Source organism: Ooceraea biroi, chromosome 8 (genome assembly GCF_003672135.1).
Source record: "Ooceraea biroi isolate clonal line C1 chromosome 8, Obir_v5.4, whole genome shotgun sequence".
NCBI classification, from domain to species: Eukaryota; Metazoa; Arthropoda; class Insecta; order Hymenoptera; family Formicidae; genus Ooceraea; species Ooceraea biroi.
The window spans coordinates 3,779,352-4,789,062 of record NC_039513.1 but is presented as its reverse complement, the minus strand read 5'-3'; the positions used below and the strand labels follow the sequence as shown (position 1 = coordinate 4,789,062).

The 1,009,711-nt window shown below is 37.8% G+C and overlaps 25 protein-coding genes, 1 long non-coding RNA gene and 1 other non-coding gene across 50 annotated transcripts; 10 read left to right on the top strand and 17 right to left on the bottom strand.

The window, feature by feature from the left end:
- The first annotated feature begins 85,407 nt into the window (after positions 1-85,407).
- Positions 85,408-361,648, top strand: LOC105279644 (fasciclin-3). The gene is made up of 4 exons (XM_026972059.1): positions 85,408-86,441; positions 343,984-344,304; positions 345,119-345,253; positions 355,742-361,648. Exons 1-4 carry the CDS (start codon positions 86,351-86,353, stop codon positions 355,966-355,968), a joined length of 774 nt encoding a protein of 257 aa, XP_026827860.1. The 5' UTR covers positions 85,408-86,350; the 3' UTR covers positions 355,969-361,648.
- Positions 361,649-364,768: 3,120 nt separating this feature from the next.
- On the top strand, positions 364,769-369,383 carry LOC105285837. Its single transcript, XM_026971823.1, has 3 exons — positions 364,769-365,072; positions 367,317-367,491; positions 367,763-369,383. The coding sequence occupies exons 1-3, from the start codon at positions 364,978-364,980 to the stop codon at positions 367,952-367,954; spliced, it is 462 nt and encodes a 153-aa protein (XP_026827624.1). The 5' UTR covers positions 364,769-364,977; the 3' UTR covers positions 367,955-369,383.
- Positions 369,384-369,386: 3 nt separating this feature from the next.
- On the bottom strand, positions 369,387-373,715 carry LOC105285841. Its single transcript, XM_020033798.2, has 2 exons — positions 372,249-373,715; positions 369,387-371,877 (listed from the first exon to the last, which is right to left on the bottom strand). Exons 1-2 carry the CDS (start codon positions 373,707-373,709, stop codon positions 370,117-370,119), a joined length of 3,222 nt encoding a protein of 1,073 aa, XP_019889357.1. The 5' UTR covers positions 373,710-373,715; the 3' UTR covers positions 369,387-370,116.
- A 9,581-nt stretch (positions 373,716-383,296) lies between these two features.
- Positions 383,297-415,911, top strand: LOC105285836 (scavenger receptor class B member 1). 2 transcript variants are annotated; one of them, XM_011350348.3, is made up of 9 exons: positions 383,297-383,969; positions 385,252-385,398; positions 405,899-406,154; positions 406,994-407,135; positions 411,998-412,198; positions 412,474-412,698; positions 413,183-413,345; positions 413,538-413,782; positions 414,228-415,911. In XM_011350348.3, exons 1-9 carry the CDS (start codon positions 383,942-383,944, stop codon positions 414,534-414,536), a joined length of 1,716 nt encoding a protein of 571 aa, XP_011348650.1. In that variant the 5' UTR covers positions 383,297-383,941; the 3' UTR covers positions 414,537-415,911. The 2 variants fall into 2 exon arrangements, with proteins under 2 accessions (XP_011348650.1, XP_011348649.1); XM_011350347.2 differs by lacking the exons at positions 383,297-383,969; positions 385,252-385,398 and adding an exon at positions 394,066-394,312 and having other exon boundaries at positions 414,228-415,908.
- An 863-nt stretch (positions 415,912-416,774) lies between these two features.
- Positions 416,775-423,007, bottom strand: LOC105285834 (ATP-dependent DNA helicase Q5). The gene is made up of 14 exons (XM_011350344.3): positions 422,920-423,007; positions 422,628-422,752; positions 422,343-422,507; positions 421,920-422,096; positions 421,672-421,851; positions 421,471-421,576; positions 421,280-421,391; positions 420,954-421,181; positions 420,528-420,740; positions 420,295-420,415; positions 420,123-420,212; positions 419,861-420,043; positions 418,385-419,657; positions 416,775-418,272 (listed from the first exon to the last, which is right to left on the bottom strand). The coding sequence occupies exons 1-14, from the start codon at positions 423,005-423,007 to the stop codon at positions 418,223-418,225; spliced, it is 3,111 nt and encodes a 1,036-aa protein (XP_011348646.1). The 3' UTR covers positions 416,775-418,222.
- A 576-nt stretch (positions 423,008-423,583) lies between these two features.
- LOC105285835 (39S ribosomal protein L47, mitochondrial) lies at positions 423,584-425,654 on the top strand. Its single transcript, XM_026971566.1, has 5 exons — positions 423,584-423,747; positions 424,201-424,368; positions 424,461-424,675; positions 424,862-425,021; positions 425,118-425,654. The coding sequence occupies exons 1-5, from the start codon at positions 423,626-423,628 to the stop codon at positions 425,257-425,259; spliced, it is 807 nt and encodes a 268-aa protein (XP_026827367.1). The 5' UTR covers positions 423,584-423,625; the 3' UTR covers positions 425,260-425,654.
- A 143-nt stretch (positions 425,655-425,797) lies between these two features.
- Positions 425,798-435,169, bottom strand: LOC105285833 (pleckstrin homology domain-containing family M member 2). The gene is made up of 9 exons (XM_011350343.3): positions 434,852-435,169; positions 431,943-432,138; positions 431,448-431,635; positions 430,751-430,945; positions 428,958-430,655; positions 428,654-428,878; positions 427,957-428,538; positions 427,739-427,858; positions 425,798-427,651 (listed from the first exon to the last, which is right to left on the bottom strand). Exons 1-9 carry the CDS (start codon positions 435,167-435,169, stop codon positions 427,535-427,537), a joined length of 3,639 nt encoding a protein of 1,212 aa, XP_011348645.2. The 3' UTR covers positions 425,798-427,534.
- Positions 435,170-436,800: 1,631 nt separating this feature from the next.
- LOC113562476 lies at positions 436,801-439,082 on the bottom strand. Its single transcript, XM_026972058.1, has 5 exons — positions 438,373-439,082; positions 438,139-438,250; positions 437,681-437,835; positions 437,406-437,607; positions 436,801-437,219 (listed from the first exon to the last, which is right to left on the bottom strand). Exons 1-5 carry the CDS (start codon positions 438,540-438,542, stop codon positions 437,133-437,135), a joined length of 726 nt encoding a protein of 241 aa, XP_026827859.1. The 5' UTR covers positions 438,543-439,082; the 3' UTR covers positions 436,801-437,132.
- Positions 439,083-443,482: 4,400 nt separating this feature from the next.
- On the bottom strand, positions 443,483-509,110 carry LOC105285831 (cardioacceleratory peptide receptor). Of its 6 annotated transcripts, XM_011350340.2 has the most exons (9): positions 507,817-509,110; positions 507,505-507,518; positions 498,178-499,036; positions 459,191-459,326; positions 453,747-453,944; positions 449,997-450,091; positions 449,466-449,721; positions 444,794-444,974; positions 443,483-444,347 (listed from the first exon to the last, which is right to left on the bottom strand). In XM_011350340.2, exons 3-9 carry the CDS (start codon positions 498,361-498,363, stop codon positions 444,149-444,151), a joined length of 1,251 nt encoding a protein of 416 aa, XP_011348642.1. In that variant the 5' UTR covers positions 498,364-499,036; positions 507,505-507,518; positions 507,817-509,110; the 3' UTR covers positions 443,483-444,148. The 6 variants fall into 6 exon arrangements, with proteins under 6 accessions (XP_011348642.1, XP_011348639.1, XP_011348644.1 ...); XM_011350337.2 differs by having other exon boundaries at positions 507,505-509,110; XM_011350342.3 differs by having other exon boundaries at positions 443,483-444,337; positions 507,505-509,110.
- A 58-nt stretch (positions 509,111-509,168) lies between these two features.
- Positions 509,169-512,867, bottom strand: LOC105285830. Its single transcript, XM_011350336.3, has 4 exons — positions 512,499-512,867; positions 512,115-512,293; positions 511,705-511,865; positions 509,169-511,207 (listed from the first exon to the last, which is right to left on the bottom strand). The coding sequence occupies exons 1-4, from the start codon at positions 512,800-512,802 to the stop codon at positions 511,006-511,008; spliced, it is 846 nt and encodes a 281-aa protein (XP_011348638.1). The 5' UTR covers positions 512,803-512,867; the 3' UTR covers positions 509,169-511,005.
- Positions 511,142-511,707, top strand: LOC109611392. Its single transcript, XR_002193769.1, has 2 exons — positions 511,142-511,233; positions 511,429-511,707. It is a non-coding gene; the product is annotated as an uncharacterized LOC109611392 (long non-coding RNA).
- A 2,476-nt stretch (positions 512,868-515,343) lies between the features above and the next one.
- On the bottom strand, positions 515,344-518,097 carry LOC105285829 (guanine nucleotide-binding protein-like 3 homolog). Its single transcript, XM_011350335.3, has 8 exons — positions 517,976-518,097; positions 517,603-517,707; positions 517,152-517,516; positions 516,702-517,089; positions 516,273-516,621; positions 515,955-516,177; positions 515,694-515,865; positions 515,344-515,601 (listed from the first exon to the last, which is right to left on the bottom strand). Exons 1-8 carry the CDS (start codon positions 517,989-517,991, stop codon positions 515,510-515,512), a joined length of 1,710 nt encoding a protein of 569 aa, XP_011348637.2. The 5' UTR covers positions 517,992-518,097; the 3' UTR covers positions 515,344-515,509.
- Positions 518,098-518,228: 131 nt separating this feature from the next.
- LOC105285828 lies at positions 518,229-551,715 on the top strand. 2 transcript variants are annotated; one of them, XM_011350333.3, is made up of 6 exons: positions 518,229-520,095; positions 522,952-525,082; positions 541,139-541,260; positions 546,415-546,961; positions 547,288-547,827; positions 547,996-551,715. In XM_011350333.3, exons 2-6 carry the CDS (start codon positions 523,829-523,831, stop codon positions 548,512-548,514), a joined length of 2,982 nt encoding a protein of 993 aa, XP_011348635.1. In that variant the 5' UTR covers positions 518,229-520,095; positions 522,952-523,828; the 3' UTR covers positions 548,515-551,715. The 2 variants fall into 2 exon arrangements, with proteins under 2 accessions (XP_011348635.1, XP_011348634.1); XM_011350332.3 differs by having other exon boundaries at positions 518,229-520,435.
- On the bottom strand, positions 551,206-575,693 carry LOC105285827. Of its 2 annotated transcripts, none has more exons than XM_011350330.2 (8): positions 573,299-575,693; positions 558,896-559,130; positions 558,586-558,785; positions 557,927-558,130; positions 556,096-556,323; positions 555,479-555,804; positions 555,007-555,141; positions 551,206-554,610 (listed from the first exon to the last, which is right to left on the bottom strand). In XM_011350330.2, exons 1-8 carry the CDS (start codon positions 573,351-573,353, stop codon positions 552,640-552,642), a joined length of 3,354 nt encoding a protein of 1,117 aa, XP_011348632.1. In that variant the 5' UTR covers positions 573,354-575,693; the 3' UTR covers positions 551,206-552,639. The 2 variants fall into 2 exon arrangements, with proteins under 2 accessions (XP_011348632.1, XP_011348633.1); XM_011350331.2 differs by having other exon boundaries at positions 558,896-559,127.
- A 1,349-nt stretch (positions 575,694-577,042) lies between these two features.
- Positions 577,043-577,781, bottom strand: LOC113562457 (39S ribosomal protein L55, mitochondrial). The gene has a single exon (XM_026972031.1). It carries the CDS (start codon positions 577,778-577,780, stop codon positions 577,454-577,456), a length of 327 nt encoding a protein of 108 aa, XP_026827832.1. The 5' UTR covers position 577,781; the 3' UTR covers positions 577,043-577,453.
- On the bottom strand, positions 577,639-598,863 carry LOC105285838 (cystinosin homolog). 7 transcript variants are annotated; one of them, XM_026972025.1, is made up of 13 exons: positions 598,642-598,861; positions 597,820-598,157; positions 597,416-597,516; positions 588,960-589,433; positions 584,375-584,426; positions 584,197-584,287; positions 583,470-583,667; positions 582,356-582,596; positions 581,897-582,016; positions 581,507-581,795; positions 581,279-581,381; positions 578,185-578,293; positions 577,639-577,781 (listed from the first exon to the last, which is right to left on the bottom strand). In XM_026972025.1, exons 5-13 carry the CDS (start codon positions 584,412-584,414, stop codon positions 577,755-577,757), a joined length of 1,218 nt encoding a protein of 405 aa, XP_026827826.1. In that variant the 5' UTR covers positions 584,415-584,426; positions 588,960-589,433; positions 597,416-597,516; positions 597,820-598,157; positions 598,642-598,861; the 3' UTR covers positions 577,639-577,754. The 7 variants fall into 7 exon arrangements, with proteins under 7 accessions (XP_026827826.1, XP_026827825.1, XP_026827824.1 ...); XM_026972024.1 differs by lacking the exon at positions 588,960-589,433 and having other exon boundaries at positions 598,574-598,860; XM_026972023.1 differs by lacking the exon at positions 588,960-589,433 and having other exon boundaries at positions 598,642-598,860.
- A 12,648-nt stretch (positions 598,864-611,511) lies between these two features.
- On the bottom strand, positions 611,512-865,395 carry LOC105285825. 4 transcript variants are annotated; one of them, XM_011350327.3, is made up of 13 exons: positions 864,380-865,395; positions 805,729-805,807; positions 773,938-774,082; positions 736,196-736,356; positions 682,517-682,655; positions 681,006-681,070; positions 677,772-678,023; positions 671,547-671,870; positions 665,487-665,784; positions 664,914-665,059; positions 625,584-626,582; positions 624,090-624,338; positions 611,512-622,974 (listed from the first exon to the last, which is right to left on the bottom strand). In XM_011350327.3, exons 4-13 carry the CDS (start codon positions 736,281-736,283, stop codon positions 622,886-622,888), a joined length of 2,649 nt encoding a protein of 882 aa, XP_011348629.2. In that variant the 5' UTR covers positions 736,284-736,356; positions 773,938-774,082; positions 805,729-805,807; positions 864,380-865,395; the 3' UTR covers positions 611,512-622,885. The 4 variants fall into 4 exon arrangements, with proteins under 4 accessions (XP_011348629.2, XP_011348631.2, XP_011348630.2 ...); XM_011350329.2 differs by having other exon boundaries at positions 805,745-805,807; XM_011350328.3 differs by lacking the exon at positions 773,938-774,082.
- Positions 731,550-731,612, bottom strand: LOC113562496. Its single transcript, XR_003406929.1, has one exon. It is a non-coding gene; the product is annotated as a small nucleolar RNA SNORD31 (small nucleolar RNA).
- Positions 865,396-893,070: 27,675 nt separating the features above from the next.
- On the bottom strand, positions 893,071-902,197 carry LOC105285824 (DNA fragmentation factor subunit beta). The gene is made up of 6 exons (XM_011350326.3): positions 901,610-902,197; positions 900,314-900,415; positions 897,549-897,678; positions 896,449-896,660; positions 895,672-896,288; positions 893,071-895,369 (listed from the first exon to the last, which is right to left on the bottom strand). The coding sequence occupies exons 1-6, from the start codon at positions 901,664-901,666 to the stop codon at positions 895,210-895,212; spliced, it is 1,278 nt and encodes a 425-aa protein (XP_011348628.1). The 5' UTR covers positions 901,667-902,197; the 3' UTR covers positions 893,071-895,209.
- Positions 902,198-908,894: 6,697 nt separating this feature from the next.
- Positions 908,895-921,485, top strand: LOC105285823 (elongation of very long chain fatty acids protein AAEL008004). Of its 2 annotated transcripts, XM_011350325.3 has the most exons (6): positions 908,895-909,375; positions 917,089-917,604; positions 917,689-917,765; positions 918,689-918,751; positions 918,907-919,178; positions 919,620-921,485. In XM_011350325.3, exons 4-6 carry the CDS (start codon positions 918,703-918,705, stop codon positions 920,181-920,183), a joined length of 885 nt encoding a protein of 294 aa, XP_011348627.1. In that variant the 5' UTR covers positions 908,895-909,375; positions 917,089-917,604; positions 917,689-917,765; positions 918,689-918,702; the 3' UTR covers positions 920,184-921,485. The 2 variants fall into 2 exon arrangements, with proteins under 2 accessions (XP_011348627.1, XP_011348626.1); XM_011350324.3 differs by lacking the exons at positions 917,089-917,604; positions 917,689-917,765.
- A 5,737-nt stretch (positions 921,486-927,222) lies between these two features.
- On the top strand, positions 927,223-931,216 carry LOC105285821 (elongation of very long chain fatty acids protein AAEL008004). Of its 3 annotated transcripts, none has more exons than XM_011350322.2 (7): positions 927,223-927,262; positions 927,343-927,464; positions 927,685-927,785; positions 929,128-929,318; positions 929,735-929,815; positions 930,275-930,458; positions 930,851-931,216. In XM_011350322.2, exons 3-7 carry the CDS (start codon positions 927,725-927,727, stop codon positions 931,192-931,194), a joined length of 861 nt encoding a protein of 286 aa, XP_011348624.1. In that variant the 5' UTR covers positions 927,223-927,262; positions 927,343-927,464; positions 927,685-927,724; the 3' UTR covers positions 931,195-931,216. The 3 variants fall into 3 exon arrangements, with proteins under 3 accessions (XP_011348624.1, XP_011348623.1, XP_011348622.1); XM_011350321.2 differs by having other exon boundaries at positions 927,343-927,599; XM_011350320.2 differs by having other exon boundaries at positions 927,343-927,785.
- A 7,655-nt stretch (positions 931,217-938,871) lies between these two features.
- Positions 938,872-942,886, top strand: LOC105285820 (elongation of very long chain fatty acids protein AAEL008004). Its single transcript, XM_011350319.3, has 7 exons — positions 938,872-939,486; positions 939,621-939,715; positions 940,509-940,699; positions 940,983-941,072; positions 941,161-941,217; positions 941,750-941,992; positions 942,258-942,886. Exons 2-7 carry the CDS (start codon positions 939,655-939,657, stop codon positions 942,414-942,416), a joined length of 801 nt encoding a protein of 266 aa, XP_011348621.2. The 5' UTR covers positions 938,872-939,486; positions 939,621-939,654; the 3' UTR covers positions 942,417-942,886.
- Positions 942,887-945,373: 2,487 nt separating this feature from the next.
- On the bottom strand, positions 945,374-946,069 carry LOC113562475. The gene has a single exon (XM_026972057.1). The coding sequence runs from the start codon at positions 946,067-946,069 to the stop codon at positions 945,374-945,376; it is 696 nt and encodes a 231-aa protein (XP_026827858.1).
- A 1,557-nt stretch (positions 946,070-947,626) lies between these two features.
- On the bottom strand, positions 947,627-1,000,145 carry LOC105285819 (elongation of very long chain fatty acids protein AAEL008004). Its single transcript, XM_026972005.1, has 6 exons — positions 1,000,015-1,000,145; positions 951,507-951,611; positions 950,549-950,820; positions 950,067-950,250; positions 949,808-949,929; positions 947,627-949,677 (listed from the first exon to the last, which is right to left on the bottom strand). Exons 2-6 carry the CDS (start codon positions 951,598-951,600, stop codon positions 949,420-949,422), a joined length of 930 nt encoding a protein of 309 aa, XP_026827806.1. The 5' UTR covers positions 951,601-951,611; positions 1,000,015-1,000,145; the 3' UTR covers positions 947,627-949,419.
- On the top strand, positions 976,088-1,000,706 carry LOC105285818 (elongation of very long chain fatty acids protein AAEL008004). Of its 4 annotated transcripts, none has more exons than XM_011350315.3 (5): positions 976,088-978,733; positions 978,850-990,673; positions 993,464-993,601; positions 995,621-995,863; positions 1,000,071-1,000,259. In XM_011350315.3, exons 2-5 carry the CDS (start codon positions 990,335-990,337, stop codon positions 1,000,257-1,000,259), a joined length of 909 nt encoding a protein of 302 aa, XP_011348617.1. In that variant the 5' UTR covers positions 976,088-978,733; positions 978,850-990,334. The 4 variants fall into 4 exon arrangements, with proteins under 4 accessions (XP_011348617.1, XP_011348616.1, XP_011348618.1 ...); XM_011350314.3 differs by having other exon boundaries at positions 976,088-979,131; positions 990,330-990,673; XM_011350316.3 differs by having other exon boundaries at positions 976,088-979,131; positions 979,337-990,673.
- Positions 1,000,707-1,004,210: 3,504 nt separating this feature from the next.
- LOC105285817 (NADH dehydrogenase [ubiquinone] 1 beta subcomplex subunit 7) lies at positions 1,004,211-1,005,627 on the bottom strand. Its single transcript, XM_011350311.3, has 3 exons — positions 1,005,277-1,005,627; positions 1,004,506-1,004,674; positions 1,004,211-1,004,418 (listed from the first exon to the last, which is right to left on the bottom strand). Exons 1-3 carry the CDS (start codon positions 1,005,389-1,005,391, stop codon positions 1,004,334-1,004,336), a joined length of 369 nt encoding a protein of 122 aa, XP_011348613.1. The 5' UTR covers positions 1,005,392-1,005,627; the 3' UTR covers positions 1,004,211-1,004,333.
- A 116-nt stretch (positions 1,005,628-1,005,743) lies between these two features.
- LOC105285816 (probable U2 small nuclear ribonucleoprotein A') lies at positions 1,005,744-1,007,572 on the bottom strand. Its single transcript, XM_011350310.3, has 4 exons — positions 1,007,351-1,007,572; positions 1,007,224-1,007,264; positions 1,006,228-1,006,804; positions 1,005,744-1,006,097 (listed from the first exon to the last, which is right to left on the bottom strand). The coding sequence occupies exons 1-4, from the start codon at positions 1,007,430-1,007,432 to the stop codon at positions 1,006,057-1,006,059; spliced, it is 741 nt and encodes a 246-aa protein (XP_011348612.1). The 5' UTR covers positions 1,007,433-1,007,572; the 3' UTR covers positions 1,005,744-1,006,056.
- Between the last annotated feature and the right edge of the window lie 2,139 nt (positions 1,007,573-1,009,711).

Below are 1,009,711 nucleotides of genomic sequence, written 5' to 3'. Positions count from 1 at the left end.
CATGTATAAATTTATCATAGTGAGCGAGATAACTGTTATACTTTGGATACTAAAATACAATAAAAGTATTATAGTTAATATTTTAATTTTATAATACTATTAGAAAGAGAAAGCAAAAAGATTTGATATTTGAAATATTTTAAAATTTTATTATTTCTATGCTTTGGAAAAGATCAAACTTAATTACATAAAAACGAACAATTATTAAAAAATATAATATCTATACGAAAACAGTTTAGTGTCTGCATCTAATAGTTGTTGTCAAGGTAAACTGGGAGACTTTTGACCGACGTGATAAACTCGCGATTAACTATACGGCATATTGGCCGCTTTATCGTCTTAATTACCGCTGAATGAAGTGCATGTGATGAGCGACGAGGGGGTATCCAAACTCTATTACGCGCACATAAATCCTCAAGCGTTTGACGCGTAACTACGGCATACTTGCGCGTCCATCTATCTTGGAGCGGGATGCCTCGCACTTGTACTCTTCTGGAACCGCCTGCGCCATCGAGATTCCCCTTGATGAGCGTAATGTGTCCTCCTGGGAAATCGATGTCGCAGTCTCCGGTATGACTAATTACGCCGGTCCATTTATTATATTTCGGTAAACGTGATGTGATAACGGACGTGTAAAACGGAGATGTCTTTGTCATTTTTTAATGCACCGATGTAATATTTTGAGTGACGCGATTTATGAGATTAAACTATACGTTCTAACATGACTGACTGTATTTATGAAGGGAACAACACGAATTTTTCTAAGAAAATGTCGTTAACATGAGCTACAATATTTGATTAATTAACAGGAGTATCGCGAATAATTATGTGCGTGTATCACAAATCGATCAAGGTTTATTAATGGCGCTGAAAGGAAGCAATTATTTTGTAGGATGTTTTTATACAAAACATTTGACTGTTTCTGAAGTCGTACCATTACCGTGCGAATAGCAACCATGGAGATCCTGCCAGATACCTGGAAACCCATGGTGGTTCAGGTGTTTCCATGCTGATTCAATAACGCGCTGGCACACTACTTAAACGCGCATCCTTCCATTATCTACGTGCACCAGAAAGCTTTTACTGCAGTTACAGAGAGAGTCTCGCGCGATAAATGAATTACGAATGATTAGTACGAATACTGAACGAATTCGATTGCGTTAAAATTATTAAGAAGATACTGTGCAATTATTGCAATAGGAAGAATTGTAAAAGCCATTATAATAATTAATATTTATTTATTACCCTAATTGTTATATAATAATTTCATCCCAACAATAATTATTTTATTATTATTCCAGGTTAAATGTAGTTAATATTATAAATTATAAATTAATAAATAATATTAATATCGCAATATAGAAATACATACGCAAAAATAGCTCTATGGTTCAGATTGTCACGAATATAATTACATTTTTGCTATATATAGGCAGTTGTATACCTACACTAACGGCTTTTTAATGACTCAAATGCGTGTAGCGAAGCAACAATAATATACTTAGGCTCTCTCATTTGTAACTTGATTTATGCGCGTTTTATGTATGACAGGTTACAATTCAAGATAGTAAAGAAATAAACCAGAAATAAGAAATGCGAACATAAGAAACATGATAATAATATCCGCAATAAAACAAGTATCACACGATTTGTATTAATGTTACAAAATTTTGCAATTTTGCTCGTTATTTTTAATAATATTATTATAATATTTTTTGATGTAGGATATATTATGAAATATCTTCTTAGATAAACTTGTATTGAATAAGATAAGATTCTGCAGATTCACGGAATAGTAATGTTCGTGAGATAAATGACACGTCGTCTCGGAACTCATACCTTCAAAAAAAAGATTAAATTGCCAGTGGCTGTGCCAGCAGGTCGCTCTCACGCCGTTCAATAATTACGGCGCTGTATTTACGAAACGCATCATCCGCCAGCTGCAGTCGGAACTACTGAAGTGGAACCGATCAGCAATCGACATGAAGCATTTCCTGGTTAACGATATTTATTTCATCGTGGCGTAATTGCGATCGAGTTTGCATCTTACGACACTTAGCGCGCAAATCTGCGGTCTACGCGTGAATTTACGCTACGTGTGTGTGACACGCACAATGTGTCAGCATAATAATTTGTGGGATTAGTCCTTGCAGTATATTTCAAACTGCGGTTTCCGCGAGCCTTTGAAACAAGCACGAGAGTAAGCGTCGGGATTACATGTAATTAAATAACGCGAGCTGAAGCGTAGCAGTAGATCGTTACAAGCACCAAACGCACATTTCCTATTCATATTTCATCCCGAAGAATGAAGAATGAATAATGTGGACGTAGCGGTTGTTTTAAATTCGCAATAACGGAGTGGCAGGATTAAAGGCGATTACCCTGGACGAACAAAGGCTAGACGTTGCGAAGTAACACTTAATTATCCGCTGAAAAGTCTTTGCCACTTTTGATTCACGTCGGCGAATTACGAAGCTGACTCGCGTTCGCGCCAGAAAGTTCGAGAATAAAACCAGCATGGCACCGCTGATTTTTCTCCGTTTCCGCGACACCGACGAGAGAGAATTAGGATCTATCTCGGCGTTACATACGACCTCGATTTACTCGATTCCAACTATCGGAACGTACATCGTTCCCGCGACTTCCCGCGACGTTAACGAAGATTTTACAAACTGACGCCGCCATTAATTCTGCAAGCGCGAAAATTTAGAGAGACGTTGGCCCCCCTCGCCCCTATGTCGCTCGGGACGCAACTTGGGGCGGTCTTTGAAACTTTGGTTCTATCTCGGAGGAAGACAAATGACAAGAGCCGAAAGCAGGGCCTGGCTGCTGCTCGCGCTTGGCCTTTCATAGGACGCTAACGCATAACTCTCGTACTTGGAGGAGTGTGCGGGACTACCCTGAGATAGCTCGTAAGAGTAATTTCTTCCTCGCATCGGTAACGACAAGACTAACAACGATCGCGATCGTCTTCCCCACGACCAACTTCGAAATTCCGGCCGAGGTAAAGGCGCACTCTGCACACGCCGATGTCGTAACGTCGTTACGTCGATTTCGTAATTACGAGGCAGTGAATGCGGCACTTATTTTTGCATGAAAACTTTACTGGTACTCACGAGACGTTCCTAAAAGTCTTTCAAATTTTATGTCACTACAATAACGGGCTGTGACCCGGTTTCGAAGCGCACATTGCAAATTCATAGTTTACGTCCGTAATTGTTCTTATAATAATTGTTCTTGCGTGTCTCGGTACTATTTTGACACTTTTTTTTACTGATCATTGTAAATATTGCAGGGACTAAGTTTATCCCGGATCGTTAGTTACTGTTGCGTTTACGTGCGGCGAAGTTTTGAGCTTCTCCGCGCATCAACATCCAAGCGGTACATCCTGTAAACTGCCGTTACTGCGCGGTGAATCCTAAGTGCCGCCTAAAATGAATTTTACCCCGGTAAATGGACCGCTTTGGAGTTTTAATTGAACACGCCGCCGGTTTATCGTCATCCTCCAGGTCGTATCGGCGGCAATTTATTGTATTACTCGTATTACCCGGCACCGAGCGCGGGCGGGCAGATCTACGAGTGCGATAGCGCGGCTGTATTGGCGGAGTGATTCAATAGCACTCGTCATCCGGAGGCGGCATCGTTATCCTCACAATGGCTATCTGAACCGCGTACGCGCGCGCGCCCGGCCCGCGATAATGGCATTTTGTAAAATGAACGGATTGTGGCCGTCGCTGTTGGAGGTCGAGCACATCCCTCTAGTCCAGCGAACCACCCTCTGGTCGGGTCGTCGCCGAGAACTCGGCTGAGAAAAATGCTCGGCCGGAGGAAGAATACCCGAGATACATCCGATAGCTACACGGCAAAGAGAGAAAGCTTTCTCTTTCTCTCTCTTTAGCTCTTCTTTCATCCTCGCGCCACGCAGTTCCACTTTATTCCCTCGGTATGCATTATCGACGTAATAAACTTCCAGCGGATATTTATGCGAGATTGCCACGTTATCCTACGTGAGGGATGCTCATTCGCGCGGGAAAATTGCACCCCGGGACGACGGCTAATGTATTAACATGCGAGAGGCACGAAGGAAATGACCGGCACGGCGGTCTAGCAGTAGCAGCGACTTACTTTATGGAATAATAACGGCGCATTCAAGTGATGATGATATTAGTCGCGACCGGAGATTTACGGGCCGGTGCAATTGGACGACGTAATGTAATGCTTCGCGCAACGAGGGAATTAATGAAGAAAAAATAGTATGACTCCTCTGCTTTGTTCTCTCTCCGTGTGCTCGCATCTTCTGTTCTTGTTGTTTTTTTCCACCGATTCGTAAAAGTCACGGCATTGTTGTTATACCTCATTATTTCCGCGTAGATAACTCCGATACGCATAACACGCACTCGTCTTTACATTCTCGCTCGTCCGCTTTTATCAACGCACAATGTTTTACGATTCACACCGCACTTTGCCGAGATGCCCACGATGCTTCTGCCGAGTTAATTTATATTTCCGCGGTTGAATTTTATTTATATCGTCGGAACGTGAAGTTTTTTCGTCCTGCTATTTTTATTGTAAAAGTAAATGCATAATTTAATTTAATTGCAGTCCATTAAGAACGCGCGAACGAGAAACATTGTGGAATTTACGTTCCGCACTAACACACGGCAAATATATTTTTGTTACTTCGGTCTGCATGAAGGTACGGGATTGTCCGGCGATATATGCATCGCTGGACATCAACTGAATGTTGAGCTTTCGGTGAGGGAAACGTGACAAAGCGGCCTGAAAATGCATATCTTTCACGAGTAATGCATTTCTAAAATATGTACAGTTCCATCCTCATCGAGACGAGTGAGAAAATCCTGATAAATGTTGGTACCCGTGCTCATTCGTTCTTGCATCGACATGATAAATGATAACGCAGATGCAGCAGGCGGCCAGCATGGTATACGTGACGTAAATGTGTGCACGTGCGCACACGTGTGCGATGATTCGTACAATGCGTCGCGAAACAATAGTGTTAATTACACGGATCTCGTCTAATTCTAATTAGGCCGATACTCATGCCGTTAATATTAATTACCCCGTTCTAATTGCGCATATTCCGTTAAATTAGTGATGCAGCCCTACGAACGACGGCACGCGTCTCTGTCGGTAGATTCATTTGTAATCGCACATTGCAATATTTATACACCGAATTCTCGCGGCGGGTTATACTCTCGCAGCGAGGAAATTACGATCGAGGACGTCGCAGATGCATGCACAGCCTAGGCTTAATTTGTTCAAGGTACCATACTGGCCGCATTACGAATGGAGACAGACGCGAAATGGAAATGCACTGCGACGCGGATCTGCTGGACCAGAGCTTACTGCCTGGAGCAAGTTACATTATGCAAAATCATAATAGCACGCTTAAACTAACTTACGCACATGGTCATGCATTAATATACTTGTAATGAATCGCGATTAATTATAAAAGTCGCTTCTGCAAGCAATTATTTTGGTAATTATTTTATCGAAAAATTGAAAATTGCCATGATGATGCCGTAATTTATTTTAATCCTTTTAATCGATAGTAATCAACTGTACGCAGTTAATCCACTACGAGAGAAAACAGTTTAAAGCTGACTACGTAAATTAAATCAGCTATTTATATCTGCCCTCACAGACAAAAAACAAGAACTGTATTTAATTGGATAATTGGTAAATTAATTTGAGAAAAAACTTCTTTATATATATATATATATATATATATATATATATATATATATTCATTAAATACTTTCTGCGAAAATATGAACAGGTTGGTCCAGCCAATTTGTTTTTATCTTACTTTCCCACAAAACCATTTATTTCGAAGGCTTTACATGTAAATTCAGTTTTGAAGTATCATGAATTTAAATCAGATATCGATGTAAATATAAGTTTTTGTGAGATTTGCAAAAGTGGATTTTCGCGTGATTTTAAGATTTCCAGAAATTTCTTGAATCGTTTATCAGTTAAGAATTATAATGATTAAGGATATATAATATTATTTTATAGTTATAATTGAGTAGCTGCGTTTCATTCACAATTCTCAAATTAAGAACACCAATTAAAAGCAATAATAATGTAGTGAGAGACGGGATAAGACGCAATCTGGAAAATAGAGTATCTCTACATATTGGTGAGGCAATTGAATTCGGCAGTCCGTGAATTGGAAAGTTCGAATGATTGCGCGGCAATGCCGGATTTAAAATGAATAGCTCAATCTCCACTATGGTTTTGCGAAAAATATCGCGCTGCGCATTCTGAAAACCTACTTCACAGATTGCACCCTGTAAACACATACACAGTGCCCTCAATATTTGTCAATATTTTCTGGCAAAAATATCGCATGGCTGAGTGACAAGAATAAAAGTCTAGATACAAGAAAATCTCATTTTTTATCCAAGCTCAAATAGATTTTAATTAATTGTAACAAAATTTGAAGCGATCGATTACTTTTCGTAGCCAAAGCATCCCTATTTTTTCAAGCGTAATCCTCCCAATTCAAACGCCAGTTAGTCGGTTGTACGAGCTGTGTAACTAAAAAAAACGAGGTTAAGAGCTTCATTTCCGTCATTTATCTATTTACAATCACGGTTGGAACGTCGAACTGCCATTGAAGGCCGAATCAGCAGCGCTGCGATTGCAACCGATGCATCCACTTGACCGACGTCCGGACGCTCGACGTCGACAATCATCGATAGCTCGAGAGGTCCGTGTGCGCCGGTACATTTATGTGTATATGCATATGTATATATTATATATAATCCACATATGTAATACACATATATTATATACATGTGTGCATATCTGAGCATCCACGTCGATGAATGTTGTGGGGCTTATATCAGCGTTGGCGCTTCCCTTGTGTGGTTTGATTCCAATTTCGCAAAGATATCGATCGCTGCGTAAGAGAACCCTTAAGGAATTCCAATTTGCGCGACTATATCGTATAGCAATTTCCCGATGCTAGTCACGTGTCCGGAAATTCTAAATGTTGCGGGACACGGTCCAGCTTGGAATTTCGCGTACATTGCAGTTGAATTGTTTCGTCACGTTTTCGGAGGTCTCGTTTGACTGATCTTCACTTTGTGTTGTACGTAATCTACATGAATAAGATCAAAAATTTTGATACACGTTAGTCCTTTCAATATTGTTTCATGTGATTAGAAAATATTTTTAAGAAGATCGTCGCGGGAGTTGTGTCCCGTCAGCCCGTGGCTAATGAAAATGACGCGTCGCATTGTTACCCCAAAGCGAAAATGGCATTGCACGCAATCGACTTGTCCTGTACTTCGGATTTATTGATTTCTTCTCGAGACGCTGTGTGCGTTATTCAATTGGACGTTCCCGATTGAAAAGGCATCACGACAACTTAGTGTGTACATGACAGCTGCATCGACGTAATCTTCGCGATGGAGCTACGCGACTTGACGAATTGGAAAAGACCCCGCATTTATTCCTGTTCGGGCAAGTTATTCACAAACTGCCGGAATACGTCAAGTATTGTGTAACAATATTAGCAAATTGCTTGACATTTGCAAATTGAATCGATAAAATCAATAGCAAAAAATAAAAGAAAAATGAATACATCTCGGTGAAGCGTGTGCATTGAAATTTAATGGGCAACTGATACATTCAATTTCCACATTTTAATCTGAAATAAAGTAACATATTGAATACATATTTTTCACGTGTATATTATTAACGTAATAAAATAATTTTACATATAGATGCATATTTTTTATATTAATATGTATAAAATAGCGCTTTTGCGCACATATTAATGCAGATAAAATAATTATATATAAGTATGTTCAAGTGTTATTTTCTACCAAAAAAATATTTATGAAGTACAAATTATTCTTTTACTAATTGTAAGACACATTACGATTTTATCTGGTGAATAGATTTTGAAATCTATATCACGATTTTGTTCTTTTAAGCGTTTTGTTGAAAAATTCATAGAGTATTTGAAAAAGTTGGATACTTTTAGACATCCGTATTATTTCTATTTGGAACTTTCGTTTCAGAGTTAGAGATCAACAGTGCAACTTTAAAATTTAATACAACCACGTATCAAGCTCGATTGTTGTGAAGCTCACGGGTTGAAATCGCGAGAAATTAAGTGAGTCTCGAAATACACAGTAGTTACAGTCGTGGTCGACGAAATTGATAACACGCGGAAGCGCGCTATGATAAATAGCTTCGCTGGTCCGATAGCGGCGAAGGAAGCAAAGTCGCGGAAAGGGGAAGCGAGCGAGACGGCGCTATTAATCAACGGCGCCGTTTTGTTGTTCTTCCATAGAAGAAGATACCCCGTTGCAACGCTACACCCTCGCAAACCCCCGTCGTTGTAAAAGCACCCCGTCGGGAACGCCTGAGCTGCCTTCGAGCCGCCGGGAAGAATTAAAGGCGCTTGCCTCGAGAATTGGAGGAATCTTTAATTAGTCCTGACAGGCACGTTTCATTCCTTCTGCTACGTGACAGACCGCGTGAATCACGAAAACACAACGCTTGCGCGCTTCCGGACCGCATCCTCCTTCCGCGAGGGCGAGCGACCATGCGCGCGTACCCGCGCGTTTGCCATCCCGAAACGAGGGCAAATGAAATTTACAAGGTACACAGAGAGTGCGCTTAACCCCTCCTCGTTATCGCGTACATTGGTTAGTCAAACATTGATCGAAGGGGGTGCGTTTTAATTTCGTAATATCGAGACGCTATATGTTCAATGAGAAATTTACTCTACGTCCCCATCGAGTAACAATGCTTGGAAGAATTAACTCGAAAACGACGCACTCGAGGATGTAATGAACTCTGGTAATCATATCTGCATTTGAAAAACTGTATGACGGGAATATGTAAGTGCTCTTCAACCGAAAAGAACATTTGTCAGTACTATCGAAATATTTCTATGATGACAAAATATGACAAATAAAATTATTGACATTGTTAATGGGCTCAAATATAAATTGTCAAATATAAACTGCATGTTTACAGTCATACGATGACATCCTTTTTTTTTAGAATTGAATTTTGCCGTTTTCAGGAAGAAAGTACGAGATGATTTAAAAGTTTAAACGTCAGATACACATAGTAGAAACATTTTTATGCGATACTTGCATGTGCACGCATGCATAAATACGTGCGTACGCGCAACGAGAGGAAGATCCTTTGTACATTACGAATGCGGGCGAGGCGCGTAATCTGAGCACAAGTTACAAGATCGTAACGATCATCCGCAGATCAAAGAGACGTGCTTTCACGACGTAGCTCGCGAGCCCGCCAAACGAGAGCTTGAGCTACCGTGGATCTGTAAAGGTTCGTGAGGCGAATACGTGACACGCGAAGTTCGTCGGTGGGCGATGCGTAGGCGTTCTCCATTACGGCCGCACGCCGTTTTGTATCCGCACGGCGGACGCACACTTTGCCGCGCAAATGCAGGAGGAGGATGAATTTTCTGGCGCGTTTAAACCTCAAAGGACCTCCGCCCGTGGATTCCGGCCAAAATGTTTTAATTACTCACGGCACAAAAGCGTAGGAAACGTAAAAAGCGCCGGTTGAAAAATGAAAAGCGACGCAACTATGAGCGTCCTGGCGCCGCCGCCACCTTCGTGCGCGTAAAACATAGAATTAAATTACAAGAAAAACAAAAAGGAACACGCGTTGCGAGACAATGACATTACTACGTTGCCTTTATCTCGTTTGAGCGCATGCAGGATTTGCTCTTTTTTTCCTCCACCGTTTACTCTAATCCGCGTACGCGACGGAGAATTGAAGGGTTGACAGATAGACAGACTAATGCAAATGTAACAGATTGTTTCTTGTTAGAGAAGAAGCAAAAACTGTGTACTTTTGGTTTATTTGGTTTATTTTAAAGCACGATTTTAGAGATTAATTCAATTAAAAATATTTTTTTAATTTTTCTTCAAAATACAATTTAAGTAAGTTTTTATCTATGTCAATCTATTGTCGCTTCTAAAAGTCTAAATGTTGCTCTCTATTGCATAAAACTTTTTATTTAAAGAATGCTATATTAATAGTAACATAGTAGAATCATAGAAAAATACTTAGTATTATATATATTTAATTACTTAATTATTCCTTGAATATTTTTCACAATAGCTTAATAAATCTAACATAACGCTTCTCACAGTTTTGCAGATAATAGCGATCGGCATAATATGATGCGCTTGCAAACTGCTTCCGATCTCTATTACATTTAATCATGATTTTGAATTTCTCGGTTAACGTGTCTATTAACGTATGTTTAATTACGGCTGTTTAGCTTCTGTCATCATACGTCCACTGACTGTGATAATTAATAAATTGACGCAACTGTTCGTATAAAAGGGTTGCAGAATGGTAGGGGAACAACGCGTTTTCACTTCAGGGCATTTAAACCACACAGGGGAAGGGAAGATAGATGGAGTTTCCGCTTGTGGGGGATGCATTAAATAAACTAAGCGGACTATGTACGCGGTCTTGAGCGAATACCTTCCGGCGAATAGAACGCTAATTAGCGGTAACGAGCAATATAAGTTGTCGAATTATGCATTGGCAGTATTAACACAAATTCAAGCATGTTTACTCAAAATTCTAATAATACCGCGCATATTGTGGCGAACTTCTATAACCGATTTCAAAACGGATTTCAATATTAACGAGATAAGCTACATAATGGGAGATGTTTGGGAAAATGTCTGAATTATCTGATGCCGATCATATGATTTAACATGTACGCCACTGATTTCATGTTAGTAGCGATGTAGCTGCAACAAGGTAATGCTGTAACACATAACATGATATTCCGCAAATGAATCATTCCGTTTCGAACATGTCCAAGTTAGAAAAAAAAGACACAGAGATCTGACAGCGTACAGTATTATGCAAGATGTCCCGGTTAATATAAATCCATAAATCAATCCCTTCTCGAAAGATATATGTATTATTGTTGGCCAGTGAAGATCTGAAATTTGTCTTCAAATGGACGTTGCGGACATAAATCCGCAGACTGATATTTACCTAAGAAAGTACAACCGAGAAGAAAGTGTTGCTTGAAAAATATATCTCATGAATAAAGATCCCTGGGAAAGTAAATTAAAATAGGCGTCAAAAGGAAGAAGCAAGAAGAAGAGAAGGAAAAAGAGGAGAAGGACTTTGTTACCGCTGCACGAATTCGTGGGACGTCGAGGGCTGGACTTCAAGTATCGTCGGATCCGCAGCGCGCTTTACATCTCTTTGAAAAAATAAAAAAATGCAATCGCGAGGCAAACCACGAGGGTTTCATCGCGAGAAAGGCGGCGGCAGAATAGCTAATTTTCCGCGTAGTAGTCGTAACGCGTTTGGAAGCGGTTTCCAACAGCATGTAGATATGTTATACCTGCGGGTGTACGCCACCATCATTCGGCGTGTCTCTCGTCTTTACACGCGCGAACTTTTCTCCGGAGGCGTCTAATTCCGCGTTCCTTATTTCCCGGGCTATAAACACGCGGAAGAAATCTTCCGGCTCGTAAACGTTGCATTCGGGTAAGGTCTCCGACAAATTGGATGAGGTGCACGTAATCTTACGTAAACGGACGTGCGACCAGCTTCGACATGAGCTACCGAGAAGTAGTACACAAGTCCCTCGATGAATTTCAGGATATAAAATAACTCTTTGAAATTTTAAAACGCTTGAAATTCGATGAGACTTTTTAAACGTCGATACGATTGATTTCTTCGTGACATAGCTGTATCATATAATATTAAAGTGACGCGATATTAAATATTTGTTTGATACGAAATAAAGATTTAACTTGCTATGTTCAATACAGTTATTCTCACATTTTTAATGTTATACTTACTTACTTAATGTTACTGTTTATTTGTTTAATTGTCTATTCGAATGATGTAGTATGTTTTACAATGCTTTTTTAAAAATAATAAATCCACAAAGTCTTGAATTAATTTTAATGTTGTTATATAATTTACGCCAGTAACATAAGCAGCTTTTGCAAAATTGCAGAAAAGCATGATTCGCGAAATATAAACTCTTGAACTTTCTGTATCAGAAGGCTGACATTTGGCTTTGTGATTCTGACCAAGTTCTCGCTGCGAAGGATCAATACGATTCGTCCTGAATCAACGTCAAATTTTCTTTCCGTTTTGGCTCGGTAACCAGCGCAGTACCATCGTAAACCAAAAGAAACTGTCGAGCTAGTTCCGTTTACGAGAGATCTTAACATCTCTCTGTAACATTCCGCACGATGTCTTTTTAGAACGTTCCAAATCAGTTGATTTCATAACGACTCATTTTTTAAAAAGGCATATTGTTAATCGTATTACATTCGTCTAGAAAAATGATCTTTATTCGATAGATTTTTCAACTAGTAACATGTACTTTCATAAAATCGTATAAAAGTTAACTTTATGGAAATGGAAAAATTCTACAAAAATGCATTGTACAAAACATAAAATGCATTTCAACGCCATAATAGAGAATCAACCTATCAATGGCTCAGAACGGATCTATTGTATCGAATCGCGTGATCTTTTTGTAATTAAATGTTCACACGTTCCGTCTGTTATCGATGACGTTACCGGGATTGTTTAGCTAGCGTTTAATTAACTCCCAGGCATCGGAGTTATTTGTAAGATCGACCCCGGTTCGCACCCTTATCTCTCACGGCTCTTACTCAACGTCCGTCATCCCTTCGTCTCAAGACTGGGTGTACGATATGGCAGAAGATAAAATGAGAACGTGCCTTCTTGCGATCGCTGTTTTCTCAAACAGAACGTACGTACATGTCTAGATGTTTCCGGTTGAGGGATAAGAACGTCAGAAGTTTCTGATATATAACGTGGAGAAATCTGTTAACTTCTTTTTTTTAGTTTTTACACGCTATTTCATTTTCCGCGTGTATACTGAATTAAGCTGGCTACTGTGGAGGGCTAAATTGAATCACGTGTGGTATTCCTTTCGTTGTCACGTCGCTAAAAAATGCTATGGTTTTCAATATATAATTCACATTTCGTTCTCCAGCTTTTCGAATACACTTTATGAATTATTCTATATTTGAATCATAAATATACTTTATGCTCCACGACTATCTTTTTACACGAAAAACATATTAAAAATTAAAGATATATCTGTAAAACCACGGAATTAAAAATTAGAAGTATCTCTGTAAATAAAATAAATAAAGGTATAATGAAATTACGGTACTAATTAAGCTCCTAAAATAGATTCAGCTATTACCTATTTGTTTTGTTTTTCAGAAAATTTGTAATATAGAAAATGTTTGGGTTTATCCTATTTTCATGCAATTTCTCGAGAAATTTAAGAACCTAACCCTCTTTGAAGAGGAACAGCTCAGTTTGCGGTACGAAATAAAAATCGTGCGAAGTATGTTTGTAAATATTATTTACCTCTTTTAATTAGCATGGAAAGCGCACCAAAGAGGAGGGTGCTCGCCAACAAGCATCCCCTGAGGTCTTTCGCTCGTGTTTGTATGGAGTGAATCTTTTTTCTGGCTGTATGAAGTGGTACAATACCTCGGTACGTCTGATGTATACCCTGTAGCTAGGTACGTAATTAAGCCGATCACTAGATCTATTATGCAAACGCAAATCGGCAGCAGAAAGTTATAATTGAATATGAATAATTAAAACGCATCCTCAGGTTCGATGGTACTTTGTACTTTTCACAACATAAAAAGTTTCGCCGGATATTTATGATTGTTTTATACGTCTGGGAAAATTTATCTTAAAACAATCACGTTTTCATCATAATACGCGTAGAAATTAATAATTGTTCGCATGAATAAATAATATTTTAATGCGAAAACAAACAATATTTTAATAACGCTTTGCAATCTACATTTTAGGTATGCAAACACGTCGAGTATAAAGCGTCCTTTAAATAATTGATGCGATTTCGCATGAATTACAAACCGCAATTGCGCCAACTTCATATTGGATGCGAAAAGCTAGGGAAATAAAGCAATGAAAGCAATATATTATTCTCATTAATTTATATTTTCACTTTTGACAATTAATAATTTATTAATTAATATGTTATAATTTACTCCTGTAAAAGCTTCTGTGTGTTACAGAAAAAACGGAAAGCTAAGCAATAAGATTTTTAAAACGACAATACTATTTTTTCATGATAATTTACATGCGCTTAGCTACTGTGACAAGAAACGAGCATGCCGCGACTGAAATGTCTCGGACATGAATGTTGTTTTAATGTTCCATTACGCGAAGAGATTCGACGAAAAAGCGGTCTTCTTAGAGAGTAAGACCGTTGGGAAAATTGGATGAAGAACAATCTTGTCGACCGTAGGGGAAGTTCAGAACCGACAAGAAACTCGAAAAATCCGCTGCTTGGTCTTCGTTGTTTGATTACGTTCAAAGCAAGAAGATACGCTTGGTTCTTTCGAGAATGACAAGCGTCTAAAACAGGAGAAAGAGAAAGCCAAAAATAGCAAGAATAAATCCGAAATGATTTACCTGCTGATCGACCAATGTGTTCCAATGCCGAAAGAAATAACATGAAAGCTCAGTAGTTAATTCATATTAAACCTTGTTTCAAACGATAACAACGTAAATAATATTTCCTGACGCTTTATATTATTTATTTGCGACACCGTAAAAAGATTTCAGATAGAACTTTAAATAAATAAATCTTCTAAATTCTTTATGAACATACAGACAAAAGTTAGGGCTGAAAAAACCTTCATGATATCCCATGTCAGTTTTGTACAATGCAAGCATTAAGTCAATATGTATCACGATTCTCAACGGTAGTAAAGAAATGGATCAGACCGATCGACGGACGTGTTTCAATTTCATACGAGTGCGCCCGTCATTTTTCCGTATGTAGAAAGTATCTGACTGTAATGAAAAATTTACTGTCCGTCGAGAAAGCCGAAATACGGCGATCCCGGATAATGTAAATTACACTAAAGTATGTTGAGATATGATATACAGAATATGTCACAGAGTACGTCATAGTATACATCAGAGTATACGTTAGTGCACTTTCATATAAGGATAAAGTAAGTTACATATTGCAGATCCCAAGACTGCATCCGCATTATATATATAACTGATCATAAATAGAAAATATAACTATATATTAACAAATCAAACTTTATGTTGCAGTAATCTTCGTTGAAGATCTTCTCGAAGCATACATTCAGCATAAGACAAGCAGGCTCTCTTCGAATGGTCGGTATGGCTAAGAGCCACAAACACACACATACATACACAACTATTCGCGACTTTTTATAGTCATCGTACAGTCAATCACACAGTCGATCGAGACGCTAAAAGCTTCATTAAAAGTTTGCGATAGGGCGTGCGCGGAATTTATGTATTACTTTTATACGAACGTGGGTACATCACGCAAATGCAAACTCGGTTATGGATCTCCCTAGTGGCTCGGCAAGGATGCAGAACTGGAGAAACGGCTAGAAAAACACGAGCGGATGAGCACGGAAGGGGGACCTTAGCGGTGAGAATGGGGAATTGGACGTGATCCAATGCGAAGGTAATCGGCAGTCTCGGATTTCGTGCGAACAGTAAAAACTCCTCGAGCTGGAACCCGACCAATAGATTCGGTATTGCACCGTAACTCCGTCTTTCGGCCAAATAACAAGTAGCCTGTAAAATTGAAGCATTCAATTTTACATGCCGCGGCATGTCGAAGCCGTCGGCTCCGATAGCGGAGGGTTCGCGAAAAAAACTGGCACAGCGAGCTGCTGCCTCGAGCCTGCTTAGAAATTTAGTAACTTTCGCAAAGTACAGCATAGCGAGCGCGTATATATTCAAGAGTGAAGCTGTGCAACTATGTTTGTACCTGTTCCTATTACTACTTCGCAACGACCAAAGAATGTTCCGCGTACTTTCATACGCTTGAAAATTGTGCACTGCCGCATGCTATGTCAACTATTTTATAAAATATATGTTCATATAAGTTAAAATTTATTTCTTTTTACGCTGTTTTAGAATTTTGATTTAAGCTTAATTATACAGGCGTTTAATGCATGCACAAATAGTGAGATTCTAAAACACTTTGTAGATGTACATTAAATAATGTGAAATGCAACTCTCTATATTTATTATATCCTAATTATTTGAAAATTTTTGAATTACTTCCTTGCTTGTTACATGCAATTTCTTTGTACATAAAAGCCTGCCCGATCGTGTTTAAAAGTATTGGATTCTTCTTACAGACAGTTTCCAATCTTTCACAAGAACATAACTTGATGAAAAGACTTCCTCGACGAGGGAGGAGATTAATTTTCATGGAATCGGGATTAATTTTCAATATTTTCATTCAGAACACAATGAGAAAACAAATTCCCGAGATGCCATCGCGGGACTCTCGAGGAGAAGAGTGGAATGGTCTGATTTTGCGGTCGGGGATAAGATAACGGAGGTGAAGATGATTTTACTTAAGGAGCTTCCGGCCCACCTTACTACTCTTAGCTGTGCGCTGGATGCGGTTGGAGTTTCAAGTAAACATCCGGCTAGGCCACTTCCTCCGGGAGCGAAACTACGGCACATCTGATTTTCTAACTGATCATGCTCTAATAATTTTCATCCTCTGTGAGCTTCGAGTATCTCTTTTATTTTTGCGCGAATTATAATCTCAATCAGTTTAAATGGTAACGAAAAATGATAATAATAAATGATAATAATTGCTATAATTAATAAAACATTTCCGATTATTTTTCATCAGATCAATTTCTCAGATCAAAATTTGTCGTATATACAATTCATAAAATAAAGCAGTGTTAAGAACATAGACGAATATGTTGTTAAAATTTAAAGACTGATATTGATAATGTAACATAAAAATATTGTAACTTAAACATTAGAAGAGGTCCATTATTATAAATTTCTTCTAAAAAGTCAAGTATTATAATTTTTATTCGCAATACAAATGTGTAACAGAAATTGTAAAAACATTTAAAAAATTCACGTTTAAAAATCCCTCTCTCTCTCTCTCTCTCATAATATTCAGATAATGTTTAGATCTCTCAAATACAATATTTTCCTTGCTTGGAGCGTTTTTTAGATGAATTAAAAATTGGGTATAGTTATTATGACACACGTGCGGCGAATTTATGTTACATTATATTACATTAATATTTTAACGTAATTATATACATGTATATTGGATTGATTTAATATTCAATGGAGCATCGTACGAGATTCGCGAGGCGCACGTAAACGCGTGTGTTTCGCGCAGTACTCTCTTTCTTTCCTGCGTCGCCTTCTCTCTCATGGCAATTTTAATGCACACATTCATCACGCGGGACCAACAACATGGCACCGTGGAGGTAGCGTGAGCGCGAGCAGCAATGGAATAAATTCGGCGAACTCTGATGCGGCATAAACGGCATTCGCCCGATGACCGGACGCCCACCATTTAAACGGGAGCATTATTCACCCGCAGCGCGACCCCTCCTTCTTCGTCCCCGCCCAGGGTTAAAGTCCTGTGCACCATTTTTGTCGCCTCCAACAAATTTGCGCGAATTTACATCGGTAGATACTCGGCGCTCTCGGACGTCTATTACTCTTTCCGGGACGAATACGGACTGGATTGTCACTGTGATAGACAAAATATCATGCAAGAATCCAAATCTATTATTCGAAAAAATTTGTACAGCAAGAAAAATATAGATTACCGAAACATGATTTCGATATCTGCGGACAACTTTTCAAATACGCTGCTTGTCGCGAATAAATTTATTATTAAATTTATGGAATGTGTTTTGATTTTTTATTTGTTTAATTATTTGAAAACAGTCAAAAAATGATATTACCATGTCAATAGTACTGCCACTTTATAATATTACGATTAAAAACTGTTTGCGTGTATCGGGAAACACGCTCGATTTAGTACACATTACTTACTATGCAAAAGTATCGGGAATAAAAGGATAAATGCATTGCAATGGTTGCTCGTTCGATCGTATAGCGTCTCGTTCCAATATAACGACGGTGACTTTTATGACTTTCGCGAACGCAATAACTTTTTGGCCGGTTAAATTAAAACCAACGTCTACGAACCAGTATAATTTCCGCTACGTGAAAACTCTAGATTGTTATAACGGTTATTGATATTTGAACGAATAAATTATTAATAATAATGTCACGAAATATGCTTGCTGTCTCCGCGCGGTCTTAAGGTTTTTTACAGAAAACGCGATTAAATTAATACGTACCAAATCGTTTTGAAATTTGGATTCAGGAAAGCATTTGATCAGAGATCATATAATTAAAATATCAAATTCATACTTGCGTGTATTTTATTTATAAAATAAAAAATAGTATATGTAAATTATACATGTATTTTATATACGGAAGAGAGAGTGTACTAAAAAAATATATAATTACAAATTTATATTGTACATATCTATGAATAGTACTCGTGAATACGGTAATACGGGTAAAGTTCACAATTTAATATTTATAAATTCAGTTCACAGTTTGAGTTCTTTCAGAGTTTCTGCTTTTTCCACTCTTAAAAAAGCCGTGTTAAATCAAATCGAAATCATTGTTGCCTCTTTTTCGCGACGCTGATTGGTTATCTCGACTCGCGTTGTGCGTTATGTTCAGTTTAGATTACCATCGCGCGGCTGTCTTCGCGTGGAGGATAACAATTTGGTAGAGTGTGATAATTGTGCATATAATAAATAATAGATATAAGATATTATTAATCAAATTCCTTTATTCTTGACCAAAACTGGCTTGTTAAATAGCACAGAACTCCTTGGAAAAAGAAAAAATTTTAATGGCTAGAACTTTTTCATTTCTAAATCTAAAAGATTTTCAATCGTTGAGACCTCTTCGCAATATGCCAAATAACAGTATAAATAGCACAGAACTCCTTGGAAAAAGAAAAAAATTTTAATGGTTAGAACTTTTTCATTTATTCTGGCGATCTAAAGGATTATTTAAGATATTATTATTCGAAAACATTATTAATATTGAAAAATAAAATAGCGCGCGCCTGTGTTCTACTAGTCTATGTTAAAAATACCATTCATTACAGAAATATCAATAAATTAATTCTAATTTGATATTTCAGGATCGTTGGAATAAATACATCTGCCATCTAGCTTTCAATTATAATGTCGCTAAAGTTATCATTCCATCGTAATTAAGCGTAGGAATAACGACGCGTTTCTGAAACCACTATTTTCCAAAACGACAAATTTTCGTTAACGAATATCGATGAAACGAGATTTACGGTCCCGATGTGCGTCCCGATGCGCGATTCGATCCAACGTCAATCGCGCATCACTGTAACACTGAATTCCATGTAATGAAATGTCGCTGCAATTCGATTTCAAACGGCCGATGCAGTTGTAACAGTGCGTTTGGTGCAACGAGACGCCCGCTGCGTTTCTAATGAACCGCGTTTCATACGGTAATCGCGCGCACTGATTCGATCGAACGACCTCGGCAATACGATAAACGCCGTTTGGCGTTTTGTTTCGGGCGTCATTCACAATTTTTCGTTACATCGCGACATACTGGCGTGCACACGAACGTTGCAACGCGTTAACGGACCGATGCGCGCTCTTCCGCCGCGCGTTCGCCAGGCAACGCGTTAACCATTAGCGCGGCCACCCTGAAACGTTAATCGAATTCCGACGGGTATAGCGTTCTCGGCAACGCGGCCTGACGAAGCTGGCGCACGTAATACGTTGATCAAGTTAATCGACGCTTCATTCGGCCGAAACCGCATCGTTCGGATTTTGATACCGGTCGACTATACGAAAATGGCTATCACGGTACTTTCACCAGCGCACACACTATCGTGCAATTTTTCCCTCTTCCGGCCTTTCGTTCCTAAATGTTATCGACAGCATCGGATGTAATCAAATTTACGTAGCATATGAATTTATATTTATATATTCTTACGTTGACAAGAACATTTTCATGAATCTTTTCATGAAGAATAAGAATTTATTGCTTCTTAAATTAGAGAACTGAAGATGCTTGGATATTACATTATAGTTTTGAGATTAAGATAAGAGGATTAAGAAATTTCAGCCGTTTATGCGATTAAATAGAATGCATATTGATCTTTGTTGTGTATCGGTTATATACATGTACGTATGTATAGTAATCACATTGCGTGTGCGATTTCATCGGATGAACCAATGGACGGGGCTGCGCGGCAGAGCATATAACGCTATTATGGGAAATCGAAACGTGTTTATGGAATGCGGTTATCCATAAATGCTAAATAATGTGCAGCGTCCATGTGACTGCGGAAGGCGCGTTTCAGGGATTAATAATAGCCTTCCCATGCACGTATCGCGATGAATGCAACTGAAATATTTATTTCTTTAAGTACACATTCAATGTACGACAAACTTATGTATAAATGAATAACAATTTAAGTTAAAGAAAATCTCTCTATCTGCATTTTTTCCTGAATATAAATGTAAACTTACAAAATAAAGCTGTAAAAAGTGAAATAAAATTATCAAGGCAACCCTCGACGCAGTCGTGCAACGAATCAGTTTCAAGAATTCTTCGATAAGCGGACGCGATCAGTGTTGGAAGCACAGATGCGAAACCTGCAATCACTGTCTGAAATAATACATCCCGTAACAGTTCCATCCGCAGCCCCTATTAATGGAGGGATAAAACCGCATGTTCCTCCCTCGAATTAAGCCGAACAGTGGGGAGAGCGGAATCCTCTGCTTCGTTTCCCGAGAGGAGGAGGATATGTACGCCGTTTCCCGATACAGAGCCTGGCATTATCGTCACAATGAGATTCCGTTGCGGTGCCGGAAGTTCGCGGGAGGAGAGTTTCGCGACACGCAACGGCCGCGGAAACAAAGCACGGTGTGCGATCTTGGTTATTTCATATCTAAACCTAAATGCCGACCGCACGCGGAGGAGACGTCTCAATGCGGACGGTATTATGGCCGTCTCTGCCTGCCTGCCTACCGTGCGGCGCTATCACCGGGCCAGAAACCAGTAATAATTCATTGTCCATTGCTCTGCACGGTGGCGGTGAGTCGGGTGTACTGATGATTTCCTTCCGGCGTTGTGGGCCTTGCTTCTGCCCGGCACCGCTCTGTCGACTCCCGTCGACGTAGGAGCGGACGGCTCTTGATGGATATTGTAGGGTGCCTGCCATTGCGATGATGCATCATCGCAGCGGATGATTTAGCGGAGGCTAACGCGTCGAGGCCCCGCTATTTGGCACCCCCGCGCGCGCCCTAATCACCGCGCGGCTCTACCGAGATTTCAAGGAATCTGTAATTTCGCATCGACTGAAGGTATATACTCTCTCGTATAGCTAGAAGTGCTCCCGTCGTTGCATCGTAGGAGGCTCCACGGAATGCGAAGATAATTAAAGACCTCACAGAATAATAAGGAGCCCTGCACGTGTGTGTGTGTGTGTGTGTGTGTGTGTGACGGCCGTTTCTTAACTTCCCAGAGAAGTGAGGAGAGGATTTCTCTCTTAGCATTTCTTGCGGTTCTCTAATGAGCGCTCTTATCTTGGCGACTACGTTTTCTTTTCTTGTGTAAAAACCTATTCCTTTTATTTCCAAATACAATAAATTTGTATGCGCAGATGCATATTATGGATAGATCACGTATTTCAACCTGCTGTAATGCATAGCCGTTAAAAATTGATGAATAATATACAACATGTACATAATGAAAAAGAGAGAGAAAGAGTTCAGCGGATTATATCCTAATAGGTCAGGTACTCTAACATCACGTCAACGTCTAGACGTTTGTCTAGGTAACTGTAAATGTCAATGGCGAATGCAGTCACGATAAATTCTCGCTGATCGACTGGCTTCCTCCTCGACGGATAATCCATCAAAACTCGCTGGACGATTCACGTCGAGCAATTCGATCGACCGTTCCCGGCATGAGAAGTTTTCCGCGCGCTTTCGTCACCGTCGTCATCGTCGTCGTCTCCCGTCTTCTTCGGCAATGGCATCGTCCTCTTCAGAATCTCTGAAGTGTCTGGTGATGGAACGCCGTTTTAAAACCTTGAATCACTCGAACGAGCAAGCTAAAAGGATTTCGATAGAGGCATCGGGGGACGAAAAAATAAAAACGACAGGGAGAAGAGATGTGCTGAAGAGAAGAAGATGGCCGAAGAAGCGCGGAACAGGAGTGCGATTTCTATCGTATTCAACCGCGAGTCTGAAAATGCAAATGATTACGGCAGCTCGCATGAGATCCTTTTCCCTTTACAGAAGTCTCTCCGGCAGTTTCATGAAAATATACAAGAAATTTCCGTTGACGTAAATTGTATGATTAAAATTAATTCTCGCTCTTATCGTTGAAAAATACAAGGGCAGATGATTCGCTAGTAGCAAATTTATAACTACTATTTATGGAAATAATAAATAATTAATACAATAAAAAGTAATCTAACAAGAGAGGCATTGATACAAAACGTAAATTACAGTTATTTCTAATAAATTAATAAATTGCATCTGAATCTTAAGAAGTATTATATATAAAAATATACAGAAATAACAGATATGCGAATATTTTTATTTTTCTCACAAATTTCAGAAGATAGAATCCCGATTTTTAGTATTCGCGCGTATGTTACTTTTCGAGAGCATTTGGATATAGATCAGAAATGACATATTACATCAGACAGAAACAGACGTCAGTTTGGAACTCGATTTTCTGATACATGCATGTCGTAACATCAGTCGTCGAGTTGTCACGTCTACGGCAACCAACAGGCATAAAAAGCGAGGCGCGCGGACGAAAAATTTGATAGCGCATCTGGTAGTGCGGGGCGGAGAGGGAGCACGGCAAAATTCGTTTGCCATTCACTCGCACAGATGTTACATCGTTAACCTTCCGCCTATCCGATCAACTTTCGACGCCGGTCGGTGCGGCGCGCCCGACAGGGATATGCGCGCAATAATCTCTGCCAGAGCGGTATAACGGTGGCGCCTGTTGAGCATTCATCATACCTGTCGATTTCTACAGCGCATCTATCTAGACACCTTCGCTTCCCGCTCTAAATTATCGCGTCTGCTACCGCGTACCGCGCGGAATGTACAGGGGTGCACGTACGCGCACGACGACGGAGAGGGTGCGGGGGCGCCGAGGATGCAACCGGGACGCGTTCACGGGTGCAACCATCGGTGAAAATATACTGTGCGCTTTCTGCCGTACGTAGTGTATCGGCACGTGGAGAAGAACGACCGGCGAAGATTCCAGCTTTTGTTTCTATTTGTCCTGCGGACTATTTCATTGGCCGCCCATCGCACGTTTGTCTCTTCGCGAAAACGTGCGTACGTCTTTAGGGTCGGTTTCACCCTTAAACCGTGCGCTATTGGACCGCGTATTTATAGTGTATCTCTCGGTTGTCGGGATGATAAAGGAAGATGTATACTCGAGCATTAACGAACAAAGAGAAATAGCGCAAGTTTCGAAAAGGGAGAACGTTGATTGATGCTATACGCTATTATGACGTGATATATAATATAATCTCTAATTTTTAGGTGCAAATATGTAACTTTCCGAGATATTTATTTATATTTCATAATTTATATTACATGATGAAGCTGATTTTGATTGCTATGAATTTTAAGTTTACTTAAGTTTACTTCGAATATTTCGATATTTTCGAACAATAGCGTAATACCTATATTATTTACCTCTTTAATGTTACATAAAGCAAAATAACTTAGACAATTTGGTTTTAATACTTTGTTTAATATTAAAAAATGGAACTGATTGGAATGTTTTGTTTTCTGAAACCTGAAAAGTAGCGCGAGTAACGTTTTCGTGACTATCGTCCGTTCTTTCTACTTCGCTCTATTTTCGGATTAAATCATCTCATGACAGGCCCATAATCTCGCTCTCTGCAGGGTGTAACGCTAATTCTTTAATAGCTGTTTATTAGGATAACACTTGCTTGAAAGTTTTATCGCCTTTTTATCGTTAGTCGCCTTTTCTATCAAAAATTTTAATCTTTATATAATATCATTAAAGATTTTCATGTTTCTTTAATTTTAGTAAAATACAGAAGAGGCGAACATGTTCATTTTTGTGTTTTGTTAATAGACAAATATGTTAGTTCTCTAGTAAGAAAATGTTTTATAAAAGTGTGTAATATAATCCAAAATCTCTTGAGATTGCATCGTAGAAAACACGGTCCGTTTTATCGCCTTTCATTTATCCAGTTTTTATTCTGAATGTAATAAAAGAATAATTGAATTTGTATTCTATAGCAACAGGTTCTGTCTTTACGTACCACCAGTATTTTTATATTCCCACATGTTCTATTTGAGTCGGTGACTCAACTTTTTAAGCCATTTTCTAAAATTTCGGCTGCAATAAGTATGGTCGACTAGTTTAATTCTTTGTTTAAATTTTCCTACTGTCATGGTACGAATTAATTATATCACCATTGGATACTTTCGCGCATTTTAATATTTAATTTCATAATACATTAAAAAATTAATTTCATACTAGCTATTTGCGCTATTTATATTTTGATTTCTTTTTTTATTCGCGGTTTTGTTAAATAAGAACTTAATTAGCTAATAAACACATAGGATTATAACGAGAAATAAAAAAGCTTGCTTTGCACAAAGCGGGAGAGAAAGAGAAAGAGAGAGAAAAAGGGAGAAAGTTATAACCACATAAATTCATTAGATATCACCGTTTTCCAGCGTCGCGGTATGACGTATAATATCTATGTTTTATTACTCAATTAAACTCTTTACGGGCGTATCTCGGTGCTTGCGTGGCAGCGGCATGGAGCGACACGCATGAATCGCGTGTCGTACGACTCCGATAAAGTAGAAAACACGGAAACTGCTCCCTGAGCTATTTGTCAATGTTTCATTTAAACCACGAATATGATCGATCCACCATCGCCGCCGTCGACTTGCAGTCGGCAGAATCACATTTTCCACCGCACCGTATGATAGGGTCTACCACACGGTAGATGTTATACGATTATTCCACGCACGACTAATTAGCGTGTTACGTGCGATTGGCGAGCGAAGTCATTATTTTACCTGGTAATAACACCTTGCGAATACTGAGTGTAAGCTCGCGGCTCCGATTACCGTCCAGGGTTTTTCTTGCGATTTGTCGCTCAAAAGCTCGCATGAGAGAAAACTCCGTGGCGTGTGCTCCTTGTGGTGTACACAGTAAGCCTTAATCTACCATCGAGAACTATTATTGTCGACGTATACGAGGAATCGGCTTACTTATCGAGCCAACAGCTCGAAAAGAAAGCGCGCGACGTGAACTAATTACCGCTTCCTGATTAACATGCATCGCGTCTCTGAGGACGATATTTCGACATGCACGGTTTCACGATGCAAATAGTCACAGGCATTCGATCTATTACGTACAATAAATAAATCATGTATTTAGAACGTACGAACTTCTTTATTTTCCATAAGAACTCTTTTAGAACATAATTTTATCAATTTCAAAGTACTAAGAAGACTTTTTCTCAATAAAAAAAGAAGAGGAAAAGTTTATTTGGTAATTTATGTTTTTTACACTGCATTCCGTAACAATTTGTTTTAACTGCTTTATAGGACTGACATATGCAAGTTATTTATCGATATCACATTAATCGTGCCTGTCGACGAAGCAAAGTGTATGCCGTTGCAAAAGCCGCACTGTTCGCGTTTGTAAGACACGTTGAAAGTTCGTCATACCGCGGGAAGTTGCGTGTGCACTTCTCCCAAGTTGGATTGACTTTGAGTTGATCTGAAACGTTATTTCCAAGATGGGAAAGTGCCGAATAAATTCCACTTCGCAGGGAAATTCAGTCAGTCTCTACAAGTGCATAAGGAGATGGATTAGATTCGAATGCATCAAATTTTAATAGTCTATTATTCTATTATAATTCTATTATTCTAATAACTTATTATTATCATGAATATTATTAAAACTGTACCGTTCAAAATTGGATAGCTTTATCATGTACCTTTGCAAATTATCGTTCTTACGATATCCTAACGATTATTCTCTCAAAAACGACTTTCATGTATTTCGTGCGACGTAACATGTTCCGGTACGATGTAACGTGATGCTATGCGCATTCCATTTATGAAATTGAGTATTATACCATTCCAGGATATAATACGGTGAGGTCTTTACGAATTTCACGAGCAACATTGCCCGCGACAGGCAATTGCAATCAATCATAATCGTGCTGGTTAATTAAGCGATTGTTTATACAAGTATTTGAAATAATAGCCAAGCTTGTTGTCGATCGAGAATGACTAAAACTTCGCTATTTATCGTAAAATATAAAATTATGTTACAAGAATAATAGATGTCGGGAAAATATCCACGTTTTATGATAAAAGAGGATCTTAATATCCTTATATCGAGAATTGCAACGCTTTCTTGATGCACGGTTATTGTTTTCGGAGCGGCCGATCGTTAACCTGCCTCGTTTTTATACCTTACATAGCTTCAAAACTGAATAGCATTTTAACGATAGATATTACAGAGAAAATCAGAACGAAATTACGGTTGATTCAATTCGGAACATTACTGTCCAAAACAGCTTTACTTCAATAAAATTTAATATTTAATTGTCCAGGTCATTAAATATTTAATATTATCATTAAGCTTCAAAGATTGAAACAAATATATATTAATAATATATTTTTTGTTGAAAAAAAGATTGAAAGAAATATTAACATTGAAAATAATATTTAAAATAAATAATCCGTAATATTAGGTTGTTCATTAAGTTCTGCGGTTTTTTTGCCCTAAATTAAAACATAAATCTATTGTACTTACACATTTATTCAATCTAGAATGTATTGTCCATCTTGATCGACCACCTTCTGCCAACGTTCTGGAAGGGACATAATGCCGCGTTTATAGAAGTCGCGCGACTTCTGCGCGAAAAAGTCCTCCAAGTACGTTTGAATATCGTCCACTGAATTAAAGCGCTGCTCGTCGAGATTGTTTTGGAGTGACCGGAACAGATGGTAATCCGACGGCGCAGGGTCTGGGGAGTACGGTGGGTGCTGCATGACTTCCTAGCCAAAGCACTTCAACTTCTTCTTGGTCACCAAAGCAGTGTGTGGTTTGCGTTGTCGTGGTGGAAGACAACGCCCTTCCTGTTCGCCAATTCCGGCCGCTTCTCCGCCACTGCCTGCTTCAATTTTTCTAACTGAGCGCAATACTTCTCGGCGTCGATGGTCCGACCGCGCGGAAGCAGCTCAAAGTACAGGACGCCTCGCCAATCCCACCACACACTCAGCATCACTTTCTTCGGATGCAAATCCGCTTTGGCAACCGATTGTGACGACTTACCCGGACCGCACCATGACCGCTTGCGTCGAATGTTGTTGTATACCACCCATTTTTCATCTCCCGTGACCACCCGTTTGAGAAAGGCCTCCAGCGAGTTCCATTTCAGCAGGGATTCACAGATCATGACGCGGTCCAAAATGTTCTTTTCGGTGAGCTCGTGAGGGACCCAAACATCTGCTTTTTTCGACATCCCAAGCCGTTTTAATCGCTGCGCAACCGTTATATGGGCGATGTCGAAGCGCTCCGCGATCTCCCGCGTCGTCAGGTGTCGGTCTGCTTTGATTGCGGCCACGATTTGGTCGTCGTCAGTGGTGGATGGACGACCGGAGCGAGCAGCATCGGAGACGTTCACATCTCCGGAACGAAAGCGCGCAAACCAACGCTGACAAGTGTCAGCGCTTATGGCCGAGTCCCCGTACACGCCACATATCTCACGTTGTGCGTTCGTCGCTTTTACTCCTTTGCGGAAGATAAATAGCAAAATGTGCCGAAAATGCACCTTTTGATCCTCCAATTTCAATGAATAGCGCGTACACACAACACGTCAAAACACAACAAAGACTCTGGCGAAATGTCAAGCGTTGTCTAACCTGTCACGGAGTATGCGGCAATCCGCGGTTCAGGCGATGCATGCTATCTTTTTCAATGAACAAACGCTATCTATCGAGAAAACCGCAGAACTTAATGACCAACCTAATACATTATGATATCGCTACAACGTGCTATCATATAAAATAGTTATTATGAAAATGTTTGTTGAAATATTTAACGTCATTTTGAGGGTCGGTGATTTCGCGGTGTCATGTACATTTTCGTTAGAGAATATTATGATTAGTTCATTAGATTGCTTGCATAAAAAGTGACGAATTGCTATTGCATGAATGCAACAATGACAGTGTTCGATAATATAGTGCATTTTGCATTTGAACTTGATTCCATATGTGTGTGCGAAATGTTTCGTGTATATATATATTATATATATACAGGGTGTTTCCTAAGTAAGTAGACAAACTTAAGGAGGATATTCCTTGGCTTATTTTAAGAAGAAAAGGTCATATAAACATATGTCCTAAACTGCTTTGTTTTCCAAAAAAAAGTATCTGTCATTGTAAATACGTCTTGCTTGACGAGCGTTTCCATTAGCAAGACCGTATACGAAATGCATATCTGCCATTTCGGCGTTGTGTAATTTACCATAATTAATAAAATTACTAAACTTAATAGGAACTAATAAAGTTTGCGTCAAAGATAACGTGATAGCAGTGATGCCGGATAGCGTGCTTTTGCAGTACGAGTCAACAGCGGTGGGGACAGAATGGGGATGGTCTCGCGGCGGCCGCGCGGCGCAGTCTGAAACGAGTGTTCACTTGCGGCGCCGCGAGACCATCCCCACTCCATTCCCACCGCTGTTGACTCGTACTGTAAAAGCACGCTATCCGAAAAGTGAACGAAAACAGTGATGTATTTTTTTTGGAAAACAAAGCAGTTTAGGACATATGTTTATATGACCTTTTCTTCTTAAAATAAGCCAAGTAATATCCTTCTTAAGTTTGTCTACTTACTTAGGAAACACCCTGTATATATGAATATTATTAAAACTGTATCGTTCAAAATTGGATAGCTTTATCATGTACCTTTGCAATATATATATATATATATATATATATATATATATATATATATATATACACACGAAACATTTCGCACACACATATGGAATCAAGTTCAAATGCAAAATGCACTATATTATCGAACACTGTCATTGTTGTATTCATGCAATGGCAGTTCGTCACTTTTTATGCAAGCAATCTAATGAACTAATCATAATATTCTCTAACGAAAATGTACATGACACCGCGAAATCACCGACCCTCAAAATAACGTTAAATATTTCAACAAACATTTTCATAATAACTATTTTATATGATAGCACGTTGTAGCGATATCATAATGTATGTGTGTGTGTGTGTGTGTGTGTGTGTGTGTGTGTGTGAACAATAAAAATATGTAAAATGCTCGAATGGCGGATTACAATGCGGGAAGTCGCGCAGTATTATGCGTGATTATATGGAATCCACCACTATATAACGTTGGTCTTTTCGTCCAATTATTCAGCGATTTACTGACAATAACAATGGCGAGATACCCGACCGTTTGCGGCGAATTTAATAGCCTAATTTACAGCGGCTTAGTGGAACAAGTTGATCGGGAACGCGCGATGGATTGCTATTAGTGTAGATTGGCATGATGTACGACTTCATTGACATTCCGCGTCGGATCCTGTACGCGCATTCCTTCACAATGAAATAAATCAGTAACGATTGATATATTTTGATATCGGACTCGTCGTACAATCACAAAATCATTCATTTTTAGGAGCGCTACTGCAGACGAACTTGCAATATCGGCCATTAATATTGAAATATATTCGAAAGCGCTTACGAATTATATACGTCACGTCGCGCACACTAGTAATCGCCGGAAGCGCAACGTTATTAATATTCAAATTCTATGAATTCATGAGGATACGATATACAGCATGCACGCTGTAGCGTTATAAATGTGCGGATGTGAATCAATCTCAATCAATAAAAGTATCGAAATATCTAAAAATGTTTCCTACCAAATTGTCATCTTAAGATAATATAATGTTAAAATATTCCTAAATGCAAAGTAATTTTGTATATGTATTTCAATCAAAGAAATAACTTTTCTTTATAATTTCTCAGTTAAACAATGTATGAAATTAAAACGTCATTCTTGTGGCAAGATAGCTGCTGGAATAGGTATTTGACAAATTACGTAACGTATTTTAATGACGACAAAATTTGAATTCTCTATATCAAATTCGAGGATTTCACTGTCGACTGCGGTAGTCGAACAAATTGCTAGTACGCGCCAAGTGATCGCCGGAAACACGCCATTATTAAAATCTGGGGATCCGCGGTGGTCTCGGGGACGATATTGAAATTCAGCGCTTTGGAACGTGATGTCGCGTTACTCCATGAGGGGAGCACGGATGAGACAAGGCAAGACTAACGTTGTAAAATTCACGGCATCGCACTGTGTATATCTACGTGCACGACTAGGAACGGAAAGGATAAGACGACGGGTCGAAAGAGCCCGTTGGGTGGAGAAAAGGCCGAAGCGAGGGTGGAAGATGGCAAAAGAGGGTCGAGTGAGGGAAACGTGAGACCGCGCCGGCAATAACAGGGTACACGTCATATTAAATCCGGTTGCAGCGCTTTCTTATTGCGGTGGTTGATATGCGGTTTTATGCATCGGGGTGCCTGACACCGAAGTGTATTACTGGGAAGAGGAGAGAGTGCGCGGAATAATCCCGACACCCATACAAGTCTATGGGGAGACTTGCACCGCCAACGTACCACTACCACCGCGACCGTCACCATAGCCGACTGAATATAACGCCGGATCCCTACGGTCAAACCCAACACCGACATCTTCACACAGCAATTTTCTTGCAGCGCGGGCGGTTCCACCAGCTTAGCTACAGCGAAACGCGTAACGAGAGCGGAAAGTCTAAAAGGGTTGCCCGATGCATGCAAGAGTGATCGATGGCGTCGATAAAACAACGTCCTTCCACACAGAATTATCCATTCAAAGCGTTCGATATTGCTCCATCAAAATTATCTTTCTGCGAGACTCAATAAGGTAAATGTAATTTCTCGCTGTGAATATGATAATTGAATATCTCCTGGTCACAATCAATACGAATGTATACAAAATGAGAAGTAAGATGAAACAAAGAAAAATTATGAATTATGAAATTTGACAAAAAAGAGAAAATATCACATGTTCTTTAAATATTGAAGAACTGAACTATGCAAAATATTAAATACCAATGCAGCAATTATTAAGCAAGATCTTTCATATATCCTATCATTTCTATAGGATAACACACTTCTACTTACAAATCATTTATGCAAATAAATTTTAAAAAACTTATGAATTCGAAGAGTATCATATCCTTTTTCACTTTTTGAACATTTCTTTTCTTTTCAATTATGAAAAAACATTTTATTTGCTTCTGAGACATTCCTGAGAATTTACATTACATTTGTAGATAATCTCTAGTACTATCGCATATTATAAACATATTGAATATGGATATATATTAGATATATTATAATATATTGAATTATTGTTACATAATTCAATACTTTTTATCAAACCTGTCAACTTTCGTTCATACTATTTTTCATCAAAATCGCGCAAAAGATATATTAAATATTGTAGAATACTAAGCAGAAAAAACTAAGCAAGAAAAAAATCGACTATCGAAACTATTAAGAACTCGATCTGTTCGCGATGATCGCTCAAGTCGACCAATATTGAAGGATTTAACGTGGCAGACGCGTAAATTCTCGCCGCACATCCCTGCAGGTGTATAAATACGACTAAAGTCGATTAATCCGGGAAGATTATAGTGTTTGACATCGAATAACGGGAAGATAGATCGGCTGGCTGCTCGTTACCCCCAAAGTCCCAGGCGATTCATTAGTCCTGGCGTAACGTGTACCTATATCAGCGCGAGGATGCATGCTCGTAGCCAATAGTGATCCTTCTATGATAATATCTACTATATATGCAATCATCGAGAGTGGTACGGTTATATCATCTCCGATTGCATAATAATTCCAACTCGAACTAACCGATCAAAGAGGAATTTGAATTTCATAAGGAATTGATCATGTAATTGTTACTGCAGGACATTTATAAGGAGGCAATAGCTACATTTTTCACATTCTGACAATTGCTTTTTCGATTCAGGATGCTAACATGCATCCTATTATAAATGATTTCCTGACCTGTTATTTTTTATGATTACACAAAAGTTGTACAGGAGAAAAAGAGAGAAAGAGAGAGTAGAGCTACAAAGTGAGTATAATTTAAAAATATTTCCAAACGATGCTTCACCAGATTAAAATTAAAATAATTAAAACTCGTGGACACGAAACAATATATTTTTATTATGCAGAACTGCATGACGCTGATATGAATTATTTTACTAATTGATCATACGGGATATTGTATTTATATCTTTATTAATTTATAAAATAAAACAATATTTTAATTACCACAATTCGTTACGTTATATTATATTAAATTCTTTGTTAAAAAGTTTTCGACATCAGCAAAATTTATGGCAGTTTGGTTAATTTAAAATTGAACTCGCGTATGTATTCGAGCTAAAAGATTCTAATTTATAAAAGTTTGTCGTAACGCAATAGGCACACATTGAAGGAAAGAAATAATCTCTTTATTGTTCTCAATGTGTGCACTTAATCACGTGCCAACAAATGGCGAGGGCGTTGTACGATAGCGAGCACTATGTATGTCGTATCGCGGATTATAATTCTTGATAACATTATAATACGTAACTGTGATACCATTTCACGGAATAGAATGTTATTATGCTTTAATGATTGATTGTTATCTATCTATATGACGCATGCTTGTAGCAATATAGATACGTGGATATATTAGTTAATATATGACGATTCAATCATTGTTTATTTAATAACGAATTAATCAACACATATTTCGGAATTACAATCATATTCGTTAATGATATCGTCGGACATCGCTGAAGAAGATTTAGCAGATACAAAGATGTGACTGTGGTTGACACGTTTCTGCATACATGATGCGAAAATAATTGGAAAATAAATATGCGATACAATTCAACGTGCGAAATAGGAATTAATTTCCTTCTCGGCCGAAACAATCATTAATCACTATGATTTGGTATACGCGAAACTTGACTTATTCTGCAAGATTACGAATAGCGCGTTTTCGAAATGAAACTAATTTTTATGAACGATTTTCAACGTGCAAATAGAGATATTCGAGTTGGACAGTAAAATAATTTATCTCAGCACCACGCATAATAAAAATACTAAAATCCGTTGCCTCACGTCCATGTAGTTTCGACTATTTTAATTTCAATCACGTTCAATGTTTAAAAATATGTTCCAACAAAATTGATCCATTTAACAAATTGCAAAGAGTAATATTATGATATAAAAAGAATTTATAATAATTCTATTGTGATTTATGTTATTTAGTTAAAAGAGCTCTATATGAAACTATATTAATCGCTCATCTTTTAATATTCCAATGTGTTCTACTGTATATTTTATTTTATATAATTAATTAACACTTACATATGTCTTGTTGCGTTGATTAGTACCTTCAGCTATCTAAAATAATAAATAAAATTTCAATATTAGAAATATTATATAAGGTCTTATTAATTTTATGAAAATCTTTTTTGTCTTTCAATTTCACATAAATTGAATTACATGTTACATTTACAAAACAGATATATTTTATTTAATAACATGTAATATTCTAACTGTTAGCGAATCACAAACAGCAATCTCCGACTCTTGATAAATTCTAGAGACTGTGGTTTATTGTTATCGAGTGTATAAATGTGCAACGGGCGGCATTACAAGATTCTCCAATTAGGAACTTCCGTGCTCTGTGTTGCATGCTTATTAGCCCTTAAGCTGCCCGGAAAGTGCACGCATTGCTCTACCTCACACGAATCTTCCTCTAGGCACACATAAAGAGGCATACCATTACGTATACACCTACATTAAAAGCTTCCGAATTGCGTGCTGTATTTATTATCTTAATAATCCTATAAAGATATATATTAATTATCTGTTGTTAATTTCCTATAAGGCCAAATACAAAAACTTAAAAACATATATAAACTTAAATTACAAGAGAATACAGACAGTCTATATCAGTCTATATCTGAGATATAGATCGATTAAAAAATATATTTAAAATTCTTTTGCATTTTTTTACATGTAATATACAGCTGCACTAGTATTAGTACATTTTCTTTCTTGATGTAGGTGCTTATAAATATAACTCTATGTGGAACATTGTGCACAGTCATAAAGTGGAACAATTATAATTTACACGCGCGTTCAAAAGGAGGTGGTAGTAAACTTGAATTCTTCTCGCGCTAGGCACGCGCAGGGATGTCACGAAAAGAGATTTTTATCACTGGCCGAACTACCGCGGCGTTATTACGATCTCGTTTTTCCAGTTTCTTGGAGCACACTTTTCTCGACCTATCTCTCCGCCGCGCTTCTGTCGCTCGAGTGCCTCGTCCTCGCAAAGCGGCTCGCTCTAACGCGAGATCAAAAGCAAATAGCTTTTCCGTCTCCCTTGTACATCGATGGAGGCTATCGCTTCCCAGTGAGTTCATCGCATTCGAATTTCCATGTCGACAATCGGCCGCGGGTTCGACGATCCACGCGCCTGGTCGCTTGATAAAGTCGAGTTTCTCGGCGACGTTGCGAAGTGGTCTCATGCATCAAACCCTAGCTTCTCCTCGCACACACGTCCGCAGAAAGGTGAGAGATGGTAGGTACGAAAGAAGTCGAGCCAAGGGATCGGAAGGCCGTCGATAGGAAAAGAGGTCGCCGTGAACACAAGTATTTTGATACGAAGATGTATCGCTGGTACCGAAAGTTGGATTGATGGCGCACGATCTATCGTGAGGTAATAAAATTTAGCTTGACACGATGGAAAGAAAGAGAGAGACAATACAATATCAAAGTTTTGTTTGCAAGAAGGTATTTTCTATTAATTATGTGCACAGTAAAAGTGTAAATGTGTTTCAGGTTTAGATTGAAACTGAAATCAACCAAGAAGAAAGGTAGAGTAGGCATCATCAAAAATGATTACTGAACGTTCTATATTTCCTAACATTTACATGGTGATTGACTTAATAAATATATTGTCACGCATTGTGTGATTTGTTTCAGTCATTATTGGAAACAATGCATTAATCGATATCGATATTTTTGCGCATAATCTCTTTTAGCAACAGAATTGCTTTGAAATTCTCTACGGATATAATAATTTACATGATGAATCGTGTAGCGCACGCACGTCATTCCTTGGAAGACTACGCAGTCTTCTATATATTATCCATGTTATACACACGAAACTTCGGGTCGACACGGCGGGCGCAATGAAGTTACAAGTACGAAGTTTGTCTTGCGACGTCGTCTTGCGCATATCCGACAGGAACAGAGAAACAAGGATTCGCATGTGATGCGCATGTGTACGTACACAGCAGCATGAACAAGAAATCAAGAAACCACGTAGCTGTCTCATTAAGACATTCATAGCAAAGATATAGATATGTAATATCATTCTTGTGTTTAGATATGTTTTGAACTGATAATGTCTAAGAAATGGTTAGCATCAACATTGAAACTCAAGTTTCTTTTAATCCTGCAGATGCATATAATCTCTTAAAATAATATTTATTACACGATGTAAAATTAATGAAAAATATCTCAAATCAACAAACACAGAAACTAGTTGATTTATTTTATGCTGTTCGTTCGAAACATTGATTCATCCTCCCTAAAATGATCGATATCGTGTGCCAGGCTGTTGGTCCGGACAGCAGTGACATACCGAAGATTGATATATGTGCTTCAAGAAGGAGAATAGCGTTGTTGCTACTAAAGATTATCCATATTAGGTACATAATTCGCATTGTTCTACCTATTTGCAAATACCACTCATTATCATTGTTATTTGATATCCTTGTGCAATATTCGAATTAAATTCTCATAAAGTCTCGTTTTTATTTTAGATTTTTACAGTGTTACATTACTGTGTTTGCAACGTCTCATTATCGGATCATGTGTCCTAAGATTAATTGCACGAAACCGCAGTTTGGAATTGAGAATCGCTGCGTGTCGTAACGCGACTCGGAAGGAACAAAGTCAGTGCTGGCACGGTTCTGCTCCAGTCGGCGGCGCGCTCGGCTGCCTGACAGTTGTAATTAATACAAGCTTTGACCATCAACCCTACGCTGCGGCTCACCACCCCTAAGACCTGCCGTTTCTCCGGAACTTCTCGCCGCGCTATAAATTCGCGTTCGCCTGGCATGCCTAGGTTACGAATTAGGGCGCCAAGGTCGTTCCCTTGCGTAACAAACCTCGATGAATTTAATTTACGGTTCAATTAGCTAATTGTCTGTCGAAATTCGAAGATTCGCGAACACTCGTCTTTAACAAGTATTAAATTGTGGATATCACGAGATAATTGGATTAAAATAGATTGTATTTTATTGGAAACGTTTGCGTTGTAAAATTCATTTAATAGATAGGTAGAATTAAAGAATGTTTTAATCATGCTACTTGGCTATAAATATTAAAATAAATTCCTTAGAGATATTCCTAGCTTTAATGATTAATTATTTTTAATTATTTAAAGTTTTCGTTAATTAAGCTTTGTCGTTATAAATTTTATCATCATGCAATTCTAAGTATTTTATAAAAACTTTTATGTAAGCATTTCTTCTTTTAAAAGGAAGGGAAAATACGATAACCAAGAGAATCTTCCGGGAAGATATTGATTCAGCAGTTTGTAGAAAAATATGGCTTCTGCATGTACATGATGGCTGACATTTGGATCCACGTCACTTCCATGCGAGCTCGATCCTTCATTCACGTGATTCATATTCGTGAATAGACATGTATTATATGTCAATATTTGTAATACAACTGCGATAACATGTTGCGTTACGATAACATACTACATTAATTCTCACTTGGCCTGTATCACTCTGTTACTTGATTAGTTTCACGTATTTTGCGATTAAAAAGATTCTCTATTATTCTCTTACTTAATATACTTGGAATAAACATAAAAAGAGAATGCGAAGGCGCTAAACGGCGTCTTGTGCAATCGATGAATCTCCTTGCGCTTATCGAAAATCGAAGGAACAAAGATTCAGCGCGATCTAATAGGCGGAGACTTTTTCCAAACAGATACGACATTCGCGGGCGATTTCCGGAGTCGTAGATCAGGCGAATCCATTCAGTGGCTATCTGCTCTAGATAGCCGGTCTATTCGTCTTGTTTTTGTGCGCGCAATGGCGATGGTCAGCCAACCGTCACTATTACAATCGCGGGCGGACTGTGGCTCAGCATTGTTATCGAAGTAGCCTGTGTCACCTGCAGGTCATTGAAATTAATTGAGCCATAAGCACAGTATTCACGGTCCGTTCTACCGGATGTTGCGAATTTGAAATCGCGGTACTCTCCCCGGACGAGAAAGGTATTGTCGGCCTACGAATGCGCGTTGTTTCTAATTTCGGCTTCGAGCATAAGATTTATCGTTTAAACACACCCGCGGTAGTTTGTCTTTTAAACGATTCGCAACTGCGTTGTATTCCATTGCGAGATCGTAAATTACGAATGAAGACACATATGCGTAATTTGTAACAATTAATATGAGGCCTACGAACAGTTAGGGATATACGGACTGACCTGCCAGCGCCAGGTCAGCTAGCATGGTTTCTGTTAATAACAGATTTTTTGATGAATATAAAATTTTTTTAAAAAAAGTACAATAAAAATTGCATTATAGCGTGCAATATAGAATGAGAAAAATTAAAGGAGTGTTTAAGTCTTAATGAAATTAATGAATCATAAAACTACGTTCGATGACAAACTTTTATAAGAAATTTATCTTGAGATTTCATTGTTAAGATGTTTGATATTAAAAAGCCAAACTGTTAGATGTAAAACTTTAGCTAAGGAAAAAATTTATTCTGCAGACGCTAAGGAATCTGCTAATTGTCAAAAAGCATGTAATTTTTGTTGCATTCTGCATTATTCTCTACATTGTAGCGCATTGTTATTTTTCATTCTCTTTGCTCCTCTCATCAAAGTCTTATAAAGAAAGTCAGACGTAACCGCGTTGCGTTAATAAAATCCGTATTTTCCCCCAGAACTGGCAGTAGAAACGACTGCGGAAACATGATTGTCTGGACTTTCTTCATATTTCGCGCATTAGCGTAGTCATAAATCAAACCGCGCGCAATTCTTAGATTAGTTTCAACCGCGGCGGAACGCCATTCGTCTCTCCGTAAGATATTTACACAGGTTTTTCTACGTTTCGCGAGGCCGTGCCCTAAGGAGCCGATGACAAATCTGTGAACGGAAAAATATGAAGCGGTGCTTCCCTTCGTGGCCGTTACGCTATATTTCCATTCTGACTATCGACCTCGTTCTCTCGCAAGAAAGAAACGCCGAGATAACATTTACGATGATTCTTCGCCCTCCTCGGTAGCCCTGACCGGAGAAAAAAAAGCAGAGCCGGATCGTTTTTACGAGCGACAGTATGTCCTAAATCCCTTGGACTTTATATAACGCTTCGCAAATTCGGACTAACTATATGCCGGTCGTAAAGCAAACGTTGCGTCCTCGAGTCAATGGCATAATCCAGCGCGATCCAAGCGGGTACCGGCTGAGTTGCGCGAAAAACTTTTCCGATGAAATCATCCCCTGGATATGGTCGGTCACTCGCTCCTCGTCACCCTCTCGCAGTCGGGAAGAGTCGTATGGGACACACGACGCATGTAAAGTCCCGATGACAATCTCTGTTGGTACCTACTCATCCGTCAGATACCACGCTTCTCATAAGTTCATCCGAAAAAGAAAAGCGCGCTCGAGGAAGAATTCCTGCTTACGCAAAATGTTTCAAGATTACAGAGAAGTCACTTAACGGTAGATTATGATTAAATTGATTTTCCTTAGTGATAATATAATAGAAAATATCTTTAGATATCAGAAAAAGCTTCTTCTAAAATAAAACTTTTATTTTGTAAATTGTGTTATATTTTATAAATTGTTATGATAAATTCATTACAATTTTCTTGGAGCTTTTATCCATCAAAATGATTCTGATGAACGAAAATTCCTGTTACGTGCTATTATATTTTATGTCATCTTCTTTTATCGAACAAGCGATACCATCTCATATTTATTAATGTGAAATGATTGTGATTACCAAGAAAATGAGAAAAAATACATTAGTTTCTAATTACGGTTCCACTTTCAATAAGAAACGCGGAGCTGGCGTTCCTTTCCGCGATAGAAAAATAATTTCATCCGTAGAGGGTTAATAAATTTACTTTGCTAACTCATCAGCAAATCCGCCAGTGTAATTGGCGATAACGATGCAGCTTGTTTGCGACCGAGCTGGCAGCGCTTTTCCTACGCGGCCGTTCGCCAAGCCGTAAGCGCGCAAGGCGAATACTTTTTTCTTCTCCCGCGCGCATTCCTAGGCCCCGGCCTCTTTCTTTAACGAGTTTTTATGAAATTGAGGCTGGCTGAATCTAACGAAGTTCCGCCCGACGAAAAGCGGCAACGGGGAAAAACAACTGAGGCAAGTTTTATTAAAAAATAACGGGCGTCGCTTTGTTTTTCTCGTCTCGCTCGATTTCCTTTTCTGCGATCGCTCTTAGCCCTTAGCCCCCACGACGCCCCCGTTATATCGAGAGTAATAAAAACTTCCGCTACTCGATGATAAACGGGACGTATCGGTACTGCCGAACGAGATGCTGTCGCCACTGACTCGAGAGAGCAGACGTCGTCGTGTGTCTACGCGTTGTAAACTACCGTAAAAGTTGGCTGCTAAGACGCTCCACTACGATATCCACGCCGATATCTGTCCGCCTGATTTCTCATAGCTGGACATTAATTTCCTCGTAAACTGGAATACGGCAAACAATAAAAGAAGTTGGCGGAGTATACGATAAAGACATATGCATATTCATTTATCATCAAGAATTTATTACTCCGGCAAATTCTATTCCAGTTATGAAATTAGATGTTTGTTAAGTAAATTAATAATTTTTGTGAACAAAGATAAGAAGGTTGGTTAAGCTTAAGTAAGAAGTACCGTAAGTGTATGTACATGCAATGTATATACGTTTGTGGTGAAACCCGCCATACAGTGCTTCGCTCACAATGATCACGATACTGTCGTAGATTGCTACTGCAGAATGCAGTGCTCTATTAATCGTTGCATTCGAAGCGATAATACCGGAATGGAACGGCCTTAATTCATTGAGTATTCGACAGCGAGAGCCGTCTTGAAGTTGGCTGTGAGACCAGTGAGCCCATGTTTATCCCGGATACATGGTTAATCACGGGTTAACCGTGCGACCGCAACCCCTATGTCTAATGGCACCCGAGCGACGAGCCGTGCATTGTTACTACGTTACACATTGGAGTGTTTGATTAATCATTGGTTCAGCTCATGTAATCTAGTTGTTAAGGCTACGCCTGCGGTCACTTGGCCGAACTTGCACAATTCACATATGCGTGCGAAATGACCCGAAAGTGTCAAAAAAGAGATGTATAATAAAGCACTAGAATATATTATAAAATATAAGAAATAAGAGAAAAGCACAATTTCTTCATTTCCTTTACATATTACAGAATATATTTAATCTTAAAAAAAATGAATATTTAATAGTAAACTAATGAATTTTAATGTGTTGAACAAATATATGTACAAATCTGTAATTATACAGTGTAAAATTAGCAATCGTAATTAGCGAGCATAAAGTGCGTAAACAGATATTTGGTTTTTATCTCTGCATTGTGTATTGAAAAGAATTTTGCAAATTATTTTATCGGATTTATCTCTTGTTCCCTTTGTACATTATTTTTATGTATTTTATAGCATTTCGATCTTTTATCAAGGAAGCATATTGCAATACAACCGAAAGACGGCGCGAAACATTCCGGAATTTAATAAGATTGCGACGTCGCTTCCACGCGCAGCCACTTCATGGCGGTTCATAGCCGAGTCGAGAGTTCACGAAAATTCCGACAATATCCATTCTTTTCTAGCTTCTATTCTTCTACAAAACTGTAAATTCGTCTAACCAATTTATCATGCGTTACAAAAATGTCTTGCAAAAAGGGAATTCACAGCTTTTGTTTTGTAATTGTTATTGTGTTATTTTTCCTTTGGATCGTAAATATTGTATATGAATGATTTAGTTTATCGTCCGATTTTGTCTGACATATATATTTAAAAAACAATTTTCTGTATATAGTATTAAGTATAATCGTCTAAATACAATTTAACTTCGCGTGTACATATTTTATTCATTGTAGAAATTTGCATAGAAGAAAAGTAATTTTCTACTACTGGATTATACAGGATACACTATATTCAAATGCCAAATGCAAATTAAAATATCTAAGAAATAATTGTTTTTCATATTCTTTAAATTCTAAGAAATATGTAAATATAAATTAATTCTTCAGACAATTTTATCTGATAACGATCTATAGCCGCGATTTTGTGTATATATCTTTTGTTCAGAGTGGCACATCTTTTTCGCTGTCATGACTGTTATCCACGAGTTTCGAGCTGCCCTTATCCCGAGAGACGAAACTTTTGGTATCTGCCCCTTTAACTAGTCGCATCGTTAGTAAGTGTTGCCGAGCTGACAGTCTAACGGTTGTCCTATCGTCAAGCTGCTGTCGCGGCTATTTTTAAACGTCTGCTTCTAGACTGACGCTGCGTTACATCATGATATCTCAAGTGTCACGTTATGAATGATCAATCCAGTGAACTATAACATGAAACATTGAGCGTGTGTATGTGTGAGAAAAAGATAGAAGCATATTCAAAAGTATATATTCAAAAACTTGAAAAAGTTCCAATTACACGTTTATGAAATGAAATGATGCATTGCTGTACATATAAATGTATAAAATATAAATTATATATATGTTCCTATATATTTTGATCATAAAATATTTTACATAGATTTTTATAGAATGTGCAGCTTTCATTATTGCCAGAAGGAAAATTGCCAATTAAAATCTCCGACAATTTTCAGTGAAATATTCCGACATAACCGTATGACTTCATTAAATCAAATTGTCCAATTAGGACACTCGTGTTTATAAAACGCGAAATAGCGTGCTTGCATTTCGATTTGCGCATAGCATAGAGATATGTCATGCAATCACGTTTTGCAACGCGATCTTCAAAGTAATAATACAATTATTGAAACGTGTTGGGGGATCAAATAGTTTTGGAAGAGAATGTTACACGGTCAATTACACGATGTTCCGTACTATTAAACTTTACTTTTGAACTTCAGTGGTTATTTCAGCGGAACTTTAGTTAAAATCCCAGTGCAAGATGATAAGTCCAACTCTTTTCAAATTTTCCGAACTGATAATACTTCCTAATTCTTGCGGGCTTGCTCGCGGCAGATCTTCGTGCAAGACTGGACTGGTAAGTTTCCAAATTGGGGCAGAAGTCTGTCATTAGATACAAATACGCGCAGTTTACAACTGATAGTATCTAGACGTATCTAGTCCTTGACGTTTAATTTAGCGTATACGAGCAAATAGTCCAAGCGGCAACGTAAAGGGACTTTTTTCCTATCTCCTCCAATATGGAGCAATGGACCATGGCGCCGGAGAGTCTTCCACTATGAAACTTTTAAAGAAGGACATTCGCATGGGATCGATCCTTTCGCCGATGCGTAAACAGTTCCCATATGCTAAAACTCTACAGTCTACGTTATCCAAGGACCAAATAAGGCAATAATTGTTGAAGAAAGTTATTTTTCTCATCAATGTAAACTTAATAATCCCTCATTTTTAATAAATTGAGTTTTGAATATATGAAACTTTAGCATTTCGTTTATAGTTTAATGCAAAAGAATTATATTCTTTTAAAAAAATGATTAACATTCGACTCTATAAGATAAAACAATTTCAATGATACATATTGATCCAGAATCGTTTTTAGTTGTTCGTGCTTTTACTTTGTAATGGTACCATCAACAAATTACATAGAGATAAACAATTACATGAAATATGCAACTTCGTCAATTTTTGAGATATTTGAAATTTGCTAGCGTTTCCATTTTCTATTACATCCCGCGCAGTGCGCTGTTCTCTGTACTCATTTCCAAATGTATATTCAAAGCAGCTTTTGAAGTCGCTGTAATTTCGACGGGTTCAATTTTCAATGCTAACAGAAATTATATCGTTTTCAAACGATATAATTGCTCCAAAGCGTAAAAGAGATCGTACATACAATAATGCTTCGATATAACGTGCATATACAATTAAGTAATAAAGAGATAATTATATATGCGGTTAACGAGCTGTAGTCGTTACATGCAGTAAATATTTATTTATCATATGTGTATATAATAAATTTGAATATGATAAAAGTAAATGATCGATAATTAAAAGATATTTCGAGTAAACATCATCATCGTAAGCAATATCGCAAAATACGAAAAGATGATGGAGGAAAACAATTTCGTAATTAAATATTCGTTTATTTGTATCTGTGGCCCCGGAGTCTTTATTCTTTAAACGTCCTCTTAGCTCGAAGAAGAAAATAGCTGACGGTTAATTTTCACGGACTTGCCGCGCAACGTGGTCTTAAGGAAAATTAAAAGTTTTTACAAAAGTCCGCTCGCGCGCGACGTTATTGTTTCATCGAGGCCGCGACTCAAAGCAACATAATGAATTATTCTATAGCTCGCGGAATTGCTTCCGTCGCGTTTCCTCCGTTTTCTGAATGTCTCGTCGCTGATCGGCTGAAATAAAGGCGGATAATTGCGTAGAACGGAATTTCATTGAAACGACGAAACTGCGAAGCGGTCGTTACGTTGGGCACACGCTGGTTAAACGCCTCTCTTTTTATTGCCTACATCATCTCCGTGGTTGAAACGTAACGCGCGACCGCCACCGCGCGCCATAGACACACGACACATACTTAGTAATGCCCGTGTAACCTGCCGCATTAGTTCTTGCACGTCGTGAGCGGAATTAATTAAAGCGTTTTTGCGGGAGCGCCGCTTCAACGAGTGAGTGCGATCAACATCGCGTCGCTGCCCTAATTGATGTTGTTTTGCATCACGCGACGACGCTGCGTTTCGAAGACGGTCCCCCGTCACACGAGTAGTCGAGGATCAAACGAACGTATCTTGCACTCGTTACCTTTTGCATCGAGAATTGAGCGAAACACAATTGGGATGGAAAAAGATTGGTAATGTGCCAATTTATCCAAGTAATCAACTATAATAATTTACATGTACAAACGTACACAGTCGGCTCTACGGTCCTTAGCCACGGCACAAAGTTACTCGAACGATTATGCCAATAATATGATACGGCTTTTCTCTATCTTTTCTTATCGCAGGTCCGAACTAGGTTAATGAATTATCAGAACTCGTAAAAATTGTGAAACATGAATGCGTTTACGGCTGCACGGGTGCATACTATTTCTAAACGGCTAACAGCGTAATTAATGTGCACAAACTACGAAACGTTTTGCAAAGTCTTTATATTCACTAAAACAGCGTTTATCATTTCCGCTCGTGCTCGTTCTGCTCGTTCCGTCGCGGTGTTGGGCAGGCCGAGAATTTGCTCGCGGCGCAATGCCGGCGAGTGGCGCGGAAGCTGAGAGCGTTTAGTGGCAGATAAAATGTATACACATCGTGGAAACGACTTGCCTGCGCTTTCGCGGTGCATGCGGCGCGACGTTGGTTACAGCCTGGCAGGTACCATATTTCTGGATTTATGCTGACGTCCTGGGAAATGAATCGCGTAATAAAGGAGGACATGACGTATTCTTTGGTGGAGTGGAAAAACTAGGACGCGGAGATGGTACTTGCCAATCGTATTGTTGTCTCAGGAAATTCAATTATCTTCTTTTATATTTTAGGTAATATGATCTTTTGCCACGTGACATGATTTTTGTACAAAAATAACTTGTTAAGAAAATTTTAAAATTGAGAATGTCAAGTTTTTGAGATCTCTGATAAGAATATTATTTGCTCCTTTATTCTCAGCACATTTTATCGGCTGTATCATGAATTTTTTAATGTTACGCTATACTTTCTATGTTCTTATTGTCCTCTGTAAATAGAAAAAACTAGTAATGCAAAAAGATATTCCGTTATATTCAATCAAGGACCAATCAAGAGAATCATCTTAATCAGACATCGTATTAGACAGGTGAATTCCAAGATTTTTAAAATATCATTGTTTCAAAGTTTTTATTCTAGTCTCTTCTGAGATTTAATCAGGATGCATCACGCGGTCATGAAAAATAGTAATTTTCGCTTAATTTGCAATATCCACTCGTTCTCCGAGTACATTTTCTCCCTTTATTATTCTGCGCAGGTATGGCAAGTATTTCTTCTTTCAGGCGTGAAAGCTTAATAGCGTCGTCAGTTTGGCTCTTTGTCTGTACCACTGGAGCGCGCGGTTCAAACGCCGTGCAACAAACGTCTCAAGAATTCTCTTTCGACGCTTATCATGGCAAGACGTGCGATTCATCTGTGTATTCGGCGGGCATTCTCCAACACAGAACCAACTACCGGCTACCTGCATTTGCTCCGTATCCCGTGGATCCTAATACATTATAGAAACAGAAACACGGAAATTCTCTTTCATAACATCAGATATCTGAATCGCTGGACAACGAATCTCGCATTTATCGCACGTTTCCATTCTCGCGACTATTTACTTACAGCAAGAACGTTAAGCTGGTACGCGGATTAAGACTAAAGAGATTTTTTGTCATTAGAAATAAAGTTTTATCTAGTAAAAGCGATCATCGTTGCAGAACGTATTAGACAATATATCAGATAAATGAAAAGTAATTCCTGTCTGAAAGATAAACATTAATATCTATTATTTAAAACGATTGACAATGCTTCAGCTACGGTATGGTAATAAGACTCCTTACTTTTTCACAAAATTTTACCCAATTGAAAGAAGGTACGAAATCGAACAGCTGTTGTTTTCTTATTAGAACGATTTTGACATCTGACTTTCCTGTTGCGAAACACTTGGCAAATAAACAAAAACTTACTTTTACTTGAAGTTGGGTTTAACTTGAGATGGGATCAGATATCATTCGCATACTGGGAATTTACTTATCAAAGTTACTAAGATCGTTACAAATTTGTAACAATTTTAAACAAGAGCAGTTCAAGCGAAGATACAAAGTCCTATATCTACTAAGATTAAGTAAACAAGATTGAAATCGATAAACTACGTTGATGCTCGTTTCTAGAAAAAGCAAATAGATACATGTGTGCGTTGTGAGCATATATCTACATATGTACGAAGAAAAAGTTTGAGGAAATCCGCAGGGAGCAGCGACTCGTAACTATTTTTTGCTTAGTAAATGTCTAAAAGAAGAAGAGTACAAGATGTAGGATGAAGATTGAAGAATTCACGATGGACCTACGTATACAGGGTGTCCCGGGTTTTAACCGACAAACTGCGGGAGCATATTCTACTAGTGGAAATAAGAAAAAATTCTTATATCGAGTTTGCTTAGAAATGCTTTATTACAGAGTTATAAACCAATATTGAAAAGAAATATCAGATAAGTAACAACGGAACATAGTGTAGAATTTGGAAGGTCGAAGATGTTTATGTTATGCGTATTCACATGTATTCATGTTCACTATGTTGAAACGATTCAGTATGATTGTTACTTTCACAACAGTAGCCGTTAGATTTCAATCGTCGTGTCAACTAGCAATTACTATCAAAATGCCAAAAGTGTTTTCAAATGAGGAATACACTGATATTCATTTCGTGTACGGATTCTGTGACGGAAATGCATGAGCTGCCGTACGAGAGTATCAACGTAGATTTCCTAACAGGAGAGTACCAGATAGATTTAAAGCAACGAATTACTAATTCAGTTACTGAGATGCAACAAAATTTTCAGGAATGTCGTACTGTAACAAATTCTGTACTACGTCGATGTCTAGCTTGTATCGATGTGCAAGGACAACATTTTGAAATGCGTCACTAAATCATTGCGTAGATAATTTTTATTTTTGTGAAAAAATCCGTTGTTACTTATCTCATATTTCTTTTCAATATTGGTTTATAACTTTGTAATAAAGCATTTCTAAGCAAACTCGATATAAGAATTTTTTCTTATTTCCACTAGTAAAATATGCTCCCGCAGTTTGTCGGTTAAAACCCGGGACACCCTGTATATTTTATATACCAAAAGTCACATATTCTATTATTATTCTATTCTAACGGAACACTCGTAAAATCAATATTTTTAAATTGTTAAAAATTAATGAAGACTATTAGGATACTCATCATTCTTTTAATTTTCAGCAGTAAATACGTTAACGATTTGCTGAAATTAAATTCTGCCAAAAGTAAATTATTACGCTTCCGATTTATTTCATTCCACGATAAGGAAGAAAGGAAGCCTGGTAAATCTGATACCCATCAACAAATTTGCGTTCATGCGATTCATGAGGTAAACGCGAAATAATTGATTACATAAAGATATGCACGGGAAGAAAGATGGATGGCGAGGAATTTGCGGCATAACGCAAACGCGTGGGGTGCCGGAAATTCTTAATCCAGCATTGCGACCTTCCCTTCCGCGCGAGTCAAACCAAGCTCCCCCTCGCTCTAGATGTTATTTTGCTCCTCCTTCCATCAGTATCGCCTTCTCTGGAGATTCTTGAAAGGATGATGGCTGGAGCTTGCAGGATTATTAATGGTACCCAACGACGTACCGTTAATTGACTCAGATTTTATTACACGCGCCTCGACTCCAGTTCGCGAGCGGAAAGATTCGCCGCGCACGAACAAGCTGAGAAAGGCTGAGGATAGATAGCTCCTGTCCTATCAGAGCTTCTTCCGTGGCTTCGAAGAGCTATTTTTGAAAGCCAGTCACCCGTATCGGTAGCCATTAACCGCGGATAATGGGGAAAAAAAATCATAACGCGAAACCATCTATCCGGCGATGGAAACTGTGAATGGGACATTTGCTGCTGTTAGCTGCAGTATAATTAATCGTTGAAAAGTGAGTCAGTGATCGTCTAGACTCTAAAGTATGTATATGACTTAATGTACATGAAGGTATAAAAAACATTAAGAGCAAGGAAGTAAGGCAAATAAATATATTATACTATTTTGCAGTAGTATGTATGACCGGGAAAAAATTTAAATTAAGATGTTCATTTATTATAAATTTATGACACTCAACATTAAATTTTCAATATACAGCTCCTATCATCTCAATTAAATTAAACGCTAATTGGAAAAATTTCATTATTTATTTGCAACAGTAAAATTAAATTTGTTACTACATAGCAATTTATGTTACATTTATATGACGATCACACAAATTTACAATAACATATTTACAATACATTGAAGCTAATATGTGTGTTAATGTGTTAACTTAACAAAGATTTACCTGTTGCATTTGCGCGTAGTTTATTTAATCGGATGTCAAGGCATTATTTAACAGCGAATTGTACGCTTACCTTCAATAAGCTAATGCTATTTAATTTTCACTTAATTAATGGAATAATCATTGACGTGTATAATTTTACAGAAATTATCCAATATTGGCGATTAAAGGCAATTAAACATTCAGAAATGTGACGGTTCATTGTTCAATCCCGTAACAACACAAATACTTTAATAAAGAAGGATTATACAAATACTTTACTGTTTCGTAATCGATATCAAGTTGCAATAATAACGATAGAGAAGGAGCAAATAAAATAGATAGAGAAATATGATTTTATAATTATCTTTTTTAAGTTTCATATAACATGAAGCAAACAAGAGAATGTAGTTAATTTCTAATATACATTTAAATGAGATATCCTCAATATAATACGATATAATGATTATTTACGCATTTTCTTAAGAAAATACAAATTGTTAAATAATCTCGAGTAAATCAGTTGTAGGAAAACGATGAAATTTCTCAACGTGTTTTGTATATTACATTAATGATTATGTAATAGCCGTAATTTATAGGAGAATTAACTCTTTAATCATTTAGAAATCGTTAGTTTCAGAAATTATCTAAAGTTACGAGAGCAGATGTGACGGATCGTTGAGTACGTCTGAAACATCGTGAGGATCGAAGAGCCATTCACCTTGTGTTCATAATTACGATAGTTTACTGTAATTATGAACGATCAATAATAATCCATTAGATAATTATAGCTCAGTATTATCGACAATATTTTAGGTATAGCTTGCTCCGCTCATTAATGTAATACATTATTGTAATCTCATCATTAAACTTGCAATATTCACTTCTATTCAATGATAATAAATTTTTGCAACGACTAGACGATTTATTAAAAATTATCTTTATGTTCTTATTTTTAGAAATAGCAGTAAAGTAATAATTTCCTCAATTTTATCGTTCTCAAAAGATTTGTCTAATTATGTGTGGCATATGTCGCCCGTCTAAATTTATGGCGTAATCTGCGCGTTAATTAGAAGTGGCACTGCAGCAAGGTGAAGCAACATGATCTCTATTTCATGTGTAGAATATATTTTATTCCTTCAAAATGCACTTAATCATAAACAAGCCGAAAAAAGCAGAAAGAAGGGAGAAAAACACGTAAAAGAATTACCATCAAAACGCGAAAGAACGCGGAATTACCATCAAAATGCTCGCTGTCACTGCGAGATTAAAAAACCTCGACTAATATTCGTCAGTGGAATTACAACGGTGGTTCGACCACGGGTGTCGGAGAGAGGAAGCTCGGATACTTTTCACCGGATACTTTTCAGACGAGCAAGGCAAAAACAAAGATGGAAGCAGAAAGAACAACAACTACTACTACTACCAACGGCTGCAGCGACAACAGGGCGGTATCGTATTGAAAACTTTTACGCAAAGGTACGTCTCATTTTCAAATTACTTCCAGCGTCCGTTGGCGTGCGCACGCGATGGCAATGGGTAGGAGAGTAGCGGAGGGAGGGCACATTTTAATCAAGCGCTTATTGAGTTGAAAACTCGAATATTATTGCGAGAGCCGCAGACCGAAGTTTCGTGGCACTACGGTCGCGGCACCGCCTACAGATGCTACCTTACAAGTGTGCGCTTAAGTGAAATCGGCGCGATATGAAGGAGAGTTACACTAAATCGATATAAAATATTTGAGCTATTATTTAGCAGAAATTTCAATTAATTAATTTTTATTTACCACGCTAAAATTACGATTTTATTATCTTTGTTTGCCGATGACATCTATTATTCTTGCTTCTAAATGGATCTCATGAAATGTAATTCCACCAAATGTAATATATTTGCTTTTCTCTTTTTGCTTCAGTAAAAATAAATAAAGATAAATAAGCGAAAACTCTGACAGAGATGTAAAATTCAAAAATATTATTTCTACTTTGGATATTCAAAGGACCACGAGATATAGGTTCTATTTCAAGCTTAATCAATTGGAACTTATCCCCCATGTCAAGATTCACGAGGTATCCGGAATTAGACGAATACGACTGTCGTTTGAATTGTATTAAAGCACGAGGATTGACTGCAGCCAGCGGAACAGTTTTCATTCCGTCCGTCCGCTGTGACTGCTGTACCCCCCTTTTTTTACAAAACTCGAGAATAGGGAAATGGGCAAATCCTGCACTAGCGCGCGTGCACGGAGATATCTCGTCCATTCGTCGAGGTCTGGCGCGATGTGGCGCGCGATGTTGATTTTTTACTCACGACTTTTATCTGCTTGAAAAATCGTCGCCCCTTTTGTACAGGTGCGCTTCCCGGATCTGCACACTACACGGTTGGTCCATCCCTCGTCCGTCGCATCTTTCTTTCTCTGGCCAACTGTAGAGTCAGCACCCCTTTCCCCTTGCCAGTCACCCCCCCGGTTGCTCTCATTTTCTTGCGCACCGGCGAATGCAAACTGCCCTGCGATCGATGCAAGTTTCATAAATTAGCCGACCGCCACGTCGATGTACACGTACGTACACGTCGTACCGTGCACGTCGTACAGTATACGAGCGCAATTACGCCCGCTGCACGCGTACCACGTCGTTTTTCACGAATGCTTACAACAAACTCTAATGGCACGACGCGACGTTTCCTGGGAAATACGAGCGCGACGAAAATCATTCTCATCGTTCGCGCATCTCGGTACGACGTCCCTTACGCACTGCACACTCGTAAATTACATCAGCAAACGAATCATTGAGAAATTATTCATGCATTTACTCGTACAGGTATTACGAATTGCGGAGGAATATCTACAAAAAAAATTGTATTTCGCATATGAATCAATGGAAACGCCGGGCTCTTCCAAAGTTCAAAATGTAAGCGCGTTCCGTAATTCGAAAGTGCGAATGGCGAAAACGCTGGGGGAGCGTAATCTGGTCCACTTTATCATGAAAGCCATGAAAGCGGGTACGATCTGTCTCTCTCATGATCTTTTTATCTGCTCTCGAGGACGATATTCATCGAGAATTTTCCATAGCGTGTATTGCACTGTATCTCCCTCGCATCGCGATTATAAAGGACTATGATAGTTCTATCTCTGCGAAAACAAGATAGATTAAACAATAAATGTCTCTCTCTCGAAGGCATTAATGTACGATATATAGTACACTTAATAAATCTGATATTATGCTCAATTTTAATTCTGCTGTGTCTATTTACTAATGCGATACCGTACTCACATCTCGTTGCAAAGTTGCATAAAAATTATGTGCGTACGTGTATGTCTGTATATATTTATGTTAAAAAATCTTTTAAATGTTTTAAATGTGTGTATTCAAGCTTTAGAAATAATAAAAATTCGATAAAAGTATTTTATATATATATATATATATATATGAAAAATGCATAATCTATCATTCTAGCTTTTTTCTTTTTATCTATGTTTAAGAATGCAAAATCGAAAATGCTGTACTCTATCTGAAATTTTGAATGTAGATCTCTTCAAAATTTAATCAAAAAAGCTGAATTCCGTAAAATATTATTTGAAACAAACGATGCAATGGGAGCGAAAACGTTTGTTTAGTGTGCGTACGTCCCTGTGGATAATACACACGTATATACGACTTCTCATGTATCCGGCGTGGTACACCGTCAGCGGAATTTTAAATTCCCTTAAAACTCGGCAGTGTCGATATCGGCAATACTGAAATTTCGTCAAGTCTCGAACAGATACATCAATACCGGTCGCGCATACAGTTGCATGCGAGTACACAGACAAGTGCGCATACGGCACGCATACTCTCCCGAAGGCGAGTACCTAGTACGGATGTATGTACGATGAGCACGATCGGTACTGTAACGTGTTTCTCTCAGACAGAAACGATCGGCAATCGATTCCATGGAATTTCGCGCACGTCTCGCGACATATACCGCAACCAAGGTGGATAAACGTGGATAACGTCGATATCCGAATTCCAGTTAAGCCTGTTCCACTGCAGCTTCGCTGCAGTGCGACGGGTTAGAATGAGAATGAAATTTGTCAGTGATACAAACGTGTAGATGTCGCAGGACTTATCCCGGGGCTTACTAAAACTTCGTTCTTTTCTGCTTGTACCGAAGAAACACGTCTGGGAATAATCCGCCGTGTGGCAAAAGCTCTTATGCTAACAAGTATCATCAAATCTGCCGTTACGCAAAAAAATCTCCCGAGACCTCGTGTACGTATGGTTTTAACTTCCCCCTTGCAGAAAGATTAAGTTTGAGTCTTTTATGTTTACACTTATCCTTTTACGTTTATCGTGTTCTATAAAATTTATACCGGTAGTGATAAGTTTTCTCATAAAATCTTAGACTAAATTTAATTCAATTCTTCCCTGTCTTTTTGTTTTTCTTTTCTTTAAAGTCAAGAGATTGCTGATGCAACGCCCTACATCTCTCTTGCGACGCCCATAAATATAAATCACTATGGTACGGTTGATTTATCATATGGTTGAGATGAGATTGTGTAGTAAAGTTAGCTATTATATATACACCATAGCAAAAGAATTTTAAATTATTTAAAAGCGTCTGAGAACAGAATCGATATAATAAATGTTCTCTATCGAAAGTAAACATGTTGGAAATTACTTGGTTAATTAAAATTAAAATTAAAATACTGACACTTTTTACCGCGATACAAAATTAGTTTTATTAAATCGCGCACACATGTATCTTTTTTTCTGAGTACACTAAACAATTTAATTTTGCAAATTGCTGAATAATTAATGAAATTGTGACGTTTAAAATCTTCAGCGGGATTTTGTTAGTTAACATTTTGGTTATTGTTATAATTGTTAAAACTGTTATATTGGGTATGACTGTCAAATCAAGCACAGGCGTAATAAAGGACTGAACGCGAATAGTTGGAAATAGTCGTTATTATTGATGGGGGAAAGAAGGTCGCCTACCTTCGTTTCTCATTTCCGGTTCGAGGGGCAGAACACAAATCACGTCGTAATTGCTAAATGTAGCGTGATGCGACGCCGAACTATGAACGAGAAAGGGACAGTGTATATGTAAAATTGATAAGTCTCTGGCATCTATTCCTACGTAACCAATTCATGATGATACGCAAATTTATATGAGTATGTATATGTTTGATATCTTTTTAATTAAAATATGAGTATAGAATGCATGTGTTAGGATGGAAATAAAATTAAACAATTGAGAATAATCTGAATATTTTGACCGTTCTTATGAATTTACTTATATTTATAATATATCATATACGGTACAAAACTTATTAGCGACTAACGATTCCGTAACGACCTTTTAACACCAGTTCGATTGTCTTGCTTTTTAAATTACATATATATACGCACATATATATTTAGTTATATTTGTTTCAAGTCTTGAGAGGACTCACAAAAGTTACGTTAATACAAAACTTTTACGAGAAAATATGTTATATACATAAAATACGTGCGCGCGCGTGTGTACACACACACAAAATACATTAAACTGCACTCACGACGTGCTCAATTTCCTGTGATTCACCATCACTACTGAAAATAATAATGAAACAATATTGCTCTCATATTATTTTCATTCGTTAATGAGAACCATTTCCATTTCTATACGAAATAAATAAATGCCGTGAAATATGTATTTTGAGAAATATCAATTGCATTAATGCCGACTTGCGCTGTTATTTGCGGGAGTTAATTAATTGGCCGTACTGATAATCTCTAATTAACCCCGTGCAAATTAATTCATCGGAATTTCATGACAACGCAACGCTCGAAAATCCTACAGGCGTCGCGCGACATTTGGTATAATGTTGTGCACGTAGAGAAGCGTGTAAGTACACGGACACGGATACATACGCGTATTTGTACTCTTATCTTACCCGGAGTAAATTCAATGTTTGTACGTCGTGTCAACGCCCGTACATGGAGGGCGGTATCACAGCAGATTTGAAGATGCAAATGCAGCGCCGCTGGGTACTTCCGCGTGCGTGCGCGTGTATCCGCGACGCTGTCGACGATGTCGACGACAAATTTGTATATCTGACACGATTCATAGATACTCGTATAGATATGAGTGACGATTCTATATTGCAATTTTAGTTTTCTCTGTTTACAATAGATGTAGTAGATTGGCGTAGATGATCAAATTATCTTTCATGTCTTATTTGATCTTTTAGCATTCTCTGATCAATCTTAAATAAACTTTTTCTTGATAAGATATCGAGCTTCTAATATAATATAATAGTTTTAGTTGGTAGATTGTTATTTATATAAATTTTATAGCTATATGTATAAACTATCCTCGATGCTTTATACAATTCAAATCATGTGTTATGTAATAAATATAAATTTATTGTTAATTAATTTTTTTAACACAGTTTCAGACAACCAACAAAATTTGAATTGTTGTTATATTAGAAGCTATAAAATTTCGCATAACCGACATCTTTCAAATAAACTAGAATTATTCAGTGAGGATATTCGGCCACACTCATATTAAATTTAATATACAGTTTAGAGATTTAGGTCAAAAATCAAATTCAAGTAAAAAATAGAATACTCAAACATATTGGATATTAATATGTAACTAATAATGTAATAGTTCACATATAAGATAATACGACTTCGTTCAGCTTCGTGTATTCTTGACACTTTTTTCATAAAGCTCAATTTGTCATTATCCGATAATGTCGTTGTCCGTTATCAAGAACATTATTTTTTTATTGAATCTGCGAATTTGATCTGATAATAGCGCTCGAGAAGTGAGAGTTACTGCAGAGACGAAACGGCATCTCCCCTTTAAAAGTACGATGTGCGATATTCAAAAGCTTGACGCGACGCTAAAGCATACGCAAAGTGAAGGACGGCGTATATACTCGTCGCAAAAAGGAGTAACAAGTTGAATATGTCATTCTCACGTCTGGGTGTACATCCAGCGGCTATTTTTTCCATTAGACGCTTTATGCGTCGCCTAGATGCTAATTACGTCACTTATGTACTTATACGTGAAGTACCTTATGAAGAACATTAAGAACATAAAGCTTCGGAAGTTTGTCGGACATCATGCTGATTTATGTTACATGCCATTTTGTCAAGCAAGTTTAACTTGATATGAAAGTAAAGTGTTCGCCACACTCTTTATCGGTCATCGCGATTTATATTTCCAGTGAACTGACGACGTGTTACGACTCGCTGCATTTTACCACAATGCGGTTATTAACAGCTTGATATCGCGTTTTTATTCGTGCAAAAATACAAAAATGCGACGACAGAAAAATTAACGAAATCATGATGTCCGATTGAAATTTTTTCCGCGCCGCGGCAGCTAACGAAATGCCATTTTGAATGAAATACTCTGCAGAGGAAAGCAGCCTCTTGAAAAACGCAATTATGCTTTTGCTCGGATGCATCCTCATTACTTAGCTAACATTAAATAGCGTTTTTTATTACAAACATATACGAGAGAGCATGTACAAAGATAACGTATACAAAGAGCATTATATAAAAGTCCATTCCAAAATGAAGGTGAAAACAGTCTGAAAGGTGAAAACAGTATGAAAAGTAAGATGATAACAGAATACAACATTGAGCCCCTAGTACATGTATATTCATTGGTATATAAGCAAAAGCCTGCCCAGAAAATAAAGCAGATCGTAAATTTATTATTATAAGTGAATTTTTTTTAGTTTTACAACCAATCCCATTACAACACATTAATATGTATATTTATCTTAAACTTTTCTATAAATGTTAGAAATATGATAAATGAGAAATAATTATTTTATCATATAAAATGTCTTAATTTAATTTTACAAAAAACTCTAATTAACATAATGCAATATCGTTAATATATATCGAATATATGCCACGTTTCAAAGCTTATAAAATATGATATAAGATTACATTATTCAAAATAAATTTTCAAATAATAAAAATGAATTTTTATAAGCATAAAGCGATATGAAACCCTAAGAATGTCTGAATTAGTCACTAAACTATATATTTCTATATTATATAATTATATAAACTATATAATTTGCTTTAGAAAAGAATTAAAAAAGTACGATAACATTACTTTAAATGTTGTCTTGTTAGCATTTATCTTAATCTTCATAATTTTTCTAAGAGTAAAGGATTAGATAAAAAGAAAGATAAGAAAAGTAAAGATAGAGTGTATTCCAACATGACGCTATCGTGGCGATGCGTTTGAGGAAACGACGATGAATGTAGCAGCTTGACCGCACACGGGGGCAGTTAAGTTTCAGTGAAATAATGTTATATCGTCGGCAATGGAATCTAATCCATGTGTAAAGATCGTATGTTTTCATTTAAACCCGTCCGTGTCCATTACTGCAGCCTGCGCTATTAAATCGTAAGTTTCATTCTGTCAAACTGACGTTTACGTCGCCCACATGGCAGCGGAATCATACATGAAGCTATTTTGTGAACGAAATGCCGATGATCGATATCGTAACAATGAAAAAGCTAACGTGATCGATTGAGCGCAGACACAAGTGGCTTGAAATAAATAGGAGGTAATACCTGTGGCTGTCAATGCGTCATCGAAATATATGTGAAAAATGAAGTAGATTATTATTAAAATAAAAGCCTGTTTCCTCTCTAAAATCTACTGCCTTCGAGCTTTCCGAAAAATTGACATTGGAATTCGTCGCGCCATATGTACTGTGCGCGTACTCTCTCTGGCTACGATGCGAGGTAAGTGGGTCTCAGTACTGGTTGCGACGTAAAATGCAAAAATATGTCATCCGTTTTCATATTATCAGCACTTTCCACGTCGACTTTCAGATCGAGTGCGTATCCACGGAAATATGTTTCTCCGCGAAAAATATCGGGTCATCCTATGGCCACGGTTTTGGGCGGATAACATATTTCTGCCGATCGAATTATTTGTAACTGTACCTGCCAGACATACACATACATTTTCTCTCTCTCTCTTGCTCTCTTCTCGCTCTCTATATATCTTTCTCCAATTGATTTCGCACGTAACATTTATTCGTTACTTCTGACATAAGTTGTGTTTTAGATTATGCTAGAAATACTAGATCCTGAAATATATTTAGTGGATCTTCAAAAAATAAAAAGCGATTATGGGATATCCAACGAAAAACTCATTATTCCAATAATTAAAAAAATACAAAATCGAATCAAACATAAAAATATTAAGAATAATATTTAAATTAGCTATAGTATTTCGCAGAAGATACATATCAAAGGATCTGTTTTGTTCGTCACGTATTATATCAGTTTATGTATGAAAGTTATTATATGAAAATACGAGTGGAATAAAACACAAAATAGAAAAAAATATTCGTTCTCGATTTTATGATTCTCGACAGTCTGATCTTATTAATGCAGAACATAATAAGTTCAATTTGTGATTGTCTAAGGTATGATTGCATGTCGATTGCAATTTTGCTGCAATATAAGACAATGTAGACAAAATAGTTCTATTGTGAGACTCTCAATGAAGCAAAGTCTCGTTGAAAAGAAATTGAACTTTAGGATAAATAAATAAGTCAGAATCGGATTTGACGTGAAAATACATGCATTGTATGAACTTTTTCTGGAAACGGAGTCGCTTGGGGCATCGTAAAAGTAACCACGACATTAGCATGCCAGAAATTCAAAACTTTTGGTCACGCTCGGTGGCGCATAATAACATTATGTCGGAATCACGTCGAGCATCGAATATTCATAAGACGTATTCACGTGACGGACATCGCACAAATCGAGACGAATATATTTCGACTTGCGAAAAATTTTCATCTTCCATCTACTCAGGAAAAAGAACACACATGTGTGTATGTAAAAAGTTTGTAAGTTCGAAAATGCATGAAATTTCCGCACCATATTTATTTTCCTAGAGATTTCGTTACGCGGTTCTCTATAAATTTAATTTAAGAATACTTTTGCTCTTGCGAGAAAAGTATTTACACGTAAAGTGCATATTGTATTAAAGAAATTAATAAATTACTAAGAGATACAAAAAATCAATGATACATAGCATTTTACATTGCTTATATTACAAATTTTACTGCTCTTTCTAAATATGTTTTACAATTAGATGTGATACAAATGTTTTAGATAATCGATTATATTCAGATAGATGAACCAAATAGATGAACCATAATGGTATTTGATTTCGCCTCACGTGGCGTGGCATATTATGCTCAGCATCCCAAGTCCTCTATAGATTTCGGGTTTACCGTATTACGTAAACTAACATTTCTCTGTGTACGTAACAATTTCCATGATTTCCTTGCAGATTAGGCGTCTGATCAAACCCCCAACCGCATCAAATATACATTCCCACCGGTATTTGATTGAAACTTACCAATGTGACCGGCAACGAGCGCTCTTCGATAATTATCACATAATTACGCGCACCACGGTGCTCAACGGCGTGGTCGGAATTATGTGCGATAACACGTGACACGTAATCGTCTCTCATAGTTTCCAGCAGGCATTAAGCATGTCGGTCAATTTTCAAAAATTTTAATTAAACCGCTCGGGGCAACACGGGCAGCTTCATATTTAGGTTAATGGAGAGAGATCGATTCGGCAGCACGTAATAAACTTGTGTCACCATGGTGAGAATATTCGAGACAAGGGCTGAAAAAGAGAGCGCAAAGCCGCACAGGGGGTTGGGGAGAGAGTGTTCATTTTGCAGAATATAAAAGTTTTACGAGGCGCGCGGGAACTGATGAGTCTGGTACGTAATGCTGCTTGATCCATCAATACCTTTCGGGTGTTCCGCGGGAATCACGCTAGAAAATTTATCATTGCCTATAAATCAGTCACGGCGTGGGAATTTTCAGAATGACGGAAAACGCGCAAGAAACGTGTCCCAATTAAGAAGCGCGCGTGAGAACGCCAACGACTCAGAAAACTGCTGCTGCTGACCGATTTCAAATAATAAGTAATCGATAAATATGTATCAATACTGAACACAATTTTTCATAAAAATAAATTTAATATGTCTCATATTGGCCTATTGTTTATCATATAATACAGAATGAATTTTTATCAAATTTTTCTTGATATTAGTCTTTCCTGAGATATAAATTACGTGCAACATATATAAAATTGCAATTATTTTTTGCAGAGAGTAATATAAACATTATTTAAAATTTCAACGAGCTAGAGATATTTACATTTTAATTAACTTTCAAGTAACAGATTTAACAACTCCTCATACAATTTATTTTTGTGTAAATAAATGATTAATGATATCCTCTCGAGCAGTAATTTAAATTATCGTATATATGAAGCACCTGCGTGGGAATATAAAAACTTCATACATTTTTATATTCCTGTATCCTATTATTTTTTTTACTAGCCTTTAATACTATTTTTATCGCAAATGAGCAAGATGTTCTCCATAAAGTAATTTATAAATCTTAAATTATTTAACTCTTAAAAAAGTCGTGTTAAATAAAATCGAAATCATTGTTGCCTCTTTTCCGCGACGCTGATTGGTTATCTCGATTCGTGTTGTGCGTTATGTTCAGTTTAGATTATCATCGCGCGGCTGTCTTCGCGTGGAGGTTAACAATTTGGTAGAGTGTGATAATTATGCATATAATAAATAATAGATGAATATTATTATTCGAAAACATTATTAATATTGAAAAATAAAATAGCGCGCACCTGTGTTGTACTGGTAACAATATAAATATCCCAGAACTCCTCAGAAAAAGAAAAAAATTTTAATGGCTAGAACTTTTTAATTTATTGATTTAACGAATTTTAAATCATCGAGAACTCTAGGCAATATGCCAAATAACAATATAAATAACACAGTACTCCTCGGAAAAAGAAAAAAATTTTAATGGCTAGAACTTTTTCATTTAGTGATTTAACGAATTTTAAATCATCAAGAACTCTAGGCAATATGCCAAATAACAATATAAATAACACAGTACTCCTCGGAAAAAGAAAAACATTTTATAGGCTAGAACTTTTTCATTTCTAAATCTAAAGGGTTTTCAATCGTCGAGAACTCTAGGCAATATGCCAAATAACAATATAAATAGCACAGAACTCCTCGGAAAAAGAAAACAATTTTAATGGCTAGAACTTTTTCATTTCTAAGGCCCAATTTCTTCACCTCTCGATAACTTTATCCAAAAGATATCTCGTAGAATCAGTTTTCTTCACCTTTTTAACCTGACAGAATATGGTAATTTATAATAACATTCTAGACACTTTGTGTCAAAAGTGAGTAGTATAAAGAATAGCTATCCGTTAAATACGTAATCAGAGGTTTCAATGAAGAAAAGAAATTTTTAGTTATCTGGAAGATAGCTATTGAGAAATATGAAGAAACCGGGCATATATCTAAAGGATTTTCAATCGTCGAAAACTCTTCGCAATATGTCAAATCCACTCTTAAAAAAGCCATGTTAAATGTCTTCGCGTGGAGGTTAACAATTTAGTAGAGTGTGATAATTGTGTATATAATAAATAATAGATGAATATTATTATTCGAAAACATTATTAATATTGAAAAATAAAATAGCGTGCGCCTGTGTTATACTAGTAATACTTAAAATACATAACTTCTAAAAAAATAGAGTGTGCGTCATTAAAAAATAATAAATAAGAAATAATTATTATTAATAATTGTCATTGACAAAAAGAAGACTCTTTTCCAATGAAGGAACAGCATAACTAGTTCAGAGCAAGTGCAAAAAGCATCATTGCAAACCATCATCAAGAAACACGATCTTACATTTAATAGTTTAATTTTATCTTTTCAAGTTACATTATTAAGTATCTTAAAAATCCGTATTTTTAGGATAAATAAAGTTAGACTATATTATATGTGATATCGTACATTTTATATAAGATATATTTGATATCATACTTGATACTCAAGGAATCTATTTTCCCATATTTGTTAGTCGAAACTAGCTTGTTCAGAAGCTCTGCGGACAGATTTGAGGTTTCAAAAATTTTATTTTCCCATGTCAGGAGTCTTCTTTCATTTCTTTAATGTTTATTAATTAATGCGATATAAATTTTGGAATGCGCTACTCCTCGTCAACAGGTATATCTCCGGAAAGAATTTTGTTGATCTCTACTAAGAAATTTTTTCCCATCCATTTCAAAGAATCTTCTGGTTCATGTCCTACTGACGATGGTGACGGTGGCTACAACCACGACGGTGACGGCGGCGACGTCGACGACCTCGGACACCTTTTCTACCGCAGGAACTCGTTAAAAATACGTTTGCAAATGGGATTCCGCCTGGCGACGAGCCCTTTTTTTGTTGCATACTCCACCTCTCTCGCCACCCTCTTTAAAGTTTCATGCCTCGTGGGAATGGATCGCAGCTGCGCAACTACAGTTAAGCAACGCAGATCGCACTAAAGCAAAGCTAGAAGCCGCAATCTTCGTTCAAAAGGATCTTCCGTCCGTTACGGATCTTCCGGCTATAAAAGCTTCGACGAACATTGCTCCTACATTATATTAATAGCGTTCTCGTTGGCATTTATATGCGTCTCAATAGACTGCTGAATGCATTGGCAGTTCCATGTATTTTATTATATATCATCCAAAGCATGTTAAAATTATTCTTAAGAAAGATGAAAGTAATGCAGCGCTTATATAAATATTATAAACATTATTACATCTTTCATATAGTTATACTTTAAATGTAATAAAATAATAAATCCATATTTTGATATATTACACTATTAAGTAAGCTACTGTTTAAATCATTTGTATTCATTAATTTTATTAATTTATTTTATTATTAACGCATATGCAACAAATGCAAAAACAAATTATTCTAAATAAATTATTCTGCTCGAAACAACAAAACATAATGATTCCATTTATTATGGGTATGTTATGATATAACGAAAAATATTTATATATAATATAATATAGTTACTACGTTGCTATATAGATTAGTTGCTGTATAGCTTTCGATAAATTTATAGATAAAAAATAATCTGCTTTTGTTTATATCAATTTTGTATTATTTGGATATAGATACAGACAAAGCTTTTCGAAGATTTTATTTATAAACGTAATGCAATAAACGAATTCTGCGTCATGAGAAAAGAAAGAATTGAACAAATTGAATTTATATAGATGATGCTTTTATTTTTCAACCAAGCGCTGAATCATAACACAAACACGTAACTAGGAAACTAATCGAAAGTTCCGTTTTTGAAATCGCATTTTTAGCGTACGCGTAGTAAACGATCGCGAGATTGCCTATCGATCGTTCGAAAGCATCGATTTTGATAGACGGGCAATCGGTTGCGTTTGGAATTGTTTTAAAAGCTACGCGCGCCGTTTGAATTCAAGCACATCTATTATTTCGACGTGGCCTTTTGCCATGCGTAAACACGGTAAGTGTTCATTGTCGTTGCTCCGCTTTTTCTCCGCGCGTGTTTGCCGTCACAAAACGACGAAAACTACTTTACCATTATTTATCGGAATCCGTTATTCCCACGCGAACGGTAATTAAAAAGTTCGTGTTTGGACTCCGAGCAGTCGATCGCTTCGCTACCGTCGCCGTCAATGCCGACATAGACGCCCAAACGGAGTTCCGTCGAAGTTGTTGTAAAATTCGAGTGGAAAGGCATCAATTAAAAAATTACGATCACGCTGTAAGTCGCGTTACTCTTTCCTCTCCATACTACTGTAGCAAGTCTTTATTCTCCTGATTAATGTTTTCGCCGTTAATGAAAAGCAAACTTTTATTAGGTTTCTTTTGTTATATCTCGTTTATTACGTAGAACATATTTATAATGGGTAAATAGCGCACGCGGCTTATATCAGGCTCTACGTCGTGGAAATCTTGCATCTACGAATACCTAAATGCGTGTTATGTCGGTTAGTGTCTCGTTTCGCTTTATGAATGCACGCGTGCGACGGTGACATTAATATTTTGCCCGGTGATTTGTAATCCTATCCTATGCGACACTATTTTATACTGGAATTGTTCAGGATATAACTTGAATTGGACGGGTGAAAAATGGATCGATCGATCATATCGTTGAACGGACACGTTTCAATTGCTCGTGACAAATGTTTATAAAACGATCAGGCTAAAGATAGGAAACGTGATATATCTGCAAATAAATATTTGCTCATCGGAGCTGGAATAGTTAACCTGTTACGCAATGTATCACTTAACCGTCTCGTCATTCACTATAATTAAGAGATAAATGATGGAAATAAACGATAATACTTGTATTTTAAAACATGAAAGAGCATTCCTTATGCGTAAGAAAGATAATTTAACGCTATATCAGAAAAATAAAAAATAATAAAAAATATTATTTTATTATAAAATTATGAATAAATGACGCAATATATAACATATGAATATTATTTTTTATTCATTATTATCTATTTATTCACTATTATATATATATATATCGCTTTAATATTATACTTTAGTCGTTATTAAATTATAATTTGATATTGATATCCACATTGGATAATGTATTCGGTTAAAAGCAATGAAGAATAAATGTTCTGCCTTATGTTCCAACGGGTGTTTTATTTTCGGTTACAGCTATGCGTTGCTATTCTCACAATTAATTATGCTATCTACTCAGACGGGCTACATAAATTCCTGGTTAACGTCCACTTCAACGTTGGTACGCGTCAGAATTTGACGTGCACACAGTATAGCCACGTGGTGCTACGAGTATTTCAATTTGCAGTTGTGTTCTGCGTCCAGTGTTTGAAATCCTGCTCCTGCGCGGCAGAATCGCGCGAATACATTTACATTACTTACTCCGAAATCCTGATATTTAGCTACACCACCTATTCGGTACATATAACTCTGATGAACTCTCATTCTCGCTATGGTGCCGTTTACACGGTGTGCGGGATGTACGTTTCGCTTAAATAGTAGGAAACGCGTTATCCAGCACAGTGCTTAAATATAGATCAGACGTACAATGAATAAGAACATATTTGTACTGTCACGTAAGTCACTCTTGGACGAGCGATTCACTTAAGTAAAACTTTGCGGCTTTTCATAAAGTACTTAAGAATATTTTGATCTCGTATTCGCGATCATGATAAATTATATATTATCATATAACTTCTTATCTTTTTAGAAATCTACACTGAGAAAAATATCATGACCTATCTAATCGGATAATCCAATTACATAATAACAAACGGATATATCCGATTAACTTGTATAAAAACAAAGAACATGAAATAAGTACACTTTATTTTAAATGTTTAGTGAAAAAGATATCTCGTTCATTGCTTTTCCACGATTTAAAAAGGAAAACTGTGTAATAAAATTATTATGTTATTATCGTCTAAATAAACACAACAGATGAAAACATATTTTCTATAGGATAATATTCTTATGGAAATCCATATTGAAAATCTGTTATCAAATTGATAGGTTTTCCGAGTACTTAATGCAATAGTATGGTCGCTAATAAGATCGGAATTTTGCTTGACACCGCGAGAGTTGTCGCTTAAAATATGGAAAAGATACGGACTCCATGCGGACGGTTAAAGCTGCGTCTGGAAGAAAGTAATAATCGTTATGCAAAGCTGTAGTCTGTGCGAGATAACTGACAAGAGCTACTTAGAGAGGAGCTCTCTAACCTACAGCAGAGTGCCGCGCGGCGATTTCCTTCGGTGTATCTTACATTTCATAATTTGAGAAAAAAGAGGACGAACGATAACAGTGAGGCACGATAAGCCTGTGCATAGAATTAAGAAACAGGGTACGCAGAAGGCGCTATCAAGAGAGATAGTTACTTCATTCCTCCCAAGCACCAATAAAGTCGTATTATCAGATACGAAATTTATAAAACTTCCGACAACTATTATTTTGAAATTCCTTTTTTTGATATTATATTACAGAGTTAAATATATAAATAGCTAAAATTCTTTTTATGATATAATGAATATTACAATATATAAAATAACATGTGATATAGTATGAACAAATTTATAAAAGAAAATTAATAACTAGATAGAGAATAAGTCATATACATTATTAGTTATTTAAAATAAATATCTTGCATTTAAAAAAATTAAAGTTATTTTAAAAATATTTTAAATTAAAGTTTTTATTTAGTACTGAAATAATGTATTTAACATTTATATATTTTTTACTGCAAAAATTAGAATATTAAATTCTCGTCGCAAAATATAAAATTATGACTCTTTCGGAATAAATTTTTAATATACGTACATGGCGGATGCAAGAAATTATTTCTGAAATTCATTTATAACATATATTACTTTGTGAATTTGAAATTAATGTATATTTTATTATACTTATTATATTACTATTGCTTGTATTGACCAATATTTTATCCCGCGTTTTTCGTGCCTTTCGTGCGAATATTCTTTTTATATACATACATGTACCAACTATCGTAGATAATCGCAGTGTCTTTGCCAGACATTCATCAATCATTATCCTATCAACTAGGTGAGCCGTCGTTTCATCGGAGACAAATGGACGAACAGGTTAAAAAGCAAGATTGGGAGCGATCTTCGCTACGTATGCATCAGGATCTTTTCGAGTCGACTTTCGAAATGGATTGTCATGAAAAGATGATATCATAACATAAAATATATCTGATACATAGAAATAATCGAGTCTTTAATAACTTTATTATTATATCTTTAAATATTTCGTTAAAACTAATATATGTATACGTGAAAAATTGTAAAATCGTTAGCGATTTTGTTGCTTACAAAGGTTTAGAAAATATTTCTCAAACCGTTTAGTGTGCAGTCTTTAAAAAGGCCAATAACTATAACACGTACGATACAGTTACAACTATATAGCCTTAGCCTGAGAATAACACGCATCAAAAGGTTCCGCGGCAATGCGACGCGCAAAATGGAAAGGACGTCGATGTCGGTGGAAGGAGTGCAGCAATAAGGGTTGGTTCGGGGGTTGAATAGAAGAGGCGGGCACATAAAAGCCTACCTGGCACTCCACTAATGTTCTCGTTACGTTTTAGCCCAGTGCTTCCGCTTCGGATTTAATGCATCCACCAGCACCATCGTCACGGACCGGAATTGAGCCGGACATTGCACGGCGCGGCTGAGTAAACGCGATTGTTACTACTAGCTCGTACGATGTATTATATTTCGCGCAGGAATCCGTGAGATTTCATTAAGAGACTAACATGATTTTTCGTTTGTTGGCTCGATGCATGAAGATTCGACATTAATTAGTTCAATTTTCCTTCTTCAAGTAATTTCCAGTTTAGTTTTGTTTTTCTCTAGAGATTTCTAGCCTTAGGTTTTTTCTCTCATTTTATTAGAATAAATATTTTCTTTAGTTTCTTGAGAATATCAGATAAATGTAAGATAAAAAAGGATGCGTTTATTAAATTTAGACACTGATGTAGATACTATTTGTATAATCGCTGTGTAAAATAAAATAAAATAAGATTTGCAATCAATGTGTAAAATAAAATAAGACTTTATTTCAGTACGACGCTCGCGGCACGATCATTCACGTAATGATCGTAGATATGTAATTGGAGTAAAATTTCTCTAGATCGTGCTTTTCGATAGAGAGGAAATCAGTTCTTAATAATCCAGATAGGATATGTTGGCTTCAAGCATTGAACACATGAACTAACGCAGTGGATGGCGCGGAGGCGGTCAGCAAGATTTATGTATGAGACACCGGCGTGGTTTGGAGAGATAAATTAGTCGTTCCGGCAATAAAAAAACCGACTTGCGGATAATCGGGATTATACGGATATATCAAATCGATGGTACTTTTTGCTGCCTCTTGCTTGATTATCCACCTTCAACGACGTTATCCATTTTCGTCGTCGTATACAGGGTGAGGCACCTAAAACAGGCCACCTGAATATCTCGGCTGTTATTGATGATAGAAAAAAATGTGTCAGACCAAACTTGCATGGTTTCGAGGGACACATAATTTGTTCTAAATAGTTTTTTATTAGGTGGACGCGTAGAGGTCATATGAAGGTCAACTTCGTTTTTTTAAATGGTATGATATGTTTTTTTACGTACCATCTAGTAGAGCGTTTGAAGATGCGCACATTGATCTACGGGTCAAAATCATTCAAGGTCACTGAAGGCTAAAATTTCTAAGTGCTAGAACTTTTTCATTTCTGAGTTTACGGTATTTCCAATAGCAGAGAACTCTAGGCAATATAAAAAATAATGATATCATAAACTCAGAACTTCGCGGAAAAAGAAAAAAATTTCTAAGGGCTAGAACTTTTTCATTTCTGAGTTTACAGTATTTTTAATAGCAGAGAACTCTAGGCAATATAAAGTAAATTATTTTCCCTTGCAGTTGGCCTTCAGTGATCTTGAATGATTTTCACTCGTAGATCAATGTGCGCATCTTCAAACGCTCTACTAGATGGTACGTAAAAAAACATATACCATTTAAAAAAATGAAGTTGACCTTCATATGACCTCTACGCGTCCACCTAATAAAAAACTATTTAGAACAAATTATGTGTCCCTCGAAACTATGCAAGTTTGGTCTGACACATTTTTTTCTATCACCAATAACAGCCGAGATATTCAGGTGGCCTGCTTTAGGTGCCTCACCCTGTATACTCATTCTTGAATTTATTATATGTCTTTCTTGCAAAGGTTTCATAAGTGCTTTAATACGATTTTGTACATTTTGCAAGTTGCTAACATAGTGTAGAAAATCATTTCTTATACTTGTACATAAATAGCTGCAAAGAAATTTTACTTCGTCATTATAAACGATCAATAAATGAGAATGTAAGAATGGGAAAATAAAATAATCTATCCATAAACGTTAGAATACACAAGATAAAAAGATTATGATTTTCTATTCAAGGCGCTGTGAAAGATTATTTCTCCAATGATTTTTATGGTAAGAATAAAAGTTAACAAGAAAATTTTGATAGAATATCTCGTTCTTTCTAGTAAAAAAATACTTCCGTTTATCGTCGACATAAAAAAATTTTCAAAGAGTCCGAGCATGTAACGTATGTGTAACAAGATGCAGAATCACGAGATGATCACAAGAAGATATTTTAAGCAAGTATCCGTAACATTTTTCCGTGTACAGAGTACAATATTGTAGGTAACTTTGGTATAAAAGCACATTGAATTTTAAACGCGTCTACAGCGTCTCATAATCTTGCCTATGCTGCAAGCTCGGACATTTTCGCGTGTTTTAATATAAACAGGGCACTGGCACGGGCTTAAGTTCCATCTCGCATGCGCTACGTCGCCTCAACTTTTCAGCATGTAAAATGTAAATGAACGGAGGTGGGGGATGTTTCGAACGTTAACTGCATGAGAAATCGCCGCGGTGGTCTCGCCGACGTGTGAAACGTGGGAACAATGCTAGCGAGCACGGTGATGACCAGGGATGCGTGGAAAAAACGGCCCGCTACGTCAAAAGTTTCATTTCGCGAAATGAAAATAATATTAAATCAGGCTGTTCTCTCTCCCCCCCTTCACTGTCCAGCATGCTGCGTTTTCGTTGCCGAATTACTGTCCCGACTGTTCCCGACATTATTTTATGCTTTCACTTTGCTCGCTTTCTCGTAGTTTTACTGTAGCTTCTTGAATTTGAGCAAAATCTTTGAACAAAATTACAAAATTACAAAAATAAATTTTCAGAAGATGACAGAAGATTTCTTCGCATTTGCTGCATTTTCGCTGAATTTTATAAATATTAAACATTTAATCCATTTACAAGACTTGTTCAAATTGAGATCAATGGTCTCAAGAGATCAAATATGAAAAACAATATTATTGAAAAAAATTCACTATATCGAGATTATTTCGAGATTCGAATAAAACAATTCCTATGCTGTTTTGGTCGTAGCATGTCATATGTGGTAATATGCATGATTGACATTAATCCTACGAGTGAAATAATGGAAATTTTATACAGCGTGCGACGGATTTATAAACGCGAGCGATTTATACGGCGAACTTAATTTAAATTAACAACGAAAATCTCCGCGCTGCGGTCGCGGAGTATCTCGCTGTGGTCTTCTAGCCGCGAGATGAATGCCTCCAAGGTACATAGTGGACGGAACAACAGACAAAGAGACATCTTGCGTTTTACGTTCGTAAGCCGCTGCTGTTAATAACGTCACGCTCGTTTGCATCTTTTTCCGCCTAGTTTTCCACCATCCTGTCCCTATATTGCCATTCCATCACTACTTTCTTTTTCTGCTAATCTGTGTAATCTATCCACGTTGTAGCCATTTAATTAACCTTGGTGTAACTCTACACTGTCTAACTATTACCATAGCAATCATCTTCATTAAAATTCAACAAATAAATACAAACGAAAATAGGTATCTTTGATATTATTGTAGGTGCCAAAACGTGACACTTGTTATTTCGCGTTTCGAGAACAACAAAAATGATCAGTTGCGAACAAATTAAAAAGTTTAATTTGCCGTACAAAAATTAATTTGTTACCGGCACTGATTGTTTCGCGAATGAAAGTTAGGGCACACCTGACGCGTAACGAATCGATAGTACTTGATTTTTTAATTCGATATAGACGCGCGGCGTCAATAAATCTTTCACAGTTAACGTGTGATGCATTCCGAGTCAGAACAATCCGCATATGAACAAATTGCAATTCGCAATTCGACGAATTATCTATATCTACTGTTATTAGCAATGCTATGAAAAGTTGCCGATTTGTTAATGTCTAAGCGTGAATCGCTGCACAAATGATAAAACTAAACTAGAGAAATTCAATCAATATCTACTTTTTTGCTAAGTAATAATGCCTCCGTGTTTCTGACATCGATAGAACATCTTGTTCGATTCAAAGCCATTTAATATATGATTTATTATACTTTTCTCCGCGAATAAAATTGTATTAAAAGAGATGTCCCGCAATGACAAAGTTGCAGTTAGTAATCATGTCAGATTGATATATCGAGATTAAAATATCAAATTTCTACCGCAAAGTATTTTCAGTTACTCGATTATCTGTTGCGTCATGGATTCATGGACGCCGCCTCCGGAATGAATAAAATACATGTGTAGATTTGAATATAAAATGAATATAATAAAGCAAAATCAATTATGTGTTATTTATGCATATAGAATGTTCGCGATTTCCTATGTAATGTACGTACAGCTTAATGAAATCCGTATTAAAAACCGGATAAAATACATGTAATTAAGAACACACAAATACGTAAAATACGCTTTTCGACATCTCGTTTATCTCCGCATTTTATTCAATGCATTAATATGGTATTATTCTGTCTATAAAGGAAGAACCTACTCTCTACGTAGGGAATTTACGTGAAATTTCTGTCCCATCGCGGTTGGTTGAATTATGATTTCGTATAATTAGGCCGCAAGGAAAAAACTGCTGCTACCTTCTGCTAGGTCTCCTCGCCGAGAACCTATTTTTTCTTTTTTTGTGGTACTCGACTCTCCGACGGATTTTTGCGTTTATTAACACTTTATTCTGAAAGTTCAAAGAGAACTGCAGCGCGCAGATCGGATAATTTTGCGGTTGCGTTTGCGCATCGTCTCGTCAATAGCGGTTTTGATTCGTTTTTGAAGGGATGGCACTTTATCGGTTCGCAATTATATTTTAACGAATGCGCGAGATAACGAGGTGCAATGCATGCAGTTAGTATACGCGCGTATCCGTTTGCCAATTATGAGTGACTATTAAAACAACTTTCTCTCATTCGTGGATTAAACCGACTTTGTTATATATGCTATTAAATGTATAATAACCAGCGTAGCATTGTGCATTGCATTGTCAACATGATAAAATCATCATCATACCAACTTTATTGAGCTTGCAAGCTTCTCTGCTTTCTGTTAAATTTAGTCCATTTTCACGTATAGATAATCCACGAATTTTTTCATTGAGAACTGTATTGCTATTATAACTGTTTTTCTTAAGATCTTTCTATCATTGTCTATAATACAATTAATCACATCGCGCTGCGAGTGAGATTAATACATTAATAGTCTATATAATGCCTTGGGAAAAGCCTTGTTTAATACATACTAACAACTTGTAAGACTAAAATCGTAATAGTAATGCTGTTTATCGTATCATAGTTCTATAAATAAAGTATTGTATAGCGGGAGTCAAGTGCTTGTCAAAACCAACTATTGAAAATCGAAGCCAGACGCATTGTGGACGAGACTCAATTGCGTCTTCGTATATCCAATTATCGGCTTCCTTGTAAGATCGTATTATATACTATATGAATTATACATTGTATTCTAGACCGATTCAAACTTTATTTTTGTGTATCTGGGAAAAAGTTTAAATATTCCTAACTACTATAAATCGGTCTTTTGAAATAAGATATTGGTATTTTAACTAATTACTTGAACTACTAGCAGTATTAGAATGGTTAAGTTTTAGATTAGTTCGTCTAATAGCGTTTTAAAATAAAATGAAATGCTATTATTTAGATGATCAAACAACCGTTTTAGTATACCTATGTATCCAGTTATCTTACGAATAAGTAAAACAACCAAAGAAAATTATAAAATAAATATATAAAAGAATGTGCTACTGCGAAAAAGTGGCATGAAAAAACGTGTTAAAATAAAAAATTACAAGATGGATTATCGATATTGGCACAATTTAAGAATTATTTTATTTATTTGTTTCATTGGTAGAATTGTTATTTAAATATTACTTTCGTGAGAGATCATCAGACTATTTGGCGGATAACAGCTCAAGTTCAAGTTTGAAGCAAAAAAAAACATTATTTACGAAATGTTTAAAATGATACTTGCGCGACCCACCAAAGTTTTCGAGAACAATTATTTGTCGACACAACGGTTGAAAAATAAATCGCTGCAACCGTTGCAATCCAGATAACCAGAGCGGAAACATAGGGAAAGCACACATTTAAAGTGGATAATCTGATTATTAGCTCTTCGCTAATCTTTTCCGCGAAATTAGACCAACTCTCTTCTGTTACGGAACGAAGTTCTCTGGTCGTTTTCTGTGTACAGCAAAGTAGATTCCCTACCGCCCCATGAAATTGAATCCTTGCGCAACTTCGGTTTTCAACGAGAAATAGCTGCTATAACCTTTTGCTACTCACTGTATTGTAATTCCGTCGATACAAGACTTGGGGATTCTGTAACGTTTCATTGCGCACATTACTTCACATTTGATAACGTAATCGAAATTCTATCATGTGGAAACTGGCGCACAAATGGATTAACGCAAAATGTAAGCAAAAAAATAATTAAATGTATTTTCTGCGTAGATATTTTTGATAAAAATAATTACGTTGCATCACGTGCCCTTGCGTGAACCAAATTTTATAGTGACCATTAATTTGCGCGGGTGTAGAGTTTTATATCACACATATCAGATATATATATATATATATATATATATATATATATATATTCAATAATAGATATAGAATTATTATATAACAACTAGAACATTCTCTAGTTGTAGAATTTTCATCCCTCAGAATTTAATTTGGTAAAATGTATACAATAATTCTTTTATTTTTATATATTTCTGAATTTATACAAAGTAAAATCCTTCTTTTTTGATAATTAAAAATACTTCTTTTTGATAATTTTTCCTTTTCTATTTCAAAGAGAGTGAAGTTGAATTCATAAGAAAATGATCAAATTTGCTATTCTGCAAATTCTTTTCTAGGAAAGACTAATGTGCTTCTAACAAAAATAAATGAGATAAAATAATTAAATAAATTAAAAAGTACAACGAATATTGAAATCGCTGTGTATCTAATAAATCGTATTTGGTCTAAATAAATTTAAATAATTTGTAAACATTGTATTTTTCAAATACATTCAGACATATCTCATATACATCCAAAACAAAATTAATTCATTACATAAAAATGCGCATTGCAAATTTGTGAAAAATTATTTCTGGTTTGGACATTATAAAACATATTTCTAATAGTAAATTTTATGTAAAAAGATGCTATACGTATGTACTTGTATGTGTTTTTGGAATGAGTTGAAACAGAGACTTGACGAGATAAAATACATCTTTGTCCACAGGAATAGACAACGTGGAGGGATAAGTACGGATTTGTGACGGCAAATTCAAAAACCTTCATAGCATGAAGTATATTTCAGGAATGAGCTCATGGAGCCGAATAGCCGTAATAGCCCCATTCATCGGACATTCGAAAGAGGATTTTACGGGCTCCCTGTATCAAAGTACAGCATGCAAATGCGATTATAGCACAACGATATACGAACGGATCGATCGTCGCACTTCTATACTCTCGGATATCCTTTCAAATTGAGAGCAATTAATTTGCTGCAGATCTAACTCTGCATTCTTGCATTCTCTTTCGATAATTTTGCAATTACATTGTGCAAATCGTTATTGACCAAGATTGACGTAAGATTTTCTATACTTGAATTCCAACCGAGTTTTAGTCTTTTTGAATATAAAGAATTGTATGCGCGTTCATAGACGAGTCGGAAATAAAACACCGGATATAATAAACTTATTTAATAATACCTTATGCACTATTTAATGCACTAACGTCCTTATATAAATGACACAATTTCCTCTTAATGAATTTAAAAAATTTGTAGAAGAACGTAATTGAAATTGATAATTTATCTTATTAACAGTAAGTTAATAATGTTTGAAAGAGATTGATATCATAAGCTGCTTATTTGCATTGATTATGTCTTCATCCGAGTATTTGCAATTTTGCATAAAGTTTAATGCTGACATCTGCAATTTTCATTGCGACAAACGCTTCTCGCACTTTAACGCGTAAACGTGCACGCCGGTTCAATGAATCGGTAATATTTTCGCGGGGCCATTATGCGCAATTATTCCACAATTGCGCCCAATTTCTATCATTGCGCGAATGGGTATAATATAACGGTAGAGTAACGGTGCATCGATCATTAATATTTCGCGCTTGTCATCGAAATTCAATTTCCGCACGATGGCCGACGACCACCAGGAACTCTAATTCAGTGTCTGTGGTCGCGTCAATCAACTATGGCATCGGCCAACTAGCTGGAAATAATTAACGCCTCGCGCGTATTGCTGCTCGTAAACATTTCTATTCTCGATATTATCGCCTCGATCGCGACGACTGCAATTCCTTTCTTGTTAACGAATCTCCTTCTCTTTTTCGTGTTCTTATTCAATCACAGCTTTTCAATAAATCTGCGAGCGCTAATATTTCTCGGTAGTACATGGTATCCGAGATATTTCTGTAATTTTGGGTGGTTGTCAACAACTATGTAAACATGAATAATTGAGATGTGCCAAAATCGTTTCAATAATGCTTAAGAAGCATTATTAAATTAGAAAATATTTTATTTTGTAAGCAAAGAAGGTAAAAAAGACAAACAGTTAATGAATTTTTTAATAAATTACATGCACCAATCAGCGAATCTCCGAATGGCCGCGTATCTTGTTTCTTCAAAACAAATAATACTCAAATCACACGCAATTAACACGTAGTTATCCGGTGATAATCGGATGTACGTGAGGTTCTTAATCATTTAGTATTATGCGACATTGGGGAAATCGAACGGTATAAACGGATTTAATTGTTGAAATAAGTAGCAATTTGAAATTGGCTTAACGCTGGTTTTTTCCCAGGTGCATTAAACCCTATAAACGAATTTAATTCAATGATTATATAATGCAATTATCCATTAATTAATTACTAAATTCCCCCATCTCTCCATATATGACGATGAAAACAAGATGCAGAGATATTCTGACAACGTTGAACATTATAACGCTTGTTTCTTTGACTTTTTAAAAAAGCGAGGATGAAACGGTTTGCGCTCTATCATACGAAACACTTTAAAAATTTCTTTGCGATACGCGATACGATTCTGAATATAAAATCCAACATAAGAAACAATTTCTCTGTTCCTGCATCGCGCAGCGTATCGTATTTACGAACAAAAATCTATGCTCTCGATATTCGTATTTGTCGGAATGTATTAAAACATGGAACTTCCCTCTTGTTCATCCGATATTCATTGAAATGCTTGCAGCATAAAATGTTTGCAGCGAGAAGAAAATAAATATTATGACACTAGCACGTTATATTGTGAATTATGTTGCTTGTTTTTACATCGCAGATATTCAATTTCCTCACGAATGTCGGGACGTTCAATCCGGAAGAAACTGCGACTGTGACTTCGATGTACGTACCATCAAGATGGGTATGCGGAATAATACCTACATCCGCGTGCGATCTTACAAACTTGCAGATCTACGATTTTTATGTACGCTAGCAAAATATTTATAGTTATATTAAATGCTACATATCCCTCCATTCGTTATTACATTCGACATCTTCAATCACAAATTGTATTCGCTTAACTTGTTTTCTAATTTATGCTCTATTAATACAATAAAAAATTTAGAGAAATATTCACAGTAAATATAATGTAATAATATATTATTAATAAATGTTTTCCTTATGCTTTGTTTCCCGAATAATGTAGACTCGAAATTCATGGGAACTCATGATTATCTCATCTTGTCGTAGAAGAAAATCATTATAAACGTTTGCTCGCGATATCTGTATCAAAAATAACAAAACAATTTAGACAATAAATTAATACCAATGAAACGTCTCATGTTTTTACAAATACATCAAAATGCGTGAAGATACAATCGACAATCTGCTTCTGTTCTGCTTCCTTATCGACATATGCTGTCAGCGTTATCTTCAATATTAACTTAAGGAACTGTTATATACTGTACATATATAACTCATATGTACGTCGGAGTAATATTCGTGCGAATATTAAATGTGTATACATATGTTCTAGCGGCTATGTTACAATGCTGCCGCGCTCGTCTATTCTTTTCTTTCCAAGTCTATCTTGAAATATTTTTTAATCGTAATTATTCGTAATCAATCGTGGCAAACTGAAATAAAAGAAAACAGCTAAGAAAACCTACTGGGAAATCATTTCTGTAGAAAACAATTTATTTCACTGTGTAAATGAAATGTGAATGTCATAAATATTGGTTTTTAAATACTAACTTGATTAATTAGAAACTGATAGTTAGTGGATAATTATGTGTAAATTATCACAAGAATTTTATAGACATAAATTAAAATTCTTTAAGTATATAAAGATGTCATATAAAATTGCATAATAAACTTTGCTGTAAAAAATTCTAAATGTACACGGCGAAGTAGTTGATTCATTTTTTAATGCACTCGTTGCTAGCCTACGAAATAATGTTCTTAGCGATAGCTAAGAACTAAGCTGTAATAGCATAATAATGCAGCAAAAGAGCAGTAGAGAAAGGAGAAGCGGAATAATAATGTCTGGGCAAACATTCTCAACAAGTGTCAGCTTTAAGAAAAATACGTTTGCGAAGCTGCACGCCAATATTTGATTCCGCTTAATTTAATTAAATCACGATAGGAAAAGACATTGTATAAATTTACGTTTATGGACAACCTGATCTTTATCGATCTGCGCTTATCATTGTTTTAAATATCACCGAAACAGCGAGATGAAAGTGTAACAAAGAATTTAAAGTTTACGCGCTCTCGTGCAATAATATTTTTTCTTTATTTCTATTTAATATCTGCCTTGCAATATGCTTCGGTGGTGACATTATATTATTGCGGATTTCCAGTCCCCCTTGTGAATCAAGAGAATTATCGCGCAATTTTATCTCGAGAACTCGTTTGCATACTTTTGCCGAATGGCGAAATCTGTTTAACAGGCTTTAGAAAGAGACAGCGTATCCTCATCTCGAATGAAATTATAAATAGACAATCAGGTCCAACCCTAAATTCGACATAGCAAGATAAATAAGTTGATGGGATGATACTAATTGCGATACTAAGAGCACCTACTGCGTTAAACAGATAACAAGGAGTCCATTAGCTTAACGAGACCGAATAGCCAAATCCATTTTTGTACAAAGTTTCGTCGTGTACAATAATGAATGCTAATACAGTTATGTGACGCACATGCTCCTGTCAATTATGGGACTTTAAATTGTTTCGAGGCATTCTAAGGACTTAGGATGTAGCTATAGTCATGCTGATATAACGAGATCTATGTGCTTAGCTTCTTGCAAAACTTGCGGAAAATTGTTGAATAATTGAAATCGAAATATTATTTGAGAAAATTTAAAATTTAAGCTAGTTGAAGAAAGAGAACGAACTGAGTTATTGTTATATGTTATAAATTGTTGTGTTAACAGAATAAACTACAGTGAATTATATCAGTAGTGAAAGAAAATAAAGTAACGAAAATACGTTGAATCGTATGTGTTGCACGAGTGGAAACACATTGAAAATAATATGGATCACCTGCTTTCCTCACAGCTTTACTCATCTTGATTGTATTTAACAGGTTTTTGTATAAAAGAATAAAAAATGGGGTATATCTGTAACTCAGAATTGTTCTAAAATTGTAATTCAAAATTTTTTCATAAATCTAAAAATATAAAAATTACCGATACTCTTTAATACTAAAATAAAATTGATATTAAATTTTCTTTAAAAATGTTATACACGATGTATCTGTTTCGTAAACTGTGACGTGATGAATGTGATGAAAACAGCGATATGAGTACCACGAAAAAATTTCGATCAAAATAATGGGTAAATATTACTGTGACATGAATCTACATTGATTGAAGGCGTGCGCGCAGTTCATTTGATTACGGTAATAACACGTACGACATCGTGAATACGATGCTTGAATCGCGTAAATTTAAGGTTTCAAGGCTTCTCACAAACAAGTCGTAATTTAAAGGTTTTTGCTATATTTTATCAATATAACATTTATATACTACGTCACACGTTTTACATTGCATAATATGCACATAGAGTAATTTTGAAATTTATGAGAACCTTTTTTAATAATAATTAAGGAGAAATTAATAACTTTTATTAATAAAATTTACGAACGTATAAATTAATAAACTTAATTAACTATTATAAATCTCAGAGAGATATTTTAATATAATTTTGAATTCGACAGCTTATCATAATATACAAAAATGCAGAAAATCAGAATATAGAAGAAAAATCATAGTTTTGCTACTAAATAAGCAATTTTAAATTTGTCATCGAACACTTGTCATTGAATAAGCAATTTTCAACAAAATTATTTTGCCTTTTTAAAGAGTTGGAAGACTGCACCGTAATTACTGGTAACTAACAAATCGATAAAGTGATGTAACTTTCTGACGTACACGCCGTATTGTTGAGTAGTAGTATAGTATAAACTGGCGATGAAGCGTGTTAATACAAACGTGTAACTCGGCTTGCCGCCAGTTAGAAGATCAACATTTGCTAGCGTCAGCTACCATCGCTGCACCTCGTTACACCAAATTGTGTTTTCCGTATTTGAAATGTTACTCTCGTATCTTCAAAGAGGAAAGCCTTACTATTATCGTAGTAATAATATTATTTACACGAAAGAAGTTAATTGCATCGCATACGTCGCGCCTAAGAAATAAATTCCTAAATTTTATCTATTTAAAAAATACTTTATGATGATAGAATATATAAATTCGTTTGATATAAAACTTGCCTATTTTAAATAAAATTGCGCGAAGTAAATATATATAATGATATAATATTTTTTTATGTCCATGCATATTTGTTATATTATGTATTTTATGTTTCAAAGCTAGCTCGGTAAGTTGTAAGTAAAAATATAATACCATTATAAAGATGAAAAAAAAAACAATAGAAATATCAATATAAGTAAAAGACAAGCAGTGACGGAATTTTTTGATATACTACGAATATTATATTTTCGTATGTAATGTGATGCGTAATTTAAGCGTGTGCTTAAATAGTCATTAAGTAAGGAATCATTATTTTTCAGTCTCAAGTAAACCTTGTTACCACGTTTTTAATATTTGAGACATTGTTTTTAATATCAATAATTTTGTCAATTGCAAATGATGATGTAACAATTTATCATAAAACAATGCATGGTAAAAAGAGAATACTCCTTTCGTATTTCCATAGTAGCTATGTTTTAACTACTTTACGAGAACGCTTGAACACGTTTGCCCGAGTTGTTGTTTTATCTATGTCATATCTGAAAATAGCTGTATTGTCGAGGCTTATAATACAATCAATGTTCGCAAATGCTATGTTTTACATTTTAAAATGCGATGAACATGGTTATTATGAACCTACAAAAAGATACTTCATTGCCGATTTTAGATATATAACTGTATCTTTCCATAAGTAATTTAAAAAATGATAAAAGAACACGGCCAATCTTTGAAAAAATAGTTGAATTAAAAATATTAGCAAATGTCTTTTTATATATCACAACGCAAATTTGCAATGACAAATAACAAATATAATTTAAGAAAGAATCACGAAAATACATCAGACATACGAAGATATTTTTAAGAGAATATGTTACTATTTTAGAGATATTATCTAAATTTAGAATATTTGATTATTTGTACTCAAATGTCACATATGTCTTGAATTATTTTAATTCATTTTGATCCATTTAATATATATTTCATGCAAACGTACGTATTACAGATAAACGCTCGACAAAAATAATGGTTCAAAGGAATGATTCTAACTTAGGCGGACTTACGGAACAGTCATTGGTCACCAACGACAAATTTGGCTGTTTCGACCGTTAACGCGATTACACGTACGCGTGCGCGTCCATAACTATCGTCAACTCGATTAGTCGGATTCATAGGCAACGTACCTCCACCACGGAGAAACGACGGGGCGCTACCGAGACCGTTTGATCACGTACCAAGACTTTACCTCTGGAAGATCCCGGACCACGAGTAACTGCTTTAGCAATGGCGGTTCGCAATGATTCCGCGTCACGGTATAAACGACAAAACATTTTATTTGATGTTGCTGCGTCAACTTATCATGATATAATGACTAAACGTTAGAATTTTTGGAAAGATGCTTTTAAAGACGAAAATAATAAAGAGAAACAATTAATTTTCCTTGATATAAAAGTTTATAAAAAAAATTATGGACGTAAAAATGTGTAAAAATGTGATTAAAATGTGTGTACTTGACTAGAGAATATATATTTTTATATTTTTAGTGTTAAAATTTCTTGGATATTCCTATATTTTAGTTCTATATATAATGTTATATAGTATATTCTTAATGTGATATGAATAAAGAGAAGATATATTATAATACAGACACACACACACACACACACACACACATTACTCTATTATTTCTTAGTGTTAGGATTTCAATTTTTTGTAATTTATTTTATAAACAAGAAATGTTTTTTTAGAAATATTTATTTTATTTTTTGTTATTGGTTGTTATATAGTATTTATATATTTTTGATAATTAAAAAAAAACAGGTTTTATATATTCTACTTTTTCCCCTGTTATTCTAGTCGCACTCAAAAAATATGATCACTGCAATACGATTCGGAAAAATTTCGCTATACTGTTTCGCCATCGTTCATTAAAACATTCTCGTCAGAGCGTCCAGCAATATCGATCAAATGTCAGATCGCAGAAAGAGCATAAAATCACCCATCTCGCAAGTTGCAAAGTCGCTTCAGAGACATCACATTTCGCGTTTGACCGCGTTTAGAGTGTATAGAGTACATTTACGATATTTACAAGATATTTACGAAACATTTAAATGCCTCCATTTTTTCAGATTAAATGAAAATATTTATAGAGAGCATAGTTGCATAAAACTAATTAGTCGCGCGGTTTTAATTTTTAATGACAATATAAATATTAGATAAGAATATTAGGATAAATGAGGAGATATTCTTACGTTAACTATTTTTTTACATGTGTCACGAAATACAATAATATCATGCGATCATCGTATCCATTGTCAAGGAATGCTAAAATATGTATTATTATCATACACTTGATTAATATAAATGAGAAATATTGTACATTCATGGAAATTAATTTATGTAGCGTTACGAATCAAATCACTCTTTCAAGTATATGCATGATGCACCACAATACATTTTTCAGTTTAATATTAAATGGTTTCCTTTTCGTATCTCGGAATTAATAAACCAACATGTTCATTGGATTGCCATAAGCGAACAGCTCGAGCTGTATTCGGCAATGCAATCTCGCGGGATGTGTGCCGCCAACGCACGTGCGTTGTGAATGTATTTTCATGCAAATGACACGCAGTGGCACAACACGGCGACGAGGACGCTCCGCGAGAACCGAATCCGAGATCGTGATCAACATTTCTCTTACCTGTTACACGTGGAGAGTAAACCTTCCCCGGGGTTCCTCCGTTGTATCGGTTGCAGCAGCCAACGTGAAACGCCGCGCCGCCCGTATCGGTCACGTGCGTCGTACCTGCACGATATCGCAACGGTAAACATCGATACCTGCCCATTGTCGTACCGCATGACACAATCGCGGAATCGCTCGTGCCTACGAGAACACGCGGGTCTGCTGTCGCGCGTTCTCGTTGCGCGATACCTGTATCTTGACGTATCTTTGTCCTCTTTTCTCCGCTTTATGCGACGCGATAACGGCCACACGCGTGCATTTAGCGGTGACCAACTTGAGAGTTTGCTCGCGCTCATGTAACTCCCGGGTCGCGACTAACTTTCGATTGCTCTTATCGCGTACTTAAAATTTTGTATTTCTTCTAAAATAGAGAGAGAAGATTGTTATACTTCTTTATTCTTGATCAAATGCATGCTTGTAATGTTTGATTATACAGTCTGTAATCTTCACTTTGTCTAAATTATGGATTTTTTTATGAAACATTATTTTTAATTAATGTCATTAATACTGCCGCCTTTTGTTGTATTTACAAAATTTTCAGAAGATACATTTGGCAGAGATGTAATTAAGATATATCAAAAGCAAGATATATTTTCTTTGTTACGAAATATTTAATCCAATAATATCTCTTTCTCATTAATAGTTTTATATTATAAAATAATATAAAACCACCATTCTTATTTAAATTCTCTTTCTCACAATTTTATTCTTGCTTTACATATTTACATTTAATTCTTCTCACTATTCTGGAAATGGAAGAAGAAATACTACAAAAGATTAAATATTATCAAGTATTGAGCATAAGATAACAATTCTGTATTTTATGATACTATTATAAATTGATAGAGCTCAAAATATATCTTTTATCCATATAAGATAAAAAATAAACTATATGAAAAAGTGGTTTATTCAACTATTTATGTCTAGTATTCCAGGAGTTTAATAGTTGATCATGTGCGATACTTTAATCGGTTGAATCGCACGATTTTATATTACAACGGTACCTCCAGAATGCAATAATCGCGTCAGGCTATATCATACATCATCGCGATTATCTTAGAACCTTGCGATACGTCATACCGAGCGATATATATCGCATGTCACACTTGGATGCTTACGCGAAAGATACATAACGTACTAGATTCTGGTGTCCGCAAGATGCTGCAGATAAGCGTAGGTAACGTCACGCATGTGTGTGCGTGCGTGTGTGTAAGTGTGTACGTGTCCGCTAAAGATTAGATCGGCTGCTAAGTAAGTCCGCTTGACGGGCTAGTCGGACGAGATTGTCATCCGAGCGATTTGCAAATGCAATTTCAAGCTGCCGCTTTAATTTTAATTCGTCGCGACAAGACGCGCGAGAAGCTCCGTGCCTAACTTAACATACTTGTGCAACTTTAGTGTCAATTCTGTGAATTTTTGGGCGCAGCGATATCGCGACAAATGCAATGTCATATACAGGGTGTCCCGGGTTTTAACCGACAAACTGCGGGAGCATATTCTACTAGTGGAAATAAGAAAAAATTCTTATATCGAGTTTGCTTAGAAATGCTTTATTACAAAGTTATAAACCAATATTCAAAAGAAATATCAGATAAGTAACAACGGATTTTTTCACAAAAATAAAAATTATCTACGCAATGATTTAGTGACGCATTTCAAAATGTTGTCCTTGCACATCGATACAAGCTAGACATCGACGTAGTACAGAATTTGTTACGGTACGACATTCCTGAAAATTTTGTTGCATCTCAGTAACTGAATTAGTAATTCGTTGCTTTAAATCTATCTGGTACTCTTCTGTTAGAAAATCTACGTTGATACTCTCGTACGGCAGCTCGTGCATTTCCGTCACAGAATCCGTACACGAAATGAATATCAGTGTATTCCTCATTTGAAAACACTTTTGGCATTCTGATAGTAATTGCTAGTTGACACGACGATTGAAATCTAACGGCTACTGTTGTGAAAGTAACAATCATACTGAATCGTTTCAACATAGTGAACATGAATACATGTAAATACACGTAACATAAACATCTTCGACCTTCCAAATTCTACACTATGTTTCGTTGTTACTTATCTGATATTTCTTTTCAATATTGGTTTATAACTCTGTAATAAAGCATTTCTAAGCAAACTCGATATAAGAATTTTTTCTTATTTCCACTAGTAGAATATGCTCCCGCAGTTTGTCGGTTAAAACCCGGGACACCCTGTATATCATATATGGAGCAAGTCATATATAGTCACGCGAAAATACGGTAAATTTACTCACCGATCGGTGGTGCAGCATCCTCCTCCTGGTTCTCCTGGTTCGACCGCGTCTCATTCTTCCAGACACTCACTCGCGCGGATACGAATCGATCGAAAGAACGTCACGGTACATTAATTACGGTCCTGCGCTCTAATTAACGCGATACAACGATCCATCACTTCGCGCGGCACTCCCGGCATTCATACAGCACGTGCACTGCACTTTGCGAAAGTGTAACCGGTTCTATTGTAAACGACACTGCAACGAAATCGCGCAAACACGAGGAAATCGTGTCGCTTCGCACGGCACTCGCGACTTCGGTTAGGCACACGACGCCATTTCACATTCGAGTATACTCGCGAAGTATACAGCGGCAACTTCATACCGGTGCAGTTTTATGAGAACGAATTGTTCGCGAAATTTCACGACTATCGTTGGCGAATCTCTCGTGATTTTGCCGTTATTTTGAGTAACCCAACGTTTTGTTTGTTGTTTCTTTATTTGATTCGGCACTTCCAACGTAACTAAACTCGCGGGATTTCATTCCGAGGTAAAAATAGCGCCGAGATTTTTAAGGCAAGATCGAACGCGATGCGAAGCGACACGAACTGATTTGCTTACTGAAAGACCACGTTAGTCAAAACAGAAAACAAACGCTCTGTTTGTGTACTGATCAGGCGTGCAAACAGCGTATTATGTATTAAATTCTGATATCTATATATAAAATATGTATATACATATAATAAAATCCGATTGTCATTAATTATCTTAGCGTATATACATTGATCATTACTTATTTATATAGTATGCCAAACTTTTTTCAAAATTACATTTAAATTGAGATTATATTCAAACTATTAGATAGAGGCATATTAGACATATTTATGAGATAATAATAATTTTAATCAATCTATTTTAATGCAATATTTTAACAGTTAGTATTCTTAGCAATAAATTTTATATTTAGATTGCCTTTTTATTCGCCGATGTATAATGAAAACGCAATATACAGATCGCGTTACATATTAACTAATGTACGTTTGTTACTAATGTATTTGCAATTGTTTAATTGCTTAATAAGTTAACTCTATTATCATGATCACGGTAATAAGTACATTAAAACTCGGAATAATAATCTGTTTTGTTTTCTTATCCTATAAAGAACAATGCAATACATAATAAAATTTGCTATTTAATTTTATTTTGATATTTGATTGATCACCGCGATAGACATCTCTGTTTTACAATACTTCCCTCCCGATTCACGTAGTGAGTCATTTGAACCTGAGTTCGCGGTGCTTCGCGACTCGCGTAGTCGCGTATCGGGTTGAGATAGTACCGTGATCGCTCTGCGTATTTTTCGTATTCGATTGTTACCGAAAAGCAAATTTCGCGGATAAACGACAATCAAAAGTGCCAAATCTAACGACGACTATCGCCGCGGAGTGTTAATTGACGCGTGATTACTTCTTAATGTTTCATTAATGGACGGATATGTGCAGTCGCTTCGTTCGTTAAGTCGCGACAGCCATTAGCCTCGTTGAAGTCGTCGATGTATCAAGCGATACGTCGTGTTTATTTAATCACGTCGCGAGTATTACTCGGGTATCAGAAATGTCGATCGAATTTGGGATACTAATGGCATAATCAGTAATGATCAGTCGTGTGTTGACTCTTGGCGTCGTCGGGTGGACGACGGTTGACGTACCGGCAAAGTGAATTTGTCGCCATGACAGATTCGAATATACGGAAACGCGTGATTTTCGAAGAGACATTGAAGTCGGCGGAGGCGATAGCACGCGCTCATGGAGGAGGCACGGAGTCGCGTGCACGGCTGCATTGACGGATTCAAGGATGATTCTCGTCGCGCGCGCTTCGAATGCAACCGTAGACGCGGAGTGTCGGAGCTGTGCGTGTGTGTCGTACGAGTGTGCGCCGCGTAGGTAAGGTTATGAACGAAAGTAGGTACGTACGGTGTATCGCGCGCGTTGTGAGAGAAGGGAGATCGCGGCGCGTTCGGGCGATCTCGGCTGGTCGCCGATCTCTCACGAAGCGCTCCGAAAGTAAAGCGCGCGGCAGACGGTCTTCGCGCGCCGAGCTCTCCGGTCGCTCTCGGTTACGACTCTCTTGGTGTGCGAGTCCACGGTACGCGACAACTTCGAAATTCGGATCGACGTTTTAATTAACGAATTGACGTGCGTTCTCGCGATACCGATTTGCAACGCGCTCACAACAGCCGCGCATCCGAGTTTTGTGTACACTCGCGGTCGCGATACGCCCGCGTGTTCACGACTGGAAAATTTAGTTGCCGACACACAGTGGTTCTTTTTGTGATGTGCACGGAAGCTACCAACGGCCGCAAGATGACGATGACCATCACCTGGGCCTGTGTCCTCGCCGTGCTGTGCTCGATGACTGTTAAAGGTGCGCGCAATATACAATTACATAATCGCGCGCATGGTGAAATCCCGTTATAACGAATAGTTGGATTGCGTCATCGATCGATGATTGCTATCGGTAATGCGTCTGATGTATCTGATACACGACGACACCGCAACACGGTAAATTCCATTCGATGGGATTCGTTGTAATTTAAGATTTCATCATGCATATCCGCTATACATTTTTCGATGCGCGTTCGAACGCGCTTCGAATGGCGCGTCAATGAAACGTATCAAAACAATTATTGTTTATATATCGCGCCATAAATCGTCGCGTGAAAATAGTGATCCAACATAGGATTCAGGAACCAATAAACCATGGATCTCTGATTGATCTTTGATGGATTTTTTGTGACTTTTGCCTCGCGAAAAGCAAACGCATTTAGGCAAACGAGTGATTCACCCGTAACTTTTCCCTTCTCGTCGCGAGCCACGTTTCGTATTGCGTTTCGCACCGCGAAAGAGAGTCGCGGGAAAGGGAAACTCGTGGGAAAACTCCGCGTGCTTTGAGATTGCTCCGAGGAAAAAAAAGGCGAGGAAGGCTGGTGTGTGCAACGCTGGTACCTCTGTGCCGTGTACGTTCTGTGCGGGACGCGTAACGGACGCGTCGATGCATGTATAACGAAATGAATGTAAACGCTGGCGGGAAATACGAGTGTTCTCTATATCGTTGCTAGCTAGATCGTCCACCTTGTGGCGAACGCGTCACACGCAATGGCAGGAGCAGGGCTGACATTTGATCATTTTTTTAAAATGCGTTTGATTTCGCGGCGCGGACCATGATCCGACGCAAACACGACATCGACAAAATATCCCGCGGATAATTAATGCGGAAACGATGAGGAATGTAACATGCACGGAAATTGACGGTCCTTTTATTAGTGTGATATCAATATTACACGTACGAAATTTGCCGGACAATTCGCGTAACGCGATGCAGATATAACGCACGAAAATTGGCCAAACACGATATGATTATAATGGGTAGGAAATTTCGCGCGATTTAAATATAATGCACAAGACTCAGACAGATGATTTATTGCGCGATACATGTGTAATATGTACAGAGTTTAAGCGGAAATACGATTTCAAACACAGTCTGGAAGGAGATTAATAGCGCGAAAATGCGGATATCATAAATGCAAAGTAAACACAGAAATTTGGAGGTATATTACGATACTTCCGTGAAGTTTAAGGGACGGTATATAACGGTACGCGTGATACATTATAATTTAAAATTGTAAGATGATTAATATTTTATTAATAGTGTTGTAATGCATGATATAGCGCATGTGAAAAAATATATAACCTCGATATGTGTTATGCACGTATTGAAACAGGATAGTTTCTTGTGGCAACATAATAGATTAGAATTAATCGATGCAACTAGATAAGGAAATGTAGTAGGGACCGCAATGTAGTGTATGTGTACACTTAAATATTCTATAACACAGATGTGTGTATTCCATAATGCATATGTGTTCGAAATAACACGATGATGATACATGTAAATGTACATATTTAAAATATATATATTTTCATATTATTAGAATATTTATCATAACAAAATAAGCATAAATGTTTCATACTTACTTATTTTAGTTTTACTTGTATTGCTAGCACATTATTAACTTGGTTTTAAAATTATATTAACAGAATTGTACCAATAAGTTACTTCATTTTGGTGTGTAAATATAACTTGTTGCTGTTTGCTGTAAATCGATTTTCCGTAGAAACTTTATTATGAAACTTACTTTGAAGGGCTTCAGCTTTCCAGTTTTCCATTCATACATTAAGTGACTTCAATAATTAATAGATTTTATCACGATGTTAAATATATATTCATTCCGTAGAGCATATTTTGTGGATAAACATGTAAATTATCAAATTTTGAATTTGAACTAATAATTGTTGCACAGTTGGTATTGTACAACATTTGTTTTCGAAAACTTTGAGACAATTAATTATTCACTCTCTGATGTGGCAACAACATAATCCTATATTGAATAAAATAGTTTAAATGAATAGCATAAAAACTATTAAAATAAAGGAATTTATTCAGAATGTGCATTTGAATAAACATTTTGTAAACTTTAATTTTGCATTTATTTACTATATTACAAAATTCAATATTATAATAAACTAATAATTAATAAATTTAAAAAATTTGTGGAAGCAACACAATGATAGTGTAGTACAATGGAATAAAACATATTTATTGATTTATTGATTGTATCCGTAAGATTTTCAATACTGGCACGGAGTTACATATTTTTGTTTGATTAAAAATTTATAAAATTTATATCATTTATAAAATTTGTATTTGTATGCAATTTGGTGATTTTATACTTTATGATTTATTGTTTAACGATTCATGTTTTGAGGAATTATCGTATATTAAATCATCAGGAGTTAAATAAATACAATAATAAATTGTTTATTTACATCGGATATTGAAAATAATGTATTGAATTTGAAATAATTATGATTGTTTGCTTTGTGAAAATATAATTGATTATTATATAATTGATTATTAATAACAAATTATATTCTCTGAGTAGCCGAATTATTATTATATATCATTCATGTATTTCAATTTATTCAAAAAGAGAAATTTTAATGTTTCAATTAGTTATCGATTTTTATTAACAAGAAAATTAAATATTTCGCAAAATTCTATGTTATTTTTTGCATCTGAAGTGCGATATTATAGTTTATAGTTTTAAACATAGCCTTAAACACTTAGTCAAATACTTTTATGTTAAATTATTTCCCATTAATTGATGTGAATATTGGCAAATGGAGTTGATAGCCGATCGTCCGCAGGGGACTGTTGAAGAATTAATGCCGCAATATAATTGAAGAAAAATTTCTCGTTATTCACGAATAACTTGTCGCAAGTCATTAAGATTTTAAAACAGAACATTGATTATTTTCCAATTATCATTACGGTCTTATTTAAGGCGACCACGTCGAAATGCATCACATTATTTCTCGCAATACAGGATTAATTCTTAATGAGATAATTATTCTTTCTTTCGTTGGCTTCTTTTGTCTATTGGATTATATAATTTCTCGTGTTATATTTAACGAATTTAACGTGACAAATGCATGATTGTCATAAAATGCTGTATCAAAAAAAAAGTATAAGCAAATCTGATACGATATAAGTAAATTTAACTGGAGCAACAACTGATACTAACATAGTTATCTTATTTACTGCTGCAAGGCATGCATGCAAACAAATTGACGTATATAGAAACACAGATTTGATATGAAATATGAGATTTATTGCCATACATTTAATGTTTAGCTTAAATCTATTATTGTTTAAACAATAATCTGTACAAAATACATCTATTATTGTTTAAACAACAATCTGTACAAGAGTACATATAAATATGAGCAATTCATCGTTTCTCATTAATGTTTTAACATTACAAGGAGAAGCTTTCCGTTTATATCAATATTGTATCACAGCAATAAATTAATCTGCGCACGTCATTTTATTCCACTGATCTAGCGATACAAATATTATCGAAAAAGAGCACAACACGATACTTTATAAAAAATTGGTTAATAGAATTTTTGAACAGATAAAGTCGTTGAAAACTTAAATTCTAAATATTATCGCCAACTGTCCATCCTCGGATAAATGTGTCGCGATGATCGATACTCGCAACATGTATTTCAGAACAAGTGATGTGGTGCAAAAATGCGACGTACGACGACATCAACATCGCGTGCATGCCATCATGCCAAAATGATCTGAAACGTGCCTCGGAAACGGGGAAAGTTTAAGGTCATGTTTGCACAAAACTTGCCTTTCCCTTAATACCACTCCGATTGAACTCGCGCTCACCTTGAGCCGTGAGGAAAGGTCGATGTAAAACTGACGCAATTGCGAATGCTGGGCGTGGGACGTCACTGTACTTGTAGCGGGATGCAAGGTGCATTCCAAGCGAATTCTTCGGTGCACATTGCATTTCTGAGATATCGTAACGAGGGGACCTTCTTATCTTGCATGCGGTCAAATTCGTCACACCGAGGCCGACGTAATTTTATAAGCGCACTTGTTGCAAGTGACGTCATGTTCTCAATGACGAATTATTATGATTCCACTTACGGTGATTATGCATGTCGTAACCTAATTCTGAAGACGGAATGAGTCAGCCGATCGATGAACGCCAGTCGTTGGCACGCTTTGGCTTTGAGTGCGAGTATACATGCATTCACGAAGGACTTTGCTGACAGCACGCAGAATGACCCAATAAGGATGAAAACTCAATTAATTTGTCATCACATTAATTAATAATATGATACTCCATAGAGAAAATTCTACTGCGTAAGAAATTCTGACTGTCAAAATTTCAGCTGACACGTAATGATACCATTATAGTTTACGATACAAATTTTAAGTATTTTACTATTTTAGTAAGTAATAATATTTAATGATATAAAATATATCATCTGGTGTAACAGTTTCTAGAATCTATCTTTAAAATAATTGTGAAAGTTCTAAAACATTATGAAAAATAAGAAGCTGTAAAATTCTTCATGGATAAATTTTATTGTTAGTAAAGTGTAGAAAAGAAATCTTTTTAGATTACAAATTTTATAATTATTACAAAAAAGTGAAAGCCGATTGTTTTTGCATTATTTTCAGTGATACTGAACTAATCAATGTAGTTAATATACTATTAGATCCAGATAATTAAATTGTGATTTTATTTATGTTCGAAATGTAATAAATGGAAAACGAGAATTCAATTTTTCATTAAATTATTGAGATGAGATATTATCAGCATTCTCTTATTAGTTATGTGTCTTTAAAAGCAAGGACAATGAAACGAATATAATTAGGATGTTGAATGGGAATATCCAATAATGTGAATATATTTTCTTTATTTCTTTAGTTTAATATTTATAAATTTGTTATTTACTGTTATTCCTAAACGTTGTTGTTTTATTGATATCTGCTGAGGAGAAGTTTCATCTTTAGCTTTGTAGATCAATACAAAGTATTAATGGTTGCAAAGAGCTTGCAAAACATAGTTTTGAAACTCAGCACCCTTCGGAAATTATTATATCGAGACGTGTCTTGTATATTTTTGTGAGGTACTATCGACCACCGCAAAAACCGTAAAAATATAATGAAAAGGAAGGGAAATTTTTGAAAACCAGTAAAAAATACTCTTTCGGTCGGGGGAAAATGTTTATCTACAAACAGCGTAATAGTGGAAAGGGACTGGGAAGAAGAGCGAATGAGATATTGGAGGAAGAGAGAACGAGAGGAAGAGGAAAAGAGGCAGGAGGGAAAGCGCAGGATTGATACAGGGATGATACTGTTCGGAGCGAGGAGGAAGTCGATGACTGAGGGTTTAAATTCGATACCTGATACGCGCGCGGTTGTTGGCAAAACTGTACCTCTGGGTGGATAAACACGAAAGAACCGATGGTTGCTTGGATCTGCCGAGTGAGTGTATCTGAAAATTTTCTGTCTCCGCTCGTATGTACGATTGTGGCTGAATGCGGTCGAGTTCCGAGTTTGCTTTGTAAATCGAACCGCCACGAAGTTGCGAGGTAGTAGTCGTTTTCAGATTTTGCAGAAAATGCATTTCTACTCTTTGAGGATTTTCCGCCGGATAAAATACGTGCGCGGCTCTTTCGCAAACTCTGAAACGCGAGATATGTGCTGTTAAGTAATCTTATCAGATATTATCCGGATTCGGAGGGGAGAAGTCGAGTAAGTTATCGCACTACTCGTACGTAGCGTGCACTTATCAAAACAAAACCAGCTTATATTATATATTAGCAATCGTACATTTAGCATCTATACAGGATTACTTCATGTGCAGTACATCAGCTGAATAAACTAGAAATGTTACTTTAACGTAACTTTAATGTGCACTAATTGTTCATGTTTCGATCGATGTCCTTGTTAGAAGAATAAATTCCTATTATCTCAATAATATTGCTATCACTTTTCCGTATAATCACGAATCGCATAATGTACGTCCGGTATGCGAACTATAACATGTACATTGACAATTTTGACATTTAATGATTAAATGCACGACAGAAAATAATATATCAAGAAAAGAATCAAAAATAAAAAGAAAGAACGACAAAAAATAATATATCAAGAAAAGAATCAAAAAATAAAAAAAATAGAAAATAATATAAATTGTGCACAATAAGCATAATATAATTTAGTTACTTAAATTTCATATATTTGTTCAAGTGTCACGGGTAAAGAATGTATCATAAGAAAAGCTCGAACCCGCTGATGTCACTGTACCCTCGCTTATCTTACAATGCATGCATGGTAAAACTTAAGTGTAGAAGAATGTAGGCTACGAAACAGGGCGACACTCTAATTAGTCGAAATTTCCCAATGTAATCCGAGTACTCTGTACACAATTTAAGTATATGCTGCATAGAAAGCAAGAGAGACAAAGCTACATATATATATATTATTTAAATAAGTATGTACATTTTTTAATATTTCAATAGCACGTTATATAGAGGATATGAAATATATCCCTCTTATAATCGAGATTATTCTAAGCGCGTACATTTACAGATTTCTAGCATTCTGTGCGGATAAAACGATTCCTAGAAAGCAATATAATAGCGGTCAATGAGTAATACATGCTTTGACGCATAGTTGTGATGCATCAATGACGCATCCGGAAGTTTGATAATTATTACATTACGATCTATAATTTATCTAGTATTTCTATAAAATACCATGTTGCATTTTCGAGAGCAAAGTTTAGTTTCTCTCATAAAGAGTAATTTAGTTAAGCAAAGGTTAAAAGACAATTCTACAGATGGACGCGTTAATAACTCGCTCGCATTTGGTATGTAAACAAAGCCATAAAAGAGAACTCAGAGTGCACTCTGAGTGCAAGCATATAAAGAAGCAATCATTTGTATATGTTTTCATAACAGCTTTTTGAGCGTTTTTACATTTTTATAGCCAATTTTTTGATATCAAATTGTACTGGATGTTTACCGAGATCCTCGACAAGTTAAATTTTTAAAAAGTATTCTAATCTTTAATTTTTATAATTAATATAGTATCATACTATCTCTTCTTTGAAACTTTGAAATAGTTATTTTCATTTTTTATATGCCTGAGTATCTTCCGCATTGATATTTATATCAGCGATTCTTGATCATCTATGTTCTCGATCATGTTTTATCTTCTCGAGTCTCATTCACAGAGTACGTTAAATAATGAATGACTGCAGTCGCATCAGGCATAAACCTAAGTAGGTCAGACGTGTCGATTCGGAAGGTGAAAAGCCTTGTCACAAGGAAACTTACGTAGCAGGTGCGTTCTAAGCGTATACGTGCACGGGCGTAGACTCGCACTATACATGCTTACGTATACACATTCATGGGACTAACAGGTTCGTCTCGTGGAACAGGTTCGGTGATTATTTTTGGCGGTACCGGCGCCACTTATACTCCTCCAAATTACTCCTCACGAATCGCGCTGTCTCTTTCTCGGTTCGTAACTTCCTTTGTTTGCTCACGCGCGGCGACTCGCTTCGATATTTCCGAACGATCGACGGGTGTGAACAGTTTAAATCGAAACGGTTGTGGCGTAACTCGAATTATATCACGTCGGCACATGGCCGTTATCGAGATTTCTCTTGGGGTGGTCTATCGCAACTTGCCAAACTCTTGGTTATTTCGGGGCAAACTGAAACTGCAACTGTGACGGAACCTCTTATTCCGATAGATATCACGGCCGTAGAAGTTACGTCGTTACGCGAAGGATTCCCTCGAGACTTCACGTATTTTGTGCTTGATCACTGCTTTTACAAAAATTTGTCGATGTTTATTTGAATTAGTGAAATTTGATACGTTTTTTCTCACGCAATTTAATCTAGTCCTTTTTTGTTCTTTTGGAAATCTTAAAATTTTAAGTATATTGCACCTGCACTTTTGTTCCTAATACATGTATGGGCATTATCAGAAAGAAAATTTATTACTGATCTGCGTGAAAATCTCGTATAAATAAGACGACAGCGATTTTCAATCGTATTAATATTAAGGGGGAAATAAAAGGCGGATGAACCGGCCTGCACCAGCGAGACTGTAAAAGCGTTTATGGTCTCTGCTAATGTTCAACGCATACACATACATCACAAGCGTATAATGACATAGATATACGTAACACACATCTCTATAGTTAGAGACATTCATGCGCGCACAATTGGCGTAATATCTGTGTGTACATCTGCATGCACAGCGGATTACGTGTGCATCGATATCGCGTATTTATACCGTGACATCCGTGCAATAGCGTTTTCTCACATCGGTTCGAGCACTTGGAGAGTCACTGCAAAAACATGCACTATCGCTCGCCGCGCTATGTTCGACCACGCATAATTAATGGAATTCAGATTCACGGCGATACAGACGACGCGTGCATTTTTATCCTATTGGAGTCGAGTACTCTGCTTGTCAGTGTCCCGTGTTAGAAAAAGCGATCGGGCGTGAAATGTGACCGTAATCATCTTAGGTATTTCACTTATCCGCATTATCGTTTCCCATGGGGGTTCAAAACCGATATAAATTCCATGGATTACAAAATAAGGAGGTTTTAATATAGAAGGAATCGAGTGGCTTTATGTCAAAGAGAAAATGGACTTCTAAAGTATTTTCTACGTGAAACGGAAACGTTATCATGATATATTATGGCAGCAAGAAAATGAATTGTTTCTTCCTCTCTAGAAAGTGTCCGAACTTATACATGATTTATATAAAAGATATTTTAGGGTTATTGTCATTTTTCATAAAATAGTGATGATAATCATATTAATATAAAAGTTATGGAAGAAAGAAATAAACCGAGTCGAAAAGCGAAGCAAAACGAATTCCGACCGACCGACCGAAATGAAATGTTCGACGAGAAACTCGAGCAGCATTGCTCGCACAGCCACTGGAAATAAGTCCACAACTCATTGTCAGTTATGCGATGCGCGAGTCTTCGCTAATCAACGGACACTTGCGTAGAGCTTAATTGTACGTGGTCGAGCAGATGAAAGGATATTGACCCGGCCTAAAGAGCACATGGTCACGGAAAGGGACCTCGTAAAGAGTAACACACGCGAGCCGGCCAAACGTTCTCCCGCGCGACTTTCCCTCTACCATGATTACGCAACGGCATTCGTTGCACGCGTCAGCGCGTTGCTAGCGTATTTTTCCGCCGTGACGACGAACACTTTACGTTCTCCTTACTCGTTCTTTTTTCAGACAATTGTGACAATAGATAATTGCAATCATGTGGAACTTGAAACATTAACGTACTTTTCATATTTGATGTTTCATAATTGTATATTACATTTTATTATTTGATGTTAAGGAAAAGAAACAATTTATTATAAAAATTTTATATCTCACTAAATCCTGATACATTATCTATTAGATTATATAAATCGTAAAATGTCACAATAATCTAAACGATGTTTAATTATTTGTTTTCTTTTCATTTGAAACAAGAGAATTTTAGATGTGCAGGGAATATTAATTTCATATCTCTCGCTTTCTCTCGCCTTATGTGCATTCATAGAAACTACTGTTATCTGCCAGTTTCTCAGGTGTGAGTTAATTAAGTCGCATCTGGTACGATTGCCGCTGGTTGCTGCGGTTCGTTGGACGTATGCGGATAATAATCGGGTGTCTCGTTAGAGCACATGCTTTGCAAACAGAATTTGAGTCAATTATAGTCTTGCCGAGGTTTTTGCAATTAGGCGTCGACGGGATGTTTTCGACGCTATGGATATCATTTGGTAGCGGGCAAACTGCCAAGATCGAAAAATTGTAAAATTTACCATCTTCATTTTACGAGGGTGCCAGGTTTTGTTTTTCTTTTACGTTTTTTAAGACTACTACAATTGTAATATGAGTGTAATCATAAATCTGCAAATATAAACAATAATAATTTTACCGCATTCGTTTGTAGCATGTTTTTATCTTTACAAACAGTAATTACAATAATTAACATAAAATAAATGAGAATTTTTATCTACAAATCCAGTAACATTTAAAAAAAGGAAATATGATTTTAATGTTCAATATTAATTGCTAAAATATTAATTGTACTTTTTTCTTTTTATTTAAATATATAATTTTTGCATTGCTTAAAATAATATACTTATTTTCGTGACGTGCACAATTAAAAAACGTAGTTGCGCGTTGTTACAAGTTTAGCGCAATAATTTGTTTCCAGGTAAAAACGTTGCATGTAACGTATGTCGTTTTCACGGGTTTCTATTTTAATCTTTTCGTGTCGACGTATGTGATATTTTTTATACCGGATATAATAGATATAATAGATAGATAGGAGAAACAATGTCTTTGATTTTTCATAAAGTTTTTGGTGTTAATACTACACTTCAAATTATGTCACTGTATAGCTACAAATCAAGGAAATCATAAAATGAACAAACTACAAATGTGCGTGATATACGGAGTCTGCTCTGAATTCGGAGATATCCGTTTCATTTGGTCGATATCGAAAATATATCGCGAGATAAACATCGCCGTTATATCATCTGAATTGCAAATGCAATTTGGAAAGGTACCTCCTTTTTACGTCGTATAGGTGTTCACCGATCGAACGCGTGAACATTTCGAGCACCTCGCCAACTTACTACGCTACGCTCTTCGTATTTTAATATCGAGAATCTACTAGATTTTAAGATATCGCAGCTGTATTCTCCGATGATTTATTTTTTTGATTGCAGTACATTTTAACATAACATATTGTTTGTAAATCCTATGCGGTAAATAGTTTAGTATTATTTAATATTAATGTGTGTCTGTATATGTGAAATTTTATATATATTTATACACATAGTTTCATAATGTTAAATATATGATATATGTGTATATATTCAAAGAAATAATGCACACTAGTTTTCCAAGATTAAAAATAACTAATATCAAGTGATTTTTGTTAAATGATCTGTCTCGTAAATCTCTACTATTTTTAATCTAAATTATCCGCGCCACACACACACACACACACACACACACACGTACATCTTTTATTAAATCTGAGCTGTGAGGTAATTTTAAAATATTGTGAAACAGTTTAAGTTTTATTAGTTTGCTACTTGATACATTATTATTTTTAAATGTAGTTTTGATGAGACTTTGATAGTTTTATATACCTATTTTATACACATGTATCGAGCGAGTGCGTTTATAACGGTGGTGTCCATATGTTGCGTGTCATCATAAAGTACATAACTGTTATGGGTAGTAATAGGCTTGCTCCGAGATACGTATGCGTGTGTGTGTGTGTGTACGCTGGCCGGAGAGAAAACGAGCCTCGCCCATCTTCCCCTAATACTAGAAAATACGATTCCAGGCCGTACGGCCACTGTAAATCTCTATGATGAATCTATGCGCTTTTAGCATTTATCGTCGGAGAATTTACCTCTCCGGGAATGCGGCCAGAGCGCATTGCACCCGTAAGCGCCGTCGAGCTTCGTTAAGCGAGCAATGTGGGTTAACGGGCCGCGCTGCACTTGGACTAATAATAAGTTAATTGAAATTTAATCTCTGATAGCGGCCGCGTATAAAAGGTTCGATACTTTATGTCGATGTGCTAAAATGTCGCGTTTACCTAAAAATGGAGAGAGAGAGAGAGAGAGAGAGAGAAACTGACAATAATTTATTTTGTTTTGTATCCAGTCTCATAGCAATAAAAGCGTTGTAAAATAATCCCAAAATGACGTAACGGATTAAAGTAATATGCTGAATTAAAATATGAGCCTGCGTACGAAGATATGCATATGCAATCGATACCATGTATACAATCAAATCCGCGCACGGAAAATAAATTCAACGAATATCTTTCTTAATGAAAGTGGTAGTTTCTCTTTATTATTTAGCACTTTGTAAATCATTAATGCATAAATGGATTTGTCATAGATTAGAATTATTAGAATTACTGTGCTGTTACTAGAGTGTTAATCTATCTATCTACTAAATGGATGCAAACATGTTAAGGTAAATTTCCGTCGTGTGAATTAAGCTCTTCGATTCTAACTTCTGACCTCGCCAAAGATATTAAAGAAGATATTTCCGCGGAAATATGTCGCTGATAAATTCCAGCGCGTAATCGAACGAACTCACGAATCGTTAATTAGTGAAGATCCCTAACGACCGTTAATTGCATTGAATCGTGCGCTTTGTAGTCGCGTGATTCTCTGGCGTACTTCTCTTCGATATTCTGTGACGGGACGGACGTCCGATGAACATGAACCGAGCCCCTCGTAACATGGTTACTTGGTTACATACGTCGTCTCGTGGTATAGTACGTCACGATGACGACGAGCGTGTGCGAGCATACTGGGTGGCACCAAAACTATTACTCTTTCTTTCGAGTACGCGCCTTATCGTAAATTCAACTACGAAATTCTGCGGTTTGACTTGAAAATTTTGATCCAAGATTTGTTTTCGGATAACATCCAGATACTTGGTGCTAATTCTTAAAATTATCGTGCGATCTATGTACGCTATGCATTTTGAATTTAAATTTCACATGCTGTGTAGCGCAATTATTGGAGAATGAGAATTAATTAGCTCGACATTTATTACCTCGAACCTTTCAATCTTCAACTTTAATTGCTCAAATTTTGAACATTTATTCAAATATTGAATTAAAACTAAAATATATCTGAAGGAATAAGATGTTACTTATTCTGACACTTGAAATTTAATGTATCAACGCACACAATATAGTGCTTGAGTTTTCAATTTCGCTTATGCTTTACCCCTTGGTCGTGTAACGATCATTTTTCATTATTTAGATCATATCTATAGGCGGGAGGAAGCACTGATAATTCTGGGACACCCCGCGTATGTGCACGTGCGCGTTATATAGGCGCGGGGAAGGTACAACGACGTGCTGCGGACGTACGGATCATCGTTGGCGTTGTATGCCTCACCGCCGATGCCGATCCCCTTGGGGGGATTGGAATCGACTGGCTTTCTCGTATATCAATATCATTTTTCGGACAGAAAATCGATCGTACTGGCGGCACAGCAGTGAACCCTCGCTAGTAAATCGCGAAATACGCTCCGCATAATACGAATTCGCATATACGCCGCATGTTCGCCAGCAAATTGCTTTTACATGTATACCGACGCTAAAAATGATTTGCCTCGCGATATCCGTTTCCGTTGATATTTCGCGAAAAGAGTCAATTCGCTATGATTTCAGATAATATAATGTACATACACGCCGTATTTCATTTCGATGAACAGCATTTGTACGTAAATTGAATGTCGAATGACAGCCAATTTGTACCGTGGGCAACCCAACGATATTAATTTATCGTGTGAATATCAGTTTTTGCATTAAAATCCGAAAGAGTGTACACACATTCGAATTGTTTAAAAGCACGTAAACTGTTCGTTCGATACGCGTTATGGCCATCTCAATCAGTTGCTATAAAAATCGGTTAGGCCAACAGTGTAAAACTTACCAATGAAAAATGAAAGATGCTCGGATACAATATATTATAATAGATATGTTTAATAAAATATTAATATTTTTTTGGAAAACTAAAGTAACTGTTTTAATACCAGAATTTTCACACTATTCTGTATATATATTTTCTGACAGTAAATAGTTAAACTAATAATTCTGTCTTAAAAAACGTATTTTGTAAAAGTAATATTCATAAAGTAATATTCACAAAGAACCTTTTATTATCGTTTTATGTCATTATGTGCATTATTTCTATTTTTATTTTTTAATGCATCATAGTACAGAAATTATATGTTTTTAAATACCCGCCTTAGAAAGAAATAATTTAAAATTTTTCTCTTTTATTCGAGCGGAAAGGAATTTGTTTGTAGGTACACATACACACGTCAATATTGCCGGTTGTTTCACGTTCCGAAATGCCGTTAAGTTACGATGATCAAACCCCCTCGGAGTACACACAAGCGTGTGCAAACGCGAGGCGAATGTGGTGCAATTAAAGTTCGCGGAGTAGCTAGCCGAAGCTCGTTCGTTGTCGAATCGAAGCTTTTTCGTTTGGCGATTCAAGCGTCGATTTGCTCGCGCCAGTTCCATTCGATAAATTAACGGCGGCTGGCAGCGCCGTTACGTCGTTAAACTACGCTCCGCTACTTCGGATAAGTTCTGGCCGAGAAGAAAAATGCAAGCCGAGGGTGAGAGAAAGAGATACAGAGGAAGAGAAAGAAAGAGAGAGAGAGAGAGAGTGCAGCGCACGAAGAGAACGAACGAGAGAGAAAAACACAATGCATTGTCGTTACAGCGTCCGTTGCAGCGCGCAAGGTGCATCTTGTCGTGCGCGCCACGCGGTGAAGAAAGTCGTGACTTGGCTGTTTCTGATACTTCCTCGTTTGTCGTCGTCGAGACGAGAGTGGGACGTAGCCGGATTAAAATCCACCGTCTATCTTTTCATCGGATATAATTGCCCCTTATTCTCGGGATTGATTGATCGAACGTTCCTTTATCCGACGACTTACGAAAGGATACGAAATGGAACGTTGCTCTCCGCTCGCATCCAAACTGAGAACATTTACATCGTTATTTCAATGATGCTTAATCCGTCGGAATTCAGCATTTCAAGGCTGCTGCTTGGTCATAGGTTCAGCTAAGTTAGTCGAATCCAGGCAAAGACGAATCCGTTATACGAAAAGGGACTGAGACAGGTAACAACGGCGTAGGAGTCGATTCACTCCACCGCACAGTGGGCCAGAAAGCATGCAAAAGCGGACAAAATTCAAGATTTCTTTAGACTTTTCTGAAATTCGAGGTACTTGAGGTTTTGAGGTTGCTGATAACGAATCTGACATGGAAAATTCAATATTCAAATTAGTGGATCCAATATGGCGGTCAATATCTATTAATTTTGATCGGATTTGTATGGAACTTGATATTTAATGGTTTTCAAGGTTGCTGATAACGAATCTGACATCAAAAATTCCTACTCCCTACTCGGAGCGTACAAGCGTCGCGAAAGACAGTGCCGGCACGGTAGAGCGGCCTATCAGCAGATGGGGCACCGTTGCGTAGGACAAAATATTTTCTATTTGTTACATTTAGAACAATGAGAAATAAACTAGTGAGATAAATTGTCGAACTTAAAACTTTGGTGTCTATCCGTCAAACTAGCTTTATATCGTGAAAAAATGCATTCTATATATTAATATATATATTAACATTAATAAATATATTACTATTAATAAATATTCGCTATCACGTGAATTAATACACCTTATTGTACGTATCTAGTCGCGTAATCGTAGCAAATCTGGGCGATTTAAAACTCATGTACACATAGCAAATTACAGTATTCGCAAAATATCGCCGAATAAGTTTAAAGTAGACATTATAATGAAGATCCTGACACCTTCAATTTTTTATTAGAAAGTGGAGTCTCGGGGAGCAGGAAAACAATAACCTGTACAAAAGCGAAATGAATAAAATTGATTTCACAAGAAGTCATGATACTCAAATCAGGTTAACGTCCACAGATCTTTACTAGCTTTTTCAAATTCAAATACCCGTAATACTGATATTACATAAAAGAAAAACCTTTAAAAGTGATAAGCTAAATTTTTCATATGAGAAAAAGAAATTATAAATACGTTAGGAAACAAATAACATTTTTCTTGTTCATGATGCCCCTATATGAACAAATATTGAATAACCTGTAAAAACATTTCGCTATGGCCACTTCAACTACTCTATTTTAAGATATCGTGATAATTGAGTAAAAATTTGAGTGTTGGTTTTTTGCCACTTTTGTGAGTTTTCTGGCCCGCTGTGCACCGTGTGTTCTTCGTCTTCTAGGCATTGTATTCACATTCGAGCATCTTATTTGGAATACTTTACGTGAAATATCATATTTTATGCAGCAATACAACCGGAAGAGAAGATATAGATGTAACGAAAAATATTTTGGATACAGATGTCTTTATTAACACTCTTTTTATCAGATTTAGAAAAGTATTACATAATTTATATCGGAAAGGATATAAACGTTCCATAAATGTATCCTGCGTTGCATCAAGAATATCAGGATAGATTTTATTTGAGTTCTAGAATATTGATCTCTACTGTCTCTTTTGTAGAATGTTTCTAGATTGGATTGAAATATTTCACATAACATGTAAGATTGAAGCATTTCATGTACAATATGAGTCACGAAATGTAAGCAACATGAAGAGAATTCTTCAGAAATACATTCCGAAATATGCACTGCATATAACTCTCTCGACAGACGAGTCGACAACTAGTGGTAGTTACCAGATGCACGTTCCAGGAGTGAAACTTCGAACACTACGCGCATTCCATCACGAAGTAGTTTCCCATTACTACTTATCTGAGAGAGGCGGATGATGATAAAGTCGAATTACCAATCAAGAGAACGGAATGCAGATTCAAAGTGCGATAATGGCATTAATCACAGAGCCAGACTAAAGATCCCATACATCTAGATTGCTCTTTCCTGCTTTAGCACGCTATATTTAAGCGCAAGATTTACATTTACACGTGAAATAATTCAAAAATTAGTTATTCGAGAGTGAATCTGATTTCAGCGACTTTCTCGGTGGAATGTCATTAAAAATTCGTGCCCTGTCACTCTCGAGAATTCAAGATATTCTTCGAGTATCCTCCGCGCATGGATGCAATTTCCACATCTTGCATAAAAAGGAGCTCTCGGCCGAAGCTTCGTTCGCTCGTCTTGGGACACGAGCCAGCGGGATCGCTGCGGAATCCAGGCAAAGACGAATCCGTTGTACGAAAACGGACAGAGGCAGGTAACAACGGCGTAGGCGTCGATTCACTCCACCATGTGTCCTTCGTCTTCTAGGTATCCTTTCTTCCTCGGACGTTAATAAAGTCTTCTGTCTCCACCTCCGTCGAAGAATTTCCATCCTCCGGGCTATTCTTCTTCGATTCACCAGGGCTTCTCTTCAACCGATGCGTTCTTTCTTTATCGCTCTCCCTATCTCCCTCTCTTAGGTGCCCGCTTATTCACTCACGTATCTGCTTCTCTCTCTCTCTCTCTCTCTCTCTCTCTTGGCCATCCATTGCGATCGTAGATCTACACGGTGGCGTAGACGGCGTGCTCTGATCGTAATTACCCCGTCACTAGTGCACTCCCGGAGCTTCTTTCTCTCCGTTGCCGACCTGACACTTTCACACCGAGCTTCGCGTCGTGCAACGCGGACGACTGCACGTGGCTGGCTGCACGTTAATACCGGAGCGTTTCTAAAAGGGATTCGCGGTCAATGGATATTTATTATCAATTTAGCTATCGGTGATCTCTCAATGTACGCGGGTCGCGGAGATCTTGCGTTCTTTTTCCGTAGCGTAGATCTCGTGAACCAAACTAAGAAGAATAGCGACCATTCCGCTGCCGCGGTGTCAAAGGCTTTCGAGTTGCGCGCAATTGAAAGTTAGAGGGTTTATCGCTGGTTCTATAGAATCTCAATGGCGCGAATAAATAAGGAAAATTTGTTCTTCGGTTAATTTCATGGGTAGATTTTATTTAGCAGGGCCGAAAGCAATATGGCTACAACGATTTATCTTGCCATGCGGAATCGCAATATCAGGTAACGTAAACTGGGTTACTCTGGCGCAGTCTGATGTAATCTAGGTTACTTCACCTAGCTGTGGTTTATTCAGTCTCAAGCTCAGTATCCAATAAATAGCGTTCTCAAATAGAGACCAATCGTCTTGCTCACTCAACTTGCTTGACAGTGCAACTGCCGTGCGATATCATTGAACTATAACATTTCGAACGTATTGAGATCGTACTGTCAAATAGACTGTATCGAGAAACGATTTTCGATGTAACGTCAAAATTGTCATGGTCGCTTGGGGCAAACATTCCAGACCGGCGTGTAGGTGCCGCAGATCCGACCGCCAATTGTTTCATACGCGGTTCTTCCTTTTCGGACGTTCTTTCCTGCATATACCTTTCGCACTAATAATCAGGGAGAAAGCATTCTTCCCCCTCGACTCTTTAGAACCACCTTCAGAATGGCGTCTCCAGAGCATTGCTATTTGCCCTGGGCTGACCCTAACGAGAAACGGACCCTCACGAGAACCCAAGAAAACGGAAAGAAAGAACAAAGCGCGAGAGTAGGACGGTGGGGGGGTTCTTTTACTCCCGGTCGTTATACTTCCTAGAACGTCCGTGCCAAGGCACCAACAAGGAAAGCCGGTCGAAGGGTTCAAGGCTGCTCGTAGGGTTCAACGATCTGCGTTGAGGGAGGTGTTCTGTTCGGGAGCGAGAGCCTGAAAGAGTATTGGCTATTTACGAGGATCTGTTATGGTCGCTTATGAAGTAACGTATCATTATCTACGTTTTGCCTCGTCACTTTATCGTATTGTAGGTACGCATGAATGCTACGTCATCGAAATAAAAAAACCCGTCGTATCTGCTGTCCCAAATGTCAATGACTTCTAATTCGAAATCTCTTGAAATATCAATGAAAGCCTACTTAATATTCACCAATCTCGAATTCAGAGTGAAACAAATGGCTTTTGAATTAACATCTTAAAACTTGATACGTAATAATGACGTAATGAAAAATCGAGAATATTTTGTAGTACATTTTTATAACGTTAATTGCGTTAATATTTTATAACACTTAATGGCTTAAATTGCAAAGTTAAAGCCAGTTTGTATGATCTGTTTACATACAAACAAAAAGGGAAATTGTTTGAATTGATATTCGATTTTTATTTGCAAATCAAGCAGATAAAGATACATCGTTCTGTGATGTTTACTTTATTCGTTGCGTTACATGGAAACGCAATATCACTTTCCACGTAACGATTCCATTACGAATACGTGCAACAGACGCGCGTTAATCGTATATTACCAATAAAAATTTTATTCTGCGACGTTTGAAAGATTTATCACGACCAACATCCCTGTCGCGTGCAATTTGCCTCTCAACGGATGCGTGAGTGCGTAGTGTAAAAAGTCTGCTCGTTACGCGCCGGATGTAGCGCGACAGTTGGCGTCGGCGGTGGCGAGTGTGAATTCCGAGAGTGCCGATTCGCAATACGACAGAATTCCAAAGGACGGACGTACCTCTCGTCTCGAGATATCGCAACGTGGTGTTCACAGTCCAAGCTCCTTCGATTCGTTTACGCGTCGCATCGTTCGGTTGGTGCGTTTACGTGAATCGGTCCCAAGTTGAAGGAGGACCGCGCGAGAAACAGAGAACGACGGAAGGAAAGAAGCGGAGAAGGGTAAAGCGGTCGGCCAAGCAAGACCGGTCGAACAGGTTTCTCGGGTCGAGTAGGCGAAAGCCTCTACTCCGTTAGCCTCTTTCTTTGCGCACGGCTTTGCGCTGCCTGTACTCTCGAGAGTACCCGGGACACCTCCATCGCTTTGTAGCAGCAAACGCGCTCTGGGAATTCACTAAGGTGCAACGCGGAACGGCGCTATCGTGCATATACGACAATAGGCTTTTTTTGCTGTCTTTAAATCTTCGCTGTAAGACGATTAGCGAGCATGCAGAAGGTCCCTTAAATGGCGCTCAGAACGATTTAACGCTCAAGAGGTTCCTTACACATCGCGCGGAACGATTTAACGCTCTTTTGAGAGTAGCGCGATAATTTGCGATTTAGCAGACCATGCTGATAATTTAGTAAGTGTAATATTCTTAATTCCTGGCTGCTTTTCTGGCCGTTAATTAGCTAATAATGTTTTTTGCTTTTTTAAGAAATTCGTGAATTGATTTCGATGATGAAGATTATGTTAGTTTCCAAAGATGTCATCCTGTTATAAAAATATGTCTATAAGAGTTGATGATGTAACACAAAAAGGATATCTTAGATCACAACAAAAATATGGTGACCTTTTCTAACTTAATATTTTCTCATCTAATAGCTATATTGGAAATTGAAAATTTGCATAATATATAATTTCATCCGTTGCTACTTTCATGACGAAATAAACTTGAATGTTCATTGAGTTGTGCAAAGTTGTACCATGATTTTATTGATTTATATTTTATATTTTGGTTGCATCACAATCTTTCTTATGTAGAAATTGAAAAATTACAAAAATACTGAAATCAATTTTTATTAAGGAAAAATTGATTGTAAGTTAAAAGAGTAGTTGTAGGTTAAAAGAGTAACAAGAAAATAGTTCTTAAGAAATAGAAAATTCATGGATATTATAGAAAACATTCTCAAGAAATTTGTATGGATTTATATTTATGATAATATCTTTGGCGCATTTTTCTTATATTCAAAAAACAATTTCGATGGTGATGACGATGATTTCGAGTACAATGCACACCTCATGGTTTCTGTTCCGGATTATTGCGAGACGGGCCTCCATCTTTTTCGGGAGATGTGCCAAAGTCGGTGTATATAAATGTCTTTCGTGACGACGTTGCCGACAGAAAAGAGGGAAATTCTTCTTTTTGACGAGCATTGGCGAGATGTTGGCTGAGAAGTCCGAGCATCTCCGTGCACCCGTCCAGTATCGCACTCGTGTCCGCCAATCAGACACACACCGATGAACGTTCCTTGCCTGGCGGCAGAGAAGCGAGCTCAGAACACGCTACTAGACTCCTGGTGAACCCGGCATCGTTCTTACAAGGTGCTTTGAGTACGACGTGCACGAGAGCCAAGATGCTTTTTTTCCTCTCTTTAATGTGAAGTTCGTGGATACTTATGGCTTACCGGCCCGTGAGAGAGCTTGGCCAAAAGCGATAGAGATATTGATTTTCGGCCTCGGATGCTGCGAAGCAAGAAGCGGTCGTTACGCACACTTGTAAGAACTAACAATTAAATACAGTGTTATACCGACGCCGTAGTTTTGGCGTTGTAGGAAGAGAAAGGGAGAGAGAGAGAGAGAAAAAAGAAAAGGATATAGACTTATACTTGAACAAACGTTTCCTCACCGGAATCGCGCGGAACGGAAAGTCTCGTCCGCAATTTTGTCGCTGCATTCCTGCGAGGGCGTGCAAATATTTGCCCCAGCAGAGGAATACGAGTATTAATTACGGTTTATAATCACAGCCGCGGTGGGAAACTTCTTTCCGCAAAAACGCGAAGCAGATTTCTGGCGCGAATTAGGAGACCGCATTTCCGCAGCTACATGAAAACGCAACGACTTTTGCTAAAAACGTGTTTCAGGCGCGGTAAAGACGAAAACGCTAATGCGGCGTGCAGTGCAGTGAGTGGTAATATAAGACTGTAAGTTTAGGTGAAAATTGCTGTTACGGCAACGCTAGACCTTGGCGTATTCGTGATACGTTGCAGGAGAACTCTGTAATGGAAAGGAAGTACGCCAGCAAAGAGCGGTACTTATTTGATCATTTTGTGTACTTTTTATCGCAAAATCGATAGAAACAAGAATGCTGTCAGAAGGTACGAGATACTCTTTCCGTAAGGGTGGCATCGCAGCGCGGTACGATATCCGATCGAATGGTAGACGATATTGAGAAACGTTAAATTTACTCGCGACTCGCTCAAACTCTTTCCGTCTATAAGCTTTAAGCTTCACTATAGTGTCGGTCCTCCGTAACGAGTACCTCGATGAGCTCTCTCGTCTCACCTTACTTGTGGCAGAATCGTCTCTTCGTCCTTCGATCCTTCCATGCTCTTTCTTCGCTGACCAACTTCTTCCTTGATAAAGGTTTTATTCGAGCGTATGGTTGTTCGCGATAAAGCTCGACTGTTAAAGGAATTTGGTATCGAAGGTGTCGAAGTGCTCATTCTGCATGCACGGGATACATTGAATCGGAAGAGCATGTAATAACAGTAATTTATCACGGCGCTGTTTCATCGACGCAGAGTGGCATATTAAAATTCCTTTCGAGTAAAGCACTTTCGTTTATGCAAGTCGGTATAATTTTGCCATGGTGAGTGCGCGGTTCTCATAACGTAGAAATCTGCTTTGATAAATATCTGCGCTTTTCCGCCGCGCGTTTCTATGCCACGTTGCTATTCATTGTTCGGTTTGCGAACCAAATGTAGCGTACCGTGGAGACGCGCGTCCCAAGTCGAGATGTACAATATTGCTAAAATGTCTACTGAAATAAAAAAGATGTTTCACAAACTGCCGATTTTGTTGCAATTTACTTGATATTTTCCTCGATTTTGGAAAAGTATTTTGTACAAGAAATTGATGTACGTTATAATATCTAACTTTTCCACAATGCAATTCTTTTTATCTTGTTCTTCATTGGCGTTATTTGAGTGCAAAAACCTACGTAACATTAAGAAACAGTTAAAGTAATGTTCTCTAAATGAATGTTCTATAGTAAAATGTGTAGAGCGGTTGTTAAGATTTTGGTTGGAATTTAGACAAAAGCTCGATTTAATTACAGTTTAGCATGCCGCCTATGAACGAATAAAGTTGTTAGTTGAGGAGGGAGAGTGACTCGTAATAATTATCATCGCTCCAATAATCCTTATTTCTGCCATACTACAAAGTTTCGAGTGCATACTGTTGTTATCGCACATACACATTAATGTTGCAAAGTTATATAGCCGTTTCGGCTACGTTAAATTACAACGGATGCGATTGTATTCTTAGTAATTACTTGGATGCTGCAGGCGTATTTTCTTGATTATCGCGAACGTTAATGCAACGATCAGAATAATAATGCCTGGATGTAGTAAGATATGGATATTAGGTTTCATCGTGGGAAGGCACCATCCTGTTCGCTATGGACGACTGTTCGTCGAGAAATATTTTGCGGCTCCTCGCGCTCGGAGGAGTTGCAATGTTTGTATTACGCGCGTTTGCAACCCCGAAAAGATTACTTGAAGCGTAATGTCTCTCCGTATTATCTGCTCCGTCCGCGAAGCGAGCCAACGGCGCAGTCGCATCTTAAGCGAACTTAAATCACGGCGATGCGAGGCACCCACTCGCGAACTTTAAATTACTTTTACGCATCCATTTTTCCGTTGCCGAGCGGGAAATGTCTGACTATAGCGCGCGACCCCCGCGGTAGTCGAGAAATATGGAAATATTGCTCGTAGCAAGATAGTGTCGAAGCGATAACGCTCCTCGCGCTCGGTGCCAACTGAAATTTCCTTCTCCGCGGGTCACGTACGCTGTTATGACGAGATATGAATCATTCGAGGGGCGAGATAAGACATTTAACTTTCGAAAAATTATAAAGATATTTCTGATATCCTTAAAATTACGAGATATGGAAAAAACATTTCATTAACTTAAAAACTTTTATCTGATACAACTCCATTAAAATGAATTACCTTAAAATACACCCTTCTCTCTCTTTTTCTCTGTTTGACAGAGAAAAAGGGAAGCGATTTGTTCGTGTGTCCTTTCTCGTAGTGAACACAGCAGTTGCTATTACCTTCTTATCAGTTCTAGATAATCAGATGCCCGAATATTTTAATATCACTTTAATAACTCGAGAAAGTGGTAACAACTGCTTTTGCAGCGACAGAATGATAGAGTTATTGTCACGATTTAAATCATGTTTCTAAAGACTCGATGCGTATTTTTACAAAATCGTGACAATTTTTAACGTGTCTGTCATACGTTCATAAATTATCGTGGCACAATTTTGCGTTATTTGGGATGTATGCACTCCTTCGTGGCGCATGTTTTAACACGACAGACAGACAACGTTTGTGGTCGCAACGGTGCCCACGAATTTGACAGCAATCATCATTCGTATTCCCCGCACGTTCTCACGATTTCTGGCTGACAAATTCTGCAGCCGGTCCCGGGATCGCTCGTTTCCGAGTTGACGTTAGTAGTCGGTAGACAGACGGCGGAAACCCGTTCACGAGCGACCGATCACTTCGGCGTGTCCACCGTCGCCGTGACGGTTGCGCCTGATCTTTCACGCGGCCTCTTTGCATGCAGATGAATTATGCATCGCATCGATGTCTCGTCAAGGTCGGACATTGTAGGAATCGCGGGAAACTCGATAAGCTGGATCAGCGTGAAAGGAATATTTCAATGACAAGACGCATAAGTTCGCTTTCCTCACCTATCTTATACTATGTTCTAAAAGCGTGTAATAACGTTCGTTCGCAAATTATGAATTCTACCACGTATCAATTTAACTGTTTGACAATGTTGTTTAAGCAAATTGCTATGACTGTATTCAATTAGCAATTAAACCAGTCATATTTTATTAAAAATATAAAATATTTATATATAAATGTTTACTTAAATAATTATATTTTAATTATTTAACGATTGCACATTTTTGCAGAAATATTTGCCGTTTTGCTTTTTTTGATTTCTTTATATAAGCATCATATGTTTTTATCTCAAAAATATTTTTGTGCGTTTTTCGCGATACTGATATTTTATATTTATCATGTTCGCTGTAATATGAAGCAATATATAAAATCAATGATGCATCCAGCGTGTAAATGAAAATAGAACGAAAAATCAGGGAATGGAAGTTTGTGATGAGTTCTGTTGCGCTACTGGAATTTCACAGCTTTAAATATTTGCAGATTAATGACGATTGTATATGGTTATTGTAAAAAGAGCAATTTCTGTTTTTCCCAGGAAAGTTGTGCTATGGAACGCGATTCTTGATATTAGTTATTGCATAAATCATTATTTACTTAGATATCTTTGTATTATTAGAAATATGTTTAAATACACATGTTATTATGTTAAAAAGTTTAATATACATATATGTATTTAACATAAAGACTATAATATAAAATATTGCATAATATAAAAATTAAATATGAAGTGTATATAAATATAAAATGTGTTACGTGGTACTAGAAATTTTAATTAAATTTTAAATTAAACTAAACTAAGAACTTTTAAACTAAACTTTATTCTCATATTTTTTGAGCAATTAGTGCAATTAGTTGATTTTATTCCCACTGTACAATATATGCGAAGAATGGAGCATTTTTTTATACGCAATTATATTATAACAAGATATATTGTACAATTACACAAAATGAAGTGATTTTGATTGCCGAAGCCAGACAGTTTCTGTTAGATTGAGATGCGGGAGATGGCAGACTGATTGGCTGTTCGACATGTGTCGGAATATGCGTTCTCCTTGAAATCCAATATCTATCCAGCCAGTTACACGTATGTGGGTTAACTTGGCACACCTAAGGCGCTGCGATACACCGTGGAAGAAGTTTCATTCGATCGCATTTTACTACGAATAGCGGAAGCCGAGGGAGGTGGGAAGATCCGTTATGGTTTCTCTACCTGCCAGCGCAGCGGCGAAAGAGTAGACGGGCGTCATGCTCCACTGTTCCCGCGAAGTTCTCACGACCGACAGACCGTATTCTGTCCATTATCGATTACTTTTCACCGGCATTGAGGTTACACAGTGAGACAAAGCCTAATAACCGGATCAGCTATGTCAAAGAAATTTTCCGTAACCATTATGCTTTGCTGTGCGATTATTTCGTTACGCTCAAGAGCTCAGGCGTGCTGGTTTATCGTAAAATTCAATGCGCATTCGATGTGCATCTCAGAATGCATTGCTTAACTGCCGATTTTATTATTAAAAAGTCGAAAATATTAGAGTCATTGGGATTTTGCAATAAATTCCTGCATCAAAGATAAGTAAGAATATAAAAATATAGTAAAAATGAACATGTGGATGTACTTGGAGAGAGAAAGATTCCTCTCTCTCTCTCTCTTCTTTCTTATATTTTGATAAATAACTTATAATAATGAAGATATATCTCGGAAATTATAAAGATGCAAGTTATATATTTACATTATTTATTATTATAATTTTGTTTCAAAGATAATTCCGAAGATAATTTTTTTATCAATGGTTCTTTAATGTTTTTAATCTCTGCAGCCTTACTGCCAAGTCAAACAACTTTCTTGTTTGACTGTACTCTAGCTGCACCGTTGATAATACTGTACACATCGTAGTCGTTATAGCGGTAGCGGCGAGAAAGTGCTTCCTTTCGTTAAGTTGTTGTTTTCCCCGCTTGGAGAATAATCCGATGCTCTATATGCCTCATAACGAGTAAAATGATAGAAGGTAGTGAGTCTCAGTCTCGAGAAAAGATTAAAGGTTAAGGGTCTAAAATTGTAACATTATTACTACATTATCACTAACTCTCCGTTCTTATCAGTGATATATTTTTATTGCCCTTTTCTGATAGACAATTCTTTCATATCAAAGTACTTGCACAGTGATATATGACTGATAATGATAAGATACGAGAAACAAGTTTATAATTATTAAATTTTATATCATTTCATAGATATAAAAAGAAGAGAGAGATGGAAATGATTTAGATAGTGGAATCTGTTGTTTGTTCCGTCTTAAAACATTCTGATCTGTTATTATGCATCTCGACATGGTTTTTCGTTAAGGACAGAAGTCTGTTCGTTCGACCTTAGCAGAAGCAGTATCTGCTTACGCAGCGAAATTTGATCGGATATGAATTAGGTCCATCGTTTAAACGACGCTATACTGAAACGTCGCGCTGTGAGATTACTATGCCGTTATAGCAATGTTTCGAAAGTTACGATAACAAGTTTCCAAATTGAACCTAACTTGTTCGTGCATATTGCTCGATATTATATACTGTCTTGTCGACAATAATTTTGTCTTCATATATACTGAATTGCAACATATTGCTTTTAGTAATACTTAAGATTTAATAGTTAGATATAATGTTTTATTTTTATATAATATTTAAATATGATTAAACAGTATTGGAAAAGTCTTTAGCAAAAATTGAAATAATTGTATAAATACAAAGTATGAAAGTATCATGTATAACAAATATCTGAAATGTGCAGTTTCAAGAAATTTTAGTTCTGTGAAATATTCAAAAAATGTCTTTTTTGATATTTCTTATTATTATAAGAAAGTATCATATTATATAATTTTTTTAAATATTATAAATATTATATAATTTTTTAATTTAAAAATAATTAAGTTCTCTCTATTGTCTTATGCGTTTGGTCATAATTGTTGACAACTCGTTAAAAACAGCTGCTTTGACATGCACAAGGAAGAATTTATCTCATCTTTGACAAAAAGTAGACTGGTTTACCTTTGTCGATGTTCTTGCTTGTGATTCATAGTACAAACATTCGCATCAGTCATGCGATTGCGCACATCGTGAGTGATAATCACTACGATTAAAATCTATATTCGTCCCTCTTATGCCTACATAATCCATCAATGAAAGTTTGTTTACTAATGTTATTCTATGTTATTATATTATTCTTGATATTTATATCGTTATTCATATCAATTATCAATAAATAAAAGATCTAACAGCTGATATTGAAATATCGTCATTTCCTACAAGAAGTAGGTATATAATAGCGACGACGCGATGTTTCGTTATAACATCAGTAATTTCTTGTCCGAATTAAAGTAATTAAGATTTATATGCGGACTCTAGATATCCGTTAACGACGGACATGTAATTTCCTTTTATTCTTGGCAAATTATAGAGATCATGAATGAACAAATCATTCGCGTCCTACTTCATCCAATCGATTTTCTCTACATTAGAAATTATGCTGCAGCTGCAATAAATATTGTCTGAGGAATCACGATTACATGCAGCTATGTAGAGCACGAAAGTAAATTCTGTTACACCGAGAGTCTGTAGTACCAAGCATAAATAGGCTTTTTCTACTTTCGCCGATATTTCCGTCGATATTTTATGTCGTTTTTATACTTATGAATTGCACTACTTTCCATCTAACTTGCGAGGTTTTCCCCATGTTGGCAAACGAGGTCGCGGCAAGGGTTACCGCTGATTAACTATACATTATAATCGGGGATTCGCGTCGTATAATCTTCCAGCCATTTCCTGTCACTCGACTCGGGATTAACGACACCGGGTAATTCGACGCTGAATAAAAGCGGAATTTTTTTTGGCGGTACATTTTCTCTGCCGAGGGAAATGAATTTTTAAAACACTTTCGACGTTCATCCGCAGGCAAGGGTGGACATATGTCTCCAAACCTTCAACGAGTTGCGCGATGAATTTTTTTGCTATATATATACGCGCGTCATTTCGTTCACGCACCTCGATTCGCAGACGAGCGACCATGTAATAAAAAAAGTAATAAAAACAGTTTTAAGCAAAGCTGTATCGAGCGAGTGTCAACCTCGCGTATTTTATGTACCGTTATTTTGAATCATCGCCATTGTTTCAGAGATTTTTGTTCGAGAGAACTCCGCGCGCTGTTGTCCGGCGAAAGAATTAGTGCATTACGAAAAAAAATACGCACTATTTATCATGGATATTATTTAAAATCTGGGGTGGAGTTTGCGTACACAATTGCAGTACATGTATATATTTTCTCAATTAAATATCCGGTGGGCAGGCACATATAGCTTCTGTTTTACGCATATATCACAAAATAGTTATGTATTATATTGTCGGATTTCCTACGTTATTATTTAGTATGCAACAGCAATTTTAATTTTATATTTATTGCGCTTGAAATTTTATGCTATCGGACATAATATTTACGAAACTTATTTCCAGAAATTATATATGCATTTATAAATTTTTTAAAATGTTATTCTCTGATTTCGAATTGATATTTCATGAATAATGTAGCTTAAATTTTTAATATTACACATATATTCGGCATGTTTTCCGAAATTCACGATTTCTTTTTCTGCCAACGGTTTTCACCCATCAATGATTTGTTCCTCCTCATAGTGGATCAATATAGACATGTCATAACGTTGCGATCTGATGCCATCGACTGGCTTAAGGTGTCTAGGATCAGGCTCCGCTGGGAGGATCGGAAAACCCGATCAGGCTCATCGAGAACATGAGAATGGCAGCTCGCGGGCTGTTGCGCGCGCAATGTCGATCTACTGAAATTACAGGATTTCCAGAGGGAACAATACGGGTTTCTTGTTTCGCGGGCGTCGCTCAGGAGTGCCAGAAAGAATAAGTACCGTTTCAGAAAACCGGCGGCGCACTGGGTCCCGGACAAAAGAGCATGCAACAGGTCAGCGAGCCGTTGCACGACTATGCGCGCGAGAGAAGGAAAGAAGAGAGAGAGAGAGGAGGGAGAGCAAAAGAGAGGGAAAGAAAGTGCGTATGTATGTACGAGAGAAGAGGAAAAGAGAGAACAGCTGAGTGTGTATGTGTGCGACATGTGCAACCTGTCGGCGATCTAAGAAATAAACGTATTGCTTTCGTCTTTTACGTCGACACCCGTTTTTATCGCGTATCGAAGACCCATAGATCGACTTGCGAGACCCGACTCTCGTTATCTGTCGTTTGCGTTCTCAGAGGCGAGAATGTCTCCTTGTAGACGTCAATTTTTCAATCCCGAGGAAGAAGAGAATGTCTTATATTTCTCTATATTTATATATCATAACACAGTTGACACAGTTACACAGTTTATGAAAATATTTTTTATGAAAACCGTAATTTGTGTTATAGAATGTGAGGATTTATAGTTGAAAAAAGTTAGTTGAAAAGAATTATTCGAGAGATCACTGAAAGATATCCAATGTCTGCAATAAAATTATAAATATAAATAAATAAATTAATTAATTATGAATAAATTAACAAAAGATTGCTAAATTGAAATTGTTAATTATAATGTTTTATGATAAAGATATAGAGAATATGATTATTATGTTATGTTATTTTATTATTTGCAATCTAATTTTCGTAATTCAGCAATGATGCAATCATTTTATCTCCAGCGAGATCTACAATATGGTTTGTACTGTGTACATAAACCTGGGAAAGACTATCATGGGAGAGAGAAAGATCGTACTATAATCATTGAAATACCTATTGGCAACGCCTGTATTCTTGTGTACGCACACTTATACATTAATTACTTATTATTTTCGTGGAAAACTACGGGAAACGACGCGACGTCCGTCTTTAAAAATAAGAATCCCGTAAAGCGTTACGTCATCGTAAATCAGCATGCCGTTTCTTTGTAACTGCATAAAACTGAAGGAAGTTATTTATTTGAAAAGAATGGAAAAGAGCGCAGAACAATTCACAGAGAAAATGTTTCTTTTGTTTTTTTTATTACAGAAGCACAATATTTTACGAGTACACATTTTTATTTTGCGATCGTCATAGTGCATTACAATAGAAGTCAAGAACATCACAGAACCATTACAGAAAAAGAGAAAAAGAATCATATATATTGCGCAATTAATTTTGTTTAATACAGTCGTGACTCTTATGATAAAAATATAGTAATTAGCAACAGCGATTTTTGTCGAATGTACATATTAACAGAAACTAAAATGAAAATAATGTGAAAAGATCTATATCGCCATACATATTAGGTAACAGTTTACTCAGCATAATTAAATTGTCGTAATCTGTGTTGATTATTTTCTAAAGTTACTCAAGAAATGTGACCACAATGTTCCTTTATATTCTTAATATCCATTTGAGGGTGAGAAATAGGCCAAACAACGGAAAAGTTTACTCTTGCATTAAAAACGCATGCAATCGGAAGATGCAGAGCCCGTTGATCAAACGGAACCAGTAGCAGATGATATTAATGTCTACTGACCTTGCAGTGGATCATCTTTCCGCTGGCACTGTTACACCTGCCAACCGGGATGCGGCAACCGTGACGGTACCAAGGTTACATCGTGGTTCAACGCACTTTTCCCCAATGGATCCTTCTTCGTTGTGAAGTATGCATCTTGTCATGAAATGCGCGCGGCTGCGCCCGAACGTAATTCTCGTAAATTCACTGACTAGGAATCTAGACTATGCAACGCCGCTTCGAGGCGCAATCTTACAAAGGAAACTGTGGCATCGCATTGAATCAAACATTTAGTAACATGCCCCCATAAAGCAAAGTTAGCATCAGCATTGTTGTCGGCATTAGCATCTGATGACGTAAGCAGTAATAATCCTGTACAAAGTGGACAAGTGCATACTGATTTCAACAGAATGCTAGATAGCCGTGCGAGTATACGGGAAATGTTGTGTATTAGAAAGGATGTTACACTGTGGTTATCTGTGATCAGTCACGCGTCGGAAAACCGGCGAATGGTGTGTTAACCGCGCACTAGTAATTAGGTACGTGGCTTTGACCTGTTGTTGCAGTTAAAACAATCTGTCAAATTCTAATGAATAATCTTACGATTGATGCTTTTATTCTGAAGGATGATTCTGAACTTTAAAAACGATTCTACACGGAATAATGGATTTCACGAAAGAGAGTGGTCTGAAAATATTATATAATGTTGTAACTAAAGAAAGAAAAATGTTCATTGTTTTATATCTATTAATAAGAATGCTTGATGTCCTGTGTTCAGTAATAAACGATTATAATGCAATTTTTATTACACAGTGAAAAATATTTCTCTGAAGGGTTATATAACTATTTGACACACGATTCTTTATCTACATTATTACTTATAAATGCTGTTATTTTGAAGTATTCAATTCCTTCTATGATTATCTAAATGTGCTTGTCAGAACTGTTCGTAGTAAAGAGACAAAAAGCCTTTATATCACAAAGACAAGTATCAAGTTGATGCCACACGCTAATGCGTTGAAAGCGACATAACGTCGGCTGTCCACTTAACAAGTCTCGTCTGTCGACGCAAATTCATGCTTGCAAATGGACAATGTCATTTAGACGGAAGAGACAGACAGACCCAGAAATCGCGTGTGAATTGGTAGAACCGTTAGGTACCGTTCGTGCGTGAACGCGACGACAAGTTTGCCGGCTCGCAATTCATCGTTAACTTACATCACGATTTACGTCGACTGAGGCGTAAGCTGCTCCTCGAGAACGTTATCGGGGCAAAAGGAACGTAAAAGCTCGACCTGGCTCCATCGCCCCGATGACCGTCCTAAATTCTCTTTACGCGACGGAAGTAACGGCGAAACGTCAGGTAGTTTGGCGTGCACGATGCCGAGGCAGTGCTGACAAAGAGGGCACGAGCAAAAGCGTCAAAAGATAGCGTGTGCTATCAGTTTATGCCGAGATGATTTCGCTGGGATGATTGCTATCTTGGATCCGTACAAGTGCCGGTGTTGCCAACGGGGTTTTACCACTTTGAGGAGAGAAACTCTTCGATAAGGGAAATTGGGAAGAAAACAGTTTTAAGGAAACTTCTTTAGAGTGATTTGTTAACATTGTCTTATTATGGTTACCACATGCAAGAAAATTAATTCTGGACAATCAATATAGTAAATACAGCATAGAAAAAATCAGTTAATATCTTTATCAGTTAGTATCTTTAGTTTTGCATAATATCAGAATTTGTGTTAGAAAAACTATAGATGAGAATGGACAACATGTTTATTCAATACAACTGAACTTGTCAAATTGAACTTATAATGATATTGAGTGTATTTTTGTATGATTGATGTATCGTCGTATATAACACGACGAATAACAACATACCATGGAATGTATTTATATTTAAATATGTATAATTAGAAGAATTTTGGAAACGATTAAATCATTCTTATTCGTAGGCTTTATTTTCTATTCGAGCGATAATTTTTAAATTTCATACTTTTCTTTGCAACTTTGCCAGACTTCGAGAATGAATAGAAAATCAATCGTTCAGATTGGCCATACTATCTTGTGCAGTTATCAACCCGTCGGCTACATTGGCGCAGAAAAGATACGGCGGATAATGTTGGGAGCACTGCGCTCGTAATGCCGATTTTAACTACGCTTCTATGATTTTTATTGCCGCCACAGTGCTGCGGCTCGTGTAAATCGCTTCGTGGTTAGAAAGCAAGGAAAAACTAGACAAAGGATGCATTGTGCCTGAACGAACCCGCGATCTACGATTCTGTGATGCTCGATTTCATCTCGAAGAATGTAAATCTCTGAATGCAGGACATTTCTGAAATTAAAATTGTTTGACTACATATAGAAGTCTTCAATCAAAATTACATTAACAACAAGTTTTTTAATAAACTTGTTTCTTTACGTGTAATGTCTGTAGTAGGAATTAACTTATCGTAAAAGAAATTGATATGAAAATTCACTGAAATTACATGTTCGCGCGTATGTATGCCAGATTTGATTTATAAGGAACACTGTGTTTCGAGCGGCATTCCGGCAGGTCTTGTACTTAAACATATCGTATTTAATAATCGCGTAATTATGAACTGTATGAGAAATCGTGTTGAAATGATGTCAAGGAGATCTATGATAGGCCGTCTCGTTGTACTTGCGTATACAGGCGTGCTCGAGTGCTTATGCATTCGCGTGCACTTTAAGCGCCGTCGCAACATTAGGAAAATTCATCGTAGTTAGTGTATCGTAGTTTTCAAATAATCAACTATTAAAGTGCGCGCGTGTGTAGCCACAAGCCGGTAATTCGATTTCTGTGGTGCAACACCGCCAGATTTACATACGGTAAAGATAAAATTGTGTTGAAAAATCGACTGTGGAGGAGATTGCATCGACGCCCGCGCCGTTGCGATAGAGAAACGCGCAACAATAACGTTCCAAATACGACACATCGAACGTGCGCGATGTGTATCATCTCTCTTTTTCTCTGCACGTATCTTTCTCTCTCATCTCGTTGATGTGCGTGAGGCATTAATATTTATAACGTCGAGTAACTTTGGCATTCCGTCTGTCACCGACGAAACCTGTCGCGCGTGACCCTTGCGAACAGACTGCATTTCGTTTCGTTTGTCAGATCCTGTTTTGCATATTTAATCATCCATCATGCGTGCTTTCGCGGCACTGAATTTTTTTCCGATTACCAACCTTTTTCCCGATCTTCTGCTCCTCGGGTTCGTTGAGAGATACACCGATAACGGGAATAATTTAGTGGCGAAAGCAATATTTCGCAATGCGGCAATTCGGTCGACGCGGCGAGTGAACGGCCGCCGACGTTCAACTTGGCGATCCCCAGCATCCAGGGAATCTCGAGCACAGTATCTAGTCAGTCCAAGCAGCGCGGTTTTCGTCTCGTAAGATAACTGTTTTCACTGGAACTAACTGTTCCGGATAAATTACGACTCGTTACTGGAAAGTGGTTACGCGCGAAGGACCGGCAATTAAGGCAACTGTACGCTAATCCACCGCTTCGTCCGTGCATGCGCTCGCTTTGCACTATTTGCTACCACGAATTTCCGTTGTATCTGGTAACGGTTCATATACGCGTTAACCTGGTCAGGTGAATACTTTTGCATAGCAGCAGATCCTGATAATGGTACTCATATCGCATTTTACAACAGCGTGGCCAAGAAAATCGTTACATTTGTTGAAAATAAATTAAAGAGTTAATACTTTTTATGTATTAATTAAATGTACATGTAATTATTTAGAAAAATTATTATGATTTATCTGCATTTGAAGGCTATTACTATTGTGAATTATATTTTACTAATTATATTACTTATTTATTATCAATGATGTATTGATAATAAATCTAGGTAAATGTTAGAAAAAAACAAAGTTTCTTTTTATATTTTACATTTATAGATTAATCCAATTATTAATTAAGATAAAGCATTTTTGTTATTTTTATTTCTTCTTCGCTTTACCATGAAAATATGTATTTTTAGATTGCATAGCTGTAGAGCACATGGTATGTTAAAATATCCTGTATATTAAAATGTGGAATTTCCGTCGCCTATTAACAACTGTCAACGGCGAGTATAACAAAAGTATGAATGTACTTTCGTTGAAAATAAAACAGCAGAATTTATGCGCGGATATGCGTGCGTGCGAATGTTGCTCATTTTAGCCGTGACTGCTTGCCGGAAGCAGTGATTCACTCTCGGAACGAGAAAACGCAATAAAGATGCGATTGTCTGCACTCAGCGATGTTACACGTACTTCTTTTATATTAGGATAGCTTTGAAGTACTATAGATAATTTTTATATTGGGATAGCTTTGAAGTACTATAGATAATTATTTCCTCCAAAAATATATTGATAAAAAGAAATAGAAAATACTAATTATTACTTTACGCTAAAAAAGAATATGCGAAATAGAAATTGAGAGGCAGAAGACGTTAATTTTTAAACACCAATATTTTTTGATTTGATATCTAATGTATTGTATTTGAATGGCTCTTTAGAAATTAATTATGCGTTTATATATTTAAAAATTATATGTTATGTAATATACGTACATACGTATATGAGGATACAGAAGATCGTTTGGGTGCAAAATGACAGCCTTCTAAATCTGTAAACGATTTACCTATTATTGTCAAAATATGACAATATGATATGCCTTCGTATTTATCGAGAATTTGCAACTTGCTAACGCTATAATGATTTCAAACAGATAGGATATCCAAAATTATATTCATTACGTTTGTATCGCATTACGAGTAATCGGTGTGACATTATGTATAACGAATCAGATTCGAGGAAAATAATTATGGTCGATTCATAAATAATTTAATTATTTTTGGTGATGAAATATATTATTTAATAATTAACTTTTATAACTTGTTTGCGCTAATCAAAGAATTTGTGGAAAAGTTGATAATATGTTATCAGCATCTTAAGAAATAGTAATAGTAATAATAGTAGAAAAATCAATAGTAAATTGCGTTTTGAAGCGAAATATTTGTGGTTATTCCGTAAAGGACATCGGGTTTCGCACGTTCCATTAATCTACTTAGCTACTCTCTAGCTACTCTAGCTTTGGTTCCATGATTTATCAATAATTATTAGCACATTGCATGCACATTGCTTATATCCGGATTTGCTATGTAACATTTGATGCCAATCTACAGTTTCAGTAACAGCCTTTAAATAGCAAAGCTTCTAAGCATAGATGATGAAAGCTCTTGATAGGCTTATAAGCAATGACAACTAATCCAAATAACATAGATACAGTCTAACAAAGACACTAATTAATTCGCATTTCTAATTAAATGAAACTATCTAACTGGGCACAAATACGAGAATAGATGATCTCTCTCTTATTTCTGTTCACATGATCATATGAATTGAACAGCTGTGAAGCATATTTGAGAAAAGAAATACCAAATTAAATACCGAATATTTTAATTGTTCAATAAATTGATTTTTAATAAATACCTTCAAAGAATTTAAAAGATTAGCATTAATACAAGTTTAAATTACTAATTGAGTTATATAGATATATAAAGAATTTAACAATATTGTAAGAATTTAGATACAGCTACACACACACACACATTCTGAAAATCTATTTTACAATTAACATAACAGTTAGCTCGTAATGCTAAAATACCGTTGAAAGAAGTATTCACGTTGTCGTTGTATTTACCTTCTTTCGTTACTGCATAGTTCTTTAACTCTTCTTACATTTTACGAGAGAGCTAACGGTGTTGAGTCTTCTTTCATTGAATTTGCGCTATTACCACGAAGTCGCGTCAACTAGCGATCCCTGACACAATGCACATTCCGTCTGTTCTGTTCTCGGTAAGGGTAATCGTTTAATTCTCTGTCATCAGCTTGAATCGTCTTTCATTAGCTGAGACGCGCGATTAGGTACGCGAAGACGACGAAAAAGGGAGCCTGTCCTCTTGCCGCGATTCTCGTGGTTTTTACTCCCTCGCTGGTCTCTTTCGAGATCCGACACACGTTTGAGATCCTCTCGTGCGGCTCTCGGCAAAGTTTCGAGCCGTGTGCCGCTTTCTTCGAGTACGTTTGTCGATGTTATCCACGCGGAAAGGCCTCTGGAAGAGGAGGAGTTTCTGGTGCAGCGGCGCTTTGCAAGACGCATACACACAGCGACTCTCCCGATGGAGAGACGCAGTGAATATTAATACTCGTCCGTAGCCTCTCGGTTGGCAGATCTTATCGGCTCGTCTCGTCTTTCCACCGCTTCCGCTTCTCCCATCGCCACCGCCTATTAGAGCCGGCTGCTCATTTGCGCGTCCCGAGAGGCTTCTTTCGTTTTGCCGTCGTTGGCCCCATTCGGCTCAACCGCTAAGGAAGTGCACCCACTTGGCTCGATTTGCTTACCCTGCTCTTCGCCGCTTACCGCATCTTCCTGCGCAGATCTCTGTGGTTCTTCAGCACGTGTGTGAAGTTAGCCCCGCACTTTTTGAATTTCATCTTTTTCTTGATTGTGCTGAATTGTGCTACGTTTGTGCCATATTGTGCCGCAAACCGCAGTTCAATATCTCAAACCGTTTTCGAAAAAAAATTAACGAAAAATTTGGTAGCCCCGCACTTTTCGAATTTTGAATTTTCATTAATTGTGCTGCATTGTGCCGCAAACCACAGTTCAATATCTCAAACTGTTTTCGAAAAAAAAATAAAATTAAAAATTTGGTAGCCCCGCACTTTTTCGCGATTAAGCTCAAATTTTTTTTCCAAATTGGCGTTGACTTGTGCCGTGTTGTGCCGTTGGAAAAATTTGAATATTTCATTCCGTTTCGATAAAAAAAATTCATAAAGATAGATTTAAAAAACATAAAATCACATTGCAAGGCAAATATATAATTTCTGCGAGTTGTGCTGAGTTGTACTACTCATTCTCTACGAGAGACATGCATAAAAGTCAGAAATTAATTTGAGAGTCGATAATTATTAATGAAAAAGGGGTGGGGGTGAATCAAAACTTTGACATTTTCGAATTTTTTCCACTTTTGCCGGATTGTGCTAGAGTAGCACAACAACTTTTTCAAGTGACAAAATTTCCTCAGACCGCTAGATATCGCAGTACAGAGAAAGTTAGGACTGAAGTGTAACGGTTTTTTAAGAATAGAAAATTTCAAACTCTTATAACTTACGAACGGCGAACGATAATCGAATTCTGCGAGTTGTGCTGGATTGTGCTACACAAAATTTACGAAACACATGCATAAGAAGCGTGGATTATCGTGAAGATTAGTCAAAGTTATCCAAAAAATGGTGAGGGCGAAATAAAAATTTGACATTTTCGAATTTTTTTCGGTTGTACCAGATTGCGATCGACGAGCCCAACAACTTTTTCTAATGACACAATTTCGTCAGATTACTGGATTTTGCAAAACAGTCGCTGATAGGAACTTAGGGTTTAAGAATAGAAAAATGCAAAACTCCATACCGTCCAAACCATGGTACATAATCGAATTTAGTAAATTGTGCTGAATTATGCTAGTCAAGAAAAATGAACGACTATCGAAAGTAGTAGGTAAAATGGAAAGAGATTGATAAAAAAAGTCAGCAAAATTCGAAAAGTGCGGGGCTACCAAATTTTTCGTTAATTTTTTTTCGAAAACGGTTTGAGATATTGAACTGCGGTTTGCGGCACAATATGGCACAAACGTAGCACAATTCAGCACAATCAAGAAAAAGATGAAATTCAAAAAGTGCGGGGCTAATTTCACACACGTTTCTTCAGCGGCTCATCGTGTGACGTAACATGGCGAAACGAGCAATTATCTGATCTCCAGAGAACGGAGATGATATACATGTATATAAATTCGGATGTTCTCCATTTCCTAGGGATTAGGTAACGCGATCTTTATATAGTTTGTGCATAAATGTATTTGCGAAAATAATATTGCGGCAATTTGTAAGATTACAGTTATAAAATAGAAACATAATAACACTTCTCAGAAAATAGTTGGGCAAGTATAATGTGATAGATATCATAAAAATGCTAGTATTCATGTACATACATGCGATATTTTCTCTGGATATGCATGTTGGCGTCAATATTCCTGAAAGGCGGCTGGGAAAAAAGAATGATTGAAAATAGGCGCACACTGACGGGGTGAAATCTTCATCGAAAGATCGTTGGGGGCGTCGTCTGTCGACAGGCGGTGGCGGTCTCTTTTCACGAAACGGATAGGCATTCTCGTCGTCGAATCGGAGTGCAATTAATCATCCTCGCGAAAACCCAAACGGTGTTGGTCGAAGTTTTTCGATATCCTGAAAGCTTCTTCCTCCGAGTTGAATTTCCGGCAAAAAGTTTTTGCACAGGGGAGAGGGGAGTGCCCGCCCTTCTTTTGCTCTCAGCGAGCTTCCACGGCGGCCTTTCACGGCGGCGAGTCGTTCGCGGATTTCTTCTGCCTAAGTTATCGGGTGAAAAGTCGCTCTTAATAGAGATGGTAATTATAAGAGTATTTTGATAAAATATTTATGCCGATATCGCGCAAACACGATAACGGAAAGCAGGTACTTTGGATCAGCTTCGCTTAGCTATTTATTTAATGAGTAACTTACTAAGATATTGTCTGCGAAGTCAATTTAAACTATCAAAACCGTGATATATTCCATCATATTATAAAATATGTCTCCGTAAACAAATTTTTCATCATGAATAAACCTACTTTGTCTGTTTTGCAACGTTTTACAAAAATAACGTTAAAAGTTTATAATGGTTCTAAAAATGTGTCTGTATAGAATTCTTAATAATAAAACTAAACTAAACTGATGCAGTCTCCTTTTTTATATCATTTTGAAAAGCTTCGCATTGCAATTTATCTTTGTTATTTATTTATTTTTATTGAGAGTTTGCATCAGATGTGTAAAACTAATACTTATTGTGTAGATATAAAGCAGATTGGATCACTAAAATTATTCGTGAAAAGAACAAGCGAACGTTATTAAAGCGGTACGTGGTACAACTCGTTAGGCAAACGACCCTCTAACGCCAAATAAATTAGAGCCGTTCCGTTCGCGTTGCAACGGGCCGTTAAAACGGCCCACTTCGTCCTTCGTAAATCCAGCAATAAAAGCGTCACGACACAATAAGACTGGTGGCAAATTATAAATATCTCGACGACTTCTAACAATACTGCGACATGTCGTCGGTATCCCGCACAGTTCTCAAGCGTTATAATACATAGGCGCTCGATAAAACGACATCGTATGCGGTCTCACGCAATGCATTCGCTGACTCTTCCGTGTGCGTTGAAAATTCGATTGTCCATGTTTTACCCACGTAATAACCGATTTCTCTCTTTCTGATTTCAGGTAAGCTTAAGGCAGAGATGCGACGAGTCGCACGTTATTCGCAGAAACGGACCGATGGACTGTGCCTGGCTGCAGCTGCACGAGATCTCGACGAGGCGATCCTCCGTTTGTGATATACGCGGAAAAAATTCACCGAATAAATTCACAGCGGGTGAAGGCACAGGCCGTGCAGAGTCTGAACTCTTAAAATGGTTTCCGGCCGTTTAAAGTTTAAACACTTCGTAAGTCCTTTCCACTCCTCTGTCCCCGGCTTCATAATTCATGGGACGCCTTCAAAACTCGCAAGGTACCTTGCGCCCCGTGGTGCTTTTTGTCCCGGAATGTTCTGTTTCTTTCACTTTCCTCGCTACCTGATGCAGCAAGCTGACAGCTCGCCTTCGTGAGCGCCGCTTCCTAAATCCCTTCAGACGTTTACTGAAATTCTCCGAATAGCTTTGCATCTCCCTGCAGCGTTCTGAATGTTTGTTGCACTTGATCCCTCGCCGACGGATAAATCATTATATCTTGTTTTACATCGCGATTTTGTCCTGCTTGACAAAACAAGACAAGATGTAGCAAATCTTCTGCGACGTTCTAGAAATTCTTTGTATTCAGTTATTGAAGATAATATTCGCGTGTTTGCTGTGTCTAAATAAGTTATATTGATAACTAGAGAACTTAACGTATAAAAGAAATTAAATAAACTTATATTTATTATAATTTTTTATTATAATAACATTTTTTATGGTTACATACATGTAATTTAAAACTAAATATTTTTACAGTAGAAGTAGACGATTGAGAGATCTAATCATTATCGATATTAGAGGAATAAATAACGGTGCGGCCGAGTTCATGTCCTGATTACCAATCGGTTAAGATATTTAGAACTCATTAGAAAATTTTCACGTGAAATAGGAGTCACAACGTACGGTTTACTACCTGAACAAGAAGTATTTCTCGTTCCTCGCCATTCATCCAAGAAGACACGATGACTTTTCTTGCGGCGGTTCTCGCTGCACCAGCCACTCGTAAACGCGGAGACTAACTGAAACGAAATAGCTGAAGTCATTCTGGTGCCTGGTACCAGCCGATCGCGATAAATTACCAATTCCTTTTTGCGGAGAATTCGAGTACCTTGGCTCATTCAGGACGGCGCTGGATGGCGATAAATTACTCATTTTTTGCATCTCCGCGAGAGCTGCTCTCGAAACAATGAGTCGCGTTGTACTGCGGTAAACGCGCCAGATATTCGTTGCACAACGAAAACAGAAATCTCCCTATTCTGATAAAAAGTTTTCTCCATTTACTCTGCTTATATGTATCTTATATCATATGCTTATATCATATTAGTTTAACGAGTTATGAATTTATGTTTATCCTTTGGATACTGTATACTGTAATATAATTAAACTTTCTTGCGTTAATTACGCAAAAGTGTAAATGAAGAAAGCGGGAGATAGGGCAGCCATATACATTATTTCATGCACATGTTGTACATCTGTGCTTTTTACGTGCAAGAAGTGACACATATATGCGCTGTTTATACGGACAGAAGCAGCTTCATTAACTCCGCTGCAACGCAAAATCAATTTACATCGGGATTATGTAGTTTTTAAATTAAATAAAACCGATGAAATCATATATGCATCTCATCGATATAATAGTTTTACCATCAATAAAATCAGTGTTTGTATATCTATAATAATTCCGATTATCAATTTACATACACGGTGTAAATAGATAGCGTCTTATTAAAGTTTTTAAGTATTTTGTATCTAATTGAGATTTTGGAAAATTATAATTTTTCCCCACCAATTTCAGTATCTATTTTTATATGTATTGCGAGATTTTATATATACATACTTTTCATAATGCTCTCAATAATCTCATAATTTCGTTTTATATTTATTCAGACTGAATTAAACTTGTTCTACACTGTTTCCAATTAATAAAAAATTGTTTCTTTACAAAATTTATTGCAATATTAACAGCTAGAAACTTTTCTATATAAAAATTATTACAATACATTTTCTAGAAATATTTCTGTCAATTACTAATGAATTAGCTAGATTTTAACAATTTCACATTTATTTATGAAGACATCCAAATTTCTCGCGCTTGCTGAAATGAGATAACGTAACACCGCTCAATCTAAAAGACATTTTACAGGAGAACATTTTGTACCGAGTTCGTAGAACTTTTAATCCGGCAAAACTCGGATCCGAATCGAATTCGTCGCGCGATTTTGGCGGAGGAAGGAAAAGCAAGGGACACTTCACTCGGTTGGTGGAAATCATTAATCACCGGTCGTCGTTCGAAAGTTCGTGCAACTGCGCGAGCAGGTGCATCGACTGCCGCAGGTGCGCCATGCGCGCGCGCGACGCATCGGATTTCTTCCCGTCCGGGACAGTAGCGAGTGCATTAATCGTACCGGCCGTCACTCGACTCTCATAATCTACTAGGAACCGACGTGTCGCCGGTAGGAAGCTTCCCTGACGAGGAAACAACTTTAAAGCTCGATATTAATAGCGGATTACGGGCAGGTACTCAATTTCCGGACCCGGGTATCCGCGCCGTTCCCGAAAACTTTCGTCAACGTGAACGGAATATTAATGAACGGCAATGTCATCAGTGTGTCGTCAGTACTTGCTAACTGACCGATCCTCTCTTTTTAGTGCAACGTAATTCTATTATCCATTGCTCTAGTTTCTTCAGGGAATACATTGAATATATATATGACAAATACGTTTGAAATGTCAGCGGCAACTTTGAGATACTATGTCATTGAGTCGAAAATATGTGAGCTCTCTCAGGCGCTTTATTACACTCTATTATAAATAATAAAATCATATCAAATGGATTGCCACGAATTTCTGCATTTTATTTATTTTGTTTTGTATTTTGCTTTACTCGTTGGTGCTTGGTACGTTGATTCAATTATATTTTTGTATTACCATTAAATATAAATTATTATATGTAACATATTTATTTAGTCACAATGCATAATATGATACAATACAGAATTTACACAAAATATATGGATTGTCAGAAAAAAAAACAAGAACAGTCATATCACATTATATTATAATGCTATAATAACACATACCATATATTGCATTTTTGGTTAAAATGTAATATTTAATAACTTTTACGTCACATTATGTGTTTGCATGTATTGTTTTGAATATTTATATATAAATCTGAGAAAAATATTTCATTTTTTTGTTACTCCCGTATATTTTGAGGATTTACGTTGATACTTGGAAATTCGATGAAATATACAATTTTTAAAGAAAAAAATTAAATAATAACGTTAATAATGATAATGATAACATTCTGTTGCTTGATAGAAAGGACCTACACATTTAAAAATGTAAAAGAGATTGTCCATTATTCTCGATATGTTCAGAAAATTGTTGTCACGCGTATGGATACCATCCCATCGACCGCTCAATCGTTCAAATCGATTGTTTCACGCCAGAGTGTACACCCGATCAAACGAGTCCGATTGACAGCGGACAGAAATTGTTTGACGAACGATCGATTACATCCGAATTAGCTTTCAACGCATTTAACGCATCTACGCGTGCTGACTGCTATTAATACGCTTGATCGGCGTATGCATTTATGTTTTAGTGAATCTTCAAATCGGGATTATTATCCATGATGCGTTTCTACGTGCATAGTTTGACTAATTTTATTTGGATCTTATCGAAATCCTTTCTCAAGCCATTTTGCAGTACGCGAGAGCGTAACAGTAGACACCGTTTACCTTCATTAGAATTTCAAAATCGTTGGACTCTATCCAGCTGAATAAGCAAGATTGAACTGTACAGCAAGTTAGCGATAGCGATGCACTAATCCAATGGCTAAATCTCAATTTTCGTCGATCGGCATCCCGTCAAGGATTAAATGGCGATCGACAATCGTCTCATGATCATATACGATAGCACAAGACTCACTGATTATCATATGTGTGTTAGATTCAGATAATTTTTATGTAATCTTCGTGCGAACATGCTCTTCTTACAATCACGATAATCGCATGCAAGCATCCAGAACGAGCGCGATTATCGATGCATTTTCATATGCGAGGTCGAAATCTCCACTTCCGTCGTTAATCATGTCACGGTCGTATGTGTCGATATATTATACAAACGTGTTATGTAAAACAGAATGATTGAATTATTATTATATCGTATTCTTTGTTTTCTCAAACGTGATGCTGGTTGTATCACGTTTTGTTATTTTGCGATACCACAACGTTGTTCTTTGATTCGACTTCGCAATAAGATGACTCAGGCGTTGATTGTCTATATCGTTTAGATTTTACGTTACGATGTCGTTACGACGCTGTAATGGTGTCGGCTGTGTTCCTGCGTGAATGTGGGTCGGCGCGATCGCGGGATAATGAAGCACCATATTATGCCGCCAGACTGAACTTCCAACTTGTCGTATCGTAACCTTGTTTCTAATAAGCGGCGAGTATTTATCGAATTAGCGTCACAGGTAACTTTGATAACTGCCTCAATGCAAAGCGCATCATTGCTAGGACAATGAGTCCCTTGAACTTCCGTCAGAGAGCTTGCTCAGCGTAGATAATCCTCCTGTTTGCTTGATCAAGAACTTTGGGATATTGCTTATACATAAGACAGACGCCAATAAGGTTGCGAGCTAAAAGATAATTACAAATGTCTATATCATTAAATGACGTGTAGTAATTTTACATTTGCTATAGTTAAAGTTTTAAAACTCTTTATAATCATGTATGTCTATAATTTCTTTTGCCATGAAGACCATGAAATACGTAGCATGCGTGATGGACTCGATGTAAATCCGTCACTGATCGCGTTACTAAGATATACTTTATTGTACCGCTCTTGAATTATATACCATCGGTCCGTGGGCACAACCTTGATTCCCGGTCTCGCATTGTTCGTAGTTGAGTCACGTAATAATATAACGGATCGTCCGGTCTTGAAAAATGCAGTGCGCATTTGGCGGTGCCTTTTACGAAAGAATTTGCGGATATAGCGAGTGCATCAACGTATCAAATATACAAAAGGTGCTCCTGAACTACGCCCTATAACGAGACGGCAGTATCTTTTATAAAATTCTACGGCAAGCATTTGTAACCACGCGGTTCCGGCGTCTCGAGATTTCCACGTCGGAACGCCCGAGCTCTTCAGCAAATGTCAAGAGGAAAATTGCTCAAGCAACCTTTTACTTTAGTGTGCACTGTTAAAGCGTAATAATCTGCAAAAAGCGAACTAACACGATGTTGCATTATTGATATGCACGTGTATACTAGCGTATACACTTATTTTTTGTCTGCGTTTTTAATAGTCTGACGGCTGTTCCTCGTGTTAATTGACTTAATAACAAAATGGATATTTGTTAAATATCCATTTGAATCAAGTATTCACTTGCAGTTACTTAAGAGGAAAGAGCATTTATCACTATATTCGCGATAATAATTTTTATGTTTCATCAGAAAAAAGATCTAATATTATATTATAAATATTGGAATTCAATGATAGGGTAAGTTATGAAATTATCTGCTAGGACTTATACATGGCGCCTAATATTTTCCGGATACAACAAAAATTGCAAAAAGGATCAAAAAAAGATTACGCTAGATACAATCGAATTGATGCCAATATTATTTGTAATATTACATAATATTTTACGTAATTTTTATTAATATTATATACGTGAAAATGTCAGAGAAATTCGTGTGGTCTCATTACATTTTAATCCCGTTAGGCTATAAAGAGTTACGAATAGCGAGTTTAAATTACGCGGAAGGGCAGTTAGTATGTACTACGGTTACTACGTATGTAGTAGGGTCATCGATCACCATGTCCAGGGCGCTACGTTCTTTATTCGCAGAATAAATGAGATTCATTATGACTCCACGTGTGTGCGTCAGTCCATAAAAAAGGGCACTGACATTTTATTTATTAATACCGTGGTCAGTACGTCGCGAACAGAGAATACGTGATTTTTATCCGGCCTTCATTTTCGATGCTTCCAAGTCATCGTTTGTCCCATAATGAACCTCCTATCATTCTTCGAGATCTACAGTAGCCTGAAAAGTTCTAGATTGAATCATTTTTCAACGCTGCGTTTTTATCTATGCAGCTTTATGAAAACTTCATATTGGATAAGAATTGACGCGATAAATTATTATGGGAAAGATCAATTATTTGCTTTTTGTTAGTTCATTTTGATGAAATTTTACATAAGATACAAAGATTATTGTGCATTGAAGAACATACGCACACGCACACGCGCATACGCACGCGTGTATAAACAATTTAAATTGAATCAAAAGCCTCAGTACGAGAAGTTTTTTATTTTCCAGATACGAAGACAGATTTTAGTGCAATATTGAAGCTTCTGTGATAACCTATATTAAATCAAGAAGAAATATGTAGTGGAATTTGCGTTTTTTGCGTTTTAACTAGTACATAGTGGTTAGGAATGGCACGGCAGCACGCTTGCACATTCTTACTTTACATTATCGGCACGTCGGTCGTTAAATATGCCCGGGGATAAAATTTAATCAATTACGTGAAAGCAAAGTGAGAAGAAACATTAAAACACAGATGGTAATTCCACCTACACAGCGCCCCTTTAATTTAACGAACATTCCTCGAGACAATTAGGAACTTTCGTTCTAAAACTTAGTTTTGACGCATGATGAATTAATCGGATTTTACTCATTACCACGTTCTTAGGAGTAATCATCGTGTCTACCATTTCTTAAAGTTTTTAATTATCCTTATGAACCGTTAATGGTGTCGCGCACAAGTGTGTACGCATTTTACAGCATGCTTGCAAAACGAGCCATTTTGCGAGAACGCTAACTAGTTCAAAATTAGATTTCTATTGCTCGCGGTGTTCTTTTAAGAAAACGTATAAAAAATTAACGCGCAGCGTAGATACCTCTCGCATGTACTGCTTCTCATGCACGATACGTTATTTTCGCTCTTTAAAGCGAAAACGTGTGTCCTCGATATTCGCATTAATATTACCTAGACGTATAACTCGCCATCTCATCTAACGGTGCAATGAGCAAAAAAAGAAGCGTTCGCGTGCGCTACCCATACAAAAACGATTAATTAAATTTTCAGTTCTTAGCGAATCGAATCCAGGCTACCGTCCATCCGACTTTCCAATATTAAATGCCGGATACATTTGACTGCATTGTGATTATCGCATATAAAATTGTTTTACTATTTTCTTTACAAACTCACGTAAATGTTGTTCATTATGGAAGCACATTTTCTCTTCGCATTTATTTCCCTCAATTATTGCTTCAAAAAGCACATTTCACTCTTGCATTTCACGAATGCTCGGAGCACGGACTACCGCTAAATCGTGACGGATATCTCGGTCTTTGGGATTAAACGACTTTTCCATTATCCGCGCGCTTATTCTTCCGTTGGAAAATACATTGAAATCTTGAAGGACCGATTGTGTGTGTACGTGTGTGTATGGAGAACCGGGTCATCGTTTCAAAACCCAGCAAATTTCCGTTTTCTCGTTGAACATGTCCGATACGTCATAATGTACTATTTTTAAAGTACTATTTTTTCGGATTCTTCCGCGAATAGTTCAAAATTGTCATTGAAAATCGTGTGTTGACCCCTCCGTAAGTGAGAGAGTTGGAACGGTAGAGAGAAAAAAGAGAAGAGGCGGGCGAAAATTCGTTCTATGAGAGAGATGCCGAAAGGAATAAAAATTTTTGCGCGGTGAAGAAACGAAATTGAAATGCGGCGCGGACGCGAACGGCTCGACAGACACGCTCGCTCGGCAGGAACCCCACGGAATCTCGAAACGGCTGAAATATCGACACATCCGATGCAGACCGCGGATATATTTACCCGATGCTCGGGTTACTGGTGCGCGAGCCTTTTTTTACGATCGCGCAGTCCCCTGAATTTTTTATGGTTCTGGCATTTACATATCGGAATATCCCGCGAGCATTAGGCCGGATTGGGCTGAAATAACTCTCGCGCGTCTAAATTCCAAGTCCCGCAAGCTATTACGATTGCCAATATGTCACCCGTATCTCCGTAATTGCTTCTTTTTAAACAGACGCATTTTATCCCCGTCGCCAGATTAACTATTTTGCTTCCTCAGAATCACTATCGCGAAGCTCGTATTATTAATAGAAAACTTAAACTTTAAATTTGTGTAATACTTGAGAGATGCAAAAATCGTCTTTAAGTTTTAGCTGAATAAATATATAGTGTGTTATGCATAATATATGTTAGTAACTATTTTTACTAATTTTTTATTTAATTTAATTTATTAATTGTAATTTCTTTCTTTTTTCTTACTAACTCGTCTCATTTGAATCATTATCTACTAAACCTTTCTCACGTAAAATGATGGCAAAAACTTGCATTTCAAAGGTGCACGATTATGTGCCGTTTTTTCGCAACAGAGGATAACAGATTTCCATGTTTAGCGAAGAAGAAAGATGGCCGTAGACTCAGGGCGCATCTTCTTTTGTACTTTGACCGGAGACGAACTTCTCCCGAAGGTGAAAGCGCGCAAGGGCGGCTATTTTCCGCGAAAATTGTACTTTCTAACCTTGTACATGCATATTTCATTCGAAACGGCGTAAGCCGCAGACCAAGGGAGACATTTCTTCGCTTCTTCTCAGCTCCGGCTAAGTTGCTTAAACTTACTTGAACTTTGTCCGCGATTTAACCCTTCACAAGACTATCCGGCTCTTTTGCGCCGGCCCTTCTGTTTCTCTTAGCAGTTTCACTATGATAGTTTAGTTTTCGAACTTGTCCGTAGCGGATATTTCGTGCTGCTATCGCATTATATTTATGGATGACGGATTTTTCGAACAATGTTTGGAAGAAAATTTTCAAATGTTGAATATAAATCGTATGTGTTTTATTTTATTATTTTATGCATTCGCATAAAACTCATGGTGTTCATTCTAACATTTATGGTAACTGTTTCTCGAAACAGAAATCTTCGAGAGATCTTTAAGTTATCACTTGTTTTAGAGTGCACATCATGTAGAAACTCACATTTACTTTCGAACTAGTGGAATAATGCACTTCTGTTCTTGTTACTCCACGTAGCGTCCGCGCTTTAATCATTTTTGTCTCTTTTAAAATCCATTTATTTATTAGCTCACTTATGCGGAGCTTTAACTTTTGGTCTCATGCATATATTCTATGTGAGCTCGCTGATGTACCGTTGGATGTCGCGCACATGATTCATACCTTTGCACCGAGTTCCCGGTCGTAAGTATGGCTGCTTTTACGGGGCTCCGTGGGGATCCACCCTCGTTGGACGACGGAGAATTTGCGAGAAATTGCCGGAATTCATTACCTCCGTGATTGCGCTCCCCTGCGACGTATTACCGATATATTACCGATTTCTTGTAGGTCCACGACGTAACAAAAGTAACAAGAGCAGCCAATCAAAATTCGTACGTGCCAGCGAGAATCGCGGTTGATACTCGCTCTCCTTCCCACGTTCATATTTTTTTTCCACAAATGAACTTTCCAGTCACGAATCTCTTTTTTTATGACGGCACGTTTAGAAAGCTGCGTTATTGCACGCGGTGGATTTGAAAAAAAGCTTTAACTCGGCTGTGCGTGCTTGCAGTCCATCAAAGTATTGTACATAGAACGTACTGAAACATGTTCTTTTTTTCAACGAATATTCCGCTTGCTTTTATACTTCGTCATATTACGATAATTAAAGTCGAACGTACTAGTTGCGAATTGAAAAAGTAGGTTTATCGTATCGCAGATCAAGTTAAAGACTTGAGGAAGGAAATATGAAAGAAAGTTTTTGTCATAGAGTTAACAGGACATATCTGTAAAATAAAGAATTGTCGAACAAAGTGCTTGCTCAAATGATTCAGGTGATCTCTCAATATGTTTTTACCCTGGTCGGTAAATTATTATAACAAATATCTAATTGGCAAATAATTGCATATACCAATATATCCAAAATAGAAATAACAATTTAATCAATAATATAAGATATAATGATAAATTTTATGTATTCCTTTTTATAGGTTACTGATTATCAATTGTGCCATTATAAAGTTGCTTTTAAAAGATATTCTAGGATTAATTTATAAAACGGCTTAGGATTTGCGACTTTGCACATTAATTAATTATATCGTTTTGTTTTAATTTTTATCACGCAATGCAATTAATTGCCTCGTTTCCATTGATATCTATCTTTCTGCTAATTTTAAGAGTGACGTTACCAAGTAAGCGATTAGCAAGCTCGTCGTGATTTATAGACAAGAACATTCCATTATGCTTCGCTTGCGACTGGCAATTCAGCAGTTGATTTCAGCGGCTATTTGCCGACCACACATGACTAGCATAACGTTTGCGAAGTTCAGTGAAAGAATAAATCAGAGTAAGAGTAAGCGAAAATTTTTGCTTTGGTGTCAATTAATACAAACGGTTTTGTATATGTGCAAAATGTGCAAATGATTGAGAACGTGATATTAGTAACAGCTTAATTAGATATCAGTTTTCTTCGCGTGTTGTTATAGGTTTCTGTAATCAGGTATCTTTAGTAATTAAACATGAAATTAAGGAGTTTTAAAATAAAATGTACATAATATTGTATTGCAAAAACTCATTTCACATATGTGGATTTATTTTTGCTTATTGAAATTGATTTAGTGTTGTATATCATATAACTTCCATAATCATATTTAGGTTGGTAATTCATTTACAAGTGAAAGATCTACCGCAATACGCTTCTGCATATTGATGCGTACTTTTTGAAATGCGTATCGTTGGCTCGGCATCTGGCTGTCGTTTTCATGGTAGTGTTACACGTTTATGTAAGGAATATCAATTGACGAATCTTACGTAAGGCTTGATGGAATTCCTAAAGTTCAAAGTCTTTTTCACCTGGAAATTTGTTACAGTCCCAAGAACGGCACAAAAATTGATTTACAGAAAAAAAAGAACAATGATGTTTTCACTGACGGCGGAAGGAAAAATGTGTATCTTAAAAGACTTTCTTTCGCCTTTGAGATACGTTGAAAAGAGTAATCGCATCGATCGAGAGGAAGTGCGAGCGCAGTTACACAAATTTCAGCACGCAAAGGTTGATCGACCTGCGGTTCCACCTTACGTGACGCGTTTCGCCGCGAGCGCGACCTCAAAAGAAAAGAAAAAGAGAGACAGAGAGACAAAGAGAATAAGAGAAAGAGAGAGAGGGAGGGAGAAGAAAAAATATGCGCGTAACGTTTTCTTTTCGCGCGACGACAAAAGCTCCGTTTCCTTTCCTGTCTCCAACGAATCGCCCGCAGGCATCCAACGAACCGCGACAAGGGAAGCTACCTCTCTTCTCAACGCAATGTGAAGACTGTCATGAAACTTTTCTTAAAAGCAGAGAGAATAAAATCGCTAACGATACACTAACGATATATTAATGATTAAACAATTTGTCATTACAAACACAGGTTGGATAATGTGAGTGTAATTATTAAATTGCAATCGTGTATAATTTATAAATTTTTATATTATATAATAATAAGGCTTTACAAATGAAGAGCTTTACATCATAAATGTATATCAAATATGTTGCTACAAACGTGATCGTGACAATACAAATTAACATGTAAAGGTAATAGATCAACATAAATATGACTTGCATAAATGTGGAAAGATACGGGACCTAAATCGAAATAATCTCGTCGAACGTAATTACGTCGACATAATTGCGCTCCATAACGACGGGACGTGCATGCATAATTGAATTCTGATTTTCATTCGCTGTGCATTTTGTAACAAACGAATATCTCCCACTGGTAATCTATTTTCGAAAATGCCCTGCAATTAGAGCCGGTGCCAAGTGGTGAAAAGTAAATCACGTCGCAGGACAAAGTTCAAAGTTTCACGTACGCGACAGAATGCGCGATTCGGAACCGCACCTTACTGATAGAGATAGAGAGAGAGAGAGCTCTCTCTTTGTTTTTGCACACTCCTGGAGTACATCGTTAAGGCAGCGGTGGGCAGAAGCGAACGGAAAAACGCTTTAATTTACCTGCTGCCGGCGGCGGGGTAACGACGAAAAAACGTCGGCGGGGTTTAATCAACGTAAATACCATCGGCCGTGAGAGCGGGAAATAGTTTGCTTCACGCTGGAAAAAATGCCAACGGCCGCCTTTCGTGGGTTGCGCTCACGGAAAATCGAAGGAACGTCGCCACCCTCTTCACCCGCTTTGCAATTTTTATCGTTTCGGACTTTAGATTAGCTCGCTATCTCAATTTTGCAGCTATTACGTCGCGGTCTTTTTAATTAATATTAGCGGGATAGTGACCATTATAATAGCATCGTTTTTTCGCGTGACACCTCTGGAAGATACTTGGCTCGAGATTCAATCACTCGTGCACCAGGAAATAAATAAAAACGGGTAATTAAAAAATGTGTTTAATCAACAGGCTTTTAATCCTATACTGTTTTCCCTTCGCGCAGCGAGAATTACGTGAAAACGTATTCCTCTTGGCTGTTATTTCGCGTTTCGGTGACTCAAGTGTAGCTTTTTACGTTTTCTCGGACGTATCTCGCGTTAAGTTACGAATATGGTCGTTTATGACACTGGTACACACGCATACCGTACCATTAATATTGTGGTACTTCCACGTGGGCGGACGTTATGGCACGATTACCTTCTACGACGAGGCATCGTCGAGAATTAAATATTCAAACTGTGATTCAAAATATTTTTGAACTGGGCGTGCCAGACAGTAACGAGTTGGTTTATATATGTGGAAGTAACGATATGTTGTATTGATTCTTGGCTCCACCATCTTATACGATCGGGCAACAATTTTTGAACCATTTAATATTACATTTCTGTCTTTTTAAAACGCTGAATATCATTGTGATTCCCTTTTAAAAATATAATCGGTACTATATTTAAAGTGCATATAATACTATTACTCCGTTATGAAAAGGTATTTTTATATAATAAAGTTTTTTTTAAAACTATTTTTTAATCTTAGCATGCAGTTTTATCTTGCACCTAATTATTTGAGATAAAATAAGAGTTTGAGAATAGAAGTGTTAAATTAAAGATTATTCAGAGTTTCTGTTAAGTTAGCTGAGAATACTCGCTACAATTGTAATAGAAAGCATAATAAATAGTAATATATAGTACTATATAGTAATAAATAAATCATATAATAAAATTGCAATTAAAGTATTTATGAAACAAAGGCTATGCTTATTTCTCTAATATATTAGTATTATTGTTATAATAATAATAATATTAATATGCAGGTATCGATATAAATTTTAATGATGTGCATATAATTACATTACAAGCGCGGAACGTATAACTTTATCGTTACAAACATTTTCGAAGGTACCGCGTGTCGGTGCAAGTCAACGTGATGATTACTACACCATGCTCGACTTCCGGAAGCGGGGGAGAACAAGCAATGACCTTAGCAATCGACGTAGTCGAGCTCGCTTCCTCGATGTCCATCACTAGACTGATAAGCTTTGGGATCGTAAAAGATTCCTCGAAGAGATAAGAAATTTTTATAAATATCGTCGAGAGAGATATCGGTACATAATATAGTACGTAGAAGTGATCAAATGAAGGAACTAATAAGATCACATCTGAAATTAATCGCTTGAAATTGAGCACTTAAATCCAGATATAGAAACTATCAGTTAAGCAAGAGCGTATTAACGAGAAAGGTGAATGGCCGTGCGGAGGCATATCAAGATACGAATAACGTGTATATGTACTCTTACAGTTAAATTATAGTTATTCCAAATCGCGTAGCATAGAACCGGAAAAAAATATCTTCTAGTTTATACCACTAATTACAGTAACGCTCTGAGGATGATGCAACAAGAAAGTTAGAAATAGGGTATATACAGTTGGTCTTGATGAGAGAAAGCTGCCGACCAGTAGTCGCACAAACACTGGAAGAATTTAATGACTAAATAAATAATTCGCAAGGCGATGTACCGGGAGTAGTTGCTGTACGAAATTTTAAAGAGAATAACTATCGCTAAGTATTACTTGGAAAAGAATGCAACGATCAATATAGCGGTTAAATTTAGCCGCTTTAATATTTATAAATAATATTCTATGATACTATCTATATAATCTATATAAATATTCCTCCAAAATTGATATCCATGTTTCAAGAAACGGTAGCTATTGTTAAATAAGCAGTTTTAAATTCTCAGGCTCTTGCATTGTTTTCAGAATAATCAAAAGTATCCCAAGTAGCGAAAGAAAAAAACAGAAAACCGACAAATATCAATGTGGTTTTATTGAAGCGTTATATTACGTTCGAAGTAATTCTTCTCACGAACGCTGGGTAACAAATAAAAAAAAAGAACAAGTAGCTAATGGGAAATTCTGGACGCTATTGGTTTTTGCGGCGTCGCGCAGTCACACAATGCCGCTGTGCGATTAGCCGGTCTTATCTCGCACTCGTGAGTGCTTCAACCGACGCGAAAATGCGGTCGGCTCGTTCCTACGACGGTGTTCTCCGGGGACTTATTTTCCGTTTGTGAAGGCCTTGAGAGGAGCGCGGAAAATGTGAGAGAGCGAGGATGAGAAAAGGGCAGAAACGACGAAGAAGCAGCAGAAACTATACCGGGTGGAACGGCATGCCCGCGGAAAGTAAGACGGATAGAGTGACGTTTCACAACAGAAAGGGTCGGGAGGTACTGAGAGAGGAAAGGGACCGGCGAGGCGGACGAGAGGCAGAAAGCGGGAGAAAACGATGTGCATTAACGATATGATGGACGACGGACGCGCGGTCTCTGTCTACGATACCTCCATCCGACATGCAATGCACACGCGTGAGAGAGGAAGGGTGTGAGAGAGAGAGAGAGAGAGAGAAAAAAGAGAGAAGGAATATGTGTGCACATGTATGTACATATACAGAGGGGAACGCACGTATCCATTTGACGCCCACGCGACAAGCTGCTTTCAAGAACGATCTCACTTCGAAATAGGACGGCATAAAGTAGATAAAATATACGTGAAAAGTTTGAACAATCGTTGCTCGACGCTAGTCGAAGTAGAAAAATTAATCTTCCTCAATTTCTTCGAAGTGCGAAAAGTCGAGAATTTAGCATAAAATTGTTATACAATTACGTTGCTAGAACAAAACGATCTTGGTTAAATAAGTATTATGGATTTTGTTTTATCTGCTTTGAATAAATATTAAGTCGTTAATTCATCTCACATAAAATAATAAAATATTCAGCGTTTTACGAAGTTGAGTTAAAATTAATCAGTCTATAATAAATATATCAATATATTGATATAATGTGGGCAACGTTAACGTCCAATTTCACACGTTATTATTCGCATTTAATTAATAACGAGACATCAAGAATTGGTCTAATGGAGAGGAATTATTATGTATAATTTTATACTTAGTTCATGATGTTCGCAAAAAGTTCCGTGCAATTACTTATATTCCTTATGTTTGCCAATTTTATTGAGCAGTTGGAAATAATAATTTATATGAAATGAAGCTCTCGCTTCTGTTTCTCCCTCATTGTCGTGAGCCCGTATATTCTGCACACAGGCCGGGGCGGTGAAGGAGAAACTGCTCCTCCCCCGCATCCCGATAAGCGACCACAAACAAGCGGCTTTATTACGCAACCGTAACAGGTTGCTGGTTATTGTAAGGCAAAACGGGGATCAGGCGGTATATGAGGAGGGGACACACGGAGAGTATCGCACCACTCAGCGTTATTGCGGAATTACCGTATATGCACGCACATCGGAACGCAAGCAGTGCCTGCACTCGATTCCCGAGTGCACGACCTGGCATGACTTCGGTACCACCGATACGGTTTCGATATCGGGGATGATTACTATCGCTGATACTGAACTGCGTCTCACTGTAATATCAGTACGGTTCATATCGGCGAAGAATACCCCGTTGTTCTCCCGCATTTTACCAATGCAAAGGAAAACGCGCATTATCCTCGTCGTGTTTGCAGATTGCTGTATAGTTGGCGCCGAGAAAATCGATAACGTACAATATAGCTAGATACTCCGTCAAAAAGATGTATTACTCTCTCTTGCGCTGAGAGGCATAATTCAGTACCTTATTGTCAATAACTAATCGTGTATATATATTATGTAAAAAACACATGCATATGCTTGATGTTATTTTCATGGGGATCTAAAATAAATTGTTCCCTGAATTTGTTATAATGTATAAAATAATTAAATTTTATAGTATAATTACTATATAGTATAATAATTAAATTTTATATCTAGTAACATATTTTATTATTAGTAATATCTTTTTTTATACATTTTCTACAACAGAAAACGTAATTTTATTTGCATATAACATATACAAAAGCTCTGTATGTTTTAAAATAATTATATATTATATATATTTTTTTATTTTAAAATAATATACAGAATAAATAAAAATCTCGTAATCGTATTTATATAAATTCCGTGCGTGATTCGTTAAAATATCAGAGCGATTATGAAACACAACTCGAAATAGCATAACATAGCGTGACGGCCATATCAAACATACCGGTATCTCGAATAATTCATCGTCTTTTATTCACCGATTATTTTCTCAGACTCAATTCCTTATGAAGGACACGATAGCAACGTAATAGCGGACAAAGCTGCGGTTTTATTATCCGCGACAATAATACACCGAGTGTGGCGGTAACTTTCACAATTATGGGTCATAACAGGTAGACACATGGTCCCATTTAAGGATGTGCTACTCTGCTGAACGGCATAGCATTTTAGAAACTCCTCTTAACGGACTTCCGGTAGTAGTCTCAACGGTAACATTGCACTTGTTGTCTAAGGATTTTCTGGAAGGCAAAATGAGAAAAACAAAGACTAGCATCGTTAGGAATTATGGAAAATAGTAAATATAATACAATGCAAACGGCGCATTGACGATCAATGAAAATAAAATTTAATAATATCGTATCTTAGAAGAACATTATAATTTCATAGAATTCTTCAGCCGCTTTTAATAAATTAAGAACAGTCGTGAATAAAATATATGCGCTTAGCTATCAGAGAATAAAATTTTCTACCGACCGCACTTTGATGAAGCTAACTGAACGCTATCTTTGTTTCTCAAAACTTGATTTTTTTCATTTGATAAACTTCCGGAGTTGCGATATTACCAAACAATTTTAAATAAACACGGAAATATCTATAATAATAGATATTATTCTTATCTCATATATAAAAATTTGCATAAAAAACATTGACGTTAAAAAAATAAACAAATTATTTACGTTTCTTAAGCAAAGATAGACAATTATCGATGGCGATTTTCAATAATACGAGCCGGAAGTACGGAATTCTCTTCACTGAACACACTCGCACGTATTCTCGCCGTCGGGATACATACATACATACATACATACGTACATATATACATGCACGCGTTGCGCGGTTTAATCAAGTTTCATTCACAAAGTGTTTGCGATAAAATCGGACGTTCCCCGGGCAACGACGCCATGGCTAACGTCTGTTATCGACTACGCGGGCAAACTTATTAGACAACGATTAACCGTTATTCGCACGCAACACGCTGACCCTGTTTCCCCCAGTGACGAATCTACACGTGCGCACATGATCAGCCGCAAACCAGCGGCGGCATCCCTTGTCGCGAACGTCGCTTTCCGCCCCCTCCGGGAACGTTATTCTACCCTCTTCGCCAGGGCACATATGCTGAACACATACGCACGCGTGCGTGACCGCCGTTGCGTGTACCTTGGACTATCCAGTGGGATTACGAACGCGAAATGCGTACGAAGCAGCCTGACATATATTTGACGTATGCGTGAGACAATGTATAGTATGCATGTATTACAAATAAATTTATGAAACTACTGTACAGTATATTACAATTAAATTTATGAAGCACCGTACAATATGACTATCGTACACTCTCAACATGTCTATAAAATAAATGAACTGAATGAGAGTTGTATAAAGTAAGACTTGTGTTTGTAATACATTTTGATATCTCAGAATTACATTTTTTAAACTTAGAAATTGATATGTATGTGTGTGGAAGTCCAACCAAAACTTTAATCATAATTGGATTAACAATAACTCATACATGAGTTTTTCGATATTATTCAAAAGAAAATCGAGATATCTTATCTTATGAAATATTATCAAGATGACAATTTACTGGGAGTTGCGCAATTTTATCTTGGTAAAGTTGCAAGAAATATTAGGTTTTTAGTTATATAAATATTTAAATTATACAATTGATTCTCTCAAGAAACGCTCGCAAACGTATCGTTATTTTCAGTTAGTAATCTAACACGCTTCGCTCAAGGGCGACATTTCCCAATGCATTTCCGAGCACTACATGTCTTGAACGCCCGACACGTAGTCGCATTAGTGACGTACGTATGCAGCGTGACTCGCTGCAAGGCAAAACGTGCGTAACGCAGTGTTCTCGCTGTGCGCAGAGCATGAACTCTCCCTTGTGACGCATGTCGGATCACCATCTGTCTGCTTCCGGTGATCTCCATTCCGGATGTCTCTACTGTGCATGTATATAATTGATCGATGTGTGACTCTTATATCCTCGCATTGGGAACGATTTGTAGATTGGCGAATCACTTTGCCCGTCGTAACTTTCGCCAGCTTCTCGCACACGCGTTTCGCTGTGGACATGCGTGTATTAATGTTGGATTCGCCATGATTTATGTACAGTCACGGGAAAGTTGGCGCGACCTCAAGTTCGTCACGCTAATTAATGACCCCGTTAATGGCTAACTAATCGATCGAGGTTGCATCAAGGCGGACCGATCACCGCGCAATGCGACAGATTGCCCATAATCAGGACGATCCTGACGCGGCACGTATCTGACAGCATTACATCCATTAACCGTATACACGCGATAATTGTTCATCCCTTGACGTATTCATGGCATGTAATCGTGAAAAAATATTTACAGGTATGAAAATCAGTTTTTCGATAGCCACATATATTTCCGAAATTTCGTTTTCTTCAAGTTACTGTGAATAAGTAAAATCACGCACTTATCAAAATAATTATACGCCATGTAAATTTAGAAAACGATAAATCAGCAGTCTTGCGTTCTCGATTCGCGGTTTCCGTGCGTATTTTGTCTAGTAGTCCTCTCTTCCAAAAGCGGAAGGGATGGGAAAGGTGCATAATTCGGCGAAGGCGTCCCAAGATAGGTATCTGAAGAGGGATGGTCCGCATATTCTCTGCTCGAGGGCTAGAAGGAGAGGAGTACTTTAGATACGCAGAGAGGTAAAGCGAGAATGGTTGGCGGTTGATTTGCTCGGTTTGGTCCAGACAATGCCGAGACCGATGGCTTTGTCTCGAGGTAGCGCCGTTCAAATGCTCTGCCTCCTTTAGCGACTCCTTGCAAACACACGTACACCTGCGTGACTTCATACGTGCCTCGTATGCACACGTAGGTCGAACTTGCGCACAGAATCTTACCGTAAATCGTGTCGTAACGCGTCCGTTACCATCTTCCTTTGTTTACAAATTTGTCCAGTGAGCAGAATCGATGTTGGTTTCTCGCGTATGGATTTTCTCCGTTATGAATATTCCGTAAATATCAACGCATCTTTAATATTAGGTTGTTCATTAAGTTCTGCGGTTTTCTCGATAGATAGCGTTTGTCCATTGAAAAAGATAGCATGCATCGCCTGAACCGCGGATTGCCGCATACTCCGTGACAGGTTAGACAACGCTTGACATTTCGCCAGAGTCTTTGTTGTGTTTTGACGTGTTGTGTGCACGCGCTATTCATTGAAAATGGAGGATCAAAAGGTGCATTTTCGGCACATTTTGCTATTTTTCTTCCGCAAAGGAGTAAAAGCGACGGACGCAAAACGTGAGATATGTGGCGTGTACGGGGACTCGGCCATAAGCGCTGACACTTGTCAGCGTTGGTTTGCGCGCTTTCGTTCCGGAGATGTGAACGTCTCCGATGCTGCTCGCTCCGGTCGTCCATCCACCACTGACGACGACCAAATCGTGGCCGCAATCAAAGCAGACCGACACCTGACGACGCGGGAGATCGCGGAGCGCTTCGACATCGCCCATACAACGGTTGCGCAGCGATTAAAACGACTTGGGATGTCGAAAAAAGCAGATGTTTGGGTCCCTCACGAGCTCACCGAAAAGAACATTTTGGACCGCGTCATGATCTGTGAATCCCTGCTGAAATGGAACTCGCTGGAGGCCTTTCTCAAACGGGTGGTCACGGGAGATGAAAAATGGGTGGTATATAACAACATTCGACGCAAGCGGTCATGGTGCGGTCCGGGTGAGTCGTCACAATCGGTTGCCAAAGCGGATTTGCATCCGAAGAAAGTGATGCTGAGCGTGTGGTGGGATTAGCGAGGCGTCCTGTACTTCGAGCTGCTTCCGCGCGGTCAGACCATCGACGCCGAGAAGTATTGCGCTCAGTTAGAAAAATTGAAGCAGGCAGTGGCGGAGAAGCGGCCGGAATTGGCGAACAGGAAGGGCGTTGTCTTCCACCACGACAACGTCAAACCACACACTGCTTTGGTGACCAAGAAGAAGTTGAAGTGCTTTGGCTGGGAAGTCATGCAGCACCCACCGTACTCCCCAGACCTTGCGTCGTCGGATTACCATCTGTTCCGGTCACTCCAAAACAATCTCGACGGGCAGCGCTTTAATTCAGTGGACGATATTCAAACGTACTTGGAGGACTTTTTCGCGCAGAAGTCGCGCGACTTCTACAAACGCGGCATTATGTCTCTTCCAGAACGTTGGCAGAAGGTGGTCGATCAAGATGAACAATACATTCTAGATTGAATAAATGTGTAAGTACAATAGATTTATGTTTTAATTTAGAGCAAAAAAACCGCAGAACTTAATGAACAACCTAATAGATCCATTGGTAAAAATAAAAATAAAAGAATATTTTACTATATTTATTATCGTGTTTTAATAAAATAATTATTTCGAGAAAGAATTATTTACAATGAAGAAGAAAATATTGGATTGTAACATATATTTGTTATTAAAAATACTAAAAAAATGGGACGAGTATATGTGACAACTCAATAGAATAAAGCTTGAACAGATGTATAATATCCTGCAAAGGAAAATAAAAAGCAAAAGGAAACATGAAACGGAAGCAAGCTATAGAAAAGGAAACGTTGTATTATTATTCGGATCTATTTCTTCGGCTAACATTATTTAAAACAAAGGAAAATGGATGATATAGTTGTAGATGTGATGGATAAAACGTACTTTATGGTAAGAAGATTTGCAACCTATTTACAAAGCCTCTCTTGGCAGCGTATCGCGTTGCAGTGTATAATCTGCAGCCTTGGTCCACATTGCAGCTTCTTTTCGTACCTGCAGCTTGTCTGTCGCATTGTCGTTGCATCGCGCGCTTACATACACGACCGAATGGTGCACCGAAACAGGATGCACTCGCTGGAACACGTTCTTGACGATCCTTTTCCACTTTGTCCTACCACAAGCTTCCAAGCACAAATGCGAATTTCATAAAATGAAGTGCAGCGTAATATATATGCCATATATATATCTTTTTCTCCAAGACGTTCCTGTGTCGGAATTAATCTCATTACTTCCTACATAGCGAAAAGATAAGACAAGTGCTATAAAAAAGATGAAGAAATATATATTAGATTAAATAAATATAATAGAGATGAAAAAATGTAAAGTCCAAATTAATAATCAAACTATCATCCCCAGCGCACATGTAAGTGATATAGGTATACAAGCGATCACGATGGAATGGAAATCGAAATGTTTATATATTTTAATTGATAAATTAGCGCGATGCTCTAAAGCGAGCGGCCAAAGTTTTCCCGATGGGCTCTTAGGTCACCATTGAAGGGTGTCGCCTGAGGTCGAAGGTCGCTTCCCCAGACTGCCGTTAGACGCTGTCGTCCCCCTATATTACCTCGTTTCACGGTCGATCGTGCTCATTGAATTCGCGCGCCCCAATTTCGCGCCTCCGATATCTCGCGCCTTTGTCGTCGCGAGTGCGAGGATGCATCGGTGACATATGTTACGCTCCCTCTCGTTCTCTCGCCCTTCTCGCCTCGTTTACGTCTTCTCGTCCCAACGGATCCCGCGCAATTTGTGCAGTAAGTATACGGTGGGCGATTCGCGCATCTGGCGCGTCTTCGACGATTCGCGACGCTCTCTAGGCGGAAGGGTGACGCAAAATCGAACGGAAGTCAATGGCGCATTAACGTAAGTCGATTACGACTACCGCGCGAACAGGGACGCTCATCTCCCTGAATGTTTAAAGAAATGATTATTACCTTTTCGCTACCGTGGATACTAGGCTACGAGTTGCGACTACGTGGAGAAGAAAAATGTTTAGGCAGAGACCTCGGCCATTAAGTGGAAAAATATTAGCTCGTTCGATGAATTTAATGCCGAACTTTTTACCGCGAACTCGCAAAGTTACGCTGCGAAAAGCACCGGTTAATATTAACGCAGTTCTATCCTTTACTATGGAAAATGTGGTGGATTGCAATTAGAATATCGTATTACGGTGACTTTAAAAGGTACAGCCTTGTTTTTAGTTGATCTTTTGCCGCCATCCTTTTACGCGTTTTCTTTTTAGCAACTTCATGAAAAATTGATCACACACACATATGCACAACGGCACCGACATGAATATCGTAGCGCCGGGAGGAGCGCGATATTATTCATCAGACGAGGTTTACTTAATGCGATATACACAAATAAACGTATGCTGCAACGTTCCCCCGCGATAAGCTTCCGGAGCGGCGCGCAAAAAGGAGGAAAAAATCTCGGTCGAAAACAACACGCGAGCCGCAGTTGCGCGGGTCAAGCCTGTAAAGCTGAAAAGCGAGATAAACGGGAAAACAGGGCGGCCAGCACACGACCGTTTTTCCGATTCAAGAGTCGTGTATTCACGTCGCGACGCGTTGCAGATACGCCGGTGATTTTGCCTTACGGGTAACGGTACCTGCTAATTTGTCGCGGTGCGATGGCGTATACGTACGTCGACAGTGCCGTTTCGCGAAATTCCTTTCGTCGTCGTCGCGTGTGCATGTGTGTGTCCGTGTGCACGGATGGTGTGCAGAGCGTCGCGACGGCCATTCGTCACCGCGTTGCCTTATAACTCTCTCGCGGCTATCGCGCGGCATACCGGCTGCGCTCGCCACACGCATTCGGAACAACAGTTGGCTAGCTTTGGCAGTAATGCTACTAGTATTACTGCTGCTACTATTACTTCTAGACGGGTGACGGGCACACCCTAAATCACGGCGACGAGCGACTGCACACGGTGCACGTCCTCTTGGCCGTCGCGAAAGATTCCGGACGGACGCGGTGAACGAGCGCGAGCCCTTTAACCCCTGCCATCCATACCGAGCTTAAAACTGTTTAACGACGATGCCGTTCCGTAAATTGCAATCCCTCCGACCTGGTCGGCACCGCTCGTTGCCGCTGCGGGCTTGGCTCGAAGGTTGGCGAGGAGTCTCGGTTGCGAGATGAGATTTTTTTCTCGGAGCTCGCTCAGGGAGTATATGACGCGATCCTAACGATAGGAGATCTAGGGACCAGCTGGCAATCGAGAGAAGAGCGGAGAAGGCGAGCGAGAAACGTAATTTTTATAGAAATGTAAGGTGTAACGCGAGCGCGGTAGATTTTATCGCGGTAATATCCCGTGAAATTGTGTACGTTCGTTTAACATGTTAGTGTGACATGCCGAGTTTTTAAAGCCTTACTGTAACGCTGCTCTAGCTTATTTTTTCTGTAAATTTGAATTTTCTGTAAATTGAAATCTCCAGTTTCAAAAAATAAAGTTTTGATGAATTGCATTTTGAACCGTTGCATTCTAATTTTTTCGGTTAGTTACACACATACACGCAGTAAAAGACATTCAAAATTTAAAAAGCCAGAATGTACTTTAGAATAAATAGTTTTCGGAATAAAATATAAAAAATACAATTACTTCACGTTTTATGAATGTATGTATGTATGTATTTATATATCAAATTACAGTACAAATAAATCTTTATATAACAAAAAACGAATCTAGACGTCCAATCTTTTAAATGGATTGATTCCAGTGAGTCACTTTAATCTCTTAACAGCTCGTCTTTGCGCATGTTCGCACCATGAAATCGCAGCGAATAAATTGGTGGATTTGGGAAGTTCGCGAGCGTGACTGAAATCGAAGTGGAAGCGGTTTACGATCGGCTACCATTATATCGAATCTCAATATTCGAGTTTCATCTAACTTCGCCGATGTAATATCGATTTGTCTTCAGATTCGTTCGTCACTTTCCACTTTCTTTAAGACTTTATTATCAGCGTAGCTATATTTGCTTATATTTCGACGCTCTTTTCAGTTTAATAAATTTTGAAAATTCTAAACAGCAGAAAAATATAAAATGTGGAAACTCATGTTTAGCAAAAATATCCTAAAGTGAAAAAAATGTGCAAATGTATTTTCTAATAAAATAAATTATGAACAAAGCAGATAAATGTTGTTTTAAAACTAGAAAATAATGTGAATTCTTAGTATACTCTCTCTCTCTCTGTTCATATAAAGACTATAAATTATAATAACTTTATATCGTAAATTTGTATCACATATGTAAAATTGTTGTATTTCATTTTAATTACACTTCAATTTAGATTTTCTCTTAATGAGGAAGATAGAAGCGATTTACTTACTCTACAGAGTAAGTAAAGTTGTTGACCTATTAACAGACAAGAGTTAGTTTTTAATTAACTCATGTTTATTTTATTCTTCCAAATATTCTTGGTGAAAATTCACAAGATGTAACTCGAACAAACTTCAGAACTTCTGACGGAAAATTTTACGTTAGTTAAATCGCAGATTATAATTGGAACGTTATAATTTACCCCAGTTCTCATTCTTGAAATAGAGGAAATGTAATTTTGAATTTCACAGAAATCTCGTGAAATAAGTCTTGGTGCAACATTTTTCGCATCACTTCAAACGCTGATTATTACACAGTTCAAGCGCCATAATTGGTCCGTTAAATTTGCGTTATTGAAGTAGAACAAAGACAATCAGCTAGACCGTTTTTACAAGAATACCCAGCGAAATTGTCGGTTCTTAAGAGAGATGCTGACGTACCCGCGTGTATGTACCGGAAAATCGTAAAACGGAATATTCGTAGAAATAAAACCCCGTGAATGTGCGGTAGAACGTAAAGCTTAATTACCGTTAGCGCACTGGAGAAATCCTGGTCCTAGATTAACATTTAATTCTTTCGCGAAAGTGCATCCTCCTCGGACCTGAAAACGGGTAACAGGTATAGTACCCGCTGTGTCGTAAATTTGGATAACACCAACTAACGTGGCAGTTTGTGTATTTAGCAGGTCATTCTTTTTACTGCGCGATGCAACATAAGTTTGTTTTTTTTAACTTGACATAATGATGAATAAAAGTCATACCCTGCAATTGACATTACTAAGTTTATTGTAGATTGCGTTCTATATTATATTTATTCACATTTCAATTTGGTGTAAATGTTGGTCACATTTATAAATATTCTGTACACAGTTTTAGAATGTGAGATAAAGTATCGACAAAGTATCACATCAAATATTCCAAAAAGAAAAAGAAAAGAATCAAGAATAAAAAAAATGATTAAAAATTTATATCTCAAGAGTTTAACTTGATTTATCATCTTTCTTATTTGCACTTAATCTATTCTAAATTTCGTTTTAAAAGACTATCGGGCGTAAGAAATGTTGGCATACATTGTAATTAATTATATCGCGATAGCCTATATTTTGGTCAAGTGTCGAGTAATTGCAATCGCTCACGAAATTTTCGAATAAAGATATTCTTAATTACTTTATACATTTGCGCTAATCAGGCTTTGAATACTTGAACCGTCGGCAAGAAAGAGCTAAAGGCACGCCAAGGCTACGTTCCGTGGTCGTAGTCATTAGGCCTTCAACTAACGCGCCTAATTGTGGCGCGTGACCCCTGACCCGCACATTTTCGTCCCACACGGTCCATTACGTATTCTTCGCTCTGCTCCGCGCACGGAAATCGCCAGAAGTAACAGTTTGAATGAGGATCGTTCAGTTGACGAGACTTGACTCACTCCGAGTATTAATATAAATTTCAATGGCGCTCTTCTCTGCTTGCATGTGGATTCGCGCACTGCGTAGGTGTACGCTGTCCCTTGCCATTGCGTGCCATCAACGAGCGACGAGTATTACTTATTAATTCACGTGGTGCCCGCGGCCAGTTCTCCCAGTTTTGTCTATAACGGGAACCGCATGGCTTTCGTGGTCGTCGCATGTGAAAACGTGCGATGTGATTTGAATTTGGTCAGGATCGTAAACGACATCAGCGAGTAAATTCATCTTCGAGATTCAAAATTTCAGAAAGTATATGCCAAAAAGTACAAACTCTTTATACAATATATTTCAAAACATGCTGCAAATTACAACGAAACTCAAATTCTGAAGCTTTTGTTAAATTTTTCTTGTATATGCCAATATGAATTTCGATCGAAGCCGCAAAATTTTAACAAAGCGACCAAAAATGAAATTGAAACATGAGATGTGAAAAAAACGTTTTCTAAAATATATTGTCTTACTAAACTATCGAATAAAAACAATTACTCTAAAAAACACCGAGAGAAAAAATTCAGTTTTGTTTCCGTTACAGAAATGCTCTCCAAAACTGCCTACATTCAAACCATACAAAAAACGATGAAAAATATAGAATTTTAGAGCGAAACCACTTCACCGAATTTATACAATACACCACCTTCGCTCTAAAACAATCTAAAGTGCTCGAAGTTAATTTAAACTGATCTGATTCTATCAAAAATACGATGCATCTCTATTTTGAGCTGTAAAAACAAAACCAATAAAATGCGCGTATTGAAACTTAACCATGACATTTTATCGTGTCGCGATTTTTTCTTTGACATGAATTAAAAAGCGTCTTTTACTGGTAAACTTAAAACTTGGTACGTTCCGCTTGTATGCGATCAATGACGTGATTTTACGCGACCCAATCATTCACGAGTTAACTCACCACGTATACGTGGCAGTGTTTTTGCATCACCAAGAACGCGGCTGAATCCACGAGTATCGCCGTCGCTCCTTTTAGCTCTCTCATCGAGGCCGTAATAAGCAAAAATAATCTCCGTGAGCGGCATTTCATCGGAGTCCTCGTTATATACAGTTGGATATAAAAGCACGGAGACACACGCGGTCGAGCTCCGTCGAGCTTTTTCAATCTGTCGGTAGGAAAGCAGCTCGCAGCGCGCGATAAGAATCGCAATTCTGTTCCTCGTCGATATAACGTTGAGAGCTGATTAAATTGCCCCTCTTCGTAGGGATGTAACCAAGTAATATCCAGCTACGGATAAAGGGTTTTTGCATATCACGTATATGTTAATATTTGGACTGATGAAAAGCCGGCGAGTCTATCGCAATTTTATCATAAATAAGCTCACTGTTGAATTTGCGGCGAATAATGAATACTCTGGATTAATTAATTCTTTATCAGTTTTTTCCATATATTTATTATATACTGCGTATTTCTTTTAACGATACAAACGTTACACAAGTATGTGCACATGCCCTAAATTAAGTACAAAAAATATCATATATAAACGTTATAAACATTATTTGTAAGATTTATGTTATACATTTTATTCTTTTTTTTATAATATTGATCAAAGGATACATTAAGTATTATATTTATTCTAATAACTCACCGTAATTTTCATTTTACAAAATTAGATACTTTCACATAATTAACTCGTAAGAGCTCGTGAAGTTGGTGCGATGCAGAGTGCTTCACTGTCTACTTGCTTTGGACAAGTATATAATTTCCCATAACTCAACGTATTAATTTTTGTTATTAAATTTAGCTGTTTATAGTGTTCAAATTACTGATATGTTTTTTATGAAGAGAGAGAAATAAGTATTACAATTATAACCTTCTCTATATAATGTTTGTGAATGATAACGTAGCAGAATCTCCTAGCATAGTTCTATAGTGTGTCAGCAACAACATTGTTTCTTGTCCAACTGTTGCATTTTGCATAGCGTGGAATGTGAGCTTCGCTTCGTGATTCAGTTACGATGTGCGAACGCGCCGATGCTCTGGTATGTACACGCAGAAGCTTATCGCGCCGTCAGTGTAACAAAAAATAACCTGCAATTCCTTTAGACGATTTCATCACGCAGGGGTGTATGGTTTTCTGACAAAAATTTGATTCCTATCGAAAATTGAAAAAGCCCTACGCAACCTTTATAGAGATGAAAACTACGGACCAAACAACACACAGCTGCAGATGAAAATCTGATTTCACTCATGTTGCTCGGACGAATGGCGCTTTTCGAATCGTCGCATCATATATCACGTATATTTCGATGTATATATCTATAAAACTATAAACTCATCACGTTTTACGATTTCCGTCGTCACTTATGCTTTCAATTAATTCGTTTTATTAAACTTTATCTCAATATATTTTGCTACTGTTCAGTATTACAGTGCGAATCTTTTCGTTCTCTATCGATTCTTTAAAATTCAATAATATTTAATTTTGCATTAATCTTTGTGAAATCTGAAATATTATATATTTTATATCTTATAATTTTTGAAAACTTGTTGCATAATTAATCTTAACCTATAACCGATAAATTAATCTGTAATTAGGATATCGGTTTTGATAAATTATGTTAAGTATTGATAAATTATATTAAAGATTTTTATATGTTCAAATAAAGCACATAACCCCAATGTATCAAATTATATATAAACTGTCAACTCAGAATAGCACAAGTAGCGGAAATCGCGAATTATCGTCTTTTATTTCGTGAACTAACGTATGTGTTCTCGAAATTCAATTAATCGCGATCCCGCAGTGAGGGATATTGGCCAAGTGTCGAAAATTAAATCGTCAATAAAGCCAAAGCAGTGGAACGTGTCGGACTACATCTGAAATTAACCATTATGTCAGCTGCGTCGAAGCGTAAAGCGAATCTCTGTCGTGTGTAATACGTGTACATGTACGTATACATGTACAAAGTATTCATATATAGACAGATAGATCTTTTATCTCTTAACCGCGACCAGATAAAACGTCCCAGCGGGCGGATAACTTCCATTCCGTTAAATCCATTTACGCCGGAACGTCCGGTATTCGTATGAATATTTCGAAAAACGATCCGAAATCGGATCGCAGATGCCCTAGTCGCGCATATAGCGAGCTCTTTGTCGTATCGCCGACTAATACTGGAATACATGCTCGCATCGAGGTTTGCATGGTCGACATAATCCGCAGGTGCCATCACAAAGTCGCGAAATACCGGGTACACGAAGAAACCTCCACGGCGGCGACGGCGTGCTCTAGAACGGCAGTCGTACCATTATTCATTGAAGATCACGGGGCGCTATTACAGGTTCGCACCGCGACCAGGAATATCCGTTACCGCGATATAGAACGAGCGCCTTTCGATACAACGCTTGAAGATTTGCATGAGATCAGGAAATCGGGGGATTTACTCGGTCGCAATGTAAATCGTGGAATTCTCGATATTAACCGCTGAAAAATCAAAACTTAGATAATACGCACTTTAATATCGCGCACAGTTGAATCCCGCGATTTTCGTTAATGTAATTTTGATACAAATGTAGTTTTTCGAAGTTTTCGGGAGTCTATGACGTTATGCGTTGTAGACATATTCATAAATTTTAATAATAAAAGATTTCTGAGTTTGCACGTCAGAATAAAATGCTATCAATATATCATAAAAAAATTAATCTGACAAACTGACAAAAATTCCTGAGAGACACCCTATTTTATATATTGTTCAGGAGATTATATATATTATATATTCACACCTAAAAAAGTTATGAGTACTGAGCTATCGTTCTTGGGCGAAGGGGGAAAATTTATTCTTCACACGTACGCCTTTAGCCCAACACTAGCCATGCGACTTTATATCCAAACAGAAATGGTGGAACAAACAGGAATGGAGCGAAAGTAAGACGGTAATGCATTCATGAATGGCCCGAATTCTACAAGAAACGGCATTACTCTGACGGTAGCTGCGGCCCGGAGAAAAGGTGTCGCGTCGGTATTCGTGCCGGTGTTGGTTGCTGAGGGTGGCGATGGTGATGGTGTGACGGTGGTAGTAGTAGTGCTAGTGATGGTGGTAGGTGCTGCAGTGGTGGCTTTTCCACGGCCGTTACCCGGCACAATTCCCGGAAATATTTCCAGCTCCGTGTGTAAAATCAGCGAATTCCACGTCGCGCTTTTCCGATACGTAACTCACGTTCCTCCGCCTCCGCCTCCGCCACCGGCGCCTCCACCGCCGTTCTCATCGCACTTGTTTCGCGGCAGTATAGTCGGCTCGCGTCGCGTTCTCTACCCCTTTATCGGCCCTTAGCGCGCACATGGACTTACACAGATGCAGGCACATAGGGTGTAACCAGACGACACTGGCTTGCGGACGGAAAATTTAGCTATTAGAAAAAAGGTTCCAGTAAATGTGCGTTTGGGAATGTTTCTATAAAGTATAAAGCAATATAGCCCATACGTAGAACTCTTGAGGTGTATTTGTATTTAAGAAAAGAAGAAAAATTATGACTTTTGCATTTTTTCCAGATTTTTTCCTTCAGGAATTTTCTAGGAGAAACATACAATGTATTTTGAACTCGTATTTCCTTTTTTCCTTAAGAAATCGCCTTTTCTTTGCGGTTATATGATGATTTTCGGGACACTCTATATGCACATGTACGTACTGAATTCTTTCGGGAGGAATTCGTGCTTTGTTCTCCCTTCGGCGCCTTCTGTTCCATAGTACCGCCAACTCTCCAGCAGGGTATCTAGCGATGTCGGTGTCGTCGCGTTGCGAGTGCGAGAAATATTAGACAGATGCCACGGGAGAGTGAAGAGTCGGTCGTCCACTTTTGTGCGAGACGTTGCCTCGTTCTTTCATTTCGAGGCGAGCAGTCGCGAACAGTCGACTTTGATCGTCGACGCGGGGAATGAGAAATCGGTTGCAAAGAAAATTCCAGAAATCAAAAGATATTCAACTGGTTCGCCGAATAAAAAAGTATCATAAATTCATGAGTGAAATTGCTATCAAGAATTAAAAAATTAAAACTGAAAATGCATATTTTTGAAAAACAAATTTTTATCTCACGATAAGATAAAAAACAGTAAAAGAAACAAACAAATACTTTTAAAAAATATTTTTTCAACAATAGCGTGTTTTAATAAGTGACCGAAATTTTTATATGATTTTTTCTCTAAGATTAAATAAGTTAATTAGTCTCAGTTTAATATTATTTTTTACATACACTTGAATGCACCTAAACGGGAAAAGTCATGATATAGTATTACAATATTTTGCATCTACGGTTATATGACGATTGAGCGGAATTAGAAATAAAAGAGATAAAAATTATAATTAAATTAGTTATTGATGTCATGCGACTATTTAGTTCACTTTGGTTCCATTATCGATTCTTACAGTTGATTGCAAAATGCTGAATCATTAGCACCAACATTGCTTAGTTTTAAGTGAGTTGATCGTATTTCTTTCTTAATTCTAGTTTTAGAAAGATCAATTGAATTAAATTTGAACAATGTTTATTGAAACCTCTTGTCAGTTAGTGGATAATGTTAAAATTTGCTATCATCTTCGTTACGAAATCGATACTTACGATGTACGTCCTGAAGCAGAAATATTGCGACTTCGATTTTAATAAAGGTTCTCGCTCCGTGTATCGATCCGTGGTAAATTGATGCGATTTATCACGGCCCCGACCTAGTTCCATGGCACTTCTCTGCGAACGCATATATAACTAAAATCTGTCGATATTTGTGCCGTTGGCATTTGCTATGTTTAACCGACTGTTGTCTCTACTGCGTTACGATTTTTAATAGCGCAGTTACAATATTTCTCGTTTCCCATGTAATTTTATATTATATTAATTTTATTATTATTTGTACTCATACTATTTATTTTATGTTTTGCACTGCCTTCTTTGTCTCCATTTTTAATGTATTTTATTTATTTCAGAAATATATCAGAAATATATCAGAATTATAAGATAGGTTACGTAAGACGTCAAGGATAAAAACAAATGAATTACCGATTCTTTGAAGTGTTACAAGTGCTAGTAGTGGGCGACCAATTTATAGAACTGGAGTGACATTAATACAGCCATAAATATCAGAAACTGTTGCGTGTCTGCTTGAATTACAGTCGTCCATCTCTATAACGGCTAGGATACGTTATTGCTGTCGGAAGATTTCTCAATGATCTATTAAATCGTCGCACGTTTAAATGTAACTTGAACGGATGATATACGAAGTCGCTGGAACTGCATTTATTCGTTCAATCATGTCATGACATAAATTATATATTTATCATGTTATTATATATATTGTTAGACAAATGTGTCTTTTATATACATTTTACTTTATATCAAACACTTCCTCAATCTTTCATACTAAATTTTTTTCCAGCTTTTCTAGATTTTCTGTCACTGAATCGATTTCATGAAAATATTCTCATTCGTCTTTCTTTTTGTTCGATGAATCTTTGATCTTCATCACTACAAACGCGCAGCCTGCTCGTGCGCGTGAGGGTCAATCTTCATTCCGCTCGTTCCTTCTCAATCCATCCAGGCGAACAATCGGCCTCAAGGGCAATCAGGAAGACGAGACACCCTCATTTGCCAATCCTAGCTGTGTTGCGCGCCTTCATCGTTCGTGTATTCGAGGGTGCCGCACAGTTCGCGCTCCGCTCTTTTCGGCATTTCAGTTTCTCTGCTCAACCACTCGAGGCGGAAAAATACACAGGGGTTGAGGAAAGTGAGCAAGAGAGAGAAAAAGTGAAACAAATAGGACCTACCCTCGATTTAGGATCAGGGTTTGACAACACGTCGCGGGATGTCGCGACACACTTGTCCCCTAGTTTTTCACCCTCTGCACAATATTACAGTTTTATGGCCCGTTCTTTACTGGAGGGTAATGATTGTTTTAAATGTGTATTTCTACAGAACACCATGTAAGCGTGAAATTAAACTTAAATAAATGGGGACGGATATTGTACGTTACTTTCTAGAATCTACAATATATCACAGATTGTTAGAAATTGATACTCATTAATATATTAATATAATGAATTTGATCATTAACACAATAATCGAATTCAACTACATTTATTTTCTACGAGATACGAGGTTTTACTTTTGTATTACATCAGAAGAGAAAATCATTTTGCGCGTTTATAATTAAATTAGAATTTTATTTTAAGTTAGTACGTAATATGTTAATAAGTTAAATAATATAATAAATGTGTGCCATTCTCGAAAAGGATAGAGAAGAATTATATCAAAGTCATACAAGATCATTCCAGACAAAATGACTTAAAAATAAAAATTAAATTATTATTTAATACCTCTGAAAGACTCCGAGACAGAACTTTTAAATATATAACATTTTACTGCATAAGAATTGGATTGAACGCAAATGAGTAATCTACTTTTAGAATCTTCATAACTTCTCAGGAAACTTTTTTGCTATCTTCATCTCCTTTTTAGATATTGATTGTACGTTTGTCTTTTCTTTTTAATACATAATCTTATTATATATAATAATATTAACTTGAATTTTTTATTAATCTATTCGCTAATTTCGTATTCAGATGATCCGTACGCGGCGATAACAAAGTTGTAAACTTGTGACTACTTATACGAATCGAGTGGAGAATGGAATGTAAACCAGAAGAGTTCTTTGATGATAACGGGAGATTATGTTTTTGCGAGCGTGGTTACTCAGTAATGCAAGTTTTACACTCGTCAACACACAGTCATGCTTGCTCTCTATACGTGCGTACGCGTTCTTCTTTGTAATTTACTTAGGAATTCTTTCTATCATCCTCGTGTGTGTGTGTGTGTGTCAGACTCTTTCTGTTGTTTTCCGTCCTACATTCCCACTTTCTCCCTTTGTTGCCCGGAACGGGAAACGTACAATGGATGCAAAGGAACGAAAAGGAATGTGAGTTCACCACCGTCCTAGGATCACGTCGTGTCGTAAACGCCGCGACAAACCCTCCGCGAATCCGCGGTGTTTCTTCACCCTACCGTAGTTACATGGAATTACTGACGTTGGTCGTGCGGTGAATTTTACAATTTTCTCGCTTTTATATGGCAAAGGTACGTGGTTTGCACACTATAAAGACAGTTTCTCTTCAATCTCGAGAGATGTTTTATTTGTCCATATTAATTAAGGAAAAGTACTCCGGTAATTTATACAAGTAATTTTATAAATTTGTAAATTGATATTTTCTGTCAGAAATTTTAGATATTAATTGATTGTTCTTTAAGAAAAGATTCCAGGTTTCCTCCTTTATTACTATTTGCTATGAAATGTCGATAAATAACTTTTTCTCGTTTTTGTAAGATCTAATGATAGCTTTTGAAACGCGCTCCGCCAATTTATTTTCACTTCGACCTGCTTCGCATGATAACCCGTACGTTATGAAGGCACGGAATGAAACGCGTTGAGGCAAGAAGGTAAGCGAATCGCAAGAAAGAAGGAAGAAAAGAGAAAGAGAGAGAGAGAGAGAGAGAGAGAGAGAGAGAGAGAGAAAGACAGCGGCGAGCATGCCACGTTCGCGCCGTTGATTCTTGGGCGATATGTTCCGCCCAGGTTCCGCTTTCAATTTCGCGCAAAAGTTGAAATGATATCGCCCAGTCTTGGAGAGAAAGGAGTTTACGACGCGTGGAGATTGAAAGAAGAAATTCGTGGGGGGGGGAGGAGGATCGCCGGCCGGTGAGCGTCAGAATTTAAATCCTTTTAAGCAACTTCCTCATTTCGCCGGCGTTTATAATTCATGGGAGGCGGCGCCGGGGGCAAGCACGGAAAACTGTGCCGTGGAAAATACCTCAACTCCGGTAAACCGACGGGGCGCGAGCGCGCACACGAATTTCCATGGAAAAAGGATAGCCCGTAACGATTTACTCGCTTTTGTACTCGCGGCACCGGTGAGATGTATTCATGAATTATGTCTGCTGCTATTCCGCGTTCTATGGCACGAGTATGCAGATGCGACGAGCCGGGCGCGAGACCGCGTGTGACAATGTGTCGCAAATAATTATTCGTTAATTAACGTGAGCGCGCGTATGAAGACGCGGTAGACCGCCGTCTGTCGTTCTGCGGCTCTCTCTTGCGCGCTCGCCGTTCCTGCAAACGTTGCGTGGAATTAAACGCCAAAGTCCGCGTGCTATAATGTAATTCATTGGGAAACAACGGGGAATGCGGGAGGGGCAGATCTCGCCACGCTATGCTCTATCAGATTTTCATTAAGTGAATTAATATATTCCCATTATTAATTGGGTTAATTACTTCGATTTCTTGCCATCCACTTTTGCGACAACAATGACACAATATGCCTTGGCACGTTAACGTGCGGACACGAACCGTGTAATGCAGCCGGCGAGGCCTGAATTTTCATCTTCCGACACGTTTCCCTAAATTAACTCTTTGCTCCCTGATAATATTCCGGATCCTCCGTTATTTCTACATGCGCTTGCTCCTTCCTTGATGCATCAACCGGCACGTCGTTGAATGCAAATTGAATAACACCAACGTACACCTCATGCTGTTAACAAGTTTCCCCGAGCAAATATGGTAAAACGTGTGTGTATTTGCCAATGCCTGTGAAGACGAGAGGCACTTACGTAGGACTCGAAAGATCGAATATGTGGAATTAACTGCGTGTAAAATATTGTATTAGGTTACTCCATTTTTGTTTTCGCCGTTACTCCGCATAAACCTTGAATTATTGATCGATCAATAATTCGCAATTATTCGCGATTTATTGCGCAAACTGGAAACTGTAACGATTGATTGATTGATTTAATCTCTGGACTTGATTTTAATAATGTATAGAGATTGTTGTTATTCTGTTACATATATATAGAGAAATTTTGCATCTTCATATTTGTTTCTCTAATTATTGCTGATTAATAATTTCTTATGACTGTTTACAGGCGATTTTATTTTGAATTTGTATACTCCACGTTTTTCAATAATTGTGCAGAAAACAGTTTTCTAAAAATATTGTTTTGTTTTGTTTGCGTCGTAAATTAAGAATATTTAGAAAGATAGAAAAGAATTATTTAAAATTGTTTTATATATTGACGTAATCAATAATTCACTTTGCAACAAATAAAATTATTGTCCTTAAGATCAATTAATCAATGAGTGCTGTTTATCGCGTTGAGTACCAATCGAGTTAGCCAAAAACAATTTCGATTGTAAACATAATTCAAGAATCGAGATCCGCTTCAATCTCACGCAATTCATCGCAGTAGAGCGGAAGCGATGACTACACAACGACAACGCGCGTGAACCGATGTGATAACGTTGATAACGCACGCCTTGTAAGGTAGAGGGTGTGTATGCGTACGGGAGATAAGAGAAAAGGGTATGCGTGTGCCGCTTGCATTAATCAGGGGTGGTTTTTCGACGTTGACGTTATGTCGCCTATTTGAATCTCAGGGGGATCTATTGTCTAACTGGGGGAACTTGGGACGTGGAAGCGTCATTTGACAGAAAAAGCGCCTGACTGTCGACAATCGACGTTGATCGGCAATAAAGCAGAAAATTGTCTGAATAATGGTAGTCAATCGAAGAAAAATTTACTGCTAAAATATTATCTCTTGAAAAATCGATGCCAATAAAATGCTGTTTTACACAGATATATTTGATACATGTACCATAAAACACACACAATTTATATCGCAAATTTTAAAAGATAAAGCTGAAAATGAATATGATTTTTTGTGATTTAAATGTTACGCTTTGTAATTTTATACGTTTGCATACAAAACCTTTCTAACGATATTTTCTGATCGATATATTTGATATTCGCACGTACTGCTAATGAAATTATGCGTATAATGTACGCATTAATTGATACATCGAGACTATTATTCCGACTATTATTATGCTAATCTCTAATAAGAAGGAAACTTTTTGTAGCAACAAGATAATCAATACGCAGGATAATTAAGGAACCATTATAGTCTCTAGAGAAATTCTAATTAAAAAGATAATTAGACTTCAGCTCTGTAACTTGTGCTAAGTGTAATTGCATACCTTTTCCCGTGCGGGATGAGCACTTCACTTATGTCTGTAAATTATACGCATCTATTTTATCTCAGAATCAAGAGATCAAAGGATACTGTGTACATTACTCGTGCAATGATATACGTATAAAGTGGCAGAAACGGTAAAGTACCCTTTATATTGTACGTTTATCAGCGTAATTTTCATATTTTTTATATGAAAATATTTATGTAAATATTCTTTATGCGCACACAATAGCAATATAATGTCATAATAGAAAATGCTCTTCCTTTTCAATTTTTCAAGTGTCGTATAGTATTACCCAAAATTTGATGAACATAAAAAATACATATATATGATTCAAGTATCGTTAAATATTTATGCAAATATTATATCTTGAAACATTTTTAACTCCAAAATACGAAAAACATTTACAAAATGTCAATTATATACTAATCAAGATCAAATAACATCTTATACGAGTTGTATTTCGAAACCTTTGAGAAGTTGTTCTTAAGAATTACGTTCGATAATGAAACGTTAAAATATCAAGTGAACCGCAAAGTTCTTATTACCGGAACAATGTAAATATCGATGATATCATACTCGAGTTCGCTACGAAAAACCTCCTTTTACCTTAAAAATGCTTGTGAAATTGTCACTTTCTTTGATCCGATCGAATAGTCTGCTGTTCAGACACTGATGAATCAAACATTGATCATAATTGCAACCGGCACATGAATCATTACTGCAATAACGAGTCGCGAGGGGAATCAACCATTTCCACCAATTTGCTCTCACATCGTACAGCTGCTCGATCCGGTCGTAACCGCAAAACTTCGCCCATATTCGTTAAGGAGATACGCGCGCGAGAAAGCATATTTACATAACACGTGGAGCATGGTCCCATCCACACGTGAGAGAGGGCGGCTATGCCCTCCGGGTGTTCGGTCCTGACCCAACAGCATCCACCATCTCCCATGGACCACCCTTCCATTTCGATCTCACGCTCGTTCTTCAGGAGTTTACGAACGGAATCCCTCGCGGCATCGTCACGTCGTTGCTCGGCGCGCGCAAAACCCTCCGTATCGGAAGACGCATTCGGCCCGCGAACGAATTGCACATCCACCTCGCTGGATCCACATCAAAAGCGACTAATTTGATCCCTCGATGGCCGCTCGTGCGAATGTAATGAAAGAGGGCTGACGAATGATGCACGGTTCTTAGCACGAGGAGACGAAAGATGGTTTCCGTTTGTCTGACGCAATATGTGGATTACGTAGACATATAGAAGGGAAGTGAATTTAATCTACGGGCTACAGGGGTGAGTTATAACAAGAACAAGGGTGAGACTATAACAAGACATGACAAACAATTCTCGCGTGATGTGACGCGATCCACGTTCCACTTGCTTGAGAAACTGATCGCTTCAAGAAGAATTGTTACTTTCGATTAATTAGTATCTTTTTTGCTCTAGAGCGCTCTGTTTTCTCATATAACTTCATGAAGTATCAATGAATATGCTAATTCATTTATGTAATTGAATGCACTTTTCTTTAAATAAAATCTAGATGAATATAATAATTGATTGTACGCACTGCTTATTAATCATATTAATCATATTAATTTTGGACGAATCTTATATTTTTTTAATTATTATATTCGTCCTGGTTATTGATTTATTTGGATAAATTTTACTTTACTTACTCAACGTAGATATTTGCATTCATATTTACTTTCATATTTTTGTATTATTTCTCTCTGTATGAAGATACATTTTTCTAAAAATAAAACCCACTATTCAAGCGAAATCAGAACATAGGTATGTGCCTTTGGAAGTTCACTCGTGGTTGCCATTTAAACTTCATCGCGAGTTCTTGATTTGTCGTGTACATGACGCGCAAAAGTTTCGTTGCTTTATGAATCATCCGCGAATGTTCAGTTTGCCGACGCACTCGGGGATGGACGAGTGTGTCTGTCCCTGCAAAGTTGAAAGTATGTATCTGCCGAGGAAAGTCGCACGCGCGCGCAAGCTCGCAGCACGGCGGAAGCAATTTGATTTCTTCGTGATCACTCGAGCGAGTGCAATAAAGGAGAAGTCACAACGATGCGCGAGGATTCGACCGGTTGCGAAGCGGTACTCCGTCCATGCCCCTGCCTCTTCACCCTCTCGGGAACTTTGTGCTCATTGATGCGCGTCACCGGAACAACATAAAACATGATGGTTCTGTAGCCATATACGATCATTGGGATGATGAATTGGAGGGTCCTTTTTTAGACTCGTACGATTCTCTTGGCCCTTCACGTGCCTCGCAACTGTCAGGGCGGCTTGATCTATCGCCATAAACGGTTATAGATCCCTTCGATACTCGATATCCGTGGATAAGCTTTTACGACTCGTTTCGCGTCTAGCTGTCGTCCGAGCTTCCGGTAAACACTAGACGGACTCATCCCGAGAAAGACAACGATAAGACGGATATCCGGCTGCATCGGACAGCGCGATTCGAAAGGAATCGCGCTCGAGAGTCTCGTAAATACGCAAATTGGATCTGTTCGCCATATTACAAAGCGTTTCTCAGACCGCGCGATAAGAAGCAGTGAGCTGCAGCGACCGTCCAGAAGCGAGGCGAGGAAAGAGTGGTTGCATTGAAGAACGCAAAGAGGGTACAAGATGCAAGAGACAGTGTGAAAAGCAGGAAGAAAAGGAAACTGGGGAGGGAAGAGGGGATATGAGGCTGAGGAGAGAAGAAAGGAGAAAGGGAGCGGATCCGCCGGTTCCAGCCACTTAGCTGCCCTGCTTCCTCTTGCAGCGGGGCGGAGCCCGAGGAGCACGCGGTTATTGTCTCCGCGAGAAGTTATGAAAATTACGTGCTCCGATGCTCGCCTCCGCTTGTTCCCGTTGCGCACAAAGGCCGGAGCGAGCCGTTTTCCCCGGGATACGAGCATTCCGCGAATGAATAGCCGATTAAAATCAACGATCCGCCCGTGCTTGCCGCCGGGTTGCTCTTTCGCCTCTGTCTCTAATTGCTCGCACCGGCCGATTAGCGATAAATCGATGGGAATTCGTTCTGTGTCCGCCCTGCCGGGAATTACACTCCTGGCGCGCGCGAGCGCGTGCTCGCGATAATGTTTTCGCAGCGTTCAGCGCCGACATTACGATTACAACCGATCTGCGGATACATGCAAATTGCAACACGCCCACATTTGCGAAAATTATATTTCATATTATCATCAATGACGTTATCTATCCGCTTCGTGAAGCACCGGCGATATCGGGCGGTCTTACGGTGATGCGAATGTGCAAGACCGTCGACCGTGACGATTCCTCTCCTCTTTCGCTTCTGGCACTGCAACTTTCAACAACGTCGACGGGAAATACTACATTCTAGTGACCTTAATACGCAAACTACATTCCTAGTAGCGTTTACTGCAACCTGTAGTTATTAATCGTATCGAGGTCGCGTCTGTTCTTCGCCCATGGTGGCGAATTTTCTTGTTATCTTTCACCGTGAAATTAACATCTCCGACCCCGCCACTCGGTGAATGAGTTTAATGCCGTTCAATGTGCCACGAAGGGAATTCCGCAAGCCCGCTTGTTTCGATGCATCGATGATGCATTCAGGCGTGGAGCCGAAAGAGCCGGGCGTTTGTCGAACGGGGCGTCACTTAAAATCGGTGGAATTTTCCCTTAGGGCGATAAAACCGTTATTTCCGATTTCTATCCGTTCGGTTGCAAGATCGTACTATATACACGTATCGTGGAGCTACGTATAACGGCAATAATGCGAAATTAATCATGTACCAGGTTTGAGATGCGAGCCGCAAAATTACACGTTATTACATTCCTTTTTGCGCGTACCCGCCTCAGTAAATATCGTATTAGATCTTGGTAGAATTTTATTCATAAGTTACCGGCAAGAGAGTTTAATTAAATTTTCGGTACAAAGGATACAATCAGCCGTGCAAACACATAGGGCGATCCGTAAATACGCGGATAAATTTCTGCGGTTTGTTCCGGCAAGCCTAACGGGTCGAATTTACCTCGTATATGATACATTACGAGTATTTTACGCCAGAATTATGAAGTGTGTAGGGCTTAGTAGTCGTCTATACAATTCATTCGTTGACAAATGAGTCAACGAACGCGTACGTAAACCGCATTGTAAATAGAATTAATTAATTAAATTCCATTTTGCCTAATTTTATTTGAAATAACCGGGTAGAACTTTAATTCATTAGAGGGACGGGAATGTAAAATATGGGAATACGAGTGCTGCTTGACACTTTTAAGATAAAATAAAAACGTTAACGTGCGTAACGTAAATGTTAATTAGTTGCAAGAGCGTTAATTGAATCAAGTAAATAGCATTTCAATAATACCAGATAATTCAACGCCGCGCATATAAATTGGTAACGTTAAAATAATACCAATATTAACCATCTCACGTCATCATTTCTCTATAGTCTCATGCACATATTATTGTATTAATTACGGAAAAAAAAATTTTTGCTACCGTAGCTAATCATGATTTGCTAAAACTGTGTTTGCTGCCGTAGCTATAAATGTCTAAACTACAGCAAAATGTTTGCTCTTGCAGCTAATGAATTAGGAACTATACTTATCTAATAAAATAGGTATCACAGCTAAGATTTAGTCCATATATTATGACTAAATTTAGTTACCATACGCAGTTTTTAGTTATGGCAGCTACTTTATTTTCCGTGATCGCAGCGTGTTTAATCCGTTCATTCAATCGTCCGTGACACGCTGTAAAAAATATCGTGGAGTGTGATCAGTCGTCCACCACTTTATGCGCGAAATTCGAAATACGTAACTCTGTCAATCTATATTTCGTTATTACTTTATAGATAGCGCGGATGAGAGTGACGAGAACTTTGCAATTCGATCGACGAGCGCTCGGCGCGCTGTAACGTGACGTACAATATGCTCTCGGCGCCAAAAGCCTCCTGCATAGGATCTCCATACGAGGTTTGTCGCGTAAAAGAATAGCAAATGAGGCTGTGAGGGAGAGAAAGAACACACGAGGAAAAAAGCGACCTGACCTGAACGCGTTGATAATCAGCACGAGTGCCAGCCAGCGTGCGATGAGAACCCGAAGAAAGCTCGACGCGACCGCTAATGGAAAATGTAATCGGGCTCTCTGTTTCCCTTCTTTCTCCTTTCTCTTGGCTTTGGCGGTGCAAATTTTCCAACGTGACACGGAAATGCGTGAAATGGCTGGCGCACATACACGCACGAGAGCGATGGTTGCGCACGTAGATATATACGCCGGTGACACACCGGTCTCTTTCAGCGCTACATCGCGTACATCGAACGTATAGTTAGGTCTGCAAGCACGCGCGCGCACGTGTAACTAAGCAAAAGCGTTACGCGTCCGGAATTGGATCAGGTGATACCAGCATGGAGCGCAATTACCTATCGGCTGGAACGACCGGCATCGGACGACCGATATCATTGAAAACGCGTTAATGAAACTGACTGAAAGGAAGCGAGGAGAACGACAGGAAGGGTAGAGGGAGAGCCAGCGGTGGAGAGAGAATGAAAAGCGAAAGAGTTGCAGCGTGCGTGAATGTCGCGCGTACTTTGTTTCCTGGCGCATTTAGCAGGAAAATGCGGAATCCTTTGATTTTTATCCGATGACGTGCGCGCGCGATCGGCATGCCGGCCTCCGTAATTATGTACCCCCGCACGAGGATAGATTGGTGAGAAGATGAGGCTGGTGCGTACATGGTCCGTCGACGAAAAGTCCAGGGGAATATTACACGTCACGGCGCTAAACGGGCCCTATCCGGAGCTACGTAGGGCGTCTCGTAAAGGATCCGACGATAACGCGCGACATAGCGCGATAACGTAGTCGTTCCCGTGGCGACGTTCCGCTTAAGCAGACCGCCGGATCCGCGCGAGGATTACGCGTATAGGAAACGCTGAGCGCCGATTAGAGCCGGGATAAACTAATAGTCTCTTACGAATTAATGCATTCACGATGCACCGCTATTAGAAGACAGCGTCGGGGCTGGCGAACCATATCGGCTACACCTGAACCGTCTGATACTGTATCCGCCAGATTCCCGCTTGCTCGTGCGAACATACGCCTGGATTATTGGAATTGCTCGGAATCGCAACGGGCTACGGCGGAAGAAAATGATATCTCGTGCTCTACGATCGGTTTTCATTATTACACCAGCAATTGGAATCATCGTGGTTAAGTCGCTCCGTACCGCGCCACGCGGCTTATGTCGTTGTAAATGAACCCGAGATACGTGGTGCATTGAATTTCCTAATTATTCTATTCTGAATTTGCGATTCAACGGTAATGATGAAGGAACGTTCTCGTGTATGTTATATAATTCGAATAATTACATCACAAATTATTATACTTCCATTTGTATTACGTGTCTCGTACAGGGATCTCTATAATTATTCCACTCTCCAAAAAGATAAAGATAGATACGGTATTAACTTGTTTTCATGTGGTAAAGATTTTTTTTTCATCTTGTTTGACTTGTTATGTAGACGTAACATGGCTTTCTGTTTGCTTTATGCCATATTTTCGTATCTCCGGTAAATAAATATGTCCACGAATTATTAAACACGTACGAAGAATACAAGATCGCTAGCGATCAGCGTTTATCTTGAAAAACTGAATTTGATCAATGTCTCTGTTTTTTCTATCATCCTGTTTTTATCATGTTTTTTCTCTGTGTGATATTTTAACATCCATTTTGTTGCAGCTGTTAGCTGCTTACAGTCTTTCTACGTGATGCAGATAAAATACGTCATGTTGCAACAAGGATCATTATTCTTTCCTTGTGCTTCGCTGCGCGATCATGTTAATCATTTGCAGATTAATTCGACGACCGGAAATTCAGCTCTGAGCCAACAAATATTCGTGCATTCACTTTATTTCGAAACTCTTAGAAAGCAGGTCTCGTATCTCATCCTGGAAGTTATAAATATTCAAACTTTGAACGCCGGGTTAATCAACGGCGACACCGACCGCCACGCCGTCAGTTTAAGGAGATTCCGCCCGCAGTAAATTTACAAGAACGTTGCAGAGGTACTAGTAGAAGGCTTTGAACAACGCTCACCTTTCCTTGTCATCTTTTATCCCCCATCCAGCCTGATCTATCGACAGTGTGACGTGCCCGAAATTTATTTTCCAAAACCTCTTCGTCAGAAGGCTGTATAACTCCCAAGAGCCCATCGCAGCCGATGAAGCCAAAACTGATATGGTGCGCGAGCGTCGTATTTACGTAGGATATGAATCCCGTGCTCATAAACCAGAAACGACGACGAACTTTTGACTTGGCTTTGTTTATGCGTTTCTAGATAAGGATTGCTTTAGCAGTCGATCGTTTTCGAGCAGATTAACAAAGGGATGAGCTTCGCTGTTTGCCTCAGCTGCACGAGAGAGCACCTGTGTACCTCGAGCACGCTGTGCTTCGAACTACGCATAAAGGGCAGCTTGTTAATATGGATTTATGATCATCGCAGGAAACGTTAAGACGAGACTTGCCGGAGGTTCTTGGTTAAACGTTACGGGACCGTTTCCGCGCAAGCTCATCTTGGAGCGACATTGAGAGCCGGTAGCAACGGCGAGAACGTAGTAAATACGAAGGAGAGTCTCGAAAATTGTTCCTGGACGCCTCGTCGTCTCGTCCCCGGGAGCTTCATTGCCCGATGGAGTGACGGGTCGAACTATTTATGCTAGGTAGCGTCTAAAATCCGAGACACGGCGCGATATTAACGCGAGAGGCATTCTCCCTGTCACGCCCGATGTAATTTGATTCACCGACTATTACCGGCTGCGCGCAATTATATCGCCGACAGGAGACAGCCTGCGCAAATTAACTTTGCCCGACAATCTCCCGTTCTTTCTCGACACTGTCCGCGTAATGTAGGTGGAGGAAGAATAGTCAGCAAAGTTGATTTATGTATATTAATATTAATGCAATCGATGGACAATGATAAGCGGATAGGTAATACGGATATATTGACGTTATTTACACGTTGCTTGCGAGTAAACAAATTTATATTTCATTTCCTGAAGTTATAGTTACATAGCAGCCATAATGTAAATAGGAAAGGAAAACAGTTATCACCAATTTTCATCGTAATTAATCCGTTGCATCTAATCAATATTGATGCAACGGATGTATTCTGATATTGATGGAATGATAGCAAACGGTTATTATTACATTCTTATTTGTGATTGGAAACTAAGCAATGTTCATAAATCTTGGCTGATTAACGAAGAAGGGACATTCCGTTTAATTCGTCTTTTACTTTCTTCCCCTAATGGCCAACGCAGGCGTGTACCACCACAAACACACGTTTCGTATTTGCGACGCCACTTTTATACATACGAATATGTGTTCGTTCGCTCGTGCGATCGTAACGGAGCGTCACGCTCGGCCGGCGCTCACCATTATCTCGCGATAGAATACGCTCACGGTGGCCTAATAAAATCCCATGAGTCAGGCTATTTGTCGGCGGGAGGGTATTTAAGTGATACATAATGTCGTAAAGAGCCCGTCCCCCAAAGACATCCCCGTCTGCCCTTCATGAACCGACCACAATCGCTCGTGCGAGGGTTCGCACCGGTATAGAGACGTTATGCGGTATACAAGGTGATGATATATTAGGTAACTCGGATTAGTCGATCGAGCTTCTTTAGCAGGAGCACATTTTGTCAATGTGTTAACGTTAATTAACTAAAAATTTGGAAGTACCATTATTTATGTACTACACAAATTCAGAATCTGTCTTTATTATAATAAACTTTAGTATATTGTTAGTAGTACTCATTATTTCTTGAACAGATTTAATAATCAATTGTAACGAAAGATATAGAAAAATCAAAACTATAAAACTAAGGCAAAGAGGAAGAAGAGAGAATTATTCCAGATAAGAATATTTAGTCAGATAAGTGAAATAAAACGATTAATTTGGGCGACCCTAGCTGGACAACAGAATTGACAAGAAATCATATTATTCCTTCTTAATTATGAAATAAGATTTCATCATATTTGAGCGACGTATATAATTGTTAAAAATCCGTGAAAAAATGAAAAATGAAGTCTCAAGATCTTTTTAGACATTGATAAAATTTGACTTGTAACACAGAGCACGTAGTATGTTTCCGTGACCGCACGAAATTTTTAGCGGCACGTGCTTTGGCTGCCGCGAATTGAAATTTGTTACATGCAGCGAGTGGCTGATTGTATAACTTCCATTCTTCCGAAATGCAACATGCCGCTCTCTTATTCACATGCGTCACGTTGCGAGAGCGTATTTTAATAACTGTGCCTGACGTTTACTAAGCTGTCCATCTTAGGCGTTCATGCGCGATTGCACAGCTATTTCAGCACACCCTGTATACGGCCGCGCGACCTGGCTCTTTCCATTACCGTGCCGAGGGACGTCCCGACGTCGTATTTCAACACGACGGGGTTTCTATTTGACTTTCACCCGTAGTACCGGTGCTCTCCCTAAATCGCTTCTGACGTCCGTATGCCACGGGGCGTGGACGCGTTTTCCGCTACTGATATTTTTCATTGCGCGCCGATGATGAGAAACATGATCGTCATCAAGTCTCGAGTAATCGCACTTTTACGTTGCCATTGAGCAACAAGTCAGGCTAAAGATTCATTTCCGATCTATAAACTGCACAAAATTTGGATTTATTCAATGCTGAGGAAGTAATGCATAAATTATTGCTTTGAACGTATCTTGCAATTTTATTGTATAATACTTTCCTTTGTGCACAATATAACAATCTTATTTTTCTGTTACAGGTAAGCAAAGAGAGAGATATTTTTTTAATGGATTGAAGACTGCCAAGATCTCATTAATCATTTGTACGGAGACGAATGATCATTTTAGAAAAGAATGCGTGAGTATATTGTGTCAATGTACAAGTACAATAAAACACATTCGTATTTAGTTCTGATCTTTTTTAATATATATAATATATGTACATATAAAATAATATATATATATATCTTTTTTTTCTTCTTTTTCTTGTATATTCCAGGCCAAATTACTATTAATCTTATTTTCTTATCTTCTGTCTATTTTCGATTTTATTGATATTTTATTCTTCCTCGTAATTATATATTTTCATGTATTGATTTATTATCACTACTAATGACATTATGTTAATGGCAAACAACAGAACAAAGAGAGTATTTAGCAAAAGAGAGCGCGTTTATTTTTACTCGTTTACGTAATTTGTCGGTGCGCGTGTTTGGCAATTACGCGTAATAATTTACGCTAAAGGAATGCCGTACATAATCGATAGCAATGGGCTGGCGTGCCAACTGGAAATCACACGATCCTATTACGTCTGCTTTTTGGTCTTTCCAACCATCGTTTTACGAAACGATGCGCGCATAATTATTTATCTACTGGAACTCGATGGTATGAATGGTATGGTGCAGTTGTACATCCTGTTTACATTTGTTTCGCATAGGTTGTAGCGGCATTTTTCGCTCGACGAGGTTGGTTTTTTCGAATTTAGATGCAAACACGTCGGACAGTCCTCTATTTGCACACCTGACGCGAATGCATCCCGAAATGCGACGAATATATCTCGTCGCTGATACCATTAGCACGTTTTTACGGTTGTCATAATCCGTAACGTGCCGATCAGAAAACTTATTTTGGAAGGAAGATAGTTCTGTTTCAACGGTCAAAAATTGCTATCTCGTGTTTCATTGCAGGATGTTGCGTGATGCTTGCATGGCAGTATTTATTTCTGAATTGCAATAAAATGATTAAATCGGAAACAGGATAAAATAAAATCGTTTGCAATATTGTGTAAGAAGCGTTCAATACCAGGTGCATTTTTAAGAAAACCTTTCAATTTGCCAGACAAGAGGAAATTCATTTCTTTCCTTTTATCGAACATCTCTTATCGCCGTTATGTTCTCCATCGAGGCTTTCATCCAACGTGATCGAAGTCATTCTCCCGACAAAGAGAAGCGATCCGGATGCGGTCGAAAGTTCAAAATAACAGATCGCCCAGGGGGACAGGAGATATTATTTAGAAAGGGTTGACGGTGGTACTCGGGTTCTTGCTTGCAGTATTATTATTGAAGTCAGAGCTCGGTTATGCCGAGAGTCGATCTATTAGAACAGGCAGGGCGTCTAAGTATCGTGATTATTATGGCTTCTACCCTAATTACCATCCCAAATATGAATGCAAATTGCCCTCCAGCGTCCCGGGGTAGATACGTGCGTATGTATGTATATTATATGTCACAGTTGCTGCTCGACGTCTCTTTGGGGTTGCTTATTAGCTCGGTTAGGGGATGAGTCTGACAGAGGGTGGCCTCGTACGGCCGCGGGGGGTTGCGTAGACGATCCTCACGGGGTGTCAGCTTCGGTGACCCCTCGAAAAAATGTCACAAATAAAGCCTGTCAGGCTGAAGCCGGGATTTGATCGCAGATATTCCACACTCTTTTGTTACCGACCGAATCGCGCCCTTCCCATCGCGAAGCTGTTCGTTGCGCGACAACAGGGTCGGCCTGGCGGAATCCCATTCGCTGATGAAGACATGCCGCACCCCTGTGGCGAAAATTTTTCCAAGATAATTTTCTGTGACGAGATTATAAAAGAATACATTTACGTATATATTACCGTAGCACGTAGGCCACGTAGTAAATGCAAAAAAAGTTTGTTACATTTACAGAAAAACTTTTTGCATAACATTTAATCGCTAAAAATATTTTAGAAAATATTAATACATTAAAAAGAGAGAAAATTAATATTCGAAAATATATCCGATCTGTCGCGCGATAATTACATTAATAAAATTGATAGAAGATAGTAGATATATGATAAGAGTTTATGCTTATTTGTCTCAGTCAATTAAATTCTATGTTAGTCCTCTTTTATGATACTCGATCTATATCGATATCATCGAGGTAATAGAACGGCTGGAAGCGTCATCATTCGATTATCTACGATCTAAACGGAATAAGATATTATGCAGGAGGTTGCATCCTCACGATAATTCAGAGTTCACCGAATTATCCACCCCCGTAAGCCGCGAATTCTGGATATCAGAGATCCCCGTTGTCCCATGGGTACCAATTCTACCCTCTGACGTTGTTTCAACGAAAACGAAACGCGGCGAACGACGTCGCGACATATAATACAGGATGCGGTATCAGCCCACACCGTTAGCATAAAAATCCGAGCCATCCGGTATGATGCTCGGAAGCGCGCTGAAAACTTCCCATGCCATGGTGATTTATCATTTGCCAAAGCCGTTGTTACTACAGCGAGAAAAGGGCATCGGCGGGGCCGGCGGAAAAGCGCGACACAGGGAGGAAAGGTCGGCGAAGCCACCCTACGAACCATAAATAGCCCCTTCGAATCGTAGATTCTCGATAAGTAGCACCGCCGGAAGGCGCTTCGTTATTTAGGGGAGCCGCGGAAAATGTCCCTCGGTACAGACGATCTTTTTATTATCCCTGGTGACGCACGCCGGGGGCCAGATAACGATTGGATAATAATCTAGAGACGAGCAGTGTCGAGTTTTACACAATCGACTTTATTTGTTAATGGAGGATTAAAATGGTCAAATACTCTGCGCAATTGTTTGTTTGCAAAATTACATCATATCATATAAATTCGCGGGCAGATTTCTATATAGTACGACGTGTTGGATTTATTGTCTTGCATTTTATGTGGATTGAAAATAAATCAGTCCTGAAAAATAGAAAGCAAGATTATTTTCATATTAATGATCAATCAATATTGTGCAAATAATTCGTGTGCATACTGAATGCATCCTACAACATTTATAAAGGGATATAGGTATGCGAATAATGGTATTTTAAATAATGCTCATTTTTATACTCGCGTGCTTTGATTTCTCTATATATTATACACATACACACACACTTTGATCTTTCATATTACGTTAGGAATAAAATAGGAAAACAATTTGAATATGAATTATATGAATCATGATTATATTTTGCCAACACTTTTGGAAGTTTTTGTGATGTGTCTGAATTTAACCGCGTTATATCGATCGCGCGCGGTACGCGTTTATCATGTTGTTATTCTTTCTTGAATCCATTCCAGCGAATTATTCACGATATGGATAACGAACCGGATGAATTCGAACGCATTTGTAAACAAATTTCGGGGGGAACGAACTAAAAGTGGAACGGCGAGGAACAAACGTGTCGAATAACCAAATGCCGAAACCTTTTAACTCGATGAAACGAATGGCAGCGAGATGCACGGATGACGATTCGGTGTATCGCGACAGCGGCCCCAATTACGGATGTAGAGTAAACCGTCGCTGGCTAGGTGAATCACAAAGTAACGAAAATGGTGGTGCGCGTATTTTGTCGCAGCTATTCTGTCGACACAATAATTTCCGGTCTTCTTCCATTTCGACATCGAGCACGCGCGTTGTTGACGCCAGTCCGGCGTAACTGATGACGATCGAAACATTTTCATGCAAACATTTGCGATGCAATCTATGAGAGGTTTGCTACAGAGAGTTAACTACAAGATTATTTATATTTTTTTTATATCAAGTCGTTAGTTAATTATTAATATTAAAATCGCCATTCACTCTTTCATGAAATGGTTAATATTTTTTTCTGAAATAATATTAATTACTTTATATTTGATTTCTATCAATCCTGGCAATTCAATCAACCCAATCAATTCTATATTATTTTGAACTCTCACATTCTCAAATCTATTAAATTCTTAAAATCTTTTGATTAAATGGCTATTATTCTGTTATATTTTATGCGCCTAATTGAATTATAAACAAATTGGAATTAAACTGGAAAGGATTTTACCAGATTAGCATTAGAGATGACTACTATTTTAGGAGTAAATATGCAATGAAGATTAGTTTCTGGAATAATTTCAATTTCAATTTTAATTTAATAAAATATTAATATAACTCAATTGTTACAAGACCTCGAAGACCGCGTAAAAAGAGAGAAACTTAAAATATTCAAGATAAAAAAATTCTTATGAATAAAAGATCTTGATTTAAAGATTTGATATATAAATAACAGAAATATTAATACGTGATATATCTTTTTACCAATTATCTTTGTACCAATATAATACTGTTACTGTTACTGATTTAGCTCAGACTCAGCATTCTCTCTCCAGTAATTAAGAATTTATATATACTGAAAATATCAGAAATCTCGAGACAAGTATTGATAAGTTGTGCATCTCCGTGACGATATATGACGAACTAAGTATAGTGCAAGTCGCAGCTATTTGTATATCTCGTATTCTGTACAGAGCGATACGACGTAACTTCATGATTAGTTGAATGAGGTTAACCAGACTATAATTAAATCAATGATGGCCATAAATCTACAGGAGTCGCATTTGCGCGCGCGTGTGCCATGCCAGTGACTATATGGGCGTAGTTGGTGAATTTCAAAATTATTAATCACGTATTACTAGATTTGCGGCGCGCGAACGCATGCAACGCATACTGCGAAGTAATCGTGATGAATATTTATGTTACGCTGCGAAACGATTTCTGTGTTTTGCTTAATGAACGTGATTTCATGAATTTTATGACGCGCTCGTTAATTAAACCCGCCACACGTTTGTCGAGTGACAATTTAATGTCTTTAATCGTTAACGATATACAAGATTGTATTTCTGCTGTTCGATCGTTCCGCGTTACGCTCTGAATTGAATTATTGTAAAATATGGTGATTAGGCGAAAACGTCTTCCTCGTTTCACTATTCTGTGATATTGGCTTTCCAACTTTTACTCGTTACTTCCGAGAGAGAGAATATGATATTATCGTGAAATTTTATAAATTATAGAATGAGTTCCAATTAGAGGATTCAACACTTATATGCATTAAATAGAAAATAATATCCAAACTATTACCTACAATATTTGAGTTGCAGAATTAAATCGTCAGCAGTAAAATATACTTTAATAATGCAAAAGATAACACTCCTCAATGCTAAAAATCCATTTTGCAAGAATTCTGTTAAACGATTTCACACAATTCCGACATTCTAACTTAAAATAGAAATTTAATTAGCATTATTTGTAAGCTTGTGTTTGCACGGTACAAGTAAAACTTTATTTAACGTGTTCTTGAACTCAACAGCTCCACGAAGCCATTGTACAGAGAGAATGATCTCTTTATGCGCGCGTTTGACTAATGTAAATTCGCTACGACACAGTATTTTCTATAGTGTTCCATCTTGTGTAGTTATCGCAACTGCATCGCGTCGGAACTGGAAGCGCATCCCCCGTCACGCCTGTTCAAACGACACAGACACGCCGAAGAGAAAGAGAAGAGAATCCCCGAGTCTCCCCTTCATCTCTACCTACATCAATCTTATCTTCGGCACGGTGTTACGTACAATGCTGGTGTAGTTTAACGCAAAACGCTCGTTCCCTGCGGATTGCGAGCACCGTGACGAATCGCCCCTTGGCGCGGGGCGCGATTTTTAGCGACGCACGCGACGCGTGTCCGATTCGCCGAATGAATAAATAAACTTGTCTACAAGAGACACGGCTGGCGTACAAAAAGCCCATAGGAGAGGAGAATTAATGCCGTTATATCGGCGAGATGCACAACGAGCAGAAGCACCCCTGAAAGGGGGACGGTCCGCACGAGCGTGGAGGATACCCGGAGAACGAAAAAGGGACGACGAAGCGTTGGACATGAACGCGTAACCGGATTTGATTCGCGAAAGATCAAAGAACTCCCGCGTTCGAGCACCAAATGGCAGGATGCTGGCATCGCGCGCGGAACCGATATAGCCAATCAGGATACGGACAGATAAGCGTCCCGACATTTTGTTGGACACGCGTCCACGCACATACGTATCGCGTTCGTCAGATATGTCGGATAAGCGGAATGCATATTGCACGGTGATCTGGAGTGTCGGATGCGAATGCGCGATACATCCAGCACCTGGACACGGCCGCGGTGCCGCCTTCTCTTCCTTTTCGTTTATTCAATTTTGTGCCATCGTGGAGAGAGCGAAATGGAACATTGCTTTATGGTCCCTGTGATTCCATCCATGCGAGATATCCACCAAATACGCGTTCGCTATTTGTTCTGCTTTTAGTACAGGAATATTTGCGGAATTTACCAGTCATTTCCCGTTTTTTGTGTTTTACTAAATCTTGAAATATAATGCAGCTGCCTCGTAAAGAACTTGTTTTAATAACAGCTTATAAGGGAGACGGAAAATACATTAGAGCGATTATGTGCCTTGTGCCGCAACGACGCATTTGCTGTTACAGCGACCACTCGATGCGTCTTTTCGACGACGACCTCGGGGGAGCGTAGAAACTGCTTTCGGGGGTAGCTTTCGAAAGCGGCGGCCAAGAGGTCGACGATCGCGATAAGGGGCGCGGAGGCACAAAGGGCAAGCCGCACATGAGGCACAAAGATCCCCAGGATAAGCGTCCCATGGCGCCGTTATTGCATCTCCGACGAACCTCTCTGTCTCTCTCTTTCTCGTTCTGCCTCTTCGTTTCTCTTCATCCCTTCGTCCCAGTTCTCCTCCCTTCGCCAACGGGATCTCCGCGGGCGGACATATGCAAGGGGACTTGTCTATTGAATTTTCATGACGTACACGCGGCATCTAAGTGACTCAATCTCAGCGAGCATACAGGAAGTCGTTGTCGCTGCATCGTCGCTATATTACCTCGTGCGCGCGCGCGTGCACGCAAGCAGAGAAAGTAACGTGCGAGCGAACGTAACGTAGATTCGCGTAGCGTTACGATACGGTAACAAAGTGACACAGTCGCCGGGGCTCACAAGTGCGTCACTGTACCGTGTATGCGTGTGCACCTCGTGCAATATCCTGCGACAAAAGCACGATTTTGCGAGCGGATAACTCCGCGGAAATTTGTTTTACAAAGCGACTTGTCGTTGATCGAAGCGACACGCCTTTTCGGGAAAAAGCCGCGATTCGAAACTTGTGACGCTTCTTAAATCACAAGGGAATTGTCTAGGTTGTATCTGAATTCGCGAATGGGGAAAATGTTACGCTGCGTTCGCGTTCTTTACTGCGCGTATCCTCGGATGAGAGCAGTATCTGTTTGAGCGATTACATTTGTATTCTTTGATACTTGGATATAACATTGACTATATTGTGTAATACACACACATTATGTGATAGTTTAAACTATTTTTTAAATTTCTTTTCCATTTAACGTGTAGATCACATGCACTATGCACATGCAATCCAGAGTCTTGACGAAAATGGATCACGCATTATGTTTCTCAGAGAGAAAATTCACGAGAATTGTGCTGTTCGTCACTGACTGCGTGATATGTATCAATCATAACTGCAGAACGTGTTGCTGGTAAAATTACATAACGAAAAATAAAATAATGAAAACAATAATATTAATAAAATATTAAGAACAAATAGAAATAGAGGGAAACTTCAATGTTACGCTTCTAAGAACGAATGCAATGAAAAATAAAAGTTCGAGAAAGTATTGTGTCATGCGATCACCTCGCGAATAAACTTTTACTTTACGAATTGCGTGGTTTTAGCGTCGCGTATCGAACGTGCATACGTAAAAGCCACCTTGAGAGACTGTGTTTTTTAACGAAGCGAAAATAACGCGATTACTTTCGTCGTTGTGAGTCGTTAAACTCGAGACGCCTCGGTCATCATCGATCCACGTAGCTTATGTCGTCGCAGTCGTCGCCATCGTCGCGACGCCGTCGTCGCCGACGTCGCCACGACATCAAAGTCGGTTTTCAATGGCTTCGATCAAAGCACGAGAAAAAAGTTCGCGAGACGTCCGTCGGACGACAAATCACTAATTTCTTATCCGCTATCGTTAACCAATCTCACGGATCTTCCGTTTTTATAATATTTCACAATGACGGCTATCGTACGGGATCTTTTTATTTAAAGGACGGAATTTCGATATATTCAGGATTATATTAGCAATATGCTTATAAAAAAATATTGACATTTTATAAAAGACGAGAGTAATTTAAATGCATCTCTTAATCATAAACTAATTAATTTTATTGTTAAGAGTAAGTTGTAGCCATTTTGTCCAAATGTGATTTGTATCTTTTAAGTTTTATCACTTCTTGCTTTCATATACGCGCATACATTCTTATTCTATATATATTAAAATTGGTTACAATTTTATATTATTAGAAGCACAGTTTTATTCTAGAACGCTTTTATTTTTGAAAGCGATTTCTATGTACCTATCACGTTCTCGATATCACGGATAGCGGGCTATTCATATGGACATACGTGACTATGAACATGTGCGTGTTGCGATGCAATAGCGTACAGGAGACGCGCTTCGCAGTTTCGAAAGCGCAAACTGCAATTTCGCTCGCGAACAAAATCATCCAGACACGAATACATCGCCGCGCCAACGAAAAAAAAAGGATACTAAAAGCGAAAATATTACAAGATACGGGCAAAGATGTTTCGCAAAGGACCTATATTCTGCCTCGCCTGCCGCACACTTACGAGATGAGAGATAGGGGATTGGTTTCGGCTTAACTGCGTTTTCCGCCTTAATCCATTAGTGCTCACGAAACGATGCTCTTGCTTGAGCGCGATCACGCGAGCCGCAACGGGCAGAGCGGCTCGTCGGCATGAAATTGTCGTGTCGTGGAAGGATCGAAGTTTTTCACGAAAAATCTCGCATTTCACCTCACTTTTTGAAGAAAAGAATTTGCGGAGTGCGCACGCTAAAGAATCACAGTTTTCGAGTTTTCCAAGATATAAGATATAAGAGTTTTTCAAGATATTTATTACTGCACTTTTCAAGAACGAGCAATATTTATATGATTATCTTTCGTGATACTGTGATGCAATTTTGTCTCATATAATTAGTTATACATATCATATATTATATTTAATTAAATTTTAGTATTAGTAATTAAAATCTTTAATCATATTTTTATATAATTCAAAAAAGGAAACTTACTTTCCTTTTTATAAAAAAAACTTGCCAAATTTTTCAAAGCGTAAATCGGTGATTTCATTTTGTTATTACACTCCGAAATCTTTCCTCTTAATATAACGTTTTAGTAATTATCAAAATTTAAATATACTTTGCCTGATCAAATTTACACTGCATCGTACATCATGCAATATGTAATATTAATCATCACCAAATATTACATATAAATTTATGCTACGATTAGGATTTTTGATGTCACGTACTAATAGCTACTTACTTACTGTAATAAATGACGTTACATCTCAATATCAGAAGAGATCGATTACGCTGAAAACGTAAAAGCTACAGTAATGGGACACCTTGCGATTTCGTGATGTAGTGCATATCGGATGATCGCCGGGCAAGTAAAAGCCGCGAACAGGTTTCCATCAGCGTCGAGCGCGATTATCCACACTTTCGTGTTGCGAGGTGATAACTCGCCACGGAGCCGTCACAATAAATCTTTCGCTTACGATGAAAACGGGCACAATCGCCCGCAATTAGCTAACGCCGTTCCGCGATGTTACATCTGTGCTCTCATATCGATAAAAATGTTGAAATATGAATCACCTATGTTTATCTGACTGCGCCTCAAGCTATAAATTTTCAACTCCCTTGAAAAGGGAAGCGCGTAACGATAACTATCTTTCTTCTTTTTCTCGCACAATTTAAAAAAAAAAAACAAGTACAAAGCCGATCGATCTCGCTGCGTCTGGATATTGCAATAATATTGTGGTAAACTATGCAGCGAGAATTAAAAAATAAGAAACATTAGGAGAAAAATATGTAAAGAGCAGAAGAGGAAGCGGAACGGAGCGAGAGGGTAGTACTTTAATTAGTCGCATACACAGTCCGATAATCATCGATAACGATATGTCACCGATGCGTCACACGGATGTTTATGAATACTGCCCTAATGAAGCGCTATCAGAGGGATGATGGGAGGTTGGAAGGGACAGCGGAAGGGTTTGTGTCAACGCGGTGAGAGAGGGTGGTAGAGGATGGATGCGACATAGGCCCTCAACGCCGAATAACTTCCTGGGTGATTAACTGCTGAATCGCCAGGAACGTGAGCGAGGTTTCGAGTTAATTGCAACTCTCGTAGTTTCTCTCTCTGTTGCTCCTCTGTCCTGTTCGGTCGTTCGCTTGCTTTCGATTTGCTCTTTCTCTTTACTTCTGCTCCCTCTTTTTATGGTCATGTTTAATTATTCAATTTTAATTAATAAATTGATCAAAGCTGAACTGATTTAATTACAGAAATTTAACAATGTTTTAATTTTTGTTCTAATTCTATTCGATCTAATTTAAACATTAATTACATTATCATGTTAGCAAAATATTGATCTAATGTTGTTGACTTCGGTGACGCTTCTACAGTGAACAGAATTAAATCAATATTTTACTAACTCAGTGCAAACAATTTCCTCCAATCATTTCATTTTTCGAATCTTTGTTCGTACGGTGAAATTCTCTTTTCTTATTTTATATTGGTTTTTATTCATTTTTTCTTTTATTTTTGTCTTGTCCTCCTTTGGTACTATTTTCCTCTTCATTTTTGCCACGTGTAATTATGTCTTATGTGCAATGTTCTCAACAGAACTTAGCCCCGAGGAATGTGCAGTAAATTTTACTTTATTTTAACTGTACTTTATCCTATTTCTCTCGTGCTCCGTCTTCTTCGTATCGCGCGTGTAATTACGCAGACATGTTTGTTGCGTGCCATCGTTGTGGAGATCGGCGAAAGAAAAAAAAGGTACTTGTAATTGGCGAAACGGTAGCCACTGCCGTGGAGAAATATGGGCAACGGCTTTGCGAATATTCACTAAAGGTTCTTAGTATAATTAAAGGGATTCTGGGAAACATTATGTAAGCGTGTACTTTTGAGCCAGCAAATTAGCGTTTCTCGTGTTCGTGATGCTAAGAATATATCGTTCGTGTATGCTCCTTATAATTGCCGTCGTAAAATGAAGATATTAACGCATCGTTCGTACACTTAATAACACTTTATGCATTTTCTACATGGTCTGAATTAAGTTTTAATATTCGTTTAATTATTATTATATTAGCATTATTTGCATTACTTGTAAGGGAATAGTCTATATGATTTGCATAACATTTAGTTGCAATAATGGAGATAATTTCTGTACGTATCAACGTCAACCAATGAAATGAAATCTTCTCTCTAACTTCAGCATATGATAACGTTCGCATGTAGATAATATACAATAGCACTATAAAAAATATATAAAATTAATTTATTAATATTTAAAATTAATATTAATAAAAATATTTAAAATTAAATTAATTTATATCCATATCTTGTCCCCAAAAGAAATAAACCTAGGAAGTTAAAATTATATAATATTTTCACGGAACATTAATAGGAAGTACTAATTCGGCCTAATTGTTAATATTCTTGTTCTTCTGGTTGCAGGTAAGAAGAGCAGACTGCAAATTTTACAATGTAAAAATCGCGGTATGATCGCGGAAGCGTACCACTGTCCTCACGGGGCCACGTAAGTGAATTCCAAAGGTTCGTATCGCGAGAGATGCGGAAAGCTCAGCAGCCGGTCCGAACAATCGTAAATCGTATCACAATAAAATGGCCGTGCTCTGGGATACCCTTTTGAGCACACTTCTGGCCAACGGCATCCCCGAACTATTGTGTTGCGCCAGCGAAATGAGCTCCCGTCGAGATTTACGGTCACATCCTTTATGCCCCGCAAAACTGCACCGAAGATAGCGATGCGAGCTGCACGCCGTTGCCTTGCGCCGCTTTCGTGACGAATGGCAATATCGCCATGGCCGAATCCTATGATCCGCGATTAAAGTTTCCGCACTGGCTCGTGGGCGTCTGCCGTGCTAGCGACAAATTTCATTTACTTGGCGAATCGTTCTTATCTCCTTAAGTTGTAATATTTCAGGAAACTTTACCCGTGCATTGTGTGTGTACGTGCGTACGTCGTATGTACGTATACCGGTACAGCAATACGTATTTTAGAGATCACATTTCGTTGAATATATTTACTTTGATTTTAGAAAAGCGATAATAGTAATCAATTACACATTTGCATTAAGATCATATTAAAATAGTATATTAAAAAAAAAAACGAAAAAATGCATTGAGATTAATTCCTAAAAGATTAATTTAATATTATGCGATATATCTGGAATAAAACACGAATGTAGCATTTTCATTAAAATTTAGATTACGTTTTTTGAAAATGCAATCGCGATATTATCAACGTTCGTTGATGTCAATTTGTTAATCCTATAATACAGTAGTGCATTATCTCTCTCTCTCATATGTATGATGCCTCTCGCAAATTATTATAATTATCGTAAATGATCAGTGGATATAAATTTTAAAGTAACTCAATCAATTATTTGTATTTTTATGCTTCTCGATATAGTAATAATTTATTGATACTTGATAATAATTACTTCAGTCATATATACATAATGATGTGCAGCATAAAAGGACAGTATTGCATAAATTGTAAGTATATCGAATGGATATAAATGCAATTATATCAAATATACATATAAGAAAAATGTTATATATCTTTATCCAATTCTTTCGTTAACAGATACAATTACGAGATAATTAGCACGAATTCTTGTTTCTTTTTTCTGTTTAATTTTCCATGACATGAAATTTTGACTTATGCTGTTTTTTGATGAACCAATTAAAACGCGACATACGGAATCTCGGAGCTCGCAGCCGCGAAAAACACGGACAAATCCCATGGGAATCCCGGCACGTCTGTAAGACTAATCGTGCGATTCGATCGCTCGTTGATGTTCTCGTTAGCCGGCGGTTTTTTGCGGACACTCGGCTATTTGCGCGAATTAACTGAGTCCGCGATTGTCCGACGAAGATACGGCGACAACGAAGCGCGCTAATTTCTCAGCGCTCTTTGCTCCGCCCGACTTGTTTCGTGTTTTCCGCCATTGTGTCAGGCAATTTCCTTGTTTTCTTCGTTGTTTTTCGCTCGTTTCGCGACTGACACGATGCTATTGCACTCACCGATTTCTCGCGCGCACGCAGATTATATGCGCGGATATGCGCGCGCGTCCGGCAGGAAATAATTGATGATACGCGCTCGGCCAGCGTGTCTTGCAACGCATCGCACGTCGTGGGACGGAAAAGCACCGACGGCGATTTATTATCGTCGGTTGTCGATAATCGACGCCAGCTGCATCGCGGTGAAACGCGATTCGCTGCCGTGCATCGGCGCGTCGGAATCTCGATTTTTTACGGCCTATTAGGTCGTCGAGCGCTCTATCCAGCGATATTCGGCGCGTTATTAAATAATAATTCATGTCCGTCCACGCCCGCCTCTCGGATCAGCAATCGGAATCGCCGTCACGAGAGTTTACGAGGCGCGAGGTCGAAAAGATCAGATTTTCTCAGAAACGCATTCGCAGGAAAGATTTTTCATTTCTTTATGAATGCTACGAAAATATATCAAAATATAAAGCTAATTTATAGTCGCTACAGGAAAATTGAAATTGCGCTGTTCGAGTTATTGTTGTATAAATATCGCAATTCAACTTATGAGCAGTTGTGAAATAATAAAAGAATTGTATACTGGATTCTCTCTTTAATATGATATACACTAGAAGCATCAAGTTTAAAAGATGATTTTCATTGTACAATATCGGTGGAAACTGTTAACAAGGTACAATTTTATCACATTATCATCCGCGCGTTTGTCTGAAAACCGATAAAAGATTACAGTGGTACACGAAGAATGTGCATTGATATTCATTGCGTCGTCTATTATGTAGTGATAATTTAGGTGAAAATATTGGATAGCATTGTCATTATCACAATCACCATGAAAAAGTGAATTCTTCTATACATGTGAAATCCCCATTCCCGTGCTCGAAAATTAATTAATCTGCATATCGCGCACCCGCGACCATTGTCACACGAACACGAAAACTCTTTGACTTCCGATGGTTTAATAAAATTTCCGTCAAGGGCAATCGACCGTAACGACGATCGGTCGTGTCGGCAGGATGTACCTTCGAAGATGAAAGTTTTAGCTCAAATCATCGATAGAGAGGACCAAGCAAGCGTCCAATGCCACTCGAAGATGTCCTCCTTTAATAGGGAGTCCTCTCGAAATATCGTAAAATCTTTATCGTGAACTTTGTTCCTCCTTCGCCCCGGTCGGTCCTCTTTCGATATTTCTTTCTTTTCGCGATCGCGCGTTCGGCTATACGACGAAGGCGACCCGTCGATATGATGATGCTGGAAAAATGAATTCAGCCGCGCGCGAGTCTATCAAGATCAGGTCCATATTTAATCATACATCACTCGGTCTAATGCAACTTCTGCCAAACTTTTAATATTCCGGATATTGGAATCCAGATAAGTTTAATTAAAGATTAGGTCGGAAACCTCCGTCAGCCACTGATTGGTTAATTCATGAAGCGATTGCTTTTTTTATCACACGTTTTTATCACGGTATGGAAAGACCCTGCCAACTTATAGAAAAGTTGTTTTATCTCGGTTTAATTATTCCCACTTGTTAATGTCGTAATAGCTGTCGAATGAATTTTGCCAAATAAATTTTTCCGAAGAATTGTGCATTTTTAAATACTTTCACGAGCATTTTAATTACGCAGAATCGATTCTTTCTCACGACTCTTTCATCGCAGGAAAGATTTGTCGAGAAATTTCAGTTCAGTTATAGCTTTATAAACAATTTAAGATTATAATTATCTCGCGAGATTTATTCTATAGAGATATGTATTGTATATCTTTCTATACGATATAGTACATATGCACTCACACATTATTTGAAAGAGGATACGTTTTAATTATACAATGACATCCTTTACAAGCAATTATTGCGTAACTATAAAATTATGCAATGCTGTTCTCGATAATTGCCATTATTTTTATCTACGTCATTGTTTTAAATTTAAATTGACAAGAGGATCATCCATGTCTGAACAACTGAATTGCAATAAGAATTTCCTGTTGATGGTATTGGCAGAAAGACGAAAGGAAAGAAAGGAAAGAACGTCGAAAGAGGGAATTAAATCTAGTTCGACTGAATCTATTACGACTGCTACCTGACTGAACGCAATTTTTGCCCCTGAAAACCTTTCGTCAGACGGCGCACCATGACTTTCGCCAATGGATTACCGCGGAATTCCTTTGTGCAATCGCGGTCGTCGTCTTGCAGCTCTTTCGTCCCTTTTTATCAGCGCTCCCTTCGACAGTCACTCGTTACATCCTTTCTTCCTCGAGCTCTTTCCTCGGAAGCAGACCCTATTTCCTTGACGCCCAGCGTCGCGTATAATTTTCCACGCGTCGGCGAAGAATCGATACTCTTGCTGGGAGTATCCCCGCCTCTATATACCTTTTAATCCGGAGATTAGCATAGACCCGCATAAATGACGAAGTTATCGACTGTGGGGCTTATGTAAACAAATGAGGAATGAAAATGAGTATCGACAAGCTCGCGCTGTAAAAGATTATTAAACTCGTCCGGATTATCAAAGCCGCGGCAATTTGTTAGTTAATTTTACAACGACGCGGCCGTTAAATAACGTTGCGCCCGACATATATATTCGTGCGAATTCGATTAAACGCACGATAACAACCGCGTAATCATACCGTAATTACCGCGTATGTCGAAATTGTGTCTCGCCAAGTGCTGCCGAGTCGTTGTCGGCACAACAATTTGTGTTTGTTTCTCACGCTGTTCTGTTGATATTACATCTACTCGTACCTGTCTCGTCGCGTCAGTGAATTTTTGTGACCCCAGCTAGAATTATGTCCAACGGCAATTTGGCGTTCTGGCGGATTGAAACAGAGAGATGGACGTGTGCTATCTACGAGGACAGTGCTCAGTGCACTGTTCCATTGCCCCGTCTCGGTCTGCGAGAATCAATGAAAAATCCGCTCTTGAATGGCGACAATCGGACGACACTCGATCAGCCGGCTTCATCGTCGCGAGAACGGAGGATTTTTATTCCTCCGTGTGGCGGTCGGTTGGGACGACGTTTCTCTCTGTCGATGGGAGGAAGGAAGAGAGAACGACGAATTCGCGCGCCTTTCAGTCAGTTTATGAAATCCGTGAGATTCAATTTGGCGGGGAATTCGCTTTAAACGGCCCAGGCACTCGCTTGACACCCGACCCGAGCCGCGTCCACGCGCTCTACTGTGGAATGTGAAATGAGCCGGCGCACGATGGGAAATTAATTTGGATCCACGTACGCGTGAGGTTCCGGCTTTGACACGCGCGTCCGCCACGCCGGTTACGCACCCTTTCTATTACGCTTAATTCACTGGAAATCTTGTGTAAAAATAACGAAGGATTATCCGAGATAGCGCGAGATTTATCAAGTTACCTATAATTTGCAAATTAATTTCGCTATGATGACAACTATTTCGTGATATAGAGTATTGTATACCAATTAATTAATATATACTAATTAATTAAGCAATTAAAGGTGTCTGTAAATTTACACATATTAATATTAAATTAAACATCTATTATTTTAGATACAGAAAGAGTAAAAGGAAATATTATAATATGATTTTATATTAAATATATAATAAATTGGATAATAAATATGATTATAGAGAATCGCAGAGATAATAGCAGGATAAAATATAAATTACGTAATAATACATTAGTATGTGAGAATTATATATGCAGTATATCTATATTTAATTTTATAAGCTTTGGATTTAAAAATTGTTAATAGTTTTGAATGAAAGTATTTTAAAGAAAACTATCATAGATGCACATGCAATGCATGCAAAAAGAAACAAAAGTGGAATTGCAATAAATATGAATCTTCTTAATTCTTGTTGAACCTTACATAATTAAATAAATAATATTACGCGATATTATATTATATACGTATACTGACACTATGTGAAATTCCACGATAAGTTACAATTTCGAGATATGCGATTTTGCACGCGTGCAAATAAACGAAAATTGATTGAACATATAAAGAGACTGCTCGTGATTGTTATCGACCGCAATATTTTATAAATAACATTTGATCAGATTTACCAACAAAAAAAGTATCTCTAAGCGCGTGTTTCACGACATTGATTTATTGCTCGCGAATTTGTTTGAATCACGTTTCCTGCAAACAGTAAGCTCGGCCTTTCGATTAAACGCATTCCATTTTTTAAATAAATAACACACCACAAATATTTGGCGCGTATATAGACTGTTATTTCACGGTAGAAAAAATAGCTAATCGCGTTATTTTTTTAAAAGCTCCGAATCGTATTTCGATATTTGCTTCACTTCGAAATAATTTAAGTTCGAAATATACGATATACGACGTTATGAACGATCTGGTAGACGGGGTTGAGCCATTTGCGAGTATAGAACTTGCGGAACACAGAACCGCGTTGTAATCGCGAAATTGCATGTACAAGAAATATCCAGAAGCACCTAGCGGCGAATGGCGTATAGGGATTCGTCAATTTTCGCACTCTGTACGCGATATAGCCTCAAATCATGGAAAGGGATTCGTGTAATTACTCTGCAAAGGTCTCGGTACCTACGGGTGTTACGCCTGGCGCGAAACTCAACCATATATTACATCTCTTAACGATACCTTGACATACAATATTCCTCTAAGACTCATATAAAAAATTTCTACGGTTAATGATAATTATCTCAATAATTAATACTAATAAATTGCTTATAATAATAATACTAATAAAAATGCTTTTTTTAAGAAACTGCGCTACGGTATCTTTAATATTAAAAGAAACGGATGCATATTAATTACAAAAATATTGAATCTAAAAGATGATGGAACTGTAGAAAGAAACTTGTGTGATTACATTTTGGATAAGAGAAAATTTGTTGCTAAGTTGCTCCATAACTCGTTAAATAGTATAGTGCAGCGGCAGAATATTCTGTATATATACGGGCGTAGTAATGGTGAAGTCATCTCCCTGCACGGAGGATGGTCATTCTAGAGCGGCATAAAGAAGACACTACTTTCTGGATACTGCTCCGTTGGCGCTTCTGCCTAGAATTTTATCCGTAAATAATACTTTCGTACCTCCCACAAGTTTGTAAGTTATTTCACCAACGCACAGGGCGTCTGCACACTTTTCATCATGCCAGTATTATCTTTATAATCTTCAACTTTTTGGAACAACAAGGATTATCTAGAACTGATTCAGTCAAACGGGTAGCGATACAACAATGTGTGAAAATAAAATAAATATTTTTAAGTGAATGGAACGAAAGAAAATATGGAATTGAAAGGAAAAGTGAGATGAGAAAACTGATGGTAGTGGATTTGGTGAGAATATTAATTTATTTTATTACAATATCATGCCTAATGGCTAATATAAAGCCGGTCGTGTTGCTCTTTGAAGCCATCCGAGTGGGACAACTTACGAGTCACACATTCTGTATTCTCCCGTGCGCTGTCGTAATCCCGCGGAAAACCCTCGACGGGTAAATGACTGCGTAGCATCCATTCGGGGGAACGTCGTAAAAATGTAAACCGACGTTATTTATGCGGCACACGTGGCACGCGCTGTGTGCAACCAGCAACGACGGCGCCGTCGTTGACCCCGTTTTAACGGGAGGCTACTTCCGCTTGCGATGTGGCCGGTGCATTGTCTCGGTGTAGCGTTTTTTAAATTTTGCGGCCGAAACGGCGACGAGGAAGATCGGCGACCCTTTCGCCGCCCTTGTTTCTCTCATCTTGACGCAGAACGCAAGAGCGTTACAGCGAAATTACGATATGTGATCCGAGGGATCCTAACATGTAACGATATAGCGTCAGTTTCACAAAGAGTAAAGAATGAGTAGAAGTTTTTACTGAAAATATGTATGTAAGTATATAACTAAACAAAAAAAGAATCAATGTATAAACAATTCTTCTCATTCTTTCCATGCACTGTAAAAGTATATGAGAGATCTTATGGGCCTAACATATGCCGGATAGTTTTCTGCATTTATTGTTTTCGTAAAATGAACAGGTAGAATAGGTGAGAATAGGTTGGAAATAATCCTACTAATACGCGACCGATATCGTTATTCTCGCGGATTTGTTGACGCCAAGTTATTTGTTGAATAACGATGTATCGCCTCAGAATAATGCGCAAATAATGGCGACGCATATGACGTATTTTCTATCGCGTCAATGTTCCGTCGTAAAATCAGCATATTCTGCGCGCATTTTCTCTCCTCTCTCTCTCTCTCTCTCTCTGTGCATACGCTATATCGCGAATACGTAGAATTTCATTACCCGACGCAATTCGGCATTACGTGCCTGCTCGGGGTGGCGGGTGAGTTTATGAGTAGTACAGTACATCGGGGAAAGACGTTCGGTTTCGAGCGGTTCGCCGTCGCTCCCCGTCTTTGCGCCGCGTCGTAAAGGTGGAACGATCGCGCGGGCTTACGATTTGTATCGAGTAACGGCAATGACGGAAGTTTATCCGGCGCCCGAACTTCCGCCCGCTCAACGACAAATTCGAGGACGACCCAGGAGCTTTTGACGGAATTGAACGTCGAGGAGGATCCCCGCTTACTCGGCCAATTGCGCACCGACTGACGCGATAAAGAGAAACGGGGCCCTAAATGAACGTGATCGTTTTTCGATTCGACGCGACGTTTGCTGCGACGTTTGTTAAAAAATGCATCCGAAGGAAAGGTCACATTTCCCGACGAGAATCCAGAATCATGTAGCCATTTCTCCGATGTGAAATTTTTTAGACGAATCACAGGTAACTTGTAACTTGTAATCTTTCATATACTTTGGTACATAAAAGATTTCTGTTAAGAGATTATTATCTAACATTGATACTTTTAATAGTTTTAAAAATTAAAATCCATAGGAAACATTTTACCACGATCTTGTCTTCTTTGTTTCAAGTGGATTATATGTAGCAGAGATTTAATTGTTAATTTGATGTTTAGTTATTAATAAAATTGAATAAAATAATTGAAAAGCATTTTTGATGTATTAGAAATAAAAAATTACTTTATATTTAGTAACTCAGCTGTGTACTCAATAATTATGAAATTTTCGAAATTTATCAACAAGTTTACTCGTCGAGCTAAATGCATGCTTACGGAAAAGTTCGATGTCGAGGGAAAGGTCAGTCGGATAAGTGGCCTCCTCTAAATCTGGTATACGAAATCCCGCAAGCACTCGCAGAGAGGCAAACATCGGCGAGTCGTACGAGTCCCCGCTCGTCTTTACTCTGCTATCGGCTTTTTGGCGGGTCCCTTCCGATTCGGTCCATTTTGTTGACACTCGCCGGAACTCTAAACAGCTTCCGGCGGAAGTTTTCCGCAGAACCCCCGCCAGGCGAGCATGAGTCCCGGAGCACCCTTTGGCGAATGTTTAAGCCGTCGCGCGGAAAAAGCGCGAAAGAATCGCGCGTCAGCGCGCACCCCTCCTGTAATGGCCAGGATTTCGTTAATCTTGCTCGGCCATGCATTCGGAATTACCCTCCGGCTTGGTGTATGTACGTTCGCGATAAATCTATCAGCCTGGACAAATCTTCCGCTCTCGTAATTCCGCAGGACGCGAATACGCACAACGGGACGTCCCTGCGAGCCAGAAGGAGGGTGCTAATGCAAATTACAATGCGCATCTTGACACTTGACAAAATATATAGATAAACTTTATGGAGTGATAAATCCAACGCGCGACGAATCTATCTTCCTAGAAATAAATTGATCATAGCGTTACGCGGTTACGGAATAGCGTTGCGGTGTATTAATTATATATTTAATTTATAATTAAATTATACTATATATAATTAAATTATATTATATGTATTAATTATTTAATTATGGCGACAAAGATAGAATTCGTACAAGAAAAGATGTAATAGAACAAGCTTGATAATGAGAATAAGTGTACTCGACATGAGATATCCTAGCATCGCATGATTCGGTTGCTCGTGAATTTTGCTTCAAAAGTGTTTGTATTAAAGATGTGCAAACTATGTGTATACATGAAATTTCATTAAACAAGTCGTTGGTATATCTGCGCTTACCCTCCTCATTGCGTTTACGTGTCTACGCGCGTGATAAATCTGTCAAGTCGCACGAAAGTTCAGGTCGTAACTTAGGAGAGCAACTTTGTGGTCCACAAAGGTGGAATCGCGCGGAGTCGGGATAGCGTGGTCGAAAGTTCAGGCTCTCATGCAAATTTCATCTTCTTCGACTAATAAAATACGCCTTCTCTCGTCTCGTAAAGGCTAAAGCGCCCTAAATAGATTCCGTGTACACAACTGCACCGCACACTCGATAGTTTTGCGAAATTAATTTTCTGACGTACATTAACGTTGGCGCTATTCGTTTAAAGGTACATTTAACGGGATGTAAACGCATTATCGTATCGAGCATATTATCCTTGCGATTTTATGACTTACGCAGTCAGCATAAATGTAAGTTTTACTGCTTCTCTGAGGCAGCCAGCGTAATAAAGCAAAGATAAAGAACGGTCCGGAGTTCGATTAACTTCTCGCAATCGTAAATTCGCGCGATAAATTATTCTGACTTAACAATTCTGGGAAACCCACCCCGTAAATCTAGTCGGACCAAATCGCGGGGGCTCGCGAGACCGGAAGCTGAACTTTCTCATGCTAATATTCTTCCATTTCTGTCCAATAAAATTCGCAAGTATACGATGCCACGTCTCCACCGTAACTTTTCTACGAACGCGTTATGCAAGTGCGTTACACAAGAGCGTACCTTTAAAACGCTTACGCAAGAATGCACGCATCGATGATTAAATGTGGATTTTCCGCGAGATTTGAAAAATATTGTAACGTTTCAATGAGAAATTTTTTTCTGAATTCATTACAGTAAAAAGAACTGCATTTTCGTGATAATTTTATTTAATCAGTCGTAACATTTCTTACAAAGAATATATGCTTGATAAAACGTCGGAGAAAAAGTAGGTACATGATACGTACGTTTCATTAGCTCTTAATATTTCGAAAGAAAGATGAGACTGATCACGATAGAAACGCATTCTTCGAAATTGATGCATCGCGCTATTACCTCGGCGAACGCAGTTGTCTGTATCTAAGACGTATCTATAAAATAAGGGAGAAAAACTCTGGAAAAACCCGGAAGGGAGATGAATCCTCGAGCGTAACTCTCTGCTCTCCTCTTCCGGCTAATAAAATTCCGGAGGCGTTGGTCGATCGTTGCGCGGGTGTCGTGGCGCCCACGAAGTGCTCTAGCCCTTGCAGCACTTCGGTTAAGCGCAGAGGGTGTGTTTTCCAGCTGTGTAAACAGATTTTATGCGGAGTGTAACCGCGAGACGCGCGAGGGAAATTGTGTCCCTCATTGTCTATTCCAAAAGCCACTTCTGTCTGATGATACTCGCTGCTTTTATCCGCTTTCAGAGCCATTTGTAGTTTCCCTCAATACAAAGGAGCTTCGATTTGTTCGATTTCAATAAAATATTGTTGTGATTAAAGATTAGTTCTTTTATCAAAATGTACGGAGATGTACATATTCTTATTTTAACATGTAAAAACACGTGTTTTATACGCGAGCTGATGTAATTAATAACATAACGAATATAATATAAATATGAAATATAGAAAAAAATTATAACGCGTTTTCAGGATAGTCCGCAGCTTACACACTTTGATCAAAAATATATTTGATATGTCTGTATACGCGACTTATAATGATAAATATAAAATAAATGTTACAAAAATGGAGTTATGAATTTGATGATTTTGTCATTTTAGGATTAAACTACAGATTTCTAGCGATATTAGCAGTCAAACAATATAATCGCGCGTTCAAATATTTGAACGAGCGAATTTGTTGGATCCCATCTATCACCCTTATCGTTTATGTAAATGGTCGATTAATTTTCTCGATTGAACGAATAACAACGGAGAATGCCTCGATGCATATTAAATCCAGAAATGTTATTATACCAATCCATCAGATAATGATCCTCTAATAGAATTGATAATTCAATCCGTTCTCGATCGAACGGACTATTACTATGAGAACTGTTATTACAACTATTATTTAGGAAATAGTCGAGACTTAACCAATCCAACGAATCGCTTGATTAGCGATTTTTAATATACGAGAAAAATATCCTGCTCGATTATTACTAATAAGCGCACGAACGACATCACAATATTGAAAATCAGGTAGTTATACGCACGAATGTGTGTACTCGTCAATGTAAAACTTTAAAACGCTAAAAGTTACGTTTCCGCGGATGTTGTTTTATGTTTCTGTACATTTTCGCGCGATTCGTTAATTTGCAAATGCGTGGGCGAGTTCAAAGGGAACCGGACATGGGGGTACCAGGCGTTACTATTTCCCCGCGATATTGTGTCCTATTGGCGAATTTCCAGCGCGATTTTCGCAATCAGTCGGGGGATGGAAATACAGTGGCTGCGTGAGTAATTACGGGTGGTTGGGGGTGAAGGGGTCGCGAGGTGCGTCACGGCCGGTTCACGGAGTGCGTGCCACGCAACGCTTACCGCGGTAATCATACATGCGTAACGCGAGACCGCGGGGCTCGTATATCGCCCAGTTATTACTGCCATGCGTACGATTGCATTGTTGCACGTGCTGTTGCGGATGCGACTGTGTCGCCGTTGCATCGCGTATGTAACGGAGGGCGTATCGTATAGCGGGGGATACGTACCATGAATATGGAGGTCCGACCCTTCTTCCCTTTGTCCCCGCGCAGAAAGGAGAATAGGAAGCGTGCCGTGGATCAGATGTCGTAATTTTAACCCTTACTGAATTATACGCGAAGACACAGACGCGAATCTCGCGCGATCGATTCGCACCGAGCACGAGCTCGGCGCCGCTCGAGTGAGCACGGTGTATCGGTCTTATTGCGAGCACATATTGCATATTCGTGATACACTTTATTGCATGACTTTTATTGACTTTTATTGCCCTGCGGAACGGGCGGCTGCTCTCGATCCCATGCGCGTGCTCGTGATTTTGTGCACGCGAATGTCGCGGACTCGCGACATGGTTATCGCACGAGTTATCGGGTTTACAATGCGAAATACGAGAGCGGAAAAGTGGTGCACGCGAAGAAAATCCGCCTGCGATGCACTAATTAATGAGGGAAGAAAAAGTAAAACTAGGTCACTTGTGGATATTTGTTTTACGGCCGATGTGTCTCTCGCAATCTACCGCAATGTATGTAAAAGTCATTCATTCGTGTTGATGAATCCGTTTAACGCCGTCGTGGTGTCAATTTTTATCCCAATATTCCCTCGTAGTTTATTTTGGCGCGTTACGATTAAAAGGTAGAGCTTTGTTTAACGGTTATTGTACTGCAATTGATGGAGCCGCGTTAAGTCATCATTTAATCATCGAACAAATACGCGCGCATTTTCATTATAATGGAGACGAAAATGTGCGGAAGGCCATTAATCAAGTGTTGAATTATACCATATCGAGCACGTGCGCGAGATATAAATAGATGTGCCTTAAGGTATTACGGAGAGATAAACCTTTTCATCGTTACGTGGAATCCCTACGTATATACGTATATGCGACGTCACGGATTTAGAGCATTCGTGCAAAGGTGACTCGGATAAAACGATAAAAATCCGCATGTGCACAGTTAGCGCATATCGTAAAACCGTGTTTCGCATACTCTAATTTTGCTTTATCCGCGTTTACGAGCGCTTTTATGATTAAAAACTCCAGATCTCCGCCAGCGTGTGTGTTCACTTAAAACGATGAAATATAGTATTCCGGTACGTTACGTCAAAACGAAACGAGAAGAACGGAACGACGTGTACGTGCGTTAACGCTTGGCAAAATTTATCAAAACATCTCGCGAAGATTTATCTTTTCATATAATTCAGGATGTGAGCTTTACCATATAACAGGAATCTGTTATTTCTCCAGATTACGGTGACGCTCATAAATTCAGAAATGAAGGGAATCAGTGTAGATATTAGATGGCAACTGAACTTCTCGCGAGGACGAAATCAACTTTATTTCAAGATTTCAATTTTCCGTTCCTTCATATCTACTCTAAGATACATGCAATTTTCTTGATAGCAATACCTCGTCATCTCGCTACTCTTTATTCTGAAGACCGTTTATGTAACGCTCGTTTTGCTCTTCTCCTTCTTCTTCTTGTGCAAGCGACAAGATGTGAATAATACTCGTGCGAGGGAATTTGCTTCGAAATTCTCCTGTCGCTAGACTATTATTGGAAAGCAAGAAAACATGCAGCACGTCAAGCAGCCATTGTGGACGATGACTCTCGAGCAGCTTGTTCAGAAAGTAGCGTGAACTACGCGTGTTATTTCAATAAAGACGTATAAGATTCGGCCGTGTACTCGCTTAGATGATTTCGCATGCAGCCACGTCCCGAAGATCGCGGTACGGTGAATTCCAAAACAGCCGATGCACCAAAAATAAACGCGAGCAGGTTTTTACTCAAAACAGGGAACGTTCGCAACCAAATCTAGCGTATGGCTTTCCGTCGCTCGCATATCGATATTGATATACGGCGATAGGCATATCCACGAAATCGATATTCTTCTGCTAGCAATATTTTCTCGTATACGTTATATTACTTTGCATTCCCTATAAGATTGACACGTTCAGATATGAAACACGATTGAAAATTCTTCAGCTACACTATTAAGCGTGAAGTAAGTCGTTCTTCACAGATGTTTTAATAATTGTTTTAATAATTTCGTTCTGAGGCTTTCGATTTTTATGACAGGACACAAAGATTGTAAAGATGAGTATGCGTTATTCAATTTTTACTATAAATTCTTTTACAAAATAGCGTTACCAAATCTATTTGAGTGATATAACTCAATGTAATTGACGAATTATGTACGATATTATTATATATGATATTATAATATTATTTCTTCTCTGTATTTTGAACATCGCTTGATAATTTTAATGTTGGAATTCCGGAAATGTTAAACTTTTTTTTATCATCGTCGTAGTGCGACTGGAAATTCACCGGCGAAATTCAAGTAGACTTCACATTTGGCGATTTACGGCAGTTCTCGGGCACATCCTTTCTCTCTGCCTAACTCCGTTCCGCGCCATCCCTGCTCCTTTTCCTCCTTTCTTTATCGGATAAAAGGCATTAGAGAGCCGCTTAGGTGCAACCCATAAAAGATAATATATTTTGCGCGATTCGGGCATGCCCGGGTCAATTCTCTCGAGAGAAAATCTGAGAGAGAAGTCAGGTTGATGCAGATCGCTTTGGAAATTTATATCGATTCGACAAATTATAGCGAGCTTGGCCTTTTCGAATGTAAAGAGGAATGACCTCGATAATATAATCAAACACAAATAGACACATGTGCAGGAAATAGAATTATTTGGTACAATGAAAATAGAATTTGAATTTGACACAATGAATTTATTTTGCCAGATAGATCGATATTAAATATTTTCAGAGTCTGTTTTTTCAATGGATGCAACAAAAATGACCGTGAATATTTATTTGGAGAAGTCTTTCTCGAATTACGAATAATTAAATAGTTTAATGAGATAAAAAGGTTGCTATGCAAAATGTCGTATTAAATAATATTTTATTACGTGTCTATCAATCGACTACGAGTCTCGGCGGTTCTGCTAGGTCATCGCGTACTTCCGACTTCTCTGAAGTTGAGCCTGCGGAAAAAGCAAGAACGCCTCATTCATGTTCGAAGGATAGGCGATTATCGTGCGCCTCCTTTTCTGATTAAATTGCGATAAACGTAGTACCGAATAAGTGGATAGCTCCTCCGTGAGCGCGGTATCTCGCACAGCCGCGCAACCATCGCCAAACTTGCTGCGAAAGTGCACCATCGCGCTTGAGATCTATTTGTTCCCGATGAACCGACGATCCTCGAGATAGCGGGCGGAAGCTAGTGAATCCTCTTACTATACCCGTGGCCCGAGGTGCCCCCGTTGAAATTCAAATCGCCCGGCACCGACAGCGTGCTGCGCTCGCCAATCCGTTTTCGCGATTCATTTAGAATGCCCGTGCGAAAGGAATCAAGTGCGAGAAAACTCGAGCGAAAATTCCAAGTATAATAAAGGAAATCAGGAGTGTCTATCTCAAAATTGATTGAGCTTCTCGATATTTTTTCGAAGAGATCTCGAAATCTCGTTAAGTAAATACAAATGTAATTTTAATAAATTTGTTATAAATTTAATACAGATTGTTTTACAGTAAGCGTTCGTATAATTAATTGCCAGTCGATGAAAAACACTGAAATTAGAATATAAATTTTTGATATCTTAATTACCTATATTAATCATGTACTATACTACGTATGTTTAAAACAACTTAACATACATTGTTTCTACATAAATTGAAGCTATATTCTTAAATAGAGAACATAAAAATCCTTGAGTTGCTTAAAAAAACGTAAGATACAATTGCAGCATGTCTAAAGCACTTGCTCTTATTCTCCACTGTTATCGTATTTCTATCAAAGCAAAATATATGTCGACGTTGCCGACGCTTTTCAAATTCACACTGGCGTTTTAGTCTGGATCTCGCATTATCGGTAAAGTCGGCTTTAAATCACGGCTAATGCTCGAGATAACGAGGGAATAAGATAAACTCCCCCTACGTGATTTCCTGATAAACGCGTTCGATTACTAGCGACTGCCTAGGTAAGCGGCATGAGAATTCCGTCTGTGCGAGGGGCGAAAACGAGGCGCCGCTCAAAGACCGGCGAGAAGAACGGTGGCGCGCATTCGCGCGAGGGGTACAAACTTTGGCGCCGGAGATTCAAAGACAGCGAGCTCCGAAAGAGGGATAAATCTAGGAATGGGAGGAGCCGAACCGGTCTGAATCCTAATTACGACGACCCAGAGGCGCGTTAGACGTGACCCAGGACTAAACTCCGCTCTAAGGACTGAGCTAAGAGCCGAGCGATGGCTGTAGGTAGTTCGGTGGTTGGGGTGAAGAGAGGGCGGTGCGTTAAATGTTGCTGCTAGCAAAGAGCCGTCGGATCCGAGCCAGAGAGGATTCGGAGTATGCGTCCATTTTGTCCTCGAAAGCGTCCCTCGGGTAGCGTTCCGCTTTGTGGTAAAATTAACGCCTCGGTCTGACGGTCTTACTCTCACAGCCGGCCGACTTCTAATGCGATCCGGAGACCTTCCAGCTTGCTCATTCCGTGCGCGCGTCGCGCGGAAAAGCGCGCGACACAGGTCGCTGCTGCCGCCGCGACGCCCGCGCCGCCGGTCGCCATGAACTTTTCTGCTGGTGATGCTGCATCTTGGCTGACTCGGCGCTACCGTGTTCGCGCCCGCCTCACTCTCGCGGTTAATGAGTTCAATTACGCCCGCGGAATTAACGGGCACCCGCACGGTCGCTGTACATTATCACGCTTGTACGTTACGTTGCCTCTCGCCGTCACTCCATTACGTGGGTCAAGTATATTCGAATTCCCGCAAACTTGAGATGCAGCCCGCGCACCGCTAAAACCCTCCGTACCGGAAGATCTCCCGGCGGAGACCTTGAAAGTTTAGGCGCGAGCGGATTCCGCCGGAAGGCTTCCGTCTGAAATTAGCACCTTCGCTTAATGCCACGGTAGATAGCCGCTGGATCGGGTTCCGGACGTATTGCCAGAGGCTCGCACGCGACCTTTGCACCCGGGTGAGGCACGAAGTGAATTACCGGGTCGCGTCCATCCACCTCGTCCATCCGCTAAGGATCTCTCCGAACATGATATGAAATTAAGGGTGATTTCCAGTAAAGGACTGGCACAGGCATGCTCGCCAGTGAATGCACGCCTTTGCTTAACCATTACGTCGTCTGGCCGAGTTATGTGCCTCAAATGCATCGTTCGCGAAGCGCTCCTCGAGGATCTCTGATCTCACGTCGTTGAATCATGTCCGGTATCTAATTATAGTTGCCGAAGAACAGTAGTTACTTGTCTTCTCTCGAATGTTCTTTGGTCTTATGAACAGTTGCGTTGCATGTAGCGGCGTGATAAACCTGTTTGTGAATTGTTCGAAAACCGAGGTAAGAGAGAACGTCAAGGTGTTTTCAGCACAAACGCTTAAAGAAACTTTCAGTGAATTAGATTTAATGAATGCAGACAGCTGACGAAACGTTTGTTTCCAATCAGTTCTAAATAAACTTTGATGTAATAAAATTATACCTTATTATCAAATATTCTTATCAGTGCAAGAATTTTTGTGTATTTTACATACATCGTCGCTTTCTTTCATTTATCATAAAACATTTCTTTTACAATTACTTTTTGTATATAATATTACATTTCTTCATCTAATCTTTTGAAAAAACAAATAAAATGTGCTCTTCTTTCACTGCAATCTGCATTCTTCTAATTATATTTGAACATTACATGCAAAAAGCAGGATAATTACGGATCGGACTGTTGGAGGGTGGGCCACAAATCTTGACGCAGGCGTGTGCATCTTTATCATTATGACATCATAATTAACAGAGCCGAGTGCTCGAAAGTATCGCACGCAATTTGTTCTCATTAACGAGAGGGCTTTTCGTTACCTAGGCGCGCTGCGCGGCTCGAGAGGTTTGCGCTTTGCAAATACCGGCTCGCGCCCGTTTAACCGCGTAAAATAATAGAGTCGCTAATACCGCGGTCCTCGAAGCTTACGGGGACGACCCGGAGTACGAATGGCGGTGCCGCGCGCACGATAATTTAAAGTGGGCGCTTTTGTGGGCCCTCTGCTTCCTCCTGCTCCTCGTGACGTATATACCTCGGCTCGTACGTGCTTTCAAAAATGGTAATACCCGTCGCGCTGCTCGAAGACCCCCGCCGTCGGTGCTTTGCGGTGAATTTCACTTGCCAGTAATAGGATCACGCGAAGATAAACTCCGGGATTAGGAGATTATCGAGTAACCTGCGTGCGTGCGGGCAGCCTTAATGGTATGCTAATTTGGTGCTAATTCTGAAGGGAAACACCTAATAACTCAACTGTGCGCTAACCACGAAGATCCTCCCGTTCCGCCGTGGTCCCGATATAATTCCGCTAACTCGCAGTTGTCTCTTAGCGCGAGTACGAACGGTAACATATGTTATCCCTCCCACGAAGTCTCCCAAGGCGAGCTCATCGTTCGCGGTCGTTTGCCGAAAACGTTTCCGGTAGTTACATCGGGCGGGCGAAGTTTTCGAGCTACTAATTGAATTACAATTCGCGCGTATTACGTTGCTCCGTCATCGTTCTCCAGCTCCTTCTCCAGCTCCTCCTCCTTCTCATCGTCGTCGTCGTCTTCGTCGTCGCACGAACTTGCGATTATAATCACATTGCAAAATTGAGGTGCAGTGCATGGATATTGCACGAATCCCATGCAGTGTCGTAACTTTGCTTAGTGCCCTTCGGATGATGTAACGCTTTAACCAAAACAGATGACAGGTAAAGTTACGATACAGTGTGACGTCTTCATAAGAGACGCCGCGTTACGATAATTCACGCCTTCGTTAAACACCATCATCTAATTTTGCGTTTTGTATTAATGTACCATTCAAATTATATTTTTATTAATTATTGTCATGAACAAATATTATTGAATTATTATCGAGAAAATTACGTTTGTATCTGTTATCTGTAAATCTGTAAATAATTAAGATTTTATCTATTATTACTTTGAATTGAAAATTGTACAAAACTATACAATGGTTTATCGTTGATCGAAGCGTGAGATGCGCGAATTACAAGTAGCCGATACAAAGTAGCGTGGCAAAATACTCCCGCTTAAGTGTCACGTATCATTTACGGCGATAAGAAAGGAAGGCGGCATGTTCAGAATCGCGGACATCCGTTTAATCTGCAATCTGCGGATCGGCCTTACCGGCAATAGTTTCACACTTTGGGGGTTTTAGTATGCAAATGCTAGGCGAAGAAACACGCGCGGTATATCGGAGGCTGGCCATTCGCCAGCTACTATCCCTCCCAGCCCCCAGTTATCGCGATCTGTGCCGGCGACGTGTTACCGAAAGCGTTGCATATTGCAACGCGGGTCAAACCACCGAGAGACGAAGCGAGGAAAACGCTGTCATATTTTTCCGCGAGTGCGACTTCAAATTTATACAAAGCTTCGAAAACTGCGCGAAAATATTATTTCGTTACGTATTATTACGACAGGAAATCCAGTAATTCCAGAATGACTTTAATTAATCACAGTATTAATTAAGAAATTATTATTCTTTATAGTAAGATGCAGTTATGAATAATTTTAGTAAAAGATAAGTTATAACGAGCACACATATCCTAATAAGATTCTTTAAAATAATTACTCTCTTTTTTCATACAATTGTATTATCATTGAAAGCTGTTATATGTAATTATTGATAAAATCGTTCAAGTTTTGACGCATACATTTATCGAGGTTTCCCTAAGCATTAACGAACAATGGAAGCATTCCGGAAGATATTTACCTTTTAGATAAGGCGAAAATTGAATGATGCATCAAGAGAAAATCTCATCGAGAATTAGGCGGAACATCGCGGAGATTGCATCGACCGCGCTGTGTGTTCGCGTAAAGGATGTTAAACGCATCAAGCGCGAAATATCTAACAGTTTATGCTTTCAGCTTAAAGCTGTGTAATTATTATAGTTTCGCAATACGTTACGAAAGGGGAAGGCGACGATAAGAATCGAGGTTGCTACGTGCCGGCAACACGCCGCGCGATAATACGTTCAGCACGCGTTGAAATTCAAGAACCGCCTGTGGCTTCCCGAGTAGAATATGCGCGGCTGCATGCGAGGGGTTAAATACCGGCGTTGAAATGCGTTTCAACCTTAGAAGAGCGACGATCTTTTAAGAAAAAACCTTACAATTGTGTGCACATCATGCGATAAAGCGCGGCACACAGACGCATTGTAACGTTGACTTGCTCTTCGAGTATAAACGTATCTCTCTCGACTGCGCACGGTGATATTGCCTACAGAACGTATACGCGCTTTTCATGCATTTGAGTCTAACTTTGTACGGTATTTACTCTGTTGCAGGTGAGTCGAAAATATCCCTGCACAAAGGAAGGAACGTCGAGAAAATGCATGTAATTATCTCAATCTGAAAATGACAAAGAACGACGACGGCGGAAGCGAGTAAGAGTATTTGCATGGTAAAATATTATAATGCACGGATTATTATTTCGAGTACGGATAAACATAAAATTTTGCGCTTTTCAATTTTAATGAGGCGTATTTATTCAAAAAGGCTCATCAAGGTTTGCTTTTAATTATGATTTACATCAATTGGTAGACATAAATAATTTATACGAAATTTCGAATTTTTGTATTTGGTATTTTCACGTATCCCAAGTGTCGCCACTGCCGCGAAGTGCTTTAACGCCAACCGACTGTCAGCGACCGCAGGATCGATATGGGGAAGGTCGCAGAACCCACGTAATTTTCTCAAGCCGACGCGCTATCGTGAATTATCTACTTTAGCTATAGTTTTGTGCACTCGGTCCTACACATGTTTCGTGCGGCTGATAATTTCGAAAGAAAAACTGTAGTCGCGAGCGATGAGTCACGATTGTCGCACGAGAAATGGACTAGATATAGAAAATCGACTAAAATTAGCTGCGGTGTACGCGCAATATATTCTCTTCTGATTTATAATCATATCAGATTTATCGATTCTTCGTCTGCGAATGATAAATAGATGAAGAGAAAGAAAGGACGATTCAATTCAATCAATCAAGGGTGTGTCAATTATCAGGCAATCTTAATCAAGACTTGTCTGGCTGCGAGCACTTTATACACTGGACAGCGCCTCGCCGACATAATGGAACTAAATTATTCATTTTTGCGGTAATGGAAGAGATAATTGCCGACGACACGAGAGGAGAGTTCACTAGCAACGAAGGGGAGGACTAGATCGCGGAAGCGAAGTAAGAAGATTGCCGAGGGGGATTATAAAAAGAGATACGGTCGTAAAGTTTAGGCCGCAAAAGAGATAACTTTCGCAGCGTAGCGCGATAGCGGCGCCTTATTTTTTAATTATCATGCGCGTTCTCATTTAAGGGCTATTCGCGAATAGCCCCATCGCGAGCTTTTGCGTTCCATTAAAGGATAATGCCGAATGGTCAGGCGTGTGCGGTTACGTGCCTACAGTAATTTCTTAATAGCAACATTTAATCGAAATTCGCGAGAATATTATCGTGAGAATATTATGAAAAAAGATCGGAGGTTACTTTTTTTATTCTTTACAGATGCAACCGAGGCTTTCGGTGCACGTTCAGTGTATACGCTCAGCTTGAACTCTTTCCGACTGCGCTTCGTAGCGTTAAACACGATTTGGTGGCGGCGAATAACATCGTTAATGCGCTTGCAATTTAACTTAATTTATCGCGATGTGTTTTACATAACAGATAGAAAAAAGCAGGAAAAGCAGGATTTAACATGTATAGCATTATGAAAACGCACATTGGATTATTTTTCTTGAAATCTGGCTCTCGGGCCAGAGGTAATCTTCACCGTCCGGCTCCAGCTCGGTCCTGACCGCAGAATCCAATCTGTTATTCCGTGGCACAAATTTGATTTGCGGAAGATAAAAATATCGCTATTAGGTCAGGTGCAATCTGCTGAATCCTGGCGGGATGAAACCCGCGCGACAATTTCAGCGCAATTATTTCGACCGAAAAGAACATTCATTTTGTCTTTGTTATCGCACGTTCGATGAATCATGATTGCTGACAAAAAATAGTGCGAGTCGGTTCTCGCATTTTCGCTTTCTCGCCATGTACTTCCTCGCGTACACGTTCGACGAGTTCGACCGATAAATTGTATCTATTGCGCAAACTGCCTGTTCGAATTAACTCGCTAAACTGGAATATCTTCGCGCGAATCGTTGCGAGAACAAATCTGGGAGAATCAAGTCTCGAGAAGACCAAGCCGACGTTAATTCCGCACAGTGCCGCATTAACGTCAAACTTTAGCGACGCGCGGACGTCTTGCACAAACTTATAATAATAATTATCATTATTATGACGTCGTTCAACAGCACCTCCGCGAAGCGCAAAGTCTGCCTCGCAGTCCCCGAAGATTTGACGTTCGCGAAACAGTCGAGCCGGTTAAAACTGGCGAATAACGATGACGGTCGCTTCGTAACGAGTTGTCTTAAAGTTTCTCGACAAGAGGGCAAATCGTTCGCGCGCACCGTTTGAATGAATCAGTCAGGTAAGACGAACCGAAAGAGAGATTCTCTTCTTATTCAATGCAACCGTAGGCGCGTTTGTTTCAAAATAAAATAAATTTGCGCTAGTATTTGGATTTAGTATTTAATGTATTGCAAAAGAAATTGAATCAAAATGATCTAACTTTTTTACATTAAATATCAATGTCTCTCTCCGTCCATCTTTCTATTACAACACAGGAGATTTGATGAAAATCGAACGCACAAACAAAAACCAAGGTTGATACAATTATATTTACTTCTCAACGACATATAAATCATCGCAACAGTGCAACGTTTTGTTTTTCTTGTATTATTGATCGTCTCTATGTTATTCCAGTAGCATCAGATAAATGGATCTCTTGTGATGAATATCATAAGGAAAGAAAGGGAGCAGCAAGAAAATACAAATTGGAAGGGCACCATATATATATATATATATATATATATATATATATATATGAAAAATTCAGGAATTGGGACAATCAGAGTCTATGGACGTCGAAACGAAGTAAAGCGCGCTGTGCTTTTGAATGCGAGAACAACGAGAACTCGAATGCGACTCCGAAATAACGCCGACGTACGGGAAACTTTCTTGCTGCGCTCGACATAAAATTGGATTGTATTTCAAGTATGTCAACGCTCTCTGAGAAGTCCTGCGATCCGCAGTAATGGAATACTGCTCCATCTATAATCAAGTTCGTTGCCTTCGTGTCGCTGTCTTTGTGAAGCTTTTCTTGTTCTGCGACAATCAACGGATTGCGTATATTGATCGTCTCGTAATCCCCTAGTTCATCACGTATTTCTGTAAACAAGTTTAACAATTTTAACTGCAGCAAGTTTTAACTTTTCCTAGAGTGCCTTCTCATTATTTTTAGTTAGTGTACTAAATGAATTGCTATTATTATTACTATTTATATTAGTTGAGTATAGATGATATGAATGCATTACTAAACGACTCACTGGTCTTCTCATCTAATTTATTTGTTTTTTTTTTTATTTTAGTCAGATCTGCTCGCGGTCCGTTACATGAAGATTGTAAACCACAAAAGGTTAAATCAAAATATTATATCATAGATCATGTCTAAAACTGATAGTTATCTATCAGTCGCGTTTATAATGTTGCGACAGTCCGGGCGCGCTTGAATGAATTATGAGTATATGCAATTTCGAGGACCAACATGTACGCGTCAAATCCAGGGAATCCAAGGGAATCCGTATGCGCCGAGAAGCCGCAATATTCCGAACGTTCATCAGCTCCAACCGGCCAGAAACGATGCTCGGTAACGTGCCTTGTTAACGGCCCCTCCGAAACTGCCGTATCTTAGGGCATCAGCCGTTCTCTCTCCGTCTCTACCGTTCTGTTCTCCCCGCATCAGGCGCTCGTAGACATGTATATACCATTGCCGTGGAGTTCGTCGTTATAACGGCCCTGCCACGAAACTACCTGTCTCGCAGTGTAAACGAGTTTCGCTAATTTTGGGAGGAACTGAGAAGTTCCTCGACCAAAGATACTCATAGACAGTGCGCGATCCAGTTTCCGAGAGCTCCTGTTTCGCCGCATTTTCGGAAACCTCGGCATAGTAAATCATCCCGAAATGACCGTTGACATTTGCATGACTGCATATGTTTGCATGACATTTGCGTATTTGTAGGTGAAAAAATAGTGTTTATTGTAGCAGATACGAAAAAATATAGACTGCAAAAAGATCACGCTTTATTATAGTACTAATGCGTTGAACTGCAGTAAAACAAATTTTCAAACAGGAAGATTTTCAATTTGAATTTAACATTTAACATTTATACGTAATCTAACAAAATATCTATGGTTAACAGATTTTAATTCCGATACGTTCAGACTTGAAATGATTTTATTGATTATATGATGCTTTGATGATACGTAGCTTTAGTCAGTGTATTTTATGATGTTATGACGATTTAATCTTGATTAACTTTAACTGAAAATTGGTATCATGAATATTTTCATGAAATATCGGAAATATGGCCATTAATTTCAGATATAATTATTAATCAGCTCAAAAATCTCTCTTTATTACTCTGTAAAATAGATGTTGCTGGCGTTATCCCATTTCACGTCTCTTCAAAAATAACATATTACCAAGATTTTGCGGTTAGACGTATTAAGCGTATTATTTGGCGTTATTATATTCGGCTTTTGTATTTCGCTGTTAATATTTCTAATAGTCGTGATATATAGGCGCATTATAGCGAACAATCAATCGCACATATACGCGCGCATCGATTGACGCTAATTATGCGTGTAAACGAAGATAACGAGACGTGCAAGCGAAGCCCAATATCCATACGCATTTAGCGGACGTATAACGAAAGGGCATTATTAAATTCGAGCTACTGTTCGAAAACGAAGCAATAGCAATGCAGTTGCAATTAAAATATTATATGACACCCATAAATTTTCCATTTAATCGGCGCATGAAACAACACTGCTATGTAATACCATGATTTACTTACTATGTGACGTTTTTGATAATATCGAGCATCGAGCGATCGTAATTTGACACACACAATTTCCATAATTTCCGAGATTTTTGACGGATTTGTGACACTAGCTAGCATGATACATTTTTAGTTAGCAAAAATTATTCCAAATACATTTAATTTATGATGGTTATATTTATTGAAATCTTTAAATTATCAAAACGTCAGCATTATTGTTTTAAAATGTTAATGAATATGATTGGATTCTGACATGACGTGATCTTTGAAAAATCTAAGGATTCTCGAGATAGATTCGCGTGCGTACCATATATGTTCATATTAAAATCTCTTTTATATCAGGCTTTATTCTGTCTGTCAAATTTAGTCGATATTCGCGTAGCTACTGTTCTCTGCGATATTGTAACAATGAGAAACTTAATTTTTCTTCATATAAATATAGATGGTATGGAACGCGACGTTGACGTTAACGCCCCGATGCGATCGACAGCTGCCCGCGGGATGAATTATGCGATCGGGATTCATGGAATCTATGGGGTTAGGTGGCCTCATGGCTGTAACGCCGCTATACGCCCGTGTAATTTCGCAGCCGATTTACGACCGCGCGCAAACCGCGAAGCGTGCTAGGCACGAGTCGATCGCCTGTCGTAAAGCACGGAAAAGCGTCGCCGCACGATTTTACCGCGCCCCGATCATCGATCTCGCATCCGGCGAATTGTTTCCCCGACAATCTGACCGCAGCATCGACCACCCTTAATGCACTTGATGCACTTGATCTTCTTTACCTAAAATCTGGCCTTACAACCCCTATAGCTACGATTATGGAGTCAATAAAAAGGCCATTCAAATCCAAATTTTACATTTCTCCTTCTTTCACATCCAAACTTCAGATTTATGTAATATTCACAATTCATATTTAGTAATCAATAAGACAAATTAAAAAGTTATAAGAAAGTTTTATATATTTATAAATCATTTATAGATAGATTGTTATAGAGTATACAATGCACTTTTATCGCGTTTTACTAAAAGATGAAAGTTGTTCAATATTATTTTTGGTGAATTAATATCTGATTTTCTATTGAATTTTCCAGAGACATAATAGTGTCCATTATATTATCAATTTGCATGATAAAATCGCCGAGAAGAATAGGTTACTTTTACGATTTATATATTTATGTAAAAGTTGATGCAATATGTTAAAGATTTCCGCGGATTTTTCCGGTTCAACTGCATTTTCCTATGCAGCCGTATAATCGCGCAGTATACCGGCACACGATCCCGAGCATCGTGCGAAAAATGCGGCTATGAAACGCGATGGTTTTATGGCGCTATTGTAATCGACGGTGTCTCTCGTGGGAACAGATTCGTAAATGTTCGTGTGAAGAACACTTTATTCCCAATATCGGAGATCGCCTATCAAATGTTCGCACATCAAACGTTGGAGAAATTAATCGATCGGTCACATTCGCGCGCGTGACGAGAACATCACGACAGAAATTTTATTCGATGTTACAGCTTTTCCGCACGCGCGCGCGCGCACCTGTAATACTTTTTGATGGCATCTTCTACCGGTTTTGCCGCTTTTTGATCTCGCTTTTTATCGTGCTCCTCGAAAGCCGGATTTAAAAAGTCCACTGCTCACTAATCCCTCGGAATGACTCGTTCCTTTTCCTCGTTGAATTTTCCTGGACTGCGAACGCAATCGCAGGGAACGAAACAAAAGTAATGGAATTGTGAAGGACCAATCACGATGCAAGCAGCATAAATGCCGCTGCGGTTGCTTTGCGTAAACGCGGTCGATCAAATAGAAGAATTCGTTTCATATTGCCTCTTCATGCTTGGGCGAAACTTTACGATACATAACTAATTATGCCGCAGTAGTTTTCCTTTCATGGCTCAGCAAACGGGAATTTTACTTTTCACGAATAAATGTGAGCCAGTCATTGGTTACGACTCTATACTAAATTTAACGATATTAAATGCGCGCTCACGTTTACGATGTAATGTGGCGCAATCTGGCACATTTGCTGCATTACGACAGTGAATTACACGCTGCTTTTGATGCTTTTATATAGACATATTTTGCTAGGTTTGCATTAGGATTTCCGTCAATAATTTCGCAACGTGAATTTAATTAACATGCTTGCAATGTTTCGCAACGTGGAAACTTTCAATATCGAGTTCTTTTGAAGTCATGGTATTTTGATGAGGTTTTGTTTCGCTCATCTCTTTGTGTAACTTTATTCCCAAATAGTCTTTAATTTTTAACGTTGCAGAGGTCTGTAATCAGCTTCGTCGAATTTTCACAAAGATAACGTTGATTTTACACTTGTACAGAATACGATTCTGAAGTTTAATGCGTACCTTACAGAAAACTCACGACTTTTTTATAACTAACATAAGATAGAATGATCTGCATTTATCTATACTTTATCTATACTTTACGTTGACGAAGTTGTATTCCATTCTTTTTATCGTTGGAGCGTGATCTATCTGCGTATTATACTCTTTAGAGCGTCTCTAAACGTCTCAATGTGCAGGTAAAGGCACGTTGTGCATCTATCTTAAATTACTTTCTTGATGGCTGCCCGATGCCAGGTAATTGTTTTTTTTGCTGAAACTCTGCATAATACGTATTCGATAATGCGTACGCACGTGCCGCACGTGCACGTAGCGCAAACTGTATAATTTTACAATGCCGTAACCAGCTTCAGTGTAAAGGCGCTCCTCCGTAGGAAGAGGCAGGCGCTTAATGATTGTCGTAAAACTATACGGCCCTCTATGGGTTTGAAGAAAATCTCTTCACTTTTATCCACTGCGAGAAACGCATCCCCGTCGCAGAGCCGTTCCAACGACAATTCGAATGCGTAATATCGCACCGTTAAATTACAAAGAAGATCGTGCCGAGCGTCGCTATTAATGTTGCGTTTTCTCTGGATAAGATTTTCTGTAACACAACCGAGGTACAGATGTCTTTCAATCTTTCTTATACGTGAGAATTAATAGGAGAGATAAGAATAAATGGAATTACGGTAGAAATATTCAGAGCAAAAGAAGTCTTTTCTATTTGTAAGAGATGTAAGAACTGTGTTGAAAGACTCCTATATTTTCCTGCCAATTATTTTTACTGCACTTTACAGAGAATAGATGGAATGATAATTTGTACGAAACTTCATTTTTCTAATAACTATTCAAAATATCGATTTTAAATAGCAGAAAGATGAAAATTTAATAGTTTCCACATGGGAGAGAGTTTGTAAACATGTCGTTCTAAAATAACGATTGAGCTGATATTTTTAAAATTTTTTATTCTTTTCACACTTGTTTTATTTATTCTAACGCATCGATCTGTAATCATATCTCCATCGAACTTTCACAAAGAGAATGTTGATTTTACACTTATCTGAGAATACGAGAATCTAATTATTTATTATTTAATTATACTATATATTGTTATTTGATTATTTGAATACGAAATTGAAAACACTCTATTGAATACCTGCATGTACGTGAATAATGCGCGGAGCCTTATTCAATCACAGTCGTTCCGCTTTTCGACTGTGACAAAATACAGAGAGAGTCAAAAGCGCCAGTGCTCTATGAATACCGTGTGAATAACGTTTTCGATTCGGTATAATCCGTTTCGTTACATAGTAATTGAGAGTGCAGAAAACATGAAAGTAGGGCGGAACTAATCTATTGGAATCCAAGCCAGAGGGTATGACGCAGGTGAAATTGAATTTCTCACTTAACCCTCGTCAAAAGGCGCATAAGTGTGATGCGAGTTTCTCGCGGGTATTTAGTACATCAGGGAGCGTTATTAAAATCGCAACGTAGCGGATTTGGGGGAGACGGTCTTTATCGTCGGATGATCGTATTTTTCGCAGCGGCATCACGAAATTCATTTTCTCGGAATAATTGCTGGCAAAAGAAGTTTCCTGGGGCCTTTCTCCCCAGCTCTCGCGTCGTCATGCGGATAATCCGAGCGCAAGCGAAAGAAAAGCCAGTAAAAAGGCGAGCGGTTCGAGAGCGAGAAAGGGAAGAAGAGGCCGCGCGATCCACTTTTGTGGAGGCTCTAGTTAGTTCGGCTGTAATTAATCGGTAGAGCGAAAATTGAAAATGATAGACGCGAGGGAGAGAAGCGATTCAGTCGGATATTTTTAGCAGTGCGGCTGCGACGCGAACGTGTATAAGGTGCGAAATACAATCAATTGGCTCGGTCTCTCCAGTGCTCAATCCCTGCTTCCGATTGTCATACCGAGATATCGAACAATACTTAACCATCGCGCGGTTATCGGTTCGGAATGATTAGATTTTCTCCGATTTCTCCCATGGTATTCGCGTATAAATTTCTGTAAATCTGAAATGGTTATGACAGTTATTATCGAATTATATATATAACAACATCAGTTACCCAGCAATCATTCGCTTTCTAGAACACTAAAACCGATTGTTGTAGAACGTCGTAAATGCGACTTTCGTATTTTATTTCGTTATTGAGCAATGATGCGATTCACGTACTTTTACTTCGCAATATCGTGATCAAAGATGGCTTCTGTGCCTATATACAAGTGATGTTACTTTAAAAAATATTGCAAACTACATATTGTTTCTTTTCATAACGTCGTAATTAATTAAAAAGAAAGACATATCTGCATGTGAGATCAAAGCTGTTCGCTAAGATAAATCCTGCATTAGGGATCTCCCCGAAAGCGCGGTTCCCTGTCATCGATAGAGGATTACGGTTACAGCAGCGCGCACATGGAGATTTATATTCATGAATGTTGCTCTTAACGAGAACGCATACACGCATACATGTACGCCAGTTTCCTAAATATTATTTTCTCGCAGAATCTCGGGCGTGTACCTAATCCTTCGGCGTTGAGGGGTGCATAGGTGCATACATTCGCGTAATGGGTTTACGTTCGGAAGAAGGGGGTCGTCTCGTTGGATTTCGCAGTGCGTCCTCGTAAGTGGATTAACGAGCGACGATCTTAATCCCATTATACGTTATGCTTAGTCAGGCTCTAGCGATCTAGTTAAGTTCCGATGGCCCAATTTATTTGACACGAACCGCGCCTCAAAACGCAGACGAGCTGCAACTAACCGTGACTGTAAATTGGCTGCCATTTACAGGACGATAATGGATTTTAATCATCGTTCCGCTATTTCGCCAGGTTTTCGCACAATAAGAAATACGCGCCTGCCGATTCATCTATCTCTCTTTCTCTTTTTCTTTCTCTTGCGTGTGCCGTCCATTAAAACGCCGGAAACGGTATTTCGTTTTTTCCATTAAGTCACGCTTCCGTGTGCCAGTGATACTCGTTTAAATCCCGTTTGCTCGAAATGAAAGTTGGCGCTGACTTTTTTCGCACGTGTTCACTCCGCTCTTACCGAAACGCATTGATCGCGTGAATGTTTGATGAAAAATTCAATCTCTGCTAATGGGACAATCTGCCAAATCGGATCACTGGCGGGAGAGATGTCGAAAGTAGTCATTTAGCCCTCGCGTAAATAATTGTTATAGTTTCACGCGTATGTAACTCCATGAGAAATAAAATAACCAAATGTATAAGTGTAAACATTTTAAATGTTTTAAGAGATTTTAAAATCTTGTGATGCGATTAATCTGATACTATTGATATCCTCCCAAACTTTCATGTTGTTTAAAACAAAATCCGGAGAATCACTGCAATATGTATACCTACATATATAAATCTATGATTGCACTTTTTTCTAATAAAAAAACCATTTTTCATAATAGAAGAGTTTTTACGTTCATATCGCGATATCATATAGAATATTTTGAAAAGTAAATTCTGCATATCATCGCGTGTATCGAATTTCACGGTCGCGGCCGGTTTTAAATCTTTCTCACATACGGGGCTTCGAGTAGAGAGGAAGACGAACGGTGGGAAATAGGAAAGCTAGGTGGCTTACGATGGCTCGGCCCGGGGAAACTCATTTCCTCGGCGCGGAATCGGCCAGTAGCCCGTACCAAAAAGCGATCAGCGATGGATTTTCCGAGCGCTTTGCCAGCGATAACCGGTTCCATTCTATCCGTTCACACGGAGGGAAGATGCGCGCTAGTACCTCGCGTTTTGCCGCGAACGCGAATATAAGGCGGACATAAGCGCAACATTGCATAAACTCGAGCCGTTTCTTTGAATCGTTACGGTCTTCGTTCCATCTCGTTTCATTCATAGCGCGATTCTATTCAGTGGCTTGATGCATCCTCGATATTTCACGGATCAAGCGTGAATAATTCTGTTGTCTCGCGTTCGTAGACACTTTATGCTCATTTCCGGCAAGTTTTCAACAAAAAGGACTTATCTAGTTTAAATTTTCGGCATTAAAAAGTACATGTATGTATATAAATAGAGTTACATATAAAGCTACGCTCATAATAGAGTGAAGGCTCACTCGCGACATAAATTGGGCGCACATTGCTTTCTCCTGTCGTTTCGAAGCAAGCCGCTCTACTTTGTAAAGCCATAATGGCTTCGAAGTGCACGAAGGATTTACGGGTTTGAGGAGACTACGCTTTCCACTTAAGAATAATGCGTTCGCCAGCTTTCGTCCCGTAATAGAATCTTGAAGTCATCTACGAAGGGCAAGAGATTGAGTCGCGGATAGTATCGGCACCTCGTCACTGCACGGAAGGGAAGTTAACGATTTTGAATTCTCATCCCGACATAATCTCTGGTTTGATGCGTGTTGCTGGATCACGTCACCCTTTCGCACGTGTACTTCTTGAAGATAAATCTCGAATTTGTAGCATCCGGAAGAATTACATGCCGCATGGGATTTATATATCTGCGAAAGCTATGGGACAGGTCAAGACACGCCGATACTGAGAAACAATTAAACGCTAACCACGTTATACAGAAAAGCTGGAATGCAATCTTGGTTTATCGGACCACGGCATCGGCTAGATCACCGAATCATGCCTCGAAACAACCGACAGAGCCCGGTTGAGAGGAAAGAGGCGGGCCACGTCTTTATTTTCCTCCGGGTAGCAGCCAAATTCCATTACGGTCCCGCCGCGCGCGTTTCCTCCGCGTTTCCTCGTTATCTTCCCCTCGTTCGTCACGGCTTGATGTTGCTTCTTGTTTAAAAATAACGTTGACGTATCTACCGGTTTCCCTCCGGCAATCGGTGATCCCCATCGGGATTTAATCCGCATCCGAGGTAGACGGGGAATCGAAAGGATACTTGAAACTCGATTTTCGGTCCGTACCGAGAGAGGAGATAGAATAAAGACCCTGCACGAAGAGGCGCTCTTTAACGACCACCCTTTCGCGAGATATCGGAGCATAAAGAGTATTGCGCCGTTTGAAAGACACGACCTCGAAATTTCCCCGAATGAGTGATACGATGGCTTTCGTTTGCTCGGAGGAACTGTGAGCTGCAATAATTTATTTGAGTCAATATTTGAATCGATCCTCTCGGAAAGCTATGCATATCCCATTGAATATTCATGAGATTCGCGATGCAGCGGGCACTTTGTGTGACCATATAATAAATTTGTAGAATGATATACATGCACATAATTGATAGAATATTTAATTTTCCTCCCAACGTTAATTAATATATTTCATATTATTTGTTATAGTATCAATTATGCATTGAACGAGACATTTTACTTGCAGTTATAGAAATAACATTACGCTAGTGTCACGACGAGTTTATTTTTCCTATATCCTATAATTACTCAAAGTAAGTAGAAATAATAGATTCATTTTTGTTTAAAAAATTGTACGTATGTTAAAACAAACAAAATGACAGATAATACTTGCAAATATTTTATAATACAAAATGGAAGTTAAAACTGGGTAAAATAATTGTCCGCATTTCTGTTGCATCAGTTAAGCTATATATCTATAATCTTAAAGATAAAATTTTCACACCATCACTGACGTTCTTGTTATCATCGTCCTCGCTCGCACAGGGGCTGCGTGTCGTACCTTGGGAAAATACGACGACTTTGCTCCCTGTGTAACAGCGCCCGCACTTGCTTTTATCCCTATCAGCCACTGGGCGAAGGAGAAATCCGCGTATAACTTTCTTGGTGTTATCGACTCCACGAAATCGAAGAGTATATCGCGAGAGATAGTCGCAATGGCATTACGATACCAAGTCGTAAGAAAATATCTCCCCCCCTTTAGACCCTATAAGTAATTGAGATAAGCGCAATTTGTTTGTAATGGGATGATAAGAAGAGATCTCTAAGCAGTCGAGTTGGTGTAAGCAACTAACATCAATATTTTAATCAACTTCAACAATAACTGACTTTCTTGTACGTATAAAATTTTTATTTCTATTTTTATATGGCAATCTCAAAATTCCACAATGTGAAAAAAATTGTCTTGAGTATCTTGAAATTTTCTTATTTATGTTACAAATTTCGATTGAAGTTTGAAGGCTGAAACTTATAATTGCCAAAACTTATAATTGGCAAAACTTATAATCGGCAATTCCTGAAGCTACCTTTAAACCGCCTCATTTTCACGTAATTATTCGACATTCATCAATATGTTTCTTAAAGAGGTTTGTTTAGGCTTTATATAGACCTATTACCAACGTTTTGCTTGCGATAGAATCTCTTTCGTCTTCCATTGAGATCTATTCTATTCTTGTAGTTAACGTCATAAAAGAGGACTGTAAGCACAGTAGAGTAGATAGTGCCTCTCACCTATCGCACCCTATTTCTCATTTCCCGTTGTCGCTGTTCCAGAAATGCAATCCTCGTGTTACCGCTTCTTCTACCCTCCCTCGCCAATCTCTTCTAACTTCTCCACCATCGAATTTCATACTCACCTAGTAAGTCTTCTTCATTATGATTTCACTATTGCCGCCGCCATTTCGTCGTCGTTTGCTGATTTCGATCGCGAAATTGGAACATTGTTGTGCACTTTCTTTCATTTTTAATCCAATACACGAATCATCTTAATACAAAACTTAGAATCTCGTATAAGAAATATATCATATTATATAGTTACATTAAATATTATTTATTAATTATCATATCACGAATCAAATATTATATACCATTCTATCATATATTTATTATATACAATTCTACAAGTGATTATTTAGCTGAGGAGCGAAAAATTCGTTGTGTTGCTTATAAGCGTTTACACGTTTAATTGCAACAAGTAGATTAATTCCTATCGGGTCGTACGTGCCGGTCCCTCAGTCGACAGTTCTCTCTATCGATCATTGGAGCGTCGATGACCATTGTGCCGATAGGGCAGCCTTATTTACGGGCTCCTGTCAGCGCGGATCTTGCCGGAATCCTCCACGTCCTCGGCCATTCCATCCTCTCTCGTCCGTCCTCTCTGTGCGCCTGCCTCGTCATCCTTCCTCTCAGCGACATCAGACATATTCCGTCGACGGACGGCAGGTAATGACGTGCATTGCCTCTGCCTGCTAGCTGCAATCATAGAACAGAGACAGATAGGTGAGCGGATAGGAGGAGTACCTCGTTATCGTGACAATGTAGGCGTGTTCCGTTGTTACATTTACCTGCATATCTGTCAGAGAATTCGGATTGTGCTCGATCATTATTTTCGCAGATATTTCTAGCATTTGAATATTTATTTTCTATGGACAAAAAGTATGGGATATGTTTTAATAATCGGATTGAGTTCGTTTACACACATATGTTATATCCCGAATAATCGAATGTTTAATTATAATGTAACAATATCAGTTTTATCTTTCTGTTTGGCTACGCAATCTTTTATTCTCATATTGTGTTTTATAAAGTATTCACGGAATGTAAATATCACTGAACATGCGAGCTCCACTAATGTAATTACTGGTATAATTAACAAATGACAATTGTCTTATTGCAATAAAAAGAATAAACGCAACGTAATGTCTTCTTTCCTCGTAATTTCCATAATGATATTTGCCTTTATGTCGATTTACAAATTCCGGAGCACAATATTTTAACAGTGATATGCTACTGAGTTACTAACGTAAAGTGTGTAAAGTACATATTAATACGAATGCATTTACGTAGCAGGTGCCCTAAAGTACAACATAGAATAACACGAAATCCAACAATTACCCTAAAATATAGCATAATAACAAGTTATACAAGACACGTGCATATACAGTTGCTCTTGCACAGCGTCTCATCCTTCGACGATCTCCTTTCACTTCAGTTTCTATACCCCTTTGAAGCATCTGCCGTATTCCTACCATCGAGAACGGGCAATGACACGAATCAGTCGTTCTGTCAGACACGGGTGTGCGCGGGGTGGAGGGTAGATTTAAGTTCGAAATCCACTTGATACATGCGACGAGATAGCGCGCAGCACAGTTTCATGCATATCGAATCCCTTGTTTTACATCCATTTTAATGGGCCGTAAGTAGGCACGTTGTTTCCACGCCGCGCAACACGCTCCGACGTGACACGTGTCCAAAGAATTCCGCATTTGTAAGCATAGCCGTGTGACGCGTGACAATGAACGGTACTACGGTGATGTTTCATGTACTTCATCTACTACGCTCCCATTGCGGGTTGATGTTGGATGTACATTTACGAATTGATATTAATATTTGTATATCTATATGAATGACACAATTAATGTATTTATTCTATTGAAAAGAGTCCATTACGCAGGATAAATTATTTCAGACAAATTTTATTACCGCGGCGAAGGAAAATGAGATTGCTAGTATATTTTGGATTTAATACGATTAGTAAATTAAAGTGGATAAAATTCTATTGAAATAGAATCCACTCGGAATTATAAATACGATACCTTAAATAACGCTTTGCTCATTATCCTTAAAAAGTAATTGTCGATCTATTCGCGCGCTCCAATAGTTTTACTAACAAGATAATTCTTAAATAAAAAAATATTCCTTCAGAGTACAAGTATTTTGGGATAGAAATTTCTGTATATAAGCCATTAAGTGTACCGCAACGGTCCATCGATCCTTCGCGAACACTGCTTGCATCCCCCATAAGCTCCTGCTCGCACTTGGAGATACTGTTAAATGTACCCCAGTCTTCGTTGGCAGGTAATGACGTGCATTGACGGTGCCACTGGTCGCGCACGACGAAGACGGACATACGGAAGATGGGACACGGATAAGGGATGGGGATAAGGGCGACCCTCGTTACCGGAACAACAGACATAACCGTGATCCATCGTTGCACAGAGCTATGCTTCGTATCCCCGGTCGATAAGTCAATGCGCCAACAATGCTCGTCGACAGAGAGCCAGCCATCCAGCTGCAGAACGACCGTCTCGTCTCCTTGTCCATTCTTCCTCATCCTCTCCTCATCCTCCTTGCCTCATCTTCTCCATCATCCTCCACCTTGCCTGCCCTTTCAACCGGTCTGATTCCGAAAGCCACCCCACGATTCCTCGCTCACGAGCCCTTGCTTGCTTGGCAAGTCTCCTCTCCCCCCGAGATTTGCAGCTGACTGCACCGTCCACGCACGTTCATGCACCTGCATCGGCCCATATATACCGTAGAATGCCTTCGTGGCTCTTGCCTCCGCCTATGGAGGCAGACGGACGTGAGGCGAGTCGAATCCCCCGGGGTGAGCAAACCCGGACAATAGCGCGCATTGAATGAACGTAGACCAAAACGTCGTGGGTCAAGAGATCGGCCGTTTGAGCATCTCTTTACAGCGGCGGTTTTCTTTCCCTGGGCCGATTATTTTGCTGCGCTTCCTCGTGGTTTAATCGTTCATGTCGAGAGCAAGGATCAGACAAGCGAACGCGCATCAGACCGAAGGAACATTAATAATACGGACAGAGAAAAAGGAATTGGCGAGGCACGACTGGTGCTAGACTGTCTATTTGATCAGCCCTTGATTCTTCAGTAATGTCTCCCTTCGTAAATGTTTTCTATCTTCACGTTGCTACGAACAGTGTCGGGATAAATCGGTCGGAATAATTGTAAGAAATCACCAAGCGGGAAAAGTAATGGCATCGATATACCTTCATGCACTTCACTGCTGCGAGACGTTGGGGTATAAGATATATTTTAGGATTTCTGAGAGAATGGGAGAAACAAATTTGTGATATCTGTGTATAGCGAATGTGACTTACGATAGATTTACAATTTTGTATAAATATTAATTGTATAATAATTAATCAATAATGAATGATTATATGCGTAAGATATAATGTCGTTAATATATTAAACATATTTTAATGCTATTAATAATTTATTATAGCAAGTATTATATATAAATATTTCAATGCTATTAGTAATTTATTATAAGAAAAATACATTATTATCAAGCTGTTAAACAATACTTTTTATTGCTGATGGATTGTATTATTTGCCATAAATAATCTACATATGCATACATCTAATTTGGATGATTGCATTCTTCATTATAGTGATATGTAAATCGAGCGATATTTCCTCAAAACCGAGGCGGTTTGCATTTATCAAATATGCTGTCGACCAAACGATTAGCAGGTATTACTGAAATAGCGGAATTGCTGTGCTCATTATATAATAATCTTCTCAAGTATTATAATACCCGTTAATTCCTACTTGACCTCGTACATCAAAATTCCCCAGCGGTTTCCCTAAATTCCCCTTTGCCTTACATAAGCGAGAAATAGAATATATGACGAATATAGCAGGAAAATTCGTACTTTCCATTCTTCAATATTTGAAGTAAAATTGAAAAATTGATTAAACATTCAGATTTCACTAGGTAATTATTCATCTGGTAATTATTATTCAGCTGTTTGTTATTTCAGTATTTTGTTAAAAATTCCAGATTCTAATATATAGATTCGTATAATATTAATTATTACACAAGATATATTTTTTATTTTCGCATTCATTTTTCATAAAATTTTAAAATATATTCAAAAAAACTAAACCTTGAATAAATAGCATTAGAAATTTTTCTTAAGAACAACATTACGCAAACCCAATTTTTGCGTTTAACCTACCGCTTGCAAAATCGCTCAGTGAGGTGTAAGTGCATCGTTTTGCGAACTCGTAAATGGTCGTTTCGAAGCGGCGCGAAACGCGAGAAAATTACACGGCGATCGCTGCAAATGGACATTTTTAGCGTAGGATACTGTCGGTACCGTTCGAATCGGGACTCGGGAAACGAAGGAGTAAACATCTTCCACTCGCAGCACCGTTTTTCCACCTTCTTCAGTAAAGTGCTCCTTCCATTCGCGACTTGTTCGTTCTCACTTCGAGTCGGATAGACAGTCGGCGGATAGTTCGTCCGGGTTTTAAAGTTTGCCTGCATGGCCACGCCGCCGCAGTCAAATTTTGTTTGCTTGGACAAGTGCATGGCATTCGCGTCGGTGCACCCGCACAATAGCAAATTCTCGAATAGAGGCTAACATGTTTATTTTCGATTCACGCTTGCCTGTTTTCTTAAATGGATTTGATGCAACTCGAGAAGTCCGCGAACTTTGTCGTAAGCCGAGAGTATTTGATCGCACTTTTATTCGGTATTAAGTAATGCAATAATGCGATGGCAATAAAACGATTTTGCATGCAATTTGCATGTATTGTACTATGCAAAAATCGCTCCGAAGCTATCATGTATATATGTACTATAGAAATTTAAACCAATTTTATATATATCTCCGTAGAGACTATGTACATGTACATTTTAATCTCTTCCCGTCTACAACTTGCAGCAACCCCATCTCACAATTCAATCTTTCTGTTATTATTCTGCTCGTTCTCCGTATCGTCTGGCACGCGAGACGCATAGAATATGCGGCGCAGGATTAAATTTTTAACAAAAAGATTGATCTTTTGGTAACTGCGGTAGACAGAAACTGGGAGAGACCATTCAGCGATTTGAGCAGCAAGGCACTCGTGTAGATCTCGAACTATTCGTGCTCAAGACAGTTCAAATTTACAACTAGGCAGCACCTAACTGTAATTATAGAGTAACGACGATAGAAGACTCGCACAATGGGCGTCATCGCTATTACACGCGCAATTGCGGAACCAGAAGGTTACAGAGAGGACCGTTGTCGTATCTCGCAGATCAACTGGTGCAGCAGAGGAATCATCGCAAATCGTTCTATCCGCTTCCTAGGGTGCGTCGTAAAACTGTTGACTCACAAGCGCGATACACGATGGAATCCAATCGAGATGTCCCGCAAAAATTCGTTTCTAAATTTATAGTGCATGGATGCGGAAAGGTCAACAACGATATATACATGCCGCTGCAGACTCCATGAAACGAATATATCGCTTATGTGGATATACGGGGTACTACATTGAAACCTTTGCAATGTTCGTGCCAAACCGTTCAGTTTTACAAGCTAAACAATTTATTTGGCAGCATTGTTGATATCTAACGGCAGGGCGTAAAGTTTTTTTCTAACAATTCTATCATTATTATATATTATAATTTCAATCCAAACGAAATCGGGCAACAATTTCTTTAAAACGTTTCGCTGTAAAACACTACCACTTTTGCTCGCTTAATACATCGTTCTCTTCCGTGCGATACACGTATATCTGGTACACCCGTTATAAGAACGTAAAGTTTCTCTGGAAATTCTATGTGGGCGTAGGTCGATTCCCTCGTGGTATACGACCTAGCAGAACGGAGGTACTGCATTACGATATTCAATATCCGACGTCGTAATGGCGGTCAAAGTTCCGTTTCGTAGACCGTGCTACCGAAAATTTGCATGTATATCACGATTTAGGGGCTGAAAGACGTCGCGCTGAGTAGTTACCGTATCGAAATAAATGAATGGAGAGAGGGAGAGGGATAGAGAAAGAAACGCCTATAATCTTATAATGAATATAAGTATTCTTACTTTAATTGTTATTCTATTCTTTATAATGAAGTATCGAGTGCGTTACAAATTTTCGCGATCCTGCGTAGAAGTGCTCTCGAGTTTTGTCCACTCGATGTAGCAGCGTATGGAAATCATGCGTGTGCTTCGCGATCTTCTTTATCGCGGGACGAACTCGATTTCGTTTCCCGGCAACTTGCCTTTCGCGATTCTAAGCGCAAAAACTACGGGAACTAGCCAACCGTGCCGAAATAGCGATTCGTTGCCATGGTGCCGGCCAAGATGCTCTTGTGGATTCCATTCTTTACATGTCATTCGGGCGCAAGGCGAAAGGATCAAGCGGCCGGAAATGAGACGGTTCCTCGGCCGAGCGCGAAAAAGACTTCTGATCTAAGTTGGACGGAACGGGGTACGTGAAGAGCGCCTTGATGTCGTCGAGATGGGTTTCTTTTCTGGCGAAGCAGGACGATTCTGATGCACAAAGGACCTGGCTCGTATTATAATCAACGTAGAAATCTCCGCGATTATCCAGGATAATTTACCATCATTGCATCATGTTCTTTGAACAATTAAAAATTAGATTCTGCTCGAAAACAATTGTCCTCGAACGATAAAGCTACGTCGTCTCGAAGAACGGGAATTACTTTTTTCTGTGCGTGCGATGAACGTGGGATACCATGCATGCGTGTAATGAATAAATACTTATGCGAGGGGGAACGCAGTGCACAAGTTGCGAGCAATACAAAGGATCTCGTTCATGGCGATGGCGCGCCTCGATAATTCGCGAAAGTTTTTCCAGGGAATAAGACAGCAGTTTTCTGGCGCTACAAATGGAACAGTAATAGAACGGCAATTTCGTCGGAACGAGTTGCGAGTACCTTCGCGTGAGGGTGCCCCGTAAGCGCGGGCCTAGGAAAACGCTCACTCGTTGAAACTTTCGGTGAGTTTCGCCTTCTCCTCTTCCCCGTAGAAATTGAACTTGGAGTGTACCGTGGAACATCCTAGAATCATTTTCGACCATCTTCGCCGAACAAATCTCGCTGCGTGGAGATAACGCGCGTACTTTATTTTGGAATATTCAAGAGTCCCGCGAAAGGAAGTTGTAAAGTTATTTCTCCCTCACCGGCATGAGATTTTCTTACTTCATCCTCGAGGCTGCGAGACTGTTCAGTCACCTCACACATTCTCTCTTTTGCGCGTTAAGGAAAAAGGGAAAAAAATAAGTGTCGTCATAATCAAAAGACTTCTCTTACGATTTCTCGAAAGAAGATACATCGATATTGGAAGTGCAGTGAAAATTGTACTCTACGACATGAAATATGCATGATATGTTATGATATGTTCAGCATTAATGAGCTTATTCGTTAAATCTTTGAAAACAGCATGTGCTCTGTAAGTATGGTAATATGCTGACAAATATCTTATAAAAAGATTACATTATTAGCGTTAGTAATAATTAAATAGTATGTCATTAATGGAAATTACTGTTTAATCCCTCACAATCTCACAGACTTAAGCTTTAGTTACCAGTTCATCTCCCACATAAATCGAGTCGCACATCAATCAAATCAATCACAGCTACCGCCTCTGAACTATCTATCCAACGATGATCCAAGCGGGAAATGAAAATCTTCGATAAAGTATACACAAGCATTATACGCGAGAACAATCCTTTATCGGTTCTCCGTTTCTCTTGAATTTACGGTTGAGTCTCTGTCTGTCTGTCTCGCCGCGCGCTCGGTTTTCGTGATGGCGAATTTCTTCCCGAATTGATGGCAAGGAAATCGCTCGGCATGCCTACATCTCACGCGAAATTATTTGCCGTTATCGGTGTGGCGTACAGGGGAGAAAGAGCTCCTGGCTGTCGTCTTTAGTCCTCCCTTTCGAACCCCCTTAGAAACCCCATCGAACTCGCCGAACGCTCGAACGGAAACAAAGCATTTCTCCTGACGCGCGCGAAACGCACAATCGGTAGGATGAGTTTCAGACTCCACATTTATCAACACTCAAAGTGTAGCGTGTCTCGCATTCTGGTTCGCGGTGGCGAACAGGCGTGGGAGGCATAAATTCATTTTTCTTCGAGCGCTCCGAAGTGCGTGGGCTTTATGTTAAACGATGCATTCGTCGATACGCGAGAGATAGCAGGCTGTAACACGAAGCGGACGAAATCTACCCTGAAATCGTTCCCTCGTGAGCGATGCCTATGGTCCCTCCCGTCTCGTTTTTCTGTTTCTCTCTGCTCACGAGCCGTTCTACACTTTCCTTTCCATTTCCCATCCAATTTAAATAGAAAGTTGTCGCGACGCGAACATTCTTCCCGCCGCTTCTAAAGTTTCCACGATAGAAACCGTACACCGACGCGATGGCGCACCGCCGGTTAAAAGCAAGTATCTCCTATCACTGCGTGTTCTAATAAACGAGAATCCAGTCGCGATCGATAATCGAGCGTACCGCTCCATCGCGGGCGCGCCGTTGTATAATAAAATTAAAGTTTAGTGGCAGTCCACAAAATTGACATATATAAGGAACCCGTCTACGCCGGATTATTTTCTAAATAACTTGCTAAAGCTGGTGCTTACAGCTTTTTTTCCCGAATTCTCTATTAACGATAAAATGCTGGATTATACGTGATAAACGTGATAATAAATGTACTAAACAAGGTTTTTCCTTTTTTAAATAACTATTTCTTCCTAATTTCTGATATCGTCGATGGAGAAGCAAAATCGAAATTGAATGAATGATATTAATTCTAACAATTGTCCGAGCCTGTTCTCGTTATGGGACACTAATGGAGATAGCTAGATATGTCAGCGCTGATAGTTGAGGCAAACTACTTCCTTCAATTATCGGTTTCTACGTGTTTGTTGGACCGTGGAATCAGATCGGCGCTCACCGAGGATGCAATAATCACTTATATCACTTGAATGAAGGATGCAGTCGAAGATGTAATGGCACACTGATAATAAAGTTGATGATAAAATTGACTATAATTGCATGGTAAAAAAATTATAGTCGGAATACTCATTTTTATAGTAAATTCTATTATAATACTAGTAATATTAACCATTATACTATTACATTATACTATTAGCACTATTCTATATGCTTGGCGCCTCAGGATACTATAAATTATAATAAAATTATAGTAACTTCAACTATAATTTTTTATCAGTGCAGATAACTTTGTCTATTGTGTGCGCATCAGAAATATCCACATGCGTATTTAAAAATATCCATTTGTCTTTAAAATATATTTATATATCATGCTTTTTCAGTATTTTAAAAATATTTTCAATTTAAAATATGTTTTACATTTATCGGAATTTTATATGGTAGTAAACGAAGTAGAACAGCAGCAGAAAAGTGGAATTTATAAGCTTCTTGTTTGTCTTCACCATATTTCCTGATTTTACAACAAAAACCAAGCAGAGATGTAGCGATAAATTCTCTATTTTTTGGCTTAAAATACAACTTAACGTCAAATCAGCCAGGCGAACTGTTGAGCACGAAGAGCATTTTATACGTTCACAGACCGCGATTCCGTTATATCCGATGAAAAATTACTCTGCCGTCACATACATCCGGAGGTATTTTATTTTCGTTCATAACAATTGGAATTTCGTATCGTGAGAATATCGGGGAATGGAAGCTGGCATTAAGCATAATGCTGGAATTTAATGTCGCTTTTGTAAATCTCTGTGCAGATATATCTCAAGAGAAATAGTACAAAACTATTAGTACATCTAAAAATTTAATTTCTTTGAAACTACATAAAAATATATTAGCTTCAACATTCTTTATATATGTTGTCATATTTATATTTCAATGTTAAAATATTTAATTCTCTGATACTATATTAAAATTTTTCAGTATAATATTATCCAACATTTTTATTTGACTTCTCAGCATCGAAATACGATATTATTTTCTGCTATTGCTGTTAAAACGAAGGAAGAGAAAAAGTTAAGTGCAATGACTTTAGAATTAATTTTCATGCATATCAATTTCGTTTTTAAATTTTATGTTTAGTTTAGAAAACATTAGACTACAAGTGCTTTCCCCAATAATATTATATTATTTACGCTTAATAATCAAACCGCTCAATAATCGCAACACAAGCGATAGAAATATTTATTTTTAATCAATTATAATTCCTAATCATTTCTATAGATTGCGATGCAATTTTTTCACGTCGGCAGTCCTATTCACCCACATGCATCTTGAATGGACGATAAATTTCGTCATTATCTTTTTCTCTTTATTTTTTTCATGTGCCGTATAATATCCATCTTGCAGTCAGTTTACGTTTTTTGTGTATCGCTTTTATCGGGTATCTGGTCCGTGTTTACATAGGATGAAGAATGCCGTTTTGCTATTTGCGACATGCTTCCCACTTTTCTCAAAGGGGGATGAAGAAGGTAACCGGAGTACCGAATCCGTGGCAGGTTAGGATGCAAGAACGTCGGGGTTACGTATGAAAATCTGAAGATATTAAATATTTGAGATTTAATACTTCCCTAGCAGCGGGGCGCATACGCAAGCGTGGCGACGGGGCAGATGGAGCGGCGGGGTTGAGGGTGAGGAGGAAACCGTTCCTCGCTTTTCCGGATCCGCGAAAATACGGTCGTCCGTTTCTCGGCCGATCCGAACAACTCCTGACTCGCTTTCACATGGCGCGATTCCCAAGATGAATACCGGTTAATACTGTATTTATGAAAATATTCAACCAGGGAGAGAGATGGAAAGAATGATTTACTAAACATACAGTATTACTATAAAAGAATTGTTTTCGGTAAAATATTGCGACGCGTGTTTGCAACTCGCTCTGGACGGATTGTCCTTTGCATCTGTATTTGCTCGGTGCAATATTCTCCGGATAAGATATGAAATATTCCACTATGTCGGTGGATCATTCGCTAAAAGCGTTCGCTGAAAATATTCGCTGTTATTACAGAAGAAATATTACTACTCTATAAATATATCGTTTGTATTTTATTCAATTAATCGTTTTTGTAAAACGTTTTATCATATGAATCGAGTCTGCAAATACGCGAAACCAATGTAAATACTTAACTAAAAATATAGCTTAAACGTAACACATTTTTAGATATTACTTGGAAAGTTTCCTACTATGGGATCATTATCTTAAAGTGGAACAGTACGCATAACAGATTCTGTATGCTACTGCCTATCTCCCATTCAATAAAATCGATTCCCTCAATTCCCAGTTTGGGATCTCGACTGTATCATTCTAGTTGTATTACGTATCTTGTATGTATATATAGACATGTGGAATAAGAATAAATAAAGATTATTGATTACTGATGAAGATTTGTATTTGCTCGTCAAAATCGAAAATCATATTGGCCGCTCTGTTGTGCCACCATAATACAGATACGAAACGTTAAATAATATTTGTGTTAGCTTATATACTTTTACCGAGATATCATAGAATATTAGAGAGCTGTACTTGGCGAGCGCAGCAAGCAATAGAAATATCGATCCATGAATAATCGGATAAAAAAATACTTACAGGTAATAATTCAAGAGAAGAATTTTGATTCTGAAGAAAAACGAAAGCTAATAATCAGAGACTGATTTTACACCGAACACGGAATAGCTCAAGTTCCAAGCTTCTCTGAAAGCTTCGCGAGATGACATTGTGTAAAGTTACGTTACATTAAAGATTAAGAAGACGGAGAAACTGCCAAAGTCAATAATCTTACAGATAGGAGTGCCTATATGTAAGAGGCATAATACGGCTCCATTATGTTTGCTGTATAAACGAGCAATATCGCCGCCATTTCCGGCGCACCTGCGTACCACTTTGCCGGGAACAACCGATGCGACGTGACAAGCCTCGCGAACTTACGCCGTAAGATCCGAAGTTACCAAAGAAAAAAAGCTAACGTGCGGTGGTCAACTTGATGAACGTCCGAGATGCATTTGCCGAGTTTTCGCGACGGAAGCGATTGATATCAGGCAATATCAGGCTCGCTTTCCTGACGGCAACGAGCACAGCAGACGGCGAGTTCTCCAGCTTCAGCACGAATTACGATGTCACGATTTCTCGTTCGTCGGTGAACGTCATCACTGTACGCGCTGGGTGAATTATTCACCGGCATGTCATCTGACAAAAGCACCCCGGGGTGCCGCCCGGAATGCGATTTAAGGCTCGTGCCCGTGGAGCACGCGCCCGGAATAATATTCTCTCCTCATTCGCGTGACCGACCAACGGGATCCTCACGAGATCCTGAAGGACGGGTGACTGTACTTGAGGGAAGCGCGGTCCATTTCCAGAGAAGAATAATTGCTTGTGGTGGCACGACACGCCGCTGTCAAACTTGTAATACACCGATGATCACTGACATATCGTTTCTGTTAAGCAAGTTTTAATCGTTTGTGTTCACTACATAATCATTACGATCGATTTGTGATTTATAATCGATTAAAAACTGGAAACTTCTTTAGATTCTAACAAATAATCAGCAGAGAGCACTCATATTTATGAATTGCAACATTAGTCATGTTAAAATATAGGATAAATATACGTGGAAAATACGGTAACGTTCTTCTTCTCATAAATATGAATCGCAGATTTTATTGCGACGGATATTTGTTACGATTGCGCGATAAATGTAGACGAGAAGGACAAAGGGGTAATTGGAGCAGATGAGCAATTTATGAACGCGTTGCCGTATGGAATGAAACTCGCGCCGTGCAAACGCAACGGGTAATGTTTTCTCATAAAAACGGCAAGGACGCCGACGCTCCGGATATTGCGTAATGACGGGTATTATCTGCATCCGCGCGACTGAATGGCGGCCTGCGGCTACCGGGAAAACTCATAAATCCACCGTGCGAGGCCTAATCGAGCGAAATACATTCAAACTGCGGCGTCCTGGCGCTCGTTAACCTTTGCTGCGACGGCGATGCATCTAAGGTTCATGTCCCCACCCGAACCCCGCATGGAACCGCAGTGTCCCGCGTCAAGCGGGACAAGCTGGACTTTATTACGTGTCACCAGCACGCCGGCATGGTAAAGGATACTGCAAGGGTTTGCCGGAGCCCCATTGTGTACAGGATAAACAGTCCAATAACGCGCGCCCCTCAAGGCGCGCCGGACATTATTGTATGGAAAAGCAACATTTATGAAGTTTTAATCTCCCTCTCTCGTGCATTCCAAAGATTAGCTACCAGGAAGCGTAACAATCAGAGTATCGTCCAAAAAAGTGAATCTCCGTGTGAAATTGCAAAGATAAAGACACTGTTACGTGTTGTCGAAATGTTATGCGTGCTTGAAAGTGTATCTAAAATGCACTGGTGAATCTTTATGGACAACATAAATATATATAAATAATTGGCACACATTTGTAATTATAATATATGTATTTCAAATATAATATATCAACTTTCTACATCATCATATTTTTCAAAACTCGTCCTATTATTGAAGAAAATTCGGAACAAGAGAAAGGATAGAATCGAATAATATTTGTCAAGAGCCGGACCACGTTTCAAAGAAATCCGAGTACTCTTGATTCCGCGGCGAGACAGATCATAGAGCTCGGGACTAACCTGAAAGTTTCGGCACAGCATCCCGTAAACATCCAACATTGTTCTCGCGAAATAGCGTGCGCGAAGTTGCGCCGGAAACGCGTCCGCAGATGAACTGCATCGTCGGCAACATCCCGGAAATTTCTCGGGCGTGCCGCGCGTTCAACGGCCGATCTCATCTCGTCACGTCTACCCGCAACAGCCGCGCGACGTTTGCATACTCTCTCGCGAGCTTTCTTAGCTCGCAAGCTCTCGAGAGACCCTGCTCTTCTCGCGGCGAACTCGCTTTTCGATCTCGTCAGCGGATTTCACCGCTCCTGCGCGTGTGCGCCTACCCTCGGAATTCGCTCCCTCTTCCAACGCGTCATATTTCATCGCCTATCAACCCCCTGGTCGGACCCGATCTTGTCGGCTCGAAATCACGGGATCCCATCGTGCGCTTTCTGCCGCGGCGCGATATAAAACGTGCCGCCTTTGCACCGTCTCCCTCCGCACTTTTTGAGAATAGAGGTACGAAGCCGCGAAATCCAGTTGTCACTTGCCGTTCGATTCGCGTTTGATTCATAGCCTGGTCTAGTGACTTCGCGAAGTCGGACTTGTTACATTTCGACGAGCGTCACGTTTTAACCGCATCTAGCTGTCTCCACAACATCCATCCAAATATCTCTGCTGATTAAATATACGTTGCGTATTATTTCGGTCGCTTTATGTAACTTGCAATAATTTCTGAAAAGATAAAGATATACCTGCAAGATAATCGCAACTTTATCGCAATCGCACGTGTCCAAGTGGCGTGGCACGTGCCACGGACGCACATGTACATATACTGCAATTACACAATACCAGCGAGTTACGCAAGGCACGCGACCGCTTCTAATTCCGTTTATTGCTTCTCTGTCGCCTCCATCCCATTCGCCATATTCCTCATTTTTTTTACTTTCTCGAGGATGTTCCGGACACGAGCACGAGCACAACCGGAGAGACGACACTCGCCGAGAAACGGCAAAATCGAAGAGCACACGAAGACGAGACGAAAGCCGAGAGATCACGAAGGGTCTAGACTCGCAATATCGCGACGCCGTTTATCTCGAAGCTGGAAGAGCGGAAAATGTAGGATCTTCGGTTTCTCTGAGGATGTTTTCTAGCGAGAATCTCACCGTTTCCTTCATAGAAATGCAACGGTGACATGTTTTCGTAACGACGACGTATCTAATTCTGCACTTTATATTCCGACTGACGTAACTTTACTTTCGTAGTTTCAGTTTCGCACGAAATGTCTTGCCCATTCGTCTATGTTTTATATTCTACTGAGGAAAACACGTAACGCGTAACTCCATTGCCTTCCTCTCTCTTGTGCAGGGGAAAACTTGATTTTAACTTCAAAAGAGCTATTTTGATATTTGTACTAGCGCGCTATTATTCGCGATAAACGACTCAGTCGACTTGATTATGTCACATATCCTATGATTTCAAGTACATTTCATGCATGTCGATAATATCATCAAAGACATATAGTCGCATGAAGGACAAGCGTTTAATTTAGAAAATTACCCAGGTATGCATGAATGGATATTCTATAATAGAAAAGCAGTATTAGAACGTGCAATTAGAATGTTGACGGTTGCTCATTGTGACATTATGTATATCCGCTTCCAATTCTGCTTTGGACCTTTTTTTGTATTTTCCTGTTTCCCTTCAATCTTAATATATCAAGCGCCTTACATTAACTTGCCCACGAAGATAAAATATTAAATAATTATTGCAATCAGTGAATGCAATTATTGATTATAGAATTTCCTAATTGATAATTGTAAATGTATGAATAGCACACGAAAATCTTGAATTAATCATAACATTGAACGAAATATAACAGAATTTTGCACTGCTCATCGCAACAGCATCAAACTGAAACTCTAATACATCGAATGAATAATTTACTTCATCTTATTAAGACTTGAAAGGATAGTAGACAGGACTTGCCTTGTCTTATTGAAGCTTAAAAGGGTTTAATCTTCTTGGTGTACATAGAGCGACTGAGGATTTAAATTATCATGACTGTTACAATTGTTCCTTGTTATAAATGATCTTAATTTGTTCTAGCTTTATAATTAATTTTAAACAAATTTAATTATTTCTCATGGCAAGATTATGAACAGTGTAACTTTGAGAAAGTAATTTAAGTTATAGTAATACGTAATATCTATCGCTGTTATTAAATTTTGTAATATTTTGCATTTATTTTAACGGGACTTTCGTAACGTCGAAATTGATTAAGAGCACGGATGTGATACTTTCAAATATCCTCGATATTTTATTTGCTCGAATGTAGTCAAATTTGATTTCAAAACCTCGACAAATCCTGAAAATCTCAAGAAATTTCAAATTACTCAAAAGTTTTCAATCGCGCGAAACTACAAGATTGAAATGTGTCAATTTTGCGACTTATTCAAGTATTAATCGAAAGTTACTACGAATACTGAACCGAGCTACGGGAAAATTCTTATTTCATTTATTTCGATTTACGAGTTCCACGTAACTTTAGTTCACGCAATATTAGTCAGGCGAGTGCATCAATACTTGGAATTCTCACGCGGTCGTCGGCTTTTATAGCTAATCGAGAGAAAGACACTGAGCTAAGTGTTGCGGACTGCAGTGGAAGTTGTTCTGCTTAAATACAAACTCTCGAGAGCCAATAATTGGAGTCGACTCCGTCACGGCGCGCGCGGATATTACAGTTGGCGGTCGAAGTGGCGACGGTTGGAAACCGCGTCGGTGGACTTGGAGGATAGGAAAGAGCTCACTGAACCAACAAATTATCTTTTCCGCGATGCCGCCGCGAGAAGCGCTTTTTTTGCGGGCCGACGGGTCCTTTTCACATCACTGAGCTCCTTATTCCTTTCCGCTTTCGTTACTTCTTCCCGCTCGATACCCTCCGGCGCGTCGGCTATAGATTGTCCGCACATGGGCATATTGCTCTATAATAGCGTAACAGACAACCTCTTATGCCTCACAAGTCAATTCGTATCATGCGATGAAGTATATTGTAAGCACCATATGCGAATGTTGTCAAAATAGTTGTTAATTTAGTTGATAATTACTGGTAAAATGTAATGGTATTAATTAAAGCTATTTAGTATCTAAATTCTTAGGAAATAATGACTATAATAATTCAGCACAAAAATGCTAAAGACACGCTTTTTAATAAAGTGCAAATTTATTCCTGTCTATTAATGTATCCGATAAAATAAGATTACTGCATTAACATTTTAATAACCGTTATTATGTATTCGATTTGCACGTAAGATTAACTCTGTGGGGATTACTATCAAAATTGAAAGTGGCTCAATCATTCCGGCGCCGATCATAAAAATATAGAATATTCGTCCTCTCATCGCCATGTCACGGAATGGTGTTCGTTATTCTCGTTCCGAGGTATCGACGGTAAAAACGGAAAACCGATAATTCAGTAAAACGCCGGGCGCGAACCTTTCCTCGGGCATTTCTCTAACGTGCGATTTCTCTCCTTTCTTTGTTCCAGGTGAGTGTCGCTGGTGCACCGTTCAATTGCGTATATGATTCGCCGGTACGAACCAACGGTTCGGGAAAAGAACACGTACACGGCGACATGTAATTTCGTCGGTCGTGTCTTTTGCATGAACTATCCGAGGTCGATCACCGTGGTCGACTTCGCATAGTTTCTAACAGCTGCGCAGTTGTCGTAAGTTCCGACGACGGAAAACTTTCCGTCATGGATTCAGCTGATCATCACAATTGGGTATGTACTTGTAACTTACCACGCGTATGATACGCAAGATGTATTGTTTCCCTTATAAGCACGGAAAGCACATCGCTTGGAAAGATATTTATGCACGTTATTGTTGGATACATTAACACGCGACGTATTAATTCAGGAATTCTTGAATGGATATTTGATGTTAAAAAAATTTGCAAACATATGAGCACGCGTAATGCACGCGCAGTTGATTGTAATGTTAACCAGAATAATTGAGTATTCTGCCTGTTTTTAGTTTAAAAGTATAACACGCTGCGAAACTTTGAAAATAGAATGTTATAATGATAAAATACGAAAGTGCGCTTGTTTATGCGCAGGAAATTTGTAGCTTTTGAGTGTTAATCTAGTGAATACCAAATCCGCTGTGCCATATACCATTGTGTCGATTCGAATTTTATGCTCTAACAGAGATCAAAGAACTAATATGCAAGTATGAAGCGAGGAATATGTAATTCCGAAAGCCAACGCTTCATTTTCATTTAACAAACATATCTGCTTTGGCGGATTTCGCTTTTGAAATTAATACAATGATAACAACGACTATCCACGTCAGCTATTTGACATGCAATGATGATGATCCTTCGACAAAAGCATACCGCAGAATATCGATCGACCTCACGGAGTCAGTTAGGATTAATTTGACAAAGGCTGCGCGAGCTTGCTTAGCTGCTACTTAACTTTGTGTTTGCAGTTCTGGAAGTTCTCTTAATGTATTACGCGTGACTCGCTTCAGTTGCGCGTAATTAAATTCAAGATGCTGTTATCTAAAACTGACGCGAAGCATGTCGTTAACATGTATGAATTTAAATGATGATTAAAATAGCTCTGCTCGGATTCATGCATTCTAGTAGAATTTGTGAAATAAGAATTACGAATTAATAACATTAATAAATTACTTCTGCTTTAAATATGTAATATAAATAGTTGTAGTGGAAGATTAACATTTAATCGGTACGAAGAATTTGTATTATATTCTATTAACATAAACGATTGCATAACTATTTGAGATATAATGTATGTGGTGAAGAATATTATGAATAATGATATAGGTACACTTGAATAACATTAATAAACTTTAATTTAAAATGCAACAAAAATGCATTAAGAATACTATCTTCTTAAAATAAATTTAATTCTCTGCAACGCAAGTTTAAACTCCGTAATTGAGATTTTAAAACAACTCACACTTTGATGCGGAAGTGGCGAAGACTCCAAGAAAGCTGTCGGAGCAGCTTACGTTTTTACATGAATTATTACGCAGCGATAAAATAGATAAGCTGTGTAGCTGCCAGCGAGCAGATATCGGTCCCCCCAACGACGCGTTCTAGCAATTCATCTTCATCGCTTGGCGATCGTGGCATAAGCTACTCCACGATAGCAATGACTATCAGTCATTGATTTCTGTTTCGTGGAAATATATTGTAATTTATACATTATACACAAACATATTATAAAAAATCTTATTGTACTTTATTAAAGTAATATTAATTATTGATTTAAGATTTATTATACAATTTTATATAATTATACAAAATTACACAATCCGGATTTACAATTATTACGATTAAAATTGTGACATCGTGATAAATGTGCTATACAGGGTGAGGCACCTAAAACAGGCCACCTGAATATCTCGGCTGTTATCGGTGATAGAAAAAAATGTGTCAGACCAAACTTGCATGGTTTCGAGGGACACATAATTTGTTCTAAATAATTTTTTATTAGGTGGACGCGTAAAGGTCATATGAAGGTCAACTTCGTTTTTTTAAACGGTATGATATGTTTTTTTACGTACCATCTAGTAGAGCGTTTGAAGATGCGCACATTGATCTACGGATCAAAATCATTCAAGGTCACTGAAGGCTAAAATTTCTAAGTGCTAGAACTTTTTCATTTCTGAGTTTACAGTATTTTTAATAGCAGAAAACTCTAGGCAATATAAAGTAAATTATTTTCCCTCGCAATTGGCCTTCAGTGACCTTGAATGATTTTGACCCGTAGATCAATGTGCGCATCTTCAAACGTTCTACTAGATGGTACGTAAAAAAACATCATACCATTTAAAAAAACGAAGTTAACCTTCATATGACCTCTACGCGTCCACCTAATAAAAAACTATTTAGAACAAATTATGTGTCCCTCGAAACCATGCAAGTTTGGTCTGACACATTTTTTTCTATCACTAATAACAGCCGAGATATTCAGGTAGCCTATTTTAGGTGCCTCACCCTGTATATACTTTGTAATAATAGTTTCTTATGAAATGACAGAATTTGTTATTAAATACTAATACTTCCGCTCGTAATATTCATATAATATTTAAAGTATTATATATCGTACATCCGGATAATATAACATTTATATTTACGGAAACCATACTATTCATCAGCGGATTAAAAAAATTGATAATCCGTGTATTTATTAACGCTTTTATCATAGAAAAGTAAATTTGATCGTATGCACGGATAAAGCGGAAGCATTTCCGTTTTCTGTTTATAATGTCAATTGGAAACTCTGAATCGGATTCGGTCGATTGAAAAAAGATAGAATAGAACAATTGATTGCTACAAATACTGCAGCAGTATTTCCAATGTAAAGTCTAACGTCCAATAGACGTTACGTTTCTGTATTAATAATTCCTTTTGTCAATACTGCTTCTCAAATATGAGAATAATAGTTGTGCAAGAAAAACAATCATCGTTTCATTATTCCATTAAAACCAATTTTATTAAAGTTACTTTAACCAAGCTAAAAATAAGCTTTTTTTCAAGAAACACACTGAGAGAATATATATATATATATGTATATATATATATATATATATATACTGTACCTTGTAATCCAATCTTCGTACTTAATTTCACGGTGGCGCGAAGATATCTTTTCCGGTCTGTGGGGGTGCCGAAGGAAATGGAGCGTGGGCAGAGTTTGCTTTGTCCCGTTGTGGATTCACCCTTTGTTTTGTCTTTTTTTAGAATACTAGTTGGTGATGCGGCAAGTATAATAAGTAGAATTTTAATATCGTGCGTTGTTCTTCAAATAATATAATACGCGTCTGGAAGATATGAAATTTTCTGCACTAATAGTTCTCGCTAATTCCAAAAATTGAAAAATAGTAGTTTATATAATATCAATGAATAGAATAGAAGGAGATTGTTAATTAAAATGATTGAACTTACAGAATAAATGCAATAATTTTAAATGGAAAGTTTATTTTTCACGTTTTTTATTACGCTTATTGAAAACATTTATAGTGACGATTTTTATGAAAATTTTCGAGGGACGACTATTTTATTCTTTTATGTGATAAAGCAAATATCAGAGTTCAGGTTTAATTGACTCAGCGATGGTACTTCTGCATAAAATAACATCCTGCGGCTGAAACAGTCTGGTTTTTGTGAAATTAACTATAACATCTTGATTAGAGCTATTCTATAAGCCAGCTAGAATGGCGATAGCAGTCAGGGAAAGTTGCAGATAATTGGCGTTAACTTCGAATTAGCCGTAAGATTAGCCGCGGACGTACCGTCACGGCGTCTCATTCGACCGCTTCTCCTCGACTAATCCTGAGAAATCGTAACGATTAAACGTAATTAGAAACCGATAAATGGCTCGCTCGTGCGAGCAACCGGTGTCGTACAGCGCGAGAAAATTGCTTTAATTTCGCGATACGATGGGAGCGTCATTTTAAAAGAATTAGCGTGTTTCATTAAGATAGGAAATAAATATGGTTCTTTACTGCAATAAAATCGCAAACAATATTATGGGATTATTTGTAGCATGATTAAAATTTATATAAACTCGATGAAAGCATAGAAGTCTAATTTAATTTAAAAGTAGCATTAGTAAATAAAATATATATTGTACAACAGAATGCATGCTAAAAATTCGAGAAATTTAAAATTAAGTAAAATTTATACGAATTTTTATGATAAACTTATTTTTAATCTTCCATATTTAATGCATTCGATTACAATTTTTGTTAAAATAGAATTCGTTTGAACGGGAAATTAATTTTTTACATCTGTAATATTTCACATTGATTTTTATTGATGAAGTTTAATTTATTTAAACCCATTTTTTATTTCACATAATTTTACATTTAATATTTCTATCAACTTTTTGTTAATTAAATTCCAAACTCATTAGAATATCTATAACCATGATGTAAAGGGTGTGGTTAATGACAGCACGCAACGTATTATACGATGATATTATAATATTATATTACCTATGCGCGCTGCATTATATTACTTTATATTATAATTTTAATGAATTCCCTGTTAATTTTGAAAGCGGAAGTTATTAATAATAGACAAGCGATAAATGTGTGCGACGTATTTTTGTACAATTAATATCAAGATGATGTATAAAAGCTATATACTTTGGTTCATTCGTTATAATGTAATTAAGTTGTGTGAAAGTAATTAGAAAACATAAAAGTAATTAGAAGCTACTCTCTCTCTTATCGGCCACGTCCAATATCCACCAGCAGGGCGACGGTGTTAAACCGGAGACGCGTGTAAGATCCAAAATCCTCGGAGCAAATAAACGGCGACGGTGGAACTTTGCTACTTCCGGGTTAGCCCTGTTCCTAAAATTGCCCCCGTCAACCGATAAACTTTGTGCGAACGAGGAAAGTCGAGTCTTGGCTAAGAAATAAAGGAATGCCGATGGGAGAACTCGGGAAAATAGGGGGGAGTGAGCAAACTTCCGTCTTCTTATCGTAGCTTTTCGATTTTCATATCTTGAAACTATCACGAGGTGCGATAGTATCACCCCAATGAAGCTGAATGAAGATATTTCACATTTATTCCAGAAGCTCGAAATATGATCGGAATATTCGTCTTGATACGATTTTCATTATTTGTAAAATATTATTTTAGAGAGATGCTGATGTTGCAAGGTAAAATCAAACAGATTTTTTCAAAGTTTAAGTTTGCTCGAGATAAAACTGCTATAAAAATAACATTATAATAAGTATCTAACTTGCGTACCACTAAAAGAAAAAAAGTTAAGCCGTGGACTCTCCTCTTTGCTGAAATTTCCCTTTTAATTAGATTCGTGACTCTCTCCCTGTACGCGTTTGGGGATGCAAAAGCAACCGGATCCCAATGTCCTGTCGTTGCCCGATTGAACGTATAATCAGGACACATAAGGTACTTACAATTTGTAAAGGTTGGAAAGTAGGAATGGATGGGGGTAAGAGGATTTTATGGAGTGCGCGAAATTCAGAGCGGGAAAGATTTATCGTGGACGCACAGCGATCTTGCGCCAGACATAGACGTATGCCGGCAACTCCACCGCCACTGCTATCCCGTCGGTTTAAATCTCCGTGTACCTATCTTGCTCTCCGTCGTATTCGAGCTAATCCGCGGATCGTACGTCATTCCGGAGGATGCACGATGCGAATCCACGTCGTCGCAAAGTGCTTTTCGGCTTGTCGATACGACGAGGAGCTCAACTCGAGTACCGTCACGGGCAACTCGAAGACAATAATCGAACGGATAATATGGAAGAAGGTGCGAAACATTCGCGGAAATATTTGCATCGTAACTATAGGAATCCTTTAATGTACGCTATAATTTCAGGCATAAAGCGCGTTAAAAATACGTAGACTGAGCTACTAGCTTGTCTATTTAATTTTATTACGGTGTACAGGCTGCGCCGTCATGTAAATTAGTTTCTGGAGTTACATCGGGAGAAATGTCATGGATTTTAACCGTGCTGCCAACTCCAGTACTGGATATCGGGAAACGCTCTAGTGGCAGGGAAGAGGTAGAAATAGCTAACACCGACGCCTCGATATTGCTCGAAGCTTTCCTTATTACGATTCGTAATCCCGCGACCTCATTCGCTTCCTCTTCGGATTCGATATTCGATCGTTGCGTGAAAACGGAGTAACAAGTATTTAATAACCGTATATATCCTGTTTTTCCGATATTCTTTCTTGCTACTTTTTTCCCCATTTTCTTAGTTCGGCATTATTTGAGAATAGGTGTGGATGATATATTGATGCAAGAGTTTAATATCGACAACAATTCCTTCGTACACAAATATTTTAAAATATTAAAATAGTGTACCTATTTACTTTTCACATTTATTGTACATAATTAATTATATCATGAAACTATATTATTATATAAAGAAATCGTTAATTTAATTATTCATCGTAGACACAAAAAATAATGCATTATATTTCTATTAGACGATTTTGCTTCTAATATTACTTTCTAATACATATTTTAATACCTTCGATATTAAAATTTTATGCAATAAAGCTTATATAATATGAATATTACAAATAAAACTATCTCTATTATTATATTTCTTCACAATTTACAGTTAGTTTCAATTACTTTCAGCCGCTTTTAATTCTATAAAATAATCGTATTATTTTTATATGTATTAACTCATTGGAGATATTAATACTGCTGTTATTTAACATATTTAATAAAATATTATGTCATTTTTATCCGCATTTTCATTCGCACATATTAAAGTATTTTTGCCGATACGATATTGTGGTTACCATTAATATTTATTACTACTCCAGCGTAAACTTTTCAGCGTCCAATAACCTGGATATTTGCGACGCTTGGCTGCGCTCGATAGACACTTAAACACGATATAGAAGCTAACTCGGGAACGAAAGAAAACATAGAAATGGAATAAGTTTGGTTATTAAATACTTGTTATGTCCGCTTCGGGAATAATCCATGGCTGGATAACTGAGCAAAAGCGGTGTTACCAATTGTAATAAAGGAAACCGCAATATCGCGTCGCCTTCGTTTTAAAGATTTCCATCTTTTCTTCTCTTCGCGCTCTACATTCTCTGATGCAGAATTCACTGATTGGAAAGTGTCGTATTGATCTGCCGAATCGCATCAGAAAATAACTAAAGGCGAATTTGTACGATTTAATTCAAATAAACTATAATATTATTATAATTTTATTATAATTTATATTATTTTAAATATTATAATATTATTATAATTATAAATTAAAATAGAATATATCAATGCATTTTCTTTACATTTCATTGGCGACAAAATTTTAAATATTTATATAAAACTTTTTGTTATCCTTTTTTGTTATCTTTTTGTTTATTCATAAAATTTATTAAAATCATAAATAATTTGAAAGCCGAGCTATTGGGTTGTTCGGAAAGTTATTTCGTTTTTTCAAGGAAAAATGAAAGGCGGTTTTTCCATATTTAAAATAAATTTTATTCAGTGATGTATTGGCCATTTTGTTCCCACTACCTTTCGCCATCTTTCTGGCAACTTTAAGATTCCACGCTCATAGAAGTCCTTCTCCTTATTGACAAAAAATTGAAGCAAGTGATTTTTGACGCCTTCATTTGAATCGAAGTTTACATTGTTCAAAGAATTTTGTAGAGACCGGAACAAATGGTAATCGGATGGTGCCAGATCGGGAGAGTATGGTGGGTGTGGTAGCACATCCCATCCAAGCTGTAAAAGCTTCTGGCGAGTGACCAAACTTGTGTGTGGTCTGGCATTGTCGTGATGGAATACGACACCTTTCCTATTCGCCAATTCTGGTCGCTTCTGCTTGATGGCAGCATCCAATTCATCCAGCTGACGACAATACACTTTCGAATCAATCGTCTGGTTGCTTGGTAGTAGCTCGAAAAATACGATTCCTTTCCAATCCCACCATACAGAAAGCATGATCTTCTTTTGATGAATATCTGCCTTGGATGTCGATTGAGCAGGTTCATCTTGCCTGGACCATGATCGTTTTCGCTTAACACTGTTGTAAACAATCCATTTTTCATCTCAAGTTATGATTCGCTTCAAAAATGGTTCATTTTCTTAACGTTTCAACAATGAATCGCAGATGGTAATGCGTCGAATCAAGTCAATTTCCTTTAAATTGTGTGGAACCCGAATATCGAGCTTTGAAACGAATCCAAGGCGTTTCAAATGATCGTAAACGGTCGAATTCGATAAATTTAACTTTTCAGCAATTTCGCGTGTTGTTATGCGACGGTTTGCATCCACCAGAGCCTTTATTTTCTCGTCATCAGCTTTAATTGGCCGACTTGAACGTGGTGCATCTTTCAAATCGAAATTTCCAGTACGAAATTTCGAAAACCAATTCTGACAATGACGTTCACTCAATACATCTTCTCCGTACACGGCACACAATTTTTTTCTCGCTTGCACTGCATTTTTACCCTTTCGGTAGTAAAAAAGCAAAATATTACGAAAATGCTCACTTTGATTTTCCATGTTTGATGTGATGCCAAAAAACAATTACTTGACAGATCGCAACACAATAAGATACTAAATGACGTCTGAAATGTCAGTTGTCAAAATATTAAACGAATTTGTCGCTTAGAGTAAGGTTAAGTATTGAGGAATGCGACTAACGACATCTCTTTGTGAAAAACGAAATTACTTTCCGAACAACCCAATATTTTCGAAGAGCATTTATTTACATATAGTTAAAGAAATTGCAAAGGAAAAAGAAACCAGTGAAAGCTGAAACATTCCGTATACACCCACATTTATATCGTACACATGAAACGTGATCTAACATCTTCACAAGCCACTTAGCATAAATTACCCGCATATGCTATTTCGCTAGCTTCATCTCGAATGATTATACCCAAAGTGATGTGCAAATACAACTTGTAAGAATACGTTTCTTCTGTTCGTCTTTCAATGCAAGTGTTATCTTCGCGAAAACAGTATTTACTTTACAAATCACTTTTCTTTCACTTGGAGCGTAGTTCATCACGCGAGCTGCTCATCAAGAGAGTGAACCGCGTAAATTGGCCTTAACCCCCGGTACGGAATCGATCCTCGATACCCCGCGAGTCTGGTAAGATACTTTTTATTAGTTCCTCGAGGAGGCAATTAAATGACCGTAATTCTGGCATCGAGCACTTTCCCCCCCTTCTTCCGCCACCCCGTCCCGTCGCGTTTCATCCTCTTTCGATCCGCCACCGACGAGCGGATCCTTGATCCTTCTTAGTGATAATAGCGAGATTGTTCTCGATAGACGCTCGCGCGACGCGCAAAGCCACCCTGACAAGGAATTCGAGGGCTGCTTTTCTTCTTCTTTCGCGCTTGACATTCCACGGCTCCATTCTCGCGTCCGCACGCGGAAAGGTTCGCGGTCGTATCCGACGTGTTTGATTCTCCCTGTGGGGATGTTCGGTAAGGGGATGTGGGTCACGACGGCATCCCCGTGGACGGTACAATGGGAACAACAACGGCATTGTCTAGGCAAGCGGTGATAAACGGCGCCGTGATAAAACCGGGCAAGCACCAAGCTGATGGGCTCCAGGGGGGTAGATTGGGGAACGTGGGGGAAGGGTAGAAACTTGAGGGATGGTTCGGCCGTTGTTTCGACAGAGCCGCCTACTGGCTGCATTTTCCACTTTATCAAGCCCGTGCCTGATCTGCCCCCTCCCGCGCACGCGTGCGTATTCTCGTAAATAACTTTTATTCCCATTTTGATTTACGGGTGCGCGTTATCGATATCGCGGCAGAAGCTCCGATGACTTTTGTTTGCCTTGACGAGAGCGCGATATTTTACAAGCCGGTCGAATATTGGCAGGTGCTACGGCGCGGCTCGACAAAATGCTTAACGATCGCGCGACGCGCACTCCACACGAAACAGCGATTTTATGACATATCCCGTTAATATTCTTTTTATACATCTAAATTGATCGAATATTGTGAAAAATAGTCAAATCCACACGCGTACTTTTGATACATCAAGCTATTTGCGGATCTTGTCATTTTTGTACAGGTGAAAACAGCCTCTTAATATCACATTATATTTTAATGAGGCTTTAATATCGGCATCAATTATATTCCTTTTAATTATTTGCTTTGATTTTAATCTGCATTAATAGTCTCATTATTCATCGTCGGGAGATAACAATTCCGCGTATAATCCTCGCCGTGTAAATCGGCCATCTAGAAGAAGCGTGTCGATGCGCTTCGGAACGGTTCCTCATCCGGCATCATCCGCCCAGCCGTTCACCGAGTGCAAAGAGTTAACGTCGACGTTAACGTCGAGCGGACAGTATCCATGATGGCTGGAACAGGTCAACCGGAGAACAGTTGAGTTGAGCACGGCGCTGAGAAGGTGCAACCCGGCCACGACGGAACACGAACGGGCGGAGCGGTTACACGAGGAAATTAGACCGCAAAGTTCAACAAGGTTTATGACGCTGACGCGATCGTTTTGTTTGCACGGGCACGAACGGGAGGACAACGGGGCGTATACCCCGGAGTAGTCGTTCGTCAAACGAATCCTCGATTAAGCCGCCACAACGCCGTGTCGTGCGCCTCGATCGACCCTACTCTCCCTCGTCGGGAGGATATTAATTAACCCGCTTCCGTAGACCGACCGTAGGTCGTCGCTTGAAAGATGCATCATTCCACGCGCCTTTGATCTTCACGCTTGATCGAATTAATTATCGCTGTTTCCGGAGAACTCGGCGCGGTGCTAGTAGTTGCTTCCAAGCTACATTACCAATGTAATGCTCGCGCGCGAGGTGTATTTGAATAAGGCTGCGCTAGCCTAATGAGGTAGCGAATAAAAGCATACAGCATACAAAAATAATTAGAAGACCAGTGAGCCAAGTTAAAGAGGATTTTTGTGGATAGTTTCTTTTTTAAGATAGAAAGAGAGAAAGTTTTAATTTCTAAAAAGAATTTTATTTAATTAAACAACATTGTAGACACAACAGAGATCTCGAATAAAGTTTTATGTATTAATACCACCTCAGAATAATGCAGTTTACCTTTTATGGTAGCAAAACTGTTAAGCGTGAAATCTTCATTTTGAGAATCATTATACGAATGAAACATGGGGCTTACTCGCCAGTAGAAAAACGTGCCGTTAATTGCTTTTCCATTTACGGGAAGCGACAACATCATACATCACGACGTGTTCCTCGTCGTGCAATGATAAATTACTAACGCTTGTCATTTATGAGTCTAATTTACTCTCTGGTGGAAGAAGGTGCGGTCGCACACAGCGACATGACGCATAATACACGCGTGTGTACAAGATGGGCGTTCACGTTTCACGGGGTGGAACCGATGGTATAAGGTAAGCCGCTCTCGCGATCACGCCATAGGTGTGTCGCTATTCGAATGAGGAAGTAAAATGCTACGCCGAGGGTCACGAGCTAAGTGTGCCGACATACTTTTCCCTCGATGCAGCAGACGCGCCATTATTTCGTTTAAATGGGAAACACGACGATGCCCCGTTTACGATGATCCATTAAGTCCATTACCGTCGAAATCGTTGCACCTTTAATTGTAGTCGTGAAATATAAAATAGCATTAACAAACAATGGCATTAACAACTTGTAATGCTGAATTGAAATCCTGAACGATCTTATTCCGTTAAATTCCTTACATAAAGTTTTTAACATTTTATACGCTTGATGATTCTATTATCGCAAAATTACTGTGAATATGTTATTCATCATCATGTCAGATTACTAACCAGATTTTCAGAAATTTACTTTCTGTTAGTTTGAGTGTGCAGTTACAAATTCAGAATATCCCTCAAATAGATTAGTGTAAAGTTTAGTTTTGGCTATTTGTAATAGAATGCACACATTCGTTTCACGAGGATAACGCGCGCGGATCACATCGACATTGCCAGATATAATTTAATTTCCGATCAGGCGTATCGATGACAGTCGGCAGGTGCGAATGTACTTGTACACCCGGTCGTGACCTATCTTGATCACGCTAGGTTGGCCTCGTTTTGCTCGCAGGAAACACATACGTAGCTCGTGGTCCGCAGGTAATTCGCTGCCGGTGCTGCGGTGTGTTGCACCACATGCCATCCGTAACGGATGCGTGTACGCATCGGCATGTAACGGCTGTGTAACGATGACGTAAAAGCGGCTGTTGTGTCAAAATGGCGTCACGAACCGCATGCCGCTTCGAGCACCCCCGCGAGTGGCGATACGTTCCTCGACTCGTTTATCACATTCCAGCTGCGATCCATGCGCGTTCCGAATTCACAGCTCGCGTGGGAAATCAGTTAATTAGTCTTTTAATTAACGCGTCCGCGTATAGCGCCCGTGCCCGTTTTGTCGCAGTGTTTTATTGTTGATTATTGTGCACTCTTTCCTAAACTTTCGCTTAATTAATTCCTACATTCTATTATACCAAGACGAATAACAGGATAACGAAAAATTATTTCACTCCAGGAGAAATGTAAAGTGAGGTGTCTGAGGGAAATTCAAAACAATAAGTCACACAAGAATATATACAAAAATTTAAAATATAAATTAAAATACATAACAAGAGAAACTAGCATATATTATAGAAGTAGAAGGGGCTTATTAAAGAACTTAAAACAGAATATGCATAGAAATAATACTGCATTAATTAATATAAGTCTCTTTTTTTCTTTATTGTATGTTAGAAATAACAATAATAAAATGCACTGTATGTTGTATAATTCAGATGAATTTTTTCTCTAACTTTTCAGAAATATGACAAAATTAAGGACATATTTTTCAGATATATTTAAATTTTAATATAATTAAATAAAATATTGTACATTTCCTTCATAATGGACTCATCCGTACAGTTAAAATTTATAATTTTGATTTTAATTAATCCAACTGCATTATCCTAGGAATAATTGGAAGGAAAATTTAAAAACGAAGGGACGACCAAGCACGATTCATCGCGTTTCAAAACATTGCCGTCTGCACCCGGCAGTCCCCTTTGTCTCGTTCTCTGCTGCTGCCATTCTCCACGTCGCTTCCGGTGTGTCTGCTAACACTTTAAATTAACCCAGATCCGACCTCTACTCCAGTCCAGCGTTAACGTCACACTATCTCGACGTTCAAGTAAACGACATTAATTCGGTTAGACGTCGTGCAGTCTTCACTAGAAAAAAAAAACACAAAAGGATTTGATCATCATCTCGTATAGTTTATAATGTAACAATTAACTGATGATTTTTCTTACCTCCGTAATTTAATTGCAATGTTGCACTTGAGACTGTTATGTGATCGCTCCTTAAAAGTGCTTATGTCATTCGAGAAAAAACTGATCTCCCCTGTCTTGCACTTTCATTCTTCTTTCGCTCTTTCTCCGTACAAAGAGAAACAGTTTGCACAGCAGAATGAGCCATTCACTTAAGCAATAATTTTCCATTAGGTAACAGTTTCCACTCTGAATTGCTTGGTGTATATTGCTGTGTGTGGTACTCTGTCATGGAACTTCCCGACCAGCTGGAAGTACATTCGCCGTGATAATTACATAAAGAAATGATCGAAAGACAGGAAAATGCATTTAATTTCGATTATTTTTAATTCGTATAGTTTTTGCCTCCATTTCATATTGTGACCTATGAGCAATATTGCGATTTAGTTGCAATTTAACAGGCAGCTTCGCTTAAAATGACAAAGAATGGAACATTGTATTTTATTTATGCAGAAAAATATCAATCAAATCAATGAGTAGAAAAAAATGACTTTTTATTTTTCGAATTTGCTTCAAAATTATTTAACTTTAGTGTTACATTAATTGTTTACATTGAAATGTGTTACTTTGTTGATGCAAGAACATGATTGCTTTTTTTATTGATTATACCGTTGCATACTTAAGTCGATAATTACAAAGAAATTTCCTTGGGTTGTAATAGTAGAGACTTGTCGCAAGAAGTTGCAAAGTGCGGATAGTAACTCAGAGAACGAACCAAAGAAGCTGGTGTAAGTGCAAGTTGGAAGGAGATGAGAATGAAGAGTCTACAAATTTAATGGCGCCAGAATAGTGCCTGGAACAAAGATTGTAATTTACGGAAGTGGCGCTTATACGTGGCTACGTACCGATCTTCAGGGTAGTTTAGTAGATAGATCAGGTATTATTATTAGAGAGAGGGAGAGACAATATCGTCAATTAGCTAGATAATTTATACATTGTTGATATTAAGTAGATCAACTGTAAAAGAATTCAAAAAACAAAAAATTAATATAATAGTATATTACATGTTGTGTTTTTGACATAATTTATTTATAATGATATCAATAGCTAATGTTAAAACTTTTTTCTTCGCATATAAATACAACAAATATAGTTTATTTTTTTATCACATATTTATGAATATCCTCGTTCATGTATCAGTCGATCTATATGACAAATTTATCTTTGAGTCTGATTGCGAGAACGCATTATGAGTCCATTATGCATCGGGGACGTCATCTATACCCAAGAGAAGTGCGTTAAATATTCAGCGAAGCTAATGGCAAAATTTAAATCGCCCAGAGCTTTTTGCGGAAGGAGCGAATGAGAAATAAGAGATTCGCGCGAATTTCGCGCGACAGCATACATGGAACGTAATGGCATAATTATTTTTCACGTGCGCAGAGGAAATTGTTCGTGAAAAATTTCATGAGGAATGACGACAAGCGATAAATTTCGTAACATGATGGATCGCAACAATTTGCGCTGAGAGTGTCGTGCCATGCAATTTTTAGTTGCTTGATAAAACCATTGTACCAATCGTACAATGAATCCAATAAAATAATTATTAAATAAAATAATGTAACATAAGAGATTCTATTAATGGCAATTTATTTAGGAAAGATTCGTTATTTGTGGAATATTTTTTCGATGTAATTTAATATTCGACTGCATGAGCAGAATTACAGAGTTACAAGATAATGAAATACACACTTAAAAGAAAATCGATAAATGTTTATAACACGTTTACATATAACACGTTTGCAATAAATAAATAAAAATAGAAGCTCTTTTCATCAATATCGACGATATTGAGTTCATTCCCATCACCATCACGTCTCCTTAAAATTCTAAGCGCGTATTCTTACGGATAATCTGTGAGAGGCGAAAGGAAGAAGAACCGGACAAGAAGACGGAGATGGAGAAATACTCATGATGTATCGCTAGGCGCGATTCTGAAATCGCTCCATTCGAAGCCTCGCGATCGGTGGCTAATCCGCATTCCGTAGACGTTCTCGCTGCCATTGCACGATTTTTTGTTGGACGGTCCATCCCCTGACACGAGAACGACGATTCGTGATCCGCACCCAGGGATCTTAACTTGCCAAACTGATCTCCGGGCTCGATCATGGGGTTGGTGCCCCCCGAACCCGGTGCCGTTCGAACGACTCTCACGGGACAGATCGTTGCCACTTCATGCGCGAGCCAGGAAGAGACGTTCGTATTTACATACGAGGCTATCTTATTCGGCTAGCTGCCTCTATTCTCATTGCGCGGAACGATCGTGCCAATTGAACCACCCTTTGCTACCCTCTTTCCCATATTCCGATAGTAAACGTCCTCGGAGGAACATTCGCATTGCTCCGTTGATTGCTTCGCGTCGTGCTAATCCTCCGCGATGGGTCTACTTGCTTTTCATTTTGATCTGAAAATCGTAACAGTTGATAATAATAATAGTAAGACATTTTCTTTTGCATTTATTATCTGTAATACGTAATTAAAAAATTATGCTCTTGTAGAACATCCTTTTTTATTCAGTATTTATACTCTATTCAGTACTAATATTCAAAATTTTATTCAGTAGGAATGGTCTTTTTATAAACGCGAAAGCAGATATATGATAATTTTCTACGAACGTTTTATCATGATGAGAATTTCTTTGAGAATGGCTATTTTTGATCATGAAGAAAAGCGCTTCAAAATTTACAGTAAAACTTTGATGCAAGCGGATCAAACTCGACTTTTCATTGGCTCGAAGGGTCGTAGCATTACCTTTCAGTACAACACGTGTCTCGTGAATTAATAAGGATATAACGTGCTGTACGAGTGGGCTAGGGTTGCATCAAAGAAAGCGTTTACCCCTGGAGACTTCAGTCTCTCGTTCAAACCCCGCTTTATTGAAGCGTTACAATTATAGCTTTGTCAGTGAACCGAACATGAATTGTCTATCAATTTTTGAGAAAAGCGTAAAGTATTATTCACTTATTGCACTTTCACTCGTTGATATAAATCAAACTTTAATATTATTATGATTATTAGTTATACATATACGGGAAGAAATTCAGCAAAACTTTCTTCGTTATCAAATTTGTTCTTGAGATTATAAGAGACATTCTAAAACATGCTATTTAAGTGTCGAGGTTAGTTTAAACTTGCAGGTTTGCTTGCAGTTTTAACACGGGATGGACGAGCGAAAATGCTTTAAAACACTAAGAATTATGCGCGAGTGAGCAAGTGGACAGAACTTTGAACTTTTGTATCGGAAAAGTTCCTTTCTTTTGCTTTTTTCCCTGGCTTTTTTCTCTGCTCGTCGCGTCATCCCGCTCGAGGACGTAACAATTTATATTCATGAGGATTATTTCTAAAAGGGACGAGCGCGATCTACCTTCCGCGATTTCTGCCTCCCTTTTATATGCTGATTTGATCGTGATTTGATCGTGGATGGTTATGAAGCCTTAAGGAAAAAAAAGTAGAATTTAATGGGGCGTCAACGAAGATTCGGACGATGTCCTGCATTTATGAAAAATTTTCCAACCCAGCTCATCAAACTAATTCTCCTCTATCTCCCAGGTGAAATCTTTCAATTAAATATCAAAAAGATCCATTCTTTTTCTAATTTCGCCATCTTAATTACAGTTAAATTGTGACAATTATAAAAAATGTCATCAGAAATGTTTAAATCATATATTCCGCGAATGTGAAAGATGTAAGTATCTATAATTTATATCGTAAATCGCAGATAGAATTAATTATTTGATATTATCGGTAACATAATACTTATGTTAGTAAAATAAAATAATAGAAAAAATAACAGATAATGGTGATTGAAATAACTTATAAAATTTATCTGTACTTTTCTTTCCGATATCATCATTTTTGCGATTGTGTTGCGAAAGACAATCTTAAATGTTTTCTGTTTATTTTCCTTTTTAGTGATGTACTCTGCTTATTGACGGCTATTTATCAGGAATCCATGATAGAAATAAATATGATTGTAAGAAACAAGAAAGTTGTATGACGCTAATAGGAGAGCTAAAATTTCTTGAGACAGAGAAAGCGGTAGAAGAAAAAACAACGTGAATGAAAAGCTTCGTTATTGGGAAATTCGATTCCGTAAACTGCTAATTTTTAAGAGCTTATTTATTCCTGAGCAGATATAATGTACAAGATTAAATATTAATTTTGTAATTAATTTCCGTTGATTGATTGAAATATTAATTGCTGAGCAGCAAATCAAGAACTCTCGAACTTTTTTTCAAAATTGCATAGTGTATTTTACACATTTTCGGCAGTAATCTATTCTGTACTCGATATCGTTATTGCGACTTTCGTTATTGCGGACAACGATGTCACTGGTATGCTATTAAAATACTTTTAAATGCGGATCGCTAAGTGTGAAATCTATGTTCGAAGATATTAATATCATGCGGAAAGCTCGTTTAATGGTGAAATACCGGAAGGAAGTAGTAAGGGCGCTCGCGAAGATATAATCTCTGTAAAAGAGCGGAAATTAGGAAGGAAATGAGGTAGAGCTAGTAAAACTAAGGAATCGTTTGAACTTTTCCACTTCTCCTACATCATATTTCCTCAAAGAGTGTAATATTGGATACGGAAAGCGTGTGCCGTTTATAAATAATCGAAAGAAATTACTCGAGCCTCATATCTATCTCAACAAGGACGCGATTATTGCAAATGGACTTTACTCTGCGCGTAAAAACTCAGCATAGTTTCGAGCAAATCTGTTTTCAATACTTTTGACTGTGCCGTATTCGTTTCTTAATATCCTCTCGGCGCGACTCGGTGTGCATTAAAATGAAAATTGGGAATCGTAACGGAGGATACGCGACCGCGTAGAAAATGAGAGCAGCGTGACAGTACGTGAAGTGAATAAAGCTGGATTGAAAATTCGATGGTTTCGCAACACGTGAAGTTTCCGCCTCGAGCGCGGTCGAATACGGCTGGAAAATCTCTCGAGGATGCCAGGTAATTTTTCAACTTCCCGTGTCGACCCGTTAATGTGAATTTATGAGATTATTTCATTGTCGAGAAAGAGAGGCTGCATCATCGCGCGATGTACCACGTCGAAATGCGGCTTGCGTATGAGTGTGCGGATGTTGCATCATGGGATCGTCCGATATTATGGAATTTTGTACCTCAATTATTGAATGTAACATTCTACGTGTCAAGGCGGGCGATAGTGAGAGAATTAAAAAATTGTATGATGCATATATAATCTCCAGTTTGCGCAATTTTCTGTGAGATCATTATCTCTGTAAAATATTTGTTGAATTTTGATATCTTGTTTTTACTTTAGATTATTGTTTGCTTTAATATTTGTCGATACATTCTTGTATGGTACAGCGGCTGTACGACCGTACCATATCTCGCTTCGAGATTGCTCGATATTGCGAAATTTTATGACTCAATCTGTTACATTATTGACGTTGTCAATACGCACGACGATTTGAGTTACAACGGCGCTTTTATCGCATATCACTAAATTGCTGGAAAGCATCGCCGCTCGAAGGGAAAGCACAGTCTTGTGTGAACTCTATGGCCCGTATTCATACCATTTAGTGCTCTCAGTATTCTCAGCTGCTGCGAGCACACAATGAGAGTTTGTTATTATATAAATGATCCTTGGATGGCCATATTTAGCGCTGAGTATGTGGAATTTACTAGCGAGATGACTATTGGAGCCCGAAAATAATCAGATTAATCATATTACTATATGTGTATCATATATATAATACACGCACTTGAGCCAATTTGAAAGTGATATCAAACATGCACAACATTAAATTCACGTAAGATATAGCTACATGTCAATTATATCGTTTGGTGGATGAATTTAATATTTTCACAGCGCTGTTTATTTTCATGCCAATTTAGATTTTAATTGAGTGTCAATTTTGAATTTTCTTTGGAAAATCGACTGTTTGGAACGATTTGATAAGTATCATGACTATTACCAGCAGAGAGTTGAAATTAGATGAAATGCTGGATCACCGTGTCTGCTAATGTAAACCGTCGTAACTCGCGAGTTTGAGCAAACTCTGGTGTGGTAGCGATTCTCGCTTTCGCCAGTTGCTATATCGATCACGAACCCGGACGAGGTCGTTGCAGATTATCCATCCCGAGCATGCTTCGTGGGGATGAAAAGGAATGGTATGCGGGGTGAAAGCACGCAAAATAACACAACCTGGCAGAATAATAAATGAAGAACGGAAGAAAGTGGAAAATACTCGAAGAACCATCCAAACCCGTTGGAGACGGCTGGAAGACACGCCGGAGGAATAAAAGAAAGCAAGGTTTTACGCAAAATGCCAGAATGCACGGAGCAATGTGAGCACAAAGTGTGGCATATGGAATGATGTAAAGCATGTATGAAATATGATGTGAAAACTTCAAAAATGCGGCATGCCATTGCGCGTATATTGCAATCAATTTGCATCGAATGAGCTTTAAAGTCCTAATGAACGAATAAACTGAAGTATCCAAAGCAAATATCAAAAATGCTTCCTTTATTGATATCGTCGAGAAAAATAGTAAATTTTTACTATTATGATATAAGTTATCTTATTTTATATTTTATCTGCCAATAAAACTATATAAATTGAACTTAAACTTAGTTTAAATATATTCGTTTAGCGTGTATGATATGGTTTTCGATATTTGGCAAAATTACGACAACGAGTTAATAAATTGCTTTATTTCTGTTTCAGGTGAGCTCGTGTTTTATCAGCCATTTACAAAGTAGGTGGTCGAATATTTTGTTTTATTACATACATCTTCTTCGATAACACAGAAGGTAACATAGAATAACATATCGTTCTCAAAATAGTTGCTCTTCTGAGAGCACAAGATGCATGCAGATTCATCGTTAACATACACACACAATGACTTAAAGAATGTAAGAATATAATGATTCCTCATAGCTCATATTAACTGACGATGGAAAATGGTTATAATAAACTTTTAAGTGACTTTTATTTCGAAAGAAACGTTTATATTTCGTCTACGTAACATTGTCCAGATCTGTTGATGGTATTCGTAGCACCCTCAGATATTACTTCACCTCCGATTGAATAGTTGTTCGTTAACCATTCACCTCACGATGGTTTCTTCCGTTCAGTCGGCGAGACATAAAGCTCATCGTTCGGCGAAATCAAAAAGCAGCATAGCGAGGGAGGCGCGCTACTCATCGTCGTAAAAGTCCACTCTATGGCTGGGCATGGATTTTACAGCCCCGCATAATTGGCTGTAACCGTGGCTATTAAGGATGCTCGATGAGATCGTTAATCTACAATCATTTGCAGCTCTTGTCGTCTACTTAATACCTACTTAACGCTTTACGAGTATTTCCGGAGTATCTTGACGTGTCTCTAACGCGCGGTGTCCGCGCGCGGTGACGTCTCGCCGATCGTAAAACTCGTTCGGAAAACTACGAAGGCCCGCGTGGTCGTATCGACAAGTGTGTTCTACATTTTAGTGCGATTACGGAACTAATTACGGCACGGTCTGATTGATACTATAATACGCGGTTGATATTAAATGATTAACGCGCGCGTTAGCGGCGTTACCCACATTTTACGCTGCTCGATAAAACGAAAATTACGTGAAAACTGTCGATGCGTGCTACTGATTACGTTCATGTATAAATATGGATTTAATTGCCTAAATTTATACGATAATTTGTCGGGAGTTCCGAGTTCAATGAAATAAACAATGTCACAATGTTATTGTGACAAGTAAAAAAGTAACAGCGTAAAGTCAAAAAGAAGCTTGATCTATGCAACGTTCTGGCACTTTAAAGCCATATGTCACGTTTGTGAAGACTCGCAGCTGACAACGTCGGGTGGACATTCTTGTTCATAAATAAAAGCACCATGTGTCGTTGTGTCTGAGGTGGTCACGGAACTCGGTATATGTCAAGCGTCAAAGGGATAACCGGCGAGTCCGAAACTCTGACCAAGAGAGAAAGAGAGAGCGAGAGAGAGAGAGAGGAGGGAGGAGAGAAACACGCTTTTAATAGTAATATGCAACTATGTGGCGACTTGAGCCCTGCACGTCGCGCGCCAAAGTTTCCAGCTTTGACTTGCCCTCATCCGCGTTGCTGCTTATTTCGCTGGCTGTCATCCGAGATCCGCCTGCAGATTTAATTTAATCCGGTAACCGTATCAACCTGCACGTCTAAGAGGAGAATAGGATGGGCCGTCAGGAATCTCTAAATTACGTTGTTTGACGGAACTAAAACTATATAAACTATGCTCTGACGTTGATATCAACTCACTCAGCTATCGTGCGGTCGATACTATAGCGATGGAAATTTCATCATGCTTTCGAATATGACGCAACATAAATTTTTCGAAACTTTCGTATAAAATCGTTTTTCGTACAAGAGAAGAAATAAATAAAATAATCATTAAAGTTAAAATATTTTACGAAACACATGTTTCTGTAACTAGCTGTTGATACCTTTGCAAGTGAAAAATCGATTTAAAAAATAGCTGCATTTCAAGCTCCAATTTGCAGGACCAACGCGAGCCGCATGCATGTGTGCATTAGTGGAAATATTTCTCTCGTGCAATGCATACCAAGTGAACATATTTTCGTGCAAGCTTAAAACGTAACGATCCGGGCGACGCGGCGAAAAATGATAATTTTGTAGCGCGCGTCAGAAAATATCCGGCCTGTGAAAACGTGTTGCTCTGAGGAGCCAGACCTGATATCCAGACAAGAAATATGCGTTGCTCAATTTAAATCACAACGATGCACGAGGGAAAACTTGCAGCCGCCAAAACAACGTGGGACGGAGGCTGGGCAGGGAAACACTCCGCGAAACACAACCGGTTGCATGCATTAGCATTGTCGGAGCAAGCTGCCACTTTGGCGGCGAAAGGGCTCGCCTCGCATTTGCATGAATAAGCAATGTCCGCGAAGCTGTTTGTCTAGTCCTAGCGAACGTAAAATTTCCAGCAACGTAGCGCACGAAACGTGCACATCGATTAATTACGCTGGGATTGATACTCGTAATAAAGAGAAACTGACTCATAAAATATTTTCCGAATAAATAATAATATATTACAAATTATTACATATATATTTCCTTTCTTTTGTATAATTTATTTGGGAGAAAATATCAAACTATCTTTTGACAATATTCTGTTCAATTTCATTGAAATGATCTTTCTGCTATTTGAGTTTTCATGAACTTTGATCAGGTCATATTTCAAAAGGTTAATTTTCAGGGAAATTGAGTGAATATTTACCACGCTATTCCCATAGCAGCAGAGACAAGTGTGCTTTTAATGTAATTAAACGGCACCGAGGTATCTCTCTCAGGAAGATAATATAAATTAGCATTTTGTGACCCTGGGAGAATCACTTATTTGTTTGACAAAATATTCAGCTGCATAACTGGGGCGTAACAGGAACGTACAGTCTCGTATATACATTTAATTGAGATGCATATTATGCGATTATACGTTGTGCAACCGAGTATGTACATGAATACAATTGCGAAATTCAGTACCTACAAAAGTTGCGATTATTATTCTCTTCTGAAAATAATAAAACTGCTCATTATAAGTTGCGATGTTATGTACCTTTATATTTTTAATAGCGAAATAATAGCGGACGGCTATTCAGTATGTTATTCAGACAAGAGCAGAAAGCTCAGTTATCTACCGACTACATAGTCCTTTCAAATGTGCCCCTCTTTGTCAAAAATGCGCCGCAAATGCATTCCAGCCGTAATTTCATTTCTACCAGCGTTCCTGGAAAGCTTTCTCGCATAACGAAAACCGGATTTAAGCATCTTGCAAAGGGTACCTAGCATCCATTCAAAGCATCATCACAATTTCCCGTATTTTTCGCGCGTGAATGCATATCATATCTCATTAAATTTTAATGACCAAATATCGCTATATAAAAATATTCACCCATAACTTCTTTGTTTACGTAATCTTTTGCCATATTTTATACGATGAGGATAACTATATTAATATGTAGCGACATCGGATACTACATACAAAATGTATGAATTAGATATGAATTACTTCAAATATCGCGTGAGTTAACCGAATTAAAAATTCGCAAATAGATAATTAACCAATAATGCGAAACTCGAATATAATGCCTTCAAGTCAATTACGAAAAATTTGCATTATCGTAAGATTTAAAAATTATTATAACACTTTTAATATCGTATGCATAATCTTATTCAATTTTAAGCTATTTTTTATAGTAATAAAATTACTTGGGCATGCTAGATAGAGAAGTCTTATCAAGAGCGCTTTTAAAAATTTCTTTTGGATTTTTTTGAGTTCCGTTATTCGCGGCACATTTATGCTAGCATACGAGAATACGTAAGGCTTAGCGGGGGATCGACCACGCTATCCTTCTAAAGGTTAATCGCTTGCTATAGAAGTTTATCGATTATAAAAGGACTAAAGGTTGCCAAACTATCTTCACAAAAGAATCGATTGAAGCGGTCACTTAGCGCGCATGTTTCAAGAAACGAAGCTGTAAAGCTCCATTTGCATGCGATGTTAAATTTTACGACATTTGTGATTACAACAATGTGACGCTATTAGGTTTTGATGCTACGGTGGCACGCTATTCTCATAACGACATATAGAACTGTCTTGTTCATTAATGCAAGTTTACGTTTAATTACGTAAATATCTTTATTGCATATCGCAATTACATATATAGTTGAAAGACGAAATAAAATTCTTTTTAAGAATTCATAAATTGATAATACGCAGCGAACAACATTCAACGCATTAGACGCACTAATAAACGTCCAAAAAATATAAAAAACATTAAACAATCACTAAAAATGTTTCACAATGGTTGTGAATTTCGCGGGTTGAAAATCACTCGACAATGACAACAAGATTCTTCTTTGATCGGCGTTATTCTTCCACAGCTAGTATCGTTGTCAGTGGATCCCATTGCAGTCACCGCCGTTGATATTCTGCGGGCCACATCGGAAAATAATGATCGTGACGGTTCCTTCCGGCCGTCGCGCGTTTGGCACCGGCGGCGGGTGCTGTATGAACATCCGGATAATGGATGTTTACGCACGACGTCACGCGTGATCCTCGCTCCCTCCGCGATTGTTTCATCCGGTACGTGAGAGCCTACCACGGGGGTGGTTCCGTACGCACAGTGGCGCATTTACGACGGGAGGACCCCGCCGCGCTCTAGTTGTGGAAGCACACACGCCGTTGACGCGGCCTCGCTTCGTCTCGCCTCGACTGGCCTAGCTCGGTAATTATGCCGGCTCAATAATCACCATTGTGCTACTACGTTGCGGCGAACATTTTGACGTATGTCGGATCCGGCGCCGACTACCTGCTTGTAGCCCGCAGGTTTGAAACTGCGAGCACAGGGAGTTCGCGCTGCCACTCGTCCCGCGTGGAAACGAGATCCTTCTAGCGAATTTCCTGTTGCACGGTGACGCGGACGCTCTTTCTCGAGGACTCGAGGCATTTTTTTCGCGGCGTCAGCTTTCTTGCAGCACCATGAGGACCTACGAAAGGAAAAGAAAAATGTTGGAATTACGCAACGTAATGTACCAACTTGCGGAACTTGGCTTTCTCCTGGCGAAAGTGACTTCAATGGTTCCCGTAGCCACTTAACTCGAGAACAATGTTACACGCCGAAACTCGTTCAATGCGTTTGCAAGTCAGTAACACGAAAAGTATCGAGCTCCCCGTAACGGCATTGCGACTTATCGGACTGCTCCGCAAATCGAGTCGTTAGAATGCAGGACGAGTAGACTCTTTAAATGTTCCCTTTGTCTGTCGAACGAATTGGATTTATCGATGAAACACTTGCAGAGTACAGGAGCTCAGTTGCGTAGTGCAACAAATGCACTACCATTTTCTACGAGCCGTGCCAGCAACACGTAGCAACCTACGAGATGTTTGTTTCCTCTCTTCGGCTATTGCAAAAGCATATAGTAGGATTTACGTAAGGTGTTACAGAGGAAGGATTGTATATTTAATGCAGCAAGCTCGAGAAAAGTAGAATCTCGTTGGCAAAATTTTTTTGAAAATTTTCTGCGTTAATTCGATAAAGCGTTTGGGAAAATTAATTAAAAAGGCATTACTCTTTTTGCACGTAGAACAATAGAATATGTGTACTGTTTAATAAGTACTGTTTTGCTTAAATACATTTTTCATCTCTCATCCTTTTAAAATGTGAATTATAAAATGTTCTATGTGCTTTTCACATTAAACTCATTTATGGGACCGTTATACCTGATTCATTTCTGGATATGGATTTATAATTGCTATATTACGTGAATTCATATAAAGCGTAATTGCGCGTTTGCGTGATGAAGAGGAATAAGCTGAGCGAAACCAACGCACAACTCGCTGACATTTTGTTTCATTGAAAGCCAAATGTACCTTCGACACACGGCGTTAATACGCACCCTCGCACGATGTCTTTTCGGGCATGCACGGAAAACCGAAAATTTCCAAACTGTCGACGCTCAACCTTATTCGAGATGTCTTGCCCGGGCCATTTCATTACCGCACTCGAAGCGGCAGTCGTGTAATATGAATATGCAATTTTATGACCACTCCAGGGAAACCCACGTACATATACGAACGAGTTATGTATTTCATCCCGGGAGAACCTCTCCGAGCTTATTCGGTAGGAAAGTTGCGAGCGCGCATACGGAGACGAACGAGCAACGAGCGCGAACGCATCGGTTGGTCGGTCGGTTTCTGTGTTGTGTACACTGTGTCCAGTCAGTTCTATGCCAGATGGAAAATTCCGAAATTCATTTCCCTGAGAGTTCGCGGGCGAGCGAGTCCCATTTGTTCGTCCGTTCCTTCGTTCGTTTGTTCGTTTCGCCATCGAGCGCGAAGCCGACTACATCTAGGTAACAAATACCGTATATTCGACATGGTACCTGAGAGCGTAATGGTCCCTTGTGCAAAATCACGGCAAGAGAGAGAGGGGGGGAGGGAGGGAGGGAGGGAAGAGAGGAGAGCGAGAAGACCTGCACTCGCGTTAAATTATCCGCGAAATGCGCGCGAAATTGTAAACGGCTTCGACCCTCGTTCGGTCAATTTCACTACGAATTCCCATCGACCGACACGGGTTTTCCACGCCGCCGTCACTCACCGGACGACGAAAGCCGGCCTTCCGGGAGCGTCCGGCGTCATGACGATGCTCGGCGGTGCGCGTCGTTTAAGGATCGTTATCTTTAATGACGCTTGATCCTCGAAACTACGGCGATCGTCGACAGTTGTGAGTGCATTACCCATGGCGCGCGTCAAGTCCACCGTGACGACGACAGTAACAAAGGTAAAAGGGTGATCCTTTTGCAGTGGGCGTAATCTTCGATTTCTCACGAGCCGGTGCGTGACGAATTGTGACGATATAATAGTCAAGCTAATCGCGTTTGCGACTTCCTGTCTACCGCTCCCCATGAAAGGAACGAAAATTGTTACAGTTTGCACCCCTCTTTGTCGGCAGCTCTTTCTTGAATTTTGTGTTATAGATTGTTATAATGTAGAGCGATATGTAAACGCTTTTAATATTCTGTATTCTTTTATATAAAACTTCTTTTGAGTTTATTTTCTTGTATATTTTTATTTATCGGTCAATTGCATCTCTTCATTATATTATTTTTAAATAAGATGAAATGTACATATATGTTAAAGTATTTTTTCTTAATGAATTTATAGCAATTTTAAACGATTATCATGGCATTATGATGTTCTTTTATGTTATTATTTGATTGATTGATTGACAATATGTCGCACATTTGTTACGTAAGAACTGTAATTACATTTCTCTTTTAATGTGATTGCTCATTTCATGGAACCACAATGATGGAAAAAAATGCATCGTTTAATCGGTGCATAATAATTTTAAACTGAGCTTCTGATGCAATCGGTTATGTAATTAACTTACGAACCATTGTATATATAGCAAAAGCATAACAGATACTGTCCCTTTGAGTTGGCAAGCGAGCAAACTAGCGAGCGACTCGATCGCCATTAAATTCAGAGCAATAATTGAGTTTGCCGCTCGTATACTTCTCCGTAGGAAATCTATAGGTTGCACGCGGCAAGAAGTGCGTCGCAATAACGTAGGTAGATATAATTAAAATGTTAATGGCCACGTGCACACACACGGAACCCGCGGAGAGAGCGTGGGGAATGCATTATCGGTCTGTAAAAAGAGGGTGGAATCGATAGCAAGCGTAAAGATCGTCTAGACGGTCGTATATAACGGTCCGTGATGAATCGCATTTGAGTCAAAAACCCGAAATCGATACTCGAACCTGCGCCGGTCTGGTTTTGCCAGACCTCGACAAAGTAACGATTCCGGAAAAGATGCGAAAACGACGATAACGCGATACCCGGCAGGAAATCACTGGACGAAGCGGACGAAGATGAAGGGATAGAGGTGGAGGACGACACTCGCACAAACGGTCTCGCGAGCGATCTTGACGCTACCACTCTTTCCCGCCGAAACGTAATTTAAAAGTTGGCAGGCCTCTGGCTGTATAGCGGCGATACCCTCCGCTGCTATTAATGAAACTTCCTCCGCGACTCACACTTTCAATTTTCCACCGCGTGACCGTTCTTCACCCCGTCTCGCGCAAGCCCTTAGATTCCTTCCAACGGCAATACGCCACTTACTCTTCCTGCTATTCCACTTCGTGTCTAGTGCTTCCAGAAAATATTCATTCTCCTCTTTTTGCTTGGTCTTTCTTGCAACGTCAATATAGCTTTCTTGACGAACGAGCCTCAGACTCTATATTCTTTTATCGTTGCTATACGCGTTATCAACGCGCCGTTCCGCCGACACTTCGTCCACCTTCCATCCCTTTGTTGTCCTCACATAGCCCTCGACGTTGTTGGTTCGATGTCCGAGATAGCATCAGCATTAAGCGGGTCGATTAACTGCGTTGCCCGAAGCTCGCACGCCCTTCGTCTTGCCTCGCGAATCGATGGCAACGCCAGTTTTAGTGTTAAAGCGGACCGCCCGCGAGCCGAGCGTCGGAATTCCCAAATTATTTCACGGCAGGAGGGATACTGTTAAATATATGTCACGGAAATCTCTCGACTTACGAATGCCTCCTCAATGATTACAGCTGTAAAAAAACCGCATTTTAGTATTCAGATTAGGGATTTACCTTTTTTTAAACTTGTCTGTCTAAGAAAATCCTTACAAGTCGAGGGAGGTTTGTACGCTTATTGTAATTCGAGTATTCTCTTGTCAACTTTGTATATTCTCAATTTCCGTAAGATAATCAAATCAGGAGTAATAAAGTTTTTGTTTCAAAAGTTTGGACGGCTGCAGATGATCGCTTTGTACTTTCCGCACTGGTCGACTTCGATGTATTCCGAATTCAAATTTGTATTTGCAACTCTCGATCAGAGCATGATTTCCGGCGAGATCTCAGAAATATCACGAACGCGAGACGGATTCGCCGTGGGGTAAGCGCGAAAATCGAGCGCGACAACCGGAACACCCGCTTTTTGCGCCCGAGTCGTGTTCTATCGCGTCGTATTCCGCGCCGAGACGGCTCGACATCGGCATATGTACGTACGTATAACGGCGACGGGGTGCAAATAAGCGCAAAATGACTGGCGGCACCTGGCCATATTGGCGTAAAGTTGGAAAACGTCTGCCAATATGCGGAGCCTCGACACCTATCCTCGTCACATCTCGGAATTCATGGCTGCCGCTGTTCGTCGTGCTCCTCTCCACCTTGCCCGTGCGAGAAACTTCGCCACGAGAAGGAGATGGGTGGTCCCGGCGACGGATACGGAAAGGGAGGAAATGCGGGAAAACTTCAGCCGGGACGCCAGGCCCGATATAGCTTTTTTGCGGTGTCCTGGGAATACAGGGAGTTGCGTGAAAAACGACGTATTCGCATGAACTAGATAGGGGGAACGAGCGTGTCGAATTCGAGATAGGTAGTAAAAAGCGGTGAAAAGCGGGCTAACTTTTAGGGAAGTATGTCGAGCCGGCAATGCATATACATAGGTACATACATGCATTGCGTAGCAAACGCGCGATACACGCAAATATATACGCGATAACGTTATCCGATGAATTCAAATAATAAAATGGAGAGTTCGCGTTCTATTGAAGTAACTGCTTTAAAAAGCGTCATTAAAACGATTGGCTTTTATAAATAGAATTAAAACGCGCGATTGTTTTTGCTTTCATCTATCGATATAGATATTTTCCGCGAAACGTATGTATTAGGTAGTATTACGAAAGGTATTATATCATATGAATAGAATGGGCCACAAAGCACTTTGATCGTTGTTTATGAAAGCAAACGTTGCGGAAAATACGCTTACAAATATCGCGAATCTATTCATTCTTGATGTTAAAATTTGTTATAAAAACAGTATTATATTATAGTAATCTGATTCAGAATAATTGCAAATTTATGTGCAAATTGCGTTGAGATAATGATACATTATAGAAATGGCTCTCACATTGCTGTTTCTGAATATTATATACATATAACGTGCGCGATATGACAGCAGAGATATAAATTGCAACGAGCAACGCAAGTGCAACCGAGTCGAGATATCAAGATGTCAATCATGCAGAGTGAGATCAGAATATACTAAAATATTAAATATTTGCAGGAATGAAATGTGAAGCGATTAATCAATAATTAAAAATTGCATGAAGGTAAATACAGAACACGAGAATAAGTTTACATATACATTTTTATCAATTTCAATTTAAAAGTTGACGATATGGTAGAATTTATCAGGTGTCTTATTTCGTACGTGTACTCGCGTATGTGTGTATGTGTGTGTGTGTGTGTGTGTGTGAGGGAATGCATTTTATCAATCTCTCTTAAAACTTTAATTAAAAACTTTTAAATAACGAATGCATCATATATCAACGCGCTGTATCTTCTATACTTCAATTCATATTTAAAGTAATTGCGTGATATACGACTTGACCGAAAAAAATCCTAGCAAAAAGAGTTCTACTAGGGAAATAGCAAATTCCTGAGAAATTTCTTAGGCACCAACGGTCTCATCGCTATGCAGATTTAAAATCGCGCCGCCGCTGAAACGGATGAAATTTTTCCCTTCCTTCAAATCGCTCGAAAGGAGTTCAACGATAGTTCGCGATTTTCGAATAAATCCACTAGCTGACGAAGGAACTCTTGCAGAAATACCCATTTCGGTGGACTGCACCGGAAGCAATTCGTCCAAATCTGCATTGAATTGCCCTTCGTCTATAGTATTGTTCAAGACATGGCGAGAGACTCGGTGCAGTGGACAAACGAAAGAATTGATATTCTTTCATTGTGCGCGAGTCTTGAATAATACTCCCATTGAATTTCATTCATCTGGATGCGCGCACGTAAAACGTAGAGAACGGATAGAAAGTAAATAATAATTGGATCATAGAAAAGAAGTTAGAGTGCGCGCACAGAGGTGAAGCAACGCCATTACGCCGCGAAATATTACCTACCATCGTTCTTTTATGACAGAGACTGCAGACGGATACGAGAAAATCATTGTGCTTGATGCGAAACAGGGAATCATTACGCCATTACAATGATAGATTTAGTATCTAAAATAAGGCAATTTTAATCGAAACATCTCAAGTCGACTGTATTTATTGACTAATATTTTTTACCACGATTTGATAATCTTTATTTAATTCATTTATCAATTTAAAATTGCTCTTTTTCAGGTAAAAAATTAAGATACTATAGATATCTCCTGTTACAAAAATTTCAGAATGTTTTTTTTTATATAGAATTGCTAAATAAATAGGAAGTATTCCAGCTCATTCATTCTCTCATATTTTATTCAATTTTTCGGTATTCCAAGTTTACAAAAAGATTTTTGTAATAAAATATTTGTAATAAAATATTCGTAAATAATAATAATTTATTATAATTATTCGCACATTCGTATTGATGCGAATGATATGTTATAATAAAGATATAGAAAATAGTGATTAGAGCAGAAGATTTCGACAAAAATTGAATGAAAAGATTGAAGTATTATCGAAGGGTTACGGGTAAGTGTCCCAAACGATCGACAATGTTCAATCTATCCGAACAAACTTTCGATCGTTCCTTTAAGTATTATTACTTGCGCCGGCTGATTAAAATCGCAATATTTCTCCTCGAGAACGTTACAAACGCCTCGTTAAGGAACACGTCGCTGCCGAAAGTTTCGCGGCCGTTTAAAATGGTGGCCCTTTTGACACCGCGCGTTCAACCACGAAATAAGGCACTAAACAAGGACGTGGCGGAACTATTGCCGTAACGAATAGTCGACCATTGGCCATGGTAGCGCGGCTAACGAGGCCAATAATTATCCGTCCGGTGTCGCACGTAAGACGGCCGTCCATTGTGCACGGCCGCCTCCACTGTTTTCAATACGATTGTCCTCCGGGGGCCGCCTTATTGTTGAAAGTTTCCATTGTCATTATTATTTCGTCGCATTATGCGCGGAGATTTATGAGCTCGTGTAATTTCGTTCGGCCCGCCTTGATCCTTGGATTACTGGGAACGTGAATCTCCCTCCTCCTTTCGCTCTCTTGGCCTCTTTGATGTACGACGCAATTTCGCGTTGGCAAAGACGAGATTATTTCGATTCAAAAATCAAAATAACATGTTTCCTCATGAAAATGAAGAAAATGTTTTCTATAAGTATGTATCCGCAATTTACGTGATTCACTGACAAGACTTTAAGACTTCTGAAATTTGTATAGAGAAAATCAACGCGTAATCGAATATAATAAGAAAAAGGAATTAAAGGAAGAAATTTATTATAGAATCTGTCATTAATATACATTAATATTAATAATTAGGGAATTATTACATAATAATTAAAATTTTTGGCCTGAATATCGAATGAGATATAATCGATTAATATAATGCATTTTGAAAAAAGTGAAAAAGACTCGGAATTGACCCGACTGACATCTTTCGTCAGAATTATGGAAGTCGTAATTATCTGTCTCACCCATAAGTGTCTCGTGAGTCTCATTCTCGCGCCACTTTCTGGTGCTCGCGTTTCCCAATTTTTCCCGTTCTTTCGCAACTGGCGCCCTTTCTGGCGGTGAGGCCAAGAGAGAGAGAGAGAGAGACGCAAGGTGGAAATAGTTCAAGTGGATCTCGGTGCTACATCCCCCTCAGTGCGAATCTCTCTCTCCTCCGGATCCACGACCTCGCTGCCCGCAACCCCGATGACGACGCAGCACCACCACCGCCACTCGTTCGTCTCTGCTTTTCGAGAGCCGAAAACGCCCGGCGCTCGCTCGACTCTCGAAACGGCGGCAAGAGTGGAAACCCGAGAGGGCTTTTCACCGCACTGAAAAACTAAAGGTATGCTGCGTTAATAACGAAGCGGAAAGGATCGGTATAAGTGCCGAGCCGTTCTCCGCGCTTGCCCGCCATAATAAAAAAATAGTACTTTCGACTGGTAGATACACAAAACGAGTTTCGCTTCCGTTGGATCTATCGTTAACCGCAGACCTATCTTCTTCTTGACGAAAGTGCAGATGCTTCCTAGCTTAACAAGAAAGTCGAGGCATTCTCTTTCTTTCTTCTTAATCTTAAAAATTAAGAATATCTGTAATTAACGCTTAAATTAGAATTTTGTTGTAGTTGCATAAACGACTAATATCGAAATTGCAAAAAGAATGTTTTATTATATACTCATAAAAAAACGTCGATTGAAATATCTTCTTCTGATTACGCGGTTGCGTAAAATTTTACGGATAGATTCCACGGGGATGGGAGAGGTTGCCTTTTCTGCAGGAACCGACGAATTATCTTGGCATCCGCGATTTTCTTCCGCCACCTCGACCTCGTTCGAGGTGCCTTTCAAAGTACCTAGCAGCCAGCCACCAACGACGAGCCCAACGAATTCATCGTGTCGTCGTCCTCGCGCGAGCGCGAATTTGCAATTCTCGTGGGCGATACGACGGAGAAATCGCCGGAGGGTTGCTTCAATTTCGTGAAGTTGGCTGGCTCCTCGCGTAAGATTTGCATCGCAACTCTCGGGACTGCCGCCGCCCTCCTGGTCTTCGTTCTAATTCCCGAATGCCATTCAGCCGTCCGATTCCCAGCGTGCCGTCGAAGTCTTCAAAGGACACGCTCGTTCGTTGATTTCCGCGCGTTGCATGTCGATGTCTACGTGATATCTGCAATCATTAATTATCGGCTGTCATAATTATCGACCGTAAATGGTACGAATATATTCTCCACAAAACTCAATTTATTTCTTTGGTTCTTCATTAATTTTATTATAATTCGACGTAGCTAGGGAAAGAAGACATTGATGATTAACAGTTAATTTGCAAAGTTATATTTTGTTACTGTGTTTTGCTCTTACGAATGTTAAATGTTACAAATGTAATATTTATGCAATATTTGCAGAATCTTGATGGATCGCGCGTCGGCTTTTTCACTATTTATTGCGTGAATTATATGTACCAATTACACATTTTGTAAAATTTAAAGCAGAGAAACATTAAAGCATATTACTAATTCTTCATGTAAATTCGTCGATTATAGGTTAATAATATTAATGTAAAAGCGGAAAGAGTAGTGTATCAGCAAAAATCAAATTTCAATGAAGCTATCAATCGTTGTATAATTGCATAATTGTTTAATTTGTATTGGAATCTTAATTGTGATAAGTTGCTAATTATTTCGAGCTATTAGAAAATTTATTCATTTGACGCGGTCCCAGAGCTGTTGTTAAACCATTACAGTTATTAAGCCAGGTGATCTGAATCGAAAAGAAAATGCGAACATTTACGCGATAATCTTCTAATATTTCCTCTAATAATTATGTTATGAGCATCAGTGAGCGATAATTTCTTCATACAGATAAGAAACAAATTCGCGTGTTAAATTAATTACTAGGCCATCAATAACTTTGGTATGATCCGCGCAGCTCCCCCCTCTTGACTATGCATCTAAAATTCCATTCATAAACCTATATTTCTGCCTTGAAAAGACTAAGGGCTAAATATGCGCGTACATGTTAGATTCAAAGGAGTCATCGGCGAAATTGCCACGACGTTATCGTGATGTTTCCCTCCGATATTTCACTGGCGGCAAGCGGCGTCAACGTTAACCCTTGTATTGTGTTCCTCAAGGACCGAAAGATTTATAAGGTCAAGTGGCGCGACACGATACCGCCACTAACATTTACGAGCGTCATTAATATTTCGTCATCCTCTCTGTTTCAGGTAAGCTTCCTCTCCCCTTCGCGCCGGAGAAAGATGGTCCTCGGGATTACGTAGGATCGACTCTGCCAGCTGCCAGCGTCCTTGGGACGCTTCTTCTCCCATCATCCTTCTTTCAAAAAATTCACGCGAATTGATAAATAATTAATTCGTCGTCATGCTATGATCGTCTGTCTTGTAATTAATTATTGGATACTTGAATGCGCCATTGGTAAGTAGCTGATTAAGAATATATAAGATCTCTCTGGAGATTTTAATTCAAACTCTTATCGAATCATGTTGAACTTCTGACATTCCTCATTAAATATCACGCGATGATTATTAATTAAGAATGGATTAAATTGCATCAATGCTGGATTGTGATCGATGCGATTTAGTTTAGTCGTATACAAATTTTTATTAATGATACAAGATTATCCCCGTTTGTCAGAAAATATACTTGCAAAGTTATATTTGTTTTTGCATAATTGCAAATTGGGCGGCTTAGTCGTAGTTTAATCGGCAGATTATCCGAGAGAGAGAACGCGCGGCTGGATTGGCAGTGAGATTGTGGGCGAAAATGTGATATAATTAATAGCGCAGAGACAAAGACGGGCGAATGTGAAATTGAGGGTGGTTGCGAGCGTAAACACCACGAGAATACGGGGTGGAAGAGCGAGAGACGTCGAGGTAGCGAAGAGTTGGGCTTGTATAAGAGGATGGAAGAGAAATGGTAGGTACGGCGACAAAAACGGCGATTAGGGGAGGTGCTGACAGTGCTCGGGGCGAGTAATGCTGACCACACCACCGCAGTGTACACCTGCAACCCAACCCTTCCTCCGAATTCGCACTCGATTTCGACTGTCCCCGCTCGACCCCGCGACCCGGCCAGCGGTGATATCCGTGCCGCCGTGGATAAAATAATGATCTTCGACAGGCTCCAGTTAAATAAAGCAATCGTGGCTCCTTTTTGTCTCGGATCCCTTCGCCGCAACGCGTTCCGACCTCGCAATCTCACTGGCGAAATTACAGAACTTCAACGTTGAACCGCCGGGAAATAGTCAATCAGCTGTAGCTACGCGAGGAAGGTCAATTACCAATTTAAAGTGGAACGGAGCTCATTTCTTGGCCTCGGCTGCCTGTGTATAAAATAATAGTTAACTTATTAGAATTCTCTTATTAGGGTTCTAGAAAAAAACATGTCGCTTAACAGAATACCATCATTATAATTTTCGATGTAATATTAATGCAAATTCTTCAATTCTTCTATTAATTCTTCTATAATAATCCCAATAATATATGTTTAATTATTGCTGTAATTGATCCGCGCTTTGAAACGCCTGTAACGTCGTGCCCCAAATTACCATTTATTAACCGTCTTCCATTTATAGCAAAAACATGTCTGCGGAGATCTTCATTCAGGGTCGCTAATTCAATCACATGTTTTAACGTAACAAGAGGGAGATTAGATTCGAAAGCGTATCATTTACGAGCGCGGCGAGATATTAATTGCATCAGTGCGAAAGTTCGAACGCCGACGCTCACTGGTTATTATTAAGTTTTCCCGCCCGACCGCTATTGCGAGGACCTAATGAAATAAAAAGCGGGAATAAAATAACTCGAGAGATAGCAAAGTATTACAGGAAATAGGTGGCGAATGTGATAAAAGAACTTTCCGAACAAACAAATAACTTCAAAGACGATTTCAATATATTAATTATCATGCCTTTTTAAATCGATTTAACGTATCTCAATAAACAAACGACGAAATCGCTAGCCTCGCCAAGTGCCTTCCTTCCGCTCCAGGTTTAACGGAACGAGAAGCAAGAATAACATGATTTTTGGTCTTTCGCCAACGGACCCCATGCACGCAAAACAGACGATCGTTACACCGTGGGATCTCGGGGGGGTCGCAAGACCGTTTTATTAACTACCACTGCCTCAGGGCGCTATCCCCCGAGATGGCTCCGTTTATCCTTGAGATTTACATGTTGATCTAACTAATTAGACCATCCGCATACGGTAGTTAAGAGTCGGAGGTCGTTGGATATAGTTGGCTTCAATAGACAAAGATTTTCTTTGTGCGCGCGCACCACTTTTTATTTATTTTACCATCTTCTTTTAAAACCAACTTTAACGATAATTAAACACAATGTTAATGCACAAAATAGTGTGCATATTATAAATATATTCGTTTGAAAACATTTGAAACTGTGTACGTCCAGTTGCTGTTGTATTATTAAATATATTAGAGAAATTCTACATTACTTTGGATGAGTAATTTATTAATTTATTTAATGAATCATTACATGTGCAATCTATTATAATAATTACTCGTTTTTACTTTTACATGATTACTTTAATCTACATTAATAAAATTTAAAGCAATTTACTAAATGCATATCAATAATATAATTTAATTAAAATAATTATATTAAAATCTCCTTTATCGACTACACTGGCCTTTATTCAACGATACTTGTTTGTCTGACGTCACCAGTTACTGACGTGATCTGCAAGTCTATCCCTTTGTTCATATAGGTTTCAAAGTTTTTTCAACCAAGAAAGACTTGATTATAGAATTTTATACACTTGATAAGGGTTGGAATTACGACCGAAACGTTGTGTATACTTTAAATAGCATCGTTGAATAAAGGCCAGTGTAGTCGATAAAGGAGATTTTAATATTGTTTTTCCTGGTGACAAGAGGTACTATTTATAAAATAATTATAATTTAAGTAACATATAATTTTAAATTATGTGATAGAGAGTAGCTTTATATGTATATCATAACGAGCTGTTAAGTTTTTTTTTACATTAAGTATACATATCTCGATTATTCGCATTTCTCTCTTTCTGTTTTTTCCTATTCTGGATTGTTGATTGAAACGCAAAGAAATGATTTATTGATCTGTCTCGTTTTCTATTTTCCGACTGTTTTACTAGTCTATCGTTTACACATATTTTTGCACGGGTCGAGAGAAAACAAGCAGAAGCTCTGTCAACGTCTGAATGCTGCGAAGACGTAAATGCGCTTAATTGCTAGGCACACGTAGAAGAGGGTACGAGAAAGGCGATGGTTATTGTTTCAGAAAACGATCAAACAATAGGATAGAGCTTATAGAGCTAGACGAGGCGGAATCGTAAGAACGATAGCAAATATTGTACATGCAGGAATGATATTAATTTACGTATGTTTGCTGTTCTTATTATTGCATGATTATGCGCCTGATTAGCTTTTATTTCACATCTTGCTATTAAATCATTATTTCGTAATTCTACTGGATTGTAACGGGACGAACATGTGTTACAACTCAATATCTGAGCACATGATAAAGGTGATAATCACATAATATTTTTACAGAATGCGAACAGAAGAAATTGTTTTGGAAAAATTAATTTTTTATTATTTCCATAATTCCTGATTATTAAATTTTTAATTGTTTTTGCGTAATACTTGCATAATAATTTACTAAATCATAATAATTTTTTCTCAACAAACTTTTTTTATTTAAATACTGATACTGATTGCAAAATATTGGAATTTCTTAATAAAACGCCTCTGCAATATTGTAAGTATTTTTATCGCAAGATTTTCATATTGCATTCATCCAAACGGAAGGTGTAATATCACAGAAATAGTGATGAGAGTCAGCTGCACTGAATTATAGGTTTCGCTCGCGGATAAGCGCGATGGTCAGCGCATGCACTGCATCGCGCTTAATAATCTCAATTAAAATCTATAATTACTTTCCAATTTGATTCGCCACAGGCTTGTGCTCATCGAGTTTACCATTCCATCGAGCAGATCGCTAGCGGCCTCAACTATAGCGGATTTCTCCTGGATTCACCGATTTATGAAGCGATAACTCGAGGCTATCCTGATCCAGATGAAGTTCCTCCGTATTAAACGAGGCAGCTTCTCCTCACTTTCGAGAAGACGATTTAATTTCTCTCCATTATGGGAACGCTCTCTTCCCTTCTGAATCCGGGAGGAACCTACCGGAAGAAAGAAGACTCCCCCGTTCTTGCCCTGGTGACCTTTGGTATAATAAATTGCCCTCGTTACGGAGACTATCGCTCAAAGGCACGGCTCCAGCTGGCGGAAAAAGATCGAGAAAGAAGAAGACAATGGAGAAAGAGAAAGAGAGGAAAGGAGAGGAAAGTAAAGTAAAATAATAGAAAGAAAAGAAGAAAATGGAAGATTCGAAGCTTCGCGATCGTCGGCGAGAAAAAGTGACGCGTCGCTTCTACCGAATTGAAGCGAGCTAGCCGAAACAAGGCTCGTAAATTCTGCCGTTAAGCGAGCACACTCCATGGCAAATTGCTTAATTATATATCCTGATTATGGAGTAGAAGCCAGCTGCAAGGCGGACAAACGGCGGCGCCGTTTGGCCGACATGAACACTCGCCTGCATACGCTAATTTCGCACTTAGTAGCTATCGGATCTCTCACCGCCGTCGTTTTAGTTGAAATTGCTTGTCGTAGTAACTCTCCAGGCAATCTCCAGGCTCGATCGTCGATATCAACCCCAAGCGATCTGCGCCAATCTGATTTTTCGACGACGCGTTCCAACGACGTGCTCTCTTCGCATTCGTCGACTTCGAGACGCCGGTTCGATCCGCGGACAGACGGGCGCAATTAAAACACGCGAAGTAATTGAATCGCACAGTCGAAAGTTCGCTTAATGACTGCTATCAGCACGTAACGGTTGTTTTAACGAGTATCGCTAGAAATATGGTTTCAGTTCCGACCGCACCGCCACTCGAGTGCCCCTAATTATCTTCCCTTTCGCTTTCCATGAACTTTTTTCGCTTCCGCCGTCTCCCGCGTCAGTCGCGTCTTTGACTTTATCCATCTCGTTTCGCTTCCTGCGCGCGTACGAGACGCGCGTTTCACACATGTAGTCGTCTACCTTCATGCTCGCCTTCGCGTTCAAATAATTACGCAGGGGGTTGGCTGGAACAAGTGACGAATCCCGGGGACACCGGTAATTGGCGCAAACTTAATTATCTCGAAGCGCCGCCGGTAGCGCGAGACGTTTATTTTTCCGTCTCGAGAAGAGATGTTTTACGCGGTGTAAAGTAGAAATGCACGATGATGCCGTCGTCGATCGCGTAGTCGTTGCTTCTGGCGTCGTCAACGAGAGTTAATCGCTTTATTAGACCGCATCTCTCGGCAATCTCAATGCCGATGCAAAACACAAGGGGTGCAAGGCGCACGAAACATCGTGTCGAGCGATCGGAGACAATCGAGACTTTACATCCCGTACAGACTACGGCAATTACGCTATCGAGCTAGACGGCGCAACGCGTGACGCCTAATTATCGTGCGACGTACGTAATTATCGCATAATCGCGCTGTGGTGCGTCGTACATAATACGAATCGATCGCGGCTCTCGCGTACACGGCTACGTAAAGCGTGTTCGCGTGCTCGATAACGGGATTATTTTAAAACGCCACACGCCCCGCTGCGGAATATTTAATTTGTCCCTTACTTTATGGCGCTTGTAATTACGTGCATTAAACGCGTACATTTCCCGATTCGCGTTCTGCTTCGGTATCGTTGAGCTTATTACGCGGATTAACATTTTCCACCGGTGCTTCGAAGATCTAATAATATTCCGCGGGATTATAAATAATGGATTTGTTGGTTAAACAGATTAAAGCTATCGAAGAGAAATTTCTAGTTAATATTGGAAGAACTAATCAGCTTGGCATTATTTACATCCGAACAACATGTACATGGACGTTGATTTATCTTTCTTCTGATTTACTTCAGTTTATCTTTTAAGGCTGTGTTTTGCGAAATTTATGACACTTGTGCATTAATTTCTAAAGATCTGTTTGGCATGAATCGTCACGTGAAAGAACGCGAACCAACGAGAAAATATTAATGATAGGCATCGTACGCAATTCTTTTTAAACGGCACTCTCGTCTCTCGTATCGTTTGCGAACAAAATAGATCAAATAAGAGACGATGGAAACTTGGAATTCCGGTGTACACAGTCGGTATAAAACTCAAATTCCTCGGTCAACTTTGGTCGACAGATGACAACGAGTCCGGAAACTCTCGCTGATTCAAAACTTTCCGCTGTATCCACCGATTCGGAAATTCTTGGTCGCACGACAGTCTGGTCTGGTAACATCTCAAAGCTACTGTACAATCTACGTAAACGACATCAAGGATCAGTTGCGAGCCCTTGTTTTTGGAGCATTATATTGTTTATCGTACGCGTCGATTATCGCAAACATTAATTATGGCATTAATATATGCAATTAATTAATTGCGACATAAATACTAATAGTCTTCACCTTGAGGTGCATTCATGCTTAAATTTCGTTTCAAAACCTCTTGATTCTGCGAGCCATATCGATCATTGTTATCCTGAAAGCTCTCGCAGTCAGTGACATCGGATTTCGATATAGTGCTGATATGCGGCTCATATCGTGAGTCAATAACGCATACGTAACAGAAACGATCTTCCCTGTCTCTTCAATTATAGCCGACCGTTAATATACCGCAACTCGTAAGTTAAACATCAGCTGTCCATTTGCAACCGTTGTACAGCTGCGCAAACCTTGATATTCATTATTACCTGAGCAAGAGGAAGATCATCGAAGAACGATCCATGTAGAACATCGACACGGCCTGCTCGCTCGGAAGTAGGACGAGCGTCATTGTCAGATCTCTGTGGCGGTCCGATCGGAGGTTTACGACTTGGCCAGGATTCGTGCCTGATGATAATGGATGCTCGCTATAATCCGAGATAATCTGTGGCATGCTTAATGACCGTTTGGCTATCGCGAATCATAGGAATCGCTACTATGTAGCTGCAACGATGCCGTAATTTATTTACGCTCGCGCCGGGATCGATCAGAAACTTCGTTCACTTCAGACTACGCTCGCTCGAATCCTGTTTGGTTGCTTGGAGCCTGGATGTACCGTCGATGTTTTCAAATAGTTAACACGTTGTCCTATTATCGTGCCGTTGAGTTATCTCGCCAGATTCCGTTATACAGCGCTATTGTTAACGATTTCCCATTGAAGTTTGCTAGAGTTTAGCTGGAAACTTTTAGAAATTAAGTATTGAGAGAATACATGCTGATTTACTACGCGAAAGTGTTTATCAGAGTTAATTATTGATACAATTGTAGCAGAAGAGTTATCTATTTATATGAAACTATATATGCATGTCTTTCTCATATAAACTATTTCGTTTCTGCATTATTTTTCATTCAAATAATTTAGAACGTTTTTAAATATTCATTGGAGATATATATTATTACAAAAAAATTAATCTTTATGTTTATACCGTTTTCTGAAAAAATTGTTCTTTTTAAGCATCCCTATTGAAATTGATAAAATATCCAATGGAGCAGAAAAGATTTATGCAGACACTCTTTGAAAGCACTGACACTTTGCTGTGTGACCAAGTTCGGGAAATAGAAACGGCAGTTATTTGGATCGAGGAACACGAAAATGCGAGATAAAGAGATTAAAACGTTCATCGAAGCAGCAGCAGTAGCAGTAGCAGTGACGAGGTGGAGAAGGAGAAAGAGCATGAGATATGGAGCCCGGGAGAGGGCTCCCGTCCACCCGCATAATCAAGTTATCTTGGCGACGCATCGCACATTAATCACAACTATCAATGACAGCCCCGTCCCCTTCGGTTGGTCTCTTTGCTCCTCCGCGAGAAGCGCGTCTCTCCCTATCCCGCTTCTTTCCTCGGATAGCCGACAGTTCGGTCAGGACACATCCGCTACGTTCCGCCAATCCACCGTCATCGGAATTAATGATTGTGCGAGAGGAGTCTCATTGCTGTCTCCAGTCGTCCGCCGAGCAAAAAGTACGTTTGCTCGCGGCTGAAGGGATTTCGAAATGGAACGGAAACGAGTAATCATGACGCCTTGAAATTGCAAACGTGACAGGTTGCTAAACCGGGAAGTGATTATTTGCTGATTAATCAAATAATGTCGTAAAGCGAACCAAGTTACGGCGAACAGAGCATTGTGTCCAAAAATATCAAATTATAGTTGTGCCTTGTGCCAGTCCGCGATCGCCACTGTTACGTGATGAAATCGGTGAAAAATGAATGCCTAGATAAAGTAAAAAGTGAAAAAAGTAGTTACATTTTACTTAGGGGATGAATTTTTTATTTTCTTTGTAGAAAAAAATCTTATTTCCTATTTTATATATTTTACATAATTTGATATACCATATGTTAGTGTTAAATAAGTTTATTTTATTCTTTATTCAGCACCACCATGCTGAAAAAGACCAGTTTAGTTCTCGCGCAATATAAGTCAGCATCAATCGTTCCAAGTTTATCAATCGACTTAACTCATTAATGAACGAATAAGCGGGGCATTCAGGGAGTACGTAAACGAGAGAGCGTTGATTGCACGTTGATTGAGTCCGCCGCGTGTGAAACGTGAATGCGTTGGTCACCGCATTGAGCTAGCAACTTTGCAACGCGCGATGATTCAATTTTTTTTCACGTCAATTCGTTTCGGATACGAGCAAGCAACGCGTGCACACTGCGGCTCTTTGGTGTTTTGTACAGATAACATTTTTGTTTTTTTAATAAAAAGAAAAAAAGAGCGGCGTTGGTCGAGCGAACAATTAGCACTCTTGTGTTTTCCCATGTTTGAGCTTCGCCTCTTTTGCTTCTCTTTTTTCCTTTTCCTCTTTTTTGCGGTGCGCCCTCGTCGAGCAGGTAAAGGTGTACGCGGTGAACTACTCAACGAAGGCTCGCGAGCCGCACCTGCTGATTCCCTGACGAGATGCACCATCAATCATATCAACGCTTTATCCTTTTGTTCAGCAGCTTAGCTCGAGTATCTCGCGATGGAACAAATTCCGAGGAGTTGAAGCATTTTGTAACACGAATACCGGTGTAACTTCGTGCAATGTTTTATGCTGGCGAGCGTAATGCTTTATATTTCTAATTTCAGTGAAATAATTTGTTCGTATAAACTCTTCGTGGCGAGAGAGCGTGACCTGTTTGTTTGTTGGTGTCTCTATAAATAAGTCGTTAAATAAAGTACTGTACAAAAGCATGGATTAACATTATTAAAACAGGTAAAATTGTTGTTGTATATAACACAATTTTATCAACAAAAAGACTTATAACGTGTTCATTTCACTTTTATTCTTTTTTCTGGTTCAGAATCAATGTAAATTTCAAGATAGTTCAAGATTTGCTTCCATGCCTGTCTGAAATGTTTAAATGGTCGTAACTTTCTCGAAAATGTTACATGCCGACATTTACAAAGCTGTAAAATTTAAGCGTAATTAGAATCCAGAGAGGAATTCGTTAAGTCCACGAAGTGTATCTGGAAATCTCTCCACAGGCTCTTTCATATTCCCACCACAGGTTTCAATAACCCCGGGCAAAATTCCTCGCTTATGGTCGCACCCATTTATTCTCTTTTTTTATAATATGATAATTATGAATTCGTATGACTTTGTATATCTTTCTTTATACTGTGAAATGCATTTCATCGTTTATTATATTTATAATGATCACATTAACGTCCTTTACAAGTGTTAACAGTAAGAAAATTTTCATAAACTTCTCAACGCAACCAAGAAGTAACGAAAATTATACCAGTAATGCTAAAAAGATATTTCACGTCTAGTTATAAAATTGTAGTTATGAGCCAAGTTGTAATGACTTATAAAATTCGAGACTTTAATAAAAAAAAGTAGAAATATATATTTTGTGAAATTGTAAAATAATTTTTATATGTAAATAATTTCTGCTAACAAAGCAAAATAACTCATTATTATAATATTATTTATTATTATTATTATTTAGTCGGAAATTACATCACAAAACTGTTCGCGGTTATTGATAAAAATCGAAAGATTTTCGTTACTTTTCCATTAACGTCCGTCGTAACCGATAATCGATTTTGTACTTTTGTGACATCATGAAATGGGAAAAGTATCGCAAATTCTTCTTCATTGATCTCCCTCTCTCTCTCTCTCTCTCTCTCTCTTTTCTTTCTGGTATACCCAACGAAACATCTAAAGATCACGATGTGCTTTCGTTCTTTGAAACTTCGAATTTTCTGCCACCAAAATGGAATTCGGTAGCAGCCGGTAGCTAGTCCAATCCGCCGGATAATCCTTTAGGATGACGCGCAATGTCCTAGAACCGCGATCCTTCGACTTCCGGAATGGTATCGCTACTTTTAACCGAGCTTACCGGAAGCTCAGCTTCGTCGGTTGTTTTATGGCGGTGCTTTTAAACTGTCTTTATCCCCATATTCAGAACGGAATATCGAATGCGACATTGAAAGTATTTCTGCGTGCGACATTGTAATGGAAATTAAACAGTATAATATATATATATATATCATATTTCTTTAAATAACAAAAAATAAATCTTGCTAATATTCATCAAATATTTACAAATGATGTGAAATAATTGATCCAATTGTCGAAATAGTAGCGAGATAAGTAGTTTGCTATTTCGATTTCGCTAAAAAAGAATTAATTTCAAAGTACTCGTAATTGAGAAGGCAAGATTTCCAATCGCTGTAGAAAATATCGAGGGACAGAAATATTTTATACGATAACGTCAACCCCTTTCGAGGAGAGAATCCTTCGGGTTCAGGGTGATATTTATATGTGTTCAGCGGTTTTTAAGCAACAGAAGGAAATTTATCGAAGGGCCGTTCCGACCCTTTGCGATTTTCCAGCAACATCTTCGCAACCTCGATGCTGCCTCCAGAGCGAGAATCGATTTTTACGCTAGCATGGTGAAGAAGGTGTCCGCGGACCTTCTCGCGCGCCCCGGGCAATTTCCTCGGAGGAATTCATTGGCCGTTCTTACGGAAGTCCACCTGGGACCGTGCATTTATGCAGGCCTGACTCTTAAATGTAGCCATAAACTAGACCCGCTTGCTACGAAAAGCTGAAAGAATCTGTCCGTGCGTATGTCTCTCGTTCTTGGCAAGAGAGCGAAGATAAAAAGACAAAGTCTCTTCTCAGCTGCTGTACCCCCTTATGGCATTGTCGACAAATTATTTTCCTCTTTCCAGACTAGCACCCAAACGTTAAAACACGTAAATCTGTCACAATTATTTTAACCCGATTGCATAACGCTTGAATATATATTGCGTTTATTTCATAACAAGAGATATCGCGTACACACATACTTCGTCAATTTTGACATTTTTAAAATGTTAAACGCGCTAGTTATTCAGCGATATTTTTCTTTTGTTCTACAATACGATGTGTCTATCTGTAAAAAATAATATATACTTTTTTTTAAATACCGCGAGAATTTGCATTCAATGATGATTTTTATTCCGGGCGACGGTTGTAGGGGAAGCAATAAATACAAAAGAGCGCAGGGAGATATTCGGTTGTGAATATTAATTTTTATAGCCACCAATATAATTTTGTGTCGTGGCAAATTCGCGATTGGATCGTCGTGATTGGACGCAGAGATACCGTACGCTCGCGCATGTATTTCGGTACAAATTGGCGGCCCGCATCCCGACTGAGTTGCGTATTGTGTTCCGATAATGCTGCCCGCGCGTCATATTTGATTCCGTTTTGCGGTCAGTCCGGTGGTCGACAGGCGCTGGACCGTAAGGTAGGGGTAGATGAATAAATTTATCGCGTATCGGTACATACGCGCGTGTACATGAGTCCGCCACGTGCGTACATTTTTCATTCCGCACCATTTGCGTTCAATCCGAAACCCATGGCAATTGTAAATTTTTCTCTGCAATCCCGCCGAGGGAAAATGCAGTTCGAAAAATGCAATTCGGCAATCTTGACCGGAGCATCGCTATGTGTGCACTTTGTCTCGTCTATTGCATGTCGGCTGCGATTACGATGTCAGTCACATTTGCGTGGACTCGATCTTTCAGATTATTCGAAATACGTTTCCGTTGCGGTGTCGATTAATAACAACTCTGATACACGTACCAGCGACGTGTCGGCGAACATGATCAACCGGGAAAACTTTTCTCAGCACATCCGGTACGCACGTAGGGAGCAAAAAGTTCCGCGCGATCCTTTGACCGAACTGATTTCTTTACTACGGTTGGAAGCAGAATTCCGACGGTGGCTGAACTTCCTGTCTGAAAGAGAGGAGTGTCGTGACGGAAAATAAGTGGCCCGTTCGAAGGAGGGAATTCTGATGAACCTGGAATACCCTTTGATGTATACGTAGCATATCTATGAGCGATACTACCGAGCAGTATTTCGATACTGTTCAATGAATCCCGCCCGGACTCGCCGGATCAAAGAACCAAGAGAACCGGCTAGCTTGCTTAGGTCAAAGGAGAAAGAGGTCAGGAGTCGCACATACTTGGTTGCTTTATCGAATATAATCGGCCAAGTTCGAGAAGCCTCTTTGGAATAGTGAAAAGCAAGAGTATCATCAAATTCGACTTTGCTCAAAACTTTGAGAAGAACCTTTAAAAGCGATTTCATCTTGTCATGATATAATATAAAGAGCATTCGAAGAGGATGAAATTAAACATTTTGAGGTACAAACTACTGAAATCAACTGAAAATCATAAAATTGAAAAAATATTAGGACAAACATTTGTAAAAAGAATATGTAGAGAAAAATGTTTAGAATTAAGAAATTTTCAAACATTGAATTAAATATTTCTCACTAATTATCTCAACTTTCTCGGGAAGCACTCGTGCCTCCGTGAATTTGCGGCAGAGCGCTTTGCGTGCAAAATTTAGAAGATATCCCGAAATCTGCAAGGAACGTCTCGTCAGATACTTGGCCGCATGCAGGCGTGTCTTGTGCGTGTCACATTATATGTAGCTTTGTATTATACGGACGTCGTATAAATACACACGGCCAAGTTTGCGAGTTTACGTACACGAACGGAAGAAATACACGTACACGCACGTAGGATGGGCGAACACGTACGGTACGTATATACGGCCGATGTCTGGCGCAACTTGCCAGCGACGTCTGGGAAGCAGGAGCCTCGGGAAATAATGGAGGAAAGTGATTTCCGGAAAGTTAAAAGCCACGGATCAAGGATACCTTTCGCCCGTTCCCCTCGCTCTCCTCTACTTTTCCGATCTCCCGTGTTGCGCGCTGAGTAAAGGAAAAATGGATAGTAGAAGCGCGCGCGCACGGGGAAATCGCATTTCGCGTAGCGTGATCCTTCTCGAAACCCTTTTTACGATGAAACGAAGAATGGCGTCAATATACTTTATGCTAAGATCTACTTTATTCTCTTTGCCGCGTGTAACATTTCTCTGGTGAGATGACTTCGGGCCCAATAACGCACCGCGTTTCTAAAACTTTCATCCTGGAGTGCCGCGTATCATACGTTGGTTTTTGCTATACTTCTCGCCATCTGTGAAGAAAATATTTTCTCAAATCCTCCAATAACGAGATTGCATCTGTCACTCCTCTAATGCAACATTCTTCTAATAACTTGCATCGCGTAGCTATCGATTGCATGTGAACACCAAGTGTTTTTTATGTAATTCGCATAGAATGCATGAAATTTCAACGATAAAAGTTCGATTCTGAATTATGGTGGGCATACCCATATTCATTTATAAAACTGTGTAACTGGAAGCGAAATTGTTTTCCCGCAGCTTATCGCAGCTTAATTGTTCCATCGTTAAATCTATCTTTTTTTTTTATCAGTCAAAGGATAATCTCGTCAACTGGATTCGCAACGGTTTACGATTCAACGCGGCGTGTGCGCGAATTATCGCGAATGTGCCGACTAGTTGTGATTGGCAGCGCATTCGTTATAACAAAAAAATGGCATTGCAAACTCGTTGGTAAAAACGTTAATGAACGTTGCAAGAGCATCGACGGCCTGTGGTTGCTATCACGTAGCTGCGACTGTAGCACCATGCGAAATTGCGGATATTTCTGCATGCACTCGTTGGTGAACGTTGGAAATATAAAGCTGAAACACATATATTGTAAAAGCAAAATAAATTTATGAAAATGCAAACGACAACGCTGCATACATAAATTCCAGTACGCGCAGCGAAATTATCTAATCGAATATTTATCAAAGGGAGATTGTGAGCACTGTAGATTAATTAATTACTTGGGTAAATTTTTAATATCTCATTATAATACGGTCCCGATATTATTTTAAAATTGCATTGTCTTTCACACGTTTATATATTAAATATAAAAATGGGATAAATTATATATAAAATTATTTTAAATACATAGAAATTGTATACAACTTTCAGAGAAATATTAATTTAATATATTATCCAGATGGCATGTCTCTAGATATTTTAAAAATGATGGTATTAATACAGTATATATTTTAGTGAAACAATTTTTATATAATTGTTTAAAATTGCGAGGAAACAACTTCTTGAGTATTTCATCAGTATTTAAGAGAAAAAATCAATGGGCAAGAAATTTGTGAAAACTAAATTTGTTGAAACTAAAACATTTTTGTAGATTAAATATCAAACGATAGTATAATATAAAGTTCTTTCTTTTTCCTATTAAATTTGATTTTTATTAATCTTAATTTTAAGGCATTTTATTGTAAAATACGACAATAAATATTTTAAATAATTCTTGATATTGTATTAATTAATATAATATTAGTGATAACATGGTATTTTGAGAAATTTTACACGCGCGAAGGAAAATTGTTTTGAACTAATTTCACGCACGGGTGCTGTAAAGTGTCGTACGAGAGCAATTTTCCGTGGCGTATTTCATTAGGACTCGAGGTAACGTCGTCGTGTTAACGGTACAACGACGAGAAAAGAGTGCATAGTTTTTTAAACAATCTCAGCGTATTGGTCGCTTGCCTTTGCAGCATTATGAAATTTTAATGGAGGCGTCGGTTGTAGACAGAACATTCAGCGTCTCCTCGATTCTGTATTAGCCAGTCAATTTTCAAATTACCATTGTACCTTGCAAGTTCCGGGCAGCACCCGTAGCATTGTGCGCCATTATGCGACCGTTAATACACTTTATTGCAAATTTATGCGCCGAGTTCTTTGATGTTAGAGGCTCTTTCCTGCACCTTTCCTCGCCGGTCTCTCGCTTCCCTCCGTTACTACTATAAAATTGACGGTGCGATATCGCGTAATTGTTTTACGGCACTGAACATTGAATTTCAAAAATCATATCTGATACATGACGAAATTTACATGTTCCGAGACGTATGAAATATTAATAACGAAATATTAATAACGAAAACGAGCTATCTTCACAAATAAGAGAACGGTTATTCGATTGAATAGAGATTAAGGTTGAGTTTGCTAGTAATGATAATGTATCTTATTGAAGCATTCATATAATGCATCCTAATAAATGCAAGTGATTGACAGATATTAATATGATGCTAGTTCTCACATTTTAAGTGAAAATATATAATAATATATCTCAAGTAAAATATAACATATAATTTACAATGAAATATTATGTATGCGCTAAATCAGGATTTTTTGAAAGACTATATGATACTTTTTCAATTGTAATCGATTTAACTGTTTTTATCCCTTTACTCTGTATATTCGTACACTCATTTCACATGCTTTTGCATGCTATTGCTCCTCTCTGAACTCCCTGTTCCAGATTTTTCTTTCTCTATACCGGTGATTTATTTGTTTTTATTTACTACTTTTACCTCTGTCTGGATGTTACACTTATTATATTTCATGCTGTTTTGCATGTCTCATTATCTCTCTCTTTCTGTTCCAGATTTTTCTTTTTTTATATTGGCCATTTGTAAATATAGTTTGCATGACTAAAAAGTTTCATCAATTTATATCGACTTTTTTGATAGCTAAAGTGAAGTTTTAGTGTAAAATACAACATAATACAATAATATACATATACTATAGTATATTTAAATATATACTACTCATTGATGAATGTATGTTGTAGTAGTTGTAACTTCAATGTTGTAAACTGTCGTGATTACGGATCGATATCCGAACTTTCTGATGAGATGCGATAGAAAACGCGAGAGAGGTACTCACATTTATTTCGAATAGAAATATTATAATAATAACAACGCGATCAATAGTTTTTTGCAGCAACTGATATAAAATTTTTATCTCTACACATTAAAATCAATTTCAATATGGAATTGATTAAGAATAGCCAGACTGCAATATGTTTCTAGCGACATATTGAATATAGAGAATAATATTACAGAAGATTTCTTTTCCATCAAAATTTATATATATTTCCTGTTATACAGGACAATACCCTCTGAGATGTACGCTTGTATAAAACGAAAAAGAGAATTTAAGTTAGCTTTTTCAATTGTCAATTTTTTATATCAAGCAGTTCTATAAAGCATTTTATATAAGTAAAACAAGCTATAAAAATAAGTGGATTAATTCCGACATGTCTTCATGTTACTTATTCATTCACCATACCTTTCTGATTTTTACTGTGTCACTTCTACAAACTACCTTTTCTACTATATTCATGACCCATCTTCTTCTGCGACCCGGGATAATTCAAACTGCACGTTTCTGTCATGGAGATATTTTTTTATGAGAACGATAAAATATGGCGCAACCGCGTTGCATTATTTATAGTAGTGATAGTACACCGCGCATATTTTTCGAATAATCACAATCTTTTTTCAGAAAACGTAATGCTAACTTAACAACATCCCCGCAAAATGTGTTTTTCCAATTCGTCGCTTTTCAGCATGGCACGTTATCATTTCGCGAGACGACACGGCGCCTCTTCTCGCGGAATCATTCATGCACTCGTAAATAATCCGCGCTCATATTAGCGTGACGTTCTAAAGTCGATACACCTGATCGTCTGGGAAAAGTGGCAAACGCGACGTAGTATTTTGTCGGTATTACAAATACATGAGCAAGTACGGCAAATTGCACGTCGGAAGGGACAGACATATAAAAAGGAACGGAGGAAGATTAAGGGCGCGAGAAAGGGAGAACGCGCAAGGCGAAAACAGAGAAAAGAGCGGACCGTTATATATTTCCTTTTTTTTCTTTCTGGTTTTCTTTTTTTACAGTAAAGTGACAGTAAAAAAGCGGATAAATCGCCGGCTCACTCACGTGTCGTCTCGGCGCGGGCACGTATGTACAAACGTCGAAAAAAAAGCGGGCCAACACAGCGTGCCATTAATTATTCACGTCCTGTTTAAATAGCGCACAAGTCCGAAACCGCACGTATGAGTGCGCAATACCGAGCTCGTTGAAATTCGTGACGGGATTACTGCGATTATGCGCTCAACGCCGCTCATATCAAAGCTGACAGGATCAAAGCGGACAGAATAAAAGGAAAAACAAAACGCACAGTTTCGTCCCGCAGATAAGCATTACGATGTATTTTCGAGTGATCGAGTGAACAAATCGATTAACCTGTGGCTGGTGGTAAACGATCGATCGTACATACCAACCCGATACGCAAATGCCTATGCCTCAATTAAGGAAAAACGCGGTAATCAACGTCGGAAATTACCAGAAAGAAAAAAAAAGAATACGTTTTTCTATAAAGCTTTTCTTTCATTCCGTTTCCTGTAGACTGTCGTGCTCGACGCGGGCAAACGAGATTACTCGCGTTCGCGAAAATGTCGAATTATCGTGGGTTATGATCCCCATCCAGCGGGCTCGCGTGATCCGAAACTTTTAATACTCGTGCCGAAGCGTTAAACTCGAAAGCAAAGCAAACTTCAGCGGCCGCTTCCACGTAATTGTAGCACTCATCGGTGGTTTGATGGCTGGTGAAATAGAATGATGAGAACGGCCTCGACGAGCTGGGCCATCACCTTCTCCATCGTCGCTGATCAAAGAGGTGATCGAAGAATACGCCGGCTGGCTTTATTATCGAACTCGGAGAAAAACGCGGGCCCCTGGAGTAAACGCGAGAGATTCACACGGCCGATTCGCAACGGAAAACTTTGTTGAAATAGCTGAACGATGGAAGAGAATTTTTAATGAATAGGAACTCCACGCGAATCCTGAACCGATATCCGTAGCTGTAACACGACAGTGTATTTCGACGTAACAAAGTTTCAGCGCAACGAATTTAATGCGAAAGATTGACTTGATGTAATGAAATTTCTGCACAAATTTGATTTCAAGTTTGTTGCAACACGCTCTCTCGAAATGCAATGTCGATTGTTCGAAAGTGTCGTGTTAAATTGTTACCTCAAACACTGTTCTAACTACTTCAACATTTGTCGAAAATCCACCAAGTGCCAAACCGAGTCTCGCAGATGACTGCTTGCGGACTAGAATACACGATCAAGACGAGATAGTGAAACAGAATCAATCAGATGTATTGTCTCGTTTAATATCTGACAAAGCTTGGGGAAACTATTGGAAAAGCAATTAAAACTTGCGTAAGATTGAGTAGCTAAATTTCAGTTTAGTCAAAACGAGGGAGTTTTAAATTACTCTAAAAATAATGCTATCTGTATCCTATTTTAATTTTTGGGTCTTTATCTGTTTTCCTACGTCATTCGAGCGTAAAATGAAATTTCATTTTGCAACGACCGATTAGTACATTCCAAGTGTTTGTTTATAACTTTCATGCGTTATAAACATCGGTACGCACACGTACGGGAAAATGTCCCAGAAAAAGCGCATGCACAAGAAGCACCTGTATAACTTTTGTCGGGTGAATTTTCGGTTCGGATCGCGCGCTCTTCTTTCGACAGACATAAATTTTCTTGCATTTTCTCGTCGATCCATTCGCGAGCGCGAACTTGCGATAAGCATGAGAGAGAAAAAGATTTATAATCGACGACGGAAAGCTCCGGATGTGCGCGTCGCGCATGGCGAATGATAACGCGCGCGTGAAGACTGGACGACGCCGGAACAGGGGCGAGTTCTACTGCGCTTTTAAAATGCAAATAGAGGTATAAATATTTTATTGCGTTCCCCTGCGCGGGCCTCGCGAATGCCTTGCTCGAGCCCTCTCCGCCTGTCTCACGCGAACGCGGCCCCGTTTTTTCCCGGCCTGTGTTCGGCGAGCCATGAGCGTCGAAATGCGAATTGAATTGTACCGCTTCTCTTTTTGTTTTTACACTGAGAGCTGACAAAAAAGCTCTTTTACGTTCCTATAACCGCCACTTCTCGCCACTCGTACGCGCGCTTGGTGAAAATGCGTTCGGGAGATCGCGTACGCCAGCCTGCACTGTGTCGTTTCGACATTCGAGCCTTCATTAATGTGATCTGAATTATACGGCGAAATAACATTTCGCATAGTGTATGTACCGATAATATTACATTTATTACGGAAATCCGGGAATACTTTATTTTAATTTATTTATTAATTTCATGTTCACCTAACATTGCAGTCTTGTATTAGTGTTGAATTAAATTTTGTTTTGATAAATAAAACACGCTGAGTTCAATCGTGCATCGATTTTATTCCGGCCATTTAGCACCGTGCGATTAGTAATTTTTTGTGTAGCCTCCAGATCGTCGACAAATGCACGTGTTATTCGAAACGTGTGCGCGTGGCATTATTAATTAACTGTTTGCTTCGATACCCAATAGCCTTCACTACACACGCGCGTACTAATTAGCTTCGTGTATCCTGCGCAAAATTTAATCAGTCATCGCAGCCAGCTTGATGCCTAAAGCTCAGTACTCATGAATCTTCATGTGAATTATGTGATACATTTGCGTAAATGTATGATGATCCAGAAATTCCCGTGACGAAAACGTACGGCACCTCAACGAAAGCGAAATCTGTCGTCTCTCGGAAAAGAGAGTCCATGCTCCAAGAGAGGAAACGTGCGTGTCGTCATCGAATTATTGTATTGTTATGTAGGATATATAATAATAAGCACATTTGACATTTGTTACATAATACTGAAGTCATTACATCTTTAATAAAAATATCGAGCTATCTGCAAATAAAAAAGATTTCCTGTACGATAAAAATTAAAAGAGATTTCCGATATATAGATATTTAATTAAATTTTATTCTTTAATTAATTTAAACTAGATTTTAGTTTTAACAGAATCTTGATTTTAATGACTCTTGTCAACATGTAACAAGACACACAATATTGAATAATCTCAGAAATTGTGGCGTGCGATTAACATCACCAGAAGAAAGAGTTATTCTATCCTGAAGTTTTACGCAACTTAAAGCATTATTTAAAGCAAGAAGCAGACTTGCTTCATCCTACTTCAATTTCTTAACATACTGGTACATCGTTTGCCTTTCATCAGGCACATCTCAACATGCCCGTATACTGCCGGTACATATTAGGCGCCTAGGGCCACGGCCAACACTTCCGGCGTTGGCCGTAAATTAGAGACGAAGTTCGCCGGTAACGGCGGGCTACCTGGCCAAATTAAAGTGTCCCCCTCATCCTCCTCCCCCGAACGCAAATTAGACGAGACGACGGCATGTCGGAACAGCCGTCAGAGCGCGTGCATCGCGTAGAAAAAAGTGTCGTATCTGCTGTTTTGCTGAAGGAAATTGATTGAGAGGCGACTGTCGATTGATTAACAAAATTCTGACAAACGCTTGCAAAACTCTCTAATTTTTATCGAAAATTCCTCGGACTCGCAAGGATCAGATCAGCTCGTGAAGTCACTCGTTATCTCCACGAAAAATATTGCGGGGTTGCGGTTCTCCAGAATTTCTCGTGACGCGAGGTACAGAAGGATGCTACCGGAACGTCATGCCCGACGTGTTCGCGTCAGGAGAATATTTAAGTCCCCCTTTCCAAATACACTGACCGTACATTCGCGGTTGATTTTTTGTTTAGTCGTCTACCCAATCTCGACGGAGGTAGCAAGGGCCAGTACAGGGGCGAGTCTACCAAGTTTTTACGTTGTGCTGGCGGGCTGCCAGACTGGATGGCAAAACTGCGAGATGCGCTTCGGAATTGACTTTATCCCTCTTCGTCCTCGGCACAGCACATCTCTGTGTCTCTTCCGTTGTCTCTCTGCGTTGTTCCCTTCCCCCTTACTCCCGTCGGTTTTTCTCTTTTGCTTTGTAAACCGTTGACCCCGCAAACTTGCGCCGCTTGCCATTCCGATGCTCGCATTCGAAAGGACTTCGCGAAAGAAATATGATCAACGGTTTCTATCTAGCTTTTCGATCGGTGCACCATCTGGCTCGTTGCCGCGTTTCTCAAGTAGCACGCTGCGATTTTTATAATCGCGAAGCGATATCTGAAGAGGAGAAAAAAATTTTCACGTTTTAAACGACGCGACGAGCAATGTTTTTGCGAAAGATTAATAAATGATCGTCAACTAGATACAAATGCATCTTTAATGATGATGATACAATTTTTTATCAGTAAAAATTACCATGTTGTTGCATTTAGCTGATAACTTCGATCATTCTAATTTTATATAATAAATGATTCTATATATCCAGATAATTCTTTAAATATATATTTCCTTTATCGAAATTCTGTTTTTACTATTTATTTTACTACTTATAGACTGCTTTTATTGTTACCGCGTCAATCGCGGTTGTTATCCATCGGTTGCTTTCCAAAGTCCAGAACTTGTCTATTGAAACCGGGAGGTTTCGCCTTCACCTATGCCGACCCCACAGATTCCGTGAGATTCGTATCAGGTTCCGGCTGCCAGCTCCGATTGGAATCACAACTATTGGCCCGTCCTACGGTTGGAAAGTAGCGGTGGAGCTTAGAACGCGGAGGATTTCGAAGTTCTCGCGATCCGGGACGGCGCGGTTGCAGGTCGCCGACCGTCGAGTCTAATAAATTCGTGTCTTTAGACGGCCATTGATAGAGTCACTTCTTCTTCCCACGGGGGAAAAGAAGGGAAGCCGGAATTTCTAGCGCTCCTCGTCTCCGGTGTCGCGCGCGGAACCGGCCAGGACGCAGGAAGTAGCCAAGTTAATCCGAAGTTCCATCATTGAAACTCGCCTCCGCGAAGCCTTCGGCGCTCCTCTTTCCACTTTTTCTTACCATCTCACCCGTCCTCTTCGTCCTGTTCCGTACTTGTGTTCGACTCCGCTCCGCTCTTAGCTCCCTTTGTGCATCGCGCTTCTTTATTGGTATCTGTATTTATACGACAACACCAAACGCTGAAAGGAAAGTGGAAGTTGAAAATTGGTTATTTACGGTGCTACGGTAAACGACAATGCTCGTAGTGGATAAATAACGAGTAACTTCACGAAGATTTCGACAGCGGATCGTTGTCGAACGTTTATTCATTCTATTCATTGAAATGTACTTTATCTTTCACGCGTCTCAGCATCAAAGTATACAAAAGTGCATCTACGAGATAAATAAAATTCTTCTTTTTTCTGACTTTGATGTCGCATCGGAAGAATAAATTGTAGCGTTCTTTAGAATTAATGTTTCAATACATGTTTTGCGATATCACTTATCGAATTGTTTGCTTGGAGAAATATTTCACATCAAAACTTTTATTGCAACGCGCACGCGTTATTACATTTCAACATATTCTTTATTTTAAAAATTGATCATGATCTTTACTTTGGATATTAAAAATAATTTCTACTTTACTATATAAAGACATTCTTTGCTGCATGAGTAAGAAAGTAGATAATAGATAGTTTAGGATGAAAGCTAAAATCAAGGGCTCACATTGTTGAAACGAATTAAGCCTAATGTGTCAATAGAATGTTCCACGAGGAACTCTCTTTCTTCCCTTGTCATCTTTTCGCCGAGTGCGTCTCTCTCAGCCTTTTCAATCGTTACTTCCTCCTCTTCCCCTCAAGTTCCGGATAAACTGCGTTTTTGTTCGCATATTATAGACGGATAGCACTGCACTAGTGCGACCAACATACACTTGGGAAATTAGGATGGTTCACGATTATTGATTTTTTTCTTTGGGTATCTCGTGTGGCTCTATTGGGAGTTGATCACACCAAAGAGGAAAAGATCTCAAGTGGAAATTGGCAATTCCCAGAGACGAACGTGTTTACTCCCCTGAAAGTCGTTAACGAGCGCTCATCGATTTAAACGTAAATTGTAGAGAGTGTTCTTCATTAAAGTATTTGCCAAAAATTAAAAATATTCTTTTTTTATTTCACTGTTTTGTCGGTAAATTTATTTTTACTTTTAATATGAATCTTAATAGCGATTTTTCATCCTCTCGAGGTCACAAAATTATTTGCGGTGATACATGAGGAAGAAATATCATCTCATAAATCAATCTGCGTTTCGTATTGTTTAAATTGAGTTTTCGTGTAACATGTTTCACAAGTTACGCTCTTCAACTTTCGAATATCTGAAAAAAATATGTAGGATTATCATAAATCAAGCATGTTGGCCTAAAAATTCATAAATTAATATGGGACAAAAACTAAAAATTATACATATTTTTTTAAATTTCTGCTTCAAACAAATGTCACAAACGATTTGTGAAATTAGGCCGGTCATAACTCGCTTGCGTACATAAAGATATTCACCTGTGCAAAATTCTACGGACACACGCGTCTATGTTGTTTTACGAGACATCAGATACCTCTGTATCCAGTGGAACACGACGATTCTCACGGCTTTACGAGCTATTCTACGTGACAGAACACCAAGATGTCAGTTTGTTATCTTTTTTTTCCGACGAAGTCTCTGCGCGAAACGTTTCACGCTTCGCCATAAACTCGAGAGTTCGAAGCACCATTGACTTTTGTAGACCAGCGCTTCTGTCAGCTTGTAAAGCGCAAGATCGAGAATAGAATTCTGTAGAACAGACGCAGAAAAAGAGTCTCATCGACCTTTTATCGTCCCGGTTATTCTCTTTGCGCGATTTCATCGCACTCGCGGATGAATGATTTATTCTCGACGCTCCTGACGTTGCTTTCTTCTTTACCGATTTCCCCAGATATTTTGTATCAACCAGTCGACTGTTTTTATTCTCTCATTCATCAGCAATATCATAAAATTCAGTTTTTATCAAATTAATCAGTCTTTCCTTTTTATCAATGTTTCCTTTTATTAGAACATAAATTTTAGTTACAAGTTCTATTCCAATCTTTCGATCAAACAAATTTTCAGAATATTTGTCTCGCGGCTAACACATTTTTCTGTCTAAATTTATTTTTTCCGAGGAAAGTACAGATATATATGCAGTAAGTACCAGACTTCATCAGACTGCAGTGCAGTCATCACACAACGGTGTAACAACGGTGTAACATTCTTGTTTGCTGGAAATAGACGCGTGGTGCTATTGCGCGCGCGTTATACATGACAGTGCGGTTGCTTTCAATATATGGCGCTTAGTAGCTGGCAAAGTTGTAGGATTTTGCGAAGCGGGCCATTATATTCCGTGCAGCGTGGCATCGTAATTCAATAGTCGCCCTGCACGCTAGAACTTGATTATCGTCCATTATCACAAACGATATTATTCGCATAATTTACGGCGAAGCGCTTAGAATCGAATCTCGCATAACTGCATGAGCGATTTCTATGGAGACATCACGGCCTTTCCCGGCGATAAATCCTTACCGGTGAGATCCCGTCCTCAATACCAAATACGTAATATAGATACAGTATATAGCAGGAATCATGTAGCTCGAAATTCACTTCAATGCGAATAACGCCAACAATGTTACATGCATCGATATGACAATCTCGTGGGAAAAATAGCGGAATTTATATGCAAATTAATGAAATGTCCTAATTTAAAAGTTTTAACAATAGTTATTGACACAGATTAAGACAGAATTAAAAAGTAAGTATATTAAAATATAAAAATAGAAAAGTAAGAAGAGTACAGAGTTTATTCAAGTTCCTTCACCACATTCAAAAATTCTCAAATCTTAAAATTGATATGAATTTTGCCTTGACGTAATTATGTATTTTTCTTTCAGTATTTATAAATTACACATAAACTTGAAATAAATAAAAAAAATCAGATTAACAAGATGCGAATATGCACAGTTATAATACTTGTTCATCAATCAATGCAACTTTCTAATAATTCTAATCTTTTTACTTATTTTCTCTTTAATTGTCGACGAGTAACGACATACAAAAATACTTCCTGTTTGGAGTATTAAATCAATGCTTGTTTAATAGAGAAATTATCCCACAACACAGCCATAAAATAAATATATCTCTGTCGGATTATACTCGAAAGTGTCCATCGTAAAATGTCTTTAATAATAGCGTGTGTCGGAAAGGGTTTTAAAGAGCTTTATTAAGTCGTTCGTGGTCCTCTCATCGAACCGTCCTTCAAGCGGCTGTAGTCTAGCAGACGCAGTCTAGCTCCGTGCACGTTATCAGTGTGCTTTCATGTGTGCCGATTTAACGATTCTGGGGTAGGCGAGGATAGTCGACAGCCGAGGATAGGCCAGAACGTGCTGGGGTAGTCCCGGATTGGCTAGGATAGACCGGGATAAGCAAAGCTCGCTCGTAACCGAACACCTTACGACGGCAGTGACTCGGCCTCGGTTACCTCCTTATCCCCGCACCCCTCAAAATGTATTTCGTCCCGTAAAGAAAAGGGGAGTAAAGGCGGAAAAGAGGAGTATCTCTCTCTCTCTCTCCCTCTCTCTTTCTCTCTCTCTCTTTCCTCCTTTCCTTGGCTAGCACTTCGAACCTCACTCCTCCTACCCCGCCGCACGATAAGATCGCTTTGGTGACGGTAATAAAGGGAAGTAGAGTTCAACGGGAGTAAATCGAGTTACCTTCGCCGGTGTCTTCGTGTCCTTTTTCCCCGGCAGATCTTTACTCCACTTCGTCGACTTGCTCGCTCGTACTCTTTTATGCCGAGATGGAAGGAGGGTAGGAACAGGCTCCGGGAAGGAAGTTGAGATAGGTCAACCAGGAAAGAACAGAAGCCTCCCCCAGTCAAAGACCGCTCCTCTTCCGCGTGTTCTATCTATGTACGTCGCGAGACAACTAGGAAAACGATCGTCAAGGATGAAACGCGAGCGAGGCATCGGTGACGAAGTTACGATGCAGGGTCTTTTGATTCCTTTAGGATGATAACGATCGATCGTGGACAAACACGCGACAAAGAAGCGGAGGCACAGGGAAGATACGGATCTCTCTATCGATGGTACAAGTAAGGACGTATCCGCGGATGTCGCGTCAAGTCGAAAGTAATCAGCTATCTTTCAGCTTCTTGAATCTCTTGAATCACATTTATCAGGATTTATCAGGATCTCCGATGAAACACGTCTCTTGATTACATAACAAACGTGAATCTGTAAAATCTAAATCTGTTCAGTCGAAGTCCATCTCGTTTTCGAAATTTAGTGAACTTTCGCGGGAAAATGAATTACAGACTTATCGGATATTGGAATTTCATGAATTACACATTAAGAAAAATTTCCATCAGATAAACCGATTAAATAGTGTATCCGATTGTTACTCTTGTTTTCCGATTAAATGATGGATATGTCCGATTACCTTCATCAGATAGGTCCGATCATTTTCTTTGTTTTTTATACAATTTAATCGGATATATCCGTTTGTTACTATTTAATTGGATTAGATAGGCCATGATATTTTTCTCAGTGCAGGTAAGACACTCTTTTCCTCGAAGACAACAAAGATTCCAGTTCCTTAATCCTGAGTGGCGCTGTTTCGTGAGTCTTAAACTTAAATCTGATCCGAGTAATTTTGTTGATAGCAGATCATTAAATCGCGTCATATTACCTGTCATCCGCTTTCGCTTCCACTTGAAATCTCTTAAATTTATGTAACGAATCGACAAGAAAATTGCGTTTGCTGCCATCTAGCCAGCTCGCTTCGTGATCGAGACGATGGCGCGATAAGTGAGTGATTTTAGTGTAACAGCGACGCGAGGAGATCTAACCGGTACCTTAACGGCTAGTTTAAGAGAACGCTCTCGATGGCGATCCAAGGCGAGCATTGAAGGGTCGGCGGTTACGTTACCGTTCATAAAATTTTAGAGCGATTTGTTCCTTCCTCAGATCAGGGACTGGTCGTCATGAAGTTTTACGTCGCGGTTCGCGAGCTCAATCGCTTACTCGCATTTCGCGGCACTTCGTGCGAATCTCGATAACTCGAAGAATTCTTTCAGTTAGCACTTTCGCTATTCTCGTCGCGATTGCGAGAAGAATAATCGTCGGTTGGCTCGATCGTGCCGGTTAAGTCACGCGTGATCGCTGATCGCGGTGACAGAAATCGCGCAGGTGTAATATGGATGAAAAAAACACGGTATTGGAAAGTCTGTGGATGTTAGATTTCGATTCGCGTGGATACGAATATAGTTGATTTCTGGAAGGCAAATTTTCTCGTAAGAATCTGTTGAATGGACATTTTCCATTCTGCTTCTCCAGCTTTTAATACAGAAATCGTGACTTGTTTTTAATCACTTGCACGTAAAATATCGATATTCTAGTATTATTGTTCACGTTGAAAAGACTCATGAATTTTCTGAAAGGAGATTTCAGCTTCGATCGAGATTTCTAGCGAAGAGGAATCTTTCGCCTTTCACACAGTTCGTCTAGAAGTTCGTGCATAAAGTTTGTCAATGTTATCGGACATCGGCAGGTCTACATAAAGACGTGCTATGCGTAGCGCGATCGACCGATATCCATGCCATCCGGTGAATCGGCTAGTTAAAATTCAGTCCGTCGACGTACGGCTAGCATCGCCAGCCGCGCCAGTTTGGAAACTAGTTTCTCAGGGGAGAAGCTAGGGGCCGAAGTGCGATCAGATAGTTCGAGACCTATTACTATTTCCGGCCTGTTTCCATGATTTCGACCGAGACCTACTTTATGCGCAGATGCCAACAAGCAAAGTTATACTGCGTATTTCCGATAAATTCTTGATCAGCGGTGGAGAAAATGAGAAAGCACGAGACCAAAACGAAACAGATGAGACGAAGAAGAGAAGCTTTGCAGACCATTTAATTAACCATTTAATTAGTGTGAACGCATGATTTCACAGGCCCAGATTCGTTTAACGAACCCCGTCCTCGATTCTCATTAATTAATCTTTCACCTTTAATCTTTAATTTCCTTTTGTGAAGTCCACGTGAAGACAGTTTTATTAATCTTGTCTTAGAAGATAAGATTGAAACAAGGCAACATTGTTAGTATCAAATTTGCATGAGAAATCGACAATAAAAATTAAAGGAACTTCGACTCTGCATTATTAAATCTGTTAATTTTATCCTATTTTGTTTTCGAATAAAAAATAAAATTAGTTATAACAGTTATTTAATACGATTTAACGTACAATGTGTGTGCAGAGCTCACTCTCTAGACTAGATCTCAAAGACATATGTGCAGCACCATTTGTTAATGGGATGTAAATCCCACCGTTGATTACATCTTACTAGTGGATTTACCTTATTACGTTACAATTATAACATAATCGGAGAAATGAGTTTTGTTAGTTATTCGCGCTTCGGCACACGCTACACGTCGACATGTGTTCCACGCACGCCACATCCTTGTGTTTGCATACTCGTGCCACTGCACGTTTACCTAACGACACGTTGAACTCAAAGGGCAAACGTTACCCGGATGCAAACGGCGCTCATTAGTACCTACGAGGATACATTAGGAGACAGCTTAGCTCAGATGCGCGCGGACGCGCCTCCGGCCGTCCATTAGCGGCCTCGCGTCTTGCGAATTACGTGAACGCTTATTAAGCCGCAAAATTCCAGATGACCGGTGAGACAGAAAGTCTAACGTGAAACGCAATTTATTTCATTATCGCTCGTTAGAGTTACCGCATGTCTGCATCAGCATAAGCTTCGCCGAGAATCGTCGTCGTCGTCCTACGACGCCGAGTTCGCGTTTGTTCGCAAACTTCTCGACAGCCCGAATATAAACGTAATTCCAGCATCATAGATCGTTACATGCAGTTAACTACGTGGTAGAATAAAGATTCGTTTCCTGTGATCGCTTAATATACATGAAAGGAATCGGTGAGACACTTGTCGGTCTCTTCTCTTCTGTAATTGAAGATAAAGCGATAATACAAGTGTAATAATGATAAAGCAAAAGATAAATGCTTTCAGCAGAGCAAGCGAACAGCTTTTTTGCTAAAAGCTTTCGATGCGCTTGATTTTCTAAACAAAGGAAGTACTGGTGTGCTTTATGTTATTTTAAGTCCTGAGAGCGAAACTTATCGGTATTGTGTACTTTGTGCGCAGCTGAATGGTTAATATAATTCATCATTGTCAGCGCGTCTTTATTTCTCGTTTAGAATTCTTCGAGAAATCCCAAGACTCGCGAACTGCAGCCTTAATAATTGCTCGTCTTTCATAGTAATTAAGGAAGATATTACGTGAAATTTAATTACGGTACATCGTCTAATAAAAAATCGTTGAACGCAGAAACCGCATGCAAACAAGGCGCGACTCTGCAAAGAGAGAGAGAGAAAGGGAGAGAGAGCAGCGGATGATTATTAATTATTTCTGTACGTCTTCCTTGTAACGACGGCTGCAAGGTTACTTTGATAAAATATGCCATTAGTTATAACAATCCAATCGAGTTTCATGCTTTGTGTCACGACGAGCACGGTTTTAATTATGTCTTTCACTCCACATTTCGTTAACATTCTTCATACGAAATTCTTCTTGGCTTCTCGTGGTTCATTTGACGATTGTTGTATATCGAACTTGTAGTATCATTTAACCGCAGACTTTACACTAATTTTAATGCTTAATAATATTATTATACTCTTTTTGCAAAACACAAATTAATAATCTTGATTTACTCTCGCAGTTTTCTTTTATATATTTATATTTTTGATATCTCCGCGACGTCCCAAAGCTACATTTTATCAGACAAATTGCTGCGTAAGTCCATGCCTTGCATAAATACGTCTTTATGCGACATGATAGCAGACGGAAGTTTAATTGCACACAACTTTGCATAAACAGCCGCGCAGTTTTTCCACCTGATATTTACGCGACTATCGCGCACAGTAACTACTGTCACTTTCCTTTGAAAGATATCTCGCGCACGAAAGAAGAACAGCTCGAGAAATGGATCTGTTTGACATCTCGGTAGATGCATTTGATCAAGAAGGTTCTTCAAGCCACCGTACCGCGTTTAAAGATACATTTTCTCTATCCTCCACGTGCGCGTTCGCGCGGCTGGCCGTGCGGAAGCGAACTCAAATCGCAGCTCAAAAAGTTCGTTGCAGGCTAACTTCACTACCGGAGCAAAATGAGAAATGCGTTTTCTCCCATTTAAATGTTTTCGCAGACAACCCGCGGCGCATAAGCCGCGCACGGGAAACGCCGAGCAAATTGTTTTTATTACTAAGCGGGAAAGCATTTGGTAAGCAAACTAATCTCTTAATTCCTTACACCCGGAAAGCGCGCTCCGCCCTAGATCGCACCAAATTTCGCGAAATTTTTTCGGTAGCATTAAAGTTAAAAAAATGTATGCCGCGTGAACAACAGAGAATAATAAAAGGGAGTAAATATTTTCGAGTTCTTTAATGGATTCTGTTTCAAAAATATAAATAAAAACTCGCCTTCTATCGCGCGTAAAAAAGTTACATTCGCGGACGAAATCTAATCATTATCAAGCCAGTGCATATGGATGACATGTTTCTCACCTCTTCCAGATTTGTCAAGAGCAGTCAGCCTTGGCAAGAAGTTACGGAAATAAGTCGCAAATTCCTAGAGAGTCGTTTCTCGAGGAGACCTCCTCGGAGGATTATCGCGACTTACAATCTCGATTATCCACGATTTGTTCTATAGATATACATTGTTACCCGCAGGAAGAGCGGTTTGCTATTTTAAGCGGTAATGATTCTAAAAATAATACTGAGAGTACAATAATGGAACGAAGAAAGTTCATTTTCTCCAGCTGATACATATTCGCTTCTCAGATTCATCTCGCAGATACATCTCGCTTAACATGCACATTTCATGCACCGAAATGTCAGTCAAGAAAAAGAGTGACGGCGACCGTATGAATAGTATCCGCAGAACACGTGTACGTCTCGAAAATAGACACTGTATATACGTTTCCGGCTTGATTTAAAATTAAACGTGCAGATTTCTCGGTACTCCTCTGCGCGAGACTTCCCTCGCGAATTTCGCACACGCGAGTCCCGCTCTCTGTTCTGACACGTCTGGTACTTACAGTCATACGCACTCGCGCTGCTTAGGCGCGTTTAGATACGCGCCCCCATCCGGATCGTAATTAATTCGAGGTGTTGAGTCAAGACGATGAATTTCCCTCCTAAGCTTCCTTTTTCCCTCGACGACAGGTGCGATGCAAACGTGACGCCGGCTTTCTCCAGCCGCCGCCGAGTCGACGAGCTCTCGAGAGTGCGCGCTTACGTCTTGCAAGTTCGCGCGCACGAGAACACCCGGATTCTGCTTCTTGTCTGCTCGAAAGTATGCCCTCGCTCTCCCGGTACACAAGAGATCGCAAATTGGTAAGCGCGCAATCTCTACGCGAAATCCGGCCGAGTGTCGCGAAATAATTTCAGCGTTGCATTACTCTCGCTCTTCCTCTCCCTCTCTCTCTTTTTCTTTTTATTTAATACCACTCGCATTGTCGCGCAGTCTCTTTCTCATTACCAGCGTTAAAATATAATCCCATTTATACAGCAGATTGCCGCTACATTGTTTAATTAAATTTCGAAATTGCTGAGCTTATAAAGATAAAGCCAAATTATTGAAAACCATGTGTCAAAGTTCATATGAATATTTCCATGGATTCCAATTAAATGCGAATAAAGCATTGTTTTTCTTACTTTTGCATTTATTATTATATTTTAGTGCAAATACAGCCGTAAAATTGGTAATCAATAATTATAACAAACGTTATAATAAATGTACCTAAATAAAATTAATAAATCTTATATTAATATTTAGCTATTTAAATAAAAAATATGCATTTTTATCATTATATAGTATATGGAAGATAAAAGTATCTAGAAAGAAATAATGACAGATTTAAAATTCGGAATCAAGGAAGGTGTTTGTTTGAAATAAAATAATAAAAATTTTTTATATTAATTCTCGATTCTCTCGAATTCGCTAATTTCAGAGTAAATATTTCCTTCTTATCAAATATGTGTGCATATAAATACTCACCTGTTTGGACCAACGATTGGGCTACAGGAAAAGGGAAGATTAACGTAACACCATAGCGACAGGCACGTCATTCTTTCTCGATAATCGTCTAGAATGAATTGGCAATATCGTTGGCTAGCATGCGCCAGCTTTCATCGATCGCGCACAATAAATATCAGCGTAGGATATTACTCGTTCGCACGTTTCACGACATTAATTTACGACGTGGTGCTATTAGCTCATTAGTGAATTCCGCACATGTCATGTAACAAACAAAAAAAGCGACTTGAAAATTACTGTTACAATCAAGCGAGCTCTTTGCAACATAATGCAGTGGACAGATTGTTCCTTACGTAACAATTTCGAATACTTGCTCTTAATAAATAAAAAGTATTTTGTACATACAATAATCAATTAGTTATTATTACAATTGTATGTACCGACTTAGACTTTTAACATATCTGAAATTCATAACTTACCAGTTTTTTATTTGATAGACCTCAAAAGAGCTTTTTCCATTATCGGAACGGTGGAACAAGAGCACAATATTCATTTTGTTCGAGATATAACTCCGCTTATTGTGAAATTATCATATAACAATTTAAATTTAAATAAAATCTTTTTAATAAATATTGTATTGATTTGTATTCTTCCTGTTATTCACATTTTTGTCTTTCGAAATATGATCTATGTTAAATAAGCAATTCATTTTATTCGGCATGCGAAATCTTTCGATGTTAGAACTGTTTCTATAAGATAAGAAGGATGGAAGCTGAGACACGGATCATTAAAAGAACGATGTATTAATGATACTTCGGCTTCTCCACTCGCCACGCTGAGGAAAGCGAGGAGACGTTTCCGGCTGCGGGGAGAAAAAAGTAGGAACAGGAGAAGAAGCGGAAACACAGCGAGGCTGCGGATGGAATTTACTGCTCGCGTCGGAAGTATTCTAAGGGGGTCGCTTCCACGCTGTTGGATAGCAGAAAGTGGAAGCCAGTGCCTAGGCGGGTTTATTTCAATGTCTACTTCGGGCTCTTATTGTGGCACGACTTCTTACGGCGTGACCTTACTGCCTATTTTCTGAAAATTGCCCTCCGCCGATAATATACATATACATCCAACTTGGAGGATGTTTCTTTTCCACAAGCGTGTACTGTACCCAACAATTAACCGTGCATTACTCTTTACAAGATGTATTGTACACTATGCTATTTATTATTAATCACTCTCAATGCTTTATTAATTGTAGATAAATATCTGCAAGGACAAATGAGCTTTCTGATAATTCGTTGATACATTAAACTGACGGATCTTGGCGAATAAGTAAGCGAGATGTAATCTCTTATTTCTGTATTTCACAGCTATAAATATTTTAACACTCATTGAAAGCAACAGAAATTGAGTTAGGTACTAATCATTGCAAGAATAAATGCTGAAGAAATGGGCAAATTTGCTCTGAAATTTATTCTGGAGAGTTTCAAAGGAACGGGTAAAAATACTCAAACTACAGACTAAATCGTGATATCTGAACGACCCTTGTACAGCACAGTTGTATTTATTCTCCAACGATTGATGAAAGCCTTCTTATTTTAGTGGAGAAAGCAAATTGGAGGGAACTTGTAACGTCAGCGAATGTTCGTCAGACGATCGAACTCAATTAAGCGGTATTAAGGTAGAAAAGAAAAAGAGAGACCGAAGAAATGGTGACAAGTTTGAGGGGAAGTGGTGAATGCACCAATCGATGACTTCAAAAAAAGCATGAAAGGAGATTTCCAACGAGACCTGGTATCAGGATGGACGTTTCTCGGTATTCTGAGAATTTTGTCGGGACACTTTCATCAAGACCAAGAAATACCAGACTCACGGCGTCCTTAGTCTCTCCGCAATATTACTGTACATTTCGTTTCCTTATGCTACCGCGAGAAAGATTCTGAAGCAAAGAAGAATAATTATTTATATGGCATAATTGCCTATTCTCTAGCAATCTTTTTACTAATTAAACATATATTAATTCTATCGGGTAAATAATTTTGTAACTTCTGCAACTGGATACTGAAAAATCAGAATAAATAAAAAACTAGATAAATTATGTAGAATTTGTTAATGCAAACAATTTGTTGATATGTTAGTAGTTTTTCTTTCACAACGAAAGAATGTCAGAGATACTTGCAGTTATCTGACAATTTATTGTAATAATACGATTACAATTGCACAGCAATAGTCGTTAAAATCGGGACAATGCAGAGCTGCAAAGGGACGAGCTAGAGAAATTCTCTGCGTGAATAAAACGACTCGCTAAAGACCATTACGAGCTTAACGAGACATTTTCATGGAACAAAAGAATTTTTTATTTAGTCTCTTACTCATATCGAGACTATTGTCACGAGACAATCGTGTTCTTCTTTTCTTGTGAATTTTTATAGGACGCGGCATCGAACGTCGTTATGTCAGGAATTACCTTCCCGCTTTTCTTCGTCAATTCCTTCGTATTATCCCTTAACGATTGTCCTATAGCATTGCTGACAACAAAGATCTTTGCATTAATTTTATTAATAAAAATTAGACTGCAACGCGTGTTCGATTTAATTAATTATCTCTTTGCTAAATGTGCAACAACCGAATAACATCACGACAAAGAAGCAACAATAAAATTGGATTTCCGCTTCTTTTAGGAATGGTTAAGAGCAAATATCTATACATTCTTTGAATAAGTAGGTGCCGCAAATGTCTCTATAGTGTGTCCAGGATGTGAGACGAGGGAAGGTGTTTTTCTGCAGCTCGTGATCACAAAAGAATTGCATTCCTGTGTCTAGCCGGAGCTAGACCAGAGTTAGAGACTAATAAGAGGAAAAAGGGCGAGACAAATCCTAGTTAATGCATCCTTGAGATATTATCCTTGCAGAGGACACTGACGTGACGTTCCGCCTGGCTGTACAGAACCGTTTCCCCCCAAGCTCGCCAATTTCGAAGTAAATATTTCTTTACTCCAATTATTTCTTCTCTCGTCGCGTCTCTGCGCGTCGCCTTTCCGGTCTCCTCGCGGTGGAAGACGCGCCGTAAAATACTACCAACGCGTCCCGCCTTCAGCTTTGTATTCATTACGGAATCTCGTCAAGTCTTAACCGAAACAAATTGCCAAGCCTGGCTACTTCATGGTCGCCATTTGCGCGCCTGCGTTTCGTCCGTGCATTCGCCCGCAGATGCTCACAGGGTAGCAATAAATATAATCGAGGAAGAAAGCCACGCTATCTTCTTAAAGGTCTGAGAATTGACAACAGGAATTTTGTCGCCATCGCGGGAATTGCTGCTTCTCATCCGTTTGCGCTCTTGAGTGAGATAATCTGTGAAATAAATAATGAAATTCAAGTTACGAATATTTACAGATTTATTATCTCAATCGGGCATTTCTGTGTCCTTTTTTAAAATGATTTAAAATGATGGATTAAAAAATTCAGTTATAAATTGCATTTCAATTAATATTGAAATTGAGAAGCGCACACGCGCGTGCATATTTTAGATCATTAATTTAATCGCCAATTATGAGACGGTAATTCGAGCAACATAATTCGAGAATATTTATTCTGGGTGGACGTAGAACGTTCGCTTTATCTCGCAGCGGGATTCATCTCTTAATTTTCAAGCTAATCTCATGCAAACGGTCATAGTGGTTCATACGTGCACCTGGTTTTGCAAATAGAACGCGCGTACGGAGCAAGTCTGCGAAAGATGAATCCAAGTAGCAGCGTGTAGCATCCGTGAGATCGGGAGCATTTCGAGTCCTGCAACAACAACCGCGACCACACCTTCTCATACATATTCGCGACTAGCTATACGAGGCGACTTTATGACTGCACGTATGCGTACACGCGTAAACCTCGGGCCTGTGTCTCGACTCGTACACACTATAATTTCGCAGGAATGGCGCTTGGCGCCTGGTTAAAAGTATCCTTATTGCTGGCGTTAAGCGGTTTGTATAAACCGTCGTGCGACATATTTCGTAAGCACGGAATTGTGACAATGTGAACACGGAAAAATGAAAATATCTCTTTCTCTCTGTCTCAAATTCTCATTATCCTCAAGTGGAATTGCTAATCAAAAATAGTAACGGTAACTGTAACACTGTAAGGGTCACTATCTTTATCTCAGATAATTTTAGGACAACTGGGAATATATATTCGAGAGTACGAGTTTCTTTAGCATTAAATTTTGTCGTGACACGCGTGTAAAATTTTCATGTAAAATTTTAACTCGCAGTTTTACTCTCGATATAATGGAAAAGATACAACGTGAGAGCAAGGAGCGTCCGTGGATTTCACTCCGGGGAAAACTGGCGGAGGCGATTGCACCATCCTCGTATTGACTTTGCCGTGGAGTTTGCTCCGAGGAGGCGCGACAAATTACTGCGAAGAATCGCGGACGTGTGTGCCGGCCATTACCTTGGGCCAATTTATGACCGGTCCAAGAAGGATACGAACGGCTGCGCGTTCTCGTCCATGGACGACACGAAAGCGCGGACGGCGAATGAGGGGAAAAGGCCGGAAAATCTACACAATACGTTCGTAACAAACTGCGTCTTGCCTCGCTCGCGAAGTCCCAGGCTGTGCTGCGTGGCTAGCATGAAAACGCTCCGGCGAGCCCGGCTCGTGTGTTTCTTTTCTCCTTTTCTCTCTTTCTTGAGCCTACTTCTCATTCGAGTCGTGGATAGAACCAGGGGTGAGAAGAAGGAGGTAACGCATCCATATTTCCACCCCAACGGACCCCAGGTGAAGCAAGTAACGGAGCAAGAGAAATGAAGGAGTGCATGAAAGAAGAAACGGTCCATTGCAGCGCTCGCAGCTTTTTCTCGCGAATTTAGGGAGCATTTCTGAAATTACCGAGTCTAAATATGGCGCGGTTAGCTGATGAGATGGAGGTTCAACGAACGGAGTGTACAGTTGAGAGCTCACGTTCAGCAATTTTGAGATATTCACACAGAGTTATGTATTTTAGTTATTAATATGTCTTGTACGATATGTCCTTCATTACAAATACATTGATGTTAAAATTAGTACATTTATATTAAATCACTTCTAACTAGAAATATGAAACATATCGCTACAACGTAAAATATAAGACGTATTGACGTGACTTTATAATGCGATAGAATGTGATTTAATTTAATTCATATCCATTATTAATCAGATTAATGTTTATACGTAGTATAATATAAAAATTTTAATTAAATTATTTATTATATATTTCTTGAGAAAGTCTTGTTCTTATACGTGTATGTCGCATTACATATCTTTTGTAAAGAAAATTAATTTTCAGATCTGATGGTATTACAATGAAATTAATAATCTGGATAATGATCGTTGTAACACCACTATCAATTTTTGATTTGCCTTCGTTGCAACGAGATTAATTCACCGATGAGGTGAAATTAGAGTTTATAAGCCGTGTGCGGCGTAGCTAATGACTAAAATCGTTTGGCGTGTAAAAAGAAGAAAGAAGAGAAAAAAAAGGGGGTTTTATTGCTCTCGGAGGATTTAACCCCGACGCTATTTCGACGTAACTCCATTATCCGAACGAGTTTCCCCCGAATCGTTAATTCGCTCTGCCGTCGACCAAAATTTCGCTCCAACTCTACCGTGTACTTGAAAACGTACGCACTCGCGACAGCTTGAATTGCCTTCGTCGTCGAGTGCGTCGAGTTGAATAAATACATAAATAGCAATAATTTTGTAGTTCATATCAAATATTATCAATACTATTACTCTAATTTTCTTAACTATGTTTTTACTATTTTTCTATTTATTATATTTCTTAAAAATTAATAAAATTCTTCGCGAATAATAGGACTGAAATTAGTGATAGAGCTTTTTTTTATTATCTTAATCGATATTATTAATTTCTGTATTGGAAACATTAATGATGTTTTGCCGACTCGTTGCTACGCTGCAGCAGTACCGTGCGAAGCGGAAGAACCAACCACGTGTACACCACCAAAATGTACAGCCCATATCGGTATCCGCGGTTTTCGCGCAATTTACGTTGCGAGAACTGACGGATTTACGTCGATGGAGCGTGTGTCGTCCGACCGCCCGCAGTTTCCCCAATTTCGTTCCGCGATGCATCACGACCCACATAGCCTTTCAAGGATCCACACGACACTACAGTTGCTAGTAAATGTTTATCTCATTCTATACGAACATCTGTTCTTGTAACAGTGTCGACGTTATATCGCTTCAACGTTTCCCTCTACGACAATTAGATTTGCATGAAAATCCGCAGCTTTATATTACCAGACGAAAATACTGTTAATTCTAGAATAGTATCTGGAAATCCGAAATATTCTAGATTTTATAAAATATACGCTACTGATGACACTGTACATTACGAAAATGTACGAAATTAGAGTTATTAAGAATTTTAAATTTTCTGATGTTTTATTAAATACTTCCTGCAAAATATCAACACCACGAAAAATTAATTACTATTAAAATAACGTAGTAGCAGCCTTCTCGTTTTAAAAATTTCCCTCACGCAAATGCTCCGACGTTTTTTAAAAGATATGCGTTAATTTTACAGCGGACGGAGTAGCGTGCTGAAAAAAGCTCATTTATTTCGGCACGAACCGCATGAGAAAATTCTCCACGATTTCTCGCTTTTGATGTTGCGTAACGCAATCTAGCTGCGTTTAACGGATGGGAAGCCTTACGTATAAACGTATGTCGAATATTCAGGACGCAATATTGTAACTCGCGATTAACATTCTCTCTCTTTCCCTGAATTTCTCTCTCTCTCTCTCTCTCTCTCTCTAGGAACGTTAATTAAACGCATCGGCGAGCGACGGCGATCGTGTTTCTCGTAATCTCGCAAAATGATTGCGGCATACGAGCACACGGCGTCATCCGCAATCAGCTGTAATTCAGATCGATTCGTTCTTTCATTGCACCACGTGCCGATTGCTTGATCGGCGCGTCGACATTCGATGGATATATGCTGGCAACCGGCACGCAACGCTCAATAGACTCGAGCGACTCTTCCAATTTTGAAACGAATTTCGAAGCGCGCTCGACGATAGCTGAACTACCGATTTTTCAAGAGATCCATCTGACGCGTCGCATCGAAACCGTCGAAAATACGCGCGAAACTCTCGTTTCCGATAAATCTGCGACACTTCGTCAATCCTTTGGAAACATGCCACGGATTCGGTGCCTTTGAGATCCCAGATTTTTTATGCTGTCCCAGATTTAATGATAACATCAAAAACATGTTCTTGCTGTGTTATGTCTTTAATTGATCGAAAAATTCAAGCCAGAAGTGAGGTGCACAACTTGCAGAATTTACTTTAGCTATAAATTCATGACTTGAATTGCTCGATAGAGTACTTTGATGCAGAAATTTGATAGTTTCATATTTTAATAATTTCGGAGATGTAGAAAATTTGGAGAATGTGTTGAATGTGTGTCATTTATTTGTAGCATGTTCTCTTGTCACGTTTAAATAAAATATATGTCATTCTATTGTTAATAAACTCATTTGGTTTAATAATGTAGTATGACTCTACAATCTAATATATGTATAATATCATGGCATTAAGGAGATAAATCTGTTGTAACAATAATCATAATTAATCATCTTAATTTTCTCAGGTGTTGTTTACTTTCATTCGTTGCCAAATATTTATTTTGACTTGCAGGTACCGATAGAGATGCACGTAGTGATATTGTTTTACAAAATTCAGAACGATGAGAGTATAATGCAAGTCGCTTTATTTGTGTAATAATAATATTGTTTGTTCTCGCCAAATGAATTTTCCATGGATGTGCGCGCGCCCGTATAAATCACTTGTCCGGCCGCATAGAACGCCAAAATGCGCATCCCATATCGATAACCGCGGTTCACTGGCACTTATGCAGCGACAGCTGATGAGTCTGCCTGCAACGCGCTGCATTCGTCGTGGCTACCGGATATCGATCTTCTATTCAGCTAGTTAAGCCGCCTTTGTGAAGTATCGGAAATTAAAGACGTAACGCGTTTAATGACCAAGCGTCCCGCATCACGTCGCCTCGAAAACTCGATAGTTAATAATGATACGTTACTTTGGCAATCACGAGCGTGATTAACACTGATAATATCAATCATTAAATAATAATATAACATTAAACGCATGTAACACATTTCCAATATTTAATTATACAATAAATATATATCTAATTAAAGTTTGCAATTTTTTTAAGTAATCTGCAACTTAATGTGCAGCTTATCCTTGTACAGAACGAATTTTAATAATGCATCTTTTCAAATGTTGATAAGATCTGTAATCTATAATATACTAAATCTTTGATTGGAATCTAATCCGACAAAAATAGCAGCGCATATAAGATACGCCATGCATAAATTCGGATTCCTATTCCATTTTTACCGTTCTTTCAAATAATAGCCATCGGTTACAGACCGGATAGAGAAATCCAATTTGCGAATCATAGTCGGCCGTAATAGACATCCGTGCACTCGGTGCCCTCATAAAATGGATGGTCCTTCTATTGAAATTGCCGTTTGCGTGCCAAACGCGCATTTTTACGCGGGATGGAGCTCTTCAACGCACTGACAGACTGCAATATTGCGCGAGTGTAAAGAGATCGTTTGTTTGCTTTCCGGAGGGACGCGCGAGCAGTTATCGTTGTCGCCAGGAAACTGCCACTTTCGGACTCACGGGAACGGTGTTTCGCAAAAATTTCGGAAGTTCCGCGCGCCATAGACCACTCTACCATCATTGTTCGCGATTATTTCAGTTTGCATCGCGGGCACCACGAATGACGGAGTCGACACGAAAATTGGTGCATTTTTTCATCATTGTCTCCACCTTCTCGCTTTTTCGCCCTCCTGGTTTTTCCAGTCGTTCTTACTCTCTCCCTCTCTCTGGTCTCACCTCATTGTAAACGGATCACATTTTCCCATGACGTGAAGATTTTTTTCCGAAAACAAAGACCAGAATCATGCTCCATATCTGCTTTTTCACGCTTGAGAAAATAAAAGTGTCGCGATACGGCGAGAATCAAAGATTTAATCCCAGAAACCGTTTCGAGTTTCCTCACGTCAGTATCTTATTATACCAACATTATAATGTATTGATGTTAAACTGATTTGCAACCAACGGCTTCTGTGAAAAATTCACACGAGCGAATGCGTGTAATAATTTGTGAGCGACGTACAACTTTGAGAAATATATAAAATTATAACGCGAATTGAGATTGAGGAGAATCAGCAATGTGACTTTTATAAGCTTATTGCTTTTATCTTCATCCGATCGATGTCTGAAATCGCATTATTTTCGCGCGGGACGCGCAGCATCCATTTCCCGACGATTTCCGGCAACATTTATTCGCCGCACGTATATTAGTGCCACGTATCTCGATAAACCGTAACCACGTATCATTTGTCCGATTGCGTATCGTGAATTGACTAGTGCCTAGTTTCGAACGTGCCGATCTGTATTGTGATTTCCTGCAATTAATCCACGTATCTACAATCTTGCGTCTCAATTACTGTTCCTTTCATCAGTAAAGATATCTCTTAACATGCAAATAATATCACGATGCAAATGTTAAATAAAAATATCAAAAATATGAATTTAGTGATGATATAATTTTGATCGCGTATTTGTTATCCTAAGTATCGTATATTACATTCGTGAGGAATGTCTATTTTTGTGTGAAATTTTCGAATAATATGGCATACCACAGAGAGAAAGAGAGAGAGAACTCTGGAGAGAATCGTGAATGAATCGCGCAAATGACGCGATAGACGAGCGCGCGGTTTATACAGAGGGTGGCATGGGTTCAACTACGTGAGCCTGGGAGTTTATGGGAGAAAAAGCTCTCTGACCTAGCTCCCCTCAACCATTCAAGAGTAAAGGGTGGCCCGAATAAACCCAGGAAGCACCTGAGGTATCCTTCTTAGCGTTGATAGGCTATCACGACGCGGTTCTCCTGTTGATGGACGAGCACTATAGATTATTCAGTCGACACAATAATATGACAATAAACTGACTGCGAGATGACTTACAAAGATGATTAAAATGACAGCACAATGGGTATTTTATCAACTTTTTGTCACAGTTTATTTATTATAATAAAATAAAGACATTGTTAAATTTCATGAATTAAACTTAAGTTTTTTCCTTAATTTATATTACGTTGACAAAAAAGTTTTTAATTACGTTTATTTATCTAATATAATTTTAGTATATATTTCGTTGATTTTACTATAAAACGCATATGGAAATATTAAGAGTTTTGTAACAATCATTTAATTTAATTAGCTATGTAATTTCTTTTACTGCCTTGTTAATCGAGATTGAAGCGTATAGCAAATTTAAAAATGATTTATCGGTCAAAATAGAAACGTTTTGAATCTGTTGTCGGCGACGATCGTTTTAGGACGTGCAAAGAAAGGCGGACTATATATAGGCGAAGTATTTTTATATCGATTCGAAACGAGTCACGAACATTTTATATTTTTCGCATTTTGAAGCTTACCCGCAAAAAGAAAAGCAAAGGCGAGCGTCTTCGGACATAAATTCGTCGCACGCTACGGCGAAAGAACGGACGTCTTTCGAGACCCGAGGAACCCGAAGAAAGGAGGGGAAAGGGAACGAAGGGAACGGCATTTTCGGTAAAAGCGGTGGTTCGGAATAAACGCGACTGATGATATCGCCATAGCGAGGCGAATACGACAGTAATGTCCAAGTTTGAGCGGGCTCCACCAGCGACGTAAAAATCAGATTACACGTGGAATCCAGTTGGCGAACTCGCGAGTTGGCGACGTTCGTTGGCGGACAATATCTCTCCCGCTTTCTCGTTTCGCGAACGTTTTCCCCGGCAAATATCATAAAATGCTCGCCCCCGCATGACGATGTGTTTTTCAACGCGGCTTTTACTCTGCTGCTACGAGGGAGGAAGGGAAGAACGAAGGGGACGATGCCAGATAGCGAGGTAACGTCATGGGTAATTGACGCCGAGCGCACAGGAAGATCCAGGACCGATAGCGAAATTGCCGAAAAACATCCCTTAAGGACGCGGACAGGAGCAGGGAACTCGCGAACATCATTTATTATCGGCCATTGACACTGTACTCGAAAACCAAGAGCGATCGCATAGCGCACGTGCGATAGAAAGACTTTTCGTGCTAGAAATTTCAGCGAATTAATGCTTGCTTAAACTTTCTTCGGGGTATTACAAGAATTATCTTGAGAATTAACGTTGCATAAAGTTAACTTCACGGTTGTGGATAAAACATGAATTTCATTGTTTATGCAATGCATCACAGATAGATTTTATTTAAACACCACTTTAGAGCTCAACTATTATAAGCTCGTTCTATTATTTGACGTTGATCAATGTGTTAAAAGTTAACGTTGAAAATTAATTGGAATAAGAAATAATAGCTAGCAATTATTCACACAATTCCGTCGTAGCTTAAATGGATAATGATATCCAACTTCGTTTATTCACGATGAAAAATTCAAACGTGGGAAAGAAAGACGAGATGCACCGGTGATAAGAATTTGAGCGCGCGAGAAATGCTGTCGCGGCTCGTACGTTATCGTAAGAGACGTCAACGAAAGTTTGTCTTATCGGAAGACTTGCGGTCGTTCGTCGAGAAAGGAACCGACGCGTTAAGCGCGAAAATTTCCCGTGCTGGTAATGACGCCGAAAGTTATGTCTTGCCTCTTCCATGGAAAAAAGAAAGGAGAACGATAGCGATGATAGTGATGACATAAAAATGTGAAGGTGGAGAAGCAAAAGTAGAAAAGAGGATAACGTATGTGTCTGTATATGTGTGTGGATGTGTATTGGTTACGTATCAACATTATTTCTGACGTGTTGAATAAATAGGACAGGATTGATGGTAAATACTAATACAAAATATATAAATAACAATTAATTTTGATTCGATTAATTGTGATTAATGAAAATAATTATTTTCTTTGTATAATAGAAATTACGCGTGTTCGTTAACAGGATAAGGCATAGCTTGGTACGTCGATATAAGATTTTAATGAGTTGTAGCCAAAAGTTAAAATTAAGGATCGCATTAAAACTTTTATAACGGCGTCTGCTTCATTTAATTCCTTTGACGATAATATAAAGTTCTTTTTTTTCTCTATAGGGAAAAGGCTTTTAAAAGTTTAATGGGATAAGTAGCAAAAATATCGTGATGGGAGAGATTTACGATCTGCGAAGGGTTAAAAGTTATCAGATTTATAATAGATCTAATATTAGCATTTTTATGTGACAGGAAAAGATAAGGCAGAATACTAAGCAACAAAGTATTACAATTATACTTTGCTGCGTAATGACGTGAAACGTATCACGGATTGTGAGAAAAATCCTTGCAAAAATCCTTGAAAAAATCCATTTAACCTTAGTGAAAAGTTAAACTCGTCATTAATTTTGATCATAACTTTTTACTTTTGTACATTAAACATCTTGGTAACTAAATCCCACAAATTAGATTTATGCTAAGGTAAAGTTCACTGAAAATTAGCCAAACAAGCAAGTTTTGTCACCTACAGAACTTCGCGTACAAAGTTTAATTCACTAAAACCCCTCTAACTTTGGTCGTTCGCAGAATTTAGTTATTCGTGCTTTGATTTTCAAACAACAGTCATTTTTTCCTGCCTGGATTTTTTAACGTCATAATCTAGATAAAATACGGAGCGATTGCAATGCACAGAATGATTATATAACATATGGAGAATGCTTCTCGGGGAAAACACCGTTAAAGAGACTGCATCGGAAACGTTTGTTGACGTATCATTTTCCCGGTTCATCGTAAAACGTAACATAAAGCTAGGCGTATTAAACGAGGCGGCGCCGAGAAAGTATTACGGAAATATTAAGGTCGCGCAAACAGAGAACGAGAGAACGGGCAAATAGACGGAGCCAAGGACTGGGGAAATGGAGAGCGGTGTTTGAAGGATGGCGACGAGGGTTGAAGAATGCATCGCGCCAAGAGCCAGTACAATGAACACCGGAACGAAGACCAGCAGCGAGGAAAGAAAATCGGATTACGGCCCATCTTCGCGTGGTGCCAACACACTCGACATCACCGAACGTCAAGACATTCATTGAATCATTATAAATCTTGGAATACTTCATATGAAAGACTTTGAACATTGATTATGTAAGATTAAAAAATATTTATAGTGGAAGGACATCTGTGCATGACGTTTCTCTTGAATTTTATTTCACCCCACATATACCTGGAAATGAAATTTTATATAAACGCGCTTACAATTAGTAGATATTTAACACCTCCTTCTCTCTTCTTTTTCAATTTTATACCTCTAACCACTTAACGTTTAATGTCCAAGGTTCCGTAAGTTCTCGGTTGACACTTTAAAAATAGAAAAAAAGTTCGGAAATTTGAACTATCTCTTGAGAGAAACGACAGTGATTCGACGACTAGTCACGACGTAAGAGGCTGTATCAATCTAAACTCCGGATCCGGTAACTCCCATAATAACGGCCGAACGCTTACGTTGGGTATCAGCTCTGAAGATCCGAGTTTCCTTTATAACCCACTTCGTTTAACGTGCAACTTCACGAGAGAGACAGAGGCAGAGAGACGTACGGAGATGTACGGAGTGAGTGAGTAACAGGGAAAGCGGGGACTGAAGCGAGGAAAACTGAGTGAGCGAGTCGAGAGTTGCCAAGTCGGATAATGGCGAAGTTATGGCAGTAGCAGCGACAGAGTCGGAGACTCTGGTACATTGCGAACGACGATGCTAACGATCCTTTAAGCCGCAGACGATCGCTATTCGAGTTGCCCGTGCGCGCGTATCATCCGCGCGAATTTCATTACTGGACCACGATGGGAAAAAGATTGCCGACGGAATCGAGTAGTTTTTTCGGAATTCTGCCGTACAGCAAGAGCTGCCTTGATAGCTGAATGAAGTTCGCAATAGCAATTATACAGAAATTGTAAACATCGTTGCGAAACGCAAGCTGATAAGGGAAGAAATTTTGCGAATGGTGTGCAATGAGAAGGGAAATGCGCGATGTGATAAATGACGACAACGTGCTTTTTAAGGATTTCGAAATCGATCGTGCTCTTTAGAAAATTATTTAATACCAGTAATGACTTGGAACTTGAAGACGCTAAGTCTTCAAGGTACTTATTTATAAAAACCCATTTTTAATAGGTTTTTACTTTTAATCTCTCTCTCTCTCTCACACACACACACACACACACACTTCCTAATTAGCTTCAAGTCCTTTGTATTCGGCTTGAAGAAATTCCAGTCAAATGAGATGACAAAGAAATATTTAATATTGAGGCTTATAATTTTTTATAAATCACGTGCTTTATAAAATCGTGAATATTATGAATTTTATTATGAAAGATTGCAATTTGAAATTGGTTGGAGAACTCATGATATATTAATTTACCCACATTAATATCACAAGATGAAACTATGACTTTTAGAAAACAAATAGCTCTAAACATTGTATGCATATTTATTATTGCGTTTATTATTTTATTATACAATAACATCGAAATATATTCTCTTTAATAACATACATAATTACGAAAGCGTGGTACGTTAGTACACATATGATCGCTTTTTCATCATATTCCGAAAATATCTTCGATAGATTATTGCAAAACTTCAAATAACAAAAAAACAAAACAAAAGTCCTACGTGCTAGAAATCCTCGAGCAAAGCAGTATCGTATGCCCGAATATTCTCTCTGTTAAACATTGTATACAGCGCTATTCCTATTTATGTTTCATATTTTTTACTAATTTACGCCAGAACAAAGCGAAATCCCGACTTCTGTAGCATAAATACTTCAGTAAAAATGCGATATTGCAACAGAAAATACGTAATAATGAAATCTATCATTCTCTTTGTCCTTTTTCTCTCGTCCTCTCTTTTTCTCTCTGACAGGTTTTTAAAGAAAACTTTTCTAGCTGTAGACTGCATTGATTAATATACAGATCCGTTTTTTAATGCAAAATGCCAAGTGGAAGCACAGAATTACATTTTTATTATTCATATTATTTTTTCACAGATTTCCATTTTGAAAATTAAATATATTTAAATAATCCCTGCTGGATGAAAAATTAAAAAAGCTCCATTGTCTACTTACATTGTTATATTGTAACTGAGTCTCTAATGAGATTATTAGTAAATTTTGCTTTTCTCCTTTTTTCTCTTGCTACTGCATTTTACTTTAACAACGAATTTCATTTCCGATAATATCGTGACTCATCTTGGGAACTTCTCTCAAAAATGAAGTTTACGGCATGCGACTTGAGCGAGTACGAGAGCTAGTTATTCTTCAGGTGGAAATTGATTTAAGGCGTCTCGGGTTCCTTCGTGATTCGCGCATTTTAAATGTGCGAGCAAGTATCGATCGACTGCGAGTAGGCCATAGAAAACCAGCGACTTCACCGCTTCAATTTATCATAACTGAAGATAGGTCAACGGGTTTTCGTGCTGGCATGTTGGAAACGCATAGGGATGGAGACAGCAGCCCGAAAGTGTTGGTTTATCGGATTATCTGACTGTCGCAAGCCCGAATCGCTGATCAGAGATAACTCACGTTCGCGCGGCGGGAAATTGACAACTGTGACATCTGCGAGAAATAACGGATCCATCTGACGATAAAACATCTATATTTTTTGCTTTTTACATGAAATTAATTTACACGATTTATCCTAAGCTATAATAATGAAGGCTCTGTAGTATTTATCTTTCTCACGATATGACATTCCATCATCAACCAATTCTTGACGACGCTACTTTTAGACAATCTTCAGTATTCTCGAGCTCTATGTGGTTCTACAGTACCTAAATTATGTCTTTAGGAATTGTCTCTCTTTTCCCCATTTGTACGTGCGCTTTCAAGCTATTCCGCACATCGTTGAAATCGTTGGAAAGAAACTTTTTCTGGGTAACTCCAAAGATGCAAATTTTTCGAGTGCATTCGAGCAGAGATTACGCATTCGTAATAAAAGCAACGCGGGCAGGTAAGATAATTCAGATGAAACCCCGCTAAGCTCGGATAACGTTCGATGCGATGAAAATTGCTGACGAACGCGACGTACAAATATCAAAGTCGATATCAACCGCCCAAACGGGCGGCTCCCCGATGGCCGTAGAGTGTGTAGTTTACACTGACCGCCATGAAAATTTCCCTCGGGATCCAGCGTGCAAAGTACGCGCATCGCCGTTGCTGCATGCGCAACCCCCTCCTCATATATAACTATGTGCGTGTGTGTGTATTTATACATATATATATGTACACACATACATATATATGGCACGGTTGCTCTCGCCCTTCCAATTTATGCCGCCGAATATAACATTCGCCCCGCGTGCAATCTGCCGGGATTTCAAAACTCGACGAAACGATCGAAATATACGCGCATGAGCCGCTAATCATCGATATGTGGACTACTTACGCGAGCAGAAATGATGAACGCGTATTCGATACCGCAGAAAAAAGTCGGTTCGTTAACCATCAGCGAAAAAATTCCGGTTATCCATGAAAATCGGGCGTCATACGAATAGGCAATCCCATGTCCTCCCTTATCTATCGCCGAGATGCGTTAATTAATATTAGCACGATGATTTCGGGGCTTATGAATCGATGAACCATGCAGGAGCGACACACGATAGCTAATGCTAATCAGCTAATAATTTAATTATATGTGCAATGTAAATACATAGGAAACGAAAATATTATTAGTCATGATTAATTAACGTTAACTGGTAAGCAGTAGTAATCAATTGCAATGCGATTAATAATGTTATAATTAGACATACGATATTCATACGACACGATTATAATGCAATTGAAATGCAGAAAACACCTTTCGCGTTGTTATTTCACGTCAGATTTAGATCGATCACAAACGCGAAAGACGTGTCATCGTTGATTTCGCGAATGACGCGCTGAATTTTTCATCGGTTTTGCGGTTCGCGGATCGCACGGAAGATAACTCCGGGCACTAATCGCGTAATTGTGCCAGGCAAAATTCCATTATTTTGAATTAAATATGCGCACTTTGGTGTATGCACAGCTTAAAGCACCGATCGACGAATATACGGTGCGGTTTGGGTGTCCGATGGAGGCCCGAAACGGCCCACATTTTACGGTTAAAGCGGACGACCGGACTCCGCGGGGTTATCAACGTGTTAAACTATGTAATTCCACGCGAGGCATAAACTTAATGCCTCGCAACCACTACCTTTTCACGAGGGCGAGAGAGCGCTCGGCCGCGGGCCGTGTATGACAAACTATGCTGTACACGATTTGCATGTAAATGTCGCGTCAGTACAAATTTTTTAACCACCCCGTCCCATTTACCGTCGCCGCTGAAATACGAGCTGCGCGACGTTCAGACGACGTAATGAGCTTTCGGAGTCGTGCTCACTCGCGACGTCAATATTAATCCTTTCTCTCTGGCTCGCAGAACGATTCACCTGAAATTAAAGTTGGCGTGTTAATTGTACATTTGTCGGGCGATTAGCGTTCCCGCGGTTCTGCATGAAACCGAAACGAAAGAAAACGACACTTTTTCGCGTTCAGATATGAAACGCCCGGCAGAAACGTTCTTTACAAGACTGATGAAAAACTCGCTTCCAAGATGAAGGTATCTCAAGGGTCTTTTGACCGTCAGATGGAGAGATCCTGAGTATTTACGGGAATTGACATCTTCTTACGTCGCACGACGATAACTTCAAAGTTTTTCTTCATGTTCTGCAGAACCGCACGGCTGTTATCGACGCGCTAAACCGGCGTAATCCACCGCGAGCTTAATGCCTGCCACCCTCGTACCCTCGTCGCTTCGCGCTTCACCCGTGGGTACCAATAATCTGGTTTATGGGTGCATGAGAGAAGACATGCTGGTACATTTATGTCTTATGGTTGCACCACAATTGCGAGGTACTGCTCAGATAATCGCGCGTGTTTCTGCGAGGCTCCTCGGAGAGGATCCCGAAACTCTCGGGGAGTTATCGCGAGCAGGGAAAACGTGTTGATACGACAGCATGCTCGAATGTAGAATTTTCCATATACGTACGCGAGTGTCGACAACGAGCGCTTCTGCTTGCGTGACTGTACGAATCTCACGAGTCTTTGCACCTTCGTCATCCGTCACTGCGACAACTGTTATTACTGCTATGGCTCAAGTTTGCGCGACTCGAATCTTTCTGATGTTCCCAGAGAGAACATCCAGGGAGAAATTCTACAAACAGGACTTGGTCACTTTCTCTCGTGTACCGGTCAGCGGACGTGATCGCGAAACCTGTTTCGAATAATTGGTTTAGTTGATCTAGCCAGCTGTACACGCCAGTATATGGTAAAAGTTGAAGCTAATCAACGTGTCGTGGATTTGTGACTAATTTTAAATGCAAATCGCCAACCCGCAACTCGACTAGCTCGAGCTATCAACCCTCGCACACGTGGCTTCGTGTTCACGCAACGAATCTCCGAATGATTCTGACGATGTGTACACGTGTATGCAATCCCTCAAAAGTTTATAACACGACCAGCACGTACTGTACGTGACGTCTCGGATTGGGGTCCTGCGCGCGATTCTACATGAAGAGCGCTGGAGCGCAAAGTGGGCTATATTTCTGCAGGGTCCAAAAATGTAATACAAATTTGCGTTATTCTCGAATACTTGGTGTATGCATATTCATCAGTCGCCACCGGCTACGTATCAACTATTATTATTCTTCGTGGATTTGAAGTGAATCGATTTCCACAACGAGAGCGACACGCTACACGTACGTTTCGTCAAATTTCTGGGACACCCCGCAAATGTACCAGGATCGCACAATGTCAGGCGTCCCGTACGCGGATGAAATATGAATAAATGAGTAGATCACGTAGTAACCCGGAAAAAAAGTAGCAAGCAGTGGCAGATATGTCGAAGCTTGTTAAATCGTGGCTTCGATTCCGCGCTCGTCATGGTATGTTCGCAAAACAGCTCCGTATGTACGCGCGATTGATCGAAGCTTGACGTTATCTTATTTTATTTTCGCAAATGTTCTGGTGAATTATCCCAAGAGAAGGAGAGAAAGAGAGAGTTGGATCACACGGTTTTATTCCCGCGGGCAATTTCTTTCGTTGGAAAACATTGTCGGGGCATGGCTTTCACGAAATCCGATCATCGCGGAAAAACGCGCGCACGACGTGCAAACGACGGCAGAATCGAATTGCAACGCCGGATTGGCGCGTCGTAACGTGCGGAATATTTAATCGGCATCGAGGACGAAACCTCGTCATCGTCGTTATTCCATCGTCGGCGCCGAGTACGTGCAATCGTCGGCGCCGTTTGCGCCATTTTGCGATAACGTCGTTGCGACGGTTTACCGGGATGACATATAGGAATATCTCGTTGCGTCGCGACGCAAAAATGTTACGTTACTCTTCTGCTTGTGTAAATAAAAAATGGACGAGATTCAATATGTCAATCTGGTACGAAAGCTTAACGGCTGAGCGATTTGATAAGATGACATGTATCAATCGATGGTTATCGAAAATCGAAGCGCTTATGAAAATATTAGAAACTGTCAGAAAAATTTTTTTGCTTTAACGAGCATACGGATGCTCGTGAGTCTCAAGCAATCTGTAAAGAAGAGAGAATTAAATTCATTTTATAAGAATGCAATCAAAATACTTTTGTTATTATTCGCGTGGAGCAAAAGCATAAAAATTGAATTTTATATTTGAAACAAATTTTGTTAAATTAAAATTCAGATGTAAAAAAAAACGAATGAACATGTACACGGAATTTCGATGAATTGTGCAAAGTGCGTCTGCAAATTTACAAATGTATGAGCGTTTGTACGTGTACTGTATTCTTGAAACTCCATCATTACTGCATATTGTATAACCGGACGATTTACACTACGTTTGCGCTGGCGAAATCGTGTCGATGCAAAAATTGCGTGATATGTGATGTGCGTGCGAGGAACTAGGGTATTTCTGTACTGGGTATTTGATGCGAGAGGCGGCCCTTCCGACAGTTTATTCGCGAGGGAAATCCTACTTCGGCTCGACTTCTCTACGAATCGAACACTTGTTAGGAAGATGAAGGGTTTCGCTCTTGGCTCCCTGACGAAGAATCCCATTTACCATGCTTCATCCCTGTGTTGCGGATAATTGTATTCAGCAGGGATCGATTTTAAGTGATATGTCCACTTTACTTCGTACCGTGAGACGGAAACTTCTCGATTTAATTCGATATTCCTTTTGGTTCCATTTGTACTTTCGTGAACTCATCTAAATGCCGGAAAGCGAGAAAAGCAAGGCAACAGATTAGCAATTGGAGCAATTTTTCCCTTTTTCTCTTTGGACAATAAAAGGATAAGTCCCACTGAAGAATTGTATTGCTTATTGCATTTATTTGCCGATAAAACTTGGTCGATTAATCAGGAACATACGATTTAAAACTGAAGTCGTATTCTGTTGTAGTAACGATGTAACGCGAAATATTACGGAGCACATGCTAATGGCTTATTAATTAAACACGTATATGTAATGATATATACATGCTATGCACGATACTATACAGAATGTGCACGATAAAGCAGTATATTATAGTAAAGTCATGCTTACTAAATTCACGCAAATATAAAACTGTGATGTAGTAAATTTCTGACAAAAAGTACAATTTCAACGCAGAATGACATTTTGTTATCGCAATGACGTGTATGTATGTATCCTAAAAAAGGAATTAATAAATTTGCACGCAGCGCGTATGTTGATGCACCGGTCATTAGTTAAACACGACGTACGCAACGTATGTTTGCGATTCGGCAATTAAATTCGTAACAAGACAAATAATGAGAGGCATCGGAAGAGCCCCGACGGGGGCCCCGTCCGCTCTACTGTGATTTATAACTCGAATTATTAACTCCCGGCGCGTAAGCTCCTTGGGTGCGCGCATAATCCATCCGCGCGCACGGCAGGACATAGTCGGCACTTTACAAGGCGCAATATCTTCCCCTGATTTTAGTAGTTCCCGAGGCCAGGACCGCCCCGAGCCGCGGAATAACAATCCGAGAATAGATAGACGGCGGATATATGGATTATACGAGAGAATTATACGACTTCTCTCTCCGTAACGTCGCCGGCTTAATGCGGAAACAGCGAGCGGAGCGAAGTTACGCGGCGGGAAATCCGGAGAATCGTGGACCGATATTTACTCTTTCTTGTCTGTCTTTCGTACAAGTAAATCTCGTTTCGTTCCCGCTAACACGACACGCATTACGCACCGTCAGGCATTCCGCGTGAAACGCGGTACGGATTAGCGTATAATTTATCGAGAAAACTTGCTAATGAATGAAGTACTGAATGAAAACAAAACGAAATATTATTCAGCTCGCGGGAGCGAGCGGAAGAGTCGCATGTGACTTTTAGCTAAACCATGATTGCGCAATGGTGATAACCAGCTAATCTAAACAGATAGAATTAATTAAACTTTGATATTTATAATAAATAAGATATTCACGTAATATATGTACAAAATATGGCAATGAAATTCTTGTAAATAGATGTGAAGAGAGATAGCTATATTTTAATTTAAGCAAAAAATGATTTTTTTTAAATAACTGTATGAACTACATTTAAATTAGCAACCATATAATTAAGCCTGACAAGTTGTTAATTCCGAATTAGGCAATTTCTCAAATTTTGTACAACGCAATGTTGCACTCGTATCTCGGTGTATCATGGTGTTGTGATGTTCAAAGTGTAATTTACCTCATGTATATCTTGCACGCACATTTCCTCGTTAGTCATAAACAAGCCTCGTGCAAGTGGATGTCCCATATTTGGAAATTACTTTACGATGTATTCCGGAGTTAATTACTCGGCCTCGTCCCAAATCGAATTTCGAATTTGCTGAAATATTGACATCCTAATTAAGACGAGGGAAGTCCAAGTTTTGAAAAAAGTAACTCGATATAAATCGATCGTTTCAAATTATTTGGAATTTGTTGCGTTTCCGTTTTTATGTTTTTAGTACCTCATTATTCCTTCAGAAATTTTATTCGTGTGTGGATTTATTCAAACATTATTTCATATTACATATTATTCAAACATTACAAATCTGTAACATGGAAAATATTGCAAGTTCAATTTAATTTCTGTGATTGTAAGTAAGCTATCGATCAGGCAGTTCGATTAATCATGTCTAATGCCCAACTGTTCAAATATTGATTGATTCTGGCGAATCAAAGGTCAATTCCTAAAACCTTGTTGATCAATCCCAATGTATCTGATGACTAAAACTAAAGTTGGATCCGCTCCTTCAATGAGCACACCCACCTTGACGTGGCTGAGGCACTTCGCCACAAAGTACACGCCAATCCATCAGCTTTACGTCAAAGCGTACGCACAGCACCTTTGATGAATTACGGTCTATGGATCGAGTGACGTCTAAAGACCGCTCGGGTCATCAAACACCTGAGGCAATAGTCCATAATAGTCTAACATCACGATGCGCAAACACAATAAGGACTTGCTCGCAATGAGGGTACGCGTGTTGGATTATCTGCGCGTTTGACGTATTCCAGCAGCGAGATGCGATTACTCACGCAGAGCGCAATAATTCTCGCACTATCCTCCATGACTGCTGATACCAATCGCATCTTCTTTGAGCGATCTGTAAATCACCCGCGAGAATCTTCCAGGTAGAAAGAAAAATCGCGCTCTATCTTTAGATCCTACCGGTAAATCCAGGATGTGAAGGTTTCATCCGAGTCACTTGAGCGGATCAGAAAACGAATCAATTTAAAGAAGGCAATAATCTTTCCCAAAAATAAAACATGTGAAATATTGTGTAACTTCAGTGACTCGTAGAGCTCCACCGATCCTTAGCCTGAAAATCTCGAAAAGGATTAAAAGAAGCAGCTTACTGTTAAAAATGGAATTAGGAGTATCGGCGAAGGAAACTTGGCGTTAGCGACTATTCACGTCGAGGATATCGATTGCGTCGATACGAGATCTTTTGCGGACTGGACGTTCCATCCCTTCTTGTCGTCTCCTTTTTAACGATCAATCGCAAGGATCGTCGCGGAGTGGTGGATAGGTGATCGGGCGGCGCTTTGTGTTGGCAAGTGACCCCATTACTGCGCGACTCCCTGATAAATTACGGGACACGAGGCCGCGACGTCCAAAGATCCAATTCTGAACACGTGGCGCGTGTAATGGCATCGTCCGAAGGACCGTGACGGCTCGCGGATGCCGATATATCTGCCGCATGTCGATACATAGATCGCCGCGGGACAATCCGGAGGTCGCGTTCCGTCATCGACTATACGACCCAGACCGATAGTCGATACCCCTGCGTTGACTATCTAGCAATACACGAAGCGTAATATCAGCCGCGAACGAGTTAACGTTACATTATAGATTAGGAATGTTAATTTTAACGGTGTGTGCATCAAACGGTATTCCAATCTTAGTATTTCAACCTTAATTTACATTGTCGATAACTATTCATGTCTATTCTTCATTTTTGCTAACGTTAGATGTTACTTATGGATATCCGTATCCGATTAAAGAGAGATTATTATCCAGTGAATAATTCAAATATAGACGTATAAAAAGTATGTCTATTGCTGATCACCATATTTAACTGTGTGTATCTTTTCTGTTGCAGGTGAGCTAAGAACAGCCTAAAGTCTAAAAGAAAGAAAACAGAGGGAAAGCGGATGAGTTGATCGCCTTGAGATAATCCTTCAGGACTAATTACACACTTCTGTTATCTCCCATCTTAATAAATCCGTATATGATCGATTCTCAAGTATGTAAGTATGCGGATTTTAAAAGAAAAGATAAAACAGCAGACAACTAGTGGATAGTTAGCGACGTGTTATCGTTGCTATAATTTCAAATTAAATGCTGAAAACAGAGAGAGGTGAACGGAATCTCCTTTGGAACGGAAACTGTGAGTGCACAACGTGAGCACGTCATTTTCGCGTTTCCTGTCAGAGGCGTTAGCACAAATCGGTATGCCAGTCCTGTCCTCAGCCTGCAAGGAACGCATTCGTCGTGCATATGAACCTAAGCAGATCCCAGCATTATCCTTCTTTGCACCTTACCGAGCACCTTCTCACACACGCTATGTGCATCCCTCAGACGTTTACTCCGTAATGTTTCTCGCGTCGCGGAAACGTGTCCGTTCGACGGGATTACGTCTCGCGATAACGCGATCGTCGCTTTCCTCGACAACGAACTTGCTCGCGATGATCCTTCCCCAATGATCATCCTGGGCAAATGGCTCAGAAACAGGCAGGTAATTATTTTATGTTTCAATTAATTCGCCCGTTTGAGCATGCAGCGTGCAATGCTTTCGTTTTGCCATTCCATCGCGATGTTATCATAGCCGCGCATCAGGCGCGAACTTATTCTGATGTATCGCGCCGTATCACGCGGGAATTTAGATTCTCGTCACGGACACGAACGAGTTTAGCATCGACGCAGCTGCGTACGACATCACATTGGCAGCCTGCTGAAGCGGTCGTGTCTCGTTTAGTTCGTTATCGCGACGAGCGATCGGTGTTGCAGCTGCGAAGAGAACACACGGTTGTTCCCGCATCTATTCACACACGGGGCGAGAACGAGGGAGGGAGGGAGGGAATACCTAGTCTGCTGGTTGGTGCTACACATGGAGGGCTGCTTCGAAATGCCATTACGTCTGTCTTCGTGGCGACTTTGAATTCGAAATGTTGTCTCGTGAATTAATAGACACTTTACTGCATACGTAACGAGCACACGTGGCGAACACGAGCAAAGTCAGAATCGATCATCAGGCTAATCGCAATGGATAAGCTCGATATGCTCCGAAATGACTTCATCTTATAAATTTGAAACGCTCACATCAGTTTGAATGCGCTCTGTCACGGATATCGGCAATTATTAAAGAGCTTGAATAAATAACCGGACGTCTCGAAGTTGGCGAGGAATTATCATCCCACCGTTCTAAGAATACACTGATTTTGCATCGTGCTTTTAAGCTTAACGCGCGATTCGACGAACCAGTCTTTCCGCGAGAATTCAGAGATCTCTGCCGCTTTTCCCACGGGGAGTCCGGACTCGCTCTGCAACAGGTTCCAGGTTTATCTCGCGGCCGAACGAGCTTTCGTAGTTCGTAATTGTTTCGGCGCACGGATGTGAACAGCTCGAGCTTTGAGAGGCGACGGCGTCAGCTTCGGTGGCGACATTGATGGCGTCGCGACGCCGCTCGAAGCCGCGCGACGTCAGCAAAAACCGCTCGGCGCGATTAATACCCGCGCCCGTCCAAATTCCCGGCGACGGGCGGGTTCACGCCACTGAAAGCCCAGTCTTTGGCCGATTATCGACGTACCTTCTGCGAGGTTGACCCTTTTTTCGGCGTAGCATCTCACAACGACTCCCCCGCGGGTTCACCTTTTTCCGCCAGCGAGCCGAATCCAGAAAACATTGACACCGCTCGAGCGTGGGCCTTTTCAAGATTAAAAGGCTTTTCGGCTTTTGTTCGCGATCGAGCGTGCACGACAAGGTACCTATCGCGATCATCGAACTATATGGGATGCCATGGAACCACATCGTTTCATTAATGGATTTATACAATAATCGTCAGAAAACGCCAAAAATGTCGCAATCGAAAAATTAATGGATTTTATCCCGTTTATGAATCGTTACATAATCGCACATGTATTGGATTTATTTCTGCCGATATCAGTATCATTAGCTGTATAAATAGTGAGATGAGTGATGATCGTCATATTATCGTATTATTCGAAATGTGATTCCTGAAATTATTTTATAACCAATCTAACTATAATTAACGTTCTCCATCTCTTTGTGGATTGTATTTCCAGCTTTGAAATATGTTTAGTCGAGGCTTGATTATACTGTTTGCGCTTTTAATTGAATTTTCAATCAAGTGCTAATAATGACACTTAACGATATGTTAGAGAAATTTAATATTTAAAGGATTAGCAGTAAAATTAATCATATAATTATACACGGGTCACAATTGTGCTGGAAAAGCATGCGGAGATAATATTACACATTAATTCTTCTAAAATTGGTACTCCCTTTACAATAAAACACTTGCAAAATTTAAGATTATTAAAATGATTGTATTGCTCAAGTGACTCGTGTAAAATCACAAACGAAATTTGTGGTTCGATTTATTTGAGCGTGCGATTAATTCGACCGCTCGTTTAAAATCTGGATACGATTTATTGAAAGTACGCGAATTATTTGAATCTTCCAAACAAATTATATCTGAATCACATCTGAATATTCGACTGTATCCGGAATTGGGGGAATCTCGCTTTATAGCCCCAAGCAACACGACTCGAGAGAACTCGCGCATTCGATAGCAAGGTACACAGTATAATTTATCGTCATGATCGCGCGACTTGTGGCGGACGGACGAACTGTGGAGGGCAGAGGAACAGGGGGGCAAGTAGGAAAGTGACACGATGAAAAATTGAGGGATGCCCGAATGAGAAATTGGCAGGTGATTTTCTACGTTCGGCGCGATAATTCATTTGACTTCCCAGTAGGATTCCGAGCAGGAACGGTCGTCGCGATATCCTCGTCTGCGAGAGCACCGCGAGCGACGCTTTATTATGGTAATTTCATTCGGGGTGCCCGACGTTGATATCCTCAATCCGCGTTCGATTCGCATCGAAATAAGCTCCAATTCGACCTCGGGCGAGAAAGAGAGACAGAAAGAGAGAGAAAGGAAGAGAGATAGAAGTAGGAACACGTGGCTGCAAGAGGGCGAGGACACACGTCGACATTACGGAACGTTAGATTTTCCCGGATTCGCGCAACACGATGACAACGACGACGACGATGGTGAACGTGCATATCGATGTTCTCGGGAAATGCAACTGACTACGAGATTCCGTTGAGCTCGGTTGGAAAAATTCCGACGTGTCGTAATGATTTATGTTAGGGTGCTGTATATGTAAGGGACAGATTAAATTGCCGAACGTTACGTTCCTACCGGAGACACTCGCTTAAAACAATGCTTAAAGCTCATCTTAGTTTTATACGAAGTTACTTATTTATATTCCTCATATGGTCTCAATATTTTTAAGATACCGTATATGTAAGAGATGCCTCTTCCTTAAAATGTCTTTCTAAATTTGATGATAGTCTAAATTAAAATATGATACATAATATTTAATGGAAAATATTAAGAAGTTAACGATGTCATGTTGTGACCAAATTATCCGTCTTGATCACATTTAAATCTGTAAATTGATAATCGTACTCTAAAATATTTTAGTCGAAAATAACAAATCGTTATTATGATTAATAAAACCTGTGAATCTTAATTGCATACTATTATTATTATTATTAATTCTAATTATATAAAAATAAAATCAATTTTCTAATTATAAAGATATTAATTTATATATTCAAATTGATACACAATTACAACGTCTATATCTATACTAGTCTATACTAATATATAAAGAGATAAAATTTGTTCCATTGTTCGGGGTAATCTCAGAAACTACTAAACCGATTTGAAAAAATCTTTCACTGGTGGATAGCTTAGATCTTCCTGAGTAACATAGGCTATGTGCAATCGTCTTGCAGCTTCTAAAAATGTGCGCGTCATAACAAAATACGTTCTTTATTCCATACCGAGCGCGCGAAGCGCGCGAGGAACAAGCGCCAGCTAGTTTAAAATAAATCTGAAATGACAAGATAAACAGAGAACAATCCTTTTAATATAAAACGGTCTGTTATTCCACGGTCTGTTATTGAGCAAATAAATAATTTATATATTGTATATATATCCTGCGTGAAAATAAAAACTTGTCGAATAATAGTGGAATTAAATTACTCCAAATCGAATAATGATTCCAGACAGTGAAAAACATCTGGATATAGTTCAGTACCGATGTAAGATATCAGAAAGCATTTCTCTCCTTTTACAACCACCAGATGCTAATGACGTTCCGCGGAACAAACAAGAGGCAAGAGCAAGTGCAGGAGGGTCGTTAGTAAAAGTGCGATAACGTCAGCCACAGTAACGGAGAAACACGTCCAGGAAAATTCCATCGCGAACCGAATATTTTCTGGCCTTATTTGTGCCGTTTAATGGCGAGTGAAGCAGAGATAATGCCCGAAAACGAGTTAACTCGCCCGCATCATGCGGAAGTTCTCCGCGATCTGAAAGCATTTTCAGGGTAGCGTTTATCATGGTGCGTCATATTATCGTATCGTCATTAGACGCGAGAAATCTTTGTTCCTGCGATTTCATTTCTCGTCAAGTTTAGACGGAGGAAAAGAGGGAGAGAGAGCGCGAGAGACAGAGAGAGAGAATGATAAAGAGGAAGAGCGGACAGCTTTAATTCCCCGGTGTACAATTTAGCGCGCTTCTTGAGGATTCCGGTAGCAAATAATTGGTCGACTGCGGAACGCGAAATGCATGTACGCACAGTATTTGCTTACTTAAACGCGTCTTAACTGCTGAAAAATTGAAACGAACGATGACTCTGTCGTGTTTTATTGAGATTGCGCTGGAGACAAGCATCGCCCCGTTGGCGTTCCTCTCGCTTCTTGTCCCGTGGGATGAGATTCTCGCTTAATGTAACACATGTTTAACTTTGCAAGCTTCTCTCTTATACGTGGAATTAAAGTATCTTTTAAACATACTCGTATCTTTATTTGCTGGAATAAAATATCGGAAAAATTATAAATTTTCCATCTCTGCAACAATGAGTTTTGGTCATGTAAATTATCATTGTGTGTTTCCGTTTTATCTTTACTTTTATCAATAGCGAAGATAGAAAATACATTTGTTGTGGAAATTTGTATCTGATACTATAAAGTATCTAGTGTCTCAAATGTTTTATTTAACTCGAATATAAAATAAACCGAAAAAAAAATTTGAAAATATATTGAGAAACGAATAAAATCTATTCGGGTTCTCTTTTAAAATTACGTTTTTAATATTGTTAATCGGAATTATACTATTAATCGGAATTTTCATACATTTTCCGATCACAATCCTTGATTTTTGATGAAAAAATTATCTTGAATTCCAATTAGATCCCGGAATATATTCTATGTAAGGTCATTTTATCGCATCACAGTATTTCTCTCTTGATCCATTCGGGTCGTAAATAGTAATTCAGTTGAGTTAATTAAAAATTATAACAGAGTCGTAACGGCTTATTCTCGCGGCACGATGGGCTTTATCGTGATTCAAACGTCGAAATTGCCGCTTTGCACGCAATTAATCGAGTTTCTCCCGAAGCCCCACACGATGAACGCGTTAATTACTCGAAACATACGGCCGCGATTCGATAAAACTGTTACCAAGTCGGATTCCGTTTCAATTGCGGCGTTACGTGCCACCAGGATCGAAATGCATCCGCTTTAAACGTACATGCGCTACGCTGACCGCGAACTTTTCATCATCCCCTCAACTTTGCGCGGCCGATACGCTGCGACAGTAATTCAGTCCGCCTTTCCCAGCGCAAACATGTCCATTATTCATTTCTGGACAAAACGTTTACAGGCATATTAAATAATACGGTGATTAATTCTACCTTTTCCCAATGCGCGTTCTCCATTGTCTCACGTGTATTTATCATTCCCGTTACAACCTATTTGCATGTATAAGCACGCAGTCACATACGCGCACATCAATACCACGTTGTACATATTTCTATATACGTACTTCCAACCTTCGAGACGCCAGAGCGGTACAAGTTTTAATTATGCCGGGTAGTCTGTTCAGCGTGATCCTCTCATTGCCGTTTCAGAGTGCATCTGGCGGTGCGATGATAACATTCACCCCGTGGTACTCTTCGTGCCATGGGGTGTCTTGTTCAAAGAGCGCAGCCGAGACGAGGATGCAAAACGGAAAGAGCGATGGCGAACACGAAAGAGAGAACGAGAGAGTAGGGTACAAAAAATGGCAGGCCCATGGAGGAATGCGAGTGGCGAACGAACGAAAGACAGGGTGGCGGGATGAGCAACAGGGAAAAGAAAAGGCCGCCTTCATTAGGAAGGACCAGACTACGAGAGCCCTGTTCAAATGAGATCCGCAGTCATGGCAGTAATGGCGCGTACGTCGTGATTTTTGAGGTCCCGTCTTTTTCGCAGCGATGACATCGCGGCGGCATTGACGGTGCTCGTCCGTTTTTGTTCGTCCATTCTTTTGTCCTTCGCGTCGTTCCCATGTCCAACCGATATCGATAATTCTTGTGAATTCGCGAGCGAACGAGGGAGGAGAGGACGATCAGACTGACCGCGAGGTAATTCCTATCAATCCCTCCAATGTATGTGACGGATCGATAAATGGGACAGAGAAAGAGGAGTTTACCGCTGGTTTAGATACGAGCCTCGTAATGGCAAGCATGAGAAGAGATGTTTCCTCGAATAAAGTATTAAAGGATCGATAATTAGGAATTTTAAGGGCTAATAAAAAATATCTGAGATTAATTCGTAAATTTATTCGCTTCCGACAAGACTTCAATTTTGTAGGAAAGTAATGAATATAAATACATATCTATGTCTTAATATGAAACTTGTTATATTTTTGTTATATTGTTAGCATGATGTGGCGTGATACATGGGATTAAGTACAACCGAGTGTGCAAACACAACGATATGAAACGAAATGTATAAAGAAAAAACACACACAATTTTAAAACTGCAGTTTTATTTAAATTTCACTTATGAACTCTCCTTCTGCGTTTTAAAATACGTTTAACCGTCACTCACAGTAGTGTTTATTTCTGCAGACTTCGAAAACCGCACTCATAAAATTTACGTTGCGCGCTCACGGGACTTTTGAAATTAACCGACGTGAACGAAATCCTTCGCAAAAGCTAGGATGCGATCAACCATATATTAATACCCTTTGATCACCACCCAGTCGAAAATAAAACTCTTCTTATTTTATCAAATTCACGAAAAAATTGTCGTAGAAAAATACTAAATGAAATTGGTCCGCGAAATTTTTTAATTTTATTCTTATCAATGATATATCCTATGAGAAATAGCATGTTAAAAAACCAAGATAGTTTTATTATCATTGTCATTATAATTCCGGAGATGCATTAAAAATAAGAAAAAAAGAATACCACTAGAATGACAAGAAGGATGTGGTCTTTCCTTTAATTTAATGAATGTTATTCGACACACGAGCATTCGGAACGCAGAATATTTTCGAGGATTCTCGACGATTCGTTTTACGCGTACACGTTTCACGGAGTGGAATCGCTAATTAGCGTTACATTCCCACGTGAAAGGTCGACTTACTAACAATTCGCATGTTCCTGTCATCGCAAAGTATGAAACGTACGTGTACATATATTTTAATAGAAAAATTAGAATGAATTCTTTCTTACAGAAACGCAAAAAAATGTTAGAATTAATGTCTAATTGGAAAAAATCGCGAAATTTCATTCCACAAATAATGCATCCCTCCGAATCGAACATTCTCTTTTAATTCGCCTATTTTCAATTCATGCCAGGTTCTCGAACGGCTTGAAATTCAAATCGTGCCCAACTATATTCTCATTGGCAATGTAAAACTCTTTCGCTAATCCGATCGCCAATTTTGCCCGTTTAAATCGCTAAAGAATACTGATTTACTCCCATTAGTTCGCAAAATGTATTCACGCGTTTAAATTTTTTTTTGTTTTCTGTTTTTGTATTTGTGCGAATATTTCTAATATTGCTTATACTTTTATAACACACATTGAAGAATAGGGATGTATATAATCTTATTATAAGTGAAAGAGAGAAAAGAAGATAGATAATAATGCATTCCGACTTTCAATCTTCTTACTTGCTTGAAAATAAATACGCTTTCTTTTATATTTAGTACTTATCTTACCAAGGCGGTACAATACCGACACTGAATTTTATTTTGGAAGCGCATTTTCGAGATTGCGAGAACAACATTCGTTGCTAATAATGAAAGAAAGACAAAAGGCGCAAAACAGGCTGGAAACATCGATAATCCGTTGTAATACCATCGGATTATCCGTCTGAATGTGGAACGGCATTGTTTCTTGCCTAGTTAACAAGTCAGTTCTCACCAGTCTTACCTCGAGTTTGATAAAACTTTAACGTGGAGTATATATTTCTTTACGAGTACATTAAAAATGCAAGCAGCGCGAAAGATTGCATGAAGATCTTCGCGATTTCATCGTAGCCACTCGCAAAGTGGCTTCATCGAGTATTAATTGTCGGTTCTGTGCAAACTCGTGAAATGATAAGGATGTATCTACTACGCTACAAGATTGTCTCTTTACAAAAAGGGAGAGAGAAAGAGAGAGAGAGAGAAAGAGCCCAGAGTAATTAAAGTTTTATTTAATTAAAAAATTTATCCATTTAGATAAGATTTCCGTAAAGAAGAGTAAGCGGCTTTACGCGAATCCGGCTTTCCCTTAAAGCCGAGACATTTAGCTGAAGTCCGCCGCTAAGTTGCCCGACTTGGAATATCGGTTGACTATGATAGTGTTAGAATAAGCGACTACGCCGCATTAAGTCCCATGCATCTCAGAGAAGCTGCATCCAACTAAATCCACGTCTTGCTAATACTGTTGTAAATGTCCAAAGCGCTTTGATTGCATCCGAAGAGGTCACCGCGATTTCACTCGCGTTGTCTGCGAAAGTAGGACGATTTGTTACTATTTTCGCTGAGTATTTCAGAGATTAAGTTTTACGCTAATGGAAATATTATTTTAATTGAAACCACAATTCTCTGCACGCGCATCTCTGCGCGCGTTCTTTTTTCTCAATCAATAGTTTAATCCGCTCAGCTCAACCTACCGTAAACTGAATTTTTGAAGGACGATTTAATTTTATGTTACGATTCAATTTGTTTAGCTTGAATCAATTTTCGGGATATTTCAGTTTATTGATACAGTCCGATTTTTTATTTTTATTTTTAGCTCTATTTTCTCCTTTTTGCTTCAAAAAATCCGATTTATTTATCTTAGTTGAAGTTGCGGACGATTTATTGTGGAAAATCCGATTTATTTACTTTAGTGCGAAATTTCGAATACAATGTACCGTCCAAATAAAACTTGATTATTTATTTCAGTGTTTAATGTATTTACAATCTTGAATGTAGTATTTCCGTATAAAATCAATCTTATTTTACATTGCAGTTGTTCGACGAGCGAAAATTGTTTTAAACATCGCGTAAATAGGATGAAACTTTTAATCCCGTTTATGCGATTACGATACCGATTATCGAGTTTGCACCGCGAAAATCAGCAGGAATTAAATGAGGAGGATATGATGAATATTCTCCTTCATGCGTGATCGAATGGAAGTAAAACAACAATGCTTCACGTTGGAGCGGATAAGCACGGATAATTCTATGCGAAATGCTGAGTCATAATCATCATTTTCGAGCGCATACACTTTCGTCTAGCACATTGCGTGGGCTTAACGATAACCCGCGGTTTCGTGTTTACACCTTCACCCCGTCATTAAGGGCTCTAACGTTATAACGTAATCCCCTACTCATGACAAGATTATATCCGCTGAGATAAATATCCATTTGTATTTCACTCAATTTCTTTGTGCTGCTTTATATTATATATAGATTGCCTTTTTCTTTTTATTATATAAATCAGTTGCAACAAATTCGCTCGGTTAAGTTAGGTTAGGGGTTTTCACTCGAAGCATGAGAGACAACAGTGGTGCATTTAATCGTGCACTCAAATTATACGCGATACATTTCCGTGACGTTGAATGTTCACATATTGTAGAATCGTTCCGCTGAAATTGACGAATAATTGACAGAAGGCCTATATGGAAAATGTTGTATCTAAAGCTATCTCTAAATCATTATTATTATCAATGGAACGTGTCGTTGCGATAGCATAGGCGTTGCGGTAATGTTTCTTAAAGAGAAACATGGTCAGTGCATTCGTTTCAAACTTCTGTAACAATAGAGACCATATTGCCGACTCGCGTATAGCGATCAATATGCTTGAGGATATGAAATGCACAATATCGAGACAGGTTTTAAACATCCATTATTTCGTATCGCAGCGAAAATATTACTAGAAATCTTACGGAAAGTTATGTAAAATCATAGAAAAATTGTTCATTTCTGAAACTGAAAGAAAAAGCATAAAATGTAATTACACATTTGTACTTATAAAAAATTATTATTATATTAATATTTCTCCATTTTCTAATATATTTATTTATTCACTTATTTGATAGTACAAAAATGGTTATTTTATTTGGTCTAGCAAAGAATCTCTTAATTTCCCATATAATATTAAGAAGTATTAAATTCTGGCCGATACGCTGTATATATTTTCCCAAACTACCTGCTTGTTCTCGTTGCTCGTCGAACGTTCTTCGTTACCGCGTTAACTAGAAATTCCCGAAGTCCTGCAGCGGACATCGAGCGACAGTTATTTAATACAAAATCCAGTTTGCTTAAGTGGATTCCAACGTCATCATCGACCGAGTAAAACCGATTTACGCGTCGTCGGGAGGAAGAGAAGAAGGAGGTGCCGCGGAGATGCCCGACCAGTATCGGTGCGGCGAACGCATCCTTCCGGTACCTCCTCGCTTCGAAAATTCCTCTGGCCAGGATGAACGAAGGATAGACCGGTAGGGAAAAACAGACAGGAGAAGAAAAAAGCGGCAACGCGCGATGAGTTGATTTATTGCCGTGTAAACCGCTCTTAATCTTGGCGAGGATTTATGGTCGCCGGTGCCGAAATTGGCGTCCGGCTGAGACTCGCGCGAGAAGCGTTTTCTCTCAAAACGTGGAAGCCCGAGGTGCACCGTGAAAACTACCGTCGTGGATGCATGCGGCGTCCTTTGACCATAATCAACTCTTTCTCACTTTGAGACGCATACTCCGTAATCTACTTTGAAAGCGTGATTCTCATTTAGCGTAAGCGTGAGGAAAACGGAATCGATTCAACACGGCACGATGGAAGTTCCAATTATCAGCCCCACTTCCACTACCTATCGTGCCTTCTAGCGTATGGATGGATTAGATTCATTGTTTTTGAGAATGTCTGTTTAATCAATTAAAAGCATAGTTTCTCTTTTCAATAACTTCAGTTTTCGCTCATTTCGCAATTCCCGAAATCTGCCAAAGATCGACGCAGAAAATCATATAGAAATATATGATTCTTTTCAATACAAGATGTCTTTTATTTTTTAATATAATTTTTAACGGAGAATTTTTTAGCCGTCCGCTACGAGAAATATGTGACATCGATTTTGAACAACAAAGGTACAAAATAATTTGAAGCAGTTTCGCGCGAATGTGCGGTTGTTATTCCCTACTTTTTAATTTCTGCGGCCACAATCTTTGTTCGTAACAAGATGCAAGCTATGTTTTACGTCAGAAATATACATATATAATGTCCCTGCAAATTACAACCTAGATATTTTTGTTCACCGCAGCGAAATTACACGCAACCGCGACGCGGACTTTCGAAGCACGCCCGGTCGACACGGAGATTTTTCATTCCTTCATTGTGTATTTCGGTATCTTATCCAGCTTTCCGATCGTCACGCATACAGACGATAAATCAAATTGAAAGTGCGCGACGTTGCGAACGAGCGTGTTTGTTCACGCGAATTTTCTTCTGACCGGATGCTTCACGTCGCGATACAACGTGCTAATCATCCTATCTTGTGTATTACAACTTTTATTCGATCAATAAGCCGGCCAAACGGATTAACCGTATAATTGCAAATATTTACCGATTCCCGCGGGGCAAAATTGTATCCGCTGTGTAATTGCACACTCGTGAATACGTCGTCATATTGATCTCCGCAACTAATCGTGATGCACGTTGCAGCTCATTAATGACTAATTAGCGAGTGTACAGTGTGGTGTAGCAGAACACGTAGAGTATAATTAACTCCGTTCTCGAAATATATGTAAAATCGGTGTCGGTTTTCAGTTTCGTAACGAGACAGAAATGAAGCATGCTACCAACGGTATGTTCTGCCAAGCAGCACAATGAATCTGGAAACACTAAATTGAGAATTTCGCACTCGTGCGTTTTCCGTGCACGGCATGCATACATCGTGTACGAATTGGACTCAAGTGTTGATCGAGCGTGTTGTTGAATTACGGAATCAGATGAACGCATCCAATAACGCGAAAATAAATTTGCAGACAATACAACAGTTTTATTTGACCGTCGCGGCCGCATCGCGGATATCTAGATAAATCGATCGAACGGCGGCTTTCACAAATTGCTATCGACAAACGACGTGAAAGCGTAAATTTGTTACATGTACGTGTCATCGCACGCTCCGCTTCTTGTAGGAGTAAATCACTTAACAATTACATCTGTGATCTTGAACGCAAGGGAACGTTTGGAACGTTTTGTTTTTTGCACAAGTTATTATGCGATCCCGGCTCGTGTTGCAAATGCAATTTCATCAGTTAACCGAGGTATCATGCGGTTGATGTTCGTTAATGATCCGGAATGTTGCCAGCTTTACTGCATTATCTTCACTGCAACTGTTGCAGAAATTCACTGTACATTGCGATCTCTACAGTAACCCGCGACATTAAAGGTAAACCCTTAACCCGAATTGCAACCCTTCGTACTTCGATCTGAATGCGACGAAAATCGAGTTTCGGTACACATTCTCTCTCTCTCTCTCTCTTTCTTTTTCTATATCTCTTTTTCCGTTTCTCTCCCTTTCTCTCTTTGGTCCTTTCCTTTCTAGTTATATGAGAATTTCCCAGCATAAGCGGTACTTCGGTGGTTGTACGTATTTCGTAATGTACGCTTTGCGAAAATTAGCAATGTTAGGGAATAGCGAGCTCCAATACGAGAAGTGCTGGCCGGGATTATTTCCTCCCGCTGCACATCGTGAAACTACATACACATACACTTATACACTCACAAGCTAACTTCAGTGATCCATCAACCACCGCGGCTACCAGCGTCACATCTAAAAGCGTGTGTTGCCCAGCAGAATGCTATTAAAGATCACTGAGCCCTGCTTCCTGGACAGCAAGCACTTGGGAAACACTTTCACGACAACCTTCCGGGAGATCGTGCACGATTTCAAGAAATAGATTGAAAACACTGATATAGTTCCGGGAGAGAGAATATGGAGAATACTGATGTAATTCCGAAATATCAGTGAATTCCAAGCTGTAATCAGGAATTGAAGCAAGAGGGGTGCATGGCTATGAAATTAACGGAAATTCGCAAAGGTTGAAGGGTACATTGAACCTTGAATCTAGTCGAATCGAATGCGAGCATTAACAGCGAACGAAGCAGACGACCGATGGGCACAAAAGGGATGGTCTGTGAAAATTCGTTCGTGGCGTATATGCATCTTAACATGCGCGTCCTCTTTCCCTCTTCTGATGGCTGTCTTCTTTCCTTCCTTCTTGCTTCGCTTCCTGTTATCCTATCCCGATTGCGTCTCCTCCGCTTTTTCCTACCGCAAACGGAAAAAGGCTCGGCGGGGCGGGAGAGGGAAAGGGAGACGCAAGCGAGTCGAGAAAATTGGAAATCGCTGCGAAATTGCATCGGCACGTTGCATGCCGGGTAACCGAGATTATCTTCGCCGTGTTATCACCGTGCTGCAAAGGGTAGGAGAGAGTGGAGGCGGTCGGTAGACGGGGGAGTCAATAATAGCGAGCGGACGTAAAATACCGAGGTGCGAAATGCGCCAACGGATGTACGCGCCGTTACTTGTTGTATTGCGCGGTTCCGCAGCGACGGCGTGGGTGAGAAATGTATATCCAAGAGAAGGAAAAAAGAGAACTGTGCTTACGAAGGAAGAACCGGTGGGTTCCCATCAAAGAGACCTTAAATTCACCGTAGGCAAGTAAAGAAGTAAAGAAGAGCGACAGAAGGGTAACGGATTACACACAGCCGTAATTATGATAATTACATTAACATAAAAAGAAGTAAGTTACACGGATTATAATGCAATTAGAATATTGAAGCAAAACAGGGGAGGAAAAAGGATGAGACGAGACGCACATCGAGCGCGTCAGTTTCGTAATTGCAGTGATTCGTGATGTGGCCAAACGCGTCCACAAATCATCGCATCTGTTGCTGCGGCTTTCGGGATGCGTGTCCCACGACGCAGGCATACGGAACAGGCGGTAGCGATCGGTCAGATTCTCCGGTACGGTACGTGCAGGCAAATTAGATCGCGACGTCGGTTGTGTAACAAATTGATGAGCGGAAAATCAAATAGGATTTATGGTCTTACGATTTAGTGTGTGTGTGTGTGTGTGTATGTGCGCGCGCGCGCCAGTGTGCGTGTGTGTGTGTAGGCATGACGCGCCGGATCGGCGACCGCGTGTTATTTCAGAAAATGTATAGGGATTTTCTGTGCCAAAGCAGACAGCTAACAAATTTGCGCAAACGAGAGATGACTGCAGATAAAGACAAATATTTTGTCACGTAATTATCTGATGCATGAAATTTAAATTTTTACTGTACAACAAATTAGTGTTAAAACATGTATTATTTAAAAAAGCCAAAACATGAGATAATATAAAATTAAATAAAATTAGTAAAATAAAGTAAAACGTTGCTGAGTTATATAATGCGTATATATATGGAGACAAAATCTAAGTTATCACACAATGGAAGTGCGGAGAAGTATACCGCGAATAACATAGAAATGAAAGAACAGCGCACACCAGAGCTAAAAAATAGTAGAAACATTGAAAATACCAGAGAACACTGCTTTTTCGGAAATGCTTTCAGCGCATTTAAAAGTCCATATCGTGCCACACATAAAACCGCGTGACGATTCTAACGAACCCATTGAATTTCACACCGCGAATCGAAACATCGGCGCGCGTACATAGAAAACGCATCCGAGTGCGCACCTAATGGAAAAATATGCTGTTGTCTGCACGTAAAAAAAAAGCGGAAAACCAGCAATTGTGTCGCGCATCGATAATAAACATGCGAAAGATTGCCAGGCATCGGTTCAGCATCTGACAAGTGTCAGGAAAACGTGGAACTCGCGTTTCAGGAGAAGCTCCCAAAGTCCACAATGGATGACTTTCAAGATAAATTTTCCCTGGAAAATAAATTAAATGCATATGTACAAATTTACATAATCTGTTCTATGGACATGCGTGTATAAAATAACACATATATCTTTACTTAATTAACTTAATTAATAAAACTTTACTTAATCATAAAAGATGCGAATTAATTCTATAGAATGACAGTCATACCTTGTTATAGATTACAAATTTACTTTAAATTTAAATTTTGATTTATTTACTACAAGTTTAACAAGTTAATTTATTCGAGATTAAAGTGACAGAAATATATCGAAATATCGATAAATTTGGACTTGCCTGCTTCCACATCTTCGAGTTATCCGATAGCCGACCAGTCGATCGGTCGACGGGATGAAGTATGATGGTCGTTGCCCACGCCACGCCCAGTTTATCATATTTCTTGAAGTGCATTATCATAATAGCGTCGTGCATGAGATCGGTTGCCGGCGTCGTTCCGCCGATGACACGCCATGTCCCAAATTCGCGCGGAGATCGATGCGACCACAGGCGCGTCGCGTCGCGACGCCTTCTCGGCAGGATTTAAGAGCAAACGTCTATATTTAACTCTTACCCGCGTCGATAGCGGCGTCTTTAGGAGCGAAAAAACGCGAACCTCTTCTTGTGGAGGCGGGTCGAGTTTTTCTGTGCGAGTTGTCACGAAATACGCTTAGGCATACAGTATCATCTTAATAATGCGCGCCATTAGATCCAGATAATAGTGATGATCGTCGCATTTCAATAAGAATTATCACATGTGTGTGTGTGTGTGTGTGTGTGTGTGTGTGTGTGTGTGTGTACACGAAGAAATATAGAAGCGTTTAGAAATATATCTTTCTCTCTTTTTGCCTTTATTATATTTTATTATATTTTAAAATTCATTATATATTGAGCTGATCAAGATAATGATAAATTTATATATAATTTTTTATGTATATAGTTCATGTTAATACTTTTATATAGTTACAAAGTACAGAGCGACCTACTTTTGTAAAATGTAATTTATCTGAAATGGTTATCTTGCATACTATGTAAAATAAGCGAATATTATGAATATTAAAGCCACGCTACAGCTTTGACTACTGACATATTATGTCATGTTATGAAACCTCAACGACACGTATGCGCATACTAATAGCATCAACATCAAGCGTTCGCTATATAATGGGAACATGTTAAATGTGAGGTTTCTTTACGGCTTTCATTGCATTAGAACTTCTGCCAGAAGCTCTTGTAAACACATCTAAACTTTACTAAAGACCGCTTAACGAAAACTTTCATGACAGGCTGAATCTATGACACGACAAGATATATTTAAAGCAGAATAATATATAATCTATTAACAGTAATCGCCAATAAAATAGAGAAAATAGAAAAAAACGAAAGAAACAAAAATAAATATATAAAATTTCTAGCTACTGTATCAATTGTTACGTGTTCTAATCTTAAATATTTATAACCATAATTTATGTATGAAAGAAAGTGTACGTAAACTTTTATTTTAATAGCTACTCTTTTTTATGTTTTTTAATTATTACATTATTTATTATTGTGCTACAATAAATCATGTTATGTATACGCGTGTTTTCTGCATTTACGCGTGATAATTATTCTTTTTATGCAAAAGTACAACTTAAAAATGAATTAATAACTTTAATCAGAGATAAAAAAAACCACGCACGCGTAGCGTTATTTTTCTCTCCGTGGTCTTATGATACATCCATTAAGAAGCAAAAAGAAACAGTAACACAACGAAGGCGACGGTGCAACATAAGGATTAAATATACCGGCATGGACAAGGATTAAATGTCGGGTGGGTTTACAGTGACGAAAGAGTGGATAGGGAAACGAAAAAGTCGGCAACCACTCCCTCCGATGCAGAACGCGACGGGATAAGAAAGATACACGAGGGTGACAAAGGTACTGCAGGTGGGGATTTAATCAACTTTGCTTTTTGTCTCGTAAATCTTCGCGGAGACGCGAAAGCGTCTTCGCTCGCGTGAAATCACCTTCTCGATTTTTCGTCGGACGTACACAGACGCGGCAATGCGTATCTTTAAAACCCGCTGCTAATACGTTTCTTTTCTTTCCTCTTCTTTGTTTCTTTACACCACGACATTGTGATCTTCCCGTAATCACGCTCATTGCACTTCCATATGGTGAAATCATTTCTAGTCAAATATTTGAGTAGGGATATGGAATGAGCATATGTTGCATAATGATGTTGAACATGAATATTAATCCCTATTAAAACATATTGAAGGATATTGCAGGGAGATTCAAGGCAAAGAGAAACGTATAATCGTGATTTGATGTCGCTTTTCTTTATATTAATATTTATATTAATACATGTGACTTATTGATCAATCATAATATAATCTTCCACAACAATAATCAATTATATCATTATTAATACTATTGTTAAATTGCACGTTCATGTCTGTTTTCAGCAACGGAGCTGGATATAAAAATCACCCCGCAGAGGGAGACGGCTGTACGGGTCGGCGAGACTTTAGAGATCATGTGCAAGGCTTCACGGCCGCTTCGCGTTTGTCGCGTAGAGATACCCGGCGAGAGGTACGCCATGGTGTTAGCTGAGGGACAACCGCCGGAAGACGGCATCGAGTATTCTGGCGCTGGTATCAAGACAGGCGACTGCGGTGTCCGTATCGCTAAAGTGAAGGAATATAATGATGGTCTCTTCAAGTGCACCCTGACACCCGAAAACTCGCGACAAGAACAAAGTGCATCCCTAAAGATCATCGTTGCGAGTAAGTTATTCTCTCCTGTTTTACATCAAAGCGATTCTCCAGCTTGATAAAATTGTCAAAAATTGTAGAATTTATTATACTCGAAGTTGCAGAAAAGTATTCATAAAATTATTATTTTATTGAAAACTTCTTTTTTTATGACAAATATGAATATACAGTAAGAAGTTACTTATGTGTAAAGAAGCACTTACATATTTTTGTTTTCTCTATAATAACGATAATTATCGTTTCGCATTAACAATTCTTGAGATTTTTGCCGCTTAAATCACTTTGATAATCTGGCAATTTCGTGGTACGTAAATAGTTTATTACTTTAATACGAGTATGGAATCGAGTTTATCGAGTTTATAATAAATTCGTATTATCTAAAAGCAAGCACAGTTAATCAGTAATTATAGTTAAACGTTAAGGCATAAAGTAATAAAAATAGGATGAGCTACTTTTTAGAAGGGGTTACGATAAAAAGTGAAACATCAATTAGAACAAGAAGCAAAAAGCTGACGCTGTTTCGCTTGCTATGGCTGTATTCGAAAAGTAATTAATCTTCCTTAAGGAAATTGCTTACGGGGACTAAAATAAGCGTTCGGGACGAAATTACCGTTTAAGATGAACCCGATAAAGATAAATGGCGAGAATTGTGAATACCTTAAGAGAATCATTACCTTAACGCGAAACCGTGGAGAAGAATATCGATTCTCGGTCGCAAGTTGGGTAACAAAGGCAAAGATAAAATGACACGTGTAAAATAAAGCACGTTACAAGAACATGACAATATGCAGTATTGCCAAGCAAAGAAATTATTCTGTTTTGTCAGGGCCACCCGATAATCCTGATCTTCGCATCAGTTCCGGAACTATTAAGAGGAACATATACAGAAAAGGCGAAAAGATAGAAGTCAGTTGCAGCGCTCCATCTGGACGACCAGCGGCGAATGTCTCTCTCTTTCTCGGTTAGTATTTATTATTCAATACATCAGAAAAGCGTGCTTTCTCTTCCAACTTTAATAGGATACATGTTCTAATAATAAATACTTACTGAAATTAAGATATAAAAATTAATTTCTAAAAGTTTTATTTTTTTATTAAAACAGGATGATCTAAGATTAATTTCAAACATTAAACAAAGAAAAAATACAAGGGAATTATATAAAGAAATAAAACTTTTAGAAATTAATTTTTATATCTTAATTTCAGTAAGTATTTATTATTAGACATGTATCCTATTAAAGTTGGAAGAGAAAGCACGCTTTTCTGATGTATTGAATAATAAATACTAACGAGAAAGAGAGAGACATTCGCCGCTGGTCGTCCAGATGGAGCGCTGCAACTGACTTCTATCTTTTCGCCTTTTCTGTATATGTTCCTCTTAATAGTTCCGGAACTGATGCGAAGATCAGGATTATCGGGTGGCCCTGACAAAACAGAATAATTTCTTTGCTTGGCAATACTGCATATTGTCATGTTCTTGTAACGTGCTTTATTTTACACGTGTCATTTTATCTTTGCCTTTGTTACCCAACTTGCGACCGAGAATCGATATTCTTCTCCACGGTTTCGCGTTAAGGTAATGATTCTCTTAAGGTATTCACAATTCTCGCCATTTATCTTTATCGGGTTCATCTTAAACGGTAATTTCGTCCCGAACGCTTATTTTAGTCCCCGTAAGCAATTTCCTTAAGGAAGATTAATTACTTTTCGAATACAGCCATAGCAAGCGAAACAGCGTCAGCTTTTTGCTTCTTGTTCTAATTGATGTTTCACTTTTTATCGTAACCCCTTCTAAAAAGTAGCTCATCCTATTTTTATTACTTTATGCCTTAACGTTTAACTATAATTACTGATTAACTGTGCTTGCTTTTAGATAATACGAATTTATTATAAACTCGATAAACTCGATTCCATACTCGTATTAAAGTAATAAACTATTTACGTACCACGAAATTGCCAGATTATCAAAGTGATTTAAGCGGCAAAAATCTCAAGAATTGTTAATGCGAAACGATAATTATCGTTATTATAGAGAAAACAAAAATATGTAAGTGCTTCTTTACACATAAGTAACTTCTTACTGTATATTCATATTTGTCATAAAAAAAGAAGTTTTCAATAAAATAATAATTTTATGAATACTTTTCTGCAACTTCGAGTATAATAAATTCTACAATTTTTGACAATTTTATCAAGCTGGAGAATCGCTTTGATGTAAAACAGGAGAGAATAACTTACTCGCAACGATGATCTTTAGGGATGCACTTTGTTCTTGTCGCGAGTTTTCGGGTGTCAGGGTGCACTTGAAGAGACCATCATTATATTCCTTCACTTTAGCGATACGGACACCGCAGTCGCCTGTCTTGATACCAGCGCCAGAATACTCGATGCCGTCTTCCGGCGGTTGTCCCTCAGCTAACACCATGGCGTACCTCTCGCCGGGTATCTCTACGCGACAAACGCGAAGCGGCCGTGAAGCCTTGCACATGATCTCTAAAGTCTCGCCGACCCGTACAGCCGTCTCCCTCTGCGGGGTGATTTTTATATCCAGCTCCGTTGCTGAAAACAGACATGAACGTGCAATTTAACAATAGTATTAATAATGATATAATTGATTATTGTTGTGGAAGATTATATTATGATTGATCAATAAGTCACATGTATTAATATAAATATTAATATAAAGAAAAGCGACATCAAATCACGATTATACGTTTCTCTTTGCCTTGAATCTCCCTGCAATATCCTTCAATATGTTTTAATAGGGATTAATATTCATGTTCAACATCATTATGCAACATATGCTCATTCCCATATTTAGCATCCATAATATTCATCCCTACTCAAATATTTGACTAGAAATGATTTCACCATATGGAAGTGCAATGAGCGTGATTACGGGAAGATCACAATGTCGTGGTGTAAAGAAACAAAGAAGAGGAAAGAAAAGAAACGTATTAGCAGCGGGTTTTAAAGATACGCATTGCCGCGTCTGTGTACGTCCGACGAAAAATCGAGAAGGTGATTTCACGCGAGCGAAGACGCTTTCGCGTCTCCGCGAAGATTTACGAGACAAAAAGCAAAGTTGATTAAATCCCCACCTGCAGTACCTTTGTCACCCTCGTGTATCTTTCTTATCCCGTCGCGTTCTGCATCGGAGGGAGTGGTTGCCGACTTTTTCGTTTCCCTATCCACTCTTTCGTCACTGTAAACCCACCCGACATTTAATCCTTGTCCATGCCGGTATATTTAATCCTTATGTTGCACCGTCGCCTTCGTTGTGTTACTGTTTCTTTTTGCTTCTTAATGGATGTATCATAAGACCACGGAGAGAAAAATAACGCTACGCGTGCGTGGTTTTTTTTATCTCTGATTAAAGTTATTAATTCATTTTTAAGTTGTACTTTTGCATAAAAAGAATAATTATCACGCGTAAATGCAGAAAACACGCGTATACATAACATGATTTATTGTAGCACAATAATAAATAATGTAATAATTAAAAAACATAAAAAAGAGTAGCTATTAAAATAAAAGTTTACGTACACTTTCTTTCATACATAAATTATGGTTATAAATATTTAAGATTAGAACACGTAACAATTGATACAGTAGCTAGAAATTTTATATATTTATTTTTGTTTCTTTCGTTTTTTTCTATTTTCTCTATTTTATTGGCGATTACTGTTAATAGATTATATATTATTCTGCTTTAAATATATCTTGTCGTGTCATAGATTCAGCCTGTCATGAAAGTTTTCGTTAAGCGGTCTTTAGTAAAGTTTAGATGTGTTTACAAGAGCTTCTGGCAGAAGTTCTAATGCAATGAAAGCCGTAAAGAAACCTCACATTTAACATGTTCCCATTATATAGCGAACGCTTGATGTTGATGCTATTAGTATGCGCATACGTGTCGTTGAGGTTTCATAACATGACATAATATGTCAGTAGTCAAAGCTGTAGCGTGGCTTTAATATTCATAATATTCGCTTATTTTACATAGTATGCAAGATAACCATTTCAGATAAATTACATTTTACAAAAGTAGGTCGCTCTGTACTTTGTAACTATATAAAAGTATTAACATGAACTATATACATAAAAAATTATATATAAATTTATCATTATCTTGATCAGCTCAATATATAATGAATTTTAAAATATAATAAAATATAATAAAGGCAAAAAGAGAGAAAGATATATTTCTAAACGCTTCTATATTTCTTCGTGTACACACACACACACACACACACACACACACACACACACACACATGTGATAATTCTTATTGAAATGCGACGATCATCACTATTATCTGGATCTAATGGCGCGCATTATTAAGATGATACTGTATGCCTAAGCGTATTTCGTGACAACTCGCACAGAAAAACTCGACCCGCCTCCACAAGAAGAGGTTCGCGTTTTTTCGCTCCTAAAGACGCCGCTATCGACGCGGGTAAGAGTTAAATATAGACGTTTGCTCTTAAATCCTGCCGAGAAGGCGTCGCGACGCGACGCGCCTGTGGTCGCATCGATCTCCGCGCGAATTTGGGACATGGCGTGTCATCGGCGGAACGACGCCGGCAACCGATCTCATGCACGACGCTATTATGATAATGCACTTCAAGAAATATGATAAACTGGGCGTGGCGTGGGCAACGACCATCATACTTCATCCCGTCGACCGATCGACTGGTCGGCTATCGGATAACTCGAAGATGTGGAAGCAGGCAAGTCCAAATTTATCGATATTTCGATATATTTCTGTCACTTTAATCTCGAATAAATTAACTTGTTAAACTTGTAGTAAATAAATCAAAATTTAAATTTAAAGTAAATTTGTAATCTATAACAAGGTATGACTGTCATTCTATAGAATTAATTCGCATCTTTTATGATTAAGTAAAGTTTTATTAATTAAGTTAATTAAGTAAAGATATATGTGTTATTTTATACACGCATGTCCATAGAACAGATTATGTAAATTTGTACATATGCATTTAATTTATTTTCCAGGGAAAATTTATCTTGAAAGTCATCCATTGTGGACTTTGGGAGCTTCTCCTGAAACGCGAGTTCCACGTTTTCCTGACACTTGTCAGATGCTGAACCGATGCCTGGCAATCTTTCGCATGTTTATTATCGATGCGCGACACAATGCTGGTTTTCCGCTTTTTTTTTACGTGCAGACAACAGCATATTTTTCCATTAGGTGCGCACTCGGATGCGTTTTCTATGTACGCGCGCCGATGTTTCGATTCGCGGTGTGAAATTCAATGGGTTCGTTAGAATCGTCACGCGGTTTTATGTGTGGCACGATATGGACTTTTAAATGCGCTGAAAGCATTTCCGAAAAAGCAGTGTTCTCTGGTATTTTCAATGTTTCTACTATTTTTTAGCTCTGGTGTGCGCTGTTCTTTCATTTCTATGTTATTCGCGGTATACTTCTCCGCACTTCCATTGTGTGATAACTTAGATTTTGTCTCCATATATATACGCATTATATAACTCAGCAACGTTTTACTTTATTTTACTAATTTTATTTAATTTTATATTATCTCATGTTTTGGCTTTTTTAAATAATACATGTTTTAACACTAATTTGTTGTACAGTAAAAATTTAAATTTCATGCATCAGATAATTACGTGACAAAATATTTGTCTTTATCTGCAGTCATCTCTCGTTTGCGCAAATTTGTTAGCTGTCTGCTTTGGCACAGAAAATCCTATACATTTTCTGAAATAACACGCGGTCGCCGATCCGGCGCGTCATGCCTACACACACACACGCACACTGGCGCGCGCGCGCACATACACACACACACACACACACTAAATCGTAAGACCATAAATCCTATTTGATTTTCCGCTCATCAATTTGTTACACAACCGACGTCGCGATCTAATTTGCCTGCACGTACCGTACCGGAGAATCTGACCGATCGCTACCGCCTGTTCCGTATGCCTGCGTCGTGGGACACGCATCCGAAAGCCGCAGCAACAGATGCGATGATTTGTGGACGCGTTTGGCCACATCACGAATCACTGCAATTACGAAACTGACGCGCTCGATGTGCGTCTCGTCTCATCCTTTTTCCTCCCCTGTTTTGCTTCAATATTCTAATTGCATTATAATCCGTGTAACTTACTTCTTTTATGTTAATGTAATTATCATAATTACGGCTGTGTGTAATCCGTTACCCTTCTGTCGCTCTTCTTTACTTCTTTACTTGCCTACGGTGAATTTAAGGTCTCTTTGATGGGAACCCACCGGTTCTTCCTTCGTAAGCACAGTTCTCTTTTTTCCTTCTCTTGGATATACATTTCTCACCCACGCCGTCGCTGCGGAACCGCGCAATACAACAAGTAACGGCGCGTACATCCGTTGGCGCATTTCGCACCTCGGTATTTTACGTCCGCTCGCTATTATTGACTCCCCCGTCTACCGACCGCCTCCACTCTCTCCTACCCTTTGCAGCACGGTGATAACACGGCGAAGATAATCTCGGTTACCCGGCATGCAACGTGCCGATGCAATTTCGCAGCGATTTCCAATTTTCTCGACTCGCTTGCGTCTCCCTTTCCCTCTCCCGCCCCGCCGAGCCTTTTTCCGTTTGCGGTAGGAAAAAGCGGAGGAGACGCAATCGGGATAGGATAACAGGAAGCGAAGCAAGAAGGAAGGAAAGAAGACAGCCATCGAAAGAGGGAAAGAGGACGCGCATGTTAAGATGCATATACGCCACGAACGAATTTTCACAGACCATCCCTTTTGTGCCCATCGGTCGTCTGCTTCGTTCGCTGTTAATGCTCGCATTCGATTCGACTAGATTCAAGGTTCAATGTACCCTTCAACCTTTGCGAATTTCCGTTAATTTCATAGCCATGCACCCCTCTTGCTTCAATTCCTGATTACAGCTTGGAATTCACTGATATTTCGGAATTACATCAGTATTCTCCATATTCTCTCTCCCGGAACTATATCAGTGTTTTCAATCTATTTCTTGAAATCGTGCACGATCTCCCGGAAGGTTGTCGTGAAAGTGTTTCCCAAGTGCTTGCTGTCCAGGAAGCAGGCTCAGTGATCTTTAATAGCATTCTGCTGGGCAACACACGCTTTTAGATGTGACGCTGGTAGCCGCGGTGGTTGATGGATCACTGAAGTTAGCTTGTGAGTGTATAAGTGTATGTGTATGTAGTTTCACGATGTGCAGCGGGAGGAAATAATCCCGGCCAGCACTTCTCGTATTGGAGCTCGCTATTCCCTAACATTGCTAATTTTCGCAAAGCGTACATTACGAAATACGTACAACCACCGAAGTACCGCTTATGCTGGGAAATTCTCATATAACTAGAAAGGAAAGGACCAAAGAGAGAAAGGGAGAGAAACGGAAAAAGAGATATAGAAAAGAAAGAGAGAGAGAGAGAGAGAATGTGTACCGAAACTCGATTTTCGTCGCATTCAGATCGAAGTACGAAGGGTTGCAATTCGGGTTAAGGGTTTACCTTTAATGTCGCGGGTTACTGTAGAGATCGCAATGTACAGTGAATTCTGCAACAGTTGCAGTGAAGATAATGCAGTAAAGCTGGCAACATTCCGGATCATTAACGAACATCAACCGCATGATACCTCGGTTAACTGATGAAATTGCTTTGCAACACGACGGGATCGCATAATAACTTGTGCAAAAAACAAAACGTTCCAAACGTTCCCTTGCGTTCAAGATCACAGATGTAATTGTTAAGTGATTTACTCCTACAAGAAGCGGAAGCGTGCGATGACACTACATGTAACAAATTTAGTCTATCGTCCATTTATCTCGTGAAAATGCATTTTCGCGGCTTCGCGCGTAATCCCGTCGCAAATGTGTGTTAAGCGATACGGAGAAGAAAGGTTTCAACGTTCCGAGAGGGTGGGACGGGAGGGAACATTTGAAGAAGATGCATCGAAAACGAATAAAACGATATTGCTCATCGACATAAAATTCAAAGTGCGATAAATAACTTGCGTGTCACTCGTTATTCTTCTTGTTGTTGGATTGTTAGTTGTCGCTGTTGCTGTCTTTATTACTTCTGTTAATATTGCGTTACGACCGCGCGGGAGAGCCAATGTCTGCAATATCACGATTAGTTAAAATGTGAAGCATTGTTGCGCAGCAGAGGCGAATACACGCGTCTGCCGGATTTAATTAGTGCATTTCGAAACGACTGTACTTAGCGCATAGTTTACTTTAGTATACATATATATAAGTACATAAATAAATAAATATGTATATATAAATATAAATATATTTCTTTTATCTGAACGTATGCAAATGTCTTATGTGTTGTGCCGCTACACCGATAGGACAGCATGCGAGTCGGGCCAAGTAAAGAATACGGAGTTACATCAACGATTACCTAGCGATTCCGTACTCTAGGCATGACACTGTCCAGGGGTAAGTCACCTCAGGCAGAGCGAAACAGTCCCCCTTTTCTCACCCTCTCTTTCTGAAACAATGCTCGTTCTCGTTCATCATCGACCTCGTCCGCTCATCACTTTTTCTCCGCGACCAATTTGTATCAGTCTCACGACATTCTCTTCCTCTCTTTCGCATCATCATTATCAGCCTTATCAGCCGTCAAGTCTGCTCATTCGAGTGGTAGAACCACCCCCTGGAATTTAATACACTTTTCATCTGCTCACGACCCCTGCTCCCGCGTGTTTGTCGCAGCCCCTCCCGACGTGTTCTCGGATTTTCACGTCGCACTATTATTTTTATTTGGCACGTGTCGATACGTAACAATTTATGGCTTGCGTTTTATATCACTGATAAACAACTCGCTTCTTCGATTAATCGATTGCGCTTCTACCGCGTTCTCGCTTTCATTGGCCGAGCTTCGAGGCTTTGGCGCGCACGGTTCTTGCTCGTTTCTTCTCATTCACGTTTTTAAAAGCTATCTGTGACATGGAATTGCAAATCACCGTCTGCCCATATTCAAAGAGATAAAACGTAAAACAACGTAGATATATTCAATTATTCAATTATCCAGGAAAAGAAATCTTTACGGGACCATAAAGAGAATATTTTTACAATGGAGCGATTTTAGTCATTTAGGGGTTTAATACTTTAAAAAATTTAGAATAAAGATAAATATTTCAGATATTTTACATTACGTTCTCACGGCATTTCACGTTACGATCTAATTTACGGCCTATGAGTGAAATAATAATATTCTATCATATATAGTAATATCGAGGATTCCGGGAGAGAAACCGCAGAATTCAGCAGTGAAACTTTTATGATTAACGCTGTTTTAAGCAATTAAAACCTGGTCTGATCAATAAAATTGTTCTCCAAATAATTCACATCTACCTAATCTCATTCTATATGAGTATACATAAGTATTTTAACGAGACCTCAACTGGCGAGTGAATTCGTCTGATTCATAAATCGTCATTCATTCTTTGTTTCACAAAGCACGTTGATGAATGAAGCAAGTAGAAATAGACGAAACGCATAGATACGGTCCAAGTTAGGAATAACAGCCATCCAGCAATTATATAATTTTATTTAATTAAATATTAAATTAAATTAAATTAAATTTTTATTTATACTAATTTGTCTATTTAATGCAATTCAACGCAATTCTTTTGAAAAAAACAAAAATACTTATAAACGATTTTACTTCTTATAGATTCTTTAAATAATATTTAAATGATGTTAATCCTCGCGCGATGTGGCTAAACAGTGTTCAACTACAAAATCGATATCAACGAAATCCATGACTATTACTCTCTTGAATCGTATCAATCGCTTGAATCGTATTAGAATTACGTCACACACACACACACACACACACACACACACACACACACCAAGGAACTTCACTGCATGTCAGTAGTACCTGCTCCGTAGTTAATTAATAATTTAAGCGCACTATGACGTGTTCGCGATCATCATCCGCGCCTCTCGCTCAAGAGTCTTACGGTCTGTTTGCACTACGTGATTTTCTCAACGCGTTGTTTACGATATCTCGTTCTAGTATCAGCTGAAAATGGTTCTTTGCTTACAATGCAGGACGTGTCGCGCCATGAGGTAGGCAATAATGATCGATACGTATCTATATTTATTGTTGCTGCGCCGCAATACCAGCTTTATGGACCGCAAAATCTGATAGAAAACGTAAAAAAGTGGCATATATAGAGGCTGTGACTTTTGTCGATCATACGGATTACGCGATCGGTACGGCGCCACTCAAAGATCGAGTAACGCGAACTACGAACAATGCTGTAAACCCTCGAGAACAGTTAGACGTTTATTTTTAACATTCCTCCCGTTTTCTTTCTCGCAACAAGCAACGATAAGCAATCGGCAAAGGCAAGTGTGACGAAACCGATTACCACCACGTGCTTCCTCGTCGTCGTCATCGTCGTTCGCAGCGTCTTTCGATTACATGCGATTTTCCCTCCTCCCGAATCTAATCGTGCAAGCATGTTCGTCACCTGAGAACTCCTCGCTGTTTATCCACCCCGAGCGCAACTCGAGTGTGTGTCTTCCTTGCTAGTTGCTAATTAGCGCTGCAGAGCTCGGTGTCCCTAGCACTCTTGCTGCAGTTGCTCGGATTTACCTTTGCTTGGATCGAGATTTACGTTAGTGCGATTGATTCGTTTGCCTGTGAATGTTATCAGCCGTTTTTGCATTCCTGCAGTTGAACGGTCGTTCACTCGATCGGCTTGCCGCGTGAAGCACGCGCGCGATGTGACCTGTGAATGTCTCGTACGCTTCATGTGACGGGAATGTTAGAGTAGCATTAGATAATTATTAGATGTGTAACGATACCTTTTACTTTACGAGCACGTGACACTTACGCTGCACACTTCCGATACGCTTCGAAAGTGCTCGTTATTGACATGTTATAACGCGATGACAGGCCACGGTGCAATAACTGTGTCTCATACAATTGTGCACGACGGGGCGTTACATTAAGCGTGTAATGGATATGTTGCTCTTCTACGTGTAAGTGCACTCCATGAAAGATCACGGATGGCACGTGATAGTCTTGAAGAAAGAGAAATATTATATATTTTTGAGTTTTTCATTAGTAAGACATTGCAGATTGACGTATCAATTTTTTCGTTTTTTACAATTTGACAAGTAGCTAAGTATCGTCAATGAAGACGTTTTATTCGTAGTAGCAAAGTAAAGGAAAGAGAAAAGAAAAAACGTAGTATTTTTAGTAATTTGAGATACGCAAGAAGTCGTCTCGTAAAACCGGAAGACACCTGACAGACAGTATCGATTCGTAGACAAGATAAACGGCGTTCAGTAGTCGAGACGGGTGTATCGAAGGGAAAATTCGCGTTCGCAAAGCAAACCGTTCACACAAAGTGAAACAAAGAGAAACAGGAGAGAAAGGAGAGACCACACACGCACATTTGCCTTGACCGATCGTGGCGTTGCTTGTTGCAGCGAGGCGTCGCGGCGACGAGGAGACTGCGGATGGCGTCGGCGCCGGAAGCGAGGCGCACATCACGCCTGGCGACGAGGACGAAGAGGATCACGAGGAGCGTATCATCGACGAGAAAGTACCGCAGGGAGGCCAAGAGAATCCGATACACGCGAGCACCGAATACGTGAACGGCCGTACGGATGTCAAAGACATCAAGAAGGACGAGAAGACGGACACGCCCGTTTAAAAGACGCAGGGACACACGACTCTTCTCGCTCTTCTCTCCTCTTTTCTTTCTTCCCTTGTCGGAAAACCGAGCTGTCGCGCGTTTTCCACGCCACGCCGGACTTTAGCGGTAACGCAGTCTCACCATTCGGATTTCCCGTTTCTCGCGAGTAAAACGCGCGGGCGTTCCCTCGTACAGAACGTTCGCTCGGATCGGAAAGTCACAATCGTGAAGGCACACCGTCTGCTTCTCACCTACGTTCTTCGGCGCGAATAAGATCGGATTGTTTTAACCCTGTCGTTCTCCACTAGCAGTCAGATACCACGTATTAAAGAGTACGTAAACTAGAGAGTTGTATGTAAATTTCCGTAAAGCGACTGTGTCATGTATTTGACTTGTTTGAATGTGATTCTCTGAAATGCCTAGTGTAATTGTGTATAACACGGTGGATTAGAAGGAATTAAAAAATTTATATAAGAAGATTATATTATATGAAATTATGAAAGAAATGTAAGATCTCTCTACTCTATTGTATTGCTGTATCGATAATTACTGCGAGCTGCATATAAGTATAAAAAGTAATTCTAAACGTACAAGAATATACATTTGGGAATGAGAGGGTTAAAAAGACAGTAATGCCTGTCTTCATGGTAAGTTCATATTTCATTACATCTATCGTAACTAAAACTTGAAAAGTTTTTTATTTAATGTTTTTTCTTACAAAATGACAATGAAGGCGATAGACTTGAAAAACGCCATCTTTTTGTCTTTGACTTATTTTGTCTTTGATTTATTTTAAGTAAACGATTTTAATAGTTAATGGTAAATTTTCACTCATTAATAATCGTCTTTTTTCTTTTGATATGAATGGACTCTTTATATGAATTACGGAATTGTCGCGCGTGTTTTACTAAAAATTTGACTCGTATTTGACAAATGTACTATATAGAAGAGTTATGAAACTTCAATATCACAAACCAGCGATCGCAAAATTGCGTACGAGTAAGCCGAATTAAGCTTTGGTACGAATACTATCTTTTAATTGCGTGTCATTCTCATCTTTTTTATAACAACAACCAAAAACTCTTGACCGTAATAGAACCGTACGTGTTCGCGTCGAAGAAAATCGATTCTTGAGTCAACGACTTTTTCAGCATACCGAATCTCCCCTTCGTCTTCGTTGGTGAAAAAACTGTCCCACGGATCTGATTTTTAATTTTCTCGTACGTGTGTAAATAGAATCTTAAGCGTTAATGCAAGTTTATGTCAGATTTACATAATACTCGAAGAAATTAATCGATTATTCCAATACATGTTTGCATAATCCTAGACTTATTATCGATACCTTTCAAGATCGTGACAAGTGAATTGACATGTGATCTTGATCTAATTGTATGAATTGCATAAGGTTTCAAAATACTTAATATTTGAAAATATCCTCTTCTTTTTTTTAAGAAAAATTAAGATCTGACGTAGGGGTGCAAATCTCAATTTTTTGACGGATCTACGAAATATATATATATATATATATATATAAGAGATAAAGTCGAAGTGCGGTATGGCGATTGGGAGATTTTCGTCGAGACTTCCTCGCCACTGGGGAAAAGACATGTGTCGTTTTTGTGCTGAACATTTAGCGATAATTATAAAATAGACATTATGACAAATTTCACGGAGGGTGTACATCGTCCTCGGATCACGATAGGTATCCTTACATTAAACCGAATAAATCAAATTGCGCAGCCGAACGATTTTTTATAAACATTATACACAAATGCACACACAGAACACAGACCCATGCACGTACACATAAGGCAATATTTCATTGTTAAAATGTTAAAACGTTACGCGTGTCCATACGTACGAGCTTGCACGTAACACTCGACACGGATTTTAGCTTTATCTATAGCAGAAGTTGTACGGGATGTCCTACTTCTAGTATCAATAATTAAGAAAAAAGTAAGTTTCTTTTTTTCAATTTTTTATATTAATTATTTGTAAAATTAAATAAAAATTCTGATACAGTAAAATTAATAAATAACAAAATTCAGCAATTCTACACCAGAATTTCTCTCTTTTGTTCTTTTTAAAAAAATCGATTAATCGGATAAAGATTAGTCTTATATAAGTTCATAATTTTCGACGAACTGCTTAATTTGTGTTAAAGTAACGTGTATGCACATTATTTTCGCTAAGATAAATAAATACATTCCGTTAAATATTTTCTGTTAACACACTAAAACTATTTTTAAATATAAATACAAAGTTTTAGCGTGTTTATCACAGTGATTATACCTTTTTTATATTTTCTGCGAAATTTGCTGCAGTAATGCGATCTTGGCGTTGATTTCCGAGAACAGACGGATTTTGATAAAAAATTTTACCTGGACACGCTTCTATCGCACTCGTTTTAATGCTACAAAATTTTTATCCTGTAACGCAGCGAATTTTAACATATATTCGTATAGTACTTGTGCAGAAATACATGACAAGAGCATAAAACTGAACAATTGTCATGCACAGAGAAAGAACAGATTCTTGCAAAATTTCATGATCGATAGCGTTGCGTCTTTATATCATTAAGGGCCACTACTATCCTATGCCTTTTGTACTGTAACAGCTTTACGAATACTGTAACATTCCTGACGTGTGTTTTACTTAAACGCATTTTATCGAAAAGAGAGAGATCTTTTCATATAAGTTACATATAAATATATACATGGTACAACATAAGATCGCATCGCGCGACCAAACCGGAATGTTACGTAAGTTCCTAAACAGGATTGCAATCTTACATATTACTTAGCTAATGCTAAAGAATTTAAGGAATATGTATTTCTGAGTTGAGTCAATCATTTCAAGATATGAATATTCGAGGTCTTACACGGAATTGATAGCTTTTGCCATGATTCAATTGCATTTCTGGCTTTCCTAATTTATGCAATTTACGAAACATTCTGTAACATAGTTAGTAGCGAACTAAATGTTTAATGATGTCTCGATTATCTATTAAGCACATGATCTTATAAAATACGAATTCCACTTGGAGAATCTCATTTATAAAAGGACACATGTGTAATGATTATTGCGTTTTATAAAAAAAGCGACGTTTTATATAACAACGTTTTAGTATAAAAAATTCGTTCTCGATCTGACCGTAAATCGCGCGATTGATGGGCCCAATCGAGCCGATCAGATTTATATGATGTTCTTATGATATACATACAATACCGATAGTCTCCGTTTATCGTAATTTTTCACTGTACATGTTTTTTATGATATATACATGTGTACCGTTATTTGTAAAAGCGCGCTTGTGATTATACAACTGATTATACAATTTTTATACAAAAAGAACGATTTTAGTTTCAGTACATTAAAAGCTCATTTTTTTCATGATGCATGCAACGCCTGTTTTACAAAATCGACACGCTACGAGTTCAAATCTACGAAGATAACAGGAGTTTTTAAATGTAGAATTTTGATAATCAAGCGTTCAAAACTTGTCACATTGTTAAAAATATTTGCAGAAAAATATCTCATGACGCGTATTAATGTTGTCGCATTAAATGTATCGCCACGTACATTAAATACCTTTTCTGCACTGCGACATATATTCAACAGGATTATTGTGAGATTTGCATCAAGCTTTAAAGCGTATTTCTCAACAGTTTTCGTATTAATATTGTTTTTATAAAAATTTGACTTTCAATAGGGTATAACCACGTATGCAGAGTTTGCAATAATTCCCAAAGCATCCTAATAAAATAATTTTTCAATATGTAACTTGTTACAAACTCGTTACAAACAATAACCTTCAACGTTTAAATTAAATCCATTTTAAGACGATTTTTATCGATCTTGATATAAATTTTATTTCCAAAACTTTAATCAATATTTAATATTAAAAAATAGTAATAGATTCTTTTTTTAAATGTTAAAGAATGATAAAGTTTCTGTTGCGATATTTCTTCCCTGTTCAGAGAATACGCTCTCGCGTAGCTCGATGCAGACTTCTTCGTGATGCTAGATATCATTTTAGCAGTGCATCAACAGGAGTGCGTCAGAGATTCGTTCCAAGTGAGCTTCATAGATTCTTATTGTTATCTTCGACAATAAGTGTCATTTGTACTTTTGTACTGGTGAAGTTTCCTTAGCTGGTTATCGAACGTGACTGTACCATCTAAAAATAAAACACTCGCACGTGCGCATACATTTACACAGCCACACACACACATGCACGCACGCATCTACACATACACATGCGGTAGACACGAATATGAATTTAGGTCTTGTCGGCATCGCGTTAAAAATCGTATAGATAATAAATAAGAACCAAAGGACGGATTCTCTCGCGTACCATTCGTCGATGATACATTTCCGAGTTCTGCACATACATCTCCTTCGCTGTTTTTCCGAATGCATTCGTGTTTTCACTTACAAGAAAGAGGGCCGTGCTAAGACCAACGAGATCATCGAGGTTCTCCTCGAAAACGCAAAACGGCAATTAAGCCGTTAAGGGATACGATAGCGCGAGTTTTGTCGCGTTATTCCGCACGATCTAAACGAATCGCGCTGAATGGAGAACGTCGATAGGAACTCACTCGTCGGTCTCATTGGACGGCTGAATTTCTGCTGCGTGTTGTACATACTAAATATAAATATATATAAATACAGATATATATAAATATAAATATAAATATATATTATATATAAAATATGGCGGTACGAGATCGCGAGAATGAAATGGTACCGAGTATATATTCCGCGTCGGCGGCACTTGGCCTGCAACTTGCGAATTGCCGATCGCTGTCGCTCGTCCGCGCTTGCATTCCAATTGCCGAGGCGATCTGTCGTTATCTGTCGCGAACTGTAATTCAGGGTGAAAGATATTGTCGGGAGCAGAGAGTGTAAGATTTACTTAAAGGAAGTTGTGACGAGGGTGACTCCGGGATGCACGAAAGGGCGACACGCGTACGGGGAGGGTAAGGTGCGTTACGGAAGCAGAGACGCGATTAGCGGTACCAAGTATCAGTGTTCCGGGGGATGAAACGACCAATGTTGTTCCTTACGTGTCACGTCCTACATCTAGGCGTACGCCTTCTTTATGACTGCATAATAAAACGAAGGGAAACGTCGTGCGTTCGGTTATAGGGCATTTATCCCATAGCTCTCTCGCGTCTCCTCCCTGCAAGATCGTATAGGAAACTCATCCCTTTTATTTCGCTCATCCTTCTATTTCCCGATTCTCGTAAACATGCTGAAAGTTTCTTCGGCCATTTCCATCCTTCTGCTTTCCAGCGATGTTGGAAGCAGAGAAACGGAATGTCGTAAGGATAAGAAGACAGAGAAATGACATTGGTCGTTCTACTTTCGATCTGCCGATGCCTGCGAGTCGTCACCAATGAGGAAACCCCGTTCGCGAGGTCGGCGAGGTTGTCCGCGTTGTCGCACAGAGGCTGTCTCGCGTCACTTTTCAACCTGAGTATCGAAATCTGTTAGTATATATAATATATAGTATAAATATATATATATATGTGTATAATTTATGCATTATATATGTACGATCACGGTAATATATATTATGTATACTAATGTCAGTATATTAGTATATATAATAGAGCCTAAAAACGGAGAAAGGGGAAACCGCGCGTTTATCTAAAGAAAGAAACGAACAAAAAGAACAGGAAAAAGGAAAGAAGTACATACGTGCAGCGTTTCGCAAGGTAATCGCCTCAAGCGTCGCGACGATCTTGTTGTAACGAGTGCGAATACGAGCAGCACTCTCTCTAGGGCGATCCGAATTTTTTATATACATGATAAGTAATATAACGGTCATAGTGCTCGGTTTTTAAATGTTTTACAATACTCCGTAAAGACGAAATACCGTCCGTTTCCGGAAGGAAGGACGGGAGGACTGACTAAAAGAACGAATAATTCCTTCGAATCTCCTGTCTCAAGAACTAGGTCTGTGTTTGAGATCCTCACTCGAGAACTGCTTTCGGAAAGTGAAACGCGCGGATAAACGACCATCGAGACTCGCTCTCGAGCTCGTGTCTGCCGCAGGCTTTTGCTAATCGAAAGTCGCTCTCGGCGTGCAAAAATGTCTCGAGTGTACAGTAACAGCGCATGAATGTATATAACCAGAGAGAATAAGTTGAATTTAAAATTAACTCTTACACTCGAACAATTTGCTTTTGTAATTTGAAAATTACAATGCACTGTGGATTTACGGATTCGGCAAGTCTGGTTGCTCACTGCCACTATCTAAATTTTACTTATTTATTGATTATTGATTAAATATTTTTCAGATAGATGAAATAAAGATCCTCTTTCTTGCAAGTCCATTAGAGTCTATAATAGATATTAGAATTTTCTTAATTGATTCCCTGTTGATCGAATGCAATTTATCAAATCAGGAAACGCCTGTTTCTCTTTGCCCAATTTAAACTGTCTCTGCGAATTGTTTTATTTTACGTATCAGAAATTTTATTCAGCCGCTGTTACTGTATACAAAATCAACGCGGTAAGTGTTTCTGACAAAACACACAACGACTAAACTGACTCGAACAGATTTAGGGATACGTAGCAAGAACAATGTCGAAACTCACTGCCAAAATGCGAACCGATACATAGGGTTTTCTGTCACGTTTACAAAATGCCATATGACAGTAACACTATACATTAATCTGTAAGTTATGGACTAACATGTTTCTACTCGCTATGAACAATTGTACGAGCCATAAGATCTGTGCTTTCTTGAATTATGAATATTTACAAAGTGCACGCGACAAGTATCGTCGTAGACCGCGATTCGTTTCGATCCGTTATTAGGCGGTCGTTCGTTAAATGATTTCGTTTCGTTCGAGATACACGAACGAGAAAGATCACACACGAATACACTTTTGCGTACAAAAGCTCCCTATATACACCTTTTTAATACAACTTTATTGATATTAATGCATCTATTGTGTATCTGATTTTTACCGATTAATTAGTTGTAATGTAATTATACTTGTAACGTTTACGACTTAAATATATCTCGATGATCACATGCTATGAAGATATATAATATATATATATACATACAGGCATATATGTGTACCGGACGTGTAAAAATACAGATGCACGTTCGATCGCGTTTTCGTTGCTCCGCGACAACTAGAGATCGAGTATGAACATTTGTAAAACTCCCGTAATATTACGAAAAAGATGACATAACGTTATTAAGGAGCATGATCGTTGGCCATACAATGGGGTATATATATTATTATATATATATTTATATATATTATATTATATAGATATATTTATATGTTAATGTGTAAGCCTATATTAGAGTAAGATGATAAAAGCGATGACGGCGCCGATTCGCCGGATCGCGAAATATATTATAAATACCTGCAATTAGTGTTCTCTCTCTCTCTTTCTCTCTCTTTGAAGCATTTTTTAGAAGCTACCGACACCGCGCAAGACTGCGGTGATTGTAAGAAATTACGTTTTACACGACATCGTTATCCCGTCATTTCCCATTAAGGGCCCAATCGAAACGGCGCCGTTGGCGATCAATTTTGGGAGAGACTCCGGAGATCACTGACTTTCTAATTAACGAGGTGGGAAAAGCCGTTTAAAGATTGCGTCGCAGTGACGCAGCGTCACACGATCGCGATCGATTTAAAACGAACGAGGCAGCCGCGCTAAGACCGTGCACGCGGACGATTACATTTTGTATCTCTACTTGTAGATACAATGCGATAGGCGAGATTAAAATCTAAGAATTCAAATGAAATTAATATATAGAGAGCTGTATGTATAATTAATTATAAGTTCACATTCGTCGCTATGATATTATTATACTTAGGTATCGTATGATTTTTGAAATAAAACATTTGTTTTAAATATAAACAGGTGAATGTGTGTTGAGATATTAGTCGTCCTACCATCAAACTAGATTCACAGTTTCACACTAGATAGATCTTGTGTCACAGATGTAAACAAAATTTTCTCATCTGTGCAGTGCAGACAAAAGATACAAACTCTTGAACATGAAAGCATGATATAATGATTATAATGTTAATGCTGCCGTCTTATGTAACAGTCTGTATTTTTTACTCCGAAAGTGTGACGAAGCATGTTTTCTTAGTATTTGCAGTACTATCAAATTGGGTAATGACGTTTTAACTTGACTAGATAAAGGCTTGTAACCCACATTTACAATGAGAAACGAGAGAACTATATATGTACGTGCTATAAATCGACATCGTGGGTTAAGGGTTAATGATACAACACATGTTACTGACATGTTGTCTGCCAGTTTGTAAGATATGAGAATTGAGCATCTTGTCTTTAACGTGACATCACTTCAAAATATTGAAGCGAAACATTGTAGTGTGAATTATCTGTACACATACATAAATCTTTTCCTTTATTAAATCATCTTTATTAAATTTCTTTGATCATCAAGTTTTGCCTGCAGAAAATTACGTTGAAAAATTATAAATATTGTATTTTCCGTTATATTGTTATATAAGCTATCTCGTTGCTTTAAATACAATATAATTTTTAAGAAATTGAAATTAATGAATTATCTTTATATATTATAATTTTATGAAATTTTTACGAAAATACTTCTTTTAACTAAAATTGTCTAGATATATAACTAATAAAATAAAATATAAAATAATAAAAATATTTACGCACGTATTGCAGCAAATTTTAATCTATTTTTTAATAAACTGCAGGATACTGCCGAATTAAAGCAAAACTTGTGCTTATTACTTTCAGGTCGTTCATCTACAAGGAATCTCGGGGAGTCGTGAGTATATCGAAATTACGATACATTAATGTCCAATCTACGTCCAATCGCACTTGCTATCTATACTCTTGCACTGGCGTCATGGCTAATACATTATTTTCCGTAATGCTTATGTTGAATTCAGTAAACGCGGCTAGTGATTGAGATAGTACCTAGATCCTTTCGTCGCTTTTCCGTAACTCGACGATCAATGTTCCGTAGAACCTTTGCCAAGCATGCACATTTTCAGAGACCTCGCGGATCCTGCAACGAGCGTTAGTCTTCTTCACCTCGACAAATCGAAAACTGCGGCCGATGTCGTTAAAAAAAGGCAAGCAGCAGCTTTTTATTTTATTCGTTTGCAATGCCGAATGTGATCGCCGACGCGCTCGCTTTTCTTACTCGTTAGACAAAAATTGGATTAAATCGCGCGAGAGACTAGCAGCCAACAAAGTATTGTTCGTCCCTCGTTTTCTGCGCAATTTCATCAAACTGGGAATTTTCGTCTGTCTTACGATATCTTCAACAAAAATAAATTATATACAAAGATAAATCAGGAAATTTATAATTTTTATTAATTCACTGCTGAAAAAGAGCATAAAACAGAGTAAATATTAGTTTATGACGTTTAATAATAATAATGAATAATGCGGAAATAAAGCAAGTATGATTTTTTTAGTTTTTGATGTCATGATTTGAAATGATCGTAAAATGATAAACAAGAATGAAGAATACAAAAAAAACGTTTGCTAGGAATATATTGACTCGCAGATCATTTATAATATCAAACGCGTCGTGTAAGACAGTCATACTTCGTGCTAAATCTGAGTGACCTAGTTCTCACATAGCACAGTTTTTTTTTACAAGATCTTCGAATAAGATAAATGAGAGTAGAGTAGATATTAATGCTATACGCTCATGCTACGTTCACGCAATCATTACACAGATTACATATCAGGCAGATAAAACGACAGACAAATCACATATCTACTTGATATGTGCAAGCAACAAACTTGCATGTTTTTATTTTGTGACTTACTTTTGGCTTTACTGTTCCTGTTTTATCGAGTATAAAAGCTAGAAGAGAAATGTATAATAAAATGTATTCTACAAAATACAATACTGTTTAACATTGTTCGTACATCTTATAGAGTTATAAAAACGTATTCCTATGATTTCGACCATCTCTGCATGATTTTGCGATATCAAAATCCGCAACGAAAATAGCCATAAAGGCAATCAATTATTAAACGAAGTCGTAATTACTGAAGTATCCAACACTGCATTTTTCTCGACGACGAAAGTTCTCAGTTAGAGTCTTCGAGTAAGAATATACGCCGCTTAATGCACGTGGCATATAGAACGCAATCGCAGCTTATGACAACGATCACAGTGCAAATCGCCTCTCATTTTATTCGATAATCGTGTTTTCCTCAAGCGATCGGCACAATCGCTCATACACTTACACGCGACATCCTGGTCTAATAATTTCAACTAACGTAAAAAATCAACGTCTATTCAATTTGTGCTTCGTTTAATTGTTATATGTGCTTTATCTGATACTTATCATAATTTATGTAACAATCCATATTAACTGCAGCGCTTATTTTTTTTAACGAGCAAGAGTTCTGACTACATTCAAGTGATTAATGATACTTGTTGTTTTCGTAATATAACGTTCAAGCTTATTGGGTAATTAGGATGGCAATTATATCATTCACAAACAGATAATTTAAATAAATATAAGTCATCTCTTGCCACAGAATTTCATGGAAAATTTACTGCAGTTTTTTTGTACACCATTTTCGATGTTGTAATCAGAAATATTCAACGTAAACCTCGATTAGATCTCGATCATTTTAAATAGCTAGTATTATAATAACATCGCTTGTCACGATACCGCGTTTATTATATCGCAATCTCATTATCACAATCTTGATCTTTTTAACGATCAAGTTATCGCTTTAATTACAAACTCACATTTATATGCCACGCGCATGTAACGTCATGACTCAAGAGAGAGGTAAATTGTACTATATTAACAGAAGATATATTAGAAACGCATATAAAAGAAAAATACAAAAAATAGGTATAAGAGTACAAGGTAATACTCTTTTATATTTTTTATATTACATGTGACATATATATTTACGGTAACTATAACGGTAACACATATGCAGCAATAATTATGCAAAAAGTCATAGACTAAAATCTGAATTATTATGATTATATTTGATCAAAATGAAGTGGTTCCATTAATCTCAATTGATTTAAAAATTTTGAAAATTCTTTGGACAATACGTTCAATCTTTCGAACATCTTTGTACTTATTAATTGTAATAATTTGTCAATTTAAAGAATCAGGTATCATACGCGTATTATAGACGTACGCAGAAATTAATCATCATTTGAGGGTCATTAAATTATCAGTTTCTTTAACATTAAAGACTCGAGAGAGAAGATACTTACAAGTGCCGCATCCTAAATTTGGACGATTTGCACTTTTTGCGGAATTATTACGCGCGATCGCGTTAACGTATTGTATCGGAAGAAACAATTTAATTCTCTTAATTAGAAGCGACACGGAAAGCGCTGGTAGATATTCCCGGTCGGAGGTGGATGGTGCATCGTCTCGTGGACAACGGAGACCAAGGATCAATTTGTCTCGACTCTTCGGACGGAACAAAGACAAAGTAGCAGGCACTGATACAGACACCATGAAGACCGTCGTTACCGTTGACGACGAGAAGGTAATTTAGCAATGTTTCTCCGATATTCCGTACATAAGTTTAGATTAATCGAAAGAGAAAAATGCATAACTAAAAAGAATATTTGAATAGGATAAAAAGAGATTGAGTTCATGGCGTGTACTTTCTTTTTCCATTTCCTATTTTGAAAATATAAATTTAAATGCGACGTTTTTAGATAATCTTTTTATTATTATTGTCATAATAAATATAATACTAATTAGGATTGAGATCCTTTAGCATTTTGGCATCTCTGAAAAGAACATGATAACAGGTTCAGACCGTTGAGCCAGCCACACAGGAAGGCAGAACGAATCCTCCAGCGGGCGAGGGTGGAATAGTATACGCGGAGTTGGACCTCACGCAACAACAGCAAGCTGCACCTCGCAGACTTAACGAGGATAAAACGGAATATGCTGAGATTTTGTACACGAAACCAGAATCCGAGGAACCGACCGACAAATAATTGCATTTCTGCAAATGAATTATTATATACAATCATGTGTTCTCCATTTCAAGCTACAAGTTCTGGAAATAATTTCTTCCGTAAAAATTGATTTTTTCATTAACAATATAGAAGACAAAAGACAATCACGCAATTCAAATGGGTGTGAGTTTTGAAAACGATAAATATTTTTTTCAATATGTTATCCCTATTTCGCCACCGATCCTGTGTCGTATCACGATTGCTCGCGTGTTCTTGTAGTAAATAGATCGTGTTTTCTCAAATAATTGATACCTTGTGACCATGTGTCCGCATGTGATAATTTACAGTAGATAATTTTACGTTACAAGTGCGGATCGGTACGTTAATTTGGCCTCGATATATACGTTGTGTCTACATAATTGATGATCATCGAATTCGAGGGCAAGGAGAAAACACTTTCACCTTAAGAATAACCGAAAAACATAATATGTACTGTGACGCGCGATTGCCTTGAGTGAATCTGTATCGTCTTTTAAAAATGTGTATGCATACGACACTATTTTTCACGTAATTTTTGCATTTGATACTTTCTTCGTGAGAATTCTACGGCAGCTCTAAAATTTTAACAGTCTCATCAGTCTCATTTCGATAACTGAATTGTTTATCCTTAAATGATTCACATGAAGAGATTTTCTTGCGAGTAGTTATGCCATACTAAATTTTCTTGCACTTTCTTGACTATATCTCTATGTATCTTTCTTCGCTTTCTTTTCCGAATCTTTTTACCTATGGCGTACATCATTATTGTGCAGCATTGTGCTAAGTATTATGTGTCAAACGTACTTAAATATTGTTAAATGTTGTTATTACTTTTATTTAAGTAATACATAAATATAAGCATAAGCTTAATAATATTGTCCACATGCTTGAAAGTTATTTGAGCAAATTAATTATTTTATGTATTTGTAAAATACTGATCATGAGTATTAAATTTTAGTTATAGAGATGGAAACTTAGGGATAAAATTTAAGAACATCGAACGCTAATGACAGAAATTAGAAATGACTTTTAAGCGAGGCCATTGTTTTTGTAAGACGTTTCATATGCTTAAAAATTATACATATTTAGGCAGTGTCGTGTTTTTCATTCCACCGAAATATGAAACAAACATTTATTATTGTATAACGTAAGATTTGTGTATTAATTATGCGTAATCCTTATTGATATGGTACTATTTCATGCAAGATTATAGATATCATGTGTTATTATATCAGAGTAATCAGAGTAATCCCTTAGCAATGGTACAAATTTATATATAAGTCAATTATTAATTTTAAGTTTGATTGGTTCGGTTATATTCTAGGTAAAACCTATGATTATATCGATTCAAGCATTTTTGCCGTCCGATATTAATAAATTTAATACTTTTTTGTACGCCTTTATTTTAACAAATAAATGAATATAAAAAGATATGACTAAATTATAATATTTATTCACATGATCTACAAATTCCTTCAATTCCCAATTTATTAAAATCCATAAACTCTTCAAAAATCTGATATATATTATATTCTTGAAGTTTTATTGTAAATATACCAGAAAGATAATACATGCTATGACATAATGCAAACAAAAAATGCTTTTGAAATTATACTTTTTTTTCTGATTCTGTAATTTAATCATATAAATCTCTAGTTCTCTCAATAATTATTTAATAATCTCTGTCTATTTTACGTGTACATAAGCGTATTGCATATCACGTTCTATAATTATTATAAATTATCACACATCAGACATTTTATGTGCAATTTAGTATGCCAATGAGGCGGTAATAATGTTATAATTGATGAAAAATGTTCCAGGTGTGTTCTCTGACATGTTTTTTTACGTTGTATTATTACAGTTTTTACATGAAACTTTTCTTGGAATAAATGCGTTTGTTGTTTTTCAACAGACTCTGTCGGAAGTTTCGGTTTATACCTACGTATATCGGTCTCGCAGTATTGCACTTTGACTACATAAAATTTCCATCATTCAACGTTTTATTTCTCATCCTGCAATAATTATGTCGATACGCTTCATCTCGCAAAAAATGATTGACGGTATAGCTACTCGGTATAGCTACTCGTTTATAATCACGACTTCTAGGAAAATATTTCTTCGTTTCTTCATTGATGTTTCATTTGGTTAGTCATCCTAATTCAAAATTCGCTGTCCGTAAATTCCGTAGCATCAGTTGTCGTAGCTTCGCTTAATTCAGCATTTTCGGTTGCTTCGTCAGCCTTCTGAATGACGATTACGGGTGGACGATGTGGATGACTCTTGTATGGATCCTGCGACATTTCCGCAGCACGCTTGTCGAACTCCGTGCGACTCTGCTCCCTGATGAAGCTACGCTCGCTGGCACATTCAAGGAATTCTATACCGGGCGCAGGAATGTTACTGGCAAAATCCATCGGTTTGGGGTAATAATCGCACGCTGTTAAATCCGTGATGGAAACTTGCGAGTGACGCGGTTCGAACAGATCAGTCGCGGAGTCAACGAACTCCGTTGAATCATCTTTTAGCCAAACAAGATCTAAGGGTGGCCGAGGTCTCTTCGGGGGTCGCGCTTGGCCAAGATTTAGACGCCACTTAGCGCTCACGAGTGTGTTATTCACATTCTCGGGATTCAATGCGGGCTCTGTATGACGTGACGACAGTTGGCATTCTTCCAGCTGGCTGCCAGTTCCGGTTACAGCTCTTGCAAGACGCTGCAGATACTGCGGATAGGAACTCTCGTCGGGCACCGCAGTCGCTCCGGGAATACGCATGCCAGGATCGTCGATCCTTCCCGGATCTCTTCGCAAGGATCTCGATAAAATCTTTGCAGTTGCGGGGCAAGGCTCAGGTTCCTCGCGAGAGTCTTCTCGATCGAACGTGAAGAGCACCGGCGTGACACGAACGCCAAGTCTCTGATTGGTGTTAATCATCTTCGTGATTGCGTACACGAGAGCGTACACGTTTCTGCAGCACAGAGTGTAAATCGCACCGCGATCCTTCACGAACAACGGCGGACCGATCCAACATGGATCGGCGACGTAGTACGCATTTTTGGCGGCTGATACAGCCAAAGTGATATTATTGCATTCCACAATGATGTTGCGAGCCTCCTCAAAAGCCAGTTTCAAAGCGGCAGTTAACGTCAATCGATTTCGATCATCATAAAGAACGCCACACACGCTTGTGCCGAAATCCACAGTCCAAACATGCGGGAACAACCTGAGAGAGCTTCGTAGGCCAAATCTGTTTGTCGGCTGCGAGCACTCGCGTGCCAGGCTCCTCAGACTTTCTGTATAGTATGTATCTCCGCAGATCACAGCCGAGTCCAGAATAGCCGGGCTCCATCTTGAAGGATGACAGAGATTCTGTATAGCCAACACGGCCACACATATGGCCGTGCGATTCTTACCGGCGCGATCGCCAAATCGGCAATCGTATGCGCCTATCGTGCCCCATATGGAGTAAATCAAACCTGTCACCTCGACCACGTAATTATGCCAAAAACGATCGATCTGTGATGAGGCGGACCTATCGCTGACCTTTCTTTTCTTACGCGCTCTCACGATCGAATGCGTAAAGTTCCAGTGATAGTCCAAGTAGACCCACATGGGATCCTCCTGGAACTTCTCGGATGCTGGTGTGTCGATAGAGTCCACGTGAATCCGATGAAGAAAAAATCCAGTCGTGCCTTCGTGCTGATTAAGACACATGTGTTTCACCATTTGACAGACAGAGGAGAAGATGCACAGGCAAGCGTTGCCGTCGCTTAAAGTCTTCCTGCCTCTTGCATCGCACTGATAGGGATCCAAGTAGTAATAGCAATTGGTCGATCTTGAATACCAGAAGCCGTAACAGCAGTTAGTGAAATGCAATATACCGCTCGTGTACATCTTGAAATGACATTTCAGACACTTCTTTACCTAAATCAATGAATATACAATGGAAACTTTAGAATTATTTATTACAAGCTAGATATCTTGTTTAAGTTTTGTTAACGAAGACTGCGAGAATGTTTGACATAATATAAATGACTTAATTATTAGATAGATTATAAATTGTAAATAAATATGTAAAAATAGCCAGAAAAGAATGTTATGTTAATATTCTTTTATTATTATCTTATTCAATTCTTGCAATACAAAAAAGGAAAAGATGTAGAGAAAAATAAAAAGTTAGATTGTAAAGCAAAATTGTAGCAAACGAGACCTGAATATCAAAACATAATATAATAGAAAGAATTAAAAATAAAGAAAAATTATTTCCTTTCTTCTCCTTTATCTTTGGCACTCACTTTCATGAGAAAGTCGTTTCTACCAGTTCGGGGATTCGTCGTCAGCGTGACCAAGGACGAGGCACAGTCCCGGAGATCAAAGAATCTGTTCATCAATGGAACGTTTCGCAGGATATGCTCCACGTGAAATTTTGGTTCAGAGAATTCCCTATATAAGCTTTCCGCCACTTCGAGGATCTTATCGATAATAGCTGGAAGAGGCGACTGAACGATGTCCCTTTTTACCACAACGGCTAACAGCGCGACGAAGTAACATCGTTTCGCTCGCGGTTCCAGCAGACTATCTCGATCGCGTAAAGCTACCGTTCCATGAATAAAGATCGGTTTCGGAGTTGATTCGATTGGTTTGAAGATCGCTTCAATATCGCGTGTTTCCGATTCTTTCCGGTGGATCTTCGCTAGGGATGTCGTCGGCGCCATCGGTTCGTGAAGGCCTTCGATGTCGCTCCAATCCGGTGCCAATTTACGAGCGTAGGATATGGTAATCGCTCTCACGACGAATCCTGTCTTCTGCGGCGCGTCGATCTCCTTGACGATCAGCTTAAGGAATTCGCTCATATTTCTGGACGTGATCATTCTTAAATTTTTCGTCCCCGTAACCGTCCACCAAGCGAAATAATTGTTGCCCTTCTTCGTGACACCCACGTGTGCGTAATGACAGACGATGATCGCGCCCGTATAGATCTTCGTCTCGAATATCTTGCACAGAGTCATCGCCAAGTTCCATCCCTCCGTGGCATACAGGGTCCCAAAGTGCAGCGGCGCGAATACCGCACGGAATGCGTAATTTGCGATCTCGAATTCCGGTAGCAGTGCGTCGGTCATGTCGCCCACAGAAGTGTCCTCGCTCGCTAACACGCTGTCGAGGGCGTAATCGACGCTGGCCTCGAACAAGCCGCGGAAAGTGCGCTCTGACCAAGATGCGGGATCGTGGATCAACGACCATGCCATGACGCAGAGATCGATGGGGATCGCGACCGACGTGTAATTGCGGAATGTCCTGTCGAGTGTCTCCATCCTCTCCACCGTTGTTTTTCCACGATCATGGTCTGGTTTCAAGGACTCCTTGAACGGTGCCAACGTGGGCGTCGTAATGTAGTTCTCCAAAACGGCTATCTCGAGCATCGAAGCTGAGTAATGGCGCATCGGTGTAAAACCGCGAGATGTAACGTCGCGATGCGGATCTAATTCCGGATCCGAGGTAACCCATTCGACTGATTCGATCAGGGACGACTCTGATTTAGCTGACGGCAGAGTCATCACGTCTTGCATCTCTTTGCTATGCACCGACTCTTCCGCTATCTTCGTGGGACGTTTAACAGCTTTTCTTTGTCTCCGTTTGCGTCTTTTTATTTCCACATGAGTGATGGACATGATATAGAGACGGAAGGGTTTCCTTGTAGTTTCGCCGGCGTTTTCCTTGATCCTGTCGAGCATAGGTTTTAATTCGCGGAATCTCATAAGGCAGCAATAACCTTCCTCATTAGTATTCCCCTTCTCGTCGCAAGGATAAGGATCAAAAAGGTAATATTTGTCATCCGTCGTCCAAAAAGCGTAGGCACAGTTCGTTAGCACCAGTATACCGGTTTGGTTTCTCTCCAAAAATTTCTTGATGACCGTGTCAAGCTGGTCGGAGGGAACAGTCTCAGGATCGGCACGAACAATCTCTTTTAGAACGATATTGTAATTCGTGTCGAGAATATCTACGTTATAAAACGTCCTGTACTCCTTGTATCGCAATTTGCCGATTCGTTGATTGATTTTATTGGAAAGAAGAATCAATTGATTCAGCGTGTTACTGTGAAAGCGATCCGCGTCTCGTGCAATCTTGGCCAAAATGCATAATATAGCCGAGAAATAACAAGGCTTGAAGTGAGAAGACTCGACTCGTGAGCGATCCGTTAGGCTCCAGTTGCCTCGTATTATCTCTGTATTATCATCCACAACCTTGCATCGTAAAATAAAGCGATTGTTTATGAGACGATTCAGTTATTTAAGAGAGCGAGATACAGCTCGCTTCTTAAGTCTTTAATTATATTAAGTTATATAACATCTCTACTCATATAGTAGGAGAAAAATAAGAGATGTAAACTACTTAAGCGGAAACCCTTATCAACATATAACACATATATTTATAGCGCTAGCACAAACATAATTTCTATTTGTGATATTATGCATGAAAATTACTTTAAAGCCGACATCTTCCGGAGATAAAGGATATATTTTTTTATCAGAATCCTTTACGCTAATTATCATCTTTTTCTCGTTTATCTTTCCACCATCATCTTTCTCTTCCGGTAACTAAAAATGAAGTTTTAATTACAGCAACTTGAGAAAAGTATTCTATGAGTTAAAGAATAGTTTAGCAATTCTTTTGCAACAAAACAAAATAATTTAAATATTCGATATGTATCCGCTTACACTTATCAAATTTAAAATTTTATCTTAAATGCAATTTTATATGTATTATATATGTATATATTCAAGATAGGACATGCATTTTTATGCTTTCCTGATTTGGAATCTTGTAATCTAAGAAGATTGAGGAAATATTGTATCTCTATGTTGGATTAATATATATTTTAAATAATCTACAATTACTCTGAATAAACAAATTTTTTAATAAACAAAAGTTTATTAACCTGCAAATCAAGATGAAATTTTGGAAATATTAACTTGAATAAAAGCTTTTCTGCATCACAAAGATTCTTTTTAAAGGCAAGGACTTTCTTCTCGTTCTTTGATACACTTTTTCGCTTTCGCTCGTCGAGACACGTCAGGTGCTTCGTCACTACAACAGGAGTTTTAATTATCGGTCCAACTGGTATCAGTTCTGTTCTGTGAAGACAAGGCAACACCGGTAATTCCGCTAACGTCGCGTATTTCTCCTCTGACTTTCCTCGTTCAAGACATTTTTCGTCAAGCACTTTATCAGTCTCTTCATCTTGAATGTAGCTTTCGTCGATGGCTCTAAGAGGTATTATACGAATCGGCGGCAATCTCGAGTACAAGTATTTCCTAAGAGACAGCTTGATCATCTTGGAGGGTTTCGCATCTTGAGGCAGCGACACGATTGCAGCTAATGCCGGAAGATCGATGACGAGACCATCCCTCTTTTTAACTTCCAGCCTAGAATCAATCGAGAATCTCGATACGAGAGAAGGAATCGACTTGCTTGCCTGTTTTGCTTTCAGTAAAATCAAGAGCGTTCTCTTCGGTGGCATCACATATGGTGGTGGATGGTCATACTTCATCTTCTCCATCACGACTTCCTCATGCAAGCCATTCAGTTCTGTTTCAGTTGGCTCTTCAATTGTCACCGTGGAGGTCAAGAGAGCCAAATTCAGACGATGAGGCGCATCAGGCTGCATGCGTTCCTCTACTTCCAACAATGGGTCCACAAGAGGTTTCTCAAGTTCCTTAAATTTCTTTTCCTTTGCTTCCTCCTCCTCTTCCTCCTCTTCCTCCTCCTCTTCTTCTTCTTCTTCTTCTTCTTCCTCTTCCTCTTCTTCTATTTCTTCTGCAGGCTCCTCAATTTTTTCCACGACGATATCAGGTTTCTTCTCTTCGAGCTTCAACAGATCATCATCGGTTATCGGCAGAAACTTCGTCCGGAATATTTTGATGGTCTGCTCATCCGGGATCACGATCTCCACGGGTGACGCATATTTCCCCGGCTGTATCGCGTCCAGTGTCACGAAATGAAGCGCGAAACTCGAATCGTTGTACTCCAGAACACCGTGAAGCAAATCCACCAACTCATTAAGACCATCTGTCACAGCAAAAGAAGCTGGATGATCTCGAAGGCGCCATCCCTCCGAATCACTGCCGTATGGATTGAACAAAAAGAATTTGCCATCTTCTCTCCAAATGGCATACGTTAATCTTTTATTTTCCAACAGTAATTCAGGGTATCGTTCGAAATAGCGTTCGAGAGCCTCCGCGAGATTAGCCAAGGGATCCGCCTCACCGTTGATAACGTTCGGTTTCGTCCTGAAGAGCGCGTCATACTCAGCCAGTTTCAATCTAGGCGGTAAGTGAGAGACATCCAAATGACTAGGTGCAACTGCTAATTTCCGAGCGACAACCTCTTCCTCCTCCTCTTCTTCTTCTTCTTCTTCGATCTCTTCTTCTTCCTCTTCCTCCTCCTCCTCTTCTTCTTCGCCTAATTCCTCTTCCATTGCTTTCGCCTCTTTTATCTCCGGTCGACCTTGCTCGATCCACGTTATAACCTGCTCGTAAGCCTTATTGCTGACATCGACGATCTGATCCACGTCGATATTTCGCCAGCGAGTCGGATCTTTTAATCTTCTGTACGCCAACGTGGTCAAAGCGGCTATCAATCCTTGTCTGCCGCGTGATCGCGCACGGTACTCCTCACTCAGGCAATTCTTGGTACCACGAAGAAGCAGACGATGAGCGTTTATCATTCTGTATCCCGTGATAAAGTTAACCGGAGCTTTCTGCTGCGCTTTTTCGTCCGTCTCCATTTGCTCGTCGTCTATATCTTTATCCATGAGTGTCTCTTCCATCTCACCTTCATTCTCTTCTTTTTTTATATCTTCGTATTCTTCTTCTTCCTCTTCATCTGCTCTTTTTTCTCTCTTAACTTGCTCTCGCGCGAATAAAAAAGTCACTGGCTCGTCATCCGTCATCATGTACTCTTCCGCGTTCTGCATTATGTCTGGAAATTGCGTGGAAACGTCCGCGAATCTACGCGATTCTGGTCGTGCACGCGGCGTCGTGTCGATCGGCTTCGCTATCGTCGTATCTATCGGCATCGGTGGCGACGGGGCTCGTGGTCTACGGTTCGTACCCTTTTCCCGATAAATCACTTTTTCAAACGGTCCGCCACGCAATGTCATTCCAGTCTTTACATACAGTACCTTAAGCCCGTGTATCAGGAAAGGATCTCTGTCCTTAGTACCGGTATTCTCTAGCACCGTTTCTACGACTTCCTTTACGGTACGATTCATGGTTACACAGGCAGCGTATCTGGCAGAATCAATAGTCGTTTGTTCCGTATCGTTATAACGAATCCTAAAACCCTCGTCGTCGCAAGCAAACGGATCTAGAAAGTAGTATACATTGCCGTGTTTCCAGACCGCATAGAAAATTTTCTTCACCTCAAGTATGCCAATTTCCTGCGTCTCGAAAAACTCGCACAAGCCAGTATCCATATCGAGCTTGCCTCGCTTCTGCGCATGACCTGGTATCACGTTCGCGTCCACCTTTACCTTGGCGGAGTATACTCCAAGTATAATATCGCTCATCAGGTCTTCCAAGCGCAGCTCGAATGCGTCATCCAACTTTTTGCCGAGCACGCGTACCAAGTCAATCAGGTAGATGTTGGAATGATTGAAGATCAAGTCGAGCAATGCAGTCGTCCATTTGTTGGCACCGATTAGCCGGGAGTACACTAACGCAGCAATAGCTATAACTAGATGTCCTTTATTTCGCAGTGTTTTCGGTAGAGCAGGATGATTCAGGTGATATGATCCTTGCACGACGGCCCGATGCTTCCGACGAATTCTGTAACCGCTCGGTCGCCTTTGCGGTCTACCGGGCGTCCTCGCAGCCTCTTCCGGATCATCCGGAGAAACCGCCTCCACGCAGACCACAGCTATTGCGTGAATCACGAAAGGTTCGTTTTGTACGCCGCTTTTTTCGAGGATAATGAACAGCACTTCCGTCAAATCCCTCACGAGGAATAACTTGGCCGTTCCGCTCACTTGGTCGGCTGCAGACACACCGTTTTCCTGTCGCGCTTGACCGTCGAAGATGTTGTAGTATTTTGCATCACGCCATATGGCTATGTTGAGCACGGGTGACGTCAGGATCCCGGCGTCGTATCGCTCGAAGAATAGCTCCAACGCCTTCGCCAGATGAAGCTCTGTCGGATCATGCGACCGGAACTTCCCGGCGTACGCTGGATCATCAATCTTGATTGTCACATTGAACTTCTTCTGGACGAGGAAGTTCTTTTTCAAGTCGAGAATAGTCATTGTTCGACGATCGCCGGTATTCATGTCTTTATATGACTCGCAATAAAAAGTATCACCATCCTCGATGATTTGATCGATGACTGCCTCGTTCCAACCGCGAGACTTGTGAACCGTGGTCGTGGCAAAAGCTGCAATCGCTATAGCGCTTCCCTGTTATTAGAGCTGCAGAATGAGAAGCTGCAAAGCAACATCTAATCAGGTGTACTAAAGTTCGAATACGCACACATGTGTTATTAGCGTAATGTTACGTTAGCGTAGCGATCTTTGATAACTGTGCTTTATAGAATTCCAATGTAAAATAGAAAAATAAAGCAGATAAATTTGGATGGCATCGCAAAATTGTACAATGTAATCTAAATAAAATAATATATCAACAAACAAAATATTGGTTGTGTGTAAATTACATATATAATTACGTTATTCATTTAACTACTAAATTAATTAAAATTAAAGGAAAAACATTTTTCAAAGAATACATAAATGCATCTAAGAGAGCCGCGCAATTAAAACAATTTGAAAAACGTTGTGTTAATATTTAAAAAAATTACTAATGAAGATGTATTTCTTTATTTAATATTCTTACATAAAATTTCTATCATCGATTTACATCAATTGTGATTACCTGATAACCTCTGGATAACGGTGAAAACCTTGGCATATTTAAGTGAGTTAAGCCGGAACGAACGCCGTACTTCACACAAGTAGGTAGTTCCGGCTTGATTTCAGTAAGGGAATACGTATCATTTGGTAAATCAAGCATAACGTTAAGATTCCGATATTCTTCCTCCAGGTCTTCGTCAAACTCATCGCTGCTCGGCACATTGTCTTCAGCCATTTCGACATCCTTCGTGATTTCTCCGACAACATTGATAATCTCGGCTGAAACGATTTCATCGCATTCAGCAAGCTGCCTAATTTTTTGCTTGAATAATTGCGTTTCTTCTCCGTCCAAGTCCAAGACATCTGTCTCTTTTTTTCGTCTCGCATCCATTTCTCGTTTATAATCATAAACTTCTGAAAAAATGCAAGATGTGTTATCTGTGACGAATGATATATGTAGCGTTATTAAAAACGCTTTTGAAAACTTATGTTAAAAAATAACCTATGCCGTCAGCAGCACAAGTAACATTAAATTTGACAATAAATATAAGAAAATGAATGCTTCTTTGTGTTTACATTGCTAATAAATTTTGATGAGTCAAGTTTAATGAATATTTTATGATACTAAAATGCAAATTAAGACGGAGTGTACAATTGCATATTTTATACACGAGAAATTATTGTTTACCAGATTGTCATGACAAAATTATCGAATGATTCGATGTTAAAATATGACTATTGCGATCAGATGATGATGCGTATATTATGTACATTGCATCACAGTAATTTAAAATTAAAAAAAAATAATACGTGATATTGGACATTCAGCATGCACATGATTGCATATCTCATCCATTAGCATGATAAAAATGACATGATAGAAATAAAGTGCTATTTCCTCTTAAATCAATGCAAAACGCACGTAATTTATTCAGAAAATAATTTTCTGAAGATCTGCTAAATCTCATACGAAAAATCTCGATATAACTGGAAAATGGCATAAGTTAAAATTGAATATTCAAAACAGTAACAGTAATAAATAGGTAAGTAATTTATCAAGAGTTTTAGTATTAGTAATTGTTACAAATTTATTTATTAATATACAAATATTATCTATTTATATATTATTAATATATAGTATATACATAGTATAGTAATATATAATATATAATATTAATTTATCCAGATTCTTGCATAGGTAATTCAATTTTACTGTTCCATAAATTACAACTTCTCAATAATTACAGTTTCTCGATAATTACAATCTCTTTGATCATTAATTAATTACCAATGTTTAATTCATATTTCTTCATCATTATGTCTTATCTACAAAAATAATCATGTTGTTATCGATTATAAAAAATGGTATCTTAAAACTGATTAAAATAGTTATTAATTTTGTTCAATAATTCAACGTCAGATTATTCCATTTTCTGTGTGCATATGCATGCGTATGTATGTGCGTCCTTATAATATGTTTGTAATATTCAGAAATATGTATGTAACTCCTAATTTAAATAAAACTCCTAATTTAAATAATTAAAAATATTACAGAAAAAAATTATAAAAGCAGAAAACAAAGAAAACTTCACATAAAAGCAAGTGCATTAAAGTTTGAAAAGTTTTCGAGATAATATGGAATATAGCGACGACGAAGAAAGCTATCGAATGAATGGTCCTTTAAAAAGTAGTGTTTTTGATTGCAAAAAGCAAAAAAGCCAAGCGAGTCAACCTTTAACAATACAACCATTGAGAAAAATTTTCTTGGTCGATACGCTGTTAAAAAGGATTCAACCTTCATTATCTGAAAGAAAATGGATTATTGATCAACGTCAACATCAAGTCGTAGAAAAGCCAAAAGTTCACGGCATCAGAGGTAACTATTTTAATATCTTTCTGTATCTTATTAATAAATCTTATTCAAAGCTTCATGTTTTTTTACAAAATTAACATTGTAGAAAAATCTTATAAACATATAATGTGCTTTCTAACAATACCCTATAGAACTAATTAATCTAAAATTAATGGACCTATAAATTAATAACAATCCAAATACATAATTATATGCTAAGTGCTGAAAAATTAATTATGTGATTACATGGTATCTGTTACGTAACAGAGATTAGCCACTAAAATTTATTATACTACATTGCGCACTTGCATTATTATTAATAATGCTACTTTCTTATTTAAATTTGTCTGAGTCGAGGACTCAAAACAAATCACGTGAATTAAAAGAATAAAAACTTATTGTTAATGATAATGATTAATCAAAAGGGAGGAAAGAAAGAAGAAGAGATATTTCGGAGAACGGAATAAAAAAATCGACGAAAGCAAATTTTGATACGAACGACGAGAATAAACAGAGATGGAAGGAATGGGGAGAAATGGCAGAAAAAGAAAAAGGACTCATAGAAAAGAGGAAACGTAAGCAGAATAAAATTTGGTATAAAAATTCCAAGAAAGTAATAAAAAGAAAAAACAAGGTATATGATTCAGAAGAAGATAACAATCATCACAGCGTACATTCCTCCGACAGCGAAGTGTGCTTAGCAGGCAAGTGTTGTTAAACAAATGCTAAATCTTTATTTAGCTAAAATATTAACGCACTAATTTTTTATAGTACTAATTTATTATAGTACTAATTTATTATTAATATATTATAGCTTATACAGATATACATATTTCATACCTAGTTTCAAAATTCATATGATAAATATTGTTTCAAAATATCTTTTTACAATAAATTAATTCACAGCAATTTTTCCAGGATTAACGCTGAGTGAGTAAAAAGAAAGATGATCAAGAAATATGATAAATCATTCAGTTTATTAACTATAAAAGCAAACTAAATAGATTTTGAATATAAAGAAGTTGATTTAAATTTTACTTAAAAAGAAGCAAATGTGAATTTGTGAAGTACTATTCGAACATATATTTACAATATATAATAAATAAAATGTATGTGTATATCTTTTTATAATTTAAGTTTTTACATACTTTAAACACTAAATTTATATATCTCGTATTATTATAAGATAAAACTTTGTCCAGATTTAAAAAAATGTTACTAGCTGTATGAAACAGAGAGAAAACGTTGTATTTATTATTTTATAAAATAATAATGTCGATGATATATCTCATAGGTTAACGAATAATTATTATACAGAGATATTATTTCAGATATTATTTTAACCCTTAGCTGGCACACTACAGCCAAATCACATAGATGGCACACTGGGGTCCTGTAGGACCCCAGCAGTACATTCATTTGTAACTACTGTAAATAAATATATAATTACTTTCAAACAGTAGGAGATACTTCTAAAGTATTCTTATAGAAGATCCTATAGTAAATTTAAAAAAAAATTGAAGGTTAAGTATACAAAAAATGGATTTTGTCGAAAAAACGTGAAAAATGTCAGTTTTCATTTAAAAATTTGTTATTTTTTCAATTTTTCATATTAAGAGCTAAAATTTTAATGACATACTCTGGAGTCATAACACTATTATAAAAAAATAGTTTGATTTTTTCGGTTTAAAAAAAGGTATTTATTCTGAAGGTTGCATTGGTGATATTTGAATAAAAGTGGTTATGTTTTTTTTTTCAATTTAAGCTGTTTATTTAAGAAGTATTTTAAGTTTACGTACGTTCAAATATTGAAATTTACAGTCGAACTAGGCTGGGGTCTCTCAGAACCCCATGTGCCAGCTAAGGGTTAAACATAAAATTCAAAAATATTATTAATTAGTAAAAGTGCTAAATGGATAAAACATATCCATGTAAAAAGTGATTAATTCATGAGATGTTGTATAAAAAGATATTATACGTTCTCTAATTGTACCATTCATTTGTAACAATTGACAGTTTGACATTGAATGGCGAAGTCTACCATATCATTGAGATTTTTTTCTGACTCTCTTCCATTAAGTCTTAACAATGTCTCATTAGATAATAAAAAATGCATGTCCACATGATGTTGCTTGCTTATAATACGTCATGTACGATGGATCTTCGAAATATTTTTATATTTGATGTAGAACTGTAATATGAACAAGAAATATCGATAAGTGATCTCTTCCACTTTTGTTGGACGAAACTGAAGACCAGAAGATCAGAAGTTAATGTAATACTATCAAAAGTAATCGCAATACATCTTCATAATTTCAGAGCCTCACGAGACAAGAGCCTCAAGGTACAAGAGCCTCAAAGTACAAGATCCTCAAAGGTCACGTAAAGTCAATCAATTTAACTTACTTATATACTGCCCGTAGCAGAATCGAAGATTATGCAACTTGAAACAAGATGTCTATCTCATCAGAAATAATGTCATTGATAAATAATAATTTTACACAGTAAATCGTCATAATTTATTAAATATCAATATTTATACCCATTTCTTACATAATCAGTAACATGTATTATAACGTATTAATACCTTATAAAAATTGATGATTTGCAAATTTCTTTATAAAACTATTATACTGCAATTTAAATTTCTGTGCATTTTAAAGATATTTTCCGCTTTTTGCTGACACAACAAACTAAAACGGTAGAACGATGTAGATTTCTAGATTTAGTGTACTCCATTTTCGCGTTTCGACACAAAGGAAGGTCAAAGTCATTATATTGTTACACACGCTGTAACAGCAAGGTAGACAATCCGTCCAAGAACCGTTGCAAGAATCGTCGACCAGCTCACAGTTAGAAGGAATGAAGATCATAATGGAACGCTCCGCATCCACATTTTTAACCCTCTTCCTAGCGGGTATCGAGGATCACCGAGGGACAGCCTCCGGAGCAGCTCCTCCCACGGATCCGCAATAGATAATAGGTCACTCCTATCATCTTTGAGTTGATCTTGCGTTCTTATCTAGCAGTTGCGGTGCTCGAGTGCTGTTATCGCCGGAAGATTTTATGAGAAGGAGGACCAGCTGCAGCAACCGCACTCAGTGAACGCAAAGACGTTGATGGAGACGTCTATGACGAGGATCGCACAGTTTCCGTTACCTTGTCGTTGCAACATTGTACTGATTTGCGAGCGCGTCGCGATCATATCAGTGTAGTGCACCTGCACGGCCCTCAGAATGGTTAATTACATTAGGATAGCGATCCGTAAGTAGTGCGACTTACATAGAATCGATTGCAATAACAGCAATTTGCATGATTACCGTTTTTCTCAATTTACGTGATCTGTTAGCGCAATATACGTGTAACGTGCGGAAATGAAGAACTATCAGACTTTACTTTCCAGATACATATTGATCAGTTTTTTATCTTTTCTCAGAAATAAGATTTAGATGGCAATAGAGACAAAATTATACATTGCGCAGTTTTTGACGGACAAAATTATAATAAGCGCTCCAGTAATAGTAGACTGTAAATTGGTAATAATAGATCTCGTACATTACAAAATTAATCTCGTAATCTTGATAAATATAATTCAGTCGACAAGTTTTTAGACTGTAAAGCTATAATAATAATAAAGAAATAAACTATTGTAGGTTGCATATTTCGTCGTGCGTTTTATGTAGAATTTACATAAATAATGTAACTATTTTATACCTATCTTCAAGATACGATTTATTTTAGAACGCTTGGATGTGGTTGACTACTTCACATTAGAATTGGACCGTAACTGATTGAAGTCCGTTCGAAACAAGGTTTCTCGTTTTTCATCCCGTCAAAGCCGTTACTTCCTTATGCTCTGTCAGTTTTATTCGCGTTAGAACTTGTCGTTATTTTTCGTGAGGCAGAAGCATCCGCAATTAAATGGTCATTACTCAGTATGAGCATTTTTAATTACATGTTGTAGAAAATAACAGATATAGAGTATAAAATCACACAGTATAATAATTGCTCATAGATTTTATTGTATATTTATGAAAGGTTCTCTTATCGCGATTTATATCAAGGAAAACGGGAAGCACTATTATGTGTAATTTTCTGATCTTATCTTTCGCTGAATTTATATTTTGTTATATATGTTAAAAAAATTGTCTATACGATATACATATAATTCCAAACTTTGAAAAATGGATACGGCAAACTCAATTAATCTAATTAAAGTTTAATTAATATTGTGAATACTGTAAAACAACTACGGATAAATTATGTTTAAATTTCCATGATTGAAGAGTTAAATATAAGATATAAATACCAGATGTTATAAGTATTTCATATGATAAGTACTTGAAGTATATATATGTGTGTGTGTGTGTGTGTGTGTGTGTGTGTGTGTGTGTGTGTGTGTACATATCTGAACATAGATATAAAAACTAAATTTTTCTGCAAATATCTGTTGTGAATATCTTTGTTGTTCGATCATCTAAAACAGATCGTCTAAACCAGTTCCAGAAGATGCAAGGTAAAAAGTCCGAAATTTGCATTCTTCTAGGTGTAGTGGCGATGGAGATGGCGGACACCAGAACAGTAATCAAACAGTGGTGCCAGGAAGAAATCTGGCATGCGAGAAAAGGATTCCAGGAGATTACTACAAACTCGACGAGTCTGCTATCGACTTTTCTATCAACATGGTCAAAATGTAATTTTACTACAAGATCAATAATTGTAACGTAGCACACATATTGCTTCAGACTGCACTGGTCTTCTAATTCGTACATTTTATTTAACGGATCGAAGTATTATTGATTCGTCGCGAATGTTCCGTGAGTCTAGGTATGTAATATGCTCCAAGCATCTGTCTTCTGAAGTCAAACTGCGTAACGTTCAGAGCTGGTTTCTCGTCATTTATGAGTAGTTGATTTATAACAGTAGTTAATATTTTGCGAAACCGGTTGTGTGCTCACATCATGATCCAGTTTCTCAAATCGTATTTTCCGGTTTTATATTTCTATAATATATTCATATTTATTTCATACACATAGCGACCACAGATGTCATTCTAAAATAACGAACTTGTTTGTTTAATAATTTATAATCGTTCAGTGTAGAAACATATTTATTAATTTAACTTTTTCGGCATTTCCGCCGACATTAATCGAACCAGGCTTCTCCTTCTCTTCTCATGAATGATGAAAACAGCTTGTTCTTATGACAGTGTTTTTTTAATTGTCAATATGTCCAACATCTTATCTCCTTCTCTACAAGAATTCAATGATATATTCAATGATATTATAATACCATCAGGAAACTGCCGGCAAATGTGCGATAATTATCGTGCTATCGCACTGCTGATCGGATTAAATGAAAATAAGTTGTTCATAGCTTGAAGCGCACGTCACGCGTAATTACAGTGCATTTATTACAGGAAATGATATGTTTGTCATCAACTAAAGAAGAAAATTATGAACTGAAAAAGTAGAAAAAGTGGGTCAAATTATATATAGATTAGTAAACAAATGAAGAACTCTGTAAGTCATAAACATCATTCAATATTTTTCTCCGCAGTAAGTTCCGGACCATTTCTGATACATTCTTGAATACAATTTTTAAGGGTTTCTTTAAATAAGCTTTTAAAGATAAATTATTCTTTTTTTACCTAAAATTTAATTTCTGTAAATAATATATTATTAGATCAATTGAAAATTTAATAAGTAATGTTGTTGACATTTAACTTTTTTATGTGCAAACAATATATTTACCAGAAATTACACTTTTTGACTTATGAATAATTGCGAGAATAATTACGAACAATTTCAGAAATAAATCGAATGTACATATACAAGAACCTATAATTGTGGAATAGATTTGATATTCCATTCCACTTATACTCGTTATACTGATTACATATGTATAAATAATTATGTGGATAATTTGGTTAACATAAAAACATAAAAATAACTATTAGATACCGAAACGCAACAGAAAGACGATTATTATATAGTACTTTTTGCTAAACTTGACAGTTATACAAAACAAAACAAGACTTTTGTTATACAAAACAAAACAAGACAAAATTGCATCACCATCGGTAAAAAATATACATGGTAATGTCAATAATAATACCATTATATATGATGTACAGCACACACTATAAGGATAAAACGCAAATAAAGATTTTTTTATGATAACGAAAAAACGCAACCTGCGTGGAAAGGACCTGTTCTTAAAAATGAAATGTGTTTTCTGTGCCATGGAATTCTCAATATTGAGAAATTTCAATTTCTTTTAAATCTAACAATTGAATGATTTGATATGTGATTATATACAGGGTGAGGCACCTAAAACAGGCCACCTGAATATCTCGGCTGTTATTGGTGATAGAAAAAAATGTCTCAGACTAAACTTGCATGGTTTCGAGGGACACATAATTTGTTCTAAATAGTTTTCTATTAGGTGGACGCGTAGAGGTCATATGAAGGTCAACTTGGTTTTTTTAAATGGTATGATATGTTGTTTTACTTACCATCTAGTAGAGCGTTTGAAGATGCGCATTGATCTACGGGTCAAAATCATTCAAGGTCACTGAAGGCTAAAATTTCTAAGTGCTAGAACTTTTTCATTTCTGAGTTTACAGTATTTTCAATAGCAGAGAGATCTCTAGGCAATATAAAAAATATAGATATCAACAACTCAGAACTTCTCGGAAAAGAAAAAAATGTCTAAGGGCTAGAACTTTTTCATTTCTGAATTTACGGTATTTTCAATAGCAGAGAACTCTTAGGCAATATAAAAAATAATGATAACAACAACTCAGAACTTCTCAAAAAAGAAAAAATTTCTAAGGGCTAGAACTTTTTAATTTCTGAATTTACGGTATTTTCAATAGCAGGGAACTCTCTAGGCAATATAAGAAATAATGATATGAACAACTCAGAACTTCTCGGAAAAGAAAAAATTTCGAAGGACTAGAACTTTTTCATTTCTGAATTTATGGTATTTTCAATAGCAGAGAACTCTAGGCAATATAAAAAATAATGATAACAACAACTCAGAACTTCGCGGAAAAAGAAAAAATTTCTAAGAGCTAGAACTTTTCATTTCTGAGTTTACAGTATTTTTAATAGCAGAGAACTCTAGGTAATATAAAGTAAATTATTTTCCCTTGCAGTTGGCCTTCATTGACCTTGAATGATTTTGACCCGTAGATCAATGTGCGCATCTTCAAACGCTCTACTAGATGGTACGTAAAAAAACATATCATACCATTTAAAAAAACCAAGTTGACCTTCATATGACCTCTACGCATCCACCTAATAAAAAACTATTTAGGACAAATTATGTGTCCCTCGAAACCATGCAAGTTTGGTCTAACACATTTTTTTCTATCACCATTAACAGCCGAGATATTCAGGTGGCCTGTTTTAGGTGCCTCACCCTGTATGTCTCTGATTGACATCAATAATGAATAAGAAATGACTGAGGAAGTCAATTATGCAAACATTTTCAAACATGTTAAATACGTTTTGTATTACTTGGAGAACATACTAAGTTCTATGCCATGATAGAGTGCCGTGAGCAATATTCGATATTTATCTGCATTGACACTCAAACGATCGAAACTAATCATAATTGATAAATTGCTCTTGCCTATTCCGTTTCCTCGGGATATTGAAATCGAATACGCGAATAAAATAGTATAGTGACACAATCGCTTACAATCGTTATATCTAATGTGATGGCTAGAATGACTGAATATTTATCCATTATCTACACATAGATTAAGTATTATTGGATTTGCGATTCATTCTAAACGTCTTTTTCTAGAGATAATTGATTTTAAATAACAGAGAATCAAGCAATGTGTCAATCTATTCTTCTTTTTTTTAAATAAAGCTAGAGCGAACTTGAAAAATAGAGTAGAGATAAAAAAATTTAAGGATTTAGTTAAAAAAGTATTTTGAATACGCTCCACTTCCATAAATATAGTTTCAATTATGATGCATATTTTTATCTAGATATTGTATATTTTTAACTTCTATTAAAAAGATTTTTAGTTGCTTCGAAAAAAATGCAATGTGCTGCGACCCTGAATCTGCGAATCTGAAAACAACAAAAAACTTCTACCCGAATAACTTTGAGATCAATATCCACAACGATCGAGAACTGGTTGCAAACCGACAAGTCTTGCTGGTGGAATCCACCAATGTTAATTCTTTTTCTTTTTAAGTATTGACGTCATACCCTTACCCGCTCCTTTTCCCTCCGTTTGTTCTTTCTTGCTCGCGATTTTACGCGTTTTTCGACCCGAAAACTTTTCGTGAATATGTAAAAATTTAGTTGTAGATATCAGCCAGTGTTAAGAAATGAAAGGAACGAACATAAAACTGATTACAGTTTTCTTTTATTAGAACTGCCAAAAATATACTGCAAAAAAGCAGAAAAATATAATATAGAAAAACAAATAGCATTGTGATGTAGAAATACGGATTTCTTTATAATAAAACATACACACACAAATAAGTTGAAATTATAAGACGTTTAAAGTTAAACTGCAAATTTAAATTTTGAATAATATGAAAATTAATTCTGATACGTAGAAATTTTTACGATCCAAAGAACATGTTCTGAATCAAAGGTCAAAGCGCGAGAATCAAAGTTCGTATTTCTTTCACTGTTGCATCAAGTAGAAGTTTAATGCCAATGCGATGCTGCGTGTTTACAAAAATATTCGTATGTGAGTTCCAACATAATCATGCATTTTAATACCCCAATATTTTATTTAAATGATGAAGCTTTGAGAGAATAAAAATTACAGGAGCCGGCAGACCAGCCGGAGTTGCTATAAATAAAAGAATCATCTAATCCTTTCTTTTCACAGAAAATCTTGTTTGGAGTACTAAATCTCACGGAATTATTATTTTCGTTTCTTGCGTGATAAATCGCAGATATACGATATAAAATAATGGAAGAATGTTTACGCGTTTCGATAATTCTGCCTGTCACAAAACATCATTAGTAACAATACATCTTTTGATTGCAACATAAAGATAAGTTAGCATTGTTAATGAATAATTCAAACTAAAAAAGAGCGAACAACACAACACAATCAAAAAAGAGCAAAAAACATAATTAAATTTGTGTAAACTATTGTCTGCAATCGCGTCAGACTCACGTCATACTGTGCCTTATAATTATTTATACGCGCGAGTGTTTTTTTGATCACCATCACAATCTGCCTCGCATCGGAATCGAAGATGAAATGCAGAAATTCCAATGCGATACCACGTACGAAATGTTACAGGCTGTAGATATGTGCGTTGTAGAAGCGATGCTAATTAAGAGACAAAATTGGCAAACCTCAACAGAATATTTTAATAGATATGAATTGTACACTTTGTGTTGACTACATTTAAATCTTTTGTTATCTTTTTGACCAAAATATTGTATTGTCACTTTACTAAAACATTAACAAACGAACGTTAAGTTATTAATTGTACATTAAAATCTTTTGCATGATATTTGATACGTTTTTGTAATTGCTATTGCATATTACAATCATTGCATCTCATATATTGTTTATCTATTATTTGCAAATTTCTATTATTTAATATAATTCTATAATTTCTATTATTTGCAAAAAATTGATGCTCAGAATCTTAAAACATTATTTGCGGAGAAAATAATTTTCGTACGACAAAGATGAACTATGGAATGCGGATGTGGTTTTGCTGAATGTCCACTACCATAGCTGCAATTACCTAAAGACCTTTAGAGTAACTCTTGTACTATTGTGTTAAATCATTTTTTGCGTTTTATTTAAGTAGACATGAATCTTTTCAAAAACATCGAGACAAGAGAATGGAAATTATCGAGATAACTTGAAAAGCCAAATCAGCAACGCGAGATTATGTTGTTAATCGATATCGGCGATGCCATAGAAATCAAATGAGCGAATAATCGTAAATCCACTATCATGGTAATGCCAAGTCCGACCGGTGCGCTATGGCCGCATTAAAGCTTCGTTGATTACGAACATTTCGATACGGGGTTAACGGGACGTCGAAAGTCGAAATTACACGTATGTACGCTCCATGGTGCTCATCGTATCATCGTAACTTGCGACAGAGTGTGTTAAATAATTATCCTCTAAAGGGGAGGATACCGATTGGTATTACAGGAACAATCTTTAGAGGGAATATAAGATTTAATTAAAAACTCAACATTAAACACTGTCGCGATATTAAGAGAAAGTACGTGCAGAGAAATTCAAATAATCAATTAAATTAATAAAAAGCATCAGGTTTCCCTTATTCCTGCCCAAATAAGTATTAATTTAATATAATTCTGTATTTTTTTCTTTTAATTACTCCTTTTTTTTAATCACATAACAGGAATTTTATATCGAGATGTAACTGTCACTTTCTCTTACATTTTCTTTTGTATTAAACATGCTTCATTAAAAGTAAGAATCATTTCGCGACGAACACTACGTGTTTACGTGTTCTCTAAAAAATATAATATTATCTGCCGAGATTCGATACATCAATTTCATGTGATTCGCTTATCTATCAAATGTCATTAGTGATTTATCGCCATTAGTCAGCTTATAATTTATATCCATATGCACGACTGTCAAACGTAAGTAGGCAATAATTTACACAAATTGTGAAAAAAATACTTCCGTTCAAAATGTCGGAAAGCTAGCAGCCAGAAGAACCGGAAATATCTCGTATAACAATTTATTTGAATCTCGTAGCCCTGAGCACAAGGCTGTTGTCTGAGGAAAGTAATCAAGACAGCCCGCCGCAAATCTGCGCATTTATTTGATAGTAGATATTTACGTTCACAGCAAAACACGTGGACACGTTTCAGGTATATTAGAATTGCTAAAAAATTTAGGATAAATTATTTTGTTTTGTCCAATTTAATTTAAAGAATTCTATATTTATTTATTATAATTTATCTAAACTTTATTGATTCTCAGAAAAGAAAGATTAAATAATAATCCTACAAATAGTTTTTTGAAGTTTAAGCAACGTTTGAAGAATTAATCAAATTCTGATGACAATGAGTAATTACGAGGTGAATAGAAGTAATTTGGATTACTAGGAATTTCTACTAAGTATATATAATAGAGCAAGTAGGTAATTACTGTTCGTGCGTAAGTAGAGAATTATAAATGCAATATGGGCGGTGAATAGGTTTTTGATCTACATCCGGGATTCTCTGGCATGCGAATCAATGGGTGTTACCAACGTTGCCATTACCTGTGACGACTGACTACTGGATCATGAAAAAATCGTGGCTTTCCGTAGTCATAGCACGTGTTTAATGACGTCGGTTCGCTCGAACTTACGGGACCAAGATTGGCAAGGACGTAGACATACGCACTGAGAAAAATTTTCATCGGATAAACCGATTACATAGTAACAAACGGATATATCCGATTAAAGTGCATAAAAGACAAAGGAAAATGATCGGACATATCCGATGAAGGTAATCGGAAAACAAAATTAACAATCGGAAAACTATTTAATCGGTTTATCCGATGAAAAATTTGTCTCAGTGCGTGAATCCTGCGTGTTGCGTTTGCATTTACCTTACGCTGGCAGTATGGAACAGGCCAACGTTAGTATGAATGCTTTTTGCCGTCAATTCAAGCGCAATCGATTTAATCGATCGTGTCTTGATTATTACGTATCTTCTCTTTTTTCTTCGAGTGACTTTGCCGGGATTGTTTTTCTCGCATAGAAACCCGGCATATGCGGAAACGTAGGTTTAATACGTACTTTCGTGATATCCGCTCACGCGGCGAATGATTGAAATTACATAATGAATGCTATCGGAAAATTACGATTGCGCTTCTTGCACGATTACATCGTGAACCCCTAGAATTTTCTTGCCCTTAGTTGCCGCAAAATCTGTTTAACTGACAAAAAAACATTAGTAATAAGCGATGCGATCACAGTAAATTGGTGCATCTGATGCAAAAGCATGATAGAATAATATTTAGCTATTTGTAGACATCCTGTTTGTACATTTTAAACAACAAACATCTTGCAATAAAAAAACTACAACGTATAAACACATAATTATATAATTAAATATTACGTTATCAAAAAATTATTCGTGAACATTATACACGTTATAAATGGAATTACAAGATGAATCAAATTTTAAATTAATCACTAACCCTGACATTTTAAAATTCTTTAGTGCGTCATTGTTTGTTCACCAGAAAACAGTATTGTAGTTTCTCGAAAGTGCGAATTCTCAAGATTTCCCCCGATCTCACATGCGCCCATATAATCGCAGTAACTTTATACCTTGTCCTCTGCTTTCTGATTTACGGCGTTCAGCGCGGCATTTTCTCTCGTAAAATCATCTCATAAAAATGTCTCAGATTAAACATGTGCAACATGCACAGTCCCGACATCACGAGGAATAAGGATTCTGGCGATCGTGTATCACAAGATATAATCGTGCTGCAAAAGATTAATAGGGACCAGTATCCCGCTCTGAAACAAGCGTTTCTCAACCGCTGAATCAACCGAGAACGACCTTGAGACCGTCTTCGAAACCGAGGAAGCCGGAGATCCCCGAGATTGCTCACGGTGGACAAGTTTCACGATTTCCTCGGAACTCACGGTGGGACGGCAACTTCATGGCAACTTCCATTGGCCGGCGTTCCACGTGCTCGCCAACCGCCACCGCTGCGACAACCGGCGACGAGTCACTCCATCATGGTGGGAGCGATGTATTTTTCAAATCGATACCGATCCGTGTTCTCTCGCCACTCTTGCACCGAACCGTGCACGCACCGCATCCGGGGAACGCAGTAACACACCGCGGATGGAAGGTGGACAAAAATCCTGAAAGATCACTCGAGTACTGCTCTCAGAGAAGTTTCCGATTCTTCTCGAACAAGCTTGATTACTTAAACGAAACGCACGCTTTCCGAGGGAATCCGAGAACATTCGAAGTTGATCGGAGAGGCCAATTTGCAAGGATCGAAGGAACATCCGAGAACGATCGGAGGAATATCCGTACGATCGGTTGGTCACTCGAAAGCGCGGAGAAAGTGAAGGGCTGAAGTTCGGATGGAGAGCCCGCTGATCGGCGGTGTCGAAATCGCGTACGATCGGTGGTGCTCGCACGTTGGAAATTATATAACATTATAACGTGCAACGTGCGTGTCGACTCGAACTGTAATCGGTTATTGTGCTACGCGTCGGAGTGAAGACCTATCATCGTCGGCCGCAATTTGAAATTACTACTGAATCGTCGGCGATAAACGCCAACGCGCACCGCTGCGGTGAAAAGGATCTAAACGATTTAATCTAAACGCTTCTTCGAGTACTCTCGAGAGAGACTAAATTGTGATAAAAAAATGAAAGACCTAATGATAATCTGGAACAGTCTGTCGGGCCGTCAGAATTACTCACCGACGAACAACAATCCTAATCATCCCGATCGGCCGGACGAGCAGGATATCGAAGTGAAGACATCGCGAATGCCAAGCAATATTCAGAGGAAATCCTCAGTGGTGGTGAATAGATTCTTTAACGCCGCTTTACCAGTGCACACGAACGGCAGACGGAAATGGCCAAAGAGTAAGTAAGAGGAAGTTTCACCGAGGGAAGCTTTCAGGGTCGGTACGATTGAACTATGCGGCTTTGTTGCTTGATCGAAGACAAATCAAGGCAACATGTGTTCATCAAGGCTACGCGAGCTACATAAATGTAAATAGAAATGCAATTCCTTGTGCAAAACGAAAGAATGATCCAAATAAACGTGATTGAATTTAACGCGCGTTTTTGCAAACTCTTGCGAATCCCATAAACGTAAGATTCGTTTCTCGACCGCGAATGCTGCTGTGTGAAAACCGGTTTTTCTGAAGGAATTTCTAACGTTCATTCAACAAGATCCATTTTTTTCTTATGAGAACCGTATGAAAATACGATCACTCCAAATCTGCCAAAAAGTAAATAAGAAAGTTTTAAAAATTAATGTAAAACGTGTGTTATTCCTCTAGACAATATCTTAGACATAGTCTCTTCAACTTTAAAGAATAAATCGATTTGGAAAGAATCGTTATGCATTTACAACCGCTCAATCTTTAAATCGAGTCGACTGCTTCGCGAAAGATTAAGATTCATAAATTGTGTACAAGATAAATGCAATGTAAATACATAAAATCTTTTAACATGAAATCAAAATAGCAAACCAGTATCAAAGTATATATTTATTATAATTTACATCACATTAGGATAATTAAAATAATTTCTTATGCTAGATATCTCTCTCTCTCTCTCTCTCTCTCTTTCTCTCACTGAGGATATTAAAACATGCAAATACATGGCATGTTTCGGTCTCCATCAGATCATCTTTAACGGCTCAAGAAACTTGCACGCATTAAAGACAATGCGTACAAGTTTCCCGAACCACTGAAGGCAATTCAAGTGTTTAATAAGACGTTCTCTATTACGATCATGTATGGATGTCGCTAATTGCAATTCGAAAACTACATTCATGATGATAATAAAACTTCTATTTAGAATTAAACACGCGGTAAAAGTAATGACTTAAAAAAAAGTAGACTTAATAAATCATACTTTACAAGTCGTTATTTAAGAATTTTACAATCTTGACTCTCTGGAATTTAAATTCTAATTAAAATAATACAAAATATATAGTTATAACAAATATATAGTTATAAAAAGATTGTTCGTTTCGGATATTCGTATAAAAAAGTTTATTTATTCATTATTTTAATAGTGATCCTCGAATGCGGCAGATCCTCGAAAGAGAACACAAACGTGCTTTTGATGCAAATGTTCTTGCATGTATATTATCACGAAAGGATTACACGTGACTTACTCTCACAGAAAAAACCATAGTCCGTCTCATAAAAAAACCTAAGCTTGACTATCTCACGAATTCCGATGTGCATAATTAATAGCATGTGCGAACATTCTGGTCCTGAAATAAATCTATAAGGCCGACAAAAGCCAATAAAAATGAATGCCAAGCCGAAAGTTGTAACCGTGGTTCAATTCAATTAACTCGCTCCGCTTAGTCGAGCGCAAAATATTGACTTTCCCCGGATTACAAAATTGAAATCTCAATTGAAATCTCATGAAATAAATGTTCGCACGGCTGTACGTACAATCACAAGTATACGTCATTATCGATTTAATGCATAGTATATAATTTCTATATGCCGTAGGTAATCTTATTTCGAAAAAACCGTATTTCTGTGTGTATCCCAAAATACGTCAATCCAGTTTGCGCAATCTGCAATAATCTTGGTGTAGTAAACTCGAATTTTTGTTTATCGATGGAAATAGAAGTTAGTTATTGCAACAAAAAGAGAGCACTCTCTAAAATTAATTATATAGAAAAAGTAAAACTTATATTTAACAATAGCTGACGTGTCAACACAAAATTACGAAAAATGTGATGGAAAAAAAGCAGCTTATAATAAAAAGCAACTTCAAATCATAACTAACAACAGATTACAAACATGCTTGATATAATGTACTTATACAAGATCTAGGTGCATGCTCAATATTTATCTTGGCTTCATTCGCGCATTCGTAACGCATATCTTTGAGCGATTTATTAGATCACCTTGCTGACGTTCGATTTCTTTGATATGATGTTAGATATGACAAGAAGTAGTAACAACATACATTTTACACACATTCATATATATGTAATGTATAATGTATAAACAACATATATTCACATTTTTCGCAGCTACTGCGTCAAGAAATCATGCTTACTTCAATAATTATCACGTTGTTGTTGCGATTTCTGAGAAAATCATTAAAAGTAATCTTATCGTACCTAACTTGTTAATTTATTTAAACATTTAACATTCAAATTTTTTAGAATTTATTATACATACTTACATTAGTTTTGAATTGAATGTTGAGATTTAAATAAATTAACAAGCTGGATACAACCAATTATTTTTATACCACAAGTATTTTTTTGAAATATCTTACAATTCTGTAGAAGAAACGATTTGTAGTATGTGAACATTAATTAATTAACGATAATAAAAATCTTTTTATCACGAGTCGTTTTGCATATTCTGTACTTTGATATCGAAATTAACAACGCTAAAACGCGTATTGATAACAATACGTGACGGTACTTGACTCGTGGAAAAACAGTCACTACCACGTAATCCCGTTATCCGCGAGATATCGATGCAATCTGAAACTGCCGCAAGCGTGAATTCGGCACGTTCTTAGCTATAGTTTACGTAATGTTATCATTTTCTGAAATTTTAATCGACCGATATATTTAATTATCGAGACACTGAGAAGAAGTAATGCATTGTTTATGAATACTGATTTAATAAGTCAATAAACAAACCAAGCCACGTCTCGCGCTTGAATACTCGTTTGGAACACACACGTAGTCCAAGACCTTCGATCAAATCTTACATTTCTGTGACTGAGAAGCAGAAAAATATATATATATATATATCTTCGGATTTATATTTTTAGAAACAATTGCGTTAAAAAATCGCATCCATAGATAAATAAATCCAAATTAAAAAATTAATATTTCTCTGATTAGATAACACAACAATATAAATGTTTTAAAAGCAAGATTCAATTATTTATCTTTACTTCTTAATCCATAGAATGTATTTGAAAAAATTGATAGAGAAGATGTGCTGCGATGAAGACTCCTCGTTTCATTCAAGAATATTTATCACTTAATTTATTATTGAGGCATTTAAAGCCGCCAAGGTCTATGATAGGAGGATGCAGAGAATACCTGGAGTTCAAAAGGGCGGCCGTAATTAATATTACACATTATCGCAACAGTTCATAGCTTATCCATAGAACTTTTGTGTTCCACATCTGGTTTAGTTTTATAGGCTACAGTTCATGGCATAAAATCATAGTTGATAACTAATGGAGAAGGGAAAGAGATTCGAAAGAAACTTTGTATCTCCTGATGAAATTTCTCTCAGAGGTCCTGGCCACAACAACTATAAATTATAAATTTCCACATTATAAGTTTAGTTCTTTTCATAAATCTATATATTTAATGTGAATACTGACGTAAAGATTGATTCCACGAGTTGCATCACAATTCCGTTCTTATGTAGAATTCCAGTTTTGCCGGCGATCAGTTTTAGCATTTGCCAAACTGTCTCAATTAAATCGTTACATATCTTAGCAATAATTTCTCATAGAGCTAGTAAAATTTCATTAGACGAATTCTTATAATTTCTCACCAATTTTTCCGAGTCTAAATTCCATTTGAGTTATTTACCATCATGTTCGTACATCGAGATATCAATATCTACGCCAAATAGAAAACGTACTATCCTTACATACGTAATAATTAAAGAAAAACTTGCGGATTTGTTAACATAATAAGCTTGTAATTGTTATATTTAATAAATATATATTATACATTTTATATTCTAATTATATAATCTGTATAATTTATATAATTATTGATACATTAGCAAATTTGTAGTGCAGCTGTACAAATTTCATTAATCAAGTGATGATAGATACTTTTTTAAAATAAATTGATTGACGGGATTTTTGAAAGATGTGCAATAATGTTAATTAAAAATAATATTTCGTTAATTTATTATAATCGATCAAGCATCATTGTCACGATATAATTCCAACGATAGAATACTGGCAAGTAGATTTATTTAAATTTGTTTAAAGCGCTTAGCCAATAAGCAAATTAATTGCAGTTAGCTTGAAACTTACCTCATGCATGTACATACGAAAGGGAAACCAGTTTATATTAAGGAACACGTGAATGATTTACATGCATTCGGGCGTGAAAGTAAAAGCCGGTCAAAAGCGTGTCGCTTACACGTGACACTTTTAAATGTATTCTGGTTTAAGTGAAGAAATAGGCTGTCGACCAACTTAAATAATGTTTACATTACGTATAAATATGTCGAATGAAAACGCCTTAAACGACATTTAAATTAATAATCGCTGGACAAGTTGAGCAAACAGCTAACGAAGAATATCGCGATTCCAAATAATTTATAAACACATAAGTATTAAGTGTATAATACAATATCATCACTGGCAATCTGAATCATTGCAAAAGTACTATAAAATGCTTCGCGCGAGTACGGATTTATTTTGCATCCGCAATGCGCGTCGTCCGAATGAGACATGAATCTTAAGCGAGCAACCAAATTGAATAAACTATTTGATAGTACATCAGCAATCATATGAGATTTTTGACAAATGAAGGTTACGAAGCGATACTTGCCGCAAAAATCGTGTACGAAAAGCAAAAATATGAATATCTGAATCAAGGAAATAATGATTTAAAAATGTTCTTTGAAATCTCTAGATATTTTTCTCTCTTTCTCTTTCTTTACACGTTCTTTTATGTGTTAAAATACACATAAAATTGTTTGTGTTGTCGAAACTGGAATTAAGTTATATCTCAGGAAGCATTTCCGTTTAATAAAATAATTTGAAGTTTCGACGATTAACCGATATACAATAAATAATCAATAAATTTCGATAAACTCTTTATTGTTATTTATTTATCAGTCCACACAAGCACGAACAAATTACAATTGCAACTCTTTGCGAGAGATTAGTGTCAATACCAATAGTGAACAAAAGAGCGTCATCCGTTAAACATTCGAGACGCGGAATATGATTCGCGCATAAATTAGACTCGCGCCGAAATAAAATGGCCCATACATAGCACGCATATCCTCTTCGCATTCGAATGGTGCATGCATTGCTCGTAACAGGTAGCCATTGATCATTACCGACTACGCGCGAGGAATTTACTACATTGTCTTACTGAAAAAGTTTCAGCCTATTCTCTGTTTTGACAGAATGCGACAAGTCATGAATGAACCGGACAGTTAGCTGTCAAGTTGCTGATGGTATACCTTCTGGTATGATGCTTTCTCATCCTGCACAATGCACTATCATTCCATACCATTGACCTAAAATCGTTCACGTTCGTTCGATAGCTCCTGCTTATCTTCTTAATTATCATTTTTATAAACTCACACGACATACAAAGCGCCTGAGCGAAGTGCATGACGTTTCATCTGTCAGATGATGTATCGTTACAGAAACAGAAACAGAAATTCTTCAATCAGTATGTGAAATCGATGTCTTTTTTTCAAAACAATGTCGCTGAATACCATTTCTCTTATAATGATTTTCAATTTCCGATGTTGAATATGTAATACTAAGCGTTACATTAAGATTCTTTTTAAAATCAGTTTGGAATTAAAATATATCTGTAGCTATTTGTTTATTAGTATTTCTCTAGCATCTATCGTGAAATTACCTTGTACACAGGTAGAGAAATGTACAAAAAAGATTTCGATGACACATACTATCCGTGGAACATAGTAATCGAAGCAATCGCGCTGCGAAGTTTCTTATTCGATCTCAACGTCGTATAACACATCCACTTTTATTTGTTATAATTATTGTGCAGATGACAGAAAAGCTGACAAATGCAAATTCAATGACATAAATGCGCATTAAATGCATACTAGAACATTCCCTATACGGATGATGACATTGGAAACTTATGTCCAAGAAAAAAACGATTAAATCAAAGAACCGGTTTGCTACAAAATAAAGAGATAAACGATCGACAGAAGTTATCAGTTATTTTTTATCTGTCACATTGTAAGTGAATTTTATTAATTAAGAATTTTGAAGAACTAATTTTAATAACTCATTTCACATACATACATGCTAGACCGTTTTATAAGCACTTTATAAACAGTTTGTCTTAAATTTATGCTTTAAACGCACGATTATTGCCGTGTGACACAAACGCCTCTTTTTTTCTGGAATCTAAAATCGCGTTTTGATAAAATGGTTAATTAAAAAAACAGCCATCATTGCCTAAAATATTGAAGAGTAATTAAGCAGATCAATTAATTTATTCATATATTGCATTGAAAATTTGAACTAGCTGGAAAATTGAACTCGTCAAATAATTCTAATTCAATCTCTTTAAATAAAAATTACTTTAAACAGAAATAAAGGATACAACCTTTCTCTTAAAAGTGTAATGAAATGGTGTTTCGGAACGAGCGCCGAGAGAAACCGTCTACAATTACATGTGATTACAAGCAGAACGCGCGGATTCATTATCCACCACCTGAGAATGGGCGTCGAAATTGGTCTTTCAGAAACGATATATAGGGCCTGTATACTTGAAAAAATGATCAGCGGGTGCCAGTTATGCAAACGGTGTTCTCGCGCGGTAATACTACCATTCGGGGATTTATTGGCGTTACATAAACACCTGCTGCTGCGAGATAGAGAATGCCCAGAAAAATGCGGCAATCTTACGGAACGCGACCGATGACGGGAATTGTCGGCCGATGAAAGAGCGCGAAATAAGTGGAACACGATTAAAGCAGTTCGCGCGACGTTAAACGACACCTTGCCGCAAACCGCGTTGATGGAATCAACCGCAAGTATAATAGACTCCGGCGACAAGTAACTCGCGAGACCCTCGAATTGATTCCTATTGCAAACGGTAGAACATGGGGCAACAGCAGCGGGTCGAGGTGCACGGGAGAAAACCGCGTCGCTTTCTTAGATCATGTTTAGCCATGCGAGCATTGCATGAAACCCACGAGGAGCAACCTGCTGGCGAACTTCGTTGCGCGAAATCGAAATACCGCTGCGCGGGGACTGAGATTACTTCACTGAGCTGTTAACTTACTCTCACTTTTAATTGCTGTCATCGGATAAATTAATTTATTAAATGCTCGTTGATTAGTAGGTGAAGATTATATTGATATTCATTTACTTTTGGCTTACTGTTTCTTCTTGCCACTTTATTGAATTTTTTATTTCTGTTTTATATTGAATTTCTAGACTGCGATATTGAATCAATTAAATCAATGGGATCAATTAAATTGGATCAATTAAAAAAATCAATTAAAGAATTGATAAAGTTTCGTTGTACTTGGATTAACTTCTTCATACTTCATACTTGATACAAGTGTTCGAGCTTCTTCATACTTCATGCTTGATACAAGTGTTCGACATAGACGGATGCAATCTGCGCGTCCGCGATAAGTGAAAAATAATGTAACACGCACAAGACGCGCGCAACTCTATAATGCGCTTTCTATTTGGTCACACATTTGCAGTCGCGTCTTGACTACCACCGGAAAATTATTACGACATAGCCATATGTTACCGGCGATCTTGCAATAGGTGAGAGCAAAATGCTTTTTCTATGACCTGGGCAACTATGACAGCACTGCATATGTATATAAACAGACATTTATAACTTAAATGTAATCCACTAAACTTTACCTTTCGCTTTTCAATCACCTTACTCAAGATCTGTATTTAACCTTACGTTATAACGACTGCTCATTAATTTTTTTTAATCTACATTAAAGAACTAACTAAGAAACTGAATAAAAAGTAACTTCAAATTAACAGGAATAATCGTTATTTAATGATATTAAACAATATTTACATAAATGAACATCGCGAATAATCGCTTATGAACCGCCTGTAAACCGCATATTAATTTCTTATACAAAAAGGTCGAAAAATTTATGCAATTATGCGATTAAATACCCCTTGTAGTGCTAGATATTCCTAGGGTGGAGAGCTCCACAAAAAATACAAAAAAGTAATCTTGCTTGTGTGTGCAGTCATATCTATTTAACTATATTTAATAAATGTAACACTATTGCAGCAACACGTACGAGACAATGGCATGTGCATTGGATGCTGCAAGATAATCTTTGACCTTTCGCGATATCGAGCGGAGCTTCCTGCGCGAACGCGTGGTTTCGAGAATGGATCTCTTTTATTTCGCTTCCGTCACATTGACGTGATTTATGATGAAAAGATTGCTCAGTGATTACGATAGCGCGGAGAATGGAAAAAGAACGAGTTCTCTTCTCGGCGTCACGGTGTGCATTCGTCATTGAGAATCCACTCGAAAGGAAAAAATGTCACTCGTGCCGCGATTAGGCACAGATATCCCGAGGGTGTGCTATGATTATTTATAATAATTGTGCGTCTGTTGCAATGACAATTGCTGATATGCCACTTATCTTCATCTTTTATCTTCGGGCACAATCTTCGTGTCATTATTACGACATAAATTATTGCTAATGCATCAATAAAGCATGTAGATATTACGCGTGACATCCTTTGATGTGTATACGTGTAATTGATTGATCATAAGGTCTTTAACACGGAAATTCGTGATTACTCATTTGGATTATTCATTCTTTAGCAACTTATCCGAGGGATGCATAGCCAGGAAAATAGTACAACTGGAAGCTCTATAAAAGTGAAAAGTATAATGTTATATTGAATTGGTGTTTGTGTAATAAAAATTATTTTTATTCCAATATTTTTAATGATAATAGATAGATTGATAGTTGAGAGAGAAACAAGTTCTTTCCTTTTAAATAAACTTTCGACAATAAATTCGGATTTAAAATCCAAAGATATTACGCCTTAACAAGATCTTAATTTAATTATACAATATAATATGACATTGAGAAATGGAAAGTTGTGATTTATAATATACTTTCTTTTATTAAGAAAATACTGATTCAAGTCTTTCAAAAAGACTTTTTGCTACGGTAGATATAAGACATTCCCTACGTAATGTTACAATATACATTGCAGTATAATGTTATATACAGAGTGAGGCACCTAAAACAGGCCACCTGAATATCTCGGCTGTTATTGGTGATAGAAAAAAATGTGTCAGACCAAACTTGCATGGTTTCGAGGGACACATAATTTGTTCTAAATAGTTTTTTATTAGGTGGACGCGTAGAGGTCATATAAAGGTCAATTTCGTTTTTTTAAATGGTATGATATGTTTTTTTACGTACCATCTAGTAGAGCGTTTGAAGATGCACACATTGATCTACGGGTCAAAATCATTTAAGGTCACTGAAGGCTAAAATTTCTAAGTGCTAGAACTTTTTAATTTCTGAGTTTATGGAATTTTCAATAGCAGAGAACTCTAGGCAATATAAAAAATAATGATATCATCAATTCAGAACTCCTCTGAGAAGAAAAAAATTTTAAACTTGAGAACTTTTTCATTTCTGAGTTTACGGTATTTTCAATAGCAGAGAACTCTAGGCAATATAAAAAATAATGATAACAACAACTCAGAACTTCGCGGAAAAAGAAAAAATTTCTAAGGGCTAGAACTTTTTCATTTCTGAGTTTACAGTATTTTTAATAGCAGAGAACTCTAGGCAATATAAAGTAAATTATTTTCCCTTGCAGTTGGCCTTCAGTGACTTAATAAAAAACTATTTAGAACAAATTATGTGTCCCTCGAAACCATGCAAGTTTGGTCTGACACATTTTTTTCTATCACCAATAACAACCGAGATATTCAGGTGGCCTGTTTTAGGTGCCTCACCCTGTATAATGCGTTATAATACAAATAATATTGCGACATTCTAAAGAAATACAGAGAAATAGCTAAAGAAATAATATACACGAAAACATATAAGAAAAAATTAATTTCCACATGATTTTTATAAAGCAGGAAGTCACGCAACCAACACATACAAATATACAAGTTGTACGTGTTAAACTTGACGACAGTTACGACGTGACTACTAAAACCAAATTATTCAAACAGGACAAGAGAACTGCAAAAGTAATAATACTTTTTCTCTGATGATAACAAGAGAGAGATGAGAGAGTGAACCTTCCCTAATCCCTCTTAGATCCAAGGCTCTTCCTCGTGTGCGTATGTTGCTTTCCTGAACTGATATAAAATACACATAATAACTCGTAAATATTCGTAGCGTAGCGGCTGCGTAATAAATTTGAATACTTGAATACTTGATTTGCGTAGCACGCCTGCCTTGACGCACACAATGCACAATCGACCACATGCAAGATATACTCATAAACGCTAGATCGTACGTCAGCCTTTGCTTAATCAAAATCTGTATCTAACATAAGATCTGCAAAAATCTGCTTCCATAACGCTGATAAATGGTCTACACGCTGGAATAGTGTTAATGCCTCTGTATTTATATCGTATATATGTTAATTTAATATATATGTTAATTTAATTGTTTCGCAACTGAATTAATTCTATGTTGAGTACAAGAATAGCGAAGAAACGATTTTCGGTCTAAAGATAACTGAGAATGGTGAAGAATGATTTTCGATCTAAACGGCTTGACTCATCAGGCGAAGGCTTACAGTCGAGCACCATTTCTCATCCTCACGGCAAAAAGTTACGGAATGGACCACACAATACACGCACGATCGAGAGATTGTCGTTGTGCTCGCCTGGCTGACTCTCATTCACGTAATTCCAATTGCAATAATGCCTGCTGTAAAAGCTGCAATGCACGGCGTCCGATCGTTCAAAAAAGAGCAGGGAATTTCTTAGCAAACGTAAAATTGCTGAAACCTCGGGAAATCTGTGACAGTTGCTTCAACGTTCGTATAGCCTTTATTCATCCTTGTTGATCAAAGCCGCTGAGACTAACATCGAGGTCGAGACAATAAATTCGTAAATGCATTACGAATGCAAGACAGAATAGCACAAGCAACTATGCTACATTTCCTGAACAATGAAATCTTGAAGAGAATTTCTATTAAAAACAGGATTTCTGTCGAAATAAAAGTTTTATTTACTTATTATAGATTACATATTAAAATTGTTTACCCCTTTTGTAAGAAATTTCACTTATTTGTATAATTGTCATTTTTTAAATATATTGTGCAATTATCGTAATATGTAAAAGAAAAAGGAATAAGTTTTTAAAAATACTATAACGTAAATATGTACTGATTTACTGAAAAATTTGATATACTGCAATAGTATATGTTACTAATGAAAAATAATTTAATCTTATTATCGATCTTACTGGTACAGTAGTACAAATATCATTCTATTGAAATTAGGTAAGAAAAATTCTCTTTGTATAAGTCTATGAATATGGCGAACAATTTTACATGGAAGATTTTGCAAAAGAACGAAGATGGAATACGTGGAAAGCTAGACATAGCCAACGGTATCACAGTAGCAGCGCGTTGTTATTAGAAGGCTGATCAAGAAACCAAGCGACTTTTTGTGCTCGTCTTGCTATAATTTCAGCGAATCCTTCAATCATGTGAGGTTAACGTCCTTTCCCTTTTTGCCTGCAGATATCTTCGTATTGATGTTCTTAGGCTTGCTTAGTCTCCTGTGCGGTTACGTCATACTGGTATGCCAACCCTACGAATACATTTTAAAGTTCAAGACAACATTCACGGAAGGTGGTGAAATCTTCCAACTATGGGAAAAACCTGAAGTCAATCTCTATCTCAAAGTCTACTTATTTAACATAACAAATCACGAGGAATTTCTAGACGGTCGGGAGAGTAAGCTGCGATTCCAACAAGTTGGACCTTACGTATACAGGTAAGTATAATACATAAATAATTTGCTCGAACTTGCCTTTTCAAAAACAGGCACAAGTCTTATAAATATCTCATTTAAGTGACTTATAACTTATAACTTAAATAATGGATTTTTTAAATACATTCTTTTACGCATTGCTGGTATTTCATAAGACTTTGCTGAGAAACGCACATGAAAGAAATGAATCAATCCATCAATCGTTGAGAATATTGGAAAATCCCAGTGAAGCGGAATTACATGTTCTGATTCAATAAAAAGAAGAACGATTGCAGAAAGCGGAGGTCGCTCGACTGTTGTTATTCAAGAGCGCGAGAGAAGCGGAAACTGTCTCGAGATAAATAATAATTAAATTATTAGCTGATGCGAGATCTAATTTACGCACTATCTCACATGCACTTGACCTTATATGTGATATACAAATTTCTTTCATTATTTGTGGCTTAATTACATCTTGCTTTTCTACATTTGCAATCCAAATCAAGCAATTTTGCATTATTTTGCAATATGTTAATTGCACTCTCGTGATTGTGCGCTGAAAGTCGTTTCTGAAATATTTCGAACTTGTCATCGTTCTTCAGTCGGCAACCTTCCAAGTCGATGTAAACAAATATACTTTTATTACAAATTAATTCAAAGCGCCTTGAGAACGGCAACAAAAACAGAAGAATACTGACAAAAAAGAAATTGGTTCCAAGAAAAATCGTAAATTTTGTTTTGGAATACTTAAGTAAAAATGTTTTAGAAACAAACGAAAAGAGAACCAAAAAAGAAATAGGGAGAAAAAGAGAGAAAAAGATAATTGTATCTATATCACACTAATATTGCACGTCTTATTTCAGAGAGTTCTTTTCACATAACAACATAGTTTTCAACAATAATGGTACCTTATCATCAATACCTTCGCATCCGCTCCAGTACATGCCAGAGATGAGCAACGGCACGGAAGAGGATCTTCTAATATTGCCGAACATCGCGTTGTTCGTAAGTACAGAATCTTGCATATCGTAAATGGCATCTATATAATAAGATCTCCCTGAAAAATTATCTTATCGACCGAATAAATGACTTTATAAACGAAATATTACGTATCGCGCACGTTCGTTCCAATAAACGAACGAATAAGATCGTGCAGAAACGTGATGAAACTAAAACGATGTGTTGAAAGCAACATAAATAATTTAAGAAGCAGGAATTTCTGCATTTAATCCTCGCGGATTCTAAAAGATTCGATATAAACGAGCTTTGTAATTCGTATTCCATTAGAGTCTAAATAGGCGATTTGAAAAAATCCTAGATCACAATGCTAAATGATTGTAGATATAAGAAAAAAAGACTATGACGTATTTGCGGTTTTCAATATCGTGCAAATCATGATCAATACATATTAATCATAGAATAATTATGTAGATGCAATTAAATTACTACGTTATTGCATAGTATGAAAAAAATCGAATGAAATTTTCCACGCGTGCATCATGCGATTCGCAGAAGTCTTTGCGAAAAGAAGAAACATCCAATTATCGAGAACGATATATTTAAATGAAGAACACGTCGAACTTGTTATCGTAACACGTTCGATGTTATTGATGAAGCGGTGATTACCAAAATTTTATCGTTCATGATCCAACGTCACGCATGTGACGCACAAATCGTAACGCGTTGATGAGGATAATGCAAACAGAGATAGAAACCTTGACTAGCCATGATACAAATCTCATCGATTATAACGCCTGTAATAATACAAACTCGAACGCTTTTAATGTATAAATCTTTGCGATCACTCTTTATCACATATTTGTAGCAGCACAATTCTATAATATAATTAAAAATTCTGTTAAAACACAAAATTAACACTTAATATTATAGAAATTTGTAACGTAATTAGTATTATACCTTGGAATGTTTAAGATATCGCGTTTTCTGAGATATTTTCAAATTTTCGAGGTAATATTGATGTATAAAGTGTTTTTAAGTGATGAGTATATAGATAACATCTGTGTTCTATGCAGAAATAATAACGTTTTATATATTTGTACATATGACAATATTTATATAAAAATTCACACATTTCGTGCCATTTATAATTCTGACATTATCGACCTCTTGATAGCAAAATAAATATTTGAAAATATTAAATTTGTTTTCCAATATGTTATCGCACGCCACGTAACCACGCATACAACGCACAATATTATGAAAACAAAAACTTGAAAAAATTAGAAAATATAACTCATATCAAGAAATGATATGTCCAATTAAGAAATGCCTTAATTGCGATGTATGACAAGTGCAAAATTATTTGTTAATTTATCATGTCGATTATAACAAAATTACCATTTTAAAAAAGGTAAAAACAATACTTGGCGCGAGACACTACTGTATATATATATATATATATATATATATATATATATATATATATATTTAAAATAAGCCAAGGAATATCCTCTTTAAGTTTGTCTACTTACTTAGGAAACACCCTGTATATATATATATATATATATATAAAATAAGCCAAGGAATATCCTCTTTAAGTTTGTCTACTTACTTAGGAAACACCCTGTATATACATACACGCTTGCATGAATATATCACATAATATAATGTATTTGCATATAACGTAACAGTAATATAACATAATCCAGATTGCGAATAGTATGCAAGCGATCGGTTTTCACGCTCCGATTAACAAATCTTGCATGACGACGTATCGTCGATTAAATATTTTGTATGACGCATCCTTTAATACAGGTGATACAGGTTTCTCTCAAATGTGATACCGTTAGTCGAAGGAAAAGCCCGATATATTCAGAATATCTATTCGCGATTGCGAGAAATTACCATTCGCGCTGCACGAATGCACTCTTAAGAAATGCGCATTCTTTTTGTTGAGATCAAGAAGTTGCGAAAAATTAGAAAGAGAGACACGGTGATAAGGGGCACAGATTAATGTTCCTTTATATCATTATGAGAAACATTCAACGACTATCTATCATCAACAATATTTGCGCAAAACTGACAAGGCCATTTTTAATTTTGACATTGATCTTTCTCGCTTTTTTACTCTTTGCAGCTTCGTATACGATGTTAATTTTTTAATTTTTTCTATAAATGCTCTCTGAGTTCTTCGAAGTCAATTGCGCGTTGAATCCGAAGAACGTATGCGTCATATGAAGCAGGATATCTTTTTGTAGGTGGAACTGTCGCATACCATACGTGCACGATGGCAAGAATGCAGCCATTGTCCTTATTGCGGGTATTATCGAGATCGAACGCAATAAAATAGCGCATTCCGCACTGGGGCGAATTAATAGCACGGCAAACATGATGGCATATATAAACGTAACAAGTTTATTGTTATCGATCGATCCTGCAAAACGTAATCCTGGAAAACATAAATGTATTCCTCAGAATCTTCTCGTTTAGCGTGAATCGTGTAAAAAAATAAACTCGCTCTGTAGCTATAATTAGAAATTAATTGAAATTAGCTGCGTAACTGGTTTTACCACTGCTCGGTCGGATTAAGATTATAAACAAATGCAAAAGGCATTGATTTTGAGAAATGGAGCATTATCGTACGATTAAATCTATAAAGAATAACTGATGAGTTTTTTTTAGAACTGGTGAGAACTACAAGATTGTTTTCTACCGCATTGGTCAGCATGTTTATATCATATTTATAGTATCTTTGAATCGCATAATCATAATAAACGAAATGTTAATCTTTTATCTAAAAATTCAGATAGCAGATACTAAATAACCATATCTAGTATAAATTGTTAGTTGCAACTTAAATTAAACTGCGTATATGCGTATATTCTCATTAATTAAGTGAATATATTAATCTGTAAATATATTTGAAATCACGAAAAATTCAAGAATTTATAATCGTGGCTTGCGTTAATATATCACAATACTATCCGTGCCTCTCTTGCTAAATATATTGTCGAATGAAGCATAATATAATCAGATCCAGCATAAAATATTAGAAATAAGACATTTGCATTACCTTCTAATTAAGAGATTAAAATTAATTATCGAAATCCAGTTTTATACCCGAAGATATTAATGCGAAACGATTGTGTGTACTGTAATGCTTTGTCTATGCTTGAGCGTTACATAAATCCACCTGTTACACTGGCGCACGCGGTGATTACATTGAAATATTACGGCTAAAGAGCATTCTATAATAGATAGAATCTCAACAGTGAATTTAATTTGCTGTTCATTCAACGCACGAGAGGTGCAGCGAAGTCAGCGAACCATGTATCGCAAAGAATCTGCTTAAGCAATACATTCCATACAAATCGTAAAGCCGTCAGTTAGAAATAATGAATATCCTCTCTTATCTATCTTTTATTTATACAGGAAAGACAGTTGCGTGAGAGACAGAGAGACACCTCATTTGTATTCAGTTTCTCTATTGCATGCGACAGCTACTGTCAATAATCGAGTTACTTTGTCACTTCATTAAGACGCAAAAAATATCGAAATCTGAACAAATAAATTAATCAGAAAAGGAATAATCTCTCAACTGCTTCTAGTAAAATGTATATTTCTCAATGAATAAATAACTCTCACAGTATAATGAGAAGATATTTTGTTCTGAAAATACACTCATGAATTAATTCGTTTATATTCATTAAAAATGATTTAAAGCTCAATAGAAAAGCACGTAAAAGCATAAAAAACGGGGCCAATCCTTTCATGTTATAATAGAATGGGACCGTACCATTTCACCGTGCACTATTACATATGTATACTAGCGTTATCAGTAAGTCGATGACCCTGGCAATCATGCAAAGAAAGAATACTCATAGATTGCAACGCATTCATCCTTTCGTTTATTGAAGGCTACTGATATGTCACGTCCCGTGCAGAAAATTGTTAGGGCCTAATATGAAAGTAAAGGCCCCTATAAGGAATAAATAGGGATGTCCTAAAAAGGGATGCCCTATCATTGCCACATCGTGGCCCGATTAGATATTATATTTTTTATTACTTCCTTATAAGGTCCCGAAAAAATATTTGTTACATACCATTCTAGGGCCATATTAATATTGAGGAAAATTAATCGGGTCCTACTTAGGACCCTATAAATTTTTTTACACGGGGTATGACTTAATAACTTTGATAAAGAGCGTATTAAAATGACATCGACGAAAGACAGCATGTTATTGATCCGACAAGCACAATCTATTGTGTAATTTACAATCCAATAAATTTTGTCTTATTTTCAAAAATAATTTTCTCTCGTACCATTCCATGATATCTGATCGATCGAAATTGTTCTTAAGATTAAGAGAGTCGATACTTAATTGTGATTATTGAGAACCGGTTTCTATAGGGTTTCTTAGTTTCTCTTTAACGAGCTAATCATCTATGAGTTATCCAATAGTTTCCTAAGTAAATCTTTATTTCCGCAGTTCCAGTTTAATATTACGATTTTGATTATATTTTCTAAACTATTGACTCGTATCTATTATTACATAATCCAAAACTTTTCTAATTCGTGTGATAATTTATTCTTCCGTACTATCAAAATGTAAATGTAAACTAACTATAATTATTTTTTAATCATTATGCGAAGATTGCTTTTCAATTTATTAACAAAATGGTGAGAATAAGTGCGAAGTAACAAATAGATTTAATAACTTTTGTGCATTAATTTATAGCACATAAATGATTAATATACAAAGCACGCATTGTACAATATATTATATAATGTTAATGATAGATTATCATAAATAAAGTTATCTGTTTTAATAAAGGAGGTAATAATTTAATTATCACTTTATCTTACATAGGACTGAAAGATTACATATTTTTTTCTATGCTTGCAGAGCATCACAAACGTGATGAGAGACGCCTCGTACATATCCAGATGGGGTTTAAATATGCTGATCCGTCAAACAGACACTCGTCCTCTAGTTCAAATGACTGCACATGAGTTCATGTTTGGCTACGAATCAACTCTCGTAACACTTGGCAACCATTTGATGCCCAGTTGGATTAAATTCGATAAATTGGGATTAATCGACAGGGTAAGAATATATAAGTTCTAATAATACGTAATGGTCCAGTAAATAAAAATTCTTTTCAAAACCTTTTTGGAAGTAACTTTTAACAATTCTCATTTAATTTTCTCTTCAATTAATTATCTCTTGCTGTATTTATATGTCTTTTTTGTCTATACTTATTGATAAAGAATTAAAAATTTTCTTTTAGCTTTTTACGAAAAAAAGAAGAAAGATCTCTTTTTTTAATATTATTTTAATAATATACATAATAATATAATATTCTTGATAATGTTTGACAGATGTATGATTTTGACGGTGACTTCGAGACCATTTACACGGGAAAGACTGACATCCGATTGACAGGCTTGATCGAAAAATACAATGGGGATGTGAATTTACCACAATGGAGCGGTAAATGCGCGAATGTGCAAGGTGCGAGCGATGGTGTTAAGTTTCCAAGCTATATCCAACCGAATGACACGCTCCTGTTCTTTCGCAAGAGTCTCTGCCGAAGCGAACGAATGGTAATTATGATTGTTGCAATCATTGCGATCAAATGATTAACGCGTATGAAATAACGTGTACCAAATAATGCACTGTTATTAACTTTCTTCTTTTATCATGATTGTTCAAAAATTATATGTTACGTATCTTTCGAGCAATTTAATGTCGATCAAAATTCTCTCAACAAAAATTTAACTAAACATTATCTTTGTTCACTTCTTAATATAGAATTTTAAATTTTTCTTAAATTTATTTATAATTTCACAAATAACAATTTTACAAATAAAAATTCTATGAATAAGAATAAATTCTTCTTTATCCATGATATAAATTCCTTATATCTCTGTAATTTTTTCTACCAATAATTTTCAAATATAAAAACAATCAAATATACATGATTATATATATTCAGAAAGTTTTTCCATAATGATATATCAAATTTTGTCTCTTTCCTTTCAAAATTTTTCTAATAACATTTCTTAATAATAAGCGTTCTTTCTATAGATACATGTTGGAGAAAAGTTTATAAACGGTTTACACACATATCAATTCACGTTTATGGAGAACGAATTTGATAACGGGGCAGTGAATCCAGAAAATAAATGCTTCTGTCGTAAGGGACGGTGTCTGAAATCTGGATTACTTGATGTAACTGATTGTTATTATGGTAAGACATTGGTATATTTATAGTAATTTTTTCAATAGATTATTTGTATATATATGTATATATTTATATATAATCGCACGCACACGCGCGCGCAAATTATGTCAATGGAATTAAAATAACCACTTGTTAATAATATATGTAATAAACTATGTTATAAATAAAGTATAAGTACTATAAACTATGGTTTCCTAGGATTTCCAATCGCCTTGTCATATCCACACTTCTACCAGAGCGACCCGTCACTGTTGGAAGTCCTTGAAGGGCTGGAACCTAAAAAGGAGCTACATGAATCCTACTTCTTCATCCAGCCAAAAAGTGGATTACCCGTGGACTTGGCATTCCGATTCCAAATCAACATGGCTCTGCAAGATATCGGACACATGGAGCGGATGGAGAAATTCATTAATTTCACGTTTCCGATGTTGTGGTTCGAAATCGTAAGTATAGCACATATATCACATACAACCAACATTAATACAATATTAAATGCATTAAAGTTTCTGTATCTTTAGCTAAACGCTGATCCAGATCATCTTGAATGAATATTAATGATATAAATATAATGTTATATTATATATTGTATTGTATTATATATAATATATGTTTATATGTATAATTAATATTTATGAGAAATTTATATGAGTATACTAAGGCAAACTTTCTTAAGGATTAACTTCTCTTCCATAATTTGTTCTCAAAAAAGCGATTTCTCATTAAAATTACTTTCCCTATTGAGATTACGTACATCCAATTATGCAAGTATTTTGCAAAGTATTCCTCAATCTTGCTCGATTGCGTTGCCAAACGCTGTAACGCAATTCACGCAAGCATACACAAACGCGATAATCAAAAATATCAGTAATGAAATCTCTCTATTCACAGGGAATGTACGAGTTACCGTACAGCCTAAATATGCGTTTCTGGTTTTACTTGAGCGTTCTGCCGGTCGCCGAGGAAGTGACGACATATCTGCTGTTCCTGTTCGGCGCAGTGCTGCTTATCTGGAGCGTCGTAAAGATACTATCTTATCAAGTAAAGGAATCGCCGACAGATTGGCTAGAAACGGAAATGGAAAGAAGACGGCACAGGGCCAAGAACGACAAGCTGACCGGTTGGAAAGAAAAGGAGATGGACACGTATAACTCATTCTTGACGCCGGATGATGCGAATCTCACAATGACAGTGCAGTAATTCAGTGATCAAGCCATAGCCACGCAGACAGTTAGGACGTTGTTTCTCGCCGATAAATAATAAATAGCTCGTTTGGTCATTTATTAGTAAAATGCGTGTGATCGCTCGAGTATCAAAAAATTCCTTCAGATTTCAGCAGGGGGTTTAACATGCGTCGAAGCCATATTAGGGGTCTGTCATCTCGTAAGATCTCGTAAGAGCAGATAATAGGCGGAAAATCCCGTTATGTGAAAGACAACGAGATAAAATCTCAAAAATGATTAATGCAACTCGTTGTCTGCACTGGACGTGTATTTCCGCGTGCGTAAGTCCCGAACAAATGTGTTCCGCTTATGTAAATAAAATATTATACGTAACATGACAAAAAAAGCATATTCACGTATCAGGGTATCTAAAGCTGCAAGAGAGAATGATTTAATCTAATTTTAGTTAATTAATTTAATCTCATTTTAATCAGATTGACATTCGCGAGTTTATAAACATTTGCAAAATATTTTTCGATCTACGTCCAGCCATATGAATAATATTCACACATAATCCGCGACGTCGGAACTGTTTCTGTAATAAATGTTAGACAGTGCAATTTTTTCGTAATTATTCTCGATTACAATTTGATTCGATTAGAATTTTTGAGAACAGTTCGCTCGATTTCTATAACATAATTTATATGTTAATGCAATTTGTTATGTATTAGAATAGATTTTAATAGTAATGTTTATCTTTGTACTTCATAGTATTACAGTGAACCACTTTCTTGTTCATGATTGCTGTTAGTTACGAAGATACGTTTCTTGTATGCCAAACGATACAAATAACGCAATCTACATTAGTATTATTACACATGTATGCTGCGTATTTGATTCATACAATGTACATACATCGAAGAGCAGCTAAATTTTCATGGGTTTAATTTTCACTCATTTGTCATTTGAAACGAATACTCTCGAATAAATTTTTCCGATTAAAACTTGAGAGTCTCATAAAATAGGAAATCGAAACTTTTTAATAATTGTTCTTTTGTAATTGAACTCTATAATAATTCAGCGTGGCAGTCAATGCGTTAAAAATATAATAGTATCACATCTTGAAGTCTAATGCCAACGAGAAAATCAGATGATTTATTTTTTTGTGACGATACGTTTAGCTTTGTTTAATAATTCGATATCAAGACTGACATATCGTACATGATATAGATTAGCGTAGTTGTTAAGAAAACAATCTAATTCCGAAGCAGTGATTAGGTAATAGATCACAGCTTGCAATAAAATATGTGCGCAGAAAGCAATAGCGATTGATAAAATCAAATAGCACGATCAACTACACATAACAAACATTCATGATTCTTATCAAATAAAATAAAATTATGACGTCACTTTTAGCACTTCGCAATTACTGTGCGACTGCATATCATATCGCTAAATTATTTAATTTATTCATATCTCTTATCATAATCAAAATTACAAATTTCTTATTATATTTCGCGAATAAAATTACTTCCATAACAAAATTAAGCAATTATTAACTATAATGCAAAAAAACAAAATAACTGCAAAAAATGAAATAAAAATTGAATTAATTTTAAAATTGTAATTCTCTACATAAATTTCTTTTAAAGAAATTTTTATACTTTATTGAGATTTACGATATAATTACATATGTTCATTAAGTATGAAAATTCAATAAAGTTATTACTGAGTAAATTATCATATGCTAAAAGACATCATATGTTTTATTATCTTGTTTTATTTTCTTACGTCTCGTATTCAAACAGTATTCAGATCTGTTAAATATGATAGAAATTACATGGGAACATTGTGTTACTATGTATAAAGAAATACATTCATAGCTTTAACACCAATTTCAACACAAGTTCAGATCTTAATTAATGATTAATTAATAAAAGCACGTTAAATTGTTAATCTCTCCATCTCTAATGTATTTTTAGAAATAGAGTTGATTTAATAATTGATTAAAAGTACGCAAGCATTATAGCATATTAACAAAATAATAGAAAGTTTTAGAATTTAAGACATTTCGCGTATTTAAAACATTATGATATGATAGAACTTAAATTGTTTGTGAAAAGAACATATCAGATCGGCAATAATTTTCCAAGCATATACTGTGCGCTTGAACACGTATAATGAATGCAAATTAATCTAACTAATATTATAATGGAATCATTTTGTTATTCAGTTTTCTATTCTTTATTTGTTACTTTGTTATTTATTTCGGAAAAGGATCTTATTTTGCTCATTAGATGTTTATCGAAAAAGATTGTGATTTATTGATAAAATATAAAATTGCATAAAAATATATTTCAAACAACGGTATTAAATGTATCGTTTTATGTAATAACACATTTATGTAATAACATAAAATATTCACAGTCCACATTGTAATATGTTACACTTGGACTGTAAATATTTTATAATGCATTATTGTAAATATGTAAATAAGTACTTAGAATGAATTATATCAAATGTGCAATATACATTAGAATGTTAGATCCATTGTCTGAAAACTAGTGTAATGTTTTAATAATTTTAATTAAACAACGAAAACAAGTTTCAGGGAATACAAATGTAGAAATATGAGTAGATATATAAGGGCGTTTTTATACAATCTTATATACAAATAGTATTTTTTATACAAATAGTATTTTTTATACATGTATAAAAAAGCACAATCCTTTTATACATATGTCACTTTTGTATGAACCACATAAGTTATTATATGTTTTAGGGGAATAACGAATGGTAATTTTAAACGAGGTGTGTATATCATAAATGGCTATAGACATAAATCATAGCTCAATGAGAAATATTTTTCTCCGGAATATCTTGCCTTGTTTTTATACAATTTATTGAAAACGCAGATTTAATATTAATCGAATATATGTGCTAGTAATTATATGTTTAATCCTTTGTACTCAAAGTATTTAATATCTATACTCATAGGTACATAGATTATGTTTGGTTATACTTATAGTGTCTTTTTCGGGTACATCAACATTATATTGTAAAAATTCTGAAAGAATCAACAAACCAAAATATGCTATTATAATACGCTAAATATAATATGCTAAAAAAATATCATGTTTACTTTCAAATTATTCATTTATTACATATACGTAATATGCCGAAAAATCCAAGTTGCTGGAAGGTTTATCCGAAAAAGATCCAAATACAAAGGATTAATATATGATACTTAGATATAAAAGTAGATTTTTATTATATATTATTCGCCCGAATATAACGTAAATCACAAGAAAAATATTTTTTTATCTTTATAAAACATGATAGTGTGTCCAATATGTGCTATGTTTAAAACACAGCATAAATCAAAGTAATAAAAAATTTATAACACATATACATTAATGTTACGTAAAGTTTATCCCTCTCTTTTCTCTAGCAATATTATATGTGTATTATATGTCACAATTATAATGGAATAGGGACAGTTTTTGAAAAGCATAACTACAAAAGTTTAATTAAAACAATCATTGTACACACAATTGCAATTATTACAGACACGTATAAAAATACACACATTTAATAATTTAAGGGTATAAATGCATTAGAAAGAAATTCATACAAAAGTAAATTTATTGATTAATAATGTTGTTTCTTCCCGCCACTTATCCATTTTCAATAGAAACACGTTTTAGACATAAAATCGATCCTTCAAGCTTGACTCATGATTCTTACAACAAAGTTATGTATACCTTCCTTGTCTGAAAATATGTTATTTATATTTCTACAAAATTTTCGAAATCTATACTGGCTGTCAGCCAGAATATTTCATATAACAATAATAAAAAATGTGAAATTCTAAAATTATCTTACCGAATATTTTTTTCTTCAGCATATTGTAATGCATTTCTCTGCAAGTTTTTGAGAATGTCGCTCTATCTGGGATACGTTCTGATGGATAATATTTCATTAGATACGATTTTAAAATTTCTGCCGTTTTAAATTGTGTAGCTCTATCCGCAGGAACTTTTATTTTCTTATTACTCTTGTTTTTTTCGTGATGTTTGGAATGAGACAAACAAACAGATTCCCTTTTCTTCTCTGATACTAAATTATCCTCTGTTTTGGAAGACTTTTTTATTCTATCCTTTTCTACCAATTGCTCTTCATTTTTATTATTAAAAAGATTTTTATCAATATTCTTTTCGGATGTAGAATTGTGAGTTTTATCATTGACTTCTCTGTGTACAGCTCTTTTTTTCCCGTCAGATTTTGTATCATTCTCGAAATATTCACTAGATCCGCAGCTTCTTTTATTTTTATTCTTATCCTGAATTCGGTCTACATCTTTAATAAAATTAACAACTTTGGATTCCGTTTCAAGAGAAATTTTCATATCACCCTTTTCCGCACATTCCGCAAATTCGCTACACCTGTCATTCTTACTTTCATTATTAGTCTTATCTTCACTTTTAAAGTCAACAGTATCATCGACTTTCGACTTTGTCTCGGAAATATCTGAATTATAGTTTGTCATCTTCGAAAGTGATCGTGCTGATGCTGATGCTAATATTTGTTCATAAATCGTTTTACTGGCCTTCTTTACGCTCTTATCTGCTTTACTTCTGCGAGCTCTCGATGTCGACGAATTTGTATTATGTTTTGTATTATGTTTCGAAGATCTTGCACTAGAACTGGGCAAACGTGTGTCATCATAAATTTTTCGCGCGCAAACAAAACCATCTGACATTTGCATCTGTGATGCGTCGTCCTTACTTTTTTGTACACTGTTGCAATTAATAGCAATAGATGTTTCGTATTTAGTTTCACCTATCTCGATATCGTTAACACATAATTTCTTAAATTGCGCCCTTTCATTTCTGTCCGACTTAGACGCTTGTAACTTTTCTTCATTTCTAATCTCTAATGCGGTTTTGAAAACGGAAGGAAAAATCGTTTTACCATGTTCATTGGGTAAATCAGCGTTTCCGTTAAATTCTGTTTTTATTATATCTAATCCTTGTTCATTACTGGATATATCGATAATGGAGTCGTTAGACTCCACATTATGTGACTCGATTTTATTATAGTCACGTATTGCTTCATACACGCTGTTATTATTAGTACATTTTCGTATTGATGAAATCTATATGAATAAAGCAGATGTAAAATGAACACATCTAACAACAATAAATATATGGTTAATCTCCATAAAATAATTCCATGTGCAAAAAGGTTTATTCTAAAATAATTCTCACAAAACACAAAGCATTTCGGTTTTTTTTAAGACAAGAGAGAAGAAATATAATTATAGAAAAGACATGTACATCTATCAAAAATATTACATACCAGTTTAGAGACATCAAATTTGTATTTATTTGGTACTTTAGTGTTGGAAAATATTTTGTATTCTAGATTAATGGCCATATTAGGCATATCCTTCTCTTCAAACTGTTTATTATCTTCTAAATAGCAATGCTGATAATTTTCAAATAATGCTGCTTTCAATTCATTGTAAAAATGTTCGCGTACCTAAACATAATGAATAATCATAGACAAATATTGAAAATATTAACGATTGTAAGCAAAAGGATATTATATTATGCCTTACTTGCACGGTTAAACCTTTTACTTTCCTATCTGTGCTATCAGCTGCGCGAACATGCGCTACTTTCGCATGTTTGACGTTTTGCCGCCTTATCTACACAAGTAAGGTAGAGAAAAATAAACGATGGAAATGAAAAAATAATGTAAAAAAAAGAATTTATTTGCAATAAACTTACTTCATCTTCCTTAGACGTAGCACGTCGAAGTGCAAATTGTTCCATAATAAGTTCTCTCCTTTCTCGTTTTTCAGCCATTATAATTTTCTCTCTTGACTCTCCTGATTCATCCAATTCAACCCTAGATAATTATATTTTGAATATTTGTATATCAGTACTATTTGTGCAACATATAATAAAAAAGTATGATTTAGTAAATTAATTATAATAAATTACAATAATGTTCGACATACATTCCATCGTCGTCGCTATCATCATAATTCATAGGCATTGAACCGCCCAAGTTACTTCGCGATTTTCGAGATCGGCTTGGAGCTCTCGTCTGACACATTTCAAATTGAGCAATCCTCGCGCTTACTTGGTCTTTATTTTCACATACGTCGCATCTATTTTTGCATGGTGGCGGAGAATCACCAAAATATTTGGAGAACACTGCGTGCCGACATCTAAGAATACATAATACTCTATGTATTTGTACATGATACGTAAAAGTGATTGGCAATTCTTTAAATGTTAGTTTTAAGCACTACCGTTTTGTTTCAATTTAATATCTTACTTTAAGGCATAAAAGTAATAAGAAAAATTTTCAAATAAAAATACGCATTCTTAATTCTATCTTTAATTATTAGACTTTAATATAAATACGAATGAGAACGTACTTTGCTTCTAAACAATACGCAACGCTCTTCTCAAAATTCTGCCATTTAATTTTCACAAGCTCCGAATTCTTCTGCGTGATTTCCTCCTTGATAAGAAACGAAATGGGTCTGTATTCTTCGTTACTAAAATAAACCCTGCAAAATGCTGGCTTGTCATCTCTTCCAGCTCTTCCCGATTCTTGATAATACGCTGCGATATTTTGAGGTACCGTCCAGTGGACAACAAATCTAAATAATGTTCGTGTAGTAGATACATTCCTTTCTACGTATATAGATATCGCTTCCCGATGCTACGACAGGATTATCGTAATTATACAGCAATTTACCTAACAGATCCCTTGTCAACGCCCATGCCAAAACTGCAAGTTGCCGCTATGACCGGTACTTCACCCGTTGTCCACTTGTTCTGCACCTCATTACGCTCCTGAGGTTTCAAACCTATTCAAGCATTAATAATAAAGTATCTACCATTTTTTTTCATATCTGTATTAACATGCCAGAAAACAGTCACACATACTTCCGTGATAAGCGAGCGTGGTAATACCGGCAAGAGTTAATTTATGCGCAACGATTTCAGTCGCTTCCTTCTTTCTACAATAAATGATACCACAATTTCTTTTGTGCTAAAATGTTAGAATCGTCATAAATCCGCATCATCGTTCGGTATAATTCACAGAGCACTCAGCATAGTAATGTATTAAAATAAAATTCAACTGACCATGGGAGCAGAATCATCTGCTGGACCGAGAGACTCCAAAATAAAATTTTTCAAGTGTACAAACGGTTTGTCCAATGTCTCCAGAAACCACACGTCGTAATACAAATTGGAACGAAATACAGGCTGTGAGAATACCAACGCGTCTTTCATGTGGAGGCTTTGAAGAATATCATCCTTCACCTATGATTTCCGATATATGATAACGATATAAGAGCTTAGAGATTATACGTTTTTCGTTGCTTAAATACCTGTTTTGCAGCAGTTGCGGTTAATGCTATCACAGGTATTTTGGGACACAACTTTTTGAATACTCCCAATTGCCTATAAGTTGGCCTAAAATCATGACCCCATTCGCTTAAGCAATGTGCTTCGTCAATAACAAAGTAAGAAAGTGTCTTCTTCTTTCTCAATTGGATTACAGTTTCCTGTAGATTAAATGTATATTGACAATGAAATTTAAATCATTCAAACTGATATCTTAACATCATCTTTCAAAATCACTTTTAAAATCATTCAAAAAATTATAGTTTAATTATGACTCGTGCAAAGATATAAAATAAAAGAAATATTATTTTTTCATGTCCTTCTCAATATATTGAGAAAATTATATATTGAAATATAAATAGAATATTAGCGAATATGTGTATAATGTAGAAATTCCAAGAAAATACCTGAAAATGTTGTTGCGCTCCCATTTCGGGTGTGACATATAACAATTTTATATTAGGCGCATCTGATGTAAGATCTTTCATAATTGCGTTCCTCTCTTTGCTTGAAGTAGTAGAGTTCAAAGAACAAGCACTTATCTTTTTGCTCACTAGAAAATCTATCTGATTCTAATAGAATTAAATAAATGCAAGCATTATAATTAACGTCTATCTCCTTTTCTGGATTCAGATTTCTATGTACGGAAGAATTTCTATGTACACAAATATAAATGACACGCAAGAAAATACCTTCATCAGAGCTAGAAGTGGTGAAAAGACAATCGCTACTTTTTCCTCTTTCATTACCGCTGACAATTGAAAACAAAGAGACTTTCCAGAGCCAGTCGGCATACACACGAATACATCTTGCTTTCCTAAAAGTTATCGAACATTCTATACGTACGTCTTTCCTTACCAATACTGACCAAAAAAAAGGTTATATGATCCCTGAAGGATCGCACATGTAATAAAGCACGACTGATTGAACCTTATGACTACACATATATTTAATCTGAAAATAATGAATTTTCCGAAAAAAAACCTTTGTGAATGGCAGTAGTGGCCCGTTTTTGGATATCACTCTTGAAATCATCATAGCCAAACTTCGACCGCAACACGTTTTGCAACATTTTTGCTTATCGTTGTAGCAATCTGCCTTTTTCAAGATAACGGCGAGTGAACCAATGTATCTCACACATACATGTCATACACAATTAGCCTTGCAATTAATGCATCTGATAAATCACTACGTTCACCGAGAATACTCGCCACATGATATGCATATGTGCTACTCAGATTAGGATAGGTTAAGTTTAAACCATTTTGCTCCTGGCGCTCCTGGCTACGATTTCGCATTGTATGCACGAAATTTTCATTAAAATTATTCGTATATGCCAGACCTCTAAACTCGCTTTTAAAAACTTCCTCATATTCTGTTTCCAGCGAAAAGTGTTCCTATTTTAATACGTACAAATTGCAAAACTTTTATATTACGCATATTATTGTTAGGTTAGGCCACGAGTCGATAACAGAACTGTAATTTTCTAACTTTTTTTACTTTTTAACACAAAGTCGAACACTTTTCGCTGCATTGCTACGTGTACTTTAATCGTGAACGGATTTTTTATTCTGTAGAATAAAAAATAATAGTTTGAATAAAATCACCGATTTTGTCGGTAAAACAGACAACTTCCTGAACGAGATGAATTGAGAAACGAGAGAGCAGCAGACAGTAGTCGCAAAATAAAATGGCAGTGATCATAAAGACCATGCAGGTTTTTAGGAGCGTGAACAACATAACGAATCTACTAAAAACTCTATCTTTGTCACAGAGTGCCATTATTTCTCCTAAACATGTATTTCTTCGCAGGTTCGTGCTACATCAGTCTTAGGCTGTATCATTTATGTTTTATCTCATCTTGTCCAAATCGGTCAATGCGCATGTTTCCATTATTTATGATAAATTTTCGATTCTGTGTCTAGACAAATTTAAAAGTATTTATCTTGCAACACATAAGTATTCAATACTTAAAGTATTAATCGTCTGTTAAGTATCTCTCTTTTTCATCTGACATGTGAGGTTAGTTTTTACACCATCAGTGTACATGATTCTAAAAGTGATAGTTGTTCAATTCTACTATTTTATCTTAATGTACAATAAATTTTGACATGTGATAAGAATAAAAACTAAGCAGATGATTATATTTACTAATCATAGATAATCATTTTAAGCATTGTAGCACTAGATGCTCTTTAACAAGCATAGGAAAGCAGATCGAGACCTCGATTGACCCTCTTTAATCTACTTCTTTTATAAATTCAGCACGCCAGCTCTGCATTGCGCATTTCTACACATTACGTCGGAACGCTACGATTTAATGGAGTTCTTTGATGACCCGAAGCATTGGGCGAAAAATGAAGTACGGGTTGGTCGTTCTTGGCGGAGGGTTGAATTAAGATTGAAGAGTAACACAGACCTCCATAAATTATGGTGAAGCTCAAATTATTGGTACATAGGTTTAATTGGGTATCTAATGTAATAATAAAAAAATGATTAATAAATATATATATATATATATATAGGTACGTGTTATTGAAAGAACGCAATATGCTTATGACTATGGAAGAAGCATGTAAACAAGCAAACGAGATCTTTCCCAATCCTGAACGTTTGGATAAAGTTGAAATTAGCATGAAGAATTTGGAGAGAGTTGTTCGTGAAAGAAATACAGCATATCATATGCTTGAAACTGGTGAGACGGGAGAGCGCCCTGGAAAATTAGTTTATAATCGCATTGGTAAGATTCATGGAATCTAGCTAAAATTATTTTTTATACGTAATATTTCAGATTACATATTTATATGTATGTAATGTATGAATAACATATAATATCTAACATAAGAGATAGAACATCTTTTTTTGCAGAACGATTCCAGCAATGTAAATAGGAAATAAGCTATTATTTTTCTTTATCTTATTTCAGGTATGAAATACTTCTATCGAATGACTGAACACCCGATTCCGATCTTTATGAACAAGTCGTGGAGAAAGAAGAATTTATTCGGTTTTAAGGAGCGTTCAGTTCGAAAGTTCTTAGGGTTCTACAGGGAGAAACTTTGGAATGAAAAACGCAAAGCGAGAAAGTTCGTAACAACTGTTCTTATATCGTCTGTTAAACATGCATATTAGTCTATTTATTCTCGTTAAGAGGAAGAGCTATATTTGTTTGTTTGTTTCAGTCGTGAAAAGAGACGCGTAGCAGTAATATTAAGAAGATTCCCAAATGTGGATCTCGAAGCTCTGAAAGAACAATTTCCTAATGTCGATATAAAAGCAGCAAAAGCTTCTAAAGTAGCAAGAGGCCATTATGCACCTGAATAGATACAACATATAGAGTAGCAAATCATCGAATATCCTTATGTTTATGAATATAAAATACTTATCAATATTATCAATTGCTATTATTAGCGGATGATTAAATTTTTCTTGTGTCTTTATTCAAATATTTGCGTCTGAAATTATAATTATGTATAATGCTTGAATATGCAATGTTGTAGCTTGTATCATAGATCATGTCTAATTATAAAAGACAATTGGCTGATATTGCTATAAGTATTGCACGCAATTCTAGACCCCAGAAAATTATTGTAAAGACGATAATTATTAAAAAATTATGAAAACCTCTGACCGTTCTACATACATTGTCTCTAAAATGTTTAAGATTATTGGAATTTTTGAGACGGTATAGTATAAAGCAAAATAAAATGTTAAGAAAATATTCGCCGTTATTACTTTCAAATTTTATAAAATAAAGATCTCAGATTACAGCGCTTTATTTTCTATTTCTTTTTCAACGCGACACATTTTGCGAGTAATATGAAGAAGCGGGTAAAATAAAGATTGTTCACTTGATCAGATTCTCTTCGTATATCTTTATTACTTTTCTATTTATCGGTAATTTGCAGATTGTGTATGATAATACAGAATCTTTGTGTGAAAAATATACGGATGTAATATTTAGAACAGCTGGCTGTAACTTGTAAAAAATTTAACTCCGTGTACTTTTCACACAGCAGAAACTAATATACAAAATCGATTTTAATGCCGTGAGGTATTTGCTTTTATTTAATTTATATAAATTTCACATAGGGGATCCGATGAACTTAACAACAGTGACGTTTATTACCTAACAGCATCTCACAATTACTTACTGCTACATAAAATATAATACATATTTGCTCACATGAATATGTGGATAAAGCATCTGTTCATGTTTTGGTAACATAAAAGTGTAACAAATATATTCCTTATAAAGATATTAATGTAATATCACAAATGAAATTCATTTTTATATAATTTTTTTTATGTTATATAATAAGCATATTTAAAATTCATAATCATGCTTTGAAAGTTTCATCAAGCATAAATTATGATAATTTTGGTATAATCTTTCTCAGACCGTACTATTTCATAAAGCGCGCGCGTCGAATATTAAAAGATTTTAATATGATACAATAATGCAACAATAGTTGTGTGATTCAAGCTATCTGAACTAATCTAAACTTATACACATATTAAACTGAATTAATACATAAAATACATAAAATATATTATACAATTGTTATATAACTTTCACTTCGTATTTCACATCTGTACATTAAAAAAAAATTATTATGCATAGAGGTAACATTTTTTTAGCTTTAAGACATGCATGTAAAGTGATATGATAGAAAGTCATCGTACTAAAAGTAAAGTTGATTTACAATAATCGAGTAGGAATGTTAAATTATGCATTAACTTCAGAAATTATTTACGAGTCCTTTTCTATTAGCCTTTGAAGCTGCTGTAAGTGTTTCCTGAATTTTATATTATTATTATCTCCGACGATAAATGACTATTTTAATATGAATAGTGCGCGTATTCAAATGCATACTGGTTCATTTTCTCAATATATATGGGGTATATATATATATGTATATATATATAGACATTTATATAATAATAATAATAATGTCTCACAGTTATTGTTATATTACATTCTCTGCATCATTATAAATGAATAGCAGCTTATTACGGTGACTTATATATATGTTACAGGAAAGATAATGCACCATCTTGCAACTTTCCTTTAAATAATCATTTATACGTTTGAGGCGATTTATGTCTTATGTAAGATGTTTAATGATTAGCCCCTCATCAACAGCGTAACTTGGCAAAAATGTAGGGCATATTTTTGTACCTCGAAATTAGAAAATTATTATGCCGTATATGTCAGGGGTATTTTATATATGTGTGTGTGTGTGTGTGTGTGTGTATTTGTATGTATGTATATATATATATTTTTTAGATAAGAATCTCTCTCTCTCTCTCTCCGTATCTATCTATAAGCCACAAAATAACATTGACTGTTCTAATCCCAAATGACAGATACATGACATTCAATTTCGAACAAAAGCAAAAAAAATTTGGATTATGTTGCGTAAGCGGTTACATCTTTGACATAAGACACATTAGCGTTCCATTCTTTCAAATCCGAGTACCTGGATATTCGCGTGCGTGTGGTCACGAGAGTTCTCTACTTCTTTCCAATATGGCAATGTGATAAAATAATTTTCCAAATAACTTGTTGTATATTGTCTATTAATATATCTTCCATCTATTCTAAAGCCGGTGGCAACAAGTACCGCCAAGCGTGTTCCAAGTCCCTGCTGGCATCCGAACAGCGTCGCTGCAACTTGTCCTCCGGTGGTAGGGTTGCTATAGGAAACTCGCTCTGTAAAAATTAAAGAAAAAGTGTCTTAGTGTCACACGTAACGTTTCAACGTGCCATTCCTGTGAGCTAGTGAGCTACACGTCGTACCAGGTTTATGTCCGCCCACAACGTCTCCAGAACCTCTTTGAAAGCACAGAGCTCGGTATAATTCGTAAAGTATATGACCCAATCGCCGCTGCTCTCGTGCACCTCTCGACACGCGAATTCCTGCGGACATAGTTTTGCAAACGTCATTTTCTCCAGCGGCATTTACTCAGCGATCAGAGTCGAGTCCGGAATTTGTGCCTAAGTGACTGTACACTCACCAGTATACACCAGGATTGTTGCACCAATGGCACCCTGAACGCCGCTAGGTCCTTGATAGACGCGCATGAGAGCGTTTGGCCTCTCTGCATGCCGGGATGGACCTCTTTCATCGCCACTAAGTGCTTCGTAGTCGTGATGAGGCTGCAAGGCAGCGGTTCCTTCTTTTCCGTACAATCGAACAGACCTGATGCACTTTGAACAAAACTCTGCAACCACTCAGAAGCGACGTATTCATCTGGGGCAGCAAATTGGTACGACTTGTTGGGCTTCAACAATATCTCGAAGGTGTGCGGCCGATGGGAATTGGGAATTCTTCTGCATCCTTGGCACAAACCTCCTTTCAATGGTATAGCGCGCTTAGGAAGTCGTTGATTCGAATCCGTGAACATATAGACCACTCCGCCTTTCAGGACAAAGTAACCGGCCTCCCACGGATTCGTGGGCGCATTCGGGTGCAAGTGTTGGTAGGTATGCGGCCGGAACATCAGGTCACCCTCCTTCGTCGGGCCACATGGCGTACTGGGTGGTGACATGTGCTCGTCTTCCATATAGATAAGGCTGTAGTGTTCGATTTTCTCATCCTATAAATAATTAATACAGTTAAATATATAACAATTATAAGATACGGAATATTTAGGACGATGGATAGAAAGTCAATGATACAAAATACAAAATTATAGAAAAAGATTTCCGTACGGGATGTACAGCTGTGTCAGAAAGGATTGAATTCCTGAGAATGTGCATATCCTCGTAATTCAATTCCTTAACAGCGGGAAGCCTCGGTTTCGATGGCGATCGTCTCATAGCCATCTCTAAGTGACCGACTAATTCTGAGGTAGTTTGCGAGCTGCCGGTAGAAAATAGATACTGCATTTCACAGTCGGCGTTGGAGATTAAAATCGTTTGTGCATTCGGCCCAATCTGACAAAAAATATACTTTGTTTAGCAGAATACATTTTGTATTTTGGGAAGTACGAAGAATTATTGAAACTTTACTTACCATAATGACATCTAATTCATTGTAAGGAATGACGAATTGGTTACTGTAAGAGTGATCCAGCTTTGAGCCGGTTAAATATAGCGTCTTGTCCGTCAGTAGCGCGATCATGGGCTTGCTCTCGCCGTTGGTCATGTACGAACTCCGCACTTTGTATACTTTATACAGTTCCTCCGTTTTATCGCGGTAGATATGCCTTTTGAAAAGCTCGCGCAACTTCAAGCTTATCTTCTCGCCACTAAATTCCTGCTTCTCGGCGGCGACGTTCTCTTGAATCTCCTTGTCGAGATTGTCGTTGAAGTCCTTGAAGGAATCATAGCTCGTCTTGACACCCTTGATGTACAACGTGTTTACCTTCGGCGGCTTCTTGTTCTTCTTTATCTCGAACTTCCTCTCGGTGATGGACTTTAGAAATCTGCTCAGCAACGACGTTTTCGACGGCGCCTGACGCAGAGGAGGCGCTAGGAGCTTGCTACTGCTCTCGCCCGTCAATATCGCCGTGACGTTGCGCTTCTTCAACGGCGAGGCCAAGTGCCTCTGGCTATTCTTGCGTTCCTCCACGTCGGACGTTGCCACGCTGTCCGCGTCCGACCAGTCGCTCGGAGTGGCCTGTTTTCTCGGATTCACCATCTCCAGCTTGGACGGTGGATCTTCAACGATGTTGCCGCACGCCTTCTCGACGATGTAAGCCTCCTGCGCCTCGTTCTCCTCCAATTCTATTTCCATCTTAGGCCTCAGGCTCTTGCCAGGATCTTCCTGACCCTCCGGCGCGCCACGTTCCGACAATGATAAGCCGCAACTGCAGCGGCAGTTGCGCTGACACGGCACATCAATGCACAATTTCGACATCTGCTTGTCGGCCCCATCAAACGTGCTCGATGACGACGAGGACGAATAATAGTCCGAGTGCACATTCCTGCTGTTGTCTGTACTTTTCTGCACGTACGGCGAGTCGCCGTGCGCGCACCAGCTGTACCTGCCTTTCTGAGCGTCCCTTTTCAAAACCGAACTGGGCAGTAAGAAGCTCATGGAGAAATCAGCGTAGCTCTCGTCGTCCTCCAACTTCATCGTTTTCAGTATGTCCTCGTGGAAACTGACCCTCTTTTTGCTCTCACCTCGCTTCTTCTTCCGCTGCCTACGTTGTACTATACCCTCCGAGCTGGAGGAAGACAGGATGCTGGCATCAGTCATGGTGTTCATAGTGTTCAGGATGCCGTAAGGCGCATCCATGTTATCGCAGTCGGAAATAGTCATGCTCAGTTCCAGCAAGTTCGTGTCGTTATTGATTACATAAGAATTACGAGGGTCGATGTTCTTTTTAAAGCTGTAAGCTGGAGCGTCGCTGCCGTAATAGGTGCTCCTCTTCTCGAAATCTTTCACGCCGTTATCAATCTTGTTCATTTTCTCCAATTTGCTCTCGTCGAGACTCTTGCTGTAAAAGTCATAATCCTTGAGGGTCTCTAAACTGGAACAATTCATTTCGTTGTCATCCAGTTTTCGCGTCACGTTCTGATTAACGATGTCGTTCTTCGTCATCATGACCGTTTGGAATTTAGTAATCGCCGGTGACTGCGTCGGCGTCTTGCCGTCCTCGCTCGAATCGCTGGATCCAAAATTTTTATTGTCTTCCATACGGTTGTTAATAATTGTCTTATACCTATTGTTCCGATACTTCGGGATCTCATCCATCGTAAAGTCCTCCTGCAAAAATTTATACGCTTATTGATACATTACTACTTGGCAGACGTGATTGAATTTGTTGCACGATTTTCATTTCGACTCGAAAGAGAGCTTGCCTCCTTATAACTGCTACCATCGGTCTCGTTTGCAAGATCCATGTCGCTGTCGAAGGCAATGCCACTGTCCCCCGGAGAAGCTAGGCTCGACGAAACACTAGAAGACCTTAGGTGCAACGATAACGCTGTGCCTGATGGATTCACGCTCATAGGCCTTTGCGGCATATAGTCGCAGATATCCAGATATGTCACATCCTATATGACAATTTTCGTGTAATAGTATTAGTCCCGCTGTGGTAATTAACGCAGCAGAGGTTATCAACTACCTAATGTCCAGCAACTTTAGATAATTTTGCATAAATATCTTTTTTTCTAAGAGCATATGGACAGAAATTTTCCACCAGTAAATAAATCGTGCGATACACAGCTCGCAAAAATAAAGTACTCGTGGTCGTAAATAAAATGATAACCCGTTGCCCCCTTTGCAACTTTACGTAAAAAAAAGAAACTTATCTACATATGTGGCTCTCTTGCTAGCTAGTTGATTGGTGTTATTCATTAGCACGATAAGTATAACCAGGGAGTGATATTAATATGGAAAGTAAAAGTTGCATGACGTGCTTAAACGCTGGCAATTCAGCAGCAGGAAGGAAAAGAGAAAAAGGTTTGATATTGCACTCCATAATAACGCTATCGCTTATTATGCACTTTCACAGGTTATTTATAAGCTGTTATTAATCGCACTGTCTTAACGTACCAATTGCAATGTGAAGGACACATTTTCCAGACCGGCAAGAAGATTGACCAGTTGGTTGGTCTTATCGACATCTCTCACAAGTGCGTGTGGAAAGTACTGCTTCTTCAATGTCTTGGTGTCTCGCACCAAACAAGCCAGATAGCTCTCGAAACTGCCTTCGCTTAGAGTGTGATAGAGCCACGCTCGACCTATACAATATTGATTCAATGTCAACGCAAGAAAAAGAGATATAGGGAACACGTTTATACTGAAATGCAATTAAATAATTCGTGAATATTTGCTCTCAATTTATCTAAATGCTCGAAATTACGAAAACTTTCACAGCTATTAGGATAAAATGTAATTAATTCTAGAGCAAAACACAACTTGTTACTTCAAACTTCATTCTATAGCTTCGTAAGAAGAGAAAATTATCCGTTTAAGTGTATCTCTATTAGAGAATTTAATATCAAAGTCAAGCACATGGTAACACTGTAATGCGACAGCTAAACATACCTTTCCCGATAGAAGTCAATACGCTCTGCAATGCGTGAATGACCACAACAGTGTCCTGATGACTAAGTTCTCTGGCAGTGCCCCAGTATCCGTGTCTCTCGACACGTAGCCCATGACGCAGTGCTCGATCCAGCCAATAAACCAACCAGGAATCACCATCCAAGACCACGGTACCATAGAGACTTTGGGCATAAACCTGTTCAGTGGGGTACACATTAGTATCATCGTAAATCTCAATATACAATTGTAATAATAACTGATTGAAAAATGATTATTAAGATTACAATTACTGTTTGTAATAAAGCATAATAAAAATGGCTAATTTCATCAGACTCTAAAGAACAAATATTAATGAATTTTTTTCTTAAATTCACTATTTCATTGTACATGTGTGTAAGGATGAGCAACAAGTAATTTGATCTCAAGTTAATGATTCATTGTCGGCATGTCGAGAGAAGCAGCTATAGTGATCGCTCATTTGAATAAAAATGGAACAAATACTTCACGAGTGTGAGTAAACGGGGACGAAAATGTCAGAGCATTCGTTCATGCTTCTGCTTGAAGCATTCAATATAAATGTTTAGCTTAAGGTACGTTCTCTGCTATAAGATATAAGAGGTTATATAAAATGCGGAATATCACAACAAAAGGTAGGCACTGGCTATATGGAAAGTGATTATTGGATTACTGGTACTTGGTATTGACAGCAACGGCAGTTATCAGCAAACCTCCTCACACAAAGCAACCTCTTTGCAGCAAAAGCAAAGAATTATTTATACATAATAGAACGTATTTCTGTCTCACGTTCTTTGTACTTCTGCCACTCCTGAAATGATACTTTTGCTTTCTATATTTAGCTAAGAACATATACAATGACTATGTCATTTTTACTGGAACAATTCAAGAATGCTCAAAGCTATAATGCAAATCTTGGTCATCTATCATTTTTAGTATTGTGTCATTTTTGACACTAAGTATCAAACCTGTCACGTCAAGAATAACATAAGTAATAATAATAGGCACGTGATACACATAAATAAATGTCACAGTAAAAGATACAAGAGACGAGAGGAAGCAGAAAAAAATACAAGAGTCGAGGGGAAGGAGAAGAAATCTAAATAAAGGGACAGACCTCCTATCAGCTGTTCTGCGCAACGCACGTCTATACGATTGTCAACGAAACGTCAATGCAGTGTGGGGCACAGCCAGGCTGATTTCAACGAGAGCGATTCACCGTTTCTCGACAACGCCAACGTGTCGCGTCACGAGTTATTGCACACCGGACGTAAACGCGAGACGAGTGAGAAATTTGTCGCGCAGCGATAAATTCGAGCGCATTTTAAAGGGATAACGGAGCGACAGCGAGGGTCGCAGGGCGCTGCAATCGAGCGCGCGCCTCTCTATCTGCGAGAGTTCGATTGCGAACCGCGTTGCGTCGCGATTAACCTGGGAGCAGGTTGCGACGTCACGTAAGATTCGTATATAGATAGATACGTATATAGACGGATGTATATGCATATACATAAATATATCGTACATAGGCTTTCGTTTTCTCCCTTCGAATGCGGTACAAGCAATTATGGAATGAATAAATCTGTTCTTATTTGTGAATGTGCATCTAGATCATCTAGATCATTTGTATCTTAGAAAATTTATTCGCGTCTTTAAACGTCTTTTTGAATTGATTACTAAATTGATTTTTAAGGAGACTTTGTACTATAGTGATATGACATGATAACGACAGAGATATACGAGTTTATTAATTATTTATGACTACTTCTCGCATTGTATTTTTTATAATCATATTTTTAATCATTAATCATTAGCGTGTATATGCACACATGTTATGTAGTTTTGAATACAATTTTTATAAAGTTACAAAAGTGATATTCCGTATCCCGAAGCAATCTGAATAAAAAATGCCGTTAATATTACAGAAATAAATAGAAATATTAACGTGACGAAAAACGCGCGCTCTCGCAGCATATTCGCGCGCCTTATTATTTCGGCCCGCAATTGTCGCGAAATTAAATAATTCGCGGAGAAGTCTGTACCGTATAACATACATTTCATTTGTATAGTCAGGTGCACTAAAAGGCGTCACTCATTTACGATACACACACACACAATGACAAATCAAACATGGTACCAATAGCACACGCAATAGTAATATATATACAACGGCGAACCGAAATCAATTATCATTATATCGTGACATATATTGGAGTCCTCGATTTTAAGAATAGTTAACTCAAAATTATTATTAGATGGCTCAGTTTGATATCTTTCGTGTGCACAAAAATATAAGATCCCTGCAGGGTATAAAAACGAAACTATCGAGACCATTTTTAAATCCGTCTCTGCTAACATTTTCCACTATCTAACTATCTCTGTCAGCAAAAATATTGTACACACGTTTTTTTAACCGAGTGCACGATATTTCGAACAGGATGCGCATGGTCCGAATACGCCCGAGAGATTGCGAGAGATTGATGCAACTTCACGCGACACGGTCGTTCATGTCGTGCTATCGAAAATGCATGTATCGGAAATACATTCGACTTGGACTGCCGTCTCGGGTGCAGGACACCTGTCTCCGGTCTGGACGTCGCGAAGACTGTCACTTTTGCCGCCGCACGACCTTGTGGCCTCGAATCGAATCTACGCACGACGTGCAGCGATAGACTGCTCGTGTTGCATGAACCTTTTACACTTTTGCACACTCGGACGTCAGACAGAGAGAAAAAAAGGAGGAACAAACTTGTAGAATAGAATATAGAACGAACCACGAAAGGTTCCTGCAACACGAGCAAATCGACAAATTAGCTACTATAAATTGCGACAGCACGAACGATATATCGACGCGTGCGGAAGTGGCTTTGACAGGCCGAACGATCGGCGTCGCTCACCAGTTTGACAGCTTTCGTCAGCTCCTGGAGGATCCTGCCCTTGGAGAGGACCCTGTCGGTGCAGAACTCCATGTCCTCGCGGCCGGGTGGCATCTCGTCGTCACGCGCGCTTACATGACTCGCGTCGCGCCAACGGAGAAGCGGCTCGGTGCTGCGGCGAACGAGGGTGCCGAGGAGGGTGTCGCGGAACAGACCGGACCAGGTAGCAGCAGCACCGACGACGCGACGGCGGCTGCTCGGCGTAGTCGCGCCGTCGTCGGCGCTCTCGCCGCCGGCTGCACTCATTGATTTTAACGGTGCGCAAGTCACCCGCGCCATTCGAGCGGCAACTGCTCGAATCGAATGTCGCGCGCGGCGCGAAGCTGCAGGGGACTCTCGTTATCTCGTTTCTCCTCCCCTCGCGGATGCCCGTGTGTTTAAACATAAACTTTTTCAGACGGCGAAAAAAAGCAGGATTTATGCTTCGCTTACCAGTCAATAAGGTTTGGCTTGTTTGGCTTTGAGTCTGCTGGCTCGATTGACGATTAACGATATCTCTCGCGAGATGATAATTATATATGGATGTGGGAGTGCGCGGTGTGTGAATGTAGTTTTGTAATTTAAAGTAGAAAGTCTAACGAACACATGTGTGTGCTTGAGATACTGTTATATTCTTTTTGTGAAAGAAACGGGCTTGATTAATATGTTAAGTTAAGTTTGTTTAAGATTACATATCGAATAATTTGTGTTTTTTTGTCAATCAACAGTGATATGATAATGTAATTTATCAAAAGGTGACGTTCAAAATGTTACATATGAGCTTCAATTCTTCAAAAGCTTCAAAACGCGCCAAATACAATTCCATGTAGGTAACCAATCCTGTCGAAATGCTGTCTAGTTCAATCGTCGCCTCATAGATGGCGCCACAATTCGCTATAGCTGGTCAAGTCTTTTTCAATCTTTTAAATTTCCATAACTTTTTATGACTACTGCAAAAATCGCTATTGTGTTGAAAATATCCTTAAACTACGCTGGAAGGATTGAATTGTCAATGTCGAAATAACGAAAATTTGCGTTTGAAAGAATATATTTATTCCTGATTAGCACATTATAATGATGTTACGAAGATATAAAAGTTTTTTTTAAAATTACATACGTGTGGATACATAGAATAAAATAGACAAAAATGTCCTTTGCGATATCGAAGCTGCAGTGTCAGATTTAATTTCAACGATTTTTCAAGGAACCCGCCTGATCCCTCGCATTCTTGCTTTATTCGCGAGGACTGCTCGAATTCGAGTGCGAATATTTATCTGAAGTGCACTTGGATTTCGTTTTCGATTTAGGGCTCTGTACACGTCGTATAATCTCCTCGATGGATCTTTGATCCTTCTCGCTAATGCTGCAACTCATGTTGTCGCCCACGTATGCCTCGAGCTCCCTGAAATTGTGATAGGTTTTCTGAAATTTCATATCATCATTATTATGCAAATTGCATACGGATAACATAAACTTTTTTGCAACGATATTGAGTTGTTGAAATGACTAGAGTTGTCGAAATTTGTAGAATTCAAGGAAAATCAAATTCTTCTTGATTATGCAAGAGATATTATGTTTAACGATTATTTTGTCGGAACAGTCATTAGTGATAGAGAAATCATTCATATTTTTAACCGAAATGCATAATAATAATAATAATAGCATTCTCTATGTATATTTTACTCTCAAATTTCGCTATAGGGAATTTTTTAATGTGAGGAATGTAGAATCACGTGACACATCGACATGACTCCGCGGCAACTTCACGACAGTGCCGCGATAATTCGGAACGGGATGATCGCAAATGTGCCGCGATCGAATCGTTAAAAATAGTGTATTAGCGCACGCAGTTCGCGTTATTCGATTATCCAACAAGTGTCACAAGTGCGTCCGGCATTCGAGGATGAAGAGCGAGTAAAAGATTGCAGTCACCGGAGAGTTAATCGAAGTAAGTGATCTCTAGTCATTGTTGTAAAGATTCTCAGCGCCCGCCATGTTCGCGAGAACGCCGCATCTTTTGCCACAAAAGGTATGCAATTGTGCATTATTGATTAATCGTAGTTGATAATGTGAATTTATCGAGAATACGCTTTGACCGCTTTGCGATTACGGTAATTTCTGATGCCACAAATTGCAAGCATCGAACGTGCGAGCGTGCGGATCGTTAAAGGATTCTGATGAAAATCGGTGCTTCCTTTTGCAATTTAAAATGGCGTGGCTAGTTATTATTGTCAGCGAAAGGAGAAGGATAATTAAACAAAACTCACTTTTGATATCCATGTAATTTGCTAACTAATTTGCTCAAATACAGGACTTCCTTTTGCGTCGCTCTCAACTCAGATTCCTTCTCCTGAAAATATAAAATTGTTTGATGCAAAATAATCGATCGCTACAAAATTTTAATTCGATTTTTCTCAAGACAAATACGAGATGAGTTTCGCTACTCGGCTTGCACCATTGGGTCGGTCCGCCACAATTTGACGTCGTTCTAGAGAAATTACTTTTCGATGTGTACCGAGCTCGATTTCCGTATTACCGTAAGAGCTTCCGTAACCGCGCAAAGTTCATCCTGACGAGCTTCGCAAAGGTGACGTGCGGTAATCGTCTCTGCGGTCAGCCGTGCTAAATGCTGCTGGCAATTCCTCTCGCGTTCCATCGCTTTATCCCACGCTTCCTCTCGAGCGATTATAGCATCCCTCAACGTTCGCATGTCTCTCTCGAGCACCTCGAGTTCCGATCTAATCGCATTGCGCAAATAATGAAAAAAGAAACGTAGATGATGATGATAAAAACTATATGTATGTATATTACTTTGTAATAGTGACCGTAAGTTCCCCTTGGCAACCTTCTAATTCTTCTTCGCAATTTTTGCAAGCCTCCCAAATTTGTAATTCCCGATCGACCTTGGAAACGATATCCGTCGAAGTGCACTTCTCTTCCAGGCAGACGTTATCGTTTTCCTGAAATTTATGCAGAACATTTCAGGATCATATATATCGTACTTGAAAACATATCAACTTCACTGAAATGCAAATGAAGGTTTCATATCTTATCCTGCTTTTCAGATAATAATTTCAGAGTCTCTGAAATCTTGTAAGAATATTTGTGTACGTCTATAAATCACAGATGTTGCAGAAATGCTTTGTATTCTTTATGATTTCCTCCAAGATAGTCTCCGTATGTTCATATACAACTTGTTATATCTTCTAGCTTTCAATTATATTCTCCAAATATTTTCTCAATGTTCGATAGATTATGATTGTTCTCACCGTTTGCTTAACTAATGCGTCCGCCAACTTGACTCTCTCATTCCTAAACTCATCTTGTAACAACGATGATTCCTCTCGCAACTTCTCGATTTTAATTGCATCCTCTTCGAGCCTGCGTACGATTGCCTTCAGGCAATTTGTTCAAAACAAACATTTATCAAACCGCGAACTTAGTTGCTGCAATTGCACGATATTTATCTAACGAGCGCGTAATGAATCTTCCACGTGCCCTACCGCCTTGCCAAGCTCTTATTTTCCGCGATGAGATCCTGATTTCTGAGGTGCAGTGCCGCGTTGCTGTCTTCAAGCAATTTCACATGAATTTGCATTTTCTCGACAGAGATTGCCAACACCGATCCGTGCTTCTTAGCTTCGTGTGTGTGCGCGTTCACGATTTTCCCCATTTGTACGCTCGTGTCTGGTAGCGGCGGATCGCCCCTACCTATAACGCGAAATCGGAATGCAAGTTAATATTCGTCGTTTCTGCGACTGACATGCTTCGAATCGCATTGTTTGAATGTGCGATTGAAACCAGACTGAGAGATGGTATCTTGAATGCACCGATATGCAGAAATATCATAATTACGTCAAAAATCAAGCAAGTTAGCTCCATTGCAAAAACTTGGAATTTCGGTTAATTTTATGGATATTATTTAAGAATAGCAATAATATTTATATAATAATAAAATAATAAAACTAATTAACATGATCAACTTTTAGTCCTAAAATGATTCTTGCAAATACGCATAGCTTACTTGATTCGTACACACTATGTAAACCTTTTGCATAACATTTTTTACCATTTGTGTATGCTTCATTGTCACTTTTATTCAAATCATATGATTTCCAACTTGAGTAACTTTCGGAGTAGCTTTCTGAAAAATATATGATTTATATACGATTTACTAAATAATATGTATAAAACAGATTAATTATTTATTAAAAAAGATATTGTTATTAAATTTTTTCAATTTAAGGAGAACGTAAAGCATCCATATAATTAATGCATATCGAAATTTTTTCAACATCTTGAAAAATAGTGAGTGTAAATTTTGCTTGTATACTTGAAGTATAAACATTATTCCTGATGTAATTAGATTTTCTCTAAAATGTAAAAGTTTACGCACTATTATCACAGATATTGGGACTAGGATTTTTAAAGATAGATGCATGGTTTGTCGTCGTATAACAGCTATGAGGATATTTGAAGTCCAATCGATCTCGTCGAGACTCCGTTGTTCGATAATGAGTGCATGACATGATTCTGGTCGATAGACAGGCGAATGTGAATAAATCTGAAAACCCAATTTTTCAAAGCCAGGTTTTCGTTGCATTATTTATAATCCCGAAGAAAAATTTCTCTCTTATCTATTTTTTTTTATTTTTATTAATTTTACAAAAAACTTAAAACTTTTTCTTTCCTTTCGCAAGAATGCTTCATTCGCAAACGATTTTCAAAATGGCAAAACGGTGAAAAAGTTGAATTTACGTTGTAATAATTTCGATTAGTAATATTTCTACGTTCTTGACTCTTTACTTAGCTCATTTAATTTGTCCCAATCGAAAGTAAAATAAATTACGTACTTTTATCCTCCTACCGTTGACCAAAATGCTGACACTTCTTCTTGTCCCTCTTCAACGCGGGCAGTAAATAACGACTACTGTGGATCGCTGGTCGTGGAATCGGCAGGTCCCTCACTGATCTAAATGACCAAAAAGCCTTTCCCTCGAATCTTCACATATCCTCGCCAGAAGGGTTGCAGCAAAATGGATACATTATGTAAGCCACGTACGCTGCGTAGTAAACCGTGAAATTTCGTTGAATCTCCAACGTGACCATTGGTTACCGAGCTATTTTGTTAACGTGTATTGCGCCAGCATTCATGACTATTAATAATGTGCAAATTGATGCAAATTTGATATTATAGATTCTACATTATAGAACTAGATATTGAAATGATTATTTTAATATAAATAAATATATTTACTTAGATATGTATATAATAGTTAGTTACAATAATAATATGTAATTAATGGAAACTATAAAATGTTCATAGAAATTCAGAAAACTTATTTAATTCAATTGAATTAAATTCGAATTTCTGTGATGTGCATCATAGCAAAATTTAATATTTATCGTCATTTTAAATAAAAAAAGTATATTAAATTATTTTCTTAAAGAGAGAATTATATTAATAGACAAATTTTATAATTAAAAAATTAAAATTATGTGTAAGAAAAAAAGGAGATTTACAGGAGCATATTTTAGGAATAATGAAAGATTGATACTAAAGATTGCATTAAATAATTTATAGCTTTATTAGTTCTTATCTACAAAGAGTACTTATATTATCGATGTGTATACGAATAATATTACATTACGTGTAATTATAATAATTTATGTCATCTTTTTTTACATACTGTGTGATTAATAATAAGAGAAATACCAATATGTACCAGCTTACACATGTTTGAAAATTATCGTTGTACTTATCATACGTATAATTTGGCAAATTTTGATCCTCTTCTTCGTACTCTCAATCTTTCATTCTCTCTCATTCTCTCATTCTCTCTCTCTCTCTCTTTCTCTTTTCGTTGTATATCTTTGATATACAATAAGCAATCCAAAATTTATTAACGAAAATAAGATAGGCATTAAACTAGATACTAGATACAGATACTAAAATTAATAATAAATAAGATATAGAAAAATTAAGTAGATAATGCTGCATGTACTAGATTAGAATAAAAATCCATGTTTATCATACATATATTAAAATGTTTTATATTACAAATCAGTCTTAGCAAAAATATATATATAACGAAATAAGAAGTTTTCAATTTCCAATTTATCTGAAACGGACAACAGAATATTCTTCCTTTTGATGTCGTAACTAGTTCGTAACGAAATTATTGGACAAGCATAATGGATGGTATATAAAATTACACTCATCGCGTACTCGATTCAGACTCTAGAAACAAGATATCGTTACTCGGTCCCTGGAATTTAATTGAAAACGAGGTGCCCACAGAATTCCACATCCCGCAGCTCGTGAAGTACGCATTCCTCAGTTTCGCGCAAAAGTTTATTGAAATTTTTGAAATTCACCCTGAACAGATATTAAGACACTGATGATCGAACAAGCATATTATACTCGTACACGCGCACATTGTTCACGATGAATCGCATGGCAGAGAACACACACACTGTATTTATTTATCTTAACTTTGTAAAGACATCTACGTTCTCGTATGCAGATGCTTGTGTACTCTTATTCAATATACTTATTTATCCTATTTATCTATGTAACATTTACACGCGTACTACAAATGAGATCTAAAGATGTGATTGATCGAAAAAGTGCGTCGTTGATTTGTCGTGTAAATCACAACGCGGAGCAATAATAGGATATCGCAACAGTTTTGACAGTCACAGTACTCGCACAAATGCGGATGAAATATATTACACGTTAATATAATATGTTACATATACGTATGTGTGTGTTACGGGTATATGTACACGTGATAGTTTCATATTATATACTTAAATGTGTATGTACACGTATACTTTGAGCGTATCATTTTCCACATTGGCTGTTCGATGGCTGCAGTTAGATACCTTTTGCCCTAGTTAATCTTTCAAACATACGAAGAACATTTTACGCAAACTATATATTGCAAACCAATATCCCATATACTATATATAACTACACATATATGTGAAAAGATATATATTACAGTTAAAATACAACATTTAATATTGCGCGTATAACGGAGAATTGTTTAAAAATTATAATGTGCTTTCGATTCCATAAAATACCTTGTTTTTTTTTATTTATGTATGCGGGACGTCTCAGGATGAGAACTCGCTACCTTGATTTTAATAACAGATTTCGGCTATTTTAAAACGGGTCACATATATTGAATCGGGAAAAAGTAGTAAAAATAGTTATTACATACTGGAAAATATAATAAAAATATGTTGGAGATAGCATACGTGGATAAAAGGTATCTTCAACAATCGATCGAGCCTAAAATATTCACTAATAAATTGCGCAAGTCACAGAAAACATATATTATTATCGCATTTCAAATTTTTCTTTTAATACTGATACTATTAATATACACACGCAATTATTTTAGATTGAGTACAGCCTTGGGATTATTTTTCTTGACTTCTGCAGTTTTCTTAAATCTAAGTTTTCTGTTCCTGATTAAAGAGAGCAGATTTGAATAATCAAAATTATCATTTTTAATATTACTTTATATTATCTTGATCAAGAAAATAGATTCTATGTTGACATTATAGAGAAGTTACAGCTAGATCCGGGTAATCTAATATGGGTAATCACAAATACAATTATTACAGTAATGCAATAAATCCACGATAAAAAAATGCTTCAAACGAACAACTCTCTCTCTCTCTCTCTCTCTCTCTCTCTTGTAGGTTTTTAGATAAAATCTATTTAATTAAACATCAAGAATGTTACTCTACATGTAACTATTAACTTGATTTACTTACGTTTATTTATTTACTTTATCTTAGAAATGCATATCTATCACTAAAAAGTAGTGATTTTTTATATATTTATTACTTACAGATTTACGTATGTCTGACAAGAAAGTAGCATAGACAAAATATATTAACATCGTACAAATGACCGTTTAAAATTTTATGTTATTAATAAAATAACGACAAACAGATTATTGTTTCAGAATGTTTAATATGCTATAAATTATTGATGATATTTATAATATTGTGTGAAAGGAAAAGCTTTTGAATGATTAATGGAATACAGAAACCATTCCACAACAGAGAACAAATTTATGATATTGATATTAAAGAAAATTAATGTGCCCTTAGTGAATTAATTTATGTAGTAAGAAAGACCTAGCATTTTATCAGTTCTTTATTATTCTTTATCTGGACGGTGTGGTGAAGAAATTATATAAGAAATTCATTATAGATAATGTTACCAAAGTATTTGCATTGTTTCTGCTTATCTCCCTTTACATTATTTTTATTTTCTATTAAGTTGGATCTTTACATAATAAAATAGAATCGTTTTCTTTTCATTTTCATACAAGATATCGCAGAATAACGTCATTCTTTAAGGAACTCTCTTTAAGTAATATGTATTTAATATTATTTATTAGAAAAATTTTATTAAATTAAATTTGGCAATTTTTTCACATCATTGATTTTCAGATTTGCATATTAGTTTTTTATTTATATTTTTTAACTCTTTATTTTTTCAACTACTTCTAAATTAAAAATTATTAATATATATAATTCAACTATATGTAAATTTGTTTAAAATAAATAAAATTTCTTCTTTAGTTATTCTTTGGTATATTTAAAAGTTTACAACAACGTGACGCTAGTCCTGAGATATCTTTCGTCGTAAAATGAAAATTGCAGTAATCAAATTGCAATATATTGTGCCATTGTAGCTTTATATTATTTTCTGTTAAATATGATCAACAGAGACTAATAACTTTTAATTAAAAATTTAATTAATTTTGTAGTATGATTACAACACGGATGGTTTGAAACATTTTAGTTTTGTCATAAAAATAACTACGACGTAAAGGTACATATTATGTAAAATTTTGTAGCACGGAATCGTCTATTTATAGGGATCACTATACACTCTATAAGTGACTATAAATTCTAAAAAAAATAAGAATTCCTCTGGGTAAAAGTACAAAATTATAGATTTTTTAATAGAAGAGACACCAATTGAAAATTCTATCATGATTATTCAATTGATTTTACCCTAATTTATAATTGCCATGTTCTTAAGTTTGATAGTCACGCGTTGTTGGAAATACATCGATTTCTATAATTAACGAATCGATCATTGTAAAAATGATGAGATTTGTATTTTGCAACGATCGATTCAATTGTTAGCACAAGCAAGTAAACTATCAAAGTTGCGTTACCGGCTTTAAATTCCGACGTACAAAGAAATTGAATGTGGTAGCTCGTTTTCGAAGATCGTAAGCTCTAGACCAGAGACACCATGACACCATGACCACGTTTCCGCGATGTTGAGTGCAACATCGTAAAATGTCCACTTCTGCGGGAGGACTGGGCTGTCAGAGACGTCGTCACGGTTCTCGTGCTACTATTCGTCGTTCCAATACCGAAGCAGTGCGGATTCGTCGGGCACCATCCCGCAATCCAGGAGATCGCCTGCATGTTCCTACCGAGCAATAATTGTTGTTTAACGGAGAAATCCGATAACGATAAATTATTGAGCTCTCGATTTTGTCCTGACAGAATGTATTATTTTCGCGGTTAATTATACGTTTATTTAAAATTTTAGTCCAAGTATTATAGCAATTCATTATTAAATTATCAAGAAGTCATTAAGAATTTTACATCCAAGTTTTAGGTTTTTATGTTTAATAGTATAAAAGTAATACACACGATGTGCACGATATTGCAGTATTATTACTCATTGTTCTATTTTTCATACATGTTTCATATATTTAAGTTACTGTCTGACTAATGTTTAATGTGGTTTTAATCAAATTAAGTTTTGCTTCTTTTTTTATTAAAAATGGCTCAAAAATCCGAATAGAGTAAGTTGATATGACATTAGACAAAATCATAGTGTTACAATTAACGTCTATTTAGTGTACTCACCGTATGGTTTTGCAAAATGGAGTACTAAAGAGACAATAGATGATCGGATTAGCGGCCGAGTTGAGCGGCGTTAAACTTTGTATGAAGGTAGCAACTGCGATATTTGTCTGGGTTTTTGGCACATGCCCATAAACCTGAAGGAGGTCGAAGACTATATATGGACTCCAACAAAGAATAAATACTGAAACATAAAATTGGTTTACGTCGTACATATTGTAAATTATATTTTATGTATAACATGTGATAATCACACAAAATGTGACGAAGTTACAGTTAAATTCAATAATTAAATTATTAACTCTAAATTAGTAAATACAAATAAAGTGTGTAATCAGACTAAATTATATGATAAATTAATTTGGTGGAATGCAATGATAAATAAATAATAAAATGAATGTTATGTCATTTTTAACATTATTTATTCATTTTATTTTCAAGCTTAATCAATATTTATCTATGGATAAAACATAATTGTAATTAACATCACTGATTCTAATTGATTATTTTTGCTTTAATTAAAAGAACACCAAAAAGTTTTTTGAAAATGGAAGCTTCGGATTTATACCAATTCCAGTCTAGATAACTTACATAGCGAAATGCTTTATACTCTTTTAGTTTCTTTTCAGCTGCGATTTATGTGGTGACTTCCGCTTTAAGGATAGCATGTAGTCGCTAATTCTTTTTTCACTTTTTAGGAAAAGCTTATGAAACAAAGAAATCTCGAAAAGATCGAAGAAAAATGAAAACGATGACAACGAAATGCTTTTATAACATAGATCTATACCGTGAAATACATAAAAGTAGTATAGACAAATGTGTCATATATGATATATGTGTATCAATATATTCAGATGAATGATATATAAATGGTAGTTGAGTGAAAAGAACCAACTTCCAAATCAGTCAAGAGTTTATCTTTGTTTTTATACTAAAATAAAGCAAAGCATATACTAATCATTAATCTAAGTTTTAAAAAAATGTGGAATGTGTAGAAAATTGCATTTTTACATATTTCCAATGTATACACATAATATACACAATTATATATATATATATATATATATATATATATATGTGTGTATAATTTTATTTTAATTTTATTAATTTTACAGTTTAAATTTTAGTTAGTTTAAAATATATAAGGAATAGCATTTTAGAATAAATCGGATTTTGTTCTTTCTTATATAAACATATTCTCTCTCTCACAATCAATTTATATTTTTCAAATGTCTTTCTATACTTCAAATATACGTGAAAATTCATCTCGAATCTGTTTTGTCTCGTGGTCGTACAATTTTCTCATCTTGAACTCGTCTTGCTGTTTTCGCGCAGATTTATGAGGCTTATTGGCGAACGGAAGAAGCCAGGCCGTTTTCGCTATGTCTGTCAAGAACATTTTATATACTGTCGCGTCACTAGCAATAGTGGCTTGTACGGTTCCTATTATTTCTTATGTTCTTTTGAAACAACGCAATATTGAGTTCAGTGTGTTTCGTGAAAACGAAGATAGACATGACTGAGAATGGGTATTGCTGTTGATGCACGTCCATGGATTGAACACAAGAATAGGAAAAATAGTTTGAAGGTGAATATTCATGTAGTTTGATTTTATATCTGTTTCTTCAGTGTTATCTTACTTGCAGTCTTGAAATTTTGTATTTGTGAAAACTTCAGTTTTTATTTTATGTTTTAGAAATATAAATCGATGAAATCTTTAAATTGCTTAATCGTTTCAAGCTAATTTATTATTTTGCTATGATGCTTTTTCATTAGAGATGATATAATTTGCTTCCTTTAGATTAATTTTTTATTTTGTATGAATCGTTCGCATATGTTGTGATCAATTAATTCGCAAAAAATCGTTTTTGATTGTTTAAGCCTGGAAAACTATAATGAGATAATCTTGCTATCTTTGAGGGATTTTAAATTCATCAGAGAATTTCTCCTAGAAATTAAACTCAGAAGTTGTAAGGAAGTTGTTAAATTGTTCAGAGTGGGATACAGCCTTTCTTCATTTTTCAATAAATCCACAACTTCCCAAAAAAGAAGTTAAAAACTAACAATTTTATGGCAGCAGCAAGCCCGTAATGGAACAGCTACGAGCAAGGAGAAAGTATTACTCGCCAAATGCGAAAATAGGACGGAACATCTGACACAGGATAATATAACTTTTTCAAATAAAAAACCTTTCTTCAAGCTGTTTTCGCGGCAAATTCATTTTTCTTTTAAAAACATGTCCGCACGCTGTTGTGTTTTCCAATTAGCAGTGACACTGCTAATAATACATTATCCGTAATAATAAATTATCAAATTAATGCAATATAAAGATACCGCTGCTATATTTTCATATTGTCATTTTCATTTACGCAATTAATGGGAAATTTTCGAAGTAGGGAATTTATATTATATTTTATTAAATCGAAAAGTATGAGCGCTATTTCTAGTTCAATGACTGATGATTTCACAAGCAAAAAATTCGGTTAAACGTAAATCAGCGGCACGTCAGTGCTCACTCTCGATGAGTATGCAATGTTCTAATGGCTCGTCAGTACATATAAACGTTCCGAAAGGACGTAATAAATGATTGCATTGTGCGTCTTCTTTGTAATGAACGTATCTATTGTTGTATTTTGGGAACGAATATACTATCAGCCTACGGATATAGTGCATTAGGGAGTTTATTGCTCTAACATACCGATATTCTATCACCGTTTCGAAATGAACAATCTATTGATAAAAAAAGCTTGCCTCAATACACAAATCTTTATTTTTAAGAAAAGTCGTAGATGATAAAGTTAATAAATATAATAAATATAATTTTATATAATAAATATAAAAATATACATATACGTATATAAACTGCAAAAACATATAGGTAATCTTTTCATATAAAACGTCAATTTTTAAGTTACAATTTTTCATTTAATAAATATTATCAATAGAGGAAGAGAAATAGTACTTGCATATTACTAATTTTACTAATTTATTTTACTACTACATTGCTGCGGTTAAATTAAATGCGGTTAAATGCGGTTACAAAGATTTCTCATACAAAATGACGTACGGAAATATATAGGCTCTTTACTTCGAGGCATGGAAAGTAAAACGCATTACCAACGAGCGCAACCGCAATACGCACGATACATTATGCGCATGGTGATATCGAATTGCGAAACAAAATTACGTTGTCATTGTGGCTGCGGCATTCATTACGCGTGAAATTTATGTCGTGTACGTAACTTCCTTGTTTACGTGCTTTCCCGCTTTTAGAGACTTTACGAATATCTCGATTTCGGAAAATAGGAGAATTTGAAGGAAAAGGAGAATTCTTCTCCATCGAATTGTCGGAACGTTCGTCGTCGTCAGCCAAAAAAGAAGAGATTCCGCCGCCACCAATTTTAGGAAGCAAATCTGATTAACTTTGGTGATTTCTCCTGCACTAAGACTATTTTCTCTTTTTGCCTAGGGAAGAAGATGAAGGGACAACCACGTTACTCATATATAAAATGCTTATAAATGTCCTACGATGCGATTGTCAAAATGTCAGGATTTCTCGAGGAATAATAAAAATAAAAAAAGCTTTTAGAGGAATAATGAGTCATTACTATAATGGAGCAATTATTTTAATTAGGAAAAAGATTTTTATATGATATTTTATACATCAGTCCTTTCCTCAATTTTTATTATATTATCACGATAATCAAACTAATCAAATTTAGAATGATCTCATTGTTTCTGTAATAATTAAATACATCTCGTATTTTTTGTCCATAATACAGTAATTATTTTCAGTTTAGTATGTGATGTTCGGATATAGTTTACACATTCCCTTCTGTTTTTACACGTTCCGTATGAGGATATCGAGTAGCGAGCGTACCAGCTTATCTCCTCGTAGCGCGTCTTTACGTCGCACAAATAAAACGGTTTACCGATCCCATATCAAAGACAAGGAGGAGCTAGATAGAAGGTTATTACTTTTTATTGCCGCGAAGTAGACGTACTGTCTTCGAGAACGCCGTGTCGTTTCCGTTATTGTCGCCCACGATGAGGAAAAAGAAACCCACACCTCAAGACGCATATACATATATCGTAGTTTGCTGTGATCTCTAAAAAGTTTTCTTTATAACCATACAAACCAGTGGAGGAATAAAGTAAGACTGAGCTGACGACCATGCACCAGACGCAAAATTTGACGAAGCAGAAAAGAAGCTTACATAAATATTTAGAAAAGGTTTTATTAAGAATTTGAAATTCCTTTAAAACAGCGAGTCTTGCTTGTGCACGTACAACACATAAACTCAAAATAGAATTCAAAATTATTTTTCATACTACAATTTTTATCTGCAGTTTGCAATATAATTGGTTTAACGGAGCAAATACTGCAAAGTACTGATCAAATACTACTAGAATAATAAGAAAATAAATCATGTTTCTACAAATCTATATCTACAAATAAACATGCTAAACAAATAAGATATTCTTAAACTTTATGTAGCAAAAGTGCTTATTTAATTTTTGAAAGTTTGACAATTGATTGTTTTAATTAAGAGTTTAAATTTATCGTATATTTTATTGAATGTAGTATACTGTACGCTTTTCAATCTTCTCTTCTAATTTTTCTCTGAAATATATCGAGTAAATTATTTTAAAAATTTAGCGATTTATGACTTACCAAATACTATGACAAATGTCATTTTAACGGTTTTGATTTTCGCTCTGGGAATAAGACCCCTCGAGGACGCCCTTCGAGTATCTCTGGTAGGTCCTTGACGTAGTGCTGCTCCTTGTGACCATATTGTAACTACAATGACCGTGTAACAGCCCCCTATTATCAGAGTGGGTGCTATAAAGAGACTGAAGCTCACCAGGCTCATGTAAATCTTCCAGTGAATCGGAGAGCCTAGATCGATCCAACACTGAGTTGTACCCTATAAAACGATAGTCTGTGCTTAGAATAACTTATGAACGCCGCACATAAAATTTGCGGGATTTTTGTCGAAAGCTTTTCTCAAAAGTAGAAAAATGATTGCATGTGACATTGTTACTTTATCTAACAATATATTTATTATATCTTTTCTACATAGTTTTGAAAATGTTCAAGCGCATATTCCTTGAACAATGTAAAATCGTTTTTGCTTAGACAAAAACAACACAATTATTATTTTTAAATTTGTATGTTCTTATGAAAAATAAATGTGTATACCTGTATTCGTTTCTCTTCATATAGAAATATCATTGGTACACTAAATAACGCTGATAGACTCCAAGCTGTAATTATCAAAGCTCGAGCTCTCCACCCTGCAATTAAAATTAAATGATCTATCAATTAACGAAATATATTTCAGTTCTATGATTAATAAATATCAATTATCGTAATGATAGATATGATAGATATGATTTCTGTATAATGAATATTAGAATTATGAAATTTGTTTTTATCTCATTTTTCGCATAAACACTTTTTTCTGCGATAAATACGATATTAGATATAACACTCGCATGCTTAACTTTGCATAGAACGTACAAAAGTTCGATGATTTTCATGGATGTTAACTTTTATGGCGGATGTCAGTTCAGAAAAATGAAAAGAAAACACAATAGGATGATTTTATAATATATTTATAGATTCGTGCACTGAGAAAAATATCATGGCCTATCTAATCGGATAATCCAATTACATAGTAACAAACGGATATAAAAGACAAAGAAAATGATCGGATATATCCGATGAAGGTAATCGAATATATTCATTATTTAATTGGTTTAATCATTTAAACAAAATTAACAATCGGAAACACCATTTAATCGGTTTATCCGATGGAAATTTTTTTCAGTATGAAATTAGTTTGAGAAATCGAGATTAAAGCAAAATAACATAATGTAATAATACAATATAATATAAATAAAATAAAATATGACATTAATATAATATGACGTGATAGGATTATAACATATCGAATTATGTATTTGTCTTCGTGAAATAATATAAAAAGAGATGATATATGTATCGCAAGTTTACATTTCGACACGTTATCCTTATCTTCATGAGTGTCATTTATTCTGACAGTTTTCAATAATATGTAATTATTGGCACCAGTAATTTTCGTGGGTCAATACCGACATAGAAGGATGTTGCGCAACGTGACTGTCGGCACGAATTCATTAATCTCGCCACTATAATTATAGCGTACAATTGATAAAAAATTATCTTTGCTGGTATCCGGAAGAATTGGTGATTATCGCGGATAAGAATCGATGATGTAATCAGTTATACTTCGAGCGATCCGGTTTAATACTTTGATAGCCTCGTGATTTAATCATGTCTTCTCATGTCTTCCCACGTAGTACGCTCGACGTTTTAATTTCCACTCAGTAACGTCAAGCTTGACAAGCAGAAACCTGCCAATGGTGGAATTATAGTCCTACTCGTTTTAAGATTTAATCAGAACCATAATTAAATTAAACCTAACACAAAGTAAAATGAAATATTAAGAGGCGTTCGATGTAATTTTTTCGTCACACGTTGCGTTTCGTTCATAAAATCTTTTACATCTGTTAAATGTATTAATACTATCTTTGGTAATTATGTACTTTAACGGACCCAGCCCCGATGACCTTGACCTTGACATATGTTGTCAAGTTCACCCTCCTGAGTGACCTTGAAGAAGTTTTAGCCGTTGCTCGTTGTTTGTTAAAAAGTTATAAACAAAGAAAGTTTAATGATGTCGCACGAATTTTTAGCTGTCCACGTGAAGCAAGAACATGATACTGACATATATTACAAAGGTTACCTTCCCGAATAACCCGCACTAGGTTTTAGTCGTCGATCGTTGTTTATGAAAAAGTTATTAACAAAAGAAATTTCGAAAATATAGTAGTTATTTTGAAAGAATATTGAATATTGAAAGATATAAACGACGAATATGTATATGAACGAAGAAAGGAAAGTCATTTAAAGCAGTGAATTGTTAATATATAGAATAGTTTCTTTTAATATAAGTACAAAGTATTCTTCACTTTAACCAAAAGCACAAACAGTTAAATACAAAGTATTCTCTGCTTTAACTTAACCTAACCTAACCTAAGCTAAAATTCCATCAAATATACTCTTTCGTAAACGTATATGGTATCGTAAAATTATGCTTTATTCATTAAACATTTTTGTTAATAACTTTTTAACAAACAACGAGCGAAGGGTGAAACCTAGTGCGGGTTATTCAGGAAGGTGACCTTTGTAATATATGTCAAACTCAAGTCCTTGCTTCGCGTGGACAGCTGAAAATTCGTGCAAAATTATTAAACTTCTTTTGTTAATAACTTTTTAATAAACAACGAGCGACGGCTAAAACCTCTTCAAGGTCACTCAGGAGGGTGACCTTGACAACATATGTCAAGGTCAAGGTCATCGGGGCTGGGTCCGTTAAAGTACATAATTACCCTATCTTTTACTAATCTTTTATTAGTCCCTTTTATTAGTTTATTAGTTATGTATTTTTTAAATAACGTTTAATCGTGTGTATATTATTTTCATGAGACTCAATTATAATCTTTTCCTGAATAAACAGGATTAGGTTTAATCTGCAACAGTTTATGCTATCGGACTAATAGCAGAAATAATGTCTCTCGTATTAATTCGCTTGTGATGGAGTATCAGGCTACCGTCGGTGGTTCGAAATCAGATAACTACTAATTTCTGTAATTCCAACCATCGACAAGCCACCGGAACATCGATAGAAGGAAGATAAATTTTATTTTGCTGCGGAGTACGCATCGCAACGATCCGTGAGATACCTCCTTGTGATAGATGGTACGACCATCTCCAGCAGAAAGATAAAAGAACCGGCGACATTATCCTTTATCCATCTTTTATCTTGTCACGTCGCGAAAAAAAAAGCGAAGGAAAAAACCCACTGGCAAAGCACGCAATGCCGCTTTCGACAAAAATCACGGCAGTCATCCGCGTCACAGGTCACTGAGATAATTTAACTGCCGATCTTGATGATTGTAATCGATATTACAGACTCGATATTTCTGTAGGATGTTTCCGGACGACATTAATCTCTGCTTTTTGTCACATTTAGAAACTCTGTTAGATGTTCGGCAAATAAAAATAGACGTCAAAGCAATTCTCCGTAAATACGAACAAAATGGAAAACTTCAAAGGAAGGAAAGTAGCCTTTGATTTAATACTCTTCGTGTCACTTAGGTGACAAACGTGCGTAGTTGGATGCACTTCACCGGTACGCTGCACTCAGCGTATTAAGTGACAGATAGAAACCGGTGACTAGCCTTTGACCTGCCGCAATCGACAACACCTCGATCCGCGTATTAATGTCTCCAATGTAATTCTAGTATAGTAGTTATAATAAGATTAACGCAGAAATAATAACTAATTTCATTACATCTTTATTAATTAATGAAAAAAGTAACTTTGATTTTTTATGATTTATGATATTTTATGATTTTTTATGATACTTTTTATGATAAAGAATATAATTTTAGATTTCTTATTTTTTGTTCATATACTTGAACTATTATCTACATTAATTTTTCCAGTAAAAATTTCAAAAGAGTATCATTTTTCTTTTCTTTTTTCCTTTCTCCGCTGATATTTAATTCAGTTCACGGGAATATTTACGATAGGGTTTTCTTTATAAAGAAATTTGTTCAAAGGTGAAATTCGCATGAATACCATTATTTCAATTTCTTTTTGCATTAGCTGCCACAAGTTTTTCCAGTGGTTCTCTGGTTCTTCTTTTACAGTAAAAGGACTCCACGTGGTAAGGCGATATTTGTCCTTTCACTTTAAGGTCAAATGTCATTCGTGCCTCGAGTCACACTATATGTACTTCACAGAGTTCCAACTGAACTAATGAGTTTAGGATGGCGGTGTCGTTTTCTGACGGAATTTGACATTAACCGACCGAGATCATACGTCCATTAATGTACTCACAGCTGCCAGAGAAGTTCATCGGACGGGTAATTGCGTCGTATCTGTCGATTGACAGAGCCACGAGTACGTAGGTCGAGCTATAGGTCACCATGGCCTGCATGAACCTTATCAGCTTGCAAGCTACGTTGCCCGCGTGCCAGGTGACCGTCGTTCTCCAAATTATGTCCGTTAATACGGATATTAGACCGACTAGGAGATCTGCAACAAGATACACGACAAGAGATTGTGATATACCATGTGCTAATGAGGTACACTAATTATCAACTATGCATTCCGAGAAGAAACCATGATACACCAGTTGGTATTCAGGAATACCTGGAGTGAGATCTCGTTTCGTGGTTTATTTCCAAAATTATCCAGACTGATCACATAATATGCAAAAAATTCATTCATGACGCAAACTTCTATATTGCAACAAGGACATAAACCATTATTATTGTATAATTCGGATTTTGGTAATACTGAACGTGAATGTATTTTGCGCAATCGTATACAAGAGCGACTGTTAATTAACTCATGAAGAAGCTCGTAAAAATGAAATCTGTTTCAAGTGCAGAACGAGTTTTCGAATATGCAGTAATCGGTATATAGCTCGTTATGACACATTTTTTTTAAAACACATTGCTGTGTACATACACGGTACACTTAAAACTCTTCGGTGCGGGATAAAATGAGTGCTGTATGTTAACGCATCGGCAATTTCAATGTTGCTACGTTGTCATGTTCGTAAATGTCGCAATAATTAAAAGCTATTTCCGTGCAATATTACTTTTTTCATGCAGCCGTATTATATCACATACATCCCATAACAGTTTATATTACAGAAGGATTGGGTTCTCTTAACGTACAACAGATTTCTTCATAGTAACTTTAGAGGACATTATTGACGCATTTCAGATCCAGATTGCTATCGATCTGATCGTAAAAATCGTCGAAAAAGAGAAAGTGCAACCTCAATCTTGCTGGTTCTCAAGATAAACCAACTTCTTTTACCAAATTCTTCATATGAGATAAAAATTCGTTTTCATATTTCTCGCCATTCGATAACAACCCCGCGATAATAGCATTTAAAAATACGCGCAAATCATCACATGCAAAGTAATAGAAGTTTGCATGGATTAATTAAACTAGAAGCAATTTCTTATGCCATTACATTACATCGTGCGACATAATAATTTTGCAAGATATAGTGCATATTAAATCACTATTGTAATTCTTATAAAAAAGTTTAATCCTTTTCATTTATGATTTTAGATATTTTAAATTGTGTTAAAACTTCATTGATAATTTTAATTTTATTTCAAATTTTTAATTCCTGTATCTCATCATATAGGATGTCTGTAATATTATATAATTTATAACAATTTTGTAAATATAAATCTCCGATATATTTGTGACAGATCAACGACACGATGCAGTCGAACATTTTTTATTTTGAGTACTCACATTATGAGAAAAGTGTTCCAATCGGAACACTTTTCTGGGACACGTGTAATCCTCACTTACAAAAATCTTTCGTAAGAAAGATCAAATTCGAGCTGATGGCTACATTTTAAAACACTCTTATATTTCTGGATGTTTCCAACTAATATTGAAAATCTTTAATATCCTGAAATCTTCTTATTCCATTACGTCACGTTTATAACTTTAAAGTTTTTATGTGTTGTGACTATTATATTCAATGTCTAAATAATTGATTAACAACGAAAGAAGTTTTTTGTTTAGAATAAACACGTATTAACGGAAACACATGTGAACAGAATATTTATTGAATTTATTTCGTGAAAATGTACTAATAATTAATATCCAATGATGCCTAATATAGATATTTTCTCAATATTCTGTTATGCAAAGGAAATATCAGAAAAATTGTGCACATTTTTACTAAGGAAAAACCTTTATAGCGCTAACAAGCATAATTGAATTATTGATATTTTTCTCAAATTTTATTTAAAACTGTCGTTACTATCTTTGCTTTTATACCATTAAATTGTGTTTTTATTTAAATTTTATTTAAATTGCTTTTATATTTTTCTGTCTGTCGAGATTTTTGTTACAATATATCTATTGTGCTTGTTTGTACACAATTGTTTTATGAAAAAGATAAAAATAAGGACGATAAAAGTGGAATTGCAATTCTACTGTCCATTAGCAAAGCTTAATTGTTTCGATAATTCAGTTTATAAATGCGATAAATAATCAAACCTAGGAAACCATTAATGGTACAGCTTCTATAATATATTAGCAATTTAATGACAATGCTTTTACGATTGAAACAAGTAAAAAAGAAGCTAGAAAAGAAGGATAGTGATAAAAATAATATATATTATTCTACATTAATTATGATATAAATTCTATACGTATATATGAAAGTACAAAATGTAATATCATTTGTTATGATAATACAGGAATTATGCTTTCTATGAGAAGAGATTGTCTAAGATACAACAAAATATAACAATAAACAAAATTTCATATTGTTAAAATAGAAAATATTTTGGGAAGCTGGAGGATATTTTGAAGAGCAAATCGTTTATGTTGCAATCTTGCATCTTGCATTTGACAAACAAGAGTACTAATGTGTAATGTCGTTATTTGAAGAATTCCCTCATAAATGACAATATTGTGAAACATGTCTGCGGCGAGAATCGCTATTGGAAATATTTCAATAGACATGTGAAATCTTGGCTTGATTGCAAAGAATCATGTTTTTTCAACTGAATCCTCACATTTCTACTATATATCTGCCGCTATCAGCACGATTATGACGATTCTCGCCATTATTTGTCGCGCAAACAAAGCGTCTCGTTAAGTAATTGAATAGTCAATAACTATTATTATATACTATCTATGACTCTGATTTTCATTCAATTTAGAGATGCATGTCATTATAGTGCTTTAAAACTGCATTTTATTTTGAAAAATACTTTTTGAAAGAAAAACAAATTTTATTATAAAAAAAGTTAATATATATTATACAGGTTGAGGCACCTAAAACAGGCCACCTGAATATCTCGGCTGTTATTGGTGATAGAAAAACATGTGTCAGACCAAACTTGCATGGTTTCGAGGGACACATAATTTGTTCTAAATAGTTTTTTATTAGGTGGACGCGTAGAGGTCATATGAAGGTCAACTTCGTTTTTTAAAATGTTATGATATGTTTTTTTACGTACCATCTAGTAGAGCGTTTGAAGATGCGCACATTGATCTACGGGTCAAAATCATTCAAGGTCACTGAAGGCTAAAATTTCTAAGTGCTAGAACTTTTTCATTTCTGAGTTTACGGTATTTTCAATAGCAGAGAACTCTAGGCAATATAAAAAATAATGATATCATCAACTCAGAACTTCTCGGAAAAGAAAAAATTTCTAACGACTAGAACTTTGTCATTTCTGAATTTACGGTATTTTCAATAGCAGAGAACTCTAGGCAATATAAAAAATATAGATATGAACAACTCAGAACTTCTCGGAAAAGAAAAAATTTCTAAGGGCTAGAACTTTTTCATTTCTGAATTTACGGTATTTTCAATAGCAGAGAACTCTAGGCAATATAAAAAATATAGATATGAACAACTCAGAACTTCGCGGAAAAAGAAAAAATTTCTAAGGGCTAGAACTTTTTCATTTCTGAGTTTACAGTATTTTTAATAGCAGAGAACTCTAGGCAATATAAAGTAAATTATTTTCCCTTGCAGTTGGCCTTCAGTGACCTTGAATGATTTTGACCCGTAGATCAATGTGCGCATCTTCAAACGCTCTACTAGATGGTACGTAAAAAAACATATCATACCATTAAAAAAAACGAAGTTGACCTTCATATGACCTCTACGCGTCCACCTAATAAAAAACTATTTAGAACAAATTATGTGTCCCTCGAAACCATGCAAGTTTGATCTGACACATTTTTTCTATCACCAATAACAGCCGAGATATTCAGGTGGCCTGTTTTAGGTGCCTCACCCTGTATATTTTACATTAATGTAATCACTCAACATACACTTTTGAAATTTCCATTTTAATTATAGAATTATAGAATGCATTTTTCTCCATTTCATTTTTTGCAATACATCTTACGCTATGCATTAAAAATGTTCTTGCTCTTTCATCTCAGTTCTTAGTCTTTCATCTCACAAACATTAATCTCGCCATAAGTACATTCACTTTTAGTGTCGCAAGTTATTATATGAGTGATGAAAAAGACTAGGCAAGATTAATATCACCCTGCCAGACAAGCTGTTGATAATATAAAAGTACTAGAGATATTTTTATCATAAATTCAAATTATTTTTATCTTACGTATTATTATACATATAATAATATTATATCATTTATATAAGTATCATATAATATAGATATGTACAATTTACATAAATGTGATAAGATTATTGCCCTTGAAATTTTAAAGCGAAATATTATGTACTATATAGATTGAATACTATATATAGATTATATTCCAAACGCAAATAGTACCATTGAAATCAGAAACAGAAATAATAGAATGATATATTTATATTTTATCGTACGTTTTATGACGCAGAGATATAAATGTGGATATAAATATGGACGTAGTCGATAATATAATATTGTTTGTTAACATGGACAGTAAAGTTTATTATTGGACATCAAGTTCATTTATATCTGCCGTTATAATCTCGCGATACAAGAATTTTATAGAGATATGAACGAACCCTTGTCGAGTTGTTTTTGTTGATGACAAACCTATATACACATATACAATCATTTCAGCGAAAATTATAACAGCTGCATAAAGAAAGAAATGTAATATAATATTTAATCAACCGTGATCGTCGTAATCATGTTATAAAAAAAAGAAAGGACAATTTTTATTAGTATCTTTTTGCTTTTAAAAGCGCAAACACACGTACATGCACATGCACGTATGGCCGATACACACAGATGCAATTGCGGCATTGAAATACGAGAAATTCGTACACCACACACACGCGATCGTTTATCCGCGTCTCTTCGATATCTTGTGCATAAAGGTACGTCAGCGAAAAGAGGAAGAGAGGAATGTTTATCTTTAAAACGTTTTACACGAAAGAGGATGTGCCATTGCTTCCGCGGAACTCGGATTACAGACATTGAGAGCATACGTTTTAAGAGAAAATGCGTATATAGTTGTTTGTCCATACGACCCTTGTTTACGCAAATATTGATATATGGAGATAACAAAGTTATAACCATAAACTTGCTGTTGTGTCACTTTAAACCGGATAACTTAACTAATAACGTAGAAAATTTACGAATTTTTATGAAAATTAGAATTTAAAAAAATGTTACGAATTTCAAGTTCAGATTTATGTTAGATGCAACGAAATACTTTGTCAATCAATTGAACAAGAGCTTAATCCCTTGTTATAAAAAGCATTAAGGGTTCTGAATCACAAGATTGAATTAAAAGCGAAGACAACTCACCCGCAAACGCCAGTTGCTTGATGAAGAAATCCATTCGGGATTTTCTGCGTTTACCTAGCAGAAGTCCGGCGAGAACGGCGGTATTACCGGCGACTATTACCGCAAATAGTAGCCACAGGACAGTAAATTGTTCCGTCTGTAAAAAGAAAACCGGTTGTTTCAATTTACGATGACAATTTGAGGTAGCCATTCGGATAATAATATACTCATAAATTTCAATCAAATCTGAAATTAACTGAAATATCATTCAAATATATAAATGAAGACTGTAAATGCAGCGATGATATGTATAAATGTATACATGCATGTATCGCTATATGTACATTATATATCTGCAATTTGTGGTATCCACAATCGTAATCGCAATTGTAACCGCACGATGAATCGTATAATGATAGGTTTACATGACACGAACATTCGCGCGTGTATGCATTATTGCATTATTTCTCATGATCACATAGTATCAACATAACGCAACATTAGACGGCTGATTTTAGGTAGCTGAATTTACTGATCAGATGCGTAACATAAGCGGACAGTTGGGTTAGTTTGATAGTCAATGCATGGGTAATGGTCTTGGTCTCGATACACGCGCTTCTATATAACGAGAGCGATGCGTAGGCGTTAATTCCGGCATTGTTTGCATGATGCACTCCTCCGCTATACGCACGGTATAACGGACAGCTCGATTTGACTGATCCTGCCACGCACGCATTTCGATTTTGTCGAATACACGATCGAATACATGATCCGAGTGTATCCCCTTTTGCAGCCTTTGACGTGATTAAACGCCTATGCACTGTCTCGTTCTGGAAACGACAGCAATCAATTCAGTTCAGCGAGTCTACAAATCTCGTGTATCCCAACTTAGTGTTCTCTTGCGTGACGTGTGGATTTCTCTATGTAACTGTACGCGGTTTAAAAAGAAAAAGAAAAAGAGAAGGGTCATGGACCGTTTCGTGGGCAAAATCCGCATGTGGAAAGAATCCAAGCTTTCCCCACGTGTGCCAGTCTACCACGCAATGCGGATTATACCTTCCGGCTTGAGTGGGCTTACTGGCAGTCTGGTATTTCTTCCTAAATGGCTGAATTACTTTCGTGTCCACCCATCGGGCGAGAAAATATCGCCGAATCGACGAAAACCGTGGATCACGGAACCACATATCCCATTCACTTTCCCTCCTTCTCTCCTATCCCTTCCGCTCTTTTTTTTCTCCGCACTCAGCACTAAATTTATGTTTCTGTCCGACGAACTACGAATTCCGAAAGAGAGTTATACGACCGGCTAATTTAGGTCATCCTGTCATTTCGTCGGGATTCGCGTATCGAATATACTAGTGGGGAGTTTGCGCGGTTTATTTGCGCACTTATTGCATTTAACCGTGATCCTTAATCCTCTAGCGGATATAAATCTAAATCTAAATCCGTACGCATAACATGCACATGTTTCAAAATGACAATAATCTATTAATAGTTAAGAAGAATATAATATTGTTTATAAATATATAATACTTTGAAAAGAAATATGTATGTAGTATATTTCAAATATTTCAAATATTTCAAAATATTTGATATATTATGCGATAGATTGATAAAAGGATAAAATATGTACGTAATATTTATAATATCGAGCAATTCATAGAGAAGCAAATGGTCTTAAATTCCTTGAATTCTTGTAATTCTTCACTTAAAGATTTATAGATGGATATTGAACGAATCTTTTTATGGAACTGGAATTAATAGCAATTTTATTGGACGATAAGGAAAAAATATGATCGAACAAAGCGTTACATAAAATTCCGCAATAAAACTGATGTAACAGAAAAAAGATTCCCTTGTATAAAACGGATAAAAAATAGGTTTTACAGTGAGGGAAATTGTTTAAATTTTGTATTCAATTTATTTCCGAGAATAATAATTTATTTCTGCGAATAATAATTTTGGTCATAATTAGTTAGTTCGTGTTTATTTTATCATGTCTCATGTATTGTTGTTTAGTTACAAGACGTGAATTGAATATCATTCCTGATCATTCCTGATATAAATGAAAGATTTAAATGCCAAGGGGGATATAATTGGTACTGCAACTTCGCGATATCAATAGGCAGAAGGAACGATGGCACGATGTCTAGAATATTTTGTACATGCATAACAGAACACAGATCCGATGCGATTCTTTGCATCCGGCTTTCCTGTTCCGAATGCAGAATGCAATTCATTAGTCATATCGCTCGCAAACTTGATGTCGATCGTACGATAAAGTTGATTTCGAGCTAATCAAGCGCGGAATTCGTATTCAAACTTTCCGAATGTAGTTGCGATCCGTGAGTTACATTTCTATTTACTGTAGATCGTGTTATCAGACTGAAAGTATAAAAAGATGTACAAGAAGATATTTTCCAGCAAAGTCGAAGAAGTTTTATTACTTAAAAAAGTTAAATTACTGAAGATTATATTACTATTACTAAAAAATTGTAGGATATCTTTTTTACAAAATTGCAATTCGATCTATGAAGAAGCGCATTTTGTATGTTATAGATAAGAATATCTACAGTCAATATACATAAAAGATATGATATTATTTTTATAATCTTTCTATTTCGTAAACATTATTCCAAGCGAAATGGAATTAATTCTGTCACTTCTCTGCTACCAATATTCACGTCTGATTTCAGATTCAGAATAGTGTTAATCGACCCTTTCCATCATTTTCGCTCACTCGAGGTCTCGCTTAAACGGAAGACACGTCAGAAGACGCCTCGAATCGAGTTCTTGTCACGCCAACCGCAAGATATTTCCTGATGTACAAATCAAACGGAATAATAGCTACGGCGACACCGTCTAAGTGGATTCGCACGATTCATCATCGACGGGCGACGGGGACAAATGGCGATAACGGCACGACAGGCTCTCATCCGTGCGGCTTCCACCGTCACTCTCCGGCGTGGTAAGTACTTCATAAAGCACTTAGCCATATTAAAGCGTAATTTCGCTGATCGTAAAAAATTGCCTTGATTTACGGTCTCGTTTCGCCGCGTATACAGTCCAACGGGGTGCGCGCATTTTCGCATAGCGAAGGAGAGCCGACGGCGAGCGCAGCGATGTTAACCCATTTAATCCACCATAAATAGACCGAGTTACTCGCCGTAAAAATCTGCTGTTCGTAATTGAACATTGGCGTAACTCGTCGACGACAACCGGGTGGACAGTCCGGTTAAGCGGATTTGTGCCAGCTTTGCAAAGGAAGGAACATACAATGTCGATAAGTGTAATCTGTGCACTAAATCGATACCGGATTAATATATAGCTCCAGATAATGAATAGCTTATTCTTCTCGAATTGCTTTTTTCATCGTCCACTGTCAATCCCACTGCCAATCTTCAAAGCGAATGAAATTCATTAATGTGCAAATCGGACAGTCGTATACGATATATACGTTCGATTTTATGCCGGATGCTGTATATGCAATGTAGTTTTGGACCATCGTTGCCTGATTTTTTTTTAACATGGAAATGAGAAGTGAAGAAAAATATTATTACAATCGACAGATTTATTGCTGGTGTAATGTGCGTTTTAATGCAGATAATGAAATGCGAGTCCCGCGTTTGCACTTGAACAAAAATCCGTTAATCTATGCGTCGACCGATTAAAATTCATGTCGGAAAAAGATCGCAGTTGCGTAAAGCGTCGAGCGAGCGCGTTTTGCCGCTTCGGATTTTATGGACGGCATTGAGTGACTACGATAACGAGCGAAAATTGTTTTTAAAGGGGATTCACAATGTATACAGAGACAGGTTTTTACGAGCCATCCAGACGAGCCATCCAGCGTCGTTCCCTTTGCGCACCCCGATGTACATGCGGCACGTGCGGCTCTCGCGCTTTCTCCCTTGTTCTCTCTCGTTTTCCCTCATTTTTTCTCGCAACGGTTATTCATTCGTAATTCAGCGCACGTAATTCTTGAATAGTGCTATAATTGCTGCCATTGATCAGATCGAACAGGGCACTTACCCAGAAAAAATTTTTGTTTATGTTCATCGTATCTCAGAAAAAATAAAACAGTTACAGAAAATTCAGTTGCAAATTAAGTTTCAAGCTTACTTAAATTCTTAAGTATATCAGTCAAAGATCCGTTTAAATATAAATTGATGCATTTAGCTAAAGTGAAAAAAGGCGGCAAAATGCACTCGCTCGACGCTTTATGCAACTGTGCTGTGATCTTTTTCTTCTATGCTATGTAGTTAGTTACATAGCAAAGTAATCTTTGGAAGCTAAAACTCTCTAACTCTCTCTTTGAAATGATTAAAATTGCATCAGGGAATATCGGGAATCTATATGGTTCCTATCTATTCGATTTCGCTCGAGTTATGCATCACTACTCAGAAATGCATGAGCGAATGTTGCATCCATTTCCTAACGTATGAAACCTCGTTTCGGTAAGCGGGTGCAATTTCAGATTTTTGCCGCAGGCATGGAAATAACTAGTCATAGTATCGCTGTTACGACAAGCGCAAGAGAAATGTCGGTAACGAGCTGTAGTCGCGTCGTATAATCGTAACGAGTCGCAGTATATCGAGCAACGGTGCCGGTATAATATTACGTGGTATACCATCTCCAAGAAATATCTGCGATCACCGCAGGCGGTTACGTGAAAGAGTAACGAGTCGCTCGTAATTCGTAATTCATAATGTTCGAGCGAGGAGCATGAGCTTCATGACATCGTCTCTCTCTATATATCTTTTGTAATACTCAAGATCCGAGTAATAATTGAAAGTATATTCTTGAATGTATACCAACTAGTTTCTCACATAAGATTATCGATGCTCAGATAAGGAATGTCAGCTTTATGGATTCTGATACAAAAGGTGCTAAAGTTACGTGATACACTAGATACACAATTATTAATTTGAATAATTACGAATCTGGAACGAACTGATTACGACTAAAGTGACGAATTACGAAGCAACTGAGAGTAAAGTCAATTGGTCAATACAGGAATAATATTTTGAATCCGCTTTTCTAATATCAAAGCGTGAATTAATTAATTAAATCGCTGTTTTTTCAGTTGGTGCATTAATTCAGAAAATTACCTACTTCTGATCGAATATTTGAAAAACAGTTGTCATCGTCATTGCACTGACTCTCTTTCATAAATACTACAAGATTGTAATATATTGCATATTTAAATTATATTTGATATTTTAGATAATTGAAATAACAATATTTAGAACGTGAGAGAATTGAAACAATCTACTTTTTTAATAGCATGTTCGTACAAAATTTGGTAGTGTTTCCGAAAATCAAATAGGTTTACATCGCGCGCAGGTGTTCGTGCTGTGAATCACTGTCGCAACGGTTCTGTTTACAATTTACGCTAGTATTATTTTTTTTTAACAGGAAATATTCATAAATATAGTATATACGTTGCTGCGTGTCGTTAGGTGAATTAATAGGATACAAGAACTGATTATTCGTAAAGTTCATGCTCTTTTTTCATATCATGTAAATATATCACGTAATATTAAATGCATAAACATGTTTTAATCGTAAAATTGTATCCGAAAAAACCATTATATAAGATATTTCTTGCGTTAAGAAATTTTTATTCTTGAAAAAATAGAATACAAATGAAATAAATCGAAAACAAATTAAAGTGCTTAGAAATTGTGATTACATTAATATAATCAACAACTTAGTATGATAATATAAAACGTTATTTACCAATATATTGTACATGGAAGGGTTTACTTTTCATTTATGCCTCTCTGCATAAAACAATAATGCATAAAATAAAGATCTCGACAAAATAATAAGATTCACGGTGGTGCTTAAAATGTTAGAGTGCTTTGAAATTGCACTTATAAATGTAAACGTTTTAACTTGCAAAATGGCAGTTAGAGAGCGAAGTGGTACATATAAACTTCTCTTCCCTTCCGCGACAAGAACGTTCCTTCCGCTGTTTCCAACATGCTTTACTTGGTTTCGTTCTCCGTTTCTCGCATCGCGATTGTTCCAGTATAAATTCCTGCAAAGTTCGCTATAACTGGGAAACTTTTATTCAGGAAACGCTTACAAAACTTGGAAAGTGCTAAATAAAACTCAGGTCTGTTTATGGGTTGACTGTTCTGATACATGAAGTCGAATATGATCGCGGGATCCTTGCTTTAATTCACACATAACTTCTATGCAAATAACATATACGACATACTCATATGTATGTACTGTGCAAATACAAATTCTCCGGAAGATAACTGGATTTCGATATTTTAATAGAAACCGTGAATAAGAATTATGCCTCACTTTATTTTAATTGATTATTTATAATATTTATAATAAACTTGAGAATTGTATATACATTATCTGTAGTTAGATTTATTTCAAATTATACATTGGATACTATCAGTTAATGTTATAGAATTGCGATACTAACAAAAATAACACATCGCAAGCAAACTCAATAAACATTCTTGTTATAATGCTTCTTTTGATAATCTTTTATTATGTGTTTTATTATTAAATGTTAAAATAATATTTATCTCTAAAAGTGGCAAAGCAGATGCATTTGTACCTTTTATTACTGCAACATTAAGAAACCTTTTTTACTTTTCCTGTTTATTTTAACGTCATCTGATTTATTCTTGTACTTTATTGTTGATGTTTACTAGCTTCTTTACGAGAAAATCATTAGCGAAATAGCGTAGCATTCAAGTGTATTAGCTTTGAGTAGAACAAATCCGACGCAAGCGGATATTTTATTTTATCTTCGTTTTTCTCTGTATTTCCTCTTCGCGAAAGTACAAGATCGTTATGCACGAGCGGTACTCTCTTTACATTAGTAAGTCTTTTTAAGCTTAATGTTTTTCGTTAAAGAGAAAATTTCTAGTAATTATATTTTTGACTAAAAAATTTTATGAACTGCTAGATAAATATATTTATTTAATCAAATACTCGATCAATATAATATCGAATATTAGAAAATAAACATGAAATGAATATAAAAAATAAATAACATTATTAAAACAAATAAATTAAAAAAAATTTTGTTATATACTTTTTCATCTAGCTTTGACGTACTCATTTTCTATATGTAAGTTTCAAATTTACGATCCAATTTTGCAGAATATAATTCCACGAAAACAAGGCTTTTACTATACATTAAAATTATCATTGTAAATGTAATGCATCATAATGCAATTACATAAATATATCACGAAATATTAAAACACGGAAATATCCTAATTAAATTTATTTGAAACAAGTACAGTAACATTGTTGCAAATACATATTATAAATTGCATTTACCGCAACATTTTGATTAGATTATTACGCTGAAATTATTATCTATCTCTGCAAAATATCTCGATTCCGAATTGAATTCAACATATCGAAGCAAATAAATTCCCAATATAGGAAACTTTATAACCTTTTCGCAACATGTACATGTTTCCTATCTGAATCTCTTCCCTCGTTTACGATATGATAAAACGGCAGCATCCCATGTCGAATTTAGGATTTAGGACTCCATAAGAATCATCATCCCGCGTACATTTCGCGAAATTCGGAATAAGGTATAGGGAACGAAAAAAATATCGGCAGATTACGATTTTTTCAATTTATGTTACCAAATCTTTAACTTTACAATACTTAATAGTTCTCTAAATTCTCCGATTCGGAAAAACTAGTTTAAAAGAAAAGAAAATATTCTCTCTTTAATGCATACTGCGATTGTTGCTGACTGCATGCTAAGAGAATATAAATCTGTTGAAAGAGAGATATTTGAAGAATATCTAGATGCATACGTTACATGAGAAAGTAGCATATATATAAGGTTGAGGTATGCTTAATATTTGTACACATTTATCTTTCCCTGTTGCTGTTCTAACCCTCCTATCATTCAGCACAGCCAAACAAAAAAGAAAAATCAAGAAAAATAGGACTCGATATTGCTGTTATTATTTATTACTGGCATTATACATATTATATGTGCGTTTTATAATTTTTATTAAATCTTAGCGAATTTTCTCGAGCTAACCGCATTTTGCATCAAATGAGTGAAGAAAATTTCCTTTTTGAAAACTAATAATTGCTCTTTGTTCAAGTATGTTTTATCTGAACTTAGAGAATTATCACAAACAATCGTGGGATGGTTTATAGAAAACTTCTCAAGCTGAAAATTTAGGAGACACTTGTAGATGTGCCGGTATGTTTCCGTCAGAAAAGGAGAATGTGACGTAATCGTGAAATATGCTTGCCTTTTGAGCACTGATATTACTCTCATTCGTATTCTTCACGGACGAGGTCTTCGCGGTATTCTCGAGCTTACGAGATGCCACACACACACACCACACTATACCCCCTCCCCACACACACAGACAGAGAGAGAGAGATCTGAGTCTGCGGGTCTAATTCAATTCGCGAACTAGAAACCGAGAGAGATTGGAACTGAAAGCCACTATCAGATTGTTTTGCATTCTGAAATTTTTGCACTTTAACACGCTATTCACTTGAAAATACTGTTTCTTGCATAAGATCTACTGTTTATTCTCTCTACTTTTTCATAAGAAACAATAATTTAAACACTTTAAAAATTTTTCTGACTCCTACGAAGTATTTTTTTTATTAAATCGAAGGATAACTTATCGATCGATAAAAGCAAAGCGCTATCTACAATTGCTATAGTTGCAAAAGTTTCAACGGGAATAAGTAATAATTTCAAACTTATCTTGCAACATGGATATTCATAAACTTTTGTCTTTTGTATAAAGAGAAAAGATATGACAGACAAATTGAGATATTTTTAAATTATATCGATATTTCTTGATTAAAATACGTTTATTTTTCATTTTTTAATTCAGATTTTTCCTATATTTCTGACTGCCATGAAATATTAAACTACATTTATACGTTATTGTGTTCGAGCAATTTCAGAGAAAATTAAATACAGATTGAAATCATGTCAGTGACATACCAAATTTAAGTACAAAATGAGCTTGAAAATGAAAAATTAATTTCCTCTTTCATATTTCAAATATTTAAAGTGACATAGTGATATTAATTTTTCATATTAATGTAGCCATTTCTAGAAGTTCAATTTACATTACGCTGTTTCTTTACAACGTTATGACCAAGTTTAAAGTTTTCTAATTATAAATGTTTCTTTCAATCTCGCTGTATCTTGCAAACTAAAAATCGCTGAAATAAAATAAAGAGATGAAAAGATAAATTAAAGGAGACAAATTTCGAGAAAATAAAGGAACTATCTTATCGTAACGTCATAGAGTAAGACGTTAATTTGTCATTCTCAGACACATTGTGTCTGCAAAGCTCGTGAGGGTTAATTATCGTTTGTGTCACACAACGTGATTCTGCAAGATCAGTTTATCTCGTGAGGAACAGATGTGAAAGAGGCGAGATGAAGAATCGGAGAACAAGGTTCGTGACGAAGGGTCGACGACGGACTTTTCATCTCAATCTCGACGGCAACGATGTAACGACACCCTCGTTTCATCAGGTTCTTGACGATGACGAGCATGCTGCTCGAAACGGGCCATTTCCTCGTTCTAAGGTCGACGACACGCAGTCTGGAAATGACAGTGTAATAACCAGCTCGCGCCTTTGCTCATGTAAATTTTTTCGCCCTTCCGTGCCATGCCCACTTCGTGCCGGTGTCTTTATTCCGCGGTTGCATCGTGCTTGCGTTTATTTACCGACTCATACATTTCAAGTATACCGCGTTTTACGTCAGCACATTTTATTCTTTTCAGTGGCATAATTTCGGTCATACTGACGTTATTTCACCAGTAGCTTGCTGACTTTGTGCGTTTTATTTTGCCTTGATTACATTACCAACATGGCCAAAAATATGTTACAACATTCCGCGAAAGTGATATTACGTTCGCCCATTCAGGACTTTTTTAATTAATCTCTCCGTAAATAGTGTCGCTGCACAGTTTTACAAAGCAATTTTTGAATTCGTTTAGCCGTCGGCCGATTACAAACTCGCAATTTGAACAGTAGTTCCGTCCAATGGCTGAATCCTACGCAGACAGATAACTTTCGGCAATTTCACAATCTGAAGGGGACAGAGTTTCTACCATTTATCAATCAAGCCAAAAGGATAAATCGCCTTTTTCCTGCTTGCACGTTTTTGTCGATCTGGTGAATCGCATATTTGCAAAAACATCACGGAATATATTGAGTTGATGCAGGAATCCGCCCGGAATAATGATATCCGTCCGCATGTTTCGCCGAGATCTCATTTCTTGAGATTTGCCCGCGTGTTCCATCACTTGGTCAAAGAACAATCCTTTGTCGAAAAACAACAAACGATGAGGGCTAATATAAATTAAATAATACTCTCCGCTGTTCGTATATCCTGTTATTGTTCTATTAATATTCTCCTATCAATGTTGCATTAAGATATATGTATATTTCAATTGATAGCCGATAAACGTTACTTATTGAATTTAGTCCATTTTAAATGGATAAGCACCAAAATAATCTATTTTGGTGATAATTTGAGTAATATAAGTTGATAAAAATATATCGTTTTTATTTGTCAATGTAAGTTTAATTTGCCTAATTTAATTTCCAAATAATTATCCATCATAAACCTCTTGTTCAATTATTAGTTATTTGAAGATTTACTTTTTGATTCAAAAAAACTGATTTTATTGACAAGCAAAGAATCCAATCAGTCGGCCAATCAAGTCGGCTTTTAAAGAACAGTGATCATTGATACAAATTAAATGCATGTAATGTCTAATGTCAGAATTTGTTCAAGCCCATGTAGCGCTTTTATTGCAAAATTGTATAACGCAATACAATACTACATTCGAGTGCACTTCTACATTTCGCATATTATTATTATTTCGCGTTGTTACGATACTTCATACTGATAAAAAAGTTTTTCATGAATACATAATGCATAGCTCGTGTCTCGTGAGAGGCGCGATGTGTAACTGTAGCCGACGGTTTTGTAACAGAGCGGAACGAATCTTTTTTTCTTTAGAATGTACAGTAACGTTTATGCGAAAATCCTAATAAATGCATCTGCCTTTTAGAAGAGATATTCGCTCGATATGTAGTAAAAGATTGATCTGTTTCAATTACATAATTGCTCCAAAAATTAATAAATTATTTCGAAGCTATCCAAATTGCTTCATGTTTCGTGTATATGCTGCGCGCATTTATTTTATTTATTTATTATTATAAATTTATAATGTATCGGTTTTAGAACTTAAAATTAATTACATACTTAACAACATATAAAACATTATATTAATTTACGTTCATTTAAATTTAATTAAAATTTTGTTAGAAGAAATAGTGACTCAACAAATATAAATATCTGATATATTTTAGTAACAGAGCCTACTAGTGTGCATGCATTGCATTCTAATGTACATTAATTTAGCGGGCTTATATACTATCGCTTTTTTCGTTGAAAATTCATTCTGGAGCGAGTATACTTTTTATACTAACAGATCGTGTACTTGCGATTACCCTTCATGAGTAAATTTCACTCGGGTCAAATGCTTGTTTTTCTGGTTAGAGTCCGTAATGCGATTTTAATATTCTTAATAATGATACCATCAATTTACTACGACTACATTAGTTACCTTAGGATGAGAAAGTGGATAACACGTGCGCGTGCAACAATTCGCAATTTTATGTTGCATTTTCACGTCATAATGTATGCACGATACTTTTTGCATGTACCGTCTCGCACGCTACCGAATGAAAAATAAAGTACAGTATGAACGCAAAAGGGCATGTTGAGAAAGTTTGTCACGTAATTAGACGAGTCACGTAGCTTTATTGAAAATGTGCTATATTTTCGTTATAAATAATTGGGACATTCAACAAAAAAGATGAAAAATTTTTGACACATTTCTTTAAAATTTTTGCAAAAAATATCTTATACCTGTAACACTATCACTATTGATCTAATGCTAGTAATTAATTAATTATATACCAAAAAATGCTTAAATAGAACTTTTAATTGCTTTAGTAATCTAAGTTTTACAGATATGATTTTTAATGACTATACAGGGTGAGGCACCTAAAACAAGCCACCTGAATGTCTCGACTGTTATTGGTGATAGAAAAACATGTGTCAGACCAAACTTGCATGGTTTCGAGGGACACATAATTTGTTCTAAATAGTTTTTTATTAGGTGGACGCGTAGAGGTCATATGAAGATCAACTTCGTTTTTTAAAATGTTATGATATGTTTTTTTACGTACCATCTAATAGAGCTTTTAAAGATGCGCACATTGATCTACGGGTCAAACTCATTCAAGGTCACTGAAGGCTAAAGTTTCTAAGTGCTAGAACTTTTTCATTTCTGAGTTTACGGTATTTTCAATAGCAGAGAACTCTAGGCAATATAAAGTAAATTATTTTCCCTTGCAGTTAGCCTTCAGTAACTTTGAATGATTTTGACTCGTAGATCAATGTGCGCATCTTCAAACACTCTACTAGAGGGTATGTAAAAACACATATCATACCGTTTAAAAAAACGAAGTTGACCTTCATATGACCTCTACACGTCCACCTAATAAAAAATTATTTAGAACAAATTATGTGTCCCTCGAAACCATACAAGTTTGGTCTGACACATTTTTTTCTATCATCAATAACAGCCGAGATATTCAGGTGGCTTGTTTTAGGTGCCTCACCCTGTATATCGAGATTATTTTTCAAAAGAATTTAGAAACGAAATTATTTATAACCTTATTACATTCAAACGTTGCTTGCGAAAACAGAAGTCTGGCTATGATTGCATTTTCAAAACGATTAAACGAAGATACCGGTATATATTACTGGATCACCCTTAATTTGTTCAACTTGAAACTCTCACGAGAAATCTCGACTTTAATGAGCAAACGGTCTGTTTACGTCGTCCTGTAAGAACAATTCCTGCGGCAATGCGTAATGGCATTTCAGTTCAAGATTATATAGGGTGGCTTGTCAAATGCAGTGTTTAATTCATTCTTTAAAATTGTCTGTGCATTAAGCAATCCCGATTGCAATTGAGATTGTTTGAAAGTATATAATTTCTTTGTCTCTTTCGAGCTGTTACTTTATTTTATTCAATATACAACAAAATGAAGTGGATCCGAATAAACAAGTATAATGGCATATATATACATATATATATATATATATATATATAAGTTACAACTATTTTATTAATTTCTCACTAACATTCACTATTATAACAGTTATAACAGTTGTATGTAAAACTATATAATATCAATTTCATTATATGCATCTTTTTATATATATTATCATTTTAATATATAACTCTAGTTGTACGCAAATAAAATATATTTAAGAAAACTCAAGTTTTCTTAGAGCACTTTGTATATTGTCCCGTCGATATTTCGTTTCCGACTTGTCCGTGCGCGATTTTTTTAATTCGATAGAAAAGGAAAGTAGTCGCATCGAGAGCACCGTATATATGCGATCAGAATTGTAGGGCGTGCAGTGAACACATCGCATTGCGAGAAGGGACGGAAATCGAGCGAAGCATTCGACAATTACATTGTGCCACACCATTAATTTCTCGAATAAATGGATCTTCGAGAATACGAACACAAGATAATACCAACGACATCCGCATCTCATGAGATTTCAGTTGCGATCTCTGTAAACTTTATTTGTCGTATATAATGTGTATCAGCAACACAGAGGCAAATTAAATGCTACTACGAATGATACTCGACTTCTGCAATATTTGTTTACAAAATTTTCTTATGACATTAAAGCTCATAAAATAAAATTTTGAGCTAATTGTTAAAGATAAAGTATGTTTTGAAGCGAGATCTATAATTGAAAGTTATAAAATAAGAATTTGTCTTAAAGATAAATCGCATAATTTCTTTCTAAAGATGCACACAGACAGAAAGCATAGCTTTTATTTTTTAAATAATAATAAGTGATATTCTATTACAATATATATGTTTGTTTAATTTTTACCCTATGACCAATGCCTTGATACTTAAAGTGTGTTTCGGCCCAAGAGAGAGTCCCTATTTGCGGCAGAAGTTAGAAGAAACCTGTGAGGAATCTCATTTAAGTACTCTGGCGAGCGAGACGGTCATAAAAGTTTAAGGGTCCTTTTCGCACTGTGTGTGTGTGTGCGCGCGCGCGCGCGGGTGAATTGCTTCTCCCTTGGCCTCGTAATAACGAAGCGGCGAGACAGTTCGACATCTCGACCACTTGTCGGCTATCTCGTGGCACCATGTACGAATTTCGGCATTATGTCGGTTTAGCGGTTATGTCTCTCACTGTCATACATACACACTTTTAGGAAATGTCGTTCGCTTTTTCTGCGAACATTTAACTGACACTTTGGAAAAACTGTTAATCACTTTTTATCGCGCCACGTGTGCTGGTTATATAAAAATGTATGGAAATAGTATGCGAGTTGCATACGTTGGGAAGAAGCTTTGCACACAGACATAAATTGATAATTACATCTACCCTTTCATTGACTCTGACGCAATTTTACGTTTCTGTTCTTGTTTACGCCGTAATCGCCTCTGATATCAAGACATAAATATTCGCGGCAATCAGGATATCAGACAAAATAAAAATATGCGATATTTCGGTTCCGCCGCGAACGGCAGCCACTTCGCTACATAAAACCGACCGGATTATGTCATTATTGCGGCAATTATCACGTTGCTGGTGAAATAACGTTGCGTTATCGGTCGTCGCCGGAACGTCTCTGCGAAAATAAGAATAGTCGTGAAATCGTAACGCGAAGAATATTATGCTTTAAGTGACGCCGATCTCTCTTTCTCTCAAATTCAAAATGTTGCTTAGTACTTCATGCAATGTATTTCTTCCTTTTATTATCCTTTCCTTTCTACCTTTACAAATGCTAATATTTTCATAATACGTATTCTCGTGCTGATTGCACGTACGCAGATCATACGCAGTTATGCGGGGGCACGCACGTGCGCTGAATTCGCGTAGCCGCGTGCAACGAAGATGTTCTCCAGCCTCCAAATACAGGAGCAGTTACGGTATATCGGTACTTTATACATTGTGACATTGCGCAAAGTCGGAGCATTCGAGAAAGGCAGCGGCGGCGGCGGCGGCGGCGGCGCTTTATGAAAATCGAAACGTGCCGCGAATTGTTAGCAAAGTCATAATTTCGTACAATTTCGTGTGCAGCTTCGTGCATGTTCATCGTCTTGACATGCCATCTTCTAAAAGCGGACTTTTCTTTTATACATCGCAGGCTTAAGTTGCATGGTAATTGAATGACTTTTATGTGAAAGAAACTTGTTCCGCTTTTAACTGTCACGATTCCTTTGATGATTCTGTCGTAAAGTGTAGGTGTCGCGATCCGACCGGTAGTAATACCATCGTAAAACTGAATGAATTCTAGCGCTTTGTAGCAGGCGATACTTTATGGACAACATAAGAACAAGATAGAGATAATTTTAGAATTTTAGAGTTAGTTTCTTAAGAGACCATCTTAAGTGTTGAACGAATGACATTTAGCAGTTTGTAAAGTTTTTAAATATCTCTTCAATGAGTATGAGAGTTTTTAATCACCAGATATATCCTAGTTAGCTTTTAATATTTCTCACATAGTCTTCACAATAGTTTTTTCATTTTGTCTTAAACATGAATATATTTCTCATGATACAAAAAGAATGGAGAGAAAATGCACGTTCAAATATTATATTTTCGAATATAATCTAAATTTTCACGAATTGAACGAATCACAATCAATTTAATCGATCAGAAATATTTGACAGAAGGTACACGTGAGAAAGAAATTGATGATTATTTATTATCTAACTAATTATCCACGATACTTAATCAGAGATAAAGAAGTGGATGATATGGATGGAAAACTTGGGGATGTCGTGCCAAGTTTCGTGGTCGCTAGCAAACGCTCGAGTCGTAACGAATCACAACCTTCAGTAGAGCAGATTGCGATGCGCTTGGTAGAACGATACACATTGTCTGGCACGGGCGTTCCTGATCCCCTGCAGTCTTTTCGCGTAAGCGAAGGAACAATAAAATACTATGTGGTAATAAAATAGGGCGCAGTAAAGCGAAAGCCCTATAAAGACAAAGCGAAATTAAATGGTCGTCTTAAAGATGGTAACCTAATATATGTAGAGAAAATGACAGAGACAGAGGCGTAAACGAGTATTTTTGTAGCTAGCTGAATCTTAAAGGTATGTTGTTTTCACGAAAAAGCAAGAAAAGGAAATTATTAATGTAATTCTATTTTTATAATAAATTTCTGAATTTTATAAGTATCTTATGAAATTTATATATTGGTTAAAGAATATTAGGTTTTAATAATTAAAAGACGTCTAGATTATATGCCTTTTATAAAAAATAATACAATAATGTGAAAACACATTATAAACAAAAACGATATTACATTAGTAAGCACTATGCTGTAGTGCTAGAATTTTATTTCTATCTTTTCTATTCTTTCATTCTTATCTCCGATTTTTTAAAGAAATTGTGCAGAAGCATGATCTTCCGTATGTGATGACGATAATTAAATTTGTTCCGAAAAAAATATCGGTTTTTGGAACATTTCTGAATTGTATCAAGTTTACGCCGCTGAATTTCTATTTGCCACAGAGCGCTCTCATTGTTCCTAGGATTACGGATAAGATTTTATGTTTCACCAGTTTCGTGAAAGCTCGCAGGAGTTTTCTGTTTTACGAAGTCTGACAAACTTTTTTATCCGCAGTTTGGTGTTTCGTGTCAAGCATCTCGACAGCAGTCGTAAATCATATAAGCGATGTAGGACTGATACTATGTAGTGTTCCACTTTAGCAATTAATATCTAATAATTTGATAGTCAGTTTAAGAAGTTTCTTTAATCGATTCCCTTTCATTTATAATTGAATAACGTGGTTTACCACTTTTTGGAACTATTAGAAGTATTCCAAATTGAATATCTCTCGATAATTAAGTCTGAAATTAGATATCCGTTACAGTTTCAGATGAAATCAATTGAAACTTAGTTAGTTAATTTCAATTTTTTATTTACTTTTTGACTTAGCTTTCGTTGTTCATTAACTATGTAATCAGCTTTTCAATCAAATTTTCCCTGAGAGAAAATTGATTTAAAACTTGTCGGAGCATATTGAAGGATCGCTAACAGATAGAATATTACGACCTTGCTCGTTTTACGCTACATATAATACCTACGCGTAGGTAGGTAGGTTCTTGATCCAATAATTTGCATCTGTATTACGCGCATATATAATACAAAATTCAGTATTGTAATTAGACTATTTAGTAATTATGCTATTATAGAGGAATGCGAACAAGCCTTAATCCAAGGCCAGACGTAAATCAATTCAGAAATAATTATTAATTATAACTTTTTAACAGTTTATAGATAATTATTAATGATCGCCAGAGAAATTAATAGTAGTGAAAAACGTTTAAAATCTCAAAACTTAATATCAAATGAATATCAATCAAATATCAATTTTACCGTACTACTACTACTATCATAACTGCTTAACACTCTTTCTGAAGAAACGACAGAATGAAAGCTTATTTATGAATTACATCTTTATAATTCATTAACATTATATTCTCGTTTTTCGATCTTTTTTACTTAAATCTTTAACAAATGATCAATCCCTCTTAAAATTTGCGTGAAACTAATCCCAGAAAGTGCTGACATTTCAATACCTCTCTGTTCCTTTCTCTTGGAAGGGAAAGAGAGGAAATGACAGCTCTAAAAGAGGAAGGACGGATAAACGCCGATGGATATTCCTGACGGGAGAATATCACGATATAGGGGCGGGTAACATGTAAATTACGTTATCGTCGTGTCAACGATAACACCGAGTTCGCTCACACGAACTACTTGGATAGCGTATACACGCTTATTAAAGGCCGGTAATAAAGTTGGCACGATGACCGCCAATTAAGGGCGGGACGTCTGCTGCCGGCGTTGCCGGAGTACAGAAAATCACGCGTTATCGCTGATCTTGCATAGCGATAAATCCCAAAGTGATTTTCCACGTTTCGGAATTATACCCTTCCCATGCGTGGTGCGAAAGCCGAGACGACGTGATGGCGACCGAGGGGAAACTGGGATCAGGGAAAAACGGGGACGGTCGGATATTCCGTTACATCGTAATAGCTTACCGAGCTGTGGGATAGAAACGCTTTTAAGCTCACAACGAGCTATAAGGATTCAGGTTTTGATACATAAAGCTGACTTTGGATGATATTATTTCATTGGAAATGATTTCCAGTATCATAACATGTATATAAAGTACAAAAATTTATTACCACATTTATAACTTTTGAGAAAACTTATTTTCAAAAATATGTGAAGCACTATCTCTACAAATAGAGAGAAATCGTACTTTAAGATTTTCAAAGAGAGAACTGGAAAGAAAAATATGAAAGGTTTCTGTAATAAGAAATGCGCGAGTATATTCAACGCGAGAAAGAGACCTGTTAAACAAGTTCTTAGTCCTTAGCGCAAAGTGATGTAATTAGTTTGATTTGATTAGAAACGTAATACATAATAATGAAATGATGCGATTGTAAAGAAAAGAATATCCATTGTTTCCCATTTCGCGAAATAACTTATCGCGTAATCACGTTGAAATCTCGTGAGAATTATGACTTTGTGAACACATCTCAAAGTTGCAATAAAGTGCAACACGTGCAGCAAGGACGCCTTCCTATTTTGTGAAGAAGTTTTGTGATTTGGTTTCGCGTGTAAGAGCTTCTTACGAATGTAGTGGGAAATAGTTTACTACGTGTAACTTTGTACAGCCACGATTCCGCGGAACACCAGGGAACACGGACTCAGTTACCAATTCCGTGTGATGGAATATATTGCATTACAGGTATCTCATCGTACGAAGAGAAAAGTTTTCGCAGTTAATGTCGCGAATCTGATCGCGTCTAATGACGCAATAGCATGTTCCCTCACAAATTGTTTTAGAAGAAGCGAGATATTTCATGTCTGCACATGATGCTGCCGATGTATACTTCGACATTTGGTGCGCGTGACACGTCGCACGTATCCCTGATTTCCACTTTTTGAGGTAGACTTCGGGGTAGAATCGATTTATTCCGCATATGGACACAGCACATCTATAAAAATAAAGTCTACCTTAAAATTGGTGTGTCGGTTTTAGAATGTGTTTAGCAATGCAGCAGTCGCATGCAGCGTACTACATATGCCGGATTAGGCAAGATTATAAAAACATGATACTACCCAAGAGTATAATATTCCAAAAACGTAATTACTTGCACGGTGTTTAACAAATAAAAGAATTCATAGTATTATACACATTGTCTCTACCACATATATATGTATATATGTTAGTATAAATTTTAAGAAACATATTCAGAATTACAAAAAGTTATTAAATATTTTTCATGTGCAAAATATATACACAGGATAATTATTTGAAATCAAATTTTTGTCGCAAATATTAATTATCTCTATTATCGAATATACATGTACGATCAATAAAGACTACAATATTTTCTCCATCGAGATATATTGGTTTCATGATATGCGTATTTTTCATTGTGAAAATTTATGCTCCATTTATGAAGTGATGTGAATCATATTTCTGATCTCGTTGTTGTATAACATTAATGCTTTATTACACGAGCACATTTGATCGACGTGATTGATTCGAAATCGATATTGAACACCTCGTATAATTACCTGACGACGACGAATGACGGTGTATAAAAAGAAACTATTCCCCTGGCTAAAATAAGACGTCGTGTTAAAATGATGTCACCCGGTTACGGGGTCGCTTTGCCTGACGAAAGAAATATCAAGAGGGGAACTTCTCGAGCCGACCGATTTCTGATCTCCCGTTCCGTCGAACCGTATATTTTTTCTACCATCAAACGAGCGGATAGGGTGGGCACCAAGGAACGGGAACAAGAAGCGACCGTGACGCAATATCAAGGCAAGCCGGAGAGTTTTGCGGCAAAAACCGCGTATGAAATATGATTCCCCCTTCGTGCCCTCCGCCGTCCCTGTCCTGCACCAGACAATCTTTTTTGTATTTATGGATACCGCGCCCGTGAATGCCGCGTATATCGCGTATCATCGATGGCTGATTGGATGGAAGGACAGGGAATCCACTTGCAGGACATCGCGAGATAAGAACTGTAAGATTGAACCACGCAGTCAATACGACACATTCTTGCGTACTAAAATTGGAATAAATCCATCGTAGCTTGTAACATTTATTCTTGGATACGATTGCGTATTTAAAATAACATATAGTCAATTACACTATTACAAGATTATGGTTTGTTAAATCGTTGTTTCTTAAATCGTTCAGGAATGAAGCACTGATGATGATACAAACTCAACAGGAAGAAAGTGTGATTATATTGCTTTGTAATTCAATTCGCACAGACTCTTTTGCTAGAAATTGCGAAATTAATTTCTTAGATTTTATTCAACGGGGAGCAAATTTCGTTAGCGCCGATTGAACATCGTCTCAGCGTAATGCGTGTGTCCGAGTGTCGCAAAGAATCGGAGCGACGTACGAAAAAAAGCACCTGGCACGGTGCAAATCGATACTCGTACGGTTCCACGGGGAGCAATAAATCGCGGCTGCGGGATTCCTCGCGGTCTATCGCCAGTATACGATAGATACGGCGCGCTACTGACCGCTGCTTTCCGAGAAAAAGTCAGAAGAATTTTATTAGACGGTGAGCGGAAACGAAAGAACGAGTCCACGCGCCATAATTTTTCATTCTTGCTTTTTGCCGTACTCTTTCGCGATTTCTACAGTGCAAATGATTAATGTATGCGTTATCGCCGCTGTTATCATTGTTGCTGACAATTGTTGTCAGCAGTATAGGAATGCAGCTTAATTGTGAAATAATGTTAATAATTAGAGATTAAAAAATAGATTTAGTTTAAAAATTTGGTTAATTAATGTTAATAAGTTAGTAATATTATAAACACAATTGCTTTAAGGAAAGGATGTTTTCTGTGTGTGTGATATATATAAATTTATATTTTAAGAATTAGTTAAAAGTTCATGAAAGTGTGTTTTAATTACGACAACGTCTTTAATTCACACGAAAGAAGTAACTCCACAGACTTTTCCGTAATAGAAAGAATGGTACTAATTAACTGTTTAACAAACATTGTTTTAAAGTTTCTTTTTGTCACCTCAAAATCTACTGAATCAAGTTCTACTGAAAAAGTCTACGGAAAATTCCTGCTTGTTTGATATTTGGTTACACGGAGTTAACCAAATATTAATATTAAGGGAAAACACTGGTTGCTTACATTACATAGTAGCTTTGGTGATATGTAAACTCTGTAACATCTTTAGAATCAACTTGCAAAAAGATTTTACTTATGATAAGAGAGTAAAGCAGTTTTCGAGATAAATTTAATGACAGGATAAAATAATAAAAAAGTGTTCTATCTCGCTTTATGTAATAATGACGTTTTTAATGTGCAATATTTCATTAGATTTATTTCTAAACCCTATATAATCAAACTTAAAATTCTTTTTCCAACAAAGATACGATTCATTACTGTTCCACACTCTACATTCCACATTTTTACTCTTAAGTATACATCACGCGTGCAGATCGACTATTACATTCTTTTCTTCTTTTTGTAATTATATTAAAGTTACTTTTTGATTCAAGAATCATTTGCTGATATTCATGCCGTTTCAAAATTCTATTCTTCATCTATTGTTTACGCAGATGTATTGCTTCTCATTTCGCTCATAAATAATGCTTGTCTTGCAAAGGCGTGTACATATCTCGCGCGTGAAATTTTCGATCTACAGCGGAAACTGGTTGCGTTAACATAAATATGCCTGCAGCCCGAGTGGGGGCTTTATTAAATCGTTATCACGACGGCGCGCCTGGAGAAACGCTTCTTCGTAGAATACATCCCTTGGGACTGCCACTGGAAATCGTTTCCTTCCGGAGACATCGCCACTCTACCATTCTACGAAGCGCGCGAAATCGGTTCACGACGGAAAATTGGATTTTCGTTCTCTGTTTTGTTCGATCGCATACTTTACTTCACCTCTTGAAATCTTCTCTGACCTCGCTCCTGACCGCGAATCTTGGAATTTTGCATTTAATGTTTTCTCTAGTTAAATTTCGTCTATTTATATCGTATATAAGATTATATCACACTCCCTATTAGCTCTTTCCATTCACTTTGTAATTTAATTTTCAGAAATTTTTATTCAATTTTATTTATTTATGTGTTACGTGTACATTCTAACGTCATATAATAGCAATATTCTTTTCCTTTATCTTGCTTTATGTGTATATATGTTCTCATATCTCATAATTTGTACTCAAACATATTATTATATTTTAAGGAAATATAGATACAGATTAATTTATTGAATTTTATTAAATTGCGATAGATGCACAGATTTAAACAAATAATTATTCATTGGTTGATTAAAACGATTACATAACGGTTTTCTATTGTTATAATATAATAATTTTATTATATATAAATAGATATAGAAATTGCACAGAGCTGAACATGAATGATCTCATGAGACAAACCCGCTTTCTTTCCGCAACATGTACGAGCGCAATTGTATTCTTAAAAATCGTATTTCCGTGGATTTTAAGTTACTCCAGAACTATCGCGGTTACGAGTTTTAGCTTCCGTGATTTATCTTTCCCACATTCATATGCGCATCGGAACAATGATTTATTTTTCTGCTGTTTAAAACATCAATATATTACGAAGGAATCTTTATTCGGAATATATAATATCAGTATGTAAAGCGTACTTTGGTTATTTTTTTAAAAAAGATACGATGCTGTATATACAGTAACATTGAAATAATAACCTTCCGGCAGAAAATTTTGCATAAAATTGTAAAGCCGTAAAATATTCGAACGCATATTTAAGCACAATTCTTGTTTCAATCAATATTTACCAAACATCTGTTGTACCGAGGAGCATTTATTAACAATAAATTGAACATTTATGCAATTTACGTGACTGACGACGCGCGTTAAACAGGCTGAGACATTTGCTCCGGCATAACTTCTTGAAGCATAATTCTTAGCTTGTACCACCAGATTATCTGCCTCTTTATTTCACGTTGTGTCTTGCTGGCAGATTTATAGTGGATTTTCTCTTGACGGCGAGAGAGAGAGAGACGAAAAATATGACGGCGCTTTCGGTTAAAGGATATGCTTGCGGAAAGCATCGTATATCATAGATTACAAAATCGCCACGCATTTAAGTATCGGTGCTTAAACTTAAGCGCTCGTGAAATCGCTTGATTCTTTGAACGAAAAATGCTCTTATAGCTTTCTGCTTCTCCCCGTTATGCGTAAATATTTGCGTAAATAACTCTTATGCAAGCGCCCGTTGCATACATAATATGCGAGAGCGTTAGTACAACATAAACTTATGCATACATAAACTTAAACCCACGGCAATTTTATGTACATATTTAAAAAAATTCTCGTCTCTTGATCTAATTTTATATTCATATGCAATTATCTGGAAAAATAAAAACGATGCATCGTGCAATCAGAATCACGATCATTTTGTCGCAATAACATGTGTACTCTCTGAAGCTCTGATACGATTTATGATAACACTGTGTATGATATTCATTTTACCGGCTATAAGTACATCACAACGTGGCGGATGTCACGGAGAAATAGAGCCGCATAAACGTGTCGTACATTCACGTTATTGCTACGACCACTTACAGAAAATTGTTTTATTCGATTCGATACGTATACAGGGTGTCCGGTAACTCACGACTCAACGCTCGTGAGTGGATAAAGAGGACTGAACTGAGTAGAAAAGTCCTATACCATTTTGCAATTTTCACAATAGTTAACGACTTATTAATTATTAAAAATCGCTGTATTAGTCCGGCCTACCGCCGAATGCAAGTGCGCGACGAGATGCGACCGCCTAGCGATCAAAGTTGCTAGGCGCGAGAAGTTGTTTATTACAAATGGCATGCCTAGCCATTGCCACTGCGATCGCTAGGCACTCGATCGCTAGACGGTCGCATCTCGCCGCGCGCTTGCATTCGGCGGTAGGCCGGACTAATAGCACGATTTTTAATAATTAATAACTTGTTAACTATTATGAAAATTGCAAAATGGTATAGGACTTTTCCACTCAGTTCAGTCCGCTTTATCCACTCACGAGCGTTGAGTCGTGAGTTACCGGACACCCTGTATATCGACTCTTCATACGTTAAGCAATTTTTTACATGATATAAGATTGATGTTCACTTTCGTTTTAAAGGACGATCAAATGCTTGAGAAGAGTCGAACGGTACAAATAATCTCTATTGTCGAAAAATTTGTCAATTTTATTATTAAGAGTTAATATACGATGTAATTGCTGGATTTTGAATTTTCATTATGTAATAACATTGATTTTGTTTCTGATATGTTTGTCATGACAAAAGTGTCAAAAACTTTAGTACTAAATTTGAGATATGAATGGACGCTATAAGATTTATCTTAATTTTTGAGGTATGTTTGTGACATTTTTATGTTAAATTGATGCAGGAATGCGCATTAAATAAGCCATTCTTTATTGATAATTTTTTTCTTTTGTTATCTATGTTTATAAGTTTCTAAATATTTCGTTACAATAGCGTATACAAAGTACATAATGTATTTGTCATGATGTAGGAGGAGGAAGTCTGTTACAATCCTACGTGTTACGGCCTTCTTGAACTTATTGCTGTCAAGTTGGACTTGAGCCCTCCTTCCTTTTGAGAGAATATAATTCGTTCTGGACCGTAGTTCTCCAAAGCGCGATTACTCCCAGCAGCGAAATAACGCTGCTATTGTGTGTACACGCGTAATAAATTAATGATAACACAAAAAATATACATGTTACAGCATGAGATAGCCTGCTACTAGCGGTTTGTACGTTATCAATTTTAATGAGATTACAGATAATCTCCCTGAATAGAAAATGTATGAAAGCTAAATCTATCTTTGATAAAATGATAAAAACTTTTAACTAATTATGAAATTACAAGAAACAATGATTGCCTTAATTCTGTTATTGTAAAACGTTATATATCATTTTACCCTAATATGACAGTTATTCCAATTAATCCATGATTCCAAAAGGCTTACAAAAGAACAAAATGTCACGAAGATACTACCATCTTTATCAATAGATATCTAAAATTGAAAAAAGATTGGGAGATTAAGAAGAATTACTTGGGGCGAAGATATCTTCGTTTTTGCTGGAGACCGAAATCCATTCCGTACAGTGGACCATCAATCTTGTGCAGAAAGGGGTTGACCCTTTGCAAACGATTGACCTCTCTAAGAGATCTGGACAATGTCGTTCCTCAACTCGAATGATCTCCCCGAGCGACCCTGAACATCTATAGCTTTATTTGATCCGATTTTAACGTGAAACTCCGCACAGAATTATCCCACACGATGTTATCTGTTCACGTTTACACATCGAATCCAAGTGCTTCACTGATAATGTGTACCATAAAATAAAGATTGTTCACATTGTTGAAATTAATGGGAGTTTCTGTTGGACCAGCGAGACGGGTGCTGCGAATAAAACGATCAAGATACGTTCTAAGTACGTGAATTGTTCAGGAATTATTTGTTGAAATCGTACATGTAATGCATGCAGTTTAACTTGCTGACAAAATCATATAGAATATAATTATACAGTATGTAGACAGTTAATTACCACCAAATACACCTACGTGTATTGAGCTATTTATTAAGTATAATCTATAATTGTTTTACTTCAAAGCACGCGTGACTGCACTGTGCGAACGCAGAAATTATTTCACAACATTTTAATAATTTTTAAACTTAGTTGAATGAATTTAGTGATAAAATCAGACGATTATATAAATATATAAATGCAGTTATATAGATTACTCGAGAGAGTTGCTCACGTTGTACGTCAATACTTAAAGATGTTGAATTGGAGACGCGATATTTCCGGGAATAATACTAGAGATAGCTGACAATTCATTATTATTACGCACGGCATGTCATTACGATCACATTCGCCTACATATCTTCGATCCTGGATTCCTCGTCGAACTCGTTATAACAATACAATCAATCCGACAAGATATTTTTATCGAACCCCGGAGGTTTGTCGATAATATTCGCGCAATCCGGTGCTTTAAAGTCTTAAAGAGGAATCACCGTCGTAAATCCATTTCGCTAAATAGAGCATCGGGCGACCGATAGATATGCCGTTTATGAAGAAACTGGCGCGCCTCTGACGACGAGAACGCTATAAGCGAAATAGTGATCAAGCCATATTCGGCTGAATCGCTAAATTGTAGTGTCTGTACGAGGTATTCCACAATCATTGTCATTAAGTTGACACGAGATAAAAGAACATTTGTTTGGATCCAGCTAAAGAATAGCTTCAAGGTTTATTTTTTTCTGCCTTATTAGTCGAGATAATTTATTCCAAATCGACCCTAAATTATGAGCGTCTATTTTTATTGAAGATCGGAATGGTTCTATAATCAAAAGAATAATCAATTATATACCGCCTTGTAAAGCATATTGTCATAATCACAGGCGACTGCGTCATATCGACGCATGGAACGCAATAACGCAAGTTCGTGGCTATACTTTTCGAAGTATTGAAGTACTGACAGGTCTGTCAGAAGTGAGACTTTGATCGAGATTGCATCCTAACAAGTGACTCGTACCGCGAGCTTTGACATTTTGATTACGCCCGTAGTAGTTCCCGAACACGCATAATCGGCATTTGCCGCAGCAAAGGTCGATATCACATGACAAGAATACAAACCCGTTATAGAAAGCGGGAATGTCCTATTTCCAACAGCGGAGGATAAATATGAGAATGTGAGACAAAATATTTCTACAAATACAAACGTGAGAAGCAGCCGACAGACGCAGATATTTTAATTTGAATGTAAGTTATAAAGTATTTTATTTTGTATGTTTTCGAATATTCGTGTGTACCATAGTATTGCAGTGTACGTCTAATTCATTTCACGAATGAATCTTTCAGCAGATGCATCGACAAATTCTGTAACATTAAAAATTTTATGCTTGTGATATATTCAAAGCCAATTGTACAAGTAAAAATTATTCAGCTGGATATTGTTGAATATATGTCACAAGGCTTCAAGGAAAAATATTTGAGAATAAATCTTGCCTTACTGACCAAACTTGCAAAATATTTAGCAATTTTATTGCCAGATATACAGTGATACATAAAAAATTGTTAACTTTAAAATAATATAAATATACACTTTATTTTGTGAATTTAAGACAATATCCGTTAACAATTATTTAAAAATAATTGTAAAATAAGAGTATTAAAACTCTATATTACTTAACAAGTTTTAAAGGTAAAGGTTGCAATTTATGTTCGGGTCGCTGTTCTTGTCCTAGATCATGGCTCCCGTAGGAAATATTTTCTCGTCAAGCACTCCGAACTCGTTCCAATGAGCTCGCATTCGCCAAGCGTTTCTCCCCAAAGGCTCCAAGCTGTTTAAATTGGAGAAAAAGTAGTAAATCATCATCATGAACTTTTCGGTATCACAGGTTCGTTACCGTGGTCATGTACCGTTTAAACTGTAATCTTCCTAAATTCTAGGGAAACGCTTATCAGCACAAATGCATAAAGGAGCGACCGTAAACGACAATAACATTGATCGTACGTCCAGCGACTCGAACGTTATGGTTATTGCAGACGTGATATGGACGCGATCGTGTCACACGGTAACGCGGTAATGACCAAATCATGTGTTCGATGGTGCATATAACCCGGTGTTCGATATTCGATAGACCCGCTATTCGATACGATAATCCGGAAGCATTGTGCCATGTATTTAATGATGTCGTAAATTTCAAGGGAAAATATGGCCCTATGAAATTCTTCCCTTTAACTCCTCTTAAAATCCTGTTAAATTCTTCGCCAGGTCTAGAACTTCAATCAACGTTGTATCAGCTGAATCATTAATCTTCAATTTCCTCACGCACATTCTTTTCCAAATATCTTATCATGCATTATCCAGCTACACTTTCCCGTGAAATCAAGGTTTTTTCTAAGTGCAGAACGTAAAATTCGGTAAACTTATAGAATCTAACATTTCGCTGAGCAAGTAAAGTTAAAGTTGTGACATAGTAGAAGAGCGGAACATAGAACTTTTCTGTAAGAGATACTTCATGGAGAGCGCCAACAGTTTCCAAGACATAAGTGAAAATAAACGCCATTCTAGAAAGTAAACTTCTAAGAAACCAAACGAATAATGAAATCTCATTCATTTCATTACAAGCAGACGACGCTTTTGCTTCGAAAGATTTGTAATTTAATGATTAGAACAAAGAACTTAATGTAAAATTACTTCGAATTGAAAATTGAAAGTGACCGAAGGGAAGCGCTCTCTTTCAGCTTGCAGGGGCAAGCAACATTTTCCAGTGCTAGAAGCGCTTATTTAAAGTTCTCGATTGCGAAAGCGAGCATCTCCATTTGCGACTTTCGGCTTTTCTCTTGTTCGCGCACGAGATCGATTCGCCAGCTCGATTGATTTACGTGGTAGTTTGAGTCGTGGTAGTTTGCGAAAATTATCGGCGGCCAATTTCCATTTAGATGCGTAACAACGTGCGCTGGCTCCAGCAATGTTCGGTAATCGGTGATTAAACGGCTAAAGAGCCATGAATTATGACAGCCCAATAGAATTAGATTATTTCGAGCAACATTTGCGCAGCGCTTGGAGTCATAAATGACTATGTAATCGATTGGAAATTATTACGTAAATATCTCACTTGACAAATATGCGAATCATTACGCACGATGCCAGGTAGGCGATGATAGCATCATTTTATCAGTTTCGATATAATTCATAAGCGTTCTAATTATCATTAAATATTATTTTCTTTGTGTGCATTTCGATTGATGAAATTGCAGACAGTACAGTATATTAAGTGCAAGTTGCGCGGTATAATATAATAGGTAGTCAACGCGGAAATGTAATTAAAATTTTCAGATCAGATAATTAGCAAAGCAAATGAAAACATCATCAGAATATGATAATTAAATTAGTAATTACATGTCGATTAATTAAATTGGAAAGAAAAGCTTATAATTTATTATAATAAAGTAATTGGCATATATCTGTGGTACAAAAGTCTCTCAAATAAAACATATATCTTCTTAAGGCACACATACACATATTACCAGAAAATATAATTTCCTTCTCTAGAGTCAGTTGTAACTGAAATTTCTGATTGATTATAAATAATACTTATTGGATAACAAAAGTTCAATTGCGTAATATCATAAGACATAACTTTAAAATATTCAATAATTAATTTATGATTTTTCAACGGTTGTATAAGAAATATAATGTCTCACAAATAATATTTATTTATATTTTAAATACCGTTAGAGAAAAATAGTATATTTATAACAACGAGCAATAAAATTCCTCGAAAAAGTTCTCAAGCTTTAATGACTTAAGGCATCAAGTAAACTGAGATGAATATATCTCGTTACGGTTATTTATCACGAAAATTTAGACACTGATTAATGGCCGGCCGCCTTCTCTACAGGAAGCGTAACACTCTTCGTTCGGCGTAATGTAAACGTTATCGTACGACTGCATAATTAATTTTCCCGTGATTATCCCGATCGTCATCTCAGCTAGCCCCTGCGACAATGTAAAGAGACAATTGGGAGAGTACACAGGAGAATTGGATCGTTGTAACGATCAGTGGCAATTTTGAATTCTTAAATAGAAAAGTTGCAACTTAGGTAATAATTTAGTGGCAGATAATAGCGGATAATACCTTTGAAACGAGGAAACTTAGATACCACATTACCAAGTTCAAATTAATAATAGATATGACATGCAACAAGTGGTTTTTTTGTGTGAATTTATAGTTACAGAAAAATATGTATCTCATAACGCATATTTTTATTTCCAACCTTAAGAGAGGATTAGATGATGTATCACCATTCCAGCGGATAACAGGACTTGACAGGATTTACGATAAAATTTAATATTAAGAATAACTTACATTATCGTATTATCACGTATTATCATTATATTACGTGATGAGAAAAACTCAGAATCAGCTATTTTATTTTATTTGCTCTAATTTGTTTAAATCTGAACTATGAAGCTTATAAATCACTATCTGTATTACGTATAATCAGTATCAATATGAAAGTGTATGAACAAACGCATTAATTTGACCAATACACAAATTGATATGATATGAAGCTAATCTTGGAATCCATATTAATCGTTTCATTAATTGCTATTACGGTAATATCGCCAGTAATTATATCTATATTAAAACAATTAAAATAATTGTTACTCTTTATATCTTTTACTTTTTTTTCCTCTTAATGTTTCTTATATTATATTAATTAAACTATTTTGAAATAATATCTAAAAGTTATAATTGACAATCTACAGATTATTGCTAATAAAATATTCATAATTTATTCATAATTTTATTATATTTTTAATAATTTCAGAAATATGAAGAGACATCATTGTAATTAAATAATTTTTTGATCTTGAATATCTCTGTATATAAACGTGCTACCGTTAAACTTTAAAAGTCACATATGCGATAAAGTGTTATGTAGCAGACACTGCAGACCGTTAAAAAATTAGAATTTACAAGATTAATTAGTTAAGCAGCGCCTCTATACGTAATATATTTTTTATTACGTATTTTATTAATACGCTAATAAATCTTGCAGTCAGTAAGAAAATATTCCATACGTCATTAATGTTACGCGTGGCTTACATTACGGATGAAAATAACTTAAAAACAGTTGCTCCTGCTTTTATTTTATTTGCTCTAAATTATTTATGTCTAAATTATAAGTTTACAAATCATTATCAATATTACATATAACAATATCAATATATTTAAAATTATATGAACAAATGCATTAAATGGCCAATGACTTGTTACGCAACATATTATAAAAAAGTAAACATTATTTTATTATAAAAAATGCAAATCTTCAAACGAAAATATGTATTAAATGCATTAAATCTATTTTTCTGTGTTGTCTAAAGAAATAAATGTCTTTAATGCAAAAATATTCTTTATCTCGGTATTATCTCGGTCAAATACACATATTAAATACTACGAGAGCTTATTTAATTAAAACTTTATTCATATGTCTTGTATGTCTTCCTATTTAATTACTATAATGTTTCTCTTTCTTTATAAGCAATACAAAGCTTGTCTCTATATTATTAAATGGTTGATGTGCAAATTTGACTGTCACTTTGTTCAGGGACAACAATAAACCTTGGCAAGCAGATGAAATCCCGTACTAATGGCAAATTATTTCGACGAGACCTTCAAGGATCAGAAACAAGTGACTCGAATCGCCTCGTGACGTTAATTAAAAGGCACAGCGCTTGAGTTCTAATTAATCGGGCCATCCATTCGGCAAACGGGCTGTCGAATAGAGGAATTAGAATTAGAGATGCAAGGACATGTCATCAGAACAGAGGAAGGAAGGACAATCGTCTATGTATTATATATCCGCTTAAATCACTCGACAATTCGTGGAAATTACTGACAAAGTAAAAGCAGCATACATGAACAATACTTATTTAACCGTTATGTGAGTGACGGGGTACCCGGGTAACTTGTCTGTTCTCTACTCGCATTAGAACTCTTAAACTGGCGATTATTTTAGCGTTATCTTTGGACAGATTGACTCAATGGGGAACGTAATTTGCAGGATATCAATTTTCTTACAAAATGTCCGAAGGTATCCGAGTACCTTCATCACACCAATTAAGATTTTTTTCGTCACTCACATAAGGGTTAATTTCTGTAGATACTTTGTTGGAATTTGATCATGAACAGGTGCATGTTGGTATCATCAACGCACGAACATAATTGTGTAATTTAATATAATTTAACAAAAAAACTTACCCTAATTAACAAAATGTTGGATCGGTAATACGTTGATTCGGATTTTGTATTCTTTTTAATAATAGATAATATGTAAATAAATAAATCTTATATTTGTTTCACTGCAGACGTAGCGCCTAGAGGTAGACAAATTTCACTTCGCACTGTAAATTACAGGGATTTTAATCGGATTAACAGAAATTTTTTATACGACTGTTCCCACGCGGTGTTCATCGTGATAGTTGGATTGTTCGCAAGACGAACGGCCAGCCGGCCCGAAAGAATCGTTGCATAAATCAAACCTTCAGCATTGAGTTTATCGAATAGTCGAAATACTTACTGAGAGAAAAAGCGCAGATGATCTGCAGGGCGCGAAGAAATGCGCTACCCCATACGTCGGCCGTGAAATACGGCCGTAGAAATAACTTTCTTCGCGAGGTGGACGCGCGGTACGTGCCAAGTCGTACATCTACCGTAAAATTTATCAAGAGGACGAGCCGACGTTCTAATGAGAACATGATTTTTACGAGGCTCTTTTTCACGACGCGCCGACCCGCGCGCAACTTGTTACGCCGCAATTACGACGTGCACAACCGCGGAATGTAATGCGGAATGGTACACGAGGGTAGTTTTTTCCTCTCTCCGCGTGTGCATCGATTAAGAAGAAATTTCACTTACGCGCTCGAGCACGCCGGATACACGCGTCATCGAGCAAACTGTTTTTTCGTGCGCCCGAACGAAAAGCAACCTCGATTTTAAACGTTCGCTTAAAAGAGAAATCTCGATTTTAAGAACGCGATTGGAAAGCGAAAAAGGGGATTCTGATTTTATCCCAAACGCCAAAAAATAACGTCAAAATAAAAAAATGTTACGTATAATTTGTCACTTACTAGTGCAGTCAATTTTTAAAGAATTTAGATTATTCTTAATGAAAACTGAAACTTAAGTATTGCTTGAACAATCAGATATATGCAAGCCTTTTTCGTGTGTATGCCAAAGAGAAACGTACGAACATTAATCTTAATTAAACAATAGTGCAAATCACGGACATTATTAAATCCTTTGTTTTATCTGACTTTTCACGAAAGTCGTACAATCAATCGGTGTCGGATAAATAAGTCCGACCAAACGGGGCGGCGTCGCGACGCCGGTTAATTGCGTTCACCGCCGAGTTGCCTCTTACATCCACGGTGATTATCGCGATGAAGTTTCGACAAAACTTTCTCACGAGAACTCCCTTGCCTTCTCGCATTGTGCCTGTTCGCCGCTTTTATATCGTTCGAGAGTATTTTTCTGCGAAGTAATTCAACGGGGGGCTAACTCATCGTATCGCTTTCTCCGGCTTGGCGAAGCTATCAGGTCGACCGGGACCCGCCTTTCGCAACGCATCGCGGTGCTGCGATTAAGCTGTATTTTGCGTTATTACAGTACTTCTGTACGCGGCCTTCTCACATTTTCATGTACCACCGCGGCGAATCGGCAATCCGCAGAGTGTGTATGACGGCTCATAATGTTCAATCAGACTCACGGAGAATAGCAGCTTTTACGAGCGTGAATTACGCGCGAGGAAACTTTTTCGTCGCGCTATATCCTCGGACTACCGCAAAATCGCCGCGTTTCTTAACGCTCACTTGATGTGGTGTATCATCTCATAACTTTCGTGACCTTATCCCGTCCATGATGTTGTCGACTAGAAAGGAAAGGAAGTTACCGTAACTCGCAGTTCGCTGATCTTTAGGAAAAATTACGTGTAATAAAACCGTCTCAGTGTCACAGTGCGTTAGCTTTGGTCATCCAATCCTCACCGAGGTCGAAGACGAAGATGTTTCGACTGATTCTCTAGTTTCAGTTCCAGTTTATTAAGTTATCATTTCGCATCTATACTTTTCGGCGCATTTGCACGCGTTTGCGCACACGAGAGGGCTCGTAGGGCGGAATCGATGATATAGATACAATGACGACGATGATATAAGTTGCTTTGGCGGCAGGAGCATTTCCACGTGTTAACGATACGCAAAGCAATGTTACGTAAGCCTTTGAAACTGTACGAATTGTTCAGCGTTCACGATTTCAGCGAGGAACACGAGATGCGTATTCCGTAACGCGGTACAGATGCGCCGAATAAGCTTTAACCGACGCGCAGCTGCGTGTGTACAATGTAGCTTATACCGGCAGTAAAGCAGTTAAATTTGTACACGTTCACGGGAGAAACCAGATAGGCGTAAATTGGGCGACCACCGAGATGACGTTGCGAGAGTGTGTTACCGCAAACAACTACGAGCCTTTCGTTCAATTTTCAAATCAATCTCCTCGCGGTGGAAATCTCCACAATCGAGATCCATCTGCTCGCACTTACAAAGAGAAATATCTGTACAATTAATCATGATATGCAATTGAAAGAAAATTGGTTTCATATGAAACGTGCCTTCAAAGTATAATTTGTCTGTTGTTAAACGATAAACGTAAAGTATCCATTAAAAAATTAAATGAGCTTAAAATTAGAGAAAAAATTAATTTTTGCGCTTCATTAGCGCTCGACTCGGAGAGATGAAATTGGATTTACTCATTTGAGGTAATTCCCGCCGTCACTTTGCACTCGAAGAACTGTTAATGCTCGAAACGGAAAGTTTCATTCAGGAGAACTCGACTTCGATTCGTCAATGAAACCACGAATAAAACCGAGAAGAAAAGATAAGAATGAGGTGGCACTAATGATAGAAATAGAAACGCCAGTTGAGACCGGACAAAAGAGAGCACGTAAAATACATCGAGCTGAGATCGGACAAAATAGCGCGTAAGATATATCGACCCGTGTCGAATGTCCCTCTAATAAAGGCAGTTTTTTCATAGATGCGATTACGGTTGAACTCCAACGCGATCGTCGTCGTTAATTATTTCGCGCAGGAGATGTCATAAACAGCTTTGCGCGAGAAAAATTAAAAAAAAGAAGGACGAGAAGAGAATCGATGTTTTCACCGTTTCGGCCTTTCCGTGGCAGCTTAATTTTATCGGACGCCAGTTTCCAGCGTCGCGTCAATGACCCCCTCGCTCCCGTCTCTTTTTCTCTTCTGTCAAGCTCCTTTTCTCTCGCAGCATCAGCTCGAGGCGCATTCCTAGTAAAAATAAGCGAGTTCCTCCGGCATGGTTTCTGCAATCGCGAGAGAAGGGAACCTTACGTCGTCGTCGTTGTCGTCGTCGCCGCCACCGTCGCCTTGGTTTTAATGCACGCAATGCAACCGTCTAGACTTTGGGGTGCGCGCGATATACGCGACTGCAAACGAAAAGAGGAGTCTCTCGAATGAGGAACACCATGCTCACATTTTTTTTGTATCTTGAAAGAGAAAGAGAGAAAGAGGAGAAGGGAGACCTCTTCAGATATAATTTCTCATTATTAAGAAAGAATGTTACGCGTCTTTAATATAATAGGATGTTATGTCTAATTCCTTGTGATTATTTTGCTTTTATTTTCGGCTGCTGCCAACGGAGATGACGTGTATTCCTATTTGTATCATTAGTACCGCTTCTTCTTGTCTCTGCCTCTGCTATTTGTTTCTGCCTTGTTCCCGGATACATTAACGACTCAAAGTTCTTCCGGATAAAAGTTTTATCTAATGCATCTTTCCGATAAATTTCTCCTTATCTATTGGGTTGGCCAAAAAGTAATTGCGTTTTTTTTATATAAATAAAAGGCGAATTTTTCATGGGAAACAAAAACTTTATTAAACAATATATTGTCCATTTTGTTTGATTATCTTTTGCCATTTTTCAGGCAACTTCATGATTCCGCGCTCAAAAAAGTTCTTATCTTTTTCAGCAAAAAACAATTACAAGAACGATTTGATATCCTCATCAGCAGTCAAGGTTTTACCATTCAAGGCGTTTTGCAAAGAACAAAACAAATGGTAATCTGATGGTGCCAGGTCTGGCGAATATGGTGGATGTGGTAACACATCCCATCCAAGCTGCAACAATTTTTGACGAGTGACCAAACTTGTATGTGGTCTAACGTTACCATGGTGAAACACAACACCTTTGCGATTCACCAATTCTGGACGTTTCTGTTTGATGGCATCATTTAATTTATCCAGTTGACGACAGTATACGTCTGAATTAATGGTTTGATTCCTTGCAAGCAGCTCAAAATACACAATACCTTTAAAGTCCCACCAGACTGACAGCATAATCTTTCTTTGGTGAATATCTGCTTTTGAAGTACTTTGAGCAGGTTCATCACGCTTGCTCCACGATCTTTTTCGTTTGACGTTGTAGACGATCCATTTTTCGTTGCCTGTTATCATACGTTTCAAAAATGGATCATTTTCCTCACGTTTCAAAAGAGAATCGCAGATGTCAATACGCTTAGTGAGATGAATTTCTTTCAGCTCATGTGGTACCCAAATATCGAGCTTACTAATGTATCCAAGTCGTTTTAAATGGTTTTCAACACTCGATTTCGATATGTTAAGATTCTCAGCAATCTCTCAGGTCGTTAAACGCCGATTGGAATCGATCAGTGCCTTTATTTTGTCATCATCAATTTCGATTGGCCTTCCTGAGCGTGGTGCATCTTTCACATTAAAATCTCCAGATCGAAATTTAGTAAACCAATTTTGACACTGCCGCAGTTTTAAAGCATCTTCGCCATATACATCAGATAACTTTTTATGAGCTTGCACAGCGTTTTTCCCTTTTCGGAAGTAATAAAACAAAATATGACGAAAATGTTCTTTTTGATTTTCCATTTTGAAATCGACGGCAAACAAACAATTGTTAACGAAATCGTGTACTTTCTTTTTCTAAAACAAGCTTGAACTGTGAGTTGTTAACCTACATAATGAATTTGCGGTTTAGAATGAAGTTAGTTACATTTGAAGACATGTATGTCCATCTATTGGAAAAAAAACGCAATTACTTTTTGGCCAACCCAATACAATAAAGATATTATCATTATAACTGTTCTCCGTTCATTATTGTGGAAATACAGTATTCTCAAGACAGGGCAAGTGCCTCTCTCCTAAATTCACCGATGATCGCGCCGAGTTGAATGTGCTTGATTAACATTCGAGATTGCGTTTTCTTTGTCTGCTATTCTCGGCGGTAAATTTCGGCGATCTCTGAAGCTATCCCCGACGCGTATAGAATAAGTTCTCGAATTGCGACTGAAAGGCGAACAGCAGCTATCGACCGGTCTTGCACCACGAGAGTGCGAGTTCTATGACTTTCCCCGACATCTGAATTTATCGCATCGACGTGGAGAACACGATTTACGTGGATGATGATGGTGGATGTCGTGCGTTAATAAGTTACCGTAGATCGGGGTTACTTTGATTTGCTGCGCGATTGCTCTTGATGAGATTTACTATCGCTATATTTTACACTCTCTCCATCTTGTAAGCGAGGGCTCCACTGCTCGGAGCATTCTTTTTTTTCGTGAATTAATAGGCGTGAATGAGATTACTGACACAATTTGAGTTGAAGAGTTTATCTCCGAATTATCTCAAGAATATAATTAAAAAAGAATATAGAGATTATAAATTTTCAAAATTTTCAACTTCATAATTTTAAGCTTCGTAACACAGAATGTCCTATTAGTTTTTAATATAAATTTATACGAAAATATCTCATTTCTCCGTTTTCCTTTTTCTCATGATTGGACAATTCAAACAGTAGCGACTATCATAGCCGAACGTTATTGTTTGTGTGTGCGTGCTTTTGTCCAATGATAAAATCACTCTCTGATATTCTCGATGTCGATCGGCCATACGCGCGAATGGAACATACGATCGTGGATAATGTTCTCTGCAAGAGTAAACACTAAAAGAAAGAATAAATGATCACTCCCGCCACCGATAATGTAATGTGTGCTATGGGAAATCACGCAAAAATAAGAACCGATTCCAGGGATTATCGGAATTTTCCATTACGCTTTCGTAAAAAATGTTGTAAACGGGATTACGCTTCTTCTCATACTTTTTCTCCCTCTCTCTTTTTTCCTTCTCATGCAAGTTCTGATACACGTAAAAACAGCATACATACGCCAAGTTCTGTATGACGTAGAATTCGTTACGCAGTGTATGAGAAATGGGAAAGAGAAAAATTGTTCGTGAATTTCCTGAATGGGATACGATAATGGGACGCATGCAACGGCATTTAAAATTCACTTTACATAGCTAGTCTGCCGATATCCGTTTTAGAATATTTTGCATTCGAGATTTAAAACCTCCCCGATTTAAAGTAATAATATTTCCGTGCGGAGTAATATTGCATCGCTTGAGTTATAGACAGGAACAGTTTTGTTTGAAACAAAAACATTGTTTGATTACAAGTACAAGTGATGTTTTCTTTTACCTATTCTCGACTCGAATTCTTCGATAGTATTTTATTATATTGCCCAACGTTTATTGATTAAACAATCGAGTCTATGAAAATACATAAAAACATTGACATCACAATAACAAAGCATATTCATGCTTTAGTTCAGACATGAGTTCTTAGTCAAAGCTGCTGACTCTTCCGCGTAAAGCATATTGAAAGCTCGAATGTTACGCGAAAATATTTCGTATCTCAATGCGCAATTTACCTGAAAATTTAAACTTGACATGATGTTAACAATAGAAACTACACGAAACTGCTTCTTTCCAGGCAGTGAAAAAGAAATGTTAAATCGCAATGGCAGATATGTAAAATATTATTTAAACGATTGAAACCGAAGGTACATATACGAATGCTTGAATGAAATATTTTTAGATGTAAGTACAAATACTTCAATATTCGCAACAATAAATATTTGTTGATGTTCCGCGCGCTCACATGCATGTGCGTATAACAGACTTCTCTGGCGGCGATTTGCCAATTTTTAAAAATGCAGGCGTTGCACGCAGAAATTAAATGTCACCCGCGATACGCGTATACGTGTTTTCGATTTTCAGAAATATGCTTTCGCGTTATACAGTGGTGAACGATGGTTCACCATCGGTTGGATAGCCAGGGGTAGAAGGCAGTGATGAAGAAGCCGGAAGGTGCCTGTACTCACCTCGTAGAAGTAAAACGAGTCAATCGCCTCCGTGATATTGACATCCGGCAGCAACGTGACGTTGATGTAATCCGGCAAGGGATAGAGCTCGTCGGTGATATTCCCCAATCCCATACCTTCCAGGTCGAAGTCGGCCGCGGTCTGGTTTCGGTCGGCTGTCCACACTTGGTCCGCGTCCCCGGACATCTTCGCACCAATCGACAGGATCTGCCGCTCAGGTTTTCGCTCCGCGAGCTTCCCATGAAAGTGTCATGACTCCGACGCTGACGACCTCGGCTAAATCTCGATCGGCTTCATGTCTCCACCGCGGCGGTGTCAATCCCTTTACGGAGGAGACGCTTCCACGATAACTCGCAGCTCGGTTTCCACTTCCCGTCCGGTTGCTCCCGAGACGACGCAATTAAAAGAGCGCAACGAGATCCGCGATATGGATTCCGTGTTCTGCGCGACTCGCTCGATGCACTAGGAATAATCAAGCGGCTCAGTCCGAACGTGCTTGAAACGGAAAGAAATACGCGCGAGTGCCCGCACGAGTTCCATTATTGTGTGTGCATTGCACGTACAGAGAAGTACGATATTTTCGAGGAGTCCGGGGCATGTAGCATCACTTATTCACAAATGTATTCACTGGTGTTCTCGAGTTTTCAAGTTCTCAAGTGAGTTCTCAAATTATCGAACTCCGAGTTTGTGTTTTCAAAGTTTATGCACATTGAATATTTCATGCGTATTGGATACATTAATTTTCAAAAGATCGTGTCGCTATTATGTTAAATATTTAACAATACTGGTCGATGTATTCACTTCGATTATGTTTAGCATGGTCCTTGCAGCGCTGAACCTGATTGTGAATGAGTCCAAGCTATATTTAATGCAGAGATTTCATTTAATATAAAAAGCATATTGTTTTTTAAGTTAAAAATTTATTTATTTCAGTATAAAAGTATTTAAACCGAAAACGATATTTCTAAAAACATAAACAATTGATTTTATTTATCCTCATTTAAATAATAATTATTATGAATTTCTAATTCTGAAACTGATACAACACAAAATTTAATATTATTATATCACTATCGATATGACACTATACAGAGTGAGGCACCTAAAACAGGCCACCTGAATATCTCGGCTGTTATTGGTGATAGAAAAATATGTGTCAGACCAAACTTGCATGGTTTCGAGGGACACATAATTTGTTCTAAATAGTTTTTTATTAGGTGGACGCGTAGAGGTCATATGAAGGTCAACTTCGTTTTTTTAAATGTTATGATATGTTTTTTTACGTATCATCTAGTAGAGCGTTTGAAGATGCGCACATTGATCTACGGGTCAAAATCATTCAAGGTCACTGAAGGCTAAAATTTCTAAGTGCTAGAACTTTTTCATTTCTGAGTTTACGGTATTTTCAATAGCAGAGAACTCTAGGCAATATAAAAAATAATGATATCATCAACTCAGAACTTCTCGGAAAAGAAAAAATTTCTAAGGGCTAGAACTTTTTCATTTCTGAATTTACGGTATTTTCAATAGCAGAGAACTCTAGGCAATATAAAAAATAATGATAACAACTCAGAACTTCGCGGAAAAAGAAAAAATTTCTAAGGGCTAGAACTTTTTCATTTCTGAGTTTACAGTATTTTTAGTAGCAGAGAATTCTAGGCAATATAAAGTAAATTATTTTCCCTTGCAGTTGGCCTTTAGTGACCTTGAATGATTTTGACCCGTAGATCAATGTGCGCATCTTCAAACGCTCTACTAGATGGTACGTAAAAAAACATATCATAACATTTAAAAAAACGAAGTTGACCTTCATATGACCTCTACGCGTCCACCTAATAAAAAACTATTTAGAACAAATTATGTGTCCCTCGAAACCATGCAAGTTTGGTCTGACACATGTTTTTCTATCACCAATAACAGCCGAGATATTCAGGTGGCCTGTTTTAGGTGCCTCACCCTGTATATAATAATAAAATAATATTTAAAATATATGATATACAACTTTCTTTTGTAAAAACGAAAATTAAATTAAAAACATTGTAATAATTACAATGAATTAGTTAAGTAATTAGTATCTGATATATACATCAAAAGATACAATCTACAATAATGTATCAAAATTGACACGATTTTGAAACGATTGCGCATCACATTGAAACTTATTCCACTTAAGGCTTAATTAATGGGCGTCATGAGGGCAACCGTATATTTAACAAGAAAACTAGAATTTCTAATTATGCAGACCGTATCGTCCATCTCGCAACCAAGTCAAACTAACAGCCAAGAAAAATAGAAAAAACAGGTCGCGAAGAATTTATGCTCGTATTATCTCGCACTTCGCCAAATGTTTGGCTCTTGAATGGTCCCTGTGAAAATCTGCCAAACAAAAGAATTATTGCTTCGATTTTCATTTTTCAGATGTCATAGTCAGATGCTAATTAATACTGGAAATGCCAAAATTGCTCATTTGCACGGGAAACGCTGCGACCAATTTCATTCATTCGCGAGTAAGGCTTGTTTGATTCAGCTTTCTGTGAATTTTGACAGCTCTGTACATTGGATGATATATCTCGGTGATGAATTATCGTGCGCATATGACTAGCAATACCGGTGAACAAATAGCTATTTTACTAGCATTAAGCAGCATTAAATAATTTTACTGGCATTAAGCAGATTATGTTGTATCGCGTGAAGTATCACTTTGTGGCAGATGCGACACAAATTTTTAGAATAGTCTTGTCTTCTGTCATCGTTAAGTTGATTAAACTAATCACGGTATGGTTGCTTCCGTGATGGTACGAAAAGTTCTACTTTAATATTTAACATGATAACTTTAACTCTTGTTTACATGTTCTTTAAACGTTGGAATGAATTTTATCGTTCTATATAAATTATATTGCTTTTGTAATAATTTTTCTTTTTCACAAATAATTCTACATATGTGTAAGTTTTGTTATAATGTACGATGTTTTTTGAAATCTTTTGGAGAAATGTTACAAACTATTTTAGTTCAGCACTATATCAGTAATCACCAAATTGCCATATGCATACATATGGAGGTGTATGCAATGTGTATTGCTTTAAATTGCGAACGCTAAACTGTGTGTATTTTTAACATCTCCATCACAAAGCTGAAAAGCCATAAATGTCAGTTAGTAATGCATTGTAAACAATCGTCGTTAGTAGTATAACCATGAATATCCATTGAACTTCTCTAAGTTTACACGTTAAAAAATGATATTTTATTTCAAACTAAGCAACGTCTGAAAAATGAGTGTATCATAATCATTTGGGATGTAGGCAATAATCTACGTCGTTGGAGTCGATCTGTTCTTGAATGGTGCTATTTGATTTAGCGTTTCAGTCGGCTGGCGTAACGTTCATTTCTACTATGGGACCACTATCAAGGGAAGCGCGTGTAGTTAGTTTATAATTAATTACGAGTCTTCTTCGAACGTCTCTATTTTATGTTCTCGAAGCGGATCTCGAAGGAACATTTATTCTGCATGATGGCCCGTTTGTTTTTTTATCTGCTCGTACTAAATCTTGGCATGCACTTTGATATATTTCATACATTTCCGAGACACATTAATACGCGTATTTACATCGTTCAGCGTCGTAATGAAAAAAAGGAAAAATTATTACAAATTGAAAACGCCGATCCTTCTTAACGATAATAATTTTAGAAGTATTTAGGTCACGAAAAAATTGAGAATAAAGCCTTGTAAAACAAGCTCGTTTAAATATCTGTTCGCGTGTATAGAAAACTTTCATGTTTCAATTATAATGTTAGAAAAATTTCAAGGTTTAGTATTCGGTTTTGCAATCTGTGTCCATCACATGGATTAACAAAATAATTACAATGTAAGAAACATTTACATAACTATATTTCATATTTTCCAAAAAGCAAATTCTTTTATCTTCGATCTTTCAAGACACTCTTTTGATGCTTGTGGAAATGAGTCGATCGGTTTTTATTCTTCGATTTTGACACTCTAATCATATTTCCTTTTGACAAGGACCAGATTCGGGCGCCGTTAAGTGAACTATTGTTCCTAAGTCCTAGGACTAATTGCACCATGAATATGCCCCGCGAATATTCATCACGCCTTCACCGTGCGCGTCCGCATACAATAGCCATCACGCCAGAAGCAGCCTGCGAGAAGTTCTGAGACGGGATATCGAAAGCCGTTCGCGCTTTCTGACGAGAATGAAGCGAGAGCTCGTCCGTCATGCGCTTCCCTATCATAATTAATCTTCTCGATGAGACTGAAAATAACTTCCCGACCTCAGCTTGCATCGAACTGCCCGTCCTTTCGGCCTCGTTGCCACTCTGGAACGTGAGGATTGCGCGTATATGCGCTATGAAAATAGAAGTTATTATCATTTCACTGGCGCGGATGTTCGTTGCTAATACTTTTATGTTTCTCGATAATTTGCGAGGACGCGTGGTGCGATCGGAAGCACTTGGTGGATATATCGGGAGAGCGAAACCGCGGGATCGCGCGGACTCTCAAGAGAATCGGGATGGAAAATGCAAAATTGAAATTGGAGATCCTAGCGCAGGAACAGACTTATTTACTGCGACGAAAATTGTCGCGGAAATTACTGACATACATGAACATGATTACGAAATTACTGCTAAATACTAAATGCGGCTAAACGCGCTTGAATATCGTATAAACGTCCATTGTGCTCTTGTGATGCATACGCATAATGCCCGCGCGATAACAATGAACTTCAACTTTGTATTCGTGGATAAGGGTATAATGCGGTCAGGAATGCTTGATGTACCTATCTTCGTAATGTTTTATTCCAAAGTAACGATAACAAAAGACAAGAAATATAACACATGGAAAAATTAATATGTATTACTTTTATCACCATTAAGGCCTCTTCACACATATCCATGACGTGTCAGTTCCGTATTCGCTCAGTTTTATACATACATGTTTTTATACTAGTATTTATACATGTTCGGCGTAGTAACATATTCGAATCGACACGGCACTGATACGGTACTGACACGTCACGGATATGTGTGAAGAGACCTTTAACGAATCAATTGTTGCAAGTCATTTCTGACAAATGCAATAATATGGGTATGATATATAATTATAGTTAAAAAATGATTATTTTTTGAATTGCAATAAAAAAATGAATCAAATGGATCTGAAAGAAAAAGTAGAGTTGAAAGAGAGTTTGTATTCCTGAAATATCTTGTAATAGATTTATTATATATCTCTATAGCTGAACTTAAGTTGTTAGATTGATATCTCAATAAATCTCTATCTCCTTCGTAAATTTTGATTGGCTATCTTGACAAGATCAATATGCTGCAGCGAAATTGACATTATATCGCGGATAAACATAAGGATCAATTTCAACTGTGTGCATGCAACATCGTTACCTAAACTTATTGAAAACTATACCCGTTTCAATCCTACACGTGCCGTTACTGCGCGTCCAGCGAGCGATTAGTTTTAATCATCCGATGTTCAACAAGTATTGAACTAACAACATTTAATCAAACATAGATTCGTCTACTTGCATTGTATTTGATATTAAAGGCAGATGCGCGTGTAACATGTGTATACGCCTAACACGTCGATCTGGCACCGACTGTCTGGCTAATTCTGCGTTTCTACAATTTTGATACCATTGGAACTATGTCGCCAAATTCTATATACACATGTATAACACTATATTTTACACATTTAATTTCTCCAACTCATTTTATAATGGACATTTTGCAAGAGTCAATATGTAACACGGTAATGTAAATTATTATAATATATAAAGTGCATTATTGGATTGACCGGAAAGTCCGCGCGGACGTTTTTAGTAAAATTCAAATGCAAACTTTGAATTTTACTTTCCAGTCAATAATTTATATTTCTGTTAAAAATTTGATTTTTAACTTATGATATTAAATGCAATTAAAAAGAAGACCGTACGAACCACAAGGTGTAATTTTAAATTTATTACCAACGTACGTGTTATACATAACTTAACATTTTGCATAAATGGTGTTTTTCATAAATGTTTGCCTTTCATATCAACTGCAATGTCAACAGGAAAAATAGCGCCTCGCAAAACACAATAATGAATAATAACGAATTCTATATTAACATATTCCAATAACATAGAATTATAAGAACAGCAAGGTTTAGTACGCTCGTACATACGTATATATACTCCAAAGACCTGTAGATTCGCGGATCAATTCATTTGCAACAGGATTATCCGTTCCATATTGGGGGATTAGGAAATCCTCCAGAATTCTTTCCGCCGCAATATTCCGCTACGCCCACGCGTGATTTCATTTTGAGAGGAAGGAAAGAGGAACGTAGAAAGTACTTCTGTGCACACGCAATGACTTATTTTTCAAGAAAATTGCGATATCTCGCGACGACATCTTGTTGGATAAAGAACTGCAACGTTAGTGCATGCACTGTAAACGGCTAGACATGTGACACTGATAGCGAATATTCAGGAGTAGTCGTAAAATATCTATCTATCTCTTTTTTCCTGTCTTCATAGAGTACGTGCGCAATATTTTTTATAAGATTTTCGTAGAAACTGCTGTTTTAGAGTACGTGCGCAATATTTTTTATAAGATTTCCATTGGAACTGCTGTTTCCAAGTAGACGTACTTACTGACGCACTTGTTCCGCCTATTTATTTCAATTTACTCATAAAATGTATCTTATATGACGTTAAGAGCTTTCTTGATAAAAGTAAAATATAGTTTTGTATTACAAAATTTTGTGAAAATTTGTTTTAAAAAATGCAATTTATCTTTATGCATCTCAGAATAAAAATGAGATATTGGGAAAATTATACCTACTCTGAGAAAACAAACAAAATTTGTAAATGATATAAACAATATAAACATGCTACTTATGTCAAATATAATATATGATACTTCACAAATAATACACTGAATAAAATATATTTAAAAAATTATGATATCTGCATAAAACTTACGTTTTTAAAGAAAAGATACAAAAAATATGTGCTGCTTGATTTAATGGAAAATGTATAATATAACATTGTTTCAATCAGAAAAGTTTTGATATGAAAACATCGTTTCGATTATAGATAAGATAATTACATAATTGCATATTGTTGGCACACTCGTATTAAGAACAGTTTCTACACAAAAGTAATATCACAAAATGCCGCCAACTGAATACAAAATTTGTTACAAAACATATGACACGAAATAAGTTATGATGGTTCAAAAATTCATAACTATAATATTAGATTGTTGCACAATTTCTGTCATATATTTGGCTTTCTGGCTTCCGTGCGACGCTTCCGTGCGCAAACTTCCGTGCGAAGCTCCCGTGCGGAAGCTTCTATACGAGATGTTTCCATGCGGAAACATCCGTGCGAAGTAATCTACACTACGTTTACGCGAGCGTTATTTTTGTAATTACTTTCGTAATTTAGTAATTTACTCGAATTATTGTAAATTTTACGATAATTTGAATAGAAGACTGGTAGTTTTAGAACGTATACTTCCTCAAATTATCGTAAAACTTACGATAATGCGAGTAAATTACTACAGATATAACTTGCGTAAACGTAGTGTACAAAAGCTTCTGTACGAGGCTCTTGTGCCCAAACTTCCGTGTGAGGCTTCCATGCGAAGTTATCGTGCGAAAGCTTTCATGCGAGGCTTCCGTACGAAGACTTCCATGTGATGCTTGCGTGCGGAATCTCCCGTACGAAGCTTCCGTGCAAAGCCTCCGTGCGGAAGAAAGCCAAACATAAGACAAAAATTATGCAACAATCTACAATTATGAATTTCTCAATACAGATAACTTATTTCGTGTTACATGTTTTGTAGGAAAATTATCTATAATACTGTTTTGATATCACAATTTTTATTATTGATACAATGTTATGATATACTTTTTTCATTAAATCAGCAGCGCGTGTACTTGATGTTTTTTGTACTTTTTCTTTGAAAAGATAAGTTTTGTACGGATCCTATTTTCTAAGTACAATAATTACAACAACGGCTTTGATCATATTATGCTTTTAGTTACATGATCTATTAATGCATTTGAGATTTTGGCCGAGCTCTTTTGAGATATAGGATATCGAAAGGATCGCACAAATCCTGTCATGACTGGCTTCTTGTACTTGCCGCGAGTAAAGAGTGTTACAAGGTGTTACGACCTGCTGAGTCTAAAAAGATAATATCAATGATAGCTGCTCGCTCTTTGATCTCCCGTGTACGGTGCAATCGCGTAACTTATTATGATACATGCGATCTACTCGCTCAAAGAAAACGCGACGATGGAGACCAATCGCGTAACGCCGTCGTTAGTCAGAGCGATTTATTATATATGTGAAATATAACATATGAAATTATTACACAGGCCTTAAAACAAGACGTGGCTGTATTTTTATAATCTGTTTTTTATATTCTTATTTAATACACCTTAACTTTTGACGTCACATGGTGTGTTACTTTGCAAAGAAGTATTCAAAGAAAACAGTTAAATTTTTATTAAATGGCAGATGCGATGCAGTTTAAAACGGCTGGAAGAGAAAGAGACGAAGAAGTGGCGATGTGGAGATAATACATAATCATGAGTTAAAAGTTAATACCGTTCTTCTTTATTACATTCTAACTTTTTTATTATATCACGAATAAGCGCGAATAATATCTAAGAGATAAAAATATTTCTCCTGCGTATATTGTGAAAATAAGAAAAAGTATTTATTAAGTCTTTTTGTATTCTACAGTTATTGAGAATAGAATTGTACGTGAATTTATTGCATCGAAACAAGAATGAGGACAAAAGAGAAATATCGATATGTAACTCTTTTGTTCTAAAAAAATAAATGCCGGCGAAGAAAACTTGGACACTGCGCAGATTTTAAAATCAAATTGCTCACCACGGATTATTCCTCTTTTGTCTCCAATCTAAATTTACGATCAGCTCCAAAGTGCTTCAAAATTTATCATCGACACTTCGATAATAAATTCAAATTGAAAACAAAGAGAAACAATTCAATTTTGTAACATAATTTCTGCGCAAATTCGACAAAGCATTCGGATTGCATTTGCAAATTAATTTCCAAGAATTAAATAATTTACATTTTTTAATTTATAGATAAAAATAATTCCAGAGATATTATATTAGATATCAATCAACTATTTGTTATATAAAATGGATAGTTGGATAAATTGGAAATTGGATACAATTTTTAAAAAACTTTATAGAATTACTGTCTAATTCTTTAACAACCTTAATTAATTTATTATGACATATTATACCATCAATAAATAGTTCAAATAATTACCGAGAAATTATCATCTTCATGGTCCATTATATATCACCAGTGGATCGATGAATATTAAATATGATCAGAAAATAATAAAATAATCCGATTAGATTTTTTATCTTTTTGCGAGTGCTTTATATGCGTTTTAAGTAAAATATATAGTAATTACATATTCAGATTAACTCGACAATAATACTCTTTTTATATTTATAATACATATAACATCCTTTTAAAGATTAATGCGCTCATCTTGCTCATTCAACTCGGCAGAGCATGTTATATGAATGAAACGCTTAGCGTTTGTTACTGGAAGAGAAAAGGAACCCTTACGTGAAATAACAATGAAGAATGATCTCACGGGCATTAACAATGTTTCTCGATATCACATTCCGCAACAGGTTACGCTGCTACAGTGCTCCCTCGACCCTCGAAATGTAGTCTATTTTAAAGCGAGGGTGTCCACCAGATCGGCACGCTTTACGTTCGTTGAGTAACAAGGAAAATTCACCGCGTATTCCGAATTTAGAGAGATACGTAAATCTGCTCTGAAAAGATCATTTTCCCCTTGAACACTACCGCGGTATGATGGTTGGATTGTAACACTGTCCATCAAGATCTGTCAATTGCAGACCTCGCGACACCGTACACAAAACGAACTCGATCGGCGAGCCCGATCAAGTCGCTCTCTTGACAAGTGACATGGATCAGCAGGTGATCCACTCGTCGTCGATTAGATCGGCGGATCCGAAAAGATCGACAATCTTTTGCCTTTCGGAAAATCAACAGTTCTCTGTAATGTTTCAACGAATCCTGTCGACGATTATTCGGTTCGTTTCATGTTTTATTTCGTGTATGTTCGTCTCTTTACTTCTCCCTTCAAGTCTCATTTACGCCGCGTAAATCGAACGTAACCGGATAGACAAATGGACAGGAAGAGTAGAAAGTGGAATGATTCGACGGAAAGGATGCGAGCAAAAACACACCCACTCGTACGACGCGCGGAACGCGACTGAAGGCGCGTCGAGCCGGTCCGAGAAGGAATCACCGGCGCGACGCGGACCGATCGCGCTCGCACGCGCCCACGTTCGCGCGCACATCCGCAAATTCACCCCACAATAAGGGCAGTATATGCATCCCTATATAATACATTGAGAGATGTAACATATTCTTATATCATTATATAAAATACATTTGATGAATCAATATCTGAACGTTTTTCACTGGAAATATTAATAAAGAATTGAATAATTTTATGGCAGACAAAGTAGGGGAAGATATTCGTTCAAGGCTATTGCTTCGAGAATATGAAAATTGTCCGTGAATTGGCTTACTATAAATCTTAATATTTCGATAGCCAATGAGTTTTGACAAATTGATCAATACGATTTCAAATTGTTCTGACGATAATAAAAATATATAGTTTATTCAATCTGCAATAACGATTGTAAGAACATATAGCGATTGCCTACGTAATATGTAGGTACATATATTGTAAAATAATTTCTTCTTTTAACACATATTTCAAGTAAAATCATAGCATAATTTGATTAAATTTATATTTAATTTATAATGTCATGATATGCAATATAAAATTATAATTGCACATTTTTTTATCTATCTTTAGTTTTCATATTCAAATATAATTATTTAAAATATTATTTACACAATTCATAAAATTAGCATTTTTTATTCAAAATGATACAATTGATATAGTTGATTGTTAAATGGCAATAGTAAAACAAAAAACATAAAAAACAGGTAAATGTGTATAGGAAAAAAAGAAAAAGATATTTAGAAAATCAGAAATTCTGTATCTTGATGTATAAACCTGAAGCTCATCTTATCTAAAATCTTAAAATGAAACATGCATTTGTCGCATTTGTAATCTGATGAAAGTATTTAGCGAAGATTATTAAATACACTTGTATCAGCATATTTACCAATCCTGAATAAATATATACTTGTTGCTCCAACAAGTGGTTGGATTTTATTGAGCTTGTCGTTATTTCCTCAATTCCGATCGGTTTGCTTTAATTGCGGTCAATTTCGATCCGTTGTAATCAATTTCAATCGTATTCGGTATCGTGAAATCTCATGTCATCTCATTGAGCGTTAATTAACTTTGCGGATTACCAACGATAATTCTTGCGACCTATTTGAGTTCAGTATTCCCGGAACAAATGCTTAAATATACATAAAGCATTGCTTTTGCAATTTGGATCAGCATAATACGAATCCAATACATTTCATAATTTGCTACTACATTTACAGTTGCTAATTATTGTCCAGCGCAACGAGCGAAACTAATACTTGATCCTATATCCAATTTCAAAAAATAAAATAGAAGATAATGGAAAATCATAATTGACCTTTCGTGATTGCACTTATTTAACAGTTTCGAAATTGATTGGCCGATTTAATATCAAGTCGCAATACAAAGCAAACTGATTTTTTCCTCGATCTCATGCGACTATAGCATTACTAAATTTTGCACAAAGTTCTCGATATAACTTCAATGGAATATCGATTGGGGTCCATATTCCACTTTATAACTGTTTCATTGTTTGATGAACCTCACATGCTTTTAGTTCAGCGAATCTATGCGTCAGTCGCAATTCGTTAAGCAATCAAGTGCAATGTGATAAAATGTCACTTGACCATTGCTTTTATTACAATAGTGCAGTTATTCATTATTTTCGTGTGCGTACCTTTTGCTTTGTAATCTATTGTATAATAAAACAGATAGCACTTAAACACATTTGGAAAAAAGAAATCATTGGAAAATATTCAAAAAGTTATAATTTAGAAACTAAAATCATAGCTATCTTTTACTTTATATATCCCAGTTATTTTCTAAACAAGTTATTATATAAATGCACAATTATTTTTACATGTGATTAACATGATGCAGAGAATGTTCACTGACAATGATTCAATTGTGATTTTCCTTGCAATAAATTTAATGCAATTAATGATCCGATATTGATTACTTCCAAGGGGACCATATGCCATACAGGTTTCCAGATTAGATCTCCTTTCCTTTCAAAATTCAGTACGTCGTCCGCAGGCAGCGACCATAAAATTTTAACCATGCGACACTGACATGGTATTATCACAAATTTCGAAGCATGTTCCGACGCCGTGGCAGCGTAACAACCATGTATAGCCCGCATTTTACGCACGGAGGTATGTCATTGAAATTTTGTAACAACCACATATTCCGAATGCTTCGCACGCTGTTCTTTATTAGAACGAAAGTATGCACTCTCGCATTTCAATGCGAGATAATAATCAATAAAGTCAATAAAAAACTGATCCTGATACGCTCGATATTATACTCATAAAATTTCGAAAAGGATTGCTCGTGTTATTATTTGGTGTATATTATCATTCAGCATATAGTATAATAGGACATATAAACGTTTAACAGTTTACAGTAAAAAATATAAGAATTGCTCCAGATTGGATGATTACACGATACGTGTGATTCTTATGCATTGCTGCATGCATGAAGACGCATTAAGGAAGTTTCCTTCCCATAATCTTGAATGTTTTTGATTCAATTCCAGGGAAATATTCTTTTCCATTTTTGTCCACTAGATCGACAAACTTTCTCTCCGTCAGCTCCTCAAATCCCGCCTTCGCCGCATTGTTTTGCGAAAATATTGATGTGAACACTGTGACCGTTGCTGGGATTTTGTACTCGCGGCCAACATGTTCCCTAAATTGAGAATTAAATCACGCAAAGTAAATTATAAACATTAAAACTTAATTAGCATGAAAATATATTAATTAACACATAATTAACATAATTAACATAATTAAATATTATATTAATTATGGATTTAATTACGTGAATGGATGTCAATTATGGATAGCAAATTAAAGTACAATTTTTTTAAATTACAAGCTTAAAAAAAGCTAATTCGTTTTTTTCTGTAGGAATTTTGAATATACAGGATGTTCCATACTCATCACCGATAATTAAAATATTCTTGAGATCATCGCAAACTTTAAATGATGTTATATGTAATCTAATCTTTAAACACTTTTCATTTAAAAACTATTATATAGCATCGACGTTTTAGATTTCCGCGGTTCCAAATGATCTCGAGATGCTCGAATATGCTGTTAACAAGTTACATATTCGGGGCACTGTATATATCAAGACTCGACTTATCTCTTATATAACTTTATCAATAAAAGAGATATATATACCTGATTTTTAAAATATGTGTTCCTAATCCATATCCTCGATATTTAGGTGCTACGCTGAGTCCAATAGCAGCTAAATATTTGTCTGTTTTATAGTGATCATATGCTAGTTTGGTTGCATCGGACATGATGTCGAATGTATTTTTGCAATTCTGTGAGGTAAACTGTAATTATGAATAACGACTTAATTATACAATCATACGATGCAATGATGTAACATCTAGTATTGTTCATACAACCTAAAAATCTCTAAGACATTAAATAGACATTAAGAGAAAAAATTGATAGTGTCTGATTCTTTTATTGTTATTGCATAATTATTATATATTATAATAGAATTCCTGCGAGGTGAAGAAATGTGATAACCCAAAGTATCATAATTAAAATGTTTTTGGAAACAATTAAGAACTTACTGGGAAATCTGCGAGAATATCATGATCTTTGAAACTAATTCCCAGAGCATTCATACCAGCGATTATAGGTTTCCCGCCATCGGGATTATCAGTGAAGGCTGCTACAGCTATGCCTTCCGCAAATATCATACGCCATACCGTGCTCATATCTTTTACAAATGCAGGATCGTTTTTAGAATCTGTACAAAAAAGATTAATAAAATAACAAAATTCTGAGCTTGCGTGGAGAGATAGATCTTCAATACCATCGAATAATAATTTAAATATAATAGAACGCCATTTGAAAAAATAACTTTTTACGAAATTGTAGACGAATTTTATTCGAGACGTTGACAATGAAGCTAACCGTTTTTGGGACATCTGAGATAAAAAGATGAAACTTACTGTGACACTTGCAAGTCGGTTCCTCAGCCAGGAAGTAGGTGCACATATGTTGAAGCGCATCCTCATGCCTATCCTCGGGAATTTCTTGAATCGTGAATTTCAATGATTTCCCATCTTTAGTTTTCTTTTCGATTTGTTCCCAAACTTTGGGTGGTTGGCCTAGTGGCTTGATACGTGGAATTTTCTCCATCTTTTTCTTGATGCTTTCCATGCTTGCCTCTGTCTCGTTGCTCGTCTTCTGCGTGTATGAACGTGTCGTTTGGCACATAGACCAAACGCCACGGATGCGAAATGTTCTCAACATAAGTTACGCAACGATGTCAATATGTAATTCACTTGACTATACTCGATCGAATGCGCTGGCTATACTATCGGTTTGAGCATTATCATCGTTTAACTATCCACGAATGAAGGATGTAGTCGTCACTACGCTGTCATAATACTAAATACATGTTCACGTTTCCTACTTATCTCGTTCATACATAAGCTTTTTTCATCATGCAATTCTCTGATTACAGCGTTTTATCTGGAGAAAACAGTGTGTGGACATGATACTACACCGCAACTAACTAGTAACTACCATTTTAGGAAAATATTATTTAAAGAAAGACGTGAAAAGAAAAGGAAAATAACGTATAATATGATGTTTTAAATGTTAAATATTAAAAAGATACAATAATAATAACAGAGAGAGAAATATAAATAAAGTAATAACAAAAAATAAAATTGTAATTTTATGCGCCTATTTGACTCTTAATAAAATTTAATCTTGTTATAATCACTGTGTACTTTTAAGATTGCAATTATTATAATTATATCTTTATTTTATAAGTTATCCAACAAATTTAATGTATATTTTGAAGATAGCATTTTAAATATAAACCGAATGATTTGCGTTACGTAAATCGTCGAATAGTATAAACCCTGTCTCATATATATATATATATTATTATTATTATATAAATAATAATCTCTAATAATAAATATCTACTAATGAATAAATTTCGCATTGCTATAACAGTTAACTCATATTAATTTGTACTGCAAGTAATTAATGTAGCTGAAAGAGTTTATCTATTCTTTATCAGCATGCAATGTGTCAGAATACTATATGCAGTTGTTATTATACTTTTATGAAGTAACATTATCAAGTATTTATCATGTGTAATATATTTAACACATGTACGCAAATATATAATAAAATGTCTCTTTTATTCCTTAATTCTTATTAAAATATATCGCTTTTGCGAAAGTATATATTTTAGTCTAAAATATACAGCAATTATATAATTAACTATAAATCAGTTTTGAAGACAAAAAAGAAATATATGGGGAGTTTGTGTGCGGTTTGATGGACTCTGTCTTTTTGCGATTCGATTACTTTCGCAGGTATATAGGTATAACGAATGAAAAATAAATAATAATAAATAATACTCTTTTTAATGCAGAAATTTGGAGAATAATTACAGAAGAAATACCCATTTTCCTTTGCTACTTTATTAGAGTATGCAACTAGTATCCACGCCTATGTGAACATCATCGTTTATCGCATCGTATTTATAATTCAGCTTGTCATGTCCGTTTATTCTTTTGCACTTTGTAATATCTGAGCATATGTACGTTTCTATATCTAGTTAGAGCCATGTCTAACTAGATATGATCAAGCAGCAAGATGCTCGCGTTTCTCCCTTATTTGCTTTCTATTTGTTCGTTCATGTGACGTAATAAGCTAGATTAGCTCTGAATTAATAACTAGGAGTTTCGTATCTCACGTGTATATTTGTGAACGTTATCATTTTACTTTACCTATATTATGTTATCCGTATCATTGTACAATCAATATATTGTGCAAAACTAACATGTTACGTAAACGATATGTTCCGCAAAAAGACCTTTTCTATTTGCAATCGAACAAACAGTTCTGAATTTTCTCTTCTTTTATTTTTTGCATTTCTCTTTCGTTCTTTGCTTTAAATATGCAGTAATTATAATAATAATTAAAATTAAAAGGAATTCTTTAAAACAAATGTTTCGTTAAAAGGAATCTTTCTGGGATATAAGTTAATAAGTAATATTTGTTACATTGAAGTCATCTTATTTCAATACGTAAAACATGTATGTAAGAAACTATTATATGGATAACATAATGATTTAATGCATTAGATTTTTTTATTATTTGTATCTAATTAGCTAGTCACTTTTCGCTGATTCATTCTAGCACTTGCGTCAAATGTGTATATGTAGATGTATGTTATTAATGTTTTATGATTCTTGAATTGAAGATAAAGTGTGTGAAGAATACTCATTCTCAAGCCCTATTGTGCAAACATTGCCAGTTAATCTCACAATTCATGTTAATATTATTAAGAACAAGATTAAAATATGTTTTAGTAGTAATTTTAATTACTGGCTATGTTTGTAATTATCAATAATTATTGTTAGAAACTGAATACTGATCATTAATGTTTGCATTTGGGCACAGCGTTCAGTCTACTCTTTTCTTGAATATCTATAATTGGTACAAGTGACGTAATGTAAACAGATGCAAACGAACTTGATAAGAATTTTTGAATATGATAAAGTAAAGATAAATACTCGCACACATGTACACATAGATACAGTTATCCGAGAGCTTGGGTTACGATGTCAGAGCAGAACGATAAAACATTTAACAGGCAATTTATTTCTCTAGAAAGTTATTACTAAGAATCTGATAATTCTTTGCATGGGCTTTTTCGCTTATCGTCGTAATAAGAAAAATATCGATTTATTGTATCACATGCTTTTAAATCAAGAATATTTTCGAGAATATAACGATGTATTACATAAGAAAATAGCTAATGCATTTTGTGTTGAAACAAATAAATCTTTATTATTTGTAACTTACGTTACTTTTACACACACATACGTACATAATACATGTACGCACATCATCAAATTGAGTAATATATATATACCGCGTATATACATCCGTGCTTAAATTTATAATATAGATGATGAATGTTAATATCTTATGCAGGTGTAAAATCCGTCTTGAAATCGTAATCGTCGGTACCAAAGTTGATGTTTTCAAGCTCTCCTGCCAGCTTGATAGCAGCTTTTTCTGGAAATTAACAATACGATATTTGAAAACTTTTAATTATAATATCATTGTATTTATCGAATATATTTTATTAAAGTGTTTCTTTTTTATACCTCTTCTCGCTCGTTGCTTCTTTTCCTTCTTTAATTGAAGTTTCATGAGTTTACCCAGATTTTGGTTGCCTTCAATCTCGAAAAGTGGATCGACCTTTTTCTTCCTCTCGGCAGGCACTTCCTTCTTCGTCTCTTGTAATTTTTTCTTTAATTTCTTCTGCACTTTGTACTCCTGCGTATTGATGGATATCGATCAGCCCATTATACGAAATAAACGAACCGCGTTTCCAAAGGATTTCATACATATATTTGCATCCTTACCGCTTCTTTTTGCATTTCAATCTCCATAGCTGTGACAGGCCCCGTACTATCGATCAGTAGAGGATTTGCGACGGTTGGATTACTCGCGGATTCCGTCACGAAATTGTCGAGCATCATTCTTTCTTCCGCGGCGAAACTTTCGAGATCGAATTCCTTAGCCATTTCATTAACGATTTCGGAAGAGATGTGACACGCAGGTTGTTCAGGTGGTACCGTATAATATCTAAAATAACAAGAAATATATTTTTACATTTCTTGTTTTTTTTACATTACATTAAAAAACAACATTCATCAATTGTAAAATACCAATTTACACACCTGATCTTTCCGGAGTTCCAATCTTCAAGAATACTACGCGCAGCGGCAAGCGTGTCGGGCACTCCACCCTTCCTAAATTTTCCCATTCTCGTTGCTTTCATTGCGAAAAATTCATCCGGTGTCGAAAACTCTTGCATATCGTATAAATCCATTATCTGTTGTCGTGAGATCCTCTTTAAAACTGTAGTCGCCGGCGTGAAGGGATCTTTGAGCGATTCAATTCTCACTGCGTTTTTCAGGGTTACAGACGTCTCATCGGACTCGTTCGAACTGGCAAACACTATACCGGGAGAATCTAACAATTTTATTTTCGAGTCTAACTGAACAGGTTGCATCGTTTTCGTTACTCCTGAAAACAAGCAAGCCGTGAATTAAAGAGACTCGCGCGGGGGAGGGAATAATTAATAACTTGTATCACAAGTGCGCTACCTGGTACGTTTCCCACGTTGCACGCCTTACTGCGTTTTAAAGAATTAATAACGCTAGATTTTCCTACGTTTGGAAGGCCCACGACTCCCACTGTAATACTCGTCTTTATCTTACTGCTATTCCTACAATAATTTCCCAGCAACGACAAGACCAATTCGGCACCGAAGCAAGTGTTGCTTTGTATCATGGACTCTGTTCTTTTTCCTAGCTTCCGTCTACCTAATCGCCTTGCTTGGCTCTGCGTAGACGATTTAAATGCGACAGCTGGTAAACTGGCCCTCAGATATTTTAACCATTGGTCTAAATTTTCTCGGGGCACTAGATCCGCTTTGTTCAACACTAGTACCAATCTCTTATCTCCCTTTGCAGATCTGACTGCTTCCTCTACCTGTATCAAAATAATAATTACTAAGAAACTAATTACATGCACGTAAAGCTTTTAAAACTGACCTCTTTACACCGCGTTCCCAATGGATCACGAGCATCAACAATCTCGAGAATGACGTCAGCTGCATCAAGGACCTTTTTGAATTCTTTAAAATATGTCTTCAATGAATTTTCTTCTTTAGTAGCAGTATTTTTAGTTTGAGCAGAGTCCACTTCCATTGGCTTATAAGTTGACTGCTTATTTGTAGCTTCATTAACCAATCCTTCGAGACCACCTTTGGCCAGTTCCTCACGTTTTCTTTCTCGTGCGGCCTCTTTCTGCTTACGTTTTTCCTCCTCCTTGTGTTTCCTCATTGCCTCTATTTCGTTCAATATATCTTCTTTGAACGGACATTCGTTTGGTACTTGTATCATCTTGGGTTTCTTTTCTGAATGCAAATAAAGCTTTTTAGCGATCGATTAAAAATACAACAGCATATATATATATATTTGAATATCTAAAATATTAACTCACTTTTGGATTGCTCCTTTGCCTGCTTTTTCATTTTCCGATTATGCGCGCGGACTTTTTTCTCAATTTTATATCTTTTTCGTGCTGGCATCCGTTTGCTTTGTTTTTCTATACACAATAGAAAATTACGTTTAAATAGATAACAAATATTTTCACATCAAGTCATATAAATAGCATTAATATAAAAGTTTTACAAATAAAAAAAGTTTAATTATAGCATTTACATGGTATTTAACAGCTTAACATTAAATATTCGTCCGAGCAAATAATTTCAGTGGAATAAATCTAACCAACACGGTTTTATTCTTCTACAAAATCCATAAGATCTTCAAGATTTAATATATTTTAATAGTTTTCAATAATTTAATAAACTTACTGTGAAACTTCGCCATCTTCACTAGTTGCACAAATAATTACTTCACAATTATAATTTTTCTAGAATGACAATATATTCAAACATACACGTGCCACGATGAACACGGTTAAACAGATAGGTTAAGAAGCAGCATGGACAAAGGAATTCCAGATAGCAACATGGATGGTTCTCATGGATGTGTTCCTAGATCCATAAGAAGCAGAGTAATAAACTAAGATACTACTAAAGTAACTAGATCCTTTGAAAGTTAATGTTTTTTCCTTACAAAATATGAAGTATCAAAACCTTATTTATTATACAACTATCATAAACAATTTATTTGTAATAAGAAATCCTATTTGAGTTTCTATTTCTTTTTTAGCATGTGGCTTAGGGGAATTAATTTTTCCCCAAGGTTCTTTCTAGGCGACTGCAGCTGCAACAGCGGCATCGACCGAGCGACGATTAGCGTCTCGGACGGTGAAAGGGGCTTGCTTGTATGCATATGAAGATTCTCACACTTTCATCTCGTCTTATAAAGAGACTACTTGTTCCCTGGAGTACAGACAAGGCCGTCCCGTAGCGACCGGGACGAAATAGAAATTCTCCATAAATTACTCCGTGCGCGCCGTGAAACGACTCTCATTTGCGACTCAAAGTCACGAGAGAGTGATACAATTTCTCTCTAATCCTATTCCCACGTCGTATCCTTCCGTAACATTGCCGTTGTCACGCATGAAATGCGAGAATGATTTGGCAGAGTCATCGGTTTGTTGCATGAAAAGCAGGCGAATCGAAAGACGCTGACCTAAATTAACTCGATGAGATGAAATCTTCAATCAATGAGGACAGAGATTGGTTTTACTATTTAAGAATCTTTTTTCTCCTTTTATTTCTTGTTATTGTATTCTACATAAAAGATAGAATATTAATAGTTTTTCTTCATTTGTATTAAAATTATAAATTAGTAAAACCTATGTTTCAATAATTTAAGTAAATTTGAATACAGGGTTGACAATTTGAAATATTTAGATACAGTTATACTTATTTGAATATCTGTAATTTAAATATTGCTTTACTTCAAAATTAATTAGCATTACTTCAAAATCCATTTTGCAAATTTTCTGTCTTCCTCCCGTAACATGTCAACGCATGTACGAAAAGTATTACACGACTCGCGCAAAAACACTTTCACATCTCTCTAGTGAGCACGTTTGAAACTGGCGCGCCCCCACCGCCCATCGATCGATCGATCGTCGCGAAACGGCGTGGAGTGAAGGCAGCCGCGAGTGGGAGAACGGCCGCAAGTCCGCAACTTGGGCTATCGCCGAGCGGTGGCGTTGGCGCGTTCGCCGCGGCGACTCACTCTCGTAATGGCTGCCGTCTGGTGTTGTCAGTGAGTGTGCGGGTGCTCGTTGCGGGAAGTTGCGTTTACGTCGGGGAAGTCGCGCGTCAAGCGTTGCGATCGCCGAGCAAGTTTGTGCGCGCAAAAGCGAATCGCGCATGAGGCGAGCGGTGTGACGGCCAGTGTGCGGAGTTGCGTGCACGCAGGTGTGTCGTGTCGCAAAACCGACTCGCGCCGGCGGCGATTTAAACGCAGCAGCGACTGGGAAATTCGTACGGTGGAGTGCTACCCCTGTCTGTCCGTCTGTCCGTTCATCCGAAGCGTCAAGCATCGCGACCGGTGTCGACGACCCGTCCCGGATCGTCGCCGCGAGAAAACGCTCCGATGCACGACTCGCGCGCGTCGCACTGACGCAACGGCGTCAGCGAGCCTGCCTCGCGTCGCTTCGCGAGGGATGACGAGCGACGTCATATGACAACACGCGTGAGCGAAGACACGAGCAGCGTCGACGTCCGTCGACTCGTCCACGCGTCCGGTCGACGCGATCGGTCCGCGAAAACGCGAAGCGGTGCCCGGTGAGGGCCGCGGGCCCGAATTCCTCCTCACGTGGTTCAAGGTCGGCCAGAAGCATCCGGGCGTCACGAGCGGCGACGAGGCGACGCTGTCCACGCGGCGCTGCCGCGCGAGCGAGCAGGCGAGCCGTCAACGGCAGCCGGGATATCGGAAGCCGCTCCGAGCGCGACGACGCCGTGCGTGACGACGACGACGACGACGTCCAGCCGAAACCCGATGCGCCGTAAGTACCATTGGTCCGTCGAGTCTCGAACTTTCTTCGAGATCTGCGACGTTACTCCTCTTTCTTTCGACAATTAGATCGGAACAGGAATGTGATAGTATTTCGAGTTGCAGAAAAGAGAGAGAAGCATATGAAGCTCTATTAAAGAAAATGGACGGTAAATCCATTAGTTAATTAATGCCAGTGTTGCCAGCGTCGTTGACGTTTTGTGCGATACTTGACGCATCTACCTGACTGATCTGTGCAAACCAAGTGAAGTGTAGTTGGACAGTTTATCGTGGCAGGATATTGTTTCATCTATCCTGAAGCTTCACATTAGTTCCAATCGCTTGTCACACAGGTATTATTAGTGCCCGGATATTTCCGTTGAAGAAAAATCTTAAATCGTAAATAACGGTTCATATTTGTTGTGCACGTCGTGCGGGTTTCATAATACACGTATTTTGTGAGAGAACATATCTACACGAGAGAACGATTTTCGACAGATAGCGCAACGAAATTGTAAACAGACCATGAAGACGTCGCTGACGCTAACATTCCATTAGCGCAAATTGCGCGAATCGCATTTCTTATATAAAGCATAAAAATAACACGCAAATACTGGTCATACATTTATTTACACTAATTGTATAATTATGCAATTATGCAATGTCACGAGACAAAGTTAAAAGATGCGAAGCAAAGAAGCCACACAAAACTGCTCAACGATAATTAGCGATACTATACTTAGCTATTTGATTGTGTCTCGTCTGCGACGTCTGCGTGTAGTTGTCCATCATCCAAGAACTCGTCATTTTGTGGTATAACGTTAATTAAAACTGACGGTCTGCTGAAGCCACTAGACATTTTCGTTGCTCACTACTGTTTACCGAGTTGCGTAAGCACTGCTCTCGTAGCGATATTACTTGCAAATTACTGTATGTCTTTCAACTTGCGTCCTAAAAAAAAACGGCTGCAGGCTGTACGATTCATTCACCGAGCATTTGCAAAGTCGATACGAGCGTCGCATCACGTGGATGAGGTGCTTTATGTGTATACGTGAACTGTATACATGCCGTAATCGCATATCTGACAATGCGGTAAAACGCGTCACGCAAATGTGGCGCATTCGAGCTTATCGAGCACTCGACAAGTAAGCGCTTTGCGCGGAATTGACTTTGGTTGTCAGATAAAGGTGCTACAAAACTTTCTAATTCATCGTTTTTCATAGACGACAAATAACAGTGTAATAGTATGATAATATTATGTAGATGCATGCACAGTGCGTTTGTGGTATCCGTGGCAGTATTCGATTAAATTTCGCTGGAAGAAAAATTTATCTTAGTTATTGGCGACAAACATACATTGTCATATTTGTCAAAAGTTCTATCAAGAGGGAGAATTCTATAAGTCTTAAAAATTTATTTTATTTATTTAGATATAAATAATCTTTGAGAAAATGTACATAATTGTATATAATTTGTCTTAATGGTGTGATTCTTTGGATTTATTTGGAATTATTTTCATGTGGAATATATTTCGATGTAGAATCGTCTGGATCCTTCATCCTTCTAGTGCGTATATACGCAAAAACAGACCCAACCGCAACACCACTGATGCATATGAGCGCAAAAAAGAAAAGAAAGTTCCTACTGCTATGAACTAAACGTGGCAGTTAATGCATTGCTACAAGATCAACTCTGGTAAACTCTAGTAAACTTGCTGCGAGATTTTACTCTATAGTCGATCTATTATCTTTAATTTTGATTTATATTCTTAGAGAATCAATAAATCTTCAAGAAACGTGCAGTGATAAATTAAATTTATAAATTTAATTTAATAGCTGTTTCATACGCACATACACATACGCATTTCCAAAGTACCATCGATACAAGAGCATTCATTTCTTTTAATGCGCAAAAAGTTGACATATTCCGCTTGTTATCGCTGCGAACTGCTGCGACGTGTTTTTATAATAAACGACACATCCGCACATTTATGATTTGCTTTTCCCGTTACTTGCGATTTCTCCGTTAAATTTGTGATGCTCCGGTGAAAAGACGGAGAAAACCTCGCTACTGACGGCTCTGCGACCAATCAGCACGATGCTCGTTGCGTGCGAAAATGATTATCGAACTGCACAAATCGATTCCGGAAAATCGATTCCAATTATTTGTGATTTACAGCTTTTATAGATTCTGTCGTTCCACGTTGTTAGTGTCAAAACGATCGGAACCCGTTAACATTTCAGAGGTCAGACACGGTACATTTCGTGCCACAGTAAAACATGTTTTTCCTATTAATCAAATTTAATAGAAAATCTCTGCTTGACAAATAGATTTGTTATATCTGTGAGTAATGTAATCTAGGATTCAATATGCAATATAATAAAATAAATCTTTAGTGATTTAATATTCAATTCTGTTAAAGCTAGAAAATCTAAGCAGCATTTATATCAAATATGCAAAATTAGATTAACATACACATGAGAGTTATAATAAACAAATTATCTCCATATAAAAGTATAAACTGAGAAGTAATGCCATATGGCAGTCAAAAAACCCGCCCTACTTTATGTTCTCATTCATGATGCACCGGAAACAGATTAGAAGGGTCCAAATGGTTAAGCTATCATTACATATGATGAATGATCGTGCGTGGCAACGAAACTGTTATTTAAATTATATCAATTTCTCCTCAATTTTTGTTTTTAATGTCTATTGCACATATAATAGACGTTCAAAATATACCTCTGCAAAGATATCTTCGAAATATTTTCCGTTCAAGAACATCTGATAAATGTCCTTCTTGTTACGTCAATGTCTGTCGGAATTTTTGGCAGTCGCCAATTATACGCTCGGCGTAATTTTATTTCAGGAAGATCCGCGAATCAACCCACGAGGAGACATCCGCCGGCAACGAGGAGAGAATCGTGCCAAGTTTCGGTACCACGTTCTTCCTACATTGAGCTTCGAAGCTGTAACGTTATTCCGGACCGCGTTGCGCGACTCCAAGGATAAAGCCTGCTCGTGACCAATCGACTGTGATTCCTATGCGCGACGCCACTGCCAAAAGGGATACAAAGTTGCATTGATAGCAGACTTGCTTCTTCGTTCTTCCTTCGCCTTCCAATCGCTGTTCGTTGAGGACGAGTGTCTTCCACGTTGTATCAGGAGCATACAATACATTGCTGCGATTCGCCGTCACTTTGCTTCGAGATCTCGACGTCTTCCGTGAGCTTTAACGTTCTTGGTGAACCGGAAGGACCGACAAAGGACTTCCTTTTCGAATTTTGCTTCGTCAGACCAGTACTATCTCCAAAGGCAACCCGAATTACAAGGGAACAGAGGAGGATCAATTTTGTTCTTCCGCCAGAACGTCGCTCTCCGACCACATTTATCGATCAGATTTTGCGGATGCGATTCGTTGACTATATGTTACACCAATCCGGACTGCGTTCAAAGACGTGTTGCCGCATCGACGAGCATTGCAGTTGTATCGCCGCTCGATATCGTTCGAAGTATCGCGGTGTCGTCTCCGTGCTTATTTGCGGACCGGCCAGCCGCCTCCAGTATCCCTACGTTCGTATTCGCTTCTCTCCACTCACCGCGGAGTATAGCAAAACGACGCCGTGACGACGACCGTCCAGAGGCGTATCGTCGAGCCGGCCGCGTGTAATGCGGCACACACACAGCAGCCGCCGCTGCTGTTACGCATCAGTCTGCGCGACCACCTCGTCGCGATAACGGCGAAGATGTTCGGAAAGGTGCCGCCGTCGAATACGCCGGGTCCGCCGACCAACAACGGTGACGCGGCCAAGTCATGCGTCCGGCCGACGACGGCGAGCACAACGGCGTCGTGTCTGCCCTGCTTCTCGGTGGAAGAAACACCGACGGTAGACGCCGACGACAAGGCAAGACCCTGGCGACCGACGAAGAACAACGCTGATGATACCACGTCGGTGGTCTTCGAAGCGCCATGCAATTCTTTGCAGCCACTCGCCGTTTTAACGGACGTTCCATCCGTTGCAATAGAGCTTCCTAAACTCTGCAGGATCGATGCACCGATGACTTGCACCACCACTTGTTCCAAGATCCCGAGCAAATGTTCGCCCAAAGAAACATCACATGTGAATACCAGGCAGAAGTGCCAGTCGGGTCAGAATAGTCCGAACGTCTTGAAGATCGGCGTCGGTAGATCGCGGAGGCCGCAATCCGCTTCGGTTGCGGGAGGCGTCGAGACGTACACTGGAACAGTTAAAGACTCGGCGAGAGGATCCGCAAAAAGGATTGTCGCCGCCAGCCGCGAGCATCAGGCAGCAATGGGCAGAATGACGTGCAACGAGCAACAGTCCAAGTGCTCTCAGGGAAACGCCGCTTCGAATACGGCCGCCACCAAGTTGTCTTCCGCGAAGTCTTCCGAGACAATCCACCAGCCGCCACCGTCGGATAGGAACAGGTCCAGCGACGAGGATCTTTTAGTGGACGCATGCACGGGTCATTCCATGACATCGAGTAGCGCGTCTAACGTGCCAACTGCGAGCGACGTTTACGCGCATCAGAAGCAGATACCGAGGCTAGTTAACGTAAAGGACGGCGCCAGTAACTCCACCGCAGCCTGCGACGATTCCTGCGTCAGTGACTTTGTCACCTCGACCCCGTCCAAGGACTGGACGGCGAGGATCAGCAATGACACGTTGCAGCAAAGTTGCTCGTCCTGTCTACCACAGGATCTGCCCACGGAGTTGCAACTGTCTTCCTCTCCAAGGAGTTACAAGGAGCTTAAAGAGAAGTGTCGTGATCCTCCTTGGAGACCCACAGAGATGATGGAAGGCGGCACGGTGCACGGGTTGACGGTATGCTCGGGCGAGGCGTTCCAGGATTCGAGCTCGAAGAGGCGCACTGGGGCATCATGTCAAGCGCTCAGGCATGCAGTCGCATCATTGAACCGTTTGGACGACTTTTACATGGAGAATATCGGCGCTGGATTCTTCTCAGAGGTCTATAAGGTAAGAAAATCTACTTGATTAAAACAAGATTACGATGAAAGAGTATATTATAGTTTTTCGAGAAGATCCAAAGAAATATTATGGCGATAGAGTAGCTCGGTGCGATTAGATCTTGAGCGAGAGTTAGAAAAACATTAAATTCTAAATAAAATATCCATGCAGTTTAATCAAGATGTAAAGTTTAATACGACGGAAGTGGGACGCTATTTTACAACCATATTTTGTGATTTCATTTATACACTTATAGTATTTAGTGTGGAGTAATATTTTCATACTTCAAAGAATGGTATTGCGCACGAGGTTCGCATATTTCCCTCGTATCTAATAAGCATGTTATTAGGAAATTAATTAAAGTAATACGTGCTACTTTTATTTCGTCAAACGACATAGCAGGAATCAGGACAACCGATGTTACTAGCTTATCGACGATGCTATCAGACTTCGAGTCGATCTCGTTAGAAGCTCGTTAGAAAGTTTTCTCGGATGGCATGTGTTTCCTTATAATTCTTCGTTGTCCGTAAACAATCACAAATTCGAAACGCTGTCTGTATCTCGCTATGCGGAATGCGCTTTCTTATCTTCGCCGATTAATATCTCGCCGAAGATTAGATACGCTTGCCCGCTAGCATGAACGTGTAGTCTCATGAAATTAATTCTATTGGTATAATCACATGGTTACTTGTTAGTAAGAAGCAATCGGCGGTTTTTCGTCACAGTTTCTCAAGAACATTCACTGTATTAATCCTTCGCTCCATACACGCATTGAGATCCGCCTCTTCCTCGATCCTTAGGCCATTAAATTCTGTCAGGCATTGGCGAGAAGACGAAAATCGCAATCAGCTGATTGTGAATCATAACGAACAACGTTCTGTTGCTAATGTAATAAAAAGGATTAATTTCTTATCATACGTATAGAAACGAAAAAATAAATTGTTACAGGAAATATTTAATAAAGTTAGAGCTCAATAACAAAAATCTATCATTTATTAACTTATTTATAGTTATCTTTAGATAAAACGTAAAATATTACGAAAAGTGTTTTTAATCGGCAAATCAATAATATATTGTTCTAAACTAATATGATAAAAACAGCAAAGTGATAAACAAATTTTATTTTAATGACTGGAAAAATTTTGGAAAATATGTTATTCGAACAAGGTAACACTTTGCTAGAAGGCAATTTTCTATCAAGTTTCATGATTGCATACCATACGTAAATGACATGTTTGCGAATGCAGAAGACGTTAGGACGCGAGAATAGTGTCACGGCAGCTTGCGTAAAAAATCATTGTGTTCATTCGCAGCGAACAGGATCATGTAATTATCGAAGGGATTATCTTTCATTAATTTTATCTTTCCTTTAGAATTCATGAAAAATATAGTTAAATGTAGTATAAGATAATCGATTGATATTTTATCTTTCTTCCTGTGAAAATATTTTCTGCAGAAATGATGTTCGCGCAAATCAGCCGACATAACAGGAAATGTTATCACGAAGATAAATCTGATTATAAATCAGATACAAGAAGGTACCTTAGAGGCTATCCTGATAATCTATCTAAGAATCTGTTTATTATAGAAGAGTTCCACAAGGACTTTCACCAAGTCCATAAAAATTACCTACTTTAACAGGAGATGCTGTCGTAAAAGCTCTTAGCGAATCTTACTACCGCCACAAAGATAAATAGGTAGAGAAACTTCTCCATATTATCGAAATATATTAAATATAATACACGCTTATATAGAGAATATCATGTAGCAATTAAAAGAATGCTCTCAAACTGCTTTCAATCAACAGGAATTGCGCGTATTCTTGCAAGCAGGCATACGAACAGAGCAAGGCGAAACAAACGCAAGCGCATCACATGTAACAAGGGAATTACAGCAATTAGAATGTGTAATAAGCGGAAATGTCGCATGGATGCGGTATGAACGTAAACAAATTATACCTTCCTACCCTACGGGCTATCAATGTAACGGTGAATCAACGTTTGCAGTGATCTTGTTGATGCGAGATAGAGTCGTGCAGCAATTTCGCCGCAAGAATCGATCGGGGCTCTCGTGGTCGGGCGCGCGATTTTGCCACGTTTTCCGTCCCGAGGAGAGATTTATGCACACGTTCATCGCGATCCGTCTGTCGCGCGCGAGAACGTGCGGCCCAAGAGCGGCCAGAAAGCTGCCCCAGTTCCGCGATGTTCATTCACTTGGTGCGGCCTGCAATTTCGCGCATTTCGCCAGTCCGTGTGGTTGCTGGCAGATGCGACCAGACGACGGCTGCGTTGCTCTGCTGCCTTCTGCCATCAGCACCAGAAGTCTACCGAGCCATCCGGGACCTTGAGAAGTATGCCGTGGCTTCTCCGGCGCGGATAGACGTGTTATAAATAGGTCAACGGGAAATTGAGCACGCTCCGTAGTGACTGCAGCGATTCCTCCGGCGCAGCGGTGCGCAAACTTCGGCCTGTGCTGCAGCCAGCCAGCCCTTCGGACACGTTCCTCGTTACAAACCGCTTTTATTACGGGTTATTTTCACTGCAGAATAATCTCCCGTATACTCTCCTCGGTAAAAGTCGTAAAGCACAAAGTTAAGCTTGCATGCTTTTATAATTAAACAATCCTGTCTCTTTACTCAACGGTACTTTAGCTTTCAGCCTCGCGGAATAATTTCAGCACGTTCTTCGTTTTTCTTTTATCTCTTTCTTCCTTGTTGGTCACGAAAGATAATATTTTTCTGTTTCTTGAGATGTTTTGAATAGCGCACCTCTGCTCAAGCGCATTAGTGAGAGCCTCGTTTAAAAATAAACCCGTGCCTTTCGATGGTATCATGGAATCGATCCTACCATTTGTGCCGTAGGTCAAATTCTGCTTGCAATTTTACCGGACATGACAGTGTTTGATGCGAACGTTATATCTTAAAAATTACTGCGCTTTATGCTAGATATACATTAATTATTCAATTAAATTATAAGACATGAAATCGAAAGTCTAAATCTCCTTCAATAAATTGTAACAACGAGAAAGTCTACCTAACTAAATCGAATAATTTAGTCGATGTGTGTCGAAATGTGAAAGAAGCTACATATTTTATAAACTTCTCACGTTTTCTCACTGCAATTTTATCCCTGAGATATCTGACTTAATAACAGGAAATCTGATAAACGGGGATTCTGATTGAAGAAATATAGATATTGTGGGAATTTGAAAAGAACAGATTATGGAAATAAAATCGGATTTCTAAAAAGTTCCGAAGCTTAATCGCTGCTGACATAGGGTCACCGGATGCTCAGAGGTCGTACATTCTTGGCACGATAGGGCAATCGTCGTGCCAAGAGTTTCAAGCAAATGCTTCCACTAATTTTCTAACCGAGCATACTAGCATTCGCATACTTTGATCACCAACTATGAAGGAACTTGTTACAATGTCCGTGTCCAAACGAGTTTGGTCGATTTGTCCGAGACAGAGAACTGCCATCAAAATCAAAATTGGACTTTAGTAAAATTCGACGAAAACTAAAAGAGTCTGTACGAATTCTGAAGAGAGAATGGTATTTTTTTATTATAAAATACATTCTTAGAGATATCGACAGAAGCAGAATTCGCGAAAGGTATCGCCGAGTGAAGCTACTTATAATACAAGAATTCAAAGATTTGAACTGCGATTGATTTAAGTATACGTTGTCAATCTCGATAATGTTTAATACCGTTACTTTCTCGAAACTACAGTTATAGTGCGATATTAGATATGCGAAATAGACCGCATGTATCTTTATGTCTTAATCTTCATGGAAACGTTAATCAAGTTGCCGTTTCGCGTAAAATTTCGTGGCGAGATCTCGAGCGTTTCGAGTTCCAAGAATTATGAAACTTAATACAATTTGGAGTAACGTCAAAAGTCATGTAACGATGGCTGATCGTTATTGTTGTCCTCGCAAACAGATTGTTGTAAATAAGTGAAAGTTGCAAAATAGAAGACGGTTTAAAATACGTTAATGTTAAAGCATGATACGTAACATGATATGTAACAAAACGAAAGACATATTATTTATTTTTATTCTCATATTTCTCTCTCTCGTTCTCTCTCTATAACTATGAAACTCAAGTAATAAAAGGAGGACAAGGGATGAGTAATCATTGATACATTAATTGATGCGCGCGCGTTTTAATGATTATGAAGGTTGATAAGAGTAACGATAAGAAACGTTGCATTTTATGACTCATAGAATCCATTTTTATCATAGGACAAAATAAAAAACTAATAATAACGATCAATAATTAATAATTTTAGATTCATTTTCATAAATATGTTTCTTGGGAAGAGAATTATAATTACTTTACTTATTATTTTGCGGTAACTCCAAGTTATAAAGAATTGATGCAAATCTCTGTAATTTAAAAACGGCACAGAGTTGTGAGAAGATAAAAATCACGGCGAGTGGCGGACAGAATAGCAGGGAAAAGATCAAGCGAAAGATGCAGCAGATTTATTTTTAAGCTGCGACGAGTTACCATATGCATAGTCGTATCTTACCACGAATGAAAATGTACATCACCACGAATGAAAATACGCGCGTATCGTGACGAATCAGAAATCCAAGCTCGGATTTTTCCAGCTGTATCGAGCCAAGTTTACGTGGTGCATATTAAAGTAACTTAGATCTTACATCAACCATTCTCGTTCAGAGCAAGTTGTAGGTTGTACGTTACATCATTCTGAACGCTGCCAAATGTAATTTTGGCTTTAAGAATGTTCTATATACATGGCAAGACATCATGCCATTTCTCTCTCTCTCTCTCTCTCTCTCTCTCTCTCTTCCGTTTGTAAAGCATCTTAAAGCATCTTAGCATTTGAATTCTGAATATGGGTTCTTAACTGAATGTGTAATCTCAAAATAACTTGTATTTCATATTAACGATACATTTTCTTTTTAGATTGACTATACTTGATGTGTCAATGCTCTTTAGCGCAAGAATTACTTACACTCGATTCCTTGTACTTCATGAATGACTATCTTTATTTTTATATCGCTGTATTACTTTCTCAAAGGTTCTGTTAAAAGAAAAATCGATAGTAATTGACGGAAGGGCGAGGCACTCGACGTGTAAAGTGGCGTATAAAGGGTGATATCGCGCTTAAACGAGGGAAGAGCCGATCGGCCGTACTGCTACACGAAGCGGATCGGCTCGCAATGTACGAAGTCGCATTGCAAATCGCAACCGATCGAAGCTTCGCGTCGAGGAATCGCGTGGAAGGACGTGGTCGGTTCCAAGACCGGAACGAACGGCTCCGTTCTCGGCTTCTTATCTCGTCCCATTAAGCGCGGTACCCGGTATGAATACTGCATAAGGTGCATCCAAAGAGCGCATTCCATCGGCGACGCTTATCGAGGGCCCTGGGACCGTCTCGAGCAACACTGCGCGCATTACGCAACCGGCGCGGCGTCCGCGTTGCGAAACTGTCGTTGTTGCGAGGAAACGAGGATGCTACCTCGCCCTGAATCCAAGAGTCTTAAACGAAACGAGTCGTCTTACGATGTTCTCAGCGGGGTCGAGGAGGAACTTCCTCCCGTTTGTTCTCCGCCTGCCATTCCATCCGCCTACACGCGCGTTCTCATCCTCCCTGCTGGCTTAAGTCCTTTGATGCGGGTCGCCCGCAGGCTCGATAGCAGAACTTCCCTCGCTCCGGCCTCTCGTCGGAATCACTGTTCGTTACGTGTTCAATTACGGCTCCCATTCTGCTCGACTATTCAATGGAAGAAAAAGGTAGTAATCATCATTTTTGCGAAATTGGGACTTGCTTATCTCTGTGAATAACAATCGCACCGTTCTGTGTATGTCAAATTATGACTCTGCGCTGTCGGGACTCGATTTTTGGGTCCTTTCACTGTAGAATTTCATTCTTATTCCACTAGTATCTAATTTATTTTTGTAATTTATTATTAGTTAATCTGCATATAATTGCATCAAATCCTGCTATTCTACAAATTATTAGTTTTCAACGGTGTTTTCTCAAAAAAAAGTTTCTAACAAATTTTTTGTTTTCTCTTTTAGCATTTTATATGTAGGTATTTTTATTAAATATTTGTACGTGAAACCATTTGATTGAGAAGCCTAATATTATAAATGCTACCATTCATTCTCTAGGGAAAAAATCAATTTTAATCATCCTTTAAATTCGGAGAATCAATTATTACAGAAATGTGCTAGGCACTTCGGCTCTGCACATCTTACGACTGTTCCGCGCGATTTCCCAATCATGCGGCGGCATTAATCCTCGATTGGGCGAAAGTCGACACGTGATGCAGGGGGAAGATCGAAGGAATCCACGCTCGAATTCTCTTTAATCGTTCACCACCGCCGTGGAATGCAATTATTATCTGCGTCGGTAATTCCGAGAACTTTTACGAGCGGTATGCACGAACGGCAGCGGGTGCTCACTTGCTCGCTCGTACGACGAGTCGCAGCTCGTGGTGAAAACGCAGTAAATTATCGATAATGACATGCATAATGGCTACGGCGCAAGATCATTGGCGATGCTCGGAAGCCGGTGGACATGGAAGAGCCTGGCCGAGGTACGAGATACCTACCGGTCGCACGTGATGATCTCAGCATCACGACGAGTGTTGCGATAATTCCATGTGCAAGACTCTCCCGCGAGTAATAGGCGAAAGTCAGCAGTATCTGCTCGTTTCATATGAAGCGTGCAAAAATAGAGACTTGCGGACTCTTGTTTACCGCGCATAATATTTCAAATGAATTTATAAACGGTCGATGAATTTAGAATCTCTTGTCGTAATTTGATTGTTCTCTCAGCGCGGAAAATCTGGATATTCAACGTTGCGTTTATATTTGCAATTTTAAATATATCGCATGTTTCGTATGAACTAAAAAGAAAAACAAATGAAGCAGAATTTATTGCAAAATGCAAGTACGATTAATGAATTTGTTTTATTTGGGAAAATGATTTTTGTTGTCGTCTAGCTGGTTTCGAAAGAGATAAGATTGTGTGCTTAGAAAATATGATTATTAAAACTAAAGTATTACGCACGTACGAGATTACGTATAAAATAAAATAGTACAGTCGTGTTGAAATTACAGCAATTGTGATTTTATTGCAAATTGTCGAAGCAACGGTTTTCTGATAGCCTCTTTCGTGGCATTTGTCGGATCGTTTTCAGCCGTTAGCATTGAAACATTCACTTATACATAATCACCGCTATAAAAATCACATATAGTTTACGTTCTCCTAATTTCTCACCTTATAATCAATTTAATACAGCTCAGGAAAATTTTAAGAGAAACAAGATTGATCGATTATATAATTATTTTTATCGAAACATGTTAGCTTTATATAATCGCGTTAAGTTCACAAATTGTATAATATTTAGTAGATTTTATAAATTTCTAATTCGATTTCTTCTAATTAAACAAACTTCATATAGAAAATTTTTATGATTAAAATATTGCATGGCAAAGAGCACTCTTCACTGGCTATATCAATTGCATGTAGTGTATCAAGTTTCGGTCTTGCAGTAACTTTCAACGAAATTAATCGGCAAGTGTTAATTGAAAATTACATTTTAATGTAAGAACAGGCGGTATATATTTCATTAGACCATGTGGAGCGGAAAGTATACAAACATTGCCCGTGCCCCACGGAAATGATGATATTAATTGCGAAGTCAACCTGCGCTTTTACTAATTATGATTTATGATAGATAGGCATTCCGGATATCTTAATTATGATGATATCTCGTCGACCATAACTAAAGTACCGGATTAATAAGTACCAATTAAAATATAAGCTGAAAGAAAACAAGCCTAATATTTTTTAATGATTTTTTATTTTCTTATGTAGAACAAATCTGTAAAAGACAAATCTATATCTTTTACATTATATTATATTTGAGTTTTCTGATGAGCATAAAAGGAATAACGTTACGTAATAATATTTTTTTTATCTGGGTGCAACTTGCATGATACATAGTAACGAACGGATTAAGCATGATCTCTCAATTTCACCAGTGCAATTTAAAAAATGATGGTATGAGTATGGTAGAAAACATGAGAAATTTTATAAAAATATTATAATTTTATAAATGTAAAATATTTTAACTTTTATTATAATTGTAATCTGAACATAAAATTAATGCAAAATATTCTATAATCATATTTTATATAAAAATATGGAAATATAAAAATGCAGAATAAAAACTATATTTTTAATACAATAATTATTAGTTATATAAGTTGGTGTAAAAGTTACATTATCATATCATACCTGATTTTTTTAAATGTTTATAATATGCACAAAAAACAAAACAGATTTTGCGAATGTTTTATCTATATTCCTCATTCCTCATTTATTTTACATATTTATTGTTAAATTTCGCTCAAATTTCGGAATTTGACAATACTTTCCTATATGTTGTGAACAATACATATTATACATACAATACATATTATAAAGACTTTATGTGCATACTAACATAGAAAGTTTCACACAAAATAAGGAAAAAATAGAAGCGTAATTGCATTCCTCAAGTTTTAATGCATTATTTTTCCGTCTTACGGAAACTCATTTTCATCATAGCATCATATGATGCGCAATTAATTAGAGGATACAGTATGAAATATTTAAATGATCCGTATTGCGTATCATAATCTTGGTAAATAATTCAGGGATGATTAACGAAGTTTTTCTTCAGCGTACGGCACATGTCAAGAGCGGAGAGAGAAATTCGATCGGGACCACTTCGCTCTCGCATACTCATTTGTCGGAAACGACGACCTTGCCTGTGACTCAAGAGTTCGCAGGCGGCACTGGCATTTCCTTCCCCCTCATGCGAACGAGAATATGCTGGAAGTAGACGAGAAAGCCGGTCACGGCGTGCTGGCCATGGAGTACGAACACTCTCTAATGAGGTTCGCTCGGTCGTTCGCTCGTTTGCCTTCCCCGCGATTCGTTTCGTTACCATTCCCACCTGCGCGACACGTGCGTGTCGACTCGTAGACTTCCGCAGACAAAACTGTAAGTTCTATCAATCAGACAGTCGCCTGTCCGTCTGCAAAAGCGATTCTGCACTCACAAAGAAGCGAAATTTATTACTTCCTTTCGATTCACGTAGGTTGCATGGAATCACAAGAATAAGAGTATAGAATCATAAGGATGATCACGGCTCTTGACCTTTACGGAATTTAGTGTGGCTTTCAGTAACACGGAAAAAGTTGTGGCTATAGGAGAAACCGTTAGAAGCAATCGCAGAACTTAATTCGCTGGTACGGACAAAGTATTATATTTGTCGACTTTTCCTGCAAGGTACTGATAGCTTTTCAGTTATTTTCGCTTAATTAAATCCATCAATGATCATTAATCATTAATAAGTGAGGGATCTACTAGTCGGAAATCAGTATTAATTCATAGATCAGCCATCCCTACATAGAAACGTATTACTTATTTATTCCTCAGTCTCGCGGGTAATCGCAGTGAGAGCAGATCGTCGCGACGAGAAACTGTGGCGATTCCGAGATCCGTGTCACTCAATTAATCTGATCAGTCGATAGCGACTGGAGACAGGGAAAGAGCGCATCCTCGTGAAATCGTTATTTATTATTTAGCATTCGATATGCAAATGGTAAGTACGCGCGGCAAGTTTCTCCGCGGGTACCGCATGCGCGTGCACGCGTGACAAGTTCTCGCGGGCACCAACGCTCGGCCAGCACTGCGATTCCATAATCTTGCCTTTCTAGCTGTCGAGATTGCAAATCGGTACGCGATAGCTCGCAATTATCGCGGCAATATTAATTATCTCATCGTTAGTCACACGTGCGTCTCCATGTCTTCCGTGAGCCCTCCAGCATCCCCGTATCTTTTCCTCTTTTTCTCCTTTCTATCGCATCCGTTCCCTATCTCTGATATGCAAACTTGTAATTTCAGAAGCAATCGAAAGCCACACTTTAAGATGTAGCCATCTCGATTTGCAAACATACCCGCGTTTCCACTTCGCATCGCGAACGTAGAATCGTTTGCGAGTTTTGGATAAGTGTTTGGGCGTGCATTTGAAAGGAGTTCGTCCGGTATTACACGCTATCGAAAATCGGACAAGCGATCGTCCGATTATCTGCAGCACCGTACGAAAAGCATTTTTTACGCTAACATTCGCACTATAATAAGGCATGCGTATCGCATATCCGTGTAGCTTGCATTGCGTGCGGCTTATCTACGTATCTCTACTCATTGTTATCGCGCGTATCAGACGGAAATCAGGGTGCAAGATAATTTCCGTTTCGCGGAGCTGACTTCGAGACATTTGTCGGACTTTTTCCCTGGAAAAAAAGCTACGTTTTAACGTATGCGCTATCTTTTTTATGCCCGATCTTTAGAAATAAGGAGAAAGTCCGCGAGAGACACGCGCTGTGAGATAGAAATCGATCGATATATCGTGCGTTCGTTCGTTCGTTCGTTCGCCTGAGAAATTCTCATTCATTGCACCTTGTCGTGACCTTGACTATCACTTCCCTGGACATTTATTCGTTGCAGTGGGACGGAGATCGTGAATGATCACGTGTTTCTCGTTTGCGGGATTAAGAATCTGTACGCGGATCGAGTTGAGCGTGCAGTTGACCTTCGCCGCAGCCAACAAGATCCACTTCGATAGATATTTTTCCCGCTTTTGCGTAACGCGCGCAAACTGACTACATCAAGTTGTAATTATTCGCGATTTTTTACATATTTATAATTGCAAAAAGTTAATTTACAACAAAGGTTGTCACATGTTAAATGTTGGACTTTATAAATGTGAATTTTGCAAAAATTTCTTAATATTATAAATATTCTACAGATAAGTTTTTTATGCGTCAATGTTTGTTTGATGTCTGTAAATATCGAAATCACTACAAATTTACAGAAACATAGATTCTCTCGTGTGAAACATTCTGTACTTTTAATAAAATAATTATCAGCTTATAATTTCCTTGCATCTTGATCTGTGACTAAGATAGATTGCCGGGGTTAATATATGATAAAAATGTCATCATACCGTTATGTCTCCTGCTAATCCGCGGAAAGCATTTGCATGTGAGTGCAGTTAACCTTTAGCAGGCATGTAGGTTTCCACTTGAAAAAGTTTAAGTCTAGAAAGTCCCTCGCACGTCCGGTTTCACGGTGTTTTTAATCAGTTTTCGTCCAGTTACGAAATCATAAATGTGTTTTTGTAGATTTCTTGAATTTGAATATGTTGCTGTTGCGCGCTCTCGAGCCATGTATAATTAATTTTGCTAAAAAATATTATGTAAACTTGTGCGTAACGTTATATAAATATTATGCGATAAATCGTTTAATGAAAATTATTTTACGTTTCGTAATGTCGTAATAACGTGCATAATGTCCTATACTAAAATTATACTTTCTTTTACATTTATTTATACATGTTTGAAACCGAAAATATTCTTGCAAGAAATCTTTTTCCGTTTTTGTCCCTTTTGACTCTTACTTTTCATTTATTGGGCGCATTTATTAATTAGACGCTTGATCGCGATGGTTGATGATGATTGCGAATACATGAGGCAAGCCTTTATAGAGAGCTTTCGAGCTCACAAAGTCCAGTGCACTTGCTAATTGGTTCAGTGCTCTTAATTGCGTCGTAGCTTCCCGGAACGTTACTTGATAGATAAAGTACTCGCTCTTCTGTCCTCTCTATAAAATGAGCCCTTTGCTGGTTTGAATATCGATAACACTATGCAGCAAAATTTGACTTTTCAGGAAAGATAGTTAAAGCTAATTGATTATATAATTTTCATAACTTCCTGATAGAAGAAATAATACTTGTAATCAATATGTCTATACTTTGTCTCTTTAATACATCAATATCGAGTATCGTTAGAATTATCCTGTAATTTGGAGGCAGAACACGCGAAGTATCTACAAATGTGATCTTTTTTTCTATTTCTATATAGAAATGAGAACAAAAGGACGTTTATTGCTTCGTTGCCCAAATTGACGCGTCTCAGTCATTAATGCTTAACGTTTCGAGTAACGAGATGGACATTCTGTTCTTTTTTATTCAATCTTTTTATTTGTACGGATCACCCTTATACGGTAGTCTTTGCGTGTGGGTGAAAAGGCGCGAAACGTGTTTCGCATTATGCATACGATGCTGAAGGAGGCATTAATCACTGGCTGTTACAATATAATTGCAGCGCGTGCTTTCTCTCCGTAAACACAATGGCGCGTACTATGTAGAGAACACGCAAGGCCGATGCTTTCCAGACAATGGGAATTATTCAAATGAATTAGCACAGGTGACCGTACCGTCCGATTCTTTCGTCAGTCGACTATATTTACAGCCCACCAGTCCCGCCTGCATCACATTCAAGCACATCTCTTCTTTCTCTTTTATGATATATTTGTTCTTTTTGAGAGCTAGTACCACGCTTTCTCCTTCCTACTTTGCGTTTCCTGTAGAAAATTTCAAAATTTCCCGATGGTCTTTCAAGCTACTGTCGAGTCTGAATTAGGCACATTTGCATTTGCGGTCGAGCGAATGCTTGCGAAAGTTGTTTCGTTCTGAACAAGAAAATCTGCAAATATTAAATGCCGCGGAGATTATTTTAATCTTTCTGGATTTTTGAGATATAAAAAAGCATATATTTTCTGTACAACGGAAGAGTCTATCAAGGAATTAATCATTAAAATATCTAAAAAGCATGTTGAATGTTTCTAATTTCTGAAAATAAATAATTATAATTTGAAAATGAAGTGCGAAGGAATGCTTTATCAATACGTAATTCGTAAGCATATTTTCATGTATTATAATATATTATTTAAACTATAAATTTTTCAAAGTTTTTTTTAATTATCATGATTTATAGTTTCTGGTAATAAAGTGCAGAGTTTATATTTAAACTTGTAAATTTGTAAACAACATGAAATGAAATAATCGAGCGTTATAAGTACGCTGGAGCCTTCATTTTCATGCTTCTACCGAATATGAAAATTAAGGTGTAGCGGCTATTTGCAAACGCAAAAGCGCGCCGTGCCTCATTACAGATGATTCGTTTACTGCATGTGCGCTCAGGTGGGATCAATTACGTCCTCGTAATTTCGTTGCAATTTACCCGAACGTTAAACGAAAGTCTACGACTTGATGACTAACGACAATTTATTCCACGATAAAATAGCGAACCTTTAGCCTCGCGGGGAAAATCGGTGAAGTGTTTCGATTGCGACCGACTTACTTTAAATGCTTTTATTTATCGAAACTGCAGCATCACGATCACTGATACAGTATTTAACGTGACATTTTCGCACTGTAATGTATATATTAGCTCCGGTATTTTGATCCTACAATACATGAAATTATTAATTTTACAATTAATTATATAACGTGTTTATAATTGAGATAATATGATATATACAATTTGGGGAAATAACTTTGTAAACGTTTTTAAAAATTGAATTATTTTATCCATTATTCTTTTGATATTCCAAGTAAAATTATCCGTACATTGAAAATGATACCATTCTTCATCAAATTTTTTACAAATTACCTCAAGTTGGTCAACGAAACTGAACGTATAAATTTCTAAAGGAAAGATGCTTCACTAAGTTTGGGTTATCCTACGAACATTTTGCGCAAAGTACACAAACTCGTAAAGAACGATCGTGGTTTCACGACGTGAAAGGTTTTCGGGAAGCACGTGAAAACGAGCGTAAAGCAACGTGGACACATTTGATTTTTCGGCCGAGCAGTTTTAAACGAAAATAAGATCCATCAGCGCTTTCTGTTTTCGTTTTCTCTCCTTTATCGAGAAAAAAAAAGAAAAAGGCAGTTTGCAGCCGTTCTGTTTACGGCGGACTCAGAAGCCGGCTTTCGTACTCGTCAGCATTTGGCCACGACCCAACTGAGCCAGCCATTGCCAAGGAATCCCTGGCCAGATTCTCCTTGGATATTATTCTCGACTTTTTAACCCGCGAAATTTCCATCCCTCGCGCTCCGATGCCGACGTTGCGTGGTGCTCTCTCTCTTTCTCTCTATCTTTCCTTGCTCGTGTTTTCCGCGACGCGTTTCCATTTTCATCGCCTTACGTCTCATCTTGGCCGACTTCTTTTTGAAAGCCGAGATGAAATCCGAGTAGAACGGGAAAATGCGCGAGCGGAGGAATGTAAAGGAGCGCATTGCGCCTTTCGACGCCGGATTCGGTCATGTGGGTTGATGTAATCCAGTGGTCCTTAACCTTCCCGGTGCCTTGCGTCTCTCGGATTCCCGGGAAGTGTTCTCCACTCTCTGAAGAATACGTTGAATTCTTCGTCTTATCGCCGAGGGAAATCTCGGAGTTCTTACCTTTGCGCATTACGCAAAAATTTTCTGACGCCTGTCGCGGCTGTGCAAAAGCCGCTGACAACACTCTGATTAACTCTGATTAAAATGATTAACTCTCTCGCTGTCTGTATACGACGCATTTTACCGTCGTAGAAAATTTTAGTGACAGCTGAGAGATCCTGTTCGACGAAGCTAATATTGATATTTTCTCGATAGACCTTTCACGAATTCGTTCAATTAATTCCCTAACAGATCAGCTTTTTCGTTCCTCGACTCAACATGATGCACTTAATTAGTGTTTGTTTTAAACTCGAGCTGGCCTACTTGCAGTATTCGTGACATGTAGGAAACGCACGTCAACGTGATGAAAGTCGGTGCGATATGTACACGTCGGCGAGAAGAGGGCGATCTGAAATCGAGTTCTGATCGTTTCCGTGGAACCGCTCTCCTCGGGGAGTCTGTAATAATCAACTAGGCGAAGCCTATACACGATGATCGCACTCATTAAGCAACCGCGCGTCGTCTTTCAAGGCTAATAAAGAAGTTACGAGTCGGTACGTATATTTCCGACGTTGAACGATGTCGGTGCGAACTCCGGCGCCTTTGCGAGCGTATTCTACGCCAGCCAGATGCCGTGGTTTCATTAATAAGTTTCTCTTTCGCGAGGATATCGCTTTAGCGTTCTAACTTGCCACGTGAAAACGGGACGACGCGAGCTGTCCATTTTGTGACCGGACAGCAACGAGAAACGCATCTGGCGTTTCGAGTCTTCGAGCAGTTGTGTATACGTTTTGCTAGGATTATACAGGATGTCCCAAAATCATCAACTGATATCTCAAAATATAGGAGTTAAATTTTTGCACTAATTAAGAAGAAATTGGCTTTCCTCCCTTATATTTGTATTAATGATAAAGAATCTTGACAACAATGTCGATTTATGTCGAATTAGTTTTGAAGTAGCAATGTTAATTTAGAGCTTAATTGTTAAGGTATTTAAAATATCATATTGTTGAGATATTTCTAAAAAATTTTATACTGAGAGACTAATCACATGAATTTTTCAATAAACAATCAAAGTTAACCAAAATGATCAAATGTAATTATCAGCTGAATATTAAACGAATTTGAAGCATCCTGTATTTGTATCGATTTCATGACAAATTATGTATAAGTGTTTCGCATAATCAGGGTAGGATTAACTCGATGCATTAAGGTCGTTCTTACATGAAGAAAGCAATGATAAATTATGTATGTGTCCATCTATTTAACCATGCTTTTATGAAGTTCCATAATTACCATGTAAATATATGAATATATCATAGTCTTCATATAATGCCTAAATGAGAATTATTCATAAATATACATATGAACATACATATGAAGCTAAACTGAATTTTGTGCTATTTTTATTTTTCTTTTATATTTTTATTTGAGTCAAACAGTCCATTTTAAACTCTAAATGAAATTTTATTTCATTCTACGAACTTCTCTTACATCCCGCATGTATTTACATAACAAAAGCATTGTTTCAAATCCTAATGAAAACTTTGCGCAATATCTGAAAAATAATAGCACAATGTTAATCGAAAGGCAGTGCTTTCGCGTTTGTGATCTCGCAAATAGATTCGTGCCGCAAGAAATCGGCATCAATCGGTTATGTATGAAGCAACATCATATGAACGTCAATAACCACTCATAATACTTATCAATATCAAAAACTGTATTTGCTTCATTTTTTCAGGTTACTCACAAAGTGACGAATCAGGTGATGGTGCTCAAAATGAATCAGCTGCCGGCGAACAGGCCGAACATGCTTAAGGAAGTTCAGCTCATGAACAAGCTCAGCCATCCGAACATACTGAGGTGAGTCCGCGCGAATCGAATCCGGTTCACTTTTGCCGGTGAAACTCATCCTGTCAGTCGATCGAGGAAAATCGCTCAGCTGTATATGCCGAATTCGAAATGCCGATGACGATGATGAAATTTCTATCTGATCCGCTATTTCACTCGATTAATCCTTGCATTGCGGATGGATACGTTAAGCCTCTCTCGTATGAATTATTTCAGCGCAACCAAAATTTGTAGATGAGAGGTGGTACATAGATTGCATCCGCACATTTCTATCCAGATATGTGATATCTCTCGTATAATCCTCGCAAAGATACGTGATATATCTCTCGTATAATGCTAATAACAACTTTATTTTCTAATTCAATAACGCGAGCAGAAATTGCGAATAGAGTAAATCCGAACACAGTTAATTAAATTACTATTTTCCTCTGTTTATCTTCAAATGCTTCTATATAATCTTAAGTTCTTATATAAACGTTCTTTATATATGTTATTAAGGGTTCTATAATTTATTGTGCCAGTTTGGAGGAAAACTCTCGCGTCTCAGATTTATTTTATCTTGTCAGGAATTAATCTCAAGTACTTTTCGGCATATTGCCAGAAATCTAGCACAAGGTTTCTGCATTAAGCGATTTCATCGTGTTAACTAAACACGTGACAATCCTGTCAGAGCCTAAACACATTACTTGTTCCCGATATAGGTGTATAATAAAAGAGTCCGTTGCGTGTAATCGATAGTACCTCTAGTTAGAGCGTGTTATCGTACGTTTAGTTTATCGCCTGACGATTATATCGTTGAAATTCCTCTTGCTCGGCAGATCGCTGAAATGAGTAAAAGATTAGAAAAAACGGTATTACGCTTTAACTACACTCGTTACGAATTACGACATAATACATCGCCTAGCGGTAACAGCGGTTAACTCGACGCGTTGCAGCCGTTGCAAAAATTCCTGCTAGCCGCATACCAGAGAGTATCTAAACTGCAGGATGCATAATGCGCGCGGTGCAACATCTTCCGCCACGTAATTCATAGATATGGAATAAGATGTGTAGATAAATACTGGATTGAGTACGGCACAATAGTTATTATACCTGTTATTTCAGTTTTATGTTTAAACGAGTTATCATCTTTCGCTATGTTTGATATCGTTGTACAATAATGTTGATGAATGTTACATTAAGCCTTAAGTAAAGTTCGTTAAAGTAAAATCTGTTTTAAATTGCACAGTTAAAATATTATTCTATTGTCAATTAACAACTTTGAAATTTTATCATTGAAAGGATATTCTTTTCAATGATACACGCTTTGAAAATTGTTATCCAACTATATCTATTAACAGAAATTGGCTTGGCAGTTTTCATACGTCCTCATAATTTGAAGTGTTTACTTTCCACCAGATCTGAAACTCAAAGCTGCGTCTTCGCGAATAGTAATCGCGCAAAATCTGTTGCAAAGTAAAAATAAATTCGTATAGTAGATGGAAAATTTGAGATCTAGAGATGAGATTCTCATGTTTTCTTCTGAAGTTGTCTGTTTCCCGCACAATGCTTCTGGATTATGACATAACTCGCCGCGTGTTAGCGACGAGACGCTGCGCGTCGCGGCGCGCCGCGACGACAACGCATTCCGACGATATAAACGGCTTGGCCCAGATTTTCGGATACGGTGTTTACCCGTGGCGGACCTAGCGGATCTTATTTCTGGCATTTCCCTCGGCGAAGGCCTCCGCGAAAACTGCGGGTCCTCTCAGGATTCTCCGCTTCGCGACTGGCTGACTCAGCCGCAGAAATAGTTATCATTTTTACTCGCGGCATTTGCCGTATCATTACACACGCATCGGCCGCTGTGTCGTAACTAGGGTTGCTCTATATGAGACAATATTGTATCTAAGCTGATGCGTCAACGGGAAGTGTCGACGCTGTGTCCAAAAGGAAGTATCGATATTTTTAGATGGACGTTACTCATATGACATTAATATATATATGTCCGATTTGCGTTCTAACGCAAATCGAACATATTTATATTCTATTATTATCTATTCTATTATTGGATATACATTCTGTATCTATTCTTTATTCCAATTATACTTCTGCGTCTCAGTTGTGCAAAACTGTTAAGAACTTTGATACATAATTTAACTTGTCAAATTTGTTTGAAGCTAAAATTGTGTTTCGACATTTGCTAAGAGTAGCTAGTTTTATATATAAATTAATAAGACACATATTAATATTATAGTATCATCAGCAATTATTATTGCATAACGATTTAATAATATATTATAATAGTCCTCTGATGCTAGAATCTAGCGGAAAGCATTGCATAATGTAGCATCACGATCAATATCAATATCAAATATTCAGCGCTTGTTGAATATACTGTAGTGTCATTCACACAGCATCCTAAAGTTTGAACGAGCTAGAGAGTCATCCTTCCTCTCATGAGAAGAGAACTGCTGAATGAAAACAACCGGACACTATCCAAAAATATCCGGCGTCTTCGAATTCCACATAATTCTCGCGTCTGAAGACGCTTTCAATCGATTCGCGATGCTCGTTACGCTTGACTATTCACGTAATATTTGGCTCGCGAAGAATAAATTCATCTAATCATATGAAAGAGAAGACATCGCTGACATCTTCTATTCGCGAGTGGGTAATGACGCAACTTGGCCAGCTCTATCTGTCAAGCACTATCTGCTTCTATGCATTTAACGTCAGGTCTTCAATTTATTTACATACATTTGCGACTTCTATATGCATGTGCATTATAATCCGAATCAAAATATAATACTTTGTACAAAATCAGAATATGTATCGATATACAATCAAATATTACCTCGCTAAATCGGTAAAAACTAACGCAACACGTAAGACAAATGCGGAAAGCGAAATGGAATTTATTTATGAAGAAGTCGCGATATTTCATTATCTCACGAATGAATCGCTTCTATTTTATTCATGAGCTTCATATGTATGTACACACTCTTATTTTATTCATACTGTTGATGCATGTTCTCGTTTGCATTACCATTTTGGCTTTCACTCTTACAAATGTTTCATCCTTTGGAGATACCCCTTGTCGTGGTTCTCGTTACGCGTTATGCTAAACGCCTATTCACAAAGAAATCCCCAACGTGACGTATAATTAATGCCTCTACCGCGTATCAATCGCGCGAACGACAAGCCCCGGGAAGCGCGAAGAGAGCGACAATTTCTCCTCTTATCTGATCGGCAAAAATGAATCTGGAGCATCATGTGTGTACATCGCCTGTATTTTACCCGGGAAAAATTCTCCGCCGGAAATTTCTCTTTCGCTCGCGTTGTTCGTCGTGTTTTTTTTTTCTGCCGCTCGTGGGAGAAACGCCGTGTCGACAGCGAGAAACGCCTCGAAATCGGGACGACACGGCGTAACGCACGAACTTCTCTCTTTCTCAAGTCATCATTTATGCAGGATCTTCCTCTTATCCTGCGATAACGCGAAGTGCACTCGCCGATTAAGCCGTGCCTGTACAAGAGAAAAGCAGGCGAAGTAATTTTCACGATGCGATCACGTTATTTTACCGTAATGTATGATTCTTTTTTCGTACATATCCTGATTTTTGGATCTGTGTATACAACTGTGCGCAAAATAACAACTGAAAAATCATAACGATCTATGATATTAGTTTTTGTTACATTGTGCTTTGATAGTATAGAAAGTTAATTGTGATTTATAATGATATCAAATAAAAAATAATTATCTTTGTTTTATTATAACAGCTCTTGCACTTATATTCCTACATTTTCTAGTTATATTCTACTTATACATTAATGAACAAATGTAGGCAGTGAGATTAACGAAAATATCTTTACAGATTGTCATTGAGAGTTGCAATTCAAGGAAACTATCAATTCTTATCGTCACATAATGTCTCAGTATTTAATAATATTAATTGCTTTACACAAAGATATTTTCTGATAAACAAGAGCGTGATGTTCCCGCGAAACAAGCTTATAATTTTTCAAGGCTCAGTCTCGTATAATGTGACGACTGTGAAGGTAATGTCGATAATGTTGCAACGATTAAATTACGATGCACGTGCCAAAGATGTCTGGACTTTTGAATCATCTTTAACATATAGGACATTTACATTCGCTATCATTATGCAATGAATAATGCATTATGAATAATATTGAATAATAATATATCCATAAATATATTTCTCTCTATTTTACTCTATTTAACTTGTATATATCTGACTTTCTCTCCATCTTTCTTTTGAATCCACTTATCGTCGGTATAATATTATTTTTTTTAGTAATCTCAGAATAATTTCTATTAATTTCAGATTATAATTAAATGTACATATACATATATTTTTTATTTATTTAAATATTGTTTTTGCATATGCACAGCACATTGCTTTGATTTATTAACTATTCTTTTGAGTCAACATGAACAGAAGAAAATATGTGACATTAAAATAACATTATTACAACACGTAACATTAGTACAAACGTTCTCAACTCTGCCCTATACTTCCTTTGTTCACCTTCGCGATATCTAATCTCACCTGGAAATCGCTGAATTGATAAAGGCGATAAGTTCTGAATTCTGCTCGAGTTTGCGTGAACGTAGCGCGACAAATGTTACTCTATCTTGTACTAACCATTTTGAGTCTGTTATTGCATTGTTATATCTAAACCTTTAACAGTCTGAATTTACATAATTTTGCGATGAGTTTGCATGTGCATAATTTATTTCTTTCTCTGTTTCACTTTTTCACATATTGTTAGCATTATATTTACTTGAACGTAAATATAGATTTCGTCTATTATACTGAACGAAAAATCGATGTTTTTTTTCTGCCAGAGAAAATACAGAGAGAAACATATAATATATTAAAATTTTTCTTATCTTCTTTTTTATTTTCACAACTATCTAGATAGAATATTACAGATTCTTATTGAAATTTTAAACAAAACAAACATTTATTAAAATGTTATTATGTACTTGTCCTATAACACTCATTGATATGCGATATAATTTATGACGTAGAAATGTAAGCTCCACCTTTGGAAACATTGTACCTTTCTGCGCACTTTTTTAAATAAATATTGTCGTTAGACTAAACGGAAACTAACTCCAGTCTGCTCACTCGAATATAAATCTTCTATTTTTCTCAGGTTCATGGGAGTGTGCGTACACGAGGGTCAACTGCATGCGTTAACGGAGTACATTAACGGTGGCAGCTTGGAGCAGCTGATCATGTCGCGGCACACGCCGCTACCGCATCTCGTCCGGATGAACCTTGCCAAGGATGTGGCCCGCGGCATGGCCTACCTACACAGCCGTGGTCTCTTCCATCGCGATCTCACCTCGAAAAACGTGCTGATCAAGAGAGACGAGTGCAGCAACGAGATGACCGCAGTGGTGGGCGATTTCGGATTGGCCGCCAAGATACCCGATCCCAGCTCGGGCTATCGGCTCAGCACTGTCGGCAGTCCATACTGGATGTCGCCCGAGTGCCTGAAGGGCCAGTGGTACGATCACAGGTCCGACGTTTTCTCATTCGGCATCGTCGTGTGTGAGCTGATCGGCCGGGTGCCAGCGGATCCGGACGTTCTGCCACGCTCAGATAACTTTGGCCTCGATTACCTGGCCGTGGCGGAGATCTGCGCGGCCGCCGATCCGCCGCCCGCCTTCCTCCAGCTTGCCTTCAACTGCTGTACAGTAAGTATGATGATGATAATGACGACGATGATGATAATAATAATGATGATGATGATCGTCTCTAACTGTAAAGACATGCAACGCGGATCCGGTGCGAATAGTTGGAGGAGATTAATGTAACCGCTTGAAATGAGAGTATCACGATACGCGCTAAACGTAGCACGCGCTATACCACAGACGTCTGTTGAACTTTGTTATTTTCCGATTTAATCGAATTTCACGATTCATTAATCCTGAAATTACTTGCTATCATTTCACGGATTGCTCGCCTCTAATGGACTCGTGAATGGTAAACGGTGCTGTGAAGAACGAACGTTTGTTTGCAGTATGAACCTAAGTCTAGGCCAACTTTTCCGGAAATCACGGCCAGCCTGGAAACGATGATAGCGGCCTGCGAGGAGGAGCTGAAGAGCAACATTGGTAAACGACAATCGGCCGTCGATCCGACACTGATGTCCAGTATGGACGAGATCGCGCGTGAGGGGCGAACGACGAAGCGGCGCACCGCGAAACTTAGAAGCCAATCGGCAGATGCAAGAGGCTGCGACAATGCGACACCCTCGGACAAAGCGCGGTGTCACTCCGCCAGGCGAGTAGCCGAGCTCGCCAGTCGAAGGGACCCACATTACAGACCGATGACGGCAAATCCGTTCCACGCGCTGGGTGGCGTCAAGAAGATCCTTGGCGACTTGTTTTCCAGCTGCCTGGAACTGCCCTCGTTAGAAGACGTGCGGCCTAGCATCACCGATAGCGCATGCGGCAAATTCAAGCCAGCACAGAATGACAGCATCGCCAAGATTCTCGACAGGAAGAAGCCGAGCTCCGAACCGAGCAGCCCCACCGCCAGGAAAAAATGGGAGAGAAAGGTTGGTGGTGTGTGATCGCGAGCAACCTACACCGCGTTTTCTTGAATTAAAAATGTATTGCTTCGCGAAATATCGAGCTTCGGTCACTGCGAACGTTCAGACATGCTGACTTACTGTACGCGCGTACTTAATATAACATAGACACACACAAGATGCATGTGTTTTCAGGTTGCTACCAAGGTAGGCGCCGCGAGCTTGTTCGCCCATCCGCTTTTTCGGGACGGGTGGGAGCCGCGAAGACGCGGCAGCTGCGAGTCTGGCTTTTGGAGTTGCGTGGGCGAGGACCTGAGTCCGGAGCCGCCGAATCGTCGACACACGTCAACCCTTAGCAGTTCGGAGGCGAGCAGTATGTTTCGATTGGACGATCATCGGACCAGCTCGATCTACACCGATTCCTCCGAAGACATTGCCAGCCTAGGTGGTGGCGACTCCTGCTGGGAGGATCGACTGAACGGCATCGGCTCATCGAGTAAAACCATTTCAAAGATTGTCGAATACTTCGAGAGGAAGCAAGCAATGGCAGGCAGACTCGGTGATCATGGCGATATCGCTGGTCCCAGCCGCTTGACCTTGCTACGAGCCAGTCTGGAAGGACCCGTGCCCATCAGCAGCATCTCCGCGGCGCAACGGCTCGTCGTCTGCGAAGGTGCGGTGCGCAGTAAACTAGCGTTGTTCGACAAGAAGTGATATTACTGATCTTGCGTGCGAGTCATTCGACGGTTTCTCATCGGTGTTCGAGTGACCCGCGCGAGAAGAGCGCAGTAACGCGATATCGGTATCGGGGAAAAGACCTTCCCTAGCAGCGCGGGCTCGCCGTCGCATGTACGCAGCGGCTGCGAGAATCCTGTAGCGCAATAATTAGATAAGCAGCGTATTCTTATGTATATTCGAGAATGGAGAACAAACGTGGCAAGCAGAGAGTTATATTAGAGGTATTAGCAATCGATCTTATTCCGCGTAAAAGGATTAAAGTAGACGGGGAAGGGGCGTTACGTAGTATTGGCGTGTCAGAGATCGATCATGTAATAACTTGTAAGCAGGACAGTCGATACACGCATGCGGCATGCTGACGGACACTTCTCTAAAAATCTAGTAACCTGACTGTGATGTTTTTTGATAATCTACATACATACATTATATTGTCGAGCTGTACGACTGAAAATTGGCGAAGCCATCAGCGCGGGATCCTTTTTATATGCAACACGAGTCGCGTTTCACTGTGGGTTTGAGTTACAACGACGTACGCGCCGTACGGAGACGAGGAGGGGGAGTGAGAGAACGAAGCAATAGCGAATTTTGTTTTGTAAAAAAAAAGAAAACTGCGTTCTGAGATCGGTGTAGCGCTGTTCGCTCGCGATCGACACACGTTTTTGCAGTGCCTCGCAGTTCCTACTAGCCATCTCCGTCCTTACATATGAAACGTGGATATTTACCAATCACCGCAAGGGTAGCTATTCAGATACAATTGACGATACAAGTACGAATAAGGGCGAGTGACTTCTCTTTGTTTAAGCTGAGCAGGCGGCACCGCCAAGCCAAAGTATCTTATCTCGCCATTCTTTGTTCCGTGGTTGATGATACGGTTTACGTTGTCAAGTTGCTCTTGTGTTGTGTTTTCTCGTGATGCATTAGTTAACAATCTTTATACGTTCAGTTTTTAACCTTTTTTCCTGTATTTAAAGATACTGGCTTATTACCGCGATCATGGATTTATTCTTGCAGCGTACATTGAAACAAATGAATTTTACCAGGCATCACTATTTATACTTGACAATAGAATTTTAATAGAATTTTATAATAATTGAAATTAAAGTGAATTGAAAAATTGAAATCTTTTCTTTTAACTTGTAAATACACAAGCACTTATTATTAATCAATTGTCATTTCTCAGATATTTTTATATATCCAGTTGTTCTATCAAATGACATGCAGAAACGGTGATTTGTTCAATGTGCGATGTAAGGTGAATCTGTAATAATTTTAATAAATAAAATCAATATGTAATTTTACCCTATGCAATTGTCAACATCATTATCTAGTGCTGCAGTGAGAAGTCAGAAAATCACCACCTTAGTTCTTTATATCTACGGAGGCCTACAGAGCCGCGCTTGCAGAGTTCTTATTTCATTTTCGACTTAACTGATCGGCATCTACACGGCGAGGTTCATCAACGTTGCTACGTGTTCTCGCAACGACTTGCAATTTTGCGTGTCATGATGTTAAAATAGCTCGGGACGCGCGGTACGATACGCCGGGGACAATGATATAATATATATATATATATACATATACATATATGTATATACACACACATATATATATTATGTATATATATATATATATACACATATATATTTTTTTGTTGGCAAAGATGCACCCGTGTCCTGGATATTCTTGTTGACGTGTGCGAAGCCGAGTTTATCCACTTTGGAAAGAGAACATATGAAACTGATCTAGTCAGTGTATTAATGTGGCGGCCTTATCTTTTGTACGTTGTAGCGCTAAAACTCGTAGTGTTTAAGGTGATAGCGAGCGTGAAATCGCGGGATGAAACCGGGCCTTCTGGTAACGCGCAGAGTGGGTTTTTTTTCGAACATCAGTATATTTATACAATGGAAAACGCAAGAGTGAGAGCGTGCGAGATGCCGCGAGCAAATCGAGGCTCGCTGCGCGCCTCTGCGTGTACGTGTGTGTGTGCGTGTGTGCGTGTGTTGCGTTTGCGGAAAGAAAGTGTATACGTTCAAGGCGATATGTATGTAGATAGCTGTACGACTCCCGCATATATAACGCGAATCGCTTCGTCGCTCGGACGAATCGAACCAAATCTACCATCGTAGAGTGATAGAAATAATCGATATGACGATATATCTTTTTACTTGTCGAAGTTCGCTCACGGGTTTACTCCATAAGACTGTGCGTTCGTTATGTAATACGTCGTAAAGTAGGAAAGTAACTCGGAATCGCGTCAACGACATTCGCAGTCTCTTCCTCCTCGCGTATACAATAGGATGCACGCCGTGTTACATGTGGAATCCATTCTTCCTTCCTTTTTATCTTGCTCTTAATTTTTTTTCGCTCGTCGAATCGAGGTCTTCTGTTCTTCCTCCGCGACGCGTCAATCGGTACCTGAATAGTCGAAGCGAGGGAAGGACTGCGAACGAGTTAGTTCTTAAGCGTACGGACATATCAGGAGTACGGGCATATCCTGAGATTCAACCCGGTCGTAATGGGCAATAAACGCGTGATCACAAATGAATGAGAATGGGAGTGCGTGCGCGAGTGAGTGAGCAGAAAGAGAGGGGGAGGGGGCGGGGGAGTGAGAAAGCGGAATCGACGGACCGAGAGGCGCATTTAAGAAAAAAAGAGATATGGGTTATTTATTTTAAGTAAAAACAGTTATATTAAAGATTATATATCTATATATATATGTATATATATATAGATCTACGCGAAAATTGTTTCTTCCATATTTCTCAACTGTTGTCTAGAGTCCACAATCGCTACCGTTGTAGCGCGCGTAGTCCCCGTTCTTCTAGCTGTATATATTATATTACACTACGAGGGGGTACACGTGATATCCGAGCACTCTCGTGACTCTTTCCGCGCGTTGGTCGTCTTGAGATATGTACAACACAGAAAAGTTAAATAATAGCAAGAGCGCTGTGAATGTTCGATTTTCGTGACCGCTGGTCACTACTCATAAATTGGACATAAATAAGCGCAGGAGGAAAGAAAAACAATGGCGATGATAATAATAGTTGTAACAATAGCGAAAGACGAAGCTATATATATATATGTGTGTTGTATATATATATATATGTATATATAGCTATGTAAAAAAATTCCTATATATACAAAGATAATAAAGTTAAGGGCTCCCAATTTTTATCAAAAATGAGTTATTAAAGCCTTTTTCTAAAGCCAAGTTGATAAAGCGTCGTAATGGCCGCAGAAGAAACAGTTACAATTTTTCGCAATTTTTATAGCATTGTACGTAATGGTATAAAAAAAGACATTAAACAATATAATTCGGTATCGATAACACGGCAAGTATTATAAAACCTGAAAGCGTATGTTTCACTTTGCTCCATGTCACGTGTGAAATCTCATCTCACTTCTTACGTTCTACATTTAATACGTTTCATCGCTGTGCTAAAAAACGCAGAGCGCTTTATTTTGTTATAATAGACAGAAGGAGCACAAATTGATTTTACATCTTTAATCACGGTATTTTTCATCGCAGATAAGAAATTGCACTAACGTCACAGTGATCGTTTCATATTTCGGGATAAATGTGATTATAATTAAGTTATCACTTGTCTGTCTAAATTTAAAATACACTCAGCAAAAATTCTTAGTAGTCTTCGACTGTGAAGAGAATAAGTTCTCTCGATTAAGCAGTAATATATCCTATTTAAACATAGCCGCGCGCGTGCACGCGTTTGCGATCTCGCTCACTGGGAATTGATGCAGGGCATCTGACTATTTTAAAAAATTCCGGAGGTCACGCAAATATTCTTATTCGATTAAAATAATGCTAAGTCTCAATTGATACTTGGTTTTTTGATCGAAAACAAGCACTATATCAGTAATCCTATAAATGTTTGGTTCTTATGTTGCCGTCTCAATATAAAATAGTGAGACGACTCCATAAAAAGGAATTTAACGCGTCGTGATTAATGTACACTTAAAAAATTCGATAAAGATAAAACGTTGAAAAAATAATAGATAACAAACGCCGCAACGCAATTAATTTTAACATAACATTGAATAAGTTTCCGAGTCTTAAAAATCTCTACAATGTCCACGATGTTAACGATCCCTCTCCATGGCCGAGTAAGGCTTGCCCATATCCTCTTCTGGGACCAGCGGTATGTATCTTGTCCTCGGATCGTTTCTTCGTTCATACGCGTACGGGAACATCATCGCTGATCTGAATATTGTCCTGGCGCTCTTCACCGTCGCTTCCTTGTATCTTGGAATTTTCTGGATGTGTGTGGCAATCGTCGTAGACTTCGGAACATCATTGGACTCGGTCGATGAGGCCGGACTACTAGTTGTCTCCTTCGGATCAACCAGAGGTATGAATTTCCTCTCATACGTGCTCGCAGTAGCTGTTTCTTCTTTGGCCACTTCCTCCTTTTTCCTCTCAACGAATACCCTGTCTTCGGTGGATCTTCGCGGCTCGTCAATGTTCTCGTCCTGCAGCGAAATCACTATCGCTCCTGTCTCCTCAATCCAGGTTCGCATAGTCGTGGGGGCAACGTTGCTCTTAAATAACGTAATCGGTACCCAGTCAGATGCAGTATCTGCTTTTGTGTTTACTGTTTGCGAGGAGATTTGATCGCGGCCGATCGACCGGCCCAGCGATCGCGAAACATTTAAGTCTTTTCGTACTGAAGCGTCCCTTGAAGACATCACCTGTTCACCGATCGGTCGCCAATCGCCACCTTCACGTCGAGTCTCCTTGGCTGTCGTCGTCGTTTTCGTGTCGAGACCTGAAGTGAAATTGGAGTTCGCCGTTTTCTCCGGGTAGACGATTTCAACTTTCGCCGGCGATGTCTCAGTTCTCAACTCCAGGCTTCGGCTCTTGGATTGGTTGTTCTCCGTTCGCCTGCTCGACGCGGATTCCTCGCGGCGGATTCCCCTTTCGTCTTCGCTCTCGGACGGCCTGGACTGCTGGCCGACATCCGGTTGCGCGATTTGCTCGCCGTTCCATTGCCGGCCTGTTGTCTTGCTGGTCTCGGCGGAAGAATCGGTGCTCTTCGGCCGCACTATGTCGCCCAAGAGAGGAAAGTACTTGGGTTCATCATGTCGCATACCTGTAACGAAACTCGGCGTATACTGCGAGATCAAAGGCAGCAGCGTCTGCCGGGCATATCGCTCAGCTTGCGCCAGGATGCTGGCCAGTCTCTCGGGCAGGAACTGCACGGTGAATGCCCGGGTAGAGGTCGACGAGGTCTCTTGTATCTCGTCGCGCTGCCTCTCGTTCGGCACCACTTCGTTCCGAGTATTCTGTCTGGTGTCACGCGGACGCAGGATCGGTTCCGTGATCTCAGGTAGCTTCAACGATCGACCCGTCTCCTTTTTATTCGCACGCAACACTGGTTCCCGAATTTCCGACGGAAATTCCACGGTAGCGGCGGTAGTACCTGCAGCTACGTCGGCGGTAGTGGTGGTGAGGGTAGTCTCAACGACGCGCTCCACTGCAGTTGGGGTGTGATAGATCAGATTGGTAGCTCCGGAGAAGCTTCGCCCATGTTCCGACTCGGCGTTCTCCAGTGAGTTCGAGTCACCATCGCTCGATATGTCCAGGACTGTCCATGGATTCGCGACATTGCGTCGTTTCTCTGGTTCGTCGTAAGTCGTCGCCGTCTCGCCTTCAACGATGCGTAAGTTCTGCTCCTTCGTGAAGGGACCAAGACCTCTCTTCTGTGCGGTTCTGTCTGCCGGGATGATTTCTACGGTGTATCCCGAATCTTTCGTCTCGTAATTTTGCTCCTTCGTGAACGGCCCTATGCCACCCTGCTGTTGCTTCTCGTCGACGACTATCATGCGTTCGATTGTCGGCATCGAGGAGGACGTAGTGGAGTTCTCGGTATCCAATGGAATGTTGCATTCACCGGGATAAAGTGGTAAGTAGACCGACCGACCAGATTCCAGAATCAAGCCTTTCTTGCATACTGACAGAGACTTGCCGAAACTGTCGATGATGGCTACCTTGTCGATGGTCCAGGATACTAATCCGGACGATATCCAACCGCTATACGCCGTGTATTTAATCTATTGGGATAGCACAACATTGTTGAAATAATTAGATAATCTACCATGTAAAACTTTTATGTATTACTATAATAAATATAGAATTAATTGCTTTTTTTTAATTTCCAGTTTTGTATTATAAAATACGGAAAACATTAAATAAGAATAATATGTAACATATTATTTGAGAAAATATTTGAAATCTTAATTCAATAATTAATTTTAATATAATATTAAGGTAGCATTATTTATTCTCGTAATTATTATTTATTCTCGTAATATCTTTCCAAAGGCTGTAGCTAGAAAATTGTATTCCCATAATTACGTTCAATTACTCAATAACATAAATTGCAATACTTTCTACTTCTACTGATTTAACGCTTAAAGAAGACATTAATAGGCCACAAACGCATTTACCTCAATTGCTTCGAGACCGATAACCGCTGGATGTGGCACAACGATTTTTTGAAGAATAGATCCTACGAGAAGTTCTTCATCTTTACGTGTCATTGCGAACGTATCGTTATAAGAACCTTTTCCCACGAGTGTAACCTGCAAGAATTTTTTCTTATTTAAAAATTTATAAAAGCTATAAAACATAAAGTCTGCTCGTTTTAACGATCTTGGGTAAGTAATACGTTTGTTAATAAAAACAAAATGAGAATAAAAATAAATTCCATTTTTTAAAATCACTTTGAACATGTAGAAAATTATAAATATATATTGGATTGATCAGAAAATCCGTGCGAATGTTTTTAGCACAATTTAAACGCAAAACTTTGGATTAAAAATTAACATTAAAATTTTACTAATATTTAATATTTTGAAGACACAAAAAATTCTATTCCGATCCATCGCTAATCGGAAGGAGCTCATCTTGAATGCTTACTTCAAGCTTGCCATAGCTCCTGGCAGACCTTTCGCTTCGACTGTTGTACACCTTGATCTGGTATTGATGAGCACAGAAAGGTTCCTCGTCTCTCGTTACCAAGTAGAGCTGGCCCCTGGCGGGCGACTCATTGCTGTAATAGCCCATATCGCCGCATGGTCTATCCATACTATTTATGCCGCAGGGGAAACAGTCGCCTTTTAGTAGACCTTCATACCCATCATCGCAAGGAAACGCTGGGAACCGGCACTTCGGGCTAACGGAATCGGTAAAGAACTTGTATGCCCGTCGATGATTGCACAATGATCTACCCTCGACCGCACTCGCTATAATTAATGAGACACAATAAAAGATAGATTCGTCATCATAAATTTCAATCTTTCCTTGAGCAGAAGAATCTTCTAAAATATTCTAAATCATGAAATGATTAAAATATTTTTTATTTTTCAAATATAAAGAATTATGGTACATATTATATTTTTTAATAATATAAAGATTCTTTTTTCACTTCTTTTCTAAAAACTACAAGAGATTCCACATTTTATTTTTCAGTCAAGTCTCGCTTACGCACCTGTGAGACATTGTTTTAAAAAAGCGTAATAGCGAAAGATACTTACACCAGATGATGTCAGAAACTGCTCCAAGGAAAATGTTCGAGCATCCGCTTTGCATTTTTCCACCGTTCGGGTAATAATCGACATCGCCCATGGGCTGCCATGATCCTAGTCCACCTAAGATAAGCTGCTCGCCGTTGCTGTGGATAACATCTACGAAATTCGCATCCGTCGCGTCCAAACGCACCCTCGGATCCTGCGATTCGAAAAGCGGCCCTGCAGGGTCTAATCCTGTTTGCATAAAACGAAAATGTACGGCAATTATTGCAGTGTACCAGTATATTGAACCTCACCTACCAACTATCTTCTAGATTCCTTTTTTAAGATAATTATCATAGGAATAGCTAATTATCATTGGAAGAAAGAAAGAAGTACATAGAATATGGAAAACTGAGTTTTACTAAAGAAAGTAAGAAAGTAAAACTTTCAAACCTACGATTGAAAAACAAAATACAAAACCATTTTAAATTAAAAGTTCTTTATGCATTAAGTCTCAGAAGAACGAATTATGTGAAAGTTTAGTTTAACGTAACCAGTTATGATTTTTTTAAAATTATTAGAATGTTAAACATGTGTTAAAACTTGTAAAATTTAAAAAAGATTCGTTTTTGCTGGCAAAAAACTGATGAAATTTTATTTGAATCTGCGATACCAGAATATTATAGCATTTATAATTTACTAATTATTAAGTAACGTGGTAAATATATACGTTATACAAAAATATCAACCGGTTAGTCTCACAAGTTTACAAGCTATTACATATAGATACTAAGATATACTTTTACTTAACGTAACCAGCTACTATTATACGCATGCCCGCGATAGTGAACGTATAGAATCGCGGTTGAAACTGCGAAAATAATGGTTTCGCAACTTCACATGAAGCAGGTAATATTAAAAAAGCACAAAACGGAACGTCGGTGGAAAAATGTAGTTTGCTCTCATAATCCCAAGTTTCAGGTTTAAGAAATAATCGTTTTTTCTTGTTAAAGAGCCGTAACAAAACTAGCACCAAGAGAAATCGCGTAACAGGACATACAATTAATAAAAAACACAATTCGCCATTGAACCCAGTTAATACTATTGCAGAAATGCTCACAATAGTTAGCACATGGACTCAGGATGAGAATTACGAAAATAATTCTTTCTCAATTCTATACACGAAATAGTTTAGAGAAAGAAGTTAGAAACGTGGCAGCGGAGGATATTATTTGCTCTGATAATTCCAGATTTGAGAAACGCTTGTTTCGTATTGTCGGTAGTCGGAATAGCAAGAAAGATAAAGAAGTTCGATTACGCGAGTTCACGTAAGTAAAAACTTACGATATCTTACAATAAAAAAAATACGTCTCGCCGTAAAAGTTAGTCGTCTCATTTGATTAAAAGGCATCGGCGCGTGGCGAAGTAAGAGGCGGAATGCAGAGGTGGAATTTAAATGTATCGAACATTCGCTGCGAGAATGTTCGATATATTTAAGAGAGAAAGAGAGACCTTGTTACAGTTACTCTCGGATAGCCGATTATATGACCGAGCTGATGCTCATGATCGGCCGGACTTATGATCGTCGAGAAGTATTCTCCGCACGAGTAATCCGCGCGGGAATCACAAGTCGGTGCAATATAAATACGGATGAGTACGATGAACCTGAGTGATACCGTAACAGGGAATAATTGTCGCGAATGCCATGTAGCATGGACCGCGTTGCGGTACGCGCTGCGTCACGGTAAATAAAATCTTGCAAAAATATTATCTCATAAAATGGTATCTTTACACAGTACAGTAATTTTATTACTCCAACAAGTTGTAAAATAAATTTACATGGAATTTGACTTACCGGTTATTCTGGATACGTTGCCGAGCTCTGCACCGGCGAATCCAGCTACGTGAGCGCCCAGGCTGAAGCCTATCATGTGTACCTTATCCAGCGGTACGTTCAAGCTGCGAATTAATTTTGCTAATTGCCGACCGACTAATCGCGTATTTGCCGCTGCTCTTACGTAATTCGGTACTGCGCTGCCAGGGCCCCAATCCACGCACACTGCAATAGTATATATAATTTATTATTAGTTGACATTTTACGAAGAAAACTATATATGTACGTACATACAATTATTGGAAGTGAAAAATAAATATTAATCAAACTATCAAATTACAATACATCTTTTATTGCGAACAAAACAGCGCAACAATTATGTATATTTAATAGCAAAACGATTAGATATTATATTATTATTTAAAAACAAATTTAATAATAAATGAGCGCTTTATATTAAATACGATATTAACAAAACAGATATACGTATAGTACTTTTCGCTTTAGAATTATAATGGAATATAAATGTGAACATAATCTTTACCGTAAAAACTTGTCGTTACTAAAAAATTCTCTGATATACGATGAATTAAAATAGAAATGTATGCCAGGGTTAAACTCGTATCGTTCAGAATACGCGAGTTATTTAATTAGATATGAACATCTCGTTACATAAGTACCTATATTGCAGTCGTGGATGCTCATTAATGCAGATTTCATATCATACACCCACAGGTGATTGCAGTTGCTACCAAACCCATGGACAATCACTTTCGTAGGCAGATCGGGATCTATGGCACGGTGTGCATTATCGTTTATGTCATCGGCGGGTACCTCCATGGGGATCGATCTTGCCTTTCTACTCCCGTATACGAAGAATCTGTTAAAACAACGACTATTAATCAGATAATAAACTTTTTCTACAATTATTTAGACGATCTGCATTTCCTACAAATACTACATAGATATTGTCTTCTATTCTTTTCCGACCTAGTTCCGACGTCCTTCGGTGGTGACGGAAGCATTTCCAGATAACTGAAGGGCCCGGTATCCTCGAAGCACCCGACGTCCTCATAGCAAACCTTGGACACTTCTCTTCTCTTTCTGTGATGGAGCTTCTTTTGAAGCGTCCACTGCCTCATCGATTCGACGACAGCGCGAAAGATCTCCGCGTCGTTCTTCTCGTCTGAACTTTCTAAGGACATCTGTCCCGCAACGGGATCTGCTGAAAATATTAATCGATATGAGTCCTCAGGCTTAGCTCGAGTTCTTCGTGATTTTCTAACGTTATTAGCAGAGCTGCGCGAGTGCAAATGTTTAATCTTGTGACAATTCCTGTGATTCTTATAAACGCGTGTGAGTTAGACGTTTCGGTACGATCATGGAAATACTTTGTAACGGCTTTCCCGGTCCACAGCTCACGACCGCTATCGTTATTAGCATAACGCCTGAATAACAATTTCCTGGAACGTTCTGACAATATTTTACACTTGATAAATCATGAGTACTTCCGTTTATAGCCTTCATTAACTTTTTATTATTGGTGTTAACAATTTCATCAATATGTTATTACAATTTGAAGTGCAATCTCTCATGCAATCATATTCAATATCAAATATCTAATACTGTTAAAGAGTATTGACAAATTTTATGTGCATTCCCTCGATAAATCCAAAACATTTCCTTAATAAACATTTAAAGAAATTAATAGTTGTTAAATAATAAAATAAGCTTTAGTAAGTGAAAAATTATTATTCTAAATAATAATTATACGTATCAAATATAATATATTAATATTCTATCAAGAGATTATTATAAAGCTTCTTTGAATATTCCAGTGATATGTTAAAAATTTGCAGCTACAACGTGCAAAATTTTATCTATATGCTCACGACATAATTTATTTAAAAAAAGATCGAAGTAGAACCAGAATTAACAAAAAACGCAAATTGCACTTATGTCATTCAAAGTATTATAAATGCATCTAATTCGAGTCACGGTAATTTAAATATTCTTTCTTTTATAACTTGCCGCTGGAAATGCTAATGAGAAACGCTCTTAATCGCTGAATAATAGCACCTGACGACAAGTGGACATCTGTAATTAAGATCTTTTGAGAGCTGACGTTATGTCAGCGCAATTGTGAAAATGCGTTGAGTGCGTTAATACGCAACGGTGATATAATTCGTTAGATAAAGACGTATCTGCAATGCACTCAACTTATTATATACCGTTACGAAATGACAAGACGATTTTATTAAAATTGCAAGATTACGTTACAAAAAATTATATAAAAAAGATCTAATTGTTTTCATATCAAATTTAAGATCTTTAGCAGATCCTAGAATTAATACAAATACTAAGAGGCTGAAAATGAGTAAAATATATTTAATTAAAACCATGTGCCATAATTACTTTAACTTTTATAATGTTTCCTCAAAAATAACATCTTTTAGAAATTTAACATTACTAAAAAAAACTCGGATTTACATTATTTAAAACGCCAAAGAATAATAAAATATATTAAAAATTTATATTTATTTATGTTGCAATATTTTCAGAAATCCTTATGTCACAGATTTGTATATTTTAGTATTTGCTAGTACAAATGATGATATTCTGTAATTATCTCACGAAGAACTTGATTACAGTTTTTATAAAATGTTTTATATAGTATTGTATTATATGCATTCTCTGCATGGAGAAAATGCGTACAAGAATTACACCACCTGTCTTACTTAACTTTGTAATCTCCGTCCTTCTTTCCTCAATAGAGTCAACTGTAATCATTTAGGATGACTTTGAGGATTCTTAACGCGTGTCTAACGTTACGCAAATATCCATTCAACCGTCCCGTAATTTTATATTTAACAACCTACGATATAAATTATATTTGCAATATTTGAAATAGTCATGTTTCATGTTACATATAAAACTCGAGATATAAAACTTCAATGTTTAGCTATCTGATTTATCTCATTCATTTATTAAATAACTAATTATTTGATAGCGTACAAGTAGCTTATGGTCTCTTTTCCTCTTTTCTTCGAAATTGCTTCTTTTTCGCGGTTTTAATATAAAATAAATAGGAAGAGAGAATATAAATACATGCGTATTTTGTGTGCTGCGTGCGTGTATACTGTGTAGAGATTGTGCTGCAAATCGGTTGGAAAACGGTGACACTCAAATCATTTTCGCGGTCTTGAGCTATGCATTTGCAATGACTGCGTACACATTTCATGTCACGTCACACATATACAAGGTGTCCCACTTCCGTCGCATTATTTTTTAATGATTCTGTGACCAACTTGGAGTTGATTTTTCCTCAACAAAAGTGTCGAGCATGCATAATTTTCCACTAGTAATTGAAAATAACGGGTTCCTAGCAAACAAAGCAGTATTCTTTAATAGAACGAGTTTAAACGGATGTTACTGTAACAAAATTTCAGCGCAAGGCTTAGTTACAAAGATGTACGGTATTCAGCGCTTTGACCGTTTCGTGTCTCTGTTCTTCACCATTTCCAATGCTGGACAGGTTTGCCTTTCTTCAGGTGGGCCAAGAAGTCAGTCTCGCGATCAGGTCGGCCAGTATGTCCTGAACTTACGACCCAGATCTGACCGATGGCTTGGTCTTGAGGTGGAAGGAAAACATAGCGGCGGAAGGTGTTGCGAAGCCCGTTGTCCCGAATCTATGTTGAACGTGGTTTGCGTTGAATGGAAACCGGACGGCTGCCAGACAGAGGCGGCTAATGAAGCCATGGGAATGAGTTGGCAGGCTGATTTACGTCTATTCCCATGACTCATGAAAATAAGACGAGACCGTCAAGACTACTCGTTTCACAAAAGTCAAACAGGTACGAAAGAGAGCCGAGAATCCTTGCCCGCCGTCATTCACGTCATCAGACTAGTCTACCCGATCGCATGGGAGAAATTAGCAAAAGGAAAATCGAAGATGCTTGCGGGAGATTTCTTGTCGGAAAAGTATCGGGCATTACAGTGATGGTCACTTAGGCGAGTACGCTACTTAACTTCTTGCTCGACAGACCTGTTCAACAAAACATAAAAATGGATCGTAACAAGCAAGGAAGAAATAAAGAGAGAAAGAGAGAGCAATGGAAAAGGGAAATCACCAATGTCGGAGGCAGAGAGAGGAATAAGAGGTGTCTGCAACAACATTCCATTAATTTACGTATGCGAGATTTCATTCTATTATTTTCTTTGGCGAAACATCTGTATTGGCAAAAAGTAATTTATTTAAAAAATTCTTTTTGAAGAGCTGACACGTGCGCTGGCAAGTGAAACGATTCATTGAAATAAGTCGACGAAAAGTGATCCAGAAGTTTAAACAAGAATTTCCGCAGTAAAATTGTTGTAAAAATTTCTACGCATGTTTTGAGGAGAAAAAGAAAAGATACAATTTTATTATTAATTATACAACAACAGTACATATTATTTGTATACTTTTATTTAAAAACAGTTTTACTTCTAATTTTTATTTGAAGCATTTCATATTTTACTTTTATAAAATTTCTTATTAAGAAATTTATTTAAATCTTGTAATTTTTTAAACAACGCCTATTACAATCGCGCATCGCATACTCTTGCGCTTTTAAATATTTCAACATTCATCACGTAATTATCCGTATCATTTCATTACTTTATCGTCTCTTATATATTGCATAAATTGCGCCACTATACACTAGTTACGTTCTATCTAGTTCACTTTCGTAATCAAGCAGCAACATTTTAATTAATTGTTAACTATTTCATTAATGGAAAAAACCAAACATGTAGTCTTGATCATATATGCAAAGAAAAGTAAGCTCGCTCGAAACATGCAATTAGAGTCTTAATCGCAACAAAGTTCAATGGATCGGTGATTTAATAAAGTGTCGTTAAGTTTAACTGATACGTAATTGCACACGATGTCTTTTAACATGAAATATTTCTAGAAAATATGCACTCTATAACGCGTACCTTTTATTCTTTTATTATGTATAATGTGTTATTTTTAATGGCGTAAGTATAATGTATGTGAGAATTAAACTGATGTCAATCGTTTCTAATTTGAACATAATTGTACATCTCTCGTGCAAAAAAATCGAATATTTTTATTGGACAATGCGTTGCTACTTGATCTCATTTCACTCATTAAACTGTAATATAATCCGAACAAAACTTAACTCCTTAATCTTCAGTATTGATATAATACATTACATTGTTAACAGCGCGTCAGAGTTTTGGTTCTCGCGTGTTGCATGACATCTTATCAGAGATACAGAGACAAGACGCCCCAGATTCACTGCCTTTCTGCTTTAATAATGGGACTGACACAAGATTAATTAATTATACAAGAAATTACATATGCGCGAATATTATTAAGACATTCCTCCGGGTCGCAAGTTACAGTTATCACGTCCCAGGAGTCTCACGAACTTCGTTTCGGCTAACGTCATCGTTTCGGAATTTAACGGAAGCCGGAATTGGAAAGCATCTGGAGAGCGTTTCCTCGTAACAGGCCGATGCCAACTAATTCATGACTCGATGATCGTGCAAACGTTCCTAATTGGGAGAAGCGGATTAGGTGAACGACGGCGATTACGGCACAGGAGGAGCAGGGTTAACGGTACGTCACGCGATGAGGCACGGTCGCGACTCTCTACAACGGGACCCGTCAAGTGTTTCTTTTGTGTGCTTTTACCGCCGGGTGTGACGGCACTGAGAAAATTTTCCCATTGCCCTCGTGGACGCGCTTGCACGTCCAGGATTCCTAGCCACCGGTCACAGCAGGTCTTCAACACGGTTTCCTCGCGTGAACGAACTGCGTCGGAAACGGTATAACGCGTACGAGCGTCATTAGGAGTACATAGCACGCGATCCATTGATCGTTTCGTCACCACCGATCGTCGTCCTTGGAAAGCGAAACGCGACGTGCGACTCACCTGTCGACTGATTGCATTTTTAGGTCGCCGAATTTCGTGATTGCCTCATCGAGACGCTCTCTCGGAAAACAAAGAGATTCGAGTCTTCGTGCAATATATTTTGCAATGCCGATGAATTTCTTGGAGTTTGAACAGTTCGCTGTGGTACATGTATAATAATAAAAATAAAATTAGCTTCGTTATTTATTTTTCCCCTGTAAAGTTCAGGTCGCGTCTCTGATCGCTAGTATACGAGAACTACGAGCGCATCGGTGTCTCGATCGTGAAAAGATCAACCAAGGAACGCGGCGCTAAGAAATGCGACGGCGGTACGAACTGGGGCAGCCCCTGTGCAGGCGCAATTACATTGCAGAATCGAGAGAGAGGACGTTCGGACGGGGGATTGTCATCAGCCGAATAATAGGAATGACGTGGCCCGAATGCGCTGCCAGTGTTCACGGCGGGAATAATTACGCCGGCGGGTTTTGCGCGCTCGATCCAGGCCACGATCGTAATCTGGCGTCGCGTGATCTCGTTCTCAGCGCAGCGGGCGTGCGATCCACCGAACCAAGTCCTGTCATCGAGGGATCATTCGCGAGCGTTTCCGCGACTTGCGCGCGCGTTAGGGAAGAACGCGCGTCTCCGCTCGGCAGCCGCGTGTCCCACGGCGAGGCACGAGGAGGTCGACAGGAGAAGGGTCGGGACTGGTAGCGATCTCAAAATCGGCTGGTGACACAGTTTCCAGCTGCCGGAGGTGATTGAACCCAGACGTAAACGAGCCGACACCTTTGCGCTGCAAACGATACCGCACGCAGCTGGCGAGCGCGATCACTGAACGGTGATCGCTAATCGACGATCACCGATCACCGATCGCGAGGACATTCGTCGGAAACGGATCGTTTCGCGCGGTCTCACGGCCGGACACTCCCGGACGGGTGGACAGCTTTTACTTGCAAATTCATCGAACAGTTTTGCGACGAACATGGTCTACAAACGGAGCCCACTTTTTAATGTATACACCTTACATACCGGCACGGACTTCTCGTTCTTCCAGTAATTTGCATTTGCGATTTCTCCTCAACGATAGTCCACATTGCGACTTTTAATTACTCGCGAGTTGTTTAACACATTTTATTTTTGACATCGGGACTTACCAGCGAGTTGGTTACTCTAATATTAATGAGGGACTAACTACGCGACAAAGAGGAACATCAATGCTTAAATTTCCATTTACAACCTTCAAGTTATCTAATCAATTCTCACGCAAGTGAAGTAGAACGATAAATAAAAAATTATGGACCATATTGTCGTAATGCTTTGTTTCATAACTGAATTTAGAATTTAGAACCGTTATAAAGTTTTGATATGATGCGCGTAATAAGTGTAATGCATCTTGTATATGTACATGCAAATGCCCCGATTACGGACATGTTGATTAGCCCGCTTTTTAACTTGTACATAGTAAATGCAGGCCACATACATCTACCTGCTGTGGAATAGAAACTGGATCTTTTAAAATAGACATATGATATCTAGATGATATCGATGTTTTTGGATTTTATATTTGCACCTACGCAACAAAACAATGATTGCAAGAGTAACTTGTTGATAAACTTGTATCTTAAGATTATGCTTTTGCAATATTGATCTCAAATGTACTTAAAATGTAAAAAACAATTTTACTTAAATGATCATCAATTATATGATTGGCAAATTGTTGATTCCTCATTATTTCTTTTTTAAACGACGTCAGGAAAATTATTCAAAATCATATGATAATTAAAACGAGAAATTAGATTATGGGAAAGGAGAAATGAGAAATCGGAACGTTTCATCTGATCGTGGGATTGAACTCTAGTAAATCGTTTCATAACTGCCACAGACTGCATGCAGACGGATGATTTGATATTTCAAGAGGAATCGCGCGGAAAGTGTAGGCGGACCGTGATAACCATCGATGAAAGTCGCCGATCTTTCACAGCTGCGCCTTTTGCGTTTCACCGAGCAGGCGAGGGTATAATAAATTTCTTTTCAAGGTTTTCGTTGTGCCATCGTAATCGTCAATCGCAACGCAACGGGTGCACGAAGATCTGAGAAAATGGTACGAAACTAGAACGCACGGAAATCGATGTTTAGCAGTTAAATAACAACGTCGTTTACGCTCGCAAAACTTCACGCACGATCGCTTTCTATGCGCTCCGATAAGCGTCAATTTATCGCAGTATACTCAACGACAAATAGCAGGAACTTTCCGAAAAATATTTTTACATATTTGTATAAAATTTTAACAAATGTGAATGCACTTTTTTCTTCTTATATATTTTTAATTAATTCTAAGAAATTTTACATTAATATTAAAACGTATCACGTAAACGGAAACATTTTCCCTCTATATATACATATATAATTTCAAACCACTATAAAAATGTTTATATGCGTTTAATGCACTTTTACATTTGGATTTAAACTAAAAAATTTTTAAAATGACTTTAATATGTATGATATATGGGATGTGATCTATGTATATATAATAACAGTTGACAGTAGAGAGAGAAGTTGGTTCGTCATTCATCATTCAGACAGTGCTCAAGAGAAATTATTTATGTGCGCTGTGTATTTGTGTAAAACTGGAGGAAACTAAAATCCGACATACATTATTAAGGTTCGTTAACGACTAATTTCGTATGTGAAAAATGCGGTTTTGAGAAGAAGAGAACGGAAGACGACCATCAAGTCGACAACATGTATGATCGCTTATTATCGTGTCGCATTCCTGTGATTCCTGTGATTAATACAAATTTGCGTATTTTAACTATCTTTTCTAGCTGTTCGCAGTCTCCTTTTTCATAAAAATGTACGCGAAATCGCGATCAGATATTCTGACTGTCATGGAACGCGATATCCGAAAGCCATCAGTACTGACGCGATCAGACATCTTACTAGTTAATTAATCAGAAATTGTGGAGAACGTTAATTTACCAGTATTTTCTTTCGCTGGGTGAATTAAACTTCTCGGAATTATTAAAATCACTAATTATTTATTTCGCTAATCTTGTTAAAATTGTTTTTCTTTTTCTTATTGAAATTGTTTAACTTGTTGCTTAGTAATTTTTTAATGATAATATTTCTGACCAAGTAAAATTTTACTGCTTTACTAGTTATTAGATTGTTTCGCCTTTTTTCCGTTAACTTTAAACGCAGCATGATATTCGCGTATTATTAATGCTCGGTTGCCGCTTCTTGTTTTGCTCTAATTTTTCTAAGAAATCTTGTTTGACCGTTTATTACAGCACGGAATTGAACAAAGAGCGATAAAAATATTAATTATTAAATCTGAACAATCAAAATAGTAATTAATAACCTGCGAATGCAAATATATATTTTGATAAGAATAAGGGAAGTAAAGCTAAAATATATTTATCAAAATATATTTATCGTATGTCATATATAATAGAAAATTGCATTTTCAACATTAAATAATTATGAGTCATAATTATTTAGCAATTTGTTCAGAAAGATCTTGGCTCAGTCGCCGTTGATAGATCCTTGACGAGAGTGGAAAAAGGAAACGAACACCGTTTACCGGAGAAAGTATCCAACATCGATTCTAGAATTTCTCGACCTCTTCCTACGCATACGAGTGCACACACGAATGTACGAAACGCACGCACGAGTGCTGCGTACCATTTAGAAAAAATGCCGGAAATGTACGTCGCGTCGCTGCTCTTGGAGACTTTATTAAATCAGGAATTGGAAACTCCAGCATTTGTATAGGCAGTAAACGTCTCATGCATGCTACAGACCAACAGTTTATAGCGCGCTGTTATATAAATAATTAGAGGCGATAAAATGCGTCAAACAGACATATATCTATATTAAACACGAGATTGAAATTTTATATCTTAGACCTCTCGACACGAAATAAACGCAACGTGCAAATGGTTGCTCGTTTGGAGAATAAAGGAAAGCCTCGATAAATCGAGCATTTTATTCAATGAATTAGAGGAAAGGTATGCCACTATCGTACGACCAAGTAATTCAAATAGAAAGTGTGGATGCGTGATGAAAGCTCTCATCTCGCCTGGTCCGTGGTAAACGCATTCGGCTAGTTTTATAGTGTCTGGATTCTTTGTTCCTTTTTTTCAGAATGACATTGAACTTAATACGTGAAAAACCGGAATTTCGCAACGCGATGTACGGAAGAGCTGAATTTCGCAACATTATTTGTTGAGAGATCTGCGAGGAGCTCGTGAGACTTTGTCGAAAAGTCGCTGTTCTGCATCGTAATTTGGGTAATTTTTTTTACGTGTCGTAAGAGTCCAATGTTATTCTGAGCAGGAACAAAAGAATTGCTGGGTACCGTTTTGCGACCGGCTGCCGTTGTCGGCAAACCGTTTTGTCAATGCGCCACACCGCTGGAAATAATTGGTTGCTTTTTCTTTCGTTGTTTCCTGGAGATTTTCAGTGTCGCCGCGGGGCCGCGACGCGGCGATCTGAAAACGTCAGCGAGCTTCTCGTAACCCGGAATCGGGATACTCTGGCGTAATTACGAAACGGCGATATGACCGGCATAATACGAGCGCGGCGACGCAGGAAGCCGGTTGGTTTTTGCCCGACAGTAAAATTGCCATTACGCAGGTGGTTCGATAATCAGACGCTCCGAGATTTCCGTTTGTTTAGACGTAACACGCTTTCCTTGGACCGTTCTGCGATTATTGCTCGCTGCATGAAAATCGACGTCGTATCACGCCAACCAGCAGATCGCCCTTGCATCCGATGATTTTTTACTCAAGTTTCCGCTCGATGCATCAAGTCAAATTAATTCATCGACGGTGCAATACCGCTGTATACGAACTCGCAATCACACGAGCACATCCGTCCGATAAGTCATCTTTCCGCATTCGTTCGGAACTTCACGGCGCGTGAAGATCGATCAGAAGAGCGAATACAAGCAGAATATCCAATCAGAATAGCAAATCAAAAGATCCAATCTTCCTTTGATGCTCCGTTACAAAACACGAAAGTGCAGTTGCTAAATACGGAACCCTACTGTCGCGCTTTTCTGCTAAACGAATTGAGCATTTAAAGATAAAGTGGATTTAAATTGTCTCCGAATGCTTCACGCTTACATAACGGCTTGCGCAAGCTACCGTTGCACAAAATTTTTCCGATGCAAACACATACGCATCGTGCCACTTCGAAATACATTATACACTCTGCGCCAACAAGTTTGCGCAACAATCTTTATTGTGTATGGGCCGCTTCGCTCCTCCTTTCACTCTTAAACCATGGGGGCAAACCAAAGGGTTAATGACCATTGGTGATGACTCCTGAAGACAGCTTGCACTTCAAGACACCCAAATGTCTGAGTGGCCGCCGTTGCGAAAGCAACAGCTGGTTCACCAGCGGCCGGTTTTCGTCTTTTTCTACTTCGGCCATGCCATAAAATATCGTGAGAGGAATAAAGTGGAACGGCGACCCAATTGATGGAGATCGGCTAAAATATCATCGACATTTTGAGGAGAAAGTGAATAAAGGAAGTGTATGCAATGCAACCATTAATCTTGATCTTTCACGGGAAATGAATATCTTTAACGTAATATTTTGTCACTTTTGAAGCGTAGAGGTTTCGGCCTGCGCGTCATTCGATTTTTGATATAAAGCTACGTATAAAGGAATTCTACCAATCAACAGTGTGGAAGATAGCCAAGAGCGTTCACTGCAGTCACTCGAAAGCCGTTTCGATTTACTGATCCATCGTGAACGCGTTGACCGTTGTGACCTAGATAGAAAGAGCTGATGCTTTTGAAGACCTTTCTCTTTCGATCCCATTGGATGCAAAATAGTTGCTTGTGGCGAGTGAGTCAGGTTCGAACTTCCTTGAACGCTATTTCACATCTTGTCGACTATACTTGCTTGCGTGTAGCACCGTATTATGTACAATACATTATTAGATTTTGTCGAAGAAAGAAGAAAATTAACATATGTTTTCTTACGAGATATAAATACAAGGGTATTTAAAATATTCTAGTTAAATATCATTATTAACACGTTATATAATAAATAAATATATATATATTAAATATGTAATATATTAAATATATCAACAAATCGAATGTTTAATTACCTCAATATAAAGTGATCGAGGTAATTATTATATTAGTCTACAGTATGATTATTTATTTAAAAATAGAATTTATCAACCTCTTACTTATAGTACTCCAAATGTACTTTAGTATATGTTGATAATTAAATAAGTGAAAATATCTTTTGCTCAAAATATGGTTTTAGCCTAATATAAACTGATATGCTATAATTGGACATCATTTATCGCATAGAATGAAATGAATTCGATCTAATTGAAAATGAACGATGTTCCCAGACGATGCTCCGAGAGATACGATCTCCCGAGCGTGCCGTTCTATTTTCCTCTCTCACAGGAAGAAATTAATTGCCCAGAGAAAGGCGAATTCTGAACCACGTGCCTTATAAGAAAAAAGGTCAAATCCGCTATGACTCGCGAGTCATCAGTTGTCACATATGATGTATTGATGATTCATGAAGGAATTCAATTTCTAAATAGTGTTTAATTGTACAAATCTGATTATGATCATTACATAAAAAGATGACGTCGATACTTATATTTTTCAAGGAATATATGTAAATAAATATGTATATATGTTTAGATAAACGTATAAAAGTGTAAAAAGATATACATATGCACACATAAAACATAAACTATTGATCGCTATCGAAACCTATTATTATATTTATTTATTTTATATAATCGAAAATTATACAAATTTATTACAGATTAATTCATCTGGACCTCTTATATCCTCATTTTATAAAGGTCAATCTACCACTACTTTTTTGATAGCTGTCAGATTGTCAGATATCACTCAATTTCATCGGGGGAAATGGAAAACAAAATTTAGTATCAGGTAGTGATCTCTGGAAATTTAATTTTACTTGAATGTTTAATCACATGAGAATAATACGAAGAAGATAATTAATAGCGGAGAAAGTGTTGCCAATTTATTTGTACGTTTCACAGTAGTTTCAACTTCTTTTAGTATAATTGAGACGTCATATTGCGAGGAACTATAACGAGCTCCGGCTTTCCTTGCATTGCTGAGAGCACGGCGCCGTTAAAGACATGCTCTTCCTGCTTTTTGTGCGATCTTCCGATTAAAATTATTCTGTCGGGATAACCGAGGAAAGTAATCGGCCGCAGTTTCACGGGCACGGCCATAACAAACAAACGCTTTCACAAGGACCGCATTATACTACATATTGAATTTCTATCGTCTCCCTTTCAGTCAGCGAGACAAACTCATGCAAGTAGCACAATTAAAAACTAGAGTACTTGTGCCAACACATAACATTAAATATTATATAGAATTTATAATAAATTATTTCTAGTACACATTGATAAAAGAATAAAAATTAGAGAAATCTTTATGCTGAATATTAAAAAGAAAATCAGAAATTTGGAAATCACAAAACAAAAGAGCAAATATTTGTAAATTTTCTAACTTTTGTAAATATTCTTCAAGAAAATATTTTCATCGTTATATTTAACCATAGACATATATGTCTATGTATTTAACATAAAATATTATATTATCATATGTTATCTATGGCATAATTAATTCAATGCATTTTTTATGTAATGCTTGCTAATTTATTATCGAGAGATATGATTTTGCTAATAATATAATCCGCGATTAATAATGATTGTGCAAGTATAATAAGATAGGCTTTTTTAAAGTCAATTTCGGAATATAGTAGAAAACAGTCCATCGGTGAAGTCGGAAATTTAGTTGCGCATCACGCGGATGTCGCATCATTGCGAAGCCTTCCGAGATCATTGCATATCTCTGACGTCTCCCATACGTGCATGTATATAATAATATTAGTACGTGAACGTCGCTTTCACTGCTGTCAGAATAATCTTTCTGAACGCTTCTTGCGGCAATGCGCCCGTGAAATTTGCACCCATGTTATCACCCTTGAGATCTCTTGTCTGTCAATTTTATTTTCGTTGGCCCCAAAGAGCACGAGTAATTCTGTACGGTAAATGCATGACAAAACAATAAAGATTCTGCCTAAGGATAAATGTTGTAACATTTTATCTTCATGTCTTTAGATTTATTTTTTGTACAAAATATGCAATATTTAAAAAACTTGCAATATTTAAAAAACTTTTTCTGTGATTTGCAGAAATAAATAAACAAATTATCGTCACGTGTTATCAAACACTTTGAAAAAATTCGGGAAACTTGTTTTTCGTAACAGAAGATAACAGAAATGCCCCTCAATTTGCGAAGTAATTCAGATGATAATATACATACTTGCACGCTAACGTTCGCCAACGCAATTCAATGCGGCCTCGAATTTATGTTACGTTAAAAACGTTTGGAATCGTCAGTTCACTATAAAATATATTCTCATGTTAATAAATTTGAAACTGGCTATTGAGACGTAAATCGTTACGCAAATATTGTACTTTCGGACGCCTCATTTTTTCGGCCTTGAGTGCTCAGTGAAAACGGACATCAGACACCTTGAAAGTGCGCTTAAAATTTAAGACATTGCCGCTGACGTCTGATTTTGCGCGAATAAGTAATTGTTCTCGATTTATTAACGGTAAAGCACATAATGTGTGGCACGTATATCATCAGAAAAAACAATAGTAAGAATCGATCAAAGTAGTGCAACCTTACATGTCAATCTGAAGACAATCAATTACATTACATAAGCTATTTTAGCTCAGCATAAGCTTACATAAGCTACTTTTTAAATTAATATTTCTTCACATTAATATTATTTCAATTTTGCCGTAATGCGTAATAATCGTCGAATGTTTAAGGTAATTTATTTTAATTATTTAGAGTAATATGGGATGACACAAATAGTTATTAATTTTTCGAAATAATAGCAAGTAATAAAACTGCTCTATTTATTAGTAAACACTAGTGTAATTAACATACTAGTGTAATTAATAAAATCTACTCATTGACTTTTTTTATGCAATAAGACAGTTTTGATGAGATGCAGAACAGTCAACAATCAACGGACGTTGACTCGCTTAACTCTCTTGTCTCGCTTTATTGGAATTGAATTTGTAATGAGAAACGTCAGAGTATGTGGTAACATTTCTGTGACACACATGTTAAGGATTTAGCATCCGTATTTCGATTTCTGAGAAGCAAATGTAGGTCGCAAACACGTGTGTCGACTCAGAAGACGACGCAGCATATGAATCTTAAAAAATCTTTAAAAGGCATTTATGTAGATTAGGCATCTTAATTCCTTGTTTCTCTCATCTGCATAAGTATCTTTTAGAAATTTCTTTCTCGCATATATTATCTCTATTTACGTTGATATGTTATAATAGAGTATAAAACAATAATCACGTGACTGAAAATATACATGTGATACACAAGTAATTTGAGATATTTCTTACCGAAAAAACTGATCCATCGTAATATCCAAAAAGCCAGAAGAAGTTTGCCAATCATCTCACGTCTCTGGACAATCCCGAAAAGCCCTTCAAAAGTCCACCATTATTGTTGGGCAGTTAGAAATCCATCGTGCCACGGTGGATCGCATCAGGAAGACACGGAGACTTTAACGAACTTGCATCCTGCCGTATTATTGAACCCGAAGACCGACAAGAAATAGAGGAAGTGCCTCTATCTACGTAAGAAGGATAATCGCTGTTCCCCTTGTTGAATCCCAGCTATTTTCTCGTTTTCTAGTACTTCTAATACATCTAATCCGTTGTTTGTGCGCGTGACATTAAGGAGTTGCTTGATAAAAATGCTTCCACGGGTTAACTTGATAATCGTACAACTAATGTGCAATCTAATAGAACCAACTTGTAAGCACAAACAGTTCGCTCATCCTGAGTGTTTTCGTTTATCCTGCGGTGAGAAGAGATTAAAATGGAGACGGGGAAACGGTGTACGTCCGTCAACTCGATCAGCCGGTTGCTTTCTCCGGCAAGAGAGAACTGTGGACTCCAAATTCGCTTCTTACGCAAATTCGTGCTTATTACTGACGTCCCGACATTTGCGATTCGCGAATGACCGTGAGCAAAGTAGTCAGGTTTCATGTGCTCTCTCCGCTTGTCAAATCAATCCCGAAGCCGAGCGACGAAAGTCGCGGTGACTCGATACCCATTGACCGGACAGCTCTTTTCCTCTTTTTTACTGGATCACCAAGTTGATAACATGAAATCTTGTTTTGCCGAAACGCGTGTAACTCGCAATGCAATTTTTCCACGGTGCTCGATGGTACTCGATGCGCGTCATGCAGCACGCCGGAACAGAAACGAGGAGAGAGAGCGGAGTCGCCGTGCGATGTTCGCGCGCGCAAGGCCCGCAACAGCACGAGAGTTGCTGCTGCCTCGTGGCCTACTATAACAGAACTGACTCCCACCGTGGTCTTACACCGTCTCTTTACCTGCCATGAACAGCGAACGGTGTTTAAGCGTCGTGTGCGACTGCATCGGCTGCTTGCTTGATCCCACCACTTTGTGAGTTCTCAGACGTTTCGCCAAGGCGAGAACGTCACCGGAAAACCGCATTCGGGGATTATTAAAAAGGACCATTTATTGGGGTTTTAAAAATGTTGCGGTGAAAGTTAATGATGTGAAAACGAAAGAAATTAGAGATTGGATATTTAAACAAAGGCTCTAATAACTTCTTTTTCTTAAATTTAATTTATTTAGTGCTTGAAACATTATCAAAATTCAAGACGCAATGCATAACGCTTGGTAGAAATTGACATATGAGACTTGATATATATTACACTTGACATGTTACACTTTTGCTTGAGTTTGCGACGGTTTGAAGATGTGACATAATAAGATTAGCAAAATATGAATAAATATAAACATTTAAAATAGATTAGTTACATTGAATAAAACGTGAACAATCCTAAGAAACATATTTTTTATTTATTTTGAATCCTTTAGTACTTGTTATTTCATTTTGATAAATTTTGTGATTAACGGTTTATATATACTAGTCTGCAACGCAAGACTGAGCTGCCGGCATTTAACATCTTTGACAAGGATGCATGATCAATCAGATGGAGAGTCCAGAATAAGAAATGAACTAAACAGGGACGATAAATAAATAACGAGGATATTCACTAAAAAACATGTACATGCAACTACTTGTGCTATCTTCTCTAGTCGACAGTTAATTTATCTTAAGAATATTGTTAATGACAGTCACACATTGCTTTCCTTCAAAATATTATTGAAAAAATGCTAGATTATATAATTGTCATCAGTCGTATGATAATGGCCTGCTCGACTTTCCGTGGTGTTAGCAGTTAATCGATCTCGTTGTCTGCATGAACGTAATAATAACGTAATGAGATGCCCGAATCTTTGTCAATGCCATCGTATGCCAAACGCGTTCTAACAACTTATATGCGGCTCATGGATCTCACGGTTGCCCAACAGAATTTTCTCGCATCTGTCGCAACGATGATTTCACCGTGACCGAAAGTGCTCGCAATAATTATATTCAATCGCCGACACATTATATCACGCTTCCCTAGTTCGTCGAAACAATTCGGTATGCTAGTAACGAGTAAATTTTCCAGCGCAAATGAACCGTTATACGCAACGTGAAATCTAGTAAAAGCAAATTGTGTAGATAGCTAGAAATCTCAATAATATCAATAATTATGTCATTAAATGCTTACTTTTTCCAGACCTTTCTGTATCGAAAATTTTCCACTGATATTCTAGACAATCGTCAATATAAAAGTTTTTAAAGGTTTGTTATAAAGTTATATATAGAATAAAAATACAAGTATATTTTTTATACCATTTAGATTTCTCAATTCTTTTATCTTTTCATTTTATTAAAAATATAAGTAAGCGCAAGTAAGCGTATGTATATATGTATATTTTAAACTTTATAGAAATGACACCGTTTAGTATCCAAAAAAATAATTTTACGCTTGCCGTTTATACTAGATAGATTACTCGATTTTCTTTTTATCGATTCTTTCCAACTATATTGTTATTTAAATGAATGCTCGAGTAAATGTTATTCATAATATACGAGTTCGGATTTCATGTAGCTGATATAATCTAGAATGCGAAAAAATTATGACAGGTGTATAATATGCCCGTCGTTATCCATCCTTCTCAAATTGAACGAGTTCAAATGACTTGTCAGCGATCATAACGCAATATTCGCAGTATTCGATTACTTTCGCTTATAAGCACCTCTGTCACGAGGACTAGAACTTTCAGTCATAGCACGTCGTCGAAAGTTCATTCGCCGTTTCGTCCGGTAATTATTTACGGTTAGCGCGAGGACGACGAAAAGTGCGTGCCAGAGACGTGCGGAGGCGCGAATCGGAGAAAGTCGTCACGGAAGAAATCGCTCTAAAACAAACGACATGTCTGTCGTCGGTCGCGTCGTGTCTCCCCTGTCACGCGACATACCGCAGAAATGATAGCGCACGTGCGCTACTTGTGCAAAAATACGTTCTTTTCTAATAACCAGTAATCTCGATAGCGTGTGTCGCGGGTGTCGGCCGAGTCCTCTAAAATGACATGCGTGAAACGAATGATACGAAAGACGTACAATTATCCGACATTAATCATACGGATAATCCGAATAAGACAACTGCGAATAAGCAGAACACGAATTCGCATCGGTCGAATTGGAGCGGTTGATCTCTGGTGACCTAAACTCGTGCTTCTAATTCTTCAAACGCAGACGTTGAGATTATTCCGCTTTATCTGACAATAGTCAGCGTCAATGAAAGCGTCTGTTGCAATTCGTCCACATCCGACACGCGTTACGCGAGAATTTCACTCCGTCCATCAGTGCCTCTCCCTTATCTCCCCACCCCCTTATCCGGATGTGAAAACGAGTTTGTCCGAACGATTATTGCCCATTGAGAAAGGAATATTATTCGAAAGCGGTTCGAACCTGTAATCGATTTGATTTCCGTCGCGCGTAGTCTACTTTCTTTTTCAGACAGGTTCAAGGCCGCTCACGGGAAAACTCGGACGACTGTTTTATCATTTTTCTTTATGTTACGGGCTACGCACTTTAGAACTCATAACTCCACGTCATAACTTCGTGTATTGTATTTACGTAAGATATAATGTAACAAATACGATGTCGACCTCATTGATCTTTACGATTAGTGAGACAGAAAGAATTAATTATTCTGTATAATTACAATTTTTATTGTTGTGTCATCAAGTCGTTGCGATATTGTAAAGATTACAAATACTATTCCGTGTTTGCGGAATAACGGTTTAATATATAGAAACTTCTTATTGCACTATATATACACGCATAAAATGCACAGTATTGTCCGATAATTACAGTATGATTAGATTTGTTTACTACAATTATGACGATTGCTAACATATGCGTCATAAAAATGTATAATGATATTTATATCCGTTTTATAGTGGAGATACATAATGAAGATGTATAAACAAATATAATTGCAATAAAATTACATCAAACAAAAAACAGACTCAAAAGTGTCTTTCGTGCGAGTACTTGGGAAATAATTATTCATAAATAACATAGTATACATAGATCTCAGAAACGCTAAGTTATCATCACTTCTTAAAGTTGAGATACCTATTCTCATCGAAGCTGTCTTCAATTTCCTCAGTTATGACTACCTTCGATTTTGGTTTACGCATCTCCAGCCTTTTCTTTTGGTCTTCTGGAGAAAGTTCAGCAATATTTTGCGGCAGAAGTATTATCTTCCGTGGTTCGTGATACTCGATGTCTATGCTACTTCCATCTGATAACACGAGCGTTGTAGGATACGTCCGTTCGTACATCGCTCTGTGTTTCTTCGTAATTGCCCCTGTCCAGCAGTTGAGATTTCTGCACAGGCCTGTCGCGCGCCTGCTAATTCGCGTGAGCGAAGCGATCATTCTGAAATACGTAAATATTCCATGTACATTCATATTACAATATTATGTTTCAGACACAAATATTTGTAACGTGCAAAGATTAATAACAGAGTATCACTCTTTATTACAAATTATAATTTTAGAACAAAATTTGATATCTAGGAATCGCTAATGCAATATTTTTATTCCCATTGTATTCTAGTAATCAAAATAATCCGAAATCTCTTTCAGATACTTCAATCACCCAAGATCACGTTTGTTTTCATAGGTTATGTTCTGCAGTATGCATGTGCGAATAAGTAAAACATCGAACACGTTACGTAACACATCATTAATTATAATCACACGGAATTACTTCGCCAAAAGTTCACGTTTGCAGAACTATTTTTTAATAAATATCACCAAAAAAAATGAAGAAACTCTACCTGTCGGAGCGATCGACTCGACGAGACGAGCGACTTGATGCAGCGACTTGAAGCTCTGCGCAATCGAGCGATGGAGATGGTCACGTGACGCTCCGGCGCGACGAATCGGCTGCCGGTATCGAATTGCGATTATCGAAGAGTCGAGATTTTCAAACTCGCAGCGACAAGTTAAGACGCCCAGCAGTTCAATCTTTCGGGCGGTGCGAACACACGGACGAACGTTGCGTGCTTTTGCGTGCGATTCGATTAAGTTAATTCACGTCAGTGCGTTTCCACAAGGAGAGAAGGTGCTTCAAGGTCAACATGGTGTTTCGACGTCAACGGCGGGACAACGGCGGGCGTCGCGGACGGTGAGTCAGATTTCGATTTGCAATCGATCGGGAAAGCGTCAATGGCCGCTGCGCTTCTCCGCGTGTGCGTGCCCGTGTTATTTTACGAAATACGCATGTAATGTGCGACCGAGCGTGTCGGTCGACGAGGAAAGAGGAGTGTTTTGACTTGCGACGAGTATTGTCTTTAAGCGTTCCGACAGAATGGTGACAAGCAACACGTATTTAGACGTTGCACGCGCCTTCGGGCTCCTCCTGACAACGGCCAGGTAACTCGATATACTCCCCACGATTCCTGCAAGGAAAGCAATTGCGATATATTCGTCAAGCATACACAGAGCTCTTGGAGATTCGATAATCTGCCTGCGATGCGCTCCGGAGAGAAGATCTCGCCGTTTAAAGGGTGCATTAGATTGTAGTGTTAGTGAATTAGTCGAGTTAGCGAACTTGATTAACCCGGGAATAAAACATGGCCGACTTTCTCGAGGTATTCATCGAAAAGGAAAGTTTTGATGAATATTAATGGCGGAGGGGGAGAGAATCTGCTGTCTTATATATTTTATTTCGATAAAATATGAAAACATGAAATTAATTAAATATATTATTACTAACGTAAATAGTTATTTCAGTTCAATACGTGAAAATTGCATAAAGTAAATGCAACGAAGAAAGATTGACGCGTAGAGCTCCAAACCTTTTTTTTGAAATTTGAGAACAGTCTAAAACGTTTCTCAATCTTTTCTTATTTCTATAGGATATAGAAAATATTCAACATTATAAATTAAACATTGACGATTTCATAGCAATAGTAAATTTCTATCAATTTTTTTAATTCGTTTACTTATCGCAGAAAATAATCGATACATGAAAGATACAATTTACAATAAATTATCAATAAAAGTTTTAAGCACCATGTGTATCTTATCTATCTTTTGGTAATAAAAGAAAAGGATGGATGTTTATTCTCGGGTTAATGGCAGTAAACCACACACACTCATTCAAACGACACACAGGACGGCATAATTTTGTCTATTTGTACCTATGGGATACCCATGAAATTTATTTGAACACATATTGATCCAAATTGATATCCCCGAAAATCGCGGCAGGATCTTTCACCATCGTGCAACTTGAAAGACGCGCAACGATTAATCCTAATGCACAAATGTCGATATACGTAATAAAACGCAGGACATGCTTCATGCATCTGACCAAGTGATATTTATACTTCTTTTCTTTTATGAAATATACATTTTCAATATATATTTGTTGGTGATTTGGTAGTACAATTTAACAATTTCAAATATCATCTACGTATTTGAGAATCGAAATATATATTATTTTATTTTTGTGATAACCAAGTGAAAGATATTGATGTATGAGAGATGTACTATATTAATATATAGTACAATATAACATCATAATAATACAATTTCAGTTATGATTATTTGAAATGTGCGGATCTATTATATATAATGAAAAAATGATGAAACCTAGATAGCTGAAACCTCATATCACGAATACTAGGTGCATGAAACATGCACATTATTTTTATTATAATGACATATAGTCTCTTGTCTTGTCAGCAAAATAGAACCACAATAGAAAATCTTTTCATGCGGTTTATCTTTATATCGTCATATAGTATTTTGCATCACGTAATATTGTCTACATAAAAAAATATGTCTAAATTAATCATATATATATAAATTACAATTGAATAAATATCAATTAAAATTCAATTAAAAAGATACGAAAACACCAATTTGCATAATTTGCATAACTATGAACTTGGTTCGGTTTCGATAAATAAATTGTTTATATAAATTTCTCTATCTAATATGAAATATACATATAGAATATGTATAAATAATTGTTTTATCTATAATACCCATATATAATTCTTTAAAATATATTTCGCGGAATGTTTTCATAATAAATATCGATACTACAAAAAGGACCATATAAAAATATGTATATTTCTCGATTTCTTGATGCAGGCTTATTTATGTGAACTGCACGCATTTTAGAGATTTTGTATTCCACCTAAATAATTCTTTGCACGTGACAATGACAAATGATAAAATACTCGTGCGGATCTGCATGAGATAATATAAAAATACATGTCAGACAGACGGGGATTATGGATTTTGGGGAAAAGTAATGGAACGCTCGACGAAGTCGCTATATTCTGCCGTTCAGGTCAATCACCTTCTCATCGCTATATCTGTAAAATCAAAGTCTTGCTCTACCTCACATCTACAATTGGATAACTCACTAATAGGTACGATAGAATAAGGAATATATATCATTCTTGATACATACATACATACGAGGAAGAAAATTCAGTAAAGGATTTGCCATTCTCGTATAAAAATTGTTTAATTTATGCATTCTGTGTAATGTATCGAGACAATCACCTACATAATAACTAAATTGACATGAAGTATCGAATTAACTACTGTTGTAATAGTTAGTAAAATCATGCAGTTAACGCTTTCTTTCATGCGACGTGCAGCTAAGAGTGCAATATAAAAAAAAAGGGTTAATGAAGACACCTATATTTTCTGCATGCATGGAATATTAATGGTATATTTATTAAGTTTGTACAAAAGCTATGAGAGATATTCCACAACATGCTGTCGCTATTTCATTAGCAATATAGGTTCGGAATCCCTAAAAAATTATTCGATAAAAGGGCACGTGAGAAGAAACACAACGAAATACAAAGCACAGGCAATATTAAAGCTTGCATGTATACATACCTGTAAAGAACGTAGTGCTGTATTATGAAAAATATATCGAATGCCACGGAAAAGAATCCAAGACCGAATTTAGTCGGGTCCCCGAAAATACTTTCCCAATCGTCTGAGATAGAGATTACAATTACGTTAATTATGCAATTCGTTATCGGTGACGATTACGTAAGAATTGATTTATACATATCGACATATACGAGATAAATATAAATTCAGTTTTATATCTGTGTTTACCGTAGTTATAAGCGTTGAGTATCATCTGTAACATCGACAGAATGCCACCGGTAAAGTCTAGGAATATATTTCCTATACTCCAGCCGACAGTGGACTTTCTTCTATAATTGTAAAACGCTTGTGGCACATATTTGATAAGCGTTATGCTGAGTTTCACGTAGCTACAATAGTAGAGAAAGTCTAGCCACTTAATTGTGTGGACACACGCTAATATTAGAGACACTAATATAAAGGTCGCAAATACTCCGTGAATAATACGTGCGGTCGTCGATACTCTTTGATTGCCAATCTGGAGAGAGGACAAATAAATACAATTAAGCTCTAATATCTTTCTAGATCAGAATATATCCGTTTTTATTAGCTGCATAATTGAAAACATCGTCTCGTTACCTCATAAATGAAACACTGCCCGATAGTCACTATAGTAGCAAGTACTGCATGCAGCGAGAAAAAAATATCATTAACTTGTACAGGAATCAAACCTTTGGGATATCTATCAAAATACTGATTCTGAAAATATTTTATTAAATTAACTGATTATGTGGTGAATAAAATTAAAATTAAATTAATTTAAAATTAAATTAAAATTTCTAGCAAAAACATATGTACATATTTGTTCCAGCTCCTTAAATTGTGCAATGTGATAGAATTAGAGTTAAATTCTTATTTACTACATTGCCTTTTCATCAAAGATTTCTCGTTCATGTAAAAAAATATTTTTTAATATTATATACACAATGTACATATACATATACACAAAGCTTTTATCTCAGAATAAAGAGTTCATTTTCTCTCTATATCAATTATATAATTTATATAAATATATAAAGTATAGTAATATCTTCTTACCTGAATCTCAGGTATCCAGTAGAGACCACAGTTGAACAATGCATACATTAGAAAACCAACAAGATTCAGTGACAAGTAATCGAAATTAAGACCCACGACACTTTTACGTTTATAATTAACATAGATTTGTGGATAGAAACTTATACTCCATGCTAAAAAATATATCCATCCAACTACAGCACTGGCGTGATAAAGTATATCAGACTTTTCTATAGTCACTCTAACAAATGCTTGAGAGAAACTAAAAAGAAAAAAAAAGCAAACAGAGTTATTTTCACGCAAATATAATACTATTAAAATAGTCATATATATATATATATATATATATATATATAACCGAAGCATTTCGAATTTAATGTAGTATTTTAGAAAACAGAAAAAAAGTTTTAAACATTTACTCACTTTAAATTGATATTATTTAATTGATCTCGCGGTATAATGATAATTTTATACATAGACATTTTTCAACGGGTTTTATACGAATATTGCAAATACCAAATTAGATTTTTATAATATTTTTTTATAACACTTCAGTCAATTTTAGAAATATCTATTATTATTAAGCATACAGCTATTAAACCCTATATTTGACCACTGACACATTTTATAAATGTCATTCAACATCACAAAGAATATTTAAAAAATGGTAAGAACACTTAATAAGCATAGGTACGTTCAGACAAGACTCTACTATTTAACTAGGAAGTACTCTGTTCCAAATCTGGACACAGACTGGTGAAACTTCGAGTTTCAGCCTGCTTGACAAGTGTAGGTCAAGAGGCTATCTGTGCAGCCTTAGCTAACACAGTGCAATGGAACGTGTAATATAATATATAACGTAATATTAATCGAAATCTTTTCGGGATTAGTCATTGGGAAGATAAAGGTGATATCAGTGCCATAGGTCTCTGCTCGATGTTGTTTACTGTTGTGCAAATGATGTGATTATGAGTATTTACAATCAAACGTAAACATATTTGTCATCAGCTGTACTGTATATCAAACTATGGTAGCTGATTGGGGTGTGGAGAGATTTAATAATACACGAAAATACATATAGCAATTGTTAAAGTTTTGAAATTAAATTTCTTCGCATATACTCGTGTATACTCACTCTGTAATATCGCTAGGCGTCACATTGGTATTAACAACTGAGTGGCCTGCGCTGAGACCTTTTACATGAATAACCCATTCTGTTTGATTTCTGTTATCGGCAGTAATATTAAAACCAGACGGATTAGTACATATCAAATCCGAATGCTGTATATCAAATGTGACTATTACAGTTTTGCTAGTGGGAGGTAAAGGTTTCCTGCAAAACGAGATACATGGTATACTACTCTGGTAACAAACAAGCAACTGTTACCTTTTAACATAAAATGTATTACAACATAAATGAATCTGAGGCGTGTAAGAAGTCAATCAACTGTTAAGCACAATTACATGATAAAGTGTAAAGTCCACTAACAGCGTCAGTTTTAATCAGCTTACTGTGTTATCTACATGTTTGAAGCATATGATAAAATTGATTCCATCACCACAACATGCCATGATTAAGTGATGCAAGTACGGAAATGTGGGTGAAGGTAATAAAATATGTGCATATCGGTTTTATGATATTTTTTGCTGGCATGCTACAAATCCTCATCCTCCTGCTCAATTTATTTTGAACCATTATAGACACGAGTTACTACTAACATGTTGCCAGTGTTGCAAACACACATATGCCCCTAAAAGCGACACAATTACCCATGTTGTCATCGCATTAATAGCCAATAAAAGTCTAAGTGCTGGGTGATATACATAGTAGTGTGACACAACAATCATTACAAGCTACTCACGTCAAAGATAAGTTGAACGACTCGTACTGATTGAGCTGTACTTTTAGATCCTTCGTTGACACATCAAACTTTCCCTGAACGCATGTTAAAACTGCAAATATGAGAAGGAGCATTATAATGCACAGTAAAACAAGAGACACTAGTTAACACATACGCGTCTGCGTCTCTTTTGTCTCACCTGGTAATATGAGGAACCACGCATACCGCAACAAGGCCATGTTGCAGGCTGACTGAAACAATATTGTGCACAGTGCTTAGACTGACATTATCGCTCGCTAACGGAGAATGAGCTAACGTTATTGTAGTCATTATTTCAATATCGTCATTATCACCGCAATCTTTCGTGTGTCACGTGCGAGTTGCGGGCGATAACGCGCGCTAGTTGTGCGCGAGTTGCGCCGCCTGCTATTAATTAAAATTCGAATGCCACGTAGAACGCAGGCCAGCGCGGAACGCACGGGAGAGCGGCGTGCTTAACCTTAAAACGCGTGAGGTTATCACAGCAGCCTGTAATGATACGACGACACTTTGTGTGCTGTTGTTGCATCCTGCTGACTGTCAATCAGCCACGATGATGTCCGATGATGTCATCAGCGATCAGATCGCATCACGGCGTTTGTTTCGTGACACTTTTGTGGTGTCGTGGACCGAACTGCTCCGATTACCAACGTCAGTTCTCAAACGACGGTGACGACGACGACGGCGTCCGTTACACCGTAAGGAATGCTCCGTGACATTAATAAAAAAAGAAAACTACACGATATCACACGGATTTAGCCTCACGAAAGCACAACAACCTCGATACGTTTTGTGGGAGGTTAAAATGATAAGGAACGATAACACGTAAACACGAACACGTGACTCTAGTAGGCTAGAATATTTTCTGGCGGGAAGAAATTGAAAGAGTAGAATAATTGCTTAGAGAGATTCAGTTGTATTGATATAGACAGGAATCGTCAGAATTTTTATAAAATATATATAATTTTTCCCCCGTTTAATGCATAAATTTATGTAGATGGAATAATAACAGTGATGTAACATGTATATGAGATACAAACTCACGCCAGTAAGATAATGCAATATCAAGTGCCTTTTGCAATAAGTCTTCTAATCTCCTGTAAAAACGACTGGGAATTTATAAAGTTGAAAATATGTCGAATGTAATCTCCCTTTTTGCTGCAAAACAAGGTTATATAAAATTCTACTCGATATCGCATACAATCCAAAAATTGTGAATCACAATATTTTTCTTACATTTTCGTTAAGATTAGCGAAAAGATATCTATAACTATAAATTATTTTGATCTATCTCACGCACAGTAAACTTTTCAACGAAAACGTGTTTTTCTACTTTATTCAATTTTTTTCTCGTCTCGCTTTAATCTCCTTTTGTTGCTTCTGCAATAATGTTATCATTCTAGACTTCCAAATAATCCATGCTACCCTAAAATGCATGACAGCTTCTACTCGCATTGAAAATAGTGGAAAACTTTGTTGGAGAAGAAATTTTCACGACATTACAAAGTTCATATTGAATCATTACTTTCTTAAAAGCGAGAGAAGCATTTCCATGTGCAAGACTCTCGCGATGGGAGTTTTCAACCATGAAAAATTTCCTTGTTCTATTCGACATTTATTCATCGATAGTGATATATTATATCGTAAACCAATATGACTTATCTTAAATTGCAACGATGAAAGCACTAAATGCAGTGCTTGCGGAGTACAAACAAATTTCCCTAGAGAATAATTTCATCTGATATAATTGTACTTTCGTGATTTCTATATCGTGTACAATCCATAGTAATAACGTAGATGGAAAAAGAAAATTTAACTAATTACAGCTCGCAATAGCTACACAGAAAAAAAGTAAGTGTCACATCAAAACTTATATACTTGTATATACGCAACAATTTATAATCTTCGTAAAAGAATTTAATAATCTTGAATTTCAACTAAAATGAAATAATGAAATTATATCACGTTAAACGAAGAAAACAATTTTTGAATAAAGCAATTTTGTATAGTTCAATCAAGAAAAATATATTTTTATTATTTAAGAATAATTTTCTTGAATAGAAAGGAAACAATGTTAAATAGAAAATAACATATTTTCAAACTGTTTTCGCGTTGTGCGTTATGTTCAGTTTAGATTACCATTGCGCGGCTGTCTTCGCGTGGAGGTTAACAATTTAGTAGAGTGTGATAATTGTGCATATAATAAATAATAGATATAAGATATAATCCCGTCAACGTGAAAATACGTCTCTTACCTCCACGACCACGATCTTATTCCGTTAGTATTTGACGCATTTTCTAGTCGAGAAACTAATTATATTGTATTCTTCAGGTGACAACTATAATATTGAAATAAGATTATAATATAGTTGAAATTCAAGATTATTAAATTCTTTTACGAAGATTATAAATATTGTTGCATATATACAAGTATATAAGTTTTGATGTGACACTTACTTTTTTTCTGTGTAGAGTTAATTAATTAGAAGCCCAAGAGAATCGTTCTCCACGGCAGATTTGACCATTTAGATCATTTCAGCCAGCAATTATCGTTTTCGTAAACGATCAGTAAGCGAAAATTTAGTTAAAACTTAATTGACTGTGGTTAATGTAAATTCACGCGATTTTGTTTGCTAGTTCTATCCAGTTTCCTCACATATTTGACTCGTTGTTTTCCTTTTCTGTGTTTTCGCGCTTAGTGCTTAGTCGACGATAAACTTAATACGCTTTAGTGGGTCAAGTCTTGGTGAAGTTCCACCGAGATTGCGGAAAGGCCGACACGTATGCCAAAGAATAGAAGAAAGATAGGGAGGCTACGATAACGATTCCGCAAGCGAAAGAAAGAGACAAAGAGAGAGGAAGAGAGAGAGAGAGAATGAAATGTCGAACGGAGTGACGAAGACGAACGAGAGACATTTACTTTTGCGTGCCGAAGGAAATTCGCGTGATAAAAGTGATAAAAAGAGAGAATTTTATGTAGAAAAAAGAACATCATGACTTAACTCAGATAATGAATGAGCTTGACTGTAGGAAAATTAATAAATTGAGTAATTAATCGGGATGCACATTATAGTCGACAGTGTATTTGTAATTTAATGGAGAAAAATTTACTTTTATCATCAGTGCTCGCAGATATGGTACGTTTCCAATATCGAAACACTATTGTTTTATTTGCTATGTGCATACATTGATTTGCGATGTAGAATATACTTCTGACTGCAAATCACGATGCCGCGCAAGAGTTTGAAAAATACCTTTCTAGGATGTAACGACGCTTGCAAGAGAGAATAGAACCTTTATTTTTGATACCCAACACGTAGTGCGAATGTATTCTGGTCCAGATACGGACGCGTAATACGCAAAAAATACAAAAAACCGTAATTTCACGTAACAGTAAAAGATCCTAATTAGAGTCGGATTAAAAGAACAGTATTTCACAAAAATAAGGCAGAAATACGGGTGATAAAAATATCCGCCCATTTATTCCTCGTTTAGTTAAATTTGTTCTATCGTATATGTCGTTACTAAATTTAATTAAGTGCGAGAATAGCAAACGATCGCGTTAACGATACTACGCGATACCGGAAGCGAGCTTTTACTTTGTTGAGGTGACAATGTTACCCCGTACGCTATCGCGCATTATTCCTTAATTTGCGCTACGATACCGCGAACGATTTGCGCGTGGGTAAGAATTAAATTCCAGATGACCGAGCATAATAACGATTATCATAAATTAAAGATTAAACTCCGACCGAGCCCTCTTGTTGGATCGGTCGACGTAATGTCCGTTTCATGCTAATTTCTTATCACGGTCAATTACTTAATCGTGCGCGTTCCTATGTGGGTTGAACGTTCGCCACTGATTAGGAAGTATAATCGGACATGACGACTCATTAATATTATTTCAGACATCAGACATAACACTATAATGATGCAAATGCTGACGCGGTCATATCCGTTTCCGGATTTTCATCTTACGAGTTTCAAGTATGCATTGTTTTATGTAGACTAATAATCATGAAAGAAACGTATATTAAATACAATTATATATATATATATATAATTAAATATTACAATATTATATTTTATTATACTTAAAAAATAGCTGCTAAGGTATATACACTCATATTGGACTATAATTCATTATACATCTTTTCAAGATTTTTACTTACCTACTTTACTTGTATCTGTATTTACAATACTCGCGACAAGGGAATTACTATCAGCACTACTTACAATCGTAATTTATTGAAATTAAGAAGATTTACTCAAAGAATACGTAACATATGTTACAACGGAGAAAGCGGCAATAAGTGACAGTTTGTAGTATCAAAGAAGGACTTAATCACTTATATCTCGAGTACTACATTGGTTCTCCAAACTGAATGAAACTTGCAGGTTTAATGTAGGATAAAAATTTCGACTCGGGATTTCGCCTAGGAGGCTTTATGCAATCAAACTAAGAACCGCGCTTTATAAGATCAGCATCAGGCAGTGGAAAATATACACTTGTTATGTGCAACCGTAAGTTTATCCACGGGGCGCGTAATTCTTTTTTTTTAATATTTGCCGCCGGGACGTCATCGAGGTGGAGAACGTTTCGCGTTTCTCGCATATTCGAGAATATTTTAAGGAGACCCACTCGCTCTCTCGTGTTCACCGTGATAAATTAAGGTAAAATGTCGACATTACAACCACGCGTCGCTCACTATATCATTATACGTGGTGTGCGTAGCAGCCCTTACCCCGCGCGTGCAAGTCGGGACAACTCGTGGCAACCCGTCTGAATCTCTCCGGGATTTATTGGGCCGCTTGCGCGCACGGCTCGACGCGCGGCATCGGCATTATTATTCCATCGGCGGAATTATTGGCACAATTAACTGGCCGGCTAAACGGTTTTAAATACTCTGCGCGGCTCGTCGCCGCCGCTCAGCCGACCGGCTTTTGTCGCTCGCTCGGGGTCCTCTCGACCGATCGATGGAGCGCGAAATATACGGTCGCCGTCTGCTCTCCGCCGCCACGCTCGTCGTTGACCGCCGTCGAGAAATTTTTTATGGCTCTATTCCCGATTTTTATCGAGACTTTCCGTTTTCCTGTTCTTTTTTCTACTTTTATGAAGCTTGCGTTGCACGCGCGACCGACCGGCCGTTCACCGCCGACTTACACTTACTGAGCCTCTGCGTTCTCGGACTTCAAGATGCGCCATGAATCGTCGGAGACTAAACACATATAATAACACATATATAACGTTGCTCGTTGAGAAATTCTGAGGTGATTTTTATATAACGATAATGTCGGCGTTATCACTTATCGCAACTTTTCCAATTTGTTAGATGCCGATCGAAATAATTAAATTATCTAGTGTTAGATATCTCAATTGTTAAAATGTGAATTAGGTAGCAAGTTATTATTAATCATTGCTGAGGAAAACTGTGATGTCGGTCCAACGTGTGAACGATGGTTATTTCATCTTTTATCTTGTAATATGAAATTAGTTGGTGCAAAATATTTATATAATAATTGCCTACAGTCTGTGGAAAAAACATTTTTAATACGAGGATTTAATATAATCAAGTTTTTGTTAATTTTAACACACTATATAATTTTGTACTGTGTCGCTGTGTCTATTTCAGGCAATTTATTTAACAATTTAAATATTCACACAATGAAGCAATAGTTATCCAATTTTCTACATCGTGTCCATAATTATTTTATTCCCGCAATAACATGCAGCGGGAGAGCGATGTTCGACTGCCGTAATGCAATTTTCCTTCGTTTAGTAGCCGCATTCTCTCAATCACGATTTTCGTTTGAAAAGAGAGAATTCAGTTTCGCGTCGTATCCGTGTTCATAACGTATTTGCGTTCCCGCAATACGGAGAACGGCAATATTCATCGTAACGCAATTTTTCTCCGTTCAGTGGCCGCAGTCGCGGAATTACAGTCGCGAAAAAGAGGGAATTCAGCTTTCATTAATTTCCGTTTGATCCCATAATTTATTACGTACAATCGAAAACAAACCGGCGTGCAACAGTCACACGCGCAGCCGCGCATTATGAATTATTAGGAGTCGATTCTCGTGCACATGCAACGGGTTATAACACATCCTGTCATTTCCTACGAAAATAACTATACAATTGCCACAGGATTCTGCGGAGCAGTCGCGAAAATAGCTTGTAATAGCTACGTCGAAATTCGAGCACTGATGCTTTTATCGTATGAATATTGATGGGCATTTGTCCATCGCGCGAAGCGTGAATTTCACGGCTGGCGGCGAGACACGCCGTGAGCATCACTACGAAATTATTTTCGTAGTGATACGACAGTGGCTCGCTTTTCGAAAATATCGTCAAAACCTTTATAATGTTTCTGATATATCTTTACATTTCTTATCACGGGGAATGGCTCTCGACAAGCGTTTACGTTCCCGATTGATAATAAATTTTATCTTGAGATTACTATGAGAGCAAACAATATTATTTAAGCGAATGATTATTAATATGTATACATGTTTCTCACGTCAATGCTGCAATTAAATATTTTTATAATTTTACGTATTGCAAGCTAGATCTCTCACATCTTTTCCTTTTCTCTTTTCTCCTGTATACATATATTTATTTTATTATATTTTCGTATAGCGTGATTTATTTTGTTATTACCCCATGTTTTTCTTGCACGTTTTAATCGGTTATCGACATAAATTTACGAGTTCCTTGCTGGTCTACCCTGTATTATGGATCCGGTTTCCAATATTAATATCATCGTTCGGCGCGTTTGATCGTTGTCGCAATATCGGATTTCGTGAAGCACTCGAGAAAACAGTTCTTAAATAACAAACAATTACACCAAGTTCCTAACGTTCATATCCAAACATCAAATATAAAGACAATTATTAATATTTTGTAACATGTATTTAGATATAAAAATACACTGATGCTTTAAAAAAGTAAAAAAGCTTTAAAAAATGATGTATAAAGTCATATTAGATTACTGATTTATATTTCATACAGCAAGAAAAATGGATACATTAGGTTATTATTATTAAAACATGAACTACCGAAAATATAATGATTTTTATAACATATTTCATTACAATTTTTTCATTTCCTTTTTAAATATATGTTATATATCGTTCTAGAAGGTATTTTAATATCTGATACAATTCCAAGTTTCTATAAAAAAATAAATCATTACTTAAATACCTTGTGAACGACAAATATACATGATTTTTGGGAATAATAATAATGCAGACTGTTAATCGTATTGCTTTGTAACTCTCATATCATACGTACATATATTATCTGTTTTTGGGAAAAACTGGATTATAGAAATATAAATGATACTGCTTTTCTCGCTCTTGCATGTTGTTTCTCTTTCAGTTTATTTTTACTTAGTGGTGTCAGTTTATTTATACAATATTTTGTTTTAATTTTATAAAATATATATTCGTTGTTATTATTTTACGATTTCGTCTATTTCCAATTCGATTTCTTTTCTATTACGAATTTATGATATCGTAAAATCAGCCTGTGAAACTTTATAAAATTTTGAAAAATGACAGGAAATAAAAAGAGAGAGATGGGAAGTGATGTTATGGTTATTGGTTATAAAAATGAAATCTAACATATAATATAAAATGAGGAAGAATGTGTGGATATAAAACCTATTAAATTAAAATTTTAATTAATTAAAAATTATGATGTTACTTAATTAATAAAATTAATTAATTGAAATTAATAAAAGTTCGAGTATACTACCATTAGTACAACCGTATAGATTTAATTAATTTATAATTAAATGTGAAATACATTTATATTTTTTATTCTTCTTTCAAATAAACAAAAATATTTTCACTCTTCCAAATTTTACTTATTATTGATTAACAAAACTACATGTTAATATGATCGAGTTGCATATTTAACTTTATTTTGGAAACTTTATCTTGAATTTGTCATTAGTCATTACTGAAGTGATGGTAGCGAGATCACATTGTTTCGTGACACTTAATCGACAAGATAAGAATGCATTATCATTTATTTCATAAATACTCTGAGGTTTTCAAAATGTAATATCAGCGGTCTCATACTTGTTTCCATGATTATTATAAGCTCTTTATTGATATATATGTAAATACTTAATAGATGATATGCATATAACTGTACTGTGAAACGTATGAGAAATGGCAAAGCAATATTCTTGCAATATGCACAATGTGCTTATAAAGCAAATCATATGATGTTGCATTCTTCGATTTGATTTTCCTTATGATTAGTGCACATTTTTAGTCCAAAAAAGCTTTCAATCGTTTATAAGAAAAATTACTCTTAAGCGAAACTATTTTACAACACTTTTACTTAGAACAATTGATTTGAAATGTTCAAAAAATACGTATCTCAATGTTCGGTGAATTGATTTTAGGATTATCTTGTGCGTACAACATTTGTGTGTTACGTTGCGAGCAAGTTATCTCTTTAGCTGGCGAAATGGCAAGTGTAAAGTAGAAATTCCTGGCGTACAAATTATGACAGTTAATAACCAAAGCGCACATACATAACGCGTAAGTAGATAATCGAATTAATTGCGGCGCGCGTGTTCAAATAAATATATCCTCGTGCTCGCGCAATGGAACCGCGCTGTAAAATTCAATGTAATGCGAAATATAATATAGGTGCGTATGGCGTGTGCGCGATGAGATATAGGCAATATGCAATTTCCGCTCACGACTGGTAACGTGTCATCGCGTAAATAAATAAAAATGGTGTCGTCGTATGTTGTTGGCGGAACGAAATCCGGTCGAATTTATAAACCAGCGGGACGAGAGTGAATATTTAATTACGCCATTTGTTTATCCCATTCCGTCGAATCACTAATTCGTGCAGTCGAGTGTCCGATATCCTCGTACAATAAGCGGCTGTGCATTAAGCTGTATTTATATTTCTCATTATAACGGTCAAATTATCGTCGTTCTGTGCTTATAACTTCGTAACGTTTTGCTGTAATTTTATTTAACAATCGCGATAATGGGGATGACATAAAATCCGTACTAAGTTGGTGCAACCGACATAAATTACAGAAAGTTAGATTTTACAATAAAAGATGTTTTATAACAAAACTTTAGCTTGAATATCAACGAGCGTTATTTTTTGACTAGAGATTCTTTAACGAATATATATATACTGAATGCATTTTTTCAGGATTTTTTTACATTTATTTTACTTATTATATATTACTAAATCCTATTTTTATATTATTACGTTTTAAGTAAAATTCTTTTAAATTAGGATTTTCAGTTGTAATTAATCCCAGTTAATTCTCTAGAGCTAGACTAAAGCGAAATTCAGAAAATAATTTGACAAATTGTTGTTTGTCTAATGTCATTTGTGTACTTGCTCTCACCGCGATCTGTTCGCTTTGTCTCTTATTTATTTCGTACGCCTTTGTGTCTTTCTCAGGCAGTAAGTCCGTTAATGTCCTTATTTGGTTTCATTATTTTGTATATTGTGTATTTGGTTTTTCATTATCTTATATATTGTGTAATTTGTATCTTTAGATTAAGACATATATAACACGTGAAAAGGACCAGGTCGTGGTCGAAACGTTGTGTCACTTTTGAACTAATAAACTGCCAGCGTGTTGATGAATATTGGTTGCGTAATTTGACAAAGTTTTTAATTTTTAAAAGCGCGTTTAAACTAAGCTAATAAAAATGATTAATATTTCGTTAAAGCAAACTCTTTAATCTAACATTTATAAATAAAATACAAAATTTTTAGGATAGTATATTTCTGTATATAATGTGTATTTATGTATTATCGATTTATCACCTCAAGTTCAGATTGATATTTTAAGATCAAGATTTTTAATTAAGAAATGTTTTTTGACAGTCTGGTCATACTTAATCCGTGGTTAAATTTTGATGTTAGTCTGGAACATGTTAAATGCATTATCATATCAACTATCTTACGGAATTAATGATATTAATGTGTCTGGCTGTCGATTAAGGTGAGAAATCCTGTTTGTAGCATAATTGTTTCATTTATGACACATATCGTTCCGTGAATCAGGTGCATTGATATTAGGCATTGTCTGGTATGATCGATCGATGTCACGTTGCGCTCGTGAAATAATTAATGCTATCCAATAAATATTATATTGTATAATGCATACGTTCCTTGTCGCCGAGAATAAAAAAAAACTTTGCAATATTAATAAAAATTAAATTTTAAATATTAAATATTATTTGCTCTTTATCAGCAATAAATTACTATCAACTATACACGTTTTACTCCTCCACCATTTTATTTTTCATATTTAGATTTTTCAATTAATTTAGAATCATTTTCTTCTTCCTTTTTCTGCAAAGAATTTTATGAAAATAATAATCATATTTCGTTTCTCGAATCCGCGGGAAGGCTCGTGCGATCGATACTTCGAGCTCGGGGTGTGTTCCCAAGAAAATTCTTCGACCGTAATATCAGCAGCTCATGCAATAGCATGGTGCTATGTTACGCTAATCAAAACCGAATGCCACGAACATTAATTACATTTTTATCACCAACGTTGTCCATTTACCTTGAGTGATCAAGAGAGCCGAAGCCATTGTCGATTCGGCCGAGCATAGCACAGTTTCATTGATCGCCTCTCGCATTGCTCCTATGATAGGATACAAACAAAGTACCTTCCATCGAATCGCATCGAATTGCATCACACATTGGATATACATTGTGAAATTTCCATTCGTTGCGAATGGCGGAGTTTCGTTTATGATATGCTGTAGGCGATTTTGCGGAATTTTCAACAAAAACAACTTGCATCGTTAATACTGTATTTGCGCGATGCACCATATGCGTGCTTTTTGTCGCTATTTCGCGGCATCGGTAAAAGCGCCGTATCCAGTACTAGAAGAAGTTAAAAAGCTCGCGTGTTGACTGCCCCTCGTGCCCGATTCGACGCGCATTCATGAATAATTCGTAATTTATTGAGTTTTAATATCAATATCGACGCACTTGTGGATTAATCAATCGGCATGACTGGCCCATATTCACATACACGCGGGTCTATTAATATTGGTTGGTATGCCAGCATTCGCAAGAATGATCATGATGTGCATTTCGCTGATTCTTCTCGTTCTTTGCAAGCGTGACATAAACAATTTGTACAATCGATTCGTGCAAACGAAAAGACGTGATTCTTGTGAATCACAGATGAATTTTACGAATGGAAGCGCGGCGTATAGCATTGATGCAAACAATTGTACGCTTCTTTGTAGTGTCTACGAACTGCTACGTTGGCCTTTTTCCGCCGATACAGAATTATTTATTTTCAGTGACTTGTCACGCACATGTTTGATAGTTATCGCGGAATAGTATAAATGATTTTATTGAAATTTTAGTATTTTATTCCGTTTTTCACAAAAGATTCGAGAATATCGTAACCATTGAAACGTAATATCAACAAATGCCGAAACGGATAAAATTGTTAACATTAATTCTGCTACAATTCAAAAGAAGAAAACTTCATAGCATTGCTGAAACTTATACTGTTTTTAGTACAAGCACTAACCGAGTACTGAATATTAAATTTGTATTGCCTGTTTTTATAACAACATAAAACATAAAACGTTTCATACACGTCACCAAATATTGAAAATACATATTGTAATAATTCTGCCTTGGAATGTTATCTGTGATAACGGTTTACGGCGACCGATAGACATGGTTAAGCACGTGACAATGTTCACATGCACTGACAAAGATTAATGATAATAGTTGATTCCTTCCTACATTGTGTAAAATATCGCTGTGCAATGCGTGACGTGATAACGATAGCGAGTTTTATTTGATCGAAGAGATCTTTGACTGAATGAAGAGTATTTCTCTATTCGACAACTTTTCGACTACTTTTCGTATATGTAAAATCGTGCATGTTATTATTTCTCTCATAAAGATATACGCGTGTATAAAATATTATACTGCAACTTCATGTTACAATTTAACCCACAAACATCAATATAGTATATGTAGCAATGTAGCATCGAATCCGAGATTTGAAGTATTATATTCATCATAATATTACAAATAATCCCTTATATATTTAAAAATTTTCATTCAAGTATTTCATTACGTTTTAATTTTATAACATGAACATATTTTACAGCATATTTATTTCGGCGACTTTTTAAAAAAAGCATTTGTTCCGAGATGAAATAGAAATTACAAATTAATTTTATATACACTTCCTTCCTCTCCGTATTCAAACAATTTACAGTGAATCCTTTGATCTATATCAAGTCAGAAGATCATTATTCAAGCAAGATCGACTTCAGCTAATTTCTTAATTAACATTGCGATAGTCACGTCGCGATTTCTTTCATCTTGTTCAATTTCTTACGTTCATTCGAAGATCAAGTTGCAAATATTCTTTATAGTAAGGAAAGATCACGCGCGGAGGAATCGCTGAACGTGCGAGAAACTTACAAAAGTCGGTGGCCTGAGTTTTGTTTGCACATGTCGTGTTCGTGTCAATGACTTACGGTTTGTTCGCAACCGCATTCGACGTCCTCGTTTTTCCCGGTTTCAAATAACGCACGCATATCGACGGCCGATTGCGCGGCACCCGGTGACGGGGACGGTTCCCCTTCCCTCCTTCAGCGGATCGATTTTGATTTCACGGCCAGTTTCACGGAAATTAAATCATTGTACGATCGACGAAAATGACGGATCGCTTTGTCGTAAATTCATGCGGTGCAAAATCCTCGCCACGAATCTCCGTCATGTAGGGATCATTTAACGATACTTTAGTGTGATAGATACATCCTTCTTCAGCGTTTCCTCAATAAGTGTATACGTGGGATAAAAATTTCATTATCGGCAACACGTACGCATGAAATATCCCGTACGAATTACAGTGGATAGCAAATTAAAAAAACAGTGGATGACAAATTAAGATTTATGTCAGCTGTGTTGGATTAAGAAAAATATTTCAGAATTGACGCGTCAGCGATAGTTGCAAGTCGGATGTGAATAATAATGCAACAATTCATTACTTTGTCTGGCTTATCTTCATTGCTATCTGTGACACGTCGTTTATTATTATCGTCGCGTTATTTCAGTCGGTTTAACCGATAACGACTATTCCGTCGCGTTCTACCGATTTTTACCCTTGATTTACCGATAAAAGTTTGCGACGCGACGCTCACTCACCTGTCAAATTTTGCTCAACTGCGACAGTTTAAAATCTACCGTTGACGATACAGAGATGTCCAATCTCTGCGCGTTGCAACCAACTTCACGATATCGTCTCTCTGTAACGAGAAGCTTTCCATTAGAAACCGTTGAAATATGCATTGCTTGTAGGTAACCAATAATTGAGAAAGTCTGCGTCACAATTTCCATTTATTGACAAGTAAAGCTTTTTCTTTGCGTAATTGTGAGTGACAATGATTTACTCTTGTTTGCTTCATAGTACGTGAAATATTATTGAAAATACCATGTAAACGGTTTGGAAAGTAAAAATTTAATTAAGAATAAACTAGAATATAATCACATTGATTAATATCAACAAATTGATCAAATTACAACGTTTAAAATAAAGTGAAGAGACATACCACTGTATTGCTAACGATCGCATTTGGAATCTCATTTGGAAAACTGTGATCTGAAGGATTTCTCGATTCTGTGTCACATCTAGAAGCACGTGGTTTTCATCCCGGTGAGCAAACACTTCCGACCACAGACTCGGCACCATACAGAGAATCCAGTTTGTTCACGAATGCGATTGCCAAGTGATGATCTCGACTTTAATCTCAAACCAGAGCTTTGTCAGTTGACTTTCGATATCTCCGTGATTTTCAAAGTTCAAGTTCAACAGTCAGGAACTTGATCTTGCTTTCATGAAAGCTTCATGAAACCTCGTTACAGACCGAATCGTATTAAGAGCTTAAACCTAAGAAAACATGACTCTTTAGAAAATAGCGCATTAATTTCCAGTTTCTGAATTATGAATAATTATGTTCATAATTATAATTGTGTATATTGCTTCATTGAAACGTTTTCGTTCCATTTCGCATGCAAACATTATTTTTTCCGGTGCATATATAAAAGGCCAAAGTAGTTAAAGGTCAGTCAAACAAATTTGTCACAGTTTGTTGAAAACTAGATGAAGTCAACAAAATCGGAAAAGAGTACGATACGTTTAAGTGTCGCGTTGCGTATGATTCTACAAATTTTCGAATGCCGGTGACGTAATCAATACGAAACGATTTTACAAGTCATAAAATTTAAAAGTACCGAATAACAAATCACTTATCCATGATAACTATACTCCCATTATTTATATACTAATAGCACGATAAAACGTACGTGAACTCGTGACGTGTAATAAGTAGCGCGTGTCTCTACCTTGACTCACAACTCGACACATGACTTACAACTCGTAATTCGCCATAATCGATCATTATGATCGACCTTTCTGCCGTTTCGCGTAAAAACTTGAGCACACCATTGCATCAGAAACACCAATTACGGTGAAAAATATCCACACGTCCGTGATAATTTTCCTCCAGAATGTCCTCCACGTGAAACACAAGGAAGGTGCAACGTTCACCACGTCGAACCGGTCGAGTGCACGATACGACTCGCGAAGGCTGGCATGCGCTCGCTCGTATATATGAATCCTGTAAGAGAGTCTACCCCTTCCCTCTCTTACGAAAATCTTTTTCCCCCATGCATAGTGTGCCCCTCCAGCATTCTGATTTCCAATCGCTCCTGTTCGCGCTTATTTCCTGCGTGAGCGATTATTTGATCTCGCTTGATTGACACTTTGCGATTCCGACGACGATGCAAATCTTTTCCAACGCCCTCGTTCGAATTTTCCCTTCGACGAAACGTCCGTTATGTTTCTTGGACGAATGTTACGTTAAAATGCGCAACACGTGTCCTCGCGCGTAGCACTTTATGCTAACGGTCCGATTTTCTCGTCTGAGACAAGTGGGCGGGATACACATGAGTTTTAATCAAATTTCATGCAAGCTGTATTAAGCAGTCTTCAATCGTTTTTGCGTTGTTGTGTCTCCTATTGCGAAGCGAGTACTTTAATTTCTTTCATCTGATAAAAGAACATTCACTGTATTTTTATCTATATGTTTGTTTTCATGGTTAGCGTAAAAAATGTAACAGAAATTTTTATTATCGATCATATGATAAGTGCCGAGAGAAGTGCGTAGAAATCAAACTTCTTCAAAGTGAGTTTATTTAATATTAACATCAATAGCGCTCAGATATTATATTGATAAAGGCAGCTTAAATCGCATTTGTTGATCTATTCACCTGAATTCAGCCACGTGACTGCAGAGCTGTTGGATTAGATAAAACTCTGATATCTTTGATCTGCTTTTGTGACTAGATAATACTTAGATAAGCATAATTGGAAGAATGACAAACCGATGTTTCTGACAAGCAATATTGCATATTTTCTGCTCAGAACAATTAAAAATGGCGTTTTCATTGTTTCTTGCAAAGGCGACATAAATGAAGTGAAAACTGGTGTTTGATTTATCATTGCCTTGTAAATAATAATTTGTTAATTAAGAGATAAAACAGCTAGAGTTATTAATACACATTGAACTATTCGCATGCATGTCATGTGTAATGACAACATGATAAAGCAACAAGCCGCGAGATTAATCGATGTTTATTGCATTCAATTGAGTCAATTACACGTTCATCAAGTTGTGGCCAATGGAAGTCATTAAAAATTGATCGTTATACTCGTCCAATGCGTCAATGACAAGTAAATGACTGCTTATTGTTCATAGTATTCATGAAAAAAGTAATTATTAAAATAATTTCTCTTATTTCTCTTTCTCTCTTTCGAGAGCACATTCTGTTTTTCATTTAACAATTATAAGGAAACATCAATTTTTCATAAAACAAAGATTCCTTCAAACCTTTTTACAAACTGTGAAAAATGAAGAATGCAGATTTTTCTTATTAATTATTCCTTGCTGTATGTCAACCGAAAGGAATGAGGATCCAGCGGTTTGCAATATTAATAAGATAACATGCTGTGAAACGTGTGTCGCGTATGGAAGACGGTCAGATATCGACCTGAATTTTCGATGAAATAGCACTTGGACATGTTACTCATTGACCGTACGAAGATATATAGCGTACGAAGATGTCTATCAATGAGCGCTCACCGCGACCGTGGGAACTGGTCGACCGACACCTTGACATTGACTTGGCAAGGGGACTAATTTTGATCAAACGAGAACGGTGGGATCAAGTGTATATCGTATCGTGCAATAAGTCACACGTGCGCAATGTATCGGACAATGACGGTCAATATTCGTGGAGCACGTGGTACCGTGATGACGTGGTACGGAATGACGAGGCGAATGCGTGAAATGACGTAACTCATGGCACATTGCACGAGTTCTTGCCCCGCGAGCTTAGCTCCTCCGCATCGTCCAGATTACAAGCGATTGACACGAATTCCAGGAGTACGATGAATGACCGGCGACGCGATGCGGCCTTGTTTCCGATAGTTTCGCCTTCGCGGCACGATTTCAAGGAAAAAGCGATCAGAGAATAAGAATCACATGATAAGAATTTTGCGCCATAGATCGTGCAAATCGTGTTAATAGCGGCATAATTTTACTGCCAAGAAATATGAATCAACTGAATTTCTGCTGAAAACTTGACACTAACTGAAGTCACGTACTATAATTCTTAAAAGGGTGATATTTTTCAGATATAATATTGGGAAATAATCTTTTTTTATATAAATCTGGTAATTTTGTGTTCTTAGATGGGATCTGAGTAAAATAGATAATAACAGTTGGCAAATAATTCACACATATAGTGTTAAAAAATAAATATACGTCACTTTGCATTTTACGGTTCCAATTATTACGGTATTCTGGTCGTGAATATATTATAGCCGCGAGTCAGAATGCTATTTTGCATTTATGCAGATTAAAACCCCTTTAATCATTATGCTGAACACATGGAAACACGCGTCTCTTATGGATGTTAATGTCTTGTAAAGCATAAAATATTTTAGTATTTCTGTACAGAAATACTTGTACACAAAACTATATAATTCTTATAACACGAATAAAAGCTCCTCATGTACAGTCAGTTGTACATTTAACGAGGAACGTATTAACTGCATTGGAAACCTAAATTGTTCTGCTTATTATTAAACAACGTTAAATAAATTAATTTAATATAATAGATTTGACTCAAATCGCAATATTAAATTTATAATTTTTATATGTGCTTTGATACATTAATGATAATTCTTCTTTATTAACGACCAAAACTGGTGGAACAAATATTGATGACACTACGTTTCGACCTCAAATTAGGATCCTTATCAAGTGTCTAATAGTCACTTTCTAAAAAGCAGGAACATAAACTTATCAATAAACGCAAAACAACAAAAACAAAAAGACTGCAACGCTCTGACAAACGTACAAAAGTTAAAAGATAGACATACTTCTAACAAGGAACCATCAAATATACAGGGTGAGGCAATAACTATTACCACCTTAAATATCTTCTAATTTATAAGGTCCAGAGGAAAATTTATGTAATCAAAATTATACGGTACGAAGAGGGCTAACATATGGCGATAATAATTTTTGTCCTGGTGGAGGCGCTTCGAAGATATCAAGGTCACCTTCATTTTTTTAATAGGTTCGGTATGTTTTTTTTCCATAATTTTATAGAGGAGCTTAAAACAAGTACGGAACTCATGACACAAAATTATTGAACAAGATTAAATGTAAATGAAAACGATAAAAAATACATTTTTATATTAAATGAAATTTACGTTTAAAAGATGTACGAAATAACGCTTTATTAGTATGTTTTGTCGGAATGTTTTGATTTTGACATTCCTCATAAATGAGGATCAACTTGTTCTTCAAACGGATACATCGATGAAAATAAATAGTGACGTAAACTTATTTCAATGAAAACAAAGACCCTTTGAAGGCCATCTTAATAAGTTCACAGAATAAGATAAACATAAAAAGTAGTATCGATAGATAAGTCAATCGTGCAAGATGTATTCATTTGAAGAACAAGTCAACATGATGGAGAATGATCTCATTTATGGAGAATGTCAAAAAAATTCAGTGAGAGCGCAAAATTTATACGCTGAACGATATCCTAATCGCACTCAGCCTTCGCGTCGAACATTTAAAATCCTATTTATTTTCATCGATGTATCCGTTTGAAGAACAAGTTGATCCTCATTTATGAGGAATGTCAAAATCAAAACATTCCGACAAAACATACTAATAAAGCGCCATTTCGTACATCTTTTAAACGTAAATTTCATTTAATATAAAAATGTTAATATATATAGCCGGAGCAACCAAGGCACGAACAAAAGCACACATCCCGAAGTCATCGAAACTGTGTCTTGAACAGCTCGAATACATATGACCGACTCACACGTTCCGAGATAAATGTGTTTTTCTCAAAATATTATTGTATATATTCGGTAAGTTGTCAGTGTCCCTTTGTAGGTTCAAGGTATTAGTATGTTGTTTTATGAAGACCATCTCAGCAATTTCTCATTTCTTAAAATGATCTTTGATATATTATTCTTTGAAATCAAATTCTGCGTTTTTAATTATCATAAATGATATTTATAATATTTTAACTTTTCGAATTCAAGATCTAAAATGATGCCGATCAAATTATGTTATATAGCCTGAAATCTCTTGTATTAAATTATATTAAAAACTATATGATTTCGGCATTTACATGTGTATAATTATGTCATAAATAATATGTAAAATGATAATCACATACCAATCGAATAGATAATAGATCTAATTTTCAAACAATATTGGAAAATCGTCGATTGTGTGTTAAGCGTTTTCGGCCGGGGATTTGTCAATGTTTGTTATAAATAATGCTTTGGTAGTCCGTTTTACGTCGAGTTAACGCATAGCTTCATTAACGGATTATATCGTACCATAATTACCTACTGCAAATTTGATTCGATAACGCATTCTCTCTCCCCATCTCTTTCCCTCTCGTTCTTTCGGTCGGCGGAGTTTCACCAACACGCCGTCAGGAAAGCAAATCACGTCGAAAAATGAATTGTGGCCAGTCCATTTGTTTCGTGATCACATTATTCGTACGTTCGAACGGACAATCCGCCGTCAGCTCATTAAAAAAGCTATACCCGCGTTATTAGTATGCATCCTTTTTTTCTCGTTCGTTTTCGTTCACACTCCCGCTATTGAACCGTCTAGACTTTACATCATCCATAAACGCGTCTGATGTATGTAGTTGAAGAATTAACTCGCGTATACGTAGTTTTCAATATGCAGCGAGTTCGTTCATTGTACATTCCGCTTAATTTTTTATACAATGCGAAACGAACAATAACTCGCCAATTTAATTGGCATATATCGATTTTGGGTTATTACGCTCGCGGTACATTACAAGAGCGTTATTGTTAAACTGATGCATTAAGAATGAATGTTCGCCGAAAAGCGCATACGTATACTTTCGATATGCATCGAGATAATAACGGCAGCGCTAAAGGATTTTTTTTATTTCACTTTAATCACTCTAACGAATACATTTGTCCGCTTTTTTTTGTTGAGCACCGAGTTTAATTGTCTGCGACATATTGGTTTGCGCAACGAGGTGTTTAGCGAACTGGCCTACTTCCTTTTGTACTGTTGATAGACTTCTATTTTTACACAACGCGCGCTCTTCGCCTTTGTCTTTATGTCTACGCAAATTGCGTTATTCCGCACTTGCGCTTATGCAACTGCCGAGACGTTATGTAATGTAAAATTCGTATGTTGGATAAACATGAAATAGCGAAAATAAAGCTAGCAGGATGGAATTTATGAACACCTCACGAACATAATTAATATTTTGTTAAAATTGCGCTTCGTATTAAAAATTTTCTACGCGCGTTCGATAGTAGACCGTAATAGTTACATGATAAAGTATCCGTAAGGTATAATGCATACAATGTTGAGGCTCAAATTCAGGAATAATGAGCTCGTTTATGTGATTCATGTTTAATCTGCGGTTTCATCACCAGTTACGTCGCTTAGAACGCCAGCTGCCCGATAAAAATTCCAATTCCCTGAAAGTCGATACCATATACTTCCAAGATTGAGATAAATTATGATATCATGGATAGCTACGAGGTTGTAACGTTGCAGCTGCTCCGCCGATACCAAAGAAAAATTGTGCTTCCTGATAGTTTCCTAAGTGATTAAATGACAGCAAGCATCCCTAAATTGCACAAGGACAAACACAGGCAAAAGTTAAAGCAAGGATTAATGCTCGGTGCCATTATTTCGATATTCATGCTCATAATTCATATAATTACATCAATTCAAGCGCGAGCTTTTTTATTTTATTATTTTTAGTATTTTTTTCTAAGATATAAAAACAGAAATAGGTTTTCAAATTTAGAAAGACATGAGATATAATTCAATTTTGTAAAAATCTAAGATGTAGTAAAGAAACTTTATCTAATATATTCTAATATCAAAATAATAGGTCGTTTATTTTTTTAATATACCAAAAAGAATTATCCTTTCATGAAGTCAGACTTCTGTAAACTTAAAGTCAATCTTGAATCTATTATGTGTATGAGCAAACAGCAGGTGCTCACGAAATGCAGTAAAAGTCCTCATTTACCATTTTCGGTGAAATTTTTAAATCTCGGTGCACGAATGTCGGAATTCGTCACGATAACAGCATTTCTCCGTAAATTGTATTATTATATGGCATGCCATAGCAAGAGGAAGAGAGGACTTGGTTCCTTGTAGCCCATAAGTGGTCAGATTACAGTGCATGGGAAGAAAAAGAAGATGGTGATAGGAAAAAGAGGAGAGCTCAACGTTGCACCGTTCGTTACCGGAAACTTGGAATCGAGTCTTGAAACGGGTTCGGCTCGCCTCGTCTGCCAACATGGAGCGCTTCTCATTTAACGCGTATAATTTGCCCGCTTCTCGAGAGAAAAGACATCCTCCACGCGATTATAATTATTAAGAAGCACCTGCTTTTGCAACAGAGTGTCTCTCGACATCGATTTATGAAGATGACTAGAATGAAAATTAACTTCGCTACTCGCATTCGCTCTTAATTAATTGTTTGTTGTCCAGTTTCAAAACGAAATATGTTTTTCTTTTATTGCAGAGGAAGGATTGTAATAAACCTTATTTAGGACATTGCAGGAATGCCAGAATTTAAGAATGACTTTTTTACGCTAAGTTGAAGGAAGACAAAAAAATATCGATATATGCTGTCTACGTAGATCATTTTCTTCGCTTTGATCTAAAAAACTCATTTCTGAAAATTTTGCCTGGATGTTTCAACGAAATCCTGTGTGTATCACACTAGATGACCAAATGATGCCCGGAGGACGTTGATCCAGCCACGAAGAAATCTCGAGATCCCCTATAATTAATCTCTTAAATTAACATCGAGTGTTTCAGAAGCTCGGAAGTAATAACAAATCGATTACGGTGAATTTCCGAACGTCGGTACGTCGGCAATTTTCAATAATTGCTTTGATCGAATAAACTTTTTCCTCTTCGTTCCCTCCTCCCTCCGTTGCCGTCTCCTGCTTCCATGCGCGTCCGGCCACTCTCTCTCTCTTTGGCTTACTTCCATAATCGTTCTTGAAGATCCTTTAAACAAGCTTCGTAGTGAGCTTATGGCGCAAAGTGTTGAAACTAGATTTCGTCGGCGATACTTCGTTAGGAAAAGACTTCAGGAACGATACCGCCCGCAACAATATACACTTTTGGCCACGTAAAGTCCGCGTTAAATCAACGTCGGGTGCACAGTTAAGCGCAACTTTGGCCGTTTATAATCATTTTACAGTTTCTTTAGAAATTTATGGCAACTCCTCACAAGTGCGAGCTATACAACGATACAGCTCGCACATTAGCGTTATTGCATTATTAAGGAAGCACCTGGACAGTCACCATTTACGATATTATGTCGTAAAGTGCAGTCGCATGAATAAAATAAATCGCTTCTCGTCGAATTATGTGCTTCGAAAAATGCAAGCAAATATTAATTTATATTCCTTACTATTATTTGATCGTTTGTTCATTTATAAATAGGACCGAGAGAGAAGAGCGTACTAGTTAATTGATCGATCGTATCATACAACCGCGAAAAAGGAAAAAGAAAATTTATCCAACGTCTTCGTCATGGATATTATTGAAGACGTTAATTATGCATTACTTCCCGAAGAACAGTAATTGAATATTGATAAGGAAGTAAAGGGAACGCGGTTGTTATAAATAAAATCGAACGATGGCACTATATTTACAAACATTGATTTTGATTTGTCTGATCTGAGATCTGAGATTTAAAATTTAATTTATAATTCTTGGAAATTTTAAAGCTCGCTTTTGACATTATTCTCGAACACACTTTTGGCATAAATTCATAAGATTCTTGAATTTATATCCTTTTCAGTCTTCAATTCGATTTGGTATTCGAAAGAAGGAACAATCATCCTCAGAGCATCGATAAATCTCATTTCTATTTGTCACGTTTACAAGTCGCATGATTCCTGTGGTGTATTTGCTATGCATAAATCCATATGTTTTAGAATGTTTAAGGGTTAATTAAGATCAGATTTTATACATACACACACACACATAATACCAAATCGTCAAAAAACCGAGTCGGTTAGGCGTCATTAATACACGAGTTAAGAAGATTGGAATTCTATTCACATCGATCTCAAGATACCTTCAAGATCCATTAGCAATTTGACAAATGTGATTATCAGCTAGAAGAAATATAATATTATCCCATCACAAAAAAGTCACTTGCTATTAATAATATTTCGACATTACCCGCGAAAACTTATTCACAATAATAATCATTCCATTAATACGTGCATTGCGTGGAGAATGCCCTCATAAGTGTCGCACGATCGTCGTCATTGTTAATTTGCATATTTGTAATTAATGTCTTCGCGAATGAATGTTGTGACTGTATCTTGTCGCGTAAATTAACCGTATTTTCGCGAATGAGTATCATGTCGAGAGTAACATATTTTACCGCGTGAATTAATTATATTTTCGCGAACAAGTATCGTACCGAGATATAGATTTCATTGAATTGATTATTCTTCTTTTTAATATTATACAATTCTGAAATATTACAATAATTAGCAACGAATACAGATTATATTCTATCATAGTAATCTGAAAAATGCAGATTTGCCTTATTTTTATTTTAATTGCAATTTTTCAAATTCACATATATGAATGTCTAAATATATATGTTTCTTCAAAACTTTGAGTTTCATAAACATTAAAGTTTGTAAAAATGTTCTCTAACTTGTAGTCTGTATAAAAGATATTAAAAGACATCTATAAGATAAATCTCTAATAGTAATCATTAGAGAAAAATTCGCTCAGCGACAAGATGGTAAGCGTTGATGAATGAATTACGACTATGATTGGATTGCGAGTACTTAATAATCAGCAATTACTAGGTAAAAAACTGCAAGTTAAAAGAATAAACTGAGGTTACTAAACGAATGAGTTGCAAGAATAATTGACATAAACGAGTAAACTTTCATTTAGATGTCCCATTTTTTCGTTACCAATAAGAGCCTTTAATTTCTCGGTTTGTATATAGCACGAATACTGTCTGAGAAAATTAAGAAAGAGAAGATGAGCAAAATTATGTTATCGTTCGAACTTTTCTGCAGAATTATCTGAGAAAATCGCTTTATACAGATATAGACATAATAATATCTCTCGTGAAAGATATCCTGTCAGAAACGTAATATTAGGTGCTTGCAAAAGTTCGTATAATAAAAGCTATTTTTATAATATTTATGAATAACAATGAGGTGACATAAAATATCTTGAAATATTGACCGTTACTATCAATAACTTTTTATTTTTTGGGTTATATTTTATTTTTTCGGGCAATAGTTTGATCCCGCGCCGATAAAATGACTCATTTTTTGAGACAATGCATTTATTTTATGGTCTTACGAACTTTTGCAAGCACTTATGATTATACTATGCATTATGTATTACGCGCTTGTATGGACGGTATATTGAATAGCGATAAGGGCAAGGGAGATTTATGATGGCTGTAATGAGTAATTAAAAAGTATCTGGTTACGTAGCGATGTTTGCATCGACCGTCATCTCATTCGACAGAATCACCACCGAGACGGCTGTCTGTCACGCGATCTCAATTGCTCTATGCAGGATGCTAGCAGTACACGTTAGGTAATAGGATATATTCAAAACACACACACACACACACATATGACGGTGAGATACACATGGGTGGATACCCGCGCGGGGACATCAGGTTATTTTCCAATCTAGGCGACGTAGACCGACGTGATATCGCGCTATCGATCTTCTTCGTAGCAGAACCAATTGTCGACTGGCTGCGAGAATCAGATTGTACTCTGCCTTTTTCAATAAACAATGAGGCAATACCTTTCACGACAAATCTTTTTCTTATCATTCCATATTCGGTTCCACAATCGTTGATAATATAGAAAAATTGGACGATAATGGTCTAGATCCAAGCATGACATAGCGATAAAAGGAAAGTGGAGTAATCGCTTTAAGTTTTGACTGCAATATCTAGGCAAACTCCATTAGGAGTCATTTCGTTCTCGTAACAGAACTGAATGATTATAAAAGTGTGGTACTTACATTGCTCAGTCTATGTAGTGCGATTTAATGATGATTACAAAATTCTAAAAAATTTTTTATAAGAGAGTACAAAAAAAGATTTTTTATCATTCTGGTTCATTTAATAAATTAATCTACTATAGTCGGTTAAAAACACAATCAAATAGTCGACTAATCATAAATATTTTTGTAGAAGATTCTGCAAAAGGAAACAAGGCATTTCTTTATGGCTTATTTTATAAATGTCACAAGGGGATTATATATATCCTTTGGTACAATTAATTGAAAATAAAAGATAATTTCTAATTTATACAAACAGATGATATCTAAAAATTATATTAATAAGTTAATTTATTTATTATCTGCAATGTATATAATAACGAATTTTGCTTTCGAGAAATATTTGCATGTCAGTTAATGGAAAACTGGATAAATACTCATTAATGAGTATGAAATAATGCTATATATTTTATAACTGAATATTACCGTGCGCTATAAAAATTATTCGTACCGAAATCTAATTATTGTTTCGTAGAGCGCCATAATTAAATGTTGCAAAATGAAAAGCGTTCGTCGTTATTGCGGTTAAATTTCCAGAAACTGCATTGTCTTTCGCATGTGCATTGTGCTTCATTTATTTATTATCGTTGTTGATCAATACGGAGATGCTCGTAAAATGTGTTAGTGAAAATTTAATAATAAAACAGATACGGGATTTTAATTAATGACGGCCATGATAACGATACCATTCCTGCTTATAATCATTAAATGTGGCACAATAAAAGCACTCAGAAGAGAGAGAGAAGCTGCATATTTCGAAAATAATACGTACCAAGTATATGCAATAATTATTATTTAAAAATAATTTTCTCATTTCTCACATGAAAAATGCGACTATCCTTGTCAAAAACCTAAAGTGTATATCTGAAGTTCATTAAAAAGTAATTATATTACCGTCCGTTATTGTTTCTAACATTTTTAATTAATTTTATCACGTCTTTTTTTCGGTAATTCGACGACTCTGTCTAAAAAAATTCACGATTCACGATTAATGCGTTAAAATCTGAGCGTTAACACAAAATGACAGTTTCACGCACGTGACCATCGTGATCAGATGGTGATGACGAGATATCTTGTGTAAGATGCAACAATAGATTACATATGAAATTATATACATTGGCGTATACGCCGGTAATCGATCTCGCAATGCGGTTAAAGCGGGAGTTCGCGGCACGGCAGTTCGTGTCGCGTCGCGGAAAGGGTGGAAAGATAATGCCGCGCGGGGCGATAAAATGCTGATACGAACGCGGGCAGTTTCGTTTCTTTTGTGTAACGCGCTGAACAAGCGATCTACGACTTTCTCGTAGTTTTTGTTACCATTTACTCCGGACAGAATTATGTGTGCGAAGATCGTTACGTGTTCACAGACGAAGTTATGTGACGCCAATGATATCGTCATCGCGGACCATGCCGATCTGGTTATCGAATGTCCTGTATGTCCGTTATTATCTTTATCGTGTTCGTCCAACTGAGTTATAAAATACTAAGTAATATTTTAAAAAATGGTGTTTTTCATGAAAAATATTTATACACGAATCCACTGAACAGAAATATGATAAAGAAATAAATAATGTTTTATCGTTATTAAACTGCAAAACCTTTCACAAACGAGAACAGATTTACACTTAATCTTAAGTAAGTAATTTTTATTAGAAAGCATATAGATTTCTTCAGATAAACGTACATAAAAGATCATAGGATATCATTTTTTACCTTTGTTTCAAAAGAAATAAATCTCTCAATACTAATATACATATTTAATAATTCATACGTTTAATGCATCTTGCAAAGATATACGATTAAAATTTCTCACAGTTAAAAAGCCTTCTCTTATGATAATACATCACCTGATGTGTCATTGATGATCACCATCTCTTCTTCAACGTCTTGCGAGATGTATAGCGACGCTTCGCTGATATCGAGATGCATACTGCCAGATGCAACACGCTTCCTTGATTTTCATTAAATTACAAAACGGTCTCGAGACCAAAGAAAAAGCACTTATCCCACGACATCCATCAAAACCAGCCTCCTCCAGCCTCCTCCTCCTTCTTCGGTCCGTGCGAATGGCAGTAAATAACGGCGGAAGCCCGCACGCCGAATCTCGATCTTGCCACGTGCCAGCCAGCTCCAGTAGAAAGAATTTATGTGTCCGTGCGTCGCTGTTAGCCGTGCGAGACAGTCGACCGCGCGATCGTAAAGAAAGAGAAGCTCTAAATCAAAAAGGAGCATCGCTCTTCGCCAATTGGCCGCTCGCAACGCAACAACGATTGGCGATAAATCCAGCGGAGCGAGAAAAAGAATCGATCGCGAAACACGCTTTTTTTTACTGGCAAAGTTAAGGAAACGTCAATTTTGATCTTGCTAGATCGACGACGATCATCCCTAGCTCTGTCCATGAATATGAGACTTTGTCATGCAATAATTGATCCACTATCATAGTATCAGAATTATCATTAATAATAAATTGAGATGAAAAACTTGTTCTTATGATGTTTGGGGTGAAATTTTCATGGGCGCGAATAAAATCTCCAAAGATTTCGAGCTTCGAGATTTTATTTTAATCTCCCCAGTGGTAGCAAGACACTGTAACAGTATTTATAATAATTAACACACTCGCGCGTCGCCGTCGCGACAACAAAGACTTGCGGTATAATATTCAATCATAATTCAGTCTGAAAATTCGATTATTGCTATTTTATTCAACAACATATCTTTTCATTTCTTTTTACTTCTTCGTTTCGCATTTGCTCCGTTATGTATTTCTCTCTCTCTCTCTCACACACACACACACACACACACACACACACACACACACACTATTCGTATTTCTCTCTCTTTCTCTCTCACTCTCTCTCTCTCGCTCTCTCTCTTTCTGTGAACGCTGCAATGAAATTCTGAGAGGGGGTTTTTGTTTCAGAAGAGACGGCAACGATTGTTTAAATAGATTATCGTAAGAGTATCTCGTTTGTGTACGTATATGTATGGCTGTGTATATGTACGTGTGAGTGTATCATGTGTATCTATATATATATATATATATAATGTATATTTAAGTTTCTTCCCTCGTGTGTTGCATATATACATACATATATAGTTTGTTACAAGGCACAGGTAGCTTACACACTTATCTTTCTTTTCCGCACGGTTTACACACTATCGTAATAACATACACGCATTCACATACACAGTATTGCTTTTGCCATTCATTCGACAAACTACTAAATCGTATTTTTCGTCCATCTCATTGCCAACCATCATTCATCGCACTCGGCATTGTTTTTCACGACGTGTTGCGTATGTCCAGGATAATTGGATCATGACAGCTCGCGGTTGCAAACGACTGTTACAACTGCGCAAACAACGCAATCTGGCGATTTAGTTAACATCAAAGTCGCAAGCAGACGCGCGCTTGAAAAATATTACAAAAAATAATACCACGAGTGTTAAAGCGAAAACGCGTTAAAAAGTAACCGAGAATAAGAGAATCGTAAATAGAGATAAAATTAAAGAAAAAGATGGCAAACAGCATACAAATTATTTCCTGGAAAATAGGAATAACGATTCCTGAAAAGACGATGATACACTCCTTTTCTTGCTTCACAAATCACTTCGTCATTAACGGAAGTCCGTAAATGATTGTCCGTTGTGTAATCACGAAATTGCAATAGTGTGCTAGTCGATTTAAAGCGTTCGAGGCATGATTCGCGACACATAATGTGAGATCTTAATGGACTCCAGTGAGCCGAGCGTTCGACACGCGACGTCATCAATTCGTATTATCGGAACGATGTCGAGCAAGCGATTAAAGTCGGAGAGAAACGGCAGCCGAGGTGGCGGAAAATTGTAAGACCGTAAATGGTAGCAACGTGCTCGTTTCGCGCTCAGCATCAGAAAAGACCGATTCGCTATTCGTATTCGATAGAAAAATAGACGTGCGATATCTATTATCGGTATAATTTCATTATATGTAGATAAAAGGGAAAAGTTTATATTAAGTTTCACAAAGTTGAAATTTCCCGCTGTAGTACGAATGATATTCGTTGAATTATTGTGTTTTTATTCATCATACGAAACTGGAAATATTATTAAAAGTTGTATCGATTGTATAATAGATTTGTACCCGTGCATTTAAATTCTTGATCTAATGAAACTCGAGACGATTTCGTATCATTTATTATAATCGATAAAAATCCTTAAGTTGGTTTTTACGTGTGTTTTGCTTGTCACCTAATAGCTGTTTAACTCGTTATTGACATTTCCATAAACGTAAACAGACGTTTCGATTGCTCATCTGACCTGGATCTGGTTCCGGTTCAGTAAATTGCTAAAAGGATTGCTCGAGTTGCACGACGATCGATTTCATCACCGTTTTATTTCGACAACTGGAGTAAGCAAATGAGATTTAGACTATGAGAGAATATGCAAATTCGATGCGATCATGTATCCACTTTCCTCCCATCGCGCTAATGGTGAAACTTCTTAATGAATTCGCAACGGATTATTTAACGGGAAAATTAGGCAACCTGATTTTTCGTTTGTCTCATATCATTATAAATGGACTAGGTACGACTGATCCAAGAAGAGACATAAAACAATGAAATATTAAAATTATTAATTGTGTAACATTAACATTCTAAGAGAAAAAAGCTCTAGACATTATTTAAAGCTACTTGATATTTTATAAATTTTGTTTCCGATTTAATAATGTTACGAAGAGATACACAATCGTAGAAAAATATAAGTAAAGTAACTGTTGATGGTTGTAACAAACAATCGAAACTATGAAAAGATTTATAGAGATAAATATTTTTTTTTCTAACTTTATTGCATGAAGATTTTAAATATATCTCTTTTTTATGAAATTTGATAAAAATAACATTATATGCGTATACTTTTCTATAATATTCTTCATCATATTAATTTAATAAAATGAAATCATCTATTTTCGGCGGAAATTTTCCATGAATTAAAACAAGGCATTTTCGAAATTGCGCATTAGCATCAGTGAATTCTTTGATACCATTTCAGCTATTCGCGGCGAATAATTATTATAAATTCCATCTCGAATTCAGCGTACAATAATAAAATACCGAGCGATGTGATGGTTAGCTTCCGTCATTTTCTTTTACGTATTGCCCCGCGGTTCTTGCATGTGTGTGTCGGATGTGCGTCTCCTCAAACACACCCGACATAATACGCACACACAGAGTATTACATCTATATACACATGTCGAAGTCCGCACGCAAATCGGTAACAACCTGTTCCGGTTGCACCATTCTGCACGATTCTTGATATCTGGAAACTGATAAATTGCTTTTAAATTAGTTCGATCAGTAATGTGCGTATTATTCTTATAGTTTCTCACGAATCACCGCAGAGCTTACCTCTGTAGATTGTTATATCAAGTGTGGAACAAGTGATTGTTCAGTAAGAATGTTTGTACTAAATATTTCGTGCTGGCGCCGCTTAACTCGCGAGTAAGAAGGAAAATCCAAGATATCCGTGATATTAAATCTAAGATATCCGAATATCCAAAACGTGAATCTAATTTTGAGCCGTTTTGTCGAGTTCAAGGTAAAAGAGATTTTTACGCCGGTGTAAACGTCGGTGTAAAATGCTCACTTTCGCTGATGGAAAATTCGAAACAGTACGGGAATCACTTTCGAGTCACTTTTGAAATCGAATGAAGAAACATGCGAGAACCGATCATTCCGAGAGAGCATCATCCAATTTCGTTCGACACATAGAATAACGTTATTACACTTCTCGCGTGCGTATTCGCGGCTTGCAGGGGCACCATCGCGAAGGGTGTAGCAGAAGTTATTCCTGTCGTTGTTCGAATAAGAATGCTGCGGGGGATGAAACGGCGAGGGGGCAGGAGGACGAATCTAGCCGCGTAACTCGTCGGGGGAACGACGGGCTGATCCGATGGAACTTGGATTGCTCGTCGAGGGATGATTGTCCCTTGATTGAAAACGTCCTCGAGTCGACGGAGGGTGCGACTAGTATTCGGGGAGCAGTAAGGTGTGTCCCGTTTGCCGAGTTGCTTCATGGCGCACAGCTATTCCGCATGTTCCGAGAACGCATTTTTTACGTTGACCCTCCATGGGTTATATTCCTTTGGAGGGTCGACTTCGCATCTGGCAAATGAGGCGGTAATGGAAACTGATCCATTTCTGTCCTATATTCCTGACTTTCGCATATGTGAGGAAGGGCCACGATCGTTCATAGCGATACGAAGTTTTAAGTGAATGCAGCAAAGAACGATTTTACGAACATAATGCGTATTGCTTTCAGTTGTTTTTAGCAATATTAGATCATAGGTTATACGAAAATGACTACAACTGAATATCTCTTTAATATTTCACCATGCTGTGTGATGCTACATGCGTTGATGTTGGTTATAAGGTTGGAAAACAGTAAATTTCGATAATAGAAAACAAATAGTTATTATTGAAATTATCTCTTGTTTGCACGCTCAAAACGTGATGAGATTAATGTTAACGACGTTAACGTAGATGAGATTTATCAGCAGTAAGCAGATTCGCAAATCAAGTTCGGAGTTTTATCGGAGTTTTATCGGAGTTTTAAAACCAACTCTACAGTCTAAAAATGATTTAAGAAAATCGCACATGTATGCACATGCGTTGCATAATAACTGAATAACTGATAAAAATATACTTTTCTCTCGTTTTCTTCTGACGTGTGTTAAATTCACGTGAATTAATTCTATTCTTGTACAACAGCGCGAGTTAATAAAAAGATTATCTTACGTGGCACGCGGCAAATGCGAGGGCAAGAATTTAGCGCGAGATTAGAAATGGCCGACACTCGCGCTCGCGGAGGGTTAAATTCGCGGCACAATGATACTCGAGAACTTTCCAGCGTTCGAGCCGTGAAAAACGCGAGCTATCAGCGAGTCGCATTTTTCTTTCCTCCCTTGTACTCTCGTAATCGAGACGCATCGCGGTTCTCATCCGCACACGCGGGAGTCGTTACCTCCTACAGATTGGGGGAAGTTTCGTCGTTTCCCCATATGGCACCGGAGGCACTCTAATCTCCGGACGACGACGGTTTTCAAGTCGTGAACGAGACGTGTGTGCGTGAATTCCCATCATGAACAGAACCGATACATCAGGCTCGATTGACAATTTTTCAGACCTTAAAGCCAATATCTCATTATAATGCAATTTTTTATTGTATCTTTAAATAAGATAGAAGATTGAAACTTGATTATGTCTGTAACAAGGATACAATCAAGCAAGAAACTAAAGCATGTTAAAGAAGGACGCGACCTATTTCATTCTATATTTTTTATACAATTAATAAATATATATTTTTGCATAATTGGCAACATTTATATAATTATTAATATTTATGGAACTGATATTAATAATATTGCATAATTTAGCTGAATTATACGTGAGTTTAACAAATGTTGAAACTTCAAATTTGAAATTAAAAATAAGTATACAAGAGAAATATAATGGCGGATTTTCCAAAGGTAATTTAACTACTTTGTCAAAAGTTAAAAAAAATCAATTTCGATGGTTTTGACCACGTCTGCAATTAAATGAAGCCATTAGTTTAGCGTATACATTCGCCTTTCTGGCGGTCTTGACGGTGAATTTTAATAATGAAGGACTTATAACGAGACATGAGTTGTCCCAATGGACCGAATATTTCCAATACTCTTGCAGGTCTTTTCGCGGGTCGGATACATGTACGATTTCGACGAGGATACGCGAAATGATTCCGCTCAGGGAAATAAGCACGGATTGTTTTTGAACGGGAACGGACGGGCAGGATTTTATCGGAGTATCGATCCCAGGGGCGCGGGAAGTCGACGGATCTATTTCCGGAAGCTATGAAATAAAGCGTCGTGCGTTTCGTGATATCGAAGTTGGAGTTATAACCGTAAATATATTTATGACGATATAAATTGCAAGCTCTCGCGATCACGTTCGTTGCTTCTCCCTTATTTTTTGGAGGATGGAAACGCGGTCTCGCTGCTCTCTCTCTCTCTCTCTCTCTCTCTCTTTCTTTATATATATATTTTCGAATAAAAAAACTGCTATTAGGTTACAACAATAAAAATGGCCAGAATAATATCTGTTATTAAGGACGAAAACCAGTGAAACTTGATGAAGCCCAAAATATGTTTAATTGTACATTTATCTACCGTATGTTCCATAATGGAAGTAAAAGCAAATAATATTTGACACGCTGCGTCATAGTTACATTGCTAAAGATGTCCTGACAGAAATAAAAAGGCCAACTGAATCAGAAGATTATTCGGTTCACGTTATTTTGCAATGAAGTCATGAATTAATAATTCTTCATAAACGTGTTCTCCCTCGAAACGGATTATTTCACGTCAATCTAGAATTTGATCAAAAGCATAAACAGTACCTTTAAAAAACATGAGCAAACAATCTAAAAATTCTGATTATAGTATAAAAAAAGGAATTATGATAAATTTATAAAATATATATGGAAAGAATAATATATATAATTTTTGGAATAATATTATAGTGCTATTATTAACAAACGTTTCTAATTCTTGGACTGTTGCTCTCGAAATAATATGATTCAATTTATTAAAGCAAAATTAATCAACTTACTCGAGCCGTTTGTTTGTCACGGGGCCAACTTTCCTCAAACACTGGGCATACAGGAATAGAGAGAATTCTCGGAGGAATACCGTTAAATCAGTTAGATAGTTAAATCAGAGATTTAAGAATGAGAACGTAATTCATAACGTGATCGGTGCTGGGAGTAATAAACTACACGCGAGTGCTCGTACCGACACGGAAGTAATCCGATAATCCCATTAGACGAGCTTCCATAAAATCGTTAATCGCCGCCACGCCGTCAGCCAGGACGGCCCAACGCGGTGTTCTAATCCGGGTTTCGGTATTCACAACGATTTCGAAGCCACATCTGCACTGCGGTGAAATCAACCGCGTACGTGGTGCATTCGCGAAATGCGCGTCTTATCGTCGTCAGAGATTGTTTGTGCACCGGCGCGAGTGCTTCGATTAAATTGAGCTAAGACCGACGCTGTTACAAACAACTGTTGCATGTAAAAATTCAGAATATATTCTTTGAGTTACATACGTTGATCTTAGCCAGCAAACCCAAACGTCATGATTCTTTAATGACTAAAACTTTAACAACGCCAATAAATGAAACAAAAATTTTTGTTTAATTTCGTTAATTAACTAAATGGACTTTTTAACAAGCTTTCAATGTCTAGCTTAATTACTGCAATATCAGAAACTAAATAGTGCGAACAATTATTTTTATAAATAATTTTCACGTTTTTCTTCGAAGGACTCGCTGTCAGATTGTAGATTGACTTGTCATGTGATATAGAGTCTATATTTGGTCGTGCTCAATATTTTGCATGAATATAATTTCCTACAATTCAGACGAAAAAAAAAAATTATCAAGCGCAGGTGAACACGTGGTGCAAATTTCCTCTCACGGAGGGGGTTGGTCGATAACAATTTTCTGTCGACGATTGTCTAATCTATCGAAAATAGCACGGGCTAGGAGAATGTTTCTGTTTCTCATTAGTGACTCCATTAGCGGAATGCTCGCGCACGATATTAGGACGCAATGTAAATTGGCAGGATTAAATGCATCGGACGATTGCATCAATCTCATTAAGCGGCGCGCATAATGTTTGGCAAGAGAGGGAGAGGGAGAGAGAGCGCGAACTGTGCGAGCGGAGGCGGTCGGTTAGTAACGATGTTTGGGGATGCTCTGATAATTATCGAATCCCTCGACGTTGTTTGCGCCAGGCAAATCGAAAATAATAGAATATTCGAACGTTCGTCGGAGCGCCAGTTGGACGATCTCGCGTTCTTCCGCTTTCGAAACATGATCATTTCTCTCTGCACTCGTGTCAGACATTATGTTAATAAAGCTTTCTCATGCAAGATTTGAATTATTTACAACCGATGATCGAAATATCTCAGTTACATTTATCATCAGCGTACATTTCTCTCTCCATCAGAGTGTCCGCAGTTTAAAATTAAAACCGCAATTGTTTGGAAATAATAAAATACAATTTCATAAATAAATTGACAATAGAACGATGCTCGTTTTAGGAATTTTAGCAGTACAACAATATTTCAGAAAGCTTTCAACGAAAAAGAATAAAATCACGAAACAAAATGCGCATGCAGTAATGTTTGAATTATCATTTTTATTTTTTGATATCGAGACTCTCGATATCAAAAAATAAAAATACGACAATAAATTCGAGAGTCCTTCCTGTTTCTCCTTGCGGGAGCGTTGGTTAATCTAATTATTGCATGCATTTTAGAGCTCTTGCTGTGTAACTATTTATGAAGGCAAACAGAAATATATGTGAAATTGGAATATATATGACTGAAATACCTACATTTATCTAATAATGTAGGCATAATATTATTTAAATAATTACATCGCATCTGATGCGTGACCATCCTTGTCGTCTGCGAATGCTTCAGGATATATTAATATTCTTTCTTCCATTAATCGCGATATGTCGAATAACAAACAGTTGATAATCTGTTTGATATTTTTGATAGATAATCTTATTCAGTGTCCCAATTCGTAAGATTTCACAAGGATTCTTTGAATTCTTCAAAGTTCTTACTACGTTTTTCGTTATTTCGTTTTTGGAACATGCGGAACATGCGAAGTTTTTGTATCAAACTATTAGACACAACTAATCCATTATTTGAGGATTTTGAAAAATCAGGATCTTCAAGAAAATTGAATTTGGATTATGTTTTCGTATTTTTAAGAGATTAAATTATTATTGCTCCCGTTTCTTCTGGTCTCTTCAGCCATAGTCGCACGCTCGATCGAAGTGAGATCTCTAGTTATCACGATGACCGGAGAGGCGATCGGGGGACTTTGATCGGGATTGTACGTACGTGATTTGTGACCGCGGGGCATCTCTGATCAGGTCTGATTGCTGTTCACAATGAGCTTATTACCTCTAAGAAGCTAAAGAAATCTTAACGGCTAGATCCGATCTTAATAATGTAATATACGCTATATGTATATATGTATACGCTGCGTTCGTAGGTACAATACGGCTCCTAATATGCTAACCGCTAAGTGTGTCCTAAGTATCCTAAATCCTATCTGTCGCGGTGAAAAATGAGAAACGCGCCGCTCGCAACGTGGCTTGCGTCATTCGCACGATCTCTGTGTGCGCATCGATATCTTCACAGTGTATCGAGAAGTACCCGTTAACGAAAGTCGATCGATCCTTCTCTTCTGAGAACCCTGAAAACGGAGTCACCGTTGCCCAATGAGGTACGTTATCCGAGAGGATCCTTGAGCAGGCGTGAAATATAACGTGTGATGATTAATGTCTTGACGATCGATTGCGAGACAGAGACAAACGATATAAAGCGATTAACACGGATCGCCGAAAGTGTTCCTGTGAACATGTATTACAGTGCCGCGAGCAATTTTCAGTAGAGTTCAGAAGAGATCTGCCAAGGAAAGAGACAGAAATGATCAGACATGGATAAACGAATGACGAATGATTGTTTGACACTTCCTCCGTGTCCGCCGTTTCACTTCTCCTCAAGAATCGATCTCTCGCCGACGTCGTTGGTTGGGTCAAATCAGATCCGACGGAAATGGTAACGATATAGAAACTACATACAACGCGATTGAAAAAGTGCTAAAATAGCGATTGGCTTTTTCCTATGGTTTCGCTCTTTCTTATGCTCCCCCTCTCTCGTGTCTCTCTTTCATTCTCGCTCTCATCATCTCCTTTTCTCACTTGTTCACACATGCATGCTTTATTCTTCACTCATGCGCTCTTTCTCTTTTTCTCACGCTCTCACCTAACTTCCCCTTTGTTTGTTCTTCCTTCTACGTCTCTCGTCACTCGATTACGGCTTAATTATTACAAAGATGGTTGTACAATAATATAATATAGACTCTGTATTAGTTACAATAATATCGTAGCATCCTCTACACGTCGTGTCTGGCTCTCCTACGTCGTCATTGATCGCGAAAATCGGAACTGATTAATCATGTTCCTTCTTCGTGTTAACGTGTTCACACTCGATTCCTCCCTTAAGCGCAACCTCCTCTTCGTTATCACCGTTTTCTCGTGAGCGTGCCGCTGTCGCATATATGCCTGTGTCTGCGTGTACATGTGTGTCTCTGTATACGTGTGTATCGTGTATCTTTATTGCTTATTGCTTACGTTAACGTTCGCGTCGAGCAGGTCGCCGAAGAGGTGCCGTCCGCGCGCACCCAGTCGCGATTAAGCCAATCGATTGCTCTTAGAAGGGACAACAACTTCATGCCGCTATCGCGTACTCGAACGTTAAAGGCAGTTTACCCCTCGACTTTACGGCGATGTGGCACGGTGACGCGATCTTTATCCCCGACGAATAAAACTTGGAAACAGACGACCGTGTTTAACGTTGCGTCGTGTTCACCCGGATGATAGTAAAAAGTGAGAATACGGATGAAAGGATTACTCGTTCGTTTCTTTCATGCGATGTGGAACGCGCGGCGTGCGATTTCCCGGCGGCCTCTCGATGCATGAACAAAGAAAAACGCGGTGAGTCGTGAATCCCGAGGAAGAATCGGCGCACTGGTGACATCCAGAACGTAGCCTCCATCTCATTTAACAACCTCTCGTCTTTCCTCAAGCTTTGACTGGTCTTTGACTGGTCCAGTGAAATAATACGATATATTTGTTCTCCGCTGGAGGATTCTACGTCGAATTAAGGGTCACTATCCTCGTGCTCGTTTGTCGTACACTTGATTCCTGCGGGGGACGAACGACTCACCGATGGTCATTTCCCTTCATCCCTTCGTGGCGTCACTTCGTCAGGTTCGAAGCAAGTTCCGTTTCGATCCTCCTCGTCATAAAACGACAACGCTCGTCGCGTGTAATTATATGCAATTATCGATATAATTATTACGTGTCGTCGATTACTCGGTATTTATTGAGGGGGTATATGCCCGAGAATGAGCAAAGAAAATGAGCGTTCGCCCGGCGAAGAAAATATTTACCGAGTAAATGCTCTTCTGCCTTTTTGCACTTATTGAGGATACATAGTCCCTTCATGTAATTCTCGTTTCTTCTCTCCGTCTTAAAACGCGACGATCGTGCGTCTCGCCAACCGAAACGAAAGGACTGGCACGATTGAACTTACAAAAGTGCTCGCGCGCCCCGTGGTTTCGGATTAAGATTCGCGTCGATCGTCGCAATCACCGACATCGTGTGATATGGTCTAACCATAAAAATCGTTTAATAACTTCGTTAGCTTCGCCCGACTTGAATTTTAGCTAGTACCTATGTGCTATGTCCCGTAAAAAAAACTACTGGCCGGGGAAAACTCACGCTCGATTTTCCCTCGATCGCTTCAATCGCGGACCACGTCGTCGGGGTCCGTTCAACGCGCTTTTCCTACTTTAGACGACCCTTAAATCGTGCACGTCGAAGTCGTGCGTAAAATTCAACAATCACTGATCTCTTCGGATCTTTCGTCGATTCTTCAGATAATCTTTTGTATCCTTTTCTCCTTGTCGTTTCTGATCCGTTTCGTTCTCGTCGGCGACGCGGTTGCCTCTTCACTCGGAACGACGACCGAACGACGAACACGAATTTTTCCCGACAGCTCGAAGAAACTAACAGGAGCCACGAACACGAGCGCCTAAGTCGGGTAGATGGCTTCTCTCTTCTTGCATCTCTTTGCGTCGCTCGCGGTATAAAATCGCACTCTCTTCATCATTACGACTTTTTCGTGCGTCGACGATCGATTTCACTGTCGCGAATATCTCCTACATAATGATCACTGAGTGTCCGATACCGCTTTGTTGAGTCCGAACCCTTAAGCTGAATACTTGTCGCGCTTTCGATTAGAATCACCTGAATATCGCGGCAACCACCGTCAGCAGGACGATCAGGTACGTCGACCGGCTGATCTGCCCGCCGTTCGCTTCCATGCATTGACCTGCAACGACAAAAGTGACGAATATTTATCATTTGAATCTTCTTGGAAAAAATATTATAGCTTTGGTTTCAGCAAACAATATTCTTTTATATTGGAGCAACTAGCAATTATCGTATCTACACGAAAATATTCTTTTTAAAAGCTACACATACTAAATATAAAATAAAATTTAATTATATTGCGTAGGACCAATTCCGAAAATCAGTCTGATTTTTTGAAAGGAAATTTCATTGCGAAGAAAGTTAAATCTTATTTCATATAAAAATTTCAGCACAAATTTAACAATTCAAGATCGTAGATAGAACAATTAGTATCGTATGATAACGTTCAGCTAGATTTAAACCAATAAGCGCAATTAACACCGGGATAATATATCTTTCAGTTACTTCGCGTCTGTAAGATAGCCTTAGGTCTAGCGACGCATAATTCAACGTTTATCAACGCGCTGTCGCAGTCTATTTGTCACAGAGAGCTACGCGGACGTCGCACCAGATTATGCGTGGCTGTCATGCACCCTCCGCGACGAGATTTCAAGCGGAGCAATGGATGACAATCGCTGATTCCGCGATTTCGATTGGATGGCGCAGCCTTCCTGTCACGGGAAAATTATTGGAGTGTATGCTGAACGTTTTGCGAGAGGACGGAGAATTTCGTAGCGATTCTCTGCGATTGGACATAGTCGCAAAGGGTTCGGAAAGTTTGGTCCTCGCGGTATAAAGAAGATAATCTTGTTATCTTTATAGAAACACTTGGTCTTCTCTCTCTACATGTTTATCGTTTGATGCACATCAAGAAATCTTGTTTTATATATTTACAATTCTTGGTGTATTTTCTTGACAATGTCCCTTTGTCAATATACATTTTAAAATAAACAGTACAGAATTACATCTGTGCCAATATAATCTCTTTATATCAATAAGAGTTGAAAAGTGCTCAATATCGAGGAAACCAGAATTTCTCGACACATGCTTCTGTTTCTAACGTAGCATATTCGAATGGCGCGCATTACGCGCGCATGTCGTACTTGATCTCAGCATTCTCGGCTTAATGCTAATCCGAGGTAAAATCCGGCGCAGCGACGGAAGACGAGAGGGTTGACGAAGGTTGCCACTTACCGGTGCTGGTAGCGTTGAAGGCCAACATCGGCGCGGGTGGCGGGATGCCCCTCTGACACGCCACGGGGCTGGCAGTCAAACTGACAACTCCGCCACTCTCTTTGTACATGAAGCACAGTCTACGGGTGTTTCTGTAGGGCTGTGCCCTGTTGTTCTCACTGTTCGACCACGCTGTTCTGCGCGCCAACGGGGTTGCGATCACGAACTGCGTGCCCTCGGCGTCGAACCATCTACCGTGGCAGGAGTAGGCTGGAAGGCAAGAGAGAACACGGGGCTGCCAAAAGGTCTTCTTCGCGAAACACTCTCGGGGGAGGGTCGGTCGGAGAAAGTTTTGGGATAATAACGGCTCGTACGGGGGTGGCGTCTCGACGTTCGTTACCCTTCGAGTGCCATTATTTCCCCTGAAATAAACCTCGACGGTGTCGAGGGTCGGCAGGGTATTTGTAGAGCCGCGGAGCACCGATGATCTACATGAGGGGAGAAAGAGAGGAACAAATGCCTCGCGGTTCTTTTGAATATTCTGGCGTTTTGACAATAATGCGGAGTCGTGGCGAGGGGACATTACCTCGACAGCCGTAATGAAGTTACGACATTACTGGCATTGACAAACGCGGGGCACAAGTTCGAGCTGTTGGATAAGACGCGCTCGCACGCGCAGACGAGTGGGTAGTCGCTAATATCACCACTTTAACTCTGAAAGGCTCGAATTCGTCATACTGTCTCTGGGTAATATTTTCATAAGCGCGATATAAATGTCGGCGGAGACTTTATCGCTAACATTGACTTAATTAATATTAGCTACGCAAATCTCTGGAAGAGGTTTTACGATTACTTGATGGACGTTTCTTAGCTCATTGTATATTCAGGATGAAGATTAACATCTTCCAGACTGATATTAATCTTTTCTTCTAAAATCTCTCAGAAAAGCTAGTGGAAATATACTTTATTTACTTTTTCCATTGCATTTACTAAATACTTCATTTAGCTATGCGAATTCCTTTTCAGCTGTCTCTAGTCTTTTAAACTTCGATAATCAGCATTAAGGAAAGAGTAGTTTTGCGAAAATTTATTAGGAAATATCTACTTTTAAATAAAGTACGTTTCACAGGTTTATCGAGTCACCTATTACTTATGAATCCCTTTAAACCTGTGCTTTTGAGATTATTCTAGATAAACGCAACAAAATTTAGCAAAACATTCTAAATAAAATTAAAGTCACAAACCATTTTGAAAATTAGGCAACGAAGATGCAAAGATATAAATATATAAATTTTTTCTTCCCGAAAAGTTTTGTCAAAGCAACTTTATTTCTTTGTAATTTATGATTTGCGTGAAAAAGGCACTCTTTGACCGCGTCGAATTCCACGCTCGAGATGCCGTGAAAAAATAATTCTCCCTCATGATTCACGGTATGGCGCTCGCGTTCAAGGGGGCCAAAACACGGCACAAGACTCTCGACACCACGGTAAAGAGGAAGAAAAGACAGATAATTACCGGTGATAGCGTCGTCGTCGAGGCAGTCACTTTGAAACTCCATCCTGTCCGCTGTGGAGCAGCCCACGGTTAAGGTCGTCACCTCTGAGCTGCACCTAGACTCATCTTCGTTCCTCTTCTCCCGTCTTTCCGGGGCGTCCTCGTCCTTTTCGCGCTCCTCGAGCTCCCTCTTCATCCTCAGGAGGTCCTTATAGGTCATACCCTTGCCAGTCAAACTCTCTGACGTCGATCTCTTCTGTGGCAGGCTCTCGGATTCAAGATAATCCCCAAAATAATCATCCTGCACTTGCAGCGTGCTGGTGGTCCAGCTGTCGTCCGGATCAACGGCCCAAAACCGTCCGATCGCGTCATCTATCTGAAAGTCTTCTATCTTTGGATGTCTTCTCGACCTGTTCGCCTTCTGCCACTGGTTCAGTTCGTTTCCGATCTTTTCGGTTTCGTTTCCGATCTTTGCGCTTTCGTTTCTGATCATCTCGATGTCCCTCGACTGTCTCATGTCTTGTGAACTACGTTCCTCTGGATGTTTGACGGCGCGCGATCTTCTCACCTTCAATTTGCTCTCCGCGGTATGTTGTTCCGAATCCGAGGCGTCCGGTTTCCTCACCTTCAATCGTGAGATGCGTTCTCGGTCATGAAGAACCCGGACATCTCCCAGCTCGGAGGAACTCCACGCTTCCGAGGGCTTCTCCAGACTGTAATCCCCCTTGTGGGCCCGGTTGCAGCCGCGATTCGAACGCGCTCGTCGGCCCATCCTCTCGTGGACCAGGTATTCGTTGTTAGCCCGGCGCTTCTCGACCTCGTAATCCAGCTTGCGGCTTCGCCGGTCCTCGTTCCTCTCCTGGGCGTGGCGCACTTTCTCGCCGTCGCGTCGGGTAGGCAACGATTCCTGTGGATGCTGGCTCCTGCGACTCTCGCGCGTGTTCCGTTGATTCCGTTGATTCACGCCCGTCACCGTGAACTTGCCCAGGTATGGACAGGTGCGTAGTTCCGGAGAACTCGCTGCGACAGAAAATGAATGCGAACGTTTAAGAATGCATCGTCGTATTTCCGCTTGAAAAACGTGCGACACTAGCCGAGAAATGTTAAGAATTTAGGAAGCATATTAGAGAGATGTGTTTTAATGTTAAGATTTCTAGAAATTAGGAAATGACTTTGTTACTATATGTATCAGTTAATTATCGATCATTGATTAACTGATACGTATACGATTATCATTTTCTAAGTATAAATATCTTAACTTTAATTGCGCATTCAGTGTAAAAGAGACAGTGGTTATAATAATTTCTTCGGTTAAATTTTCAGAATAAATATTTGCGTATATGCACATGTGTGTATGTGTATGTATTTACAACGAAATAATCTCAGATAAAATAATATTTATAGCAGATGGAGAATTTTCTGATGACGGAAGAATAAATTTACGTTATTATTAGAGATAAATATCACACACCGGCTACATTTGAAACATTAATACAACGCTCCCGTATGATATGTGTTCTAGAATTGTTTTATATTTACAATAAGGTAGGTTTTGAAATAATGTGTGATATGCATGCGAAATAAAATCAGCAGCACGATAATTTATTATTATTTATTACATATGTAAAACAATACTTTTTGTCACCATACTCCGGCATGGACCGACAGAATTTATATGAATGCAATAAAATTGCACACGTTACGCAATAATATTATTGTTATTATTAGCGTATAAATATATATATAGTAATAAACGCAGAGATGGCATCTCGGATAAAAAGAGTCACTATAAATTAATGATCCTATCTGCGAAAGTAAAGCACCGATATGCTCGTAATTTCTACGGCCTAAGAAGAAACTTCGAAGTTGAGTCTTAAACGGAATTTTAAATGCCGTAACTTTAGAAGTTGGGACAAGAAGCTCGACGAAGGTTATCGATCCCTGCTAATGATACTTTCTTGTTAGCGAGAGGAAGTACGGTATATTTTAACCCGAAGAAAAAAGTTCTGAAAAAAGCCACGGATGTCCGAGTCCATTCAACGAGTTCACATAATCATATTACACATCTTATGCATTTTAAGATAGTTAAAAATGTTATATAATGACTCGAAATTTGTCCAACTCACGTTAATCATTTTTCCGTCGTGGTTAATTTAAAGTAATTGTACAAGTCGTTTCAGAAATAACCGAATAAAACGATGACTATTATTTCACCGTTAGTTCATTCTATGAAATTTTTACAAAAGATTCTACGTTTCAAGACTCTCCAATTACTAATATTGTGAATGTCGGAATGATTATTGCCTGAATAATCCTAAATTTTTTATGCCCTTACTTATCAACGACATAGTTTTTTCTCCTCTTCCTCGTAAATTTCTTCCCTTACATATAATATACACGAGTCACATAATAAATACCGACAATCACGCGCAAACAAGAGAAATGCATTGTGGTCTTAATGGAAGCTCATTAGATCGTAGGAAAGGGGACGAATAAGGCCACGGAAGGCCTCTGGAATATCCAAGAAAGCAACGGAATGACTATAACGAGAAAGCGTAAATCGACCATAGGCAGACACAATGCGAACTCTAACGAGACAAATCTGACGACGCATCTCCGACTCAAGGCCGCCATCCTTTCCTTGTCTGGCAACTCGCATTATTGTCTTATCTCGATATCGAGCCTCCAAACTTTGCTTAATGATTCAGTTTTATTTATTTTTATGTTACACAGTATAATACATATCTCGAATTAATCCAGAGCACATAACATATAATACTTCCAGAAAAAAAGAATATATCGATTATCCTGTAGGAAAAATACAGCGAAAGGTTTAACTGCTACTTAACGTTGAAAGGGTTGGAAAGTTCGTGCGAAAGGAGCCGGAAAAATTTACATTTACTTGCTCTTAATTAGAAAGTAAGATTCCGTTACAAAAGTAACCGGATCTCACTTTCTAATTAAGTCTCTCAGAAAGATCCGCTTTAAAAACGATACTACTCTGTTTCATTTGCTCGCGACTTAATTATGAGAATACGGTAGTGGTTAAAGAGTCTCCCGCAAGAATACATGAGTGGAGAACTCGGATTAATTATTTTTATCAAGGTCAACTTATCTTCTTATCTCTGTCAAAGATAATCTCTTGTGCTGTTACTTTATTTAATAAATTTTATAAGTCGTTATCTCGATACCGCAAAATTCTCGTTATTTTTATGGTTAATTAGACACGATTTCGCGACAACGCAAAAGCGACGTTCGGTCTCGGCGCAGTAGACTTGATTTTTCCGACTCGTTAAGCGATTCTCGGCACGGACCTGCCTAAAAGGGATGGTACGCTAAGGGTGGGTTCTGAGAGAGGAGGAGATTGGGAGTCAGACCCTTTGGTCCATCTCGATTCCTTTGTGCTTGATCAGAAGACCGAATCACGGGCTATGCTGATCGTTATTGTTACCATGAAACGAAATTTTCGTGTGTTAAAATATCGTGAATTCCTTCATAATAAAGCAAAAATGTCATGCATAGATTTTTCTTAATTTTAACTGATCAATTGTATTAATAATAATTAATAATTATTATTATCATAATAATGTGTAGATATTTTTCTGATACAATACATTTTAAGAAAACAGATAAAATAAATCATTATATAGTTATATTATTAAAAATATTGAGTAAAATATATTCAGTAAAGGATAAAAACCTCAAGAAATATTCATGTATGCATTAAATTAATAAAAAGTAGTCGTTGCCATTAATAACGAAAGATTTGTGCGTTTTTTGTACATTCTTATCTGATAATATTTAAAAAATTTAATTAGATATTTTTTATAGTTGTTTGTTAAAGTTTTATGCCAAATAAATAATGTCAAATAAATGTGTAAGTAAATTTTTAAGTAGATATTAAGATAAAAATAATGGTAGTTATTTTTTGCAGTATTTTATGTCTGAAAATTGTTTATCGCGTGCAATATACTTATATCCTGCGGCGCAAGTACTTATTGGTAACGAGTCGCGCTCCCGATAATCGATAACAACCGCAAGCGCTAAATTACCCAGCGCAGCTTTCCAACTTCCGCTAACTTGAAGTGAACTAACCGATCCCTTTTCAGAAAGAAGAAAATCACGGAATTAATCGCGACAATTACCTGTGCTGTCCCGATAGCGGGGGATCAGGTTCACGACCCCGCGTCTTTAATAAGCATTGCTAAATTTACGCGATATCACAACTCAAGACATGCAAAACAAGCAGCGATAAAATTGGAATGCTTCCAAGCATATTGCAGACTTGCAGAGTACAAATTATCCTTTCACAAATATTTTATATACAGTTACGCTTTTATGTAAAACTATTAATTATTTAAAAGCATTAAATAAATTTCTGATCAAAATTAAAAATTTAATTAATCACGCTTGAATGCTTAAAATTATGCCGCATTGACTATTATTTTCATAAAAAATTTATCTAACAAAATATTTTATGAATTCTATAATATTGTGTGTAATCACGAGAATCGAATGTCGATTCAAAAATAAGCTGAATTTATTCAATGCCAATGGAGTGTTTAATTAAAAATTAATCCGCGGAGTGTTTAAGATTAGATTTTGGTATTAAAACAGCTTTTATTTCTTTCTTTCCCGTTTTGCTACGCGAAGGAAGTAGGGGGGAATTAATCGCGTGTCCACGATATTAGCTTTCTAGCCCGCTGTCTTATTAGAACGCCATTTTTGACCTAAAAGCCCCGATAGGCAATCCGGTACCGGTTAGTCATCGTGGCATTACCCTGTCACACTGAGCGAGTCCACGTCGTTCCCCGGTGGAGCGTGCTTCTTGACACGGCAGTTCCAAGTTTTTAATTAATCGGTCGAGTGCTGCCTCCCTCGATTTTACTCTCTGCCTCTCTCTGCCCGCGCCGCTCCTGCGTAGACCCTTTTCAGGAAACGAAACTGCCGCCCCTAACGATCGATCTCGAGGACGAGGGAAACGGATCGGAAATTTCGCCCCGTTATCGCGTGCTTAGTTTGCCCCGTCGCTCGTTGATGCTCGTCGACGCGTTCGTGAGAGTTTCATTCGTTTTGCATCATCATGTAGCAGCAATCGGGAACGCCGTAAGTGAGTGGGATGTTTCGCGATTGCTAGCTGCACTGGTGTAAATGCGCTTGACACGTTAATCCTTAATTGGCGATTGGTTATCGCTTGATAATAATGAAAAACTCGCAGGAAATCACTTTCCCGTTTTTCAGCCGTTTCTTCAGGTTGCGTCGTATTTTTTTTTAACTGCGATTGTAATTCCGCTTCACGTGGACGAAGCAACGAAAGCTTCGCTCCTTACGGAAGAGCGGATATCCGCTGAAGAGATAAGCAAAGCGTCACGTCTCGTTACTCGCGGTACGCTCGAGGAGGGCTAAGTCGCGCGTGCTTTGCTTATCGTTGCCATAAGTTAAATCGAACGTATCGAAACTGAGCGGAAGTTTGTAAATAGGAGAACGAGTGTGCTTGTCTTCCGTTTCTCTTCGCGGAGCGCAAGATAGATACTCCGATAAGTCACGTACTTTTAGCTGACGATTTACATCCGCGAGTTTTGCGATACTTTTATCTGAGCGGGGTGTTAAAAAGAAGGGCGATAAAAGGGGACCGCCAATTATTCTTCGAACGAGGAGCGAGATCGCCACTGGTATGGAGCTCTCTTTGTTTCGCACGCCCGGAAATGACGCCTCGATTCTCGCCAGGCCGATAAATTTCCAGCGGAAATAACTTTTGGCAGGGTAGATGGGGGTGAGGGAGTACACGGCAAAGAAGGACAGTAGGCGGAAGGGTAAGCGAGACCCTCCTCCTCGAAACAACCGCGCGCGTTCGTCTTCGTTTGGGAAAAAAAGCTGATTGGAAGATTCGAGGGATTCGTTTGCGTCCTTCGATAAATTACGGTCGTATTTGTAAAATAAATCATCCGATTGTCCCCGTGGCGGATACAAAGAATTTCTTTCGCGACGAAATATCGCTGTGCCGAGATACGATAAGCTGATTATGATTATTTCTCGCGGAAATTATATTAGACTTGATACTAAAAATACAGAGGTCAATATGCTGCATGTAACGAAATAAAGATCATTTTTCCGGTGAAATTCTAGTTCTTCTTATGGTTCTTCTTTTGATAAAAAATTTCATTAATTATTAGTTATGTGGAATAAAACTGTGAAATATTAAAATAAATTTAAAAATGGAAGATGTATTTTAGGATTTTATATTCAATTAGAAATCAGTAATTGAACTTCAATGTCATAAGATCTGTATCGCGCGCGCATTTTTTATCTCGAGTGTCGTATGGTTACAATATAGAGTTTTATTTCACTGCATTGGAGAGTCGATTCTGCATTAAACTCATTCGTGAATGCAACTGCATCCAATTCTTGTTGATTTAAGTAAAAACGTTCCTTTACAATTGATTGAGTAGTCACAGATATATGTATTCTTTTTATAATATTAACTATAAATTCTTATACAATCAATAGTCACGCCGTTTTATGTACAAGAAGAAATAGTAAGTTTTTGCTTTAAGATCCTCGAAATCTACGTTATTTGCAGGTAATCAGATATTGCTTTATATGATTCTAAATTTCACTACGACAGAATGTTAATTATATGAGTATCAAATTAAGCCATTAAATACAAGAATTGGTAACGGATGCTCTAACAATAGGGTATCCAGTACTCGTAATATTGATTAAATTAATTAATCAGTCATATATCCTTTATTCATATCACATGCTCAATTTAGCCTGCTGTTTCGTGTCCGTATCCAGAAACCAATAAATTCTAATTTTAATATAAGCCCATCGAGAAAATTCATATTGCTGGATCCGTTATTCCCTTAGACCTCTCACAATCTTGTAACTTTAATGCCGTACAAAGTTAATTCCATTAATATCAAATGATGTAAAATTATGCCATTCTGCGTGACACTCAACAACTTATTAGCGCACGATATTCATTGAATCAGCTTAATCAATTAATCATTCGTATCTGGATGTATTGTTGTGATTTACTATGCATGTTTAATTTATCATAGATTCAATCGTTATGCGGTTTCCCAAAAACTTAATAAGCTTTAATTTTAAAAAATGCATCGCTTGCGCTACTAATTATCATTCTAAGCGCAGTGTTATTCTCCGTTATATTGCTGCAACAAGAAATTGATTTTACTGGTGTTATATTGAGTGTTACGCATGAAAATCGCGATTGTAACAGCCGTAGCGTCGAATTTAATTAATTAATCATATTCAACACTCTCGATTTAGCTCGTACACTTAAATTACTGTATACCAATTCGCCCGTTTATTATCGCCTGCACTTCCACCAGGCAGTGGAGTGAGGGAGAAAGAGACCGAGAGGGAGAAAGAGATGAAAGAGACAGAAGTAGAGAGATTTCATCGAGGCTCTCGAAATACAGTAAAAATCTCTTCGTGCAGTTATGCAGAAAAATGGTCCATCAAGTCCACGCAACGTACCAACACGCGACGCTATTCTCCAAATAAACGCCGAGTAGTAGTTCGGAAATATTCTCCACCGCCGTCAGCAGCGTTTTATTCGGGGGGAAACGCACGCATCTCCGCGAGTAAACACGGATGACAACCGGTGTAATTAAACCTGAGTGCACAGCAGGACGTCGATCGTTACTGGCTTGATTATTATTGGCCGGGCAACATTTCGACCTGATTCCGTCGAATGTTGCCGCCGACATAATTTTGTATCACGAATATTAAACCGTTAGGTATAACCGTGCGGCCGCCTCTCGCCCTCGTGAAATATCCCGCAAAATTCATCGAACTAATCGAGATGCCCATGTCATCATACATACCATTTAGAAACTCAAATAAATAGGAGATTGCGGTGTACGCGGAGGTAAACGAGCGCTACGATTAATAATCAAACTTGCTGTTGATAATAATCGATACACATTCGAATACACTGTCGGGAAATATACGCGTGCATTTATTTACTTCTGAAATGTCAAGAATCAGTAAAATGTAAGCTTGGAACGTACATCATTATAAGTACATTTTAAGCTGGGGAAAAGAGCTTGATAATTTTATTGTACTTGATAATTTTTTGATATTAAATTGCTATAAGAAGAAAAAAATATTGTGAAAATTAATTAAAACTCGTTCCCAAAGCCGATCTACTTCAGACTTCGTAGTTGTGAGACTGAATTAGGCACTAACGTCATTGGATTTAAAAACCGACATTAATAAATGCTGCAACGAGTTAATAAAGAAGCGAACCATTTTCCATTAATCCTGCTTTTATTAAACTTCCCCGAGTGCGCGAATTTCTCATTGAACTCGCGAATCCTTTTGGAAGATAAAATTATTTCCATAATGTGATGCATATTTCGAACGCGGCGCAATAATAATAAGCCGACTTGCCCGATTCGTGTTTTTCATAATATGATTTCATTAATTGCGTTTAGTAAGTGTCCTTTCATTAATTAATACAGTCCAAATGTAATATTATGATTTAAAATTCTCCCTTTTCGATCAGATTCTGCCGTACGCCATAACAGTGGTCAATTTCTCATTTATTATTCCAGCTGCAATGTATCGGTGTGACTTAATTAATTTGCGACCGAACAATCATTCGTTTTACGTAGCACAAAGTAGACATCAATTAGTAGGCATAATGCAATCAACAAGATACTCGACGAAATCGATGTTTTCTTCTCGTTACCCCGTGTTGCGTCTGGTTTTTCCTTTTTTCCTTCACTTTTCCAGAGGATAAACGCGCGTGGCTTCTTTCGTTTAATCCGGACGTACTTGTACTACGATTTAAAATGATCAAAGTACCGCCGTAAGAAACAACGTTGCCTCGTAATAAAAGTTTCATGAAGCCGAACGAACCGAGGAAAATCTGAAGTGCCGGCCGGAAGAAAAACAAGGAAGCGGCGAGGGAACAGAACGGACGTAATAGAGAAATAAAGAGAACCGCGTCCAGCGTGGATCGGGTGCCGTATTATAAAACACCGGGGATGGTATACCGGCGATACGCGGCGGAATTATGAAATAGCCGCAAAGAAAGGATCCAGAGGGATAGAAAAGTCCGTTCCGAGTCGCGAACAAGTCACGCGGCGACTTTATCCGAAATTTTAACAAGTAACTGCCACCACCGCCGTCGCCCGTTCTCCCGTCTTGCTTTTCAGTTAATTATCGCTATTCCGAGGCAGTTTCTGAATTAGCTTCCGATTATTCCGGCTGCTCCTCACTAATTGTAAGCGCAACTTCGCCAGCGGACCGAGAAGAATCGTTCCCGAGCGGAACAGTCGCGCTAGATCATGAACTTACTGAAACTTTCAGCGAAGAAGGAGAGTGTATCGGAGAACTCGGAGAGCACGGCAAGTTGCGGTTATAGTTTCGAGCGGAACGGGGTTCATTAAAACTGGACAAAAGGAAGGGGGAAGAAAATAAACACGGGATATCCGCGCGATCCATTAATCTGTGACAAGTTCAGGATTCGAAATGTTCGGCGCGCGGCGTTGGTCTAGAGAGAATGGTTGAACTAACACTTTGCTACATACACATTATACAGGATTTGTACGGAGACTTTATATGTGTTACGCACAGAATGTCGTCCAAATTGAACGAGTTGTTCATCTATGAATTCTGTGATCTCACGAAGTGCTGAATCTACATGCTTTTATCAAATAAACTTCAAATTACCAATATCTCATAATAAAATTTACAAAAAATAATTAAAATGCTGTTTATTTTTATCGCGAAATAAAATGTTTAGCAAAAACATATAATTAGAGAATAATTTTTTTTAAATGCACAAAAATTTTTACGAGCTAGAGATTTATTCTTTTATTTATTTTTTGGACGTGACTTCTTCTTCTAAACGATGTAGTATTTCTGGCCAAGAATCGTTACGTGAAAATTATCAATGAACACGCGATGCAACGATGATACGCCAAAAAAGGGATCCATGCAGAGGGAAGATTTCACGACTCGCAACGTTAACTCGGAGCCGAGTAAAGTTCATCGAGGAGAGGCAGCTCGGGGGTGGGTTTGAGTGCAAGGACGTTGATGCTGAGGGGGTTGTAGCGGAGTCAGGTGACCCGTGTCAAGTTCAAAGACGCGAATCCTAACCCCGCCGCCACGTTTATTCCGCGTTCGTGAAAGGCCGCCATCAGAGAGGCAGTCGTGGAACAAGGTCTCCCTGATCGAACCACCGTGAAAACGCTTCGACGCAGAAATTATTTCTTCGCGACTTTAATCCCGGTTTCCGGCTGTTAGACGCGACGGTCTTGCGTGAGTGCGCCGGGCGTCTTTATCCGCTTCTCGAGATCGCTCAGGACTGTCGATGGGAATGAAAGAAGAATTTTCACAGTCCGTTCATTCGGAGCATGCAGCGTTCCTCTTCGCTCCTGCTGTGCGATCTTTCCGGTGTCGTGCTTTCCAATCGGACGACGAGAACGAAACAAAATGTCCCGGTATACATGCTTATCCGTACGTGCTTGACAACTGTCGATGTTGGTGCATGTTTTTTCCATAATCACATTTTCCATTATCCATCTCTGTGCCGGATACTTTTTTTATAGCTGGCGCCTCCGAACTCACTGGAAACGCACCGACTTCTGCATTAACGAATCTGCATTAAGGATTATCGGCACGACGCAATAATCGCGTTAGCCCGTCCGCATTTATACACGGCGGCGTGCTCGTTGCACCGCGCTGCGCGCGTGCGTATATTTTCGCAGATTTGATTTTCTACTTCTATAACGGGGGCAATACCCCGCGGGAACGGCGGAATGGCGGGAGTTTAATGAGATTAAGCGTGAAAAACGAGCGTCCATTGTATAATGCATATCGCGGCGGTATTCGCCGCCCGGCGCCCGCGGTCTCTCTTCGTTCCCTCAATTCGCAATTTAATATCTCACGAAAGTGAGAGACGACTGTCACCCTTTCCTCCACCTCCGCCTTCCACCTTCAGTCTTTTTTCGCTGCTTCTTCCTTTTCTTTTTTTGCGCAAAAAGCAAACCAACGCTCCCGACGGGGACGTCTACCAGCGCCCGAGCTTCTTTCCTCGCGACTCAATGTCGACAATGGCGCGACCGAGAACTTCCCATTCTGATGAACTCACGTACCCGTCGTCTTGCTTCGAATGCCCGCGATCAATGAATACGTAGCGCGTTTTACGTAAAATTGCTATCCTAAGGCTATCATTAGCGGTCGGCGCATTACCGAGTTTTGTCACATCGTGACAATGATAACAAAACTAATCTGGATATCGACTGAATGCTACCAATTGGAATAAAAGCTTGAATATCATTGCCATCTCGGCATTTTTGTTGAGGAGAAATTAATATCGAGCTGGTTAAAAGATAGCTTTATCTAACATATCTTGAATTCATTTAGATTATGTCAATTGGAATATCCTATTTTTATAATTTGATTAGTTTGATAACGGTGTACGTTATTATTAGATAAAAAAGAAGATGCAACATACATCTGATTCAAATAAATTAATAAGAAATGAATAATACCTAATCAGATATATATATATAAAGAATTATGAATAATTTCGAAACAAAGTTATATTGCTAATAGGAATTTGTGTCAAAACGAAGTCCGCGCATTCTTTTCAGGATAACGAGTCCGTTCGTTTCGCATAACTTTGCTACGGTTACGGCGTCAGCGGGTCGCTCAAACTTCGTACAGAGAAACAATGATGGCCCCGAAACAACTGCGATACGAGCTTGCCTGCCTTCTAAAAAAAAGGAAAAAGAAATAAAAAAAAGAGTAAAACAAAAAAGAAAAACGGATGTCGCCGTGTCGACGAAAGTCAGAACGACAAATAATTCGTCGGAACGATCAAGCGCGGCGCGCGATAGAAATTCAATTCCCCAAGGGTGGCAACGCGTAAAAATGGCGCGTCCAACGAGATGGAATTTTTGGCACGCGTTTTTTTTCATACTTCATTGTGCACGGCGTTCTTTCTCTTTTTTTCGCTCCGTTTTTCTTTGTCCGACTTCCTGGCGCGTTTCTCTCCAGCCCGGTTAGATCGGTTCGTTATGCGGCTACAGAGTTTTCCGTTTCCATTGAGTTTTCAGTCCGGGGACCGGTGTCCTTCCAATACCAGCGTGAAAAAAAGCGTCGCAGGCAAATTAATTCGCGTGTTTGCGTCCTAGAGGATCGGCTCTAAAGGCCTTCCGGCCTTTGTTTCAATAATTCTATCAATTTTTCCCTTTTCGGCAATCTCCCGCCTCCGACTCCGTCCGCGCCGGCATTTTCATATTTGACTCAATTATTTTGCGCCGACCGACGTATACCGCGGTTCGCTATTAAATTTCGATTGAGATTTGCTTAATAGTTTTATTGTACGCCTCCACATAATTCCAATTTTGTCTCTCTCATTTACTTTTTACAATTCCGTACGCTCGGCGTGAGTACGGCAAAAATTACCAATTTTTGTTCCGCAATTTCGCGACTGAAAACGAAAATGCATGTTTGCTGATAAATTTATTTTTAATTGATATTTTCGCAAAAAGAAAGAGCTGCAATGTAAAAGCAGAAGATGGCCTTTTATATGATACGATGAATATGTTTTTCAAGAAACTATCTATAAACATTTTTTCGTTAATTTGTTCAATGTTTGAGAAATCTTCTTGCAATAGATTGCGATAAAAATAATGTGCATATACGACAGATAAAATTTATGCTACAAACATCACATTGTTTGTATCTCGTAAGAATATTTTTGTAAGAGAATTTCTCTCTAATTTGACATAATATGAAATGATACAATCGCTGATAAAAATAATATTCTTTTTAGATTAATAATTTTCATAAATACGGTTTCTAAGAAACGATTATTTTCAATTGATAAAATAGCGTGAGAGTCATGAACGCTGTAGGCCTTTCCAACAATCACGCAAGTCAAGATGTTATGAGCGTGCAAGGATCGTAACTAGAGAGGCATCAAAAGCGAGACGTGGTCTATTCACCGCGAACAGGGATGCGAACCTCCCCCTGAAAAGTTTTAATGGATGCTTTACTGTTCGTCGAAAGTACTTTAATTTTATCGGCAATACCAATTATGCATTTCGAGCATATGAATTACGCGTGCTCGGAGCGTGGGCATGTAATATATATTACTTGAACTTTCTGCTACAATAACGAGGCTTCACGCATCGCTTTTCGAATCATGTTGCCGTTGTACAAAATATCCCGCGCAGGGATCGTATTATTAGGGAAGTTTTCCATGGCGTAAATACCAAGCGCGTTTCCTGGTCCTGGAGATGCCATCATTTTCGGCATCAACAATTCAGTAATTAAGACTATCGATCTTAAGCGTTTTTATTCCAAACTACAAACAGGATCGAAGGTTTCTCTTGTTCATCCTAATTGCGACTATTACTAATTGCGATTAACGCGACTTATATTTCATTATCTGCCATTCCTATAATCCTCTTATCTTTTAGAGAAATTTCGTCAGTTTTTCCATCTTAAAAATCTTTTTTACTCCGACAATTCGTAAACTGTAGCTTTATGCTATATGCTTAATAGGAAATTCGATTCAAATTTGTTAAGACAAGTGTTTGGCGGGATCGACATTACGTATGCATCTTACGTATGCATTCTACGTTACATATTCTACATGTAATCGATGACTTTTATCTTATCGTACAAAGCGATCATAGCGATCTGTTTCGGCGATCGTGCCGAAGATTCGTAAAACATCATTAATACATTGCGGTCCCATCCGGCGCTCGTTTAACTATGACGATGCAGGCGAGGATGCTCGTGATGGCATAAACGCCATTTCGGGGAGGGAGAGGAAGAGGCACGAGCAGAGGACGTTTTTAGCTGAGTTAGTATATTCGGTCGCTTATGTAATCAATATACGAGGGTGAGAACGAAGAAGAGGTGCAGGAGAGGAATAAGAAGAGGGGCTGGGAAAGGAAGAGCGCGGAAGCGCGAGTACGACGATAGGAGGGTGCGAAAGAAATAGGAGGGAAGTTTATTCCGGCAGAAATACGAGGGAATGAGGAAAAGTCGAGATGGAAAAGATGGAAGAACCGTGTGCTTTGTGCTGTTTAAGGGGATGGAAAGTATTGAGTATTTTAGAGGATAATCGATATCACGACGCAGGAGAAATACGCGTGTTTCTCGTATAGAGACGCCGAGCTAGTCATTAATTGCTGAGCAGCTATTGGAAATAGGTTCCTAATGCGATAACATCGGCGTTCGATGCTGTTATTGTCGTCACGAAATATTAGCAATTCTAATAGATCATTCCGCAGTCGGGACCGTTATGGGAACGAACGATCAATATAATGGAAGCTAAAATTGCGCTTTCGAAACTTATTTTTGGTACCGCCGCGTCGAGCAAAATCGCATTAATCCCTATTTGCGCAAGAAAACAGCGCATCTAAATTTTCACGTCTCGCCGGATCGCGTTTAGCGAACACCGTATAACACCAAGATACATTATTTAAACTCTCGCACTCTCGATCGAACGAACTTGGCGCGATGCACATTCTCTCGTGCGCGCGCAAACTTTCGGAAGCCGTAAACATCGTCATCACTATTAGAAGCGGTCGCTAAAAATTACATACTTTTCTTCGGGTCAGCCGTACCTGAGTTCTCCTGAATTATCGGTTCTTTGAATCGCTCCATAAGTTCAAACTTTCGAACGATCGGCATGAAAATCTTGCTGTAAGGACTATACAGTCAGAAATTTTCCTTCGGTTCGTACTTTTGAACGAACCGAACATCACGCTCTCGTAGAATCGATGGACGGGGATGAGGATCTCTTCTAAGTCCTTTCGAGCTCGAGGTTGGACGAGATCCAGTGAGATGAGTGAAAAAGGGTGGGAGAGCCTCGTCGGCTTGGATGGACCTTCCACTGATGTCGTCGACAATCCTCGCGTTCGTTCAGCCGGGGACAAAGCTTGCAGTTGCACATCTTGCAGTTTCGGTTCTTGCGGCCCGTTTCGCTCACATACTGAGAATGCGGCGTTCGGTTTCGCCGTCTCACCCTTGGTTGTTTTCTTCCCATCCTTCTCTCTGTTCTCCTCCTTTCTATCTCTACCCCTTTTCCTCGGTTTTCCCTTCTTTCTATTCTCCTTTTTCCTCCGTTACTTCTTTTCTCTCTTCTTTTCTCCTTGTATCTTGTCCCCTTTCTCCTTGGCTTTTCGCCTCTGGTACTTTTTTGTCTACCAGACCATGGATCCCTCATCCTTGTCCAACTCATGTCTCTGGTCTGCGTCTATTTTTTTGCGTATCGCTTCCCGTTCCTCGTTAGAGCTTCTGACACTTTAATACCTCGCGTCGTTTTGTTCGACTTCTTTCACCGTGACTGCTGTTTTGCCCGCTCGCGCGATGTATAACTACCGCTGCACTTGTCGTTTCGCGGTAATGTATCGTAATGCACCTTTTTAATTCGTCCGAAATGGTTGGACAACGTCGCCCTGGATTATTTTTACATATTTTTAGAATGCGAACACGCATACGCATTTATGCATTTATACTAAATTACATCGTCGGTATACCGGTTGTATAAATAACCAACATAAAATAAAACATGTAGTATTAATCTCAGAAACATTATACGATTTTATAAATATTTTAAATATTTTCTATTGAAGAAAGAAAAGTGTATATTTTAAGCGATAAAGTCTTGAATGCCGCACGATTTCTTTCATTTTCTCATGGACTTCTTTCGATACTTCGAAAGACCTCGTGGCGTTCAAACCCTCACCGATTTCAAGCATTTACGGTCTTGAAAGAGGAAGCGCGGAATGAAAGAGGATCTCACTTCGAGTTAATGGAGAATCCTTCGAACTGTACAAAACGGTATACTGATGTGCGTGACGGGCTCTATAGAAAGTGCTTAAGTATTTGCTAATTGAAAGAGCTTTTGTCATATCTCTCGAGCTTGACTGACGATTCAAACAACCAAAAGTCAACGAAATAATCTCCGGCGCGTGTATGTGTGCACAAAGTGGATTACATAATCTTTAAATATACGTTTGAGAAATAGTGTGTAAACGATTGTAATGTCTCGTGCTTGGGCGTGCACTGAAATCTCGAAGGGTTGCTTGCATTCCGCAGACGGGTTCATGCCATCAGGTCGCAGGTGGTCATGTACCTGGTGCGTGTCATCGACGCGCACACCGCTCGGTCGACCATGTCCATGGGTTGTCTGAGAATTGGCAATTTGCTTGCAAATTTCGTGCAACGAGCCGCCGTCGCCCGTCTGTTCCTCCGTCATGCTAGGGAGATTCTTCGGATTTTACGGAACGGAAGCAAAGTAGCAGCTTCTGGACGATGTTGTTAAGGTGGTGCGAGTGAATCCTCCTCGCGCAAGGAACGCGTTCGCAGCGCATTCCAGGACGATTCCTAACACTCGATCTTTGCGATATTCTGCGAGTCTTACTGTTTTCTTACGAATATTGGTGTTTTCTTACGGTAATGTTTCCGCAATTCTTACATGCATTTACGTATTTATGTGCTTTGCGATTGTACATGTGTTAATTCATATCGTATCCGACAAGCGGACCGGAAATGCGTCCAGGAACGGATTGTGTTTCCTCCTTCAAAGTGCACAACTTGCTTGAGCTTTCCTTCGATGGACGTAACAAACTTAGGTTTTTCATTCCCGCTCTCGGAGCATGCCATCGAAATCTGCCTTGCAAATTACGCGGCGTCGTTAGCCGCTCGCGGACATATCCTTATTTTCCCTGAGAAAACCCTTGTTACGACCCGGACGCTTACCGAGAATCCTTCGCAACAAAATTATGTTTCTCATTTCTACTTCCTACATTTGATTCGAGTTTCACTTGCAAATATCGCGATGCCACTTCTCCCTTAGCGACGCTATTTTTCTCTCTAACTCCGGCAAGTTTCCGCCGTTGTGCCGGATAACAAGGATTTTCCGCGTCGAAATTACATCTCGCCGTTGTGTCTCGAATGCTACAAGCTATTCCACGACAGTCATTTAAATCCCTCTTATACGAAAGTCCTTTCCGCTCATCGCACATAACACATTATTTCACTAAATGTGGAAAAAAGATTAATCAACGCGTTATTCATTTCCAGATTTAAAATTGGCATTGAAAGTTTCGATGCGGAATTACGCGCATCGTGAGTTTGTCTCGTACCTTATTATCTCACTAAACAGTAAAAAATCGGTTGGCTGAAATTTTCAAGCAGCCATCGCTTGTTGCGAATACAGCGTATGGGAGGGACTTAAGTAAACGGTAACGGACCGCTGGTAACAGGATTACCCACCTACGTTTCTCGAGCACGGCGCGGCGCCCGAGGCGCGAGTGTATACGGTTTCGATTATCTCGCTACGTGCTCTTATCACGAGGCAATTTGCCGGAATTTCCTAAAGACACGAGACACACACCGAGAATTGAATTGATACATGCCATCCTCGGTCGCGTCTCGTTATTCCATCGCGCGTGCGAGACGTTTTTCTACTGTCAGCACTGTTTTCCCTCGTGTCGCGACACGTTCCTGTCGTCACATTTCTCGTTACGTAATTGTACATGCACGTATTCTCGTGTACACACGCGGTACACGTATGCACGTTCCACTCATCCCTCTCGCGAAATTGGCTGAAACGCGAGGTACATATCACTTTAATTTCAGCTGCCGGACAAGACACGAGACAATTGTTTTTCTTTAATTTAGCCGGCGAAGGCAGCCACCGAACGGGATTGCTTATGTCGACTATGTCGGTCACGTCTCTTACGCCTGACCAAGAAGTCAGACACGAGGAAGCGTACCTCTCCGTCCTGTCTGCTGCCGCCGTCGACCTTCCTCCACGGCCTAGGGGTCGTCCGTCCTTCGTCCGCCAGTTCCCTCGAATTAACTCGCCTCAGCCTTCGTCGCGCTCGAGAGGCCAGCAGAGGGAGGAAGAGGGAGAGAATCAAGGGTCGTAATCCGAGGAGACGATTATCAATCGAGGGACGACGGTCGAGGGAGTTTGTCGTCTTTTGCCGGGCGCGAGCATCGTAATTGATTGGAAATCCATGATACATCTCCGTCGCGATAAGGTAAATGCCGCTACCCGACGAGCCAGGCTTCGATCGCTATAATAGTTCCGGCGTGAGCTTGTTTTCGCAATTATACAGACCGGTGTCTTTTACTTTTTCTTTCGCCTCCTTCTCTCTTGCGGAGGCTTCAAGGCACGAGAATTCCTACAGTATCATACTTTGTTCAAGTATCATGATTATATTGCAATCATGACATATTTTTAGTAATCCTGGCTATGATATACAGGGTGAGGCACCTAAAACAGGCCACCTGAATATCTCGGCTGTTATTGGTGATAGAAAAAAATGTAGCAGACCAAACTTGCATGATTTCGAGGGACACATAATTTGTTCTAAATAGTTTTTTATTAGGTGGACGCGTAGAGGTCATATGAAGGTCAACTTCGTTTTTGTAAATGGTATGATATGTGTTTTTACGTACCATCTAGTAGAGCGTTTGAAGATGCGCACATTGATCTACGGGTCAAGATCATTCACGGTCACTGAAGGTTAAAATTTCTAAGTGCTAGAACTTTTTCATTTCTGAGTTTACGGTATTTTCAATAGCAGAGAACTCTAGGCAATATAAAAAATATAGATATCAACAACTCAGAACTTCTCGGAAAAGAAAAAATTTCTAAGGGCTGGAACTTTTTCATTTCTGAATTTACGGTATTTTCAATAGCAGAGAACTCTAGGCAATATAAAAAATAATGATAACAACTCAGAACTTCGCGGAAAAAGAAAAAATTTCTAAGGGCTAGAACTTTTTCATTTCTGAGTTTACAGTATTTTTAATAGCAGAAAACTCTAGGCAATATAAAGTAAATTATTTCCCCTCACAGTTGGCCTTCAGTGACCTTGAATGATTTTGACCCGTAGATCAATGTGCGCATCTTCAAACGCTCCACTAGATGGTACGTAAAAAAACATATCATACCATTTAAAAAAACGAAGTTGACCTTCATATGACCTCTACGCGTCCATCTAATAAAAAACTATTTAGAACAAATTATGTGTCCCTCGAAACCATGCAAGTTTGGTCTGACACATTTTTTTCTATCACCAATAACAGCCGAGATATTCAGGTGGCCTGTTTTAGGTGCCTCACCTTGTATATAAAAAAATTATATACACAAAGTAATGTACATTCCAAAGAATTTTGGAAGATGTAGGCCCTATTATAAAGCATCCGAATACTTCTATTTTTAATTGATGTATATGTTCGGATCGATTCGATTTTGAATCGCAAGATCGAGTGTCTCAAATCATAGAGTAATGTCCGTAAAATAACTAGATGACCTGAACAAGGTGTCGCGTTCATACTCCTCCCTTGGAGACTTCGTCTTGGTCCGTCGTATCATTTCCGGTTACCAATTGCCAAAGGCGCCCGCTCGTCCGTTTCTACTTGGATATCTCGGTAGTAGTAACAGTACGAGTTAAGTTTGACCAGTCGTTTCGTACGCATACTCGAGTTACAACATGATTCAAAAAGAAAGGCGATTTTATTTTAGAGGCTTCATGAGAAAGAGGAGAATCAAACGTAAACACTCGAATAATTAACTTGCTGGAATTGCGTCACAAATCAGATTTCGATTCATGAAAAATTCTAACGAAACATTTCACGCTCGTGCGATATATTAGGAGTGTGATTTAGTTTTGAGGGTTTTGCAACAGATGGCTGTAGTGTCAGTTTGTTCCAATAGCTGTTTCCGATAACTGTTGTTTCTTACAGTCTTGACATTATCCATGACATTTAGTAGCATTATAGCAATAGATGCAATAACAGTCGTGTTTATATCATCGTAAAAATCCGAAAGAGCATTTTCGACATGCGTTGCTTTTGTTTTTTAATCAAAAGAAAACTGCGGCTGACGGTTATAGAATTCTTGTGGAAACTTATGGTGATTCTGCTCCATCAATTAAGATGTGTGAATACTGGTTTAGACGCTTTAAAAGTCGTGATACTGATGTGAAGGACAAAGAACGCTCGGGACAATCAAGAAAGCTTGAAAATGCAGATTTGCAAGCATTATTGGACGAAAATCCAACACAATCCACTTCAGAACTTGCCAGAGCATTAAATGTTGATCGTACAACAGTTATCAAACATTTACATGAAATGGGAAAAATTCAGAAAGAAGGGAAATGGGTTCGACATCAATTATCGGAAAGTGCCATTTGAACATTTGCATTTCGTTGATCGCCAGGCAAAAAAGGAAGAGTCTTTTGTCTCGGATTGTTACTGGGGATGAAAAGTGGATCTATTTTGATAATCCGAAACGCAGAAAATCATGGGTGGATCCAGGTGAACCATCAACATCCACTCCGAGACGCAATATTGACGGTTCAAAAGTAATTCTCTGTATTTGGTGGGATAATGTACTATGAGCTGTTAAATCCGCATGAGACTGTCACGGCTGATCGTTATCGACACCAATTGTACAAGTTGAAGCAAGCATTGGACCAAAAACGACCAGCAATTGCGAGTAAACGACGGAAAGTGATTCTTCTTCGTGACAACGCTCGACCTCACGTTGCGTTATCAGTGAAACAAACACTATTAGAGCTTGAATGGGAAGTCTTCTCCGGACATTGCTCCATGCAATTATTATTTGTTCCGGTCGATGCAACACGCTTTAGAGGATACACACTTTCATAATTTGGAAGAAGTGCGAAAATTCGTCGACGAATGGATGAACTGAAAAGAAGAGTGATTTTATCGTGGTGGAATCCATCTCTTGCCAGAAAGATGGGAAAAAGTTATAGAAAAGGAAGGAAAATATTTTGATTAAGGTATTCATTCATTATCATATTTAAATACATGCGTTTTTGAGCAAAAAAAACCCTCAAACCTAAATCACACCCCTATGTAAAAGATAGGATCTATATGTGATATCTATGTGATATATATATGAGAGATCATCAGCTTATGCATATTATTCTCCTCTATTTTATAAATTATTTTATAAAGTTAAAATTGAGACTCTTTGTAGCAGAGGAATTTAATTAAACTGCTCGTGACATTTGTTTAATATTCAATTTCGAACATTTTTTGATGGATAATACATAAAAATGAAGCTTTTAATATATAAAAATAAAGCTCTTCTCTTTTAAAATTAAGCAAAAACGAAATTATGCTATTTATTAGCATTACCTACAAATAGAAAAGGATTCCAATAATCTTGTCATTCAATAAATAACGAAACTAGAAAGTAAGTGAAATAGTTATGCGGTTTTACAAGATTGGATTTTCAATTCAGCGATAGCTTATTATTTACCACCATACTGAATACAGTTGGGACGTAAAACGGATACGCTGGATTAAATTAACGTGGACAAGTTAATGAAGCCATCCGGATCATAATGCGAAACCAGACAATGCGGCGTAATAAACATGATTCGAATGTAATTGTTTTAAAATTGGTAAATTAGGATCGCAATTGCGTACAAATTTGTCGCAATTTTCTCACTTAGAATTGATGAAGTGATTAAAGATCAAAACTTAATCGATTGAAAACTCCGGTAGATATTAATGAACGAGAATAAATTGACATCCTACAATTTTATTGAAATGATAAACGGTAAGTTGTACAACAACGGACCGTGTTAGCACAGTTTTATGTTGTAATACAAACGGTTTCGCTTTATACCATTTTCTGGGTTTTTGGTTATTTACATTAATCTTTACGGCGTCCTAGACTAATTTACAACAGTAGAATTTGCGGTAATATTTACGATGGAAATTTGTAACGAAATTTATAACGGTCATTAGATTAAAGGCTAAACATCGAGAAATGCGCTTTGAAAGCTCGCATGCAGTTTAGCAGAGCAGCAAACATGTATGTTAATTAACTATTGCACTCTATTATGGTATTTTGTATTTTATAATCCGGTTAATGGTGCACACACGCTTCTATCTTGCCACGGCAAGAGCAAAGGATGAAAATAAAGCGAGCGGAAGATAACTCAATGAATAAATTAAGGCTGCGAGGCTGAAATAGCATTTAAAAACGGCGCGCAGTTCATACAGGATCGTTTCTTTCTAGAACGGAAGTTCCCGTATTAAAAAAAATGAGCTCCTTGCACGTGACGTTTATATCTCCGTGCATGCTCGTGCGTATACCCGGGAATTAAATCGGTACGAGCAGTTCGATAAGTGCTTTAAACGTTCCATGGCCACATCACAAGGTGGAGATTAAAGCGTGTAACGAAATAAAGCCATTATCTGAAACACGACCCAGAAACGTTATTATAGTCTTCCCGTGGATACGTTGACAGATACAGCGTGCAGACATGCGGGGTTATCGATAGCGAGAGCCGAGAAGGCAGTGGTTTGCAAAATGATTTAGCGAAGTCTCTAAATTTGCGACGTGTTTGCGCGCGATGAAAGTTATAATTAAATTCGCAATGGTTGAGGCCGCGAGTGTTGTCGCGGCGAGTCATGACGAGAAGGACAATTTCCGCAATGACGATTTTGCATTAAAATGATCACGTCGCTGGTACCGCATTATTTAATTATTTAACCGCCAATTTGCTAATGCAATCACGCGCCGGATGCGCGCGAGCGCCAGCGCGAAAATTCCGACGAGCATAATTTTAGATATTACGCGATTATGATTCGCCATAATAACTGAATGCGTACGCGAATGGGCATGCGAGTTATTGCGGAATTGTTCCTAATTATCGACTATTAGTATTTATAATTAACGAACCCGTAGCGGCTATCGAATTCCGCGTGCCTCCTGTTATTACTTGCCGAGAACTTTGCGCGTCGATCATTAATAATCCGGTTGGCGATTATTGAGGATATTCAATATTATTTTAGAAGTCTAAACTTGCACTTGATTGACAAGTGATGAGGAAAATTGTATAAATTGTTGTAACAGTATCAACGTCAAGCAATTTTAAATCTGAAATGCAAAGAACTTCCAGCAAAATATTAAGTGAGAGAAGATCTTTTTTTATGTTTATTTTTTTATGTTTATTTATGATTCTAAAATGATCTTTTTTTTAGTAATAAATAAGTTCATTCTTTCGTCCATCTTTCACGTTTCACATAGTTGGTGCAGTTTTTCAATAATTTATAAAATGCTACATCCACGTATGTATTTCTTTCTCTTATTTCTTTTCGATATAATACGCCGGTAAAGTTTGTGCGCAATAAATTGATGAGTTAAAGGTATATTTATCTGGTATATTTCATGGATGCAGCTTCGCTAAACTTCACTGCTCTCGGATCATATTATTAAACATAGCGTAGGTGTAGCTTTCCTCGGGCAAGGACGACCACGTGGATGAACCCGTCCAATCTTTTGTACCGAGAAACTCGGAGGTCATGCTCGACCTTGGCGAAGCGAGCACTTCCACGTGGGTCAGAGTTTTACAAAGATCGAAGGTCAACTCGTCCTTGCTAACCATATTCTTCGTCGTCCTTGTCGTCGACGCCGACGAACTTCTCGAATGAAATGCCTCGCTGGATGAAAAGAGTCGCCGTCTACTATCTACGAATGAAAGGGTTGGCGCAAAAGTTGAGGCTGTGGGAGGCGGCAGGGTGGAGGGTGGATAGATGGATAGAATACGGTAAAAGAAGAGAGGAGGACAGAGGGAGAGTGAGGGGTTGCGAGAACGGGAACGACCGCTGCTACAAACGGAACGTAAGTGACAAGTTGAGGGATTGCTGCGCCTACGTGGGCGCATTGTGTGCAATCGCCGTTCGCGAGAACGTGCCCCCGTCATTCCTCGAAGATTTCCAACGCTCGTGAATACGCGGAAATATTGCCGATCGCATTATTCCTAACGTTATCTCGCGCCACGTTCGCGCTATTGAAAACGTCACGCGGGACTCGGGCCTCAGATTGAAGAACGAGTTCGTGAAAAGAAAAGGGAGAAAAAGAGGAAGCGACGTTCCGACTTCCATCAACATGCGCACCCTTTCGGAAACGAACGATGCGACTGCAGTAATTGAACAGCGTAACGCTAACAATCGAGAGATTCGTTTCTTTCTGCACCAAGTACGGAAGACGCGTTCAAGCGCAGCGCGCGACAGAAAGATCCATTACGTAATTCGAGCGATTTACAACGCGCACTGAAATCCAGAAACAAAGTTTGCTACTACCATTCTACGTATTCGTAGAATCGGCACATTGGCGAATTTCCAAATCCCGCAGTTCTACTGGTTGACTAGCAACACTCGATGCTTCTTGCGGAATCCACGTTTGTTTGATTACTTTCCAAGCTTATTCCTTTTTTTAAATTGCGATGCACAACTTTCTCGAGAATTCTAATCAAGTCGACAGTGAAAAGCATGGTTTTTTTTAGCGTTCTTGAGGTATCGACATAAATATTTCAGTTACAACAGTGAAACAACGGAAGTATCTCATCGTTTCAGAAAATCCGGCATCAGAAAATTTGTTTATTGTCGGTATTTTCTATTAGAAATATTGCGCCCTGTAATGAGGAAAATGTCAATTTGACTAATATGGATAGTTCCATGTGTCATCAATACATGTCTATACAAATGATTTTCAACATGTTTGCTGTGAGATAAATGAATCAATGCTCAAACAAATTTCTTGCGATTTATAAAAGCTTGCGCGAATGGAATACTATTTATTTATTATATTTTGCTACAGAGCAATATTGCATCAAAACTTGCGGAATCTGACTCGCTCTCAGATTCTGTATCAGATTCAACTATTATTTATGCAATATTATACGTATTATAATATATGTATAACATGTATTACATGTATCATATTGTATACAATCATATATGTTCAACACCGCTATGACGTTGCCATTAGAATTTGGAGCCACATGCATTTTCCCGAATACGGGAATCAGTCCGCGCCAATTAGCAGGATATGTTCGCTGATTGGCGTGTATCTTACCACCATCACGTAAGCGTGGTCGTTACTACAATGTGTACAAGTGGGATCGCAGAAATGCACCCTTGATTGGAAACGATCCAGAATCGCAAATTACGAAGCAAATCGGACGCGTTCGTAATGCAAGCATACACGGCATCGAGAGGAAGGCACGCCAAAATTCGACGTAACACGCGCTCGAATGTCGCTGTGATATTATCGAGCCGGTTTCCGGTTGCGCGTTGTAGGCACGCGCGGACTAGTCAGATCTCGATGCGGCTGGATGAGGTGGCAGAGAACGTGGGATAGAGGGAGGCTCGAAATTGTACGTCTGCCAACGAGAACCGACCATTAGTGGTCTTCCGCTTAGCGCGAAGATGCTGACGGAAAGTCTGGAGCTAACAATGAATGAGGATCTAGGATGGCGCACGAACTATTCGATCTAATTAGTACTTTGGATTACTGCCTAATTGCGATCGAAGTCTGAGAGCTGCTATCGCGTTTGAAACAATAATCAAGCTATTGTGTTAACAGAAGTGTTTGGAAGTGACCATTTTTACGCACGGTATATTTTTGCAAAGTTTATTTCCGCTCGCTCGTAACGAAAGAATTATATGACATTTTTTATATGATTTTAGTTTAAATTTCATTTTATAAATATCGGACAGGCGTCAAATGGACGTTTTTGATTGGAATCACCAATTTACATTTCTGCGCTAAAATGTTTTCTTCATGTGTTGAGAGTCCATGTGACATTTAATATGACATTTTTGACAAAGAGATAAGAAACTTATAAGCTCCAGTATATTAGTATCAATCTTTAATTACGATTAATTAATTATGATCTTAGAATTTGCTCTGTTCAGTTTCTCCTGTCTTTCTTATTATATCTTGTCAGTCTTTATCTCTGATATTACTTTAAGGAAGATTAAAGATTGCAGAAATAATTAAAACTTATTCTTCAGAGAGCGGAGAGCAAATTTGGCAGACTTAAGGGATAAATTAGTATATTACTGACATCTTTATCCATTAGTTAAAAAGTAATTTTAGAAAGAATTTTATTTATGATTATTCTCTTTTTCTTCTTTTTTTTATTTATGACTATTCTTTTTCTCACAGAAATATACATGGAATATTAACAAAATATTAGCAATTCTACCTACTTTTATCGACTATTAGACTCAGCTTTTATAACAGCTCTCTATTGGAAGATTTTCTCTCCAAAAATATTAGTTACTTATCCCTTCTAGAAAAATTTAATAAAACAGTCTTGTGACGAATTCTGCAGCCTTTAGCCGCCCCCGTTGCTCTCATGGAATAGGCGGAGAAACTTCTTTCATTTAAGCATGTCGTTTTGCGCCATTCGAGTTGGCGTTTTCCGCCTGTGGTGTTTTGAGGACAATCGATCGCCGGATGTAATTACGCGGCAGCGTGCGGTTCAGCGTGCGGCCATGACCACGCGACACCCTCGCTGGTTCGGCCGCACCGCGTTCCAGAAGAACGTAAGCGAAGTTCCGGAAGTGCCCGGTGGTGCTCGCGGCCGAGGCCGCGGCGGTTCGCGACGGAAAAGAGGAGAAACGGGACGATGGCAGTCGGAGACAAAAAGAGTCCCTCGAAATTCCGCGCCATATGCTCGATGGCACTTCCAGGCTATCCGGATGGAGCGCACTCGAGGAGCATCCCCCATCCCTCCCTCGTCGGTCGCCTCTTACCCCCTTCTTCTCCGCGGCATTGCACAGCCGCGGAGAAATTCAAATTTACGCACCGACTGCCCCGGGTGTGTTTTTCGAACTTATGAAAAATGAGTCTGGCTGAGCTCAGTCCCATCCTTCCCTCTCTCTCTCTCTTTTTTTCTCCATCGTTCTCTTCTTTCTTCTCGCACTCCACCGTCCCGGCCACCTCTTCACCCTCTGAGAGAGCTCGAGTTTTCTAAACCTGCCTTACACTATCCCTGCACCACGCGGTGGCTGCGGCGGCGGAGTTTATTGCCGGTCGTGCCGAAGAGTTAGGACGCCTGCGGACCGTCGACCGAGAGATACTAAACTTAAACTCTTTTATGTATGTCGTATTTAATTCCGTCGACCCTACGGTGGTCACGCAATCGATTGTAACTGAAATGCCGACGTGGACGACGTTAGTTGTCTATTAAACTGGCCACTAAGGGCTCTACGCTCTTTTGATCTTGTTACATTGGCACTTTTGTTGATCCAACAACAAAAGGCAAAAAACGAAAGTGCGACAACGAAAAGTTAAGTAATATTATTATGATGGATTTAATAGAGTAATTATACACGTATGTATTTGCACGTGTGACTATCTGTGTATGTATGTGTGCATATGTGCTATTCGTAAGTTATCGCAGATTTACAGAGAGTTGAATCTCTTTGTTTTATCTTTTTCGTAATAGATGTAACTTTACATAAGACTTTTCCTTATCTAATTGCTGTTAGCTAAATACAAATCAAGTTTACATAAGAATTTACGACGCAACTTTTTTTAAAACAGTTCACGCAATTCGTAATCAGATATATTTATCGCACGAAAAATTTTTTATTCTTTTATATTTTTACTTTTCCGCGTTCTTAATAACCATTTTAAATAAGGATATTAAAAGATTGAAATAACTAAATATTCTCGATTGATTAATGAGACGTACTTAGGTTTATTACGATAAAAGATCGGAGATGACAAAATGTAAGGAAACATATTTCTTTGGCTTCTAGAGAAACGCTTTAAGAGCACAACAGGAGACTTTCAAAAGGAGAAATCGATAGAACTTCTTTTTTATTTTCCCAGCTGCTGCTCTTTTCTTCATCTTAAAAGTTCCGCGATTGGCGAGCGGAAGCAAACAGCATTGTTGGTCGGCTGGCGAGCTTCCGGATTTAATATAAATGTACGTGAAGTTACTAACTCAAAAGGAGAATAACTTGAACACAAAAGATAGGATTTAAAGAAGTTTACTGAAGGTGAATATCGTTCCGGCATAAAAAAAAGAGATCGTTTATTTTATAACGAATTAAAAATTAATTACAACGTACGATTATTCCAACTCGAATGTCAAATGGATTGCGATTATTAAGTCAATGATTTTTCTTGGCTAATCTAATTATTTCAATTTTGATGAAATCAATCTTTCCATCCTTTTTGTAATTGTCAATGTGTCATTAATGCTTCATTTAAAAATGCATAAAAGTAACGAAATAGATTATACAACAAGTAACAAATTAACATTAGATTCTTGCATTAGCTTTGTAGCTTTCCTAAAAATTAAAATAAAGTTTCAAATAAATGAAAAAATACTCGGCACTCCCACTTTTTTCTCAATATTGAGCCAGAATAAGTCAGGTCAGATTTTCAAAAATGTGAAAGACGAGGCAACAATGAATATACCAGAAAATGTTTAGTATCTCTGAGTTTTCTGGTACCAGGTCAAGTTGGGTCGTGTTAGATCGCGCTACCGCGACACGGACTGCAGTACCGTATGTTTCATAGTAAGAACGTGAAATATAGGTCATATGCATCGTGCCACCGTGTCTCTCGAGGTTATGCGTCATAATTCATCGTGGCGGGGTCGTATGAGCGTGCAAAAAACACACGCGAAAACGTGAGTCGAGAAGCCCGCCCTCGATCGGCGAGCTTCCCGTCAAAAGTTAGAACTCATGCGGCAGTGAAAATTAGATTATTCAAGACTGAAAAAATTAATTCATTTATTTATCGAAAAATACTTAAGATCCTTTAAGCGTCATGGGAATGATGGTGCTATTTCAGGTAAATCATTTTAACATTACTTCAATTATTCAAGCCCTTAAAAAGTGCGTAATGTGTTTCTTGCAATTATAAAATGTAATACTAAAATCGAAACGTATTATGTAACGTTTAAATATTAATAATTTTGAAGAATTAAGGGTAATTATGTACTTTAACGGACCCAGCCCCGATGACCTTGACCTTGACATATGTTGTCAATGTCACCCTCCTGAGTGACCTTGAAGAAGTTTTAGCCGTCGCTCGTCGTTTGTTAAAAAGTTATAAACAAAGAAAGTTTAATGATTTCGCACGAATTTTTAGCTGTCCACGTGAAGCAAGAACATGATACTGACATATATTACAAAGGTTACCTTCGCGAATAACCCGCTAGGTTTTAGTTGTCGATCGTTGTTTATGAAAAAGTTATTAACAAAAGAAATTTCGAAAATATAGTAGTTATTTTGAAAGAATATTGAATATTGAAAGATATAAACGACGAATATGTATATGAACGAAGAAAGGAAAGTCATTTAAAGCAATGAATTGTTAATATATAGAATAGTTTTTTTTAATATAAGTACAAAGTATTCTTCACTTTAACCAAAAGCACAAACAGTTAAATATAAAGTATTCTCTGCTTTAACTTAACCTAATCTAACCTAACCCAAACCTATTTCTGATTTAAAGCTAAAATTCCATCAAATATACTCTTTCGTAAACGTATATGGTATCGTAAAATTATGCTTTATTCATTAAACATTTTTGTTAATAACTTTTTAACAAACAACGAGCGAAGGGTGAAACCTAGTGCGGGTTATTCGGAAAGGTGACTTTTGTAATATATGTCAAACTCAAGTACTTGCTTCGCGTGGACAGCTGAAAATTCATGCAAAATTATTAAACTTCTTTTGTTAATAACTTTTTAATAAACAACGAGCGACGGCTAAAACCTCTTCAAGGTCACTCAGGAGGGTGACCTTGACAACATATGTCAAGGTCGAGGTCATCGGGGCTGGGTCCGTTAAAGTACATAATTACCGAATTAAGAAACAAAGCTCTCGCTTTAAACCTCTGCGTTGAGATTTATGTCCTTTTATATATTCACAGTAGTATAAACTACTATCACCTAGTCAACGTTGATTGCTCTCAAAACCGTTCGGATTTTTCTATCTAAGCTCGACGCGGAGCGATTAAAGTAGCGCGATATCTGCCGATTCTGCCTGCTTCTCGTCTCTTCAGCTGCAGTCTCTGCGAAATTAGTCGCCGCATTGCAAACGCAAACGCTTCGCGTTACATTATCCACCGCTTGCATTCAGACGCTCGCGCATTCGACGGCGTTCCTCGAGCTTAATGCGCAAGCGGTGGCTGCTCTTGTTTGCTCGGATGTACGAATGCGGCGGGGACGCGGAACAAGCGTGCTCGCTTGCGCTCGCTCGCGTTTCGCCGGGCGGCGCCAAGGAATCCAATAAAAGAGAACTCGGCGAATTACAAGCCCTCTTACAGCCCGCTGCTACCCTCGTCCTCATCCCCCATCCTCTTTGTCCTCGGACGAAATTCCAACGACTCCGGCTATTACCGCCAGAGATTATCCGCTCTCTTTCCTCGCGCTTTTCGTCTCCCGCGAGCGAGGGAAGACGGTGGTGGATCGCGCGGGAGTGCGCTTGCGAGGTCGCGGAGCGCACGAAGAACGGAGATAACTCGCACTGGCCCGGACGTTTACGATCGTTTCGAGCCTTAACGAGGTTAATCGCGGATCCCCGGAAACGAGCCTTGAGGTCGGCTGCCGGAGAATATACGCTTTAAAACGCCATCGCGCGAGTCACGCTCGCGTTTCCGGCGCTCTCGCTTTGACTTTTGCCACTGCCACTCGGCGTGTTTAGCGAGGTAGACACGAGCATCCGACGTTTGTTAACGTTAGAATGGCCGGAGAGGTCGCCCCAGCCACCAGCAAATTGCAAACGAGTGATCCAGCTTCGTTACCTGACAAGGCCGAGAAGCTTTTCTCATTCTTCATCTTTCATGCTTCTTGGTTTTCGAAAGCGATAATTATGATGTCGTGGCGCGCAGTTTTATACTTTACGTATATTTTAATAAGTTTCTTTATGATAATTTTAAAATATTACACATATGTTTTAAAATTTTTAAAAATTTTTTAAAATTTTTTACTTTCATTTCTGTATTATGATTCATATTATAATACATAAATTTTATTAGAATTTATATTATTTGCAAAGAAAAAAAGGAAAGATAAAAAATCCAAGTCAGATACTTGGTTCTTTTCTTCACTGAAAAGTTTTGCTTTAGAGTTAGCATGTGATGCGATTTATGTAGGATGGTTTCTGTAATTTATTATTTGCATAATTCTCAATTGATTTGAGGGATCTACTCACATGTTTGATTAGAAAATGATTAGAAGATGATCATTACTAAAAGAAATAGCTCTGCTATTTGACAATGTTAAGAGAAGTCTGCTACTGTATACAAACCGCTCATAAAAATTCAGACTTTTCTTTTAATATAGCCCGGTTTAAGCCGCTGCTCATTCACATTCTGTGTAATTATGCTCACGTAAATCTCGAATAATATCGGCCACATTTAACTCGCTATTTTATGGCCGACTGCAAAAGAACGTAACGCGATAATAAATTTTTATAGTCGTAACTCGGAATTAAACTCTTGTTACTTAATGATACACGTGTAGTATCGTGCAGCACCAAATAACAGTACCTGCGCGAAATGTTACACGAAGAAATACGGGAGTACGTTAAATGGTATAAATGAGCCGGAAATGAATCACGGTGCGAATTCAGTAACACGTCTTTTGCTTTGCCGTTGCATTTTAAATTAAAACAAGAAAGTGCTGGTTGGAAAAAAACGGATCAGAAAAACGCGTCCTTTATTTGACGTTTCCGCAAGCTCGTTCTTGAAATTCGTTTCGAAATTCTACGCCCGCGGCGTTCCGCAAAGACTGCGAGCTTCTTCCGCAAATTTACGATTCTCGTTATTAAACGAAGGTCGGTCGTCGCCCGACGTCGGCGAACGGCTCTTTAAAGCGGCAGCTTTGGACATTAGTGCTGCATTTTTCCTTTTCCCGCGTCGCTTCGTGCCGTTTTCTCGACCACTTCGAAAAAGAAGTAAAGAGAGCGCGAGAAAGAGAGAGAAAGCCAGATAGAGACAGAATTTGCGCGAAAATCGCTGATTCGCGAGCACGCGTCCGTGTAGCGTCCGCCCTTTTGTAGTCGCCCAATTTTTGTAGCGCTCTGGGGATAATCAGCAGTCCGATCCTATCAAGTTCCACGTCGTCCCTTAATCAATTTGATCCAGACAACGAGCACGTTCCTCTACGTGGCTCGTACGTCAGTCGTATACAGGGCGTTACAACGGAAAGGCCACCGTTGACGCAAGTTTTCTGGGAAACAGACGACTTGTAATGATATAAATGTGTCGCATAATAATGCCGAGTGATTTTTTGATTGCTATAATTCTATGTATATTAATTTTCGTGGCATGCACCTTCTTGTCATCTACTAGATATCTTATTTTTTCCTTTCGTATTTATATAGTTTTTCACCGCAATTTACAATTGTCGTATGATTTTCGAGGATATGAATAAATTATTACAATTTACGTCACAAACACTGACACTGATCTTATTTTATATTGTCCAAATTGCTTTACACAGATCATAATATACAACCTGTAGCTGTAAGAATAATCCCTATTAGAGATATCCAATCTCTCATCATTCTTTAAACATTTGTAAAAATAGTTCTCAAAGATGTTCTTAAAACGTTCCACATCAGAGAGAAGATATTGGCTACTTCTGCATATTCTATATGTTATCTCTCCATGAAGGTGAAAATTAAACTGCACCGGAGAGAGGGATAACTCCGTCTACAAGAATTCAAATTACTTCATCAAATGCCACGATGAGATGATGGCCGCAGTTACTGGGGCTACCTGTACGCGAAGCGATCGTGTAATCCGGCACTTGCGCGATGGGGCGCATGTATGTACGTATGCATGCAAGTATGCACGTACGAGAGCGTGCATGTCGGCCCCGAGCGAGTGATCGCACATGTTTACGCTCGCGCGCTTGCACCCCACACGTACACGCGTGAGGGTGTAGGCGCAGAGCCGAGTCGTGCATACAGCCTCGCGATGTACGACACGTTCTAATGTGACTGTGTGTACACATACTTCTCCCCTGCATGTGGCACGTGCACAAGGGATGCGCGTGAGCAGGCGGTTTATGAGCATGTATAAGTACGCACGCGAGCGTGCGGGTGGCGGTGTGCCACCCCGCGCGACGCGTATATCCGTGATTTAAAAATATAATATATTCAACGGCTGACCGCCGCTGTGCGCCGTTTAACTACCCGACCATACTGGCCTTCCCCGTAAAGCCCTCCACTTCTTCCCTCTACTGTTCTCTTACTGTCCCTCCTCTTCTCTCTCATGTCGTTTCACCCTATCTCGTATTTCTCGCCGTTGCCAACTACCCCGTTCCTCCCGCGCGTCCTTGTATTTTCTGGATATTACTGCTCTTTTTTCGACCACTGTATCTTCCTGTCCCTGCTCCCCTTTTAAATCGCGTCAAAGGTGGTTTCTAACCGCGACACTTTCGGCTAGGAATTATATAAGCCATATACATATGGATAATAACTGTAAATACGCTTAATCTGTCACTTTCTCCGTGCCTTGATGACCAAACAACGGCATCTATCCTCTTGCGTGCAACGGAAAAATTTACTTCTCATCGTAAGCAAGCGTTGAAAAATCCAATGTTACTCGTGATGCTATGTGATGTTGTATCATGAATAACAACAAGAGGAAAATGAATAGAGCGCATTGGTTTTTATAAAATATGAAATTAAATGCTTTCATGAATTCTCTGTGCACTTGAAATTTATTTATACAGATAATAAAAAGTACCTCCAAAATTAGCACCAGCTTCTTTTGGGATCTGTGGAAAATTGAACAAATTTTTCGATTGTCGAATACGTAATTAATCTATAAAAATTAAGAAAATTTTATTACCTTTCTCCGCATAAATAAGTAACGCAAGCTTTTGAAGTTTCCATCGCCTCGGGCGGACACGCGAAATCTCGATTGCGCGTTTCGTGAGGTTGTTCGTCGAAAGCAACATAACAACCCTAAATTGGATCCCGATTGTGTGATATTGTCGAAAGTTTGCAGATTGTACCTTGTGCTTGCGTAACTTTTATTAGCAGCGAACGGGGAATTTTTTTACAACGCCAGAAATACAACCGATGGTTATCTTCGTCTCTCGTACACGTGCCTCAACCCAGCACCGATCGAAAAGCATGAATTGTGAAATATTTATTGATACATTTGCTTACTGTCTCTACTTTTCAAATATTTTTCTTTACCGCATCTTGCGAGAAAGGACTTGAGTAGAAATAATATTAAGACATAAAAACATTTGATCGATTTCTGTGCAAGTAAAGAATCCAAGCAGTTCAAGAAGAATTAATTAATTTTTGCTATTAATTTCGTATTTAGGTTCATTGCATTATGAGCCAGGTTATTTATTTACCGACGAAGAGCTCGTTGGTAACCTGGCTGGGCAATGTTGCGGCGGAAGAAGAGCGAGCCGGAGAAACGCCTGACGTGCTGGTGGCTTAATTGCTCAGGGATTCCAGCTCATTATGAACGGTGTCTCAGGTACGTTTACATAGTTACAACGGTCTCGCTAACCCAGTTCGCGATTTAGTTCTTCGGTTGTCTAGCACGCGCGAAATTAAGATTACCTCATCGTCGGCATCTTAAGACAATCGTGGTTTTTTTTCCCGATTTGTTCGATCCTTTCATCGACGAGGGTTAACGACTATACTGAATTCTCGTTACTAAGTACTTAACTAGTCAATACAATTAACGCTGAAAATCCATCTTTCGGCGATAATTTATTTGGAAAAAATGTCAAAACATATTTATGCTAGTAGTTGTACGAAATTGTTACGCTCCATAACGTGATGCTTTTTCGCGTGCAGAACAACACAGGACATTCTTCTGACATTAAGATAAATTTAGCAGCCACTTCATAATTCTAATGTTCGATTATCGAAATATTATTGCCAATTAACTCTGTTTTCATACAACTGAGGTTGCTAATGTCTAACATAATTATATTCGTTTATAACGTTCTATCTTCCAATCCTCCAAGTGATATTCTATTTCGCTTGACCTGAATGTTGCCTATTTCAGGTCCGCACGGTTCACTCGCCGCTTAACACTTTGTATTGCCCACATTTATTCGAGACTCGCGATCAATCCGTAGCTCTCAGTCGCTACCTCCCGTAAGTTCGTACTGTCTCGTGAAAATTTCTCGGCGTGCACTACCGGCAAGTCTATCTTCGGGGTGTAATTCGCGAACGTCAACAGAATACCAATGTCGCCGCCGCCGTTCTCTATCGTGCTCGTCGTTCTCCATTCTCTCCGTGAGTGGTCATAAAAGTTTAGAGGGGAACCTGTTCGAGGTAAGAGAGATGGGAGGGAGGAGGAAGATAGAATGAGAATCTTGCGAGGTAAGAAAAAAGATGGATGGCTCGTAGATGGTCTACTTTATTGCGGCATCGGACATTATATAGCTTATGAAGGCGAGATGGTAGAAAGGGAGCTTTTCGGTTAAATTCGGGAGAGAGAGAGAGAGAGACAGACAGACAGACAGAGAGAGAGAGAGAGAGAGAATGGAAGATGGAGAGCTTTTGCTTGTGAATGAATGATCAATCGTTCCGCATATTGACTGGTGTGCTGAGAGGGCCGGAATGAATTTTTCGACACTGGCCGTTCGGTGTTTATTCATTGTGTGAATGATAAAACAGAGTAAATTCTGAAAGCGTATATAGAATTAATTGGACATGGTTATGCAACAGAAAACCAGCCGTTATTGTTGAAACTTTGGGTAGTGTACTGCAAAATTCATTTCAGTTTGCTCAGACATGAGGAGGAATTATATTGTTCTGAAAATATGAGATAAAAGTAATTTAACGATCAGTTTTGTAAAAATTACTTTTTTTTATTCTGTAAATTTAACTCAATTTTATGAACGTAATAATATCTGCATCAATTCGATAAAATTGCAATACGTTTAATTTGGTAAGTATTTCCTTTAGAATCTCGATCTGATATCTTGATGTTCAGTTTCTTGCATTAGTTTATTGTTCATATGTATTACCGTGACATTACTCCGCATCGCACATTGTTTATGCGATCGAGATTGCAATCTTTAATACGAAACTCCAGAGGCTGCTTCTTTTTACATTTGAATTGTAAATTTTGCGCGCCGGTGCGTGGAATGATAAATACTATCCTCCGTTCGTAGTTGGTTCCCCTGAGATCCGTACGTGACTCAGTCAGGAGAATAGCTTCTTGCTTCTCGCGAAGCGGCGGATTGAGCTTTTCGATGCTTTTTCCGCGCCATGAGAAGGATAACCACGAAAGATAACTGCGAACGAGCAGTGAATTAAATTGGAGTCAATATTTCCCTTGAATTATGAAAGAACCACGAAAAAGAGATCATGGATGAGATCGTACATGGACAAGCCAAATGGCGAGTCGTTTCATCATTTCATCTTTAATTTGGCAACCAACTCGCTGCAAAGGAGTATGGAAAATTGTAAAAATTTTGTGGTACAAAACCAATCGTTATGAAACTTGACACAAACTTAGTATGAGGTAAAATATGAAGAAATCTAACTAAACTCGACCGGCTAAATGAGTGGATCCTGGTCAAAAAGCAGAAAATGTGTCCAATGAATCGTGTGGCGGCAGTGCCATTTACCACTTATATAATCTAATTTTAGTCGACAAAGCTGCAGTATTTGTGAGGAGCCATTCACGAATAATGTTATTCTATTGCCAAAATTAGATTATATAAATGGTAAATGGCACTGCCGTCACACGATTCATTGGACACATTTTCTGCTTTTTGACCAGGATCCACTCATTTAGCCGGTCGATTTTAGTTAGATTTCTTCATATTTTACCTCATACTAAGTTTGTATCAAGTTTCATAACGATTGGTTTTGTACCAAAAAATTTTTACAATTTTCCATACTCCTTTATATGATTGATTTATATGATCATTGATGAATGATATTATCGATAAATCGCAATTATCGACATTATCGATAAATCAATCTTGGACGGATATATTTTCGTGTAGAAACTCAAGTAATTCTGACATAACCGAACATGATGTTTATAACGAGAGATAGTTCTCCTTACAATTGTAATTGAATCAATTGTAACGAGAAGAATTTTTTAATGACAATGCGCGCAATTAAGAAATTTAATCTTGTTTCAATCTTGTGCATTGTTTCCAAATCCCGAAGATGAGAATTCTGTTACTTTGTATTACTTTGTATTATTAATTTCAACGAACTTATTTAGTTTTATATATACATATATAATTTTATATAATCCCACGTGTGTGACCGCGTATTGCAGCTCGTTAATTAACGCTAATGATTCTGAAATCCAGTAACTAAAGCCTGATGCGCATTATCAACTTCGCAGCGCTAATTTATATTATATTCGCGTCATTTATCGCACTCGAAATTGCAAGTAATCTTTCCGCCCTTTCGATTATCGCGACCCGTCAAGATTCTTATCAACGAAATGCCGCTATCTTATAACAGATATTAACATTGTTACCGCGATGAGACGAGAAAATGGAGCAACGTATTTCGTTATCGACGTCAATTCATTTCCGCGCGTCGCCGAATCTTCAACCTCATTGATCGGCGAATGAGAATCGTAGTTTTCTGTTCCGCGCGAATTGGCGGATCGAGCTCTCTGATACGGAATCCCGGAGCGAAGGATAAAGGAGAGGAAGGAGAAGGAGGATCCAAGAAGACAGCGAGATGAGAGAAGAGAAGGAGGGGACATACGACCAGTGGATCAAACCGAATCCAATAACTCCCGTGGGATTACAAGTCTGGCCCACGGGAACCGATCGCATCCCGAAGAGATGGCGGAGTGTGTGAGAGGTGAAGAGTACCGTGAAGAGCAGCAGAGGAGAAGAAGGAAGTTTAGAAACGTGGGTCATTCGTGGTGGAAAGGAGATGGAATGTTGGCAGCTTTCGTCTTCGTGAAACAACGGAGACGACGATATTTTGTCGAGCTCGACCACGAATTTATAGAGCGGTGCGGGCTGCATTTGTATCAGCCGCTATAACGATTGAAACGAAATGACAATGCGCAGAGAGAGTACTCGGCGGAGCAGAGGAAAAGAATCTACGAGCTCGATCCACGCGCCAACTGGACACGTAGCCAATATTAATCCGTCCAACGATCGCAATAATCGCAATATATCGAGCACGGATTGCCGCCCCGGGCGCGAACGATCGGGCGGGCGGTCGCACGGCGAACAAACGGCGAACGGCCGAGCAGCCACCCCCGTCAAATGATAAGAAAATACGCTGCTCAATCACCGAGCCTGTCAGGTTCAACGGGATTTCCGTGACGCGCCTCGGCAAGCCGCCGGCAAATTGAATCTCCCGGCGCGCTCGTCACGGGTGAAACCCCCGTTTGCGGTAGCGAGTCGCGTGAACCAAGTCCGCGTACCAAGTCCATACGTTCGTGAACGCGAGGGCGAACGCGAGGGTGAACGCGGGGGCGAACGAGAACGACTTGGCCAGTCTCCGGGCACGATAGCTACGAGCGGTGTAACTTATAAGTCGTTCGCGGGATTTTGACAAATCGCCCGAGCCCGACTAGTTCCCGATTTTCTCTTTTCCTCCTTTTTTTCCTCCTCCTTCTCGGTTCTCCACCCTGGTATACCGTCGCTTCGCTTCTTCTTTCCCGGCCGATCCACAGTCGGCTGCCAGTGCCGGCGCACTAAATCCTCGTGCCACGCCGCGCGAAAACTTTTTCCCACGAAGTTGGAGTTTCCCGGGTTTATCGGCGGCGCGGGTAGTTTTTACTTGGCAACTCTTCTCTTTTTTTTTCTCTTCCCGAGCCTTTTTCCTCTCTCCAACCCGATCACTCCGGCGTTCCTTTTCCCGCCAGTGCTCCCCTTCGTCCCGTCTTTTTTCGTGAATCGGATAAAACCTTACCTGGGCCACACGCAAATCAAACGGCTGCGTCGGTGGTTTGATCCACCGAGAGTCTTTGCGATCGATACGATCGTAAAAGGGAACACCCTTATAAAATGATAAAGTTTATCGAGTTATATTAATCTGACAGAACTTAGCAATCGCTTCATTAATATCCCGTCTCGAAGTGATAAGGTAGACCCTTCGCATTTCACAGCGCTAAATACCTCTATCTGATCTTTAGTCAGCGATATTGCAATCTATACACAAAATGAATAAAATATGATCGTGTTTAATTTTTCGATGGAGATTCGAAGCATATATTTCTTGTTAATCGTAAATAGCGACATAATTTCTTCAATAAAAACGGAATTCTTTTTATAATAGATTATTATTCCTATCAATTTTATTCTTTACTATTCTTTAAATTATTTTTTTAATAAGCCTAGAGATTCCATAAGGTTTTATCCTGCGAATGTTTTGATATAAAATCGTAAAGCTTTTGTGATAGTTTTAGATTACGTTCAAACGTGTAAAGATGCATCGCCGTTCGATAACACGAACAACGTAAATTTTCTTGATGAGATGCATCACAAAGATGAAAGAGTAGTGAAAGCGGAAGAAAGTTGTACTCACTGACTAAGGTAAGGAAGGGCATGCTATGCTGCAGAAAATGCGGTGGACTGCACGCTTCTTCCGGCCTCGATACTGTACTTCCTGTTTGCAGCTCGATCACGTGGCCGTCACGTCGGTAGAACGTCATACACATAAAACCGCTCCGGCTGGAAAAAAAGACGCGAAAACCCATAAAAGCGGTGTATTGACGGAGCGACATGTTTCGTCGCTCACAACTTATTAATCGTATCCGAACAAGTGAGCAATACGCCTGCATTATGAAGTACAATAGCACTCCGATTTTATACACGTAAATCGATTCTCGCATATCTTTTTCTACACAACGTGCTTTTTTACGACGTTAATAATTCAGTTCCTCGCGACGCGTCTTCCATTCAGCGTACATTTCCAAGATTAAAGAATAACAATTTGAAAGTAGAGAAGAAATATTTGCCTCTCCGTCTTTTTGACTCAATTTTACGAGAGATAAGTTATGTTCTTTTAAAGCATAGTATTACTTCGTTACTATATCGATCGTAGAAATTTCATATAATTATTTCAAAGAAACGTACAAAAATAGAAGAACGATCTTACCAGCCGATAGTGAAGTGCGCTACGAGCATTGTCATCGTCATAGTTTGTGCGCCATTCGATTGCTTTATGCTGTTACAAAGGATCTTCACGTCCTGGTCCTCTGGGCCGGGCACGTATTGCAGGTCCATGAAGCTGCTCTCGAACCTCGACGAAGTTGCGTTCGATCTGGTGACGTGCAGGGACGCGTTTCGCGGATGAAACGTATAGGATCTGCCGAGGTCCAGAGTGTGCCAGGTCAATCCACCGCTCGAGTGCCCAGTCAGCCAATTTGGGAACCGACATTCGCCCGGGGAGGAGACTGAAACCAGAGACGCCAATTTCCGCTTGCTTAGCGACATGTTTTTGCATGATTAAAAGCACGGAAATAGTCATCGTGTCGAAAATATTTTAATGTTATATTCTTTCCAGACTAATAGAATTGAATGAATCAAAGATTTTTTTCTATTTAATAAGCAGGACTCCTTCTTGACGAACACTAGAAGCACATACAGAGAGAAATGAATACTATGTTTAAATATAATATCCATACTCTCTTTGTCGAAATGAAATCATTTTCATTAAAGCGAGAAAATTTAGTTACATTCGAGCACGTGCAATTTTTTTGTACGAAACGCGATTACAGTTTCTCGTTAAGTAACTCGCGGCCGAGTTCACGTTTCCTCGTTATAACCAGAGAAATTTTAGCTGCTACTAGGTCGAAGCCGACTCCACTCGGAACCTCTCTCCGCGTGGCTATCGTAAAGCAAACGATTCTCCAGGCGACCATTACGCGTCCCATCGCCAAGCGCTACAAACTCATCGCCCGTAAAGGCCGCGCGGCGCCGACGACGTCGACGGTGACTGCGTCGTGCCGGCCGACCGCTGCGACACTGTCAAAAATTCCACAGACTCTACCGACCGCGGACCGTAAAGTCCTCCGTGTCGCGGAATGACGGTCGATAAACCGTACACGTCAATGTCCAATAGCAAAACAAAATCGTCCCGCGTATCTCGCGGTCCACCGAGTATGCCCATCCAGCCACTCTCTTCCCTTCCGTTTCGCTTTTAGCTCCCTCATCCCTCTCAGTAGTAGCAATGCATCCACCACCGAGCACCACCCCGAGTTGTACGTTTGCTGGCGTCCCACTTCCGGTCGCGGGGTGTAAAATCGGAGCGTCAGGAGAGGTCACTCCGGTCCGCGTCGAGTGCTCCGCGAAAGGGTACGGTCGAGGGCGGAAGGTCGACCGAGCGGGTTAACGGAGCGCGCGGCGCCCGGGCCGGTTTTACGGCGCATAAAGGCATTGTTGCACGCCGCGCGGCAAAGAATGGAAATAATTCAACAACCCTGCTCCCGATAAGTTTCGTTGGCGATGCCCACGACCGAAATACAAATTCCGCGATCGTAAAAATCGAATAGAGTCCTCTCGCTCGTGCTCCAAGATGGAAAGAGTTCTACCCATCGACGTATAGCTATATGTTGATGGTTCTACTACTCTATATGTTGATGGTTTTACTACTCTTTCCGTCACGCGAACTCGCGTTGTAGCATCGATAATGATATCGATGAAGTTATCGTTGATACACATCTTTCGTTCCTCGTTCTTCTATTATATTCTTATCGGCATTTTATTGATTAATTTTTTTAATACCATATAAACTACATCTACGTAATGTAATATATGCGATGTGAGATGCATAAAAAAAATGGAACAAAAGACACGGTGTCACGTAACATAGCGTCATATATCAGTGACCCATATCACGTTCTCCAACATTGAAATGCAACATTTAAGTCCCCATTGAATGATTTATACATCGAATACATACAAGTTAAACATTGTCCTAGTTTCGTCATTTTTCCATTAATTACAAAAAATGATAAAACGTGATTCATGTGTCGTGCATCCAGTCAACAACAAATATAGCAAGAAACGTACTTTTATGCAACGATAACATGTCCTACATTTCGATTATAATTTCGACGATTTTAAAATCTTGTTTTTTGCCACGTTATTTATTTTTTTAACGTTTATTTGTCTTTTAATAACATAGCTAAAATGACAAGAGGATGCAATTTCGAGATATTCATATCCCAGCACACCTATTGGCATGCTGGGTATCGAATATGTTTAATTCTCAATTGTAATCATTTAAAGGGCAATTGGTGACGTTAAAATTGTTAGTGTTTAATGATATTGTTCAGAAATTAAGTTTCTAAAACTGGCATTGAAATGTACTGGCGTGGCGAGCGGCTTTACGCATACCGGTGAACGAATTTAACTGGTACGAATCGGACTACGTGAAATTTTGAGCGAATTACAAGTAATTGTAATGCAGATAAAGCGACGGTAATTCGGTGGAATATGCGTGATGTCATGATTATGAATTTATATAGGAATTAATAATTGGTTAGATGTATGCGTACGCACGCGCGGGGAATTATGTCGATTTCGACATGCGCGCATATTACATTTACGCCGTTACCGGCAATCGCATTTGACAAACGTTCGACAGTTGCATTGTCCGCAATAATATTCTTTTGCGGCTGTAACCGAATTGGGTTAAAGCAATTCGGTCGCGTTGATAATTCGAGATAGAACCGAACGAGATATAAATTCCAGAATCGTAAAACCGAATGGATAACGCGTGTGCGCGTCTTTCGGCCTCTTGATCTCCCCGGAATCTCCTATTCTTTCAACGTTTGCATCGCAATTCTGCGTTTATATTTCCCGCTTGCTCCTGTCTCTCTTTGCCATTAAAATTTCAATATTATCTTCCTGTGAATAACACGAGTCAATATTTTCGCTTCTCTCTAGCTTGCTACGAAACTTCGATTATCCTTTACGCGCAAGCTTTAAAAAATCGACACAACTTTACCGTCTCTCCCCACTCCCTCTAACGATATAACGTAATAACGTTGTTCTTGAAATTTTACCACCGTGTAATTGGCGCAATTTGTCCTTCCGCTCGTCTAACTACTTGACTCCGTCTCTCTTTCTCTCTTCAATCGTACGAGTATCTTGATGCAGTCTCACAGTTTTCTTCAGATATTTACTCTGGCGAAGTAGATGCCGAGCTAATTGAACAAACTTCGGATCTCGACCGAGGCTGCAGACGCGGTTAATAGGGGCTCGCGCGAGTGTCAGAAGATGAGGGCAAGATACCTAGGCGAGATACCGGGTGAAGTAGGACAAAAGGAGTTGGAGCTGAGGCTGCAGGGTGTATAAAGCGAGAAAGGTTCAATGTTAATCCATTTTTCCGCATCCCTTCGCTCGGCTGCCCTTCCGCCTTTACCTCGCGCTTTTCCTAGACGCGGATCGTAATATTAACGACGACGAAGCTTACAAGCATCCCCCCAAGGCTTGTCCCTGCCTCCGTTTTTAAACTACCCTCTCCGTTCTCTTTTACTTTCCCATCCTTTCCTGTTTCCTTTTTCTTCGCTTTTCCTTCTTCTTTTCTTCTCGACGAGTTTTATGCGCGTGTCGGTGACTCCCACTCGACTTAAAACGATTTGCTGAAGAAAGTGGCAATTGAAGAGGCGCGCGATGAGCGCTGCAAAGCGGCGAAAGGGCCGAGAGGGAGACAGTGGATGCGTCCGGGACGGCGCAGGGGGTGGATCGTGAAAATCCACCGGAGTGAAATCTGTTAACGAAGTTTGTCGTGAGACTGTGCGGAGGGAGATACGGGTTCGCAAACTCGAGATACAGTAGGACGAACGAGAGACGAAGACGATCGAGCGAGCGGACAAGCCGATGGTTGAAAGAAGAAAACATGAAAAAGTCGTGTAAATGTTCGCGGAGACGATGCCTGCACGTGTCGATTAGCGCGTGTCCACGACAGGCATAGTTTTGCTTGACAAGGGAATATACCGGAAGGAGTGGCAATTTTGCGATTTATCATCAGAGCCGGGGCTTTATCGTCGCTCACGGCACGGGCATCCTATTATCATGTCATGTGAGCTTTATCGTACAAACAACAGCATTAGTAGTGTTACCATCGATCGCGTTCTTCATCAATTTGTTCTCATGCTTTACACTGTGCTTGCAATTAAAATGTATTTATCAACACGAACTACAATAGATTTGTATTAATGATTAATTTTTTCCTAACATCGGACAGTTTTGAAAACAAATGACGTGCACATTATATCTCGGCTACATATAAAACTCACGCTATGCCATGAGATCATTTGCGTAATATAACAAAACATGAGATATGTTATATTGTGTATTAACAAGTATCAAGCCTCAGCTCGAATCGTGGTAACAGTGCATCGCAGTCGAGTTACAACATGACTATTACATACAAAGTGCGATAGGTGAGAGATTGGCAGTAACAATGGAGGACTGATTATTTTTCAGAGTCCTGGCGGCGCCCACCGGGACAGGAAATGGCTACCGTGCCGCTTGGCCGCATGTAACCGGGATATAACGCACTCGATTTTGGCGATCACGCCTCAGATATGAGCGGCGGCAATAATGTCCGTACCCTGTTTATCACCCGAGTGCTTTTGTGTCCCCGTTCGATAATTTTGGCGGATATCGCGATAGCATCACGGTCGCGATTCATTACGCTACGGACGTAACCGAGCGCTGACCCTCCGCAACGGTAACGGCGAAATTAAGAAAACATGGAATATTTACGACCGTGAGATATCTGTGTGCATTTCGGATCAAAAGACTTCGGTACGTCCGGAGTTACGGCGGGCATTACGAGACGTTGTTTAATCCAGCCGTTATTTATCCTCCGGCGCGGCGGAAATTCTGCGTTCTGGAAAATGCAAAACGGAAAAACGTAACGGTCAAATGGCGGTGGCGGTGAGGAAAAAGGGGTGGCGAGATGGAAAGCTCGATCGACATGGCTTCGCAGCAGCGCTCGGTTTAAATCCCGGTTTCATTGCCCGAGAATTTCATATCTTTCCTTTCGCGATGATATTTATCAAACGTAATGCGCGAGCGTGAAGCTCCGTAATTATATATGAATCCATTAACGGAGCGAAATGGGATTGCGAGCCCCGAGATGAAAAGCGAATAAGACGGCAGCGCGCGCGCGTTGGGCAACGGGTGCAGATAGGGACATCCCAGCAAACGTCGCAAACACGCTCTTCTTATTCATGGAACGAAAAACCCGTACGTTGATTAGCAATTTTTCAAGGTATACATTTACACTGGCGCGTTGCACGACGAGATCCGCCTCGCGTTCTGCAAGTTATAATTTAATATTGTTGAGTGCCACTGGCGTTCCGTTTAAGACGTTAGGCGGAGAACGTGCGACCGCCGTTATGCAAACAGCATCAGGGATGCGACGCGTCGGCGATCAGTGCGATCAATCTCGCACGCGAATCATAAAAAATTTCAAAAATCCGGCCAGCTAGAAAATAACGATAAATTGAAACGTCCTGTGTCCCGATGGGAATCCTCGTCAAGCACGTATTTACACTGTAATAATTAAAATCTACGAGAACAGTTCAAATGGAAAAATTTTAACGATGATGAATCGTACGACTAGATGGAAGGTACGATTCACTGATACGATTTATTACCGCGCAGTATTGTATCTCATGAGTCATGACAATTAAAAATTTTGTTTTTTTAACTGCTATAACTTTCGCGAAATATCTATCTTACGAATCTCGCGAGACTTATAGCTATAATTAGAGACCGAATAATCTCTTTATACACAACGTTAATCTTTTATTGATCTGCTCTTTTATTGATAGCCGATTTTATTTGTCCAAAAACAGATTAAAAGTTATTTTTGATAGTGCTTAAATATTTTCTACTACCGTTGTCTTTTAACGTTGATATTTGCCTAATATTTTGTATTTTTAATAAGGTATCAAGTGTCAGAAAAAGTAAAAATAGTCGAAGAATAAGAAATTTATTATTTAAATTAATTTAAGCTACTTAATGAGTCTGAACGTTCGCGAATTATAAATATATAAATAACGTCGTGTTAATGTCTAACTTAGACTTGAAAAGGAAACGAATTCGGGAAAAGGATTCAAGATATATGAGAATCAGAATAACGAGCAGAAGTGAAATTGAGAGATAAAAATACATCTGAGAGATGAAAACTCACCTTTCCTCAGCGTCATCGTTCGGGAGCCCTCCATAGGACTGAACAGACCGTTGCACGTGGCGTCTCCGCTTTGGGCCACCCGGTACACCTCAGCAGAACCTCCCTCGGGCACCGGTCCAGCCGGTAGGGCGACCTCGTGCTCTATGGCTCCTATCCCCATAGCAGCCCTGTTCAGGTTACCCTGCACCGTCTGGCCGCCAGCCTTCTCGTAAACGAAGCATCGGTATCGATCTTCGTTGCTGGACGCGTGGCCGTGATGCAACCGGCCGACCAGGTAACGGCTGCTGCCCTCCTTCCAAGTGGCCAAGCATTCGAGCTCCTCGACTGAAACACGCGAAAGAGACACATGTGCACTTTGAAATTCTCAAGTTGACGATGAGATAGGTCTCTTGAGGGAGACTCGCGAGTTCCGCACAAGTTGCGATCGCGTTAGCAATGTACGCGGCAGGGTGAAATCGCTTAAGCGGCAAGATCGACTTCCGATTCGAATCTTCTTCGATGATCGATCAGTGAGGACATATAAATCTCGTCGATAGTATAAAATCTAAATGCGAAAGGTGCACGACTTTTACGCGATCTTATATCTTTGAGGAATCTTATTTGTTTGAGGAATCTTCTTGATGACGATTCCAAGACGATTTCGAGCTGATTCGTCCTCGTCTTTGCGAGTACTCGAGCGGTCAATACTCTTAAAATAGCTGCCGGGCGGATTTAGTGATGTTTCCTAATCCGCCGTGAGAGCGGAACGCGGCATCGGCGGAGTCTTTGCATGCGAAACTAGCAAATTGTCAACGGCACTCAGCGCCGTTAAGAGCGTTTAAATCTATACACCGTGTGCTCTTACAGTACGCGCAAGAGAGCGAGTCTAGCGTGTAAAGCATTTGAAACTTCGAAAGCGCATTTGGCGTTTCGAAGCATGTTACAAGATAATGGTGAAGCACGGTTGCGGCCTGACACCGGCGCTCCCATGTTTAAACTGTCTGGAGCAACAAAATTAAATGAATTTGAGTTTGACGCTCGGAGCGCTAAACGTGCTTTCGAAGTTTCAGGCGTTTTACACGCTAGACTCGCTTTCAGCGCGCGGTCGAAGCTTCAGCTTGATATACATACATCTCAAAGTTTTATTCTGCGAGGGCGACTCCGTGTGAGTAAAACTATCCCCTAGACAAAGAATCGAAAGGGAAACTCTTAATGATGTGCGCTTAGCAGTTTTATTACCCGAGAGCGAATCTCGGCAGAACAGTCTTCAAAATGTATATTTAGCTCCAGATGCGTCGCGGGAACTTTATAGCGTCTGTTTAGCGATTTATAGGACTGCAGTAGCATCATCACATTGATACATTCGCGTCGCAAATACTTTCATGGCTTCTATTTGCTTTCTTCGAGAGGGTGAATCGCGTCTATCGATAGTGAGATACAAGTCAAGGCGGTTACGCTAATATTTGCGAATAAGGAAGAAAAGTGACTTTTGACCACTGGCTCTTATTTCTGTACTTTCGCGTCACGGAATGATATCAGCCGCTCTAGTTTGCTGGTATTGATGTAATGCATCGCGGCTGAAGCTTAATGTTCGATAGAACGACGAATCGTTGAAGCAACTCTTTCGGCGTGACCATTATCTGCCATTCAATACTGAAAGCTAGAAATGCCGTTTCGTAAAGAGGATTTCGATAGCACTTCTGAAAACGCCATTGTGTGCGCTTGTATGTGTATACGTGAAGAAACGAGCCAATGCAAACGTACGAGAAAAAGCGACGAGCGACACGAGAGAGGTGAGAAACGTCCGGATGGTGGCAAATGTCCTCCAACGATCGGAGAAGGGCGACCACCATGATTTTCGCGTGAAAAACGTTACTGCGATTACTGACCGTTGCCCGCCGGCCGTACTTCGATATCCATTTTCACGTCGCCGCTGAATTTTTATTCACCGCGTGCAATTTTAATAAAAACGTACCTAACGATAATTGACAGAATAAAATGGATGAAAGAGACATTCGATTCTCGATGAAAGAGACATCGTATTCTCTAAAGGATTGAGTCATCATAGATAAATCACAATTTATTAATCTAACGGCTGCAATGATGAATTTATCATGTTACAGAAAATGCTTTTTCTATAATATTTGATCGTTGATTCTTTTTGGACAACCAGAAATATTCTTTTTTGATTTAATGCAGGTTTAATGCAATTAAGTCTACGAAGCATTATGTATAATAGATATTGTTGCATATAACTTATTTTATCTTTTTATCTTTTTATTTAATTTATGTATTTATTCAATTGTTTTCTTTCCATATTATTTAAAATTTATTAAAAATATAATCCACTAGAAAAACCGAACAGCCAGGATTTCAAGCTTTTAGAATGCATTTACAATTGAAAGATCAAGACAGAAAAATATGAAAAGAATTAAAAACTTGTAAACATTTCAATTTGCGCTGGTTGAATTCTATTTATGCTTACAGTTCATTGCAAGTTCCAATATTTTTGCTTTATGATATGTTGTTCACTGCATAAAAGATTAATTTAAAAAATGAAAAAAATATTTTTTAAAAATTGAATAAAATTATATCTTTTTATTTATTATTTGTGTTCTTGATATTTATACAAAATCTGTAATATAAATCAAATCCAAAGGATATCCCAAGAGATTAGAGTAATAAAAAAAAGAAAGAATCATAGTTTTACTCTCCGGATACAAAAGACAAATTAAATAAAAAAATTCAATTCTTTTAGAAATTTATTCATTCATTTTCAGCTTACATTCAACTTATATTCTTTTTACGGAATTACAAAAGTGCCTTTAAACAGTTCCACTATGCGATAAATGAAAAAATTATTTATATCAATTTAAATGTTTGGTGTCAGAAAATTTTTATATCATGTTTCTATATCACATGTTGAAAACCATTTTGGTATATAAATTTCCATTATATGGGAACGCTGACTGGAAATTCGTCAAAGAATCTGTGTTTGAAAGACATCTGTGATAGATCCAGATCGCGTGTATATGTGTGTGTATGTGTATGTGCGTGTCTGTGTGTCGGACGGAAAATGCCAGCGGATGCTCGCGTAGCCGTAGCGTTATTCGTCGCAAAAATGTTTCGAGCGCGGGCAGCCACAGCGCGCCGTCGACGACGACGCAACGCTCGTAAAGACGCTTCCCAGAGCGCTCCTTAAAGCGCCTCCATTGGGAGTACCGAGCCATTCAACGACGGACGGAACGGAAGAAGACGAATGAACGTCGGAGAGAAGAAGCGTGAAGAAAGCGACCTGACGGCACGAAGCGGAGCGGAGTAGCGCGGTGCGGCACGAGCGGGTGAGCGAGCGATCGACTGCGGTGAGCGAGTAAGCGAGCTCGGAGAGATTTCCGTGTGAAAAACGATACCGGGATTCTCCCCGGGCTGTCGCCCCGTTAGAGATCCTCGGCTTCCTTGGCAAGGCGACCTGCGACGAGATCGACAATTATCGGTTTGGAACCGAGACTCCTCAAGCTCTGCTCTAGGCGCGTCTCGAAAGACCGCAAAGAGCGAGAGATCTTAGATATCATCCAAGTCGCCGTAGTTCCCTTAGCCACTTCGGCCTCGTTCTCTCTTTCTGTCATTCTGCTTCTCTCTTTCTCTTTCCTTCTCCTTTGGTCTACCCTCTAGTCGCTCTCTGGGATCTAGAGCTCGAAAAGAGGCAGCCGACGGTATTCCGAGGGCGCGTATCTAAATCACATCTCGCGCGCGAAGGTCCGTCTTTCTTTTTCCTGGGTGACTCTTTCGCGCGGCCCGCTCTTTCGCCGCTGCCGTCGCACTGGACTCGGTTTTTTGATCCCCGAGTAATTTGAGAGGTGCCGTTTGAAGAAAAAGGTCCTATTCCTGGACTTTACTCCAGGCGCTTCCCTCTGGCGCGTCCGTTTACCTTCGCGTCGCTCGTCTACGTCAAAAGCATCCAGCGAAGACACCGATTTTTCGCTTTCTTGAACGCGAACGCAATTCATGCGTTCACGAGGGGGCAAAGAAAATGTCAGCAGAAGGATTGGGACTATCGACTAATCAATTCCGAGAAAATCTGTATTATTTGTTATCAATTATTTACCAAAAAGCTCGAAAATATCAGTGATTAACTCTCAAATTTCGAATTTTTCGAAACAAGGCAATGCTATTGATGACAACGTTCTGACACAGCCTTGCATGCTTTGAATAACTATCACGTACTAGTTTGCGTTAGCACACATGTGTACGTTTTTTTTTTAAATCAAATTGTGTCAATAGAGAGCAGAGCTGCGTATTTGGATGTTGGTTAAACTGTTACATATCACGAAATTCAAAAGCATCAATTGAGCAGTAAAACCTGTTCTCTATGCAGAACGCTGAAATTGCTATATAGAATTACGAGAATTTTCAAATACGAATAAAAATTTATCTATTCTAATCTATGTCTATATCTATGCGACACATCGTGCTCTACCTCTATGGTAGATCAGTTTCTCAACAGGTTGTCGTGAAGTAGGGAAAAAACGGAAGGCATTGATGACGTCCCTTTTCGTGTAAATGGTAGATTCGAGATGAAAGGACCGTAATACCCGTCGATTTAATTCCGAAAAATCTGCCGCCTGACCGATCCGCGAATGCTTTTTTCCCCGCAAAGTGCTCGTTAAAGGTACGATTCGTCGGTTAGATTTCGCTCACGAAATCGTTTTCATTTTGGTGGGTGTTTGAAAACGCGGTACCAAAGCGCATCGAAAGTAAATCCGATCAAACGCGACGAGGAAAATAGAAGAAAATGCAGGTATAAAGCCGCACGCCAGTCGGTTCTTTCATTCACATCGTTCGTTGTATTTACATGACGTACATAGAATCTTTTAATCCGGCGTGTTATCACGAATATGCAGCTATTGCAAAGTTACAATAAAATCGACGGTTGCAAAACACTGCAGCGTTAAATTCATTTCCAAACATTTAATTGCGGTATAAGAGGTGATACAAATTTAATCAGAGATTTCTTTGATTAGAAGAATAGAAATCTATTCTATGCAAGGAGCAAAACACACACATACACGCGATATTTTCCTATAATAAATCCAAATATTTAATATTATATAATTATGTAATAAAAAAATGCTGTAAAACTATATCCACGCTCATGATATAATCAGAATAATGTGTGCATCGATATTTTCCTGCAACCTGATAAACAAATAAATACCTATGGAACACGTATCAATGCAAATGTAAATCACCGTATAAAGCTTCGTATGTAATTTTACCGATACATGTTGTTTTCAATTTGTCAGAGAGCAATGTTTAAATATGCGAATGATGCGAGCATGAAAGTATTTCGCCAGTTTTCAAATGTAAATTGTCAAATACTGAAAGGATAGTTATAAAATGAATATTCAATGAAATGAATATTATTCCCTATCATCTTGTGGTTTTAATAGAAGTTCAGAATCGATGTTGAGGTTGATGAATATTTAGACGTTGTCCACACATTTTGCAATGTAACTCTGTATAATTGACAACGTTCACATATATATGGCAGTTTCGAGACGGATTATCGGTGGCATCGATTACACCGCAATATTAAATTGAACACACGTTGGCCAAAAGTAGACGCATAAACCCCGGTATTGACTACAAATTTAATCTCGCTGTGTGTGCCGCGCTATTAAATGCGAAATCCATCGGGTAACGAGTGTTTAATTGAAGCGCGCAAGATACACGAACTGATGACGGCCTGCCTATCGAAGTCGTCGAGGTGACTGCTCGCATGAAATACCAATCACATTAATAAGGTACGCTACTCAAATTAAGCTGTGGCAATTAGCCAGCGAAGATATACATTAGTCAGATGATGTATGTTAGTCTAAAATTTGATCAATGAATCACTTGCACACTTTGCTTTATACGTGTATATAAAGAACAAAAAATATGGACATAATGCAAATACTACGAGATTTATTTATGACAGTACGGAAATTTTTAATCTTTAACAACATTCTGCATGCAAAAGAAGAGCTATTAGTACCGAAATAACTTTTTTTAAAAACAAAATGTGCGCCAATTTTAGCATAAAAGAGAATAAGAAATATTAAGAACACCATTTTGTTGGTAATAAAATGCTTCTCAAATATTAAGATTTAGGAATTATGGATACCTATTTGCAAAGTTGATTGTTTCCGGTGTTTTCTCGGTGTGCAATCACTATTTTATAAAACTTTCTATAAAGTATCTTACCTGCGCTCTCCGAAGCGGGTACATCGGGACAGGCCTGGTACTTGAAGAGGAGTCTGCTATCATCTGTACAGGTGTCGACGTTGCTTGGTGGATTTGAGCACGTACCGTGACCACGGTTATACGAAAAGGTCATAGGTCCGCGAAAGGGGCATGCTACGGGGGGTGCTTCCTCGCGGAACATAGAGTATAGCAACGCATCCCCCGTGATATACGAGCAGAGAGACGCCAGGGAATTCCTATTGTGGCAGTAAGCTGTAAGAGAAAATTAATTGAAATTAATTCGCACCTTCCAATCGTTACAATATATTAAAACGTTGATGTAAATAACAAAATGAATACGTTAAAAAAATAATAAAAAGAATTGAAAACTAATTTACATGTTATATTTCTATAAATGAGGAGATGTTCAAGATATTTAATAAAATCATTTTAAACACGTTAAATATACCGCCACAAGATAACGATATAAGTTATTTTCCATTTCAAGAGACAAGCCAGTTCACGAAAATAATATGGAATCCAGTTACTTTGGTAGCATTTTCTTTATAGTTCTACAAAGGGAAGCATTAAATAGCTGATTTTATCTTATGCCAAAGCAATGCATTAAATTTAAATTGACATAATCGAAATTTCTTTATTATTACTGGTTTGAATCGTACAATCAGCAAATCCACATGAGATTTATATTAAAAAAAATATCACTATGCGAGCAATTTTCTCAAATGCAATTTTGCCGTTATCGGATTCTGTATTACATATCGATGATAACGTATCAACCGTATAGCGCAAAGTGAATAAAATTCTCTACAAGCCGTCTTACTATTACCCGGTTCACTTCTCTCGGAAAAGTCCCGCGTAGTATCTTCCGCTGCGGCGTGTATCATTTTTCGAACGAACCGACGATAATCGCAGTTACATCTCTTTTTACGAGACTCTCTCCGGAGGGAATCACGACGTTAATAAAAATTTTGCCGGGTAACGAAAAGTTCTTATATATCGTCGGCAACCTGCGCAAGGAGCGAAACTAAAGTCGCGCCGGTCCTCGTCGGCGACGGAAGAGAGAGGAAGACGAGGGTCGAGTTGGACGATGACGAATCTTCCTGAGTAGCAAGTTCATACCCGCGGTAGAAGTTTAACCGAGGGATATTTCCCTCGATTTCTTTCTCTGCGTCGCGGAGAAGTGACAGAGACCGCCGCGAAGGACCTCGCTTCGCGAAGAGACTTAACTTTTCTGCACGCAGGTGTTACCCGCAGCGAGCGAAAAATCGAGCAAAAGACTTTTGTCTTTGGTCTAACTCTTTATTGGTCCGTGCTTTTCGAGCGCTTAAAGCTTCTTCTCTAATTGTAATATTTCCAACGCTCTCACGTTGACACATGGACGTTGTTCGAATTTTTAAGCAACAGGACGGAGGAAGCTATGAATATGTCAATTTTATTTCTAACTATATACTTTAAAAATATTATTTTAAAATATTAAATGTGATATTGAATTAATTTATTAAGTTCATAAAAATAAAACTGGAAAAAGAGGCTTCTCGTGTATCGTATAATATCCATATTAAAATATATACATTGTATTTTATAGAAAGAAATATATTTATTATGTGTTATATCACGTTACATTAAGTTATATAATACAAAAAGCTAAAGTGAAATATTGATTTGTTCTTTTGTGCGAAATGTGCTTACATTCCTATACGATATTAGGTACTTAAATACTGCTATAAATTGTAGTTGGATTTATTCAGTTGTACATCTGATTTATTCAAGGGCCGGGAAAAATCTCATTGCCATCAGTACGTACAATAGACACGCGGTCTTTCAGCTGTTCAGCGCCGTAGAAGCAAAATTCACGTCTCCTTAATAAAGTAGATGTCGCCTTTGGAAATATTGCATTCGCACACTTCGACATTTCACTTGTCCGTATTTTGACGTTCGCAACCGGGTTGCCTGGATTCGCGTCGGGCAGAGGACAAGAGCGCGCGCGTTCGTCTCGCTTCCCATTTTTCCCGGCGACAAACTGTGCTCAACGAAAGCAGCCTGCGAGCGACGGTGCCCGCGGCGTGACACTATGCAGATTAAAGCCCGATAAAACGAAGAGAGAAGAGAAGAAAAACGGAGGACTTTGACAAATCGTCGAAAAATGCCGACGCGAGACGTAGGAGGCGGATCCAGCGCGGACGCTGTCGCGCTTTTTCCGTTCGTACATGTTGACCTACGCTTTTTTCTCTCTCCTCCGCTGAACTACGAGTCGGACGTAGCCCCTGTTCCCTATCGCATCCGGCGGACGAAACTTGGAGCTGCTTCTTGGTGCTCAGTCGCGTTCGATATTCGATAAAACGAAAAAGAAAAAAAAATGGATTCGGTATTTTATTCAAAAGTTATACTAAAGATACTCAACTAGTTTGCGATTTCCTCACTAATTCTATGATAGTTTTTCCCCTTCATCGGCACGTAATACGGATCATGGAACGTTTGCGTGTTATACATGTGTGACACATACTCATTTTGACGTTTAATCAGACATACCAATAATAATTCAAATTTGCGGAAATTTGGAGAAAGATGAAATTATTATATATCATTGCGTTATTCTTGCTGCTAGAGAATACCGCTAAACAATTATTCGACCATTATTATTCGACACCTAGAAATCTGCATTGGGATTTGCGTGAGCATTGGGATTTACTAATCGGAAACAAACACATAGTACACTTAATCCGCGAATATGTAGAGTATGAGTACGAAATACGGCAGCATTTTGTTAGGAATTATTATCGTGTTTCGACGAGTTTGCTCTTCACTCGGATGAACGCATTAACGAGGTAGATAGGAAACGAATATCCGTAGAATGTCGGAGGGTGTTCCTGATCTCCTTTACATGGTAAACGAGATTGGTAGTCGCGGGGCGGAATTAGCGAAACCGTTTTCGTTACTGCTTCGCTAACGTCGCTCTCGTCGCGCTCGTCGTTCACGCGCACGGCAGGGAAAATCGTTAAGTTCTCGTTCAAGAATAATTTCAGGCGCTGCGATTCACTTGGCATTCTCTCCTTCCCTCTCTTTCTTCGTCATCGCGTCGAGCTTTTAATTAACGATCGGCATCCTAATGAACGAACGGTACCCCTTCGAGGACCGCTGGCAAATCGTTATCGACCAGCCGAGATAACGACGGACGACTCGTATTTTTCCGTACTTATTTTTCTATTTTTCCTTTTTTTTCTTTCTTGTACTCACTCTCTTTGTACTGGAGAACGTTGGAGTGCTTCTCGTGAATGACGACGCAGCGGTAGCATGACTTCCTGAAACAAAAAGACGAGCAGCTCTGTCTTAATTCATGTTCTTCCTGCTGTTCCCGTTAGCTCATTGTTGTTTTCATTCTCACGTTCACAAGTTAAACGAATAAAATGGAACGACTTGGATAATACATTGTTAATGATTAAAACCGAGAAACTCGAGAGCTTGAGATTCAGATTGCTCCGACAATTCGACGATATCTACCGAAAATAAAATGACAGAAAATAATTGTTATTAAGGATAAACGAAATCTGGTTACACATAATTGTAAATCGTAGGTACATGCTGATTTAAAGTTAAAGTTATAGGAAATCTTGATGATTTATTTTTTCAATAAAGTTGGACAATTTACACAAAGCTATTTTATTTCAACTCTATTTAATATAGAAAAAAAACGAGAACGAGCAGCCTTTTTGCTATTTTATCTCATGACTTGTTTCTCTGCCAACTTTTTGTCTTGCCTGACGATGTATCAATCGGACTGCACAACCGAGCTCGATAGAAATCTTCACAAAAACTCCTAGGATCAGCTTATGATCAGCTCGTGACACAAGCATTACACGACGAAATAAAAGCCAGACTTCTATCGAGGCTTCATTAGACTCATTACGTTCCTGAAGCCGCGTATTCTTCGCGTTTACAAGAGCAAAGAGTATATCCGGACGGTAATCTCATCGTGAAAAATTGCATCGTTGTTCGTGTTACAGACCGCGTGCCGCGATTTTATCTCTTCGCAGATAAGTAATATAGATATTGTTTCTTTTCATTGTAATTGAAATATTCAGGCTGTTTAATTCCTATCTTTTCATCACTTGCCAAATTTTTCGGAGCAAAAGAAGAAAAATATTTAGATGCCTAATCATGCAAATAAAATTTTTTTAAACGATATAATATCCTATTTTACGGAATATAAAACGCTGGTTGTAGAGATGAAAAGAAGATTTGGATTGTTCAGTTGACCGATTTCTTTATATTAGCTTTAGTGACTAAGGTTTCGTTCGATTGGATACATGTACTGTACATGATATCTGAAACCTACATATAGAATATATAGAAAATTGCAGAGCGAAAATACAGTCTCGTTACAATCGTTTGCGGTGCACAAAGAGATTAAAATAAGTATGATACCCCAATAGATACAATACGGAGAGAGGCAGCTTCTTTACTTCGTTACGATACTTGAAGAAACCAATATCCGATCAGGAAGGAATTGTGATCCGCTATTGCTTGATTATTTATTGCAATATTTAATTCGAAAAAGAATGCTTTTAAATTTTATAATATTTATATATTTAACTTGTTATTTGCGCAAGTAATTCGAGACAGCAGAAGGTATTTCACTTGTGACAATTTATATTTATGAAAAATTGCAGTATTATATTCACAAAAATGTTTTATTTTACGTATCATCGCGTAGTAAAGTAGAAGAAGACACGCGATATATCACTTACTGATCTACTAGGAGAAACTTATCGCCTTCGTTGTGGAGACAACTGCCTTTGGTGGATAACTCGTTCTTAGATATCACTATTGATTGCCTCACGCCACTTTGGAACCACGTGCCTTCCCACTTCGCTGGAAACGAGCATTCTGAAACAGCAAAGAATAGATCAAGGTTAAAAAGCGTTTCGCGTTTCGCCTAATGTGCCGTATAATGTGCGCGCATCACGTACGTTTTTACAAGATTAAACATCTGTCCAGTCAATTTACGTCAAATCCACATTGAAAATTTCAATTTGCGGAGAAAAATCTTTAACGAAAAATCTCCGAGTAATCGTCTTCGAACAATGATAATTGATTATGATATTCGCAGAGAAGGACATCACAAGACAATGTCCATTTCCGGAATGTTCTCCCTTAAACAATATCCATATTTTCGGGACGGGGCTCATCGTATCATCTACACGTCTACACGCCACAAGAAAAAACGGACGGACGTAATGTACCCAATGAAGTAATTCGGGACAAATCGAACGCAGAACCGAAGACAAGGGGAAAAGTGTGAGACCAGGAAAGAGAGAGAGAGAGAGAAGGAAGAGAAATACGATATAGAGATGTTTGAGGGGGTGAGAGAGAGAGATAGAGGGAAGTTGGAGGGAACACAATGTTGGTGGCGAGATGGGAATTCCCGGGACGGGATAATCCCGAGGGCGAGGCGAATTTCCGGAAACTACTGCTAGTATGGAAGGGATACATCCAGCCGAGTTATCGACGATAATCGAAATCCGGAGGAGTCCCTCGTGCCTCGTTCGTTTCCCTGTGCGTGGGTCCACCTACTGAAAACGAGCGGAGAAACGGGGGACGGCGGCGGTGACGGTGGCGTGTATTTTTGAACTCGACAGGGCAGAATAGAAATCCATTTTCGAGAAACGAGCGGACGCGCGATGCAAAACGATGTTTGATCCAAACATGAGGTGAAAATTATGAAACAGGAATGATCGATGCGTCTCTGCTTTTCTTCCCACAGTTACATATTGCAACGAAACGTATTGTTTTCCAATTGTGAAATTTGCTTATGAGTTCATAAATTATACCTTATTAATTATGTGTAAACTTAAGTGGCAAATTAAATCTACGTACTACTATTTATTTTGCATATTTTATTGATGCTTTTCGATGAGATGGAGAACGTTGATCTTCAGGATAATTGTCGCAAAAATTTCACGCTTCGCGTAAGTATCAAATCATCGTTACTCTCGCAATTACTGTTTCTTGAGATATCGTCTCTTGTCTTCATTTCATCTTCAAATTTGAATATTGTCCTTCTATATATGTCTCATGTAATTTACGTCCGAGATTAATTTAACTTTATTATAGCGCCAGTGATTCGCCGGTGGAGGTATTCTTCGTTAATATCCTATCAGATGTAACTGCCCGAACTCCCTTTACGTACAGCATTAGCCAGACTATTAAAACTAACAGTCTCATAATTTTGATTTATCTTATGCAATAATTAGCGACATAAATTCCGCCCGTAACTCTTACTTGTAATTATTAGTAATTTCACGAAATTACACGCGCTGTGCAGTTTTTAAACTGTACATTTCACCATTTTCTAATAAAAATAGAGAGAATTTAAACACCGCGGTAAAACGTGTCGATTAATCGTGATGTGTCTGATTCATTCAATTAGGGCATCAGCAAGACGCAATTAAGAAACGGATACACGCGGAACTTTACGCATGGTGCGAAAGTGCTTTAACGCGGGGAAATATTTTTGCAAGGATTTGCGGCGGTAACAAAGGGAATTTCAGCGAGAGCCCGCAATGGGGCAGAACTGTTATCGTTTCCCGAAGTTGACTCACAGTGTTGATTCGTCTAATTGGAGGGAGTTTTTTTAGCTCTTTAGAGGGAGATGGTTAAATGTTGGTTAAATGGTTTACCGACCGCGGAGTAAACAGCAACCCCTTCTAAAATGAAGCTCGAACGCAAATTTTGCCTTGGTATTTGCAATAATAAAACGCATTCCTCGCGTTGAATATCGAGATATATACCTGCCTCCTTTTAAGATATTCTTTCTCTCGCTTTCGCAGTCGGAGTGATTGCCGACGTTGAGTCCGTGAGATTTTATCATGATTTGCGCAAACGTAACACTTTTTTCTTCTCTTTGTCACGCGCAAAGGCATCGAAAACCGTATCTCTCGGCAGATGAGTTTAAAAAGGATTTTACGTAAAAAAAAATATACGGAGAGACTGTCACCGCAAATAGATAAAAGTTTCTCGCAGTTTTATTAATGTTACTGCATAAAAGCAAAGACAATCTTGTTATTTCATCTAGTGATCTTCCACTTTTTAAATGTGGTGGTATTGTGTGCACACATTGAGCTTACATTTTGCAAATTACGCATCCGTTACTCTTTATTTTTAAATGTATATTTACAAAGCATGAAAATCGAACGTACTTCTCGAATAAACAACGGAAATATATTTCGTCGGGAGGATATTGGAATATACGTAGAGATCCACTTAAATCCGAGCGTTCTAAGTGCAAGCGAGTGAACGTACATATACCAGCAGGATCAGCGGAAACCGTCGTTTGCTGTTAGTTTGCATCATTCATAGCAAGCGGGGTAATTGGGAGGGTTTAAAGGCGCGATTGAATACGTGTGTTGAAAAAATCATTGAGCACTCAAGGACGATAGGTGCAGATGCGCTCGGCGCAAATGGGGATCGATACGACGCGTTGGGTTCGAACCACGGCCCTGAAATTCGTCAGGCACCCTCTCTCGCGGTCGTTCCCTCTCGTCGTTTTACCGCCGGCGGCCACTTCGGGCATTTATTTATTTCCACGCGGTTCGTATGCCGCGCGTTACCTCGTCTCCCGACTTTCGGGTACTCCGGGGTGGAACGACGGTGAAAGAGACGGAGGAGAGAACTCCAGAAGGTCGAAAACGAAGCACGGGGCCCCGCGGGGCCCGCGCCCTCACGTGGGGTGAGACTCGCGAGTCGCCCTGGGATCGTAAAATCCGCGGGCGAGACTCAAAACCCGTAATCACAGTTCGCACCAGTCGCGAACCATGATGGAGCACCTTCCAGAGAGGAGGTGGAGAACGGCGGCTAGGAGGGAAAGCTACGCGTCTGGAAAAAACGGGGATAGCTCGAGCTTGCGTCTGGAGCCTCGAGCATTACGTGAATTTTACTCTCTCTCTCTTCCTCTATCTCTCTCATCCTGTTTCTTTCTTCTTTGATTTATACCTTGGTCTTTTTATCGTTTTGAAAGCATCTTATTTGTCACTGATGTAATAATAATTGATTATTTATTGAAATCCACACCGAATCCTGATATGACTTGGCATTACGAAGATCGATTACCTCCAATGTATTATTCTGATAACTTTGATCCTGTTGGTTTCTGGGCCAAATATTATAAAACTTTAAAGAGCGATTAAAAGCGATTATATCGCGTTAGCAAAGCCTCTTCCAATCGCGGGAGGATAAATCGAAATAGCGGCATGCAGCGATCAATCTAGGGTGACGGAAGATTTTCCCTGCCGGAGAATAACGGTGGTATGGAGAAAGCGAAATACGGAAAGGGCGAGAGCGGGAGCTTTTCGACCACCGCGAAATGGAATGTCCTGAAATTTTATATTTATGCTTCAGGCCCGGTTATGTTGCTGGTTTCGGTAGGAATCGACCGAGTGGACAAAATCGATATGGGCGTCAATACGCGTATCGATCTAACCCGGACCGGTAAATTGAAATCCATAACCACGGTACTACGTACCTCTACCAGCTCCATAACCGTGACGTATAGTATCTCGTCTTCGAGCGTAAGGGAATGTATCCGGACCGATGTAATTCCCGCGTTGTATCAAATGTCCCGCGCTTTCATTCTTTTTTAATTTTCAATGATCGCGAAATCGCGTAAAAATCAGTTGCGACATATTATTTTTATTTCGTAGGTATCACACATTGTACACGTGGATTTCATCCTATATGATATATAAGTTACACGCGCATATAATCTGATAACAATAAACCGAAATCTAACACTAAAATTTCATTCATCACACGTAATGGAAAAACTCTCGATCACGTTTAAAACAGATAGTCGCCGAATCTTTTTACACTTGGAATATCGCGTGCACTTTTGTATTTTTGGATTGGCTCGGTTACATTACAGTTGTAAAATATCGTAGCATATAACATTTCGTCGATAGTAAAAAAGAAAAAGGGAGGCAAGCATGAGATAGAGTGCGTGACGGAAGCAAACTTATGAGAAAAATGGCGATGAAGCTTTCACGCCCGTAGCAATAAATAACGTCGTATCGTTACTTTATGGTTATTAGTGATTCTCGGATAGCGGCAGTGTTTTTATTTATGGTCTGACATTGATAAGAATATGGTCCATCTGCGACGAAAATGCAGAATCAGATTTCTTTCTCTCGCTTTAAAGTAGGTATTCATAAAGAATATCTCACATTTATCTTCGAATTATTCGAGTGTATTTCCATAGAATACAATTTCGAAATGAAATCCACAAGCGAATAAATAAATTAATGAACAATATCATAAATTGTAGTAAATATGTTAAAAATATATAATATTTCCAATATTATAGTTTTTAAAGACGGTTACGCTTACTTTCTATTATACGAGAAATATCGTATTATCCTGGCATCAAAGTAGCGAATGCCACCGATAAAGAGTTAAATGATCTTATCATGCAAATGGATAGAATTTCCTTTCAGAAATGGCACAGAATCCTTGTTATTCAAAATCCTTTCGTAGCGTAATATTACGCATAACTTCCGCTAGGGGAGAGAAGTATGCCATTGTAATCTTTTCGTAGATGATCACGCAAGCTTACTCGAGTCCCTCCAGATTCGGACGACGTTACTTACCGCGTAAGTTACGATCGTTGTAGCGGCGAGAAGTTGAGAAACGTTCTTATGTGCTCGACACGCAATTAAGTGGGCTTTATTCTCACGGACAGGACATTACTTTCCATGCCCCTCTCTACCCCCGGGGGTCTTGATTCCCACCCCCGTCTTCAGTTGCCGCGCGCACCCTGCTTTTGTTCACGTACAACGATCCCTCGCGCAACGACGCGGTAATTCACCCCTCAAAACGGCGCACCGTCGTCGACAAAACGATATGCGTGCGCGGCATAATTTCGTTAACAAATAACTGTGTTACGAGTCACCGTGTACGACATTACTCTTGTGAGCGACGAGCAAGAACAACTGCCATGCATTATTATCATGACAGTGACAAAGTCGGATGTGTAAGAATTAGCAAAATTAGGAATTTAATATAAAACAAATGGACATTTGCCATGGAAAAAGCTTTCTCCTGGATTATCAGGGTAGTTACTATTAATGGTCAAATATTATATTTTGCGTTTTCGTATACTAGATATACGAGTATATCTAGATACAAGATCGCGTAATAATTAATCAAAGTTTTGTCGTATAGGAAGACAGGAATTTACCGAAAAATCTGTCACTGGAATTTCCTCGGACGTGTTGCAACCTAAGTGAACAAAGACGTTGTGTAACTTGCATGTATTTCATAGAAATATATCGCGCGCGGACAGGGTCGAGTGCTTCTCAATAACGATCGACAGTGCTCTGCGAACAATCGCGCAGGATTTAAATCCATCGTCGCGCGAAAAATCATTTGAGTCGTTACATCGGGCACAAAAAATGACGAACGAGCATTCTTTTCGCTTTGAACATCGCGATTGCTACCCGACAACATCGGCGACGACCTATTTCTGACAGCGACGTCGACATTATTTTTCGTTAAACGAATGGCCCTCAGTAGCGAGCGTGGATTTGAGAAACGCAAAATTATGTGAGCTCTATTCTCACGGACGAGTCATTACTTTTCCGTGACCTCCTTATCCGTTCTCTCCCTCCAACCCCTCGTTTCGTGGCCGCGCACGGATAACGATCCCTCATGGAGCCTGTAATTTTCACCCCGAAATAGCCCGTGTCGCCCAATTGGACAACGATAATAAGAACAATAGTGACAAGAATAATTGCCACAGTAATGAAGAAAATCACGACGCCGGAAGTGATCTCGCGTATTGTAAAAGATTGCTCTTGTCTCTGTCAACGGCGTGGAAGATGATAATACTCTTAATTAGTCTGTGAACTTCTTTCTCGCTCAGACGTACGAAAATTAAGCCTGTACAAAAATGTTTTGAAAGAAACAAAGAAAGGAATTTAATTGAAAAAAGTAAACTAGGTCCTTATAAATTCTTTATAATGTCATTTTTATTGTATAATAACGATGTAATGTTTTAATCGTTCTATTCCATTCAAGATACGGTTGAGATGTCAAATATAGTTTTATAATTTAAATTAAAATTTGAAATAATTCTGGTTAATGCTTACACATAATGTAAATGTTAATTTCATTTTTACCTCGTTCATTGCTTCTTTCAAACGAATTTGCATATTGATAGAAAGAACACAGAGAATATACGTCAAAAGCTTTTGAAATGTATAATTTCAAAACGTGTGTTGTATTACAAATATGCGCTTCAGACATTACATTTTCTGTACTTATCATCCTTTTTGTAGCACGGGATAACGAAGCCTGCGAGATCGCAATATATTTCTCGAAAAGATGTACGTCGGCATGTCAGAGATTAATGGTAAGCAAGATATTTTCCGAGGAAAAAGATATTGCAACTACGGTAAAGTCATATAGAAATTCCAAACAGTTCTTTTAAATTAAATCCTAACTATAAATATAAAACGCGCAAATAAATCGATATATAACAATGTAATAAAATAACAATCGCTCATGAACATATAGTAAAAAAATATCTCAGTGGCAATAATTCTATTTGCTACTATTGAAAGAGAAAATTATATTTCTTTAGTTATCTATACCTATAGTTACATAGCTATATTTATTTAATATGTAGTTATATTTAATTATATCTCATCATATTTTCACATTTCTATACATACACTGCATGATATAAAATTATCACACATTTTAAAACATGTATACAAAAACCTCCAAAATATTAAAAATATGCGCTGAAGAAAGCAACGAGTATTCTATTTATCTTTTCTAATCATAATTTGTAAGCTAATTAAAAGCTGATTAAAGACACATTCGGAAATCGATAAATAGCTACTGCGACATGAAAACATCCGTATATCAAGCAAATTTAAGGAGCTGCATTTTCATGGATGCGAAATTACCTCGCGTAGTCTCTTTACTTGCTTCTCATGTCTTCCCCCTTTCGGAACAGAAGTAACGAGCCCCGCGAGGCTGTAAGTCACCCTCCAAAATGGCCCGCGACAACGTACGCTAGCGTCGCGCGTCCTTTATTCCGCTAAAGCGACTGCCATGCGACCGGAGCCTAAATTTCTTGATCAAGACGAAAACACGCAATCTAATATGATTATATGCATCTATTTCTCGTACGATTCTCTGCAATTACTACCGTGCTAACATAAGTGCTTTAGTCACGCATCATTTTAATTTGTTTGTTTAAACCGTACACAGCGTTTAATTGGAAGCGAATCAATTTTCGCTGAAGAATTTTTATTGATAAAACCAATATTTATGGATATACATAGTTCGATTTATATGAATTGTTCTGGCATTCTGAATGAGAAAGATCAAATTTATCATTCTTTATTAATTTTGAAAATTTGAAACTGTTTACAGAAATGTAAGAATTGTATCAATTATTAGACAATATGGCATGATGTAAATTATAATTTGCAAAAAAACAGAAAAAGTTAAGTTTAAATACTACTTAAAAGAAATTTTTATAAATCTTTTTGTTTAAATTAGTTGGGGATAAGGAAATTTGAATACGAGCATTTTAAATGAGCATAATCACACCACAATATTTTTAACAATATGCATTTTGTGTTTGTGCCATACATATATGTATATGCAAGTGCGTTCGCACCAGAAGTTATTTTGGTCGTGCATGACTTCGGTGGAGTCCGCATCTGACACGAATTCGCGTCCGAAATATCGAAAATTCTGCGGGGAAAACCGATGGGAAGACGATGCAGGTAACGCCGCGTAATCGAACGTAACGTAATCTCGTTATTGTTCTCGTTGTTCGTGCAGCGGAAAAATCTGCAGTTCCCCGGAAACGTGGACGCTCGTAAAAAAAAATTGCTCGACCCGAAATATACATGTAAATCTGAGCGAACGAATTTTAATGGATGGCCAGGTATTAATCGCGTTTGACCTGCCGAGTAATTAGCACGCACTCGATGCCCGGAGAAATTTAACATTGCCTACCCCCGACACTTTAACTGAATAACTGTCGAAGTGTCCCAACAATTTGCCTGGGCATCGATTTTCGCCCGATCCCACGACCTGAATAGTGCGGCAATTCGTTTTTTGTCGAGCGCGTTGCAATCATAGCGCGACAATCCGCAAACGACAAGTATCGAGCTTACGCGAAAAGTAATTCAGAGCGTCCAGCCGATTCCGAAAAGCAATACCAATCCCACGGGATCAAGCAAACATTCAGAAAACGGAGTATCATGAAAAACGCAAAAGGATATGTCGACGAATCTATCAATACTATCTACAAATAAGAAAATTACTTTAGAACAGTACAAATATGGTACAAAAACATGATTATGCAAATGTTGTAGAAAATATATTATAGAAAATTATAATATATAGGAGAAAGAAAATATTGGAAAGTAACAGTGACGTGATTGTTTGATAAAGTGGTCTTTTAAATGTTTTAAACAACGCATTAATGAAATCATTATCGTCGAGCACCCTCGATGCATGTTTGATAATTAAGTTTCATAAACGTTATCTGAATTTCTCCCTAGTTTAGTTTTGCAACATATAATAGTTACGTAGGTAACAGTTCCGTCGAACACACATACACATACTGATATTCATAGCAATATACGCTGCTTCTTCCTTTAAATTTCTGCTTTCTTTAAATAAATACTGAAAAATGTATAAAAAAGTGAGAAATATCTTTTTTCCGACAAGGATGCATTAGTTCTGCGAAGCAGACTTTATACAAATTCTATTTGTAAATAAATATTGACAATCATCCTTTTAACTTTGTAACGTAGTCATACAGTGACATTGTGACAACATTCGAAATTCTCGCTCGAAACATTCCTGCAAATAACTATTAACTGCCCCGATCGACCGAACTCATCGGTACTTTTATTTCCGGCCTGTGAACGCGACGCCGGGAAAAAGAAAGTCAGACGCGACGTAACAACTACAAAACTCCCTGTCAACTTGATAACATATTACAGTTAGAGGGTTGCGGCTCTCTAGCGAACCCTTTTAACATCTAATCCTCATGAGTTTCGAGATTTGAGTTATAGCTTTCTCTTAATATATATTAATTCAAAATAGTAATAAGAAATTGATTCACGATATCGCCGAAAATAATAAAAAAATTTGTATATACCGATTTATTCTAGTGATGTTGCATAAAATGCGCGTTAGAAAAATCCAGGCAAAAAAATATAAAATATTGGGAAATTGCATAACATAAAACTACAGTTTATGTAACATGGCAATATTGCGATACTGACATTGTACTTTTATTTATATTATACAGAATATACAGAATAGATATGATAGACATGATGCGTTACGAGATAGACAGGATGGATGGGTTAACAGTTTTACACATTCAGTTCACATGCTGACCGATTTTCTTCTGTCATTAAGAGAAACCAGCGAGCGGCCAATTACGGTATGTGTATCCGATAGAGATACATCCTAATCGGCCTGTTACGATCGATCCAACCGCCAAGCAAACGTATCGCGGATTGCCCAGTGCTTGGCGAATTAATTACAAGGTTCCGAAGAGAAAGCCAAACTTGGTAGTGCACGTTCTGCGAATCGAGGATCTAACATCATCGATTTTTTGATCTCAATTGGCTGCTTTTTCCTAGCACTATTTAAAACAATCTATTCTTTTAGCGTAGGTTAACGTTGATTTAAGTGCAATAAGAAATGGCTTATAATGTAATTAATAATTTACTAAAAACATATCAATAATGCTAGAGAAATGAAAACTGTGGAGATTAATTAAATATCAACTTTCTTCGCAAAAAAGAAAAAAATTAGGAAGTATCTATAAATATTTTCTTTAATCTAAATATTATGTAAGCCGGTTTGCACTAGAAAGATATTTAGATACTGTACAAGTTTATTTATTGCATTCTGCAAAAGAAATTCCAATCTAGTCTAAACTTTCACTAGACAAGTATTGACAATATTACTATTCTAATTAACCATCTACGCTGTCGCATAAACGCGTTTGATTATCCTTGCAGTGAAGAAGAAGGGGGACAAGAATGGCAGCGCGGATCCTTGACACTTTGACAGTCCCCTGAAATGAGAGCGGGGTGCTGTGGCTGGAAAACCGCGACCGTCCTCACTCCTCATTGACAGCTGTCAAGCGTCACAGTTGGGAAATTTTATGAGGGTAAAAGTTGATACTGCCATGCTTGCAATTTTCTCTATCTTATAAACGCGCTTTCTTTTACTATGCGTTCTGTTTGTCGTGCATTTAATTGGCAATAATTCATTTACCCGCTAACACATAATTGCTACACCAAGAACTTAAATCTCTCTTCCATATGTTAAACGCGCGTGTGCGTTTTCCTATCTATATATTATAAAATACAAAACCGTTCTATATCATGGACGAATCTTACAATTAAAGGCGTCTGGATATTTCTCGCATAAAAGGATTGAGAAATTTTGGTAGTTACAGTTCAAACCAAATGTTTTAATGGAAACTTATCTACTCGTACGTGATTAAAAAAATAACAATTTTCTAAACGTATTTAATATTGAACGCTTTCTTTAATTCCGTCTGTTATAAAATTTTCAAATTAAAGATAAAATGATTAATTGAATTAATGACACAACTGATTTTCGTACTAATTCAAAATGATTACGAGATCTTAAATTCTGAGAGATGCAATTAATGCGCGCATTGCGCGACTGCTCTCAGATTTGGGAAATAGGCATATCATGATAATCAACTTCAAAACGCTTGATATTTATTATTGCGAAACGCTTAATGGGCTGAACCGAAATGTTACCGCGCCGATATCAACACTATTAACTCCACTGCAAAAGCCAAACGGGCAGGGTTACTTTTGCGCTCGCAGCTACCAATCTAGAAACGTCAGTCACTTTTTTGTCTGTCGATGCGGCGCGTGTCAATGGGTTGAGCGAGACATTTGCCGATAATCGGGGTTACAGAATATTGACGAGCTTTCATTGTTTTCAGAATGTGCCTTAACTATATTGCCAAAGCGTATTTCATGAAATTGTCGCGCGCGAATAACTCGGAGAGTTACAAGGTATATCTCACTCTACACAGGAAACAATTGTCTAAGTTAATAGTGGTTGAAGTTTGTGTCGCATACATTTGAAAAAATAATTATAAATTATAATTGAAAATGCCAATGTAATCAAAATTTTAACAACATTTATTTCTGTTTCGTGTCAATACGCGCGCCATTCTTTAGTCACAATTACGCGAACATAAATGATACGCGTGCGATTTTGCGTTTCTATAGGAAAAATTTAATAATTTATTGAATGATGTAATACATCTCTTGTTTTATTGCATGCATTATTTTTTATTTGACGGCCGCGATTACGCGCAGGCAGAAATGCGAACACGATTCTGCGATATCAACGTCAGCGCGAGAGTTTAACGAACAATTTCTCGGCCATCGAAAAATTTTGGTAAACACTTCAGTCGAACGTACAGCTTATTATATCAATCCGTCCGACGTGATATGCCCGACACGGTCGACGCAGCACGGAAAAGGAAATTCGATAATCGCCGCTTTAATTTTCAACGCACGCGCGCGCGCGCGATTCCGACAGGACGATTCGTTGAAGGAGGAGAGAAAAAAAGGACCAAAAAAATGAAGTTCTCTCCCACATCGAGAATACGCCAGAGGCAGAGAGAGGACAACGCGCGCTCGTTCTCGATGACGACGTCACGGATTGAAATGGCGCGTAAAATGGCCACTGCTCCCAAGGGCGAAATATTCGAAGTCTCCAATTTTATCTCTCTTCTGTCTCTCCTCTTCCCTCGATATCCCTTTTCGTTCCCGTTAAAAACGTTGTTCGCCCGCCACGTTCCATGCGGGAAAAATAATGGGGGAAATAATAAAAAATCGAATTATATCGACAGCTTTTCCGCGCGATGCCTGCAATAATTAATTGGAATAATTTTGCACGGGGTGTATACGCGTGTGTATAATTTACTAACATAATTCAATTTTCATTTTATTTATATTAATAAAAATATCTAACGTAGCACGTGTATGCTATAATCAATTTTTAATGCAATTTTTTGAAGATACATGCAGGATGCAATCTTAAAAAGAAATACAACGCGCAGGAAGCATATTTCACGTTCTTCGCTGTTCTGATAAAGAAAGATTAAATGATGTATTAGTAGAAGTGCACAAGATTACAATCTTTTTAGCTTTTTTCACAGACATTAAAATCACGTTGCAAAATGTCTTGTACAATTTTTCGAGAGAAAAATTGTTACGCTCAGTATTAAATTCCTTCGCGATCAATTTTTATTTATTGTCAGCATTATTTGCATACATTATTACGTGCACTTACATTTGCATGTACACTTTTACATGCTGTACACAAAGGATGCATAGGAATATGCAGCTTTTATTTCATTGGCAGCGTATCTCGTCGTAGCACGGCGACTATCGCCGGCAAAATGCCACGCATGGAATTCCGGTAAGTAAATATCTCTACGAGCGTAAAACTTGGCGAATTTCTTCGCCGGCCGAAAAAGCCACCCCTCCGTTTTCACACTCGTGCCCGAAGCACGAAGTATAATGCGCGGAACTTCGAACGACTTCTTTCTCGACGCTCCTTCCTTCGCGGACTCGTCGCGAAAACGCAATTTTCTCGTTCCGCGTCCCCATGGCGCTTCCACTTTCCCACTTGCACAACCGCGCTCTACGTGAATCGCGCGATGTCTTTGCCCGCGTCTGGGATTTTCGCGGATTTTACGCTGATTCCTCCGTCGATCCCGCGTGCGCGCGTGCGTATGTGCACGTCACAGATAAAACTGAAAAAAATGTCTACGTATGTTGAAGAGTAACAGAACTTAGTTGCCGCGAAGTTTGATCAGTAATTCTATGCGACACGGTTCACGAATTTAATTCTTACTTTACATTTTATTTAGTTTCTTTGTGAAACGAAGAGATTATTTAAATGAATATGTTACGCAAATTACATTCTAACAACTAGCTTGTCGATACGTATAAATAGCATAGTAGCACTGAACCAAGTATCAAATCATAAGTATCAAATCATTGTACTGTATCCCGCACGATCAAAATATTTGGTATAAATTTGATACAAATCTCTAATAGATCTAATAAATCAATTACACCACAGTGTTGGCTTTGTACAAGGCTACATTGCAGTTTTTATGTTGAAAGCAGCGTTGAATTTTAACTTCTATTAAACGTAATATTACAGTATATGCTCTAACGCATATTCCTATGTATATTCCTATGTATCTTTCTCGGTATATATTTATTTTGGGTATTCTATGTCACGTACGCGCATAGTTAATTATGTATCTATTACAATATTAAAGCTAACACGCGAAACATCGTTTGCCTGTAACGATTAAATTAAATATTTCAAATGTTAATCCACCCTTTCTCCTGCGGCAATTCAGCTTTAGACTTCCGTCCCAAATCTGTGACAATGGAGTTGGCGAAAGCAATGATCAGAAAGATCCGAGCAAAGTGCAGTTTCAGCCGGTCGTTAAACCGTTTTCCAGGGCCGATAATGCAAGAAGAATTTTCATTATACCGTGCTCGCAATCGACGTAGCAATCAGGCTGCTTCATCCTTGGTATAAACTCGTTTCGAGGGTCAACAGAATATCCTCTCTCCCTAGGCGAGTCCATGAACGTCCGCAATTGCATACCAGTTTTTTTTACATCCTTCTTGGAGCAGTTTCAGGTTCTAGTTTCTTTCGACGTTTCACGGAGTATCACAAACGACACGACCGCGTAATGTAAATCGAAATAACATCGGCGACCGCAATTCGAAACGACGGTGCACTTTTAAAGGCGAGATCAGGAGAGATCTGGCAACAAATCACGCGACGGAATTTCGTAGAAACAATAAAATTTCTGGTAGAATAATCTTTGTATTTTATATTTCCCCAGAAATGTTTCTCGAGGTGAATACCGTGCGCTACGAGCAGACTATTAATTTTAACAACTGTATTTTAAGGGAGACACACAGGAAGAATTCGTATAAGACCTCGTCTGTGGCGCAAAGTACGAGAGGAGAGAGGAATGGAAGATTTTTGCGAAATCTTCGGAAATGTAGCCACGGAAGCGCCTAATATTGTATTCATGAAGTGACGAGCGTTCGAGCCCGTTCTGAATAAATAAATAAATAAATAAACCGAGTGCTCGAGCGCGCAAACTGCACGATTGGCGGCTGTGCGTTTGTATACGGATACGATATAATCCGCGTCTACATGGATATTGTGTGGATACCGTTATATAGATATACATACATCTACTAGCGTACAAACGCAGCATAAGCGCGCGCGCACACACACACAAATGTGTACATACGCGCGCGCGTGAAACGCGTTACAGAATGCAGAGACAGAGAAATGGTCGCCGGGGTTGGTGAGAGTCGACCAGCGGTGGAGGTTGACAACTTCGAGAGCTCTTTCAATTTATCTCATCCCCCGGAGCGTCTCTTTCCTCCCCCTTGTCCCGCGACCACGCGTCTCTATTCTTTGCCCCGTGCACCTTTATTCTTGTATTCGCCCGCTTTCGTTCGCGCTGCGGTTTCGCGCTGCAATATTTTATTAGAGTCCTGTCACATTCGCGCTTCGTGTAAAGGCGGAGAACATTGTGCTCTGGCGGTAAGAAATAAGTATATTTAAACCGGATCGAGATCGAACGAACGTGCCGCACCGCTGCTTTAATAGCCGATAGGGTGATTTACATCGTTATTTTCATGAAAGATGGCTTCTCTGCATGGGGTAGGAACAAATGAATCTGGATCACGCTGGTCATGTGGTCATACTAAAGATAATTATATACTTTAATAAATAATAAAGTAAAAGAAAACTATTTCACATAATATTCCAAAATCATGCATGTAAATGTGAAGTATCTTCCTGCGTTTGAGAAAGTAATTACTTCATTGCTCCGAGCATTATGATAATAATCACAGCTGTTATCTTAATCGCGTAATAGCCCTAAAAATCACCACGATATAACGTTATAATAACGTTTCAAACGTTTTAAACGTAGCGGAAATATAGACCGCGGGATGATGCTGGACCGTGACTATTAAGTACGGCAATAATGCCTCGGAAATAATAACGGTCGCGTTGTTACGTGATCGTAAAACGTCCAATTTAACATTCCGCGTGCGTTAGCCGCGGATAACAGGTAACGCTTTGCCAGTTAATTAATAATTACACGGCTTGTGGTTAATAATAATCGCGCACGGGCCTGGCTCTCCCCCGACAAAGAGGAAATATTAATTCGCCCTCGTTTTCGCGAGTGTCCCGGCCGCGACAGCGCACCCGGCTGGACGCTTTCGGGACGGAGTGCCATCGGAGTGCCGCGCGACAGAAGCGCCCGTTTCTCTCGCAGTTTTCGAGAGCGCTCTCTCCGTAAAATTCATCGCGCGATCGTCGTTCATCGGGACAGCCCGCCATTCGGGATTCTCGGGACTGCGGATTACCGTTGTTCAAACGAGCGCGAAGGGTCCTCCGGGATGGCCGGCCCGCCTGATCTCTCGTTCTCGAAGCATCTTCCGTCCCTACCCGCCCTCCGCCCGTCATCGCTCCTCTCCCTCGCCGGCTCTTATCCACGTAATAAAATGCCGCGCGAGAGCCCTTCCGCGATTATATTGGCCCTTCCAGAGAGTTGTTCGAGTTCTCAGAGATCCCGGGACGGAAATGCGCGCAGATACTTGGTTGAAGTGTTGCACTGTTGATGACGGTGTATTAGCGTGTCACGAAATTAGCGTAAGAACTCGGCATCTGGAGCGACATCCTGTCGTATGTGTGGCTTGATGTTAATTTAATTAAACCGCTACCTCGCTTTAACGCGGCATGCGCGGAACAACGCATCGTCACGCTGCAGCGACGTGAATTCGAAAAATGAATTTAATTAAAACATGATGCTTGGTGCGTCGTTACGCGCACGGTACGCCGCGACAACACACTCTTTCAATTATACATTTTAATAATGTAAATTATTCTATCAATTGCACTGTGCGTTAACATTCAACCATTAAAGTGTGTTTTATTCAGCTTTATTCATCGTTCATTCGAACACTTGTATCGTCGCGAACGTAGTAGAGAGTTACTGTTACTAGTCTCGGTTACAAATATTGCATTGCGGACACAATTACGGCATCGAAGGATCTGGTAAAAATCGCCTCGAAGATGAGCAGTTCTCTCAAATTCTTTAATGATTTTTTATCGAAAGCGCAGATTTATCCGCCAGATTGATCGAAACGGGAACGAAAAGTACACACGCATGCCGTTTGTTATTATCTATCTCTCAACAATTACCAATAAAAAAATATGATAATTAATGATCAACTATACGTGAATATAAATAATCTTTTATATGTATATTCTTTTCTTATACCGATAATTTATACATTCGTGAAGGTATCACATATGTAAAACTTAGTAATGATTTGAGAACTTTTATACATCTACGCAGCCTCAGTATATTATACAATTATTATATATTACAATAAATTATAATGATTGAACAGATTACTAAGTGATGTTTGCAGAAGACCATGAATAGTTTCTTTGATCTTATAATGTAATTCGAAACTAGCTAGTGCGCTTATAAATAATGCTTTCAGTGGTACCTGCAAACCTGCCGATCGCTATACGACTGCTATAAAGCTGGGCGTTCAATAGCACGTTACTCGTACCAATTTTCGCGCGAGTTCAACTGTTAATGGCTACTTGCAGGTGTACACGCGTCCATGAAACAGTTCGTAATCGGCAAAAATTGCCGTGAATTCTGATACATCTGGTCGAAGCACGCTACGAGTTGCACTTGCTGCTGCAATAACTTTCGCAGAGCATCGCTTTCCGTATACTTGGCTCGGCTATATACAACATTATACTATCGAATCAAGACAAAAAGCATACAATACTGAAATTGGACGGTGCGAGAAAAGCAAGATTTTTAAATATTATTTACGGACTTTTAAATATAGCTAGATATACGTGCAAAATAGCGATTTTTAAATAACTTTTGCTTTGAGTAGTATTATCATCTGATTGTCGTTCGCAATATTGAGAATTGAAGACACAGAGTCTTCATCATGAAAGTCCCGCGATGAAACGTCGGCGCTATCATTCGTAAATCTTCGTACAAGTAATAATGTCATGCGAGGTAATATACGAGTCTGTGCAGCAACTGCCATTTTCCTTCCTCCACGTTTGAGTAATAAAATACCACGTTGGCCCTTCCCTTAGTTATATCGCCCTTTACCGAGTCGTCTAGGATCTCGAATTCCTTAAAGGGCTTCGAAGATGTTCCACAGAAGCGGTGTGCGTACTAGTTTCAAAGTACTAGCGGTGTAAGCTCTTGGGAAATTGCCTATTCAATTACAAGGTGCGCTGATACTTGCAAATTCAATTACGTAAACGTGTATTACATATCTTGTATTTTATAATATCTGAATGTACACCACAAGTTCTTTCTCTTTTTTACATATTCCCTTTTTTTACATAGATATTCCCAAAGTGGACTTTTCGTTAAAGGAAATGATTGATTTTCTTTATGCAATTTTAATTCGCAGCTTTCCAATTGCTTTCTGAAATGTGTCACTACGTTCTGAGTTAAAATACCATCAAAAAGTCCATTTGAGACAAACCGTAGAACAAGATTTCGTTATTTATCCGTCCACTTTATTTCCAATCTTTTCTAATTCAGGAACCAGCGATGTTCCGATACTTTTATCGAGGAACAATCGAATCCAACTTGGTCAAAGAATCCCTACATGAAAAGAATGGCCATTGTGTGTGTTCCGGGATGCTGTAACTACATTTACACATAGTTCTCCGTGTATGCATACAAACTGTCTGCGAACTTTAGTCACCGTCGTTCTTGTACGCGCGTATCGGCTATAGAAATCGCAACGAACTCTGTTTATTCGCCCGCGTTCCATGTAAATTACTCGGACGGCATTCTTTAACGTCGTTTTCTGCGAAAGTTAGGATACGACCGCGAACGCGTGTCTCGTACGTGCGTTGACATTTTCGAAAGGAGTTACGCAGATCGATGGATGCGGCTTCTCGTAGTGAGTTCATGCAGGTTGCAGGAATGCAATCACACCCTAAAAAAACCCCTTACGCTCCGTTTCATAATTAAAGAGTCTGCGTTAAATGAGAGTAACGATGTCCTCACGTGAATATCGGTGTCGACGAAACAATTTTGCGAAGATGAAGTTCTCGATGATGGCGCGTTGAAGGTCAATAGCAAGCGGGATTTGCGTCACAGTGACAAGTTTGACAAATTGCGGTCTCTCTGCGGCTACGAATTGCCGCATCAGAAAACTACACGTAATCGATCGGATGTAACTTTACGTATAAAACCACAAAATATATTGATGCACGCTTTTTGCGAGTTCGCTTTATTCGATGAATATTTTTTTCTTGAAGTTTTTGACGAATAAAAATAACCGGCAATGCATTCGGGTCTAAAGGTATAGATATTACAATATAATACATAAAATATTATTGCGTCTCTTCGGGGCAAATATTTGCATTGCGTACTCGTATTAGTAACTTGTCTCATTTTTCATGTGTACGGATCACGAAAGGCGAGACCGAGCGACTAATACCTTATGCGAACGAGACGGCGTAGTTCAAAAGTTTCGCGACTGCGTCGAATAGTAAGTACGATATTACTTATGCCCCCATTTTACAACAGAGTGAAACACTCTGTTCAGAAACTACACACTGAATACAAATATCACGTTGCTTCTATACAGTAACACTCCATACTTTTCTCATATTTTATACTTCCTTATATTTTCTCTTCTGTAGGTACCATCTATGGTACAATAGATAGAAATGTTAATACGTGTTGTGTAACATCAACATATGGTGTATTGTGCAATAATATGCCGTAATATACCTAAATAAGAGAATTATCGATTCTTTCGCAATTAGCTTATATAAAAAAAGAAACTACCCATGGCAAAATTGACCGCATTATCAATAAATTATATAATATTTTATAAAAATAAATTTTCAAGTACAAGTTTTTTAGTCACGACAATAGAGACAATTCTAAACATATAAGAAGATTTTAAATTAATATAAACTCTTTGATAATTTTTCTCTTATATTATATGGTTATATAATTTATAATGTGTGCAATTTTATAAACTTATATAATTTATATTAAAAAGGAGATTTGTACTGTAATTTTGTTAAGATGTCAACTTATAGTAATCGATTTTCTAGAACACAATCCTTTTTCTCCAAATTCAATAAAGGGAACTTGAAATAGGGTTCATGGAGGTCGGATATACGAAGAAATCCAAAAACTCCCAGACGCGTGGATGGAAGAGCTTTCTTTAAGTTCTGCCGCTTCCTCACACACCTTCGTCCCCTAGTCCAACCTGTCTTTTCCTCCCTTTACCCATCCCGTCCGCGCGTAATTAGTCGCGACGCGCGTTCCAATTACGGGACGCGACATCGACCCTAATGAGGCACTTGCGAGTAAGCTGGCAAGGGCTTTGACTAATTAAGTCCTAGGGCACGTCTCCCCTCCGCCGCTACGAGTCAGGTTTTTCCTGGTCCCTCCTGGACCTCCTTGTGCACACGTGTACACAAACTTTCGCTCTCGTAATTTGGACAATCCACCGGTACGATATGTCAATTAGGGCGAGACAGCGCGGGCATTGTTTCGTAAAATAATGGACGGTACCGCCGCTGCCGGTTAATAAGGCGCGACATCGACTCTTCCGGACGCGAGTTTTGTCCGAAGGGACTAATTTATCCTCACGCGTCACTCACGATCCATTAGAGCTGTCGGAGGATGCGAGGAATGGATATCACACCACACGATCGTCTGCCAATATCTGAAAAAAACGCCGATCGAATAGAGCAGCTATTGCAAAATCTCGACGAAAGCTCTCTGCTTTTCGCGCGCTCTACATACCTACGAAATTCCTATTCTATTCCACGAACTCTATCGTATCTCTCATCGTTCACCATCGTAGAATTCGCCAGATAAAAAGCATATCCCTTCGCGGCTAAAAAGCTTCCCATTTTCGAAAGGACGAGCTCACATGAGAATGCGCGAGCAGCGAGCCGAGATGTACTCTATCTGAAAGATATCGTTTTATATGCGTTTATAACGCCGTGAAGCAGCAAAGCATCGACGGCTTTGCGCATATGAGTGAGGTAGTATGTATGTTAATGTATATTGCATTTCGTATGTATGATGAAATACCGGAAGCTTAGTCTGCTGAAATTTAACGAACGACTTTGCGCGTCGAATTTCTTTTAATCAATCACTGTCAAGTTAGAAAATATTATAATGGAAATTATTATATTATAATGGAATTTAGATAAATACGTTAATCTAATTTTTCCTTTTTTTACTGTAAACTTTAAGAATCTATATATATAAAATCCCTATTCTGTCGTTGAATTGATCGAGTACTTCCCGACATGCTAGAAACACCAAATTTCGCATGGTGATAGGGGTTCACCCCTAGGTAATGGGAAAATTCTTGAAATCTTTAATTTCGGTCCAGGGACTACCTGGCGTAGACAGGCTATTTTACTAGTTTAATATAAAATATCCTAATTTTTCGAGATTTATCTATTTAAAATTTGACAATCAATAATTCTCTGTTGTTTTTTTTAGTTTAAGAGAAAGCATTTCAATTCTAAATAAAAGACTTGATCACGTGCACTATGTACACCCATCAACTCTGTATTATCAAACAAACAACAATTTCAACTTTTTAACATTACTTTGCATTTTATTCTACAGTAATCAACGAGTGGCGTTTCAACTTTTTAATTGGTCTCTTATGGAAACTGTTAATGCTACTTTTCCTTCGCTTGATTCACTAAAGTCCTCGAAACAGGAAAGCATTTTCCTCGTTCCGTGCAATTCGCATGCGCGTTATTGCGTTCACAATTATGATCCAAAAATTCTCTCATTGCATTGCATTTCCTAACTTCCCGCGACGCGATTCACCGTGCGCACCACCGATATTCACGTCCGGCGAAATTTTTGCTTCGAAAGTTATCGGATTGCTGGAACGCAGATACTGAAGTAACCCACTTCGTGACGTGAGATGTGTTCTCCGTCATAAATTCCATCATAAATCCTTTTCGGTTAAAAAGTTACATGTACGTCCAACGGAACATTAAAAGTTACCGCGGTTTTGGAAGCTTTTGAACATACTTCAGGATAAACGATAAATTCTATAATTCTCATCTTTATCTTCTTTAAGCCATTTAGTTGGAATTGAATAGGTGGCTTTATGCACCTAGTAATTCCCATATTTCAATTTGTGATTACAGAGATAACGTGGACAAAGAATTTTTATCTCTCGTTATTATTTCATTTCTTAAGAAAATTATGATGATGTCTAGGGACATGATAGATCACATAGGAGAAAATCGATTTAAATGGAATGTTCAATATAATATTCCTTATATTTTTTACCTAAGTAAAATATATATATATATATAATCCTCTCTCTTTGTCATCTCCATATAAAATTTTGGCAATCTCTGTTCACAATATAGCATAATTTTATATAATCTATAATATCAAGATTAGTTTATAATATATTTAGATATTATATAATGTATAATATATGCGCTTATAACATCTCCAGATTAACTTGGTTATTAACTTTCACTAATTTTCTACTGAAAGCTTTCTGTTTTAATTGCTAGTAATAATTAAGACGCCAATATCAAGAGGTACCGATGTCAAAACCGAACAAGATATCGACATTTTATTAAATTCAATCATTTTTAATTACGGCGCGGAATTTCCTAACTTTCAGTTATCCCGCGGCTATAACGTCTCGCCGGTTTCTTTTCCATTTTTTTTCACTCTGTGCGAACATGCCAACTCGCAACTCCTGACGAATGAGCCGCGAGTTTGGTCCATTTGGAAAATGAAGCCCCGCCAAACTGCCGAGCGTCTGCGTTAGGAGATGGGAAAGCCCTCCGGGGAAGCGGACGCGGAAATGTTAATTCACCTGTATTGCATGCGTCGCCGTGTGATCAATGTGCAAATATTTGGGAAATCACGCGCACCACACTAAACCCTTTAGCGCGATTATTTAGGCTCTCATTCGTCATGCGGTCACGGGATCAATTTTTATGAAATATCATCACCATGTGCATAAGAGCGATTTATCGATGATGCCGTAGCTTTAATTTCGCGAACGCGACGGAATGATCGGAGCTAATGATGGAAGAGTGATGAAGGCGGAGCACGAAGCGATATTCGATATTGTGTAATAATTTGGCGATTCAGTCGGTGCAGAGATTGTGGTTCCGTAACTGTGCGAAATCAGGACACTGTTATATGTATACCGATTCACAAATGATTGACACGATATCCACGGATAAGTTAGATTAATCTAATTGATAACTCGACGTGATTCTGCGCATGTACCAAGCGTGTACCAAGCGGTACATTGAATCTGCATATCGTACATCTCGTTAAATGCTTCAAATAATATTCAAACTAATTCGAATACGGAATTACTGAAAGCATTTGAACATCCGAATATCCGAGGTAATCTGCATTTTGTGGTTACTTTACAATCCCGATCCCGTATTATGATATTGACGTAAAAATAGAAGCTTACGTTACTCGTATCAAGATTGTGACGGTCAGTGGAAGAAATCACGTAGGTAATAAAAAGAAATGCAAACGTTTCTGTGGAGGATAAGAAAGAACGTGAGAGAAAATGTGGATAGTAGTTTCCTTCAAATTGCAAAAGCGAGAGCCATTCTCTTCTTTCCTACTTTTTTCTTTCTCTCTCTTTTCTCCTCTCATTATTTTCCTACAATTACAACTTTACTTGAAACTTATAGATTTACTATTTTCATTATTTTAACCTCATTAGTTCATTTATCACATACTCTATATTGCATTGCAAATGTTATTCTTAAAAGATTTATAAAAAGAAAACGCTGCTTGATCTCTCTTTCTCCTTTCTTCCTTTTCTCTGTTTCAAAGTGTATGTGTATGCGTGCCTTTTATTGGACGAGAGAAACTCGTAAACTGCCGGAACTGAGTACTAGCCAGGAAACATGACCTCTGCCTGCCACCACCTCTTCAACTGTGGAAATTGCAACCGTTTTCAGAGTTATTCCTGCATTTCGAGAGGAAATACACGGTTTTTTGGAATCATTTATTTAGAATCGTTCGCATAAAAAAGCATCAATCATTGAAAGCAAAAGGTAATTGTAGAATAGATATAATATAATCACTGCTTAATTAATGCGTACTTAATAGTGTAATTAATTAAAGCGTGATTAATTACTACGAAATCATCAATTAATCGAATTATTATTCCTAAATGAAGTGTTCATTTATTTTCAAATATTATTTTATGAAATCTGAGCTTTTTTGAATAAACAACATTTTGTCATTTATAGAATTTGATCGGCGCAATATACTGAAACAGATATTTTAAGTTCAGTTGAAAACCAATATGTAAAGCCTTTTTTTCAGATTTTTAAAAACGTACCGTTATACAAACACTTAATCCTAAACCTGATTTTTTTTATTTGTAGACCAGTTTCATTTTGTTTTCTGCCGATCAATGCAGTTCTTCCACATAAAATACACATAGTCTCAGCAAAAGATTTCTAGACCTCCGCACGGTCGGGTTACATTAACGAAAACGAATCGCTCTTCCTCTTCAATGTGCATACTGCTCCTTGCCTGCCTGTACAGTAGCAAGTCGCACTCGGAAACGCAGAAATGCCAAAACACGAATTTGCTCTCAACGTTCGCGAATAACTCTAAAAGCCGCTGAAGCTCCGCGTGGACGGCGATCGATGCTAAGGTAACCGCGGCTTTCGGACGACCGAACTAATTCTCGACTATCGATTAATCACACCTCTGATGCTCGCGTACGGCGTTCGAATTATTGCCTTCGCAAAAATATCGACTTTTGCCATTCTAGGTTTGCTCGTGTACAAAGATTGCAAAAAAGCGGGCATTCCGAAAATACTTTGCGCAATAAAAAAAAAAGAAGAGAGAAAGAGAGAGAGAGAACGCAGCACTGACGATCATACTTCGAAAGGGACCATCGATGGTAATCTAACTTTCGTGAACCATGCAGTTACCGTTTCGGCATTTCCAAGTGCGACCTGCGTCCCTTCATATCGGAAAGTGTGGGAACACGGATTTGCTTTCGACCGGCGCGAATACTCGCTGCTCGGAGCGACACACCGATGACAAAGGAAAAGTTTCCCGATGGGGAAACAAGCTCCTCCCACGCTGTCGTTCATTGTTTGTGGTCAAGCGCGGTCATTATTATTCGCGGTGTTCTGATCAGCGCTTGAAAACACTATAATTTTGGGCGGGCTCAATTATCGACGCTGCGAATATGTGGAAAAATATATGACGCCGCGTTTTCATTATTACGGACCAACACAGACATCGCTTTCGTTTATCTGCGAGCACGAAATATAAAATTGGAATTGTGCCGATATCAATCTCGTATTTTCGTGTCAGTTCAATTTGAAAGATCTCAGGAGTGTCCTTCCATTTCCATGTCGACCTGTCGACTACGTTATTCAGTAGTAATTGTTTGCAATATAGAAAAGTCAATTCGTATGTGCATCAATTAAATGAATTATTGTTATTAGACATTTTGTGAAAATTGGAATATCAAGCCACTGCAGTGCACTGAATATAATTCGCACAATCCATTACTCTGTTTATAAATTTATATGATGTTATTATAGTTCTCTTATTTTTGTGATGAAACTGTTGAATAGTTTATTAAATTACATTAAATTTTACTGTATTTGCTTGTATAATCATACAATATTCATGGATATTTTCATGCATGTTGAAAATATAACAAAATTTTTTAATTAGCTGCTAATCATTAATGAATGTGATAAAAGATTATTTAAGAAAGGTTTCCTTCCTTACTGTTATATACATATATGTATTACATATAATATTTAATATAAAATTGATTATAAAAATTCACACTTTATATGATATTCCATATATCACAGTATAAGTATATTATTAAATATACTATTAATTATATTTGCGTATATTTTCGTATTTCCCTTACATTATATTATTCGCAGATTGCTTCTCTCTTTGCCGATTATTTATATTTTCTTGAATACTCATATGCGTTATCGGCTCTTACTCTGCATTCGTTTGATAAGCGGATAAATAACATTTATATAGAAATATGCTCGCGCAACGAGTTTAACAGCGCCACGCTGATTATAATATGGACGCGCGTTTATTCGCTTCGACAAACGATTAATTATTAGCGAACTGTTTATTGACATCGACAAAGGTATTTCCAGCACAACGATTCTGTCCATCGAACTGCAAACGAGATGTTTTTTGCTCTACTCATTTTTTTCTGTTGATAAGCCTTTCGTAATACTTGCGAACGTTTCGCCGATGGATCGACGTGTAATACTGAGGTGCTATTAATTAATTAATCAAACCTTGACTGGCATGCTGATGTGTGCCGATCATTTAAAAAATTAAAAGTTCAACATCATACTTGCATCGTGTTCATTCAACCGCACGATAATTCTGGTCAAGAGAGCCGTAACAGTTCGAGTCTGTATAATTCGAATTATTTCACTGAACGTGTAACAAGCGTATATTATAATAAACTTACAATGTAATTTTCTATGCATCGCGTATGACGGTAAGGACAAGGGCGAAATTTTGTTTGTAGAAGAAGCACACAGAGTATCAGTACTTTAACTCTTCTTTTACGAGAAAGACAATGAAGTTACTTTAGAATTCTCTTATCATATTTTAATTTCGCCTCTTATAAACTTACAAAATAATTTTCTATTTTACATATTTGAAAATATTATTTCAGAAACTTAAAGATTCAATTTATGTTCATCTAGAAGAAATCTTTATGCATGCATAAGTTTTTGAAAAATAAATAAATATTATTAAAAGTATAGAATTTTTATTTTAATTTTGCTACAATTACAGATTACTCCTAAAGTGTACTCAAAATTAATATATTGGAAAATATTTAATGTTTCTTAATTTAATCAAATATATGATTAATATAGCTTAGATCTCCTTCTCTGTGTTAGACCGCTCACACTTTAATATCATGATAACATTCTATGAAGAAGTTTTTATAGATAGATAAAAAGTATAATATACGTTTATGAAAGGTGTGTAAAACAATCTGAATAAGAAACACAAATGAGAAGAAAATGACGGTGATGTAATCTGGCAAAGCCTTTACTAACTACAAAACTTCCTTGAACCGTGTTGTAAGCAGTTACGTGGATGGACGCTAATCGATATCGCGTGAAACGCCACTTCTCCAATCAGTCTACAACACAGGGAACGCGCAGAAAAACGAACGGTTATACACAGGGCGCGATAGCGCAATAACAAAAGCATGTACCACGAAGTGCATCGTGTTTGCAAATGATTAGTCTGCGCACGACATCGGGGGCTACGTCGCATTGCAATTTAATGCAGGCTGTTGAGCTTGTAACTCGTCGTTCAATTACGCGCCGCGATGCCTAAAAAATAGTATCCACCGTAGTATCGATTATGCGTACAAGTGCGCAATTCGCGCGATGTTCCGCGCGATGATGACGATCTGTGTAGCCCGTCGCAAATTACCTTTCTATGTTCGGGCTTGTGTCGCGGGTGTTGCGACGAATTAGATTACATCGCTGATACCGTTATTAAATTTTCCCCTGTTCGAGCATAACATCGCGAAACATATCATGAAAAATATCGTACGGAAACGACATTTCTGGAAAGGAATGAGCATAAGTCATGACGAATTTCTTCATGAATATCGCACGACCTCCGGGTGAGGAATGCCCTGTCTTCTTTCGTTTGGATACGAAGATCTGTGTGATCGTGTCAGTTACACGAGGGTGCGTGATACGTTAACATATTGAGTTACTTGTCGAAACTGAGCGATGCATCCACCTGGCCACGTTTGACCTATTTTCATCGTCGTACGATTCGCAGCGGAACTAGTATCGATCGTGGCTCTCTTCAGCGACGGGTCCGATTCGATGCAGCGCGTGTAGCGGATAACAATATCAGAGATCGGAAACCGGTGAAACAATGATGTGTGCAAACTCACGTAGCATCATCGGACGCGCTTAGTAAACGTAAAGAGCAGCTCGCTGTGTTAACGACCACCCTGGACAAATAATTTACAACGAAAGAAAAGCGAATCCTGCAATAAACGAGAAACGAATTAATTTTGCTGATTTGTTTGCTACATTGTTTTGCAACATTACATGTTGCAAGTTCTGATTCGTCTCTCTTTGAGAATCTACAGATTTTAATTCGCTTTTGTGTATACGCATATTTTGTGTTTTCGGCTAACTGGGACATCTTGGAATTTGAAAAAGTACGCATCGATGGCTCGCAGAATTATTGCGGTTTAAAAAATAGGTCAGAGTAGATCTAAACAAAATACTCGAATAAGAGACTTGAGGCAAAAAATGGTAGCGAGCCCATGAAATCCACGTAATGTTCAGTTCAAATGCGGAGAATCCTAGGCAAAGTGAACCATATAAATTATAGACTTGATTCACTTTGGAGGTGCTGAACTCTTTAAATGTTTCAAGATGATCCTTTCCATGGATCTAAAATATCTCTCTCTGTCTCCTTCTCTCATTTTACGAGATAGTTTCTATAGAATCGCATCAGACTGTGCCAACAGTGATTCACTTGTGGCAGTGGGATATCCGAACGATAACCGATTCGTTTGAACGATTCGCCTAGCAAAACCGAAGAGTGTACATTCGTCTTAACTCTGCATTCCGTGCGATCCTTCGCCAGCTCGGGTAACGTAATGCCGCTCGAGCGACAAATTCGCGCGGACGTTCCTCTTTAAAGCTCGATCGCCTCTCTATACCGGGCTGTGTGTGTCCAGACACTCGGGACTATGCTAGTTGAATTGACGCGAACGATCGCGAGCATCACTGGAGGAACGAATACCCATCGCCAGCCTTCACGGTCCTCATGGGCGACTTGTAATTAATCGCCGCCTATAGATCAAACATCGCCGTCTACTCGGCTCGAAATTGACGCGTCGGAAAAATAGCCGCTAACCATCAACGTTAAATACACGCACGTTCGGCCTGTTACTGACGCCCGGTGCATCGTGTAACGAGTAATCGACAAATGCACACACGCATCGTGTTCCGTTAACCCCTTTACGTCATTGTCACTCCAATGCAGCTCTACCGATTAAGTACTTCGTATTGTTAATATCGTGTTACTCGTAATTCGCTTGCCAATATTTCTCGTTAATTTTGCCACTTTATACGTTGCAGGAAAAGATAGTCTGGAAACATTATTGTTTGTCGACTGTATTTTCTTCTGCACTTAAATTTGTGAAATTCGGATGTTTAAAAGCAAATAAAAAACTGCTATTAATATATATTTAGATTGTTCGAGAACATGTGTGTGATAAAAGTCTAGCGTCAAGCTTGCATCAGACACGCAATGCAAATTAAATCAATAAAAGAGAAAGAGAGCTACCGTTCTATAATGTCATCGCATATTTAGCAGTAGTTATGGCAATAGTATTACTAGTTTTATCTATTTAACGTTAGAATTACTTCCGATATGACATCGAGCAACGATGGGGCCGATTTACATCATCCGGATCCAATTATTACGCGCGTCAGGATGCGCTTTTCGAATGGCAAACATTCGTGCCAATTGCAACAATATTTTAACAGTGTATCCCGATGGGCGCGCTCGTTATCGTTCGCGTGTCGGCGTTTACAATTTAATAAACTCCGGTTTTATTTATACGACAATATGCCTGGTGAATTTGCCGGCGTGAACGGCAGGCAAATTCATGTTCAAATGGATGCTAGGACTTTTAACTCTTCTATAAGCCCGATACAGAACAGCTTCAAAGCATCGAGATCTCTTATGGCGACGTTACGATTCATTAAAAATAATTGCGAGTTACGATAAGACAGAAAGATGAGAGATAAGGCAAAGGAGTAATGTCAAGTACGATGCGGGATAATGACAAGTATAATACATACGAAAAGTATTTGCCTTGAGATTTTATAATTATTTCGCATAATATTTTGACTTAGTAATGAGAATCATTAAGATAATGTATTACTTCAACGATCAACTGTACTAATCGTTCGAGATTATTTCCATGCTTTCAAGATTATTACTTATTACGAGTCACAAGAAAATACTTCTCTCTGTTAAAGTCTCTTCAAACTCCGACTTTACAGCTTTACAAACGCAAAAAGGATAAATTTGATGCGATCGGTAGAGGAATAGACTAGAATATAAAGAAGGAAGATGCGAAGAGCGTTAAAAATACTATTTTATAAGAATGTCCGGGCCAACGTGACAAAAATCTCTCTCAGTAGGATATATACATAAATCTTGATCTTCCAGCGAAGTAATATAACGTAATCATTTTTCATGTTGCTTGGTCGACAGTGCGGACCATAAAATACCTTCTCGATTAAATCTCACGATGCTCGCTTGCCGCGCGCGCCGGAAATACTGCTCTACCCGCGCGGTGATAAAGTCATTAATGACTATGTATCTTGCTTTCCCTAATGAATAATGCCAACATGTAAATGGGATTGCGCGAAACGTCCGACACAGTTTAGTACCTAATTGCGAACAGCACGGTAGCGCACGCGCGCAAATCGTCTTTTAGAATTTATGTAAGCTCAAGTTCTTACGGATAACATTTTATTCTGGATAGAGTGCATATATAGATATAATACTCGCTGTAATGTACTTTTATAGGAAATTTCTACGAGAAATTTTTAATTGACTTTTCCTCGGCGCTTCGCCCGTTAAAATAGCCTAGGGTGGATTCTTCGCTTAAACAAATTTCTTAACTGCCACGATGTTTGATGTAGAAGATTGAAAAGCCCGAGGAGGCCAAAGGAACTTCTATTACACAGAATCGCGATGCACCTAGATAGAATTTAAAAGCGGAAGAAACGGCAGATTGAACGGAGAAACGAGAAGACGAAATTAAATCGGACGTAGATCATTTATTCGAGCCGAAGCCGGATGTTCCATTGCTCTGTCAGTCGTTCTATCTACATGAACCAACATATATTACGTGCTGTATACGCTAGAATGTAAAACGCGGAAAACAGCGTGCAAAAGTTCTATCAATTTAAATGCGATTGTATCATAATTTTCCGATCTATTCGATCAATTCGCGTTAATTTTCTGCTTGTGCGATGCAAGAAGAAATGATGTATCCTGCGCGACTGTCTTTGATATTCATTGTGCAGATTATGCCCGGCTCGCCAAGCGTTTTGTACGTCGCGGGATACAGCGTTAGCTTTGGCCGGCATACGTAGAGTAGCACGAGCATTGCGCATACACAACGGCGTAGTGGTAGCCGATTATTATCACGATTATCATAATTACGATAATTATGTAGCTTCTCTGCGTCCATAATAAAGCGGCGCCCGTTAGGGACGCGGGGACACGCATAAAGGTAATCCCGCTTCCTCCAGCTTCTCGTTCTCGTTAATGCGCCGGGAGATAGAGGTAACTTATTGCACCAAAGTGCACCGCGTCTTGCTTAGCGTTTACTTTATAATGCAGCAATGCTCGATGCGCTTGACGTCTGTAATGTGAAATATTGTTAAACGTATTACTATGTCATTTTTGGCTTCCTTTTGTGACAGTTTTGACAATCACGAATTGGAAAAAATTATATTTTTATTGTGCTTTCAGAGAAAATTATATTTTCATACCAAGCTCTTTCGCGAAAATGTCACAAAATTTACTTTTATATTTTTAACAACCGACAACTTGTGATATATGATATATGTCTGTTATAATTTATTATTAACTGTGTGAGCATTAATTATAATATTATTTATTTTTATCGTTCTCTCTCTCTTTCTTTCTCTCTCTCGCAATATTTTTTATGAAAGTGCCGTCGATATTCTTTCACATTTAAATGCCATACCTATCGATAGTGCCGTTTTACCTTGTTTGTTTTACGAGAGTCCACTCGAGTGCTATGTGCATGGAATAAATAACTGAGCAAACGAAAAAAGGAGAATAACAAAGGAATTTGATGTCGTAAACAAATCTAGTTTGGTGATCAACAAATTTATTAATACGCTTTCTGCAAGATTACGTACCATGCACAGCAATTTATATATAGCCGGCGTATGTGCGGCCATCTCGGCTCACGTAAATACACATCCGCATTTCTCGCGCAGCAAGCTTGGCTTGGCTAACGAGCATCCAGATAAAACACCGAAAACGTCGTCAGGATTAATTAAACAATTAAAGCGCGTAATTATGCCGAGCCGTCGGCCCGCCTACGTGACTGTTCGTACGTAAGAACGAGACGGCAGATTGCCGGCCGAATAAAGCGTTCCATTAAAATAGCGAGGAGCTGCACACCAATTGCGAGACGAAAGGAGTCCGCGTCGCGGATCGGAAACGGATGTGCGAAACATAAACTGCAATCGGATTTTATAGGCACGAAGGGACGGCTTACTGAACGGCACGGTCGAATGCAAGCACGTTTAATTGCTTTAATTGCAATAAAAACCGAGGAACTCCTGCACAGCGTCTGATACCGTAAAATCAAGTGACTCGACGTATACTAATTTCGCACAGCTTGCTCCAAAATTGGCGGAAGCTAAGCAAGTACAAGCGCAACGGTACTTCTTTCGTATACAAAATGCATCAATTTCGCAAACGTCGTCTCACGTGCTGAAAACTTGTCTGCGTTCGTTGTCAACCCTCGTAAAAATCGATAGTTCGCGTCTTCGTCGTTTTTGCGTTATCAAGACAACGACTGCGTACATGTTCACTCCCTTTTTTTTATACCGCTGTGCCCTTTTCACTCAATTTTACTGACACATCCCGCGAGGCCGCGTGTGTCTTCTTCCCGGTTAAATGTTCGATGGAATTGATGTATCGACAACGGACAGTGGCGGGACGGGGGCGGAAAGCGCGCAGAGCGGTGTGCGTATGGGTGTGTACGCATCGCCGAAATCACCCTGCAACATTTCTCTCACGGGACGCCGCATCGCTCGCACTCCCCCGAGACGTTAAGAATTCTCCTCGTCGCTGTCAGTGTGCGTGCGTGTGCGCGTTGCATGTATATGTGTGTACAATCACTCCAATCACGAGCCATACATCAGTTTGCACTGGTGACGAGGATGAGAAAAAGCCGGCTGGAACGGGGAGGGCGGCAAAGGAAGGATCCCCGATTGTGAAAGTCCCGCGGGGACGAAAGGCGAGTACCCGCCCGGTCTTGCTTCGCGCTAAGTGATAGATCGCGAGGACTACTATGTAGTCAGTGCCCCTTGTCGTCCCACCCTCTTGTCGGCAAGAACGATGGTAGGAAAGTTGTGACGGCTGGGTGGACAGAATATATTTATTCCCGCTGAGTGGCGTGTGAATGCCGCTGCCCATGATGCTTCCATTTCTTCCGCAGTGCAAAACAGTCGTGATTAATCGCGCGTTCCTGATGAGTATTCCGCTACATCTCATTTCCGGGGGATGCGTTCGCATTGTGTTTCAATCTTGTCTGCAATTGCGGCTTTACGGTCGAGCTTTATGAAAGCGCCTTACGAAATTGTTGCGGAATTAAAATCGTCTTAGGGTTCCATCGACGTTGAACGTATGCTGCTTATATTTACCTACGTGTGTCACGCGAGAATCGTCGGTACTACGATATCGAGAGCGAGCAGTATGCTTCTTGGTTTCAGCTTTAATGTCTGTAATTACCAAGAAGCCTTGCGATGACTAGAATACTCCGTGATGCAATCAAACGAGATTAATCTTTAATCTATCAACCGCTATGTGGAGTTATTTTACTACAATTTATAGTCTTTTCTTTGCAGTTCTAGCTTTTTCCAACAAGCTGAAGTGATGAAGAGTCGAAGGATTAATTCGTAACTTTCCACTTAAAGCCATCACAGTTCTTTCGGGAAACTTGAATTCTCTTTTAAATGATGTAAAACACCTTGTCAAACTAATAAGAGCACCGGATATGACCGTTTAATAAACTCAGGTGAGCACATTTCGCTGCGAGCGCATTACGTATTCCTACCGGGACGGCATCGTGACCCTAGTTCGATCTCGATTAACATCAACGATGACGAGCGCGCGCGCGCACGATGCATTTTACAGGCAAAGTGCGTTAACGCGTGCTAAGTAATGGATGATCCCCTGCCGCGCGGACCCCTCGAGCCCTGCTGGACCGTCGGTTTATTTTCACTCTGGAGTTTTCCTGAATAATTCACCGTACGGCAGGGGCGTATTGCCACCTAATTGCACTGAAATATTGAGTAGCAGGTCGAGTGCCCGTTCGGGGTGGAGCTTAACGAAATTTAACGTGAGTTTAAGACCCGTACAAGAGGCTGGCCCGAGAACGGAATGCGAGCGGAACAGCTGAACGACGATAAAACCACTTTGAGAAACTAAAAGCGAGAGCGATGACGATTTGACCTCGTTAGAGTGGTCTTATGAGTATAAATCTTACAAATGAGTGAATATTTGAGTGAGGAGATAACGAGTACTTTCTCTGACATAAAGTTGTCCCGCCTTATCGTATTTAAAAACAATTTTTATAACAAATCATCTTCTAGTGCAATATGTGACAATAAACTTGCTAAATAAATAAATCATATTCTCATTACAAATTTCAATTTCCGAAAATCGCGAAAGAACTTTGAGTTACGCTGAAAAGAAATTCTCTTCTGGAATCATTACAACTCTGGTCAACTCCGATGGTTGTGTATTTCTTGCCCACGCGGTATCACACCGTTATCAAACGGTCGCAAGGTATCGGAGTACTTAAAAGAATTACATGCAATACGCATTCGGAGATTGTTCCAGATAGCTAAAGTACCAAGAAAATTAAATTCATTCGCTGTCCGCGGCGACGCGGCGGTTACAAAAACTAATCACTGGTCCGCCTTTTACGATGGTCAGCGTAGTTGGTCAACGAGCGCGATCCATTCCACTTGACCCTCCGAGCAGTTTTCCTCGATTTTCCAGCTCCGTGCATAAGCGCCGTCTTCTCGGACTTTCTAACGAGACTTGACCGTGCCGAGGATGCGCGCGGTTTAGATTCGCGTCCGTTCGCTGCGGTCGAGGAAGAAATAAAAAGCGGAAGGGGAGAAGATATACATGCTACGATCTTTACGGTATATGCGGCGCACTTCCGCAAGATACAACCCTCGCGCAATGATACAAATAAGAGACGCGTCCAGCCGATTGCTCGTGATATCGTTACGGATGAGAGTGCGCCTACGCAAAAATATTCACGCGAAGTTAGCGATACGGATTATCTGACACTAATGTTATCTAAGACAGTTTGTATGTATGGGTTTTCACGTAGAATCATAATAACAAAAATATCAAAAAATGCATTATTCGTATAATCACTGCGTGCACCATTAAACGCAGTTTCTGTATTGAATTTTTCATCAATTGTTCCTTAACAAAATTCCTTTATTTTTAATCCTTTATTTTGCTATTACTCTCAATCGGCCGGCGCCTTGACGTTCACACTGCGGGAAAATCGATATACACATGCGATTCGGTACCAATTGAGCGCTTAAATCAGTACCGCTATATAACAGTTGTGTTATATTCGATGGGTGGAATTTATAAATCGCGAGTATCGCGATTCGCAAACTGCGCCGGCGAAACCAGCGCGAAGGTATTATTCAAATGCATCGAATGAACGCTCATTCGCTTGGACCGTACGGGACGCTGTTAGTGCAATCAAAAACTTTGATTACAAGCGATTAATTAAAAACTTTTGCTGGATAAAGACGTGAATGTGTGCGTCGCGCACAGACGCACGATTTGTTACTACGCCGACATATTTTACGCTTATCGACATATTGCACGATTTACGATGCGTATTATCGTACGAGTGTATTCGCCGATTCGTCCATTCGCGACGAAAGAAATTGTCTTTCGAATATGATGAATTCAATTAGATAGCTTTTCTCAATCAATTAAATAATTAACTAATAATTATATCAGTTTATTAAGCTAAATAATAAATTAAGATTTGGAAGTATTTCGATTTTCATAATTTTCATATATGCTCAAGATAGAGATTGCAGTTTAAAATTGCGATATGATGAAGAAAAAATATTACTCTTTTATAGTTTTCTCTTCATAGTAGAACAAATATGTTATTGTCTTGCAATTTGATAGATGCAGTTATATATTTATATTTGCGACTTCGACAAATCTATGTCAAAATGGCAAACAATAACTTGCATTAGTTTTTCTCGTTTGTATGTAACTGCTTAAACATGACAGTTGTGATAGTAACAGAAATATCCTTTTATTACATTTGTTTTAACGTGACAGGATAATGGCACGAACGTAAAGCGGCCGTTCTCCGTCATAAAATACCGAGATACGTACGAAACCACGGGGATATTTTTAACTTGCTACAACATGTCTCCTTTATCGTATTTATCTTGGCCAAGTCTTAGGATGACACAGTTGTATCACCAACTGTAATCCACTTTCCACCATAAATATGCACTCATCTCTCTTGTTTATTACATTCAATAATTCAGAAAATCGACAGAAAAATATAAAAACATATAGGAGCATCTCAGAAGCGATTAGTTTTTATCACAACAAGAAACAGAATGCGAAAAAAATAATTTCATGTATTGCACCTTAAAATTCTACCTACGTCGGTCTAATTTTTATTTTTATTTTCACAATTTCAACACTACGAAATTATTATCGTCAAATTGATTCCGCGGCCTCATGAAGTACTCGTGCGAGATGCGTACAAAATAAAAAAAAAGAGAACTCTGAATCTATCTCGATGCGGTTTCCCGTTGTGACGCGTTCAGATAAAAAAGCGTGCAACATTTAAATTAGTTCGAGATTCCCCAGTGATACTCTCGCGGTCTGTTACATATTTACTTTACAAATTACAACTACTGTGTGCGACCGCGAACCGCGCGGGTGCGACCATCGACCGTCGCGTGGTGCGACGAAACGTACGTATATAAAATGCGGACAGAGGGGGAGGAAAGAGAGAGAAAGAGGGAAAAGTCCCGTATTATTTCTAAATTCCTCCGATGCCGCGGCACTTCGCAATTTCCCGACGAAATTACGCCACGTAACGTTCCTGCAAATAAACCCATCTCTGACTAACCGTCGTCCGTGGGGCCACCCCTGCCCACCACCCCGTGCACGCACGCAGGATAACGAACGGGTGTTGTACGTAAGTGCACTCGAGCGCAGATGCCCTTCTCTCTTCCCGCGCGTGCGGCAGGAAATATTTTTCATTAATCTGATTATTTATCGCCCGTCGAGCCCCTGGGAGCGTTTCGTTCCCTCCCCCTTCCCCCAGTCCTCGCGCCATCCCTTTACACGTTGTAATCCGCGCCGGGCGGCTCGTTCCACCGTGGTTAGGCGGTAAACGGAGGAACGCTGCGAAAGGAAACGACGAGGGGAGGCAGTGGTTGTGGCGGAAGGATAAAAGAGAGACGGAGCGGTGAACACGAGACTGCAGGAGAGGGTGAGACGTCGTAGGGAGGCGTAGGATGAAAAGGATGGCGAACGCTCGTATTAAAGCGAACCACGCGCGCGACGGTGGCAGCGGCTGCTGCTGCTGCTGCTGTTGCTGCCGCGCTCGTAATAAATTTCGACGAAAGGAGATGCGAACGGTGAAATACAGTCGCGGAATGCGTAAATCACGGAACGATAATGCCGGATGTCAACCCCGCGCCGCGGTGCGTTTACGAGCCGAGCACTTAAGCTGCGCAGCGCGACATCGCATAAAGCGCGGCCGCCACGGCCAGCGAAGGGTTGAAATTCGCACGTACTGTGCGTGTGCGGTGCGGGGGGTACGGGTGAAATTTCGCTACGCTTTGTTACGCTCGGTTCAATTTGTCGCGGCTCAGCGGAAGAACATAGGCCGCCATTCTCGTTCGCAAAATCGTAGAAATCATGGAAATCATGAATGGACGACGTATATTCGAGCAGATATATTTTTCCAATATAATCTAGATGAAGAATAGTGGTTTTAAATAAAACTGCATAAAAAAAAACTATATACATATAACTATAATATATTATATTATATATTATTATTTCATTTATAGATATAATTATATGATTATTTCGTTTACAAGAACCGATTAGCAAAATTACAAGCAATTATTTGGAGGTTTAATGACATAAAGGCTACAATCATTGTACGTAACAGTATCGCTACATGATACAAATGATCCATTATTTTGCTGACACAAATCACGATAGAGTCGATAAAGCTATCAGAATCATCGTAGCGTATAGTATCACGGAAAAATAAAGACATCCCTTTTTTGGCTCTCGCGTCAATACGAGCGCGATATCCGGACGTCGAAAAGTCTGCACGAGGAAAAGTCAGTCAGGAATGTCGAGAAGATAAGGGCGTTGGAAGGGAACAAGGCTCGGAGAGAATTCGAAAAAATGCGATCGGCGACAATCATCCTTTTTTCAATCTCCGCTTTCCCCGTTCCATTTCCTGACCGTTTGTTGGCGCCAGGAATCGCACCGATTTCCGAGATGGGTGCACGCTTGTCTCCACTAGAGTTTTTTAATTTCATCACCAACTCTGCCCTTTTTTCCTTCTTGCACATCTGCTCTTTTCATTTTCATTATGGCGCATTCTAATTATTTTTTGCTGGCCACATTCGTGTGTGCATAAGTGTGCAATTACAAATTGAATAGATTACGAATAGAAAAAGGAATTGATAGAGTTTAATTGTTGGAAAATCACAATAAGATTTCTCAGCATTAAGTACAATTAAGCAAAAGTGCATCGAATTTGAGAGTAATGAAGCATGGTCATTTTCGAACTCGATAGATATAATAAAGATATATAACAATGATATAATAACGCAAATTTTCGATAACAACGGAATTAATATCTTTCTTCTGTCTTTATTTAATTACGACAAAGAATGATGATTTAAAATAGGAAAAATAGATAAAACTAGAAGAGAAATGAAACTTGGACAAAAGATTTCTCCCGGATTACACTCGTAATCTCCACGCTACCAGCGCGGGGTTACAAATATAATCCACGCGACTACGAGATTAACGGGAGCTAGCTCAAGACTGCACACGACCCTTCCAAGCTTATTCGTTTGCCATTGTTCTTTACGGAGACAGACTCGCGAGTAAAGGACGTCAGGTCGACGTCTCCACTTGTAACACATGGTCTATTAAGACTAATAATAGTCAGCCGTAGACACACGAAACAGACAGAGAGAAAACGTACTAGTTGTCGCGCATCTTTGTTTTACGGTTAGTACCACTTATGCTCGTTCCAAAAAAAGGACTTAAATGAAAAGAGCGGATCTGGCGCTTAAGGCATCTCCGTTATATTATCACTCTCAGATGATATATCATCCTGATTGAACGTACATATTATAGGAGATAAATTAAATTATACTTTACAATGAATACGAGTTACGTGTCAGTGAAAAAGCCATAAAAGATGTGCGTGTGCGTGTTACTTCCTCTTGATGATATTATAGTATACCCATATAGATGCAACATAGATTCGATAAACGCATGAAAATAATTACACAAGCATGAAATATTTTGTATTGCAAATTTTGTCGTATATCGATATAATATAATACATATCGGAGGAACATATAAGAATAACTATAATTAATGAGCGTTTAACGCGGATGAGACTTACGGGACATCGTGTGTTTATATGTAGAAATGCTATACATGTAAAAGTGCCAATAATATAATAATAACGCGCGGCGCGCAATGACGCTTCTCGGTGCAACGTGCACCGCGTAATTAAAACGCGCGTATCGAGCTAGAACGCAGACGATCGGTCGGTCGCGATTAATGTATCGCGTATCCGAACAATAACGAGTAATTAAATCGTTATGGATGCATAGCGCAACGCGCGAGACAATTGTCGTCGTATCGATAAAAACGCGCGTCCAAATCGTCGTATGTAGACGCGTAAAAAACTAACAAGACTGGCTTGAATATGAGCCACGAATACATGTAAAAAGAAGCAAGAAACCCCGTGGAGACTCGTGGAATCTAAAATGCACCTTGACAGTCGACGATGCGACATCGTATTGTTGCTGACAGCTGGGAATACCGAAGAATATAGCCGCGACGAACATGATCCACGAATACACTTATGCATACGAACATCAATCCATATATTATTCGTATGTGCTGAACCAGTGTGGCAATTAAAATGTAGACGCAATTATAAAGAAAAATAATTTAATACAGATTTAAATATAGAATTGAAATATAAAATAGTTTTCAAATATAAAAGAAACTAAGGACCGATTTTTGAAAGAGATAAATCAAGAAAGATTGCATTATATTTTAGGAGGTATTAATTAGTAGCAAAATGTGTTCATTCAAAATGTACATTTTTTCTGAATGAAAAATAGATTTTAGTAAACGGGAGTTATTAGCAAGTTTACGTTTGACATCAGAAACAAATTCATATTCAAGCCTATATATTGATTCGTTACAAATTTATGCTTTATTTGACAATGTCAAACAATACTTAATAAAGTCTCGCGCGAGCGGAATTTAATATTTTTCTATTTTGGTATCTCCGTGTATGCGCGCGTGTCTGGCAGAGGAGGTGTGGCAGTGTGGGTAGATGGATGCGAATGTACTCTATCCTCGCCTCCGACGTCCGTAATGTCAGGTTAATCCGAGTGCATACGATATAACGCACGTGCCCGATAGTGAAACATCGGGCGCGTGCTCTCCGAGCGACGAGGAGCGGAACAAGACAGGAGAGGAGAACGAAGGAGGCATTCAGAAAAGGAGCAGACGAACGCACGTCTGGGAATCTAAAACGAGCTACGGCGTGTCGGGCGATGCGACGTCGTTATTGTTACCGAATGGTGCCGAAATTACCGGGTGTCCACCGGGGAAGAGCGCGACATCGCGGAGACAACCGTCAAACCGGGAGTTAACGCTGAAAAAACGAAGAGACGCCGACACGTCGGCGTTTCGTAAATTTAGCGCCAGCATATAGGACGCTCGCGGCTGAGAAAACAGATCTAGTCGCGAGTCTCTGCACGTCTGCTCCGACTGTTCCAGGCACTACCTCGAAATTCGAAACGGTGGAAGCCAAACAGAAAGTGCTCGACTTCTCTTCCTGATTCCGAATGTCGTGACTATTCAGCTGCTCCAGTATATTTGATTATTACACATGAAAATCGGGGCCAGCGAAACTTTATCAGATGTGCGAGGAAACAAAACCGAGAGGCGAAACGAGAACTCGCGAATTTTACGTAAGATACAACGGGCGATATTTGTAGAGCGCTTGCAAACGCTCTCGTTGTTTCGCTCGTCTCTTTAAGATGACTAAATAATATCTCTGAGCTGTCGCGATATTCACTCGCTTTTACGCTGTTGCCCGTACTCTCACAATTGAGTTTATTGTTTCTATATAGACGATGAACGACAGCCGATCTTTCGCCGTAAGGATCTCGCAGGGAAGAAGGCAGGGGTTAAAAAAGGTCCCTTCGTTTCGTCGCGCTTAGTTTGCCCTTTCACTACCGTGCGGTTACCCTTCTCGTTGTTTTTTCGTTCATCCGCATCCCCCGTTGTCGTTTATTGGCCAAGAAATTACTTTCTCTCCCTTGCCGTCGACCTTCGTGGAAGCTACTTGCGGACGGAACAGCCAACTAACCAATCGTCGATCGATGGATCCAGATAATCATTTTAATGCCTTATCCCAGTTAATAGACCGATAACGTTGTAACGGAACGATAATTACAAAATAAAAAGATGTATTTCCATTATTGTATCCGAAGAAATTTTCAAGAAAATACACCGTCATCAGACATTCTGATATCTACGTTATAATGTTAACAATTCGATATCACAATATGTTACAATGAAATATATTAGAAAAAAAATTAATGCACTTTCCAAGTATAATACAATTTGGTATAAAATGTACTATAATATAACATATCTAATATATAATAATCATTTTCGCATGATTTTATCGAAACAAAAATGTTTGAATTATGAAAGAAGACAGTCAAATTCGACAATTTAAATTCTAAAAGTTTAGCAACTAATTTCATCACAAATTATACTGTAAGATAATATTCAGCTTCTCTGGAGGATTAATTTATTAACAATAAACGACAGAACAATCGGGTTTCTGATGCGTTGCGATTCGGTTGTTTCACTAGTGAAATGAGCTTTCCCTCTATGATTACCGATATTATATAACATCAATTATGTCATCCGCGGCCCGCATTTTGCGCAATATGTCACTCCCAGGCATATTAATGAGACCGTGTTTATTCAATTACTCGTCAGGAACACAAGTCCTAATCGAGTCAGCGTTCCATAATTCTGTTAAACGAGAAGGTGACGAGCCTTATCGATGAGACTTTTATTTCAAGACAACACACGTTAACTTAATTTCTTCATCCAATAAGTACAAAAAAATTATGTAATATTATTATATATTTCAATATTATATATTATTTTCTAACACTTCAGTTGAAATAAAAAACATCAAGTATTTTCAATACATGTATAGGAACAGAACTCTCTAACCGTGTCTTTTACCTTTTTTTTTCCATTTATTATGAAATTGCTAATTTACAAATGTTAATTTGCATAATTTTTGCCTGTTTGTCGAGCAAATTTCATAAACATATATCTCGTAACGCCTCTACAACGTAGTGTACATATAAATTACGACACACGGCACCATTTATTCAACGTGAATCTTACCTGAGAAACTCGGAGTAATCTCGGTACTAGCACGTGTTGCCGTATCGAGTACTCAATCCTCAACATGCAGCAGAATTCACACGAATTCACAGAATTATTTAATAATCTTGCATCTTCGATACGAGAAACACTCTGAATTAAATGCTAATTCAAAGTATTTCTCTATCCTAACATTATTTTCTTTCAGAATGTTTCAGCTGCAATCTTTTGTATCATCTTTTATATGATTAGATAATTCAACGTAATTTCAATAATAGAACATGCAATATTATGTACAATCATAAATATTATATAATATACATGAATAATAAATTCACAAAATAAGTGATGCGTAAAGAATCTTTATACTCCTTATGATTCATCTAGAAAAGTCTCATAAACATATCAAAATGATTGCCAGTGTGCAACATAAAAGCCAGAACAAGGATTCGCGTGGAAGCGTGATCTTAAATAGTTTCGCGTGTCATTTCGCGGGTGATGGTGCGACCAGGAGACAAAAGCTGATCAGAATTATTCGATTAAACATGAAGACTGGCTTGATCGTATCGATGAACGATCGCCCGGAGTAATACCCCGCCGTGGGACATGGACGTTGGATCGGCCTAATAAACCGGAAACCTAATGTGGTTCAACCTAATAAACCGGAATTACCGGTATTAGGTGTCGGATCGACCGGTGTATCGCGCGCTCGGCTTCTCGGCAATAATGCGAATTTGAATTGATCCGGGCAGCATGTTGCAGGACTCGGCGTTGCGTTGCGCTCCACCCCGGAAGATCGATGCGTATTCATTGCGCTACGAAACGCCCTCCCACGTTGTCACCACCCCGGGCGAACACAGAGATTGCTTAAAACAATTAGGCAAACGCCTCGCCAAATCGCAAACATCGAACGTGCCTCGGAAATTTACTTTAATATCCAATCATGGTCTTTACGTTCACGTAAACACAATAGTCCAGCGTTCTAAGATCTAACCATTCTAATCTATTACTATTAAAAACTATATAACATGATTTTTAACGCTGCAAATTTATAGGAATCATAAAATGTGTTTTATAAAAATATTTGGTCGAGAGAGAGAGAGAGAGAGAGAGAGAGAGAGAGAGAGAGAGAGAGAGAGAAAACGATCTTCACTTCATTGTATTTCTCACGAGAAACGTTTGAAATCATCGTCTGCAATTTAAATCCATGCTTACAGAATAAGAAAATAATTATCTCACCTCTTCGTTTTGCAACAGATAAAGTCCGGGCGAAAATAATCGGTATTCGATCTGAATATCAACGAAACTTGCACCCTTATAATTCTCGATCGGTTTCACTGGCCAAAACGTATCTCGGTAAAAACGGATTAGGGAGTAACGGCGGAAATTTTCGCGATCGAAACGGCGATTTTCCTCGCACCGTGCGACGAGCGCCGCGGGCGCAAAATACCGGCGCGGCGCGTGCGACCCGATGGCGAAATAATCGAGAACGGCCTGTCGCATCGCCGGACAAAAGAGATATTTCACCGTCCGACAAATTCCCTCGTTAAATGGGCGGATGTGCAAAAAAAATAACACCGCGGAGTCGCGACGGCGGGAGGGGTACAAGGAGCGGGAAAATAAAAAGCGCGGGCCAACCCGGCGCGTGAAAACGTGCGCGCATGGTTCGGCAAATTAAAAACTCGTCCCGGCGTTACGAACCGGACGATAAATACAACAATAATTAGCGGAGTCTCCGCGAGACGAGTCCGCTGCCATTAATGGAGGGTAATTATCGGGGATTTTTGAATTCGAGATTTTGCCGAGCTGCACCTCTCGCATCCGTATCACGCTGCCCATATCCTCGCGCAATTAACGTTCCCCAGTAGAACGTCCAACATTCGTGCGGTTTTTCCTTGTTTATTTACCATCACTCGAATATTACGCTTGATACATATAGAAAATATTTAATCAATGATATGGATGTTATTTTATAATTCCTTTTCAGAGATATTTCTTCATATACAGGGTGTCCCGGGTTTTAACCGACAAACTGCGGGAGCATATTCTACTAATGGAAATAAGAAAAAATTTTTATATCGAGTTTGCTTAGAAATGCTTTATTACAAAGTTATAAACCAATATTGAAAAGAAATATGAGATAAGTAACAACGGAACATAGTGTAGAATTTGGAAGGTCGAAGATGTTTATGTTACGTGTATTCACATGTATTCATGTTCACTATGTTGAAACGATTCAGTATGATTGTTACTTTCACAACAGTAGCTGTTAGATTTCAATCGTCGTGTGAACTAGCAATTACTATCAGAATGCCAAAAGTGTTTTCAAATGAGGAATACACTGATATTCATTTCGTGTACGGATTCTGTGACGGAAATGCACGAGCTGCCGTACGAGAGTATCAACGTAGATTTCCTAACAGGAGAGTACCAGATAGATTTAAAGCAACGAATTACTAATTCAGTTACTGAGATGCAACAAAATTTTCAGTAATGTCGTACTGTAACAAATTCTGTACTACGTCGATGTCTAGCTTGTATCGATGTGCAAGGACAACATTTTGAAATGCGTCACTAAATCATTGCGTACATAATTTTTATTTTTGTGAAAAAATCCGTTGTTACTTGTCTCATATTTCTTTTCAATATTGGTTTATAACTTTGTAATAAAGCATTTCTAAGCAAACTCGATATAAGAATTTTTTCTTATTTCCACTAGTAGAATATGCTCCCGCAGTTTGTCGGTTAAAACCCGGGACACCCTGTATATGTGGCTTTATATTAGTACACTTATTTATATAAATTGTAAGTACTTGTGTTTATGAATGAAGTAGGCCGAAAATATCATTGTTCATAGCATGTAAAAATGTTTTTAGATTGTTGGTCGTAACTCTATTTGCGTGAGTGCATCAATTAATACCAATATCGATTTATATTGGCCTCGAGCAACTATTTGAAAATCTCACGCAGTGCTACGCTAAGTGACGAATGGTCGAACTAGCTCTCGAAGGAATGGAAGAACTCGTAAGCCGGACAGATGGCTCGATTTGTCTTGTATTTTTAGATCGAACAACTCTTCGTCGTGATATCTTTTTTTGCGAATAAAGAAAGAGAAGCAAATGGTCGTCGGCAGAGTTCCAAAGAATAAAAGCAATAAGTTGAAAATTCTGAGAGATCATTCATTTAATTCTACTACTTTACTGATTACAGCTCATTAAATTTTCCTTCTTGAAAATAGAAAGCAGAATTGTAGAGAAAGAAATTAGACACTGTCTCTACGAAACATATATGTGTTTAACTAAAGATTCTCAATTTAAAATTGTTCAGCAAATCTTAAATTTCTCTTTCGTAAAATTCTACCTTTTTATCACTTTCAACTCGTAATTTCCTCGATATATTCTCAATTTCTTACCAAAGTTTAATCTTTTGCCTTACTATCAAAAGTTAATATCAAAAGTTTTATTTGATAATGAGCATTTAGAACTTATACCTTATGCATTTGTGCATAATATACACTCTTCAATTTAAATTCTATACTTTTAAAATAAGTGACTTAATTATAAAAAACAAATTTTGCAGTATTACTGACTTATTACATATATTCTAGAAGAGGTACGATGCACTTTGGATAAAAAATTTGAGAGGCGATAAGCCAGTTAATTTCAAGTTGCCGTTTATTTCAGCAAACACGTCGAAATACATATATTCTAGAAAAAAGTCATTTAAAAATTTTTATATCTTATCAAATATCTCTACACTTTATTACTTTTTTTACTTTGAGAGACATTTTGCCGTATCTTAAAATCGTTGCTGATATTTGTTCTTCACGAATCTCGAGAGCACGTTGAACGTAGCTTCCGAAACAAAGCGTACTCAAGACTGTGCAAACGGAAAAATTATTAACGCCGGCGCATATAGTGAGAAAAAAGAAGAAACATGCAATAAAAGCGCCAGAGTCGCGTAATACAAAGCAATAATCTAGAAATTTTGTGCTGTGTGGTGTAAAACAAGTGGACGATATTTATCGCGATACGCAATCTCGTTGAGCCCAGCATACAGCTCCGGCGTTTTTATCATCGTATGAAAAACATAATAATTTCACGTTTCACCGAATGGTACAATAACGCGTTTTACGGCTGTTCGTTTCAGTTCGGTATGGCGAGCGTAATAATCGGATGTAATAGCCTTACATCTCTGTCCAAGCTATGTTTTCCTTGAAATAAAAATCGTACTACCAATCAAAGCCGATCATAAATCGATAAAAAGTACGAGCGTTAAGGACAGGGACATCGAATTATTTTACATATAATTTTTAGAAAACGTAATAATATTAAACATTAAAAGTGGATGATTACCATTAAATAATTATTGAATTTATCATTGAAAAATGTTTTGCAGATATCCACATCTTGTTTTATATTCACATAATCTCACAAATATAATTCCAACATTATTATTATTAAACGTTATTATTATTATTATTAAAAATAAAAATAATTAAGAAATAGATGTTTTGAAGTGCGCGGAAAATTAAAAGGACTTCCTTTATTACAGAAAGCTATATACATACACGATAACGTATTTAATATCAAAATTTCTAATATTTTTTACTCAGTCCGAGAGTTCTCAGCCTCTCATGGCGCTGCGACTCGTACGCTAGCGTGGTCTTTTACTGTTACATTTTCAATGACACGTTTCATTCTGGAAGTAAACCAAGTTTTCAATGCTTAGATACGGGAAGCAGATCACAACGATGCCTAGTTGAAACCGTGCTCTTGAGAGAAGAAAGAACGAGGAAAGTCAAGGATCGCCATTCCCGCATTCTTGCGAATGAGAACGCTCGCCGAAAGTGAGCCAGCCACCTCGAAAGATGTTTCGCGCGGCTACATGGCTACGTTTCTGCATAAACGTCTACGTGTGTACGTATGCGTATGCCTGTACGTGTATGTGTGCAGATGCATACGAGCGTATCCACGATCGCAAGCGCGCATTCGCGTGTATACGATGGTAGTTTGTCACAGTCAAGCGCTCGCTAAATATGCGAAACCATTTGTCTCCGATCTTCTATTCTGGCAAGAGCGTCATTCCGCGAGCTCGCCGCAAACAGAATTAAATGTTTCTGCTTCGTGCTCTCGTGTTGCTATGTGTTCCATTCTTTATCTTACACTCGCTCAGTTATCGGGGGCGGAAAGAAGCGCAAAAATTTTGGTGCTCGACTTGGATCAGACCGTTACAGCAGCGACACGGTGGATGAAAGTGAATGATGACGCGGGTCCGTCCCCGTGCTAAATTTTACCTTGAAATATGTATGTCGTAAACCCCCTCGTTCGTCACTTTTGTCAATTTCGTTACACCCCGTCTTTGCACGGTAACTTTCGTGTAACACGGATATCTCCAACGTCGCTTTATATGTTAGACCAACATTTGAGACAAGTTGTAGCATGTTTGAATTATTGTGAAACTGACCTGTGCATATGGACCGATCAGCTTGAAAATTATTTACCAGATTTCTCATCTGTTACATTGTTTCCTTTTAATAATATTATTTTAAATACTATAAAAATATTATAGAGCATGAGCATTAATTCTATAATAGGCATATTCTATTGGGTTGGCCAAAAAGTAATTGCGTTTTTTTTATATAAATAAAAGGCGAATTTTTCATGGGAAACAAAAACTTTATTAAACAATATATTGTCCATTTTGTTTGATTATCTTTTGCCATTTTTCAGGCAACTTCAAGATTCCGCGCTCAAAAAAGTTCTTATCTTTTTCAGCAAAAAACAATTCCAACAACGATTTCATATCCTCATCAGCAGTCAAGGTTTTACCATTCAAGGCGTTTTGCAAAGAACGAAACAAATAGTAATCTGATGGTGCCAGGTCTGGCGAATATGGTGGATGTGGTAACACATCCCATCCAAGCTGCAACAATTTTTCACGAGTGACCAAACTTGTACGTGGTCTAGCGTTATCATGGTGAAACACAACACCTTTGCGATTCACCAATTCTCGACGTTTCTGTTTGATGGCATCATTTAATTTATCCAGTTGACGACAGTATACGTCTGAATTAATGGTTTGATTCCTTGCAAGCAGCTCAAAATACACAATACCTTTAAAGTCCCACCAGACTGACAGCATAATCTTTCTTTGGTGAATATCTGCTTTTCAAGTGCTTTGAGCAGGTTCATCACGCTTGCTCCACCATCTTTTTCGTTTGACGTTGTTGTAGACGATCCATTTTTCGTCGCCTGTTATCATACGTTTCAAAAATCGATCATTTTCCTCACGTTTCAAAAGAGAATCGCAGATGTCAATACGCTTAGTGAGATGAATTTCTTTCAGCTCATGTGGTACCCAAATATCGAGCTTACTAATGTATCCAAGTCGTTTTAAATGGTTTTCAACACTCGATTTCGATATGTTAAGATTCTCAGCAATCTCTCGGGTCGTTAAACGCCGATTGGAATCGATCAGTGCCTTTATTTTGTCATCATCAATTTCGATTGGCCTTCCTGAGCGTGGTGCATCTTTCACATTAAAATCTGCAGATCGAAATTTAGTAAACCAATTTTGACACTGCCGCTGTTTTAAAGCATCTTCGCCATACACATTACATCACTTTTTATGAGCTTGCACAGCGTTTTTCCCTTTTCGGAAGTAATAAAACAAAATATGACGAAAATGTTCTTTTTGATTTTCCATTTTGAAATCGACGGCAAACAAACAATTGTTAACGAAATCGTGTACTTTCTTTTTCTAAAACAAGCTTGAACTGTGAGTTGTTAATCTACATAATGAATTTGCGGTTTAGAATGAAGTTAGTTACATTTCAAGATATGTATGTCCATCTATTGGGAAAAAACGCAATTACTTTTTGGCCAACCCAATATAATAGACAAAATTAATAGAAAAAATATCAAAATAGAAGCGATTTTATCAGAATACACTATCAGTCACAGTTCTCAGACTGGGGCGTGTAAGTCATCATTTTTATTATATTGTAAGAGTCGAGAAAAATGTCGAACCTCAGTTTAGCTGAGACCGGGAATTGAACTCGGGTCTTTCACTTGCTAGGCAAGCCTTCTTGCCTCTAGCTAGAGGACTGCCTACGTATTTGTCCTCTTCAATTCCATTCCCATTTTCTCTGTATAGTATTAATCTGCTGTTATTTTTATTACATTTAATTTTTTAAATTTTCAATTATTTTTAGTTTACTTCCAATATAAAAAACTTTAGAAATTAAAAAAATTAAATATATTATAAAAATTTTGATACAACAGTACGAAAGTGACTATAAGTTTGCATCTCTATTCATTGTAAATAAATGATGCTCGTGGTGAAAACGTGCTTCTCGTTTCGCTCGACAGCCTTTTTGAACGATCTTCGGATATTCCCACTCTATTCTTAACTCGAACATTTATGATATCGATAATCGCGTACTGCAACGGCATCTTCTGCAATTTTTGATAGGATAAGTTTCCGTCGTGGATAAATAAAGAAGTGCTTGTCAAGAAGATGGGCGTTTATCTCGTGAGGAGATCGGAGAGATCGCATAGGCGTCGCGAGGCAAAGAGCGTCCGTGAGAATAAAAAATGTAGCAGTTGAAGAGCAAGAAGCGACAACGGTGTGGCGGGCGCGGAAAAATACATTTCTCTTGTCTTTTCTATTCTGAAATTTCGCAACATCCATTTCTTATCGTCTCCGCGGTTACGTGAACTATTCGCGCCCTGGGACTTCACCCGCCGACGAATTTTATCCGACAAGCACTTTGGCGAATGGCAAGAGAGAGGGAAAGTCTGGTACACGGTAAACTGGTAGACTGAGGGAAAGAGAGAGATGAATGGTCTTCGCAAGAAGAAGACGAAGCAGAAGAAGAAGTTGCGGGGGGCGAACAGTAAAGTTCGAAATGTGACGCGAAACGTGCGACAAGCCGCATTCGTCCAACTCGGACCCATCCTCTTGGTTCCCCTTTCTTTTCCTTCGTCCTTTGTTGCACTCTCGAGGTGCAAGAGCCGCAGTGGCAAGCGCGATCTCGTTAATGGGATATGTGCTGTGCACCGTTCGTCGCGTCGTGCAACGTCCTGCCTCCTGGTTTCCAGCAAGATCAAAGCGAGTCACGGGCTTGCTTGTCGCGAACAAACGGAGCCTTTCGGCGCTTGGCATTCGCTTAATTGTATACTTGTACTACTCCATATGCGGAGGGGTCCGCGCAAAGCGTTTTATCGTGAAATTGTGTTTTCGCCACGGCCAAAATTGTCACTCTGTCGCCGCCAGTAATGCGCTCGATTTCTGCCGTGCTCTAATCATTAACCACGTCGCCATTATAATCTACTCTGTGCTCCGCTCCTTTTATCTCCAAGTTTCGTGCTAATAATTTTATTTCATAAAAATCCATAATTCCTTCTTCGTATTCTTCGAGCAAATACAATAATCTACTATTAATACCTTTTTAATACCCTGATTTTGTTAAAGCAAATTTTTTTATGATTCCCATTTAATTTCATCAATATAAAGTGGAATTTTTATGATGCACGAAGAAGGAAAGAAAGAGAGGAAGAAATAAACGAGCCGGAAGGTGTGCACGCGTTCGTTTAAATTCACTAATATTAAGATAAGGCCGCGCGGCATCACAGGCGACAGGGAAAAAGGCGACAAATAGGTTGAAGGGGAGAACGTAATAAAAGGACGGCAGGCTCCGCGAAGGCACGAGCGAGATAACTAGGACAACGTGTTTATACGCTGTAAATTCGTCGCTCGAGATTGTCTACCTCGTCGTCGTCGTCGCCGTCGTCGTTGCTGTCGCTTCGCTAAGTTGAACGGAAACACGCTCAAACACACGTCCGCACTGTACGAGTACAAGTATTTACGAGCACCCGACCGCGTCGACGAAGCCGCTTCATCCTGTCGCACATCGTCAGTCGGGGATCACGCGAAGGCCCCGTTAAAATTCGATCAGATAATCTTGTTTGCGGCACGATTAGGGAGACCGGGTTCTTCCTCGACCGTGGACTTTTCTTTCCCTTCGCGGACGGCCACAGATTCGCCACCGGATGTCAGCGTCGACACGAGGGCGCATAAATTTCCAGCTAATCAACGTCTGCCCGAGAATCGCTCGACTGAGAGGGTGGGTCTTACCCTCGACTCGCGAGAATGGCCGCGCGCACGTTAAGGGCTCTGACCCAAATACGGTACCGGGTTGGATTTAAGTCGGATCTCTCCGGGAAATTGCGCGTTTGCATTCGCAAATGTGACAGAGAGCGCATATATACGCGGTTCGTTGATCATTGCGAGGCATGTCGACGCGAAATAACCGAGACGGTGACAAAGACTATGCCAAACACACTTGTTAAGTATACCGGCGTTATTAGTTTTCGAGGCGTACAGTGTTCCTAAAATCTATTCATCTGTTTGCACGCGATCTCTTTCCTTTCCTTCAATATTGTCCAACTCATTTCACTTTGGGAGACGTACGTAATCCGTTTTCTGTAAAATTCACGAAGGTATACGAAGTAACGGGATTAATTTTTATATATAAGAAATTTTTCTTCTGCTTTTTGAATCACATGGAACAATGTTACATTTAATATCTCGAGAAATATAACGGATAAATACATATATAAATACTATAATATTTATAATCAAACACTTGTGGATTCTCATATTTCCATGCAAAAGTTGAAAAACCGAAACTAGCGGTGGGCGAATTTATTCACTTTTATGGTCAAACATGTTTTCTATTTGCAAATAGAAAAAAAAATGTGTTTCTCAATACAAAATACATTTTGTACTATAAAAGTGATAATCATGAGAGAGATGTATTTTTGTGTGTATTCTAGATGGTAATTTTGCCGGTATGAACAATGTATTCTCTTATTGCAATTTATATTTTAATATTTAAATCTTGATAGCGACTTTGATGCGGTATCAACAATCTTAAATTTGTAATCCGAATCCAGATAAGATTTATTTCGCTGACGAGCTGCGAAAAATGTAATAATTCAATCGAGATTTTCCTCATATTGGGTATTTATTCTATTAATATTCACGCTGACTGTGCTACTCATCGCGTAATTGAAACTGTCCGATAATTATCCATTTCCCTCTTTCTGTTTTAACGTTACAATACATTTTATTCCTGCTTTTAATGATTATACTTTGAATGCGGAAACTGCATTTTGTAATTAAAGAGCGGAAAACATCACATTGTTAGTACGCGCGCTATACAATGGGACACTGCAAACGCGTTAGAATTAACTGTGACTAAATAACGAATGACTGTGCTCTGAGATTATTTATCACTCGCGCATCCGCTTCTTGGAAAAGGTTGGAAACCACTGATCCAACGTCGCATCGATCGAACGCATTCTCCAGAGTGCGACGAAGGATTTACCGTCATTGGCGAGTCGCGAGGATCGTGGGACAATTTGTCCAGCGCTCGCTCGTACATTCTAGTGCGCCGAGTTTCTCTCGAATGCAGCGGACCTTCGCGCATAATAGTTTTCCAGGAACGTATATACCGGAAGTTCACCGTCCGTGCGACTGCTCCGAGTTCCTCTTTCTCCTTCTGTCTCTCTCGGTTTCCCCGCCTCTACGTTCCTCCGACAACTATTTGCTTTCCAGGTGACCTTAATCTAGGAAATGGTCACTAAGAGGCGTCCTCTCAGATGCAACCGGAGAGGAAATACAGCTAGAGCGAGAAACGGAGAAAGGGAGAGAGAGAGAGGGAGAAAGAAGCAGAAGAGGAATGGATGATACCAGTGGGGGATGCTGGAAGGTGCGGAAATATTTTGCTTATACCATTGTCCCAAGTGGTGCACCTACATATATGTGCGCATATTCTTTTGTCGATATCTGTGAAAGACCGAGTAACCGCGAACATGATACTCGAAATAAGTCGACATATTTACGGGAGTTCTAAGTGGCCAAAGGATCGGAAGTGTAGTGTGTTTCCTCCTCATCCCCGTACTGAAATGCACGTCAATATTTGTTGTAGTTCGTCGATCGTCGATCTTATGTCGTGTACTGCGATTTCACTGGAGGAACTCGCGTGTTTTACAAGAACATAAAGAAGTCGATTTGCGCGGGCGCATCATGTGTCTGAGAAGATTCTTTCCTTCTAAATATTATAGAAGTCTCGTATTTTCTTTAAATATCTTGATTCAGACCGAATTTAATTGAGCTCTACTTCCTTATTAATGTATTTCTGCACCGAGGATGCACCGCGAATTTTCCTCCGATTGTTGCATGCGAAATAAACGAACGAATAACGCGCGATAACGTATTTTCACGCTTGTCGGCGAATGTGCAAATAGTATGAAATTGACAGGCAGAAGCTCCGTGGGGACGGAAATATGCGCTATCTCAAAACTTGAGGACACAACGGAGCGTCGTTGCGACGTGTTTCGCAGCGGGAGTAAGAGTAAAACCACGAGTATTCTCGTGGAAATTTGTTATAGCCACGAAAAGGCGGAATTCGTAACGACTACCGTCGTTGTCGTCGTCGTCGTCGTCGCCGTCGGTGTCATCGTCATTGTCTCCCCGCCGGCACAAAATGTCGTTCAAGGCGAAGGTTTCTTACCTCCTTGCCGGGAGCTGAAGGCGCCGGTGCTTCCTGCGATGATTAGAAGCAGCAGCGGGCTTAATAAGACTCTCAAGGAAAGCGGCATCTTTCCTATACTCCTCTACCGGCGCTTGCGCGACACGGGCTCCTTTTAGCCGACTTCCCTCATCACAGCCTCCCTGTAAGAATAAAAGATAAGGAATAAGACGCGGCGGCTCGGTTTCGCGTCAGTCTCCTGGAATGAATCTCGCAAAGAGGGAAGGGGGTACTTTCGTCTGGCGAATGACAGCCATTGAGACAGCGAATGTACGCCTGCCGCGTGATTCGAGGACATTTCTGGTACTTCTCACGTTACGACAGACGTATCTTAGAATCGGACAACTAGTATCGTTAGCGGTATCTTAGCGGTAAAATGGTATCCTATAACTGAGAACGTGTAACTCTTATCCGCGCAGTGATAATGAGTGCACAGCTATCACTTCGAAGCAACGAAACGTGTAGATGTCAGCGACTGATACGTTAACTGTTGACAGGTGTTACAACAAATACCTCTCCAAAGTGTGAGAATTTGTAATTAATATAATGAGAATTTAGAAAAAAATAAAGAATTAATAAATAGAATTAATATAGAAATTAGAAAGATATTATAAACTTTTCCATTACATTCTATCAATATAATATTTGATCGTTTCTATTTTTCGTTTCTGAAAATCGAGCACTCGCACGCACTTCAATCGATAAACAATCTTATAACACAAAGGAAGCAATATTCATGCACAATGAGAATCCACGGTGCGCGTCGCATTTACGGAGCATTCTCTCGTATGAAATGGCCAGCGGTCCGTGCTTGACGTTGAACGGTACGACGGGAACCAGCGAGCTTATCTTTCACGCTGTATTCCCGCGGCTTACTTATTTTCGTCCATTCTTACGTGGTCGCGCAAGCATAGCGGGAGAATACGAGAACGAGGTAGATTCAGAGTGAGACGGGATGAGACGAGACGTCGAGGACGAGGACGCGGACGGCCCCCGGGGCGCGTTGGGTTTCCATTATGCTAAACCGCAAATGGAGTCCTGCGATCGAGTGTCTCTCCGCGGCCGCCCCCGGAGGCGCACAACGGCGCCGGTATAACGCTCCTAGGGTGTAATGTTACGTAGAAATTAAATTCGCCCGTATTCTCTCGTGGTGCACGCGCGCCGCTGCCCGCCGTCTTCTTGCTCGCGGACCCTGACGCGCCATCCCGTATCCTCGTCACCCCGAGCTCGTCATCGTCACCCCCGTAGCGTCGCATCGCGACGAGAGCATCAGCCGGCGTGACACCCGAGCTTTTTACGCGAGAACGCATTTGCGACGATGACTTCCGCGCGGTTTTCCATTCCGCGGAACGACTCTCGCGCAGCGCGACGCTGGGTCGCACCGGATATTAATGGATCCTGGTGCTCGACTCTCATGCGGAACGCAAGATTCAACGTGTTCCTCGACATATTCGTGTGCACGTGAACTCCTTGAAGAATTCGGCGGAAACTGTTTTTAGTAAAAATTTATGTAGTAGTTCAGGTTCGTTTGTTTAAAAAATATTTTTTGATGACTTTAGCTGCGGAAGTATTGATATAATTAAAAGTTGATGTAAAAATTTAATCGCGTATAATATGAATCACATTAGTATATTTCCGTACATTTCTCCAGAGATTTTTCCTACGTAGGCAACCTTGTAAGGGAAGGAAAATGCGGCGTATGCACAACCGACTAGTATTGATGTTCGAGGCTTTTCCACGACGCAGCTTTTCCTCTCAAGGACTCGATTACAAGCGAACAATTTTATTTGGGTACCTTGAGCTTTCTCGTATCAAGCTTTCTTTTTTGTCGTGGCTACCGACGGTTACGGCAACTTGTTATATCGTGAGGTGCTTTCACAAGACGATGCTTTCACCGCGAAATTTCAAGATCTCTTTAATTCTCCTTGCAACTTGTAAGTGTTTGATCAAGTCTGGGTAGATGTTAGATTTGCAACTTTAACGCAAAATGATATCAAAATATACATTTCATGTTTCGTCTCGCTTTGCGATATCGTGTAGCAGTAACATAAATATCCAAATACTAGTACATCAAGCGAGAATATTATACTGACAATTAACTAAAACGTTATGTACGTATCGACATTAATTACGTATCAATGAAAAAGATATCTATTTCACATATTACATCTCTTTATATAAAATAATTAAAAATACAATCCGCAATTCTGGTTTATCAAGATAAAGCAGAGACAATCCGGATAATACCCGAAATTAGGTAGAAATGATTTTACGTGTAACTAACTCTGACATCTCCGACGCACGACACAAAGTATTTTTCCTACTGATTAATGCAGCGAATAATTAAGACGATAATAAAGTTAAATTAAAATTTGAGATTACATCTGCCGCGACTACAAGCGAGAACTGAAGATAACTTGGAAATGGAAAGCTAATTTCATTTCAGAGAGCTGATTTCGCTGTCGCAATATTTGCGCGGAAAAATTTTTATGGCTTTCGAAGCACGGCGGGTTCAAACCGCAACTCGCGGCAAGTCATTACCATTGCATTTCTACTTTCCGCTCGGCATTACGCATCGTAAATGAACGTGAAAATTAAGACACGTCTTCCATCATGACATTCACGGATAAGATTAGGGAGCTCTCACACCGTCTCATGCGGAATTTATCTGCGCTATCTTTGATAATAATGAAAACGCAAGTAAAGTAAAATGCAATGCAATGAAATGCAAACAGAAGTGTATGTAGAGAGAGAAACTCTTTTTCTTTGCATGTTATAATTGTACACACACCAAGTGCAAATGAAATCGATGATTTTGGTTCCATTTGATTCTATAAAAACAAAATGAGATTAAAATAAACATGAAGATAAAATCGTGTTACATTATAATAAGAAAGTCGCGTCTCCATCATGCTTCGTAAAAGTACGCGCATCAGAAAATCGCTAAACCTCCATCTATCGCATCGGATTTTCTAACGGTTCCGATATACCCGAGATTCTAAACGCTCAACATCTTTTTCTTCTCGTTTTACGTGACAATACTGGTGGATTCTGGGATCCCCAGTCGGCTCCCAAACAACATCGGAGATTTACAATGTTGGTTCAACGTTTACCTGCAGCGTCGTATGTTTAGAAGACAAAGAATAACAGGTTGAGAGAAGGAAGAAAGGGAGGCGAGAAAGACGGAAAGCGAGAGATAAGACCGTCCAACAACATTGTTTCTTCCCTTGGAACATCCTTGTCGCTTTAAAGCCAACTTCAAGCGCAAGGAAACTTCCGCTTTGATGGTTTCCTTATTGATCACGCAAATTGTATTCCTTGAGCGAACCAGTGGGACTGCAATATTGGCACGACACGATTTCGATGATATTGTCAAGAACGATGCGAGAAATTGGAGACTGAGAGCTCGGTGAATTCGCGAAGCCGCAAACTGTCTAAACGAGCTCATTGACAAGAGAGGCACACCTCGCCGGATGTCTGCACAACGTTTCCACAGCTTGAGCTTTTTTACAGAATTAACTGGAGTACATGGAATGCGCGGCGATATTAAAATACATCTTTTAAACCGTAGTTGTATAAAACGTACAAAGCAAGGATTCGCGCATTACGTAGCTCGGAGATTTACGGCTCAACAAAATGGTGAGATTTTCTTTCTCAGAAACTGTCCAATATAAAATCCAACGCAGAAGCTTATTCGCTCGAAGAGCCTCGATTTGTTTACTACGAACTTTCTATAACGTCGCGGTATGAAATAACGTGCCGGCATCTTAAAAAATCGAAGAAAATACTTCACGCGCAATCGACACGCCGCCACGCGCAGCGGCTTGCGAGATGCAAATGGACCACTTTCACGTGTCATCGCTTATAAATCTCTCTTTCCCGCCCGGACCCGGAACGGCGAGGTAAGCGATGGAAACGACATTCGAACGTGTTCAGAAAACGATGGAAAGGGAGAACGAAAAATAGCGATTCGCAAAAAGGGAAGGAAAAAAGAAACAAAGAGAACAGGAGGACGCACAGGAGGTCCACACCGGCCAACAATGTGTCTTATCCCGGCGAAAAATTTCCGCGGGTTCGCAGCTACGGACATACATGGAAGGACTTCTTCTTTTGTCCCGTTCGGCAAAAGCACTGCGCGCCTCAAGATCGGCCATTTGCCAGACGAGATTGGAGATTTGCACCGTCGGTTCGCCGGTTATTATCGCCGAAGCGTATAGATGAAGGGGAAAAAGGATCAGGTTGGACGAAGGGGATGGGATAAAAACGGACGATGGCGGAGGAGTCGAAGTAAGACGGAATGGAAGTTTGGACGAGATGAGGAGAGAAATAGAAGGGAGAGAAAGAGAAAGGAGAGAAGAGAAAGGGAACAAAGTCGCACTGGTTTACCGTGGTAGATCTTGGACGATTCTTTTCCTCATTGGGAAAGGAAAGAGCCGAGAAAGCGGGATGGAAAGAAAGGACTGTAGTGTTGTGACGCGGGAGACAAACTTGGCCAGAACTTTGATGGACGATCGGGAGGACGATGAAGCTGGACCGCTATACTTCCATGAAGAAGTGAAAGAAGATACGATCGCGTAGCTTCGCGCGAAGTCCTTTCAAATTGAGTGAGTTGTGTGAACTTATATTTGGAGTGTATGCTCGGTCGATCCTGCTTAGCTCCCGCTCGACCCGATAACATTCTCCAAGTAGTGCGTCATGCAAATTGTGCCTCCCTCGTGTAGAGGATAAATGTAGGAAATCGAGAATCGATTTGTACGGTGCGTTTAAATTGAATTTTCTCTTTTGCGCATGAATATATCAATATTTTGATTACTCGTGAAGTAATCATTAAAATATTCTATAACTTAAATATTTATAAAAACACCTTTTGGATTCCCCTCAAAACTCTGCGACATAGAATGCAAAAGCGTGAAGAAAGAGAAAAATTGTTTCTACCGAAACTTCTACCGAAAGACGGTACAGTAATATCGTAATTACTTAATTTTACAAGACCTTACATTTAACTTCAAATCATGCAGAGAATCAAGTCGGAAGTCGTAACAAGAGTTACAGTAGTGTAGTGGATGGCGTTTAATCTTGGTATTCCAAAGATTAAAGGAACGCGTGTTTCGTGATGCAAGCCCTCGCGGATTAAACGAGTTGAAATTGTCGCGAGTCTCGATCGCGATTTCTCGCCTTCCAATCGTAGACACGCACATTCCCGTTCTTTGCGATTACGCCCTTCCTGGTTCTCTTTGCACGCGTATTCCACGCAAATGAACGTATAATTTACCGCATGCGCTGCTCCCTTACCCCCTCGCGGATTCCTTGATATCGACTGCGTTGCGATGACGATTCCACCGCGTCTCATCAGTCACCCCCTTTTATCACTGCGTAACCCTCGTACTCGTCGACGACGCGAAGTATGCGACTCCCCGTACTACGTGGAGCCAATTACATCATAAGAAACGTTAACTTAGTTTGTCAAGCAGTTAACGCGAGGGGCTAGCTTTACCTCCCTCGATGCCACGTGTACATACCCTGGCGATAACGGTGCCGCGGGACGAAGAGATATCAAGTTATAGTTGGTAGCAACCCTCCGTTCTGTTCTCTCTATCCACCAGAAGCATATGCGTATAAAGGGACAACTCCAATAAAGAGAGAGAGAGAGGGGGGTGGGGGAGGAGAGTGGCCAGAAATTCCAGGATCGACTGTGCAAATTGCGACAGTCCGAACGATACCAACTCTCGCGTCCCTCATATCGTCTAATTCGTCCGTAGTAGGAATTTCGGTGTTGAAGATCTTAAGCAGCAAAATCAACGTAATAATTTCAGTTTGCTCAGGACGCTCCGAAAATGCCGAGCGATCGACAGATCGAGATGAACGTCAGGATTAAGAAAAATATTGAAAAAATACTGAATACTGATATTGAGAGAGTGACGTCAGTTTGCGGAATTTTATCGGTACTAAGAACGAATAAATCTGCAATGATTAGCATTAATCATCGTTGAAAGTTATGATCGTTCCCATAAATAGATCCCGCTGGTATCCATCAATCGACGTCCCCTTTGGGGCGCCCGTTTGTTCCACCTCATCGATACTTAACGGCCGTTTACAATACGTTAAGGGCGAGCGGATCATACTTATTCGTGTAATCGCCTCTAAAGCCTCACCCCAAACATCCCCTTCGTCCCGTCAGCTTGGAAACTGCGGCAGCCGAGACACTGCGGACGGGGAATTAACAGGCGTATATCTCTCGCGTATCGGGTCGTGTCCGTCGTCGTGGAGAGCCTGTAAAGTTTCCAGAATCCCGGCGAACGAGGTACGAAACCAATTCCGCGCGGCAACCAATTATGTCGTAAGAAACAGCGTTCTCAGACGAGTTACGACGGCGTCTCGTGATGTGCATCGAGCGTCCGCTTCCCAGTTCGGTTGCAAACTTATTCTAGTTGCAGGGTAGTTTGTTGGTCACAGTGGTCGCAAAGATCGTCCTATCGAGTCCAGGAATATACACAAAGGGCCGATAAAGCGCGCGTTTGATGAATATTCCTTCACGTTTTTGTAATTATTGCTTTTCTAGCGTACCATCTCTTCTTTGATTTAGGATATAAAGAAACATCGTCCCATATAAGAGTTCTCCATGCATGATTTGCTGAGCAAAGTTGTCAACAGACAAATGAAAGTTTTTTCGAGCTAAATAAATTACGTTTCACGCGAGCTATCGAATTTTTTCAACTTAACCGAATAACGAATGCCGTAGTAAAAATAAAAGCGATTGCGCACCGTTGCTACTCCTCGGCCGAGCGGATATGCAGGCACGATATTCGATCGCGAACTTCTGGAGCAAGTGGCTACCCGGAAACGCACCTAGTTAAGCGGAAGCGCGTAAAAATCCGCTCTTCTCTCGTACACGCTCCCTCGACGCCGAGCGAGAATAGAATAGCGGTCGGCGGCGGCCGGGGGTGGTTTCGATGCGGGGAGCTAAGTCGAAGTCTTTGAGGGTGGCCACGAGGGTGGTGTTGGCGGCGGCGGTGGTGAGGCGAGTCGAACGAAGTCGTGCTAAGCAACTTAGATTAGTTGAATCGACTGGTCTCGCCTGGCGAACCGCCAGGCCAAATTGTCAAGAGAATTGCTCTCCAGGTCTTGCCGCTGCATCGTGGCGGCTGAGGGGAGCGGCGCCGTTTCCTCTTCTACTTTTCACCGATGTGTTCTTTCATGCGCGGCGAAACAAAAGGGGCCGTTGACGTAGACGGAAATCTAATTCGCGGGAATGGACGTCGTTGATTGTATTCTTGCTTTACTCGCCGTAGAACGGAGATCCCGGTAGCTTACGAAATTCCCCTCGATTCTGCGCGCGCGCGTCCCCCGCCTCGTACGTACGTGCCCGATGTCGCGGAATTGGTCTGATATATTCCCTGCGCAAGAAATCATTTCATTCTATCAATACGTGTGTCAACATCGGAATCAGAAGGCAGTCGGCACGCAAAGAAATAAACTGCACGTGTCTGTTACAACGTATTTCCGAGATATGATCGAGATAGAATCCACGAAAATGCAAGAAACTAAAATTACAGTGATCTATGTGCGCTCCACGTAGAATGGTTTAGCAATATTTGGTAGCATTAACATGTGATTATTATATAATATCTACGTAACAAAGCGATTATCAAACTCAATCTGTTTATATTATGCATTATTATCATTTTACTATTTTTTAAAATTTGTGCATTATGCAACATTGAATGGGCTACTACGATATATTACGTTAAGATATGTATCCACATCACATCTCATGGTAGACATTTCTTTCGATAATAAACTGCTATCTTAAATGAAGAAAATGAAGAACTAAACACGTACTTTGACATAATTGTTTTATTTTGACATTCGGTCCATCTCTTTTATGAACTTCGCTTATATTACGCAACATCCTGTATCGCCTATCAAACAGAAATGTCACGGAACGTATCGTCCAATAAAACAAAATTAAGCGATCTCTCGTTGGAGTGCATCGAAAGCACGAAGATCTAAGTGTCCGGCGAGTCGAGTCGGTTGGTCGTTGATGGGTACGGCTAGCGATAAAAATGATGGTTGGCCGTCTTGAGGCAGGCCTGGCCGATGGTTCCGCGCTCAGCTCACTGCTCGTCCAAGGTAGTTTTATCTAGATCCTGTATTTCCGTACCGATCGTACTTGGGTATATATGGGCATGGCACGCCAATGCGTTTTATTGGATTCCGCGTAAGGGTGGCGCCGTTTTTCCGAGTTACCGGGCGGCGAGGAACCTCGCGTCCTCATCCATCATCCGTCTGCGTGGAGCGTCGAGTCATTTAACAAACGTCCCTCTGAGATCCCATATTGCACCACTCGCTCGTTCGGACGTTGCCGCCGCGTTAGCGAGATTCGGACCGCGATCAGGTCGTTTAACTACAAAACGCACAGTTGCGAGATACAGAGCAAACATCACAATCTGACGTATACCTGAAATATATTTTCTCCTGTTTCACGTATTGTGATATCAAGAGAAGCTTGTGAGGATTATATTCGCTGATATTCTGAGAACGTGCAACCAGAGATCCGTTGAACGAAATGTACATGCACTTTTATTCACAATTTGCATCTATTCGATTATTAAAATTTTATCTGGACCAAGTGTTTTTATTTCTATTTCTATTTCCAGCATGTAAAATCGAATTATCGAAAATGAAAGATTCTTATGACCGTTGCGCCTTGGATAATAAATACTTCGGGAGATAAAATTTCACTACTGTGCTATATACATATTGAACGCCAAGTTTAGAATATTGCTACTACTTCTCCGCTTCTTAACTATATTGCGTATGCAGATGTTGCACATATAATTTTAGCTTTGCGTTTCATAAAGGGGGAAGGTTATTCTACCGTGCAATTTCTCGAACTTCGTAAAACTTCATAAAACTAACGAAACTGCGACTCGTGTCGTCATATAGCAACGTCACACTCGTTCAACTGTAAGATAAACGAACTGGCTAGTGCGGCCACTAGTCAAGCGCCTTCGTGATCCCGCACGTTTGCAGTAATAATAAAAAAAGGCGGCAGTCAAATTTGTCAGGGAGCGACGCGCGGGCAGAGAGGTTCATATTGATCAAATGCTGTGCTAGTTTCCACGCGCGCGATCGATAGCGAAAGCTACTCGCTGACTTCCAGTCCGATGCACGGTCTCCGTTTCTCTCTCCGTTAAGGATATCTTGGAGTCCTTTGTTTTATCGATGAAATGTTAATTTTTTTTCAAACGCCTTTTATTGGTGGCATAGAAATAGGAAATATTATGAAATTATATATTTAATTGCTGCTTTTATAAATACAATAAATATTCAAAAGCCGGCGTATATCGTAAAACGGAAGATGGAAGAAAATGTTAGAAGCCTATAAAAGTAGTATCGATATGAGTTTATAAAAGTTGGTATCGACTTTTGCGAGAAACTTCGCACAGCGTCATTGCAAATCGTATACACGAATAAGCAATTGTAAAATTATAATTTTAAATGAAAATTTTATGTAATGACAATATAAGTATTTATACACACATACCAGTGTTGTGCATCTTTGAAGTTACAAGCACTAACATCAGTGATATTAAATTCAAGATCGCGCAACATTTTGTTGTCATTGATGAAATTGATTGACACATCAGCGCAAGTATAATACAATAATATTCTTTATAACGAATTATTAATTGAATTTTATAATAAATTGCATCTTTTTAGTATTATTTAGAAAATATAACACGTAGGTGCGTCTTCGTCTTTAACGCATTAACTTAACTTAGTTCTGTGGAAGTTTGAGCAGAAAACTTTGCGATATAACTCCGATGATGAATATTTCGATAACTTTCGTATTTAATCACGCTTATGTAATCATATTCATATAATTCAATACAATAAAGTGTGAATACTCAAATAACTATAAACATAACTAAATAAAATTAACTTTATATTGAAACTTGTAAAGAAATATGATTACATCGCACAAATGTAAAAAATATTCCGAACTTATATCGTAAATATATTCGGACAGATATTTTTTGAAAAATATACGATTTAAAATTTAAATCTAAATCAAAGCAGCAATGAGACTAATATAATTTTCTCTTTTTTTATGTTACAGTGATACTAAACTGAACTGAACGAGTGGAATACATGCGTCATAAATACCGTGACCGATTCAATCGCATGCTTTACGCGTTTCGAAATTTTAGAAAATAGTTTGCGCGAGCCAATAATTCATACATTATTACATACTTTACATACACTGAGAAAAAAATGTAATTGATCCAACGAAATGTCTTGTCACGGGGTGCCAACAAAATATATACTTATTTCAACAAGTTATATATTGAATCAAATATATAATTGTTGGATTATAATTCTCATGTGTGTAATCCAAGAACTACATATTTGTTTCAATATATAACTTGTCGAAATAAGTATATATTTTGTTGGCACCCCGTGATAAGACATTTCGTTGGATCAATTACATTTTTTTCTCAGTGTACATACCGCGCCTTTGTCGTGCGCGGTTATTCAAAGATCGTCAAAACAAGACTGTAATTTAAATTCGCGGAGCACTCGCTAAATGTTGATCCACCAAGTTTTCGCAAATAATTGCCGTAAACGTATCGCGCAAAAGTCATCGCATCGGAAGTGCTATATCTGGTTACGGGAAATAATTGTATCGAAAGTGCCATTTTTTCGCGAGTGCTTTAAAGGACTATTTATAGGAGGAGGATGCTCAGGATAGGCATCAGGCGACGCAGGAGAAAGTTATGTCCAGAAATCTTCTGATCTCTTTACAATATGATCATCATTTAGTCAAAAATTTAATCAAAATCATTTAGTCAAAAGAAACGCGAGCAATTAACGCGATACACTTTAGTGTGTTGTTGTTTCATCATATTATTGAAACACAATATAATTATATAATTTTTAATAATTTTTTAACTCCATCTAAATGATGACATTTTCGCATCGAGGCTTGGCAGTCACTCTAGCATCCCCTTAACAAATCACGAGCCGCTTTTGTCCATATCGCTCCACGGTATATCGTCGTCGTCGTCGTCGTCGTCGTCGTCGTTGTCGTCATCCTGCTGCTCGTCGCCTACAATGTTGATATTGTCTCTGCGAACTCTAAAGCCGGCAGACGGAGGTGCCGTTGGATCGTTGGCTTTGTCGTGAAACTCGCGTCCTTACGTTAATTGGGAAGCGGGAGTTTCGGCACCGACCGACTATAGACTCGCGAAAACCCTCCGCGTGCGAGGAACTTCTTCTCTCCCTCGTGGAGGCGACTGGTATTATAATTCCAGCGGGTGGCCTAATACGGATTTGCAATTACACGATTTTGCACGGACCAGGACATCACGCGCGCCGCTCGGGCCACCCTTCCCACCGTGAAATTAGAATGTTGCCGTGCGAAAGCGCCAAGATTAATTGCGGCAACGTCTTAACGGTCGTTACCGTCTCATCGAGGAGGTAAAAAAGTCGCTCTCCACGACTGACTTATCACGAACCACATCTAACGTTATTAATGACCCCACGATCGATCGATGTCGCCGATAATTAAGAAGGTTTAATCTGGACATTTTGGAGAAAGTAGCGTTCGATGTATTCCGGATATTGAAGGCTGACCGGAAAGAAGGATTTTATCGCCAGTCGCATTTTTTCTTCGCGCAAGAGCTCCAGAAACGAGCTGTCAGGCTTCTCGTGTTGAAATAAAGAAATCGCTAGCGTTACACGTTATGTCAAAACTCTTCGATAAATAAATATAGAGAAAAAATGTGAAAAAATATCTTAATCATAGTAGGAAAATTGCAATACGCGCTTTTAATCACTCTAAAATTATACGTCAAGATTATAATTTTATTTTTATTTAAAAAAGTCTCTCGTTACTTATCTTGCACATTGTTTGTAAAATGTATAATGTATTTCATAATGAAAGTTTAAATGAAAAAACGAAAAGTTTGGCGTAATCGTTGCACGGTAGCGAATGTCGCCCATGCATTATTTATACTTGCATACGTATGATAAGGAATTCATGCAAGGGTGGTTTCGCTATCGTACTTTCCCTCGTCGTATCCTTGTCACGCTCTCGCGACACGCGTATTATTCGGAGGCTGCACGTATCGGATGTCCCGAGTTCTTATCGATTCCCGTGGCACGATCCGGTCGGCGCGATAGCCAAAGATCGATCGTCCAACAGCTGAGCGCGATTTGGCTCGGGTTCATTTGTGAGTCCCATCAATTCTTGCCGCCTCCGCCGGCATATCGGCAACTCCGGCCACCAATTATCTCGCAGTCTGACTTCCATCATTTAACGACCCACGATTTCTTGTCGTCGTCGCCGCACGGTCATCAACAACCGCGACTTCGGTGGGTTTCGGACACCGGTCCGGAAACTGATACCAGTTGTCCGAGACGGATGAACGCTTGGCGTGGAGGGTGGTTTTATCGGCCGGCGACGGAATCCTTATCTGTCCGGAGGGTTAATCTAGGCGGATCCCTTTCGCGCAGTGTTATCTCCTTTAGGTCCACATCTTATATAGCTTCCAACCACTTCTAACCGGGCGACGTTATGCTCGCTACGACGACGATGACGTCGGCACTATCATTGATTTCGTTGCCACAAAGATCGCTGATAACTTTTCGATTTCTCAGTAAACCTCGATGCTGCCGCATTTTCGTCCGTTTTTCCCTTTCCGTTTCTCAAACTGTCAAAACGTTTTTGTCTTCTTTTCCTTTCTCGTTCATCTGTCGATCATTTCTTTCTTTCCTTTTTTTTATTTTATATCTCTTTTCTAAATTTGTTTCCTTATGTTTCTTTGCTTCTTCTATTACATATTTTTTCAAGAAATTTAGATAAATAAAAATAGATAATCAATTTTAATAACTTTAAAGATACTCAATGCATCTTAATGACTAATTTTTAAATCCATTAACCTGGCGGTGATTTAAGAAACAACAATGGGCACGATCAATGCTAATGCAGAGAACAGTTCTTGGATATTCGAATTCTTTTATAACTTTGCACTATTTTGCAGTTTCTTTCTACTCTTTATTCTACATCTACGCCGATCGACGTTTCCACCGCGGCGATAACCATGAAAATTCTGTAGAATCGTTCGCGGAATTCAATTTTTAGAAGTTGCCGTAACGGAATTATATAAACTCCAACTTCTCAGTTAGATAAATTTTTTTCACTTATAAACGCCACAAACCGATAGACGATCGATGTAAAGTAAAACGGCTATGTAACACAATTTATAATTCGTCTTACGCTAACAGTCTTTAAGTAGTAGAGCCAATAATATAAGCGACACCAATCAGATAATGCAGGACGGCCACGTTGGAGTGCCGCTCGAAGAATCTCGATGAAACTTGCTTCAAGATTCTTCCAAAATTGCAGCTCCGAATCCCACACCCTGTCCCACTCGCAATCTCCGACCTGCTCAGTCCTGTCGGCGACAGAATTAAGCTGCCGATGCCGGGAAAAAATATGGGATACCGTCGCGAATATCCTCCGCAGAAGCCCTCTGTAAATTGGAACATCGAGCTCCTTCGCCGGCGCAATCTACAAAGCCCGATTTGTTGTCGTAGGCGTAAGCTGATTTCGGCGTCTGCCTCGGCGAGCACGAGATTCCACTACCCTCGTCCTCGCCGTTCTTGCTCGTATCTGGGATTGCGGATTGGAATACGCTCCGGGGGCTGATACGACGTCCGATTCGAATTACGATCCGCGACTGTTCGGATGCTACGAGGTGAGCGTGCACTCTCGGACTCGCCCCCTCGTAAAATCATATCTCCCGATCGATTCGCGGCGTGCATCCGCCGCATCGCGTATTCGATGGATCGGTAGCACGAGGGCAACGCTCGCGAAGGAAAAAAGCCGAGGATCGATAGCGAGAGCTATTAATATCAGGAAACTATCGTCCAGAAACATTTATCGCGCTACACATATTTATAGGTCTAATAAAGAAAAGTATACTGTCTACATTAAGTTAAAAAAATATAGCTCTCGAGTCATTTCGCTGAAGCAAATATGAAATTTTGAAAATCTTAATTGCCACAACTAATGTACGCGCATATGTATAATAGATTTTATACAATTTTTTTTAATTTAAAGAATAGAATGATCGCGTATCAGACTATTATGTTGCATCGAAAAGATGGAACTGCACCCGTTCTGTTAAAGCAGACTGTTTCATCTTGTTTATACGGAGCTTCAGAAAGTTGAATTACATCGGGCGTATTTAATGACACATCCAGACTTTAATTATAACTTCCTGATATAGCCAACAGTGCGCCGACTAAGATCAGGAAACAATGTTGTCGTGAAACTGCTGAAAAACAGCGTGTGCGGCTACCAAAAGTTATTAATGGCGAGATAACAGCGCAACCGACATACGCTTGTTCGCTATCAGATTTACGGCTTAATGTATGGCGAAGGATAAAAACTTCGTGGAGAATGTGGTAGCTGTACAAGACGCGTGAATGTGCATCAAACTGCGAGAATTATGTAACTACCTATGTAGAAATAGCGCAAAACATTCCAGGAACTTTCGAAGTTCCCTACAACATTCGTGTTACTGGCCCGGCACTTCGTGTCAGTAGATGTAACGAGTTCCGTAGTTTCTCTCCATCCAATTTTCCGTCTCTTTTCGTCTCAGCGTCTACCGACTGTCGCCATTGACTCGAGGGAGGATCAAGAGAAATAGCGCAACTGACTTAATTAGACGTCAAAATGAAAGTACGAGACATCAATCGCAGTATAAAGCAGTCGATAAATGGAGATAAAGATATTATCCTCTTAGGTGCACTTCATCTCCAACATTTTATTAATGCCTTAATGCGTTATTAATATATTAAGCACGAAATATTTATTAGCATTTCTTTAAAATATCTACTAATCGAAAAAGAAATATCTAGAAAAAATAATTAAGTAATAATTAATTTGGCTTCTAAAGAAAGTAGAATTTTTCTTAACTGTTAGACATTTGACATATTCCTCGGCAGGTTGCAAAAATCTTGCTAGCATCTGAGCTGATATGCGATCAGCAGCAATTAACCAAGTATCTAAGCGTGCGGATTATAGAAGTTGCATTTATGCGATGCGCAAAAGAATTGTTCGTGGAGACGCTGCCGGAACTAGGTCAGCATTTGGCGGTGAAATGTAATGAGCTTTATACTTCTCCTCCGTCCAATTTTCCATCTCTTTCGGTCTTTCCCCGCGGGGCTTTTCGCCGCCTCGAGGTTCGAAAGAGAATCAGCGCGCTGACTTAATTAGGCGTCGAAGTGGAATTAGGAGTCAACAATGGGGTTCACCGCCTCTCTCCGCCGTCAGTTCACATTGTGCCTCTCCCGCTTTTCCGGCTTTTTCCGGGACAAACTTCTCTCCTCGCTCTTGCCGATTACACATCCCACCGCAGGGACCGGTTACATGTACACACACGTGCACGCGTACTCTCTCTTTCTCTCCGCAGGTTCATCCTGTCCCGCAAACCAGACCACGCTCCGTGGATCCTTTTCGCCTCGTCTTTAGTACTGTGCTCTTGCTCGCGGTTGAAATTGCGGTTACCAACCGCGCTCGAGGTATCCAGGAAATCACGAAGAGAGCTTTACCTTTCGCTCGGAAAACGAAGGAAAGGGGAGAAGGATCGAAGGGAGAACCTATAAGCCGATTTCCAGCTAGCGCTCGATACTGGTCGCGTCGCGGCACATCGTGGTGAAACAAAGCGAACGCCGGATGGATACGGGATCTCGCTGTATCTCGCTTTCGGTTCGTTTCATGATTTATTTACTGATCACAGATACAGGCTACAATAAATTGTGTGTAATTCTTTGAGTTATCGTGATTTGTCGGCTCAACAAATGGTTCATTTAAATGTCACGTAAGTGCCTTTTTATCTCGTTTAATTGAAACGAGAACTCTCTTGAGATAGGAAATTATTAAAATACCAGATTTTATGATTTGGCGACGGATCTACGGATGCTATCAACGGTAAGATCAAATCTTCGATGAATTCTTTTCGTCTCGGGTCCATCGATCGCCGCGTGGTGCTGTTTTATAAAACGAAACCCTCAGGACTTTGACCTAAGCCTTCCGCATACGATGCGGCGCGGACACTGGGCCCGGAGATGGAGAGAACGGAGACAGTGGTTAGTGGGGGAAGGAGGGTAAAGGAGGACGAGTTGTATCGAAGTAAGCCGATTTTATGGGGTTTTCTCGCGGGGAATACCCACTTCGTTCTCGGACCGCACCGAACGACCTGCTGACTCCGTAGAAAAGTGACTACTCTCCGTCCAATGGTAGTCGAGAATGTGCGAGCTTATACGCCGTGGACCTCAAAAATTTTCTTCTTCCGCCGCGCTCATACATACGGAGTATTTATGTAAGGCCGGCTCTCGCCTTTATTGCAATCGAATTCGCACCACCCACCGCGACGGCAATTTGGTTAAATAAGGAAGACATTGCGGTAACTGAGAGTTCGCAGGTCTTCAGAAAAAAAAGTATTGATCGCGTATCTCTTAGTCTTTATGCAATTTTATTTAAATTGCAATTTTATTTAAATTGCTCTTAAATTAAATTTACTCTTCTGTTCAGTTAGCTAATTTGTTATGTTACCGTTTAACAGGCAATTCAAAACTCACTTATTTCGAGCGCAGTTGTGATTATCTTATTTGTTACATATTGCACATAACAAATGATAATAACTTACTAGTTATTATCATTTGTTATGTGCAATATGTATCCCAATAAAACTGTGAATTACATGAAAATTATGTTACATCATTACTACGTAATCATAAGGGATGAAATATCGACTAAGTGAAGAGAGAATTTATTTAGCTCGGTAATCATAACTTGATGTTACTTCTGCATAAACTAATTTTAAGTTTCTATGGTGGGTAGTACCTGTTAAAGGAAGATCTGAGCTAAGATTTTACAAAATTATGCGTGATATAGTAAGGTCAAATTTATTCTATTTATTATAAATTGATAGAGCACTGTTTTCTTTCGATACATTATAATTAAAATATCTCTCTGTGTGTGATGCACATTTCGTTTGCTTAAAAATAACTAAACTAAAATATCAAGCTTTCTCTCTCACTCTGTTCGTTTTTTAACGTTAGAATTCTCAAATGTGCCGTAATCGTTTAATTTCAAACTATCAAAGCTGTATATGTACGGACGCAAAGGGTTTATGGCAATTGTTGACCATTTCCGTAAATCGGCATTACAAAGAATTAATAATATTTGAAAATAATCTCTCGCTGGACACGGTTTTAAAACTAAGTCGTCACTAAACCCGTGGAATAGCTTTCAATTCAAAGACATGCTGATCGCATAGCACTCTAGGAATTTTATTCATCAAATCGCTCGACTGAATGGATTCATTATAAAAAATCGGATTTCGAATCGAATTCATTGGAAGCGGCGAGGTCATACAGATATCGCGGGTGCCTATATACCGAGAACGTAAAGATTCACTGAATTTCATGGTTTGAGTAATTTCACGCGATCGCGATCTCAATTAAAGCAATATTCCAGCTCGAAAAATCGCGTTTTTGTCCAATAGATGCGACGACGAAAGCACAGTAATCCAAATTGCCGAACGGAGAGTCATGAAAATTTCGTACGCTAGTTGCGCGCAGCTGTTGCGGAAATTCGTCATGTAGCATTAACTCCTCTAGGTATAGACATATAGTTCCTCTAAAACTTTTGATAAATTTAAAGCCCGGTGATCCGGTTAACGGCAAATTATCTGTATTGATCGATACAACTAATTTATTTATACGTTTAATATATATGTATATTATATATATTATATATACAAGTACATTTTCGTTCAGAAATGTGAACGGGAGAATTCGGTGTTGCAACAAACAGAAACAAGAAATATCGCATCGCGGTGCACTGCACGGATGTAGCAGTGTCAAATCGGGCGATCCAAGTCGGTGAGCAAATTGTCGTCGAAATTCGTGTTAGTCGAACGTGGTAATCCGACCTATAACTTCGTTCGGCTGCAAGAAGGTAAACTTCGTAGCAGGGGACACAAACACACCTATATGTACAATCGCAAGCTCGCAAGGGTGGATTACACGGGTGGTACTGCTCGGTATAAATGGCGACGACGAAGACGACGACGAAGACGACGACGACAACGAAAAATCGAACTTGTGACCGCACCGTGGCTCAGGGTTCGGGTCGACGCACACGCATTCCAAGAAGGGGATGGAAATCTGATCAATGTGAATCTCGACACGAGACGCAACTGCGTGGAGAGGATGAAACTACATACAAACAGCGACTGCAACCTGGCTCGAACGTTGCTCGTTTTGCTTACTTCACGGTCTGAAGAATAGGCGCGGTCTGTATACCTGAAAGTCTAAACTTCTCAGCTGCGGATGATATGCAGAATACGCGTCCAATTAGGATAAAGTTTTGCAAAAGTGGCAAGTGCAATTTCGAGTAATTGATAAGGATTAAATGAAAGTTATCGCAAATTTCGAGGAAGTAATACTATGATGAGAAGAATATTGTTATTCTAGCAAATATGTTTTTATTATCTTTCCAGCGTTACAATGTAGCACCCGAAAGATAAACTCGTGTTTCAAATAGGATCCCGACCAGGCAAAAAGAAGAAAATTTAATTTAAATTTCATTAAATCCGATTCGCTAAAAGCATAACAGAAATATTTTTTCAAGATTCAGAGAGGAAGTTTACATATAAAACTCGACAATTAATGATAAGTAATAAAATATTAATTTATAACATTTAGATTAAAAACTAAGCTGATGTAATTTTATGAGTAATAGATTTTGCGAGCACAAAATATTTCCATAATTTTTCAAAAATTGTGGAAACCGTTCAGAAATTTGTAAGAGGGTTTTGTTCTGTTAAAACAATGCTGGCCGAGAATAGGGCACGGGAGTAAAAAAAGAAAAATCATAGAATCACTGAGCGAGCATTGCGTTAGCGGCGTTTCGCCTCACGATCAGGAAAGTTTGATACTGCGAGCGTAAAGGAACAACCAAAAACTTCGATAATGGAAGTAATTGAATTTCAGTCGGGACGGCTGTGGGAGGTAACGGCACGTACCTAACGAAATTTAATGACGATCGAATTTAATTGGATGAGGAAATTTCACGGATGGATGGTTGGGCAGTCACGTAAAAAAGTCTACGTACGTGAATCACGAAAAGGATACCCGAGGTTCGGCCGAGTCGGCGATGAGACGGGTGAACAGGAGGAGAGCCGAAAGCCACGAGACTTTGAGAACCCTGTGACGAAGTACTCGTCGAGTCCAGAGAAATGGATCCGGTGATTACCCCGGATCCACGAGACGAAGTCGTAAATCGAGCCGAGCGCCGCTGAGCGCGATACACGTTTCGGAATAAGATCGAATTCCATCGACTTGCAAAACGCAAACGCACGATCGAAACAATCTACTTGAATTAGAGAGAGTGATTATACCACCGCATAGTGTAAAATAGATTACTAAATGGATAAAATCCATTTAGACGTGCACACACAACAGTATACGTTGCACATATATTCTTAAAAATTCATAGTCACGCCGACTATCAGAGTCGGAGCACATTTGGAGTGCAGATTAAACAGTTTTTCAGTAATTATGAAAATCAGCCTCTGCTTTGAGCTGCAAGCACGGTCAACTACTTCCTGTCTCACCTCGAAGCGGTTGTTCCTGCGTTAAATTCTGGCACAGAATCATCCTGCCGCGACCACGCCGGTGCTGGTGCATAATTGCAGCGAATTAAATTCGTCTCTCGTGGTTCCTGCGGAAATCACGTCCCTCCCACTGTCACGTCATTATTTTCTGCAACCACGGCGACTTACACGGAGTTTACGTACCTGTCCCACCGTGTTCGTTAACGAAGTTCCGGCGGGGCTCATCCGCTTTTTGTTAACGACTTCGCGAGGATAGAGTCGTTTTCGAGCGAGAACTTTTTACCGACTGTCCATTATCTTGAACAAACGCCGAGAAGCCGAACTTTCGGCCGAACGTGACGCGAATGATCCCTCTTGTCGTGACCACGCAACGTATGCTCGTGCGCATTTTGTCGTGTGTGACAAACGAATCACGTAACTGGCGGAATATTAAGCTTTTCGTTCCACTAAATGTAAAGATCTAAAGAGATAAGAGAGATGTTATCAGTAAATATGTTGAATAATAAATTATTTTTTATAAGAAATATTAAAAATTATGGCAATTAATTGTTCATATTAGTCTTCCATTTGTGCATTAGTTTTATAGTCAACTGGAAATATTGAAAATTCACAGGTGTTATCTCCGTTCTTTGCCACATTTCCATAATTAATACCTTAGTAAGAATTTCTATAAAATGAATAATTACAAATATTTCCGAAACTCGGAGTATTCCATTCATCTATTAGCCTATTCTTATTCTACTTTATGAGAGCAACTAGGAGTAGTTGTCGCAACAGTTGAATCATCTACAAACCGTGTAGCTGAATCATGTCGCTGCGAACCGATATGATGCTCGTTGAAATAAAAGTAATCCGTTCTCCGGGCCTATGTTTCGAAAACGTGGAAAACATTTCCGACGAACGAGTTTTCATACGATCGGATCTCTGGCGTTTCATCGGTGCGATAGCCGGTGCGAAGCCCCGGACGCTCGTTTTTCGAAACCTGCGTGCCGCGCGTTGAAAAATGAATTAGTTTGTTCTTTGTGTAGCGTGTAACTTTCAATGCAGGAACAACGGCAAAGATAGACGCGTAACGAAATTCAGTTTTGCAGGAAAATTTTTGGAAACCGGTGGCAGCGGCGACGCAATACAGTTTCGATCGGGAGTGAAAGAGCATAATGACGCTGAAAACTAATAAGAATCACAACGTCAGCGATAATGCGGCCGGTCAGCCAGTCTGTGCCGAGCAAACATATCCGCAACTTTTTTCTAGTCCTCCTCTTTTTATTTTTGCGAACCCGTAACCGTGCGGGCCACGGTGGCTCTGGGAATGGGCGGATGCCTAACAAGGGATAACTTCGTTAAGGACCCGCGGACCTAGCTTGTGTGTTTTACAAGTTACAAATTAAGCTGATTAGTAGCAAGTCGAAGCTCGAACTGCCATGAACGAGCATACCGCCCGCCGGCCAAATCTCCGCTCGTCGAATGCAGCAACGTAAACGTTGAATCGTGCCCCCGCCTGTTGACATTTTGCATGTTCGAACAGCGCGAGTTGATCTCACTCGCGAGAAGCTGCGACAGATGAATTATTATTCACGCATCGTTGACGCACATCCGGGAATGCTTTGAATAATTTTCGATAGACATTCCGAAAGATTGCACGAGTCCCCCTCGTGTCGCTCCACTGTCAACATTTTATTAAACTCATAGAGCGCAGAGTAAAAGTAATGTTTCGCATAACGTATAAACGTTTCTAATGGCGCGCGAGATTATCTTAATTTTTTGAGAGCTGAAAAGCGACAGCACTAACGAACGCGACTCCTGCATAATGGGGAGAAAAAGTTTGTTTAAAACATGGAAGGCATTCATCGTGTGATACCAGCTCCACCGTTCTTGTGCGCTTCACGCGACAAGATAGCGTGGCTGAAAAATGGTGACAGAGAAAGGGACAAGCAGCGTCATCGATCTCACACGAGAAGCGATTGTTTCTTTTTCTCGCACGTCTTTAGTACATAATTACGTCGCGCAGACTTTGTGTTTCACAGCAGACTAAAGATCTATCTGCGAACAAATTCACGTTAGCATTATACTATCGAACAAGAAAAATGTTCTTTGCAATATCACGAATTTTATAGACGTTATGGTAACGCGATGGTGATTTTTATCAAACTTGCGATGAATTTACGATGAAATTTGAATACAAGTCGACGTTGAACGACTACGTAATCTGGAGATGATAACTGTCGCCCGCACACAGTTTGATCTCATTTTCCAGCCACATTTTTCTTTCCTCGTCGAACGTTTCCTCCTCCACTTGACGAGTAATTGCATTCCAACGGCCCATGTGCTCCCAAATGATCCAATCCAGCCGAGTTACGAGGCAGTGTATCGTGTCTGATTCATGAAACTCGTTAATTTGAAAAGCCCGAGAACTTAGAAGCCCTTGACAGACGTAGCTTGACGTATGCGACTGCGAGGTTTCCGCAAGAAGAATCTTACCGAGAGGCATTCATAAATAGCGTCGTAACATTCTAGCATTTTACGTATATTTTACGCACCGCGGAGTCTTACCGTAAGCTGTTTAGTAAGAACGATAAATATTGTGCGACGACGTAAAATGTAATTTTCGCATCGCTAAAGTAACTTCGCTATTATCCTATTACTAACTTCACTGTTATGTTATTAAGTATGAAACTCTATGGCTCATGCATAATTTATGTGCATGCTTCATTGACTTTTTAATTTCCCCTAAAATCAGATTGAAACTTCGTAGTTTGTTTTATGCGCTCACTAATGTACAATACCCATTGTCAGCAAATATCAGTTCTCTTTGAAGCAATGCTCGGTTCAGTTCTCTATACAACACACGTACTTCTCGTGCTGTGTTGAGTGCATTAAAAGAGCACGATGATTTTGTTATTCACATCTGAGTTTATTTTCGAGCTTTTAACGTACCGTGGCATCTTCTAAGATCGTGCTTTTTAATGATGTCGTTGATCTTGCCCAGAGAGATGGTCACGTGTCGGGAAACGCGGTGCAGCGACGCTCCCGCTCCGAGTATCGTGTCTGATTCATGAGGGTCATTAATTTAAGGGACACGAGACTTGTCGAGTTAAAAGAAAGAGGTACGACATGAGGATGTGCACACTCGAGCGCTTAATAAGCTCGTTGGTTCCCGCAGGAATTACCGCGGGCTAAAAAAAAACGAAAGAGGAAAGCTCGTGACCATCGACGCGCGTGTATGTATGTCGCGATTGTAGGCCCGAGGAATGATCGTCGTTCCACGACAAGAAAATGCAGGGGAGAGAATAGAGGAGACGGAAAGAGAGTAAGAACGAATGAGAGAGAAAGAGAGAGAGAGGGGAGCCGAGAAGACGTAAAGTCGCTCTAGTAGACAGGAAATTACACGTCCTACCGAGCCATAAGTTTTCGGTAAGGGCTGTGGCCTGGGGTCCCTATCCAGCCACCCACGTTCCCGTTGCTTGTCGCTGTACCACGTTTAGTCTCGCCGGTAACCTTTCGTCGCGACGAGCGCTCGTTATTAATTACGCGTCCTCGATGCACGATTAATTGCTGGAATTACTGGAATTAATGCGCGCGTCCGTTGGCAGACACGTGGAATATTTGTTTTGCGGAACAAACGCACGAGCGAGCGCTTGAGAGAGGGAGGGTTGAGGGAGAAAGCAGTGAACATTACTCGAATGGTTATTAATTTTGACAACGACAAAATTTCATTACACGTAGACGCGAGCCAGCAGAAAGATGAACTTTTTTGACAAGAATGAATCATTTGATCACAAATCGAAGTAAGAACGATGAAAGAATGCGTTCTCTAATATATTCGAAATTGTTATAGGACGAATGGGAAAACTTGCAAGAGATTAGAACATGCATTAATTTTTAATTATTACTTCTGGCGAGACGATAATTCAAGAATGAGATTAATATGCAAAATTAAAACGGTGCCAACTTTATGAGGAAAGTGGGTTTATTTCATCGTTATTTATCGCTGACTTTTACTCTCGTCTCACTTAACGCTGCAAAATTTAAATTGCTTTTTAAATTAAGTGTTTTGGAATTGACTGATATGAAGGGATATTGATTTTTGATGACATACGATATTACGAGTTAAACAAAAACAGAAAGGCGCTTAAAAATCCTAAAAAGCATGATCGAATGCAACGAATGCTAATCATAAAGTATACATTACTTTCTTAATTAAGCGGACGTCGGAAAGAATTAATCGATAATGTCCAAGTTTTCTGTATAATAATGCAGTCAGCCGTTTCAGAAGAAGCGACTAACTGTACTCGGTGACATCGAGACGTCGAGGGAAGTTGCTTGGAGACTCGGAAATGTTTCCCGTTGACACTCGTCGAGATTAATTATTCCGGAAACAAAGACTCACACCCTTCTCGCGTCATTACATGCCGCCAAGTTGCAGACAGGCTGCAGGTGGCAGCGTGCAATAACCTCAGCGTTTGATAACTATTCCCAGTGTCGCGGGTCTACCGCAAATACGTAAACTTGGGCACTTTGCCGATTGAGTCCACAATACTACCAACAGCTTTGCGCGAAAAACTATTTTTCTTTCATTCAATTTAATTACTAATGAATGCATTTGCAAAACAGGCACAATTCTTCTTAAAAATACACGCATATTTACATAAGTAGAATAGTTTGCAATAATCGTATAATATAACGTCATCTCGATATAATCTCAAATAACTACATCTTTGGAGATATTTATAATATTATTTTTATCAGATAAATATTTTCTTCTCGCAACTATATACATAATTATATTCACGTCATTTGTTCACAAAATATTAACTCATCGATATCCATTATTTTTAATGTATTTTATAACATTTTGTTGTTTTAAGACTCCGAATCAATATATTTTGTCATAAGATGTCTACCACCACAAGCGCTGTGCCAAAAAGTGGCGCTCATATTGCTATCAAAGTCTAGTGGACTTTAATAGCTTAATATCCGTAAAATGTGACCGAACTTTAGTACTTTTTATACCACCTAAACCACGATGTTGACGAATAAACTTTTGTCGTTGATTTTATTTTAACATGTGCATCGCGCTCAAATTTAACAGACGATCGTAATAACTTGTACTTATAGAATTCATCTGCAATTTATAATTTTTCTTGAGACGTGTAAAAATTCTTCGCGTAAAATGCTCTTGCACGAAATATTTTACGCTTTGGCGTACATATTATCGTTTGCACCTTCTCCATCGCGTCGATCAACGCCAAGCATAACGTTGGGGAGTAATGGCGAAAGTTCACAATTAAACTAGTCTAAGATCGGCTTAAACCCGAATCGCAGGAATACGAGTCAAAGACCGCTTAATTAAACTGTCGAAGTTGAGCGTGCTAATTGCAACCGACTCGCGAAAGCCGCTGGGAACGATGGAGGGAGAGGGATGTGCAAAGGGATCTGGAGTTAATAATCGAAATGGACGAGCGATGATTGACCGATACTACACAAATTCGCCGATTGACATTGAAATCACGTAATCGATATCTAATAGATATCACATTTCAAAAATTTTATTTTTGAATTGCATAATTATCAATGTAATGTTAATCTCAACAATACGCTATTGTTATGATAGAGAACGTCGCTTCGGCGTTAACCCAAATTTCAGATCATTGATTTTCTATAATAACGTAACGTCAGAAGCAGAAATTGGGTTGATCACATGGTCCTACAATTCGAATTAATTCATGTGCGTCAATTTGATTAATTAATATAATCCAAGAGAAAAAACGCGTGTTTTTCGCCTTTTATAGATTATATATTCTCACAGTACCAAAGAACCGTTATATCTGATCGCGATCATTGTCATATCGAATTCTTAATAATCTCGCTAATTGCGAGAAACGACGCTTTTATTTCGCTGAAACTTATCACTTATTTTCAGATCATTCCGAAATAATTGCTCGAATGTCATCTCCTAGCGAATGGTTGAAAAATTAGAAAATTGGAAGAACGGAATCTCGCGACAAATCGGATGCGATTAACAGAAGCGATGCAATATTATGACGCGGATGCGTCGTTCGTTTGCGGCAATACGCGGCAGAGCATAAAGTGCGTGCGAAGATCGCTCGCATTTGTCAGCCGTCGCCTGTATAATGGACCGTCATTATCATCGGTTGGCCATCGGAAAGCGATAAATCATCCAGGCACGAGCTCAACCGCGTCTCGATAATTTTTATGAGCGTCGAATGCCCGCGCGAGGGTATAACGAGACGTGAGTACAGCCGATCGAAGCTGAAATGTCAATAGCAGAGATAGACCGTCTCACCTTGCTCGCGTGCAAGCCGCAGAAACATAATTGAATATCGGGATCCGTCGTTCTCTTTCGAGCCTTCGGTTATTAGCGCTAATGATTTTACAGCCCCGCGGCTGATTTAGTGCCATTTCGCGTCTGCCTCCCTTACCCTTCTCTGATCCCTTCCATTGTCGCGCTTTTCTCACTCGCCTGTTTTCTCTGGCTATCGTTTTGCCTCTCTCCTCTTTACCCGTTTTTCTTTCTGTCTGTCCACCTGTCATCTCCAAAGCCCTCATCCATGAATCATACCGTGCCGTTATTATATTATAAATTTTGCAACTGTAAATAAAGGTGTATAAATAATGTTACGGGAAATATGTTATATTAATTCTTCCTTCTAGTCCTCTGACTTCCATTTCGCACCCCCGACCGAGCTCTGTCTGATGCTCGAACAAGATATCTCATATGTTTCCTTTTTTTAGCAACGGTCTTTTTGCTCTCTGTAATATTAGCTCATGAAATATTTCAGTTTTGCAAGAGAAATAGTATTTTTTAAATTCATGTGGCTACTTTGTTTTTATTTATTATTACTTTTTAAATCGCCAGATAATACATCTGCTATTTAAAAAATTTCAATTATAAATTGCGAAACGGGTTATCAAATAATAATCATATAATATATAATCTAATAATCATGAAAGGATAAAGTATACTCCGGTAACAAAATGGATCTGAAGAGTAATCTAACCAGTTTTCCTGAGAAATAGAAAGCTTTTGCAATTCGAACGAAAGTCCTAAATTGTTTAATGATGTTTGTAATGATAAATTTATTAATGATGTTTGAAATTGCTAATCGCGTCACATTTCTGCTTAAATTGGCACGTTAACTCGCGTATATATCTCGGGCTGAATGCCTAGCACGAATTTTAAAGCGTACTGTATGTACGTACATGCGTTGCAATTAGGGTGCAATTATGAATAACTTAATAGTTGAACCACAATGTGCCCCCGGGGTGCTGCGTGGCGGCCGTGGCACCGCAAATTTTGGAATTTTATTCCGCTGGTGGAATTTCATTCGTCAAGCAAGGCCGTACAGCGAATCGCAATTATTCCCAGCCTTATGTCGGACGTTCGTTCGCACGATACGCATACCAACGCACCGCCAACCACCGACAGAATTCCATTTTTGCAAATTATTCTGCCACTTTCTCCCATCCACCATTGTTTCAGATGGGCTGCATTGTGTCCCGGAGCATAATGAATTATTTCGCTCGGCATCCTTCCCACTCGCACGTACCTCTCTTTCTTCCCGGTTTTTCGCCGCGTCTCGGCAGGTGTACACGTAGATTTATACAGTGCACGGCACGACCAATTAATATTTCAATCCGAACTTTCGCGTGCAAGTCGCGCCGCCGAGGCGAGAACGACGATGCAAGCAGAAACGAGTTTGCGCACACGAACGCGGATATATGGTGGATAAAAGAAACACGCGGCGGATTTTTATTCTCGCAAGATGCGCATTCGGTCTTCTTTTGTGAGAGAATTGTCACAAATGGATGAAAATTTATCGCAGCGCTTTCGGCAAATCTCATTTTTCCATTTCGTTTCGTTAAGCAGTTCACAAAATTTTGAGATAATTAGAATGCAAATGAGATTTTCCACCGCTCGAATAGAATTCCATTTGTTATCACTGTCCTACATACTTTTGAATATTGGAATTTAAAAAAGCTCTATATGCAGATTATATTATCTATGTGAGAATACTTGGAGACTATTAAGAATTTTAAAAACATTAAAGAGATAAATTTTTACAAAAATGAATCGTTTTTACTATAACTATCACATAAATTTTATATTTTTTTCAATTATATTACGCTATTTCAGTATTACTCTGAAAAATATTAATTGCTGGTGTAATCTAATCGGTTTAATTTTTTGATATACTGTTACAACTATGAAGTAATTATGCTTTACTATTAATTGCCAAAAAATGCTTCAACTGTCAACTTCTTTTATCGTTCCACGAAAAGAGTATTTAGCGACCATTATGATAAATTTATTGGGAATAATTTTTTTGCAAAGTCGTTTTGCGTTCACTCATTTCTGCATTCGCTAGACATTTCTCGTTAATTAATGCACTTTGCAGTCGCCAGACTTTCACAAAGAAAAGGATCAGGGGCGATGGTCACTTTTACATCTTCACGAGCAGTTAACATTGTAAGATAATTTCCTGTTTCCTTTTTAATAACGAGCGTCTTCAACGACTTGCCGCTTAATCACGTTGGAAAATATCCTTGAAGTATTCTTATAAATTTATTACGAGCCCGTCTTTTTCTTTTCTCGTCGCTTCTATGAGATTTCCTGTCGATTAAAATTTTTCAGGAGAGAAAATATGATTCGCTTCGAGAGCGAACGAGAATATCACCACCTGTAAGAGTATCGATAAAGTATTGTGTTGCCTAAACCTGACTTGGCCGTATGGTTACTTTACGCGAATCGCTAATAGTACATTGCTTGTTTCGGCGAGACTAGCCGTCGACTGACACAACGGTGTTGTGGGCGAAGTATCGCGATAAATGCTCGTAAAATCATTTATTGGCGATAACATGGTGTGTACAGGCGCCAATAAATGGTGGGTCTGCCCGCGTTCACGTTTTTACGACTCACATACAATTCCTTGCTCCCTACTGATCGTCTTAGCCGAGGGAGGAATGAAAGAAACATTTCCGCAATATTCCCTGGTAATTGTTAAAACAATCATCTCCTGAACAAAGAGTTAATCGCATCTACGAAGAAGTCGTAATAAAGTTACGATTATTCATACAGAAGAAGACGGTCGGAAACGTTCAGCAGTACAGAATAATATACGTCAAGATGTCGTTTTACGCTTAACATTATTTCTTCATCACATTATATACAAAACTTAAAATATTCATGATTTATATATTTATACAATAATCTGCAGGATGATTGGCGACTTTGACACTCGAGTGCTTCTAAGCACATATTCCTTATTTAACCTTCACGCAGAATCTCTTCCGGGAGGGCATTAGGAAGGATTGCTGTTACAACGTTTTGATTTTAAGCCAAAATTGTACACGGAGTTTGAAACTGCATTTACTCGCACGTTCGTGGCTCGCAGCCTGCAGCTGTCGCGAAGTGCAGTTTGTGCCGCGCAATATCCCGGGCTGCCAGACGGTCTATTCGTCGCGGCACATCGCGCGCGACATCCATTGACTAAAATCCGTCCCGGAGTGCAATTGTCACTCCATTACGGTGCTAGTTGTCGTTGTCGTTGTCGTTGTCGACGGAAAAAGAAAGCGTTCGTTGGAGTGCTTTCGAATCCACGTTCTCCACGTGGACGTTGCCGTCGTCCCCGTCATCGTTATCGTCATCGTCGTCATCGACGCCGGGAAAGCGAGTGCTTGTTCCTACTTGAGCATTCGTCTCGAGTGCATCCACCGTGGAATCGCTGCCGAGACTCGCAAATGCGCGTAACGCACGTACGCGAGTTTACGACGGCGAGTGAAATAACGAGCGTGAAAGAAATCCGCGAAAGAATCACAGGCGAACACGTCTAAGGGTTAATAATCGTGCCCGCCCCGTTCCGCATGATCTATGAATTGTCGAGTGATTTTCATGCGTTCGCCAGGGAAATGCAGCTCTCGAGAGGGAAATGGAATCCATCCTCTCTCGTTTAACAGTTAACTCGCGATAAATGTGCATATGCAAATCAACAATCACTCGTAGATATGATCAATTAGCTTTATTAATTATCTAAAAATATCAATAGGGAGGTAGAAATATTTATAAAATAAATAACGTCCGATATCGATATTTCATATTGATATTTCATATTGGCGCTAAACGTGCCACGATTTAATCATGAGCTTAATTTGACTAGTGCCAAAACTGTATTTGTGTGCGAAAGCATTTAGAGCTTTGAACACAGGGTATGAATAATCGCATTTAGTTGTTATTAGGATAATAATTTATAACTTATGATATGTTCTACCTGTCTTAGTTTATTTGAAAATATAAAAATTTGTTATTATTAATTAATTATAAAGTTCAAATGAAACCTCTATTAAACTCATAAATTAATAAAAATTCTTTTTATCGTTTGTAAATTCAAAAAATTATGCAAGATTGATAAATGTGTCTTAAGATAGTCGTCATTTTTTCATAATTCCATTGTGAAATTTGTAATTCAAAAGAAGCATCTCACATCTGGGACGCTCGATAATTTTTCTCTCATCATTACGGATCCTATGACTGGTTATGCCACTTTACGTGAATGTAACAGCCGGGAAAGAAGTTTCGACGTCCATCGCGAGTGCGATAATTGCCACGCCTGAAAACCCAGTAATGAAAGCCCGCAAACAATCTCCCCCGGAGAACGTTAAAATTCATTATCATCCCGGTGGTTATCGCCGCGCGTTAAGTGCGTCCGCATCATTATCTGGCACGCCGCGTCTCGTTCCGAAGAGGAGGCTCCGACACGAGTTTGGAGATCGAGAACATTAAGAAGAAGAGAGCGATGGTAAAAGGGGCGCTAGGGAGATAGGGTGCGAGAAGGACTGTGGGAAGGTACGAAGTCGCGATGAACGTGCGGGCGGACGGGGGAAGGCAAATAGAGTCGTCTGACGAGGCTGCATCGAGGTCGCGGAATTATTAATTTTAATTACACAACTCGGGGCGGCCCGGCTGCGTTCACCGTGTCGAGTAGACCTGCCTTACGTAATAAACTTACAGCAACACCATCGCTAGCAACCACTACCGGCACCAACATCGCCGCTACCATCACCACCACCAGCAGCAACAGCACCACCACCACAACCAGTATCACTACTACCACCCACCGCCGCCGTTCCCGCCACCCCCGACAACCATTCGCCACTCTCCGTCACTACCACCATCGAGAACCTCCGCCGCCGCCGCCGCCACCGTCGCCACCACCGCCATCATCCATCCGCAGCATTACGTGGGTATTGATTAAACGCAACACGTCGTCCCTTCCCCGCTTCGACCGTCCCTTTCAACCGTGGGAGGTGGTTTCGGCCCGGGGTTGGCCAGCAATTAATATTATTTATCGACGTCTTAATCGGCCAGCCGCATCTAACCACCACCTCGAAACCCCCTGGATCTTGTGCTGTGCCCGGCCAGGTCGAAAGGCCAGCCGGCTTCTGAGAAAGCGGACGCTAAAGCCCAAAGCATTCGAACGATTTCGCTTACGGGTTTTCGGTCGAGGATTATGCTCCTCGAATCGCTTCCGTTTTTCTACGTTGTGTTTTTCGGTTAGAGCGATCGTTCTGTTATCCTTGCTTTTCGCAGAAAAGCTGTTTATAGATAACTAGTTACACAGTGAAAGGCAGAAACAGGGAGAAATTGTATTAGTTGAAATGTAATAGCTGAAAGTACGAAATGCGATAATGAAGATGAGGATGAAGGCGATTAGGCCTTGTTGAAGACAAGTTGACAGAAAGAAGAAGTCACTTTGAATGCAGAATAAAATATGGAAACGTATAATGAAAGCGTATTCTTTTGACGAATATACCGTTAGCATTCCTTCGTGACAAGAATCTTTTCTTGCTATTTTCAGTTCCTGAATTAGATATTTTCCCTTACAGGGGAAATTATATCGTTTTAGCTTGTAAAACTTTAAGAAAATGAATCTTATAATAAATTTATAATAACTTTAAGTTATAATTATCAAGGTATATGTATATATTTTTTTCTTCGAGATATGCTGAACTTTCATAAATTGCTTTTTAGCGAAATGAAATTCAAAAATCGACTCCAAATTAGAAGAATACAATTTCAGTATTCATTATTATTATTTCATATGTTTCGTGATGCATCCTGTAATTTAATATTCTATTAACTTCTGTGTAATTCTATCAACTTCATTCCTTTAAGGTTATCGTTTAGCACCTGTAATTATTTTTCTTTCTGAAAACTTGTCTGTCGATGAGTTTGGACATTTTAGAAATTCTTACAAAGGAAATTTTATCTTATGAACAAGTAGTAACAACGAAGCGTCCATCAACGAGAAGAGAAGAGCATCATCGATAAAAGTCGAGTTAATTAAATATAAAACTCACTGCGGCCCGCGAAAATGAAACTAAAAGATAATAGTAAAAAGAAGTGGAAATAGATCGATAAGATAGGGAGTAAGGGGAGTAAGTAAGAAGACTTATGACTGTAACGACAGAAGAAAAGAAGACATTTTTTACGGCCCTTTGCTGGTTCGCATAAACGATCTTCGCTAGCTCTCGTTGCTTTCCTTCATCTCTCTCTCCCTCTCCCTCTCTTTAACATCGTTTTTTTACTTTCTCCATTTTTTCCGTTAGGACGTTATTTATGGAACTTCGCTGGAATACGATTCTTCAGCGTCATGGAAGTTGGATGCTGAATTGGCTGACGGTATTTTACCAGTAACGACCAAAAAGACTAAACTGCAAGGAAAAAAAAGAATTGACAACGAGAAGGAAAGGTATTGCGACTCTCGCGTATTTATCGTTCATGCTTGCATGTCTATTCTTTCATCTTTCCGCTTTAATTCCATCCACCTAGGATTCGTCTCTTCATCGTCAGGCACATCATCGCGGATTATTCTTCCTCGATGTGGACTACCGTGTTCACTTGTTTCCGATTCGTACTTTAGAGAGTCAAAACTAAGTGTACAAAAACAAGAATACAAGAAGATACGCACGGTCTGTCGTAGAGAGGAAAGCAAAATGCGGAGGATCAAATTGTCCGTCTGTTTAACGCGGTGCGCTGTCAACTTATTACGCGCGCTCTCTTGCGGACGGCGTGCTTTTATTTCTCTTCCTTTGCAGAATTAAATTACGGCGCGCATCTGATTACGAAAACTTCGAAGTCGCGGTAAGAGGAGAAGAGCGAGGGGAAAAACCAGCGAGGGTAGGTCCGGTTAGCAACCAGAGATGGAGAGAATGAGGACGGCCACGACAGACGATAGCCAGATGGAAATTTTTTCAGAACGCACCCCCGGTCTCTCGGTGCTAAGCGTGCCAGGGTCGCGTGACTTCGTCCATCCACTCCTGACCGTGCTCTTTACTCAACGTTTGTCATCTTTTCTTCCATTACAATGAGCCATTTGCGAAGCGTGTTGCCGTCGCCTCTGCGATGCAGCTATGCGCGGCGTTTATCATGGCGAACGGACACTCGCTCGCCTGGTCGGTATTTCGTGGTGAAGTATTAAAACAAGAGGAGCTACGACGATAAAAACAGGGGTTGGCGGCACGAGTATTAAGGGAGTAAACGCGGCGCGTCATTTTTTATTCGTTTAGCGCGCGAATATTTTCGGACGAATAATAAAGACGAGAGACCGTGCGGAACGCAACGAGTCGAGTTTCTCTCTAATCCTGCGTTAACGAAAGGAGGACGTTCAGAAAGGTCCATCATTCTATCCGCGTTCGCCCGAGAACAAAGCAGCAGAACTAATGGCGAGGAATCCTACGGAAACTCATTCTTCTTCACACGCGGTTTCTAATACCGCTCTCTCTATCCGGCCCAGTCTATTAATCAGTATGGCTGTCTTTCGCGACTCTTCTAAGGAAACGTGAAAAGGGAAAACTATCTGAAAAATTAAGTTGCGCGATATGAGAATCTGACACTTGCAATTTCCATTTTTTTATTTAATCAAATATAAGTTTCGCGCGTCTTAAGAATATCATCCCACACGTATAACGCGACTATGAAATTTGTCATTAGATCACTATTAATGTATGTATGTATGTGTATACAAATGTTACATAATAAAAGTAAAGAGAATTTTAATAAAACTCCCTGCGCCATAAGTGTTGGTCGGGATTGAATACGTTAACGTTCGGCGTTTAGGGATTCGTAGTCACCGAAAGCTCGCGGCTGTCGAGTTGCGAATCGCCGTTCCCACAATTCTCCCGCCGAAAGGTAATAGCGCCGCCCGCCGAAACGTGCAATTAACGTAACCAGCTGATCGATATTACTCGTCGACTCGTTAAGCTCAACGTCAGGCGACGGCGGCGGAAGTGGCAGTGGCGGCGTTCAACACACGCCGATTGAATCCTGGCGTGCCTTACGAACTCTGTGCCCGTTCTCCCGTTTCTGTTCTCGTTCCCTGCGATCCCTTTCCGACCCCCTCTCGATAACAAATGACCCTGCCGCCCCTGAAGGACAACGGCAGAGCTGCCTGCGCCGCCGTGCGCCCGGTAGTTCGGCCGTAATTCCGCGCCCGGTCGACAGGCCCGTAAGTCACGGGCTCAAACGAAGCGTCGAGGTATTAATTAGAGTTTCCGACCGGGTACCGCGACCACTTATCACCGAACCCGACTTAATCCGCTGCCCTCCTGCTCCCGCGGGGACGCGCGCGATCCGGAACCGCAGCGACGCCAGGGGTGGAACGGGGCGTGGGTTTTAACCCGGCGCGATTTAAAGCCTTCGATGAACGTCCACCTGACGGCCATACGCCGCGAGTTTGCGGCGAGAGCTAATGAATCGACGCAAGTTTCCCGGCTTTCCCGGAGTTACTCCTGCTACCCGCGTGACTCCTTTTTCCCAAAGATTGAAGAGAAGTTGAGATTTCCGCGCCGGACCCCCGCGACGTCCGATATTAATTTTAAGTTTCTGCTAACTGCCCCCGCTAATTTGGACGACGTTATTCTTACGTTCGATAGATGTACGTATACATGCAGCGGAACGGAATCTCTCAGGGAGTAACGTGACGGTTTGCGCGTTGCAATTACATTTGATCTTCGTTACTTAAGACTGCACTAGGGAAGATTCTTGTATTAAGAGGTCATTTCTTTAATTTTCATAGAATAATACTTTAACTTTTATTTTTGTCCTTTTTACACGTTAAGTTTCACACTTTTAGATCGTTTCGAAAAGATTTGGGAAAATATTTCAATTTTCTGACAGTACGGTAAACGGAATATGACGCAACAATTTCAGAAAAATTAAAACGTACGACAATCACTCTTAAAGAGTTCATAAAGAGAAAATAACTCTATATCACAATCGCAATCTTCTACATTAGGATTGTCGCATGAGCCTTCAGCGAAATAACATGAGCCGAGGCTAATCATTTACTTGATATTTTTGCAAATTTATTCGTCTCTCGCAACGTAATAAAGATGAGAACACGATTTCCGCAAATTACTGTGATCACGGTTGATTAATGGAGGAGACAACGAAATCAGCAAATATCACGATTCGTGCGGAAAATCAAAATGCATACGTATACAGAAGTCGATAAATAACGCGGAAGTTGGTTAAATTACTAGGCGAATACCACGTAGGCGATCGTTCGGCTCGTACGTACGTCTCGTTAACGTTTGGACATAACTTTGACATCAACTCTGTAGTCGAAGCACGCACAGAAACACGGCACGATTTTAAATGCGGAGCTAGCAGAGCGATAACATCTATATAGCCTGGACTTTATGCTCCGGGAAACGCACAGCTATCATATAATAAATAAAAATATCCTACCACCAATTGCTACATTTCGAAAAGAAACGAGAGCGAATGCTGTTGCGTGTTTCCCGTTACGCACGTGTCTGTGCACAGTGCACACTCATATACTATAATTTTGCTAGCAATAAGTTCTTGCTATTGTCACATAGTGTGTGAAGCGTAATAGCCTCTAATAGCTCACTCAATCAGGTGAATGAAGTTCTAATGTTGCAAACTTCGATACGGAGAATGCCTAAACTCTCAAACATTCTAAGTAATTGGACGCAGTCGCGTGATGTGTAACTAACTGATATGTTTTGAAGCTTTTGTTTCCGTATTGAGAATTTACGCTTCTTTGATCAAACGATGAAAAACGTGCAACATGTCATTCTGAAAAATGGTTTTAACGTGGATTGCAATTTAGCGGTTACTTTTGGTACAGTGTACTGAACTAGAATTTTATTTACAATGTATCTCTAGAAAGGCTCTCCGGGCACAAAGCTTTTGTAGTTATTTTTACATTGTGCAACTTTGTCCAACTATAAATTGAAATACAGCGGATCTGCGCAGCGATTCTGAATCACTGATGGAAAATTCGTTTGACGTGTAAATAGGAATCTGAAAACTCTTCGTTTAAAAAGGGCGAGTTCTTTTTCCTCTCCTGCCTCCGCAAACATTTCTCGAACATTGTCCGAATCGACTCCACGTCGATTCAGACAATCCAGAAATTAATCTTTACCACAATAATGTTAGTACACTCCGCATGCTTTCACAGTATTATGCGTTTTGTCTTCTCCACATGTGGTACTAACGACCAAATCGAATGTGATCATTAAAGACTTTCTCAAAGCGAGCACCTGGCGCATGATCCGATTACCCTCCTCTCAGCCCAAGTCTCACATTTCGGAGTTCGAATTGCAGGGTGTTCACCGTGGGATTGACCACGCTTGCCCTTACCTAGAATTAGTCTGACCATCGTAACCTGCTATTAACTCGACTGCGAATTGATTCTCCGGTTTACGGCCATTTGGAGGATTCGAACGGAGAGCGGATCGTTCTTACTAATACCGATTTATGTATACAATAAGCGTGTAATCGTGTAGTGACATTAGTCTCCGCCCGCAATTTAGATCGCAAGAGAATTTAATATATATTATGCTTACAGAGAGAGGACTAATAATTACAATCAAGGACAGAATAAAAATTATAGCTATATCAAAATCATAACCGTATTTTATTCTATTTTTATTTTGCATATTATATTCTTACAATATATATTAGAATATAGATAACTATTTATAACTAAATAAAATATGTTGACTTTAAGTATTTAAAAATATTGAAAACAATTCAAATATAAGATACAATGTATAATACAAGAAAAACAAGAAATAAATATAAGAACTTAAGGTACTCTTACATTTGCGAAAACTAACGTGCGAAGCGAAAATATATAATTGTTAGGTGGAGACATTATGATTGACGATGTTTTTGAACTGATACTGTGCGGTGCACAGATGCGTTGCGCGCGAAGGATGAAGGATAGTAGTAATATTTATCGCTTAGATAATAGGTCTCCCCTTCAGGCAAGAGAAAGTGAAGAAAAAGTGGAAACCTCCCTGCAAGCGGTACTCCCGCGCGTTCAAGCCGCTAGTAACAATTTTCTCGTTCGCCCGACGCGAGAATGCTACTTCAGAAAAGTAACTCGCCGCATTTGTCCCGCGAAACCGAGCGTCGAGTTGTCGCAGGTGTTTTATACGAGAAGTCCCTAAGGAAGAAACTCAACGAACAAATCGATCTATTGACGTATCTCACCCGCCGTCGGCGTATCGCTGGAGAAGATCGGAACAGCTCGGCGAAGATGACTTTTACGTTCTCGCGCCCGTTATCGCCTCGTTCGGACGGATAAAAACCGCGTTGGAAGCTTGCGGTGAAACGGATTTACCGGTGAGCACTCTCTCGTTAGAGAAGCGATGCATTAAAAATTGCTCGCTTCCTACGCGGCAATTACGTAGAACATTATATATCTCGTAACTTTACGCACATTTATTTATCTTTTGAAGTGTATTTGTATCCTGCAAAATCGCGAGTATATTATTCGCTACATTTATTCGATAATTGCGAAATGCGAACTCAGCATTCATACAATTTTGCTATGTATCGGAAAACAATATGATATAATTAACAACGTGATTTTCCATGCATTCGCGGAGATTAAAAAGATCAAGAAAGAAATGCAGACACAATCGCTTATTTGAGCATAGAAACAGTCTTTTCACGGAAGCAAGACGTACCTACAAACTCGACAAACATATCGATCACCGCTTTCATTCCATTGCAAAGTTCGAACATATCTCTGGCGGTCGAGTGCTGGCTTACGTCCCGAATGAGTTATCGCTCCTGATTCACTGCCAAACGTGGAAACCGGAATGAGCCTTCCTGCACAAAATAAAATAATATCGATAAATAGAAAGAGTTATATTACAAATAAGATATTCAATTTCAAAATAACAAAACAAGGAAAATTTGAAATAAACAGTTCTTATATTCAACTAAAGAATAGCTATTGAAATTCCAATTTTATCAAGTCTCATCGAGAAAGTTTTTTCTCAAAAGAAGAGGAGCAGGATAGATTTTAAGAGATGCGAGGAAATGATTTGGCAGATTCGTGACGACACAGCTTCTAATCTTCTCGAGAGAAGCAACTCAAGCAACCGACGTAAATATCTACCTTCATTTAAGAGACGCAACGGCGGGAAAAAAGAGACGAACAATACGGTAGAAAAGCGAAATATCAATAAACTGAAACAAAGAAGCAAAAACGCGGAGAAGTAGCGATTTCGGTATCGTTCTCGGAGAACGAACATCCCTCGACGTTGTACGCGAGTAATCACCTCCGGTCCTGGTCGCAAACATAAAACGAAGACAGAAGATGGAGGCGGTGGAGGGACGTGAAGGGACGGGCGACGCGTCCTTGAAGTGCAGCAAAAGCAGAGAGCTGAAGGAACAATCACGAAGGGAGGAAGGGCGGATCCGGAGTCGCGCTTGTTCAAGAAAGGACGAAAGGGCTCCCCTTCGCAAACTATCCTCGCCGTAGGTACCTACGTGAGATCATTTGGGAAGCGAGGAGAAAGAGAAAGTGAGGGAGAGAAGAAAAGGAGAGAGAACGCGAAAGAGAGAAACTGTGCGCGTCTGTCTGTAGGTGTGTGCGGTGCGTGCGTGCGTGCGTGGCTGATTCACCTCACTGGTTCACCATGGCTCCCCCGGAAAGGGTGCAGGAGGAGGTCTACCAAGGCGGATGGGTGGTGGAGCTGGTCGTACACGAAACAGCACTTACACCCCCGCGACTGCGAGCTCCCCAACCCACCTCAATGCTAGCCCACCTCTCGCTGACTGGTCGGACTGTAGGATTGCCAGAGGTACGCCTGAACTGTGGCTACCACCCTGCAGTGGTTTTCAGGATCCGGCGTACGTACATCCGACGATGTGTGTCGGGATATTAACACCACGCGCTCCATCCAGATTCTCATGACTTCCGTACTACTTGTACACCATCTACGAAAACGTTACGGGTGATAATATCTTCCCGTTGATATCGTTCACGTCACTCGCGTGATTCACGCCGATGAATCGGAGGCTAAACCGCGGCAGCACAGACACGCATAACCATCGAGCGACCACCAAGGGTACAGGCGGTTAGTCAGAAATAATATATCTCGCACTTGCAAACTTTTAATCAAGTAACCGTCGACGGTTTCACAGTCCGACAGCCACCTGCTATCTCCGCACGGCTCGAAAATATTCAAATTTGATTAAGGATCTCCCGAGGGTCGAGATGATTTGGAAACCACTGCCTTAACAGCCGCCACTCGCGCCCGCGCGCGAGCACACGCACACGTACATGCCGCCAACATCGCCGCGTTCGTTTAGGGGTATATAGCTCCCTCCGATTCACCACCACATGTAGCCGCGAGCGTAGCACTCGCGCGCGTAGTTTCGCAGCGCGTGGTGCCTACACGCGCGCACGAAACACACATATCCCTGCGGAACTCCGTTGATATCTCTGCTACTACAACTCGCGTTCTTCCCGTACTTACTCGCCAAGTGGAATTCTCCCATGGACCGTTTCAGCCAGCCAGCCAGTCAGCCAGCCAGCCAGCTAGGCAGCCATCTAGCAACCCCCGGCCGCCATACTCGGAGCAACCTACCAACCCGTCGGAACTCGCTACGGCCCTGGTAATGAAAACGAATCGCTCTTCTTCCACGGTCCGCCCTTTTTCATCCTCCCCCTGCCCGTACGGACACGCTCGCGCGGAACGAAACAGCGGGGGTTCTCGCGTACTCAGGTAGACGTCGGTCTGCACACCAAAGGTCTCGTTTGTCGAAAAGCTTCGGCATGTTTTTCGCCCGCCCGCGCTAATGGAAAACGTAATTGAGCCTAATGCGATCATTTTTCCGATTACGGTGCGGTCGGCGTTACGCGTGAGTTGCCGCGACGGGTATCTATCGGGATTTTTTCAACCCTTTCCTTCTTTTCTCCTTTTATTTCCTTCGCCATCATGCACGCGTATCTACGTGTAGATGTAAATAAAAATCCGCGCTAGTTCTTCCGACAGAACCATCACGAGTTGTCCGGACAGAGATACTTTTATGTCGTATAAATTCTATCGTATTAAACAGAAATATATCTGTAGATGTACATATATACAGGTACATGTAAAACCTCCCGTCCCGAAGAGATATCGCGCGTATAGGAATAGGCTCTGTCAGACGCATTAATAGAAATTCATAATTCAGACTAATGAAATCATCTCTTGATTATGCCGGCAGCGCGGCCCGGGCAAGCGAATATTCCCAAGCTCGTTAATAAATGAAGCTCGCGCAAAGGACGAGTATCAAAGTTACCGACAGAGGCTGATAAAAAGAAATCAGCGGCCCGGCCTCTCTCTCTTTCTTTCTCTCTCGCGCGCGCGCTTTCCCCGCACCCTTTTCGCGCGCTTCGCGGGACGAGGAGGCGGAGATACTACTAAGGCTACGAGAGGATGATGTAAATTTGCGCGTTACGGGCAGCATCGAAGTTGCTGCTACTGAGGGGGATGGGTAATGAAAACGAATTGCCCTTTTCCCTACTATTTCTTGATCCTCCGGCTCCTCTTCCGTCTCCTCCTCAGCTTTTTTGACGCCTGGACAGGTTGCGAGGCTGAAGAAGCGGGAGAAAAAGAGCAGGTGGAGGAGGAAGAGAAGGGCAAGAGATATTCGTTCGACGTATTCTCGGGAGACTCCCTTTTACGAGGTAAGAGAGGAGAGCTCCTCTTTTTTTCTTCTGCCCTCCGCGTCTGTGTGCCGGGTAATATTTCGCCGTTCATTCGTAAATTGAAAAGTTTATAACGGCCGGTAACGCCGAGCAAACGGCGCCGGTCGATCGATACATAATGAACTGGCGAACAACGTAGACACGCTTAATTGAAAACTCGTAACTTTTTCGCCCGAAAGATAATTTCGGCCCGATATTTTCCCAAGCTCGCCGCACGCGAAACGGTTATCGCGCGGGGCTATCCGCGCAGAGCGGCGAGTGCGCTCGTACGGTCGCGTTTTTCGAAATAATATAGCCGCGCGGCGTTTAATTTTAATTTTAATGAACTCGATAACGAGTAATAACGTCGGTCGACGGCAGCGGCGGTAACGCTGCTGGTACGGTGGTATTTCAATTTCCATCGCGCACAGCAAACTGTACGAGAGCGAGAGCGAGAACGAGACTTCCTTCTGCGCGCCTCTATGTAACGTGTGCCGCACGTATGCGGATGCTTTTGAAAAAACGCACGTCATGTACGTTTGCGAATTGCGCACAAACGCAGTATAGAATACCACCGGCCCAGATATTCCTCGATTTTTTTAATTCCCCGCGTGATTACATTCTACGATATGCATACTTTATCGCTGAAAAATCTAAAAACGTGAACCGCTTTATTCCTTTTCATTCTCTCCGAATCTGCATATAATGCTTATATGGAATGGTTATGTTCGCATGGAATTTACCATTTCTAGGTGATATTGGACGACATACAAGAATAGGTACTATTTCAGAATTAATATTAATCTTATCTATCATCTTTTATGAAATTTTATTATTTCCTGCATGTTTGAAATAATTTGTAATTATTTATTAATAATCTAATAATAATTTATTACGCGTCAAAGATAAACGAAATTACGAAAATACGACAGAAATTATGCAACAACCTAATACTTATATATATTATTATCACTTTCGACTGAAATAAAAGTTAACTAACAGAAACGACTTACAAAAATAAAAAGTATCTCATTCCGATGTACGCTTGCATTTTTAGTTAGCACACTGTGTCTGTATGAATCAAAGAGGGAAGAGTTAGTTTTTGAAACCCTTTGCAACTCATTTACATATATTTTTTCAGGAACCACGGAAAATTCGAAATTCCACGCTTGGTGGAGCGTACGTGAGAAGATAAGACACATGCAACGAATGCATGTTTAGGAATGATGAGTGAACGTGCTGCATACTTCGGATCTTCCCGCTTCCCTTCTTCGAGTTGTCTGCTCGTTTCGTCACCCTCCCACTTGACGCCGCGCTCTAATTAGACTCACTGAACCCTATCCTCCGTGGCGTCTGAAGAGTTCTTCCGGTACCGTGCGCCACTCATATCGGCGGAAAAATAATAATCCCGCCACAGAAGAGAGGAATCTGAGCCGCAAACGTGATTGCAACAAATTGGCTCGTTCAATAACCGTCCAAGATTAATGGAACTTGACGTGGCTGGGTATTCCTAACCGTACGTGCAAAGGGTGATACAGAGGGTATCGCGATGAGGTATGGCAAATGTTTCTTTGCGAGGGTGGGAAAGTTTCGCGGATGAACATTTACATATCTGTGATACACTTTGTTACTCCAATTGACGTATCTATCATCTAAGCAAACATTCAATCTTCTTTTTCAAGTGTATGTACTCGTCTAAGAACCACAGAGCGGGAACACTCTCGTGAGATTAGAGGCGACACGCAGAATCGATTAATTCGCAACACGCTCGTCGTCTCGTAACAAGAACGAGAATGTGGATTGGTCATCGTGACTTTGAGAAACTCTGGTCACGATCGATGATGGAAAACGAGATCCTGGACAGTGTTGTACGGTCGGAGAACGGCAACCGTCCTTTCCCTCTGGCAGCTCGGTCGAATCAATTAAAAGCTCGCGGACCAGACTGAAATTTATGCAGGAAAAATTAACAAGTCAGATGTTTCCCTTCCTGCTCTTGGCCCGTTTGTTCGCGTCGTTGCCCACGTTTCAGCACGTGGCCGCTAGTCGGAGATATTAAATTAACGAGAATAATGAGATGATCACTGAGCTTCGTGAATTTCACCCTTGCCCTATCCTTTAAAGTCCTTTAAAGCCTTCGAAAGGTCGCCTTTCTTCGCGTCGCGAAGGGTCAGGCTTGCCAGCTCGTGCGATCGATTTTCTTGAAATGTTGTGCAGTTTTGCAATGTCTTCATTCATACTCAACTTCGATCGACACAGCATGTAACTAACTAATTTATTAATAACATTTAACTCTCGTGCGCACACATACTCGCGCGCCGGAAACGTGCGGCGTATTTCGTTAACGAAACTGCCTGTCGCAAAGTTCGGAACTTTGCAAATGAGAATTTCGCCAACTTTTGTAATAACCGGTAAACGTTTCATAATAACGGCCGACAGTCACTTGCATATAGAAAGACACAGATCGGCTCTCGCGCTACTTACTGCTGCTACCGTATGGCCACCAACTACTTTACCCCCCTCGCGGTCTTAAAACGTGCGATATAACGTCCGTAATGGGCTGGCGTCGCGCGGTGCAACCGATTCCTTCCAAGTTCTTATTCCCGAATAAACACAGCGGGTGCAATTAAAGGTAAAACGGCGCGGATCGAGCGGACGAGCAATTTGTTCGGAACTATTGGCACTGCGAACTTAATCCCGCTCGGCAAAGTACACGGCGAACAGGGCACCCTCCCGATATCGGTCAGAGTAATTAATCAGTGCCATATGGTAAGCCCGAACGTCGACGGCTCGACGACGGCGAAGCAATTAATAACGTTTCCATTATCAATCGTGCGTAGTAACCGCGATGTTTTAACTTTCCCGCTGACGACGAGTTTGCAGCCGCGGGAAAACGCCGTTAATAACTCTTCCTCAGCCGATCGCTGAGACTTCCGCTTGGTCTTACAGGCAGCTTTAGAGATGTAACCTTCCGCTAACGGTAAGTCCTGTTAACTATGCAGTAAGCCCTTGGCGATTTACATACCTAATTTCGTTTCGCGTTTGCAGTATTTGCGCGAATCGAAGAATCAATCGTGCAATTACGAAGGTATCCGTTCGTAAAACCGATATCCCAAGTGTCTTCTAGAACTGCGACATTAATTCTAAAACGTTTGCATTAATATCAGGACAATAAATAAATATCTATGAGTGATATTTTAAAGAAGCAAATTATTTCGTAACTGTCAATATTTTTATTTACAGGAAAGTGAAAATGACAAATTGTGTATATCTATGCCCGATGTTTAATGCTGAACATCTAATTTGGAATCTTTTATTCTATTTGCATAACGCAGAAGCTTATACAACAATTACACGGTAATATTTAAGCTAAATGTGAGATATAATCACGGTACCGTAACAAAACCATCATGTATAACAGGCGTAAATAGTATAAGTTAATTACATGGAAAGTGCTTAATCCTCTGTCCTCATTCGAGAAATCCCGCTTAGTTTTAAGTAATCGATAGTCGGTCACGCGACAGCCGTGTGTACCCGCTGTTTAAAGAATAACCTGAATCCATGCGAGATCTAAGCTTACTTAAATCGCTTCATAACACTTTCATAATACGTATTAATATCCGCAAAGTGGTTGTTAATTATTTCTTAATATGCTGTACACTAGCAGACGAGATATAAGAAGAGCGCAATATTTTTTCTTACATTATTGTGCACGTAGAACATCAAGGGCTAGAAGGAACTTCGTGATAATAAAAATTTCCCTTCGTTTGGGCTGCATCAGGCGTGCGCGTGAATAAATTGATTTGACCAGGAAAATGTAAACGATTAAGGGGAGCATTCCAATTACGAACAATTGTATGACGACGGCAGGCGCATACAAACGGTCGCGGCAAAAGGGAGAACCTTAGCGTGTGTAATCAGACACAATTGTGGATTTGTGCCGCCTCGCGCGGTAATTAGGGCTGAAAATTCGTGTCGGAATTACCGGGGCCATAAAATATAGCTGCTTTATGATATAAAAGCTAATTAGTGGCACGTGTTTGCGACGACGAGACGCGCAGGATACAATTAGTAACGAATCGTGGCAGCTGCATTGCTGCTGAGGAAAATTCGACATGCGCCAACAGGAAAAATATGTAAATGTTTGGAAAAACGGATTATCTCTGCAAATTGCTCAGTTATGATTTGGTAATTGCCATTATATCGGTATAAATATCAAGAGTGTGACACGTAAAGCTTAAACGAAATCGTCGCTCGGTATTCATATTTTTCGTAATCCGATTAAATGCGAGATGAATAATAAAAACAATTAAAATCTGCTTTAGCGTAGCACATAAGAGTTATGTTCAATCCAGAGAAAACTGACGCTCGTGTCGATACTTTGATAGTCGTCACAATATTCGTTTCATAAATTGAAACAAAGCTTTCTTCAAAGTGTATTAACTAATCTTAAGATTGTTCGAATATAGTGTTATAGACAAACATTTCATAATCTTCTAGTTGCTTTTAATTAACAGAGATCTTTTCGGGAAAATTTTAAGAGAAGAAGATAAATGATTCGCGTCACTAGCCGGAAGTTACATTTGCATATTATACCAGTGTCTCAAAAGGTTTTACCGTATTATCTACTTCGTTAGCCGAATAATTTGATTTGCTGTTAGACAATTTCCTGGTGCGATCCCAAGCGCGAGCAGCCGTGTGCGGTTTTAGTACCATACATAGTCCGTGATAAGCATAAACCTAATAAATATTCGATGATAAATGTATCGATAGCTTTTTATGAAATAAGAGAGAAGCTACGGCAAAAACCAAAGAGCGAGAGAGAGAGAGAAAGAGAGAGAGAGAAAAAGAGATGGAAGAGTAACAAAGAGTTATTGTAAGAGGCGAGAGAATGAAATTCACTGAGCTTCATATCGCGGTCGTTACTTTTCACCCCTTAAAATTTATTTTCCCCTTTCTCGTTCTGTCGTATGCGTTTTTCGTGAGCTACACGAAAGATCGAAAAGAGAGAGAAAAGAAGGGGAGAAATAGAACGCGACATGAGAACATGATGAGTAGAGAAATCAAGGGGAAGAATACACGAACAAGAGAAAAGAGGAAGAGAGACGTGTGCGAAATCAAAAAAAGAGAGAGAAAGAGAAAAAGAGACAGAAAGTAAGATAAAGAGAAAAGTCGAGGGAATGGAAGCAGGTACGCGGCGAGGCATAGAAAAAGAAATATGGAGGCGAAGGCGAGAAAGATAGAGAAATACGAAGACGGTGAAAGAGTAAGGATGGGGAGTGCGAAGGAAAGGGTGGTAGAGATGTGGGAGCGTGAGCACGGAATCGGTGCCGCGAGGGATTTCGAAGAAGGCAATATTTCAATCGACGTCAGATTTATCGACCACCCGCCGCCCGGCCATACGAAATGGCCAGCGCGCGTGTTACATGCCACTTCGCGAAGTGGTCTCATGCCTCTCGCAGCTACCTGGCTAGCGAGCTGTCTGTCTGTCTGTTCGGCGACTCCGCTCTGTCTGTCACGTGCCGTTATCTGCGAATCTCATCTCCACCGCATCTCATTTTAATGACGAATCTTCGGCCGGTCAATTTCACCATATCAATGCTGACCATTTTTGGTCTTGCTTGTTTCAAAATTTCAACGAGTCTTTAGTTACATTTTATAAATTTTAAACAGAACAGAGAGTCCTGTCAAATTTAGATCAAGGAAGTTGTCATGAATATGTCGAGATTTAATACATACTTTGCTGGGACACGTCAAGAAAAGTATTGGGAAATTCGAGTGTACGGGGTGCGGCCCTTTCAACTTTGCTTTGTCCCGTAAGAAGTAAATTTGACACGCCTGGTCTAGAGGAAGGAATATTCGGCCATATCGGCCAGATGCTAGCACTTTATTGCTTTGCAAGTTTCGACTGTTGTAGATGGAAGCGCATAAATAAAATTTAGCACAAGCACTGCTGCTTTTAAATGCCGAAATAAATATTCGAAATATATAAACAGCGTTGCGTCTTCTTGCAAAGAAATGTAGAAAAAATTGTTAATTGTAAAAAATTTAATTTTCAGAAGCTACGCAATTGATTTAAAATGAATGATACTGTATGTAATGATATTTATTGATCACAATTGCAAAATAATATAGAAGTTGCAGGTTGCAATTTCATTCTTAGATCTTGCAATTTGCCTTAATGTAAAGCTGTAAAATCCACTTTGTAATATTATTTTCTTGCAACAACTGCAAATAGTACTGCAGATATGGTAAATTTATTGTTATAGTTATTATTATAACCGTACCACATAATCCGCATATTCGGTTCATAAACATTCTACAGTCTCTCCGCTCCATATTAAACAAGAGAGTTTCGTCTGGTACATATTTATGATTTCCGTTGCCTCTATTCGCAATCCTTTAACGCGTATGACGTACATATTTAGATATCCCGACAATCGGATTACGTCTGTCGCGCATCGTCGATACTTCGCCGGTGACGATTTTCAGTTTATTCGGCCGGTATCGACCGCCACAAGCCGACCGATAAGCGGACGGGACGACGTTTGACAATCGCGAAAAAATCGGAAAACAAGAACCCAAAGACAACACACGGACGGAATCTATCTGATCGCGCGGGAGGGAAGCGCGACGCGTTCGAGTACGTAGATTGGGTTGTTGCACATAAGAGCTTGCTCGAGGCGTTATGGGATTCTGCGATGGTGGAAGAGGACGAGGAGAGACGAAGGAGGACGAGAAGGTAGGAAGAAGAGGAGAGCGCGAAAACGAGGACGACGAGGAGAACGGGGTGGGCGAACGAGAGAAGAACCGCGATGCTCCGGATTGGCATGAAGGGTTGAGGCTGCTGGCTGCGCTTCGGCAACTTGGCGGGGTTCGGCGAGGCATTGAAATTGCAAATGCGCATTATGGATATTTCCCTATAGAGGGTCGAATGCCTCTCCCGGTCTCTTACCGCGCTTCTCGCTCTTTCTCGTTCTGTTCGCTCCCCGCCACCCCGACCTCTATCGCGACCTCTTCTCCTCGTGTTCTCGTTCGCGCTCTCTTTCATCCCCCATGCTCTTTCACGCAATTCGTCCTATCTCACCGCTATCTCACGTTCTCTCACCACATCTTTGCCTACTCACATATCGCCCCCCGTAGAACTTCCTCCTTCTCTCTCACTTCTCCGGAATCTTGCGCCCTCGCCTTTCTCCCTTTTCCTCGCGCAAAGCGGAAATGCACACGCTGGAAAGCGTACACGCAGTCGCTCTCATTTCCCCGTGTTCCATTCCTGCCTATCTCTGACATTCCCGCTTCCTACGTGAATTGTCCTCCCTCCTCGTTCTACCTCTTTTCCCCGTGGTACGCTTCGCTTCTGGTCCCTTTTCTTTCGCGATTTCCCACTTTGTTCTCCCTTTGTTTCACCGTTTCCTTATCATTCCATTTTCCATCTTCTGCCTATCTCATTCTTTCCGCGCCCAGTCAAAAAGACGCGACGCGTTCTCGTTAAACGCATCGTATTATGGGCGACATCCCGAAGTTGTGCGCCTGATACGTACTTTGTGAATCTATACACACATATCACCTTTATGCTACCCTTATCGTCTTTATGCTATCTTCACCTACATTCATCGTCTCTACACTTTCTCTCGCACCTGCCTGCGTCTTTTGACGCGCCCTTGCAACAGTGGTTCACAAATTTTCCGATATTTATACTTTGCAAATTATTTGTGAATAAGGTTGTGTATATGTGTTACACAAAATGTGTGTTCTCCAACTGTCAAGATTTATAATATTCAATAATAATAGCTATATAATGTTACAAAAATTCTTATCTCTATATGGTTTGCTTCTGAAAGAGGCAGAAATATTAATAAAATTGGTATCATAACAAACTGTACAGATTTCTTTTAAAACATTAATACATTTCTACATTAATAAATTTCCTCGACTGCCACATAGCGTGTTGATCATTAAATAATATCAGACCAGCGAAATTGAACATAAAAATACAATCTGCAATGCAACATAGAGCGATTAAGCGACCGTTGGAAAACTTCTACGCTAAATTGAAGCTCAAGGTTTCCTTTATTCATCGGACGTGCCTGAGATGACTTATGCGACACAAGAGTGAACCAATTTGAGCGTCACTGACGCGTCCCGTAACTCGCGAAGGATTCCGAAGGGTAAAAGCGAGGTTGGAAACGTAGGGGCGAATAGGTAAGTGAATCTGTTACATGGGTTCGGCAGGGGTTCGGATTGCTTTGGGCGATTCCTTCCTCCTTCGATTCGACACCCCACCGAGACTCCCAGTCACTATTGTACACTCGTAGTCGCTGCTTATCCTATCGAAGATATATTCTCTCCTTTCGTATTGCATCGCACGTAGTTATATGGAAATCAAAGCGAAACCCGAACTAACATTATTGTTGTTCGATATTCTTGATGACTTGATCGATTTCTTCAAGATTGTTAGTCTTCTTAGATATTTTTATCTAAACTTTTACTTCGCACGAAGATTATTCACGATTTATCGTCGTGCATGCAACTTGTGTCTAAAAAAACCCAATGACCCAATGAAACAATTCTGACCAAATCAGATTTTCTATTTTATTTATGTACGTGTTATTATTGGGAAAGTTCAATTGGGGTGAAGCCGCTTTTAAATTCAAGCTGCATTTATACACATGATATAAATTTTCTATAAAATATATAAATAACATAAATCATTCTTAAAAATCAACAATGGGTCTTTTAGAACCAAGTCACTAAGTGTCACAAATATTAATTTATGTTTTTACATTTTATCACACAATATAATGAACATAATCGGCGAAGGCAATTAATTAAATAAGTTTATAATTGATAAGATAATGCGGTTATTGTACAGGAAATCAGTTTAATTTGTGAATTACACATTAAAATAAAATAAAAATAAATGTTATCGTATTGCCTTTTAATAAACTCATTAAATGCATGAACATCTTATATGTGAGTAATTAAATACATATATAACATATACGTACAATTTATTTAAATAAGAATTGCAGATCCTTTTTTCTTATTATCCTTATTTAAGCGATATATATCTCCATTCTTACCATTAAATTCAATCGATAATACGTACAGTGTACATTCATATGTAAAATGCAAACGTTATTAATAAAAACCATTTAAATAACTGTTGTACCTGTTTATAATTGTTTCACGTTTTTGGTTAAAAATGTAAAGCGTAATAACATATTTTGCAGGTTTTAATTAGCGTTCAATATTTATATATCTGCATAAATTTCTTAATTTGTCGATAATGCCGCCTCAACCTAAATAGATTCCTTATTACAAAATTTATGTATCCAGAGAAAAAAGTAAAATTCACATTGTAAATAAAGGAACCGCTACACTTGGTCGTAAAATCGATCGTTGGCCAGACCCGACCTCGGAAAACTACAAAAATCAGTAACGTGGGGTTTTTCGTTACAAAAGCGCCCGTCACGCTGCCACACACATATACATAGTATTATTTATTTTGTAAACAATGCCGCAACATCCGCGGCTGAGCGTGAAAGTGAGGCCAGTTTATTTCGTTTCCGTTTGTCCTGTTTCCAATTCAATTTCGGAGTAAAAAAATGCAACGGAGGTTAAGTGACAATCCCCTGTGTGGCTTCCCGGTTTTTACGTTTGCTTCATTTTAGAAAAATCACGACTCGGTATATAAAAAAACAATGTTCCTTGTTTGAACAAAGTATCGTTGGTCATAAACTAGAAATGTGAGATATACACAAATATCTGCCTTTTTTAGTTTGTTTGATGTTGAAGTCTTCATCGTGCAGCAATATAAAGAAAGGTAGGTTTAAGTAAACATACTCAGACAATTGTGAGTATACGAGGCAAGTAATTAAAAGCATCTTTCGGAAAAATGTGACAAATGAAACCTCGAACATAGAGAAAAGATATGTCGTTTTATTATAAGAAACAAAAAAAGAGTTTATAGGAATATGTAAAATCCACCCCTATTTTATCTGTAATACTTTTTTTTATGATGCTATAAAGAGGAAAGTATAAATGTTATCACAAAATTATGTTCTACAAAATTTAATAGGTAGGTAGAATGAATATTTGCTTTTAGTGACTTATGTCACTATTGCATTCAACGACTCAAATAAAAGTTAGTATCTACATTAATTTAAATCATACAGTTACATATACTTTGAAGAGAATTGCCTACACATATATTTTTTTAACATCTCTATCAGGACAGGCTTTAATATTTTTCGTACAATAGATCTTACAAAACATCGTAAAAGCCAGCCTTGTTTTCAACATTGTGCATATTGTATTTAATTTTTTTGCACACAGCTGCCTTGCAAAATAGGCTCTCTTGGAGCGTAAGCAGATCGGGAAGATTAAATCAACCGAGCGTCGCGTCTCCGATCGGTTCGTTAACCTTAAAGTTTAATTTTAAAACACGGTGCGAAGCATTAAGGCCATTTTTTGCAAGCGATTTGCCTTCGCGCCTGACTGATTGAAGAACGCGAAAACAAAACGAACAGAAGATACAGAGAGGAACGAGGTGAAAAATGTTGGCAAAACGCCTTTGATCGTGTTCTAATTGTTTGTTGCAAAAATCTGTGCCGAGAAGCTGGCACTCTTGTCGTTTTGTTCGAATTCCAAAAATATGTACATAGATATGAACGATAAATATTTTCGACGTGTAAAAGTTTTTTGACGAAGCTATTTATAAGAGAAAGGCATCTGTTCTCAATATTCCCACAATATAACAAACATATTAATTTTCTAAATTTATAATGATTCAGATTTGATTAGACATAAAGCATTTTTGTTTTATTTCAGGATTCAAATACCAAGCAGTATCTTGAAAATAAAAGAAAGAATTTATGAATTTATAAACGCATGAATTTATTTTGAAGAAATTTACACAATTTCAAGAGTTATTCAATCGCATGTTCTCATTTATATTTAACATTTGACGTTTGTTATCGACGAGTCATCGTCGATGAGAGCTGTGATATATTTGGCAAAAGCGTGCGTATAGAACAACTAGGCCGATATAAATAACGCAAATGCAAAAATGTGTCATGATTCATGGTGGGCTGTATTTTTCCGTTAGTAGATTACCATCTATAATTCTCAAGAACCTTTATAGCCGTTCGTCAGCCTCGATTTTCGTCGGCCACGTATACCTTCATCCGTGTCCTCCACCGATCTTTATTTACTTTTATTCCCTCCATTATTCGAGCTTTTACTGTGCCGCCAATAGAGGCAGGGGCTGCTCGATAATACACACTTTTATTTTCATTCCCACGCCCGAGTGGCTCGCTCTCGAAGCAGCGGCAGCAGCAGCAGCAGCAAGCCGATATACCACTTGTTCTTTTCACGTCATTTTTAACGAACGGATATGATATCCCCATAGTCCTGCTATAATGCAGAATAATCAATACCGGGACGGCTGTGTGCCGACATGCCGATGGATAGGATATTAAAAGTTTGACGTTTCGTTATCGATGGCTCCCATAAGCTAGCGACTAGTTGAGTTGTGAGTAGTTGCAGTCGACGAAAGTAACAAAGTTGCATTACTACTGCATGTTCTACGAACTTTATGGATATGGATATCCGAAAGATAGTGTATGTACTAACAGCTTAGTGTGAGAAAGGCGCATGTTATGAGCAAACCAATGCTCACGTGATTCTGAAGTTTAATTGCGAAAGTATAGTAACCTGTGTTACAAAGAGTTAAACTTTCTTTTTCGCTAAATGAAATAATTTAGTAATGAGAACAAACATTTTTCGCCAGTTAATTTTACAATGATAGTAAAAAGTATATTTGATACGTATTTTTACTTTCCAATAAATTTAATTGTGTTATCACAACGCACAATTTCGATTGCATTATTTAATAACACTAAAAAAATTGGAAAAAAGCATATGTAAGATTGATTAGTGCAAAGGTATTTTAAATGAAAAAAAGCATTTTTTATACAATTCAAAGTATAGAATAGCGATTTTAATTAACATATTCAAAAATTAACCTAATTTAATCTCTATTTCAATTAAAAATGATAATTACAAGAATGAAATGAAAACGTCAACAATAGGGTGAATTATATTATTTCCGCGCGAATAAGCAAGCAGAAGTCATTTATAAACGATGTGGAATAAAAACTGCCGCGGTGCGGGACAGAGAGGAATAGGTTGGTCCTCTATAAAGTTTCCATCAAACAGAATGTTTTAATAAGGCTCGTAAGCAGCATTCGATGTGTCATGGTATAAGACCCAGGGAAGATGAAATGCACAGCTGTGCATAAAAGGGATGAAAGGGAAGAAAACGAGTATGAAAGGAAGGCTGCGCTGCGAGGAAAAGCTGGATAGCTGACGGTATAGTCGTTACGCACGAAAACTTGAATCCATCAGCAACGAGGCGTCTGTAAAAGTACGATGGTAACTGCAATAGGAAAGTGAGTAATGCGATAAGTTTGCAATTGGAGCGCACGATAGAATCCCGCAAATTGTGTCAATGATTAATTATGAAAAATCGAGAATTCGCCTCGCAGTAAGAATTGTTTAAATGTGGCATACTCCATTCCCAAGTAGTTCAAAATAATTTTTACGATAGCAGACTGGATATCTGTAAAATGATTAATTAACTTTTCCTCGGTCTGCTTAATTTTATTTTGCTACTTTTTATTTATGATCTCTTATTTGTGATCATTTAAAATTCAATTTCTTCTTACTTCTTGTTGAAAAAAGTGAACTATTATGCGCTTACATGTGTGCAAAGATAAGTGGCAAGTGAATTTGAGGTACAATCGTTCACTTTTTAACGACTTCTACTATTCGCTCGTTACCCAGAAAAATCAAATGTTCCAGCTGTGTTATTAAGTCACGAACTACTTAACACAGACTGTTCTTATGAAATAATGAGTTAAATCGATTAACTCTCTTTCTCTCTCTTTCTTTTTAGCATCGTTGAACATTTAAAACGATATCGGAGAGCGCTTCTCGATTCGCCGTCAATCGAGGACAGAATAATTCGCGCATTGACGGCATAAGGCGGACTTTATGACAGGGTCATTGCGTTTGTGGATATCGAAGTGGAATCAGGTTAAATTGTTCGGTTGCGTCGCGGGACTGGCACATTGTACATTCTGTTCCGTAACTTTACACTGTAATTGCCATCGCTTGTCGTCACAGCGTGAAGGTGAAGTTCCCGTCACACCGTAATAGCGGCATCAGCCGGCGAGGTGTTATTGCGGCGACCATGAAACTAGCCTCCTCCTCTTCCCGTGAAAATCTGCAGCGTGATGCGCATTTTACCGAAACCGCGAGCGTCGTGTAATTGAGCCCAACCTTACGAGCTGTTGCCATTACAGTGCTCGCTCGCGCTCGTTCTCGCACGCGATAACGATCAAAATAAATTTTCTTTTATTAGTCTCTACTCTTCGTTTTTCCCTCTCCCTCTCCTTCGCCCTCTGCGTTTTTGTAATATTACGTTCCTCAAAAATTGGCTCGAACGCACAATTACAGACAAACGATCGGTACCCTGGATACCTTTGATGAGCACTCGTGTAAGTCGGTAATTTTCTTTGTTCCTGGAACATCGTATTGCTGTTAATAAAATATGTCACGCGAGTAACCGAGGGGTCACCACGGGTATCTGTCGTCTCTTCCACGAGTCCTTACGCGAAAATGGTAATTTGAAAGCCGAAAATCGTCTCTCTTCCGCGCCACGTACGTGTACTCGGCGTCGTGCTGCCGATGCTTTGCCGGTGTGTGACCGCGTACGCACGCGGATTTACAAGCACGGGGTTGTATCCGTGTGCGCATCATCCCCGGTGTCCGTCAAATAACCGTGCACTCGAATACACAAACAGGCATTCGATTCGTGCCGTAGATAGGGGTAGTTACAGGAATCTATTGTGCTCTCGAGAGGTCGCGCGAGGGTCGGCGGGGACGAAAAGGGGAAACGAGAGGATGGGGCTATTCGATAGGGTCGGAGGAGGGAAACGGTGCATCGCGCGGGAAAGATGGAGAGAAGGGGCAGCGGGCGGAAAGCGTCTGGATGAATGGCGACGGCGTTGCTGCTAGTGGTAGTGGTGGTGGTGGCTTTTAGCCGGGCGCATTCAACCGCGAGGGTTAGCCGAGGGTACGGTATTAACGCATCCACACGCGGGGTATACACACGGAGGATGCGTTCGTTTCGCAAACTCGACTATAAAACGTGTTGCCTACGGTGGAGATCGCGACGGCGGCCGTTCGTTTAATGCAGTTTATCGCCGGTAATCGTCGCGATGCGAAAATTCTTCCTTCCAATCCTGCAAGACCCGTGAGTGCGCGGCGATTCTGTTTCATCCCTCACGCTAGAAAAAGAGAGGATTTAAGTACGAGGCAGTTTTATTAAATTTAAATTTTTAAGACAAGACATTATGGTAATTAAATTAAATAATGAAATTGAAAGAAGCAGATTTCTGATATATGTAATCTGTAATAAACGATATTGACATCTTACTGTTGAAACAACTATCATTTATCTTAGTTGAAGTAGCAGTACTTATATATCTGAAGGGCTACGTAGTACGCTTGGAGTGACCTGTACCATTCGTCATTCTACGATTCATTAAGGTGTCCGAAGCAAAAGCTTGAGAAAAAGTTATGATATTAATACCATACTTTTTGCTGATCAAAGCAAAGTTATTATTGTAGTTCCGACAAGATTGTTACAAAGTGCCAGATTTATCGACTAACATTTATTCCGATTTGCATCTATGTTCTCCGCGTGCGTTCCACGAACACGACCGTTTCCATAAATCTCGCTTTTCACGAAGTTACGAGCGTTGTTTAGACACGAAAGAATACAGATATCAAATAGTATGCACTCACGTAACAGCGCTGCAACGATGCAACGCTTTCATTTAGATAACAAAGAGAACGAGATTGCCGTCGTCCATAGTCTGCGGTCGCGCAGAGTGTCCGCGCCAGGGGTGGAAAATAATCAAGCGGAGTGTGTGTTGGGAGTCGGGAGGATGAGCTACACAGGGTCGACTCTAAAATATGTTATACGCCATAGGACGCCGCAGTGGCGGCGGCCGTGTTTGTTTAATTCGGTTTAACGCACTCGAAGAGAGGGTCGCATCGACCGAGACGCCACGCCGTCCTCGTCCCGTCTCTGTCTCGACGCTCAACGTGCTCCCGTGCGGAACCGAGCGTGTCCTTCGAGACGGAGGGTTGAGTCCCCACATCCGTTCTCCCCCAAACGAGCGCTCACGAGCAGATTCGATGATAGTGTAAAATAGATATGATTAAGGGGACGACGTGAAACGCGACCGTGAGTTTGCGGAGTCGAGCGGACTTAATCACGTCAGCTCGGCGATGATGGATTCACTAAGGAGCCGCCGAAAGCGAATCGAAACGAAATTTCCGACGAGTTTCTTAGCTCCTCCGATCATCGGCGATGAGGAGTCGGACGAAGTACGAGAGCTAAAGTAAAAGATAGAATTGTGATGAATCTCGGAGCGATTTTCGCGATCGAGTATCGCGCGTTGCTTCCACGAGAACGCAAAGATGACGAGCGATCAAATGTTCATTTTGGATAAAACGTCTCTATTGTGTGCACTGCGCGCACACGGATCATGCCTCTTATGCAGTTTCCGGCGTATCAGCCCCGACGTTAATTATACTCTCACGCGCGGATCAGTTCAGCTCATGTCTCGCTGTGCAACGCAATGCAACGCAACACAACGCAACGCAACACAACGTGAAGCAACGCTTGCTTGTTTGCTCGTGTAATAATCGTGTTAATAATCTGGTCGAGCGAGCCGTGGGCGAGCGGGACGTGCGAGAGCGCGGCGGCGGGCGCCTGTGAGTCGGTATGTTTCATCGGGACTTAGGAATCAAATATTTGCACTACTCGAGCTTCGCCTCGGTTTACACGGCAAAGCTCGCGAATCCTAAATACTCAGCATTTACCTCGACTCGCCGGCGGAAAACTGATGGGGGAAGAAAGGGGGTGAGCTTCGGCAGAGAGCGGAGTGCGAGTGACGGGTCTCTGGTTGCGCGAATACCGCGAGAGGGTTAATTTGTCGGCTGCGCACGTTCGCACAGATCCGAAAATCGCAAGCAGAGCGATTATGCCGAGCGTGTGGCGCGTCAAAATAGCGCTGAATCAGCGGCCATTACAGCCGGTGTGTGCGGCTCTTATTATTGCGAGTTGAATCGTCCAAGCGTTTATCGTTCGTAAAGAGTCGCTGTGAGGCTCTAATTGGCTCGCACGATCGTCGTGAGATCGTCGAGAGTGGAATCAACGAGCTCGAGACGAGGAATCATGACACGAATGAGCATCAGGAAAGTTTCGTCTACTTCCAATTTACGCTTGCGAACAAAAATAATTGAATCGATCGCTACAGAATTTGAATCTACATTATCTTATGAAAATTTGTTTCATCAAAGAGCGAAGCGTGTTCCATTAGAGTAGCCTCGTCGGTCAAAAAGTTATTGAGTTATGTCAAAAAGATGGTGTGCATGCGCTGCTGAAGAATCCCGAGATTATATAAGAATCTCGAAAGTATAATGATTCTTGTGAAAAAACATATGTTCTACAAAAGATAATCGCAACCGACTTTCCTGAAAGGGTTGCTCGCCAGCCATCCACCCTCTTTTCCAAATGACCGATAATTCAATTCTATAATACTAACTTTTAATTTTTTTCTCGTAAAACGTAAAGTTCTTTCTCTATTCTACATATTCTTCTTCACAATGTGTTTTCCTTAAAGCACACTGGTTTTAAGCAGTGCACAGCTATATATCGTAGTACGATTAATCTCGCACTTAACTCATTGTGTATGCATCGTCGATATCTGGATGCTCTTATCCACCTCAAACGCACACATCGATTCGGCATTTCCGGGTTTGGTAACCCGCCTACGTCTAACCTACATAGGATGATGGATGCTTTTCCACGTGTCCAAACACGGCGCGAACGAAATGCATCTTAACGGCTGTCGCTATTGAGAGTGCAAAAATATGCTTAGTAGAGAGTGAGTAAAAGTGAAAAAAACAGCAACATACAAGAGATCGTAGGAGAATTGATCCCTGGATTTCTAAGTTACACGGAATCTAGGCCAAGGGGCCCAGTGACCGAACAGTCTCTGATGTCGATGCCCGATCGTCTCTCTATTCTCCTCGAATTGCTATCGATTCGGAGTTCTCGGCCTTGTTTGTGACTCGTGTGCATCAGTATATATATGTTGCAAGAGAGAGAGAGAGGATTATTGTGAAACGCGGCATTTCACGAACATCTTAATCTCAAAGATGTCATCCTCTAAAGCTTCTAGCTCTTACCACTATAAAAATGATCATTGTCCGATGAATAATTGCAATTTCAGAAATTACCAATTATCTGTCAGATCACATTTATTCTCCACAAAAATTGTCTAATTCAGGACATTAATTATTAATTATTCTATTTTCAATCCCGTTCAAAAGATAAATCAACGAAATAACGAAGATAAACGTTAAAAGCAATAAAAAGAAGCCAGTAAATTTCGTCTCTCATTTCTTTTGAGAGGTCCGAAAGAGGTTTAATCTGTCCCGCGGAGGACGATGGGATTATCGCGACGAGTTAGTCCGGCTTCGCGCGGGCGCTCGCATCGACGTGGGACAATAATCCGCCGTGCGTTTCTTAACAGCGGCGGATTGACGTCGTGACAAATTGGCGCGTATACAGGCGACTATCTGTATCAAGCGGATGAACGCCCGTAACGGGCGGAATAGGTACGAGCCACCCGTCCGTCCGTTCATCGGCAGAGGCGCGCCTATGACATTAATACATCATCGATTGTCCTATAAACGTACATGCTGGCGCGGAGTGCCGATATTCAGCACGCTCCAGTCGTTCCAGTCATTATGCATCGATGCAAACTCGCCCATTAGATACTCGCTCTCTCCGTAGTGGAGAAGCCCATCCGTGATTACTTCAGCTCTCACGTCGCGCGTGTGCCGGGCACGTTCGCATATACTCGTAGATGTATGCGCGCATACACGCTAGTGGCTATGCGAGGAAACGACCATTATTACGACATTACGTAGATAACGGCGTGGACAAATACGAGCCACGCGCCTGTCGTATAGAGTTACTTTAGTAGCTTCATTCGCGCAACTAATTCATCGTACAATTATTGGAAGTATATATTAGTTCATTATTTTTCATCTCAAGAAGTCAGCGATAAATATTTTATGTTTTTTATGAATAGTTAGTACTTATGGTTAATAATTAGATTTATATTGATATTCTTGTCGAGAAAAATTGATTCAGAACTGCTCGAGCGTAAAATGATGCGTTGAATAATGGTTACGTTCGGAACGCACTGTATAAAATTCTTAATTTATACGGATTTATACTCGTAAAGTTTGCATAACGCAATTCATAAAATAAGCGCTCTACGATGCCATAAAAGAAAGGGAAGGTGACGTATATATTTTCACCGTTCGTTGCAAAACGTTCGGTGCAAACAACGATAAGTATAACGCACTTTTTTACAACGTAGCGTGACTAAATCTTAAGCAGCATCTCTAAAAGAGTTAGAAGAATTTATAGCATAGTGAATACAGCTGTTATAAAGTTGATAGTTTGATAAGTACAGGTTTTACCGAATCCTGCAAACTTTTTAAAGATCTCTTGTTGCGTAACATATTTTTTCGCGTTTTTTATTGCGTTTCATAGTAATTCTTATATATAATATGTTTGCTTACATATCACAACAATATTTATTGCGACAATATCATCAAATTTAAGAAAATTTCCACAAGTTGATTAAAATAGTTATTGGAAAAAAATATATATATTGAATAAAAGAACCGTCATGATTTTCCTTGACATCGTTTAATAAAATATTTACTTATACACTTGAAATATGCAAATATACGTGAATCACATTTGTTAAATCAGTAAATGAGGACAACATGAAATGAGGATAACTGCTCTCACTGTACAATTTAGATGTAAAGAGGCAACATTCTCTGCAACTATAGGTGTAGCTAAATATAACAATTTCTTTCTGCGCAAGCTACGAAATGCAATGCTAAAGTCGATGTATCAAAATTCTTAACGCATGTTTCTTTTTTTCAAAAAAATTGCGCGTTGATTTGCTTTACATATCGTGATATTGGTAAGACGGTATCGATATGTTTTTATTCAATTATATTTCACTCGACTGATATTACTCCAATGAAATATGTGACGACTCGCAAATCGAATTCAGGGAAAGTTAACGTCACCGCTAGTATCTCCAGTCTGAAACGACGGCTTCGTGAAATCGACAGGAAAATCCGTAGTTTATTTATATCGGAAGATACGTCACTCGTGAGTAAGGGAGGATTAGAGAAGTCACAAATCACGGAATTGAACAGATTAAAATGGACATTCTGGGGAAGCAAAGATACGAGAATCGACCGCGTCGCGCATATACCCTCGATTTCGCTTTCTATCACTTTTCACGCGATAAAAACGCTTTTGCCACCCGTGCACTCATATAAATGTTAAATGCTTCATATATCTGAAGTTCGAAATCTCTTGATACCTGTGCACATTTGCACATTTATTTACGTCTTACGATTTAACGACTGAGGATTGTTCACTCATTTTCATTAAGAATCAATTTAGTTATTTATTCATAAATGGATAACTTATTGTATCATAATTGTAAATTAATATTTTTTTTAATGCTAACTTTTTAACTCAGCTTTCGTTTGAAGCTATAAATAAATAGATGCAGAACATGTACTACCGTGACATGTTCTGCACGCGCGCGATTCTAAATATCGTTTATTATATTTTCAGATTTTGCAAATACACCCTTCGATCCTGTTTGAATTCTGATGGTCGACGAACCAACTATATATACACTATACTATACACTAACTATACACAGGGTAATGCGAAACCCGGGCGTTGGGGGCGATTCGTGAGGCAAACCCGGTATGGACCAGACGCGCCATCGTCGCCAAGATTCGCTCCCTCGCCCGATACAGCCGGCAAAGTTTTGAATTGGCCCCGGCCGGTTAGAAGAGACCGACCCCAGGCGACCGCCGTTCGTGGCGCGATCCACATCAAATAGACTCTAAATAGAGAAGGCGACCGGCCACGATTACGAGCAACAGAACAGAACAGGAGAAACAAGAGATGGAGGGGAAGAAGAAGAGAGAGAGAGAGAGAGAGAGAGAGAGAGTACGTAACTGTTTCCGTTGCGGGCTGAATTTCTCCATTAGCCACCCTATATCTGTGACGGAGCTAACAGCTAGAAGCGCGTAAACGCACGCGTGCGTGCGTACGTGTGTGAGCGAGTGCATGCATCTTTTCCGTGTGTCTAGATACGCTCAAATACAAATATCGGATTATCGCATGTACGTACACACGGAGATATGTATACAATTTGCAAATGTACACGCGCCCCCAGACACGCACGTAGATGTGGAGGGGGGACACAAATCACCGGTGCAGAGAGGGACAACACCGAGGGGAGGTGCCTCCATGACATACGCGCGTAATTGAATCGATGAATGCACGTGTGGCGTTATCGTGACGTTATAACTCTCACGCGTAAGTTCAATAAAAAATATCTAAAATCATTTCTGTATATTGATATCGAATTTTTTTGTTGAATAATCGAAAGTATAACATCTTGTTAATAACAGTTTCGTTAATAGTGGCTGTTAGTGTGAATGATTACGTAAAAAGGAAATATTTATTCTCGATAAAAATTGTAACAAATAAAACTATCTATCAGAATAAATAAAAATGTGTACGTCAAGAGGAAAAATAACAATATGAATATACACATGAATATGATGGCTAGTACTTTATAATGGAAACCATTAAAGGGATTACACACAAATTCGGAACTGATTCAAAATCCGTCAACAATAGGTGTTACTGCAAATCTGGGACAAATCTATACATGTGCAAATAATATCTGGTATAATATATGTACGTACCATATGTGTTACACGTAATATGTATTATATATTATATGCAATACTGCGCGTAATATTGTGTTTCACCAATATGTTAACTAATATCCTGCCTGTGAGTTGCGCTACATAGTTATCGCCGGTAAGTACACACGTACGTGGATGTGTATACAATTTGCAAATGTACACGCAATTCAATACATGCACATAGATAGACCGCGACACAAATCAGCGCCAGCATTGATGAGAAATGTTTCTCCTAATTAGGTCAATTGTATATTTTTAGACAATTTCTTTCTTTCAGTGCATCTGCGATACATAATTTTATAAAGCAATTATATATTTTAGCATCTATTCGAGATATATTCTACTTCGCGTATATAATATTAAAGTACCTTTGATCCCCGCCCCAACCTAGAGCAATTAACTGCATATTTTCTGAATAAAATGCTATTATCAAGAAATGTGTTTTCTCTCATTAGCATGTCTTGTGTTACGATTACATGGTAATTAACATGATCGTTCTTGTTTGCATAAATTGCAATATGCAACATAACTGATTACATTCATGAGACTGATACACCTCAAACAACAAGCGCAAATGATGTAAACAAGTGCGTTTATGGAAAAGTAGATCTCATTCAACGTTACAAGTGCTTTTTATTATGATGTTCCAGTTAACTGGATTATGTTAATAGCGCAGCGTGAGTGCATAAACCTTGCGTACCCACAGACGTGCCAACAGCTTTCCGCGAGCTTCTCTGCAAATAATATTCAATAAAAAATTTTCCTCTTTGCAAATAAAATCTTTCGCAAATATTTCGCATACAGTGATAACACTAAATATTCTTCCAACGTTGGCGTTTTCTCGGGCAAGTCGGAGAAATAGGATTATTTTATTTCACTTGGAACGCGAGGATTTCTATTTTTTGAACTGTTTCCAGTGGTGACAAAAATCTTTCCAGAATTTATTGCGTTTCTTTTAAACTGCCTCAATATTACTGTGGAGGTATTTTTCACAATAAAAAATATGATTAAATATCTGTATTGGAAAATATTCTAATTGAGGACAGAAGAACAATAGAATATTATATATAAATCAATAAGAGACAACAATAATTATGTTGGCCAGAAAACTGATTTCTTTGGAAAATAAATTTCTATTTTTGAAATGTGTACCACGTAATGAAAAACCATCAGAAACGCGTTTGCTATTTGTACATCACGTATCCCAATCTTATCCAGACGTTAGACATTCATGAAGCTAGAGCAACCGTTCACACTCGTACGTGTCTGAACACGCGACTGACACGCGAAGAGAATCTCACTATTCGCCCATACGGGTCTCGGATAAGACTAATAGACGCCAGCCATCCACCCAGCGAAACGCTTAGGTATGAAGACTAGCCAGCCGCGAAAATTCTTCGGTCGAGTTTCGACGGAAACCGAGTGCGAAAGGGAAACGGAGCTAAGGGTAGAGAAATACCGAAGCGACTCGCGCCTACGGCGCCGAGAGCCGGGCATTTTTGAAACGGGCGTTCGCGTGACTAGGTTGGTCGATGGTTCGGCGTCGCGAGGGCGAAAGGGGAGAGAGCTGCAAGGGTAGAACGAAACGAGACGGCAAGCCAGACGAGAAACGGAACGAGACAGAGAGAAAGAGGGTGGGCTTTCGGTGTGGGACGGTAGGTGTTCGTTCGTTCGGCGCTCTGGTTCTGGGGGCGCAGAGAGCGTACAGGAGAAGGCTGGTGGATCGATTCAGCCGCTCGAGTCGAGTCGAGACTACACTTCGGAGCCCCGCGTTCTGCTCTGTGGCCTCTCCGCGCGTGTACGCACACGCAAACCTACACATATGCCTACACACCTACACCCGGACACATTCTTTCCCGGAGCATACGTGTGCGGGGACACCCTCGCGGACTGATCACCGGCTTGCGCGCGTTCGCGAAGAGATCGAGCGGGGAAACGGAGACGCGAATCGGAAAGAGAACGAAAGGGTCGGGAACTTCTATACTTTGGACGGTGTTGAATTTCATCAGCACCGATTTAGGTTTAGTTGGCGCGACTTTGGACTTAATATTGCTGTTCGAGTTCGAATACCTCGGTGATTATAACACTCGCTGGAGAGAAGCTGTATTCGAGCGAAAGAATATATATCATTCAAAGTCGAAAGCTATTTTAATTTTTTACAGGAAATTACTGCAAACAATAAAGATTAATATTTTGAAAGACATGCTTGTTGCAAGGAGTTCGTACGTTGAGTCTGCTTGGCGAGTACTAGTATATCATATTTTTCCAAGTTAAAATATCTACATTCCTAATTCGTGAGTTGTTCTTTCTAAAATGGATATAAATTTGTAGCAATTTCTTTATCCTTTATAGAGATTACATCAACTTTTCGTAGAGCGTCTTTTTAAATGTTGCTAAATATGATTAATTCTAATTAAAGCACATTGGGCTTTAATTGAATTTCGATCTTCGATACGCCACAGTCTTTTAATTATTAATGAACCAATATTAAAATAAAATTTTTAATTATATTTGGCTATTATGTTAATATTTGCGCGCATTTTCCCTAATATCTGGGTATATTATTCCCACCAAGCTTAAATAATATTAATCTATTATAAAAGCACTTCAATAATGTACAGTTTTAAACGGTATTTTCAAATTCTATTTAATTCTTAAAACTTTAATTACGCGAGGAGATCCGCTATAGTCAAAAATAGGATCCATGGGTTCGTTCCCCTAGTAACTTTTAGAAAAATAACAGACCACGCTGTAGAACGGTAAAGGACCAGAATGTTTAATATCTTCCGACTATAAAATACATTTCGCGATATACCCTCGCAAAGTAATGAGCGCAACGCCCGTTACGCTCTGTTTTGGGCGGCTACCGCTTATTATGAATGTTCATTCCATTCTGTGTGTTTCATTAGCATCAACCGCAACGTTTTACTACTACTTGTGCTTAAGCATTTCGCAATTTACTCGTCGAAAGTTTTAATTAATAAAACATTACGTGCCGGGATTACAACGCCTATGCTAGATAAACGAATCTCGCCAATTCGCGGAATATATTTCCGATTAAACTGTAGCTCCCGAGTTTACATCAGTGCAACTGCGCCCGTGAATCCGCGTTACTTATATATGCATATGCGCATAAAACAATGTCACGGAAGAAGAACGATCTTCTTTCACATTACCGATCCCGCATGAAACGTCTATCTCGTCTATTATCCCTTACTTTTTCATTTTGCATCGAATTTCTCAACCACTCCATCTCTTTCCCTTTTTTTATTCGTATACGCAACATGAAATGGATGGATCTGATTATCAATGGAGACGCAAAAAATTACTGGAAAATATGGAATGAAACGAATCTCAAAACTATAATATAACGAGATAACAGAAGATACGATAATGAACGTGAATTAGCGATAAAACTCTGGAATATATACTTTATAATCGTGTATTATCGCACATTATTTGCATCAAGCATCTATATTATAACCACTAATATCAGTTTTTTAGAAACTGTTTAAACTCGTTTCAATAAATACAGTCCACTAGATTTACAAAAAATTTCCAACCAAACTAACAATTTCTGCATTGCGATATTAAAGAATTAAAAATTGAAAGGAGTAATAAAAAGTTTAAACGGAAGTTGAAGTCAAATTGATCAGCATATTGCAAATTATTTAGGTGCTATTTGCGCATGGGTTCAAAGCCGCTGTGGCGTTTAAATATTCATGTACACGATGCAAATAACGATACACGTCTTTCCAAGTGGAGGATTGCGTAATTTTCGTAAGAATCTGACGCAGCCCGTACATGCGTTTACTCCCTCAATTTACGCGCACGGGCGTTCGCACGAATCGACCCGTGATATGCGCGCCACCATGTAGAGTACATATGCTTGAATGCGTGCACGCACGCAGCACGCATGCACGCACGAACGCACGCACGCACGCAGGAGCGTGGAACGGATGCGAACCAGGCATACTGAGAGGGATGAAGACAGAGTAGTACGTACGTACTATACGATCTCTCGCCTCCGTAAGCGCTTCTGTCAACTGTACGTCGCTGCCGGGGTGCACAGCCGCATTGCTCGCGCGCTGCAGTCAGCCTCCGCACCCCCAAACCACCCCATCCCAACCACTCCCGGTCGTACCAGCAGTCGCAGCCACCACGGCGCGATTGTGTGTTCCGCGGTGCATGCCGTTTGTCACCATTCAAGACGCTGACGCCGAATGCCGAGCGAGTTTCGCCACGAGTCGACGGCGAGAGGATTCTCCATCGAGGTCTCTGGGGGTGGCGACAGAGGGTGGCGACAGGGGGTGAGGACGAGCGGGACGCTCACGCGTTTGCGGAAGGCACCCCGCTACCATAGCGGCACTGCGAGATGCGGCGGGCGGTGGTGGTCGTGCAAATTTTAGGCGTTACGTTGCAGTTGTTTCGAGAAATTGCAGAACGCGACCGACTATTTTAACAGTCGCGTTATTGCGAGCACGCAAAGCGCGGCCGGCCGCGCGCGGTTACGTGCGTGCACACATTCGCGTATTTATTCGATGAAACTCGTCAGGATCGTTCCTGCGTTTAATGTTTTCTCTCCTTTTATTTTCAGTTATTGGATTCAGTTATTCAGTATTGTTATACTTTCTGATCCATTTTTTCTACCCTGTGTTAGAATCCTAACTGTGGAGCAAGAAATCCAAACAAGATTATTTACGAAAAGTTACAACAAATATATGTTAAGATAATCGAATTGCATCTATATCTTTTTCTTTCTGCATACGAAACATAAATTGGTATTTTAAATAACAATTTAAATATAAGAAAAGTTGTATTTTCTTTTAAGAGCTGGAGTTGCAGTTGTGCAAAATACATCTCAACAATCTACAATTCTTAACAAAAATTTGTAGATGTCGCATTTTCTCAATTAAGATCGAAAAATCTGTGAAACAATGGACTTAGGACGTTTAAAGGGGTCTATGAAGAGTAGTAACAGTTGGTTCTTTGTCCCGAGGATATGCATGCAAGTCAGGGGAAACAAAGGATATAGCCAAATCCAATAGAGTCCTCTCATCCACAATGTGCATGGCGCGATTACACTGTATCTTGTGAAATCAACAAGATTATCCATTGACGAGATCGGACCATCTGCGCATTGTTCAAGCTTGTGATCAGTAGGCGTGCATAGCATTCGAGGCTCGCAGGACATTCGCAATAATGCTAGACACTTCAACGCGATACAAAGAGCATCATCTACCTCGCAAAATTCTTTACTTTTTCGGTGTACCATTTTTAGTGTGTCATTTGTATTATCGCACGAATCAAGTTTATGATTTTTATAAAGGAAGATCTATTGTACTTTTCACCCTGCTTTATGATAATGGCAAATAGATCTCACGAATCATGAAACTTCATATTCTTCTGAATACTTCGCGCCGTGAATACGGAACAAATTATTCGGGGAGATTTTCACGCGATAGAAAAGTACACTGCTAGACGGGCACTCTAAATGCGCGTTTAATAATTAAAATCCTCCACTCGCGCATTCGATCGATCGTACGCGCTAATCGGACCGCCAGAGGCGACCTGATTTGCATTTCCGCGTCTCTCCGACATCGTCGTCGTCGTCATTCATGTTCCGCGCAGTCTGCCGCGAACAATGCGCTCGCAACAAGTGCGCATCTGTCTAAAAAATCCGATTACAGAGGCCGTAATGCGACTCGCGCTCGGTCGGGGCTAGTTTATGCAAAGCGGTCGTCCGGCGTGATCGTGGCCGGCGGAAATTTTGCGGGGCCGGACGGCCAGCCCGCGGCGAGTCGCCGTAACTGAATTTCGGCTCTGCCCAGTTTTCGGCAGCTCCGCTTTCGCGCGCGCGCCGCACCTTTCCGCCTCATCGATATTCTATTAATATTTCAATATTCCCGGCCAGCTGCTTCTCAGATACGAGACAATATCTACCGGCAAGTACGCATCTGCCGGGTTTGTGATGCGCCACCGCTGTCGCGCGAGCGGAAACCGACGGAACACGTCCGTCATGTGCAATAACGTAAGATGGCCCAGCGCGCTTTACGATAGCGGACGGCACGTTTCTCTCGATCGCGTTATGCACCGGTCGAAAACGCGTTCTGATTTCGACAATGGAGCAGGACACTCGGTCTGGTGCATCGATCGGCGCGCGTTGTACCCCCGCAAGCGTTTTGCACGTTCTTTTCTCGCGCGCAAACTGCGGAAATTACTATGACTTCCGGGCGAGGTCTTTGCCGCGTGGACATAATGTGCGAAAGAATATACTGCGAGATAGTCACATAAGCATGTAATATAAGTACAAAAATGAGAGAATAATTATACAGGGTGTCCCGGATTTTAACCGACAAACTGCGGGAGCATATTCTACTAGTGGAAATAAGAAAAAATTCTTATATCGAGTTTGCTTAGAAATGCTTTATTACAAAGTTATGAACCAATATTGAAAAGAAATATGAGATAAGTAATAACGGAACATAGTGTAGAATTTGGAAGGTCGAAGATGTTTATGTTATGTGTATTCACATGTATTCATGTTCACTATGTTGAAACGATTCAGTATGATTGTTACTTTCACAACAGTAGCTGTTAGATTTCAATCGTCGTGTCAACTAGCAATTACTATCAGAATGCCAAAAGTGTTTTCAAATGAGGAATACACTGATATTCATTTCGTGTACGGATTCTGTGACGGAAATGCACGAGCTGCCGTACGAGAGTATCAACGTAGATTTCCTAACAGGAGAGTACCAGATAGATTTAAAGCAACGAATTACTAATTCAGTTACTGAGATGCAACAAAATTTTCAGGAATGTCGTACTGTAACAAATTCTGTACTACGTCGATGTCTAGCTTGTATCGATGTGCAAGGACAACATTTTGAAATGCGTCACTAAATCATTACGTAGATAATTTTTATTTTTGTGAAAAAATCCGTTGTTACTTGTCTCATATTTCTTTTCAATATTGGTTTATAACTTTGTAATAAAGCATTTCTAAGCAAACTCGATATAAGAATTTTTTCTTATTTCCACTAGTAGAATATGCTCCCGCAGTTTGTCGGTTAAAACCCGGGACAGGGTGTCCCGGGTTTTAACCGACAAACTAACAATATAGGATTCAAGAATGTAGTCTTAATAATATTATTGACATGCATTAATAATGCGAGGATAAATTTGTCTGCAGACAAGTACGACTGTAGCTAGCTACTACTTTATGGATGCAGCTGTTGCCAGATAGAAAAACGCCGCGTAGTGCGTTTTTTCCACGCAAATGGAAAGCAGTATGACTTCGGAATAGGCTTCTATTCTCAGATCGGAAACTGAAACTCGTTTTTCCGCTTTGCGCGTTCTTTTCGGCCGCAAATAGAAAGCAGTACAAACGTGAAATGTCTCGATGCCGAAGAATAATTCCCTCACAGATTCAGCCATTTTTCTTAATTTACGATTTTCCTCGTCGAATTTACCCTTCTCACTAGCGCCACAATATCGTTAGGTCTCTTAAAGAGAAATGACAGTCTGCATAATCTCATTACGTTTATTATCAAATCTGCTAATTGCGTAATAGTTTCAATGGAACATAAGTGCAATTGAAATAGTCTAAAATTGAAAAGCCAATCACGCAAGTTTGCCTTGCTGCAACAATGACAATCGATCCAATTAAAACTTAAGTACTATTCTAATTCCAGAGTTGAAGTAATGTAATTAAAGTCTATGCATTATACGCTCGTATTCTCGTTGCTCATAACGTGTAGCATGCAAATTATAGTTCGCTATTACGTTCTATTATTATAAATACCTGTTTCCCAACGCACCAATTTGCACTGTAAATTCGATTCGTTGGACGTAGCTTCCTTCCACAACCGGCCTTTACTACACTGTAACAAAATAACACACCGTTTAATATCTCGATAATTTATATATATAATAAATATAAATGTTCCGTAAAAATAACATTAATCTGACGTTAATTACGCGCGATGTAATTTATAAGTTGAAAAATCTTTCTAGTAAAGTTCGTTTATTTCCGCTCTTTGACATTTGCTCTTTTAATTCTCGTCCATTCAACTCTCCTACATTCAATGTAGTTTTGTCCGTTTGACTACTTAGGAATTAAAATCGGATGAATACATTCTAAATGACTGTAAACACTTCATTCCACTGAGGCGTACATATAGAACTCCGCTTCATAATACTGTTCCCTATTCGACGCTAACGAAGCGTAAGCAACCGAATGAACTAGTCCTATTGAGATACTTGAAAAGTGATAATATAAGCGGAATTGACCGAGTTGCTCGCTTACTAGCCATCGTTTTACCACGATCTTTGCGATATACAAGAGCACATCCGTGCTCTGAAATTTTTATCCAGAGATCCAGAGGAAAATTTAAGGATTACTAATTATACACATTACTAATCCCTTAAATCAATCGCTGCTTTCAGCAGGGCCCTTTTTTAGAATTCCTTCAATCGCTTATTTACGACACGTTAATGGCGCAAATTGCGCGCATATTCCGTTGCAGAGTGCCTGGGAATGATAACGTGCAATACCGGCGGATATACCCCTGAGATATCGTTCACAGACACTCGAGGTAAGCGTCACGAGAACCGCGTCACGAGAACACATTCAGCCCGAGATAACCCATCTAATCAGTAGACAGGTAAATCCATTAATACCTATGCGCCCCCAAACGAAGTGGGGAACCATATCGGTTAGAACTTAAGCTACCCGTTACGCGGAGTTATTATCACTCGTCAGAGATACGCGACGCACGGATTCGTCGTAACGGAGTGGCGATAAGGGAACGTTTGCATTTCGCGAGCGTACCACGTTGCATAATTACCTGTGAGAGTAATCACAATCAACGCCTCAGCGTACGCGCTTCGCTATTACAGCATATCGCAATCGACATTGCAGTTCAACAACTTGACTCCCGGGCGTTTCCTCTATTGTCCTACCACCTAACGCGCTCTCCCTCACGTCCTCCAAAGATATCCGACCATTTCGCCCAAATAAGGACTGCGCAACGCGGAATTGCTTGCGCGGACAATGCACCCGCGAAATCATCATCCGCGCGATTATCACGAAAGGTAAATTATCACAATGAAGCATCGATCGATCGAAAATACAGTCGGTGTTGCGTCGAGCAATGCCTCAGCATTGCGACCGAATGGATACGCTAATTAGACGACTGGATATTGCTTGAGAAGCAAAAGCAGTCTCTAACGAGCAACGTTGACCGCGATACACCGGTTACAGAAACGTAATACGATCGGCAAACACGAACAAGACCGTTCCCGAGGAGTACTCGCACACACTGCTTAGAACGAAGTTGACGGTTGATCGGATTATTAATGGGAGAAATAATGACGCTGTTGAGAAGCTGGCAGTGAATAAAGATGATAGAAGCTCTCAAATTATGCCGTATCTTCGGATCATATTTAAATATCAATAAAATTTCATACAGATTCTTCTTTTTTAAAAAGGAATCCTAAAGATATTTCACACAAAATTGGAATGTAAAAATGTTGTGTGTGTGAAGCTGGCGTATCATTTCGCGGAAAATCATTAATTATTGAGAGTTCTGGCTCCCTTTTTAATAGTTCTAGAGTTCCTGATAGGTTAAACACATAGTTCTGGCCATTAAAGCGAGAAAATCGTATAGTGCAAAGTGAGACGCCAACTTCACGCAGCGTCTCACTTTGTCCTGCGACAGTTTCCGCCATAATTCCGGCTAGATTTTAAAAGATCTACAGTTCTACATGAGTTCTAGAAAGTGTTCTAGCGAAAAAATTTTTTTTCATCTTTTTATAATTATTAAAGCTAAAAAATGTTTAAGGGAATGACGACTGGTTAATTTCAGAGAGTTCTGTGCTTTATGAAATATTTCTTGTGTAGTTCTGAACATATTTAACCATTTTCCAAAGAGTTCTGAATGCAAACATTAACAATTATTTAATAAAAAATTTTTATCGTCCGAGAAAGACGGATATACAGAGATATGGGTGAGACGCTGGTCGATTTTCGAGAGTTCTGTGAAGATTAAAATATTTCTCGTATAGTTCTGAACGTATTTAAGCGTATTCCAAAGAGTTTCGACCGCAAACATTAAAAATTATTTAATAAATTTTTATCGTCCGAGAAAGACGTATCTACGGAGATATATGTGAGACGCTGGACGATTTTCGAGAGTTCTGCTTATTCTAAAACAGTTCTCGTATAGTTCCGGACATGTGCAATGCCTTTCCAAAGCGTTCTGACAGGAACAACGATTAGAAAATTTTTTTTTTAAATTATTTCACCCGAAGAGTGGACGTTTTCGACTTTACCAGTGAGACGACGCTGGCCGAAATGTCGGAGTTCTGGCTTTCCTAAAATACTTTTCGTATAGTTCCACACGTAATTATGAATTTCCTAAAGAGTGCTATGCACCAGCGACATTGCACAATTTTTTTGAAAAATTAAAACTGCTCGAAAAGTGAACTTTCAGACAGAAAATGTGAGACGCTGGCCGAAATGTCGGAGTTCTGGCTTTCCTAAAATACTTTTCGTATAGTTCCGCACGTACTTATGATTTTCCTACAGAGTGCTATGCGCCAGCGACATTGTACAATTTAAAAAAAAATTAAAACTGCTCGAAAAGTGCATTTTAAGACAGAAAAGGGTGAGACGCTGGCCGAACTGTCGGAGTTCTGGTTTCCTAAAATATTTTTCGTATAGTTCCGAAGGTACTTATGAATTTCCTAAAGAGTTCTATGCACCTCTCATACATAGCACTCTGTAGGAAAATCATAAGTACGTGCGGAACTATAAAAGTATTTTAGGAAAGCCAGAACTCCGACATTTCGGCCAGCGTCTCACTGGTAAAGTCGAAAACGTCCACTCTTCGGGTGAAATAATTTTTAAAAAATTTTCTAATTGTTGTTCCTATCAGAATTCTTTGGAAAGGCATTATACATGTCACGTACTATATGAGAACTGTTTTGGAATAAGCAGAACTCTCGAAAATCAACCAGCGTCTCACTGGTAAAGTCGAAAACGTCCACTCTTTGGGTGAAATAATTTAAAAAAAATTTTCTACTCGTTGTTCCTATCAGAACTCTTTGGAAAGGCATTGTACATGTCCGGAACTATACGAGAACTGTTTTAGAATAAGCAGAACTCACCTTTGTGAAGTTGGCCCCCCTTCTTCAAAATTTGAAAAAAATAAGCACAGTTCTGATTGCCCCCCGAAGAGTTCTAGAGTTTTCAGTCCTTTTTAGAAAGAGTTCTGCCATTTAAAGTAACGAAAATACCATTTGAAACACCGGGGGGGCTAACTTTACGAAACTGAAAATTCAAACGGCTATAACTTTTTTGTTTTTAATTTTAGCGCTTTGACCCTTAAGAATAATTTGTAGAACTCTTTGGGGGGCCATCAGAACTCTCAATAGAACTCCGGATTTCCAAAAAATTTCAGACCCAGAATTTTCAAAGTGCCAGAACTTTTTTGTTTTCGATTTCAGAGCATTGGTTTCTAGGGATAATCGGTAGAACTCTTTGGGGGGCCATCAGAACTCTCAACAGAACTGCGAAATTATTTAAAAAATTTTCGACCTGAGGAACTTAGAAATTTTCGGACTCTGCAACTTCGACTAGCCAGAACTTTTTTGTTTTCGACTTGAACGCATCGAGTATTAAGGATAATCGTTAGAACTCTTTGGGGGGCTACCAGAACTCTCAACAGAACTGCGGAAGTATTTAAAAAATTTGTGACTTAGAAATTTTCGAACTTTGAAACTTTAAGTCGCCAGAATTTTTAGTTTTCGACTTAAGAGCATCGAGTATTAAGGATAATCGTTAGAACTCTTCGGGGGGCCACCAGAACTAGCAGCAGAACTGCGGAATTATTTAAAAAATTTTCGACCTGCGGGACTTAGAAATTTTCGGTCGAAACTTTTTTTAATAATTCCGCAGTTCTGTTGAGAGTTCTGGTAGCCCCCCGAAAAGTTCTAACGATTATCCTTAATACTCGATGCGCTCAAGTCTAAAACAAAAAAGTTCTGGCGACTTGAAATTGCGGAGTCCGAAAATTTCTAAGTCCCACAGGTCGAAAATTTTTTTAATAATTCCACAGTTCTGCTGCCAGTTCTGGTGGCCCCCCGAAGAGTTCTAACGATTATCCTTAATACTCGATGCGCTCAAGTCGAAAACAAAAACGTTCTGGCACTTTGAATTTTTTTTGGGTCAGAAAGTTTTTTTTGGAAATCCGGAGTTCTATTGAGAGTTCTGATGGCCCCCCAAAGAGTTCTACAAATTATTCTTAAGGTTCAAAGCACTAAAATTAAAAACAAAAAAGTTATAGCCGTTTGAATTTTTAGTTTCGTGGAGTTAGCCCCCCCGGTGTTTCAAATGGTATTTTCGTTACTTTAAATGGCAGAACTCTTTCTAAAAAGGACTGAAAACTCTAGAACTCTTCGGGGGGCAATCAGAACTGTGCTTATTTTTTTCAAATTTTGAAGAAGGGGGGCCAACTTCACAGAGGTGCAGAACTCTCGAAAATCGACCAGGGTCTCACATATATCTCCGTAGATACGTCTTTCTCGGACGATAAAAATTGTTTATTAAATAATTGTTAATGTTTGCGGTCAGAACTCTTTGGAATACATTCAGAACTATACGAGAAATATTTTAATCTTCACAGAACTCTCGAAAATCGTCCAGCGTCTCACATATATCTCCGTAGATACGTCTTTCTCGGACGATAAAAATTTATTAAATAATTTTTAATGTTTGCGGTCAGAACTCTTTGGAATACGCTTAAATACGTTCAGAACTACACGAGAAATATTTTAATCTTCACAGAACTCTCGAAAATCGACCAGCGTCTCACCCATATCTCTGTATATCCGTCTTTCTCGGACGATAAAAATTTTTTATTAAATAATTGTTAATGTTTGCATTCAGAACTCTTTGGAAAATGGTTAAATATGTTCAGAACTACACGAGAAATATTTCATAAAGCACAAAACTCTCTGAAATTAACCAGTCGTCATTTCCTTAAACATTTTTTAGCTTTAATAATTATAAAAAGATGAAAAAAAATTTTTTCGCTAGAACACTTTCTAGAACTCATGTAGAACTGTAGATCTTTTAAAATCTAGCCGGAATTATGGCGGAAACTGTCGCAGGACAAAGTGAGACGCTGCGTGAAGTTGGCGTCTCACTTTGCACTATGCGATTTTTTCGCTTTAATGGCCAGAACTATGTGTTTAACCTATCAGGAACTCTAGAACTATTAAAAAGGGAGCCAGAACTCTCAATGATTAATGATTTTCCGCGAAATGATACGCCAGCTTCACACACACAAAAATGTTTAAACAATTTTTTGTGATGCAAATTAAAACAAGATTAACCGTCGCTATATTAATAATAAAATAAATAAGAATTTTTGAAATAAATGTCATTTAATAAAAATAATAAAGAAATTAAGGTTTTGCTTGAGAAACTATATTCATAGAAAATCGGAGCAAAGTCGTTTTTAAAACAACAGCTCAAGTCTCAAAAGTGAACAGGCAGACACTGAGAACAAGAGGCCACCCTTGGCGACGGTAATAATGAGTGTCGCGTGGCAAAAGGGTGCCCGATACGCTAGCCCTTTCGAGTATCCCGAGTGCTGTTATTAATGGAGAACGAAATAAATTTCGGAACGCGGCTCGGCTTATTATAATCCTCCCTCGTTGTATATACGGTGCGCCTACTCCGTCTCACCCCTTCAATTCGCGTCGTCCCACCCTGATACTTTCACCTTTCTATCCCCCTGCACCGCGTGACACAGCGGATTATCGTACGTTGCGTCGAGGTCGTCAAATTATTCTACGGTCGGTAGCGCCCTTTTTAAGTCCGACGAGAATGCTCACTTCTCACGCACGAGAAAATGTGCGTCACCCTATATGCAACCTTACACGATGCAACAATGAAATTATTTTTATCTTCTCAGGAAAACGAGAAAGTTGCCGACGCGGATAAATTAAAAATTCTTACAGTTGTACCAATGTTGTTAATTATGACAGTGAGTGCAATCTAGGAAGAAACAGGAAAAAGTCCGTTAATTAAAATTAAGTGTATAAATGTAAAGAATTTAAATGTGCTCAAATCGGATATATAATGCAACGTAGAGATTATTTAACATACAGATTATATAATCATATAGAGAGATTGTTTTGCATGAAACAAATATTTTTCATTCCATTTATCAAAGCCATAGCTTATCGAGAAACGCAAATACAAAAGTTAGAGTTAGTTGCTTATACTGCACAAAACTGTAACAAACAAACGCTTTATAATCAAAGTAAAATATTATACTGTACGCTTTACTTTGCAACAAATACTGACTTTTCTTCTATAAAAGCACACCAATACGCATACAATTTTCCATTATATTTATATTGTATTATATTATATTTATATGACGAACGGCACATGAGAGCGATTTGAAGTTTGTAGACACACGAATTCTCGCGAGTCAAACGTATTTTCTTAAGATCAATAGTCTACCCTGCTGTCCTTTACAAGAAAATGTATCGCGCTCCAATCCATTAATTTAGATCCCACCCATGACCACAGACGAGATCGTGCGGTTGCACCAAGAGTCATGGCTCGAGCCGGAAACTCGAACGTCGAACAAAGTTACCCGCGAGAGACCGCAATACTCTTCTCTCGCCATTCCGATGCAATATTTACTTGGTGCTGCTCGAAAAGCGACTTCACGAAATAGTTGCATATTTTACAGACGAAAACAAAAGACACATGATTCAGGTTTATAGACTTTACAATGAAGATTTACGTATCACACGCATAATTTGTGAATATAAGTGAGTGGAATAATAAAATTTGTTTCGCCTCGTTACGCTGAATGTTGAAATTGATCGCAACTAAACGATAGTGAGTTCATTAAGATCTAGATTTGATGACACATTTAACAATTATTCTCAGCTTAATAATCGCTAAACCGAATTAATATCGACTAATCTTCGACATTTATTGATACGTTAAATCTACAGATTTCAACGCCTCACTGTGAGAATGCTTTTGACATCTGCAGAAGGATTTGCGAGCGTCTAATCTTCGCGTTTTCGATTAATGTTTCATTAAGTTCTGTTGATCTTCGAAATTCCGTCGGTAGTTCCAGATCCACGCCGAAGTACCTTGTTTCCCCTGAAAGATCATCATTCCGACGTTCTACCCCGCGATTCTCTCCAAGTGTTTATGTAGGAGGGCAAAGACGAAGGGAGATGCAAGATCGAAGACGGCTGGGCGGCGTGTCGAGATGCTTTAAGCCAGCAGTTTCCCGTGAAATTCGAAGTCGAGAAATCCTACCGCAGATGCAAGCTTAGGATCATGGAATTAACCGACGTGTTACCAGCGTCCAATTCCATGCATTTCCAGAAATTCTTTCCCGAGAACAACAGTTCTTACTTCATCTCGAATCAAGTTATCAACGTGCAGAAAATGGCAAAATATTTCTTTCATTTCATCAATACCTGCTAGCTTGTCCTCTTTTGCTTCTGATTTGCACGTGTCGTTACTAAGGAAAGGAGCCCCACGTCACGTTCTTCGTGCTGTTAAAGCCGCTAAACGCACGCCCAATTGCCGGTGTAGAATCGCGAGATTCTGTAGTACGTATATCGAGTTCACAGCGAGTCCCGCGAGACGTCGGACGGTCCAGACGACGAGGTAAGAGCAAGACCATCCCGAACCGCAGGTGCAACTGTTCGCCGCTCGAATAGAACGCCATGCACGATGCACATGAACGATCCAGGGACGTGGTACCCTTCCCCATCGCTCCCCCCGCCACAGTCTCGGGCAGCATCGAATCCCACGGGATAAAACCAAGCCCGGGCCGCGTTCTCCCTCGACCCTCTCCTCTCCTTCATACGCGGTCGCGGCAAGCGGTTCCTCCGCTCCGTCTGGACCGGCCCGTTTATCCCGCCGAACTTTCAACCCCACTGAGTCCGCGAGCGTCCGACCAGTTCTCAACCCTCCGCTCTGCTCCATCTCCCATTCCTTCCCCTTGGCCTGCTTGGCGGTTCCAGACCGCCACTTGGAGTAGACACCCCCGGCATCCACGACCAAACGCCCGGAGCTCCGGGCTTCCTGAATATTTTATTTACTCGCCGCTCCGCGCGCTTCTTCCTCTTCGCCTCCTTGCGCCACGTTGCACCGCCTTTCTCTCTGTCTCTTTATTTCGTACGTTCCTTTTTGCCCGTCTCCGCCGACCACTGCCTGAGGAACACGTTCCTCTTGCTCTGGTTCTACGGCGAGTCTCACTTCCCTCGATCGTGCTTACCCCTTTCACCCTTCATCGTCCTCCATCGCCTCCCTGCACCACCGCCTCTTTTTATCCTTAATCGCGGGAATTTATCTTGGTTAGAGCATCTACAACGGCTCGTGCTTGCTCCTTCTACGCTCGTTTTCTTTGGATATAGAACTATACGTGCGTGCACGTGCATACACGTATATACACGCTCACGTGCGTGGCGTGCGGTTACGGAACGACCCGACATCCCGTTTCGCCCTCTTCTATCTCGGCGCGCGTTCCTTCTCGTCGATTTTCCCGTGACTTCTGCCGAATAGACGCGATAATGTTCCGTCTTTACGACCGTGCGAGGCCAGCCGATACGTTTAATTATTCGCACTGCATCCAGCGTTGTAAATTTCTCGGGTTTATTCCTGAACTTCTCAACATCACCGCGCGGAGGTTTTATAATGGTAACGAGCAAAATTGCCAGTTTTATTCTCCGAGTCGTCGTCTATAACCCTCGTAAAAGTCGCTGAAACTTTTCGAAAAGGACCGAATTAATGCTGTTTTAATTTAATGACCGTATTCTTGATTTCCGGATGACTTACATTGACGACACGCCCGAATTACTCGACATTAAATAATTCAGCACAATTGTTAACTTGTACCTATGAATAGAGATATTCGTCGCAGTTTTGTTTTGTACTTATTAACTATCTAGCCACCGTGAAATCTAGTTCAGTTACAGAAAAAGAAATTCTATCAAATATACGTTATCCTTAGTCCATAGTGCTCGCGCGACACACGGCCTAGCTCTTTTAGTTCTCGACCGCGTAATTAGGACGCCATCGACCAATCCTCCTCGCGCTAAAATATCCGGTATCCCTGTTACTGAACTCGGCTTCCGGAGCGGCTGCGGTCCGCGCGAGACGTCTGAGACAGGCCGTTATACATATCCTCCTGCGGCGAATTCTCCCGGCGAATGGCCGACGCGGAAGCGGATAATCAAATATCCGCGGGACCGGCCGGGACCGGTTACCGCGCGAAACAAATTCCCCGCGATCGCGCATATAACTTCTCATTGAATGTTATAACTTCATTAAACGCGAGCGCGAGCCTCGAGCGAGAGCTCGACTAGATATACGGCGGCGCGAGAGCGAAACGAGATTATGCAGGATGCATCGTCCCTTCGGTTTCGTGTGCCGGTGGACTTCTTCGTTAATTTTGCATCGAGGCTCCGCATGCACCGCGCGCGCGTACACTCCTCTTCCCCCTCTCGCCTCCTCCGCCCTCGCCTCACGCAACCCCCGTGCACTACCACCCTGCGGAGTACCACCGCCGCATGTTCGCGTGCTCACTTGTGTACGCGCGCGCCTCTCTGTGTGTGTGTGTGTGTGTGTGTGTGTGTGTGTGTGTGTGTGTGTGTGTGTGTGTGTGTGGGTGTGTGGGTGTGTGGGTGTGTGTGTGTGTGTACCGAGACCTAATCCGCGACGAGGATGGCCGGTGATTTCATAGGGAATTAATCGATCGGGAAGGGTAAATTCGTGTGCTGGTATTAAAGGATTTCCCCATGGTTGCTGATAATTCGATTGTGCTGCCGTACATGCGCACACACGCTTGCTCGCGCGCTACTCCTCGCTGTTCCGAAGCGGGCAACCGGGCGGAACGGATGAAATCCGGAATAAATTCCTAGTTATACACAGACAGACAGACAACGGCGCAAAAATAAAATCCACTCGGTGCGGCCGTCGTCGACGGCGTTGCCGCGCCCGTCGTAAATTTCATGCCCGTCGCGGATGCACCCCCGTACGTTATAAGGTATGCATAATCCAGCTCGTTCTATTGTCAATGCTGCCGTGCGTCATACGCGTGTACGCAGAAATCGTGCTTGCGAAAAGGAGATACTTTATTTTTAACTAGCGACGACTGCTCGCGTCCACATTCGTTTTTAACAAGCCGCGCTTGTTAAAAATGAACGCGCGAAAGAGTTTGCTGGGAAGAGAAACTATCAACCCCAACAAAGCATCTCGCTTTTCTCACCGTTATCTTTTGTCCCATTATCTGTGGCTTGTCAAAAAATTAGAACATTAATCATTTTATTCACAGAACATTAATCTATCCATGAAATTGCGACGATTAGTGCGAAAAGAAGAAAGAGAAAAATGCGTCGAAGGAAGAGAAAGGGCAATTGAGCTTCAAAAAGAATTTTCTACTCGGCGTGTAACAATAGGTCCGTTTGTACTTTAACACATTATGCACTTAAGACAGTACGAACATAATGCGCGGCTTTGGCGAGAAAAGAAAGAAATGAAAGTGCAGAAAATATAGAACGTACTCGCAAGGCGAACGTACGCATCCAGTATTTTCTACGCATTACGGAAACAGGGGAATATTTCATTTTATTTGCACGAGAATTAACACGCCGTGACGGCGTAGTGGCAACAAATCTTTCTAGAGGAGGAGAATCACGTAACGTTTAGACAGCATGAAACGTCAATAGAGCGCATTACCAAGATCGGAGCTTCGCGTAAGAAGCCATTACTCGTCGTGTTTAACATCCGCGAGAGAAAGCGCCTGCCTCAATTAGCGGGACAGACCGTAAAACCCTTCCCTCGCCGGAAATCAGCTCCGATCCTTATCCGCTTTGTAGCTCGGGCGCCAAGAAAGCGCACGCTGCACGATAATTGCTTTTCTGCCCGTGGCACAACGAAAATATTGTTGCTGCCGGCGCGGCGCGGCGCTGATGGCATAAATTTAGCAGAAAAAATAGAAAGAGTAATCGCCTTATCACGTGGGAGTTCCGCGACGTTCCTTCATCCCGACAAGCTTAAAGCGGGCGAGTGCCTTCGTGGTTGTCACGGTGCACGCTCTCCGATTGCGTTTACCGCATCCGTCAATCTGCCGCGAGCGATTTTAGAATTTAATCGAAACTACGTTTTCCCGTCCGTAAAGACGGACGGTCTCCAATACGGAGGAGCTCCTTGCTGACATTACATGGAAAATTGTAAAGTCTAGCTGTCAATATTTTCTTGTTCTCTCTGTGATATTTTATATCCTCACTTAAATAGTCATACTTATTATACGCGTATATAATATACGTGAATTGTACGATTTGGAAAGTTTCGTACATGATAAGATAGAAGAAAATGACATCTCAAACTTATGGCATATCGAGAAGTTGAGAAGAATGAAGAATTATAAAATAATAAATTAACAATGACAATATATACAAAAGGGAGACGAAAAAAAGAAAGCGAGTAGATGTACGTAAGCAAACGTATGTAATGCAAGCATAAAAGTAAATTACTACGCAAATGCTAATCAACGGGATATACGTGGAAAGAAAAAGAAAAGAGAACAATGATTATTTTTCCCGGACTGCGTTGCCACCAAAAGAACAACACTCGCGCGCAAAAAGGAGCAGTCGTAATCCCAGAAAGTGTGAAATAACTTTCTAACAAATTTTTTCTGATTAACATTTAATCTCCATTAGGTAAATTGCAATTAAATTGTCTTGTACTTAAGCACATATATGTGTACCTATAATAAAATAAATCTTAAACAAAACTTTTAAAATTTCGTAAAAAGCTTTAACTTTGTTTAATTTTTAATGTCTTACGATGCTAGCAAGTTCAACACAAAAAGTATCTATCAACAAATTTATTATATTCTTACTAATATAGAACAGAAGTAAACATTTAAAGTATACTTTTCTTCTTCACAAAGTAAAAAGAAAAAAACAAATGTAGAGGTAAATCACATTTAAAAAGCTAAGACGGGAAGAACACCGGATGGTAAAAGACAGAATAGTACATGGAATAACATTTGCGCAGTTGCAGAAAGGAAAAGAAAAGGACTCTCTTTAAATAATAATAACAACTCTGATAATAATAGGAAACATTTCCAGCGACCTCGTTCTCGTGGCCAAAGTCAGACGAGGAACAGGAGATAATAACAGCTGACGAATAATTTGCACTCCGCTAATAAGCGTCGAGCGCGCTGGGAAAATGGAGAAGAGGATGCAATTGAGTATTTTCCCGCGACCGAAAAAAAGTAACGTTCGTGTGGTTTCCGCGTAAAAAGAGGAGGAGGTGAGAAGGGAGAGATCCCCAGGGACAAGACCGAAGGCATTCGCGTAATAGGCTTAAGTTATTAAATCGAGGCGGGGTCGACAGGTGCGAGTGCCGTGAATCGTCGCACGCTCTTTCGCAGTCTCGCGCGAGCTGGATAGAAATCGAGGGTTAGCGCCGCAGGCCCCTCGATCCACGAGCCGAGCCGTACCAACAACCCTTCATCTCGCGAACTGCGAAATCATCGCCGACTAGCGATTCGCGATTTAAGTCACGTCCACGTTACTCGTTATCTGTGAATACGAATCCGAGCAAGGGGGTCGTCGACGACCCCCTTGATAACGAGACACGTGCCCCGACCGAAGCGCGAACTTATGAATTGGCGTGTATTCAACGCATCTTTACGCGCCGAACTTTCGAAGCGCGTATAATTCGAGCGCTTAATCCGCTGGCGTTACTAAGTTCCAACATCTGCAACTTGCGATGTTATCTTGAAGTTACTCTTTTGAGATTAAAATGTATTTTAATGTCGCGTAACTGCAGCAATATTTTAATGAACATGCTCTTTAATGAAATTAAGTACAGATTTATTACGAAATAAATTCACAGAATACTGGAATTAAATGGAGATAATATTGTATGGAACATTACGTTGTATTCATTATATAAACTGATAAACTGATAAATTGATTCACAAAATTTATCTGTACAATTTCTCAATGATTTTATCTCACATAGATTTAGCCGTGTCGACGCGTACTTGCAACGAGCGAAAAAATAGTTAAGCAGAATACTGATTTAAAATAATCGTGCTATAAGCGGTAACTTTGGATAGCATTAATAAATCACGTCCCTCATTTTCTTTGAGATGAGACGCCACCGTTGGGAAATGCGCATGTCTCGAGATGGCAACGCGGTAATGTGGTTGGCGTTGCTGGTTTATAAGCGCTGCTACCGTAAGCACTACGGTGTCGCGTATTTTCTGAATGGATCGCTGCGCAGCCTCCTTAGCTCTTGCCTGACTAGCAAGATATACTGCATGGGCTCTTAGAATAACTATTTTCCTCGTTGAGCGAACAGTACAATGCTTAATGCGTTGCACATTACATGATATTTGCATAAAGAAGAAATAACTTATTATAGGATAAACGTAGCCACGTAACAAAAACATCTCCAAAAATCAGGATTTTTCTGCTAATTTCTTTGCCAATTTTTCAGTTATTTTATAATATTACAAATTAAATTGTATTTGTAATATCACATTTCTCTGTTTGACCGAAACTTACAGTAAACCAATACAAGTATAATTTTAATAAAACAATTACGCGCAAGATGGTTTGAAAACGTTTCTGCTTGAATTTAAAGCGGCGCTCGTGATCTTACCCATCGCGTAAAATAAGTATTGAAAAAGTTTAAGAAAATCGCATAGTTAACGAAGTCTTCCCCCTGATAATCGCATAGGTGATTAACGTTGATCGACATTTCTTAAACGGCTTCAGGAGGAAAAGACGTTTCGATGGCCGGTGTGACTACCCCGACATTTCCGTCGAGTGACTTTGAAACGCAGCCTCGAAGCATCTTATCGCGTTAAGGGGTTACATACCTCCATAGCGGCGAAAAATTGATATGTTTGGGGAATTTTTTTAGGGGGTATATCTGAAATAATAAAGTAAAATATGAATTGCATATGATTTACTGGTCCTTTAAGTGTAAAAAAATAATTAATAATAAATTTTTGAATATTAATAAAATGAAGTTTTGTGGCATTAATTGGACCGCTGCTAAAAAAATGTCCCCTCAGAGTCGGCATGATATCTTCTTGTAACATTGATGGATCTGACAAATGCAAGAAATTTCTTATAAAATAATGTTGTAGTTATAGTCTATCGAGCCAGATTTTTTAATTAAAAAAAAATAAACAATTTATGCCATGTCAAAGTTGAACTTCATGTTTTCATAAAAAATTTCGATCTTTAATTGTTTATAAAAATTGTATTAAACAAAATTGCAAAAAACTGGCTCGATAGACTATAGACAAAACGATTACGAAGATTTGAGAACAAAAAATTTTTTAAAATATTGAAAACTCTTCGAGTTATCGTGCCGACCGTGTCAAAAAAACTGGTTTCGAGAAAAACGCGTTTAAAGTTTGAGAAGTAAAAATCGTGTAAATATTAATTTTTGTAGTGAGCTTAATCTCCCATTCCAATTTCATATTGCGTGCCTTCCTTCTCGATAATTTTTATATTTTGTACAGTTTTCTGTAATCTGTGGGCTGTTCGAGCTTCTTTGCGGTAGCCTGCGCCGCGGCCCGCCTCCTGACGCGCGGTCATATTTATTGTTATATCTTCGTTACGGATTGGAATTTTTCACTAATTCTTTTTTTATTATATTTTTAAAAGTATAAAGAATGAAAATCAGTAATAAAAAAAATCGATTGTTTGAAAATTCTGGAGGTATGTAACCCCTTAAGCCAGGCCGAGCAGTCGCGAACATGAATTTAGGAAAAATGAATTTTTAAAGAAAAGTAAAAGATTAGTAAATTTCTTTCATTCTTAGCACGCAAACTCAGTTTCATGTGCACAACGTTAACATAACATTTTAATGCATGCTCTATTTGTCTTGCGTTTTGAGCACACTGGTAATATTCCATTACAGCTATATTCTATTCCATTACACCTCGCTTATATTTTATTGTGCGTACTGCGTTTCTGTCGTACTGTGCGTACGTAATATGCACATGTTTCTGTGCGTACACGGGCACATTTTCTTTTATATTAACAAACATAGCAGAGCTGCAAATGGAAAAATTTCCAGCATTGTGAATCACAGTTACCGGCACCTCTAACAAATGCTGACACGCTGAGCCGAACATGAAAACAAACAAAACGTTACCCTGTCGCAAATGTTGCATCCAGCTAGGAAGCCACGCATTAAAATCGAGCAAAGCTTTGTGATTTTTCAAATTACGAAACATTCATATCTAGCGAATCACATTTCGTTTGCAGCCTTCTTGATTCAAAGCACTGGATATTTTTCTTAGCGAAACGTCGAAGCGAATCATCACCTATTTGGAACGTCTCAATTTTCAAGATTAATCACGTTTGTAAGTGTCCTCAACTTTTATCAGTGTTATCTAAGATTTCCCGAGATCGCTCGTTAAAGATAAATTAAGTTTGTTGAGAATGAAAAATCAACTTCAAGTTAATCAAAAACTACGTAGGCGTAGTTCATTAGTCTCGGTTAAAGTATATCAAGATACCATTGCTCGGCAGTCCACGAAACGCGGTACGCTTCATAACGGCGTTATCAGGCAAGAGCCGCGCGTCAGACCGCGTATCGATCGTGTTCGCGGCCACGACAGTTTCTCATCGCGCGCCTAGCACCTTACGACATGCTTCGCAAACAATATACGGCAAAAGCATCCCGCAACGGGGAGGCCAGACTATTATGCCCGTCTCCGCCAAGAAAACCCAGCCTAGCCCGGGCGCATTATTCCATCTCGCAAGAATCCGACGTCGCGCGATCCTTCTTAGAGGCGACAAAGGCGTATCCTTCTCCACTGGTATGAAAATCTCGCGAAAATTAAAAATCGACGGTCCTGCTCTCTCCCAATCCCACTCGACCCGGCCGCTATGGAGACGCCCAGCTGGAGGGAAAGGGTTGAAAAGCGCCGGCAAATACGTGTGCGAGCGCGTCGCCGTCGGCAGGACGCGAGGTACGAGGGTGGAAAGGTGGGGTACAATATGAGCGGAATACTTTACGACCCCATTTTTCAGAAGATCACCTTCTACCTGCATTTTCCCTCCACCGATGACTCCGCTTCTCTCTATGCTTTGTTCTACGCCGTCTTTCTCCCTCTGCCTGTGTCTTTCTCTCTTACTTGCTCACTCGCTCTTGATGTCTCTTTTTCTCATAATGGCTTTCTCATTGTCTTTTGTTCTTCGAAACTCGGTTTGCACGTATGTCATCCATGGTGTATTTGCATACTGCAGAATCGCACGCTTGATTTCACGGAGGTTCTTCGATCCCCGAACTGAAATTTAAAGGCGCCGCCGTAAGCGAGCGACCTGTTCTACACGATGTAAAAGCATCATATTTTACATCTTGTACGCCGCTCGAGCACGCTCGGTTCTTTTTGTGCTACTGCAGAACCGTCCGCGGAATATTCGCCAGACTTTTCTCCCTTTCCCTTTCGTTTTATTTTCCTCTTTTGTATTCTTCCATTTGATTCCTCTTTACTTAATTTATACGCATATAAAAATCGTACTTTTTTCGAATTCAAATTTTATATCCGCGCAATTGGTTAATGTATTGTGATAAAAGAAATTATGATAAAAATAAACGCAATTTGTTTCTTGAAATGTCAAACATTTTCCGTGCGGAACATTTTTCTTTACTTTGTAATATCTTAATGCAAAAATTATTCTTCACCCAGAATTTCTGAGTAAGGAATGAATAATAAAATTTTCAAGTCGCGTGTTTCGTAGGAATAAGGATTCCAATAATTTTCAACGAATAAATCCCTTTCGTTCAGGAAAAGTTTAAGACTAACTTTCGACATTCTATAGTTCGAGATTTAACGATTACGATGCGATGAATAATTCGACTGACTAGTAAATCAGTCACTAGCAGTTACTTTTATGAAACATTCGTCGCGTCACGTGCGCATCTTAGATTGAAAAAAATAAACTTAGTCGATATAACAAGGTAAAAATTTGTAATTGTGCAGAAAATTTTTCGCTTGTGTTATTCGCAAAGAGTGTCGAGCAATCTTAAAGATTGTTGCACGCTCTCGAGTTGCTCTCTCGTACTATTTCGTTTCTCGTTCTTGCTTCCTTACCATTTTCCGTTCCAATCTCTATAGCCCGCGTGTGGGCACTCAATTTTTATTTCTTCGAAAGAAGCCTTTAAACAACCATACATTTCATCGCTTGCGATCCTGCACACACGGGAGTTTACGATTAATCGTTTGAAAGAAATATATGAATACACCGGGGAACCCAGGGACACATAAAATACTTCGATGTGTGAACTGCGAGGCGCATTTTTCGTTCGATATATATCACAGAATGAGGAAGAGAAACAGAGAGAGAGAGAGAGAGAGAGAGAGAGAGAGAGAGGGAGTCGACGAGAATCCGCTCGAAAGACTGAAAGCTGAAGAAACGAGGCGAGAGGGTGGAAAGTAGCTGACTTTTTGGCCGGATCCTCACAGAGGACGACCGAGGTATAAGAAATAATAAACGAGACCATTAAGCCCGTGAATTTTCCTCGTGCGCAAGGGTGGAGGAGAATGAGGCAAAAGAACAAAAGCTCCAGAATTCGCAGTCTTTACATCCCACGGTCCTTATATTTTCATACTGCACTCTATTTCCCTTTCTTTCTTTCCTGCCTTCTCTCTCTTTTCCTCTCTATTTTTTCTCTCCTTAGCCTTCCTCGCGTTTTTGTCGACTGACCATGTACGCCGAAAACTGTCGCGGACTGTCGCGGATTGTCTCGTACGCCCCACGCCAGACTTCATAAATTTGTAAAATGCACTGCTGCGTAATCTTCATGCGGCCTGTTTGCGGATGAGGATTGTATAAATTGTGACGAGAAATAAAATTGACGCGTTTCACAGTTTTACAAGTACAATGGATCTCAAAACAAGTCCAATAACTTTAAAACGTAACATACATATAATATTTTTGTAAAGCAACAAGAACATATTCTTTCTTCTTCTGCACTGATCAATTTGCTTTGATATGGAATTGTATGAATAATCTACACAGTAAGATGATGTAAATAGTTTACTACCATCATATGCTGGCATTCTACTTAAATAATTATAGCAAATTGAATAGCCGATATGTTTTTCCTGATATCCCAAGAAATTAACATCATCCGGTACTTTAAAATAACATTTTATCGTAATAAAACTTGATACGCGATATATCGCGCACATGTTCCATCTAAACGTGCCAATTTCACAATGAAGAGCGATGTCAGAAAGACCAAGCTCTCCTTGAAGACGTGAAACAGACAGGTGTCCCGAAAACGGAGAAGAGAATCGTACTCGGAGTCTGACAGAGGATAAAAAATGCGACTGTCGCTCATTCGGCCGTTTAAATTATTACGTTCTCTTGCGAGATGATCGATGCTCATATTCCACATTTACACCGGAAACCTGGTAATCGTTCGTGTCTCGCGATGCTTTCGGTAAGACGGGAAAATATTTCTTTGGGGCTCCATATTTCTCTCCCTTCGTTTCACCCTCTCTGCTTCTCCGCCTTCAACGCTTTTTTCTCCCCCTTTCCTTTCGCGTCACTCCAAGAAGTTATTTATTCGTCTGCATTTGACGAGACTCAAACTCGCCATCGCCAATTCACCATTTCCACCGCGATTTCATGGAATTTCTCGTGGCACACTTTAACGAATGATTTCAACGACGGCGTTAAGGGTCGTTTATTTGCTCGCTTTTGTCTGCTCACGACGAAGTCGCGATTCACTCGTTCGTCAAGAAGTGTGATATCTAGTGCACCCCGAATCAGGCTCTAGCCAATAATTCATTATCCGCAATTCTCCATCGGTTAATTACGCGAAAGCTAATATCATCAAGAAGTACACTGTATAAGTCACTTTTTTATCACGAATGGAAACAATGGCACAATTTATGTGAAATATTGTTTTAACAGGTGATTCGCGTAATCTGAAAATCATTTATTGGAGGAATTAAAATTGCACGATGCGATATGCAGTATCGTTGGATATGTGGGTGGAAAAATCTCGGGAGTTAGTAATTGTGCGCATACATTCGAGCGCAAATATTTACCGCTCACGTTCGAAAATGTCAATGCCATTCCACCGTGCGTTTCCCTGTGAGTAACCGCAGTCGAAACGTTAAAATAAACAGCCGCGCAATATTTCAATGAAAACGTTTTCGCGCTAACACACAGGCAAATAATATCAGACACCCAGAACGTTTCTTGGGGTATAAATGCAGTTTCCGACAGTTCTAACATTGCGTCGTTTCGCCTGCGACTTTACGCGCCCATCCGCCCGCGCGCGCACACACGCTTCCATTCCAACTGTAAAGCCGATAAATTATCGAGCTTGAACGACGACACTGTTTTGCGCATCGGGGATTTACTCATGCGGAATCGGCGGGAGACCGGACAATGGCTACGAGAGAAATCAATTTGCAATTTGCTGGAGGGGGACGCGCTCGAATGTGCATTCTGCATCGTGACACGTGCCACGACCGGATATTCACGAGACGGAAGGGCGTTCCTTGGGACGGTGTCGATCGTCCGACGTGGAGACGATTCTCCACAACGGTGAAACGGGGTTCTCTCGAAATCACACGCCGGAAAAAAGCCTGGAACTGCAGCACTTAGCGCGAACATCGGAGTGAATGGCGGAACGAGCGCGGATTGACGCGCGAGCATAGTGCATCGATTCTTCCGGTTCACGGGTGAGACCGCCGCTAATGACATTGATTTTATTCAGCCGCGCGAAAAGCATATTTACCGTGTCCTCGGCGGATTGCAGAAGCCGCCCGATTAGACCGCGGGTTCCTGAAGAGAAACACTCGAAAAATAATTCGCGCACGCTAAAAAAATCTAATTAATCGCGCGGATAAAGTAGCGCGTCGCAGTATTCGAAATATATTCGCAAAGCAGAGCGTTTTAGGACCTCCGATTCCTAAAATGCTCGATTTAATTAGTCGAGGCCATAATAAAAAAAAGGGAAATTAACGAATTGTCAATTAACTTATTAATTTATAATAAGCCGGAATTATTCTACCATTTCCCACAAGAAGAAAGATTCTGCTTGCGAATCTGTGTTTTGCAAACGGGCTTTCGAGCTATCGCAGACATAAATTTCGCACAAAATCGCCAAGCACACAACGAGCCCAATGTAATATTTTACGTTAATTGTGCGGATCGAACAATATCGACGATACACGGTATTGCGTTACATCGGCTTGCTGTAAATGAATGCGTAACGAGCGAACGGTACCGCGGGCAGTAATAATTATATCTAGACTAGCACGCAATCACCATTGTGTTCAAATGACGATACCAGACGTATTATTTGTGGAAGCGTAAAAAAATAGTCGATTACAAGTGATACAACGCCGCTAACAAGCGTGATTCCCTATTAAATTGCACTAATTAACGCAGCGACACTAATGCAGCCGGTTACCAAATATTAATTGTTCGACTTAAGCTGCCACCGCGTCACACGAAACAGATACCTGCTATTTTAATGAGAGAACTTAATTAGTCAACAACGGCTGCGTCACTAATCAAGTGACATTCTATATCGCAAATAATTATCAAATTAATCGTTGGACTAGAAATAACTAGAATATACAATACATATGTTGTGGTTTCGTATAACCCTCAATAGATTTAACTTCCTATAATGTAACAATATTTAATGTACAATAATAAATCCGTATAATTGATGCGGTATCGCAATATACAAATCGTTTCAAAAGCGCGTCATCACTTCTCTTTACCGTGTTACGAATTCTGAGAAAAATTTTTAAATGTTCTCTTTGCATAAGAAATCAGTAGGAATTAGAAATTTGTCTATTTTCGTATACTCATCTTCATACAAATCCTCGCCATTGTTAACAATTCGAATGCGCTTTTATTTCAGCATAACAAAATAAGAAGTCAACCTTATAAGACTGTTGATTTTATCGCAAGGGATACCAAAAGCGACGCCGGAGGATGTTGTGCTAGCAATATCCAAAATCTTCGGTATATATCCGACGATCCAATATTTGCTATGGAGATGAAGGAGTACATTCCACCATTGCCTCTCTTTTTCGCGAACTACTACGTTGAAATTCCTGCCCTGCTCTATGTACGTCCTGAACGTATTTTTCGTAGAATGAAACTTGCCTCGATACGCACACTTATATATATATATTTAAATTGGAATTTTACAAATATAAAAATTTTTTACCTCGAGTTGTGAAATCTAAAACACGTAGAAGTCTTAAAACCAAGCAAAAAGCAAATGGACAAATAAATATATAATTAGAGCATATATACTTATAAGAAGAGTTGCATCCAGAAGGAATCTTTGAATTTGGTCATACAATGTTCTCGAAAGATAACATGTAATTAGCCGCCGTGTAATGCAGATGAGGAGATTTAGGTTAATTACATTCAGGGCAATTTAGATGCCTGTTTAGATTAATTTATCTCGTTGCATCACAACATGTACCGTGCATACTCAACGACGCGAATAAATCTCAAAAATAGAGACGGAAATTTTAACGCGATTGCAGGCTGGACTTAGGATTAAAAGAGAGAGCATTGCATTGCGTTTAACAAACACATGGACTATTTAATTCTGTCGAACAACATACACATAGTCACTAGAAAAACGCTAATTTATCCGATAACCGCATTCAGAGACTTCTCTCCTCAGGCACGAACTATACCAAGATAAAAAGCACGTGCTATTTTTATACACGGGAGCGACATCCGTGGGTATATATGCGCATAAAAACAGGAACGTTGTTTACTCAATATGTTGTTACAAAGGGTGATCCGTCATCGTAGAGGATGAAAGAAAAAAGAAGGTATATCAAAGACGCTGGGATCTCGTATTACGGAAAATCGATGTATTGCGATGGTGGCGGCTGTACAAGTACAGGTACAGCGGAGATATGACAACCGAACTGCGCTTTGATTAAACGCTAAAGATGTAACTGTGTCGTCCATTACCTATATTAACCATTCCTTCTTGTTTAACCATTTCTCGGAAATTAAAATAACGAAAGATCCGCATAAAATGGACAGTGAATATCATTGCAACAATCACATCTTTAATTAATGAAAAATGGAATATTTTACGGACGCGTGTAATAGTGGTACCATAAATACATCGCTATCTATAATCAAGTGCAACAAGTAAAAATATAATAATATATTGATAAAGTTTATCTCTGTCATAGAGTACAAGCAATTACTCGGATTATTCGGATCGCTCATAATCGCGTGCATCAACATTGAAAATGGCGTTTATCTTCGTCAAAGAATCTTTCCAGTATTAATTAATTATTTATTACACTAATATTACTATATTAATCAATAATGTAGCATAATCGAATTAATCGTGCAGTCGGCTGAATATCGGAGATTTTTCATTCGCCTCGATATACTATTATCTCGACATTCGATTAGCAGCAACGTGCAGCCTAACGATTATAAACGACCATGTTCACCGAACCTGTCGGCCGTTGGCCTCGCAAACCGTCTAATGACCTACCGCTAATAACTGCTACTGCTCTTGTAAGCGATCCGTTCAGAATACGGGTCATTAAATCCATAAACCTAAAGTGTATTAGCGGTACAGGCGCGTTATTTGTACGTGTATATGGCCGATACAATTATCGCTCTATCAATCGTTGTAAGTATCCAGCGTTTAGACTGCCCATGTCTAAATCATTATGAGTACAGAGTATAATACGTTACGTCACGTGACCAAATTGATGGATATTGGATGTTTTCGATAATCCACGAAATGGAAAAGAAAGACTGATGGATTAATCGCTAAATTCCATTAGGATGTGCAACCTATACAGGGTGAGGCACCTAAAACAGGCCACCTGAATATCTCGGCTGTTTATTAGTGATAGAAAAAAAATGTGTCAGACCAAACTTGCATGGTTTCGAGGGACACATAATTTGTTCTAAATAGTTTTGTATTAGGTGGACGCGTAGAGGTCATATGAAGGTCAACTTCGTTTTTTTAAATGGTATGATATGTTCTTTTACGTACCATCTAGTAGAGCGTTTGAAGATGCGCACATTGATCTACGGGTCAAAATCATTCAAGGTCACTGAAGGCTAAAATTTCTAAGTGTTAGAACTTTTTCATTTCTGAGTTTACGGTATTTTCAATAACAGAGAACTCTAGGCAATATAAAAAATATAGATATCAACAACTCAGAACTTCTCGGAAAAGAAAAAATTTCTAACGGCTAGAACTTTTTCATTTCTGAATTTACGGTATTTTCAATAGCAGGGAACTCTAGGCAATATAAGAAATAATGATATGAACAACTCAGAACTTTTCGGAAAAGAAAATATTTCTAAAGGCTAGAACTTTTTCATTTCTGAATTTACGGTATTTTCAATAGCAGAGAACTCTAGGTAATATAAAAAATAATGATATCATCAACTCAGAACTTCGCGGAAAAAGAAAAAATTTCTAAGGGCTAGAACTTTTTCATTTCTGAGTTTACAGTATTTTTAATAGCAGAGAACTTTAGGCAATATAAAGTAAATTATTTTCCCTTGCAGTTGACCTTCAGTGACCTTGAATGAGTTTGACCCGTAATCAATGTGCGCATCTTCAAACGCTCTACTAGATGGTACGTAAAAAAACATATCATACCATTTAAAAAAAACGAAGTTGACCTCTACGCGTCCACCTAATAAAAAACTATTTAGAACAAATTATGTGTCCCTCGAAACCATGCAAGTTTGGTCTGACACATTTTTTTCTATCACCAATAATAGCCGTGATATTCAGGTGGCCTGGTTTAGGTGCTTCACCCTGTATATAGCCAAATTTAGGACGGCGTAATTTTGTATTACTGATTGCCGATTGCCAATAAAAATGAATAATCGAAAACATGATTTATAATCGGGGAATATTTATATCTAGTTATAGGATCGGAGCTATTTTACGGCACCTTATCTCTCCTTTACTAACGCATCAATTATTAAGTATAAGTTAATGCACAAATCGCTTTGTTATTATCATATAGGTACTTATTTATTTTATCTATAACTGCTGCGTGATTTATCAGCACATACGACGAACGCATTATAGTGATTTATGCGCAACGCAAAAAACTAGTAACTGTACTATTGATACCGCATCATAAACATGTCCTGCTTCACGCTACCAAAAAGTCATATAAACCAGCAACAATACAAGAGCGCATCATTGAGCGTGTTTTGAATAGGTAATAAATATCGAACTTCATAAGAAGTTTTTGATCCACGGCGTTAAACTGACGATGCAATTCGCCCGTTCACAATGCCTCTTTCAGTATAAGGAATATCCATCGGAAGATGCCCTCACGTCTTCGAAAATCACCCTCTCAACAACAGGGGTGGCTACGAAGTATTAACATATTTACGACAGTCATGAATTCAAACGTCCTCCTGCCCCCGTATTCCCCGACGCGGGCCGCACTCCCGTAAAGTTACGAGTTCCCGCCCACTCGAAATCGACGTCGATCGACCGACCGAGCGCATCGGGAAAATTAGTCGAGCGTGTCTTTTTCGTTCGGCGAGACCCTACGAGAGCGGCGACGAGCATCCCTTCGTTGGAAGTCGCTTCCCGGCCTTTTCCCACACAGCCGTAAAAATGCGCGCGCAAACTTGGCCGGGCACGTACCGGATCCGATTTTTCGTCTGGCACCATGGGGGTTACTCCTAACATGGCGCGCGAATGCGCGGAGTGAGGGATTCCACAGATTGGAGAAACGTCGAAGCGAATCTATCACAGGAATTCGGGGACTTCGAACGTTTCCCCCGGCAAGCGTTCTTGCTTTAATTATTTATTTTTATTCCAAACAATTCTGTAAATATTTTCTGATATATCGGAGAGAGCTGTATATTTGCACGATAGAGAGAAATGTTAATTAACGATTTAGTAATAATTGTTGAAAATTCATTTCTATGTATATTATAACATGTACGAATTGTCATATAAAAAATGTCTGGAATTCTATTACTGTGCATTGCGATCTAAAAATCAGAAATATTAATTTAACACATTGTTTCCTTGATATTATTTACCCGTTCAGACATGGCATTCATGCTACTTACATAATTACTCAGCGGACGGGAAATTACCGTACTTGATTTGACGCATGAAAGCTGAATTAACGAGGTAACGATATTCTGCCGTCGCTATATTTCAGTATTCTTGATATTTACTCGCGCACAGTAAACAAATTTTGCAGCGTTTATCGGCGTACTCACGTTCATTAGCTACTCCAGAACTCTGCCCCTTACTAAAGCCGCATTTCAAGCGCAATTTGTGACACAAAAGATTTTGTGGATGAGGAAATTTCACTAGTTAAATCAAACTAAACAAATCTGCTAAAGCAAATTCAGCTACGTAACTCTAAAAATATCGATATAATGATCATGTTCTTAGATTATATAATAATAGCTTGATAATAATTATATTATTTATATAAATAATTGTTTAATTTGTCATTTTTAATATTTTGATATATATGAATTACTAAAATATATTTTATCTAAATGTATAAAATCATGTGAAAGTTGTGGATAGACGAAGCTAGTATTGATACCGAGCTCTATTGGATTATAATCAATTATTGGAATGTAAAGTATTGGTGTCATAAAAATTGCAAACATCAAATAAAATATGCTTCAACTCACTCGATGTCATTCGAGTATCAGCGATGCTGCGTACTTGATTTACAACTCTCTAATTAATATACGCAACTTTTGTTTTATACGATCGAATCAAATCACTTGCGTGGCAAAACACCATCGATAAAATAATGCCGCAAAGGCGCAGCTGATTCGCGACGATCGCAATAAAAATGTCTCTGTAAAATCGATATACGAATGGCAGCTGAAACGAACATCCACTCCGCACCTGCCGTAGGGGTATGCAAGACGAGTTCGAGTTTTCGTCTTTGTATGCAAATCGCGTAGCGCACTCACGGAAACTCACCGACGGCGAGAAACTGACTCGACACTCGACTTTGCCCGTTTGTCGCCGGTTCTATCGGTTGACGAATTCCTTAACGATAATTTTATTCGAAAAGTTTGCGCACGAGCCGAGAAACGAGTAATCGGCACTGAAGGCTGACGAAGTGCTAGACGATTTCGTTGCCGACAAACGCGAAAACATTTAACGTTATTTTCGCAAAGTGTGTCTTCGTACAATATCCAATATAGCACGGATATCTAAATTCAAAGAAATTAATTCGATTTAAATTTATATAATTTAAAAAACCCGCAGAGAGAAAGAGAGAGAAATGTTACAAATTTGTCCGATAAGTTTAGCTTAGATATCTTGCTGGATTAAACCTTGTCACGAATTCAAGGTAGCGAGGATATCACAATTATTAGATTAAATTCTAGAGTTTAATACAGATCATTATTCGATGATATTGATATGTAAGAAAAATATATATGTTTTTCTGAATATATTCTAATTATATGTTAATAAATTCAAAACAGAAATCTGTAAATTTTTGTCGATCTATTATTTTACGAATCGCAAAAATATAAAATTTTTGTTCACGCTCGTAATAAATTTTTATCAATAAAAGAGCTCGTCAATATTAAACCATTACGTAAAATAACATTCCGTAGAAAAATATCTAAAAGCGTCTCTATGAGCTGCACGTATTTCCAAGTTATTTCATTTAATTCATCACGCAAGTGGTTACTGTTATTCTATATATGTATATGCGTATTTCTCTCATTCCTTCAATTTCTCCAGTTCGTACTTTCATCAAAAATTCGCCCCGATTATTGCAATGGTAAAAGAACATACTTTAAAAATCAAGTTAGTAAAGTTGTTTTTAATACCGAGTCTGGTTTTTTTCTTTCCACTGCTTCGACACTCAATAAACATGCCAATGCATTAATTATTTTAGTAATGAAACATTAAATTAAATTCGCGTAAACATAAAATGCATTTGGAATCAATCCAGAAATAGATTTTATTATCCTTAATTTAACATTCTAAAATTTCACCCTATCAAAAATTTCTTGAATCTTTAGTGTCACATAATCAATTATCAGAGTCTCGACACCCTGTTATTCTTCTTAATATGGTTTCTACCATTCCAACAACGCCGAATGGATGAAAAGATGGAATGAAAGACGTCATGACAGAAATGGAGCACTCCGTACACACGCAGGCATGTGCGCATATGTACACATCCAGCAGCGACGTTAGTCGTCGATCTTCAAGACAAATATTATTCCGAAAAATTGGATTACCGTTATCGTCCACCACCGAACGTCGACAGCTGTGCGTCGGCGGATCGCTCCGACCAACCAACACGCGCGCAACCCGCGTGCGAGCGCGTCTGAAAAACTTGCGGGACTATCACCCCGATCTCCTCCTTCGAACATCCAATCTCTCCCTTTTCTTTCCTGCGCGCCAAACCGCGATACCCCACGAATTTTCGATATATCTCAACCACGCGAAATGATGTCGCCGTGATGGAAGACGGTGGACGGACAAATCGGTCCTGTGAACACATACTTGTACAATGCAAGACGATATCGCGAACTAATATTTGCAAACGTCGTGTATACAACATATTTGTACATTTAAGTAATTATAGAAACTAAAATATCAAAGCTGAATCATCATTTCCTGCAACTTTTTAATCATTAGCATTACACAAGATGTAAAAGAGCGAACAAGCCGTTAGCTTGAAACCAAATACAAAATTCAATTGTTAACAAGAAAACTTCAATGAATAGATATTTTCTTAAAAAATTATGATTAAATTATGATTACCATAGCTCCTGAATATTATCTTGTCGAGTATTATATTAATGCGGAAAGATGTCGAAATCAATTTGATATGTGTAAGTGCATGCTTTGAGCAGAAGAGTTAGGAACGAACAAAATTCGCGGATCTCTCGTGCGTTTAGACAGGAAGAAACAGGAAAAGCATGTGATACTTGTTCGAACGAAAGAGCGTAGCTATAGCTCGAATATTTCTAATACTGTTTTTGATAACTCTCTTTATCGCTCTCAAATAAAGAACGATAGTCTCATAATACCCAGATTAATACACCTCTCTGACTTTAAGCTTGTGTTAATTCACAGAAGATCCATGTTGGCATCGCGCTCTAAACAACACGTTGATCATCACAAGCTGGTATAAAAAACTTCTTACCGTTTTCAATGATTAAGGGATCCGCGAGGAAAAATATTTGAGTCTAACGTCCTGTTTCAATATCCTGATGAGTATTTTTCTTCAAATCTTTTAGAATGTAAATCTCAAGTCCATTTCTAAATCATTTTCATTGTGACACCTTTAATTAAAAATGGTCACGTAATGTTAAAACCTTTGTCTGAATAGCCCGCACATCATTAATATCTAATTGTACACATATATGATTACAATTTGAATCTATAAAATTTAATTAATAAAACAGTTCCTTCTAACAAGCTTCGGTTCGATAAATTTCCGCTTCCGCTTAAATTTTTTTCGTTTACGCATCGTAGGAGGTCTATAATCGTAATATGCATAATAATGTGGGAGAGAAACGCGCCGATACGCGCGCGCGAGTACGCACCATGCCGCTCCACGCGAAGCGAGAACGAAACGGCGAGACCGTCGAGACCGAGTACAAATGCAGAGCGAGTGCATTTCACGGGCCACGGTATTTCAGAAATTTCCCGATACCGCCCTCTCTCTCTCCATCGACGTTCCTTCGCCACCCCCTCGTCCCTCCCTGGTCGACGAGTACGTTCTCTCGCTCTCGCGGATCGGATTCTCGCGCGGGGCGCGTATTTCGCGCACGAAGGAGGAAATCCGTCGAATATCCACGCGGCAGGTTTTCCGGGATGGAGCGGTTAGATAGCGGAGACAATAACCGGCTCGTTTCGTATACCGGACGTCGCCGGATTATCGGATACCTTCGGACTGTCGAACGCTCGCGCGAGCGACTTAATTCCTCCTCCACTGCCGGCGCTATGGGAAATCCCGTGAAATCCGAAGGAATAACGAAACCGTCGCGATCTTATATGCGACTAAATTTATTACCGGCGTCAGCTGTCTCGCACTGTTACTTTATTGCGAGCGAAACTATCGTTTACCGTAGCGAGTATCTAATCATTATATTTTGGATAGTGGCTCAAGTCGTTCCAGAATAAGAAAAGTTGGGCATATTGTATGTTCTATAGAAGCAACACTAGCAACATCTCTGATAAACAGGTACTAATATGACATATGTAAAATAGATATCTGTATTATTAGTGATATACACAGCAATATGTAATATGTTGAATTACTACGTGTTCAGATCAGGTTCATGTTCCACGGAGCATGAACATTTTTCGACATCTAAGAAATACGAAATAATTGTTTGTTCATTGAAAATTAAAAAGTATATATAAAATGACGGTGCTATATCAGCAGTTGTTATTTTTCTGGTACCTATGCGCAATTTTATAAGCGTAAGCTTCAGTTTCCAGAGATTTGAATACGATTTAAAGAGCCCTTTCATTTAGAACGAGTTAATCGCGACGATCAAACTCGTTTCAGCGTACACCCGGAACGATGTGCAAGTCGATTGCGTGAGCGCGCGTAAACTGCATATCGTACGACACATTTCGCACTCGTACACCCGCTACTCGCATGCAAATGCATGCAAGTAGAGACTTTTATGTATCGCGTTTTAATATTTATCGGATTTACGGGTGATGATGGCGCATTGTTTACGCGCCGTGCCTGCAAAAATAAGCGTATCTACCGTGCGAAATTCTCAGCCATGCCTCGCGCGATTTCATTCTCGTCACTTCGTAAAACCAACCGCGCGTTCTCGCGAAAGCGTACTTGCACGCCCGATCAATTATTATACCGAATATTGATTACCATTAAGCTCGACTTGTTATTAACACGTGAGTAATATCGCACGTTATCGGTGCGCACTTGCACCTCTGTGTTCGCGCGATCAATTCAACGAGCGAGAACGTGCCAAGCGCTCGCTTTTGGACGCGCGTGAAGAGAAGCCCAAGGGAAACTGGCAAGTTTTCCGGTCGAACGGATCGCGGTGTAATCCACTTTGTCCTTCGAAGGGAAGTAGGCAAAAGGGAGCGCGATCGCTTACGCAACCGCGTACACGCTCGAATCGTCGCGCGAGTTAACAATGCGCGCGGCACGCTCGGGCGACACGCGAGCGGACGTTCGTGCGCGCCAGGTGAAACGCGAGCAGGTAAGCGAACGAAAGAGAGCACGGGGCGAGTCTCTGCTCTTGACAGGTACGCATTGCCGGTTACACCCCTTGCGCCTCGCGCGTTCGTCGACCTTCCGCACCACCTCCTCCATCCCGCGACCCCGGGCACCGCCGTGCCGCCCCTCGCCAGCGGACGTCGAAAGCACGAACTCTGCCACGGAGAGATTTCGGGATCTCGCATCGCTGATCGAATCGTTCGTGCATACTTCGCGAGCGGGGGATTAATTCGGCCGCGACTAATCCGGGAATTGGCCGTGAGCAGAGCCGACGCGAGTTGCGCGCTCGCGCGAGCGAGCTTTCACCGTCCCCCGGCGCCCCGCGCCTCCACGTTTTCAGGGGTGGTGTGTGATCGATGTCTGCGAATGTGCCAGCGGATAGAGAGAAAAATAAGATGACTCGAATTATTCTTAACGTGCCTTTCATGAGACATCGCGAATCCGCTTAATTGTAAGATAAAAGAAGCTAAAGACTACGTTATTTATACAAGAACATAAATGAATAACGAAATTTGATTTTTCGATCAATCTTACATTAAAGATAGAAATATCGTCGTGCACGCGGACAATGTCGGAAAAAATGTAATACGACGGCGAACATGGGGAGATCTGCGCGATCGGCTGATGACGGTACATCCATCTGATGTTCATTGTGAAAAAGTCGTCGATAAATCCTTCGAAGTTACTTGGGGCACAATTTGTACGCTCGGGGAACAATGGTAGTCCCCTCCCTCTCTCTCGCAGAATACGTCATCTTTTGTCTCAACTTCTAGCTGGCAAAAACGATGTTATAATTTCTTTCGCCATTGTGACCCGTTCTTATTAATGTTACTAATGTGTAATGCCGTTACAGTCTCGCAGGGAAGCAGAAAAAGAAAGGGAAAAAGACAAGAGTCGTGCCGCACGCGTATAGCCGGGACAGGTAATTCGCCGGCGTTATCGCGGGGAAACGCGATGTCACCCGGTTGTTGCGAGATGCATCGCGCGTTGCACAGCGCGGCGTCGGACGTCGGCGACTCGCGGGAAGAGAAATACCATTCTCTGCATAAAACAAAAGGCGCGCAATACGATATATATCCCGCGAGCTTCATACGCTTACGTTTTGTGCATATTTCAAGCGCGTCGTGCACTTGGAGGTACGGGAAACCATATCGGGATTCACCAACTGACTGCAGTTTATGCGATGCGTACAATGTATGTACACACGCGCACGCGATATATACGCACATGTATATACGTATACATATTTTTATTCTTATTTTGTGTATGTATGGCACTGCGCGTATATACGCCGGATGCGCGGATCGCACACTGTCGTAAAGGGACTCCATTTCCGATGCGGCGGACGTCATAAGACCTTATCGAATAATAAATCGCATTTAGATTATGATAAAACGTAATGAATAATGAGATATAAGAGCAACTGGGTTCACAGATGCCCTAAAGAATATTTACTTAGAGGAAAGAGCCTTCTCTTTTCTCTTTGCATAATTTTCTCCTTTGATATCTATCACAAATATCTCGTGAGAGAACAAGGTAAAAACCTATTATCGTTATCTGTTCACATTCGTAATAATAAAAACGTTAATAATTTGACAGAATAGTCGAGCCGAATTAATGGACCATACTATTATAGTTGCCTAACTTTGAATCCCGATAATTTAATTCGTATAAATTTGCGCAGTAAATAGAGTAAAATAAACAATTTTCGTTCTTTTGAGTATCTATTTCATGTAATTTCATGTAATCCCATTCATATAAAAAATTTGGTTATGCAACAAATGTCTCCTCCAAAATCAAAAATGTTATTGTATTAACATGTAGCAAAATGAAAAATAAAATGTACTATTACACATTTATTGTAATAATACGCTCATGCATTTGATAATATACAATAAAAAGTCATGTAATTGTTCAGATTTCAATAATAAATTACAGCTCATCGCATTTATATTTGAAAGCTGAAGGCAATAGCCTGAAGGCAACAGGGTGCAATAAGGGGATTAACAGTGCATCGGACATTGCGTTTTCGAAATTTGCGTTTTTCCCCGCAATAAAAATTGAAGCGGTCAATGCAAAAACATATAAAAAATTGTCATAAACAATGCACCGGAAGCAAAAAAAAAAATATATATATATACCAGCGACGACGATTAGATTCTGCATGATTTATCGCGAAACTTTTTTATTTTTATTACAAAGTAGACACTAGATTAATATAAAATCCGACAGTCTGATAAATTACAAAAGTAACCTAATAGTAACAATAATCTGAGAAAAAACCAAAAAATTCAAATAAAACTATAAATAACGAGATAGAATTCTTTTAACTGAATTTAGACCGCGTGGTAAAATCAATATGTTTTTACATTATATGTTGGTTTGAAGCGGACAGCATTGTCATATAAAAAATATAATACATTGTCATAAACAATGCCGAAAGCAAATATAAAATGGTCTGGTCGCTGGTGTGTGTACACACACACACACACACACTATATACCAGCGACCAGACGATTTGACGATCAGATGCCAAAAATTCTGCATGATTTACCGTGAAAATGTTTTTATTTTTTTATTGAGGAGAAATTTCAAAAATGCAAATGTCCGATGCACTGTTAAACCTCTATTCCATCCTATTGCCTTCAGGCTATACAAATATAAATACTTACAATAAACTGTGATTTATTATTGATATTTAAATTTACATACAAAGCCAAGTTTAAACTCTTAAACGCGAAACCTGTGATCTGATGTATATGTTTTTCCAAGATTAAATCATTCCAGAATATTACTGCCAGATCTCGAATGAAATCAACGGCCGACAGAGGAGTTTCGCATAAAACATGATCATGCAAATAGCTATTTTTTCCGAATGAAATAAACCTGACATTTAGATAAATTAAAGCTTAAGATGTTTATTTTGACCTAAGCATTAAGTCTAAAAAGATCTTGCTGTAAATAATAAGCATCGTCAATACTAGTTACTTGACGAAAAATCTTTAAGTCTTTAAATAATAAATCGATACGCGTTGTCCGATATTTCGCGCAGATATTTCCTCGCAATTGCATGAACAGTCCGTGTAGTGCATATGCCATACTAGTTCGGGTTCCTTTACATTTTCGAAGTATAACGATGGTAATGGTCCACTCCAACGGGCAATACGATTGCCCGCGGCAGTCCCCTTCTATGCGAGTACCTACCATTGATCGCGCGAGTGCCTGCAACTTGCATTCTCAAGTGGCAATTGGACTATGGAAGATGATGAGCAGCGTACAGAGTGTCTCGAGTGCGAGAGACGAAGATTGGCCTATCAGAGGATACGCAGAAATTCATACGAAATAGTGTGTCGAACGAAAACGCGCCCATAAAATAATAACACTCGATTGTCAATAAATTTATTATTTTTTCATGAAACACCTCCCAGTTGGTCAAATTATCAACGTGTTAAACTTTCGAGCGCTTCTCAATTAGCTCGAAATTAATTCTACTGTATGAGTGCTAAATTTAGCATAACTTTTAACGCGGTTTGGTGCCCCTTTTACAGATAGCAGGAACGAACGGAAAAAGCACTTGCACATTCGTAAAAAAAAGAGGAAAGAGAAAAAATAGCCCGACGGTGAAAAACCGAGAGGTACCTGCATGCTGCAGTTGTACTCCTACAAATTGCCGGATCAGAGAGAGAGACTAAGAGATTAAACAGCGATATTCTCGAATACTCGTTCAAGCAGAGTTGTCGTGATTCGGATGAAATCGGGCGACACACGACGCGTTATGTAAATTCGGAAGAACTGAGATTTCTCGACGAAAGAGAAAGAGAGAGAATTTTTCTCGCTAGAACGCATTATCGCGAAGCACAGACTCTCGATACCTCACATTGGCGAGATATTTGACGATCTTTTCGCGCTCTTTGTATCATCGACAAAAGACGAGTACGAGCGCCTGAAGCAATAATTCAGAACGGCACCGGCCGCGCCTCATATAGAGCTATGTATAGAGCTCGCTCTCTTTGATCGAGACGAAGGAACACCGTGCGCGAGCTATGCCACGAGGTGTCATAAGTGGCCCGAAACGACCTGGAAACTCGGGGCAAAAGTCACTCGTGCAAATCTCCATAGCGCGCCCCGTATTCGGGGTGGCGATAATGGCGCTCGCGTTTAAACAAGCCACGTTACGTAACAACTACTGCGCCTTTAGGCTAAGACTGGCTTAGGTCGAGCCGATAATCGCTGCGTGCACGAGGGCTGTCAGTAACATCGGATTATGGACTCTCCTTTTAGAAACTACCGTTTGCCGCGACGCATCGATTGGAACGAAAGACAATAGCGAAATTGAACAGTTCCGCGATGCCACTTAAAACGAGTATTATCCAACGTCTCGTTCTGCCACGAAAAATTATCTATTTATATTAATCGTACATCAAGTTACCGCAATTTCTTGGCGCAGTCAAGATTTTAGTAAGAAATACTTGGAATTATATATTTATCGCACTAAGCCGCACTCGCGGGTATTAAGTACATCTAAGTACTTACATCCGCTTAAACTTTCGAAATCCTCCCGTTTGCTCATATATTATTTAAATTTTTTGAATCAATCGATTTTAAGAAAAATTCTGGTTGCGCCAAGAAACTGAAATAGCTTAACGTACGATTAATATAAATTGATCGTGGCTTAATTCGTGGGTCGTTGATTAATATAAATTTTTCGTGGCAAAACGATATGTCGGGACGTTTTACTTGAAATAATCTATGTACGGATATGTACCAAATTAATCGGATTCGTGGTACTAGAAATACTAAAAATAACTGTAGACATTTTGTTTCTGCAACTATTTGTAGAGTAATGCTGTAAAATAATATTTGTACAAATTCTAGTGCTTATTGACTTTCACGCTTATGGTATTATGTTTAGACGTGTGCAAACTTTTTTAATTGAATGCACGCTATGGAGAGGTAACTTTGAACACTGCAAACATTCCATTGTTTGAGCTTTTACGTCAGCGTCATTCCACTACACGTTTCCGTGCGATCGGCTATCAGAAAATTATTTCGGCTCCGAAAACACAAAAGGCTCGCAACTAAGTTGGCACGGAGAGCGTAATTCCGAGAAACGTAACTATCACGAGATATCTGTACTTTCCAATTAATGCTGGCACGCTCGTGTTTGCGAGAGTCTAATTTAAATGAATAAATTACATCCGCGCCCGCGTTTAAACGCGGATCGCTCTACATATATTTACAGCCACATCAAATACATACATTATCATTACGCCGAAGGAATTAGCTGTGAAAATTACGATTTAAATGCCCGAAGTGCAAATTATGATATAATTCGCTCACGATGAATAATACTATTTGTTCGCGGAATTCGGCGGCGAGCATTTTCTCGCAAAATCCGACGATAACTGCAACAACTGCTGCTACAATTGCGTCGAGTATGCGCCCGCCAAAAGATCATAATTCCGCAAATAAGCAATTGTCACACGCTAAATTGCATGATTAACGGCGCTGCGTTAATTACCGCGCGCGAAGCGCATTCCCACGCGCATGTTGAATTGAAAACATAGAGGACCCGTTATAAACAAAACCAGTGCAACTTTGAGTTTCCGCATTCGCATTTGGAAATACCTCAATTGAGGCGTTAAACGTAAAAGCGTCGAGCACCACTATGGCGGCTCGCGTGGTCGCAACGTTATCACGAATCTCACGTTCTCACGGACGCGCGTGACTTTGCTTGCGCCAGAAAAAAAATTTGCACGAGCGCTTTTTTCTCTCTAAAAACAAGCAGGCTCGCGATTACGGTAATTTCAGCCAGGGGTAATTTTCTCGTAAGGCCAATCAAGGTCCGCCGTACCAAAAAGAAAAAGAAATATTTCGTCGCACATTCAACATTTTTCTTTCTCAAATTATAAAAATCTTTTTTCAAAAAATCACGATTCAACAATATAAGCATCGGAATAATCAATATTGTAAATTATAATGAATTTTGTGAAGGGTCAAAACGTAGATACAGATTATTACTAATTTAAGCACGAGGCGGATTTCGACATACATGTATATTTTGCGTGACTGCGGCAATTAGAGAACCTTAATCCTCATTCGGTTGCGATCACGTCTGTCTTCATGATGCGAACACGCGTAGATAAAAGACGTCGTCGAGCTCGTCGAATGTCTCGAAAGTGTTATAGCTTAAGTGCGGAGAACCAGCCCTTAAGTACACGGTGGCTACGTCTCGGTTCGGTAAGTGGAAGCGAACGATGCCTCGTCGCAAGGCGCAACCGCGCACGTCGCGGCGCGTTGCATGCGCCGCGAGATTGCATAATGACATAATATTCATGGCGGTACGCTTATGCTCGCGACCGAGTAGGTAATAAGGGTGCAACGGCGAGAACGCGAAGCATAGTGCGCAGCGGGGCGAGGGTAGCCTGTGCTCTTGCTGGGAACTGAGAGCCAAGGAGGTGGCTGAATATTACGTCGGTCGGTCGGGGTTGGAAAGAGGAGAGGTGACGGAGGTTAAGGCGCAGGGGACGAGTTTTAGGGGCGGCGAGGGGGGGTGCAGAACTGGAGAACGAGCGAGGCCGACGGGCGACGGACACATTTTTAATTAAGACAGTTTCGAGGCGTAATTAATTTTACGACGGCGCTACCTAACGACCGACACCCGCCGTTCCTGACATCGCCAGCTCGCCACTACGAGCTTCTTCTTTCCCACCCTCTTTCGCCTTCCTCTCTCTTCCCATTTCAGCTGCCTTCCGAACATCGCCTCATAACATGCTCGTACATTCGAAGTTTCGTGCACTTGACGATGACGTTAGAATTTGTGCAAGCGATGAAAGTCGCCTCTTTTCGCCTGCTAATATTACATTCACTCGATAATTTCAAGGAAATTACTCTTTTTGCACATGTTTTAACGTATTATGCCTCATAATGCTTTAATATTTCCGATAAGAAACATAGAATCTTTTTTATTAAATCTTCTATTGAACTGTCAGTACACATTGGCTAAAATTCCACTCAGTGGATATGTAATTGAAGTATTTCGATTGTAACTCCAATAATTGAATTTGCGAAATCAGAAAAGGTCACGAAAATTTATCTATTCGCGTTACTTTCTTTGAAATTTCTCGAATAAATGTCGTTATCAGACATTGCGCGATCAGCAATATTAACGGTAATCTCAAGTTTTCTTCTCACGTCACGTCCGTTCAATGTTTTTCTTAGCTTGTACTTTGACGTTAATTATCTTGACTGCAATATAGATTCTATCACTTTTAAAAAATACATCTACTATTACTAAACTATTACGTGTATATATATATATATAGAGAGAGAGAGAGAGAAAGAGAGAGAGAGAGCACAAAATATCATAAAATAGAACGTTCAAAGAGCTTTAAAAGAGAAATGATATATGACAAAGATAAAATTTTCTATTTTACAAACAGTTAATTCAATCATAAAATTTTCTTAAAATTACTTTTCTCACATGTGCACTTATTAATAAAGCACAGACATTTATCGCTTAAGGACAAATCGCAAAATCTCAATTTTATGACAAGTGCAGATAAGATATTACTAATTGAGAAATAATGTATACACCTAATTCATTGCTAAACATATATTTTCATACTTTTTTTTATACATTGTAAATATTTTATACATACATATATCCTGGCTGGCATGACTTTTATTATCTTATGCTATTATGTATAGCGTGTGCGAAAACAATATTTGCTATACGGAACATCGATTAAAGTCAAAGAGATCAGGCAATTCTGATAATTAAATTTTAAATATCGCGATTAAATATCAATAAAATTTTGATCTATGGATTCAATTTCGTTATGATATATTATTCCTTTGTTAAATCTAAAATCGAAGAAACGGCGAAGCATAAATTATGATGTATCGTGTATATGTATATACATATATACACATATACACGTATGCGCGCGCGCACATACAACATGGTTCCTCTATCTACTTTCACAGACAGCAGCCACCCTCTTCCTCACACTAAAAATCGGAGAGAAATTTCATCTGGACGCTTATGGTACATTGCGAATTTATGGGCGTCATAGATTATCGAACAAATGCACGGAAAATGTTACGGAGCATCTTTGACGTCAAAATGTATTGTGGTAAAAAATAAATTTTGGAAAATTTAACTATTAGCTTTTAACAGCTTAGACAGATACGTTTCTTCCTCACTTAAAAAATCATATTAAAGTAAAATATAACATACATAATCAAGAATCAAACAATCTGTCGCCATCAATTCCGGAAATATTTAAAGAAAATGCACAAAAATCACAGGCGATCGATGGAATCGCCGGCGCTCCTTGCTCTTTTCTTGGCGTTGGCAGTTAGGAAGAGGCAGGGCAATAATCACTTGTTCGTCAGTTTATCTGGCCATTAAAGAAAACGACCTGTTAACCGAGGTATGCGCAGCGATAGCGACCGCCGTCCAATAAATGTCGCGTTAGCGCGTCAGCCTAACTTACGTGCCCATTCTGTCATCTTGCGCACATAACGTTATCGCCGATTATCTCGTTGGATCGATGTCCCGGATCGTATTCATGTCATTATGCTAAACACCGATTGCAACTCTTCCACTTTCAACAAAAAGTATCAATTACAAACGAATAAAAAATATGCCTCGAAAGAACATAATCAGATAATCGATAAAATCGATTATCTGACTGCTTCTTAGAGGAACTAAAAGATAAGATTCTTCAATTAAACTATAATCGAGTAAAATAAGAAGACTCTAATGCATTATAATTAACGATATAATAATACAGATGTAAATACAGATTATAAATTGATATCATTTTGGAGTTTATACTTAAAAAACACTGCTTCATTTAAATTTTGTATACATATAATTAATTTTACTAATGATTATAATTCAGATTTAGGATCTGAAATAAATAATAAAATCTCATCTTGGCATTATATAATTGTCAGATTTGGTTTACTTTAAGTTTCCCCGATACATGAAGGAGATTTCTGCAACTGATTCGTAAACAATGTTAGCTCAAAGCATGTGAGCAGAGTGCCTAATTTTTACGAAACACACAGTGACAAGCATGATACAAGACAAAGCGATCGATACGACCAGCCAATGGCAAAAAGACGCGGAGGATTCGTCCGCAGTCTTTGCCGAAGCTCGGCTTGGAAAACGCGGACGATAAATCACACCCTCGCGCAAATGACAAGCGCAAAAAACTCGCGCCGTTTCGCGGAGAGCACAAGTTGGGATCGTTCGATCGGAAGTTGGTGCGGAAAAGCTGCGGAATCGGTGGTGCTCGCGAGGTGTTCGCTCGCACGCACGCTTTTTGCTGCGGCCACGTCGAGGCGTCGTGACGCGAAAGCCAGTTTATCACTGCGTTTCTCGTGACCTGTGCATGTCCTGTGGGCTACTGCCAGGAGCAAAATGCAGCCACCGGGACGGCAGGAGCATAGAGCGGCCAGCCAGTCGGAGCTTTCGCGGGATAATATTTAGTATTCCCACGGCGTCGACTGTCGTGGCTTATAATATTTCGCGTCATATTAATATTCCAGAGGGACGGCGAGTCCACGCCGCGCCGGCCCGTGCACTCGGCAGGAGACCCGGAATGACCCGTGCAGTGACGTACGCGTACACATATTTTGGTAGCGTTTTTCTGCTACAAGACTGAATTGGAAAGCGAATTAAACTTTTCAAGATGAAAAATGACATAAATAACCGAACGCGTTCAGTTAACGTCAATAATCAAATACGCTTTTGTCGCGATAGCGATAGCATGTATATATGAGGAATCACAGGAACAGCTATCACGTTCACGAAGAAGTGGAGAGTATTTGTCAGTATTCCTATTACGAGGATGAATCGGAAAGCAAGTTAAACTTTTGAGTAAATAAAAAATAACAAAGATATCAAGATAATAAATTTGACGTCGGACTAAAATATATTTTCATTATTAATCTGAAACGATCACCACAACGACGTATCAATGTACCATGTCAAGAATCGTAAAGAAAATATTCACAGAAAATTCAATCAAATCGGAAATTAATAAATCTATTTTAAAATAAATTTAATCAAAGTTAAAATCACACTCGAATTTTTTTATCTTTCTATATCTGTGCGATATTTTAGAATATTTTTTACAAATGTATTTTACTATTCACTTTATATTACATTCATAGAAAACAGATAATCTTACTTCAGACAATATGCAATATGATACAATAAAAAAAAGCAGGAAAAATTAGAATTTTTATTAAAATCTGATAACGGTTTTGCGTTGTTAATCAAGCAACTTCCTTTAAAAAAAGAGAAGAATCGGATTAGCTTCACAAAAATAGCTTTAGAGATAGAAGAGCCGATGAACTATGTCACGAGGCAGCATCCGCTACACGAGGTCACCGTAGATCTATGCCGTGCATCGACCGACAGCGTATGTAGAGGGGTAGCCGCAAATTACGTACAAAATTCAACGGCGGCGCGTCTCTCCGCTCGTTGTGAAGCAGATTGGGAGTAGCGGCACGTGTTCCGGGATTCGAAGTTTGCGACACGCTCTCTCGATCCTCCACGTCGAAATGTCGAAATATCGTGAGCCTTGTTCAACGATTCACGAGTAATCCGTTCAAAGATGCATACGGCTATCCCTTCTTCCGTAACATGGTCCTCGTGGAAACGAAGAGGTATATGGGTCACTGGAAACTATCACAAAACGCATCGCATTCGCAGTGAAATTCTACCAATCAGCATTGGAGTGAAATAATTCGCTTTCTCTCATAAGATAGTAATACTATGTTTAAATGCATTAAAATTAATTTAAGGATCAGACACAATATAATTTATAATACATTAACCTGCAAAATTAATCTACAAAAGAAAGATTAGCTTCTGTTCATGAAGAGTCGTTATTTTTTTCGAAAAATAAAATTTACAACTGCAAAACTATTATGCCAAGTTTTCCAAGTCTTTTTTATGTGCTTTATATAATTATACTTCATGTGCTTTATAATTTAATGAAATGCACAGAAAGAGACTATTTAGATTGAATAAATTCAATGCATAATCGTGCATCTTGGTTTGGTATGTTTCGATCTGTCCGCTCCGAGCTTAGTTCGGTTGAAATTTGATTAACGTCGATTCAATTAAAGGAGAAGGCGTATTTAAGCCGTCATCATAAAGCTAGCGCGTGTGTCACATCAATCGCACACCAAGGCTACATCACCGAGGGGTGCGGTCGCATCCCCGCGCGATTACAACCGCTCCCATCCCCGATTACCGTTGTTCTTCCGTCCCTTCGCCGCTCGCCCCCGCTGCAGACACCTTCGAACAACTCCGAACCCGTGTCGAACGTGTCTCGGGAGCACGCGACGATATCGTAACGATGTTAGGGTGGATAGGGAAGGGAAGCTTTGACGAGAGACGATCGATGAGAAAGAGACTATACGACAAGGCGGGAGCGAGGGGTGGTTAAAGCGGGAGACCGCGGAGCGCAGCGTGCTTGGTAAGAGAACGTCGTTGGATGAAAGAGCAAGATCACCGCTCAGGAAAGGGACAGGATACGATTTATTCGATACGGTAAAACGAAATTCGTGGGAACTACATAAAATTTCTAAGCATGTATATATATGTATGTAAAGCGTATGCGCGCTTAAACGATTATACACGCAGATTAATTCTTTAACTTCATTTTTCACACTTTAGTCGTGTGTTCAAAGTTCAGTTATGATGAAATTTTCAACGTTTTACTGAAATCTAACTTATAGGTACATGCATATATTAGTGCTTTTATCAGAATTATTGTATTTACTGCCATTGATGATGTGCCATGCATATGCATAATATAATAAATAATACGATGTATTATTATAACTTATTCTTCATTATATGATTATCGTTATATAATTTACCCGGCTGTGCAGAGATTTAATTCTAAAACGTTAAACATGAAATGATAATCAGCTGACATTAATGTGAGACTACATGTGTCATGTTAAATTATTAAGAGTACAATTGATATGTATGATGTATTAATGCATAGGGGAGACCGGTGTCAATTGTAACAGGTGTCAAATGTAACAGAGCTTATTTTAGAGCCACCTTATATAAAAACACGAAGTAGCCTTCATTAAGTAATAAGAGACAACTTTTCGCATTACCGTCCCGAATGTGGTCATCGTAACGTTCTTGTTGTCCACGTTATCCCCAAATTTACGGAAATTGCGACCAAAAGTAAATATTATCTCACAAATCTTTTTTGGTGCACAACTTAGGTTACTGTATTTATTCAAAATTCGATAACAGCCCATTATTATATGTTGCCTGAACTATCTTATTGTGTAGGTTAGATATTTTAGGTAAAGAAACATATAAGAAAATAACAGGATAATTTCGGAAATGGCATAGAGGTGTCGATTGTAACATCCTGGGATGTTACAATTGACATCTATACATTTACTTCGTATGTTTTAATATACATTTTTTGGTAATTATTTAGCTACCGGGTGAAAAATGGTGAAACCAAGACCAAGAAAAACCGAAAGGGGAATAATCTGCCAAACATCTCAGCTGCACTGATAAAAATGTTTCTTTTATATGTATTAATTGTCTCTCTGATTAATATTTTTGTTTATGTTTCACTTGGTTTTTAGAATTTCGTTTTGTTTGGTTCTTATTGCTTTATTGTTCGTTTATTTCATTGTTCTCGTTTCATTATTTCAATGTTTACTCGATATTATTTATAATAAAAGTATTTGTTACAATTGACATCAGCCCTGTTACAATTGACACCAGAGAGGTGTCGATAGTAACGCTCGTCGCACTATGATAAAAATGGAATATATTTCGAGACGATTCCCGATAGCTATATTATAAAAATCTGATAAGTAGCACCAAACTTGAAGGTTTGTTCCAAAAAAAATGTGAAACAAAAATTGCGAACGGTTTACTGAAAAAAAAATGTTATTGAATTTTTGTTACAATCGACACCGGTCTCCCCTACATAAAATGCAACTAACAGTATTTATTTTAACGAAATTATGTTTATCGTTAATAATTAACAGGCAACAATTGTTCAACCAGACAACAAATACATTTCTTGAAAATTAATTATTTATCGTAACATTGTACAATTTTTAATATCTAAATTTAATAATTACCAATAGAAATATCGAAGCATCAAGATTACTATTAATTTTTATCGACTTTCTGGGATTAACGTCAAACTGAGAGTATTGCAAATGAGCTAAGACGCGTGTCATTCTACGAGTTAATAATGTACCTGAAAGAATTGCCAACAACAAGGTGAGATAATTGCGTAGCCGCGAGCGAGCGAATATTATTAAATGAAAAGGATGACTTTTTATCGCGATTTGCCGTAAAGTATATATCCCCGAACAATAAGTAAATCGGCGTTTCAAAGGAAGCCGAGGCGAAATATAACGAGAGAAGCGGCGCGGCGCAAAGGCGGTGAAATAGAGCGCGGCGGAAGGTTAAAGAGCGAGGAAGAGAAAACCGTTGCACACGCGGTAGGGCCGTCTTCTCGCGGTAGACGAAGCCATTTACGGGCACGTAAGCGGTTTCTATTGTCTATGGGGGTATAATGGAGTAATCTCGCGGTGATGCGCCACACACCACCGAGGCCAATATTCAAATTGCGCACCTCTTACGCGTGTGTACGTACACGTCGTACACCGCCGTACACCGGAGCACTCACTTCCGGTCAACAGCGAGAACTAACATCGCAGTCGATATCGATATCGTGGACGATGACCAAACTCACGTGACATAGTCCGCGCGATACGAGATGTTTCTCTGGCAGTATAACTACTTTCATCAATTTCATGTAACTGAGCATCGTTATCCTGTGCTCCGAGCAACGCGAGAACTGTCGAATCTGCTGCGGGCAAAACTTCACATTCATCAACCCTTAACTGATCTACGGGGTGATCTACGGAATCTGTTTCAGTACATCTGAGATCTTGGCGGGCGGTTTATACTAACTTAATACGCTAATAATCTTTAATCGATATAAAGCTTAACTCACGAACGCGCTCAGTTTGATGTACGACGTGATGAATATCAGTTTAAGCAGTACTTTATTATCGTCTGAAAAAATCGGACGGAGGAATCGTCCATTTGGTTCCATCGAAATTCCCTTAATTATCCAGCCGCGCCTAAACTCTCGCATTAATCGTCGCGCGTATTCCCGAGTAAACAATATTATACCTATTTGTCTTCATTAAACTCTTCGGAATACTTCAGCATGATTAAACGCTCCGAAATACGAGCTTCTTGTTACGGTCCTGGGGCTCGTGGTTTGCCCATAAATGTACGCGTTAACGCACACCGACGCAGCGCCCGCATGTATAATGCACACGTCCGCCGCGCGTTATGTCGCGCGCGCGCTCGCGGCCGGGCGAGCGAGCGGGCGTGTACGCGATGGTTACGGCGATATATCATCGCACGTCCAGAGTCATAACGTGACGCGCAACACGCGGGCGCATCAGTCATTTAGCCGCAAATGGAATCTGCTTCCTTCCTCCCGCCGCATTTCCGCGCCTTGTACACAGTATTTTGCACGACCGCGCGCGCGGCCATTGTGCGCCTCGTTCCGCGGCTGCGGAGGAGCCGCGCGCGCATCAGCTCGCTCGTTTGCGCGAGGACGAAGCGATGAATCCGCCGCAGCCAGAGCGGGAGAAAGCCGCGACAAAATTTCGAAAATGCCGCGGCCGATACGGAAAATTAGCCGCGGACGAAAGCTAGATATTCGTCGCTTGATAAACGGTCAACCTGCCCGACTTGCGATCATTAATATTAATCCATAGATTGCCAATTGGGAAAGGGGGTATCCGAGAACGCGCGCTGGGTGACTTAACTTAGTTACCCCAGCTTGTGCTTTCGACAGCTGTACAAAAGGGATGTGATCAATTGAACGCTGACCAGATTTTGGTTTCTTCAAGATAATTTATCATATAATTCAATATTCAAGCAATATGTTTAATTTTTTGTAGAAAATGTTTGACAGAATTGGTGGAAAGTGGTCATTTGTAAAGTCCAAAAGTCTATTTGTTAGTAGGTATTTTCTATTATATATACACACACACACACACACACACATATACAGGGTGTCCTGGGTTTTAACCGACAAACTGCGGGAGCATATTCTACTAGTGGAAATAAGAAAAAATTCTTATATCGAGTTTGCTTAGAAATGCTTTATTACAAAGTTATAAACCAATATTGAAAAGAAATATGAGACAAGTAACAACGGATTTTTTCACAAAAATAAAAATTATCTACGCAATGATTTAGTGACGCATTTCAAAATGTTGTCCTTGCACATCGATACAAGCTAGACATCGACGTAGTACAGAATTTGTTACAGTACGACATTCCTGAAAATTTTGTTGCATCTCAGTAACTGAATTAGTAATTCGTTGCTTTAAATCTATCTGGTACTCTCCTGTTAGGAAATCTACGTTGATACTCTCGTACGGCAGCTCGTGCATTTCCGTCACAGAATCCGTACACGAAATGAATATCGGTGTATTCCTCATTTGAAAACACTTTTGGCATTCTGATAGTAATTGCTAGTTCACACGACGATTGAAATCTAACAGCTACTGTTGTGAAAGTAACAATCATACTGAATCGTTTCAACATAGTGAACATGAATACATGTGAATACACATAACATAAACATCTTCGACCTTCCAAATTCTACACTATGTTCCGTTGTTACTTATCTCATATTTCTTTTCAATATTGGTTTATAATTTTGTAATAAAGCATTTCTAAGCAAACTCGATATAAGAATTTTTTCTTATTTCCACTAGTAGAATATGCTCCCGCAGTTTGTCGGTTAAAACCCGGAACACCCTGTATATATATATGATAGTTATTTGTGCGGTTTTTGGATACATGTAATTTCTAAACTATCTCGCACAAATTATCGTTGCTGTTAAAGAAATCGGAGAATACGTGCCAACATTTCCACTCGATTGGGAAGCACACTCGAAATGAATTGCCTGGACACTCGATATCTTCATCAAATTCCGGCTATTTTTGGCCGAAAATCGTTACGAAGCAAACCATTATTACGGTTTCTCATTTTGTCTGTCTCTCTCTGTTTTTCCAATAAAATAACACACCTGAACGTGCATAAATCTTGCCGCGGAAACGGCATATCAACTAAAGAAAATAATTGAATTATTTTGCTTATATGCCATTAATATATGCTAATATAATAAATTAAAATGGCAATATATGATAAATTATAATGAACAACGACATTCATATTATAACATGAAAACAATACAAATTGCAAGATTAATGACTTTTCGTATTCACTGACAAAAATGTGTTTGAATAAAATATTGAACAAAATATTCTTTATTATGTCTCTAACAATCTTATATCTTAACATAATATCTTATCCGATAACATAATCTTATGAACGATCTCTTGTCTTATCAGAGTGTGTCCGTGTGTCACATCAAAAATCATCCTTTTCTAATTTAGTAAAACACAGTTTTGTTCGATAAACTAGTTTATAACAAGGGATGAATGGAGCATAGTGTGAAATCGCGACGTTCAAGAAACGTCATAGGACGACATACGCGATGCTCGATGCAATCTTACGCGAACGCCAAGGCGGATGCCAGGCAGCACCTGCGTCTCTCGTTATATATAATATATATGTGTGTATATATATATATATATATATATATATATATATAAGAGCTGGCACCTGTAAGATACTCCTTCTTTTTCCTTCTCGTCCGCCCGTCTTTTCTCCTGCCCTTAATGGACTTTAACGAGTCGTAGGGTATGAGCGCGACGAGTGCGGGAAGGGACGACAGACGTGAACCACCGCCCCGTTGCCGCCGCGGTTAAATTAGAAAACTCTCGGGACCCCTGCGGGACCGAGGGGGAATATTTAAATTAGGTGAACGCCCTATGTCAGACCGTATCCTTAATGAGTTGGATGAGGGATCGAGATTTTTCGGCGTTCCCCTCAACGAGGGCCGCGCATTCCCCGCATACCGCCCCGTCCTTTTTCACCCGTCCCTTCGAGCAGGTGCGAAACCGGTATTTATTCTGGATCATATAGACGAGAATCGTTACCGTCGCACAATAACGCATGATCACACGTTTGTGTACTCTACAATCTCGCAGACTGAAATGCATAATCGTTGCGAGAGGCCCCACAGTCGGAAGAAAGAACTAATGCGACCCTTCAGTCACGCGACGAAAAGGCAGAGAATATTATAAATCTAGCGATTGTTACGTATGTTGTGCCAGATGTATTGCATGAGATTTAGAAAAGATCAATAAAAGATAAATAAGAAAAAAATAAAAAGTTTCTTAACTTTTAATATAATAATGCAATTTGCTCCATTTTACTAAATAACACTTAATAATAACACTTAATAGCATTTTGAAAAGTTGTGTTATTTTTCTTTTCTCTTCGAAATAAATATAATTAACTGTTGAGAAATTTGATGCTAATTGTAAGACTCATTTTCGGCATTTACATTGCGAACAAATGCGTTCGTCTAACAAAGGCCAATAATAGCGCGTTGTTATAAATATTTTTTATCATTCAACTAGAGAACGACGGTTATTAAATTAACACTTAAATATATAATTCCTATCCCTGTATATATGCAATAATGCGAACCTCCCAGCAGCACCCTAGCTGATTAATACTGCACTGTCTGCCTTCTCTCTCCGTGAATATTGCTGTAGCGTTACAGTAATTATTATTACAGATCGTTGAATTATTCCCCAATAATTAGACCCGTTACGTTATTATATCAATATAATTCTGGCTGTCGCATGCACGATGCATAACGAAGTTCGTCGTGAAATACAATTTACGTGCGTATGTACATATCAATGCCCGATTACATTCGAGAACCTCATCCTCATCCTAAAAGGAGCTTCTTTACGAAGCACAAACGTAGCGAAATACTTCTTTCTTGGTTTCGTCTCTTAGGTGCTTCAATAGAAATGCCCCGACGAATTTTCGCCTATTCACAGTAACAATCAATCAAATTAAGAAGCCTAATATGTACATCAAGATCGTGTTAAACTTGAGTGAAAAATTTATATCTATTTGTCGTTAATCATAAATATTAATAATCCTAAATAACGTAATGAAAAGACCACAAAGCGAATAAGCACGATTATTTGCTTACTGTAGATAAGCTTGGCACTCGTCTAAATTTCAATTAAGCGGTCGTATCATGTTCGCCTTCGAAAGCGGCGAATATCCGATACCTGTGTCGTCCCATAACAACTGCGTAAGGAACTCGTCTTGGAAGGGCCCTCTTCGCAACCCAGAAAGGTGCGTCGGTGATAAAGAGACGAAGCATCTCACGCGATCAGACTTCATAAGCCAGAACAGAGCGTCTATAGCCCTTGAACCAAGATAAACAAGCTTGTTATCGCTCCTTTGAATCAACGTCATCCTGCCGCGAATCGCGAACGCTTCACCCTCTGAGCCATACGAAGCAGATATCGACGGGGGTGCGTCTATCGCAAGTGTAACGGCCTCCAACCCGACTCTCCCGACCCGTCGCTACTTTATATTCGCCTCAAATCGTGCATATTTAATCGTAAAAGTAGCACGATCTACTTTCCCTAGGAGTTAATCGTGCTGGCTGAATCCGAGATCGGCGGTGCTCCATCTCTTTCGAGAGGACTTTTCGGGCGGATTCCGTCTGACGCGCAGTGAATCTCCGAGACCGAGGGAGGCGAGCTCGCTGCATACGCTATCGGATAAAAATGGGAACAGTTTTCCGATATGAAACATTTCCTGTCAGAAATAAGTGAATTAAAAGACATCCCGTCTGCATAAAGTTGAATTCCTAATCTTCGAACTCGGGGATTGCTTCCGTAATTGTTCCGTTCTCTTTCGTACTTTTTTTGCTAGAAAAATATCTATATACACATGGTAGTTATATAATTGAATTGTATGATTACTTTTTTAAAAGAAATTCTCTATTTTTTTATATATAATAGTTTAAGTATTTCTTCTTAAAATCGCAATATATATAATATTATTTTAATCGATAGTACGTCGTTTGTTCATACAAGTTTAATTTTAATGGGTAAAATTTTGATTAACATGTTGGGGATGGGTCAGAATCCAATTACATCCATCACCTTTAATCCTCCTTAAGTGATACTGAAATACTCAGGCAAAAGTATATATATCATAATTAGAAGCATTATAGGAGCATATAGGAGAAAAAGCCTCAATCAATTAAAGTCATCATGAAGAAAAGAAAGCTAATTTCATTCACGTTTACGTATGTGTAAAACTTAAATTCTTCTCTATGCAGTCTCCGATTATTTTTTTACATCAAGTTTTCTCAGTAAAAAGACTAACAATCACTGTCAAAAAAATAAAATTAAAAAAAGTATTGGATAAACTAATGCGACGTACGTACGATCATATCATAAAGAAAGTATCTTTGAGGGTGGGTGATCTCGCCGGCACGAGATCGCAGTTACATAACGTTACACGAAAGTTACGCGACATCACATGAAAGGGCTTTTCGTTTTTCACATTTTTCACCGCTTTTCCGCACGGCGCGGCGCGGTTCGGAGTGGCGACGAGATACGGAATTACAGTGAAAAAGGGAACGCCCGGATGTAACACGTCGAACTGTCATCACGAGGACGTCTCGCGCGAGTGAATCGTTCGAACTAAACCCTGGCGACGTGTCTATTTGCGTCGCTGCTGGCACGTATCATCTATCGAATGAGAACGACGGAAGTTGCGCAAAAGGATCGCTCCGGGCACGCACCGCTGGGAGACAATTCACAAAAATATCTGGTTGGCGCATTTAGTAACGCGTGCGATTTCGAACAGATCGAATGGAAGCAACGGGAATCCCGTTTCCCGCAACAGAGAGAAGAGCTATATTTTTTTTTCTATTGTATGCACCCTAATATTCCAACAGATTTTGCATTATAATGCGATACTATCGTGATACTCAGAAAATTGAAAGCATAAAACTAATTGAGAGCATAAAAATATTTTTAGTATCTTGCTTTCTTATATACACACATCTCATATCGCACGCGACGCATCCTCATCCAAACAGCAAATTGGCATGCAAATCATGCGAATGTAAGGATCGATGTTTTTCCTACGAGACTTCGAGACTTCTTCAGCACGTCATTGACGGTGCTGCACTAGCGTGGCATACACATAAGAAGAAATAAACCTTGGTCCCACGGGACAGAGGGATGCCGGGAAATTTCGGTTCGCCGAAAAATCTTGGAGATATATAGAAAAGCAAGAGAGAGACAGACAGAGAGAGGGAGACGGAGAAAAGAAAGAGATAGAAGCGACGGAAGATGATATCAAGACGGAAGTGCAACTCGCGCGCGCGAGCGCGTGAGGCAACCTTTATCAGCCTCCAGAGGCACGTGGCCGCCGGTATGGGTCGAGAACGACACCGGATATAAGCGGCGGATAAGAAAGTTTCGCGGCGCTATGAAAAATGCAACGGCCGAGTTATCGTCGACGTGAATTTTTCATCGGTGCAAGTCGAGTCCTGGTCGCGGGAGCTACTCGCGAGATTCTCGTTCTTCGCCCTGCTCCACTCCGTCTCCTTTCACGGTGGTCGTTCCTTTCCTCCCTCCGTCCCGCCAAATGGATGTAACAAGCATCGCGCGTAAGAAGTTCCGGTCTGACCGGCCGACGAAACCGTCCACGAGCGACACCAACTTCGTGGCTTCCAGAAACAGTCGCATGCATGATGCAAGTAGATAGCAATGATATTATAAAATACAGAAAAGTGCACTCTTTGCAATCTCTTTATAGTTATAAATGAATGTAATTTATATGACTGTATATTAAATTATTAAATTGGAACAAGATGATGTTAGTTCTCCGAAAAGATCACGTAACGTATGTAACTCATTGTCAGTTCTTGCAAGCAAATATAGTATTATATCCAAAGTACACATTTATATTGTTCCTAAAGAAGTTAAAGAGATATTAATTATTTCGATTCTGCATTATGTTTTGAATATTTGAATATATGAAATATTAATTTGGAAATTAAATCAGGAAAAGTCGAAAACTTTTGTAATAATTAATTAATTATTACTGAAAAGAGATATTGAAATATTTGTAATAATTTCATATAGAAATTTATTATAATTAAAATATTAAATACATTCAATACATATAGCTTTTCTTCTATCGCATGCATTGATGTGTTTAACGGACAGCTACGCAAATAAATATCTTTTGCACTGTATGAAATTTTGGTACAATAGCCCTTGCTGCAAGAAACATTGTCAAATAAAATCGCAATCAAATGCCGCTTCAAAGATATCGAACATTTGATGTGATGGCAGCGTGAACACGAAGATCATTCTTAAATTTGATTAAAAGTACTATTTTTAATCCCTACACCTGCTATTTTTACTTCCTAGCTACACGTTCCTCACTTTCCTTCGGGTGTCTCTCTACGAGAACCTAGTTTCCAAAGTATTGCTGCACTAAAAGCGCAACGAAATTCTTCGCGGAACTATGTAGACAGTGGTGGTCCGTCGTAGAGAAATAAGGCGGCGCCTAATAAAGTCCCGGCAGTATGGCCGAGTGTTTTCCCTGGGAAATGTCTTCGACCCGACCCTCATCTCGAGATCTCCATCGAGGAATAATCACGCTTAGGGATCTTCCCGCGTGCGTTATAAAGCTTATTCCGCCCTCGTCATCACGGTTGCACCGTAACGCAACATCGTTTCATCATCTTTTACATCAACTTTACATCTACATCATCTTTTGTGGAGACTGGTAAATTAAATCAAACATTTCTCGCCAACGGTTCAATTTTCCTTACACGTATTTGTCAACTCATTAATATATTCAAAAACTTATTAATTTTTGTAAAGATAATCAATGTTAAAACGTAATAATAATTATTCTCGACTTTATAGTTATTTCATTTTTTACTAGGAACATAAATAAGCTACGCTAACCGATTTAATTTTTAATATGTCAAACGCGATGGAAACATGGAACTGTAATATTAATCGCCTCGATATCCAGTGAATTTATGAAACTAAAAAAAATATGTACACGTGTGTCAGGAGTCATATTATTTCATGTATTTTTGAAAATTAGATTCTCGTTGGTATCATAGAATTTTTTGACACGATATAGTACCCGATGTTATCGTGTTGAAAAATTAGTAATCTTCGTGACATGGAACAGCTACATAACGTACAATATTTTTTAAACGTTTCGGAAGTCAGTGTATCTAATCGCGTCCAGATATAGGCTATTCTCGGAAGGATAGTCACGATTCCGGAGTGAGATTTGTCCCGGGAGTAGGAGATTGGAAGCGAGAGAGATGAGTCACGGAAACGGAGATACGAGTTTCGAGAGGCAGATAGGAGAAATTCCATGGAGCGTGGACGGGATAAGTTATCCTCGCGTTTCCGCGTGCTCGCGCTCGTGCGCGCGCGTTTGCGCCGACATTATTTCGTATCTTGCAGGACACTTCGAGCAATGAGGACGTCCTGCCAAGCACGCCGTCGGAATCCATAACGAGGTCTTATCAGTCTTAGTCGGACTTCCCTTCTTTTTCTCGCGTCCGGTTCGTTTCTTGTCTCATGCGTTTCTCTACCGTGAAGAACTCTAATATTACCCTGTTTATCCCTCTAGAGTTTCCCATCCACGAAAGTGCCGTGCTACTGACGCTTCGTAGATCGTACTCGGCTGACATTTATGTCCGCGAATATATTTTTACGAAACACAAGCGTTATTTTGAATTAAAATTGTAAATAGAACAGTCGTGCCTCTAATTTTGCTGCGTATAGAAAAGTAAATAATACTTTTACTCAGAATTATGCGTATTTAAACTCATAATATTTTATTCGTAGGCGACATAAAAATGAATTTGTTTGCATACTGCTACTTAACAGTAACAGATTGTTTCAATAAAAAGAATACGAATAAAGTTCTAGCATAAATATTTTAAAAAAATAAAACCAGAATTTGGCTATACTTTTGCACAGTCGCTAAGATGCATGATCGAAAATAAGCAAGGCCGACGGAAGAAGCTGAAAATGCACTCGACGTTCCATCCCGGAGGACAGCGAGTGGAAAACCGGAAAGTCGCTCGACGTCAATTAATCGAAACATTCGATTTTGTGCCGTCGTTTCCGCCATACTGACAGCGACGAAACTACAATACAACGCGGTCGCTTTACAACGCTCCAAGCGCTAATAACGAACCCCAGCGAGCGATTACGCGGCGCGATTTCGCACAGATTGGACGAATGATTAATTCTCGCGGCCAATCCCGCCGTATCCCGTCGCCCCCTGCGGATTCGTCGTTGGTGGAATCCACCCCTACGCGAAAAGATACTTTAATCCCGCAGCAACGGAGGAGTGGAGGTCTGGAACGGTTATTAATTCGTACGTCGACTTTGCCAAGAGGGTGAAAGGGCGGAGGGTGAGAGACTGGCATCGAGAGGCATCGAGAGGCATCGCGCGGCCGTGAGGGAGACAGAAATGCGAACCTCGTAAAAACAACCCTATTGTTATCGTCTTCATCGCGCGGCTCGTTTCGCGGTAGGTGCTACCCCGATATAAAGAAAGGGTGAGGAAGCGGAGAATTTTGCATACGACTGCATCTTTTTTTACCGGGCATAATATTGCGATTTTTTCCGCGGATATACCAAAAGGGAAAGTGATCTCGATTGACTCTTTATAAGCATGCTGGATCGAGATCTCTTTTATTTTAATAATAAAATACTTTCTTTAAAAATATTAAAAAGTCATATCTTCCAAGTAAAGCGTTTTAATTAACAATGTTATTAAAAATTTTTCAAAGGTATCATCGCCATTTCTAGAAATCAATTAAAAAGTAAATTCTTTCAGTCTATCCTTAAAGAGGATGTTGGACCATTAATGATGCTCAAGTCATAAGCGAACTTTCGAAAGTTGCAAGTAGAAAATCTCACTTTTCCATTAGTTACAAATGCACTTTAACTTAATTGAGGATCTACTTTGGAAGTCAGTTAAGGGGAAATTTAATAGCGTAAATTAAAAAAATTGCGAAAAGAGCTAAACACTCCGTAATCAAATTTTCGTGGAAAGAGGTCAACTTTACGCGCTGCCGCAAGAAATCTGTAGGTAAAAAGTCACGATAGCCGCGCATCGTGTACGCCGCACAATAATTCTTTCATCCCCGATGTCGTCGGTCATTAGAAGCGCCCGGCATTCGCTCACAGACAAAATATATACGTTCGCGATTATACGCACTAACAACGGAACGGGCGACAAAAGGGGTGGGCAGAGAGAGCAGGGGCTATTCTTCTGCATTGATTAATGCGCCCCGTGGAGCTCGAAACAGTTTCGCGACCCTTTCTCCGATTTCCTCTCTCTTTCTCTTGCATTACAGGCCGACTCGCTCCGCGACGACAGACTCATCTCCGATTTTATGCCTCGTTTGAGGGCACGTCCCAACAGCCCTTCCCCGAAGACACCCTCGGCGACGCGGCGACGATCCCGACCCTCGACGACGGCAGAGCGGCACGAAAATCACAGACCACGGGATTCGCGACGCACAGAACGGTCTATTTGGTATTTAAATAAGCGTATGCGTACAGGCGCGCAGTCATCGGGCTCGGAAAACCGTATAGGTCTACAAGTTGAACCGATGTCTTCCTTTTTCGATGAATCGGGAAGAGTTCACACGCGGAGTGTACACGACGTTGCGAAGGTTACGATCGATCGGGACCCTTCGAGGTTGCCGATGAGATTTTTTGTTTTATGGTAATGGGCTAACCCTTTCCGACAGTATTTTGGCCAAAGGTGTATTAGAATGAGCGAGAACATCTTTACGCATGGATTACCGCCCGCAAGTTCCTGATTAGTTGCTTTGCCAGAAAAATCATCTATTATTAACCAAGGATTGTATTAATTTTTATTTTCGCTAACATCCGGACGAAATAACAATTCATACATTGAATAATTGAAATATCCTGTGCAACGTTACTGATCACTTATCTCTTGTTTTGTTTCTCATTTGTTTCGTCTCAGTCAATTATGGAGCATACAAACGAGGGCACGCGTGTCCACACAAATTGAATGAGCAATGATTTTATGCTTTACAAGTGCTACACGGACACTAAAGTAAAGACCCAAAGTAGCTGAACTCATCGTCGTCTTATTCCACCTAGTCTCACGACACTACTTTAAACGATATTCATCGTACGCCGTGACTTAATCTACAGGTATCTTGGACAACGTGAGCCCTTGAAACAAAGTTGTTGGGTTTCTCGACAAGAACTCTCGAACATAATAACATGCCTCCCTGTATTAAGCGCGCTAAAGTATGGGAATATCATCTCCGCTACGGCAAGCTTGATATACCTCGACGTATCATTTTAAGAGAAGTTAAGGAATGAAGGAAGCAAGAGTAAGACACGCGCTTCTGTCTGCTCGTCGAATTCCCGTTTCCGGCGAACAGACATTTATCCGGTTGTATTCCAGTGCCCGCGAGCATCGGACTAAGAATTTTCCGTTTCTTTCACAACTTCCCTCATAAAACAGTAATTAATTCAGCCAACAATAGTACAACGAGTGTAATGCACGCTTATATTTTTCTCGAAGAAGGGCGAGAGACGACTAAGGGCAAGCGACGGTAATATCTGTCGCGCGCCGTTCCACGACTCTATAGTCGAGGGAAGAAAATTATAGGTCTGTTATTGTGTACTTTCTACTCTGACTTTTCACGCCCGATCATTTATTTACGCAGGGCGACACTTAATTCCACGAATCGATTGAATTTTTATCGAGAAGGCAACTCTCTTGATATTTCAGCGATACTATACTATAGTATAGCTTCTCAACCGATGCAAAAATGATCAATTTCCACTGTAAATTCTAGTTTAGACATTTTATGTAACACTGTCCTACGTGTCATTAAAAAATTAACACAAAATTCTTTTAAATTAAATCCTCCCTTCCCGTCCGAAAGATTAACGCTGCAGCCATTAATTACACACCACATCTTCCACTAAGCCATGCTTTTGAGCTTAGCGGTTCACTCATATTAAAACAAGGATAAATGTAAACGTTTTGAAAATAATTTAAAAAATTAATTTGAGAAACCAACGAGAGTATTTTATGTCATTACGTTAGAAGTAACGCAATAATAATGAGTTTAATTTCCGCTTTGTCGCTTAAAACGCTATAAACATCGAACAAAGCGAATTTCGCACCGTCTGTTAAAGGGTTAATACAGTCGACGGGTCATCTTTGAGGATATAAAGAGACCCTCCGAAATGTTAGAGGCAGTCCGCGTCGGTCGTCGTCTGGCATGTCGGAGCATAAATTATACCAGAATGGAGAATGTGCCCGCACGAGTTCTCTCGTTTGATGACTGCTCGCTTTGTTCGTTTTGTCGGCGTATTTCTAACATTAAACCCTTTAAGCACGATTAATTTTTCGACAATGGGAGCAAACGTTTCAAAGCATGCGAGATTTTTGTTTGTATTTCATGGGATTTTTCAACACTAGGATTTCGAATCGAACAATTCGAAATATGTATTTTCGAAAACACGTGTGTAACTTGCGGTATGCTCTCGTGATTTGTAAAATATATGGGTGATTCTACGGTATTGGGTTTCAACTCTACAGATTTTTGGCAATGTAGAAAAATGTATAATTATCCTTAATTCCATATTTATGGAATTGTTGACAATTCTTTATTTTCATTCTTGTGAGGGCGAGTCATTTTATTAATTATTAACTATTTTAAAAGAGGCCAGGGGAAATACTTTGACCAGGGAAGAGACATGGTATGCGGAATAGTATATTTATAAGAAAGGAAGGGACTTTTCGGAAAATAAAACATGAACAAATGCATTAAAAGTCAACAATATTTATTACAAACTTTACTTAAGTAATAAGTAATAGTCAGGCTTTTATTTTCATATAGTCTTATTAAATGGAACATAAATTAAACCTAACTCTTGGGCATCTCATAAACAAGTTATAAAACGAATGAAATAAATTATCTCTTCTTCTAAAACAAACCAAAAAACAATAACAAAACAAAAATAGAAAACAAGTTACTTTTTAATATTGCTTGATTTTATAAAGTAGATTATTAAATTTTCAACAATTTTTTTGATTGCCACCAAAAGTACCTAATACCGTAGAATCACCCATATATGAAAACTATGAAAAAAAATTCATTTTAAAAAATCTCAAACGCATTGAAGTTAAAAGTTACAATCAATTGCATTTTATTGTAAAATTATTGAAATTAAAAAGTATGTTTTGAATAGATTCGTATGAACAACAATAATTTTCTATTAAAGTGCACAATTTTGAAAATTATGTGTAAATATAATTGTTGTTATATAATAAAAATATATATAATTATAAAATCGATAGCAAAAGCAAATTTCCACCGCGAATAAGCACATGAGGCGCCAGATTGGATCTACAGCGATTATCGGTTATCCAATTATGAAAAATTGGGAAAAACATATTTCGCGCGTAATATTTAAAAAACGAATAAAGAATATATAAGTCAGCTTCACTTGAACAGATGTCCTCTCTCTCTCTCTCAAGATAATTTTGTAAGTCATTAGATGTTGTAGCGCAGACAAAAGGGGAAATTATCAAGACCAGGATTTAACAGCGAAAATTAGGCGAACGATGAGGGGTTAATTAACGCGATCGACTCGCGCGTTAAGTAATGCTATCACGATCGAGGGTATCGAGCACGCGACGTTCACGCGAGTACCTTGCGATTAGCGTGTCTAACGAGAGCGTGCGTACGTCGCAACGAAATGTCGTGGAGTTAAATTAGTGGCGTCGGCAATTTGGTCGGCGGCCAAGCACCTAATTTACAGGCGTAATAATTCAGACGCGTAATCTCCGAAAGTCGAAAACTCGCCGGGGAGAATTCACGGGAGAGAACTCGCTGGGCGCACTCTCGAGATGCGCTCGCTCCAGGATACGTCCCGGGAAAACGGCGCGGCGCGCTCGCGCGATGTTAAGAGCGACTATCAGTGGTGAATAGGGTAGTTTTCCTTACTTTTACGACGATCACAGGGCAAACGACGGCGATGAGAAATCTTCGTGGATGCGGAGAACGAGAGCTGGTTTGTTGTAGCCACCTGCCACGTTACCTGTTCGTCACAGAACACACCAAGAGAAAAAACAGACGCGGATAACAGGTAACGTCACGTGTCACTGAACCGCCACTTATATTAGTTCACACCGGCCGATCGTCTCGGCGATCCGACAGATCCTCGCGCGCGATCGGCGTCTCGCCCGGGGTGGAACAAACTCCGTCTGCTTTCAGGACAGACTTCCAGGCAGATGAACGATCGTCGCCATCCTCTTCCGAGGTGCTTCGAGCTGCATCGCGCGCCTCGGAGATCGTCGCGAGGCGATGCACCTGTCGTTGAGCGTCGTCCTCGTGGACGTACGCGTTTCTCCGCGATCCTCGCGAGAGGAAGCGCGCGCGGCGCTGCTTCCCTCGGATCCGAGAAGATACTCGACAACGGAGAAAACTTTTAAGTGAGAGAAGGATCACGCGTCGAGAAAGGAAGAGAAAAAGAGAGAGGAACGACCGACACGACGGTGACGACAACGACAACGGCGACGACGACGACGACGGTCGCGTGGTATCGATTCGTGGCCGTGGAAAGCCGGCGGCGAGGCGGACCAGAGAGACGCGAGAGCTTTTTCTTCGCCTTCTCTCCCTCCCTCCCCCGTGTATCTTCCTCTCCCTTGCCTCTGCGCCCGATGCGTTTAAATATCCGTCTGCGTTTTTCGTGGAACGCGTGCTCCGCTTCGTCTTGCGGAGGCCTCGTGTACCGCGTGCACGAGGTCCTTTGCGGAGCACTGACTCTCTCTTCCTCTCCTCCTTTTCCCTCTATACACACATGTGTATAGAGTACGCGGTACGTACGGGCACACAGATCGGCAACTGGATACGAACTCCTACGTGCGCGAACGACAGCGAGAAACGTCGCACAACGTGCGTACGGCTGATGCGTGTACGTGATACAGAAGACGGGTACGTCTCCCTCGAACGTCCGGGTCGGACTGAGCGGAGGGGCGTTCAGGAGGCCCGCGTAGTCGTTCGAGGTACCGTCTCCCCCCACCCGGAGGAGCCACGCTTCGGCTTTCCCAACCCTTGTCGCGCAACCTCCCCTCCCGTACGGTTCCGTTCGTTCTTCCACCCTACCGCGCCCAGTGCCGTATTCGAGCTTGGATCCTGAATCGCGAGAGTTACGGCAAGCTTTGGAGCAATCGCGTTTTCAGTTGGTTAAGTTACGGTTTATCATATTGATTGGGAAGGGAATTGGTAACAGTAGAGTTTTTGTTCAGTACACTGGAAAATATCGTTGAAATCTTGTCGCGAAAACCAATCCGATGTATGTTACATTCAATGTTATATTTAAAACTGTCATCGGGTTGGCTAAAATGTTCACGAGTGTATCTAGCATACGAGCTTGTGTTAATATTTTATGTTCCATTTTTACAGCGGTAGACCAGTCGATTTAGTAAAGCGAAAATTTAAATAATTGATTACATATCCACAATTTAGCTTCGATTCGTAGACATTTAAAAATGCGCATGATGGATTTATGAATTAAAAACAACAAAATAAAAATAGGAAATATACGGATGTCTGAAGGAATAAATATAAGAGAAGTAAAGTTTTTCTCGTGCAGTCTATAAGTATTTCTCACAAAAAATAACCTTTACAAACAAATTGATAGAATCCACTCTTAAAAAAGCCGTGTTAAATCAAATCGAAATCATTGTTGCCTCTTTTCCGCGACGCTGATTGGTTGTCTCGATTCGCGTTATGCGTTATGTTCAGTTTAGATTACCATCGCGCGGCTGTCTTCGAGTGGAGGTTAACAATTTGGTAGAGTATGATAATTGTGTATATAATAAATAATAGATATAAGATATTATTATTCGAAAACATTATTAATATTGAAAAATAAAATAGCGCGCGCGTAACGCGCGCCTGTGTTGTACTAGTATCAATATAAATAACACAGAACTCCTTGGAAAAAGAAAACAATTTTAATGGCTAGAACTTTTTCATTTGTTGTTTTAACGAATTTTAAATCATCGAGAACTCTAGGCAATATGCCAAATAACAATATAAATAGCAGAGAACTCCTCGGAAAAGAAAACAATTTTAATGGCTAGAACTTTTTCATTTATTGTTTTAACGAATTTTAAATCATCGAGAACTCTAGGCAATATGTCAAATAACAATATAAATAGCAGAGAACTCTTTGGAAAAAGAAAAAACTTTTAATGGCTAGAACTTTTTCATTTCTTTTTATCTGAAGGAGATTTTATCGCGCTATGCGCGCGCTATTTTATTTTTCAATATTAATAATGTTTTCGAATAATAATATCTTATATCTATTATTTATTATATGCACAATTATCACACTCTACCAAATTGTTAACCTCCACGCGGAGACAGCCGCGCGATGGTAATCTAAACTGAACATAACGCACAACTCGAATCGAGATAACCAATCAGCGTCGCGGAAAAGAGGCAACAATGATTTCGATTTGATTTAGCACGGCTTTTTTAAGAGTGGATTCTAATTACTCACTCCATGGTTACTCCGCTGTCATCTAGCATCTTCCAAATGTTCTCCTCCTCCTTCTCTTCTTGATGGACCATCGATTCTACTTCTCCATGGCACTCACTCATGAAAATATGACACTTCTGATACAACACTCAGTCATGAAGATACGGTCAATTCGTGCAGCAAGATACGACACTCTCGACACTCTTAATTCGTTAATTGCGATTACTCATTAATCGCGCAGCATTTGAGACATCATTTCCAACGCGTTAATCGTAGAATAGCTTTCACGTATTAATTCTAAAGTTTTATTAATTTGAAGTAATTTTATTCACAAGTTCCGCGACGGTTTTAAGATAATTGTCCTCTCTCCGCACTTTCCTCCAAACTGATCCCAAAGAGAAAGCTTAAGATATCATAATTTTAGTTTTGGAATCATATTAGTTAAAGAAAATATCAAATAGTTTTGCTAAAATATTGCCGAAATTAATTAATAATTACTTAATTAATAATTAATAATTAATAATTAATTAATTAAATTTTTAAGAGTTTTAAAATGTTATTATATATATTTTCTCGCAAAACCTATTTACGAAAACGAAGCTTGTAAAACATGCAATATGTTTAACGACATTCGCGCGCACTTTAATCTGGTAATCCATTCGTCGTCATTAAAAAAATAACGAAAAGATAATGTTGTTTTTACTCGGGATACAATACTATTATTTTGATGTCCACTTCAAATAAATAACTCGCGGAATATCTATTTTTAACTTAATTGAAAACATAACTGTATTAATGTGCGTATAAGTCGTTATTTGCGAATTAATTCACGCAACAGTGATTCCTAATCACGAAAAATGATTCCATCCAGCATTCCCTATAACTTATGATTGTCTTGATAGTTAATATAGTACAAGAGGTGCCTGTCTCGTTGCCTTCGAATTGTACAGAGAACGTTATAAACAATAGCAGCATGCTATGTACCGCAAAACAATATACCCAGTACTGTCAAACCCTGTCTGCCGTGAAATATTTAACACATAATAAAATCCATATAAGAATATTAATATTCTTTTAATTACTCTTCTTTCACAAACAATCTTTTGAAAATAATTAATGATTCTATTCGTAGTAAGACATTCTAAAAAAGACGAAAGGACAATGAAATACACTTTTCTGTACACCTTGGTGTTGTCACAGAACTAAATTTGGTTCAAGAGCCATAGAAATTGCGAAATAAGGGAATATTGTGCAATGAAATTTTATATTACGAAGAGCTCAAAATTTTCTGTCAACACAATATAGGATTTTAAACGTCAGACACAAATGTGTTACACGGTATTACGTTCACCTTTGGCTTCCGGTCCCGGTATTCCTCTCACGGGAAAGAAAACCATCAGCGTCCGATGTGAAAAAGATATCGAGATAGCTCGCAAGCATCCCTTTCCCCCGATCTCGGAAACGTTACCCTCCACCTACTAAACTGCAGTCCATTCTCGGCATACCTGATCGCACCGGGCACCTCTGCTTTTTCGGTCCAGGTATGCTTTGCCGCGATTTCATAAAGGTTCTCGAAGGGCATGTCTCAAATGCTGTCGACCGCATCCTCGAAGGGCAACGAGAAAGGCTACAAATCATCCGTCTGTTGCTAGCATCCATCCTTGGTATTTGGTTGGAAAATTTACGGAACTTGGAATCAAATTGCATTTGTATACGCGCGCGCGTGTGTATTTGTACGCGTGCAACAAGAAGCGAAAGATGTCAAACAATGTGTAAAGAATATCTTACAAATAACGTATTTTAGACAACTCATTTTTCAACAAAAAAAGCACGTCGAAAAGATATCTACGATTAAATATATAATATTGTTACGCTTTTTAATACGTAATTTTGTTAAATCAAAAAATATAACAATGCATATCCACGTTAGGAATAGATTCTTCTGTATTTTGTCTGACATTTCTTAGTTTTGCACGCTTTGCTGCACATTGCTAATGTATGGCAGAATTAAATCGGACCTGATGGTTGTCTGTCGAAGTCAGAGGTCAACCCGTAAACAGCTAAGGTTTCAACGACAGCCTAGGCGTTTCGCTTCAGCGTAAAGTGCTAATTTCGTTTATGGTCTAGCGACATTTGTCTCGGAAACTCAACTGCTCGCCCGGTGCACGGGATTCTTTCCGCGTCATTCGCCAAGATTGAAAACACGGAATTACTTGTTGGTGGATGGCGAGAGAGCGAGAGACCACGTTTCCTCGCCGGATGGGTGGTGGGCGTTAAAAAATGGTAATCCGATCGTTTCCACGGCGCACCGTCGAAAGCTTTACCGCGGATACGCGGAAACCCACCCTAAACCCTAAAACCAGGAGTCCCCTCCTTTTCTCTACGAGCCGAGCTCCGTCCTCCCCCGTCCATATTCCACCAGATCCTTTTATCAGTTTTCCCCAAGAATACGATGAAAAGGGACGAGAGCCCTCCGCCGAATAGTAAAATATTTCACGTTAGACCCGAGCTCCCCCTCTCCAAAAATCCGAGCGCATATCTTATATCGCGGAAGCACTCAACAAGGAATTTAATTCAATCGCTCACTTCTCAATGTCGATAGGAGAACCTCGGACACGCATTATGTATTTTGGCAGCATTTTTAGTTCCGTGATTTCATCCTGCGAGAGAATTACCTTCTCACGCGGTATTTCCTTAAATACATCTCTCTTTAGCTTATTTATGATATTATGCTTAACTCTCCTCATATAAGGCGCTAAAATCGGAAAACATTTTTTTAAATACGACATATCGTAAATCAAAATACAGATACTCTCACTTAATTAACAGATTTTTAATTAACTAGAAAAAAATTAATGAATGAAAACAGCAACCAATATCAAAAAAGTAAGCAATTGTTGAAAACTTTAAAAATAATGTTTTACTGAAAACTTTTTCAAAATTCAGACAGATTTCGAAACAAAATGCTATTAGGTATTCAAATTCCCGTATTCAGGCTTTCAACGCTGCAAGCATTTGCTTAGAGTTAACGGCGCTCGTAGGACGCTTTGTTTCTTCTTCTTCGACAATGCGAACGATCTTACGAAAATCTGCTGACACAGACTTCTCGGTCGAAGGGGGTTTTCGGGAGAGTTTGCTCCGTTCCCACCGCAACGCGAGTTACGGATAATAACGGCGGCCTATCCGGTAGCCACCGGAGTCAAACCGCAACCCATCGGCATACGCCACACGTACTGTGCTCGTACACACGTACGTGTGTACATGCACACGCTCATGTGGCTAGATCTGTGCACCGGGTGAACGAGAGCACGCACGTCTACACGCGTCGGTGTTCCACGTATTCAAGGGGTGAAAACTGCACGCGATGTTACTGGTACAATTCTCGACTCAACTCGACCGGTGCACACAGGTTAATGCGTGCTCGAAAACTACCGTGTAAATCCGAAGCCGCGTAAATCAAAAGCGCGTCGAGCAAGAACCGCTCGTATCCCGAACGGCAAGATCGGTTCTCGCTTTGTGCGAATTTGATTTACACGCTAGTTTGCGGGAATGCATTAACCACGCCAAATCGGGAACTATCTGCAAGTGCTCGATACGCGGCTCACGACGGCAGATGGGAGCCCGAACATACGAGAAGGCCGGTGTACAACGCGCGCAGCAGCCGACAGGATGCATCTCTCTGGAGCAAACCTGAACGTGGTCAGCGAACCTCCCCATACTCACGTAAACATTTCGCGCGCGCGCGTAACGTCTCTGTGTGAATTTATGTCTGTGAACTTTCATACATCAAATGCCACACGACTGTACAATCGATATGTAAAACAATGCACTTTATACGAGAGTCGTTAAGAGGCCATTACAATTGAGTTCTGGAATTCGAGAGGTCGAAATCATGGTCTGTTCTGCTAATTTCAAGATGCATTAAGGCAAGCCGGTTATTCTACTGCTATAAGAAGCAGATAAATACCAAGCAGACAGTAGGAGAGAAATTGTCTAAGCAAGAACAACCGTTTTATTACGTTTCAGCACTTTATGCAAAAAATTACGCAGGAACTTCGTGAACTTTGCATTTTAATATCGCGACTTATAAATTTCGAAGTTGAAATTTTATTTTCCAGTTTGTGCCAGAGTTTAAACGTCATCATCATTTTTATGAGTGGTATTTTAAAAAACAGCGTTAACTTTGAATTAATTCAATTAGACAGGCTAACAGAGAAACTATTATTTGAACAATAATTTTATCCAACATTTATCCAATTAAAAGTATAGAATAGAAGTATAGAATTAGGTACCAAGAAATACACATTAATTAAAAACATGTTTCCACCTGTCACTTTTTGTATAAGCAACTTGCAGATATGTTTGCACCAATTGTGAGATTAAAACGGATACATTCATACTAACATTGGGAGAAACTGTGTACACGTAATTATGAATTGTTACGAAACTCAGAGATAGATACACAGCTTACGAAATGCAATTTTTTCTGCAAATATTATGCATACATAAATGCAAATATTGCAAAATTTAGAAAAAATGGAACTATAATAAAAAAGCTTGGAAGTTTCACTTTACTGTATTATATACACATACAGTTTTATATTCAATTATCATATTAAATTAATTATTTTCTCCTAATTGTCTTTTTGATATTCTTTCAATATTTGTATTATTTGATTGTCACTGTATAGAGTTTCATAAATCTATGAATGATACTAAATTTGCAGAAAGACCAGAAAAATTAAGTTACACGTGCAATTTGTCGATGACAATTTGCCATTGATTTATACTGCGAACGAAAGTGCATCATCTTGCAACATCATACATATAAGTAATCTTGGAATGAGCACACGTGCGCAAGTGTCACTGCAAACATGCCTTAACATGCCATATAACGTAAATACATAAATATACAAAGTGAATACATCTGAACAATACGACTTTTTTTTAGATATTTGTCACATGTACCGCGTTGCATATGGTATGCGATTGAATATGATCTTTATATTAAATGAACAAAAATAGAAATTACATTGTTACCCGACGTTAAAAACGAAATATGAATACGAGCACATAAAATTTAGTTTGATACACAAATTAAGCTTCGACGAAATTAATTCTCTATGTCATGGAAGTATGTTCATTATTTCCATTATTATATTTTTGTATTTTCGTTGTTGTACTTGTATTATTACGATGAACAGAAATTATTTTCACGTGAATAACATCAAAATATAATTTCGCCGAAATTATAGTAGTTTGAATACTGGTGCAAAGTGTGTAGACTACTACATACGCACACAATGCAACATACATACACATGTATAACATTGCAATACTTACACACGGGGATATGCGAACCTTTCAATATACATGCCACGATATAGGTATAAGATGAAATGGACAACATTCCCAGCGGGTACATTGTGGATATATCAATCTGTCTCTGCATGTAGCTACAGAAAAGAGGACAACGCCACCGCAGTAAATTATCGGTAAATAATATCGCTCTCACCACGCTTTTCAATCTCGTAATTTGAACCATATCACCTATCATTTTCATGGATTTTCTCGAGAAAATCGAGGAAACACGATTTGATTCCACGTTACAAATGTCGTACACATATGTGTCTGTATTCCTATTATATTTTCCGTTATCTCATATAACGCTGCAAGACTAAGGCGTATCAACTAGAGTTTATTTCGCATTATGTCTTATATCTTCTCTCAATATAGACGATATTAATGTGTAACACTATCCAGTAACGATTATTATGTATATCAACAGTCCAATTAAACTCAAATACCCGCTCCGATATAACTCGATATTTTGATTATAAATACCACAAAGAAAAATATGAAAAAAATGCTGGTAATACATTATGAACACGTTGCGTACCTCAAAACGTCTATTTAATATACAATTGCAATGCGGCTTCTATACAATATGTATACAATACAATATACGTGCTGAATAAAATATTAATCAATCAATAATTTCGACCACCGCAAATGAAATTCTGTAACCGATTAATATAATATTATAATGCGACAACATTGTAAAGATTCTCCTATCTATGTGAACACACACAGTATATAAAATAAAACATATTAAACAATTGTATGTGTATGTATATATGTGTGTGTGCGCGTTCACAATTTGAAGAAGCTTCTGCATTGTCTATTAAAAATGATCTGCATTTCCGACTGTTACACTTTTACATAGAAAATTAGATAAAAAATTCGATTCTATATGATGTTATAAATAGAAAATTGTTCAAACTGATCGACAAGAGGGGCACCTCTCCTGTTGTCACATCGTGCGCGTGACATAATAGTAGCACGGCAATGTTTAACCGTTGCGGATGAGATCGAAGATAGGGGGAGGGTGGAGGCAAGAGTAGCGGCGGAAACAACATCTCGCATCTAACGTACACGCGAGAGAAAGAGAGAGAACAACCGATTACGGGGACTTTGGGGGAAGAGCGAGAGAGACGGGCGGCACTCCGCTGCTACGCGACTTGGGTAAACGCGCGTGCATGTATACTCACGCATAACGAGGTCGTTCGGAAGGTAGCGTATCCCATTAATGCCATTGTAAAGGGGTACGCGAAGCGGGGTCTTCCTTCTCGTAGGAGCCGGAGCTCCACGTCGTCATCGCGATCTTCGGGGAGTAGGCAACTCGGGGTAAACTTCTTAAGGAGGAGAAATGGTTCGTCGGAAGCGCGGAAAGCAGGGCTCGCGCGAGCGCGAGGCCCATACTTTCATAAAGAGCGACTGCACATGTATCATGAGAGAATCTCGCAGATATTGGAAACCTCTATTTAGTAGGAAGATGAAAATGATGCGCTTCCGAGCTGCTTGCTTGTCTGTCCGTTCGAGACGGAGATCGCTCTGTTACGAGCACTAATGGATGCATGCGGGTATTCATGGAATATCTTGTGCGCTTCGTTGCGCGCGCCGCGAAAAGATTCAGGATCGACCCGAAATTGATACGGTAACGCAGACGAAAGTGCGTATCCCACAAATAATAAGCAACTACTCCGCGCACGTTAGTGAACAATAATCGGAATAATAAGCGCAGCGAGAGTAACGTCGCTACGTAATAACTTGAGGAAAGCTGCGCATAAATCGCATTTCGAGCATATTCAAGCTGGCGCGGAGCGCGCTCGTCCTAATACCTTTAGGAATCGAGAATCTCGCGTCGTCACGAAAGACAAAAGTGTCGTCAGCCCAGAGTAAACTGCATCAGCGACCTTGAGTAGCGTGTTAATTTACACCGTAATTCACCGCCTGCATCACGCGCCTTCCCCCTCGTCCACCAAATTGCAAAACTTTCTTATGCCACTGCGAGCGGAGAATTAGTTTCTCGTTAACGAAGTTTACGTTCGCACTTAGAGGGTGAGCCCGCGCGCTACCCTGAGCTTCCGCTACGGATGTATTTATGGCGGTGGGCACGCAGGACACGCGTTATACGAGGCCTCTCTACCGAAATAGGACCGAAGGGCTCTTCTCGCTCCCATGCTCTGTTCTTATACCGGGCTTTTTTTTATGGACGCAACAGCGTCGACGGGATAAGCGTCGAAAATATGGCGGGGAGGCTAAACACGAGGCGTCGTTAACACCTGCTCCATCCCGCCGGAATTATCCGCGCCCTTACGCGAAGCGGGCGAAACTGACGACGAGAATAGCCGAAACATCGCGCATTCGTGCCACGACCCTTTGTTGACAATGGAATTTCGAGGAGAGGACCGCGCTCCTCCTTTCGCCCTTACTCTGACAATGACGATGAAAAATTCAAGCACCCACCACGCCAAGCGTCACGAAGCGCGTTATCGCTCTGAACCACATCGGAATATAGATGAATATCTCTAATACAATCGGTCTCTTTGAAAAATAACGCATTTATGGGAAGAAACTGTCTGAAAATGTCTGTTCTCGCACGCATGCATGAGCATCTATGAATTATCTCAAAACTGAATTAAAACAGTCATTATGTACATTAATATGTACACACACATACGTACATTATAAATTACAAGGTGGCTTAGCAGCTCGTTGCATCAATTATTAGTCATAAATGTATAATATTTCATTAAACGTTATCAACATAATATTAACATTATTTTTCCTATTTGACAAATGCATGTTCGTTTATCCATATATCCGATTAAAATAATATTGTGCTAATGTCTACTGGCGGTTTGTACATTCGTCATGCACATAGTTGAATTATTGCACTGTTTTGTGTTAATAAATATTGAATATTATTTTCAAACGGAAATATAATAATGGAAATAGCATTAATTGGAGATATTAAGCGTTTTGCTTGCCGTTCAAATTCCATGGGATCGACATGAAACACTTTGTATACCTTGAAAAGCAAGCACCGCTGCCAATACCTCTATCTACTTAGAAACACGATCACCTTGTACATTATTACGATATTATCATCATCACGATCTTATGTCCAATGAATTCTACGCTTAATAACACATCCGGGACACGATCTCCGCGAAATTTCCGAGGAGAGATCCGATAACGGCTCATCCGACACACGGATTTTATTAAAATTATAACAGTAATCGCTACTGCTTCATTTTATAAGCAAATTCTGGATATATCTACAATAATGCTAACCATTTACACATTCACACATTTAAATTACTAATCTTTACTCTTGAATTTTCATGATTCATAACAGAACGATTTTATTTTCTGTAATCTACATATGAGCCGTTCACACACAGGCCAAAATGATTAACTCCACTTTTTGAATTTTTTACAATTTTAGTGCCAAAGCACTTGATTAATGCGCTTAATTTAATATATTTAAAATAAATTTCCTTAGTAATTAGATTTCACATTTTACAATGTTTATTTGAATTTAAATTCTAAAAAGAATTTTAAAAAGAATGTACATTATTTTATCAATTTCTCTACTTTTTGTTTTGTAGAGCTATTCGATTTGGCAAATGAGCGACTCAATAAATCACATATAATTTGAAGTGGTGCAAACAAAGAGAAAACATGTATTCGCGCGCATTAAAAAACCTTTTGCCGCTGTACACTCGAGAAATTCGAGAAGCAATTCGACAGCAAAAGACAACGAAACACTCACCCAATGATGTACATAGCCAATCCCGCGTTGCAATTAATCCATTACGGCGATCCCTTCGATTCCCTCCTCGATGCACTCGCGTAGCATTATACTGTCCGACCACACTCGCGAATAATGCGAAACGCGCATAGGTATGTACACGTAAACAAATTCCTTCACGGCGATCCGACAAAACGCGGTCCACGCTGTTCGCGGTTATCAACGAGACATCGATCGCAATCACGGATTAATCGACGTATCCACGTTCGATCGCACCTACGTTCACTCGGCACTCCCGACATGCGATTGCACTCGCGATTAATGCCGAACGCATACGGGGTAAACAAATAGCTAGTAATGAGTAACGATCCGGCAGAGCGCGATTAACATGCCGGCATTTCCTGTCAAAAGACACGTTTCATCACGATCGCGCGAATTGATCGATTGATTCAACGGAGAACCATGCACGCGCGAGGCGCTCTGGATCAGCGTGAAATCGCGAGACTCGATGCACCGACTAGACAACATGGCGGACGCAAACGATGTTATTATTATTATTATTATTATTATATTATTAGGGGTGTGATTTAGGTTTGAGGGTTTTTTTTGCTCAAAAACGCATGTATTTAAATATGATAATGAATGAATACCTTAATCAAAATATTTTCCTTCCTTTTCTATAACTTTTTCCCATCTTTCTGGCAAGAGATGGATTCCACCACGATAAAATCACTCTTCTTTTCAGTTGATCCATTCGTCGACGAATTTTCGCACTTCTTCCAAATTATCAAAGTGTGTATCCTCTAAAGCGTGTTGCATCCACCGGAACAAATAATAATCGCATGGAGCAATGTCCGGAGAAGACTTGCCATTCAAGCTCTAATAGTGTTTCTTTCACTGATAACGCAACGTGAGGTCGAGCGCTGTCATGAAGAAGAATCACTTTCCGTCGTTTACTCGCAATTGCTGGTCGTTTTTCGTCCAATGCTTGCTTCAACTTGTACAATTGGTGTCGATAACGATCAGCCGTGACAGTCTCATGCGGATTTAACAGCTCATAGTACACTATCCCACTAAATACAGAGCATTACTTTTGAACCGTGAATATTGCGTCTCGGAGTGGATGTTGATGGTTCGCCTGGATCTACCCATGATTTTCTGCGTTTCGGATTATCAAAATAGATCCACTTTTCATCCCCAGTAACAATCCGAGACAAAAGACTCTTCTTTTTTTGCCTGGCGATCAACGAAATGCAAATGTTCAAATGGCACTTTCCGATAATTCATGTCGAACCCGTTTCCCTTCTTTCTGAATTTTTCCCATTTCATGTAAATATTTGGCAACTGTTGTACGATCAACATTTAATGCTCTGGCAAGTTCTGAAGTGGATTCTGTTGGATTTTCGTCCAATAATGCTTGCAAATCTGCATTTTCAAGCTTTCTTGGTTGTCCCGAACGTTCTTTGTCCTTCACATCAGTATGACCACTTTTAAAGCGTCTAAACCAGTATTCACACGTCTTAATTGATGGGGCAGAATCACCATAAGTTTCCACAAGAATTCTATAACCCTGAGCCGCAGTTTTCTTTTGATTAAAAAACAAAAGCAACGCATGTCGAAAATGCTGTTTCGGAAGTTGCATTTTTACGATGTATAAACACGACTGTTATTGCATCTATTGCTATAATGCTACTAAATATCATGGATAATGTCAAGACTGTAAGAAACAACAGTTATCGGAAACAGCTATTGGAACAAACTGACACTACAGCCATCTGTTGCAAAACCCTCAAAACTAAATCACACTCCTAATATATTACTATATTACGAGGAATCGTGTAGACGAGCCAGAACATCTCAGCATCAATTAGTCCATCGTAATGATGCTCTTCTCGATGCCTCTTGATACTTCTCACTGCTAGCAAAGTGTGCAGTAACTCAAGGTGCGGCTTCTCCGCGAACCGAGTCCGGCGTCGGCGAGTGTCGGCGCGCGCTCCGACTGACGGACGCTGGTTGCGAATAACCAAAACACGCGATAAACACAATGAGCTACTCGTCCGTCAATGGAATCGATACTTCCAATGTTCGTTTACACGCGCGATTAACCGCAACAAGCAAAGAACGCGGAAACGGTCCAACTCGCCCATGCACCACGCGATCCACGATGCGAGCTAATCGCTAGTCCGATCACGTGACCGCGCGCACTTCACGCGTATCGATGAGTCGATCTCGATTGGCGTAAGCACTCGCGGAATATTAAACTGTAGGCATCATGGCGGACGCGAACAGTCATTTTTACGCGAAAGTGATTTATAAGTGAGCGGGATCACTTACGATTGATCCGTTGCGGCAGTTTCTTAGTGCTTCTCGGTGCACCGAATGCTGAACGATGTTCGAGACGTTTATATTAGGGTGTGATTTAGTTTTGAGGGTTTTTTTGCTCAAAAACGCATGTATTTAAATATGATAATGAATGAATACCTTAATCCAAATATTTTCCTTTCTTTTCTATAACTTTTTCCCATCTTTCTGGCAAGAGATCGATTCCACCACGATAAAATCACTCTTCTTTTCAGTTGATCCATTCGTCGACGAATTTTCGCACTTCTTCCAAATTATGAAAGTGTGTATCCTCTAAAGCGTGTTGCATCCACCGGAACAAATAATAATCGCATGGAGAATACGCGGGGTGCGGTAAGACTTGCCATTCAAGCTCTAATAGTGTTTGTTTCACTGATAACGCAACGTCAGGTCGAGCGCTGTCACGAAGAAGAATCACTTTCCGTCGTTTACTCGCAATTGCTGGTCGTTTTTCGTCCAATGCTTGCTTCAACTTGTACAATTGGTGTCGATAACGATCAGCCGTGACAGTCTCATGCGGATTTAACAGCTCATAGTACACTATCCCACTAAATACAGAGCATTACTTTTGAACCGTGAATATTGCGTCTCGGAGTGGATGTTGATGGTTCGCCTGGATCCACCCATGATTTTCTGCGTTTCGGATTATCAAAATAGATCCACTTTTCATCCCCAGTAACAATCCGAGACAAAAGTCTCTTCTTTTTTTGCCTGGCGATCAACGAAATGCAAATGTTCAAATGGCACTTTCCGATAATTCATGTCGAACCCGTTTCCCTTCTTTCTGAATTTTTCCCATTTCATGTAAATATTTGGCAACTGTTGTACGATCAACATTTAATGCTCTGGCAAGTTCTGAAGTGGATTCTGTTGGATTTTCGTCCAATAATGCTTGCAAATCTGCATTTTCAAGCTTTCTTGATTGTCCCGAGCGTTCTTTGTCCTTCACATCAGTATGACCACTTTTAAAGCGTCTAAACCAGTATTCACACGTCTTAATTGATGGGGCAGAATCACCATAAGTTTCCACAAGAATTCTATAACCCTGAGCCGCAGTTTTCTTTTGATTAAAAAACAAAAGCAACGCATGTCGAAAATGCTGTTTCGGAAGTTGCATTTTTACGATGATATAAACACGACTGTTATTGCATCTATTGCTATAATGCTACTAAATGTCATGGATAATGTCAACACTGTAAGAAACAACAGTTATCGGAAGCAGCTATTGGAACAAACTGACACTACAGCCATCTGTTGCAAAACCCTCAAAACTAAATCACACTCCTAATATATCGGGTGAGTAATTTATGCAAAATATAAGTGCGATACAATGTAAACCGACAACGACGGACACTGGCCGACATTGTCGCGAAAGGAGCATCGGTTGCGAACATACGAGAGACGCACGGTCGCGCGAATACGTCGAGACGCTTGCCGTCCTTAGATTCGACACTTCCGATATTTATTCACACGCGGAATGGACGAAAGGACGCGGGAACACGATGCACTCACAACCTTACCAGCGACAACGCGCGAGTCAGCGGAGATGCCAATTTGCAGCCGCGGCTCACGGCTCACCGTAGTGGAGGGGATGACGCACACAAGCGAGAATCGCGTACGTGTGCGCTCAGCGCTTCGCTGTGCGGTTCATTGCTTGTGTGTATCATCCCCTCCACTACGGTGAGCCGTGAGCCGCGGCTGCAAATTGGCGCCGCGCGACGCGATCTGACGAATTCGACGAATTCCGCGATCGCGGCTAACTTCACGCGTCTATGCAACGCGGGAAGATTCATTTAGCTACGCGACGTTTTACTTGCACAATATTAATTAACGATATTAATATTGTGGAATAATTATTATAGATCGTCTTTGTCGATCGAAATGATTTATTTTCAATTTTGAGTATTATAAAGAAATTTATATATTGTTTTTGTATAAACTATATTTTTAAAGAAATACATCTAACATATTATGTTATCCAAAAATTTGGCATTAGCTCTTTTAGGTGCAACTTGCTTTACATCCAGGATTGCTTTTTAGTAATGCACTACCGTATTACCTTTCTCGTTAAATCAGCTCGTTATTAACTAACTAAAATATTCCTAGCCGGTATGTACTGAGCGTGATGATGATGAGATTATTATCAGCCGCTGTTAATCAATCTTATAATTACTTAATTTGCCGAGATTGATGGTAGCGTCGGCAAATCGCTTGATTAAATGGAAAGCAGTATAAAAACTAACGCGCGTGTGGGAGCTGGAGGGTGCATACAAATGTAAGACTTAAAGTAGATGTTAGTGTAACTTTGTGGATTCGCTGTCAGCGACAATGAGACTCTGAGAAAAATATCTCCGCGTTATTCTAATTAAATTAGGTTTATTAGCGCTTGTGTCGACTTAAGCGAAGCGTACACCCTTCTACCAAAACTTCCACTTCAGCAAGAAGTAAGAAGTAAGATGAAAAATTAGAGTTCTCTGAGTGTTCTATCCGAGTGCTCTACATCCAAATTCTCGTCGCGTCACGTAAAAGCTACGTGATATATTTTAGAAAAAAGAAAAAACAATCGTATTTAACGACAAACGTTAACAATTGTGTCCCTTTTTGGCGTATCTGACAAAAACACTGACCATTATTAATGGCAGTGGCAGCTGCTGTAACTTTGTCCATCGGCTTGTGAAATCTAGGCTATTGAATACACTCACATTGTTCTTCGATAAATTTTAGAACATCGTTATTCGATAAAACAAGCGATTCAAAGGAATCGTTGAAGCATTCTCCCCCATTCAAAGAGCACTTAGCTGCTACAAAGCGTTTCCTGCTTCGTTCTTGCGATTATAGTACGAACTTATATCTCTCGGATAAATGCGAATAATAAGTGCGACGTTGTTGAAATGCTTGTTTTTTATTCGTCCTGTAAGTAATAACAGGATCTTTGTTTCGAGTTTCCAACTTTGCGAGGTCTACTAAGCATCTAATGAGGGGCCGTTCGAATTAATTTGATCAAAATTATCATCAAACCAAGTCAATTAGTAACATGAATATAATAATTTCATTATATTTAAAGAAATCTAATTGTACATTTTCCATCTTACTGAATAGTCTGAAATCTGAAATCGAGTTGAAATTCTTCAACTCGACACAACGATTTATATGTATATACTATTTGCTATTTTCATCAATATAACTAACTGACAAACAAAAATTTTCCAAAAGTAAAAACAATCATCTATTTCTGCACTTTTCTGTCACTGATACATGTACAAAAGAAGTAACGATTTTAATCAAAAGAAAATTCCAATTAATTATTTGAAGGAAATTTGAAAAATCATTGTGATGAGACTGCTGCACTTGAAATTTGGGAGAATTTATACAAGCTCTGATTTCATTTGTTCTCACAAACTACGTAATTTAACGAAGACTTCAATTGAGCAAAATGAATATAGAATATTATGTCTGTCTCTTGCTGTTACTTCACTCTTTTCTCTGTCTCTCTTTCTCTCTCTTTCTAATTATGTCTCTCGTCGTAAACAAAGTATCTTTCGAGTCCTGCACACTCTTGCAGCTGTAACTTTCGCCAAGACTATATAAACTTGAAATAATCCATTTGCCTTTTGTGCACCGCGATCGTTCAAAGCGACGCCGTTTTAACGCAGAACTGATAGCAACGTCCTCGTCTTCCAGGCGGTAAAAGACGAAATTTCGCCTCGCTGCGTTCTCCATTTCTGCAAGTCCGGGAGAAGAAGAGGTACGCGCGGTCGAAGATAGAATGGCCGCGAATCCGTGTGACGGAAGCAGGTATCCACGGTAGCCATTGTGAACTGTCTGTCTGTCGACTGCCGGCAGACGGAGTGACAGCAGTAAAAGTGCCTCTCGAGTGGCGTACCCCTGGCTGGGTTCATTAGTAAACTGAAGTACCGCGCAGCGCGCGCACTAAGGGTCTTTTGTACGAGGGTACGCTATTCGCGATAACTCTCATCCCTTACGACTCACCCTTGCTTGTCTCTCTTTAGTCCTCTTCGCCGTTCCGGTTGCACAAAATTCGCAAAAATATCTGTACGATCGGAAGATGCAGCAAGATCGGAAAGGGATTGACTCAATTAGCAATGTCGAAGATTAATTACGAGATTAACCATTCTTGTAATTCTACTAAATCATTTATTGTCTAAATTTTAATCGCGTGAATGCGCAAATCAAACGTCGTCAAAATCTTATGCAATAATAGTAAGATGCTCATTTTATTCTCTTGATCTGACTGCGAAATAGACTTGAAATATAACATATTAATAATTATATCGATCTCGGAAATATGAACATGACGCGCGGAAACGTTTACAGGAACATTAACATCGAAAAAGCATTTCTCGCAATCGATAATAACTTTACTCATTTAAAAATGATGGCCGGCAGAAATCCAATATTCGTCGAATAGGGAGAGCAATTCCGGGAATGTGCCTGAATAGAGAAATAATTACTACGAAATTACGGAGCGATGGCACATCGACAATAATGCCGTCGTTGTGACGAAGCCGAACAATTAATATTGCATTGCGCGCCGGCTCGGCGATTTTGAAAGAGCGAAAAAGAACGTAATATGTGTGATGGCCACGCACGCCACCACATTTTTGCTTATTTACGTACAAACTCCAACAGTTTATGCATGTAGATAGATTTGTGTACACTACAAGAGTACTATTGCCACTAACGCCTCTTGAAGCAATCATCAGCAAGTTTAAACTCGAACTTGCACAGCAAACGGATTGTTCGCCAAAAGTATGTGTTTCCAGTTATGTATATTAATTGTCTTCAATGAGTAATTCCCTTTGTCATCGTTTCCTTTGTCTCGGTCAGATATTAATCTAATTCTCGCACAGAATTCGATTGTTAACCAAAAGTCCTATACACGTTGATAGTACTTTGCGATACGTATTAGCAGAGACTTGTCAGCAATATTCTAGTAGTAATCTAAATGATAGAAAATTGCGTGAAAATATTTTGTTTGCGTGAATATATTTTAATGCTTCAGTAAATGTAATATATAATATATACATACAACTTATATGTAATTTATAAATCGATACAGATAGCTTTCCTATTTTATATTTAAATTTATATGAATACATAATGTTAAATTTTTGAAAAAATATTTGAATTAACGGGACGGAGTACTTTGAAATTTTAAATGCTAACAAACTGTGTTTTCTGTAATATTAAACCTTGAGTATATTATTAACGCATTGTAAGCAAAAATAAATTAAAGCAACATAATCAATGATGAATGATTCTTATAAAAAGCTGTGTTTTGCGGTAAATTCACGAGATCCATTTTACCCAGTACTTATTTCTAATTATAGTCTACTAGACTCGGGATTCATTTCACCCCAGTGCAGCGAGCATGATTGTTTCTCTCTGCACGCGGCAACTGTAATTGCCGGGGAAAATCGGGTTAACGTGGCAACGAGACCGCGACACGAAGTATAGTGTAACGGCGCGCGGCGCTTGGTGTAATTATTAGTCGAACACGAGAGATAATCAGTAGCGAACGTACGACAAGCGTACTTAACCCAGTTAACTCTTTCATGATTCGTCATCGTGCCACACGTTGGAGTTCAACGAGTTTATGAGGGTGGGTTTTCGTGGGCTCACGTTTGTGCAGTGGACCGACACATTAATGCCCGTTCATTGCTGCTCTAATGATACCGCAAATCAATTACGCGAGAGAAGCCTCGAAATTAGTTTATTTCAGTCTTTATGTATAAAACTCATATTTTGTCGAGAAAGACTCTTTCATAATTTATTAATTACATTCAATAAAATGAATCCACACACTAATGTGTTATATTATGTTAAAAGATTTTATAGAGAAATGTATAATTAATACTGACCAAAGGTTTTTGGGATTAGTGACAAATAAAAAGCGACATCATTGTTACGATATTAATTATTTTTCATGTCGCGAGTGAGTCGAATCATACATATTTAAAGTACTCTGTATGACTAAATTCATTTAATGCGTATCGTGGTAAATACTAACGATAAATTTCAATAAAATTTATCGGCCACTCGATGATATCAAATCAATGTCACCCATTGGTACCCATGAACCCTCGCAAATATTGTGGCCGCACAATATTTAAACTTTGTACACGGATTTAATACGAATAAATATTTAAATTTGCAGATTTAATATACCCAGTTTATCGAATTCGCTCAATATCAATAAATATCTCGTAAATTAATATTTAACAAGCTATAGTGCCACTTATAGTTTTATCAATATTTCATATCAAAACTTCATCAGAATTATTGAAAAGGCGCCAAAGAAAGAGAGAGATATCCGTACATTGTCAATCTAAAGCTCTTAATCGCGAAAACGACTTTTCACGCTATACAAATAAAGTGCTTGTAATTCGCTGTGTTTCGGCCTATTTATCGGGTCTATGTAGAGAAAATGTACAGGATCGACTCTGATTGTTCGAAAATCGAGTTAGCATATGGCCGGCAGAGCGGTCGCGCGTCCCCGTATGTACGTCGAAATAATAAAATGGTCATGAAACAATCAGCCACTGTAACGATCAGCGATGTGGCGGTGCGTTGCCGCTGTTTCCAATCATTATCGGCTGTCCGCACCGAGCCCTCCCGCGATCGGCTAATTTCGGCAAAACGGGAGTAACACGGGGATCTCGACTCAATTTCGTCGCTTGGAAATCAGTTCTCTCCCCCTATTGCTTTTCCTGGGCAATTCGCCCAGTGCGATCTCATAAAACTTTAAATTACGCATTAGCAAATGTAGCGTAGCTCGATTTTCAAGGTACGATTACTCGACTAAATATTTCATTCCGAAACTAAATAAAACTGCGTTACTCATTCGTAACATTATTTCTACAGTGATTGATAAGAGTAGGTAATCCAGTGTGAATTTTGTATCTAGCATATGGAACAAATTTGCAAGATGACAAGCACATTCTCACGAGTAGAGAGTGTCCTATAGATTGTCTACGCATACAATATACTTACTTTCTTCATGAGGATGAAATATTAGTTTTTGGATTTTTTGAATAAAATCTTTTAGAATTTAGTCTCTTAATTAGAATGCTGCTAAACTGAAGTTCATTAGAAATGAAGTGAGGAGAGGAGTTTTTAGCACTTGTTTGTGCCGTTAGAGAATTTAATTAGTCAAAAGCACTTAAACTTTGCTCTTAATTATTACTGCTGGTAGACTTTGATTCAAGATTCTGGAAGCACGGAATGTGCGAATGGTACCATTTGGTGCCTTTTTAGTGCGTTCTTGAACGACAGCATCGAGCACTTGCAAGCGTAGAGCGCGGTATGCACGGACGAAAATCGATGCCGGTCGCCAAAACGTAACGTTGCGCCGCGTCGGTGGCTTCGTTGTTACATAAACCAAAATTGACTCAGCGACCCATCATGGAAACACAAAGCGGTCGTGCGCTCGCGAACGCCACGCGACTCCTCGTTTCATGAATCTTTCATCGCGATCGGAATTTAAGATTTTTCCTCGCGGCGTGCCGAGCTCAGGACCCGGGAGTAGAATCGTGCGGGGATCAAAGGTACGAGGTCCTCGAAGGAGGAGCCTTGACCTCGATCGCGGTGTACAAGGGGCGAGTTTCTCTACCCCGAGTTAGCGGTGGTCGCCGGGAGCAGGGGTTGAGAAGGGCGTGAGGTAGGTAGATAGTGCTAAAGGAATGGCAGAGAAAGGGGAGAAAAGGCCGAGGAGATTCTAAGCGTACGAGATTATGTAAATTGGCCCGGGTCGCACTCTCGAACCGCGGTAAAGACGCATTTTCGAGGCAAGTTGGTAGACGTCGGAAAGTGTCGCGCGATGGCTCGTAAGGGCTCGTACGTGAAGGAATGGGTCCTTTGCAAAATATTCTCTCAGCTGTTATCGAATCCGGAGCGCGGAATCTACGTCATGCTCTTTCGTTATTCTGCAAAGACCGTTTGATGGATATTTCAATCGCCTTTTTATTATCAAAATATATCAAGATCACTATATATCAAAATCACTATAATACTTATTTCACAAAACTTTATTATTTGGCTTTAACAAGAATTGGGGAAATCTAATTGAAGCATTGTATTGTAATTTTATATTTTAAAATGCATTTTCTTAGAAATGCAAAAAGATACAGAATTGCTATATTATATTATATATCTATATTAATTTTTTCAAAATGCAAATTTAATAAGAAACATATCAACGCGTATATTTTATGGACTTATGCGAGCAGTTAGACTTCTCTTCAACTGTACTTTAGTTGCTGGTAAGACATTAAGATATTATAACACAAAAAGATCTTCAAAACAAAGATTCCTTCGTATCTACCACGATCACGTCGTTCTGCGAAAATTATACAGAGATATTCACGAGGCGAGTTTCACGAGAAACCTTTGGCCGAACGTCACGTGACACTTGCGGGGTTTCTGGGATAATTCTTGCAGAGGATCTTCAACCACACACCGTAAAACATCGTTTAAGCCCTTTCGGTGATCCCCGACGTGGCCTCAGCGGCAGCCACCATGGAAAAAGGGTTGGTCCAGGCGTTCGAGAATGTGAAGATTCCTTGCGTACAGGTGTGCGCATGTGCACATACGTGTATGTAAGAGTATGTAGAACCACGTTAATATTGCTCCGATGTAATTTACGAGACACATCTAAGTACACCCGTTACATACATACCGCCTTCGTGTGAGTGTTCTACTTTCTCGATGAATTTTTCCCGATAATAGCATAAGCCGCTTGGCCATGCAATTTTGAATTATTGCATCTTGCCTTGATCTAAATGTTCGGAAAACTTTAATTCATAAAAATTTGTTTATTTGTATTGCATGAAAAAATACGTTGTTTAATTAGAGAACAGATAACTTCTTCAAGTGCTGGCATACTATAAGTATCATTTAATGTAAGTTCATCCTTTTTTTAAATATATTTTAAATTATTTTAGTATCCGCGCGATCTTTACAAAACTTGTCAATATTTTAATTATTCTAATTTCTTAAATTGAATTTATTCATGAACTTTAAGATTTATATTAATATCCTTCTCCAATTGTTTTAAATATATTATATAATATGTGCTGTACATTTCTTAAACATTTGAAATATTTGTGTTTTGTGGTAAGTAAATAATTATCATATTTTGGAATTATAATTCACGCATTTTATATAATTTTTCGTCGCACATATTTTTTCATTTTGCTTTAACTTTGCCAGAAAGTGTTTCCTTTCCTTTCAAGTAAAGAAGAATTGTAAAAAGCCGTGCTTATGCATTGTTTCGGAAGAATCATGGTAAATTTAATCTGTCCTATTGTTTCATCTTCCAACCTCCTTTACATCATCCTTTCCGTTTTAATTTTACTGTCTTTATTCTAACCGGATATTTTAATGCTCCTCTCGCAAAATTTATTGTTGATTATTTTATTATCTGCTGCTCATGGTGCGAGAATTATTGACATACTCTTTCATGTAATGCAAAGAGTTCTTCGTTTTAATAAAATTTATTTTTAGATCAATTACACACATTTGTGTCTGAGGTAAAAGCGTGATTTCGACTGAGAAATGTGTCACCGTATTCTCTGATCCTCTTCTTCGCACAGATCTACCCGCATCACATTAAATAATTCAACGAATTCCGACCAAACATTAAGCTGTCCACAACACGTCCGTTCTCTCGATCTCCTATGCAGTTGCGTCCAAAGCATGACCGAACTAGAGTGGTGCTGACGACACAGGACGTCTGGTGGAAGAGAGACGCGGGATCATCGCGTCGAAATTGCTTTTGAATTATGCGTCGCGGCTAATGCAGCGCCCTACCGCATTTAAAACATAATCGCGAGCGCGGAGACCATCATCGGTCTTTACATTTAACCCACCTGCGAAACTTCGTGCTACCCCTCCGTGTACATCCTCCGCGCGCGAGAGCAGCGAAGGATGAACAAGCGAATAAGAACGGGAAAAAAGAGATGGGGCGGATTGAACGTCGACTTATCAATAAATCTGCCTCAGGAACTTCACCGCGATATCTCTCCACGTGACAGGCAGATAACTAATGGAATATCTAATTTTGCCGGAGATGCAAAGATAAAGACGGACAGATAATCCAAGAAGACGGAATCAGGGAGACGGTGCGGACTAAGATACAAAAGAGACGAAGCAGAAGTCATGAAATTAAATTCTGATTGTGAGGAAGATTACATGCTTTCCGTTGCACGACGAGAAGTCGCAGAAATTGTTGAATGGACAAAGGAGAAAGAGAGAGACAGAGAGAGAGAGAGCATCATATGCATCTACATACACATAAATCGAAAATCAAAAGTTTGAATCAAAGCGCAAAATTTTATTAATTTTATTTCTAACTTCCTCGGAATTTCCAGCTATAAATATGTTTAAATCTGGATTGTCGTCGTTGTATCATGATATTCTCGTGTCGTCATTGTGAACGATTCATGCTTGAAGCAAAGGTCCGTTAAACGCTAGAACTTTGGACTTGATTCATTCAAGCTATGAACGTTTCGGTTACATGAAATACAAGCTTTGGCGGGCGATCCGCTTCGGTGGTGCTGAATCGTCGGTTGGAAGTCGCAGGACGATAAGAATCGGCCATGGCAGTTCGCCGGTAACGTGCTCAAGTCGAAGAGTACATTGTTCCTTATCGAGTCGCGGATCGCACGAAGCGTAGTTTCCGAGCGCAAAAGATGACGTATGCACGATTGGCATGTTTGATACCGTCTATGAGAGAAGCGTGGCGCATTTATAAACAGCAAACAGCCACCCTATAACGTCGTCCATCGTGGACGCCGCTACCGGAAACGCGAACGAACGGAGTATAATCTAATCTCACGCGGAAATTTAATAACCGGAGCAGACGGGTCGCACTCGCGTGGCAAATGGAATTACAATCGTAACGAAAAGAACGAGACGGACGCGCGCGCGCGCGCGCACCACTCGCGATATCGCCATAGAAAGAAAAAGAAACAAGGAAAAACATGCACGTAAGGAAATTACATGCGAAACAGCAGACGCGCCCCGAAACGTACACCGGTGGCGGAACTTGCTGCTGGTTGGTCGCATCAATAATTCTAAACGTGCCGTTTTTTGGTGGAATATTTATCCGCGCCCGTACTATCGATCGTGAGAAAACGGGAGCGTATGCAATTTAAATGATACCGTTTCTCGGATCATAAATACACCTGGATTGACGGGTTGATATTTGTGACGGGAGGAAAAATTGAAAAACACGAAATACTGGTTTTCACTGGTAACTGAAAAATATAAGGTCACTTTTGTCGTACTCTTTGAACGAATAAACTTATGGATCCAGCATGAGTAAAACATCAGTTTCAGGATGCAAATGTAATCAGTCTTGTTGTTGAATAATTAAACGAGTATCGAGAAAATATGAAGATAAAATCTCTTCTCCATCCAATACTTCAAACCATAATTTTTAATAGAAAATGCTATATGTTTTTTTTAGAATATGGTACAAAGTAGAGAGAATACTTTTTAATAATTTTATCCATTATCTCTTTGTTCTTTTAACAGAAAGAATTTCACAATGTATCTCCCTTACCTCGTATGGAAAAATGCAATTTTTCTAGAAAAATGTAATTTTGTCTGAAAAATGCAATTTTGAATATTTTAAAAAAAAGTAACATCTTTATTTTCGTTCTCGTGCGCTATGACTTTGTTGTGTATCATTTGTAGTCTAAACGGCTTCCGCACTAAAGTAAGAGGAAGCGAAAACTCTTTCAAGAAATGAACGTGAACATAAAAATATTTAATACAGTATTATTAAATAGAAAAATATAATATATAAATTTCATTAACGCAGGCACATAATATTTAATAAAATAATTATTATTTTCAGCAATTTTATAGATATGATCTAGATCATTGTTGGAGAATATCTCGATGTCACGATTTTTTACCCCGATTTTTGGCCCATATCGCATGGAAAGGTCAGAAAAATAAAATAAGACGTCACAATAAAGTAAGAGTCAAAGTTCGAAAAATTCCACTTAACATCGTTGCGCGCACAGACTCGGAACTCGATAAACCGAGTCTACTAAACTCGTCCGGTTTTGGTTGACTTTAAACTTGGTGCACTCACGTCGTAAAAAATTCATAGCTTCTAAACGACTGTGAACTAAAAAGACGTGGAACTTGCTGCTTCTGTTCGTACTTTTGCCGTAACCCTTGAGCTTATGTGGTATTTTTTAGGATATTCTCTCTCTCTCTCTCTCTCTCTCTCTCTCTCTCTTTTGTGCACTCGGAAACGATATGCCTAAATGCGCTCCAAACACATTAGTATCGAAACGTGCATAAGGTTCGCCTTTCTCACGACTAGTAAACCTCATGAAATTTCATTGTTGCCGGTTGCCGTTACGGTGAAGAACCTCCGTTACCGCCGTACGATGAGAATTCGGCGTCCGTGCTCAGGAACTTCGCATATGTGCGTCGTTCGCCGGGGATGTGTCGCAGCCGAGGGTGGCATCGGGAAACTATCCCTGATAAAATTAAACGATAAATCAGTAAATCGCTTCGCAGTGAAGCGATTAGTAAAGTTACTCGAAAACTTGAGAGATCGAGCAAGGAATGAAGCGAAAGACTAACTTGAATTCCGTGCAAAAGAGTCGTTCTCTTGCTCTCTTTTTTGGTACTTCTCATTCTCCTTCTTCTCGTCGACAGAGTGCCGATCAGGGGTTAAATCTGTACTTTTAAGGGCGACACGCGGCAATCCACCTCGCCTTGACGTATATCGATTCTCGACTTCATCCGTACAATCGGCAACATATTGCGGGGTAATTTGCACCCTGGAGGGTTACCCATGGAGGGTCACTCAACCGCAAAAACTCACCGGCACGTGAAATGAAAATTTATTCTCGTTATCCGCGTCGTGGATCTGGGTGGTCTCGATTACAAATAAATCCGCCAGCTGCCAGTTTGACGGCTTTCTTTGAATTCGTTACAAGAACGTACAGGCATTTCCGATAAATGACACACAACGAATATGCGTAGGGTTTCTTTTTCCTTTGCACCAACACACACACACCCACCCACCCACACACACACACACACACACACACACATACATGCAGCCGGAAAATGAAGTCTCTAAATCCAACTGTTTGATGTTTTGATATTCGTTTGATTCTTTCGATAATTAAAAATTTATTTGTTATACGCATCGTTCCGTCGTTTTGTCTTTTGCATTTCAATAGCTAAAATCAGTTGGTCAGATAGTGTCAGTTAATCCTCATGACGCTTTTTGCAAACTGGGATAATTAAATTTAAGTAATTGATTTGATTAATAAAATATAAGAGCCTCGTTTTCCGAGACACATGTATTTGTAATAATAGAGTGACGTACGCGTATCGAACAAACTGATATACAAAGGAAATTCAATTAAAAATCTCAATTTAAGACACATATGTTTAAAATACACTTTCGTTACTCATGGCTCGCTTTTTTACAAAAAAACATACAAATAAATCTTCGTTTTATCATCTGATCAAAGATGATGATATGATTCATTATTAATAACCAAGAAAATAATTAATCTTAAGTAAATCTGAATTAAATACCAATATACTTCTTTTATTTTTTCTATTTTCTCATTTTTATCATTATATCTTCAGGTGCATCTTTTCAAAAGATTCAACGGCACAACAAATGAAAATAATCTCGATTACAATAAAAAAAGTAAGAATTAAAAGTTTATTCAGACTGAATTTGATAGAATTATTATACATATGTGTGACTCGAATATTGTTACGAAAACATACCATGGACCATGAAAATTAAAATGCTTGATAAAAATGGAGTATGAATAGGGTAGCATCTCTCGCCGACTTTCAATTTTCCGTTCGTATTTCTATTTCGTTATTATTCATATCAGATAACATTCCGCAGTATAATACGAGTTGGAAATAATTAAAAAAATCTGGATCCTGCACGTCCAAATCTGACAGTCACAGATCTCATTATGTGATATTTATTTTCAGACATATTGTATCTTTATAATCAATTCTAGATATATAATTCTAGATATAGAATCGATCGTAACTAATTAACTGATTTGTTTTATATGCAAAATTTCATTCACACGTAATACGGATTATTCCCTAATTGACAGAGTTCAGAAATTCGCTGAAGCTTCGATAAGATTATTAATTATCGTCAGAGAATGTTTGTCGTCCAAATTTTCGATAATAAGAACTATCATTTTTGGATTATTTTAAAATCTCGTCTGTTAACTTGCATCGCTGTGATTTCGATGATAGCATGTTTCTCGATTAAAAAATGACATTTAAATTCCTGATCTGATACTGTCTAGAAATAGCATTGAACGTATCCATAAACTTTTTACGATGCTTTCCTGACGCGCAAAATGGCTCGGAAACCACGTATCATATTTTGTGCGCGATGCTCCGTGAGATCACAGATAAAAATCTCCGTATTTTTATTTCGATGCATGTAACGTACAAACGTTCCACAACGAATATAACTCAAACGTTAATAAAAATAAAAAAATTACAGTTTTTACAGATATTTATATTTTATTGGAATCAGAACGACGCACGTGAGGAAGAATTTGAATGGAACAATTTATTTATAACAAAGCGATACATGTAGGTATAGAGTAGGATGTGAAAATAATAAACCTCTTTTGTCTCGTACCTAAAATATATTTTTCTAAAGTAGAGCTATACACAGTTCTTGTACATTGAAAAATACTATATTTGTAAGTACCCTACGTGAAGATATTGCACTTCTGTATGGTTTTTCTCTCGTAGTATACGATGTATAGATTAGGAATTTCTTCTTTTAAAAATACTTTTTTTCTTCATATCACGGCAAAGGCCGAAGCCTTATTATCACTTTTCAACGAACATTAGAAAATTATACACAGATGTATTAGAATAACAACGGTACGCATCGTGTGTTATGACATTGATTTTAAACGCATCAAAATATTTTTAACATTTAATATTTATCTCTTGTCCATTCCGTTGTCCAGTCCATGTACTGTTTTTTCCTTAAATGAATCTCAGAAAACTTGCTAAACAACTCTTAATTAACGCTTAATATGCACTTATAGTTAATATTTTAACTAGTCTGCGGTAAAACGAAGACCATTATAGTTATATCAGTCATTGTTTATACATGTATGAAACGATAACCTTCCTCGTAAAATATTTCTGTTTCGGAGAAACGCAATTATAAATTCTTTCTTTATAATGTAACATATAATCTTTGATATACATAGTTGGACACCTAATTTTAATGACGATTATTGTTTTCCAAATAATATTAATTTCTATTGATATAGATATCGCATAACTCATAAAACTTTGATAAATCATGTCAAATCATTACAAATTTATTGAACATGATATATCACTCAAATCGTTTATAAATTCTTTGTCACTAAAAGCAATGAAAAATGTATAGAACAAAAACATAATATCCAATACATATAATATCCAATTTACATATCCAATTCCATATCCAAAATTGGATATTGTGTATCAATTTACATATTCTTTTATAAAATATTTATTTTCCAATTTGCTAGTTGTGTAAATATTTATTTCAGATTATATTCAATTATGCAGAAACAATGTTTATATAAAGTTTAACAATATATTAATAATTGGAAATTGTATACAAGAAAATATAAAAAAGAATTAATATTCGCGCCTATAAAGAAAAGAAGCAAATAGAGTTTTTTTATAAAATTATATAAAAATTTATATTGTATAATCCTAGTTAGTCTTTTCATTAAAACATTATACATCTTTATATATCTTTCATACAATATATCATTACAACATTATACAACACCACCTTTGTTTAATTTTTCCATTAACTTTGATAAGATTTTAATTTGCCTTATAAAACATCGAAAAATTTAAAAACAGCATCTTTGAGCACACATTAGGAAATAATTTTCATTAAAAAGATATATTTTAAATTAGTAAAAATACTGATAAATGTGAATGGATTTGCGAAAAAGTTGATACGTCCTGTATATATACGTCCTATATATTAGAATAATATCGTATATACACGTGTCTTCGTCTAAACATGATAGATATATGTTTGTATGTATATGTATATGTATATATCAGAACTTTGTTTCATCTCTTAAAGAGTTTCATCTCTAAAGAGCAGTCACAAGAATAAAAATATGTCTGAAAGATATTTTGCCTTGCACTTCTTCAGCATACATGAGCCGTAGCTCTTTTTCAGAATTAGAGCAGAACAGATCAAGTTAATTTGATTTTATTTACGAGCATCGAACATTCCCATCGTCAATATCTAACGATGTATCTGAGACAACAGATATTTTTTTCGCTAATATTTATGGAATGAATAACATTTTTCCATTGCGTGCGATTTAACCCTGTATTCGTAATAGATTCTTCTATTCTATTCAGCTCCGAACATTTTCATTGTGTGAAAATACCACAAAATACGTTTTAAGCTCGCAATCAATGCGTCAATCTCGAATTTGTATAAGAAACAATTCTTAGAAACAAATATAATAAGTTTCTGGTTATATTAAATCTTAAAATTTGATATTGCTTAATATTTCTCGTGCCGCAATGGAAACGTACTCGATAATGTAACATTAACAATCACTAAATCTATGTTCTATTAACAGCGTTTAAACGTATTAAATATACTTAATTATTAAGATCTTTGCATATGAGAAAATCGCTCTACACACATATTACGTATCTGGACATTTCCAGTTACGATTACATTTTAACCATCACGGTTTTATCTAGATTTGCTGTTTATTTGTGCGACCCTTTATCGTGGCATACGATATGAACTAATCTCAAATTCTTTATAGTGAACAGATTGTCGTAACAGTCGTAGATGTCCTGTTCATTGATCGTGTCCTGTAGCGAGATCTGCAGCAACCTAGGAATGAGCGTCCTCGATCTCTCGATTCTGCAAATATTAATAATTATTGTTTGAAGAGCCTTTTATAAAACAATGTATTATTCACTGACGTGTACAATCATGGGATAAGCACAATATGTATATAAAAAATAGTCGAGTTTTGTCGCCATTATTTTGCTATTATAGTAGCATATTAAATAAAGCAAAGCTGGATTCGAATTGAGAGAAAGAATTGTCATGTTATGCGAATTAATAACTTGCTGAAATCAATTTATCACTGAACGTATCATAACAAATTACTATTGTATTATTTGCAAATCAATGAACAAAACGATCAATCGTTATCTTACTTGTGATCCAAATTCCACGTAGAAAATAAGGCGAGTTCTTCTTTAGATCTGTACGGATTGATTTTGTGCCTATCGCCGTAGGCACAGCCGTCCATATTCCATCTTCCCTCGCACCTAAATTCGCCCTTCTTATCGCAAATGGCGATTTGTTCATGCCTTCCTCGCGATTTCACCCGATAAGGACAGCTTTCCGTTTCATCGCCCGCCACTTTCTTCGCAATTTTCTCACATTCCGTGAGCTTCCGCGCGTCTGTCTCATCGATCTTAGCTGGATCGGCAGTCGTGTTTGTATCTGGTTGCATATTTTCGATGGATGATAATTGCAGATATCTTTCGTCGTCGATACGTCCAAGCCTACACGGACAATGCTCGTAACATTGACTTGAATCGGTCTCGTCAACATCATCCTTAGAATCAGTCTCCGCTCTGCTCCTGTCAAAGTAATACCCGAAGTAGTGATCCTCTTTAATCTGAAGCTTGAAGAACGCTATTGTACGTAGGAGTTGCTGTCTCGCCTTTTGATCGTTTATATACACGTCCGAGCATTTGATCTGTTCAATTGTTTTATAGAGAAAAGTGCGTATCCTGTCCTGACATCTGCGATGCATGAATGCTTCCTGTCAAATGAAATAAAGTATTAATGTAAATCTTTTAATTTACAAATCCCTAAAAAAGGATAAAAATATTTCTCAGAAAGTTAGAAATGTTAATAATGTTACGTAACATTAGTTAAAATGTAGGACATTGTAATAAATGACCTCGCTTTACTAAACTTGCCTTGCTCGTGTAATTAGTCTCCAGGTCTTCAAACCACTCTGGATGCTCTTCCCTCGTGCTAAGTGCCGTCTTGGAGTCGTCTTTGTTCAACACGTTGTTCAACACGGAGACTTTGGCTTTCAGATTTTCCGTCAGGAATTGTGCCACCCTTTCGCCAGCGATGAGGAAATCGATATTCACGCGTCTCAGTGCATCGTAAAGAATGTCTGCATCTATGGAAAAACGTTTATCCTTGAAAAAAATTTATCATACCAAAAAAACAACGTCCTCGCTCGTATCGGTGATAGAGTGCGATCTACTTTTCTCCGAGATGCATTCGGCGTTGCCAAGAAGTTCGCAAACTTTGAACAGACTGAATTGAAATATTTAACTTTGGCGCTTGTCCAGGCTCACGGTGTGTTTCTTATTGTTGCGTGAAATAAATTATCAGATAATTTGTATCTTTGCTTTGTCAATTTGCTTTTAAGTTATGACAGTAAAGGGTGATAAATTTATAGTGCAAGATTATTAAGAAGATGTAAAATAATAAAAGAAATAATGTTTATATATAATATTATCTACGATGTGTCTTTTATGGTGCAATTCTCTGTGAATTTGTTGACGATCACGTGCAATTATTGATTGATTAAAACCTGAAGAGCTGAGATGCAATAAAAGTATTAGTTGCATAAATTTGTAAGATCCGTGCGAATATACATATTTTTAGAAAGTATAAAAAGTAAATACTGATGGTAAAAACATTACACCATGGCTGGTGACCTTTTCTGAAGTCTCCCGTCATTTAGAAAGGAGTGACAAGCTACATTTCACTGAGCAGTTACTTCGAGGTTTAAAGATTCCATTAGCCATTCTACGTCGTAATTTTAATCCTTTAATACTGTTATTGCAACTAACTCCTCACACAATTACAAATCTAATTTTTTCTATAATTTTTTCTATACTAATAATTCGGCTGTTAGTTCTTAATTGGAACTGAAACAAGTAATGTAATTTCAAAGGTTAAAAATAAAATATTTGGTTTATCGTCAATATAATCACGTTATTTGCTCCAGTTCCATGGTGCTAATGGATTTTACGCCATATTATGTCGTTACACTAACCGGTCAACACTTTGTCTCCTGGCTTTTGTAATATCAAAGTGGTCTGTGGCTCCAATGTATGAAAATACTCCTCATCGATCAATGACCCATCCAGCAGAAAGACATTTACCTCCGCCGGATCGTTAGTTACCTGCAAGAACGAAGGATTGTATACCGCTAATCCTATCTAATTAATCCTCGTTGAATAATAGGTATTACGTTGAATACATTTGCATAGAAAGGATTTTCTCGTTCGGATGGACAACTATTAATTATATTCTATAACTATATTGAATAAATGATCGATGACGAAGTACATTACGAAGTATTTTCAAGAGAATACTAGATATCTTGAGCATATCAAGGCAACGATATAATGTACCCTCATTCAATTCCCGTAAATAATCCTCCGAAGGCCGACCACTTTTCTAACTTACATATCGCTCTTCTCAGCATGACGAAAATTATGGAAATTTCTTTTGAACGACTTGAGAACAATACGGGTCCGAGTTAGAATTTGTCGCGCGTCCATTCTATAAATCTTCAACTTTTCTCGATCACAGAAAGAATGTTAAAAGTTTGAATTTTTTTAGGAATAATTAGAAAAGAAATAAGTTTTTCACAGCAATATTCTTATTAGCTATAACATGGTATTATTTCCTGGCTCAAGTTGTTTATAATACGTCATCAATGTTGTTACTAACACAATACAATGGAATTGGGTGTTAATCCGTCAACTGTTCGCTTATTATTAGGTTGTTGCATTAATTAATGTTAAAACGCTTATCATTAGGTCGTTGCACAATTTCTATCGTATTTTGTGCGCTTATCTTCGACGCGCAATAAATTATTATTAGGTTTCTTTTTTAATTTCTGTTAGGTTGGTTGCATATTACCTAGCAGCGCAGTTACCTACTGTATATATTATACAACCTAATGTATTATAGAACAATTTTATTATCGTTTCTAATTGCGTTCTTTAATTCATTTATTTATTAATTCATTAATTTGGAAGTAGAAAGTGACTTGTTTGAAAATTTATTAGAAATATCCCGATTTTTTTTACGTAATGGTTCCTCTGAAGATATCAATCCTAAGACGAGAATATTGATAATTCTATGTTGCTCCGTGTTGACATTGACATAGCAAAGTACTCAAGCTGAATCCTGAGTTAAGGCGAGGAATGGATTCGCGACCTTGATATTGAGATCGTTTCCTGTCCCTGGCCCGGCTGGTTCGATAGAGCCAGCAATTGCGGGTGGATGCGGATTTCAAGGACACGCTGCAACCGGATTAACCTACCTACCCACCATCAAAATGTTACCAGCTATGCCGTGCACTTCCAGCCTCTTTCACATCAAGGGCAGTCGAAAAATGTTTGTGATATCAATACGATACGACCATGATCCAGAATACACATACACACACGTACATCTTTTGGTGAGCATTTTCATCATATTACGACACTTTTATCAATTGTTACTACACGAGAAATATTGGATTGTAACAAAAGTCCGTAGAGTTGTTTAATTTTTTTAATGAAAAAAGTAACAACTTCTCTCTCTCTCTCTCTCTCTCTAGAAAGATGGAATTATGAAGCTACCACAAAGATGGCAAATGTTAATAGAACAAGACAGCGCATATATAGTTGAATAAATAAATAAATATATATACAAATAATTTTGGAATTTCACTAAAATAACACTATGAACTTTTGTTACAATCCAATAATATAAATTATGACTTTCGATATACATTTATTCTGATTTATACTCCTGCTAGATTATTACGTATTGTGATTATGACGGCATAAATAATTAAAACTCATAGAAAATGACTGCAGTAAGTCGGCAAGAAAGTAAGAACGGAAGTGCGTTTGACTAAATGTAAATAATAATTGTACAATTCGTGTCATAAGTTGCGATACATATTCTCATTAATAAAAGTACTATGGATTGATTTCGATTCAGTAAAAGCTCTTGTTAATAAATAGGTGTGTGTTTATATATAATACACTTATATTCTTTCGTATTGTATATGTCATGCTTAGCGGATCTTTTAATAGCTATAATATTTCTTTTATTATCATTCTTGATTTCTAGAGGAATAAATCTTTTAAAGTGTCTCGACCACATATGACGTCGACCATACAATGGAGAGAAAGAATAAATGCATTGAATAAGTGCGAATGGTGCACATGCACCGAGCGCTATTCTTGCTTTCGACGGCACAAGGACAAATACCACATCCTACAATGCATTGAATAAGCGTAACTCGAGCAGCAATGACCCGCTCAGTACATCAAATGCTGCTTTTGCTCTTTATTGTGTTGTGACACATCCGATAAATAGTGCAAATATTTCAAGGTGAAAAACAATTTTTTAAATATCAAATTATAATTTTCAAAATTTCTGTTTTTCTTTATTTTATTTTTCGACAAACCAAAGTTTCTATAAGTCGATTGCCTTAAGTGAGAACTCGCGTTAGTTATGTAATGATCACGCGATATGTTCAAAGATATTCAACTTGAAACTCATGCACTCATCTGCCAAATAACTCGATAAATGTGGATGTGCAACATTTACATGGGAAATTTCGTTATTGCACGTTATTGCACGAAGTTACATTGCGTGAAAATGCGTTTCGTTGCATTATTCATACGATACATCTATTCCAATGTAATACATATACGTATAGATTGTAGGGGATGAATGCATCATATATAATATCAGCGTAATGCAAATAATATTAAAGATAATGTTTATTTCGTGTCAGTATGTACTTACATTTAATTTTGAGCATGCTTTTCGTTTCAGGTCCTGAAAATTGCGACAGGCAACACCGAATTTTCGAGTACGGTTCACATCCGTCACTTTGTAGCCTTTGAGCTGAAATGAATTTATCAGTTTTTCCAGTTCCATGTAACTAATATGTAATTGCACATAATTAATAACATCCTTTTGTAAATGGAGTAATAGTGTATTTGATAAAAGAAAATGTTATTGCGTAAAGTAGATGAATAGTAAAACTTTTCATAAATCATGAACCAACATAAGAAAATTCAGATTTAAACATCGCAGCGATCTCTGATATTTAAGCTTCGCCGACGTGAAATAACTTGCATTAAGCGATGTCGCGCAATATTAGATTATCTAGAACCAAGTAGCCGCGTAATTGCACTTAGCATCATGTTCAAGGCCATCAGATTTCAGAGCTAGGTACATGCACAATTTCTTCGAATGACCTACATTTTATCATCAATGGCGTCCAGTTGAGGCCACTCGATATGTCAAGTGAAAATGCAAATGTCATGAATAATGAAAACTGCTAATATTGAAACTCGACAAACTCTCCTTTCTCATATACATCTCTGATTAACAACGAGATTGGTAAATTAAATTTAAACCGTGTAAATTCGAATCCTTGCGCAAAAATATACATCAGTGCCAAGTTTTGCTTAATATCAAGAGAATTAATACTCCTGTAATACGTGAAAATCAATAACAGACGTTTCACAATGCTACTTGAAAATATTTATAAAAAATCATCGACAGGCCTGAAAGTTACGTCGCAATATATAATATTGATCTTTTTTTACATCACGTTACGCCATAACATTAAATCAGGCCTTGCCCCGTAATATATTTTGCATCTATCTAATTGATGCTGCACTTTTACGCTTCTCCATTTAATCGCGAAAAAGCGTTGATCGTGACTTGCTTTCAAAGTTCATACGGTGAACCTTTCAACTCAGAAGTGACCGTTGAATAAATATTGGATTGCAACACATATTCGTTCCATTCGTATTTTTAACAACAAATATATGTTACAACCCATATTAAAAACACTTTAAAAAACGAGACAAATGTATAAACGAATGTTACACAATCCGATATAATTAATTCGACAGAAAATCTGAGCTCATCGAGAAAGAATTTCTTTGATCAGCGCAAACGCTCTTGTAAACACGATACCAAACATGCATTTCACTACCCGCTCGGATACTCGGATGCTGGCTACCTCGATATCGCGGAGCAAGTTGACATTTGTCATGCAAGATAAGAGCAGCGTGTGTCGCATACCTCGCTCTTGGAGGACATATCCGTCAGACGGCGAAAGCAGTCTGCAATGAGGGACATGTTTGTCGGAGGAGACCGATGACCAGACGGGACAACGGAGATACAACGGAGAACAAGCCCTTCACCCACACTGCACCGTACTAAACGACTCCAACGTCCGTCCCTGCACGCCGCCGCGATGCCCCACTCGCACTGACCCTGACACTGTCGCTCTTATCGTTCACGGGCGTGCGGATAAGACCCGGGAAAACGCGCGAACAGACGGAGGCAAGTGAATGAGTAAGTGGGGAGAAATACGGTCGAGCAAAAGAGACAAAGAGTCGTCGGAGCGAGGGAAAGTAGGTAGACGCGGAGCGCCAAGAGAGGCAAGAACAGCTTGACCTGCTGTAGGAAGACGATCAGACGGATTGTCGATGATGGGGACTGGTCGGCGGCAGAATGCGACCGTTACGAGCCAACTACTGTGAAACTGATGCTAGGACGATGATCGTGAGAGAGTAGGGTGCGGAGGGTACATGGGGACGCAGAGGAGCAAATGGTAGTTCCAGCATCGGCGGAACGCGAGGAAGGAATGCGTCTCGCTTAACGTTCCGGAGACGATGAACCGGTATATATACCAGGACATGTGCGCCTGCGAACTAGCGCTTTCCGTTCTAGTGCACAAAAGAGGGCAGCACCTGATAGGGAGCACGAAGGTGTGAAGATACTTCGCAAGATACAAGTACTCATATAAGATACTGAGTACTTAAAAAATAGTTTTTAGTAATAATGTAGTGATATTATTGAATATAGAGATATCTAAATGAAGATATGAGTATTTAAGAATTATGAACATATATATCTTACGTGTTCAGGAAGATGAGATTAAATGTAGATATTACGAAAAGTACTCGATTACGAGAATAAATATTTCATGTTACTTATTAAGTAATACCGAAATTAGATGCTTGAGTATAATTTTATATTATCCATGGTCTACTGATATTTTATAGATATAAAATAGATTCCAATTGGCTTAATATATATACTATAAACTGTAAAAAGTATACTTTAAAAATAAAATTGCAATTTCTGAGAGAATGTTTCCACGTATACAAATTAATACAAATATAGTAGAATATAAAATATAGAACATAAAATTAGAACATGAAATATAGAAAAAACAAACATTCTTATTTTTTAAATATTGAAATTTGCATAACTGTCGAGGAGACACCTTCGTAAATCGAAATTTCGAATGCAATCACGTTCGATATTATCTTGCAAAATTATAAATTAAAGACGAACACAATACAGAAGCGGAATGTGAAAATATTGAAGATAAAGAAGACAGATAGTAGCATAATAAACGAGAAATATGTTTGCAAATTTCAATGAGTTTGGAGGTCGTACGTGTCCACAGAATCAATAAACAAAATGATTTTCGAGCAAGCGGAACTGAAAGAAAAATAACACACTAATGATACCGTGATTGCATGTGATTTTCTGGAATACATCGAGGAATATACTTAACTGAGTACTTTACTGAGATTCGTTCTTTGTCATAAGACTCAACAGATGGCGGCACGCAATACATACAACATTAATGAATTAAAATTTTAATTTAAAAAATTCTTGTTTTATTATTATAATCAACATAACGTACATATCTTTTTCAGCTAGATTACAATTAAATTATAAAACAGATTACTAAATTAAATATAATAATAAAATTTTAATTAATAATAAAATATAAAAATATAATTTATTCTCTTTCCTTATAATTCAGAATATCGAACATCAGATGTGCAAATTAAAAATAAACAAAAAGGAGTAGTTTGTATTAAACACATAAAAATTTACAATTTTTCGAAAACTCTAACACTGTTAGTAAACATAACTTGTAAAGCAAAAGATAGATGCATTTGTTTAAGAATTCATTGAGAAAGAGGCATCAATTATGATAGCGAAAGTATTTGATTTTTCTACCTAACAAGAACCGTTTCTCCACCAAGATGAATAATTAACATTATAAATTATTGCAAAAGAATGTAATCCTTGCAATGCGGTACTCGCAATGACCGTTCGATAAATGGCGCTATACATACAAGCAGGTACACACAAGCAACGAACATTACGTGAAGTTACACGTCCCGAGAGATTATGATGTAATTATGGCCTTACGAAGTACATACAACTTATTGTAATTTTATACGGCTTGACATTTAATGTCCTAGAATGAGTATTCTATACATGCAAGTATATGCACTTAAATCTTGATTATTAAATATCTTTTAAGTATGTAATTGTTCTTTGGATTTTTATAGTAATATGTGACCCAAAAAAACATAATAAAATATAATACGTTGTAAAATAATTAATATATTTATAAAACAAAAATAACAAGTACTATATATGTACAATACATTTAACATGTAACACTGTAAAATTAGTGTGCTACATATAACAAATACATTTAATATATTAATGATCTGCTTTCGACACAAATTAGAAATAAAAATAAAAATATGACGTTAAGTTATAAAGTACGTGTATTTCTAGAGTTTAATTTCATGAAAATATTTTATAAAATAATTATTAAAAGGTAACTAGGAAAAAGATGGTGTGAAATGAAATCCTGCTAAAATGAAAAACTTCTTTAATTTCTTTTAAGATACCTGGATAACACAAACAGAAAAACTGAAGTATGCTTACTTGTAGCCTTTATAATAACGAGTAGTTTGAAAAAAAGTTTTTTGAATATAAAGATACAGAGAAAGAGGGAGAACATGGAAGACTTGTAATAACGAAGGGAGATTTACAATAACGAAAATGCATCAACATGTGAATAATTGGAAAGGTTTCAATGTTAAATTTTAAAAGTCAACGAAATTGTGAGCGTTACCTTCATTACTAGGAGCATCTTCTCCATGATTTTTCAAACGAGTTTATGCCAATCTCAGCGTAGGCAACGCCATGATGCTCGATGGAACGTTCTTTCGCAATGCTTTTTCTCTCGAGGTGTTTAACCAGATAGCACATTACCGGTCTGATGACGATATATTTGAAACAGGCACCGATGGTGAATGCACTTTCGAGGAATTGTTCATGAATTTTTAAAACGAGACTACACACGTTAGGAAATTGTCTGCGTAAAGAGTAACGATCATGTTGCCACTTATACTTTCTCCATTGATATTTCGTTTTAATTATAGTTACATACATTCTTATAGTTTCCATTTTTTTGACACTTATTATAATGCTGCGTTCTTACTTTTTGCTTGCTTTGCTTGCTTTGTACAGTAAATATCGAGAATATATTGTATGAGAAATAAATAAATATTATTTACATATAAATAAATTATACAAATTAATTAAATATTAACTAATTAATAATATATACATAAAATTGTGACTTACACGTTATATAAATAAATAAGAATCACACGTTATTTATGATATCAGAGAAGACTCTTCTTTTTATTTTTAAATATTTTATTATTATTTTTGTTAAATTTTTATAAGATAATGTACAAACAATACTAGTTTTAGAATTTCCAATAGCTGTTTCAGAAATAGATCTAACATAATATTTTTTCGTATCAACACTATGTTGTTCAATTATCTGCAGTTACATATTTGCGTTCCAAAATAACGCAAATTCTGTTAGTAAAGTTATAACGGAAAAAGCTACAAAATTCTCTGTAGCTTTTATATCGGCTAGATCGGTAGGGAATCGCATATTGCTATACTATAAAATGAAATTTGAAAGTAATCAAACAAACATGCCATGACCATGAATATTGAACAGTTACAGGATGCGAAATTTCAGAGTTTAGCAATGTGATGATAGTGCTGTCACTACATTTTCTAATTATTCGCAAAAGCTGTTAGATAAATGTAATTAAATGATAATACGCTTTTGATATTTAATTTTAATCGTGCTATTGATTATTTATTTGAACCCTGTATAATTTGATGTTTCTATGAGTCTATTGATTAAAGCGTAACTAATTACACATCTCTACAAATAATAGTAAATCTAACAATAAAATATATAACGATATATTAAATATTGTAAAATGTAAATACATAATATAATGTTTATAACACTTCAAGAATGGAGGAAACACTTTATGACGCTACTAGACGGAAAAGAACAACACGAGGGGAAGAAAGAAGAATTACAAAATCAAGAAATAGATGGAAAAGAAGATGAAGAAAGAGACAACTAATAACAGATGAAGAAAGCAATAAGAACACTAAAGAAAGCTGCAGGAGAAAATGAAATAAGAAATGGGACATGTTCTATGCAAACGGAAGACCAAAGGAAAATTGAAAGAAATTATATGAGGAATATGGAACGGAAAGAAGTTACTGGGAGACTGGAAAACAGTATTGATTACAGGATTGATAACAGGATTGATAACAGGATTGATAACAGGATTGATCTGTCCAATCTTCAAAAAAGGAGACGAGAAAGATATACAAAATTACAGAGGAGCAACACTCCTCGATACACTGTACAAGATTTACGCATTTATATTAGAAGAGAAGCTAAGGCTAGAAGGAGAAAAGCTAATTAAAGATAATTCCGGAAGCACAGGCAGGATTCAGGGAAGGAAAAAGTTGCATGGGTAACATCTTCGTCTTGAAGACGATTGCGGAGAAAACCATGGCAAAGAAAAAAAACAAATTATTTGTATTCTTTGCAGATTTGAAGGCAGCCTTTGATAAAGTTAACATGAAAAAGTTATGAATTTATATGAGAGAAAAAAATTCATGAAAGGTTGATAAAAAACATAGAGAAGATCGATAAAGAAACCAAATGTAGAGTGCGAATAAACGAAGAACTACTTCTAGACAGAGAGAGGTCTGAGACGTACTTAAAGAAGTACTTAAAAAAGCAGATTTGGAAATAGAAAAAAGAAAATTTGGAAGCAATTTTGAGAGAAAAATGATGTTCAATGCAATGGTAAAAAGTATAATAATGTATGGAGTAGAAGTATGAGGCTGGAAAAAATGAAAAAGGATAGAGTCAAATAGGCAATTCAGGAAAGATATATAAAATGGGTCTTAGTTTTAAAAAGGATAATAGCAGGATATATCGTAAGAGAGGAAACAAATTACCTCTCAGAATATATGTATAGAGACAGGAATTAGGATGCTGAAATTCCAGGAAAAAATGAAGAATAAAACGGAAAACAAAGTATTGAAAGAGTGTAGAATAGAGATAGATAAAGAAGAATGAAATAAAACAGAATGGGGAAAAAATAATGCAAGATTTTTACAAGAAAAGAAACATCAAAAGATGGAAAATGGAAGCAAAAAATGAGAGATTTAGAACTAAACTCTATAGAAGAATGGACAGAAAAGATGAAAATTAAGAATAAAGATAAACAACTCAAAATCAGCAAAGAATTACAAGAAATGGATGGTAAAAGGGAGACCAAGGCACTTCATACAAAAGAGAAAAGAAAAGCTAAAAACAATCGTTAGATTTAGATGCTGCAATGAGTGAAAAGCAAATAGATATATGGATGGTAGAAGGAAAGAAAGTATATAAGAATATGTAAAAGAGATAAAACAATAGAACGCATAAGAGGAATTTAGAGGAATGTGTAGAAACTAGGGAAACTGGAAAAACAGTGGTAGAGATAATGAGAGAAGAAGGAAAAAGATTGAAATGGATGAAGAAAGTGAAAGGAAAAAGAAACCCAAGGAAGAGAGAAGATACAACAAAAGAATGGAAAATATGAATATAATATGCTCTAAAATATATATAACACAATATGTATATAATAGTAGGTGCAGAATATTCATGTATCCCAAGAGAGAGAAGAAAACCATTATATTTCAATAAAAAAAATATAATGTGTGTTTATGACGACAATTTATATGAAAAACAGTTTTTAAAAAATCTTCTGTTTGTACAAATGATTATTACTTAAAAGAAAAATGCTGGTGATTAAAATTCTTCAATTAACCTTTTCACTTAATTAGCCTTTTCCCTCGTAAATAATCGCTGCAAGTGCAATTTTATTCTAATTAGATGCTTGTCTTTAGTTATTAATTGCGACATTGATATCGATGTCTATCCATTCAAAATGCTAAAATCGAAATCTAGGTAAATTATTCGATTATCGATTGGTCGCTGAATTGAAGATTTCAAATCTTATACAATTCAAACAATACTATTATGCTTATTTTTAGAAGATTGTTTTTGAAGAAATCCAATCATTGCTACGATACGATATCGTATATTCGCGTTATTGTAATACATATTAACATTTCTATGCTCTACAAAATATAAAATAGAATAAATATTATAGCCGTTATAGTATATTACGTCGAAACAAGACATTTTGTATCCCACTTACCGGTACCTATCTATGCAAGCGACTTTGTTTACGTCAAGTTCAATGCATTAATACACAAATATTTCCATAATCTTCAATAGCAAATGTAACAATAACTTGGAAAATTTCCGAGTTACCTTGATCGATACGTAAGCAAGGATCATAATTATGGAAATCAATAAGTATAATTGACATTTTGCAGGGGAATCAAGCTTTCAAGATTCTTGATTAACTGCGATTTTATCCGATGCAGCAAGTATCCGCGACAATTACATAACAATCCTCCTGATTCCTATTTTTATCGTACTTTTCTCACATAACCAATTTATATTGCCTAATACTGTTTACAATATTTTGCCTCTTTTATAGTTGTGTTATAATCCGACGTAAGCTCTGTTGTAATAGGAGTTTTATAAATAAATTTATGTAAGATGTCGACATCTCGTAGATGCAACTGCAATTTACAAACAGATAAATATGTATGTATCATATGTAAGCATTTATTGAAACATATAATATTTAACAAACAAATTTCTTTTATTATAATTTTCGTCAACAAATATGCAATTTTAAAAATTAATTCCAATTTTACAATTTATCATTATTTTTTATCCATAAATGCACCATTGTTTCGTTCCCATTATTTCATGTATCTAAATCAGTCTTCTCAAAACATTCGATATTACTAAACACGTACATGCGCGATATTTCGTGAAGTCTCTTCGGTTTACTCGGTACTTTAATTAAAACTCTTTATCTAGATTATACCACATATAATTATATTGTTTGAGTCCAACAGCGTCTACCATAAAGAAGACAAGACCGGTCTGGCATTACGAAGACGCATTTGTGACGACGTCACTCTGGAGGACGTCCTTATCGTGGCTTCAGGTGAGCCGAAAGGGGGAATACATCGTGGTGAATTGTGCATCCATCAGGTCGGAGACGCGAATTCACCCGCCACTCTGTACACGGTATCCGAGTGCGGTGCTTACATCGGCCGCTGATCCGCTCTTTTAGCCTTCCCTTTCGCCGTTCTCTTCCTATTTCTTACTGATTTTCCCCGCATCTCGATTCAGTTACGCACGTTTGATCGGACGTACACGTGTCTCGAGTCCGCTGAACAAGTTACACGATTAAATCCCAGCGGATTCGAAATCGCGAGAACATTTCGTATTGAGCGATAAGTGCCGATACAGACCGACGAGAGTACCAACAATTCTGTCGTACATGATCGAGGACTCGACGGATCACATTTGGAATCACATTGGTCAACCGGAAGATCTCACGACTTCTAGGATCGCAGGATCGTGATCAGTAGAGTAGCTACACCTCTCATTTGCCAACCGGCTTAGCTTCTTCCAACTATTGGCGGCGAGGGAAATTCCGGCCGGGATCTAACGCGTGCCGATTCTTTTGAAGTAATTTTATGTGAGTATTCAGATTGTCACTGTGCAGAACGACAGGACGCTTTGCAATTTTGTTCTGATGAAAAGTTTGAAAAAGTTCATAGTTAAAAATCCCGGATTATCTCCGCCATTATTTTTTCTGATGTGATCTGATTGAACGATAATCTATCGTGCATAAGAAGTGAGTTAATTCATAAATGTTAAAGGAATAAAACGAGTGCATACGTAGATGAGGTGGCAGTCTAAAAATCGACATTTTTTAATTCATGATTTCTTTAAAACTGGTGGATGGATTAAGTTATCTCTGTGCTTACGACATGCATATCTGCGTATATACTTTTCTGCTGCGCACTCTTTATATATATTATCGCTCTTAATAATAATATCATTGCTCTTAATAATTCTACCATAACAAAAATTGTCATTTTATTTAAATAAATGCAATCTATCTTGAAATATCCTCTATTACTATATAATCTATTTCTCGAAACTATAAAATTTTCTAGCTTCATCTTTTTCTTGTAGCAGATTATATATTTTCGATAGCAGAAATAATTTAAGTAATGATAGTTTGTGATGCAACATTATTTACACACAATACGTATCAATTACATATTATTATATATTAAAATAACCAGTTGTATTTAATTCAGAAAGGAATTGAATAAAAAATCTCACAACTCATTCAGTCATTGGAATTTGAACTGACAATGCAAAGTTAAGCATTGAAGATAAAAATAATATTGTATGCGATGTAATTTTCATTTTCTAAGAGAATGTTTAAGATGTTTTTCATGTTTTATTCGTTGTTATCATGTAGTTTGTTAAACAGATGTATGTGATATCAAACACTTAATATATTACTTTAAATTATAATTCACATAATTATATAAAAATTATAATTGATTGATAATACTGAGAAAACTGCCATAAATTGATTAGATAATGTTAAAAAGATTTTCTTGGACTTTTTCAACAGTAAGTGTGTACGTGTTTTCATCATAATAAGTCACATATTTCGAATTTTATCTGATTGAACTCTCTAATTTATTAAAGTTTGTGTATTACTTGCTTTTAATTACTCGAATATTAAAAATTCAAATTATGTTATAGAATTCTAATTAATTATGTTTCAGTATTTAGTAACTATTTGTAATATATTTATACAAGACTACTATAATATAATATTATAAATCTAAAGAATACAAAACTTTATTAACTGCAAAATAATAATAAATTATTTATTTATACAAAGAATATGGAATATGAAAAATTGAGGTAAAATATTGGTCTCAGCTCTTTATATATTTGTTTGTCTATTTGTCTGTCTATCTGTCTGTCTATCTGTCGCGTTAAACATTTCTGCTCAATTGAACCATGTAAGTATAGGTTGTCTCTCTGTCCTGGATTTAGTCTGTCCTGATTAGATATTAAACCGGTTTTTTTATTCAAATAAAGTCAATTCTCTTATGTAACGCCAAGAAATGAAAATAAAACTCATAATATTAAAAGGTTTAGGGCGACGGTACGATCTTTACCATATGATAACACTGAGAAAAGACTCTGTCTAAATATCATTTTACACCTTCACTCGCGTGCCAATTTTAGATTCAACATTCAAGGCCAGCAACTGGCTTTAAATATTTTTTTAACCTAATAAAACTTTATCAATGCTTAAATTTAGCTTTAATTTTATAGTTTATCTTATAGTTTATTTTGTTAGGTTTGTTTTATTATCCTTCAAACAACTTTCTTGTTTAACTAAGTTTTGCGCTTTATTTAATTTGCTTAATTATTTTTGCCATATCGATGCTTAATTTTAAATCTGTGGCATATAAGTATATAGATACACAATTAAATATATATAAATATATAGGTTTAAAAATATTTCGAATTTTCGAACATATATTTAAGAATATTTAAGAATATTTCAAAAAATATTTGCAGGATGTATCGTATCCTAAAAAATAAAAATATACACTTTAATGTTTGCGACATGATATTAAGAATATGTTAAACGTCGATATATCGCAAAGCCTCAAATTATTTCACCGCAAACTTTATCGTCGAAGGACGCGTGAATGGACAACCGGAACTTTATAAGGACACGGCCGAGAAAGTCACTGACTTCAATGCAGCTAATAATCACATGCCATTATTTTGTCTAAGTACTTGTCAACCGCAGAATTATTTATACCTTTTTTCTACGTTGTTGGCAAAACGTTGTTGGCAAAATACCCTAAAAATGCAAATTAAAAAGTACAATCAAAAGCTCCAGATAACAAAAAAGAAATTAGTGAGTAAAAGCTCTGATAGAACTGGAACGAAATAGGAAGGAGAAAGAAACCGTACTCGCAGCTTCTGCTATCGCAATGGCAATGTGTGATCATTGATTATTTTTTATTGACAATCGATTAGATTGTATCAGGTATTATCTTCTTTTGTACTTTGCAAGTGTTTCGTCAATGTATTCGGCGGACCTCTTATCCACCAATTACCTTTAAAGGAGCTGCAGTCGGATACTAAATTACGTGTTTGCCGGTTAAAGCTTGCAACATCAGCATCTAATCTTCTAATCTTTGAACTTGCAATAGAAAGGGGTCCGAGGAAAGGATCTGATCAATTTTATCCGATCGATTTCACCTCGGTGATGCAATTTGTACGAGGGTAACAATCTTGTCGGTGCACCAAGAGTCATTGCACACTTTCGTGTATATTGTGTCTTATTTATTTATTTTCTATTCGTACTAAAGTACCACACGTGCCGCGTAATTTCTTTCACAAGAAACGTAAATACTTTGACAAGAACGGTTAAATACTTTGTCACGCACATCACGGCGCGTGACTGTGAAAACAAATGAAGCGTGTAAATAAATAATAAAGTGCGTAATTTTCATGCCGAATGAATTTCAAACATTATTCACTCGCAATTAATAAAAGGAAATCATGCTTAAAATGCTTTTATGGCCATTATGGTTACTATAATCAGACTATAATAAAACTGTATTCCAAATCAAATCAAATAGTATTCTAATAATTTATTAAATTTAAATTTGCTCGATCTTTTAGAAAAAAGTTCCCTTCTAATAATAAATTTAGAGTTTTATATAATAAAAGTGTCAGATTAACATTTCTTCGATATTTTTGTGTTCTTTTACATCTTGATATTTTTCTACATTCTATATTTATCCACATATTTAAATATAGGATATATCTATTTTTCGTGTAATTGCGATACGTAAAGCAGCAAAAATGTGGAAAAACTTACAAAAATTCTTTCTAGTTGTCATTATACTTTCACATGAATGTGATCTTCAAATACATATTGTAAGATAAAAATAGGACAGAAATGCAGACCAGGACATAGAAATGCTTAATATAAAATAATTTCTTGAATATCTTTATTCGGTTTGCGAAATCTGCAAAATTATCTTTTTGCAGTGTCGTTAGCGCACTGAATGCATTAAAAATATTACGTTAAAAAACTTGAAATAATTATGAGTATTATTGTGAGTAATATATTCTAAAGTTACAGAAATGTTCCGTTTATCAATTTGCATAACATTATAAAGTATTTAAAGTAATAAGAAACAAATTATTTTCTATATTTATATAAGATAAATAAATATCATATGTGTTTTTTGCGAAGATAAAATTCGATTTGGATGTTAACCTTCTTCTCCTACGGCGAGTACAGTGACATACGTGTTAAGCTGTTTTTCTCTTTTAAAACTTCTGAAAATCCACTTGAAACTTGAGCAACTCCAACGGAATAATGTTGTAATTTTATGATCGACAAACAAACACAAGACTAGACATGTACGTATTTATCCAAGGAAATGTGATAGGCATTATTTTAACGTAAATAATGCAACAATAAAATAGAAAGGAGAATAATGCAATAGGAGAAATTGGGTAACTTCGATTATCGGTATACCTGTAGAAACAACAGGAAACGAATTATTGCTTGTGTCCCGAAAGAAAAAAATAAGTAATTTGTATGTCTCACGTTCGTTACATGTTGCGCTCAACCGCACATGAGGGAAAAAATGAATGCCTCTTGATCTCTATGCACAATTGCAACTTTCGCGCCATATCTGTATTGAGAAGATATTCATTACTATTATTATGACACATCAAATGAATTACCTTAAAGTGTTATATTTTTTTAACATATATTTTTCTTCTCTATGGAAGAGAGAAAATTTACTTATAATTTACGATGGTTTTTGAACTTTTTAGATTTTCTTGCAGTAATACATTATCCGACTTCCAACGACTTGGAAGTGGCCTTTTCGTGATCGGTCACTATACATTTCTCAGATGTAGGGTTGGGCTTAATAAGCTAGTTACTTCAGCAAAACGAATATTGGGCAACAGTCACATATTAATATTAATAAATGTTCGCAAATGTGTAAGGAAAAGTCTGAGATTTTATTGGGCAATATCTTTCTTGGCTTTGAGCTCGGTATATTTTATTATCTGAATATCATATATATGTAAAACATATATATGATCATAAATTAATTACAGATAATAAAATCAATAAATCAACATTTCGATATAGCAATATTTGCATAGAATGTGCGGAAGTATTGTTTATTAATAAACATGTACAAAATCACGCACATATATTAGTCCCAATGCAATCTTATATACAGAACGTAAAAATTTATATAAAAATTAATTAATAAAATATAATAAATGTTATATAAAACTTAATACGCATGCTGTTATTGTTCTTATTTGTTAATCTCTTAATTTTAATTAGTGAAATATTATTGTTGCGTCCATAATCTATAATAGCAAACTTTAATGCAGTTCATCATAATTATATCGATGATATTAAATACACTCTAAAATGAGCATTTCTTTTTAAATTAGCACGCACTGATAAGTAACGCATTTCTTGACTGCGCGCCTTAATACAATTTTGACGGTCATCATGCCGTCAAACTGGTCTCAAGGTGGAACACCGAGTCTTAGTCTTCTTACAAAAAGGCGAAGTCACATGAGACCTTGCATACGCGCAGGTGTATCTTCACCGAGGTCACGAAATGATCATGTATCCACATCCTGAACCATGTTAATTTTCTTGCGTTCTTTATCATCTTTGCATATTGAAGTGTTTTAAACAGATACATTATTCATTCAAAATTTATTCAAGATTTCTTTATTTACTTTTCCTGTTACGTGTCATTCTAATTATACATTCTAATATCAAATTATTTAACATATCAGAGTTGACAATATTGTGATAAGTAATCTACCTTTCTTTTTTTCCAAATAGAGGAGTTCGAAGAATAGATGTATGAATATCAATATAATTATTAAATGTTTGATCTAAATGGATAAGTTAAAACTTTGGTTGGCGCGATTATCAGTATGTAGTTCTGTGATTTATTATGTGCGCCTGCTCCAATGTGTGCGTCTATGCATCGATCTTGGTTTTGTAAGAGTTGAATGAATTCAATGTAACTATTTTTGAACTACTCGTTCTATACATAAAACATTGACCAAGTTTACACGGCAACGTTAATCGGGTTTAATAACATCCGTAGTTCTAAAACTGTCCAATTACAACTATTCTACTGAAGAATGGAATGACTGTGATTGGCCAACCTTATAACTACGGATGTTATTAAACCCGATTAACGTTGCCGTGTAATGGCACTCATTGTTATGTCCTTGGACAACCTATCCAACATGGAAATGACATCTCACTCAATATGTCCGCACCATCTTTTTGTTAAGGCTATTTGTTAGAATTTAATGAAAAGCACATGTCTGATATACTTCTTTTTGTGAAAGATTAGTGTCTTTCATTTTTTTGTCTACTGTCTGCATATTATCTTAATCAAAGTCATGATTCTTAATTACCCTATGATTGGTAATCATTGAATTATTCATGCAATTTCGTACAATGTTAATATGCTTACGATGTTCGTACACTTTGGTCTTCAATTATCTGCTTGTCCATATGATGCATCACAGTATTTATAATTTGTTGTGGAAACTACACAATTCTGTGCTGCATTCGGGATACTGTGGCTTTTTATAAATTTGTTTAGATTTTTAGACCAGACACATAAGCCAGATGCAATAGTATATCTTTTACTGACTTGAATATATATATATATATACTGTGACTCGGAAATAAATTTCACATATGGACTCGTCAAGAAAGATTATTAGCTTGTAGATTTTGTTAAGTGTTTGAAAGTAAAAAATATTGAATTTAGAAATCGCACAAAGCACTGATAAATTTATTTGGAGGAATTATTGTCGCGTTTCATATAATCCTAGAATCCTAGTTTTATAGGATTCTATAAAAAAATATAGAAGAGTATGGAAAAAACTATAGAAAAAAAAAACTCTATAGCAATATCTAAAAGATATCGATTATCTTTCAATGCAGCAAATGGATTTAAATAAATGAAAAAACATCATTAATTTTTATAATCTTTACTCTATTATGTATGGTTATTCTTATCTCTCCTGTTATTTCTAATAATAATTTTGTTAAAAACAAAGCACAATATAACAAAATATATATTTGTAATATGTAACGAAATAATGAAAAATTAGAATTTTACAAGAATTTTACAGGTAGTTGTTCGACTAGGATAAATCATTTGTTATCTTGACTTGCTTTATATCTTTATGTGCAGAAAAACCTTCGAATAATAGCAACCGGTTTATATCTTTTTCTTCCTTCTTCAAGGTCTTTCACTCAAGGACCTGAGACACCCTGTAATTACAAATCGAGGATGGGGTATTGTCTCGTGGGTGCAACATCCGTTAACACAAGCCAACAGAGTCGATACTGTCCTGTAAAATCCGTTTGTTCATTTAATTTTTCTTTATAGCCAACAGTAGAGATGCAGAATATAGTAAAACTTGAAGTGTTTGTGAATTCATATTGAATGACGCTATAAGTAGCATTATCTATAATAATGCATGAGTCTCAGCATGAAATAATATCCGACAAAAGAAACTTGATTTTTTCTTCATAAACTGCTATTAATCGCAGAAATTTGGCCGTGTCGTATTATTGTCATTCAAAGATCTTGATCCCTCCTTTCCGTTGAGTGAAAGGTCCATTGCTAATAATGATTTCACAAGAAAACACAATAATTAGTCTGTTCTTTACCGCTTGCAACATACTAACTGCAGTAAAGTATCATTATCGTATCAACGTATTGAATCAAATTATCGATATTATACGCTATGTTAAAAGTAAGACTCAATTATCGACAACAAGTGTTAAAAATTGACACTACTTATTTAAAATACTAATTTATTATAAATTATGATGCATTGTTATAAAATAACAATATTTCTTGTTTTCAACAAAGCTTATACGCTTATATTAGTAAAAAATAAAATATAATATCGTAAATGTTAAGTAATTCTAAAACATTAAAAGCCATTGGTAATAAAAATTACATCAGACACATAAAAATTTGATCCTCATGCAATAATATCAATAATTCGATTACATAATTTAAGAAACGGATTTCACTTTTAAAGTTACAAAAAATGTGCTCAAAATAGTCACGTAAAGATTTTAAAAATATAATAAAGATTGCACAATATTTGTACACTTTTATCGCTACAGGATTAATGAAGGCATGCTTTATGGTTTTGTTATATTCATAATAAATTACTGCAAAGTGCCAAAGAGAAAAACAAATAGTTATAAATAAAATAATATTAATTTTATTATTTGTAGTTACAATGGAGATCGCGTATACGTATCGTTGCAAAAGATTCTGAGTGGATCTCCATAAACCTTTTATGAAAGTCACGATGCAGCACAGATCATTCGAGAAGCTCGTTTGTTTGCCTGGCCAGTACAAGTGGGGAAAAGTAACAAAGGACATTAGCTTTGTTGCAGCTATCTGCAGAAATCTTGTTCACCTTGGGGTCCGAACTTGACCAAGAACCTGTTATTTCCTTAGAAAAATCTTTGATCCGATGACGAATAGTCAAAATACTTGTGAATTCTTTACATAAGTGCAGCGAGTTTTCCTCTTAACGTTAACTTCCTATAATCCTACTTTTTATGCTTCTAGCCCCTTTTATGCAAGTATTTTTGAAATAATACGTTGGCGAGAATTTAGTATCTCACAAAACGAAACAACGAGCTATATTCGTACAGGCAACGCTTGTAGTTTTTATGGAATTATATTTATATTATTTTTTTCTGCTTTTTGACTGACATCGAGTTTTGACAAAAAAGAATGAGGTAGGTACAATTTAAAAAGAATCTCTTGCCTCCACTTTAATCCTCGTTTTCTGTCTCTTGATTGATTTTCCGTTTTGTTTTCAGTCTTGCAGCACGCAGAATACAGATGATTTATGTCATTTGATTTACTCATTCACGATTACTCATCAAAGATTGCATTGGTAAAATTACCTTTTAGACATGATATCTAAATTATATTATGTTAATGTGATTTTTCAAAATTCGATTGATAACTAACAATTCAAATTCATCATTTCCGAGAAACTCAACCTAAGAAAAGACAAAACTATGATATGTTGCAATTAAATGTAGTTTGTATCTCTCTCTCCCTCCTTCTCTCTCTTTCTCTCTCTCTCTCTCTCTTTCTCTCAAGAATCGATTCTTGGTTTACTCTTGCAAAGTCCGGCAAGTTCAAGGATAATTGCAAGTCTGTTGAATGTTCGTGGAATGTTCACGAAACGTTCCTGCTCAGGATTGCATGTGCGGCTGTTGCAGTCACTGGTAATTAGGGAAAAGTGCAAACGTTTTACTGCTCTCATCTTATTACCCTCCGCACGATGATAGTTCACATTCTCATTATGATAATTAAGGGTAACAAAGAAATAGCATTTGCGTCGTGCTTTTGTATAAAGGTTTCTTGAAAATATGCAAACGCTTGCTACAGAACTGCAACATACCGCAGTACTCATGTTGCAACTGTTCGTAAATCTAGTCTCTTAATTACGAACAAGAACATCAAAAGAACATCAAAAGACGGGAAAGTAATTCTGGATTAGTGAAATCCTATGTACCATAACGATTTTGTAGTACTTTCCCTTTTCTTTTAGTAATATTTATTATAATTTTTAACATAAAGAGAAGACTCCTAGAAATATTTCATTAAAATTATATTATTATCATATATATAGCAAGAATATGTAAATCATGATTTGTAAAGTTAGGTTATTGTGTGTCGCAAAAAGCAAAAAAAGTTTCTCAAATTTTTATAGAAATAGAATGTAAAATTAGTAAAATTAGAAAATAGAAAGCTTAGAGCTGTAAACTATTTATTTGAAATATTAATTTATATTTGTTGTGTTTGCAGCTTCAGGCTACAAGATGTCTAACATCGTGGAATGGTATAAAGATTTTATGATCAAAACCCAAGGTAATTTTGTAACTCATTCTCTCATATTTTAGAAGAATCTTATCACTCTCTCACTCTCCCCCCTCTCTCCCTCCCTCCCTCTCTCTCTCTCTCTCTCTCTCTCTCTCTCTCTCTCTCTCCGATGTCGTTTATTTATATTATTTACATTTCTTCAGATCCGAGAACGGAAGGATGGTTTCTGGTATCTGGTCCTGGTCCAACTTTGATGATTATAATGACATACGTATATTTCTCCGTGTCTGCCGGACCGAGATATATGAAGGACAAGAAACCATACGACTTGAAAAATACCTTGATAATTTACAACTTCATCCAGGTCCTCTTAAGTATCTACTTGTTTCATGAAGGTTTAATGGGTGGTTGGCTGTACGAATACAGTTTTGTCTGTCAGTCAGACGGTTATACAAGCAAACCGAATTCACCCAGGGTAAGTTTAAACATTGAATTGTTACAAATCTACAATAATAAAATAGCGATATCCGAATTGGTGTCCATTTCCGATATTTTAAAGACTGCAACATAATCCTAGATTTCTGATATTGAACTTGAAGAATGAATTATTATCTTTAAATGAATATTATCTTTAAATGAATAATCGCAAAAATATTAATTCAAGCGTGACATGATTATAGTTCTTCAAAATCTTCCTGTCAATTCAAGCATGAAACAATTAAAGTCTTTCAAAATTTTGTCGTGACCCTAAAAGTGATAGAGTGCAATGATTGCGGCAACTTAAAACCGGTGCCTGAATTGTGCAAATTCTGAGTTCTCACCAGATGAAAGAGCTCCATTGTCCTTATGTCATCTGACTAATTGCGACTATCATTTCGCTCGATTTTCATGTAATTGTAATTGTGTCTGATTGCAGATGGCCCGAGTTGTTTACGCATACTTCATATGCAAACTGACTGAGCTGTTGGACACAGTATTTTTCGTGATGCGTAAGAAGGACCGGCAGATCTCGTTCCTGCACGTGTATCATCATTCATTGATGCCAATGTGTGCCTGGATCGGCACAAAGTTCTTTCCCGGCGGACACGCGACTTTACTTGGCATCATCAATTCCTTCGTTCACATCTTCATGTACACGTACTATATGCTAGCAGCATTCGGACCGCATATGCAGAAGTACCTCTGGTGGAAGAAGTACTTGACGATTATGCAGATCGTGCAATTCATGATAATATTCACGCACAATTTCCAGTTGATGTTCGTTACCTGTAATTTCCCGAGACCGTTGTCGTTCCTACTCGTAGTCAACTCCGCCTTGTTCATTTACATGTTCAGTTCGTTCTATATAAAAACTTATATGAAATCTAGCAAACAACGGAAATCGAAAGCCAACGGTTCATCGATCATGAGTGCCACTGACGCTACCGACGCTATTACTGCCGACGCAATTGACAGTAAAGATCACGACAAGTACGATTAAAAGACGGAGTTCTTTTGATTGCGAAACTATACTGCGACTGTAGGATTGTAAAGAAAATAAAAGTCTTCCAAGAATGAAATCGAAGAATGAATTTATCATGAAAATAGTTAATATACACTAGATAACGAAACAATTTTCTCTTGACCTCGACGTTTTCCGTCGCATATTTGCATATTGCAATACAGAAAGTTACGAAAGTAGGTCATTGCATTCTGGTAGAAAAAGGTGGAAGGATTGATTTAGCATATTCACGTCGTAAACGATCAGCTTACAAATAATCTATGCGATGCCGGACATTTTTACTTAGATTAAGCTTAATCTAGGAAAATTTCATTGTCATTTGCATAACATTATAGGCACGTTCTGACAACCTAAGACGAATTTAACGATTTGCGCAAATGCAAATAGTAAACCACAATCTGACGCCATATAGTCAAGATAAACCTATCACATTTTGCATACAATCCATTTTTAAATTACAAATTAAAATAAATATTTATTATTACTAATAAATTAATAAATATTTCGTGCGATACATTAGAATATGTTAGCTGTTTACATTTTGTCCGTTAACTCTGCAATAAGACATTTGAATACAACATCTCAATACAAGACTTACAAGGGATTTAAACTTACGTATAATAATACTTACGTTGTTAAGATAAATTTATCAAATTTTTCTTCGAAGTATTACGAAATATAATTTGCTACAAAGACTTTGCGATAAAGTATTATATATCTTTTAAATTCGACGAAATAGTATTATATGTAATTAATAGAATATTATCTACTCTATATGCAATTTATAATTTAGATATTAATTTTTTAATGTAATCTAATATGAAAACTACAAAATTCGAGAAATAGTAATTAAAAATTGGGCAAATTAATGCTAAGTTTTCCATGTTCTACATGCTATCCTGCGCAACGAATGACATCTTATTTACAAGTGAAAATTCTCTAATTAATAATATTTCTGTATTGCTGATTTAAATTGACTGTACAAAGTACTTTGCCAAAGTACAGACAAAAAGATCAAACAGAAAAAGGAAAATATATTTATGGAAATTTGCAATTTAAAATGTAAATCATATCGCGATTGAAAAATGATATCATCAGAAACGAAGTATAATATTTACAAGGATTATAGACAATGATTTCATTCATAAAAGATTTATTGTCAGATATAGATAGGAGAGAATTACAATAAATGCTAACTTCAATACTGTTATCGATGGTCGCTCGAGCATGAAGAACAGCAATCTAGCATCAATTTCGACAAAGATAATCTATGTAATGTAATTAGTATCTTAAACTTCCTTTTTCTTCTCTCTAAATTTAAAATTAGAATATTTACTATGTACAAAAACGAATTTGTTTCACTATATCAGTGAGCAATATTATTTATTTAAATTTTTAATTGATATACAGAGCGAAATGTTTTATATACGCAATCAATCTTATTATAAAAGAGTTTCTGGCTTATACATATATATATATATATATATATATATATATATATATATGTTTGTATGTATACAGTAGCACTCAAAAATCTTTTGACAAATATTATAGTTTTTTCAAAATTACTTTATAACAATACTATACATATGTATATTAAGCTTTATAATGTAAACTTGTACATAATAGCACATATTGATAACAAAAACAAAATATCTTGACCAATATTATACCAAATGAATATTACATAAACAAAAAGTTACTTTAGTATGACTCGTAAGTCTTTTGACATAATAACGTTTAATAATTACATAATACTTGTTTGAAAAAAGATAAATTACAAAAATTGTTTTTATGTTAGTTGAATATTAATACTTATTGTATATTCTTTTGCCGATAACATATCTTCACCTCTCCTGAATATTTAAAGATATAGATCCGATAAGATTTACTATACGTTCTTGGGGACTTGGGAACTTTTGGCCAATCATTTTGCAAAGCATAGAAAAGATTGTTCTGATTATATGTATAGAGAAATTTTGTGTCTTAATACGTCTGTTCAACTTCTCCCATAAATGTTCGATTGGATTTAAGTCAGGACTTTAACTAGGCCACTTCAAAATATTGATCTTCCTCTTAACAAATTATTAATTCTTCAATTAGCTTAAAACGGTGTTTTCGAACAGATTGTTATCCTGCTGAAATATCCAGTTTCGTGGCATATTTTCTCTGGCATAAGGTAATATTTGTTTTTCTAAGATATCTTGATAAATAAATCGATCCATCATATTTTTCATAGGAAATAAGAGATAACCAGTATCTTTAGCAGAGAAACAACCCCAAATCATGACATATTTTAGAATTGGTACCATTTCTTTCATTTTGGGAACGACGAACATACATAATACTATCGAAACATATCAGATTGAATTTTCGTTGCTCCACAACATTCTAGACCATCCGGTTGCGGTGCGCCTTTGCGAAATCAATTCTAGCTTTTCTATTTTTCGTACTAATGAAAGTAATGAAAGTTTCTTGCTAGGATGGCGGCTTAATAAACCTTGGTTCTTAAGTTGACACTTGAAACAGGAATATTGACTCCATTCTGTTATGATTCGCTGTAATTTGCTGTGCAAACTTGCGGGAATCAATGACTGATGTTATTCTGATAATTCTGTCGACTCTTGCAAATATATTTCAGGGTCGTCTTTGACGTTTACGATTTATTATGCATAACCGTTTGTCGATGATTCCAAACTGCCTCACCAACTGCCGAGATATTTCAAAACAGTGGGTAACTTCTGATTGATTGCGTCCTCTTTTTATGTCTCTTCGCCATAACTAATCTGTAATATTAAAAAAAAGTTTAATGTAACATATATTGTTCAATATATTAATAACCTTGTTAAATATCTGTGGTAACTAAACGTATTAAAAGACTTTTGAGCCATGATAAAGTAAATTTCTGTTTATGTTTATGTAACATTCATTTAGTATTGGTCAAGATATAATTTTCTTATGCACAAGTGCTATTATGTGCAATTATGTGTAAAGTTTATATTATGAAATTAATATATATATATATATATATATATAGTATTATTATTAATAAAGTAATTTAGAAAAATCTATTTGTCAAAAGACTTTGAACTCTACTATATGTATATGTATATACACACAGTATAAAAAACTTTGATTGTCATTTCGAGTTATCAATATTTATATAATTATAAAAATATTGATTATAATTTTCAAATAACTGGTAAATTAAATATATTATTGAAAACTTATCCAATAAGATATAAAACATTAAAAATATTACAAAAGATATAAGATATTAGAAACAAAGGATAAACAAAACAAACAAGTAAAAATACATTTATTTACATTAAACAAGAAAAGACTTGCAGCGGTGAAAATATCAATATTTTACAAAAACAATACAGTAAATAGTTCTTAGAGAAAATAAATATTTCAAGTGATTTTATTAGCTTTTATAGTAGCGTATTGAAATGTCTTATTATAAGATTAACGCATAAAATACAGACAACTAACGCATCATAATATATCGTACAAAATTAATTGTAATTTAAAAATGGATTGAGTAACATTGAAGAAATATATAAGGTAGATGATGAAGCAAATTATTTCATATATTGAATAAATCGTACTTTTATTTCTATTGTGATCATTACCATCGGACCATTACCATATCTGCACGTAAAATTATACAATGACAAAATAATTATATGTTAAAATATATTAATTAAGGAGGGTATTGTAAAACTTAAAATATATTATAGAGATATATTATTATTATATGTACATATACTTAAGAATTTTATAATAAAAGTCTCTGAAAAGATTTAGAAATAAATATATAACATTTATTTATTCCATCCTTAAAGAGCAAGTGTGTGTGTGTATGTGTGTGTATGAAAATTACTAATATTATGTTTAAAACTTAATTAATATTATGTTTATTCTTATTTTGTTAACTTATTATGATCAATTATAATTTAGTATAATTTAGCTGACTTTCCATTTACTAACTAAAGTTAAGATTCATCATAATACGTAGACATAATTATTTCTATAAAATTAATAAATAAAAATATTAACTTATTTAGAAATGCATTTTGTCCGTTTTACTTTTCAATTATTATTAAATAGCTATTATCTTGCAAATGTGACTAATTGCATGTTATAATATTATTCATGTGTTTTAATACATTTTAATATATTTATTGCATATCGATCACCGATAATCACATTATGATGCTAAAAGCGTTAATTACATTTTTATTTGTTTGATATTTCCTTCGTAATCGCACGATTTTGAAGCTTATAATTTTGAATATTATATAACATTTGTGATAATGTTTATAATTTTCTTCAATAATCTCGTTAAAAAAGAATTTATTTCAAATTTTATGAAAATAACATTTTACTCTTTCTCTGTTTATTAAGAAATATCCCTTATTAAGAACAACACATAAATCAATTTGTTCTAGTAAATTAGTGCTGTATAATTTCCCTTCTTTTTATTTCAAATGTGCTTTACAATAATAGGTCTGCGAAAAATTCCACACATTTTTATTACGCAATATTTTACAAGCACATTGAGATTAGGTGAATTATAAACTACGATTGAATACCGGCAATGCAAGCGTTCGAGGTCATGGCCTTAGAACTCTGATATCCCCGTTTCCGCTTGATGCAAAAGCTTTTATCGATACCACTATTGAAAAGTAACAATTATCCTATTGCAATATCGAACCATTGTGTACTTAAACTAAAATTTTATGCAGAAATAAATTATGTGCCTTATTTTAGACAACTTTCAACTGAAAAATGTATTCCCTCAAATCTATTATTATGTGACAACTCATAAATATAATAACAAGTATTTTCTACACACATCTATGTATATATATATATATATAATATATATATATAATATATATATATATATAGATGTGTGTAGAAAATACTTGTTATTATATTTATATATATATATATATATATATATATAAGCCAAATACCACTCACTCACTTATTGACTCATCAACGTGCAGCCCGAACCACTGCACCTATCGACTTGAAATTTTAAGAGTATATTCCTACTATCACGTAGGCGCTCACTAAGGGTGGGTTTTCCGAAATTCCACCCCTAACGGGTGAGAAGGGGTAAAATGTGTTTTTATTTAATTCTACACGTAATATCGCGGGTGAAGCCCGCATGACGGGGGTGCTAGTATTTATATAAAATGCTTCATTCATATAATTTCATATATAATGAGAGAGAACGTGAATGATTTTTTTAAAATATTTTATTTTGAATATTTATTAAATATCTTAATTTTGGTATTCTTTGACTCCGTTAGCATCAAAATAACTAAGAAAAGAGAAAAAAAGAGTGGCAAATTGCAAACAATAAAGTCATGATACTATCAATTTGCATATTTTTCTACGATGTAATTGATACATTAAAGATGTTGCCATTCGATTAATGTATACGGTCAGCGACAGTATACTGTATGTTAATCAACCTATCAATAAATCACAAACACGATTTAAATAATCTCAAACAAACTACATAAAATAACAAAACGCCTCAGAGTTAATGTTTTGCTCAATATTCTCATTGATGATATATATAATATATATAAGCGTTTATATTATACTAGCTGGCGCTTGTTCCTCGCGCGCTCGGTATATTTGGAAAATATAAAGCATAAAGAACGTATTTTTTTGCGACGCGCACATTTTTAGAAGTTGCAAGACGATTGCATATAGTCTATGTTACTCAGGAAGATCTAAGCTATCCACCAGTGAAAGAATTTTTCAAATCGGTTTAGTAGTTTCTGAGATTACCTCGAACAATGGAACAAACTTTACCTCTTTATTATATTAGTATGATAGTATGATTATATATATATATATATATATATATATATATATATAACTGTTACGATCGAGCATTATTAAACAAATATTTAAATAGCTTTCGAAAAAAGCAAAAATAACTACTTAATTAAAATATCGTGCTGAGATTATGCAGAAACGATGCAATTTCATCTAGCAACGTGTATACTATTTCTTAAATGTCGGTTGCGATTGCTGCGATGTTTCGTATTCACGTCCTTAATGATGTCATATGTTTGAGTTATAAATGCAATCATGTTGCAATTAACTCAGTCATGAAAATAATGAAATTGAACAATTATATTAACGGAATGAGCAATTATATTAGGACTTAAAATATTTTGGAAAATTGCTACATCGATTACGAAACTGCATCGATTGAAAGAGATGCGTGTCACGTACAGCTTTATATAATATATATTTAAAATATATACGTATATATAGAATAAATATGCGGAGTTTGTATTATAATTCAATGTTTAAATTCAATGTTCAATGCTTACGTAATCAAAGTTCAAATTAATTAAGACATAATTTTACTCCAATTGGAGAAGATTGGAATGAAAAGTGAAATATTTCACATTTATACATATATCTCTCTATGATACTATAATATTACTGTTAATATACTATACAATAAATGTAATATTATTGGAGTATTGGAGCCAAAAATATTAAAGTTGTTGGTATATGACGAAATCAAATGTCAAAAAGAGGTTTAAAACTTGTTTTAAATTTGAATTGAATTTATTTGAAGTTTATTTTAATTTGAATTTTTTGTATTAAAATAAGATTTTATCACCGTAAACGATCTTTTTCCGGCATAATCAAGCATGCATAAATCCAATCACATCTATTCGTAATTATCATTGGTGAATCTGAAATTTTATGGATTATCAATACATTATACAGAACACGAGCGTCAACACGAGTGCCTAGCGATCGCAGTGGCAATGGTTAGGCATGCCATTTGTAATAAACAACTTCCCACGCCTAGCAACTTCGATCGCTAGGCGGTCGCATCTCGTCGCGCACTTGCATTCGGCGGTAGGCCGGACTAATACAGCGATTTTTAATAATTAATAACTCGTTAACTATTGTGAAAATTGCAAAATGGTATAGGACTTTCCACTCAGTTCAGTCCGCTTTATCCACTCACTAGCGTTGAGTCGTGAGTTACCGGACACCCTGTATGTGGAACTGTGTTGTTTGTACATGTAGTAGTGTTACAATTACAATACAATATAATGAAAATTTATTATGTTGGCAGAGAGGGAGAACGTACTCTTGCAGTTAGTTCGAAAGTTTTGTGACAGTGAAGTCTGAAGCTAGCTACGTTAAGAAAGACTGACCAAAAGAAGCCAAATAAAACTAATTTTCACGAATAGCCAAGTAAACTGTTACGATTAATAGAATAACTAGAATTTGGGAAACTTGCTTTATAAGTATATATTGAAAAATTACATTTAAAAAGAAATTACGAAACAACTTTCCACTAAAGAACCATCACTCCTTCTTAATTGCAGTGTACTTACTTATTAGTATTGTAATAAGAAAGTAATTGCACAATAACGTATTTATTATTTATAATATTGTTTGTGATTTCTAAAAGTGCAGAGATTTGACACCAAAGTCTGATTCTTGTCATCATCATGGCTATGATCATAAATCAACTCACAACATGGTATACATATATATTTCATGATTTAGTGGGTGAGTATTTTGTAATTTTTATCTTACTTATACATAATAAAGTTTAGATTTAAAAGTCTTTGTATCACTTTTAATATATAATTTATTTTACAAAAAAATATTGTGCTCATACGTTGTACTCACTAACTTTTCCCGCACTCACAAGCGTACACAACACTCGTTTAAATTATTAATTAAGTATAAATTATAAAAACACTTATTATAAACAACAAAACTGAACAGAAAAATTGAAATATTGCGGTCGAATCAAAAATACGTTGTCACAGCTCCGAGTCTTGTCGTCGTCTAAGTTTTCTTTGTACTTCTTCCACTCTGTGGAATAACTCCGGATACAACAATATTACCAAATATATAGATATAAAGAAAAAACTGCCTTAGTAATTTCGATTTCAGAAAATTTACATAATTAAAACTTTACACATATAAATTAAGCTTTAATTGATTAAACATTGTTTAACTTTTATTTATTATATATCTTCGTTTTGCTATTTTAACTTAATTCAATATTCGATCTATTTGAATATCTCAAGCACAAACAGCAATTCAATTAACTACTATTTCTCAAAAAAGTTTATGTATGCACGTGCGTGCATGTATGCGTGAGTGCGCGCGCATGTGTGTATGTAAACGATTCTGAAGAAACTTTTCGATTTTTTCAAACTTTTAATATATATATGCACATTATCTAATACATATTGTTGCTGTTTCTTACTATGTTCTTCCTTTTTATTTTCATTATCTTTTTGCTAATACATAGCATAATAAAATACTGATAAGAAAAAAAGCTATTATTACTACCTGTATTACATTATCATCATTATCCACTAAAATATATGAAATAAAAAGTTAAAATTAATAGCTTAAATTAATAGTGACACAATTATATCTTATAAATCCAGTATTATACTTTCAAATATATACTTTCAAATTAAATAATTATAATTAATATAAATCAAATAATTTCAAATTAATGTAATATATTAATTCTATTTTGCAATAATTTTCTTAGCTTTAGTGATAATTAAATTAGTATCTAATGGTATTTGTCAGTTTTTATATAAATGCATTGCAAATATGTAATTGTATACATTAGAATCGATCAGTGTATTACGTTGTACGATATTAGTCGTATAATTATGAACGACGTACTAATTTATTATCGGTCATTCGATTTATTTCAAATTATTTTAAATGAATATTCATAATAACTATTTTATTTATGTCTTACAATACGAATGACTTTATTTAGATTTACAATGTATTTATATTATAATAATATGAATTATTTGTTATACTACTTTCTAATTGCCTTTATTGACTCCACTGTTTTTTACATTGCAAGATCCACGTACCAAAGATCTACCTTTAATAAGTACGCCATGGTTCGGTCTTGCTTTGATTGGACTTTATCTATATTTTATATTTTCCTTTGGACCAAAATTTATGAAAAAAAGGCAACCTTTCAAATTGGATAGAATATTGCAGATATATAATATTTTACAAATTATGATATCTCTTTTCATATTTGCTGAAGTAAGTTACATATAGTTTATTATTAAAATCTGCGTTTTTACGCCAAAATAATATAAGTGAACAAATAAAAATAAAAAAGAATTTTTTTATCATTTATCGCCTAGTATGTGCAAATTTTTTAGAATTATTATTTGATGAAAAGATAGTATTCTCAAAAGCATTGCAAATATCCGTCATAAACTATTATTATTTGATTTGTAAAGTACAATAAAAATATAGTGCAATAATTATATTATTAATTCACTTAAAATCTCGAAACAATCTTGTCTTACATTTTGAAAATTGATCATGAAATATCTCAGTTATATGTTGCATGTTAATTATCTTAATTAATTATGTAAGTAATAATCTTATATTTAACTATTCTACATTATTATTTGAAATGAATTTTTATATTTTCTAATTATTTATTTCAGGCAGTAAGAATATGGTTTTTTACCCATTATAGTTTTATATGTCAACCAGTTGATTACTCAAACACACCAGAGGCCATAAGGGTAATTACAAAAAGTTAACTACAAATTTTGTTCCTTATTCTCAAATTATTAAAATTGAAGTTATTAATTAAATTTAGTTATATTAGTTAGTATTAATATGTTGTATGCGTGCGTGAGTGCGTGCGTGCGTGCGTGCGTGCGTGTGTGTGTGTGTGTGTGTGTGTGTGTGTGTGTGTGTGTGTGTGTGTGTGTGTGTGAGAGAGAGAGAATATAAGTTCTTTTTAATATACAAAATGCATTTTATGTTTTAAAAAAAGTTATCATATTACCCCTTATTCTACTTTCTATGATAATATAATATATGAACTTCTATGATATATGGCTATAACGTACTAATATTATAACATCTAACTAAATAATATAAGTATTAGAAAATATCTCAATAATGTAATTTTAATTAATAGAATTTTTAAGTGATTTTAATAATTATATTAGTAATTATTACATATTTATGTATAGATAACTAGAGATGTCTGGCTGTATTTTATGAACAAATTGTTCGATTTATTGGACACAGTTTTTTTCGTATTAAAGAAAAAGCAGAATCAAATGAGCTTTCTTCACATATATCATCATGTTGGAATAGTGATCTGTGCTTGGTTTACTGTTAAGTATTTGCCTGGTGGTCATGGTACTTTCTTAGGTATGTATTGTAAAAATATATTAGATTAACTATAGAAAAAGTCCATGCCAATTTTTTTACCAAAACTTTGTATTAAGAAGTTCCGGTCAACCCAATACTTTTCTAAAAATTACTAATTCATATTTACATCGTTTGACTTGGCTACACGGCAAACAATAAATGTGTAATCGCAATATAATAAGTACTATTTTTTCTTAATATACATATTACACTCAATGTACACAACATACAAATGGATAGGAATCAATTAATCGTATTTAGTAGCGTTAAATATACACCTAATGTATTAATTAATGTTATCGGAACATAAAATACACTGTTTTTTTTCTTTTTTATCAATCAAAGAGTCTTCAGTTTGATCCAATTGATTAATCATCAGCATTGCATTTCAGGATTGGTAAATACATTTGTTCACGCAATAATGTACTTGTACTATTTGCTATCATCCATGAAGATAAACATAAACTACTGGAAAAAGTACATAACTCAAATGCAAATAATTCAATTTTTCATAATTGCGGTACACTTCGCTAAATTACTATGGGTTGATTGTGGCTATCCACAATGGACGGCATTCGTAATGATACCACAAAATATCTTCATGATAGTATTATTCAGCGATTTTTATTATAAAATATACATTAAGAAAAAGCCGATAAAAAAAGTAATACCAACAAAAAGTGATGTAAATGACATTACTGCTGACATTGTGAACAAAAAATCGAAGGACCAATAAATTTAAAACATTACATGTCTTACTGAGCGTTTAATTTTTCTTTCTATCCTATTATGTATATTTTTAAATTAAATTATATGTTAAAAATATTTGTAATTATTATCTTACACCATATTCTTCTTATTACACATTCATTGAGTTAATTTCGGAAAGTCCTTGGATACATTGAACATTTAAAAATATTATTTTTTATTGTAATACAAATTTTTTCAAACTTCCATATTTCGATAAACCATATTTCGTTAATGTTTGCTTTGTATACTTTGCACAGTCACAGTAAAAAGCAACATAACGTAATAGAGTAAAAGCTTTTAAAATTTGTAATAAAAGCTACTTTCTGTAAAATCACTCATTTTTCAAACCTTTTTTTATGGATAATAAATCCTGCTAATTAATCACAAAATTGTATTTTAAAATAGTGTTTTTTTCTTTATGTTTTCTTTGATAATAAATTTCTTTATGAAATTTTATTGTAACAGTGTTGTATAAATCGACAAAATAATTTTTATACGCATTACCTATGCATTTATATGAATAAGTATTGAGAAGACTTTCAGAAGACATTAAGAAAAATGTAGTATGTGCACGCGCACGCGCGCGTATGTGTGCGTACATATATATGTACATATAATAGACATTTTACTATCATTTATTAATTTTTCTACAATTAATGTATTATATTCTATTCAACATTACACTTACATTCTATTGCACATTACATTTATACCTATTTCTTTATGTTAATTGACAAGATCATTTATTACATGGGAACTATTCTATTTCTGAATATTAAATCCTCTTTATTGTTGACCAGACTGGCAATTACAAATAAAATGAGAAACACTACGTTTCGATCATTAACCCTTTCGTTACGACTGGTGACTCTCCATAAGATGCCATTCATACACGACTATAGTCACTGTTCACAAGATGCCACATACATACGACGGGCGACAATAGTCGCTTGCTATTTCCCACATTCCGCACACTTACTGTGGACTTGTAGTTTCGATGTTTTTTTCCGATGTTATTTGTTTCGCACGGACGAGACAGCCCAAAAGTAACAAAGAACCAAAAATTTGCGAATCAGTCTCGAGAGTCTCACCCGAATGCTGACGACTGTCCACGCGCAATGTGTATACTTTTGGCACGTATGTGTTTCGTTTAACGAGAGTGTTTTGGCGGAGAGGATGTTCGTAGCGAAAAGGTTATTCCTGGCCCTTTTTAAGTGTTAAATAAGCATCAATAAAACGTGTTTGGCTACGTATGTGTTTCGTTTAACGAGAGTGTTTTGGCGGAGAGGATGTTCGTAGCGAAAAGGTTATTCCTGGCCCTTTTCAAGTGTTAAATAAGCATCAATAAAACGTGTTTGGCTACTATTATGAAGTGCGAATGTGCTTCTAGGACATTAGTGACAATTTAAGAAATTAGATCATCTGCTAAAGACGACTTATTGACGCTGCTTATTTAACACTTATTTTGGCTGCTGTTATGAAGTGCGAATGTGCTGCTTGGACGTTAGTGACAAGTTAAGAAATTAGGGATCATTTTCTGCCAAGGTGCTATTGATGTCGCTTATTTAACACTTAAAAAGGACCATAATTAATGGTCGAAACGTAGTGTTTCTCATTTTATTTGTAATTGGTCAATAATAAGGAGGATGTAATATTCATTAATTTACTGGCGACATAAAAGCTCCTTTCTGTATTCTATTTCTATTCTTCTTTAAATTATTCTATTTTTTAAAATGTATAACTTTAAAGTTAGAAATAAGCAATTTTTAATGTCAGGTGAAGGATACTCTTTTCTTCTTCATCAAGACTGTCTAAAACGGTAATGTCATAAACTCTAATACAAATTATCACCATCGAATATTTTTAACGTCGATGTTAATACAGTGAATAAAAGATCACAATTAGCTTTATTACACGAATATAATCATTAGGAATCGTACATATTTAATTAGGTATATATATAAATTATATTATTAAACTGTAATGTAATTGGGTTCTGCTTATATAATTGAGAAACTTTTTGTGATAAGTTAATAAGAAATATAAGAAATATAAATAGTTGATTATAATAAACCATAGTTAATACAATAAATTTAACCTATATGTGCCTATTACCGCTCTTTAAATATAGATAATATGCATGTCGCAAATGTTAATCTGTTTGCTACGAAGACCGTATATATACATTTTTTAAATGTAGCTTCTTATTTGTAAACGACTGTTTGATTTTCATAACATTATTTTTTGTTTATTATCCTAATCTAATATCTAACGTAATTTAACGTAATTACGTTAACATAATTTAATATATCGTAATCTAACGTAAATTTTAACAATATTAATGTTTCACATATCTGTGTGCATGTGTATGTGTATGGTGATGAAACACACACACATTAGAACTCGCTAAAATAAAACTAATTGGTACACTAATTTAGTTCGAAGAGAACAATAAATTTTTCGAAAGAATAGCCGCGGAAATGTACTTGAGAAGTTGAGATTTGATACACATTAAATAGAAAAAATGAGAACTGTACAAGGAATTTCCTATATATCTTTAATTGTCCCCGATAAAATGCATATCAATAATTCCTTATTTGATGTACCCATTTCCGTATAATCGGAATCTTAATCTTGCGCAACTAAGATTGGTTTTTCTTTTTCCTCTTTTTTTTTTGCTATCTGGCTGGTTACATTCGGCTGAATCATTAATCATGGCCATGACCGTGGCCTGTGAAAGAGCTGCTACATGACCTACTTTTTTTAAGTGCATGTTTCGAACGGGGACAGCTAAGAGAAAGAGAGAAAAGAAAATAGACAGAGATAGCGAGGAACGCGTATCCATAGCAAGTCCCGCTTTTGTTGAGGAGATGCTGCCAAAGATACCGTTATTCCTGGTCCATGATCTTGAAAATTCGTCGATGAAGGCTACAAATATTTCTGTTGAAGAGTATAGTGCTTCGCTTACAAGAGAAGTATAATCAAAAGTAATTCATGGCTCTTGTCTGTCTTGTTTTTCTTGTTTTTAATATGCAGTACAAAACTAAATTATTATAATTTTAAATATTAAATTAATTTGTTAAAATTTTTGTATAAGATATTTTTCATTTAAAAAAAGAAGAAAGAAAAAATATAACAAGAATTGAAATATTGAAATAAAAAATAGTTTTGAACGCGCGTACACGTACGTGTATGTTTTATTCAATTTTTTATTCATACAAATCCGTGATACTCAAACTGAATTGCTTCTAGGTACTTGGCTAGTTAACTATTTCATATTTAGTTTTGATTTTTGACAAGTTGGGATTTTTTATGTACTTGGCATATATATTTTTTCTTTTTTAAAAAAGATTTTTTTAGGAATATTTATTTACTGAAGATGTCCAAAGTATTACACAAAGTAAAACACACTGCAATATTCAAGTTATTAATTGGCCAAGTTATGTACTTGGCGTCGCGACGCTACCGCGTTGCTTGATCATAGAATATCGAGAAGCATCACAGTTGAACCTGTTTAATTCATGTTTTCAATCATAAATCCAAGTCCGTTGCAACCCTATCGGAGGCATTCTCTTCAACGTTTGACCCACTAGTAGAAGCACATAATTCTACTTTCCGGATGCAAATCGTTAACTTACTTCTTACTACGTAAACTACGAACGATAGAAAGCAATGTTGAACGCTTCAAGTCTATTTTTGCTCATAATGTCTTCGTGTCTCTTATTGGCTGGGCTGCTATCAATGACGTCAGTGTCATAATTGTTTTGCACACTATCAACGGTGAATTCGACACTTACAGCGGTATAAATCACGGTTTGCCACGGCTAGTACGCGCATACCTCTGCTTTCAATAATAAATTTTTGTCAAGAGCAGTTAAAATCAGATTGACATAAGAATTTTTTGCGAGGTTTACAGTAGTCTCATCTTCTTACATGCGATCCATCTGATCTGTTCGTAATTCTGTTAACTTAAAATTACTTAAAAACTTTTTCTTAAAGCATCTGCTATTTACAATGTTAATTCAACCAGAAGCAGCTGATAGTAACAATAGATTTCGCACAGCCGTGTACTTGTACAATAAGCTTATAATGATCTGTAAAATAATTAACTCGAGATCTTGAAAATTTGCTTTATTTAAATTAAAGCATTAGGCATAGCATTTCTGATTAGACTAATAAAATTATTGAATTTATTTATATGTACAAATAATACAAATTATAAATTATAATTAATTATAATTATAATTATTTGTATTATTTGTATGTACATATAAATGCATTCAATAATTGTATTACATTACGAGCGCGTACATTTTTAAACACGTTTTTCTCGAGAATGCTTGAGAGGTGAGTCGTATCCTTTTACGATGAATTAGTGGGAAGATGGAACAACATATATAAGACTCAGCAAAATCGGTGATAATAATGCCTGCTGTTCCCCTTGTAAGAAAAACTTCAGTGTCTGTTATCATTGGTCCGCCAAAGGTTGAACCTGAGTTTTCGGGTTAAGGAGGGCTTTTTTAAAAACACTGTTTCCAACAAAAGTTACTTACTTTTCGACGAAAAATCAGAATCTGCAATAAAAAATAGAGGTTTTCATTTAAAAAAACAAAGTTGAACTCCATATGACCTTGGCACGTTCACTCAAGGTCAAGTCCAAATTTCCATCATGTGTCCCCCTTCAAGCCATGCAATTTTCGTTGGGAAAATTTTTCCATTAAATCATCGATTCGCGAGATAATCGACCATATCACTTAAAATGAAACACCCTGATATAGATTAAAATTAATTTGTTGCTTTTGAACAAATTTCTTTTAGTTATGTGCGAAATAAGTAATCATAACAAGATGAATAAATTATATATGTAATTGTACTATCTTGCATGACATTTACATGACATCGCATTAATCTCGTAATATCGTAGCTGCAAATTTCACAACTTGTTATACGATACAGCCGTAAAATCGCTTCTACCATTTAACGTCTGTGACGAGTATGCCTGAGCTGCATTATGAAAATAAAACATACTGGCAGCACCTTCTTCTAACGGTGCTAACTTGATTTTTCTCTACGCAGTTAAGGACGTTAAACATCTCTGTGCGATTTTCACTTGGCAGCAACACATGTTTTAGCACATAAATATTTTTTTCTCAGTACAAATTGCAATAACTCATCGGATAAATCTATCGAATAAAATTAAACTGTATAATGCTTTTTTTTACACATGTGATAATAAGACATATAATTTATTCTTATTGATATAAACTAGTCACTAGTATTCAAAATTTCTTTATCATTTTTTACACCAAGCTGAAAGTAATGTGATTTATGTGACGATAAGGTATGATTAACATTTGCGAATTAATAATATGTCATATAAATATTTCATATTTTAAAGAAACTAAGAAATGATTTATAATTAAAACTTACTTCGCATGCAATGTGCAAAATTACTTCATGTACAAAAATGACTTGCATTTTTTTCTTTCTTAAAAGTACTCTTCCTTTAATACTCGACTTGTTTATTCCGGGCAAACAAGAACGATTCCTCATCCAATATTTGAATCCTATCATTCTTCTTACTTTTTAAAATAACTAATAATTTTATAGTTTGTAAATTTACTGCCATTAATAATATTTATAGTTCATAATATGTTTATTATGAATAGATAGACAACAAATGAAAAGATATATAAAAAGGATTGTCACGTATGTGATGATTATAATAAATAAAAACATTTTTTTAAATAAGTATGTAGACATAGTAGGATATATCAAAAAAGACCTTTTCAAATTAATCTTCTGTTTATTAACTATTAGTAATAGTAATATTAACTCATTTTTCTATTATGTGGAAATTTATACATGAAATAATAGCTTGCATAATTATTTCTGCAAATAAATTTAAGTTTTATGGTAATGCATATAATCTATCTTCTCTGCGTAATATATTTAATATTAAATTAAATAATTAATAATAAATAAGGTTTGTGTTCTAATATATATATATTGGAAATGCAAGTTACATAAGTTTGCGAAAAATCTTGATATAATCGTAGCGTTAGTCGTGTCGTTATGTCTCAAACATTTCTGTACGCAGTTCTGTCTTGCTTATTCCTGTCAAATATACGACGGTAAACATTTGAACGAATTTATTGCAGTTTTGCAACTCGAGATTCTTCGAAATTCATATAACGATTAACTAGTTTTCATAGTAATATATAGTTTATTGATTCCCCTTAGGGTTACAAATATTGAATGCCGCCAAATATTTTATATATACATTTATATTTTTACATTTATTATTTACATTTTTATCTTTCTTACACACTAACCTATCTATTCACTAATCTAACTACGCACTCACGCCTTCTACCTCTCTCTCCTCACTTATTCTACATCGTCCTAATCTAAGAACTTCCGCTTCTATTTACAATAACTACAATATCTTCACTCATTCACTTATCTTTCTTCCACTCTCTCTCACTCCTCCATTCATTCTCCTTCTTCCTCCTCAATCCCTCCAACTCCGTCATACATTTCTGTCCCTTTCCCTCCTTCCCTAGTACCTCTAACACCCTTTTCTGCCACATGTACCTCTCTCTCTAATTAATAGATTCCTCCCAGATATGTTCCCATGACTTCTCTCTCCTTCCACATACATTTTGTTTGGAAGTATGCCTAGGGTATGCCTTGACACGTTTAATCTCATAAAGATATCTATAAATATATTGTATTTTTATCCATCATTATTTTGTATTATCATTATTAAGTAGTTGTTTCTTGTTGAAGACCAGATTATAATATATGTAAATCTATACATAATAAAAGCATCATTGCACGAAGACGGTACCGTTTTCAGCTTCCAATTCTACACTTTCAGAGTTGGAGGCAAGATTAGCGGAATTCGTAAGACATTGATAGATGCTGAATTATGTCAACAAGTCTATTCGGGTAAACGATCTTGGAAACGTGCGGTTGTTAATACTTTAATACAGGCCTGCGGCCGATTTGCACTTTTCGGCCGATCTTGTTAATTTTATATAAATATATCTTACACAATTAACATACGTATTCCATTTTATTTACCTTTAATTGTATAATATATTAATAATAATAATAATAAACAGAACAGCGCGCGAGACACACCCAATGTCAAAGGTCCATACACGACTTACAACTAATCCGTCCCTGAGCTTGAACGTCTTGACGTCTCCGCGAGCCGCCTAGATACTATGAAACAAAAGGAGTGGGGATGGTAATAGACAAGATCGGCCGAAAAGTGCAAATCGGCCACAGGCCTGCGTTTAATAGAATCAATCGGAAAAAAATTTGAATAGATAAGACTACGAGTTGGAATTACGAGAGTCATTTCACAATGAAATGCGCATTGTATACGAAATAAATGTGAAATAAGTTACTGACCTCCCAAGGCTAATGTTAGATTAATCGCAAATTAATTCTATTCTTTAATAGATCACGAAATTTTACGTGCATTATTTTGATAGACTTTTAGCTTGACACACATTCAGAGGATGAGAAATTTGTAGTAAAATAAGCTCAGCTTATCTGTCATAATTTGCTAAATACATCATGAAAGTTAAAAAGGAGGTTCATTAAATTAACGCTTTTACCATTCACCGACTTGCCACTTATTAAACGGACTATGTTCATCCATCCATACGTGACACATACACCTTCGCGGTCATCTTCCTGGATTCCTCTAATGCGTTCTCCTTTTCTGCGAAACATTCTTTTTCTCTTCTCTTTCGCCATTTCCACTTATTATCCTTTCGATTTGTCATTTCCCTCTCGTGCATCCTTCTCTTCTTGCTATCTTTCTTATGTTAGTGTCAATCTAATCAATCAGAAATGAATAGTCAATCAAACGAAACATTAATTTCTCATTTCCATTAGTCTATTTGCTTATCCGTCTCTTCGTTTTTCACCGTTACCAATGACCTCTTATTGCGTTACTGGAAATGACGGAAGTCGAGTTCGACAGGTTGCGGTGGGGATCGTTTGCTGAACAGTGGTCCTCTTGGTAGGCGCTCACTACGGTGAACGATCAGTTTTTGGTAAGACTCTCTTCTCAGCGGAGGTCGGTGACCAAGAAACACTTGAGAAATACTGGACTAAGAAGAAACAGCAGGAGGCTTTATATTATTAAGTTTGTAGAATTAACGGGCACAAGATTTTCATCGGCTGTTAGAAGAAAAGGGGTGAATTCACTGCAAAAGAATCGCATTTCAAGTTTCCGCGTTCGGCGTTCACGTTTGTAAGTCTGAACATTTTTAAAGTGTGAAGCTAAACATATAACAGACTTATATCGACAGGATTAAAAATCATATAAAATTGAAAATTAGATATTTAAAACTTAAACGAGTGCATTTTTATATATTTATATTCCAGATTTTCAACAATTATTACGTGAACGCGATATATCATGGCCAATCTTATACGACACGTAGTCAGCAATTATAATGAAGTTCTGCAAAATGTTAAAGGTATGCTTATTAAAATATTACAAATTATAAAATAAAAAGTGTTTTTTAGAAGAGTTCTCAATAAACGATAATAACGATATTTCTTTATATTTTTTGACATATATATATATATATATATATATATATAATTCATTTATTTTATGTATTATACAATACTTATTATCATTAAATTATTATTTTGTGCAATATTTTCAATTCTGTTATTTAATTAAAATATCTTAATTATATAATTTAATTGTATCAGAATGATCGCGCGCGCTTTGTATATTATATTATATAAATTTGCATTGCTAATCCAATGACAATTCTCATGATAAAATGCAAACTTATATTATCTGATGCTAGATCCAATTTCAGCAGTTGCGTTTCTATGTTTAGAAAGAAAAACAAAATTTATAATTTTGACTTTGAAGCTTTCGCGACGATCAGTTTTATCAGTAGTGATGACTTCCGGATGCATAGCGCATTCCTTAATAGCTTTGTGCCGATGTTTCGCAAACATTGCAATTTGCATCATCAGGGCTGGTCTCTCCGATACTAGATATCCGATATGATAATAATGATGTAAATGATATCCGATGTGATAATAATGTTACCCTGATGATGTAAACTGCAATGTTTGCGAAATGTCACAAAGCTGTCAAGGGACACGGTATCCATCCGGAAGCCATCACTACTAACGAAAATTTATAATTATATCTGTCACTTGACTGAAGTTACAGATATCTCATTATGTAAACGCATTATAAAGAATTGATATTCTTTTACAAAAAAATTGGTATTTTTTTAACAGATCCAAATGTGGATTCATGGCCTTTAATGGGTTCTCCGGGTCCTATGTTATGTATTGTGGGTACATATTTAATATTTGTATTAAAAGCTGGTCCAAAAATGATGGAGAAAAGACCAGCCTTTCAACTTAATACCGTTATGATATTGTACAACGCATTCCAAGTACTCTTCAGTATCTGGTTAACATCTTTGGTGAGTGTAACACAGTGGCTCTTTATCCGTTTAATATTATAATAAAGCAGACTGCAATATGCAATCCGTTTCATTCTTCGATGTTTTACTTCGAAAAGAATATTATTTTGTTGACGTATTAATTATGTTTAATCTGGATACGTTACGAAAAAGTTAATTAATTTTAATTCTATGACACCCATTGAAATAAAATAAATAAGAATTAAATATATAATTTATCTAAAAAAGCTATTCTATTATCATTCGAAATATAGAACAATTTCTGCATAAAATGCGATTTCAGGCACTGGATATTGACATTAGACACTTGATTTTTTCTAATGGATGTAGTTTTCAAAATCATGGTTCAAAGGCTAACGACCTGCAAACAGCAGTAAGTAATATTTCTCTTTTATTGTTCGATAGTTACTGTCAGGAAATAATAAATACATTTTTAATATTTCTGTGTTTGTTTCGCACAGTTATCGCGAGGTGCATGGTGGTATTTCTTTGCAAAAATCATCGAACTTTTGGACACGGTAAGCAAATGTTTATACTAATGTGATTAATGAACTAAACAATAATAACTGATGCGTTGAACATTAAGTGACCTATAAAGATTTCATACGTTAACATGAATTAATGAAGCGTATTATCGCGTTTCCGTTATCATTTAAAAGTTACAACATTGTTTCAACACTTAATTCATCTAAAGAATTAGAATCACACATTTCGAAATACGAACAAAGTGCTTTGATAACACGGTTAGTGGAACAGCAATTGTTAACTCATGTCGGCTTTGATTTTCCATAATGAATAGATTATAAAAAAATTATTTAAGTATTATACTTTCTTCTTTAGGCATAATATTAAAAAATGTCATATATTACAAAATCTGAAATATATGTAGTAAAAATTTTAAATTATGTTATTAAAATAACATAAAGACAAGTTAATATATTCGCGCGCATGTATAATGAGATTTTCTTAAATAAAATAAAGAACATTATTCTATGCAATATAATATTATATATTTCAACATAACGTAACATTTTCTTTTGTTTTTTAAAGGTATTCTTTGTTCTGAGAAAAAAACAAAATCAAGTAACTTTTCTTCACGTTTATCATCATACCGTAACGGCTGTTTTCTCGTGGTGCTACTTAAAATTGTTACCTGGTGAACAAGGTGTCGTCGTGGGTTTTTTAAATTCTGTAGTTCACATCATCATGTACAGTTATTATTTGATCGCGGCGCTTGGCTCCAAATATAGGAAATATCTCTGGTGGAAGAAATATATGACCTGGATACAACTGGTAATTATTCTCCACATATTATTAACTTGTCAAAATAATGCACCAATTACTTAAAGTCCAATTATTCCATTAAACATTTATTTTACATTTCATTTCATATATTTTTTAATGAAAATTTTTTAATTTTGTTTTCTTCGTATATTCTCGTCAATTAATCTGCTTGACATATTTTAATTATCTATTTCATCAAAAAAGCATGTTGTGAAAATACGCAATTAATTACACATTTTATATTTAATAATTGATATTCTCTATCGTATTGCAGCTGCAGTTTGGAATAATGTTATTCTACTTAATTCTGACTTTGGCCATGGACTGCCGAATGCCAAAAGCATTGACTTATATGTTCTTGACAAACGTCATAATCTTCATCTATTTATTCAGCGACTTTTATCGAAAGGCTTATAAGACAAAAGCAACTTAACGACGATGAAATATGAATATGCAAAAAAGTATAAGTACATACTTAATTGAATTTATGTACGCCTAAACGTTTTAAATAATAGGAACATAAAAAGATAAAAAACAAAATAAGATAACTGTAGCCCTGTGCACAGCAGTCATCTTATAATTATATTCACTTTCACGACGAAATGATATAAGAAAATTTGTAAATAAACATATACATGTAAGGTTAATGATTAAGATTTTATAGTTTGTAAAATGCACATTTTTGAGGTTCTCATTTATATGTACATATGTATATATGTATAAATGACTCAAATATCTGCATGTATGTAGCGTAATTTAAACATTTTCGCAAAAACTGTTCACTAGATTTAGCATTTCATAATAACTATCAACATTTTCTGTACAGTCAATTATTATTCATATAATTTCCTACCTTATTATTTTAATGTGTAATTGTATTTCATAAAAACATATAGATATTATTAAAAATTAGATATTATTGAAAAGTATATTTATTTATGTAATATACATTAATTATATAGTTTTCGACAGAATATTAAAATATAGAGTAAAATATATAAAAAGTAAAGAAAAATATAAAATATTCACAATTTATGTGCACAATTATATATTGAAATTTTTATTCTTGTATATTAATCGTCCTTCTCAATTTCAATGTCAATCATATCGCAATCAACAAGCATTGTAATGTGTATCAAAAATAAAATCGTTGGTCTATAAACTAAAAAAGAAAATTAAAGAAGAGAGAGAGAGGGGGGGGGAAAGATGCTTAACCGAAATCTAAATTGCCAAAGGCACTTTGTTCGAAGTAGGTTACGATTCAAAGAAGAAGCTCAAAAACACAGATAGATATACTGACCGCCGATACTGACTTAACCGACTTTCGTTAAATTGAGCTGAGTACTAAACGTTTATTTCCTCCTTTTTCACAAAGAAAGATAAGTGCAGCATCAAAGTTTTTTGACACAAGTTATGTCACTAAAAACACTAGCGTTATAAATTTCGCGATGCTGCTGTTTCCGTATTTATGTCAAGATATGAACTTTTATCTGAGACGTAAATGTTCTCAACTCTGAAATTATTTTTAATTATTATTACAGATGTACAGATTTAAGATTGTTAGGTCAAATCGCAGAATATGATTTAAAGTGGTCGGAATTACTTCCACTTTTGAAGCGATTTTCAAGAGCTACGCCTACTTCTTTCCCCTTGCCTCTCTGCACGGGTGGCGAATTCACCAAGTGAGGATAAGACACAGGATTGTCACATGTTCACGGCAGATGCTTGCGAGGGGCGCGCTTCCTAATTACTAATCTATTCTTATCGAAATCCTCTATGTTTTTATTTTTATATGTACTATCAATATATTTATATTATACAACGCGACAATAGCTATCCACGTCACTCATAGGTACTATAGAATAGATTAATAATTAGGAAATAGTTAAATTAGTATTCGAAATTAGTAAAATACAATATTTATTTTGTAAAATACAATATTTATTATTGTATTTTAAACTATGTAAAAATGTAAATTATCTCTGTTACATTTGTTTAAAATTTATAAATCTCAAAAAAGATTATTTTAAATATTTGATGCATTAAGAAATCTGAAATATATTTATTAAACATTTTATTTGTTACAATAAATATAGTCTATTTTTAAATAAATTAAAATATTAAAACCCAATTAACAAAAATAAAATAATAGATAATAAATTTTAATGCAAGGTTTCGTTCTTTAATAATGGCTATGTGTAGCAAATAAAATATAAAGATCAAATTACAGGAATTACTAAAGAGATTTTGTTCTCAAACAGGCAAAAATTTAAAGTTGTTAAATATGAGAAATAAAACATCAATAATTACAACAGATATTTTATATCATATAATATATATACTTTTATTCTATAATACAATAAACTACACGTATATTATAATGTGATACAAAAATGCGATCAACATAAGTGTCAATTCATCCATTCAAGATCACAGAATTATTCGAGCGATTATCATTTGTGAAACTGCAATTTTCACTTTCTTCAAAAATCTTGATTCGTTTGAAAGGCTATCTATGTTGGAAGAACAAAGCGCAATGTAGCTGACAATTATTTACATTAAATCCTATTTTCCAGTGGTAATATATATTTAATATCTTAAAATCTACATTTATTTTATTGTCTCTACCTTTCAAAATATGAAAGTATTATTGAAATGTAAAGTTAGATAAAGAAAAGAATTCATGGTATGACTACAGAGAAATCCTAGCAATTGGCATAAGTTAACAAATGAGTTAAAGCCATGTTCTTTGGACTAAATTAAACATTTATTTTGTCTACTAATATATTCTTTTAACGCATATCGAAATTTTCCAATATTTTCTTACTATATATTTTGATTAAGTACATATTTATTTCGAACTTTATTTCGAAAGTTAATTTTCAAGGTATACAAAAGAAAGTTCGTAAAAGAATATAGTTATACAGGGTGGGGCAATAACTATTACCATCTTAAATATCTTCTAATTTATAAGGTCCAGAGGAAAATTTATGTAATCAAAATTATACGGTACGAAGGGGGCTAACATATGGCGATAATAATTTTTGTCCTGGTGGAGGCGCTTCGAAGATATCAAGGTCACCTTAATTTTTTTTAATGGGTTCGGTATGTTTTTTTTCCATAATTTCATAGAGGAGCTTAAAACAAGTACGGAACTCATGACACAAAATTATTGAACAAGATTAAATGTAAATGAAAACGATAAAAAATACATTTTTTTTAATGAAACTATGTTATTTTATTACGTGACGTTTTATCTCTTATTTTATTATTAATGTTTATAAAAGATGTTCGAAGTGATGGCCATTACTATCAATACAACACTGGATTCTTCTGATCACTGATTGGCTTGCTCTTCTAATAACGTCGGGAGCTATTGACGCACAGGCTTCAATGATCCGTTGTCGCATGATTTGAGGTGTAGACCATGTCTTTTAGGGTTCCCCATAAAAAGAAATCCAGTGGTGTCAAGTCTGGTGAACGAGCTGGCCACCCTACAGGACCTCCACGTCCAATCCAGCGATTTGTAAATTTTTCATTAAGTTTATTTTTCGCAACTAATGAAAAATGAGCAGGGCATTCATCATGCTGGAACCACATTGTTCGTCGTGTGATTAAAGGCAGGTCTTCTAATAAATGAACCAAGTTATGCTCTAGAAAATTGGCGTAGCTGTTGCCATTTAGATGTCCGTCGATAAAATAAGGACCAATAATTTTGTTATCTATGATACCACACCATACATTCAAAGACCATTGTCTCTGGTGTTCAATCTGCCGCAGCCAATGAGGATTTTCCACTGCCCAGAAATGCATATTATGTAAATTAACATTCCCGTGATTAGTAAATGTTGCCTCATCAGTAAATAACACTGTATCAAAAAATGAGTCATTGATTCGAATCTGTTGTTGAGCCCATTGGCAAAATTCAACACGATTTACAAAGTCCATTCCATGTAATGCTTGGTGAAGGCTGAGGTGATATGGATAGAATTTGTGACGATGCAAGATGCGGAGTACGCTCCTCCGATTAATACCAGATTCTCGTTCAATTTGTCGCGAACTAATGTGCGGATTTTGAACCACCATTGTGAGAACTCTAATTTCATTCCCTTCATTAGTTTTCGCTTTTCACGCTCACTATTACGTGTATTTAAGCTACCGGTTTGTCTAAGTTTATCACACACATTTTTAAATGTTCGACGCGAAGGCTGAGTGCGATTAAGATATCGTTCAGCGTATAAATTTTGCGCTCTCACTGAAGTTTTTTGACATTCTCCATAAATGAGGATCATGTCGACTTGTTCTTCAAATGAATACATCTTGCACGATTGACTTATCTATCGATACTACTTTTCATGTTTATCTTATCCTGTGAACTTATTAAGATGGCCTTCAAAGGGTCTTTGTTTTCATTGAAATAAGTTTACGTCACTATTTATTTTCATCGATGTATCCGTTTGAAGAATAAGTTGATCCTCATTTATGAGGAATGTCAAAATCAAAAAATTCCGACAAAACATACTAATAAAGCGTCATTTCGTACATCTTTTAAATGTAAATTTCATTTAACATAAAAATGTATTTTTTATCGTTTTCATTTACATTTAATCTTGTTCAAACATTTTGTGTCATGAGTTCCGTACTTGTTTTAAGCTCCTCTATGAAATTATGGAAAAACAACATACCGAACCCATTAAAAAAATGAAGGTGACCTTGATATCTTCGAAGCGTCTCCACCAGGACAAAAATTATTATCGCCATATGTTAAACCCCTTCGTACCGTATAATTTTGATTACATAAATTTTCCTCTGGACCTTATAAATTCGAAGATATTTAAGGTGGTAATAGTTATTGCCCCACCCTGTATAGTCTCACGATCTATATTACAAAGCCAAAAATGTGCTTAGTTTGATTATCAAACTTATTTAAATGTGATATAAACTTCTTTGATAAACAATTAATGTAATATAAACAACTTCATTAAAAACGATTTTGAATAATAAAATACTCGAAATAATCGTGAGTTGTCCCATAATTTTTATCAAGACAAAAATAATTAAAAGTTGAAAAAATTAACAATGTGGAAAGAATATGTGACAATTGATGAAATATCAAGTTATGAAACAAAATTTTCGAGAAAAAAAGTAACCAATAGAGGAGCATTATGCTAAGAAACAACTTATTTTTAAATATCCAGTTCTTGTCGCGTAGTATAATTAATTGTTATGTATGATTTTATGCGAAGTAACTGTGACGAAAAACAGCACTTTAAAATTATTTCGTTCATTTCAAATTACACTCGATTAATTGACAGAATAAAAGTTCAATTATCATTAATATCGCACATTTGTATTAATATCATATATCTGCATTACCACTGTATATTATATCTGTATATTATTCCATTGGAAGTAACAATTAATTAAGCACTTCTTTTTTTAGTATAATATCTATAAATATTTGACATACAGATTTAATTATTGACTTGTTCCGAACACATTTGATGTAGTTTAAAAAGTCCTTATTTGAAACTTCTTCGATTGCATACGTTACGATAAACATACAGCTATATTACAAATAGATAACGACATCGATCTGATGTAAATATTCTCGAGTACTTTGAATTTCTTTTCTTCAGTCAATTTTTCTCAATGGGGAACTTTACTCCAAAATTTCTCAAATGTTCTATTTTTAAAATAATAAATTTGGCAATATAATTTCGCGAGTATTTTTAAATTCTAAAAATTGTGTTTTATTAAAAATGCTAACTTCTTTCGGAAGCAAACGCATTTTCTTGGTATAATAATAAGATTAAGAGATATAATAATTATATAAGGTATAATAATCATGCTGATGATATAACAACTCAATTATCAAGATAACGGTGATAATATCTAAATATAACCTTTTTCTAGAGAATAATTATAACATAAGAAAAAGCAAAATGTACACTTAATAATTACCCCTATATTAGCTCCATTGCGTTTATCGTACATTACGCATATAACAATAGAAGAATTTATCGTTGAATTATTCTTAAAAGTAGCATGTCTGATATTAATATACTTCAATAAATGGTTTTCATCTTGAATCTCTATATACCGATATTATCAACTATTAATGGTATATTTTGAACAATGTTCACATACGCAATTTTCAGCAAATGGTATAGAGATAAAACATAGCGCCTGTGAAAATTGCAAAGAGAACACAGAATGAAGAAAGTTTTACATTTTTATGTAAATTTTCGAAATGCACTCTCCACTGCATATGTATCTTTTTAAGTTTTTGGATATCATCCATCAATAATTGTGGTACAATTTACATATTATAGATAATCATTGTAAAATCGTATATTTAGAACACGCGCAATCCTTCGTAATATTAATATTGTTTTTAGTACCAAGATCGAGTCTAACTGAGTAATTAGGGTCGCACAAATATTGTTTATAATGACAAAATTTATTTAAGATATTAGTTTGCCATTATCATAATCCACTCGTTTCAGCTACTACTCTCCGCGCGATAAACCGCAATTAAATTCATAATTATATCGTTACAATTAATTTTGCGGAATCGAATGCTCACTGGTTTCTAATTAATGACAAATGTACACAAACTTATGATACCAATCATGACAAACCCTTAGAAGTGAAGATCAATTATGATAATCACTTTATGCATACTTATACAACTGCTCAACATATGATCTCTGTAAACGTGACGTATCACCTAATCTTTCGAGTTTTACCGGGCGTTGGATTTCTCACTGTTGCTGTGTAAACAGTCTAATACTGCTGTCTTGTTCAATAAACATGTATTTTGTACATTCCGATGTACATTGGAGGATAGTTCATGTAGCGAAAAAATTTCATGATATTTCTATTAAAAGTACATGCATGATATTTAAAAATTCGCAAGAAGAAGTGAACCCACAAGTGAAGTTATGTAGATAATTTACAAAAACCAAGATCAAAAGAAACATTTTTTTATGCAAATCAGTAGATATACTCGTTTTACTATTAACGAAAAAGTTTTATGAATGAAGAATGAATAGAAATGTTTTAATAAGTTTTTACAATTTTGAATTGTTGACCGCGATTGTAAAAATCATTAAATATTAAAGTTCGATGTAACGTAAACGTATTGTACATAGTTATGAGATAGGCAACTGGTGTATCGCTTTTGTTCCTATAAACGATTTCGACCCACTGAATAATCCGATGCGTTCGTGATCTGCGCGAATGTCAAACCGTCTCTCCGTTCCGGTCTGCGTTGTCTTCCTCTTGAGATCCCAGGGTCGTATATTCCGCAATGCTGGTAAGGTCGGTGAGTTTAACGCGATATAGACTGCAATGCGGTTTAAGTGGAGATGAAATGGTAGTGGCCGTGTCGCGTTTCATTGCGATCGCGTTTCTTCCTGGGTCGTTCCCGACTAGTCGCTTTTCCCTTTTCCGTTCGGTATCTCGCCGTTGCTCACTTTCTCCGCGGCGTCGTTCACTTTGCCCGAGTTTTGGATAACCGTTTCGCCATCGTTCTCCTTCTTGGAAGTATATGCATTATTATAGAAATCCGAGAACAGGAAGTAGAAGAATATCGCGTTCGGCAGGATCAGTATAAGTGACCATCTCGGGTAGTCGCAATCGTAGAACAATAATTGGCAGCTATGCAGGAAGGCCAGACAGAATTGAGCCTATCGAAAGAATTAGCACGTTAATGAAAGTTGCATTTCAAAGTTTCATTACAAAATCGTAAAATTTGGAAATTTTGGAAAAGAAGAAAAGCTTCATTATCTTCAACTGTTTCATATTACGTATGCTTACCATTTGCAGAGTAGTAATGTATTTCTTCCACCAGAGGTATCGTTGATACTGATGATGAGGTAGTAGCGCTGCTAGGAGATAATAGGTATACATGATGATGTGCACGAAACTGTTGATGACACCTACAAGCAGTCATATCCCGAGTTACATAGTGTAAATACATCATCTCGATTAAAACGATAAAAACGCACGAATACGTTATTGAAAAGAGAAATATTTAATGTTAATCTCTATTATCATTACTCTCTGTTTTACATACCTATAAAGGTACCATGACCACCAGGATAGTACTTCGTAGCGCCCCACGATACCATCGGCATCACGGTGTGGTGATACATGTGAAGAAACGTAATCTGCTTTTCCTTCTTACGCAATACAAAGAACACGGTGTCCAGAAGTTCCGAGATCTTCGCCAGAAAATATATGTAAACGCCTCTCGCGACCTGCAAAGAGATATGCCGCGCGTAAGAAACTGTCGAAGATATAATTGGCGACAATTAAGATTCCGTCTCTGTTTATCTCTGTATAAAAAAAACTTCGCTCGCTGTCTCTACGCTCGCGCTGCCTTGCGTCAGTGTGAGTGTTTCAGACTCATACATGTATTATGTGAAAGTGATAAAACGTGGAACGATCTCTCAAATCATGAGAGAAAGGACGTGACCAAGAATATAAATTGTAACCAATTAATAAGAGAACGCGAAATCGGTGAGATGATTTAAAAAGATGCCAATATTCACGTACTCTCAAAGCATGCGGTGAATATGAGAAGTCCACTGGCTCACACTTCCAGCTGTAGTCGTTGAGCCATGCGCCGTCCATGCCTTCCCAGAACAGCCATGTGCTGAGAAGGACCTGCAGGAAGTTGTAAAGGACTAGGACGTTCCTCAATTGGTACGGCTTTCGATGTTCCATGTGTTTCGGGCCCCATGACAATACGAAGTACAGATACCCGATTATGATACTGGCACCGGGTACGGGCGATGATATGAGAAACCAGTCTCTGGTCCGAGGATCTGAAAAGAATGTGCGCATAATGATGAAACAACAATTTAATTAAACAACAGCAAGCCTTATTTAGACTGTACAGTCTGCGAGACTATTATAAATCAAATAGAGTGCGATAATGACAATTTTTCCTATTCTTCGCAATTTTATTTTATTAAATTTCAGTTAATCGGAAAAAATTCATATAATTAACGCAAAGTTTTTTAACTAATATCATACAAATGTTAATGTAAAAAAGTACATTGTAAAAATTATGCAGCATGTGAGGCTGACTTTTTTAATTTCTGTACATTCTCTCTTAATTCTTGCAAATATTTAATAACTGCTTTTGTTATTATATAACTGTTATACGAACACAAGATATCTCATTAGACTTTGCTACTTCCTTTTTCCAATTCCAAGAATGAAATTCCATAGTAATATCCGCTTCTCAATCTTTGTGTTAGAAGGTACGATAGAAGATAAGTGAAATCGAATGAAATCATTACATTATCGTTAAAAGTTACAAGAGTGAAAAGCTGTTACGGTTATAAATATACATGATTCACTTCAATTTTTATGCGCTATGAGACAGGATGTAAAACCGTATTATCATGAGTAGTACAGTGTAATTATGCACTATCTTATATAATTTTTAGTTCAATAAGTAAAATTCTCTTTAGACGTAATCAACTTTATGGAAATGTAAGTTTACCGGATAAATCGTGGAATATGTTGTGCCAGAATCGTACAACGGAGTTGTTGTAGATATTAGACATCCTGTCGATTGGTGGCGCGCTGGCGTTCATTGGGAAGTCAACTGAAAACACCATATCATTAATTTCTTCGCGTGTATCGAATATTTCTTTATTTCTCCAGCTGTAATAAATTTATCTATCTATATAATTTATAGATATCTGGACATATTCTTGTAACGTTGTCTTGTACGTTAAACGTGCGCTTTGTGTATATAAAAATGCATATCATATTATATCTATTATAATATACATGACAACAATGCTTATTAAACGAATTCATACATTTAATCTTTCACGATAAATATAATAAGTTCTACGCAAGTTTTATTGTAAACTTTATGTGACGCTTTTATCACTAGATAAAACGCTACAAATCCTCAGTTTATCGTAAAAACGAATTCTTACTCTTACATGACTATCCTCGACCGAGTAACGGTGACATTTCCTTGCGCAAGATGCGCATTTTATCGATTGCTGAAATCTCTGCATTCCTCCGATAAATTTGCGTGCGAACCGGTTCGCACATGTCTGTAATAAACGATGTAATTGCATCGAAAAAAGAGGACCGATGCGGTTACGAAGAGAAAAAGTAACGGTCCACTCATTTTTGCAACCTTTAATGATAGATCATGTTGCTACTTGCTCAATGGCAATGTTACACCGTTAGAAAAGCAGGCGTGATCATGAACAGTTTAGCGTGACAGACATCCTGCTCGGAGCTTGTTCTTTTTTCGTTGTATTAAACGCGACAAGTTGAATCGAAATTGGATCAACTGGATCAAGTCAATTATTTCTAGTGTGCATTTAACATGTTAGACTCTTTTCATAGGCGAGTTGTTTCTTTTGTACTTTAAATAGAAACACCGGATTTTCGAAAATATATTTTATCCATAAATGAATAAATAAAATCTCACATCAACACTTCCGTCCACCAACTTTTAGAAGAGGTAAAGTCTTTTACAAGATATAAAATTTTTAGTTTGCATTTACTTACTTCGCGTTCGGTCCTTGCATATTGTGTCGAAGTTCAATGTTTCCCACACAATTATCTATAGATAGAGTTACAAAGTGCACAAGCTATTTGTCATTAGTATCGCAGATGTGTGTCATCCCATGTACACCAAAATGAGATTCTCAACGTACTTTCACATTTGCTTTTTTGGTATCGTTTCCTCGCAATTAAAATTGATTTCCGTCGACCTCAATACACTAGTATACTTGTTCGATGTACACTCGGTTTCTTCTGATTATTAGTTAGTCACTGATATTATTCGCGTACATCTCAATATAGCGCACCGCTCAATAATGCACGACGTGGCGGAAGCAAGTGGAAGCGTTGCCGATGCGAGCGGCGGATGACCGACTGGACGCCGGAGTTTTCACTGGAGAGTGAGAGCAAATGACCGAAGAAGAAGAGAAAAAGGAAAGACGGACGTGATTACAGTAGTGGTACAACTACGACTAACCGACAGTACCTGTATGATTCCGCTATGCACGAATGAGCCATTATTAACAGAAACTATCCAAGTTGCTCGTACTCGTACGTAGACGAAGTACGAGACAAGAAGAGGATGACCTCAAATTTCCTTTTCGTCGGCGGTCAGCCGCTCTTTCTACAATTAAGCCGTTCGTGAAATACCCGGAGATATTTTTCAGTAAATCGCGATACGTGGTGAAAACATAACTGTTCGAGCTAGGCACAAAGAAAATTTTTTCGATTAATTACGTTTAATACCGTTTCCAAGCAAAAATTCATTTGTGTTTTCTCATACAAGCAACTATCCTTTCACCCGTTACATTACAATTGAAAAACATGCTGTAAACCTTGGGTTTCGAATTCTTAATACTCTAAGTTGAAATTTCACTCTCGTGATCAACTTTCTGCTTTAATATGCTAGAGATAAAAAATAATAAGAAGAGAGAAAGTATTTACTCTTGGAAAAATATTATATATTTTCGCATTATATTCTTAGATAAGAAACTAATTTTTCATATTTGCTGAGATTTTTAAAAAACAATATAGATTTATATGTCAATAATCGAAGAGTACATTTTCTGCAAAATCGTCTTTTTATCGTAACGAGCAATGTGGAATCATGTATATAATGCAAACTAATCGTAGCGACGATGCGTTTCAGCATCAATTCATCGCATCCTCAATCTCGACTACAGCGTAACGTATTTTCTTCATGATTGCACGGCTTGTTTCGAAATGACTCTCTTCTCATCGTATATCAACAGCGCATTTTTCATGTTACTCTGTTTCATAATAACTCTTTGTATTTTGAACGTAATAAATTAACTACGTCAGAATATTTTTTTCAAGAGCATAACTTTCTAATTATATTAATTCAGCAAGATTTGTAGATCGTAATTCGGCAATTAATAAATGTTGAAGTATAACCTGTGTATGATTTTAATTCAGTATTTAATAAATATCTCACATTATTATCGGAACTGAAATAAAAGCGTGCTATGTCATCAACGAGTTACGTGTCAATGCATGTCAATAATTGATTGATTGAATATAATTGAGTGATTTTTTGTGACCACTGAAGAGTCAGTGAAGACTATTATCGTTTAAAAAAAAGTTTGTGGCTTACGAAAATCGTAAAATTGCACGAGCTCTGACAAAGTCGTATGTTATGTCGATTGTACAATATCCCCTAAGAGATCGACCAATGCAATGTCGTTAAAATGTTACTTAACGTTTTTCATTTTAGGACGTAGACAACTGGTTTCGATGCTATCATTGAAGTGTGTGGTCAATGTGGGCTCAACGTAATTTACTTCTAAACTTCATTTTAGATTCTTTCTTTAGCTGTTTATGCGTTCACTCGATTTAATTTGATACAATCTTTTTCATTTTTCATTGTAAACACTCAATCCTAGGATTATTATCAAAATACGATATTTAAATATCAAAAGCGATTAAAACATCTTCGAATAATCAATGTCATAAAAAATGTCATTTACATAAGCGTTAAAGAAACATTAGAAATTTACGCATGGCTGCACTAACCGCATTAGACACGCAGTTTCGCTTTTACCACGTTGCATCGAACATTTCACGGCGGATTCTCCGCACTGTCAACATGTTCCTTTCTATTTAGCTTCTGGCTTAAAGTGAAGTCAACAATTAGGCGAGCTAATGTCACCATAAGAATTACAACTATGGAACCAAACAGTAACTAAAAAATAATGGAATACGGTAACAAAATATCATTTTCATTTAATCGATGTAGAAATATATTTATTTTGATTATTAATACTTCATCAATCTAGACTTGCTCAACTACGTTCTATAATATAGACAACTTTACATTTTTAATTATAATAATATTTTTAATTAACATTTAAATTAACATTTCTTTTTCAAATTAATTTATACCTTTTGATGGTATATGTATATGTACATTAAAGTGAATTGTGGCTTTCAGACACAATACAAAAAAGAGTAAAAAGATAAAAGTGAAATATCAATTGGTTACATTTTACACGTCCAATTGTTCCCATTATTCCTGCATGATGCCGCAGAAAAAGGTACATGCGCTATTTTGCAATACGCTCTTAGCTATGCGTCTATTATCGGATCTCACTATGCCTCATTGACACATGAATTATCGACTTGCCGGGATTTTGCGTAACAAACCGCTAATGCTGTTCTTTTGCCACTACCTTCGTTTGCCAGGATGGACGGCCGACTCCGCGAGACTAGCACAATTGCTTCAGGTCCATGCAAATGACCGCCAATAAATTCGCCTTGCGAAATATGCCACCGCAGCGATTCGTCCTTTTAATGGTAATTGCGACATCTACCATTCAGTGGCCTTAGGGTACTCGTGTATCCGTTTGTGCACGCGTCGCACGTGCTCACGAAGTTTCACGTCGCGTGCATCGCACGCGTGATCCTATCGACCATCAAAGGTCCGTATATAATGGTCCAGTCGCAGTTTCACTCGTTGTTGCAACATGCGTTTCCTTCACTGTTTCACTTTTCCCATGTGCATTGTTAGCACTCGATTCCGATTTCGATCTCTGTCTCTCTTTTTCCCCCTTTCTTTTACTGCTCCTTTTTTCTTTTTCTCGCTTTATTTTTATCGCCTATAATAGATAGCTCGGATACAGTGTTTACCAGTTTTCGCTTTCTTGCTTTCCTCTTGTAGTACATGAATTTTATAATCTATGCGTGATTAATTAAATATTATATATAATATCAATTCAGAGATTAAAACTTAATTTTAAGCAGCTGAGTTTTTCGATGCTCGACTTCTACATTCAAGTAAGTATCTATACGTATTATATATAAACAAGTACACATTATAGATCTATGCACGAGAATAGATTGTGCGAGAGCTATAGTATTAATAAGCAGTTATGCGCTTATGCGGTATTTTATCGACGGATCGCATTACTAACGTTCACGGTCAATGACAAGCAACACGTTTCACTTCAAATGCATATATATGGAAATGAATGGATACGCGCTACTAATAATAAATATAAACACGCAACAAAATAATAAATTATAATTGCACAATAATCCTGCAACTTATTTAAAAACAATTATTGCCAATAATAACTTTTTATTATATTTACTGTAATCTGCATCTTTAAAAATTACATGAAAACGAACATAATGCAATATAGCAAAATATATTGCACAAATAGAATTTTAGTATTAATTAAGTATAAATTAAGTAGTATAAATTAAGTAAGAAGAAATTTTAAATTCAGTATTCAGCACTTAGAAAGAAATCATTAAACAACGCAAAAAATTTTAATATCATAGAGATTAATTAGCTTTTTTACATAGATAAACGGATTCTTTCTAAAAATTAGCAGAACCACTTTTCCTAGCACAAAATCAGATTCAAGTGGAAAATTTTGTTTTATTTCGGGAAGATATCGGGAAGACAAAGAGAAGATATCGAATTTTGAGAAAATAATTTCAATTTCATCTTCTTTTGATTTGCAGAAGTAAGACTCGCGCATGTCTAAGATTCACATTATGTGAATGTGTGTCACTAGGAGCTTACAGGGTTCTCTTCCTGGCCGGCGGCGCGTTTCTGTGTCATGTCGATCCGGAGAGCTCGAATACCGGTTTGCAAGTAAGTCATGCACCTCTCTCGTTGCTTGCCACGGTGTGCTTGCTTTATCTACCGTGCAATGTGCACCGTGGCATTACTGACTAGCAAAGACGTATTCAGGCGAAGACACATCCTGCACATGGATGAATCTACATACGCACTTGCTTCTCGTATGGAAGACCACACGACGTTCATTTTCTCGGATAATTGATGCTCGCGCGTCGATCGAGCTGTCAGCTTGACAGTTATATATAATAGATCCTGTCGAGCTTAGCTTCATGTCACTTTAAATCATATCGACATGCTATTTATGCTCTCAAAAATGTCCCCATAAACATCTTGACCAAAGAAGCGTATACTTATATTGGAATTTATTATAGAGAATGTGAATATCATCCACGTATATACGTGAGGCTAATTATTTCACGTGCGGCGTAATACAATCTTAATTAAATCTTACAAGTTTCCGTTACATTTGCATTTGGAAAGTGTCAACGCGAAGAGACATAGAAGATGAAACTTCCGGGAAGTCAGGCTGTGACGACGAAGAAGCACAAAGTAGTTCGTACGATTGTTGCGTTATCATATTATCGGCCACTGAATAACGTTTGAATAATTCGCGGTCATTGAATCAAAAACACGAAATTAAAGCCGACCAAGCGTTCATTTCGTACGCTACAATAAATCTAAATAAATCATGATCAAGCTGTATTATATACAAAATTTTTATTTCAAACTTATTGAATGCATTGTGTCTAATTTGCTCAAAACTATTATTGGCTCTCAGATTATAAGTATCAGGGGCTTTTTTCTCGAAATTCAATTAAATATGACCTATCACAGAATTTTCCATGCGCTTGAAAACGTTTACCTTGCAAAATCATGCGACAGCATCATACTGTGCATCATACTTTTTAATGTTTTATTGATAGCTGTCTGTTTACTAGCATTTCTTGATGATGTTGCTTGATTTCATAGCCATAGTGAGTTTGCAATGAAAATACAGCATTACATCATCCTGTAATTTCATGACCATAAAGACGACCATCATCGTCGAATGTGCGAATATGTTGTGACAATTCCTCTGGCAGAGAGTATCGAACCAGAATCGAGAAATATCGAGAAGTGATTTATGTCGTTGATCACATTTCTCATTTCTCTGTGATATTAATCTCAGGATTTACGATTCGATAAAATGACACTTATCATCACGCTATACTCCGTTTTTAACAATCAGAAAAATCAAGGACTAGTAATATCCATCGATCCATCAAAAATTATCGATAGCCTTGACATTGCAAATGAAGAAAAACTCGTTAATAAACCTCGTTCGGATAATTACCGTTGTCGTTCACGTAAAAGTTATCAATCCCATTTTCATGACAACGCTATTGCCAAATTATAGAGTGGCGATTATTCGATCGCGTAGACAGTGAATGGAAAGGCACTAGCAATAGTTCACACGTCGCAATATCATGATAAGAAAAGGACACATATGATACAGTATCGTAAGAGACAATAATGTCGATCGTAAAAGTAATGAGACAACGAGTAATTAGAAGTCGAGAGGATTGACATAGCTATTACAATATATTACATAAAAAAAAGAATAATTGTCGCAATTATTTAAAGCTGCTGACAAAGAGAAGAAATAGAAAAAGAAAATTGTTATCGTTTGTAGAGAAATATCGGTAAAAGAAAAGAATTTTTCTGAAAGAAAAGAATAGTAAAGTAGTGGAGTCTATTCATTATTCTGCAACAGGTTTTGTACAATGAAGTATATAAAAAGTAGATAAAAGATAAAGTCTTAGATAAGTGATAAAAAAAAGATAAAATTCTATCAAATTAAAAAATATATATTTTTCATAAATTTAAAAGTATATAAATATTTAAAAGATTTGACAAGACCTTTTTATCATATAAATAGATAAATTATATAAAAAATATTGTTTCTTTTAGTAATTAATATAAAATATCTAAAAATAATTCCACGATTTTAAACTAATTTTATATAATATTTTGTTTGGTAAGATCATATGCATAAGTAAAATACATGCATCTAAAGAACAATGAGATTCTTTTAATCTCTTGACCTTGTAATGAATATATTAAAATGTATTATACATCTCTCGAATGTACATCTATAATATATTCTACAAATTCTTTTACTCGAAAGAATATCGATTACTCATGTAATGAATGAAAAGATATAAATATATACACAAATACAAATAAATTTCGCTGCGTAACTCTCTTAAACTTGCGTCAAATATGCTGTGATACATAATCATGTTTTATGTACTTCGTATAAATCATCATGAATTGAGAAATAAATATCAATTTACACTTTTTTACACTATCATCATATTAGAAGAAAATTTTGAAGCATCATGCATTAACACTTTCTCATTTCATTAACAACGTAAATGCAAAATAGAAAAGTTCACGATATTTGCATAAACAAGCCGCTAAATGGTAACTTCTTAGAATTAGAATAAGAGATTAACATCGACTTCAACAACAATCTAAATTATTCAAATATATCATCGATAAATTATTCAAATATCATCAAGAGAGAGAGAGAGAGAGAGAGAGAGAGAGAGAGAGATACAACAATCTAAATTATTGAAATGTCATACGTTACGCACGTCATATTTTTACGTCTTCTAGTCTTGCGCGATATCAACCTTGCGACCGCACATAGTCAGGATCACTTATGTTGTCTTACCAGTTAAGTCGACCAACGTAACAACATGTCATTGGTTTCCTGCTACGCTTTCTTCCCGTCGACCATTTCACCGTCGATATATATCACATGAAAGTTCACGTGCAATAGAGCAAACGGGTGTTCACGACATTCATGCATGCGATCGCGTGTGTAAATGCGCGCGTCGACACGCGTATGTTTGTATGTGCTGTCATGTCCGGTACTGTTATATACAAGTTATTTTATTGCGTATCATCATGATACAATGAAATAAATCAGCAAGACCTATGACCCCTATAGGGAGAATGTATTAGTGACAGCTACTAGCAGCTTTCCTTGTTCTGCCAGCAAGCAAAAACTTATGCCGTTGTCAGTAAACGTAGAGTTAAATTCATTATCGATAACATTATACATAATGCGATCTTCCATTGATGCTTTTCTCTCTCTGCTCCCAAAATTGCTATTCAGAGTTACATCACAAATTCTCCAGTTCTCTTTGCACTTATGTCCGAGAGCATCTTCGATAAGAGCTCTTGCCTCATGAAAGTAAAACCAACAGAAACTGCACGCTAACTCTCTTTTCACACCATGTAACAATTAGTATGAACGTAAGCAAGTGTGAAATGTGAAAACTCAGTCAAACTGACCAAATGCTTAACTCGCGTAACGGAGTTTTGTTCCGATGACGATAACTACGGCGCAATAAGCAATAAATACTTTCTTCAAATTTCTCTCAGTTACGAATAAAATACTTTTACATGAATTTTTGTGAGTGAAAGGAGCGATAAAACGGTTTCTTTGCTTTTGATTTCGTGTCAGGATTGAAAAAATTTGAATCAACAAGAGAAGGTAGAAAATGCGATACATTTGCATAAACGTAGCACAGGATATGCAGCATAATCTACTAAATCGAACAAATCGCCTTCTCGTGATTATTGGCAACGAGCAACAGTTAAAAACAAAAAACTGTAGCTCAGCGTTATCGTAACACTTCATTACGTCAATGATCGGTGCACCATGTTACTTCCGTAAGTTGCACATATCTATTACCATTAATGGCGTTTTCATTGCACTGGTAGAATTTGTGCAATAAGCAGCACATTCCGCCATGGATGAAGAAAACAAATTCATCTAAAACGAGAATGGCAGAGTGACAGATCATGCGCGCAGTATTGTGATTTTTAATTTTTAGCTCGATATCGCGTTATATTTGAATTGTTCATAAATATACAACACTTAATATCTACAACGTTGCGTACTAATGACGAAGTGAAATTTTGTTTGCTTTTGTGCGTGTTTTGATACTTTCACTACCTGCTACAACCGAAAAAGTACTTACGTGCCGAGCTGCAAACGCATTTAATATGAGTATTGCAATACTATCTCAATCGCGCTTTTTATCCGCGAAAACGAAGAAATTAAAAAGTTGATAGTGAAAGCGTTACGTTGAAAAGTAAATTTTGTAAAAACCTTTTTAGTATTTGCTTTTATTATATTATAAATTATTTTTGCAATGAGGTGTTGTAAGTTTACTTTCATTCTTATTTCATGAAGACGGATTGTGTAGAACTCATTTCCACAATCGCAAACATTAATATTATAAATTTATATGATAAATGAAGAAATCCTTTTGAATAAAATTTCTGCCATTATTGCTATGATAATTGATAATATTTTTTAAGATTGTATTAAGAGATACGATAGTATCTCGCGCCAAGTGCACGTGCAACAAGTAATATATAAGATATAAAAAATAAAATTTTGTTATCATTTAAAAAATTTTCGGATTGATAAGTTGAGAGCACCTTCGATTATGAGATTTCAATAACCACTGAACAGATCAATTTTGTAATAGACTTACAATAATCGGAAGCTGAGGTTTACTTTCCACTAGAAAAGTGTTCTTATTTTTGCTCTAAATGTTCTATAAATTGAGATATTATAATGTAAACTTTAAAAGTGGTACAAGTTCATTTCACATCGTCGTCGTCATTAGCTTTTATGATCATTCATCTGAAACGTTAGTCGCAAGAGGGCGGAAACTGCTGGTTACTATCGTTTATGCTATAATAACTATTGTTATTAGGCAGTAATGTGCTATATATAATAGTATATGTATAACAAATTATCATCTCCTTATATGTACATCAAGAAATACAGTAGTATCTCACGCCAAGCATGTGAACGAAGCGACATGTATATATAATATTATAATATAAAAGAAAATTCCTATAAAAAATTGTGATATCAGAAAATAATGCCAAATGCAAAAAAGTAATGTACGTTAATAAGTATAAAAAACATTTGTGATACCAGAAAATGTTACCAACTAAAAGAAACTAAAAGAAAAGTATAGAAAACCATATTTTATTATGGTATTATTCATGTAATATCTATTATAATTTAAAAATACCACATAGCACAAATTTGTTAACTGTAGACATCATTAAACAAATGTTCTTGCTAAGTATGAAACTTGCAGGAACAATACGAAATTTTTCGTGGATAACAATACGTACCATCTTTGTGCAGCGTAATCGTAGCACAGAAGAAGTGAAATTACTGTCCCAATTGCGAAGCTCGTTATATTTATCAAACAGCTCAGAGAAGCTATCCCTATGTTTTTTTTTTCTTAATGATGCGCGAATAACCGCGCTCGAATTCGCGGAATTGGATTGTAGGGTCAATAGCCTCTTGTTACGCGGAAACAAGACACTTTCCTTCAGGAAATACTAATCTAAACTAGTGGTTAGCGTCAGCAAAAACACAAACGTGTCTTATAGAGCGGTAGGAGTTAGTAATCATGTTATTGCCACTTTGCAGAATGAATGCCACTTTGTAGACCGTGCATGAAATTGATTTCCTGCGAAAGCGAAGGATCTATGTGCCGCCCCAGCGTAACTTACCCTTTAAGTAAATATAGCTCGCGTACCACGTGTGATCCGATGAGCTTCACTAGTTCATTCTAGAATCGTTCATGCGGCGTATCCAGACGAACTCGTGCGATCCTTGCGTGATCCTCCGTCCGATCTTGCAAGTTCACGATGCACAGAAAGTACGAAAAAGAGACGAAAATTGCAGCTACGTCAACGCGCGAAGCGTGAGCTTACGACGCAAAAGTATGCTCTCTAAATTTTTTAAAGGGTAATGAAAAGGCGGAAAGTCACGAATATCTGCACAAACCGATATACGAGGGGACCGCGATCGCAGTCTGTTCTTGTGCCGACACGGCTTTCGTAGATACGATCTCACGTGATACGATGTTCTTCAAAGACTGATCGCAATCGTTTTGAGTACGCCAAGACTGTTTCCAGACTTGAAACCAGGCTTGCCACGAACAGGTGTAAGAAGTGGGGTTCCAGACATTGCACTACTGTCACAACCAGAGTATCGGTCGATGGTGGGGTATCCTCATGACTAGGAGTGTCTCCTGTTTTTTTTTACAGGTCCAGTTGCTCACTCTTTTTATCCTTTCTCTGAAGAATCGACAGCTACCGTTACGGTTATATCACTCAAGCTAAGAAAATTGCACAATGTGCAACTTGAGAAGATATCAGTCTGGTAGCTACTTCCTGAAATCGTCGAATCGTGCATGCAACTCTCCATAACATGATTGCGTTTACGGGACACCCTTTTACAGGAAAGGAGAGAAGCAGACATGTATCTCTCGTATAATCGAGAATTCTCCGTGAATAACAAAATGCGCTAATCTTCATCTGGCGAAGATTATAATTTCGAGATACGTGTGATACTATTATAAATCCATTATTATATTTTGCAGATTTCTAACTCACAACTGAAATATTTGGCAAAATGTAAACAAAAATTAATAAAGAAAATTACTAAAGAAATTCAATAAAAAAGCGTTATTTTTTATATCGCTTTTATTTCAGCTGAAAATCATCTCATAAAATTTTATTTTTATTAAAATATTTATCAAAATATATTAAAATGAGAAAATAAAGAGAAATGTTATTTCCGACATACAAACCATCTAAAATTTACGATGTGTATTTCTTTCAATTTCAAGTCAAAATTAAATTGATATGTATTCGCCAGAATAGCCAGAAATAATTAATCACAAATATGAGCATGCAATTACTTTTCTTCTATTACTTTAAGCTCGCGCATGTGAATGCAAGAAATATCTAATTCTAACCAGATTTCCTTTTTCCTAGTTTTTAGATCAATATTGCGAATTATCGTAACCAATCCGCTAAATGTCTATTACGATATGTTTAACGGTAAATAAGAAACGCACACATCAATTTCTTATGAAAAGAAGATTTGTTTCAGATATGCCTGTAAAGAAAACAAAAAGTTTCTAGCAAAAACTTACTTCTAAATTGAATTTATATGAATGAAGATATCAATCTAATCCAGTTTACCAAATCATTTACTTAATAATCAATACATACTGGTGATTACACCATTGACAGTCACGGTAAAAAGTTTGGTTAAATTTGGAATGCATATTAAAACTTATGTTTTAAAATGATTTAAAATATAAAAAGGATTAATATAGACTAGTACACAAAATATATTAAATAAAATCAAACCATTAGTATTTACATATAATACATTGCCTGAGATTGCTTTTTATGGTAGCAATAATGATAGTTAAAGTACTTTCTTAGTCAATTAATTTTAGAAATTGGAAAGTGTAGAAAGATTTCTATCATCAATAACTATGCATAGTGGATCAGATCAATTTAATTTTGGCTACAAATTTCAAACTACATTTTCATCTTGTTAAAAATAAATGAGATCTTAGAAACCACTTTGTTGTAGATTTCACTTCATATACAGATAATTTTACATACATTGTCAGGCACCACAAGTATAATGTTGCAATCTAAATTTAACATATGTATTAACACAATATATATGAGCACACGTGGCTCACAATTCACCTTATAAAAAATTATTTTACGATAATCTCTCTCTCTCTCTCTTTCTCTCTCGTGTGTGTATAAAATTATTTTAACAGATATGGAACTCAGTTAGAACTCGCCTGTACTAACTACTTACGAAATTTGCAAATATCTTTTTGTACAAATATTCGTATAATCTCGCATGAAGAAAACAGTGACTTTAAATTAATTAAAAAGTATTTGACATTAAAAAGTGTAAATGAGTCAATCTGCAGAATTTAGTCAAGACAAAGACGTTGAAAAACGATTCAATCATTAATGCGTTACTTCCAAGTTATTATTATTTGTAAATTATAATTAAAATTATTGCTAGCAATTATGATCTACATCCACATGTCTTTGCAAGATGCATCTTCCTCATCCATGAAGAACCTTGAGTGCAATACCGACGCGCCGGAGAAAGGATAAAAGAAAGAATCAGGTGAGTATACTATTAAGGCCAAGAGAGAAATCACGAGCATATATCGTAGAAGATTGCATCGAACGAAAAAAAGAACGAAAGAAAAAATAAAAGAAAAGTCACCAACCGAGCAACTTTGCGAACTCGATGAACCATCGTTCTTCAAGGTCGTTCACGCGAAACACGAGCGATTATGTCACTAAGCCATTAGGCAGCGAGTCGTTTAATCTGCACCATGCTTCTGGAACAGCATTAGGAATAAATGATCCTCGATATTGAATTTAACGATGGATTAAACGAGTGTAACCACGTCATTTATTTGCTACGTGAACTTTCACGAATTACTTGATATTAATAATTCGCTGTTTGTTATATACATACACATGTCCGACATGTATAATATATTTAAAGATTGAGCTGTTACGATATATATCTAATATATAAATATATCTAACGTATAAAAAACCCGACATTTCTATTTTTTAGATAAATAAATTTATACACAAATATACCTAATAAATTTATAAATAAATATTACGCGAAGGAAAAGCATAAGTTTGAGAAATTCTTTTTTGCAAATTTCGAGAGAACAATTATCGAGTTTTGTAATCATGCAAATTTTTGTATCTTACGATTGCAATATCAGAGAAGGTATCAACATTTCGGTGCATATACAAAGAATATATTTTCATTCATTAATAACGAATCTAGGTTAATTAACACCTTTAGCATACCTGGCATTACTTGACCAGATAGTTTATTAGTTTCGAGAACAAGAAAGCATGTTAACGGTGCACCAGATAGTATCACAGCTGTTCCTTATTTAATTAAGCAATCACACCATAGCAACTTTTGTGTTGACCCATTATAAAGTCTGAATAATAATTATAAATTGCATACGGCGTAACTTATTGCGTTATTGCAACAACATTCTATATTTCATAATATTTTCTATATTTCAACATTCTATATTTTATATAAAAATATTCACACTTTCATGATAAACTTATACGTATATATTAAAAATCTCCTTATGTATACACAAGCCAAACTGTTAACAATATATAATTTACTCTTTATATACATTTAATTTTATATAAATTTTATAATTCCCCATATATAAAAGTAATAGATGATAAACTTCATCTGAAAAGTTTTACAACGAAAAGATAAAAAAAAACTAATATCAAATAAAAGGAACAATGTTACAGAATTAAATTCGAAGAATTAACTTGGAATGTAAAATGTCACTTAAATTCGTACGTCAAATAAAACGTTTCTGCGTGTTTTTGCAAAATTTATAAAACTTTTAATCTTTAATGTACATTACTGTTTGCCGTATATCAGTACCATACAAATTAAATACGAGCATTGCTTTCTACGTCAAATGGTAAGCCATGCGCGACGTCGGATTAAAATCATTTTCGTACGCTTGGCGAACTTAATTATCTTGCGAACACGTTGCCGTTGTCTTTCGAATTGCGCATGGTTCCTTGCATCTGTACCGCAGATAAAGTGATTCAAGTTATTATACGATACCTAGGCTTATCATGAATCAAACGTATTTCAATCCTGCGGCAAGATCGATCTCGTCTAATACCAAAATGAAACATATTTTTGCAAAGAGGCTCACAACTCGTCTGTTTTTGCGCGATATGGGAGAGCGCGCGTTTTACTTTTACCGCACTTTTACGCTCTTTTACGCCAGCCAAGCGGCGAATACGGGTCAATCGACGAAGACGAGAGCGCATACGATGAAATCGGCCTGTTTTTGCACGTATCTCGTCATAGGAAATATGGATATTTCAATATCTCCTTTTTTTTAGCCAGAAAACCCCGACTAGAAATCGTTCGAATCTCTTACATCACGATACCCTACTGCAGTAATTGATTCGGCAATCACTTACGAGATAAGGAAATTAATGTAATAAAGATACAAAATGATGTGTTTTTGTTCCACTAATCTTGTTCCATGCATATCATAAATAAACTATTTAATAACATTGTAATATAAATTATGTGAATCGGCTAGCGATTATAATGCAATCTTATTAATTATTGCGAAAGCAAACTATAAATGATTAAATAGCTTTTAAAAATACTGGAGATAATTAAAAAATCAACGTGACACAAAAGATTCTCAATTTATGTCTCGGCATACGATTAAAGTACCAGAGCAACAATTTAACACAAATCGCTGTAATAAATCCATAAAAGTTAAATCCTTTTTTGAGATTACGCTCATTTTATGCATACATTTTATATAAATTTTATATGAATAAAAAATGTTCTGCCTCTCACAAGAAGCATGCAAGCGATGAAATAATCAAGAGAGCACATTATTAAACTTCTCGTTACATGATATGATACGAGTTAAACGCATGATTACCGATCGGCACCGATTGCGATATCTCTCGAGTATCAGCCACCGTAAACGACTGCCAAAGGATTACCGCAAAAATCGGAGATGTCAGAGAAGCAAAGCAAGGAATGATCGACATCGGGATCCAACGATTGTTGATGTACCGACGATCAGATTGGCCAAGACCGCAGAAAATCCCGCCGCTACCGGTTGTTGGACGCGGAGCAAATTGAGCGCACGTGTATCTAAACGAACGAGGCGAGTAAATGTCTGCTTTCTCTACATACTCATCTTCGGTATTTGAGCGAGTGTTGCAATTTCGTTGTTGTCATCATCGTTGTTGTCATATCGTCTTGTGATCTCTGTAGGATAAGCTGAGCAGAACTGAGAAAAAAGACGATGTCAAGTTTGTTTTTAACTAATTCTAGCTACAGTTTTATATATTTCTAAATATAAATATTAAATGATATTAATATACACATATTATCTTTTTTAGTAGATGTTATCTATAATTGAGTAGTTTTATCAACACACTATTAGAAATTTAAAAAATTATGTGGAAATAATAATACGTACCAAAATGTAAGATAATTATCTACTCAAAAGTGATCTCGTTCAAGATATAATCGATTACACGATATCATGTCAGGTGAGCAGGATTCAAAACTAAACTGAAAAATATATGTGGTATCGAAAGAAGTAGGTGTTTGCCTCAGCTTTAGAAATTCTCACATAAATCATTCATTTCTCCGTTAGAAATTGTCATGAATCGAAGTCGAACAAATTACGTCCAACTAAATAAAATATTTCATAATCAAATATTCTTATGAAAATTGAGCAAGGTATACAAGAAACATAAGCAAGTCAAAATAATAGGACAGAAAGAAAAGATAAAAAGAACATAAAAAGAGGATTAATTTAGAATTTGATGAAAGTTGAATCAAACAATTGATATTTAACATTTAAAATGATATTTGATATTTTGCAGTTTATTTATTATACATAGAAGAATTAGTAAAGTGAAATTAGATGTTAGTTCTAATAAGTTATTAAATAAAACTCATTATAATTAACTTGTGCACTGATACATGACAGAAAATATATCGATTGAAGCAATTTTAATTGTATATCTTTTTGAATATAACACACATGCAGAAATATACATTAGATTGTGCGGATAACATTTTTAATTAATCAAACGTTTATGATCAGATTTATCGATTTAATATTTATTTCTTTACCACTTAATTAACTTTATTTCACGACATCGAAAGATATTACGCATTATTGCTGCAAATGGAACGGTCCTCGCTAAACGAAATGTCACGTTCACATGCTTATTTTATCGTGCAATTTATGAGAATTGCATCGTAATCACAACAGCATAATACTTGTTGTAGAAAAATTTTTGTAGCATTACGTAATAAGAATGAAATATATCTTCAATTCTTCATTCTTATATTCATCAATAATATATCACATTCTAATAATAAATCGCAATACATAACAATAACGGAATAAAATCAGTAATACTACATGCTTGATATTCATTCGCATTCATTTAGAAATTTATTTATTCTAAAGTCATTTATTTAATTCATTAAACGGGTGCTTTTCGATTTCTACTTTTAGATTAAATCGAAAAAGATTATGATAAAAAGATATGATTTTGCATTATATATTGAAATAAATTAAATAGAATTTGCAAACGTTTACATAGAAAGTTTAATGAAAAAATTTATTATATTATTACATTTTGCTTCTTTAAGAATCTTCTTCCTCAATCTGCAACTCAATTTAAAAGTGCATATCTTAAATCATAAAAATTATATGTATATGTATAAACTTATATGCTTTTCTTACCATTTATTGCGAGGTTATTTTTAAATAATTTTTGACCCACTTGCGTATGCGGACCCTCTTTATTATAAATGAATAAAAAATTCACTGGGCACATAGAGGTGTTCTAAAAATCAATCGTTTGTTTGCACAATCGCTCGTGAAGTGTCGATCTCGATCAGTATCGATCGCGATTGCGCACGGACAGAGAAAAAAAATGCGAGTCCTGGGGATTCTTTCTAGCAAATAAAACGACGCATTATACAAATTAAAGAGTATACACCATTATAACATATCTGATCTTCACATTTTAAAGCAAATGTGAATTTAAAATATTTTGAACTTTTTGTACAAGATTATATAGAATCACAAATCTCACAACTTTAATTTCTTCTTATTAAAAATAAAATTTATTTATTTATGTAAAATAATCTAATACAAACAACATATGCACAGTAATTGGATGACCGTCACAAATAAAAGATTGTCAAGCGATAGTAAACAGTCTTAGAAACTCTCATTAAAACAGGAAAAAAAGCGAGAAAAAACTTTGACGTCAATAACGAAATGTTGAGGCAAACATAACAAGCTACTTGAAACACTGATTTTGCAAATTATTAAATAATTAAAGAAATAATTTATTGAAGTGGTATACTATCTTAAGTTATTCTCCCTGTACAAAAATTTATAACATGCAGGTATGTATGTATATGTTCATCTGATCTATATACGTAACAACACAATATTTTAAATGTGTTTGTGAATATTATGTATTTAAGAGAATGCAAATGGTAGTCCTTTGGATCTGAATTACGAGGAAAGGCATTATAATATACACATATTTACGTACACTCTTAATGTGAGGTAATGCGTATGCTTTTCTTATATGTATATTTAATTGTAGGCAAATCGATGGAGAAGTGCGTATATGTCATGTGCGTAAATAAGTAAAAAAAGTATAATATTCTACGAATCACAATATGTGCGCTCTTGTTTGACTCAATAATTGTAATGATTAGGGATACATAAGAAGCAATCGAATTCTTTCTTGTTTAATCACGCGTCTATTGCATCTGTCCAGAAGTGATACGTATAATAATTTTAGTAGAAATTCAAAGAATTTGTATGGATTTATGTACATATTGTCTGGAAATTTAAAAAATATAATGCATATCAATGATAACGTTAAGCGATCTATAAAATAAAATTTTAAATTAGTATAAAGCGCTGTAGCTTCGTCAAATTTCAAGTAAGTTTCTGACATTTATGCATACACACAATACTAACAAACATTGAATATGAACAAGAATGCAATGCGTAAAATCAGTAAAACCACAGGATCAATAATGGTTGCAATGCGGTAGGCGCATGCGATATATTATAGCATGGCATTCAATGCAATTAATCGAGATCGAGATTATTCATGATAAAGTATAAACATTAAATGACATTGAATTTAAAAAGACGTTTGATTTGTTTTAATATAATGCATACTGCGATGTAATACTTCTTGCATGATACATTTTTTAGATGAAGTCGTTTTACCTGCAGCTAAGAAAGAGATGAGAAACTAAGCGATTCACGAAACTCTACTTCAAGGAAAACGTTAAAAATGCAAAAATTTTCGTTAACTAGTCAGAAATATTTAGCATCTGAATCTAACATTGCGAAAAACGACAGCTCCAGAATAATAAACATCTGAAGAAACTTAATTATTCATTCTTTTATCTTTCTTTGTCACCTTGAAACGCAGAAGAACTTTAGTAGAAGGCAAAAGTAGTCAATTAACACTTTTAAACATATAAACGATATGTTATCCAAAAAGAACGTATGCATTTTTTCATTCATACAAAATATCTGATGACACATGTAAATTGACGATAATATTATGCAATATTCAATATTGCTGTTCCAGTACTATTATATTCAAGTATATTTAAACTGCATTATGCTTTTATTTCCTATTTAAGTTTTTGAATCGTAGTAATATATATAAAAAGTACACATAATAATATAAAACTTAATATTGGGTCATTAAGTATGAAACTTTACAAATGTAAAAGCGCCATCTTTAACATTTGTTATCTCAAATTTGGCGCCAGACGTTAGTATCAGGTTAGGTTAGTGTGATAGATGTATGTTCGCTCTTCAAATGTCATATTTGTTTGTTCAAATATCTTCATTAGTTTTATTGGTGGATTCTTTTTTATAGAACTATGGAAAAGTCCAAAATTCGTGTGATTTATGAATATGAGTTCCGCCGTGGAACCACAGTATCGGAGACAGCTCGTAATATCAACGCTGTATTTGGTGAAGGTTCAACTACTAAAGCAACGGTGGGCAATTGATTCAAAAACTTCAGAGATGGAGATTTCAGCCTCGCTAATGAGCCACGTGGAAGACCAAAGACGAAGGTGGATAATGATCACTTGAGAGCCGTAGTAGAGTCCGATCCATCTCAAAGTGCACGTGAATTGGCATCGATATTCAATGTTTCCATACCCACCATATTGGTTCATTTAGCTGCAATTGGTAAGATAAAGAAGTTGGACAAATGGGTCCCGCACGAATTGACCGATGCGCAGCAGGCGCAACGTCTAGAGGCTTCACTTTCTTTGCTTTCCCGTCACAAAAATGAATCTTTTTTGAATCGAATTGTGACCTGCGATGAAAAGTGGATACTCTACGACAATCGTAAACGCTCACATCAGTGGTTGAACGCTGATGAACCACCGAGACATCACGCGAAACCCAACATTACACAGAAGAAGTTTATGGTGACTGTTTGGTGGTCCAGGTCAGGTGTTATCTACTACAACTTTATGAAACCTGGTACATTGATAACGGCTGAAGTATATTGCAAGCAACTGGACGAAATGATGCAACAACTTGCTATTAAACAACCGAAATTGGTCAATCGGTCAATGCCAATCCTGTTGCATGATAATGCTCGACCGCACACTGCACGACTGACCGTGGCAAAGCTACGGGAGTTGGAATTGGAAACTCTCCGTCATCCACCATATTCACCAGATCTATCACCTACCGACTATCACTTCTTCCGGAATTTGGACAACTTGTTGGTGGGAAAATTGTTCAATTCTCAACAGGCAGTCGAAACAGCCTTCCGCGACTTCATCGATTCCCGTACTCCTGGCTTCTATAGTAGAGGCATAGACCAACTACCACTAAAATGGCAGAAGTGTGTAGATAACATGGGCGCATACTTCGATTGAAAATAAATCATGTCCATGTGGCAAAAAATGCAAAAGTTTATGTTCTATTTGTAAAGTTTCATACTTAATGACCCAATAATATTATAATATTAAAAAACACAAAATAATTTTCATTTCCTTAAATACAAAGATATGATAAAAAGTAGTAAAATATAATTAAACAAGTGACTTCAAATAAAAATTAAATTTTAGCTAGTTGTCAGAAATATTTACTTTATATAATAAATTGTGTAAACTGTGAATATAGTGTATAATAAATCGTATTTCTATAAAATGTCCTTTGCGTATTTCCATATTTCTTTGAATTAATATGAAAAACGTTAACCTTGAATATACACGTAATGAATTTTCCTAAATGGTTATAATCTAAACATCTTTATCTCTATATATACTATTTGACAATTTTATTATTTCTATCCTCGTGAATCCCCGTAATGACGCAAACAAATGCATATCTCGCTCAACTTCCAGTTACGCGTACAAGGTAGTCCACTTTGTTCTACGTCTCGTGCGATTTGATTATTTTACTCCAACATTACCGATATCGTTCCATTCGATGAATATATCAGAAATAAAACGTAAAAAAGCTGAAAACAGCAAGTAAAAGAGCAAGAGTTTAAGAATAAAATATTATAATAACAAGATCCTGTAATAATACTCTTCGACTTAAATATAAATTTGATATCGAACTAAGTATTATTGCGTCATAGAATATTTATAGTTTTATCTTTCTATCTTTAGCCACACACACTTTACACATTCCCACATGAATATTCTAATTTCACTTTTGAGAAAAAATATATCATGCATATTATTAGAAACTATCTTAGAATGTTAACTAAGTGTTGTCGTAGATAACGCTAGAAACGTCTATATAAAAACTTTTCGCGCGCAAAGTTGTACATTTATTGTTTAGGAAAATATAATTATGAACGCAGAATATTACAATATTTTCTGCTGTTTTCATTAATACTGAATTTCATTACAATTTATCTTGTATAAATATCATCAAAATGTTATGGTCTTGATACAGAAATACAGAAAATCCAATGTTCTTGATTGATCTATAAGATACATGTATGTTATACACAATAAAAAAGAAAACATTAATCACTTAAAATTATATATATAAATAAGTATATCCAAAAATTAGAATTTCGACTTATAAAAAGTTTGAAGAAATTAAATTATAGCAATCTTAATTAATTTCTTAATAAATAAATCGTTTTATTTTTAATATTTTTGATAAGTTATATTATTATATTTTTTTGCATATAACACAAGTTTTTAATACCTTATATAGATTAATAATTTAGAAAGGTAATGTTATCTAATGATATTAAAGTTAATCTTATCTAGTGCTGGAAAACTACAACATCTTGCATGCATCTTCTGCGTGTCACAAGACGACAAAATAAGCAATAGCTAATAAGCTAATTTTCTTGGGCGTACGTGCGTGTTGACTGATTTATTTAGTATATTACAACTTTTACAGAAAAATAATTATTCAAGGAAAAACTGGTAATACATGAAATATAACTAGTCCAACTTGTTTATTCTTACTTGTTTATTCTTGAGGAATATTGAATCTAAAAAACGCACAAGCTACAGTTTCTACATTATTTTAATTATGAGTTTTATGTATCAAAACAGTAATCATTGTTATTATATCCCAAATCTATAATATAATCTTTTTGCATTCTTGAAACAATTAAATAAATATATTACGATCTACATAAATAAATCGATATAACATTTATAAAATAATTTAATTAATTATACTGTAATTGCGCCGAATATATTACTACATATCTTTCTAAAAGCATTTATTATAGAAACGATTATAGAAAAGATTATCAAATTGTTATTATAATTGTTAAAATGAAATATACGAAGTTAATATCAAACAAGCTTCAGATACTTTATTTCTTATTTATTTTATTCAATGTGCTATGCAAGTAAAGTAAAGCAAAAGCAGCATGTATAATATGCTATTGCAATTTATTAACATTTTTTATTTTATTTATAATATGCTGAACTTTAATTTAATTGATGCATCAATTTTAACACAAATAAGCTCGTTAGACAAACAAGATCGATAATGAGCGCGATTTCTTTCCGCAGAAAGCACCAAAAAGCGCATTTACATACACGTGTTCCGCGGTAAGAAGTCTTATACGTCGTTGAATCTAAACAATATCTGTAATTCATAACTTATATAACGTGAACGGCCAATTATGGTACGACAGTCCAAGGAAAATATTGTTTCGCGTAGCATTCTAAGAAGTTCGGTGTCAACAATACCAGCTCTTTTCTTTTTTCTTTTTGCTTTTTTCTTTTTTTCATTTTTTATTTTTTTGGCCACCATAGTATTTGACCACCGGCTTTTGGTGATTACATTTTTTTGTGATTACATAATACAAAAGTATAAAAATTATTTTTTGAAATACGGAAAGTTGTGTAGTATAAAAGGGTTTCTTTTAAAAGTCGTTTCTATCAATGACTGCTACGATTATCGAAGATAGTTTGCTGAATCAATTAAGATTGATAACAGATAGCACTTTATAGACTGCTATTTACGCAAATGTGTAGAAATTATACAATTTGTTAAAAAAATTAACTATATTTAAGTAACAAGGTACGTTAAGATATTAGAAAACTTATAATAACTTTTTAGATTAAATCATGAAATATTTATCAGAAAAAAAACGAATCTAAAAAAGATCCAATTAAATCCATATACAGATGTAATAGTTATAAATATGCATATTAGTATCACTAACAAGAAATATAATACGTATACGTATGCTATTGCAATCATATATTAATATATATATATATGTATTTATATATATATTTATATATTAATACGTACTTTACAAAAGTACGTGTATAATATTTTCTTATATTATTTAAACACGGTGTATTCAGAATAATAATTCCAATATCTGTACAATATTAATAAACAAAACTTGTAACTCTTGTGCGAGCAAACAACAAAACCAAGTTCTTTGCGTTGGAGTTCAAAACCCCAAGATTTGCAAACTGGTTTCTGCGAAATTTATTATTGCATAACTAACAGCGATGAAAATACTGAAATAATGAACGAAAGGAAAAAAAGAGAAAGAGAGAGGGAGACTTAGACTTCTTCGAGACTCGATTTCGGTCCATGGTATGTACCCGGTTTAAATGGGTGACTGGATTGCCAAACAGTACCAGGTGGACATGATGCCGAACAGACCAGTCGACATGTTGACTTGGGTCGTATCGCACACACATTGACAAGAACTAATTCTCAACGCTGCATCTCATACCAAACACTATCTGACATTCGACAACCTTCCGAGCATTGTGTCGTTACAATGCGCAACTTGACCGATTAAAATCTTTACAAAATTTTCTGACCTTGCCAAACATATGTACATTTGGCTGTCTGCTGACACACAGTTTTTCATGCAGTGGATGTCCTTGCCCGATATTGGGGACATAGTATTGGGCACCTTACGTTTTCTTTACATTCCACAATTTGGTTTTACTGTTAGTACATAACTGTTTTTGAAATCGTGTTATATCTTTACTGAAAAATTATTGCTAAAAACACAAGTTTTATATAGAATGATCAGTAAAATGACTACGATCGATAAAAAATGATTAAAAAGATACTAAAGTAAATGTTACAGCTTCATTAAAACGTAAAAAATACTAAAGTAAATGTCACACCTTCATTAAAACGTTTTAAATAATGCAGAAGTATTTTATGTCTATTGTTATAATCTCTTTCTTTCTATGCCATAATAGCATATCTGTTTTATCTACCTTCTATCTTTTTCATTGTTTGCAAAATGTAAGAACTTAAATAAATAAGCAATAAACAGATTTTTATATACTTTCCATTATATTATAAAATACATGAATATATTTCTCTCTTTTTTCAACAATTAAATAATTGTTTAATTATTAAATTAACAGACAAATTGCAAAAGTTCGTATGATAAAAGCTATTTTTATTATAATAACAATGATGTGATATATAATATATTAATCAAAGTATTGGCTGTTGCTATCGATAACCTTTGTCATTTTTCAAGTAATAGTTTGAGATCTATCATTCGCACGAATAAAATCTTTTTTCTCTGATATCTTTTGAGACAATTTTTGGCAAATTTGAGGCATTCATTTGTGATCTTATGAAGTTTTACAAGCATCTTTATACTTTGAATGGAATTAGTAATTTGATGTGCTATATAAATTACGCTACGATCAGTTAATTAAAACATGTATATAATGTAAGTGAGTAGATAGAATATTTATTTACATAATTGTCGTTTAAAATGTGAGATAGATCGATCTATTACGTGTTAACCATTTCCTAAAATTATATAATTTATTATTAAAACTGTAATGAGCAGAAGTGAGCTTGCGATTATGTCACTGCGCACACTTATGTGAGTGTGTGTGTGTGAATTTTTAAAGATTTACTTTGAAGAAGAGAAGAAAGAAAGAAGAAATAGAGACGGACTGTCATCATAGTCCAAGGTTGCATCATTTATCTGAAATTATCCACGTGCACGTGTATAACGATCCAGAGATGAAAGAGTACACGGTGACCTCGGCTTTGAAATGTCTAATTCGCAAGACGAGAGCGTCTTTCTTTTGGTACTTTGTACCTCTTGACTTTGAAAGTAAAATCACTTTCATGAAGGTTTTCCACTCATCAATGAAATCAATTTTGACATTGGTGATTACTTCATCTTATCAAATATGATTTATGTCACTTCTGCATCCTAAAAATATACTGAGATATACCAGAATCACCGAAAGATTTTTAATCATAGACTTTTAATCATAGCTTTATTGAACAATTTAAGAACAATTTCTCTTTAGCATAAAATGTCACTAGAAAATTGTCATTTATCTAATCTTCTCAATCTTTAATATAATTATGCAATATTTTGTATATCTTATTTTATTAAAATCGTAGTTATTATTTTAGATACGTAATTTATATGTATAATAATTAAATATGTTATTACATATTTAATTATTATATCGAACATAAATTGTCGCACAAAGATGCAACGCTTTAAACATCAACTTGCTGCTTTAATCGTTGATTACTTAGAATACAACTTGCATTCTTCTTATACAAACTTTTTGTCAATAAAATTGATTTCTGATTACATCTTACGAGGAATCACACGTTTTTTTGTTATATTAAGATTATGATTTTTAATATCGGCACATGGCAATGGATTATACCTTTTCATGATAATAAAAAAATTGATGAAGAACAACGCAGCATACAGAATAATTTTTAATAATCTTTGAATGCATAATATGTTATGTCGTAATTAAGTTAAATATAAGAAATAATAGTACCTATATTATTAATACGACATGCATTCTTAAAATATAATTTCTTTTTTTATTATGATACGTCAACAATATTGCATTATAGATTGCAGATTTACTACTTCGTGGATATCATTAATATTTTATATTGTTTTCTACTTGTATATTTTATCCTTCTTTTGTGATGTCATATTTTTTATTTTATTTATTACATTTGACTGTCGTAAATATATTTCTAATCGTCACAAGCCATTATATAAAACTTTATTATATATAAATGGATGCCTAATATCGTATAGCATCAATTACTTAAAAATGTTGAAGATATCTTTAGTAATTCCTAAAACTTAATTTATAAAAGGATTTTCTTTAATAGCCTATCCTGAAAAATATATTTTAAATATATTTAAATATTATATTTAAATTAAAAGGATTTTTTAATTTGGTAAAATATAACGTTATGTGTCGAATAAATATATAATAAGAACCTCGAATAATAATAATTATTTTCATAGCAAATGATAGCAGCTAGCTAGTGCAAATTCGTAATACTTTTTGTGTGTAATCTCTATCTTCAGAAGGAAGTGAGATTGGTTTGATGAGCCTCATATACTTTTGCGAGTTAATGAGAAGCAACAGAAAGGATACGCGTTTTCGACAGTTTCATTCATTTCGGCGAAATTCACATAAATAGATTCACACGCGGAAATCGTATGCAAATGGATACAATGAACAGTCTATAGACGAAGAACACGACGCGCGATTATCGAAAAGCGACTGTGCAGAGAATTTGCAGAGCAGTGGTACCAAACGGTCTCCGCTCCAGGTCGACCTCGACATCATCGATCTCCACCGACGGCGATTTCAAACGGCCATGTAACCTTGGCCGGAGGATATCACATCGTTCGTCGAGAAGACACCTTTCCCCTCCGTCTTACGGTCAACTCGAGAAAAGCAACCTTGACTGAGCGCAGCGCGGGGTTCGCAGACGATCACCTGTAAAGGCCCCGCGCGCGTGTTGCAGCCCCCTCTCGTGCTTTCGTGCGCGCTTGGACCCCACTTGGTGTTAGCCAATACTTAAGCCGCGGGCCCACCGCGCTGCGGACTATTCCCGCAGCATCGGCCGTTGGACCCATTACAAGCACTACGTACACAAGCCCTTCCTGCACGCGTGCTCACACGTGCGATACACGTCGGATACTCACGCGCGGTGGACCAACTGGACCCAAGTAATTTGTGCACCACGACACCAAGCGCAACGACGGTACGCTGGAATATATGTAGCACTTACACTGTGTGTTACGACCCCGCGTAGGATCGCGAGCGAAGGATTTTTCGAGAGCCTCCCTTCGAGCCTTCACCGCTATCCTTCGCTTCTAGGAAGGGGACTTCTTCGCGTTCCACGCTAGTGTCCACATCAGTGGGACGCTAGTAGAGGCAAGTGTACGAAAGTCGAGCGGGCGAGCGAACGAGTGAGCGAGTCTCGGATGGTCCGTTTGACGGGTAGCTCGGTTTGAGCTGCGGCCGAAACACGGCAGAGATCGGTGACCTCTCGGTGACAGGACAAGATAGCCCGAACAGCGGAGGAGTGTAAAGTGCATAGTGCCGATCGCAGCCATCGAGCAACGAGTTCAACGGGTTCAACGGGCTGTGTGTAGGAAGGTAAGACCCGCTGTGCATTTTCGCGACGGACTTGGAGAGGAGAGCGGAACGTTCGACCGAGCGATCTCGTCGTTCTCGATCGAGAACGACGAATTTCTTTTGCGAGAAATCGGACCGACGCCTTAAACAGACCGATTCGCGCGAGCTACAAAAAACTGTCTCTACGAAAATTTTTGACGAGGCATCCTTAAGCGAATCGCTTTAGTCTGTTTTAGGGGGGAGCGCACTGCATTGCAGAGCAGAAAGAATGACTTTTAATGGAGTGATAAATGCGATTCTATTCTTGGAGGAAATTATGGACGAATCTTGTCAGAGATGCTTTTCTCTTAACTATCTTTCTCGTGTGACGAAAAGGCGTATTACTCTTTATTTGGTTGGCATTCCACCATGACTCGCATATCAGATACTTGAAGTAGTAGAGCAATACGCTAGTGCCTTACGAAGGGTTAGTAACGCACGAGAATTAATCTTTTATCCTTTAAAAGACCTAGAAATTTTAATGTCGCAGAAAAATCGAAAATTCTGACAAAGTTCAATCTATCGAAATTAGTAAAATTGTTATTAATTGTTTAATACGATGTTGTATAAGTTTGTATCGTAGGCTATGACAAAATGGGATCAGAACCAATCAGCAATTTGAGAATAAAAAATTAAAGCCAGAGACAAAATTTTTTAAATGCCTTCAGCTAATTAAAAAATAATTCAGGTTTAAATTCCACTCCTAAGCAAGATTCTAAAAACAAAAAAAGATATTAAAAATTTATGAAGATGTTGAAATGCAATTTGCAGCATGTCTAACGTTCAAATATGTAAACTCTTGAAAGTTCGTAAGAGCGGAGGTTTAGTTGTACAATATTTCACAATCAAGATGTTGCGCCGTAAAGTACATTTGTACAGTCGTTGCCGGCGCGTTAGAGAAACGTTGCAGTTGCCTTAATTCGCGCATAATTCTGCGCGCTATGAACACACTACGAACGATGCGTACTTACGGTGCATTTCGGCAAGTGACTGAAGGGAGACCCATATACTTACACGAAACTATGTGGAAATTTTATTTCGCACGCTTCGTCGAAATCTCTTCTCGGCGATGATGCCCGATTGCCCGTGTATGTTGGCACGCGCACATGGTTCACTTTGCATGGTCAACTACCTGCCTTAATGTAACCCCCACGTATGTACTCAGCACGTAAGTACGTAGGCACGTGAAATGCGTTACATTGCACAACCACGTCGAAACGTACTGTAATATTCGGCACAAGGTCGCTGGACCGTTTTCGAGCCAGTTTCTTAATAGTGCGCCGTGATTTCGCGTATCCAAAGAAAACGGAGTCTGCCCTTTCAACGCGACGTAAGGCAGACAGCGTAAGAACTCGCGACACGTGCGCAATGTGAAGAAAATTGAGCAAATTATGTTGAGATCCGCTTGCGATACTCAAGTCTAATTTCTAAAATTTTTTTCTCGATAATTACGCGGCAAAGAAGAACGTAAATTAGGTCTGTTTTCAGGTATGAAGCAATTTTCAATGTAATATTGCATAATAAAATTATTAGTAAAACGAGTACAAATCAAGGACTGTTTGCTCAGGATTTATTGCTACAGTTATAATTATGCGCTAAACGCGCATAAACGACGTCAGATAATAACAGTCGTTCATTCATATTAATGTGCAATAATTTATAATTATTATTCATGATTGCGCAAACATGAATAGAATTGGAAATAATTAGAAGATATATAAAATAAAGTAATATACATATATATTTTTATAACCAACAGAAAAAACAAATTAAAAGTATCTAATATGATAATAATAAAACTGTATTATTTTTAATATCCAACGATGTAGTATTGCAATGTAGTATACAACATAAAGCGTTCAAAATTTTCTTCTGACTGCGTTGAAGAAAAAATTTTCTCTACATTGGTAAAATAGGAATAGAAATACATATTGTTTAAATTATATATTTTAATGTGTGCGTTTCTTTAAAGATGCATTTATAAGATGTGTGCAATTATCTTCGATACATTCCATATTTGGTTTTTAATTTAATTTCAGATTAAATTAAAATTTTTGTATTTCAATCTTAAACGTCTTTAACGTCAAACATTTATTGAAACTTTGATAAAAAAATTTTATGCATTCCAATGCGACTATCTTTGTCGAAATATATAGAATATGTTACGACTACTTGTTATATCGCAGTGAACGTCCGGCATCCTATAATTTTCCAAATGAAAGATTCGATAACTAGTTTGCCAGTACAGTACAGACAAAGGCATCGTTAACAAACGATGCGTCGCAAATTTCAATAAATCAACAAAAACTTTAAACATACTATTGATACATAATTATCCAAATCGTCAATAGTCACTACATATATAGTGCTCCTATCATAAAAAATACAAATGTAGTTGTAAGCTTCATAACCTTCATAATCTTTAATATTAATAAACGGCAGTGAAAAAAGCAGAAACAAAAACTTAAAAAAATATTGTTACTTTGTAACACATTTCTGAGCTCGTTAACTTTAATAGTATTCTTATGTCTTTGATTGCCTTATTAAATCTTAGATGAAGAAACACATATATACGATAAAACTGCCTAGTTAAGGCTAAATACTTCGTTATCAACATCGTTAGTTCTCATCGAAGCAAACGATGATCACGTTGCTAATGCAAGAAGAGAAATACATTTTGTGTTTACACGAAAAATTAGAGAGTAATTTCATGATACAATATGCTTTGAAGATACTTTACGCCAGAAGCCAAGGCTGAAATCTCTTCTGAAATGGCGACTGTTGAATTTCGAAAGAGCGGTAATGCACCGTTGCTTTTGTCTGAATAGAGGGCACGTGAACGTAAGCCTAAAAATTGCAGACAATTATTTGTAATTGATTAACAGTAACGATGCTTTCATCTCGTGTTATCCTTTAATTATCTTCTGATTTACAATCTTCGTCTATCAGTTGACATGACGATATTCGATTAATACTTAACGTTCGATATTAATGTTCGATCTGGTCTAAATACCATGTGCACGACCAGAACGTGAATTTTTAATGTAATCACATCGTCGAATTGATATAATTCGAATGTTCTACTTAAGTTCGAAACATAAATACATGGATCATTCTTTCTTCCAGTCAAGAAAAATGCAATTTTAGGAAAGGAGATTTCCTTGGATTTCTGTTCGCTAATCTTTCAGTTCTTTCAACTGCATATTTCAGATCGTTCATATTTAAATCATCTAGTACGATCTGTTTCTTAAAGAATTGCGACAAATACGTAAAAACCCGTCGTTTTCGCAAACTCAGCGCGAGCAGCGCAACATCGCGGAGTTCTATGGGAAATCTCAATATGGAAGCAACATTAACCAAAACACGTGCTTTCACATCGAACAAAAAGCCAGGTGCGATTTTTACGTTTGTTGACCGTCGCGTCGGCAGTAAAATCGCGTAAAACGTTAGAGCGATGAATTGGAAACTACAACGCGCCTAACAATTAAGTCCTCTAATAGCACTATCAACTGAAGGCAAAGAAAACACAACTACGTATGGTAAAATAATTTATGACGCTTCTTGTTAATTATCCTTCATTTCCTCCGACAATCAAAGACAAAACTATCGGGAGCAACTGGCTATGACCGTAAATTTCGGAAGAAAAGAAGGTGCACGCTAGTTGTTGCAAGTCAATGCATCTACTTTCTTCCTAAAAGAGAAACGTGGCTGTGATCGATCATCAGATTTTCCACCGAAGAGAAATGCTGCTTAATACGGAAACTCGAGAAGACGACGCGGGGATAATAATAGGAATAAGAATGGAACAAGCTTAGAAGCGCGCACAATTTTTCATTGCTTTCAGTAACGAACATCTGTGATGGATCGGTTACGAATGAGTTTTTGCCATGTAATAAAATCTCCATTACTATTACGATATAATTTCTTGTTTCCTGGCGAGATCAAAGTAAGAAATATATATTGTAATACTATAAATCTCTCAATTGAAATAAATATGGAACAAGATACGAAACGCATGTACTGAAAATAAATGTGACATTAATTACAAAATTGGAAAATATTATGCCACATTTATATCTAATCGTTATTTCGATTAACTGCAATCTTTGCAACTTAATTTTTTTGTCACGAATGTTACATTGTAGCCATTTATAAACGTCGATTTGCGCTATTATAATTACTTTATTAGCGCGATCATAAATCTACCTCTCCTGCCGACGTATTTCTAAATAAACGCCATAATTACGCTCACGAAACGGTGAAAACAATTCTTAAAAGTTGATACACTTCGATCACGCAAGAACAGCCTAATAGCACGGAGAAATTAGCGAATAATACCTCTTCTTTTTACCGTGTTAGAAAAAAATTATGATGCTAACACTTAACGAGTGAACCGAGAAAAAACCCGTTTCGCGATGCAAAAGCAGAAGATCCTTGAGGAGATCGTTTCCGGATCGCGTGTCAAGATAGCACATGAAGAGCGATCGCTGAAGAGGAATCAGTAGGGAACACGGCAGTGAGGAGACAGATGCCAAAAAAGATTAAATAAATTCAGTTGTAATTGTAAAATTGAGAAGCAAAACAATAAGTTCTAATCATTGGTAACATCTATAATCAAAGTCAGTCTATGTCATAACCGAAGATTTTTACACGTATTTTGACGAGAATCCTTTCAATACGAGGAAGTGTAATTTAGATATTCGAGTAAAATCTGAAAGTAAAAAGACAAGAAAGTGACATCGTGATAAATATTCACTGACACAAAAACTACACGTGGATCACCAAAGGCATATCACGCATCGTATTAATAGACAAAGTGGCATTACCTACTTAGCACGCTCTTCTCCGACTCTCACCACAGTGATAGAACTCGGCAATTCAACTAGAATCGAAGAAAAATTTAAACTATAAGCAATGACAATGAGAATAATAATAATAATAGAATTTCCATCGTCATCACATTGCTATAATTCCTTCATAATCTTTCTTAATTTAAGCATGTTCTTATCGTTTAATTAATGTATTTGAAATAAAAATAATGAACATTATTTGAAAAAATAAATCAAATAATAACGTAATCCATAAATAAAAAAAAATAATAAAGAACTTTTCTAGCCAATCGTCCTTCTGTTGCCTGAAATGTTTACCGTATATTCGATTTTATATATATATAACTAATTTCATTATTAGATTTGCAGAATTAATAATTAATCATATTTTAGCTTGTTCGTGACATGTACAAAAATAAAGAAGCTTCTTAAAGTAGTTTTACATAGGCATTTATTCGCACAATAATCAGATATTATTAAAGGAAACAGAGATGATAAAAACAGTCCATAAGATGTTCAGCGGAAAATAGGATTGTCCTTTTGTCGCAATCAATATATTAATGCTAGCTTTGATGTTTTTCCATACGGATATACTTTCTTGACACGGTTGTAATCCGGTCAACCGCATCGACCGCGATTCCTTAATTTCCTAGTTACGATCAGACGAAATGCGATTACATTTTTTCATAGAAGCTAATAGTTCAGCTAAATAGTCCCAGAGAACTTCATCCGATTTATTGTTGCTTATTACAACTTGTCATATAATACATATAAATGCAAAATAGGATGATAGCGAAAGGCGACAGATGGACTTTTAATCGATCAAGAAATCGCGAAACGGGGAAGAGAAGTCGGCACCTTCAGTGCATTCTTTGCGATGCAGATTAATATGCTTAACACATATTTAAGATATACGTATAGCGCACATAAGATCTTCCTCAACCTCATTTCTAAATTCTTATAGGATATAATAATTCTTTTAAAACAAGAAATAGGGGAAACTATTTGGCATTCCAGATGTTTAACGTTCCGAAAACTCTCTAATTACTCTAAATGATCAGCCGAAATAAGATTAACCTGGCAAAATTCAGTAACGAGAAGCAGAAATGATACTACACACGCAGCTTGAACGGCACTAGCTGCGCTAAAATTCCGACCACCAGCGATTCGCAGCGCGAATCCTGAAAGTAAGAAGCGTACGAGAGGGAAGTCGCGATTCAGAGAGAATGAAATATATGGATCGAGGCGGGAACCACGAGGACGTTGAAAATAAAAGGAAGCTGCTTCCGAGTCGTGTACGAGCACGGGCATATCATCGGTGGACGGATCTCATGAATACACACGGAGAAGCTGATCGATAATTAACCGGACGGGACGACCCACTTACCCACTAAACTCGAAGAGCCATCCGTCCACCGCCGCGCCGCGCCGCCTCGGCATCATCGTCATCGGAATTCTCTCTCATTCAGAGAGAACCTACCGACGATGACACCAGCCACACGGCGTTTCTCTCTTTCCCCTTCTCCTTCATCTTGCCATCATCTCGATTCCATCCTCCTTATCTCGCACTCTCGCGGCCGCGCGATACTTTCTCTGTATAGCGGGTACCGTTCGTCTTCACGGATCGCATCATCTAGCGCCGGGAGAGACGTTCGCCGTTAACGGCGCGGATCGAGACTCAACATAGCATTAGGTGCCTGGTGTAAAACGCGTGCCACTATCTTGTTATTGAACCTGCTGGCTCGACATCCGCCTAGGATGATCGAACATGCCGATACTGTTATACTGAAGTTGAAGTATATTGCTTAAGGTGGTAAAGAACAGAAGATCTGTAAGATAGAAGTGTTCTTTAACGGATCGTTTCCGTCTTACGAGATAACGAGAACATCTATTTTCGTGACTTTCAAACAGATTTCTCATTTGTTTGCAATCGGAAATAATAATCGGAATAAACGTAAAAGTAGGTTCAAATTACTCATATCTTCTGGTCTCTCATTAAGGTTCCAGAGCGAAGGTTGAAGAATAGATTACGATAGTCTAGCGTAAACGCGCGCAGGGTTGCACGTGAACAAATTCGTCGAGTCTTGACCCCACAGTTGGGCCTTAATGGAAAATCTACGTGTGTGATACTTTCACTTAAGCAACGTATAGAAATATTTCTAGAAACTTAGATCGTTAACCCAGTTCTCCGTTTTAAACAGCAGAATGCAACATGTACCTTTGCGTCATCCTTAATTCAATCCCGTCGATACCATCGACATCGATTTCGGCATCGGGATCGGTTTTAGATGACTAATAGTCCAAGTGCACTAATAACGAAAATGCGCATCCCCCGTTATGGAGGAAAGAAAAGTGTATATCGATATCGCGCCGCGATAAGATCATGGAATGCAGGCTGCGAGGATTACGAGCGAGCGAGCGAACGCGAGAGCTAGTGTCTCCGTCTCGAGACGATGCACATGCGCACAATACATACACATACACATAAAAATGATTGTAGAAGGAATCACCAATTAAATCGGAGGAAAAGACGAAGGGTCACGCAACGACATTGAGAAACCTTCGGTCGCGGTTGTACGTATCCGTTGCTCCCATTTTTGCGGTCTGCGGAATTGCAATATCAATTACGCAAACGCGCGAACTCTCTGTTGGCCTTAGAACGCCAGCCGCATGTCGATGACTAAATCGCGGTTCGTTAACTTCTCTGGTCTACTTATCGCTTGTTCATCTCCCGTGTCTAAGGGGATTTATAAGTACATTTCGATGCCCGCGCGCAAATGCAGCACAATGTAACCATCGTGATAGGTAACGCCGATCTGTAATTCAACGAGATTGTGCCACATCTGACGAACGATCGGAAAAAGAGCTGTTTCCGATCGAAACAGCATAAAAGCAATAAAAGGTAACATTGTAAGAAGTTCGCAAAGGTGCCACTTGAAGTTCTTTCTACTAGAGTTACGACTAACGAGGTGACAATTTTATAATGCCACAAATCTTACGTGTATATAAGAACGTCATTTGCATCATTCTTATGTATACCAGCACGATTACACACGTTGCATCATAATCACAGAAATCATGAGTAATACAATTTGCTACAAATCACTGAAGGTGTCATCAAGCCCTTTCTCTCGTGCGGCGTGCAATTCTCTAAGCTTTCTTCCGAAAATGACAATGCGTGATTCGGCCAGAAATGCACATCAGAAGTCTGAGTTACGTCACGAATACGGAAACCGCAGACCGAGTGTTACAAATCGCGAAGATGTCATAGAGCGGCTGACGTGAGTCTCCTCCTTCGACGAGCGCCAACAGTGTCATTCCACGTAATAGTTGAATGAAAAAAGTCACCGGCAAGAGTTTCCGTGGATGATTACGTGGTGCCTAAATCGGGTGCGGAAGAGAAATTCGTTTGCGATTTAGGCGATTACGAGGCGATTATGAGCTGTCTCCGCGTGTCGTTACGCGAATCCGTTGTTGCGTGCGAGCATTCGCGCGATTCATCGCTAATAATGACGAACCGCGATGCATCCACGGGTGACACCCGCAAAACGTACGATAGACCGATGCGTGTTGCGGTACGCGAGATTACGAAATTGATTTCTGTCGCGTTGTGGACGACGAGAAAGTGTCACTTGCGAATTAGCGCTTGTAGCTCGCCGGCAATAATCACGAGTAACGGCGAGTAAAGCTTCTGAATATCGAAGCCTCTGCGACGAATGCGACGAGTGCAAAGCATTACTGCGTTGGACAATAATGAATTATCGTCCACATCATAATTACCTCACGATTACGCGAAGAGCTTATCGGAAAATATGATCAAGCTGGTCACGAGCGATTGCGTGTGTATCGGCCGTGTAAATCCCGTGGATTACAAGAATACTCTCCGGCGAACAAGACCAAGAACTATGATTTATGTCGGCTGCTGATCTATTCTCGGTATTTTTATCGTCGCGAATGTAATAGATTGCAGATTCAGGTGATACATATTTGTCAGTAAAATCACGGATCGTTGTTACGATTGAATGACACGTGATAATTAAGTTGAAATAAAATTATTCAAAAATGCAGACGTAAATAACAAATCTTTTCCGTATTGCGATTCCGGTTTCACGGAACAGGCTGATAAAGTACGCAAAAGATTTTATATTTATTTTATGTCCTCATAATGAATTGCTTAATCTGTATTTCCAGCTAAAGAAAGTGGTTATTTTACGTTTTACCAAATTTTTAAATGGATACAGATACGTGCATAAGAGAAGAAGAGAAGAGAACGAAAGTTTATTTGGGCATATATTATAGAAGTGAATCGCTTTCAAATCTGCATACTCATATAAAACATATACAAATTTCTGCATCTTATACAATCTGATACAGCTATACATATATATACGCTACTTTCTCCTTTTCGGCACGACTATGTTACATTACTTTCCTAAAATTCAAGTTTTAGAATTTGATGGAAATTTCTCTTTATACGTGTGGAATAGATTCAGAAGCGATATTTTTTTCAGCACTCCATAACTTATAAATGACAAAAATTGTTTATTAATCTTACGATAAAACTGATCCTTAAACGTTTCTATTTGATACCGTCAATGGCGATTTTTTTCTCACATATGCATTTCATACAACAAAATACAGATAAATATAGTCTACAATTTGTGAAGCATAATGCATAATTTGAAAATGGTGCATATCATAATAAACGCCGAGATTAAAGGGTTAATCTGTTAACAACCATTAATATACGTCTAATCTTAAAATCGTATCATTCGAGAGCTTCAGTCTTTAAATGCAGTTGAGAAATCGTTAGAAATCAGTAGCAGTTAATCTCTGTCCCTAGTTAATGGCGATGCGCACAATTTAACACAATATAGAATCATATGCACATCTGTTCGCTTAAATGGTGAGAAACGCGTATTAAAAACTATTTAATATATTTTTTTTTTTGTTAAATTAAATATGTAACATTTAGCTTTAACTCTTATTTCAATTATTCTTAAATTTTTTGCGCAAAGTTATAATGCATTTTGTTAGAAACTCAGTACTTTATTAAATAAGAGAAATATAGATTAAACAAATTAATCATAATTTGCCAGGTAATTTTCTGCCCTATTTGTACATATAAATTATATCTTTTTTAAAAATACTCGTAAGTTTTTATTTGTAAGACTTTAATTCCGCACATTGCGTTTGTTGCGTTCTTATTGGAAGAATTTATTAGTTCATTAAAAAATAAGATGAAAGACGAAAAAAATAAAAGAACGACGGAAACAAAAGGAGAATGACGAAAGGGAAGGAAGGAGGAGACCGGTTCGCATCCGTACATAAAGTCGCAGCGAAAGCGCGACATGATGACGATGACTTCGCGATAAAGCCGGAATCCTTAATGACATCCTCGACATCATCCTGACCTCTCGCGTTCCACGTCAAAGCAACGTTCGCTTTGATCGACGATTAGAATTACAGATATGTGTAATCGCACGCGTGAGCGGAAAGAGTTATCCGCAAATCTCTCACGCCATTGCTAGTTGCATCGTTTAAGAAGGTGCAATCCGGCTGACGGGATATACATGTCTCTCAGATGATCATAAGTGTGAAATGCACAAAAAAACGTCAAATACGTATTAATTATCTTAATGAGTTAATGTTCCACAGAACACTAGGCTCGGAAAAGCCAATAAAGTGATTTTTTCTCGATCCATTTAACGATACGTGTTGTTTTGCTAAAAATGATACGTATATATTATTTTCGCGATTATAAACACAAAATTATGGATGCCTAAATAAAAATTCTGATAAACATCTTGAACATTGTTTTATCCGTACCGAGTAAGCAATTTCAGTTGCGCTCGCGTTCTAATACAACTCGGCAAACACAGATCGGACCGAGTTAGACATAAAGTGAGTGGAACTGCATACTTTTACTAAACCCTGATATGTAGGGCTATGAAATTCTATGTGATTTTGTCAGGGCATTTAACCCTCTCATCATTAAACGAGGAAAACTTATCAGATTGTTATGTATGTTAATTCCGTATTCAATTCAATTTATTCTGTATTATAAATCAATAAAGTGATAATAATTAACATGTACATGTTAATAACATAATATAGAGGAATATCAAAAGATTTTTCATGACACACGCATACACAAGATGATTAATAATACCTTGAGAGCTGTAAAAACACATGTGTTCACGTATATCACTTTGTAAAACGTGATATGTTTCTTTCACTTATTAGTCGCTCCGATAAATCAACGTATTACAGATATATAAACCTTTTTGATCTTTTGATTCAGCTGAATGTGTAAAATACATGTTTAATAACATTTATTGATATTTTTAGGCAAAATGGCGTCGGCAGCAGCAGAATTGGTGGCGGAAAGAGAGCTAGAGCCAAGAATCGAGATGACGGATTCAAACAGGACCTTCGTGGGTGCACAGGGCCTGGTCAGAATGGCTTTGGATCAGTATACAGAGATCCTCACGACCGTTTCTGATCCACGTGTTGGCGACTGGCCGCTAATGGATTCACCTGTACCTACAATCCTTATCGTGCTTCTTTATCTGTACGGCGTTGTCATATTCGGCCCACGCATGATGGCCAATAGGAAGCCATATAAACTCAAAAGAGTTCTAATAGCGTACAATGCATTTCAAGTCGTCTTCTCGCTAGGAATGCTATACGAGGTAAGAGAAATTTTCGGCAATTATTGCACAAAGTAATCGAACATTTAAACAATATGAGTGATTTTATTTTCGAGGAAATATAACATTTCCAATTTCTGATTGATTGGAGAGACTTTATCGCATCAATTAAATTTAATAAAACACTAATCAAGTGAGATTAAAAGAAATTGTGTGAATAAAACACTGATACATTTTTTATAATTATATAAAATAATCATATCATTATGAAAAAGAGACTAAAAATCGTTCGATGTGACGAATACATAGTACATCGAATAAATCAGTACAAAAATACAATGGGGGCATTGGGACAAATAGGCAGATGGAGACTTCGAAAAAAATCAACTGCTAGAAACCGTGTAATTTGCAACTATGCAATCCTTGGGCAGGAAAACGTGTTCAGAGAGAATTCACAAGTAGTAGAGAGGATAAGTGACAGGAAAGAAGAAAGAAAGAGAAAGAGAAAGTACGCACGAGTGAAAGACAGGGATAAAAAGAGCGAAAGAGAGAGACTTGCTACAACCTTCCACGTCACCCTTGACATTCGCGTCTTCTTATAGCCATCATTAAGTACCCGTTGTGGAATAGAACGTGCACGACGCGGAAAGTTCACGTGCCCCGCGATGTTCCGCCGGGATCTAAGGATTCGAATAGCTATCGAAGCCGGTTAGACAACTTCCTCTGAAGTTAAATAGGTCATGATGTAAGTGTGTCGTTAGTGAATACAACGTATCCGAGATCAAAAAAGATCAATTCGCAGATTAGTCGATAAAGTATCGAAACGGACAACTGCAGAACGATCCTGATCGGATTGGTACACTCGGTACACAAAGTGTGACGGTGAAAGGAGATGAATAGAATATTTCACGTAATCGCGTTGACACTAGCCAGAGGAGGAAAAGACGACCTAGAACTCGCTCGATTATGTGGTGCGAGACCAACGCTTCTAACGATTACACGATAATCAGATACGATGATAAGTGAGCTATACCTCAATTATAAGCTTCATAGTTACCACACACGTATGTCCAGTCTGATAAATTAGGTACGATAATCGCGATAAGTAACTCTCTTATATCGTTAACCTGCACTACATGCTTATGCGACTCACTATGTTCGTTAAAGAAAATCAGTTATGACGTAGATCTTGACCGATAGTTATATGGGGAAACGCGCACCGCACTACGAATTGGCTGGAACCGTTAATTCTGCATAGCGTTACTAAATGGTTCACGCTATTCAAGTGATACATAAAATCCGATTCAATTATTACAAATTCAAGCAATATCTGTGTATGTGTATGTGTTTTAAAATCTATTTTTTATGTGTGGAACAAGTTTAGTTTTTTAAAAGAGAGAGAAAGAGATATTAATTGGTTTCGACCGCTTTAAATTATTCTACATATTTTTCTACTTGCTCTCGCTCAAATAATAACTCAAATAATAATTAAATCATGCCAGGAATATTAATAACACTTTGATCTAAATTAATTAAAAATTAACATTCCACTAAAAAATTTACATCTCAGATATGCCAAGCATCTTTTCTTCTTTGATAGATTTTAATCAACTACCGCATATCTTAGCTTAGTGAATACTTTGAGTAACCTTGGTCTGCACAAGATTTATTAAAATGCGGTATCAACTGCGGTATCATAATAATGTTAATCTTTATACTGATCTCGCAACTAGTTCTTTTTTGTACGTTAATACGTATAACGAATCACTAAAAAATGAAACATTCTATTAATTTGCTAGTTATCATATCTATTTTTTACTTACATTATATTTGCAATCTCTCAACCAATATTGTTTGTTTGCAATAAATTCTCTGTTCCGACTATTTCATTATAGAATCTTTAAATATTTTTGCGATAAAGATATCGATTGTAAATTATTTATTTAAAACAGTATATATACTGTGCATATATTTATAACAGTGTATATATTTCAAGACAGAATTTAGGTATTTATGTCAAATGCTTTAAAATTATCAATTACACATATGCGATTTACACGACAATCGCACACGCAGTACTTTCTTAACTAGGTTCACTATTGCTTAATCAATCTATGTACTCGTATACGTTTCGTTAGCCGTGAAACATCCTGTTTTAAACTTTCCAAGAAGTACTGAGCATCGTTTAAGCCACTCCCGTGACACACGATCAAAAATACGATAAAATTCCATATGAGAAGAATAAATATCAAATAAGAAACAAATTTTCATGCGCAATGGAATGAATAATGAATGGTTACATCCACGCGAAAGTTCACTTTGCAGAAGTAGCTAACCGCAATCTCTGTTGCTTCTGTTAGAGAGTTGGTCGAGAGAGCTTTTTATGTAGCACAAAATAGGACAGATTTTCAAGGTATCTCCACTTATTACTCGATAGCTTCAGTTCGCTAGTAACGGGGAAATCATCACTGTCAGAGAGATGTAATTTAGGAAATAACTAGAAATATATTAAAATCTCAATAATATAAAATAAATTATCTTAAATTATATTTTCCGAAAATATAAATATACTTTAAACATAAAATTGTTTTAAGAGCTGAATCTTCTTTAAAAGTAATCTTATCTTTAGATATTTACTAATGTTTAAGACTTGGAAAAATTATTTAATTAGAAAGAAATTATTATACAATAATAAATTAATAAAGAGTCTCTTAAAATAAATGTTTCTTTTTGTTATAGTTGATATTATTATTTAGTATGATAAATAAAACTTTAAATTTAATTTAAATTTAAATTAACATGTTTAATTAAACGCTGTTAATTTTTTTCCAGCATTTAATGTCCGGATGGCTGTTGGACTACAGTTATAAATGTCAGCCAGTCGATTACTCCCACAATCCGTCCGCTCTAAGGATGGCAAATCTCTGCTGGTGGTATTTCATCAGCAAATTCACGGAATTCGCTGACACGGTATGTATGATATACTTTCATAAATTTACGTAACATGTCTTAATTAAACGATGATAACAATGTAAAACATTTCAAATCAGCGAATTTTATTGATATAAAAACAAATCCTTGAGTTTTTAACAAGTTGTGAAATTTATATATCTCTTATCAAATATGTATCAACCATGCATTTATATACATATACATACATACATACATATATACATATATATACACATATATTGAGTGTAATACATGTAATGTGTTTTATTTATATTTATATATAAATAAAATGATACAAATAATATTAAAAGATATAAATATAAAATATAAATATAAAATATAAATGAAAAAGGCAGATTTTTAATTAACGATAACGGTAGTCCGGGTTTTAAAAATATCGACAAATTCCTTCCAGTCTTAATGAAATGCCATGTTTGAAACGAAAAAGAAGATTGTATTATCACACATACATGGATCACTTATCGAAATAAATTTATAAATGAAACATGCTCAACATGCTTAACATGCTCAAGAAGAATCTGTTTCGTTTTTTATCATTTTACAATCTAACCAGGATGTATATAAGAAGCAAGACTGCTTTTTTCGGTGCATCCGGGTTTTTCTTCCTTTTCTACGATAAACAAAATCTACTTACACATTCACTTTGGCAATGCAACAAAATATCATCAATATACTGCGCAAGATTTCTCTCATAAATTGATCAATTAACCTTAATTGAAATATTCACATAGTTACAAATTGAGAAATATTTTAATGGAACGCTCTTCGAAGCAAGTGTAAAATATTAATCTCGTATATCATAAATTCCTAAAAACGAATAATTCAGAAAAAGTCAAAAGAAACAAATGGAATCATGAGTACAAGTTAATAATACAGTTATAAATAAAATGACAAACAAAATCCGTACTCCGTTATTTACTTGTGTAATAATTTCATGCGACATTGTTTTTCCTTGAAAATTACGCAATCAACCAGAGAAATTTATTGCATTTTTTTACGTACTCCACGTCATTTACTAAGCATCATGTATCTGCAATAGACGTGCAGATACGTACGCATAAGAAATGTAGAGATAAAATAAAAGTGGGAAATGGCTGGCTGCTGGTCACGAGGATCGAGTAATCGCGTACGCACGCTCGTATATCCCTTCTCGCGACGCAATAACCCTTAAGCAATCGCTTCTATTAGCGCGAGCGAACGCGAACTACGCCGAATTGCTGTTGAGCACGCAATCGCACTGGCGAATTAAAGAGTAGATAAGATTTAATCGAGCGATCACTACTCGTTTCTTAAGTGTCTCGGCCGAAAGTACGCGGCAATTCGTAAAGTGGATGTTTACCTACCCTCGCGCGAGAGAGAAAGCGCCTAGTAGGCTTTCGACAGCGCGAGTGCGAAATTCAACCGAACTAGGAATCATCGTGAAACGGACTTTTCAGTCGTTAATTGCTCAATTTTGACAGCAAGTGTTGCCAATATCGCATTTAATCGCACCCGGATGGAGAACATCGCCGCGCTTCGTTACTGAATGTAGATATTTTCGAAAAGATAGAGAGCTCATACAATCTCATTGCCACAGCTCATTGCCGACAATCACGACAGTGAATAGCACTCGCAACCTTAGTAAGTCCATTTCAAATTGGATGATTACTGATAATCTCAAATTATCTGTCTTTGTCTCTTAATTTGAACATATAAATAAATACATTGATGTAAGTAAAGAAATTATTTAAAAAATAGATTTCTTAAAGATTTCTAAATTCTTAAAGAACTTAATTTTCCAACAATGGCATTTATTTCTATTGAAAATATTTCAGTTCATGAAATTCAATTTCCAATTCTGGAATCGCGTTTTACAATTAACATTATCGTCAAGTCATTTGATATGGGTTACGATATGTGAAGCGGATGTGCTCCTATATGTAAACTATAAGTCAATGAACTTAAATCTAAGCTAAGTGACAGGAAATTACGAGATCCCATAAAATGACGTAATACCATTACTCGTCAAAATTTCAGATATTCTTCGTCTTACGCAAGAAGGACAGTCAGGTGACATTCCTACATTTGTACCATCATTCTCTAACACCCTTGGAGACGTGGATCTGTGTAAAATTCATTGCGGGCGGTCATGGTACCCTGGGCAATCTTATAAACAACGCGGTGCACGTAGTGATGTACGCGTATTACATGTTAGCAGCGATGGGCCCGGAATTTCAGAAATACTTATGGTGGAAGAAACATTTAACCAAAGTGCAATTGGTAAGTAAGCAGATCCATCTATCTTATAGTTTTGCCTAAATGCAATATCAATCCAGATAGTGATATATTTAAGCGTTTCTCAATGTCTCAAAACTAAAATTTAAATTAAAAACGAGTGAGGAAATATGCAATTTTTAGATTATATATTCAGGTCAGATATATCTCTCCGAAAGAAATAATATTAATAAAAAATATAAGTGTGAGAATATTTTCTAATTTATAATTACACACGATTTAATTAATTGATACTTATAATTGATATAAAATTAATAAATACATGGAAATTTTCGTCTCGAATTGTGGATTGTTTAAGGTGGCCGTTATTCGACATTTCCTGAAACGAAGTTTTCTGGTTATGCAGTGTAATTTATCTCGATTCGGTATTTATCAATTTGCATTTTAATATACATATCGTACGAGACAATACGAGTCAAACGTAATACAAAAATACAACACGTGATCCGGTGTTTTCCAGCACGCGCGCACAGTAGTAGCAAATGATTTTTCGAGTGTGCGCGCGCGCATTTGTGTATGTATGTTATGTGTGGATCAAACCGATTCTTCTTGCACAACGCAGATTTCACGTCGAGCGGGTAGTAATCCACGTTGATGAAAGTGAATGGGTACTTACTTATTGACTTAGTATATATGTGCATGTATACATGTGCGTATGTGTGGTTTAAAGGTTTAAAGGGCGCGCATCGATAGTACGCAAAATATGCTAATTGGCTATTAGGATGCATAGCGTGTTTGCCTTCCTCCTACGGATCCACTTTTCAATGCAGTTCGTACCCTCTTTCCACGCACAATAATGTTAAGATCAAAAGCTTCTTCAGGAGGATCAACGAATGGCAATTATGATGACGCAGATTATCTCATCATACTTTACAGAAGTAGCACTTTTATAATACTGAAAGACATAAGGTAAAAAAGTTAAGTAATCAATTATCCATTAAGAGATAGATCCTTGCCTCACACCAGCAATTGGAGTCTCATGTACGGAACTTCGTTGTCAGCTCACCTGCGTACACTTTTGTAAGTTGCAATTTAAGATCCACAAAACAGGCTCGCTATAGGTCGGTGTTTCTCACTACGATGGCCATGGCAATTTTAGATTACACCATGGTGTTACTATAACGAACACTATTTCGGAACTTACATCGTGACCCATAAAGCAATATGCAAGAAACCTATAGCGGAACGTTGCGTCGGTTTAAGATAAATTGCGTGAAGATAACGCGTTTCGCATACTTGGCATTATTGTAGAAATACATATCTATATAAATATATATATTAGCGAAAAGACTTTACATTTGAATTGCAGATCACGCACAGGAAGAAAATAAAATTCAAATCGCATTATCCCTACATCTTGTTGCTAAAGAAAATCTTTTCATTGTACCAACTTTTTGCTACACCGTTCGTGTAAATTAATTTATAGTTTTCATATTTGATGCTTGATTAAAGTTTATCTCTTCCAAAAAAAAATACGTAACGTTATAATATGTCTGAAATAACATATCAATTAATAAGACTCTATGCTTTTAGATAAAATCGCGACGGGGTGTCTTGCATTACAGTGCAGAATGCAAAAGATTAATACACTACATAGACGCGACTGGAACACAGACTAACGACTAATTACGACGACAATAACGGAAGATAAGATTTTAGCTAAGCATTGGTTAGGCCCGGCAACTGAGGATCCGATGGAGCATGTTCGTTTCCGGCCGTCATCGAAAACGGAAACGGATACCTCCGTGACTCTATCTCACTCACATGAGATATCACGGAAATCGGTGTTCGCTGCTGGAAAGAGGGCACATTCGAAAAAGCGACGGCGCGGTCACCCCGCGAAGCGGACACGCATTGCGCGAGCTCGCTCGCGGTCATTCGTGGATTCTGGGCCATTGGCCATTTGGTAGCTTAGGTAGATCGGCCGGTCTGTACCTAGGCAAAATTTCACGTACTAAGCGCACACGGGTAGGGGTGAGGGAAAGTGAAAAGTACAACGCGTTGGGCAATTCGACTCGACTACTAGACCCCGCTTTAGCCGGCTGCCGGACTCGGTCGACCACGGTGGCGCAACAATTTGGCATTCCGATATGCCGTACGGCATCGGTATGGCGCTGGTGGTACCACCACATCATCAGCCGCCGCCAGCACCACAAACACCATCATCATCACCACCATCACAGCGGCCGCCGTCCTCGCCGACGTTGTCGTCGTCGTCGTCATCGTCACTGCAACCGGCGTCTGCGAACCGGCTGCATACCTGCGAAGCCTCACCTATATGCTCTCACCTATCCCAGTTTATCTCGCAAGACCATCGATTCGCCAGATGCAGTCGCATATGCCCGGTCAAGATGCAGGTGTAGCTGCGACCCGCTTTTGTCCGCCGCTTGCGCGACGCATCGCGAAATAATAAAACAGGGTGTAATTGGGGCTATAATGCGATGCACAATAGAAACGAATATAAAATAAAAATGTAATCTGCTGCGCATTCGGAAAAGATCTCAATTAAGATTGATTATGATGAAAAAATGAAATGAATGATTTCATAGATTTAACTTTAATGAAACATGATTGCCAAGTGAACTATCACGTATAAAACATTTTTTAAAATACCTAATTGTTTAAATTGAGGGGCAATGTCTAAACATTTAATAAGTACTTTTCCGAGATGAAATAAAACGAATTGAATGAGGTTCAAGAGATGCAATGAAGATATGTTAATCATTTTTCCACAGAATAGGTTTGTTTGCAATTAGGCAATAGTATCGGTTAAATCATTTTTATATCAGTTTGTCGTACAAAATATTGCGGATTGAATTACATAAACGAAAAATATCTTTATAACTTATTCGGGGTAAATCTAATGGCAAAGTGTATCTGGCATTTAAGTATAAGTAAAAATTAAAAGTTTCAGCAAGTTATTGAGTTTGAAATATTCTACAAATGCCAGATGCTAGATTTCAGTACAATATATTGTACAAGTTATACAAAAAAACACAGTAAACCATTTTAACATTGATTAAATCAAACATTTTCGCAGATGCACGCTTAATTATACATTAGATTATCGAAACCAGATGTTCCTCGCCTGACTTGTTCGATAAATTTAATAAGAAGATATCTGACATTTAAGTAACTAAAGATTAAAGATTTTAATAAATTATTTATTTTCGAAGATACACGTGAATACATGTCACTAATATGTCACTCGTAAATGTCAGATTAGTGTGATGAAAATAATTTCGTTAATTTATTTGTAAATTTATATAAATTTCTGTTTGATTTAATCAATGAATTTTTTTAACAATATCATAAAAATACTTTGAACAATTAGAAGCAATTTTGTGTATATTTACACAATACGATTCACAAATCGGCAAATCATGTTGCATGTATTTCGAGCAGAAACAAATCGAAATCAATTAAATAGGGTACCGATAACAGAAAAAAGAAGGAGAAATAACGCCGAGATAACAAAGTATATAGTTTTTTTGCCAATAAATGCGCAGCGAATTTAGTTACTTGAACGGCGAAAACTCGGCCATACACCTACCCGTACTTTCTATAAATCGCTCGGCTGTGCCTGACATTTATGTGACGACTCGCCCCATTGATTTCTTTTCCCACATATCCTACCAGTCTTCAAAGAGGATATAAATGTGAGTAAGGCCAGTTGTGAAGTAAACCAGGTGTAAAGTTAATTATCTCAGAAAACACACTCGCATGCTGTCGATATTGTTTCATTCACAGATTGGCCTTTCGATCGTTGTCCATTACAAGAGAACGATATACGTTCGGTACTGGATGTATAGGCAGTTATTGCTACATATCGCAGATTAGCGTACTTTCTTTGAATGGCTCGATTGATTCGGTCGCAATACAGAGCCAATCGAATCAAGCCTAGCACGCAGCGCGGTTTTATCGCGAAAAAGACCATTACGAAAATCAGCGTGTAATATACATATGCCTGCGGCATGTAAAGAAACAACTAAATTAGATAAAATGGATTTTCTTAAAACGCGCATTTTCTCAATTTACTAATAGGTTGTAGCTTAATTTACTAATAAGCTTATAGTAGAACTCTGAATGTTCATATCTTTTAATTTAGCATATTCTGCTGTTGATGTTTTACTTACCAAGAATGGATTTCAATGTCCGATTCTGTGTTGCTAATTCTGCTGTCAATTTTCAGGTGCAGTTCTTCCTGGTGTTCGTGCATAGCGCGCAGGCCCTCATTTTCGATTGTGGTTATCCAAAGCTGGTGGCTACCCTTCTTCTACTTCACGCGACAATCTTCTTCGTGCTCTTCTCCGACTTTTATCAGACTGCTTATCGTAGAGAAAAGTCCCGAAAAGTTACGAAAGAACTCAAGGCTGAATGAATAGAAACACATGAAATGCTGTATAGCAACATGAAAGAGAGAACCTTTGTTCGGATGCTGTATGAAACACACACATACATACACGCACGCACACATACACGCCGCAGCTCGCCAAATATTGCTCCTTTTTACACCAGTGATCGGACTTCGAGAATTGTTTTTACGCTCGTTCATGTATCGAACGAGAAATTCAACGAACTGTCATAAAATGTCATATATTCGAAGACACAGTCACTAATAAAACATAAATGAACGCTCCAAGTAAGCACGGTAGAATTATCATAATTGTTGATTGTTCTATAAGTGAGTATTAAAGCGGTTAAAGTGATGATTACAGAGAAAAGTAAAAGTATCATGAGCAAAAGTGTACCATTCGCCGGCATAATAATAGTTCTTATAATTCTTCTCTACCGCAATCAAAAACTCACAAGAAAGAACGAAGAAAAATCTGATTTAATATTAATAAGGAAAACTGAAGTCAATCGGCCAATGGGTTAACGCTCGTATCGTACTTTGGATGGGAAAGACGGTAGAATGAGATATCCATGTTGAAAAAGTATGCATTGGAGATCCTTTCTTTTTATTAAGCAGTGAGATTATGGCGGTTTCGTTGTTATAAACATAAATTGTATCAGTTTTTGATGCAGGAACATTGCGTTAAAGCCTGCTGGTAGACGATCGAGGTCGAACGTTTCACTAGTGCGGAGCGGTAAATATTGCTTCCATAAGGAAGATGATTCTTATTCATTATACAGGGTGTCCCGGGTTTTAACCGACAAACTGCGGGAGCATATTCTACTAGTGGAAATAAGAAAAAATTCTTATATCGAGTTTGCTTAGAAATGCTTTATTACAAAGTTATAAACAAATATTGAAAAGAAATATGAGATAAGTAACAACGGATTTTTTCACAAAAAGAAAAATTATCTACGCAATGATTTAGTGACGCATTTCAAAATGTTGTCCTTGCACATCGATACAAACTAGACACCGACGTAGTACAGAATTTGTTACGGTACGACATTCCTGAAAATTTTGTTGCATCTCAGTAACTGAATTAGTAATTCGTTGCTTTAAATCTATCTGGTACTCTCCTGTTAGGAAATCTACGTTGATACTCTCGTACGGCAGCTCGTGCATTTCCGTCACAGAATCCGTACACGAAATGAATATCGGTGTATTCCTCATTTGAAAACACTTTTGGCATTCTGATAGTAATTGCTAGTTCACACGACGATTGAAATCTAACAGCTACTGTTGTGAAAGTAACAATCATACTGAATCGTTTCAACATAGTGAACATGAATACATGTGAATACACGTAACATAAACATCTTCGACCTTCCAAATTCTACACTATGTTCCGTTGTTACTTATCTCATATTTCTTTTCAATATTGGTTTATAACTTTGTAATAAAGCATTTCTAAGCAAACTCGATATAAGAATTTTTTCTTATTTCCACTAGTAGAATATGCTCCCGCAGTTTGTCGGTTAAAACCCGGGACACCCTGTATATCAATCGTATATCGTCCACAGGGCATCTCAGGTCTCGTGCACACACTTTGGACCAACACTTCTGAAGCACCGATCTTAGACGTTATCTCTGTCATTTTTTAAATTTTGATTTAATAATTAATTTTATCATTCTCTTAAGATTTATAAAACTTTATAAAATCTATATGTAATATGATACAATGGATAAGAATAAAATCTAGACCTTTGAAATTGTTATTATGGATAATAAATTTTTAACTTGAAAGTTATATTGAGCTATACAAAATGCAACTATTTGTACATGGCATATTAGATTAATGTGTTCTGAGAATTGTGTTAGATATAATCGTGCCTCAGAAGCTTGGAATTATTATCATTATCATATCAAATATATCAACCGATCGGTCCTTAGTGTGCGTCCTCTTTTTTATATTTTACACTTTATAAAAGTTTTACTACTTTTCACTGATTTCGTGTAAGTAGAATTATTGTAAATATCAAAGATATTACATGGCGCGCTTTGAATTTTGTCATCTCTAGCGAATTGCTGGAGGATGATTGATTTCAACAGATTTTTCTATTCATGAATATTTGCATGACTACGAGTTGCAGAATGTATTTTGATGGTATTATTGCGAGCATTTTTAATTTTGTGTAAAGTTCGAAAGATATTTCATTATATCTTATGTGAATTGATTATTTATTAGAATCCAAAAGACTATCACTAAATTAATGAAAATCACGTTGTAAAAAGCAACGCAGTAACGATTTATTTATCATGATGTTTTATTATCATAATGTTTAATGGATATTTAAGCTCAATGTATTTCTACTTATAATAATTTATCTATTATCAGACATTTTTATTAATTTGCAAAACGCAACAATATCATCTTGTATAGCACAAAGGAATGATTTTGAAATCGGTGTATGTATGTATTCAATGAACGCATAACTCGAAAAGTAACCAACAGCAAAATTAATTTAACTCGAATTAAAAATTGGAGACTGCTTTGCATGCAATATTTGCGTTTTATATATTGCTTTATACAAAATGTAACTATTGTATGTATTAATGAAGCCAACCGGAATGTAAATAGAGCAAACATATAATCTATTGGACCATTGATAATGATAGAAAATCTGATAAGTCTATGTTTATATTATATTGAAAGTGTGATATATCGGAAAAAGTCATTTTACCAGAAAATCAAATCGTGACTTTTGATGTATGAGATTTCGTATCGTACGAGACACCGGGCGATTAGGAAACCGTATGCTCGTCAATATACCGAGAGGACTCTCGAATTTACCGCAGTGCGGAATGAATTAACAGAAAATCCCACATTAACATTAAACTATAGAAGGAACTATGACAGCTAGAGCTATATGAATAACAATTCAGGTATTGATATCAACGATGCGCACTCACGTAATAAAAATCCCGTCTTTCCGACAAAATTCACGAATTTGTAAGGAACAATGCTTAAACTGCATATCGAGATCACACACAGGTATATACTGAGGAAAATTTAAGTTACGATAATATACTGCATCTTGCCGATTCGTCTTGTTGAATTCACCATTCCGTGTGAGTGAACACGGAGAGACGAAAGAGACATGTATTTATTACTTGATTAAACAGGATTCCGATTACGCTAATGTTTCACCACTACCGTTACCGTATTGCCGCAGGATTACGTAGCGAGACGCGAAATAACGAATATCGCGAAGCGACAGAACCGGTGCGGACACACGGCCCGATGCCGTCGGAGAGGATCCGCGGAGCTGCATGTCCGCGGCGCTTTGTATTTTATCGATTCCGTCGATGAAGCTGCGCGCAGCTATGAGGGGCGCGAGGGTGCGCATCCCACATGTGGCACGTATAATGATGTAGCAAACGCCACGCCGAACAGCGGCCGCGGCCGCGGCCGCGTTACGACGAATCCTCGTGGTTTAACAATTGTACTAATTAACAATAAGTTATTAAGTCTCAACGCGAGAGACGCTAATTTTACCTCCAATCTTAGGATTATAGTTCACACTGCGTATGCCAGTCAAGCGTGCGCCGTCTTGTATATATTGTACCTCTTTCTTTTTGTGTATAATGATGAATAAAAAAATATCAAACTATATATATTTTTTATTATCTAAATATGTCATTTTTATTATCTAAATTAATTATCGCGAGACAAAGCGAAAATTGATTATACGTGAAAATATTGCCTTCGCACAGTTTGTTTGTAAATTCGAATAACAATCTACTTACCTTCTTACAGTAATTGAAATCGAATAAAAAATCTTGAAATTTCAAGAGAACATATCGCATTTTATGCTTAAAAAATCAAAAACATTTTTAAATAACTGTTATAGTACGATTCTGATTCATCAAATCAATGCAAATTGTTAAAAATCGTATATTGCGCTTATTGATCGTTTCATGAAGTGGAAAATCTATTGCTATACATTTTATTCGCATACTTTATGTACAATAGCTGAACGCGATTCCCTCTTTACATATGTGCACCCTAAATTATCGACAATAATGAATTTATCGAAATTCTATAAAAGAACACCTTCACGCGGCTGCTGCTTGTTGTTTTCTCTTCTGTCTTTCGCGGAGACGGCGTTCTCTCTCGTATTCCTTTAATCTTATGGTATAACTGTAACAGACGTCATAGTTATCGCGTACGATAATAATCTTGATAATAATAATGATATAATCATTCTAAAAAATATGACTCCCTTACTCTTCAACTTGACATTGTTCGTACTCGTGTTTCTTGTGGGCGCACTTTAGCATGAGGGGATAATGAATTCTCTTACATTCATGTAACTCCATCCACTTGTGAGCACAAAAATCACGTTGCTTAAGTGGGATCTTTGCAGCCATCATATCCTCCTCTGACATCTTCATCTCTGTAAATCCAGCACACTAAGCAAGAATCGAACACAGCAAGATACTCTCAGATCTGAATAAACTTTACACGATGCTTGAATCGTAAATACATGCCATCAATACATGGTATACATACCTACCTACTTGGTAGAGAACTCTTCAAATAAAGATCATAAGACAGTACTCAAAACTTAACATATCGATTTTCAAAATAAAACAACAAAACGTCATACACTGTCAATCAATCAAATATAGTAATTGCTGACTTAATGAAATGTTCGCAGTTAAATAAAAAGTAATAATGTTAGAATCTTTAATTCATTATAATATATAGATTACTCAGAAATTATCATTAATATTTCGCCAATGCTCTCTCATGTATCTGATTGTAGCAGTCATATGCTGTAATTAGATATCCGCACAAGCGTACGTTAACCCCTTAATTATGTCACAATCCGTGAGTTTCGAGAATAAGATAACGATCGCCAGCGAATTACTGAGCGAAGTACTGAGAACGTGCGTACGAGTGGTCGATTTTTTAACTTGACATGTGAGCGACGGTAACAAAATATTGTGCAGTCAAAATATGTATACGCATACTAGGTTAGGTGCGAGTACTTGCCTCGGGGCTTTCGACCTTTCGGAAACCCCAGCATAGGGTCGAAGGTCGGTGCCGATTCATGTCGAGGTGTCGTATCAGGATGCGTTATATGAGCCGAAACCCAATAATTACCCATTTTTCGATTTCAAATTCTATCCGACGGATAGAGCAAACAGGAACAACTACAAACGTATCGTCGCGCCACACTGACATCTGGTGGCCCACCTTACATAATATGCGTTTTATTCAACGTTAAAAACAAATCGTCATATCACGACTAGCATAATCATTCGCGCATATTGACCTGGCGGATCAAGATTTTATATTCCAGGTTACTTCGACCTACTCGAACTCGATTGTTCGTTATCAAATATAAATAGAAAATAAAGAGATAATCTCTTCAATTGTAGATCAAAAGGGATGATTTGCGCACGAGAGTGTAGAGAATACAGAACGATACAGGGGGACAGTTTGAGATAAGACGAACATCTCTTGAAGAATCGATTTATTCGAAGCTGAAATAAACATATCGATATATTAAAATTGCATTTGTAATACTGAACGTTTGTAACAGTAGAAATCGCTTCCAGGCTAATTTTAATATCAAATCCTCTTTATTTTAACAAAAAAAAGTAGTATCTGCATCAGCATAGATGCTATCTGTGTAGTATACAATTTCTTATCAGCATCAGATGCACATTGCATTATGTCATATTCACTTGCTGCGAGTTGCATACTTACACGTACAGTATGGAGGAAGTTCTTTTCGGACTTAAATTATACATACAAAAGATAGCTGACTTAATCATCATCCTCTTCCATAGGTTCCACTGTTCCGTTGCCTAGAATGCAACGTAAAAGAATATATTACAAAATATTCTTACTCATTTATATATTTTATGATGCTTCCAAGATCTGACAATATATATTCAACAGAAAGCTGTGAAAATGTAGCATGCAAGCTCGTCTTACCGTTTTGCAATCGTTCCTCGCCAGGTATATGACCAGCCTGTAATAATTTGCTAAGTCTCTGCACCTCTTCCAAGGAGGAGGCGTTCGTGATGGCTTCGCGAATTTTGTTACGTTCCTCAGGAGTGGTCAAGGGCTTGTCCGTAGACATACCAGCTGCCTGCGCCTTCACTTTCTTTGCTATTTCACGTGCCATCTCCTTGCCACGTTTGCTTCTGAAGTACTCGATCGCTGCCTCGCGTTCCTTCTGCTTGATCTTTCGAAAGTCGAGCAACTTGAGCTGTGGAAATCTGTATACGACGTACTGTCTGTACTGCGGTTTGGCCGACACTGGATTTTGAAGCAAACACAGATTCGCGAGATTTTGCAGTGGTATCAGCGGCTCCAGGTCTCCCAGTTCTTGTATCATGTTGCCGGTTAACATCAGAGTTTGTAAGTTTGGTATGCAGTGCTCTAATCCTTCAGCGATTCTGACGATACGATTATTATTGAAGAACAGGGTCTTTATTCTTTTCAACAGCGGAAATCCGTCCAGTTTACGTATATCGTTATCGGAAAAATCTATTGTATCAAATTGATCCTACATAAAATAAAATAAAAATAATTTCATTATTTTTTATACGTTTTTCTTGTGTTTCATCAACAAGTACTTAAATCTGCATATTAATTCATTTCTGTGCAGAAATTAATGAAGAACTGCATTGTAGATTTAAAAAATGTATACATGTTTATCTAAAACCCATTGTTTTAATGTATTATAATATAAAATTGCTGTATGACAAATGCATCGAGATTAAAATTGGTGACAGTCTGTCCTAAAAATACGTAGAATACAGACTGCTGTCTTCCCGAATTCGGTTCAAACCAACTTGATATGGTTCACAATAAACTGTCAAAACAAGCTCTCGCACACACACAACAAAGTGTTATCCCATCATATAAACATGAATTGTTGTTTGGTGTCTTTACGTACTGTAAATAGTTAAGATGCGTACTTACCAAAGTCGCGCCCAGGTTTTCAATCGTGGGTATCTTGTATCCTGCAACATACAAACGAGAATAACGCAATGAAATGATGCAGAATGGCAACAGAAAATATTTAACATGATTTAACAAGTTCACACACCTCTCAGATCCAACTCGCGATCTCGCACGGGATTAATGTACTGCATCGACTGCTCTATCAAGTCTGGCGTCAGTTTCACCATTTTCAGACAATAATCGGAATTTTATCGACCGAAATATCTATTTTACAGCAAAACTTTCAGCGTTTTGCACGATACGACCGACTACAATCCGTACCCTTTGCACGTTCACAATGAGGTTAGAACATTAAACGCAATCAAACGCAACGGTGTTAACTAGCGCCTCTAACGGTCGAAGAAGTAACTTGGAAGTTCGAAAAGAAACAAGAAGTTATCGATAATAGATATGAGACTCACTATAATTGTGACTATTGTGAACAGGAAGGAGAGATAAATATAAAAATAATATAAACATATTAAACATTTTTTTATAAGAAAATTATGAACAAGAATTCTAAACAAACGCAATTCGAAAAATTCCGCTACAAAAATTGATTATTTTCTGTCCTGAAAATACGTCCGAGCACATCAGAAAAGTAATTATAATACGTGTACAATAGAATGAAATAAATCGTTAGATTATGTCAGTTATCGACCAACATACTCAATACGCTGCATCGACAATGTCCAATGTATGCACGCTCAGAATCTGTTATTTAAATATATTTTATTTATAATACTATTCATTGTTTAAGCACGAGTATATAATAAAAAGATTATTTAGTATGTTCGCTAACTGACATATCGATGTCAACATCAATAAGCTGACATTATCCAACAACTCATTTTTACTCCACTGTACATGTTTTTCGAACTATGAGCTTTATTCTTTCACTTGTACTTTGGTCGTCTTATTCAAATAGAAATAATAGCAATCGGTTATTACCAATTCAGACATCTCACGATTCAGACGATCTGTTCGACCAAAATATATGTATAAAAATCTGCAAAAATGCAATTATGCGTACATATAAGTTATGTGAAATATAATTTTGAATTTTTACGACTATTACTGTAGAGAAAATTATTGTATAAAAAAAGTCTTGAAAATTTATATAAATTATATATACTTTCGCGATTATAATATTTTTTATTACGATTATCACACAATATTCACATTGTATTCACATTTATGGATATCTTATATACACTTGTTTACACTGCAACTGGTATGCAAAAGATACTGTTCTAACTTGTTCGTAACGGAAACACCACGCGAAATGACCACGCGGCAATCTATTGGAACATTCAACAAAAGTTGCGAAACTGAAATGCATGCGCGAAATGTGATTGTGACAGCTGAAATCCGGTTTCCATCTTAAGCTAATGCATGTAATGAATATAATGAATAAGTACGCTAAATACTGTAAATGCTTTGATATTTACTAGATGATCGTTTCTCATACCAGTTTATCATATCTAGACACTATTAACCCTTAGAGGGCCGGGGTGGCCCCTATATGGGCCACTATAGTGGCTACAAGATAAATAACTGTTTAATGTGCATATATAGGTATATATAAAACTATAAAATAAAAAAATAAAAAAGGAGCTACAAAACTTTCTATGTCCATGCAATTAGCTTTGGATAACGCCAAAGAAAGTTTTATACATGCATGTAACTGTTATTATTCATTTTGGCTTATTTAAGTTGGCAACACTGTTCCTATGTAAAATTTCGATAATCTGATCTTAAAATCGTGATTAGCGATATCAAAAACCCTTAGAAACATTAAGGATTTAAAATTTGAAAATTTTGAATATTTGCCAAACCGTTCGAGGCCGGACTGGCCCATATATGGGCCAGATACGAACTTGGGAACTTTACGGAACCTATAGGTTGCATATATGCATAAATTTTACGTTAACAAATTTCAAATTTCAATGGACAAATCCCGGCTCTCTAAGGGTTAACATAAAAAAGTTAATCTTTGTAAGAGACAAATAAAATTGATAATAATCAAAGACTGACATTTAAAAATATATATATAATACATAGCATATATTATATAAAATGAAAGTGATAACATTGTAGAAACACTGAAGAGGTTTTACTTTTTGTCTTATATTATTTATTATAGAAAATGTATCGATATAGATGATATGTTTGCAAAAATAAAAAGATTCCATCGATGAATTATATCAAAGTCGTATTAGACTGAAATTTAATTTTCAGTATAAATAAGTAAAATCCACATAATCTATAATAATTTATAAGAAATGTGGGTGTATATTAAAAGGTATCACTATTAGCAAAAAGATTATGTCAGTATCAATACCTACTCAAAAGCAGACATTTATTTTAGTGACGAGCGTAGCGGAATCTCGAAAAGTTGATTCAGTTCATTTATCGCAAACCAGTGTCAATAACGCAGAAATGTGGTAATTTCAATTCATGAGCT

Bases quoted from the DNA above. Each gene is read 5' to 3' on its own strand.
- LOC105285830 (XM_011350336.3), bottom strand. From the start codon at position 512,802: ATGTTGAGAACATTTCGCATCCGTGGCGTTTGGTCTATGTGCCAAACG. The intron at 512,294-512,498 runs GTAAGTTTCATC...TTTTTTGTACAG, and splicing joins ACCGACTTGCAAGTGTCACA to ATTCTAAAAACGATCCTGCA. The intron at 511,866-512,114 runs GTAAGTTCTTAA...TCATAATTACAG, and splicing joins ATATTCTCGCAGATTTCCCA to TTTACCTCACAGAATTGCAA.
- LOC105285820 (XM_011350319.3), top strand. From the start codon at position 939,655: ATGGCCAATCTTATACGACACGTAGTCAGCAATTATAATGAAGTTCTG. The intron at 941,218-941,749 runs GTAAGCAAATGT...TGTTTTTTAAAG, and splicing joins TCATCGAACTTTTGGACACG to GTATTCTTTGTTCTGAGAAA. The intron at 941,993-942,257 runs GTAATTATTCTC...ATCGTATTGCAG, and splicing joins ATATGACCTGGATACAACTG to CTGCAGTTTGGAATAATGTT.
- LOC113562457 (XM_026972031.1), bottom strand. From the start codon at position 577,780: ATGATCGCTTCGCTCACGCGAATTAGCAGGCGCGCGACAGGCCTGTGC.
- LOC113562475 (XM_026972057.1), bottom strand. From the start codon at position 946,069: ATGGTGGTTCAAAATCCGCACATTAGTTCGCGACAAATTGAACGAGAA.
- LOC105285835 (XM_026971566.1), top strand. From the start codon at position 423,626: ATGGCAGTGATCATAAAGACCATGCAGGTTTTTAGGAGCGTGAACAAC. The intron at 424,676-424,861 runs GTAAGATTCATG...ATCTTATTTCAG, and splicing joins ATTAGTTTATAATCGCATTG to GTATGAAATACTTCTATCGA. The intron at 425,022-425,117 runs GTTCGTAACAAC...TGTTTGTTTCAG, and splicing joins GAAAAACGCAAAGCGAGAAA to TCGTGAAAAGAGACGCGTAG.
- LOC105285837 (XM_026971823.1), top strand. From the start codon at position 364,978: ATGCACATTTTCAGAGACCTCGCGGATCCTGCAACGAGCGTTAGTCTT. The intron at 365,073-367,316 runs GCAAGCAGCAGC...TCTCTTAATTAG, and splicing joins GCCGATGTCGTTAAAAAAAG to AAGCGACACGGAAAGCGCTG. The intron at 367,492-367,762 runs GTAATTTAGCAA...ACATGATAACAG, and splicing joins TTACCGTTGACGACGAGAAG to GTTCAGACCGTTGAGCCAGC.
- LOC105285834 (XM_011350344.3), bottom strand. From the start codon at position 423,007: ATGTTGCAAAACGTGTTGCGGTCGAAGTTTGGCTATGATGATTTCAAG. The intron at 420,741-420,953 runs GTACGTTCTCAT...ATGTATTCTTAG, and splicing joins GCGTATTGTTTAGAAGCAAA to ATGTCGGCACGCAGTGTTCT. The intron at 420,416-420,527 runs GTATGTCGAACA...ATAATTATCTAG, and splicing joins GATAGCGACGACGATGGAAT to GGTTGAATTGGATGAATCAG.
- LOC113562476 (XM_026972058.1), bottom strand. From the start codon at position 438,542: ATGGGGAAAATCGTGAACGCGCACACACACGAAGCTAAGAAGCACGGA. The intron at 437,836-438,138 runs GTGAGAACAATC...GTTCTGCATAAA, and splicing joins ACGCATTAGTTAAGCAAACG to TTTCAGGAAAACGATAACGT. The intron at 437,220-437,405 runs GTAATACGGAAA...TTATATTTTCAG, and splicing joins CGGTTACGGAAGCTCTTACG to GAGAAGGAATCTGAGTTGAG.
- LOC105285819 (XM_026972005.1), bottom strand. From the start codon at position 951,600: ATGAACGCCAGCGCGCCACCAATCGACAGGATGTCTAATATCTACAAC. The intron at 950,251-950,548 runs GTACGTGAATAT...ATCTCTTTGCAG, and splicing joins ATTCACCGCATGCTTTGAGA to GTCGCGAGAGGCGTTTACAT. The intron at 949,930-950,066 runs GTATGTAAAACA...GACTGCTTGTAG, and splicing joins TGGTCATGGTACCTTTATAG to GTGTCATCAACAGTTTCGTG.
- LOC105285825 (XM_011350327.3), bottom strand. From the start codon at position 736,283: ATGCCGCTTTCCTTGAGAGTCTTATTAAGCCCGCTGCTGCTTCTAATC. The intron at 665,785-671,546 runs GTGAGTTTTCAT...CTCTGGTTTCAG, and splicing joins AACGATGACGCTGAGGAAAG to TCTCCTCCCCGGGCGAATGT. The intron at 626,583-664,913 runs GTGAGTACAACT...TTTCTGTCGCAG, and splicing joins GCCCTTCCTTACCTTAGTCA to CGAGTTCTCCGGAACTACGC.
- LOC105285831 (XM_011350337.2), bottom strand. From the start codon at position 498,363: ATGTCCGGGGACGCGGACCAAGTGTGGACAGCCGACCGAAACCAGACC. The intron at 450,092-453,746 runs GTGAGTACATTA...TTTTAATTGCAG, and splicing joins GATGAACTTCTCTGGCAGCT to GGTGGAGAGCTCGAGCTTTG. The intron at 444,348-444,793 runs GTGAGTACACTA...ATTGCTCGGTAG, and splicing joins CCATTTTGCAAAACCATACG to GAACATGCAGGCGATCTCCT.
- LOC105285841 (XM_020033798.2), bottom strand. From the start codon at position 373,709: ATGAGATTCCGCGAATTAAAACCTATGCTCGACAGGATCAAGGAAAAC. The intron at 371,878-372,248 runs GTGAGTGCCAAA...TCATTGATTTAG, and splicing joins GAAACGACTTTCTCATGAAA to GTAAAGAAGTGTCTGAAATG.
- LOC105285836 (XM_011350347.2), top strand. From the start codon at position 394,090: ATGAAAGACCTAATGATAATCTGGAACAGTCTGTCGGGCCGTCAGAAT. The intron at 394,313-405,898 runs GTAAGTAAGAGG...TTTTGCCTGCAG, and splicing joins CAGACGGAAATGGCCAAAGA to ATATCTTCGTATTGATGTTC. The intron at 413,783-414,227 runs GTAAGTATAGCA...CTCTATTCACAG, and splicing joins CGATGTTGTGGTTCGAAATC to GGAATGTACGAGTTACCGTA.
- LOC105285818 (XM_011350312.3), top strand. From the start codon at position 990,335: ATGGCGTCGGCAGCAGCAGAATTGGTGGCGGAAAGAGAGCTAGAGCCA. The intron at 990,674-993,463 runs GTAAGAGAAATT...ATTTTTTTCCAG, and splicing joins CGCTAGGAATGCTATACGAG to CATTTAATGTCCGGATGGCT. The intron at 993,602-995,620 runs GTATGTATGATA...TCAAAATTTCAG, and splicing joins TCACGGAATTCGCTGACACG to ATATTCTTCGTCTTACGCAA.
- LOC105285821 (XM_011350322.2), top strand. From the start codon at position 927,725: ATGGCTATGATCATAAATCAACTCACAACATGGTATACATATATATTT. The intron at 927,786-929,127 runs GTGAGTATTTTG...TTACATTGCAAG, and splicing joins TATATTTCATGATTTAGTGG to ATCCACGTACCAAAGATCTA. The intron at 930,459-930,850 runs GTATGTATTGTA...ATTGCATTTCAG, and splicing joins TGGTCATGGTACTTTCTTAG to GATTGGTAAATACATTTGTT.
- LOC105285829 (XM_011350335.3), bottom strand. The intron at 516,178-516,272 runs GTGTGTAAATTG...TTGTTATTTTAG, and splicing joins TGGAACTCCGGAAAGATCAG to ATATTATACGGTACCACCTG. The intron at 515,866-515,954 runs GTAAGGATGCAA...ATCAATACGCAG, and splicing joins TTGAAATGCAAAAAGAAGCG to GAGTACAAAGTGCAGAAGAA.
- LOC105285833 (XM_011350343.3), bottom strand. From the start codon at position 435,169: ATGGCGCGGGTGACTTGCGCACCGTTAAAATCAATGAGTGCAGCCGGC. The intron at 431,636-431,942 runs GTATGTTTAGCT...AATATTGTATAG, and splicing joins ATTGACTTCTATCGGGAAAG to GTCGAGCGTGGCTCTATCAC. The intron at 427,652-427,738 runs GTACGACGTGTA...TAATTTTTACAG, and splicing joins TGTGGGCGGACATAAACCTG to AGCGAGTTTCCTATAGCAAC.
- LOC105285823 (XM_011350324.3), top strand. From the start codon at position 918,703: ATGTCTAACATCGTGGAATGGTATAAAGATTTTATGATCAAAACCCAA. The intron at 918,752-918,906 runs GTAATTTTGTAA...ACATTTCTTCAG, and splicing joins TTTTATGATCAAAACCCAAG to ATCCGAGAACGGAAGGATGG. The intron at 919,179-919,619 runs GTAAGTTTAAAC...GTCTGATTGCAG, and splicing joins GCAAACCGAATTCACCCAGG to ATGGCCCGAGTTGTTTACGC.
- LOC105285827 (XM_011350330.2), bottom strand. From the start codon at position 573,353: ATGATTGGCAAACTTCTTCTGGCTTTTTGGATATTACGATGGATCAGT. The intron at 555,805-556,095 runs GTAAGTATCTTT...CATTAATTATAG, and splicing joins AGTTTCTGACATCATCTGGT to CGAGTGCGGTCGAGGGTAGA. The intron at 555,142-555,478 runs GTAAGCATTCAA...AAATTCTTGCAG, and splicing joins GGAGCTATGGCAAGCTTGAA to GTTACACTCGTGGGAAAAGG.
- LOC105285824 (XM_011350326.3), bottom strand. From the start codon at position 901,666: ATGTCCCTCATTGCAGACTGCTTTCGCCGTCTGACGGATATGTCCTCC. The intron at 900,416-901,609 runs GTATGCGACACA...AATTCATTTCAG, and splicing joins ATATGTCCTCCAAGAGCGAG to CTCAAAGGCTACAAAGTGAC. The intron at 895,370-895,671 runs GTAAGATAACGA...TAATATTTGCAG, and splicing joins ACGTGGAATTTGGATCACAA to AATCGAGAGATCGAGGACGC.
- LOC105279644 (XM_026972059.1), top strand. From the start codon at position 86,351: ATGTGCACGGAAGCTACCAACGGCCGCAAGATGACGATGACCATCACC. The intron at 86,442-343,983 runs GTGCGCGCAATA...GTCTGTTTTCAG, and splicing joins GTGCTCGATGACTGTTAAAG to CAACGGAGCTGGATATAAAA. The intron at 344,305-345,118 runs GTAAGTTATTCT...CTGTTTTGTCAG, and splicing joins CCTAAAGATCATCGTTGCGA to GGCCACCCGATAATCCTGAT.
- LOC105285816 (XM_011350310.3), bottom strand. From the start codon at position 1,007,432: ATGGTGAAACTGACGCCAGACTTGATAGAGCAGTCGATGCAGTACATT. The intron at 1,006,805-1,007,223 runs GTAAGTACGCAT...TATTTTATGTAG, and splicing joins AAAACCTGGGCGCGACTTTG to GATCAATTTGATACAATAGA. The intron at 1,006,098-1,006,227 runs GTAAGACGAGCT...GTTGCATTCTAG, and splicing joins CGAGGAACGATTGCAAAACG to GCAACGGAACAGTGGAACCT.
- LOC105285817 (XM_011350311.3), bottom strand. From the start codon at position 1,005,391: ATGGGTAATTATTGGGTTTCGGCTCATATAACGCATCCTGATACGACA. The intron at 1,004,675-1,005,276 runs GCAAGTACTCGC...CTGGATTTACAG, and splicing joins GAAAGGTCGAAAGCCCCGAG to AGATGAAGATGTCAGAGGAG. The intron at 1,004,419-1,004,505 runs GTAAGGGAGTCA...CGTCTGTTACAG, and splicing joins GAACAATGTCAAGTTGAAGA to TTATACCATAAGATTAAAGG.
- LOC105285828 (XM_011350333.3), top strand. From the start codon at position 523,829: ATGTTCGGAAAGGTGCCGCCGTCGAATACGCCGGGTCCGCCGACCAAC. The intron at 541,261-546,414 runs GTGAGTCCGCGC...TATTTTTCTCAG, and splicing joins AGCCATCCGAACATACTGAG to GTTCATGGGAGTGTGCGTAC. The intron at 547,828-547,995 runs GTTGGTGGTGTG...ATGTGTTTTCAG, and splicing joins GGAAAAAATGGGAGAGAAAG to GTTGCTACCAAGGTAGGCGC.
- LOC105285838 (XM_026972025.1), bottom strand. From the start codon at position 584,414: ATGGCCTTGTTGCGGTATGCGTGGTTCCTCATATTACCAG. The intron at 584,288-584,374 runs GTGAGACAAAAG...TCATATTTGCAG, and splicing joins GTGGTTCCTCATATTACCAG to TTTTAACATGCGTTCAGGGA. The intron at 577,782-578,184 runs GTAGAGTTTCTT...TACGTATTTCAG, and splicing joins CGAGTCGATCGCTCCGACAG to AATGATCGCTTCGCTCACGC.